Source organism: Camelus ferus, chromosome 9 (genome assembly GCF_009834535.1).
Source record: "Camelus ferus isolate YT-003-E chromosome 9, BCGSAC_Cfer_1.0, whole genome shotgun sequence".
Lineage (NCBI taxonomy): Eukaryota > Metazoa > Chordata > Mammalia > Artiodactyla > Camelidae > Camelus > Camelus ferus.
In genome coordinates this window covers 35,104,080-36,114,571 of record NC_045704.1, presented here as the reverse complement: position 1 = coordinate 36,114,571, position 1,010,492 = coordinate 35,104,080, and the positions used below count along the sequence as shown (strand labels likewise).

The 1,010,492-nt window shown below is 45.3% G+C and overlaps 20 protein-coding genes, 3 long non-coding RNA genes and 1 pseudogene across 58 annotated transcripts; 6 read left to right on the top strand and 18 right to left on the bottom strand.

Moving 5' to 3' along the window:
- Positions 1 to 6,201: 6,201 nt before the first annotated feature.
- NLRC5 (NLR family CARD domain containing 5) lies at positions 6,202 to 87,114 on the bottom strand. 10 transcript variants are annotated; one of them, XM_032486370.1, is made up of 50 exons: positions 86,856 to 87,114; positions 62,874 to 62,985; positions 62,410 to 62,480; positions 59,889 to 60,195; positions 59,022 to 59,078; positions 53,643 to 53,711; positions 50,812 to 52,486; positions 49,600 to 49,683; positions 49,375 to 49,458; positions 47,940 to 48,023; positions 47,732 to 47,821; positions 47,043 to 47,102; positions 45,529 to 45,594; positions 44,985 to 45,068; positions 43,022 to 43,105; positions 41,993 to 42,082; positions 40,206 to 40,274; positions 39,315 to 39,383; positions 38,492 to 38,575; positions 37,997 to 38,080; positions 36,812 to 36,901; positions 35,995 to 36,039; positions 34,909 to 34,998; positions 33,966 to 34,049; positions 30,399 to 30,482; positions 27,918 to 28,007; positions 27,663 to 27,725; positions 27,371 to 27,457; positions 26,312 to 26,395; positions 25,420 to 25,509; positions 24,974 to 25,039; positions 22,974 to 23,057; positions 22,803 to 22,886; positions 20,158 to 20,244; positions 19,569 to 19,646; positions 18,694 to 18,777; positions 18,338 to 18,421; positions 16,563 to 16,646; positions 15,835 to 15,918; positions 13,495 to 13,578; positions 12,194 to 12,277; positions 11,721 to 11,804; positions 11,332 to 11,415; positions 11,129 to 11,206; positions 10,290 to 10,373; positions 10,133 to 10,204; positions 9,767 to 9,850; positions 8,433 to 8,516; positions 8,029 to 8,112; positions 6,202 to 7,228 (listed from the first exon to the last, which is right to left on the bottom strand). In XM_032486370.1, the coding sequence occupies exons 4-50, from the start codon at positions 60,181 to 60,183 to the stop codon at positions 7,117 to 7,119; spliced, it is 5,604 nt and encodes a 1,867-aa protein (XP_032342261.1). In that variant the 5' UTR covers positions 60,184 to 60,195; positions 62,410 to 62,480; positions 62,874 to 62,985; positions 86,856 to 87,114; the 3' UTR covers positions 6,202 to 7,116. The 10 variants fall into 10 exon arrangements, with proteins under 10 accessions (XP_032342261.1, XP_014419338.2, XP_032342260.1 ...); XM_014563852.2 differs by lacking the exon at positions 86,856 to 87,114 and adding an exon at positions 86,694 to 86,849; XM_032486369.1 differs by lacking the exon at positions 86,856 to 87,114 and adding an exon at positions 68,657 to 68,819.
- Positions 87,115 to 110,544: 23,430 nt separating this feature from the next.
- On the bottom strand, positions 110,545 to 122,435 carry HERPUD1 (homocysteine inducible ER protein with ubiquitin like domain 1). 2 transcript variants are annotated; one of them, XM_032486365.1, is made up of 8 exons: positions 121,931 to 122,435; positions 118,682 to 118,759; positions 118,518 to 118,592; positions 117,381 to 117,511; positions 115,151 to 115,276; positions 114,141 to 114,491; positions 112,699 to 112,804; positions 110,545 to 111,865 (listed from the first exon to the last, which is right to left on the bottom strand). In XM_032486365.1, the coding sequence occupies exons 1-8, from the start codon at positions 122,069 to 122,071 to the stop codon at positions 111,701 to 111,703; spliced, it is 1,173 nt and encodes a 390-aa protein (XP_032342256.1). In that variant the 5' UTR covers positions 122,072 to 122,435; the 3' UTR covers positions 110,545 to 111,700. The 2 variants fall into 2 exon arrangements, with proteins under 2 accessions (XP_032342256.1, XP_032342257.1); XM_032486366.1 differs by having other exon boundaries at positions 118,518 to 118,589; positions 121,931 to 122,181.
- Positions 122,436 to 131,365: 8,930 nt separating this feature from the next.
- SLC12A3 (solute carrier family 12 member 3) lies at positions 131,366 to 166,952 on the bottom strand. Of its 5 annotated transcripts, none has more exons than XM_032486361.1 (26): positions 166,270 to 166,551; positions 165,695 to 165,841; positions 164,111 to 164,186; positions 163,392 to 163,487; positions 162,916 to 163,055; positions 162,432 to 162,542; positions 161,374 to 161,485; positions 161,040 to 161,170; positions 158,352 to 158,436; positions 157,220 to 157,374; positions 156,824 to 156,931; positions 156,252 to 156,375; positions 154,640 to 154,741; positions 153,626 to 153,781; positions 152,838 to 152,937; positions 151,653 to 151,764; positions 151,175 to 151,315; positions 150,061 to 150,167; positions 148,350 to 148,432; positions 147,051 to 147,128; positions 146,297 to 146,398; positions 145,260 to 145,371; positions 142,821 to 142,907; positions 139,479 to 139,614; positions 138,032 to 138,099; positions 131,366 to 133,494 (listed from the first exon to the last, which is right to left on the bottom strand). In XM_032486361.1, the coding sequence occupies exons 1-26, from the start codon at positions 166,549 to 166,551 to the stop codon at positions 133,353 to 133,355; spliced, it is 3,093 nt and encodes a 1,030-aa protein (XP_032342252.1). In that variant the 3' UTR covers positions 131,366 to 133,352. The 5 variants fall into 5 exon arrangements, with proteins under 5 accessions (XP_032342252.1, XP_032342253.1, XP_032342254.1 ...); XM_032486362.1 differs by having other exon boundaries at positions 133,353 to 133,494; positions 165,695 to 165,838; XM_032486363.1 differs by lacking the exon at positions 147,051 to 147,128 and having other exon boundaries at positions 133,353 to 133,494.
- A 16,360-nt stretch (positions 166,953 to 183,312) lies between these two features.
- NUP93 (nucleoporin 93) lies at positions 183,313 to 282,499 on the bottom strand. Of its 2 annotated transcripts, XM_032486359.1 has the most exons (22): positions 282,385 to 282,499; positions 265,292 to 265,484; positions 257,498 to 257,615; positions 221,882 to 221,944; positions 216,564 to 216,692; positions 206,183 to 206,257; positions 203,728 to 203,817; positions 201,957 to 202,096; positions 197,909 to 198,041; positions 196,279 to 196,436; positions 195,056 to 195,221; positions 194,701 to 194,794; positions 193,692 to 193,883; positions 192,317 to 192,443; positions 192,125 to 192,197; positions 191,783 to 191,827; positions 190,102 to 190,218; positions 189,222 to 189,340; positions 188,224 to 188,341; positions 187,688 to 187,771; positions 186,111 to 186,239; positions 183,313 to 183,589 (listed from the first exon to the last, which is right to left on the bottom strand). In XM_032486359.1, exons 2-22 carry the CDS (start codon positions 265,468 to 265,470, stop codon positions 183,479 to 183,481), a joined length of 2,460 nt encoding a protein of 819 aa, XP_032342250.1. In that variant the 5' UTR covers positions 265,471 to 265,484; positions 282,385 to 282,499; the 3' UTR covers positions 183,313 to 183,478. The 2 variants fall into 2 exon arrangements, with proteins under 2 accessions (XP_032342250.1, XP_032342251.1); XM_032486360.1 differs by lacking the exons at positions 257,498 to 257,615; positions 265,292 to 265,484; positions 282,385 to 282,499 and adding an exon at positions 236,142 to 236,224 and having other exon boundaries at positions 183,318 to 183,589.
- Positions 282,500 to 307,514: 25,015 nt separating this feature from the next.
- LOC102506678 (metallothionein-1D-like) lies at positions 307,515 to 309,253 on the bottom strand. Its single transcript, XM_006190111.3, has 3 exons — positions 309,098 to 309,253; positions 308,451 to 308,516; positions 307,515 to 307,756 (listed from the first exon to the last, which is right to left on the bottom strand). The coding sequence occupies exons 1-3, from the start codon at positions 309,123 to 309,125 to the stop codon at positions 307,665 to 307,667; spliced, it is 186 nt and encodes a 61-aa protein (XP_006190173.1). The 5' UTR covers positions 309,126 to 309,253; the 3' UTR covers positions 307,515 to 307,664.
- Positions 309,254 to 312,813: 3,560 nt separating this feature from the next.
- Positions 312,814 to 314,616, bottom strand: LOC102513487 (metallothionein-1C). Its single transcript, XM_006179777.3, has 3 exons — positions 314,359 to 314,616; positions 313,735 to 313,800; positions 312,814 to 313,043 (listed from the first exon to the last, which is right to left on the bottom strand). Exons 1-3 carry the CDS (start codon positions 314,384 to 314,386, stop codon positions 312,952 to 312,954), a joined length of 186 nt encoding a protein of 61 aa, XP_006179839.1. The 5' UTR covers positions 314,387 to 314,616; the 3' UTR covers positions 312,814 to 312,951.
- Positions 314,617 to 317,342: 2,726 nt separating this feature from the next.
- Positions 317,343 to 319,305, bottom strand: LOC102513725 (metallothionein-1D). The gene is made up of 3 exons (XM_032486358.1): positions 318,869 to 319,305; positions 318,235 to 318,300; positions 317,343 to 317,568 (listed from the first exon to the last, which is right to left on the bottom strand). The coding sequence occupies exons 1-3, from the start codon at positions 318,894 to 318,896 to the stop codon at positions 317,477 to 317,479; spliced, it is 186 nt and encodes a 61-aa protein (XP_032342249.1). The 5' UTR covers positions 318,897 to 319,305; the 3' UTR covers positions 317,343 to 317,476.
- Positions 319,306 to 322,711: 3,406 nt separating this feature from the next.
- LOC102513965 (metallothionein-1D-like) lies at positions 322,712 to 324,598 on the bottom strand. The gene is made up of 3 exons (XM_006179779.3): positions 324,313 to 324,598; positions 323,665 to 323,730; positions 322,712 to 322,944 (listed from the first exon to the last, which is right to left on the bottom strand). Exons 1-3 carry the CDS (start codon positions 324,338 to 324,340, stop codon positions 322,853 to 322,855), a joined length of 186 nt encoding a protein of 61 aa, XP_006179841.1. The 5' UTR covers positions 324,341 to 324,598; the 3' UTR covers positions 322,712 to 322,852.
- A 2,670-nt stretch (positions 324,599 to 327,268) lies between these two features.
- Positions 327,269 to 329,062, bottom strand: LOC102505666 (metallothionein-1C). Of its 2 annotated transcripts, none has more exons than XM_006190107.3 (4): positions 328,922 to 329,062; positions 328,537 to 328,589; positions 327,841 to 327,906; positions 327,269 to 327,497 (listed from the first exon to the last, which is right to left on the bottom strand). In XM_006190107.3, the coding sequence occupies exons 2-4, from the start codon at positions 328,562 to 328,564 to the stop codon at positions 327,406 to 327,408; spliced, it is 186 nt and encodes a 61-aa protein (XP_006190169.1). In that variant the 5' UTR covers positions 328,565 to 328,589; positions 328,922 to 329,062; the 3' UTR covers positions 327,269 to 327,405. The 2 variants fall into 2 exon arrangements, with proteins under 2 accessions (XP_006190169.1, XP_014419352.1); XM_014563866.2 differs by lacking the exon at positions 328,922 to 329,062 and adding an exon at positions 328,738 to 328,873.
- Positions 329,063 to 333,494: 4,432 nt separating this feature from the next.
- Positions 333,495 to 334,492, bottom strand: LOC102514448 (metallothionein-2). The gene is made up of 3 exons (XM_006179781.3): positions 334,329 to 334,492; positions 333,951 to 334,016; positions 333,495 to 333,730 (listed from the first exon to the last, which is right to left on the bottom strand). Exons 1-3 carry the CDS (start codon positions 334,354 to 334,356, stop codon positions 333,639 to 333,641), a joined length of 186 nt encoding a protein of 61 aa, XP_006179843.1. The 5' UTR covers positions 334,357 to 334,492; the 3' UTR covers positions 333,495 to 333,638.
- An 8,386-nt stretch (positions 334,493 to 342,878) lies between these two features.
- On the bottom strand, positions 342,879 to 344,879 carry LOC106730310. The gene is made up of 4 exons (XR_004322424.1): positions 344,541 to 344,879; positions 344,360 to 344,442; positions 343,330 to 343,847; positions 342,879 to 343,045 (listed from the first exon to the last, which is right to left on the bottom strand). It is a non-coding gene; the product is annotated as an uncharacterized LOC106730310 (long non-coding RNA).
- Positions 344,880 to 351,750: 6,871 nt separating this feature from the next.
- On the bottom strand, positions 351,751 to 353,958 carry LOC102505149 (metallothionein-4). 2 transcript variants are annotated; one of them, XM_006190105.3, is made up of 3 exons: positions 353,842 to 353,958; positions 352,543 to 352,608; positions 351,751 to 352,014 (listed from the first exon to the last, which is right to left on the bottom strand). In XM_006190105.3, exons 1-3 carry the CDS (start codon positions 353,870 to 353,872, stop codon positions 351,923 to 351,925), a joined length of 189 nt encoding a protein of 62 aa, XP_006190167.1. In that variant the 5' UTR covers positions 353,873 to 353,958; the 3' UTR covers positions 351,751 to 351,922. The 2 variants fall into 2 exon arrangements, with proteins under 2 accessions (XP_006190167.1, XP_014419348.1); XM_014563862.2 differs by having other exon boundaries at positions 352,543 to 352,605; positions 353,842 to 353,944.
- Positions 353,959 to 379,740: 25,782 nt separating this feature from the next.
- BBS2 (Bardet-Biedl syndrome 2) lies at positions 379,741 to 406,226 on the top strand. The gene is made up of 17 exons (XM_006190104.2): positions 379,741 to 380,048; positions 384,236 to 384,463; positions 388,522 to 388,647; positions 388,910 to 388,972; positions 389,734 to 389,811; positions 392,711 to 392,815; positions 392,899 to 392,985; positions 395,502 to 395,637; positions 395,877 to 396,016; positions 396,866 to 397,010; positions 397,094 to 397,265; positions 397,888 to 398,017; positions 399,197 to 399,328; positions 399,820 to 399,957; positions 400,726 to 400,838; positions 404,902 to 405,050; positions 405,747 to 406,226. The coding sequence occupies exons 1-17, from the start codon at positions 379,932 to 379,934 to the stop codon at positions 405,851 to 405,853; spliced, it is 2,166 nt and encodes a 721-aa protein (XP_006190166.1). The 5' UTR covers positions 379,741 to 379,931; the 3' UTR covers positions 405,854 to 406,226.
- Positions 406,227 to 410,699: 4,473 nt separating this feature from the next.
- On the top strand, positions 410,700 to 417,268 carry LOC116665758. Its single transcript, XR_004322423.1, has 3 exons — positions 410,700 to 410,901; positions 412,043 to 412,158; positions 416,172 to 417,268. It is a non-coding gene; the product is annotated as an uncharacterized LOC116665758 (long non-coding RNA).
- On the bottom strand, positions 412,292 to 431,079 carry OGFOD1 (2-oxoglutarate and iron dependent oxygenase domain containing 1). The gene is made up of 13 exons (XM_006190103.2): positions 430,850 to 431,079; positions 429,181 to 429,326; positions 425,567 to 425,613; positions 423,869 to 423,969; positions 422,246 to 422,362; positions 421,556 to 421,647; positions 421,233 to 421,361; positions 420,825 to 420,938; positions 419,250 to 419,329; positions 418,658 to 418,971; positions 415,477 to 415,599; positions 414,978 to 415,036; positions 412,292 to 414,469 (listed from the first exon to the last, which is right to left on the bottom strand). The coding sequence occupies exons 1-13, from the start codon at positions 431,001 to 431,003 to the stop codon at positions 414,308 to 414,310; spliced, it is 1,638 nt and encodes a 545-aa protein (XP_006190165.1). The 5' UTR covers positions 431,004 to 431,079; the 3' UTR covers positions 412,292 to 414,307.
- Positions 431,080 to 431,246: 167 nt separating this feature from the next.
- Positions 431,247 to 449,714, top strand: NUDT21 (nudix hydrolase 21). Its single transcript, XM_006179785.3, has 7 exons — positions 431,247 to 431,506; positions 434,498 to 434,698; positions 435,564 to 435,627; positions 439,748 to 439,837; positions 443,862 to 443,937; positions 444,703 to 444,817; positions 446,051 to 449,714. The coding sequence occupies exons 1-7, from the start codon at positions 431,391 to 431,393 to the stop codon at positions 446,070 to 446,072; spliced, it is 684 nt and encodes a 227-aa protein (XP_006179847.1). The 5' UTR covers positions 431,247 to 431,390; the 3' UTR covers positions 446,073 to 449,714.
- Positions 449,715 to 453,245: 3,531 nt separating this feature from the next.
- AMFR (autocrine motility factor receptor) lies at positions 453,246 to 490,992 on the top strand. 2 transcript variants are annotated; one of them, XM_032486344.1, is made up of 14 exons: positions 453,249 to 453,707; positions 461,669 to 461,761; positions 466,044 to 466,208; positions 467,571 to 467,723; positions 470,113 to 470,153; positions 470,325 to 470,457; positions 471,883 to 472,016; positions 472,891 to 473,001; positions 476,447 to 476,637; positions 478,409 to 478,512; positions 483,890 to 484,024; positions 485,677 to 485,760; positions 488,393 to 488,577; positions 489,345 to 490,992. In XM_032486344.1, exons 1-14 carry the CDS (start codon positions 453,441 to 453,443, stop codon positions 489,490 to 489,492), a joined length of 1,944 nt encoding a protein of 647 aa, XP_032342235.1. In that variant the 5' UTR covers positions 453,249 to 453,440; the 3' UTR covers positions 489,493 to 490,992. The 2 variants fall into 2 exon arrangements, with proteins under 2 accessions (XP_032342236.1, XP_032342235.1); XM_032486345.1 differs by lacking the exon at positions 467,571 to 467,723 and having other exon boundaries at positions 453,246 to 453,707.
- An 11,153-nt stretch (positions 490,993 to 502,145) lies between these two features.
- LOC116665756 lies at positions 502,146 to 506,166 on the bottom strand (annotated as a pseudogene).
- Positions 502,152 to 645,553, bottom strand: GNAO1 (G protein subunit alpha o1). Its single transcript, XM_006190098.3, has 8 exons — positions 644,713 to 645,553; positions 644,450 to 644,492; positions 568,126 to 568,267; positions 518,771 to 518,931; positions 513,809 to 513,937; positions 512,934 to 513,063; positions 508,835 to 508,988; positions 502,152 to 506,687 (listed from the first exon to the last, which is right to left on the bottom strand). The coding sequence occupies exons 1-8, from the start codon at positions 644,828 to 644,830 to the stop codon at positions 506,500 to 506,502; spliced, it is 1,065 nt and encodes a 354-aa protein (XP_006190160.1). The 5' UTR covers positions 644,831 to 645,553; the 3' UTR covers positions 502,152 to 506,499.
- A 252-nt stretch (positions 645,554 to 645,805) lies between these two features.
- On the top strand, positions 645,806 to 870,512 carry CES5A (carboxylesterase 5A). Of its 10 annotated transcripts, none has more exons than XM_032486351.1 (15): positions 645,806 to 646,055; positions 647,495 to 647,596; positions 793,620 to 793,751; positions 849,417 to 849,621; positions 851,565 to 851,703; positions 853,154 to 853,287; positions 856,388 to 856,541; positions 856,984 to 857,088; positions 858,701 to 858,805; positions 860,110 to 860,250; positions 863,028 to 863,096; positions 864,067 to 864,214; positions 867,562 to 867,711; positions 869,849 to 869,921; positions 870,010 to 870,512. In XM_032486351.1, exons 3-15 carry the CDS (start codon positions 793,676 to 793,678, stop codon positions 870,236 to 870,238), a joined length of 1,728 nt encoding a protein of 575 aa, XP_032342242.1. In that variant the 5' UTR covers positions 645,806 to 646,055; positions 647,495 to 647,596; positions 793,620 to 793,675; the 3' UTR covers positions 870,239 to 870,512. The 10 variants fall into 10 exon arrangements, with proteins under 10 accessions (XP_032342242.1, XP_032342241.1, XP_032342244.1 ...); XM_032486350.1 differs by having other exon boundaries at positions 645,806 to 646,435; XM_032486353.1 differs by lacking the exon at positions 793,620 to 793,751 and having other exon boundaries at positions 645,806 to 646,435.
- On the bottom strand, positions 664,866 to 683,651 carry LOC116665757. The gene is made up of 3 exons (XR_004322422.1): positions 683,045 to 683,651; positions 679,522 to 679,526; positions 664,866 to 664,876 (listed from the first exon to the last, which is right to left on the bottom strand). It is a non-coding gene; the product is annotated as an uncharacterized LOC116665757 (long non-coding RNA).
- Positions 870,513 to 891,919: 21,407 nt separating the features above from the next.
- LOC116665755 (liver carboxylesterase-like) lies at positions 891,920 to 915,140 on the top strand. 2 transcript variants are annotated; one of them, XM_032486356.1, is made up of 14 exons: positions 891,920 to 892,049; positions 894,840 to 895,044; positions 898,671 to 898,815; positions 901,141 to 901,274; positions 903,462 to 903,615; positions 903,941 to 904,045; positions 905,957 to 906,061; positions 906,388 to 906,426; positions 907,422 to 907,562; positions 909,127 to 909,207; positions 909,466 to 909,613; positions 913,250 to 913,381; positions 914,410 to 914,482; positions 914,760 to 915,140. In XM_032486356.1, the coding sequence occupies exons 1-14, from the start codon at positions 891,998 to 892,000 to the stop codon at positions 914,941 to 914,943; spliced, it is 1,698 nt and encodes a 565-aa protein (XP_032342247.1). In that variant the 5' UTR covers positions 891,920 to 891,997; the 3' UTR covers positions 914,944 to 915,140. The 2 variants fall into 2 exon arrangements, with proteins under 2 accessions (XP_032342247.1, XP_032342246.1); XM_032486355.1 differs by having other exon boundaries at positions 894,837 to 895,044.
- A 5,930-nt stretch (positions 915,141 to 921,070) lies between these two features.
- LOC102509275 (liver carboxylesterase) lies at positions 921,071 to 944,298 on the bottom strand. 3 transcript variants are annotated; one of them, XM_032486343.1, is made up of 14 exons: positions 944,141 to 944,298; positions 941,124 to 941,331; positions 937,353 to 937,497; positions 934,882 to 935,015; positions 932,542 to 932,695; positions 932,112 to 932,216; positions 930,152 to 930,256; positions 929,787 to 929,825; positions 928,650 to 928,790; positions 927,004 to 927,084; positions 926,598 to 926,745; positions 922,830 to 922,961; positions 921,729 to 921,801; positions 921,071 to 921,451 (listed from the first exon to the last, which is right to left on the bottom strand). In XM_032486343.1, exons 1-14 carry the CDS (start codon positions 944,190 to 944,192, stop codon positions 921,268 to 921,270), a joined length of 1,701 nt encoding a protein of 566 aa, XP_032342234.1. In that variant the 5' UTR covers positions 944,193 to 944,298; the 3' UTR covers positions 921,071 to 921,267. The 3 variants fall into 3 exon arrangements, with proteins under 3 accessions (XP_032342234.1, XP_014420557.2, XP_014420932.2); XM_014565071.2 differs by having other exon boundaries at positions 929,781 to 929,825; positions 944,141 to 944,297; XM_014565446.2 differs by having other exon boundaries at positions 929,781 to 929,825; positions 941,124 to 941,328; positions 944,141 to 944,296.
- A 20,431-nt stretch (positions 944,299 to 964,729) lies between these two features.
- On the bottom strand, positions 964,730 to 1,004,671 carry SLC6A2 (solute carrier family 6 member 2). 6 transcript variants are annotated; one of them, XM_032486340.1, is made up of 15 exons: positions 1,004,566 to 1,004,671; positions 1,003,736 to 1,004,059; positions 993,314 to 993,445; positions 991,213 to 991,450; positions 984,240 to 984,378; positions 978,217 to 978,351; positions 976,439 to 976,542; positions 975,099 to 975,223; positions 974,198 to 974,310; positions 972,820 to 972,948; positions 972,245 to 972,344; positions 971,130 to 971,230; positions 970,497 to 970,664; positions 969,180 to 969,251; positions 967,171 to 968,547 (listed from the first exon to the last, which is right to left on the bottom strand). In XM_032486340.1, exons 2-15 carry the CDS (start codon positions 1,004,007 to 1,004,009, stop codon positions 968,524 to 968,526), a joined length of 1,854 nt encoding a protein of 617 aa, XP_032342231.1. In that variant the 5' UTR covers positions 1,004,010 to 1,004,059; positions 1,004,566 to 1,004,671; the 3' UTR covers positions 967,171 to 968,523. The 6 variants fall into 6 exon arrangements, with proteins under 6 accessions (XP_032342233.1, XP_032342231.1, XP_032342230.1 ...); XM_032486339.1 differs by having other exon boundaries at positions 1,003,736 to 1,004,056; positions 1,004,566 to 1,004,668; XM_032486341.1 differs by having other exon boundaries at positions 1,003,736 to 1,004,056; positions 1,004,562 to 1,004,649.
- Positions 1,004,672 to 1,010,492: the final 5,821 nt, after the last annotated feature.

The window sequence follows — 1,010,492 nt, the reverse complement described above, 5'->3', positions numbered from 1 at the left end:
AGGCCGGAAGCCGAGGGTGCGAACGTTCCAGGCTCGGGCTCCGCGGATCGGAATGCCGCGGTTTCGCACTCTCCCCGGGCCGGCCTCGCCCGAGCCGCGGGCCCCTCCGAGTTCCCAGCGCTGTGCGCTCAGGGCCGCCGACGCGGGATCCGAGGGGTGGGCTTAGCCCGGCCTGCGAGGCCCTAGGGCGCCGCCTGCGGCCTTGGCCCCAAGGGCTGTAGGGCTCAACCCTGCGCCCTCGGGGGATACACCACCGGGTTTGGTTCTGTGCCGTATTGGGCAGCACTAGGACCGCAGTGTTTCCTTCCTTTTTATCCCCCCCCCCTTTTTTAACCCCAATAGTAAAAGAGCTCTGCGTTTTCTTGCCGCTGGAGACTGGGAAGATGACACATACGTATTTCTCTGACAGAGATGAAGACAGTTCTATCAGTGCCTGGGGTTAGTCAGGGGGAGGGCAGCTAGGCGGTCCTGAATACCTTGGCTCTGAGTCCCCCTTTCTGCGATGGCCTTCTTTTCCCTAGAAGAGGCAACCAATTCCTAACAAATTCGTCTGCCGCTGGGCGTCGTGCTGCCAACCACTCCGCAATATTTATGTGCGGTTCCCCCGCCTCTCTCCCCACCTCAATCCAGGGCCTTAGTGGAGCCAGAATACTGGGGACAGAGCTGCCTCAGGGATCTCAATTCCACGTCCACCGTCTATAGCTCTTGGCCCTGGTGCTCACGGACCGGGCAACGGGGAGTTAAGTGCTTGGGTTGTGGGTTTTCCATTCTAGGCAGGTGAGGGTTAACTAGGAGATTCACGCAGCAGTCTGCAAACCTCCCTCCACATCTGAGTCACAGGCACTTTGCAGCCTTAGAGGGCAGCTGTTAAACAGCCCCAGGGCCCTGAGCTTTGTTCTCTGCCTGCCTGCCTCCCCCCACCTCCATCCTTCTTTTCTCTAAGCTCTCCTCATCTTTTTTCCACCTAAAATCCTCAAAGCCCTCTGCCTAGCTGTGGGGCAATCCAACCTAGAGGCGCTCTAACACGCAGTTGCAGCCCCTCTTCCTCCAGGAAGCCTTTCCTGATTGATCTGGCCCCCAGAATCCCTCTCTTCTCCTTGCTCCAGAGCAGGCGAGCCAGGCACTGGGACAGACAGTGGTGTACCCAGGTATAGAGTCCCTCTTCTCAAGTTGTTCACCTCTCAGGGTCAAGACCATGACCCAGGCAATTATATTACTGTATAAAACGTGGTTGGAGGCACAGTGGTCCAGAAGACCCTGTTCAGCCATGAGAATTAGCGAGGCTTCCACTAGGAGACCTGAAGGATGAGGTAGTTGGGCCTGTGGAGGGGGAAGAAGATAATAGATCCCCAGCCAAGGAGACAGAGTATAAAGGCCAGGTGTCACAGCAATTCCGCTCCTAGGTATCTGCCCAAGGGAAATGAAAACATACATCTGTACAAAGACTTGTACAGGAATGTTCATTGCAGCATGTTTCAGAATAGCCAAAGTGGAAACAACCCAAAGGTCCATCAACTGAGTAATGATAAACAAAATGTGGTCTCTCTGCACAAGAGAAAGCCATAGAAAGGTATGACATATACACAATGTGGATGAACTTTGAAAACATTAAGTGAAAGAAGCCAGTCACAAAAGACCACATGTTGTGTGATTCCATTCACATGAAATGTCCAGACCAGACAGAGCCATAGAGAAAGAAAGTAGATTAGTGGCTGCCTAGGCTTGGCTATGTGCATTATATCTCAAAAAAGCTTTAAAAGAGGAAAAGTCAGAGATAGAGTCATGGCCCCAGGTTTGAATTCCAGCCAGTACAGATATTGCCTGGGTGAGATCACTCAATCAATCACTCTGGGCCTCGGTTTCCTCCTTTGTACAATGGAAGGATGGATTTAGTATTTGTTTCATGGGATGACTGTGGGAGTTCAGTGAGACCCCAATGTGCCTTGCACAGTACCAGGCATGCCTAGACACCCGGGGTAGCCTCTTGTTATTGCTAAGATCCAGGGTTGTGGTCGCTCTAACGCAGGGATATCCCTTTCTAGGATCAGGATGCCCAGGCCGCCCTCCCCAGGCCCTCCCGTTAGCCCCAGACATTTCCATCAGCCCCAGCTGGAGTATGCATGTGTGTGCAGGGGTGGTGACTACGGGCCCAGCTCAGGAGACTGATGCTTCTCGTCTAGGGGACTCAACCCAGGGACCTCAGTTGGCCTTTGTTCTATAGTGGAAGTTCCTCTTCTGTCACCTCCTCCTCAGAGCAAAGGTGGATTTCTGGGCAGCCAGGGTGGGGCTGGGGCTTGTGTGGGATGAGGAACAAGATGTGGCTTCCAAGGGCCCAGGTGGAGGAAGGACTCCAGCTCTGGGGTCTTTAAGACACTCTAGGTGGGGGTAAAGTCCTTCACTGGGATGGCTGGGTAGGGTGGGAGGAAAACCAGCTGTCCCCCAGCCCAGTCCTGGGAGGATCTTTAGTAAATTAGCCACTGCAAGATCTCTTCCAGGAAGCTTCTGATGTGTCCAGAGGTCAAATCCTGCTCTGGCTGGGGCCACCGCCCTTGGCCATGCAAGGGTGGGGCTAGGGGTCAGAAACAGGGCATGGAAGGTCTTATGGCCCTCCCTCCTTCCTGGGAACCTTTCTCTCTGAGGAACACAGAGACCCATAGACCAGTTAACCAGGACCAGTCCAATGTCCTCCTTCCCTTCCTGCTCCAGGGTTGGAATCTGAGCTCCACTAAAGACTGGCCTGTGTGACCTTAGGCAAATCTTGTTCCTCTCTGGGCCTCATTTATAAAATGGAGGAGATTGTTACTGAGATTGTGGCTCTGGGTCTGGAGGAGGTCATGGAAGGTGAAGCCTTACAGAACTATAACCAGGCAGGGCAGGGGACAGAGGATTCAGAACCCTCTCTGAGGGCCTACAGAGATTAACCATAAGGTTATCTGTGCAGCCTGAGAAAGTAGGTCCTGGCGTCTTGTCTCATTTTGCTCCTGCCCTCACTATACAGATGAGGAAACTGGGGCAGCACCTGTGGGATTAAGAGTCGCAAAACTTGAAAGTTGAAAGAGATCCTAAGAGTTCTCAATGAAAAAATTTTTTTTCTTTTATTTGTATCTACAGGAGATATAGATACTAAACTTACTGTGGTAATCATTTTACACTCTTAAGTCAAATGCTTATGCTGTACACCTGACACTTATACAGTGCTGTATGTCAATTATATCCCAAGAACACTTGTAAGAAAAAATGTGGGGAAAAAAGTAGCAAAGACCCAGTTTGATTCCTGGTGCTACCACTTACTAGCTTTGTGCCTTTGGGTAAGTTAGGAAAAATCTCGGGGTCTCGGTGTCCTCGTCTGGGAAGGGAGGGTCACCAGGATCTACCAGGACTAAGTCAGGGGTATTCAGGGGTGTATGTGTAAAGGCTTGCCTCGCCTCTCTGAGGGGCAGCATGTGCCAGACCAGCAGGTCTCCGACAGTGGCTGCACAGCAGAATCACCTGGAGAGCTTTCTAAGTAACACCACTCTATTTTTAAACAGGCATTTAAAAAGCTGCCCAGGTGATTCTAATGTGCAGTCAGTGTTGAGATCCATTCACCAGTCTGCAGTTTCACTAAGCTAAGTGTGGTCCAGCGGCATTGACATCGCTTGGAGTCTTCTTAGAAATGCAGAACCCCAGGCCCCACCCCAGATCTGCTGAATCCGAATTTGCGTGTTAACAAGATCCTCAGATAATTCAATGCACATTACAGTTTCTGTAACTATGATTTTTATAGTTCGAGAGGTACTGGCCCAGACAGTGGATTTTAGACCTCTGTGTGTTTTCGGGGAAGGACGGAGGATGCAATTTGGGAGGATTTGAGACCTGAGGGGATGGGAAAGGTTATGTGACTCTCATCAGAAAGGCAGGTATCCTACAGACTTGCGGTTGCCGGAGGAGAGGAGGATGGGAATGGGTAAACTGAGAGTTCAAGATTTGTAGATACTGACTGGTATATATGAAATAGATAAACAAGTTCATACTGTATAGCACAGGGAAATATATTCAATATCTTGTAGTAGCATATGGTGAAAAAGAATGTGAAAATAAATATATGTATATTCATGTATGGCTGGGGCATTGTGCTGTACACCAGAAATTGACACAACATTGTAAACTGACTGTGCCTCAATTAATAAAAAAGAGAGGAAAAAGGAAAAAAAAAAAAAAGGCAGATATTCAATCTGTAAAACCATAGGATGGAGGCCAAGAGATAAAGTAGCAAAACGAGGTGACCCCAGCCTTGCAAATAGACATAGGAACTTACCAGCCAGATCACATTCTGAGTGAGAAGATTCATGTGCAGAAGTGGGAAGCTCCATTCTGATCATGCTGCTTACTGGCCCAGAGCCTCACTTTGCTTTGAATTTTGTTTTCATGGATCTGTTTAAACTGAGCTTACATTTGGGAGGAAAGTGGCAGGGAGACTGGACCTCAGCCGTGTGGGAGGGAAAAATGGTCCTGGACTCCAAACAAGCGGGTGGCTCATCTTAATAAAATGAGCAAAGTGACTACACCTGACGTGGGCCCCGTGCTGACCATGCTGTGGTTTATTTCAGGGCAGCTGCAGCACAATGTTTGGAGTTTAGAACTTGGGCAGAGCTGAAGGGGAAAGAAGGGAAAAGCAAAACAAATAGCAGCAAGTGAAGAGTACCTCCGAGCTCTGGACTCTGCCTAGCATGCGGCTCACCTGGCCTGGGGCTTCTAGTTGGTGCTCTGTTCCTTCCTCAGCTGTGACCTCCCCAGTCAGGGTCTCCTCAGGCCTTGAGGGATTCCTACTCCAGTCTTAGGCAAGGGGAGGAGGCAGTACAAACCAGCACCCCTCCCCTACCCCCGGCATGGAGGTGCATCGTGTTGCCCTTGGCATCATTTCCCGGGAGGGAGGACAGAATTTGGGGCTCAAGCTTTCCAGGGAAACTTGGATCCTCTGCCTGCTCATCCCCTCCCCCATGACTAGGCTGATGGCCCTACTTGAAGCCAGGTGTGCCCTGATGCTGGCCTGATAAGAATGTCCCTGTGTGGGTTGTGAGTGCTTGGCACTGGGCCGGAGGACTTTCTCCTCATGCTTAGTGGGGGGCTGAGGACAACACAGAGGTCGGCAAAGGTCAGGGCCAAGACATCCAAGTGAGCCACAAGCAGGCCAGGACATCTTTGCTTCCCAAGCCAAGTGGGAACAGCCTCTAGCATCCCCTCCTAACTTCTTTCTGAGTACAGTGGTGAAGGAAGTTGTCTCAGGACTCGCCAGTGGGCCAGCCTGCCCCCCAGTGGTGCTCAGCAGTAACTGCACCTTCCCTGCTCCATTTTCCACAGTGGGGTGCAGCTCTGGAGGAAGGCTCCCTGGATAGCAATTTGTTCAACCCACAGGCAGGTGACGGAGAGGGGGTGCTGTTTTCCTGCCATTTCAAGCACCTGTCTACTTGATATGACATTCAACCCTAAATGGGGACGGCAACAAGCCTGTAGCCAGTACCTATTTCTTCATACTGGGGACTTAGCATATCTTGCTTCCCTGACTCCTCCAAAAGTCCTGGGGGCCATGGGGTGTTACTACAGGAACATACAGAAACAGTACCTGGCCTCAAAGACAGGCAGCAAGGGGTCAAGTCACATTCCATTCCATGCCCATCTGACTTTCAAAGCTGTGTCCCTAATGCATCACCTGCTTGTGGAAACCAAGGACCAGGCAAGCAGCACAAGGGAGGGGGGTCACACTGGGAAGTAGTGGGGACTGAGGGATGTGTGCCTCTTTGCACATCTAAAGGGCATAGTCATACATCCCCAGCACGTTATTCTTGAGTAGGAATGCTGGACCAGCACCTAAGAGAAGCTGAAAACCTGAACTTTGGAGTATAAAGTCCCAATTTTAAATATTGACAATTAAATCAGAAAGAACTGTAAATATAATTCGAGTCAAACAAAGACTGTTTCTAACACTACAGCTTCTATAATACCCTCACGGCGCAAGTGGGTTTTGGAGAGGAGGTGACTTGCCTATGATCACATGATATATACGGAGACAGAGTCTGGGCTTGACCTCATGGCTCCTGACTCCCAGGCCAGTGCTCCTCTCCGCATCTCTCTCTGTGGTCTGCCCTGCTCTCCAGTCCCCGGGGGCGGGGGTGAATCACTTCTGACCTTGGTGAGGTGGTGGGACACATCAGACTCAGGTGAGAGACTGGAAGATCATCTTCATTTATTGGTTGTATTTGTACAGGGCCATCCTTGGGCCCTCTTGGAAGTAAGAGAACACTGTGTAACACAAGCAGCTCCTGGGAGCTCACTCAGGTTCTGCTGAGGTAGTGGCTGGATCCAGTGGCCTTGCCTAGCTATCTTGGAAGTCCCCACCCCTGCACCCTTAGACCTGCTTCATCTGTTACACAGGACAGACTGGGGCTGTCCCTTCTCAAGGTCAGGCTGGCTCTACTTGAACCTGGGCCCAAAGTCCTTGGAAGCTAGCATTGAAGGGAGGGGGTGTGATCCAGTCCACAGATGGAAAAACTGAGACTTGAGGCTGGAAGCCTTGTGGCTAAATCCTCAACTTGGCGCAGGGCCCTGACCCTTGGGCCACTGGGCTGGTCAGTGCTTGTACAATCTCCCCATCCCAGTTCTGGGAGGAAGACATTCTCTTGCTTAGCTGCTCTGGAAATGAAATTTATAAATATATACATGACTTAAAAAAGTAATAAATTAGATCTTAGACCAGCCTGAAGGCATCTGGCTAGCCATGGGACATATGTCATGGACATGTGTCATGTATCATATATGGAACAATTACATGTAGTGCTAGGACCTGTGCCCTAACCCACAGGCCACACTGCAAGTTTTGTGCAATGTCACATGGAACTGCTGCGTGTGACCTGTGTCATGCATCACACCAAGACATCCTCATAGTGCTACATGTCCCCAGCTGGCCATGCATGTCACATGTGATGTAGGGTCGTCTACTGGAAATACAAGGCTCTTTGTCCCCAAAAGTCCTCCATGAAGACTATAGCAGGACAAATGTGCCTCTTCTCCTGAGCACTCTATCCTTGTGGGTGGAAGTTGTCATCACTTGGCTGTATTCAAAAGGTCATGAGAAGGCCATCAGGTATTCCAAGGGACCTGTGGCTGGTTGTCGAAGAAAGCAAAGTCCAGCCTGGGCTCCTGGCTCTGCAGACGCTCGGCCATGTTGGCGGGGATAGGGTTATTCCAGAGGCTGCAGGGACACAGAGATTGACCCTTAGCATTGGGAGCTGTTCACTTACCCTCTCGTCTCTGCCGTCAGTCCTACCTACAGATGAGGAAACTGAGGCCCCAAAGGGAAAGAGCTGTTCCCAGAGTTACCTGGCAAGCATGACTACCTTAGGGAGAGGGTATCCCCCACACCCACCCCAACTTCTTCCACTCAATCTTCTTCCCCAGGAGCTAGTGATCCCAGCCAGGGCCATGCTCATATGACACACTGTGCAAATAAGGAAAAAAACTCCCCTTAAGACACTTGACTTATATGTCTGAAATTGTCCTAACGTATTGAGATTTATAGAGCAAGACACTTCACTACTACTAGAAATCTAACATGTCTACTATGTGAATGACGTGCTTTAGATGCACTGCCCTGATGCAGTGCGCAACCCACGCAATTGTATGTAGTGGCTCTGGTTATAGCTACCATTTTAAGTGCTTACTATGTGCTAAGCATTGTGATCAGTGCTTTATATAATCATTTATTCTGCAGAGCACCTCTCTGAGGTAGACACTGTCACTATCTCCATTTTACAGTTCAGGAAACTGAGGTTCAGAGAGGTTGAGTTACTGAAGCAAAGTTACACAACTGGCAACTGGCAGACATGGGATTTGATCCAGGTCTGCTTGCTACCAAATTCCTGGTGGAGTGGTCCAAGACTCCTTTAATAATCCCCAACCCAGGTCCTGCCTCTTTCTACAGGAAACCCCTTACATTAGAGATGTTGAAGTGGCCCCTGCCCCCACCAACCCAGTCCCTGCAGGCCCTGTTACCGAATGACTTGGATGCCAGACCCCTGTGCCAGCCCTTCAGCCAGGAGCCAGGCTCCACGAGTTGTGATCCGATTCTTCTCCAGGCTTCCCGATGGGCAGCAGAGGAACAAGAAAGAAACTGGCATGAGATGGGGAGAGATGGTGGAGGGGGCTTCCCTATGTCCCTTCCCCCGGCCAGGGGACATAGGCTTCCCACACATCTGCTTAGAGAACTCAACAAACAGTGTAACAGAAAGGTTAAAGGCCGGGACCCAGGGGCTTGGGGTGGACTGGAGTGTGCAAGTCCAGGAGGGCTTCCTGGGAGGCAGAGGCCTGACCTAGTAGCCTCTTGGCTTTTCCCAGGACACAGGTCCCCCTTCAGCCCTCTCCACCCCTTCTAGCTTCCCAGGATGTGCCCCTCTTACTCCACTCTCTTCAGCCGGTCCATCCGTGGCAGGACCCGGGCCAGCTCAGCAGCTGCCTCGTCCCCAAGCAGATTCCAGGACAGCCTGCAGGGTAGGGGCCCCAAGGTCAGTGGCAGAAAGCAATGAGGTCGATGGGGGTACAAGGCGGCAGGTGAGGAGAACTGGGGGCCATCGGGTTGTGGGGGTGGGGGTGCCATGCAGGTACAAGAGAGGTGCCTGATGGGGTGCTCAAGTGCTCTCCCTGAAGACTTTTCAAGGCACAGGTGGCTCCTTCCTACCCCTCAACCCCATTCCCTTCTGGCCATCCCTCAAGAACCCAGACAGCTTAGGAGCTGGCTGTCCTGAGAGTTTAGAACACATGGGCTGCGGAAACACGGCCATGATCCGAACTTCCACCAGGTGCGCGCCTCCACCGTGGCTTTGCCACATCCATGCACCGCCTGTATTATTATCTGTTTCATGTGTTTCTTTAAATCAGCCCTCCCTCCCTCCCTTCCTTTTTTTTTTTTTCACTTTGAGAAACTAATCTTAGGAAAACATTTATCACTACTATCAATGGGAAACCTGTGTTGAGGACCCTAAATAGAAGGTAGTTACAAGGATAAATACAGTGCAAACAACGATATTATCTTCTAGCTGAAACCTGTGTCCTTCCCAAGGTGCTGGTCATCCCGCTGTTGGCTACAAAGGGACACTCACCAGTGTTAGGTGTTCAGGTGAGTTAGCACTGATCTGAGACTCCCTCTTTGGTGTAAAGTAATGAGAAGAATTAAAATCTTTAGGATGCAAACCTAAAATCTTGTAATCACTAGTGTCCTGTACCTTATGAAGTAGCCTTCTCTTCCGCCTCGGTCAGGGCTCCAGGCTGGTCCTGGCAGTCTAGTTTATCCCTGAGGCAGCGCTGCCAAGCCCCAAGGTCTCAGTGTCTGCGCTGCCCAAGAGGGAGGTGGGCATGGCCAGTAGGCCAGCAGGAGGTGGGAGGCTGCTGGTTTTAGCCACTCTTCACTACCAGCAGGTGGTTCGTAAATCATAGGCTCCATAAACCAGACCAGGTGGTCTATCCAGACGCCTCCCAAAGAGAAGGTTAGGGGCAAAGAGCCTTTAGAGACCATCTGGTCCACCCCGCCTCCCGCCACTCCAATGGCAGGGAGACAGGAGAGTCTGAACGGCTTGGACCAACAATACTGGCAGAACAAGTGTTAAAACTGCCTTGAGAGGAGGTTTGACCAAGAATGACCTTCCCCATATACAGATAGGAAGACCCTCAGGGAGGAAGGGACCAGGCCTCCCCTGAGGCCTGCTTTTCCCAGCTCAGGGCTCTCCCACGCACTCACAGGATTTCTTCCAGGGCCGGGCAGAGCATGAAGCTGGTGGCGAGAGGCTTGGCAGTCTGGTTGTCAATCTCACACGACACCAGGCTGGAAACAGAGAAGGGGAAGGGATGGAAGTGTCTGAGTCAGGGGCACCTCCTGCCCGTCCCCCTCTTCCCACCCTGCAATCAGAGCAGGAGGAGCAGAGTGGCCAGGGTCTGGGGCAGGATGGGAGTCTTAGGAATGTGCCCCTTTTTTGGTCCCAACCTTCCCCTATACCTGAGGCTTCTGTCACTTCAAAAGCCTTCCCAGGTGTCAGGCTCAGCTAGAGAAGGAAGGGCTGCCCCTACCGCCCCCCAGCTCCCCAGGTAGACAGAGAAGGCTACGTACTCTATCTTCCGGAGCAGTGGGAGCCCTTGACAGAAATGTGGGACCCCTCCGGCCAAGTTGTTCTCTGCCAAGCTGCAGGGCAGGGGAGACACCTGTGAGAGGAATCCCCAGGCCCCCCGGCCTGTTCCCCTGCCCAGGCTCCATGGCCCCTACTCACCTGATCTCCTCCACGTGTGAGCATCCATCCAGGGCCTGGCCCAAGCTGAGCACCCCCTCTGGGCCCAGATGGCTGGACCGCAGGCTGGGGAAAGGGAAGGGGGAGAGGAGAGCCTGGGGACCAGGTATAGGGATTGAGGGGCTGGATCCTCCCACCCTCAGCATGGTCTCAGGCTGCACGGCCAGACTTTAGATAGTCTCTGGGTAACTGCCAACCCAACCCCTCTTCCCACCTACCCAGGACCTGGGTGGGTCTCTAGGGCCTTGGCTTTGGGGTCTGAGATCCCAAATTCAAGGCCTGGCTCTTTCATGTATTGGTAGGGTAAGATTTCCACATCTCTTTTGGCTTTAGTTCCCTTGCCTAGAAAATGGAGCAAATAGAAATTCCGGCCCCATGGGGATCCTGTGAGGCTCCAGTGAGACCATGGACATAAACTGTGAAGTGCTGAGGTCATGCTGCATGGCACTTTCTCCTGCATAGCATAGCCCTTTGCCAATGCTTCCTCATTTACCCTTTGAGACTGGCTAACAGGGCATGCTGAGCTGGGATTGTTGTACTGCTTTTAAAGATGAGGAAACAGACTCAGAAGGGACATGGGCTTGGCCAAGGGCACACAGGGGCTGATGGCAGAGCCAGGACTAGGCTGGGTCTTGTGAGCTCCTTGCCCCAGACTCCAAAGGCTGGAGAGGACCAGGCGGGAGGGGGGCAGCCGGCCCCACTGCATGTCATTTCCCCTAGAACAGGGCAACCCAGCTGATGGGGGCTTTGACCCCCTAGTGCTGCTGGGGGAACCCCTTCCCGCTAACCCTGCACACACCACAGGCAGAGGGGCCACTCACTGCAGGACCCTCAGGTGCCGGGGCAGCCCCTGGGCCAGCCCCAGGGCTGTGGGATCTCCCAGGTCATTGCAGCCAAGCCTGGAAAAGGAGAGGGGATAAGGTTGAGCACTAGGCTGGCCCACTCCAGACCTCTGCCCTGCCCTATGACCACTGGGTCAGGTGAACACAGAGGGCAGAGGGCGGCCACCCAGGCAGACACTCACATCAGATCCTCCAGGTGCCTGCAAAGGGCGAGAGACTCCACCAACCGCGCTCCCCCTGCCAGGCCGATGCCATTTGCTGAGAGGCTGAGGAGGGGCAGACATCAGATCCTTCGACTCCCTGCTCCCCACACCCCACCACATCTGCTGGGCCCAAAGAGACAGCACCCCTGCCACATACCATCCCAGCCTGATGGGGCAGAGAGACCCCAAGAGGGGCAGGGGCTGAGCTGGCTCCAAGTCACCAAATCAGCAGTGCCAGGTCACCAGTCCCACTGCCTGGACACTGAGGTGAGGGGAGGAAAGCCAGCCTGAGCCAGAAGCTGGCCTCTCCCCAGACCATGGCATGGCCGCTCCACTGAGGGCCCCTGTCAGGAGGGCTGGCCACTTACTCTATCTTCCTGAGCTCAGGCAGCCCCGGCAGGAGGGCAGCTAACTGCTGGGCACCGGCGTCTCCAATCTGGTTGTGGCTCAAGCTTGGGGAGAGAACAGCAGGAGAAGTGGAACCGTCAGCTACCGTCCAACTCTTGTCTGTGTCCTCATCCCAGAAGGGGAGGGTGAAGTCTAGAGAAAGGCCTCCCCACACCGATCAAGTCCCCTCACCCTCTGCTGGCTGAGGACGCCAAACTCTTGTCTTCTGTGCAGGGTGTTCTCCCTGGTGTCTGACCTAAATCCCTCTTGCTGCAATCAACACTCTCACATCCTATCTTTGGGTCCCCAGGTTCTGGTTCTGGGGTTGTGCAGTGTAGAAGAGGGGGAAAGTGATGAGATTAAGAAGTAAAGAGTGTCCTCAAGGAGCCCCTTGCTTTTGTCATCTTCCCCTGCCAAAGTTGTCTTGGGTCTTGGGGAGGGCCAGGCAACTCACCCCAGCTCCTCCAACCTGGTGGTAGCTCTGAGGGCCTTGAAAAGGTGGCAGCAGCCGATGTCGCTGATGCTGCTCTGGCTCAGCCTGGAGAAGTAGGGTCAAGGAGCCTTAGTTAGGAGTAAAGGCCTTTGCTGGTGCTGTGCTCAGAACTCTACAGTTTGCAAAGCCTTTACACATCCAAGAACTCCTATGCCAGTCACAAAACTTTCAGGGGAGGGGGGCGGGCGAGATGAGGAGACTACCTAATGTCCACATGAGAAAACTAAGCCCCAGGGAGGAGCTGTGACGGGCCAAAGACTCCCAGGGACTCACAGACAAGACGGAAGTGAAAGCCCATGGCTACTGGCCTGGAGCAGTGGCCACGTATTTTTGGTTTGGCCAGGCTTTGCCTCAGCCCCTGTGTCAGGCACCTCCAGGTCAGCCCGGCTGAATGCCAGTTTCTCATGGGTCTCACAACTCAGGCAATTCGTTTCTTCAGGGCATATCTTGTTCTAAAATATGCGAATGGTGGGCTTTTCCTTAAACACAGTTTATTTACTGTCTTTTCTGCACTGGACCATGCCCTGCCTCTGTGAGTGGGGGAAAAACCAAAAGAAACAGAACAGTTGATGTACGCTGTCCTGGCTTCACATTGAGTGTTTGTCTGAGGGTTGTTTGTTCTGTTTTCGTTTCTCAAATTAATTTTTAGGAAACTGCCTTTAGGTATATTAATTTGGGGTGAAATGACCTGGTCCTCCAAACTCTCTGCGCTCACTTCCTATGCACTCTACTCCACCAGAGTGGGGGCAGAGACTTGGATAAAAACAAAACAATGCTTTGTGTCATGGCTTGGGTTTGTTTTGAGTCACAATATTTCATATTTTGAAAAATCCCATGAAAAGAACATGCACTGTTTGTTTATCAAAGTGGCCAAGGGCACAAAGGCAGAATACCAAGGTCATCAGCTCTGAGTCTAGACCCTCATGACTCAGAGTGTGTTCTGAGGTCCCCAGAATGGGCACCATCTGGGAGCTTGAAATGCAGAATCCAGGCAAGCCAGATCTGCAAGTCAGAAATGTGCATAAGAACAGACGATGAATTTGTGCACATTAAGGGCTGTTCTTGGACTTGGGCCCAGCCCCTTCAGTAGCCAGGAGGAGGCTGGGGGCAGTAAAAGGCAAGACCTGGGGCATAGACCTGGGAGGGTACAGGACTGTCCCAAGGACAGGAGCCACGAGGGTTCTCAGGGAGGTGCCCTCCAGTGCTTCCCTTGGGGAAGTACATCCTCCCACTCAAGCCCAGGGGGTCACTTGGCCACTCACCGGAGGCTCTGCAGGAAGGCCATGTGGCTTAGTCGTTGAGTGAGCACAGCCAGGGTGGAGTCGCCCAGTGGGAGGTGGCCGAGGCTAGAGGAAAGGATGCCACAGGAGGACTTGGCATCGCTGGGCTTGGGTCCCAGACACAGATCTAGAGTTCGGAGGCTTGAGGCCCCAGTGCCCAGCAATGCCCAACGATCTCCAAGACAGCCACTTACATCCACACATTGTAAAAAAAAAAATTGTACAAAACAAAACTACCCTGGGAAATCCAAATGCTGTTTCTCTGCACAAATTACTAAGATCATCCAGGTAGCAGTTCTATGCTCTACATCACATTGGACCCAGGCAACTGATCAGTAATTAGAGCAACCACATATGGAACACATACTAAGGGCCACTGAGAGATGATATCATCCCCATTTTAGAGATGAGGAACACTGAGGCTCAGAGGGCACACACAGAAACAGGCAGCATCAGGAGCAGAACCCAAGGCTGTAGGATTCCCATTCCTGGGCCCCAACCATGTGTTACCCATGGACCATGCTCCTTAAGGCCCCCAGCCTGGGCAGGAAAAGGTAATGATAATAATAATAACAACAACAGTCAATACTTATAGAGTGTGAACTCTGTGCCAGGTCCTGTTCTAAGTGCTTCATATGCGTTATCTCATTTAATCTTCACGACCACCTAGGAGGTAGGTCCAGCTATTATCCCAAGTTAAGATGAATTAAAAAGCACAGAAAGGTTAGGTAACTTGCCTAAATTCACACATTAAGAGGTGGAGCCGAGAGGTGACAGCTGTCCTGGTTTGCCTAGAACCAAGGGGTTTTCCAGGATGCAGGACTTTCCGCTCCAGGGCAAACTAGGACAGTTGGTCACCCCACCAAGGGCTGAACCCAGAGGGTGTGGCTCCTAACCGGCTCCCATGCCCCAACCATTTCAACACAGAGGGACAGGCGGAATAAGTTGTCTGGATTCTAGGGGAGCTATTTGTCAGGGAGGAGACACTCAGAAATGACAGATCTGGAACCAGAAGAGGCCTCTGGGGAGTGAGGCTCCAACCCCTTCATTCAGACAGAAAGGTATCATTATGCCCACGTTGGAAAAGGTCTCCCTAATCACCCCTTGCCTCCCCAGGACAAGCAAAGCGGGACAAAGTGGGAGAATTTTGTTGCTATGGGGCAAAAAGTGAAAGGGCTGCTTTGAAAATGTATTTAAAACATGCATCAAAAAAAAAATCTGGAGAAAAATTCACAAATGGCTCATTTACAGAAGCTTTCCCAGGAGATGTCATTGCCAGGGGATTTCGTGTTCTTTGTTACATATTTCTATGATAATGGAACTTTTTATAATTAGTGTGTATTTTTGGTCATCAGAAAAACTTTGAGATCGAAAGCAGAAGATGCTGGGGAGGGCACAGCTCAGTGGTAGAGTGCATGCTTAGCATGCATGAGGTCCTGGGTTCAATCCCCAGTACCTCCATCAAAATAAATGAGTAAATAAATAAACCTAATTATCCTCCCCGACAACAACAAAAAGCAGAATATGCCCTGCCAAGTGTTCTTTCCTGACACTGTCACGTCTGCGCAGGACAGGGACCTATCCTTCAGACTGAGGCTGTTTCTGGTGTTTCCAAGAATTTGATGACTCCAAATTATAGGGAAGAGTAGTGTCGGTTACTAAGGGAATGATTGTAGGCAAATGGCAGTGGTCATCTGTGGGGTTTTTTTCCCTTTCTTGTGTTAATAGCCCCCTGAAATACCACCTCTGACTCAGTCCAGATAATTGGGTGGGCACGTGACCCAGATCTGGCCAATCAGATTACTGTGTGCTCAGAGCCACAGTGAATGGTTTAGGGGTGGGCGTGTGACCCTAGCTGGTCCAGTGAGACTCAATCTTGGGCCTTGTGTGGTAGGCACAGGGAGAAAGGTGCTCCTTTTTCCAGTTAGATGGTAGATGGTGAGCCTGCAGCTGCAAGGACAGCCTCCCTGAGAATGATGTCAAATGGGAGAGTGAAATGGGGCGGGAGTGAGGAGTGGAGGGACAAGTACAGAACCTGGATCCAGCCTTGCCTGAAGTCGGTTGCCTTGTCACTTTCTGTGACATGATCCAATACATTTCTGGCTTGGGTCAGTTTGGGCAAGTATTCTGTTTCCCATGATCAAGCATTTTGATAGCACTCAGAACCAGGTAAGAAAGGAAAAGGGAGGGCATTCCGCTCACCTGGGTCCATCTAGGGGATTGATAGTTTGTGTTCACAAGAGATGCAAAAAGAACAAGATTCCTAGGATGCTCCCAACTCCCCATCTCTGCCCCCAACCTCCATTCACCACCACTACTTACTCAAGCCTCTTCAGCCAGCACTTGTCCTCAAGGGCCCCCATCAGCACCTTGGTGCCGTCCTCGTCAAATTGATTGTTAGACAAGCTGGAGGGGACCAAGCATAAGATGAGGATGAGACGAGCCTGCCCCGCCCTTGGAGCGGAGCTGTCTCACCAGCTCCGCCCCCTTCTCAGTCCCCTAAGGAGGCCGGCTCTGGGTCTGCAGATCTTAGACCACCCCTCTGACCAGGCTCCACGGGGGCATTCCTGGCCCCAAGGGTCAGCTCTGGGGTCCCTGCAGAAGGGAGCATGGCAGTCACAGCTGATCCAACTGAGAAAAAGTGCCCTGGGTTTCAACAGAGGAAGCCAGGGACAAGGAAAACATACACACACTCACCCATGCGCACACATGAATGCAATGCTCTCCTCTACCCCATAGCTTTCTTGTACCCAACACCCATAGCTACTCTAGGTAAAGAAGGATGACGAGCCCCATTCTACAGATGAGGCTGGTCAAGTATAGAGAGGCACAGTTATTCACCCAAGGTCACTCTGAGAGAGGGGCAAATTCAGGACCAAGAACTCAGTGCTCAGCCTGCCCCAAGCCACGCCGAGTTGCCAGGCTTCATCAGGAAGAAAAGCAATAGGCTGAAGTCCCACCACCCACTTTACCAAAGGCCCAACTGTCCTCTTCATCCCTGGTCCTCAGCTGGGCCATCCCTTCCCAGATCCTTCTACCCTGGGACTCACTCTAGCTCCTCCAGGTGCTGACAATGGCTCAGACCAGATGTCAGGTGGGCCAGCCCCTTGGCGCTCACACAGCTAGAGGTCAGCCTGGTGGGGGTCAAAGGGGAGCAGGTCAGGTAGGAGCTCTGAATGCTGGTGACAGAGGGCAAGGAGGTGGCGTGGGGGTGGTTCCTGGGGAACAGCAGGAGGGGACCCTCCCTCTCTTCATAAATCTCTCCCATCATGGAATCAGTAAGTCAAGATATAGCCTGGAGTGGGGCTGGGTATAGCTCAGTGGTAGAGCACATTCTTAGCATGTACGGGTCTTCAGTTCAATCCCCAGTACCTCCATTAAAAAATAATAATAAAATAAAAATAAGTAAATAAAATAAACATCTTTTTAAAAAAAAAGATATAGCTTGGAGACAGGAACATGGACTAGCTGAATATTTCCCTAAACCACAATCATTCAGGTAGCAGCTCCACAGTGTCTGCCATAATCAGGTATCGCTGTAAAGTCTAGCTAGTTATTGTCATTTACCATGAGCTCTGCATCTTCAACAGCAAAAAATCTAAGTATGGGGATGTGTTAAAGATATATCAGTACCCAATGGAGACCTCCTTGATGCAATCAGTTGGATTAAATGAGGACTGAACATTAGAAAATCTCCATTTTGCAACCATCATACTGATATCTGATTCAGGCAAGAATTATCAATGGACGCTAAAATTCATGAGTGAAAGGTTGAGGAAGAACAAGATGTTTACATCTTCCTAAGTATCTCCCTACAAAATAACTGGTTAATTCCAAAGGGAAAAATAGTAGCTTTGCAAGTGAAGAAAACTGGCGGGCACCACCTTAACCAGCTGATCACAGTTCACATCAATAGTTAGGGGACAAATAGGCATCATGGGCCTCCCGATGTGATGCACTGAGAAGAACACAGTAGCACCTCTGTGATATTCCTGCCCAAAATGCAGAACCTAAATCTAAGCACGAGGAAAGAGCAGATAAACTCAAGCTGAAAGACATTCTGTAAACTAGCTGGCATGTAAATGTCATGACAATATCCTGAAAGGTAAAGAGGGCTGAGGACTGATTCCAAACCGAAGGAGGCTAAAGAGAGATGGCAATTAAATGCAGTCAGTGATCCTGGATGGAATCCAGGACTCAAAAAAAAAAAAAAAAAAAAAAAACACACACACACACAATAAACATGATTGGGAAAATTGGCAAAATTGGAATATAAACTATAGTTTATATAATAATAGGGTATCAATGTTAAATTTCCTTAATTTTACTCTTTTACTGGATTAGGGAAGAGAATGTTCTTGTTCTTAAGAAATTCACTGAAGTATTAAGGGGTGAAAGGGCATGATTATGCAACTTACTTTCAAATGGTTCAGAAAAGAAAGGGGCAGGGAGAAGAGAAGGGAGGGGTGAAAAGGAAGGGGATAGGGAGGGAGGGAAGAAAAGAGCAAATGTGAAAAAATATTGACAAAGGATGAATTTGGGAAATGGTATATGGAAGTTCTTCTCAGTCTTCCTGCAATTTTTACATTAGTTTGCAATTATTTCCAAATAATAAAGTAAAAGAAAGAGCATTGAAAAGGGAACCCCTTTCTCTTCACGTGGCCATGTTGATGACTATGCACCCCAACATCATCTCCAGGGCCACATGTGGTCCCAGCCCACAAGATGGGGACAGAGTTCTCCTGAGGCCAGGGCTGGAGAGAATAGGAGGGGTGGGTGTGGGCAGAGCTGCGGGGGGACCCGAGTGGGAGTCCTGTCTGCCTACCGGAAGATCTTCAGCTCGGAGAGGGCCAGCAGGAGGCTTTGCAGCAGCAGAGAGCTGGCGTCACAGAGGTTCACCTGGGACAAGCTGAAAAGGCCCAAGCATATTACAGAGGGTTTCAGGCTGGACACACCTCAGGGATCATCTATCACATAGAGATAGGAGGCCAAGAGAGGGGAAAGGCCCACCCAAGAGCTCCCAGGAGGCAAGGCTCCCCTATGTCACCCTAGGGCTCTCCCCTACTGGCCAAGTGGGATTCTCCCCATCCTGGACTGGCCAGCCCCTCACCTACAGCCTGGAGCAGGCACTAGGATTACACAGAGAACTCAGGGCCCCAGACAGTGTTTCAGGGTGCCAACCTGAGCTGCTGCAGCTTGGCGCATGTCTTCATCAGCTGTCTGACCAGAAGGCTGTGGTGGGTCCCAAGGTCGCACTGAGCCAACCTGGAGGTAGAGAGGGAGGCTGCAGTTTCTGAACAACTGAGTCAGTATTGGGGACTCAGTCCCTGCCTGCAAAAAGCTTATCTTTTTGTAGGGGTAAATACACGCTGATCAAATAAAGTCCCAGAATTTACTATTCAATCATGAAGGAGAGGTCTAGATGGGGCACCTGGTATGGCTGTGCAGGTTGTTCACTGCACAAGAGGACCCAGCCAAAGCGGTGAGTTGGGGCTGAGATTCAGGTATGGTCTATTCCTCACAATGTATACATGTAGGGCTGCATTCACCCCAAAGGGGTGACATTTTAATTTCCAAAAATGTGCTGTATGGATTAAAGGTGCTGTGAATCCAGGGATCTATAAGAGTGGATAATGAGAGCGCCTGACAAATTCTGAGGTTTAGAAGGGCCTCCCTGAGGTGGTGGCATTTAAGCTAAGACCCGAAGGGCAAGGTCAAGTTAGCTAGCTGTAGAAGGATGAAGAAGGAAAGGGAGAAGAGAATATTCTGGGGAGGAAACAGCCTGTGCAAAGGCCCTCAGGTCAAAGGGAGCAAGATGTTCCAGTAGCTGAAAGTTGGTAGGGATAACTGGAGCTGAGACTGGGGTTTGGGGTGGGAACGGACACTGTGAAGAGGCAGATTAGGCCAGATTTCATAGGCCATGTAGAGACTTTGGACATAAAGGACTCTCAGCAGGGGCATGAGAAATACTGGTCAGAAGGCCCAATGCCTCCATTCCCACACTCCCCTACCCCATCACCACCCGCTTCCTTGAGTCCCCAGGTACAGGGTCCCACCTGAGGGCCATAGCTTCTGGGTTCTCCTGTTGGGGAAATTCCAGCTGGATACAGAGCTGCTGCTGGGTCTCGGAGATGCTGAGGAGGGAAGGGGTAGCCAGTATGAGGTCCACAGCAGCTTTCCTGTGCAGGCTGAGCTGGGACTGGGGCTGCCCAGCCCACTGAGCTCCCAGACCCAGTGGGGATCTAGACAACAGGGACACCAAAGCCTTTGTTCTTATCTAGTCCATGTGATTCTGTCACCTCTGGTCACAGAGCCCTGGTGTGTGTTACTGTCATCCAGGAGCCACTTCCAGACAACCAGCATGGACTCCCAGCAGTGTCTGTCTGGGGTCTAACAGCACTTTGTCTTGAATCTGGGGCTGTTGTCCTCTCTCTGGCACTGCAGCCTGCCTACTGCACAAGTCCTAACAAGTAGGTTTTGCCCCTCACACATGCCTCAGGGGCTCCTGCCATCCTGGGGACCCAGTGAACTCACTAGTAACGCAGCTATTACCCTACAGGACAAGAGACCAATGTCTAGATAAGGGATGGTCCCAATGGTCATGAAAAGAAGAAGAATTCCGAGGGGCCTCCTCCCTGGACTCACCTTATTTCAGTGATGTTGCCTGCGGCCTGGGCACAGACTTCCAGCAGGGTGGGGACCCCAGCTCGGCCCACCCACGGCTCCTTCACCCTATCACAGAAGTGGACACAGAAGAAGGTCCTCCAGGGTTAGTAGGGGCTGGGAGAAGAGTGTCAAGGAGGGCCTAGAAGCTTTTTTGGTTTTTGCTTATTTTAAAACTATAAAATTTAAACCTAGGCATAAGAATGAAACAAAAAAATTAACATCATCCTTGTTCCAACAGTTATTGCAACAATCCAAACAGAAAACGTTATTTTTTAAACTATATTTTTAGGTTTAAGAAAAGCTCTATATAATGTCACGTTGCAAAGGTAAGGAAATAAAGTTGTATATAAAACATGATCCCAATTTTGTATTAAAAAAGAAAAATATATATATATAAAGAAAAATATACAGGGAGAAAGGAGACAGAGCTATGAGGTAAATACATTAAATATTATGGTGATTGTTTCAATGGTAGAATTCTCACGAATGGTTTTTATTTTATTTCTTCTTTACTTCTCAATACTTTCTAAACTTTCTAACGATGTGCATGCATTCATTTAGAAGCAGGGATAAAGAGAGTTGTTTAAAATTTCCTCCTTTTAAAGTTAGGTTGAATTTTTTCTCCCAAAGTATGATTTTCTTTTTAGGCTCTTCTGGGTTTTCTATAAATTTTAGAGTAAGACAAATTTTATCTTAAAGTGTTATTTGGGGTGATCCAGCAATTCTGGGTATAGACCCAAGGGAATTGAAAACAGAGATACAAAGAGATATTTGTACATCTATGTTCATACCAGCATTAATCACAAGAGTCAAAAGGTGGAAGCGACCCAAGTGTCAACTGATGGATGGATGACTAAAGAAAATGTGGTATATTCCTTTCGTGGAGTATTCTTCGGCTTAAATAGGAAGGACATTTTGTAATGCAGTACAAGAGGGATGAACCCTGAGGACATTATGCTAAGTGAAATAAGCCAATCACAAAAAGACAAATACTGCTTGATTCTACTTACACGAGGAACCTAGAGGAGTCAGAGCCATAGAGACAGAGAATAGAAAGGTGGCTGCTAGGGGCTGGGGTGGGGGAAATGCGGAGGTGCTCAGTGGGTACTGGGTTTCAGTTTTGCACGAAGAGTTCTGGTTACACTTAAAAATGGTTAAGATGGTGAATTTTATCTTAGGTATATTATACCACAATTTTTAAAAATGTTATTTGGGGGAACAGCTGGACTTTATGTGCCTCATTATGGCCTGCATTGAGAAGTGCATGGTACTAGCCATGAAGTAAGGTTTTTTTGACACAAATATGTCACTGAATCTCATGGAGACTTTCCAGTTCCAGGAGAGTTAGGGGTTAGAGGAACAAACTCAATGACATCACAGGGAGGCACCAGACAGAGCCAGAAAGTGGGACCATCTACAGCACAGAGGATTGGTTTTGTCCACAGGTCACTGATTTAAGTCCTAAGAGCTGTCATCACCACATGCAAATGTGGACCTGGACTGGATCCTGGATCCAAAGAGCCAGCTGTCCACACTGTCCCACTGGGGACAGTGGGAAATTTTAGATTGAACTGGGTAATATCTGACACTAAGAAATTGCTACTGATTTTTGTAGGTGTCCTAATTCAACTGTGATTTTGTAGACAATGTCCTTATTTATTTATTTATTTATTTATTAAATTTTTTACAATTGAACTGTAGTTGATTTATAATGTTAGTTTCAGATGTAAGCAAAGTGATTCCTTTATACATAAACATGCACGTATTTTTTGATTATTTCCCATTATATCTTATTACAAAAAGTTGAATATAGTTCCCTGTGCTATACAGTAGTTCCTTGTTGTTAATCTATTTTTTATATAGTAATAGGCATCTGTTAATCTCAAACTGCTATTTTATCTCCCCCCCAACCCCTTTCCCCTTTAGTAACCACAGTTTGTTTTCTTTGTCTGTGAGTCTATTTCTGGTTTGTAAGTAAAATTTGTATCTTTTAAAATTCCACATATAAGTGACATCATATGATATTTGTCTTTCTCTGCCTGACTTACTTCACTTAATATGATAATCTCTAGGTCTATCCATGTTGCTGCAAATGGCATTAAAAAATGTCCTTATTTTTTAAAGAGTTGTGGTGAAATATTTCAGAGTGATATTGTGTGAGATCTATTAACTTATTTAAAGACACTTCAGCCAAAAACTAAAAATATGAAACAAACACGGAAAAACATGAATAACTGTCAAACCGAGGTGATGGGGACATGAATTTTCAAAACAGTTCTCTCTACTTTTTGTAAACGTCTCTGTTTTTCTGGATGTTTTAAAATAATAATAGAGAATTTTCAAACATGATATTTGTCACGTGTTATTTTCGACCTCATCTGGGTGTCCTTTGAAGTTTCCTCTTCTCTGTAGTCCCCAAGTATAGGCCTCACTTTGGGGAGGGTGGCTTCTCTGTGCCTGAGGGGGTTTCTGGAACTAATGGGTACATGGCTCTGCATCCAGGTGGCAGGGTTCAGGGTGCAGGAGATGGTTAAGGCCATGACCTTGGGGGGGACCACTTCAGTGCCCACCTCTGCCCCCCATTCACACCACAGCCCCCTCCCAGGTTCACAGGCAGGCGATACCTGAGATTGAGCAGCCCTGCCGGCCACTTCAGCAGACTCAGGAGGACAGTCAGCTGCTCCAGGCCCAGGCAGCACTGGGTTAGCCTGGGGAAAGAGGTCAGTTACCAGGAGGGCTCTGGCAGGGAGCCCCCACCCTTCAGCTTCCCCCATTGACTGGGCCCGATCACTCACGTGATCTCTGTCAGCTGCAGGGCCTGGCTCAGGCCGGCGGCCAGTCTGGGCACATGCTCTGGCCCAAAGCTGCACTCGCTGAGCCTGAGGGCAGAAGGCCGGAGGCAGAGCTTGGGCAAGGCTGGTTGGGGCTGCTGTCCTGCTTCCCCCTAGTTTCCCCCAGGACCCCTGAGGGGAGCCCCCACTGAATGCGAAGGCCTAGACTAGGGCCTGAGAAAAGGCCAAAGATGCAACTCCTGCTCTGGGAGCTTCTCATCTCTATGGAGACACGACCGCCCAAGAAAGTGCTAGGAGTGAGTCACTGACTGAGCCCTGAGTCTAAGGCTGGGCCTGGGCCAGCCCCTGGGTGCACAGGGTGAGCGAGCCGGCGCGCCTGCCTTACATGCAGTATCTCCTTTAACCTCCTTTAACAGTGTCATTTGCAGGTGGAGAAACTGACCAACCCAAAGACACACACAGAAGTAGGGACAGAGTTGGGTTTCCACCCAACTCAGCCTGACTCCAGACCCCAACCCCGTGACCACTTCCCTACTCTCCAGCACTGAATGGTCCAGGCTCCCTGTGGGGCAGGAGGGACTGGGATTCTTGCTGTGGCCCTGCCCACCCCCCCAACCAGTGCCCGGCCCTGTGTGGCCAGCAGATAGGCCCCCAAACACTGTCTCACAGTTGGGCTGAGACGAGGGCCCAGCACAGCACCACGGGGCGCCCACTCTCACAGGACAGGGGCTACCAGAGGTGTCCAGGAGTGGCTGACATTTGAGCTGGATCTTAAAGGTCTGGGAGAATTTGATCTCAGAAAAGGCGGGGAAGTGTCAGGCTGGGTCCCAGAAGCAGGGCCACTGGGTCTGGTGGGTCTGGTGGGTCTGGTGAACACGGAGCAAAGATCTCTTGTGGCTGAATTTGTGTGCATGTACGTGTGTGTGTGGTTTGTGGTGTGTGGTGTGTATGTGGAGGTATGTCTGGTGTGTGTACATGTGGATGTGGTATGTGTGGTGAGTGTGTGTGTGGTGTGTACATGTATATATATGTGTTGGTTGTATATGTTGTGTGTGTTTATGTGTGTGTGGTGTGTGATGTGTGTGCAGATATGATGTGTCTGCTGTGAGTGTGGTGGTGGGGAGTGAGGAAGAACATGGCGGGAGGTGATGGGCAGATCAGACTGTGAGGGAGAAGACCAGGCTAAAGAATCTGAACTTTATCCTGAGGGCAGCTGGGAGCCACTGAAGGGCTTAGAGCAATGGAGTGGCCCAGTTGGATAGTGTCTTGGGAAGATCCCTCTGGGTGCAGTGGGGTGATTGGAGGAGGCCTGGTCAATGGCAGTGGACCAATTTGGAGGCCCTGATTACAGCTGAAGTAAGACATGCAGAGAAACTGACCCAAGGCTGAGAGAGAGAGACAGAGCCCAAGGCTACCGGGAGAGGAATAATAATAATAATAATAATAATAATAATAATAATAATAATAATAACAACAACAACAACAACAACAACAACAACAACAACAACAACAGTAATAACAACAAGAACTGATACAGCACTCGAATAAGCCAGGCCCTTTCTAAGCACTTTATACATATTAACTCATTTAATCCTCACAATAACCCTAAGGGATAGGTCTTACTATTATTTGCATTTTACAAATGAAGAATTGAAACGCAGAGAGGTTAAGCCACTTGTCCAAGGTCACACAGCTGGTAAGTGATAGATCTGAGATTTACCCCAGGTGGCTCCAGAGTCTGATCTCTTAACTCAGAAGCCTCCAGACTTACAGTGAGGACACAGCTAAGGGGCACAAATACCATGCGAAGGCCCAGCCCAGGGACTGGAGGGGTGAAGAGATTGGGGGCAGATGTAGGGGAGGCAAACCCAGGGAGCAGCTTGAAGTAGGGTGTGTGAAGGAGGAGAGGTCCCAGAGGAGAAGCAGGCACGGAGGCCATCACAGGGTCAGCCTCCTCTTCTCTGTTCCCTCCCCTTCCCTCATCACCCTGGACTGGGAATTACCTCAGTGTCTTCCTAGCCTCCTCCTGTTGGGACAAGTGAATCCAGAAGCTCTGTTTGGAGCCCAGGCTGCAGAGAGAGGGGTGTGGGGAAGCCGAAAGCCCAGGCTACCAAGCATCCTTGGGACCCAGGAGTGGAGGATGCAGGAGGGAAGGGGGCTGGACACATGGGGGTCGGGGAGGGTGGAGGCCACGGGAGAGCCCCTTGCCAACCAGAGGAGACCTCCAACTCCTTCTGTGAGGATGCTAAACCTGGAGTTCCCCACCTTGTGATCTCCCTGGTCCCTGTGGCACATGGGACTCAGAAGATGGAAACTATGATCCCATATTCAGTGAACCCTGAGACTCAGAGAGGGGTGGGGGTTGCCCCAAGTCACACGGGTAGAGGACTACCAAGTGTGAGAGTCTTCCTTCCCCTGCCAGCAGCAAGTGGCACCAACATCTCCTTACTTCACTGAGGCCTCCCGGACACGTCGACAGGAGGGGAGAGCGTCCACCAGGCACAGGGCACCTTCCTGAGAGATGTTATTGTGACTCAGACTAGAAAAGAGGTTCAGGGTAGGGGTTGGGCAGCAGCACCTCAAAGGAGCCCTGCTCAGCACCCTTTGCTCCTCCCTTCCAGCTGTCATCTCCGGAGGAGAGTCCTCCATGTCCAAGTGTCCATTCTCCAGGTGGAGACACTGAGGTCCAGAGAAAGGCCAAGGGGATGCTATCCCTACACAGGCAGGTCAGGCACCAGCTTGAGTCCTCGAGAGCTGCCCTCACTGTGCCTGCTGCTGCTCCTGGGGTCTGAGACAGGGAGTTGATGGGGCCAGGCTGGCAGCCCCAGCCCCAAGGGGGTAAGGGATGCCCAGAGCTCAAAGCTCAGTTGCTTAGCAATGGGCTGTATCCTGTCTCTGGTCACCAGTCTCCCATGTCAGTGGGGAGACAGAGTGAGAGTGAGGATGACTTTCTACGGACCCTCCCTGCTGTGGGGACATCTTTAAATCTGTGTCCCGTAGATTTGGTCAGAGGAGTTTCAGGGACAGAATGGACCAAGAGCCAAGACAACTGAGATCCTTCTGCTGGCTGGGGATGAACTGTTGCTCCCTGCCCGGCGTCAACATGGGTCACCAAGCTTTAGTCACAGCTTCCCCTGCTGTGTCTGGTGGGAGCTCTGCCCATGGTGGGCAATGAGGAAAGGAGAAAAATTGACTTGGAGGTCAAGGTAGGAACCATCCCTTCCCCCTACCCAGCCCTTGTCCTCTGGAGTTCTCTAGGGATGCCTCAAAAGAGGCCTGTTAATGCTTTTGGCCCCAGGAAGCCTTCTTCCGTGTTGTCTTTGAGGCTGCTAGTCACTTACTCAAGCAAACCAGAGATGGGCACCTGAGGGAGACATTCCAGGAGGCACCTGAGCCCGTCATCACCCAGCAGGTTTCCTGAGAGGCTGTAAGAGGCAGGAGGAGGTTGTTGATGGTCACATGTGCCTTCTCTTCAGTTACCATCACTGCTACTCTACCCACATAGCACTGTCATCACCCCCTCCGCCACTCTGCACTACTTCTGTCCCAACATCACAGTCCTCCCCACTGGTGCCATCCCACCCCTACCACTCAGCATCACCATGCCCATCACCACAGCACTGCCATCTCCATCACCACTAGGATTATCACCACCACCCCCCTCAGCAGCACCACAGTTAGCCAGTCCTTATCTTCCCCTTCAACATCTGGTGACCACTCCCAGGACTCGCGTTCCCCCAGCAGGCTTTCAGGAGTCAGAAAAAAACCAACTAGCTTTTACTATGCCCTTGGTCTGCATCCATCGGGAGCCACAATTTTTGAACAAGAGTGAGATAAGGAAAAAGAAAGAGTTTGGAGGATGCATTCACCCCAGAGATTTTGTCTTTAGTTTGGGAATACAATATCAGAAGCTGCACTTGAACTTTCTTATTTCCCTTCATTGCGGCATTCTGTGGTTGTAGCTACAGTTTCAGAAACAGTATCATTAGCATGCCTGGAAATGTCTGATTTTCTTCCTGCATCGCTGAACTCATTTTGCCCCTGCTTATGACACTTTTGAGGCTTGTTATTTCCTCTTTTCCTAAGAAGCTTTCAAAATTAAAAATCAGTTTGTCTCAGGAAGCCACTTAATCAAGTAACCTTTAAAATAAGAGAAAGTTCCTGCTATAATGGAAGAGCACACCCTGAACTAGCTTCTCCATGGTTGGGGAGTGGGAAGGATAAAAACGGGACAGAGGAGACTTATGGATGTGACTCAGTCAGAGGCATCTTGTCCCCTGTTAGCTGGTCCTGAGAGATGTTGAGCGCGTGCATGCGCGCGCACACACACACACACCCCGCCTCCAATGCCACCGAGGCACACGCTGCCGGGCTCTGTTCCCTCCTCCTCCCCAACTTACTCCAGCTGGTGGAGGTCTTCACACTTGCTCAGCAAGCAACACAGCCGCTCCATGTGCTCCTGGCTGAGGCTGCAGCCTGTGAACCTGCTGCAGGAAGGGGCAAAAGCCAGGGCATGGGGTCCTTTTCCTCAGACCAGAGCCCTGATTTCTAATCTAGCCTGCTCTGTACTCCTTGTTTGCCTGTGACAAAGCCCAGCCCTCTCAGTCTGTCCCCTGTTCTAGCCACCCAGGAGGCAGGTCTCCTCATCCCCAGTCCTCACTGGCTGCCTGGGCATGGTTCCAGGGTACTTACCCACAGCACCCGCCTTCCTGCTCCTCTCTAGATCTGAAGTGCAGGGTCGTGTGATTCAGGGACCTAGAGGGGACAGCATCTGGGTCAGCCACCCTTGGCCACAGCCTCAGGAGGCCCCCAGGGGGCAGGCACCCCTCCTCCAGCACCTGAGCCTCTGACTTGGGTCTTACTGCCTCCATTGTAGTCCCTGACATTCAACAGATTCCGGGTACCGCCCTCCCAGGCTAGTTCCAGTTGTCCCAGGGCAACACCCACCTGAGATCCACCTTCTGAACCTGTGGGCACTGGCTGAAGAGGTTGGCCAGCAGGAGGGGGCTCTCTGGGGACAGTCTTGTCTGGCTCAGCCTGAAAAGGAAAGGGGCAGGGCCCTATGTGAGCAAGTGGGAGCCAAACAAGATCAGGGGGCAAGAAACCTGGACAGACTGGAGGGGTAGGAAAAGGATGCAGGGCTGGTGGGTCAGCAAGGTAATAAGGAAGGAGGCAGGGACTCAAGGGGCAAAAACAGGAGCTTGGGGTCAAATGGACTTAGGTTTGAGCCCTAGTTCTGCTTACTGGCTGTGTGTCCTCAGGCAAATCACTTAACCTCTCTGAGCCTCAGTTTCCTTATCTGGAAAACAGGACCACTTATGGTATACCTTCTTCTAAGGTATTGTGAGGATCGAATCATATCATGTTTGCGTGCTGCCTAGCATGATACCCATGCTTGTTATTTTTACAGTTTCTACCCTCAAGCAGGAACTTGATAGGCCAGTCCTTGCTGATGGGGAGTGGGAAGCTTCAGGCCCTTAGAGTTTCTCAAGCTCAGCATAATTCTTTGGTGTTGGGGGTTGTCCTGTAGGACGGTCAGCAGCATTCCAGACCTCTACTCACTGGATGCCAGGAGTAGCACTACTCCTACCTCTTCTGCCATTGTGACAACAAAAATGTCTCCATCGCCAAATGTCCCCTCATGGGCAAAGTCACCCCCAATTGCCAACCACTGCCTTAGGGAAAGTGAGATGCTGCCATTTTGCTCTTGGAGGCATCCTCAGCCCATAAATCCTCCATCAGCTTGTCTTGTTAGTTCCACCCCCAAGATCCACCCTGAGTCTACCTACCTCCCCATCACACACCAATTCCCAGCCCCCATCATCTCTCACCTGGTTGTACAGCCTCCTCCCTGCTCTTATTTTCATGCTTGTCCCGCAATCCCTTTTCTCTACCCAGCAGCCAGACTAAGCTTTTGAAAATACAAATCACTCCTGTGCCTTTCAGGTTTCCTTGGGCAAACCTCAAAATCCTTCCCATGGCTACTTGGAAGGTCCTTTTCTCTACCTCCTCTCCTACAACTCTGCCAGCCACTGTGCTCTGACCACATTGGCCTTCTGGCTGTTTCCTGAGCCTACCAAGCTAAGTCCTGCCTCAGGGCCTCCTGCATGCTGTTCCCTCTCCTGGAATGCTCTTCCCTTTTCTTGGGATGCTGTTCCCTGCTTTTCATAAGGCTGGTTCCTGTTCCTTCTTCTGGTTGCACCCCAGTGTCCCTCCTCAGAGGTGTTCCCTGACCACTCCCACCATTATCTAAATCACTTCCCCAGTCACTCTTTACTGCTTTATCCAGAAAAATACCTTACCATTGTCTGAATTCATCTCATTTGCTTCCACTTTGCTTATTGTCCAGCTCCCTCTACTACAAAGTAAGCTCCAAGAAGACAAGAACCTGGTCTATGTTTCCCTCTCTGCTGTGTTTGCAGCACCCCAAGCAGTGCCTGGTCCACAGCAGTGCACAAACACCAGGGACTGAGTAATACAAAACTTAAGCACTGGTGAGGGTCAGGCTGGCTACCTCATTCCAAAGACAGATGACAAGTTGGGAGCTGGTGCTGTGTGATGCTGGGCATAGAGAAATCCCTCTCTGGTCTGAGGTTTCCCAACCACTGATTTTAACCTGCCAACTTCTGTGTCCAGAAGAGCCCTTCCTGATCCATTCTTTCCTGGCAGGGTAGGACCACAGTGGATGTTGTAGTCTGACATGGGCTCTGCCACACGACCACCTCTGGAATGTCACACATCCCCTCCTTCCCTCCCTGACAGGACTCAGGAGTAAGCAAGACCCTAGATGCGATATGAGCCTCCTCAGGTGTCCCAGAGATCCTTAGCATGAGTACTATGTTGCTGCTATTAATGGTGAGATTTAATTTCCTGTTGTATTTTTCCATCTCAGCTGCAGCTGCTTTTACCCCTTGCAAGAAAAATATTTAAAGTAAATCCTTTTTAAATTCTAACCAGTCTGAGCTGAAATTAGAAAAGAGTTTTAAATACTTTGGGGGATGCTGTTTAAATTCCCCATTTACAGTTAGATGGTGACCTTTAAAAACGGGTGTGTGATACAGACATGACCTACAACTGTAAGTCTCTTTTGAGGAGTAGGTGACCTTTCTGTGGCTGGGGAGAAGTATGATGGCCCATTTGTCACAGGCATTCCATTCTTCAAGGTGCTTTTAAAGCAACTGTCTTGTTTGAACCCCAACCTTGCGAGAGGGGTTGGAGAATATTAGTCCCATTTGTCAGATGAGGAAACTGAGGCTTTGAGGGGTCAGATAATTCCCCCAAGGTTGATAAAATATTAGGGAAGAGCTGGAAGTAGACTCAAGTTCCCAGATGCGCCAGATAAAATGATGGAACAGCCCAAGAGAAGGAGACAGCTTTGCAAAGCCAGAGCCTCAGCCCTGCACAGGGAAATGGGGAAACCAGTCTTACTGTAGCAGGCTTAGCTGGGGGAGTTGGGGTAGGTGGTGCAGCAGGGTCTCCAGGCTCTGGTCACTCAGGACATTGCAGGACAATCTGTGAAACAAAATGTCTGAATGAGGTGGGGAAGCCTTGGAAAAAGCTAGGAGTGTGGCTTCACAGCCAGAGCCTTCTGGAGATGGGTCCTAAACCAGGGTTTCCCCAAACACTCCCTCTGAACACTGGGTCCTTGAGTTATCATTGAGACAGAAGGAACAGGAAGCTCATATATGTTTGAAAAATGGTGGGTTAGGCCACATTCGTTTTCTTCGCTGCAGGACTTCTCAGAGCCTTTAACCTGCCCTGGTACATTGTGAATTTCTAAGAGGCTACAGTAGACATTTTTCTTCCCCAGAAGACATGAACTAGCAGGACTATTATTTTGAGGGCCATGAAGACTAGTGATGGGTAGAACATGCTTGTGAAGAGAATGCCACCTTAACCCAAAGGAATGAACATAATAGTGGAAATTCAGGCACATAACAGGTCAGCAAAGGAAAAATGCAGGATAGCTGGGGTCTCTGATTGCCCATCAAAACCAGACGAACCAGCTGATCACTTGTCCAGATAATTCGTCAGAAGCCAGTCCACTTAGAAGAAACTCCTGCTACCCATGCTTTGGTCTCTATTCCGGCCAGAGGACCAGAGCAACCGGAGTCTCTGTGCACTCTGGGATTTCCACACAGCTCCCCCTGGAAGTCTGAGCCACTTTCTGACCCCCAGAGGCCAGGTTTGGACTGTATTTTCCTTCCACCTTCTCCCTCTTTTCTCTTGGCTGCCCCTTCTTTTCTCTGTCCCTGTCCCTTTGCCCCCTGCAGGCTGCCCTTTCACCTCTGGGGCTTCCATGAGCCTGGCCCACCTCCACTGCATTATTGTCCGGTTGGAGGGGGACTCACTTCACTTTGTGAGGGGAACAGTAGGAGGGGCATCCCATGGTTCTGGAGCTGGAAGCCAGGAGCCTCTGTCAAGGCCCAGGCTGTCAGCTCAGTTCTATCCCCTCTGTCCTGGGACTGGGCCTGGGACTTCAAGCACAAGCAGAACAGGGGCCTTTTTCAGGGGTGGTCTGACCACAAACACCAGTGGCTTTCTACCGGTCCCCAAAAAAACACAGTGCTATGGTCTCTAGTTGGGTCAATATGGGGTTTACACACTATTTTTGTTGTTGTTGTTATTTGTTTTGTTTTGTCTTTAAGCAATAGAACCTTTACCCATTACAACATCCCACATGGAAAGCCAAAATGTACACAGGCAAAGTGGCTGGGCAGGGGTGGAATTTGGGGAGGGGGACAGGGACCCTCCACCTTCCCTGGCCTCCCCAGTAGAATCCCAGGACACAGCTGGACAATTGCCAGACTCCTGCATTAAGCATCTAGATAACAGTACTCCGGCATGGGGTCCCAGCACTACAGCTGGCAAAGTGCATTCATACTCATCCCACTTGCTCCAACCTCAGTGGAGAGAGGGGGGCCCTTAGACCCCTACCTGTCCTCCAGACACCCAGCACCACCTGCGAGCAGTTTCCACACAACCCCCCAGAGTGGATGGTGGGCCTCAGCAAGCAGTGCCCGTATCCAGGTTATCTTTGTGTCCAACGGAGCCCAGTGCCTCGTATACAATAGGTGCTTAACAGTTGAGGAGTGGAAGAGTACTTTTTGCAGCACTGGCTGCTATGCTACCAAAAAACTTGGAAGCAGCCTGGATGTCCATCTAGACCCTAGAGCGGGGCGATTAAGTAACTTGTGGCACATCAGAACTATGGACGGACTAATGTTAAATGCACGGACATACAAATGTTGTGTAAATAACACATAAGAGACATTTAGGGACAATGGCTATTTGATGATTTTAGTGTGTCATAGAATAATGTTAATATTTTATGTTTGATAATGATTTTGCGGTTATATTAAAAAATAAAGAGGTGGGGAGGGTATAGCTCAAGTGGTAGAGCACATGCCCAGAATGCTCAAGGTCCTGGGTTCAATACCCCATACTGCCATTAAATAAAATAATTAAATAAATAGACCTAATTACCTCCCCCTTACCAAAAAAAAAAACTTAAAAAAAAAGAGTATTTCTCTTTCAGCTGTGCGTACTGAAATATCTAAAGATGAAATTACAAGGTATCTGGGAATTGATTCAAAACAATGTGTGTGTGTGCGCACACTAGGGCTGTGAGGTGGTAACTGTTGAGGTAGGTAGAGGGGAACCAAAGATCTATCATTCCATTTTCTCTGCTTTTATATATGCTTGAATGTCTCCATATTAAAAGTGTTTTTTAAGTCAAAAAGCAACTTTATGATGGGGAATCTGACAAATACGATCTTGACCAAGTGATCAAGGTCACCGTCACTAGTGATAAGTCACGTCCACACACACACTCCTGAGATGGGATGAGAAGGGCACTTCACCTCTGGGGTGTTCTTTCCCCAAAACCCATCACTCCAGTTTAACCATGAGAAAAATATCAGATAAATCCAAATTGAGGGACATTTTAGAAAATATCTGACCAGTAGTCTTCAAAACTGTCAAGGTCATGAACACCAAAGAAAATTACAACATACATATATGTATAACTGAATCAGAAACTAACACAACATTGGACTTCAATTTTTTAAATTACTTAAAAAAACCCTCCCTCTGTGTCCATATGTGTTTGAACGTGGAGAGAGGCATGGAAGGACACACCAGACAGTCAACATGGATAATGAGCTTGTTGCAAGGGCCAGAAGGGCATTTGACATGGGAACCAGAAAGCAAGCAAAAAGACTGTAGCAAAACGGAAAAACACATAATGGTGTGAAGTAAAGTGAAACTGCAGAATGCAGCTGGCCTGTGACTTCGAAGAGGAAAAAACTGAATATGCAAAAGAAGAAGGCCATTGGGACAAATGACAACACTAAGCTGATGAGGGAAGAGGTTATTTAGGTGAGGCAGGTTTGTCTTGGATTTCTCTGCTTTAAGATAATTATTACAATAAAATTACAACAATGATGATGGAAGGAAAGGCTGACCGTCCACTCTGCAGATGATAAAGCCAAGGCCCAAAGAGTGAAAGCCATTTGCCCAAAGTCACCCAGCTTGTAAGTGGCTGAGCCAGGATGCCAGATTCTAAGCCCAGTCTCTGGTCAGAGGCCCAGCTGTTCTGGAGTGAGCTGGTAACCCGGGGTTTGGGGGATGCCCTGAGAGGGGCCTTCAGAGCGATAGGCTCCAGCCACAGAGGCAGGCCCAGGTAGTGCCAGGGCGGCTCCAGGGCTGAAAGAGGCAGACTGGGGCTCCCAGGTGCCCTGAGTTGAGAGGACGGGGAAGACGAGTCCGGGCCTGGCACAGGCCTGGGTCCTCAGGGGGAGGGGTGAGATGCCTGAAGCTGAGGCCATTGGAAGACAACCAGTCTTCCACAATGGGTCAGGCAACTCCCATGGGGAGGGCTTCGGGACCAGGTAGGAAGCGACCAGGGAGGACTCATGTGGCCTCTAACCCCCAGCCCAGGTCACTGAGCAGGTGCCCACATTGTGCCTTTGGGACTGTGTCCTCCTTACTTACTCGACTTTCAGAGGCCCTGGGCACTTCTCTAGAGTCTCACAGAGGCAGGAGAGGCTCAGGGGCTCCAGCTGACATTCCTTAAGGCTGAAAAGGGGCAATAGGCAGGGCAAGTGGGTCAGAGAGGGCTCAGGGCCCAATGACCCTCCTCCCCAAACTGCAGGCCCCTTCCCCACGGGGCATGCTCTCCACCCCGTACAGCCTTGGGTCCCCCGACTTTGACAGTGTCAGGAAAGGCCCCCTGGGTGCCCAACTGCCCTGATCCAGTCCCAAGTCTTTCCCACTACCCCTGCCCGCATCCAGGCCACCACTGTCACTCACCTGGGCCACTTTAACACCCCCAGTTTCCCTCTCTTGCCTCCCTGAAGTCCTCCAGTGTCTTATCTTTAACTGTATCTTTAATCTGACCAGCCTCTCCTGTGCGCAAAACCCTCTGTGGCTCCCCACTATCCTTAGGCTAAAAGTGAAACGCCTCTTCTTCAGCTTCACTCACCTCCATTCTCCCTGTATAAGCTCTGGTCACAGGGAAATACTTCCCAAGGGCCAAATTTTCACTCCTTCGGTCCTTTGCATGAGTTGTCCTACCTGCCTGGGACACTGCCTGCCCTGCCACCAATAACCCTGTTCAGGCTCCAGCTAAGGTGTCTCTCTTCTCAGGTGAGGAAATTAAGCCCTGGAGAGGGGAGGAGCCCAGCCAGGGTCTCATAGCCCCTCATGGCAGAGCTGGGGAGTCTTCAGAGGGAATAATGCAGGATCTTTTCTCTACGGAGAATGCTAGAGCCAACAGCCCCACCTCCTGCCCTCATACTCGCCCCTCTTTCTTTCCTCCGTCTCTCAAACTCTTTCCGCTCTCCCTGTCCCCAGCCCTAACCCTCAGGCTCTCCTCACTCCGTCACCCTTCACCCCACTGTGGTTACTCCCAAACAAGAAGCGGGTAAGACCATACCAGAAGCTCCTGGAGATGTGGCGCTGACCAAACCCCAAGAACTGGGCTCCAGCCTGGAACTCTGGCAAAGATCCACCAGCCAAAAGATCCCTAGGAGTAGGGGAATCATTTTGAGAAGAAAGTTCAAAGCATCCACAATGGAATACTAGACTCATTGTCAGGACCGAAGTGGTGCTCCGGCCAACCAAGCCCCTCCCTGTACAGACAGAGCAACTGAGGCCCAGGGAAGGGAAGCCAGAGTGAGGATGCCAGCAGCTTACACCTGTCCAGGTGGGCGGCACCTAACCAGGTCAGGGGGAGCTAGGCCAGAGCCCTCCTCTCTCTAACCATGGCTGGGTATTCACATGACCCCATCTCCCTGTGCCTCAATTCTTTCGATTTCAAGATCCCAGAGAGTCCCCAGAAATGGAGACCCTAGCTCGGGAAGCAAGACCACTCTGCCTTGGGCCACCCCTGGCTTCAGGAATCCCACCTGCTATGGCAATGCTTTTCCTTGAGACGTTAGCTGGAAATGCACTCTGCCCAGCTGGCCCCACATTAGAGCCCTTGGGTTTGCCAACCTCCCCGGTGAGACCGGGATGCCAGGCTCCACTAGGGGGCAGCCGGGAGCATCTGTGGAGAACTAACTACTGTTCACTTTACCACAAAAGATATGGAAACTTTTTCAGAGCACCAACGGTTCTTGGCTTCTCAAATGTGATACTTGGAGTATGAAAGGGCAGTGACTCATACGGAATCATGGGTCTGCCAAGGTCTGCAAAAGTCCCCAGAGACGAAAACACAGCTGCTCCTCTCCACCCTCCATCTGCTAGCACCTGTTCTGCTATAGCACCACCCATGGGCCCCGCCCATGCTCCCTCCCGTGTGCATTGCCTTTTTCTAAAATTTAAGGCAGCTGATTATTGCAAATTTGTATGGAGGGGGGGGTTATAGAAGAGAGGAATTCCAGCATGCCAGACCTAGGTGGGTTACTCTAGGGCTAACAGTGGTCAGCATGGGTCTGAGGGTTGAGGTACGTATAGGAAATGGGGAACCAGAGAGGGAAAGGGGGAGCCCCCCTCCATCTGAGGGGCTTTCCCTCCTTACCTGCCTCTTCTGTCACCTCTCAGGATGACACGTTGGCTCTCAAAGCTGCAGGCAGAGAGGAGGCAGCAGTCTGAGAAAGGGCCAAAGTCCCAGGCAGCAGCAAGAGACCAGACAGGCTGGGTCAGGGAAGGCTTGGATGGTGGCCCATCTTCTCAGCAGACAGGACAATAAATATATTAAGCAACCAAACATTTCTTAAGGCACATACAAAACATACCACTGATACGGTCTCCTTTGATTCTCACAATAAAATTGTGAGGTAAGGAAGTGTTCTTATCCCCATTTTATGGATGAGGAAACTGAGGTATGGAGAGGCTCAGTGACCTGCTCAGAACCACACAGCACGTAAGTGGTGAGCCTGAATTTGAACCGGGGCTGTCTGTTGCCATATTATCCACTCTTGGAAGTGGGAGGGGAGGAATGGGCTAACTTCACCTGAAACAATGGATGATTTGCATTACATGGCCCCAGGGTGGCTTGGGAGCCTTCCGGTCTACATTTTCGTCAGCTCCAAAGACCCCACAATTCAGGTGGGTCCCTGAACACTCAATGGCCATCAGGGAGCTCCTAGTTTTCTTAAAAGTCTACCAGGACAATCCAGAGAGTAAGTACCGGAGAGTCGATGAATCTTGTCCTGTGATGAATTTGGAGAAATATGAGTATCCCTGGAGCTATATTTCACTCATTCATCTATTCATTCATTCCACAGACACACATCACATGTTTGTTGGACTCGGTGTCACAACAGGGCCCTGAGGATGCTACATCGTGAAGGGGACAGATGCAGGGCAGGGCAGGGACCCAGGGGCATTCTCACCTGAAGTCCATGTGCAGAACCCACTGCAGAGTAGAGAAGCACTGGGTCAAACTGAATACAGCATCCAGGGACAAACCATTCTCACTGAGGCTGGAGAACCAGAGGGATGACGCTGACGGAGGTCACTCAGGACTCACAAACACCCTCTTTGTGGTCAGAGCACAGGGTGGGAGAGGGCTGTCCCTCTCTGTTCCAGCCAATGGAACATGCTGAACCCCGGATGGTCAGAGAGTGCCTCTACCAACTCCCCATTGTACAGATGGGCAAACTGATGCCCAGAGAGCAGCAAGTTCTTGCCCAAGATTATGAGACACCTTGGTGACAGAGCTGAGATTAGAACTCACTGGTTCCCCTTAGCCAAAACCACAGCCACACCCTCTAGAGTTTGTGTGTTAACTGGTTGGGAACCAGGAGCTCAGAGAGGTGTTGCAATTTGCCTAAGGTCACACTGGGAACCTAGGACTTGTGACCAGGTTCCTGTGACCAGGGAGCCTCTCACTTGGGCCCAGAAGAGTTAGGGAAGAGAAGGGGGAATGTGAGCCAGGAAACACAGGGTACTTCAAGGGCCCAGGAACTCTGGATGGCTGCAGGTAAAGTTGGGGGGTTCCTGGCCTCCTTCCAGGCCTTCCCTCCCAATACTGAATATCTCCCCACTCCCCACCGGTGCTCAGGGCTCTTTAGCTGTCCCTGGGCACCCTGCTTAAGTGTCTTCTCTGGTCCAAACCCTCCCTGCCTACCTGGCCAGGGCACCATCAAACAGCCCCTCCCTACACCCCAGGGCCAGAACGGCTGCCAGCCATTATGTTAAACAGGTCATCCCTTCCACCCGTGCCTGCGCTGCCCCAAGTGGCCTGGGCCTCCGAGAGAGTCTGCGCAGAGACAGGGAGACAGGTTTGAGAAGCGAAAGCTTAAATCAGAAGCTGGATCAGTGAGTCACAGCCCAGTCTGTATTTTAATGAAAATCACAGTAGTACTGACCCTGTCCTGAGCACTTGCCATGTGTCAGGGACTGGACTGGGTGGCAGACATGCATTTTTCTGACTTAATCTTTATGATAACCCCAGGAGGGAGTGAGATAGGACACAGAACACTCCCCTCACCCCTTCTTCATCACCCCCTTTCCACATGCATCCCCTCATTCTGATGAGGACAAAGCTCAGAGGCTTTTCCCAGATGGCTACTCACTTCAAGGACTGCAGAGCGCCCAGCCCTGGGAGCAGCTGAGCCAGCAGGGCCACACCTTCGTCCCCCAGAGCATTGCCTGATAAACTGGGAAGGACGGGGGGGAACAGATTAGCAGAGGGTCGGGGTGGAGATGGGCAGGAGTTTGCCTCTGTCACTCAGCCACCCATTCCTCCTGAAACGGACACTTTGGCCTTGGGCTGCTAGGCTGATCTCAGCACATGGCACTGGGTCAGCTGAGGTCTCCTCTAGGGTTCTTACCCTAAGGTTTGTGACCCCTGAGGGGTCAGGGTTGGGTTTCAGAGGGTGTCAAATGTGGGGTATGTGTGTTTTAGGGGGAAGAGTCACAACTTTCCCCGGGTTCTCTAAGGGGCTCCTGATTGCAGCAGGGAAAGAACTGATGATTTAAATCTTAAAAAAACAAAACAAAATGTAACACACTAACACCTACCAACAGATCGGCCCCACCCACCCATCTTCCAACCACAACCCACTCACTCGATGTGACGGGGGAGGCAGCTTCCTCTCAGGGCCTTGCAGAGCTGCTCTAGGTGCTGGGTTTGCAAGCCACAGTGTGTCAGCCTGCAGAAGGCAGAACCACAGCCCTGCAGTGCCTGCCCCGCTGATGGGGGTGGGGGAGTGGCCACCACCCTTAGACACACAGGCAAAGAGACTTGGGGACGGGGGACTGGGATGCATCTGGCATCCAGACAGACAAAGAGGGACCAATACACACTGCAGGCATAAAATGTCACACAGGAAGAGAAGAGCCAGAGAGGGTCAGAGATGCAGAGAGAGAGAGACCAAGATGGAGAAACACAAAGATGAGAGAGAGAGAGAAGGTGACAGAGACAGAGACAGAGACTGAGAGAGACTGAGAGACAGTGCCCAAAGAGGGCAGACAGACAGGGAGGGGGATTCAGATGGACACAGAATCAGAGAGAAGGCTGGAAGAGTTGTGATGGGAATCCTGCAGGGGCTGAGCTGAGCCCCCAGGCCTAAGCTCCAGGATCAGGAAGGAAGGGGCCGAGTTCTTCCCCATTCTCTCCATCCAGAGTTCCCACAATCCCTCAGGTACAATTCCAGCTAAGGGGAGTGGGGACTCTGGGCAGGGAAGGTGACTAGGGGGCTGCCTCGTGAGCCCCCTAAGGGGAGGGCTGGGCAGGGAAGATGGGAGGTGGGAAAACCAGGCCATGACTCCTGGATATAGCAGCTTATATCCTCTGGGGAGTATCTGGGGCTGGGGGCCCGGGGACAGGCTGTGTGCCCAGGAAGGGAGGAGGCTGGAACCACAGCAGGGGACTGCAGGCCATCATTGTACCTGATCCTTGGGAAGCGCAGGGGTGGCTCGGGGGGCATCTGGAGCATAATACTGTCAGGAAATGCAGCCCTGGAGGGACACACACCAAGGCCAGGCTGAGCAAACACCTCTCTACTGGCTCAAACTCCATCTTCAGCCATCCTTCCCACCATTTAATCTCTATATGAGACCTGGGGACAGTCAGACCTTGGCTCCAACTGGGCCCTGGGAAGAGAACTACTTCCTGGCTGTATGACCTGGGACAAATCACTTAGCCTCTTACTGGGAGAACATACGTGAATTGCCTTAGTTGGCTGCTCATTGCACAGTAAATGCTCAATTAACCTTGGCTGTTAGTATCATTAATATCATCATCACCAGTGCCCTCACAGATGTCAGCCTCAGTTCCAAGCAAACCTTTAAAAGCTCAGACCCTACAGAAGAGATTATAGGTGAACACTGAGGAGCAAAGAGCGGAGTCTCTGCCCATGTGCTGCACTGAGGCAATCCAGGATGGAATCCTGGAGGAGGTACTCTCTAAAGGGGTCCTGTGCCAAAGGGAGCCAGAAGTTCTGGCCAAAATCAGAGCTACAAGCCAGGCGATCCTCTGGGTTTAGGCTGAAGGGCCCCAGTCTCCCTCATATAGCTCTCTGCTACCCCACCCTTGACCCTGTGTGCCGTCTGCACCAGGCATCCCAGGGTTCTCTTCAGGGAATGCTTGGGAAACAGGGAGGTGATCTGTCCTTTGACCCTCCCTTTTAGGGCTGCATCCCCAGCCAAGGCTGCTGGCTTCCCGTGCCTTCGTGAACTTGTCAAGGTCCCCCAGCAGTTGTGTTGGACTGTCCAGCTGTGGAGGTCAAAGAGGGGATGGTTCTGGCCAAGGGATGGGCTGGGATGGCAATGGGGTCCTACCTCTCCCGGATCGCCTCCTGCTCCTCTGGCTCTGGGGCAAATGTGAGGACCACAGTTTTGTGCAGCAGGCTGCAGAGAGAAGGAGGAGGGAGGAGGCTTATGGGGGTCCTTGCTGCTGTGTGTCATTTTTTAGCTTGGCCTCCAGGGACCTCCAAGGTGCCATCCCCCTGCCTCTAGCTATAGCACTTCCTCTGACTTTGCCCCAACTTCCTCTGAGCTTCTTGGGGGCCTGAAGTCTTTCTACAGCAGAAATTTCACACACATATCAGCCCTCATTTCCTGGAAAGTCTTTGAAAGAAAATATCAGTTCTGCCTTCTCCCTGGTTTGCCTCAGGCTGAAACCCTCTTCTCTCCTTCCTGTTTGTCGTGTACCAGGGGTACCCTCAGCTGAGGGTGCTCATCCCAGGCTGGTGAGGTCACTGCCAGGGCAGGAAGGCAATGAGAGTCCACATGAGGCTGTAACTGGCAGCTGGAGCATCCTAACATTGCCTTTCAAATCAAAAGTTATATAGTCCCCATTACAAAAGTCATACTTCTTCCTTGTGGAGAACTTAGAAAATATAGTAAAGTAAGAAGAAAATAAAGAAAAATCACCCACAATCTCTTCCACATATCCATTACCACTGATAACATTTGGAGTGGGTCTTTCAAGTCTTTTGTTTTCTTAATGCAGTTAATTTTCTTTCTTAAAAAATGGGATTACAATAATAGTTTCCCTTTTAAAAATTGATATTGCAAAGGACAGATGAAACAAGGGTTACAGAATGGTTGTTAATTATTGGTGGGAACTGGGGAGTTCATTGTACCATTCTCCCTACCTTTGAGTATGATTGAAAAGTTTTATTATAAAAATGATGAATTAAAATTTTTATGTTTACTTAATATGCCACAGTCATCCCTTCACACTAAAGCTGCAGCCTTATCATAGTTCTGTCAAGTTCTTCTCTCTGGTAGTTAAATTAGTTTAATATGTCTAATATCCTATTGTTAAACATTTACGTTATTTTCATTTTTCCTATCATAACCAATACCGCAGCTGAATGTGTCTGCACAATCACTAAAGATGACTCCTTTACATAAATTCCTAGAAGTGAATGGAGTGTCATTTGGAATGCCCTAGGGACATTTAGTGAATCATTATAAAGGTCCCCCTTTCCTCCTTTGAGGGGTGTTTAAAACCCTATTCAGTTGAGAGCCCCTATGGGTGGGGACTGGGTCAACATTAATTAACACCTTTCCTCAGCTCCCCAGACTTACAGAAATAAGGTTGGACCCTTTCTTAGGTCGGGTTCCCTTTGAAAGAGTCACTTGGTCACTTGTGTACATGATGTACCGAAGGCCTGCTCTCTGGAGTAACCAGTAAGGGACTGAGGGAAGTAGAACAGACCAGGTCCTCAGCCTGACCCCACAGGGCACCCTGGAGCATGACTAGCACCACAAGTTTGTCCCACCTGAGGCAAGAGGGCCAGAGAGTTATACCTCTGCCTATGTTAGTGGCCCCACCTGGATGGGGGGCAATCAGGAGAGGTGTAACCTCCCAGGCATCACTTATCAGCCCAGGGCATTTCTTCAGAGGAGGGATAAGCTGTGAGCAGCCAACACCTGCAGCATCTGGAGCAGGTGCACCTGGTGCCAAAGGGGCCTGGGAGGGCACTAAAGGCATCCGCTACAGGTCCCAAAGACCTGGGGCCAGAAAGAATTCCAAGGGTTCGGAGAGAATGATAGGAGAGCCAGGAGCTCCGGCTGGAAGTGGGAGTGGGTGATGGTGGTCCACTGGGAGTTCCTACCTGATGTGTAGTTCTGCCAGGGTCTGGCACGTGCTCACTGCACTGAGCACACAGTGCACCCTGGCTGCAGAAAGCCCATTGTCGCTGAGGCTGTGGAGAGGAGGTGAGAGGCCACCATCAGCAGGTGGCTGAAGTCCTCAGCCCCAGACAGCTCCAGCCCTCTCCTCCTGGCCTCAGCAGCTGGCTGGCTGTCACTCCTGGAATGTCCTGGATCCTTAATCAGGGGATTTCAAAGGATTCTGACCCACGTGGATGAGCCAAGAGGCATATGACTCCCTGTCCCACACGGTGACTAAAGCTATCCAGCTGGAGCAGTGAGAACTGACTCACCATTTTTGCCTCTCTGATCCTCAGCTTTCTGGACTGATGATAAAATAACCACCATTTTTAATCCCATTTTACCAATGGGTAAGCTGAGGCCAAAAGACATTGAGTTACTTTCCCAGGGTCACAAAACTACTCAGTTGACAGAGCCAGAATTTAAATCCAAAGCCAAGGCTCTAAACCACTATTAACACAATCTCCACACTCCCTCACCCCAACTCACATTTGATGCTAAGACCCCAACACATCCCACTCAAACTCCAGCACACCATGTAAGACCACAGCACACCTAATAGCCACACTTTCTTTCCATCCCACCACCCCAACAAGCCACTCCTTCACCCCAAAACCATGTCCCCACCCTAACATGCCACTTCCCACTCCAACATCCCAACCAAACACCCCAGCACCCATCCACCCAATACCCTAATGCAACACTGCGCCCCACCCCACCCTGGGGTTGTTATCAGGACAAGCTGGAACACAGGTTACTGATGTCTGGTGAACATGTTCTACGTGTGCAAGGGGTTTTAATAACTGGAACTAAGTGGCTCATGCCAAAGGTAATGGTTATAACCACTCCAGCTGGAGTTGGGAGAAATTAGTGGTGGTCAGTGGAACAGCACTATTTCTGGATGACTTTGAGCCAGAACTATGGTTCTCCTGGGCCCTCCCTGGTACCCAGCAGTTGGGTGGGCAACTCACTCCAGCTTCCTGGTGATGTGCAGCTGGGATGCAGCCTCCACCATCAGTTGACAGCCTTCATCTTCCAGCTGGTTCCCTGAGAGACTGAGATAGAGGGGTGTGATGTCCTGTGTTGCTAGGGTGGGGTTCCCTCTCAACTCCCAGCATTCACACAGTCCCTCATTGACTTTAGTCAAAGCATCATGCCAATAAATGAACCTTAATTATAACAAACGTTGAAAGATTAGGTATTACATGCCTGGCACTGTCCTGGGTGCTTTTACAATTATTGGATATTGAATCCTCATAACAATCCTATGAAGTAGGCACTATTATTATCCTCATTTTACTGATAAGTAAACCGAGGTACAGAGTGGTTAAAACACTTGCTCAAAGTTGGACCTGGGATTTAAACTCAGCCAGCCTGACTTCAAGGCCCCATCCTCAACTGTTTCTTTTTCTTTTTTTTTTTTAAACATATTTTTACTGAAGTACAGTCAGTTTACTTATGCTACAACCTACATAACTGCTCCTTGTGATGAGCTCCATGCTTACAGGGGCATCTGATCTAGTCTGGAGACCAGGGAAGGCTTCTATGATATTTGAGTTACTTGCTAAAAATACTAGGAGTTCAATAGGTAAGAGATGGGAGAGAGATGGGGGAAGGGTGTTCCTTGTAGTAGGAACAGCACAAAGGCCCTGGGGCATAGCACATTTGAGGACCTGAAAGGAAGCCAGCATGTCGGGATTGAAAAGTGATTGTGAGGGTGGGGTCAGAAGGGGCTTGTGGGTTTGAGGGCAGGGTTCTGGATCACACAGGACTTTAGGATCTGGGCTTTATCCTGAGCAGTGGGAAGGAGCGAAGGGGGCAGGCAGCAGTAACATGCAGTTTGCACTCTGCCAGGTGGAAGTGGCCGGGGTGGAAGCAGGGAACCCAGTGAGGAGGCTGACAGGGTCATCCAAGTGAAAGATGCGAGAGGTTTGGACTAAGGAGGTGGATGAAAAGAGGATGGAGCAAAGAGAATGGCTTTGAGAATGGGGTAGGTCGACTCAGGATGGACTGGCTATTGGGGAGGGCAAGGGGACTGAGAGGTGTCTGGTCTGTGTAATGAGGTGGGTGATGGGGCCTTACTGCAGGTGAGAACACCGTGGGGAGGGACGGGCCTTGTAGTGGCAAAGTGGGTGAAAGTATGTGAGTTTGGTAAAAAACCACCTTCTAACCCAGCCTTGGTTCTCCCAATGGGACAAGGTCAAGGCTCAAGCCTTGGGCACCAAGACAGCCCTCACTCTGTCCATCTTGCCCAAGGGTGGGGTGACTCACCTCAAAATACATGATCATATTCCATCACCCCATTTTCACGCCCATCTGATTTCCTGGAATAGTCCTGGCAGGGGTCCGTTCCTAATGATGTAACAGGACTTCCACCAATCCCCAAGCCCCGCTCTCAAAGGCTCTGCCCAGGACCTGGACATCATGGGAATTTCTCCAGCTTAAAAAGAGGTCACCTCGTGCTAGTCTGGGAGGAAGGCTGGGTGAGGGGACCCTGAGGGCTGTGGTTTGGAAGACAGTCCTAGGTGTGGTGAGGTTTCTGCTTTGCAGATCACAATGAGGATCAGGCTAGGAGCCAGACTTTCTGAGCCTGAACCCTGGCCTGGACTCTTCCTAGCTGTGTGACCTTGAGCAGGTTTACCTTTCTATGGCTTAATTTCCTCTCCTATAAATCGTGCATTAAAAAATGTGCATAGTAACAGTACTTATATTGCACAGATGTGAAAATTAAATGAGGATATATGTAAAAGCACCTGGTACAGGACAGGTGCTCATGGTGGCAGCTATTATGATGATCTGCTTCCCTCAAATTCTTAATGAAGCAGCGTGCCCTTCCCCACACCATCCACTCAAAGCTGGGCCTGTTCCTATGCTGCCCTCCCTTCTGTCTCCTGTCCCAGTGACACTGGGATACTCCTGTCCCATGATACTCACTCCACTTCATCCAGGTATGGACCTTCCCGGAGCTGGGCTATGAGCATCTCCACATCATGGACCCTGAGCTGATACTTCTGGAGCCTGCAGTAGGGGTGGGAGCAGACAGACCCAAGGTAAGAAGCTACACTATGCTTCCTCTAGCTCTGAGTGCGGCTGTCAGGAGCTAGGGGACACAGGAAGCCAACAGACCTGGGTCTAACCTTGACCCTGTTTCTTAGTAGCTGGGTGACCCTGGACAAGGCATCTAACCTATCTGAAACTCAGTTTCCTCCTTTAATAAATAGGACTAATAATGTGTTCTTTGCAGGGTTTTCAAAAGATTACAATGAAGTAACGGATATAAAATACCATAGTGGCCAGTACATAGCAAGGGTCTGTTAAATTACAGCTGCTATTTTTGTTGTTATGACAAATGCTCCTTGTTCAGGCCAGGATGGGTTATTCATGTCCTTTCCCTGCCCCTGCTATGCCTCCTTTGGAAAGCGGACCCTCCCCCGATATCCTATCCCTCCCCTCAAGGCAATAGATCCCACTGAAGTACCTGAGTGCCAGGCTTCTCCTCTGAGCCTCTTTCCTCTGTTTGGCATTTTCCTGCAGGTCTGGGTCTCTGGCAAGAACAAATCACACACTGGCCCAGGCTCAGGAGTCCAGGGCCTGATGGACCAAACCTCTTCCCTTGGTTTCTAGGGGCTGAAGACCCTGTAGCACGACCCACAGTAAGTGAGTAACAAAGACTGTTGTTTGAAGGTACTGAAGGTGCTGTTCAGCAAAGCAGCAGGAACAAAAGGTTTGAGGTCACTTGGGACCTTTATTCAAGTTCTGGTTCTGCCGTATATAGCTGTGTGGCCTTGGGCAAGTCACTTCACCCACTGGAGCTTCCATTTGCTCTTTTCTAAAGTGGATGATATCTAACACATAGAGTGATTGAAGGACTGAATGAGATGATACATGGTCAAGTGCCCGCCGTAGGCACAAAATTGAATCTTAGGAAAAAGAACCTGCTATTATCTAAGATGCACTAGTCTCCATTTGTAGAGTTCAGAAGGCCAGGTGCATGGGCTGTATGTGGGTGCAGGCTGTGGGGAAGCCATAGCATCTCCAGGCTCTCCCCAGCTGAGCCAGGGGAGGACTGGGGGCTGCAGGGAAGCTGGGATTTTGTGGGTTTTCACAGACTTCTGGATTGGTGCTGTCCAAAAGAACCCCCTACGATTATGGAAATGTTTTCTATCTGTTTCATCCACGATGGGAGCCACTAGCCACCCAGGGCCACTGAGCACTTGAAATATGGCTAAAATGACTGAAATGTTCATTTGACTTAATTTTAATTAATATAAAATTAAATAGCTGCATGTGGCTAGTAGAAATGTATTGGGCATCACAGCTCTAGACAAACAGAGAGTAAAGACTCTGGTCCTCCAAATCCTTGTATAGGTGAGGAAATTGAGGCTCAGAGCAGGGAAAGGACTTGCACAAGGACATACAACTTCATTTGACTCTGAGTCTCAGCCACGGAGGGGTGTGAGGGGAACACAGTTAGGAAGTTCTTTAATGGGAAGGCAACTTCCCTTTTTTTCTGCCCAGACAGGACTGGCCAAGCTGGAATCCATGCACAGCTGGAATATCCAGCATTTGAGTGCCAACTGGATGCCAGCAGTGTTCTAAGCACTCTCAATATATTAATTCATTTAATTCTCAGAACAGCTTTAAGATGTTGGTACCATAACTGCCTCCTCCCTTTTTTAATTTGGAAGAGTTTTCTCTACATAATAATGCCAATCTCACCATATCTTCATGCCCTCCCTAAGGGTCTGATTCACTCTGAGATCTCTGGGGATGCTCCCTAACCACAGGAATTGGATGTGGTCCAGAGACACTAGGGGAAGCTAAGTCCTTGGCCAACTCCAAGAAGTAAGTCATTTCTCAGGGCAGCAGTGGCAAGAAGAGTTCCCACATTCCAGCTCTTCTTAGTTCTTTTGGCCACTTTTCCCCACAACTGTCTGAGCTCAGATTGCTTCTCAGGATGAGCCCAGACCTACCTGATCCCTCAGTTCTTACCTTTGTAGCTCCGCAGCCGCCTCTGCAGGTGGGACAAGAAAGAAGATGAGGTCCGCCTCCCTGTAGGGTCAGACACCGAGCCATGAAACCCGTACATCACCCCCTCCCCGCGTACCCCCTTGCTGCCCCAAATATCCAGAAAAGTTGATTCTGTAATTGACAGAGAAACAAGAGGACTGACAAAAATGCTTGAAATGAGACATGAAAAATTGTGACTATGTTGTTGCTTGATGAATCCTGAGTGTTTAAAAAAATCAGGAAGACAGATTTTACAAGAAAGATAATAAAATTAGGAATGCTAAGAGTTTTTATAGGAGACACAGTGTTTTAGGATTAAGAGGCATGGAACTTAACCTACCCTATGATCTTAACAGGCAACGCTAGTTCAGCACCACGGAGAGCGACACGCGACTCAGGATTCCTTCGCTCTGCCTATTCTTGCTAGACAGGTTCATTCATTCCCTTATCCATTCATCCGACTATCCACCTACTTTTCCATTCATTCACTATTTATTGAGTACGAGGTGCCAGGCCAGAGGGAGGCTCTGGAGATACCGATGTGAATAAAACAGACTCAGGCAAGCACACGTAGGTCTTACAGACGAGTGGCTTCCTCCTTTTCCCATCCTCCATATTCTCATTCCCTTTCCCAAGACTCTGAAGGCCAGGATCCCACCCCTTTTGCTCACCTGACCTGTAGCATCCTGATGGTAGGGCATGTGACTGCCACCTTTGTCAAGGAGAGTAGGGCTGATACGGAGATATTGTTGCGGCTCAGGCTGCATGATTTGTGGCAAAGGTGTCAGGAGTGAATCCCCCATCCCATCCACCCCAGACTTTCATTGCTTGTCAAGGGAGGAGGGTGACTCAGGCAGAGGCAATGGGAAGACTGCTTACTCAAGCTTCCGGAGCCGAGGCAGGTAAGGAAGTATCTCTATGATGCTCAGCACCTCCCTGTCCTTGAGCTGGTTGTCTTGAAAGCTACAGGAAGATCAAGGCCCAGTCCCTCAGCAGTGGGGTTGGGAGACTTGGGAGCCCCAGTTGGCAGGTGACAGGCATGGCCACCCTCATGCAGGAGACACAAGACAGGGACTCACAACAACATCATGGTATCCAGCAGGCCAAGCTAGGAGGAAAGGCCCTCTGCTGGTCTCACTTCTGTCCCTATTTGGTCCCTTTGGGGGAGTTTCTGCCTGGTGACTCAAGGGATCCACATGATAAACTGTGAAGGCCTCATGAGGTGGGATGAAGGGACCCAGTGCCCTGCTCTCTGGGCTCTGTCTGGGATGTACCAGTGCCCTGAGTTCATTAGGGCCTTTTGGCTCCCAGGTGATGAGCAGACTGGGATGCAGGAGAAGCTGCTTCCAGCCTCCTCTCTGACTCTGATTCACCCAGAGCCCTAGGCCAAGCACTTTCTTTTCTGACTTCACATTCCCCACCTGTCAAATGGGGTCCACACCAGCCCTGCCTGGGTTCCTAGCTGGAAGGAGAGAAGAGCTGAAGAGTGTGAGGGTGCTTGCATGTGATCACTTGCTCAGGACAAAGGTTTAGAAATGTCAAAACTGACTGACATTTATTTTTCTTTGATTATTGAGAATGACCTTTATCTTCTCTCCCATCACCCAGAGTGATCATGAACAGCAGAGGGGACAGAGCAGAGCTCTGGTCCGGCTAATGCACCACTCAACAAGCAGTGCACACTGTGCTAGGCTGAATCTGCTTGGATGCATCTGCCTGGATGGAAGGGTGTCTTTTCTAAATCTCATAAAGGTGCCATACAAGGTAGCAGTGGTCCTGCCAGGGAGCTGCTAAGAAGGATCCCTGGCCCCATCCTTCTCAGGCCATTGATCACAGACACAGGGCAGGAGTATATTTGTGCATATGTGTTTAGACGTGGATATAGATCTAAGTGTGCATGCAAGGGCATGTACGTGGGGCATATACTTAAGTGAGCAGGCACATGCAAGTGTGTGTGCATGAATGTGAAGGTATGTGTGTGTTTCATGCATTTATGTGTACCTACCTGGTACCTGTCTACACACTGCCATCCCTTCTCTCAGGGTCACAGAAAAAGGAGGGGGACCCTCAAAACTCAAGCTCCTTCAAGATGGCCCAAAATGTTAGCACTTCTCTGAGGTCTCTAGGAGTCTTGTGTTTGGATCCAGGCCCACTCAGTTCTCAGACTGATACTTCCCCTCTCTGGGTCTCACTGAAAAAGTACTGGCCAGAATTTGATGGAATATACAGGACCCAGTCCAGACCCCAGGGGGGCCCTGGGACCTGGGCAGTGAATCCTCCCCTCAGCCAGTGAGCCCTCCTGGTGATCACTCACCTGACCTCTTCCAGCTGTGGACAGAGGGGCAAAGTCTGCACCAGGTGGCTGATGCCTCGGGCAGTGATCTTACTTCCTGCTAACCTACAGTGTAAGTAAAGATGGTGAGGATGGGGAATGGGGATGGGTAGACCAGAAATCTGCCCTGTGTAGGGTTGAGGGGAGGGAGGAGAGTTCCAGGCATCCCCAGCTGAGGATTTGTGTTGGTTTCAACCCTTGGCTCACCCCAGCTTCTTCAGGTTCTCCATTGTTGGCAAGCTCCTGGAGAGGGCTTCAGCAAAGGCGTCCCCACACTTCCTGCTCTTAAAGCTGCCACAGGAAGACGTAAAGTGGCAGAAGATCAATTGTAGGCAGGGTTTAGTGGTCATCCCCTCCTCCGACAGATGGAACTTAATACAGTAACAGCAATAGCAGTCGTAATTGTTATAGTAGTAACAAATACATATTATGGCAGACACTAATTGACCACCATAACCCTTTCTCCACTGTAGCTATAACTGGGAGCACGGTTTCCCAGCCAGAGGTGGTGTTTTCCAGCCTCCCCTACAGCTCAGTGTGACCATATGACTATATTCTCACCACTGGAATTCTATTTCCAGGGCTGGGCTTTAACACATTGGGCACATCTGATCCATGCTCTCTTTCCCTTCCCCCAAGCCAGAGCACAGATATTTCCATGTCCTAGCTTTGACCATGCAGATCAAGATGCCCAAGGAGATGATGTAGCAATGGTGGAAGGGACTTGGGTCCCTGAATGATCATGTGGAGCTGAGCTATTCCACTGACCTGGACCACTTACCTCTGAGTCTTCCGTAAGAGTGAAATAGAATTCTATATTATTCAATCTACTGTATTTAGAGGGGGGTGGGATTCTTTGTTACTGCAGCTTAACCTTTCTCTCTAGCTACTACACATGCTGAGCTTTTACTGTGTGCCAAGAACTGTGCTAAGAAGTGTTTTTCATGCATTATTTCATCTCATTCTCACAACAACCCTTTGAAGTAGGTATTACTGATTCATTTTAGGGATGAAGAAACTCAGGCTGAGAGGAGGTTAAATAACTTGTCCAAACCAAACAGGCTCTAGCAGAATTGCTGGTTCACTGGTAGAATTCTCACCTCCCAAACAGGCTCTAGCAGCACAGCCTGGACCAGATGCTCCAGCCCAAGACTGAGAGAAAGAGAGAGAGAAAGAATCTAGGAACCATGACAAGATGGGATCTAACTGGACTCCAGAGTTACTGGCCAGGTACAGAGCTTCCTCACTGTGTCACAGGTTAAGGTGCAGTGGGGGCCTATTTGTTCTGATATTTGAGGTTCTTACTCAGTCTCCCTCAGCAGGAGTCTCCAGACTGGCTGGTTTCCACTCTCCCAAAAGTCCAGATCTCTCCCAGGGATCTCCTCAGGTCCTCCCCCGTGCCCCTGACTTTACTCTCACCTGAGATTCTCTATCTGCCCACAGCCTGCCAGGGCTTCAGGGCAGCGGGGCTCCAGGGGGCAGCCCTCAAACTCCAGGTGGATAGGAGCATGCCTGTGCCCTAGAATGTTGGTCAGGGCAGCCAGGTCGGCGTAGGTCAGCAGGAAGTTGTGGAAGGGCAGCTGATGGGGGAGGCTTTGGGCTGTGAGGCTGGCCAGCTCAGGCTCCTGTGTCTCACCCACACAGTGACACAGCTCTACAACTTTTGGCCCTGTGAGCCTGCGGGTGGCCAACTTCCTCAGTGCCTGCACAACTGCTGCCTGCTTGGTACCCACCCACACCTCGTCCCGCTGTGCCAGGAGGCCAAGGAAGGGACGGCAGGCACAGGACGCCAGACCAGCCAGAAAGGTGAGAAGGTGATCTAAGAGGTCCTGTCTAGCGCTGGTCCGCAGCACCCAGCGAGAACTGAGAGTGACATGCTGGGTGACTGAATCTTTGTCCACCTTGGGGCTGGCCATCAAGTACAGGGCAGCAAAAAATTCCTGCAGGCTGAGGTGGTTGAAGGCATAGCCCGTCTCCTGGTGCCCGGGGCCTGTGCACACACAGAATGAGTTCAGCAGGCCTAGGGCAGCCCCGAAAGCCATCATGGGTGGAGGGATGTCTCCTGCAGAGAAGATAATCTTCCTGGTCTCTAGACCCCTCAGGGCCACCTCCCCGAGGCCCAGCAGGTACTCCTCATGCAGGACCCCTTGAGGGCTAAGGGTGAGCACCATCTGCATGTAGTTCTGAGTCACGGTGGGCAGGAGGGCTGCGGACTGGCCTAGAGAGCTGCTTGGGAGCAGACGATAGAGGCAGAGGCAGGTGACTCGGCACAGTGCAGGCACCGCACACATGCTCCAGAGACGTCTGTTTGCCTGCAACTCTGCTAAGGCCGCCTCCTGGGACAGCTGGTCACTGAAGAAGTGCCTCACATACTCCTCCACTCGTGGTGTGTCAAAGCCCCACATGTGGACCGTGACCACCTCCGTGGGCAGGCAGGCAGGCAGCTTCCCTGGACGTGAGGTGGCCATTACCCAGCAGCCAGGCAGGAGGGCCCCACGGCAGAGGCGGGAGAAGAGGGTGAGGGCTGAAACTGGGGCCTCAGGATCGGCAGTCTCCTTGCTGGAGCAGGAGTCGAGGATCTCGTCCAGCCCATCAAAGATCAGCAGGACTCCGTTAGCATTCTCCTGCAGGTACTGGAAGACAGCCTCGGGGCCCGCCTCGGGTCTCAGGTACAGATCAAAAAGGAGCTGGGGCAGTGTCAAAAAGTCTGTGATGAGGTTGAGCTGGCGGAATTCGAAAAGGAACAAGGCCTGGTAGCGGTCCAGCTGACCATCAGCCCACATCTGGCAGAGCTGGTGCACCAGTGTGGTCTTGCCCATACCCGCCTTCCCCAGAAGCACCGTCACTCTCGGGCCCTTGTCGGCCTTGGTATTGAAGAGGTCCCGAATGCTCACGTTGGTGCCATCTTCTGCCTTGGGGTGCCCCATAACAGCCCCCTCCTGAGTGTCAAAAGGCGCTGAGGTCCGGCTCCACTGCAAGATTGGAGGGATGTAGGCTTGGTGGAAGGCCAGTGGCTGCCCCGGCCCCGGAGTCTTGCTGCCATAGCGCTGCTGGGTGGAAGTCCTCAGCAGCTGCAAGTACTTCTTGGCCAACTCTGCAGGGGGCAATAAAATGGCATCAGGGCCGGAGGCCTCCCTGCCCCCCAGTTCCTCTCTCCCCAGTATCAGGTTATTGGGAGCCTGTAGCTGCAGCTATGTATGTATGGGGGAGGGTAGCAAAAGCACATAGGGGCTCTTGTGCCACTCAAATTCCTAGAATTGGTTTTACAGAATCACAGGCTCTGAAAGCCATTTACACATGGAAGCATGAATGAGTAAGTGTGGATCATGCTATATTGGTTTTGCAACAAGGTGAGTGGTGCAAAGTTTTCAATAAGATGGGGGAGGGGAGGGGGAGCCCTTCCTTTGTAATATCTTATCAGAACAATCTTTTATTGTGAAATCTGAGTAACCCACACTCCTCCCCAATATTTCAGTTCTGTGATGCCCAGAGGTAAGCACTAACATCCTGTGGGTTCAGGCACTGACTAATTAGAACTCTGGGAACTGGGCCCCTACAGCACCAGGTGTTGGTATTCATTTCTGGGTCATTTGGGAGACCTTGGGTGGCCCCAGGGAAGGCCCAGGGCCAATGCAGCAGAATACTGGAGATCCCCACTGGGGAGCCTGAGGCAGTGTCCTGTTTTATATAGATGTGAATCCTCTGACCAGCTGTGAATCCTTTGGCTATGCCCAGTGTGGTTGGGTTTCCAGCTAGTGGGACAACTGGTGGAGAATGAGAGAAGTTTCTGTCTCCTCTACACTTCCTGACTTAGCCAGTCCTCAGCAGCTCCTGTCTCCCTAGGGGTCCCCAGGGCTTCTGCTTTGGTATCCAGCTCAGCCCTAAACTAGTCAAGGAGCCCAGTTCTGAGGTCATGCTTGTCACATGCCTGGAGCTCCCTCAACTCTGAGGATGTGGGACTATCCCTGAAAGAGCCTGGCTGATGAAGCTGCCACCTGCTGGGATGCTTTGAGCCCCTTCAGCTGAGCCACCTCTGGAGAAGTCCCTCGTGGCCTGTGGGGAGAGGCACTTCCTTGCCAGATCCAGCTCTTTCCTCTGCCCACCCAGGACCTCCACTCCTTCCCTCCTGGAAGACAAGAGTCATTGGGCTCCTGGAAGCCTGTTAGCAGGGGACAGAGTCCAGGATCTGTGTCCTTGGCCCAAGGAAATCCAATCCCTATGTTCGGGTCCCTCTCCACTTTGGTACCCACCTTGCTGCTGCTTCTTGCACTGCTTTGGGCGAGGTGAGGACCCACAGCTCTGATGAGGCCGCTTGAGGCCTGGAAAGAATGAAGGAAGGAGTAAGAGGTGAGGTTTGGGTGCCTAGGCTGAGGGGGTACCCAGCACCTTCAGGGAGCTCCATTCCACAAACAGGTAGCAGGCAGACAAATATATCCACACTTGGGGACTGAGCAAAGGTAGGCGGCAGACAAAGGCTGCATCAACATCAGCTTGTTTGCAGAGGGGTCCCAGGCCCGAGTGAGAGGGCTGGCAGCTCTGGGCCTGGGGATCTTCCAGTTCAGGAGCAAGGAGCAGGGCCCAAAGCCAGCAGCCTCGAGTGTTAAATGGCTCTGAAAGAACCCAGCTCTGTCAAGGCCACTGCTGGTTGGAAAAGTGGAGCTTCCAACAGGCTTGGCCAGACCTGTGCCCCACCTCCTGTACCAGTGTGTTTTATCACCCTTATTTCACACCTTCCACATTTGCTCACTTCTCTTACTGGTTTCATGGGTGCTTGCCTGCTTGCATGGATTTTCAAGAGTTGCTTTAGTGCCTTTCTGAAGAGGTTGGGGAAGGGAAAAAGGAAGAAGGAGAACAAGAAGGAAGGGGAAACAGAAAAGAGAAGAGGAAGAAAGGAAGAAGGCTATGGAAGAATTTTAAGAAGGACACTCCTACAGCCAGGCACTAGGGATCAATCAAAACAGTGCTTGGCGCAGACTCCTTGCCCTGCCAGGTGTTAAATTTTTAGTTGCTGGTTTGCAGGGAGAGTCAGGGGTCCCAAAGAGGGGCTGGAATCAGTGTGAGAGTATTTCAATATTTTAACAAGGGACTTACTGGCTAAATATCAATCAGACCTGGTCACAGCCATGTGACAATTATGCCAGTTTGGTGATAAGGAACAGAGGGACCAGGTACCAGGCTGAACAGTTTTGATTTGTTGGGGAGCTAGGATTATGGGATGGATGTTTTCTGTTAAAGCTTATTAATGTTATTGCCATGAACAGCTATAAGTAAAAAGTCAATACTTCCATAGAAATATAGGTTCTGAACCTACAGCAAACATTGTGCTCAATGGTAAAAGACTAAAAGCTTTTCCTCTAAGATCAGGAATAAGGCAAGGATGCCTGCATTCACCACTTCTATTCAAGATAGTACTGGCAGTTCTAGCCAGAGCAATTAGACAAGAAAAAGAAATAAAAGGTATCCAAATAGGAAGGGAAAACGTAAAATTTTCTCTGTTTGCAGGTGATAGGACCGTATATGCAGAAAACCCTAAAGACTCTGCCAAAAAGCTGTTAGAATTAATAAATGATCTCAGCAAAGTGGCAGGATACCAAGTCAACACACAAAAGTCAGTTGCATTTCTATACATGAACAATGAACAATCTGAGAAGGAAATTACCAAAACAATTCCACTTACAATAGTATCAAAAAGAATAAAATACTTAGAAACTTAGCCAAAGAGGTGAAAGACTTGTACAATGAAAACAACAAAATTCTGCTGAAAGACATTAAAGACATAAATAAATGAAACACAACCCATGTTTATGGACTGTAAGACTTACTCCTGTTAAAAATGTCAATACTACCCAAAGTGATCTATAGATTCAGTGCAGTTCCTACAAAAATCTCAATGATTTTTTTTTTTTTTTTAGAAATAGAAAAACCTATCCTAAAATTTATATGGAATCTCAAGGGACCCTGAATGGTCAAAACAATCTTGAAAAAGAAGAACAAAACTAGAGGACTTGTACTTCCTGATTTCAAAACTCACCACAAAGTTATAATAATTAAGACAGTGTGGCACTGGCACAAAGACATTAGACCAATGGAATAGACAGAGAGCCCAGAAATAAACCCTCATGTATACAGTCAAATGATTTATGACAAGGGTGCCAAGACCATTCAATGGGAAAGGATAGTCTTTTCAACAAGTGGTGCTGGGATAACTGGATATCCCTATGCAAAAAAAAAAAAAAAATGAAACTGGACCCTTACCTAACACCATATACAAAACTAACTCAAAGTGGACCACAGACCTAAATGTAAGACCCAAAACAGTAAAACTTAGAAGCAAAAATAGGATGAAAGCTTGGGACATTGGATTTGGCATTGATTTCTTGGAGATGACCCCAAAGGTACAGAGATCAAAAGAATAAATAGACAAACTGGGATTCATAAAAATTAAAAAATCTGTACATCAAAAGACCTCATCCCACTCTCCTCATATCTAGAAAAGCACTAAGATCATTAACGGTAAAATCTATTTCAGCCATTATGGAAAGCTGTCTTACAAAACCACATGGCTCTTCACGTCCCACCCAAGGGGGCCCATTCACAGTTATATGTACTGAGTGCTGTATTTAGACCTCCAAAATGTCAGGTATGCCAATGCTTACAGCAAATTCATCACTAAACAGGTCTCTGACTGGTTCTCCAATGCCTTTTCCTGGATCCCTAAAGGGATAAGTTCTTTCTTTTCAGACATTCTCAAATTTCTGTTCTCTGTTTTTATTGGGTTTAGCTATTTATCTTGGTATCTGTCTACTTTTATGTTGTATTCCTATCTTACAAAAATAATTGTCTCTCTTTGAGGTCCAAGATCCATGAACTTAGCACCTGCACCCCAATGTTCATAGCAGCACTATTTACAATAGCCAAGACATGGAAACAGACTAAATGTCCAACAACAGACGACTGGATAAAGAAGATGTGGTATATTTATACAATGGAATACTATTCAGCCATAAAAAAGACAACATAACGCCATTTGCAGCAACATGGATGTCCCTGGAGAATGTCAGTCTAAGTGAAGTAAGCCAGAAAGAGAAAGAAAAATACCATATGAGATCGCTCATATGTGGAATCTAAAAAACAAACAAACAAACAAAAAAAACAGAAACAGACTCATAGACATAGAATACAAACCTGTGGTTGCCAAGGGGGAGGGAGGTGGGAAGGGATAGACTGGGAGTTCAAAATTTGTAGATACTGACAGGCATATGTAGAACAGTTAAACAAGGCTATACTGTATAGCACAGGGAAGTATATACAAGATCTTGTGGTGGTTCACAGTGAAAGAGAATATGACAATGAATATATGTATGTTCATGTATAACTGAAAAATTGTGCTCTACACTGGAATTTGACACAACATTGTAAAATGACTACAACTCAATAAAAAAAAGTTAAAAAAAATCTGTGAATTTAGGAACAAATATACCCCTATTACCAAGATTGCTGCCATGAACCAAACCTACATCCTGGTGATGCAGCCCTTGGACACCACTGGGGTCTCCTTCTGCTCCCACCTTTAAGGCTGCCGGGATGTTGGGGCCCCATAACCCCAGACTGGCTGGCATGATAGGTAGGGACAGTGTGACAACCCTCATTCAGCAGGAAGTAGATATGGAAGATGAGACCTTTGCCATTGTTCCAAAGATTTGTCACTGCAAATCTCTCAGTGGGGGAATGTTGAGCTAACTTCAAAGTTCCCCGAATTTCTGGGGTCTCAGATGTCTGCCTGTGATCCTTCAACAGATAAAGTACATTCTTCACTGGGAGTGTTTGCCCTAACAAACTAATAGCTCTAAGTAATGCCTAATGTCACAATAGCTCAGTCTGGCTTGTTTCAGTCCACCTTATCAGAGTCATAGACCCCATCGCCCTTCACAGACCCTAGACCTCCTCCCTCACTTGCAACTGATCAGAGACTTATGCACAAGCCAATCATGCACATTGTCACCCTACCTTATAAAACACCCCAACAACTGGCCTCGGGGCTCATAAAGGCACCTCTCATCTGTGTGGCCCACTGCTGTCTATGGCAGTGTACCCTAATAATCTCTTTTTCTATTCTCATAAAATAAGACCCTATCCACAGAGTAAAAAGGCAACCCACAGACTAAAAGAAAATATTTGCAAAAATATCCAGAATATATACAGGACTCCTAAAATTAAACAACAACAAAAAATAAATAAGCTAATTCAAAAATGAGCAAAGGACCTGAACAGATATTTCTCTAAAGAAGATATATTAATGGCCAATAAACGCATGAAAAGATATTCAACATCACTAATCATGAGGGAAATGCTAATCAAAACTACAATGAGAAATCACCTCACACTCATTTGGACAGCAACTATCAACAAACAAACAAACAAACCAGAAAACAACAAATGCTGGTGAGGATGTGGAAAAATTAGAACCCTTATGCACAGCTGCTGTGGAAAACAGTATGGAGATGCCTTAAAAAATAACAAATAGAATTACTATATGACCTTGGATTCTGGAATTACTAAAAAGAACAGAAAGCTCAGTCTTGAAGATATACTTGTTCACCTATATTCACAGCAGCATTATTCACAATAGCTAAACAAGCTATTTATTGGGTAGAAGCAACCCAAGTGTCCACTGATGAATGAACAGATAAGCAAAATGTGGTCTATCCATACAATGGAATATTATTCAGCCTTAAAAGGGAAGGAAAGTATGCAATATGCTACAACATGGATGAACCTTGAAGACATTATGTTAAATGAAATAAGCCAGTCACACAAAGACAAATACAAGGCACTTGCATACAAGGTACTGAGAGTAGTTAAAATGATAAAAACAGAAAGTAAATGGTGGTTACCAGGGACCAGAGGGAGGGATGAATGGGAAGTTATTGTTTAATAGATACAAAGTTTCAGTTTTACAAGATGAAAAGAGTCATGGAGGTGGATGGTGGTGATGGTTCCACAACAATGTGAGTGAACAGTACACTTAAAAATGGTTAAGATGGTAGATTTGATCTAATGTAATTTACCACAATTTAAAAAAGAGAGAGAGATGCTCTGAACAGAGTGTGGCTCATGAACCAGTGAGGTGGGCTATTTTATCCAGAGCACCGACCTCTGCGTTCTATCAGAAAAGCAGTCAGAGGTTCCTTTAGTGTAGACAGCAGTCCGTAGGTCAATGCCAGGCCCAAGATGTCCAAATGGTGAGGGGCCTGAGTCTGTGGGGCTGGAGCATGAGGCCCTGAGGCTTGGGAACAGGGAGGTAAGAGCAGACTTCCCTAGTGAAACCAGACAGAGGATTCGGGCAGTGGCCAAGGGCTGCCAAACTTAGACTCTCCCAGGAGGTTCCTGGTTCAGCCTCCAGGAACAGGTATCAGGACAGGCCAATGCCTTGAGGGGCACAGAGAGGGTGCAGGTGATGCTGGGAGCCGTGGGGAGGGGCTTGGGAGGGATGCAGATGGGTCAGGGGATGAGGAGGCTGCTTTATGGGAAACAGCTGTGACCAGCCACCATCAGCCTGCCTGCTCTAGGTTTGAGGTGGGGACTTAGCATGCTCACCACCCATCCTGCTCCCTAACCCCAGGCCTTACCAGGTTGGAGCTGAGAATCAGGTTGGCTTTCCTCACCAGCTTCCAGCTGGAGGAACCCTGGAAGACAGGAGGAGATAAAATACTACGGGGATGAGCGAGGATGCCCTGGGACCAGCTCTGGCCCAATGTCTGGCTCAGGGCTCATCCCTCAGGGTGGGGTCCCAGCAAGGGAGAAATAAACTACACTCAGCGACCTGTGGATGGCACAAATGATGGTGAGCCTTGAAGGCACCTGGGGACAGAAATGTGTGCATATCTAAAGGTCTGTGCACATACAGATACATGAGTGCACGCACACGTGTTTCTGCATGCATACACACATGCGCAGATGTGTGTATCACACTGTGCACCCCACCTGTCCTGCACTCTGCCTTGTAGACTTCCTGAGTGAGTTCTCACTTTCTCTCCAAGAACACCATCGCCTCTCAGTGTTCTGTGCTGTGTAAACAGAGTCCAAGAAGTGCTCACAGAGCAGAGTTTAATCAGCCTGCCTGTCAGTAGAGGTCAGAGAGCTCTCCCTGTGACTGCTGCTGACCATGTTGCAAAAAGAAACCTCTTGGGCATTATTGGCTCTTTGGAATTTCTGGGCAGGAAGGAGTCACTTGGTCCTTTCTCTGCCTACATCTTGCCTTTCTGGGCAACTAGGGTGGTACAAGGTGGAAGTAGGAGTCCTCCAGGTCCCCAGCAGATTTGGTGGCATTAGGCCATTTTCTCTGGGAAGTGCATAGAAACATCGAATTTTGTTCCTGGTTTGGCCACACCATCTCTGTGTGACTCAGGTGGGTCCCAGCCTTGCCTGGGCCTCTGGCTCCCCACGACCCGGGGGCTAGCTGGCTGCGTTGTGCCTCTCATGGCCACCACTCTTACCGTCTCCGTGGCCCCAAGTGCTCAACAATGGCACCTCCAGATCCAGCGGCACGTCCAGCTCCATGCACACGCAGTGGATGAATGCCTGCCAGGTGGCCTGGCCCTGGATGCGCAGTTTGCTGAGTTGTAGGATGACCCTCTCTGTGGGATCTGGGTCCTCGTTCCTGGAGCCCAGGTCCATGTTGGGGAGGAAGAACTTCACCTTGGCACTCAGCCATTCTGGGTCTTTGCTGAGCTGCCTCACGAGCCATCCCCACAGGTTCTTGGTGCCCAGCTGGAGGCTAATGGGGTCCATGAGGAGCCAGCCCTGCAGGAACCAGGGAGGCAGGTGAGCTGGGAGGCAGGTGAGCTGGGGGGAACCCAGGAGGAGAAGCAAACCCCCACCCCCAATATCTGAGGGAAGAGAATAGACTAAGAAGACAGAGAAGAGGCCTCTCCGTGGAGTCTCAATGCCATTGCCCAGAGCTTGGTCTCAGAAATTAATCTCCTTTTTCTGCATCCCCTCACTCCCCCTCAATCTGTGCCTGTGTCCTGGCTCTAGAATGGTCTAATTCATCCCCCGTGGATGGAGTTCTGACGAGCTTTACTCATTCTTGTTTCCATGGGCACATCTGTGCTGCTCTCTGTCTGAGCTAACTAGTTGTCCCTGCAGATCTGTCCTTCCCTTCTTCCTTAGTGTTAGAACCCCTAAATATCCCCTGGTCATTTGGAATAAACTGTATTTCCAGCCTCCCTTGTGCTTAGATGTAGCCATGTCATAAAGTTTTGGCCAATGGGATATAGGTGGAAGCGTTGTATATTCTTCTTTACTTTTTACTATTGGCTGGAATGTTGATGTGATGGCTGAACCTTGGGCAGCCATGCTGGATTATGAAGTGGAAGCCAGTGCTGAGGAAGGTGGAGGGAAAAACTTTCCACCTGTCCTGGACACTCTGACTTTGAAATTCTATTCCATGACAAGGAAATACATTTCTATTCTGTTTAAAGCACTGTTGCTTAGGGCTTTCTGCTACCCACAGTGAAATCTAATCCTAGCTAATATAAACCCTCTTCTATCTCCCTCTGGCTCAGTAAATTCTCCCCTTCTAAACCAGAACTCTCCAGTTTATAACTTATATTAGGAGTACTAATATAAGATAAGGGACACTTACATAGCAAAAGCCTGAAAAGTATGTAGGCCCTTTGATTCAGCAATTCCATTTCTAGCCCTCTAGCCTTAGGAAATAATCATGGATGCACATAAAAATTTTTATTACAAAACTATGCACTGCAAGATTGTTTATAACAGGTAAAAACCGGAAGCAAATGTCCAACAGTTGGGATTAATTACTAACTGGTTGTCCATCACATAGTGGAATATGCTATCACATCTCCAAATCTACTTTCTGGCATTAGTTCCTTAGTAACAAAGGCAAAAATTCAGAAGGCACTTACTATGTGTTAGGCATTTGTTTTATGTGCTTTGTGTGTCTCATCTAATCCTCACAACTCCAGAGGCCCCACTTATAACTCTGAAAAGGGTAGGAGGGCCATCCAGGAGCCAGTCTCACCAACTCCCAGAAGTTGGGACAAGGACTCTGTGTCCTGGGGTTCAGACCCAGCTGTTCCTTTGGGCACATGTCCCCAGTCCCCTCTAGTCATCCCTCCCCAACCAGACTAATAGCAATAACTCCTCACTCAGGCACAGAGTTTTAGCATTCATGAAGCATGCTCAAGTCCAAGGGGTGGGCAGGGATCACCATCCCCGTGGAACAGACAGAAAGATGAAGGCCACGGAAGGGTAAAGGACATGCCCAAGGTCATACTGGAAGTCCACGGCAGAGCCAGACTCAGAACTGAGATTTCTTGCCTCTCAGGCCAGTTAATTTCCAAGGCTTTGGAGCCCTAGATGGCACCAGACAAGAGCTAAGTCATTGCACTTTGTGTGATCTTGGCACAAGGATGTGGCCATGGCCTAAGGCATGGCTTCTCTTCTGGGCTGTAGTTTCCAAAGTCCACGCGGCTCATAAAGAAATCATTGGCAGCAGGGTGCCAGGTGGAAGTGAGGGGTGCCGAGATGGTATAATTCCTGGGCAAGTTCTTCAAACTCAATTATCCTCCAGCCAGTCTAATGTGATGCCTTTGTTTCCACCATTAGTGCTCTATCCCCTTGGGATAAGACATTAAGCTTCTTAAAGATAACCATCTCTGGGAGAAAAAGCACATTATATCATTATTGGTTGTTGTGAACGTCTGTGGGGAACAGCCTTAGAAACAGAGGATTATAGTAGAAGGATCCTCAGCCCCAGAGTTAGGGGACTGGCATTCCCGTCCCAGCTCTGTAACTAATTCTCCATGGTGGGCATTAGGGCTGTTCACAGTTACTCTCTTTCTCTTCTTTCTGGGCGCTCGGTAAGACTGCATCTCCCTACCCCCTTGAAATTGGGCATGGCCAGGAAACATGCTTTGGCCAATGAAACATGCAAAAGAATGACCTATATCAGGTCTGTGCAGAAGATTTAAGAGCCAGTGTGTGATTCACCTTGTTCTCTCTTTTCCTCTACCTCAGAGTCCAGCAGTATTCCAGATCTCGGCTGCTCCTTTAGTCTGGGTCTGGGAAAGAGGATAATGTGGACTAGAGGTCCCAGGTAATTCACATTAGACAAGAAGCAGGAGTGGGAAATAAGTTTTGTTGTCATAAGCCACTGGGACTTTGGGGGTTGTTTGTTACTGAAGCATACACTAGCATATCCTAGCACTCTTAGTTTGAGCAAGCCTCTTCCCGATCTGGGACTTGGTTCCATCACAAAATGGGTAGATGCTGTCTCAAACCCTTGCTAATATTCTGTGTCCGATGATTTTCACTATCATGTGAAGGGTGACTAAGAGTGACTTTGTTTTACTGGGGGCAGTCCAGGGAGATAAATCTGGGTGGGGAGCAGTCTTGGCAGAATGAAGGAGTGGATGAGGGGGAATAAGAGGAAGCAAAGGGGAACGATCACTTACCTGGCTCCCTGGTTCATCATAGATGTTCTAGGATATCCGCGGAGAGGGTCTCATGGGCGCCTGGGCCGAGTCCCCGAGCCAGATTTGCAGGTTGTTTCCATAGGACAGGCCTCTAAGGAGAGAAGAGACAGGGCGCACTCCCCATCACTATTCCAAGTTCCAAGGGGAATTCTGTCAAGAAGGCGCTACCCCTCACCCCTGACACCTCTGAGGACATCGACCCAGAAACAGTCCCCTCGTCCTCACACACAGATCCTGTTCTTCCTCAGCCACAGCTCTTTTTGTCCCTGGACTGTGCACAGCCCAACCCTCCCTGGGGTCGCCTCCTGCCACACCTGGCCCAGAGGATGCCTCTCTTCCTCCTCCAACTTGAATACTCCCTCACAGTGACTTATGACGTCACAGCATGCCCCTCAAATCCAGCAGATTTATCACAGCTAATTTATTGGATGGAAATGGAAAAATCCTCACTGCTGATGCCAGCTTTCTTTCTCAATAAAACACCAAAGAGGTTAGGATTTGCAGTCTTCTTTCTTATTACATCATGAAGCAGTTTTTAAATAATCGAGAGTAAACATCCTTCTTAATAAGAAAACCCAGACATATGGATCACTGCCTCACCAAGGGCACAAAATGATGCTCTGATACTTTATAATAATTACAAATTTGGAGTATAACCTTTAACACTTGTGAATCACTAGGTTGCACACCTGTAACTTATATAATAGTGTACATCAACTATATCTCAATTAAAATAAAATAAAGTAAAATAAAATGATGCTGTGGCACAAATGTCTACATAACACAGCTGTAGAGAGCTTGTCTAACAACAAGGAACAGACAAGAGAAAAGATAGCTAAAAAGTATGTGGAATAAATCAACTATACTTCAATTTTCTAAAAGTATGTGAAAAAATGGAAGAAAGGCAAAAGATCAGGTGAGCCCTGACTGAATATCTACGAAGTATGAATGTAACTACAGAGTTCCGGACTTTAGATAAAGCCACATAAAGAGGGATATTTTAATACAACAGAAATAAGTACTGTAGTTAGAAATAAGAAAAGGAAAAAAAAAAACACATCCTGTTGAAGAGCTACTCGGGTACTAATGGTATTTTAAAAAAGAAAATTGTTAAATTCTAAAGGAAAAAATGGAGAGAGGTATGAGAAAATTGAGAGAAAGCCTTGCGATGGACTGAATGTCTGTGCTCCCCCTAAATTCATCTGATGAAATTTAAATCCCCAGTGTAATGGCATTTGGAGCCCTTGGGAGGTAATTAGGTTGTAAGGATAGAGCCCTCATGATGGGTTTCCTGCGCTTATAAGAAAAGGCAGGAGAGTATGATTCCTCTCCCTCTGCTCACTGCCCTGTGAGGAGGAAACAAGTGGGAGGCAGCCGCCCACAAATCAAAGAGAGGGTCCTCACTGGGCAGTGGCTCTGCTGGCACCTTGATCTTGGATTTCCCAGCCTCCAGAACTGTGAGAAATAAAGGTGTGTTGTATAAGTCATCCAGTCTACAGCATTCTGTTACAGCCAGAACCGCTGTAACAAACCAGGACAAACTTGCCCATGACTACAGAAAGTAAAAAAAAAAAAACCAACCCTAAGTTAATAGGCATATTTAAGGCAATGCCACTTAAATTATAGTAGGGACTTGAGCACCTAAAGATGCAGATACTGAGGGATGACTGTACTCTCTTGGACCACTTTGTACCATTAAAACTTTTTTATGCATTTTGATTTTTTTTCCGACACTATAAAAACATTCACATTAAAAACCAGAGGAGACATTTCTCTAATGTGTAAGGAAGAGGAACACATGGTGATGAACAAGGACAAGACACAATCAGTGACAGCTCCCAGAAATGAAAGTTCCCTACATAATGGGAAATAATACAACAAAAACAGAATTAGGAAGGCAATAAATGAGGAGAAATACCTGCATTAAGTATGACAGACTGAAAATTCAAATAAAAAAGTAATTCATATATATCGAGGAAGTATTGTATGCTATTTTTTTAACATTTTTGTTTGTGCCCTAGGGGCAAAACTACATTTTCACTGGAAAAATGCTTGAAAAAGTTGAACACATAATGTAATGAATATTTGCTAAATACCAGGTAAGTCCCTTTAGGTTTTATCTATTTTTATTCTCATTATTCCTCTTGGATGCCTCCTATGCATTTAAAAATTCCCAAGTCCAACACTAAGCTCCTGACCTCCCTCCCGAAACGTCCACTCCCACCAGCACCTCCTTCCCCATTTGAGCGAAGGGCGGCTTCATGCTTCCTCACGCTCAGGGCAAAGAGGGCTTAATTTTTCAAAGAGAATCATAGACTCTCACTTCCTCCACTGGTACCTCCTAGACCTGGCACCACCTGGGTCCCTGCCCTAGGAGGCTCACCCCCAACACCCTCCACAGAGGGTCAGATCGTCAAGTTAAAATGTGGTCCCCATCACATAACTTTGCTCCTTGTGGCCTTCCTGTCTCACCCCGAGGAAAAGCAAATTTCTTCTCCACACTATCAAGTGGTTTGAATAGTGAAAAATTTAAAAAAAATCAAACGTGATAACTAACATTTTCCCTCACTGTGTTGATTGTTTTTCACTTATTTTTAAATTAACTTTTGGCAATTGTTTTTTTTTTTTTTTTTGAAACATTGCTTACTTCGTCTGGAATGTTCAAATTTAAATACAGCACACAGTTGTATACAATATTTTTTTCTTCTTTCTAATCTCCTCACATCTTTGCATCTAATTTAGTTCCTTTTACTTTGATTTTTGCCTCTTATTAGACTTGCCAGCAGTTGGTATCTCTTATAACTGAAATTTTTGTTTTCATTGATCAATTCTGTAAAATTTTCCCTTTTCTAGTTTCACAATTTTTGTTTTTTATCTTCTTATTACTTTCCTCTGATTTACTGGGACTGTTTGTTATTCTTTAAATTTATGAACTTTATGGCCAAAGTCATTTCTAGTCTTTTTCTTTTAAAAGATAATAAACGAGAACACTTTTGGCCAACTTCTGTAAATTTTTACCCAGTTCATATAAAATTTATATTGGATTACTAGTAGCTTATAATTATAATTTTGAACTCAGGCATTTAATAGAGGGGTAAGTTCTTTTTTAAACCTTTGTCATTAATTTTTTGCTTTAGTGTACAAAGAATAGACCCTATATAATTTCTGCTCAAGGGAATACGTTGAGATTTTTCTTTTTCGCTTCGTATATGATAAATTTTAAAATATTCCATGAATATTTACAAGATATTATTTTTCAACGAAGATGGAGCTCTATCTCACAAATTATACCAAAATAAAGTCTAGATGGACTAGACTTTAAAATTTAAATGTGAAAAGGTAAACTATTAAAGTACCAGATTACAGGCATTGAATTTACAACAATTCGTTAATATTTTTGTATTTTTTCTTTGTGTTATACTTCACAACAAAAAAGTTTAAAAATTTTTAAGTGCTAGAAGAGAACATGGGAAAATTTTTTTAAAAATTTCAGACTAGAGAGGGCCTGGGTAAACATGACACAAAACTCAGAAATCACAAAAGAAAAACTGGATAAAACCAACCAGATGTAAATCAGAATTTCTGTGTTGCTAAAGAACACCACAAATAAAGCGAAAAGACGTACGGCAAGCTGGAAAAATATCTGCCAGTTACATCACAGACAAAGACAGAAATGTTTTTAACATATCAAGTGCTACTAAAAATCAATTAAGAAAAAGACCAACGACCTGATAGAACGGGGGCAAAGAACATGAACAGTGTACAGAAAAGGAGACACAAATGGCTCTTAAGTATATGAAAAGATGTTCAACCTCACACGAAGTGAAAGAAGTGTAGGTTAAAACTAAAAACAATACACCATTTTCTAGCTTAGATTGGCAAGGATATTACAGGCTGGCAAGATTGCAAATTAACAGGCATTTTGATGCATTGCTCCTGGGAGTGTAAACTGACACATTTATATACCAAAACTGTAAGTGCTATGTAACCACACCTAGCAACTCCATGCCCAGGCATTTAGCTCACAGATACATTCACGATGTGCAACACAGCATGTGTTCAAGGATATTTAGTGTGGCCTTACTTATAACAGAAAAAGACTGGAAATAACCTAAATGTGCATTAAAGAGGAACGAGGAACTCGTTAAATTAAGGCACATCCGTGCAGTGAAATCCTATGCAGCCATTAAAAAGGAGGTGGAACTCTGTGGAATAATATGGAACAGTGTCCAAGATATAGCACATTTTCAAAAATAGAGCAAGGGCAGAATAAGGTACAGAGTATGCCGCATTTGTGTGAAAAATAATAAATGTGTATGTTTCTAAATAGCCAAAGATTTTGAAAGAAACTCATAATTAATTGTTATCGTCCCCAGGGAGGAGAACCTTTAGAATTTTATGTTGTGTGCGCATATTATCTAATGAAAATTAACAGGAGGAGGGAGGGTATAACGTAGGTGGTAGAGCAAGTGCTTGGCATGCACGAGGTCCTGGGTACAATCTCCAGCCCCACCTCAATCAATCAATCAATCAATCAATAAATAAATCCCCCCAAATGAATAAAACTTTAAAATAAATAAAATTAAAATTAATCTGAAAAACTTAATGTATCTATTACCTCAACCATACTGGTTGTCATTCAAATCTCCTACATTCATGTTTATTTGGTTTGGGGTACCCATCAAAGGATAAGAAAGACTTTCTCTTAATCATTGTGCTTCTACCAATTTCTCCATGAGTGCCCAGCAGTTTTTTTTTTTTAATTTAAATATGAAGTTCAATAACAAATTTTAAATGACATTAAGTTTATAGATTCATGTTACCCAAGTACATAAAGTTTTATTACTGTTTTACAGAAAGCAGAACAGAGAAAACAGACCCCAAACTCTCAAGCCTTCCTATGTGCATTTTAGCACAGGGATCTCTGGCTAAAAAAGCGTCGCCTCTAGGAGCCACCACTGCATCCCTGGGACAGGGCGATCAAACACAGAGCACAGAGGGGCAGTGAAACGCCCGGCATCACACAGCTCTGAAAGAGTCGGTGCCCAAAGGGAGTCCAGGCATCTGGACTTGCGGTCTCCTGCTCCTGCCACTCCAGGTCCAGACAGAGAGAGGAAAAAAAGCAGGGAGCTTTGTCAGGGAGCTGGAATCACTGAGAGATCTGCATGGGAGGTTCACTCCACCCTGGCTTCAATTTTACAGTAGACGGCCTCTTCCGTTGGCCTCATGGCTGTGCTCTTGCGGAACCTTTCCTGCTACCCTGGGAGTGCTACTGGGGAAGGAGTTAGAGGAAGGAGTGGAAAAATCATACCCAGTTCCCTTACTCCAGTCCCAAGGACTTTGCCCTTCCTTGCTTTTCCCAGCCCCTGAAAAGCCGCCCATCTCCAGTCCACACACATGCACACATGCCCCTGTGCACACATGCATGCACCCCAGCACACACACATTCATGCGCTGGCTCCTCTGGCCAGCATTGTCTCTGAAACTCAGCTCTGGTCTGGCCTCACTTCTGTCTCAGCCTCCTTCAGCTTCCCACCACCCCCAAGACAAAGGGGCACCACGTTCATATGACTTCCACAAAGCAGGTACACATCCGGTGCCCAAGAAAGGCTCCAAGGATAAATAAACAAATGGTCCTGGCAACTTCCGGGCCTCTCACACCCCACTGGCTGCTCCGCCATGTGACCACGCTCCCAGCCCCACCCCGCCCACCCTTTTTCACAACTCCCAGCTTGCACACATGCCCTTCCCTTTTTTTCCACCTTGCAAACTCCTCCTTCTCCTTCTGGACCCAGCTTGAATGGACTCTTGCTCCCTTCCCAGGGAGGTCTCCCGGCCGTCTTCCCAGGCCGAGTCCCGCCCCACCACTGGGCTTCCCTCCTTAGTGATCTCTCCTTTCTCCTCCACTGTCCGGCAGCCACTCTGCATCGTCACTTCCTCTTGGCCCGCCCTTCCTTCAGCAGGCTGGGAACTCCCCAGGGGCAGAGGCAGTGTCTGGTTCTGGATATTAGCAAATGTCTTGGCACCAGGGCTCTGGATTTGAGTCGCTACTAGTTGCCAAACTGTGACTTTGGTCAGGTTACTTCATACCTTGGTGCCTCAGTGTCCTCATTTGTAAAAGGGGGATGTTCTTGGCCCAAGACAGGGGTGTCTGTCAAAGTTATTAACTGAGAGGGCAAGGGAAGTAGGCTGGTGTTGGGGGAGAAGTTAAGCAAAGCGGTTTCAGGAGCAGTCTAGCTTCAGCCTGACCACGGGGAGCTCTAGAGTGTGAACGACACCACAGAGCTTGTCCTGCCAAGATGCAAGAGGACTGGACTGTCATTGGCTGTGGGCCATGCCCATGGGGTGGGGGAGGAAGGCATTCTTATCAGCCAAGGGCAATCTTTCAGGAAGGGTGCAGATGTTAGCGGCCCACACCCACAATGGATAGGGGTGGGCGATGGCTGACTGCCCTATGAGGGGACCCGGCGGGTGTGAGAGGGAGCACCAGGAGTGACAGCCTTGGCGGCAATAATATCTACCTGGCAAGCTTGTTGAGAAATGATGAAACAAGCAAAAGCCCTGACATGACATCTGGCATCTGGCTCAATATGTTAGCTATTATTACCACTGCTGTTGTTTCCTCTGTAGCCCCAGCCCCAAGCACGGGGTACAAGGAAGGAAGGGACAAAGGGAGGGAGGGAGGGTGTGGCTTGAGTCACAGACTTTTGACTGCTTGCTTTTGCTTCTTCCTTCTTGTTTGGATTAAGAGAGAGACCCCTTGAGGTGATGCTTAGGAGAAACAGGTGCTGGCAGGTCCCCCCGGCCTGTGGGGGGGACACGACCTGCCCCCCCTATTCCCAAGGCAGTCTGGCAAGGTCAGGCTGAGGACCAGTGCCTGTGGGAGGCCAGAAGCCCCATCATCCCCCCAGCAATGGCAGAGCCCAGGGTTCTGCCCCACTCCTGGACCTGAGTGGGAGAAGAGAGGACAGAAGAGGGTGACTGAGGACAGGCAGCGGGAAGAGGGAGACAGAAATAGGAAGGCTGCGAATGTTAACCTCAAGGTTAGAAAGGACGTGGTTGGTGGCAATGATAAGAAAGTCACCCCCGGTCATGACAGCCACTCAGACATTTGGACTGAAATATCTCTGAAAAAGAGTAAGGGAAGTGCTGCTGAAGATGGTTTCTCAGGACCAAGTGGACAGGCCAGGCCTGCGGACCCCAGGGTGGACCAGAGTCCACAGAGGCCCTCAAGCCCTCTCAGAACCCTCCATGCCAAGCCCCACAGGGCTGACAACAGAGAACCCAGGGCCTCTGCATCCTCCAGCGGTGGCTGATCACAGTCTGAGGCCACGGAGCTTGCCTGAGCCAAGATGCAGAGGCGTTCTGAGCCAGAAGAGCCACAGCAGGCCCTTTTTATAGATGGGGAAGCCAAGGCCCAGAGAGGGGAGCGCCTTGCTGGCACTCACAGCAAATAAGAAGTGAAAGTGTGGCCAGACTGGCCCAGCGGGCTCTTCCTGGGGGGCTGAAGCAGCTGCACTCCAGGAATCACCCTCCTTTCACTGGGCCCCAAGAGGGGCCCCCTCAGGGAGATCTCAGCAGTCGTTTCCTCCTTTACCTTCAAAAGCTGGCGAAGCAGGCAAGGCGGGTCCTGGACACAGCACATTTTCGTGGGGGGAAGAAGGGGTGGAGGTGACTGTTCTTTGAAAACCATCATCTTTAGTGTCCCTTACCATGACAGGGTCTTGCAGAACTTAAATGCACAGTCACACATTTTTTTGATTCCAAAACTGAGGCTCCCAGCAGTGAGGGGATCTCCCCAGGTCACCAGCTAGAGAGCTACAGAGCTGAGAGTTGAGCAAACATCTCCTTGCCTCAACAGCCTTGTCGGGGGTGGCACAGAGAAAGCTAAGTGGACCAAGACTGCACTCTGGGCCTAAGGCCTAAGGCCTGGGCCTGGGCAGTCCATGCTCCAAATCTAACAAGGCCTTTCTCTTCTTGTCACTGGAAACCAGGACTCTGGGTCCCAGCCTCCATCACTAGAATTTATACCGCCTCCTTCACCCCAGCCACTTCCTCCTCAGGAGGCTTAGACTTTCCACCAAGGGCCCCCAAAGGTTTCTGGATGCACCCTCCTCTGAAACCAGAGTGCCCCACAGTCCCCCTGGCCTAGCTTGGACAGGAGGCAGCCAGGTAGGGGCCTTGCCTCTCCCACTCAGCCCTGGCAGTTTGGGCCCAGCACCCATCGGAAGTGGCTGGTGAGGCTTCAATGAGACAACGGGTCCTGCCCAGCATGGTCCTGGGCCTCCAGAGGCCTCTCCCTGGGTCTGTCAGGCCACTGCGTCCCAAACTTGTCTGCATGTTAGAATCATGCAGCGTTTAAAGAATTTCAACAGGCTACACCCCAAGATCTATCACAGCACAATCTCTGGCATCAGTACTTCTGGAAGATTCTGGGTGATTCTGATGTGTTGACAGGACTGGGAACTACAGTGCCAGCCACGATGACAACCAATTCTCCACTCTCAGAGAGGAGAGACTGGCTCCACGTTCCCTTGAAACTGGCACCCTGCTTCCCCAACAAATCAGAGCCAAGGGACTCTTGCCTTCTGAGAGGCTGGGGATGGGAAGTCCGTCGAGGTGGCCATCAAGGTGGCTGTATTTTGATGAGACCCTGAGGGTGTCTGCTGATAACTAACTCTCCTCCTGCCTCCCTCGCCCGAGTGGGGAGGGCACTTCTGCGTCTGGCTGGTTCCCTGGCACCTCATGCCCCAGCCTGCAGCTCCACCAACTCCCTTCCCACCCACACCAAACTGAAAACGAAGCTGAGGTTTGGAAATCCCCTCTTTTTTGCCAACCACATGGTCCAGGAGGATCCCGGAAGAATCTGCTGCTGGTTTTGGACTTTAGGGGGATGAAGACAGCTCGAGATGTAAAGGAGAGAAGTTAGATCCTGAGGTTCAAATTCACAGCCTGGAAATTGGTCTGCCCACTCTGAAGGGCAAATGGGCAGTGACTTCTAAAACTTCAAGTGCATCCACCCTTTGACCCCCGCAACCACACTGCTTGGCAGACAGCCACATGGAGAGCCACATGGCCCAGGACACACGGAGCACTCTGGATAAGGAAGTCCTGCAGTGGTGTTTGAACAACTCACCTCCCAATAAAGTTTGGTGTGAGCACACCACTGGATTATAGGCATGAAGGCCACTGATTATGTGTTGACAGGGCTGGATCCTCAATATTATTACTGAATAAACAAGACATACGTATAATGATATGCATAATATGCTATCATTGGTCTGAAGAATACATACAAAACAAAACCCCAATACTCTATTTCTTCCTCCAGGTCTATAATAACATGTTTTTATAACTTAGGGATTAAGAGCATGAATTTTTGCTAGGATTTAAAATTTTTTTAAAAGAGCATGAATTTTATAGCCAGGCTGTCTAGATTTGGGACCAAACTTTTCACCATATGCAAGCTGTGTGGCATCAGGCAAGTTGTACAGCCTCTCTGGGCCTCAATGGACTCATTTACAAAACAAAAACAATAACAGCACCTACCTCACAGGGTTGTTGTGGGGCTTAAATGAATTCATACGTGTAACACACTTAAAACAGGGCCTGGCAGTTAGTGAGCCCTATGTGTGTTTTCAGGGTTTTTGGTAGTCGTTTTTGTTGTTTGTTTGTTTTGTGTGAAGGCTTAGATAAAGTTCTAGAAAGCAATACACCAGACTGGTTACCTCAAACTGAGAGAAGACAGACCTGGGGCAGGAAGCAGTGAGTAACAGAGATTTCAGCTGTATGTATAAGGTGTTTAGCTTTTTGCAAAGAGGATTTTTTAGTCATGCATTACCTGTGTGGTTTAAACTGAATTTTTTTTAAGTGAAAAAAACCAGAAGGTCAGTGACCAGAAAGCTGGACTCTTGAAAGTTAGAAAAAGAATTCTACTCCCAGGATGGTTCATCTGAACCACTTCCTCCCACGCCAGCCAACAGTGTCCAGACACATAAAACACTGGCAGAAGAAAGGCTTAGAGGTGGCGGTGGGGGTCAGGGTATTGGTGGGTTGGAGGCTTGGTTATGAGCCCCATTGCCCCAGGCTGACTTGCTGGGTGACACCAGGCAAGTCGCTGCCCTCTCTGAGCCATGGCTCATTTGTATATCAAGCCATCTCACAGGGATCAATGGAACTGATAAAAGAGCCTTTGGTGTCAGGAGGCTTGATTGCAAATCCTGATTTCAACATTTCATTTGAGGAGCCTAGGGCAAGTTTCTTAACTTTCCTGTATCACAGCTTCCTCATCTGCAAATGGGGGTGATGATCTTGCATCTACCTCACTGGGTTGCTCTGAGGATGGGAGATAATAATTCATATAACAGTGACAGCACAGTGAGGGGCCATGCCCAGGCTGCAGTTGATGCTAGCTAGCTCTCACATATTGGTTGGGTTCTTAGCTCAGGTCAGGCATCATGCCACAGCAAGCCGCCTGCATTTCCTCAGTGGGTCCTCAGTCAGCCTTTCAAAACAGACATTTCCTTCATTGTACAGATGAAGAAGTGGACTCTGGGAAGTCAAGGAGCAAAGTGGGGATTTAAAACCTATGCTGAGCCCAGAGGCTTTTCCTAACTGAAGTACCACACTGCCTTCAACAGATGGTCTTCTTTCCAAGTGAAATGATCATTTCCATAGATCTCTGTTATTTTTCTGCTACAGAATCTAATCTGCCCTCATTTGAAAGGTTCTAAACACTGCAGAAATATATAACATGAACTTTGCCAAAATCACACGCTTTAAGGATAGGAATATAATTTTCAAGATGTTTTACCCATGTTTGAGGACATTTTTGCCTCACCTTAAAATCAGAGTTATCATTCCTTTAAACATTTTCTAGAAATCATTTCACTTTTAACTTTATTTTCTAAAGTATCATGTGCCCTGAATGGAAGAAACCCAAGGAAAACAAAACCAAGATGATGGCCGTTGAACTGGAACTGGGTGTTGCTACCCGGGGCTCTCGCTGGAGGCCTGGCCTCCTGCTATTGAAAAGGTGATCAGGAGGGAGAGGCCTTACAGACATTAGCAACCAGCTGAGACTTTCTCCTTGACTAATCAGGAGGGATTAAAGAGAAGTGAAAAGAGGACAGCTGTTCTCACTTTATGATTCAATGAATGCCTTGTTCATGTACTTCCTAACATCACCTTGTTGACTCCTGCTTAAGTCTTTACTGAGGCAAACACTGACCGGTCCACTTCAAGAAGAGAAATCTGAGGCCCAGAAACATGCAGGAAACCTTCACGAACTTAGGGAAAAGACTATTGTGAGACACATAAAACGGCAAGCTATTTCTCACTTCAAACAAGATGCCCAGATGAGATCTAAACGACTCAGAGTACCAGCTCCCCAAGGTTTGAGTTCTCCCTCCATTTCGCCATCAGGGGCAGAAGGAACCACCAAGGCAAGGGGTTGATGGGGGCTGGGGTTTGGTGATAGTACGGGCTTTATCCTTCCTCCCAGGAGACAGATGTTGGATCAGGCAGTTTCCCAGCTGTGTGCAGCCTCTACATCCACACAGTCTTCTAGGAGGGAAATTTGGCAATATGGTCTCAAACACTTTAAAAATAAGGTTTTAAGAGAGGACTCTGGGAAGATGGCAGGGTAGGAAGCACCAGGAATTGGTTTCCTCACCTAGGCAACAACTGTACTAGCAGAATCTTTCTGGTGTAAATGTTTGGGAACTTAGGAGTCCTGTTGAAGCTTACAACTTTCAGGAGAAGTCTGGATCCTTAAATTTTGATTACTTTTGGTCAATTTCAGCTCTTAGTACAGGAGCAGGTACCCACCCCCAACCCTCGGCTTTTGGCCAGGCAGCTATGCTGTGTATGTGTTCCTGGAGCAGCCTACACAGAGCTTGCAGGAGCTAGGGTGGGTTAAAAGGACCCTGTGCTCCAAATATTGTAAATTTGTGCCCTGACTGCTGCTTCTGATCTCATAGGTGCAGATGGAAGCAGGCAGCCACTGTTGTTACACCTCTCCCCATTGTTGCAAGCCCTTCCCTTTCCAGCTGCAGTGACCTCCAAGAGATTTAAAAAGGCTATGCCCTTTGTTTCTCCCTTCAATTATGCTTTTTCCCCTTTTGGGAGCTAGACATTAAAGACTAGGACATTCATAAACAACTGCATATATGGGGAAAATTAGAAAGTGACCACACATGCCCAAGGAAAGGCTCAGAAAAGACATGATAAGATGAAAAGACATAACAGGACATTAAGTTTACGCCTCAGGTTGATCTCTGGCACAGAGACAGTTTACAATGATTTAAAAAAAAAACCGAAACAATGGACAAAAAACAATAACAAAAAACAGTAACCTTGGGGAAGGGGGAGAATCTGTTTCCAGAGTTACCACATTGTTAGATTCAAATGTCCAACAACAACAACAACAAAAAATCACAAAGCACACAAAGAAACAGGAAAGTACGGCCCATTAAAAGAAAAAAAAAAAACAATTCAATAGACTCTGTCTCTGAAAAAAAAAACAACTTAATGACAGATATATTAAACAGAGTCTTTAAAACAACTGCCTTAAAGATGCTCAAAGAACTAAAGGAAGATGTGGAGAAAGTAAAGAAAATGATGTGTAAAAAACCAGAAATACCAATCAAGAGTTAGAAAACCTAAAAACAAACCTAAAAGAGAAACTGCAGCTGGAAACTACAATACCAGAAATGAAAGATTCATAGAGGGGTTCAAAGGCAGATTTGAGCAGGCAGAAGAAGGAATCAGGGAACTTCAAGATAGGACAATGGAAATTATTGACGCTGAGAAACAGAAAAACATTGAGGAGGGGAACAGGGTGGGAAGGGATAAATTAGGAGTTCAAGATTTGCAGATACTAACACTATATATAAAATAGATAAACAACAAGTTTATACTGTATAGCACAGGGAACTATATTCAATATCTTGTAGTAAACTGTAGTGAAAAAGAATATGAAAATGAATATATGTATATATATATAATGTATGACTGAACAACTATGCTATACACCAGAAATTGACATGACATTGTAAACTGACTATACATCAATAAAAAAGAAAGAAAGAAAGAAAGAAAAAAACTGAAGAAAAGTGAACAGAGCTTAAAGGATGTGTGGGACATGATTAAATGGACCAACATATGCATTAAGGGAGTAATGAGAAGGGAGAAGGAGAAAGGGACAGAGAGAAAAACTGAAAAAATAAATGGCTAAAAAATCCCCAAATTTGATGAAAGAGATGAATATAAACATTTAAGAAGCTCAATAAGTTCCAAGTAAGATTAACTCAGAGAGACCTACACCAAAACACATCATAAGCAAACTTTCAAAAACCAAAGACAAAGGGTGAGTTTTGAAAGCAGTAAGAGAGAAGTGAATCATCACATACAAGGGCTCCTCAATAAGATTATATGCAAATTTCTCCTCAGAAACTTTGGAGGCCTGAAGACAGCAGACCCATAAATTCAAAGTGTTAAAAGAAGGGAAAAAAAGCCTGTTAACCAAGAATGCTATATCTGGCAAAACTGTCCTTCAAAAGTAAAGGAGAAATCAAGACATTCCCAGATAAACAAAATCTGAGGGAGTTTGTGACCACTAGATGTGCCCTGCAAGAAATGCTTGAGGGAGTCCTGCAAGGTGAAATAAAGGATACTAGATGGTACCTCAAAGCCATATAGAGGAACAAAGATCTCAATAAAGTTAAGTATATGGACAATCATAAAAGCTAGTATTATTGTAGAAATAGTTTGTAACTGTACTTTTTGCTGTAGGATTTAAGAGACTAATACATCTAAAGAAAAACACTTATTAAGGTAAAGGCTAGTATTACTGCAACTTTGGTTTGTAATTCCAAATCTTGTTTTCTATATAAATTAGGAGACATTAAAATTTTTCAAAATTATTAGTTTATATGTTGGGCACATTATATATAAAGATGTAATTTTGTGACATCAACAACAGAAAGAGGTGAGGATGGAGCTGTAAAGGAACAGAGTTTTTTATATTATGGAAGTTGAGGTGACATAAATTCAAATTAGAGTGTTATAACTTTAGGATGTTAAATGTAATTCCCATGCTAACCACAAAGAAAATAGCTATCGAATACATTCAAAGGAAAATTAAGAAGGAATTTAAACATTTCACTACAAAAAGTTAATTAAACACAAAAGAAGGAAGAATGCAAAAAATGAGGAGCAAAAAAGCTACAGGGCATATAAAAAAACAAATAACAAAATGATAGAAGTGAGTCCCTCTTTATCAGTAGTAACTTTAAATGTAAATGAGTTAAACTCTCTAATCAAAAGACAGAGATTGGATGATAGGATAAAAATACATGACCCAATTATATGCTGCCTACAAGAGATTCATGTGAGATTTAAAGACAAAAACAGGTGGAAAGTAAAGGAATGGGAAAAGATATTCCATGAAAATAGTAACCAAAGGAAAGCAGGAGTGGTTATACATATATAAGATAAAGTAGACTTTAAATCAAAAATGATTACAAGAGACAAAGAAGGACATTATATGTTAATAATAGGTTAAATACAGCAGGAAGATATGCCAATTATAAATATTTACATATCTAATGATACACCACCAAAATATACAAAGCAAAAACTGATAGAATTGAAGGGAGAAATAGGCAGTTTTACAATAATTGGAGACTTGAATACCCACTCACAATAATGGATAGAATAATCAAATAGAAGATAAGTGAGGGAATAGAGTACTTAAGCAACATAATAAACCAATTAGATCTAACAGACAAATACAGAATATTCTACCCAACAACAACAGCATACACATTCTCAGTTGCACATGGTATATTTCCCAGGATAGGTCACATGTAAGGCCACAAAATAAGTATCAATAGATTTTAAAAGACAGATATCATACAAAGTATCTTCTTTGACCAGAATGACATTAGAAATCAAAACATAAAGAAAACTGGAAAATTCACAGAATTGTGGAACTGAAACAGCTCAATTTTAAACAACCAATGGATCAAAAAAGAAATCACAAAGGAAATTAGAAAATACTTAGTTATGAATGAAAACAAAAATACAACATGCCAAAACTCATGGAACACAGTGAAAGCAAGGCTAAGGAGAAATATTATAGCTATAAATGTTTATAGTAAAAAACAAGAAAGATCTCAAACCAACAATCTAACTTTACAACTTAAGGAGCTAGAAAAGAAAAGCAAACTAAACCCAAAGCTAGCAGAAAAAAGTAAATACTAACAATCAGAATGGAAATAAATGAAAAGGAGAATAGAAAAAAAATAGAGAAAATCAATAAAACCAAAAGTTGGCTCTTCAAAAACGTCACCAAAATTGACAAGCCTTTGGACTCAGAAAAAAGAGAGAAGACTCAAATTACTAAAATCAGAAAGTGGAGACATCACTACCAATTCTACATAAATAAAAAGAATTATAAGAGAGTACTATGAACTATTGTATGCCAACAAATTGGATAACCTAGATGAAATGGACAAATTCCTAGGAACCTGTCAAGACTAAGTCACAAAGAAGTAGAAAATCTGAATAGACCTATAACTAGTAGGAGATACTTCAGCAATAAAAAAAATCTCCCCACAAAGAAAAGCCCCTGGACCTTGGCTGCACTGGTGAATTCTACCAAACACTTGAAAAATAACTAATACAATCCTTCCTAAACTTTTCCAAAAAATTAAAGAGGAGGAACACTTCCTAACTCATTCTAGGAGGCCAGCATTACCCTGATACCAAAACTGGGCAAAAACACACAAGAAATAAAAACTAGAGACAAATATCCCTTATGAACAATGATGCAAAAATTCCCAAGAAAATACTAGCAAACTAAATTCAGCAGCCTATTAAAAAGATTATACACCTGACCAAGTGGGATTTATTCCCAGAATGCAAGGGTGGTTCAACATATGAAAACTGATCAGTGTAATACAACACATCAATAAAATAAAGGGGAAAAAATCCACATAATCATTTCAGTTAATGCAGAAAAAGCATTTGACAAAAATTAAGCACCATTTTATGATTTAAAAAATTCAACAAACTAAGAATAGAAGGAAACCACATCCACATAATAAAAACCATATGTGAATAACCCACAGCAAACATCATATTCAATGGTCAAAGATGAAAGCTTTTCCTCTAAGATCAGGAACAAGGCACCACTTCTGTTCAACACAGTACTAGCAGTTCTAGCCAGAAAAATTAGGCAAGAAAAAGAAATAAAAGACATCCAAATTGGAAAGGAAGAAGTAAAATTATCTGCTTGCAGATGATAGGATCTTATATGTAGAAAACCCTGAAGACTCCACAAAATAGGTGTTAGAACTAATAAACAATTTCAGCAAAGTAGCATGATACAAACTCAACACACAAAAATCATATGTGTATACATGAACAATGAACAATCTGAAAAGGAAATTACCAGAACAATTCCATTTACAATAGCATCAAAAAGGATAAAGTGCTTAGAAGTTAACTTAACTAAGGCAGTTAAATTTTTGTATAATGAAAACTACAGAATGCTGCTGAAAGAAATTAAAGAAGACATAAATACACGGAAACACACCCCATGTTCATGATCAGAAGACTAGTGTTATTATTTTACTATTGTTAAAATGTCAACATTATCCAAAGTGACCTCTATAGATCAGATTCAGTGCAATCCTTATCATAATGCCAATGATGTTCTTTGCTGAAACAGAAAAACACATCCTGAGATTTATATGGAATCTCGGGGGACTCCAAATAGTCAAAACAATTCTGAAAAAGAAGAACAAAACTGGAGGATTCATACCTTTCTGGTTTCAAAACTTACTACAAAGCTATAGTAATCAAAACAGTGTGGTTTGGGCATAAAGACAGACATATAGACCTGTGGAATAGACTAGAGAGCCTAGAAATAAACCTTCAGGAATATGGTCAAATGATTTTAGACAAGGGTGCCAAGACCATTCAACGGGAAATGACAGTTTTTCAACAAATGATATAACTGGATATCTACATGAAAAGAAAATGAAGTTGGACCCTTACCTAACATCATATACAAAAACTAACTCAAAATGGATCAAGAACCTAAATGTAAGACCCAAAACAATAAAACTCTTAAAAGCAAGCACAGGATGAAAGCTCACGACATTGGACTGGTTGATGATTTCTTGCAGATGACACCAAAGGCACAGACATCAGAAGAATAAATGGACAAATTGGACTTCATGAAAATTAAAAAACAAAATAAAACTGTATATCCACAGAGAAAAAAGGCAACCATAGGATGGGAAAAAATATTTGCAAAATATATATTTTTAATATAATGTATATTTAATAATTTAAATATATTTTAACATATATTAATGTCCAGAATATAGACAGAACTCCTAAAACTCAACAACAACAACAACAACAAAACAGAAATCCAAAAATGGGCAAAGGACTTGAACAGACATTTCTCCAAAGAAGTTATTCAAATGGCCAACAAGCACATGAAAAGATGCTTAACATCACTAATCACTAGGTAAATGCTTATCAAAACTACAGTGAGAAACCACCTCATAGCCATTAGGATGGGAACTATCAAAAAAACACAAATCACAAGTGTTGCTGAGGATGTGGAGAAACTGGAACCCTTGTGCACTGTGGTGGGAATATAAAATGGTACAGCTACTGTGGAAAACAGTATGCAAGTTTCTTAAAAAAAACAGAATTACCATACGATCCTGGATTCTGGATACATACTCAAGAGAACGAAAAGCAGAATCTTGAAGAGATATATGTTCACCCACATTCATAGCAGCATTAGTCATAATCGGTAAAATATGGAAGCAATTGAAGTGTCCATCAATGGATGAATGGATTACCCAAATGTGATATATACATACAATGGAATATTATTCAGACTTAAAAAAAAAAGAAGGAAATTCTGCGATATGCTGTAATATAGATGAATGTTGAGAATATCTAAGCTAATGAAATAAGCCAGTCCCTAAAAGACAAATACTGCATGATTCCACCCTAGGAGGCACTTTGAGTAGTCAAATCCATAGACAGTAGAATAATGGGTGTCGGGGTAGGGGAGGGAAGAATGGGGAGTTATCGGGTCGTGGGCATAGGATTTCAGTTGCACAAGATGAATAGTTCTGGGGATGGATGGTGATGACGGCTTCACAATAATGTGAATGTACTTAATAGCATTGAACTGTACACTTAAAAATGGTTAAGATGATAAATTTTATGTTATTTTATTTAACACAACTTTAAAAATTAAAAATATAAATGAAGTCCATCTTTCCCTCTAGAAGTCCACCCTGGGAACCCAGCGGAAGGAAACCATCCAGACTGTGAGCCGAGCTCTAGTTACCAGGACGTTCACCACCACGCTAGATGTCAGCTGGGGCCGCCTCGCCTTTCTTGATACAGATAAACTGGTTCGGACACGGAGCCACATGAAGTGCTGTGGCCTGGGGACGGTTCCGGCATCCACACAGGGAGACCTCCTCTGACAGAGGACTCCCGCCCCAGGTGCAGCCCTTCGTTAAATTACGGGCAAAAATTTCACTCAAGGAAGCATTGTGAGCCCAGCTGGCTTTAAACAAGTCCTCCTCCCTCCTCTGTCTCCCTCCCTCCTCCACTCCTTCCCCTCCCTCTTCTTCCACCTTCCCCACCTCCTCCCTCCCTCCCCTCCTCCTCCTTCTTTTCCCCATTGCCTCTGCCTGGTTCCCTCTTCCTCTAGACACCATCATGGTGCATGGCTCCCCACCTCACTCCTCTTAGCTGTCCCAAGGGCCCCTATGGGAAGGCCATGCCTGGCCTCTCTGTTCCAAACACAACACTCCCTCTGCCCCCAGCATGCCTACCCCTTCACTTGCCTTGTCTACCTTCTCTGTAGTCACCACTACCTACCATCCACTGCTCATCTTTGTGTGCTTGTATATTGTCTGTTTCTATTGGCACGTCAGCTCCCCAAAGCGGGGACTCTGTCGTGCCCCAAGCTGTAGCCCAGTACCTAGTGCAGGGACTGGCATGCTGCAGAAACTCAGCATGTGTGGGCAGAGCAGGTTAATGATTGCAGAGCAGAGCCCGAGCCAGAGTCTGTGTTGTCAGTACCCCCTTCACATGAAGTAGGGGCATCACCCCACAGAAAATGCCCTTCAGCCATCTTACCCCTGAGAACTTTCTGGGGGTCTTTTCTGGGTGTGGCCTAGCCTCTCTCCACCTTCTCCCCATCCTCCCTTCTCTACTCTTTCCTGTCTCCTCCATCCTTCCTTCCAGGAGCAAATATTGCACCCCCAGCCCACACACATGCTCCATGCAAAGATCTGCCCCCGCCCCCCATGAGCTGGTCCCTTCTGACCTTTTTGCACATGGGCCCCAACCACCCCAATCCTACCCAGGTATTTTCCCAGAGATACTTCCTCCCCTGAGAGGAATTCTGGTAAGAGCTATGGAAAGAATTAAAATGTCACATCTTGCTTTTTATATAAAATAGAGGCAACAGTCCGTGTGTAATAGGAGAAAACATGACTAAATCTAAATGGTTAACAAAGATTATGGTTCAGCCATTCTTTGGACAACTAAGTAGCCACTTACGATGACAGTATACTCATATTACAGACAAAGAGCTAATTTCCTTAATATGTAAAGTGCTTTTATGGCTCAACAGGAAAGAGACCAACAACCCAATGGAAAAGTAGGCAAAGGACATGAATGGTTTATGGAAAAGAAGCTACAAGGAACCTTTAAATATTTGAAAAGATGCCCCAAATCATTCATAGGTCGGGAAGTGAAAGAAAAAAAGACACGATTATTTGTCTCCCAGATCCGCAAATATGGAAGTCTGATAACACGTGTTGGGGAGGGGTGGCAAGCTGGCTTCTTCACACATGGTACAACACTTTAGGGGGGTAATTTGCCAGATTTATCAAAGTTCAAACTGCATATTTTCCCCTTGACCTTGTAAATACACTCCTAAATGTTTTCCCTAAAGATTCATTCTCATGTAGGCAAAAACGATGCTTGAACAAGGATATTCCTTACAGCACTGACTGGGATAACAAGAGAAGGAAATAGCCTAAATGCCCAACAATAGTTAAATCAGTTATGGAACAACCATGCAGTAAGATGCTATGTAGCTGTTTAAAGAAAATGAAAAAAGGAAGATTTTCTTTTCTGTTTTGATGTGGACATATTTCCAAATTACAGTAAATTTTTTAAAAAAGAAAAAACCCCCACTATATACAGTATACTATCATTTGTGAGAAAGGAGGAAACATATATATATAGATATACGTTTTTATATATCTCTTCATGTTTGTTAAGGTCCACCTGGACAATCTTTGGAAGGAGACATAAAAATCTGCTGACGTTTGTTGTGTTCAGGAAGGGTTATCAGGTGGCTGGGAGACAGGAGGGGGAGAGACTAATTTTTTGTTATGTACCTTTTTTTATGTTTCATACTATTTTACTGTACCAATGTATTAGCTACTAAAAAATAAAAATTTTAAAGTGACATAACATTTAATCTTCCTTTAACATACAGTTTTGTAATTATTTAGTTTAAAAAATATAATTCCATTTTGGCTTTTATGTATGAGTCTGCTTAAAAAATAGAAATATATACACAGAGAAAAAAGACTAAAAGGAAGAAAACCAAACTGAGAACAGAGGTCATCTGAGTGTGAACTTAACGTTCCCTCTGGTTCACTGAAAGAATTCTCCTTTGCCAAATGTCAGAGGCATCCTAGCCAGAAGGGCTCTAAATGCTTTCTGGGAAATAGTCTTGTCTCTGGGGAGTTTATCAGAAGACTTCGGCCTGACTCACAGGATGGCACACATGTTCTATCCCAGAGAAACAGGATCGAAACAAGCAGGATAAATGAGTAAACTCATGTTTCCATAGGCCTCCCACCTTTTCATTCCAGGAAAACTACTGGTTTCCTTCCCTGTTCTACTAGGGAGAAAGGATGACTGCAGAGCAAGAAGGGTCTGGGTCAGAGGTGGCCAGAGTAACTAAGCTCACACCCGTCCCCACTCTCCAGATCCACAGAGAACTTGAGAATACTTAGAGCTTCCCAAAGGAGCAGAATGGGGGTTCCCACCAACTTCACCCAGCTCTCAAGGACCTCGGAAACCCCAGACGGAGTGTAGGTTACACAAGTATGCTTATTTTATAGGTAACAAGTCCCACATACAACCAAGTGCTTGCCTGCCTCACTGCTTCTGCCTGGTTTCAAGGTCCATGGATGGCAGAGATATGCTCTTCAGAGTGGTCTGAGGGACTAAAAGCCTTCAGTTCTCCAGAAAGCCTGCACCAATCACCAGACTGATAAATTTTTCAGACTTTTTTCTTCTCAACTCATCTGAGTGTTTGCTTAGTGCCAGCTAAGTTTCAGCCAAGGTAGACTTCGGGCTCCCAGCTAACACTCAAAAATAGATCCGGTAAAGAAAACCAGTAGTTCACAGCCTCAGATGCCTACAAAAAGTTTTTGTTTTTTTTTTTTTTACAAAGTGTATGCACCTGTATTTGTCTGCTTAATGCTTAGTGCCATTCTGGGTGGGAAGCAGAGGAGAGATTCTGGGGTGGGAAATGAGTTTCCTAGCTTTGCTACAGCTGCAACAAAGAACTACAAACCGGGTAGATTAAAATGAGAGAAATATATTCTCTCATAGTTCTAAAGGCCACAAGTGTGAAATCAATATGTCAGCTGGCCATGCTCCTTCTGAAGCCCTAGGGATGGATCCTGCCTTGCCTATTCCGGCTTCTGGTGGTTGCAGGCAGTTCTTGGACTTTCTCTGCTTGTAAATGTCTCCTTCCAGTCTCTGCCTGTGTGTCAAGTGGCTGCCTTCTCCCTGTGTCTCTATCTTCCTACACTGATCTCCTCTCTTATAAGGACACCAGTCATACTGAATTAAGGGCCTTACTCTAGTATGACCCCCATCTTAATTAATTACATCTGCTATGACCCTATTTCAAAATAGTCACATTCTGAGGCAGTGGGGTTAGGACTTCAACACACCTTTTTCAGGGACACAATTCAATCTGTAACAGATGGGGAAAGACATACTAAGTTGTTTTGCTGAATTTTGCTCAGAGGGGAGAGGGGTATAGGTGGTGGAGGGTGTAGGGAGACTGACTTGGCCCTACAAATATCCAGTCACCTCTGCATCTGGTCAAGGAATAAGGCTAAGCATGTTGTGAAACCCTTCCAAAGAACTTTCCCTTCTGCTTGTCTGCCTTCTTCAAGGACCCATCACTTCTCATGCTTGTGCGATATCTTGAGGTTAACTGTGCACAGGCATCCTCATTTCATCCAACCTGTGAAACACACTTTAAAGGATATATTATCATCCCCGTTTTACAGATGAGAAACAGGTTCTAAGAGATAAAATAGTCCAGGGTCACCAAGCAAATTCAAGGAGCAGAGAGCCCTGGTCTGTCTGCCTCCCACACCAGGTCCAGTCAAGCGGGTGCTGTGCTCTGGAGGCAAGGCAGGTGGGCACAATCACTGGCAGTTGGCACTATCGTTCAGTTAGTTTTAAGGAGAGTATGCTGGATGGGGAGGCTGGATGGACCATGAAATCATCAGAAGGTCTCTCCTTCTGTTCTGCAGAAAGAGACCAAGCCTAGTGCTTTTCTGGGTTTATTGCTTCTTACAGAGAAAGAAGGGCAAACCCCACCTACTGCTACCTCCAGGTTTGGGAGGCTGGGAAGTCCTGGTTTTCCAACTGCTTTTTAAGTCTGCAGAACCCCCAACCTTTTATTTATTTATTTTTATTCCCTGCCCCCAATCTTTTGAAAAGGAAATCTAAGAACCTCAACTTATAAAACAGATGCAAACAGTGCTGAAGGTGGGGGCCTCCCTGCACCTCCCCAAATGGTTATCCCTGAAAACTCCTGGTCCTGATCTCCTGGGTGAGAAAATGGCAGAAAATGACTTGGAAACGCAAAAGGCAAGTAACAAAATGATACCCATGTATTCACCTATTTACAAGGGTAAAACGTTCATCAGGAATAGTCTATGGAAATTTGACATTAAGTAACTATTGTTTAAATGTTTAAAGCTATGCTGATGGTATTGCGGTTATGTTTTTTTTAAAAGACTCCCTATCTTTTTTTTTTTTTTTTAATGGAGATACTGGGGACTGAACCCAGGGACGTGTGCATTGTTATGCTAAGCACACACTCTGCCACTGAGCTTTACCCACCCACAAAAGACTCCTTATCTTTTAGTTCATTCTGAAATATTTCAGTTGAGATGCTGTGATGTCTGTCTGCTATTTGTTTCAAAATGAGTTGTGGTAGGAACCAAACTGGGCTGGTCCAGGATGATGACTGTTGAAGGTGAGTAGCGGTTACACGGGGCTTGGTTGCATCAAACCCGGCAAATTCATACAGTTCAGTCTAATTCTATTTCTTCTATTCTGGCATCTGTTTGGAATTGTCCATCATAAAAAGCTTTTTTTAAGCTAAAAAGTCTGAATTGTGTGCAATGAACAGCGAAACTTCCGTAATTCTATAAAAGGCAATTAAAAGTTGAAGTTTCAGGACGGGGCGTTGCGAGGGTGGGAAGGAGTAGGAGTGAAGGGGGACGTGACCGCGTCCCGAAACCCAACCCGGCTAACCCTGACTTGCTTTTCTCTGCGGCTAGGCTCGCAACTCATCCTCCAAACTCCGCAGGGTGGCAGGGCTGCCCGGCCACCGGCGCCCCATCTGCCCAACCGTTCATCAGTCCAGCCTCTGTCCTCCCGACCATCCAGTCAGCCAGCTACCTTAACCATCCTTCCAGCCAGCCACCAGGCCACCGGTAGGTCCTGCTCCAGAGCCCTCTGGCATCGCACTCCTCCACGCTCCGCGCGGCATCCGCACCCCGAACTTCCCCGCGCCGCTCGCCCCAGCCCGGTCCGCAGCCCTGAGAAGTGCTGGGCACTCACCGGCTGCGCTCCCAGCTTCGCCGCGCTGCTCACGAAACTGAAAGTAGGCGCCGAGAGCACCCAGGCGGCTGGTGCTGAGAGCCTGAGAGCTGCTGCCGGGAAATCACGTGGATTCTAGGTGCCCGGGCCGGGCGCCCGAGCGGACTGGGCGGGGGAGGCACACCCGTTCCTGCAGGGCTCCCGCTCCCCGCGCCTCCTGGCGCTCAGCCACCTTTGCGAACGGCACCCAGAGACAGCCCCAAGGGTCGGGGGTGGGGGTGGGGCCGCTGGCCCCTTTCGTGGATGTGAAACCGAGGCAGAGGAGTGAGGGCTGAGTTCAACTCTCCCTGCCTCCCTGGAGACTAAGGAGAGATGGGACAGGATGGGAAGGAGGTGCTCGCAGTGCAGCAGGAGACTCACAACCCAGGGGTCCTGCCTCCTTTTCTGCGGTGCTCCCCAGGATGAAGGGAGGGGAGAAAAGACTAACAATAATTGGTCTTATTAGCTGAGCGCTTGGCCTTCTGGACGGTGCTAAGCACTATCTAAGAATTTATCTCATCTAATCCTCAAAATAACCCAACATACAGATGCAAATAAGCTCCCCATTATACAGATGAGCAAACAGACTCAGAGAGGGGAGAGGTAAAGGAACTTGCCACGAATCCACTACCCTTTCAAAGCTCTACTACAACCTCCCCGACTTTTTGCATTCCTCTGGGGACAGAAGCTCTCTTCCTCCTACAGAGGATACATCCATCCTAGTAAGAAGGTCATCCACCAACCTCCTTGTGGCATCCCTGCAGTAAAGCAGCTTTCACTCCCAGATCTTCTGCCCTCTTGCCTCCCAAGCCAGATGTGTGTGGGTGTGAGGGTACTGCAAGTAGTGGTCACAAGCACAACCATCCGTGTCAGACACCCTTGGGTTCGAGTCCTACGGCAGAAGAAAAGTTATTCCATTAGGCAGATGAAGAAGCTGAGATTCAGGTATGTCAAATGAGTTGCTGAAAGTCACACAGCAGTCATGAACAGAGCTGGCTCTTGAACCCAGTGTCCTTTCCACCCTGGAGATACCTGGCCTGCTGAGAAGATTATCACTGAAGATAATCTGTGGGATATTATCTTCAATTAATCTGAGAAGCGCTACCTTCCCAAAGGCTCCCTACCCTCAGCCTGACCTGTGGCCTGAAAGTCCACCATTAGCACATCGTTCCTTGGCTGAAGGTGTGCAAGCTCCTCTGGTATCAATTGAATGGCCATCAGTCATTTACACTTGAGTGTGAACAAGCTAATAAGATTTTATTGGTGGGAGATCAGAGGGAATGCTGAGTGTCTGGATTCGGGGGTAGGAAACATAAGGTGTGAGTCAGAGGGACCAGAGGATGGAGCCCATGTTTACTGGTCACCTCTCTGTGCCAAGTACTTCATCTCTATGAAGTATAACCCATAGCTGGCATTTGTGAGCACTTAGGACATACCAGACAGTGTTATGGGTATTTGTGCTTACTCTTTTAATCTTCATGGCAGCCCTATTATGTCCATTTTTACAGGTGAAGAAACAGAGACAGAGAGGGTAACATGCTGGTGATTACACAGCTAACAGCAGAGGAGCTGGGATATGGCCCAGGTGGGGCAGCTCCAGAGCCCCTGTTCTTGGCCACCATGTGATACCCCCTCTAGGCTAACCCAGTCCTTACCAGAACCCTATGTGGAAAATAGTATCATCCCATTTAATAGACAAGGAAATTGAGGCACAGAAGGCCCCAGAACCAGTATTTCAGGGTCCTGGGATTTGAATCCAGGTTTGAAGGCCCAGCCTTCCCCCTGCATTTTCCATTGCCTGAGGCTGGTTCCAAACACCAGGGCCCCATCTTGTTGTGGGTCAGCAACCCAGGTGGCAGGATGTGCTTCCACAGGACCTGGCCTTGGGCAGCCCTTGTCTCCTCCCCAGAGGAAGCAGCCAAGTGTGGCCTTCTGGGAATAGGTTTGACTGTGTCAGGGTCAGGACCCCACCCAGGCTAGGGGAATTCCTAGTATTTGGATGAAGGCCTGGGTTTGAGCTTCTGGGCTCGGGTGGAGGCGCCAGGACTTGGGAGAGGGGTGAGAGGGGTCCAGCAGGTGAGTCCTGTTCTGGCGACCTCTGGGACTCCACATCTCCTTCTGCTAAGGGCACTGACGTGTAGGTGCCCTTCTGGTGCAGACCCGGCTGAGACGGTGAAGGAAGCTGAGGGGCTGCACTTTTCTGGAGCAGAAATAAGCTCCAGTAAGCCAGAAAGAGAAAGAAAAATACCGTATGAGATCACTCATATGTGGAATCTAAAAAAAAAACAACAACAACAACAAAGCATAAATACAAAACAGAAATAGACTCATAGACATAGAATACAAACTTGTGGTTGCCAAGGGGGCGGAGGGTGGGAAGGGATAGACGGGATTTCAAAATTGTAGAATAGATAAACAAGATTATACTGTATAGCACAGGGAAATATACACAAGATCTTATGGTAGCTCACAGAGAAAAAAATGTCTCAATGAATATATACATGTTCATGTATGACTGAAAAATTGTGCTCTACACTGGAATTTGACACAACATTGTAAAATGATTATAAATCAATAAAAAATTCAAAAAAGAGAAATAAGAAATAAGCTCCAGGGCCTTCTGGGGTCCCGGCTGAGCTGGGGTCCACAAGGGGCAAGAGTCCAAGCTCTGTCTGCCTCTTGTGGTGGTGAAAGTTTCCATGTGAGGAAGGAGCTGCCCAGGGCTGCCAGCTTATCCTGATACTGTCCTTGGGGCATCAAGGTCTGGGAGGGGGCTCTTCGAGGGTGCTCTCTTGGGTAGTGTAAGGCTCCTATCTGCCCAAAGGCTTACATCCCAAGGCTTGGAATTTCCACATTGGACTCAGGACTAGTGAAATGACTTTGACTCTTTCTGCCAGAGTCCCTGCCTGCCAGCCCCTATAAGTACTCCTGGTCAGTTTAGTAGGTCAGACCCTTGCTTTGGACCCTGAGGGAGGAAGAGAAACAGGCCCAAGAAAGCATTTGGAGGGGACAGAGGAGGGGTTGGAAGGAATCTGACTCAGAGGATGGTGCCCTCCTCTCACATCTTCCCAAATCTCAAGGGGCGTCCCTCTGCCAAGCTCCACCTGAGACCTTGCTTCCTGGCCATCTCCCCTGGCTGTCAAAATAAAGGTTGGGCCCCTTCAGCACCCCGTGATGTGGACCCAGACCTCATCTCTCTCCCTCTCCACTTTGCTCTCTGTGCTACTTCGGCACCCCCTTAAGTTTCTTGATTCTCTCATGGTCCCTCCTACCCCAGGGACTTTGCATATGCCATTGTCCTCTATGCTTTTTCCCCATCCCATTTGGCCAATGTGGCAGTGAGGAATTTTCTTCACATACCCTCCTTGGGGCCTGGTACCTCCCAAGACTGCGATGGCAGAAAGAAATCTTTTGTATTTTAGCCTGAGGGGGGAAGAAGATACGCTTTGAGCATCATAAGGTGGTCTGGCTGGTGCTCACGAGGTTTCTCTTCCATGGAAAAGTCTGATTGGCTTATCAGAGGCTCCCTCCTCCTCTTCTACCAGAAACCAGACCACTGTGAGGGCCCTTTACCCTCCCTGTCATCCTCTGGATCTAATGCCCCCATGGTCCCATATTTCTTGTCTAGCACTGGAACCACATGGAGCAGAGAATGAGTGACAGCTCATGCAGGAAGCTGGTCAGAAGCAGAGAAGGGACCTCTGATAGTAGGTGGGGAAGGGAGTGAAAGGGCCTGATGCTGTGGGGGAGGGAAGAGAGATGGTCTGACAGTTGCTTTCTGCTGACCAAGGGGGAGGCTGAGAAACCCACCAGGGTAGTTCCAGCTCCCATTCCCTTCCTCCTACCAAAGTCACACCCACACACAGAGATGTTCAAAAAGACGGCAGGGCCAGCTCAACATATCCTGCAGGGAAGGCAGCAGAAGGGTCCCGGCAGGGCCTTCTCCAAAATATCCCCTGCATGCCCCAGTAATGGTGTCTGAGATTCCACCATTAGAGTCACCTCATGTGGACAAGTGTCCCACAAAGTCAGCATCAAGAAGGAATTTGGAGAGCATCAGGTCTAACACTTTCACTTGATAGGAGGGGAAACTGAGGTTCGGGGTTGGCTGTGAACCAGGCCTCAGCCTCCCAGTCCAGGGCTCTTTCTGCCACATCAGGCTGCCATAAGGAGACCCGTGCCCTTGAGGTGGGTTGAGCCATCTGTGGGGTGGCAGAGACAATATTCTCCAGGTAAACCAGGAACAGGGATCCACACTCTGGCTGGGTCATTGGTGTGCACTGCCATTGGCAGGGAGTATGCCTTGAGGGAAGGGGACCAAGTTTTGATCACTGGACAGTCAGAGGCATTGCAGCTCTGCCTGGGAAGGGCCTAGGAGGGGAATGAAAGCCTCCCCATCAGTCTCGGGTCCCCAAACCCTCCTCCAGCCCATACTTCAGAGACATGACCTCAGGGGTGGCCACTGTGGGGATCGTGGACAGCAGAAAGTTCTGGATGGATTCAGAGCGCCCAGCAGATCACAGGCCCGCTGTGAGCTCCCTAGGGCACAGACGTCACCCCCAGGCAAATAACCCCACAGCCTGCCCGGGCGGGCATTCATCCATATGCCTGCCAGTGAGAAAGGACATCCCAACCCACTCTCTCTTCCTGTCCCCCACCCCCCAAATGGTAGTGGGCCCTCCCAGGCCCTGTGGAGGGCTGTGACTGTCATCCCATTCCACAGAGGGGAAACCAAGGCCAGGGAGCGGCCGGCTGGCCAGTGCTCTCCTGTCCTCCCCACTTGCTTAATCCCTAGCACCGGGATCCCGTTTCTTCAAACTAAGTGTCTTCCCAATAGATACATGGGCAGAAGGGTCCCGAGATAAAGGCTGGATCATCCGGTTGTGTGATTTCCTTTAGGGCCCTCTGTCTGCTTTCTTCAAGACATGAGATAATACAGGGCTTATTTCTCCAGGTGTCCCAAGACCACCTACCTTCAACGTGGAAAAAGTCTGTTTAATGCTGAAACAAAAAAGACATGAGAATTTGGCCTTCTACTGTGCTCCCATCCCCCAGAAAAGAAACTCTAGGAATTAGTCCAAGTGCTTTCGTCTAGTATTTAAGGCCCTCCTTAGCTCTCCTGAGATTTGCCATCCCAGCCTCCTGGCCTCTGCTCAGGCAGGCTCCTCCTCCTGCTGTGCGGTCCCTCCATTCTTCACGGTGCCTCTTCCTCTGAATTAAGACTCTAGGTAGGAGTCTTCTCTCCCTGGCAGCCAGGTGGTAAGTCCTGGAGGGAAGGAGCCGTATTTCCCTGACAACATGCTGTGCCTGACACCAGACGGACCAGGGAGGGATTTCCTGAATCAACCACCCCCTCCTCTCTCTGCAGATGTACTGGGAATCCGAGAGGCTTGAGAAGAGCTCCTTGCTAGAGTAGGAGGCCTGGATGGTAGTGATGGTGTATGGTCAGGCCATTCAAGATGGCTGTTCTCTGGCTCTGCGTACACCCCTTGCTCGACCAGGCCCTGCTTCATCTACACCTGACTCACATGAATTTACTTGCACCTGGCCCCAGCTAGTGATAGTTCTAATCCTTAGGCCAGAACGGCTCCAACTGCTAGTTTATTAAAGGGAAACACCCGCCCTCGTGATGGTCATTAACCTGAGGGGCTGTGAAGGACAGGCTCCAGTTACTGGTTTCCCTGGTAACTGATTAGCCCACCTGACTCCTATGAATGGTAGCCCCTTACTCCCCGGAGTAGTGAAGATTGCTTCCATGTCCTGCCTGCTGTCAACCATAAACAGTGGGGTATCGCTCCGGGCCCTTTTGCTTAAGATCTCCTGTCCAGTAAGCCATTGATATTTCTATCTCTGTCTCTGTCTCTGTCTCTGTCTCTGTCTTGGGGCTCACTCTTTGGTCTCGAAGCTGGACAACTACAAGGTTTGCAGGCCAGCTGGGGTGCAGCCCAACAGATGGTATCCCAGGGAGAGAAACCAGCTTCACTGTGAGCCCTCCTCGGAGCAGAGAGCAGCCCAGGACCATCTACACTGAGAGCTGGGAGGGGCATGGGGAGCAGTGGACTGCGGGAACTCTCAGGGTCAGCCTAGCTTAAGTCTTCTGAAAATGGAGGGGAGTTCCCCAGGACCTGCAGCACTTCCTCTCCTGGATATTCACGCACATTTCTAACTGCTTTTTCCTGGTTTGAGCATGCACCAGGACTTTCCAAAATAGCTCACTTCCTCCCCCTTCAAAATGAAACCATTAGCAAAGCAGGGTGAGACTTTATCTGCTGGCAGTTGGATTTATGTGCGTTTTTATACTCCAGGACCAAGTGCGGAACCTCAACCAGCAGCATTAGCACCACCCAAGAGGGAATTTGTTAGAAATGCAGATTCTCAGGCCCCACCCCAGGCCCACCAAATCAGAAACTCTGAAGATGGGCCCAGGAATCTGTGTTTTAACAATCCCTGCTAGTGATTCTGGCATAAGCCAAAATTTGAGACCCACCATACTGGATAACTTTTGAATAGCCTCTTGATTTGGGTTTATGAGTTGTATAAACACCACTCATTTTTGTTTCATAGCTCCAGGCACAATTAGTGGTTTTATAGTCTTGTTTGGCTAGTTAGTTATTGTCTATCTCTGTCCATGCCCATTAGACTATCCACTTCATGAATTCAGGAACCATATGGGCCTAGCCCAGAGTAAGAACTCAAAGATATTGTTGAAAATAGATACATAAAAGTGCTGGGGCACAGAAACTATTGACTCTGGGATGAATATGACGTGTGAGCTTGAACGTGTGTCCTTCTGGTTCTCAGCCTCTAGAGCTCCTTTTGGACAGTGAAGGGGTGGACACTTGAGAGCCACTCCTGCTTTCTACCATTTTAGCAGGGGCTCAGTTTAACGCCCCCCAAGTCCAGCCATCCTGCACCAGCGCCAACCACATCATCTCCCAGACCTACCTCAACACCTTCTATGGCTTCGTCTGCTTCCTTTGGCCTTTGAGGCTCCATGGCATGATCTCAACCTACCTCCTAGCCTGATCTACAACTCCTTTACCCCCAGACAACCCCTCCCTCAGCCACACTGGGATTTCCCACACCCCAAGCTCCGGGCCAATCACTGCTTTTCCGCTGGGAGAACACCTTTCCTTTGCTCTCTCCCTGCCGGTTCAAACTGCCTTCTGGAAGCACTCCTGCACACAGAAGTCTTGGTTAACAGATTTCTAAAAAGCACTGATGTTCACAGACAGACTAAAAGCAAGAAGGGAACTCGTCAGGAGCCAGAAACAAGAGGGGACTCTTAGACAAGTCAGGAGACGGGAATGAAACAGGACATTCTGGGAAGGGGAGTTTATAGGTGGTCATTAGAGTACTCTGAACTTTTCAGATTCCTAAATTTAGAAAAAAAGAAGTAAATAAAATAATACAAAATTTTAAAGATTTTTAAAAGACTACATGCAATGTGCCACCTTGGATTAAATCCTGGGACAGAAAAAGGACATCAGTGGAAAAACTGGTGGATGTCAAAGTCTACAGTTTGGCTAATAGCCATCTACCAACATTAATCTCTTAGTCATGACAAACATACCGTGGTTATGAATGACCATGGGGGTCTTTTTCTTTATACTTTTCTCTATTTCCACTATGTGCCTATGTTACTGCTGTCTATAGTTTTTATGTATTAGGAAACACTGAAGCTAGGCAAAGGGGGACTAGCTATAGTACTGAGCCTCAATTTTTTATCTACAATGACAATCAAACTCTGAAGACTGCAAGTTTTTTTTTTTTTTTTAAGTCTGTCAGCAAACCTGGCCATTTGATGGGAGGCTGTTTATAGTGTTTATCTCCTTCACGTGAATATTCGTATGTGGAGAAACAGCAATGGGGTAGGGTGTCACCTCAGGTCCCATGGTGGGTGTCCTATAATATATCCAGTGTGCATGCACCCTGTACTGCCTTCTAAATCCACTGAATTCTGGGTTTGGAAAGTCATATGTCCCTGATGGAGATGGACAGTGGTTTGGGGACCTGTGTTGCAAACACCCATGTCCTAGCACCCAGCTTAAAAAATAAAATACTACTAAGACTGTCAAAATCCCCATGTGTACCCCGTCCATAACTTGTATCATCTGATTTTGATTATCAGGAGGACAGCCACGTTTTAGAAACAACCAATCACAGCAGAGGTGGCGAGAAGAATTTGGAGGTTTCAGAGGCCCATCTGTGGGTGGGGTTGCCGACTACTGGCCTCCCTGCCTCCATCTGCACCCCCTCACCTATTCAAAAGTGTAAACCACAAAACGTTGCCTGCCTGGGTGTGGGAAGAAGAATTAATGCCATTGTGGAAGAAATGACCATGATCCTCTTGTTCTGACAGGAGATCTTGGGCATCTTGAGGCTGTGGACAGTTACCTGGGCCTGGCTGGTGGGGAAGCTGTGGGAAGCACAGGGGCCCATCAGCACAGCTATGGCCACTGCCCCTGGAGATGGGAGGGATGAGGCCGAGGTGAGGTTCCCTGGGCTGGGGAAAAAGCAAGCAGCTGAGGCAGCTGAGGCAGCTGAGGCTGGGCTCTGAGGCTTGCTCTTTGGGTCCCACCCCATCTCTAATTTGCCAGTGACCTGGGCACCACTCTTGCCCTCTCCAGCCCTTGGTGTTCTCATCTGTGAGATAGTGAAACAATCCCTTGCCCTGCCCACCTCTCAGGGTGGGGAAAGTGTGCCTTTATACCCTCTTCATCTGTAAAATGAGGATAATAATGTTACCCAGCAGGACCCTATGTGGCCTTCCCGGGACAGACACCTGCTCCCACCGTGTCCTCTGCCTGCCTCTTGCTTATAGAAAAATTTAAGCCTCCTAGACCTTCCCTGAGTTCCAGAGGGTAAATTTAATCAAAGAAGTGAGAAAATGCAGAAACAAAGGAAAACAGTCAAGCAACACAAAATAGTAAGAGTTTAGACATTGAACAAAGTCAAGGACCTTTAATTCCTCCTAAGGGCTAGGTGTTGTATTCTGAGTCACACCGTTGAACTGTTTTGTGGATACTGAGACCCCCACCAGATAGAAGAAGTGAACTGTATGCTGCCCACAAGCACGTAGACCCCAGACCGGCTGGAACCAGAAGGCTGATGATGTTGACTCCCGTGACTTACCCCACCACCAACCAGTCAGTAGAGTGTCCATGAGCAGATCACACACCCCGCAAACCCTCTCCATCACCTTATCTTTAAAAACCTTCCCCTGAAAGCCATCCAGGAGTTCGGGTCATTTGACCATTAGCCTGCATCCCGTGTTTGGCGCCCTGTGATAAATACTGCACTTTGCATCACCACCACATGGTGTGAGTAGATTGGCTTGACCACACGGGGGCAAGTGGACCTGTTTGGTTAGGTAACAATAATAGTACCTACTTCCGAGGGCTGTTGTGAGGATTAAATGAGACAATCCATGTAAAGAACTTGGAGAAGGACCCTGGTGCGCAGTAACCCTCCAAAAGATGCTGCCATTGCATTCATGTAACAATATTCGTAAAATGCCGACTGTGCTTCCACCCTGGTCGAGGAGGTGGGGGACTGTGGAGAGCCGGACAGACCGGGACTCTACCCTCTGGAGGCTCAACACAATTATTATTGTAATTATTGTATTATTACACAATCCCAGAACTAAATGTAAAGTGGCACCCGAGGAGTATCTTAAAGGAGGGATGCAGGGGTCATCAAGAGCCCTGGAGTGACTCTGACCTGGCCAGGGAGAGGGGAGGCCTTCCCTGAGGATGAGGAGTAATCAGACGGGGCAAGTGAGAGGGGAAGCATTCTGAGCACAGGGAACAGTATGTGCAAAAGCCCTGCGAGGGAAACACAGTCAATGCACAAAACGGGCAGGTGGCCAGGAAGCTGGGGAGTGTGGCCCGAGGTGGCCTGGGCAGGTGGGCAGGACCTCTGATTTGCAGATTGTTGGGCTGGGCTCAGGGAGACCTCTTCCCATCAAAAAACGGAACCAATAGTACCTTGCAACAAAAGGTTTTACTTAATACACAGCTGAGCTCAAACAAAAGAAAAGGGCAATCCCAGATACTAAAGATGAAGAGGGAAATGAGAGCTAAAATCGTAAGTAAGGTGGCCCAGAAAGATGAGGATCAGGATGTGGGTTCGGACCACACTGACGTGGGGTTTTCACACTGTCTGAGGGAGAGAAGTGAGACAAGGAGGGAGAATGGAAATATCTCCTCTCAGTGAAAAAGAGACAAAATGACTTTAACAGCAAAGGAAGCCACAAGTGCTGAGGTGGGTCTGGGAGGCTCTAAACTGAGAGCCTGAGCACGTGCAGCTCAGAAGTGTGTATATATTTATACTGCCAGCATGGTGCAAGACTTCCTGAGCTGAGATGTTGACCTAAACAGACGGGAACGGATGATGGAACCTCTGGGGTCCCTGGCAGGGATAAGTGGAAAATCATTCTCTAAGGAAATGTAGGTGATCCAGGGAGCAGAGTCTGTCCACAGAAAAACCAAATTCCATTAAGGTAAGCTTCCAAGACAGTAAACATTATAAACCACACAAGGAAACCATCTACCATGACAGAACTAGCAAACACAAGCAGTAAGAAGATAAGCACCCCAACGCTCTGACACAGAACAGCCTACAAGAAACTACAAAGGAACTAATTGTTCAACGATTAAAGAAATAGAGCCATAATGAAATCATAGGACTCCAAAGGGGGATAAAAAAAGAATAGATAGATTGATAGATTTGAAAATGAACATTTGAAAACAAACTCAAGAGGATGTGGAGAAAAGGGAAACTTTGTGCACCGTTGGTGGGAATGTAAATTGGTGCAGCCACTATAGAAAGCAGTATGGAGGTTCCTCAAAAATTAAAAATAGACCTACCATATGATCCAGCAATTTCACATCTGGGTATTTTTTCCAAAGAAAACAGAAACACTAATTCGAAAAGGCATCTGCACGCTTATGTTCACTGCAGCATTATTTACAATAGCCACGACATTAGGAAGCAGCCTAAGTGTTCATGAACAGATGGATGGATAAAGAAGATGTGGTACGTATATACAGTGGAATTCTACTCAGCCATAAAATAAAGAATGAAATCTTGCCATTTGCGACAACATGGATGGATCTAGAGGGTTTTATGCTAAGTGAAATAAGTTAGACAGAAAGACAAATACCGTATGATTTCACTAATATGTGGAATCTAAAAAACAAAACAAATGAATGAACATAACAAAACAGAAACAGACTCATAGATAGAGAACAAACAGGTGGTTGCCAGAGGGCAGGAGGGTTGAGGGGATGGGAAGGAAGAAGAGAGACTCCGGGAAGGATGGGGGGGTTCTAGATCTCCAATACTGCTTTCCTCCTTCTTATCTCTCCCCCGATGTTCCCTGCTGCTGGAAAAGTACCTTGCAGCATGCTCGTGCAGGGAGTATCAGGCTGGCAACAGCAGTAGTAACAATAAGGACTAACCAAGGAGATGAAAGACTTAATACACAGAGAACTATGAAGTACTGATTAAGGAAATTAAAGATAATTTAAAGAAATGGAAAGATATCCCATGCTCTTGGATTGGAAGAATTAATATTGTTAAAATGGCCATACTACCTGAAGCAATCTGTAGATTTAATGCAATTCCTATCAAATTACCCAGGACATATTTTTCATAGAACTAGAACAAATAATCCTAAAATTTACATGGAATCACAAAGACCCAGAATTGCCAAAGCAATACTGAAGAAAAAGAATGAAGCTGGAGGAATAACCCTCTCAGACTTCAGACAATACCACAGAGCTACAGTAATCAAAATAGTGTGGTACTGGAACAAAAATAGACATACGGATCAATGGAACAGAATAGAGAGCCCAGAAATAAACCCACACACCTATGGTTATGCATTTTACATTTTTTCCCACTCAATTCTCACAACCACCCTATGGGATAGGAGCTATTGTCACCCTCATCTTGCAGATGAGGAAACTGAGGTTCAGAGAGTTTAAGTGACTTGCCCAAGATCACATAGCCTAGGAGGCTACAGCCCTGAGGGGAAGCAACTTGCCATAGCCTGACCAGAACCAATCACCAAATGTCAGAGCCAGACAGAGGCCATGATAGGGGCCCAGATAAGAGCAGCGACTGTCCCAAGCTTGCACAGTAACTGAAGGTGGCCTTCTGGCTCCCATCCCTGCCTCACAAGGCCTGCAGCCCAAAGTGCACTCACCCTCCCTCATCTGGACAAAGCTGGCCATGATGTTTTGAGATGACGTGGATCTCTTAGCAGTTCTGGGGCAGATGGGGCAGGCAGCTTATCAGGCTGGAGAGGAGACCAGAGGAGGGCATGTGGGGGTGGCAGCGCTGGGAACAGGCACCTGGAACTGGCCACAATGGGAAGTGGGAGGCACTTTCTCACAGAAGAACAGGGAGGGTAGGTGGGCCCAGCCTCCGGGGCATGACCTTGGATTGCTCCCTGCAGCAGGCAGCTGGGCAGGGTCAGCGAGCTTCACTCACCAGTCCCTTCGGGACCATCTTCTGGGTCAAGGAGATGAAGTCTGCTCCTCTGGGCCTGAGGGGAGCAAGCACTGCAGTGAGCCAGTCCTGTGCATCCATTGAGCGCCTACTGTGTGCCATGCACTGCTCAGGGCTCTGCCAGACTTGGAATCCTCCTATAACCAGAAGGCAGGAATAATCATCCCTATTTCACAGCTGAGAACACTAAGCCTCCGAGGGAACCTCAGATACAAGCATTAGCCATCCCGGAGCCCCTCAGGAGACCCTGGGGCCCGTGACACTCACACCTGTCACACATACTCACATACATGGATATGCCTGAATCCAGATTCACACATGTGTCCATCTGCTCCACAGGCAGAGAGGCCTGAATCAAAGGCTCCTCCCTCGGCCCCACGCACCAGGACCCTCCAGTGCCCAGTCTGACTTGGGCACACCCCTTGCCTCTCTGAGCCTCAGTGTTTTCCTCTATGCAAGGGGGCTGCTCACAGCAATTTGACAGAGGGTTGGTCAAGACAAAGATCTGAGCAGAGTACTCAAGCTCTCAGGTTCCAAAGTCGGGGGGCTGCTGGGTTCAAATCCTGCCCCCAGCCCCTAGTAGTGAGTGGTGTCCTCAGCAAGTTACTTAGCCCTGCTAGGAAGGTTAGCTGTGGACTGGTGTGATGCCTAGCAGACAGGAGTTTTTCTTTACTTCCTAAGATCTCTGTGCCTCGGTTTGCCCATACATAAGGATGGAGCTGATAACAGAATCTACCTCCCAGGGTTGGGCTGATTAAATCAATTAATTAATAAGGTAGATGCGTTGTGTTCCAGGGGCCAAGCCTAGTGCTTAGACCTGGGTTGGAAGCCTGAGCCTGCCACTGCCAGCCTCCCTGTGTTCTCCAAGCTGCTTAGCCTCTCTGAGCTCCTGTTTCCTTGTCCAGTAAGCAGGGCCAGTAGGGGGATGTGCTGAAGATAAAGAAACACGCTTGTAAAGGTGCCTGCCCCACAGTGCTCCCTCTGCCAAAATGCAGTCAGGATACCCATTTTGCCAAGAGATCTCACTACCTTGCATTCCTCTACCCACCAAAGGACCCCTCTCTGCCTAGGGCAGTGGAAAGGGCCTTTCCAAGGGCTGAATCTTACTGGGGCTGTTGGAAAGATTGATATACTCCAATCAATCTTCCCAGGGGCACTTGGGGGAGGGGTGAATAGACTGAAGAGAGCTCTGACCCCTGACTTGGGCCAAAGATCCCAGTCATAGGGATCTGGATCCTGACACACAGGAACCCCATGATCCTAGTCAAATGGCAGTCCCTGAACCCAGCCACACATGAAGCCCAGCCTCACCCAGACTGCGCCCGGACACCCTCTCCCCCAAATACAAGCAGAGTCTACAGTCCTCGGACTCAAACTTTGAGATCTTCTATTTTACAGATCATTGCATTTAGATTCCCTATTCCCTTATTTTATTGAGCAAGAGGTTGAGGCCCAGAGAGGGTAGGGGAGCTGACCAAGGTCACATGGCCATCAGTGACAGAGCCTCCCCAGCCTGGGCTCATGTTGACCCCTGACTCCAGCCCTAGAAGGGTCCTCAACACCAAGTACACACTGACCTCCCAACCTTCACCGTCTAACCTGACCCACAACCGGGCTCTGCTCTGACCCTTGACTTGAACCCCAGAATGACCCTGAGTCCCAGGCAAACTCCCATATGGGGCTGTTTGCAGTGCCTCAGGGACCACCTCACCGAAGAGACTGACTTGAAGGTGAGGTCAGGAGGCAAGATCCCTCTGCTTAGCCCAGGGCCCTCCTCAGTTTGGGCTCGAGCGTGGCAGCCCTGCATCGGAGCTGGCTTCGGGCCAGGGAGGCTCCTCCTCAGTGGGTGTGCCTGAAAGGAGCCCTGGACGGACAGACAGGTGGGCAGACAGAGAGAGGCAGGCACAGAGCCGTGGCGGTGGTACTTACACGCCCGGAGGGCGGGCTTGGTTACTCAGCACACGATGCCTGCCTGGTACGAAGTGCCTCTGGGGCAGGTGTGGGCACCACTCAGCAGGGCTGGGGTCAGGAGATCGGCAGCCAGCGTGGTTCTCGGGCAGCGGTGGACCGTGATCCCGCTGGCCCTCCTGGAGTTCACATCCGCCAGGGGACCTAAGGCACTTCCGGGGCAGCAGGGGCTTACCTGATTGCGTCAGCCCCTCCAGCCTCCTGTCAGGTTCGTACATTTCCTACATATTTGGATAATCGCTTAATAATTTTTTTTTAAAATGAAGGTACTGGGAATTGAACCCAGGACCCTGTGCATGCTAAGCATGCACTCTACCACTGAGCTCTACCCACCCCACTCTTTAATACTTTCTAAAAGTTATTCCTTTTTTCTTTTTACTTGAATAAATGTATCTAAGCATAAACTTTAATCTCTCACTTGCCATAAATAGAAAGAGGCTAACAGATGATGACAATAAAATAAAGATATTTAATTCGTGCCAGATACTGTTGCCTGACAATGAACCTGAGTTTGAGGCGTGTTGTTGCATGTAAATGAAAACTCAGTGTAAAAAGGGAGACAGCTTTGTGGGTGTTCAAGGCACTCTTAACACCAACCCTTTCCCTCACTGTAACTTGAAATAGTGGGGTATTTAATACTGCGTTTGTGTACGACACAGCATCATCCTGTATCCCCCCAGAGGTACGTGTCTCACACTCTCATACTCTGGTTTAGAGGTGGCAGGGATACAGAGGGCGGAGAACCGGACACTTGCCCCTTCTCTCCTGGTTCCACTTTCTAGTGGGAGGTACAGACTCGAGTTGAGACTCTGGTAGAGTGGTCTTGCCTCCACTTCCCTTATTGCTGACTAATAAGACCCACTGTTTACTGAGCTCTTCTTATGGGACTGCTAGACTGTGAGCTCCCTGAGCCAGGATCATGGCTGCATATGATCCGCACGTAGTAGGTGCTTCGCACATAGTAGTCCCACCATAAATGCTTAATGAATGGGAATAGAAATGCCAAGTGCTGTGCCAAGCTCTTTACATGCTTTATCTTACTTGGTTCTTATAATAAACCCATAAGGAGCTGTCAACTATTATCTCTGTTTTATAGGTGAGAATGCAGCGTTGCAGCTGACAGACATTGGAGGCAGGACCTAACCTACAAGGCTCGTATTCTGTGCACAGGGCTTTCACAAGTCTTTGAGTCCCAGTGCGGCTGAGGTAGAAGCATGCACTGGGAGTCAGGGATGGGGTCTAGCTGGCCCCTGATTCATTTACTGTGTCACCGTGGATTAGTCGCTGGCTTTCTCCAAACCTCAGTTTCCTCATCTGTAACATGAGAAATGTCGATTGTTGCCCTTTGCATCCGAGGAGATGAAGGCAGTAGACCCTATAAAGAGTCCTATAAATAGGCTTTGGCTTGATCCACACAAAGTACCTCTGGGTGGGTACACAAGACACTGAAAACATGGGCTGCCTCTGGGAGGGACTTGGTGTCTGGGAAAAAGAGGTGGGGAAATTCTGTGACTTTTGAATTTTGAGTCATGTGACTATTATTTTTAAAAAATTATAACATACAGTATTTCACTCACAGCTGGGGCCAAGAATCTCCCTTTAGCAACTGAGACCAAACAGCTGATCCCTCCTCAGAGTCTTCAGGCAGGGTACCAAGGCTGCAGGGATGTGACAGGTTGCTGTCCCCAAAGGAAGGGCTCACTCAGCCTGCTCTCGAGCAGGTCCCTCCCCAGCCCCATGGGATGCGCCCACTCACAGAGCAGGGTGAGCCTCACTGAGTCCCAATGCCCAGCCCGCTGGGCCTATTTCCCCAGGGCACCCAGCCCTCGGGGGTTTGTATCCACAGTCATCGCGAGGGTATGATGAGCAGGCATGTGCCCACTGGCCTCACTGGGGTTTTGCCCAGACTCCCCAGCACTTCCATCCATAGGCTGAGCTCAGGGAGCCTCATTAATGGGCTCCATTTCTCAGGAGCGCAAAGACTACGTGCAGCCTACTGTCTTCCTGGCCGCTGTTCATGCTGTACTCCTGGGGCGGTGGAGGCCAGTGACCGCGGGGGCCCCAGCCAGGGTACTGGCGGTCAGCAGCTCTGCCTACAGAGAAGAGGGAGGCGGGCCCACACTTCAGTGCAGCTGGCTGCTGAGGGGACTGGCCTGGGAGTGTGAGAGGCCCAGGGGATAATAGATTAAAAAGCAACATAAAACAAATGGAAGAACCAACCAAAGAAAAACAAAAGCAATCCATCCCTTCAAACTTAGAACCCTGCATCTTAAACTCTTAAAACTTATCACCATAATATCAATTACATTTTTGAGCTATATGCTTTTTTGCCTTATTTCACCCTTGTTTATTTCATGATAAAATACACATACCTTAAAATTTACCATTTTAAAACGTATAGTTCAATGACATTTAGTACATTACTGATGTTATGTGTGCAATCATTAAAGTCCAGACGATTTTCATCACCCTAAAGAGAAACTCCGTACCCAATAAGCAGCCACTTCCCGTCCCCACAGCCCCCCAGGCCCCAGCCCCTAGCAACCACAGATCTGCTCTGGGCCTTTTGTATAAATTGACTCATATAGCATGTGATGATTGTATAAGTGCAAAGGTCAGCCTTTTGCATCTGGTGTTTTGCACATGGTATAATATTTTCAGGGCATGTTGTAGCAGGGGTCAGTGCTTCATTCCCTGATGTGGCTGGACAGTATTCTACTATATGGCTCGACCACATTTATTTTATCCCTTCATCCATCTGTGGACACTTGGGTTGTTTCCTATCTCATTTAATCTTCACAGTCACTTCTGAGGTCCCTCAGTTGCTCCTGCTTTATAGATTTAAAAGTGAAGCAGAGAAGGGGGGAGGGTGTTGCTCAATGGTAGAGAACATGCTTAGCATGCACAAGGTCCTGGGTTCAATCCCCAGTACCTCTGTAAAAACCAACCAACCAACCAACCTAATTACCACCACCACCCCGCCAGAAAAAAAAAAAAAAAAAAAGGAAGCAGAAAGAAGTTAAACAAATGGTCCAGGTCACATGGGGATGTCAAGTTGGGATTTGAACTCAGGGAGTTGGGCTCCAGTGTTAGCAGCCCAGCCACTGAGATATGCTGTCCCTTTGTTCCTGGACACTTAGCATCTAAGAGTGATGGAATCAGAGAGCAAGGCCCTTTGAAGCATAGAGGCTCTGACTCCCCTTTCAGTGGAGACGTGGTTCCTGGGGAAGGGCCCCTTTGGGGGTGGAGGGGCACAGGGAGTTAGGGGCCACAGGAGAACCAGCACATCTTTCTACCCTACTGCTCTAGCCCATGCGGCCATGTCGTGGAGGAGAATGCACACCCCGTGTGAATTTTTGAATAGACTTTGCTTGTTAGAACAGTTTTACATTTACAGAGAAACTGAGCCAATAGTACAGAGAGCTCCCAGTATCCAACCCATATCTGCTTCCCGTTGTTATTAACATCTTACCTTGATATGGTACCTTTGTTACAATGAAAGAATCAACACTGATACATTAGATTAACTAAAATCCATAGCTATTCAGATATCCTCAGTTTCTACCTAATGTCCTTTTCCTGTTCCGGGATCCCATGAGGAAGACCACACTGCATTTAGTTGCCATGTCTCGTTAGGCTCCTGTTGGCTGTGACAGTTTCACAGACCTTCCCTGTTTTGGATGACCTTGACGGTTTGATCAGGCCAACTCCCCACAAGCGAGGGCTGAGCCCAGGGGTTTAGCTGTATTCTGAACAGGCTTGGGGCTGAGAGTAGGGGAGACAGACAGCTACGAGCTCCCCTGAAAGAGACCCAGAGCCCAGACTGCAGAAGAGCCAGAGGTTGCCGACCAGCTGCTTCTAGAAGTCCAAGTGCCAGCACTTCAGGGACCCAGGCCAACTGGGTCCCAAACCACCTACAACAACTGGTCCACTTTCTGAGTCCCAGGCCTTCCAGAAAGCCTCCTCCAGGGGCCACTGGCTAATCTGGCAGAGGCCTGGGGGGAAGTCAGGGGAGGTGGGGACCGGGCAGAGAGAGACTTCAGAGGACCTCCCATGCCAGACTCAGAGGAGACCCTGCTTGAAGAAGGCCCCGCCAAGCCATCTGCTGCCCCCTAGTGGCTGGTGACCTGCCAGCCCCCGGCTTCCAGCCCAGCCCAGTGCTACTGGGTAGTGCTGAGGGCTGGGGAGGGGGAGGCGACCCTACACACAGCCCTGTGTCACTGTTAACAGCCGTAACTGAAGATGCGCACACACCTGGTGCACTTGTACTCACACACTTGCCCAGATAAAGCAAGACATGTGCACGTGCAGATAGTCTTGTGTGCACGTGTACAGGGATGTGCACATGCCACATACACACACGGGCCCCCTAAATACAGATTAATACACACCCACCCCGGTACATCTGCCTGAGATGCACGTGCACACACATGTACACATACGCCCAGGGGAGCCACCCAAAACACAGACAAATGCACGCTTCAGTGTTGGCAGGTTTTTTCCTTTTAACATTTTCATGGGCTGTATGTTCACAAAGCTTTGTGTTTAGTGTTTCCTGAACCTCCATCATTCAAAAACTACTGCCATGATTTCTGTCTTCTCTGCACATGCTTTAGACTATTATTTACATAACCTTTTAAACTGACTCGCTTTTTTACTCGAATGTATTTTAAAAGAGAACTTCACATCCCCACTTTAAGTGGAAAAATACACTTATCTAATACATTAAAAAATAACATGGTTATTACAATAAAGGACAAGCCATCTAGACTGGTTCTGCATGCCCATCCCGAGTCATATTTACCACCTTTGGAGAGCACTGTGTTATTTTGAGCCTCATGGCCCCATGTGGTGGGCAGAGCAGTTCGCTATGTCCCAGGGGTCTATGTTATGGATGGGGAAGCAGGGGCTCAGTGCTGAGAAGCAACTTCCCCAGGGCCCACGGCAAGGGCTCAAACCTGCTCCCCTGTCGCCACACCCTCTGCCCTTCCCTGGGGAGGACCTCTCTGGCCCCCTTGTTTGCCTCCAGCACCACCTAGAGGCAGTGTCTCCCAGTCAGCCTGTACTAAGACATGCCCTCCCATAGCTGCCTGCGGCCATCGTTGAACCCATCCCCCAGCCAGCCCTGACCCCACATCCTCCCACCCTGCCTTCTGTCATCAGCAGCAATCTCCTCCACCTCCTCCCTTCCTTGCTCTACCCTGGATTTGCAGCTTTCCTGGCAGGCTCTCAGGGGAACTGTTCTCCCTCTGTACCCCTTGTGTGCCAATCATTTCTCTTCCTTCTTCCTTCATAATATTCTAGCTCCTGGAACTATAAGCCATCAGATCATTCTGTTCTCCCCCCTCTTTTCCTCCCTTATGGCTTCTCCAATGGATCTTATCCCACTTTGATGAAAACCCACATTGCTTACTGTGGCCTAGAAGACCCTATGTGATCTGTCCCCTTACTTCTGGATCCTTTCTCCCACCACCCCCTCACTCAACTTCAGCCACCTGCCACCTTCTAAGACAACAGCTATGCCAAATTCATTCCTACCTCAGGGCCTTCGTAATTGCCTTCCTTTTTACTTGGAAGGTGCTCCCCCAACTCTTCGCTTGGTTTGCTCCAGTTCATCATTTAGGTGTCATCTCCTCAGAGGCCTTCCCTGACCACTGCAGAATTGTTTGTGCTGACCATGTGACATGGGCCTGCCTGTGTGCTTTTTAGCCAGGTTATGTGGCTGGGAACACAAGCTCCTGCTCACTCAGGCCTGCGTGAAGATAATGCGCTGCTGGGCCACTGGGTACCACCGTGGGCAAAGCCACTCCTGGATGTACCAAATGAGAGACAGCTACGCCCACCCCACTCCCAGCCTCCCGCACTGTTTATACCCGACCACTTCCACCGTAATGACTTCCCTCCAGAGGAGGCTTGCCTCTTCCTGCAAGCCAGCGCAGCCCACTGCCCAGAATGGGAAAACTTTGTGAGGCAGAGCAAAGCCTTATAGCTTCCCAGGAGCCGCCCCCAGATGCCTTCAGTCTCAAGCAGAACCAAAGAGGCACCTGATTCCAAGGCCGAGGAGCTAGACCCTAAAAGCTCCAGAGCTGGGACCCTTTATCAGTCAGAGTTCTACCAGGGAAACAACCCATTGGAGATTAATACTTATTTCTTTCTTTCAAGGAACGGGCTTACCGGTGGTTGTAGAGGATGGCTAATCATAGGGCAGGCTGGCAGGCTGGAAACTTGAGATGCTGATGCTGCAGTCCATGGGCTTAATGGCTTCTTCCTCCGGAAACCTGTTTCACTCTTCAGATCTTTGAGCTAATTGGATGAGGCCAACTCAGATCCCAGAGGATAATCTCCCGTACTTAAAGTCTACCGATGGTACTCAAAGTCTATCTGCAAAATAACTTCCCAGCAACACCTATATTAGGGTTTGAATAAGTGGGCCTAGCCCAGTTCACCCTTTGTCAGCTTGGTACACACGCACACGTCCTAAAACCACACTTCATCCCCAGTTAAAGGTAATAACAAAGTCTTGCTTCCATCTGATGTGATGCAACAATCCTGTGTATAACCCAAAACACACCGATCCTTTCCCCAGGAGAGGATGCCAAGTCGTTGGATGATGGTAACTCCTCTCAGATCCTATAACTTAAATCCTGTGATGTAAGATTAACTATCATTAATTCATCTTATGTTAGATGATAAGGATAAGAAAGGGAAGAAAACAAAAATACTTGCTTTATATCTATATATAATACACAGGTTTGTGGATGAGGATACAAACACAGCACAAGAGGAGGAAGAAATATTCATGATAATTACAGGCCTCATTTCTGCAACTGGTCTCACAGATGTGGTTGGTGTTTATAACTACCTTCTTTTACTACCTATTTCAAGCCCTCAGCAAGCACCCCAGCTGGTCCTGGTTGCTGGGGTGACCCAAACCTTCATTACTGAAGAGTCAGGGCCATGAGTAGTCCTGCCTTAAATGGGTTTTCCAACAACTTTAACAGCAGGGCAGGGCAGTACTAGGAGACACCCTTAGGAATCTCCTGTATTCCACACACTTTCCTTATCTTCATTCTATAGTAGCCCCATTTCTCCCATTCTTCCCCCCAATGGAGGTACTGGGATTCAACTCAGGACCTCATGCACGCTATGCACATGCTCTACCACTGAGCTATTACCTCACCGACTTCCTCTTGATAGTCAGGATCAGTCACCTCACTCCACAGGATAACTCCCTTCTCTGCCTGTTGATTCAGAGGCACAAGGAGCCCAAAGCGGTCAGGTGGCTGAGCATGTAGCTTGATGGAATCATTGTTGTGTCTCCTGTTGGAAGCACTTCTCCCTGTTGTGGATTGAATTGTGTCCCTCTCCCTGTTGTGGATTGAATTGTGTCCCCCCAAATTAATGTCCATCCGGAACTTCGGGATGTGACCTTATTTGGAAGTGGGATCTTTGCAGATGTAAATCCAAAGAGTCAGTAGTTTCTTAAAAGGGAAGTGATTATCTGCAGAGAATGGCAGGACTTTGCTCCAAAATGCTAAGGATCTACACTGATTCACCTGTAAGGACCTGCCGCAGGCCCCATACAGCATTCCTGTCTGCCCCGGCCACTTGAAGCACCACTGGGTCTGCTGGATTCTGTGGCCCAAGTGGCACAGCAGCCTGGACCCACCGCAGATCTTCCTTTTGTTCTGGGCCCCGCTCAAAACCGGCAGCTTTTCAGGTCACTTGGTAAGTGGGCTAGAGGAATGTACTCAAACGAGGAATACATTGCCTCCAAAATCCAGAGGTCAACCAGGTGTTGTGTCTGTTTTATTGGCTGTCGGAGGGACCAGATGCAGTCATTTATCTTTCACTCCAACAGGTATCTTGATATGCCCCAAACCAGTGCACCATTAGAAATTTCACTGAGGTGGAAGGCCCCTGACATTTTTTGGAATTGATTTCATATCTGACAATGTAAATGTCTTACCAACAGATCTGAAGTAGTTACTACCTCTTGCTCCCTAGGTTGAATCAGCACATATCATCCATGTTAAACTGGTGGGATATTCTGTGGATGGAAAACGTGATCAAGGTCCCCATGGGCCAAATTATGACGACATAGGACTGGATAGTTTATATGCCCCTGTGGCACTGCAAACCAGGAACCAGGGGATGGGTTAATTTGCTCAAGTAATGAAACCACACTTGGGAAGTAGCTGCAATCGGAGTCACCACCGCCAATCATAAATTTACGATCACATCATAAGTTTATGATCATCTACTGTCATTCTCACCACCTATCTTCTATGCAGGCCAAACAGGAGAGTTGAATGGCCATGTGGGAATCACCACCCCTGCATCTTTCAAGTCCCTGGAGGTTGCACTGACCTCAAAAATCCCTCTAGGGATGTGGTATTGCTTTTGATTGACCATTTTCCTAGTTAGAGGCATGCTAGTGACTTCCACTTGGCTTTCCCCACCACAGCAGCCCTCACGCTAAGTATTAATAGTGGTACATAGTGCATTCTTATACTACATTTATCACTGTTGTGGAAGAACTGACATTTCTGCCATGGCTCCCGCCGGTCAGCCATCTTCAGGCTTAGGTGCTGTCTGAAGGCTCCCTCCTTGTCCCAGTGGGGCTTGGGACAATCTGAACCCTTGTCAGCTGTCCTCAGGGGCACCTTTCGGGAACTATTTTGGGCCCATGGAGTCTGGAGTTTGATGGACGCCACCTGACACCACAGGGAGAGAGGCCCCCTCCTTCAGAAGCAGCAGACGGGCACCTCTGGGAACAACAGGCTTCTCTACCTGAGACTCTAAGAAGGCCTCTTAACAACTCTTAATGACCACTGTCATAAATCTCCAAGCACACCAGGAATCCAGCTTTGTGGCAGGAGGAGCAAGTCTCATCTCTGCACTTTTGCATCTGCTGTGACCCTTCTCTCCAGCTCCTCAGACTCTTTCCATCACCTACTTCCCCACTCGTGGAACTCTAAAACCTGCAGTCTCACGTCACTTCTTCCCTCAAGCCAATACTGCCTTCATAACTAGTCAACAGTCACTCCCTTCTGGTCCTTCCTTTGTTCTGGAGGTACGATGTTATTTGAAATTCTCCACCATTTAACTCCTTACAAAATTATCTTAGTTGGCTTTTTACTGCACAACCACACATAAAATAACTTTGTATCCACCCAGCATCTGGCTATGAATTGTTCAGTGAATGTTTATTTGATGTCAATGATGTTTCATGATTCACTTAAATGATCACAACCATGACACAAGAAGCTGATTTACTTTGCTGACAACATTCCCAGGACTTCAGCTTTCTACCTACAGCATCACGCATGTGAAAAATACACAGAACTTTGCTTTTAAGATTAGTCTCAAAAATAATACTTGAAGGAAGGATTAAAGTCCAAAAGCTTACAAAAAGCATGACATTTGAGCAGGTGAGACTACTGCAGAATTGCCAACCTGGAAGGTACTTAACGCCACTAACTTTGAATCGGGGGTAATTTGATGGCGTACAACACAAGCCAGTACTGTTTAAATCAGGAAATGGGGGCAAACACAAGTATAAACTTAGTAAATAAAAAGTTTCATGGCCTTACCTTATTATTCTGCATCAGTACAAACAGTCCTATTATAAAAATGAAGCAAAACATTCAGGTTACTCAAAAATTAGCAATTCAACCGATGGTTGACCAGTGACGACAGACACAGAGTCAACTGCTAAGATGACAGGAGTTTCTGCCTGGGTCGTTCATAGTAAAACTTTATTGAACAGAAAACCCAGCAAAGGCTTTCACCTCTGCAAAGTTCCCCTTGGTTTAAAGTAAAGCACTGCATTTTAAAAAGCAATTATACATAAGTCTTTCCTAGAAAAGTCCTGCTAAAACATGTCTAGCAATTTCATTGATTATATAAAGTAGTACACTTAGTGTAATTTAAACATTCCAACAGGAATCAAATCGTACCAGCAGAACCATTTCTGCATCTATGACATCTATGTACAAACACGCATGCAGACACACAAATCTGGAAAAGTTCCTCAGGCATAAACATGCGACATTAATGTCTTCTACTTACAATGTCTATTAAACTACAACAGTATATATTAAAGCTCTTCAGAATAAAGACATGAGAAGCCTTAGGCATTTTTTGTTCATCAATTTGTATCATGGCTTCACGTCTTACTTTCTGCTTTTGCTTCATCACAAAAGCATTATCATCCTCTTTGTTGATTCTTTTGCTAATTCTGTGTCATTGCCATGTCCAGGTAAGGAAATCTAGCTGGAGTCAGATGATCCAGTCCATGCCTGTCAAAGCATCCAGAAGCCAGAGAGCAAACACCATCAGTTTGCTATGGCTGGGGGGCCTTCTGGTAGAAGAGAGGCAAAGAAAGTCTTAAAGACGAGCCAGGCTGTGCTCATAAATGAAGGGCTGGTCTGCTCGTCATCCAGGACGTCCCTGTCTGGAGGAAGGTGGTTAGGGTCATCAGTTTCAGGATCAGGGCCTTCCTATAAGTAATGAAACACAACAAGAAAACAATTAGGACCTTGACAAGCACCAAACAACGTTAGGAAAGGGCAGAGTGAGTCCCTGGCCCCATGCCCCCTACACCAAGCCAGGCAGGCAGGACCCCAGGGAATGATGTCCTGGACCGGATGGAGCCCTTCCCAGGCCTCCAGAGCACAGCCGTGCTGGAGACGGCCTCACAGTTCTCACTATTCCTGGCAGCAAGGATCAGAACAAATGAAGTAACCAGATCTTCAACTACTATTAAACTAGTAATTGAGTGAGCCACTTCATTAAGTGTGGATATTTTTCTAATTTTGGCAGTGTTCCAGTTAAAAAACTAAAAATGGAAGCCCATGGTTCTAAAAATAGACACCAGGGTGACACTTTATATTAAAAAGAGTATCCTTTAGGATTGTGCATTAAAGTGCCTCATAAAAATTCTTTTTCTGTGTTATTTTCCAGGAAATTTATTTCTGTAAGTGAGACAGGCTTATGTTCCTAATCCTTAATTAGAATAACTATCCATTCGCAGTTTCCATGGTATAGCACACTGTTACAGAGCATGAACACTGAAAATAGTGAGTTTAAAAAAACCATTATTTATATATGCCAAAATGCAAATTGCCACACGACAAAAATACCTGATAGATTTTATCTTACAATGGTTTAAAATAGCTACTTGCTCTAAGAATATATTTTGAAAAAAATCTTGAGATATTTAGGTTAATATTTAGCCTAATGGTAAACCATGAGGCTGGACATCTAAAGATTAAGGATTTGGGGGCCAGGCACTTCACGCCAAGCTCACTGGGCTCCATCGGAAGCCCCATACCTGTAGGTTATTGTTGGGGTCCTGATTTACAGCTTCACGGAGGGGGCCATCATTCGGGAAGTTCTGAACTGGCCTCTGTCGAAAGGGAAACCACCCAATGTGATGCCTTCAAAGGAAGCACATGAAGTCCATCTTAGCGAACGTCAGAGTGAGATTTGTTCAAGAACTGAAGGGTTCCCCCCGCTTGCTCCCCTCCTCTAATGAGAGCAGCACCTGATGAGAAGCTGGCAGTCAGGCCCACGTGCAGAGACATTCCACCCCGCCGGCTCCTAGACCTTCTCACTGGCCTGTAACGTTCCTGACGTTCACTGTGGAAACTACGTTTTATTCAGTATCATGTGCCCAGCAACATGAACGGCTCCTGGCACATAGTATGTGCTCAGTAAATACTTGCTCATCTAAACCAAACCTTACACTTAAAAATCTGAGCAGAGAAAGGAAGGGGAAACACACACACACAGCTGTGAGAATATATGTAATAATATATTAATAAGACCTAAATGTGGTCACCTAAATATATGATTCTAGAGGCTACGGAATTTAAAGAACTAGAAGTTTTATCTGGAAAATCCATTTGAATCCAAGTATTGAAGCAAATATGACAAAATATTTTATCAACAATGATTAATACTGGATATGAGTATTTAATGTATTATTCTAAATATTTCTTTTCCAAGATTTTTAAAAACTAAAATAAAAATCCGTTTTTCCTATAGAGGAAAAATTTCTTCTGTCAGTTTTCAGCACAAACAAGGACATACGACTCTAGGCCAGGGTTCCTCAACTCCGGCACCACTGACGTATCGGCTGGAGATTTACTGGTGGGCTGTCCTGCGCACTGGAGGAGGTTTAGCAGCAACTCTGGCCTCTACCAACTAGATGCCAGTAAAACCACCTCCCTAGTTTTGACAGTCAAAAATGTCTCCAAACACTGCCAAATGTCTTGGGAGTGGTGGAGGGAGATGAAAAGTCTTCTGGGTTGAGAATCACTGCTCTAAGCCGTGGATAAAGCCAAATGCCAGATCTGTGATGGTTCCCTGTCCCTTTAGGACTATGCTACAGGAGCGCCTGACCTTTATCCTGGAAGGCAGCTGTAGCCTGAGAAAGGTAAGTATGTTCTTATTCAATACAAATACAATTTCCCTTTCCATGCCTCAGTATAGCTGTTTTATTGTGGTTCACGAGCCTGGCAAATACCTTATCTAGAGAAAAAGAAGAGAACGTTGCTCCTGTATTAACACAGGATTAATCACGTTCTTGGCAAAGTCATAACTAAGCCATCAATCCCTTGTATTAAAAATGCTAGCATAAACTAAAAAACACATCTCCTTACATAATGGCTGAGACGGCTCAAAAAAGAAAAATCTGTACTTGGTCTGTGTCACCATATAGCGTAATTTGTAGAAAAGGGGAAAAAAAGGAAGACAAAATCATCTGCTTACAGGTACATGACAACGGTGGCCCCCATGACCATGAGGAATCTGCTCAGGGAAGAGTAGAAGTAGAGGATACTGAGAAAAACGGAAAACGTAGCTGCCGAATAGGTCCAATCCAACCAATCTCGATTTATCTCATCATCTTCTTCCACAATAGGGCCACCTTGTGCATTCATCCGCAAATTCTGATTGGCCCCAGGATTAACCACGACTTGAGGAGCAGCATTCTGATTGGCTGGCTGGTTTTCAGCTGGAAACTGGTTGTGGATAGGGGCTGGAGCAGGCGCAGAGACCACAGGTATCTCTTGTGCACTTGGTGAGGGGACAAAAGCCCCGGATGCAGCAGTGGCCGCTAAGCTAAAATAAAAACGACAGAGACAGATGCTATTGAGAACAAAGCACCATGAAGACTATAGTTCTCATAACCTCATTTATGCAGGGGTCTTCTACTATTAAGAATTGTAAGTAGGTACATACAAACTTGATTCTTCTTTAACTTAGTGAGGAACTTCCTTACTAATAGTCATATCTGCAAATGCCTTTTCTGCTCCTAAGAGAAGCCACCTGGTAAATTTCATCTGGAATTAAACATCAAGGCCACCCATAAAAGTATGGTGCAGTAGCAAATTAAAATTTTCACAAGGGGGAGGGCATAGCTCAGCAGTAGAGTGCATGCTTAGCATCCATGAGGTCCTGGGTTCTATCCCCAGTAACTCCACAAAAATAAAATAAAAAATTTGACAAAACTTTAAAGATATCACAAATTGAAAAGGAAATAGCATATTCTAAATAAAGTCATCAAACTATGTATCGGACTTAAGCACCCTCGCATCAGTACAAATTAGTAGTTATCATTTACGCCCTGCTCCACCTACAGAACCAGCCAGAACAGGGCTCGCAGAAACGGATGAAAATACACTCATCCCTCCATTGCTAACTTTGCAGGTAACAGGGATGTGAGTTCCCGCAGTTCCCAGGAGCCCTGGCCACACCCTGCGTGGAGGGGAAAGACTCACTACTGCATGTAGTACTGCCGTGCATAGATCTGCTGGAACCAGGAGAGCTGCAGCCACCCATAGGTTGTGTAGCCTGAGAAACCAGGCCCGAGGCCCTGGAACGCCGCCGGCTGGCCAGCTTCAGGCCTATGAAAAGATTTTTTTAAATATTCATTTTGACTTGGTTTAGTATGAATAAATGAAAACTAAGTTTAAATTACAATCAAGAATTCGAAACAAAGAGACAGAAACCTGGGCTTTACGACAGTTAGATGCAGATTACTGTGTGATGCACCTGTGTAATACGAGCACAGAAAGTCCTGACGGACAGAGCCCTCCTACCATGGTCTGGATCCCATGGGAAAACAAGGGCCCTTGCCAGGCACTGGATTCTCATCATGTCATCACCATGATGTACAAACAAGCCTTTTCAGGCTAAGTGGATTCCTACCTTTATTTCTGACCGAGTCTTACTGAGGTTTAAACCTACTGCTCATCCTTTAAGGAGCAGCTCTGAGAAGTCACATCTTTCCCAAAGCCTTTTCTTCAGGAAATTCAGCCTCCTCCCAATACCCATTTCTCCCTCACCACTAGGTCTGAACTATACAGGGGCAGAGGTATGTGTGGCATCACCCACGCAGGCTTACCGACCGCCTGTGCCCTAGACAGGCTGCCAGCTGTTACCTCACTGGATCCCCAACAACCTTGTAGGGAGGGAGCTCTCCACCTTCACCATTTTACAGAGGAGAGCCCGAGGGCAGCTCAGGGAAGGCAAGGTGACTGAAGCTAGTAAGTATCAGGGCTGGATTTGAGACCTGTTAGTTTGACACCAAACTCATACTTTTATTATTCAACAGAGCCTAGGGCAGGGTGTGTCAGAGTCATCTTTGGCTTTGTGAGCCCAACACAGTGAATTGCTTTGGCATCAATTCACAAAATTGAAACTGACAGAACTGCAGAAGGATCAGGAGTTGGGTATGCGGGCATCTCTGCTGGTCAGCTCATGTCCTTAACCCAAGTTATATGCACTGGCTGTTCAATAAATATTTGCTGGAGGAAATCAATAAAATTTTACTATGGTGAAATTCACATAGTCAGATATGGGCCTCGATTCTCAAATTGTACAGCCAGAAAAAGGGAAGCAGTTTTAAGCGTTTCTATCCAATAATGAATTCAATTATCCAATTTATATGCTGATAGTCTCTTAACTAAATTCCATACCCATAGTATTTCTAAAATTGTGTTCTAATACAAGTAGATCTTGGATGATTCTGGTTTTGATCATTTAGAAAAGATACAGTGCATGTTAACGAGAGAATATAAAGTGCTTTTGTTAGCTCTGATGATGACGACACTGCAGACATGCAAGATAAATAAAGGTTTTTAGAGTTATATCCTGAATGAAGTACATAGGCGTGAACTGACATAACATCTGGGAATTTCTTTTAAATATTTCAGAGAAAAAAAGGGAAGCAGGAATAAATGAAACAAGTATGGCAAAACACTGTTCATTATATGGAGATTCATTATACAGTTCCCTCTAATTTCATGTATATTTGAAATATCCATTAAGAAAAAAATCAACTCTTCATTCCTCAAACACCTAACTTATCAACAGTCAAGTATTAAGAACAACTAGGAAAAGGAGGGTAGGGGAATTGGGGAATAACAGTTTCAACTCGTAGTTAATGAATTATTTTTTCCCATGGGATTTTCATAGTCAGGTGTTCCAAAAGCTATGAAATCCAAATATCCCAGCATTTAGTCACTTCTGGCTTTTGCTCTAAAGAAAAGCTCTAATTGTTCTAAAGCGATGACCTTTCCTCCTAGCACCACCAACACAGTTCTTGGCAGAGCATTTCTTAAACAATCCCTTCACCTTTGTCACCCACTGTTACAACAAAGCACAAAGCCACTCAGCAAAGCAGCTGCACAACATTTACAACAGCTGTTTTCCTGCAGTGGCACTAATTCCCCATCATGAGGTCAGCACAATGTGAAGCATACCCACGTAGGAGGAGAAATGCCCACATTTTCAATACGTGCATCGCCCCTTTTTAGATGTTCCTAAAAGGCTATGAATTAAGAAAAGTTAAATATGTGAGATCTTTAAAGTGAAACCCTTATAAAGCAAAATTTTATACATTTTAAATTTCCATGACTATGCAGTATAAACACATCTAATTCTTAAGTTGATACAAATGATGCAAATTCATGTTGTCTAAACCTGGTTCTTTATTATAACACTCACCTTGAGACGTTCTCCCATCCAGAGGGAGAAGGGTTCCGAAGAACCTCCCTTTGCCTTAAACTGTCACTTGAGGAATCCCCAGGATACTGTCCCTGATTAAGACCAGCGGGCTGCTCTGTGGATTCAGCAACCTAAATAAGTGTAACATGAACATGAGAACAAAGGGCCTGATGCAACTGTCTGAAATCAAGCTACATGGATTCTTTTGCTGTGAATGGCTTATGTCCCCCCAGCCCGACCTTCGAACTTGATAAAATAAAATAGATGCAATGTTGTGTAAAAAATTTTCTGAAATTTGTTCAACCCAGTATCAATATAGGGATACTAAAAATATTCGTATTTTCTCCTAGAGTAGCTCTACTGTAGTTTCACAAAAATCTTTCAATGAAGTCATCATTGATGAGAAAGCTTCCTGTATATGCTCTCTACATTTTATTATGTTTAATTTACTAAATCAAGAAATTCAATTTGACCAGTAAGATTTATAAATACAACCCAGCCAGCAACCTAAAGGACTTGGGCTGTGTTCTTAGGCTATGTTCAAATGTTTCAAAATGTACAACTATAATACAAATTTAGAGTCTATCACCACATTAGAATATTAATACTGTATATATGAATCAATATTATAAAATGAAAAATGAAGGATTCTGACCATCTAACATAAGCAAGTCTTCAGCGATCACTTGATAAAGACTGTGGCCTTTTCCTATCTAAATAATCACAACGAAAATTTCCAAAGGAAATGATATTAACTTTTCCACTCTTTATAAAAGGTTAATGGTTCCTTAGATGAAATTTATTATGTTCTAAATTCACAAGTGCCTTGCTAGTTCAGTAATCTGGATACACAGCTACTATAGGTCAAATCAAGTCCCAGAAAATAGTGTCATGCAGAACTCCACTTTTCCACTACAACACTGATGAAATAGTCTACTAATCTTATAGTAAACTGTCACTTGTATTGGTAAGTTTTTTATTCTTGACTCTCACTGGGAATATTTATAATATAAAATATAAAATTTATAATATATGTGATAAAAAAAACTCTCTTAAGAGTTTTATCCAACATCCTTGATTTTGACCTTCAGAGTGTGAAGTACACAAATTGCTATAATCATGAAAAAGCAGAGATACCTTTGTGTCAGTTTCTGTCATTTTTGAAGGACTCTTCACACTGCACACCAGATGCAAAACATGCCGTTTTTCCTGCTAAAAGTAATAAGGAGGTACTTTAGGACCTGAATTCAACCTGGTTAGTGATTAAAAACATTCAAAAGTTAATATGTTAAGTGATGTACCTTTGGAAGCAAGTCCCTGAGACACTGGTGATCCAACAACAGCTTCCCAGAGTAAATTAACCTCTGGTCCTCTGGACGCTTATCATGGAAAGAAAGAGGAGCACAGGTCAGCATTTAGCCCTGACAAATTCCCAAACACAGAAGAAACTGTTTTTTGTTTTGCTGAAGTATAGTCAGTTATAATGTGTCAATTTCAGTCACACATATACATACATACATACATTGGTTTTCATATTCTTTTTCATTACAGGTAACTACAAGATATTGAATATAGTTTCCTGCACTATACAGAAATTTTTTAAAAATCTATTTTATACATAGTAGTTATAGAAGAAACTTTTATACAAGTACTTTATTTTTTTGTTGTTGTTGTTATTTTTTCAATTTAATTTTATCTGGGGGGATGTAATTAGGTTTATTTATTTGAAGTTTTTTAATGGAAATACTGGGGATTGAATCCAGGACCTCATGTGTGCTAAGCACATAATATACCACTGAGCTATACCCTCCCCCCATACAAGTACTTTAAATGTGTTTCTTCCCCAGTATCATAGGAAAACATTCTTTCAAAGGCCCCATATACAAAACCTTTATTTAGAAAGTATTTAACTCTGATCTCTAACATGCAAATAAATTTAAGGTTCAAATTATCTCCAGTCCACAAAACCTATGGCAACCTACTTGACTTCTTAACTCCCAAGGAAATTGCTTCCTGCCACTAAAAACACAAATTTTATTTGGGGCTCCTAAAGCAACTAACTTCAAAATCTTGTTCCATTTCAGAGAAAACTCAAAGTTTCAAGGTCAGCCTTCATTAAAACCACCTAGCATTGTCTCAAGATAACATGAAGCAATTCTAAACTTAAGCCCTCAAAGAGCCTTTTCCCAACATTACAAATACAGCTATAGAGGAGATGGTGAGATTTACTACTCCTAAATTAAGGGGGGAAAGCCTAAAATTGACTTGTCCAAGGTTGCCTGCTGCTAAAGAGAGTACCCTCTTCTACATTCCAGTGATTTTAAAATCACAGTGGTGCTACACACTTTTACACAAATCTCACTTTTAAAATCCATTTTTAATTCATCTAAAAACTGAACTGAAAAATAATGGCTTCAAATGATATATACCAAAATCAGTACACTGGAGCTCACCACCAACTTGTCAACCTGCTCTTGCCAGAATAACCAATTATGGAAAATTTGGAATAAAGCTGCTCCTGCAAGGTAGCCTGAGCATATAAAGCAAACTGTTAAAAGCTAACAAAACAGCATATATTTATCTGCATAAATCAGGATTTTTTGACACTGCAGCTATAACAAACTAAAATATATTATTGGATGCCGTGTTCATTATTGTTCTGATTGACTTTATAGGTAAATGCTATACACGTGGATTTGTAAAATGTTGTCATATAGGTGGGGTCCTGCATTATATTAAAGAGGTCCACACTAGAAAGGGTTTGAAAATCACAGGTGCTTGGGATTTGAGGCCTGTTAAAGGCCTGAACTGACATTGTCTTTACCAAAAAGGCTGATTTGGAAAAAAAAAAAATTAAGCAAACAACTATTATAAAGTAAGGCTTCTCACATTAGAAAGCAAGTGAGGGGAAAAGGTATAGCATGCACGAGGTCCTGGGTTCAAACCCCAGCACCTCCTCTAAAAATAAGTAAGTAAACCCACATTAACCCCCCACCTAAATAAATAAAATAAAAAAAAAAAAGCAAATGAGTGTGCTTCAGCCATAATTTTTAAACACAAATTTACACACCTGTGAGAACTTTTATTTACAACTTTGGATCTTTAGACTTAACAGGAGTGATGTTCCTCACCCAAGGAAGCCCTAAAGGAAAGTTCTCCTCCAAAACACTGCCTTTTACCAAATGGTGCAATTAGAGGCCACACATGTTTCCCCAATTTGTGCACCTAACAGTTGTCCTCACAGCAGCATAGCCACCTGGTTTCTTGGAAGCAGCCATGGTGAAATTGCAAACAGTGTCCAGGTGAATGCGAAAGGAATGGGAGCTTCTTAAATAAACAGGCAAATTTCAAAAGAGCAACTCAGAAGGGAAACTCATGTCTATATTCTTGCCAATATGGAATAAAAACAACCTGACCCATGAGCTACGACCATGGCGACTCTTCAAATAAGAAGGAACAATTTCACAATCTTGTCCTGCCCTGCTGCCCTCTCCTGTTTGACGGAGAAGTACATTTGCGAGCAGTTAAAAAAAAAAAAAAAAAAAAAAACAAACAAAAAAACCCACTGGTGACACTTACATAATATTAGAATAGAAAGTAAATACAGGAAGGTCCAGCTCACAGCCTCCATCACGTGGTAGAACGGGAGGGCGGAGCTAGGGGTGATGCTGACAGATGCGTCAACCAAAACAAAGCCAGGAAGTCTCCGTATTTGAGAGACCAAATTCTTAAAACCCAGACTCCAGAAGATTCTATTTCCCTTCCAAATCACTCTTTACCAGAAAGGGTACTAGGCTCATTGGTCCCTGGGACTAAGCAGATATGGTAGAGTCCAGCACCCAGGGAGGGGCTCAGGGCGGAAGGTGGACAGGGAGGGTAAGAGCCACGTCTTGCTCCTGGGTGTGGGACCTTAAAGTACACACTGTCTTGGCGCTCTCCATGTTTCTCTAGCCACTGGCCCGGAGATTGGCACTTGCCCTCCCCTCTCCGCAGTGAGAAACTACATTCAGAAAACTCATTTCACGGCATTTATGTTTTCTTATTTCCATCCACTGGATGCAATCCTGATGAGGAGCACCAAGTCACCCTGACGTTTGGGGGAAATTAAGGTTTGGAAGGTGAAATGACTCATCCAAGGTCAAACTGCTGTTTCAAAGGCTTGGCTAAGGCTGGCAGACAGATCCAGGGGACGGCGAAGGGGTCTGGAGAAGTATTGCAGGAGTGTGACAGCTGTGAGGGTTTGGGGACATTAGGAAGCCAGGTGACAGGAGATAGCAACCCGTCAGAAAGGCGGGGCGATGGTGGCCCAGGAGGAGGAAGTGACAGCCACCGGGCCAGAGCAGGGGGGCCCTAGGGCGGTAGGGCAGGAAGCGAGGGAGACCACAGGACTGAGAGAAGGGACCTAGGGAGCACCGGCCGCCGGCGAAGAGAGAGGCTATATGGAAAGGGGAGGCGGAAGTGGCATTCCTAGGGGAACGCGAGGAGGGATGCGAGGATGACAGCCAAGGCTAAGGCTGGGGCTGGCAGTGGGAGTCGGGGGCCACTCTCACCGGGCGCTCGGGGTAGACACGGCTCAAATGGGCCTTGAGGCAGCCCACGCTCCAGCTGCGGTCGCCGCTCAGCTCCAAGTCGCGGTGGCGCTGGTTGGGGCTCTTCACCAGGAGCGTGACGGGCTCGGGCTCGGGCTCCATGTCGGCGGCGCCGTGGGCTCTGCTGCGCTCTCAGATGCCAGGCAGGCGGCAGCCGCCGCAACCACCGCAACAACCGTTCGCGTCCCTGGGGCGCGCGCCCCCGCCTGGGTCACTTTTTATAGGCAACCCGCGCCCGGGCTCTGCAGACAGAACTCTCTGTGGCTGCCGCCCATTGGTTGAGATGGACGCCCCTGCCCTAACGTGGCCCAATCGGCGCCCGGCTCCGTGGGCGGAAGGGCGGGCTGAGCACGTGGACGCGGGCTGATGCAACCCGCTGCCGTGGCGTCACCCCGAGTCGCAGCTTCGGCCTCGCAGTCCGGGTTCGGCCGCCATGCTGGGTGCGTGTGGCCCGCGCGGGTCGCCTAGGCCGTGAGGACGGTGGCTTGCTCCGTGGCCTGGGTTGCTCAAGGCGCTTTCGGGAGGGCCGACCCGGCTGACTCCCGATTTGGCAACCTTTACAAATTGTTTCCTCACAAAGCAGCATCCCCCGCCCTTTTGACCCCAGCCCCACTTCTTCCCTTTACCCCGGGTGGCCCGGGACGTCAGGCCCCCCAGGGGAGACTTCCCCACCCGCACCCCAGCCTCAGTTCAGAGAACTGGGCGGACTCGGCTTGCTAGCTCACCCGGAAGGGCGCCCACAACGTGCCTTAAGATGGGTGAGGAAGACACAGGGCTGTTCTTGGGGCTCAGGATACAGGCGTCAGGGCCGCTGTTGCCATTCATCTATGGTATCAGGCTTGAACGTTACACCTCCACGTGTGGGACGTCACCCTAATGAGTGGCAAGCAGGCCGCAGTCCAGCTGGGAGACGCTTGAAAAGGGCCTCACTTTTTAGGATGCTAACAAGGTGCTTCCTTTAAATTGGGGCTGAGATAAGGAAGGCAGGGTCCTCAGGTTCCTAAAATGTGATCACAAAGTCTTCTCTGATATAGACATTCCCTCCGTTTGTAGGAAAAAGGTCTTGAAAAACAAAACACATCATGCTGGCCCCATTCTTCGTACAATCCTGTTGGGACATCTGCTTTTGCCAGGTGTGGCAGGAGCTTGGCAAGGGCAAAGAGGGTAACAGGAGGCACCTGGTCCGGTAGGTGGATGTAAAACCACAAACTGGGTGGCTTAAACGACAGAAATGTGTTGTCTCACAGCTCTAGAAGCTAGATGTCTGAGATCAAGGTGTCGGGCAGGGTTGGTTCCTTCTGAGGGCTATGAGGGAGAATCTGTTCCATCCTCTCCTGCAGCTTCTGGTGGTTTACTGTCAGTCTTTGGCATTCCTCGGTATGTAGCTGCATCACGCCATCTCTGCCTTCATAGTCACATGGTGTTCCCCCATGTGCCTGCCTTCACATCGCTTTCTCTTTATGCATGTCTGTCTCTGTGTCCCAATTTCCCCCCTTCTTATAAAGGCACCAGTCATACTGGATTAGAGTCTACCCTAATGACTTCATCTTAACTTAAATCTCCAAATACGGTCACATACATAGGTACTGGGGGTTAGGACTTCAATATATTTTTGGAGGACACAATTCAATCCGTAACAACCACCCTTAATGTAATACAGAACATGGAGTTTTCAGCAGTCTTTGTACTAAAAAGTGAGATGGATCATTTCCCCCATGCTCAGCTTTCTATGATTGGTTTTTGTCTGCAGGGGAGGGCTCAGTTCCTTTTCATCAGGGCTGGCTTCATGGGTATGGGACCTGTGGGGCCCCACTCTTGGTTTAATACTCTGCTGTTACCATCTAAAATTCTTAATAAATTTTGAACATGAACCCTGCAGTTTCATTTTTCACTGAGTTCCACAAATTATGTAGCTGGTCCTGTTTTTCCACACATCTGGATGGAAGAAATGACTGATTATGAGCTGGTAGTCTTGCAACTAGATAAAGGCTGACCAGTGTGGCCAGGCCAGATAAAGCAAGCAAAGGCTTTAGAGAAAGCAGCCAGACAGGAGATAACAGCCTCATTGGGAAATTAAGTATGTCATATAAAATGGTTTCCTGCAGTCTGCAGTGACAAACACCAGGTCCCCTTAAAACAGCACATCTGTTTTCACTCAATAGTAAGAAAGTAAAAGGTTGTGTTTTTCCCTAAGGAAAAGACAGTCCAGTTACTATGATTCCTTTTTGCACTATCTCCCAAGAAGACAACTCCTTTTAAAGGACTTTTGTGATTCTGTGTATAGCACAGAGTCATCCCTCATATGTATGGGGTCCTGGGTCCAGGACCATCCCCTGCCAATACCAAAATCCTTGGATGCTCAGATCTCTTCTATTAAATGGCATAGTATTTGCATATAACCAATGCACACCCTCCCATATACTTTAAATCATCTCTAGATTACTTATAATACCTGATACAATGTAAATGCTATGTAAATAGTTGCCACCACATGGCAAATTTAAGTTTTGCTTTTTGGAACTTTCTGGAACTGATTTCTGCAGAATATTTTCAGTCTGCTGTTGGTTGAATCTGTGGATGTGGAACCCATGGATACAGAGGTCCAACTGTATTTATAAAAACATTCAAGTCAATATGCCAGGAATAGAAAGATAAACATGGGGTGACCCTGTTCTCAGTGACCTTACAAATATAACAGATATGATAAGACAGTGCAAAAATACAGAAATAAAAGACAACCCCAAAGTCTCATACATTTCTGAAGGACTTATGATTACACTGAGGAATTACACAGAGGCAGGAGGAGAAGAGGGGGAAACAGAGAAAACTAGATGGAAGAGGTGGAATTTGTGCTCAACTTTGAAGCATTTGAAAAAAATTAAAATGGTAGCAATTATTGATTAAGCCCAATAGGTTACATGTAGACACCATTTGTACAGGCAAGTATAGTTCAGTGGTTAAACTGATGGGCCCAGAGCCAGACTGCCTGTTTCAAACTCAATGTGTGCCCCTTATGAGCTCTGTGACCTTAGGCAAGTTACTCAACCTCTCTGTACCTTTGTCCTCATCTGCAAAATAGGAAGAATAATAGTATCTCTTTCACAGGATTGTTGTGATAGTTAAATGATAGAACATTACTAAAGGTCTTGGGGAAGATCCAGACACTTAGTAAGAGCTTAACCAATATTAGCCTTAAACATTTAGGGAACTGCAAGAAGTCCGGTCCAGAGGGTCCCGAGCCTGGCTGTGAAACAAAATCACCTAAGGAACTCTTTTTTAAAGTGAGGATTCTTACAACAAGAAGTATTGACAAAGATATAGAGCAATCAGAACTCACACATGGCTGGTAGGATGGTAAAATGGTACAACTCCCGTGGAAATCAGTCTGGCAGTTTTCATAAAATTAAACACACACCTACCCTACAACCCAGTTATATTACACTTGTAGGGATTTACCCAACAGAAATTAAAGACTTGGGTAAGAATGTGGACGGCAGCTTGATTCATGAGCACATCAAAGACAGTTGAGGTATCCATCACCAGGAGACTGGATAAATAAACTGTGGTATATTTCTACAGTGGAACACTGCTGGGTAACAAAAAGAGATGAACTACCATACATGTAGCAGCATGGATGAATCTCAAAACAGTGCTGAGCAAAGGAACCAGACAGAAGGAGTACATCTTACATGATTTCATTTGTATGAAACTCTAGAATAAGCAAAATGAATCTATGGAGACAGAATACAGAAGCGTGGTTGCCTGGGGATGGGGGTGGCAGAGACTGACTTGGAAGGGGTAGGCAATGCTGTGCTGAGGTTGGCTGGTTCTGGTTCACAAGAACCAAAGGTGAGCCTCTCTTCCTGACTCTGCTTTCAGCATCATCACATTGACAGTTTGAAACTGGCCATGGTGGGGATATTTATACCACCGAGATCAGTGAACGCTATAAAGCGGAACTTTTTCTCTCCCAGGGGAATCAGTTGTTAAACTTTTACCAACACACCACTGGAAGCATGAAGGAAATTTCTGGGGTGGTGATGTTCTGTCTGGGTAAGAATATGGCTTAGACAGGCACAGGCATTTTTCAAAGTAGATGCAGCTGTGCACTTAAGATATGTGTGTTTTACTGCACACACTTTATACCCCAGTAAATATGTTAAAAAAAAAAATAGAATAGGTGTCTGGTCCCATGTCAGGCCTATGAGACCTGAGGCATCTAAATTATTACTGATTCAAGGGCCAGGTTTGGAAACCACTGGCAAGTATGACAGTAAGTATAGAGTTAATTTTTAAATAATAATAATGATAATGTCAGTGAGAGGTAAGATGGGAAAGAATTCCCAGGACCAGCTCAAGGAAGACTTCACATGCTCCCTGCTGAGAGTTGGCTTTATTTTGTGGATGCTAAGGTTTCTGAGCAGTAGAAGGGACGGGATCAGAGTCAGTATGGACCTGCACCATTACAAAGACTGGGTTTGAGGGGGAGAGACTTGGAGCCAGGAGACCTGAGTGGTTCATTCAAGAGGAAATGTGTATCATCAGCAATAGGATAGATCCAAAAAGGAGATATAGGGGGGAAAATGACAAAAAAAAAAAAAAAAAAAAAGACATCACAGAAATAAAGCAGGAGGGAAAGAGGCTTGGGAACGAAGACGGATTCATGACTAGAGGTAATGGCTAACACTGGGGAGTGCTTACCACGTGTCAGGCAGCTTCACAAACCTTGAGTGACTTTATTCATTTAATCCTCACAGCAACCTTGTGACATAGAATGCTTTTATTATTGCCATCTTACAGCTGGGGAAACTGAGGCACGGGGAGTTTTAAGTAGCACAGAGCTAGTAACTCAGCAATTTTTAGTTTTTAATTAACTGGTACTGAGGGATAATTTACATATGGTAAAATACATGGATCTTAAGTGTACACTTCAAAGCATTTTGGTAGGTGTATTTGCCTGTGTGAATTCTTTCTTATCATTCCAGATACATGCCTATCATTCCAGAGAGTTTCCTAGTGCCCCTTCCCAGGCAATCTGCTCACCCCCACCACTCCTGGTCCGGGACATTCCTGACCTGCTCTCTGTCACTCCAGTTCAGTTGTGCCTGTTCTAGAAGCTTAGATAGGTGAAATCACACAATACATATCCTCTTGTGCCTCTCAAAACTAGAAAATCAAGCAAATCAGGGAAAGAGAGAGAGTACACGTAATGAAAATCCATATCCTTAACTGAGATTTCCAGAAATGTGGAAATGAAAGACGATGGAAATTTTAAAACTTGATTGTAGCTGTCCTTCTGTGGTGCTATGTTTCTGCTGTGACCTTCTGATACATTCTACAGCATGGATGATCCTTGAAAACATTATACTAAGTAACACAAAAGGCCATATATTGTATGGTTTTTATTTATATGAAGTAACCCAGAGTAGGCAAATCCAGAGAGACAGAAGCAGATTAGTGCTGTCCAGGGGTTAGTGGAGGGTGACTGCTTATTGGGTCCATGACGTCCTTTTCAGACGATGAAAATTTTTTGGAGCTAGATAATGGTGATGATCATACAACACTGTGAATGTGCTAAATGTCACTGAATTACACATTTCAAAATAGTTGACATTTTAAATAATACAACAAGAAAAAAAGATTAAAAAGCCCCCTTGATTCCCTCTGTTCTGTTGAATGCTATTTTTTTTCATCTCAGTGACATTTATTGTAGGTTGAAAAAAATCAGCATTCACCTGTTTAGTGTACAAAAAGGGCACTAGATCTTTTAAAAAATATTAGGAAACTGAAGATGCAGATGCCTTAATTGTAAGTTTGGCAAAAGTGAAAAGTTCTTGAAAACACAACTCTATGGCTCAAAAAAGTTTTTCTCCACAGTATAATATTTAAAGGGAAAAAAAACTGCAGTATCAATAAATTAGACCATATTTAATCACATAGAACTTTTGTCCACCAACCCTCCAAAACACAAAATTTTTCTTACTTTCAAAATTCCTTAGAAAGAGAAAAAACAACAACAAAAAAACAAGAAGGTGCACCAGAAGTTGATACATAGTAACTGACTATATACTTCAATTAAAAAAAAAAAAAAAAAAGAAGTTCAACTGAGTCCCTTAAACTGGCTCCCAGGGCAGAGGGCAGGTCAGCCCTGCACCAAGGGGCCTCCGAGAACCATCCCGTTTCAGCTGAATCTGCACGTCCAGGCCGAATACAAGATGTCTGTCTGCAGAACTTGGGGTTCCAGGGTCTGCTCAGCCCTCTTCCCTCTCCGCCCCAAATGAAAAACAATACAACAACTGAGGTGGGAAGCCCCATAAAAAAGACCGGCAGGACCCCCAGGCAGGGCCAACACGCTCCTGCCAGCACCATCCGGTTCCCTGGCCCAGCGGCTCTTTCTCACTTTTTGCCTCTGAAATGGCTTGCTTCTAGGAAAGTGGAACTTACTCCTAAAATTCTATTGGTTCCCTGAGCTAACTCCTGATTGGTCCATTTGTAGTGCTTTATTTGCTCGGAGCTCACTCCTGACTGTTTATTTCTCCCCCTCCTGATTTGTCCATTTCTACAAAGCTTGTTCCTAATTAGTCAACTTTTGTTATACCTTATTTGCATATGATGTTGCAAAGTGTAAACTGGCAACCTATAAAGGCCTGTGTAAACCTAAAGACAGGGTCCAGAGCTTGGAGTGTTAACTCCGCTGGGCCTGCTGGTGTAATAAACCTGAGTTCTCCAACTCTCTGAGTGCTGCTTGGTCTCTCGTCTGGATCCAGGTTGCTGTCACAACTAAGCTGTAACAATGAGGTGTAACACTGAGCTGTAATACATTTTTCTGCAACACAACTAGTGCAATAGAAAAGATGAGCTTCTTTGGTGCTCCAGGCACCCAAGGGGTCCCACAGAGACTTGGGGGGTGGGCCACTGCAGGTACTTTTGCTCTCTGGGAAGCCCTTAGGAGACACCCCCACAGCTTAGAAAAATAGATGTGTCTAGGTGAGCATTTCCATCTCCCAGCACTGTGACTCCCAAATCTACTTATGGTCTCTGTTCTCCGAGTATCAGGCTAACGGTGGCCGCCTGAGCCCTTCCTGAGCTCCAGGACCTGGATTCTGACCACTGGGATGTCGTCATAGTTAAAGTGTCCAAAACCAAACCCACCTACTCGCTCTTTTCCTCCAGCAGAAAGCCCGTTACCTTGCTCTCCATTTTGTATGGCTTGCTTATTCTTACAGCTGCCCAGGCTCAACTTCTGGGGCGCTGTTTCTATACACACATACATCCAGACAATTCGCACTTCTGGAAGATACTATTTCTTCCTCCTCTTTGCCATGCCCTGTGCCACGCTTAGAGCCTTGAGACTTGCTGATTGGCTTTGCAAACTTGCACTGCCTCCTCTCTGGGTGCCCTGCCTTTTCTCCTCCAGCCTCCTCCATCTCCTGTCTGGCTAAGCTTCCTAAGGCTCAGATTGCCCCTTCACCTTCAGTGGCTCCCCAGTGCTTCTGAGTCAGTTATGAGCTCCTCAGCCTCACAGGTGGGGTCTTGCACATTATGACTTCCTCAGTCTTATTCTTCCCCCATTCGTAATCCTCAGACACCAGGAAAACTGGTTTATTTCTTGTTCTCCAAACACACCTAGTAAGCTGTCCTTACTCTTGTCCTTGCTCAAGCCATCCTGCCACCTGGGACACCTTCTCCCAACCTCAGCCCTCGTGTCTGTCTGTAGAATCCTACCAATCCTCCAAACCTATATTTCAAATATCATTTTCTCTATCATTTTCTTAAATCCGTTAGTGTTTGCTCCTGTTTGCATCCTTGGAGTGTTTCATGCTGTGACTCTCCTATGCGCTGGAATGAAAAACACTTGTCCTTTCTCGCCACTGTCTTTCATCCATATGACATTCTGCAGTTTGGCCTCCTGGCTGGGTGGTTCTACTTAACGCTCTGCCATGTGGTATTTTTAGAGACTGGATGTGTTGTGGCTTCTGTTCAGGAAGGGGTGTTCATGTTCTACGTGTGCTTTCGGTCATAAGGTTAACCCTCACTTCAAGTGGGGAATTACCAGTGAAGCTGGTGACTGGGTTTTCCTGGGCCCTGTTTCTGTGAACACTTTTGAAGTGGGCAGCCTTTTTTTGTTGCTGTTTTTCTGATATCCTGGGCTATACACAGCTACAAGCGAAACCTGGCTGCTTTGCATGTGCTTGGGGGCCTCTCAGCCAGCTGGTTCTTCTGGAACATTCCAGTAGGTCTCATGCCTGTGAAACCCACCTCTCCCTCCCAGCCACACAAGAGAGGCCAGGCAGGTGTGTAAGAGGAAATTCAGTCCAAACGGGGCTCTCCATGCTCCCATGAGACCCACTGCTCTCCGCCTGGCAGGTGGGGCCCAGAGGGCCTATTTGGTGGAAAATGGGCGCTACTGTACTTACTTCAAAGCCATGACAAGTCTGGGCAGGAACTGAAAGAGGATATGAAATCTGGAGGCTGAAATGTCAAGGGGAAAATTAGGGCTATCTGGGCAGTGGATCCTGGGGGAGATAAGTGACACGTCCCTTCTGCGGTGGCTGGTGTGGCTGCTGGTTGGGGTTGGGCCCCAGCCCTGATGACCCACCTCTCTGTGGTTTTCCGTGCACAATGCAAGGGTGGACTCCTCATTAACAAGGAACACTCTATCATCCAAAGGCAGAGAGAGATGCACACACTGAGGACCGAAATCTCTTACCTTCCCAGTGTCCAGTAGGCCCAGCGATGACTTAGAGGGCCTTCAGAGGCCCCGTGCACACAGTAGGGCAGCAGGAAGTGCTGGGCCCAGGGTGGGGGGTGGTGACAGGAACATGTGTTCTCCAATCCACTCCCCCAGCTTCCACAGCTTTGACCCACCACATGTGGGCTGGACCACAGTCATCACCAGGCCTGCTGGCTGGTGACACCCGTTCTGGTCCAGTTCTTTCATGTCACAGACTGAGGCTCAGAGGAGTTAAGGGGCATATCCGGGCTCACAAGCCAATTTTGGGGGGAGAGACAAACTCAAATCCAGGTCCCTTGGTGGCCACACTGCAGCTCTTTCCACTCACCCTCTCCACCTCTTGGTTCAAGGCCAGATTGAAAATCCTGGGAGACTTTCAAAAACGACTGAAGAAAATGGGTTCCCTTTGAGTCTACAAACACATGCAAGGGAAACTAAGTGGCTCCTATAAACATCTGTGTGGAATCAGGCAGTATGACCTACAGAACCAGTGGAAGCTCAGAGAAAAGTTCAATCCAGGGTTGCAAAAACAATAGTTAATTTTTTTCAAAACACTCAGCAGAGTTGAGAAACAGTGTGTTCCAAAACAATAAATTCTGTTGACTGAGTAAATGTATTTTTAATTCACTGCATTGCTTTTGACCTCTCTGTTAACTCAAGGCTTTTTTTTTTTTTTTTTTAGACAAAGCTATTATCATTGTTCAAAATTTGGTTTCCAACATAGTGAAAAAAATTGTTTAAATTCCTGAAGCCAAAGCATTCTCTGTTCTTGGCTTAGTGTTTCCCTGAGGTCAGAAGAGTGAGCACCCATTCTCCAGGAAATGGTTTTCCATATAGTTTTAGAAAGGCAAGCATTCCCTGATAGAGGCTTTTCCTTATCTGGAGTTGGGGTTGATCCAGGTCCAGTGATCGGCTCAGAGGCAGCCCCCCTCTCCAACCTTCAGGAGCTCAGTCAGGCACTTGGTCTTTCTCAGCAAGATCTGACATGGTAACAAAATAGTGGGGCTTATAACAGCCTGGGAGCCCAGGGCCTGGAACGAATGCTGAAGTCCTTTGAATCCCAACCCCAAGAAAGAGACTTTTGCCTTTATGACTAAGTGGGTGCTTCAGTGCGCTTGGAGGGGGCCAACCAGAACCAGCGATGCCTCATTCCTTGGCCACCCCAGTGCTAATGGAAGAAGGCCCAGCCAGTTGAATCCCCAACTCACCTTTCTACTGCTTGGGTTCATCTAAGGCTGAAATGCCCTTTCAGAGAGCCACGCCCACTGGCTTTGGACATCTCTTAATGCACATTCTGCTCCCACATCCCAGGTGGTTTGTGCAAACACTCTGGGGGGGGGGGTTCCATCCATAGTAACCTGAATACCCTTACTTGAGCAAGGTTCACCTCCCCCAGGTTCTCTCACCTCTGACCCCCATCTTACATCCCTCTACTGCAGCCCCCTCTGCCATTTGCTCCATTTCCATCTCTTACTGGCAGTTCCTCCTCCCCTATCCTTCCACCCAGCCCTAGGGTGAGTTTGGACCTTTCTGATTCTTTGCCCAATCTTGCCGTCTGTACACCCATCTCTCTGCTTTCCCATCCCTGACCCACCAAACCTGCATCCTTAACCAGACCTCCATCCTCCATCCCCATCCAAGCCTGGAATTTAACACCCTTCCACAAGACTCCCTAAACTTTGCCCCTCCTTTGAAGTTCTTTCTTGACACACCTGCCATCTAAACCCCTCCTTAAGGTGTTTTGTAAGTTCCCTTTCCTTCCCTGCGGGATGAGCTGGGGAAATGGCAGTGATGCCCAACATGGCCTTTCCACAAATTAGATGGGCCCCCTGTTGTGTAGAAAAACACAGGGCACAGAAGAAAGTCTAAGCCATGTTTTTCATGTAGTGGTTCACCACCCATTAGTGGGTCCCAAACTCATTTTAGTGAATTGCAACCAACATTAAAAGGAGAAAAAGAACCAGAATAGAAAACACCAGAGTGCGTCGTTCATAGTAGGAATGACGATTGTTCTGTGACACTTTAGTTTCACTGTGTTCATTCCAAGTCTCAGAGTAGAATAGATTTTACTGTGGGTTGCAGCCCCCCAAAGTTTAAAAGTCCCTGGTCTACTAAAGAACCAACCAAAACACTGAAGACATGTTATTGAAACTGAAGGAAGTGAGAGGTGGTTAAAGAAATTTGCATTATTATGGATGCTCAACGAGCCCTGTGTTCCTCCTGTAAGGGCTGCAGGTGGGGCACCCATTCTTCTGACCTTAGAGGGGGAGACATGGTTGGGGGTGCTCTCAGGAAAGGTCGGCAGAAACTGCCAAGATTCACCAGCACTCTGACTCAAATTTGTACACAAATCAAAGACTGAAATCTTAATGTGTTGTAATCAAGAGCAAAAGAAAATGTAAAAGGAACATGTAAAACCAGGGGGTTTTCTAGACAACTCCATCTGCAACTTCTCCAGCCCATAAAAGCAAAGCCCAGAGGACGTGTCCCATGGCAGTGGGGTCCAGCCGAAGTTTGGAAATCAACCAGCTTCTTCAGTCAGTTCATCAGATGTTACGGCTTAAAGCGCAACAGGACACACGCCCCGTCCCTGTGGACAGGTGGACGCCCCATGCATCTGGCTTTGGGAAGATGTGGCCAAGCCTAGAGTTACTGGCAGTAAAAGGTGAGCACGTTTTCTTGGTTTCCTCGGATCAGGACGACTGGGGGTCTGAGGTCCTGGGACAGCGTCTCCAGCCAGGCCATGTAGAGCGAGCTCGGGCACTCCCCCTTCCTCCCAACGGGCAAGGTGCTGTGGGGCAGGAGGAAGCCGCAGATGGGAAATTACCAAGGGGCCTTCCCCACACAGCCCAGCTCATGGTGTGCTTTCTGAACAGCATCTCCTTTACTGAGCCCTTCAGACCTCCTCCTTCCCAGCCACCCTAAGAATGACCAGCTGCCTCCTTAAAAGCATGACTTAAAATGTACCTTCAGCCACAAATCATTTCTGAACAAAGCCATGACCTGTAAGGCCCCCATGATCTGGTCCCCACCAGCCTCCACAACTCACCTCCTGGCACCCTCACACTCCTACAGCCACAGGGGCTTCCTTTCCACTCTTGAAAAAAAGGGCAAGCTTGCTCCTGCCCCAGGGACTTGGCATGTGATGTCCTTCCCACCCAGAAGGCAGTGCCCCCAGCTCTTCACCTGATTGGCTCCTTCAATCCCTCCAGTCTTGGCTCCAGTGCACCTCCTTCTCTGATCACCCTCTTCAATCCCATCTTCCCATTTCTATCACATCACCCTGTTTCACTGTCTTCGTAGCACTTCACCCTCTCAAATCCTCTTTTCATTTATTTGTTTGTGGTCTGTCTCTCCCACTGGAATGTATATTCACTCACGCATAGACTGGGTCTGTCTTATTTACCACCCTGTCCCCGTGCCTAGAACACAGTCTGACACAACGAGGTCATATCATCCCATCAGGCCACTCGGATCATGCCAGCCTTGCCTCCTCCAGCCACACACCTGCCTGAGCCACAACCTGGTGTGTTCATGCATTTCAGCTATGTCCTGGTCCTGCCCCTGGCCCTGTTTGTAAGGCCCCAGGGGCAGGACTCCTCTGTCGCCTGGGGAGGGCCTCTTGTCCAGACTGCAATGCTGTGCAAATAACAACCTGTCCTGGGAATGCTGTTCAGCCACATTTTCATGGCTATTTTGGGAAGTGATCGGGAAGTGACTTTTCCACCATCTTGAGACTCCCAAGATGTGCAGTGATGACCGCAGCTGCCCAATTCTTGGCTCTTGGAGAAGGTAGGCCCATCGCACAGAACCAGCTGTCATTACATGAAGCTGGGGCACCAGCACCTTATGTGGGACTGCGCTTTGTTTTCCCAAGTACATCCACAGGTATTATTTCATCTGGCCATCAACGTCCCCACCCCTGGGGAAAAGCTGAGGGCATTGGGCAGAAAGGAAGATGCTGTGTGATGCTGGGCTTCAGAGCCTGGCTCTGGTGTCAGAGAAGCTGTAGGAGTCGCGGCTTGGCCACCCCTTCAGCTGTGTGGCTTTGACAAATGGCTCCCTGCCCCTGAATCTCGGTTTCCTTTTCCCCAAGGTGAGAACACACATACCTCCCTCATAGATGCCTGTGAGCCCTAAAGACCCACGAAGGGTCCGCACGACGCCCAGTACAGAGCAAGCGCTACATTTCGTCGGCAGTACCATCATCACCTGTTACTATTTACCAGCACGGGATGACCAAGTCAGTGAGTGGCAGAGCTAGGACTTGACCTGAGGTCCCGGGATCTTTCTACCCTAGTGGCCCCTGCTCACTGCACCCCCAACCTCTGCTGAGAAGGTGACTCAAGGTCATCCATAAACAGCTGTCTCTTATTTAAAATTCCATCCTCAAAGCTTCACTTGAAACAACCACTGTCTGCCCTTCAAAAGCAAGGTCCACAAGATTTGGGGAGGCTGGTAGGAACAAGGACATTCCATTAAGCTAGCGTCACCTTGGTTGGGCTGTGTTTGTGTTTGTCTGGTGCCTTTCCAGGGAAAAAGGAAGTAGGAATATTGAAACCAAACTTACCTGATGTAACAGTTACACCAAAGGCTGACAACGCCCTCTGGGAATTACTACATCATATTCAGGGACTGAATTCAGAAACTTCAAAGGCCACGAGGGGACTGGCAGCTGTGTTATCAGAGGCAAGGGACACCCATGGCTACTGCTGTGGCCTTTCAAGCCCCAGCGTGAAGTTCCCTCCCTGAACGAGCCCGTCCAACTGTCCAAAAACAGACTCCCTGTCACTCCCCCAACACCAGTCAATGACGCTCTCTATTCCTGCTCACAGGATGTGTGTGCTTCAAGCTACTAATCTTCAGAAATAAAGCTGCTCCAGAACAAAGGAGCTTTTTGTTTGGAATTGCATCTCTTAGCCACACAAAAAAAGGGCAGCCTTGGATCTAACCTAGATGTAGAAAGATAACTGTGCTTCAGAGCTGGCATCTCAGGCTTCAAAACTCAGTCCCCACTAGCAGCTGTGAGATCCTGGCAGGTTGCCGAACTTCCTGGAGCCTGTTTCCTCATCTCCAAAGTGTGTGTGTATGGGTGGGGATGGGGGTAAAACAGAACCACTTCATAAAGTTTTGAAAATTAATAGGGCCCAATGCCTTGAGTGTCAATCAATAAAATGCAGTGTTGATTATCATTATTTTGATGATGACTGTTTGGCTTTAAGGAGGGAGTCTTTATAGAAAAAAGGTTTATAGACCCAAATGTTAGGCCACAAATTGGTTGTTAGTGTGGTCAAAGGTTGCTGGGCTGGTTACAAGGCTGGTTTATCAACTGTGTAGTTTAAGCTGGGCTCAAACATGGGTCACTTATCAGATAAACTGCTGATTAGCAGATGGCAAACAAGCCAGTTGGCCTCAAACCTGCTTTAGAAAATGCTCCAAGTATGCTCCCCCAAATGCTGAAACGTGATTTTTGTCATTTAACCAAGGTTGGGAAAATTTTTTCTTCCATCGAATTTCTGGGGAATGCAGGTTCTTGAGCCTCACCCCAGACCCTGATCTGGAAGGAACTGAGGAATTTGACATTTTCCACAGTCCCCTGGGGGTTCTGATGAAGGTGACCCTCTGACTGAACTTTGGCTCGTCTCAGGGCTGAAGATCAGCAATGCAAAGATGCAGCTGCTCTGCCTTCCCAGTGGAGCTGGCTGGACAGCTGGGCCCCTTTGGGCACCAGCTGTAGCTGCCGCCACCAGGTGGGACGCTGTGCACAGGCGTCTCCTCTAAGGTGACCGGACTCCAGATTATTTGTATCAGAGAACTCCACAAAGGCTGGTGGGTGGGGCATTGGTTTCCCCTATGAGGTCCAGGGGTTGGGGGAGTGGGAGAGGTGCCAGCAGGTGGTCACCTCCCAGGATGAAATTCCTCATCTTGTGGCTTGAGAGACTCATTTTAGTGGCAAATAAATTTAGAATCATAGCATGTTAGAGTGATGGAGAATCTTGGAAATAATTTAGTTTAACTCTTCTCTGTAATCAGGGAAACCAAGGCTCAGAGAAGGAGGGTTACCTGGCAAAGGTCACACAGTGGGCTAATGGCAGAGACAAAATGCAAACCTGTTTCTCTGAACAGAAGTGGCACTCCCACCCCCTGCCCCAGCTAGAACACACCAGGTGCCACACCCAGGGAAAGTCGGGAGCCATCCATCTTGCCCCAACCCAGTCCGCACCCAAGCTAACCTGGCCCCAGGAACATTCTCTGCAAGATACTGGCCAGAGTCTTAGAGATAAACCTGCTTTTCTTATATCACAGTCCCCACATCAAAGGAAACATGACACACTTTCTTTGCACACAAAAAATCATCTCCGTAAAACTCCCAGGAAGCATGCATTCAGGCAGAGCCAGCTTCGTTCTGTTGCCATACCACCTGCGCGCTCAGCCCCACACTGAGAAGGGGCCCTGGTTGGGTTTAACGCTCTGCTGTCACTATCTTGACATTCTTTTTTTTTTCCTTTTCTTTTCTTTCCCATCTTGACATTCCTAATCATTTTTGAACAAGGGGCCCCACATTTTCACTATGCTCCATCCCGGTTTCAGGATACAAACAGGTTCCACCGGCTTCTCAGCCACCGGCTGTCCTGCGGAATCCGCAGGTGACTTGCTCCAGGAAATGTCAGTTACTCCTCGTGGCAAAAGCCCCCACGTTCCCTCTGAACCAGGCCTCTCAGGTGGCCTGGCTGACCGTGTTCTGTCTCCTGGCCTCAGAGAGAGCAGGGCCACCGTGAGACTCTGTGCCACTGTCAGTTTTCGCCTCATCTTCCACTTACTCAGCCTCGGCCAATACCCACCAGTGGCAGCTCCTAACCAGACACAGGCGGCAGCAACGGAAGCCCGAGGGTCTGACAGGCACGGAGCCTGGAACAGCCGGGGCGGGGCGGGCCTCTGCTTCCACTGCCCAGACCTGGCACCAACATCAATGGGGATGGCTGATGGCCAAAGAGGGCTGGTGATTCCCAAACAACTAGGAATTGATTTTCTTCTGGAATGAGCTCAGTTCCCTTTGCCAAGCCAAGTTTGGCAGGAAAAAGCAGCAGATAAGGGAAAAGCAGCGGTGAGGGGCGTCCGTGAGGCCTGGGACACAGGGGGCCCTAGATCCCTGCCAGCTGGCATGCAGGAGAGGGGCAGACACAGCCCCGACCACGTGCTGAGACGCCACCTGGGCTGCGCTTATGGAAGCTTTGGGCCCTTCATTCTCACAGAGAAAAGCTCGGGGCCTCAGAGCTGACACCCTTGGCCTCATCGACAGGCTTCTCCTCCCACAGGGCACTACTTACATGATGACCAGACCGGCGTCTCGGGAGTAATCCAGCAGAATCTCGTTCAGCCTCACCTGCCGAAGGGACTGGGCGAGGAAAAGCCACGTGGTCACTGCCCACATCCTCAGAGCAGTCCCCACCAAGCCCAAGGGCCTCTTTGAACATCTCAAATTGGTATGTTGGGTGTGTGGATAGATCCCCCTAAATGACTACAGACTCTCCCACCTCTGATAAGATCACTAAGTGCCAAGCTCACCCCCTGGAGAAGCCTCCCCTGGGTGTTTCCCTCTGGACCTTATCACTGCGACCGGCGGGATGGTGTGGGGAGGGGGCACCTCCTGGGGTGTCAGGGGAGCTGGGTTCCAATCTCCGCCCTGAGAGTTCCCAGCAGAGAGAACCTGAGTAGGCATCTCGCTCCCTGAGCTCCACTGTCCTCATCTGTGAAATGGGTACAATGATACCTCTCCTGGGGGAACTTGGGGTGGCCGGAGTGAGATAATCTATGCAAAAGCATCAAGCAGAGGGGAAGGCACTTGATAAGGTGGATCACTCCACCTCCCTCAACACAGTAGGCAAGAGCCGTGGTCACGACACTTTACTCAGCATTTTCCAAGGAGATGAGCTAATTTGTTCAGAAATGATTGACATTCAGGGTCTGAAGGTGGATGAATACTCCATCTGAGAGAAAGGAAAACTGACGGGAAGTGAGATCACCTAGATTAGAGAGTCCTGAGCACACACTGTCAACATTTTGGGTGGAATAAATCTTCATTGTGGGAACTGGCCTGTGAGGTGTAGGATGTTTAGCAGCAAGACGAGCCTCAACTCGCTAAGTGACAGCAATCCCACCCCTCAGTGGTGACAACCAAAAATGTCTCCAGAAGTTGCCAAATGTCCTCTGAGGGGCTACACTGCTGCCCAGGGGAGAACCACTGACTTGGAGCACACAGGTCCCCAGGCCCCACCTTAAAATGGCCATGGCAGCCCCCACTCTCCTTTAGCCCTCCTTAGGGTCCTAAAGATGCCATCTGGGAAGGGGGTAGGGTCTACAGCTAAGGGGAGAAGGAAGAAGGTCAGCCAGCTTTGTTGGCCCGCGGGACAAACTCTACCTTGACCTTCACCACTTGCCTTATGAATCCCTTCCTGCAGGCATGGAGGAACAGAGGAGGAGAGGGAGAAGGACTCCAGGCAGTCCACCGCCATGGCCGGGGGTGACTCAAAGTGGGCAGGGGGACCAGGCTCCCAAACCAAGGATGGCTCGGAGATCAACCACTGGGTCACTCGTCAGCCCGAGCATCTATGGCTTGAGGATACATCAGAGGCTTGGGGTGGGGGTGGGGCGAGTAGAATTTAGGGTCAAGGGGAGGGGGTTAAGGAAGCTCAGGATAGATGGGGCCCAGGCCTTGACCCAGGGGACCACCTTGACCCATACCCCAACCCAGCAAGGCCCTTTTCTCTCCCGCACCTTGATTCGATTCTTGTTAATCTCCTCATCTGAGATCTTCCAGGGGCAGTCCTGCCTCATCTCGGTGACAGTGGCCTCATCCTTGAAGCCATCATTCAGGCGGAAGGGCGCAATCATGTCCTCAAACCGCTTGATGCTGGAGACAGAGAGAGTGGGTGAGACCACATGGCACTTCCAGGAGAACCAGGTCCTCGGGGAAGATGGAAGTGGGAGCCACAGGGACATATTTCAGGCTGAAACCCTTTCTGATGCTGCTGTTTACATCAGCGCAGCTTCCATGTTGAATGTGGCACTGACAGCTGAGTCTGACTTTCAACAAAACTTCACAGGTTGTCCACAGCAACCAACTTGGGATCTACCTCCACCCACCTGGCCGTCCCCCAGGTATTTACTGAGCACAATCCTGTGCCAGGCTCTGTGCTACACAACAGTGTACAAACCAGAAGACGTCCCCCATCCTCACAGAGTTCACAGTCTGCTGGACAACAAATAAGCAAATAAATACAGATCAAAAGTATTATGTAAAGGGAGGGTATAGCTCAGTCCTAGAGACATGCTTAGCATGCACGAGGTCCTGGGTTCAATCCCCAGTGCCGCCATTAAATAAATAAATAAATAAGTAAGCAAACAAAAGAAACCTAATTACCTCCCACCCCCCAAAATAAAGGAAGAATCTAGACTAGACTGTAAAAAAAATAAATGAATGAGTAAATAAATACATAAAAAAGAAAGTATTATGAAGACACAAACTAAGTACTGGAATGGTGAATAACGGGCAGGGAAGGCCTCCTTGGACCCAAAGGAAGCCCATCCTTCCAAAGCCAGCTATGCACAAGGCAGTGAGTGCTAGAGCAAACAAAACTGAAGGTGCAAAGGCCCTGAGGCAAAAGAACGTTTGGATTGTTGAGGAGCAGCAAAGGAGCCTATGCAGGCAGAGAAAGGAGGGTGCAGGGGAGAGTGGAGGAGGCGAGGACAGACAGGTAGGCCTTTGTGATATGCCCTGAGCAAGACAGGAACCTGTTGGAGGGGTTTCTGTGTGATCTGACTTACATTAGTAAAGATAGAAATTTGGACTGGTCAGCATTCAGATGCTGAAGCCATGTGGACAGATGAGCTCACTTGAGGACAGAGTAAAGAGCAGAGGATCCAGGGCTGAATCCCAAGCAGGTGAATAGGTATAAGTCAGGTAAAGGAGGAAGAGCCAGTGAAGGAAACAAAGAAGGACCACTGAGGTAGGAGGAAACCAGGAGAGGGCAGTGTCTTGGAAGCCAAAAGAAGAACCGTTTCAAGAAGGATCACTGTGTCCAATGGAGCTGAGAGGCAGAGAAAGATAAGGACAGAAGTGGGCTCTGCAGATCTGGTGCGGGGGTCACGGCCGACGCTGGTAAGAGTGATTTCAGTGGAGCAGTAAGAGTGATTTCAGTGGAGCAGTAAGCGGGGAGCTGGACTGGATTGAGCTGGAGGACGAGGGCTGGGGAGGCCACAGAGAGTACAGCATCACTTAGAGAAGGTTGGCTGTGCAAGGGAGGAGAGAAGTGGTCCAGGAGTGGAGGCAGATGTGGGGGCTAAGGAGGGGTTTAAAGGTAAGAGGAGTGGGATGGGGTCCGCATGTTGGCTCGTGCTGCCCTCTCTCTTGGAAGGTCTTCCCCCATCTCTGTTCATGGCCTTTCTCAAGGTTCTGCTCCTCCACCAACAGAGACGACCCTGTTCTCTTTTGCATTCTGGTCCATCTCTACAGCATTTGATGGCTCCTAACATGCTCTCACCTGCATTTAAGCAGGGATAAACCCTGCAGGGCAGGGCTGCAATGTCTGCCCCTGATGCTCCAAGCACAGCCCCGAGTAAACAGTAGGAGTCAGTATCTCCATCACTATGAAATAACTCCTTTCTGTTTGATCTCCTTCGCTCTCCAGGTAATGGGAGATATGAGGGAGAAGTCAGGGCTAAAGAGGTCAAGAAGGACCTTGCTTTACTGAGAAGACAGAGTCCTGGAAAACCTCATGTAGACAGATCTACATATAGCAATCTTATTGTAAATGTCTTCTTTTAAGAATACGAAATTGAATCACTAGGAAAGTAAAGCACACCTTCTAGCCCCACAAATGAGCCCTGTGACAAATTCACACAGGGGTTTGCTTCAAGTCTGCTCACTTGCCATTGCATGGACAGGCAGGGGGAGTGGTTGCCCAGACCATTCAACATCTTCCTCCCTCCGAGCGCCAGTGTGTTAGTATAACATCAAGGGCTGCAGCTGCCATGCTTCTGCCTCAGGGCCTTTGCACTGTCTTTTCTGTTTGCTCTGGCACCGCTCAGCCCTGTGGAGGGGATGTGCCTCTGTCCTGGCCCCTGAAAAATGAGCTGCCCCTGAGCCATGTATTTCAGGGTGTATGATTCTGCCACTGCTGGCCACGGCCAACTAGATCAAAGGTAGCCAAGAAACAGGCCTTCCAGTGACCTTTAACTTGGTCTGGCATGACCGGAGGAGCTGGGCCAGTCACAGTCCCTTTTTCAGGCACTTAAATTAGGCAATGCCTCGAGAAGGAAGAAGGCAGTTTGCAGCAGAGTTAGGACTTCAAGGAAAGGTCAAGATGCAGGGAGAGCTCAGAAGCCAGCAACAGGCAGAAGCCACAAACCCGGCATTTACTGACCGTTGACTCTGGGCTGGGTGCTGTGTTAAGGACGTTACATGGATTGCCTCTAAGACAGTGGTTCTCAGAATGGGGTGCCCGGACCAGCACTGGAGAGCTTGTTGTCAATGCAGGTTCTCAGGTCTTACCCTAGACCTACTGAATCAGGATCGTGGGAATAGGATCCCAAGCTGTGTTGATGCTGATGCTTGAGAACCACTGCTTTATGAAAGCACTCCAGGTTTGGAGGAAATTTAGAAAATCAACATAGGTAAAATCAGCCTTTCCTGAGGAGCAAGCAGTCAGGGCTTGTGAAGCATAAAGCCAGAGACTCCCTCAGCCCCCAGCTCTGTGGGCTGGGTGGGGGTTCCTGGCAGATGAAACACCGGCCTCTGCTCAAGAGGCAGAACAGCCACGATCTGCACCAGTTAGAGCCTCAGAAACACTCGGTCTGTGCAAAGCATGAATGTCAACATTCATCACCTCCAGCCCAGGTGTGTTTCCGGCAAAGACCAGAGCTCTGATATGCAAAGGACCAGCAGGTGGGGCGAGGGACGAAACACAAGCAAAAATTAACAGCTGCAAACTCTTCCACTTTCTTTCCATGCTTAGGTGGGAGTGGGCAGGACAGGGCTCTTGCCGTTGACTCTTCAGAGAGGAAGGGCCGACCAGCAGAGGGGTCTGCAGGGCACAACCCCCAATACAGAAAACTCACTGCTCAGCCCGCGGCTTCTGGTTGATGTCAGGAAGGACGTGAACTTCGTGGAATCCCAGCCGGAACTTGCTCAGCAGAGAAATGATTCTGGAAGATGGAGGGTTTTTTTTTTTTAATGTATTTATTCATTCAATTAATCTTTATTGAACATCTGCGGAGGAGACAGCAGCGAGCAAAACAAACCCTGCCCTCGAGGAGTTTAAATTCTAACCTGGGAGGGGAATAGACAATAAATGAATATTGATAGAGTAGGTCAGATGATGACAAGTGACATGGGAAAAGAATTGTTCTAAGTGTCTGGTGGCCATCTCTGGACTAGCGCAACTCGCATTTTAATATCTGCATACCTGCTGGAGACTTTGTTACAAAGCAGATTCTGATTCAGCTGGCCTGGGCTGGGTCCCAGGATTCTGCATTTCTAACAAGTTCCCAGGTGATGTGAGGCTGCAGGTTCACGGGCCACACTTTGAGAAGTAAGGGTCTAAGGGATGGGAGGGGAACTACAGGAAATTCCTCAGGGTGGCTGAGGAAACAGATAACACACATGAACTAAGTACATAATCAGGAGCAGCAAGCCAGACAGCCCAAAATGTGCATCCACAGGGAGGAGACGCCAACTGCGGTTTGCGGCAGTCAGGGAAGGCTTCACAGTGGAGGTGGCAATCTGGCTGGATGGTGAATGGTGGGTAAGACTATGACAGGCCAAAGAGGGTGGACATGGGTGTCCACATTCGAATAACCCAAGGAGCCTTCTAAACAATATACTTGCCTCAGTCCTGGCCCACCCATTGCATCAGAATCCCTGGGAAGGACATGGCTTTAATGATGCCCCAGGACTAGTTGGTGGGGAGTGAGCTGGAGGAGACAAGCCTGAAGGACCAGGCTTGGGCCCAGCCATCAAGCCATTGCTGATCCCTGAACTTGGGAGTGGAATTAGGAAAGCAGAGCTGTGGGCAGATGTCTTGGTATGCAGCATGGGGGTGGCAAGCCTGAGCAGGGCCTGGGCAGGAGGCAGTGCAGGCCTGGCCTAGGGTCACGAGGAAGGCAGAGGATGTGGCCCAGCCAAGAGTCAGCTGGGAGGCTGAGGAGATTTCACAACCTTTGCTTGAAAGGCATCCCGTGACCCTGCAGTGCCGTGGCCTTGAACTAAACTAAATCTGCTGGGCCCAGCTTTCAATCAGAGCTGAAACAGGAAGCTGAGAGGGCACAGCAGCCTTCACATGTGTTTACTGTTTGGAGAGCCTGGAGAAGCAGATGCTGCGTTCCCCAGGCAACGCTGCCAGCATTGCTGAAAAGGGCCCTTCAGCGGGGCTAAGGACAATGAGATGGGATTGTTGGTCACCCTTAAATCACGCAGGGGTTGACTCAAAAGGGGCCATTGGAATGTGGCTCTGGCCTAGGACTAGGGTGGCAAAGGCCACAGGGTCCTGTCACTGTGGTGTCATGGTGGGCACTAAAGGGTGAGCAGGGTTTTCTCTCCAGCTAATTAATTGCATGATTAATTAATTATGGTAAGCTACCCACCCCATCCTTCCCAGCCCATCTGCACCCTCCAGTGGTCCTCCATCCTACGACCTTCGACCTCACTTGACCTTGCTCTGAAGCAGCAGGTGGCCCAAGTCTAGGCACACATGTGCCACCTGCCCGACTCTGGCCACTTCCACACCCATGTAACTGCCTTACTATTTACTTCCTTCTCAGCTTAAATCAGCGCACATTCTTACTTAGATACATCTTGAAAGGAACTGTCTTATCACAGTTTAAACAGAAAACCAGCATCTCTTGCCAGAAAGATGTGACCAATAAAGCCAAATCGGTAGTGGGGGTGGCGGGTATAGATCTGTGGTAGAGCCCATGGTTAGCATGCATGAGACCCTGGGTTCAAAACTCCATTAAAAAAAAAAAGTCAGTAAACCAATGTCACTAAATTCTGGTCGGATGCCAGGCCTGCCCTCTCTTGTTTAGGCAGTGAGATGAGCATAAGTTCCCAAGCAGAGAATCAGCCACCGAATTGGAGTTAAAAGTCACTCCTGGTCACTAAAGCCACCTCTGGTCTCACCAGGGACAGCACCCCAAACTTGGGGGGACATTGCCCTGAAGGTTTCTAAGCTCTACGTCATTTCTGAGAAGGAAGGCCCTTCTCTAGCCTTCATTTCACATAGGTTTCTCTCCTTGAGATGTGTGGTTTTGAGCTTTAACAGCCCTCCCTGTCATGACTGGGACGAGTGCACGTGCATCTTATTCAAGGGGGACCGGGCACCAGAACAACTTCTGAAAAGGAGAGAAACCTGTTCTGGCCCAGAGCTCCCTCACCACTGCTGTGACCTGAGAGAGGTGAGCCCTAGGGCAGTGGAGGGGAGCGTGGGGGCAGGTGGGCACACTGGGGAAATGCTGGGATGGCGCTAGTCCCATGTGACCCGCCTTTGAGCTCCCACTTACGCCTTTCTCTCCTGGTCCATCCTGTTGATCTGGCCTCCCACGAACACGCGGATCTTGCATTTGCTCCATCTCTTCTTGCGACCGAGGAGATACGGGATGAGGAGGGTGAGGCCTGGCAAGGAGGGTCCCAGGAGTCAAGAGAAAAATGCTTTCAGGATACAGCCCTCTCTGGGTTCCCGCTCCACTCTGCCACTAGCAAATGCCTTCCCCTCTCTGGACCTCAGTTTACCCACCTCTATAATGAGTGTGCCAGACTAAACCAGAGTGACATAGGGGCTCTGTAGCCTGGGGTTTATTTGACCTGCATGATGCTTTTAAATAAGTGATCTGGTATTTAATGACTGGGGGACTTCACATGGAAATCTAGATTGCTGTCACTGCTCACTGTGCAACCCAAAAATGACTTCACCACTCTGTGCCTCAGTTTCCTTACTTGTAAAGGGGATTAATAACAGTTCCTACCTCGGGATTGCATTAGGTTAACCCATGTAAACACTTAAGGTCAAGCATATAGGAAGTGCTCAATCTATATTATCTCTATTAATAGGCTATATCCCACTGGAGCAGAACATTTTCAGTCTAGGACCCTATCCAGGTGGGAATGATAAGGTTGAGAGTCATAAGTTTTTTTAAAAAACTGGGAGAGGTGTTTTTCTTGAGGAGGTGAATGTCCTCCAGCTTTCCTGTGTACCAGCCCATCTCTCATTTACGTCCTGTGCCTGTGACCCTGAAAGCCTTTCCAGTGTGAAGGTTCCATCTCATGTTGACCTCAGATGCTCCTAAAAAGCCCTCCATTTTATAGTTGAAAAGCAGGGGTACAGCCAGGCTCCCTTGAGCCCAGTGATGGGCCCGGGGTCCCCTATTCCCCTTTGCTGGGCTCTGAGGTCCCACTGGAGGCCTTGCTAAGAGTGGTCAGGAAGGGCAACCAGAGAGCAGGGTCATGGAGGGAAGCTGGCCGGGGGTGGGGGTGGGAGGTTGGGGTGGGGTGGGGTGGGGTGGGGGTTGGGAGGGTGGGGGAGCCAGTGGCCCTGGCTGACCTCCATCATCGAACAGCCAGTAGATGTCAATGGTCTTCTTGCCCTGCTCTGATTGGAAGATGGTGCTGGCCTGCTCCTCCCACACCAGGGCCTCGGGATCCACTGCAGGAGCAGAGGGGCAGGTCACATCGGAGCAGAGCACATTTAAAAGCCTGAGTCTATCTGAAAACAGAATGAGCTGCCCTGGGAGGTGGTGGGCTGTCACCTGGGCTGTGCAAACAGTGGCTAGAAGCACCCTGCTGTGGGTGTGCACTGAGGGACTGGCCCGGAGCACCACCAACAGGCCCTCCTAATGCTGAGACTCCCAGGACATGCAGTGATGACAGGCGCCGCTCCCCTGCTCCCAGCTTCTCTCTCCTGGGATTCTGGTTGGCACTGGGGGGTGAGGGCCATTCTTTTAAAAACTCCTCTGTGCTCCTCACAAATGCACCCAGCTCCTGCACTCCCAGAGCATTGCTGCCCCCCCGCCCCCTCTTTTGAGTATGGCCAGAAGGACCTTGGAGAGGGTGGGACTTGGGCCCCAGCACTCACTGGGTAGGGTCCTATGATGCCTGGACACTGAATTCTCCAGCAAGGCTGGCAATCTTTATGCTGCCCCTCCCCCCACCCCGCTCCCTGTTACCTAATCCCAAGGGGCTCAGGCACCACTGTCACAAGCAAAAACCTCCTGCCTTTGACCGAGTTTCCCGTAGCCCACCACTAGCTGCCCCCCACGTTGAGAGCACCCTGAGCCTCCAAGTGGGGTGGGACTGACATGTGCCAGAGACAGATGACCTGGCCCTGCCGGTGCTGGCTTCCTTGCCGTCCTCCGCTGGGTCAAATACAGGGTTAACTGCAAAAGAGGGCGGGCTTTGTTCCCTGGCTCTCCTGCCTGGGGCTCTTCCTGGGGGCCTCCCTTACCCTAGGGAGAAAAATCCTGACTCCTCCGCTTCCACTGGTCTGGCCCCTGCCTATCTTCATGCTCCACCCCACCAGCTTCCTCTGCTGCTCAGACAGGCCACCCTCCTCCCCCGGTGGTGGGTGGGGTGGTGGGTGGTCCCTGAGCTGGGAGCACTCTTTCCCCAGCCCTCCCCTTCTAGCAGTCAGCCCCCTCCTCAGAGAAGCCCTCCTGCCCACATGCCGTGTTGGCTTCCTCAGGATACCTCAGCTGTCACTGCCTGAAATGACTCTTGGGTCCACGCGGTTCCCCCCAGAATGTCAGCTCTCCATGGACAGACTGTTTTGTTCCCTGCTGCACCCACAGCACCTAGAACAGCCTCTGTCAGGAGTGTGGTTGCTGCTGTGTGAACTCTGGTTGCATAAATGTTTGTTGAACTGCTGCTGGGTGCCAGGTATGCCCTTGGCCCTCCATGACCCAGATGAACAAGACTGAGGCTTGCCTGCAGGGTCCATAGCTCTCCGCTCCCTCTGCACAAGCCCCCTGTTTGTCTTCAAATATGTTATTTCTTTTGCACCTCTGAAAATTACTAATTCAGACACGTAAAACACATCCCTACTCAGTGCCCCAAACATGGTCTTGGAGACCAAAATGCCCAGTTTTCAAGGTTCTTCTGTGTGTGTTTTCATACTCCGGTGTCTTTTTTTTTTTTTTTTTTTTTTTTTTTTTTTTTGAGAGTTACGTTTTATTCAGCTGAAGGACTCGAGCTGGGATGACAGCCTCTCAGATCGCTCTGAGGAACTACTCCTCTGGTGTCTTAATGTGGCCCTGTCTTGCCCCTCTTCCTTTTTCCTGTCTGTCTTTATCCCACCTGGTTACAAAAGTACTCGTGATTTGGGGAACTCTGAGTTCTAGTCCCGGTTGGCTCTCAGCTAGAAGCGGACTCGGCTTCAACAGGTCACGTTCCCTTTCTGGACCTCAGTTTCTCCCTTTAGAAATCTGATGAGTTCTACAGGATCATAAAAAGCTGACTTTCTGGGAGTCTGTGACCTTTTATTCCTTACTAATTTCCCCCTCTCTTTCATCCACAACTTAAAAAAGAACTGGGTTCTAGAACTTGCTGGGATCCTGTTCTGATTTTGACAGGGGTGCCAAGAAGGTGGGCTGTGTACTCACTGTGCGCCTGCATCACCTTGGAGATGTTAAGCCCCTCACGCATCCTCATGACACACACACCATAGTTGAAATCAAAAGCATCACTGGGAAGAGAGGAGGTGGGGTCAGCCTCCTCCCAGGCCCAGCCCCGAGCCCCCAGCCCTAGGGGGGCCAGATGTCTAGAGTTGGCCCTGCCTCCCACCACAGCCTTCCTCCCCTCTGGACCTCAGTCTCCCCATCTGTCTAATGTGCAGGCAGAACTGGAGGGTCCCCCAAGACCTCTCTAGCTCTACAGTCTGTGGCACTAAGGATCCTAGTCCCGGTTCTGCCCCCAGCTAGAAGCGTGACACTGAATTGGTCCCATCCCCTTTCTGGACCTCAGTTTCTCCATTTAGAAACCTGATAAATTCTACAGGACCATCAATCAAAAGCTGACTTTCTAAGAGTCTGTGACCTTTTATTCCTTACTAATTTCCCCCTCTCTTCCATCCACGACTTTAAAAAAATGGGTTCTAGAACTTCCTGGGATCCTGTTCTGATTTTGACAGGGGTGTTAAGAAGGTGGAGTGTAGATTTCCCCTGTACTCGGGGGAAACCGGGTCGGGCCAGACTTGGAGTCAGGCCCTGTCCCCCTGACACATTTGGATAATCCTCACAGCTCTGCCAACAGAAGTAGGGATGGGAATTATTATCCCCACTGGACAGAAGCAAAACCCGAGTTTTAAGGAGTAACTTGCCCGTGATCACACATTAAGGAACTGGTTGGCTGGGATTAGAATTAAATAGCTGAGACTGGAAACCCTGAGGACAGGAACGCACAAAGGAACGTCCTCACTCATGAAGGCAGTGATAGGTTACCTCTGTGGAATGTCTAGAAGACTCTTTACTGCCTGGTTGACAAAAGAGCTCACCATTAGGGCTTGATCTAATAGGCTAAGCATTGCCCTCTCTGGACTCATTAATTACACATCTCTGGCACCAGCAATTTGGAGTTTTGGAAAGTTGAAGCTGGAGGGTCCTGGAGGGCAGGTATCCACCACCTCCTGTTGTAATTTTGCTGGAGGCAGCTGAGGTGCACTGCTCAGAGTCATACAGCTGATTCACAGCAGACCAGGAAGCAAGTCCCGGGTCGCCAACACAGCCTCATGTTCTTTAAATGCTCTTGCACACTGCCTCTCTCTACTACATCAACTCAGAAAAACAACTCAGGCAGGCATTCTCTGGAACTTGCCCAGCAAGAGCTGAAGGAGAAAGGGTTTGGAGTTAACCCTGAAATCCTCAGGTAGTTTATCTCTCAGTCCTATTCCCTAAGCATGTCACTTCCTTGGAGGCCTGGTTTCAATTCTGGCTCAGTTTTCACCTAAAAACTCACAATTTCAATTTCCCTGAAAAACTGGAATATCTGGCAACACTGTGCCCACATTTCTGCCTGGGCACAACTGGCTGGAGCCAAGTAACGGCTGTTCTCTTTAGTTCACCACAATCCCTCACTGCTCTCTAATGTCCCACTTGGCCCACTTCACTGTTACCTGCTTGCTCCCTGCCCATCTTGGTGTCTATGACTCATAGGTCAGAGTGGGGAACCCTTAGTCTGTCTGTCTCTTCCTCAGCTTTGGGCCAGTGGACTCAGCGTCTTATAGTATTGCTTCCTCTTTACTTCCCAAGGACTGGAAAACTCCAAAGGCCCAAATAGGGAGACCCCAGGCCCTGCCTCCCTCACTCCCTCACTCACTGCAGAATGCCGATGTAGTCTTCCACTGTGGCCGGGTGAGCTGACTGCCAGTTCTTCTTGAATCCGACCACCAGGATGTTGGGCTTCATTCTCCCTATACCTGCGGCCTGCCAGGGGGTGGGGGTGAGGTGAAGGGTCAGGCTGTGTGCCCACAGGGGCTCTGTTCTGTGACTAAGGTAGGGCTCTGACTCAGCCCCACCTGGCCTCTCCACATGTGCTGGGGGCTCAGGAAATACATCCCCCAGTTCAGGGTCCCGTCTACCTGGATACACCCACAAAAAAGGTGAGGCTCCAGCAAGTTATCCCCTGTGGCCTCTCCACACCGGGGCCAATGGCTGGACTCTCGCATCCCAGTCCTGGGATCATCCCAGCTCCTGCTTCTCTGGTACATTATTTCTTGTAACAAGGGACTTGGATTTGGATGTCAAGTTTGGAGTATTCTTGGGTCATCTAATCCATACATCTTTTCTATTTCACTTTTCTTTAATGTTTAAAATCTTTTTCTAAATTTTTGATGTGAAATTTACATAACAAAGTTAACCATGTTAAAGTGTATAATTCAGTGGCATTTAATACATTTACAATGTTGTACAACCATTACCTCGATCTACACCCAAAATACTTTTATACTCCAAAAAGAAGACCTCATACACTTTTTCTTTTTAATTTTGAGAAATACTGAAAACTGTTGAGAAGGATTTCCCTATGTTGACTCAGAATTAACAACTGTTATTTCCCCATGTATCCCATTTTACAGATGGGGAAATCTAGCAGTAAAATGAGTTGTCCAGTGGAATGTTCTAGAACTTGATCTGAGTAGCGGTTATGTAAACATTTATCAAATTATACACTATTTCACTTTGCTGTCTGTAAATTATATCTTTAAAAAACAACAATAAAAAAGAGATATGTCATTCAGTTTCCACACGCCTCCAAGTCAGTTTCCCTTGGTCCTGGGCACTTGGAGAAAGTGCCCTGAATCAGCACCTCTGGAGAGGCACGAAAGATGGGACTCCAGTTGTAGCCAAAGGGGCTTCAACTAGCCCTTCAGGGCATCCTACCTTCCAGATTATTGCACCAAGTAATAAGTCCTGGGGGGAAGCCCCAGGCCAACCTGCATGAGAATCTGGACACCACTGCGGAGGTCCTCGGCAATGACGTCGGAGTAGAAGGCCTTGATCTTCCTCTTGTTCAGCCACCTGGTATGCCCGTTGGCGATGAGCTGGAGCTCAGGCATCCTCTGTTTGTGGGGTCCCTGCAGGTCGTGGGGGCAGGTGACATCAGGGGCAGTGACATCAGAGATGTAGCCCCTCTCCTGCCCTGGAGGCTGTCCCCTGGGCTCAGCAGCACCCAGAGGTGCTGGTTTTCTTTTACAGAATTAGGGGAGGGAAAGAAGAGGAGGAGGAAAGGGGTGGGAGGAAGATGGATGGAGCAGATGAGAGGCAGGGCAGCGGGGAGAAGCCAGTGATAGGGACAGGGAAGGAGAGAGAACCCCCATCCCCATCCCCACTCCTCTGCTCCTCCTCCCACCCTCAGTGGACGAGAGGCTCCTCCAGGAGCACAGCCCCGCCCCACCTGCAGGGGGCACTCACAATAAGCACATGGCCACAGATCATCAGGCTGAGGTTTCGGGTGAAGGTACCCACAAAGTCCACCAGGGCTGGGCGGAAGTTGGGGGGCCCCGTGAGCACCAGGCATTGAGGGCTGAGGAAGGGAAGGGAAAAGGGCATGAGCCATCAGGACAGAGCCTGGAGTCTGGATGCATAATACAGGCACCCTGGGAGTTCTGCCACCTCCCAGGACTCCCTTTCTATACAAGTGAACCACCCTGTGGCCTTATCTTCCCATCTGTGACTCCAGGGCGACTTTTGGGGACCTCCCAACTCTCTTGGTGGTCACCACACTGGGTGTCCCTCACCCTTCCTGCTCAGGCCACCAAATGCTCCACTTGGGCAAATCACACTCTTGCTGCTCCAACTGGTAGTCCTGCTCTGGCCAGCCCCCAGCATGGTGTGAAAAGAATAAAGACTGCTTACGAGATCACTGTGTCACCTGGGTGGGTGAGTCAGCCTCTGGGTGGAGAGGCAGAGAGGGGTGTGGTTAAGGGCCAATACCAGACTCAGTTAGGGCCAGACAAAATTGGCCACTCACCAGCTGTGTGACCTGGGGCCAGTTACTTAACTTCTCTGTGTCTCAGTGTTCTCATCTGTAAATGGGGTTAGTAATTTCATATACCTCAGAAGGTTGTGGTGAGGCTATGTAAGGCACTTTGCACAGTGATGCAACATAAATAGAAACAGCCAATTATTAACATTATGATCCAGTGGGAAGGGGGTCCTGGGCACACAATTTTCCTCCACTTGGTTGAATCTTCGGATGTGGAACCATGGATACCAAAGACCAAGGTACTAGGCCTTTTTATACAAGAGAATTTGGCGTCCGCGGATGTTGGTATTTAAGCGGGGTGGTGGAGGGGTGGGGAGGTGGGAAGCCGGAACCAATCCCCCGCAGATACCGAGAGATGACTGTTTTGCCCCTCGCATTTTGAAGAGCATATTCCCCTGTGGAAACCGAGGTACAGAGAGGTTCCTAGACTTGCTTGGTCCCCACAGGCAATCTCAACCCTGGTCTCCTGACTGCTGGGCAGTGCTCCTCCACCCCTGTTTCCTCTCTGAGAGGGGGTCTGCTGGTCAGGTGACAGGTCTTGGACTGGAGCTCCCAGAGCAGGGTCAGGGCAGCCCTGCATCCCAGGCAGCCCCAAGGCTGCTCGAACTCACCGGTAGTTCTTGATGTGGTCCTCCACCTCATTGAGACCCACTGAGTAGCTCAGGGCCAGGTTGTAGGAGCCGGCCTGTACCGAGGAGCCCCAGTTCACCTCTGAGGGTGGGGGGAGTGCAAGATTAGAGGTCTCGGGAGAAACCAGACACACAGAAAGGAGGGAATGTTGGCCTTCTTTAGGAACCAGGCACCCATGGGATCAGATAGACAGCCTACAGATCTGTTCCTAACCTTTGCACATACAATATGGCGACACATTTAAAGGTTACAAATTGAGTTATTGAACTGTACAAAATATTCTCCTCCCTTGACAAACAGACCTCCACAATGATCTAGAAGGCCAGGTCAAAGTTTAGAATTCTAGGCTTTCCTGAAGTTCTGCATCCCACCTCCTGACTGCTGTCACCCCTGGGATCCTTGCCTACGTGCATGGAGACACTCCTGCCCATGTGTCCAAGCTTTGTCCGCCTGCTCTTCAGTCAGGCAGCCCTTGGTCTGGTGTGCATACCAGCGGGCTGGCCACACTCAGGAGGAGGGACCTGGGCAGGCAATTCCAGGGTCCTGGGTGTCTGGAAGGTGGTCTAGAAGCGGAGGTGTGGGCTCTGAGTGAGCACATTCCCACAGACTCCTCACCCTGTGGGAGGGATGAGGCTGGAGGGTCAGAGCAGGGCCCTGGAGAGCACAGAGCCCGGTGCAGGCCCTCTAGCTGAGCTGATGGGCAGGACAGTTTGACAGCCTCAGGGAGAGAAGGGGCACCTGACCCCCTCAGCAGCCTGAGACCGCACACCTGGCTTCTTGTAAATCACGTAGAGCAGGAGGAAGAGGACGACGCCGATGGCAATGAGGGCCGCCCACCAGGTGAGAAGGAACATGATGACCACGGAGATGACCGCTCCAAACAGTGCTGCCCACTTGCTGTAGTATCGGAATGAGGGTCTCCACCCTGTGCGGGGGGGGCACAGGTCAGTGGATATGCTCAGCATTCTGGAGCTTCCTCCCGGGCCAGTGCAGCCAGGCAGGGCCTGGGTGACAAGGCCCTTAGTGCCCAGGGCTGGAGTCCCAGCCTGTGCCCCCGACTCCAGTAGGGCCACACACCTGCCTTGGCTGGCATTCTGCCATGTAAACAGGCTGCACCACAGAGGAGGCGTCCAGCTCCAGCCAAATACGGCCGCAGGACGTCTGACCTCAGCAGCAGCACTGGCTTCTGTGGCTTGCATGGGACCGAGGGGGTGAGATGGACGGGAAGGACATGATTCTGCCTGACTCTACACATGCAGGTCATGCCAGAGCCACCCCACGGCACAACTCCAAGGCACCGTGGCCCATGGTCTAGGGAAAAGGAGGCCTGGGGACAAGCCCATGGCATTTTGGGCTAATTAGAAAAAGTCTTCCTCAAACTCTTCACTGCCATCTGCCAGAAATTTTTCATAATAAACATACAAATCTATGACATCTATGAGTGGGGCCCCCTGGAGTTGTGCAATGTGAAACCTGCAGCGGCCCTATCTGTGACTTTGGCAATTCTCTTCCCTCTCTGGGGAGTCAGGCTCCTGACTCATGTAAAAGGCACTAGAAAAGTCTCTGCACACCGTAAACTGTATGAATCCACATACAGTATACACTGTAAGTGCTGGATAAAGGATAGCTGTTATTACTATGATTATGATATGAATGGTCCCTTTAACTGATGTCAGTTTGAGAGGTGACCTTGGGCTGCCCACCTGCATCCATGCTTCCACTCCCTCCTCCATATCCCAGCCCTGGCTGCCTCCTCCAGTGGAGGGGTGAGGGGCTAGCTTACCAGGTGAGTTGGTGATGGAGGCATGGAAGCAGCTGAAGTTGATGAGGGCGTAGGAGCACAGGAAGAAGTTGGAGATGATGGGGGCGATGGTGTTGAGCTCAGCTTCAGGGACCCAGGGGAGAGAGGAGACACTCTGTTGGGCAACTCCACCAAGGAGCCCCTGGTACCCTCCCTCACAGGGTAAGGGGACCCCAGACAAGCCAACAAGGCTCAGTGTGTCTCAACTTTCTCATCTGTGATGTGGGGCCATCATTTTATACTCTCAAAGGCTTCTGTTTTGTAAACTGTAAACTGCCAGCTTTTAAGAGGACAGAAAGCAGTGTGAGAGTAGACCCTGCCAGGCTACGGGATGACCAAAGACGGTGGGCTGCCACAAATCACAAGAAATGTGTTTTACAATGTGACCTAAAACACAGGTCATTTGTTATCTGAAACCTTGAGACTGTATCGTGGTTTTATCAGCAGTTGAAACCTGCTGTCACAGGCCCCTGACTTTCTCACAGGCCCCCTGCCCCGCTGCAACCCCAGCACCCCCAGACACACTTTTGCACATGAATCCTTGTCTCTGGGCCCGCTTCTGCGGGATCTCAAAGCAAGACGAGCACCTCTTATGTGCCGGGCCTTCTGTACGTGAGTCAGTTGAACCCCCAGAAGAACCCTGCCCCAGGGCACCTAAGATCATGATTCTCTGTCTGAAGCCCAGTCAGAACCAGGTAAAAAGGACATTAAATCCGAGTCAGGGGTGGACTGCAGGGCGAGCAGGGAACATCCAGGAGCACCAGGTCTCACTAGGCATTTCCATCCCCTGGGGGTGGCCCTGCTGCCTCTTCATCTGGTGCAGGATCCAGGGGTACCCAGTGTCCAGAAAGGCGCACTTGAGTGGAAGTGACTAGACCAGTAGGGTAAGCCTCATGGGTTGGTGATGGGGGGAGGAAGCTGTCTCGCAGCCTGGGGAGGTTCACCAGCAGCTGATTCCAGCCCCATTCCTGCATAGAGAGCAGGGGCCAGGGGTCATTGTGCCAAGGCACAGCCACTACCCTTGCTTGGTGTGGCCACCTCTCTCCTAGCAAGTTCCGCTTCATTGGCTAAGTAAATCAGAAAGAACTGGGGTGTGTGCACACATGAGTGTGTGTATGTGAATGTGTGCATATGTGTGCATATATATGTGTTCTCTTCCTGCCCATTGGTGACACACCCTCTGTGCACTACTGCTCCCATTTTGCAGATGAGGAAATTGAGGCTCTGGGTAGTGAAGTAATTTTTCCCAAGGCACACAACTGGCAGTCAGTCACTAACTGATTAACTGGAATCTTTCTCCCAGGGCATCCCCTACCTTGGAACCCAAGGCTTCTAGCAGCTCAAGATCTGAGAAATGTGTTGGGCTAGTTTCTACACCTACAGAGACAGTGATCCAGTTGTTTGTATCTGTTCCTGAGGAGGAGTCAGTCAGCTTGTCCTTTGCTCCAAATGTGTCCTGGGGGCTCATTCAGACCTGGGGAGGGAGGTCTGAGCTCTAGGACATAGGAATGCAGAGCCAGGAATAGTGGGTAGAGTTCTGACCCGTGGCCCTCACCAGGAAAAGTGTGGCCCTGGGTGCCCCTCAGCCTCTCACCGATGATGATGAAGGCTACAGCGATGGCGTAGGCCAGCAGGTAGCCGCGCACTGGCTCCTTGTTCTTGCCGTAGCCTTTGCCGAAGAAGCCGATCAGTGGGTATAGCTGGTCCAAACACAGGCACTGGGGGCACAGGACGACTCGCTCATCCCCTAGCCAGGACCTGCCCCGTCCCCTCCCCTGTGGCCACCTGGACCCCAGCCCCTCCTTGCTCTCTCTGTGACCTCAGCAGGGCACATCCTGATCTGGGTCCTGGCTTCTGTCCCTGTGAAATGGGCATAATCGCCTGCCCTCCCCACCTCACCATGGAGACAGCAAAAGGGCAAAAATGAGAGGGACCAAGCGCATTGGAGTGAAACTGGGAGGGTAGGTTGCAGACAGGATGCTGCACAGGGAACGTGTGGGGCAGGAAATGTGGGTTCTCTTCACAGCTCACCGCAGGAAGGGGGCTGCTTCCTGCAAGAGCTGGCTTTACCAGCTCCTTTTCCTTCAGTCTAGACGCTGGGTCACATGACATCTCCAGGCCTTCGTAGCAGTCACCTGGGCCTCCTAGACCCTCCCGACCCCTCACCTGGAAGACTTTGGCGGCAGAGACGAGACAGGCCAGGGCTGAGGAGAGGGTGGCCCCAAAGATGCCAGCGGTGATCAGGGGTGCAAAGCCTGACACCATGCTCATGGTCTGCAAGGACATGGGGTTCAGGGTCCCATAGTGGGGGGCTGGACCCGGAACCCCTACTGGGAGTGCCCCCTGCAGGCCAGAGCTGGGTCTGGAAGCTTCCACCTGTGTCTGCAACCCTCACTGGGCACCCAGTGCCCATAGGGGCAGGAACTGAGCCCAGGGACCTTTACCTGAACCTCTGTCCCCAAGCCTCAAGCCAGACCCCCAGACCCTGTGCACCCCAGACTGTCCCAGCCTCCACCTGGCACTCCCTGCGGGGGCTGACTTCCTGGAAGGGGCCGCGCGTACCTGGTAGTAGTTGATGAGGCCATAGCGGCAGCTGTGCTGCTGGGTGCACTCGGTAAAGTTCCAGCCGTAGCCACAGGCCAGCCCCTCGCAGGCCCCCGAGCCAGGAGTCACCGTGTCATTCAGGACCCCGGAGGCGTCGCGAACCACACAGGCACCTGAGGAGGCAGGAGGGTGTGGGGAGGTCTTCCTCCCCTCTTCTCTGCTCCCCTCCCACCCGGAAAATGCTGGCCACCTCTGCAGAGGGCAAGATGCTGCTGATGGGCCAGATCTTTCTTTCCTTTGTAGTAATAATAGCAACGCTATCGATAATAACCACAGGGAGAGTAGCTACCATGCAGGAGCGTTTCGGATGAGCCACGCCCTGTGTTAAGTACTTCAACACTCCTGGGAAGCAAATATTACTATTACTTTTGCTGTCATCACTATTCTGCAGAGGCTCAGGGAGCTAAAGTAACCTGTCTAAGGTCATAATGTCCTCCTTAAAGAGGAATCCCAGGTCCCAGACCCTGAGCGGCTGCGACCTGACCCATGTCCCTTGGCCATCTGTGAGCAGCTCATCTCACAAGGTAATTACTAGGAGCAAGAGCATGTGTGAGGAGCTCAGTGAGAGGCAAGTGTCAACAGCCCAGGCCTGGGTCCAAAGCCCAGCTCTGCCACTCAGGCTGTGTGACCTTGGGCAGGTCACTTAACCTCTCTGGGCCCTTGGTTTCTCCTCTGTCAAATGGCAGAAATGACAGTGCCCATATTAAATGTAATAAGGCACGTAAAGGGCTGGGTACATGGTAATAAGTCAGTTGCTAGAATCATCTTCCTCTTCTTCCTCATCATTGTTTTTATTATTATTCGTAGAGTTGGAGCATGATTTTTTCCATAGGATTTTCACACCCTTGAATCTGTAACCTGAGGTATGAAGGGACCAGAGGAACCTGGGCTGACCCACTCCCATCTCCACCACAAACTATACCCCCATGAAGATGTTCTGATTGCTACCAAGGTGCCCCCCAGAATAAAGTTTGAAGCTCCACTTCCTGGAGTTGCCATGTTCTCAGGGCCCAGCTCTTCCTGTTAGATAGCTGAGCTGCACCCTGTTACGCCCCCCATGCCCCACCAGCAGTTTAGGCCGGCTGCTTACCAATGGTGGCCGAGATGGCCAGGTAGGAGACAGTGGTCCAGAAAATGGCCATGAGCGTTCCCTTGGGGATGGCTACAGCAGGGTCCTGGAGGAGGGAGGGAGACAGGACATCAGGGCAGGACTCCTCTCAGGCCCTGCCCTCATCACTCTTGGGGTGGGGCAGCAACCCCTGACCTTGGCTCCTCAGAGCCCCTCTCTCAGGGGGGGCTGAGAGGAAGGAACCTCGAGATTGAGGACCCACAGAGGAAGTCGGGACACAACCAAGGTGACAGCTGAGACCACATCCAAGGCCCTGGGAACCTGAGGCAGGGAGAGGAGCTCTGAGCAGCCCCGGCCTGGTCCTCGAGGACCCTTGGCCAATGCTTGCCAGGGCGGCAGTGAAGGGTGGTGTGAGGGTGGAGGGCTCCCAATTTAGCCTTCCTGGGGGCAATTTCAGGTAATCGCTGGGCAGCGTGCATGTCCTCCCACACCTTGGCCCCTCCAGGCTCACAGGGATGCTGGCGAAACAAATTAATCCTTGCCAAGCTCCTAGACCAGGGCCTAGCTCATTGCCTGGGCTCGCTGCCTATAATCACTATTTTGTATGAATTGATTTGTCCTATTCTACAGCAATAAATATACAGACAAGCCCCAAACTCGCTGCTTCCTATCTGAGAAAGAACTCTGCTGGTGTTTTCCTAGCAGTAATAGCAGACCTTCACACCCACTCATGTGTTTCATTCTTCCACGTACTTCCTCAAACATAGCTTCCTGAGAAGTGGCTGGGGCACCCCCACCAGCCAGGGAGCTGTAAGGAGGGCCCAGCTCGCCGAGCCTGAGGTGGCTCGGTCCCAACTACACACGGTCTACGGCCTCAGACTCACCCAATTCTCAGATTGCTTCTCTGCCCCCAACCCAGGGGTTCTCTCCCTACTTCTCTGCCCCGCAGATAATGTTTATAAAGAAGGAGGCACTGTGCCGGCCATGTGGTAAAAATGACATCAACTTTGACAACCAGCCCTTAGCATGTCCTCTGTGCTGGGCACTGTTCTAAGCACTTTATGTAGATTAGCATGCTGAATGTTCACTCACTCCCTATCCTGTGAAGCAGGGGCTCTGTGTGTCCCATTTTACAGTTGGGGAAGCTGAGGCCCAGAGAGTTTTAAAGGGACTTGCATAAAGTCCATATGAACAGGAGCTGTTCTTCCGCTGAGGATATACTGTTTCACGGGACAGGCAAGGGGCCAGATCCAGGAGGAAAGGGCCCCTTTAGGACTTGAGGGCATTTAGGACAGAAGGTGCCCCCCCCCCTCATCGCCCAGCTCTGAGACAGCTGCCCGGCCCTGACACCTGCTCACTGGGCCTATCGGTAACCTAAGAACGTGATAAAGTGTCTAGATAAATCCCTAGGCTATGATGATCCATAACTGGGCCGGGAGGGGAACTCGGCCATCTGAGCAGAAGCCTGAGCTCTACAGGGACCTCAGGGCAGGTAGAACAGGCCCCTGGTGGCTGCACCCCAGAGAAGAGAGAAAAGCTGGCAAACACGGCCCTCTCTGATTTCTAGGCCCCACTGTGCACCACCCAGGGGGTTACCCAGTTAGAGCCTGGCTGGGGTTCGAGATGGCTGCCAGTGCGCAATTCTTAATTCATTTAAGAAAATGCACCAAGGAGCACCTTTCAAGTAGGACTGGAGATGGAGGTTAAGGGTTCCCAGTACAGAGCCAGTTTCCTCACCATTCATCCTCACTTGTGTACCATCTGCTTTCATAACCTCCCACTGGCAAAGACTCCACTGACTTTCTCGTCTTTCAGAGCTCAGCTCCAGCCCAGCCTCCACTCAGAAGTTTTGCTGGAGCACCTGCCAACATCAGTCTGTGCTTCCCCCAACTTTACCGCACTTTGTACTTCTGCTCTCACACTTCCCATTTGCCACATCTCACCACGATACACTCAACAAATAGGCACCAAGCACCTGGTATGTGTCAGACTCCTAGCTGGGAATGGGGACACAGAGGTAGGCCCCAATTCTCCAGATGTGGGAGGACAGAGACATAAGTGGCTTGACATCACTATACTAGGGGACCCATGACTCTGACAAAAGGGCTGGGAGAGATGGACGGATGGAGGTGTTAATCTGCAAGAGGAACAGAACTTTTCAAGGTAAAGAAATGAGGATAGGAAGCCCCAGGTAGAGAGCACAGCAGAGGCAAAGGTGTGGAGGAGGGACAGGGCAATGGGGGCAAAGCAGAAGATCCTCGGGCCAGGGCAATGGGGGCAAAGCAGAAGATCCTCGGGCCAGGGACCAGGGTCATGGAAGTGGCGACAGTGGGCTGGGGCCTTAAATACTGAGCCAAGGAGCCTGCCCTCATCAAGGTAGTGAAGAGCCCTGGGAATGTGTGCATGGTCCTGTCAGAGTTTTGGAAGGTCAAGCTGGGTCAGTCTTCCCCTTAGGCTGAGAGTCCCAGGACAAGGGTAGAGACTAGCCCATTCTGGGGTGGCTCTCAAGGGCTAGAGTGAAGTGGTGCCAATCAACAACCTCAGTATTGAGGGGGACAAGTGGGATGGATTTGGGTTGGCTTGGATTGAGCTGAGCTGAACTGGGTTTTAGACGCTCTGGCCCTAGGGTCTCAGTGTCAAGGTCAGTGCCCAGAGGGACATCCTCGTAGGAGAGGGCCAGGAAGTGGGAGGGATGGGCGTCCTGCTCACCTTGAGGTCCCCGGAGATGTTGGCTCCTGCAAGGATGCCCGTGGCTGAAGGGAAGAAGATGGAGAACATCCCAAAGAAGCTGCCGTCCATGCCCCGCCAGTCAGGCACCAGGTTCTGGACAAAAATGTCCCCTGGAAAAGCAAGGCCTGAGTCAGGGCTGCCTGGATGGCCTGGCCCCCTTCACTGGGCCAGCCGGGCAGGCAAGAGGCTCCGCTGGCAGCTCCTGGCTATGGGAGTTGGGGTGCCATCCTCCCAGTGCCCACAGAATGAACTAGTTTGTGGGCAGACTCTCCCTGTCCCTGGAGCCATGGGCAGGGGCCCCACCCGCACGTACCCCGGTAGCTGAAGAAGCCTTTGGAGGCCTTGTCCTCGGATGGGGGGATCAGCGTCCCCACCAGGTAGTTGGCAAAAGAGACCATGATGACGAGGAAGAAGAGCACCTGGGCCTGTGGGTAAAGGACCCTAGAGGTCAGATGGTCTGGGCCCGCCTGTTCAGGGAGCCTCAGCCAGGAAGAACTTGCCACAGGTCCCTCACTATCCCATCTGTCCATTCATTCATTCCACACCCATCATGCCACAGGCTCTGTGCTAGGAGCTGGTGCTATAGTGAGTCTCTTGTCTTGCTTATAAACAAGGAAGATGAATCTGGAGCGAGAAAAAGGGGTGTCATGAGGACTGGCTTGGGGCTACTATAGCAGTGTGGCCTGGGAAGGTGTCTTCAAGGGTCTTCAAGGAGTAGGGTGAGAGAGCAGCAGAATGAAGAGGGCATAAGCTTGGTGCACTCAAGGAACTGTGAGGAGGTGACAGAACTGGAGGTCAGAGCGAGGGAGAGGAGAGGTGGCGGGGGCCAGGGCTGGCCAAGCCTGCCAGCTGCAGCCCCACATCTCTTCTGGCCTTGTTACAGGGTGCTGAACTTCTGATTTGGGGCAGGGGACAGGTGCAGGTGAAGAACACTTTTCCCCAGCCCTCCTTGCAGCAAGATGTGGCTATGGGCCCCGTTCTGGCCAATGGGATGTAGATTTCCAGGCTGGGCTGGAAAAGGAAAGGGGAAGGGGTTTCTCTCCTTTTCCACCCTCTTTCCACTTCCTGCTGACTGGGCTGGGGACACACAGAGGGGGCCGTCACGGACCAGGAGGGTGAGGGCTACACCCCGAGGAAGGAGAGGCCACAGGCTGAAAGGCGCCTGGGTGCCTGGCTCCCTGGACTGTTACATGGGAGAGAAACGAATGACTCTAGTTTAAGGTTCCCTTCCTTAGGGTCTCCGTCACAGCAGCAGAACTTAAAGCCTAGCTAATACATACAAGAGGCAGAACCAGGACTGGGACCAGGTTCCATGACTCCCGCTTCTGCACTTGACCATGCCCACATCCCTCTCCAGCATCCTGTCCTCACCTTGGACTCCCACTCCATGCCAGCCAGGGAGATGGCCAGCAGCACAGTGACGGTGACCACGCCGATGATGCGGATGTCATTGGTGGGGTCCACGATGGGTGAGCCATACTCCTGGGGGAGGGGATGGGCCAGGCTGCGTGCTGCCCCCGAACACCCCACCCCTGCAGACCCCTCCACCCTGATTCATCTCATTTATGGGTGCCCACTCATGGGAAAACACAAACTCAAACCCCTTCCCTGTCAACAGGCCCTCCATGGGCCTGGGCAATTTGGCCCTAAAGGCAACACACACCCCTGCAGGGGACTTCTGGGAACAGTCTTTATTTGATGAGATTTTCATGGTCACCCACAGCGGTCAGACTAGAACTTTGGTCCATGATGGGCACAATTGGGCAGAGAGGCAGGAAGGCCTGGCCCAGATGGGGTGGAGGAGAATGCAGCAGCTGCCTGGGCTCCTTCTGCCTGGGTCCAACCCATGCCTCACCTGGAGCAGGTCCCGCACTGTCTCTGCGAAGCCCACAGTGTGCATGGCCACACCCACAGCGTTGGCGAAAGCAAAAATGAGGCCGATGGAGCCCCCAAGCTCTGGGCCAAGACTCCGGGAGATGAGGAAGTAGGTACCACCTATGGGGGCAGAGTCAGGAGCCATGAAGCCAGAGGGGTCAGCTGGCCGGGTGCACTTGGGGCAGGCAGCAGCTGAGGCTGGGACAGGGTGAGCATGGGCCCCAGGGGCTCCACGGCACCAGAGATAACTGAGGCCATCCCATGGGTGTGGAGAGCCTGCCCAGAATCTACGTCTGGAACCAGAAGGAGCAACCTGGGGTGTCCCCTTTTGGGTGGGGGTTGGGGGTTGGGAGGGGTTCAGAGATCTGTTCCTGGGGTAAATACTGGGGGACCTACAAGAGGAGGACCCTAGGGGTGGGGTGGGGTCCAGCAATAGGGGGCTGTGGTGGGGCCCACCTGACTTGACTTTGCCATTGGTGGAGATGGCCGAGATGGAGAGGCCAGTGATGGAGGTCACCATGACTGAGAGCAGGATGATGATCCAGGTCAGGACTGTAGGAGTGGGTGGGGAGGTGACTTAAGTCGCTTCCCTCCTTTGAGCCTCATTTTTTCTCATCTGAAAAATGGGTCTCTGTCTACCTCCTGGTATATTCTGAGGGAGCTGATGAGCCAACATGTAAAGGATCATTATGTATGGAAGGGAAGGTATCCTCCTTTAATGATAAAAAATAATCATTAGCACTTTATGAGCACCTCTGGGTGCCAAACCCTGTGCTGTTTTATGTGCGACAGAGGAACCCCACAATAGGTCTGTGAGGTGGGGACAGTTATCGTCTTCATTTTACTGATGAGATAACCAAGGCTCAGAGAGGTTAAGAACTTGTCCAAGGTCACACAGCATGGGACAGAGCTAGCATCTGGTCTGTCCACAGTGCAAGTTTCTAACCCAGATGCTCTGCAGGAGAAATTTGGCTCCAAAAGGTTAAGTGACTTACTGAAGGCAGACCCAGCCAGGGAGAGCCCCCAGACCTGCTGACTCCATGTCCAGTGAGCCTCAGCCACACTTCCCTGCCCTCTGTCACTGCAGGGGCCCGTGGGCTGTGCAGCTGAAGTTCAAGGCTGCTCCTGTGGGGCCTGGAGCACACTTTCCCCCTCCCCCTGGAGGCAGCACTCACCAATGCCCGCCTGGGCCGTGATCCAGGGGAGCCGCAGGTAGAGGATCACACCCCAGATATTGAGCATGCAACGGATCTGGGAGGAGAGGGAGGTCAGAGGCCACCTGGGGGGGCTGGATACCTCAAGGCCAAACGCACAAGTCCCTGTCTCCAGTCATGGCATGGCATCGGGTACCTAGGGGACACCTGGGCTCTTTCTTTGCTTCGCCCACTTCGGTGGGTTCCCACTTCAATGCCTCTCTGGTTCTGCAGGGCAGGGAGGTGGGGGGTACCCAGAGACCCACCTGTCCCTCCCACCACTCTCCTGCCCTCCTCCCATCGAAGCCTGAGGATGTGCAGCAAGCATTATCACTCCTCAGCCCACTCTAAGCCCAGGGTCCTGTGGCTGCCAGCTCCAACCATGGCCCAGTGGCCAGCTGTTGACCCAGAGCGTGCCATTTATAGGGAACTCAGCAAAAGCCGGCTGAGCCCATGCCCCACATACAAGCAGAAATCAGGGCTCAGGTTGCTGTGACTTCAGCTTCCAAATTTAAAGCAAAGCCAGAGGCCACAGCTGAGGCTGGAATTCCCATGTGGGAGGGGCTGGTGTCGTTGGCCCCAGTCAAGTCTTGGGGTGGGACATGTGGTATTTACAAGCCCAGGAGTTTTGTTTCTTCATTTCAGTCTTTTAAAACTTTTTAAGTTTAATGTAATTTAATTTTTTAAAATTAAGGTATAGTTCATTTATAATATTACATTAGTTTCAAGTGTACAACATAGTGATTCAAAATTCTAGGCCTGGGAGATTTCTAAGGCCCTCCATATGCTCTGAGGTACTGAACGGGCCCACACCAGGCTCTGGCCACCCCAGTCTGGGGGAGGATATCCAGACCCTGGATATGGGCCTCTGAGGATAAAAAAGGGTTCACAGTTCAGATGGAGAAAGAGAGGAACAGCCAGCAGGCAGTTGGCAGAGTTAAGGTGAGAACCCAGGCCTCCTGGCTCCCAGAACAGGACTAAAGCTTTCTCCTAGATCCTATGCGATCCCTTCTGTTAAGTCCCACAATGTCTTGAAAACCAAATTCATTTGATTGTTTGTTGTCTGGGACTTCCCAGTGCTCTACACTGAAACAGCAAACCTTCCCCTTCCCATCATGGAGAATGAGAGAAACCACCAGTTGTGGATTTGTGTGTTTAGTGCTGCCCTCTGGTGGCTTTTGGGGGAACACAGTTTGGGGAAACTCCAAGGCCGACATTTATCCAAGCATTTTACATCTATCAACTCTTTCAATGCCCCCCATTTCATAGAGGAGGAAAGTGAGGCACAGACAGGTTAAGTAACTTGTCCAAGGTCACATGAAGGGTGAGCAGCCAAACAAAGATCTGCCCCAGGGCCAGGTCTCAATCTGGGGGAGGGTGGTAAATGGGAGTCAGGAAGCACTAAAGCAGAGAAAATTTGAGGTCACTATGCAGATGGGGAAACTGAGGCCCAGGCTGGGTCTGGGGACTCCCTTGGCCACTAAGGCCTGAGAATCAGAGCCAAGCCTGAATGGAGCTCTGTCTCTGCATCTCAATCCCTGGACATCCCATTCACACCCTACTCACCATCACTCCCTTGACCCAGCCAAAGCGCACGGGCTCCTCAGGGTTCTTCTCGCCATTGGTGCCTGTCTCATCCTCCACCAGCCCATCAGTCATCTCACGGTTGGGCCGGCTGTCAAAGGCCAGGGCGTGCAGGTGGCTGCCTTCCTGCTGGGAGCCCAGAAAAGGGTCAGGCAGGCAGGGTCATGACACACCAGCTCCCAGCCCTCCACTCTCCACCTCCAGCCTCCCAGGCAGCAAGCCCAGCAAGCCCTGTCTCTGATGCAGACCTTCCCTATCCTCCTGTCCCCATTTCTTTTAGGGGTTTGCAGCTTCTATTTGTATACTTCCACTGACTAGGAGCTCATTACCTCTCTGGGCAACCCTAGATTGCTTGATTGGGTTGCCAGTGACTGGGTAATAAACATTACACATGTCCAGAGCTTTAACAGCTCCCATGCCTGCATTTCATGTGGGTTTCTCAACCCATGAGGAAGACATCTGTTCATCCCCATTACACAGCCAAGGCTCAGAGAGGTTAGGTAACTCGGTCAAGGTTACACAGCAAGGAAGTGCCAATCCTCCGGGACAGTGTTTACCTTGAGGAAGGAATGCAGATCGGCCAGCGTGGGCCGGACCTTACGAGGCTCACCGGGCAGGGTGCTGTTGGCATAGTGCTCGTAGGCAGGCACCACGTCGATAGTGTTGTAGCCAAAGGTGCGCATGTAGAAGGTGCTGCCATGGGTCAGGTGGCTGGGGTGGCTGTTGTCATAGGCAGCCGGTGGTGGGGGCTCATCACCCCCCAGCAACGTGCTGATGGTGAAGCGCCCACTGCACAGAGCAGGGTCCCTGGGTGTCTCCGACACTGGCAGCTCTGCCATAGTGGCTCTGGGTGTCGGGAGGGGGCCAGGGTCAGTGGGGACACACAGGGTGGTTTTATAGGCTGGGCCCAGAGCAGGGAGGAGGCCAGGAGGTCGGCCCAAACCAGCCACGGCTGGTGAGCAAGGTCCCTGAATGGGGTGGGAGACAGAGCACGTGCCCACTAATGTCCTGCTTACCAACTGATCACCGAGATAGCAGCCTGGCCTTGGACTGGGAGCCTGGGCTGGCTCAGCGGAGAAGGGTGGCACACACAGCCCCTGTGTCCTAGAGAGGCTCTTCTGAGTCTGGGGGCAACAGACATCTGCAGCCAAACCCCAGGAAGGAGTATGCAGCAAGAGGACCCTTAGGGACCCTATGAGGGACCCTGATGACCTGAGGACCCATTCTATGCACGTTCAAAAACCTCTTATTTCAGTACATGGTACTTAGTTTTACTTTTTATGTATTTAGAAGTTTTGAATAGATAAATGGTATGACATTTAAAATGATACATACATAAATATAAAAGTTTAGTCTCTCTTAGACCTCTGACTCCCAGTCTTGTGTGTCCTCCCAAAGACATCTCAGTATGTATAAGCCTTTATGTACCAGTAGCCTCAATCAGAGTTCAGCAGGTGCCAGGTGTGATCTGTAGCCACCAGTGGACTGATGATCCCCTGGGGCTTGTGGCTGCCCAGTGGCCTGCAGGACAAGAGGGTGCCACCTTCCCCCGACTCTGCTTACAGGGCCACTAGGGTGTGGAGCCCAGGGAGCCAGCCCTTCCCTGCCGGCCAGCCCAGACAGAGAGCCCAGCTCCCACAGCGGGCAGGAGGCCAGGCCCATCCCAGCGCTGGGCCAGGTCTGGCTCCAGTTTTGTCAACAGCCCTAAGTCTACCCCTTGAATGCACAGTGGCCTTGGCAGCAGCACTCTGATCACCAGAGGCACCTAAGCCACGGTGAGGTGGAGCGTGAGGGAATTGAAATTTGAGTTGTATGGAGTGAAACAGAAATGGGTCAGGGTTTGGAGAGATGAGTCAGCGTGGTGAATGTCTGATGTATCGTCAGAAAAGAAGGACACCCCCAAGCTTCTGCGAGGGGTCTCAGCATCAGCCCTTATGGTGATGGTCTTGCCAATGGCCACTGTTCCCCTACTGAGTCCTTCTCCAATGATGGGTGTGGCGTGCAAATGCCTGATGCCCTGCCCCCAGCTCTGAAGGGCCACCCCAGCTCCAGAGGTCCCAGGGGTCAGCTGAGGCTTTGTCTACACAGCACCCACTCCTCCCTCTGTTCTGTCCTCCTTCATTCTCTTCTCTCTAGAGTTACTGACCTCACGAGCCGCAATGGAGGTGCCCTGCAGGCTCACCTGTGTCTCAGAGTCTGCTTCCTGGGGGTGGGTGGCCCAGAGGCTCACAGGTGAACGTTCATCTCGTTGTCATCCCTGCTGGATTTTGCATCTTTCAGCCATTCACCTAATAAACCTTACTGACCATCGACTATGCCGTGGGTGGAGATAGGAGGCAGGAACAGACTGTGGTCATGTGCCTGTGCTCGCGGGGTTGCTGAGTTAGTGGGGGAAATGGACATGGAAAAGACCAGCCCCGCTATGTGATGAGGGCGCAATGAGAGAGACGCCCTGGAGGAGGGTCAGGGATGACCAGGAACAGGACAGACCCCTGACTGGAGTCTTGGAAGACAAGTTGGTCCTCTGGAGGCAGGTGACAGACAGAGGCTCAAGGCCACCACCAGCCCCAGGCTTCTGAGCTTGGCTTGGGAGGGACACGGAGGGACACATTCTCTCTCCCTCCCTGCCCTGCCTCTCAGACCTGGGCTCTCAGAGCTCACTTAGGTCCCCAGAGACCAGCTCTGAGCTGCTCAGTGTCCCTGGGGCCCTGTGACCTCAATCAGTAAGTCAGCACTAGTGGATTGGGAATACGCAACGGGGCCTGGCTGGCTTATGCTGCCCCCTCACTTCCAGGCTCAGGGGCTCAGGACAAGAGGAAATGCTCAGACTGCATTAGGGTAGCAACTGAATTAGGGACTCACCCTCCAGGATGAGGGTGCTTACACTGGGGTCCTGGAGCCCCATAAAACTGTGGACAACTTTTCACACCAAAGTGCATTTTTCTGGAAAGGGGGACATCAATTTCATCTAACTTGTCAGAAGACCAGCCCACAGGGGTAGAGATCTGGCCCATCCTGTTCACTGATATTCCCAACAACCAGAACAGCACAGAGCAGGTCCTCATTAAATGCTTGTTGAATGAATAACAAAGGGAACCCAGAAGCAAAGAGAGGCTGCCAGAGAAATCCCTGGCCGCCAGAACTACCCCAAGGTGGGGTCAGTGCAAGAGGCAGGTCCTCGGGGTCTTCCCAGCTCAACCAGGCACGAAGATGAGCTGAGGACAACAGGTCTTCGATGACAAACCCCGAATGTTATGATCTTTGTGCATCTTTTGGCAAAGTTTATATATTTACTATGTGTTCATTTTTTGAAAGGACTCTTCTTGGGGCTCCTTGTAATGACTCCCAGGCTTGCCTACCCTTTTCTCAGACATCCAGCCCCTCCTCAGAGAGATTTCTGCAGGAGTGTGTCCCCAACCCCCAAGCCAGCTGCCAGAGGGGTGAAGGCTCCAAGGTGAGGACTCCAGGGCCTGGACCCCAGTCCTGGCCAGTTTTCCACCTTCTCTGCAGCCCCTACCCCATCTGAGAATTACTCCTTCCCTCGCATGGGGCCTCGGGGCAGCTCTTTCAGATCTTATCACCCTCTCGATCTTTAATTGCCTCTTGACTGCCAAAAATCACAGCTGCCCAACACCCACTTACACCGTCCCTATATACCCTGTCCCTGGAGCAGCTGTGGAAAATTCCTGATTAAGATCTCAGGAGAGGAAGAGGCCGGAGGGGCCAGGGCTGGTATCCAGCAGCACTGGGGCCCCCCGGCAGAGTGAGGGGCCACAAGTTTGCTGGGTGACCTTGAGCAAGCCACTTCCTCCCCACTCTGCAATTCCCAGGCCTGGGTCAGCTCCAAGGTCCCTCTCAGCCCTAGAGGGGGAGCATTTGCTGCTTTGAGAAGCCTTTACTGTCCCCCTTTCGAGTCTCTTTGGAGGGAGTGGGATTTAAGCAGGACCCCTCTAAGGGCTTAACAACAGGACAGTTGAAGGGACTAGTGGAATTCTGTGTCCCACAGCACAGACCCCCAAGAAAGAGGCTTCTTGCCTTTGAGTAATGCTCACAGAGGCACACTTGATGGGGCACAGTATGGGTCACACATGACTCCTGCCTTCCAGGGCTTCGGCTGCCAGGTGGCCATCAGATCTGAGACCCGGGACTGGAGTCTCATGAACCCTAAGCAAAGCCCTGTGATTTGGTCTCAGGGGATGTCAGGCTCCCATCTCAGTTGTCAGATTCTGCACAGCACTTGACCTCACTGAACCTCAGTCTCCCCAGCAGCCAAATGGAAATGACATCCATACCAGTGCTGGTATCACTAACTAGTCCAGAGTCAGCCCCTGGCTGGAGGATTTAGGGCCCCTGGCATCTCCTGGTTCTCAGAGGAGAGAGAATAGGGGCAGTAAAGGAATGGATAGACTCAGGGTCACAAAACTCCCTGGAAGCAAAAACCCCAGCATAGGGGGCTGAAATGGTGGAGACAGGACGGCCTGTTGTCTTCACCGCCACAGAGGTATCCAGGCCTTTATGCACCAGGACTGGAACTCACGGCCTAGCCTGGCAGACACATCAGCAAGGAGATTGAATCAACTGGCTAGAAGAGGATGGAGACTGGCCTGGAAGAGAGGGGAGCTAGGAGGGGAGACATAGGCAAGGATGGAGGGGGTTTTGGAGCATGGAGTGCCAGAAGGGCAGGGTCATTGGAGGGGATGAGGTAGTGGGACTGGAGCACACGGTGCCATGGGGGACAGGGAGGGAACACATGGTGGGAGATGAAGCGGAAAAGGGATTGGATTGTTTCTACACATTTATTGAGTGCCTACTGCATACCACGCCCTGTGCTAGGCAAGGGAGACACCACAGGGAACAAGACAGAGGACCTGCCCTCCTGGAGCTCACATTCTAGTGGGAGAGACAGACAAATAGTAAACAAGCAATCATTATAACACATTCAGTGATAAGTGCTGCTAAGAAAACAAAGCTTTTTTTTCCTTCTTTTTTTAAGGAGGGGCATTTAGGCCTCTCTGGGAGAGAGAAATTTGAGCTGAGCTCCAGCAATAAGAAGGAGCCATCCATAAGTGAGCAGATGTGAGGGTTCCAGGCAGAAGGGAGAGCATGTGCAAAGGTCCTGGGGTAGGAATGTGGTTGGGGCTTCAAGATAGCAAGGAGGCAGTTATGGCCAGAGCAGAGGGACTAAGGAGATAGGGTTTGAGACATGGAATGGGGGACACCAGGCCTTATAGGCCAGGGCTAGAAGTTTCATGTTCTGTTATGTGGTGGTCAGATTTATATTTTTCAAAGAGCTCTTTGGCTGTTGTGTGGAGACTGGATGGAAAAAGGCAAGGGCAGAGCAAGACTAGGGGGGCAAGGTGGGTACATGACAGTTGTGGCCAGGCCAGGGAGTAGCTGTGGTTGGCAGGGTCATGAGAGGTGTTGGGAGTCGAGATATAGTTTGAAGACAGAGCGGACAGAACCAGCACATGGATCCCTGCAGGACAGGGTTTGGAGAGAAGACAGGAATAGGGAGGACTCTATGGGGGAAATGTAGTGTCATTTCTAGTAAGGAAACCTGGCAAGGAGGGCCTTGAATGCCAGGGTAGGAGCCCAGGCTTTGTCCTGGAGAATCAGATATCATCTGTTTCTAGAGATCTGGTGATATAGTGGTGTGGTGAGGAGCACCAGGAAGAAAGAATAGGGCCAGGGAGGGGCCATGGCAACAGTCAGGCAAGAACAAGAACAGACAACTGCCCAGCTCTGAGCCCTAGGACTTGCCCCTGACTGCACAGGGACTCGACCATCACACTGGAGCCCCTGACAAATGCTGACTCCGTGACCCAGCACTGGGGATTCTATGGGCTTGAGGCTGAAAAGGGGTGAGAGGCTGGCACTGGTATTCTTGGAAAGCTCCCCAGGGGCTCCTGAGGAGTGATCAGACTGATACCCAGTGGGCTAAAGAGAATGATCTTTTATACACAGACTGCCCACCCCCACCCCATCCCCATGTCCATGTCCGACCTGGTCCCACGAGGCTCGCCTGGAGAGGATGGGTATGATGCAACCCTGGTGTCGTGAAATAGCCGGGTAAGAGGAAGCGCTGCTCGTCGGCCTGATTCACAACACCAGCTGCAGCAACGATACCAGAACTCAGCCGGCTTCCTCCTCTGGATGTGGCTCCGAGGCTTTGAGGCAGCATCCAGCCTGTGCAAACATCCTCCCTGATGGATGTCCGCCCTGGGCCAGTGCGGTGCTGGGGCCTAGGGCTGCGAACAATGGAGGCTGGGTCCTTGCCCACGGTGGGCGCACAGACTTGATGGTGGCGAGGAAGTGGGGAGAATACACAAAATCATGTATACAGTGCAGGGGGGCAGAGCAATGATGGAGGTGTCAGGCACTGGAAAGGTCTGGGGAGCCAGAGATCGACTGTAACCTCTCCAGGGACCAAGACCAAGAAATTGGGATTTCTCTTGAGCCTTGCGAAACACAAAAGTGTGTCTATTGCAATTCTGGTCCTTCTATCCGGACAATGTTAATAACAGTTGTACACTGAAGTACCTTGAAGCTATTGGCAGCTAAGCAAAAAGGGAAACACACTTGGTGATTAAGATATTTTCATTCTTAAAGGAACAACTATTGGTTCCTTTTTCTTCATAGTTAGATTTGCTTTTCTTTTTTTTTTTTTAAATCTAATTAGCCAACATTCATTCCACAAGTAACTGTAGTTATTAATGTATTAGACATAGCCCTGGCTATTTTGAAGAATACGCAGAAGGACAGGGCATGATCACTGTACTCAAGTATAGTTTATCAGAGGTGAAGCCAACAACAGCTACAACTAAAGGCATAAATCCGTGGATAAAATGCTAAATAGGTTCAGAGAAGGAATGACTTCCTCCGGCTGAGGTAGTGATGGAGTGGGATGTATGAAGTAGCACAGTTAGAATAAAGGCAGAAAGATATAGCAATCATTTAAGGAGAGAGGTTGCCATATGTTAGTTTGGAGCTTCCTGGCAGCCAAAGCAAAAACTAGAATTATAATCAGTAGTCACTATCTGATAAAAGAGTGAGATTTCATTCTTTTCCCCTCTCTTCCTCTTCTCATGAAATAAATCTCTACCAACCCTTTATCCCTCCACCCAGGCCTGGAAAGTTTTCCAAAATAGGGTAGTCTGAGCTCATTCTGGACACATCAGCACAAAGTGAAGCAGTCACTCTAACAGAAATTCAGTCCTGCAGTAACAGACATGACCATATGCTCTCCACCCTAAGGGCTCTGCCAATGTGCTCTCCAAGAGACCAAGGAGCCAAACCCATTGTCTCTCCTACTCCTCAGCCTTTCACTTCTAAATATACCTTTAGTTTTTCTAACTTTCCTATAAACCTTTTGCCTTTCTTGAAAGCAACAGAGAAGCACGGTCATTCTGCTTGACTTTGAATTCCATGGGTGCATTTCTAATCAGAATACTCTTTAATGGCATCTTTTGGAGCCCAGAAGCCTCTAACCTGGTTCTGGAACTGGAACCAGGGGGCCTAGAATCTTGGAGCTGCTTTAAAAGCTCAGCTCCCTGACCAATCCACCAAACTGGGTCCAGCCCTGGACACATGGAAGGAGTGGGAAGGATATGAGCCTAGATCTGGCTCTGCACAACCTACCTTATGACCTCAGGCCTGTGTGCCTTAGTTTCATCATCTGTCAAATGGATAATTCTTCTCAGTCAGTACATTTTTTGATGATCATGAGATGTAACTTGTGAAAGAAGTGTTTCAGAGGACATTAATAATGATCTGCAAATATATATACACACACATCCATATCCATATCCATATGTGTATGTATATATATATATATATATATATATATATATATATATATATACACACACACACATATATATATATATGTGTGTGTATTTTTTTTCCCTCTAGTTCTTTAGCTACCAGAAAAGAAAGATGGGGGAAAATGAACTCATCCTTGACTATTTAAGGCAATGCTTTCTAGTAAGGGCATGTGCTAAAATTTATTAACAAACAAACAAAATGTTGGGGAATTAGGAGGAGTTGGGAGGAAGAATTGCTCAAGATCAGAAGGCAGAAACCCAAAGAGAGTTGGCCTTGGTCATTTGCAGTCATCAGAGCACAGACTTTGACAGAACAAACATTCAGAGGATCCTAGAAGCCCAGAGTGGAAAGGCTTTCTACCATCATCTGGTTGCCCTTTTAACCAGATATTTGAAATAAACTGAAGAACTCCTTAGTATATATCCCGAAGGATCTTCTCTGGTGGTCATCCAGGGTTCAGTTGCAAGATGACACTTGCCATCTGGGCTACATTTGTGCTAAAGTGGGGAGGGGTTGGATCCAAGGGGAGTCTCTCCTCCAGGCAGGGTCACTCTGGCTGGGTGTGGAGTCCCACAGCAGGAAGTTTGAGGGGCTGTACATGGAGTGGGAGCTGGACCCTCATTCCCAGGGAGCTTAGTTATCAGCAGTGCTGAACACGTGCCCTGGAGAGGCTCAGGACAAGCCCAGCAAGGCTTGTGCCTACCACTGGTGGACACAGGAAGGCTGAGAGAAGTTGGCCGCTAGGAAGGAACTTGATAAGGGCCCAGGGATTCAACCAGAGTTGTCAGATGGCCATTTACTGGTGACTTCCTAGGGAAATGTGACAGTCCTGTCCCCCACACTCCAATCCCCACAATAATGCTCTTCAATGAATGCTATTTTTACTCTTTAACCACCAACATCAAAAACCATCCTAGATGACTGGCTTTGGCCTTGGTGGGTACACAATGGGCAAGCTGACCCAGTGGGCCTAGGTACTGTGCATATTTTTCCTAACAAGTCAGAATTTTCATTTTTCTATTTAGTGCATATCTGACACTCTGTGATTTATTGAAACCTGTGTTCAATGGAGGAGGGGGAGTCCACATTCAAAGAGGCCCAGAGGCCTACTTCACTCCTTGACCCTGTTCTTGACCCAGGGCATGAAAATCACCTGGGGAGCTTTTTAAAAAACCAACATTGCCTAGGCCCCTCCCCAGACCAATTAAGTCAGAAGCTCAGGGGGCAGGGGCTTGGAAATCAGTAGTTTAAAGAGCTCCCCAGGTGATTCTAATACGTAACCCGGGCTGAGAACGGCAGAGCTGGGGCTGTAAGCTAGAGAAAGATGTGTTGACTAAGGCTGTGCACAGCACAAAATCTGGCTTTTCTTGATAAAGGTAATGATGATTTAGAGTTTCTTAAAAATAATCTTTCTTGTTGTAAAGAGCTTTTCCCTCCTGGGTAGACTCATGAATACATAAGCAGGCCGCCAGCCTTTGTGTGGATTCATTGCCTAAGGCCAACAGACAGCTTTAGAATTACTGATTTGTACAGACAAGTGGGTGCCCCCAAAGCAGACCAACTCTCACCTCTCTTCCTGATGGACCACACACCCCAGGTGCCTCCCCAACATACTCACCTCTTAAACAAGGTGAGTGCCCTACAATCAGGCTTCTGCTCTGCCAAGAAGGGCTGAACAAGAGGCCTGCGACCTCTGGCAGGTCTCCACCTGGCTCCAGGGCCCCTCAACTCACCTGAGTCCTGCTGTTTCCCCTGCTTCAAGGTCGTAGGAGAGATTAACAGCTGCATGAGACTGCTGGGGCCAAGCGGCAAGCTGGAGCTCATTGCATCATTCTGGGCTGGCAGGATGGCCACACCCGAACCATGCTCCTCCACGTCTGCAGGTCTGGATCTTGGTCACTTGCAGAAGGTGCCTGCATCCCCCAGCCACAGGAAATCCTGCATTTCATTTTCTATATCTGGCCCTTTCTTATGGCATATCCTAGGGCTACCTATTATATTATGATGTGTCTGTGTGCACACAAACACACGCCTGCTTCTCTCTTTTCCCCAACCACACTGTGAGCTTAAGAAAGCAGGGACTGCACCTCAGTCTCAATCACCCCATAGCTCTCAGCCCCATGCTTCTGGTAGGTGCTGAATGGCTGAGTAAAGCTCTTGAGTCAGCCTTGGGGGAAGAGATCCATTTTTATAGGAAGAGGCCCTTTGCTATTGGTCTCATCCCAGTAAAAAGTAAGCTCCTTGAGGACAGGGATGTCAATTCATCTCACCACTGTGTTCCCAGCTCCTAGAACAATGCCTGGCACAGGGTAGGTTCTCAAACATTTGTTGAATTGCATTCTCTGTTTAGCAGTCACTGAATCAACACAAATCACAAGCTGAACTTGACATGTCAAGGTCTGTCCCCTAGCAGCAAATTTTTGGCTTACTAATTTTATCCCTATTTTCTCTTGCCAAAAAACAAAACAAAACAAAAGCCATCCCTGGGGTGGGGGTAATTGATTCTACCCTATACCCATGTGAAAAACCTGTTGTGAAGGGCAGAAGCCAAATGACAGAGGACATCCCTAGAGCCCAGAAATCCATCTAAACAAGGCCGAGAGCAGGGTGGCCAAAGTTAAACTTTCTTGACGGCCCACAGTGTGACGGGCAATAGGTAGGTGACTTCTATGAATTAACTTAATCTTCCCATTAGCCTGATGGAATAGGAATTGATATCTCTGCCTTATACCTGAGCAAATTGAATCAAAGCGCCTTTTTTGGTTTGGTTTAATTTTCCTATGAATACAAGCCAGCTGACGTGTCTGACTGACCAGTTCGAAAGCTCACCCAAAGACCCACTCTGAGTAAGGGAGCATCATCCATCAAACGACTTGCCCTTGGTCACACGATTACCAGATGGTGAAAGGGGGATTTCAGCCCAACTTTCAGGCCAGCTCCAAGGTTTGTGGTATCTCTTGGAAATGCCAAGCCCTGAAGCCTGGCGAGCTTGTTCCAATTCAGGGCTCTGTGCTTGGAGAGCCTTCAGTCTTGGGCTGGTCCCCCAGTATCCATTCCCTTTCCCTCCCCTGCCTCCCCTATTGCTGAGCTCTTTCCAAATTTAGTTTTCAAAGAAGTCTCGAAATCCTTCTTGTGCCTTTCGAGCTTTCTTTTTTCATTTTCTTTCTTTTCTTTTTTTTTTTTTTAAACATTTTTTATTGATTTATAATCATTTTACAATGTTGTGTCAAATCGAGCTTTCTAACGCTAATGATCGCTGTCGGCCAGCAGAGGGCCACAACCCAAACATTCGTATTTGAGGACTCGAAGTGCCCTTTTTGGTTTAATTTTCCTAAAAATATAAGCCAGCTGATGTGCCTGACTGACCAGTTAGAAAGCTCACCCAAGGACCCGTTCTGAGTGCGGGAGTGTCAGCCGGATAGTTAGGGTGATGCTTCCGGGCTGGCACTACTTGGGAGAGAGGCATTTGCCGCAGCTCAGGAAGACTTTCCAGCCCACCTCCCAGAGGAAAGTGTCTTTTTTCCCAGCAACAGCACCACCAGCAGGCCACCCTCCCAGGCTCTGGGCCTTCCTGCCCACCATCAGTCCTAATGCTTCTCTGTGGCTGTTTGCCTCCCAGAGCTTCTATTGGAAACCTGGCTGTTCCTAAGGGAGCAGCTAAAGTACTCCTCACTCCTTATTTGGGGTGACCAATGGCCCTAACCTTGTTGTCTTCCCTGGGTGGCACTTTAAAGGTTTTAACTGAGGATTCCACTGAAAACCCTCCAGCTCTGAGACCTGGATAAACTAGGTAGGCTACACTTCACTGCAGAGGGCATCTCTCCACCTGCTCCCTGCCCCTCAATGGCTTCCCCTCACCAGCCCCTGCTCTGGGAGGTGCTGCAGAGTCCCAGAGGCCCTGCATGGGGTATGGGGCATTTGTATGAGGCCCAGATTCCCAGGTGATTCATCAGGAAGTGGCCTCCCATTGGCCAAGGGCAGAACAAGCTGAGGGCCACCACACAAAGGGAAGGGGCTGAAGCTCTTCCATGTAGTCCCTTCAAGAACACTCAGGCCACCAGGCAGCTGGAGCCAGTCACTTGACGGATTCTCATTAGGGCTAGGTCCCTCAGGCGGAGAGGAATGAACACCCCTCCCTCCTCTGCCATTTGCATATCCCCAGGCAGAATCCCATGCCCCAGACCCTGAGAACACCCCTCCTGGTCAGAAACATAGACAGATACTGTCTAAGAGAGCAGGAGACATCCATCCTGTGACCAGACCCACATCTCTCCCACCACCAGACCAAAACATTACTCCCCCTCCCCCAGTCCTGTGCCCCCTTCCCCAAGGCCAATTACTGGCTCTCGACCCCTATTTAAAATGCTTTCCACTGAAAGTCCCAAATCAAGGGTCACAGACTTTAAACAGCAACCAGCAACCAGAATTCATGCCACATGCTGGATTATCACCAAAATGTTCTGGATTGATTGTCCCACCACACCTCCAGCCAGACTGACCTTCCTCAGACCCCTGGCCAGGGGACTGAATTCTGAGGCTGGTGTGGGTAGAGCAAGACTTAGGAGCTGGGATGGGAGTCCTGTACTTACAGAAACCTGTGGGGACTTTGCAGACCCAGGGACCCGGCACGCCTTAGCCTTCCTTGCAGGGAGTGGAGAAGGGGCCTGGCTCAGTCACCCCCCAAGGCTGGGAAGAGGCACTTCCACTGCCTCCTGATAGCCCCACGCTGTGCCTCAGCTAAGGACATTACCAGGAAAGGAGACCTGAGAGAGGTTTCTGCTCCGCTGAAGGACTGAACAAGGGGGGCACATGGCACTTTGGGAGAACATTCCAGAAATTTACTGGCCATAGACAGGGGTGGTGGTGAAGTAACCATCCTAAACAGAGTAAATGCAGAGGTTACTGTACAGTAAAGAACATGCAGAACACATACACCGACTCCCACCCTGTCCCTTCACCCCACAAACACCACACAGAGCAACAATGTCAGCAAAGCAAAGACAAAAGGAAAATAATCTGTCAACCAAATAAAGCAAAGAATTCTCTACCCTGCATTTCTAATCAAAGTTACTAATCAAATGAGAAAAGCACTTTGCCTCCTTCCTCTCTATAAAATACACATTAGAAATTCCTGATGGAAAAATACCCAGTAGACACTAGCAGCTAAGGTCAATGGGGGCCCACAGTCATCCAACTCAGTCAGCCTGCCTGGCTCTTCAAAACTGAATTCCCGTTACTGCCTTCTCTCAAGTGACTTCATATCTCACTGTCATTTCCACTGCCCACAGAAGCACAAACAGTGCAACAAATCAGGGTGATCCAATTTAGCTGGAGAGCTCCTAGCAGCCTGTGCCAAGCCTGGAAGCCTCTACACAGCAGATGCCAGCAGAGACAAGCCTGAATAGGGCAGCCAGATAAAACTGGGACATAATACTAGGAATTTGTTTGTTGTTTATCTGAAATTCAAATTTAACCAGGTGTTCTGTATTTTTATCTGCTAAATCTGGTTCGGATGAAGGGGCCTCAGCTACATGCAGACCATGTAGCCCAGGATACCACCTGCGAGCCTGCCTAGGCCAGCTCGGCTGGGGCCACCCCAGAGGCTACAGTATGTCTGTTTCTCTGCCAGACGTTCCCTCTAGGATCACTGGCTCCCTCACTTCTCAAACAGAAGCCACTGTCTGAGGCAAACTCTTTGATAACCCCCATCCTAAGAAACAGATTCTCAAGGGCCCCAAGGGCAAAGGCAACAGGGAGGCTAGAGTATGCCAATGCAATGCTGAGTTTCTGCCAGCCTCCCCCAACCCCTACTTTTTTTTTTTTTTTAAGATCTGGCTCTTACTATTGTTAACAGTAAATCAAATACCCACCCCCTTCTTCTCATCTTTTCCCTGTAGACTGTGCAGCTCTGCAAGTTTCCTTCTTTGAAGGATCAGCCCCGTTTTATGACCCCAGGAGACACTCCTCTCCACCTTCTTTCAGATGGAATGTCTGCTAAAGGCCCCCAAGTCTGAATCCAAGCATGTGGAGCTGGTACTGAGGATGTGAGGAAGGGGCTGGCACAGGAGGCCAAAGCAAAGAATTTGCTCAAACATTTGCTGAGCGAACCATCATAGGCTAGATAACCAGGAGAGAGCACACAAAAGCTATTTCAAAAGTCCAATTAGGACAAAAGATTTTTCTCCTTTCCTGGGTTAGCAACTTAGAACCACCAGTATTTCCACCGTTGTGATCCTGGCAGAGAAAGGAAAGAAAGAGCCCACTTTCTTAGACTTAAGAACAACCCTGGGATGGGGACTTGATTACCGTGGCTATCCCCAGCCATCTAGCACAGCCCAGCAGGTGCAGGAGGACTGTAACTGCTGAACGAACTTAGGCTGACACATGAATACATGGGGCCTGTTGAACTAGGCCTTGGACTACAGCCAGTCACAATAGTTGTAACAGGGCAAGGAGAAGCACAGATCGTTTGAAATTAATTTTCAAAGCATTTTAGTTAATGGTTTTAAGCTTTTTTCTACCAACCTTTTCAGTTAGAAACAAGTAGCAAGAAGACAGATTTATTTCCCTCCTGTCCCTGCCCTGTGAGAGATACTAGCATACTAAGAAATTGTCAGAAGATGGGTAGGAGGGAGGTGATTTCTGAATTCAACTTAGAAGGAAGAATGGGGGATATCCAGGATCTCAGAACAGCCTCATTTCCTCCAGAGAGCTACACAAGTTGTTTAACAAGTTGCTGACTTCTGTTATTTCTGAAGTGCAGGTGCAAAAAAGCCTTTTTTCCCTGATATAAAATGAGCATCTTGAAAGATACCCAAAAATGCACATTTCCATTAGGAATTTTGTAACATTTTCTCTCAATTTGCTGGACACAGGGCTCAATCAATCTCCATGACTGACTGAGACAAACTGAGAGTCCAGTTAGGGTGGGGCCTGCCAGCACTTAGGTGGGCCTGGGACAATGCACCAGCCTGTGGTTTTATTCAGCATTCAGCACGCTTGCTTCCTGAGTGTCACGATGGGAACGTGGCCATGATATGAACTACCCAATGAGCTAGACAAAGGTTCTGATGCCTAATGAAGAAACAAGGATCGTGGTGATTGGTGTAAAGCAGTAGAATGTTGGCAAATCTGCACTTCATTGCTAAATTGAATATTAAAGCTTTGGCCAAAAGAGTTCACTTAAGTAGAGTAGGCAAGGGTGAGAATCCAATGAGTGAATAGCCTGCAATTTTTTTTTTTTCTATCAGCAAGTCCGAGATACTGTGGGAGTCTGTGTACTGTGCTTAAAGTAACCTAAACCCTAGAATTTAAATGATTCATCAAAAGGGTAACAGGGGCTGCTCTACTGCCATTAAGTCTCTAATTAGACTGGAAGTTCTTGGAGGGCAGGGGCAGGACCTACACTCTGGCCCCAGTGTGCACGGGCATTTCCAGCTCAGGAGTGAGAAAAACCAAAGGATTCACTCTGAGAGCTTACTCATTCCAATACAGTTTCCCCTGACAAGCCAGGAGGCCAGAGTTGTTTAAAAGAAAGGGGGAAAAAAAAATCAAAGGAAAAGAATCCTTGCAATCAAATCTCAAGGCCCCTAAAAAGACCCAGATCAAGTCAGTATTTCCCTTTGAGTGTCTCAGTGAGTTTATTACAAGCCACTCTGAGGCAGGCACTGACCCTGTCAGTCTCTAAGTGCCCTTAATTTTGTTACAAAGATTGGAATCTCATCCTGGGAAGACGAAAGACTCCCAGTGCCACTTTCTCTCAGTTTCTCTGGGTAAATGGTGAAATCATGGACCAGTGTCAAGGGAAAGGATCTAGTTCCCTGACTAGTAGAGCTGAGGAAGTCTCTTAACCTAATAACCAGTCACAGGACCGTGATTTCTGGGCACAAGCTGTAACCATGGGTACACAGGAACCTGCTGATTTGCAGCCCTGCAAACCCAGCCTCAAATCTCTTCTGCATCTCTGCACCCAGTGGGCCTTGCTCTACCACACAACCAGCCGACAGAACAAGCACTGGGGTTTGCTCCATGAGCCTGGCCCTTCTGGTATGAACTGAGCTATCTTATTTCACCTATAAATATCTCTCTCTGGGCAAGTCCTCACAGGGACTGTGATCCTCTCAGCTCCAAACAGTGCCCCCATCAGGGCAGCTCAAGGTCTGGTGGCTTCACCCTCCCTCTGTCAAAGGGTGGAGGCCCTCACCTTGCTATGCAGGGCTCACGTGCAGCTCTCCTCTTTGAAGCAGGCAGAATTGCAGGGCTCAAGGAAAGGCAAATTCACAATTCATTCCCACAGTGAGATGATGAACAAAAGGTAAGCCAGGGAGTGAATACGTATTTAAACAACTTGAGCCTTCTCTCCTTTATGGCACCATTATACTTCTATCTACAAGATTTAGTATTAAAAAAAACAGAACACTTTGTGGAAAGTCCAGAGTCCTCTTTTTAAAGCACTGTTGAAGCAAATCGTTTGATTGTTTAAAATATAAATCAGTACAAATAAACAGGCAAACCTTGCTAAATCAAGTCCCCTGCAGGGCTTGTCTTCCACTTTTAGGAACGTGCAATTGAAAGTAAATAGATGGGCCTAGAGGAGGCAGACGGAAGCAGCCCCCACAGCCCCGCAGGCTCCATCCTTGAGGGACACAACGGAATCCAACAGATGGTGCCATTATCTACAGATCAGCTCTCTACCATGAGGAAAGGCAACAATTAGTATTTTTACCACAAGAGGATTGTGAGGGTAACCAAGCCCTGCAATGAGACAGCGTTTTCTCCCTAGGAGCAGAAAGCATTTTTGGAGTCTCTGGGGATCTTGACATCCTCCTGGGAGGGCTTGCCTCAGGAGCAGCCCATAAAACCAGCAGAGGCTTATCACGCCCAACTTCTCAGAACCCCACTTGGCCCATTCAGGAACAAGCATGTCCTCATTTTCTCTCCAGTTTAGTCCAAGGCTTCAGGACTGGTGGCGGGAGAAACAGGGCCAATGACTGGGGACAGCCTCTGCAGGGGCTACACACCCATGGTGCAGATGCCCACTGGCGTCTGGACTCCATATGTCAGACACTTGGAATGAGGCCCATGAGCTGGCCTGGTCAACTGGCTTCATGAGTGGGGAAGGGGAGGGAGGGCTGACCAAGCAGAAGAGTCAACCACCAGAGAAGGGAAAAGAGGAGCTTAGATGTCCTCCTGAAGAGGGGAGTGCACAAGCCCAGGCAGTTACCTCTCAGTGGGGCAGCTACAGAGAGAGAAGCAGGAAGGTCTGCCCTTCCTCGAGCTCCAGCTGGATGTTCGTTTTTTAAGGCTATCATTTTCTAGGCCTATGTTTTCATCTCTAGTGGGATTTCAACAGAACAGCAAACCAATTAATCCTGGGATCAGAGCAGATCATTTGGAGGATGGTCTTGGACCCCCGGGACCCAAGGAACACCCAAGAGAAGAGGGAGGAGGACACGGAGGGCTTGGTATTTCACAGGCAAGTCTTAACTCACTCAAGGCCAAGGCTGGCTTTCATATTCAAATAAACACGTGAAAAGCAAACCGTGACCCTGCTACAAGGAATATTATACCTAAATAAAAGCAACTCCCAAAGGCTTCATTTCCTTGCTCATTTTGGGTGAATTTTTAATCTCTTAAGGCCAACTTTAACCAAATCACAGACGCCTATATAAGCCTATCATTTTCTGGCCCAAGCAGAAAGACATTTCCTCCCACACAAATAATTAGAACAAAATTTCAAAGGAAAAAAAAAACAATGAAAATAAAAGAATGTGAAAAGAAATACAAATCAAAGAAATTTATTGGTGTTGACAAAAATACATAATACAAAAAATAAAACAAAACAAACACAACAGAAACAAAACCAGAAACTACCCACCACACCCCCTCCCCCCTGGCGGACCCACACGCCTGAGGTACTGACAGCCCCTCAGAGCATCACACTTAGTTCATGAGGACCTCCATCTGCACCAGCCTCGCGTTAGTGTCCCCAGATGTCCGGTATGGTATCATCCCAGCAAAGGTAATCAGGGCCCGGGCTTGACTGCGGAGTTGCTGAGAGAAAGTGGAAGAAGAGAAGAAACCCAGTTAACTTTTGAGTCAGGGCACTGTCCTGGGAACCATCACCAAGTCCTTCCATTTCTACCCCTTGGTATCAGCGGCAGATTCCTGGTAGGTGGACGACAGCTGCACCCTCCACTGTCACGTTCCTCCAGTATGGTGCAGTTAGCAAAGCTCGGCCACCGGGGCCCCAGTTCCAAAGTCTTTCTACTTAGCAAAAGGTAGATGGGTCTCCCAGGCAAGCTGCCTCTCCTGACACCTCTGACCAGTTGCTGACACAGCCCTATGCTTCAGGCGGCCTGCTCTACTTCTCCAAGCCTCTCCTGGCTGGTTTCTGTCCATCTGTTTCCATGGGGATGAGTTTCTGGGACCCCCATGAAGCTCCTGCATGACCAGAGGCAATGGCTGTGCCTGAGTGCAGCCCCATTCCAGCTCTTTTCCTCTCCTGTGTTTTCCCCTTCCCCTCCTTTACCTCCTTCCATTTATTCCTTCTTGACAAAAGTGCTTGGCCCTCTTTTCTCAGGCAACAATATTTATGGGATTCCTGGGTTGTTCCAGGAGGGAAAAAGATTTTAACTCAGATGTTTCCAATAAGAGAAAAAAGAACCTTCACTCCAATTTCCAAATGATAAATTATTGAATAAGGAGTAAACAGACATAGGAGGACAGCTTCAGGTTGCCCCATATTGAGGTATGCTGGATGCTTATACCAGCAACAAAGGAAACCATATCTGGATTAGAAAGGGAGGGTTTACACACATCTTTTGGACTGGTAACAACACTTTTAAGGAAAATTCAAGGGTCACTTACTAGGCTTCTTAAGGACCATTCAAGAAGAAAACTGAAAGGCAAGTGCCTTTTACCTGACAGGTGAAATAAATTGGCAAATATAGGTCCTAATTAATGTCCACACCAAAAGAAATGTACTTTATGATGAGAGTCCCTATTAGATTTTCTTTAGAAGTGCATAAACATGCACAGGCTCCCAAGCCTAACTTGAAGCTACTTTAAATGGGCTCCAGGGGTGTTCAGGCCAAGGGAGCCATCCCCTCACTGGGCAGCACTGCACCTCAAAGCGTGGAGCCACTTCTTTTCCACTAAGTCTCACCCCTACCTCTCATTACAAAGGAGAGTTGATGGGCAAGAGGAAGACAGGAGAATGGCCTTATCCATCATATGTAAAAACTAAGTGCCTAAAAAAGACAGAGTAAAACACACAGAATGTGAGGTCAGCTGCTCTTCAAACAGTTCCCTTTAGATGTGGAAAATCAGTCTGCCAGGCTTATGGGCTCCGCTGTCTGTGATCGAGGCCTGCTCTGACCTATAAGCAGCATACAGAGTACCAGAAACTCCCACCATTTCAGTACTCACTCACAACAGCATTGCCCTGGGCTTCTTTCATCATAAAAACAGGCTGCCAAGGCCCAGGCACAGTGAGCCCGCCGCTGGCATGTCTCCTGTTTAGGCTCTGGCCTGTCTAAGGGCAGACAGCAGACCAGCAGCCGCCTCTGGTGCACACATGGGTGGGCCTACCCCATCAGTGGCCCACTCCTGAGGACTGCTACATATGCTGCTAAGGGTGAAAACTTCCACCATCACTCACGAGGCAGGAGTTCTGTCAACGACAGTGCCTGCTGGGGTCAGAGCAGAGAGAGCCCACGGACATCCTTGGAGGCAGAAGACAGATTTTCAAGGCTCTAGTTTCTTGATTGCCAAAATCAAGTGTGGCTGTTATACACCGTACTGAGAGTCTCATCAAGCATTAAGTGGAAACCTTAAGGGAAAGGTAATTTTAAACATCACCAGTTTTAATGGTTTAATCCTGTCAAATATCTTTCCCCTTTTGTCGAGGCAACTGTACACCATACACTGTGTGAGCCCCAGGATTCTACCTACCTGGACCGTGCGTGACCCAGGCAATGCCAGAGGCCCCACAGGCGGTGGAAAGGGCGCTGGCCTGGGAGTCAGACAGACCCGGCTTCCAGACATGGTTCCTTCACCTACCACCTAAGGGGCCCACAAAAGCAAGATGCCTCCTGCCCCAGGTCTCAGTTCCTGCAGCTGTGAAATGGGGATAACAACAACTGCCTTAGGTACCTCTCTGGAGTCACTGCAACACTCAGATGAGAGTAGAAACAAGGAGTGGCATCAAATTGTTGATCACAAGTAGTATGATTTTCATCAAAGTGCTGAACTGAGACTCATAAAATAACCTTATATTTTAAAATGAGCAGGAAATTCTTATGGAATCACTACAAATTCGCTTTCTGTTTTTAAATGGTGATATTTGCTTACTCGCTAACTTGGCACATCTTTTTTTTTTGGTTTGAGAAGAGCAGCAATGCCATTAATGGTCAATTTCTTCTGGGAGCCCCCGACACAAGCCGTACCCAGATGCCAGGTAGGAAAGAAACGAGCAGTATAGGGTCATGAGTAGGGGTCTCAGGAGGTGCAGTGGATGGCAAACCAGAAAGGTGGTTCTCAGCGATGGTTCTGGCCAACGCTGGGATCTTACAGAGTCACGGTCCTCGATGACTCGCTGGGGCCTGGATGCTGAGGATGGACTCGTCCCCTTGAGCCTCTTAAACTGTGTGAACAAGATGTTCATGGTGGCGAGAAGCACTTCTGAGAGGTTGTGCCTGATCTGTACAGAGAGAAACACATGAAGTAAGGAGAAAGAGCCAAGCCCTGGGGAAAACAATAGGCAAGGGGAGGCGGGGAGCAGTACTCCAGGCAGGCCTGGTTATGCCAGATGCCCACAGTTGCCAGGTGGAGCCCTACACAGCCACCAAAAAGGAACTGACAGCACTGAAATGTCAAGCATGAGAGCAAAGCCCAGGCAATGCTGCTTAGAAGGTCAGGTGGGTCACCATTCTGCTCCCTTCTTTATGCCAGTCCTTCTAGGCAGGGGCAGCGAGCCAAAAGCATGCTGACTACGTCTGGCCAGCAGAGTGATCATCCAAGAGAGTCTGCATTTGAGTGTCAGCAGGTAGGGATGCACATTCTAGTTCTCTGGTCCCCACTATACCCCTCTGTCTCAGACCGAGCAGACTGTCTCCACTGGACCTGCACAGCCCCAGTAAAGTCCTTGGGAGTGTCTACAAGGACAGGCCCTGGTACACCCCTTCAGTCCATGACACAGTGAATGATATAACTAGGGGAAGGCAGAAACAACAGGAGGAGGAGTGGCTAGGGGTAGCATGGCAGCAGGTGTGGAGAGAAGGCTGGCAAGGGGCAAGACCTTCTGAACTGCATTCAGTACCACAGGAGGCAACTGCCCCATCATGTGCGCAGAAGCTGGCCTTCCTTCTTCCTCTACATCAGAAACATGTTTTCATAAATTCCTTTTAGGAATGTGCTTACTGAGTAGCAGTTTTAAATTGAGACACTGTTAGGGACATCTGGGAACCAGGCAGCTGGTCTTGACTGTCAGTGGTTCTAGAGAAGAGTCTTATCCAGTCACACATGGGAATAACCAGGGAGGTCTAGGCTGCAGCCCAGATCAGGGAAATTAGAATTTCTGGCCTGGGCATGAAGATTTTTTTTTAAAGGTCTCCTAGCAATTTCAGTGTGCAGCCTAGGTGAGCACCCTTGGCCTAGACAGTGACAACATGCTAAAAACTCTGCAGAGAGATAGTGGCTCTGGGGATCTCCAGCTAATAACAGAGTCCATGGTCAATGCACCTGCTTCTTGAGACAAAACAGTCCAGAGAAGGGAAGGAAGTGAATCATGATGCATATTTCATGTGCTCAATGGAACTACTTAGAGAAGATCAGAGTTAAGCACTGACACACCCTCTAGAACAAGGGGATAACAAAGAATTAAATCAGATTGCACAGGATCAGCCAGAACATATCTGATCACTAAAGCAAGTGTTTTTTCTGAGTCAAGAATTCAGATAATAATCTGATAAGCATATGTGTACTCACAGAAAAACCAGCCCGGGACACTTGATACTGGATTCATCTTAGAAAACTCAGTCTGGATGGTGACTATATTAGGACTCTTAAAGTTTCGGCTATATTAAAACAAAAGCTTTCAGTGGAAGTGGGGAAAAAAGAATTTTATAATTCAGGAAGAAAAGGATTCACCTCGTCACTGAAATTTCTGAAGGCAGCCACTCTTTCTTCCACACTTTCCTGATTCAGGGGTACCAGCTTCAAGCGATCAATTATCTGTTTAAAACAAAATGCACCAGCCCCATATGATACAACTGTCAATCATTTCATCTCCTGAAACACACAGTCAGCATCTAACAAAGGGTTTCTTCATAGGAAATGCTACTTCCCTCACACAAAGGCTTTGAGGTTTGATTCTAACTTGCTGATGATGACTTAATCCTTATCCTCATTTTCTGAGGCAATTTTACAATTTTGGAGACTTCAAATTACTTTGAGAGATCTCTCTGTTTTCAGACTAAAGAAGAAAAGAATAGAAAAAAGAAAAAGGGAAAAAAAAAAAAAGCAACCCAGAAGTCCCTTTTAAATTCCCAGGATCATACTTGTCCTGCTTCACTTAACAGGCATATTGGTGACATTTACTTTGTTTCAAATGAATCCCATGAGGTGTTTTGATTTTTCAAGGGCATATATTAACCCACACTTCAAACACCCCTCCTGAAACTTACATCAAAGGCTCTGTCAATATGCCCACTGTGATACTCGTCAAAGAATGTGATCAAGTCCAACAGAAGATAGAACGTGGAGTCCACAAATTTATTTGCACTGATTCCCTGAGCCCTATACCTGAAAGACAAAAAAGGGGGAAGGGAGGCAGGGGTACCTTGTGAGTTTATGTGTAATCTGTAACTTTAGGATAGCATTTTAAGATGTCAAAATCCCTTAAACTCTCTAGCTGAGGTGAACTAAGGAGTAGAAAATAGTGTTTCTTTTGAAATAGCCAAGCACTTGATGATGGATTTAATAGGAGTCTACCTATAAATATTTTGTACGAAGCATGGTTCTCTAGCCTCAGCTCCAACTCAGCATCCAAATCTCTAGAAGGGTGAAAGTTCCTGATGAGCCAAACCCCAGGAGCCATCACCAGGGATGGTTTGTCATGTAGAGATACCTCCTTTGCCGAAGAATGTTCTGTGCTACCCTAGGAAAGCATCTCCAACCCCATTTTCTCGGGGTCACTTTATTAGAAGTATCTAGAGGCACAAAAAGTAATGAATGTTGCCCAGCCTGGGAGTTACACTGGTTAAGTTATGATAACTCCACTAACTCACAGGGAAGAAGTAGATTCCGAAACACTAGAAGAATTCCCCCATCCATCCATCCATCACTAGCTTTGCTCTAAAATGCCTTTGTAATGGCTGGTAATGGCATATAGATGAATATAATACCTAGAATGAAACCTTATGTGCAGGATTTAAATGTTGAGATACCCTTTCATACCATTCTTTTTGGCAAAACATGTTTAAGTCTGACAATACCAAGTTTTGGTTATGATGGGTGAACAGGAACTCTCAAACTCTAAGTGCTGGTGGGACTGAGAGTCAGTAGAGCCACTCTGGAGAACTGTCTGATGTTACAGTAAAGCTGAAGATGCATCTGGGTGGGCACTGGCAGCCTGGCTGGTGCTGGGACCCCCAGGGCCCCTGGCAGCTGGCTCCGGCCTTACCGTTCCGCAATGGAGAGCGCCATGTTCTTCAGCCTCTCCTTGTTGGACTGTGGTGCGCTGATCTGGGGGACGACAGGGCTGAGCAGTTTGTTCATCAGCTCCAGCACCTTGTCTGCATTCTGTTCGATTTTTTTAATTAAGGAAGGAATCAATTAAAAATAATCAACAGGAGGAAAAGACCAAATAACCAAAACAAAAGAGGAAACTTTTTGGGAAGTGATGGATGGAAATGTTCTGTATCTTGATCTCAGTGGTGGTGACACAGAAATACACCTATGGGAAACCCACCAAGCTGTACACCAAATATTTGTACATTTTTCTACTTTTTAATTAGACCTCAATCAAACAATTTTAAATTAAAAAAATGAATTATAATCCTCTTTTTGTCCACTTTTCTCAGTTGATGAAAGAAGAGAATAATCTTTTTCAGTCTACACAATCATGTGTACGTTCCTACATAGAACTACTTACTCCAGTTTTCTCAAAACACCTTGGCTGTTGTTTTAACTCTTAACACACACCCATCACAGCAGCCTGTCTGCGGCTGCCCAGAGGCTGTGCACCAGGCATTTTCACCAGCAGCTTCACCTTCCAAACATGATGGACACTGATTCTGCTGCCAAGTGAGACTACAGCTCAATGCCCACAGGACAGCCTTTCAATATGTTTCCCTGGTTTGGCTAGAAATACCTTATGGGTAGAAATAATTCTGTAAAATGGGAATTTCGCCCTGACCGGACCATTAACTATCTAAGCACTGGGAGAAAATGCCTCAGCAGGAAGAAGGGTACAACAATGGCATCCTCGAAATGTTTGTGCATTTAACGCCAAAAAGCTGACAGATCTATTAGGTGCAGAAGAAAGAAAGGGCACATTTTACCTTGGCAAGGTCATAAAGCTTGGCTGCTTCTTCAAACAGTCCTTTATTTTCTGCCACGGAGGCAACTTTGTTGATAATAGGCTTTGTGTCACTAGTAAACTTATCTATGACTCCAGGCTGACAAGACAAATTATGGAGGGGAAGGAAGAGAGAAATAGGTGCACAGAGCGGTTATTTTAAATACAGAGAAGCAACTGGGATCAGAAAACTACTTTAACTGAAAATGCTTGCCCTGGGCAATGCATATATTTCATCAGCTGGACTCTGGCTTTCTTGAAGATACAAGTGCCTATTAAACATATGAAAGGGACCGAAAAAGCCACACGTGAAGAGGCTGACTTAACGTGCTGCACAGAGGAGTCAGCAATAAGACTCTGTGCTTTTTAATTTTCCAAAATGACCGAGAGTAGATGAAATCATCAATGATTTTAACTTTGCTGAGGAGTAAGCACTAGGGAGGAAAAAAATTAGAAGGCTCAGAGAAAATATCTGAAAGATTTTGGATTTGCTCTCTAAAACACATGGCAAAAGAAACCCAGTCCTGAAAAATATATGTCAAGTGGTGTCAGGATAAAAAAAAAACTCTGTCACTCAATGGCAACCAAATGGTCAGGAGGGTATAAGAGAGGCTTTGGGAACCACGGAGAGGGAGGACTGCACATCTGACTAGCCATTGTGATTCTCCATCAGCGATGGACCAAGTTGGGGTGACCTGCTCAGTCACTCTGGCAGCACAGGAGATCAGTGAAGGGCATGGACTCAGGGGTCAAGAAGGACTGGGTTCAAATTCCAGCTCCCTTTCTTACAAGCTGCATGATCTTGAGGAAAATAATTAACCTCTCTTGTCTCCACTTCCTTGGAAAACAGGTAATGTTTCCCATTGTGTTGGGTTATTGTGGTGATTACGGGAGAAAATACACACCAAGCGTTCAGCACAAGGCCTGGCAGCCGTCACTGCTCAATAAGAATGGCCACTGTCACCAGCACTGCCACTGGTCTTCCTTCTAAGCTGGATGGTGAGTGAGCAGCATAAGCTCATCTCAAGATCCTGGCTCTAAGCCACCCATTTTTACAAGTGAAGAAAATGAGCCGCTGAGAGAGGCAGGTGACTTCCCCGAGGCCACAAGGAGAGTGCCCATGTGGGGTCAGGGCTGGTCTGATGCCAGGGCCTCTGTGCCTTCTGCTACATTGCCCAGTGGGCATGACAGGTCTCAGAATCGCTCAGACACACAGAAGCAGCTGTATCTCTGGGGTCAGTGTAGAGTTCTGAGCCCTCAGAAACTACCTTTTGAGAGAGGTCAAGTGCATTTCTAACTTTCCCATCTGGGGAGAGTAGGTGCAGTAATCAATTCCTTTCATGCATATTTTCTGAACCAAGAATGTCAGAAATGCAGCCTTCTCAGCTCAAAAAATGGCAGGCGTGAACAGATGAGTATTCTGAACATAATTTAAAAAGCTATCTAATCATAAATTTACATATTTTAAGGAGAACTATAAATGTGCATAAAATCAAGGTCACCATTTGGGGCCTGTAATTTTCATTCTTTGTTTTTAAAACTAGGCAACTTCATTCAGATTTGCATCTTTAGTACCTTGAGTCCTAAAATCTAACTGTATTCTTTAAACAATTATAAATTCCCTACTCCAAACTAACAAATATTTAGGGGTGCATTTAACCCACCTTTCTACTTCCATCATTCTCTAGTTTCCCAAGAATCATATCGAACTGCAGAGACAAAAAAAGTTTATGCAATTTACTGAACAAGAATATAGACATAATAATACACAATTCTTTGGAGACAAAAGAAAGGACTTGGGGAGATGGGAGAAGTCTTGCACAAACTAGAGAACAGTGAGACTGAATTAATATTTTCACTGTCAGCAACCAAAAAAACCTCTAACCACCCCCCTCGCCCCGCCCACATTCACCATACTCATACTGAGCTGACCATCCAGTATCACATTAGCATGAGAACACGTATACTAGAAATCACAGGTGGCAGAGAAAAGGAAACAGACATACCTCTCGACTTTCTATCACCAGCTCGCTCACACAACGCAGAAACATGTTTTCTCCTTGACTATCTTTTTCGTCCCTGGATGGGGACAAAAACAACATGGTTTCCTGTGTGGTCTCAAGGTTTCTAATCACCATTCTCAGAATGGCAGAAATCAAAACCAGCTGAAGTCAATGGTCAAAAGTGGCCAGTCTAACCTGAGGAAGTAAAAGTACTGGAGGGCCTCCCTTGGGTCCGTGGACTCAAACTTCCGGGTGTAGAGCATGAGTAGCCGCACAAAGTTCAGCCGCCGCGTGCAGGGAGGGTCGCCAGGCTCATGGCTGACTGCACCGAGGGTGAGAGAGCTGGTCACAACCACACCACCCGCCTGACCCACGTGACCAAGAACTCTGGGAACTGAATCCAAAGACCCAGCAGCACCTACTCCTGCAGCCCAACGTCTGCCAATGTGAGCTCTGGCCAGTCCCCTTCACCATCCTGTCCTCAATTCCATCCCAAGTACAAAGTGGAGAAAACGGCATTCTGTAGTAAATTACTAGTGTGCTGGTCTTTGAGTGAAGAGATGGAGAGAAGTGACCATTATGGCATGTGCTCTGGGATGAGTTTGCTGTGCTACTAAGGAAGTCACAGCCATTCATGCACACTTCTCTTCTCTCCCTCCCCTTCTCTGACTCCCACCCCATGCAGGTATGCACAGAAGATGGCTGGTTGGGGTTTCCAATGTCTCTAATTAGAGCCCTAAATGGGAACCAGACTCAGGATTTTAGGGACTGCTTCTCCTGCACCACCCTCCAGGCAACCTGACTGACTGGCCAGAAACTATACAGCATTTTATATATTAAACCCAGGGACTAATACTAATGGAGGACAAAAGGCAAGGACCCAAACACTAATCATCCCAGAAGCCCAACTGTCTACAACAGTTTTGTTTCTCTTTCTCTCTTTTTTTGTTTCTTTTCTTTTTTTAATGGAGGTACTGGGGATTGACCAGGACCTCGTGCATGCTAAGCATGAGCTCTACTATTGAGCTATACCCTCCCCTCCATCTCTCTTTTTAACAGTAACTAAACATCAGACCCAGGACCTGCAGGAAGTTTGGTATTCTGCTCTGAGATACATGCACGCCAACCTGCTAGCTTTCACATGCTCATTAATCAGCCTCACACCTCTTAACCCACAGGAGAACACCCTTCTACCTTCTTCCTACCTAAAATGTCCTTAAAAAAATAAAATAAAATGTCCTTTAGATGCATTTTTTTAATTCTCTCACACCTCACTTCCTTCCAGGACTCTTTATAGACAAGCCCTATTTAACCCTTGTCTCTCTAATCACTGTGGTAACCAAATGGTGTAATTAAGATACTCAATGTACCAGTTCCACCTGGGTACAGACTAATTTGGGCAAGTCAAGCACCACTACCTCCTCCTCCCGTCCAGGCCTCCAGAAACACAGGCTAAACACTCTAAAATGATCGGAACCATTTGCCCAAATTCTTATTGGCAGCAGCTATGTGTCCACTGCCACCTGATGGGGGATGTGTTATTGATATGCCACTGCCAAAAAATACTCACGGAGCTGAGCGCTCTGTCCTGAGGATTTTAAAAGCAGCTTCAGCTCAAAGAGCACCAGCGCCACGTGGACGGCATGGCAGCGCAGCCGCTCCATACGGAAGAGAAAGGCAATGGCAGCTTCGAACTGCGCCGTCAGGAACAGTACTTGGAAGTAGAGGAAGGGCTGCTGGTTCACCGTGAAGTGGGACTCGCCTGGGGAGGGAAGAGATAAAGCTGACTCAGGAGGAGCCAGCCTACTGGCAGCCCCGATCCCAGGCGGAAGCCTCATGTGCTTAAAGGGCTTGTGGGGCGGGAAGAAAGCATGAGCCACAGCCTGAATGGGTGGCAGGGCTCCGGACACAGCAGACTCCCACCCCAACCGTGCCCTGGGCCCACGACCTTCTCTATACCTCACAACACAACTGGCAAGTAGAGGCCCTGTTGTAAAACCCAAACTGCTTGCATTAGGTGAGAGAGAGACAGAGTTCAGGACCTTAACATAGAATACGAAAGAGGGTGTTTATCTTCTTTATCTTGATAAGAGTCACTCAATGAGGAGAGGAATGAAGATTTCAAAGCTTTAGTTCACTCAGATTCCCAGATATCTGTATTCAACAACTGCTGACCGCTAGATGGAATCTTCTTTTCTTCCCAGAATTTTTAAACAATGAGAGAAGAGAAAAAAGACAAGCTATTTCTTCCTTGTCTATGCTCAGATACAGTCACTGTGAGATTTACAAGGAAGGAATAGCTAAGTCCTCTTATGTCTCTGCCTGAGCAAATGTTTACCAGAGCAGTTCAAAGAACTAGAGTAAACAGTGTACTGTAAATGATCATGTAAGTCACGTACACTGCTTATGGCCACATGGCCTCTATTCATATTTGAAATCGTTGTTGTGTTGTGTTTTGAAGATCCAAAGGTTTTGAAGGAGACACAGAGTTCAAAGATGAAGGATATTCTCAAAAAAAAACCAAGCACTGACCTTAGGTGGACAAGAGAGAGGAGGTAGTTATGTTTGGGGTATCTTACCGTAGTCTTCCAACAGCTGTTTCTGGAACTGAGACAGCGTCAGTCTGTCTTGTGGGGAGCTGGTGCCGTCATCATCGAAACACACCTGGTTCAACTAAACCCCCAAGAGAAACACGGGCATTGGTACAAACTCCTTCCTAAGGTGCACACAGAGTCACAGCCATTCAGCAGCTGTACTCAAGGCCACGCCCACGGCGGTGCTACTGGTTGGGGATATTACACAACAAAAAACAAGCCAGGAAATCCACTAGTCCAGCACCTTACTGGCATCATACATTAAGCAGTAAAATTTATGTGCAGAATGCAAGCAAAGGGAAGGGGCGAACGCCTACTGGGCAAGGGAAGCAGCGCCTGCCTTTAGCCACAGGTAGTCCTCGGTTTTGTCGGCCACCTCGCTTTGGTTGTCGGTGACATCGCATCTGCCAATGATACAGTACACAGCCCGTTTGTAGGGGTCTGTGTTGTTCCTGAGGGCCCTGCGATAATGCAGTCGGAGCTTGTTCTCCGTTGCTGGGGACAATCTAAAGACATAAGGGAACAGACAGACAGACACACATGCTAAAGATCCTCAGAGGCATCTAAAAGTACCCAGATCCCAACCACATAACAGAGATATGAAGCGTTCCTTCACCGAGGCTAACAGACACTGTCCCCACCCATGTCCCCAGGTACCACACGTGCAGCTACCAGCACCTCTGTCTCTGTTTGCTGGCTTCCTCCAGTAGCAGCCTTCAGGTGCATGTAAGAAACTGGGGAATTAATCCTCTGCCATACTCCCCCACAGCCCTCAAGCAGCAATGGACAAGAGTGAGTCAGTCCCTTAACTGTCTTGGCCCTTCTATGGCCTCTCAACTCCCTAAACCATGTGAGATCATCTCCCAAATAAACTCCCTGCTCTGAAATCCATGCCCCAGTATTTCCTTCTGGGGGAAACCTAAGACATTATTCCTACTTTACATTCTCCAATATGAGCAAGACAGGGGCTTATGGTCTCAGACAATCTCTGGACGTGGCATTACTGACACTGCCTAAAAAAGTAACCCTCATTTTCCACAAGTATAACTGGGGTAACCACCATTATTTCTTCAACATACATGTACATATATTTAAACTGGGTTCAAACATGAACTTAGGTCCAATTACATTAACAAAATCCAGAGAAAAACTAATGCTTAGCAGTTAAAAAGAGAACTAATTTAAAAAATTTAGTGAATTAATTAATCTCAAGATTACTAACTTCTAATTCTGGTCTTTGAGCTATGAAGTACATGACAATATATTTTCATTTGGGCTAACCAGAAAGGAACTAAGGGTGAACATGTGCAATACAGCAGAGTTTCATTTTTTAAAGCATCCTTAATGGGTCTTGGACTTTGCATGTCTAGACGTTGGTGTTAGAATGGGGCTCTTTCAGTGTTTTCAACCGCTATTCTCCTGAGCTCTATTCACTTTCTAAACTTCATTTTTCCCCAAATAGAAACTTATTTGGAGCCAGGCACAGGGAAGAGAGGAATGCCAGCAGATGCCACCCTGCTGACTCCACGTGGCTTCTCCTGGTGCACCATCTCATCACTATACCTTCTGTCCTTGCTGTTCATGTACTCCTGGAACCAGGTTTTAAACTCTCCCAGCTGGTGCTGGGCTCGGTTAACCACCTGTGAAGCGGCAAGCAGGTCTCCACAGCGCATGCAGTAATAAATTAATGCCCATACAGGATGGCCTTCCACCTCTCCATCCTAAAAGAGGAAAGGTATTCAGATAAACGGGCAAACAAAAACTAACTGATAGCTTTCGGATCAGTGCTGGCCCTTAGCTAAGCCCTCTTTTTGTATTAAGTTACTTAATCTCACAACAACTCCATTAGGTAGGGACCATGAATGGCCTCCTCCTTCCTGTTTTACAAACCAGGAAACTGAGGCATGGGGATGTCAAGTAATTTGCTCAAGGTAAGCTGGTAAGTGGCAGTCTGGCTTTAGAGCCTTTCTCTGCAGTACTGTGCCCCACCTGATTCAAAGCTAGCCGGTGGGTTCTTCATGGAACCCCAGTACCCTGCAGTAATCAGGTGACATGTTCTTCTGTGATAATTTACAGACTTGTACTCTTGCAACCCCCAGAAAGGAAGGGCTAAAGACGGTCAATGACCACTAAGAGACTATCATCACACTTGAGTTTATAAAGTATTAACCATCAGTGATTAGCCAAATGGATGTTGGCACTTTCATTCACCCGTTAGTTGTTCATTCACTTACTGAGTATCTTTGTTTCAGACACCGTGCTAGGTACCGGGAATCTAAGAAGGTAGCTCTGTTCCCAGTCTCCCAGCACTGGAGCTTCTCCCCACTAAAACTGGCTCTGTCATCACCTGTGAGCAGCCCTGTGGTCACTCCTGCTTCACCCTAACACCTCCAGAGATGTGGACCTCAGACTCCCTTTCTTGGCCCCCTCCACCCTTTCCTCAGCAGGACTCTTTCTAAAACTCAGATCTGATCGTGTCACTTCCCCACTCAAACCCCTTTGAGCTGTTTACATCCCAAGTGCTTAGACTAGAACTAAGGCCTTCACCAGCTGGCCCCAAGCCGACAGCCCTACTACACACCCGACATGTCCGATACTCCTTCTTGCCTCCATGCATTTGTTCATGCTGCTCCCTCCTCCTGGAATACCCTTTCCCCAAGACCCCTGGCTGCTGAGCCCCTATTCTTCAAGCGCGAGTGTGAGCCTCCCGTCCTGTATGAAGCCAGCCTCCTATGTATCCCACCGCCTTTGGTACAAAGCTCTGGTTTAGCACTTTGCACACAGCAAGTATCTGACTGTAACTGGACTATGACTTAAGAAGAAAGGCACATTTCTAGGAACGATATCTAACTGTTCTTTCAGCTGTTTAAGCCAACAATCTCAGAAGTCATCCCCAACTCTTCCGCTCACACCCACAGCTAAGTTACTCCACTCTGATCCTGGGTCTACTTTCAAAGCATGTCCAGAACCCAATGACATCACCCCCCCTGCAACCTCCTCCACCCCTAGCTGAGCAAACACCATCAGCACCCAGACTCCTGCATCACTACCTCCCAAGATCTCCCAGCTTCTCTCTTGTACCCTCTGTTCTCTATATAGCAGTTTCCACACATAACCTCATTTAAACTGAAAACGCCTATCTGAGAGACACTGCTCTGAGGTTGTAACTGATCACACAGAAGGATGCCAATACCTGAAGTCCAGGCAAGGGAGCCGGAAGTTTAATGTTCAGGAAACTTCGTACCAGCTGGTAGGTCCCAGGCACCCCGCCCAACTGGGCCTGATGCAAGTTTCCAAAGACAGTCACAAGGGTATAATTCTTATAACTGAAAAAAATTTAAAGGCAAAAAAGAGCGAGGTTGAAAACACATATCCCATGTATCTATGTCCATAATTCACAATATTAAGAGTATGAACTCCACAGGGCAGGGCCCAGACCTCAATCTAACACAGAAGAGGAAACAGTGCATGCTTAATGAAGCAAACTAGATTATTTATTCAGTGGGCAGTGGATTATTGTGAAGATTTCTCATCACTGCAGATACTCAAAAGAATCCCTGGAGCAACATAATTGTGGACTTCATATGCATTAAGGGCTAATGTGCAGAATAATAATTGTTTCTGCTCACAGTGTAATGCTCTAGTGGGATCTTTTTTAACTTACTATTTTGAAAACTTTCAAACCAACAAAAAATTAAAAGAATAGTCCACTGAATGCTCATATACTCTTCACTTAGACTCACAAATTGTCAGTATCTGTATGCATGTTTGTTCTCTCTCTACACATACAGATACACACACACACATATATTTACACACATGCATGTACACATACTTTTTTCCTGAACAATTTGCATGTTATAGAGATATAGAAACTAGGGACTACTTCATCTGTAAATACTTCACCATATCGCTCCTAAGAATTAGGACATTATTCTACCTAACCTCAATACCATTATGACACCAAGAAATTTAACATTAAAATACTGTTACTATCCAAAATATAACACACATTCAAATTTCTTAATGTCCTTTATAGATTTTTTAAAAAATCTGGGATCCAATCAAGGGAATGCATGAAACTTAACTGTCATGCCACTCTCATTTCCCTAATCTAGGTAATTCTACCACCTTTATTCATGACATTGACCTTTTCAAAAGAATCCAGGCCAGCTACCTGTATAATGTACCACAGCTTCCTCATGAGCTGATCCAGGTTCAACTTTTTTGCCAAGAATTGCACACAGCTGACGCTGCTACTGTCACTGAGTCCCACAATGAGGCAGGTAATACCATTATGCCCACCAAATCTGTCCACCAGATTTAACCACTGTAAAAGCATCTCCTTTCCTTTGTGTAATTAATAGGTACTCTATGGGGTAGTACTTGGAGATCATGTAAATATTCTGTTCACCAATAATCTTTCACCCAATAGTTTCCACTGATGGTTCTTGCTGAACCTATTATCACAGTGGTGGTTGTGAAGAGGGTTTTATATCATTCCCTCTTCATCTATTGGCTAGTATGCTTCTTAAAATCCTCTATAGTGTTTTAAAATTGTTTCCATACTAAGATTAAATGGTCTGAGTTTGTGGGGGGTGGGAAGGGATAGAATGGGAGTTTGATATTGGTAGATACTGACAGGCGTATGTAAAATAGATAAACAAGATTATACTGTGTAGCACAGGGAAGTGTGTGCAAGACCTTGTGGTAGTTCACAGAGAAAAAAATGTGACAATGAATATATATGTATGTTCATGTATAACTGAAAAACTGCTCTACACTGGAAATTGACACAACATTGTAAAATAAATATAACTCAATTAAAAGAATTAAAAAAAAAAGGTCTGAGTTATAGATATTCAAACATGGGGTTAATGCAATAAAGAACTTTCTATTTCTTGTCCAAAACAAAACACACTGCCTCAAAAAGTCAGGTGCTCCATATGCACAAAGATGTTCAACACCAGATTAAGTATAGTGACAGAGAGAGAAAGTGAGAGACAGAGAGAAATACACCTGAATGTCAATTACAGAAAGCAGACTCAATGCAATTTGATAAAGTTACAAAAAATGATCTGACAAAAAAAATTTTTAAGCGAACTATATAAAACCATATATTGTACACCTTTGGATCATAACTGTGCAAAAAAATAAAATCAAACAAAATATACATATGTCAAAAAAAAGGAGGAGGGAAAAGGAAATATAACAAGGTACCAGGAGCCTCTGTATGTAGTAAAGGGGACCCACTCCCTTTTTCAGGTCTTCTTTTTGTCATCTTCCAAAATGTCTATAATAAGCATGTAATATTTTTATAATGATATATAAACAAAATTCAATTTAGCAAATATACTGAGTTCCCCATCACTGAAAGTATTTAAAAGCAGAGACTGGAAAAGAGATTAGAGAAGAGACAACAAACAGAAGCCCACTATGGTCTCTTTCAACCTGAATGAAGACAACTCATGCTGGCAAGGGCCTCAGTTCCTTGGGACCTAAATTCCTTGGGGGCTAAGAAATGCATATCCTGCTTCAAATTTGGAATGCAGCAGGAAAGACAGACCAACCCTATCTTTTCTCAACATTTTCAGCTTTATACTCAAAAAATCACTTGGGACTGGGTCTACTTTGCTACCTAGTGCATTACACCACTTGAAATATTACATGTTATACTGCTGGTGGATTAGCAACAGCAAAAATATTTTACAAGTGAATACAATTATCTGAAATATTCCCTTTATCAAAAGGTGACAAAAAAATCCTTAAAAAGGATGCCATCAGAGAGTGATGCCACTAGAGTGGAAAAAGAAAATAAGGTTATAACAGTTGTGCACAGGAAACCCCCAAATAGCTCCAACTGCTGCTAAAGGAATTAAGGGAACAAGATAATTCTAAAAAACTAAACGAAAATAATAAAAGAAGCAGGAAGGCTTACAGATATAAAACCAAAAAGTGCAGCCTGGAACTACTGGTGAAGTCAAGCACCAATGTAAAGGATGAGGTTTATTAAAGAAAAAGCAGTCATGACTTCCACCCATTTAAAAAACCTAATGGTTTTTTACACATTGTAAGAAATTTTAACTCATATTTTGCTGACTTGCAGCAAATAAACGCTATTATATACATTAGGTTTTTTATGGCTGAAGATCAATACACCCAAACTTACATTACAAAAATTTAGTGGAAGTCTGATGAAATACTTTATGAACTCTTTGTGCCTATGCCAGAAGGAAGAAAAAACCACTTGGATTTCCAGATTTTTCTTAACAAGGGAATGGAGCTAGCAAGTTTAATATGTCTGATGGTGTTCATCTTATATAGCTACTATATAATTAATCCAGTATTAGGTACAAAAACCTGTTCTCTGCTGCACCAAGTCTGAATTACCTTGACTTCCTAATGAAGTATTATTTTGTTGACAAAGGGTGACCACGCTAAACAGATAATGGCAGTTGCACAGGCTCAGTGGCAAAGAGCTGCAACTGAGCAAATGCATTCAGTTCGGCTTTCTCTTTTCAAGGCAGCAGAGAGAGGCCCAGCACCCTGTCTCTGAAATAAAAGAGAGCCTGTTGCACACTCATGACAACCCCCGCTGGCCAATTCAGAGCTAGAAGAAATGTCCACAGGGAGGGATGAAGGGCAGAGGCCCTACCAACGAGGGAGACAACGGTTAGGGCACAAGGGAACAGCCACAAACCCCTCAGTGACCAACTCCAATTAGTGAGGAGGTGGCAAAGAAACCCAGGCACAAATCAGAGGCATGAGCAGCTGGGAAGGATCTGGACTCACAGGAATTAACCAAGTATAGTCAGAAGGAAAATAAAGGATCAAGGGGCCTAAGGTTTGAAGGTGGTAATGCTGGGTGTGAAAATTAGAAAGCTGAGAGAAAACAAAGAGCCTAAGGAGTAACAGCTGAACCATGCTAGGGATCAGGATCCTGACCTAAGGCCTGCTGGCCTAATAATCATGTCTGTGTACTGAGGGGCAGAGAGCAGAGAAAGAGAAAAAAAGAGCCTAACAGCGCTCAGTGTTCCCACTCACCATGATTTTATATCGTTGCAGGAATGGTTCTGGTAGAGAAGTATTTCTGAAAATAGGGTTACACCTCTCAGACTTGCTCAACCTTGTTTAAATTATACCAGCTCCAGAGCACTTAGCTTGAGGATTACTTGAAACACGACAAACGGCTGACTTCAGGGGACTTTCAAGCCAGCCCCACCGTGCTGCTGCCGCCTTACCTCTGCTCCAGGTATCCCAAGGCCTGCCTGACAAACTCCATGCGCACTTCCACGCTGTTGCGACTCTTCAGGGCGTCAGTCGCTGGCGCCAACAACACGTCTGTCATTTGTTTCACCATGGTCCACATGTCAGAGATGTTCTGCGTGTAACCGAGAGGCTGCATGTGACAATGCTGCAGGGCTGGGACACTGGCTGGTTCTTCAGGGCACTCTGACCCAAAAGCAAGTGGGCCGCGGAGGGGGAAGAGGCCTCCCATCTGGGCCCTCAGGCTTAAGCCCAGTACAGAAGATGCACCTCTGCCCTGCTAGCTGCCAGGCTCCCACATTCCCACAAGCAGCCCAGGTCCTGAGTTGGTTTTCAGATCAATTACTATTTCAGGTCTGACATAACCACCTACATAATTAAGACTACATAAAAGTAACAAGAACACTGAATCTCAGTGGGTTATCCCTTAAGAGAGTGAATACATTTATAATTGTCCAAAGCTCTAGGAGTTTAAACTCAAGTAGCTGTATTTCAGTCCTTACAAGGTCATTTGAGTCTTCTAAGGCTTAAAATAAGAGTTTAACCTAAATAATACAGGTTTTGTCCTCTCAGAGGCTCTCCAGGGGCCACTGCTCTTACCCCACTATGTGAATGTCACAGTCTTCCATTTTCCTGCCTACTCACTCCCTTCAAAAGATGCCTCCTGTGCTGGCCTCCTAGGAAAAGCCCAGCGTTCTCTCCTGTGTGTTACCACCACACAGCTGGACCCCTGTTCCCAGAATCCTCCTGGCTGTAAACCTCTCCTTAAACATGTCTTCCCTGAACCTTTTGCAATATCCTAAAGTTAAGAATCCTTGGAAGACAGCAGCAATTGGAGAAAAGCAGGTTTACACTTTTTCCAAAGAAGAGAAAATCCTAATTTCAGTATCTCTCTCAAAAAATTAAAAACTGTAGAGAATTCACCTAAATTCGACTCTTTCTAGGTGGTGAGATGGTAGGTAAGTTCTTACTTTCTTCTTGGTTGATTTGTATAGCCTTATACTTTACAATTAAAAATAATAATAAAGTTGGATGCATTTTTGAAGATAAAAAAATGTAGGTGTGAGTGCTTGCTTCTGTTATATCCTGCCCTCCTTTAACCCTTCCTCCTGTCTACCAACCAATCTATCCATCCACTTTTTTTTTTTTTCCCCTCTAAGGGGGAAAAACTGGCCAATGATGAGAACTGTGGGACAGGAATAAAGATGGGGGTTCAGAGGACTAGAACCAGTGGCATATGAGGAATGCTTGTAAAGACCCCACCTGAGTCAAGCTCAAGTGGCTCACCGGAATGAAAACCACACCACCTTCACAATTCAGATCTCGTGAAAGAGCCGATTAGTCTGTCTAAGGAGGGAAACTGGCAGGGAAGAGTTGGAGCCTGACAGAACTTCAAAGCAAATGCAGCTCAAGGAGAACTCCTGTGACCATTAACTGATTCTGGCTGAGCCTTTTGAAGACATATTAAGAAACAAAAACAAAACATATATATATATACATATGTTTATATATGTGTATATATATCTATATCTATATATATATCTATATCTATATATATAGATAGATAGATATATAATCATCAAAAAACCACCCCAAAATTATTTAAAAAAAAACTCTGAAGAACAGTTAACATCCTATTCCATGGCACAGAGTTTCTCTTCAGCACATTTCTGCCAAGTCAGCAAGCTGCTAATCCCATCAGAACACTGGACCCGAGTTTCCACCTGGGTCAGCTCTGGGAGCTACCTTATCATCCAGCTCTGCGACGGAAGCACAGAGGTCCACAAGGTTAGGCTGCAGGTGTCCGTTTACAATCTTCTCGTTATAGATATAAATCTGAAATGAAAAGCAAAGTAAATGGCACAATTTCTATTTTCACCTCTTCTTTTTAGAACCCCTTGAAGCAGTTCTGAAACCAGCTTCTGCCGAATGGTCTGCAGAAGCTTCGGCCAACCTTTCCTTCCTCAGAGTGGCTGAGCTCTGGCCAGCTCCCAGTGTGTCTGAACGTCAGGCAGCATCATCAACACACACCGAAGCTAACTGCTACCCCAGCCTTCCTAACACCTGAGGAGTGGGAGCAGAGCAGGGTGGTCCTGGGGGAGGAGTACTACAGGTAGTTTTGCGCTGTTCTGCCCAGTAGACCCTAAGTCCCAGAGAGCAAGGACCAAAGGGGAAGACGGGACAATGGAAGGTCTCCTGCTGTTGCTTCCTAAGAACCCGAGACAAAGTCTGGTAACTTATCTGGCAAAAGGGCTGACTGGCTCCAGGCCTAGGGTTTGTGGACTGAGTAAGGAGCATCAGGGTCATACCCCTCCACATGTGTCAGAAGAACAGCAGCTGCACATCCAGAAACACACCCATTTCTCGGGGAAAAAATCCTGGCTCCTTAGTAAAATTTTCTAAAGAAAAAAGAACTAAGTGATGTTTAAGATACGGAAAAACCACTACTTTGGATTTTATTTTAAAAGAACCAACATCATGATGGTAAAACCAGTAAGTTCTACTCTGCATCTGAACAAGGTAGTGATGTGAGACAAATCAGGACCCCAGCAAACCTTACTTCCCTCTACTTTAAATGGGGCAGAGTATATGTAGCCTCCAGGAGTTCTATAAAGATTAAATAAAATGATTTTTAAACTATAATGTGATGTTTATTCACTCAACAAGCATTTAGGAGGGGCCTTCCCTTGGGTACTGTGCTCAATATGGAATATAAAGATTCACTCTTCACTGGAGAGGACAGCCATGTACACAGATACATGACATTATGGTGTCCTGAGTGCTAGAAACTTAGTCTTATGAAGCTTTAGTCTTCACAGACACATAAGATACACAGCTTCTCTCCTCAGAAGCTTATCATTTCATTAGGCCTGAACTCTGGAGGTGCCTGTGGTAACGGAAGAAGTCAGCCATATAATGAAAGCAAAATTTTTCAAAATGTTGATGTAGTGTGGGAGAAACAGAGGGATCTCAAAATTGAAGAAGAAAATAAACAAAGGCCCAGCAGTAAAACATGAGGGAGCTGGAAGGAGGGGAACTCGCGTGCGGGAAGCTGACGTGGTTGGCTTTGGATGCCCAGAGTCAGAAATGGCGATGGTACACTGAGAGAGGCTTAAAAGGGCATTTAGAAAATTTTCCTCAACAAGGGGTGCAAGAAGGATTTCTGATAATATCAGCTCACCAAGTAATTCCGTTAAGGCAGGACTCCATCTGCTAAGTAACTGGCAGCTGAAGGCAGACACCTCTGTTAAAGGGCACAGGGCCCAACAGTTGCCCCCTACCCCTGCTCACCTCCACAGCTGCCATATGTTTTCACCTGCGCCCACCCCACCCCACGCTGGAGGGAAGACAGGAGGTGGATGACGCTGAGGGTCACAGTGGCATCAATGTGCTCTCCCCTCAAAGAATCATGGCAGGTGGTCATGACTGAGGAGAATTTCCTTGGTCACTGCTGGTGCAGGACGACTTAAAGGAGATGGAAGCCCATCACCCTCAATTCAAGAAACAAGATTGTTTTCCCTTCTTGATACTTTGTGCGGGAAAGCAGCAAATTAGAAAAAAATACGCAGGTGGCCAGCACTGCTTTATTCAAAGTCAGTTCCAGGTGTGTACTGTCCTCAGGGCATTTTCAGTTTCAGTCAAGAGAGTCCCTGTGCTTTACCAGAAAACATCTCAATCCATACTCACATGATTGCATGGTCATGATATACAACCAGAATCATGATCCCCGAAGTGTTGTGACCTTCTCCAGGACAACAATATTAGGCAATGCTGCGTACACCTCCATGTTAACCAAGGCAGAAAAGCACTTAGAAAATTTCTCTCAACAAGGGATAAAGAAGGGTTTCTGATAAGACCATCCACTGTTCAGGTAATCAGTTAATACAGAACTTCATTTATTTAACAGTGCAGTTACTCAAAGACTTACTGTACATGAGTTGCTTCCAAATGCAAAATGAGATGCCTTGGTCAGTGTATGGGGCAGATTTCAATTTCCCTAAATCAAACCTGAGTCATTCTATTACCCAATTTGACAGACATTTCCAGGAACTGAGATGGTAAAATATTAACGAGTCCTCTGAAGGAAGGAACACCCAACTTTCAGGGTTTGACTTTCTCATGAAGCCTTTGTTCTCTTTCACTCCCCAAAGGGCTCATGTAGGATTTTCGTGGATTCAATCTTCCTTGAGAACACGCTCACCTGCCTGGCATAAGCCATCTCGATGTTGTCCAGAGAGCTTCGACCAGGGGGTCCCACATCACTGATGTAACTTGGCTGTAGATAAATAGACATTCAGAATTGGTTCAGAACAGTATTCAGTCATGTAAAGAAAAAAGAAAAATCATAAGCCGATGTATTTTCTTAACAAAGCTGTGAGGAGTCTGTTTTCTAGTTAGATTTCTTCAAAATGATGATTTCAGGGATTTCAATGGTAGGCAACTCTCTTACCATGAACATATGAGAAGGGAGCAGGCATGGGACTCAACCCTAAAATAATGGGAGGCTGAAGAAGCTGTAAGGAATCTCAGTGACTATTTCTGGAAAGGCACATCTTTATAACATTCAGTTTCAATCCCAAGCCCTCCACTCCCCCTCATCTCCCCTCTTCATGTCTTTATACCAGTGAGGCTGTCATTTTAGGTGTGGGCCTCCTGTTTCCATCAATCATATCAGACAGCTGAGGAAATGGAGTTTTTAAGAGTCACAATACTGGGACTGACACATTTCCTATCTAGAGTCCACACTAAGACAACTGCTGATTAATTTTCTGCATCTGAAGATATGAAGCCAGTCTAAGTTGGGCAATCATTCATTTATCAGTAAATCCCTGAGTGTCCGCCTGCCATGTGCACAGCTGTGTACACACCCATCCCCACAGGGATGACAAGCCAGCCCACAGAGCCTAACCCCAAAGAGCTAGCTTACCATCTGATGGGGAGAGTTAGACACCAACATATGGAAAACTTTTTTAGAAAGACCAAAGTTAATCTTCAGCTAAGTTTATTTCCTACTGTAAACAAATATGGATAAAAATTAGGTATGTTTTAATTAGGTATATTAGACATATTAAATTTCTAAGTATTTGTACTATACTGTAGTAGTTACCAAATTCTTTAAGCTTCTCTCATAAAAACAAACAAATCCACAATGCTCTATTCTTTAAAATCTAAAATAAAACAGTTTAAAGTAGGCTTCCTGGGAGACAGAAGATAGCAACAAAACTTCCTAGCACCACCAAAGCTGCAAAAAAGAATACCAGTATGAGCATGCTCTGGGGCAGCACAGAGAGGAGAGAGGGCAGGAGGCAGAAAGGTGGGTTGTAAACCTTCAGGTTCTAGAGAATAGCCACTGGACTGTCAGGACACCTGGGTTCCAGGAGGACCCCTCCACTCCCTGGTTTTGGGGTCTGGGACAAAGCCCATTCCTTTGGAGCCTCCAGTTCCCACCAGTTGGATGAAGGGGCTGTCCTAGACAATCTCAAGAGGGCCTCCTCAGCTCTAATTTTCTGCAATCACTGGTATTAGAAGAGGTTTAAACTGTTTAAAATACTGAATTTGATCTCTGTTACAGTACAGTAAAAACCAATGCATTGGAAATTTAAGACTATAACTAATACATCTAGTACAACATACCAAATTTTGATCCACATTTGTCTACAGTAGGAAATAAGCTTAGCTATAAGATTAACTTTAGTCTTTCTAAAAAAAGACTAATAAACTTTTCCGTATGTTGGCATCTAACTCTCCTTATCAGATGGTAAGCTTGGTAGACACTGCTGCCTAGCTGACCCAAGACCATTTCAAATCCCTACCTCTCACCTCTATTCAATGCCACTTTTTGCTCTGGCGAATGGAATTAAATACATCCAATGGCGTGCTGGTAAATGTTTATTTAACAACTGGCTTGGGGAAAGGGACCTGATTTATAGTGTTTGCTGGTTCCTGTGACATAAATACTTCTACCATGGCAGAATTCAAGCTATCCCAAGCAGTATCAAATAGATTGCAAATTTTCTGAATATTTAACAATAGGTTAAAAAGCTGAGCCCTACACATTACCGTTTTCCAGCCTCTACTGCAGCTAAGAGAGGCCATGCACCCTGGGCCTAACCAATGAGATGAAAGCACAAGCTTGGTAGTGCATTGTGGCTTCCTGCAGCTTCTACTTTCAGCTTTATCCTAGCATGGCCTTGCAGCTTTATCCACTGAATGCAAACAGGATGTCTGGAGCTGCAGCAATCATTTTGTGAGCATGAAGTAGGTGGCTGAGCTAAGAATGGTGGTATAAAGGGACAAGGAGGCATCTCTGATGGCACTGCAGAGCAACTAAATTAAGGCCCACACTCTCCACACCTGCAGACTTCTTGTTAGGTGTATTCAAGCCACTGAAACTCAAGTTTTCTGTTACTTACAGCTGAAAGCATTCCTATCTGAAATGACTGAAAACCATCAGGTTACAGTAACAACAGCAACACTTACTAAGCACCTACTATATGCTAAGCACTATCTTAATTTCTGTGTATTAACTCCACAACCCTATGAGACACATATTTTTATTATATCAATTTTATAGATGAAGATGCCAAAGCTCACAGAAAGCAACTTGCCCGAGGTCACTCCAATAGAAAGCAGTGGAGCCGTGGTTTGCATCCATAGTCTGGCGCCACACTGCCTGCCAGGGCAGCCCAAGGCAACTGCCTAAGGACAGTCATCAAAGAACAAGAGAGAGCAGTGGTTAGAAATCCTGGCTCCACTGCTCTGTAGCTACATGATCTTGATTGAGTGTACTGCTTCTCCTGAACCTGGGTTTCTTTAGCTGTAACACAGGGGCAGCAATGGTAACCACTTCACAGATTTGTGAAAAGATTAAATGGGAAGAAAACTACTTCACAGCACTGTTGTGACGAATAAGTAGAAAGAACTCCATGTCCAATATCTGACCAATAACACTATTTTTAATTTAAAAAGTAGTAACAGCTAAACAACTATAATGAACACAAGAATATATCCAATATTGAACAATGGATAGATACGGACACTAAAGAAACACAACCTAAAATATTTTACTTCCTGCTGGCTGGAAATTCTCTCCTCATTTTTGTACAGTGAATACACATTCCTTGTATGAAAAGAACCCCCACCAGCTTATCTTCTACTTCTAAATTAATTCTGAGTGTTCCTAGTGACACTGAGTTGAGGTACTTTTGAGGTTCTATAACAGCCATCTTTCTGGAACAGAACTGAACTCTCTGAAAGCTGCTGATCTTTTGAAAGAACAGAGCACTAAGTCTGTTAATTCCAGGAACCTGATGGGGGAGGAGGGGGGAATAAACAGGGGGATGAAAAGGGGAACAGTACTAACCCTTCTGCAAGGACACAATTGTTTCAGCTAAATATACACAAACAGCTCTGAGAACCATTTTCCAGTACTACTAAAACCTAATTTTTTAAATTATCCATTTAAAAAGTAGTTGGTTTTCAGCCTTCAAATTTCCATTTAAATTAATTTTGCCTAATGCTCTTGTTTTCTAAAGTACCTCTCCTTCATTTGCCCTTGGCCAAGCCTCTACTTCACCACACATAAAGTCAATTATCCATCAACAGGATGTGTACATACACATTCCTGAGCAGAGGAACCAGCAAATGTTCACTGGAATTTTAAACCCAGAGGCTGCTAGAGGGCTGGGAAAGTAGACGCCAGTATGCCATGTGGGAATAACATTCTACACTCCTCTGATTTTCTCTGTACTGGGGCCTGATTGGACCATCATGGGGATGACAGGACAGGGAATCAGAGACCAGAAAAGACAGAGAAGATGGGAGGACAGGGCCAGAGAGGACAACAAGGGGCTCACCCAGGAGCCTGGAGATGATGTGGAGAAACAGCAGCCTCTGGGAGCACAGACATGAGAAATGTCTTCTCAGTGTAGGTGGTGTTCCCGAAACAGCCATTTCAAGAGAGCATTCCAGGACAAGCAGGATGTGGATGGAGAGTGCCAGGAGGGAACTACAAGCTTTTATTAAGCAACTACTTTTGTATATAGCCAATCCAGGGATGAATAAATTCTCTTTTCCCAGGGAAAGCATATTCTAGGTAGGGAAAAAGGAATGTAACTAACACTCACTTCTAGCAAAAGAAGTACGAAGAAAATATGACGATACTACAGAAAGAAGAGAGTTTTAAATTTCCAAGTGGTATTTTGGCTTTATGTAAGCAAAACAGAATCAAAGTGATTAATGTACAATAGGTGGCTATAAAATCTACATATAGAAGACCAGTACTACTAAGAGAAAAACACCAACTAGGGGCAGAAGACCCAGGTTCTAAATGCAGTCCAAATGTGTGACTTTGGGTAATGACACCTAAGTTCTCTGGAGCATCGTTCTTCGTGGATAAAATGAGAAGTATACTCTGGCCATATACAATGAAATCTATCACAGCCACTAAAAAATGACAGATGCCTATATGTACTAACCTAGAAAAAGCTCCAAAAAAGTTAAAACTAATCAAAACAATGCTTAGTTGTAGCATCTAATAAATAAAATGGTGCCATTTATGGAATAAATTGATAATAAATTGATCAGATGGGCATATATGTATAAATGTGCACATAAACACCTGAGAGGGAATTGGGGGGGTAGAATGTCAGAGGGTATGTTTGGGTTGGGGGTGCAGGAGACTGACTGATTTTTCACAAATGGGCCTATATATCTCTTCCATCAGAATGCTGTGCAATCAGAAGGTATTTATGTCTGATATTTCATGGTGTTAAAATGAAGGGCCTATTGAGTTGGGGTCTTTAAATTTCTTTTTAAAAGAGCAGTAGAACACTTTCTATACTTGAAATTCTACTCAAACTCCAATATGTGAAACAAGACCACCCCCTTATGAAACTACTACGGAGGCATAAAATACAGCTTGGAATCATCTAGTTTGAGGTTTTTCAAATTCAAACTCTTGTCGGTCTATATTTTTACTGTATTCCATCAAATCTAATACACCATCTATTGTTAGACATCATATTATTTATGTACCACTAGGAACGAAAAATGCTGACAAACTATGACACACCACTGAATATGAGACATATCTTGATTTCAGAGATGTTAAAATGTAGAAAAGATGTGTAACTGGGAACTGATGAAATACAGTATTATTAAGTCAGTTATCAAAATGAGACACTACATTCAACACACACCGTTCACATACCACATCATTATCTGTAATGATTAAGCTACAACTTAGCTTCTTTGTTGAGCCTGTTGCTTGCTAGACTCAATCATTCTCCAGACAATACATTAAAACACCATCCACTGACTATGTCTAATACCAGTACAGCAACTACGCTACACTGAGGTTAGATAAAAATTTACTTTTAAATACTGTTTTAAAAGTTGGCCAAGATACACCAAGAATTTCTAACACTGCTCAAACCCCACACATTGTCATAGAATTAACGAAGACTGGGGGTGTTCCTCCCCACAGATCAGATACGAGGATGAGGGTATGGGGGTTCTTAGCCAGGAGGCTCTTTCTTGCTTCAAAGCACACCATTTTTATTCAGATCACAACTTGGTAAGTTGGTAACAATCTTTCAATTCCTACCTTTCTTCAGTATCCTAAGAAAATTAATTCCCAAACTGAATTTATGCTACTGAAGCATCATTTCCCTTATTAAAACTTGCCAGGAACAGGTATTACTAATATGTTGTTGCTCTTCTGTTATTGGAAGGATTAGGGGAAAATGTTTCAGGAAATGTTTCATATCCTAGTTCATTTTTGCTCAAAAAAAAAAAAAAGCCTCAAGCCTCTCTTTATATTTAATTATCCAAATTTGGACATTTTTCTTCAAATGTAAGGTCAGCTCAAAATGATCGGAAGCCTCTTTCCTAACTTATGCCTCTTAGGATTTCAATAACCTTATTCTTGACAATAAAGTGTTCAGAAAAGAGAAGCTTAGATGGCAAGTCATACTTTAAATTATTTCTTCTATTTATGCCCTTAGATTTTTTTCATTCCTAATGACACCTTATAAATCAAGGAACACTTTTAAAAAGGGACAGATCCATATTAAAATGACAAGGGAAAAAAATCCCTCAATAATGTGTAGCTTACCAAGTCCAAACCACTGCTATAAACGTTGCTAGGATGTGCTAAGCATGCACTTCATGCCGGCACTGTGCCAGGCACCTTATACACTACATTCCTTCCAAAGTTTCTTCAACAGAGGATTTTTATAATGAGGTTCCTGGGAAGAAGCCTGGGAACTCAGGCCTGCTGAATTCCAAAGACTGTTTCGGGCTTCACACTCTGTGGTTTCCTACAAAGAGGGTAGAGAAAGTGCCTGCCCAAGTGGAGATAGTATCTCCTTTCCATCATTTTGAAGAAAATTACATGGAAAAAGCCTGTTAAAATACATGGTTCTTCCATACATCCACCAGAATGGTTGAATTGAAAAAGACAAAAAATACCAAGTGTGGTAAAGATATGGAAGAAGCAGAATTCTAATAGTGCTGGTTGCAGGGGACAGTGACACACCATTCTGGAAAACCTTTTGGCAGCATCTGCTAAAGCTAAACACATGTGTACCCTCTGCCCCAGCAACTGCACTCTCAGCTGTACCCAACAGAGGTGCAAACATACGTTCACCAAACGACAGGTACAAGAATGTCCTGAATAGCACTATTTATAAAAGCTAAAAACTGGAAACTACCCAAATGTCCATCAACACCAGAATGGATAAACAGATTGTAGTCACACTATTCGGCCGTGAAAATGAATGGCCTTCAGCTATGTGTAACAGCATACAGAATGTTAAGCAAAAGAAGCCAGAAATAAGAATACATGCTTTATGAATCCTTTTACATAGAGTTTAATAGTAGGTAAAATTAATCTATGATGTTAGAAGTCAGGACAGTATTCGTCCTAGTGGTGGTGGTAAGAGGTAGTGAATGAAAAGGTACAAAAAGGGGGTTGCTGGGGTGCCAGTAATGTTGTTTCTTCATCTGGATGTGTTTCATTTTTGGTAATTCATTGAGCTGTATACTTATGATGTGTGCACTTTTCTGTATATATGTTACACTTCAGGAAAAAAGTTCAAGATAGCAACAAACAACAAAACTTACAAGGTTCCAGAAAATAGCAATTCCCTGGATAATCTGAAGAGAGAATCATCTGCATCATTTGTCAGCTTTTTCTGCAAAGCCATCCACTCTGCCAGGTGTCACAATAAAGAACAGTAAAAGTATCGATAACTCCCTTTCAAGAGGACTCGAGGTCAAGGAAAAAGAGTCTACTAAATAGACTAGTCTATTTTTAAGAGAAGAGCAATCAAAAAAGATTATCTCATTAGCAGCTTATAATTACTTCCAAATCCCAATACAGACCACAACCTATTAACACAATTTAAAAAATGAAGTAGAACCATGAGCTGTTCTACTTATCTGCCCAGACTAACAAGAAGTTGAGAAAGAAATCTTAGGTTGGCCAAGGGTTTTATACATTAGCTCTTCTTTCCCAAAGACTCTGCTCTGAGTCTTTGATGTCTCTGAGTCTAAGAAATGTGGAAGAGGGTCCTTAATGAGTAATTTCCCAAGATAAACGACTTTAGCATCTATTTATTTGGGGGCTAATTTAATACAAAAACTGAGTTTTAAATCAGGAGCAAATCTGTATATACAGGATGTGTGAAGTTATCCTGCAGGCATGACACACTGACAAGCTACCACCTTTAACCCAGACTTCACTAGAACGGTGGTCCAGAAGCCAACAGTATGGGTCTCACCAGCATATTACACACCTCTGAGCCTCAGTTGTCCTATCTCTCATAAGAAAAGAATACTAGTGGGAGAAAGATTTATCAGGAAGCACTGGTAATATTACTTGAAATGTCTAACACTATAATTTTTGTGACACTGTAATTTTTAACTTGTACCTCCAAATTATCTGAAACTACTTATTTTAAAACAATAGTAAGGGATCGTCATTATGGGCTGGGTGCATATCACTAATCTCCCCAATAATCCCATTTCACCAATGAAGATACTGAATGTCTGCAGGATTAAATAATTTGGACGAGGTATCAGAACTAGTCAGTGGTGAAGCTAGGATTTGAATCCCAAGGCCATTCTCTCCCCAACACCAGCATGGTAAATGTGTGGCAAGTCACAGCTCCCACTGGCACAAGGGCAGACATCACTAATTAAGTGAGACACTCTTTCCTGCTGATTCAAAGATGCAGCCTCAAAATCCCTCTCAGAAAAGGTCTCCAGAATACATAAGTGAAAAAAAGCATGATACAGAACAGAGCATAGAGTAATCTAACTTTTGTGTAAGAGAGAGAGGAGATAAGAATATATCACCTTGTATTCATATAAAGAAACACTGCAAATGTATACAAGAAAGTAGTAATAATGATTACCTCAGGGGAGGGAATGGGCTTTGTGAGACAGGGCACTTTAGTTCTTGAGTCACATAAATGCACTGCCTTAAAAAAGATTAGACTTTAAAGAAGAGAAAATCCTCAACTTTGCACCATCACCAATCAATGAACACTGGCAGTTAAAATAAACCCTATTTAACACACCCACTCTAGAATAACACTGTTTTAACATATCCCTAATACTTGGGTTAGCACTAAGTTAGCTAAAGCCAAACGATTTATTCAACAAATATTTCTGGAGCATCTAATATGTTCCAGGCACTCATTTAGGCACTAGAGATATGAGTAAACAAAACAAACAAAACCCCTTACCTTTGTGGAGTTTACAATCTACTGTGAGAAATAGACAATAAGCAACATAAAAACATAAAACATATACGATGGTTTAAAGTGAAGAAGTGCTAAAAAAGGAAAAACACAGCAAGAAAAGGGTATACAGGAAGTGTTGAATGGAGAGAGGTTGGTTTGGATTTCAGATATCAAGGCCTTGGAAGGCCTCACTGAGATGGCCCTGGGTAACATGTGAAGAAAGTGAGGGAGACAGCCATGCAGTTATCTGGGGGAAAAGCCTTCCAGGCAGAAGCAACAGGAAGCCCTGAGGACCTGAGGCAGGAGCAAGCCCACCAGGTTTGTTCAGGGAGCCTGCAGAGAGCTTGTTGGCTGGAGCAGCAAGAGCAATGGGAAGAGTAGGATAATGCGAGCTTGGAGAGGCAACAAGACCAGGTCAGGCAGGGACTTAGCAGTCATGGTGAATAACACTGTGGCTTTCACTTCAAGTGAGATGGGTGTCACTGGAGCAGAGGAGTGACACAATCTAGCCTGTATTTTAATAGTGTCACTCTGGCCGTGGTGAAGACCGCTGAGAAAACCGTGCAAGGACAAAAGCAGGGAGACCAGTGCGGTCAACAACCTCTAAGATGGCCCCCAACAATCCCCACCTCCTGGAATCTAAGCCCTCGTTTGATCCTCTCCTCTTGAATATAGGCTGGATTTGGTGTTTTACTTCGATCAAACAGAGGTGACAGGATATTACTTTCAAGATTAAGTCATGGAAAGACTGTGGTTTCTGTTTTGGGGGTTCTTTAGGCTCTTCCTTGGATTCCTCACTCTTTTTCCAAGAGAAGCAAGTTGTCATGCTGCGAGCAGCACAAGAGAGACCACATGACAAGGAACTGCCGTCCCTAACCAAACGCCAGAGAGAAAGCGAGGCTCACCGAGAGGCACGTGAGTGAGCTTGGGAGTGGATCTGCACCAAGCTGAGCCTTAAGATGAGTGTACCCTCAGCCAGCACCTTGACTGAGCCTCAAGAGACCCTGAGCCAGGAATATGCAGCTAAGCTAAATGCTTGTTTTCAGCCACTATGGTTTGGAGTGATTGGTTACACAGCGATAGATAACTGAACCAAGCAGTGAGGAGGTTAGTTCAATAATCTGAACAAGAGATGTGGTGGTTTGGACCAGAGTGCTAGCAGTGGAGGTGGTAAGAAGTGGTTGGATTTTGGATATATTTTGAAGAGTAGGGTTAAGTGGATTTGCAGCATGTGAGAGAGACTAGGTGGGAGAAGGAGAGTACAAAAATGTATCTGAGGTGTTTGATGTGAGCAAGTGAAAAACTGGAAATGTCCTTTAGAAAGATGATGAACTCTGAGAAAAGAAGGCTGATGTGTGGAGAGTTGGGGGCAGTTGCTACCATGACTCAATTCCGACATGTTTAGCTTAATGTCTGAGACATCTGAGCAGAGACAAGAAGGCCACTGGGTAAATGAGTCTGGGGGAGGTTTGGGGCTGTGATGTAAATTTGAGTCTTCAGTAGATAGACGGTATTTAACACCACAAGCCCAGATGAGATCAATAGGGTAGTGACTGAGAGAGAAACAACAACAGGTCAAGGTCTGAGCTCTGGAACACTCAAACATCTAGAGGTCAAGGAGTTTGAAAAAAATTCAGCAAGACAGGCTGAGCAGAAGCAGTCAGACATGTTGGAGGAAATCCAGGCAAACGTGGGCATCAGGAAGCTAATGAAGAAAGGGCTTCAAGGGGGAGACGGTGATCACTGTGCCAAGACTGCCAGCAATCAAGTAGATGAGCATTCTCTGACTTCACGTTTTTAATTGTGGTTTATATTTTGGACTCAACCTACCTCGCTTTCTTGAGTAAAGTCAAGGGCATCTTCTCCGGATGCCAGTAGTGTGTGGAGAATCCGCTGTTTCACTTGCTCCCACTCGACCAGCATTGACTCTCGATGGTACTCCTCAGCCATGCCAAAGGTCTGTTGGAGAGAAGCAGAGAGATGACTCAAACTTCAACAGAAATTCAAAGCCCCCAGATCTACCATCTTTCAATAAGTAGAGCAGAAGAATCTATTTTAAAAATTATCATTAAAGAATTTTCTGACAACTGTTTGCAACATACCCTACTTCACTGAGTCTAACACATTAAAATTTTTTTTAATTATGATAAAATGCACATAACATAAAATTTACGATTTTAAAGTATAAAGTTCAGTGATACTAAGTACATGTTGTGCAGCCATCACCACCATCCATCTCCAGACCTCTTTCCATCGCGCAAAACTGAAATTCTGCACCTATTAAACAGTAACTCTCCATTCCCTCCTTCTCCACTATTCTACATTTGCCTCTATGATTCTGACCACTTCTAGGTACCTCATGTAAGTGCAACCATATAGTGTTTGTCTTTTTGTGAGTGGTTTATTTCATTTAGCATAAAGTCCTCAAGGTTCATTCATGTTGTAGTATATGCAGAATTTCCTTCCTTTTAAAAGCTGTACCACTGAATGTATATACCACATTTTGTTTATTCATTCATCTATCCATGGACACTTGAGTATGCTGCTGTAAACATGGGTATACAAATATCTCTTCAAGTGTCTGCTTTCAACTTTTAGTGGTATATACCCAGAAATGGAATTGCTGGATCACATGGTCATCCTATGTTCAATTTACTGAGCAACTGCACACTGTTTCCAAAGAAGCTGTACCATTTTTCATTCCCACCAACAGTGAACAAAGGTTCCAATTTCTCTACATCCTCTCCAATACTTACTAGTTCCTATTTTTTTTTATTGTAGCCTGCTAATGGGTGTGAGGTGATAACTCATGGTTTTGATTTGCATTTCTCTAATAAGTAGTGATGCTGAACATTTTCATGTGCTTATTAAGACAAAAATCTTCTTAAAACCTTTGAAATTAGGCTAAATACTACAATTGATAGCATGTCAAATGTTTAAACTAAAGTACTCTTTCTTTGTAGTATATAAAATGATAATGGTTTGTAAAACACAACAGTATTTTAAGATTTAATAAGCATCTAAGACAAGACAAAAAACAAAAGATTTTCCCAGTGTCCTTATATTTATATATATATTTTTAAACAGTAGTATTTTCATAGGAGGAAGCAAATCAGTAAAAGAAAACACAGAGCCTCTTCTGTGATGAGGTTTCCTACCAGTTGACTCAAAGTCACTACTGAAGTACCTGGCAAACCTCAGTCCTGTCTACTGGTGACATTGTAGGGTTGTTGCCAAAACAAGGGCACTCAGAAGGAAAGAAAACAGAAGGGAAACAAAGAAAGAAGGGAGGGAGGGAGGGAGGAAAGACGGAAAAAAGACCACCCCTCTCCAAAATCCTCTAGGGAGGAGTTTAAAGCAACTTAAAGAGACATACTGAATCATGACCATTCTTAGCGTATTATTCTTTAAGAGGCAGACCAGGTTTCCCATCAGCTAAAGTCTATTTTTTGAAAAGCCACTTCATTTACAATCAGATTGGCATCTAATTAGGTATCATCAAGGGAATGAATATTAGTAATGCTTGCTTTATTTTTGGCAATGCTGATAATTTATACTGATAATATCCATATACATGAGCTCTGGGAAACTATCAGAAAAATCATATACTCTTCCTACAAATGGGATCTTTGAGTATGGACCAATATGTATTAAAATGTGAAAAAAAAACCCAAAGCAGACCTCCACAAAAAATGATTAGGAAGAAAGTTGGCACATTTTGCAAATTTGATTTGGTCCATCTATCTCAGTGGATCTCTTTTCTAATATGTACTCTGAAGACAAAAGAAGAAATGATAATCAAAACCTTTAAAACCAGTCTTTCACCTGGTTTTCTTTTCACTGAGAGTCAGGCAGAATGGACCATCCTAGTTAGCGTAGATTGAAAAAAATGTACCTATTATACAATGGAATATTACTCAGTGATTAAAAAAGAATAAAATAATGCCATTTGCAGCAACATGGATGGATCTAGAGATTATCATTCTAAGTGAAGTAAGCCAGAAAGAAAAAGAAAAATACCATATGATATCACTCATATGTGGAATCTTAAGAAAGAAAGAAAGAAAGAAAGAAAGAAAGAAAGAAAGAAAGAAAGAAAGAAAGAAAGAAAGAAAGAAAGGAGGGAAGGAAGAAAGGAGGGAAGGAAGAAAGGAAGGAAGAAAAAAAGAGGACACTAATGAACTCATCTACAAAACAGAAACAGACTCGCAGACATAGTAAACAATCTTATGGTTACTGGAGGAAATGAAGTTGGAAGGGATAAATTTGGGAGTCTGAGATTTGCAAAGGTTAACCACCATACATAAAAACAGATAAAAAACAAATTTCTTCTGTATAGCACAGGGAACTATATTCAATATCTTGCAATAATCTTTAATGAAAAAGAATATTGAAATAAGGAGTAGAGGAGGGCTGGCATACCATACTGCTTTCCACACTTGCAACAGGAAGTGAGGCACTGACTAAGCTGTGGCACTGAACCAAGACACAATAGTTCAACAAGAATTTTTCTTAAGGACAAGTCCTCTCGCTGAAAAAGAATGGCAGAGCAATAAAGGTAACTGAAGAAAACACAATCTATCTCAGAGACATTGTTGATGAGGATGGTGGGGGCAGAGTTACAGCATCACATAAGGGTCAGCCCGACAACAGTGGGTATTAACCATCCTGTTAATCAGGCTGCTCACCTGTGTGCCAAGAACTCCTGCATTGAGAACACAAGAAGTATTCTGAAAACTGGCAGCTTTCTGGGCTCAAATCCTCGTATGTATCTGAGAAGTATGCCAGGCTACTCATTTAGAAACAGCCCCACAACCTCAATAAACAGCACTGTTGTTCCATTCATCATGAGTGTGATAAGGAGCTTCAAATAAAAATAAATGGCCCAATATTAAAATTCTCTTCCCTTGACCATGCCACCCTTAGCTTATCTTAATTACATTAGAAATAATGGAACAGCCAATTTATGGGCTAATCAGGGATGATCAGCCACCCAACTGCCCTATTCCAGCCTATTCCCTTTAGACCCACATCTGAACCACTGCATTAGGTGTAAAGAAGAATGTCATCTAGAGGAGCTAATGAGAGAGAATCAACAGAGCTACTTAACCAAGAACTAAGAGAAGGGGAGGTCAGTGTGGGGTCTGAGGGGAGGTGACAGACAGGAGGAATAAAAGGGACAAGAAGGAAAAAAACCCAAAGGGAGAGAAAAGGGATAACCTGGAAGGGTGTGCAGAGGTCTTAAAAAAAAAAAAAAAAAAAAGGAAAGACAAACCACAGAAAATGACAAAGCAGTGGAGAAACTATACTAAATCCTAATCTTTCAAGTTCTGTGGGGAAATATCTCTCTTCACAGTTAAGAAAGGAGGGCAGGAAGAGAACTGGGCAACTAAACTAAGAACAGGTGGGGAGGACTCAAACCCCATTTTCATAAAGGGAAGAGGGCAATATGCTTTGACTTCACACCCGCTTATTATTGAGCTGTTGCTGGCTTTTAGAAACTCTACATATGTTCTGATAATGTTGTTCTGTTTTTGCTGGGATGCACCAAATGGGAAAAGATAGGACACATTTGTGGTTTTGTAGCTTGTTTTCTTGGCATTTCAGCAGGACACTGGCAAGTTATTCAAACGTGAAATTATCACCAAAATGCCAGGAAGCTGCTCACCTTTTGTTTGAAAATGATTCTTGCTGAGCGACAGCCTCCTGGTGCCCAGACAGGTGAAAGGTCCCCCCCCCCCAGGCCGGCTCCCGACAACGGAACATCTCCCTCACAAACACATATGCACACATTTTGCACTGTGGTATGTCACTTAAATGTTTTGGCTGGCTGCACATTTAGTCTCAGTATGGCACAACGTTCAGAGACTGCCAATTTCAGAAACACATTCCGCAGGGTAAATGGATTAATAAGGCTCGGTGGCATTCGACAATCCTAATTTAATTTCACTGGTCCTTTACAGCAGAAGAATCAATGTTGCTGAGTAATTCACTCCAAGCGTGAACAACAACAAAAAAACCTTTAAAAAAATTTTCAAATCTGAATCAAGTGAATTTCTCTATTTCTAGAAGTAAGTACTATTGCCAAAAATATAATTAATTAAATTCTAGGGAATTTTACTCTGATAATTAAACATATTAGTTATTTAAATAGTGTCTCTGAAACATTTTCTTACAAATTAGAGCTGGCAAGCCCCCCTGCTGTCCTGTCTCACTCACATCAGCCCTACTGACACATTTTCACCTGTATGGAATATTTTAATAAAGCACACTGAGAAACAGCATATTTTAAAACTTTCTTATTTTTTGAACTACATAAATTAGACATACATATATTTCACTTGATATCAGGGTTATATAAGTAAACAGCAAAACAGAGGTCCCTTCACCCCTACTCGCCCTTGTAGAGACAGCTACTGCTTCCAGACTAGCGTGAACCCTCCAGCCTCCTTCCTGGGAAAAGCTGCATTTTTAGAACCAACTCCACATGATCACTAACCTTCTTCCTCCCTCTCCAAAAGACCCAGGGGCCTGAAAAATCTCTTATTCCATAATGAAATGTTTTGAAAAGGTTTTGATCTTTTAATCCTTGTCAGAAACAAATGGAGATAACTCATGTTAGGAAGGTAAACAATCTTAGAGCATCCTGAGGGAATGCTTGTTGCAAAATAAAGCTGCACCTACAATGGCTGTTCTGGCTTATTTACTGTCCTCTCAAGCTGTTTTTTGTTTGCTTTAAAGAGCTTGGAGAAATTGTTAATATAAAACGTGGCACAGAAAGTAAATAAAAGAAATTGAGGAAAATTATCAATGATCATAATTGCTTTTCTGAACTGCTGATTAAGTAGAAACCAAAATACCCCTTAAATTATAACAATGAAACCAAAGAATTATCTCGTCCTTCCATTTTAAGATTAATTTAGTAATTAACTGATCAGCCTCATGTTTCAGATGCAGTCACTCTTAAGTACACAAAGAGTTCTAAGCATGGTATTTTCCTCAAAAATGGGTCCTGTAGAACTCCCTCTGGTGAACCAAGTAGGAGAGTTAGACCTGGGACACGGACTCCAGCTCCCAGAAGCTGCACGCCCCGGTATACACTGCTGTCCTCACAACAGTACACATCCACATTTGGGTTCATTTCTTACCCTCTTCCGGGACTCTTCAATGGCAGACAGCAGGGCATTATCCTTTTCATTCTTGAGGAAGCCCTAGGAAAGTGGGGAGAAAGGACACAGCTTAGGTTAAAATTAACCTTCAAATAATCAAAAGTACACTGTAGGGGAAAAAAAAATAACCCTAAAGATACTGCTAACCTGCCCACCTTCACTCTCACAAAACTCTCTCAACTTAAAAACATCAAAAAAGATGGTTTTTACAGATGTTTCATAGTTTCTTTCAGCACATGATGACTGTTAGAAGCCAAAGTCCCCATGAAGCAGTATTGTGGAGTCCACTGTCCTGTAAACATGTAAAATGTGAGCAGTCAAGACTGTCCTTTAAAATTTCTGAACGGCCCATATTACAGGCACAGCTTTGGATCTGCAGCCAGTCACAGTGCCTCTAACTGTTCCTCAATCTGTATTTCTCTGCTGCTTTGTTAAATCTTCAATTTCTTCCTAACACTGAGGAAGTCAGCAGCCATCCCCTTGTCTGGGTGTTTTTCACTTGTCAATGGCTGGAATACCTGGAAAAATCATTTATTCACACATTTCTTCTGGGGTTTTGCCATGTATACTCCCTGTTTCAGGCCTGATGACATCCACTGCTTATATAATATAGGTGGGGTGAAGAGCAGACAGCCCATAAGTCTGGTTTAATACACAAGAGGGCTATATGCCTGCAAAATGCAACTTCACAATAACACAATGACAGACCGAGTTTTACATAGTGGTGCCTACACTTACTACTTGCACAAGTGACTTGATTTTAGATAAGTCACCCAAACTCCCTAAAATCTTAGTTCACTCATACGTGATAATGTAATTAAGTGCTTAACCCAAGGTTCCACACATATAGCTCTATTATTAGGATTGATTACATTTAGATTTGTTGGTGACATTAAAGAAAGATGCCCCCGGTGACGTCCATGTCACTATTCACTGTCGTTGTTGCAGGAGCTGAGATCTTGGGGAGGAGGGGAAGGGACAGCTGCAGACAGAGTGGACTTCTATGCCAATGCCTTGCCCTTCACACAAGGGTGAAGCTTTTTTATCCACAGCCTGAGGTGTGGGGGCCAAGTAGGAACAAGAAAGCTGATCCGTCAACTAGTATGTAGAAATCAAAGTCCTAGTTATAACATGAAAGAATTCGAGTCAGCCTGTATGTAGATCCACCTAGGCTATGGAGTGCATGGTACCTGTGTGTCAAGCATACTATGGTTGTATTCACACATGTCCAAAATGACCTGTTTTTTCAGAATCAAGTGTTTGCTCTTTTTGTTTTAGGAACTCTTCGGGGGACTATAATACAAAGTAGAATTAAGGTAAAGCTTTTAAAGTGACATGCTAAATTTAAAAACATTATTTTACAATTTTCATGAAAACTTACTGTTGTGGTTAACTTATTAATTTACTGATCATTTATTATATTTCAACAACTGTAACATTTTAGTATACTTTGTTCAAACAGTTCCAGATATAAAGCTACTGGTTCTTAAAACAAAAAGGGTGGTGGGCTAAATATGACTGAAGATACAAATTTTAACAAAATATTACTAATCTTCACAGATTCCTCAGATCTCTTAGGTACTGGCCCATGATTCTCCACATCTATTGTCACACCCCAACCCAGGCAGTGCACTGGGATGGACAGGAACAATAGCCAGCAGCTCAGGAAACATAGGCTCCTCCAGGGCAGTCCGTGAGGCAGCTTGAGAACACAACATGGAGACTGCTCCAAATACCTATACTGATAATGCTGCTGGGGTCGGGGGCAGTGGGGGAGGCATCAGCCTCAATGAACCAGAGCACATAAAGCTAGGACCCCATGTAATTCATTCTTAAGGGGGCAGCTTGTCACCATGTACCTGTTTCTGGCCATTGTAGGGGAGCCAGACAAGAATGACAGGAAGGATTTTAATGGACTCTGTTCATATCCTTCACAGCAAATGATTACATCAAGTCAACAAACCTTTATTATGATTTCCCTTTCCTGAGTGGGTCTTCAATGGCTAAAGCTAAAGGCTTTAGTGTCAGTTTATAAACAAAGCTATAGAACTATTATCCTCAATTGCTGGTCCTGAACAAACGGTAGGCATAGACTGTGCTTTGTTGCACCTTTTCTTTGCTGCTGCTGCTGGTCTAAACAAGCCATTTTTGAGGTGGGAGCAGTGGTGACAATCACTGCCTGACAAGGCCTGGTCTCATTTTTTTCCTTTTTGGTTGGTATCGGAGGGGCCGTGTCAAGTGCCCACCCCCTCTCTGAGCTTCCTCTGCTCTTCCCACTCAGTGACCAGTCTAACTCATTCTTTTAACTGCATCCACGTGTACATATAACCCACATACCCATACATATGACTAAAACACAAAGGCAAACCAATAATCAGACATATCTGTTTAAAAGCAACATAATATTCTGTAAGAAATAAAATTCCAAAATTTCTAAGAAATGAAATTTCTAGTAGTGGTTAAGAAAGAACAAGAAGAAAAAAAAATACTGCTCTGGGGACAGATAACTCTCTTCTTTATAAATGCACATTCCAACAATCTCACTTAAGAAATTAAATAAAGCAGTTGCACATGAGAATCAAATTTTAGACATCATCTACATGTGAACAAAGACCACTAATCCACTGTGCTTTCTCTGTAGCACAAACTGAGCCCACAAAATAGACTTTGAACTTTAATTTTTCACCCTTTATTCCTTCCTAAAAAACTGGGCTTTCTCTGTAGCACAAACTGAGCCCACAAAATAGACTTTGAACTTTAATTTTTCACCCTTTATTCCTTCCTAAAATGAAATACTAAAATAGGCTACATATCGTATTTTATTTTTAAAAACATATTAGTGACCTATCTTTTGAAAAGAATCTTAAAAAAAATTTTTTTTATACAGTCAAAATAGTGCTGGGATCTGTGTGCCATCTAGTGGCAGTTAGTTCTTGTAAAGTAACAAGTTGAGCAAGAAAATACCTGCCTCAGCCCAAGTTTCCCACAGATCTTTTCCTCAACTTCCCTTTTCCATATGTGTGTTTCCCTTCCTTTCAACTCCTCTTGTGAGGCACCTCTTAGGTCCCTCATCCCAGAGATAAAGTTTTATAGCTTATCAGAAAATGGGTTTTCTATAGAGGTGAGCTGGGGGGTGAACAGTGTACTAGGTGATGCCTTCCCTCATTGAGTGGGGCTCCCTCCCACACTGAAGACCCCTGGTCATGGAGAAGGCCCAACCGCTCACTTCCTCCTTGGAGATGACAGCCAGTCTAACTGTGACCCTCAGAGCTCCTCATCAACTAATAGCTCCTCTTCTTGCCAACAAGAGCCTTTTAACTGCTTGCAGTCTCCCACCCAGCCCTTCTATTGCTGGCCCACTCAATAAAGAACATTCCATAAACATCTGCAGGCCTGCTAAGTAAGATAACTACTCCTGACTTCCCATGTGTATAATGCTCCTCACTGCCAGAGTCCTGGAAACAGACTCTCTTCTAACTGGCTCCGTGAATTGGTTTTGGTTTGAAACTTTCTGTAACATAACAGCTCCCATTCAGGATTCAATTAAGGACCAGACACTGCTCTGAGCAATTCAAAGACATTATTGCTAATCTTTTAACAATATTAAAGAACAGACATGGTCACTCAACTCCCCATCGCCCCCCTAATCCCATCTTATAGGTAAGAAACAAATTTCAGCATTTAACTAATTTGACAAGGGTTCTCGACCCGGAACAGGCAGAGGCAGAATTCAAACACAGCTCTAACTCTTAATTAAGAGAACAACCATCTCTGAAATACTTAAGGAACAGTAAATTTCTAAATTTAGAAAATAAAGACAAGTTTCCTTTTTTCTCTAGAAGGATGGCGTCCAGGAGGTGAGCAAAATATTCTTAAATTTGTTTCCCTCATCAGTTATTAGTTCCCCTTTGCAGATGATGAAGCTGAAGGCTCAGAGAATACTAATTCTTCTACCAGTACTAATAAGAGCTAACACTTACATGGATACGGTGATTACTTTGTGCTAGGTGTGTGTTAACACACATCTGGTTCTAGCCCTCACTTTTAATGCAATGCTAAACTGTCTCCCAATACTACTTAGTTGGATCATCCTTTAAAGTATATTCTTAACATAGGTTTAAACATTGAAAGGGCTGTGTAAGATGGTTTCCAGAGCTTCTACCAACTCTAAAATGTGTGGTTCCATATTAAGATCACTTGGTTCATAAGGTAACAAAGTTCAACTTAGAATCCAAATTTTCTAACCCCCTTTTTACCTTTTCCACTCTACCATGCTCTCCCTCATAAGTCACAGCAAGTCAAGATGGGATAAACAGCTATTTTATGCTTGCATATTTATTCCTTTCCTCCCCCACCTCACATAGTTAGGCAAGGAATGAAACAATAAATGTCAAGTTTTGAGTGTTCCTTAAGAATGGAGTTTTTCAAAATGAGGGTCAGAACTCATAATTGGGTCATGAAATCAACCAGCATTTTTTTTTTCATTTCTCGGTCATTTTTTTTTTCATTTTTAAAAATTGAAGTACAGTTGATTTACAATGTTTCAGGTGTACAACAAAGTGGTTCAGTTACACACATATATAAATCTATTATTTATCATATTCTTTTCATTATAGGTTATTATAAGATATTCGGTATAATTCCCTATGCTATAAAGTAGGCTCTTGTTGGTTAACCAGTATTTTTTTAAACAAAATAAAATACAACAAAGATATATGGTATGGGTAAATACTGTTTTGTGAGACTTTGTTTTCAGTTATATATACTTACTTGTATGTATGAAGTGGGTCATGGTATAAAATACATTTCTTACTATGGATCACAGACAAAAAAGCTGGAGAAATAATTGCTCTAGACTGTCAGCTCCATAGCATTCCAAAATATTTTATTTATTGCTATGGAACAATAAACAATGTACATCTGCACAAGCAATATCTCCAGCCACATGTTCCAGCTTTAACAGAGGACGCAGGCTGCCCTGCAATATATGCTGGCTGAGAACACCCAGAATGTAATTGCAAGGTAAGATGATTCTCCTATCAAATGTGTGGTCATATCATGGGGACCTGGCAGCCAAACTGGCTTTCAAATGGCTCAGGTTAAGGAAGATAAGCATGAAAAACTGCCTTATTTTGATCACCAAGTAGACTCTGGGTTTCAGAATACAAGAGACTGCAGAAGAAGCGAGTGGGCAAAAGGATGTTTGTTTTTATCAAATGGTTAAATTCTCTTAGCTTATTTGTTTTCCAAAAGTGAAAACTTCAAGAAATAAGGGTCTCTGTGAGAAAAATTTCAGTAGTCACTTCAGCTCGCAAAGTACAATGGCACAAAAAGAGCTTGCATTGATTCTTTCAGAGTTCTTTGCTTTTCTCCAACAACAAATAAGTGATACGTTGAATAGTTACGTAAACGGTTTGAACTGAAGAACACACAGATTTCCTGACCATTAAAAAAACAAAACAAAAACCATAAAATAATTAGTCCAAGTTGGCCACACAGAACAAAAGCCATATTTTACAAAAGCCTCAAAACACGAAGACCATTCTAGGTCTCTTCCCTTCAGCAGACTGACCAGCAACCCACCCTGTCAAAATTTACAGTGAGGCAGCCACAGCAAGCCCAACTTTCTACCAGAAGCTATCTGACATGAGACAAAAACACATGGTGAGAGCTATAAAAAATCTTGTACCAGCTTTTGTTTAATATGAGCAATATATACAAATTAATAGGAAGTCAGTAACTAACATTCCAATTAAAAATAATATTAACAAGTAAGCAGTGACTGTAGATAATGGTCACTGTGGTTGAAAAAAACACTGCCAAGACACAAGCAACAGCTAGGAAAGCAATGAAGAAGGAAAGAAAACTGAGCAGAGCCAAAAATAAATTTAAAAATTAGAAGAATCAGGAGCGTCTGCTCCAAGATGAAGCAAGAATTTCCATAAGCGCGGCAAGCATTCCTTAGGACTTTAGACAGTGAAATGGAGAATTGTCTCACTTCTGTCAGGTCAGGAATGCGAGCTATACCCATTATTTTGCTTCAACTCATTCTAGGTAAAATACCCATAACCTCCCTCTCCCAAAACTTCTTCCCAATTTCTGAATGAATGATCTCTTCTGAAACCTTCTCTTGGGTGAAATTTTCACAAAGGTGAAACTGCTACTTAAGGAGAAAGTGAGGAAGGACAAAGCAAGATATTGTTTTCAGATGAGCACAACAGAAATCCTGCTGGCACTCGAGCTGAGCCGCTGGGCTTATCAGATGCTGCGACATGCTTTTCATTAGTTCCCTTTGTGGTGCCTACAGAGAACGCCTCAAGGAATTTTTCAGGTGCAAAGAGATGTTCATTACTGATAAAGCCCAAAAGATGAACACAGACATTTTTAAATTTGGACAATTTTCAAAATTTGGGGAACTTTCATATGGTTTTATATCATGGTTGGTTATTTTATTAGATCACTATCAATGTATTAAATTAAGAATACATAAATGTCAGTTTAAAAGGCCCACAAGAGACTCAATCTCCTTTTGTAAGAAATAGAGACTAAATAGCAAATCCAAGCTTTATTTTCCAACTCAAATATTTAGAGTGAGTTCCAATGCTAGTTTTCTACAAAATTTTTATACTTTAAATTGTTTGTTCACAGATTGCATTAAATATATTTTTTCAGATTGCATTAAATTAAAAAATACATGTATCTTCAAAAAATTCCTTCAGAAAGCAGTGCTAAGCTGGCAGATCTGACATGGACAATTTTAATATATATTTAATGCTACTGTATTAAAGCCTAGCCACCCTCATTCAGCAGGTGGCAGGAGACCCTGCGAGAGTAGCTGTGGGGTTCGTTCCACCATTTGCCAGCTCAGCCTATCCATCCGCCACCAGGCAGCTCTGGAGCCACAGGTGGTAGACCTTGGTGCTATAACATGCCACTGATGTGTGGGGACCAGGCCATCTGTCATTGCTAGTCTGCAGGGTCCCATTTTGTACATGGTCTGTGCTACTGGGCTAAACAAAAGGTCACATAATTAATTATGTGATGGATTTGGGCCCATTAAGGCAAAATGAATCAGTGCTCCCATAATTCAAATTGGTTTACAAGATGGTCTACAAATTCTCACAGGTTGAACAGAACTCAATGTGTCAAAGAGGTTTTAAACACAGAATACACAGCTCTGAGCAGTACTTCCTCCCAGACTCACCTAGGGCCTTCGCAGTAGCATTCTGACTCAAGTTTACTGGCATGCCCTGTCTCTTAGAGGCATGCCAATATAGCCATGATACAATTCCACCTCACTTGCGCACTCTGGGAAAGCCACAGGCCTTCGAGAGAGCCACTCATATAACAGCCATCTAACAGCCTTTGTGGACCCCTCCCTATTATCCTCCCCACCCCACAAAAGAACAAGACGAAGAAGGGAGAGGGGGGAGGGGAGAGGGTGAGGGAGAGGGAAGAAGGAGGGTAGTTGGGGGAGGAAAAGGAACAAGGACCTCAGGGCTACAGCTTCAAGAATTAGCCTTCCCATCTCAGAAGAGAAGGGGGAGGGAGGAGGAGAAAGGGAGGAAGAGGAGGAAATAACTATCACATAATGAACACCCAACTTCCAAGATTTTCAGCACTGGGTAAATAAAGAATATAAGAAGCATTCACCTTGATCCAGAAGGGAAAGTCACCTTTGAGAATGGGGACATGTCACTCCTGTGGGGCAGTAGTGAGGAGAGCAAGGATGTGTAGCACACCTCCCTGGCCAATACACTGTAGGTACATAACTACTAGATGCTTCTTCCTAGTTCTTTACCATGGAATCAAACTGGGGCTGCCTAAGCACATCTGGTTGCTACACTGGGAAGGTAAGGCCAAGGTTAAGGTCTGCATCCCTGTGAGGGCCATTTAGGTCTCTGGTGCTACTGCTGCAAAGCCAGTTCAGTTCTGTCCCTTTTAGGGGGCCCAGGGCATCCCTATTATCTATCTCTGGCCATCCAGAAAAGGAAAGCAATCTATTCAGCTCAGTTATTGGGAGACTCCATGCAGAAGGGGAGTGGTAGTAAGGGTACAATGTAAGAGTTAAATAAAAAAATGATGGCCATTTAGTCAACTAGTAGGGAAAAAGAATGTTTTTTAGCAGATTTCTCCCTCCTCCCAAATCTTGCAGAGACCTGCAGTAACCTTTCAGGGTTGTGTACGCAACATTTCCCTGCTGGTCACAAGAAGTCTGGGGAGAGGATGTGACTAGCTCAGTACTGATACCTCATCACTTCCAGAAAACAAGCCAGAGCCTGCATCCTAGTGATGCAGCAGGATGTGCCACGCTGCAGTAGGTGGACATCTGCTGGCATCCTCTCTACTCCTGGGAGGGGGGCAGAGGAGCAGGAACACTAGAAGCCAAGAGAGGGAGGGAGGGAGGGCAGCCAGCCAACTGCTCTCAGACTGCTGAGGTGGCCCCAGGGGAGAAAGCAAGGACAGCAACTCTGAGCATCCTACCTCCCTCCCCACGTCCCACCCTGCCCCCCTTGCCCCACCCTGCTAGAGCTAACCTTTGGGGACACAAGAACAAGGAGGATTCTAAAGAGAAAACTTTTCAATCTAGCTCTGCAAATGGAATAAACAGTGCCAAAGTACATCTGGCTTCAAAAAAACAAACAGCGGAAGAACCCTCTCCTCACCTAAAGGTATAAACAGATCTAAAAAATATTCCTCCCAAAGCCACTTTCAGGTGATGGGAAGATAAGATAAGGAGGATACATTAGCGGCTGATGAAAATGTTTTAATATGTCTTTGGGGAACTGATTTCCATCTTGGTGATGGATCAGTCCACGTTTAAAGAACTTTGGGTACTAAAACCGCACTGCAGTATAAAATGAGAATGCATCAATAATGGCCTTTATCATGGCCAAAGTCCCCTCCCTCTGCCCCCTAAACCTACTCTAAAATAACTTATTAAAAGAACCCTGTATTATAAAAAATACCGAACTAGTGTCTTTTTTCCTTCGGAAAGAGGAAACAAAAGCAAGATTTGGGGGCCATGAGAAGGACAGACAGTAGAGGGTGTACCTCCGAGACAGTCAGGTGTGCTAGGCTGGTTTCAATAGTGTTCAGGATTAAGCCCAAGTTCTACTTATCAAGCATAAGGAACCAGTTAGTCAAGATAATGTTTGGGAATCACGTGTCATATTAATTCCCTGCTGGTACACGGTGTCAGTCATTTACACTGCAGTTGAAAATCACAGCTCCTCCCGCTATGCAGCACTGCTTATGCTGATGGGATTGGAGCACTGATCATCATGGCTGTCACAGGAAAGGGAGCTCTAGTTTTGCTGCAGTTTCTTCTTTAGAAATTCTTTTTCAAAAATTTATCTGTCTGGGTACCACTAAAACAAACAAAGAGACTTTCTTTTTTGTAACTTCCTATTGTCTTAAATGGAATTTGTCATGGTACCCCTTTGCTAATAGTACTTGGGATTTCACACTCTCTCTAAAACCTTAAGTTTGGAAATGTTTTGACTTTACCTTGTCAGAGCTAAGGGAATACTGCAGGATGCACCACTCACCATTGTCACCATGCGTACAGAAAACATGAAACACTGCTTAAAATGTAAATTTTAGCTAAAATGTAAATTTAATAGAAATCGGCTAAAATGGCAAATACAAGCAACAGGAGGAGAGAGGGCAAGACCATTTTTCAAATACAAATTGCCTGAAACTGACAGGGAGCTAAAACCTTTTATCCAGCCCACCCATAGTAGGATAGGGGGCAATCCTGCACTATGGGACCCCCTCACACCTAGAGATAAAGGAGTGATTTGCTGGGAGGACATAATGCCTGAACCCATCCCAGAAGACAAGCACTTCGCCCTTCATGTGGAGCCAACATAGTGGACCTGAAAGCTCTACTTGCAGGTTATATCCTGTTTTAAATGTTTGTTTATAAATGCGTATCATCTACGAAGAGCCAGGAGGACTCTAAGCACAGCTCAATAAGTCATTTCCAATAAGACTGAAAAGGAACATCTCTATGAGTATGTTGCTAACACAAAGACAGACTTTGCTACAAGCTCAATCCCTTAGATCCATCATCAACCAGTAAGCCCACAAAGAGAGTCAAATGCAGGCAGAGGCACAGCACGGATTGGGAGTCAGATGGCCTGGATGTAGGCAAAATCAACTGCTTTCCAGATGTCTGACCTTGAGAAAGTTGTCTAATGACAATAAATCTTGCTTTACTTAACTGTAAGATGAGCTGATTGCACTACATAAACTTTAAGGCCAGCTCCAGAAATTCTAACTCCACGAAAGGTGCGAACAGGTAAGAAATCAGCATTGTCACTACCACTCTGACTACAGTTCACTTCTACAATAACCTATACCTTAAAACCACAGAAGAAATACAATGAACTTTGTTTTTGAAGGCAGCCAACATATATTTAGTATATAAAATAACCAAAGCCCACAAAGAGCTAAAATGAAAACCAGAATCAAAGATAAATAACATATTTTCATAGAACTGCTAGTTTCACCTTGCCATAAAGGAGAAGCATACTGTCCTGTTTTCTGAAAATTCATCCTATATTGAAAGGAGTAAGTTTTCACATTAAGAAAAGAAGAAAGCACAAAGCAAGGATATTTAGAAGTATTAATATAAAATATCTATTTAAATTTTTACTAAAAGCAACAATTGGAAGCTATCTGGATATAAGTGTTAATTAAGTCTGTATTTCAGGAAAAGCTCAAAATTTTTATCTTCTAACAGAATAAAAAGTTAACTGTACATTGGCAAGGCAGTGCTACCAGAGGAGTCTTCAAACTTGATTGAAGGAAATGACTCATGCGGTCCACCTCTTATCACAGTGTTCCTGGTGACGCCATTTTACTCCTTCCTCACTGCCATCTTAGTGCCACGAATGATTCCTAGCGGGCTGGCCGACATGCTTGCTTATCTACATTATGGCACTGCCAGAGCATTCAAAGGTTTGATATCAATACATTTTTTGTAGCAAAAAGAACCATGACTCTTTCCTACCAGCCAGGCTAAAATGTCCAGATTGAAGAGACTTAGGAATCCCCTACAAGTACCAGAAAGGAGAGCCTCTTCCCAGTAGCCAAACTTGAGTAGACCATGGTGGAGGCAAAGAAAATGGGAAGCAACTGAGTCTCTGCCATATCCCCAGAGTACCTGGTACACAATAACATAAAGCCAGAGAGAGAAATTTAAGACCACAACCTCCAAACAAGTTTTACTTTAAAAATTCCAAAGGAAGGTTTGTGACATCTTTTATGTCATCTAACCAAACATTTTATGCAGGCAAAGAAGCAGTTAAAATGGAATTCTAATTTGCTGCCCTAAAACTCTTTCAAAGTGTAAACCTTATAAAAAACCAAAGGAAAAGAATCCCTTTGCATTCTACTATATAATAAACAATATATTAATTGTCCCTCTCAAGATTAACAAAATTATATCGAGATCTAGGGTCTTATGCCACGAGCATAAGATTAACGCAAGATTTACGGAATCTTTGTGGGATTCTAAATAGGGCTCAAGGACAACTGAGACTTCCTATTTCAATGAAAACACAAATGTGAAAATCCTCCTCTTCCCTAGTTTCAAAAAGATCTCTCAGCTAGAGAAAGCGGCATTCAGTGAGTAGGAGGAACAGCTAATGCAATAAGATTTGGAAGAACAGCTGGTTTTATAAATCTGATACCAGGTTAGAAGGATTCTCAGACATCTAGTTCTGTAAAGATTCAACTCCTGAAACAGCTACTAAAGCATTTTCAGCAAATTCTGCATGGTACAGTTTACTGTAAAATACACTTACTATAAATTCTTCAGGGTTAAGTGCCTTTAAGAAGATAAACACACTAATCAAAGTTAAAATCCACTTGTTTCCTCTTAGTAACAGCATAAAGGAACAAAGGAATAAGCTGAGTCAAATCTAATTAATTTTAAGAATCAAGATTTCTAGGCTTACAATCACAAACAAGAGTTTTCCACAAGTAGCTCTGAAGTCACAACTATTAATTAAACAGAAGGCACTAAAAATTATCCCCATTAATGAGAGTGACAGCCTCAATAACCTACTGATCTTTTAGGATAAAATCTTGTTTTGTTGAAATACTTTTTTTGCTATATATTTTAATCAGCTATTATAGATTATGAGTATGGAAGCATTTTCTTTAAAAAACAAAAAACAACAAAGCCCTAAAATGCAGCAATTTTCTTCAGGAATGGAAACAAACTGTAAAAGACAGTGAAAAGAAGCCTGAACTCTTTCAGATACACCATATTTACATTTCTTTTTTTCTCTTAAGTGTCATTTTCATCTTTTACTAGTGGTAAATTCATATCTCTCATTAACTTAAATTACCAATGAATATTTAATTAAAAGCATGTGCTAAAATCATTTACAAAACCTATATTTCAAGTATATACACATATCACACTTGGTTTCTAACCCATTCAAAAAAAACACATCTAACAACCTCTGTGTTACACCTTTAATATCAGCAGCGTTTATTTTAAAGTCTATTTTGTCCATCCAACCAAAGATAAATGTTCAACCTCTCACCGCTATATGAGTATGAGAAATACTTACTGTAGACAAAAGGATTCCATTTTCTTTCTGGGAATGCTCTCCACCCTCCTAGAGAACTCTTCTATGCAGTGTGCAAATTCATTTTCTGAGTTTTACAGTAACAAAGCTCTCGTGCCAAAGAACTAACATAAATGAAATGGCCCTGCAGCTGCCTTCAGAACCCAGCTCATCTCAACCATGATACAGCTAATTGTTAAAAATGGTGGCTGAGACATTTCCCATACATTAAATTAAGGAGCTCTGATGAAGGCACTGGCATCCTCCCACTTCAGACAAAGGAAAATAATTTGCAACTGTACCAAGGCACAGATAACTGAGTCATCTCCCACACAGGGTCAGTGTTAGAGGTTTCCTCCATCTTTACAAAATGCAAACCACAGCTCATTGTCTCATCTCAGAAATCAATTCTTTGCAATGCTGCACTGGGTCAGAGTTTTAAAGGAATCTTAGTCACGAGTAAAGCCAGATCTCCAATACCGAGACAAGTGAAATTTTCACAGTTCCTCTCCCTTCCCGGAGCAGCTCTCCTCCATTCCCCACTTGACAGCTCCTCAAGTCTTCCTATTGTTAAGGAGTACAGAAAGTCCCACACCTCTGAAGGGAGCTAAATCTCTCAACTAGGTGAGCAATTTCCAAGTCCATGCTTCAGAAAGAAGTCCAGACCTACAGGTCCCATGATACAAATACATTCCTTGGGATATAAAGCTATATACATCATTGTCTCTTTTCATTTGTTTTTAAGGGAAGACAACAACCAAGCTGCTTTTTAGCGCTGAATTAGAGGCAAAATTTTATCTCCGATGTTAATCACAGTATTAAAAGTGGCATAAGCAACATGTATAATTTTATAACCTTCCAGATAACGCTTACATGACTTAGGAAGCTTTCATTTCACCTACATAAATCACATTTTCTGCACTAAAAACTGGAAATATACTTAAAGGACTCATATCATATTAGTTTGAGGATGAATTTAGGATAGAAAAAGTAACTATCTTAATTTAAAGTACCTATGGTTGATAATACTTATGAATCTACGTCTTTGACGTTACTCTTTAATTCTCCTCATTTAAAGTCTTATGCTAAAGCATTTCCTGTGAGATAATTCCAAATACCTCTAATAGTACTTCCTTCCTATAACAAAATATAATAGACTGAATTCCTTGGTAAAGCATCCTACACACACATGCACACACACACACACTCACCTATAATCCCAAAGAAGGATCTGGTTTTAGCAAAGAGAAATTCTATTTTAGTATTTTACCTCATGTAAGAATTCTGCACTTCACATGCATCTTTTTAAAAAAATCCTAAAGAAAGTCCACACTACTTACTACTTAAAGATGAAGTCTGCAAAAATCCTAAATAATCAACTATTTAAATCTTTAAGCAAATACCTCTCTGCCCCACCCAAAAGATTTTTTTTTAAAAGAAAAATGTTACAATGACAAGGCACAAATCTGAACAATTCTCAGGAGAATCAAGTACTTTTTCTATCAAATAAGTTAAATGCTTCTGAATGCATCTCAAAATTTTAAACAAATTGAGACCTTGTCTTTCAGAGGTACTGCAACAACATGCTGTCAACCTATTTACTAAGGCACATTTATCTTAATTTCTTTATGAAACATAGGCAATCCTACCTGCAGCTCTCAAATGTAAGGAGTTACAGACCGGTTGATGCTGTTGGTCACTGCAGCTCTTCCATACCTTCTATGTGGGATGAGTTCTATCAGAACCAGTGCTCAAGTTTCCCCTCTTCAAACGGCCAGATTTGAGAGGGGGGAGGAGGAGGGGAGAAGGAGAGAGGAAAGAGGAAAGAGAGAAGAGAGATAAAGAGAAAGAAGAAAAAGGAAAAGAGGACAACCTGCAAATTAATGTTGATATGACTGAAGCACTAAAGAGTCCAATTAGACAATGAGATTGCAGGGTCCCCTTAAAAAGGGTGCACACAGCCCCTGGGGCACAGCATCATCATTCGTGCTGCTCCACACAAATCACAAATCCAGACAAGTCAGCTATCAGTTTGAAAGCACAAACTGATGGGAGTAACAGTTTATAGGTTACAGAAGGGTATTTTATTGTTAACGGACTGTACCAAGTTAAGATTTAAGAGGGGGAGAGACAACATGTAGCAAGGAATGCTATGATACTTTTTTTTTTTTTTGACCCAAGCCACTGCAATTACTCTGATGTGAATTTTTGATGACTTCCGACATCTTGCATGGTTAATAATCGCTTCAGCTGTCATGTTTGGTTAAAGTAGAAAATGCATTTGCTGCATTGTGATGCAGTGCTGTGGCCACAGATTGTAACACCAGTTGTGAAGCTGGTCCCTTAACTGAGCAGCAGGAATTTGCACATGCCATGATTCTAAAATAAATGGTAGTTAAAAGATTTTATACAGCAGCAGGCAGATTCTGCCATTTTAGCCTCAGAATGTGTCGCTCCAACATCCACCAGCGTCTCAGATCACTGTGCCCTCATCAATTGCCTGTCCCTCAAACAGAACAGTAAATTCATCATCTTATATGTTTGGCCTCTCAGCAGTTAAAGGATTTTGATACTGTTTAAATAACTATTCAGATTAATTATAGCTTTGAATAGAACTGAGGTTATTTGCATTTCAGGAATATACAGCCAATGAAACTGTCAGTGACACAGGAAAATGCAGACCTTTATTAACATATGCTCAGCTCAACTGTCACTTCTTTGTACAACATTTAGGGGAAAATATATGACGTGTAAGTAATGTATAGTCCCATTCCACTGCAATGGTTTTTAAAAATGTTCCTCAGAAAAGGATCTTTTCCTCCATGTATAACCTGAAAATTAAAGACTACATTAAAATACTAACACGCATTTTTTATTGTCACTAAAAGAAAATTTAATGCAGCAAACAACTGTGCAATTACAGGAAACATTGTGCAAAAGCAAAGATGAAACCACACTGAGAACCAGGCAACAGATGATTAAAGTCAGGCCAACCAGGTAGTGGACTGTCATTATGGTGCAGACTGCAAAAGAAAAACTGAAAGAAAGACCTTTCCATTTTCAAAAACAAAACCCACAAAATCCTACAACTGCAATCTGTTGGTTGCAAAACCAACACCTATACTGCAGAACCTGAAGGACATGTAATATTTGCCAATTTCATAATATATTTTTATACAAATATTAACTTGGCTACCTAGCATTTAGAATTTGGCTACGTAATCATTTACAATAATCATTTTGGTTATTAAAGAAGCAGAACCAAGTTACAGACTTTGCTGCTTTAAGAGAAAAACAAATATAATCGACTTATATTTGTTACATCAGAACTTTTGCCAATTAAATGCTCAGAGTTGAGATGTTTCAGACGTTTCTGCCTTGAAAAAAATAAAACTAAATGAAAAAGAACGAACATAAGAACACACTGGTGTCTGAACAGTGAATAACAATGAAAGAACTTATGTTCTAACATAAAAATCAAACCATGATTTCCTTTGTTCCTTTCCATTTATTCATTGTGATAGCACCAAATGCATAATTTGGAGGTACATGTGTTAACTAGAGCTTTAAAGCTGAAGAGCTTTCTGGTTTTGTTTCTTCCCCTAACTTAAAATTAACTGCACCAACAGTGCTATTCAGTGCCACAGCAGATGTCACAGTAGTTGTAGCTAACATTCAACAATTCTAGCTTTTTTTGTTCCAGACCCAATACAAGGTACCACTAGCAGCTCAGAAACTGCACAAGGAGGGAGGAAGGGAACATGTGTTGGGGGTAGCTTTGAAATTAACCAGGCTCAGCTTATGCTCCAATTACTGAACAAAAGACAATCCTGGGGGACCTCTCTCTGAACCAGTGCAAGAAGCAAACTCTTTTGTTTCTGATCAAATAAATACAGCATTGGAGCATAGTGGATATGCAGCAATAGGAGTCTCTGCCTGGGGATGGAAGGGGCAAGAAAAAAAAGAACTCAAAGACCCCAGTGTGGTTACAGTCAAACCATTTCACTGATGGTTAAAACCTATTCCTGAGGGAGACATGTGAAGTTCACTACAGGGGAGTGAGAAAACCCCCTTCAATTACCAAAAAAAACCCCACCTCACAGAGTCACGTTTTTCCACACTAGTAAGGCCAAACAAATAAAGAGGATATTTCTTTATGCTGGAATAAACCGTAAACCAGCTCTGTCTGCATCTTCCCCAATCTATGAGTATTCCAATGAAGCCAGATGAGTTGTAGAATATTCTGACTGCAAAGAACCTCAGAGCAGAGTAGTGAGAAGTATTAACTAACCAAGGACCCCAAATCCAAATATGGATGTGGAGGTCGTTAAAACACTAAAAGAAGCCACCTTACAAAGGAGGTACTTCTCCAATTGTTTTATCACCAGATGAAGTGATCCATTACTAAATGTCTACTTGGTAGTCCACTGTTTAATTCTGTTTTGGTTTTACATACCCTAAGCAACAAAAACTAAAACAAAGAGAAAAGGGTAGACAACTAGCAGACCTGGCACTTATTAACATAAGGGATATAAATGGGCTTGCTTATACAAATGCAGAGATGATGTCTGATTCTTTCTACCAAAGGGGATCAATGTGATCTTTTCAAAACCTCCATTCACTGCAACATTCTGAACTACAACAGCAGCTAACTTGTGCATCAGATACACACATACTCTATATAAAAAACCTAGATGTCCAAAAGTATAGAGACAATGGATCTTGCTACTACAGTGACCAAAGTGTATTAAGGTCTTTGTGTATTTGAAGATCTCCAAATTTCAGGTGAGGGCTTGAAATTTCAAACAGTATTCCATTCAAAATTCCAATAAAGCAAGCCTTTTAGGTAGCGCCTTAGAATTCTCTGTAATGAGAATCTTTACTAGAAAAGTTTCAGGTTTGTTATTTCTGTTTCCATCTCTCTACAGATTCTCCCAATTGGTCCATTAAAGAACTTCTTAGCAAAGTAGAGGTATAGGACCAAGAAAGAAAGAAAAAAATTTCTGAAAAAAGCAGAAACACTTCCTCCAACTTAAGATATCCAGATTCCAAAGACTCTATGACCTTCTCCCTCATGTAGTTAATCGGTTTGGAAAATCTCAGTAGGAAAAAAAGGAGGGGGAAGATAGTTACAACTTCCTTAGGCTCATGCTGTAAAGCTCTCAAGTACATTAACAATACGCAGGGCTTTACCCAGAAATCAAAACTTATATAGAATCCTGATAAGCTCTACTCTGCCTTCTGCCAAGTTCATTGGGCTGCTGGGAAGATCAAGTAATCCCACCAGTGGATAAGAGCTTTTAAGAGTTAAAAATGAGAGACCATGTGAGGTTGGACAATCATTGTCCCCTACTCCCTAGCCTTCTGAGGCATAGCCAAATCCTAGTCCCGTTCCCAGCCTGCCATCACGAGCTGCCTCCCAGCTCCTTTCTCCTTGCTAAGACCTTGTTCCCCTGGCCCATGCTGAACGTTTCTCCTTCGGTACATTCATTTGTACTGCCACAACTCTCACCTCTAGACCAGTGGCTCTGGAAAATTCTGTCTGGAGCTTTTCTCTGAGAAGTGTTTCTTATCCTATCTTTAATGTTTCAGGGGCATTTCCACAGTGATGTCTTGCCAGAACATCAAAATGTGAAACATGGGTAGAGGATATAGATCAGTGGTAGAGCATGTGCTTGGCCTGCATGAGGTCCTGGGTCCAATCCCCAGTGTCTCCATTGGGGTGGGGGGGGGAATCTGAAATGAAATCTCAACTCTCAATCTAGTTAACCTTCCTAGTTTGTCAGCTACGACCAATGGCACCAATTCTGTTCTCACTACAAACCTCGAGTTATTTCTTAAGCCCATCAGGCACCAAGTGTGGCAGATGTTCTATTCCAAACATCTCTCACACACCTTTTCCTCTCCGTTTCCTCGGCCACCAACCTGGTACTGGCTGTCATCACTGGGCCTGGATTATTGCAACTGCCTCTGAAAAACACATCGGCAGGTATCCTTCCATTGACTAAGTCAATTTCCCTAAGTGTTTCCACCCCCTACCCCTCTTTTTTGTTGACATTTACCTGCTCCAAAACTTTTAACAGCACATACTGCCTACACTCCACTGCTTGGCAGTCACTCCTACATCTGATACCTCCTCACTGACACATTTTATTTCTTAGCACGTGACTTCTATTCTCACCTCCCTGACCTTGTTCAGGTTATTACTCCCATATCCTCTGTCACTTCCTGCAAGCTAAACACATTTAATCTTTCAGGGACCATTTGGATCCCGCCTGCTCCAGGGGGGTCTTCCCCAACTACCCCCAAATTCATTCATCATTACCCTCTTCCTCTCCTCTGACCTGCACGTGGCATTTAGAATTTCATTTCATTCCCATTCAGTTTTGCCAGTCACTTAACACTATCTTGGACAGTTTGACCCTATTACATAAAGGACTGTTAATCTTGGCTTTCCAGGTAGAAAATAATGAGCTTCCAGAGGGCAGTATCCAGAATTTATGTTTATTCTAATTGTCATCAGTGCCTACCATAGTGCTATCCTTATTAGGCACTCAACAAAACCACTTCATTGATTTTTATTAGTGTTTGCTAGGCCCCACCCAGGCAGATGCAGGCAACTACTTAAAGGGGAGCTAAATGTTATTTTAGCTTATTGATTGTTCCTTCAGATCTCTTCAGCTCCCCGAGATAATTGCAGCCTCAGATACCAAGACAGATGTTGAGGTAGTTCTTGGCCAATGTGCAGAGCCACCAAACTCTTCTTTGTGACTAAGCATCATTACCAAAGTATTCAATTCCGAAAGTCGGCATCCTTCTCAGTTGCATCAAGAGCCAAGGAGGTTCAGGGGAAATGAGATGGTCCTGGCCCAAAGTCAGGGACGTGGCATGCACAGCTGATATGTCATGACAAATCAGCTGAGAATGAAAAAGCAATCTGTTATCAATGATGTTTCACCTTGAGTATTGTTTTAAGTGAGGACCACTAGATTCAGGCAGTCAATAAAAACACCAGAGAATTTCTGCATGTCTTATTTAGCAGTAAAACAAATTAAGGTTCATTCTCTGTTGCTCATAAGCAAACATGTCTGCTCAGGGGTCAAGAAACAGCAGGGAAAAGAAAGCTCTCTGCATTGAGAAGCTGATGAGTTCCTGCTGCCCCAGAGCAGGGTTCTGCTTGCTAAGCCCATAAATCAAAAAGGGTGAGAGGAGAGTTTAGAAGTGGGCCAGAACCTTAAGGCAGGAAGCTGAAAGTAATTTTAGAAGTAAGACTTCCACTTTAAACACGTTTTGGAAAAGTTGTTCCCCATCCAGTAAACGCAGGTACTAATAGCAATGGGCTAAAACGTGAGAAGGAAGCATCTCTCCTCAAATATTCCTCCAGGGCAATTCACTGCAGTCCCAAGTTTCAGAAATTCAGAACGAGTAGAGCTCTCTTTCTGTCAGTCTGGGTCTGCGTCTCTCTCTCTCACACACATACACATACTCACAGCATCTATTCAAACTTTACGATTTAGATAGAAGGAACAAGCAATTTTGGCAAGAGCTTGAAGACTATATGAAGAAGTTCTACCTCAATAATAATAATAAAGTATATAAAGACTCATCAGCATCATAGCCATAAAATTACATGGCAATTCATTTCTCTTATAGCACAGATTAAGAAAATAAGGCACAGAAAAACTCTGATTCTCACAGGTCCAGGTCCTGGGTTCAGGATCTGAGTTTCTTGCTGACAGAATTCTGTACACAGCACTACAAGACACTGCACCAACAAAAACCGTTCAGGGGTGTGCTTGATGGAATCTGATTTCATGGAATCTGAAGTTATTACACGGAGGATGATGGTGGATACAAAAAAACAAATTCTAGCTTGCTGGTTCTTGTTACCAATGTACTTTATACAACAGATGTGTTTCTTACCAGGTTGATTGTAAATAGACTTCTTTTAAACAACTTCTATTTTAAATTCAGTAGGGAAGCTGTTATTTGAAGGGATTCTAAAGCTAAATATCACCCAGAGATTTCTTTAATAAATGCAGATACTCAGAATTTGGATTTGCTTACTAAAGCGGGGTCCATCATATTACTACTATTATTTTAGATAAAAGACATTAAAACCTTAATTTTCACGTAATTTTTTTTTTGCTGCATATATTTACTGCTTCTGTTATTAGCTGGAAAACACTGATGAGGCCAGAAATTGATTTCTTTTTAAAAAAAGACTCCTCAACAGAAAGAAAAGGATTACTAAAATTATTCAATCCTCAATCATTTAAACAAGGGAAAAACTACATATATTTCATTACCTGGTCAAAATTTCAAATTCACTGACATATAAACTATAAGTTCTTGAAATTTTTCTAAGAAAAATTCTATAAGAAAATAACTAGTTAAAAATTATATAAGAAATAACAACAAAATGAATTTGCAACAGAAAACATGGTGATGCCCCCCGGGATGCTACTCCTGCGTGAAAGGGTGGAAGAGGCAGGAGGAAGCCCTGCCTTTCATCCCCCACCACTGCAGGGCAGGACCAACAACTAAGGTGAGGGAGCTGTGTGGCCTTGTCTAGGCCCAGGAGCTCAAGCTGCCCTGTATAACCATCGGCTCAGGTTTCCAACTCAGTACTGCACCCTCCATATCTCTACATCAGGAACACGATGGGGATCTGTAATTCTGAAACAGTTTTTTGAAAAACTAGGCTGATTTTAAAATCTGCTCTTCCCACACCATTCTCTCTACCAGCCTTCCAGCAATGACACAGGTGAAACTCATTTTAAAAACAATGGTCCAGTTTTATTAACATGCTTCTTACACACTAAGTCCTTCAGCAAACTACTGAGGTTCCAGTTCTACTACTTGGCCATCTCACATCCGATTTAAGTCGATGCTGGGGCATTTCAAGTAGCCAAGTCTCCTTGGGTAGACCTAAAACACAGAAAATCTGATAAAGATGGGGACTCTATTATCTCCACTTATGGTGCTCAACAAAGCATCATGCACAGGGTTAAGTGCTCAGACATATTTATTGATTAACCTGTAAGTCGTCAAGGGTTGTTATTCAGATGCTTGAGAAACGTCTACACAACTGCAGCTGTCGTCAGCCTTCTCTGTGGTGCTTGTGGGCAAACTCACGTTTAGAATTTAGTCTGAAGTGTTTCTGTGAAGCTACCCATATATTATTTGAACTTAATCTAATTAAGTTCTTTTCAGCCTTATGGGTAAAATGCCCTGTAAGTCTACCTACATATGATTTCTAAAAGCAAAAGGTAATTAAGTATAGTGGCAAGTATACTGAAGTTGGAGTCAGAAGAACTGGGCTCTCGGTAACCCTACATAAGTTAGTCACTTCATGCCTCAGTTTTCTCATCTGTAAAATGGGAAAATACCACCACATCTATATGAAGAACACTATGGATATCTTCAACTGCTTATACAACAGGATTACTCTTCAGAGCAAAGGGAAGCCATTTCTAAGACACAGGCTGCACATTTTAATACATTTTTGAAATATGCAGACTGATTTAGACATTTCCAAGGAAATACTTATTCTGCCTCTCTGCTTTCTCTCATGGCATCTGTTGTTACTCGCAGCTAAAGACATGTAAAATCAAATGTTGTTAACAGTAGACCCAAGATCCCCAGCACTCACTTAATGCAGGAGGGGGTTACAGAGAGAAGCAAATGAAAAGGTAAACAAAATGAGGATGAGAGCTGACAAGAAAGGCAGAGAAAATCAGATTAATGAATAAAAACAACAAGTCCATCTTTCATCTCTCCTGGCTCCTACTGATGGCAGACTGTATTTAATCTGCTGAGACCAGATTTAAGGCCTCCCTTTGGCATAGTCCATCCATGAATTATTAACGTTTGCAGAAGCAACAGCACATCCGCTCACGGCTATCAGAGAGGAAAGTGATGATTAACCAAGATGGGATTATTAATCCCTCCACTTCCCTTTCCTCTGTCTCCCTCCCTTCTTCAGTCCCCACTGGGCTTTGACTGCTTTTTAGGCAGTGTATTTTAAGCTACAGCCTCAGTTTCAGAGTCAATACCTCCATGGTGAAAAAATAATCAATGACCAATTACAAGTCATGTTTTTAATATATGTTAAGTTCTTACCATGTATTTTTTTTACCACTGTGTCCTTCATGAAGCAAAAATAAAAACAAGGGTGGTTACAAATTCTTTATGGCCTCAAATACTTAAAAGATAAATACACTGCTTTGCAGGCTGAAAGTTCAGGGTTGGGCCACAGGTAGATTAAGTATAAAAGTTGGCAGAGACAACTAGAAAAGTACGGTTTACCTAGGCTAGACTTCTGTAATCACTTAACCTAGCAGGTCTCACACTGGGGGGCTTGTTAAAACACAGAATCTGGGCCCCACCTCCAGAGATTTGGATTCAGTAGGTCTGGGGGCCTAAGAATTTGCATTTCTCACAAGTTCCCAGGTGTAGCTGATGCTGCTGGTCTGGGTACCACACTTTAGCATCACTGACAAAGAGCTTCTTTCCTGTTGCCAAAGGCATTCAGGGCATGAGAGGAAAGGAGAAGGAAATTAAAACCAATATAATGTAGAAAGCTAATTTAAAGGCAAAGATGAGATGTGCAGCTCCTTTCCTTTCCTAACCCCCAACAAAAAACCTAGAGGCCTGAAGGGCTCTGCAATGTATTTGCTGCTCCAAAATAAACCCCATTCCAAAACAACTCTCCCCGCCAAAATATGAGCTGGTAGGATGAATAGTTAACAATAGTGAGGAACACAAAGAAAGCTGAGAACTAGATTAATTTGTAACTTCATTCTAAAACTTGAGATACAAATCAAGTATGCCCTTTTCCTTGGTCATTTTCTTTCCCATCATCCCCTTTATTTAGGACTTGGCTTTAATGTATGATCGAGCCTCAAAAAACAAGTTGTAACAGCCTCACCCAAACCCCCAGTTTGCTGTGTACTATAACAGAAAACCCTTGCACTCCCTCAATATCAAGCTGAGTCAGGCACCCAAAAAAAAAAAAAAGACCAAAAGTAAAATATTAGCAGAGGCTGTAGGCAGGGCCCAAAATAAGGAGACACTTCAAGGTATCCATTACAAGAGCAAAACATGAGCAGGTTAGATAGGTGGATAAACTAAATTCTACCTCTTTGGGGTTTGCAAATGCAGAAAACGCAAGTAATGAGAGCACATGAGGAAGAGGCCCACCCCTGCCAGCCAGCAAGGCCAGGCTCCCACAAAACCAGGCCTAGATCAACCCCATGCCTAGACTCATTCTACAGAGCAAGACAGCTTTGGTGAGTGCATGCTGCCAGGATGCAGGAAATTTTCTAACAGCCAAGATTTCACAGCTAACACTTGTTTGGAAAAAAAGAAGGTAGACTCCCATTAACAATGGCTGCTCTGGATGACAGTTAGTCTAAAAGGCCAGGGTAGGGGGACAGAGAAAAAGGGATGCAAATGACAGAAGGAAAGCAAAAATGAAAGGAAGAAAAAGAAAAGACCAAAAAACAAAACAAAACAAACACCAGACAAAAAGAATGGGAAAGGGGAGGATAGTCCAAAGGAAGGAAGGAAATGGGCAAGGTGAAACAGAAAATAAAAAACTGTCAAAAAGAAACACAAAACAGTTCTCCCCCAATATGCTCTGAACCCTGACAGTCTAGTCCACCTAAAGTTTCAAATATGACATTTGTTCTGGTTTGCCACTTTGCATTTGCTTGGCACCAGTGACCTACTCAGCACAAGCCAGGCTGACAGGCTCTAGTGTGACAAATCTCAAGAAACCCTTCACATAGAGGGCATCTGTAAACTATGTTTATAGCATATGAACACCAGCAACAAACACCTGTACCATTTTTTGTTCCAAAGTACATCTCAAACGGAAAAGGCAAGGTTTGTCAGCACTCAGTATTACTCCTCTAAGGAGCATGTTCAGCCCTATAACTGATTCTGTTAACCAGCAAATCTTCCACATGGAAAAGAATAAAAATGGAAATGTCACTTCAAAGAAAACAAGAAAAGGTCCAAGAGGAAAGACAGGACCAAAACATTAAGAAATTTGACCAGTGGCAAAAGAACTAGCTTAGTGTCTTTTCAAAAAAACCTCAAAAATTAACAATGTGGAATTTACCCAACCAGTCCACCCCTTGACCCCTTCCTCAGCAAATCATGATAGTAAGGATATAGGGCAAGGTATTGAGAAGTATCCAGGTTCAAGTTCCACCTTGGACAGTAACTAATCTCTCTTCTCTTGGTCTCAATTTCTTCCCCTTCTAAATAAAGATGTCAACACCCATGCAACTCACCTCAGCCAATGCAGTGAGGCATAAGACAGTGACAGACAAAGCCCAATGCAAAGTATTATACAAATGGAAGGATTATTATGGTGTGTCCCTCAAAGTTCACAAAAAATTACTAGCTTGTTATTTCCCCCTAAATCTTCCACATTAGGACAAGGTCATAAAATTTCTCAGTATCATTTTTCCAATGGTTTGATGGGCATAATGAAATGACATAATGGTTGTTCATGAAATCTGCATGTCTCAGATCCCTTTTCACACATTAGGAAGCTTTTTCCATTGCAGGGTAAAGGAAACGACTGTGTATCACCTTATAAGAATTGACCAATTCTGAACTATGAGGGCCATTCTTATAGTCTATCTCTAACACATGCTTCATGGACTAATTCCTCACTGCCCTGTTGAAATAAATCAATCTTCCTTGTCATTTTATATAGATGTTCTATAGCTTCAAGTACCTGGTCCAAACAATTCAACACTCCCCAAATGGTGACAGTCACTCAAGTGCACTATGGGGCTGTTTTCCAAGTTCTCTGAATTAAGCAGGCCTTCTTTTTGCAATTAGAGGGAAAAGTGAATTTCCCCCTCCTAATGCCATTCAGCTCTCATTCATACTCTTAAAATCCCAAATTTAATATTTTCTTGCCATCCAACTTCCTCAGCTTTCACTCGCCCTCTATTCCAGTCAAGGCGTCCAGGTTATGAAAGAGAGGGTAAAGTCTTATACAGGCAATGGTTGCTTCTTTTCCAACCACTTGAACCCAGCTCCCTTCACAAGCAGGATGCTGTACCTGCCCCTCAGCTAGATTCTAATTTCAACTTCATGCTAGGAGAGTGTCACCAGGCACCTGCTGAGGGCCACTCATTCGAGAGTGCTTAACTATGACCTGGAACACCACCACGCCTGTTCGGTTCCCTGCAAAGCCTTCTCTTCAAGATTCTGTTATGCTGGTTTGCATTTATTTCTAAGAGTCAGTTAGGCCAGAGGGTACCAATTTGCTTGACTTCAGGTGTTAATGTTCTGCTGAATGTCAACTTTTTACTTTTGTGCTGTCTCCTCGAAGTGAGTAATTTTGCTATGCAGAAATTCTTTCCTGTATTCTGGAGCACATACCAAGTCGAGGGTTTTGTCTGTGTCTTTAAAAACCAAACACACATAATACCCTTAGACAGCCAAATCATATTACAAGATGCAAGATTTCAACATTCCGGCACACAGCCAGAACTTAATGGCCAGTCAGACGCTAAGTAAGGAAATGGGTCTGCATTAAACCTACAAATAAGTCAACAATCAATAGTTCAGGATTACAGTAAAAATTTGATGTGCCCTTTAAATTGCTTCTAGCATCATCCTTCTAACTCAAGCTCAGCTTCAGAAGCAAAACAAAGATGATCAAGCAAGAAACTGAACACAACCTATTTTCACAAGCACAAAGCCTTGGCATTTCAAAACTAAAAGCTGCTCCAGGATTTTATAGAAATCCTTTACAGTGTACCTGTAGGGCAGCAAACCTGAGACATAGTAGGCTGAGCTTTAGACAGTAAATTAAACTGACAGCTCAGCAAGCAGAAAACTATGGCAAGAAAGCCAGCACCTGGAGATAAACGGAGGAAGCAGGTTTGGCCTTCATGCAAAACTCATCTCCCCCCAGAACCAGCAGGGATTGTATTAAGGCTTAGAAAGCACATTTCCGCTTCTCCCTCAATCAACATTATTTTACTACTAAGCTTATATCAGTAAGAGCAATTGCACCACATCCATGCACCATGGGCTTTCTACTCTTTATTTTGCTCTAAATGAGCAATCAATTATATTTCTATATTTCATACTTCCATCACCTTCCTCTTTCAAATACACCCTGAAAATTCATTCCTTTACTAAAATAGCCTTAGTCTCCAAATGAAATTCAAAACCTAGGGGGTAAGGGCACAGTACTGAACTCAAACCCACAGAAGGGAGTTCAAGTCTGGCATTCCTAGCCTCTGCAGGCCTTAGGCTCCTTCCTGGTGAAACCTCATTAACAGTAGTAACCACCTCAGAGGGTTACTGGAAGGACTGAATGAGGAAACCCAGACAGTGCTTACTACAGTGTCTGGATACAATAAATGTTCAGTAAACCTTAGCTTTGCCTCGCAATTTTAGTTGACATAAAACAGAAGACAGGAATTCAAACTTGTCTTTGATGCCATGATTCTCTGCACCAGCAAGGAACACTTAACCTAAGCAAAAGAAAGGAAGGGCGGTAGGGAAGAAAGAAGAAAGGGAGGAGAGGAGGAGAGGAAGGAGGAAGCAGGGAAGAGGGGAGAAAGGAAGAAAACATAGCTACTGAAACTAGCACTACTCAAAGTATGTTTGAAGGAGCACCATCCCCCAAACAGTTTGTTCAGTCTGCAGCAGATAAGTACAAAAACAGAAAGTTTTACAGAAATCTGACAGAGTAATTTTACATCTATTGAATTTAATTGTTAAAACTAGAGCTTATATTTTACAAGTCTTTGATTTCTTTTCTAGTAAATCATTTTTATTTTTTTTTATAGAAGTCTCTTTCAGTCTGAGATCAAATTGAAACAAAAAAATCTTGAGAAGGATGGATTTTGTAAGCACCTTTTGAATACAATACTCATTATCACATTCCTTCAACATGAAGACGGTTGGGGCAGTTCAGGATCTCACCACAGAACCAAGTACTATAGCGGATGCCTGTAAGCCTTCAAGGACCCAGCAGGCCCTGCTCATTTAGAGACAAATGTGCACTGTGGATAACAGAGAACTTGGTAAGAGTGGAGAAAGCACTCCCAGATAATATCTCCCTATTGTATTTTGCTACCTTGAGCAAATCAAGCGTATAATAACTATCCATGGCTGTTTCTATCTGTCCCTGAGATAGTGACAGAATTTTTAAATAGATAAATTTTGTTTTAAAGAAAAAGGAGAAATGGAGAAAACTCTCCCCCATATCCTTGTGCCTATGCCATTCAAAGAAATAAATCAAATCAGGTAGCAACAATAAAAATCAGCCAGGGAATCCACACTCCCCCTTACGTTCTGCTGACCTAATCCTCCCCTTTGTGTTATAAAGTAAACGAATAGCTCAGTCCTAGTCATAAATATGTTTTATAAGATAAGGGTTCTTTCTGTACAATTTCTTGGAAGCTGTGTCACGCCCAGCCCTGCTCAGCAGATTCTGCCGCAGTGCTTCAAGTGCTGCGGTTTTCTGAAAAGCACAGGCAGGATTTTGCTGATGGCATCTCATCTCGGCCTCACAGCCACTTCACGGTGAGAAGAGGGGACTCGCCTTCTGTCCTCCAGGATAATTAAAGTGGTGCGTTGCATACCAGGAGCTGCCTTAGTCTCGGCTCAGCCGCCAGCAACCTGAGCTTGGGGGACTCACTTAACTTCTCCATATCTGAAGTGCAAGATGGAAGCTAACCATTTGCAAAACAGGAAAATGCTCAAAAAGGAAGAAACACACAGGTTCTGAGAGCTCTGCAGCAAAAGAAATTTTACATACAGATCTTGTCAGAAGAGGATGTTGCCCATCCTAACTCCCAGCTTCTTTTCCTGGTCCCACCAAACAACAAACAGAAAGAAGCAAAACCAAGTGTCTCTCCTATCTCAGTCCTTCTCTCAGTTCCTTCAGAGAATGTGGATTTTTAGTGGAGCCAGCAAGAACCTGGACCCCAAAGTTTTATAACTGGGGAGCCACACTTTGAAACCACCATCAGTGGAAGGAGTCTCATCAGGCTGTGGGCCTGGAAATCTTTGGATCTAACATTCCAAAATGGAAATAAGAGGTCACAGGGTGCTGTGGCAAGCAGCATCAAAGTGGCACACAGGGTCAAGGGCTGCCATCTGAGAATGACAGACTGGTCTACAGCAAAGCATTTCATATTCGACAAGGTTTTAGCTTCCATTTAAATCAAACACTTCCGTCCATTTCTGCTCCTGAAATCAAGCAATTTAAAGACACCAGACTGAGGATGACAATATATGCTCCCCATCTCCAGAGTATTAGGGCATCAATAGATATCGGCAGGTTAAGAGATGCTGGTGAAGGAGGGAGGGGATGACTCAACTCCAGTTCAAAGGCACCAGGGCCTGGCCAATATTTGAAGTACTCTATTAAATTGTTAGATAAATATTTTTAGCCATGGGCTTCTTCCAAAATACTATTACAGAACCATTCCAACTTCTTTCTTCTTTAAGTTGGTAACTGATATTCCCCTGCTCACTACAGGATATAAGAAACCTCTGAGAAGACAAAAAGCCTGTCATTTCCTGCCTGTTCAGAATGCATTCAGCATCCACTTACTTGCATGTTCTGAAAGCCCTGCATTCAGGAGTAAGTGTGAATGGATAAGTAAAAAGGCTGAAATCTCATATCCCTGGCTCACATAAAAGCAGTTTTTCACATTTGTCACAGATGATGCCTTTAATACTCATTTTTATTCAGAAGTTACCATTTTTAATTCCATTCACCAGACAACTTCACCATAATTGCATATTTTGCCATCAGACCACAATGCCTGCCTTTTCTCTTATCACAGACAGACAAATTAAGTCATTTCAGTACTTAACACAGCAATCAGCATTAGACCACCTAGTTATAAATACAAAATACAATGGTACATTAAACTGTCTCTGCGAAGACACCGTTTTTTCCCTTTTTCCATGTTTACTGGTTTTTACCAGATCTGAGATTTACCCGGGGTCAGGGTTTAATGACAAGAAACAGCAAATATGCTTATTAAGCAGGGGTGCTGTAAGCACTGTAGCTTTCACACAAGCTGGCACAGCTACTGCCCTGAAGAAGAACACAGGGCACAGTAAGATGTATGTCTTTTCCACATGCAGCTCCACCACTACAACAGAATTTTGGCCTAAAATGTACCTGGTGTTTCCAGGAAAGGGTTTCTTTCTAACTAACAGGCTTTGGATCAAGTGGGAATTGGATTCATTTACTAGTGAACCCAAGAGCACTACCTATAGGTTGTGTCAAGCCCAGGAGAGACAGCTGTTATAAGCTGGGAAAGGGCAAGATTCAAAAAGCCATTAAAGTCCTCTAAAAATTCAAAAGAAAGATTACCATGAACTTCCCACTGATTCTCTTAGGAGTAAGTAAAAATATAAGAAAGGAGGTCAATAAACACAAATGCTTAACTAAAAAATCTTCACACTGTTAGATTCCATGCAACAGTCTCTTGCATTCTTATATTATATGAAAACATTTAAAGAGCACAGTCTTATTCCTTCAGAGTCCATCAACTGAAAATTTCCAATCAGCCAACTTGGGCTAGATGATTATGTGCGGAAAGCCTGCTCAAGCACGTTAAGAGCAGAAACAGTAAGAAAGATAGGTATGTTTTGCCTACTTAAACCATTTCTCAGAATTATTCTATAAATTATCAGTATGTAAATAGATGCAATTCTTATGAATGAACCTCATCTCTTCCTTAATTTACTAAGGCAGCTTTGTTAAGACCTCTCCTTGGTACACACGCTTAGCAGTTTCAATTTCTAGAAACAGATGAAAATGACAACTACTTTTCTTTAAAGATAATCTCAGAATTAAGATGTTGTTCATCCATTCAGAATGCACTTTCCCTCAACTAATTTGAGCCAGGGAAAGCTTATTGCATCTTTTCCTCAATATTAGTATTTTGCCAGTAATAATTCTGAAGAACTGCTATTAGCATACTAATCATTCTAGGCAAGTCTGATCCTCTTTCCAACAAACTGCCACAAGATTTCTGGAACCAATTCCCTACCAACAATTTGCCAGTACTACAAACACACAATTAGCAAACAATATAACTATTTTTCCTCTTAGCTGTTATACAGCTGCATTTAAGCAGCAGTACCTTAATTCTGAAGGTATAAAATTAAAAGGTAAATCATGAAATGTAAGAATTTAGGTGATATGGGATTGTATCACCAGTGATTCATTTTTATACTTACCAAAGCCATTTAGTTTCTTCTGATTATTTAAAAGATAAGCTAAGAGTGGTTTGATTATACTACATTTCCAAGGGCAGAAAAAGGAAGGAAATAATGAATATTTTATTATAGGAATAGTGTGGTAAGCAGAACAAGTTTTTAACAAGTCAATTATTATTGCACCATTAGTCTTACATGTGATAGATCAGTTTCCCTGATTCTAATTTTCTTATATAGTTATTTTATCCTCTTTTTAAGACCTCTTTTACTCTTCACTCATACAGGGCAGATTTCTATCTGGAAATTTAGCAGATTATGAAGGCCTTTAGTTCAGTACATGGTTGTGGGTTTTTTTGTAGAAGGGGCTAAATTTTCATTTATCAAGATTTAAATTGGCTGCTAAGTCAATTTCAACAACATAATTTAAATTTGTTTGTTTTGTGGGGAAATATTCTGAAAGTTTTGTTTTTTCCAAAGCAGTAAAGCCAACATGCTATATTTGGAGGCCATAAGAGAGATCTGAGAAAACTATGAAAGAAATGGCATCTAAGGAAAGCCTTAGAGTGTTAGACTGAAATTAGGGCTCAGACATTTCAGAGGTGTTACTCCATGGTAAAGGAAGGCAGGGAGCAAAAGCCTGATATAAAAGGAAAAAGAAAGGGTTAGGTAACCTGGTTAGCTAAAGTAGGCCTTTCTCTCTTTCTCTTTCTCTCCCTATGTCTACACACACACACACACACACACACACACACACATTCTCTCTCTCTCTCTCTCTCTCTCCCTCTCTCTCTCTCTCTAATCTTCCCTATACTTACCCTGAAAACTAGGATACTTAAAAAATACTTTATAAAAATCAGATTGTTTCAAGTCGAAAAATGTCTCTTCAGCGCATTCCAGAGTGATAACCTGCTTGAAAAGAGTAACTACAACTGAACTCTGGAATCAGACACGGGTAGTCAGCCTCACTTTCCAAAGGCCTAGAAGAGAACACTGAGGATGAAATCAGATACTTGGTTGAGGTGTGCAGTCATTGGAACAACTAGCAATAGATGCTTAATCCCAACACTCCTCCATTCAGCTGTGAAACAGAGTTAGATTCGAAGATGTTTCATTTATTACAGTCAATTTCAGTTTAAAAATTTCTGGCAAGGTAAGTATAGTGGATTGAAATGTGTCCCACCAAAAAAACATGTCTGAGTCCTAACTCCTAGTACTGGTGAATGTGATCTTATTTGGAAATAGAGTCTTTGCAAATGTAATCAGGTTAAGGATTTCAAGATGAGATTATCTTGGATTTAGGGGGGGGGTCCCTAAATCCAAAGGTTGGTGTCCTTATAAGAGAACGGAGATGTGTATTTGACACACATGAGAAAAAAAATCTATGAAGATGGATGCAGAGATTGATTTATGCTGACACAGACCAAGGAATACCAGGAGCCACCAGAAGCTGGAAGAATGAGTCTCCCCTAATGCCTTTGTAGTGTGCTGCCAGCACCTGGATTTCAAAGGTCTGGGCTCCAGAACTGTGAGAGAATGAATTTCTAATGTTTGAGGCCACTAAGTTTGTGGTAATTTGTTGTAGCAGCCCTAGGAATCTAATACAATAAGTTTAGCAATAATATTATTATATTTTGGTCTAATGCCATTTGGAAATATTACAGCCTAATGTCCAGAAACTGCAGCTCTCATTTTTATAACCAATTCAGGCTATTTCTGCACAGCTTTCTTGAAATATACATGTAATCTAGTGAAAAAGCCCAGAATATAGCTGAATTGTGTAACTGTGCACTTTATTACAATATAATACACATCATCCATGGTACATTAGGTCTGTTCAGATCACAGTAAAAATGTGCAGTCTGCCCTCAGTATTTTTTCCAAAGACAGAAGTGAGCAAATGGATCTTTGTGAGAGGACTTGTACTCGTAAGCATCGCAAAGTCACTTAGAAGAGAACAGTACACTTGTTTTAGTACCAAGTGCTATTAACAGTTACTGCTCTTCACCTCTATTACACAAATGTGTAGGTCTTCTCCAAAAAATTCCATTTCCAAAAAAATTAAATCAACAAACATTTAAAATTTTTCTACTAGCATCACTCATACATATACTTAAGTGGGTTTATTTAAATGTTACCTTTGCTAGCCAGAGCAATCTTTTAAAAATGCATTCTCAGTGCATGTCAACATCATTGATTAGGACAAACAACAAAACAGTAACAACAAAAAACCCATATTAATTACAAGCTCCATTAGAAAGAGAAGGAAATATAATCAATGTTTACCAAACAGAAAAGGGAACTCTATATGGGAAAATGCCTTTATAAGCTTATAAGTAATGCAAACAATAGATGGTACAAAGTCTTGGACAACATCTGTCAAAATCCTTCAGCATTTCCTTTTATGGATTTATAAACTGACATAAAAAATTCACTATGACTGATACTTGATATGTAGGATTAGGGTGCATTCTCATCTCAAAAACTGCACTGGTTGGAAAACAAAAAAGTTCATATACAAAAATCCATCAGATTTATGATACGTGAATTATATTTCAATAAAGTGGGTAACAATAAATGAGAAAAAATGTCCATCAAAAAGTATACCTGGCTTTTCTAAAAACAAAAAACTGAAAATGTCCAAATTAACTCCTCTTGGATAACCAACACATGAAGAGAAGAATTAAAACAAGGACCATTCCATACTAAGAGCAAAAAGCTGACTTGGCTCTTATTTTGACTACTAAACAGGAAGTCAGGCAAGGACATGATACTACATGTGTATAGGAAGTTTAAGCCTAGGTCAGCGGAGCCATACAACTTAAAACTTCCAACGCCTATCAATCCCTAGAGCATCTCAGATCAAGCCAAAGACTTAGCCTTTTAAAAGTTCAATTTTCTCCTGTAAGCCTTTGCTGGCAAGAAGATGAAGTCAGTCAATAGAAGATTTTACTTTGAAACTAGTTAGTCTTAAATCTTTACTTCAGGTCTAGATGATCAATTTCCAATTAACCAAGTTACCTTAGATTGACCATTTGGCATTTTTTAAGCTATTCCAGAAAAGCTAAACTCAGAGGCAAAATTCTGAACTGGAGGTATCCTTCCTGTCAAAGTTCAAAGATTTCCCAGTGGTGCAGGACCAAAACTCTTGGCCATGCTCATTCCAAATTAAGAAACTCTTTGATGTGACCGAGTATGCACTGCTAGGAAACCATCTAAAGGGCTTGTTGAAGGACAGTGTTCATGCATTAATAGAAGGTCAGAATAAATGATCCTTATGACTCAATACATTTATAAACCTGTCATCAATATCTCAAAGCCAAAAATGTCGTACAACATCAGTGGGAGTTCACGAAGAGCACTACTAAATGTTGCTTGGTATTCCAAACATGTATTACAAATATGCCAAAGAAAATTTAAAAAGCAGTTATTCTTTAAAAGAAACAACTTACCTGACATTATAAACATTAAAAACAACTCAAACAAACAATAACTTTTCAGCAAATGCCATTTCTTTCCAGACTATTAGGGATACTCCCACAAATCTATGGTGATTATTCAAATTATTTGAGCTGTACCTCATTCGCCCATCTCAAACCTGTTATAAGTATTTGTTTATAGTGCATCAAGCACTTGAAATAGAAGTGGCGAGAGGAACAGCTAAGACGTTAAAAAGAAAAGCATTAAGTATACATGCCATTTTAAGATTACATGGAAATAAGAAGGCATCTATAAAGTGACAGGCAAATATAATTTACTACATAAAACTAGGGAAAAATTGGATTTTCATACTCTGGGAACGTATGATGATGAATATCTATAGTTATCCAACTCTCAACTCTAAGTCTATGGTTTTAGGTTTCTCAACTGGAATAAATGTAGTAGAATTGCAACCATTAGACGATTAAAACAGTTCTTGGGAAGAGTAGTGGAGTAAAGTATTAATTCAAATTGAGTCCAAATAATAACAGTTCATTTGTGCTAGGATTTGCCTTTGGAGGACCTGTATCCTTTCATCTCAAAGTAAATCAATGGAAGAAATGGCATCCCACTATCCTTTAACTCTAACACAAATCAGTGTTCCAATTCCTCAAAACTAAATGGGTCACAAGTTTTTTCCTAAACAATTTTGGACAGGGACACACACACACATATACAGATACAGATACAGATATAGATATAGATATAGATATAGATATGCACACATCTCTCTCTCTCTTTCATATGTATATATATAAAGTTCCTGGTTAGATTAAAATAGCAATCAATTGTGCCAGTGGCATGCTAGGTTAAATGAGACTGGAGTGCTCTATTAGACCATTTCCTGGTGCCACTAATGGAGCCAGATACTTCCTAGAAATCGATGAGTAGGTTTCAGTAAAAGTACTCTAAGTTTTCCCCAGCTCTTTGCCAACCAATACAAGCAAGATGTAGAAATATGGAAGACAAACAGTAAAATTATTTGAGACCTAGCAAAGAAAGCAAGAGAAACTTACAACTAATGTCTCTGTGCCTTGGATTAAGCCCAAGGAAAGAAGAGAAATCTGTTCTCGTAATCACAATAATTTAAAAAATGCAGGTCGGAACTGCTTTCCTAAATTCAATCTTGCGGAGCACTCTGAAAATAATCCAGTGTTCTCCACTGTACTTCCAGAGCTAAGCTTCCCATTCTCTTAGTATCTGAAGAAGAGAATTAACAAAGAAATCTGGAATTCCTAAATCAGCTGGTCAGCACAGGGTCAGGGCCTTCAGCCTGGGCCACAGCCCTTACCTGAATGTCTGTGTCCTTCACAGGCTCAAGAGGTTCAAAGGTGGTGGCTGCGCTCAGACTCTCCAATCGCTGGGAGATGTGGGATATATCAAGCCCCCGAGACCCAAGGAGAACTGACCTATTTGAGGATACAGGGAGAAAAAAGTAAAATTAGCACATCTAATACGTTTCCTAAAATACTAGAGTATTTTTTATTCAAAACTTCCTATATATTGCCCAAACACTCTCATATGGTTGTTTTATACCTTTCCAAAAAGATTTACCACCTGGAATAATAGACACAACATTGTATTTGGTAGTAAGAGAGTCCTGATCATGCCTAGAGTAAGGGACATATCGGATGTATTTCAATCCGTCGCAATTATTATCCTCATGATGCTCAAATCCTCTCATCTTTGGCCAGTAGGAGCCTTTTCAAGTTGGTTTCTGAGTTCTTCTGACATGACTCAGGTGGCCCTTCATGACTTCCTTGCCATCTGGTACGACAAGACATGTTCATCGTATACACACCTGCCCCAGTCCTGAAATCAGCCAACTCTCCAAAGACTCCAGTTACTTTTTATTAAGACATGGATTTTAGAGACCACTATCTGGGCACTAGGATTGCTCCCTGCTACATTATTTCTAAGCCTTTTCAATAGGCAGAGCTAGAAATAGAGGTTTTACTTTTGTTTCAGTTTCCTTAAGATAAATTACATCATAAGTTCATACTGACACTTCCAATTCAAAATTAAAAACATAAGGTTTGGGGTTAACTTCAAATAGATTTTCTATATGCATCTCCTTCCTTTCATACCAAGAGTCCTAATTCTCAGCATCACCACCATGACTACTTATTTGCTTTATCCTACACTAAACACACAACAGTCTCAAAACTAGCAGTATTAATCCCTCCGCTAACAATGTAATTATTGAAGACAGATCAAGATACTACTTAGAACTACTCCTTTCTGAATGGTTTTGTCACCAATTGGATGAGCATTTATTTTCCTCCTTTAGGAATTCCTTTTTGAAATTTAATTTTGTTTTATAATTATGCAAAATACTTATACAGTTCCAAAATCAACTCTATAGAAAGTCTTTGTCTTCACTTAATCCTTGCCCTTTTCCTATAGGTAACCTTTTGTTTGTTTACCTTTTGTTATAATCACACCTTTTTCTTTTCTGTATTTGTTGCTTTGACATCTGCGGCCTTGCTGATACTGCCTCTCTCAGGGTTAGCTAATTCCTAGAGGCCTGCAAGCACATATTTCATATGCAAACTAATCAATCCAAAGCCCATACCCCAACCACTTTTCACTGGGCACTATCCTCTGCACTAATCATCTCAGGGATAGGTACTAGACAACTAGACACAGCCCCTTTACCTCAGAGCCCATGGAGGTTTTCAAACCAGCCAATCCTAAGCCTACTCACCCTGCCTTGCCTTGCCTTCCTGCAGAAACCACAGTAAAGGCTCTTCCCCACATTTTCCCTTTGCTTCCTCTGCCCCCTGACTGACCTCAGTGCTCCCTCATTGGCCCTGCATAGCATGCCCTGCCTTCTGTTTCTAGAGAAATGTGAGTAGAAACTTCTTCCTTCATGACAGTCATTTCCATGTTTGCATGTCTTACCGTACTTGATTACAGCAAATTTCAGGTACTTTTAAACCCCTTCCTTCTTTTTTTATTAGCAGGTAGGTATATACATTTGGGTTACCTGAATTTTTAAAACAGCTTTATTGACATATAATTCAGATACTATACAATCACTCATTTAAAATGTATAATTCAATGTTTTCTGGTATATTCACATAGTTATACAACTATCACTACAACTGATTTTAGAATATTTTCATCACTCAGGAAAGAACCCCCCTACCCATCAGCAGTCACTCCCTATGTCCCCTAATTGATCCACTCCCTTGGAAACCTCTAATCTACTTTCTGTTTCTATAGATTTGCATATTGTGGACATTGCACATAATGGAACTATACAATACGTGGTCTTCTGTGATTGCCTCCCTTCATTTAGCATGATGTTGTTCAAGGTTCATCCATGTTTCAGCATGTATTAGTAGTTCATTCTTTTTTCTTGTCAAATAGTATTTCATTATATGGATATGCCACTTTTATTGATCAGTTAATCAGCTGTTAGACATTTAGATTGCTTCTACTTTTTGGCGATTATGAGTAATGCTGCTATCAACATTCACTTACAGGTTTTTGTGTGGACAACTGTTTTCACTTCTCTTGGGTATACACCTGGATGTGGATTGCTGAGTCATATGGTAACTCTGTATTTAACTTTCTGAGGAACTGCTAGACTCTTCCAAAGTGGCTACATCTCTTCACAATCCTACCAACAGTATATGAAAGTTGCAATATTTTCCACCTTGTCACCAACATTTGTTATTATCTATCTTTTTGATTATAGACATCTTAGTGAGTGTGAAGTAGTAGCTTATTGTGGTTTTGACTTGCATTTCCCTGATGGCTAGTGATGTTGAGCATCTTTTCATTTGCCTAACGGATATTAATACATCTTCCTTGAGAAATGCCTATCCAGATCTTTTCCTCATTTTAAAACGGGGTTGTCTTTTGGTACAGCCACTGTGGAAGACAGTCTGGAGGTTCCTCAAAAAACTAAAAATAGAACTACCATACATATGATCCAACAATTCCAGTCCTGGGTATATATCCAGAAAAAATGAAAACAATTCAAAAAGATACATGCACCCCAATATTAATAGTAGCACTATTTACAATAGCCAAGATACAGAAGCAACCCAAGTGTCCATCAACAGATGAATGAATAAAGAAGTTGTGATACACACACATGCGCACACACACACAATAGTTTATTATTCAGCCATAAAAAAGAATAAAATTCTGCCATTTGCAGTAACACGGATGGACCAAGAGAATATTATATCTAGTGAAGTAAGTCAGACAGAGAAAGACAAATAATGCAAGTACTGCATATCACTTATATGTAGAATCTAAAAAACAATACAAATGAATGTGTATGCAAAATAGAAACAGACTCGTAGATACTGAAAACAAACTAGCGGTTACCAAAATGGTGAGGGAAAGGGGGAGGAGCAAACTAGGGATATGGGGTTAAGAGATACAAACTACTATGTATAAAATAGATACATAGCAAGGATATACTGTATAGCACAGGACATTATAGCATAAAGGTTTTTTAATTTTGATGAAGTTCAATTTATCTAACTTTGATTCTGTCAACTGTGCTTTTGGTTTCACGTGTAAGAGAGCTCTGTCTTACCTAAGATCAGGAACATTTAAACCTATGTTTTTTTCTAAGGATTTTAAAGTTTTAAAGCTTTAAAGAATATGATTTCACTTATATGTGGAATCTTAAAAACAAAATAAATGAACAAACATAACAAAATAGGAACAGACTCATGAACATTCAAAGAACAAAAGGGTGGTTGCCAGAGCGGAGAAGGGTGGAAGGATGAGTCAAATAGGTGAAGGAGATTAAGAGGTACAAACATCCAGTTACAAAATAAATGAGTCACAGGGACGAACTGTACAGTGTGGGGAATATAGTCAATAATATCGTAATAGCTTTGTATGGTGACAGATGGTAACCAGACTTACTGTGATGATCATTTTGTAATGTACAGAAACACTGAATCACTATACTGTGCACCTGGAAAAAACATAGTGCTATAGGTCAATTATACTTAAAAAAAAAGATTGTTTTGGCCATTTTAGGTTTCTTGCATTTCCATATGGATTTTGGGATCAATTTGCAAATTTCTGCAAAGAAGTCAGCTCAGCTTTTGACAGGGACTACATTAATCTATTGCTCAATTTGGGGAGTGCTAAATAACATCTTAAAAGACAGCCTTTCAATCCATGAACATGGGATTCCTTTCACTTGCTTTCTTAAATAAATGAGAGTACTATGCACTTTTCTCTACCTTGCACTTTTATTTTACTTAACAATATGACCTGGAGTCACTCCATGGCAGTGTATATTCTCAATCCTTTGTACTACTGAAAAGCACTTCACTATGTACATGAACCACTTTTATTCAACCAGTCCCGTATTGATGGATGCTGGTATTGCTTTCCATTTTCACTATTACAAATAATGCTACAAAAAATATTCTTGTGTACACATCTTTTTGTACTTTTGCCAGTGTATCTTTGGGATAGATCTCCAGAAGTGGGATTGCTAGGTCAAGAGTAAATTCACTAGGTATTGCCAAATTCTGTCCCCCAGGCATTACATCTCCACCAGTGACATGTGAGAATGTATCTAGTGCCCACTAATTTTAAGGCATACCAAGGTTGAGAACCTTGGAATTTAAAAATCAGCTATTAGAATTATTAGAAGAGAAAGGTCATCTAAGTGGCTGGTGCCTGGAGGTACTGTGCAGTACATGGCTTGTGAAGAAGCCCTGATGGGGGCAGGTGGAGGGAGGAATGATGAAGGAGGCAGGGAACCTGCAAGAGGGATAGTTTTACAAATAAAGGCTGTACCAGAGACTCTGAGCTTCTAAGGGTGGAAAAACGCAAAGGTTCCCTGCCCTCAACTTGCCCCAATTTTGTAAGCCAGACAGCTTCTCTTGAGCAAGAAGCCACAGGCTAGAGTCAAACACTGAGGTCCCAAGAAAACAGGAGGACAAAAGCTGTTCTCTGTAGTATACATGGGGACCAGGAAAAATGTCAGGAGGCCTGGGTTAGTCCCACCTGTCACAATGACTGAAAATCTGGAAGACATCACATTTCCAAGCTTCATTTTTCTCTTGTTAAAATGTGAAGAAAAACTCTGCCTCTGAAGAACAGTCAGGAGAACGCCTATGATAATTCTTTGGGAATTGAAAGTGCCATACGAGTATGAGGGATCCTTACCACTCAGGCTGGATTTGAATTCTGGTTGTGACCACTTGCTTTCTGAGCTTCCTCGGTTATAAAACAGAGACAGTAGCACTTATTTCACAGGGTCATTTTAAGAAGAAAGTATATAATGCATGTAAAGTACGTGGCACAATGCCTGACAAATAGTTCATACTTTAAAAGGTAGGTTATTAGTATTAGCACAATAAAGTTAGAATTTGCTGCATAATATTGGGCAAATAAATGTTTTTTATTTGCTCTGCATGAATATTAAGAAAAATGTGAACGAACAAGTGAGTTAATAACACTGATTATCTTGGATGGTAAAGTTAGGGGGAGAGAGTGATTGTTGGCTTTTTCTCTGTACACCTCTAGGTTGCTTGGTCTCTGAGCTGAATGCAAAAACCCAATGAGGCATCTCCAATGGAAAAGGAGGGGGGATGCAACTGATGACATGTACCCAGGGAGGGCTTCACAGCTACTGATAATGCTCTATGTCCTAACTGAGCAACATGCACGGGGATATTCATTCATTCTATTATTATTTACACCAGGAGTCAGCAAACTTATTCTGTAAAAGGCAGACAGTAAATACTTCAGGCTTTGCAGGCCATACAGTCCCTGTCATAACTACTCAACTCTGCTACTGTAGCACAAAAGCAGCACAGATAACACAAACACAAGTAAGTGTGCCTGTTTTCCCAACAAATCAACAGGCAGCAGGCTGGATTCAGCTCCTGGGTCGTAGCCTGCCAACTGATTTATACCTTTATACATGTTAAGCATATTCTTCTTTATGCTGAAGAAATTTAACAATTTAAAATATCAAACACATACATGTAAAAAAGCTATCAAATCTGTTCCCTAAAATAAAAAATCCAACAAGGTATATTTCCACAAATGAATTTCAGAACAGAACAATTCAATCTTAAATCTACAATCTAATCTTAAATAAAATCTTGAAGACAGAAATTTCTTTCAAAATTAATCTCATGTAAGAAAATTCTTCCTGTTCACTTCTCTCCTCTGCCCTCATCCTGTACTAAAATATTCACATCACACTTTATGTCTCTGCCTATCAAGAAGATGGAAAAATACAGTCATCAGCCTTTTGGTTTCTTTTTAAGAACCTGCCCCACCCTTTATCCATTCTTTCAATGTTCCAACTTCCTCCTCCCTAAAATAATGAATTTAAGGTAGAAAGAGATGAGGAAGAATGGAAATTTACAAGAAAAAGAGCATGACTGATAATTGTTACCAAGAAAACATTTTCCCTTTTTGCTCTTAATAGGCTGTAAAGCTGATGCAATTAAATTATAACTATAGCAACTCAGCTAGCATCACAGTCCTTTTGCTCCAGCAGCATCCTTGCACACAAGCAAAAGCCTGCATGCTCAAGACTGAGGGTAACTGCAGGCAACTAGGAGCAGCAGTAGCAGTAGGAGCCTGTGGGGAGGGCAAGTTAAGCAAAAATGTCTAAAGGCTGGTAGGGGTGTTGGGGAACAGTGTAGGGGAGCAGTTGGCTGCACTGAGCTGCAAAGCTGGATAGTAAAAAAAAAAAAAATCCCTCCCAGGGTTCCTCTGATATACCTTTATCAATACCAATAGAACCAAAATTTACTAATATTTAAAAAAGTAAAATTCTGAGGAGGCCTACAGAATAATTTCCACAACATCTTCACTGCCTTGGCAGAGCAGCCAAAACATTTAGCTCTCAAGATTAGCTGGAAAAAGAATGTAGCCCTTATACTCACCCCTTGTGACATTTACTATGTACTCAAAACATGTTAACACCAGCACTTAGGTCTTTCTCAAGTTCAAGGAATGAAAACAGAGCAGAAGACTGACAATTTCCCACATAGTATCTCCCACACAGTCTCAGCCACTTTCCATACCCAGCAAGGTAACAAGTAACAGCATCCCTCTATTTTCCCATGACCCTTCCACCAGGGCTAAAAGAGCATAAGGTCTGGAGTCAGCCTCACTGGGTTTGAATCCTGACTTACTACTCACTAGCTGCGTGATCTGAGAGGGTTACATGCCCTCTATGAACCTTAACTACTCAACTATAATACAGGGACCACAGTCCTACTATTTGTTGTGAGGATTAAGCAAAATCTTACTGATGCACAGTTAGTAATCTGTAAATCACATTTTTTATGGAATGTGACAAGATTTTTTTTCTGTGTCCCCAGATCATAAGCCCCTTGAGGGTAAGGACTATGCCCAGCAATGGCCTATACCTGGCACAGTGCAGACCCCAAATACATGTCCATGGAATTGGAATCAACAACCCAATTGGTGTTGTGTGGCAGCAGCAGCCACTGGCCAGGCAGTCAAGTCAGCACTTTTTCCTGCTGCACTCTCTTGGGGCTCACTTTCCCCTTCTACAATCAATTCGCAGGCACTGCATTTCCAAGGCCTTTCAGAAGTAGCCTCCGGATTCACTGACAATAAGTAGATGGAATCACTCCTCACTTGGATGGCTTCTCGTCACTAACTGCTCATCAATTTCTTCCAAGTGCTCTTAAAAACTTTGCTCATCGCTGAGGGCTCTCTGACTTTGAAGGTAACTCTTATCTGTGTGACCCACGTTTACCAATATACTCACATGAGCCATTTATGACCCAACAGCCAGTGAACTCAAGCAGGAACTTCTGGGATGGTTTCTGTATGACAGAGCTCTTCACCCTTTCCCACCCTGATCATCTCTAACTATGATAAGGGCTCACAATTTGGTAGGCAGACAGACTAGAAAACGCAGGAGGCAGAGAGACAAAGCAAGGCTGCTGACCTGTTTACAAAACCTCTCTCAGTTCCTGAGAATCTGGCTTGTGTCTGTCATTTACAGACTGCATCCAATTCAAGGCAGGAAAGAAGAAACAGATCCTGCCCCCGAGCCACCCAGTACCAGTGCTGCCTCCCCACCAGTACTTACGCCTTGACATCTGCTGTCTCCTGGGATGTGCGAGTGAGGGTACGGGAACACAGGCGCTCACCAGCCTGCTGGATCTCCTGGAGGTTCCGTTCCACATGGGGAAGCTCTGAGATGCCCTCGGTCTCAGCGGCAAGCTGTTCAGCTTGCTGAAGGAGCTCATCAAACCCCTCAGTATCCATTGGAGATGCAAATCCTAGGTGGGGGGGTGGGGGAAGAAGAGACTCAAATCAAGGGAAATACAGGCTTCAAACATTGCCTGAACCTGTCACAAGCTTAACGAAACACTAGGACTTTTTGTAAACAGTTAAGGAGACAGCTCATCAACAAGCAGGATTTGTTCCTGAACATAACCCAAGAACAACAGGCCTACAGAGAAAATGAGTCAGACTGGGAAGAAATAGATCATTTCTGCGCATACTGACAGCCCCAAGATTGATTTCTGCCACCAGAACAAATGCAAAGATACTAAGCCCCAGACCAGAATTCCTGCCTCCCCCAAAAGACTTAAAGCTGACAAGGAAACAGAAGCCATGGCAGCAACCTCTGGGGGGCTTAAAGAACCATCACCGCACATCCTATCCCTCCACTGGTCTCAGACAGAAAAATACTACCCCCCGGAGGGCAGAGCAATTTCTAAGGCCCTTATCTTATGATTCCCAACAACTCTGTGAGGCTCTTAAGCAGACAGAAGAAGCAACTCCAGTCCACAGAGCTCAGTTCTGTGCCCATAATACTCTCTGCTGTACTAAGGCTGAACTGAGACCAGAAGAACACAGGTCTTCTGACTAATCCCGTATTATTCTCACACAACTGTTCCTTGGCTAACATAAAAGATAGTCCTTTAAAATTCATGTCCAAGTCCCCATTCACTCATTCTTCAGCTTCCAAGGGCCCTGAGAGCAGAAATCCATGTCTCTTTGTTATATATGACATTCAGAATATTAGACTTAATTGTTATTATACCTACTACTTTTAGAAATACCATTGCTACTAATAATCACATTATACTAATATAAATAGTAGCTGGCTTCTAGACCATGAATATTATTAGCAAGATCACCTCGTTCTCCAACAATTGACCAAGAAAAGCCATATGAACAGTGTTGATATTTAATGGATATTATACATTTATGAATCTTCTATACATTGTACCATCCTTTCCACAAGGTTCTTGACCAAAAGAATGTTTTAAACTTCTAACATTATTTAAATCAACAGGCAATAAACAATATCAACATCATTTTAAAAAACTACATTGCTAAGAGATTAATAAAATTATTATTTATTTAAAAAAAGAACTAAAATCTTTAAGCTCTTGTTGATTATACTTTTCCTCCTTGTTTTAAATCGATGGCTTCTATTGCACTTTTGAAATCTCTCTGGTCTAGAATTGTAGTCACAATGTTAATGTAATATATAATTGTATCTCAGCTATGAAGCTCAGGTTAATGTTAAAAGGGCATGGTTTCCACCATAAATCCACAGCAGGAGAAAAAGGACTAAAAAAATGACCATTAAAGGACATTAACTTTAAAGGCAAGGGCACAAGTTTAAAACAAAAATAGCTCAGCTGGAGTAAACATGAAAAAATTTGGTATTCTTCATGAAGTGCCAAGTGGACTTTTTAATCTATAGACAAAAAGTTATATACACTAAAACTTTTAACCTAAAGTTTCTGGATAATCATTGTCTTTTTTTTGACCTAATAGAATCAGTCTGTAACTGGCCATTTCTACCCATAGGAAAATGGGGTGGCAGAATGAGAAAGGTATCCTCGGGAACAGAAGCAGAAAGAAACAGAAGAGTAACATTATTAAACAACAGCTCTACCTGAGGGAGAAATGTTTTTCCTCAGAAGCCTACAGGGCCAATGACATTCTACGAACTACCGGAAACATGGTCGCTCACCGGAAAGAGGAAAGAAAAGTAATATGCTAACTTTTCCTCCCATATTTTTTTTTACTCTAAGATAAAAATAATTTGTCTAACAGAGCCAAGGAGAAGGAAATACTTTTCTTCCTTCGTAAGGAAAATTTTGGAACTCCCTGAATAAAATAAGATTTTTTTATGTTTAAAAGAAGGAAAAAAAGGAAGAAGAAACACCTAACATTTTCATATCAGACAAATTCAGACAAAGGAAATACTCAACTTCTCAAAATGACCTGCCTATATAAAGATTTAAAGTGATGGATTTGAGGGTAAGTAATAAATGCAAAATAAAAGTCATTATTTAATTTAATACGGTCCAATAAATAAGATTTCTTAAAGTTAATTAAACAGAATTATTCTAATCACAGTAAACTAAAGGCTGAGTCTTTAAACAACATCCTAAACTTATTATGCCCCAAAATGAGCTCTAATCTTTCATCTACAAAACCTGCTCTTGGACTTCTCAGTGTGGGGACTCTTACTCAGCTGCTTGGGCCAAAATCCTTGAAGACCTCCATGACTCACACTCCACATCCAATAGGCCAACAAAGCCTTTCAAATCTATCTTCAAATGCATCCACAATCTACCTCTTCCCACCGCCTCCACCCATCCAAGTCACTATCACATCTCAACTGGTTTCCTGGCTTCAGCCCTTGCCTCCTACATTTTCTTCTCAAACCAGCAATCAGTGATCCTTTTAAAGGCTGATCACATCCATCCTCTGTTTAAACCTCTCTTACCGAGTGAAGCCCTACAGAAGCAACTCGCCTCTCCTTACCTCCCAGACTCATCTCCAGCCCTGCCCCTCTTCCTTTCTTGGGCTCCAGCCACCCTGAGGCCTCCTCGTTGGTCCCCCAACACTTCAAGCACCCTCCTGCCCTAGAGCTTTGTACTCCCTATTTGCTCTACCTGGGACGCTCCTCTCCTAGATAAGCTCGTGGCTGAGTCCCTATCTCTCTCAGCTAAACTGTCACCTAGCCTTTGATGACAACCTAGAACAAAATATTTAAGAGTGCAACCTGCAACCACTCCCAGCACTCCCCCATCTCCCTTAATGTCTGTCACCCCAGCTAGAATGTAAGCTACACAAGGGCAGGGATTTTTGTTCACTGATGTACCTTGAGTTCCTAGAACAGTGCCTAGCACATAGTAGGTATTCTTTTGTTGAATGAATAGGAGTTTTATTCTTATGTTTGTGGAGAATCTGTTCTTCTCCAAGGCTTCCTACACACCCTTGCCAAATAGCACCCACTGGCAACCAAAGACCAGAGCAAAAACATTCCCTTCTGACTACCAACTGATACTTAACATTTCTGAGGCTGCACAGCATAAGGCAGTGGCAGTATAAATGGCATGAATTCAGATCACACGTGGTCCAGACTAGTGCTTTCCCTCTAAATAGCCAGACAAAAAACAGTATTTTAGAAGAAAGAGCCAGTTTTCAGGTGAACAAATTCCAAACTAAAAGAAGAAATATACATATAGGAAGAATTGTGCTACATAACTTCAGAGTAGAAAATAAGCTTGTTCCACGTCTGTCCGTCTGCGAGAAGAGAGAGATGTATAATACCGTATTTGGGGAAAACTGGATCTGTCCTGCACTCTAACTCAACCAGTGGAAATTAATTTACAAAGTTATTAAAGTTTCCAAATCTATACTTTGATGTAGTCATCATCCCATTTCATTAAAATTTTTAAATGTATGGTTACTTTCATAAATTTAAAGATAAATATCAATTTAGTCACAAAATATAGGAGTTAAACCAAACAAATACCAATTTTGACCCAAGATACTGAAAAGTGATCATGAAAATAAGCTCTGTCCAAAGAGAGAACTAAAATGATTGGGGGGAGGGGAGGCGTGAGGGTGAAGTCCAAGCTTTGCGTTGGGAAAATCTGGCCAGGACACATGTGGAGGTGGGATGCCAGCTGCACGTTTGGGGAGATATGGAGGAAGGAGCCAGAAGAGGCCACACTGAGAACCCATGGAAGTGGGATGTGGAAAAATCAATGCGGCAAAACTGGGGCTGGACAGGAAAAGGCCAGCAAGGTAGACCCACGGCACCAGGACTCCTTTCTGCCAACAGTGACCCTGAGCCTGATTGCTGAGAGGCCTCTGGAAACAATGAAAGGTGCTTCAGAAAGCATCACAGTGCATCAGCACTCTGAGCAACAAACTGCTCTCCGTGCCTCTGAGCAGAAGTCCTACTGAGCCTCAACAGACCTCCTCAAACACCTGGGCAACTGTAAGCCTTAAAATGAAGGGCAAACTTACCACTGCTGTTAGAAGGCAAGACTGGTTATCCTCTGGCAGGGAGAGGGACAGAAACAAGGCTCCCGGGGTGCTGGTACCTTTTTTTTTTTTTTTTTTTTTTTTTAATTCTAGGTGCTGCTTAATAATGTGTTCACTTTGAGAACACTCATGGAGCTAGACTCATGACTTATGTACTCTTCTGATTGTGCATCAAACGTCAATAAAAAAAGTTCCCCCCAACTAACAAAGGACCATGACCCACTGTTTTTCAGAGGCTGCAGGCATGTTAGAAATGGTAGATGCTCTTAGTGGGAAGTTCCCAAGACCCAGACTTCTTCACCACACATAGAGGATGCTAAGAAAATTAACTAAAGGAAAAAATTAAAGCCCACAGCTTTATAGAGATAGCTCCTACCTATAGCTAAAACCAAGGGCTAGGCAGACTTTCATTTCCTCTAATTAGTCAGCATTCACCTGTCACTCAGTGTCCAAAAAAATGCTCCTTCCAGGCACATAAACATCCTTAACAAAGAGAAAAAAAGCCCCAAATTGCATATAGGATAAAAATGAACTTTAAAATGGTCATTTCCATATTCCCAATATAACCCTGTTAAATAATCAAGCCAGAAAAGAGTAGTGTAGTATAAGAAATAAATTTGTTCTTTGTCCCCAGGTTCCTGGCACAAAGCTTCTAAAACCCTTGGAATGCCTTGAAGTTAGGAGTTTTGGGGGTTCTTTTAAAATACCTTTACTGTGGTATAATTCCTGCATAGTAAACTACACATATTTCAGATGTACAATTTAATGAAATTTGACAGATGTATACAACAATAAAACTACCACCACAACTAAGACAACTAACATTTCCATCACTCCCCAAGAGGTGTAAATTTCCAACTCCTGATTTAACCCTTCCCACCTCCTTTACCCACTGGTAACCATAAGTTTGTTCTCTGTGTTTGTGAGTCTGTTTCTGTTTTGTAGATAAGTTCATTTGTGTCCTTTTTTTTAGATTCGACATATAAGCAATATCATATGGCATTAAGTTAGGAGTTTTTTGTAAATCACGAGAAGTCCCCTCTTAAGCACACCCAAGTTTATGTAAAAGAGGCAACTTGGAGGGGCTATGCTAGGTAGCCTCAGGATGGGGCTCGTCCCCAGAAAGGCCAAGTGATTAGAGGGTTGGAACTTTCAGCCCCACCCCCTTAACCTCTGGGAAGGAGAAGGGAGGGCTGCAGATTAAGCTCTATAAAAACTCTTGAATAATGAGGTCTGATGAGTTTCTGGGTTGGTGAATGCATCCACATGCTGGGAGAATGGCACAGCTCAGTTCCATAGGGGCAGAAGCTCCTGTGCTAAGGACTCTTCCGGACCACATCCTAGGTACTTCTTTATCTGGCAGTTCATCTGTATCCTTTATAACTAACTAGTGAATGTTAAGTGTTTCTCTGAGATTTGTGAGCTGCTCTAGTAAATTAATCAAACCTGGGGTGGTGGTGGAGGTGGTGACTGTGAGAACCTTTGATCAGCAGCCAGTTGGTCAGAAGCATAGCTAACAACCTGGACCTGGCAACTGGCATCTGAAGTGGGGAGGTGAGGGTGGGGGGTAGTGTGGTCTAATGAGGCTGAACCCTTAACCTATGGGATCTGACGCTATCTGCAGGTAGACAGTGTCAGAATTGAGTTAAATTGTAGGGTACCCAGCGGGTGTCCAGAGAATCTGAGACTTGCTTGATGTGTGAAAAATCCAAATATCTGGTGTCAGAAGTGGAGGTGCTGAAGTGTGAGAGGAAAGAAAACACAGGAAGAGTATTTTTCCCTTGTAAGTAGACACATAAATATTCCAACTGCTGAGCACTTCTAGACCACTTAAAATCAGGGTTCTCAGAGCAGCGCCTTCAGGATTTTGCAGGTGATCTGATTCCAGTCTCTCAGAGTATTCACATTTATTGTATTAAAATGACTACACATCTACTTTCTGGTATTAATTACCAGTTCATTAGTTGCTTTTCTTTTAAAGCATCAGTCACAAGTAGAACACGTCTTTTCACTTGCTTTGTGGATTCCCAAGCTGGAGAACCATGACTGTCTTAAAGCACACTGGATCATTCCAGAAATGGCTGTTACTAGTTCTCTTGACTCTAGCCTATGTTCCTTTCAGGATATTCTCCTGATAACAGGTGCCTGGAAAGACTGCAAGCTGACAGAAAACAAAGGAAAGTATGAAGAGCCTTACAGCCATCCATCCCAGACCTGTCTACCAAACTCTCCCAGTTTCTAGGCTTTGAGACTGGCATCTCAGGGCAAGGGTCACAAATTTTTTTTCTGTAAAGGGCTGGACAGTGAACATTTTAGGCTTTATGGGACAGTCTCCATCACAACTGCTCAACTCTGCCTGAAAGCAGATAATAGGTAAGCAAGCATGGCTGTGCTCCAATACAAATTAATCATAGCCACTCAAATTTGAATTTCATAAAATTTTCATGTGTCACGAAACAGTCTTCTTTAGATTTTTTCCAACAATTTAAAGATGTAAAAACTCTCCCCAGTCTCTCTGGCCCACAGTCCATAGTTTGCCAAGCCCTGGTTTGCTAAAGGTATCCAAGCTAGACCTGGTAAATAAATCCTAGTTGAGTTCTTACTAGCCTGCTCCAGTGCCCCTGGCAAACCCAACCTCACTGGGTCTTAGCAGTGAAAACACTTATAAAGATCAAATGACACAATAGGCCTATTGTCATTCCCCTTCCCTACTGAAGCTGTTTATTTGCACAGTATATTTGGAGGAAGAAACGTGTTTTGTAAATGATGAAATCTGTCCAATGTTCTTTTCACCTAAAGCACAGAATGCTAGTGGGAACTCACTCACTGCCCTTTGCGAGTACACCACAACATATTCAACAACCCATGTTGTTTTTCCTTTTCCTCATCACCCACAATCCAAACAGCCCAGTTATCCAAGAAATACCAAGGGCTGAGAAAGAGATGAAAGGATAAAGACAAGGCCATCTGTCTTTTCTTTAGTGTCAAAGGAATCTCTCTCTCGACTTGCATGGGGAGATGATACCAGCTACCTTTCCGGCAGGATGTCAATATACTCAAACAACACTTATTACCACTCACCATGGAATTCTAATTTTACCACATACCCAAAATTTATCTCTTTCAACTACAAAGATCCTGCAATCTAAAAAATGCATATTTAGCACTGCTATTTGTTTTTGGATGTTGTCAGAAGAGTGAATTTCATATATATCAGAGGAAATAACTGACACTGCAATTTATACTTTTTTTCAAAATGTACAACGTTATTCCTTTTTCCAATTATTTTTTAGTTTTAATATGACAGTAAATCCAAAAAAAATGTTTTAAACAGGATGGATAAACAGAAGACTGGGCTTTGAACCCATACATCTGGCTTGAATCTAGAATGTTCACTTAAGTTGATGGTGGGTTGATTTACCCCTGGAATAAAATCCAAATCTCCCCTCTTAATTTCCTCATCTCTAAAAAGGAGATGATAATGCCTACCTACTTCAGGGGGTTGATGATACACAGAAAGTATTTTATAAACTCTCCTGATTTATGTCACTGTAAAATGCTATTTTAGCCTTTTTCCAAAACTGCCAATTTGGCAACTTTTTGTCACTTAACTATAAATGTCTGCTGCAAAAAATCTTCTAGTAAATATATATGATACTAAATTACAGCTAATTTAATCACAACTTCATATCATTAAGAACTTCTGGAAGACAGTTATAATTTTTAAATTCCCCACTATCAAATATGGTTTTTTACTATAAATCCAAATTTCCACAATGAAGGTGTGATTCAAAAGAAATTCAGCACTAAATTGCAAAAGGCAATCTTGCCCTCAAACCTTCTTATTAATTAGACTGTAATAGGATTAAAACAAAGAACAGTGTTGAATGTTCAACACCAAGACTAACGAGGAAAGCCTCACAGGAGGTGTCAAAAGTTGAAGACTGGTTCTGTTCTCCTCTCTTCTTCTGAATATATAAACTATGGTTAAATGACAATATCATTCTACTTTCTACTTTGTACTATATCTGTCAGCTGTCAATTACAACAACAACCAAAAGAAAATTACATCCTAACAGGTACTATCGTTTCAGACACCTCTGGAAGAGGAAGGAAAAGAAGATTTAAAAAAAAAAAATGTGTTGTTGGATCATTCTTTACAGTCCTTAGAGACTAAGTAAAAGAGTTAGACATAGTCATTATTCAGAAGGTAGATTTTCAGAGAAAACAAAGAACTGAAATAAATTACCCTAGACAGAAGAGAAATGAAGACCTGGGTGATTCAGTACTAGTTCCGGCCTGGATGACTCAGAGTCTGCAGTAAGGAGTATGTGGTATCAGCTTTCCTGATACATAAACTAACACGTACTATTTCATCTTCAAAAGGCAAAGAGAAGTAACCTGGCATCACAAAGAAATGTAAAGTATCCAGACGGGCTACTTTCTGACCAACTTTCTGAGTAGAAGGCCTGGGATTAGAACTGTGGACCCCACCCTGGCTTTGCCCCACACCAGCCCTCTGACCCTTGAACTGGTCCTTCCTCGTCTCTGGAGACTAGTTTCACCACCAGTGAGATGTAGGGGTTGGCTCAGGTGATTTCTAAGGTCCTGTCTACCATGAAGAATCTATAAATGAGGGATATTTTAATTCAGTCTTTAAACTCACATAACAATGTGTCCTTGGAAGGAGCAGCTCTATTTTAGCAGTGATGAAAATTAATCTGTATATAGAACCTCAGGAATGATACCTGCCCAATATTACAGCTGGTATCAACAGGGACAGATCAACACATCTACCTCCAAAAGGCTTTGGCTCTGGCTCTTCTCTCTAAACCAATGGTTCTCAGCTAAGGGGCAGCTTTGCTCCCCTGGGAGCACTGGCAATTTCTAGAGACATTTCTGGTTGTCACAAAACGGACAGAGAGGCCACGTGCTACTGACATCCAGAGGACAGAGGCCAGGGGTGCTGCTAAACATCCTACAATGCCCAGCACAGCCTCCACAACAAAGAATTATCCAGCCCAAAATATCAATAGTGGCAAAGCTGAGAAACCCTGCTGTTAACTAAGGAAGGCTTCTAGTCCTCAGGGCCATAACACCAGCATCAAAGGCACCAGGAACCCTGGAAATACATGCATACTTTTTTTAAAAAAATAAGAAAAGCACTATAGCAGTTATCAGATTCTAATAAAAGTCTGAGTCCCTCGCCGCAAAACCGCCCCCCCCCAATAATCTTAAAACCATTGTATATACAGAATTGTACCATTTGGTTTTTTTTATGGTGGTATAGTCATACCCTGGCATGCCAAACAGCAATGAAAAAGATCAGACTACAGCTACATGAAACAGTAGGGATAAATTTCACAGACATAACAGTGAACTTCAGCAGCAGATATCAAAAAAAGATGTACCGCACAATTCCATTTATATGGATTTTAAGAAAAGAAAAAACTAATCTGTGGTGCTAGAAATCAGAACACTGGTTATCCTGAGGGTTGGGGAATGACTGGGAGGGAGCACAACAGAACTTTCCTGGCACTATAGACTGAAACATGTCCCTCCAAAATTCATATGTTGAAGTCCTAACCCCTAATCTGATGGCATTTGGAGGAGGGGCCTTTGAGAGGTAATCAGATTTAGATAAGGTCACAAAGAGGGGACCCTCATGGTGGGATGAGTACCCTACTAGGAAGAGACACGAGAAAGCTCCTTCTTCTACCTCCCACCCCCACTCTACACACACATTCACCCAGGAAAGAACATGTGAGCACATTCAAGATGGCGGCCATCTACAAGCCAGGTAGAGGGTCCTCACCAGAACCAAACCACATGACATGCTGGTCTGACTTACAGCTTTCAGAGCTGTGAAAAAACAAACTTCTGTTGTTTAAGCCACTCAGGCTATGGTAGTTTATACGGCAGCCCAAGCTAAGATCCTGGGGTATTGGAAATATTCTATATCTCAACATGGGTGGTAGTCACATGAGTGAATAAATATTTAAAAATTCATTAAGCTGCTTTCTCTTTCTACACACACAGGCTCGCGCACACACACACAGGTTTGTTCACAGATAGCATTCAGAAGAAATAGCAAGAAACATAACATCAACACAGCAAGAAACTTAGCATTACCTGCAGAGAGAGAGCAAAGCTATGAGTGGGAGATTTCTACTTTCCACTTTATACCCTCTGTCAATCTGAATTTTTTCCCGTAAGTGTACATGACCTTTTCAAATTTTAATAACTTATTCATTTAAAAACTGCTCTAAACTCCCTGTTTCAGAGTGTTTGTCTCACCACTGCCCAGAATCCTGGATGGCAATGAATGTAAAGTCCACACCCCAGCTCTGCTTCTTGCACTCATACTCCAACCCTGGAGTCCCCAGGCACTGCCTGCGCATTTCCACTCAAACCCATAACTGTCACACCCAGTATGTCTCAAAGTGCAGTTATCCACCCACAACCACCACCACCATCATCAGCTGCCCTCCCAACACCCCCATCCCTGACCTGTGCCCTGGCTTCTCTCAGATTCTAACTCTCCCTTCCCCTTGCCTCTGTATGTGACCTTGGATTGTTTCTTTACAGGTATTCTCCGCTCTCCAGACTCAAGAACCAAAACATATGCAGATACATTTTCGAGAGAAAGCAGGTAGCTATTATTCCTCATTATCCAAACTACTGCTACTCCCTAACAAAATCTCAGGAAACCAAAGACCATAGATTCAGACAACATATATCCCTCACTCTCCAAAACTCTCATAACCTAAACAGATTTAGATAGCAAGGGATGTTTTATTTTTGCAGTGTCTTCTGTTGCTTCTTTTCTTTTCCCAGCTTTATTGAGACATAACTGACATATAACACTGTATAATTTTAAGGCATACACAATGATCTGATAGACATATATACTGCAAAATGATTAGCACAATAAGGCTAGTCTAACTGTTGCTTCCATCCACATCACCACACAAGACCAGACTTCAATCTCTTCCATCTTGCTAGATGTGCGCACTTCTTCTAGTCCCTCCCAACGCACACCACTCTGTGCACTGTGGTCATCATCACTTTCCCTATGTTGCTCCTGCTCAAAAGCTCTCAATGCCTCCCATTCACGGGATCTAGATGCAGCACTGCTCTTAGGGAAACCCTGCGTAGTTACCTGATGTACTCTGTCCCTGGCCATCCTCGTACATCTCTGCTCTGTGCCCTTGCTCACGCCATTTTTTGCAACCAGGAACATCTACTCATCTTCCACTGCACCCCTGAGATCCAGCCAGGAACTCTACTCTCTAGCTGGGTGACTTCGAGCAAGTTAATTACTCCCTCTGGGCCTTGCTTGTAAAATGGATAAACAGTTGTACCTCCCTTGCCTGCCACCCAGTAACCACTCAAATATTAGCTATCATTTTTACCACCAATTCAAGTCCTACCTACCAAATGGTTTCCTCGATCCCCATCCCACAGGAATCTCCCCTCACTGAAACTCTCTAGTCCATTTATTTATCTGCCTTACACGTTTCTACACAGCCAATCCTCTGTTTTTGTGCTCCACAGGGTTTCTGCAGCCTCCTTATTTCACTCTGGAGCTCTTACAGAGCTATTTTTGTCAATGTACAGTTGTTTATGTGCCGTTTTTGTTGTTTTTGTGGGGGGGACAAGCATCAGGACCTCTTACTCTGCCATCCTGCTGACATCATTCTCATTTCCCTTGTATTATTGTCTATTAATATTCTCTCCCAAACAGCTTAAAGTATTTTACAGCTTTACTTAAAAAAAAAAAAGTATCTCCAACAGTGCCCTTAAACAGCAGCTAGATCCTCAATATAGTCACTGCCAGAATAACCTTCTACAAACCTCCAAACTGTCTAATGACTCACTTTCTAAATTCTTATGTTGACCTTGTAAAGTCCACCAAAGTTAGAGCCCCATCTTCCTTCTTTCCTTCATTCATTTAAGAAATACTTATTGAGCATCTACCACATGCTAGGTACTATTTGTGCAAAGCAATGGGGATGGAGCTGTGGAAAAACCAGACGAGGTTCCCAGCTTCAGGGAGCTGATGTCTGTTACAAGACAGACAGTAAAAAAGAATAAACAAATAGACAAATGATGCCAGGTGTTGACAAGTGCTACAAAGGAGATAAAATAGGAGGATGTGGCAGAGTGGACTGTTTAACTGCTTTAGCTGGTGTGTTCTGAAAAGCTTCTTTTAAAGGGAAACCTTTGAGCAGAGACCTGAATGAAGTAAAGGAGGTGTGCTATGTAGGTATTTGGGGGAAGAATGTTCATGTCAAGGAAACAGTAAATACAAAAGCCCCAAGGCAGAAGTGTATTTTGCAGAAGTGTACTGAAGAGCAGGAAGCCACATGGCTGAAGCACATAATCCTGGGCAAGGGTGGTGGGAGAAGGGGTCGGGGCAGGGTCAGATCATGTCAGCTTCCCAGCACCAGGTAAGGACTTTGGATTTCAGTCTAGGTGTGATGGTAGCCAGTGAAGGCGTGAGCCTTCTCTAAGGTTCACTTCCACTGCTGTGCACAGAACAGACTTCGGGTTGGGGTCAGGAGGACAAAGTAAGACCAGGGAGGCCAGTCAGCAGGCTATTCCATCACCCAGATGTAATACATGAGACTGGCATGGACCAGGGTGATAGTGGGGGAAGAGACAAAAAATGGTCTGATTCATGTGTGTATTTTAAGAGAAGATTTAGTGTAGATATGAATGGCTAATGTGAGAGGAGAAAGAAGTCAAGCATAATGCCAAGGTTTTAGGCCTGAGTTACTCAGACAGTGAAGACACCATTTACCGAAATGAGGAAGACAGGGAAGGGAGTAGGCTTGGACATCAGAGGGCTGCCATGAGGATGGCATTAGATTATACAAGTAAAGCCCATGGCAGAGACTCGCACACAGCCAGAGCTCAGGAAGTGATGGCTGTCCTTTTATCCACTGTCACTGGTTCCTTCTCCTAGAATTTAGATCTCTTCTTCCCTAAAATAATTTCTCATCAATAGGGAAAACTGGATGAGTACAGAGAACCCTGTCCTATCTTGCATATTTTCTATAAATCTGAAACAATTCTAAAATAAAAAGTTCATTTAAAAAAAATTCTCAACACCGTCCTCCTCTGTCTCCCACTCACTTCACAAAGAGATAGCCATCCTTTGTCACATCTCACTCGCTGATCACCAACCGCAATCTAAGTTCTGCTTGCCTCCCTCCCATCTCCTGAATTCCTCAGCACTCACCAATGACCTAACTGCCAAATCCAATGGACTTTCATTCTTTCCTTTCTCACAGCCTTCGACACCCTGACCATTCCTTTCTTCCTGAAACTCTCTTTCCCTTGACTTGGAGATGCCACCTTCTCCTGGTTCTCCTCCTGCTTCTCCAGCTCCTCCCTCCCAGTCTCCTCTGCTGTGGTTTCTGTACCTACCCACCCCTCAAATGCCAAGCCTCTACCCTTGGACCTCCTCTTCTCCCACTATATATTTCTCTGGGTAACATCTACCTGGGCCATGGCTTCAACTACAATGAACTCCATGGCTACAACTACCAGAGGCCATTAATCTTCCACATGGCTACAGACATCTCTGAATCTGTTCACATACACATGTGCTACAACAGAACCACACATACTCTTGAGCATGGAGAGTCAGAAGGCACAATGCTGCCCTGACCCAGAAAGTCCATCCAAGGACCCCTGGGGTCTCTCTGGGCCCAGGCAAGGACCCTGATCTATCAAAACAAACGTGACTTCCACACATCTATGCTCAGCCTAGCTCTATCCCCAGGCCAGTATTTCCACTGTCTACCTGACATCTCTACACCTGGCTGACCAATGGGTGCCTCAAACTATACATACTCCAAACACCTCACTTCTCTCTCCTCTTAGCTACCACCTCCATCACCAGCCTCACTATTTCCCCCTCCTGCATTTCCATTCTCTCTTGGTAAAACAATCAGCACCCAATCAATTCAGCCAGAAACCACCTGGGAGTCACCTCAGGCTCTCCCGAGCATCCAGCCAATCTCCAGGTCTACCTCTCAAACCTTTTGCAAAGTTGAATGCTCATCTCCTTTGCCCCCACTCTAACCTCATGCTTTTCTCCTCATTACCTCAACAGTCAGTCTTCTAATCGACCCTCCCCTTGGCCAGAGAGGTCTTTCTGAAATGTTCCCCCTGCCTTTATCCCCATGGGACACCTTCCATCCCCTACAGGAGGAAGGGCTCATGCTTTGACACAGCCAAACAGGGTACCCTCCAAAGAATGGGCACTGTCACCCTTACCATCCTCATCTCCTTCTGCCCTTCCCCCAAAGATATCTGAGCAATTTGCTACTCCTTGGGGTGCCTCATGCTGCTTCCTCCCTTCAAACCCCGGCACATGCAGGAGCACACCTTACTATAACACAAACCTACCCTGTCTCACGGGAACTCCTATGTATCTTGCAAAGTCAGCTGGGACAGTCCTACCTACCCGAAACCCCTTCCACACTATTCTGAACCTTATTACTATTCTTTCCTGGACAGTTGGAAGGGTTGTGATGATTTCCTCCCAAGTCTGTCTCCCTTTCTACATGGAGAATTCCTATAGGGTAAGGTCCACAGACTGCTCAGCTAGAACCCTCAGCTGCTAAGCTTGGCACATAAAAGGTACCAAATAAATGTGTACTGGATAAAGTGACCTGTTCCTGAACACACCTCGGATCCTCACCTCGGGGTCTTTACTCTGATAACTCCCTCTCCTTGGCACATCCATCTTTCCCTCTACCTTATTTTGTACTTAATTCCATCAAGAAGCAGGTTCAGACCCTCGAGTTCACCACATCGCCAATGTTCCCACCTTGTGGTATCTGCACTTGCTGCTCTCCTTCCAGGAGTGCTCTTCCTCTAGATATACCCCTCTCTGATTTCAGTCAGGTCTTTGTTCAGATATCCTTGTCCTCTTTTTAAAAAACAGCCCTGACACTACATGTTACACCTGTGTGTTTACTGCTGGTGGTGTGCTCGACAGAGACAGCAGCTCAGTGATCACATGCCTCTCATTCACCACTGCATCCTCAAGCCTGGAATGGTGCCAGGAGCATGGATTTACTTCCTGTTTATTGAGCACCTACTGTATGCCAGGTCTAGGTGCTGGGGATACATTAGGGAACAAAACAGATAAAAGTCCTCCTTTCACCTTCTAGAGGAGGAAAACAAGAAATACACAAGCTAAACAAGTAAAATATAAGAACAACTAAAGTGATAAAGGAAGATAGGAAGTGGAGGAAGCCTCACCAGGCGACCCTTGAATAAAAACTTGAAAGTGAGCAGATCATATGAATACTGAACCGCAAGCACAAGGGTCCTGAGACTAAAGCATGTCTGCCACGTGGAAGGGGAGGGTACCAGAAAATAAAAATGGGAAAGTAAGAGGGGGTCAGATTATGTAAAGCCTTATAGCTCACTGTAAGGAGTTCATCTCTAAAAGAAATGGGGACCCAGTAGAAGGTTTTTTAAGTAAACGAGTGACATAATCTGACTTGTGTTTGAAAAGGATCCTTCTAGTTACTGTGTTGAAAACAGGGTCCAGGGCAGAAGCCAGGAGACCAGATGGGAGACTATTTCAATAACCCAGGTGACAGGTGTTGATGATTCGGCCTAGGGTGTCAAGCAATGAATGTGGAGTAAGAAAGAAAGCAGTCAAGGATGACTCAAAGGTTATTGGTCAGAGCCTTTTACATCACTGAGAAGAGGGGGAAGAATACAGCAAGAAGAGAAGTCTGGGAAGAGAGGTGGAGGGGAGCTTGCTAGCCCTATCTTGACATGTTCAGTTTGAGCTCCCAACCAACAATCTTAGTGGAGATATTAAGTAGGCAGCTGGATATAGGTCAAGAATGAAGCCCAGGCTGGAGATATAAATGTGGGATCTGTTAGCCTAATTTATAGGTATTTAGAACTATGGGCCTTGAGTGGGATCACCATAAATAAAAACTGAAAATGTCTCAAACACAAATGCACAAAGAACAGGTGAAAGGAAGAAAAAAACTACGATGCCCAAGGACACCCTCTCACGTCCCTCAAAAAGAACAGAAACGTGACCCTTACTCATGCTGAAAGACATTTCGGTAAAAAACAAAACAAAAGCAAAAAACCTCCTCACACCTGACAAGAGGAGCAAATCCCGACCAGCGGCTGTCAATGGGTCGTCCAACCTTTGAAAAAAAGACCCCTGTGGTAGGCCTCGTAATTTTTAAAAAAGAGACCCAGTAAACGTAAGCACTGCCTTTGCAGAGGATGGGGTGTTGTGAGTGCAGAGAATGAGCAGGCCATCTCCAGGTTCTAATCACCAGCATTTCCCTGGGTGGTAAGGAGCATTCCCCTGGATGCAGAGGAGATAGGCCAAGGCTCACAAGATCGTCACCCTCGCCCCAAAGATCCCTCTCCTCGGAGGGCAACGTCTCCCTACAGGGTGTATGCTGAGGGGCGAGCGAGTTGGAAGGGCGCGGTCAAGGAGGTGGTCAAGCGGATTGCGGTGGTGGGGAGGGGTGGCCGATCCAGCATAGGGTGGGCTCCCGGGGCAGCGGTGGGCGTGGCGCACCGTGGCAGAGCGCTGTAGTGGGGGAGGAGGGCATTCGGAAGGCCGTGGCTCCGTATTCAGAAAGAGGACAGAGAGCAGGTACTCCCCGACCGCAGCTCTACGCTATAATAGTGGGCGGTTCGGCAGGGCGCTGTCGCCGGCGTCAGGCATGCCGGCTGCCATGAGGCGAACGGGAAGTGTGAGCAGCACGGCTCCGAGCTGGGGACCGGACCCCGCCCAGCCACGGGGCCCTGGGTTCAAGGACATGACCTGAGCAGGAAGGACGCGGCCTCAGACACCCTTACCTGGCGCTGCAGCCGTGTCGCCGCTCAGGTCCCGGCTGAAGAACGCGGCCGCCGCTTCTCGCGCCGCTCGCCCGCGCCTCCTGATTGGTCAAGGCCGGCCTTCCCAGAAGGCCCCGCGCGGCGCGCCGCCAAATGAACTTTATGGAGACCCGTGGAGGAGGACACGGACACCGGCGGGATTGGGGGCGGGGCGGGGCGGGGTGGGGGCGGGGCTTTGGGCTGAGTTGTCACTCCCTGCACGCCCGCGACCACCGCCCTCACCCCTCCCACGTGGTTAGAGTCGGCACTGGCCTGAGAAAGCGATTCCGTAATTCCTGCGCGGACTTCTTACCCTTTACTGAGCGCCATCCGAGTGCCAGGCACTATTCTAGGTACTGGGGGCAAAGTGGAGACCACGACAGACAATATCCCTCCCCTAATGGAGTTCTCAGACTGGTGGGAGAAACAAAAAATAACAAATCACTGTCAGTTTGTCAGGAAGGTAATGATGAAAATAGCAGGGTGATGGGGGAAAGAACGCCTGTGTGGTCAGGGAAGGCCTCTGAGGAGGTGACGGCTGAGCTGAAACATGAATGATGAGAAAGTGTCAGCCTTGCATAGTCTTGGCTGCAGAACATTCCAAGTAGAGGGAACAAAACTGAAGACTCCAGGGGAAACAAGCCTGGTATTTGAAGAATAGAAAGAAGGGGAGTATGACTGGCAGAAGATGATTGAGGACAGGTGGGGTAAGACTCACAGTTGGCTGGGGCCAGACTTTGCAGGTCCTTTGGGCCATGGCAAGAAAGTTGAAGTTATTCCTCATACAAATGGAAGCCGCTGGAGGGTTTGAAGCAGGGTTGTGACATGAGCTGGCTTACCTTTGTAGATGATCCCTCTTGCCCTCTGGGTGGAGAATGGCCAGTAGGCAGCAGGAAGGAGCAAGAAGACTACTGCTTTGTCCAGCACATAAGGATTGTGGGACTAGGATTGTAGCAATGCCCACTCGTGCAACATACATTAGTGCTCACTATGTGCCCCAAATGAATAAGGCCCAGTCCTTATGATCTGCTGAGGACGCAGGTCCATAAAGAGTGCATTTCAATTTAATGTGCAAAGTGCATGACAGAACTATGTAAGGATGGTAAGGGAGTTTAACCCATTCTGGGGAGTTGAAACTCAAGGAGGCCTTCACAGGGGAAGTGTCACATTAACTGAGCCATTAGGATGAGTAGGGCTTAGACTGGCAAAGAGCGAAGGGAGGTTTTTTCCTGGCCTAGGAAAATGGAGTAAGCAAAGGTAGAGAGGTGAGAAATAGTGCTCTCTCCACTCTCACTGCTACTTTTGCTGGAGCAGTCATGGAGGACCTCTCTGAGGAGATGGCATTTGAGCAGAGAACTGAATCTTTGAAGGAGCAGCCATGTGGAGACAGGATCAGCAAGTGTCATGGTTTCTGGGACAGATGGGATTTCAAAGCACACTCTCTACTTCCACCAAAATAAAACAAATTCACCCAAAACAACAAAACTCCAAGCCCAAATGGCTTGATTGGTGAACTGTTTCAAATATTTAAGGACAAAGAGAAAGTGTATAGCTCAGTGGTAGAGTGCATGCCTAGCATGCTTAAGGTCCTGGGTTCAATCCCCAGTACCTCCAAGAAAAAAAAAAATCTAATTACTGCCCCCTCAGAAAACAAACTACAAATATTTAAGGGCAAAATAACACTAATCTGACACAAACTCAGAGAATAGAAAAAATGTGAACACTTTCCAGATTGTTAGATGAGACCTTTATAACCTTGAACCCAAAACCTGGCAGAACCTTACTAGAAAAGAAATAGGACAACAACTGTAGTAAACATAAGACAAAGATGACAAGAGACAAAAAAGGGCATTATATATTAATAAAAGTTTCAATATACAAGAATATATAACAATTATAAACATTTGCATACCTAATAACAGACCAGAGAAATATATGAAATAAAAACTGACCATATGAAGGGAGAAATAAATAGCTCTACAATAATAGTCAAAGACTTCCATACCCTAGTCTCAATAAAGGATAGAATAACCAGACAGAAATTAAGTAAGGAAATAGAGGACTTAATCCGTAGACCAACTAGATATGACATACAGAACAACAGCAGAATACACAATCTTCTCGTGTATCCATGAGATATTTCCCAGGATAGACCATATATTAAACCACAGATTTAAGTCTCAATAGATTTTAAAAGACAGATATCATACAAATTATCTTCTTCAGCCACAGCAGGATGAAATTACAAATCAACAGAAGTAAAACTGGAAAACTTTTTAATTTGTGGAAATTAAACAATATACTCTTGAACAACTAATGATCAAAGAAGAAATTACAAGAGAAATTTAAAAATACTTGAATTTTCTAGAGATGAATGAAAACACACAACATAGCAAAACTTCGGGATGTAGTAAAAGAAGTAAGGGGGAAATTTATAGCTATAAACACTTATATTTAAAAAACAAGTAAGATTTCAAATCAACAACTTAACTATACACTTGAAGGAACTAGAACAAGAACCAAAAAATAGCAGAAGGAAGGAAATGATAAATATTAGAGCTGAGATCAATGAAACAAAGAATAGAAAAAATTAATGAAACCAGAAGCTGGTTCTTTGAAAAGATCAACAAAATGGACAAAACTATAGCTACTATATGTAGCTATATATACTAAGAAAAAATGAGAGAAATTTTAAATTACCAAAATCAAATATGAAAGTGAGGACATTACTATTCTACAGAAATGAGGATGATATGAACACTATGAACAACTGTACCCCAATAAAGTGGATAACCTAGATGAAATGGACAAATTCCTAGAAATACCAAGACTAAATCAAGAAAAAATTAAAAATCTGAGTTGACCTATAATTACTAAGGAGATTAAATCAGTCATCAAAATTCTCTCAATAAATGCCTTGGATCCAATGACTTCACTGGTGAATTCTACCAAACATTTAAAGAACTAGTACCAGTCTTTCTCAAACTATTCCAAAAAACTGGAGGAGAGAGAACACCTCCTGACTCATTCTATGAGACCAGTATTACTCTGATACCAAAGCCAGTCAAAGATACCGCAAGTAAAAATTCTCAACAAAATACTAGTAAACCAATTTCAGCAGCATATTAAAAGGATCATACACCATGACCAAGTATGATTTATTCCTAGAATGAAGCATGGTTCAATATATGAAAATCAGGTAATGTAATATACTACATTAACAGAATGAAGGAGAAAAATCACATGATCATCTCAATTGATGCATAAAATATATTCAACAAAATTCAACACCCTTTCATCATAAAAATCATTTGGCAAACCAGGAACAGAAGGAAAGTACTTTAACATAATAAAAGCCATATATGAAAACCCCACAGTAAACAGCATACTCAGTGGTGAAGAGCTGAAAGCTTCTCCTTTAAGATCAGGAACAAGGAAGGCAGAGATGCTTGCTTTTGCCACTTCTATTCCACATAGTACTGGAAGTTCTAGCCAGAGCAAGAAAAATAAAGGTAAGACATCCAAATCAAAAAGAAGGAAGTAAAATTATTTCTGTTCACAGATGATAGGATCTTATATGTAGAAAACTCTAAAGATTACACACACACACACACACACACACACACACACAAACTGTTGGAATAAACAAATGAATTCAGCAAAGTAGCAGGATAAAAAGTCAACATAAAAACCAGTCACATATCTATACACTAACAATGAAAAATCTGAAAACTACAAAAATAATTCCATTTACAATAGCATCAAAAATCATTTAGAAATTAACTTAACCAAGAAGGTGAAAAACTTGCACAATGAAAACTACAAAATATTGCTGAAACAAATTAAAGAAGACATAAGTAAAAGGAATCAAACTCATGTTCATGGACTGGAAGACTTAATATTGTTAAGATGTCAGTATTACTCAAAGAGATCTACTGATTCAGTGCAATCCCTATAAAAATTCCTATGACATTTTTTGCTGAAGTAGAAAAACTTATCCTTTATGGAGTTTCCTTAAAAACTAAAAACACAATTTTCACATGATCCAGCAATTCCATTTCTGGGTATATACTCCAGAGAATTGAAAGCAGGTCTCAAAGTGACATTTGTACACCCGTGTTCATAGCATTATTCACAATATCTGAACTGTGGAAGCAACCCAAGTGTTCAATGATGGATGAATGGGTAAGCAAATGTATATATTAACAATGGAATATTATTCAGCCTTTAAAAAGGAAGGAAATTAAGATATATGCTATAACATGGATGAACCTTGAGGACATTATACTAAATGAAATAAGCCAGTAACAAAAGATAAATACTGTATAATTCCACTTATTCTTAGGGTACCCAAATTAATAGAGATATAAAGCAGAATAGTAGTTGCCAGGAGCTGGGGAGTGGGGGTGGGAATGGGGTTTTTGTTTAATGGGTACAGAACTTCAGTTTTACAAGGTGAAAAGAGTTTTGGAGGTGGATGGTAGGGATGGTTGCACATTATGAAATTATTTAATACCACTGAACTATACACTTGAAAATGGTTAAGATGGTTAATTTTATGCTGTGTATATTTTACCACAATTTTTAAAAATGTTTTTAAGGTTGTGGAGCAACTGAGACCATCATATACTGCACAGTAGTTGTAAAAAGGAACACTCACTTTGAAAAACTGGCAAAATATATTAAAGCTAAATACACACATACTCTGCGATTCAACAGTTCTATGTATGTATGTATGTATGTTTTATATATTGTCTGTCTATCTTTCTATCTCCAGCATAAATGTATACATATTTTCACCAAAGCCATGCACAACAGTGTTCATAGCACCATTATCTGTATTAACCCAAAAGTGGAAACTACTCAAATGTCCATTAACAGAAGAATGGATGAATAAATTTGGTGCTGTCATATAACAAAATACTGCAGTAACTAAAAGAAGGAACTACATCCACATGTAACAACATGAATGAATTTCACAGACATAATAGAAAGCAAAAGAAGCCAGAGCCAAACATATGACTCCACTTATATAAAGTTCAAATCAGACAAAACTAATCTATGGTGACAGTTGTCAGAGCAGTGATTATTTTGAAGGGAGGAAGGGTTGTCAACTAGACAGGGAAATGAGACAATCTTCTGATGTCTGTTAATGTTTCTTAATCTGGATGCTGAGTGCATGGATGTATTCACTTTTTAAAAATTCATTGAGATGCACATTTAAGATTTGTGTATTTTACCACACATATATTATTCATTATACTACAATAAATTTTTAAAAAGTAAAATATGCCCTTCGCTGTGGAATATTCAATATTTTTGCCACCCAGAATTTATATCACTTCATTTCCCTCAACTATTTGCAGTCTAGATCCTGTTTCATTTCTTTGGTCTTCCCTATAATCCCAAACATGCGGTACGTGGAAGGAAAGCAAGAAATATTTCTTAAATGACAGACGGAATCCAGCTCCACAATTGCCCCCTATCTCGAGCTAATGCTGCTTGAGATGGGTTCTTAGTGGGTGGCAGCAAATTACATAATGCTTTGTGATCTGTGGCTGAGTGATCAGCAATATTCTTTAAAAGTCATTAAAAGCTTAAAAGAGAAGCATCTTACTCTGCACTTCAGATGAATCTAATTTTAGCTGCACAAAAGGTGACTTAGCATTATCAGAGATGGCAAATTATCAGAGATGGCTTTGACTACAACACTAGCTCTTGTGTGGTCACAATCAGTCAGATCTACCAGAAGTCCTGTGCTAAGGATGCTGAGAGCAGGTCCAGGCTCAGCAGAGGAACACTGAGATTGTTTGGTGTGTCAGGATGTTCGAGCTCCAAATAACCAATTGAAATCGACCTGAACAATAAGGAAATGTGCTATTAACCTAATTAGAAGTTTGGCAGTGGATGTCAGGTTGGTTGATTCAGCAGCTCACAGTCTCCAAGGACTTTTCCATCTCTCTGCTGTGTCATCCTTGGTGTGAACTCCATCTTGGAGTAGTAAAGATCTTGCTGATCAAACAGGATAGATAGCTGTTAGCTTATAAAATGGTTCATATTCCTTGGGCTCTGTCAGAGTTCTTGACAGACACGGGATATTTAAAGATATTCTCTCCAGCTGGGATCTATTAAACAGTAAACAAAGTAAATTAAGACCATGGCAATCATTAAGCGCTGTATGCAATACCCTGTGCTAATGATCTCTGCAAGATTCTTCTCATTTAATCCTCACAGGGGCCCCTTTGAGAGAGGTGCTATTGACAGCCCCATTTTAAGCTGCAGAAAATGAGCCTAGAATTAAGTGGCTTACTCAAGGCCATATGGTGAGCCCAGCCCAGAACAATGATTGAAACATGACCCCAGACCCCATGTTCCATACTAAATCCCATCTTCTCTCACAATAATACACTCCCTACCCTGTAGAGGGCGCCATGGCTGAAAGGTGACCAGCCTGGTGAAGATGTAAAGCAACTAGAATTCTCATACACTGTTAGAATATAAATTTATACAACCACTTGGTAAAACTAGCAATTTTTAAAAAAATTTAAACACACACATACCCTATGACCCAGACTTACTACTCCTAGCTATTTACCCAAGAGAAACAGAAACATTTACACAAAAACACTTTTACAGAAATGCTTATAGCAGCTTTATTCCTAATAACTGAAAACTGGAAACTACCCAGGTATCCATCAACTGGAGAATGAATAAACAAAGTGTGGTAGAGCTGTGGAGTGGAATACTATTCAGCAACAAAAAGGAAGAAACTACAATTTCTGTGTTGCTATAAATGGACTTCAAAAGCCACTACGCCAACCGAAAGCCAGACATACAGGAATACATACTCCACGATTCTTCTTGTATCAAGTTCAAGAACAGACACAACTAATCCATGGTGATGGAGGTGAGAGTGATTGTTCCCTGGAAGTGTTGACTGGCAAAGGCACAGGGAACTTTCTGGGGTGCCAGAAATATCCTTTCTTGATCTGAGTAACCATACAGGTGTACACGTCTGTAAAAATGTATTGAGCTGTACACTTAAGATTTGTGTACTTTACCAGGTGAAATTATCTCTCAGTGAAAAGATAATGAACTTCAAATGAAAGAAAAAAGTGATTCACACCTAATATTGCACTTGAACCTTGCAGCAACTCAAGGGTAGGCAGGGCAGGGCTGATTATCATCATGCATCCTGTGGGAAACCTAAACTCCAGGAGGATTAAATGATTTACCCAAGGTTACAGAGGGGAGTAATGGCAGATCAGAGCCTTCCTTCAAGTCATCTGATATCAAGGCCAATGTTTTCTGGTCCAAAAAAGCCTCAGAGGTGAACTTAGAAGCCTTCATGAACTGTAATAAGAGCTACCCAGTGAAGTCCTTAAATAGACTTCCCTGCCAAGTTTCTGAATTGGGGTTGGAACAAATCCCACACTCTCATTAATCAGCAGCTAACTATCAGATGACATCGTGAAGGTGGTAGGATTTTTTCAACATCTGGTTGTTTTATTTGTTATTAAACATACTGACTGTTGAGTGAAAAAAAAAAAACCCATCCTACACATCTCTTCATTGCTGCTGTTTCAAAACAGCTTTGCTGACATCTATCAACTTTGTTTATGTCAAATTATGCAATTTGTCACTGACGCTAAATTTGCCAAAAGAAAAGTGAATTTGATTGACAAGGCCCCAGGGTTTTTCTCTTCCTTTTCAACGTTCCAGATGTTAAAAAAAAAAAAAAAAAAGTTGGATCCACTCCCAGGAAGTCTCATCTGCAGATGAAAAATGTACCAGAGGAGCTTGCGGGATATGGTTACAGTTTCTGAAGAAACTTTGTCTCCTGGAGACCCCATCTTCTTGATTGGTTCAAATTACCCTCCATTTTCAATTGCTGCCTCTCAATAGAGTCATCTGTTTTGAATCCCATCTGTCAGGGGTTCTGTTGTGGTTGAGAATTAAATGTATTTGCAGCTGGAGGTTCAGGAGAAAAAAACTTAAATGACAAAAGAAAAGTGTCCCCAAGAGTACAAGTAGAAAACAGAAACAGGCTTATAGTTATTAATGCTCTTAGAAATCAGAGGACTTAATCCTTCTCTGAAAACCTAGTATGGTGGACAACAGTGGACACTGGGTGGTATTGGGGCTTTCCACCATGTATTCTCCCTTCTGTGGTAACTAAACCCAAGAACACGCAGGTTTACTCTGGGGGGATTACCTCTTTCACACTGTGGGCATTCTCTTAGGGATAATAATCTATCATGAAGAGTTGTAATTACTATATAATGAATTAACAGTTTCTCGCTTCTTTCACTGGAGAATCTTATTATCATAAAGGGAAAGTTAGGGAAAAGAATCTCACATGGCAGACACTTTATTTATGCTGTTTAATTTAATCCTTCCAACAATTCTTTCCAAGTATCCCCATGTTTCAGAGGAAAAAGGAAGCTAAGCAGAGGAATTTGCCCAAGGTCATGTCAGCTAAGGAACCGAAGAAGGATTTGAACCCAGGTTGGTCTAACGCTGCAGCCCAGGGTCTTGCCACCATGCCGTTATCTTTTTAGTACTGATGTTGAGGAAGGCGGGGCTGCTGTTCAGAAAGAGTTGAGCTGCACATCCCACAACAGGGACTCCGATGAAGCAAGAGAGGCACCGTGGGTTGTACCAGTGGCCCCTGACAGTGGGCGCCTCCTTGCCTCACCGGAGTCCCAGCCCTGGCACATCACTGTCACTGGGGAAACAGGATTTTGCCCTCTGAAATGCTTCATGTCCAGGCCCCACTCACCATCATGGTTCTCAAGCTTTCCCATAATGGCCTGGCCAAAAAGTCAAGGGATCTGAATGCTGCCTGTGGCCTGTTTGGGCCATGGGGTGAGGGGGTGGGCACGCCATTTGCCCTCTGAATCTCAGCCCCACCGTGTGTCGGGGGAAGTCAGTAATGCTTGTCCAAGTTCAGCCCACCTGGCAGGATGCAATAAGACTCCTGGAAAGATGTGCATGGAAGGACTTTGAAAATGCTAGAGGCTATAGGAATGTTCTGGATTCCTCAACTTCTTTCTGAACAAAGGTGAGTTCCCGAGAAATTAATTGGTGTTTGTTTTTGTTTTGTCTTCTCTCTGTTTTGTGTGTGTGTGTGTGTGGTTGGCATCCACTAACAAAGAGTGAAAAGTTGATTTTCTCCTATCTCCTCATAGGAAAACAGCCAGGTGTAGAAGTTAGTCAAACAGAAACCAATAATGATGACAACACCAACACCTAGTGGCCTGAACGAGGTAAGGCGTTATTTCTCTGTCATGTTAAGAGAAGTCTGAAGAGAGGCCATCCAGGCAAGATGGTGGCTCCTGAGTCACCCAGGACTCAGGCTCCTTCTACACTGTTGCTCCATCGTCCTTAACATCCTGCCTCACTGTCCAAGGTGGTTGCTTAAGATCCAGCTATTATGTCCAGGTTCCAACTAGCAGAAAGGAGGGCAGGGCCCTGAAACAGCTTCTCATTCCCTTTAAGGATTTATTTTTACAGTTTTACATCCACTTACCAGTCATTGGACAAAACTTGGTCCCATGCCATCACTGGCTGCAAAGTAGGCTGGGAAATGCAGTCTTACCTGGATGTCCATGTCCCAGGTAACTGTTGGGCTTCTGTTACTAAGAGGAAGGGGGTGGATATTGGGAGCAAACCCACGTCTCTGACCCATCGTATCTTGGGTTCTTAAGTTCTGGATTCCTTGTTCCCTGTGGCAGGTGTGTGTGTTTGTGTGTATGGGGGGGGTCTGAGTGCATGTTTATGTGTGTGTACATGCATGCATGTGTTAGGAGGAAGGGTGCCAGCAGGGGAAAACACCCCCAACAGGGCACCATTATCTGAGACCAGCGGACCTCAAATTTTAGTGCAAAACAGAATCACCTGAGAAGCTTACTAAAAATATAGTCAGTAGGCAAAGACTCTTGGGCAGAAAATTAACACTTAATCAAAAAGGACAAAACAACAAACTGGTTTTCATCAAAAATTAAAATTTCTGATCATCAAAAGATACCATTAAGAAAATGAAAAGGCAAGCCATAGACCAAAAGGAAATTTTCCTAATATGTATCCATGACAAAGGACATATGTCCAGAATTGCTGTGTGCTGGTCTCAGCTGATCAATAATCAATGCTGTGGTTGGACCAGCCCTTGTGGTTCTTATTACAACTGAAGACACCCTTCAGCAATAACCATCAGGAAACTTTGGGAAAAAATGGAGGTTTGTTACTTACAAGATGTGGAAATTACACAGCATAGCTGGGGCTGCACAAGGTCGAGTGGGGGAAGAGAAAGTGAGTCTGTATGGGCCTGGGGTTCTGCTTTTATTGGGGTTGGGGGGGGTCTACGTTTTCTTGAGCTCACTATTTATTGATGATTTTAAAACATAAAAAAGGAGATTTTAAAGCATAGGAAGAGGGGAAAAAAAAAAAAACCCAGATAGTCCAAAGGTCAGTTGTTGAAATCAACCAAGATCTCTGAAACAAAGGCGCCTCTTTGAGGCGGTAACTTGGCCCTTTATCTTGTCATGTGGCTGGCAATGTGTTTATTATAGATCGTTGGTCATCTTTGAAGTGGATGCCTCTTTGAAATAGCTGCCTCAGAGATCAGAATTTGTCAGGCACTTGAATTACAAAAAAGGAAAGAATTGTCAGGGCTTACACTGAAGGAGAACTTCTGAAAATAATTATTTTTTTCTTCTTTTAAAATTTTTATTAAAGTAGAGTCAGTTTACAATGTTGAGTTAATTTCTGGTGTACAGCATAGTGATTCATTTATACACACACATATATATATATATTCCTTTTCATACTCTTTTTCATTATAGTTTAGTAAAGATATTGAATATAATTTCCTGTGCTTTACAGTAGAAACTTGTTTTTTATCTATTATATGTCTAGTAGTTAGTATCTGCAAATCTCGAACTCCCAAGTTATCCCTTTCCACCCCATTTCCCCACTGGTAACCATAAGTTTGTTCTCTACGTCTGTGAGTCTGTCTCTGTTTTGTCAATAATCTCGTTTGTGTCCTCTTTTATTTTTTTCAGATTCCATATAACTGTTAACATATGATACTTGTCTTTCTCTGACTTACTTCACTGAGTAGGACAATCTCCAAGTCCACCCATGTTGCTGCAAATGGCATTATTTTGTCATTTTTTTTATGGCTGAGTAGTTTTCCATTGTATAAATATACCAAACTTCTTTATCCAGTCATCTGTCGATGAACATGTAGGTTGCTTCCATGTCCTGGCTATTGAAAATAGTGCTGCTATGAACACTGGGGTGCATGAAAGTAATTATTAATGATAATTAAAAAGATAAACAATCCAATTTTTTAACAATCTAATTTTTAAGTGGCTGAAAGTCTTGAATAGACACATCATGAAAGATATTTAAAAAGAAGACATAAAAATACCAATAAACATGAAAAAACAGTCAATATCTTTAGTCATCAGGGAAATCTAAATTCAAACCAAGTGATCTACTACTTCAGACCCACTAGAACGACTACAGCTTAAAAGCCTGAAAATATCAAGTGTACAGAAATGTGAAGCAACTGGAACTCGAATATTCTGCTGGGCAGAAATGGAAAAGGCTACAACCACTTTAGAAGTTTGGCAGATGCTAATAAAGACCCAGCAATTTTACTCCTAGGAATCCACCCAAGAGATAGGAAAGCATGTTGTCCGCAAAAAGACTTGTGTCAGAATGCTCATAACAGCTTTCTTCATAATAGCCCCAAACTGGAAACACCTTGAATGTCCACCAAAAAAGAATGGATAAGCAAACTGTGGAGCACACATACAGTGGAATACTACGCAGACATATAAAGGAATAAACTACTGATACATGCAACAATATGGATGAATTCCAAAAAGATTGGGCTGAGTAAAAGAAGCCAGAATGAAGTACTTACTGTAGGATTCCATTTATATGAAGTTCACAAATCAATGAAACTGACCTGGGACAGAAGTTAGTGGTTGTAGGTGGATGACTGGTGGAGTATTGACTGGAAGGGGGACCGGGGAACTGTTAGGGTGATGGACATGTTCCATTTTGACTGGGGTGTGTGTTACATAGGGGTGTATGTCTGTCAAAACTCATCAAACCCTGCAGTTAGGGTTTGTACATTTTACTCAATGCAAATATAATTTTATCTGAAGAACTTTGTGTGTGTGAGTGTATGAACTGCCAGCCCTGATCTCAGAGATTCTGATTCATGGGCTCTAGGAAACTGGTATTTTTTGACTTAGGAATTGGCATTTTTATCACCCCCTTCTCAGGGTGTTCTGATGCAGGTGGACAGGACAGATGTGATTTCTGGGACTGGAGAGAGGGGCATGGAAGCCATGTGGCTCTGAAGGGAGTGGCTTCCTGAGTTCCGGAGGACTACAGGTAGGGGTGGAGGTGGGGGAGTGGCTGTAGCTGATGGCCAGTGGAAGCACAGCCCTGTGAGGGGGCTTTTACAGTATAAGCCATGGTGACATCAGTGTCCAGGACTAATGTTACCAAACCAAACTTGGTCCATTCACCTGGGTGCAGTAAAGCCTGAAACAGGATTGTGGTAATGGAATTTGCAGCGTTGTTTGCTAGCCAGGCGAGGAGGCCAGGCAGCCAGTGCTCAAGAGACTCCCCCATGGAGTCTTCCTCTTCAGGAAAAGGCTTTTAAAGAGGGAGGGTGGGGGGGGGGTTGCAGGGGCGTGATCAGCCCGTGGACATTCTTCTGATTGGTTGGTGGTGAGGTAATTGGGAGTTAACATAATTAACCTGGTTCCAACTAGTCTGGGGTGCTCGAGCTTTAGGCAGCCTACAGTTAACTTCTTCCACCTGGTGGGGCTTTCAGTGTCTGCAAATCAGCCTAAAGAATTTGGCTCAGAATATTATCTGTAACCCTTGAGGAGGAACTTGACTTTGTTTAATGGTTAAACTATTATTGTTTTGTCTTGCTTGACTGTTTTACTTTGTTTCTGTATTTTCTCACTTCTTTGAGTAAATTTAATTTTTGTAACTCGAGAAAGGCCTAGGAGGCTAAAGTTTTTTTGTTGTCGTTGTTTGTTTGTTTTTTTGTTTGTTTTACCAACAAGAGGCAGGCAGAATGGGGGAGGTCTGTCCCAGGAAAGCCCCAAAGGTCCTGAATGGTTACAATTCCTCCCTTTTCTTTGTTACTCCTTAATCCTGAGGAGGAACAGGTATGAAGCAAGAAAGGTAATGACGTTTTGGATAGAAAGGTTAATCACAAACCTGGCAGAGGAACTCAGCTTTAGGGGGACCAGTTTCACGAGGAATCACAATAATAGTTAATATATATTGAGCACTTCCCAAGTGCTAAGGACTTTACATGTAGTTATTCATTTTGTTATCCCCAAATTATAGACGAGAAAACCAGGAGGCTTAACAACTTTCCAAGCTAACACAGCTGGTACTGGAGGCAGGATCTGAACCCAGACAGCCTGGTTCCAGGGCTTGCATCCTGAGCCTCTATGCTGGTCTCCCCTTCCCACTCCCCCCAACCCCCGTATCATAGCTTTCCTGGGCATTGGACAAATTGCCATAGCCAGAGGTAGAATATGGAGCCTCAAAAGATGATTGAGGAAAAAAAAGATAACTGAGGTTGGGCTCCTTAAAGCCTTGGTGAGTGGGAAGGCACACGACCCTGCAGAGCCAGGCAGGTCTTGTAATAAGTGAAGTGGGCAGGTGTGATACATTAGGGAGTGGCGGGGACTGTGGCACGACCACTTTAAAAGGAGCAGCCATTATTGAGTCTGTCCCATTGGGGCCATGCAGGAACACTGGTCCAGTGCTCTGGCGACCCAGAGTTTTAAAGATTTTGATCCTTATGGTCCACATTCCAGTCAATTGAAACGTGTGTGGGTGTGACGCAGGCTGGGCTTGTGGATTGCAATGTCTGCCCTCCTCTCCCTGCTGGGTCTTCTGCAGCAAGATGAACCACAGGCCAGTGACCTTTGCAACTTCAGGCCTCACCCTTCTAAGGATGAGGATGTTTAACCCTTTAAGAGTCCACCCTCTCCTGCATACAGAGCCTGAACTCTCTGAGGCAGCCAGGAGTGCCCCACACTGCCGCCCTGTCTGCGTGCACCCTTCCACCCTGCCTATCAGGAGCTCCATCCCAGAATCAAACCATGCCTTCCTCACCAGCTCCTTTGCCCCCGTCAGCTTTTTCCAACGGCCCGCGGGTCTGCCAAATCTCAGGATTATCTGCCACCCGCTATGTCCCCCGACATTGCCTGCAGCCTCCTGCTCCATTTATTGGCTGATGCTTTTTGGCTTTCTTTCTTAAATTCCGTGTGAACCATCGTGTGGCGCAATCTTTCATCTCATTCCATATCTAGCTGCAGCCTAAGCTTCGGCATCTGTGGGCTTTGCAGCCAGATATGAAGAGAGGAGAGGTTCAGTTCCTGCCTCCTGCCTCTCCAACCCCGAATCTTCCAGTTTAAGCCCAGAACTCTGAAGTGGCTTTTTTTGGCGTAAACAACAGACATTCATTTTCTTACAATTCTGGAAGCCACAAGTCCAAAATCAAGGTGTCAGCAGGGTTGACTGTTTTCTGAGGCCCCTCTCCTTGGTTTGTAGATGCTTGTCTTCTACCTGTGTCTGCATAAGGTCTTCCCTCTGGGCATGTCTGTGCTCTAATCTTGCCTTATCAGGACACCAGTCATATTGGATGAGGGCCCCCCTTCATGACTTCCTGTTAACTTAATTATCTCTTTAAAGAATGTCTCCAAACAGTCACATTCTGATGTGCTGGGAGTTAGATTTGCTTTGGCCTCGTAAATGCTTCTTATGAAACCTCACTCGTCAATAGGCGTTAGCCGGGGTCTCACATGCAGGATGTGGGCGTGTGGGCACAGGCAGCAGTCAGCCCGGTTGTAGAGCAAACGCTCTAAGCCATTATGCTGTTTCACTGCTTGATAATGAGATGGTCCTATAAGTATCAACAAACGTATCAGACCTAATATTTATTTGCAGCCCTCCACATGGCAGGGACTGTTTTTAATAGTTATCTCGTTTTGTTGTTGTGACAACTCTTTTAGGAAGGGAGACACTAACTACTGAAAGCTCCCTTTTACAAAAGAGACAGTTGAAGCACAGAGAGGTTAAGTACCCTGCCCAAGTTTACACAGCTAAGAAGTGGTAGAGACAGGATTCAAACCTATATAATCAGGCTCCAGAGCCTGCTCTCTCAACCTCTCTTCCAGGGTTTGAAACAGAGGAGTGACATGCTCTACCAGGTAGAGCCCAGCTGCTGTGTCAAAAATTGACCGAAGTTCTAGCCGCACTTGCTTGAATTCTCTTGAAGCCTCTTGAAACTTTATTGTTATTGCTATTAAGTGTTATTCATATTAATAGCAGTAGCGGAACTTAGCTTCTGTCCAAACCTGTGCTCTGAGTAACTGTTTAACCCGGGTCCAGAGAGACAGGGAGGTGGCACAAGCCTGGAAACCGAGTCTTGGGACTGTTCACCACCCTCGAGGTCAACCAGCACCACAAGTCACCATAGTGACAGCTCTGACACTCCAGGACACTGAAGTCCCCCAGACCTCCTTGCTGCTAACAGTCCCCAGAGGGCCCTGCCTTAGGCCTGCTGTATCACTTTGTTTCTAATGTCAGACAAATTTGGAAAACGCTGCTTTAATACAAGATATCCCCATTGTATGGCATCCTAAGTATGTCTAATTATCTCCAGTTGTACTATGAAATTCTCAAAAACATCTTCACAATATGAATTCAAATGTGGTTGATTAAAAATTATAAACACATTCCAAATAGGACCTTTAGTTGTAGGGAAGTTGGGAGCAAAGTCAGTGTCCTAAAAATTCAGCCTAAGGCCCTAGGAAAAAGGAGGGTCACTGCTTTTACCAGTGCTTATATCAGCTCATGCTAACTCCACCTGTTTTCCCAAACTGTTTCTCCACTGTTTCCTGTCTGTCAACTATGAACTTACAGTTACTTTCAAAGAGCTAAGGAAAGTTAAGTCTGATTGTCTTAACCTTTTGATGTGCTGGGTTGGTTGACTAAATTGGTATTTCCCCAGCCTGCAATGAATGAGATGACCACCAGGTGGCAGAAAACACCCAGTAAACAAAGTCAAATCCCTTTTCAAACTATAAAGTGCTCAGACTTGCAGATTGGAACCAAAGCTGGGATCTATGATGCTGGAAGAGGGAGTATGTAGAATTCTGGGTAACCGTAGCTAAATTATGTTGCTGATTTAAAAATTGTATTCAGCCTTCAACCTACTTATGATCCCCCCCCCCCACCACCATTATCTAGGGCTATGATTTTAAGAAAGCACTGACCAGGTAAATGACTCAATGAATTAAACCAGTTTTCTCAACTGGGGATTGTTTTGCCCCACCTCCCCAGGGGACATTTGGCAATATCTGGAAATAGTTTTGGTTGTCACAACTAGGGAAGTGCTACTGGCATCCGGTAGGTGGAGGCCAGGGTTACTGTTAAACACCCTATAATGCACAAGACAGGCCCCCACAGCAAGGGAGTATCTGACCGAAAATGTCAATGCTGAGGTTGACACACCCTGGATTAAACCAACAAAGAACAAAATCCCGCTCCTGGTGAGGTGAGACCCGGGCTCCCTGGGTCTCTACTTTCTGTATCCCAGTCTCTGTTCCACGGAGGAATCACTAAGTAATGCTGCCGCACTGAACTTTGTGAGAACACAGGAAAACGGACCCCATGGCTGTCCCTGAGGAAATGATAGTCTATAGGGGCTGAAGTCTCAGATGCCTACGTGGCTGGGGAGTTAATAAAAGAGGGATGATGTGAACCAGAAGAGAAGAAAATGGGGAGTGGTGGGGGCTGTGATAAGCTGGAGGCTCTCAAAGGACAGTCATCACTGATCCCGGCTCGCTGCCACCACGTGGGAGAGTAGACCCAGTACTGCTGGACCTTCTGCCTTGGGGAATGAAAAGGGGTAACATTTGGGCCAATCCCTGAAGTGTGAGCAGAATTTGTGTAGGTGGCAGGGAAACAAGCCAAAACTAGCATCCCAGACAAGGATGCCCCAACCAGGAGTTACAGATTGATCAAATCTGGCCCTCTAATTTGTATTTGCTCTACACAATCTTTCTCTCTTTCCCTCTCTCTCTCTCTTCCTCTCTCTCTCTCCTTTTAACACAATTTTAAAAATTGTAGTAAAGTATACATAATATAGAATCTACCATTTTAACCCTTTTTAATTATATGATTCCATGGGCTTAAGAATATTTAGAGTTTTACAACCATCACCACTATCCAATCAACAATCAATAAACAATAAATTAAGCCCAGGTTTTTGGTGTTTGCCAACTTAGGCATTGTAAAAACTGCCCAATTTCAAGCTACCAATGTGATGTCACTGAACGCAGACTTGGGAAGAGATGCAAAGTACTACACTTTTATATAGTATGTTCATCAATTAGGTACAATAGGTGTAAGCCATAAATAATGGCTAGTGGGCCAAATTGGGCCCCAGGCCTGTCTTTGAATGCCCCAAGAATGGTTCTATATTTTTAAAAGGTCGTAAAAGGGGGGAAAAAAAGGATATGTAATGGAGACCATATGTGGCTTTCGTATTAGTTATTAATGAAGGGGGAGGGTGTAGCTCAAAGTGGTAGAGTATGTGTTTAGCATGCACGAGGTCCTGGGTTCAATCCCCAGTACCTCCTCTGAAAAAAGTAAATAAATAAACCTAATTACCTCCCTCCCCCCACCAAAAAAAAAAAAAACTAAAAAAATTTAGTTATTAATGAAAATAACAATATGAACCTGCATTCATATAGAAACTGCACTTATTCATCAATTGCAAACCATAGATTGGCTGTAGTTACAACAGTTCAGCAAAAATTAAAGCATTCTGTGAAAATCAATAGATGAGACAGACAATAGAGTATTGCATATTTCGTGATATTTTCAAAATTGTGGGCTACATAATCTCTATATCATTAAACATTTATAGTAAATTTATATGCTCATGTGTATGAATGCACATTTTCCCTGGAGAACTTCTGGTCACGGAATATCTACCGTCACTCCCCTGAAGTTCTAGCATCTTGTGATGGGAAGATTTCGGATTCTAAAGACGCCTGCTCTTGTTCTTTCTCTCCCTCGGCTATGTGAGGACAGAAGGAGAAGGGAGCTGTCTGCAAGCCAGGACAAGAGTCCTCACCGAAACCCGACCATGCTGGCATCCTGATCTAAGAACTGTGAGAAAATACATTTCTGTTGTTTAAGCCAAAAGGAAAAAAAAAGTCTGTGTTCCCCAAATTGATCTGTAGATTCAGTGCAATTCTGATCAGAATCCATAGGAAATTTTCCATGGAATTTTTATAAGGTGATTCTAAAATGTGTATGGAAGAGCAAAGAGCCAGAAATACCCAGGACATTTCTGAAGAATAGCAGGGCGTTGGGAGTAAGGGGTGAGAGACGGGGAGCTTATCACCACTAGACATCAGGGCTTAACTCTGAAGCTTTAGAAAAGAGAGCCCAGAAGAGATGGCCTCACACATCTATGGCTCTTTGGTATGTGACAGAAGTGACCAGTCTGATTAGTGAAGAGAGGAAGGAACATTCACTAAATGGACCTGATCGCTCACCAGGAAAAAGATGAAATTGGATCCTTGTCTCAACCCTGTCGCAAAAATCTATTCCCAGATGGATGAATAACTTCAATTTAAAAACAAAACTTTGCAAGCTATACTTTAGATATTTTTAGGCATTCAAATATGTTTTAGACCTTGGAGTAGCAAATGATTTCTTAATCAAGCCACCAAAAAAACTGACTATATAATAAAATTTGGTAAAGCTGACTACTTTAAAAGTAAGACCATTTTCCCGTCAAATGATGTTAGACAAAGAATGAATTTCAAGAGTGTATGATGGAGGGAGGGTACAGCTCAGTGGTAGAGCTCATGCTTAGCATACACGAGGTCCTGGGTTCAATCCCCAGCACCTCCTCTAAAAATAAATAAATAAGTAAACCTAATTATGCCCTAAAAATTTAAAAAAAAAATTTCAAAACCAATTATCAAGAGTGTATGATGAACACCTATACCACAATAGAAGGATACAAACAACCCATAAAAAATGGGCACAAACCGGGTTTGCTCAGTGGTAGAGCACATGCTTAGCACGCACAAGGTCCTGGGTTCAATCCCCAGTACCTCCATTAGAAAAATAATAATTACAGGCACAAACAGAAACGATCTGATTTGAAGTGATTTTCTCTTAAAAAGGAAAGAACAAAAACCCACAAAGATAGGAGTATGTCAAAGAGACACAGGAGCCAATTGAAAGGGCTCCCAATGTCCAAAGCTGAAACAATTTGAGCAATAAAATAAAATACTATTGGATTATAATCCAAAGTGTAAAGTAAATCTCCATGAATCTATGCTGACATAAATAAACAATAATTGAATGAATGAATGAAGAAAGAAAAAAATTTCCTGTGTAAGAATTCCAAATAATTAATGTAGACGCTTGCCCGTAAGGAGCATAACCTCCCACTCCTTAAATGTGGAAGTACAGAATGACTTCCTTCCAAAGAATTAAAGCATGGAGAGGGGGCCGAAAGAGTTCCTGTACTGGGGAGATGCCTGCCAAACACTCCCTCGGCCAGGTGGTCAAAGTCAGCATCAATAGTGCTAAGCCAAGTTGATACCGGATGGTGACGACCTCTGTGGTCGTCCTCCCCCTAATCCATAACCCCAATCTAATAAGGAGAAAAACATCAGACAAATTTCAGTGGAGACGCATCCTACGACACTCCTCAAAATTGTCCAGGCCACCAAAAACAAGGAAAGTCTGGGAAACTGTCCCAGCCAAGAGACACCTAAGGAGACTTGACAACTGGGTGGAATGTGATATTTTGGATGAGATACTGGAACAGAAAAAGGACACTAGATGAAAAAGAAGGAAATCTGAATAAAGTATGGGCTTCATTTAATTTTTTTAAAATGAGCACAAGATATTGACAGGCATTTCTCAAGGGAAAAAGAAAACATATATGTCAATAAACATATGAAGAGATATTCCATAGCACTGATGTTTGAGAAAATGCAAACTAAGGTCACAATGAGATACCATTTTGCATCCATTTGAGTGGCAGAACTTTAAAAGTCCATCGATCCAAGAGAGGAGGTGTGTCCACAGGTTCTATGACGGCTCTGTGGGCTCTCGTGAGGGGTTTGGCTTTCACAGGGAATAAGATGGAGACCAGGGCAGGGTTTTGAGCAGAAGATTGTTCTGGCTGCTGGGCTGAGCATAGGCTCAGGGGAGCAAAGGCAGACGTAGGGAGATGAGGAAGGAAACTAAGACGAGAGGGCAGATGGTGGCTTGGCCCAGCCTGGCAGCAGTGGAGGTGGCAGGAAGTGGTGGCATCTGCTTGATGCTACATTGCCTTTTGTCACCCTCTGTTGAATTCATCTGTGTTCTTGACTCGCCCCATACCCATACTATGGACAAAGGGCCCCTGGAGGGTGAAGACTTTCTTAGTCATCATTACTAACCAGTGCTTGTAAGAGGCCCACACAGTGGAAATACCCAGAAATGCATGATCAGCCCCAGCCACATTGCTTCCTTGCCTCTTAACCCTTCATGGCTCCCCGTTATCTGGGAAATGATCAAATAAGGCTTTTTTCCCCATCTGCAAGCCTTTTCTTATGCTGTTGAGGTGGGCGTGCTGTAAGGAGAGTCAGGGATGCCAAGGGCCCTGCACACTTGCTCTTTTGGGGAACTTTCCCTCTAGGGAAGATTGCCTTTGAGGCTTCTGCCTTGTTTGTTCATGAGAACCAGGGACCCAGAACCATGTGACCCTTAGGGCCATAAGAACCTCATCTGACTGTACAAATTTTGAATCCCTGCCAGGAAAGTAATTTTCCCAAGCCTGAGAGTGGCAGGCCCTCAGGGAAGGAAACACCTACCTTCTCAGATAAAACCTCACCCATGGGTGTGTCTCACAGGCCCAGGCAAGACAGAATGGGGCTCAGGATGGGAAGTGATGTCCAGGCTCCTGGTCTTATTCTGCCCTCAGAGCCGCAGGCCCTGGCATCTGGTGAGGCCAGGCTTCGGCACAGTGTGTGGTCCGGGGATGCCATGGAGGAAGCCCCCTTGCCCCATCAACATCTGCTCCACACTCCCTGGTTACAAGCAGTAGAATGAAGCTGAGAGTCATTTGCTGGATGGTAAGAGATGAGGGACCACGAGACCAGGCTGGGAAAAAGGGCTGGAGCGAGGAAATGCCATAGGATTGGGATGCGGGATCCACAGGCCTGGTCTCCGGGGCCCAAAGGGTCTAGTCAGTGCATATGCCTGTGACAAATGTCCTTGGAACTCATTTTAGCCCATGTTTGAGTTCCAGGAAATGCCTGATTGGCTGAGGCTCCCTGGAGAGCAAGGGTCTGGACCTCTAGGTTTTTAACTGGACCCCTGGAGTTCCCTCCCTCCAAGTCTTCATGCAATGGAAGCAGAGGGAGTTCCCCAAAAGGAAGTTGGGGGATGGATGCTGGACAGCTAAGTTGATCAGTGACCATCACAAGCTTGAATCCACCCCCAGAGTCACTTCTCTGAGCAAAGCATTTCCCTTTCTGAAGGATCACATGATGCTGGCAAAGCTTCCCAGCTGGGGTGACCCAAGGTCACTGAACTGAGGTTCTGGCTTAAGCCTTGCTCTGGGAGTATAGGGGTGCAGGGGTGCTGGGGAGGTGTCTTGGAGACAGAGCTGAGTCTAGGCAGCCTGCATATGGCTGTACCCCTACCCCCAGTGATGGCTGTGCTCCCCACCCCCAGTCATGGCAATGATGTATCAGGCAGGCTAGGGTGGCTGGTGATGGGGCTTATATCCCCAGCTTTCCAAGGCAACCTCTGGAATTTCCAACGGGCTAGTCCATTGAGCCCTTACGTATCACCCAAGCCTCAATGACAACACTGTCTGCCTCATCCTGCCTCTGCCTCCTCCCTTGAGTGCTCAAAAATTAGTCTGTCCAGTCAGAGGCAGAGGCTCAGAGGAGGAATCTCTGACCCCTGAGAAGTCTCTACTGCTGGCCTTGAGGCCAACCTTTACAACATACCCCAACTTCTCTGCTTCCCGCTAAATAGAAGCGTCGGCAGAGGGAGGGAGAAAGGCCACCATGGAGGAGGGAAGGGGCCAGAAAGGGGCTGGGTGTGGTGGTAGGATACGGGGCCCAGGGAACTGGGAACTTTGCTGGAGTCTTAGCTTGGCCCAGGGCAGGAGGTGGATGTGGGCCTTCAGCCACCCAGGAGTGCCTCAGAGATCACTCTGAATACCCAGCAGGTATTGTGATGCCATGGGTGGGGCCAGGTGAGTGTGCTGTGGGGACACACAGGTGTGCAGTTCAGCTTCTCCTCCCACCCGCCACCCCTCAGGGGCTCGGAGTAGACTTGCTGGCCACACCTGCAGAAATGCCTGCAGTGTCCCTCCTCCCCAATCCAAAGCCTCCACCGTCATCCCTGACCCCCTCCCTCCCTCCAACCCTTTGAACTGAATTCATCCTTGGATTAGTTACATTCTTCCAGGTTGCAAGGAAGAGATGCATGTGGCCTTTGTTGATAGAGGCACACCCTGTCTGTGGGTGAGCTATGTGCCTTCCAGATCCGCTCTCCACCCTCCCCTAATAAGCCAGGGAGTGGCTGGGAGCTGTATCTGAATCCAACAGTATCTGGCTGGGTTCAGCCAATGGGCACATTGGCGGGAGATGGCAGAAGGAGGACAGGAGGTCACAGAATGCGTTTTCCAGGCTCCCTTCTTGCAAGGTTGAATGCCAGCCTAGCTGAAGTTTACAGCTCCCATTGGAGTGTCCTCTTCTACAGCCACAACTGGTCTCTGGGTCCAGTGACAGCCCCTTCCCTTCACCTTCCAGGCCTAAGCCTGACAATGGCTCCACTGCTACAAGCCTGGCAGTCTTCCCATTTCTTGCTCATTTCTCTTAATCCTTCCAACTCCTTTGTGGGAAAAAAACAATCTTGAGGCGATAAACAAATGCTCCCTGAATTCAACAGGCACTCGAATAAGACCTCCTCCAGTGAAAGGACTGGATCTTATTTATACATTACCTTCCCCCTCAGTGCCCAGCACACTGATTCACATACAGCAGGAACCTAATAAGAGCTCACTGAATCAAGTGGAGAGCATTTATGGATCATCTACTGATTGTCAGACACCCGCCTGACTCAGAAGGAAGTAACACTTATTGAGCCCTAGTTATGTGCCAGGGACCATGTTGGACCCAGTAAACCTCACAGCAACCCTGAGGAGTGGGTACATCATTGTCCCCACGTTACAAATGAGATCTGTGATGCAAAGATGGGCCACAAAACTTGCCTAAGTAGTGGAGCTATGCTTCTAGCCGGGCAGTCTGGCTCCAGAGCAGATGCATTTAACTGCTTTACCAGGTAAACAAGGTCATGACTTCTGGAATAAAACAAAGCATTCTTATGTTGTCATATCAAATTTTTACAAAATGATTATACATGCATCTATCCCACAAACGTCCATAATGGTCATGACTGGCCCGCCCCTCAGGGAGACGCCACTTCAGACATGACTTGGAAAATAAAAAAGCTGCCAGATGGATGGTGTGTTTATCAGGCCCAGTGAAAACATGGTGTACTCTTCCCCAGAGAGGTTTGGCAGCCGTGTCTCCAAAGCAGAATTATGAAAGAACAACCACTGGACACATTTGTGACTTTGGCACCAGGACTTCCAGACCGAACAGGGCAGTGCCACACTGCACCTCTGCCCAGGCCCCACGAGGTCCGTGCTGGGCTCTCTTACCAGGAAACAGTGGCCAGGACATCAGCCCATGTGACACCCAGGTAGTTTCCGTAGCTGGAGCCCACAGAGAGGCTGCAACCACCCTCTCAGCCTGGTTTCTTCTCTCCGAAGACACTTGCCACATCCTGCAGGGTGAGGCCTGCCCGCCTCTCCCTCCACAGACAGACAGGAACCGGGTATCTCCAGGTTCCCTAGGCCCCCAGCACAGGCAGCCACATGTTGGGGCAGTTGGCTCCAAATACCAACTGGGATGGAAATGTTTCCTGGCAGAGGCTCAGTGCATTTCACTAAATGATTCCGTGTGACCACGTCAGGGGATTGTAACCTCAGGTACTTGTGAAAAAATGAGTTCCCCCCACTCATCATGGGCCTAAGAAATCAGATTGGGGGCTGGGAAGGGGGCAGTGGGCCAGTGGCTTGGGACATTTTTTTTTAATTGAAGTATAGTTGATTTTTAATGTATTAGTTTGAAGTGTACAGCAAAGTGATTCAGTTATACATACATATATGTATTTTCAGATTCTTTTCCATTATAGGTTATTACAAGATATTGAATATAGTCCCCTGTGCTATAGAGTAGGTCCCTGTGTTTATTTTATATATAATAGTGTGTATCTGTTAATCCCAAACTCCACGTTTATCCCCCTGCCCCAGGGACACTCTAAGTGACTCAGCTCAGCAGTTGAGGAGGGAGTCATTCAGAGGAATGGGTCTCTGCTCTCCCCTCCCCACAGTGACCTTGGACTACTCCCCTCCCATGCTGTCCCTGACACAATGGCCTTTTGTCTCTTTCCTGAACACACCAAGCTCTTCTCAGCTCCAGAGCCAGTGCTCCAGCCCTCCCCTCCGGCAGGACTGCAGCTCTCAGATTTCAGCACAGAGGTCTCCTCACTCAGGCTCACCCCTCAGTATTCTCCGTCACAGCCCTTTTGTTTGTTCTATTCAGTCACTGTCTATAATTCTGTCTGTAATTACAGAAGTCTGTACACTTGCTGTTATGTCACCACTGAGAACCCAATGTCTGAGCATACAGTAGGCACATCATTGGTGGCATTGAGTGAGTATAGGCAGTGACACAGATACACAAGAAAGGGCCAGAACCAGTTAACCCTCTAGAAGTTAGGAGAGGAAACACTTTGCCATAGTTCAAAACTCAGAGCTGAGCCTTGGCCAGATGGCAGGATGCCTTGACCCCACCCGCCTTCCACTGCCCATTCTTCCTGACATTGCCCAGTGCAGGCTCCCCTATAACCCAAGTCCCGAGTTCCCAACACATTGTGAGGCGTTTGAAGCCAGAGAGTCTAGGTAACTTTATTGTCATTCAAAGATTTCATAGAAAAAGGGAATGTAGCATCAGGTCAGGTTGTATGAAAAATAATAAGTGCAGGCTTGTCCACGTTGCTCTATTTACATCTGGGGCAGGGTCTCCCCGACATCAGGCGCAGCAGCTGCACTTGTCAGACGCCCCTTTGCAGATGCAGCCCTGGGCGCACTTGGCACAGCCCACAGGGCAGCAGGAGCAGCAGCCTGGAAAGAGAGGGCAGAGTGAGGGTCAGAGCACACATTACCAAGAACCACCCTTCCCAACCGCAGGCCTCGCGCAAGCTCTGTCCCCAGGCCCAGACCCTGAGTTTAGGACGGGGTGCTCTGTCCTGATGCAAATGATCTCTGACAACATGAAAAGGCTGCCTGCCCCCTCGGAACCCAGCACAGGGCAGAGAGCCTTGGAGACACAGTGACAGGGCCTCTGGGAAAGTGAAGGCTGACCCAGAACAACAAATAAAGTGAGGAAAGTCCTCTGGATCAGAGGAGGCAAACCTGTTACAGAACTGCTCCCAGGAGGGCTGGGGAAGCTCTGGGCTGCACCTACAGGAAAGGGCCGCACTAGCCAATTAGAAAAAGTACACGTGCTCACCAAGTTCACGTATAAAGAGCTTAGGATACTGGAAGGCTCAGAAGGCTGCATAAGGAGACAGAGGACCTAGGTTCTAGTCTTGCATCCATCTTTGACAATATTTGGTGACCACTCTGGGCTCAGTTTACCTTTCTAGATTGAGAGGTTGGGACTCAATCATTGCTAAGATTTATTCACCTCTGAGTCAGTCCTGAGGGAGGAATGTAGGGAAGCTGGGTCCCTGCCCTGCTCCTGCCTGCTGAGCTCTGGGCTCCCTCCTCTGACTTAGCCCTGACCCCAAGTTCCAAGAGAAGGCCCCACACTCACTTTTCTTGCAGGAGGTGCATCTGCAGTTTTTGCATGTGCAGGAGCTGGCACAGGTGCAGGAGCCGCCTGCCAGGAAGGGAAAGACCAGCAGTGAGCAGGACGTGGGATGCAGGAGCTCCAGCAGAGTCAACAATCCCTCCCTTCAGCCTCCTCTTCTGTCAGGACCCAGTTCTGGGAGCTCCTGTCCACTCAGGCAGATAGAGAAACACTATCTTCTCTCTTCCGGTCCAGGGAAAGTAGATTTCCTCCTGATTTTACTCCACGGGGAAAGTCTTAGGCTCCAGATTCTGACCAGGCAGACTGGGGCTGGGGACCAAAACCTTAAGACCTGAACCATAAAGAGGCAATGTCCCCTCCTCCCATCAAGTCCTGGCAGCTCCGAGGCCAGGACAGAGCACTGGGTCCCAGTCTAACAGTCTCTTGACATCAAAAAGGACAGCCTGGAGCCTCAGTACCCTCAAATGTAAAGTAGAGGCAAAAGGAGACTGGAAATGCTCTTGGGATCCTGGCTAGGAAGAAAGCTCTGGACCAACGACAGGAGTCCACCTGAGCTCACGCTCAAAATCCTCCCTTCTCTAACCCCAGAGACATTCTGTCCCGTGCCTGAGAAGGGGGCATCCTAAGGCTCAAAGCCAGGGGTCCCTTACCAGGGGAGCAGGAGCAATTGGGGTCCATTTGGAGCCGAGGTGAGGCAGGAGGTCCAAAGAGAGTCGCGACGATCTACTTGTCTAGCAGGAGGCGTGTTGGAGCCCGGGAGCGCGCGTGTTACGTTTATACCCGGAGAAGGCGGCCCGGGCGCAGAGGCCCCGCCCCCGCCTTGCACCCGCCCCGCCGATCCGCGCCGCCCGCAGCGCCGGGCCGGGCTGTGAGCAACAAGCGGGCCGAGAGCATGATTCCAGGAAACCGGCTGGTCTCCGTGCGCACCGCGGGGGGCCTCCCCCTTGGCGCCCGCCAGCGCGGGGGGACTTTGTGCCGGGCGGCACGCAACGACCCGGCCTCCCTGCCCGCCTCTTCCCAGTTTTCCACACCGTCCGCAGCCACCCGGAAACCAGCACGCGTGTCCTCACCGACTTCCCCACCCCCGGCCCCTGAAACTCTGCCCTAAGTTTCGCCCTTTCCCGGAGCCCGTGTTCAACCCAGCCTCGCGCTCACGTCCCAGTCTTGGCCCCCCTTCCCCCAGGATGCCTGTCCTAGTCCCCAGGATGGTCTTTAGTCAGCGCTTCTCTAACGGTCCTCCTGTAACAGCAACGCGGCGAACGCAGCCTCTGCCTCCCTTTCTTCCATTCTCCACGGCTGAATGGATGGATGAGCACATTTGACTGGGTGCTCCTTTGTCGAAACTTTTCAGAATATTCCTCAGCCTAGCTGGTCACCCTACTCCAGGACCGAGGTTCCCAAAGCATACAATGCCCCTAGGGAAGGGATCATTTTAGGAGAAAGGCAGCCCTGGCATTAAACAACAAAGCAAGACAGGTGGCTATTTCCCTTTCTGTATTCCTGACAATTTAAATACCATGGAGTCTGTGCCAAGCCTTGCTTAACCACTTATGTTCCTTAAATTCTAACAGCAACCCTAAAAGGAAATACTGCTTAGGAGCCCGTTTCCAAAAGGCAATGCTACTTAGAGTAGAAGGCAGCTGCTAACCCAGGGTCCCAGTGGTGGGGGTGATGCTCTGGACCTGATTCTGGTCACTTCCCCAAGGGAAAGAGAGAGTCAGTGACAACGTGTCCCTTTGGCCCAGAGGCATGTCTTCAGCACCTCTCTACTGCATTAGCTTAATCCTGGCAGTGACAAAAGTGGTAGAAAAGGAAAGTATATGTTTTTGTGGCTACCATCTATGTCTAGAAACTAATTCTCATATTAAGTAGTGGTAAAGAGTGCTTTTCATATAAATAAATTTACACACACATACACAATGTTAAATAAAATCCTGGTGCAGGTGAGAGCAGAAGTGGCAGGCATCCTCCTGCATCTGTTTCAGGGACATCCACTGTCTTGACCTTGGTTTTATATCCCTAGTGCCAATTCCTCTTTTATGGGAAAGAGGATAACCCTCTCTGGGCAACAGTGCAAGCTCACATGGTTGTTCAGGGATCACCGGAAACAAAGTCATGCACACCAGCTCTGGCTTATTTGTCTGGAAGGAGGAAAATATCTCCTATGAAATGAGAGATAATAATAAAATAAGATCTAATGTTACAGGTTAATCACCATGTGCCAGGCTTTGTTCTAAGGTTGCTGCATGTATTAAATTCTTAAATAGCCAGATGCTGTTATTTTGCACTCTTACAGCAGAGGTGACTGAGCCATAGAGAGGTTATGTCACCTGGCTATAAGTGACACAGGTGGGACTTGCACTCATGCAGGCCGACTTCAGCTTCATGGCCTCACCCACCAACATCACCATGACATCACACAAAAGATGAGGACACGACACCTGGCAGAGTCAACCATGGAAAAGCACTGAGCAGGCAGTAAGATCCCTCTGCACAGCTCTGTGACCTCTCTGGGCTTCAGACTCCCGTCTCTCCAGCCAGGAGCACAACTGGACTGTCTCAAAGGACCCTTCCAGCTTTGAATAAGGAGAGGCAGGATTCAGCATTCAGTGACATCATAATAGCATCCTATGGCCAGGAGGTGAGTCAACTGTGGTGTAGGTTCAGATCTCTGACTATGAGCTGTGTGACCATGGGCAGGTTGCTTACCCTCTCTGGAATTGGCACAATCACTCCAGTCCCTGCATGTTCACTCTCTCACTGGCTCCTGGCAGATTGAATGACACCAAGGTGGGGAAAGTCTTCTGTGTCTGTCCAAATGATGTGGCAGCATCTGTCCCAAAGGGCTTATGCAGGTCATCCACACTTCCCTTGACACCAGAAGGCAAGGTTCCAATGTCATCTCTAACTTCCACTCAGTAATGCTTACAAATCAATGAGCCTTTCTCCAGGAGCTTCTTGGGGCTAAAAGGCTTCTCTGTGCACAAATGTCAGTGTGGATATAGTGATCATAATGGCCACTGTTCAGGAAGCCTAGATAGGACCAGACCATTATCTCACTTAATCCCCACATTGAAATATAATCCCTTTTATAGTAATGAGGAAGTGGAAACTCAGAGGTTATCAGTGACTTGCCCAGGTCAGGAAGTGGCAAGGAGGCTGTGAACATGGATGCCTGACACCAAAACCAATGCACCCAGCACAAGCTGGCTCCTGAAAGCCCCTCTTCACACAGGGCACCTGTGGGCAATCTTGGGCCTGACTTCTGAGCCACAGGCCTCCTCTTTCTCTTTGACTGAACATCAAATAGCAATTCCCTCCACAGTCAGGGGACTAACACTTTGTGTATATTACTATTCACTCAGCACACACTCCTTCCCAATAAACACCACCATGCCCTGCAAACTGCAGAGTAACATCCCCCCGCAGAGGAAGACATGAAGTCCTTCATCCTGAACCAAGTCTCAGATACACTGCCTCTTGCTGGGAAATTCCCTCCAAATCCAATGCCTTGGCTGGTTTCAAGAGCCAAAGGCTGGATTTTGAGGGAAGGGCAGATTTCAGCCTAACCTAGGGAGGAACTTCCAAAGATTCAGAGCCAAGTCACCACAGGGAGCTGTGAGGAGTGGTAGCTGTCTTGTCAGTGGCACTGGGCAAGCCAAGATCGATGTTCCCTGTGGGGATGCTGGGGACAGAGTGTATGTGATCCACACAGTGGGGCATTTGTGAGGTGTTTCCAGGACTCCTGCACGCCTTCAACGAATATATGTGCAGCATATAAAAGCCTCTAATTTAAAAAATTTGTTCTTCACATATTTATGTGATTATGTGTTTGGAAATGAAAAATGAATTTTAGATATTGTGTCCTTTAACAGTTTTTTTCTTAGCAATTCTTTTTATTCATTTAAATTTGAAACTGTCCTAGAAAAGAAAAATAGGACTCTCTATAATGTTTTAGAAGCAAGCTCTGTACAGAAATCAACCAAGTGGGGAGTTGGATTCCATCCCCTCTGGGTACTTTTGAAGGCTCATATCACTGTGGACTGAGTATGGCAGGGTCCCCTAGAGAATGAAAATGAGAAGTTGAGAAGTTTCTGTGACATCAATACTCATAATGAGAATAGAGGGGAACCTGTGTATGTACGATGCCCTATGTCCTCTGGTCAATACTTTCATTTTGAGCTGAGAACCTGAAGCTCAGAGAGGTAACCTGACCTACTTAACCCACTCAGTGTATGGGGGCTAATATTTGCTTCAGAACCCAGGTCTCTGCACTTCTAGTCTTAATTTCCCACCCGAGACCTGGTGGGCATGAAGTCATAAAGTCTCTTATTTCCAAATAAAATAAAGAAAAATAAAGCCAGAATAAAGCTAACAACTTTTATTATAATTCACATATTTCACAGAGAAAGAAATGTAGCATTAGGTCAGGTTGTATGAAAAATAATAAATGCAGACTTGTCCATGTTGCTCTGTCTACATGTGGGGCAACGTCTCCCCGACTTCAGGCACAGCAGCTGCACTTGTCAGACGCCCCTTTGCAGGTGCAGCCCTGGGCGCACTTGGCACAGCCCGCGGGGCAGCAGGAGCAGCAGCCTGGGGAAAAAAGGGCAGAGTGAGGGTCAGAGCACACATTACTGGGAACCACCCTTCCCAACAGCAGGCCAGGCACAAGCTGGCCCAGACCCAGAAGACCCTGACCTTACAATGGCAGCTCTGCCCTGAGATAATTACTCTCAGACACTAGATTAAGGCTGCCTGCCCCACTGGAGCCCAGGACAAGGCAGAGAGCCTTACAGAGACAGTGACATGGCCCTGGGGACAAGGGAAAGCCAGCCCCCAGAACCATCAAATGAAGTGGTAAACTTTTTGAGATCAGAGTCCGGGCAAACCCCTGACAGAACAGCTCCCAAGAGGGCCAGAGAATCTCTGGGCTGCCCCTACAGGAAAGGGCTGCACTAGGTCAGAGAAATCACACATGGTTACTAGTTCATGTCCACAAAGTCCTTCAGTCCCTGAGAGGATTAAGAAAAGTTAATCAGAAGACAGGAGAACTAGCTCTTGTGTCAGGTCTGAGAATGTTTGGTGGTAACCCGTTTGGGCCTCAATCTCCCTGTTCTAGGATGAGAGGTTGGGTCTCAATCATCTCTAAGGTGATTCTGAATCAGTTCCTGGTGAAGGGGATGTAGAGAAGATGGTTCCCTGCCCTGCACTACCTGCTGAGCTCTGAGCTCCCTCCTCTGACTCAGCTCACACCCCAGATTCCCAGAGAAGGCCCTGCACTCACTCTTCTTGCAGGAGGTGCATCTGCAGTCTTTGCATGTGCAGGAGCCAGCGCAGGTGCAGGAGCCACCTGTCAGGAAGGGAAAGACCAGCAGTGAGAAGGACGTGGGATGCAGGAGCTCCAGCAGAGTCAACAAGTCCTCCCTAAACCCTCCTCTCAGGACCCAGTGCTGGGAGCTCCTGTCCCATTAGGTAGATAGAGAAGCCCCACATTCTCTCTTCTGGTGTCAGGAAATATAGGTCCCCTCCTGATTTACTCCACAGGGAAGGTCCCAGGCTTCAGATCCCGCCTAGGCTGATTGGGGCTGGGGCCAGGACCTTATGACCTGAACTCACAAGGAGCAATGTCCCCTCCTCCCATCAAGTCCTACAGCTCCAAGACCTAGACAGTCCCCTGACCAGCTGGGAGAACTGGAAAAGGACAGCCTCGATCCTCAGTAACCGCAATTCAAAAATAGAAGCAAAGGGAGACTAGAAATGCTCTCGGTAGCCTGGCTAGGAAGAAAGCACTGAACCAACGACAGAAGTCTACCTAAGCTCACACTCCAAATCCTCACTTCTCTAATCCCAGCGACACTCTGTCCTTTGCCTGGGAAGGGGGCATCCAAGACTCATAGGAGTCCCTTACCAGTGGAGCAGGAGCAGTTGGGGTCCATTTGGAGGCGAGGTGAGACTGGAGGTCCAAAGGAACGGGCGATGCAGAGGCACTTGTCTGATGGGAGGCGTGTTGGAGCCCATGAGCCAGCGTGTTCTGATTATACCCAGAGGAGGCGGCCCGGGTGCAGAGGCCCCGCCCCTGCCTTGCACGCGCCCCGCGGATCAGCGCGGCCCGCAGCGCCCGGGGCCGGGCTGTGAGCAAACACGCGGGGCCGGCCGGCCGAGCGCAGGACTCCAGGAAGGCGTCGGGGCTCCGTGCGCACCGCGGGAACCTCCCCCTTGGCGACCGCCAGCGCGGTGGACCGGGGGGGGGGGGGGGGGGGCGGTACTTTGTGTGCCGGGCGGCAAGCAGTGGCTCAACCTCCCTACCCTCCTCCTTCTACTTTTCCTGGTGGTTTTTCCGGAACCCAGCCCCTGTATCCAGGCTGTCTTCCCCACCCCGCTCCTTCACACCGCTATTCTCGCCCTTTCCGGGAGCCCGTGTGCAACCCCATCCTCTAGCTCAGGTCCCAGGCTTGGCGGGAGCCTGGGAGCTGTGTGCAGAGACCGCCCTCCCCGACCCCAGGATTGCATGTCCCGTCCCCAGCATAGTCTTTAGTCAGCGTTTCTCTATCGTTTCTTGTGTAACAGCCACGCAGCGAACTTAAGCCTCTGCCTCCCATCCTTCCTTCCATTCTCCAGGACTGAATGGTTAGATGAGCACATTTTACCAGGCTCCTTTGCCTAAACTTTCCAGGGGCTTTCCTCAGCCTGACGGGTCCACCCCACTACAGGATGGAGGTTCCCAAAGTATGGATGCCCCCCAGGGAAGCAATCATTGTAGGTGATGAGCAGAACTGGCATTCAGTAACAAAGAAAAAAAAAGCGGATATTTCCCTTACAGTATTCCTGCAGTCTCTGCCAAGCCTTGCTCAATCAATTTTGCTCTTTGAATTCTAACAGCAACTCTAAAGGGAAATAGTAGTTAGAAGCCCATTTACCTGAGGCTAAACTAAATAGAGCAGGAGGCTACTAGCCCAGGGTCCCAGTTCTGAAAAGTGATGTCCTGGATCTGATTTCTGTCACCTCCCAAGAGAAAAAGAGCCTCTGGCCCAGAGGTGTGGCCTCAGCACCTCTCTACTGCTTTGCACTCAATCCTGGCAGTGACAGAAGTGTTAGAAAAGGAAAATAATTATTTTTTTGTGGCTACTATCTATGTCTAGAAGTAAACTGATTCTCATATTCAGTAGTGGTAAAGTGGTAAAGAGGTTGCTTTTCATATAAATAATTTGGGGATAACACACACACAACATACATACAATATTAAGTAAGTAAAATTCTGGCGCAGGTGAGGGCAGAAAAGCCATGCATCTTCCTGCATCTGTTTGGAGGACGTGGACTGCCTTGATGGTGGCTTTATATCCCTAGTGCCAATTCCTCTTTTGTGAGGAGGAGGATAACCCTGTCTGGGCAATGGTACATGCTCATGTGACTGATGAAGACAACACGGAACACTCAGCCATGCACATCAGCCCTGGCTTACTTGTCTGGAAGTTGAAAAATGTCTTCTCTGCTATTAAGGATATTAATAAAGTAATAACTGACATAGATTACATGCTCTGTGCCTGGCTTCATTCTAGGTACTTTACATTTATTAAATTCCTTACTCCTACAAGCCAGACAATATTATTTTGCCCTTTTACAGCAGGACAGTCTGAGCCAGAGAGGGTATGTCATGTGACTATAAGTGACCCAGGTGGGACTTGCACTCATGCAGGCTGACTGCAGCTTCATGGCCTCACCCACCACCGGGCACCATGACATCACACAAAAGATGAGGACACTGAACACCTGGCACAGAGGTAGCCATGGAAAAGCACTGAGCAGGCAGTGAGATCCCTCTGCACAGCTCTGTGACCTCTCTGGGCTTCAGATCCCCATCTCTCCAGCCAGGAGCACAATTAGACTGTCTCAAAGGACCCTCCCAGATTTGAATAAGAAAAAGCAGGATTCAGCATCCAGGGACATCATCAGCCACTTTTGGCAAGTGAGTCAGCTGTAGCAGAGGTTCAGATCTCTGACAATGAGATTTGGGTGGGGTGCTTAACGTCTCTGAAACGATGCAAAAGCACCTAAGCCACTGCACATTCACTCATTTACTGGTTCCTATGCAGTTCAAATGACACGAAGGGTAGGAAAGGCTTTTGTTTCTGTCCAAATTATGTGGCAGCATCTTGTCCCAGTGGCTTATTGGAGGTCAACCACACACACCCTGGCACTTGATCACAGCAAGGTGAGATCATTTCTAGCCTCAGCCCAGAGTAATGCTTCCAATGCAATGGAGCTTTTTCCTGGAACTTTATGGAAGATAAAAATGTTCTGTCCCCACGAATGTTGGTAGATATAATCATCAAAATGACCACTGTTTATAAACCCTAGCTAGGAGCCGGACAGCATCTCATGTAATCTGCCACATTGAAATATAATCTACTTTATACAAATGAGGAAATGGAGGCTAAGAAATTATCATGAATCTGCCCAGGTCACAAGGCCAGGAATTGACAAGGTGGCTGTGAACCAGGATGCCTGACACCAAAACCCATGCACTCAGCACAGGCTGGCTCCTGAAAAACCCTTCTTTACACAAGGCATTTGCAGGCAAGTGTGCACAGAACTCCTGGGCCACGTGATGACTCTTTCTTCTTGATTGAATACCAAATAGCAATTCCCTCCAAAAATAGCCAGGGAGAGAAACCATTTTAATATATTCCAAGTCACTGAATGCCTCACTCCTTCCTAATAAAGATCACCACACCCTCCAAATAGCAGAATAGCCATCGCCCTGCACGGGCAGATACAGTAATCTGTCTGGCATCAATTCTCATGTATACTTTCTCTTGCTGGGAAGTGACTGGCCTATTCCCTCTAAATCCCTAGAACTTTTCTGGTTTCATGCAAAGCAAAACAGAGCCAGAATAAAATCAACAACGTTTATTACAATACATGTATTTCATAGAAAAAGGAATGCAGCATCAAGTTGTATGAAAAAATTTAAAATGCAGGTTTGTCCATGCTGTTTTGTTTACATCTGGGGCAGGCTCTCCCCACCATCAGGCGCAGCAGCTGCACTTGTCAGACGCCCCTTTGCAGATGCAGCCCTGGGCGCACTTGGCACAGCCCACCGGGCAGCAGGAGCAGCAGCCTGGGGAGAGAGGGCAGAGTGAGGGTCAGAGCATGTATTACCAGGAACCACCCTTCCCAACAGCAGGCCCAGTGCAAGCTGCCCTCAGACCCACAGGACCCTGACTTTAGGATGGTATGCTCTGTCCTGACACTAGGAAAAGGCTACTCCAGGACAGGGCAGAAAGCCTTGGAGCTTCTGGGCAAGGAATTCCAGCCCCCAGAACGATCAAATAAAGTGAGAAAAGACCTCAAGATCAGAGAGGAGGTAAACCCCTGACACAGCTGCTCCCAGGAGGGCCAGGGAATCTCTGAGCTGCCTCTACAGGAAAGCCCTACATCAGCAGTTCTCAGAAGCCACATGTGGTCACCAAGTTCATGTACATAAATTTGCTCAACATATTGGTGGTGGGTTTAGATGGCTGTATCAGAGATAGGAGACCTAGGTGATAGTTTTGACTCCATCCTCGAAGCTTAATGGTGACATTTCTGGGCCTCAGTTTACCATTCTAGAATGACAGCTGGGACTCAGTCATCTTATGGCACTTTCAAGTCAGATTCTGATTCAGTGCTGAGAGATGGGATGTAAGGAAGCTGGGTCCCTGTCCTGCTCCTGCCTGCTGAGCTCTGGGCTCCCTCCTCTGACTCAGCCCAGACCCTGGATTCCCAGAGAAGGCCCCACACTCACTCTTCTTGCAGGAGGTGCATCTGCAGTCTTTGCATGTGCAGGAGGCGGCGCAGGTGCAGGAGCCGCCTGCCAGGAAGGGAAACACCATCAGTGAGCAGGACATGGGATGCAGGAGCTCCAGCAGACTGTCAACAATCCCTGCTTAAACCCTCCTCCTCTGTCAGAACCCAGCACTGGGGGCTCTTGTCCCACTCAGGCAGATAGAGACGCCCCCCTCCCCTTTCTGGTGCGAGGGAAGGTAGGTCCTGTCCCGATTTTACTCCACAGGGATGGTTCCAGGCTCCAAACTCAATCTACGAGGACTGATGGGGGTGGGGAGGCCAAACCTTATGACCTGAATCACAAGATGTCCCCTCTTCCCTTCAAATCTTGGCAACTGGATGGAGCCCTGGATCCCTCTACAGTAATTTCCTCACCAGCTGGGTGACCTCAAGAAGGACAGCCTCAAATTTAAAATAGAGGCAAAGGGAGACTGGAATTGCACTCAGGAGCCTGGCTAGGAAGAAAGCACTGGACCAACGACCAGGGTCCACTTGAGCTCACACTCAAAATCCTCCCATCTCAAAAGGCAGGGACATTCTGTCCTGTGCCTGGGAAGGGAGCATCTTAAGTCTCAAAGCCAGGGGTCCCTTACCAGTGGAGCAGGAGCAGTTGGGGTCCATTTGGAGCCGAGGTGAGGCAGGAGGTCCAAAGAAAGTGCAGAAGAAGATCTATTTGTCCGGTGGGAGGCGTGTTGGAGCCTAGGAGCCAGTGTGTTCAGTTTATACCCAGAGAGCACGGCCTGGGCGCAGAGGCCCCGGTCCGGGCGCAGAAGCCCCGCCCCCGCCTAGCACCCGCTCCGCGGATCCGCGCCTCCCGCAGCCACCGGGGCCGGGCTGAGAGCAACACGCAGGGCCGAGCTCAGGACTCCAGGAACTCGGCTGGTCTCCGTGCGCACCGCGGGGGCCTCCCCCTTGGCGCCCGCCAGCGCGGAGGGACTTTGTGTGCCGGGTGGAAAGCAGTGGCCCAGCCTCCCTGCCCACGCCTCCCCAATTTCTCCGCGATCTGCAGACACCGGGGTTCCTGGCTTTTCCGGGAAACCAGCCGGCGGCGTGTCCTCACCTTCTCCACCCCCCACCCCACCCCCGCCCCCGAAACTCTGCCCTGTTTCACCCTTTCCTAGAGTCCGTGTTCAACCCCAGCCTCGCCCTTAAGTGGCTGGCTTGGCGGAGCCCGGGAGTTGAGTGCAGAGACCTGTGGTGGATGTGACCTTCACCCCAATACCCCTCTCTCCTCTTCCCTCAGCATTGCCTGTCCTGTTCCCATGATAGTCTTTAGCGTTTCTCCTGCAACAGCAACGCAGCGAGCGCAGACCTCTTCCTCCCTCCCTTCTTTCCATTCTCCATGGCTGAATGGATAGATGGGCACATTTGACTGGATGCTCCTTTGCTTAAACTTTCCAGAATATTCCTCAGCCTAGCTGGTCCACTCCACTCCAGGCGGGAGGTTCCCTAATCATGAGATGCTCCTAGGGCATAAATCATTTTAGTTGCTAGGCAGACCTGGCATTAAATAACAAAGCAAAACAAGAGGTTATTTCCCTTTCAGTATTCCTGACAATTACATACCATTGAGTCTGTGTCAAGCCTTGTTAATCACTTTTGCTTTTGAATTCTGAGGGCAATTCTAAAGGGAAATACTAATTAAGAGTCCCTTTCCCAAAGGCTGAACTACATCAGCACAAAAAGTTACTGACTCAGGGTCCCAGTATTGGGAAGTGGTGCCCTGGGTCTGATTCCTGTCACTTCCCAAGGGAAACAGTGAGAAAGCTTCCCTTTGGCCCATAGGTATGTCTTCAGCACCTCTCTACTGCCTTGCAGTCAATCCTGGCAAAAGTGATAAAATATATATATGTATATTTATATAAATATATATATATATATATATGATTTTGTGGTTACCTTCCCTTCAATGTCTGAAAGAAGACGGACTCTCATTCTCAGTCACTATAAATAATCTGCTTTTTATATAAATATATTTAAGAAAATATGAATCATTAGTAAAACATTCAGTAAATCCTGGTGCAGGTGACAGCAGAAATGGCAGGATCCTTCTCTATCTGTTAGGAAGATCAGGACTCTCTTGTTTATGGCTTGATATCCCTTTGCCAATCCCTCTTCGAGAGAAGAGAGGATAACCCTTTCAGGACAACTGGTCACATGCTTACGTGGTTGATGAAGACAAGAGAGGACACACAGCCATGCACCCCAGTCCTGGTTTATTGGTCTGGAAGTTGAAAAATGTCTCCTATGCTATTCATGGTAATAATAAAGTAATATCAAATATTATAGGTTACTCGCTGTATATTATCATCTAAGTTCTTTTTATGTATTATTTATCCCTAGCCCCAAAATGACTATTCTGCTCTCTTAAAGCAGAGCAGGCTGAGCCACAGAGAGATTGTATCACCTGGCTATAAGTGACACAGGTGGGGGTTGCACTTATGCAGGCTGACTGCAGCATCGTGCCCTCAGCCACCACCGGGCATCAATGCATCACATGAAAGATGAGGACACTGAACACCTGGCACAGACGCAGCCACGGAAAAGCATTGAACAGGCAGTCAGATCCCTCTGCACATCTCTGTGACCTCTCTGGGCTTCAGACTCCCATCTCTCCAGCCAAGAGCACAACTGGACTGTCTCAGAGGACCCTTTCAGCTCTGAATAAGAAAAAGCAGAATTTAGCATCCAGTTAGATCATAATCAGCATCCTGTAGCTAGGAAGTGAGATCATATAAGTTCAGATCTCTGACTATGAGCTGTGTGACCTTGTCCAGATTGCTTAACCTCTCTTGAATTGGCACAATCACTCCAGCCCCTGCATGTTCACTCTCTCCCTGAATCCTTTGTAAATCAAATGACATGACAGGTGGGAAAGGTTTCTGACTCTGTCTAAATGCTGTGGCAGCGTCTTTTCCCATGGGACTTATTAGAGGACATCCACACTCCCTCTGGCACCAGAGAAGCAAAGTTCCTATCATCTATAGCCTCATGCTGAGTATATTTTGAAACAAATGAGCTTTTCCCCAGGAGCTTCTTGGGATCTGAAAGAAATCTTATCCTCACTAATGTCCATGTGCATATAGTGACCATAGAGGAAACTGTTGAGAAAGCCCAAGCTAGGAGCCAGGCCACCATCTCATTTAACTGTCCACATTGAGATATCATGTCTTTTACACAAATGAGGAAACGGAGGCTGAGAATATGGATGACTTGCCAGGGTCTCATGGCCAGGAGGTGGCAAGGTGACTGTGAGCCAGGATGCCTGACACCCAAACCCAAGCACCCGGCACAGCCTGACCTCTGAAATACCTTGTTCACACAGGGTGGCTGTGGGAAAGTGTGGTCCCAACTCCTGGGCCATGTGGCCCGTCCTTCTCTTCGATTGAACATCAAATAGCAATTTCTTCCACAAGCAGCCAGGGAGAGTAACCATTGGCATTAATAACAAAGTCACTGGGTACCGTATTCCGGCCAAATAGGCACTACCACACCCTCCAAATTGCAGAATAGTCTACACGGGCAGACATGAAGTCTTTTGGAACCAATTTTCAGGTACACCCCATCTCGCAGGGAAATGGCTGGGTGATTCCTCCCAAATCCCTAGTGACTTTGTTGGTTTCAAGCAGCCAAGGGCTGGATTTTGAGGGAGGAACTTCCCAGGATTCAGAGCCCAGTCAACATAGGGAGCTGTCAGGGGTAGCGGGTGTCCTCTTTGTGTCACTGGGCAAATCAAGACTGATGCTCCCCATGGGATGGGGGCCGTGCTACACAAGGTGTATGTGGTCCACACAGCGGAGCATTCGTGAAGTGCTTCCAGTGCTCATAAACGGCCTTGATGAACATATGTGTAGCCTTTAAGTCTTATTTTTCTTCTTGGTTCTTCATATAGAAATGAAATTATGTGTGTTGAACCCAAAAATGGGTTTTATATATTGTGTCCTCTAAAACTTTTTCTTAGTAATTCATTTTATTTACCATAGTTTAAATCTGTCAGTCTTAGAAAATAAAACCTGGTCCTTCAACAGTGTTTTAGAAGTAAGCACTGTGTAGAGGTAAAACAGCTGGGGCTTGAATTTCATCCTGTCTGAGTTCTTTCATAGGCTAACATCTTTGAGGACTGAAGTTTGGCAGATGATAAGAGAGAGTGAAAATGAGAAACTGAGAAGTTTCTCTGCCATCAACACTTACAATGAGGACAGAGGTGAACCCATGTGCCTCATTCCCTTATCTCGTGTGGATGATGCTTTCATTTCTATCCGAAAACCTGAAACTCAGAGAGGTAACCTGACCTGCTCAAGGCACTTACTGTGTTAGGGACAACTAATTAGGTCCAGAACCCATGTCTCAGCATTTCCAGCCCAATCCCCCACCCCAGTCCTGGTGACCATAATGTATGTTACTTCCAAGACACACCAACAAAAACAGAGCTAAAATAAAGTCAATGAATTTTATTACAATTCACATATTTTATAGAAAAAGGAATGCAGCATCTGGTCAGAGTAGTAGGAATAAATTTTGAAATGCAAGTTTGTCCATGCTGTTTGATCTATATCTGAGGCAGGGTCTCCCCAACTTCAGGCACAGCAGCTGCACTTGTCAGACGCCCCTTTGCAGATGCAGCCCTGGGCGCACTTGGCACAGCTCGTGGGGCAGCAGGAGCAGCAGCCTGGGGAAGAAAAGGAAAGTGAGAGCCAGAGCACACATTCCTGGGAATTTCCCTTTCTAACTGCAGGCCTGGCACAAGATCTGCCCCCAGGCCCAGAGGACTTAGGCGGGTGTGCTCTGTCCTGAGAAAATTGGTCTCTGACAGTGGGAAAAGGCTGCCCTGCTCTGTCTACCCCAGGACAGGGCAGAATACCTGAAGACTGTGGCAGGGCCTCCAGGGGCAATGGAAAGCCAGCATCCCACCTCACAGAACCATATAGTGAATTCCTTGAGGAAATCCACTTGAGAAAAGTGGTTAAGATTAGACAGGGAGCAAGCTGCTGCCAGAGCTGTCCCCAGGAGGGCCAGGGAAGCTCTGGGCTGCGTCCACAGGAGAGGGCTGCACCAGCAGATCAGAGAAAATGCACTTGGTCACCGAGTTCAAGAACCTAAAGTGATCAGGACACTGGAGGGTTCAGATGGCAGCATCCAGAGAAAGGAAACCTAGGTTCTATTCCTGGCTCCATCTTTGACACTATTAGGTGACAACTCTGGGCTCAGTTTACCTTTCTAGAATGAGAGGTTGGGACTTTATGACTCTTTCACCTCTGATTCTGGTTCAGGTTCTGAGCGAGGGATGTAAGGAAGTTGGGTCCCTGCCCTGCTCCTGCCTGCTGAGCTCTGGGCTCCCTCCTCTGACTCAGCCCTGACCCCAGATTCCCAGAGAAGACCCCACTCTCACTCTTCTTGCAAGAGGTGCATCTGCAGTCTTTGCATGTGCAGGAAGCGGCGCAGATGCAGGAGCCGCCTGCCAGGAAGGAAAACACCATCAGTGAGCAGGCAGGGGATGCAGGAGCTCCAGCAGATGGAAAACAATCCCTCCCTTCAGCCTCCTCTGTAAGGACCCAGCAGCGGGAGCTCCTGTCTCACTCAGGCAGATAAAGAAGCCTTCCCCTTCTCTCTTGCCAGGGAAGGTAGGTGCCTTCCCGATTTTACTCCACAGGGAATGTCCCAGGCTCCAAACCCAGATCGGGCAAACTAGGGCTGGGGGCCAGGGCCTCATGTTCTGACCAGGAAGAGTCAATGTCTCCTCCTTCCATCAGTCTTGCAGCTGTGAGGCCTAGATAGGACACTGGGTCCCAGTCTAGCAGTTTCTGACCATCTGAGTGACCTCAAAAATGACAGCCTGAAGTCTCAGTACCTTCTATTCAAAAACAGAGGCAAAGGGAAACTGGAAATTCTCTCCTGACCCTGCCTAGGAAGAAAGCACCCGGCGAACTACAGGAGTCCACTTGAGTTCAAATTAAAAATTCTGCCTTGTCTAACTCCAGGGACACTGTCTTGGTGCTGGGAAGGGGCCATCCAAGTCCCAGAGCCAGGAGTCCCTTACCAGGAGAGCAGGAGCTGTTGGGGTCCATTTGGAGCCGAGGTGAGGCTGGAGGTTTAAAGCACGTAGCAAAACAGATTCACTCGTCTGGCGGGAGGCGTGCTGGAGTCTGGAAGGCCCCGCCCCCGCCTTGCACCCTCCCGGCGGATCCGTGCCGCCAGCAGCGCCCGGGGCCGGGCTGTGCGCACCTGGCCGGGATGAGGTCACGATTCCGTGAGCAAGGCTGGAGTTGGTGGCAACCGCAGCGCCGGGGGCCGGGTTGTGAGCAATATGCCGGCGGAGCGCTAGGTTCTCCCAGCTCACCTAAAACTGTTGTACACACCCAGGGCGGTGTTTGGCGCCTGTTCGCGGGGAGGGACAGTTAGCCAGAAGGTACGCGGTGTCCTAGCCTCCCTGCCTTCCCCTTCCCAATTTTCCCAAGGATGGCCGCCGCCGGTGTCCCCAGGTGTTCCGGGAACCCGTGTCCTCGCCGTCTTCCCCAACCTCCGCCCGCCCCCGCCCCCCACCCCCCACCGCACCTCTGTCCTCAGTGTCGCCCTTTCCAGGAGCTCGTGTGCAACCTCAACACTTGCTCACTTTCCAGGCATGGCTGGAGCCTGAGGTGTATGCAGAGATCTGTGATGGATGCGACCTTCACCATCAGTCTCCCGCCCCTAACCTGTCCCCAAGATTGCCTGCCCTGGCCCCTACGATGGTTTTTAGTCACCGTTTCTCCGGTTTCTCCCTTAACAGCAACGCAGCGAACACAGGCCTCTGTCACCCTTCCTTCCTTACATTCTTCATGGCTGAACGGATGGATGGGCACATTTATCTGGGTGCTCTTTTGCCTAAACTTTCAAGGGGGTTTCCTCAACCTCTCAGATCCACCACTCCAGGATGGAGTCCCCAAAGCATGGGATACCCCCCGCCCAGGAGAGGGATCATTGTAGGTGATAGGCAGATCTGAGATTAAATAACAAAACAAGTGGTTGTTTCCCTTTACTCAGCGGTGGGAAGAGCAGAGTTGGCAGTCAGATCCCTCTGCATGGCTCTGTGGCCTCTCTGGGCTTCAGACTCCCATCTCTCCATTCGGGAGCACAACTGGACTATCTCAACCCTTCCAACTCTGAATAAGGAGAAGCAGGACTTAGCATCCAGTTAGATCATAATCAGCCATCTTTGGCAAAGAGGTAAGACAACTGAAGTATAGGTTCAGACCTCTGAATGTGATCTCGGTACCCTTGGCCAGGTAGCTTTAACTTTGTGTAATTGGCACAGTAACTCCAGCCCCTGCAAGTTCTTTGTCACTCATTCAATGTAGATCAAGTGACATGAAGGGTGGGCAAGTCTTTTGTGTTTGCCCAAGTGCTGTCACAGCATCTTATCCTAGGTGAGCTATTGCAAGTCAACCACATTCCTTCCAGCACACATTCAGTAAATTTCCAGTCAAACTTTAACCTCCAACCCAGAGTAATGCTTACAAATCAACTAGCCTTTTCCAAGAGCTTGTTGGGCTTCAACAAGATTCTGTCCCAGAAAAGTCACTGTGAACAGAAGGATGATAGTAGACACTGTTTATTGAGTCCTAGTGAGAAGCCAGGCCACTCTCACTTAATACCACATAGAGATATAATCTTTTTATAGAAAATGGAGACTTAGAGTGGTTGAGCAACTTACTCAGGTTACACAGCAGGTAAGTGCCTTATTGGTCTGTGACCCAGGACTGCCTGACACCAACGCCCACGCACCCAACACAGGCTGGCTTCTGAAAGCCTCTCTTCACACGGGACACCTGTGGGTAAGCGTCCTGAGTTTGGGCCACGTAACTCATCTTTCTCTTTGACTTTACATCAAATAGCAAATCCCTCCAAAACTTGTCAGGGGGACCTAGCCATTACCATTATTTATAAGTCACTCAATGCCTCACTCCTTCCTGATAAACACCACCACAACTTCATAACTGCAGAATCTGCCTTCACCCTGCTCAGGCAGACATGAAATCTTTCATCTGGAATCGGTTCCCAGGTACTTTCCCTCTTGTTGGGGAATGTCTGGGCATTACCTCCAAATTTCTAGTCATTTTGCTGATTTCAAGTAGTCATGGGCTGGATTTTGAAGAAAAGGTAGATTTCAGCCTGAGTAATGTGAGAACCTCCAAAAATTCAGAGCCAAGTCAGCACAGGGAACTCTCAGGGGTGGCAGCTGTCCTGTCAGTGGTGATGGGCAAGCCAAGATTGATGTCCCCTGTAGGGCTGTGGGGGCCGTGCTTCTCCAGGTGTGTGTGGTCCACACCTTGGGGCATTTGTAAAGTGTTTTCAGTATTCAGTGCACACCTTCAATGAATAAATGTGTAGTTTTAAATTTAAAAAAGTTTTCCTGTCTTACTCTGTTCCTTATATATTTATTCAAACATGTCTGTTAAACAAAAACTGGGTTTTGTATATTGTGTCCTTTTACATTTTTCTTAGTAATTCACTTTATTTTATATTACCAGAGTTTAGGTTTGTGAAGACAGAAAATAAAAACCATGGCTAGAGAATTCACATCAATCTTTTGGCGCAGGAATTTTGAGTCTCCTAGGTAGGGATTTAGGTAACTAGGGGTTTGATTCCAAATTCTTTACAGTCTATCAAGCCTGAAATCTATGAAGAACTGAAGTTGTCCAGGGAAATCAAAGGATGGAAAATGAAGAATTGAGAAGTCACCAGCCCTTGCCATCCACCAACCCTTGACATGAGAACAGAGGGGACCCTGTGTCTGCTCCAAATCATTATAGCATCTGGAGTAACGCTCTTCCATCTCACAGAAGATGAACTTAGTGAAGAAGTGTGTCTTGCTTTAGGTACTCAGTTTATTATGCATTAGCATTCTGTTCCATTACCCAAGTCTCTGCACTTCTCATCCAGTCTCCTATACCAGCCCTACCTAGATGGCACACAAGCCATTATTCCCACGCACAGGAAAGAAAGCAGAGTCAGAATAGTGTCAACAATTTTTTTTATTACCATTCACATATTTCTTGGAAAAGGGATTGTAACATTCAGGTCAGGTTTGGATAAAAATGCAGGTTTGCCCACGTCCCTGGGCATTTACATCTGGAGCAGGCTCTCCCTTACATCAGGCACAGCAGCTGCACTTTTCTGATGCCCCTTTACAAACACAGCCCTTAGCACACTTGGCGCAGCCCACAGGGCAGCAGGAGCAGCAGCCTGAGGAGAGATGGGGAAAGTAGATGCCAGAGATGACTTTCCCAGGCACCTCCCTGGCCCAACACCAGGCACAAGCCCTGAGACCCAGAGGACCCTTAGTGCAGAAAAACATGCTCTGTTCCAAGACAACTGGGAGGACCCTTGGGGTTTGGGTTCCACTAGGAAATGACTGCCCTGCCCCATCTAAGCCCAGGACAAGGCAGAAAGTCAGAAGCAGCAGTGACAGGTTCCAGGGGACAAAGGGAGACCAGCTCCCCAGAACCATACACTCAGAACCAGCTCTTGGTTCCCTCCCTCATCCTAGCTGCACCCCCCAGTTTCCACAAGAAGGCCCCGCACTCACTTTTCTTGCAGGAGGTGCATCTGCAGTTTTTGCATGTGCAGGAGCCAGCGCAGGTGCAGGAGCTGCCTGCCAGGAAGGGAACGACCAGCAGTGAGCAGGACGTGGGAGGCAGGAGCTCCAGCAGATGGACAACAGTCCCTCCCTAAACCCTCCTCCTCTGCCAGGACAGTTAACAATCCCTCCCCACATCCTCTTCCTGGGTACAGGGCCCAGCGCTAGGAACTCCTGTCCAGCATAGACAGAGTCTCACCCCACCTTCTCTGCCCTTTAGCTACAAAAGGCTGTGTACTGCCTTATATTTACCCCACAGGAATGGCTCCAGAGCCCATTCAGGAAGCCTGGGTCTGGTGGCCGGGAACTTATGTCTGAGCCCAGAAGAGACAAAATCCCCTCACTCCCATTCAGCACAAGCAAATCTGAGGCCTGGACAGCGGCTGACCCAGCAGCCCCCCAACCACCAGGATGATGTGGGAGAGGACAGCCTTAAACCTCAGGCTTTTTGCCTCTTAAATGGAAGCCGCTGGGAGGATGGAAAAGCTCTAATGGGGGTGCTTGATCAGGGAGAAAGTCCATGCTGGGGTTAACTACAGAAGTCCGCTTCAGCTCAAGCTCAGCGTACTCCCTTCTCCTAACCTAGGGACTCTTCTTGATTTGGGGGAAGTGGCATCCAGAATCCCAGAGCCGAGGGTCCCTTACCAGTGGAGCAGGAGCAGTTGGGGTCCATTTGGAGGCAAGGTGAGGCCGGAGGTCTAAAGCAAGCGGAGAAGAAGATTCACTTGCTGGTGGGAGGTGTGTTGGAGCCCAGGAGCCCGCGTACTATGTTTATACCCTGAGGAGGCAGCCCGGGTGCAGCGGCCCCGTCCCTGCCTTGCACCCGCCCAGCCTGGCTGTGCGCACCTGGCTGGGCGGAGCGCAGGGTTCCGTGAGCAAGGCTGGGTCTGTGAGCAAGGCTGGGTCTGTGCGCAGTGCCTGGGACGTCCCTTTGGCCCTAGAACTCACGGAAGGACTGTGTGCCGGGCGGCATTCCGTGTCCCAGCCTCCCTGCCCGCCCCTTCCAAATTTTCCCAAGGTAGGCAGTCACCTTTGTTCTGGGATCTTCCTGGAACTCTGTCCTCGCTCTGTTTGCTACCCCAGTTCCCCGTGCCTTTGTCCTCAGCTACGTCCTTTCCTAGGGCCCGTGTGCAGCCCTAGCCTGTGCTCACATCCCCGGCTTACGGGGAGCGGTGTAAAGTCCCGAGGGTGTTGTGTGCAGAGGCCCAGCGTTGGATGTGACCTTTGCCTCACAGTGCATTTCCTCTCCCTGAGCCCACAGGGGCTTTTGGCACTATTTTTCTGTTCTTGATTTCCAGGCAGACACTGTTTTCTGCTTCTGTCCTTCTTCCACTGTAAATCTGAAGGGACTTATGAGCACATTTGTCTGAATCTTTTGCATAAAACTCTCCAGGGACTCCACAGCCTAGCCAGCCCACCTCACTCCAGGAGAGCTGTTCAGAAAATGGGATGCCCCCAGGGGAGGGGTCATTTTAGGTGATATGCAGATCTAGCCTTACTTAACATATCAAGAAAAGTGATTTTTTCCCTTTCAGTATTACTGAGCATTACACAGCATTTTTGTATGTCACACCTGGTTGATCATTTTTTTGATCTTTCAAACCTCACAAGGACTCTGAAAGAGGAATATTATTATTTATGAGCCCATTTGACTGATAGGAAAGGTAAGTCACAAGTATGTTAATCTGCCCAGGGTCTAAGCCCAGAGATAAGACATAGTGCCACTGGATCTGAATCCAGTCAGCTTCCCAAGGGAAGGAGAAGGCCAAGGATAAAGTTTTCCTTTGGCCCAAAGTTTTCCTTTGCTATATCTTCAACATCAATGTACTGCTTGAAATCTTTTAAACGGAGATAAGCCTCACGCTTATCAAGTCTCCGGTCCTATGTCATGATTTAGTTCTCATGGACCTAGACCCCCTTTTGCTTCTACAAGACACCACACAGGTCCAGTACATTGATGATATTATGCTGACTGGAGCTAGTTGCAAGAAGCAGCCACTACTGTTGGCTTATTGGTGAGACTCTACAATGGTGGTCCGGAAGGCTATGGAATAGAGGGGTCCCTTAGGGCATCTCTTAGTACTACCCTGCCCTGTGATTAAAGTCATGGAAAATTACTCTAACAACCCAATAAAGGCAGGACTGCCAAAGGCCCATACCCTTAAAGACTTAGGTAACCCCACCAGGTAAAGAACCATGAATGACTGAGTTGCATGCAGGCAGCAAAAGGAATATGGAATAGGTAGTCGAAGGTATTTATAAATGTCAGCTATGACCACGTGACCAGGTCCAGAAACAGAAATGACAACTATAACTCTTATGAGTACTTCTTCATTATTTTGTTTTATATATATATGGCAATATTTGTGTTCTCCTCCCTCTTTTATCCCCTTATCATTTGACATAGAATGTATTGACTTTACATCATAGTATTTATTTATTTATGTATTTAAGTTACAGAATATCAAGTACCAAAGTGACCATCACCCAAGGACTTTGCATCCTCCTTTGGGGAAAGGGTCAGTACTTTTCAGTTGTAGGTAGGATAGTTGTATCGTGTTAGGTAGAAGTATGACCTTGTTATTGTCTTTTTTGGAGATTAAGTATGGTTTAAGAAGTTGTATGGGTGCCAAGTTGACAAATGGTGGTCTATAATGGTCTAACACTAACCTGATGTTGCTGTGAAGGTATTTTTTAGATGTGGTTAACATTTAAATCAGTAGATTTTGAGAAAAGCAAATTAACGCTTCATAATGTGAAAGACACTCATCCAGTCAGTGAAGACCTTAGAGAAAAACTTGAAGGTCCCTTGAAGAAGGGGGAATTGTGCCACCAGATTGACTTTATTTTTATTTATTTTTTTATGGGTTATTTTTTATTTTTTAGTTGAGGAATAGTCAATATACTACACACAGCAGACTGCCTTTAGACTCCAGATTGCAACATCACCTCTGACCAGAATTTCCAGGCCACTGGCTAGCCTTACAAATTTCAGTCATGCCAGCTTCCACAATTGCATAAGCTAATTTCTTAAAATAGATCGCTATCTATCTATCTGTATACAACCTACTGGTTCTGTTTCTCTAGAGAATGCTAATACAAATATATTTTAAAACATATAAATCATCTAAAGGAAAGATGTTAAGTAAAATACTGGTGCCAGTGGTAGCAGACAGGGCAGGCATCCTTCTGTGTATGAACCGTAAGGGCATAGACTGTGCTCAGGGGTATAAATCCCCCCAGTGCTGATTACAATTTTGTGAAAAGTGTGATTGATTGACTCTTTGGACTACAGGTCATGTGCTCAAATGGTTGATGAGGACAGACAGCAGGGCTTCTAGCACTGCTTCTTTGTCTAGAGGTAAATAAATACTCCCTATGTTATATATAACAACAACAACAATAATAATATACTAACAACGATAATAAAGTAATAGCTAACATTTTAGACCACTCACCACATACCAGGCACCAGACTAAGTTCTTTGCATGTACTAACTCTTTAAACCTATGAGCCATATGCTTTTATTTTGCCCTTTGTCAGTGTAGGAGACTAAGCCACAGAGAGGTTATGTCATGTAACATAAGTGACATAGGTGGGATTGGCACTCATTCAGGCTGACTGCAGCATCCTGCCCTCACCTACGTCCCTACACTATGACTTCATATGAAAGATGAGGATGCTGAAAGCAAGCACAGAGGCAGCAGTGGGAGGAGCACTGAGCAGACAGTCTGCATAGCTCTGTGACCTCTCAGGGATTCAGTTTCCCATGTGTCAAGCCAGGAGCACAACTGGTCCATCCTGAAAAGTCCTCCTAACTCTGAGAAGTGAGAGGCAGGATTTAGCATCCAGAGACAGCATGAACTGCCAGCTATGATGATGGCTGAGGTCAGTTGTAGTAGAGGTTCAGACCTCTGACCTCCAAGTTGTGTGATCTTGGTCAGGTTGGTTAACTTCTCTGGAATTGGCACAATCACTCCAACCCTCCCACACATTCACTCTTCACTGGTTCCTGTGCAGATGAAATGACATGAGGGTGGGAAAGGCTTCGCTTCTGAGTCTGTCCAAATGTTATGGCAGCATCTTGTCTCTGGGGGACTCGTGGCAGGTCATCCACACTCCCTTTGACACTGGATCAGCCAATTTCCAATCCCATCTAAAACCTCCGACCCAGAGTAATGTTCCTAAACCAATGAGCCTTTCCCCAAGAGTCTGTTGGGAGCTAAAAGGAGTCTCCACAAATGCCAGTGTGGACATAATGTTCATAACACCCAGTGTTTATTAAGCCGGGAATGAAGACACTATCATTTAATCCCCACATGAGATATAATCTCTTCACAAACAGGAAAATTGAGAATCAGCGATGTTAGGTAACTTACCCAGGCCATACCTCTTGTCACAAAGTAGGCTGTTATCTGAGATACCTGACATCAGTGCCCATGCACTCAGCACTGGCTGGTTTCTGAAATCCCTCTTCACACAGGGCACCTGTGGGCAAGCATGGTCCTGACTCCTGGTTCATGTGACTCATTCTTCCCTTTTATTTTACATCAAATAGCAATTCCCTCCACAAATAACCAGCGGGACAAACCGTTGGCATTAATTACAAGTCACTGAGCACCTCACTCCTGCCAAATAAACACCACCACTCCCTCCAGACTGGAGAATCTTCCAGCACCCAGCGTGGGCAGATGAAATACTCCATCTGGAACCAATTCTCAGGCACACTCCCTCTTGCTGGTAAATGGCTGGGTAATTCCCTCCAAATCCCTAGTCACTTTGTTGCCTTCAAGTAGCCAACGGCTGGATTTTGGAGGGACAGGATTCAGTCTGAGCAATGGAAGAGCTTCCAAAGATTCAGAGCCAAATCACCACAGGGAGCTCTCAGGGGTAGCCGGTATCCTGTCAGCAGCACTATGCAAGCAAAGACTGGTGTTCCCGTTGGGGTGCCAGGGGCTGTGTTATGCAAGGTGTGTGGGGACCACACTCTGAGGTTAGTCTGTGAACTGTTTCCAGTGCTCAGTGGACACCTTCAATGAACGTATATGGGATGTTTTAAAATTTTTATTTTTTTTAATTTGTTCTTCATATATTTATTGATATTCCGTGTGTTGTTCTTTTATGGCATTTTTATAGTAATTAAACTTTTTTTTTTTTTTAACCAAGGTTTAGGTCTGCAATGGATGGGAAATAAAATGTGTTCCTTCACCACAGGGGTTTTTTTAGAAGTCCTATTTGGATTAAAGCAGGTGGGGAGTTTTCCACCCCTTTAGTCATTTTCAGCCTAAAATTTAATGAGAAACTGAAGTTGGGCAGGGAAACCATGGAGAATGAGAATTCTGGAATGAGAAGTTTCTGGGCCATCAACCCTTGACATGAGAACAGAAGGCACCCTGTACCTACCCAACACCCTTATGGCATCTGGCCTAAGTCTCTTGCGCTTTACTGAAGATGAAGCTTAGTAAGGTAATGTGGCTTGAACAAGGCACTGAGTTTGTTACGGACTAACATTTCCATCCAGAAACCAAATCTCTGTACTTCTAGTCCAATCCCACCCCCCCACCCCCAGCCCTTGAGGGCAAGCCAAGGAAAACAGCCAGAATAAAGCCAACAACTTTTATTATCATTCATGTATTTTATAGCGGGGGTGGGGTGGGGGACTAGCAAACGGTTCAGGTTGAATTAAAAAAAAATGCAAGTTTGTACATATTGCTCTATTTACATCTGGGGTAGTGTCTCCCCGACTTCAGGCACAGCAGCTGCACTTGTCCGACGCCCCTTTGCAGATGCAGCCCTGGGCGCACTTGGCACAGCCCACTGGGCAGCAGGAGCAGCAACCTGGGGAAGGAAAGGAGACGGCAGAGATGAGCGCTTGGGACAAAGAATTAATAGATTCCCGTCCTCCCCAGTGGAGGCGCCACCTTCCCCAGGAAAGGGGCCCCAGCAGCGGTATTTAAATTTCCCTCCGGGTAGACGCGGTGTGTGTGTGTGTGTGTCCCTGGCGGGGGTAGGAGCGGGGGGTGGCGTTAGGGGTAGGCATAGAGAAAATTTTACTTACTCTTCTTGCAGGAGGTGCATTTGCACTCTTTGCATTTGCAGGAGCCAGGACACGAGCAGGATTCACCTGCAAAGAGAAAGTCAGGGGTCAAAAAAAAAAAAAAAAAAAAAAAAGGGTCCCTGGAGACTTGAACGCGGGCATGGGAGCTAGGAGCCCGAGTTCGAGTCCCAGTTCCAAAACCAACTCGTGGGAACTTCGGTAAGCCATGAACTCTGATTTTATCTGGTAAAACGGGCCCTCCTAGTTTAACTTCAAGAGTAGAGGTGGGTACACCAGAACGCTTTAGAAAGGGGCAATTAGTACCCAGAAACGGAGTGATGAGTCAGAAATTGCTTCTCAAGCTCTACAACTAACCCAGCCCCGGACCAGATTTCTTACCGGCGGAGCAGGAGCAGTTAGGATCCATGGCGAGCTGAAGCGGAGGCTGGAGTCCGGAGACCAGAGACTGATGCACCAGGTGTGGCGAGTAATTGGATGGAAGGGCGTGCTGGAGCGGAGCGCGCGGTGGGCTGCCTTTATAACGGGAAGAAGCCGGGGCGAGTGCAAAAGCCCTCGCGGGTCGGGCGCCGCCTGCACACGCCCCACGCTGAGTCACTGGCGGCCCGCGCGGCGCACGGGGCTGTGCGCACCCAGCCAAGATGTGCACACGAGCCTCCGGGCACCAGTTCCCAGAAGCCGCCCTATGTGCGCCCCGGGGCCACTTTGGCGCGGGAGGGGCCAGGTGGGAGCGCGAACACAGAACACCGCATGCAGGGCTGCCGGGCCGTGCGCCGAGCCACCCGCTCCCCCCTCGCCCTCGGCCCTCCGCTTTGTGCACGGCCCCCGCCACCGCCTTCCCCCTCCTCCAACCCCCATCCCCGTGCCCTGTAACTTGAACCCGAATAGTTAGAGAGCGGATCTAAGCGAGTCTCGGGGATTCTGCTCAGATGGAAAGCCAGATGGAAGTCACGGCAGATTACAAAAAAACTCTTTGTACCTGTCAAGGCTTAATAATTGTGTAGCATCATATTAAACCCTTGGGATGGTTATTAGTGACATATTGTATATCGAGTGCTTCAGCGTGTGATAGGGAAGGTAGTAAGCGTGTTATGTGCGAGCTCTCATTTAATGCTCTAACAACCCTGTGAGGTAAGGACTATTCATTTCCGTTTTAGACAATGGCAGTCCAGAGAGATTAAGTAACTTGCCCAAAGTCACAGAGCTAGCAACTGGCAGAGCCTGGTGATTCAAATCGGTGGGCCCAGCAGCTGCTTGAAGGCCCTCTAAGGGTAGGCATCACCAACAGGGCAGAATAAGAATCAAGAAGACACAAGCCTTGTGCTCAGGAAACTCAGCACCACAGTAAAAGAGGAAAAGTGATACCAGGGTCATAGCTAGGGTGGAGGTAGGGGGGAAAGAGAGGGAGACACAGTCCAGTCTGGCAGGAGGTGGGCCACTGCCTTCTCGCTCTGAGGGTGAGAATGTCTTTGCCAGGCAGGGGAGGAAGAGGAGGAGTTGTATTCCAGCCCCTGGAGAAAGCAGCCGGCTGGAAAGTTGGCAGTGCCCTGGGGCATTTGGAAGGGAAAACCCCTCAAGAACTTTCTTCCCTAGAGGTGCTAAGGGGAAGAGGTGGTGTCCAAATTCCTCTCTGAAGAGGCACATCCTGCTTTCCTGCCGGCATGTGTCTTGGCTGCTGTGTAACGGGTCTTAGATCATCATCCTGGGAATATCCAGAGTGTGTCATCAGTGGAGCGGGTTAATGGAAGGTTCCTGGCGGACTTAGGGAATGCTGGTTGCTGCAGTGGGGAGTTTAGTGAGGAGGTGGGCGGAGGACAGGCAGTCCTGGCAGCATTTACTGTAAAGTCTTGTGCAAATGTCATCATAACTCAGCTCAAACGTCACTTCCTCTTGGAATCCTGTCCTGACCCCTGTGCTAGGTCAGGAAGCCAGTGGAACACACTGTTTACCAGGCTGTCCTTTTCCTTCCTGGCACTTCCCATGGCTGTAATATGTAGGAACGTGTGTGGTTCTTGGAGTGATGTCTGTGTCCTTCTGCACCTCAGCCTGCCACTGGAAACAACAGGTGCAGTCATTGCCCCTGAGATGTGTCTCCAGCCCCCAGCCTAGGGCCAAGTTTGCAATAGGCACTTAATAAACATTTGTCAAATCAATTAATGGGAGTAATCTCTTCCTTGTCTCCTTTCTTCCCAGGCCTGGCCTCTTTGCATTTGGGCCAATTACAAAAGGAAAGTTAAAAAAAAATGCTTTTCACCACTCTGGAACCTGTGTACTCACTCAAATAAAAACACCAAGCAGGGCGGGAGAGCTGAACTGTCAAAAGGACTAAATTCTAATGGTCACTCTGCCGCTCACTTGCTGAGTGACCTTGGGGCCCATATGTGCAAGGGCTCCCCTGAGCCTCAGTTTACTAGTCTGTCAAATGATGAGAACTAGCATTTGCAGGTCACATGCAAACATGCTCGGATTTTAGAGCTAAGGTCTCAGAAATCTCACTGCGTCCAGTAGCCCTGTGGACTGAGACCACTGAAGGGCTGCTCTTTGGGTGGTGGGCAGATTTTGGTGGTGGCGTTATTTACGTATGTACACATATATGCAAAAATTCTGGTTTCTAATAAATCAGATGGTCACTTGTCCACTCAAGTGAAACAATCCAGCTCTATGAGGAGACAATAAGGCTTGCTTTCACCCTGAAAAGTACTGAATCACCCTGAGGTTAGGCCATCTGGGTTGGCAGTAAAATTTGCTTCCAGGTCTAAGCCATCTCCCTTGAGTCATTTTGACTCTTTGAGGAGAGAGATGACCAATCAGCGAAGGTGAAGGGGAGCCCAGGCCCAATTTTGCTAATCTCTGTACCCATGAAAGCCTCACTTTGTGGGGGACAGAGATAGAGAGGGAGGAATTTCTAATGCTTGCATTCCTCATATGGTTGGAGGTGAGGAAAAGAAGCCAAGTGGCATTAGATGAGGAAAGATACCCCTCTTCAAGTCTGGTATGAGTTATCAGTGTGAGGCAATGATATGGCCCTAGCCTGCATTAATAGAAGTATGTCATCTAGAATGAGGGAGGTGATTTTTCATCTCTTTCTAACTGCTAAGGTGGATATTTGTGGTTCTTCTGCCCAGTCATTCATTCATCCTTTCCCAGTGACAGTACCCTTAGGTTTCCTTTGTAGAATCATTCTTCCCTACTCTTAGTCCATATGGCTTGGATGGAATAGGCCCCATCCATGGGCTCCCTGGCCAGGGTAGTTGGCTCTGATTGGGTCACCCAGCCATGAACCAGAGAGAATCAGTGGAACTTCTGCTGGAGATGCTGGGAGAATGGCAGATCCTCTTTCCACTTGAACCTGAAAGGATGTGAAGCTGAGTTTTTACAGCCCTCATCTCCATGAGAAAGAGCCTGAAAACAAATTCATTGTAAAGGAAATGGAATCTGACAATATCATTGGAATACATGGATCCAGCCAAGCCTGAAGCCACCATGAGTCAAAAATTTCTGCTTTTGTTCAAATCATTCTGGATAGATCCCTAACTGGCACAGGTGGGCAGACCACCCTGAGGGCTGTGTTCACTGTTGGGCTTCAGTAGTCTAGGAAAGAGTTGATCACAGTGGCCCTAAGACTCAAAGCCCCATCATGCGAGAAACAGCTGAGGGGGTGGGCAAGTTTAACCTAGCAGAAAACACCTGCCTTCAGATATGTGGACTGTGGTGACACCAATTATCTATAACTTTGCAAAAAATTACCCAAAACTTAGCAGTTTAAAACAACAACCATTTTATTGTCTATCCTGGTATTGTGGGTCAGGAATGTGAGAAGGGCTCATATGGGCAATTCTTTTGTTTTCATGTATCATTGACTGAAGTCATTTGGTGGCATTCAGTTGGTGGATGGGCTGGTCTGGAGGATCTAAGACTGCTTGACTCACGAGTCTGGCATCCTGGCAGGCGTGGCTGGAAGGCTGAGCCTAGCTGGAACTAAAGACCAGAGCTCCCTCGTGTGGCCTCTTCAGATGGTGGCCTCAGGGCAGTCAGGGTCCTTATATTCAGCTCAGGGCTCCAAGGTTGAGAGTATCAAGAGACAGGAGTGGTAGCTGTGAGTCTTTTAAACTAGCACAGGTCACTTTCACCACATTCAATTGGTCAAGAAGTCACAGAGCCTCGCTAAATTCAAGGGGAAGAAGGATGAAGACCCCATGTCTTGATGGGAGTAGTCAACACATTTGCAGGTACCTTGAATCTGCTTTAGTAGTCACGGGGCCTAACAGCCAGCACCTACTATGTGTGCATCAGGGCATTCTGAGTTCACTTCGCTTAGACCTCTGCACAATGCTACGTTTTACAGATGAGGTGCTGAAGAGTTCCGTGGCCTGCTCGGGGTCACACAGCTATAAATGGCAGCATGGGTATTTGAACCCAGGACTTTCTGACTCTACACCTGGATGTTTATACCATGCCAAAAAGAATAAATTAGACTTGTGCTCTGCAGTCCCAAAGGCAGAACCAGGAATAAAGATTCTGCTGTGGGTGGGAAAGGCCTTTCTTGCAATTAGAGCTGGTCACGACTAGAAGGGACTGCCTTGGGGGTAGTTTCCTGCCACCATGGCAATAGAAATAGAGGCTGATGGATTCAGGCACTCGATTGTGGGATAGAATGAATATTTATATTTATCACGAGAAGATCATCAACATTACGGAGGGGATGAAGCAGCATGAGTGCCTGCCCGAGATGCCCACGTGGTCGGAGCTCAACTAGGTGTCTGACACCAGCCCGGGGGACATGCAGCCCCACCTCTACAAGATCTTCTTCCAAATCAGCAACACCCTTGGGCACCTCTGTCACCACCATCATGCTCAAGCTCATCAAAGACATCCTTGCCCATAGATACATGATATATACAGATGTGGAGTTTTAATTTCCTTTAATGTGATTAGCATTATACTATACATGCAACTTTTTTTTTCACTTAATGATAAGTTGTGGAGGTCTTTGCATAGCAGTACCCAGAGCCTAATAGCATTCTTTTTATTAGCTGTTCATTATGACCATTTTAATACCTCCATCCTGAAGGATATTTAGCTGGTTTTGAGGCTTCTGCTGACACCAACCATGGTACAGTGAACTTTTTGGATGGACGGCACGTACGTTTTAAATTTGCTACTGTTTTAAGTAACTACTGTTAAAATACCCTCCAACTATTGCCTCAAGACCTGGCTTTCAATTCTTTTAGGTGTAGACCCAGAAGTGGAGTTGCTGGGTCATAAGGTAATTCTATTTTTAATTTTTTGCGGAACAACAGTTCTACACTTCCTCCAACAGTGCACAAGCGTTCCAATTTCTCCACATGCTTGCCAACATTTTCAAATAGTAGTCATCTGTTATGGTCTGAGTGTTTGTGTCCTTTGAGGCCTCTGGGAGGTGCTTAGGTCATGAGGGTGGAGATCTCATGAAGGGAATTAGTGCTTTTATAAAAGAAACCCCACAGGGCCCTTAGTCCTTTCCGCCATGTTAGGATACAATGAGAAGCCTTTGACCCAGAAGAGGGGCTTCACCCAACCATGCTGGCACCCTAATCTCAGGCTTCTAGCCTCCCAAATTGTGAGAAATCAATTTCTGTTGTTTATAAGCTACCCAGTCTGCGGTGTTTTGTTATAGCAGTCCAAATGGACAGACACCATCCTGATGAGTATGAGGTGATTAAGGTTTGTTTCGATGCTTTTGTAACACAAGGCAAGCCAGAAGCTAACAGAGAAGATAAGCCTTTAAAGTGTAAGGGCCTAGACTTTGGTCAGACAGCCTGGAATCAAATCCTGGCTCTACCACTTTCTAGCTATGTGATTTGTTAAAAACAAGACAACAGGCCCAAAATGATGTTGCTTATGTAAGCCTCTCATCACCAAACTGAGACTTCGGCTCTCCCAGAAATGGAATCTTTAACCGATCAGGTCACCCGATCAGCACTAGTTAGGGATGGACCCCAGCCATCCCCTAAAGGAAAGGTACTGCGATAATCAACTTGCTTTTTTTCCCTATTGTAACTTCTTTGTTCCTGCTCCCTTCTGCTGTGAAAGTCATCATTTTGTGCAGCTCCTTGGAGCTCCTATCTGCTATATTGGATGCTGCCCGATTCAAATAGATATTTGCTCAAATAAACTCTTATTTTTAATATGCCTTAGTTTATCTTTTAACAAACCTCGTGCAAATTATCCTAAGCCCTATTGCCCCATCTGTAAAATGAGTATAATAATCATACCGTTCTAGGATCAAGTAAGATTAAGGACATTGCTTAAGAGGACTTAACGGCAAGATAATCTTATACTTATCAATCTTTTTGGTATCTTATTTAAGAGTCATCTCTACCCCAAAGTAATAAGCATTCTCCTATTTTCCTCTTCCAAATTCTTATACAGCTTTGATTTTGTTCCTGGGCCTTTTGAATTGAAATTTGAAAGTCAATTGAAAATTATTTTTTATATGATATGCAAAAGGGTAGCCAACAGTTTCTACATTTTCCACTAACTAGTGTATCCTTTTGCTACTGATTTGATCATCTCTTCCTTGCAGCTGCATTGGGGTCTGTTTTTGAACTATCCTCTCTGCCCTACTGATCTCTTCCTGAGCCAACACTGCTTCCTAGAGCTTTAGAACAGGTACTGCTAGGGGGTTAGAGCAAGCCTTTTTGGTTGTTTCTTTTCAAAACTGGCTTGGCTCTTTTTGCACTCTGTTTTTCCAAACTTAGCCCATTAGGTTTAAAAAAAAAAATCCCAGTGGGCTTTTGAATGGACTGTCCTGAAGAACTAACTTGGAGGAAAACTGGAGTTAATAGCATCATGTCTTCTTAACTGGGAAACTTTTCTCTCCCAGAATTCTATTTTGCTTTTCCATTCAACCCAGGTAGATCTGAGTGTTCCCTTTCATCAAGGGCTGTACCACAACCACTGTGGATAAAGCTCTTATTACCCTACTTCCCCTTAAAGAAGGAAAGAGCTGAGGACAAACTGCCAAATGAGAAGATTTGAAAAGGAGCTGAACCATCTGTTTAGGGGAGACAGGCTTTTCAGGGCAGTGAAACCTTGGAAACGCAGCTGACAGTTTGCCAAGACGGCCCCGGGCCTCCTGGACTCTCCTCTGATGACTCTGAAAATAGGCAGTTTTGCAGGAGCAACTAGAAAATTCCAGAAACTGCAGGACTTGGGGGCTAGAGTCTGGTTTTAACTTCCCTCCAACCCCATTGTACACATAGAGACAGTGAGGCTGAAAGGTGGGAGAAAGCGACAGACCTATATGGGTCTGGTCTCCTGTCTTTCCCCAGAGTTGAGCTTGACTTGGTAGGAGGGTCATGTGCCATCTGAAGTGAGGGGAGGATGTATTCTGCCCCCAGAGCTCTGTCCCCACCCCAAATAGATCAGTGGCCACTCTCAGGATTTTACCTTTCAAATGGGCAGTTCCCTCATATTAGGCTCCTTCTACCCCCACCCCCAATCCCCTTTAAGAAGAGACCAGTCCTTAGCTTATGCTATTCATAGGATTTATTGTCACTTGCCAGTGGCTAGCAGGGGATGGGGACACACTGCCCAGCCTCACTATGGGGACAGGTGGCACTGGGCCATGAAGCACTATTTACACACGTTTCGCACGGAGGGGGCACATCCTCACTGGCAGCAGCTACACTTCTCCTCAGCCTCAGCGCCCTCTCCACCTTTACACGCACAATCCTTGGCGCATTTCTCACACTCCGCGGGGCAGCAGGAGCAGCAGCCTGCAGATAAAACAGGGGCACCCAGTCTGATGGCCTCTCTTCTGCCACCTGTCCCCATCAAAAGGGAGGATGTTCACTGCCCCTTTCCTAGTATTACACCTAGGTTGACTCAGCATCTCTGGTGTGTCAGCTGCATGCTGGGCTACTGTGGAAGAGGGGTACCCAGTAACTAGCACCCAGCCCCTTCAGTGAGTGCAGGAGTCCCCAGGATGGTGGGGTTAGCCCGAGCTGGGGGAGTGTGAAGCCTTAGGGAGAAAATATCCAGGGTAAATCGCCTTGAAAAGGGCCCTGAAGGATAAACTGGAAGAGCAGAGATGGTGCAGGTGTAGGGGGTCCAGGAGACCCATGAGGGGCCGGTGCCTAGTCTTACACACAAAGGAATAAGGGCGTTCCCCATCCCCCCACCTTCTACATTCCCTACATATTACACTGCTTTGGGAAGATTCGGGGGACGTAAAACTGAAGGGATCCAAAAAGGCCCGAAAGGGCCTAAGGGACCCCAACCCCAGATCTAACCCCCAGGCTCACTAATGGCTCCCCAGGCACTGGACACTTTGAGGGGAGGGGCTGGACCAGGGGAGCAGTTTTCAATCCCAATTGCCCATTGCAATCTTCCAGGAATTTACAAAAACACCCTGCCACAGGCCTAGGTGTCAGTCATTGATGGGACCCTTGCGATTGTGCGTCTTAAGCCTTCCGAGAGTGGTTCTGTTCCAGTAAGGGTAGGAAGCAATGTAATAGGGGGCCTAGAGGTCGCTGCATATTGCATGGACAGATGCTGACTCAGGGGAGCACAGAAGTCATGGGCAGAGGCAGAGGAGTCCCCACACTCACTCTTCTTGCAGGAGGTGCACTTGCATCCCTCACATTTGCAGGAGCCAGCACAGGTGCAGGAGCCACCTAGAGAGGGGAGTGCCACAGGAAGGGTTAACGCAGGAAAACTCGGGGTGGAGCCAGGCCTAAAAGGAGGAAGTGGCGTGCCAAATCTCAGTGCCCTTTAGGATGCAGCCGCCCCATCCTTCATGAGATTACAAATGAGAAATAAGGGTCCCTTCCCCCAAAAGTCCTTTAGCCAAGGGGTAGGACATGGGGTTCTCTGCAAGTAAAGGGGAGCGCTCTACCGCAGGATGGGGGCGGGGGCTCACCAGTAGGGCAGGGGCAGGTCTCAGGGTCCATGTCGAGAAGAGCTGCCGCTGGAGAAGGTGAATTGGCTTCTGGCAACTGGACGCACTTAGCGGCAGCAGGTGGCGAGGCTTTTATAGCCCCGGGCGGGGGCGCGCATGCACAGCCGGCTCTCTCGGCGCGCGGCGCCCCCTCTCACCGTCTGGGATCACGAGCCTGGGCGGAGGCGCGCATTGCGGCAGCGGTCCCCACCCCCACACAGTGTGCCCGGTGAGGGGCACTGCCCCCGCCCCATCCCAATTCCCTTTGCACAGCCGGGCGCGCGCCGCCCTCCCCAACTCGCCGCCGTGCGCGAGCAGCCACCCATTTCCCACCGTGTGCACAGGGGACACTCCCCGCCCGCTTGCCCGCCAGTGTGGACCGGTGCAGCGGCCTCCCGCAGAAAGTGCGTGCTTCTCGCCTTTGAAAGTGGAGGGAGAGAAAAGGGTGTTCTTATTTACCAGCTCTTCCCTGCCTCATCCTTCCTCCGCCTTTATCCCTTGTTCTAGGATTTTCCTGTGCGCCAGATTCGCCCAAATGGGGTGCTGAGCCACCCTGCTGCTCTAGGACTTCGTTCCCTCATCTGTCTTCTGGGCAGACAAGCTTAACACCACTGAAAGGGTCTCACAAACTGGCTTGGGGAGGGACCTACTTTGGAAGGCCTCAAGGGCAGGCCTGGGGTGACTAGTGGGAGTATGGAGGGGCGGGGAGGGATGGTGGTGCTAGCTAGCTGCATCCTAGCTTCAGACGGAAGCAGATCTCCTTTTATCTGTTCCTTCTGCTGAGTTTCTCAGAGTCCTTTGTGCCTGTGGTAGGCTGAAAAATGGCCCGGCAAGAGACATCCATGTCAAATCCTGGAATCTGTGACTATTACCTTATTTGGAGAAGGGGGCTTTGCAGACATAATTAAATTAAGGATCCTGAGGTGAGATCATCCTGGATTATCCAGATGGGCCTCCAGAATCCAGTGATGAGCATCCTGTAACAGCCGCAGAGATTAGAAGAGGAGGCAGAGATTGGCATGAAGGGGCAGGCAGCCACAGAATCTGGACACAGAACAGTTCATGTCCTTACTCTCAGTCTCAGTGTCCTCACTCAGCAAGTCGAGACACTTAATCCCCAGAAGACAGAGGAGCAAAGAACAGCATGAGACAACTGATCAAAGGTAAAGAAGTAGAAGAAAGGATTGCTAATGGCATTTGAGACAGGGCAGTCACATGATGACCCCCATGGGGAGGCCTCACTTAGTTTTCTTGCTTGTAGTGCAAGCACCTTTCATATGGTTGTATTGGGCTTCACAAGGGCAAGCCTCGTCTAGAGGCAGAGTGAAAAAAAACTTATCCCAGGATCCCTGCAATAACATTTGAAAGGTGGAGGTGGAAGGGGTTAGCATCTGGCATTTGGTTGGAACACCTATTGCCTCCCCAAGAATGGAAGTTCCTCCACAAGCCCTTCCAAAGGGATCTTATCCCCTCTCACATCCCAACTTACCTTTTTTAAAAGAGATGCTGAGATAGGCTGGGACCTGGGCCACTCCACCAGGGTGCTTGCATTTGCAGCTGGACAAACGTCTCCTGGAGCAACAGAATTCAAAGAAACTATGTGTCTAAAAATAACCACATGCATGTGCAGTCACAGCAATTTATGAACAGTATACAAAAAGGCCACAAACCAACTGCCACTTCTGAGTTGCCGGGAGCAAAAGCAAGGTACTATGTGTGATCCCTGCACACAGCACCACCAAAGGGCTGGGCAGCTTACTTAAGCCACCTCTCTGGCCCGATCCACCAGTCGGCCCCTACCCTCGTCCTGTTTAAGGAACAAGCCTGCCCTCCTCAGAGATAGAACAAGGACACCTGTTTATTGTTTTCGCTTCCTGGTGCTGCAGCACGAGCCCCAGTAAAACCTTGCCTGAATTTCTCGCCTGGCCTCCTATTGATTTCGATTTCTATTGATTACAGAGTCCAAGGACCCTGGTTGGTAGCAATGTCCCCTTAGGACTTGCAGCCCTCCTTTTGTGGAAGTCCCAAGGCTTCCCCCTACAATGACTGTGGGTCTGGTGCATCTCCAGACTTTGATTTTGCTGAGTGGGACAGACTGAGACTCGCGAGGAGACTGGATCTTGCTCCGGGAACATCCCCATTTAAAGCTGATCCTCTGTTCTAAATCTGAGCTGAACAAGCACTTTAAAATGTCAGTTGGAAACTCCCCACCCCCAAAATATTAGGTTGGGGGGGTGCTGCAAATGGCCTCAACTAAGGGGTTGAGCTAGATGGTTTCTCCAGGCTTTTGCAAGTTTACTGTGTGTTGGCCCACAAGCCTAAGTTTCGGTAAAGTTGAAGGAAGAAAAAGAAAAAAAAAAGAGGAATAAGGAAGAGTCCAGAGAGGAGATGCTATCTTTTAACATCCCAAGATATTTAACGTGAAACCCAAATTGGTTCCCAATTGGTTTTGTCCAATTTCAGATGTTAGAGCTCACCACTTCATTTCTTGTTTGTTTTTGTTTTGCCTAAGAGCACTCTGGCCTCAGACTCATCTGGCCTAGGCCCTAGCCTTGGCCCCATTCAAGGCCTCAATATCTAGGACTTTCAGTGCCAGGCGAAATGTGCTGCCAACACACTCAGCCAAAGCTGCCTCCCCGCCGTTTCCCCTCAGGCCTCTCAGATTTCCCTGGGATTAAGTCTTCAGAGCTGGGAGAACCATCTCCCCGCATCTCCCACTGTGATGAGTAATTTTATGTGGCAATCTGACCCGGCTCAGGGATGCCCAGATAGCTGTTATGACATTATTTCTGAGTATGTCTGTGAGGATGTTTCCAGAAGAGATTAGCATTTGAATCAGTAGATCACTCTTACCATTGTGGGTGGACATTATCCAATTTGTTGAGGGTCCAAGGAGAACAAAATGGTGGAGGAAAGGTGATTTGCTCTCTGCCAGAGCGGAAATAGATATCCATCTTCTCCTGCCCTTGGACTCCTGGTTTTCAGACCTTTGGACTTGGGCTGGGGCTTACACCATTGGCACCTCCATTCCCAGGCTTCCAGACTCAGGCTGAATTACACTACTGGCTTTCCTGGGTCTCCAGTGTGCAGATGGCAGATCGTGGGACTTCTCAGTGTCCATAATCATGTGAGCCAATACCTAAAATCAATCAATATCTCTCATACTCTTTTTCTCTGTATATCTCCTACTGATTCTGTTTCCCTGGAGACCCCTAATATAGCACCCCACACCCAAGGGTGACCAGGATATTGAGAGGTCTGAAAACCATAACATCTTTCTGGAACACCCTCTCCCCCGTTCCTCACCTGGCTGGCCCCTCATCCTCCAGTTCTCAGCTTGTGACCTCTGAAGAGCATTTCACATAGATGTGTTGCTCCAGAGGGTCCCTCCTCACTCCTACCTTTATTTTCCTCTGACCCCTTGTTAATTCTCACAATGTAAAATGATTCTGTGCTCCCTCTGCCTGTGATGCTCCTTCCCCAGATAGCCACATGGCTCACTCCCTCCTTTCTTCTAAGTTTTTTGCTCAAATTTCACCTTCTCCATGAGGCTCACTATGATTACCCTGTTTAAAACTGCAACACACACCTCAAACCCCCTGGACTCGTGATTCCTCATATTTTGCTCTATCTTTTCTTTTTTTCATAGCATTTAACACCTTCTAACAAACTAAATACCTTATTTATTTGTAAAGCTTATGTGCTGTCTCCTTTAAAATTTAAGCACCGTGATCCAATAAGGAATCATTGCTTTTGTTCACTGGCACATCTGAAGTGCTTGTAATAGTGTCCTGTACACAGGAGACATTTATTGAATGAATGAATGAATGAATGAGTAGCTCTGAAATCAAGCCGGCTACGTTCACAGTCTGACTCTGCCACTTACTAGTAATATGGAAAGTTACTAGCAAGTTGCTAACATTTTTGTGCCTTGGGTTGCTTGAGGGTAAAATGGGAACAAGTTTGTCAGGGGCTTAAATCGGATGGCACTTGGAAGGCTCTCAGAGCAGGGCTTTAACCATGTTGGCTCTTACCAACCATCTGCAAATGAATCTGAAACTCAGGAGGTCAGATGAGAACCCTGCAGGAGCCTGAGATCCCTATAGCTCCCAGCTAACACCGAGCTCCATTGTTAACCTCAGTTCTGTGCTTCCTGAATTGTAGCTGCAGTTCAAACAAAGAAGAGGATGACAGGTTTCGGCTTGGGCCAGCTGAGTCACAGACATCAGTCTTCACCCTGGAGGACTGATGCACCCAATTCCAGTGCTTCCTGGGAGAAGGGAGTTCATGGAGATGCTTATCTTTTTAATTAAATTGGGGCCAGCAGGAAGGACCAGGTAGGCTGAGGGCTGGAGATCACTCAGGGTGATCAGATCACTCTTAAAGAGTTTCCCAATTTACTCTCCTGTGACTGAAAATTGGCCAGGAGTTTAGGAGCCTGGGTAAATAGTAGTTTATCAAAAGAGTTAACAAATATACTTAATCTGCAGATGAAGTCATTTTGGGGAGAGATCTGGATTTATTAGTAGAATGAATGTTGAATGAGCAATGTTGGTCACAGGGGCAGCTAAAGCAGGAGAAGGGGCACTGGTCTAGGAGCCCCATGGTTTCTAGTTCCAGTTCTTCCAAAAACTAGCAAGGAATTCTCTTCCCATTTTTCATATAGGCCAACCAGATGACTGCTAGTGACTAATATGGAAAGGGTCCAGCATTTGCTGAGTGCTTTCTACGCACTAGGCACCAGAAGCACCACGTGGAGCTAAACACTCCACATATTATCCTATTGACTCCAACCAATAACCCTATGGTAGGTACTGTTAACCCATTTTGCAGGGGGAGGAAACTGAGGCTGGGCAGAATAGGTGATTTGGCCTGGAAGCAGAGCCAGGACTTAAATCTAAGCACAGTGCTATTCAGCCTGCCCTGATATCTTTAATTCAATTTGCCATGAATTCCAGCTGTTAAGCGCCTATTAGGTGCCAGGCTCCTGGATAGCCAAAGATGCTGTGATACCCTAAGCAAACTTTATGGAATTTCAGAATCTTCAGATTGGCAACAAAGGAAGTTATCCTGCCTCCTTTCTCTACCTACAAGGCAGGTCTGAGGCCCCTGAAAATGCCCTATATGGGCCCTCTGTGACCTGCAGTGGCCCTGAGTCAACCCAGCCTGGCCCACGGTAAAGGTGGTTTTTCACACCTGAGAGCAGTTAAGAGGTCATCAAAGCCCTGACCTTAGACCTCCTAGTATAGATGGACTCTCCACTCCAGGCCAGCCCTAGCCTGGACCAGGTCCCATCCCTACAATGTCAAGGGCCCAGCTCTCATCTCCAAGGGACCACATCTTTGTGCCTGAGACAGTAGTGAGTTGCCATAACTAGGTTCTGGGACCCAATTCTTGCCTTTTGTGACATTGACTTTCCAACTGCCACCAGTTTACTGATGCACCTGGGGTCTTACCCTCAATTTGGCAGTGTCCTTCCCCTTCCTGTCCTATCCTTGCCCCGCTCACCCCAGGGTTTGAGCAGTGATTTTGAGACTCCTCCCAAAAACCCATGCCATGGGAACCACCTGTCTTATTTTAACAGACGAGGAGACCCGGAAACAGCAAGGGTCTTGTCCAAAGTCATACAGCAATGTTGTAGTGAAGCTGGAACTTGAAACACGTCTCAACTCCAAGTCTGATACCAGTGGTCCAGCTTCTCAAAGTGAGATGAGTTTATTAAATAACCTGGACTCACCATTTCGGTTCTCCATCCATCTTCCTGATTCCCTCAGCTTGGTTTTAGGATGTCTTCAATGCTTTTCCCATGCTTGCCCAGCTCCCCTTTTTAACAGAGGGAGGGTAAGGTGTCAGGGAAAGGACAGCAAGGGAGCCTCAATCTGCCACAGGACCTAGCTAAACATGTAATAAGCTTGCTTCGTTTCCTCCATATCTCCATTGTTACTCCCTGTTTATGACAAACGATTCCATTTCTCCTCTACAGTAGTGATACAAAGTTTCCTTTTAAAATAAATATAAGTATGACATGTGGTTATGACTGAAAGCGTGCAAGTGGTTCTCGAAGGACTGCAGTTGGGGAACTATTATTGCCCTACACCAGGCTGACCCCCTGAGTGCTCAAATCCTACCTGGCTGCTGGTTCTGTCTCCTCCCTCCTGCGTCCTCCCTAGCTGGGCATCAGCACTTTTGTGTTGTTCTAAAGGCCACAAGGAGGGTCGGCTCTTTTCTTTGGCCATTGGCGGGATGAGGGGTGTTGGAGGGAGGAGGCGGGAAGAACTGCCTCCTCTCTTTCAGGTTTTATAAGGTGGCCAGGATGACCCCAGCAACCGTGCCAATTTGTTGGTTCTCAGAGTTTATTCCTGGTTCATCAGATTGCAATGTGGAGTGTTCCTAGAGGCTGAAACTCCTCAGTAGAGACAGAGGGGCCTGCAGTCTCCCCTCAGTGGGGGTTATGGGGGAGTAGTCATTAAACCCTGCACGAGTCAGAGGCTGGTGGGTTGGGGTTCAAGGGTCACTCTGTCATGGAAGTTCTTGTGCATGGCTGGGGCCAGACATCTGTGGCTCACAGGGAGGGAGTTATGAAGGGGGAAGGGGCCACTTTCACTGGGGAACCCAGAGAAAGCCCTCAGGGCTCCTGAACTGCAGGGACCACTCTGGGGTTACTGCACTGCCCGCTAACCTGGAGCACCCTGACACTACTGCTAGAATCTTCTTCCTAAACACAGTGAGTGAAGACTGAAGTCCTTAAGAGTGACTGGCTTTGGTGTCAGACAGATGAGTTTGAATCCCCCCAGATCCCCTCAGCTACTCAGTGGGGATGCTAACACCCCTTACCTCCTGGGTTATGGACAGCGTTAAACGAGATTTCATGCAGATTGCCTAACACGTAATTGGTGCTCAATGAGCACTTCTCTGTTCAGAAACCTTCCAGGATCCGGAACTAGCAAGTGATAGACTCCAGTTCCCCTTGGCCTACTTTTCCAGTCTCTCCAAGGAAGAGACTGGCCCCCACCTACTCTCACAACCAAATGGAACCCATGCTAACCCAGAAATATACCCCAGGCTTTCCTGCTCCTCGCCTCCGCTCAAGCTGTTAGCTCTTCATGGAATGTCCTGCCACAATTTCTACCTGTTTAAAATCCTGTGTGTTCTTCAAGTCCCTGCTCCAGTGCCACCTCCAGCAGGAAGTCTTCACTCTTGCCCCCAGTAGGCAGCTGGAACTGCCCTCTTTGGAACATTTGTGGGGGTTTGTCTAGAGACCTTCTATCCTGTAGGAAAGGGGACAAGGGGGTCTTCCTTCTACCTGTTCTCCTCTCTTAAGTGGGAAAAAAAAATCGGCAGAGAGTTTACTCTGAGAGAAAACACTTGCCCACTTTCCCTGGGTACATATTATGTACGTGCGTGCGTGCATGTGTGTGTGTGAGAGAGAGACACGCTTTATGTCAGTGTGCTTATGCAGCCATGGAATATCTCTGGGAGATGACACCAGTGGTGAAAATTGTCCTGGGGCTGGGGCACAAAGGTGGGAAGGAGTCTTATACCCTTTGTAGCTTTTGTGTTTTGTACACCATTCATGAAGACCTATTTAAAAATAATTTTAAAAACAGATTTTAAGAAGTTTCTTCTGTATAACACAGGGAACTATGTTCAATGTCTTTTTTGTTTTGTTTTTTGGGGGGAGGTAACTAGGTTTATTTATTATTATTTTTTAATTTAATAGAGGTATTGGGGATTGAACCCATGACCTCATGCATGCTGAGTTATACCCTCCCCCCTTTCAATGTCTTGTAATAACCTTTAATGAAAAAGACTATGAAAACAAATATATGAATGTATATGCGTGACGGGGACACTGTGCTGTACACCAGAAATTGACACATTGTAACTGACAATACTTCACTTTTAAAAAACATTAAAATTTTTTTCAAAAAATCAAGGATTCCTCCACACAACCCACCCTTTGCAGAGCTGTTACAGGGATTAAACGGGGAGCACGTGTGTGCAGTGCTCAGCACGGGGCTGGTGCATTTAGCTGGTGCATAATGGCAGCTCTTATTATCATCAAACTTAATTGGAATTGTGCTGGTGGAGTGAGCACTAGATACATGTGTCAGCAGTCTGGGGCTGGGGGTGGGGGATATAACAAAGAACTCAGTTTCTCTTTACATTGACTTCTGTGAAATGCAAGAGCTTCAGAGAACAGCTCCAGCTTTGCCTGGTCCGTTTCTGCCCAGTTACCCTGTCCTAAAGGTGGACCCAGATAACTCAACCAGCTAATGCCCTTATTGTCTTGGCCTTGAGGGTTTTCTTTAGATCTGCACAGACCTACTTGTTCATGGCTGGTTCAGGGCTAAAGTCCCTTAAACAGCATCATTCGCACAAGGCATTCGGGGCCAACACTGTTCTAGGAGAGATTGGGTTACCCCCAAAGCAGACACTATACAAGTAGTTTCTTTGGGTGGGGACCCCAGGAAGCCCCAGAAGGAGAATGGAGAAGTGGGGCAGGGAAGGAAGGAAAGCAATAAGGAGTGTGTTAATGAGCAGGTCACCTCCGTGGGCTATTGGAGTTCAGTGCTGCTGAGGACTTCTGGGAGATGGTATAGAACGTGACTCACATTTATCCCACTGTCAGGATAAAGATGTTGGTGGTATTAATCCACTAGCTCCTGTTTGTTGTCGGTTAAGGGCTGTTCCCAGGGGCATCCTGCCCTGTGCATGCATCAAGCAAGCTCATGCAGCAGGAGAAACCCCTCAGGTAGAGCGGCAGGATCTCGAGGTTAGCAGCCATCTGCAGAAGGGGTGCAGGCTGGCACATACGCACAGGCTCAGCCCTTCTTGGTCCTGCTGGGTTAGGGTAAAACAATGCTCTGAGCCACCAGACAACAAGGAGTGTAAACTTTATTGCTCCAAGCACTTCACATGAACATCACCAACACCTGACTTGGGCAGATTTATAAAAAGCACAACCTATTGTACAATCATTCAACTTCTTGACTAACGCACTGTACAGATGCTTCCCAGACCTCGTCTCCAGCACGAGGATGGATGCATTTCAGGGGCAGCAGCTGCACTTGTCAGATGCCCCTTTGCAGATGCAGCCCTGGGCACACTTGGCACAACCTGGGGGGCAGCAGGGACAGCAGCCTGAAAGGGTCAGGAGATGGACAGATCAGCTTTGGGTCAACTCTCCCATATGACCACTTCCCCCATCACCACTTAGAAGTAGAAAAAGAAGGGCATGCCACACACAGGCTCTGATCTACATGAGCAAAAAACCTGGGACCAGAAGTTATGGGACATTAGAGCATAAAGGGACCTCGGGTCACTCAAAGTCCACCCGAGGCCCAGGGAGGGGAAAGGTTTGGCCCAAGGCCGCTGGAGAGTGGCAGATCCAAAGGCTTATGATGCCGGGCCAGTGCTCTATCCCCTTCACCACAGGGCAGGCTCAAACCCCCTCCAGTCCTCTTCCTATCCAAACCTCTGAAACACAGTGGATGCCCTCATCCCCAGGTGGGCTGTAGCCCTGGGGGCTCAGCTTTTATTTTAGATCCCTCCCAAATGGGTAAAAGGCACCCAGAACCCCCTCAATCCCATGATGGCTGGAGGGTTGAGGATGGCAGGAACAGACTCTCCCAGCGCCAGACCAGCAGTGCCCCCGCTCACCACACTCACTTTTTCGACACGTTTTACAGTTGCAAGTTGTGCATTTGCAGTTGTCTCCACAGATGCAGATTCCTGCTAGAAAAAAGAACAGAGCTACAAATATGAGGACCAAGGTGGAGCGGGGCACACAGGCATGCTCTAGGCTATCACGGTGGCAGAGATTCTGGGCTGTCCTTGGGCAGTGGCTGGACAAAAGGGTGAAGATGCTGCCAAGAATCACCCCAGTAAGGACTGTCCAGTGGTTCCCTAGTCACAGTCCCTAGATGGAAACTGGGTTGGCTGCATCAGCATCCTCCCGGGGCACTTGTTAAAATGCAGATTCCTCAGGCCAACCTTGAGATATTCTGATTCATAGGTCTGGGTGGGGAAAAGGGGTCAGTATTTTTAAAAAGCAACCCAGATGATTCTAATGCACAGCTGGCTTGGGAACCACTAGGCTAAGCCAACTCTACAAGTCCAAGGTCCCCCAGGGACTGTTGAAGCCTTTAATATCCTCCTCACCTTTTCAAGGTATCAGGCAAGATGGAAGCCCTGAATGGGTAGGAGGAAGAGCAAAGGACAGAAACAAGCCCAAAGTGAGAGCCCCAGCTACAACTTGTTTCCATGTCATAAAGACCATTTACACTGGAAAAGAAAAAATCCCACCTATAATTTTGAGTTTCAAAATGCTGGAAGCTTTTGTCTTTTTGGCAAATTTTGGGGACAGACATGTCCTGTTAGGGACCAAGGAGGCTTGTAAGACTTCTTTATACTATTTCCCAAGGCCATAAAAACCAGGATGGCTCTGAACCCAAACTTCCTTCCTCCTGGCCAACATGCGTCCATGGAATTAAGCAGTTTCAGACTTGGAGGTCCACCTGTGCTTCTAATAACTCCTCTGACATCTGCAAATGCTTTAAGATGCACTTTCACAGCAACCCTGGGAGGTGGGCAGCTGGGGACGATGAGTAACTCTAGTTTTGAGATGAAGAAACTGAGGCCCGGAAGTAATCAGTGTCAGGAGTGAATGGCAGCAAAGGATTAAAAGCAGGTTGTTCTGGGTCAGAGTTCTTCCCCTGCCCTGGTGGCTGCCCGCAGGGTCTTACTACTAGGTACCTCCCACAGTCATCCCTAAGCCAGGCTATTAATTCTAGCAAATCAAGCTGGTACCCAACAGAGCATAGGAGCTGCCCCAGAGGTGGCCAGTCTGGGATAAACCCCATTGGTGCTTCTAATTGGAAGAAGAGAAGAATTAATCCAAGTCCTGCAGGCTCCCTGTAGGAAGCTGGTGAGAGGTCATGGGACCCTGGGGTGGGCATCCTTACTCACCAGACATGCAGGTGCAGTCCCCGGGGTCCATGGTCCAGGTGTCTGAGAGGCTCTGATGCTGTCACAGCTGGGGAAGGGAGGCTGAGTGAGCAGTTGCTCAAGGCTCCCTATTTATAGCCATGTGGGTGTAGACTTGGGTTCACCCCACCTCTCCCTGGGGCCAGACGCCCTGCACACGGCCCAGCCACTGTCTGGGGGTTGGGGAGAGCAGGCAAAAGGAGGGCAGAGGAGCAGGTGAGCAGTACAGTCATTCTGGTGGCTGTACCTGCCCACCTGCCAAGGTGTCAGGAAGCCAGGCTCAGGCTCACGTGGCAGTCACAGTGCTCTGACTAGGAGCCACCTGTGTCCCCTCCCCAAGTCGTACCCATTCTATCATCTGCCATTTCTGTTCCCTCCTTGACAGGGGCTGTTCCTGCCCTGGCCCAGGTCTCATTCTGTCTTCCTGGTTGACTATGAAAGCCCTTACCATGGGCATGTGGGGACCCCTATTCTGGGCCCTAGGCTTTAGAAGGCCCCCTTGGGCCCTCTCCTGGCCTTGCTTTCAAAAGTCAGGGGCATGTGCCCAGCCAGAGCCTGTAAGCTCTCTTTCTAGACCACACATGGAGCCCTCTGGATTCTGGAATTTTCTATCTTCCCAAGCCCACTTGCTTCTAAGGGTTTGCTCAGTCCTCCTCCCCAGGCTTCCAGGGGCAGATGTGCAGCCAGTGTGTGTCCCTCTAGGCCTGAGGGGTGGCTGTTCGCTGGGGGTGCAAACACAGTTTGGACGTGTGGGCTGTGTGCCCACGGGTGTGCTGAGGGAAGAGCTAGGGGTGGGGAGCCTGGGGAGTTGGGCCACAGATTGGGGTGGGACCATGGGGTGGATCTCCCGGCACCTCCATGTTCCAGGTTGCAATGAAGCTGTCTTTGTCGAGGTAGGAGGGCAGAACCTATTTTGTTTGCTAATTTGATTTACAACTTTTAAATATTTTAGTCAGGTGGTATGGGGTTCTCCACTTGTACCCTTGTTCTGTACCCTGACCATTAGGGCACTAGCCTGGAACTAGCCTCCTCCGGTCTCACACCCTCCTCCGGTCTCACACCCTCCTCCTCATTCTCCTCACTGCCTCAGAGATACAGCCCTGAAAACAGCATTGGCCATGTCACTCTCTTGCCCAGAACCTTCTATGGCTCCCACCATCTGCAGAATGAACCCCAAACATCTTCACTTTGCATTCCAAGCTCAACTTACCTTTCCAAGTTCCCTGCCCACTACTCCCTTCTTCTTGTTCCCCTGACACCTGAGGACTCCAGTCTCCCTGTCCTTGCCTTGAACTTTCCCCTCCTCCAGGCCTTTGCTTCTGTTAGGGGTTCATCCTTTCCTTGTCACACTGAACCCAAATAAATCCTCCTCGTTGACTGAGGCATGAGCTCAAATTCCATTTCTCGGGTGGCAGAAGCAAGAGGAGACTCTGGGGAGATTTAACCACCTCCCCCAATCTCCATTATAACCTCATTCTCCGATCTAGGCAGCTGACTACTCTTCAGTCTTATGTAAAGTGCCCGCCAGACAATGCAGCTTCCCCCGCAAGCTGCCATCCTCACCCCACTTTCCATATAGAAATTCCGGTGCTGCTGCTGGTTATACTTACTCCAGGAAGCTTCCTCTGATCTCTCCCCCCTCTCAGATGGAAGAAATCTCTTCTTCTCTGGTGCTTCGGTGATATGTTTGTACATTTCTCGTGACATTTACTACTTTTTACTCTGCTGTTTGATTATTTGTGTTCATGGCTCTTACACCCCTCGCCCCAATTTGGGAGCTCTCAGGGGCAAGACCTGTGTCTAAAACATTTCTATATGCACACAATATTCTGCACGTTTGGTGGCTGTTGAAAGAGTAAATGAATCACATGTATAGCCAAATGACTGGAGACATGAGTGAGGGAGTGAGTGAAAATGTAAGTGAACAAATGAATGAGTGAATGAATCTCTTGCATGTGGGTCCAGAAGACCTCTGCTGAAAGATGCTGTCACCATTCAGAAAGGCCATAAAAGAAGTGGGCCTGGCCACAACCAATGGAGATAGTTCCTCCCATTTGTAGGTTAGTGGGGTCTCCATCCTCATCCACAAGGACCACCAGGGCCTCAGTCTGACCCATGGAACCATGGGTTGGAGCTGAGAACTTCCAATGAGGAGAAAGGGATTCAGCCCTGTGGTCATCAGGGCACTGGGGAGGGTAGGTTGGGGCCACGTTGTAGGGATCCCGAGTGGTCCCTGCCTGAAAGGAGTTTACAGCCTAGTAGGGGATCCAGGCATGTTCATTCATTTGGCACCTTTCAAGGGCCAGCACTGTGCTGGGCACTGGGGAGCCAAGGGCGAGTAAAAACAGAGCTAATGTTCAGAAGGGCAGAAGGACATCTCAGCCCTGGAAACCCACAACCAGGCAGGACTGCTTTCAAAGACCAGAGGCTGGATCCGTCTAGCTAGGCCTGCATTCCCAGCCCAGCTGCAGCCCATCTCCTGGCAGGGCCAGCTTCTCCCACTCCTGCCTGCACCTCTCTTGGGAGTGCCCTGAAACAGATATAAATGCCTTGAAAGTCTGGCCATACCAAGTGAGCCCAGAGAAAGGAAAGGATTTTCCTTCACCCTAATCTAAGCCATCTCTCCTCCCTCCTCATTCTCTGGGCCAGGAGTTGCCTCTTCCTTGGATGACAGGCACTGCGATGTTGCTTAAGGCCTCAACTGAATGGTAATATCAAAATCCAATCCCCAAGCATGAGGATATTTCCCAGTTTCTGGGCTGTGCAGGTAGAAAAGACCATGTGTGGCATCGGGCAGTAGAGTTTGTGTTGACTCTGTGTCGGCTGCACCCAGGCTGTCCAGTGCCTGGGGAAGCGCATCCACGTGCCCCTCCTCCCCTCCTGCCCATCTTCTGGGCTCTCGGCTCCTGATCTGTGCACGGCAGCAGGAAAATAAGAACACACACGCTGCCACAAGAACATGCAGGGGCTGGTGGGCACAGCTTAAATCCACTCTTAGACAATACAATCGGCCCTCCGTATCTGTGGCGGCGGAACCCACGGCTGTGGAGGCCCGACTGTATTTGCCATTTTCTGTAAGGGACTTCAGCATCCGTGGATTTTGGTATCCCCTGGGGTCTTGGAACCAGTCCCCTGTGGATACTGAAGGATGACTGTATTTCTTTGAAGAAGTGATCCTTAACCTTCTCAGGGGACTCAAGGGGCCCTTTGAAAAATCTGATGAAAGCTCTACCCAGAAAAAAAATACACAAATACACAACATTTTCCCCTACCAGTTCAAGGGTTTTGTGGATCTCCTAAATTCCATTGCTGCTCCCCTCTGAGGTAAGAACTGCTCTACAGAGCAGCAGTCCTGCCTGAGCAGCTCTTCTGTGGTCACAGAGCAGTGGTTGTCCCTTTGAGCCACTGAGGTCTAAATACTCCTTCTCCAGTTCTGGCCTCCACGTGAGAAAATTCAAGTGGTTTTCTCAGAAGAAGGAAAAGTTTGTTCCAAAGGAGCAGCTAACACTTCCCCTCTTAACCTAAAATGACTGGGTCTTCATCTCCCCCATCCTATAAAGGTGAGAGCTAAACACCTACTGTTTCTGTACCCAGAGATCCCAGGACTCATGGTCTGGGATTGGAGGTTCAGCCACGGTGGTGATAGCAGAGAAAGGCCATGTGCTGCCACTCCACAAGCTAGTCTGTGTTTTGCTCTTGGGTTCACCATCCTTCCCATACAGGGCCCCTCTGGACATACACATCTCCCCAGGAGCAGCCTGGAGCCATTGGTTTTATTACACTGGTTTATAAACTGACCTCTCTCTAGACTACAAGGTTCTCATGAGCAGAGGCTGTACTTATTAATCTCAGCATCCCCACGGCCAGGCACACTGAGTGCTGCAACACAGTCAGTGCTCAGTAAATATTTATGAGCTGCTGATGAATAAATGGCTCAATTAACAGAGTTACATCCAGGCTGTCTTCTCTGGCTCTTGCTGAAGAGATTTAGAGGACCTTGTCACTCACCAAGAGTGGTCAAGAGCTTGGGATCTGGAGTCATACTGCCTGGGTTCTAATCCCTCCTCTTTTGCTGTGTGACTTGGGGCAAGTTGCTTAACCTCTCTGAGCCTCAGTTTCCTCATCTGCAAAGACTGGCTGATGAAAACCATAATCCTATAGCACTAATGCTGTGAGGGCTAAATGAGAGGATGCATTCAGCACTAGGTTCAGAGTCTGGCACATAAATATTATCATTATTTCATTATTAATATTATTATCATCATTTACGTCTCTTACAACTTGGCAGATCGATTCAGCCACCCACCCATTTGTATGTTTCCAGCTCAGAGACTATTCTTCAACTGGTCCCTTGGGTCCTGAGTGGGATGCATTCATCAGCAGTAAATATTGTGAAGAGTTTTAGTCTCTGAGTTCCCCAATTTTTTCGGGGGGGGGGGGTAATTAGGTTTATTTATTTATTTATTTAATGGAGAGATACTGGAGATTGAACCCAGGACCTCATGCATGCTAAGCATGTGCTCTACCACTGAGCTATACCCTCCTTTCTACAAGGCCCTCTTATTGGTATTTATGGCTTCCTCTGTAGGACTAGACATAAGATGTGGATGAACAAAATCAAAGCCCTACATGCCCTAGGAGCACCAGCTTGAAACTAGATGGTCAGCGCTGTAAGAACCCTGAGATGTCACAGGCCAGCTTCTTGTCCATATGGGGAAGCAGAGGCCCAGAGAGAGAGGGTCCACCCCAGGTAACTGAGCTCAGGTTGCTGGTGGCGGGGATTTGAACCTGGCTCCTTAGCTCATTGCCAGCACCCACTCTTTAGGTCTAAGGCACTCACGACAGAACTGCTCAGCAGTTTGGAGTCTTGTGGTTTTCTAAACTATTTAATCATTAATTGTATTATTAAAAAGTTCAAACATACTAAAAAAGTACAAAGAATAGTATTACAACCACCACTGTCAATATTGTCATATTTGCTTCAGCTCTTTTATTTATAAGACATAAAAAAATTAACAGGCTCATGGCTTTAAACATCATCTATGTGCTAGTGACTCCCCATTCACATCCCCAGCCCGGGCCTCTCTTTTGAACTCCAGGCTCACATTTCTGGCTGCTACTCAACATCTCCACGTGGAATTCAAACTGCATCTCAAATTTCCCAAAGAAGCTCCTGCTCCCCGCATCACTTCTAACCAGATCCTCTGAACATCTTGTCTGCCTCCATGGCTGCCACCTGGTTTGAGTAACCATCACCTCCGGTGAAGATACAGCACTCAATGCCTAACTGGTTTTCTTGCATCTGCCCTTGCCCTGGGCCCTTTTACCACATTTTCTTTATTATAAAAATGCTACAAGGAACATCCCCATTCATGTCATGTATATGAGTATACAAGACTCACTCACCCCTAAAAGGAGGACGGCTAGGTTAAAGGGGACAATTGCTCTCCAAAGACCCTGTATTAATTTACACTCCCTCCAGCAACTTCCAAGAGTCACCATTTTCCCACTTCCTCCTCTGATACTTCCTCTGTTCAGACTTTGAAATGTCTGCCCACTTGACAAGTGCAAAGAAGTGTTATGGTACCTCACTGAGGTATTATTTGCATGTCCCTGCCTCCCAGCTTCACCATCCATTAACACCCAGGAAGTGAGCCCTGGTCTAGTCGTTCTTCCACCAACTGTGCACATCTCATCAGCCTTTCACACTCTAGCAAGAATGAGCATGGTGAAGAATAAGGGCTGCTGTCCTTCACACATGGCTCCAATTCTGGCTCCTTTATCTGCTTGCCATACAAGCTCAGACAAGCTCCTTTATCTCTGTGAACCTCAACTATAAAATGAGGATAACTTGGTCTACTCATGGAGCTGTGGTGAAGATTAAGAGAAAATGAAAAAGATTAGGCATTTAATACACCAAGTGCTTGCGGAATGGTAGGTATTACTAAGATTTCATGGTTAGAGGGAGTGATATGTTTATAGGCAGCTTGATAAAGAGTCAGATATGCCTGGAGTTACACCCTTGTGCTTTGGCAAGGCCTGTCACCTCTCTGAACATCTGTTGGTCATCTTTAGAAGGGAGATGGCAAGGGCAAGACAGGAGATGCTAGAGTAGACAGCTCAAAGGACAAGTAGGAAGCCATGAAGAACATAAAGGGCAAACATCTTAATCCCACATCTGCCCATGTCCAGCCGGGAGAAGCGGGACACACAGGGGTGAACAACCACACAGAGTCCCGAACCCTGGCGGGCAGGGCTTCAGGATGGGAGGCTGGTTGAGAGGAGCAGGGGCAGTTCCCCTACCTCCCCTGCTGGGCTAACAAGATTCTCCCCTCTGTGTGATCCAAGTTCTGAGGGCTGTGCTGAGGGGATTTTAAAGATCTTATCATCAGGAAGAGGTTCTGTAGATTTTGACAAACTCTAAGGTTCTACGTGTTTCCTTTAAATAAATTTTGTTCCAGAGATTTGTTCCATCACCTAAGGTGACAATGTATATCTGTGTGTGTTTGTGTGTGAGAGAGAGAGACAGAGAGACAGAGAGAGAGAGAGAGAGGCAGACAGACAGGCAGACAGACAGGGAGATTGAAAAAGCTGTACATGCCAGAGAGGCTGGGTCTGCTGTCTCTCAAGATAGTTCTAAGAAATATGCTCCCCCCAACCAAAATATGCACACACGCAGAATTCTGCTTTTTTTGGCCCCCATTTCTACTCATGGAGTGTTGGTAAAGAACCCCCACAGCCTGTGTGTAACCAGCCTGGGAGGAGGTGGGTCCCAGCACTGTGGCCTGTAAAAATCAGGCCACGGCTAATTAGGAGCCACCTTGCCCAGTGCCTAATCGCCTGCACACTGGGCAGACTTCACAGACTCTCCAGGGCTTGCGGCTGCTGGTTAATTATATAGAACTCCCGCTCCACAGCTGTAATTCAGTACCCACTGGGCAAGTGAAACCCTTCGCTTTGCACACGGTCCCAGAATAAGGATGAGTAAGGCCAAAGAGAGTAATTACCCACACTCATTGCCCCCAGGAGCAAAGTGGCTAGTCCAGGTTGGCTGGCAGCCCAGAGGCAAGCTTTGGAGACGGGGAAGGAGGCTCACATCCGTCCATCTTTCCTTATTTCATCCTTCCCTCTTTTCCTTCCTTCCTTCCTCCCTCCCTCCCTCCCTTCTTTCCCTTAATCAATCATTCAGCAAACATATTCAGCACCTACTGTGTGCTTGGCTCCAGGCTAGCCCTCTGGATGGATTAAGTGAGCCAGACACAGGGCCTGGTCCCACTGAGCTTGCTTTCCAGGAGGGGCAATGAGCAAGCGCATAGCTATCAGAAGAGGAGGAGGGGAGCAGGGTTTCTGTGAGGACACCCAAGGGCGGGGTGGCACTTGAACGACCCTGGGAGTGAATCCTCCCTAAGTGTTGCATCCGAGGTGCCTCCCTTGCCTCACCCTAGTCTCAGTCCTTTATTTCTTCCCATCTAGATTCCCTCAGGCTTCCTCATGGAAAGTGTGGGCTGGACTAGGGGTTTCATATTGTGCAGGCTCAGAGCCCCAGGGCTTCATGGAGATGTATTGCAGGGGCTGCTGTGGATGGGATGCTAGGTCCCATTTGTGTCCCCGTCTCCTTATATAAATACGGCAAATCCTCTTTTTAAAATCTGTTTTGTCTTGTGCACCGCCCCCATCCCTCTTATAATGATTTTATTCGGGACTGGGGGGTTGTTACAGCTAGAACCAGTAGGAAAACCACAGAACACAAGCCCTGCCTTCCAGATTAGTGGCCTTGCCCAAGGGAGCAGCAGGAACTTACAGAACTGTCCCTGGAATCCCAGGTGGAACTCAGGCCCAATGCATTTCCCTGTTTTCTCTTCTTTTCAAAAAATTATTTTAAAAATTCTGAATGATTTCAAAGACATAAGAATAGCAAGTTAAGTACAGAAACTTCCAGCGTTATCAGATATTGAGTCCTGTTTATTTCAATTTTTAAAAGAACAAAATAATCAGAGTGGAAATTCCCTGTGTGAACCTCCCATATCTCATTCTTACACCACCACCAATCCCGGGAGCCAGTTTCGTGAAGTGTTTATCACGCCTGTGCATGTTTTTCTACTTTTAATACATATGTAGGTAGCTATAAAAATTACATAGCCTTGTTTTACAGGTTTATAAGCCTTATATAAAATGACATCATTCTCTACGTAGACTTTTACAATGTTTTTGGCTTTTTTTGATTAGCATTTTGAAATGTACGATTTTCAGCTAATTTATATTATCCTATTATGTGACTATTCCACAGTGTACCCAGTTGATGGGCATTTAGATATTTCCACTTTCTCATCACAAACACTACTGCAGCGAATACCCACGTGTTTCATTCTGTGGAATGTGCCAGAGTCTCTCTGGGGGGCACACCTGGGAGTGGACATGCTTATTCTGCTTTACTAGATCTTTCTAAATTGCTCACCACAGGGGTTTACACTCCCATGACCAATGTACTCAATGGCCTGATTTTCCATGGCCTTTAATACTTCAGTTAATACTTGGTATTATCAGACTTCATTTTTGCCAGTATGACAGACATGAGATGGTGTTTCCTTGGCTGCTGATTTTCGTTTCCCTAATTACCCCTGAGGCCGAGCGTACTATCATAAGATTTTTGGCCCCACGGGTCTCCTCTCTGTGACCCTCTCTTCTTCCTAAAATGCCGCATTCTACGGTCACTCGGTGGGACACAGCAATAACCAGTCCCACTTTGGGATCAGTCTGTATGTCATTTTCTCAGACACATGGCATGTCTCTGTCTTCCCCCATTCCTGGTTTTTAATAATTTCCCTCTTCAGGAGGCTCAGAGTGACCTTGGTTGATGAAGAAGATGAACATCTTGGTGTAGACCCAGGCAGGCCACTGGGGGGAGGGGGGCGCTGCCAGAGCTGCACCCTCAGCCTTCAAGTCCTCTGCAAGCCCACTGGGGAGCGGCCAAGTCGGCAAAGCTCAGCTTAGGTGCCTGCATCTTATCCTCTTTGTTTAGGAACACTTCCTTTTGGTTGAAATTGATTCCTAGCAAGGAGTTCTGGATTTGCTCTGTAACGCTTCTCAGGAATTCCTGGAAAAGAAGGAGGGAAGCAGAAAGAACTCCTGGGATTAACGTAATTCTAGAATGCCAGAGCTATAAGGGCCATAGTGTGTTCCAAACCTTGTCTCAATCCCAGCCCCATTTACAGATTGGGAGGCTGAGGCCCCACAGGGGAAATACCTTAGCCTTCATTCCATCCACAGTGCGAATCAGCCGGGCCAGGTGATAAATTGGGGAGGAAAACCTCCCAGGGCCTGTGAAACCTTTTAGGTGACTATGGAGTCAGATCATTCACAGAATCAACTGCTTGGGTTAAGCAACCACTGAGGGCCCCACACGGTGCCACACGCCTCACCCAAGGGTACAAAGAGGAAGGCTTTATTGTGTAATTGGGGAGCTGAGACACCAGAGAAGAAACCATTGGTGAGCATCACAGACCCGCCTGCTCAGGTGGGGAAATAAACAAGGGTGCCGCCTGTGCCCATCTCTCCCTCTGCCTCTTCTCACTCCCCGTCCCTTCTTCTGCTTGCCTTTCTTCCTCCTCCTCTTCTCTCATTCCCCCTTCATCCTCTCATATCTCACTTTTTCTCTTCTTTCTTCTTTTCTCCCTCCTAGTGCAAGAAGACCAGCCTGGGAGTCAGGGCTGCTGAGTCCTCTAAACTCACTCACTGGCATCGCTCACTCATAACTTCACTTCCCTGTCCTGGGCCTCAGTTTCCCCAAAACAATAAGGAGGTGTCCATAGCTGGATGGCTACTTGGGCTTCTACCAGCTCTGATCCAGGTGCTGGTGAAGAGACAGCTATTTGGAGGATACTGTCTCTAAGATTTCTAGAGGGGTAACCCCCTCAGCCAGCATCCCCTCAAAGCAGTCTATAACATTGGGATCAAAGCCACTTTTTGGAGAAACTTCACTACTTGTTAATTGTCTGCAGGCCCTTTTAGCTGAGCTTTTCCTCCAAAGACGTGGGGGTGAATTCAGCAGCCCAGGCCCTGCAGCTCCTGCAGCGTGTTCTCCTACGGTGGGCTCACCAGATTGCCAGTATTTTCTCCAGTTCCAAAATCCTGGGGCCTTCTGTCAGAACAGGCCTCTCAGATAGAGGGACCAAGGCTAAAACCATAGAGACCACCCCCCACCCCGGCCCGCAGAGATCTCACTAGTAACTCAGAACCTTAGTGTACCAGTTATTGAATTTGTTGGTTTCTCCAATATAAGTACATAGTTCTCTGAAAATAATCAGATCATCCCCAATTAACATTAAGGAGAAAATAAACAAAGACAACAGTTTGAGTGTTGTATAGAGGAGAATAATTGTACACGGCAGTCATTTCCTGTGTTGTGAAGGGGTTAATGACAGAACTTGTCGCCTCCCTCAGCACCTGTGGGGTTATTGACCTAATGTCTTTGCTTAGCTCTGGGAAACCCAGCGTGAGAACCAGGAGGGTGGCCACAAACCGAGATGGGCAGGAACGCCAAGGTGTGCTAGGATTCCTGGGCCAGATACAGGTCTGTGTGAGCCTCAGACAGACATAGATTTACACTGCCACTGCTTTGATTCAACTCCTTCTTTCTCTCTGTAGCCTTGGGCAAGCCATTTGGCCTCAGTTTTCCTGCCAGTAAAATGGGGATAATAACACACTCTTCTAAAGGTACCTCTTAAGAATAATTGGCCAGTTTTTGCGGGGCACTTTGAAGAAAATTGCTATGACAATGTTCTACTGGCTGGCCCTGGAATTTTCCTTGGTGCAAATATCAAACAGACGAGGATGGCCAGTGTTCTGATTCTGGAATGCCCAGCTGAACCATTTTCTCCAGTTCATTTGGAAGAGAGGAAGGGGGCGGGGCAGGGGCTGTGATCACAGCCTGGGCCTGCCTAGAATATTAAAGGCACAACCCTGCCTTTGATGCCTGCCTGCAACGCTTGTTAATTTTAATAGGAAACGAGCAGAGGTGGGAAGGTTCTGCCTGGCAGAAGAAAAGAGGTCGAGACTGAAGAGGATTAGTGCCAGTTCGATTCAGATCTTGTTTGGCTTTGAAGTCCTTGGCCCCAGTGCTGGAGTGACAGGACAACTCCTGGATGTCAGCAGGGGGAGAGGCAGGGGGCTGGGGAAAGTGTGGACCTGAGGCCCCTCAGTTCCCAGCTGAGCTGAGAGCAGATGGCCCCTGTCTCAATTTGGGAATCACTGTAGGATCTCCCAAGCTGGTGAATTTCTAGGAAAACTTCAAATAGGGGTCTCAAACTCAAGTGACTTCAGGGCCTAGGTAGTTAGTGCATAATAGCACAGTGAACGGATGATAATAATAGAGTGGTGGGGACTGTAGCTAACTGTTCTATTGAATCCTGGGATTTGGGAATAAGGGTCAAATTTTGCTGTCTCTTCTGATTCTATAGGGAAAACTAAAAAACTGGATTTTGTGTGTGAAATATTCCAATTTTTGAACATTGATCACAATTATTTATTTGTTATTTTAAAATATTCTCCTCATGAACAAACACACCTATAGGCCAGAACAGCCCACAGGGTCCGGTTTTGTCTAACTAACCTCTGTCTTGGAATCCTAAAGCTTCAGGAGTGCAGAGTCCCTGAAAATTCATCGAGATCTTTGGTTACTGTTTTTTAGAGACTTCAGATGGGTCCCTGGTTGAGGGCATCAGAATCACCCAGGGGGAGCTTTTAAAAAACACAGATATTAAGGGATTCTGATTCAGTGGGCTTGGAGGGGGAATCTGGGGAGGGTCTCCTATTTTTTTTAAAAACTCCTCAGATGTTTTGATGTGCACCCAGGGTTGGGAAAGGGTGACCTCACTATGTCCTCTCAGTGATTTTTAATTTTTTTGAATCATAAACATTTTTGAGAAGCTGAAGAGAGTTATCAATGCTTTCCCCAGGGAAAAAAAAAAGATTTTTCCCCAGAAAAAATTTGCATATAATGTCAGGGAGTCTGAATCGTTTCCCTCTGAAGGCCATGCAAGACCACTCAGTGAAGAATCTAGGCAGTCCTTGATGCTGGAATCCCACCTATAAGAGCCATGAAAATAGCCTCTGGGTTCTCACTTGTACTCCTCCAGAGACAGGAAGCTCATTACCTTTGGAGAAAGCCTATCCCCTTTTGGGGAGCATTAATCTTCAGCAAAGTCCTTTTTGTAATGAGCAGAATCCAGCTGCTGCTTCACACAAACAACCTTCTCCACTGCCCCTAGCTTCCAGCCACATTTGTCCTCTGGCTGACCGTTCTTGTTTTACTGAGGAATAGAGGAAGAGATGCTGCAGGAGGCCAGGAGAAGCTGGGGGATGGTCAACGGGGAGGAGCTATTCCCCCTGGGATTTGAGATTTCAGGAGCAGATTGTTGATCAGATCCTGGTGATTCCTGTTCATGCCACCTCATCCCTTTGTCCTTGTTAGGGACTGCCCCCCCCCCCCATGAATCCATCATGAAATGCCAAACCTACTTCATCTTCACCATCCTCTCTCCCTGTGGCTCATCCTGTAGGAGTGGCTGACCCTCAAGCCTAGAAGATGCACTCTGTCAGCATGAGTTAGGTGCAGCCTGGAGAGACTAGAAGCATCAAATACATGATCACTTGACTCTGTGGAGCCCAGCACCCTTGCTTTGACCAGGGTCTGGTGGCCACTTGCAGGAGAGGAATGCTGCTCTGACGTTCATGCCATTACTTATTCATGCAACACTGGCCAATTATTGACCACACAGTTGTAAATGGACCTCCAACCCAGCCATAGACCTGTCACCTAGCAATCTGAAACCTGCTTAAAACTGTTTTTATTCTTGCCCATCCTACCTCTACCTTGGGGTAGAAAAGATCATAAGATCCTTCTGAGCAAAGTAGGTTGGGGTGTGTGTGCGTGTATGTGGCTTTTCTTTGCCTTAAACTCTCTTAAACTTCAAGGGAGACCTCTCCTTCGTCTAATAGTTGAGGTTGGAGGTCCATCATCCTCCCTTTGCATTTTATAGATTTAACGCAAACCAAGCCTCCTTTTGTAGCTCTGTCATCTCATCATCCCTTTGATCATGTTAGTCACCTGTACTTGCCTAACAAATGTACTCAGGTTTGAATGCAAATACCCTAAGTGCTCTCACTCACCTCTCATCCCAGAGCTTCTGGGAAAAGGGGACACATGTGCCTGCACAATGTGGGCTTGAGTGAATCCCACAGGGAGGTGTGGAAAATGGCATTCTCTTACCAATCCTGCAGGAAGACAGGGAAGATTGGCCCCTTGTCATTGAATGGATGCCCATGGGCCTGGCAGAATCCCACTCATGCATTCAAGGGGTCATTCATGCATTTATGCCACAAATACTTACCAATTTCATAAGATGGGCCAGGCTCTGGGCTGCATGCTGCAGATGTAGCAATCAATAATATCAAGGAATCCTTGCCCTCTTGGGGTTTATATTTTTGTAGGAGAGACAAAAGCAAATAAATAAACACACCCATTAATAATTACAAGTTGTGATACGTGATATGAGAGATAACTACAGATCCATTAAGAGGAACCCAATTCAGACAGAGGAGGTAACCCTTCAGCTGAGACTTGTGGAGGGAAGTATGTTCCAGGCAGCAAGAACAGCAGATGCAAAGGCTCTGGGGCTGTCAAGAGCTTGGCTTTTTCAAGAAACTCAGAGAAGTTTAGGGCAGCTAGAGGTAGTGACTAAGGGGGAAGCTACACTTCAAGAGTTGTGATTTGAATGTCTACAGGGCTCAGTAGGTTTCGTGAATGAGAGAAGTGAGTCAGGAAAGAGACAAGAGGGAGCAGTGGGGACTGTGGTAAATTGACGAACACATACCCTGTGTAAAGGAGACAGTCACTGCTCAGTTCCAGACAGCCTTATACATGTGAAAACGGAATCTTAGCCAGTATGGCCAAACATTTTGATTTTTCAAGAGAACTCTCAAATCTAGATTTTTATAAAAAGTCTTTTTTTTTTTAAACATTGAGATCATCACAGCACATGTTTGAGGGTTGAATGTGGCCTGTCTGGGTGCTGCTTCTTGGTGGCCTCTGATCTGGGTAAGTCCACAGTAGAGAATTAAGGAACTGGAGAGTCGGGAGGGTCCCTGCACCCATGTAGGGAAACTGAGGCCCCAGGTACTCTCTGCTTCCAGCGCTGACTCCATCTGGTGGCTTCCTGAGGAATGAGCAGCCTTTTAGGCTGATTTCCTTTTTGGCCCCAGGCAAGCTTTTAACTTTGAGGCTCAGTTATCCTAATTTGCAAATAGGAGGATTAAGGCCAAGTTTGGTGGTTCCCTGGGGCTATATCGTGTCGGGTAATTAGAATTTGAAAATGACTTTGAAGCTTCCAAGTGCAAAGTACCTACCAAAGTTCAGAAGGGGATTTCAAAGGGCTTGTTCCTTAAAGTGCCACCAGGGGACACATTCTGTCCCCTCTCCATCTCCAGGGGATCCTCCCAAGATAAGAAATGCTGTGAGATTTCAGGAAGCGCCCCACCCCTGCCCCATATATCCCTATCTTCCCCACCAGCCTGTCCTTTCCTTCCTTCCTTTCTGTTCCCTTTCAGTCGTTGCCCAGAGACCAGGAGAGCTCCTTTCCTACAGTCACAGGGAGTCACAGTGTCAACTCTAGGAATGCATCCTTGTGGGACTTGCAGCCCAGCAAGGAAAACAGGGAGCCAGAAATTACATATGCAAGCACCTGTTACAAAATGGAACTTGCAGGGGGTCATAGGAGCAAATAATCCATCTCGGCGGGGTTCAGGAACCCCACCACCATCCCAAGTAAGTGATGCTTCAGCTGAAAACTGAATGTTGAGCAAGAGTTAGACAGACTGGAGAGACAAGTGGAGGAATATTCCAGGTTGAGGGAGCCTCCAGGATCAGAGGCTGGAGGAGGAGTGAGGGCGCTCTAAGTATTCATAGACCTTAACTGAGGCCCACACTTCCAGGGCCTCAGAACCCTGGGCCAAGTGGTGGATTGCTGGTTAGGAGGGTACAAGGTCCAGCTTACAAGGGTCTTAGGAACCAGGGCAAGGATTTTTTATTTATTTATTTATTTTTTACCTTGAGAGAAATAGGGTAGTAAGAAGTTGCTAAGTTTCAACCCAAAAGAAAATGTTAGGATTTGATTGAATTATTCCCAAACTCTGGTTGCTCTCAGTCTCATCTCCTTAGAGGAAAGCATGGCCAATGACTATGTATACTGTGATCTTCAAATGCTCTTTCTGCACCTTCTCCGCAGCCCAAGACACCAGCATCTCACCTGCAATGTAGGTACTATTGTAAATCCATATTTGGGATGAGAACACTGGCTCAGAGAGGTCATCTGCCAAGGTCATCCAACCAAGAAGGGGCAGAGCTAGGATTTGAACCCCCGTGTATCTGTTTGAAACCCCAGGCTTTGTCCATAATGCGGGCATGGTTGAGATAAGGACTGATGCTTGGAAATACCATCCTCAGGCTCCTCCCCAGATAGAAGAAGTCCATTTGTGAGCTCTCCTTGCAAATGCTGGAGGGAAAAAATCCTGCCTCTAAGATCAACATCTGCAGGAGCTGGGTCAAGGGGGAGCTTGGAGGAGCAGAAGCTCTGTTTGCATACTAATAAGGCAAAGACGCCAGTGGCTAATTAATGAGGACCTGACCTCCAGGGTTCCAAGGATGCCAGCTTTTCTGCAAGTCTTTTCTCTTTCAGAGAATACTGAGCTGGTTCCCGGAATTGATGCAGCACAAAAGGGCTTTTCAGGGCCTTCTTTGAATGAAGTGTTCTGTTCCCACCACAGCTTTTTAAAGATGTGGGGAGAAAATAGAAACCCAGAAGGACTAAAAAGTTCTTTTCCTCAGAGGTGGGCAGGCAGGAGTGCTGCAAAGTCTGAGGACAGGCCTGCTGTTGGAGACGCACCTGCATCCTGCTGGTCAGAGAGCTCGGGGCTGCCCTGGGCCTGGGATGCATCACCTTCCCAGGACCTCTGGTAAATGATCATCCTTGGTTTACAGAAAAAACAAGAGGAAACTTGAGTCATTGTGCACGATTGTGGTCCAGATGCATCAGGAGATACAGACCTCTTCTTTTCAGCCCTCAGAAGGGTCCAGAGAGGGCTCAGCCTGAGACTGAGCCATGGGTTTCCCTGTGGGAGGGCTGGGTCCGTGGTCCAAAATTTACAACATTCATATAAGTGCAGGGAGAGATGACAGAGAGAAAAATAACACAAATGACACTTAGGGCAAATGATAAGATACTCATCTATATTTATATTAATAGAAATGCAAATTAAAACTATAATCAGATATCATTTTTAAAAAAAAAAACCTATCTGACTGGCAGAGAGCCCAAAATGTGAAGTATGCTGTGTGGGAGGGCTGTGGGGAAACGGCATGCTCAGTCCTGGACGATGATGTGCAAACTGCAGGAGAACCACAATGTCTCCCCAGATTTAAAGGACAAGTGTGTGTCAACTTTAAAAAAAAAAAAAAAAAAGGCAGCACAATGTGAGAGCTGTGAGTTTCAGTCTTACTCAGGGCCCTTACCGAAGACTATGGCCTGGGAGACCGCCTCTCAGATAGCTCTGAGGAACTGCTCTGAAGAGGCAGGGGGAGAGGCCAGTATATATGTGATTTTGGCCAACGAGTATATGCAATCTAGTCTACATCTTCATAGAAGGCTACTGCTAGTCATGAGGAACGGATATCTCAGTTAATGATTTTAATGCTTTTCTGAGTATGGGAAGATGCAAGCAGATGGGGTCATAAAAATTTTTCTCCTGAAATATATCTAAGGGCCTTCTTTGCCTGTTTTCCCAAAGCAGAAGAAAAGCAGTGGAAAGCCTCCCTCCCGAGCCAGCCATGCAATGCTCCTTCCTGAAGCGACAGCTATTCCCTGTTTTTTTCTGTCTCTTTCCATCGATATTTTATACAAGCATCTGGCGAGAGGCCAGAGTGTGGCGACTGTCTAAAGAGCAGCACACAGGATGTCTCCGTCCACAGCGTTGTTTCAGGAGGGTGGCCTCTGACCTGCTGCTTCCCGGGATCTCTTAGGAGGCTCCTCTGGAAACAACCAAAATCCCCTGGTGCCCAGCCAGTGCGGGGAGGTGGGCCAGCCCTCTGGGATCAGAAAGCAAGCTCTGGCTTTCAAGACATGCCATGAGCATCTTTCCATGGTGAATAAATACACTTCTATATCATCATCTAAGGAAGCCTTTTTCTGCCCTACTTCCAGGAGGCCTGAGATCCAAGGATTAGAAGCAAGATGTGGAGGTGTGTGAGCAACTGGGAGCACCAAGAGCAGGTGGGGGTCCAGCCCAGATTCTGCTACTAATCAATTGGCCTGCTGATCCCTGGCAAGTCCCTTTCTCTTTCCATGCCTCTTTCCCCATCGGTTAAATGGGCATAATTCCACCCCTCACATAGGGTTGTTCTGAGGAATGAATAAATGACCTTCTGTAACAGGAAGCCCCAGGAGCTCGATTAGCAGGTGCTCAGTAAAGTAGCCACCTCTTCCCAACCCAGCAGGGAGGTGAAACCACAGCCAGCAGGTAACTGTTGGAGCCCCCCCTGGACCCAACACACACCACTTCTAGAGCCACACTGGGCAGCAGCCCCGCCCCCTAGATTGTGGCCACCTCTGGGGCCAGAGAAGGAAATTTTTGAAACAGCCTGGAAGCTCAGTCTCCTGGCAAGGTTCCCCTGCCTAGGAGTTCCTGTCCTGCTCCTACACTGTCATCACCACAGCCTCTCCCAACCCAGCCCTGCCTCATGGCCTGCTACTGTGGGAACTGGCCCTTTTTACGGGCAAGGTCATCTTCAAAGTGCTTTTGGATTGTTAATTGGCTGATCTACACCAAGCTGACTAAATATCCCACACATCCCAACAGAGGAGGGCTGATGTCATTGGCATGGGAACACCCTGCCAGGCTGTGGCTGGGCCCCATCCTGGAGAGTCCTGGGCTCTGCGTTACAGACCAGCCTGGGAGAGTGATCCTGGCTTCACCACTTTAACCATCTCTAGGAGCCTTAATTTTTTTGAAATGTGAGGGATGATAAGGTTGTCGGGAGGACTCAACAGATCAAGTGGCTGGTGTATAGCAGCTGCCCCATAAATGCTGGTTCCTTTCATCCCCAGATGCCAGTTTTTCCACGAGGCATTTCGGGGTTCCTCATCATCCCTCCTCTAACCTCCAGAACATTCCATATGTTCCTCTCTTTTAACACCGACCAGTTCTCTGCTTTGCACTAGGGTGAACTGTGCCTCTGGTACAGTCCTTAATTCATTGAGCTTGGGGCTATGTCTAAGGTGTCATTATGCCTCTCGGTAGGAAGCCGAGAGCCTGGTATGACATTCAGTAATTGTTTGTGGGCCCAAGAGGCAGGAGAGCCCTGGAGCCCCACTCCGTGGATGCAGTCCCCATCCTGTCATTCATTAGCTATGCGATCTTAGGCAACTCACTTACCACTTCATGCCTGGGAATCCTGACCTGTAACATAGAATTCATGAATAATGGTACCTACATTATCGGGTTGTTGTGAGAATTAAATAAGTTAATATGCATAGAACAGTGGCTGCCACCTGGGAGTTTTCTAGATGTTGGCTCTTATTATGCCAGCATCTTGCAAAGGACTTTTTCCTGGTGTGGCCTCCGTAAATGTTTGTTAAGCTGAACTGAAAGGACTGTACCCTCATCCTCTCCTTGTGCGTACACATACCTGGTAGGTTTCTGAAGCTCTCTCGTTCTTAATTCATTCTTTAGAGTTAAGACATTATCCCTTATTAAAATGCAAATGCTGTCATCTTTCAATGTTAGCTGAACACTTTCTGTATAAAAGACTGTGCAGAAATACCCCCTGTGGCATTAAAAGGAAAATGCGGGTATTTGCCATAGCATATTGTTAAGTGCAAAAAGCAAAATATAAAACCCCATGTCTAGTAAGGTATCATTATGGAGTAAACAAAAGCTAGGGAGAAGGATATATATAGGAAGAGAGGACTTATCTGTGTAATCACAGACCATCTTCAGAAGGAGACCCAGGAAACTGGTTTCAGCGGGTTCTCCAGGGAGGAAATCTTGGTGGTGAGGATGGGGGTGGGAGGGGGACTTCCTTTCATTGTACGCATTAAAGACAAACTCTCTCTATATATAATATGATATATATACTTTTTATATGTAAAGTATATATATACTTTTTTAGATATATAAAGTATTTATATATACTTTTAAATTATTATATATATATATATATATATATACACACACACTGTTTTATTATGGAAAAATATACATAACCTAAATGTTATCATTTAAACTATTTTTGAGTATACAATTCAGAGGCATTAAGCATATTCACAGTGTTAACCATCACCACTGTATTTCCAGAACTTTTATCATCTCAGACAGAAACTAGAACCCATTAAACACTCACTCCCCATTCCCTCCCTCCTCCCTTCCAGCCCCTGGCAACCACCATTCTACTTTCTCTATGAATTGCCTGTTCTAGTACCTCATATATGGAATCATATAATATTTATCCTTTTGTGTCTGGCTTCTTTCTCTTAGCATGATGTCTTTGAGGTTCATCCACGCTGCAGCAGCATGTTTTAGTACTTCATTCTTTTTTATGGCTGGATAATATTTAGTTGTATGTTATCACATATGGCCATATATACCACATCTTATTTATCCATTCATCTATTGGTATATACTTGGGTTGTTGCCGCTTTGGGCTATTGTGAATAATGATGCTATAACATTCGTGTGTAAGTATCTGTTTGAGTTCCCGTTTTCAAACCTTTTGGGTATATACCTAGGAGTGGAATTGCTGGATCATATGGTAAGTCTGTTTAAATTTTTGAGGAATCATCATATTGTTTTTCATAGTGACTGCATCACTTTACATTCCCATCAACAGTGCACAAGGATTCCAACTACTCCATATCTTCGCATACATACTTTTATAGCTTTTAACTTGGTATGATATCAAAGTGTTACCTATTCAAATAATAAATTAAAATTTAAAAAAAAAGGAATTGTGCCAAAGAGGTTAGGGTTCAACAATAAAACAAAAAGCAGCCCTGATATTCAGAAGGAATGCATGTCTGAGAATCCAGAGAGTTGAATTTCAGTCTCTGCATTTCACTGGCTGCATTACTACAGCCCTCTTTGGGGACAGGGTTTCCTCAAGGGTCGAATGAAAAGGTTGGATTAGGTGCTTCTGAGTTCCTTTCCTGCTCTTGCCAAGTGAGGGTCCTTGGCTTCTCACAGGAGGGAATTCAAGAGTGAGCCATAGTTGAGTGAAAGTAGATTTATTCATAGAGATGCACACTCCATACACAGAGTTGTGGGCCATCGCCAAAGCCGAGAGAGAGAGCTACCATGAGGTGCAGGGTTGTTTGTTTTTATGGGCTTGGTAACATCACATGCTAACAAGTGGGAAGATTATCCCAACTACTTTGGGGAAGGGGCTGGGATTGCCAGGAATTGGGCCATCACCCACTTTTTGACCTTTTATGTTCACCTCAGAACTGTCATGGCACCTGTGGGTATATTATTTAGCATACTAATATATTACAATGAGCGTATAATGAAGTTCAAGGTCTATTGGAAGTCAAATCTCCAGTCATCTTGGGCCGCAAAATCTATTGGGTGTTGAAATTTCCGCCATCTTGGTGCTAACTGTTGTGTCATTCTTTTAATGGTTGTGTCCTGCCCCCTTCCCTCCTGTCTCACAATCATGGGAAGTATTCAAACAGGGGTCGGATGGTGATTCTTGTCTTGTTTAGAAACCTGGGCTGGTTATCTCTCTGGCTCCCTTCTACTGGGAAGTGCCATGATTGTAGAAATGGAACTTGGAATTTCCTTTAGCCTGCTCTGCCCCTGGGAGATAGAATGCTCAGATCTGGAAAGCTGCACTCAGCTTCCAGCTACGGGAGTTCAAACAAAGATAGAAAAACTCACAACTTCCAGGGCAGGTGCCCCAGAGGTTGGCTTCCCATCCAAATAGGTGGTTTTCAAAGCTGAGTCAGGTCCCAGCCAGCGCGGGATGCTGTCCACACCCACGTATGGCCTCAGGGGGCTATGAGAGCACACTCCTTGGAAACTGGGACAGACTCCAGCCATCAGCTTTGATCTGAACCCTGGGGGTGGGCTGGGCCAGGAGCTGGTTCCTCTGCTCCTTGGATGCTGAGCTTACTGCATCCTGTGCAGCCTCCTCTAATTTCAAAATCACTGGAAGACTGTTGGGTCTTTGTTGCCCTGGTAGAGCCGACTTGTCATTGTCAGCACACCTCCTGTCATGCCTTCCCATCAATCAATACCATTTACTACTGTGGACTTGGCAAGTGGAGATGAAACTGGGAGGAGTTTTTCATCAATCACAACGATAGAAAGATTAAAGAGTAGATTTGCAGATTTAAAAATAATCACGACTTATGTAAATTACATAAGGATTTTGAAATCAGAAGCTTATGCTTAAAGCCAGAGAATGTTAGAAAGAACGTGAACAAAAATGAATCAAAATGTGCTTCTTTGAGTGAATTGTTTGACAAGGCTATTATAATATTTGAATCCTGCCAAAGAAAAGATTTTCTTTACTTTCATGAAGAGTCTTTACATGTAACTTACTGAATAAGTCTTTGAATAACTGAGGATACAATGCATTAAAGCATTACTTTATTGTTGTTTCTATTAAAAAAAAAAAAAAACTCCTGGCTTGTATGTGTGCAAATGGTAATCAGTCCCCCATGGCTTCCCTTCTTCACTTCAGGAGTCTCTGGCTCACCCAGAATCATAAATCATGCTCAGAATCATGCCCAGGATCTCAAGCATGGTTTTGTGGGTGTCATGGTACAAAACAAGAAAAAGAAATAGGTGCCACTTCTCATTGCTTATTAGTACAAAAGCATACAATTTATTTTAAATTGTTCAGTGTGGAGAAGTTATATAGGCCAGTCCTACAGGGTGGAATTGATAAGGCAGGGTAATGAGAAAGAAAGACAGGGGGAGCAGGTAGGGGGTTGGGGGAATTCCTCCAGGCAGGCCTCTCTGAGGAGAGGAGTGTTGAACTGAGATTTGATTTGACTGACATATGGGAGCCTGGCTTGAAATGATCTGGGGGCTGAGCTTTCCAGGTGGAGGGAACTGTAAGTGCAAAGGCCCTGAGGTGAGACCACACTCAGGGTGCTGGGATGATTCACAGACTCCAGAGTTCTGAAGGCCAAGTTGAAAGTTTGGATTTTGTTCAATGTAATGGGAAGTCACTGGAGGATTGTATGTATGGGAGTGACATGATCTTGTATTTTGACTTAAAAATGTAAACAAACAAACAAACAAACAAACCCAACTTCCTAGAGGCATCATTTTCATACTATAAAATAACTTATTTTAAATGTACAGTTAATGAATTTTCATAAATGTATACATCTATGAAACCACCACCACATTCATAATATATAACATTCCTATCACCCCAAAAAGTTCCCTCATGCCCCTTTATAGTCATTCCTCCCTCCCACCCCAATCCCCAGCCCCAGGTGAGAGTTCCTGTAGACCCTTCATCCAACTTCCCCTAATATTATCATCTTGCACAACCATGGAGCATCTGTCAAAACCAAGAAATTAACATTGGTGAGATATGACTAACCAAACTATAAACTCTAAAGAGATTCACCGATTTTCTCACTAATGGCCTTTTCCTGTTCCAGGATCCAATCCAGGGTTGCATTTACTAATCATGTCTCCCTAATCTCTCCCACCCTGTGACAGTTTCTCATTCTTGCCTTGCCTTTCATGACTTTGGCAGTTTTGAAGAGTACTGGGCAGGTATTTTATAGTATGTTTTGAAGAGTACTGGGCAGGTATTTTATAGTATGTCCCTCACTTGGGTTTTATCTAATGTTTTCTCTCCTGGGAGTTTCAAGTCCATTGGAAGCATCAGAGAATTCCACCATCACAAGAGGCCACTGGGACCTCGGACAAGGATTCTGGCAGCAACCACAAGAGACTGGAGGTCAGAGACCCCTCTCCCCATTTTCTGGCATCACTGGCCTCCCAGGTTCTGATGGGTCTCTGACATGGGGGGCGGGGTAGAGGGGCAATGGGGGGACACCTAACGCTGACTGACAGCATTTCCTACCAGTTCAGTGAAATGTGCAGGTCAGGGTAGGGTAAGCAGAAGGGTAAAGGAAAATTGGAGTCGAAATTAGTTTCTGCATCTGTAAAATGGGGATAATAATAGTACCTGTCTCATAGAGTTATTATGAGGATTAAGTGAGATACAAATACAAGTAAATAATTTAGACTCTGGCACATAGTAAGTGTTTGACAGATGTTAGCTTCTATTATTTATTATCATTATTAAGTAGTGGCTTTTCCCCATCTGCTGACGAAAAAGTCACCTGTTTCTGTTTTTCACAAGTGACATGCTGTTAAGTGGCTCTGAATATGAGTCTTCACCTCCTCATTTCTCACATGTGTGAAACAGGCTGATGGATGAGACTGACATGGATGGCCTCACCCTCAAGGCCCCTGGAAGACTCATCGCAGAGTTACCAGGGAGTCAGGTGATGAAAGACTGAAGGATGGGACATCCAGGAGGGCTCCTTGTGAGACGTGCTCAGTGCCTTCTGCTCTGCCTCAGCGGGTCCCTGGCCCCTGCCCCTGGGTGGGCTGGGGAGGGATCCTAGTGGCCACTCCCCTTAAGTTTGGGGAAACTTAAGACTGGGGTCCTTTACAGGCAGGTTCCAGGACAATCGGTGGAGAGATGCTGTGGATCTCTGAGGGTCACAGACAGCCCCTACCTTCACACTCCTTTATTTTAAAGTTGCATGTATTTGTTTATTATAAAAGTAAAACAGCTTGCTATAAAAACAGCAAACCCCACAGTGCATGAAAGAAAAGGCAAAAATCCTCCTCTAGCTGGCTGCCCTGCGCCAGTCCACTTCCTATAAGTCAACCGGGGGCCCTCTCACCCTGCCTCCCTCTAGGTCTTTAATCCTGAGTCCTAAGGTGTGAGAACCTCTATTCTTTACACCTTGCACACCCTCTAGTGGGGGTGTTTTGCATACACAAGGTGAGGACACAGATGGAGAAGTAGGTGGCAGGGGTGACCTAAGGTCCCTGGAAGGTCAAGATCTAAATTCTTGGTCTCACCATGTCCCACAAGACCTTGACCAGCTAGGTTGGTTTTTCTGACCCCAGGCCTGAGAGGATATTAGGAACAAAGGTACCTGCTTAAAAAAAAAAAAAGAAAAGAAAAAAGAAAAAAGACACCAACTTTATTACAACAGCAACCCTAACAGCTCAAAAGCAGCATTTTCACTTAGAGGTAATAATAATATCCTTGTGATAGCAATGATAATAACTGTTTATGAGATCCCTTATTAAGTTCCAGGTGCTGTTTTAAGTGCTTTATTTATATTAGTTTGTCTAATTGTCACCAAACATTCCACAGAAGTAGTACTATTAATACTTCTCTTTTCTAGAAGAAACACCGGGGCTTGAGGCACACATGCAGTGGTTAGCAGCTCAGGCTCCAGAGCCCTGACCACCTGGGCGGGCCATCTTAATTCTGCCACTTACCAGCTGTATGACCTTGGGCTGACGTTATATAACCTCCCATGACTCAGTTTCCTCTCTTGTAAAATGGGATGGTGACAGACTCTCCCTCAGAGGGTGGTTGTGAGGATTCAATGAGTTAGTGATTTGAGCATCTCACACAGAGAAGACACTCAATAAATGTGAGCATTAGGATTAAATGATGGGCCATGTCTCAGCTGGTGAGCGACGGAGGAGGAATTTGAACCCAGGTCTGCAGGATGTCAAGGCTTGTGGGCCTACTTACTATGGAGTGCGGCCAACCTAGAGCCTACCCGCTCCTCCCTGCCAAGTCCTGGGTCCTCAGGAGCCCTAGATCTCACTGACATGAAGATATGTCCCCTCTGAAGAGCCAGTGATTCCTAGTGGGTCATGAGAGGTACAGGAGACTGTGGGCCAGCCTCTCCTGGCTGTCAGTGGAAAGCCTCCAAGTCCCTTGCCCTGATCAGGGCTCAGCAGGGAGGATGGGGATTCTGTATCCTGTTCGGGATCCACGTTGTTCCTAATTAGGGCTGGGATGCAAAGACTCAAATACCCCCAATATGGCAAATGATACGACTGCTGGGGGACCCATGGAAGCACAGAGGAAGCACCTAAGTGCGGTAGCAGCTGTGAGAGAGATAGTCAGACATGACTCCCGAGATTGGTGCTGCCCAAGCTGTGAAGTCAGGGTAAGGACATTCCAGGCACAGGGCTATTGTGAGCAGAGGTAGAGAGACTAGAGATAGCATCTGAGAAAGGAGTGATTCTGAGGAAAGAGGCAGCAAAAAAGGAGGCTGCAGAGACCTGGGAGAGCTTTGTGTAATGTTGAGAAGTTTCATGACTTTCCAATTTTGCATGTTTGCATTTTAAAACATATAGGGAATTTTACAAAGGGCCATGGACTATTTAAAGGTGAAGAGTTTAAAGCGTGATTTTGGGGAAAGAGGGGGTTGGATTGATACACTTAATGAAGTAACTACTGTAGACATTAACGTAACAGCTGAAGTAAGAGGCAAAGTAGGCATTAATTTATTGAATTAATGACCCTCCGGAGTGCGGTAGAAGTGTGTGCAATCTGCAACGGTGCAGCAGCTTGGTTGCGGTACTAGAAAGAGAAGCCCCAGAGGGGCACTGGCTAGGACACTGCCACTGTGAGCTGAGTTGTCGAACCCAACGCGGTTAGGTTACTGCAAAAAAACACGCAACCCAGCCACGCAGACCCAATTTCAGCCTCAGCCCAGCGTGAGGCCCGACCGCGCAGCCGCAGACTTAGGAGGGCGGGTCTGCGCAGCCGCAGAAAGAGCTGGCGGCCTGGGGTCCAGCTCCGTCCCTCTCACTTTCCCGCCCAGACCTGAGGCGGCCGGAGCCGGTGTGGTCGGGTTTGGTCCCCGCGTCCCTCGCCGTGGCGGTGAGGCCGGGTCCGGGGCGCCGGTCTCAGTCCACTAGCCCTTTTCTTCTGAGCCACCGCCATCATGCTGCTGCCTGTGTTCACCCTGAAACTGCGCCACAAAATCAGCCCCCGCATGGTGGCCGTAGGGCGCTACGACGGGACTCACCCGTGCCTGGCGGCCGCTACCCAAGCAGGCAAGGTAACCGCTCCCACCCTCTCCTATCCGCACGGGGCTGGGACCCCAGTAGTCCCCAGGGCCTCCGCGGGCCGCGCCCCTGCAACCCCGCCCTTCATTCTCCAACTCCGCCCCCAGCCAGGGTTGCCCGGCAACCGGTCTGTCGTCTGGTTAGCTCTCCATCCTGTGCAGAAATGATGAATCATAACGGGGAACGACTTTTCTGAGCAGTTAACGTTGTCTCCAGGCACTTAGACTCAGCCAGTGTTGGAGTCTCTGTGCAGATAAAGAGCTTAGGGAAGAGAAATCCCCAGGAGGCAAAGGGCTTGGATAGGGTTAGAAGTAGTGGCAGACCCCAGATTTGAGCCTAGGGCCTCTGCCTGTCTCTCTGGAACTACCTAGTATGTCACACTGCCTCTCAGAGCCAAATAACTTTACGGAAAAAAAAATTACAAAGATCCCTAACTTAAATTACTCAGATTGCACTTATGATCTTTATCCATGTATATTCGTCTCTTCCTATAATTTACTCAGTAAGTACCTATTAGGTGCTTACTATGTGCCAGGTGCTGTGCAAGGTGTGGGAGTCACAGAGATGAAAAAGGCATGGTCGTTCAACATTCACCCGAATTACTGAACACCTCCTTCGTGCTAGATCTTGGAAATTCACAGATAAAATTGGAGTTCTTACTTTCAGAAAGTTTGTAGTCCAGAAGGACAACAGACAAGGCAGATCAACAAGGCACTGTGTATTGATGGAGATATACCCATAATACATGGAGTATAGTGACACCAGGCGTAATAACTTCTAATAGGTACAAAGCCTTATTACATTAAGTATTTCAGGATCCTTTCTATGTTGCCAACGGCAGCAGCATAGCACAGGTTTGGTAGATCCTGGCTCCAGTACCTACTAATTTCATGACCCTGAGCTAGGTACTTAATAACAGTATCTACCACATAGGGTTGTTAAGAGGATTAAGTAAGTTACTACACGTCATGTGCTTGGCATCTAGGCAGTGGCTGCTGATTGTTAGCTGTCATTTTCTTTTTATTACTCCCACTTTACTGATTAGAAGTAACGGTTCAGAGGGGTTCAAAGCAATGTTTGAGGCTGCTCAACTGGAAAGTGTAGAAATGAGATTAGAGTGCATGTTCTGTGACCCAATGTGGATTTAATAAGCTAACATTTATAGAATGATTTATAGTTTTCAAGACACTTTCACCTATGTTGTATGTTTTCTCATATGCTACATCTTGGGATGCATAAACAAAAAGTAATGATTCATTTTCATTAAATGGTATATAATAAGAGTAAAGCATTTAGCACAGAACCTGGTGGATAATAATGTTAGTTGTAATAATGTTAGGAGGCACTGACAAATACCAAAAATAAATTCATATGTCTTCTGCTATAGATGCACAGCAGCTAAATAAATGGGCTGAAAATGTCTCATTGATATTAGCTCAGCCCCTGATTCATTGAGGGCTTGCTGTGTGCTGGGAACTGTTCTTAGCTCTGCAGGTACAAGGGTGAATGTGACAGACAAGTTTCACCCCCTTGGAGGTTACCTTTGAGAGAGGGAGCCAGACAGTTAATACACACACACATACACACACACTGTCTCCATAGGAGAGAAACTGAGTAAGGGGATGGGGCTGATGGGAGATTGCTGTTTTAGACAGGGTGATCAGATAGGCCTTTGAGAAGATCACTGTGAATCAGAGGTCTGTAGGAAATGAGGAAACAAGCCCTTCAGACAGGTGGAGTAAGTGTCTTCCGGGCTGAGGCATCAGCAAGTGCAAAGGCCTTAGGGTAGAGGTATGTTTGGTGTGTTCCAGGAACGTGGGAAGGCTGCTGGAGTGAAGTGAGGGAAATGGGGAGATAGCTAGTGGCAGGACCATCTAGGGCCGTGGTAAAGACCTTGGCTTTAATGAAGTTAGTGATGAAATTTGGTTTATGTTTTAGATAAGGGGTGACTGGCTGGTGTTGCAACAGAGATGCAGGGAGGTGAGTGTGGCGGCAGGAAGATCAGGCAGAAGTTTCTATGGAAGCCTCTTCATTAGAATGTGACCTAGAATGGGAGGCAGGGACACAATTCTTGGTCTAGGTTTTTGGAGCTGGGGGGAAAAAAAGGAGAGACAGAGAGAGAGAAGGTCCTATGTTCCTTGTAATTGGAATACTTTATGCTCAGAACTTTAAACAAATCTGAAAATTTCTGACCCGATCTTTTATCTTGAGACTTAAAAAAAATTGGTAGTATTTTATGAGCCAAATAATATACAAATATATTCTCTTTTAAAAACAATTAAACATTTCAGGTAAGGCTAAAGCCCTCCTTGACCGTTGGGGCCTGTGTCTCTAGAAACAGGATTTTGTCATTTTCAGTGGGACTCTGTTGTGAATGGAGAGCTGACTTACTGGGATCTGGTTTCTGAACCTGAGCAAGGATAATTTAAAAAGGAGTTTCTTGTAGGATGAACATCAGTGTTTTCCTCTGGATGCTTGTTTCTTCTCAGCATGGAGTTGAGGGGCTTAGTTGGCTTGATATTGTCAGCAGCACCCCCTCAGCTAGAACAAATATGTGAATTTCAACCAGTCCTTTGGCTGAAGGCACTGGGAGTAATCTGTTTGTTGTGTGACTGAGCTTGGCTTTCTCCTTGCCTGTGGAACAGGTGGGTCTCCTGGGCACTGATTTCTGTGTGCAGAGAACATCAGGAGGGGAACTAGGGAGAAACCAGACTCCTGGGATACTTGTTGCTTTTGGCATCAAACCCTAAACTCTTTCCCTTCCAATAACAATGAATATGAAGTCCATAGGTTATTCCCCCTCCTGTTCTTTCTTAGCATCTCTAATTACTAGAAGACTCTGTAAGAATTCTTTTGTTCAGAGCTATTATAAAAGGAAGTAAGATGTGGCTTGAGATTAGAATCTAGAGCCAGACACCAGGCTTGTGTCAGCCCTGTTACTTATCAGTGGCGAGACCTTGGGAAGGGCCTTAACCCCTCTGACCTCATCTGTATGTCAGGGCTTGTTGTGAGGACCAAATGCAGTAACGTTTGTAAAAGCATATTATTAAGTATAGATAAAGGAGAACGTGAACACAAAATTGAGCAAATACATACCTTTTATACATGTTTATATATTTTTCTACATATTCTATATTTAACCAATCTTCTGAAATTTATTCTTTGTTGAATAGGCTACCTTGTTTATATAATAATTTAGTATGAATCCTACTTAGATTTATACCAAAGGGTGAAATGCTTATTTAAAATTAGCAAATTCTAGAATTAGAAGGGACTTAAGGGATCTTTAGTCCAATTTCCCATCCTTTTTTTTTTTTTAATTGCCTCCCATGGAGCATTTTTCAGAAAATGAAAATTTCCCCAATGAAACTTAAATACCATAGATATACTGTATATCTGGCTTTTTTTTTACTGGCCCTTTGGGGCTCCACAAGCCATTCTAATGTCTCAGATCCCCCCCCCCCCCACCTAGTTACCCATCTTGGGAGCAGTATCACCCCTCTTGAGAATGCATGTTCTAGTCCAGACTTCCTTACAGATGAAGCCCAAGGAAACTGAATGATTTGTGTGGACACTCAAATGATTATATTTATGATTGTTGAAATTGTTAAATTAATCAACCTTGAGCAAATTATTTCTGCCTTACTAGTATAGACTATGAAAGCCTTCAAGAAACTTGATGTGTGTGACTCAGTTTAGGTTTGTGAAACAGATTTACTAATTACCACATTTAAAACTACCAGTTTTAAGGGTTAGGAAGTGAATTTGTTAGACACTTGGATGAAAAATACTAACGGAATTGTTTATTACTCTATTTTCTCTGATGCTGCTGGTATGTAGCAATTTTCATTGTAACTGGTGGCAGCTTCCTATAGGTTGATCAAGAAAAGGCTGGTTTTAAGAGTACTTTAACATCCTGCTAGTGGGTAGTGTATAAGCTGCCCTGATAAGCAACAACTAGATCTTGGCCATTACATTGTTCTTTACAAGGTTAAGAACTACTGGATTTCCACAATTCATAGTGATTGAAAGCTTGCCATGCACAGAACTGTGAATGGGTGTTTCAAGTTTTGTATGTGATTAAAGTGACTTATTTGTTGATAACCTGAGTTTTTAGAAAGATGTATGTTTTTACATTTTTGGTATTTTAAGGGGATATAATTAACTGTTTTTGTTTCAGGTTTTTATTCATAACCCTCATACACGGAGCCAGCATTTTGGTGCATCCAGAGTCTTTCAGAGTCCCCTGGAGTCTGATGTTTCTCTTCTCAACATTAACCAGGCAGTCAGCTGCCTGACTGCAGGCGTATTGAACCCTGAACTTGGCTATGATGCTCTTTTAGTGGGGACGCAGACTAATCTTTTGGCTTACGATGTCTACAATAATTCAGATTTGTTCTACAGAGAGGCAAGTATACCCCTTTATAACCATAAAGCTCCGATTACCTGTTAATGTTCATGATTTTTTTTATACTTGAAAAAGATCAGGCATTTATTTTGGTTTATTATGTGACTGTTGTAGTACAGTTAAAAAATACGAAGATTTTGCCATTTGCATCTCCTTCATGTACTTGACATTTGTTTGGTCATGGTTGGTAACCACTTGTTAACACTCCAGCTTATCTCTCCTGAGATACATCTGATACTACCGTCTGTCAAGATTTTCCATTGAGAATTCAGCCAACAGCCAGGAAGCCAGCAAACAGGTCTCTTGGTGGCTTTGCATTGAAGTTTAGTATAGTAGTTTATAGGAGAAGCACTTACTGTAGCCTGCCATCTGCAGGCTGTTGAAATTTTAATATCCAAATAATCCATATTTATTATAGAAGAGGTATGGAAGCAAAATAAAAATAACTACCTATAATTTCTTCATTTGGAAATAACACTTAGCTCTTGAATTGATTTATTCAGACTTTTTACTAAGTATTTGTGAGTGGATTTTTTTTCTTATAAGATGGGATCATACTATGTACATGTAGCTTTTACTTTTTTTCTATGACAATTTTATTGAGATAAAATTCATATGCCGTATAATTCACCTATTTAAAGTATACAGTTCAGTTGTTTATAGTTTGTTCAGAGAGTTGACAACCATCATCACAATTTATTTTAGAACATTTTCGTTATCTTGAAAGGACACCCAGTACCCATTAGTAGTCACTCCCATTTTCCCCCAACTTCTCACCCTTAGGCAACCACTAATCTACTTTCTGTCTCCATAGATTTGCCTATTCTGGACATTTTACTGCATGTATCATACTTCATTCTTTTTATGGCTGAGTAATATTCCACTGTATGTGTAAATAAAATTTTATTTATCCATTCATCAGTTAATAGACACTTGGGTTGCCTCCACTCCCTGGCTATTACATGTGGCCTTTTTATTCAATAATATATATATTGTGAAGTATTTATATCAAAGTTATTATATATCTGTGCTTTATTCTGGTTGGCTCTATAGTATTTCATTGTGTTAACATATCAAAATTTGTTTAACCCATTCTGTATTGTTGCATATTTATATTATTTCCATAGTTCCTCTGTTATAATTGATAATTTCATAAGCATATATCTTTGCCAGCTTCTCTGACTATTTCCTATGGATAAGTTCTTAGAAATGCAAATTTTTCTTTAGTATTTTTTTATTAAGGTAAAATGTACATAAAGTGAAATCCACATACCTTAAGTGTGCAGTTTGATGAGTTTTGATCCCTGTAATCAACACCCCCTTTAAAAATATAGAACACTTCCATTATTTCAGAAAATATTGTGCCTCATTCCAGTCAATTCCTATTCCCCATAGATAGTCACCATTTTGATTTCTGTCACCTTAAATTAGCTTTCCCTGTTTTTGAACTTCATACAGATGGAATCATATAGCATACAAATGAAATCATACAGAATGTACTCTTTGGTATCTGGCTTCTTTCACTCAGCATGTCTGTGAGAATCATCCGTGCTGTTGCTTTTAGCAGTAGTTCTTTTATGTTGCTGAATAGTATTCCACTGTGTGACTATGTCACAATTTGTCTGTTCTTCTGATGATAGACACGTGGGATGGACATTTGGGTTGTTTCCAGGTTTAAGCAATTATGAATAAAATTGCTATAAACATTTTTGTACTAGTCTTTTTGTGGACATGTTTTAGTTTAGGAGTAGTTGTACCCTTTTACATTTCCATCAGCAATGTATGAGAGTTCCATTGCTGCACGGTCTTTGTCAACATTTGGTGTTACCAGTGTTTGTAATTTGAGCCATTTTAGTAGGCGTGAAGTGGTATCTTACTGTGGTCTCATTTTGCATTTTTCTCGTGACCACTAACATAGAACACCTTTTCTTGTGCTTATTTTTTTGTTTGTCTTATTTTGTGAAGAGTTGAAGTCTTTTACCTATTTTTTTATTGGTAGTTTGGGTGTATTATTGATTTGTAGTTGTTCTTTGGATATACTGGGTATAAGTTCTTTGCCAGATTCACATATAACAAATATTTTATCCCAGTATGTGGTCCCAGTATGTGGCTCATTCCAGTAGGTAGATGTCTTTTGATGAGCAAAAGTTGTCGATTTTGATGAAATCTAGCTGATCGGTTTTTTTCTTTAATGGTTAGTGCTGTTTCTGTCCTAAGAAATCTTTGCCTATTCCAAGGTCACCAAGATACTCTTTCTGTGGTTTTGTACAAGACTGAAATCGAGTTTAGGACTGTATTAGGGTTCTCCAGAGAAACAGAACCAATAGGGTGTGTGTGTGTGTGTGTGTGTGTGTTTGTGTCTATGTGTGTGTATGGAGAGAGAGAGAGAGAGAGAGAGAGAGAGAGAGAGAGAGAGAAAGAAAAGAGGGATTTATTTTAAAGAATTGGTTCATGCAGTTGTGGAGGCTGGCAAGTCCAAAATTTGCACGGTAAGCCAGCAGGCTGGAGACAGAGGGAAGTGTTGATGTTGAAACTCAAGTCCAAAGGCAGTCTGGTGTCAGAATCCTTCCTTCCTCAGGGGAAGTCACTCTTTTTTTTCTATTTAGGCTTTCAACTGATTGGCTGAGGCCCACCAACATTATAGAGGGTAACTGATTTAAATGTTAATCTCAGGGGGAGGGTATAGCTCAAGTGGTAGAGTGCATGATTAGCGTGCATGAGGTCCTGGGTTCAATCCCCAGCACCTTCTCTAAGAATAAATAAATAAATAAACCTAATTACCTCCCCTCACCAAAAAAAAAAAAAAAAAAAAGAAAAAGAAAGGAAAGGAAAAAATGTTAATCTTATCTAAAAAATACTTTCACAGAAACAGCTGGAATAATGTTTGACCAATGTTGGGTACCATGGCCTGGTCAAGTTAACACACAAAATTAATGATCACAAGGATTCAGCTTTACAACTGCTGAGTTAAAAACCTTTTTTAAGTGAGATTTTGCATAGATATTGCTAAATTGCTTTTTAGAAAGATTCCTGTCTTTCCGCCTCCCCCTCAGAATATGAGAGTGCCTGTTTTATCACAGCCTAACCAACAACAGATAGTATTGTCATTTTCCATCTTTGCTAATCTGGAAAGTGAAAAATGACATATTGTAGAATGAACATCTTTCATGTTTGTTGGCTATTTGTATTTCTTCCCTTGTGAATTTCCTGTTTATTTTTGCTTGGATTGTTTACCCTTTTCTTATTTATTTACTTTATATTAACTGTCTTATTAACAAAAACTATTAACTCTTTGTCTTATATATTGCAGTTATTTTTCCCAGGTTATTTTTTACCTTTTAACTTGATTGATTGACCATTTAGTAGTTTTGATTTCTTATGAATTCTTTTCTTTCTTTTATAGCCAATCTATTTCTTTTATAGTTTTCATAATTAAAGACTATGTAAGTAAGGACTGTTTTCCTGTACAGTAAACAATTAGTATTTCCGAAGATGTCCTTGAATCTTCTAAAAATAAATTAAATTATTACACTTACGTACTTTGCTCAAGTCTAAGACATTTATTAATTCTGGATGGTGGGTCTATAGGTGTTTGTTTTATTGTTTGTAGTTTTTAGTGCTTTACAATTAAAAAGAGTAGTAGTAAGAGAATTGGGTAATAAGTATTAAAAAGATTTCCATCTGAAATGGTTAAAATAGATTACAAAAGTTTGGCTGTTTTAAAGGCATAAGTATTGATTCTCTAGGGAATTTGGCCTCTAGAACCTGGTGGTCCAAGAGAGCCTGACATTTTCTAGCAGGCTATCGTAGCAGATTAGTGTGGGAGGCCAAGGGCCCGAGTTTATCCTGGATCTCTGATCATCCTTGCATGACCACATAACAGCCCCAGATGCTGTCCTCTGTGGACAGCCCTGGCCTGCCTCTCAGGAGACCATGTGGCTTCTCAGAAGTGATGACAGAGGAATTTGAGTATCCAAATAAAAATAAGGATCTGTGTTAACTCTAGCATGCCTGCGCATCATTGTGTTTGAGAGTTTATGTCTTTTCTTCCTTCTCAGGTAGCAGATGGGGCCAATGCAATTGTGCTGGGGACACTGGGAGACATTTCCTCTCCTCTTGCAATTATTGGTGGAAATTGTGCTCTGCAGGGCTTTGATCATGAAGGAAATGATCTCTTTTGGACGGTATGAAGAACAAAACATTCTCTTTAGTGCTCTTAAACATTTTTACTTTTACTGTTCTTTAGGTCTTGTTTGTTTGTTTTACCACTGACTCTAATAAATAATAAAAACAAAATAGAACAATACTTCTAATTCATACTTTAGAAAAGAATATGAGTAATTTGAATTCTAAATTGGTGATTTGTATCATTCTCTTTCATGTGGCTCATATGTTTGCATTAAGTGAAAAAAGATGCTATATCAATGATTTTGGTTTTATTTTTAGGTTACTGGAGATAATGTTCATTCCTTGGCCTTGTGTGACTTTGACGGTGATGGGAAGAAAGAGGTATGTGGGGGAGGAGAGACTTCTTTTGCTCAGCTCAGTTCATACATTTTCCCATGACAGTGACGTTAGTGTTGAGAGAAGTGTTAGCTTCTTATGGTTGATTTTGGTGCTCTGTTACCTCAATGATGAGCCAACTGGCCTCATTTGTCTTTCTCCTTTCTTTTGAACAATAATTCACTTGTGTCAAGACCTTGATGTTTCAAAGACACAGGACAGGGAGAGAGGGCAGAACAGTTGATGGGATTGCAGTCATATTCCCAATCTTATAACTTGATTTTGATGCTTTGAGTACCTAGTTCTCCATTTTGGCCAACTTTTCCAAGAATCTAAAAGTTTTAGAGATTGGCTCTTAGCCTTTTTAAAGCTATTCTATTGGTAACTCTAGAAATTAGCTTCTTGAACAGCTGGTGAAGTACTGTGTTGGACAGTGACTTACCCTCCACCTGTTCACAGATACTAGGCTCTGGCTTTTGAAACAGGGCTTCCACCTGGAAGCAGACAGACATTGAACCAGGGTGCCTGGTAGAAGAACTTGTTCTGGTAGGGGGTTTAGCCCACGTGACAGGATCTGTAGTAGCCACTTTTTCTTCACTGACCAAATCTTGACATCATTAGAGGGAATCTTTCTGAGCATCACATTACTGGGAAATTGGAACTTTTGAGTGTCTGTAGCAACAAAATAGCATGTAATTTTTTATTTATGGAAATTTTGCTGTGTTCACTTGCTGAAAAAATATGCATGATTTTTTTTTTCCTTTCAGCTTCTTGTTGGATCTGAGGATTTTGATATCCGAGTTTTTAAAGAAGATGAGATTGTGGCAGAAATGACAGAAACAGAGGTAACAAGTGCCACCTCAGAATTATAACCTTGGGTGAGATAGATCAGCACAGTCAGATATAACTTCACAGAGAGCATGGGCATCTTCTCACAACCAGACTGTTTTTGGGTAAAAATTGTGAAGATTAAACAGAGCTGTACATTACAGAGAAAGAAGCATTTAAATATCCTTTATCAAGATATATTTTGAAAAGACTGATTATGTGTTCAGTATAACTTTTCTCTATTTAAAGGTATATCTCTTTTAATGAGCTAATACATATTAATAATAATAATGGCAACCATTTATTATGTACCTGATATATGCCAGGCACTTTTCTAAGGGCTTTACATGAACTTCCTCACTTAATCCTACAACAGCCCTATTAGGAAGGTATTATTAATTCTCATTTTACAGATGAGGGAACGTGTTAAACTTCTTTGTTACATTACTTTCATAAGGTCATGGCTATTAAGTGGCGTGGTCTAGATTTGAATCCTTGTGCCTTGTCCTCCACCTCTCTATCATGTGTATTAAATGGGATTGAATATTGAATGAAGGCCATAAATGAGATTTTTATACTTTTCCTCTTTCAAATTAAGTACTTCTGAGGCACATTTCTGTAGGTAAACTTAAAAATTAGATGTTGGAGAACTTGACTAGTTTCTTTGTGATTAGAATTACGCATGTAATTGAACCCGAGATGTTTCTTAAAGAGTTAATTTTTTTAAAGCAGTGTCTAAAGGTTGCTCTTATCCTTTGTAGTTTTGGTATTCTTAGGATATTTATTTGCTGCTGGTCTTCCAGGATTGGGCAAGATGGAAACAGAGAAAAGAATTGGGATATTCTGAATTAAGGAGGGAGAAGAGGATAAAGGAGCAATGGCTTGTGAATTGTTAATGGGTAGAAAAAAAAAACCAACAGAAGGAAGTCTTAGAGATCAAAATGGTGGAATTGTGCAAAATTTAATCAGATGATATTTGGAAGTCTGCATTAGAAAAGCTTGAGGGCACTGGCCTCAATACTGACCTTGGCCACTTGTCCTTGCTTCTCGCCACTTACCAAAGCTGTCTGGGAAGGACAGGCATCTGTTCCCCTAATTACAGAAGGGAGACCAAAAGCAAAGTATGCATATTGGAACATGAAGTGTTATCAATGATTTTAACTAGTTTACCTTTATTATAGATTTTTACTTTTTATATGTTCATAGTTATTATTGTAATTGTAAGCTGATAGTTGTGGATAGAGGAAATTGAAGGGGAGAAATGAGTGCCCAAAGCAGCAATCTGAAGCTGTGTGTCTGTACAGAGAATTCTGTTTGTGTGTGTGTTTAACATGTGCTCTTCTGGAGAGAAGATCCTTAGCTATCATTAGCTTCTTAAAGGGGGTTGCCATCACGCTGTTACCCGTCCCTACAAAAAAAACCAGCTTGAGCACTGGCCTGCAAGTGCTGTGTCCTGCACTACCATCTCCCTTTCATTCAGATATGTAGCAAATCTTTTTCCATTTGGTGGGAATCTTTGAGGTTTTGTTGGCTTTCTGTTTATTGTCAGTACTAGATGTGAGGGAAATACATTCTTTGAAACACCTTTTTCCTAAATTCTACAAAAGGACAAGAGAATATGAAATAGAGCAAGAGGTTTGAGATGCCTGTTGATCCTCTAGTCCACAAAAGAAGAAAGTAGTGAACTAATGAAGGACTAAGGAACCTAGGGAATCTGGGGCTAAATTTGTGAAACTGTGGACTTTATAACGTTGTTCGTTTCAGGGCTGTTTTCCTGTCCTCTGGGTTTGATTTTGCTCCTAGTTCAAATGCCTTTTTGCACATCAGCAAAATTATAATTAATTTGGCAGTCAAACAGTACTGCCAAAAGAATGTCTTGAGCTAAATAATTCTGGAGTCCTACACAGCACTTTGTATTCAGAGTTAAGTGAAGTGGGTGGTTTTATAGAAAAGCTGTGGGTGTAGAGGAAATTACATAACTATTCTCTGCTTTACACAGTTTATTTCCTAAATATCTCTTATATTAATGTCAGAGTTAGAAAGTGGATCTGCAGGATCATAGATATCATTAAGCTTTAGTTTTAACATTGAAGGATAATTTCATTCAGTATCTAAAATTTTATCCTTTTAAGTATGTTAAATCCTCGGATAGTTCTGTAAATATTTTGGTATAATATATGCATTCTGTATATTGTTAGATACATACACAAATCCATGTGCTGGGTTTTCACTTTTCAAAGGATTATATTTTCTTCTAAAAATGTCTTTCATCTCTAGCAAACAATAAATCATATCATAGGAAAGTATACACTTACAGGATGTTTAATTGTGGGTTTTAACTATATTCAATACATTGTAATAGTCTATAATGAAAAAGAATATGATAAGGAATATATCTATGTATAACTGAATCAATATGCTGTATGCAAGAAATTAACACAACATTGTAAATCAACTATACTTAAATAAAAAAAGTCTTTAAAATTTAGACTGTAGGAAAAAAATTTAGGCTGTAGGATATTGTAAGTAAGGAAACTAGAATAATCATTAAAGCATTTTGAGTTATTGTGTGTTACGTCTGTTGTATGTATTCCAGATCTTGTGTACTTAGCTTATTCCTCAATTCCTCAATTTTATTATTAAAAAAATACTTTTTTTTGACACTTGCTACAAATGCTTGATCTAAAACAGTAAGCTTTGTGAGTTTATTTAGTTCTGATTATCCAACTCTGAAATAGATGACACAGATCAAAGAGAAGAGGAATACATTCCCCACTAATGGATTGGAAGTGCATTTAAATCTAATATTAACCCACTTATAATAGCAAGGCATGCAATTTTATAAAGCCACACTTTGCATTAAATTGATCCTTAGTGAAAAGATGTTGGTTGTATCTTTTTCATTATTTTTTGCAGATAATAACCTCTCTTTGCCCCATGTATGGCAGTCGGTTTGGTTATGCCCTTTCCAATGGCACAGTTGGAGTTTATGACAAAACAGCCCGATACTGGAGAATTAAGGTTAGTATGATCTAGCCTCTGATATTCAGGGATTTTATACTTACTGAGAGATTTGTATACTAATTATTGAAATTCCTTTTCAGTCCAAAAATCATGCCATGAGCATTCATGCTTTTGACCTTAATTCTGATGGAGTGTGTGAACTGATAACTGGTTGGTCCAATGGGAAGGTAAGTTTAAATAGTAGAGTTCAAGTATAATTCAGAGTAATAATTGTCTGAGATATATTGGCTGTATGACTCAGAACAGTAACGTGAGAATATAAACTTGAGTTCCTTGGCTGTGCTTTCAGATTTAACTTCTTAATCTTTCCACATTTTTTCTTCCTGCTCTAATTATCAACACTGCAGAGTGAATGGGTATCCTTTTGGTCTTATAAGCCCTATATGGGGGAAAGTCTCCAGGAAAGCTCTAAATCTTTTCTTTGAAGGAATGAGAATCAGTTTAATCAGGTTGATCTAGGCATAGGCAAGTTAAAAAAAGAATTTTTAATAAGCTAATAATGAGCTGTTTGTATAGTTCTTTTCTAATAAATCTTCAAGTCTGACCAAAAGCTTAGAATTAATGGGAAGAATCATGTTACATTGTTTTCCCAGCTATAACTTCAAAATAGAATTTTTTGCTTCTTTCCTTTTTTAACTTCAAATAAGAATTTTCTGCCGTCTTTTGGCAAGTCAGGATTGTCTTGTTAGGACTGTCTAAGTAGCTGCGAGGTCTCCATGGATACCATTTGCCCCAGCTCTTTTTTCTGTCAGTTTCCATTGCCTAAAGGAGATCAGCTAATTCCATCTTTTCTTCTTTGGTTTTTCTTTACTTTTGGCCAGTGCCATGTAGCCTTCCTTTGCTCTTGTGTGAAGAGTAGACTCTAAAAAACTGTTAGGTTGGTTCTTGCTTCTCCATTTGGTTTTGTCTTTGGTATGGGTATTGACAATTATAAAAATAGATTATGTAGTTGCTTATTAAGAAACTTGAAAATCCATAAAATGGACTCTATTCTGGGGGAATATGAATTATTATGATTGATCCAAGAATTAGAAACTACTTGACTTGAGAAATTATCAGAAGTCACCTTCAGATCTGACTCTGGACCTAGATTTTTTATAGTTAAATGCTTTCAAAATTTTAAAGAAATTTCTATTATATAATCTGTTTGAGAGCATAAAAAAGATAAGTAAACTACATGGTTCATTACATAAGTAGAAAAACTGATATCTGCACTTAACCAGAATAGCATTAAGGAAAAATATACAGATCCAGCAGGTGAATGCAGGTGCAAAATTACTAAATTAAATGCAATTTAATTGTCAACTATTCAGTTTTAACTAGCCACTTAATTTTGTCTTTAGTATGTCATTTGTTGAGTTGGAGGGTCATCTCTTCCCAGGCAAAACCTTCATGTTGGATAAAGCAAAAAAGTAGAATATACAAAGGAATATAAATTTGTAGCCCTGTTTCTTAGTTAGCAAATGAACCCTCTTCTTTGCTAAATATTGTGGAAATGCAGTGCCAAAGGCCATTAAGTAGCTAGAAAGAAGCAAGTTCAGTTCAGTCTGAGTTAGAGGGTTCTGTTAAAATGCTAAGAGCTTTGGTTAATACAGTCCATTCATTACTTCACAGGCTTTAGCATCCATAATTTTCAGGCTTACATGATGTTGTTATTAAGAGCATGGTATTCTCCAGACAAGGGGTGGGAGCTAGTAGTAGACTATGACCTAAATGGATGTATTTTTTTCATTGCAAAGTTTGGCTCAGAAAAATATTTATGGAAAGACAGAAACAGTGAGTGGCACCAGTCACAGAGATGCTTGCTCTGTCAGATTTTCTGCAGCTAGCCGCTTTTGATGATGCATGTGTTCTTGCTTAGAACAAAGTCATCATTTTAAGTGGTTATCCTCGTTGTTTTGAGATGCATTTGTTTCTGATGGGTTGGTTATTAACTTGCCTCTCTTGGGAAGAGGAGACTCAGGATAGGAGGACTAAGGTACCTCAGTAAATTATGTGGAAGAGGGACCCTTAAAAGGGGCTATTATAAAAGGTTATATGGAGAAAGATTGGGCTAGCTTGGCATTTTTCAAATTTTAGACGTAACTATACTTTATTCATTCACATCTAATGAAGATAAAATCTTTATATAGAGTTAACATTGTCTTCTATACCTCTGTGTGCCAGGCCCTGTTTTAAGTGCTTTACATGTGTTAAATCCTTCAGGCCTCGTTACAACCCTGAGGTGTCGATACAGTTATTTTCCTCGTGTTCTTATTATTGATCTCTAGATGGGAGACCAAGCACAGAATGGTTGAGAGACTTGCCCAAGATCCCACAGATAGTAAGTGGTAGAGCTGGAATCCGAACCCGGGCAGTTTGGACTTCTGCACTATGCTGTATATTCTAAGTGTACTGCCTCTCAGCCAACCCCCTTCTCCAGATGAAATACTGTGTGAAGGCCAATATGTGAAACAGCTTTTGTTTAAAAAGAAAAAGAAGGCATAGCTGACTGAGGTCCCTTGTGGTCCCCTTGGCCTTAGTGGTTATAGGTGCCTTCTGAGAAGCCACAGGGCTCCAAGGAGTACTCTTGAGAACTTGTAGACTAAAGCTGATTTTAAAGCTGATTTCATTTTAAAATTTTGTGTGTTTTTTTTTTTAAATGTAGCATAAGCTATTTTTCAAGTTCTTGTTTTATTTTTAGGTCGATGCTCGAAGTGATCGAACTGGAGAGGTTATCTTTAAAGACAACTTTTCCTCTGCCATTGCTGGTGTGGTGGAGGGAGATTACCGGATGGATGGCCACGTACAGTTAATCTGCTGCTCAGTGGATGGGGAAAGTAAATTGGGATCCTTCAAGTAAATCCTTGAAAAGTCAGATTTTCAATTTGATTGGGTCAGAATACCAGAAAACACCACTGTAAAGTATTTGTGTTGATAGCCTTTCATCCTAATAAATCCTCCTAAGTAGGGGAAATGAGAACTTAGGTTTTAAGAACAGGTGATTGATGACTGAAAAGTAGACCTGGCTGTACTTGGGATATTCCTCAGTCTGGTGAGTGTTTTTTCCTCCTGTCAGTCCGGGGCTACCTGCCAGGCACAGCCGAGATGAGAGGGAACTTCATGGACACCAGCGTAGAACAGGACCTGGTCCGAGAGCTGAGTCAGAAAAAACAGAATCTGTTACTGGAACTTCGTAACTATGAGGAAAATGCCAAGGTAAGTCCTAACGTGCAAGGCAGATGAGAGTCTGAAAAGTGGAGAATGGCCAGGAGGACTGGCAGTTTGAAAGAAGGAGAGTTTCAGTGTCTGCCATGGCGTGGGCTCCCCAGCCCACTGGTGGAGGCACGGATTGCTTGGCCTTTCTGCCAGTGTCCACGTTAAGAAGGCATGTATCCTTTAACCTAGAAATTCCACTGCCGGGCAGTTAAACTCTGGAAATGTTCTCATGAGCATTCAAAGACGTTTACCGCACCACTATTTTAGCAGGGAAAAGTCGGAAGGGACTTAAATTTTCATCAGTGGTAGGAAATGTGTCCTGGGAATATTAAGCAGCTTAGAAGAATGAACTATATATATGTGGATTGATATGGAAGGGTAAGGTATTGCTGAGTGAAGGAAATATGAATAGAGTATCTTTTATCTATTTCAGCAACAAATAACATACAAATTGGCAACTACAGAAACTCTGTGTGTGTGTGTTTGTGTGTGTATATGTACATGTATGTACCAAACGGGCTGGCGGATGAGCTGGGGAGTAAGACTTAATTTGTCCTGTCATGCATAACTGAGTTGGCATGTGATGTGCTAAGTGAATTTCTGTATTTAAAAAAATACAAAAAAATGTAAAAGGCATGCTAGGGTACAGTGGACCCTAACCACAGAAAGGGATGAGGGTATTTTCCTTTGGGACATGGCCTGGTAGAGCAAGAGCACTACTGAGGTGAGTCCTCTGAAGTCTACAGAATCAGATTAATAACATGATGGAGAATCTGTCTTCTGAAGCTGAAATTGACATTAGTTTGCTGTTCTGGTGACCAAGTTGGAAGTGCGTGGGGTGTTTTGCAGGCTGAACTGAGCAGTCCAGTGAACGAGGTGGATGGGCATCGGGGGATCATCCCAGCCAACACCAAGCTCCACACTGCCCTCTCCGTCAATCTGGGGAGTGAGGTGCAGGCTGCCCATGCAGAGTTGGACATTTCCACTTCTAATGGTGGGTTGTTACAGCTGGCGTTTACTGGCACCTGTGCTGTCTTGGAGTGATTCTTGGACTGCTGCCTTCTCTCTTCCCTGCAGACACCATCATCCGAGCAGTCTTGATTTTTGCGGAGGGAATTTTTCTAGGTGAAAGCCACGTGGTGCATCCCAGCATTCACAACCTTTCCAGCTCCATCCGCATCCCAATTACACCTCCCAAGGATGTCCCTGTGGATCTGCACTTGAAAACCTTCGTGGGATACAGAAGCAGGTGACTCTTTGCAAGTCACAGTTCATTTCCAGATCTCACCTAGAGGAGAGCAAAATGTATAGACTTCCCATTATGCCGTGGATTCTCTGGGGCCAGATAAGCCATTTAATGATTTTTCACACCCTGGCAAGGTTTCCCATGATCTCTTATTTTTCTAATTTGAAATCTTTCAAAAAAATAAATGAAGAGTATAAAGTTTAAGATGGTTATTTTCTGGTGATCTCATTTTCACAGAAGTTCCAAAAATACCTTTAATTGATGATTTAGTTTTGGCCTCTAAGACTATAAGGGTCAGGTTGTACCTTTATAATAGAGTTATATATAACCTCAGCTAGTGAAGAAAACCATGAGATTCATGGAGGACAGAAGCCTTTTCACATTCCTTTTAGAGTGTTTTAAACCCTTGGTGCATGCATGTATATATGCAGACTCATATTATCTCTAAATTCCAAACTGCTTTACTATGGGACTTTAACCCCCAAGGTTTTTGGGAAGGGATTTCTTCAATAAAACCCTAAATATCAGCTTGATGACCTGGTAGTGACTTTATTTTCTGGGCCTTGCACTTTGAAGTAACAGTCTACACAGGCAATTCTCTTGTGTTCACATTGGTTGGCCGTAGCACCCAGTTTCACGTATTTGAGTTGACGAGACAGCTCCCCCGATTCTCCATGTATGCGCTGACCAACCCAGACCCTGCCAGGGAGCCACTCAGTTATGTCAACTTCATCATCGCAGAACGGGCACAGAGGGTAAGTATCTGGTTTTTTTCTTTCAACACTTTTGCACTTTAGAATCCTTTGGATATTATTTCATAGAAGGGGGAAGTTATGTGAATGTGTTATTTGGTAGCAGTAAATATGACATGAGTTATGTAGCTTGGAGTTGGTGTATAACCTGTAACACAAATATTGCTAAAATATCTTCCATTTTGGAAAATTATTCAAAAATACTTATTTTGGATAATCAATTCAAAGATTTTTTTTGAATAATTCACAATTGTTTACCTAAGCAGTCCTTAGTTATAGGTGAATTCTTAGCAGTTTTTAATTCCTCTCTTTCTTTTGTTGTGGTCTTAATGTGGTTGTCCTGATCTAGTGTTTCAAGAGGAGCCTGCATCAAAATGGAAATGGGAACATTTTTGGGTTCAAGTACTCCCTTAACTAATTAAATTCTTGGTGGTCTTAGGGAATTCCCCTCACCAGTCAGAGCCCCAGTTTTCTTATCTGTAAGTGAGGATAGTCTTACCTCTCAGGAGGCCCCTGAAGATTACATAATTGGTACAACAGCACTTCGTATAGTTTAAAGGACTAATATCTGTGGATTTTAAGCTTGGCTGGGCTTCAGAAAGCCTCTCAGTAAGGCTTTGTAATCATGTAAATTCTCAGGCCCTTGTTGGCCTGTGAAACTTGAAATTCTATAGGCAGCCCCCTTCAAAAGGCCTCACAGGTGGATGGATCTTATGTGGAACCTTTATTGTAAACCACTGTAAAGTATTATAATTTATATTACAATTTATTCTTTACCTGTAGTGTGGATGTATCTCTGTGTGCTGTGTGTGCATGCATACTTCATTTAAATTTTTTTAAAGGATGGGATGGAATGATTTTAAACAGGGTGTAGCCACAGAAGAGCTGTTGTGTAAACAGAATTAGCATCATACCCGAACAGTTTCTACATTTTGTATAAGATTATGTCTAAATAGAAAATGCTGCAAAATCATGCATGCTGTGGGACCAGACATAATTATGACTGTTACTTAAGAACATGTATGAGGTAGGAAAAAGGAGTGTAAATAGTGTTTTCTTGGTAGGAGGTGAAGTATAATTCTTTTTTTTTTAAACCAAGAGGTAAAACTAGAAAGAAGGATAACTCTTAATAATGACTGTACTTTAAAAATGGAAGTTCACTTCATCCTCTTCATCTTTAAGGTTGTTATATGGCTCAACCAGAACTTCCTGTTACCAGAGGACACTAACATTCAGAATGCTCCATTTCAAGTGTGTTTCACATCCTTACGGAATGGTGGCCAGCTGTATATAAAAATAAAACTTAGTGGAGAGGTAATTTTTACTGTCATGGGCATAGATTTATCATGAAATGTTTACCATTCAGTGTAAAGTGAGATGGGTGACACCAATCCCAAGGTCATAAAACCACATGTTTCAACCTAGTCTGTTAGTGTTATCATCTCTTTCACGGGGATATAACCTAGAACAATGGTTTTCTGCCTCTCTCCCTCCTACCCTTCACCCATTCCTTGGCTTATTTGGGACAGGTTAGGAATACAGACGAGAACAAAACATTTTCACTGTGTCAGTGATTTTGTTTTTCAGTTTATAAGGCAAGAGGATTGATTTTTTTTTTTTTTTGCCTGCTGCTGGAAGTAATGAATGTGATTTGTAATTTCCTTGAGGGTTAGACCTTTATTTATCACCACATATAAGTTTATGTTCAATAAATGTGTTTAACATGGGGACATTCAGGTACTATTTCAACTAAGTTTGTCTTTAATATCCAAGGATGCTAAACTTATCTTTTTCCCTCTGGATAGATCACTGTAAATACTGATGACATTGATTTGGCTGGTGATATCATCCAGTCAATGGCAGCATTTTTTGCCATTGAAGACCTTCAGGTAGAAGCAGATTTCCCTGTCTACTTTGAGGAATTACGGAAAGTGCTGGTTAAGGTGAGGGCACCTTGTGAATGCATTTCTGACACCATGGTGGTCTAATGACATTTGAAATATTTCTCTTAATGATACTACAGATGAACATGTTACATGATAGTCATGTTTTAAAGAGTTGTTGCAAATTCTTTTTTTTTTTTAAACACAAGTATTGGGGATTGAACTCAGGACCTCATGCATGCTAAGCATGTGCTCTGCCACTGAGCTGTACCCTCCCTCAACTTGCAAATTCTTAAAATCCAAATTGAACTAACATTAGTTAAAGGGTTTCTTTTATAAAAGTGAGTGATTAGCTTGTGACCACCCTGCTTTCTTTGTTTGGTTTAGGGGGATACTTTTAAAAACCTATATTAACATTTTCCTTTGCTAGCTCTTCATCTTATCTGTTGTATCTACTTTGTTCTTTGATTTAGTGTTTTCCAACAACCCAAAATCGAAAGAAAAGAGAAAAACAAATATTGTGATTGGCTCACACTTAATAACAACATTCCCATCCCTGATCTCTAAAATGTTACTATGTATGTTGCTTGGGCTCATGATGCTAACAGGTGGAAAGGATTCACATGAATGTCATCTCGAGTGTTGGAGGCAGCATAGACTAATTATTTCATTGACGGGGAGGTGAAACAATGGGAGATAGTTAAGATGGGACAAGTGAACGGTGAAAAGAAAAGGGCCTTGGTATATAGTCAGTCGTGTCTTCTCAATTTGTCCAGTTTTCAATAAGTTTCTGAGGCTTTTTAATTCCTGGGTGTTCACGGTCTCCAGGTGGATGAATATCACTCAGTGCATCAGAAGCTCAGCGCTGACATGGCTGATAATTCTAATGTGATCCGAAGTTTGCTGGTCCGAGCAGAGGATGCTCGTCTGATGAGGGACATGTGAGTATTTACCATGGCTAAGACAGGTGCATGGTTTAAAATGTCAGCAATATGGAGAAACACATCTCAGATGCTACTAGTGGGAGTGTAAATTGGTGCAGAGACTTTGGAAAATAACATGGCATTATCAGTAAAGTTAAAAATGTGCATAACCTATCACCCAACAATTCTTCCGGTTTATAACCTCAAGAAACATGTACATATAAACCAGGATATTAGTACAAGAATGTTCATAAATGCATTGTTCATAAGAATCCCACATGGAAGCAATCCAAACTAACATCAACAGTATAATTGATAAACTGTGATATATTCTGTATAATGAATACTACATGCAATGAGAATGCATGTGTCTGAATGACATACAACAACATGGACAAACCTTATAAACATTAATGGAGATTGAAACAAGTAAGACTCAAAAGAACATGTACAAAATGCTTCCATTTATAGTTTGGAAACAGACAAAAACTGTATCATTTGGGAAGCATAAATAGATGATAAAAATATAAAGAAATGCAGGGACAAGATTATTATATAAGATAGTATTTTCTCCTAGGGGAGGAGGGACGCTGTTCAGAAAGAACACTTTGGGAAGCTTCTGGGATGCTGGCAATGTCCTGTTTCTTGACCTGGTTAACAAGCATTTGTTCTATGAGTTTTTCTGAGTATGTATTATATTTTATAATAAAAAAAGTTAAAAAATTTGTGCAGGTCTAGCTTCTTGCTAAGATGCAAAATTTATCTTGGCAATAAAATGTACTGAGATGGAGTCAGTAAAATAGTTAACCAATGTCAGATAAATTTATATGTGTATTTTAGAGGTAAGAGTTAGCCTAAGGTGCTGCTTGTTTCTTCCTGAAAGGCCGGAATCATTCGCAGATTGTTAAATTAGTCTTGTGCAGGAGTAAGTGATTTTTAAAATAATTATACTGTTGAAAATTTAAAACACATACAGAAGTAGATTGAATTATGTAATGATTTCCTGTATACCAGCCATTTAGCTTCAATAGTTGTCAGTAGTCATCAACTAAGGGCTCATCTTGTTTCGTCTCCACATTCACCTTCTTTCTCTTCCAGGCACTGTATGATTTTGAAGCAAATTCCAGACATCATATAATTTTAGCCACAAAGACTTCAGAAATGAGTCTTGAAAAAACAATAACCACAATACCACTATCGCACTTAGAAAAGTGTAAAATAATTTCTTAATATCACAAAATATCTAGTCAGTGTTAATATTTCCCCAACTGTCTCATAAATGTGTGTGTTTTAAGTTGTTTTGTTCAAATCAAGATCCAACCAAAGACCAAAGATGATGCACTGAGTTTGGTTGATAAATCTTTTAATCTGTGTGTTTGCTTGCTCACTTTTTCTCCTAGGTCTCTCCTTCTGTAGTTTCCCGTTTTGGATTTTGCTAATTGTATCCTTGTTGTAATGTTTAGTATTACTCTTCTGTCTTCTGTATTTCTGTTAGAATGGTAGTTAGATCTAGAGGATTGATCAGATTCATATTCAGATTCAGTTTTTTGGCAAAAATACTTAATAACTGGTGCTATGTACTTTCATGAGGATGCATGTAATATCTGGTTGTCTCTTTTTATTATGTTATCAGCTGTTGATCTTTGCTGAGATCAATTACTTCTTTTGGTACTTGCAAAATAGTGATATTTTAATTGTTATTTTTTCATATATTAGCTAAAATACTTCTATAAATAATAATATTCTCTCATACACTATATATAAAATAGATAAACAACAAAGACTTACTGTGTAGTACAGGGAACTATATTCAATATCTTATAATAACCTATAATGGGAAAAATCTGAAAAAGAATAGATATATATCTATATATGTATAACTGAATCACTTTGCTGTATCCCTGAAACATTGTAAATCAACTATACTTCAATTAAAAAAAAATTACATTCCCTCACAAATTAATAAATTATTTGGTTTTCTGAGGTACAGTTTGTACTAGAAAAGCAGGCTATTTATTTATCAGCTTTAAAATAATGGGTTGGTTCCCTAGCATCTCCAAGTTGACCAGTGAGATTCTAAAGTCCTTATTAACATATTTAAATCTGCTTCAGTCCATTTCAGTTATTCTTTATGATGGCTCAGTTGTGCTGTCTTTGGCCAGTGGAAGCCTTTTCAGGTTGGCTACTTACCTTTGGACAGGACCCATCAGTTCCATTAGTTTGTTTTCTTGTATAAGATGTTTTAGGCTTATCTGGTGCATATTCTGTTCTGAATCTGGAATCAGCCATTTCTTCAATGCTCGTTCTTTTTAGTGGGAAATGGTACGTAGAGATCATAGTCTGAGCATTAGAGATGCGGATTGCTACTGTGATGGTTATTGATTCTAGCCCTTTTCAATGGATAAAGCTAGGAAATGTATTCATACTATTTCCACTTCAAATTTAAGAGTACAAGCTCTTATTTAACTTTGATATTAAAGCTGTATCTCTTCTCTCTCACATCGAAAATCATGGCTCTAATCACTATCAACATAACTATTGGCTTTATCTTATAGTACACACAGAACATTTAAGGATGAAACCAATATTACTATCAACAATATGATTGCCAAAAATGGTGTAAGATTTTTTTTTCTAGTTCTTTGTGTCTTTAGAGTCTTTATGTTTGTTCAAGATATGTTTTTTGTCTTTGAGGAGTGTTTTATGGTTTTCTTCATGTAGATGTCAGACATTGCTGGTCAAGCTTAAGCCTAGGTGTTTTCTTTTTGCAGTTGTAAATAGGATCTTCCACATTGTATCTTTCAACTGGTTTTTTGTTTGTATATATGAACACTGTTGATTTCTGAATGTTGATTTTATAGTCTACTACTTTACTCAGTTATCTTATAGTTTAGTTTTTCCAGATATATACTTGTATAATTTGTAAATTAAAATAGTTTTACCTCTTACTTTCCAATTCATTTTCTTCCAGTTGTTTTCTCTGAGGTATATAAGATTTTCACTTGTTTCTTGCCAAATCGCTAGGGCTCCCCCTTTTTCTCTCTCTCTGGCTTTTTTTTTCAGTCAAAGAGATGTTGCTGGCTTTAGGTATTTGTGCTAAACTTGAGAAGTGACCAGCAACTTCTAAATTCCCCCTTTCCTGGTTTATTTATACTTCCTTTAGAAACTATCAGATGTACATTGTATTTATTTTTTAAAATCAAGTTAGTTGATATATAATTTACAATATATGTGCATAAAATTCACCCATTTTAGGTTTACAGTTAATAAATTTTGGGGAATTTATACACTTGTGTTGCTACTACCACAATCAAGTACCTTTCCTAACCTCCAGTCCCTGGCAACCACAAATCTCATTTCTTTTCCTATAGTTTTATTTTTTCCAAAATGTCATATAAATGGAATCATACAATATGTAGCCTTTTGAATCTGGCTTCTTTCACTTACATAATGCCTTTGAGATTCACCCATATTGTTGCAAGTTATCAACAATAGTTCATTCTTTTTTGTGGTTGTTTAATACTGTTCTGTTGCATGGCTATCCACACTTTGTGCATCCATTCTCAAATTAATTGACATTTGGGTTGTTTCCAGACTTTGGTGATTGAGAATAAAGCTGCTATAAATATTTACATACAGGTTTTTTGCAGACATGTTTTCATTTCTTTTGAATGAATACCTCATAGTAGGATTGCTGGGTTGCATAGTAAGTGTATGTTTAACTTTATAAGAAACTGCCAGTATTATTCTGAAACTTGGAAGATAGCCTATCGCCTTGCTCAGTTTTCCCCACCCTCATATTGTGGGCATGGTAATTCTTGGTTCCTAAATTCAAACAAACCATGGATAAATAACTAAGGAAGGCCACTTACCTTCCATGTATTTGGAAGAAATAAGACTATTTGGTAGAAAATTCTCAATGTTTTCAAAGCAAACTTTAGTATTACCCTGTCTTAATGACAATACAGCTAAAAATCTGGTGTGTGTTCCTTTTTTTTATGTCTAAGAAGTTTGCGTATCTTTTCACTTAAGCCTGCCATATTGAGGTACAGTGGTGTTAAATTTCTACTTATGTACACAGGAAAACAATGAAGAATCGCTATATGGAACTCTATGACCTTAATAAAGACTTGCTAAATGGATATAAAATTCGCTGTAACAATCACACAGAGCTACTGGGAAGCCTCAAAGCAGTAAATCAAGCGATTCAAAGAGCAGGTCGTCTGCGTGGTAAGTCTCTTTGTAGCACTGTATTTTGCCTGTAATTTTGGGGTGAGAACCATTGAAGATGGTGGTAGTTTCAAGAATTCATACCAGGGCTTGTATCTATAAAGATCCCTTTCACACTCAGGCTGGTGCCGCTCACTTGAGGTGTAGTCAGCCTGTTTTTTGGCTTTAGTCTGTCTCCAGACTTCAGAAGGAAAGAACACTTTCAGCTCCTTCCCTTAGATCTTGCTGCATCCTCTAAAGAAAAACCTAGTGACATTGACCGAGAGGAAAGCCTTAAATACTCCTGTCAGAAAAAAAGGGAGACGGAAATTTAATGAGTTAAGCGTCCAATTTAAAGTTTAGATAAAGAGCAATAGAATAAACCCAAAAAAGTAGAAATATAGCCAAAGATTTATACCTGGAATCTGTTGTTTTGGGTCAGTGCTTTGACCTCCTTTTCAAAATAATCTTTGCTAGGTGGATATGAGCTTTGATCCTTTTCTGTGAAACTGACTCTTGGTTTCTAGTTGTGAGATGGTCTCTCAGCTTGGTTTGTGATAAATTCCCTCACAAAGGTATCTTTTTTAGGGAATGGAAAGATAAATTAGTTAAGTTTGCACTACCTACTTTTATGTTGTTTAAAGATGGCCTCCGATTTATAATTTCATTTTTAATAATCTCTTGGCTTATATGGATTTGGTGCTTCTTCTCACACAGTTGGAAAACCAAAGAACCAGGTGATCACTGCTTGTCGGGATGCAATTCGAAGCAACAACATCAACACCCTGTTCCGAATCATGCGGGTGGGGACAGCGTCTTCATAGGAGAGGAAAGAATGGGTAACGAAGTTCGTAGAAAGTGTTTTTCTGTAAAAATCTAGGCTGGTTTGCTTTGAATCACATCCTGTGAACCCTCGGTGCTGAGAATGAAAACAACCTTGGTGAATTGTACAAATGAAAGACGAAGCATTGCATTTGAAAAGTGTATTCTTTCTATTTTTAAATCAGTAGTACTGTTGTCAATACTAGGTTTGTACAGAGGAAAAGGAATACTTTTGAAACATTAGGGCTTCAAAGTCCTGTTTTTCTGTACATATGTAAAATCAGTTATAGAAACATCTTTTTCCTTGAAATTGTAATTGAATTTGTAATTAAAAATAGATTGTCTACTTTTTCATTAAAATTTAAAGGTGTTGCACTTTGTGTTGACTTATTGTAAAATAACCACCATATCAGAGTTGCATAAAACTGTTTGTATTATGAGGAGAAAAAAAATGGATATTCAATTTGTGTGTATTTTTAAAAACAATCACATCAATTTATTGAATGTGTATTTATTAAGAACTTACTTACAGTAAGAATGTTCTCAACTTGGGGACCATGCTCAAAGATGGAACAAATATATAATACTCTATATAACAAAAATAAGTTTGAAATTTTCAGAGTTGAGTGTGGAGAAATGTGAGTGAGGTCTAATGCAGTTATGGAGGTTTGGCTCAAATTATCTATTCCAGTTTTCTTCTAGTATGACTTCTCTTTCCTGTGAAGAGCGGGAAGCTACAACAGAAATTTCTCCAGTTCATTTTCAGCTGGTGACCCAGGTTTGATACAGCTTCCGTTTCAAGTGCAATCACATGAGACTTGAAATTTGAACTGAGATAAGTGGGATATTGGGCATGTATCTGATGTAGATGGTAGCAAATGTGGCATGGTTCTGGAGCCAAACTCTTTGTCTCAAGGGTTGCTGATTTAGCAGAAATAGATTCTGGATAGTAGGAAAGGTGGCATGATGTGAGACCCTGAAGTTAGAATGGCAGCTTCCTGATTTGCAAATGAGGTTTCCTAGATGCTGATCCAGAACCGTAACTGTAGCTAATTTAGCAGTAGACTGAGGCAGGCCTGTACATGTATAAGTAATAAGGGGTGCCTCCTGCTTTCACAGGCAGCTTCCTGATCTGGTAGAAGCAGCAGCTACCTTTGGCAGCCTGGTTCTACAGTACGGACTTAAGACTAGATTCTGGAATTGCAGCCTACAGATTTTTATTCAACCACTAAGAATTCTGTAAGCCCTCTGGCATGCGGTAGTCCCTTTATTCAAATTGTCTTGTGAGGAGTCTCTTCTCTGCATCAGAATATTGACCAATATGAAACCCCAAAGAGAATATATGGAACACATAAAAGGAGACTTTTTTTTTTTAATGGCTATTTTTAAAAAAGTAAATCAAGTAATTGAGTTGAACAGGTCTCACATTGCGATTTCTCTTTTAACTCCTAGTTATTTTCTGCTTCTTTCTCTCTGTTCCTCATCTGTTGCTTTACCATTCAGAGGAAAGGTGAGAGAATTTCACCTGTAACATCTGCGAGGAAATGTTCTCTCGAAACGCAGTATCTTACCGCTAGTTTGCATTGTTTGGTTCCTCCTCAACGTCGTGCAATCATCTTAAACTCATTTTCTACTTTGTCTTTAAGTGTACATTATCTTTTTTCCTTTACTTAAAAAAACTCTTACTCCTAAACTTCCTTCTTTTTTGTCCTCATTCCCTTTTATTTCTTTTGAAAGATTGCATTTTTAAAAAATTTGGTGTATTTAAACTAAAACAAAACCAAAAAATAGTTCACCCATTTCTTCCCCCTCCCCCCATACCTCTTTAAACCACCAGTCTGTTCTCTATATCTGTGAGCTTCGTTTTTGTTTGTTTTTAGATTCCACATACAAGAGAGATGATATGGTGTTTGCCTTTCTCTGACTTACTTCACTTAGCATAATGCCCTTGAGTTCCATCTGTGTCATCACAAATGGTAAGATTTCATTCTTTTTTAAGACTTTTTTTTTTTTTTAAGGCTTTTTACTAGCTTCCTCCATTCGACCATTTAGGATTACTTCTATTTCTGAGATGTGTGTGTACATCACATTTTCTTTATCCATTCATCCATTAACAGACACAAATTGTTTCAATGTCTTGGCTATTGTAAATAATGCTGCAGTGAACTTAGGGATGCAGGTATCTTTTCCAATTAGTGTTTTGTTTTCTTCAGATAAATACCCAGAAGTGGAATTGCTGGATCATGATAGTTCTATTTTTAATTTTTTTGAGGACCCTCTATACTGTTTTCCATAGTTGTAGCGCCAATTTACATTCCCACCAACAGTGCATGAGGGTTCCCTTTTCTCCACATCTTCACCAACACTTGTTAGTTCTTGTCTTTTTGATAACAGCCATTCTAACAGGTGTGAGGTGATATCTCACTGTGGTTTTGATTTCATTTCCTGATGATTAATGATGCTGAGCATCTTTTCATGTACCCATCTGTACATTATTATGTTGGCCATCTGTATGTCTTCTTTAGAAAAAATGTCCATTCAGATCTTTAGTATGTGTCTTCTTTTTAATCACTGAAAGGTGAGTGTAAACAAATTTGTATTAAGGGTGATTCAATTTAGAGTGATCTATTAGTTGGAGTAATGTTAGCTGCTGAAACAAATAGACCTCAAAATTCATAGTGACTCATTTATTTCTCATTTATGTTAGAATTTCTCTGTAGTTATTCAGGGACACAGATTCCTTTAGTCATATAGCTGTATCATTTCTAGGGCAGCCTTTCTCAACCTGAGTTCTCTTGAGAAATAAGCTTCAGGAAAATGATTTGGGTGACTATTTCACATTCATTGCATACAGTGAAGACCTTATAGCATTGGGGCTTAATTCTCTCACTTGGAACCCCATTTGAGAAGTGTTGTTTTGGGCCTTAGTTATTTATATCCAAGCCACTGGAAAAGCAAAAGGTTTTAAAAGCTCTAGTCTGGAAATAGGACACTATCATTTCCACTCACATTCCATTAGCTAACGTGGCCACACCTTATGGCAAGGAGGCCAGGAAATGTTACCTAGTTATATGCCTGCAAGGAAGAGAAAGCTGGTGTTTGTGCCAACAGCTAGCAACTCCTTCACTAAGAGTTAAAACTTTGCCTTAAGGTAGATTTTAGGGCTGGTTTAGTGCCAAAACATTAGTTTCACATGTTAAAAGCATTCATAAGTAGTTGAGGGAAAAGGCCTTGTCTCTGTGGTCAGTTAATTTTACTAGCTTCCTCCATTTGACCACTTAGGATTACTTCTATTTCTGAAATGTGAACTTTAAGGAGTCCTACTTTTTATAAGACTGTTTGCCCCTGTAATAACTTTTGTTTTGCATTTTCAACCTGTAAGCTCAAGATATCCACATATTCTATTTTATTTTCAGTAATCCTTGAAATAGTAAAGTATCTTACCTGCTTCAAAGATGGGGAAACTAAAGTGTAGGGATTAATTACTTGCCAGAGTCACAGAGCTACTGGCAAAACTCAAGTCCCACTGTGAAGTCTTTCTGTTTTAGCCATAGTCTTATACCTTCTGAGATTAAAATTTCTAGTTGGTACTGGTTTTAAATTGTATGGCACCATTCATTTTTAGGGACCCTTAAACAATAATCTCATTAAAGATCATTCTGTTGTTCTTTGGTATGAAAACTTCCTTCTTATACCTAAAAATATTCATGGGCAAGGCTTGAAGGGGTCGACCTGCAGGAAGATATCTTTTAATAGCCCTGATATATAGCTTACAAGCTTCACATTAATTTGATCCTCTTGATATTAGTATCTCTGAGCTCAGAGAGGCAGAATGTAGGGTCCTACAGCTTGGAAAGTCGCAGTGTGGAAGTTTGAAACCAAGTAGTCATGGCCCTTTCTACTATTTCTAACTGGTCCCAAGTGAGTGAAGACTAGATGAGAGCAAAATGTTCATAAAACACTAACTAAATCACCTTTTTTATCCTCCTGTAAGTCATGTTCAGCTTAGGGGAGAGAAAAACTGTTCGGTTATCAGCTACTTCTCTATTTTGTTGCCATATTTTTCTATCCTGTAGAATCTGAGTACCTTCTAGAAGCTACAGCTTAAGCTCTGTTTTGTTGCTGAATTTTGTTGAAGCTTTAAGTGAACACTCTGCCTTTATTTAAAAGTTGATCTTGAGGATTCAGGTATGTGGGAGAACACTTTCTAGTCATTTTTTGAGCTTTCCCTTTAAAGTCACCCTTTTCACCACCAGATTCAGGTATTCAATATTTTAGAGAGAGTATAGTTTTTAATATTTCCCACCATGTCTGCCTATTCAAATGCATCAAGGCTCAGTTCAGATGCTTTCGAGACCTCCCTCTCTCATGTCTATTCTTTAACCCTTTTTACATTCGGTGTTTATATAAATCTTAATCCCCTATTAAATAAGAGCAGAGGCTGCATCTTAATCAGCTTTATCCACCGCACAGTGCTGAGCCAGTGCCTTGCGCACAGAAAAGCATCTGCTGCTCTCTGTGGGAGTGTCTGTTCTCACTAAGCCTGTCAGTAGCTTCAGAAACCAAAGAACTAGGAACTTTACAACTATTAATTGCAACCCTAGAAGGGCTTTACCAGAATAATTTTCAACATTATTAACATTTCAAATTTTATAATTAGCAGTTATAAATCTGCCAGTGCAGAGTCCTGTGATCATAGAACTAAATTATCTCCAATTTCACTTTGACACTAAAATACAGTAAGATACCCATTACAGCCTGGTGTTTTGCATTTTTGCCTCTTGCCCATCTGGTCCCTCCCCACACTATATGCTCATGAGTCATCTTTTTATTTGTTTGGTACAGAAATCTGCTATTCCTGAAATGAGACCACATGTACAATTTCCAAGTAGTTTTCAAAACTGTCTGTGTGGACTGATTTTAAATCAATCAGAGAAGGAATCATCTGCTTTTGTAGGAATGTCCAAGTTTCCCATGTGGGCTGGAGAGCCTGCCTCTGGTATCAAGGACCCTTTTAACAGGATTTGTGTTTTCTCATTCAGTTGTAGTGGTAAGTATCTAATGGTGTTGAAGAGATAATGTAGCCAGAACCTCTTTGTTAAGGAAATGCTGGTCTGGGACAGATAGCCCAAGCATTGATTTCTCTCAGTAGTCTATGGGAAAGAAACACCACATTCAGAGGAGTTTGGGAGACAATCAATGAGCTGTAGAAAAGCCAGGTTCACAACCTAACAGCCTCTTTCTCTTCTAGGCTTCATTTTCTACGTCTTTAAATGAGGAACTGAAGTTAGATTATTTATAGAGTTCTTCCTTAAACATTTTACTTTTCCTTCTCCTAAAAGAAATACTAATAAGCTCTCAAATACCTTTATGAAAATGTTCTTAATTTATATCATGATAAAGTGGATTTACGGGGACTTGACCTTACACAGTTGTAGGAAGTGGCAAAATAGTCTCTGTACATTCTCTAGTCCGATGCTGGAACTTAAAGCCCACAGGACAGGCAGTCAGGATTTAGAGCTGGGAAGGACAAGAACAAGCTGGAACCACAGGCACAGGATGGAGCCTATGAGGACATGTTAAAATCTGTGGCTGTTCTTGCCTGTGACCTTGATGGTGTGGGCATCCTGCAGAAACTGAGGCCCTTCAGAAAAACTGAAGGAAGATCCAGGGGAAGGTGGAGCAGTTGCAGGTGTAGACGTATATTCACACTGAGGTGAGCCAGTAGGTAAGCTACAGGGTGTGTGAGTTACAGAATGGCTGCTGCCTCATTTGGGCCCTCCATATCTTGCACAAGAATTTGTGGCTCATCCTAACTGGAAACATGGAAAGGGAATTGTAGTTCAGTCCAGCAAAGTTGATATATCACAAAGTACCATGGTGGTTGTCACAGGATGGTGGGATTCCAGGTGACCTTTACTTTGTATTTTCACACGTTGTATTAACTCTTCACAATGAACATGTGTCATCCATATAATCTGAAAAAAATATAAAGCTATTCTCTCTGGGGGGAAAAAAATCTTCCTTTATTAAAAGGAACTGTAAGAATTGGAAGTTCATTGTTAAGAATTAAGAAAGGGTGACATATCATACAGGTGACCGTCATAGCTTTTATCTACAAGAAGTATAAAAAGGATGCCCATGTTTTAATTCCTCTTTTGCTACTTAACAGTTGTCAACATTCGTTCCAGGCCCTAAAAATCAACATGAAGAATGAAATACTGAGGAAAAGCAACTTCTTAATCACTGGGTATCTTCAGTGCAGAAGAGTGACCTGCAAGTTACACCATCCTTCACAGTCTAAGAGGTACTGCTGTAGATGATGTAACTGACCGCAACATCACAGTCTGGCTCTCAGGGATTCCCTCCCCTTGGTCACCAGAGTCCTTTTCTGTAGTGTGTAGATTCTGCTGTGTTGATAGACCATAAACACACTGAGATTAAGGAGAACTTAACAAGTAAATTTAATTCCTTGTGGAGGATCTAAGACTTAAGACTCAGGGCTCCAGAACTTTTAGATGTTACTTTGGACCATAAGTCTAAAACTGTTTTCCAAGGTTGGCACACATGATGGTTTCCGGGCTCAGCCCTATTCCCTGGGGCTTCCTGGGTGATGCCTCTGACAGGGAGTTAACTAGAACTTCACCCTTCTCACTCCCACTCACATAAACACATTAGAAAGCAACTGAGTGAAAGTAATGGTATAGGGATGACCTTCAGTCTGCAGGAACTTGAAACAAAAGGCAAGCTTTGAAATTTAAACCATTAGTGACAGAGTCGCAGTTGTAATCCCACTTGAGTGTCACTAAGCTATGATTAAAAAATTGTGGTCCCCAAAACAGTATGCATGCAAATGGTCCATTGCCATATGAGTGGGGAAAGACAGTATTAGAACTAGTTCTAGGCATTTCTTTTTATCTCACCCTTTAAAAATTTGTAAGTGTTTGTACTTAATATTAGTAAATGTATAAAATTCATAAATATCCGCATAATGGGCATACACGTGAAAACATTTTTTATTGACTGGCATGCAAAATCAAATTTTTGAAACCATCAACCTAAAAGAAAGTGAAACTTATTTTCTTCATTTAAATGGAAATTTTAGAAAAAAGTTAGTACTCAAAATCTTAGGAGATAAAAGCTGGTAACATAATAAAAAGATGCTTTTCCTATCAGTTAGTAAAATCCAAAATAAAAGCTACTGCAATAGCTAATAATAAATGTAAAAAGGAGAAAGCTTAACAGGGAAACAGCATTGGGATGGAACGAGAATAGCATCTTTCAACTAAAGATGCAGTGACAGCTTACACACCCATCCACGCACACCCACGCACACAGGCAGTAGCTATTATATAATCCCTCAGTGTAGGGGAAATAGAATGTAACAACATGGACAGCCTCGGCATCTTGATGTGGCCTTTAGCATTTGATCTCTTAAAGAAAAGAAAGGCAACTAGTGTTACAGTGACTTTATTGTACTTAGGAAATGAAAGCCATGTATGAGATAAGCATCATTTAGTTGTACTGAAGCCATAACTCCAGGATGAAGGAGCCCTGGCCACCTGGAAATGGCTACCCCCAGCACAAGTAGCCATCTTCCTTACTGACCCAAAGTCTCCTGGGGCCACAGGGTTTTAGGCCAGGCCTTTTCCAAGGGAATATACTACACATTGTCTAGGTCTGTTCAGTCCAGGGAGCGTCACCGTGGGACAAAGCCATAGGCAGAGGGAGGAAGTGTAATGGGCCCAGAATGAACAAGATGTGAAGTTCTGTAATCTTCTAAATCAGTGTGATTAGGAAGGGAAGAATCCACAATCATAAATTTATGAGTATATATTTAAAAAAGATCACTAGGAACATGGATGAACCTCGAAGATTTTATGCTGAAATAATAAGCCAGTCACAAAAGGACAAATATTCTGCTATTTGTCTTATGAGGAATATGAGTTGTCAGATTCATAGAAAGTAGAATGGTGTTTGTGAGAGGCTTGAGGAGGGAAAGTAGGGAGTTATTATTTAATGGGGACAGGGTTTCAGTTTGGGAAGATGGAAAAGTTCTGGAGATGGATGGTGGCTGCACAACAATGTGACTGTACTTAGTGTCACTGTACTGTACCCTTAAAAATGGTGAAAGCGGTACATTTTATGGCACATATATTTTACCACACACACAGAATTTTTTTTAATCACTGAAGAAGCTAATATGGAAAACAGAACTGAATGTAAAAGAAAAAGCCAAACACTTTTTGTTTTTTAAATCAAGCTATAAGTACCTAGCTCCCAGCTCAAGGTCTACACTGAGGACAGTCATCTTGAGCCCTACTAAAGGACAACCACACAGTTCTAAGAACGCTGCCTCCCAGGTCACCTCGTGGCTCTCCTTCACTCGATGCCTACCTCTTCCAGATGTCCCAGCACTGTGGAAGGCTCTTCTTTTGCAGCTTTGCCCAGCCTTGTCATTCGTAATAGACAAATGAAAAGTCCCAGAAACCTGTTCTGTGTGGGAAGGTTTTTTTTTGTTCTAGGCTTCGGTGGTTAATATGTTTGACAAATTTCAGAGTCTCTCTATCTCTGTAGACCAATGCCAAAGAATTGTTTTCTGGATTCACTGTTAGCAGCTGAAATAGGCAAATACAATGATACATCAGAACACAGAACTTAATGTCACCTCTTCAGTGATTCACCACTGAACAGCTGCTGGTTTCCATTATCATGTACTCAGACTGGCGATAGGGGATCCTTTAAAAGATCCTTTACTAGGAAGAGCTATTAATATTGCTCTGGCCATCAAGACATTTTCCAAAACCCCCACTCCAGTACATACCCATAAAGATTCTACCTAATGCATTTATTTCTCACTACACTGAAAGATTCATAGGATTGCACCATCTGACTCTTTATTTGGAATTTCTCAGCTGGCTAGAATGAAGGCTTAGTGATTATCTTTTAGCATCTTTATTTCATGCTGAGTATTTTCTACTAGAAATTTGAACCTCTGCCAGGCAGACCAACATGGATTTATCAGTTAAAGGCACTGGCAGAAGAGGGTCATAACAGTTGGGTCTCTGAATAACGAAAGTGTCTTCATGAACTAAAAAGGATAGTTTGCTGTCAGAAGCAACTTACCTCTTCATCTTCACCTTTGGCAATGTAGGAGGTAAAGCCACCATATTCTGGCTCCCAGCCTTACAAAGGGAAAACAAACGGTATTCAGAAACCTCTCACTGCAAGAGTTTCATCATCTGTTTAAATCACTGATCTGCTGCTGCTTAAAACTGGGGGATCTGGGAGTTCAGTAGTAACCAACTCTGACTTATGAGCCTGAACTTGCCATCGAATCAATAAAGAGTAAGAAGTGAAAACTCAGAACTAAATATAAGATATACCTGGAAGGACAACTGCCTAAAAGCTCTAGAGGGTTCCTTAGAGGGAAATTATGGTTCAGTCCATCTGCTATACCTCAATCACAGACACAAATCATACTTTGAGTTGGGAGACTTAAATTCATGACCCTTAAGATTGCTTCCAACACAGAGCTCCTGTGATCTGAGATCCTGGCCATGGCAAGTTACGTCTGAACTGGTTCAGCTGGACAGGGTCCCTCAGGAGAGACTGCCCCTCTTACCTTCACAGCCACAGTAGAAAAGTAAGTCCAGGGCAAATTCAGTCTTGCTGTTGTCATGGATTAAAGTGTAGTGACCAGTCTTCCAATGTCTCAGTTCCCCCTGGCATGTGGGAATACTTGATTCTAAGAAAAAACAACAGAAGGCCAGAAAAAAAAATTAAAATAATCTTGATACCACTGCTAGATTGCAAAGGAATGATAATTAGGAATAGTACAGCCCTGAAGAAAGACCATTTCCATAAATCTCAGCTGACCTACTGCTCCATTATAATATTATATATAATATGTAAGCCTTACAATGATTAGCAGACATTACCATTTCTGACTATTTGAGGGAAAAACGTTGACTTTCTATTTCTCTCTTTACCATAAGTTTCAGATGGAGCATATATTTAAGCTGTGAAACTGTCACTGGTCCTTTAAATCCCCTGCAAGTCACTTAAGCCACATGGGGAAGGGCTTGCAACAATGGGAGGTTGTGCAACAATGATGGCTGCCCACTTCTATGTTTGCACCTCTGGATCAAAAGCAGCAATCAGCGATCGGAACCAGAGCCCCGGTATTTGGAGGACAGGGTCCCCTTTGCCTACCCTGGCTCCCGCAAGCTGTGCACAGCTGCTGGCTGAGGGTGAGGAGTGGGTAGCTACTGTGCTAAGATCCGAAACTGATCAAATAACTGCAATCTATCATCACAGCCTTCCCCTGGAGTTGCAAGCCTTCAAGAGACTCCAGAGGTCCAAAACAGGTACACTGGACAGATTCTACAAGTGCAACTGTCGTCTAGTTGGTGCCTCTAACTTTGCTATCTTCTCAGAATCCTCTGACTATTGTTTCATCTACCCTTGGGGTACAGAAGAGATTTCTAAGCATATCACCACCAAAAGCAGAAACCATGAAAGGCTAATACAGTCCTGAGTATGGAAACATTTTATGAAACTAAAAAAGTTGTAAATGAAAATAAAAATAACAAAAGCTCAAAGGAAAACTATGCTGAGGTCATGAAAGACAATTTGTGAAAGAAAATCATCAAATAACCGATAAATACAGGGAAAAATGTAGACTCATTGATCAATGAAAGGCAAATACCGAAAAGTTGGAAAATACAATTATTAGTTTGTCAAGGAAGAAGGAAACCACCATCATGTACCACAGCGGTGGGAGAGCAAGCTGACACAAATTCTGGGGAGGGAAACTGCCTTAGAAGCTGGTGCAGTCTTGGATATAGTGCTTGCCTTTCTACAGGGCTATTCTGAAGAAAGAAATGGTTGCATCGTTGTTTATGATGATAGTGAAGAACTGGAAAGAATCTGAATGTCCAACACAGGGCTGGCTAAGGTCATCTGATGAAAGACCCTACAGTCATTAGAAATTATATTATGGAACAGTGGCTTTCAAAACTTTTAACTGTGGAATACATTCTTCAAATAAAAGTTTCTAGAAATGCAGTGTTGGCAAAGAGCTATCTCTAAAGCTACTTTGGGGGAGGCAAGGGCTTCCTAACTGAGGTGTTGCACAGACCTGTTACATAAGAATGTAAAATAACAAGAGATTCATTAAATATTAAGTGGGAAAAATACATCATCCCATTAAGACATGAGTGTATATACACACAAACACCTGTATATATGCAAATATGTATGTGCCTACAGAGCAACAAAGACTGGAAGGATCTGTTCTAAATGTCAATAGTGGCCCCTGTGAATGATAATCATTTTCTTTTTTCTTGTTTTCCAAACATTCTGAAGTTGTCATGTTATTTTTATAGTATTAAAAAATTTATAATTGTCAGGTCTGCAATGGTCCTGGTTCTCTTGCTGGATGTGCCCGATCTCTGCCAGCAATTAATACTGCTATTACATGCCTCAAAGACTTTACAGCTTTTACTTTAGAAAGTTTTATAGCTTTTCTTTAAGAGGGTAAATTTTATAAATAGTGACTTTTCTTATTTACTTTTGTATTCCCCACTCTAGTTTGGCCCAGGGCATTGCATACAGTAGATGCTCAATAATAGAGTAAAGCATCTTTTGGTTGCCTGTGTAGATTTCCTTCCAAGTTGTAGATTCCCATAAAAAATGAAACCAAAAAGGAATAGAAGTGGACAAATACTTTTTTAAAAAGCCCTTGAGGCCCCACTGATCTTCACCTGATTCCTTTCAGGGTCTAGGTACAGATGCCAATATCAACTATGAAGGAAAAACAACCTTTCAAAGAAAGGCTGTCGTGTGTATTGATGCCAGCCACCTGTGTCTGGTTTTTCTAAGTATCTGTGGTGACCAAGGGGACAGGTCGGTCAGTTTGGGAGGCTACAGAACCTGAGTTATGTCGCTCATGGTTAGCAACTCACACTGAGGGTTTTGTTCCCCGGGCGTCCACCTCCCTTGTCTCTGCTCTTCTAACAGCAAAGCATCCTCCTCAAGAGATTAGAGAGGAAGCAGCGGAGGGTAAGACTGAGGAGAGGAGCTGGGTAACAGATCTCATCTGATTTAGCAGGTGCTGAAACACATAAGGCTGAATTTATAGCTGCTCAGCTAATGGTGCCAAAATTTCCACAGAAGTGTTCCTCTTAAGTTTCCTGTATCTTTCTCTGTTCTATGTCGTTTGTAGATGATTAAACTTCCTCTACTTTCAATAATTTCCTTCTATTTGTCCAAATTCAAGCAAGTTTTTCGCAGTCTGTTACTGGCTTAACAGAAAGAAGCCACTCACCTTCCTCTCCTTTATGTTCTTGTGTTTTAGTCATTTTAGACGAAGCCACTTGTATTTCTCTCCACCATTTGTACTGCTGTTGGCCTAACAGACCAGCTGTTCTTCCTACCTAGAATGCTCTTCCCACAGATCCTTGTCTTTCAGATCTGAGCTTAGATGTCAGCTCCTCAGACAGGCTTTTCCACATTGCCCCATTCACCTGAGAGGCCACCTTCCTCAGCACATAACCCTATAAAAATTGTCTGCACAGCACCTGTCCTTATTTGATGTTTTCTTGTTGTTTGTGTATCGCTGAGTCTCTGTCTCCTACTGGAACATAAGCTCAGGGAGAGCAGAGACCTATCTGTCTTGATCTCCAGTTCCTGAAACAGGGCCGACCATAGAGTAGGTGCTCCAGAAATATTTGCTGCATGAATAAATGACTGAATTGTGAACACTTCATGGTAAATAAGGACAACGCGTACCAGCAGCTTACCTTTCTTTGCTTCATCTTCCTCTGGCTCTGGGTCTGTCTGCTCACTGCTCGATTGGCTCTTGTTGCTGACGGCTGCCTGACACTTCTCTGGCTCAGAGGAGCTGTGGCTAGTCCCTTCTTCAGTGTTATCGGCAGCAGAGGCTGCTTCTCCCTCATTTTTGTCCTCAACCTCATCTTCTTCTGAGGGGGCCAAGAAGTGAAGTCTCAGGCCTGTGAAGTTGGAGAGCAGCAAGAACATTGCCTCGGAGCGAAATAAAGCCATGCAGTCCTTCAGGACGTCAGGAAGCCCGTTCTCCTCAGCTTTCTCGTAAAACCTGAAAGGCAGCAGTGCCAAGGTGTTCATCAAAGCCACAGATGTAAAATTATTCATGAATGAAAGCTGATAACTAGCTTTGTACCTCTCTCCCTAAACCCTGGCATAACTTACTAAAATACAAATTGTTACGATAGTGAGATTCTGTTAGGGTCTGCTACTGGATTTCCCTGGGAACAAAACATCGTTAGGGCAAATGTCCTATTATTAGAGGTAACCCTTGTGGACAAACAGGAGGTGCTGAATACAGAAACAAACGTCTTGGATGATGGGTTCTACCTTTTGTTAGGAGGACCTCGGCTGCTCCATTCCACATCTCCTTTCTCCAAAGCCTCACACACCTCTGCAAATTTCTCAGGCTGGAAAATGAGTAAATAAAACAGCAGTTAGCAAGTCTCCTTATGATTTCACACTGGTCTGGCAGGTACAGCAGCTCTGCAGAATCATTCTGGCTGGTTCCTCAAAGGGCTAAGTGGCTCTCACACCTTTCACATGAGATTCCCCAGTCCTGGTATGGTGAAGCCAGAGCAAAGACTAGATAAATCGTCAGCATTCTTTAGCCAAGTGACCTGAGTGTCAATTTGGGCCATTTTCTTAAGTAGTTGTATGTCCTATGTCAAATTGCTAAACCTCTCAAATTCCTGCATTTATAACATGAAGATCATAATATAGACTTAAAAAAAATTTTTTTAATGGAGTTACTGGGTATTGAACTGAGGAACTTGTGCATGCTAAACACACTCTACCACTGAGCTATACCCTCCCCCCAAACTCTTTAATTCATTAAGATGTGAGAAAAAAATTAAACTGCATAAACAGGCAAAGTTATAATCAAAATGTCTATATAATAATACAGATTCTTTAGGCCTTAGCTCATTCCCTTTAATTAGCATTCTCAAAGTCTAGTATAGTACAAGAGGCTGATTAATCTATTGAAATATTCTCAATATAAAGAAGCTTTATAAGTACTTGTTTAATGCATTTTCCCAAGGAGGGTTCTACAAACAGTAATCCTATCAGTTGTAAAACAGGAAAGAGGATCCTGAAGCATGGTTTAGGTAACCAGCTGAATTAAGTAGGGTTAAAGAAGTTTATTTACTGTAATACTTCTTAAATTCCTTAATATGCTACTGGCAGCTATACAGTTCCAAGAGAGGCAGTGTGTAGTCTCTTTCAGCCTTTTTTCGTGAGGGACCAGCTCTTGGGACTGTGATTCCATGGGACCCAGGGCCAACTGGGAAGCACCACGTCAGCGTGTGTGATCTCGTTTGGCCCTCACAAGTCTTTAAGATGGGCAAGGCAGGTGTCGCCAGGTTTAACTGATGATCAAATAAAAACTGAGATCTTTAGTGATTTGCTCAGATCAGTAAAACCACACAGCCAAGGCATGACTATAAAGTCTCTGACTTTTGATCTAGTTCTCGCTCCACTATAACATGCCCATCATTCTCAAACACTTGTTAATAGGTGTTGATCAATTAGTAATATATTATAATATATTAGTAAAAGTAACAGTAAACACCATAGTCACCAAGTGAATAGGAGGGGAACTACACACAACCCCCAGTATAGAAGTGTGTGTGTGTGTGTGTGTGTGTGTGTGTGTGTGTGTACCATTAAAGATTCTGCAGAACTGGGGAGTACCCAAGGGACTCAACCCACTAACAAGCATCTGATACCAAGGTTACCTATTACCATCATTTCTATATTTTATTTGAAGAAGAGGATGACAGACTTTCTAATCTGGAACAAAACAAAAAGCAACATAAACTCTCTTAGTGATGCCTATTCAACTACCCAAAAAGGAAGACTGCGTGCCAAACATGACATATTGGACAGGATATGCTGACCTACCTTAAGGAACTCTTTTAGGAGAATTTCAGAGGTTTCTTCGAATTCTTCCTGAATTTGTCCTTGGTACTCCATATTGAGATAAGTAGGGTTGATCCAATCATACAAAATTTCATGCTGCAAAGAAGAAGCAAATGCAAAGAGTGAGTTAATAATTCCTACTGCCTTTGTCCTGACATCATTTCACACTAGTAAAACATATGCAAATCCTCATTTATAATTTTCTCCTTGTTAAATAAATTTCTGGAAAAGCTCTGCCTTAGACTTTATGAAAGTGTACCTAAGAAGGGTGGAAAGGCAAGCTTAAAGCCTAGTTTCATTATCAGGATGGGCCACTTTTAAAACCAGAAAAACAAATGATACACCACAGATTCTAAGATGAGAATTCCAGCAACAGGAATTTATCCTTACATCTTGCGGGATGTGAGGGCTCCGAGGTATGGGGGGTTCAAAGTAGTTGGGAGGCCTGGACACTGAAGGACCATGAAACCAGCCGCTGATAGACAAACGTGACTTTTCTTCAGACAGGACTTCAGATACCTGAAAAGACAAGACCAGCAGCACAAAGAATATTACCACAAAGAATAGAGGAAAAGAGTACCAGGCAACGCACACTAATTTCAGGGCCCTTCACACACTGTCTGAAAACAACCGGAAGCTGTCACATTCAGATAATGGGTGACTGAAAAGCATGCTCTTTGGCACTCAAAGTATTTGTGGCTTACAGTCTTTACCTGGTGAAAGGATACTGGAGACACTTCAAAGAAAACCAGTGTGTTCCACGAAGGGATAAGAGACTTGACAATCTGCTTCGGCTGGAAGTGTTCTGCACCAGGAGAGAACACATCCATAAATGTGGTTTCATGATCATTAACCACTTCCAGGCAGCCTCGTTTCACCTTGACCATTCACATATCTCTAAGGGTATCTAGATGTCCCCTTCAGGTCCCCAAATGCCACCCCCTTCCACTTCTCTTATACTTGCTAGTTCTGCTAGGCGACATCTGTTTCTTACCACACCTTTCATCTAGTACCGATAAAGGGTGGAAAAACTTCTGAACATTTTCTGGAGTCCAACTCTAGTGTTAATCATTCAAACAAAAAAAAGGTCCCTGACCTCCTGCCAAATGGACCGGTCCGGGCAGATTCATAGCCACAGGCAGCTGTGTACAGCTCTCTTCCCTTCCATGGCCAGCATTCAGAGGCAGGGTTTGACTGTTCCCCATCTCAAATTGACTCTCATTTATCTCTGGAGTAACGATTATTTCAAGTACAACTTAGAGAGGTGGTTCTCAGGGCTGGTGTTCATTCCCCCTGCGGTCATCACTCTGGTGGACAGCTTCTGTCTCCTTTGTGGAGTGCAGATACTGTGTATGAGAACTCAGAAGTGGCTGCTGGTGTTGAAGGGCATGCATGAGTCTTACCATCGACACTGTACAGGTCCAGGGTGCCCCCCAAGCTCCTGTCCCAGGGAGGAACCAGGTAGAGAATGAAGGCTATCCGGCGCCCTTCCAGCTCGTCGTCATGGCAGAGCAGGGCATCTGCAACAGTTTAACGCACACCTGCATGTCCCTGAGCGGACAGGGAGCAGCTGACATCTGATTCTGCATTCCTAACCGTCCATCTCATAGTCTTCTGAAATGTCAGCTCCTCTAGCTTTAAAATGACACTTATTTCTCCTCTTTTATAATTATGGAAATAGAACTGTCAATATGGGAAACTCTAAAAACACTGAAGAACACATACATAATAAATAACTCAGAGATAATCATTAATATTTTTACATATATTCTTCCAGTACTTTTCCAACATACATGTATTAGCTTTTTAAAAATATTCTACGCTGGCTGTTTTGTGACCTGCTTTTTTTTTTTTTTTTATTACACAGCAAGTGTCTTTCCACATAAATACATACACTTAGCATCTTTTAATGGCTGGATACCTATTCCACTATATGGATTATGAATTACCTCCCTCCCCCTTTAATCAATCTTCAATTTGTTAACTAAGTTGTTTCTATTCCTTGTCTATTATAAAGACTGCTTTAATGAACATCATTGTATATAGCTTTTTTGTACTTTTTCTAAGAATATATTCACTTATTACCTTCAAAAGGAAAAAAAAAGGAAAAAAGGCATTGAGGGAGATATCTGTTTCCTAGGAGAGTAAGAGTAGAGTTTACAATATCACCTCTGAATTTCCTGATATTGTATGCAAAGTGTGCGTGTGCATTATCAACATTTTTCTGAAAATATCAAAACTGAGCAGGACCCTGCATGGATCTTCCTAAGTACAAAAGCCCTTCTGTGTCCCCCGTTTCTTGTTTATAGGAAAAAAAAAAAACGCTAGATCTTCCCCAAGTTCCAAAGAGCAGGCTCAAGCAGTTAATGATTAGGACAGCAGAGTAATAGGGCTCCTAACTCCTCCTGAAGGGATGTAGATAACAATCTGATGCATGTACTTGAGTTGTTCTGCAGAAACTTAAGAACTCCCTACTACTCAGGTGAAGGATGGTGACTACATGGCACTACATACCACAGGCACTAGACCCCAGACTGGCTGGAACCAGAAGGTTGATGATTGAGATTCCTGAAACATGACTCTGTTACCTCACCACCAACCAATCAGAAGGTTCCATGAGCTGATGATCCTGTATCCTACCACCCTCTCCCCTAACACTAGATTAAGAACCCCTGCCTGAAAGCCATCCAGGAGTCTGGAGTTTTTGAGCATGAGCTGCCTGTTCCTGTTTGGTGCCCTCACTTTGCTGCAAACACCTGCCATCAGAGTTTGGCTCTCTGTGCTGTGGGCCATGAGCTTGGTTACAATATGGTCAACAGCTTTCATCATATTCCCCAAAAGAACCACTGCCTTAGACCTTCCAATAAGATGGGCATTTCTGTATATGAGCTGAATCAGATCTTCCTCATTAAGAAGATTCTAACTCTGTGCAGGGACACGTAGTCTAGGATTTTGGTACACAGTCACCATCATTGTTTAGTTAAAGCCTTTAAATCTTAGACACATCAGGGTTTTATCTTTCTTACCTGAGAATTCATATTTAGCACAGGACATGTCAATGGTTGATTCCAGGTCAATCTTGGAAATGTCAGAAAGCCAAGCCCGGAAATGTTCAAACAGAATTTTCCTAGAAATGTAAACAAAAGATACCTTGTTATACCATCATGTGGGCTCCATTTGGATCTACACCACAACTGTTTTCTCCTGGAGGTTTCAGTGTATTTGAGAACCATTCTCGAGAACGTCCCTCACTTTAAACTTGCATAGTTTAGGACTAATATTCCGACAAGTAAATGTAAGCCTTTCTACTGTAATGTATTTTTGTTCCACTGTTTCATTTTATTTTCTGCCTCCTAAATTTATAATACTGCTTGTCATGGTAGAGGTCTGACTTTTGTCATAACAATTTATCACACCAATGTTCCAGTCTAAAGTTAAGGATTTTTAGACACGTTTTTCAGCACTAATACTAGCACCATTGTTTAATGAATACTTGGGTAGGTGACACTGTTGTAAATTAAAAACTTTAAATTGCAATAATGGTGAATATTATGCTAACTGTGCAATAATCAGTAGATTTTTTCACAGAAGTTCTGATATTAACAGGATACCAAAAAAAGATGGTGGAACACTTCCATTTCCCAGCGTAAGTGGCTCTGTTTAGAAATCTCTTTAATAAATTTAAAACTCACTCAGCCAACTTTGAAATTCTGCTAACCTCGATGAATTAAAAACACTTAATGTCAATTATATCTCAATAAAATAGAAAATATTTTTAAAAACATTTTAAAGGGTCTATATTCAAATTTTGCAAATGAGGGGAATATTTTCTGTATCATCTTAGTCCAAATGTACATAACCGAAATCCCCATAAAATGCAGTTGTGCTGTTGATAACTAAATATCAAGTCTTTATGTTGATCCTTTGACATTTTATTACCAAATATCTTTTTATGGGCAGAGCTGCAAATTATACAGAATAGGCCAACACAGCAAACCGCTAAACCAGGCTTCAGGTAGTGTGGGTGCTCAACATTTCTGCCAAGTCTTACGTCCTGATACTTTATGCACCAAATATTATCAGAAGCCTTCAAGCCCTCTTTTACTGGTAACATCAGCTTCCACAAATGTATTCCATAGGAAGCTCCTCTTCCAGTCTTGATGGGTGGCCATTTAATTTGTATGTAATTTTTCACCATTATGAACAATGTTACTATAAACAATCTTGTATAGAATCTTTGAGTATATCCTTAATTATTTTCTCAGGATAAATTCTTGTAAGTATAATTACACTACAAAAAGACAAGCATCATTTTAAGGGTTTTGATACATCTTTTAAAACAACCTTCTAAGAAAGACTGCAGCCGTGTATAAAGGTATCTATATTTCTGGAGTTTTTTTTGATATTTGCCAACCAAATATGTCAAAGATGGTACCTCCAGTGTTAATTTGTTTCCTTGATTACTAATAAGGTTGAACATTCTATCATAGAGAACTTGGGCCATGGAATCCGACAGACTTGGGTTTGTAAGGGCTTGTATCTTAGCTCCCTCAATCTTTACCTTGGTAGCTTTGAAGAAGTTACTTAATTTCTCAAGAGTCTGTTTCCTCCTCTACAAAGAGGGCAATGATGCCAACAAAGACTGTAAATGACATAACATTTAAAGCACTTACTCCTCTGCCCAGCACACATTAGGCACCCAACAAATATGAATCCTTGTTTACCTTAAAGCACAGATGTGAGGCTCTCTTCTCTTCTTCAAATCATCAGACTTGATCATGAAAAAGGAAAAAAAGGGTTTCCTTCAGAAATCGGGCGCTCAGAGGAGAGGAGTTCAGTGAGGACTCTGGGAGCACAGCATTGTGGTTAAGGGCCTGGACTCTGAAGCCAAACTGCTTAGGTTTGATGCATGGCCCCTCTGTTTGGCAGCTCTGTGACTCAGGCAACTTAGCCTCTCTGTGCCTTATTTACCCAACAAATACTTACATAGTTATTATAGTGGAGTTTATGTTCTTGAGGGAGAGAGACAATTAACCTAAAAGTCGATTATCAGGTGATAAATATATGAGGAAAATAAGAGTATGAGGGACCAGGGGTGGGGAGATGGGGAATGGTTTGCAAATGAAGGTTATACTTCACTGAGATGAGGCAAAGACTTGACGGAGGTTGGGAGGTGTGCCAAGGGAATGTCTAGGCAAGGAGGACTCAAGATCCTGAGTGTGTAGAATGCCTGGCCTGTTCCAGAAATTGCAAGGGGGCTGTGTGGCCGGAGCAGAGAGTGGGGGAGAGCAGTGGGAGCCTCAGAACCACTCTGAGTAGTCTGTCTTTTAGTCAGAGAAATGAGAACCTTAGGAGATTTTGAGCAAACGAATAAAATGATCCCATTTACAGTTTTAAAAACTGAGATAAAATTCACATAACATAAAATTTACCATTTTAACCATCTGAAGGTAATTCAGTGGATTTTTAGCATACTCAGATGTTGTGCAACCATCACCACTAAATTCCAGAACATTTTCATCTCTCCCAAAAGAAACCCTGTACCCATTAGGCAGTCACTCCCCTCTCCCCTCCCTCCAGCTCCTGGCAACCACTAATCTGTCTCTTACATATGTTTTGCTGGTCATTACATACAAATGGAATCATACACTATGTGGCCTTTTGTGTCTAGTTCCTTTCACTTAGCATGTTTTTAAGGTTCATCCATGTTACAGCAGTATTTAGAACTCCATTCTTTTCTTCTGGTTGAATAATGTTCCACTGTATGGATATCTATTCATCAGCTGATAAGACACTGGATGTTTCTACTTTTTGCCTGTTATAAATAATGCTGCTATGAACATCTGTGTACAAGTTTTTATGTGAACAAATGTTTTCCATTCTCTTGGGTCCATTTATATTTTAAAAGAACACAAGGGCTGTAGGTGGGCAAGGATGGAAGTAAGGAGACTGGTTAATACACTAATAATCCTGGTGATGGAAAAAGATGGCTGGGATCAGATGTTGGCTATTGGCAGTGGAAGTGAAAAGAAATGGGTTTTTCTGAATATATCCTGAAGGGAGAGCCAGCAGAATTTCCCAATGGATTGGATATGAGATGTGAGAGAGGAATCAAGGATGACCTCAAGGTTTTTGGCCTGAGCCACTGGATGGATTGAGTTTCCATTAATTGAGATGCCATTAACTGAATTGTGGGTGGAGCAGATTTAGGGGGAGATGATCAGGAGTTTAGTTTTGGAGTTAAGAGTGAGACTTAATAGATACCCAAGAGTTGAGGCAAAGCCTGGAATCTGTCTGGAAGGGACCCAAGGGCTAAGCCCTAGAGTACTCTATCATTAAAAAGTCAGGTACAAAAGGAAGACATACCAAAGGAAACTAAAGACTCGCCAGTGACAAAAAAGGGAAACGAAGAGAGCATGGTGTCCTGAAAGGAAAGTGAAAAACAATGTCTCCAGGAAGGAGGAGTAACACAACAGGCCAAATGCTGCTGACAGTCAAGTCAGACCAGGCCTGGAAACTGCTGACTGAACTTACTCATGTGCAAGTTGTGAGTGACCTTGACAGTAGTTTCAGTGGGGGGTAAAAGGCGAAAGCCTGGTTACAGTGGGCTTAACAGAAAATGGAAGAGGAATTTAAGACAGTACAGAGGACTCGTGAGGAATGCTGTCAAGGGGGCACAGAGGAATAGGTGATAGGTGAAGAGGGAAGTTAGCTCAACATTTTTTTTCTTAAGATGAAAAGAACTAAAAGCTTTTTTTTTTTTTTTGGTATGTTGAAGGAAATAATCCAGAAGAGAAGGAAAAACTCATGTAGTTTCTTCATCAGTGGAACAGGAATAGTAAGGTATTGTTATAAGGATTTAATGAAGTAATAAACACAAAGCATTTAGCATGGCATAAAGCATGCACTCAATAATGCTTGCTTTAAAATAAACACAGAATATCAGGCTACTCCTAGTGACAAACCTGGTTGGGGAATTAGAGGACATTATAAACCTAATTATCAAGTCAATTCACAGCACAAGCAAAGAAAAAGGGACATGAGTGAAGTGAAAAGGGACAGGAGACTGAAAGCAGGTTTTATATTTATATTTACATTTATATATTCAGTCCCAACGTGAGCACAGTAAAAAAATATTCACAGCAGAGAAGAGTTTCACCAAGCACCCATGAGAATCTAAAGTAATGGTTCCTTCTTTCCCCCCTCAGCACTAGGGCTCTTATTATTTTGCCTCTCACTGACTTCACAGTTGGAAGTATTTTCATCTACTAAACTGCATTAAGTGAAAACCACTTTGATTTCTCAATTTCAGCAATCAGAGATGCAACTGCCCTAAAGCAACAAAAGAGGTCCAGTGTTATCTGAGTTGATATAATTACAAAGGTAGACAACTATGTTTTTTAATTAACCTATACAACTTTACTCTGGATAAAGTGTATTTTTCATTAGATTTTCTGAATTATTAAGAGTCACACCATTTGTGTAGTCAACCTGGCAAATTCATCATATGTACAGGGTCCAAAGATTGACAGACAGGGGACACAACCAGCTCTAGTGTAAAAAAGTAAAAGCAAGACAGAAATGTTACTGTCTTATCCCAGAGAAAAATAAATCAAAGGAAAAATGCAAAACAAACAAACAAAAAACCAAAAGAGTTTTTCATCTTTTTCATTTTTATTTTATTTTCTGTGAATTTAAGGGTTGATATCCTTGAGGTTTTATAAAGGATTTCCAAGAGTGATGTACACCACATACTGAAAGATACCCCCAAAACTGGGGAAACCAATGACCTGCATACCTCTATACCTACACTGGGTCTGTCTTCTTAGAAAAACCAGCCTTGATTTTGCGATAGTCTTTTGTGCCAAATTAAATTATCCACCAAAAACAGAATGGATCTAACTCTCTGCAGGACATACTGTAATACATCAAGCCACCTAAAACAAAGACATGAACTTAAAAATCTAAATGGTTATTATCTTCCAACGTACTCTCTCTTCATTATACCACTCCCCAAAATGTACTTCTCTCCTTTGTTTATAATGTACTTTACTCATTGGCTTGACTATCTTTCACTATCACCACCCCCTCTGTTATTTTAGATTTTAAATGCTTTCAGGGCAGCAACTGGCAAAAACTCCCATATAATATAATTACAGCACCTAATGCACAGTTAACACTCAGCTTATGTTAAATAAATGAATGCTTTTAACAAAGTCAGAGCCAGGACCCTCCATGGCAAACACAAACTAAAACCTCAAATCTAAAGGTATTGAATGATTTTTATAGAGAATGAGCTTCTAAAGCAGAAAAGCTAATGTAAAAGGGGCATAAATACCTGCTGGAACTTATATAAATCGTTATACTTTTCATGGAAGTCCAAGTTCAAAAGTTCCTTCTGAAGTCCTTCTAAGAAGTTTTGGCTTTGGATGAAGTTTGGGATCACGCAGTGAAGAAAGGGGTCCATGTCCATGGCAATGGCTTCTGTTGGGAGGAAAGCATTATCTATGGCTTTTTCCCTTTTGTATTTTTGACCCGTGAATAGTACAGTAGAGAGAATACAAAAGGGATGGTCATGAATTTTCAGGAACCTAGTACGTAAAGTCTAAGATATGGGGGAAGAATTATAAGCTCTTCCCTTTTTTTCTTTACCCACTCAATACTACTTTTTAAAGATACTGTGCTTAAAAATATTACTCCTTAAGGTGAGTACAGGTGATGTCACTAAAATAAAGCTCCCATTCTTTTCGCTTTTTTTTTAATTCAATAATTACTTATTTAATTGAGTGTATTTCAAAGTCTTAATTCATTCCTGTCCCCAAACTTAAAATGAGAGCAGCAAATTTAAAATGAGAATAGCAATACTGGTTGGCAATTTTTCTTCAATCCTTTTTTCCTTCTCCAAGTTACTGTCAGAAGAAGTTACAACACACATACTTTAAAAAAAAAAATTTAGGCATAACCGCCTCTAACGCCTTAGTTTTTACCTCAATGTTTTGCCCACTGCTTCTAGTGGGATAGATTAAGCACCCCTCTGATCACCACCCCCCCCCCCACCAGGTGCCAGGCACAGCGGTGCTTTACATGCATTATTTAATTTAATCTCAACAACTCTAAGGTAGACAGCATCAATATCTCCATCCCACGGATAAGGAATCTGAAAATTCCTTGAATGTACAGAGCTTGCACTTTAAACACTGAGCTATCACTTTCCACAGGCATCTGGAAAACCCAGGATTCACCTCTTCAAAGCACTTAACCACCGAAACAAAAATCATGGCAAACTTTCGAATGGAAAGCATGATGCATTAAGCAGAGTTCTTATCCTATAGGGTGATATTTGAAGCTGAGGCTGGAATCGTTCCATGTAGGTTCCTTCCTTTGGTCAAAATATGTTTATTTTCATGGGTCATGTTGTTGAACTACAGGCCTGCAAAATCGAGTAAGCTTAGGTGCCTGCTATCTGGCAGCTCACAATAATACGCTTTCATGGGACAACCAAACATGATCCTCGGAAGAAAAATAGCATAAGCCACTCAAGTATGAGTCCAAATGTTTACTGGTCCTTATTCAGGAAAACATGTATTGATGTATACATACATTACTGTATTGATCTCATTCAACATGAGCTCTCCAAGGGAAATACTATTAGTTACCCAACTTTACACAGGAAGGAGCTGAACCCATTGCTCAACCAAGCACAATTAGTGGAGAAGATTCTAACTCAGTAATCACTAATTCCAGAATTTCCAAAACTTGGATGTCCTCTACTTGGAGAAAGTCCCCGGCCTAAATTTCTTTCTCTTCTAGGTTTCTAAATCCAAACATAACTTGGAGTGAAAAGAGACAACAGGCCAAGTAGGCGAGTCGGAGGTGGCCAAAGTCACACTCTCTCCAAGAGCCTCTTCCCTTTTCGCCTTGCAGCTCAGGAATCGGCTTGAGCGCCGGGACTTTTTCAGAGGCCCCCAGACCTGCGCTGCGCCCCTCTCTTCACAGTACCCGCTTACCGTGGTGGAACGGCGTCCTGCGGCTCCAGGCCTCAGCCACCTGCTTTTTCAAGATTTCCTCCGTGACAGCATCCGAAAACTTCGCCATTACCTCCTTCTTTCCTTTTTTCCCCGGCCGGCCGGGGCCGGGCTCAGCAGGCCGCTTCCCATTCATCTCGCAAGCTACGAGACCCACGCCACACTGATCAAGCAGCTTATTTCCTAAGGAGACTACAATTCCCAGAATGCCCGCTTTCCTGTGCCATCCAATAGTAAGTACCAAAGTAAGAAGAGGCGGGACCAGTAATGATAGACCAATCGAAGCTCCATATATTGCGACTATCTCAGCAGCGATTGGTCCAATGGTGCCCTCTCACCGCCTCTCTACTTCCTGCCGCCAGAGGGTCAAGATGCATTTCCGGCGTGCGTACGCCTCCTCTTGCGCTCTCATCTTAATGGCGGGCGTCGGCTGCTGAGTGGGACGTAGATAACCGCTGCCGGCACAGGGAAAGTCTCCCTGCCTTCCCCTTTCCTCTCGCAGCTAGCGCCGGAGCTCGCCAGCATGTCCGTGGTGCCGCCCAATCGTTCGCAGACTGGTTGGCCCCGGGGGGTCAACCAATTCGGCAACAAGTACATCCAGCAGACCAAGCCCCTCACCCTGGAGCGTACCATCAACCTGTAAGTGCGGCCTGGCCTTCGCGCGCTATCTACTCGGCATCCCCTTCCTCGTGAGCGCTCCGAAAGACTCCAGTCTTCTTCCGGCGGACCCCGCGCCTCCCCACCGCCCCCACTCTTGCTCTCGGGGGCGCGCCTTCTAGCTCTCTCACGCCCCTTCCTCGACCTGCAGAGCCATGGTGTTGGAGTCCTACTTGAGAGGCTTTCCCTTTCCCCTTTTCTGGAAAGAAGGTGTATTCCCCTGTCTCTGTATTCAGTTATTGTAGGAAAAACCCGTTTGCTTTGAACTCATTCTTTCCCCACCTCTCCAGAGGTAACTAACCGAAGACCGTGGTTTTTATCCTTTCGGTCCAGTAATTATGCTTTTACGTCGCATATATGGTATTGTTTTGTGTGTTTTTATTTAGTATAAGTGGTATAACGTAGCATCGTTTTTGCAGTTTTCCCTTTGCACCAATAGTAAGCTTTTGAAATCTTAACTGTAACGCGCAGGTTTAGTAGGTTTTTCTTCTATTGCTTTATTGCTTTTCAGTTCCTGAGTACACCACATTTTATTTATCTTCTCAGGGCTGTCTGGGTTGCCCTTTGCGTACACATGTCTTCTCTGCCGCAGCGACAGCATCCAAGCACCCTGAAGACCCCAACTTGGGAAGGTGCTGAGGCTTTCCTTGTGGCTGGGCTTTCAGACCGTGGAGGGGACCAAAGTGTAGCTCCAGAGAACCTATTGTTGACCGCGTTTTATTTTCAGCATCTTTCTGATTAACCTCTTCAAGCCATTGCATTTCGAATCCACTCTCGAAAGTAGTCTCGCTGTGGCAGAGAATTGACATTGGACTGTGCCTTGCTCAAGAAATTGATAGTATGGTCTCTTTTAAAGAGATCATTTCTGAAAGTTTGTGAGCCACCGTGATGCTGACCCTAATGGAGGAAAGTGGCCAGCTTATGCCGGTCGGTGTTTAAAAGGTGCAAGGATTTAGTGATATTGGTGTTTTGGTAGGACACTTTAGGTGTTTCTCTGTTTTGTATTCAAATGAATGAACTTTTCCTCCTCAAAAGCAATTTGAAATTGAAAAGATAATTATTTTATTTGACAATTTAGGTGCCAGCTTGGAAATATAGATAATAAAAATGTTGGGTTTAGGAAATCTGGAATTAATAGATAGTTACATATATGCAAATTGATATCTCTAGCCATTACATTAACATAATAGCGTTTTAATTTCATATCACATATTTTTAAAAATCCTCATAGTTTTCCCATGAAATGGAAAAGGCAAATGCTCTTATGCTCTTTTAAAAAATGGGAAAGCACAACCTCTGGATTACTTTCAGTTGTAATTAGAACTAGGACTGACAGTTTTTCCTTGATTTACCTTGATTACTGGATCAATTTGCATCAAGCCATTATGTAGAACTAACTTGGTGAACATGCTTTCATCTTGGCTCCAGTAAAGTTATGGATTAATGGTGTTGTAGTACTTTAACTCCTATATAAATACAGTATTCAGAAATAATTGTGTTGTGCACTTAGTTCACCTGGATGAGTAATGGTCTAAATGGAAAACAGGCTCTCTCCCCTCCAATATATTTCATTAATTGCATGAATGCTAACTTTGTAGCAGGCACCAGGCATAATGCTGGGTATAGAGTGGTGAGGAAGTAAGGTGCAGTCCCTGCTTTGCAAAGCTCACACTCTGATGGGAATAATACATATGTGTTTGAACTTGATTTCACAGCTGAAAATTCTTAACATTTGATTTTGATGGCATCTCTATTGATGTGAGAGCTGACTTTTCTGGTAGAGATGTGTTAAAGCTATCTTTAATTTTTCTCACTCAGGTTGTGAGAACTAAATGTTAATACATGTATAAAGCATTTTAAAAATCTGCGGTGCACACTGCATGTGTGATTGTTGCTACTAATGATGAAGATGTTAGATTTAGCATTGGGTCTACTGGGAGAAGTTCTTAAAATCTTTAAAGCATCCTAGAAATAGCTCATTTTAGTTATTATAGAGCTGTTTCACTTATGCCTAGAATTTGGCTTCTGGAATTAAAATAAGTTTTGAAGTTCTGGAAACCTTGATTTGTTCCCCTTTCAGGAATAGCTAAGTGGATTAGTTATGTAGTTAACTTTAATGCAAGGCATTTTGGTAGAATAGATACCTTGGAGATAGGCAGGTGTGGCCAAAGCATTCTTAAAGGCTTCTTACTGGAAGGCTTTTGATTGAGGGGTTACAAGGTAGTACTTGTGATGAAATATGAATACGGGTTTTTAAACTATCTTTAATGAAAAATTTAATCATTACTAGGCAAGCCGATGACTGTCTTTTATAGCCATATTTTGAATTCTTGATAAAGGAGAATATTTAAGATTACATCTCGTGGACAGAAGATTCAAATGAGAAGGGAAGAATAAGGATACTGAATAGAATAAATACAGAAGGCTGAAAAATCTAGATGGAAAAGAAGAGTTCATCTGAAGAGGGAAGGTACTGGAAAAATCTGAAGATAGTTGACTGGGAGAAATAGAAAATAACTGGAGAGATGATGGAAAGTGGTGGCTGAGCTTGTAGAAAAAGAGATATTGGCTATTAGAGCTCATAATTAATAGAGCTTATGATTAGATTAGTAGAGAAACCCAGGGACATATTAGCCAGGTTGACAATGTTAGTATAGCATCCATGATCTAAAACCAGAGGATTATTCAGATAGCCACTCCTCTAAGCATTTAAGGACCATAAGAATAGTGTTATCTATGCTTGAAAGTTCAAGTATGAAGTAGCAGCTTGATCTAATGGAAGCTCTGGCTTTAAAGTGCAGAGTTAAATTCTGATCTTTGCTGTCTGATTAACTAACTTAACTTTGGACAAATCCTATGTCTCTGAGTGCAATACATGCACATTTTACTGTGGTTTCTTATCTGTGATTGGTATCTGACCTGGTAAATGATGGTTTGTAGTTCTCATATTGGATGTTTGTCTTTGGATCCCAGGTACCCTCTTACCAATTATACTTTTGGTACAAAAGAGCCCCTCTATGAGAAGGACAGCTCTGTTGCAGCCAGATTTCAGCGTATGAGGGAGGAATTTGATAAAATTGGCATGAGAAGGACTGTAGAAGGGGTTCTGATTGTCCATGAGCACCGACTACCCCATGTGTTACTGCTACAGCTGGGAACAACTTTCTTCAAATTGTAAGTTCATTGGAAATTAACAGTAAGATAGCTTTTAATAGGATTGCTGTTTTATGCAGCTTTGGAATATAATTTTAGCCCTAAGTCATTTATCTCAACAACCACTACTGTTAATGGAGTCTTTAGAAAGAGAAAATCACATTTTTTTCTCCAGTGCAGTACTCATTTATTGCCTAACTAGAAATCTGCACGTTTCTATGTATTGTTAATGTTAATGACTAAGCTTGATAGAAGCCATGTGAAACAAATGAGTCCAAGTTCAATTTCTAGATGTCATTTTAGCATTACTAAGAACAATTGATTTTACCTCTTTCTTAGGGTAAATAGTGTTTCCTGGTCTTAGAATGGCTTACATTTTGTAGATAATTGTTTAGTTTTCTCATTTAAGCTTATAAATCTCTCAGTACACATTTAATCCACAACTGTTTCATAAGATTGTACCAAAAAGAGTTCTCGAATATTTAGATTGTAGTTTTTGAAAAATGCCCCACTCTTCAGAGCTAGAGAATGTGGGTACACGGCTCTCTGGACATTTCTAGACTCCATTATCACCAGATAGCTTACAGAGAGAAGAGATTGGGATGGACTGGTTTCCAGCAATTATGTGATGTTTATGTTGTGGTACATATTTTGTTTGTTTAAAACTAGGGTTTGTGTACTGTTAGTCTGTTGAATAGACATTATGAATTAAACTTTCTAGCACATTCTTTCCCCTTCATTTGACATTTGTTTGCTTTGATTGCCGTATCATGTGACACTGAAATGTGTATTATGCAGTTACTTGATAGAAATGATATTATTTTGTTCTTCCTGTTATCCCCAAATTGTATTAAGTTGAAAGCTGAAATTCTTAAACTTTATACAGACCTGGTGGTGAACTTAACCCTGGAGAAGATGAAGTTGAAGGACTAAAACGCTTAATGACAGAGGTATTTTTCTGTTTAACCACTTTGACGATTTTATTAATGCTCATCTAAATACCATCAACTTAATGCATAATCAGGCCTTTTTATGTTTTGTGAAAAGGATGAGTTTATTTTAAATATTTGGTTTTCAACACATAAAACTTAAAACTCAGAGTGTTAGTACAATGTTTATTTTCTGCAGGTTGAACTTAACACATCCTCTTAACATTCCTTTTCATTGAAATTTTGATGTAGCAATAATGGTTAATAAAACAACATTTCCTGAGTACTGACTGATAAGCTTTGTTCTAACTAAGTGCTTTACATGCAGTAACTCTTTTAATCACCACAACACTAGGAAGTAGGTACTATTGTTAATCTCTAGGACACAGGGTGATCGGTAACTTGCTTGATGTTATATTGCTAGTATGTCATGAAGCTGGACATTTGAATGCAGGTAGTTTTGTTCCAGAGTAGGCACTAATAGAATTTTGACAAGACAATGATTTCTATTATATACCTATTTTCATTTTTGCACGTATTTTTTAGGCTTTTTCCAAGATGTGCTACTTTTTAGAAGTCATTCTAATGTCTGCCTTTAAAGCAATGGGGCCAAATGCATAGATGCTGAAAGTTTTTGAGATTGTAGGTTGTGTCATTATTAAATGTTTTTCTTTTTTAGCATGTAATCTACCCCTTAATTACAAAACTAATGTATGTTCTGTGCAAAAACCTTGGCAAATACAGAAAGCAGAAGGAGAGACAAACAAAAATCACCTGTAATTATACCACTTTAACCTATTGATTTGTCTTTCTAGTGTTTTTAAATGCACTATAACTCTTAGATACTGTGCTGTGTTTGGACTTACATTTACATATGGTAGATGGAATCTACCTGCTTATCTCAGCTTTTTCTCAAGACTCCACCAAAAGGCAATAAAGGAGATTAAAAAGATATAAATCCAGTAGGATTGAGGGAGTGCAAAATGAGACAGTAGCAAGAAAAATTTTTTAGAAGCTGGAAAGCCGGTGAGCAAATTGTAACTGACTTAGCAGAAACCTCAGCCCAGCATGAGGGCAGTCCAAGACACAGCATTGCAGAACACCAAAAAGGCTAAGGAATTGGTACCTATGAAAGTGGTGGCATGCCTGGACTGAAAATTGAATTGACTGACAGTCTGTATGGGATGTATTTATATACCTACATTGTCTTCCCCCACTCTGTACATTTAGGCAAAGACTGGCTGGTGATTCTCTGTAGAGAACTGAATCAGAAAATGCTAAGCAATCAAAAAGTTGAGAAGGTGGGGAGAATGAGTGAAAAAGTTTACATACTGAATGGTGAGACTTCAAGACTTCTCCTACAAGGCTGATAGTGTTAACAACTGGTTTTACATACCCCAGGCTGAAGGTTGGAGGTTTGTTTCTGGAGAAAATGATCAGTTCCAGAAAATACTCTAGATGATAGATGGTATTTGGGAATCTTCCCAAAGAAACATTGTAGTCCTATCTCTCATGCACACTGAGATGGGAATTAAGTATCTTATTTTTTTACCCTGAATTGTGAGCAGATAAGTATTACCAGGCTTTTGGAGAAAGCTTCTTAACAGGAAAGAGATCAAAAAAAGCAAAGTGAACTCGACAGAAACAGAAAATTCAGTGATCAACAGAATTATGATTAATATTCTTGATGTGATAAAAGGAGATTTTGCATCTGTAGAACAGTGCCCTTTGAAAAGAACTATCTAGCCAACAAAAAAGAACTCATAAGTATTTAAATTAAAAAAAAAGGCAGAATGAAAAATTCATTAGAGAGTTTAAAAGATTCAGTTGAGTTAACCTACTAGAAAGTAGAACAAAAAGATAGAACATAGGTAAGAAAAGGTAAAATTACTGCATCGTTATAGAAGGGTCAATATAAACTGCAGATAAATAGAACAGAAGGAAAGGAGTTAGCAAAGCAATAATTCAAGAAAATTTCCCAAACTTAATCATCAGTTTTCAGTTTGAAAAGACCTGCTGGCATGCCCTCTCTAATGAATGTTACAAGATTCATGAAGAGGCGTATCATGAAATTTGACGTAATAAGGATAAAGAGAAAATTCTAAACGCTTCTAAAGTTGGAGAGGAGGAATGGGGAGATAGACATGGGTTAAATAAAAAGCATCAAAATCAGAAATGGCTTCAACAGTCCCAGAAATAATACTGGAAGCTAATAATGGAGCCTTCATAAATCTAGGAGTACATGATTTCTATCCTAGACTTTTCTGTCTAATCAAACTATAAATCAAGTATGCAGGTAAAATAAAGTTATTTCCAGACATAGAGTTTCCAAAGATGTGACATCTCCTGTACCTTTTCTCAGGAAGCTACTAGAGGATGTTCACCACCAAAGTGAAAGAATAAACTAAAAAGATACAGGGTTCAGAATATAGAGAGGATCTAACAACACAGGAGAGAGACCAAGGGAAGCCCTGGGACTCCAGCTGTGAAGCAGGGCTAAAAGCGTCTACAGATTGGAGCAGGGTGATAGAAAAATATTTCTTAGGAAAAATGAAATTGATAGAATAATTTATACTTGAACTGAGAAGAAATTTAAGCTCTTGTGGAGAATGTGGGAATGAATTAGTGATAGCAATGAAATGTAACAGTTATTACCTCCCCAAAAAAGGATAGTTGTACAAATAGGGAAATGTAATTATAGTTTACTAAATATTGTATCTGATTAACCTAGTCATACTAATTTACTGAAAATTGACTTAAATATTGATAATGGGAACATGGTAGAAGAGAAGGTATGAGTGGGGCATGCAGTTTTAAGATCTAAATTCTCATCCACAGTAGACGGTGTTAATTGGTTTTGTAAAGTTTTTAAAAATGAAAAGCAGTCAAGAATTGGTCATAAAAGAAATGTTACAAATTAACTACAGTGACCTGACAAATACTACCTCAGTAACGTGATCAAGGTCAACATCAGTGATAAATCATGTTGCTAGAATATATCTGTGCAGTGAGGTGAAGAGAATGAAACTTTACCTCTATAATTTTCCTTCCCAAATTCCCCGAAATCCATAATCCCAGTCTAACTGAGGGACATTCTGCAAGAAACCTAACTAGTACTCTTCAAAATTGTCAAGATTATCAAAAATAAGGAAAGTCTGAGAAATTGCCACAGTCTAGAGGAGCCTAAGGAGAAATGACAAATGGAATGTGATATCCTAGATGGAATTCTGGAACTGAAAAAAAGACATTAGGAAAAAACCAAGGATGTATGATTAAAGTAGGGACTTCAGTTAATAATAAGGCATCAGTATTGGTTCATTAATTGTGAAAAATGTGCCATTCTTGTGTAAGATGTTAATAGGGAAAACTGGGTGTGGGATATGGGAAGTCTTTGTACCATCTTTTCAACTTTGCTATAAATCTAATGGGGATAATCAGTTATTTAAAAGCAAGAAGACACAGTGTCCTGGGTTCCATCCCTAGTACCTCCTCTAAAAATAAGTAAATAAAACCTAAACACCCCCCCCAAAATAAAATAAAATAAAAGTAGGAAGAATGCTTTTAAAAATAGAGGCAAATATCTGACAGGAAAATAGCTAAGAGTTGAAAGTTATAGCCAGTGGAATTGTGAAGTGGGACAGGAAACTTCTGTTTCTCATGATGAACTTTATAGGACCATTTTTGACCAACTAAAATGTATAGAGTATAGCTTTGATTAAAATACGTTTAATTTTATGCGATACAGATTTATAAAAATGAAAATTGTGAATTTTGCACACCTCTGTAACTTGGTTACAGAAGCTATAGTTGAGTCTAATAAAAAACTATTGTATGCCATTGGCTAATGTAGGTAATTGGTCATCTTTGGTTTTCCATGCATAGCCTGGGCATAACAACAGATGTGTTGGCCCTCCATGATTGTGTTGATGCCAGATTGCCAGTTTTGAACTAATAGTGTATGTCTTGGGCAAAGTGACACAGATAATAAATAGTAAATTATAGAGAGGAAATCCATATAGGAGATATAATAGCCATTGGTCTCCAATAGGAGTGCTGCCAAAAATATTTTCTTCACTGAAGAAGGAAATTCATGGGTATGTATATTTGGTTGTTTACTGGCTGTATCGCTTCTTTTTGACAGATACTGGGTCGTCAAGATGGAGTCCTGCAAGACTGGGTCATTGATGACTGCATTGGTAACTGGTGGAGACCAAATTTTGAACCTCCTCAGGTCAGTGTTCATTATATTTGCTGGGCAAATACTTGGGGACATAGGAAAGAGATTTAATTCCAGCCATTTAAAAAGATAGTAGAATTTGACTTGAAATTTCCTCTTCCGCCTGCTTAATTTAAATAAAAAATTAAAAAGCCAAGCATTTTTTCTTTTAAAGGAAAATTTCAAAATATGCCAAAGTTGAATAATAAACGTAAATAAATACTATTACCTCTCATCTGCCTTCAGCAGTTAGCACTCATGGTCAAACGTCATCAGTCCTGTCCCCCCCGCTGCCTTGTTCCCGCTGTTCCCATCTTCAGTTGTTTTGAAGCAAATCCTAGATACAATTTCAATCGTAAATATTTTAGTGTGTATCTTTAAAAGGTAAGGATCTTTCTGAAAACATAACCACAATACTACTACCATTATCTAAAAACAAAAAAATTTCATTCGTTAAATACATAGTCACTATTCACATAGCTTTGAGTTTTATTTTTATCTTACTTTTGTAATTTGTTTGAATTAGGATAGTTCTTAAGTCTCTTTTATATCTATAGGTTGGCTCCTTGTCTTTTTCTCCTTATAATTTATTTGTTAATGAAAACAGATCACTTAAAATCTTTAGTGTTTTCGTCACTGATTGCACCCCCCTGTTATAGAACACATAGCTCTTCTCTATAAATTGGTAGTTAGATCAAGAAATTGGATTTGGACTCAATTTTGGGGGGAAAGAGGTACATGGCTTGACATAGGTATGTATATTATTTATCTATTGCTGTATAATATATGTCCCCAAAAATTAGCAGCCTAAAACAACAGACCTTTATTATCCTAGTTTCTCAGGGTAAGGCCTCTGGGAGCTGCTTAGCTGAGTGGTTCTGGCTCATGAAGTTATGGTCAAGTTCTCGGCTGGATTGCATTATCTCCAGGGTAGTCTGAAGCTGAATTACCCGATCCCAAGCTCACACGTGTATTTGTTAGCAGACCTCTCGGTTCCTTCTGGGCTGTTGGACTGAAGGTTCAGTTTCTTGCTGGCTGTTGATTGAAGGCCTCCCTCACTTGCCATGGGAGCATCGCCTTCAACAACTCCCAGTAAGACAGCTGGCTCCACCCAGAGCCTGTGATCTAAGAGATAGAGACCGTGCCCAAGTAGGAAGCTGCAGTCTGTTACAACCTAACCTTGGCAGTGACGTGTCACTTTTGCTGTCTGCTATTGGTCACACAAACCAACATAGTACATTGTGGGAAGGGGCTACACAAAGGTGCAGATACCAGGAGACAGGGTTGGGAGTCATCTTGGAGTCTGGCTACCATGGGTAGTATGGTGTACTTCCATCAGGAATTTTATAATGTCTGGTTGTCTCTTTTTGTAATGTTAGCAGCTCATGGATAATAGTTTTCCTAGATCTATTAATTCATCAGAATTGTGATACTTAGGTAAAGAGAAACTTACCAACTATTTGTGTACCCTGAGGTATAGTTTGTGTAGGAAAGAATATATGCTGCTTTCCCTCCACTTACCAGTTTTCGGAAGAATGAGTTAATTTCTTAGCATCTGCCAAAGGCTTGACTTTACTCAAAAGGGAGAATAAGACAAAGACTTGTGTGCAGATTGTTTGGGAGGTGATCCCAGGAAGCAGCAGAGTACCGGGCAAGGGAGACCAGAAACAGCAGAAGTCTGTTGTACATAATTGATCTTATTACAGCTGTGGGTAACTGGATTAATCTTGCTAAGGACTGTGGGGAACCATGTGGAATGCATCTCAGAGTTGTCCATCGGAAGGATGGAAGAATGGAAGGCCAGGGACTTTTGTCCCCCATTGGATGAGAGTTGTAAAACTCTTGCACTTTGATGTTGAAGCTGAGCACTGGTTGAGAGAATATCCAGGGCTTTGGGAATCCTCTGAGGCTGAAAAGCAAGAGTGGAACAGTGGCAGCAGCAAGGGAGCTTTCTGACACTTTGATGCACAGCCTCCTTGAAATCTGAGGTGGGATGAGAAACACAAAAAGTGTCTGTTTCAGTCACCCTTTAAAGTGGTATTTGACCTCCTGGATTTAAATATATTTGATGTGTTTTAATCCATTGTAATGATGGATAATGTTACTGATGTGCAGTGTTTCCTATCTTTGACTAATGGGAGCCTTTGTAAGTTGGGTGTATGAGTTTGATAGCTTCTTTGCATGACATGCTGTTCCAGGTGACAGATTGGACGAAATATCAGTCAGGCAAAAGATTGTTCTGTCTGTCGTCTTCTGACCAGTGTAGCTGAGGGATAGGAAGAAGAGGTGCTGTGGAAGCTGGTGCTGGTGCTCACTCCTGGAGAACTGCCCAGGCTTTGAGAAAGTATAATTGCATCTGGAAATAGTAAACTTCCTGATCCAAAGATACGTAGAACAATTATTTTGAACTTTTTTTGCTTTCTTGAACATTCCATAACCTAACTGGAAAATACTCTAATAACAGCAATGTTTTCCAGGCTGCTTTCTGAATACCCTCATTCATATCCCTTACCATGGTTCTAGGACAGTTCTCTTAATTCACTGAACCCTAAGGTTGTCTCTGATAGTATAAGATATAACATAAGGGTTGTGTGTTTGTTTAGTAAACTTGGAGTATTGGTGAGGTGGGAAAAGAGCACGACACCATCTTCTTGTTCTTTTTATATAAAGTGCAGTTGGCTTAAAAAGAGGAGAAATGGGAGAAGGATTTACACGAAAATGAACATACAGCCTCGAGTAGAAGAATATTGGGGTAATGCTGGTCACTGATTTGGTCATGGTTTGGGAACTTTTGTTGTATGTGAACCACAGTTCTCTTAGCCTGTGCTGTTTAAGCTACTTCTCACCTGTCTCTCTGTTGCTGCCAGTGTACCTGGTTTTCATGATAGTATAGGGTAACTCCAAAGCCTGGGGTAGCTGTCTTGATTCATACCCTAGGGATGCCTCTAGTGTATACTTACTCTAACCAGAATGCTGGTTAGGTGCCATTGGGGCAGCGCAGTGGGTAATAACATCAGCTTTTGTAGTTAGATTAGAGTTGGATAGATTCAGTTGAATCCTGGCAACGCTGCTTAGCCGTATCATCTTGGGAAAGATACTTAGCTTCCCTGCGCAAGTTCTTTACATAAAATAAAGGTGATGATACTTCCTTTTGGCAGCCTCTGTTTTTATACTTCTTTTCTGTTACGCCTATTTTCAGCACTTTTTAATTCCCTTGCCCTCAAATACTCCAAAAGAAAAATAGATTTTTCTGAATGTGTCACGGGGAGATGCAGGAGAGGTTTTCATTCTATACGAACTGTAGAACAAAAGTCTCTATCTTAGACTTTTAAAATCCTCTGTGTTAAAATTCTTTCTCAGGTAGCAGCCTCCCCTCTCTAATTCTCTTTATTCCTTTAAATTCTCCAAAATATTTTCTCCATTTTCCCAGGCAATTTGACTTTGTCTAGCTGGCAAAGACTTCTCATCTGATATTTTTGCAGCATGTAGGCAGTGTGCTCATATGGTGGTTGTGGGGTAGAATGTTCTGCCAAATACCTCAAGAGGTGTATTTAAACTTTTAATATAGTAAACATGTCTACATCAGTATTCCAGAAAATTTAACTTAGTAATGATATATTTTTAAAAAGACAACTTTTATCAAAAACACTCCACTAATAGCAGACTTCGTTGTGTTTTAAATTTATCAAGCTGTAAATCTTGTGTCTACACATTTAATTGTCTTGAATGATTGAATGGTTTACTACTTGATATTTTATATTTATTAAATCATTTGTCTGTACATCTATTAGGTACCAGATCCCGGTAAAGGGAAGACTAGAAAGAATTTTACTTTTCTCAGCAGTTTATATTGTATTGGGGAATAAGCAAGACCATGGAATACTTGTTAAAATAAAATCGTATGGGATTATGAGGAACTTGGTCTTAAAGGGCCGATATTTGAGCTTAATGTATGAAAGGGGAGAAGTTGGGAAATAGAGACATGGTGGGTATAAGAGATGTCTTGGCAACTACAAATTATTCTGTTTTGTTATTTTAGTATCCATATATTCCTGCACATATTACAAAACCTAAGGAACATAAGAAGTTGTTTTTGGTTCAACTTCAAGAGAAAGGTAAGTTACTTTGTTTTTGAAGGCAGCCATCTAAAAACTTTTATAACATAATTTCAAGGATACCTTTATTTGTGTTTTCTCCAAGTTCCTTATATTTTGATATTTATTGTAAAACTAAAAATGCATACCATTTTTATATAGAATTACCTAGTTTTTCTCAGATGTGCTAGCCATGTTATGGGGGAAGAGTAAGTATTTAGAGCCTAGAATACCAGATTATAGTATTTTTAATAACTGTTTAGCTGCTGGTATTGATTTTCACATTGTGATAAGCTGAAAATTTTAGGAGACAGATGAATTTTTTTAATACCATCTTTAGCCCTGTTGTGCATATTAACAAATAATTATTCCATTCTTTATAATGTTCTTAAATTAGAATTCAAAATAAATTGGAAGCTCAGATTTTCTCTTCTCCCCATCCTCCCAGGGCTATCACTCATAAGGTCCTCTTAGTTGGTAATAATAGGATCTCTTTAGAGAGTCAGTTTCAAAGCTGTGGCTGTGAACTTTGCTTAAAAGACAAAACCAGAATATACATATGTGTATGCCTGACTGAGACATTGTTCTTACACCAGAAATTGACACATTGTAATTGACTGTACTTCAATTAAAAAAAAAAAAAAAAGACAAAACCAACCTGTTTTAATGAGAAATACCTCTTTCCTCAAAAGTTTCTCAAATGTAAAATTGGTGATTACAGGTGAAATGGAAGCAATGGTTATATAAGAAATTGTGGAAAATGAATACTGTTTTATTTTATTTTAGCCTTATTTGCAGTTCCTAAAAATTACAAGCTGGTAGCTGCACCACTGTTTGAACTGTATGACAATGCGCCTGGATATGGACCCATCATTTCTAGTCTCCCTCAGCTTTTGAGCAGGTATGGACATTTTGTGGTTGATTTATCTAAACTGCTCAATTTAAAATAATCCAAGCCACTTGAGAAGGGATAGTCCATAAATTTTGGTCTTTAAGGAAACAAAGACAGTAGGTGGATCCTTAGGCCTTGTGCCAGCCAAGGATTAAATATGACTGTGCATCCTTAGACCCTAAGTTGCAGCATGACTTTCTGGTAATTGTGCATCTGCTCGTCCCCAAATCTGATATTCTCCACAGTCAAGTGTGAAGTCTTCATTTAAAGAAGAGGTGGTCAAATAGTAGTCAGCAGTATATAATAAATATGAGAGGGCGTATATATATAAAAACGTGGAGAATTGAATCTCTTGATATAATACATAACTCTCTTTCCATCTGAAAATCTATTCAGGCTCAAATTGGGGCATGTGGGATTAAGTCCTTAATTTTTACATGGAGTTTTTTGTTTTTGTTTTGTTTTTAATTGTACTGGTTGAGGGGCTTGAGTCAATCATAGATAAGAATTGCAGAATAATATAATGGTTAAGAATACAGATTCTGCAGTGTTTGGATTTGAATTCCACTTTCAGTGCTTCCTGGCAGTGTGACCTCTGACAAACGATTATACCTATTTATTCATCTGTAAATGGGGATGATAGTCCCAGCTTCATAGACTTGTGAGGACTAAGTGAAATAATGCATATAAAGTGCTTAGAATAGGTGTCAGGCACCTGGTAAGTGCTTAGTAAATGTTAGTTAAAAAACAATGTCAGTAGTGGTTTTGACCTTCTATGAAAGCTTGTTTAGTATGAAAACGGGCTTCCTATTTTGGCACACTAATCGGACTTCATCTTTTGCTCCTCTGCTTTGGCCTGCTGATGGGTTACAAGTTGAAGTACGGGATATGAAAAAAGTCATATTTTTCATTTATTTAAACACTACCTATGAGGTATCAGGAACTTGCTGAGTGGTCAGAATACAATGAGGTAGGTGTAAAAGTTTTCCCTTCCTTCAAGGAAAGTGGATTATTAATCAAATGTACACTCTTAAAAATTTTTAAATTATAAATATTCAGTAATACTTATTTAATGTATAATGTATAATGTGACTGACAGGTGAAAGAAAAGGGTGTCTCAGTGTAGAAAATGCCCAAAATATCAAGGGAGGGTTGAAATGTCTAAATTTCTTTATCAACTAAGATATAGCCTATGTAAATAATACTGTATTTAATAACGATATCGTTCTTTTTAAAATTCAGGTTCAATTTTATATACAACTGAATTCCTGTGCAATGGAGAAGTAAGAGAAGCCGTCTCTGTGAGCACAGCTATACACAGTGTAGAATAAACATGCTAGGAAGGTTTTTTTGGTTTTATCTCTTTCCCAGTCCCTAAATTGCCACCTACTTTTTGTTGTTTGAATAGTAAAGTTAATATGGAAAACTAGATTGTGGTATAAACAAATGTGATGATGTTTAATTTACTTTTGGTTTTACTCATACTTTTTTTGTACAACATTAAAGAAAGTAGACTTCTTTCTATTTGCTTTTTGTTGTTTTGTTTTTTAATTTCACATTAAATTTGTGAAATTCTTACAGGTGAGGATCTTATCCCACCCCCTCCCGCCGCTGAATGTTAAGAGACAATGGCAGGTCAAGTTTATGGGACCCTTGCTCTGCTACCACTCTTAGGGGTATATTCCAAGACTGTATTATAGATCTTTGTGCTGAGGATCTTCTGGGAACTAGAGTTTCTTGATTTGAGTCTGAGATGCAATTCCTGTACCAAATTTTATACTCATGATGAGTTATATTACAGCAGAACTCCCAGTATATTTCTGACTGGTACATTTCATACCAGTACAGCTGGACCTTAGTTCACAAACAATGGACCTTAATTAAGTATATGGGAAGCTATTAAAATTGTCTGGGTCAGGGAAAGTCATGGGAATTGGTATAAAAAGAGACTGATCAGTACTCATTTAGAATTTTTCCCCCTACATAATGGGGGTATTCATTATTTGTGCTCTTGTGAAATTGTTTTAGACATTCTTAGGGCTATGGTAAAATGGTGATTTGTGAAGGAAGGTTCTAAAAGTGGGTCTGTTATATTTTGAACTCTTAGATTGTAAAGTTATTTCAATTAACGTGAAGTTGTATCCATAGAGATGAGAATTTGGTTTTAACAGTGACACAAAGCCTTTTCATAAAATATTTTGGAATGAACTGAATCAGAATTAGATTTTGTCAGTCTAAGAGAACAGTACCAAATTTTGAAAACTTTTAGAAACATTGCTAAATTAGGATCAAATTTGAGGGAATAAAAAAAATCTTAGAGCAAAGGGATTTACTGGCTGTGTTATTGCTTAATGATCAAAATATATGGTGTATGCCTTACTACAAACTGTTGACTGTAGGTTAAGTAATGGAAATCTTATACAGCTACTTAAAAGAGATTGATAAAGTTATGTTTTTAATAGACAGAAATGAACTTTTGATTATTTGTACATCTTTATGGTACTGATCACAGGGCTGTTCTGAATATTGGGTGATGTGAAAGATAACATCATATATTCTTCCATACTTAGACTTGAGAAAAGTAGACCAAGAGCACCTGAGCAATTACATTTATAAACATTCAAGTTTATTTAGTTGAGGTCCTGTCAAACCTTCAAACAGTTGTGTATCAAGTAGTGACTTCGTAGTAGGTGAGCACCAGTCTCAGACCAAAAATGAACAGTGGTTTTGTTTGAAAAAGGCACTAGTTCTGTGGATAGTCCTTCTCCTTCAGGGGCTAACAGTCCTGTCCCTCTGGTTTATATTAGCATGTTTCAAACTTACTGTAATTTTATTGGTGGGCTCACTGATGAGTCGTACAAGATTAGGGAATGCAGAGATGGAGATGGCTCGATCCAGCTGACCTTCCATGATTCCTTCCGGCATCCAAGTGAAAAGCTGCCGTGACTACTTTCAGGTGTGTTAGCTCTTGCCATCTGGGGAGGCTGGGGAGAGGTGGACTTTTTCTTGGTGTGATTTATAAAGTGCTATCAGTAAGGAGTGTTTGAGTTGAAGAGTCATCTGATTCGAGGCCACTCATGTCCTTTTGTAACTTAAGCTTTGACCTAGAAATTCTTTTTTCATCATTACTTCCGAATATTAAGTGCTTGAGTTAGTCATCCATACCCTGGGGCATAGGTGAGAAAAACACTAAGTTGACTGAGTTACTAACTTTGGAATATAAGAGATCTGGTTTTGAATGTAAAGTCCATAACAAATTTTTAAAACTGATTTTGAACTGGTCAGTTATAGTTGTATCCCAATACTCTCTTGTTTGGTTTCCTGATGAAAATAGTAGAACTAGGGGAGTTCAAATCTGATGTGTTCCTACAGCATTAGAAGAGTGTACAAGCGTACTGCTTAACACTAAGCTCTTTTGATGTGTAAGTTCTTACCACACTTCTCCAAGAACAGTCTTAAATTGTGCATTCCAGTTCTCTGTATAATAAATACTGACTAATTTTTAAATGAGCTCTTGATTAATGATTTGTATTTTTGAATGCCTCCTATGTTCCAGGTTTGTTTATAAATGAAAGCCCTCTTTTGCATTGCATTGTATAATTACAGTCCATGCCATGTTCCTTTCCCTGAGTAATCTAAGTAGTGCATATTCTATATAAAACTTAATGGCATTGGAAAATATTCAGTAGGTTGAAGGGAAAAAACTAGTTTTACTCAAATGTTTTAAATCATATTTAGGATTGACATCCCTTTGAAGAAAAGTGAAATTTGCTCTTTTTTTTCCCTATGTAATGAAGACTTGAGATTTTTTAAAGAGTAGATAATACTTAAAATAGCATTATGGTAATTCTCTGTATGAATTTGTACTTTTAATAGCAAATCCAAAAGATTTTTTACGTATTGTCTTACCTTGTAATTAGCATTGTATGGTTCAGGTTTTTTTTTTTTTTAATTTAAGGGTTCAATTAAATTAGCATTTTATTTGGATAAAATATAACCAAACTAGCCAGTCTGTTTTCTGCCATGCTTAGTTAGAAGTGAGAGGTAGAGGTCCTCTAAATTCAGCAGGCCAGCAAGCAATCAACTTAAAATTCCCTTTCTTAAAAGATGTGACTCCCTTAAATTCTGTGACTCTTTACACTCTCAGATTTTTAATGACTTTATTAAAGTACCTGCTTCGTCACTTGAGATGAAATGCTTCCCACGTTGGAATTCCTCAAACTTGATGTTTTCACTAGTTTGTAGTGTTTGGAATAGCATGTGCCCATCACTAAGACTGCTTTAGAGAGTGTGCAGTTTTGTACGTCGCATTGTTAGAGAAGGCTTAGTGGGTTTTGACTATAATACAAGTCAGCTTATATAAGCGTAAGATATGATTTCCCATAATTATTCCATATGTTTTACATCACTCATTTGGATTAAACTGGACTCATTTCAAGCAGTTTGCCTTTGTTGTGTTAAACATGTGAGGAGAAACATAATACTGTAATTTGACTTGAGCCATGAAACACATTTTAGTAGTAGCTTGTATTACATTTATCAAGCTTGTTTTTGTGAAAAAACTGAATAAAACCTGAGTAAGTCTAGATTAAGCCAGTTTAGATGTAATTTGTATTTTAGCAATGGATATATTGTAGGACTAGAGCTAAGTTGGTAAAATGTGTTATGTTCTATTAAGGGAAGGATCAGTGCATTTAAAAACTTTTGAACTTCAGTTACTGTGTTCACATCATAGTGTACAAGCGTCATTTATCGTTTGGCTTTGAGAATTTTTCTGGCATTAAGCTTATAGAAAAATGTATAAAAGAAACTGTAGTTTTTGTTATATTTTTATATTGTAAAGTAAAAGTTTGATTAAAATGGTCACTGTTCTTTTTTTATTTTACTGTCATTTCAATAAAAAAAATTAGAAGAACTCTGTGTGATTGTGTGGCTACTAACCTTAGTGTGCCATTAGAAATCCTGCACCATTCTTTTTCAGGTTCATTGGCCAGGGGCCATTACATTAGGTAATAGACAACTTGCATAATATCAAGGGCATGAAGACCTGGGACAGCCACATTGCCCTCCCCTCACATTCCTCCATTGTGTGTTGGCAGTGGTCTTAGGCAGATTCAGTTTCCTGCAATGTGAAAGGGTCATTGGATTTGGAACCTGAAGACTGGGATTTAGAAGTTGCCATACTATTTTGTTAACTGTGTTGTATCACTGGGGACTCAGTTTCCAAAGAGTGTTAACTTTAGTTGTTTTAATCAAACTTGGCTGGAGGTCATGATGTTCTGTGACACCATTGATACTTATGTAATATTTTGCAATTTAATTTCATCATCTTAAAAGTTACCAAAACGTGAGATAGATGTGTAATAAAACCATAACCTTGAGACTATATCTGAACAAAAGTTGAACAAAACCTGATAAGGTTATTGCAAAAGTTCTTCTGAAAATTTTATAGCAGGCAAAAGAGCTATGAAAAATTATGAAAGAAAAACTAAAAATTGAAGTGTTCCCATTAACTTAATTTTTTCCCCTATGAACTTGAGTTGGTTATTTTTTCCCCTCTTGCTAGATTTAGAAAAGGAACACATTGGTCCAGCTAATGAAAACACCGGCAGAAGTACATGGGCACACGTTTAAGGCTACTGGATTAGATAATGAAGTTCAGTTCCTGGGCTGTTGAGATCTTTAAACAACAACAAAACTACTCAGCCTTTCTCACTGGATGATGAAAATCAAATGAGATCATGCACAGAAGGATTTCAGATGCTTTTTAAATGGTAATAGTGTACCTAGATGTGAATCTTCACAATTCTGGTTTGTCTGAAATGATTTCCTTTAGATCAAACCAAATCAGAGCCACCATCTCACAAAGATGGCAGGAAATTCAGTCTCAGTCATTATTGGGAGTAGGGGCCTACCCAAAGTCATAAGAACCCAGAAGGCATAAAAGGTGCTCTGAAATGAAGGTAGGGGTGGTGAGACCTCTAGCCTCCATCATGGACTTCTTGGTTACTTGTCTAAGCTGGACCAATTTCTTGAATTCTGGTTCTGTTGACCTCCTGCCACACTTGGGCCTTGGGACTCAAATAATGTAGGTGGTCCCTATGCCTATAGTCCAGCCTTCTGGGAACACTAAGTATTCATTCCCCTGAGTCTTTCCAGCTCTTCTCATGATGTAGGATGCAGTACAAAGAACCAGAAGCATTGGTTGACTTTAGGTGGGTTCTCTCGTTGCAAGAAAAGTCCTTGAGGGAAGGATGTGCAAAAGCCTGGCCTACCTTCTTAGAGTAGGAGAGGACAAAATGTTGGTAGAACAAATACTAATTATCCTAGTAAAATGTCCAGACACACCTTTAAAATGTTTTAAAATTCAAATAGATAACCTTAAATATAGTTGGGTTAATGTCCCTATTCTCACATTGAAACTTCAGAAATTTGAAGCTTCTGAAAGTTGAATATTTATAGTTTTTATATAGTCAGAATCAAAAGTTAAAAGTTGCTGTTAACCACTTCATAATGTCATTCCAGAAAATAGGTTGCCTAATTTTTTTTCAACACTTAGAAAGTAGTGGTTATTTCAGAATATAAAGAAGAATATAGCACTTTGAATTCAAGCTGGTGGAGTATTGTACCTTAATAGTGGCAGATCTATTAATAGTAGCCCTTTTCTTAAGATGACAGGACAAGTTTGGTAAATGATACGCTGTGGCTAGGACTGAATATGAATAATCGGATAGGGTGGTTTAAAAATTATGGGGGCTCGCTCAGATAAAGTAGAACAGTTTCTTGGAAAATTACTACCTGTTTTTCATAATAAAGCTTTTCTTTAACAATAAAGCTAAAAGTTTAGCATTTTAATCAAATGGCTGCAACCAGAGAACAAAAGGGAACCGAAAGTCTAATCATATAGACCTCATATAAAAAAAGTGTGTGTGTATAAATGCTCATCTTCCGTTCCACTAAAAGCCAAACTTGTGTTTCATCACAGGCACTTTAATAGGATTTTTCTAAAAATTACAGTGTAGTAATAACCTTGAGCTGAGCCATCATTTGTTTTCTAATTAATAGAGTTAGGATTAGAATATTAGGCATAAAACACCTCGAAGATAATTTAGTCTTTTTCTTTTGAAAATTTATATGATTCAACAAATCTTTATTGAACACCAGAGTATCACTTGGCAGTATTACAGGCCAGGGGGATACAATGAGGAATAAAACCCCCAAGGCAACACTTTTTTTGGTAGCACTTGTTTTGGTGTGTGTGTGACAACCTTGTTGGGCTATAACTCATGTATTTCACCATTCATTTAAAGTATATATTTAATTGATTTTTAGTATATTCAGAGTTGTGCCACAACCACCACAATTTTAGAACATTTTCATCATTTCAAAAAGAAATCAATGTTCAGCTTTTTTGCCTCAGTTCCCTCCCCTCCCTATCCCTAAGCAACAGTTAATCTACTTTCTGTGTTATGTGTATTTGCCTATTCTGGACATTTCATGTAAATGGAATCACACTATGTGGCTAAATGTGTGGCTGCTTTCACTTAGCATGTTTTCAAGTTTTGTTTGTGTTGCAGCGTGTATCAGTACTTCATTCACTTTCACAGCTGAATACTATTCCATTGTAGGGATAGCCCTTGTTTTTTTATTCATCACTTGATGGACATCAGGGTTGTTACTTTTGGCCGTTAAGAAAAATGTTGCTATCCACAACTGTGTGCACGTCTTTTGTAGAGGTACATTTTCATTTCTCTTGGGTATATACCTAGGAGTGGAACTGCTAGGTCAAATGGTCACTGTTAGGTTTAAACTTTTTGAGGAGCTGACTTCCAAAATACACTCCTACCTGGTGTATGAGGGAACACATTTTATTTCCTGCTAAATCAGGTTCATTTTAGACTCTGCTGTTGGTTACTAATAAACAGCAGAAACTTAAGACAACTTTATTTGTGAGGAATTTAAGACCACTAATGAATATTTTTTGTGTCAGGGCCTCTACTGTTCCCTAAACACCATCTCCTCTTTCAGCCACCTGGGAAGCTTCTAGGCCCACAGCAGGGCTCCAGGGTAACCTGCTTAAGGTAGGTTAAGGAAACAAGGGACAAGTGATTGGACGCCCAGTGGCCGGGGTCCCCGCATCCCGCGGACGGGCCACACAGCCAGGGCTCTACCGCCCGTCAGCGCCCAGCGCCGCCGGGCCTGAGTGACGCTTGGGCTCGGCCCCGGGCGGGTGCCCTGTGCGTCCGAGGGCCCGGCCGAGCTGGGGTGTCGGCGGAGCATAATGCTGGGTGCTGGGCCCCAGGGCCTGCAGCCGGGGCCTTCGCCGGCCAGGCGGCAGCGCGACCTCTGGGGGCGGGGGACGGAGTCCGCGCCCCCGCCCCCGTCCCGCCCGCACCCTACTGGGGGCGGCGGCCCGCCCCGAGCCCGCCGAGGCTCTTCCGCGCCGGCAGGGGCAGCAGCGGGAGCGCCGCGGGGCGGAGCGGCGCGAGCGGCCAGGAGCGGCCCGGCCTGGCCCGGTGCGGCGGCGGCGGTGGCAGCAGCGACGCCAGAGCCCGTGGGCGCCGTTCGCGAGGCAGCCGGGGCCCGGCCGCAGCGCGGGGAGGCCTGGGGGCTGGAGGCCGCCGCTGCCGCCATGCCGCTGCTCTTCCTCGAGCGCTTCCCGTGGCCCAGCCTCCGCACTTACACGGGCCTCAGCGGCCTGGCCCTCCTCGGCACCATCGTCAGCGCTTACCGCGCTCTCAGCCAGCCCGAGGCAGGGCCCGGGCCAGGGCCCGCCGAGGCGGAGCCGGTAACGGCCCCGGTGCAGCCAGACCCGGCCGCGCTGGTCCGGCCCAGCGCCGGGGGACCCCGGGCCCGCGACGTGGCCCAGTACCTGCTCTCGGACAGCCTGTTCGTGTGGGTGAGCGACGCTGCCCGGCCAGCCGAGGAGGAGCGGGACGTGGGGGGAGGGGGGCGCCATGTCACCCATTATCTGTGGGGGGCGTGGCTGGGGTCGGGGTCCCCTCCCCTCGGGACCCCCGAAGGCGAGGCCGGTGGTGGGGCGGGGCCCCGCCCGCGAGCCCGCCGCCGAAGGACCGGGCGTGGGGCTGGGGGGCGGCGGGTGGGATTGTGAGGAGGGGCGGCCCAAGGGGAGGGTCGACTTTGAGGGCTTGAGAAAGGGACGTGGGGACCAGGTTAGGGGGGCACGGCGCGCAAGGTGACGCGGGCGCCGGGGGTAGGGTTAGGGGCTGGGGTGGTGGTGGGGGGAGTAGAACTAAAAGATGGGGAGCAAAGTTGGGGTCCCTGAGGGACCACCGGGAAGAAAACTAGAAGACCTGAAAGAGCAGGTTCACCTGGGAGGCTAGGACCAGCGAGGCCGTTACCCTGGCTGTTTTACTAAATTGTGGAGGCAAGTTGAAAGGCTTTTCGGACTTGGTGAAGTACGGAAATGTTGTTAGCGGGTTTCTAACGAAGAGAGGGCAGAAACAGTTTAGATGTTGAGCATAGGAGAATTTTAGGCATCTGGGTTCTAGTTTGGAGAGAGGCCGTCTCCCACAACTTTTTTTTTTGTTTTTTTTGCCTTTTAGTATGTGATTGTTCTCTCTGGGTAAAACAAACACAAATACAAACTGTGCTTCCTTTTTTGCTGTTTTTACCTGACGGTTCATGACGGTTTCGTTTGATGTCTGAAGGCAGCAAAATATTCGGAGTGGAGAGATGGCTCTTCATTTTAACTCAGAATTTCTCCTTCTAGTGATCCGTTTAAAGACAAGGTTTTCAGTTTGTCGCCAGTGCAAATAAGCAGCATTTACAAGGCATAGATGCTGGTTTCACGTGTTAGATAATTTCAGATGGGCAGATCAATAATATTTTAGCTAAAGAAATTCGCTTCCACCCGTGGCTTTGAGTGCCTCATAGAAATTTCACAGGGATCAGAAAGAGTTTGCTCCAGGACTGAAGTCTGTCCATTGAATTTGCTGTTGTGTTTTGGGTCTTGAGTCTTATTTCCTCCTGTAAGTTCCCTTTTCGGGTTGGGAACCGCCTGTAAATGACTGAGATTAATATTCCAAGTATACAGAATGATATACAACTCATTTGTTATAATTAATCCCTCTGTGCTTCATCAGGAAGCAGTGGGATTTATGAACTCTGTAGCTGTGGATTAAGTCTCTTGGTCCTTCTGATGAAGAGATTAGTAGAAGGCAGTGAAAAGTGAAGTTTCATTTCTCCACTGCTGTGTAAAGCTGAACCTTCAGTACTGAAGAAGGGAGAAGGGAAAGAATTCAACCTATCTTTCTTGTTTCATTTCTATTAAACCCAGACTTAAAAATCTATTTTTGCATTTCAGTTGGCAGGTAAACAATTTATGTGGAGAGTGCTTTTGCCAAATATTGAGATTATCATGTAGTCTTTGATATATGTATATTTTAAATATAAGACATAAATAAGCCTTTGAGAAGGAACCACTATAGTATTTATATTTATATAACAACTACTAGTATTGTGTAATAATTTCCCCCCCCAGAGTTTCTTTTTACAAAACTCATGTTCAAATACCAAGTTAACACCTTTTCATAAAACATTGCATAAAGCCTGTTGATTTTTCTATGAAAATTATTACTTTTAAGAAAATTTCCTTTTCTTCCCAGCTTTTTCATCAGGTCTTGCCTTGTGCAAGTTTACAGTTTCTTCCTATCTGTTGATGATTTTTTCCTTTCTCAATTGATCTCCATGCTGTTTTTCTTCCATCTTTCCTCTTTGGTTTTTCACTTTCATCGTGGCCTTCCTTGTTTCCTCAAACTCTCCATGTGTGCATTTTCCTCATCACTCATTACTAAAATCTCTGCTTTAGTAGCCAAGTAGGAGTTGCAGTCTCAAAAGGTTTCCTCTGAGGCCTGACAGATAGCATTATTAAGTGAATATATGGTGGGGCCTTTGTCAAAATGGACCCTTTTTGTGCTCTGCCCAGAGATACTCAGATTTTTTTAAATACTCAATTTTTTTAAAACCAAACAAAAGAAAAACTGATCTTTCTGTCATTTTGCAAATCCTGATAGCTATTATTTGGCATTTTGAAATCTCTAAAACTTACCTTTGCAGACCACAGTTTAGATTAATATAGATATTAATATGATACATTCATTTTTATTAATGTCCTAGGTGATTTTAGGCATGTTAATGGTTGAGAAACTGATTAGGAAGAGGATGGGGTATGGGGTGAAGGTCAGATTATGTAAACCTTGCCTGGGCTGCTAGGGAGTATGGACATTATTTCATGGTTCTTAGGGTTTAAGTGGGAGTGGAGGAGAGGAGGGGCTGTCATGATGAGATGATATTTTTTCAGGGACAACCTATAGCAGCAGTGGGGAAGATGACTTTAGGTAGAATGGGAAGAAACCAGGAGATGTGGTGACCTAAGACTAGTCCCCTTCAAGGAGATCTCCCCAGCTGGCCCTCTGGCACAGACTTCGAGAACAGGTTTGAGGGGAGGCTCCCAGGGTTCTTAAGCTAGCAGATACCCAGGTTTTGACATGATCACTTATTTCTTTATGTCTTTCTAGAATTTTCATTCTAAGGTTTCATTCCAGATTAGGTTTTGTTTTGTTATTCATTTCTGGGCTTATTGTATGTACATTGTTCAGATGTCATTTCCATTAAAGTACCTTTTGATCCATTCTGTCATTGTTTTGAATTGTTTAGGTGTTTGTGGTTTTTCAACTTCTTTATTCTTACTCATTAGTTTCATTACTTTCTCCTTTTTTTTTTTTTAACAGATTTGCTTTTAAAATCGTAAGAGCAGGACATGGTACAATGAAGAAATATGAAACAGGTCTTAAGGTTCTGACTTAATTATATGCAAATAAAATAGTTTAAATAGAAATGTCAAGGGAAAAAGTCACCAAAAACGAAAATGAGTAAAAGTATACTGACCATTGAGAGCAGGGATAGGCAAACCGTGCTGGCCTATTTGGCCTATCAGCTAATAATGGTTTTTACATTTTTAAAGATTTTTTTAAAAGGAAGAGCATGTGATAGGGAGCATGTGGCCTACCGGAGCCTAAAATATTTACTATCTGATAGCCCATTAGGGAGAAAGTTTCTGACTTCTGCTTTAAAAGAGTCCGTCTTCACTTAATTATACAACTTGAGGACTGAAAGTAACATACTGGGTTTGGGCCTTTCTGAGATGAGTATTCCAAAGAAGATTAGAGAAAAATGTTAGCTCCAGAAATGTTAGGACAGCTGAAGAAAGAGACTAAACTTGTAAGTAATAGGATATAAGCCTAGATAAACAACTTAAAAATATAGGAAAAATCTTCGGAGTGAGGGGGAAGGCGACTGCCATTTGATTGCTTGCTAGGTGTGTGCTGTGTGCTTTGTATACACAATCTCACTTATTTCCCTAATGGTGTGGAAAGAGGAACGCAGTCATCAATGTAATAAAGGGGAATATGCATCTTTGCATTATTAGCATTTTATACTTGTCACTGGGAGCCTGCAGGAAAGTATCATTCCAATTGTCCTTAAAAGGAGGAGACTAATAAATGGTGTGGGGAGGTATAGTTAGTGCTGGTGTTAAGTAGGAGACTAAGTATTATCCACGTTGATCATATCCTTGATACAGTTCCTGGTAGTTAAGCACATTTTATCACAAGGTCATAAATAATACCCCGTTGGTGGCCAGCATTTTATAGGATCAAAAATACTTCCAGGGTTACACAGTGATAAATGTGGCTAAGCTGTTTGTTATCATTCTCTTCCCCTCAGGCCAAGCTATCTTATAACTTAGTTTCTGTTTTCTAGAGTAGAACAGTAGAACAGAGAGGAGAGTTTTCTCATAGGGCCTCAGAGTAAAGGGAATTACTTTAAGCCTGATTAAGTAGGGGTTCCTTTGGTCACTACTACCTGACCTGTTTTGTTAAGGCTGCTCAGGGACAAGCAAAACTTGCTTCTATTTTGTGTCAACTAGTGAAAAAATAAATAAATAAAGGCATTTGGTGAGGTTTAAAAAATTATTTAAAGTTCTTTTTACACTGCTATAGATATGAAGAACTTTTCTTAAGCATTTTAGTATAGTAGAAATACTGTGTATTGAAACGGGTTAACTTGAGACTTAGGCTATCCAGTTTGGGTTTGTTACTTATCCATCTCCCATCATAGAATAAGAAAAATAATGTGAAACTTCAGAATTGGTCGGGTTAGTTTAATAGATTCCAAACTTTAAAAATTTTGTTAAAAAAATAATGCGTGTTCTATGGTACAAAAGTCAAAAGGTACACAAGTGATATGCAGTGAAAAGTAAACCTCCCTCCTTGCTACCCCTTCCCTCCCCCAGAAGTGGCCATTACCAGTTTCTTGTAATTAGTGCTGGTGTTAAGTAGAAGACTAAGAAATATCCAGATTGATCAGGTCTTTGACATAGTTCACATCTACACGTGATACAAACATCTAGATTTTTCCACACAGAAGTTAGCATTGTAATCACATTTCTACACTTTGCTTTTTTTTCAGTGAACAAGTTATCTTGCAGGTTCTGTATAACACTAGGAAATGTAGAACTGCTGAGTTAGTTTTCCTGGCTTCATTGTATTCCATTGAATGGCTGCTTTACGGTTTATTGAACTAGTCTCCCTGTTGGACATTTGTTTTCCATTTTTCTGCCATTATAAACAGTGCTTCGGTGAACCCCTTATACTTAGATTTAGTTATATTTAAGTTTGGATTCTGCCCACAAGGAAACATTAATTTACTGTATACAGCAAATAAAATGAGGTTAGTACTTTTACTGTGGTCTACAAGGATGAAGTTCAGACTAGGCTTGCTGGAGGTAAGCCTCATTTTGATTATTAGAGGTGAGAAGTTTTGTCCCCGTTCTGTGGCTTTAAATATGGACTGAAGTGTTGTTTCTGTAAGACTGTCGCTGGTGACCTAGTGGGATCTAATTTGGGATTTGCTTTTAAATGAGGAATGCTACAATTATTTTTCTTTCCATTATTTGCAATTTTTCAAGCCTTTGTTAATTTTAAAATTGAGAATTTATCATATCTTTATTGTAATGACAATTATTTGTGAAATTAAGACATATTTCTAAAAATAGACAAAGAATAGTTACTAATAATTGAGTTGCTTTTAAAAACACTTTGTAATCCTAAAATAATTTTTAGTTGCTTCCAATCCTCTGTAGCTTTGCTTTCATGTAAAGTTCACGAAAGGTTATCTCTGTATTTTAACATAAAATCCCTTTCTAATATCAGTTTACTTTCTCAAGCCTTTTCCTTCTTAGCCTTGCTAATTTTTAAATCTGTTTAAATTAAAATAGGAAATAGTTATCTACCGGTGATGGGATTATGAGGGACTTTCATTTTTTTTGGTCAATCAAAGGTACAAAATTATTATACTTCATTTTTTTAAATTTTATTGAGTTATAGTCAGTTTACAATGTTGTGTCAATTTCCAGTGTAGAACACAATTTTTCAGTTATACATGAACATACATATATTCATTGTCACATTCTTTTTCACCATAAGCTACCACAAGATCTTGTATATATTACAGTATAATCTTGTTGATCTATTCTATATATCTGTCAGTATCTACAAATTTTGAACTCCCAGTTTGTCCCTTCCCACCCCCTCCCCCTTTATACCTCATTTTTGAACTTAGAAAAAGTTAAAAAAATTTTTTTAACTGAGAAATAATACTTTGTTTCTTACTTTGTAACCCAAGATGCAAGAGACTGTTCCTTAGGGCAGAGAAATGATTAAGTGGCCCTAAATTTGATTTCTCCTTTGTTGTTCTCACAGCAACCAACTTGGTCTATTAGATGCTTACCAAGTGCTGTGTCCTGTAGCTTCTGAAAGCTCTTTGAGTGCAGGGTCCAGATTGCCCTCATTTCTCTTAACCTCCCACATGCTTTGAACAAGTTAGGTGCTAAATGTGTTGAATTTACTTCTTTATTTCATATGCCTACCTGCAAAAACAGGAAGAATTTTAAAACTAAATTAGGCTGGTGGATGTTTGGCTGATTTTAAAAATCCTGTTCAGCTGGGGGATGTGGCATGAGGAGTTGGGGTGTGATTTTATCTCATTATATTTTTTCTTAATTAGCATTACTGGGGTTCCCATTAACTGGTTTAGAGCAGAATGAAGATGAGCCTTTTAAACATCTTTTCATCTCCTTAAAATTTAGTATTCTATGCTGTTTGCTGGAATGTTTTCATTAGGGCTATTCCACAGGGAGTCATAAGTTAGGGAAGTGGGATGTTTTGGATAACTAATTTGGGTTTTTTTCTGGTTATTTGAATGATTTAATTATCAGAACAGTTTCATTTTTCAGCAGAACAATTTTTGTTTCAGTTCTTTAAAAATATATCATATACTTCCCCTGCCCCATGAGACAAGCAGAATGTAACTAAACATAATTTAATCTTTTGTGATGAATTGCCATTATGTATAATGTATCAGGAATACCAAAGGGCTGGATGGTATGTAGTACTAAGGGGACCTTGAAGAGTTCTTGGGGACCTTGTTTTCTTATATTAATCTCATCTGTCACCTTCCTCTATTTACTTATTTTTATTTTTAAGTTATTAATTATTTTTAACACATTTTTATTGAAGTATAGTCAGTTTACAATGTTGTGTCAATTTCCGGTGTACAGCACAATACTTCAGTCATATAGGAACATACATATATTCGTTTTCATAGTTTTCACCATAAGTTACTACAAGCTATTGAATATAGTTCCCTGTGCTATACAGTACAAACTTGTTTATCTAGATTTACTTATTTTTGAAATATCATTTGATTCTTTTAAAAGCAGAGGTAAGAATGACCTGGGAAGAAGAATATGGCCACCTTCCTATAAACTTAGTGAATCAGAGATTGAAGCAGGCTCTATGTTGGGTTGCTGTTCATTTTCATTTGCTCTTAATAGTCATCTTTACTATCTTTATCAGGGTTCTTTTGGCTCTTTCTGGTTGTGCGGTTTTAAAAATCATCTGAGCATTCTAATGTGATGTGCCACACTAGCCTAAGTCAGGGGCAGCCCATGTTTTCATTTTGTAAGCTTTAGATTTGTTGTGTAGGTGTAAGGAGATCCATCTCTTAATTACTAAGAAAGAGAAAGTTTCCTGCTTACTGGTGAAGAAGGCCTTAGTTTTATATTGGTGTCTCATGGTTGCCTTTTAGTTCTCAGCCCCTCCTGTCAATTTTCTTCCTGTTTTCTTAATTCCACTCCCCTCTAATGCCCCAGAACCTTTAAGGCCAACACTAACCATAAATATCTTTCAGTTTGCGGATTGTCCCATTGCAATTAATTATATGTATGTATTCTTATTATATGGATTCTGAAATCTTCACGGTCTTGTGACTTCTTTGTGACTATCCACCCTCCTTTACATGTCTCCTATTTATTTGACAGGGCAGGGCAGGATGTTTGGGTTCTGGATTTTACTGTTCATGGTAACTTCATTTTTCTGAAAAATTTTCTTCTAAACTATCAAAACTGTAATGTAGGAAATGATGTATCTTGGAGATACCTATGGTTTTATAAGGTGCACACAGTTTTATACATGCAGTACCAAGGTTACAAACAGTTGAATTAAGACTCAGGGGAAGGTGGCCTGCTGGAGGGTACATGTTGGGACAGGGCTCTGTGAATTAGCCAATAAGCTGGTGCCTCTCCTCCCCACTCCTCATCCCTACCTCTGCCACCCATAAAAGTGTGTACCTTCAAATATTACTTGTCTTGTACTGGTAGAAAACTAGAAAGGCTCAATCAGTAGAAATGATGGCTGAATTCCTAATATAAAAATTTTAAGAGCTGCTTTTATTTTTCAACAAGAGGAAATTAATTTCTTTTCTTTGATTTGTGTACAGGTTCTAGTAAATACTGCTTGCTGTGTTTTGATGTTGGTGGCTAAGCTAATCCAATGTATTGTGTTTGGCCCTCTTCGAGTGAGTGAAAGACAGGTAAGTCCAATAGCAAAGATGAATTCTTGTGACCAGATTAAAAAAAAAATTATATTTGGTATAATTTCAAACTTACAGAAAGGTTGCATGAATACTTTGAAGGACTTTTGTGTAGCCTTTATCCAGATTCAGAATTGTTAACATTTTGTCCCATTTGATCTAATATGTACCTTTTATTTATATGTATGTATTTTTTCTGATCTGTTTGAGAATAAATTGTGGATATCATACCCCGGTACCCTCAAATACTTCAGTATGTATTTCCTAAAAGCAAGGACATTTTCTTAAGTAGCCACAGCACAATGATCAAAATCAGGAAATTTAGCATTGATAAAATACTTTATGTGATCCATAGTCCATAGTCAACATAGCCAGGTTGTCCCAATATTTTTCTTCATAGCTCTTTCCCATGACGTCTATGAGGTAATTTTTAAACAAGCTCAGGTTTGTTTTAGTTTAAATAATCATATATATCACTCTTAGAATATGGATTTTTTTCCCAAAGGAATTTACTGAGAGATTTTAGTTTTTCCCTCTGGAAATATAAATTAAGATTCCCCATTTCTACAAGCAGTGTTCAAGTGAGAGGGTCTGATACTTGAACATTACTCTCATACATACTGCTTCCTTTTTCTAAAAATGTTAAATATCAGTTGAAAATGTATAGAAAACATAACCTTGGGAGTATTACAGAGATTTTTAAATATACCTGGAGGTAATCATAATTGGCACAGTTGCTACTCAACTCTACTTTCAGTTTTTTCAGTATAGATCACGTCTTTCATGTTCTGTGATGACCGTTTTTGACCAGTGTCATCCAGTAGCATTTAAAGCACCATTTTGAGTTAGAACCCTACAGAATCAATACGAGTTTGCTTTGTGGGTTCTCAAAGTTCAAGAAATAAAGTGTCTAGAATGTCTAGAGGCAGAGACATTTAATACCTAAAATGGGACAAATATTAAACTGTTGAGTGGAAATTTAGAACAAGGAAATTTTTTTATGCACTTAATACCTACTGTGGCACTTATCTAAGCACTGTACATATATTCACTTACTTGTTCCTCCAACTATTCTGTGAGATGCTGTTGTTATAAGACCCATCTTACGGATGGGAAACCAGAGCACGGGGATGTTAAGTGACCTGCCCAAAGCTATATGGCAAATAGATGGTGGAGTAAAGGTTCACAATCAGGGCACAGAAAGTTCTATGTTCACCTCATGCTTTCCCACCCCAGATCTGGAAACAGACATTCACCAAGGATTCCTAGTTCTTTTTATTCTTTGAACAAAGTGTAAAGTCAAAGTACAATGTGTAACATTTCTCCAAATAATTCTTTAAGTGGTCATCTTATCAATTTGTTCCAAATGTAGGTTCATTTATTTCTACATTTAGGTTCACTTATTTCTGTTTTTATTCAATTTTGCTTTTTTTTTTTCTATTTTAAGTTTTTGAATTTGTGAAACATTTACATGGTTAGGTATTATATATAAAAGTATACTTAGGAACCATGTTTTCATCCTTGTCCTCTGTACTTGATTCCCACCACTCCCACAGATGGCTTGAGGGTATGTTTTAATATCTGTTGGCTAGATGCCCCTCATTGTCCATTTTTTCAGGATAGTAAAGATTTTAAAAATTGGACATACTCAGTATAGGAAAGAGTACAGGAAAGCAGATATACTTAAGTGTTGCTTGTGGGAGTATACATTTATATCACTTCTTTTGAAATCAGGTGGATGTTACTTGTTGGGAACCATAACAACATTTGTAACCTTGGGTTCCATAATGCTGAAAAAACAGAAACCTGTGCAAAGATACTCATTGTGACATTTTATGCACAGTGAAAAATTAAAAACATTTCAGTGTCCATTTGTAACCACTGAAATAATATATTCAGAGATTATTCATTCATATTGATAAGGTTCTCACAATGTAAGTGAAATAAAACAGTGTACAAAAATTGTTATATATATATAAAATAACATATAACATATAATAATATATATAACAATATATAGGTTCAGTGCAATCCCTACCAAGTTACCAATGGCATTTTTCACAGAACTGGAACCAAAAATTTTTTTGTCTGGAAACACAAAAGACCCCGAATAGCCAAAATAATCCTGAGAAAGAACAGAACTGGAAGAATCATGCTCCCTATACTATACTACAGAGCTACAGTAATCAAAACAGTATACTCCTGGAATAAAAACAGACACAGATCAATGGAACAAGATAGAAAACCCAGAAATAAACCCACGCACTAGCGGTCAATTAATCAATAACAAAGGAGACAAGAATATACAGCAGAGAAAAGACAATCTCTTCAATAAGTGGTGCTGGGAACACTGGACAGCTACATGTAAAAGACTGAAATTAGAACATTCTTTAACACCATATACAAAAGTAAACTCAAAATGGATTAAAGAACTAAATGTAAGACCAGATACTCTAAAACTACTAGAGGAAAACATAGGCAGAAAACTCTTCGACATGAATCACAGCAGTATTTTTTGGGATCCGTCTCCTAGAGTGATGGAAATAAAAGCAAAAATAAATAAATGGGACCTAATTAAACTTAAAAGCTTTTTTCATAGCAAAGGAAACTATAAACAAAACGAAAAGACAGCCTACAGAATGGGAGAAAATATTTGCAAAAGATGTGACCAACAAGGGATTAATTTCTAAAATATATAAACAGCTCATGAAACTTGATATCAAAAAAATAAACAACCTAATCAAAAAAAATGGTCAGGAGACCTAAATAGACGTTTCTCCAAATAGATGGCCAACAGGCACATGAAAAGATGCTCAGTATCATTAATTATTAGAGAAATGCAAATCAAAGCTACAATAAGGTATCACTTCACACTAGCCAAAATAGCCATCATTATAAAGTCTACAAATAATAAATGCTGGAGAGGGTACGGACAAAAAGGAGCCTTCCTACACCGTTGGTGGGAATGTAAATTGGTGCAGCCACTATGGAGCACAGTGTGGAGGTTCCTTAAAAAACTAAAAATAAACTTACCATATGATCCAGCAATCCCATTCCTGGGCATATATCCAGAGAAAACTATCATAAAGATACATAAACCCCAATGTTCATAGCAGCACTGTTTACAATAGCCAAGACATGGAGGCAACCTACATGTTCATCGACAGATGAATGGATAAAGATGTGGTAAATGATGGAATATTGCTCAGCATGAAGTTAAACAGAAAGACAAATATATCACTTATATGTGGAATCTAAAAATATGGTACAAATGAACTTATTTACAAACCAGAAATAGACTCATAGACATAGAAAACAAACTTACAGTAACCAGTGGGGGGAAAGGGGGGAGGGATAAATTAGGGGTTTGGCATTAACATGTATACACTACTACATATAAAATAGATAAACAGCAAGGACCTACTGTATAGTATATGGAACTATATTCAATATTTGATAACAACCTATAGTGGAAAATTATCTGAAAAAGAATATATATATAAATGTATAACTGAATCACTTTGCTGTACACTTGAAACTAACACACCATTGTAAGTCAACTATACTTCAATAAAATAATAAAAAATTAATGTTTTACACTTAGGAAGAAAAATGCATAAAAATGTCAAGGCATCATTTTTATTTTCTTTGTACTTTTTCATATATTATTGATTTTGGCTGTCAAATGAGCATAGTCATATTTTAATCTGAAGGATGTTAAAAAAAGAATATCTAATCTTTTGCTTGTTTTAGGAATCCAGAGAACACAAGTATTAGAAATGATACTTGTAGCTGTCACCATTTTTGTGTGTGTTGGAAATATATGTATTATTAATTAATACATAAGGTACTAAACTAATATAATTCCCCCTTTTAGTGGCTAAAATTTCATAACTGACTGAAGAATTCAATCTAGAGTGACCAGAGGGGGAGGAGATAGCTCAGTGGTAGAGTGCCTGCTTAGCATGCACAAGGTCCTGGGTTCGATCCCTAGTACCTCCACTTAAAAAATAAGTAAATAAATAAGCCTAGTTACCACTTACCCTAAAAAAACAAAAAACAAAAAACAAGTTGCAGAGTCTATAGGTTACTTTCTGGGGTCTTTTATTTTTCAGAGGGCTCATTTTTTTCTTTGTCTTCTATTTTCTTGTGGACAAGTGTTAGGAAGTAGAGAATATTTTCTCCATAGAAGCCAGCTTTTGTTATGAGTTAGTTATAATGGTACTCTTTAAAATCAGTTAGGTGTAATGGTACTTACCTTTATAAATATTTTTCTTTTTAGCACCTCAAAGACAAGTTTTGGAATTTTATTTTCTACAAGTTCATTTTCATTTTTGGTGTGCTGAATGTCCAGACAGTGGAAGAAGTGGTCATGTGGTGCCTCTGGTTTGCTGGACTGGTATTTCTGCATCTGATGGTTCAGCTCTGCAAGGACCGGTTTGAATATGTGAGTTTTTAGCCAACCTCTTTTCCTACTTGGTCACATATTTGCCAGGTCTGAACTGTGTAATATGAATGAGCCATAACACGCATGGGCAGGATAGCCCTCCAGGGGAAATCTCTTGGATTGGGTCCCTACTGCTTATTTCTTGAGAAACTTTCTCCAGCAGCAGGATCAAAGGAAGGCAGGGTCAGTGTCTCTTAGGGAGGCTTCCTCCCTGCTCCAATAGTATTGCATTGCAGACCCTGTGGGGTCACTGAACCAATACAAACTAATTTGATCACAGTGCAAGGAAACCTTATTATATAAATTAAAAAAAAGCTGGTCTTTTCCAGATATTTTCTGTTGTAATCTCCTTCCATTTTCCCCATTCTTAATCTAATATTTGGAGCCCTTCTTTCTGACTAGTTTACATTGTTTCTATCCCTGGACAAGGACTGAAGTAGCGTGTCTTGTCTTCCTTGGTCTCTGGAGAGCTGAATCTTTTTCTATCTGGGTACAAGATCTGCCCCTTGGCTTGGGATCAGAGCTGTGCAGGTGAATCTTCACTCGTTAGTGCCCCCAAACTAATCTAATGGATCCCAGGTAAACAGGCACCTACATACAGTCCTACCCTGAGTTAAACCCACTCTGCAGCTCTGTTTTCCCCCTTCTTTACCCAGTCCTTATGGACCTCACACCAGGTGGTCCTTGCTCCTCTGTGCAAAGCTAATCTTAGGCTCAAAGCCTTGAGCTGTTTCACAGCTCATCCCCCATTGCAGTCAGGAACAGGAGCTTCTAACCTTTGTAACTGATTTGGTATCTACACTTTCATGCTTGGGAGTTGAAACTCCAGACCTCGTTTCCCAAGGTGTTGCCTCTCTTTGTATACTATTAACATAGCATTATGATAGTAGTAAATCTGCACCTGGATTATATTTCAGTTGTACTGGCCGTGAACAGGCTAGGAATGTCCTCTCAAGTGACTTTTGGGTAGTAGGGCTAGAGCAAGATTGAGAACACAAGAGAATGTGGTGCTGTCCCGTGTCCTGTTGAATGCTAGAAGACAAAGTTACATACCTTTGGCAAATTGTTTCTAGAGGCTTATAATCTCACTGGTAGGAGGATCCTTGAAAATTTGAGATGAAAATATAACGTATATTGTTATATTCCATAAATTAAATGGTAAAGATCTCAAAATATCAGCTCATATTTCTGTTAGTTGGAGAATTTTAACCATCTGATAATGGGACACTTTTCTGTGCTTTGCATTTGGCCACGCAGCTAAGCACAGACCTAAGACACCAAGGTTAACCTTGAGTTTCTCAGTGAAGTTTAACACTACTGCACAGAAGAATGAGTTTCCTTCTTCTGTTTTGCACATTTCAGCTCTCTTTTTCCCCCACTACACCGATGAGTAGCCACGGTCGAGTTCTGTCTCTATTGATTGCCATGCTGCTTTCCTGCTGTGGGTTAGCGGTTGTCTGTTGTGTCACAGGCTACACCCATGGGATGCACACGTTGGCTTTCATGGCTGCAGAGGTAAGATGCAGACACAAGTTCTTGCTCTGATTGTATTCCTGTATATTTTCAAGGAAGCTAGAGGATTATTGACAGATTATTTTCACCATGAAGTGACTGATGGGTATCTGGTCTTTCATTTAATAAGCAGTCTTCTGTTTTGTATTGGGCATTGGTACTGAATGCTTTTGTGTGTGTAGTTTCATGTAATCCTTGCTACAACCTAATACAAAATACAGTTGATCCTCGAACAATGCAGGTTTAAACCGTGTGGGTCCACTTATACGTGGATGTTTTTCAATAGTAAATACCGCAGTACTACACAGTCCCTGGTTGGTTGAATCCACGGGTGTGGAGGAACTGGATGTGGAGGGCTGACTATAGTTTATACTCAGATTACCCCCTGCATTGCCCCAGGGTCAACTAATTATTTTTGTCAACATTTATATAGTGCTTACTATATGCTGGGGATTGTTCTAAATACCTTACATGTATTGGTTAATTTTATTATTCCTCTTTATGATTGGGGACACAGGCATAGAGGATGAAGTGAACTGCTTAAAGGTCTGAGGTGGCAGAAGTAGCACAATCCTAATCCTGTGGCTTCCAAGTAGGAAGATACTGTAACCAGTGATTTGTGTTGGTCTATAAGGACATACTCTATAATTGGTATTTTTTATATAGGGCATAAATTAAGAGTTTACAGAGTAATATAATAAATATGTAAACTATGTTCATTATTTTGAAAGAATAATTTGAGAGATTCATGTATATTTTGAATTTTACTTTTAACAACCTTTTTGAAAGTACTAATTTCTTTTCAGTAGAAATCAAAATTGTTATATATCCTTTATATTCAGTGGCTATATTTGCTTTTTTCCTGAGTCAAAATACTTTTATTTTGCCCATAATTGCTGTTATTAATGAAAAAAATAAAAATAATAGATATCTAATATCAATATCAATAGATGGTTAATATCAAAACACTAATGGAATTACTAATTGGGAATTTGTTAGAATAGGGTTAAAATTTATTTTGCACTTAATAGTATTCATTTCAGAGTATAATATAGTAGTGTAAGTAAAATTAGAAAAGAACATTTAAGTCCTTAGTAAAATTATTTACAATCCTAGTTGAATAGTTTCTATATATGAAAGATACACAAATGTATTTCTTCTTGAGAAAAAAATCTGCTTAAAATTTGTTTACTCTGGCTTATATTAGTTTGCTTTAGATGTATTTTATTATAAGTCACCATTTCATACTGTGTTTTCCTTTTTTGGTTCTCTACCTTTTAATTACTATTAGGCCAAACTTTGAAAAACATATATTTAAAAATAAAGACATTTAAATTAGGCCTGTTGGGTTAGTACATATTTTTATTTTAGCTCAGTAATGTTTTAAAAGGTAATTTATCGTGTTACAGATTCAATATTTTGAACTGTCATATTTTTACATTTATAGTGTTTCTCTTCTATTTAAATATTTTCCATTGTAAATGGGAGTTTCCTGATCTCAAACATAAAGAATATAACAGTTCTATTCCGCAAAATTAAGAGGAAATTTTTCTTAACGTCAATTTCTATAACACAAAAATACCACGAGGGACTTATTTTTTATTTCTTTCATCATATTTTCTTCTGTGTGGAAAGTGTTATGTAGAGAACAGGTACTCATTTCTAGGATACTAGTACCTAAGCTATACTTGGGTATGGGGTCACCAAATATTCAGGCACCCTCTTAGGATAGTCAGTTATGGCGACTTAATGCTGTATGAAATAGAAGTAATGTCAGACTACTAGAGTGACTCTCAAGATTGTAGAAGGCATCCCTGGGAGATGGACAGGTATAATTCGTTGTCACCTATTAACAGGAAAAGGCTCAATAAAAGTTGGGTTTTTAGGTCATGAAAATATTCCATGGAAATAAAATGGGTGGTAAACTTAACAATCTGCTTTTTTTTCCCTTTGAAGTTTTAATGAGATAGGATTGATGTATAGCACACTGTATATGTTTAAGGTGTACAGCATAATGACTTGACTTACATTTATTGTGAAATGGTAACCACAGTAAGGATCATCTTGTATTGATACAAAAAGAAAAAGAAAAAAATGTTTTTTTCCCTGTAGTGAAAACCTTTAGGACCTACTCTCTTCACAACTTTCAGATATACCGTATGCACTGTTAACTGTAGTCATCATGTTGTATCTTACATTCCTATTACTTAGTTATTTTATAACTGAAAGTTTGTACCTTTTGACTAACTTCCTTCAGTACTTCCCCCCAGCATTGAACAACCTGCTTTTTAATTGAACTGAGAAATGTTTGTCTTTTATAATCTTGTAAAGTAAGTTTGGTCTGAGCAATCCTAAATTTTGTTAAAAAGATAAAATCTGTCTCTTTTTTCAGTCTCTTCTTGTAACAGTGAGGACTGCTCATGTGATTTTACGGTGAGTAGAAATTTGGGAGGGAGGTGACTGAAGTGTACTCATACAGGTGATTTCAAGATAAACCATTTATAAAATACGTAAAAATGTGACTGTACTATATCATGTTTGAGCCAAATCCAAATTCAATTGTAACAGTAAATCATTAACATGATTCATCTCTATTCGCTGCAGATATGTAATTCACCTGTGGGACCTCAACCATGAAGGGACATGGGAAGGAAAGGGAACATACGTCTATTATACGGATTTTGTCATGGAGCTCACTCTCTTGTCCCTGGACCTCATGCACCATATTCACATGTTGGTAAGTTTCCCAGAAGGGGCTTTAACAGAGAGGTAACTTTTTCAGAATCAGGAACCCTATTTAGTATGTTAATAAATAGAACATTTGTGGATGACTCATTAAAAACTATAATAATGATGCAGCTGTGCCCTCACCCTTTTTGCTGCTGGGTGTAAAGCAGTGTGGAACCACTTTGGCTGGTACCCATCATCCTCCTAGACTTAGTTAACTCTACCAACCAAGTCAATAGATAATTCTTTTAGCATGAAATTAAGGGAATTCCTCTCATAGTTTCTATGGCTTCTAATATTTAGCAGTTACTTTGTAGGTAGTAATAATGGGAGTTCCCTCAGTGTTAGCTACTTCATGGATTCATAAATTTCCCATCTTTGTAATGAAAAACAAAGTCTTTATACTTAATTCCTCCTACTTCATTGTTTACATTTTACTCTGGTGTGGAAGAAATCACTATGCTGAAAACCTGCTACACTGGTTAGCACTTCAGTGATCTAAGAATGGTGAGAATCAACCTATTTGGTATATTTGGTGGACACTTTATTTAAATTATAAGCCTATCAAAGTAGCATTTAAAAATTATTGAGTTAAACACAGCACGTTTCTAAGTCTACTTTTTAACAGTAACTTTGAAAATATAGTTTTAAAGGCTCCCTAAACAAATGTCCACAGATAACTGTTGACATTTGTTGTGTTTACTGCTGCTTTACAAATTCAAATTATACATTCATAATTGAGATCATATATTGGGCATATAGTTCATAGTGTTTTTGTAGCTCGTGTATTATGTACATCTTTTGCTAGCAACAGTTCTTCTATATCATTTTAATGCCTTTAAGGTAAAAATTCCACCACATAGAGGTATGATGATTTAATTAACCAGCCCCCATAGTGGAGTATTTAGATTGTATTCAGTTGTTTTCAGCTTCACATCATCACATAATTTTCTTTTGTCACTTATTAGTTTTTTTAAGTACTTTTATCCTTTTCTACTTAACAAAAATTATTTTCCCATGTAATTAGCCTTCAAAATGTTATATATAAAATATTAATATGTAATTATATTTTATAGTAAATATAATTAATGACTATATAATACTGCATTAGTTTACAACCTAACCATCCCCCTACTGTGCATTCTTCTGTTTCCTGATTTTCTTTTTTATAATTGCATGGATGGACATCATTTTGCATAAAGCTTTAAAATTTCTCATTAGTTCCTCTGGAGGATTGCTGGTGATGGAATGACTAGGCCAAAGATCATGTACATTGTTGGTTTAATGAGATAAATGTATGCACTTGCTTCCTAAAAGATTATTCCAGTTCACCTTCACTAACAATTAAAAGCCTCTGTTGCATACCTCACCCTCAGTGCTAGTAATTTCACAATCATTTTTATTGTGTGTTTTATTTTCTTTCCCTCTTGTTAAGTTATTTGGCAACATCTGGTTATCCATGGCCAGCTTAGTCATCTTTATGCAGCTGCGTTACCTGTTTCATGAGGTGCAGCGTCGAATCCGCCGGCACAAGAACTATTTACGAGTGGTTGGAAACATGGAAGCCAGGTAAGTGGGCACAAGTGGGCGTTACTGACGTTGGCTTATTTTAGATCTTTAATAATAACAGATCCCAGATTATATGAGAACCTGCTTTTGTAAACTCTCAGTGGAATGGTGAAGAGCATAGGCTGTGGAGTCAGGTTGCCTGGGTATGGATCCCCACCTACTTGCCATGTGATTTTGGGCAATTTACTTACCTCCCTATGCCCCAGTTGGTTATATCTAGGAATGATAGCAGAACCGTCTTCCTTGAACTGTTGGGAGGATTCAAAGGGATAATAAACGAAATATACTTAGAATAGTACTGCGTACCTAGTACGTGCTCAGTAAATAATTAGGTTCTTTTATTAGGTCATTGTTTTTATCATCATTATTATTAAAGGAAGTTTTCTTGGGCTTCTGCCCTTTTAGTTTATTCCTTACACATGCATATTTACACACACACACACACACACAAACTCTCTCACTCACACACACACACTCTCACACACACGTACACACACCCTTAACCTCACTGGAGGAAACATTCACATACCACCCTGAGGCTAACATGATGCTATACCAAACCTGAAAGTGTCAGATTAACAGGTATCTTTTTTGTGTCTGGCTCTCTGGGGGCCTTAATGCCTTTGATTTACCCAGAAATATTCTATCAGGTCATCGCTAACAGGAGCCATTGTTAAGACAAAGTTAGTTTCTGTGTGTGGGTTTCTTACTTGCTCTTTGATGGGCTATGAAGAGAACACATGGTGGAGATTTTTTACTGAACACAGTTCCTCCATAACTGCGCTGTTAGGAAGGTGAAGTCTATGAAGTGATGGTCACTATTTGTGTGTGTAATTGACAGAGATCCCTGCCAGGTGCATTTTGTTTTTTACAGGTTTGCGGTTGCAACTCCAGAGGAGCTGGCTGTCAATAACGATGACTGTGCCATCTGCTGGGATTCCATGCAGGCTGCAAGGAAGCTGCCCTGTGGTCATCTTTTCCACAAGTAGGAGCTTTGTGAAGGGCCCCATGGAACTGGTATTCTGTCCTGGGCATGTGGGTGCTTTTTGTGCCTGGGCTTAAGACCAACCCTGGTTGAGGAGTGGGGACCTTCCTTCAGACTGGATATGTGCTGTTACTGAGTGGGAGAGTGGAATGGGGAGCTTTGGGGTGTCTTCCTTATTCCTCAGCCTCTTCCTTGCACCGCAGGACTGTTCCCCACTCACAGTGGCCATCTTAATTTCTAGAAATGTTAGCTGTCTTCATATTCCTTCTTCTTTTAAGCTCTGAGGTATAGCAAATTATTCCTGTAAGACTTAAAAGGATAAGGGAATCCTTGCTTTCAAACAGCTTATTCCCTAATTGGGATGAGAGAATATATATTTTTGCATTTTGCATATGCCCAATAGCAACATAAAAACACACACCAGGGAAATTTGTTGAGGTGGAGATTAGACCAGAAACGCTGAGCTAGTCCAGAAGAACTGTGACTGTGGTACCAAGGATTACAAAAAGGGATCTTTTGAAAACCGTCAAGACTGTACTAGATAGATATGTGTGTGATACAGGCTAATACTGTTGCAGTCCTCACTGCCTTACATTAGTCATTTTTACAGGGATCGAAATCATTCTGTTTTTAGACTGGATGTTTTTGGTGTTGATGGACCTTGAGGTGTCTTTTGGCCTTTTGCATCTCTGGTCAGTTTTGCATATTGAGAAAGTTATAATCTTTGCGTCTTTAATCTTCCTTTATTTTATATTCCCAGATAATTTTTCTTCTCCTTTTTTAATATTAGAAGGGCTTTGGAGCTAGAGTATTAGTAACTTGACAAATTTATTGACTTATTTTTTTAATGTGCTGGGTGCTGTGTTGGGTTCTGGGGAATAAAATAAAAATGACAGATATGGTCTTTGCTTTCATGAAATTTACAGCCTAATGGAGTTTAACATGGATTAACCAGCCATGTTTATGAATGTGGAAGTATAAATTGAGATTTATAAGAAAGAAAAGGAACATGGTTCTTGAGAGCTTGTAACAAAGGAATCTGACTCACATCTGGAGAAAGTAACTCTTGACAATGAGTAGGAGTTAAGTCAGCAAAAGAAAGGATGGGGCGGAAGAGTGCTTTAAGACAGAGGGAATGTTTCTGTAGCAGGAGGGAATAAAAGAGAAACTGTGTGACTGGAACTCAGAATGTCAGGGGGATGTGGTGTTTCCTGAGGCAAGGGAAGGCAGGAGCTGGAGCCTACAGGGGCTTTGAGGGCCATTGATGGTTTTAAAGTAGGGGTTCTGGATCAAATATGCGGTTTCAGGGGGACTAGTTAGTAAAGGCTGCAGTGGTTCAGGTGTGCCTTGAAAGTAGCTTGGACTGTGGTGGGGGAAGTGGAGCTGGAGAGGAGTGGGCATGTTGAGAAGGAGTAGGAAGCATGTGGTGATAACTGGCCATGGGAAAGTGAGGAACATAAGGTGTCAGTGATTCTTCTAGTTTTGTAGCTGTGTAACTGGATGGATAGTAGTGCTGGTTGTTGAGGTTGGAAGACCAGACATACATTTCTCAAGAAACTTTCTCCAAGGAGCTTGGAGAGAGTTTGGAAGAATAACTCAGGTATATTTTAGCAGGGAGAGAGGGTATATAGGTCAGTGGTAGAGTGCATGCCTAGCATGCATTTAAGTCCTGGGTTCAATCTCAGTACCTCCATTTTAAAATAATAAATAAATAAATAAATAAATAGATAAATAAACCTAATTATTCCCCCAACAAAACAAAACAAAAACAAATGGAAAAAAGAGTGTATTTTAGCTCAGAAGAGATTTTTTCAAGCAGATGATTAGATTAATTTTAGGATTTAATTTTTTTGATTCAGACAGAATTCAGACAACATACAGTTAGCCATCTGAAAGCGTACAGTTCAGTGGCATTTAGTTTATTCACAGTGTTGTGCAGCTACCACTTCTCTCTAGTTTCAAAACTTTTTTATCACTCCAGAATAACACTTCATTAAAGAAAATCACTCCCCATTCCTCCCTCCCCATATTGCCTGGCAACCACTAATCTGCTTTCTGTCTCTCTGGATTTGCCTGTTCTGGACAGTTCATATGAAAGGGATCATACAATATGTGACTTGTTGTGATTGGCTTCTTTACTAAGCATAAAGCTTTTAAAGTCATCCAACTTATAGTACATGTCAGTATTTCATTCCTTTTTATGGCTGAGTTTAAATATTTTTTATAATAATTAAACAATGTGTTTATCCATTCATCCATTGATGGACATTTAGGTTATTTATACTTTTTAGCTATTGGAAATAATACTACTATCAACATTTGTGAACTGGTATGTTTTTACTGAGTACCTGTTTTTAATTCTTTTGGGTGTATACTTAGGAGTGGAATTTGCTGAATCACAGGGTAATTCTGGGTTTAACTTCTTAAAGAACCACCAAGATTTCCACAGCAGCTGCACCTGCACCATTTTACATCCCATAAGCAATATATGAAGGTTCCAATTCCTTCATATCCTCAACAATATTTATTTTCTATTTTTCTTATAGCCATCCTAGTTGGTGGAAAGTGGATTCTCATTAAGGTGTTTTTTTTTTTTTTAATGATAATTCTCAAATGTAATTTTTCACTGTGGTAAAAAATATATTTATATGTATAACATAAAATTTACCATTTAACCATTTTCAAGTGTGCAGTACAGTGACATTAAGTACATTCACATTGCTGTGCAACCGTCACCACCATACATCTCCAGAACTTTTTTATCTTCCTAAACTGAAATTCTGTACCCATTAAACAATAACTCCCCATTCCCCCCTCCTCCCCAGCCCTTGGCAACTACCGTTCTATTTTCTGCCTCTGTGACTTTGACTACTGTCACATAATAGCACATCATAGAGTGTTTGTCCTTTTATGTCTGGCTTATTTCATTTAGCATAATGGCTTAAAGATTCATCCATGTTGGAGCATGTGTCAGTTTCATCCCTTTCTAAAGCTGAAAAACATTCTGTTGTGTGTATATATCACATTTTGCTTATCCATTCATTTGCCAACGGACATTTGGGTAGTTTCTACCTTCTGATATTGTGAGTATTGCTGCTGTGAACATGGATGTAGAAATGTCTTTTCAAGACCCTGCTTTCAATTCTTTTGCATATATACCCAGAGATGGAATTGCTGGATCAAATGACAGTATGGTGGTTCGTCAAAAAATTAAACATAGTGATTACACCATTTTTACATTCCTACCAACAATGCACAGGGGTTCCAGTTTCTCCACATCCTCATCAATACTTGCCATTTTAAGTTTTTTAGATAATAACCATCCCAGTGAGTGTGGTTTTGATGTTCATTTCTTTAATGACCAATAATGCTGATATATTCAGAGTACTTCTGGTGAATTCTCACAAAATATGCTAAGGATATCTTATTTTGGACTTTTTGGTAGCTCCTGTCTTCGTTCCTGGCTAGAACAAGACACTTCCTGCCCAACGTGCAGGATGTCTCTTAATATTGCTGACAGTAATCGCATCAGGGAAGACCATCAAGGAGAGAACTTGGATGAGAATTTGGTTCCTGTAGCTGCAGCCGAAGGCAGACCTCGCTTAAACCAGCACAATCACTTCTTCCACTTCGACGGTTAGTTGGTTTCAACTTCTAAAACCACGCACAAGGTTTTCTTCCCTTAGTGGATGCTGTTTTAGTAAGTTGCACTGTGTGGGTGAGTTTAATACTATATTTCAGTTTTAATTGAAAATGTTCACTAAGTATAGATAGCACTGAGAGGTTAGTTTGTGCCAGGCGTTTTGCTAGATTCTATGTGAACTTGGAGGAGGGGAGGAGGGGAGGTGGAAGTAGTTAAAACTGAATCAAGTGTGCCTGTAAGGAGCACTCTTAATCAGTTTAATGTAAGTTAACCATTGCTAATAATTTATTGCATTGGTGTAATACTTACGCATATAATGGTCATTGAGTAGCCTTTCTGGTGAGTACCAGAAGCAGATTCAGAACTGGAACCCCATTGTCCATAAAATATGAATATTCCACCTTCCAGAATATTGCTAGGGGTTGTAATAAAACCATACTTAAAATTCTAAGGCCATGGGCACTGTAGCAGGGGCTGGTTGATCATCCTTCTTTAATTCACATTACATCAGGCTATTGTTGATTTTCATCAATTCTAATACCACTAAATTCTGTGAGTTCGTATTTCTTACTGTAAAATAGGTATCCCTGGGCTATTTAGTAGAAGTGCTCCTCAGGTCTCTGATTTGAGTTTCCCAGGGTGGAGCATGGTGGGAGTGGTGGCACATTAAAATCTCTGATAGAAAGGACGGGAGGAGTGGAGTCAGCTCTCTGAGAGGAGCGATGATGGCTTCTTGGCTGGCTGGGCCAGAAATGCTGGACAGGTGTAGATGGGCTGCTCTGTGGCTCTTAATTAAGGCCTCCACCAGGTACAATTTCTGAGATAGTGTAGCAGATCTTGGACACTGGTCCTGGCTTTGTCATCATTATTTTATGAATTATTGCTGAAAACTTAGTCAAAATAGATAGTCAAATTTATTTCTCCCTAGTAAGTACATGAAATAAGTATCTCGCTTTTTATTGGGCACAATCTGTCAGGCAAGACCTTTGAGACAGCCATTGAACTTATTTTGTATTCTGAGCCTCAGTGCTTCTTTGTGAAAAAAAGGAAAATTCTCCTTAGATGTGTGGCTTGATGTGGAGGTGTTTCAATGCCGAGACCTGGTGGTGGTGGTATATCTTAGGAGCCCCTTTCCTTAGAATGGCAGAAGCAGCAGAATCTCCATACTGTTAGTCCACCTGCCTGTGTTGTAGAACTCTTTGAAAAGAATTTTAAAGCAGAAAACTAAGGTCTTTAAAGCAGATTGTTAAGTAGAAAATTCTTCATGAAAATAATTGTGAAAATATGCCTCCAAATGAGTAGTAGTGTGAAGGAGAGGAGCAAAACCTTCTCTGTGTAGCAGCTTTAGAACCTTGAAAACTTTCCTTATAGTGTAGGCTGTGAGAGTGGGTTGAGTTTGTGTGGATCCAGAGCCCCTGGAAAGCAGGAGAGTCCAGTAGTGAAGTGTTCTGGAGCCTGACCGGCTTCAAGTCCTGGCCACCATAATTAAATGGCGTGATCTTTGGCAAATTACGTAACTTCTGAGTCCCTTGGGGACCAACAAGAGTACTGGGGTCAAATCTCTGAGAAGAGTAAAATGGGAATAATAATAGATGGTTTTATTGGGGATTAATTGAGCTAATATACCTGGAGCACTTGGTCAGAAGGCCTCGTGTAAAGTAGCCCCAGTGGATACCAACTGCTATCACAGAGTGGCCGACTGTGGAGCAGATGACACAAGGAAAGAGGTCTCTAAAACTTGCGCTGGATTCTCGTTTGTTTTAGGGTCCCGGATTGCGAGTTGGCTGCCGAGTTTTTCAGTTGAAGTGATGCATACCACCAACATTCTAGGCATTACGCAAGCGAGCAACTCCCAGCTTAACGCAATGGTAAGGACCACTTGAGGCTTTTAGAAGATGGTTAATAATCAGGAGGGAAGTAAGAGATGGGAAGCATGTGCAGTGTCTATGGGCAGAACTGCAGGATTTTCAGGGACATCTTATTTATTCACTGGGACCACTTAAATTTCTGTGTTTTAAAATTTGAAGCTGATTTGGAAACCAGGTTTTATTTTACTTGTGTCAGAGATAATCTAACCTTTTCTCAGCTACTAGGTTCACTCTCTTCTGACCTGGGCCAGTCTTAGAACTCCCTTTCTTTTTCACCAAAAATATTTGAGGAGTTATTGGCTGGAGTGAATGATGTGATTTTTATTAAAAATTGTAGTAGTCTACTGAATGTGTTATTTTGATCCCATCTCCTCCCTCCCCAAAATAAATAGTATGCATTCACACACACACACACACACACACACACACACACACACACACACACACACATGCATACACATACGTTCTCTGTGGGAGTGTGTGTGTGTGTGTATGTATATATATATATATATATATATATATATATATATATATACTTTGAGATATTGAGGCATGCTGTTGGTTCAAGGGTATTGTCCAAATATTTTAAGATTCTCTGTATTTTTCTAAAGCTTTGTCATATGGTGTGTAGTTTTATTTTACAGTGTTGAAGAATCAGGGTTCACCATTGCTGAAATGTAGTGTTCATTTTGCTAGTAAATGCAGGAGTCTTAAAATGCAAACTGCCTTAGTCCTACCTGGATAGGGCCTCTGGCTGTCCTGGGTAACCCTGGCCAGTACTTCAGAAAGTCATCGGTTCATTTGTTTATTCATTCATTTATCTTAATGTATGTATTCAACAGATTTGCACTGAATGCCTTTTCCCGATGCAGGCACTGTGCAGTGTCAACAAGGTGGACATGAACCCTACTCTCAAGAAGTGTGAATTCTACTTGAGGGGACTGATTATAAACACAAACAAATAAGATCGTTGCAGATGGAGATGGGGGCTCTGAAGGCAGTAAGACAGGTGATGTGGTGGAGTGATGGGTAAAGGCTGTGCTAGAGGAGACATTCAGAGAAGTCTCAGGAGGTGCTATTTAAGCTAAGACATGAAGGATGAGAAGGAGGCAGATCGGGGAAAAAGACAGTGGAAACAGTATATACAGAGGCCATGAGGTGAGAACGTTCTGGAAACAGAGGTGATTGCGGTTGGAACCAAGATAGTGACAAAAATTGAGGTTGCAGAGCTAAGGCATGCAGGGATTTGTAGGCCACGATCCAGTTTAGATTCTGTAATGAAAGCACTGGAAGGCCATTCAGGACCTTTTTTCCTCCCCCAGGGGACTGACAGCACAGGTAGCAGAGAATGATTCCTTCTGAGAGAATGACTTAGAGGGGCCAAAATGGAAGCAGTGAGACCAGCTAGGAGGCTGTTGCAGTAGTTCAGGGGAAAAAAAAGTACAGTGGCTTGTACCAGGGCATTGACAATAAAGATGAAAAGAAGTAGCAGATTTAAGATGCTTTTTGAAGATGAACCAACAGGACTTGATTTGGTTGCTCTGATTTGGTGCTTGGATTTGGATGTAGGGTAATGAGGTGAGGGAAGCGTTGCTTTTCAGTTAAGCAGCTTAGCAAATTGTGGCACCATGTATTGAGATGGGCAAGACTAGGGGAGAAACAGGATGGAGGACAGGGACCCGGCCTGCTCGGCTTCCCGTTTGCTGAGAAAGTTGGGTGTCTGTGAGACATCCAAGTACAGATGTCATGTAGGCAGTTCCGGACCCCAGTAGAGAAATCAAGCTGGAGATCGACACTGGGAGTTTTAAGTTCTAGAGGACTGGATCTCTTTGAGTGAGAGTAAGTAGCTCCCAAAGAGAAGAAGGCTCAGGGCGGAGGTCGGGCGGAGAAGGAGCCATGGCAGCGATTGAGAAGGAAGGAAGCCAGGAGAAGGCGGCAAGTCAGGCATGTGGGAATTCTGAGACGCTGATGCCAGGGAAGTGCATGTTGGGTTTGGCAGAGTGGAGGTGGTTGATTAGCTGGAGAGGAACAGGCAGTTTCTGTGTCTTGAGGGGTTGAATACTAGACGATTGGATTGGAGAACGAGTGGGAGCTGAAGACAAAGCCGCTATCTGGCAGCGTGGTGTAAAGGGAGCTGAGAGGTAGAGGGGGTGTCTTGATAGGAGTGTGCTGTCAGGGGAGTGTTTGTTAATATATTTTTAAGAGATTTTCAGACAGACCATTTATCCACAAATTTCAAAACCTGCAGAGGAGTATCCAGTGAAGTCACTCTCCTGTCCTTTCCTCCAGCCACCCAGACACCCTCCTCTCCCGCAATGACTTTGATTAGTTTCTTCTGTGTTGTGTTTTTTTAGAATGTTTATGTGTACATACAGCAAATGCTGAGTATGTATTCTTTTTCTTTTCCCCATGGGTTGTTTTTTTTTTTCTGTTTGTTTTCAAATTGTGATAAAATATGCATACCATAAAATTGATGATCTGAACCATTTTTAAGTACAGTTTGGGGCTATTATGTACATTCATATGCTTGTGCAGCTGTTGCCACCATCCATCTCCAGAACCCTTTTCATCCTGCAAAACTGAAACTCCATACCCAATAAACAATAACTCCCTTTTGCTCAGCCCCAGCCCCTGGCAACCACCATTCTATTTTTTTTCTCTGTGGATTTGACTACTTTAAGTTCCTCATAGAGGCAGAATCATACAGTATTTATCTTTGTGTGACTGGCTTATTTTACTAAGCTTTATATTCTCAAGGTTTGACTACGTTGTAGCATGTGTCAGAATTTCCTTCCCTTTTAAGGTCTGTCCACGGTATGGATAGACCACAGTTTGCTTATCCATTCATCTGTTGGTACACACTTGGATTGCTTCCATGTTTTAGCGATTGTGAATAATGGGACTGTGAACATGGGTGTACAGATATCTCCTGGAGACCTTGCTTTCAGTTCTTTTGAGTACCCAAGGGTCTTTTTTAAAAGATTCTTAAGTATGTTTGGTATGCAAATAGGAGTAATCACTAGAGGGGGAGAGATTGATGGTACAGAACAAACAGGAAAGTTAACTGAAGGCAAAGGCTTTGAGGCAGAGGGTGGGACTGGGAGCAGAAGAGAGGCATTCACCTTTGTCAGGAGGAGGAACAGACATGGCTGCAGGTATGTTGTTTTGAGATACGCTTTAAAAAGAAGGCATGGCTCAATAACCGAGGTAGAAGCAACCTGAATGTCCATGAGAGATGAAGAGATTGTGAAAATGGTCTATCCACACAGTGGAATATTATCAGGCTTAAAAAATGAAGAAAATCCTCTCATATGTTACACCATTGATAAACTTTGAGGCTATTGTGCTAAGTGAAATAAGCCAGTCACAAAAAGACAAATACTGCATGATTCCACTTACCTGAGGTTTCTAAATTACTCAGACTCTTAGAAAGTAGAATGGTGGTTGCAAGGGGCCGGGGGTGGAGCTGGGAGGGGGAATGGGGAGTTGCTGTTCAATGGGTGTCGAGTTTCAGTTTTGTGAGATGAACGGTTTCCGGAGATCTGTTGCACAGGATTGTGCATATAGTTAACAGTACTTTACACTTAAAATGGTTGAGATGGGAAATTTTATGTTACATGATTCTGAACATTAAAAAAAAAACCTAGTTTCCTGCTGGCTTCTGCTTTCTTAGCGAAGAACTCAGCCAGATCACTAGCAGAGAGTGACAACATGAGGGCAGGTCTAGGAGTGCGGTAGCTTCGGGCGGCCACTGACTGGCTCAGGACAGGCTCTGTGTGGGAACTTCAGGGTCAGGCAGCTGTGGAAGCCTTTTAGATGGATCACCTCACCTGCCTGCCCCCTTAAAAAATCAGAATTCATGGGCATGTAACCCTCCCAGGAGTAAGAATTACCTTCTTGGAGCTGGTGTGTTTAGAATTCTTAGCAGGCCCTGGTGCTCTCCAGTTTCACCATGGATTAGAATAGCTCTTTATAGCACAACTCATTTACTGGCACTGTACATTTTTTATAAAGATCTAATATTTAACTTGCTGGATTTTCTGGAAGAAAAGCTTCACTGAGTAAAACGAATCTTGGATTTTTTTTTTAATTTGGGAAATGAGAGGAGCGTTTTCAGAAGAGAGAAGAATGTTATCTGATTATGGAGGTCATTTTGGACTGTTACCCAGTTAGCTTGATTTGACCTGGGTTTTAAAAAATGATCAACTTATATTCATAGAAACAGTGAGGGGATCTCAGGCTCATGGATTGGCGGGTCCTCGTGCCATGCACGCCTGTTTTGTCCTCCCCGCCCAGCGACGACTCCGGGCAAAGCTTTGTGCAGGTTTCACCCTGATCTTTCCTTTTCCGACCCTGACATTGAGACACATCCCCTCTTTCTACAGTTACAATGACGGGCCCCTTAGGAGCTGCTCTCCCGACAGTAGACCCTAACTAAAGCAGTGATATTTTTCCTCCTCTTTTTTCCTTTTGCTCATTGGGACTTTTCCACAAGTAAAACCTTGTACATAAACATCTTTAAAATAAATACAAATGTATGAAAAAAAAATCTGAAGCTGCTCTGATTAAAGTCCAAGCGGGTGGTGGTGTGCCAAGATCTGTGCCTGCTCCCCACTGTGCACCCCAGAGCCCTGATGGCCTCGGAGGCGTTTCTAGAGTACAGTTTGAAACTACAGCTCCAGAGCAATATTAGGAATTCACGTTCTTTATCATCTTTTTTTTTTCAAGTTGAGGTTAAAATTTATATACAATAAATTTGCTTTTTTGGTATCCATTTCTATGAGTTTTGTCAAACTCTCAGTCATGTAACCACCACCATAATCAAGATTTAGAGCAGTTCTGTCCCTCCTCCCCCCATTTTATTATTCTCCATAGTAATCACTTTCTTTCCCACCTGTCCCTATAATTTCCTTATTCCAGAATGTCATATGAATGGAATCGTATAGTACATATCCTTTTGAGTAGAGCTGCTTTCTCTTAATATAATGCATTTGAACTTTATCCATGTAGTTTGTATCCAAAGTTTGCTCCTTTTAGGAATTGTATCTTTAAGAAGAACACGTTTGTATACCTGAGTTTTACTGAGCTTTCAAATGAACACGTTTTAAAACTAGAATATTCTAGTTTAGCCTTTCTCAAGATCCAGCTGGATTTCTATGCCTTTTTTTAAAAGTTGATGCTATCCCCATGTTTTCTGTTTGGCATCCTGGAAAAATACTAGAAAGACTGCAGTTTGACAGTGATCTGCAGCATAAAGGTGGCCCCTGACTTGTGTTTTCAAGGCAGGTCACCAAGTTCAGTACCTGCCAAACACCATGACTTTTGTGAGTAACTGGATAATGAATGTTTCTATGGCCTTTGTTTTGTGTTCCTACAGGCTCATCAGATTCAAGAAATGTTTCCCCAGGTTCCATACCACCTAGTGCTGCAGGACCTCCAGTTGACACGCTCAGTTGAAATCACAACAGACAACATTTTAGAAGGACGGATTCAAGTACCATTTCCCACACAGGTAAACTAAGGTTTCAAACGTGACAAATCGATTCTGTCTTCATAAAAGTTTAATCTTCTAGATTCACTTTTTAGTTAACAGCTGAGTATCATTTATGATTTGCTGAAGGGTTTCTGTGAATTCCCTAACTTTCCAAATTATGACAGAGAACAGACCTATTCAAGAGGCTTGGTGAGTTAAGGACAAGTGTATTTGGCTAATTTTTTGTGTAGATGTACACCCCTAACCAGCCTGCCCTTGCCAGTCCAGGAAGTCATAGCATCGTTTACTTTAGGACAAGGATGGGTAGTCTTTTTCTATAAAGAGCAGATTGAAATATTTTAGGCTCTGCGAGCCATGCATTGTCTATTGTAACTTCTCAATTCTGCATTGTAGCAGTAAAGCGGCCATGGACAACATGTAGATGAATGTGCATGACTGTGTTCCAGTAAAACTTTATTGACAAAAACAGTTGGAGAGGTACTTGGTCCACAGGCTGTGGTTTGCCAACCCCAGCCATAGGAGATGTTGCCATCTGTCCCTGGTTGGCTTTGCATATTGGTATGGCTTTCCATTGGGTATAATTCCTGTCTCTGTGAGGCTTTTATTTTTGACCTTTTTTTAAAAAGGTCGTATTTCCTGATCCATCATATAACCTCTTTGATGGATACAAGAATTATTAACATTTTAAAAGCAAGCTTTCTGGCAAGACCAAGGAATAAATTTATAATCAGGGAATCATATACCAAGAAATTACTCAACTTTAGTATGCAAAAGCATGGAAATCTGCTAGTAACATTTTAAAACTTGAGAATCTTTAAAGAGGGAATGAGCCTGGACTTAGGAGTCAAGGGGTCTGAGGTATTGGAGGTGGCTCAGCAGTCCTTAGCTGTTTGACCTGGCTGTTGGGTTTGGATTTCCCCAGGAGCAGACCCTGAGATAAGAATTTGAATGCCAGTAGTTAAGTTGGGAAGTGTTCCAGGAAACACAGGGAGCAGGTGGGGCTGTGAGACAGACAAAGGGTTTGTTATCCAGCAGACTACCATTGTGGGCAACTGGAGCTTGATCCCATTGGTGGCCCCTGGGTTCCAGCATAGAACACATTGTCCTTCCTGAGGGGAGAGGAACTGGGGTGTTTATACACCAGCTCCCATAAGTGGTTGGTTGAGGGTCACCTCCAGGTAGGGCAAAGTTACCTCACGCAGCCAGAGTGAGTCTTCAGGCAATGAGATACAGAAACTGGCCAGTTAGCACGCAGGGGCAGACCTGCAGGGATATGAGCCGGGTCCCGAGGTGTCTGCAGTGTGGGCCACGATCTCAGCCCGGCTAAAAGTGAGAAAAACAGCAGTGCCTTTTTCATAGGATGTTAAGGAGATGAATGAGATGATCGTGTCAAGGTGTTCTGTCGGTGTTATCTGCTGTTGTTTTGCTCTTGTTGTGCAGTTACTATTATTAAAGGGAAAATTAATTGTGGAGCCTGTTGATAACTCTCAAACTGATGCCTCAGGCTCTCTTGTCTTTCGTCTGAGTAGCAGTCTCATTTCTTTGTTGCTGTGGGGTTTGTTGAACTCAGACCGTGTTGCGGTCATAGCTCCCCCGCCCTCCAGGTTCTCCCTTACCTGTTCTTTAAGTTGGGAGCGGCTCTACTGTCTGTGGCGCTGTTTCTCTTTCAGCGGTCAGATAGCATTAGACCTGCACTGAACAGTCCTGTGGAAAGACCAAACGGCGAACAGGAGGAGGGAGAAGCTTCTGCTCAGGTAAGGCCTGTACCCGAGAGAGAGAGCGTGTGGGACTAGGGCAGAGTGGGGGACCTGGCGACGGTCTTCAGTCCTGTCTTGAACATCTGCGTGGCTGAGGGCGAGAGTGGAAAGGAGGCCCGGTGCCGCACCTGTCTCAGTGTTTACAAGCCAGCTGTGCCTAGGGCGTGGCCTGCACTTCCACCGGGGCCTGCAGTCCACTCCCTGGGGGCTGTCCTCAGGACCTAGAGGCGAAAGGAGTCGTGCTCTCCTGGGCTGGCCCTGCTGCCGTGAACTTGAGTAGTAGCACCAGGAAGGGCAGAGTGAGGCTGGGCCTAGGACTCAGAGTGACTGGACTCATCCAAACCCAGTGGGCACTGCACATGGCTCCCCTCCCCAGAGCCGACGCCATCAAGCTATTCTCCCTCGGACCTCACTTGGCCAACTCAGCATTTCTAGGTACTTTCATGAATTTCACAAAAAAGAGACCCTCAGGGATAGGGGAAAGTGAGGTTATCTTGGGAACTAGATCTGCCTAGATATCCGCTTTGGGGGACCTGAGATGGCTGTTCCCAACCAAACCTGCTCCTCTGTCTGGTTTCTAGGGCAGAGGTACCCATTTCCCCCATGCTCTTAGCCCCACACCCTAGGGGTTCCAGTTCACATCCCTTTTCTGTATTTCCCATTTGCTTAATCACCATACTTCCCAAAACTTTCCTAAGAGACTAGGAAGAAAACCCCAAACAACTCTATCTTTGTGTTTGCTTGTTTGTGGGACATGTGGGGCTTCCCACACACGGGGCTGGGGTCTGAGGCTGGCGCCGCCTTCTCGGCCAGTGTCGGTCAGGGCTTTCTTTGAAGCAGCTGCTTTCTTTGATAAATGACATGGAGGCTGCTTTCACCTTGTGTATCTTTCTCTGTGAATAGGAAACAGTAAAAAATCCAAAGACTTTTTCAAATCTGTTGCTGAGTTAAAATGTTCATACCCAAATCCATAATCGGATTGCACTGCATTTCTGAAGAAGGGGCTCATGTTTGCACTTCTTGGCTTAGCTCAGATTTGGGTGCTGGACTGCCTTGGGGGCATTGTGGGTACAGCATGTTCGATCTGTCTTGATTCCCCAACTCTATTTTTAGAGTCAGCATGAAGGTTTCTGAATTTTTTAACATAGTGGAAGGAAAGTACTTGTTTCACAAGGAAGCTTGCTATATAACATTTTCGGTCATTCTCAGGAGATAAAAAGTTCTTGGATATCAATCTGCTAATAAACACCTCAATTTAGTCCAATCATCAGATCAGTTCTGTTTGTCACTTAAGTCAGGGTTCCCCCGCCCCTGCCCGAGCTCAGGCCTGAATCGATCAGGCTTGGAGACTGGCAGGGCCCCAGGGTGGGCTTCCATTCCCTTCCTCTGTCTCCTCCTTCACTCACTAGCTCTTCTTTCTAGCCTTCTCTAGGGTCTGGCTAAGGAGAGAGGGTTAGGATAGACCATGTGACCCCAGCGTGTGTGTGTGTACACGTGTGTGCCCATCTGTGTATTACAGTTGTTATCATAGAGATCTGCCTGCCCTGTCTAGTGCCAGAAACCTTGACCTATACTTCCTTTGAACTTGGACTGGCTGTTTATGACGACCCCTACCTTCCTGGGGTCCCATCACCCACCAAGTGATCTTCTTGGGCAAAGTCTGTTTCAGCAACCTCAGGCTGGTCCCTCCTGCAGGACCCACATCTCCTTCCCAGCACACATGCAGCAGCGCCCTATAGACAGTGGAAGTTGAACTTGCTCCCCACCAAAGTCTTTTTTCAATCTGTTACAAGCCAGTGTCTCTTAGATTTCTCGAGTGTGTATTAGTCCTCATGTCCCCCAAAGTCTAGGTAATATGATTCAGGCCACATGGTTCTCTTGAGGTCTTATCACTCGCTTGGCTGAGGGCAAGGAGATGTAGTGAGGGTGTGTGAGGGAAAAGTGTGCACTCCAGGAACTCTTAAAGATAGGCCTCTCAGCCTCTTCCTCCTCAACTCTGTGTCGCTTAGAGGTGCGCTGGGCTGACCCCGGCCAGCCTGGGTCTGGGTCTGGTAGCACAAGCAGCACAGACGGCCGGGCACCTGCCTAAGCCTTGGGGTTCCCAGGCGTTGCCTTGGCCTTCCCGGCTGCAGCCAAAACAGAGTCCCGTTACAATACCCTGTTATATGAGGAGCCACGTGATCTTTTATCGGTCTTAAAAAAAATAATTAGAATTTACCCTTTGTGTCTGGTTGACTGTTTTCAGAGTCAAGTGAAGGTATAAAATTTGTACCATAAATGCGATGACTTGTTTGAATTTTAAAGCAATTAGAATTGAACAGACAATTCCCAGAATGCAAATTAGCAGTTAACTTTATTATTTTCCGAGAGTACAGTTTTAAGGTGCTGATGTTTTTCATTAACGTTGACCGTGCAGTGTTGTCAGGTCCTGTCCTTAGTGGTACACATGCAGCAGCCTGCTCTCCAGGAGCCCGCGTCGCCCCTGCACATGTGCTCGCGGTTCCCCCACCTGCAGTCTGCCTCCGTTTGGGTGCCGAAGAGCGTTGTTTGGGGCGCTCTGGTCAGGTGGGGACTCTGCTTAGGAGGGCAGCCTGTACTCATGGCAGCCCCTTGCTTTCTCCATGTCCAGACTGAGCGCGTTCCGCTGGACCTCAGTCCTCGGCTGGAGGAGGCGTTGGACTTCAGTGAGCTGGAAGCTGAGCCCAGTGAAGGGGAGGACTTTGAGGCCCGGGGGAGCCGCTTCTCCAAGTCTGCTGATGAGAGACAGCGCATGCTAGTGCAACGGAAGGACGACCTCCTGCAGCAAGCTCGGAGGTGAGCTGATTCTCCAGCCCTCACTGGTGTGAATCTCGGGTCAGATTCCAGGCGCCTGGAGGCCTTTGTCATAGACGCCAGCATTGGAAAACCTATCGTGTCACCTAAAAATTCACATTTTAAACCTCTGTTGAAAAACCAGAGGGTCTGGTAACATTGGGCCCAACTGGTAACCTCCTCGGCCATACTTACATGGACAGCACTTAAGTGCCGGTGTCTTCTAGGCCCGTTATATTAGTTACTCTCATTCTCTTGACAGCTCTGGGACAGACTTGAAGCTGAAGAAACTGAGGCCTAGAGAGGTTAACTCTGGACCAGTGTCCAGCTCCCAGGTCCTCTGTCTTGGCACCTCTGTGCGCAGCCGGCCCGGAGCGCAGACCGTCTGTGTGCGCCCCCAAGCCCGGGTGGTGCAGCCGGGGCGGGGAGCGCTCTATGGCTGCACAGGGAGGGGCTTGTTAAACTCTTGGGGACAGGGCCAGTGTTCTGTTCCTGTGGGTGGGTTTGGTGCCCAGCACAGACCTTGTGAGTGTGGGGAGGGGGCGGCCGGAGGACAGGGCGGAGCTGAGCAGCTGCCCGCCGGGCCCTCCCTGGTGCAGGGAACTTGTGCTCCTTTCTTCAGAGAGGGGTGTCTTGTTCTCCGGGTGGTGCAGAGTGAAGGCTTCCTGACAGTCAGGGAAATGGGAGAATTACAGAAACATATTGAATGTTTCTGAATGTACGTGTTCCAGAGCTTCCCTCATCCCTCACGCAAATCCTGTTTTTCGTAGGCGTTTCTTGAACAGAAGTTCTGAAGATGACTCAGCCTCGGAGAGCGGCCTCCCCTCTGAAGGCACGACCTCTGACCCCGTGACCCTGCGTCGAAGGATGCTGGCTGCTGCTGCGGAAAGGAGACTTCAGAAGCAGCAGACCTCCTAGCGCTTCCTCGCCTCCCCGCTGCCTCGTCTGGAGCCGCGCGCCCACTGGGAGGCCTGTCCTCAGTTTGCCTGCTGTTTGAAGAAGTGGGCTTGACTGCATTGCCGCTGTATAAAGCATGTGGTCTTAATAGTGTCTGGACAGCTGACAAATTTAATCCTTTTTTGTAATACTTTCTATGTGACATTTCTCTTCCCTTTAGAAACCTTGCACTTGTTAACTCTAGGCATGATCTCTTCTGCATTGACCGGACTTTGAGGGGGCGGGGGAAGATCAAGAGGAAGTGGAGACCCTGAAGCAGGCAGCTTCAATGACTGCCTTATGCAGAAGTCACAGCAAACGCTGGTGTCTTTAGCTCCAGATTTGTCAAGAAGTGTGTGTGTGATGGAGGGTGGGGGTGGGGGTGGCAGGAGGAGCAGGGGGCAGGATCCGTAAAGAGCAGTGTGAGCCTGACTCCACACCGCTGGATGATCTTGCTGTCTGACTACTGTTCTTAGTGAGGAGGCATTCAAAGTGTCACAGAGGCCAAACCTATGGGCCCCTGGGCCCCTGGGTCAGCAGACATCTTGGAAAAACAATGCTTGGTTTGATACATGGAGCGGAGGAGGGGAAAGCCCAGAGACGTAGTGGGAGGGGGTCACCCGTCGTGTCTCAGTACATTCGGGACTGACTTTCTGAGCCCCCGATCCAAAGCTGGCTTTATTTCCGTTAATGCTGGTGCTCCCGCATCTCACGAGTACACCCTGTGTGTCTGTCCTCTCCTTGCACCCCCCACCCCCAACCCCCGATGTGGGGAAGGTCAGTACTGAAAGGGTTAAGCAGCAAGCTTTGATTCATGGTTTTAATTCCTTGGTCAAGTAAATTAGGCAATGCCAAAGGCTGTGGGTTTGGTCCTTGGAGAAAATGCGAGCCTTACAAGATAGGAGAGTAAATTTGGGGGGGCTTTACTGAAGAAATAAAAGATACCTTTTGTATCTTTCTTCCCCGGAGCCCTTCATTTTCATGACTTTGTTCCTGTTGGTTTAATTAAACATAGAAAGGTAAGATGTTGAGTCCGCCTGCTTTGGAGCAGACCCAGGTCTGAACTTTTTCAAATCCTCAACACATTTAACTTGAAGGATTTGAAACATGCAATCATAATAGGTTACACAGTTCAGTTTTATGTCCTTTCGGATTAAGTTTTTTTTTTAATGTTTGAAGCATAGTTTTATGGTAGACCTTTTGGGAAGAATCCAGTATTATCTAAAATTATTGTCAAAGTTAAATGTATTTTACATAACTGAAAGTTTTTAGAATGTTGAGAAGTAATTGAAAATACAGTGATGAGTAAATGTTTAGGCTGAGATAATTTATTTCAAATAAATCTTTCAAAAGCCTTATCTTGAAATGCTGTTAGTAAATTTCTGTGATTTTTTTTCCTTTTAAAATTTGTTTTGTTTTGCTGAGAGCATAGCTATTTGTTTTTATTGTAAAACAATAATAATAAAAGGCAAACTAGCCTAGTGTGTTGTGTGTGGCTGCGAGCAAAGGCAGTTTCTTTCAGAGGTGTGGAAGTTAGATCCTGTTTTAACTCTGTGTGTTCTATTTTGGTTGGAGGGTTTTTTCTATCCTTATACTTTGCATGTTGTACACATTTAAAGATGATGCCAATACCATGTGCTCTTATGTTTCAGATGTGTGAAAAGAGAAAATGTTTTGGAGTCAATTTCAGAGGGTCCTGAGACATTGGAATATAGCAATATGACAGTGATCAAAGTGGATGGCTTTAAATGACCCAAGAAGAGAAGTCCTAAATTCACCCTTAGATTTTACACTTAGATAGTAAAGGATTCTGTCACTAACTATACTGTCTCTTGGCTTTTGTCACTTCATGGGGGCCAGTCTAGACCAGTGTCCCGTTGCACTGGGTGGACCCTATCCCGTGGCCTCTCAGCACAGCCAGCCACTGTGCTGGCTGTCTCTAGGAGGGGAGCCCAGAGCGGAGGCCAGGCTGCTGGTTCGGGTTTGAAAACTGAGAAGGCATGTTCGGGTGCTCTGTGAACAGTGATGGAGGTGCCCTTGCCCTCTCCAAGCTCCTTTGGAAGTAGTCTTTGTTACTCCCTCCATTTTCTTTTGGCTCTGTTGACATCTTGGGTTCTCAGTTTGGTTTTTTACACCCTAATTTTGAGGCTCTTACATACCATACAGATTGATGGTCCTTGCAGATACTTCACTTGTGTTGATATAAATCCTGGGTGCCCCGGTGGCCACTTGGGCCTGGCTTCCCACTTGAGCTGTGTAGACAGTGTGCTCCTTTATCTTTAGCCAGCAGGCGTGCCCTCTCTGGGCGTAACTTTCCCCACCACGAGGGAGAGGGCTGGGAGCTCAGCTGGAGCAGGGGCTGCAAGTGAGAGGAGCCATGGCCCCGCCGCCCGGCTTGTCGAGAAAACCTGTGCCTGCCAGCCGGCCCTCAAGGCCCTCCGTCACCTGGAAGCCTCCATCTCTCACCTCATCGCCCTGCTTTTGTTAGAGGTGGTTCTGAACCTGACTGCACATTCGTGTCACTTGCGGAGCCTCGTGATGCATACACAGGCTCTGCCCCGACGCGTCTTGTTCTATTGAATTGGTCTCTCCCTGCAGCCTTTCCCAACAAAATGCTTCCTGATTCCACTTTAAGGAAGATAAGACAGAGAAACTTCTGTTTTTATCTACAAAATTCATGTGAAAGTTGGGACAGGGCCCTGTGATAAAATGGCTTATTTTTAGAGTAAGGTAAGCCACATGTAGAAGTCCTGGCATCAGCCTTTGGCTTGCGTTCCCCCAGACCAGTGTTATGAAGTCAAGTTGTGGCCAGGAGTGCGGTCTGCACATCAGCAGAGATGGTTGTGAGCCTCCCTCTGCAGGTAAGTTGGGGTGAGGGGAGCTGGCGGGAAAAGAGGGGTGGGCCAGGCTGGCTAACCAGGAGGAGGTCCAAGGGGTGCCTGAATCCGCTCTAACAGGAGGGAACTAGCCTCTTATTGTTTCATGGTTTCTGCAGCAGCATCAACTCCTATCTTCCACCCTCGCTAGATTCAAAAGGCCACTGAATTGCCAAGGAGAGGCCTTCCTGGCTGCTGATGTGTGGGGAGGAGTCCAAGTAACTGCCCTCAGCGAGCCCCTCCCATTTCCTAGGTGGCATGATGTAGCACTTGACTGCTTGGCTAATGAGAGATCCATGGGCATGATGCAAGGATTTTGGTGAGCTGTGTTCCCTCTAGGTCCCAGTCTCAACTGATCTGCAATTTACAGCAAAAATCTGGCAACCCAGTGGAGCGATAGTGAGACCCACTGCCTGAATTGAGAACTGACTCCATATGCCAGGCTGTGCTGATCTCAGTTGCCCCCTGTGTATCTGGCCTGCAGGGGACTTCCTGGCCTCCAGGTGCAACAGGGGAGGCTTTTACAGATGTACCAAGTGAGCGCACGTGGCCCCCTTGGGTGAAGAGGGCCAGGGCAATTTGGCCTCATTCTTGGGACCTCCCATTCTCCTGTGGTGGAGCAGATTTGGGATCACCTACTCTCCCCGCATTTCCCCCCTTTCCAATCCTCAGTTCCACCCTACACTCAAAAACAAACCAAACCAGCTGAGAGTGGGAGATGCCGAGCTGGGGGGAGGAGGGCATTTGCAGGCAGGAATGGCCTGTACCCCTCCCGCCCTGCTCCCAGGTGGCTGCGCTCAGCGGGTTCCCCTTGATGGCAGCACTGAGGGGGGGCTGTGGGGAAGGCCGGGGGAGGGGGTTCCTTGTCTGGCACCTGCAGCCCTACCCACCAGCTTCCCAGTGTCTGCAGCCCAGTCAAATCCCTCCTTCCCTTTCCTGTCACAGTGAAGCCCAAGGGTGAGACTCAGGAATACAGACAAACATTCTCTTTATTGAGCTACACATGAATTTTCCATTAGTCAGAGAAGTAGACTGGCAGTGTGTAAGATATCACAGAAACCTCACCGATTGGGAATAGAAAGGCTTAGAAAGACCCGTGGGCTTTTTTTTTCTTTTTTTTCCTTTTTTTTTTCCCAAGTTTTTTTTTTCTTTTTTCTGCATTTTAAACTTTTTGTGTTTTGTCTTTTTGCCTCTTTATCTGAAATGGCTGTGACTGGTCTTCTTCAGCAAATAAGTCTTAAAAGTGAAACCGTGAAGAGGTTTGGGGTTCGGATACTAGTCAAAGTAGAAATGACATTGGACTGATCATGATAACTGTAGCTTTCATGTAAACACTACATTCCATCTTTTAAAATTTTTTTGTGTTTTTTTCCATCTTGTGGTATTTAAATTTTTTTGTTTGTTTTTATCTGCAGCACAAACATCCCCACATGAGAAAGAGAGAACACAGGTCACTGAAACAAAGGAAAAGGCGAGGGGTGCGCACACAAAGGGAGCATCCTTCTGAGAGACAGAGAAGCGGAAATGGCAGCAGGGAAAACCACAACCCGGGTCCCAAAGACTATGAAAGCTGGTCCGGTATGTAATACATAGTGCTTATCAGGACTGAAATGATAACAAAAACTAAAACCACTAAAAAAAAGTGATAAAGGGTCTCTGTAGAAAGGAGTTGAGGGAAAATTGTTTTCTAGAGGGCTCTATTTATATGTATGTTCCGTATTTTGGGGCAGCTACTGGCCAGTGAGAGCTGTGCTTTTTCTATACAAACCTGGAGTGAACGTGCGGTCGGAGTGGCTCAGGGCTGGGCAGGGGGTGTGATCTGGAAAGTGTGGCCTGAGTGGCCTCCCGGGAACCAGCGCCCCGGGTGCACAGGCGGCACCTCTGCAGGTGGGATGGGGAGGGCGTGGGTGCAGGTGAGTATGTTTCTTTATTCAAAAAAAAAAAAAAAAGAGATGGATGAGATGGTGTTTTCCTTTTTCCTCTTTTTTTTTTAAGCTACAAAGCACATGAGAATTGATCTTTTTTTCCTTTTGAATTCTAAATGTAAAGACTCAACTAAAACCGGATTCTACAGCATTCTACAGAAATACACAGCCGTCAGTCACTCTGGGTCGTAGGTTAGACAGGGGCTTGATACAGAAAGGCTGTGTGTCTTACAAAGGCCAAAAGGTCATGCTACCAGGAGATCAACGTCAACAGCAAAGAGTCCATGAAGCAGTCTGTAGAGAGAGAGATAAGGGGGTCCAGTCTGACCATTTTCGTTGATTTAAAAAACCAACCAACCAACCAAAAAACCCTCCAACATGTTTAATAGTGTTGGGGTAAGGCCAGACGGGGCAGCATCACAGTGGGGATCAGGAACCCAGGGGAAGCCCAGACCGGGCCCCCTCGGAGGCCTCAACCCCAGGGACCCTGACCCTGACCCGGCCAGGTCTGCAGCTCGGCCCTCCCCTCGGCCACTCCTGCCCCTTCTCCATATCGCTCCCCTTCTGTCTCCTGCCCTCCTGGAGCAGGGCTGGCTTCCACTCTGCAGGTGACCTTGAGCCATGCTTTGCACGGCCCCTCCCCTCAGTTGCTTTTAGAAAGCGGACCAAGTCTCCCTTTTCTCTGACTCTTGCCTTGTTAAGATGAATAAAGAAAACTCAGGAGACAGTGGGTTGGTCAGAGCAATGATTCTTCTAGATTCTTGAAATTAACAACCACCACCACCCCAAAGAGAAGCGTCCTTAATTTTTCTGTTGGGAGTACAGGGCAGGAAGATGTTTGAGGTGTTGGCCATTTTTTAAAGGGTTCTGGAGTTTGCACAAGAGCAGGACAGAACCGAGAGCACGCAGCTCAGTGGGTGGGAGCAGAGGAACCGGCTGGACTAATACCAGGCCTTTCTTTGTCTACCTTCTGCTCACAGAAATGGGTTTTGGAGAGTAAAATCACGTGGCTGTTCTTAAAAGGATGGACTGCCAAATCAGGACGCCCATCACAACGTGTGTGTGTGCGTGCGCGCACACGCATTCATGTGCTGTCCCAGGAAAACCTTGACGATCAATGGAATGGTGGTCAGTTCTGTCTGAAGCTCTTTCTAGTACAAACTAAAAAGAAATTTTAATATATATTTGTCTACATATAAGGTTTGTTATGCCTTTTTAAAGTTTATTGACCAACTTGCATTTGTTAGTGGGGTTTGTGTGTGTGTGTGTGTGTGTGTGTGTGTGCAAGCTTTTCTGTGAGTGCTGGAATCATTACCAAATAGGTTGCTATACAGGACAAGAGGTCAGTACAAGCCGCAGCCCCGGAGGTTGTTGGCAATGATGATGTCAGTGACGGCGTCGAATACCACCTGGATATTATTCGTGTCTGTGGCACAAGTCATGTGACAATAAATTTCTTTGTTGGGTGAGCGGTTTTTGCTTTCAAATTGTGCTTGGATGTAGGCAGCGGCATCTTCATAGGTGTTGGGGCCTGCAACGAGACAGAGAACAGTGGGGAGGCCCTGGTGAGAGCTGGGGTGGAGCGGTGTGGCCTTGTCTGGGAGGCAGGATGAGACAGGACAAGGGATGGGGACGGAGGAGGCTGTGGGGCACTTCTCCAAGGTGGAGCAGCATCTTACATTCAAACCACGTGTGGCGGAGCATTCGCCTGGTCTGTGACGGTTCCAGTCTTTTCCCTCTGTGTTCACATTGGGTCTCCTGGGAGCCCTGGGTGGGTAGTGGCCACAGGCTACCGCTTTTGCTTTCTAGATGAGCACACTGAGGCCAGCCAGGTCCGCCATCCACAATGCTCACCCTTGGTCTAAACCAGTCCCACTGCTTGTGATACAGCAAGACAATAAAGTTTGACAGAAGAGCTCACGGTGGGGTAGTGGCCCAGGGCATGCTGAGTGCAACGCCGGGCCTGCTCTCCTTCCTGGATGCTTTCTCTACTGAGAAGCCACCCAGCGGAGCTGGGACCATCTCTAGCAGTCCCCGTCCTTGGGTGTGTGGCCAGGAAAGGGGGGCATTGGTACCCCACAGGTGGGAAGTTTAAGGGGCTAACAGTGTGTATAATACCACTTGAGGCCCCACTGCCCCCTACACTTCCCTGGCTGTCCCTTTGATCCTGGCTGGGACCTGGTGGGGGATCTGTGGGTGAGGTAAGGACAGTCTGCCCACCAGCTGCAGCCCAAACCCTGTTGCTCTATCCTGCAGACAGCTTTCAGTTACCGTAAAACATGGACTAAAAGACAGAATTGCCTGAAAGCCCATCAAAGGAAGACGTCTGGTTTTCCTCTGCTACTAGGATCTGGCCAGCATGGAAATGATACAATCTGATGTTGAGGGTGTGGGACAATCCCTCCCCCTGCCCCACCCTGCTTGCCCCGTTCTCTAACGGCTGGGTGTGAGTCACAGAGCAGGCTGGGGCTTAGGCCGCTAGAAGGCCTCTGCAGCCAGATAAGCAAAGGCGAGCGGTAAGGGGTAGGGACATCCCTGGGTGGGGGTCAGGACGGAGACCAGCTCTGGAGGCCCACAGGGCCGAGCCTCCTCAACCCTGCCTTTGGCTGGCCACCAACGGAGTGAGGCCATCAAGTTACTGGCAGCTTACAGGCAAGACACAGCACCACAGTGGACTCCATCTAGGACCCCCTGTCCAGAGACAGCCAGGTCAGGGCACTGACAGAGGTGAAAAGTGGGAGGGACTAGGGGATGCCCAGTTCCTGCCTTCTCAGTGTCTGCCCGGCGCTCACTTAGAACTCACTTCAGATACTCAGACAACCACCTGCATGCCCCCGGCCCCTCCAGCATGTTTGGTCCCCACATGCCTTGGCACCTCATGGGGCTACCATGTTAGTGACCATTTGTCATCCATCTTGTTGTCTGAACTCAAACTGGATCTCTCTGGAGGTCCTGCAGAATTCAAACATTTCCCAAATTTTGACTTTCCCTGGGGGGGGATCCAGCTCCCCATTAGACGCAGCAGCAAGACTGACCACTCCTCGGGCCACGGCCCAAATCAGGCTCCAGTGGAGCCAGGTCCCTGGGGACCAGGAAAAGCCTTAGGGTCAGGTCTTCCCTGACCTGAGAGCGCCTGCTGGAGCTTGCAGACTGCTGAGCCCCCTCTGGTCACGGCAATTTTGTAAAGACCCGAATTGGTCCCAAAGGGCCTGTGCTGAGGCTGGGAAAGGTCAGCAGTGGCTGCCAGGAGGGCGACAGCAGCTCGGCCCACAGGCACTGCCCTCCTCGGCCCGGGGCAGCGTGGGGCTGGGCCTTCCCCGCCTGTCCTGCCCTCCTGGACTCACGCCACCCTGCAGAGGGCACCTCTTCCGTGGCTGGTTCCCCCTTCCTTGGTTCCCATCCTCCGAATGGTACACAGGACAGTCCTAGCAGCTGTGCAGACCTGGCACTGGGCCCTGTCTTCTCCTTTCCCCTCCAAGCCCGCCCTACGCTGTGGGCATCATTACTGTCTACTCTGGTGCCCGGACCAAAAATGAGGCGCAGGTGGTTCACTTGCCCGAAGCTGCAGAGTCTGGCTCCAGAAGCTGCTTCAACCTGTCTGCCTGCGGGGACTGTGCTCCTGACGTGTGTCGGCCCTGAGAGCCTGCCCCACCTCCCTGTCCGTGCACCGAGGGGAGGGCGGGAAGCTGGCAGGTCACATCAGGGAGGAGACGGGCTGCGCTCAGAACAAACCAGTGGGCCCTCCTCCACCTCCACAGCCGACGCTGAGGGCAGACTCTCCCCAGTAGTGGAGAAGGGCGCAGGGGCCAGCATCCGTCTCTTCTGGAATCTGGCTGGGCTTGGAGACCCGTGTTGCTGTGGGAGCTGAACCCGAGCCCTGAGCTCTCACTGGGGCTGTCAGCAAGTGGGTCCCTGGCCCAGCCCACCTGTGACACGGCCTCTCCTGCCAGCCCAGGGGCCTCTAGAGGCTTCCCAATCTCCAAGGAGATAAAAGCCAGGCTCCAGCCTCCCATCAGTGCTGCCCCAGCCTTTAGCAGCAGCCGCCCTCCCTCAGCAGCAGAGACAGCTCCACCACGGGAGGAGGAGGAGTGACACATTCCTCTGGAACCAGATGGGAAGGAAAAGCCCCAGAGGAGGTGGAAGAGAGGCAGGTGGGGATGGAGGCGGCTGGCAGAGAGTTGAGGTGGTTCGATTTGAGGAAAAGACCAGGTGTGGAGGAAGAGGAGGGTGGAGATGGGAGTGGAGAAGGGAGAGATGGGGCAGGGGTGGAATGTTCTGGGCACAGGCAGGGCCGCTGCTGCGGAGGTGGTCTGTCCCATGTGCCAAAGCAGGAGAGAGGCAGCCCAGGCCCCACCCACTGGTCACATGTCCACCCTTTCTAGTTCAGGCAACTTGCCGTGTGGCCGAGCAGTGGCCCAGGGCAGAGGTTAGCGGGGACCACTGGTGAGACTAGGGGAGGCAGGAGAACAGAATGAAAAGGGACAGGGAAGCTGGGAGCCTGTCCTGCCACATCACTCCCGAGTCACCTGGTCGCCATAATGGCCACCTGCATCAGCAGGGTCCATTTCCCACCATGCCCAGGGCTATGCTCCCTGCCTTTCCCTCTGCACCTGCCAGACCCCTGCAGGGGCACCTGTATCCAGCCAGCACCTGCAGCCCATTCCCTGAGCCTGTGGAGGAGACCCAGCAGGTCCCTGGCAGGGTCCGGCTTCCTCCCTCTCAGGGACACCACCACACCCACCTGTGTACTCAGGAAAGCAGATGGTCAGAGGTGACTTCTTGATCTTCTCACCAAAGAGATCTTTCTTGTTGAGGAAGAGAATGATGGAGGTATCGATGAAGAACTTGTTGTTACAGATGGAGTCGAAGAGCATGAGAGACTCGTGCATGCGGTTCTGCAGCCCAAGGTGGGGAGGGAGAGAGTCAGACAGACAGCGAGAGGGACAGACACGGAAAGAGAAGACAGTTAGGCATGAGAGGGAGGAACTGGGCTACTTGGCAGCTCAGGAGGGGCTCCTCTGAAGGCTGACAGAGAGAACCATCTAGCACAGCTTGATGCTTCAAGTTTCCAGCTTCATTCTACACTCCCTGTCCCAGGGCCAGTGGCAGACACTGGAGTGGGAACCAGCTGGGTAAGGCTGAGGGCAGGGCGACCAAGCTCTCCCCTAGTCATGGGAGGGTCTCCCCACACGTGTGTGTTGGGGGTGCTGGACGGGAGCCTGAGAGCTGGGCTTCAGCCCTCCGTGTCCAGACCTTGCCTGTTGGACCCAACCTGTCCTCTGGGAGTACTGAGGGACTCTAGGTCACTCCTGTGGTCTGAGGAGAAGTCACGCCAGGCTCCTGCCAGCATCCTCAGGGGCCACCACTCCAGGGAGACACCCCTGCCCAGGCTGCCTGCGGGAGGGCCTGGGGACTGGCCATGCCCCTCTGGCCAGGTTAAATTCAACCACATCTGGCCCTCCAAGGAGTTTTAAAGTACTGCAGACGTAAAGAACTGCTTTGCACATGAGTCTATTTAGTAAATGAGTGAGTAGGACGGGCACTCCAAATAAAGCAGGATCCGAGGGGGCAGCCTTCTGCCCTGGGCCAGGATGGACTTCTACTGTGGGCTTCCAGCACGTGAACTGTTTCTTGGAGTCTGCTCTCTGTGAACGAACCCATTTCTGCCCAGGAAGGTGGCTCCCCTATGAAATATCTCTCCTGGGAAAGGGACAGCCGTTCATTTCCCCCAAGAGCCCTATCCTAGCCCTGGGAACTTGTCTACCCCAAACCCAGCTCCGTGGGTCCACAGCTCAACCCCGGAAGTATTCCAGGCTACATGCTCCCTCTGAGGTAAGAAGACTGAAGCAACTCATAGGACGGAGCAGAGAAGTGTTGTGGGCATCACTGGGCGTTATTTACTGAGATGAACAAGCGAGTGGTGGTGCTGAGTAAACTGCTGTCCAGTCGTCTTCCTCCATCTATGCGGGAGCAGGAGCAAGATGGAGTGACTGCCACCAGTCACCGAGCCCCAGTGTGCCAGCTTTCACCCGCCTTGTGTCAGCTCCTCACCCGCCTTGTGTCATTTAACCTCACCAACTCGTAGGGGACACTGAGAGGTGACACAGCTGGGACCTGGGAGACCAGAGACCTACACTGGTTCTGGGCCAGACTAGAACCCCTGCAGTGCACGGGGCTTCTCCAGCCGGCGTGAGTAGCCTGTGGGTGTTAGTGGAATAAATAACCAGAGGGTCATGGCTGACTCTGCGAGTCTTCGGTCATCTATCCCATGATCGTGCTGTTACACCAGTGACCGGGAAAGGGTATCAGCCCCAAACTCTTGTTCTTATGGCCAAGGCCAGCTGGTGGAGGGGGCAGTTGGGGTTCTGAGCTGCCCCTTGGGAGCCCCTAGACAACCACACAGTTTTACTCTGCCCTCGGGTCTGTAGGAAATGGCATCGTCCTTTCGCTCTGCTGCACAAATTCAGCAAACCCAGATGATCTTACAACCTCCTAGCCTCAGCCAGTCAATTTCATTCTCAGTTCCCCCAAAGTCTGCTGCCAGCCACTGCATAGTCACGCTCAGGGAGGCGCAAGACTCATCTGCCTGGTGCCATCTCAATGGAACCTGTTCAGAAAAAGTCACGCGGAGGTTTCCTGGGAGGTCAAGCAAGTCCACGTGCAGGGCCTGGGCCAAGAACACCCAGGCTCCCTGGGCCGCCTGCGAGCCGCTCTGGGCACTGTGGGTCCAGCAGGGAGGGCCCCATCAGCACACAGCAAACCCCACCCTACAGCTGCCCAACCCAGAGCTGGAAGCCCACAGCCAGAGCCAGGTCCCTGCGCACTGCCCCGCTCTCTCAGCTTGGTCTACAGATGCTGGGGGACGTGGTAGGGACACACATCTCTCGAGACAAGAAGGGGCCATCAGGGTGACCCGAGCTGAGAGTGGGGACTCTGCCCATTTGGCACGTGGGCTGGGCTGAAGGTCTGGAGACCAATGAGCCTAGGTCTGAAGGAAAAATCCAGGCCAGCTGTCCAGGCTCCAGAGTTCCACTTGGCTAAGGCTCGGCCCCTCCACACCCCAGGGCTGCCGAGTGGGCGCTCTTCCCACCCATACCAGCTGGACGTGTGTGCAGGGCCCTCTGCTGGGCTGCAGGGGCCGTGGGACGACCAGCACAGGCTCCTGCTCTCTCAGAGCTCACAGTCTAGGTGGGGAGAGACGACGCACACACATGAAGGAGGCCGGTTCCCGGCGGCGCAGAGCTGGGGTGGGGAGGCAGCGGACACTCCCTGCAGTCAGACCTGGTTCCGAGGGGAGGAGGGGAGGGCCTTGGAGTGAGCCTGGAAAGACAGGCCAAGCCTAGAGATGCAGGGAGGGTGGTGGGGAGGGGAGCCTCTGCAGGGAGGGGAGGCGCCGGCACTGAGACCCCCTCTGCACCCCGCAGGCCTGACTGCCATCCCGCCGTACCCACTGGAACCCATCACCAAGGAGCCAAGAGCCTGGTTTGTCTTTACAAGCTTGCCTGGAGAACAGGGATGCTGGAACCCATTCAAAATGGGAGAAGCCACATCTGAGAAAAGAGAAGGGAGCCAAGGGCCACAGCCAGCTGACGGCACCCACCCTTGCCCAACACCTTCCTTCTCCCTCAGTCTCCAGGAGGCCCCAGGCTTCAGCGGAGCAGTGGCATGGCCCGCACAAAGGTGGGCTGGGCGCGGGACAGGCAGCCCCAGTCCCCACAGGGCGCGCCCCCTGTGCCAGACAGCCCCCAGTGCAGTCCGGCCCCAGGACGTGTGGCATGGGGGCGCCTGGAGGAAGGAAGCTCCCTGGCACTGACACAACACACCACACTCATGCTAGGAGAAGCCGGCACTTTTTATTAACAGTGGTTGACTAATAAATGCATTATGGCAGCCGATAAATTATCACAATGACTGAAGATTTATTAAACCAACGAGTCACTCTTACAAAATCACAGTTAATGTGGGGTGGGTGGCGGTGGGGGGTGATGGGGGTGGGACCGCTGCACCTAAGAGAGGTTTGCTAAGGACGGGGGGCCTGGGACCTGAGCCCACCTCTGCCAGGCACAGGGAGGGGAGCAGGCCAGCCAGGGCCACAGCCAGGTGGGGAGGAGGAGGGGCAGGGGGTGCAGGGCTGAGGCAGAGAAGACCGGGAGGTGAAGGGCCTGGCTGCTCGGGAGGCAGCAGGAGCAGGCAGAGGGGGATGAGAGATGGGCTCTGCTGAGAAAGCGTGTGGGTTCACGCTGGTGGTCTGGGCGCACTGGGCCAGGGGAGGCCTTTCTGCTTCTGCCTTGACCAGCTCCTCCCTTGACAGGGGCCTTCATTGGGCTGAGGTGGGGTCTATCGGGACCCCCTGGGCAAGAGGGTTCAGGACTTGCCTCGCTGGGGGCAGGGAGTGGGTGGCAGCAGTTCACAACTTGGCCCTGTTCCTGGTCTGGCCATTGTGTCTCACTGCCCTGGGCTGCTGGGACCCTTCACTCTGGAGGCTTGTGACTGTCAAGGGGCGGGTGTGTGGACCTTTGGCACCCTAGACTGAACCTCTGGTGGCCATGGAGCTGGAGCCTCAGGGCTCAGTTCCTGAGAACTGCCAGGTTATGCCTGAAGGCTTCCAGAAGGCTCAGGGAAGAGCAGAGGCGGCTCAAAGAGGCCTTACATGCCAGATTTCTCAGAAGAGGGTACTTGGCAGGCCACTACCTGGTCTGGAGACCAAGGCTCAAATTGTGGTGGATTTACTCACCAGGAGGGTTGAAGAGGGTGCTAGGTCAGACCAAAGGACGGGGGATGAGTCAGGAAGGATGCATGCTAGAGAAAAGGAAGAATCAACCACTGGGGCACAGACTGTCACCCTGTGAGGGGAGCAGTGGGTACCCTCCCTGTGCAGGACGCATCCTGGCAGGAGAGAAGGGCTTGGATGAGCTTGGGTGAGCTGACTCCTGGGTCTTCCCTGTTGGGGGTTTAAGGACAGCCTGGTTATGGGGGCTCTGGGTAGGGAGGGCACTTGTGGCTGCTGACTGGCCCCGGGGAGGCTCACTGATGTCCAGTGCAGTTGTGGAGGGCATGGCTGCCTCCAGGTCCCCTCAGTGGGGTGTGGAGATGGACTTGGGGGAGAGGCTGGGAGGCAGAGCTGCCTCCTGGTAGCATACATGGTGGTGGTCTTCTGCCTGGGCTCTGCCCACTGCCCCATGGTAGAAGCATGTGGCCATGGGCCCTCAAGCTCTGCTAGGGCTAGAGGGGAGGGACAGGGACAGGGCACCAGGCATCCTGGGCTCTGTGGGAGGTGGCCATGGAACAGAATGTCAAAACTGTTGGCCAGAGGCCCCAGCCTGGGCTGTCTGCACAGGGCTGGGGCAGACCCTACACCCTCCTCAGGCCAGAGCCCTTCCCTGGGCCTCGGGCACTGTCCCCTCCAGTCAGGCCGGGTCCTCTCTCAGTTCGTGGTGCGAAGGCCAATACCTGGCTCTTGTGAGGGCACAGAACCTGCCCACAGGCACCTAGATGGCAGGCACAATTGTCACGGGCTTGGCAACGGCGCCCCTGATAGAAATCAGTTTCTCCTTGGCTTGATTTAGAGAATTTAAGCACGGCCCCTGTGGGGCACATACTGGGCCACTGTGGAATGAGAGACTCACCAATGTCTGGTCACTCGTAACATCTCTCCCACATCCACATCCACGACGGAGCCAGAACTCATTTGTCCCCTCAGCCATCCCTCCCTGCAGCGAAGCCACCAGCAATGACGTGGACGGGAGACATGGTGGACAGGGAGGGAATTTCGCCCCAGACACCTGCTCACTGGGGGCTTCTACCACATGGCCAAGGACGCCCTGGGCAGGCCAGGGTCGGAGGGTGAGACAGAGCAAGAAACGGAGCAGGGCAGAGCATCCGAGAGAGAAAAGGCAGCACAGGGGACACAAGGGCAGGGAGACCCAAGCAGCCCACTCCCAGCCCCCTAATGCTGCAGATGGTGGGGGGTGGCCGGGACCTGGGGTCCTCTCACCTGCCTGTCACCCTAGTCACTGTGGTTTGAGGGACTAAGCTGGGCGATGGAGAGCCCTGGGCCTGGAGAGCCAGGGACTCCCACCTCCAGGGCAAAGGCATTAGAGGTGGGGCTTGGCCAGCATCCCCTTCTTGTCAGCTGCTTTTGAATCTGGGGTCACAGGGCAGAGCTGGCCACACCCAGGGTGGTGGTGCCAGGAAAGAACGGCTATGTCTTCATTGTTGAGCAAGATGAGCTGATTGGCCTGGGCTGCCCGTGCAGGACACTGAGGCTGCTGTCTCCAGGGCCTGTCCTCTGCCACAACCCAGCACCTGGTATGAGGTGCAGCACACACGAGGCAGACAAACCTGAAGTGGACTGGGCTGGCGGCGGGGCTCCTGCAGGCAGGCTGCCTTGTGATTTCCCACAAGGCCAGGGGCAGCAGCAAGAGAGCCAGGTGGGGGATCGGACTCGCCCCAGGGGTGCCCATCCCTGCGGGCATTTGGCACTAGGGAACGTGCCCTGGGTCTCCCAAGCACCCAGAGCTCTGTGTCCGTTAGAAACAAGAAGCCCGAGCTGCTGGCCTGGGCTCCTTTGGCCGTGGGGCTGTCAGGGGCTGTGCTGGGAGTCCAGGGCTCCTGCCTGGTCCAGGACGGAACAGAGCCCAGAGTGGAGGTTGGAGGAGCAGAGGGTGTGAGGCGGGAGCCAGAGGCCTCTCAAGGGGCAGCTCCTCTCCTCCTGTGGGCGCATGTGGCAACCCAGGCAAAGCCTGCCATCCAAGCATACAGGGTCTGCTGGGCTGTTGGCTGGTGGCCTCAGCCAACTGGATGCGCCGAGGGGTGAGAAAGAGATACGTTCATTGCCCGAGGCCAGTCAGGGCCTGGGCACCAGGAGGAGTTACCCAACCCCTTTCTGCTCAGGGATCGCCGCAGCAAAGCCCCTCTAAGGGGTCTGACGAGTCTGTCCAGAGGAGGGGCTGAGCACGTGTTTGAGCCTGTGCCCCTCACAACACACACTCCAGGGTGCTGGGCCCATCCATCTGCCCTCCTCTGCCCCCAAGGGCTGGCAGGACCCCAAGGGCTGTGGATAAACTATGATTTCTTCACCAAGACAGAAGGAAGCTGGGACATTGGCTATAGGGGCGGTGTCCACACCTCTCCTGGGCCTCCCTGACTAGAGAACCTGCAATCCAAAGGCTTCCTGCCTGTCCCTGCTGGTCTGCACTGGATTCACTGTGAACTCAAGAAGGAAAAGCACATCTCACACTCCTGAGTGGCCACCTGGGACCTGGGTGATGGGAGAAGTAGACGGTCACCCTTGGGCCTGCAAAGACTGGGCGCAAGGCCCCCATCCTAGTCAACACAAGAGCCACTTCCCCTCCATCTCCTGTCCGCCCCCCCATTGCCTTCTACCTCCTCCACCTTTGTCCAGGCACCACAGGACTCGACCCCTCCTACCATCTGCCACATGCTTTTGCCAGAAGTCAGTCTCAGAAACATTTCCAGACCTATGAGGAGTCAGGGATGGAGGTTCCCCAGGAGGGCACTGGGGAGCCCCAAGGGTATGAAGGAAAGAAGGCCCAGAGAAGGAAGGGCTTGTGTCAAGGGGCCGAGGTCCCAGGGGAGGAGGAAGGAGGCACTTGTCAAGGATGGAGCCCCCAGACCCACACATAGCTGGCCTGGCCCCACCCTGGCTTTTGGTGACAGAGCTGCCCTCCACCAGAGAGACCCCCAGAAGAGCCAAGCAGTGGCTCCCACTGCCCCACCCCTGCCAGCACCTTGTCCCAGGGCCACCCCCACCACCTGCACAATCTCAAAAGACAGGAGAAGACCCTGGGACTCTGAGCACAAGTCACTAAGTGTCGGGCATGCCCATTCTGGGCTCAACGGCGGCCTTGGTCCCTACACCCCTCTCCCTGGTGGGGAAAACACTCAGAGATGAAGCAGAGGTCAGTGAACGGCGCGCAGACATGAGCCGCCCAACTAGGCGTGGCGCGGGCACTTGGCTCCCCGCCAGCCCCGTTACCACGTGTTCTGATGTCTGGGGCTGGGGCGGCCGTGAGGGTGCTTCCTCCTCCCCTCTCGGTGCCAGACGCTGGTGCTTCTTTGTCAAGTGCAGAAAGTGGTCCAGGAAGTGGTGGAGCTCTGGTTCCAGGGCCGGGGGGCGGGCAGCAGGCTGGGGAGGGCAGTGGGCGGCTGGGCGGCGAGGCCAAGGCTCAGTAGAGGCCACAGCCCCGAAGGTTTTTGGCGATGATGACGTCCGTCACGGCGTCAAAGACAAACTGGATGTTGTTGGTGTCGGTGGCACAGGTGACGTGGGTGTAGATCTCCTTGTGGGCTGACTTGTTCTTGCTCTCGTACTGGGCCTGGATATAAGCCACGGCTTCTGTGAAGGCATTGGGGCCTGTGGGAGAGACCAAGTGCGGAGCTGGTGAGGCGAGGCCTCCGCCAGGGTGTCTGTCGGGCCTCAGGCCGGGGAGCAGGCACTGAGGGCCTCTCAGTGACAACCCTGCAGGAGACATCTAATGGGGTGGAGGGAGGCAGGGAGCTTGACAGCTCAGCTCAGTCAATAGCAGGTCATGAAATCAAGTCAGTGGTGCACCTGCAGTTCCAACACAACGAAGGAAACGAGACCCAGCCTCACCGGGCCCCCTGCATTAAGGGTGGTACTGCTTTGTGGAACTCCTGTTTCGTTTTATATGTGCATCTATGGGCTCCCAATGCAACGTTCTTTCTTCCTGTGGGTCCTGCCCAAAGAAGCCTGAACCAGCCCTCACACAGGTTCAGAGGTCGGCGCCAGCCCCTGGCTGATGATGCATGGCTGTCCTCTCCCGGCTATGACTCCGCAGAGAGGCAGAGACACCTACCTCCCAGGCCACCGCTGGGCAAGGTGGGTGGACACTGTGTGGCACCTGTGAGCTGCCTTGGCTGCCTTCCACCTTCCTCTCACTGCCCACCCACCCCGCCCTCCTTCCCTCCTCCTCCTTCTTGTGTTCACCATCGGGGACTCAGAACTGTCTGGCTCGCCCCCTACCTACCTTCTTGACTGCCATACAGCTCTGTACCTGGGGGAGCCCAGGGAGAGGGGTTTCCAGGAGAGCAGCTGCTGTTTGGGGAGGAACACAATGGGACTCCTGGCTGCCACAACCGCTGAGGGAGGATGGGAGGGGCTACACTGTGGAGCCACAGGGCTAAGCAGGGTGGCTGCTGTGCAGACTGGAGGCCAGGGAGTGGCATGCCTGCAGGGGCAACCCAGCCCCCCGACATGTAGTACAGGCCAGCAGGGTCTACCAGACCACCAGGATTTAGCTCTTTCCTACATCTGGACTGGAGTTGAAAGAGACTGTTCCTGGGGCCTCGTCAGCACCAAATCAGCCTTGGTGACTCACCCTGCCTGATTCGGCTGCCCCAGGGGCCATAGCCCAGGTCACCCAGGGTGAGATCCATAGACCCTCAACTTACATGTGACTAAAAGGAGGCTGACTGGCAGGCGTGGGGGATGCAGAGCCCACCCTACCTCTGGCTGCGTGCTGCTGGGGGCCTGGCCCATGGGCAGTCAGCCTGATCTTGAGGGAGGGGGAGACAGAGTGAGCTTTGCCGCTTGTCTGGCTCCAAGGACAGGCCCCAAGTCCACTCCTGGGGACGTGGGGCTAGGCCTGGCGGATCCCCTAGCAGGCCCACCTGCCCCTGTGCTCTCCAGGTGGGGACTGGTGCGGCTGGGGGTGCCCACCTCTGCCTTCACTCGCCTCTCTGACCAGGCACTTGGGCAATTCCAGCCATGCTGCTGCTGTGTGGGGGCCCCTGTCAGGCAGGTAAACCCATGGTAACACTAATGGGGCGGTCTCCATCATGCTCAGTACCCTCCACAGGGAGGCCCTGGTCTCTGCTGCTTGTGAAGCTCTCTCACATCCAACAGGCCATTTGACTCTTGTAACTACCCGTGTGGGAGGTGCTGTCATGATATTTTTCAGTTATAATCACAGTTGTAAGTGTAACAGCTACTGTTTAGTGAGCACTTACTATGCACCAGCTGCCATGCTAAAACCCCCATTCCTTAGCCCACTCTGTCCTCCTGGGAGCTCTGGGAGGGAGGGCTGGATAATCACAGTGATATCCCCATCTCAAAGATGTGGAAAGTGAGGCTCTGCGAGGTTACATAACTGCCTGTGAGTGGCAGACATGGGGGTCATGAACTTGGGCTACCAGACTCGGAGCCCCTGCTCCCTTAGCCCCCTCATCATTGTGTGTTGCCACCATACTGATAATCTCTATTTACAGGTGACCGAGCTGGGGGTCCGAGAGGCTGCCGAGATCACACAGCCTGTTAATGGCAGAGCTAGGAGTCCAGCCCTGCCTCTGCTGACCAGATAGCCCACGCTGGCTGCCCTGGCCCCCTCAGCACAGCACATTCTGGGGGTGGACCCCCTCCCCGCCTTCGGTTTTGTGTCGGATTCTCCGCAGTAGAATCCCATGAGTCGGTAGAGCATGGGAAGGGGAGATGGAGCCCCCTCAGAAGCCAGTGTGGCCCCTGTGAGGAGCGGCGGTCTCTACCTGTGTACTCAGGAAAGCAGATGGTTAGCGGGGACTTCTTGATCTTTTCTTCAAAGATGTCCTTCTTGTTAAGAAAGAGGATGATGGACGTGTCTGTGAACCACTTGTTGTTGCAGATACTGTCGAAGAGCTTCAGGGATTCGTGCATGCGGTTCTGCAACAGAGCGGAGAGGCGAGTGAGGGCTGGGGGCGCCCAGGGCCCTGACTTACCGCGGCCAGTGACACAGCGGGACAAGCAAAGGGAAAGTCCACCAGCGCGGCTGGACACGCCACCAGGGACGGAGATGGGGGGACCCACAAGGACAAGGACGTGGCCCTGCTGCATTCCACACACAGGCAGGTGGGGCGGAGCAGGGCGGCAGGGTAGGGAACGCTGCCCCTCCCCGAAGAGGGCTGACCCAGGATGGGGTAGCAAGGTCACTGGAGGGACTCCAGCCCACGGAGAGGACATGCACCATGCACGCAGAGGCAGGGCCGCGCCACCATCCACATGTCCACACGGGACCGCAGGCATGCAGATTTCTCCACCAGGTCTCATTCAGTTTCGCCAGCAGGGGTGGGAGGGTACACGCATTCATTTGGGAAACATTAACCGAGGACTAAGAGGTCCTCGAATTAATCCAGAGTTGGAAGCAGACACCTGGGGGACAGCGTCGGGGGGGTGATCTTGCTGTGGCCTTGGTGCGGCTGGAGATTGGGTGGGTTGGCTGGGCCATGGGCCGTTCTGGCTGAGTTGCTTATTGGGGCTTGTTTCTCAATAGAGGGGCCAGGAGAACCCCAAGATGAAAGCCAGCAAAACAGATTAAAACAGAGAGGAAGATAAAAACCCAGGAGAGAACATGAGAGAGAGAGAGAGAGAAAGAGAGAAAAAAAAAGCAAAACCCAAATTGGTTCAACCAGTCTCAGGCTGGGAAATCAAAGCCAGTCCCTCTGGAGGCCCCCGTGCAGCTCACAGAGGCCACGGCCACCCTGGGACTGTGGACTGCGTGGCTGGAGATGGAAGGCGAGGGTGGGAAGGACCAGCCTAAGCAGAGTGGCTGGTGAGGAGTGTGGGGTGGTGGGGGGAGCAGGCTTCACAGCAAAGTCCCCCGGCGGTGCCCTGACACCTGCTGCTTTCAACTCTTAGCTGATGGTTTCAACTGGGAGGAGGCACTCCATACCTGCCCGGCTTGGAGGGTCTCTCAAAATCTGCTCATGGTTTTGGTCTGTGTTTGGCAAGTTAAGGCCCTGCAGGCGGCGGTGACACGGTACTGGTGGTGCAGTGGCGGCTGGCAGGCTGAGGCCCAGGGCCACTGGGGTCCAGGCTGCAGTGGACAGGGTGGCCGGCCGGTGGGTGGGCAGACACTAGCCCAGGGCTCCTGGCCGGGCTCCCGGAGTTGCCTCCAGACACTTTTTCCTTGGGCTGCCCCAATCCTCGCCCCAGGCCTTGGAGGGAGGTGCAGGGCTGACCAGAGAGGAAGGCTGAGGACCAAGGCCTGGTCACCAGGGTGTAGCTCTTGCCTTCCAGGGACAGAGGGTCCGCGTCCCACAGCTTGTCCTGAAGCCGTGCGCCTGGACAGCACTGCCCCACAGCTGCCACCTCCCAAGTGAACTGTCCCAAGGGCGGGCACTCTCACAGCCCCGAGCCCGGGGTCCTCACTGCTGCCCACGAGGCGGTTCCATCGCGGGCCCCACTTTATGGAGGAGCCAGTGGAGCAGCTGTCACACTCACACAGCAGGCCCTAGGCCACAGCCACCAGACTTCCCAGCTGCCCAACGCCACTGCCTGTCCCTGGACATACAGATGTTTGCTCAGTTCTACGTCAACGACGCTGTTCTTACGGTCACCATGGCAATGAGCTGCTTTTGTGCAAAGCCAGTTCCTGTGTCCCGGAGGGGCTTATTGCTCCTTCCTGGGTGGAGAGGGCCCCCGGAAGAGCCCGTTCCTGGCTGTGGCTCCACGTGCCTTTGCTTCCCCAAGGTCCTCTGCTCCAGCCCTTGTGAAGTAGGGCAGGGAAACAGGGGAGAAGGAGGGAGGTGAGGGAGAGAAACAGTGAAGGCAGGAAGGCGAGAAAAAAGGCAGAGGAACCTGGAGGGAAGTACCCCAGGATGGGCCCTGGTGAGGAGTGAGGGCTGGCCAGGCGGGCAGCCCAGGAAGGCCATTTGAGTGCGAGGCCCGGCACCACGCCGTGTGCACTGGAGACCCAAGGGCCATGGAGCTTGGGGCCCCATGGCTGCTAGACCCGCCTAGATGTCCCTCCGCTTCTGCCTTGTGCTCCAGAGGCCAGTGCGAGCTCCTGCCCCGGGGCCGATGGGCCTGTGACTTGGGGTTGAGCTGGGCAGGTTCCCGAGGAGAGGCCTGTTCAGGGAGGAGGGCCCTTTGCTTTCTTTGAAATGCACGGCTGCACTCACTGCACTAGCCCTTCTTCCCCCTCCCGGGCGCTGTTGGTGGGAGAAGATGAGCCCAGTGGAGCTCAGACCACGGGGGTGGCCAAGCGGATCGCGAACAGTGGGTCCAAAAGCCAAAAGCACAAAAGTCGACAACAGAACAGTGAGAGACGTGCCAGGGAGTCCCTGTGTGCAGGTGCCTCGTGGGGGCAGCAGGATCCCACCTGGGCTTTGGGGTGATCAGTGGGTCTGGGTCTAGTGACCTACCGAGGCCACTGAGAATCGTGACTGTGTTACCAGAAAGAGCTGCATAGCTGGGGCCCCAGAGCCTCCCCTGGAACAAGGCAGGACCTGAGAGGCTTTGCTGATGCCCGTCTCAGGGGTGCAGCTGGGCCTGAAGGAGGAAGGGCGCGGGGGAAAGGCCGGCACATGATGCGAGTCTGCGTCACCCACCCAGCCAGCAGCTCTGGCCCCAATCTGCCCAAAGCCCCATCGCTGCGTTAAGTCCCTCAGGACGGCGGCTCCTCCTCCTGTCAGCACTGCACCCTTCAGCCCACGTCCTAAACCCCCTCAGATCTCCACAGCAGCCCTGTGGGACCAGCGGGCCAGGACTGACGGGGAGACAGATCTAGCGAGAAGGCAGACCTTGTTCAAGGCTCACCATGACAAACCCAGCCTTGGGGCCACGGGTCTGTGCGCGCTTCAGACTGAAGGAACTACCGACTGCCCAGGGTGTGACCCCCAGCCCACCAGTCCGACTCCAGCAGGTGGCTGTCTGTGGAGATCCTGCAGGTGCACCAGGCCAACACCGGCTTCCCCTGCAGGCTCTGCAGAAGGCCCGCTGCTCTGTGGGCTGCAGCCCACACAGGGGCTGCTCAGCGGGTCCCCCAGCCCAGGACAATAAATCCCCATGACAATTCAACCACCAGCTCAGTGCTACTGCGCCAGAAACGGTTACAGGTATTTCTTGCAAATTCTCTCGCTCTACTGCCGACGCCCACCAGGCAGGTACTACCCTTACACCCCTTTGACAGATACCAGTAACTGCGGCATAGAGTGCTGCCGAATTCGGCAGCAAACTAGGACCAGACCTAGATAAAGGCAGTGCCCACCCCAGGTGAAGGCGCCCCCGAAAACCAGCCTGGCAGTTCTCCAAGGCCCCAGACTGCAGATGCATCGACGGAAGGCAGAACCTGGGCTGGCGTCCTCCAGAGGAGGGAACCATGGCCCGGCTGTCAGTCCCCAGCAGGCCACCTCCCACTGCCCTTCCCGCCGCCAGCTCTGTCCACCATACCTGGCAGCAGCCTGTCCGTCCCCTGCTCAGGGAGGGCCATCAGAGCCAAGAACCACTATTTCTGTCTTACAATTTTGTTCAACTGCACCCTGATTTCTTTTAGGATTTGCTTAATTTGGTTCTGGCCTGACGACCTCTGTGATTCTGCTGTGTTTACTGAAGAGGCACTTAGTGCCTGAGACCCAGAGCCTGCAGAGATGTCCGTGATCGGTCCGCACATGGCCTCTGAGCAGGACGGCCTGTGGCTGCCTGTGCTGCGCCTGCATCACCAGGCGTTTGCTGGGCAACAAAGTCAGAAGAGGGAGCGGGCATGGCCCGCCCAATGACAGAACCCCAGCCACTGCAGGGCCCTGCCCCAGAGCCGCTGTGGGCCACTGAGGCCGAGGGTGGCCAATCCTGTCGGTGCCCTTCAGGCTGGGCGGGCCCAGGGCCACTCACCGTGGTCTCGTCTTCGTGGAGCACCTGGTCATAGCCGCTGAGCGCGACGCAGAAGATGATGGCCGTGACGTCCTCGAAGCAGTGGATCCACTTTTTGCGTTCAGATCGTTGGCCCCCGACGTCGAACAGCCTGCCAGGGACACAGGGAAGCTGGGAGTGGTGGGCAGTGGGGCCCAGGCAGGTGGGGGGAGGATGGGCCGCACACATGCTGCGAGGCTCCAGGTGCAGACAGACTGACCACAGCCATCCCCAGGGCAGGGTGGCCATCACTGCCTCACTGCATGAAGGTGACCCCAGGTGGCGGTACAACCCTCCAGCAGGGCCTGAGAAGTCCAACCTCATGCCTCAGACCCTGTTCTGAGGTGCTCAGTCCCTGGGCTGGAGTTATGTTGTATGCCTGGGGACAGCTTTGCTCCTTTCAGGCCTTGGTTTCCCCATATGTACCTGGAGAGAGTGCGTCAGCTGGTCTCCAAGCCCCTTCCAGCACTGAGATGATGTGGGTCCTTGGGGTCACACACATGGTGATTGGATTCACCTACCTCATTCCCCACCCCTCCTAAAAGGCGGCTTTCAAGGGGCCACCTGGGTGGTCCACCCTCCCCCTCCTCCTCCTCAGAAGCCACCTAGGGACAAGACTCCTCTCTTTTGTCCACTTAAATCCTCCCTGTTCCTCAGAGCCCCACTCCAGGACCCCGCTACCAGGAAGTCTCCTTGCTCATCTCAGCCCCTGAACTTGGTGGAAGAGAGGCACACAGACAGTTCCCTTCTCTTGGAAGCCCCCTGAGGCAGGGCGATATCCTGACGAGCTGAGGCCGAGGGGCTGGTGACACCCATCTCCTAGACACCCACAGGGCTCAGGAGCCTCCCTGCCTCACCTGAAGTGGAGGTTCTTGAACGTGAAGTGGGTTTCTACGATGCCGGTGGTTTTGACCCTGGTTCGGAGGATGTCTTGCTCGGTGGGCTGGTAGTCGGCTGCCCCGATCCGATCCAGGCTGTCCAGGTAGCTGGGGACAGCAACACACAGGGGCCTGTGGACCAAGTGCTGGGCACAGCCATCCCCCTCAGAGCCAGTCCTGGCCAGGGCACCTCGAGGGCCACAGTGGAAGGACGGCACCGCCTGGTCCAGGACCAGGCGTGGGGGCGGCAGCTGAGGAAGAGGAGCTCACCCCCTGGCTGCACATTCTCAGAGAGCCTCTAACTCAGACCAAGGGCCACGCGCACGGCTCCAGGCACACTCAGACAAGATCAGACCTTCCAACTAGCCTAACGTGTTTATAAGACTGTTTGTCATTCCTTCATCTTAAGATAATGATGACCAGCAGTTAGGTTCTATTCTTTACAAGTGTGATCAGGTTTCATCCTTAATTTCCTGAGTTAAATGCACTATTTTACAGATTAGAAAATTTAGGTTTCCTTATGAAGGTGGAGGCCTCGCCCAGCAAGGAGCGGGGACTGGGATTCCATCTATTGACCACGCCCTCCAGTGCCCCTGAGAAGCAACCTGGGCTCTGCCGGCCTCTTCCACATGCCTCAGAGTGTACCAAGGGGGCTGTCACATCTTCCCATTTGATACTCCTGGAGGGGAGGCCCAGAGGTCACACAGTCAGGCAGGGGCTGGGCCTTGCTGGGACCCAGGCCTTGGACATCATGGCCCCTCCCATGCCACCACTGGCTCTGGAGACAGACCAGGCCTCTGCAGTTTGCCTGCCAGACCACATGCCGGGAGGGGCTTGAGGGGTCTGTATGGGTTAGGCGTGCGCCCTAAAGCAGGCTGGGATCCAGGAAACCAGGAAGGAGGGAGCTGGGCCAGGCTGGCAGGAAGATGCAGTGATTCACACAGCCAGCCAGGCCATCCATCCCTGTGCCGCACACAGCCCACGGGAGCAGCCCCAAGGGCTGAGTCATGGCACGACGTGGGGTCCCAGGTTGCACGTGGAGGGGACGCACTTCATCAACACTTGCCCCAGGAGCTGCTGTGGGGCTGGCTCCCCAGCTTGCGGACGTCTACAGGGCTGGGAAGGGCAGATGCCTTCACCAAGCAGGGTGTCCACTGGTAAACCAATAACCCAGGCCTGCCTCGAATCCTTATGAAAATTCTTCCTAAGGAAATGAAGCCCACGGTGGGTTCCCAGGCTCAGGGAGGGTATGTTTGGAGCCACACCACTAGGCCTCAAGCCCAGGTCCGCCTGGCTCCAGAGCCTGTGCCTTTAAACAGGCCTCCTGTGGAAGGAGATGGGTTGAGGCTGCCGAGCAGACCCAGAAGCTCTGGCCGCCTTAGGTCCTCCTCTCCAGGCCGTGGTTGTCTGGGCAGGTTCTGGTCTCAGCCTGGAGGAGCCCCTCCCAGCCCTTCCCAATCCTCCAAACTCCTCTGTGTGTGCCTCTTCCTCTACTTCCCCTGCCTCTGCTTAGGAGTTGTGCTGGTTTCAAAAGGAGCCTCCTCCTGTCGTCTCCAGCTGGACACCAGAGCTGGGAGCCTCTAGTCTTGGCTCCCATCCCAGCTGGAGAACCCTCCTTTAGACAGACCACCTGGCCCTCCAGCTCTCTGTGCTGGCTGAGCCTCACGCAGGGAGATGGCCATGGGAGGGTAGGGTGAGCAAAGTGGACTGTGCACCTGTCATGTGCACTGTCTACCGACTGTCCTGGTTGCTGGGTAGGGGCGGGGGACAGGCCTCACCAACCCAGAGCCTGTGTTCCTGTGTGTGTGTGTGTGTGTGTGTGTGTGTGTGTACACAAGATAATTAACAATTAAGTAAGCTGTAATAACATGTCAGGAGTTGGTTAAGTGTCAGGAGGAAAGAATCAGGCTATTGGTAAGCGGGGAGGCCTGTTGGTGGCTGCTATTTGATATTGGGTGGTTGGGGAAGGCTTCTTAGGCATGGTGACATTCAAGTGGACACTGAAGGGAGTGAGGGGTGAGCCTCTCACGGTCCTGAAGAAGGATGGGGGGGCACTGAGTCCACACCTGCAGTGGAGGAGGAGCCTGGGGTGCAGGTGTTGAACTGGAGTGGTGAAGCAGGAAGCACGTGGGGCAGGAGCAGGCAGGCGAGACTGCACAAAGGTGGAGGGGGAGCCAGGAGACCTGCGAGAGGTTGGCGCAATCACCCAACCAACTGGTGAGAGGAGAGGGCAGTCACATGACAGTGGTGGTGGTGGCCACACAGAGGATGGGAAGGGGATGTGGGAGGAAGAGCCAGTTAAGCCGCCTCCTCATGGCAGAAGGAGGCTGCACTTGGTGGGAGGAAGAAGGGTGGAGGCGGAGCATGTGTGGAGGCAGGGCAGGAGCCAGGAGCTGGGTTGGCACATATTAATTTGAGATGCGTTGAGATGTCCAAATGGACACTGAGTAGGCAGAACTCTGGAGGGAAGGTGAGGCTGGCAATATACCTTTGAGATTGTCCGGAAATATGGGGAATTTAAGGCGACAAGCCTGGAGATCACAGGGCACTCTGCATGGACAGGAAGAAATCTGAGGACCCCAGACAAGGGACAGGCAGGAAGCAGAGAGGGGTCTGAGGAAGGCTGAGGCCTGGGAGCCTCGGAGCTGCAGTGCCAAGAGAAGAGTTCCAGGGCTGCTGAGACACAGGGCCCTGAGCCTGGGGGACCCTCGCCGTGGGCTGCCTCAGTGGGTGCAGGCGGGGAGGCCTGAGCTGGTGGGCTCGAGAGAGACGGGCAGGAGAGGACAACTCACCCAGCAGCACTGACCTTCAGCGGGGAGCTGGGTCCAGGAAAAAACAATCCTACCAAACCAAGGAACTACCTTTTACAGCCCCTGCTGGGATGTGCTCAGGTTTCTGGGTTTCTGGGACCTGTCTCAGAGCCATCATTCAGGGGGAGAGAGGAGAGCCAGCCGTGTTTACTAGCCCTGGGTGCACCCCCAGCAGCAAAGCCATCCCCCTGGGTGCCCTGAGCCCTGGAGTCTCACTGGTCACATGTGAGGACAGGTGGCCCCAGGGACTGGGCAGGGATGGAAGCTGACAGGGTCCTGGGCCCTGGGGAGCCATTCACAGCCTAGGATGTAAGTGGCGCCCCCTGGAACGGTGCCAGAGGGTGGCCCTATGAGTTTCCTTCTCCCCCGTCACCACAAATCTACTTTTAACTGTTTCATACTTTGGGTCCCAGCTTTTGTCCGAAGATGAGATTTAGGTGCTAAAACAACAACAGCAAAGCAACTCTGGACCAGAAAGTGCTTATGGTCCTTCCTATCCTGCCTGTGGGTCCACCCTTGCCTCCACAGAGCCCTGTCCCAGAGGGACAGAGAGAAGGCAGGCGGGTCCCCTTAGCTCACCTGGGGGGGAGTTGGCGGATCCTGACTCAAGTTTCTCACTTGAAGTTATAAAGGTAACCACCAGAAGAACTAAAAATAATCCCTCCAAACTGGGGGTGGGAGTGGGGCGGAGTGGAGGAAGGAAGGGAGCAAGGAAGGTGAAGTCCTCAGCTTTCACAGCTGGAGGCCATTAAATTCTACTCAGAGTTGGAGGGTCAGATTTTTCTGGACAGCACTGGGACAAACAAATGGAGACAGCTAACGGTGGGAGAAGGACAGGCCTGGAGGAGGAGTTCACTATTAATTTTATACTTTTCTGTATTGTCTAAAAATTTTTTTCCAATGGATTCATATTATAATTAGCTAAGTGGTAAAAATGTAAGTGGTGGGCATGATTTGATGCCCTGAGGAGCCCTGAGAGTAGTGGTGGGACGGGAAGGCCTTGGACTTGGGCCCAGCAGGGGGGAGGGGAGAGGAAGGGGAGACTCTCTCCAGGTCTGAATGGCTGGGGGTAGGGGGAGAGAAGGGTGTGGATCTGAACCTCTGGGTGTTCAGATGTCCATCTAGGTGTCCTGCGGGCCCATCAGGGGCTGGGGACAGGATCCCTACCACCTGGGACTCACAGGACCTATGCATCTGCCCTGTGGGCAGTCTAGGTGTGCAAAATGGGAAGACAAGTCCCTGGTTTGTTGGCTGTCATCACGGCCAATGGCAATTTCCCCATGCCCATTAGCGAATGCTGTTTTCTTGGCCCCAGTCTCCCCGGTATCGGCACTGTGTAGATCAGCGTTTCTTATTCTTGGCACTACTGACATTTTGGGTCAGACAATTCTCTGTTATAGAGGACAGAATGATGTGTCTGTAGGAGGTTCAGCAGCATCCCTGGACTCTACCTGCCAGTAGCACCACCTTAGTCAGAACAACCAAAAAACGTCTCCATACATTGCCAGTGTCTGCTGGGGACAAAGTGTTCCTGGCTGAGAAGTACTGGTGAGGAGGCTGAACAGATCAGTACATACGCAACCTAAGATAGGGGGTTTAAGCCCAGAGGCTCCCTCTGAAAACTGGGGCACAAGACTGTAACAATGAGTGCTTTTCCTGAAAGCTAGGGCGCAATCCCAACGTCTCTGAGGCAGAAGATACGTGCTGACCACTGTGGACCACTCCCAGGGGTCTGGAGACTCTGATCTAAGGGCCAAAGGCAGGTAACCTTCGACACAATGGCACCATGTAAGTTATTTTCTGTCTACGTGGCTCTTGATTTTACTCATGGGGTCAAGGGTTCTCCAGGGAAAAAAAAAGTTGCTACACTGCAAACCTTTCTTCCAAAGGGCCAGGCCCTCTCCAGAGCAAGTGGGTGACGGCCCCTGGCTGGCTGGGAGCACCGTTGTCAGCTGTCTCGGGCCCTGCACCTCCCTGGCCTCATCTCCTGCCTTCCTGACACCCGAGGCAGAACATCTCAAAGAAGCTCCGACCTCAGCCAAGGATGCCTCCCTGCCCCACTGGCCCCCATCCCCTCCCACACCCGCATCACTGCCCTGCTCACGGCCTCCCTCCAGCCTGGAACACTCACTATTTGGCAGAGTCGTTGAGCTGATACTCCCGGGATCTGTTGAAGCACTCCTGGATCCCGGAGTCGCCCCAGAGTCGCATCATGGCGGACAGCAGCTCTGGGGAGAAGGGCTCCGTGTCTTCCATCCGACTTACCACGTCGCACACCATCTTGGCATCGGCCTGTGAGGAGAGACAGACGGCGGCTTTGAGGCCTTGGTGGGCACAGGGCACTGGGACAACGGCTCAGCTCCAGGCCTGGTCAGGAGCAGGGGCCCGCTAGCTGAACCCCAACCCCCCAGTGTCCCTGGACGCAGTGCAGTCTGGCCTCCCAGGGCCCCAGGGGGACGAGGGCTGCGGGGTCTCCTGGCGCACGCGCTCTGAAGCAGGAGGCGGCTGGCAGGGCCTCTGTCTCCACCCTCTGGCTCAACCAGGCGGCTCTGCTTTCGTCTGTTTTGAAAACTCAGGTTTGGCATAGTGTTCATTTGGGGAAAAAAGTTAATGTTCTTGGCTAACGTTATAATTTTCTATACTGTTGACCCAAGTGGAGCGAAGTCCCTAGAACTGGGCGACATCAGGGGAGGGGTGTTTCGGTTACTTGAGAATTCCACTTACCTGAGGGACTGGGCCCAGGGGAATGGCACCTCAAGGGTCGGGGAGGGAGGAGGCTGGTTCTCTGGTTAGTGCATGTGGTGAAAAGCCCTCATATTAAATCTCAAGGGCCTAGTCCCCTTGGAGGGCTCAAAGTTAAAACTTAATTTTATTAAATTTTATTTACTTATTTGCCCTTGACCTATGGCCCACCTTTTCCGGGGAGCAGGGGAGGCCCAGGCCTGGTTAAATGGAGGAAGGGTAAAGAGGTGAATAATGAGACAGATCACCCTTTTCCTGCCTCCTTCCCCCTCCTCCTTTGTCTGTGGGGTGTAATCTGCTTAAGGCACACACGGGTAGGCTGAGACACCACTGAAATTGCATGCAAGTGCCCCGTAATTAGTATGTATTGTCCCCCTTCCCCTCATCTTGGATACCAAAAGCAGCAGAAGCAGGAAAGAGTCAGGGTGTTCAGGCCCCCTCGCCCTCTGTGTGGCCTGGCCCCTTGCACACACCATCCTCGAAGACTACAATCAAATACATGTCACACTGAAACCAGGGAGACTCAGAGGCTCTTGGAGAAGTCATGGGCCACCACCAGCACCTTGCACACGCACACTGTTTCCTCAGAATTTCACAATCACCTCACTAGGGAGCGGCAGGAGACTGCATTTGTGGGCCTGAGAGCTCCCCGGCCTGTGTCCACGTCCTCTGCCCTGTGTGTTTGCAGTATTTCCCTGCTAGAGGCAGAATGTATTTCCTCTCTCCTTGACTGGGAGTGTAGGCACTCAGTCCTCAGAAAGATGTGGGAGCAGCAGGGTGCTGGTTCCACACCCAGCCATTCAGAGGCCTTGCGTTTTCCTCTAAGACCTCCTGGGCCTCTACCGTCACCATGAACATGCCCAGGCTCTCTGCTTCATCCCAGGAAGAGGATGGGGGATGCACAGAGCAGAGTCGAGCCCATCTGGGTCTCTGACCCTAGCTGACCCCTGCCCCATGAAAAGAAATGATTGCTGCTAAGTGGCTGAGTTAGAGGAGGTTTGTTAGACGGCACCGGTGTGGCGATAGCTAGACAGCGTAGTGGTCACTGTCAGTGTTACTGTCCAAGACATGGGTATCACCAAGACCCATGTCTCACTCCTGGAGAAGCTCCTAAGTATAAAGCTACCAGAAAGAAGCAGGAAAGAGTCAAGGTGTTCAGGCCCCCTCGCCCTCTGTGTGGCCTGAACCCTTGCACACACCAGGCCCCAGATGAGACACAGAACACTGGGGGATGCGGATCCAAGGAGCTGGGCGGGTGTGGGCCCACTTGGGCTGGGCAGTTAGTGCCAGCACTCCCGGGACCCCTCCTCCAGCCTCCTTCCCTCCAGTTTCAGCCTGTCCAGGTGGGAGCCCAGGGTGAGACGGAGGCCCCGGCTGGGGCTGGGAATGGGATGCACCAGGCCCACTATCTCCCTGACCTCACGTGCCCTCCAGAATCGGGGTCTTTTCTTTATGGGCACAATAGTTATTACCAGACGGTTACTCTACTCTCAAGGTCTTTCAACCTCCCTCTTCTCCCCAGCCCTTAAACTGAGCCAGAGAGACAGATTCCTCAGCCCGTGGCACGTGGTTCAGGAAGTGGGCAGGAGGTGCTGGAAATGTGCAGGTGTACTTTGGGGTGGGGGAGAGACAAAGGAAACAAGGCCAACACCTGGAAGACTCAGGGCTGACAAAAGAGTCCGCACAAAGGTGTGTGGGGCCAAAGCCTTCTGTGGGGACGTCTCCAGAATCAAGCTGTCCAGCTAAGTAGCTATTTGTGTGCCACAAGCTGTCTACTGCAGACAGTGGACAGGGAAGTCCTGGCAGCGGTGCCCCCTCCCCACTGCCTGGCCTGGGAAGGAAGCCACCACCGGCTTAGAGGCCAGCAGGCCACGCCCACAACGCTAGCCCCGATCCAGCTCCTAGGGACAGTGTCCCAAAGACCCAGCCCTCGGATCCCCAAGCCTACAGCTGACATGGAGGGCTGCCCACCAGCAGAGCCTGGGCCCTGCCCCATCTTGGAGATGAGTTTCTTCAGCATCTAAGCCTCCCCTGGGGGAAAGCTGGCCCTGGGGCCTGGGCCCTGGGTGCCCTAGGCAGGCGGTGACTCAGGAAGGCAGGGGTGGGTGAGCAGGGGTGGTGCCTCCACCTGGGGCTAAAAACAGGCCTGTGAGTCAGGGCCTACCTGCTGATGCTGCTCCCCGTGTGCCTGGGTGACCTGGGAAGTCAGCCTGCTTCCCATCCATGGAACGAATGTGATAAACCTGGTCAAAGTTTCCCAAACTTCCTCCTTTGGTCCCCAACTTCAGGGTTTCTGCCAGATCTGTGCAACGGGAGTCAGGACCTGAAGGGTGAGCAGGGCAAGACTTCCTGCTGGGGGAGAGAGACACTCCAATCTGAGCACCCTAGAGTCGCGTTATGCCTCAGCCATGCCACTCAAAGGTGTGGTTTAGAAACCATGGGCCCCCACAAAGCCACTCTGTGCTCCTCTGTGCACGACCTAGAATCTTGGGAATCCCACTCCAGGGGGATGTCATGCATGTTTTGGGGGAAAGCTGGCCTGCATGATGTCCTGGGAATCCTCTAGTGGACACACTGGGGCCTGGAGCTGTCCTCCCGGCTTCAGCTCATCCCCAGGGTATGGTGGTGGCGGGGGGCGAGGTCCTGTGCTGGCGACACCTCTCCGTCCACCTGTGCTGTTTCTCTCCTGTCTTCCCCAGCTCAGTGTCTGGTCCTACCATTGGCTCAACTGCTCAGGCTCAAAGATGAGCAGTCATTCTTGGTTTGCTGCTTCCCTCCCAATGTCCAGTGCCTTGTCAGTTTTTCCCTCAAATCTGTTTTCAATCAGTCCACTTATCCCCATCTCCTCTTGCACATCCCTGAATCCAAGCCACCACTGTCTTTCCCTGGCTGCCCTAGTCCCTTCCCAAGGGCTCCTTGCCTCCCTCTTGCGTTTCTTCAATCTGTTTTCTGTACAGTAGCCAGCAGGAGATTGGAGAAAAAGAACCCCCAATTTTTTAACTGGGCGCACTGATATCCAGCTTAAAGACTATATTTCCTAATTTTCCTTGCGGCAAAGATGTGACTGTGTGACCAGTTCTACCCATTAAGAAGTAAGCCAAAGTATAGTAAGGCCTATGGGAAAGTCTTTTTAAACAGAAGATGAGCCCTTCATCTTTCACTTCCTCCTTCCTGAAGCTTAGAACTTGGATGTGATGGCTGGAGCTCTAGCAGTCAACTTTGATCATGAAGACAATGTCTACACGGTAGGGACACTAGAGCAGTGATCTAAAAACAGTCAGGTCCTTGACAACTCTGTGGACACTTCATATCTTCTGGACTTTTCTTTTTTAGAAAACATTTAAGTTAAACTTCTATCTCATTTAAATCACTATTCTCTAGGTCTCAGATATTCACAGTCAAACCTAATCCTAATGGACGAAATAATTCTACTTGTTTGAACCCTTTCAATAGCTTTCCATTATACGTAAATTCCAAACTCCTTACCTTGGCTTCCAAGGTCCCTGCCTACCTCTCCGTCCTAATCTCCTCCCATCTTTCCTCTTTCATGGGTCTCTGAGAGTATAAAGCCTTTCCTTCTGTTCCCCAAGCAAGCCAGGGTCATCTTACCTCAGGGTGCTGCATCTGCCCAGATCATCCTTCCCTTGGCTCCCCTGGATTTCATGTCACTTCCTCAGGGAAGCCTCCTCCATGCCCCCTGGCAGAGTCTGCCCCCACCGTGCACCAACCACGCCATGTCACCGCTGGTGCTGTATGTGCCTGTTCCTCAGGGCAGGGACAGTCTCCTGATTTTTAAGCCGGGTCTGGCACAATGCTTTGTACATAGTTGGTGCTCAGCAACATTGGTATTTTACTATCAGGCACGGCCCCGATTTCTCACTCCACCGTTCCTATCTCCTAACTCTTCTCATCTTGTCCATTTCAACAACATCTGTGTTTAGTTTAACCATGGCAGCAGCTCTCCCAGGTAGCCATCCTATTTAATAGATGGGGAGACTGAGGCTCAGAGGCGAGGTAACTTGCTCAAGGTCACACAGCTACTAAGGAGGAGAGCTTGGACCCAAGGTTAACCTCTACTGTGCTCCAGCCAACAGCCCTGGACTTGCATTTCAGACACTGTGTCCAGCCCAGCCCTCTGAGCAAAGGTGCAGAAGAGAGGTAAGAAGGAAGGTGGGAAGGGTGAGGCTCGGCAGGAAGGAGGGGCCTGACTAATATGCCCTGGAGGGCTGTGGCAGGTGCCAGGCTGGGCCAGCCTCGTGGGGGTCAAGCTTAACAAGCAATTAGTAGAGCCAGAGGAGGCCCTTGTCCCTTTATCTTCCTGCCTTCGGGGACCTGGGGGATGGGGCTCACACTGGGCCTGACCTTCCTGTCCAGGTCTCCTCCTGGGCCAGTGGTTGGGGGCATTTTCCAGCACCTTTCCCTTCACTTTAGCCCCTACAGCTGGTCGGGCACGCGCAGCTCTCCTGGCAACATGAGGGATGGCAAAGCCGTGCAGGTACCCAGGGGCAGACACACCAGGTCTGACACATGGAGTTTTACTCTGTGGAGGATGCTGGGGCGAACTTCTGTAGAAAACACACCCTATGCTCCTGCTGGTGGCAGTGACCAGCTCCGAGGTGGCAGTGAAGGGCCTGCTCCCACCTGGTCTGCTCCATCCTTTCCTGCTGCACGGCTACCCTCTCCACCATGCGGCTTCCATTCCCTCCTTTTCTGGCACAAGAGCCTCAGCTTCCCTGAAGGAAAACACTCTTCCCTAACTCATTCTGAGCAGTTTGGGTGGGGCTGACTCTGTCTTATGGTTGCAGACATGGTCTGGGCCTGGTCAGTCCACCCTGCTGTCCTTAGTGAACAGTTTGGGGTGGAAAAAGAATCCAAATTTGTCAAATTAGACTAACCCAACCAGCCCAGGACACTTGTAGAAACTATTAGGAAAGAGAGACTCTCAAAGGAAGGGCCCACCTGAATGTGGAGCTATCACTGAGGAAAGAGCTGCTGAGAGGCGGAGGTACCCCGAGTCACAATAACATCAACACCTGGATCCAGCCATGCCTGCAGCCTCTGGATTTCCAGTTGCCTTAGTCAATCAATCCTCTGACTTTTTCTTAATCCAGCTGAGGACATGTATTTGTTTGGCTGGTTTATCTTTGCACGTGCACCCCAGAGTCCTGACTGTCACACCTCCTGGTATGCCGAGGCCAACATCAGGCTTACCTCCTCCGGGCAGACCCCTCCCATTACCGTGGCCCACACAGTTTCTCTGGCAACTGACTCCCCTCCTTTCTTCCTGTCTGGGCCATGCCCTTGGCACATGCACAAGTCCACATGCTGCACTACGTTTCCTGTGGGGGGAGGCGCCAGATGTGCTGTGGTCACATGCTGGACACTAGAGGCCATCTGGTGGGCTTCTGGAGATAGTCCTGCAAAAAGTTTAGGGAGGCTGTTCACTGACACGGTGTCCAGCAGAGCCCTGCACGGTTGAGTGGGTGGAGGACAGTCTTCATTGTGTGCCACTGTCACAAACCATTGTGCCCAGCCCCTAGCCACTAAGTGCCTATTGTGCCCTGGCTAGTACCACTGACAAAAACACCTCATGAATGTCCAAAATGCCCCTGAGGGGGGGCCTCTTCTACTGAGAGTCACTTGTAGGGAGCCATCTGCCAGCCCATGGCCAGGGAAGCAGGCCCTGTCCCCTCTTCCCACCACTGCCCCCAGAGCCGTGAGCCCAGCTGCAGAGGGAGGGGCGCTCCGTGTGTGTGGGAGGGAACACAGCCGCTGCCTTTCCCAGGTGCACGGGCCCAGCGGACACGAGCCTGCAGTTAAGAAGAGCCCAGAACGCCCACCCCTCCCCGGCCACTGTTCTCCACCTGCTGGGGCTGCTCGTGCTTTAACGTCCAGTTCCCATGCCACCCCATCCCCCATGGGTCACTCCTTTTCTGATGGTTCCCTGTGGTCACTCCTGCCTTGGGTTTCCTGTCCTGCTCCAGACAGCCTTCTAGGGGCTCAGGCACCACCTAGAACCGGGCTGCCAGCTTGAGTAGGGCCTTACTCTCTCTGAGGCTCGGGGTCCTCCCCTGAGAAATGGGCTGACAGTATCGTCATTTTCTTCACAGGACTGTCATGCAGCAGACAGAGCACAGGGGCGGCCTGAGGAGTGGGCTGTGCGGCTGCCCTGCCTCTTCAGCTGCCTGGGGACCAGGAAGAGATGAGAAGGCCCACCTGCCCGGCCTCGGGGTGCTGGGGGCAGGGTCACGGGAAAGGGGGAGGCATTTAAGGGCAGAGCTGGGACTATGCATTTCTGAGTGTGAATTGCAGGCAAGATGCCATTCTTAAAGTTTAGGATCAGGAGAGGCTGTGACCCTCAGGGACACCTGCATGATTCTTTTCGCCACATCAATGATTCAGAACCAGCATTAACATTTCTTTTCAACATAGCCAGTACAACCTTTCTGGTTAAATATCTTAATGTTGACATATGAACGTTGATGTGTAAATGGCCTGAAGCTGCTCTAGGTTGAGGTGAGACACTTTTGGAAAACCCCATGATTCTGGAGAACCCTCTATGGAAACCATATCCTTGAGAATCTGGAGAAAGGGGTGGGCAGGGAGAGGAAGGACATGGAGAGTGCGTGGGGTGGGGAGCTCGGCACAGGTTGCCTTCCAGAAGTGGACTGCCCTGGGCCATTGCTTGGGAGCAGGGTTCCCAGGGTGGTGACAGGGACAGCTGCTCCCCTGAACTGGCAGTACCCAGGGCTCCCTCACTGCGGCACACAGGCCAGGGCCTCCTGCCCTGAGGACATGTGCTGCTGCTGCTGGCATCCGGGGGGAGGGGCTCTACTTCTAGAAAATTATCTCCAGTCAGCCATCTGGTCCTTGGAGCTAGAATCCATACTGTGAGGAGGGATGTGGGCTCCCAGGGCCCAGCCATGGCCCTGCATGCCTGCCTGCCCAGATGCCCACCTGCTGGGCCGCAGACAGCCCCCTGCACTAGCTTCTCATGCTTAGCATCTCCTGCTCACCCATCTAGGAGACGCGGCTGGTGCCTGCCTACCCTGAGCCACATAGGGGGTGATGGTGGGGTGAGTGGTGACCAATGGAAGCTGGCATCAGCCTGGCTGAGCCACTGGTGATGAACAACACACATTTCTGTTCACATGCCAGACACTGCAGGAACTCGCAAGTGACCCGGTATCCTAATCATCCAAAACTGGGACGGTCAACTGCACAGGAAGCACCTCACAACTCTTCCTTGCTCTTCTGGACAATGTGGACTTTTCAATAAACAATCAGCAGCAAAGGGGCTTGAGCCAAAATATGAGAAAAAGCCTTTTCCATCTGAGAGGTGAGATGCAAAGGATCTGGTGGGGAAGTGAATAGGAATTTTCAGTCAGGGGGCCCAGGTTCAAATCCTGGGACAGACCACTGAACCTCTCTGGGCCTCTGCTGTCTTACTAGTTCCCACCTCACAGGGTTGTTTGTGCAGATTAAAGAGGCTAAATCAATGTGACACAGCTTTGCAACATAAAGAGCCCTGCAGATGCTAGTTATTATAAGCAAAGATGAGGTCCCTGAGACACAAACAACAAGCTGACATAAAATGAGCCTGCTTTGTACAAGACTTCTCAGGCAAACATGATAATCTTGATAACAATAATCATAGTAATTATAATAATAACCCCTTCTGTTTGAGGAGCTGCTTTGGATCTTTCAGAGTTTTCCTCCTTCTCTAATCTTTTAGGCCAAGTGAAGTGTTAGTCTGTGCCTGTACACACACACAGCCCACCCCAGTTCTCTAGTTGCCGGAAGTCTCCATCCTGCCCCACCCCGCCCCGCCCTGTGCACTGCAGTTGCCCCAGCTCCCACCAGGGGGCAGGAGTGCACAGACCAACGGGAAAGGGAGAGCCAGCGGGACAAGCCCAGCCCACAAGACGAAGCAGGGCAGGGTCAGGCCCAGTGGGCATAGCTGCCTTTCATAGGTTGTGGACCCTGTTCCTCAAGGGAAAGGGGCAGAGAGACCCCCGTGGCTGGAGGCCCAGCCTGGGTACTGCAATTTCAGCAGATGGAGAATGGCAGGGGGCACATTCTGGCACTTCCTAACTGCAGACCCATGCCAGCTCCTGCGCCCCCCCCCCCCCCCCGCCACCTCCGTGCACCTGGGGAAAGGCAGCGGTTGTGTTCCCTCCCACACACTGGGGGCGCCCCTCCCTTCCTCTCTGCAGCTGGGCCTCACAGAGCTGGGGGCAGTGGTGGGAAGAGGGGCCCACTCCCCCAGCCCTTGCGCAGGGGCTGGCCTCCCTGGCCCTGGGCTGGCAGATAGCTGCCTACGTGTGTCTCCGCTCTGCCCCCCTCAGGGGCATTTTGGACATTCATGAGGCATTTTTGTTACTTGGGGTGCTGTAGGCACTCAGCGGCTGAGGGCTGGGCATGCTTTCTCCACTGGGACTTAGGAGTCTTAGCAAGGCTGTGCTCAGAGCCTGCTGTCAGTCAGTCTCCGGGGACAGCTGAGGGACCTCAGAGGTCTACTATTTGCCTTAGCCATGGGAACCTTCCTGGCTCCCCAGAAAGATCCTATGGCAGAACCAAGGATTTGGTGCTGTTTCCAATCTGGCCTCCTTTCAAATGTGCCTGCCCATCCCTTCTCCAGCCATCCATCTACATTATCCCACATCATGTGTCCACCCATGTGGACACCCACCCACCCACCCATTCCTTCATCTCCCTTCTATCTTTCACCGCATCTGTCCATCCCTTCATTATTCATTTGTGCACCCTTTCCTTTCACTCTTTTATCCGTGTAGCCACCCACCCATTCATCCACCGGTTTACTCACTTATCCACTGTACGCCTACTACTGAGTGGGGTCTCAGCCTTAAGAATTTTCACATTTGGCAGCAAGAGAAATATTTAGGCATAACAAGAGAGTGCCTGCATTTCCCCAGCCCATTAGCTGGTGCCCCAAACACCTCAGGGGAGAAGTGTCCCCTTGATGTTCCCCCACTCTGCCCCATGGTACCATCTTTGTCAGGAGCCTGGCCTTGTAAAGGAAGACTCTCCTAAGAACTGCAGCTGGGTTCAGAGGACTCCTCAGGGATTTTTTTGCCCTAAGCCCTTCTGAGGACCTTCTGTTTTGGGCCTAGGCTGTCTCCTGAGAAGCTGGAGAAGGCTTGGGTTCTCTAAAGAACCCATTTCTGAAGGATCACACCCCTTTAAGCCTCAAAACCCTTTGATCTGCCAATTATTTAGAAGCAGACTTTTCTGCTGACTTACTTATTTTCAAGAAGCAGGGTTGTAGGGGTGACTGTGGTCTGGGTTCCAGGGGTCACTGCTTCTAGTCTCAACACCTAAGTTTCCACTTAGAAACCATCTGTCAGCCCCTGCAACTAGTGTGGTTTCCCACCTGCATCCCCAGCCCAAGTTCAGCAGAAGGCGCCAGCACTAGACCAGTCACGGTTCGCTCACCAGGCTGGGGGCCGGGGACGTGGCAGCCAGCAGAATCTGGAAACCCATCCAAGCCTGCAGTACAGTGGGGGTGTCAGACACGTCAACCAAGCTGTGGAGTCAGGGAAGGCCCCTCCAAGGAGGCAGCCACTGAGCAAGGGCCGCACCTCGAGGAGAAGCCGGTATGTGGGTGGGAGACGCAAGAAGATTACATCTGGGAGACTGGCAGCCATGGGTCAGCTGTGCCCGCAAGGCAGGCACAGTCCAGAGACCAGTCCTCCCTGAGGAGGGAAGGAAAGGGAAGCTGAGGGCCTTGCCAGGAAGCTGTGGGTGCTAGAGGGCATCAGACGCCCCTCTAGCCATCAGCAGGGCCTTAGGACAATGGTGAGCTTGGAAACCCATGCAGCTCACAGACATTAAAGCAAGGACAGCACCCAGCCGGCGCAGATGGTCCAGGAGCGCTCATACAGACTGCATCCAGGGTGAAGTGTGTGCTCCCGAGGGGGAGGGCTGGAGGTGGGCTGGGCCCCCTGTGGAGCCTCACAGGGCAGATGCTAACAGTTCACATTCTCGGGCTCCCGGCCCTCCCCAGGGTGCTGGGCTTTCTGCCCTAGCTTTGCTGTTCTCAGGTGAAGCCGCCCTGTGTGTCTCCTACCACCACCCAGGCATGGTGTCTAGGGCTGGGGCAGGCAGGGGGACTAGTAGGTACGGGGCAGGGATCAGCGCCCAGCTTCTGCACAGGGAAACACCAAGGCTAGTGTAGAAGAGGGCGAGCGAGGGCCTACAGAGGGGTGTACTAGGTGGGTGACTGGCAGAGATGGGGGATGCAGGGTGGTGGCTGTCCTGGGCCTGGGGGCAGTGGGGCATTTATGTCACCATGGCTTCTGTTCACCTCAGATCCCTGAGGATGGACTTGGGATGCACGATTGTCCAAAACCCCAAACACCATCCACTTTAGGACAGCCTTCTGTGGTGTCACTTCCTCCTGGTGTCCTTCTCCCCTCGGTGGGTCCAGACCTGCCAGTCTCTACCTCCTGGGCACTGCTCCTGGACAGGGGTGAGGGGGACAGCCAAACCACCAAGCAGGCACCATTCAGTCCAAAACAAACTTTAAGGTGAGTGGGACAGAAATTTCCAAATCCTTACCCTCTGCCTCCTTTCTCCCGAGCTCAATGTTCTAAGATAGGAGAAAAGAACTAAAATTGGATAGGCTAAATTTCTAAGAAATGAACGAGGGCAGAATGAAATTACCCACACAGAGCTCAGTCAAAGGGAAAGAAAAGTGATAATGGCCAACCTCGTCTCTTCAGAACACAAAGTGATGATGGTGAATAGTTTAATTAGAGCCGCCTCGGCTGGGAGGTATTTGCGACACAATTATGGAAGAGAAAAGATGGAAGCTGGAACAGCACACATGTGGTGGGAGTGATGGGGGTGGGGTGGGCAGGCAGGCCCTGGATACGACAGGTTTGGTTGATTAGTGCCTCTTCCCCAGCTTATTCACTGACACCCTGTCCTGTCTTCTTGTCCCCTCACTGGAGACATCGGTTCCTCCACCACCCATTACAATGATCGGATGATGTTTTTGTTTCAAAGGGAGCAGGTCACCTGCTTCCAGGACCTCAGGGACGCGGCCTGGGGCAGTGCACCAGGTGTGAGAAGACCTGGCTGCAGTCCATGCTCTGCCTCTTTCTGACTCTGGGGCCCTGGGCAAGTTTCATCTGATCTCAGCGTCCTTGTCCTCAAAGGCACAAAGAAGGGGGTGGCTAGATTAGTGGTTCTCAAAAGGTGATCTGCCTACCCCCGGGGTCTCTCAGGGGTCCACAAGATCAAAACTGTTTTCATAATGCCATTAAGATGTTCCTGGCCTCTCTGGTGGTGCTAATGCCGGCACCGCTGGTGCAAAAGGATCGGGAGGCAGAAGGGCAGCCCCTCGGCAGGGAGCCGCGGCACCGAACTGCACTAGTTGTCCTTCTATCCTGTCACCCTGCAGTCACAGGAAAACCAATGCCAGTTCTACTTAGGCATGGGCTTGATGAAGTAGTAAAAATTGTGAAATTTAAATACTCTCTACCCTGAGCGCATGTCTTTTTCATACTCTGTGCAATGAAACGGGAAGTGTGCATAAAGCGCTCCTGGGGCAGACGGCGGATGACGGTCGTCCAGAGGGAAGGCACTTGTGAGCCTGCGCTGCCCAGCCGAAACAGTCCCTTTTCTGACGGGACACCACTTTCACTTGAGAGAATGCCTGCCAGCCAGACAATGATAACTCAGACTTGGTCTTGGGAAGGCATTTTCTAAAAATAAACCAAATGAGCCTTTCACTTCAAGGAAAACAACTAACAAATTTGTTACCAAAAATGAAAAAAATTCCCAGCTTTCAAGAGAAAAAGCAGAATTTTGGAAAACTTGTATTTAGCACCATAAGGTTGACAGCTTCCCAAAACCTAAAGACTTTTCTGCTAAGACAGATAGATGTTGATGTTAACAAATTTGAGTTTTTATATTTTCCACTGAAATGCGTCAGTTTGGAAGATCTGCATAACTCTGAATTAATATTATCCAAGTGACCAAATGACACTAAAAATCATGCATGGTTGAAACATTCAAAGTGCAAAGTAGACCAGTGGATTTTTTTTTTAAAGACTTAATGGAGAGGAAGGTACAGAGATTTCCCACATAATCTCTGATCCATGTCCCAAAGTCTGTGCTTAACCTCAGGGTTCACTCCTGGTATTGCGCATTCTACGGGAGTGAACAAGGGTATAACGACATGTGTCCGTTATCACGGTATCATACAGAGCATTTTCACTGTCCTAAAAATCCTCTGTGATCCACCTATTCATGCCTCCCTCCCCCAAGCCCTGGCAGCCCCTGAACCTTTTACTGCCTCCGTAGCTTTACCTTTTCCAGAATGCCATTATAATTGGAATCGTACAGTATGTAGTCTTTTCAGATTGGCTTCTTTCACTTACTATATGCATTGAAAGTTCCTCCAAGTCTTTCTGTGGCTTAATCGCTCATTTCTTTTTAATGCTGACTAATAGTCCATGGTCTGGGCATACCCCTGTCTCTTTATCCATTCACCTACAGAAGGACATTTGGTTGCTTCCAAGTTTTGGCAATTATGAATAAAGCAGCTATAAACACCTGTGTGTAGGTTTTTGTGAGGACACAAGTTTTCACATCTTTTGGGTAAATACAAAGGAGTGTGATTGCTGGATTGTATGGTAGGATTATATTTAGTTTTGTAAGAAACCACCAAACTGTCTTCCAAAGTGGCTGTACCATTTTGCATTCTGCCAGCAATGCTGGAGAGTTGCTATTGTATCACATCCCCACCAGCAGCTGGTGGTGTAACTGTTCCAGGTTTGGCCATACTCATAAGCATGTAGTGGTATCTCCTCATTGTTTGATTTTTGCATTTGCCTGATGACATATGATGTGGAGCATGTCTTCATATGCTTATTCGCTATCTGTGTGTCTTCTTTGGTGAGGTGTCTGTTAAGGTATTTGGCCCATTTTTTTTAACAAGACTGCTTATATTCTTATTGTTGAACTGTAACAGTTCTTTGTATATTTTGGATAATAGTTCTTTTTTGAACATGTTTTTTACAAATATTTCGTCCCAGTCCAAGGCTTCTTATTCTCTTGACAGTGTCTTTCACAGGACAGTTTTTAATTTTTATGAAGTCCAGTTTATCAATTATTTCTTTCATGGACTCCACGTTTGGTATTGTATCTAAAGAGTCATCATCACACCCAAAGTCAACTAGATTTCCTCCTATGTCATCTTCAAGGAGTTTTATATTTTTACATTTTAGATTTAGTTCCATGATCCATTTTGAGTTAATTTTTGTTAAAAGTATAAGGTCTGTGTCTAGATTCACTTTTTGGCATGTGGATTTCCAGTTGTTTCAGCAACATTTGTTGAAGAGACCAGTGGAATTTAAGATTACAGAACAGGAAATGATCACTGATAGTTTCAGATTCTATCCTTTAAGAAACTACCACTTGTCCAGTTTTGGTGAGTTTCAAAAAAGAACTATCTGAAAAGGCTAGTAAAATGCTCCTTCCTTTTCCAACTATGCACTTGTGTGGGGCCAAGTTTATTCATATTCGTCAACCAAACAACACATCACAACAAACTGAACGCAGAAGCACATATGAAAATGGAGCTGTTTTCCATTAGGTCAGACATTGAAGAGATGCGCAAAAATGTAAAACAATGACATTTACTTACTGGACTATTTTTAGAATATACAGTAATTTTCATTAAAATGTTACTTACATTAATAGTAATGGGTTTATTATAGTTACTTTTAAATGAATAAATGTTTAAAAGCTTTTTTGTTTTTTATTTCTAATGCAATAAAAATGGATAGATGTAACCTACATAAACAAAATATTTATTGGGGTTCTCAATAATTTTTAAAAAATTACTGTAAAGTGTACTGTAAAAGGTTCTCACACCAAAAAGTTTGAAAACCACTAGACCAGGTCATTCTTTCCCAAACATTATCCCCTAAACATCTTCATAACTTCTGCCCGAGTCTTGTTCCACCTGACGCCTAACACTTACTACTTTTCTTAGACACATCTTTCTACTTTATAAACTTCATATCCTTATGGTAAACAGAAAACCTGCATGAAGCATTTTAAATAGAAGACACCCGTAAGATTAAGGACAAGGAAAGCCGAACGTTAAATTCCAGCAGGACCCTGCCTCTTGCCTCTCTGTTCACAAGGGGGACGATGCAGGGGTGTTGAGGTGCTAGCACCAGCCTGAGACTTTCCTCTTGAGGTTCTCAGGCTAAAGGATAGGAAGGAATCCCTTTCTGACTTGGTGAACCCACGTCAGAAAACACAACCACCTCCCCTCACATATGGCAGCACTGTGCCCCACCTGGCGGGGGCCCCCAACCAGCACACCTGAGGGCCACCAACGAGGCCTCCGCCTGCTGAGGTGTGACTGATTCACAGCAGACCTCCTCTTGGGCTGAGAGTGGGGCTTTTGGCTACAGTTCAACACTCTCAGGTAGAAAATCAGGAGTTAACGAATTTTTCCCAAAGGCTAGTAGTGGTGGAAGGCTGCCGGGGCTGGGGTAGAGGAGGGACATCTGAGGTCAGGGGCCACAGCAGGCCAAGCCAACCAGCCCAGAGGACCAGAAAGCCTAGGGCTGTGGCCTCCCCAGTGTCCACTGTGAGCCTTGGAGCTGACAACTTAGTCACACACAGGTAAAGACACACACACAGAGACACACACATGCACAGGCACAGACATACTCGCCTGGAGCTCCGGTGGTCAACGAGGGGCTCTAAGAGATAATTACAGCAGCCTAGTATTTAGTGAGCACTTCCCAAGGGCTTTGCTTCATTTAATGTTTGCAAGAATTATCATTCCCCCCCCCCTTTATAATTGGAGAAACCAAAGCTCAGATGTGTTATGAGATTGGCCCAAGGTCACTCAGCTAGTGAGGGGCAGAGCAGGGACGTGAACTCCAGCTGTCTGCCTCCAGGGCTCACATTCTGTGGTCACCAAGCTGCACTGCCTCCTCCCAGCTGCTGGATGGCAAGCCCGGGGTCAGCACCTGGCCCGGAGCCCTGCTTCTGCCGTCTCCTTGAGGGAAGGGTCTGGGAAAGCTGGCACGTGGACGCGCTCTTGCTGCTATCACCTGCGCTCCTCGGTCCTGTTGCTAAGGGGATGGAGCTCCCAGGAGCCTGGCTGGTGCCCACCCTGGGGACCAGTGTTAGCCATCGATGCTGGCAGTGTTTACACGAAGCAGGTGGGATGGCGACAGGTGTAAAAAACAAGGGTGACAAATACTCCTGTTAACCAAAACATGGGCCAGGCAGAGAGGTCCTGATGGGCTGCCCTAGGCAGGCAGGATGGGGAGGGCACAGCAGGGCCAGGCTGGGTGCCAGCTCCTCCACTCCCAGCACCTGGCTGCAAGAGGAGCACAGCACTGGGGGCAGGTTGGGACTGAGTGAAGCCTCTGGGGACCTGTCTATCCTGTTGTGTCAGCAGGGCAGGATGAGGGAGAGCTGTGCCCCCATTGCCACAGGGTCCACGTCCAGCTCAGGGCCGGGTGGAGAAGAGCTGCTCCAGCCTGGGGGCGACCACCTTGGCAGCTTTCTCTAAGGCCTAGGATCGGGGTGCATGGCCTCTCCTCCCCACTTAGCCCCTGCCATCCTCATCTCCTCGACACTGATACTGGGTGACACGCTGCCAACGCGGCATCAGGACAAGGCCCCAGCTACACAGACCTGGGTGTGGGAGGGTGGTCAGGTGCCCATTGGGCAGGCCTGAGGTCTCAGCTCTGCCCTATGCTGCGGCATTGCTGCACAGGGTTCACTGAGTGACGGGGCAGCCATGGAGGCCCCACTTAGGTGGGGCTCGGCTCGGGCTGGCCCTCACTCTCTGAACCAGCAGCGCCACAAACGAGGCCACCTGGAGCCACCTGGGCTCAGGTTCCTCTTCACTCCAAGGCATGCTGGCTTTCCTCTGCCCCTCTCTCCCCTCTCATACTTCTCCACGTCCTGCTCCCCAAGCCCTGTGCAGGGTAGAAGCCAGTCCACACAGCACCTTTGCTGGAGTTAGAAAAAGGGAGTTTTTCCTGGGCTGTCTAGCTCAGTGAGGGCTGTATTTTGCCTACTCGTGGCCCCTGGGTTAGGGACTCTCCTGCAGGCCACCACCTGCCATGTGACTGGGCTGGAGTCCATGGAGTGTGGATGTCCTGGGTCTAGGCCCTTCAGAAGTAAGTGTGCCCCTGAACGCAGAGGATGACAAAGTCCAGGGGGCAGGGGGGTGACAACATAAGATGGAAGGAGCATGTCTTGCATCACCGTGTGGAGGAGAGCCACCCAGCCACCCAGGGCACCTGCTGAGACTATTAGATGAGCAAGAAATAACCCTCTGTCACATCTGAACCATGAAACATTTGGGGCCTATTTGTTGTAGCAGTGAGTGGTACCCTGGCCCATGCATCCTGTTAGTGTTCTTCTCCCCCGGTCTTTGTTCCCTATGTGACATCTGGCCACTGATCAGCCCTAGATTGTGGATTATCTGGTACTCTCTCTCTTCTATTGCTTCAATAAGCAAGCAACTGCCCTCTAAATAAAATTGTAAGCTGATGAAGGACAGAGGTAAGTTTTCTAGAGTATCAAAAAATCTGTGTCCCCCAGCCACTCTCCTGAAAAAAGGAGAAAGTTGTGCCTCACAGCCATGTTTCTCAAGCCTCCGTCACTCACACACCTACCACTGGCATAATTCTTGTTCCATAGAACATTGCATGGCACACAGTAGGAACTCAATAAATAATGGTAAATTTTTGCTGTGTTTTTATACCATCTACTATAATTTACTTAATATCTTTACTTTAGATTTTTATTCACTTTAACTTACTTTAAGGGAAAGTATATTTAGTATCACTAACAATAATATCTGCAAAAGGATATTTGATATGTTAATTTTTATCTTTTTCTAAAATGCAGTAAAATGAGGTAATAGCTACTGGGATAAAAATCAACCTGTTTGTCCAACATGCTGGCTAAAACCTGCCCACTCCCCAACTTGGGAAGCGCCGTCCCACAGCGTGCAGTGTAAGGCAGGCACACAGCCAGTGCAGAAGGAGAGTGATTAGGAGCTGTGAGGCGGGCTCTGGGCCCTGGGCAGGGGTCTGAAAACAGCCAACTTCACCTTCTCGATCTGCACAGCCCTGACCCTCCTCCCACCAGCAGGGCCTTGGCTGTAGGTTCTGTGAAGCTTGCGGAAGCACCCTGATTTACTGGGCGTGTACACTGCTTGCTGGCAGGACCTGGGGGATGCCACGGACTCCAGCTTTCACTGTCCATGGACTTCCTGTTTCCTTCTCTGTCCTTCTCTCCCTCCTTGGTTCCCTGGTTTTGGGTTCACTGGTGTGGGAATGAATGAGCTCACTGTTGGCTCTGGCTCCCAAGGAGCACATCACATGGCATTCTCATGGAAAGGGAAGGGGCATCTGTGCCTTCCTTGCCTTGGGTGGAAGGATGGCAACTGTGAGTCTGCTCACTCCCTCCATCTCCCCACCCCAAGCAGCCAACCTGAGGCTTCACTTTTGTTAAGAGATGATTGCCCCAAATTGTCTGGACACAGATGCAGGGGAGCAGGTCTGCTAAGGAGCTTTGTTGTCATGGTGACCTCTGGTCTCCTAGCTGCCAAAATCCTCTCGGAAGGGAGCAGGAAGGTAAATGTCCAGCCCCAAGGCCAGCAGGGAGGACAGAAGGAAGGAGGGAGGGGCCTGCCCTGCCCACCTGTCCCCAGCAGCTGTGCGGCTGAGCGGGCACTTGCCTTCCAGTGAGGTGGGCTGTCCTCTCTGCCTGCCTGGGGAGAGGCCGGAACAACCTAGTCCTGGGAGCCATTGAATCCAACCTAGGACTGCTTGCTCTCGAGCTTCTGGAACCCCATCCAGCAACTGGATGAACTTCAGCCAAACCCTGAAAGGGAAGCCACTGTGCCCTGCCTCCCATGTCAGACTTGACCTGCTGAAAAGGCAGTGATGGGGTCTGGTCCCTACTCCATTTCTGCTGACTCTTTACCCCTGACCACCCACACCCCCTTCCCACTCCTCTGCACCCTCTCTCTGTACCACGCTGTGGCCTCCCCACCCTAAGCCCTTCCTCTGACCCTGCTTCCCCTCATGCCACTGTCCTCCCCTTCCTCCTTTTATCCTCCTCCCTCTGTCCCCTCCCGCCAGGGCCAACCCCACTGACGGCCTGCTCTCTGCTCACTCTTCTTCCTTCTGGGTGCCAGGCTGGTGGACACAGGGTCACTGTGTCCAGGTCGCCTTGGTCCACTGTAAGCCCTCTTCTGTCTCCCTTGTGGGTCCCTGTCCCTCCACCCGACATTTAAGTCCCCAGGGCTGAGTCCTCAAACCCCTTCTTGCTTTCTTAAGCCACCTTCTCTGTGGGCGGGATGCCACCAGGACCTCCTCTGTGCAGGTTCTCTGGGCAGTGCCCCGGCTCACTGGCTCCTCTACTCAACACATTCCTGGACGGTCCCCCTGCTCCCCTGCTCCTGGTCTCCCATTTCACAGTCCCCAACACCACCTCTGTTCCATCTCAGGCTCCTGGTTTCTGTCATGCCAGCAAGTGAACGCTGCTATTTACTTAATTTTATAAAATGACATTAAATAACTCACTTTAAAAAGTCAACTTATCCTAAACAATAGTATCTGTGAAATCAGACGTCTGTGTGTTAATTTTTCTAATATACACTAAAACACCTACCACTACTCAGACAGAAGATGTGAATCTGTATGAATGGCCAGGTCAACCTGTATGACTCCAGGAGTGCCTGCACCACTCTTTGGGGGACACACTGCCTTTCCAAAGGCAATGCTGTGTTTTCCATCACACAAGCTGGAGACCCCAAGGCCAACTCTGCTCTCTTCCCTTCCTCTGTCCCTGCAGCTGATTCCCAAGAACTGTCCTTTTCCTCCAGAACTGTCTGAACACCTCTCCAAGGCACCCCTGCCTCTCCTGCATGGATGACAGCTGGGGTCCAGACCTGTGTCCTGGACTCCAGCCTCTCTTCCTTTAATCTACTGCCCAGAGAGCATTTAATCACCACAGAAAACCCTCGATGGCTCCCCACTGGGAGGGAACCAAGGCCACCTCGCCCGCCGCCACCTGCTGGAACTCCTCCCATCTGTTACCCCTCACTCCTCAGCCACTTCACCATCCTGCCTGCCTCCCTATGGAGGAACTGGATGAAGGCCTTTGCGGAGAGACAGATGGAGAAGAAAGAAGGGGAACAGGACACAGACCTTGGTGGCTGATCAGAAGCTAGGTGGGTGAGGGAGAGTCTAGTGGAAGGAAGTGGGAAGTGACATGCGTCCACGTGAGACTTGTGGAAGAGTGCAAGGATTTGGCCTCCAAAGGCGTAGGCACATCATTTCAACTGTTTGTGACTTAGTTTCTTCAGGTCTGAGTGGTGTTCTCCATCCACGTTCCCCTCCCAGGGTCCCTGTGAGAACCCAGGGTCTGGGTGAGTATGCTCTTTGAACTGGGAGATGCTTAAATCATGGCATGTGTGTGTGCAAATCAACATTAGTGCAAATCAACAGTGAGTCTGCCTAGGTAAACCATCTTTGTGAGATAACTCGGGGTGAACAAAAGGGAGGACATGCAGGCCCCTTGAGGGCAGCTGGCTCTGCACAAAGCTGGGGCTGCTCTGCCCAGAGAGCAGGGGAGCAGGATCTTCACGCTTGAGAGGATGGGTCAGCCTCCACCTACCTCCAACTGGGAGGTCCATCCACCTGCCTTCCAAACTGAAAGGGACTGGGACTGCCTCTCCCAGAACTCTGGGAGGGAGCAGGCCTTTTCTACCTGGTGGGCCTGAGAGGCTGGCGGGGAGAAATCCCCTGAGGGAGTAGCCCCCTCCCCAAGAGGGTGCTCGAGGCTGCTACAGGAGAACCAGGCCTTGTTTCTATGGCACCAGGGGGAGAAGAAGTTCGGGGGAGGATGCCTGCAGCCAGTCCAGGCCAAAGCTCTGCCTAGTGAGTGCCCCCAAGATGGCCCAGGCTGGACAAAACTCACTCTCAAAGGACAAGGCCACTGCCTCAATTAGTGCTCCTCTCAGGAGCGGCTCCACTGATCCCCTAAAAGACACAGCAGGCTCCAGGGGACCGTGGCCCCCTGCCACCTCCAAGCCTTTGCTGAGTCCTGGCCACACTGTGCCCAGGGCCCCCCTGCTGGTCTTTCACTCCCTTTGCCTGGCCTGCAGTAGGCGGCGCCTTTGAAGTCCGTCTTCTGTTTCGATTGGAAACTTTTCTCAGAACCAAAATTAGAGGCTGTACAATCAGCTTGCAATTTAAAATGCCACCCAGGCATCCCCCAACCCTCCTTTTAAAATGTCATCTTAATTAGATGGAGCCTGGCTTCATGTTTTCTGAATTTCAAGGTAATTTCTCTAGGCCATTTCCCTCCTGGTAGTTATTTTTATCTTCAGCATAAGGTGAAGAGAGCCACCCAAGGCTAATCAGTGGGTCTGTAGACACCTTGGTCCTCCAGCAGTTGGGGGTCGGCTATCTCCCCAGCTCTGGAAGCAGAGAACACACTGATCTGAGGGGTCTTGGGGAAGGCAGATCCTGAAGTTGGCTGGGGGTTGTCCCCACCATTTAATTCAGCATAAAGCTGTCTGGGCCTCTCTCCCAGGCAAGGGGCCATGCTAGGGGTTGGGAGGAAGCATGAAAGAGCCTGGCGGGCTTGGCCATCCCCAGTCCTCTTCCTCACCCAGCCTGCCACCCACCTCCCTGCCTAGGCTCTGCTGGCTGCCCTTCCTGGCAAGGTTGAAAGAGGGTGTCCCAAAGTGTGGGCCAACGGGGACCTGCAGTAATAACCACTGAATCACTCCCGGAAAGTTTCCAACTCTCTTCCATGGATTGTGATTAATCGTGGGTAAGAAAGTCTCAGTTTGGTGCCATTAAGTCTTTGACACTCTTAAATATTTGCTATATCTCTTTCAACAAAGAGGGAGCAGTCTGCTTAGGAGTGTCTCCTCTGGCTTCCCAGGGCATTTGAATATGCTGATCTGAAACCACAAAGCTGTCCTCAAAGAGGGCGTCAGTTAAGACCCCAGTTATGGGCTGAACTATAGCCCCCCAGATTCATATGTGGAAGCCCTAACCACCTAGTACCTCAGAAACGTCACTGTATTTGGAGTCAGCTCTTTAAAGAGGTGATTAAGTTAAAATGAGGTCATTAGAGTGGGCCCCCATCCACTGTGACCAGTGTCCTTTTAAGGAGACTGAGACACACACACAGAGGGAAGACCATGTGAGGACACAGATATCTACAAGCCAAGGAGAGAGGCCACAGAAGAAACCAACTCTGTTAACACCTTCATCCCAGACTTCCAGCTTCCAGAATGGTGAGAAAAATTTTTGTTGCTTAAGCCACTCAGTCTGTGGCACTTTGTTGTGACAGCCCAAGCAAGCTACTGCAGCCCTTGAGATGGGGCTCCCCTTGGAGCTGGGAGCGGGGGTTCTCTCTCCAACATTCCAAGTGCTACGTAGGCTGTGCCGGTCTGGGTCCTGCCTCCCCTTAAACCTCAACCCAGAGACTCCCTTGCCCTCATTTACCTAAATCTGCCTGCCACCCTGCCCCCTCTCTAGGCTGTGTGACACACATGCTAAGCTCATTTCCACCTCAGGGCCTTTGCACGACTCCTCCTGCTACCTCAAGTCTTAGAGAGATTGGCTCCTCTCATTCGCCAGTCTGCTTAAATGTAACCCCAGGAGAAAGTCTTCCCTGCTCTGCTCTACCCTACCCCGTCTGAAGCAGATGCTTCCTGTTGTCTCCACGCCAGCATCCTTTTCTTTAAAAGAACTTACCACAGTGTGTAATTAGATACATTTGTCCCCCCATCAACTATTTATCTTCCCAGGAAGACTGTGAGCTCCATACGGGCAGGGCCTGTATCTGCTCTGTTGACTATTCGGTTCATTATGAAATGAAGAAGTGAATGAATTCTAGGCCATAAAGCTAAGCTGCGCATCAGGTGCCCTCTTCTTGACCCTGGAGACCTGTGACATCAGGGCGAGCCAAGAATGGTGTTAGAAAGCAAAGAAGGGACCACCCAGTGTCAAGGTCTCTGCTCGCCTCAATGGGAAACCCAGGCGAGCCAGGTTATGGGGCAGACTGGTCACGAGAGGAGCTGAAATGTCACAGGTGTCAACAGAAACCCTCTATCCTGGATGCCTCCAGAGTGGGCTGGCTCTGCTCTGGCAGAGGTGGACTGTATCCTTCTTGGTGCCCACCTGTGGCAGCTGAAAACTGACACAACTACATCTGTGCGGGATGCACATGCGGGGAAGGGCCAGCTCACCGACTGGGCCAGGCCAGGGCGAGTGGTCAGTGGAATTCTGGAACTGAGTTGTGAATAGTGTATTTAAGGGTAAATGGATTTGTTTACTGTATAAATTTCAAACTCTTTAGTATTCCACCCAAGAAGTTGTCTGGTTTGGAACACTGCAAATGGGAACCAAAGAAAGAACAAAAACTGCAGAAAAGTGGAGAATGTTTGCTATCGTTAGAGGAAAAGAGAAAAACCAAAGGAACTTGAGCCTAACTGTAATTATGTCCACATGGGCTCCTTTTCCCCTCAGGGGCTGTGAGGAACCAGTCTTCTCTTGTTACAAATGGTGGATATGAAAGCCAGCATGTTCGGCACATCTAAAATACCCCTGATTTTGAATAATACAGAAAAACATGCTCCTTAATAGAAAACCAGGGTCTCCACACTCACTGAATAAATGATAAACACCACCCCAAGAATACCGGCTTGAAGAGGGACCCGGGATCTGCCTGCCTGTGATGCCACAGGTCTTAGCTGGCCTTGGAGACAAGATTTCAACAAGGATTTCAGCAAGGAGTGATGGAACACAGGCAGCTGGCATGATGGGCAAAGCCCCAGAATCAAGTGAGGCAGAGACAGGGGCCGGCCGACACCCACTGCGGGGTCTCTGCTCCCCCAGGGAGGGCGACCCCGAGTGTGGCTCTCACCACCTGCCAGGCCTCTCCCTGGACCCTGAGCTCCTAAGTCAGGCTCCCTCCTGCATTCAGGATCTCCCACCGAGGGGGCACATGGCAGGGGCTCAGTACACACTTGGTGAACAAATAAACGTGGTAGGGAAAGAGCCAGAAAGCACTATGCTGGGGGTTAGAAGCCTCAAGGGGCAAGATGGGTGTTCTCCCATGGCCTTCCAGCTCACTCTCCCCTGCTGGGCTCTGTAAAATGAGGGAACTGCACGGGGCAGACCCGAGACAGGAAGATGGCTTCAAGTTGAGGGCCAACCCTGACCAATGCGGCGGCCACCTGGGGCATGGCCACCCCGAGAGGACTCCAAGGCCAGGCTCAGGGCTGTGCCTGATGAGCAGGAACCGCCAGGCACAAGGGCTGGCGGTCAGTGGTAGCACACACGCCGCATCCATGACTCTTTTTGGATGTGATCATCCCTGAGTGGCCAATACCATCTCAGTGTGGGTTGCAGCACAAGCATGCAAGTACGGAAAACGTCCAGCAGTCGTGAGGGGCTCTCCTGCCCCAGAAGGTGAAATCTCTACCCAAGGCCTAGCCACCTAAGGTGCCAACTCAAGCTTTGTCTCCCTGCTCTGGCTGGTCTTCCCAACCTTTTCCACGTCAGGGTCCACGCAGAGAACGTTGGCATCTGTAAGCACTTTCAGGACACAGAGGAGAGGATTCCTCGGGCACACTTGTAACCCGTCTTGTGCTCCAGGACACGCCGATAGAGAGTCTCTGCTCTGGGAACACTCGGCACCAGCTTCCATACCTGGCTTTCCTCTGAGTTCCGACACCAGGCTCTGAATCACACCAGTTGGTTACTGAATGGGCTTCTGTGTGTTGGTCTTAAGAACAAGACTGTGATCCTGTTGGGGCAATTTCCCTGTCTGGAAGTGGCATCAGCTCTTGAAGGATGCTTATGACTCCTGTGGCCCTTCTCTACTGACTCTACCACAACTGACCCCAAAGGTCCTGTTTCAGGCCAGGGGGAGTTCCAGAGACGTCTGAACATTCATGAGCTGCAGCCTGGGAGCACGGTGGCCTGAGTCAGATGTGTGCTGGGTACTCATCACAGCATTTTATCCTCCCAGAAAAATTTTAGGTGGAATGATTTATAGACAGAAAAAAACGTGTTTTTCCCCATGATTCATTCAATTAATTATAAAGCAGCTGCTTTTAATAATTTGGGACATGTAAGAAAAGGGAAGTGTCAGGGCAAGCCATAAATACAAAGCTGAGGACACAGGTTGGGTGAGGAACCGATACACACAGTGATGAGGTTAGTAATGTGGGTGATGGGGACTCACAGCAGGTGGGCTGGTGTGCTGGCTGTGCTCAAGGCACCTTCTGAGCTATAGCCAGTGTGGCCCGCAGCCCAATCAGGGCATTGCCAACCACAGAAAGGAGTTTGACTTCCATTCCAAGTGAGGTGCGAAACCATGGGAAGGCTTAACAGAGGGGAGAGAAATGATATTCTGGTTCTGAAAGCTCATTCTGGCTGCGGTGTGCAGCCAGACCAAGTGTGGAAGAGTTGGGATGGTGGCCACACGGAGAACCCCAAGAAGGCCACTGCAGTTATCAATGACAGAGCAGGATGACAGAGGTTTGCAACGTCAGAGCTGGAAGGGCCCTTGCAAATGATGCCATCTACACTCCTTCATCATACAAGTGGGGAAACTGAGGCACAGAAAGGAAGGGGTTAGCGCAAGGTTACAGGGTTACTGACCGCTCAGCTGGTGGCTCCCAGCAGGGAGGTGACAGCAAGCTCAGGCTGGCTGGGAAGTGGGGCTTGTAGCGGGGGAAGGAGTGGATGGTGGTGGAAACCCTTTAGGGAGAGGCCACAGTGTGAATCACCAAGTAGCCGGGGCTCATGTGCCTGGGCTGGCACTGGGGTCCCTGAGATCTGGATGTTGCAGGTGGGAAGGGGATGTCAGTGGGGGAACATTGCAGGTGGGGAGGAGCAGATGTGGGGCCGCAGAAGGAAGAGACTGCTCACATCAAAGTGAGGCGGGACACAGGTGCCACTGTCTGGATGAGGCGGGCAGACCCTCGGGTGGGGGCACTTAGGGCCCCAGGACTTTTGGCCACACCCACATTTCCAGACAGCAACACTGAGAGAGTAACTGGGCCCTGGAACTAGGCCGACTTAGGCTCTCCGAGCCTCAGCAGCCACATCTGTCCAGTGGGGTGGTGACAGCAAAGGATGCTGCGCATTTTCAATGTTAGTGCAGTCAAGCGCTCAGGGTGACACACAGTAAGAACTCCACATAACGGCCACTGTGGTTTATGAGTCACCTATGTTCAGAACTGCTGTGACTGAAGCCCTCAATCAAGCAGAATGGTGTGCTGTGTCCCACTGGGAAGAAATGCACAGTAAAAGAAGTACAAGTCAGAGGGCTGGTTAAAAATAACTCATCAAAACAAAACAACAAACCACAAACAAATACACAAAAAGCCCCAATCTCCCTGCACACATAGTAATGATGAAAAACTACCTACTTCTGTCGTAAGTGCTTAGAGGGTTAACAGAAAAACGGCCCTACCTCCCACAGCCCCTTCGATCTCAGGTGGTGCAAGGTCCTGGAACTAGAAGCTAGAGCTGGGGTGTGTCTAGATCTTTCTCACCTGCAAAACCTGTGCTTTTGGCTCCGCCACACCTCTTCCGTAAGAGCCTTACCCTCAAAAGCACATCCGAGTCACCCCAAGGTACTGAGTGAAGGATGCCACACAGCCCATTGATACTCTCGGGGGGCTGACACCCAAACCCCTCAATCAGCTGCAGGGCTAATGTGGCCTAGGCTGTTTTCTCGACTGCTGCTGCTATTCGGTGCTGTCAGCCTGTGTCCAGGCATTAACCACTGCCAGCACCAGCGGGCCTGTGTTCACACCAGCCAGGCAGGCCAGCATCAGAGCTCTTGGAGGCTGTGGGAGCGAGGCATGGAGCTGGGCTCAGGGAGATGAGCCTGCGGCCACCGGGCAGTGAGCGAGCAGTGAGGACCGCCACCTCAGGGCTGCCAGGGCCAGGCTTCTCGAACTAAAGCTGCTGTTCCATGGAACTCTGACAGGACAGTGGGAGACAAAGCAAACTCTCCAGTTAGTCAAAAGAGGTTTAAGTAACCTTTCTCATGTTGGTAGTTCAATGGAAAGCCCTGCAGGGGTCTGAGAAAACTCTGCTGCAGACATGTCATTGGCTCCACCTGGGCTCCTGAGCCAAACACAGGGGTGTGACTCTCAGGCCTATTTGTACAAAAGTTTATATTTTAAAAACTATTCTTTTTGCTTCTCAGGGATAAGCCCAAATACAGAACCGTCCCATTTTTATAGATGAGAAAAATGAAGTCTGGAGAGGTAAGTGTTTTTCTTCGTGAGGCTTTTGGAGGTGGGTAACCCTAGATTTTGGTCCTGGCTCTCTCACTGTCTGGGTGACCCTGCCAAACCTTACCACCCGAATCTGTTAAACAGTCCCAACTTCTCAGGGTCAGGGGTAGGGTTAACAGAAATAACACAAGCCTTTGAGGACAGTGCCTGGCACGTGGTGAGCTGTCAGCAGATGTCAGCTGTCACTGTGTCACACAGTGGCCATGGGGTTAGCTGCAGCAGGAAGCCAGCTGCTTCCCACCTTGACTTCAAGGAGCCACCCATTCATGGCACCTGCTTATTTAAATCCTCTGTCCTGCTCGACCGCTATCTGGCTTTTCTTGTTTATTTGTTAGTTTCTCTTCTCTAAACTCTAAGTTCAGGCAGAATTACTCTTCTCAGGGACCTCCACTAGCAGCTTACATGCCTGGCACACAGTTAGGCCTTCAGTATAACCTTTTTAGGATTGTAGGAGGCCCCTTTGAGAGGGGACAAGAGCTACAGGCCCTCTCTTTAGAGAAGGCTTACAGTCAAACACACACAAGCCTTTCCCCCCACAGAACTACACAGCCAAATACACAAGTGCACACACACACACACACACCCCCATCCACCCCAACTGCCTTTTACTTCTGGGGTTGTAGCCTCAGGATCCCTGGTTAGGAACCCAGCCAACTATAAAACACAGGGATCCAAATGGTTTCTCAGCCACAAGGTTTGCTCTGATTGTCTGATTGCTGCTCCCCCTACGCCTGGGTAAACTGGGCTGATTTCTCCCAGTAGAGAAATAAACCTGGCAAAGTTGCTTGTGTGACTATTTCCATCCTGCTGAAGATGCTGTTTCCTTACCATCCATATTGTGTGGAAGAGGCTACTCTGTCAGCTCCCCATGCAAATTTAATACTGCTCTGAAATCTTGGCCCCACATGAATATAATGTATGTCCAGCTCCAAGGTTTCAGTCCTCAGGAGGAGTCTTACAGAAATCATTCAGGGAGTTACTTGATATACTGAGTCGACAGCTTATTGGAAAAAGTGATTCAGAGATAAGAAAGAAAGAAGGAAAGGAAGGGCTGGGAGAGACCTGAGAAGAAAGGAAAGGGAGACCAGGAGGGCCCTCTGGGGGTCGGTGGAGGTGGGGATGGGGCTGGCTGGACAGAGAAGCCATGGCATTGCGGCTCTGCCAGTCACACGCAGCATCACGCCAGGCACTTTCTGAAAAGGCTTTTATTTGAGAGAATTAGATGCAGCTGATTGGAAGAAGAAAGCCTGGAGGGGTCCCCAGAGTGGGATCCACCTCCATCAGCCCTTCAGTAAGGAGCCAGAAAGGCCTTCATTCTCCAGCAGACAGCCCCAGGAAGGCTGGCTGGGGGCCAGTGTTGGGGCTTCACCTGGAGGATGAAGATGAGAATGTTACCTGGGCTGTGGGCTCTAAGCCTTGCTGGGGCTGCTAACCTGCCCTGGGAGTCAGGTAGGCCTTGGTCTGGGTCCCGACTCTGCCATCTATCAGCTGTGTGACTGTGGGCAAGTCACTTAACCTTTCTGAGCCTCAGTTTCCTATCTGTAAAATGAGCATAATCATATTACTTACCTAGCTCATACAGATAAGGCAAGCTTTCCCAAACTTCAGTCCTTTCTGTCCTACTCTTGGAATTTTTGCCCAATCTGTGTAACACCCCCAGCCTTAATGTGTATATGTTTCTTTTACTTGACTCACTTTTTAAAAAAGGTTAAGCCCCTACTTTGGCCTGAGTCTAATATCTGAGCAATCATGAGCTAGATGGGCCACATACTTCTGGGTTCATATTAAAATAAACATGTCACCACTCAAATAAAGAATGAAAATGAAGGACACCAGAAACAACAGTGTCTGGCACAGAGCCTGGCCTGCGTGTGCTCCACCCTGAGGTAGCTGTCACTGCCCTGCTGTCATCACTGTCACTCAGAAGTACAGGTGGAGTGGGGTGATGGTGGGGTCTTCTGAGGCATCTGTTCAGGAACCCTTCTCCCATCTGGGCTGCCAGTCCCTTCCTGCCAAAGGCTGGACCCCAACCTGGGTTCCTCCTTCATCTGCTCCCCTCTTCCCATCCTGCCTCATGTCTGCACATATTAAAAAAAATCATGATGCATAAACATAACTTCAAAACATTCTTCTAGTTCTACATAAAGGAGGGAGTCTACCTTCCCTGACCCAGCCCAGCTGCACAAATTTTTCCTATCCTCACAACTCTTTCCCCTCCAATTTTGCAAAATCTGAATTTCTGAGGAGGGGAAAGGATACTCCATCCAGTGCTGCCTGGTTATTTGTCAACTCTGCCTACCTGAGTAACCCAGAATTTCCTAATTACAACTCCACCAAGAAGCTGTAACATTTTCATTAAAAAAAAGAGAAGTGAAAAGGGGGGTGGGTACCAAATTCAAGGCTTACCAAAATTTCTCACCTTGTAGAAACAAACAAACACACACACACGAAACAAGTCTATCAAACAAAGAGGGTACACCGTGTCCGTGGCCTCTGTGCAGTTAGAGGCTGTGTGCACAGAGGAAACTGGCTTGGGTTGGACTCAGAAGAATCAGGGCCAAGTTCAGAATCTGCCCTCACCAGCAGTGCGATGCTGGGCAAGGCACCTGACCCCACTGAGCCCCAGCTGCCTTGGTCAACTGGGGGTCAAGGTGGCCGGCTCATGAGGCTGCTGTGTGGCTGAGGGGCAGGGTGTGAGTGCTTTGTGAGGCGTGGAGCAACACAAAGATGTCAGAGGTGCGAGTTTTCTGGTGTAAGAGGTCACTTTTGAGCCTGGCCTTGACTGAGCTGGGAGGCAGGTAGAGGTTATCTGACCCCACCCTGGGCACAGAGAATCCCAGGCCTTCTCCCAAAGGTCGGTTTCTCAGTTGGTCCTCAGTGGTAGATGCTTCTCCCTCCAGGAGTATCAGTACTTCAATCAGGATTCCTAGAGACTAAAAAGCCTTTAAAACCCAAAGGGCCCCATCTCTAATTAGGGCACTTTAGGCATGTGGGAGATACTTTTGAGTGGGGCCTTATCCCCACTCTTGGATAATATGCCTCTTATAGAAGAATAATTCTGGGATGGCTACACCTTCCAAACAACGGGGATCCTCTCATTTTATTCCTAGGGAAGGAACTTGGGTCCTGCAACCAACTCAGACTCTGATCTGGAGCCCTGGCCAGCTCCCATCACAGGCTCTGTTCAGTTTCCCAGAAAAATCTGAAAAAGCAAGCCACTTTGGCTAGAGACAAAGGTCTGCTTTCCAGTCCCTACCTGCCCTGGGCCCTGGCTGTCGGGCCCTAGGGGGAGGTGACCACCTGGGCAGATGCACCTCAGGGGCTCCTGTCCCTTGATCCTTGGCCTCAGCATCTGAGTGTTCGCTGGGTAGGGGCTGGAAGCAGACAAAGCCTGGCCTCACTGCTGAAGGTACTCCAGAGCAACCCGTGAGTGAGCCCCTTCTGTGTCCCTTCTCACCCAGGCGTCCCTGAATGCAGCCTTGTGGAGGGCCACTATAACCCGAGTCTGCATGCGAAACAAATGCTTTAACCTTCAAAGCTGAAGGACTTTGTTTAGTTGAGCTCAATTCTGGAGCCTGTCACCCTGGCAACGGGTCTTTGGGGGATTTACATCTCATGCGTCACAACAGAGGAACAGTCATTCAGCAAAGTTGGAGGGGTGGAGAAAAAAAATCCTACAACACAAAACAAAACCAGCGTGCCCCCCTTCTCTCCAAGAGTGCAGCCGCAAAACAAAACAGCGTCCACAGAAACATCTCCCACAAGCCAATTTAGCCTTGGCTGGCAATCAGCCAAACAGGAATTCAAATTTAATCAAACTTTCATGTCTCCTTTGTAAAGCTCAGGAAATCAGTAATTGGTTTTATAATTGAATTTTCTGATCACGTATCAAAGGAATGGGTCCTGCCAAAGGCCAAGGAATGGCTGTCTCCAGTAAGGACAGCCAAGGTCCCTGATGGAGGCTCCGGGAGGTAGGGGAGGAGAACTAACTGCCGGCAGACTAAGAACAGAGCCTGTTATTTATAACCAGAGAAGAAGCTGGTGACAGCGGAGCCCTGCCCTTACAGAGTGGTCTTCCTCAAACATCACCCCAGGGCTCCTGGGTTCTAATTCCGAAAGGAAGCCGTTGGCAACGCAGGGTGGGAGATGGAGGAGGCAGAAGGTGGGGAGACCATGTTGGTAAGGAGCTATTCCAAGAGCACGGCGGAGCGGTACGGAGGCCTGACCGGGCAGAGACCTGGGCAGAGAGAGGAAGGGGCTGATGCTGCAGCCATTCTGGAGCAGGAAGTGGGGACCAGGAGGGAAGGAAGGGAAGGAGGAGTCGGGGTTTTCGGCCTGAGGAACTGGAGGAAGGTGGTACTTTCAACACAAAGAAGGCAGGCAGAAGCAGTCCGCTCTGTGTGGCCTGGTTGGCACGGGCTGGGGCTGGGGTGCTGAGGGGCCCTGGCAACGGGAGCACCAACAGGTTCATCTCCACTTTTCTGTGCCCTTGCTAGGTGCTCTGCAGTCATCATCTCAATTCATCTTCACGGCAGCCCAAGGAGAAGATCACGTATTGTCTCCATTTCACAAACCAGGAAAGCAAGGCTCAGAGAGCAGAGGGGATGATCTGCCCACTCGTGAGCCCTGGAGCTGGGATGTGGACCCAGGACTGTCGGCCTCCTGAGTCCACAGTTCCACCCCTAATGCCACACCCCCTCTCCACCTGCAGGTAAAGGGATCTAGCTCACAGCCAAGTAGAGGGAATTAGAAGAGTGTTCCTCATACTAAAAAGAGGGGTATAAGCTAGAGATGGAAGCTGGAGAGTCAACGAATCAACATTCATTCATTAATCCATTAAAAAATGTTCATGGGAAAGGCAAGCCACAGACAAGAGAAAATACTCGCAATACACATATCTGACAATGAACTTATGTCTAGGATATATTAAAAAAGAAACAAAAAACCTCTTACAACTCATTAATAAGAAGATAACCCATTAAAGGGAAGAGTAAAAGTGTGAACAGATACCTCACAAAAGGAGATACACAAATGGCCAAAATGATGCCAAATATCATTAGTCATTAGGGAAATGCAAATTAAAAGCACAATGAAATACTATTATGTACAAACTGGAATAGCTAAAATATAAAGGACTGACAACAAGTGTCAATGAGAGTGCAGGATGACAGGAGCTCTCTCATACACTGCTGGTGGAGTTTTAAATAGTACAACACTTTGGAAAGCAGTTTGGAAGTTTCTTGTAAAGTTAACATACCCTTACCATATGACTCGGCAACTCCACTCTCAGGTATTACCAAGAGAAGCGAAAATTTATGCCCACACAAAACCCAGCAGTTTTATTCATAGTAGCCCTAGAGGGGAAATAACTCAAATATCCATCAACAGACAATTAGGTACATAAATGATGGTCTATACTTGGGTTAAGTTTGAAGCTTGGTCACAATAAAGTACCCGGATGTTACGGAGAGAGACAGCGGCAAGAATCCACAGCCAGGCAGGGGATCAGGGCCGGGCAAAGTCTGTAGGCATCTGGATCACATCTAGTTCAGTTTTATTTTTGTTTTTGTTTTAAGTAAAGGCTTCTGCTGTGGTTGAAGTGAGAACAGCCCGTACGCTTTGCAAGGCTGGCCCTGCACAAAGCACTAAGCTGATCAATCCCCTGCCCCACGCACAAGGGAGGCTCAAAGAGGGATCCTAAGTTGGTGCCAGAGCCTGGACCGTAGCTGGACTCCCCTCGCAGAGCCCAGCCCGGGAGTTAGGCACACCGGGGGTCGGCGCCTGGCTCTGCTACTGGTCGGGCAGGTGACTTAGCCTTTCTTTGCTCATCTGTAAAATGGCAGTAATAACACCTACCACAGGATTGCTAGCACAGTTAAATGATATGATGCTGTGTTTCTTAGTAACTAACACAGGCTGAGCACGTAATATGTGCCACGTACTACCATCCATCTTTTGACACCCTGGCCACCCTACGCTCTATCTGCATTATGAGGACATGCCATGGAGGAGGAAAGTCGGTGCGGAGAGGTCACACAGCTAGCAAGCACTGGGACCACAGCTCCTCAAGGCAGTCTAGCATCTGAGCCTTTTCACCCCATGCCACGTTCCCAAACTCATTCATGTGTCAATTTTTTTCCCCATATCAGTAGAGCCCTGAAATTAGCCTCATCTTAAATGATAATTTATGTGAAATTATGAGTATGATGTGTTGTGATTTTTTCTAATATGCATGACAATAGACACATAACAAAAGTAAAAATAAAAGGTTTATATGTATCTCATGTCCACCAAAGTATGCATGCCAGACTAGAGAAACAGTGCTCTGACACAGCAGCTCCTACCTGGGGCACAGCAAGTGGAATCAAAATTCCAGAACTGTCATGCATTTCACTGTCGGAAGGCCAGCCATTTTTATAGGGTCAGGATAAAGGAGACGGAGGGGAAGGGAGGGCTCTTCCACAACGGCCACCACCAAGTCAGTTCCAGGTCTGCTCCACCATGTCAATGAGGAGCGAGGCTCTGTCACTGCTCAGCCCCCACAACTCTGCTGAGTCCCCGTGAGGAGCAGCAAACAAACATGGCCGAAGGAGCCATGACAGTGGCCCTCTCACCAGGTTAAAGGCAGGGCTTCGAGGAGCTCAAAGCGATTTGGCTAAAATCCACATCTGCACGCTGTGCCAGATACTTCCCTGGGACAAGAGCATTTTGACTTTTCTTCCTGAGGTCACAGCTAGACATTTCCCAGATGCCCTTGCAGTTAGGTGTGACTGAGTGACCAAGTTCTGGCCAATGGAATGTGGCCTGGCCCCCCAAAACTTTCCTTACAACCTTCGATGCATTTCCTTTTCCTTGTCTGCTGGCCTGATGTTGGGAGTCTAGCAGAAGACCCCGAGGCTGAGGGGCTGGCAAAGCCACAGACCAGAGAGGAGTCACCTCCCAACTGCATGGACCAGAGCACCCCCCACCTTTCATATTAGACTGTGATGTGAACGAGAAACATTCCTTTACTGTATGGACCCGTTGAGATTTGGGGGCTGGCCGTCACAGCAGGTGAAGTTAAGCATTGTCTGGAGTGTCAAGGAAATTCTGTTGCTACCATACTGGGACTTAATCTGAGGGAGGTACCAGTATATTCTCTAGAATTTTTGAACAACACTGGGCCCCTCCCAGAGTAGACATTTACCAAATAGGAAAGCACAGGTAAACTTGCTGCCTGTGAGCCACACACCTGCCGTGCAGTCAGATACACCACACAGAAAATCTTGGCTCCATTTTATGCACAGGAAAGACAAAATACTAGCATCTTTCGAGACCGTTCTGGGGCTGCAGTGGGATAGCATGTGCAAAGCGTCGAGCGCTGAGTGGAGCCAGCCTCCAGCAGATGTCACCTGTTGCATGTCTCATGTGTGTGACCCCTGCTCCCTCCCCGTGCAGGACTAGGGCCGGGGTGCTGTTTCTGCTCAGTAGTGGAGGAGACTCAGGCTGGGAGATGGCCTATGAACAGGATGGCTCTATAGTTCAGGTTTCAAAGTGATTCTGGTTCTCCACAATCTGATTTTTGACAGCTCTTTGCTCTTGTTTCACAGGAGGCCATACCAGTGGTGGGAAGGGCAACGGGTGAGGTTCTGAAGTATCTGGGTCTAAGAACTGCTCTGCCACTGACCAGCTGCTTGACCTTGGGCAAGTCATTTGAAACTGAGTCTCAGCTTCCTCCTGTAAACGCTAGTTACACCTGTCCCACAGGTGGGACATCCAGAGCTCAAAAAAAGATGGCAGATGTGAAAAGGATTTACTTTCGTGCCAAACCTAGGGCTCGGGGCTGGGAAATATGGGTTACAGGGGCTGGTCACAGGGCTGTGTAATTGGTAAAAGCCTCATACACCTCAGGCAAATTCATTACCAAGGGCCGAATCAGGGTAGTAGATCACAAAGGCTAAATCTTCTGAATAAGAGTGTTATGGACTGAATGTATGTGTCTACCAAAACTTCACATGTTGAAGCCCTAACCCCCAGTGTGGCTTTATTTGGAGTAAAGAGGTAGCTAAGGTTAAATGATATTATAAGGGTGGGACCTTGATCTGATAGGATTAGTATCCTCACTGGAGACCTCAGAGAGCTCTCGTCTCTCTCCCCTCCTCTGCAGGCATGTACCCAGGGAGGGCCACAGGAGGACAGAGTGAGAAGGTAGCCATCTGCAAGCCAGGAAGACAACTCTCACCAGAGACGATTTGGGCCAGAACCTCCATATTGGGCTTCCTGCCTCCAGAACTGTGAGGAAATAAATTTCTGTGGCTTAACCTGCCCAGTCTATGTTGAGCTGTGGCCACCTAAGCCCACTAATACAAAAAGCTTACACATGCTGGTCTGTCAGGCACTGTTCAAGCCCCTACATTGTCCCAAGCACTAAGCAGGTACTGTCCTTATCCCCATTTTATAGATTGAGAAGAAGCACAGAGCAGATGGGTAACTTCCCCCAGGTCACAGCGCTGAGAGAAGGCAGCATCGGGCTCCGTGAGGAGGCAGGGCAGGCTGGCTGCAGAGTGTGTGAGCCTCAGCACTGCTCGGTGCCGGGCGGGGTGGAGGACACAGGTCTGTAAGCTCCCCTTGTGCACGGACTGTGAGGGTCTTGTCCTGGCAACTACCAGGTGCCCTATAAATGTTGGAGAGTATGTCCAGACCCAGGACAACGATGATCAGGGAGTTCCAGGGCCTTCCGGCTCCCACAAAGGAAGCAGTCTCCATCCTCTCACCCCATATCCTGGGGGGAATGGGTGGGTGGTTACACCCCAACCCAGGGCCTGTGAGTGCTATCAGGAGTCCAAGGTCAGTAGGCTGCGCTTTTCAGTTATTCCAGCTGGATCTTTCAGTGATTCTCTCTGCTACACCCACGGGAAGCCATCTCCCAGCACATCCCTTGGACCTCAGCATCTACACAGTCAAGAGATCCAGTGAGAGCATGTATTCTGGGGTTTTCAAAGGACCACACAGCTAGCTAAGAACAAAGCTGGGTACCATCGCTAGATTCTTCTCAGGCCAAGGCTCTGGACTCTACCCTGGAGGCCAAGAGGGCTTCTAAGCAGGGGTTTAGATGAGCACTTGTAAAAGCTCACGCAGGCTGTTGTGAGGAGCAGATTATGGGGGACAGAAGAGGCATCTGGTGCAACTATTTGGGGCTTGCCTACTCAGTAGCTGCACCTCCCACTGCCTGGAGCTCCAGGTGCTCTGATACTGCCATGGGACACTGGCCCACATGCTCTGCTTTTGGGTGCAGGTCAGCCAATGAAATGTGTGTAAAATGTTTGTGATGATGCCCAAAGGTGTCCCTGGCTTCGTGCCCCCGCCCTGAACCTGCTCTGTATGCTCTGCCATCTCATTCTCATCAAGCAAACAGCTCCTGAAATCCACCTTCTCCCTCCCCGCTACCCGGGGAGCCTTCCAGAGGGATCAGACAGAAACTGACAGCTTCATGTGGCAGTTCATGCTCATCTCCCCCCGCGGCCCTGCGACATGGTTACCCTTGACATAGATGCAGCGACGGTAACACTTGACAGTTTTTCTGCTTGATTTAGTGGCTTTATCCCCGTGGCTTGGTGGCCTATGTGTGTCAGCCCACACCAGAGCTCCCACCAGGCTGGGACTGAGCCCATATCTACAGCCCTGGGCCCCAACCCCAAGCTGCGTGCCCTGGGTGCCCACAGAGGCCTCCCTCTGGTGCAGGGCTGCCTCCGCTGCTAACAGCCTGCTGGCTGTGGAACATCAACCCCTCCCTGAGAGAAGCCAGTCTTTAACTTGCCCTGTCTTTGAAACACTGAGGTTTCTTTCTCTTCTGGATACAAGGGAAGAACCCTGTGCTTAGCAATTAAGTTTGGCAATCACCTAAGCTTAGCAATTGTTTTGCCAGGAGAACTTATAGAACTTTTTAGAAGTTATAGAACTGAGATGGGGAGTGGGGTGGAGGAGAGGTCTTGAGGCCATTTGGCCCCTTTGTAGGACTCTATAGGATGAGGGACTTGTCTGAGGTCACACAGCCAGTGGGGTCAGGGCCTGGAGCCCAGCTTTTCCATGAAGGGCCAGTGTTCTTCTGCCATGAGCTGAAGCCTGGCACACCTCTGATTCAAGGTGGACCCTCACCGACAAAGACCCCAGCCCCTCCTGCTGAGTTCCTGGGGCTCCTGCCCCTCTAGGTGCCAGAGAGGCACAGTGAGGGGAGACCTGGCCCCATCCCACTGGGTGGCTGGTGAGATAAGGACTGTGCAGCTGCGTTTCCCCACCTCCCCCATTTTTCCCAGGAGGAAACAGCCTCCTTGTAGAGGCTGGGCCTAATTCTCCTCTCCCCACCCAGCTTAGGAACTTCTATGACTTGGAGCTGAAGGTGTGCTCAGGGCTTGCTTCCCGGCTCTGGATGTAGACACTTGGAGTGGTCTTTCCGCCTGCCCACCGCTGGGGCTGGCAAGCCCCCAGGGGCCAGCGAAGGGGGCAGAACCAGACTGGGGAGGACTGGGCGATTGCAGCCCACTGTCAGAGTTGACGGCTGGCTGAGGCTGCCCTTGCTGATTTCCTAGTACTAACCCACCCTGCACACAGCCCAGGGCCTGGACCCAGACTGCGGCTCCCAGTGACTCTGCGGGTGGGAAAGCTGAGGTGGAGGTCATGGGTCTGCATCCTCATTAGATTGGTTAAAAGTCTGGAGTTAGACTGTCTAGGGTGGCACCAGGTCCCAGTGGTGTGACTTGGGCTTATCACTTCTCTCTGAACTTTGGTTTAGTCATCTGTAGGATGAGGGCAACAATGGAATCTATGTACCAGTCAGGGTCCTGTCAAGAAACATGGTGGCCTGAGATGGGCAAGAGAAGAGAGCAAATGAGCTAACATGCGGACAGCGCTCAGAACAGTGCGGCACAGGGGCGAGTGTGCCATCAGATACATGGAAGGGCCCAGGGCTGCCCTTCTCTGCACTCCTGGAGGCCAGCAGTGCAAGTGAGGGTGAAAGTCTCAGAGGGATAACTCTGAACCCACGATACTTCATGTGTGGCCGAGCAAAAGAGAGATCACTGGCCCAATCTTTAGTACTTCACCCTTAGTCCCAGGCTGAGCCGCACCCCGTGTAGGAATAAGAGAAGCACAAGGGGTGGCCCTGCCCTCCGACTGCTCCGGGAGGCCAGATGCTGAGGGGGTGGGCATGGGACAGGGACCTGGGAGCAGGGAAGGCACAGCTCAAACAGTTACTGGAAAATGGGAGCATGGTTCTTGCTTCCTGCGGGGACAGGAGAGAGGAAGGCAAGTGGGAAAATCCTTAGTCCAGAAAACAGGAGACCTGGTCTTCGTCCCAGCTCTGCCGGACCTGTGGTAAGACCTTGCACAAGTCTCTCCTCCCATGTACCTCAGTATCCCCTTCTGTACAAGGAAGGACCTGGGTGAGAGCAGCAGGTCCCAGAGAATGGTTATGTAACTTTAAAAGGAATACTCAAAAAAAAAAAAAAAAAGTTGGGGCAACTCTGGAAGAGACACACATCAACAACCTTCCTTTCTGTGGGGCTTTGAGGGCCTTGGATACTGTAATGCACACTGTGGTTCCCCCAGCAGAGACACAGCCCATGTTCCCAGACTTACTGAACAAGAAAAGAGTGTTACTCGACCACATCGAGGAACTAATGTCTGAGGAATCCTGGACTAGAAGAGTGTCAACGATTCCTCCAGCACAAAATGGCCTGTTCACAGCACAGTGCTCACTAGGAAAGCTGTGATTAAACTCCAAAATGGCTGCTGCAGAAAGGACAGCATCGGGAAGACAAGAGGGCGGGCCTCCAAGGATGGGTGGGCCAGATGGAAGGCTCTCCTATGAGGATGGCCCTGTGTGGGTCCAGCAGGAGGTGCTGGGCAGGGTGGGGACACTTGTCCTGCAGGGAGACTTGCCCCTCAGAGGCTGGTGGAAGGGGGTCTGAGAATCTGATGTTCTGGTCCAGGGAGACCCACTGGGCCTTGGATAAGAAGTCAATCTGAAACACACTGACATGATGTGACAAGTTCCAGGGAGTGGACGGTGACTCTCCTGCCCACCACTCAGTCTCTGTGGAGCACTGCTGGTCACGGGCTCTTCCTCTAACTCAGACACCCCTGGTCCAGGCCATGAGCATCTATACTCCTTGGTCTGACACTCAAGGCCTTCTACAAGCCAACACCTCTTCCCTTTAGCCCGTGCTGCTGGATAGAAGGGGTAACCAGGGCAGTATCTCAGGCCTGGAATGGAGTTAGAGACCTCAAGTGTAACAGAGCAACAGGACAGAAGGGCCTGACCTGTGTCACAGCTGGGCTGATCAGGCAGGAGAGAAATGCATTTCTATCTTATTCATGCCACTGTTATTTAGGGGTCTTTGTTACAGAAGGGAAGCCTCTTGTTACACTGGCATTATTTCCATTTTACAGAAGTGGAATCTTCAGGGTACTTAAGGAACCTGCCTGAGGTCACAATGATAAAAAAAGAAGGATCCAATTTGGACCTTATATCTGTCTGATTCCTGAGCGCGTGCACTTTGCCCCGCCACACATGGAGCTGCACTTCGAGGATGTGCACTGAGTTTCTCCACAAGAAGATACCAGAGTTTCAGACCGAATCCTCAGGCTTCTTGCTGCAGGGTGGAACTCTTGGACGTGGTCCAGGGAGGGTGGTATCTGGGAATCAAGGTACTTCACCATTCAGGTGCACAACCGTGGAAACTGAGAACAGTGGTGGGGCCCCCAGCCTGGCCCAGGCCCGCAGCAGGCACCCTGGCCTGTAAGGGTGGGCCCAGAGAGCTGCCCTGGGCCGGAGGAGCTGTCCTCCTCTCCTTGGCCAGTTGTCATCAGGGGAACCAGCTGGTCTCAGCACCATGCAGGAAGTGTGGCAGGAAGGAAAAAGGGAGGAAGACACAGGGCTGGACAAGAAGGGGGAGGGTGCCCATGGAGCTGGAAAAGCTGGATCTAATTTGGCAGTGAGCTATTTCAGGACTGTGCCCTGGGGACCTCAGACCAGAGATATTGGGGGAGGGGAGTCTGGTGGCGCAAATGCTCCTAATCCATGTCTCCCCTAGAGCCATCAGCTGCTCCTGGGCTCACTCAGAAGAGAGGAAGGAGAGAAGCTGCTGCCAGCACTTGTGCTGGGCAATGCGAGCTTGCTGCTGGAGCCTGGAGGGGCTGCGGATGTCAGACGTATTAACACTGAAGTTCATGCTGTATCCGGAGGAGCACGCTGTGTTGCAAGGACTCCCTGTCCGTGGTATTTGTCGTCGTAAGTATAGAAGCATCCCTATATTATCAATGAGGAAACCGAGGACATATTCTTCAGTATTTCGGGAGCCTTAAAACACGGGCACTGGCCAGCTGTTCTCTACGTCTTCCAGGGCTGCAAGGTCTCCTCGGCAGCTAGCTAGTTTGCCATGTTAAAAGCAGCTACTTTGAGCCCCAAGGATGTAGCTACAATGTTCCCTCTCCAAAGAGGAGGCACTTGGTTTCCCCTGTGGGGTAGCTGGGCAGAGACGTGGGGGCTGTAATGTAGGGGCCCCACACATACCCAAAGGAAGGGCCATTAGTGGGGACCTCACTTGTCCTGATGCTTGAGAATATTTACTTGCATAATTGTAACATTTTCCCACTACCATAAGAGCCAGGTAATTCAGGGCTTACAGGGAGAGGAGAGAGAGAGAAGAGAGAGAGAGAGTGCGCGTGCGAGCATACAAGTCCAAGGTATCATCGCCTGTGGTTTTCATTTACTGTTCCTTGGAATTTCAGGTTTCCTTTTCTTTCTACAGGCAATAAACATGCAGAGACTGGCAGTGGCTCAGGCTTGAACACTCACTCCACTCGGCACGCCATGGAAGGGAAGCCAGGAGCGCCCAGATGGAGGCCAGGGGCCGGCCAGGCCTTGGCAGTCACCAATAAGCCCAAAGAACCGGGGTGAGCGGGGTGGGAGTGGTCTGACTATGCTCTCCTTGGGGAGCCCTGCTCCAGGCTCGATTGCACAGGCGCTCCTCCCAGAGACTCTGCCACAGCTTGGTACTGCCAGGAGATGTAATTGCCACCAGTCGTTTTCTTAGTCTCCAGTGCCCCTCTGGACAACATTCTAGCTTCTGGGCCTTTGTGGGTACTACAGAATGTTTGTGTCCCCTCAAAATCCAATGTCATGATACTAGCAGGAGGGGCCACAGGGAGGTGATCAGGGGATCTGTGTCTTTATAAGAGACTCCAGAGATCAATCTCATCCCTTCCACCAGGACACAGTGAGAAGACAGCTGTCTGTGAACTAGGAAGTGGGCTCTCACCAGGTACCCACACTGCTGGCACCTTGACCTTGGACTTCCCAGCCTCCAGAACTATGAGGAAAAAATTTCTGTTGCCTAAGCCACCCTGTCTGTGGTACTTTTGTTATATTAGCCCAAAAAGACTAAGACAGTGGGAAAACAAAGGCAAAAATTAGAGAAGAAACTAGGGCCCACCTCTGCCCCAGCCTGGTGGAGCACCCGCCCTCCAGAGAATCATTCCTGGTCTTTGGGCTGGACTCCCCATGGACTCAACAGGTCTGCTTTCATAGCACCAGTCGTCATCTGCCACCCTCCCTGTGGACTGTCATGGAAATTAGTGAGAATATGAAAGCCCAGTGTGACCCTCCATCAACAAGGCTACATCCTACTGTGTTCTCAACACTCGACTTACTAAGGCAGAGAACTGCTCAGCATTTTATCAAGATTCACAAAAACGTTTTTCTACTTAGCCCCCAGTAAATCCCAAAACTCAGTGGAGGAGAACCCTCATCTTTCTCCTCATCAGCAGCTCTTCACGAAATGCCAATCAGGTGAGAAGTCCTGCTCCAGCTTTCCCTCTTCTCCAGGATGGACAGTTGACAGCAGGACGGAACCCAAGTAAGAGAGTTCTCAGACCCCTGGCATGCACCTTTACCCAGCTCAGGCTGCCTCTGCCAGGAGGGCCTGCCCCCTCCTCCCCATCACCTGTAATCACTAACCAACCTCTGAACACTAGAGTAGCTGTCACTAAGCTTCAAGTCACGTGATGCCAACAACAGCTAAGTTTTCCGGAGCACCTCCTGCGGGCTGGGCCCTGCTCTAACGCACTTGTATTCATAAGTCATCTAATCCACAAGACAACCCAGTGAGGCATGCCCACATCGTTATCACTGCACTTTCATGAGAATAAGAAAGGCTGTCTACAGAAGTGTGTGCGCTCCTTGCCTGCCTTCGTAGATGAAGGAATGGCGGAATGCAGGAGGCTGCTCCAGCCACCCTTGCTCTGGACGTTGAGATCTAGAAGGCCGGACAAGAGCTGCGTTCCGCGCTTTTCACTCCCTCCTCCATGGAGGCGTCTGTCTGTGTGTTCACAGGTGTACCCCTGGCATCTGGCCCAGCACTCAGCCCATGAGGTGAACCAAGTTTCTCACAAACTTATCTATTCACTGACTGACCCCTGCTGGGCACGGGCATGACGATGCGGGGAACGCGCGGGCGGACAAGGCTGCCCCAGCCCCCAGGCTCACTGTCTGGCTGCAGAGGTGAGGCAATCGGAGGCAGAAACTGAGGGCAGCAGGGGCTGGAGCTCCAGAACGACAACTGTTCAGAGGACGGAGCAACCGTTTTCAGCTGAGGAAACCCAAGAAGTCTCTAACAAGGAGAGGCAGTGGAGGGACATCTCAAAAATCTGAGATTTTAATCCCTCCTCTTCCTTTCCCATCTTGAAATCTATCATCCTTTGAGTTGGCTTTTCCTTTTGGAGGCGGGCCAAGAAGAGCCACTTGTGCCACCAACCTGGGCCAAGGTACCAGCGCCCAGGTCTGGAGGTCCTTATGGCAGGGCTTAAGGAAAGGACACCTGCCCCAAACCTGGAGCTTAGGGCCTATCCAGCCTTAGACCACAGGGAATGCTCCCCGCAGGCTGCACTGAGTCCGGCAGAGCTGGGAGAGGCCCTGCAAATCAAGGGATGGGATCCCTGCACAGGCTCGGGAGCCCCTCCATATTTTCAGTTTTGTATCCAACCCTGCTTCCCCGCGCACTGTCTGCCAGGGATGTGATGGCTCACTAAGCGTTTGTGGGATGACTGACTGACCGAGTGAGGGAAAGAAAATGAGGCCCCAGGTCGGCTGAGTGATTTGAGGCAGGCTGCTGAGATGAAAAGAGAACTGAGCCGTGATTCAGCAAACCTACAGTTCTAGTCCTGGGTCTGCACGTCACCCCTTGAGTAAGTCTGTTTCCTGTTGGGGCCAGATGGGGCCTATTCTGCCATCATCTGCAAAATGGAGTAGCAGAATTAGATGGTTTTGAATGGAGGAATTTCAAGCTCTATTAACCTGTGTGGGCAGAGGGTTAGGGCCGGACCAGGCCTGAGCTGACACTGCTGAAGGGCCGCGGTTCCCAGCGTGTGGCAGGTGTACAAGCTGCTGCCCAGGGGAAGCCTCTCCTGGCCTCAGGTTTGGGCTTTCATCTGTCACCTCCCCAGTCCCCATCAGATCTGACAAGCACTGCCAAGGTTTCCCCAGACCCCAGGAACTCAGGCAGACTCAGACCAGAGAGCATCCTTGTTTTTGTCTGTTTCAGAAACCACAGGGTTAACAGCACTGCTGTGGAGATAGCGCCATAGTATTCCCCTGATTAAAAAGAGTGTTCAGAGCTCCACTGTGTGACTTAAATGTCAAGATTTCTTCTATCAGAGGAGATCCAATGACGTTCTGGAATCTAAGTTGAAATTGGATTCTGCCTCCCCAACAGGTACCACTATCTCGAGGGGTGGGGGTGTTCTAGTGGAGCCCCTTGGTGGGACATCAGAGTGCTGGGCAGCGATTCCAAAACCAGCTCCAGCACTGATCGTTAGTCCCGCTTAGGTCACTGACCCTGGGCCACCCATTAAATCCTGAATGGGTCAGGCACTGTCCTAAGCACTTCACAAGCATTTCGTTTAATCTTTCAGCAGATGAATGGGGATGGTATTAGCATTAGGCCCATTTTACAGACAAAAACACCGAGGGCTAAGGTAGTTACATCATTTACCCAGAGCCATACAGTCAGGGGCAGAGCTGGGATTTGAACACAGTATCCAATACTTCTTGTGTCCTGCTTTGTACTAGATGGTTAAGATCTATATCCTGTCCTCAGGGAGTTTATAATTTAGTGAGAGAAATAGTGATATGCACAAATGGTGAAAAAATGAAAATCAGAGTATTTTCAATGAATAAAGCCTCATATGAGTTCAAGGCATTACTTCTTCACTGTTGTCCCATTACAAGGTACTTTACACACACAAGAACACATGTACATGCACATAAGTTTTATGTATGTTCATATATACACATTGCGTGATTAAAATTTATTTCGTGGGATTGTTTGTAGACTTTACCTACCCTCCTGCTTGTCCAAGTGAACCTTCTAATCCTGTAACTGCCCAGTTTCCCTCATCTTTTCTTCCAGTGTCTTAGTTTAAACCAGTTATACCAGACAAGTTTCTCTGCTTTTGTGATGCAGATGCCGGCCTGGGGCTGAGAACCCAGGACGAGGAGAGGGGTGGGGCTCCACTCAAAAGGTTATGACCCTTAACAGGATAATGAGCTGGGGGTGAGTAGGGAGGGAAGGAAGGAGGGAGAGAGATGGGGAGAGAAGGGGAGGGAAAGGAGAAGGAAAGGGGGGAAGGAGGCACAAAGGAAGAAAGAGAGAAACCAAGGAATAGACGGAGAAAAGGAGAGAGGGAGAGGAGGAGAGTGAATTCCTTCCAGGCAGAGAGCAGGAGAGGAGGAAGAAGTCAGGAGGAAAAATGTGGGAGAGTGAGAAGGAGGGAGAGGACTGGAGAGAGAAAGCCTGGAAGGTTGGTGGCAGAGAGATGATCTCTGGAGAACTGGGGGAGAAAGCAGCTTGAGAGAGTGGGGGTGGGACAGACATGAAGAAGGCAGAAAAGGACACAGGAGAAAAGCAGTGGGAGTTGTCCTTTGAGTCCCTTCTCATATTTTAGAGAGACTCAGAACAAAGAAATGGGATTCTTCTGAAGATCTGTTTTGCCTATTATCTTGTGCCTATTTAAATGGGACTCTGCCCTGGACCCGAGCCACATGGATTATAGCTTCATTAGGGTTACATATCTATATTATATGCATATATATTTTGTACTGCATGACCTTGGGCAAGACACTTAGCCTCTCTGGGCCTCATTTTCTTCATTTGTAAAATGTGGGTGACAATAGCACCCACTGCACAGGTATTTGTCAGGATTAAATAACTTAATAAATGTAAATGGTTTAATATGAGCCCTGGTATATAAAAATTGAAAGTGACGATTATGATCGTCTTTAATTCTCAGAGCTTCAGTTCTCTGAAGCCATCTACTTGCTGATCACTCCCACCTGGAGCCTAGTAGGTTGAAACCATATTTGGCCCAGATCAGCACTTCTCCTGACTTTCCGCCAGAGGTTTCTCCTGGTTCCCAGTCATCTAGGCTAGAAACAGTGGAGTCCCAGTTTCCTGATCCTTATCTTTTAGGACCAGCAGCCAATTAATCACAGGGCCCCTTTCTTTCATCACCACACATCACTTTGTTGTCCTTCTTTTCCAACCCCAGTGGAGACCCTTACTGCAGCTTCCCAACCTGTCTCCCTACCTTCAGTCTATCCCACCACTTAGCCCACCCTGCACATGCCAAAATTTACCAATGGCTATCTACTGCCAACAGGAAAAAACCCAAACTCCTTGGCATACTTTCCAAGATCTACCCAATCTGGACCTAACTGTATTTTCTAACTTTCTCACACCTTCCCATATCCTAATCCTCTGTACCGGCCACTGGCCTCCTCTGTCAATCAAATCTTCTTTGGTTACCACCAACCCACGGCCTTTATTCATGCTTTTCTCTGCTTCAAGTCCCTTTCCTCACCCACACCTGTCAAGCCATGTGCTGCTTTGAGGACAGCTACAGCCTCACTTCCACTAAGAAGCTTTCCCTCACCTCTCATGCAATTGCTGGGGTCATTCAGCCTGTGAGCCTTGTCTTCCCAAGATGACCAGCCCCTTCAAGGCTCTATTTCACATTCCTCTGACTCCTTCCCCAGAGCTTAGCACAAAGTCCACACATAGTACTCAGTCACCATCTATTCATTAATGATAAAATTACAGGTACTTTTCCTTTTTTTCTCTGAGAACTGAGAAAGTTAGAAGTGTAATTCCATGCAAGGGATTTTTTGGTGAGACCTACGGTGTGTTGAGCGCTGTGCTGGTTGTTGGGCTGAGGAGATGACCCAAAGATGAATGACACAGACCTTGAGCAGAAAGCTCTTAGATAATGAAGTTCTTACTCTAGACTCCACTGGTGGGCTTTCTGAGTTCCAGAGTGCCCTGAAATCATATGCAAAATTTCCTGGGTATGTGTGCAGGTACACAGCTCTGGAGAGAAGTCTCACGGCTTTCATTAGCTGCTCAAATGGGTTTTGACCACCCTAAAGTGCAAGGGTCATCGCTCAAAGGAAAAACTGACACAGTGCATGAGAAACGGGCTCAATGGAGAAAACACTGCGCTGTGCTCTGCTGTCGGGGAAGGAGAGGAAAGCTTCATGCAAAGATGGGAACTCAGCTGGTCCTTGCTGAGTGCTGGGGCATGAGGTGCTTGAGGGAGTCCCTGCTATTTGCCTGACGTGGAGGCTCTTGCAGGCTTGGGCTCACGCACTGCCACGTGGCCTTGTGAGTCCGCATCCCAGCGAGGCCGAGGGAGAAACCAGTCGGTCCTCCCTCCACTGGGGGCCCGGGCAGGGGGTGAGGCAGCTGCTGAGAGAAGTCAGGGATGCTGTCCTAATGAGGTACAGCAAGGAAGCATCTAGATGCTTCTCTGTTTGGAGAATGTAAAGCTGGTTGGCCCAAGCAGGTGCTGCATGTGGGGAGGATGGTAGAGGTTGGGAAGACAAGAACAGGAAGGAGGGCTTTTCTTTAGAGGCCAAAACATCAATCTGGGTCTGCTCTGCATGGAGCCATTTTCCCAAAATCAAAACAGCAGATCCCCTACTGGGGACCTGAGAGAGGAAAGAGGTTGGAAACCCAGCCCTGGGGTCAGGGCATCTGGACACTGACAGGTGGCGGGCTGCAGGCAGACTGGACTAGAGGGTGTCCAATCCCCCAGGCCCCACCCCTCCCCATGGGCACAGATCAGGCTGAATGGAGCTTCTCTTTTGCCAACTTGCCAGGCTTACTCCTCACCTAGGGCCCTGGTGGTGTCTGCTTGGAATCTCTGTCCCTCTTCCTCCCATGGCTGGCTCCTTTTCATGGTCAAGTTCCAACACTAGTGTCCCTTCCAGGCTCAGGTGAACCTTCCCTGGCTACCTGGTAGCTGCCCCCACTGCCCCCCCAACCCCAAAATGATATATAGGGCTCCCTGCACCCAGCTGTCCAGACTGCAAATCCACACCAGCCCGCTCCCAGGAAACACCTTCTCCAGCTGCCTGGCTCACTTTGGCCTAAGGTGAAATAACACAGGGGGAGGTACCCCAGGGCCTGGGGGTCTTTGCCAGCCAGAGGGACTGCACCTAACGAGCCTGTGCTGCCCTCGGGATGGGTCAGGCAGCAGCCGTGATGTCACCAACTGTAACAGGCTGGGCTCCAGCTCCGCAGTGTCCAGTGGGCTCTCTAGGGAGTCCCCACTCTGCTCTCAGTCTCCCTTTCCATTGGAGACTTTCCCAATCTCCTATTTGAGGGTTGTCTCGACTGGGAAATCCCACAGAAGAGAAACAGCCACAGAGGCCGAGGGGCCCTGGAGTATAGTCTTTAATATACTATGTTCCTAGCAATTTCCAAGCAATCATCTCTCTATTCAGGATAGTAAAACGGAAAAAAAAAAAAATCCAGGAATAATGAATGTTTCCAAAACTGAAGGAGAAAAGCATTTCAAAGTCACACTGACTATTCTGGGTTATGATCAGGGCAGGTTTTTGGGAAGGAACAGTTGGTTGGGAGGTAGGTATGGCAGTGAACACACACATTCTTGGAAGATTTTGCAGGCAGTGTGTGTGTTTGTGTGCGCGCGCGCGCGCGTGCCAGGGCGCACATGCGCATGCCTTGGACACATGAGTCTTTTGCACTGTGTCTGTCATCTGGTTAACTGAGATTCAGGCATCGTGCTCTCTCTTTGGCCAAAGGGGAGACAGAGAGACCAGACGCCTGTGGCCTGTTCTGTGTCTGAAGATCAGACCAGGCATTTCCTGCTCTGGGCTTTAATGCCTGAGCTGATTAAAGTGAGTTACAGTGCCTGGAAGCTAGTAGGTGCAAAATACATGAAAGCTATTTGTATTACCACTGTGGCCATTACTATTAAAATAAATGGAGCCCTGCAGACCATCCTGGCTACTTCTTGTGATCCGAGTTGCTATTTGCTGCCCAGTTTCTCTGGCACCACTCCTACTGAGCTGGGTCCTGTATTCCCAGAGCCCAGTAAATTGTACCCTCAGTGAATACTGAGTGGAAACAAGACAGAAGAACTCACAGTGCCCCTCATTCTGCAGGCCTTGGCTCTGTGACCAAAACAAAAGCCGGCCCCTGGGGAGAAGAACTTCCTCTGCAGAACCAGCTCCTGGACTCAGCCTGGCAGAGAAGTAGCACCCGGCGTCCCCACCCGGGGCCGGCCTCAGACATGCTCTCAGTCACCCATTTCCCCTGTTCCAGGAGGAGCCAGTGCCTGAGCTGGATGACTCTGCCCCATAGAATTAGGATTTTGTGCATAAAATATTGAATTTTACATTTAAAGCTATCTGTCACAGACGATTTATCAGACCCAGAGAAGGCGAGGATAGTTTTCCTCTGTAAGGGAGGTGATTTTTAGCAAAGACAGGGTATGTATATAAACACATAACCAAACCACATCATCATCAGAGATTAATGCTCTCTGTCCAGAGGCTCCAATGAGGGGCCCAGGTGCTCAGAGGCCGCCACCTGCTTCCCTTCCCCACGCTCCAGGATCGCTGGGGTTCAGAATCCCACCAGGAGACAAAGATGCACTTCTGGATAGAATTCTCTGAAGCTGCTTTTCCTCCCTACCCCCTTTTATTGAGTTTTGCCAGTGTAGCTGTGTATAGCTCAGTCTTAAAGTTAATGCAAATGTTTGCAAATAAGAGGCTTTTACATACTTATTCCATTCAACACTTATCGGATGCCTGGCAACTCAATTGAAAAAACTGCCCTTGTTCTAGGACATAGACTTCTTATTGGAAGGAGAGCCCCTTAGGTCCTCAGACTCACCTTGAAGAGGCAGAAAACACATCTTTTGATGTAAAGGAGGGAAGAGAGGTGATTCAAATGGCTGCTCCCACCCCCAACACGGCAGCGGAGACAGCCCCTCTCCTCACCGTGCCCACGGGCTCAGCGGCCTACCTTTCTCTCCTTGTCACCATATTCGATGCCCAAAGTGTCCATGGCCCGGACGATGGCTGCCAGGGACTGGATGGTGTTGCTGTAGACAACAGGCTTATACTGTTTCACGTCTTCTCCAGAGAAGCCATCTTCATGGATGATCCTAGAGGAAAACCACACATGGCACATCTGATGAGTGCGCTGTCCTCACCTGGCACCGAGCGCGCCAGGCCCGGGAAGCCCCCGGCCAATCTCCCAGCTCAGCTGGCTGAAGGCCAGGTCCAGTTTGCATGCTGAATTACCGAATTGCTGCGATAAGACCTCAAAATCTGAAGGAAAAATTTACCTGAATTACTGAAAATTAATCTGAAAAACAGAATAGTGGAAGAAGGAAACACAGTCTTCCCACGTTCCCTACTACAAGGGAAGACACATCAGTCGAGGTGCTGATAATACTTGAATGCACTCAGAACAGCACTCTGAACACACTCTAAGCACTCAACAGATGTTAGCTATTAGTATTTTTAAGCAACGCTCAAGGTCTTAACTTAAATATCCTCTCAGGGGTATACTGCTGAAGACCTCTCAGAGACAACAGAAAAGTCAACAGAAAGAGTGTGCCTACCCTCCTCCCTCCGCTGGGATTTGACCACTTGTCTCTTATTCTGATGTCTTTGAACATGACACGGAGGACACGAAGGTGACGTTGTAATTCTCAGTGGCCACGTGACAGTTCCTGCTCCTGTTCTCAGGTCCCTCTGGGGTCAGGGCAGAGGCTGGACACGCCCTAAGGCCCTTGCTCCCTGCAGATGGCAGCCACTCAATGAACACTCACTGCTGACAAGGGCCCAGGGAGAAGACTAAAAGTGGGTAAAACTGAGACTCTGCAGGAATCCCCTTATGGTTGAGGTACTTAAGAGAGAGCAAATGGATTTCAAGACTAACATCCAACATTAGTCATCCCCCAATAAACCATGTAAACTCTCCTGTGGTCACGATTTTCAGTCCAAGACTGAATACCACCTGTAACATGGACATACACCTGTGCAAATAACCGAACCCCCTTTCCACCTCCAAGGCCCCTTTCTGGTCCTTCACTTCCTGCAGTATAGAAGAAAACTGCTAATAAGCCTTCTTTCTCTGTATAAAAGTTTTACTGAGATAAAATTCACATACTGTACAATTCACCCATTGAAAGCATGTAACTCAACGTTTCTGAGTATATTCACAAGATTGGGCGATGACTACCACTGTCTAATTTTAGAACATTTTTGTCCTCCCCCAAAGAAATCCTGTACCCATCGGCAGTCACCCCACCCCCACCCCAGCAGTAAGCAACCACTAATGTGATCTGTCTTCAGTTTGTATAAATTTGCCTATTCTGGATATTTCATGTAAATGGAATCACATATGATGTGGTCTTCCGTGCCTAGTTTCTTTCACCTGGCATGTTCATCCACGTGGTAGCATGGATCAGTACTCCATTTCTTTTGATTGTGAAAGTATATTCCATGGAAGGATATACCACTTTTATTTACCCAGTCATCAGATGATGGACGCTAACGATTCCTTTTATAAAATATGACTTGGTGCTGGGTTGTGAGTCTTTATCCTGAGTTTCTCTGAGAAGCAGATCAGAATGACCCTACTGACTTTTCCCTGACTTTTATTAGCCCTAAATCCATTTTTGTACAAGTTTCTTGAGGGAGCATGCATCCAGTCTGGATCACTGGTGCACTACCCCAGGCAGATCTCAAAGGGAATTGTTCGCTCCCACTGTAAACAACTAGAAAACTGGACAAATACATGAAACAAGTGGTTTCAGAGGCTGGAGAATAGGCAGCACAGGACTATGATCTGGGACAGAAGGGAAACAAGCGTGGCGAGTCCTATGATTGCCTTGGCTTTCCGCCTGGAGGCATTGACCAGACCTCAGTGCTGGGAGGGAGAGCCCAAGCAGAGCACAGCGGTCTTACTGAGGGGACGGACAGAGATAAAAGTTCAGGAAGGCTGAGGTGGCTGGGATTTGAGAGGCAGAGCACCAGACAGAAATGGGCAAAGAGAGAGAAAGTTCCTGATATCTCAATAGGGGTCTCCTTGAGTCTTTGGCTAAAGAGAGTGAGACTCTACACGATCCACAAGAAACAAGTAATAAGTTGAACACCTCCCACCACTCAGGCAAGGCTGGGAGATGTTTCAAGTTCTGCCTAGCCAGAGTGGAGAGTGACCACCTAGGGCATTTGGCAGAGACCCCAGAAAGCTCATGCCATGTTGGTAGGGCTAACCCAACACCAGAGTAAAGGCTACTTTAGACCTGCCCTGAAAAATCTTAAAAATGGGCCACAAAAGAACCAAACTGATCCATAAGTAACTTAATTGCCTGACAGAATGAAATCCAACACTCTTTACATGAGGACAACAAAATCCAGACACTTAACAAAATAATATTCACAATATCCAGCATGCAGTAAACAATTTCTGGATATGCCAAGAAGGAGGGAAGTGTGACCCATAACCAGGAGAAAAATCAGTCAAAAGAAGCAGACTCAGAAGTGACTGAGATGGTGGAATTAACAAAAAAGACCTCAAAAACATCTACTTAAAATATTTTCAAGAACTTAAAGGAAAACATGAATATAATGGGTAGAGAAATCGAAGATACAGAAAAGAAAAAAATGGAGTATCTAGAGATGAAAATACAATATGTAGGATAAAAATTTCTCTGTGGGGATAAACAGCAGATTAGACACATTAGTGAATTTGAAGACATAGCAATATAAACTATCCAAACCGAAGCAAAGAGAGAAAAAAGGCTGAAAAATATACTGTGATGTTTAAAACATATGCAGAAGTGAAATTTATGCAACAATAGTATAAAGGATGGGAGGGTTAAAATGGAAATATACTGTTGAAAAACTCTTACTTTATACATGAAGCAGCGTAATATTATTTGAAAGTAAAGCATAAGTTAAGACACATATTATATACTCTAGAGCCACCACTAAAAAGCCTCCATGACCAGTCTCCCCGCAGAGGGTGGGACCTCTGGGCGACCTGAGACGTGCAGCCTGGGTTTGCTGGCCCCCATGACATACCCTCCCAAGAAGCCAGTGCAATGAGTTTCTTCTCAAGCTTCACACAGGATGGGCAGGACGGGCAGGAAGGGCAGGACCGGCAGGACCTGCCACTCTCCTGGGAATACTCTCTAGACCCTTGGCTGCTTACAGAGCTGCCCTCTACTAGGGGATGGGACTATCATTTTTCACACCCACCAGTATCAATTTTTACACCACCTAATGAGGTAGGGAGGGCAGGTTTTCATTATACCTGTTTGTAGAATAGGAAACTGACACTGAGAGACATTAAGTAACCGGCCTCATGGCTGTCAGCAGGTAGGGTGAGTGCCAGATGCAGACGCAGACCCCAGGTCTCCTGGTACACAGTCCTCTCTGCCCCACCCCAGTCCTCAGGCTGGACTAGGCAGAATGCTGCCTAGAAGGCTTCACTGGGGCCTGGGGTGTTCCAAGATACAGAAGCTTCATTTGGGGTTTACAAAAAAATGATGCAATTTGCGCAAAAACTGCTCACATCATGATTATTAGTTATATAACTTGTTCACACTTGCTTATATGAGCTTAAAATTGAGCTTCCTGCTTCAGGGTAGAAATTATACCTTCCTTCCCCAGCTGACTACAAAGTAGTATGTACTCAACCCTTGAAAAGTTGAGCCATACAGAACAACACTGAAAAGGAATAGCATTCATAATCCGACCACTAGGAGAAAAATGCTTAGTTTTTTACTGGAAGTCCTTCAGTATTTCTTTCATGCCACATTCCTCTTTTGCCAGCACTGATTTGAGTCATATATCCTTAAAAGTATCCCTTGAGGCCACTTTATTTTCTATTTTCCATCTCATTCCAGAGAGGCAGAGCAGAGCAGAGCAGTGGTTAGAGCTCAGGAGGAGTCAGGAAGCTGTGGGTGACTCTGGTTCTATCACTGATGAGCTGTGTATTCCTGGTAAAGAACTCAACCCCTCAGGCCTTGGTTTCCTCAACTGCAAGGAGCTGTTGTGAGGAATAAATGTAAAGTGCCTATCATATAGTAAGTGTATAATAAGTGGTAGCTCTTTATATAACAACCTCACTCTGAAGTCAAAATTCCCCAAACAGAACTTCTTTCACTGCTGGTATAAAAGCAGCAGAATCATAGAAGCAGCTAATGTTTGAGGGTTTACTCTCCATGCTAAGTGCTTTACATGCACAGTCACATCTAATCTTCAAAGCAATCCTTGGAGATAAAAATTATTATCTGCTCTTTACAGCTGACAAAACTGAGGCTCAGAGAGGGTAACCCAGTTACCCAAGGTCACACAGCTCATAAGTGTGAAAGTGGCATTCGGGGCCCTGCTTGTGACCACCAGGTGGATGGATGCTGAAAGGCAGGACTGCTTCTGCTGCCTGGGATCCCCATACCCAGGTTCCCATAGAATCCAGAGATTTCACAGACAAAGTGCACATAAAAACACCTCCTATAATATCAGCTCAAGGATTGTGGGGCAAGGAAAGGAGGTGTCCAGGAAGAGGCAGTCCATGGAAGTCTGGTCTCTTGTAATAGCCCAGCTCTAGGTCCTGGAGAAGACCAGGCTGGAATCTGGGACACCTTAGTGACAGTCAGTGGCACCTCTGGCACCTCACACTGCAGAAGCCCCAGACAAACTGATCTTCACCTACATGGTTGAGTGAGAGAGTACAGAATCAAGTCCCAGACACGTCATATGAGCCACTGGAACCGGCCATGACTGAAGCTAACCCTATCCTTACTCTTTTGAGTGATAAGAGCCATATAACTTCCTCCTATTTTTGCATAAGCTAATTTGATTTGGGTTTCTGTTACTTACAACGAATAGAGTCATGACTAAAACAACTTTCATACCTGGAGAGACCATCTCATATTACATTTGTTTATTAACTTTCTGTCTTTACCACCAGCCTGTCAGCCCCTGGAGGTCAGGCACCACATCTCATTCATCTCAGCTCCCCTACTCCAGATTAACTGGCACAGGGCTAGGCTCTGAATAGTACTCAGAGAGAGTGGGACATAACTACACGAGCCAGGATCGCACAGATGCACAAGAGCCACCCTCTCCATGGAGCTTACTAAAGGAGGCAGATGTGTGTTTATGTCGGGGTGGGAACCCACCGGATTTCCTATGTCTGCAGAGCCAGGGTAGCAAAGGGGGGCCAAGCTAGATGCTGCATTGGTGCTCACCCTGAACTCAGGGACTCTGAGGGGTGTTCCCAGCTACCAAACCAGAAGAAACACAGGGAGCAAGCAAGGGCTGACTGTGCAGCCTTGAGTGTTCGACTCTGGACAGGAGCCACCAACTGGATTCTGGAAACCTCCCCTAGAGGAGGGAGGAGGTCTAAAGTGGAAATGGGGAGAGAGAGGGAGGGTGGCAGCCAAGGCTGTCCAAGTGGGTCTGAGTATTCTGGGACAAGGTGACCACAGAGGGACCCCCAGCCTCCTCTATCCCATCTTCTTGCTTTGCTGCCTTGGGGACCCCACAGGAGGCCTGGGCTGGGGCTCCCTTTGTTCTCTGTTCCCGCCTCTCAGTGTCAGACTGCACTCGGCTGCACTGAGACTCCCTCGGCGCAGTGGCCTTATATGGTCACAGAAGCACAGGCTTGGGAGCTGGAAGGGACCTTGGAGGATCATCTGGCTCAGCAGCCATTCTCCCTCTCTGAATCACAGATGCCTTTGAGATTGTGACAAATGCACCAATACACACAGTTTTACCCCCAATTTCTGGAGGTTCACAAACTCACAGATGCTAAGCTGCTGGAACACATGATTTTTCACTCCATCTCCATGGTGGATTAAGTGCCCCTCCTCTGCTTCTTTTTATCAGCATCCTTTCCCCTGCACTCGGACTGTCTCCCCAACCTCCAAAGCAATCCCTTTAAGAGTTCAGAGTAAGGGGGATGCTTCTGGAACCAGACTTGAGCTGTGTGACTGGGCAATTTCCTTAACTGACTGGGGCTTCAGTTTTGTCAGCTTTCCGTGGAGAAGGGCCTGGTAACTACTAGTAACTACCTTCACTGGATCGTGATGTGTAAAGAAGAGGGAGGGCCTGGCACAGTAAGCACTCCATCAGTTTAGTTGTTATTATGACTGTTGTTCTTGTTGTATTTGGTGAGTGGGGCAGGAGGAGAAAGTGCAGCGTGCTGGGTGTCCTGTGCCTGTCCTCTTGAGGACAGGAAGGGACCCAGAACCCTAGGGCGGGGAGGCCACGATGCCCTGGGAGGACCCCTGAGGGTCTCACAGCCACAGGGAGGAAGATGGGGCGGGAGAGGGGGCATTCTCCAAACTGGAGTGGAAAGTCTGCTCATTTATCTGATGTCACAGGAGCAGCAGTGGGTTGAAAAGCTAAATTTCCTGATTTGGGAGCTGCCTTATCAGGTCATAAAATGTATGTCTGCTCACACACTGGCTGCCGGAGTTAGGGTCAGTGCTCAGGGCTTCACTTGTGTGACCACTGACAACGGTTTCCAATCATCAGGGAGACCCGATCAGCCCTGGGGCTAGGGCCCCAGAGCCACAGCCCTCCCCAGCAGAGGGGGGCAAAGACCACCCTGGCTTCAGATAACACAGTTTTAATCAAACAGTGAACAGTGAGATGCCAGTAAACCACATATCACCAATCAGGGGCTCCGCAGAACATACTGGAGCACTGGACCTGGACGGAACTGTAAAATGAAAAGACCGTCCAGAGTACAATGTGTGCCCTGTGCAGCCATTTGTGTAAAACTACATTTGTGTGCGATGGTGCTGGTAAGAGGAGAGGGTGTGGGGGGAGAAGGTGGGGGAGAGAAAAGATGCTATGGGAAGATGCTTGAAAAAATACCATCAGTAATCACTTTTGGGTGGTTGCATTCAATGATTTCTTTTACTTTCTTCTTGTTATGTTTGTTTCGTTCACTAAAAAAAAATGTGCATTTGTTATTTGAGAGAACAAATCACATTCAGTGGGAGATGGACACTGGTGTCTAAGAGGGGGACCATTTTGGCCTAGAGAGGAGAATCGAATAAAAAGGGGTAAAGTTGTTAATAGGAATTTCCTGACATGTTTCCCTTGGGTTCAGCCTGATGTAAGATCTTGTGACTTCAAAGCCTGTGAGGCCCAGTCCCCATCTTCCCAGGGCTCTCGTTCCAGGTGACAAAGCTACTGCTGAGAACGTGGGACTTAACAGTGTGAAGTGGCATCTGCCAAAGGCCAGCTGAAGGGTATGTGTGTCAGACATGCTGGCTGCCACCCAAAAGCCATTCCCTTCTCACCATGGTGAGCTCCCTTCCCTGTCTCCCTTGCAGCTACGAGTGACCATGGGATCCAGTTCAAGGGATGAAGGGGAGTTGGCAAGAAATGTCTCTGAGAAAGGGTTTTCCTTCTTGCTCCAATGAGAAGCCTTTGAGAACAGGCCTCTGTCTCCCCATTTCTCCACTGTTCCTCTGTCCCTCGCTGTCCCTCCAACAGCTATTCCCTGGCTTCTTACTTTTATATGTGGTTGTGTGAGGACATAAATACTGGAGCCATGACAGCTATATTGTGACCACGAGGTTAAATGCCACCACCCTGACGATGGCAGATCAAAGGAGTATAGGGAGTTCTCAGTGACACTGCGGAACTACCAACTCAACCTTGAGACTGTCTGATAACAAAGGTCATGCTCCTACCATGATGCCCTCTGCCTGGGTAGGTAACTGACTTAGAGAGGACAGACTTGCCTACAGTCACATGGTGAGCTTATGGCAGAGCAGGGACAAAACTCCCAGAGGCCTTTCCATCGTGTCACGGCCTCTCATCTACCTCCCTTTCTGTCTTAAAAGCTCTAGTTCCCAATAATTTGGAGGCTCCCTGGAAGGTGTTCTGTAAGCTTCTTCACTCACCCCTAATTCACTTTTCACATCCTTTGGGGTGCCGACTCCGTACCAGGCGCTGTATCAAGTGCTGGGGATCTAAGAGCGAGCCGACAGACACAATTCCTGCCCTTACATATGAGCTTGCACGTGGAAGACAGAGATCAAGTACTGTTACAAACAGTTATTTAAATTACAATTGGAGTAATTTACCCAAGAAGAAAAATACAGCCAGAAAGAGCAACAAGAGGAGGCCCTACACTAGGGGTGCAGGGCCCACCTCTTGGGGAGCAGGTGGGAGACAGGGAGAGAGACAGGACTCCCGACAGGGGACCGCACAGGTGGTGCCGTGGAGAGCCACTGTCCTTGTGACCTTTGCGTGTCTTCCAGGGCCCCCCGCTGGCACACAGGGTGCCCGGGAAACGTGTGCTAAATGAATGGAAGGTGCTTCGTGGGCTGGCAGGTGGGACTGGAAGCCAGAGAGCCGGGTCAGGAGGGCTGCTCTGGATCTGGGGCTGGTACAGTTCCGATGTTCCCTCCTGAGGGCGGACTCCGCTGAGTCTCACAGAGAAGTAATACAGCGAGTTAACTCAAAAGCGGAATCACCGCAAACACCAACCAGGCTCCGGGCACTGGCAGGGCCACCGACCAGCGTGAGGCAGGGAAAGCAGAGGGGAGCACCTGAGGATGGGGGGGCCCTGCTGAAGCCCCCTCCCTCTTCTCCTATTGGAACCCCACTGTGTTCTTGTATGTACTCTCACTGGGTGAAGTCCTATGCCCAGTGGAGTTTGACCTGCAGGAGAGCCCCTGGCCCCTGATTCGGTGGATGTCACCAATAGTGAAGACCAAGCAGGGCCATCAACAGTGGTCCAGAGGGCACTGGGTGGGCAGGGGTGGTGGGAGGTGGGCGTTTCTAGGACCTGCAGCAGACCAAATCCCCTGGAGCATACCAATCATGCACTGAATTCGTTCTACAAATATACATAGAGCACCTGTCAGGAGCTCGATACACCCTGCCTCTCCTGTTCACTAACAGTGTGGACTACAGGCAAGATCTCAACTTTCCTGGGCCCAGGGCTCTCCTCTAGAAAATGGGGACAATGACTGTCCCTTACAAGGTTGTCAGCAGTACTACAGAATGCGTGAGGCCCAATAACTGCCAGTTGCTAGTATTATTTAAAAGTCACAGACTAATCAGTGCCAAAGCAGGGCTAGACCACGAGCCCCAACTCCCAGACCATGGGTCCCCGCCTACTCAGTGCAAAAGTGCCTGGACCTGGAACTAAGAGTGAGGGGCTGGGGGCCAGGGGGTATCCATGTTTTGAATTACTGGCTCAGAGACCACTGGCTGGGCAGAGGCATGATGTGTATGTTTCACTAATTATGCTAAGCCCTTGATTTTTATTTCCCCAAGTCCCAAAGGAGCAGAGGCACTGAGACTTGGAGGCCCCAGATGGGAGGCAGAAGTTTTGCTCTTCTCTAGGCATAAAGGCTGTTTATTGACTGGCAGAGATGGAGCCTTCCTCAAGATTACTGCCTCCTGCAATCTCCCACCAATGGCTTCCTTTTCCTCCCCCCTCCCCCACAAAGTTGACCACTACATGCCAGGTGCCATTCATACAGCGCCCAGGAGACAGTGGGGAACAGGACAGTCATAGCCCTGATTTCAAAGGACACACAGTCTAGTAGGGGAAGACAGAAAATAAAGATGCAAACAGATATCACAGAATGATAAACACAGAAGAGGGTGTGAAGTTAGGAGCCAGGAAAGGAGGTGATATCTGAAGCTGAGACCTAAATGATAGGATGGAGTAGATCTTGCATATATGTGAGGAAGAGCATTTCAGGCAGAGAGAACGGCACGTGCAAAGGTCCCAGGGCACTGTGTGTGTTAGAAGGATTGTGAGGAGCCAGTGGGACTGGAATGGAGTAAATAACCAGGTGAGTGGAGGGATGAGGTCCAAGAGAGCAGTGAGGACCTAATCACACAGGGCTAACGCATTACGCCTATTTTTTCCTTAATACACGTTAAAACATTCATTTATTAAAATAGAAAATGTTCATCTGTGTACTGCCCTGATCAAGCATGGATCACTTTTCAATAGCAGCTTTCCCTCCTCCTTCCCTGACTGAAAAGCCTATTCTTGGAACACTTATAGATTCTTAGAACACTTAGAGATTCCAACCCACAGCTAAGAAAAAAGGAAGAAAAAAAATCAGCCATCATCCCATCAGCTGGAGGGAAGCACCATCCACGTGCTAGTGTATATTTCAATCTTTTCACCTGGGAGTCCCTATGCATATTGTTCTTCCTGAGACGGAATCACACTGTGTGGCTCTGTGTCACCTAGGAGCTGTCACTGGCTGCTAGGTGTCCCATCATCTGAATGGGATCTGAGTCATTCAACCAAACCCCTACCGGTGGACGTCTGGGAGGCTTGTGGATGGGAGCTCTTCCCACCTGCAACCATGAACCTACACCTCCTAATGGAGGTAGAAAGCTATGAAACCTGCACAGAACAAGCCAGAAGCTGATGATGCCTGGCCTTACAGGCTGGGCTCGAGTGAAGAGTGAGAGCACAAATGAGATCTCTCAGCTATTTGAAAAGAAGATACCAAAGACCTGATTTGAAATCCAGCTGTTTAATTGTGGGGTGAAGTTGTATGGCATGAGAAAAATTATTTAAAAAATAAATAAGATTCCCTACTAATTAATACTATATTTAAAACTTGATACTCTAATATTAGAATATTATAGAAGAATTGGGTATTTAAGAAGAGTAGTATCAGGCAGACCAATCCCCCAGGGGAATGACTGGTACAAAACAAGGGATATGTCCTACTGACAGTGACTTGCAGAAATCTGTTATAAAGATGCCATTTTTAATGAGGGGTAACTCGGGCCAGAAGCAAAGATGTCAGCTGCCAACTGTCACCAGACAGAGCCAGGGGCAAGGCCGGGACTTGTTGTGATTCCAGGACACAGCCTCTGCTGCCATTATCTGGAAAACAACGTGGCCCCTGCCCTTTCTCAAGACTCCCAGCTCTGGGGGGTGGGCACACGCCAGCCCTCAGTCCACGGGGGTGTGATGCTCAGAGCACTGCCTTCTAGAGCTCTGTTCCTTCGTCTCTTCTCAATAGCATGGGTGGGTCTGAATCCTGGGACCCTGGCCTTGGATTAGAGACATCATGCCTTGGGCTTGGAGACAGGAGACTGAGGTTCTTATGCAGTTTGGCCACTAATAATCACTGCAACCCCAGGTGAAATGGGCAGAAAAAGGTCCCAGGGAGCCGGGGTGTCTGGCCAGCCCTTCTTAGGTCAGCATCACTGGCCTTGGTGGGGGCTCCACCTTGGTGTTAAGAGGAAATCTTTCAGGACAGCTCTGCCAGCCTCCTAATCTGCTCTCAGATTCCAGCGACTGGATCTCCCCATGCCAATCTTTTTAGAAAATACTGGCATTTCCTGTGGCAGCTCATACCCAAGTCCTGCCACTCAGAGGAGACCTGGGGGCTGGTCTTGGCTCTGCCACTGACCAGCTGGAGTGGGTTACTGGGACTCTGGGTTCATTTCCTATGTGTGTTGCCTCAGCCTCTCGGCAGGTCAGGTGATGGCTGTGGGCCTGGGTTGTGCCAACTCCCCGTGGTCACTCTGCTTCATCCAGGTTAAGCTCCATGCTCATATCTATATCTGACTGTGATACAACAGCTTACAAAACATGGGGGCAAATAATCAAAGGCGCCCATGGTGGACAGAAGACCAAAGAGCTGTGAAATAGCATCCTGCATCCATCACTGAATTCAAGCCCTGCTCAAATGTCACTATCTCAGACCCCTCTGGCTAAAAGGTCCTCCATCCTTCCCTGTCTGTATCTTGACTTATTTTCCTTCATAACAGGTATCACATGTGTTTGATACACACACACACACACACACACACACACACACACACACACACGTATTTTAAAATATATATCTCTACTTGTATATTACCTGTTTCCCCACATACCACTGAGCTCCATGAGGGCAGGATCTTGTGTGGCTCACTGACTGCAGTGCTCTAAGCAGTACAGGACACACAGTGAAGGATCCATAAACGCTGTCTGAATGCCTGAATGAGACAGTGACTGCTCAGGACCCTGTCAGCTCTAAGACGGCGGCTCTACACGACTCCTTTCCTGGAAGGTATGCAGCCCTTCAACTGTGGGCCAGGAAATGTGCATCCCTCCCCGACCCAACATGACCTGGGACCCCTGGCTGCCCATCCCCATCCCCACCTTAGGTGCTGAACAGCCATTTCCCCAGGGGGGCCCAGAATCTGCGGTCTTTTTCTTAGTGATATTAGCCAGAATCCCTCCCTCCCTCCCCACCCGGCAAGGGTGCGCCCCTGCTTTAACCCTAACACCCCAGTTCTCATAGGTTTTTGTAAGGGTAAAGACACACAGATGCCTTATGTTGCCCACTCCATGTCACTTCTGGGAAAATCCAAAGCTGGTTTTTTTTTTTTTTTGAAATCCAATGGTTACATTTATCTGTTATGTTGCAAAGACAAGACAGAGAGCTTTATGGCCCCAAGCCCATTTTACAATGCCTTATGTGAAGATGTGAGCTTTCGTCAAACACAGTAAAAGCCTGTGAGTGAGGCAAATTGGTTCAATGTTGATTTTACTGCCTAAATCTAAGTAACATTTCTGGCTTCCCATCTGCCTGATTGGGGCAGCTGCTGGGTTGCCTTTTCTTCTTCTGGTGACACAACGAAGTGAAGTATTCCTATCAGCACGTCATGTTTAATACAAGGACCACATCATACATCAGGGGCAGTCTGCGCAGCTTTCTGAGGTTATGTTTTGTAGAGGAAGCACAAGTGAGGCTGTGGCGCTTTGTTCCTCTTGTTTAATCCTTGGGAAAAAACCCTTCCTGCCTTCCTGTCTCCAGCATGTTTGTTCATTATTTATGACCCCCTTCATTAGCCCCTGGATGCGTTCTCATGAACCACAGGAAAGAAAGACCTCTAGATCCTGCTGTTGCTGGCAGAGAGCTCACAGACCAGATGTTCACCTAAAACATCTCCCTTTCTGACCCCGCCAACAAGTCCAAAATGCTCCGTCATCTGAGCAGAGCAGGTGGGGCTCTGACAGCCTGTGGGTGGGCCCCTACCTGGGCTCCTCCAGGCTCCCTCGCCCCTCGCTGTGAGGTGCAGTGGTGACTCACTGCAGAATATGCCTGCGAGCGATGATGAGCCTGGGAAACGGCAAATGAGGGCTATGGTGGCAGCTGCTGGTTTCGCTTGCCCAACCTCCTTTCCCTTGGGGAACCATCCTCCCTTCCTCTTGGGGGATTCTCTCCATCCCTACCCTAAGTTCCAGGGGTGATCCCCTGACCCACACCTGGATCCAGCCCTGCTTGAGGCGAGTATACTCCTAGGCCACTCAGTTACACAAGCCAACTGTTCCCTTTCGTGCATCAGTCGCCCTGAGGCAGGTTTCTGTTCTTAGCAACCAGGAGTTGTGATGACTGCAGATTCACTGCACAGCCCTTGGGATTGTATTTGGAAGGACATCAGTAGGACACTGGACTAGCCACGGAGACATGCTGATGTGAAAGAGGGTGCAGTTACTGCACACAACCAGTAACTCAGAACTTCTGAGGGCTCCGAGCTGCAGGAAAGCATCTGATCCAACCCCACTTTCCTGTAGCCACGTCAAGCTGCAGATCACCTTCTCTTAATGGTGTTTCAGGGACCAGCAGCTCCCAAAGCACTGCCTGCTGCCCTCCAAGCCCAAAAAACATCAGGAACTTCACTCTCGTTGCTTCTCTTCTAGGTCACAGACTCAGGCAGCCTGGAAAACAGGCTCTTGGTTTTTCCCTTCATGTTCTTTTTAAATGAGGACTTGTTTTCCTTCCTCCTCTCACCACGTGATGGGGCAGGAAGGACACCAAAACACCACCACCAACCTGCAGAGACAAAGGGGCCTGAAAAGAATCCCCCGTTCTCTGGTTCAGGCTCCTTGGCACACATGCAGGAGGCAGCTTTGACATTTGCCACAGAGCCTCCCAAGCACTGCCCCAGATGGTGGACCATTCTGGGTGAGTGTTTGTTCTGAAACAGAGAGACACACACAAACGCCCTTCTCAGCAGCCTGCTGGGGAGAGGTCAAGGCAAAAGGTACAGGTCACCGAAACAGGGTTCCCTGGGGAAGACATTTCTCATGCTCTCTGACGAGATGCTTGTGGTAAAGTCTGCCAAAGAGCAAGTCTGAATCCACATTCTTCATTTCCCCCCTAAACCTAATACAGTGGTGGGTTGCCATGCCAACTTTTGCCAAAGGGGCTGTGTCTGCCCTCAGACCCCTGAACCTCTCTGACTGGACCACATGAGCCACGTTCTTCTGGTTCCCTGTGTTGCCCGTTTGTTGAGTCTTTGAAAGAAAGTGAGGGAGAATTCCACATGAGGGCATGTCTTGCCAGACTGAGAAAAATACAATCACAGAAACACACAGGAAAACCCAGCCCAGCCAGCCTCCCTTCCCCAGTGGTGGATGTGGCTGAAAGGATGCCGGTCCCCGTGTGGTGGACCAAAATAGCCCTGCCGTGGCCTCCTGGGTTTCCCACCCAAGACTTTCTTAGGCAGATGCAAGCTCCTCATTAATAACCACTGTCGTATGGTCACGGCCCAAAAAAGAGAGTCCACAAAAATCACTTTGTGGGCTCCCACATCAGTTCTCCTCTCCAGGGATATTGGGGATGCTGGGGTGGGGCAATGTGTTCTGCTCTTGAGGCCAAAGGCATCCATCCACTCAGGCTGCAGGTGGAGCGGAGCCTGCTGAGAGCCCACCTGTGCCCTCTCGGCCTGTTTCTGGAATGGCTGGGGCGGACATGCCATGCAATTGGGGCTCAGCTGATGGCTCTGCTGCTCATCTGTGAGGCCAACAGGAGGGTAAGTAGTACCTGGTCCCTCATCATGATCTCCGAGCCACTGCTGAGGAGGAGACCTGCTCCTGGTCTGGTGGCTGGCAGCTGATGGATATAAAATGTGAATCAAGGCTGAAATTGGCTCACACTGAAATCAAGCAGTCCACAGAGGGGCCCCTCAAGCTGTCATCCTGAGAATCTGTCCACGTGGTCAGGCTCTCCTCAGCAGGATTTCAGGTAAAGACAAAGGAAAATGCACACTGCCTGCCTATCATCCAAGCCCGCTCGAATGCACACCACTCAGCCGCACCGGGAGCAGGGAGGGCTGGGGTCAGGGGAGAATAAGGATGGCCAGCACCTGCTGACCCCCATGAGTGCCAGCACTGTGCCAAGGGCTGGACATTCATGCATTCGGTCCTCCCAACCACCCTAGGACCTCACCTCCCAGTGTTCAGCTCAGCATAGCTATGTGAGTGTCAGTGCCAGCTCTGTGTGTCCCCCCCACATTCACTTTTGCTTCTTATCATCATAGCCACCTGCTGAGACAACTGTTCTAAGACACTTCTGAATCCAGTGTGCTTTAAGCTCCAAAAGGAAGGCTGACCAGCACAGTCTGGGCGCGGGGGTGTTTAGAGACCAGGAAGGATGACAGGAAAGGGCAGAGAATACACACAGTTTTCCAGCATCAAATGTGGACACAAACAGGGATCCCAAGAATGGACTTCAATTCAATAAATTCCTCCAACATCTCCTAAGTGCAAGGCACAGCTTTTGCCTCTTTGATGCAGATCACGCTCCCCACCAAGGAGGCAGCATTCCCACAATGCATGAGGCTGAGGGTTCTATTTCGGTGTGATGGCTGCAGTGCCCAGGCAGGGAAGGTATGCTGCCGCTGCCCTTGGAAGCCAGGCGGTTCCTCCTGCACTGGCTTCAGTGTCCCCAGCTCCAACGTGTACTGGCTGGCTCACACTGACCACAAAACACCCCTGCGGCTCTTCAGCTGGTCACGCAAGAATGTGTAAGCAAATATTCTGCTTCCCAGTGTGAGGTCTGTTGTTTCAAGGCCGTCACTGTGCTCCGAGGCTCAGACCATGGACCGTCTGAAGCCAGGCATGTGCCTGGAGGCGCTTTCCACAAACTGCCCCGTGGAGGGGCGGCCTGCACTGTGATGCCCAGGTCAGAATGAGAAACACCAGCAGGGCTCTGGAGGCCAGGGCTGCATGGGGCTCCCTTGTGCCACTTCAGACTAACCCTTTACCACATCCTGCCCCAACCATTTATTTCTCCCCAAAGAGAGACAGAAAGTCTCCCTCTGTCTGCTCAGCACCCCTCAATCCTGTGATGGGGTGGGGGACACCACTCAGAGACTGAGTGTGTCAGGCTAAAGTGTGGAGGGCAGCTAGCCTGACACCAGCCCAGGGGAAGCTGCGATGGGGCTTCCTAGATGGCAAATCCCAGGACTTCAGGAATATTATCATTACCTTTATGTCCCTGAATGAAATAAAGGGGAAAGAACTGAGTGAGGCCATTCTCAGTCCGGCTCTGCTGCCTCCCTTTGCTGTAGAGACACAGCCCAGGGGACATGACAGGTGAGCGGCTTTCTGAGCTGGCTGGTGTGCCACCACCCAGAACAGTGACAAGTACCCAGCACTCCCTTTTGGATTTTCCAACCATTTCCACAGGTATTATTTGAACAATAATAATAGTTCCTATTGATTAAACACTAACTTTGTGCTAGGCATCTACATGTATTATCTCACTTAATCCTCACACCAGAATCTCAGGGATAAGTAACACAGTTATCCCCATTTTACAGATCAGGAAACTGAGGCTTAGGAAGGGTAGCTTACTGCTTGGTCAATGTCTCAGAGCTGGTAAGCAGCAGAACAGCGGACTGAGCTTCATAATCTCCAGCCCAACAGCCCTGGCAGGGGCTCTGTTTTACAGTAACGGGGGAGGTAGAATCAAAGTAACTGTCTGGCCCACTGTCCCAGAGTAGAAGCCTCAAACTGGCCATTTGCAGCCTAGATTTGGGCCAAAGAGAGATGTGTTTTGTTTGGACTACAGTGGTTTTGTTTTTTGTTTAGCTTAGTTCTTTGTTTTTTTTGTTGTTGTTGTTTTTTTTTTTTTAATTGGAGCAAAGGTTTACAAGTCAGGAGAATTCTCACAAAGAGATACTAATTTTCTGGCTTCTCCTCAAAAAAACTTGATGTGCTAATATGCCTTCTCAGGTGGGACCTGAGCTTGGCTGCCTGCTGTGGGCAGGGTCAGGGCTCTCCAGTGATCCACTGGCCCCCCGAGTCTGCAGCCTTCGGTGCACTGCCTGCTGGCCCTGTTGGCACTGTGATCCCTTCGAAGAGCTAGTTAGTGGCATTAGCTTCGTTCCTGGTAGACTAAACATTTCCAGTGTATTGGTAGAAAGGAAAAGTGCTAAACTAATGGCAGATATTTTTCGGTCATTCTAATAAGTACGGGTAGGAATAGTAATAATAACAAATGTGGCCAGGAATTTGACAGGTCCAGTGAATCTGGAATATTTAGCGGGAACCATGCTCAAATTTGTGAAACAGGTCCAGCTTGCTTCCATCTTTTAACACAGCCTCATGGGAGGATATGACACACCCCATGATCTGACAAGATGCATAGCCAACCAAAAGGCTCTGCATAGCTGCAAGTTTGGCCAGAGTCCATGTTTGCACTTAAGTGCTGTTTGGTCAGACACACAGAACACTAATGACAATCACGTGGCCCTGGATGCCGAGAAGTGGCCCAGAAGTGATGGGAAGCAAACCTCTTGAGTTAGTCAATGCAAAGGCACTTAGCCAATGAGGGGGAAAGTTACCTATGTACTGGCTGGCAAGGAGGAAGGAATCCAGTCTCTGGGGTGCCCCAGGGCTCAGACCCTGGACTGCTTACTCAATATCTCTGCTTAGATATGCACTAGGCATTACAGACTAAATGGATTCCTCACTGAACTACCGACTTTCCCACCAGACCTGCTTCTCTATCAGCCCTCCACACCCCAGCTAAAAGCAAATTCTATTGCCTACCAAAGACTCAGAGCGTAACACCTGCTCTCTTTTTTGTCAAAAGGGAGATTAATAAGTGTTATGGAGGCGTCAACAATATAGTAACACCAAACTCAAGAAGAACTGAGAGAGAATTGAAAAAAGAACATTTCCATCATGGGAGTCAATATTACAGAATGCCGGGTCCTTCCTACTATCACAAATCATCTTGGGGGTCACCAGCAGTGCCCAGCCCACACTGTGAGGGACCCAGGAGCACATGATCCTGGAATCCGGTCCAGTGTCTAATCTGATACAAGCAGAAGAAAGAGCAGAGGAGGCTTAAGGGAGTGGCGGGATGTTAGGGTCCCGGGTGCCAGTCTTACAACAGCCTGCTCAGAGGAAGGGAAGGGTAGGGGATTATCCAGTCTCAGTAGATCCATTGGAAACAGAGAAGGTGACAGGAATTCTGGGAATCTGGCAACCTGAGAGAGATTAGCATCTCTAATCTATCTGCCCATCCTGAACCAGGGAATTGCTGAGGCCTTTGGACAGACGGGGGTACATTTGGGAGGCAAAAGTGAACATCTGATATGAGGCTCTCTCTCTCTTTTACTTGAAGGCCAGCTTCAGAGAGTTCTGGAGCAAGGATCAAAAGCTGCAGATACTGGGAAGGGTCTGACCAAGAGAGACCCAGTGTGTGTGTGGTAATTCAGGGAGGAGAGATGGGGAGTGTGAAACTGGCTTTGCCTGGATCCCAGGAAGCCAAGAAATAGCTGAACAAGTGGGCTGCATTCCTCCTACCCCTGGGGCTGAAGAGGAACAGGGAGGAAAGATTCCTCCCAGACATTTCTGGGATAGACCAGTGGTTCACCTACCTTGACACCACTGGCCCAGAAGGCAAGGGCAGCTCCATTCCTACCAGCTCTGCTCCACAGTGGAGAGCGGCCAATCTGGACTCTACAACCAGAAGTACCAACAAACCTCACAACATGCTTTAAAGTCCCAGCTGAAAAAAATCAGTCAGAATGAACAGTGCATGTGCTTGGGGAAGTAGAGCTGCTCTAGAAGACAAATGAGTGAAACAGAAAGACACACGTGCAAGTCAGGGCCAGATGTAAAAGACTCTATGCGTGTTAAAAACCTGTCTTCCCAACTACAATAGGTGAGTCCCTGTTGAGATGTCAATCAGTGGCCTGAAAGACCAAAAGGGAAAATCATCTCCAAGTATAGAGTCAAAGTATAAGATAGAATTCATGAGGGAAAAGACAAAAGACCTGGAGGACAGAGCCAGGGAGATCTAACTTGAGAATACTGGGAGTTCTAGAAGAAGAAAAAGGAATTGATGGAAGAGAGTCAGTAATTAAGTAACAAATAGAAGATAATTCTCCTGGGAATCTGCAGATTGAAAGGACATGCTCACGAAGTTCCAGGAAGGTAACCCTGGGAAAATCCCTCAACTTTGAGAATGAACACAAAACTGTAAAAGCTTCACAGAGAGGATATATTACCTGTAAAGAAAGAAAGAAAAAAAGACTGACATCGAACTTCTCATCTGAAACACTACAAGCTAAAAGAGAGGAGAACCCCATCTATAGACCACTCAGAGAAGGGAACCAGAGACTATCAAATACTTTGTATCTTGCTCATCATTTTGCAGTGCAAGAGATATCTGCAGATATGCAAGAATTCTACGGAGTTTATTACTTGCACATCCCATCTATGGAAAATACTTAAAGCAGCAAACAACAAAGGCACCAGGACAGAGACCTCAACATGGAGGAAAATGAGCAGGTCAGGAAAGCATGATGAATGTGAATGTTTGCTCACACACTTCCTCTCTCCCCTTTCTCCTACAACTTAACAGAGAAAGGTGGACCCTCTGGGAATAAAACTGATAAATAAGGACTCTGAAAATAGAAGAGGCACATTATTAGGGAAATTCCAACAACAGCCCAAAGTTAAAATTTTAAACTATCCTAACAAAATCAAGGAGTTGAAAGGGAAGGGAGTAAAAGTCTTCCAAGGTCTCATTTTAAGTCGGGGACAAGGAAATAATTCTAAAGGTCTCATCCCACTGAAGTAGAGAGGAAATGGAGCAACTTGGAGGGAGAAATAGTTATTTCATGTTATCTTGTTTTCAAATAACAGTAGAGCAATATGTATTTGATTATGAATGAAGGGGAAAAGAATGTAACCTTTAATAAGATGGAAAAGTAGAAAACTTCCAAATTGACAGGCGAAAAAGAAAAGAAAAAAAGAAATGCAAAGCAGCTACATCAAACCAGCACAAACAAGAGGAAAGAAAAACATGAAAATGTTTGGAAGGAATGATGGAAGGAAATTAAAAACATACCATAAGATGGAAGGAATAAAATCAAGTACATCAGTTAATAAAGAAGATGTCAGATTGGGTTGAAAAATTAGAACAAAAACCAAAACCCAGGCACACAATGTTTTTTAGAATCTAAATGAAATAAAGGTATGTAGAAATGTTGAAAATAAACACATAGACAAATATATACCAGGCAAATGCAAACAGAAGGAAAGCATGAGTGCCAAAATTAATAAGATAAAGAGGAATTTTAGTTGAAACACACTGCAGAGGATGAAGACATTTGTAATGACAAAAGGAACACTTTATGAAAAAGTTACAACATCAGAAATCTGTATGTAGAGAAGCTAAATATATAAAGCATGTGCTCAGAAATGGAATAAATAAAATACTGATGTGAAATTTCAAAGATGTCTTTCAGAAATGGACAAATCTTATGGGGAAATATTAATTAACAGAGAAACTAAATAATGTAATTTGAATTTCTAGAAATATGCAGGACCTTACATTCCTTGAACACAAAATAAACTATTTTTAGGGACCTGGATCATTTATAAAATTGATCACATGTTGGGTTGCCTAGATAAAACCTTAACAAATTTTACAAAGGAAAGTTTTTATACACTACAATATCTAATCACAATCAGTAAGATTAGAAATTTTAAAAAGTGAGAAAAAATATTGATTTAGAAATTAAGAAATCCACTCCTAGATAAGTCTAGGATTAAAGAGGCAATCAAAAGGGAAATGGCAAACTATCTAGAAAGCAGTTAAAGAGAGCATTTCATACCAATTCTCATGGGACAGAGCAAAAGCCATGCTCAGAGGAAATTCAAAGCCTCTATGATTATAGAAGGAATACGAAAAATAAAGAAACTTAGCCCTCTACTAAGAGCTTACAAAAAGAATGAACCAAAACAAAAGAAACTACAATTGTAAATTAATAAAGTTAATAGCTGGAACTAGTAAGATTAAAAAACAGTAGAATAGTGCTGAGTATAAATAAATACAAAAACTAAAAATAAGTAAAATAAAACCTCAATGAAACTAAGAGGAAAAGATCAAATATACAAAGATCAGAAATAAGAAAGAAGACCCAACCATAGCTGCAGAAGAGACAAAATCATAAAAGAAAACCACATGAAGCCCTATGGCCCCAAACCTGAAAATCCGGCAATCCCACAGCCAAATATAAATGACTAAAGTTGACCCAAGAAGTAGAGAAACATTTGAAAAAACAAATTAACATAGAAAAACTGGAAAGGTGATGGAAGATCTACGACTGAAAATGGCATTACGTATTTAGTGCTGATAGCTTCAATGAATTTTATCCAAACTTTAAACGACAGATGATTCCAAGGATTTAAGTTATACTAAAAAATGGAGCGTTCCCCCAATTAATGCTATGAAGCCACAATAACTAATTATTAAAATATGAAGAAGATAGCACAAGAAAGAAGACTACACACCATTCTCATGTATTAAAACCAATGCAAAAATTATTTTTTTAATTATCAAATTGAATCTAGTCAAGTATCAAAAGAAAAAAAAACATGACTAAACCTGTTCATTCTAGAAATGTGAAGTAGTTGAACATCATTATCCATGACAATCACAAAGATGGGATAGCCATATGCTCACATCAACCAATGCTGTAAAGGTACCTGGTAAAATTTAGATCATTTCTCATTAAAAACCAGGAATAGAAGCTCATTACTTATGCAAAATAAAAACTATTTACCAAAACCCAATAGCAAATATGATTAAAAACAGGAACATTCTAAAATTACTTTAACTAAAATGTAGAACTTGAAAAGGATGAGCATAATCACCATTATTATTTATCATGATCTACTTCTCGTGTCCAATGCAGTAAAGCAAGAAAACGACATCAGTGTCATAAGACAAGAACCAAAATAATCTTTTTGGTGATATTTGGATACTCAGAAAACCTAAGAGACTGTTGTTTAAAAAAAAAATCTACTGTAATTAATAAGAGAATTGGTAAGGTGGCAGGATCCAAGACAAATATACAAAATAGTTTTTTTTCTAGTAATAAATATACAAAAGAGAAACTTTTAAATAGCCCATTCATAACAGTGACAAAATTATCAATATCTAGGGATAAATTATACAAGAAACTTACAGAACCTAATGAAGAAAACTATAAAAATCTTACTGCCCACCACTTCCATTCCTAGGTACATATAAGTTCAGCAAAAGCTATGAACACAAATGATCCTAGCCGCACGACGGGTGATAGCTCAAAACCAGAAGTTTCCCCCGAGACTCGGAGATTGAATGTAGAGACCTGAGGTCCGTTACACGAGGTAATACCACACAGCAGTGAGAAGAAACGGCAACTATACCCAATAGTGCGAATATACCTGACCATTGGGTAAAAGACAAAAACAGAGCGCATACTGAATGATTCTATTTGTATAAAACACAAAAATGAGCAAAACTGATCTCTGCTGCTGGCAGTCAGGACAGTGGTTTCCCAGGTCAGGTGATGAGGAAAAGAGCAGTGCAGGCCCCACCAGGTGCTGAGTGTCCAGGTGCATTCACTTTGTGAAAATCGCTCAAGCTGTACATTCAGGTTTGTGTATTTCCACTAGGTGTGTTATACTACAAATAAAGACATTTTACTGAAGGCTATAAAGCCAGATTTGAAGAAAAGACATATGTTCTTGAATGGGAACACTTAATATTATATTTTTAAAATGCCTCCCCCTTTCTATATTGGAATTTAATAGGAATTTTAACTAGGATTTCAACAAGTTTGTTTTGTTTTGTGTTTTTTAATTGGAAGCGCAATCCCAGGAAGACATGACATCTCCCTCCCAACCCGAGGCTGGAAAGGAGGTGGAGACTCAGTGCCAGCTTCCCTCTCCCACTCAGCCACCCACGCACCCCTCAGCTCTGCTGCCACAAGAGAACAGAAGCACATCGCTCATCAGGGCAGAGCCAGGCCCCTGAGACCTGGGTGTGAGCCTGTGCGTACCTCCTAGGGGTGCTCCAACCTGAGAGGGAACCAGCAGCTGTAGTTTCAGCCTTGAAACTAGCAGGGTGGGCCAGTGAGAGTGCCTGCTTTCACTCCAAACAGATGAAAAGAGTGGTCAAATTCTGCTCCACTGGATTGGAAAGAATCTTTTCATCTCTCAAATTCACCTCTGGCTTTCTTTAAAATCTTCTCCAACAACTAAGCATTGCCTTATGGTTATCTGATTTGACATCCACACATACCCTATTAAGGAGAAAAGGAGAGCTGGTCTCTTCTCCCCATCTTTTTCCAGGAAAGAAAAAAGCTGAGAGGGGAAATGTGACTTGCTCAAGGTCACGAGCGGGCAAGCAGCTGTGCAGGGCTCACCTTCGGCCTCCTGACTCCAAGTCCAGGCCTCCTCCCTGCTAATCTCTGAGATAAGACAAGTCACACGCTACTGCGGGTGAGATGGAAGAAGGGCGGGGGTGACGGGTCCTGGCACCAGACCCATGGTCCTTGAGGGAGCCTTTTTGGGAGAGCTGGCCAAAATCTGGGCCAGGCTAGGGGGGCCTGGAGGGGGTGACACTGTTTCCTGCTCAAACACTTGGCTCCAGAGATGCTGCGGACGCTGCTGCTATCTCATCGGACACTCAGAGGTCAGGCAGGCACAGCTTCCAGGCCGAACTCCCGGAAAGAGGCAAGTGAGGCAAGCAGGTTGGCCCACACCCCGAGTTCCCCAGCACCCAGCCTCAGGATGTGGCTCCAGCCCGGCACCTCCTCAGGGCAGCTGGGGCTCCACCTGCCAGATGGCCGCGAGCTGGGGGAGGGCAGCACAGCAGAGCTCCGGGGCATCTCTCCCCTGTGAAGACAGGGCCCACCCAGCTGCCCCTGAGAAGGTACAGCAGGATGGAACTGAGGCCAGTGTTCCCGGGGAGGGTGTGTGGATGAGCTGCTCCTGGTCTGACAGCTCAGCGAGGCCACGGATCCTCAGAGCCGGCTGGAAGTGAAGCAAGCCTCCCAAGCCCCTGGGAAGGACTCGGACCTCAGTCGTGGGATTGAAGAGCGAACAGCCTCACTACCTGGACACGCCGAGGCACTACTCCACGCTGCACATCGTGCTCAGTGGTTTATGTGCACCATCTCATTTCATCCTCACAGCAACTCTCTGAGGAAGGTACTATCACCATCCCCATGTCACAGAGGAGGAAGCGGTGGCCGAGAGAGATAACCTCGCTTGCTCACGGATACACAGCTAGTAGGTGGCAGAGTCGGGCTTCTATAACTCTGAAGCTTGTGCTCTCACCGAGGCGCCACCAGCGCCAGCTCTCCCTAACTCCCTCCTGGTGCCCGGCAGCCTGCGGGGCTGCCGGTACAGCACAGGATTCACCACCTCCCCTAACCCTCATCTGAGAAGGTCCTGCCAGCAGCCTGGCACCTGGGGGCCAACCTGGGGAACTTAGAATCAGAAGACCTGGGTTCCTGGAGTGGTCCCACCCAACCAACTGCTCCTCTGTCAACCAGGGGCTAAGTGGTAACCAGTGAGGAGACAGCACAGAACCTATACTCGCCTTGTACCTTCATTTATGTTCTCAATGAATCGTAGACACGTTTCTGGCCTGATCAGCTCATCTGACAGGAGATTTCCCTCTATCCTTCTCAGTATGGCCCTTCTTTGCGGGTAGGAGGATGATTTCTTACCCTCTTTGTAATTTATCTGTCCATTGCTCCTTCTGTAGGAAACAAGTCTAACTTCTTGTCCATAAAACAGGGCCTCAGAGAATGGGAGGCAGTAGCAGGTGCCTTCTGGCCTGAAGCCTTCTGGTTCTGTCTAGATCCCAGAAAAAGTACTTCCAAACAGCCAGAAATCTAACTCAGTGCTTTAGAATCCACCTGGAGCCACCTGTTCATCAGAGAAAATGGTAGCCTGGCTGATGGACTAGAGTTGGAGTTGAGGGAGAGGTGAGGGTAGGCAGATCATTCCCCCTGGTATTGAAACAAGTCCTGCAAGGAAAACTCCGTGTGTCAACCTTGGGGGCAGACTGAATTCTGCCACGTGATCTGTAGGACCCTCAATCAGGGGACTGCATGTTGGCAAAGGGAGCGCGGGGCTGGGGAGTGTGTGGAGACTCACCCACAGGCAGGCTCTTCCTTAGAAGGAGGCAGTTAGGAAAATCCAACTGGTACTTGACCACCTGGGGTTCTGTATTATAATCCTTCTTCTGAGGACCCATCTCAGCAGAAGGGGAAAATGTTTGCTGACTATTTGCAAAAGTTAATTAACTGTTATTAAAACACGTCCTTGAGCTTAATGATGTTCTTTATTTTACCATTTACATACCGCAAGTTTTCAAGTGATGGTAACTCCTTGAGCCGACTCTTCAACTTGATTTCATTTGTGCAGTTTTAAGAACTTCTCTCTTCAAATACACATGCAGATTCACAGTGAGTCTTAAACATAATGGGCAAGTTTGCTGGCAGAATAGGCCAGAACATTGGACTTGGGGTCAGAAGACCTGGGTTCAAAGGGCAGACCTGCTATGTACTATCTGGATGATCCAGAATAAGTCATTTAATTTCTCTGAGCTTCATCTGTAAAGTGGGATAACTGCCACCGAACCACCTTTACAGGGACATTATGAGGATTGAGCGAGATGTTTGTCACAGCCTGTTGTAGGCTGTTGAAACACATAAGGGGATGTTGAAATCCATTGTGTAGGTTATCTTGGACTTGGAGGCAGAATATTAGGTTGGATGATTGTGGCTTGGGACTACTGACTGTTCCTTCATTTCTCTGCCAGCATCAGGAGTTTGCAGCGCCACCTCTCCCCGACTCGAGGTCAGTGTCATTATGGTGGGAGCACGCTGCATTCCCCAAAGCCACAGTGGCTGGTTCAGGGATGGGAACGCAGCAAGCCAGTCAGAATCAGAGAGAGGCAGTAAGCCTTTTCCTGGGATATCCTGGGAAGAAACATGCTTTCTGCGGGGATTTGAAGCTGAGGAGGGTATGGCCTGAGGCTGAGGCAGCGATTTGTGGCCTTGTAGAGTGTGCCCATCCGAGAGCAAAGCTAATGAGGAGGCAAGCAGAGAGGACGGACACCGAGTGCTGCGGGTACCTTTGCAGCCCTTGGATCCACACTTTCCAATGGCTGCCAAGTATCTTTTTTTAGTTAAGCCAATATGGGCAGGATTTCTATCATTTGAAACTAAAAGGGTCTGGTACACAATCTGAATGAAGGCAGGAGCGACAAAGCATCAGTATCAGTTTCGGGCTGTGTTTTCCAAAGGAAGACACTGTCCCGCATGCTCCACTTTCCACCGAAGAGCCACCATCCGAACCCGGCCTCAGCACAGGGCTCAAGTGGAGGATGTTCCATCTTCTGCACAAGTGGAGCTGCTCAGGGGAATATCAGCAGTAGCCTTTCCTAGTCTAACCGCCCAGGCCTTCAAGTTCCTCAAGAATCCCTTCTTTGAGATGTCCTTGGATTTAGGTGTGTGACGCCAGCTAAGTGTTTCATTGGGCAACCTTGGGACTGCGTAATCTCCAGACTTCTTGATATATGAGCTAATAATTTCCTATATGGTTTAAACCATTTTGAGTTGGTTTTCCTGTCACTTGCAACCAATAGTCCCCTAACTGATACGAAAGCTCACTTCAAGCTTCTCTCCTCCTGGGCACTTTCCCAGATCATGCCTCCTCCCCCAGTGCACACTCACTGGATTCTCTGTCAATAGCAGGAAGGTGAACATTTTCTTCTCAGGAGTGCATTTCTGAAGCACAGTGCTGAGATGTTGAGGCCACATTTGGGTTGAGCAGGGGAGAGTGTTGTGGCGGTGTCTGCCACGGACTCTGGAGGAGGCTCACCCAGCTTCACATGTCCAAACAAAATTCCTGACTTTGCTGTCCAGACCTGGTCTTCCTGTGTTCCTCTAGGTCTAGCAACATTCCATTTTATCAGTTACTCAGGCCCAAAACCCTGAATTCACCCTAGACTCCTCTTTCTCTCATACTCACATTTAGTATGAAAGGAAATCCTGTTGGCTTCATCTTCAAAACATACTTAAACCTGACCGTTCTACCTCCTGTCTAAATCACTACAGCCCGGGTCCAGGCCACCACAGCCTCTCTCTTGAACAACTCCAACAGCCCCCTAACCATCTCCCTGCTTCCACTCCTTGTCCCTGGGCTGTTCTCCTCGGTGATATCAGCACTTTCCACAGGTACCCATCACACTCAGCATAAAAGTCCAAGTCCTTACTACAGGCTCACACGTGGCCAGCCCTACGCTCCTGCACCCTCTCCTGACTTCCTGTGTCCCCATCCTGCCCCCACTGCACTCCAGCTGCACAAGTCTCTGCCTGCTCCTTAAACACATCAGAAATGCTCCCCTCTCAGGGCCTCTGCACATCGCATTTGCTGTTCCTGCTGTCAAGAACACTTTTCCTTCACTTCCATACTTCCTTCAAATCTGTGCTCTAAACTTACCTTGGAGGGGATGTCTCTGAGGCACCCTCATAGAATAGCTGTTTCCTCTACTCCTCTCACTCAGCTTTCTCTTTCTTTATAGCCTATCTGTCACTGACATGTTCTTTTCTTAAATCTCTTTGATGTCTGCTTCCCTATCCCTGAGAGCTGGGGCTGTGTCTTATTCACAGCTGCACCTCAGGAACCAGAGCAGCTCCAGGCATGGAGCAGGAACTTGTAAACGTCCGTTCAGTGGACAAACTCTTTTCACATCCTCTCCAGCTCTTGGCACATGATTTTGTACATAGTAGGTGCTCACAAGATTTGTCTATCAGATCTAATGCTTATAATCTGATCACATCAACACTTCCATTTCATTTCGGCCAGAAATGAAAGCTTCCTTGTTACATAGGGACAAAGATTAGAAAGCAGCACAGAAAAATAGAAATGGCAGCCAAGGAAGGGTGGTGGAAATTTTGTCTGTTAAATTCTCTAACCATTGTTATGACAGTAAAATTAAAAAGCATAGATGCATTACACTGTTAAAAATCATTTCAAAGAACTGTGCATGTTCTTAGCAGTGTCGTTTAAAGCAAGCAGTTTGTGTTTTGTTAAAGGCACCGCCAAGTGAGACCATGCAGACAAAACCTCCCTCAGAACCCCTCATCCCCAAAGACACCTACAGATACTTCAAACCTTTATGAACGACTTTCTGAGAGCTGCAATCTTCAACTGGTGTGTGTGAAAATGCACATTCAATATCACAATTGCTTTTTCTTTACATGATATTTAATTTCCAATTCCAAGTATTATTTCATGAGGGTTATTTATCATGAAGAATGTTACAGGCTAAACACTTTTTTGCCTTAAAAGCACTGAGTCCATCCCTCCATCTTGGGCAGAATGTTTGCAAATATTCATTCATCCAGCCTGGATTCATCAAGAATCAACCACATTCCTGCTCAAGGAGCACCGGTCTCCTAGGGAGACAAAGGGGTACACACTTTTTTATAGGATTTCAGGGACGAGGATGTGAGTTGGGCTTTAGAGGAAGACTGTTCAATTCACTGTAGTCTAGTTGTGCATTGAACATCTATTATGTGCCAGGTGCTCCACCAGGCCCTGCAAATCAAAGACACAGGGCTGTGCATAAGATGCTTACAATCTAGTGTGTGAGATAAGATCTGGAAAAAACTAACATTAGTACAAAGTAGCAAAATGTCGGATGCCTCAAGAGAAAAGAAAAACCACCCAAATTCTAAAGGGGCTCAGCTGACTGGAGGAATCAGGTGCAGCTCTGGGAAAACCACGACATTTTGTGACCTAGAAGGAGAGGTGGGTGTGACAGGCAGAGATAGGGGACAGGTGGGTGGGGGCTATTCCAGGTAAAGGAAGCCATGCAGCCCAAGGCAGGGAGGCAGCAGAGTGCAGGGCACAGGCAGCTCTGTTCCGCTAAGGATGGCCAGTCCCAGCCCGCGTGCTCTGAGCAGAGCAGAGTCGGCCATGTGCATATGTGCGTGGGGTGTGTGTGTGTGTGTGTGTGTGTGTGTGTGTGTGTGTGTGTGTGTGGCAGTGACTGTAGGGAGCTGAGCTGAGCAAAGACTGCTTTAGCTGGCATGCGGATATTGGATTAGACTGGGGAAGGAAGAGGAAAAATGGCCAGTTAAAGAGGCTGCTACTCTAGGGATGGGTCACATGGGAGATTTAACTCGGCAAAATGGATATTTTATTAATACCTTATATTGATGTCATATATTCTTTTTATGGACAAAATATTACATAATAAAAAGGCCTATCTGATTAATTCATTTAGTTATCAAACATAAACTACAGTTTTGCTCTTTAAAAAGTCTTTCTGAAGAGGCTGATGTCCAGGGAAAGGAGATGAGAGGGTTGTACTACGGAAAGGGTTGTGGGAAAGGAAAGGAGGGCCACACAGAGAACAAGGTCCCCAGCAGGGTACCAGGGATACAGGAGTGCTGTGAGCTCTTCCTTATTTCTCGTAGAGGAAAAGCACCTTTGCTGTATGAACACCTGGCTCCCTGTCCTTCTTGGCCCCCTAGCTGGGAAGTTTCCTAGAGCTGCATTTAGCCAGAGATGCTGAACTTGAACATCAGGGCAATGTCAGGGCCCAGGGATGCCTGCAACAAGATCCTTGCTTCTGTATACAGGGCTCCAACGTCTCCGATTGTGACCTGGGCATGTTACCATGAACACAGACACTCTGCTGAAGAGGTTTTCTCATTGATGCCCTTTGTGATTACAGCGGGCAGATTTCAGCAGGGGTTTTCCATAACATGACCTTTGAGGAAAGCTTACCGGCTGTTTCAGGAGGATCTGAGTCTTGTAAGCCCCGAGAAGGTGGATGGAAAGGAGAGTTTGGATGTTAGGGCTTTGACCTCACCTCAAAGAGGGCACTGTGGGAATCAGCCACGTTTTCCCATCAGTCATGCAGACAGGGATGTGCCCTGAGTGGCAGGGGGGCTGTGAAGGAAGAAGGCTGCCCCAGAGGGCAGGAAGAGCTGACTTCCGTCTCTGACTACCCAGGGGCCTGCAGAGACCTCAGCTGGGAAGAAGCAGGGCGGTCCTTATGGAGCGCGCTCTGAACTCGCTGAGACCCGCGCTTGAATCCTGCTCACGTTTTTACCTCCAATGTGCCAAATTTAAATTATAAACCTCCCATTAGCCTCTCTCCTAAAATGCCTGCATTTCCCATAGTTTATAATAAGATCCATTCGTGTGTTTACTGCCCCTCTCCTACATAAAACTTTATAAGCTCCATGAGGGCACAGGCTGTGTTTGCCCCATTCATCATGTTAGGCCTAGGGCATTACCTGGCACACAGAAGTAGCCACTATTTGCTAAGTGAATGGATGAACCTGGTGAGCAAGTGACTGGACTCTAAGCCTCACTGGGTGCTTTGGGTGCAAACAAAGCACTCAGCACAGTGTGTGGTCGTTGTCAGCACCTAATGGATGTAGCTGCACATTAGTGCTTCTAAAAAACGAGGAGCTAGGACTAGATTTTTACAAGTCAGAGCAGAAAACGGCTGACCATCTGTCTTACCCAGCCCCACCACTGTGAGGGTGGGAAACCCAGCACAGGGAGGGGAAGGGATTGCCCTGGTGATCTTCAAGGACAAGGACCACCCCTGCCCCCACCAACCCTCCCACCCAACCCACCCAGCTCCAGTCTCCAGACTTGATACCGTGAATGTCTCACTGCTTTGTTTTTTGTTCTCAGTGGGCCCTGTTTTGACAGAGAAAGTACACCATATCAGTTCCCAAATCTTACTTACTCCTCAGAGGCCAGCTCAAATGCTGTCTCCTCCAGAAACCTCCCGTGGGCCTCTGGCATCCTCTACTCAAGTGTCCCAGCCCTCCAACTGGTTCTAATATTTTCTGCCTTAATTGGTACGCAGATTTACCTCCCTCAATACACCCGTCAGCCCCTCCTGGGTCAGGAATACATCCATGTCAGCTTCTTTCATACTTCCCCAGTACCTGGGGCATGCCTGCTCTGTTTGTGAGCTAACGAGTGAGTCAGTGGGCAGGATTTTCTGGCCACTCTAGGGCCCGCCACCCTTCAACTGGCCAGGGTTCCCATAAGCTCTTCCACAAAAACCCTGAGCATCGTCCCAGCCAAGTGGAATCGAATGGAATATCAAGGCTGTGACTCCAGGACAAATGCATACAGGCTGAACCCAGTGGCTGCGCAGAGAAGACGCGGCCCTCACTGATTTCTGCGAGTGGCTAAATGACCCCAGTGATCAGATCAGCAGCAGCAGCCGAGTGCACGCCGCACCTCCCCGGACTAATGGTGGTTGGAGACGCAGCTTTTTAAACAAACCAAAAGGGTTTCCTCATCTCTAAACTACATGTTGTTTGAGGCTTCTTCCTGGCTCAGATGTCTTAAGACTCTAGCACGGGCTGATCCCGAAGGTACTATGTTACTCAGTGGAAAACATTTTAGTAGAACGGGTTTTGATGGTTAGTGCCAGAGAACGCTAGTGCTGGAGTAGGCCTGAGGGGCCAGCATGCCTAACCTGGCTTATTTTCAGAGATCTCCAGGCACGACCGAGGATGGTGTTGATGAATGGGACCTGGGCCTTGCCTTCTGCCTACAGAAATAGAAAAGGTGATGGCTCAGAGCAAGGAGGGCCCTGCTCCTTTTTCTGACAGCACAGTGCTTGCTTGGCCTGGCTGTGGTGGCCAGCACACCCACTGATCCACCTTGGCTCCAGCCTTCCATGGGGAACTCCTGGGTGGTAAGGGAAGGCCTCCTTGGGTGGGATCTAAGTGACCAGAAACCTGGCGGTCCAGGGTAAGTCCCATGGGGGTCAAACGACCTTGGAGAATCACAGTCTGACAGAGAGGTGGAAGCCCCAGTCTTGCAGTTGGCCTTCCCCACTCAGTGGCCCCCAAACAGGCTATGAAGGCTTATTTCATCACACAGCACTTCTCAAGAAATGCAGGATTCAATTTCTTATTCTTGCTAAGCAGACTCAGATACGTAACTGCTAATCAGAGCTTCTCATCAGCCTGAGGTAACCAGGGTTACTGCCCTGGTTGGATGTAATTCCAGCCAAGAGTAAAGACTCTGCGGTCTCGTTAGCTCTCAAAGCCTGATCACAGATAGGATCATGCTGGAGTGTTTTTTTAATGCTAAAGGTCGTCCACAGACCCACATTCCTACCTTCAGGACCCCCAGAACGGGGCCCTCTTGCACCCAGCCTAAGATATGGTTTAAGGAATAAGGGAATGGAGGCCCAGTAATGCTGTGTCTCAGCTAAAGCCCCAGAGTGACTGAGTGAGGATGGTCACCCAGACAGCGTTTCTGGGGCTTCTTTCTCTTTTATGTACACATGTTCAAGTAGATGGTAACCCTGCCAGGACAAGGACCCCTTCCTTCGCCTGTAATACAGCATGGTGAGTGGCCGAGAGCAGGGGTCTGGTACCGACCTGCAATTCTGCCTCCATTGTGTGCTCGCTGCAAGACCACGAACGCAGCCCTTGAACTCTGTGCCTCATTTTCCTTTCGTGCTAAGGTGAGACTGGTACCTTGGGCACCTCTGCCTCAGTTTCCTCAGCTGCAAGATGGGGAAGGTATCCATACAACAGGGCCTACCTCATCAGGTGATTGTGAAAATGAGTTACTATAGGTAAGAATGCGTAGAACTCTTCCTGCACTTAGTAAGTACTCAAACATTTTTAATAGCTGTATTGAGATATAATTAACATAGCATATAATTCACCTATTAAAGTGTACAACTCAAGGATTCTTGATATGTTCACAGGCATGTGCAACCATCACCACGGTCAATCTTGGAACATTTTTATTACCTCAAAAAGAAACCCTGCACCCTTTTGCTATCACCCCTCTCCCCCCTCCCTCTACGCCCCTTTCCACACCTAAGCAACCAGTAATCTACTTTCTGTCTCCATCAATTTCTCTATTCTGGGCTTTCACATAAATTGAATCATATAGTACGTGATCTTTTATAACTGGCTTTTTTCACTTAGAATAATGCTTTCAAGGTTCATACACCTTGTAGCATGTGTAAATACTTCATTCCTTTTCGTGGTCAAGTAATAGTCCAATGTATGGATATACCACACTTTGTTTATCCCTTTGTCTATTTGGGTTGTTTTCCAACCATGATGATATAAAGTCAGACTGTAGAGTCACAAGGCAACCCTTTCACTGTTTGAGGAACCGCCAGATTGTTGTGCAAAGTAGCTACATCATTTTACATTCCCACCAGCAGTGTGTGAGGGTTCTGGTTTCTCCACATCCTTGACCAACACTAGTTGTTATCTGACTTTTTGATTCTAGCCATCCTAGTGGGTGTCAAGTGGTATCTCATGGTTTTGATTCACATTTGATTTAATTCTACATACTGGAAACAAATATACCATTATTTAAAAAAGAAATTTTATAATACTGCCTTAAATGAAAAACCAATATCACATGCTTTAAATAAGAGATAACCATGAAAGCAAAAACAATAGAAACAAAATCATATAATAAGACCATGTAATAAAACGCTCTTTGTTGAAAAGGAAGATTAGCAAGACTTAGAGGGATTTAAAGACATCCTAGTGCCCAAATGAAACTGTCTCCTGACTTGATCAGAAGGACTGAAAGAGAACAGAAAAGGGGCTCACTTCCCCCCACTTAGTGATAGAGAAGTATGCTACTTATAGTCATCCTTGCACCTTCAATGCTGCACACTAGGCTGAGGAAGGGGCTTGAGAAGTGATGCTTCAACTCCCAGCTCTGCTGCTCAGTCAGACTGGCATTCCCTGATGGTGGAATCACAACACAGGTTCTGGGCTTTGTCACCCACTCAAAGTGTTTGAAGCCACCATGGGAAACTCTACAGGAGCAGCATCAGAGCACTATAGGGTCATAGAAGAGTCCTGTGTGGCTCTTGTTGGGATGCATCAGCAGGACTGCCCCTGCTCCACAAAGCCACCAAGCACACGAAGCAAGAAGAGTGTGGAGCCCTAGAGAGAGCTGTACGGTGCCAATGCCACCTCTTGGCAGGAGCACTATTCCTCTGGAGACACCTTGGCCTTGGCTATCACCTGCCTTCTCCCTCTGCACAAGGGTGGCCTTCCTGAGCTGAGACAAATCAAACCAGAGCCCATTGAAAACTTGTCGTATTATAGTTTCTAAACACCCCTCACACACCTGGGCTCTGAAGGATGACCTCACTTCAGGAGAAAACCTTGGCCTGTTTCACAGCTCACAACCTTGTTACCCTTAGCACCTGACCATGAGTAGCCCTGAGCCTGGAGAGAGGGAGGAAATAACAATCTAAGAGCAGTCGATCAAATGCAGATCAAGTCATGGAGCTCCACTTAGGATCTTGTACAGGCATTCCATGTGGGATTGGCAAAGGTCTACAGAAATGGGAAAAATTAGATTCTAATATGAGATTCTGATAAAAGCCCCAGACAACAGAAGAAATGCCATCAAACTGACATGTTCAAATGCATACATGTATGGGACCCACCACCCAATAAAAGCTTTCAACAAGGCCATGATGGAGTGATGGGACAAAACACAGCTATTTTAGGGAAGTGGCTGAAAACTGATACTGCCCTGGGGAGTGAGGTTACCGGTGTTCACATCTGCAGACACCTGGAGGCGAGGCCACATAGGGGGCACCCAATAATGGTTTGCCAAACTGATATGCAGAGCAGCACAATCCCTTCCATTCCTAGATGCATAAGCAAGGCCCAGGGAATAGTGTCCACAAGAGAAAGTGTCTCCAAGCCTGCCTCTTGCCACTTCTGAGCCCTACACAGACTGAGCTGAAACCAGTGAGGGTCATTTCCCCAGCGGCTGCCGAGGTGGTTTTCAGATGCACTTGAGGAAGAGTCTCCAGCTCTCCCTCAGACATCAGAGGCTGGCTGAGCCCCTGCCCTGAATCCAGGGTGTGTTATATGAAACCTCCTGCTGCACTTTCCAGATCACCCACCCATTCATCTTCTGCAGTCCCAGGGGACAATGGCAAGTTGCTCTTCTGATTCAAAAGCTTGACCTATGAGTACCTTTGTGGAGACAGGACTTTTAAGAATGGCTCAAGGCCAGTTGCTCAGACCCCCTCACACTCCAAAGGACTGGCCCAGCCTCTGCCGAGTCATCTACCCTAAGATGATATATGCTATCTGCTTCTCTATTTTAATGAATAAATGGCAATCCTATTCATCCAGTTTGGGAAAGAGATCCCGGGCTGACATCTCCAGTGACAATTAACAATGACATTTACAAGGGCCCAGCACCTGGATTATATGCAGTAGTTCCCATATTAGCCAACCTGTTCTACATATGGAGATTCTTAACCTTTTTTTCACAGAATAATAAACATTCAGCATTTATCTCTAGAACTTATCACTGAAACGATTCTTCATTAAAGCCTGCAGAATATGATGCCGCTGCACTTCTGGACGTAGGCTCCAAAAGGGGACAGATATTCTTATCTGTGGGTGCCTTTCCATTCTCTGGGGGCTCAGCAGCTGGGGATAGGGCCTGTCCAGTATGTCCCTAGGACCCTCTCTGTCCACGGAGGGTTTTTTCAGCTGCAGGAAACCTAGGCTGGGGAGGGGAAAGCTGACCTGGCTCCTTTTTATCATCTAATTACCAAAGAGAGTTCTATTAAAATATAGTCCCTTTTTCTTTGCTGAGAAAACCTACTCAGTGATTCTGAGTGGCACCAAGGCAACTTCCCTCAGTCTCCATGGTGCCAAAGCTGGTGGTGCATTTTACAGAGCTGGCCTTCACTTTGGCAATGGTGGACGGACTAGGCATACTCATAATTACAACTCAGAGCAGGAAGGGTCTTAGGTGGAGTGTTTGTGATAGGCCAGTGCAAAACTATCAGAGGTGCCCAAGATGTGCGTCTGTGATCCAACAGTAAAGTGTATTTTTCTATTGTCTCTGTCTCTGATGGCAAAAAGAGAGACACAAAAAGAAAGATCTTCTAAGAGATCCTCAGGGCACACAAAGTGATACGTAATTGTATTTGTTGATATAGATAAATTTTCAGAGTGTATATTGAGTATAAGGAGGGTTAACAAAATTATGTGCTCAGTTTGATACTAATTTTTGTTTAGAAACATGTACAAAAGAATTGAAAGAAGTCTGGAAATAATATACACAAAAATACCAACTGTGGCTTCCTTGAGTAGTGGGAATATATACAGGTATTGTTTATGATAAACAAGTATTAATTGCTCAACAAAATGTTATTAATGTGGAAGGGCATGCTAGGTCTGAGTCTATTGCTGTCTGTTTTGCACCCTCCAGGGTGGAAACAGACCAGGAGCAGAAGCAGAGTTGGGAGGAAACAATGGCTCCCCTGAACCTGTTTTCCAACAGAAGTAACTTCAACAAATTTATATAGCATTTAACATTACTAACATTAAAAAAGAACATCAATATATCCAGAAGAAACTCTAATTTGGAAGGACACATGCACCCCAGTGTTCACAGCAGCACTATTTACAATAGCCAAGACATGGAAGTGACCTAAATGTCTGTCAACAGATGACTGGATAAAAAAGTTGTGGTATATATCTACAATGGAATACTACTCAGCCATAAAAAAGATTAAAATAATGCCATTTGCAGCAACATGAATGGACCTGGAGATTGTCATGCTCAGTGAAGTAAGCCAGAAAGAGAAAGAAAAATGCCATATGATATCACTTATATGTAGAATCTTAAAAAAAAGGACACAGATGAACTTATTTATAAAACAGAGATAGACTCACAGACATAGAAAACAATCTTATGGTTACCAGGGGGAAAGAGGGCTGGGGAGGATAAATTGGGGGTTTGGGACTTGCAGATACTATTATATATAAAATAGACAAACAACAAGGTCCTACAGTATAACACAGGGAACTACATTCAATATCGTGTAATGGCCTATAATGGAAAAAGAATATGAAAAGGAATATATATATATATTATAGATTAAGAGGGGAGGAGAGGAGCTGCCAACCTGTATCTTAGCCTGTATCTCAAATGCCAGGCCTTGCTGGCATTTCATAGGCTGTCACACATTGGGGAAGCCTGACCCTCATAGCCCCACCTTTTGAAAACCTCATCTTGTGGCCAGGTATTAGGAGGATCCAACAGGTCTGCTGGAAAAAGTGGTCCCACCTAAGGGTGTACGTGCACTTGGGTATCTGTGATGGGGATGTATCGTGGAGATTCTCTGTCGTATGAGCCTCATGCATCTCCTTTTACCTTCACTTCCTTAGAACGTGGTAAAATGTATGGAGTAACACTTCTGGCTCAAAGCTTTGAGAAAGATGGAGAAAGGAGGTTATGGATAGCCAGTTGTGGATTGCACAGATGAGACTGTACGAGTGGTACTCCAGGTAGCTAGATACTGAACTGGCTTTTTTATCCATTGCCAGCTGGCCTTGCGATGTGCAGCTGCTAAATAAACAAACAAAAAAGAATTCACATTTTAATTAGATGACTTTGTGCTCCATAACTTGTCCATTTTTTTTCTTCTGGAGCCAGAGTGTTAATTTCTTTGCAATTTCAGAAGTTATGAAATGATTCATGGTTTTGTTGGAGCTGAAGTCAACCAAAACCATTCATAATTGTGAACAATCTCTGTTATTGTTAGAGGGAAAACGCCAAGGCATCTGTGCTTCCCAAAAACACATGGGGGAGAATTCCAGTTTGGAAATGCAACGGCTGTGTTTTTCCCTCTAAAGTTAAATTTGTATAGATGAGTGTCTAAGGAGATCGCTGCGTTCTTCTGGTTGGAAGAGTGGAGTGGGCACCAGAATATATGATTTTGCTTCTCTCCTTCTTGTCTCAGACACAGGGCATCCATGTCGTAACACTCTGCACACTGGGAATCACCTGTTAAATGTCTGTCTCTCCTCCAAGAGGGTAGGATTCATGAAAGTAGGACCACATCTGTCTTACTTACTCTAAAATGCTGCTCTATGTCTTGCACACAGTAAGTGCTTAATAAATGTCTGCTGAATGAATGCACAAACCCCACTAGGCTAACATCACCATTCTTTATATTTATTTGCACTGGGTGACAACATCTACAGCTATAAGAGGGATCAGTCTAAACACAAAAAAGGCAGAAGAATAAACTGATGATGATAGCAAATATTCTTTGAGTGCTTATTATGTGCCAGCAATATGCTAACAAGCACTTTATGTACAGCATTCTACTTAATTCTCACAATAATTTTATAAATTAGGTCCTATTATTACTCCCATCTTATAAATGAAATAACTGAGGCCCAGATAAATTTAATAAATTTATCCAAGATCACCCAGCAGCAAGCGGTGGAACTAGAGACAGACACCCAAATGCACAAACTCACACATTCCACCAACACTGCCCCCGGCTAAAATGCTTCTGACTGCCTTTTCCAGAATGTGTTCAGAATCTGAAAATATTTAACGGTGGTAAAACCTCATTCTCTATTGGTGACTCTGACTTTGTGAAACAAACAGAAGTCGTTCAAAGCTGTAAGGTATGTGATGATTACAGAGGATCACTGAGTTTGGGAACAAAGCTGTTGATGTGACTACAAGGCCATAAGACCAGTTTGCCCTGATGAGTCACAGAACAGGAGAGAGGTAACATGGTACAGTGAAACAGAGCACTGGGCTGGGAGTCAAGAGGTTTGTCTGCAGGATAACCAAAGACTGATACTTCATTTCTCTGACCTTGGCCAATTAAAGCGACTGGGCTGGCCTGAACCAAAGTGGTTCAGACCTACTTGGAAGTCATAGCTGGGTATCTCTAAGGTCTCTAAGAAGGCCACCTCTATTTCCCCTCCCCTTTTCCAATCTACCTCTGACAGTGAATTCCATGGACTCAAATTGAATGGTTTGAGTGTGTGTGTGTGTGTGTGTTGTGAGGGAACAGAAAAGACACAATTTAACACAAGCTCTCTTTTCTCCAACATGATCTATTTTGCAAGTCATGCCTAAGGTTACATTCTAAGATTTAAACTACAGTATTACCCATACCGTTCAACTTCTTTTCCTTAAAGTAGATTATTGTTGATTTGCCAGCAAGTGTCAACCAGTTCAGCAGCTTCAGGAAAGATCTAGAAAGCAATGATGGGAGAACACAGCTTCCTCTTTACCTAAGAAGTAGAACCAAGAATGTCTGTCTGAACTCAAGGGGAGCCCTGGGCTCACAAAGTCATTTTCTTAAGACTGATGCTTAGTGTCAAATTGTGCTATGACTAAAGAGTCACCATCTCAGGAGAATACAGGGGAGTCTTGATCCCCCTTTGTGATGATTTGAAATGACAGAGACTCATATAAGTCATGCGTATAAAGTGCCACTCCATTTCCCTTCCTATTTTACACATGACCATGAGATCCACACATGTCAAATGATGAAGACAAATATCTTATCTTCTGCCAGAATCAATGCACATACATCTTAGTCCAATAGGCAAGTGGCTAGCTACAAGGCGGGGTTACTCTTTCTTAGCCCCAGGAGAGAGGTGGGTGATGGAGGCAGAGGGTGAAGGACACAGAGGCTGCAGTCTATACAGCAGGCCTGCCAGGGAGGCCAGGGCATTCTCCACATCTCCATCAGAATCCCATGAGAAAATGGAAGGTTCTCTCTTAGCAAGCACTCCATCATTAGCACTGCCTTTGGAGACAAGTTTTAGACTGGTGTGTCCTCTAAGGGAACCACAGGGAAATGGTGGATGAGCAGAGGCTGCGAGAGTGCAGGCCGCTCACACAGGCTGCCGTCTAGATGCTCTGCCCCTCTCTCCATCCTTGTGGTCTCTGCAGGCATCAGCACCCTCGTCTGCAAACAGGCTGGGCTGTATGCTCGCCTAAGCGCCTGTGTTCTCAAAGATTCTAAATCTATATCAAGTTTCTGGATGATCTATATGGACTGAGCCTTATATTAACATTCTGAGGCCCCTTGCAATCAGAGGGAATTCCCAGAATTTTTTTGAGGCAGTCAAATCCTAGAAGAAATAACACTCCTCAGTCATCAGCCCCAAAGAGGGCATGACCTTGATATCCTTTTCCCTGTCTCCAACTGCATCCTGAGAGCCGTGGCTAAGCATCTCTGCCCAGTCAGAGATCACGTGCCATTTGTGGAACTCAAGCATCGGCCCCACGTTTACACTCTCTGATGAGTCGGGGGTGAGAGAGAAAGGGGTAGTATTTTCAGGGCAAGCAGGTGGCTGAACATTAACCAGCCAGGTGCAGCGCAGCTGCTGACAGCCATGTGCTCACCACTCCAAGTGAAACAGGTCTCTGACCCAGACAGATGACTAGGGGAAGAGAAATGGACTGGTTTCCTCAATTCTTCAGGCTAGAAGGTGCTCTCCTGGAGAAGTACTGAGTTGGAAAGGGCCCTCTGCACACTGACTGTGGTCACCAGAACAAGAGTGTCGGGTAGAGGGGAGTGCTGGTCCTATTTGGAACCACTGGCCCTCGAGAACTCCTAGCCCCTCAGAGAACAGCCTCTGGGTACGAGAAGAAAACGAGCCCTGGACCAGGGGAAATGGAAGCTGAAGAACTGAGAAGCCGAGTCAGCTGTGAAGTAGTTCTCTGGCACATCCTGGCTTTTGCTTTTGGTGAGATCTCCCCAAACTGGCTATCAGAACCCCACAGGGGAGCCTGGGAACTTCAGGCCTGGCTGAATCACAGCTCACGTCTCTTTGTAGCTGCACTTCCTGAAAGACAGTATTTAGCTGCAGGCCTCAAGCATTTCTGTCCATCCCTCCCCAGAACTCTGCACCCCTCCCCAGCTGTAAGTATCCCCACTCTAAGGACGTTCTGGGCCAGGAGACCAAGGCCATCAGCCTGGCTGGTCACACAAGTTTTGCTAAAGCCTCTGCCGCTCCCTAGAGTGGCTGCTACAAGTAGAGGGTGAGACAGGCAGACTCTCCTTGGGCTGTAACTGCTCACCTCCAGCCAGAGACTGGGAGGGCTGGGCCACTCACAGTCCTTACAAGTACCTAACTCAGGGCAAACCCTGGCTCCTTCAGGAACACAAACAACGCAGGTTTGGGTGTCTGGATGGAATGGAGTGGAGTCAACTTCCCAGCTCAGGCCACAGGCAGAGCTTAGGTTCCCGAAGGCAAAGGGAGGCCAGGGGCAAATCAGTATCACGGTTCCCAGCAGAGCCGGGTTAGCAGAGCGTCTGGGCTGCTTATTTTGGTCCAGTGCCTTGGTTTTATTTTCTCAAGAGAGGGTAAAATCAACATCAGCAGGCCATGGGTTTGCATGCCGTTTTGTGCTGCCAACCCACAGAAGAGGGAACGTGGAGCCTCTGGGGGCAAGAGTGTTGAGGTGGCCAAGGGGCTCTCGGTCCCCCTAGGATGGCTAGGGGCACTTCCCCTTCCAAAGTGGCTCCGCAGGCAGCACATTTTCTGTGGCACTCCTAAGGTGAGCAGTCCTGCTGGCAACTCTCCGGCTGGGACAAACACAGACCTCGTGTAGTAACCAGGAATAGAAATCCACAAGGCTTGGAACTGCGAGGCCCAAAATGCTCAAATGACACTGTCACCTTCCAGGAAATCACCTCACGCTCTACTTCTGTCTTTCATGCAGTGACTTGCATCCTCTGGGGTGCTGGCTCCTCATTCACGCGCAGAGAGGACAAGGCAGAGGCAACAACAGCCCTGCCCTGAAGAAAGCAGCTCACTTTTACCCTGGCGCCTACTCTGCGGGAATCTGACTCTCAGAAACATGCTGGGCTCTTCTCGCAGGGAAGACCATCCATTCATTTTCTCAGCCATTCAACCAGTCTATAGTAAGCAGCAACTATGTACCAGGCCCCGTTCCAGACACTAGGGGTACAGGAGTGAGCGAAACAAAGTTGCTGCCTAAAGAAAGCTCTCATTCCAGTGATAATATTAACAGGTGAGCTCTCAGTTAGCACTGGCTTTGCACCAGACACCATTCTAAAAGCTAAATGTGGATCATGGGCAATCCTCAAAACAATGATAGGTTCATAGTACCTACTATGAGCACCCCACTTAACAGGGGAGGAAACAGACAGCCAGATTCAATAACATTCCCTGGTGACAGCAGGATTCAAACCCACTTAGACGCACTGATACTCTGCCTCCCAAGCTATAAACGTCTTTGATACAATTTCCTAATGGTGAATTCTTTCTGGCCTGCCTTGAAAGCCATTTGTTCAGAAGACGTGTTTTGCTATACTCACAAAATGGAAAGAGCCTGTAGGCTTTCTTAGCACAATGAAAACAGAATCACAAGGTAATATAGAAAAGGAGATATCTTTGTGAAGCTGTCTTTCTTCTGTCCTTCCAGTTAGAAGAAGCAAAAGGCTGGTTGGAGGGCACTCCACCCCCACCCATTTTGAGGAGGCCTTTATGACACATTTTTTCCAATATATTTTACTATTACAGTTTTAAAAAACAAACAGGAATGTATAAAATAAAGAGTAAAAGTTGGGTGAGTGATCTAGTTAGTCTGTGGTTGGAGAAAGACCAACTCTGTGAGAGGCCAACAGTTTTTCATGCAAAAAGAGTTCTGAGGTCAAACAAGTGTGGGAAACGCTGAATTATACAAAAAGAGCTGCAGGGGTTTTCTTTAACTACAGAACTTCTCAGTGCATTTGATATGCTAAAGTCCATTGTCTGTCTCTGAGATGGGGATATAGGAGACAGCATTTTCTATACTTACTTGACTGTACAACTGTTTTGGGGGCAGGTGTAGAACAAATATTAAAAGCTCATGAAACCAAGATTCCAAGGAATATGAACCTGGGAAACACCTGACTCATTGGAATCACTTTCTCTGCCAGAAACACCATTTTCTTCCCTGCGCATGTTTGTGATGGTGCATGAATTTCTCCAGCAACTACCTAAGAGTTACAAGGCTTAAAAAGGGTCAATTGTGTTAGAGCAAGTCTTTGCCAATGTTTGTGGGATTTTTTTTTTTTTTTTTGTAGGGGAGGCTGCAGAAAGAAGGGAACATCAAAAGATCAGCAATAGTAAAGTAAGATTTTTTTTTGGGTAAAAAAAAAGCAGGTTCTAGTCGGGGTTCTTCTACTGTCTTGCTCTGAGCCCTTAGGTAGGTCCTTTACCCTCTCTGGGCATCAGTCCCCACTTACCATTCTGCAATAGATGGGAGTTGACCAGATGGTCTGGGGGCCCCTCCAGCTCCCACACCATATTTTTTGCTCTGATCTTCCACCTAAATGGGAAAAGTGCTGGTGGGTAGCCATGGGATGACACTGTAACTGACATACACCTATCTCCTGAGACCAGGCACCACCTTCCCAAGGGTTCTGCCTTGGAGAGGGGAAAGGGTATCAAGCCTTGAAGGAGCAGAAGCCCCTGGGGAAATATAGGCTGGGCAACTAGGGAATCAAAAACACGTGACCTCAGACGCCAGTGCCTGGCATCAAGCCTGGTGATTTTGGACAGACTCACAGATGAGCCCCACGAAGCAGCTCTTACCTAGTACAGCCTGTGTTCAGGTTTGTTTAACTGGTTCAGAAGGCAGGGGGTGTCTACTCTCTTCCTTGACCCAGTGCCTCCCAGCTGTACCCCCACACCCTCCACTTCAATCCCCACTCCTGTCACTACTGCTCCTTCCCAGTCCCCTCACTCCCTCCAGGTGCCCTACATCCTGCATGGTCCCCAAGGCCCACACACTTCCTTCTCGTCCATTCCTTATCTTCTGATCTTTCCCAGAACTACCCATTTCTTCCCAGTACCCTCACATTGTACCTGGTTCCTCTTATTCCCCACAATCCCCCATTTCTCCTTTTATTCAGTCAACAAATATGTATTAAGCACACAGAACATGTCAAGTACTCTTCTAGGTTCTGGGGATATGGCAATGAACAAAAGAGACTTGGACCCAGCTCTCAGGAACATATAATCTAGAAATGGGAAACACATAAGAGGTGGTCATAAGTGAAGAATTAAGCAGAGTAAGGGAACAGCAAATGATGAGGAATTCAGGGTATCATGGAAGGCCTCTTGGAGGAGGTGACATTTGGGCAGAGACCTGAATGAAGGGAGTCCCTTCCCTGGATAACAATGACTCTGCTCTGAGCTCACCTCCAAATAACTCTCAAAGCCAGGCACCCTGGGTTTCAGAGTGTTGGGATTTGGCCACAGAGAGGGCTGGGCTGGGTCTGAACAGAGACCAACCAGACCCTTCAGAGAGAGTAAGCCAAACTGCCCAGGTCACGGCGGCATCCTCTTTGTGGACGTGAACATCCTTGTTCTCCTCACCTCCTGCTGTGTCTTTGGCTCCCAGCTTTATGACGTATCCGTGGGGTGGAGGTTAACCAGATTGGTAAAGTAAACAAAGTGTCAGTTATTTCCTAACAGAGACAGACATCCAGGGTCCTAGCTACACAGCTCTGGACTGTGAGGTTGCAGACTGGTGGAGTACAGTGGGGTGGGGCCTCCCTTTCTATCTCTGGGCCTTAGTTTCCCATCTGTGAAATGCGAGGTCTGGATGGTCTCTAAGAGCCCTTCCAGTTGTAAACCACCCCATGTGGCTCTGGACTTGCACAGACTGGGTTTCCAGGAAAAGGCAAACAAAGACACACAGAGTGGAGAAACCTTATCTAAGAGTCAGTGAAACGCCTTCCCGCCCACATTAGAGAGGATGATCTGCAACGCAGTCACCGAAGCATTAGCCCAAAAAAGATGTCCTTCTCAGAGGCCCTTAGCTCTCCAACATGAAAGTCTTGTGGGCTGAGTCTCAGAGGTCCATTTCACATATCACACTGGACCTCTGGTTTATATAAAACAAACCATAAAGGTTATTCCAACAGCTTCAGGGATATTTCATACTCTCCCCACCCACTGATTGGCGATGAAGGGCAGGGCCATAAAAATCTGCTTGAGAGGCAACCCCTTATCAGGGGCCAGGCAAGGCAGTGTTTGCTGAAAGCTCCGTTCACCCAGGTGCAGTCACCGTCCAGGTCTGAAACAACAGATGGCTTGGGCTTGGAAGTGAACATCCCGTTTCCTTTCAGCGAGCCATATTTACACAGGCACAAGTGGCATGAGATCCCGCCGAGGGGCGTGGAAGAGACCAGGCCCCACACTGGGCTCCACTGGGGCGTTTGCACCCTGGGCTGAACACCTCCTGGGGGCACAAAACTCACATCAGGAGCATACCACCCACAAGCTGAGCACAGAACAGCAGCTTTCATTGAAATTACAAAAAAATTATGTACTGTAAGTTGTTAAATAATCAAAACTGTCATTTTTATAGTAGAGAAGCTTTAGGAGTATAAATACTTGGGATTTCTTTCATTCCGCAGATACTCACTGGGTTGTCTACCTTGTGCCAGCCATGGTTTTAGGCACTTTGGAGTTAGATGTACTTGAGTTTCTGGGCCTCAAGTTTTTTTTTTTTTTTTTAATTTTTAATCTATAAAATGGAGATAACGAAATTTACCTCATTGGGTTACTGTGAATATTAAATTCTTTCTTTCTTTTTATCTATCTATCTATCCATCTATCCATCCATCCATCATCCACCTATCTACCTTCCTGTCTTCCTATCTACCTCCTAGAATAGTGCCTGGTAGTCAACAGGGATCCAGTTACTTGTAGCTTCTGTCCCCCAACCATGTGTAAAGACAAAAGTGATGTCTTCCAACAAAGCAGACATCCCTTAAAACAATTTCACTTCCACCCTCTAAATCCTCCTTTCCAGCATTAAAGTCATTTTTCATTTCTCTTCCATCACAAAAGTACACTAAGCAGCATTGGGTTATATAGAGAAGTTTAATTCATTCAACCCAACAACTATTTATTGAGTGCCTACTATGTGCCAGGCACACCCAAGAGAACAACAGACAACTCTTGCTCTCACAGAAGGGGGAAGATAGATAAAGAACGACAAAAAATACACAAACACGCCAGGCAGCAGTGCTTTTAGTAAATACAAAGCAGGGTAAGGGAGTGGGCTGGAATGCTAATTTACATAGAGTGGGGTGGTCTGAAAAGACCTAAGAAAGTGACATTTACCCAGACCTGAAGGAAGTGAGGTGGGGAGGTGAGGAGGTGTGCGCACAGTGTGCAGCAGAATAATTAGCAGACCTGGGCCTCGGAAGCCAGGTTTCTGACCAGCGAGGGTCCTTCCCACTGCACTAGCTCTAGGCCAGCAGGCTCAGGTTGGGCTGCGGGTGGAACGGGAGGGAGGACACCGCCATGATCCACAGAACGTGGGCGAAAACATCGCCATTTCTGGTTCTAATTTTTAGTTAACTTTTATATTTCTCTATTTGTCCTCATACATTTTAATATATATAATATAAAAATACATGTACTGGGGATACAGACTCAAACATCTTTTACTAAAGAGGTGCAGAACCCGCAGCATCTGCAGAGCCCTGCTGCTCCTTCGGTGAGCCTCTACCTGCCCTAGAACAGCCTGGATGGGGCCCGGCTCAGCCTGAGGGGACTCTCCTCTCTGGTTGCACTTGGAATGCACGAACCTGCCCACACAGAGGCAGGCTGGTCTCCTTCCCTGGCTCTGGAAAGTGCCATCAGCTCCAGAATAGTGCTCTGGGCCACCGGGCATGCCAACTATGGGGTGACATCTTCCTGTCAATCTTGCTAAGCTACTTCAGGTAACCCAGTCCAGCAGGGCCCTCTCGTCCGGGGGGCTGGGAGATACAGCCACCACGGTGGGCTGTGTGCTCCCCTCAGCCTCTCCAACCACAGATTTCACTCAGGTCTAGTGGCACCTGTGATGCTGCAGGGCACCTTCATTGATTACAACAACAGAAAGGAAGGCCAAATGCTGATGGAGAAAAACAATGCCCCCATACCTCACTTTGTTAGCAAAATAATAACAGTACTACAGCCAGGGAAAGAGGTGGGGTAGTTTCAGTATGTACTGAGTCAGAAAGATCACAGTTCTCATCGCTGAGGTACAGTGGTGCCTTCTGTAGGAGGCACTGGTCAGGAAGGGAGAAGCTGAGGGTGCAAATCAAACACCCACCCCAGCCCCATGGGCAGGCCCCGGCCTGGGGATTGGGACAGGAGCCGTGCAGCTCACTTCCCGATGTGTGAGGACCAAGCCAAGAACTAGCCTGGGGAGGCCACCACACCTGCGTTCCTCCCTTGGAAGGGACACCTTGATGCCTCCCGGTCCACGCAAATAACACATGTGTAAAGCAGGCAGGTGGTGAGACAGGAGGGAACGGAAGAGCCTGAGGGTGGCAGCCGGAGAATGCACTCTCATCTAAGGCAATTATATATCTGTCTTTCTTCTTCTATTTTTTTTTTTTGAACACTGTATGAATGGGCCAATAAAACAAACTGATTCAAATAAGAAAAGCTCCCCCTCCTCAAAAAACCCAACCCCATACAACACATCTGAGGGTGGGTTTGGTCTCTGGGCAACCATACTGCAATCTCTGATCTGAAGACTGAAAACTTTTGAAAGACCCACTTTTAAAATCTTAAGAAAAATAGTGTAGAGCAGAGGATGGGATGGCTTCTGGAGGGCGGTACGTGCAGTGGGTAGACCCTGGGGGTGGCATCAAACCAACCAACTTTAAACTCAGCTCTGCCATTTACTGGCTGTGCAACCTTGGTTCAATTTCTTTGTGCCTTTTATTGTTATGTAAATTAAGAAGAAGCCACTGAACTCATGGGTATTGGAAGGACTAGCATTAAAGTGAGATAAAGCATGCAACTGCCCAGAACTTAGAAAATAGATGTCTAACATGCATCTAAAACTTAACACGGCCAGAACAGAACTGTTTTCCCACTGCTGCCCTACCCTCCTTCTCCCCACCTCTGATCTTTCCCATCTCAGTGGATGGTATCACTACCACTCTGTTGCTCAGACCGAAGACCTTGGAATGCCTCTCAGTTCTTCCCACCTCCTCAGCCCCCACAGCTGAACCTGGGAGTGTGTCAGCGTTGACTCAGACAGGCTCACAAGAGCTACACTGTGAGACTGGTAGCCTGAAGTCAGCTATGGTGGGAATGTTATGCTCCAGAAAACTGGCACAGTCCACAGGTAAGGGCTTCCTTCCCACCCCGGCGGGCTTACCAGCATACCACTGTCCTAATGATAAGTAAGCCCTATTGACTGTACCTCCAAAATAGCCTGCCTCCAGTCATTCCTGACAGTCCGCTACCACAACCCGGGTCCAGGAAGACCACCATGGCCTTTCCCCGTTGCCCTGCTCCCTCTCTTGCCCCTCTACTGCCAACCTCCCCAGAGGGGCCAGAGTGAACTTTCCGAGTATAAATCAGAGCACATTTCTCTTCTAATTAACTCCTCCAATGGCTTCTCCACATGCTCAGAAAAGTATCCTGAAGGCCCTGCCGGCCCCTTGCAGAGCTCCCCTCCCTCGGCCCTCTCCCCTGCTCACCTGACTTCAGCCATGCGTGCAGCCTTCCTGTCTCCAGGTCATCACACACTCACTACGGTCCTGTCCCTTCTGTGTGGAGAGTTCTTTCCCTAGGTTTGCGTGGCTGCCCTTTCCCACCCCTGGAGTCTAGCTCAGATTTCATTCCTTAAGGAAGCCCTCCATAACCTTCTTAGCTAAAGCAGCCCCACAGTGACCCTCCATCACACTTCCCTCTTTTGTTCTCTGGACGCATTCAGTTCCTGCAGTTTATTATTTGTGGTGTCTGTCTTCCTGAAACTAGAATGGCAGCTCCCCGAGGGCAAGGACTCTGACTCTTTCCATTACAGCTGTATCACCAGTGCTGGAACAGGACACAGCAGACACTCACATCATTACTGATAAACGGGGCTATCATTATTGTGTCACTGTTTAACCCATTCTCTCTCTGCTAGAATAAACTCCATCCTCCCATCAGAAGGCAGGGAAAATGCTCTGGACCCATCAGATCTGGACCTCGGTGCTGACATGGCAACCAAGTGAAGCTCAGCTTCAACTGGTTAGGGCCCAAATAATTCCTGCTAGTACCCTCTGGGTGACCAGGGAGTCACCACTTTCCAAGCTTCATTTCCTCATCTGTTAAATTAGGAAAATCATACCTCCCTCAAGGGATTAGCATAATCCAAGTAGGTGCCAAGCCCAGGCCTCGCATACAGTAGGAACATGTTAGTGCCCTTTGATGGCATCACCCACATCTTCCATTCCTCCATGAGTGACCTGGCAATCCTGACAGTGTAACCTTTGACATTTTTTGCCCAGAAAAGAACAATTCAGGTTTTGCTCAACTCCCCTTCAACAACCAGACACAACAACAAAGCCCTAATTCCAATGAGACAGCATAAATGCCACATTCTCTTCTATAGAGATGTAACAGCCTTCCCTGTGGCTCCTAGTGTCAGGGGCGGCCTGGCACAGCTGAGGGCCCAGGGATACTGGGCACCACCCCGTCCTGCCTTAGCTGGCTCTTGTGGAGACAGAGGACACTACCAGCTGCCCAGAAAGACCTCGCTGGCTGCCAAGCTGTGCTCAGCCTAAGCAGAGCCAGGGAGCCTTGGGACAACAGTGCATCTCTGTTCCAGAGTCTGATATAAATGTTTTCATACCATCTCTCCAAAAAGGTCCTGAAAACCCAGGGTTGCCACTTGGGACCCTGGAGGTGACTAAATGGGTTAGAGATGGGGCAACAAGCAGAGAGGCACTGATGTAGGTATGAGTGGGAGTCAGGCATCTGCCTGCCATCCTCCTGGGGCGCTGCCTCTGGAAATCTACAGAAGCCTGAGGAACAAGCTGCAAAAAGGCCCTGCCGAAGGTCACCCCCAGGAAGAAAGAATAAGAGCTCTCACTAGTCTATGTTAGTTCCTCTATTCAAGGCTGGGCCAGGGGCCAGGGCCAGAGTCAACACCTCTATCCCGCAGAACTGGCCTCCAGCTTATCTAAGACCACAGGGTCTAGAAACCTGGACAGAAGTGTATACAGCCTGGTGCAGAGGAAGATGTACTGGTCGGGGGGGTACAGGCGACATTCTAGGGCTCTGCCATTACCTGAGGCATCACCAGAGGCAGGGCCCTCCCACACTGAGCCTCGGATTCCCAGCTGTGAAAAGAGGGGCTGGAACTGGTGACCTCTCAGAGCCCCTCCATATCTGACATTCTCTGAGTCTAATAGTGCTCATACAATTCATTCTTTCTTTCTGGTCCTCAGTCATTCATCCAGCATACACTCCCTGAGCATCTTTTCTGGGCCAGGCACTGTGTTAGGTACTATACGGGATGAAAGAGATAAATAAAAGGCAGTCCCTCCCTTCAAGGAGTTTTGAATTGTATTCCTTGTCAAGTTACTTAGCATCTCTAAGTCTCGGTTTCCTCAACTATAAAACAGGTTTGATAACAATTCCCAAGGCTAACACCAAGTAAGCACTTACCAATGTGCCAGGATAACCTCACAGCCCAAGGGCTGGTATCATCATCTTCCTCACTTAGCAACACCAAGAAGTCAACCACTTTTCCCTAGGTCACTGTGATGAGCAGAATAATGGCCTTCCCAAAGATGTCCACATCCTAATCCCTGGAATCTTGGCAAAAAGGGCTTTGCAGATGTCATTAAGGTTATGGACACTGAGAAGAGGAGATTATCCTGGATTATCCAGATAGGCCCAATCTAATCACATGAGTCCTTAAAAGCAGAGGACCTTTCCCAATCAGGTCAGAGAAAGATGCAATGATAGAAGAGTGATCAGAGAGACACAATGAAGAAGGATTCAACTCACCACTGTTGGTGCTGAAGACGGAGGAAAGGGGCCACAAGCCAAGGAATGCGGTGGCCTCTGGGAGTTGGGGACAGCCCTTGGTTTACAACCAGGAAGAAGAGGGGGACTCCTACACCTGCACAGAATGGGATTCCACCAACAATCCAAAAGAGCAAGAAACGGATTCTCCCTATAGACTCCAAAAAGGAACAGAGTGCCAATGCCTTAATTTTAGTCTGGTGAGACTTGTAGCAGACTTCTGACCTAAAAAACACTAAGATAAAAAATCTGTATTGTTTCAAGCCATGAAATTTGTGATAATGTCGAACAGCAGCAATAGAAAACTCATACAACTGCTACATACACAGAAGGTGTCGGAGCCGGGTGCTGGGGCTTCAAGGCCTGCACTCTGTGTAGGGCTTTTGTGTATAACATGGACCCTCAACCACGCGGTGATGCTCATCTCATGGAGAGTGCATCTGGTACACAGCAAGCACTCAAAATACATTACTACTGTTGTCGTCCTCCCCGTCAGTCATTACAATCTGGCAGCAGAGCCACGTCACACTGTCAAATGAAGGGACTGGACTACAGGCTGCTCTCCTGGGACCTGCCTCTCCTGGGTGTATGCCTCACTTCATTTCTGCATTTCCACCTAAGATGGAAGCACAGGCTGCCAGGCTACAGGGTGAGCCTTAAGCCTTCAGGTGGGGCTGACAGAATTCCCTGCACCTGGTGAGCACACGTGAGGGGGATAAGATCTCAAAGGGGCAACAGCTTTTATGCTCTTTTTTGGAGGCCACCGATTCAGGGAATCCTAGGGGTCCAGGGCTGGGTGGGGGGCATTCTAATCTAGATCATACCGGCTGTAGAGGGGCAAACCCCGGGCCCAATTAAAGGTTTATTTTAAGGATACCTTTAGACGGCAGTCCACTATGTCCTGTGCTAACAACCCTTGTGTTCTACAATTTCTGGGGAGCAAGAGGGTCCCCCATCAACCCTGTGGGTCTGTTGCAGAAATAATGAAAAGGACTGCAAAGCACCTTGCAAATTGAGGAGGCTGCCTCACTTGCCCTCCAGAGCTGTGAACACGTTGCTGCTCCCTCCCACTGACATGCTCTGTTCTTAATAAGGCTCCCATAAAGATCTCTCCTGCGAGATAATCATAGACTCTCAGGGGCATGCCACTCTTAGCTGTCAGTATCATTTAGGAAGACCTTATAAAGGCTTTCTAAACCTCCTGTTCATCTCAAAGTTGAGCTCTCTTAAAATGCTGTTAAATCCCATTGCAAAACTTCTGTGCTTGGCTCCTGAGCTTTTACCTAAGTTTCTCCCACACCCCACCTGGCCTCCTGCTCCCCTCCCGCAGAAGCAGAGGCTTGGGTCCGATGGCTACAATCTCTCTGAGCACCATCACTGGCTCTGGTGCTGGTTTTCTCTCTGCTTTGGTTTTCTCCCCTGCCCTGTGTGGGATGAAAAATTAAGGACCACAGGACACTAGCATATGAACAACATTTTCAGAATGAGAACAATGACTACAAAGTTACACCCGTGCTCCCATCCTCTGTTCACTGTAACAAGCTGCCTCCGGAGAATTAACAACTGTTCTCAAAGAACAAGGCTATAATCCCATTATCTGGTCCAGAGTTTCTTAATCTGCCATCAAGGCCAGGTGGTGGCAGGTCCGTGGACTATTAACCCCCATATACAAACACTGCGTCTACAAATTCAAAAAAATGTAGGAGTATTTTTCTGAGGACTCTTCATAACTTCCACCAGTTTCCCAAAGGGATCTGTGACCCAAAAGACATTAAGCACCCCAGTTTTAGGAGCCTCTGATGAACATTAACAGGAGAAAGTTCAGTATCAAATCTGTTCTGGAAGCCTGGAACTTATCATGGAACCTGGCCATGGTAGGCTCTCAGCACAAGATTTTTAAAAGAATGATTTTGAAAGCACCCTCTGAGGTGATTTCTTTGTGGGAAGAGGAAAAGGCGCATGGAAGAGGTGGGGGTGAATTTTTGCAGGCAGGTGGATACAATGGCAGACCCCCCAGACCAGGAGGACTGAGTCCTTGTCCCAGGTCTGCCACCATCAGTTTCTCTACCTGCAGAGAGAGACCAGAGACAGACATCCTGCACGCTGTCCAAGGAGCTCAAGGGGTGTTGCAAAAATTACTGGCTATAGAGGAGCTTTGTCATCTTCTGCTCTTCCTGCCATGCTTCTGGGGCTGCCATCCCAGTTCTACTGTTTCTCAGCATCAGGCTGATGTATGATCTTCCTCTGTTCTGTTAGATTTTTGGACTGACCGTGGTCAGATTCTCTGACCTTAGAGAGTCCAAGGCACTGGGGCCTTCCCTACTGACAGGAGCCATGGGGCAGGTTTTCCTGCTGCTCTGGGTGCTTTAGTATACACCTCCAGTTGCTTCTCTCTCAGGGACTATTTTGTAGGTTGGGGGTTTCAGGATTCTTCCAGAGAACAGAAGTCAGAGTCATGACACAGTCACACAAAAAGCAGAATGTGGCAATGGACAAGGGCCTGCATCAAGGGTCAAGAGATTCTGGTTCAAGTCTTGACTTCATGTATGCTGTCTGACCTAGGAAAAGTTAAATTTCCTCTTTGTGTATTAGAATCTTCATCTGGGGGATGGGCATAGGGTGGGAGAAGGAAAGACCTCTAATTACTTAGCAGAAAGAAAAGCTTCAAAGACCTCTGGCTTTCTGGAAGGCTGTTACAGTCATGATGCTCTGACCAACTCAGGGGCCCCTCGAGAAGCCTTTTGCTGTGAGAAAACGTAAGTGAGAGTAAAGATGTGATGGGGAGCCTTAGCTTTCCAAGCCTGGCTGGCCTCTCAACCACACAGGAGCTTCCTCCCTAAGCTGAGGTCCTGCCAGAGAGGGGAGGACTGGGTACTGACTGCCAGAAGGTCTCTGGAGCTCCAGGAAGGCAGGGGAATAGGAAGGGCAAATCATAGCAGATCTTAACCCAATATGGTGGTTTCAACCCAAGACCCAGTTGGTTAGAAAGGGTACGGTAATTGGCATCAGTACACTCCCCAAGAACACCACATCTCCACCAGCAATTGAGCCCCGGACATTAGGTGGTCATGGCCCATGGTGTCCCTAGGGTACAGTGGCCTCTCTCTGGAGTGGGTCAACTCAGAGCTGTGGCTGGGGATGGAGGCAAGGAATGGCTCCAACTGAGCACATTCCCTCCAAATAGTGTCTTCTACATTTTAAAAAAGGTGTGGGCGGACGCCAACCATGAGGATAACAGAAGGAGCAGTGGGTCTGCCTGTTCAATGTGCGATGGAAGCACCAGGAGCCTAGGGTTCAAAGAAGGTTTCTGTGAAGTGACATCTATGCTGGGGCCTGGATGGTGAGTAGGATTTGGCAAAGAGCAGGGTAAAAAGGGCCCAGTGTGGACAAAGGCCTGGAGATGAAAGGCGGAGCACGCGGAATCTGTTTCAGAAACTGAAGGAAGGAAGATCAGTGAGGTTCAAGCACAGAGGGAGGTGAGGAGATCAGCAAGGGAAGAGGCTGGAAAGGTCGGCAGGGGTTGATCTTGCAGAGCCTGGAGCCGGTCCGAGGGAATCAGGCTGCAGGGAGTCAGCAAGTTGCTGCTGAGCTGTCATGGGAGCAAAGTAAATGCCCTTCTCAAGCTGGTCTATAGGGCCAGTTATAATGGTGGTTGGTGTGGCTGGGCCCCAAGGTCACCATCAGGTTTCATCATCCCTCATTTTGTGCAGAATTTTATGCTGAGATCCTTCTTGCCAAACTTACTGCAGCAAAACATTAATGCTCTGCTTTTGTTTTCTCCACTGATGTTGGTACCTCATTTCCTACCCTCTCCCTACAATTCATGGTCCATCCCCACCTACCAGGAAAGGTATCTGATGTCCACATACAAATCACCTCCTCACTGAAGAAGGTGTGAGCCAGTCAGGCATCTAGCTTCAGGAGAGCACAGCTCTGCTCAGTACAGTGGGGCATCTTCCATCTCCAGCAAAGGGCAGGGAGGAAATGAAGATGTGGGACATTTGAGAGGATTTCCTAGGCCACCTGGGGCCAGGCACAGCTTCATAATTGTCTTTGATAATTCCTAGAATATCAGAAATATACACCTGGACATGTGGATCAAAATTACAAAGCATAAGAGAGCTGATTTCAGATTACGAGCTGTTTGGCAGCTCCCCTGCCTCCACCTAAGTACCTCTTTCCTCCACGGAACATACAATAGCACATTCTCGGTCCCTTATTGGACTTTACCGTGTGTAACTGTTAACTTAGTTTTGCGTTTTATTTCTCCTACTTGATTTTAAGCTTCTCACAAGTAAGATTCTGGGGGTTCATATACAGCAGAAGGGGAATGGCAACCCTGGAATAGTGTAGCCTAGGGTCCTAGGACAGCTCTTGAGATCATACCTTGGCTATACCCCAAGACAGTGACCCTGGACAACTGACTTAACTTTCTTTCAGTTTCCTCATCTGTAAAAAGGGAGTCCTAATACCTAACTCATGGTGTAATGCCTGATGACTACATAATCTTAATGCCTGTAAAACACCTGGCAATGGGCAGACCTTCCATGGATGTGGCCTTCTTATCCCTTCTCTGCATTCTCCTACAGTGCCCAGCCCAGGGCTTCACAAATACTCATTAGAAAAAAAGCTGGCTGAAGAGTCAACGCTTAACTCTAGTGAGAGGGTCTCCCATGAGGCAGCACAGAAGCCACTATGCCAGCTGTAGATGCTTTTTTCGAATCCAGGCTCATGACAGAAAGATGCAGAAGCTCGGCCTGTATAACCAGCATCGTGAACTGAATATGCACACTACCTCGCTGCAAGCGTTTAGCTAAATCTGGTGTCCTGTTAAAAATGACTATGCAGCAATCACCTTGAATTGAACAAGAATACCAAGTCTGTCACTTTTTCGCTGAATTGTGAATCAGAGAGCTCACAACTGATGCTGCAGCAAAACTCTTGAAGGCAAGGACATGTCACAGGGGACCTTTATTTATTAGGTAAATGTGAAAGATTAAGGGTTTCAGGATGGAAAACTTACCAAATACAGCAAATAATCAATTTCAGGCCTCTAGTCATGAAGCAGTTATATTCAAATGAGACCTGTTTTTTTTTTTTCCCCAGCTTCTGTCCAATAAAGATGTCCTCTCAAGGCTCAGCAGAGAGCCTTGCCTATGCTAATATTAGCTACATAACTGAGCCCTGAGCCAAGTGCTTTACCTGGATTAACTCATTTAATTCTTAATTCAACGCTGTGGGGCAAGTGCTGTCATATTCCCATTTTACAACTGAGGAAACTGAGGCACCAGGAGGTAGGCAGCTCTCCAAGGTCATAGTGCTAGTAAGTGGCAGGGCCAGGCAGGCTAGTCTGCCCCTCGCACCTAACATGGCACTACTGGGCTTTAATGCCCTTCAAAACCTGGGGAATGAAGCTGGGCTTGGGGGTCTACTTTGTTGATAGTTTATATGAGACTTTCACGTCCATGATTTCATTGCCTATGCCTAGCAACCATATGAGTCTGATAACACAGGTCTTTTCATCATTTTACAGGGGGTAACCACCCTCTCCCTGAGGCTTGGAGACGGCGAGGACTTGCTGATTCCCAGCCTGGCATGTAGCAGAGATAGGACTTGAATCCCTGTGCTTCACAATGGCAGCCAGGTTTGTATCGAAGAGTGGGCTCTGGCTGGGAACTCATGGGTTAGGTGATTCTGGGCATCTAAAGTGGGTGCTGGGGCATCTCCTTACCCAGTTCTTCACCCCAGGTGCAAATGTCAGGGAAAAGGGAGGTTCACAGAAGGCTGATGCTAGCAGTTGAGTAGGCAACTAGGCTGTATGGGGCATGCCTTTCTCTTTTGAGGACTTAAACACCTTCCATATAGAGTACCCCTCCCTGTTCCCTGCAGAATCAGACTCTCCCGAGGCTGACAGACTGAGAGGAGCATTGCTTAATTCCCCGGACATTCCATTGCTTAACAAAACACACTATTATTACCTTTTAAGAAACTGAGATGTAACTTACATACAATAAGACGCATAAATCTTAGGCATACAGCTCAATAGATTTTTATAGACATACAACCTGTATAAACACTGCCTAGATCAAGATATTCTCTCTTTTAGATTTTTCGCCCCTAGCAGTAGAAGTGTAGGAAGGAAGGGCTTAGCACTGTAGCCCTGCCACAAACCCCTCCACAGCTCATACCTGGCCCTAGCATCTGCAGGAATGAGTTGAGAATTTCAAGATCTGTAGAAAAAAGGAGCAGAGGCACAGGCCCAAGCTGTGAAGAAAGGAGATGGGGCAACCAGAGATGGAAGTCTTCTCCATAGGAGCACGGACGGCATACAGGAAGCGCTCAAAAAAGAGCTGCAGTTTCATAGGTTCAGCAATTCTTCATCCACTGGGGACCCAAATACACAAATAATACATGTCATGTATTTTCACTGGAGATTCACATACACCTTGTGAAAACCTCTTCTACACCCAACAGTCAACCCATAAGAAAATCCTCAACAGGGTAAATGGGCTGCTTTACTTATTATGTAAACTTGCCCTGAATATTCACTGTGCACCATGGACATATTTGGCTTATGGGGTGGAAAAAAGGACGAATTGGGATTCCCTCCATAGGAGGGTTACAGCCTAGATGAGGAAACAAGTCCTACACATGCCAAATATTTGCCACCTGGTGAACAGTAACAACCATAATTAATAGTACGTGCCTAGTGCTGGGCTAAATACTTCCTAATCTGTTTCACAGACTCCTCAAACTTACTTGCTGGAAGGTAGCATAGCCAGGATGCCAACCAGGCGGGCTGACACCAAAGTGGGCGCACGTCACCATCAAGCCCAAGCTCCTTCCCTTGGAAGGGCTCCCGCGCAGCGCCCTCTGCTAGGCTCCCGGGAGCAGGACTGCTCTGGGGACAGTGCATGGCGTGCACCTACGCATACGTCGCCTGGGTAAACAAAGGTAATCTCTGCGTGACCGTGACAGCGTACTTAAAAACTCTAATGGTGTGATGCAGAGGTCATCTACAAAATAATCTGGAAAACACAGACCCCAGTGTGGGTGAGTGTCCAGAGGCATGGCCACAGAGCCCATGAGACCAAGCTGACCCTCAGAGGCCAGGTCTGCACACCCCGAGAAGAGGATGCAGCAGGAGTGGGTGGCGCACACTCTCTGGGTGCTTGTCTCCTAAAGACCAGCCAGAAATGACTGGTCCTTCCGTGGCCCTGCAAAGCCTGCCCACTTTGTGCCTGGAAGGGCTCCCTCCCTCCATCGTCTCTCCTCCACCAGGACACACACACGGGACACCCTCTCCTCCTACCCTCAAGCAGCAGGTCTTGCAGGGGAATAATAGTCCTCACGCCCACAAGACAAGGGTCCTCCCAGGTCTGTGATGGAGCTTTGTTTCTGACCCCTGCCTTTAGTTGAGACCACACTCCAAATAATCACTGTCCCCATGAGGGCACTCATTTTCCCAGTTCATTTGTGGCTCCGGCTAAACAGACCTCCTCATGGTTCCTCACATGCACCAGACACACTAGTGACTTAGTGCCTTCACACACTCTATTCCCTCTGACTACAACACTCTTCCTGCACTGTACACGGCTGGCTCCCTCACCTCCATCAAGTCTTTGCTCCAACGGCATCTTCTGAGTGTGGCCTTCCCTGACCACTTTTAAAAACCGTAGCATCCCCTCCACATTCCCTACCTCCCCTTCCCTACACAGTAGGAGCTCAATAAATACTTGCAGAGTAAAAAAAGTGAATGAACAGTAATGTTAGTGGAAAGCTTTTGAACCAAAGGGTTTCAAACACTTTAGTACGAGGACCACAAACATCTGAAAATAGCCAAATTCACATTCCTTCGTCCTTGGAAGAACTGTTAGGTGGTGCAGGTCTTGACCACAAAGTAAAGCGGGTCTGGCCTGGCTTAGCTGAGAGACCTTAAATTCTCATGCAGGTGAGTAGATGTCCACAGTGCCCACCACTGGGCAGGGTTCCTGGGGATATCCTTGTGGGTCCCGTAACCAGACCCTGTGTGGCGCCCATGCTATTCTACAGAAAGGGCTGAGCAGAGCATTTCTTCTAGAGATCCTTCATACCAGCCTCCTTGCTGCTCAAGACAGGCCAACATCTTTTGTAACAAATGACAGTACATCACTCTTATCTGGAAGCTACTTGTTCAGCAATTTCTGTGAATCGAAACCTTGCCAGGAGCCATGAGGGACAATGAAGAACTCTGAGCAGCAGATTGCACAATAGCAACCTTGTCACCGTCACTTACATTTGTAGAGCATTTCACGGTTGCCAATTCATTTTTACATTCTTAATCCCATGTTGTGAGTAGACAGAGAGTCCAGACACTAAGTCACAAGCACTCTACTTTACAAGAGTTCCCCAGGTCCCCACTTATAACCTATTTATTCTTGCCTTACACACTATAGTGACAAACCCAGTCATTTCGTTTTTCAGGCCATTGCAGATTCAGAGCAGAAGAGAAGGGGTACAACGTTCGAGGTAGGAACACTAATAGAGCAAGATGTGACAGATGACAGCAAGTAGAGACAGGAAAATTACATAAAGCATATCAAAGCAGAATTAATTGCATTCCAGGACCATGGTAGGGGGTGGGTCAGGGAGGAAACAGTCTGCACATCACTTGACCTTAGGGGCACTGCAGATTTTTAGCACCAAAGCAATAACAAAAAATGATGACTTGCGGCCATCAGGACAAAGGTTAAATACTGTGTTCGGCATTCAATTGCTTTTGGTAACACCATATGACTACTTTCTTTTGTAAATGTCCTTCCTAGTTTCTAAAACTCTCCCTGAATTGATAAACAGGGTTTGAAAAGAACATTTACATTTTTTTAAAAGTAAAACCGACTCTCACAAGTAGCGCTGTGACAGAACTTCCTGGCTTTTCTCAGTTGCTAAAGACCTTCCTCCCATCAATTGCCAAGCAGCCTAAGCATGCACGCTCACATTTCAGATTCAGGCTGAGATCCAGCTTGTCCCTTCCTTTTCCCCACTACTCCTCATTGTTTAACTCTGGAGTCGCATAATTTACAGTCACCCCGCTAAGGGCCGTGTGTTCCAGAGTAGGAAGCTGTCATAGTGAATAGAGCACTGCTGGGCTGTGTTCACAAACAGAGCATTTCACAATTCCTTCGCACAGCCAGCAACAGCACACCTCCTCCTTGAGTGCAGGCAGCTCCTGACAATCAGCGGGACTAGGGGAAGGGGTCCTGGGAAGCACTGCAACCATAAATTCTCGTCCACTGTATAACAGAGCAGGGTCATAAAACCCCAACCGTATTTTCAAGTCTGGACTGAAACAAAAGGCCCAGGGCAACTCCTAATTTGGTCCCTAGAACCCAATAAGTTGTGAACTCATTTTCTTGGTGGAGACAGAACTATGTAGGGAGCAGGGGTAGAAACTGATCTTAGGACTTTGGGTAGGAACACAACCCGAGAACTGACAATAAACAGGTCTTCCTGAGTCCAAACGTGCTAGGACAGCTTTATTAGAGGCAGTCCAGATCTATAAGGGCTGGGGCCCTGGGAGACAGCATGGCAGGGATAGGGGACCCAGAGAGCTCTGCGGGCGTCAAATTTGAATGAAGAAGGCATGCTGACACATATATGCATGACAGAGTAGGACTCCTCCAAGTCTATAATGTCCCCTTAGTGATGAACCAAGGTGTGACTCTGAACAGGTCTTTCAGGTCACCTCTCTAAGTCTCATTTCCTCACCTCTAACACAGTGATAACCAACAACCTGCCACCAGTGAGAGTTAAGCTGATCGTCCATATTAAACGTCTTAAATAATAGGTGTTCAATAAATGTTTTTTCCTTTTCCCCAACTGGCTTCCCCCAACGCTTCCTGAATATTCTCCCTGGGAAAGCTAAGGAGAAATGGGATAACACTCATTCTCACTCTGGTACTAGCTAGCCATGGGAACCCAGACAGGCCACCCCCTTCTCTAGGCCTCACACTTAACAATTAACCATTAGAATTTATGTGAAAATTAAATACAAAATCCATAAACAAAATCAACTCTATTTCTATATACCAGCAACAAATACAAAACGCAATTAAAAAAAAAAAAGCAATTACAAGGCCACTTGTAAATATCAAGTATCTAGCTATAAATCTAACAAACAGTATATAAGCTCTCTATGGGAAATATTATAAATATTTTTAGAAGAAATTATGATAAATAAGTGTTAAAATATAACATGCTCATGGATCAGGAGGACTCAAGATTTAAAGATACCAATTCTACCCAAACAGATTAGTGGATTCAAAGAAATACTAATCAAAATCCCAATGGCTGCGTGTGTGGGTGTGTAACATAAACTGATTTTAACATTTACATGCAAACACAAAGGGCTGAGAACAGCCAAAACACTCTGAAGATGTCCCAGGTGGGGATGGGTTTACCAAACCAAGTATCTAGACCTGTTATAAAGCTACAGTAATTAAGACAGTGTGGCAATGACCTAGGAATGAAGAGTCCAATGGAATACAATAAAGAGCCAAGAAACAGGTTCCTTGTGTGTATAAACATTTGACTTATAACAGAGGTGGCTCTATAGGACAGTGATTGAAAAAATCTCTTTCTCAACATGCAGTGCTGGGACAAGTAGGTATCCATTTAGGGAAAAAAGTGAAACTGGACCCCTAGCCGACAACATATACAAGCATCATATACAAGAATCAATTACAGGTGAATTAAACACCTAAATATGAAAAGGAAAAGCTTCAAAGCTTTTTTGAAGAGGGGGGAAAAAAGAAGATAGGTTTTGCTATCTCAAAATTAACGCAGATGTCTTATATAGGACATAAAAAACACTAACCAAAAAGAGGAAAACTGAAAAATCTAATATTAAAAATAAGAATACCTTTATCATAGTACACAATTAACAAAGTGAAAGGACAAAGGGAGGTAATATTTATAATGAATAAAACTGAAAAAGGACTAGTATCCAGAACATATAAAAAAACTCCTACAGATTAATGAGAAAAATCACAACCTAATTCTAAAAACAAAGTAACAAAAGAACAAGTGCTTTATAAAAGAGGAAATCCAGTGTCCAATAAATGTATGAAAACCTGTTCAACCTCATTAATAATCTAGCATATGTAAAGTAAAACCACAATGAGATATTACTGGCAAAAATTTTAAAGTTTGACAGTACCAAATATCAGCAAGGATTTGAACAACAGGAATTCTCTCTGCCAGTGCAACTACAAAATGGAATGACCACTTTGGAAAACACTGTGGCATTATCTAAATACAGTTGAAGACTCCCAGCAATTCCACTCCAAAGAAATATTTACAAATGAACGTGCCCCAGGATATAAATCTACATGGCTAGATTCCACATGATTGCTCCAAAACTCAAAATAATGCAAAGTCACATCAACAGCAAAATGGATTAATAAATTGCAGGGTAGACATAGCTGGTACATAATAGTGTATGTTACACAGCAGTGACGTGAATAATATACAGTGTATTCATGAATATACACAAATATTTGTGAATGCTGCCTAGAAAAGATATAAATATTCAGAAGAGAATGCTATAAAATACTATACAGCAGTGAAAATGAATGAACCACAGCTATGTACAGCAACTTGGGTAAATATTACAAACACAACGTTGATGGAAAGATACAATTCAGTATATAACAGTATGATTCCAATTATGTCAAACCCAGGTGAGACTAAACTGTATGTAAGAAGATGCACAGACAGGTGACAAACTCTACAGAAAAGCAAGGAAAAACCACGAAAGTCAAGGGAGAGGGAGTGAGGGATAGAGCTATAATCAAGAAGGAATATTTAGGGACCTTCTTTACATGAGTGCTTGCTTTTTAAAACACTTATTAAACATGTAAGCTTAATGCGCATTTTGTATGTATATTGATCTATGTCACAACAAAAAAACAAAAGTACCTTTTAATTAAAAAAGGACAGTTTCAATGTCACCTCTACCAGAAGTCCTCCCCTACTCCAGTCCAAGGTAGGTGCTCCCCCAGCATCCTCCACCTCTCAGCTGGTGGCAACGCCCATTATCTGAAGGGCATCTTTGCCCTCGAGGGCAGGCACAGAGCGAGTCTCGGCTCACCATTATATACCGGTCTACACTGTGTTGAGCACTCCATAAATACTTGCTGAATTAATCAACGGCCACATTGTGGGATCTGAGTTGGTAAAAAGTAATTAGCTCCAGACCAATCAACTGACGACCAGTAAGAATGTACTGAGTGATGTGATGGAAGGAGACACACCTAGAGCCAGAAAAACTGGGCTCTGGTTCCCATCATGTACTGGCCGCGTTGCCTTGAATGCATCACTTTTATTTTCTCTGACAGTAAAAATAATACAAATAGCTACCATTTAGGGAATTTCAACACTGTGCTAAGTGCTTCTAGCTGTGTCATGCATTTAATCCTCACAGTGTATCTGCAAGGGGTTTATTTTTTAAATCTCTTTTAAATGATTAGGAAACTGAGGTTCAGAGAGATGAAATAATTTCCCTCAAATCACACGATAGCCAACAAATGGCAAAGCCAAGATCGCCAAAATTCATGCTTCCCTGATAGCGCTACGCTGACTTTCGCCTCGGTTTCCTCGTCTATAAAATGGGGATACAGAAACGTCTGTGCAGCCTGACTAGACTTGTTAAGTAAGGCTCAGAGTCCATAATGAATGTAGAAGCAGCCTGTAAGCATTAGAGCGCCATTCAAAGGTAAGGAAAATAACATGTAATAAGCATCTACCATGGGCCCACACAAAAGCAGCAGATGGTTTCTACCCACGTTGAGCTTTCAAGCCAGTTGTAAAGGAAAGCTAAGTAAACAGGAAAACTGGGAACACACATCAATAAACTGATTGAAGGAAGCCTTCAGGAACAGCACGCGATACAGGCTCGATGGCAAGACAGGCAGTGGCTGTGGGCTCCGGCTGGGCGAGGCTGGCTCTGTCATCTGTCACCACATAGCAGCCGGAGGGATTTTGTCAAGACTTACTGAAATTCTTGTTTTGTTTTTTAATAAAAAATTTTACATTTTACAAGTCAGATTAACTGAAGTATAATTTACTTACAGTAAATTCACCCTTTTGGGGTATACAGTTTGATGAGTTTTGATAAACATACACAGTTTATCACCACCACAGTTGACAGAGATATTTTCCATCACCTCCAAAAGTTCCCTTGCTCCCCCGTATAGTCAACCTCTCTCTCTTACTATCACTAGAAACTGCTGATGTGCTTTCTGTCCCTACGGTTTTGCTTTTTCCAGAATGCAGAGGAGTCTCTGTAATACATAAGTCAGGTCAAGTTGACCCATGTTTTAACCCTCCATGGCATTCAGAATGAAACCCAAATGCCTCTCCATGGCCACCAGGCCCTGCATGGTGGCTCCTCTCTGCCTCTTAAGTCCCATTTTGTGTCACTTTTCCTTCCTTGTGATCCAGTCTCCCCGGTCTTCTTTTTGCTCTTTTCTGCTTCAAGGCTTTTTTGCGTTTGCTCTTCCCTCTTCCTCAGATTTTCCTGTTGGACTTTTTATAATGACTCCTCTCTTCCAACAGCTCCCCACTGCTAAAGCCCGATTTCCTCCTTTGGAATACATCACCATATGAAATGACCTTGCTTATTCATTTACTTGCTCTATCCTTAGAAACTCAGAAAGCGCCAACACAGGGCTGGTCTGCCGCTCGGGTATGAACACACATGAGCCAGAGAAGTAGGGACTAGTGAGGCCCAAGTGGTTAAAACTCTAAGGAGAGGAGTCAAAGAAGAAACAGGTCTTATATTGCATGCACATGGGGGAAAAAAGGGTAGGAGGGCTGGTCACCACTCAAATTAGGGTCTCTCTGCTGCCATTCTACTGTCCCTTCCCTGAAGTCCCCCACTGACGGGGCCACAGAGTGCCTGGAGGCCCGCTCTGGCCCTCTGGGGCCCTCAGGCTTGTTCCTCTCCTGAGGCCTGGGTCCCTCCAATTCTTCCTCACCCAACTGGCTGGAGCTCCCTCTCAGAGCCAGCTCAGGCTCACAGGTCTTCCTTCTCCTATCCATGGGAATTCAGAGAGATGGGGACCCTCGGGATTGTTTTGTCTTGTACTCTGGAATCGTCTCAGCGCTCCTCCCGGTGGAAAAGTGGCACATGATCCTGGTCTTGTAAACCTGACAGTATTACGAGACAAATTCCTGCCTCACAGGGCCCCACGCTCTCAGCGGAGTGTACATGTGGACTGGTGTCCACAATTCCCTGAGCTGATGTCCCAGTTTTCCTTCTCAATTAGCACTAGAGATCTGAAAGCTTAATTCTGTTATAATTTATTATCTCAGTTGGGGGTGGCCAAGGGAGAAGGTGGGGAATTCCTTTGCCACAAGAACATCTGTTTTGCTGGACAGCAAAGTTTAATTATGACCTTAAGACTTGAGCAGAAGCATATAGATCTTTTGGTCCAGCTTCCTGCTTTTATATGTGAAGACACTAAGTCTTAGAGAAGTTAAGGAACATGTCTGGGGCCACCAAGCTAAATAGGAACAAAGCAGGTGTAGAACTCAGGTTTTTAAACTTCAGTTCAGCCTATCTCTATCCTAAGATGTTCTTGAGTTTTGCTTTCAACCCTTTCCCTACACTGAAGCTGTGCTTCCAAAGGCCAGTTAATAGCCTCAATCACCAAATACAGTGGCCTTTTCTCAGTCCTCATCTAACTGGGTAATGCCACGGAACAGAACCCTGCTTGCCACACAGAACTTCCTGCAGCATACTCCCTCCCTAGGGTTCCACGTGTGGCAGAGGTCTCCTCTTGGGCCTCTGATCTCCAGCCCCTTTTCGCAGGTGGAGCTACCTATAGGTCTGCTGAAGGCGGGTTCCCCTGCTTCACCTCTTCTTCTGCACTGATTTGTCTCCTCCAACTGATTCAACTCTCTAAGGGCAGGAATTGGATCCTTAGGTGATCAGTGTAAAGGCCTTACCCAAAGGTATGACTCCAGAAAAATGTTTACAGTCTTCAATTACTATGTCCAATTATTTGTTGGTGAAGTTATTGCCTGATTCTCCTGGGACTCATCTGCTCACCACTGGATCTCCAAGCACCTTGAACAATGCCTAACACATATCGGGTGCTAGATAAATACTGGGTAAATGAATAAGTGAGTGGTTTGAATAGAATGAAGGTTACTAGTCTTTGGTGTTTGGTAAATGAGCACAACTGCTTTTTAATTCTTCCCACTTTGCGGAGGAAAATAAATAAGGCAGGAACACCTTCAACTTCTTGTCCCCACCATCCCAGCCCCAAATTTTGGTACAAACTCGCCTTGCTTATGACCCTCCTGTCAGTCTCAGGGGAGGAGATGCACATTCACATCCAGATCAAGCCGCCCATCCATACTCTGCAACCGCTCTCTGCCCATCCTCATGGGGCTCTGCTTTCTCCACTTCCTCTTTCATATACCTTCAACATCTCCCTCCATCTGGGCTCTTTCTTTACAGCTTCTCAGTGGATCCAAGTCCCTCCTTGGTATCCAAATGAACAGTAAAACAGAACCCTCCCTGAGCCCCACACTCACTCGCTCCCTCCCTCCCCTTCCTTCTAGAGCTCCAGTTTCTTTTCCAAGAGATTCGATCATGGCCTCAACTCCCTCAGTCCCACTTGCCTATCTCCACTGCATTCTGGCTTTTCTTCTGCCACTCTATTCAAACTGTTCTTCCCAAGGTTGCCAACAACTTTCCAGGCCCAGGGGACACCTGCCAGTCTTCATCTTATTTGACTATTGTAGCATCTGACTCTACTGTCTGGCCTTCTTGAAATTCATTGCTTTCTTGGCTTCCATGCTCCTGCTCTAACTTGGTTTTTCTTTTCCATCTCTTAGATCACTCCTTCTTGGTTTCCCTCACAAGCTTCTCTACCTAGATTATTCTCAGTTCCTGGAGCTGGAGTGTGTATGTGTGTTGGGGGGAGGGGATGCATCCTCTGCCTTCCCTCCTCTTCTCACTTAGCCTGGTGATCAGTTGACTGACTTGCATGGCCCTCATTGCCCACAAGCACCACAGAATTTCAAATGACCCTTCCCCCCAGGTGCATTCTATCTTACCCACATATTCAACTGCCTGCCAGTTGGATCTCCACTTGGATGATCCATAAGAATCATTAACATAACCATCAGTCAGCATTTTTCTCCCCAAGCCTTCCCTCTTCCTCCTGAATTTTTCCATCTCAGGGAATGGCATTACTGTCCCACCAGTGGCCCAAACTGGGAATCCTGGTCTCATTTTTGTCTATGTCCCTTACAATTTAGTTCTTCCTCAATGCCATTCCAACTGATCACCAAATAAATTCAATTATCCCACCACCAAAATAGCTCTTAAATCTGTCTCCCTTTCCCACCTCCCGCTACCACGTTTAGTTCTTAATCTTTTCCCACCTGGATCACAGAAATAACTTTCCATCTGGTCTCCTAGCCTCAGGACCTGACTCCTCCCAATCCACATAGGTGATCTTTCTGAAGTGCAGGTGATCCTGCCACCCATTTCCTTAAAACCCTCTGGTTCTTGAAAGTTCTCATCACAAGGAAAAAAACTAACTATGGGTGGTGACGGATGTTAACTGGACTTACGGTGGTGATCATTTTGCAGTATATACAAATACCAAATTATTACATTGTACACCTGAAACTAATATAATGTTATGTCAATTACACCTTAATTTAAAAAAAAACCCTTTGGTGGCATCTCATATTCAGAATAAAATCCAAAGTCTTTGGCACAATACACAGGCCCTTCATGACAGGCTCTCTGTCTCATCTTTTATCCCTCATCGCTTGATGCTCCTTTGTATATTGTGCTAAAATAATAAAACCTAGTTATTTTACATTCCTAGCATGTCCCATGTGGTGACACATCTCAGTGCCTTTTTACATGTTGGTTCCTCTGCCTGGCATTTCTTTTCTCCACCAGCTAACTACCACTCATTTTTAAGGCTCAGCCCACATGTCATTTTCTCCTGGCCAACCTCCCTGAACTTCCTGCCTAGAGAAGGTGCCCCCTGTTCTTCCACAGCCTCCTGCTCTGAGGTATAAGGATCTCTTATATGTATCTCCCTTTAGGCTGAGTCCCTCAAGGGTAGGGACTGAGACCTTCCTCTCCACCTCCATGACACCATGTGTATGTCCATCATGCAGTAGGTGCTCAGTAAATGCTTATGGGTGGGCAGAGGATTGATGGTTGAATGGATGGATATCCTACTATCCTGTTTTTCCTAAGTCTTCTCCAACGACTTCCTTCCATCAAAGCCAGAGCCTTCAGTGGCAGCTCCTCTTTGTTACCACCTACAAATGGCCCACACTTCTGGTGCAGGCATGGAAAATGATTTCATGAGCTGTCCAGATGGTGGTTAGGGAACACTCTGGTGTTAGAATCAATGTGATACACGATGGTGACCACCACCTCCACCTCAAGAAGGAAACTTGTGCCAACCAAACACTTGCTATTCTCTTAGCCACAGACCTCAACCATGACCTCATGCCATCCCATTTGATGATGGGTACTGAGTCCCGGCCTGTCAGCTCTCCACTGCCCATGTTGGAGATGGTCTAGTAAGAACCATGTGGTGTTAGAACAGAAAGGACATAGGTTTTGGAATTAGACAAATCTTGGTCTGAATACATCTTTATCATTGATTAAGCTGTGTGACTTTGAGTAAGTCACCTAACTTCTCTGAGCCTTACTTCCTCATCTGTAAGATACAGTTGATGACTCTATTCCTCATAGGAGGTTGATGTGAAAAAAACAAATGAGAATAATGAATGGGACTGAAAATGATGAACACAGTCTATAATCATCAAAGGCTTTCAATATTATTATTCAGTCTTATGTAGAAGTGAGTTTGCATTCTTTCTACACTTCAGTTCTTTCTCTCTTTTGTTCAGGTAACATTTATTAAGCCCCTCCTTTATGCCAGACATTGGGCTTAGTGCTGTATGATGAGCAAAAATAAGTCACCATTCCTGCTTTAGGGAGCCCTGGTAGGGAGGGGGCACCCAGGCTAGCAAGGGAGACAGATACATAAATATCTAATTAATTGACAATGTATAGTAAATATTAGTGCTCTAAGATTCTGGAGGCAGGTGAACCAGGGCTACAGCATAGGGAAGTTGTTCCCATAAGTAACAATTTCACACACACACACACACACACACACACACACACACACAACCCATCTGTTGGCTAAGTCATCAGCAGGGAATACAGGGTAAATCCTTGGCCATGGAGTCCTATCCTTATATATATTATCCCCCCTTTCCTTCATTCTTGGTGAAGAAATCAAAGGAGCAGGGGGACAAATTCAGGGCATTGACTACCAGCCTTGCAGGATTTTATTTTACTTAAATTTTTTTGGTGCTATGAAAAGCACAATGTTTTTCCTCTTTTCTGTAAAGAAAATTAGAACTAAAGATGGCTCAGCAGATAAAAGCTGTGCGCGGCAAATACTCCCACTATTCCCCCTACATTTCAGGCTTCTAGGTTTCTCTCTGCATTTACTGAGCTGGGAACCCAAAAGAGGCCTGAGAAATTCTATGGTGAAAGCCCATATCCTACGTAAGAGATGAACAGACGGAGGGTCAGAGGGGCTAAATGACCTGCCCAGAGTCAAATTAGAGAAGAAGTCAAAATTAAAACACAGTTGTCCTGATCCTCCCCTTTAACTAGTCTACAAACATCCTAACTCCCTGGATCTTAAGCACCTGAACCCAGGCAAGTTTCTTCCTGTCTATGCAGCCATCCCAGGTGGAAGCCAGGGCTGTCTCCGTTTCTAAGCATCCTGGAAGCCACAGACAAACCACTTCTTCCTCTAACATGTCACTGGGTCTCTCCTCCCAGAAACATCCTGTTTCTCAATAACAGGATACTTTCAGATCCTCCTCTTTGGTTTGAGCAGCACGTCTGCATGAAAAGTTTGGTTAGAGGTGGTTTTCTCTAAATGCCTCTCAGGGCTATGACTTTCCCGGCTGACAAAGCTCTGCGGTTGAGGTTGCTTTTCTGAAATTATCTTGGCCTTAAAAGAGCTCTCATGGGTACCCCCTACCCCCTCAGCAGGGAACCAGAATTGATGATTCTATGTTTAGAACCTCACAGTGAAGACCTCAAGACCCTGAACATGAAGGCAATTCCCAATTTCACAGACCACCTAGGACAGGAAAGGAGCTGGGGGTAGCCCTGGTCCAACTACTCTGGGAAACGGAGCCCCCAGAGAGGTAGGGGCAGAGCCTACTTGTCTCGACTCCTGGTTCAGTGCTCTTTCCCACTCTTTGTAACATCACTCCAGCCTCTTGGGCTGAAGCAGCTGCGCCATCAAAAATGTCACATCAGTTATGACAACACAGTTAGTTATATAACTGATGCTGCAGAGCAGGCAAGGGGAAGAAGCCCTGAGCACGAACCACAGCGCCCCCCTTCTGGCTCTCAAGGAAGCTAAGGCCCACATACTTGAGAAGAGAACTCCCTATGGGAAGGGAACACCCACTAATCAATCAAAGGAATAAAAACTGCAGCTGACATTTGTAAAATGATTTCTAGAAAACTGTCACAAGGGCTTTTCATATCTTACATCATTTAGTGCTCACAACCCTCTTAGGTATTTTTATTATCAGCCTCATTTTACAGGCAAAGAAACTGAGGCACAAAAAGGTAACCTGTTTAAGGTCACATATCTAGTTAATGGTAGAGCCAACATTTGAGGTCAAGCAGCCTGGTTACAGAGTCCACACTCTTAACTGCTCAGTTTTAGAGAAGCAGGCTAATTGGCTTCTCTCAATAGGAAACGACCTCTCTTTCTGAACCAGTAACAGGCCCCTGTTCCTTCCCCTCCTTCCCCCCATGATGCTAATGACTGATTTGTCTGACAGTTTCTTTTCTAACCAGAATTGTGCATGAATGAGAGACACAGAATAAAATAAGAATGTGATACCAGTTTGAACCAATTCTTAGAATGGAGTTTGAGCACCTTCAAGCTTTTTATGATGTGCACTCAGTGAAGTGAGGTGACAAGCCCTTCTCATAGCATCCGCTAACCATTTTAAAATCCATGTAGTATGTGTGTACACATACAAAGACATACACATTTTTTATTTTTTCAGAATCAAAAGTTGTCCTTTGCTAGCTAGTGTCAATATTGGGGGTAATTTTTTTTCCAATTTTTTTTTTCCAGTTTGAAATCATCTCACCAGCTTGTCTACTGTCTTTCAACTCAAAATGTGCTCTTGGGATGATGGTCTGTCTAGAGTCACAAGAAATGAGAGATTGAAAACAGGAGAGAGGGAACCAAGTCCCTGCATCCGATGGACTGAGCACATGTCAGAAAAATAGGGCCTTATTCTACTCAAATTAAATCTCCAGTGTAACAGAGACAGGGTGCTGTGAGCATCTGAAAAATATAAGTGATCCTGTCCTATCTTTAGCAGATGTGGCATGCTAAGAAGCACAATATAATCTGGGCAGTCAGTCCCAAGTGCTAAAAAGACAAGACTACTCTGACTCTGGGCACTTTAATCTAATCTAGCCCCAGAGAGAGACTAGAAATTCTGGATTCCTTTTGAGTCATGTGCAATGGTGCAAGAAACTTCATCCATTTAATCTCATCGGCCACAACCCTTTCAACAAGCACACAAGTTCTATTTCAGAATCCAACAGGTGACTGAGGTTCAAGAATTCCTGAGCTGATTTCTGAGGAGATCAGGTGGACTGTTTGCTACTCTTCTGGCAGGAAGGTCTGCTGGTATTTACAGCTCAGTGAACAGTAAGGAGGGAGAGAGCACCATCCATCAGCAAAGGAGAACTCATCTGCTACTTGATCTGACATTCTGTTTGCGCTCATGCTGTCTCCAGAGAGTAAGGTACATCCATTTGAATAAACATGGAGACAGGAGGAAGGGGAGGGGGAGCAAAGCAGCTAAAGAGATGACTGCAGAAATAACAAGTCCGTAGATCTAGAACAGTAGCTCTCAGTGGAGAATGGCCTCTACAGGGGACCCTTTGGGGACGTGCAGGAAACGCCCTTTTATACAGAGTGATGGTTGCAAGTTGCCATTCACCTCCACTCATGCCTGCTACTTAGCAGGTGCTGAACATCAGTATGTTGAATAAACACAGGCTTGCCCTGAACCTAAGCCAAATAGCAGACACCCTAACTACAAAGTCAGGGTCAGCTGGTAGGAGGAAATCACCAGCTTTTTGCAGCAGGTGACATCTTTTAAGACTGCCTTCCCTTTCTGGGAGGGTCTGTCCTGGGAATCATTGTCCACTGTAAGAGCTGGGATATTTGCATGAGCCATATTTGCCTTCATCTGGCAAATCCTTCAATTTTGTTTTACCAATGGCAGTGAGCAGTCACCTTAGAAATGAACACACATCCAAAGTGCTCCATTTTACTGTGTCCATTTATATAAAGCATACCAGCTAGCAAGCCATGCCTCATTGCCACCTTCGGATTCTCTATCTTCCTGAAAATTCACTTAATGCTCCAGAGACAACAGGTATCCTGGACGCAACATCACAGAAAATGCAACACTTCAGATGAGGCCAAACTGTGGTGCCCATAGCAACTCCACGGTTCATGTTTGCATCAGGCAGAAGGTCCAAATAGCTGTCACTATTTGTTCAGAATGGAAAGTCGCTTAAAGTGATACTTGGTTGATTCCATACGTAATTCTTAAAGAGATTTCTTTGGGAGGGTTTTGGTGATTAAATAAAATTAACACTTGTGTTAAAATTTTAATTAGTTTGAATAGAAGAGTCCCCTGACTGAATGCAAAAATGATGAGGCTGAATCACAGGTGAGGTCACAACCTTCTAACAAGCAAAATTATTTAAAATGCCACATATTAAAAAATTCACTGATTACTCATGGTATGTGTAAAATTGTATTTGTGCTGTCTCAATGATCATTGTTTATTTCACAGTACTGAAATGTTTCATTGTCTGACACAGAGCTCCTAATCACTAGTACACAATCACATTCACCAATGAAAAAAAAAAAAACCCAGCAAGCTATGTTCAAATGAAATTTCTAATAAAGTATTAATAACCAGGATTTTAAAATGACAATCTAATCTGTAGCACATCTTAGTGGATGCAAGTTTTCCATTACAGTATGTGTCAAGCAAAATAATTTCAAAGGTCAGTCTCCCTGCAATGTTCCTAGGTTGATGTGGGTGTTAACACTTTGTTTTAAGTAGCATCTGCCAGCAAAGCCTTCATCATATAACTTCAGTTACTAAGGGCATATAGGGAAGCCTAGTCCTTCTTTTAATCAGCACTATGACATGGATGAGAATGTAGCTGAATGGCTCTTTGCTCATCTGTAAATGCTGATTAATAAGGGTCTGGAGATGTCTCAGTATCAATATTCTTCCTCTCAATGCAACAGGCTGAGCTATTAAACCTCAGTCCCCATTAGGAAATCATCAAGTTCTCATAGGGCATCACCCACAGAGAATGTGCTAATTTCATCTGCCCAGGTGAAATAAAGCAGCATCCTCATTAACTCATAAGTATGGCCTGATAAGTTGGTCGCCAGTGGTATTGCCCAGGCAAGTCCAAAACTTCTTTCTGTAAATGCCCCCTAGATTTTCAGGCCCAGCCCCACCCACAGCACAGTTCTCCTGACTCAAGTGACTCTCAGCCAAGTGGTGATCTGGAAAATCACCTCTGTAAGGGAGGACTCAAAATAATTTGTCACTAGGATACAGTGACACCAATCCCACATTTTGTGGTTAATAAAACAAGTCCTGCATCCAGCTTGGCACAAGGCCCTGATCTGATTTATTTCAAGCCAAGCTGGAGGGCTCGCAGGAAAAGCTGCCATTCATGAATGCCTCGGGAGGGCAGGACGCTAGGGCCCCCTTGTTGCAAAATTTACATGGGCCAGAAAGCTTTCTGACTGACCTTTTGAACAAACTTAGTTTATTTCCTAAAGAGAACAGGTGTATTTTAAAAAATACATGAAGAGTTTTACCTACAAAAACCTCAGTTTTGCTTTATATTTTTCTCCAAAAAGGTGTCCTGGGGGTAATAAAAGGGGGAATTCAGGGAAAAGAGAAAACGTGCTAGGATACCTGATTTAACCATCTGAAAAACCTAACTCTTGACTTTTTTCCCTCCCCCCTCAGTGCAACCAAATGAGACGCATAAGAGTTTCCCAGGGAAGTCTAAACACAGCCTCCATTTAAGATTTTCTGCCCCAGTACATAATTAGGAATTTTCATTCTAAAATGGCACACCTATCTCCTTGGAGAGCTTAGCTCTTTGAATAAAAAAGGCGACGTACCCTTTGGGGGACTCAGTATATATTTTTAAACTTCCTATTAAATCAACCTAATTTATGGGAAAAGCAGGCAAGGAGTTGCTTTGGAGGATGCAAAGTTAATTTGCAGACTCTAACATACCCGCACCTCCTTTCTTCCCCCGCTCCCCTCACCCGAGCGTTTCCGAATGCCTTCGGCCCCCTTTAAGAGGCTCGGCTCTCTCCGCCAAGGCCCCGGCTCGGCTCCGAACATTGCCGAGTCCTTCCGAGCCCCGAGCCCAGCCTGCGCCGAGCCGAGCCGAGCGCCACTGAGCGGAGCCCCATCGACTTCTCTGGCCTCAGATGGGCGCTGTCCACCACTCGCAACGCCTGAAACCTCACCCAGTTCCCGTCGCTGGGGCTTCTACCGGGCTCCAAGCCCGCCACTGCAGATTACACAGTTCTGAAGTTTTGAAACGTACCCCTTCGGGAGAAAGGGGTGGAGCTGCTTACATTTACCAACCTGCAAGGGTTCCAGGCAGATGCAACATGCACCTTGTTGCAAAGAGCAATTCCCCAGGCCCCGCCTTCCCATCCATTTGGGTTGCACAAGCTCCAGAGAAGCCCCAGGCCAAATAACCCGTGGCTCAGAGGGGTGCGGCGAGCCGAGAGGCCTCTGCAAAGAAAGCCCCAGGGAGCTCTCAAATAAAAATAAGAACATGACAAGCGGTCCGGAGAAATTGTCTCAGAGTCGCTACTCCCTACCATCATGGCGCCGCCTAGAACCCGCTTGTCATGCCTGTTACACATGCAAGATTTTCTGCATCTTGGTTCTGAAACCGCAAGCATGCCTCGTCTTCCACCCACCTTTCCGCGAAAGAGGTTTTTATTTTCCATTGTTTTCCTATGGGATGCAATTACTTCGGCTATTCTGTCAAGTTGAAAATAATCATTTTTGTTTACTGCACAGCAACCCCTAATTAGGAGCTGTGTGTGCATGAAGGTGTCACAGCAAAGCGACGTGGAATCCTAGCTAAACGGTCTTAACGAACTCCTCCGTCCCAAACTGACAGGCGAACGGAAGCAGCAGGGCCAGGAGGCCCGAGGGCGCGCACCCCTTTCCTAAGGCCACCCCCTAACCAAGCAAAGCTGCCTGTGGGCTCACCAGGAACTGCCGAGTGGATGGGGCAAGAAGCAAACCTGAGAGTGGGAAGGAGGAGCGAGGCTCCTTATTGAGAAAGTGTGGAAGGGAAGGAATATCCCATTTTGTTTTAATTTTCAACCATCACTCAAATCCACCCCCAGATAATTAGGAGGATAACTGATATCTAAGGTAGAAGGGGGTGGCGGCAAGTGGGGCCTGGAATCCGCATTGAGGGTTGATAACATGGAACACAGCCTATGCATAGTGTAAATAAATACATTGATAAAGGCCATGGAGTGAACGAAAACTGCCAGTGTCAGGAGAGCAAAGGCTGTGAGGGTGGGGGAGGAAGGGGGGGCAGCAAGGGGCGGGCATTCAGTCTCAGAGACAGCATTCCCCCCTCCACCTCTGTCTAGGATACAGCTGTGCTAGTCACATACTCTTGGAAACCCATCCCTCTATCACAGCCCCTTCCCCTAACCTTCGACCTTTGGGGGGGGTGCGCAGAAACTATAGCCTCCAGTTCAGCACCAAATCCATGAATAGCAGACACAATCCTCCACCCCAGTCTAGGGCTGGGTCCCCTCCATGTTTTAGCCAAGTTCAAAATCACTGCCCCAGGAGAAGAGCAAGGGGAGTGGGATTATGGATGTGGAGCGGGAGGAGGAAGGAGGAGAGAGAAACAGAGACAGAATGAGACAGATACAGAGCCAGAAATAATGGAGGCAGCTATACACAGGAAACATTCCACAAGCAAGAGTAATGATCATAATCATGCCAATAGTGTGATGTTCTGATCAATATGGCGGACACTGTCATTCATACAACTACAGGCGCTCCCCTTTTCTCACCCCTCCCCGCAAAAAAAAAGACACCCACTCTGGGATTTAGGGTGGGGGACCTAGAACCAACGTACAGAATGGGGGAGGGGAGTAAAAAATCCAGGTCTGTGTGTGTGCGTGTGCGTGTGCGTGCACCCGAATTAAAAACCGGGCCTGGAGAGCAATGAGGAGTGAGCAAGGTAATACAAATGATAAAAAATTATTCTTAATAAAAGTACAAATCCCAATGCCACAGGGACTTACTTCATCTGCTTCACAATGGTGCTTTTTCCTGATTCTCCAGCCCCTGTTGGGACAGACACGGGGGAAAAATTGGTGAGTGTCAGTTTAGGGGAAGGGGGGACAGAAGGGGGGTAAGGCATGCGAGGGAGTGGGCGATCCTGGGCACATGGTAGTGCCAACTCGGGGATCAGGTCCCCCCGGGTGCGAGTCGGGTGGGGTAACTGGTGGAGGGGGGTGCAGAGTGGCCGGGGTCGGGGGATGGGGGTGGCAGTCCCGGTGCTTACCCAGCAGGAGTAATTTCACATCTTTGGCGGCGCTGATGCCATCCTCTTTGAGGTTTTTCTCAATCGCCTTGCTCCGCTCGAGAGCGGCTCGCTCCTCTGCGCTCAGAGTACATCCCATGGTGGCCCCTTCCCTGCCACAGCCCGCACGACTCGGCTGGCACGGCTCCCCGGCTTGGCTCGCCCCCCACCCCCCCCAGAGAGCAGAGCCTGGGCTCAAAGGGGAAAAAAATCACGATAGCCTCCCGTTGGCTGAAAACAAAAATGTCGGGAAACCAGAACCCCCCCCAAAAAGAGAGCCGCTGACAAGATTCCAGCCGCGGAGACTCGCGGCAGCTGGCGGGGCTCTGGGGGTGTCGAGGCGAGGGTGGCCGGGGTCTGGGGTTCCGGAGCCGAGGGAGGAGGCGCCCGCGGTCCGAGGAAGCGCGGGGCTGCAGGCACTGAGGCTTGTGCACGACCCAAAATAAATAAAATAATAGTCGAGGCAGGAGCTGCAGCCGGAGCCGGCGGAGGGTGGGGTGGGGGGCAGGGTGGGTCCTTCTGCCGCTGCTGCCGGAGGAGGTGGAGGAGGCGGCGGCGGCGCAGAGTGTGGAGGGAGTGAGTTAGGGGGTGCTGCTAGTGCATGTGCATCGCGGGTGCTCAGCCGTCGGTGCGTCCGCGGCGCCTTCGCCGACCTCCGCGCGCTGGGCAGGGCTGGGCAAGGGGCCGGGCCGAGGGGCAGGTCTCTAGCGGGAGGCGGTGTCGCTGTCTCCCAGAGCTAGCATCGCTTGGTGGAGCCTACCGGAGAGAGAGGGAGTGCGCGAGGGAGCCGCGGGCAGCCGGGAGCTCGAGGGGAAGACAGAGAGGGGAAGACAGAGAGACAGAGACAGAGAGAGAGACAGAGAGAGAGAGAGAGGCTGGGAGGGAGGGGAGAAAAAAATGAAGGGAGAGCGAGCAAACGAGCGCGCGCGCCACAGCCCGGGCGGGGGAGGGGGCGAGCGCAGCGTGTGAGTGCGCCAGCGGCTCTGCGCACCCCGCACCGCCAGCCGCCCGCTGACGTCAGCAGGGCCGCGCGCCGGGCCCCCGGGACGGGGAGGGGCGGGGGGCGGGGGAGGAGCGCGCGCCGGGTCCCGCGTCAACTGGCGGCCGCGCGCGCGCGCGGTGCAGTCTCCCCTCCCCCAGTGCCTCCCTCCCTCGTTCCCGCACGCCCGCGGCTAGGTGGGCGCGTGCGGGGCCGGGGGGGCGGGGCCTGGGGCCGGGTGTGCGCCGGGGCGCCCCTCCCCGCCTCCGCCCCCGCCTCGGGCGCCGGCAGCGCGGGCTTCCTGGTCAATGGGAGCTCGGGGCTGGGCAGCCCGCGACGCTGTCAGGTGGGCCTCCCACGTTCGCGGCCCGCGCTGCGTCCCTCGCTCTCCCGCTTCCTCTCCATCTTGGTTCCAGCAGCTCGCCTTCTTGGTTGCTCTTCTGTTGCTGGGGCCGTAGCAGCCGAGGCCGAGTGGCCTCAGTTAACGCGAGGAGACTGTGGTTCTGAGGAAACCTGCGTTCCAGATCGTTCGCCCTTGGGACATGGGGACAGATTCGGATTTTTCGCTTCCTGCATCCCACAAGCATTTATTGAGCACCTAGTATGTGAGAGAGGAGGCTGTGAGAAGAGCAACACAGCAGGATGATACAAAGCCAGGGCCTGTTCTCGAGGAGTGTCTGCCGCCCTTTGCCATCGCGGACCCTGCTCCGAGATTCCCGGCCATAGGTACCAGCGCAGGAGGCAGTTCCCACCCTGGGAAGCTTTCGGATGGGAGGGACAGGTTTTCACGCGAGTGAGCTTCTAGGACAAGCTTACTTTCTCAACACAGGGCTTAAATGCTTTTGCTCACTCTGTACGGTTTAGTTTGGTTGAGGTCTTTGCATTGAACCCTACCATCCCGCCCCTTCCCCAAACAAATACGTTAAATGAATGTTGAATAGATTCTGGGTGAGAAAAGAGATTTCCTTCCCTTCTTAGTGTTTAAAAAAAAACACTCCCCACCATCTCTTTTTCAAATAAAGGCCCAGAAACCTGTTATTCAGCGTACAGCTAATGAAATAGGGAGGAAACACATATACTTTTTGCCAAAGATTGGTCATGTTCTGGGTGGTCTCTGAGATTTTGAAGAAACTGAATCTCACTGCACAAAACGGTTTTACAATAAGTTCCACCAGACAGCCCCAGGGGCCCTCCTAGAGGAAGGGGCCAATAGGAAAGGTTGCGTGGGGATAGGAGAGGCAAGCAGCCAGTGGAAAACGTTTTTTCTAGCCGTTGGGCATTTCTGTGGCTCTGAAAGCAAACTTGTTTGTTTTATTTCAACAATATAAAAAACACCCCTGTTTTTGGAAATGTTACCCAGCATAAAAATACAAATGCAATGGGGGAAAAATAGGCAATTAAGGCCCACCCAGAAGAAAACATTTTTGCCCTGAATTTTTTAATTTGTTATTTCCCAGTATGGGTTTGCCTCATTACACAAATAGCTGTCTATGTCAAAAGTTGTGTGTAATGTAATTTGAGTATTTAAACTTAAATCACATTTTACATAGTCTAGGAAACTTTGACACAGGACTCTTATGAATAATTGTTTAATAAAGTAAATAACTGCTTCCCCCCACCCCCACCCCCTGCCCCCAGTCTCTTTGTGCATGTGTGTTGGGGAGGAAAGTTTAGGGGATAAATCTGGTTTGCTTAAAATCTGGGTGTCACTAAAAATCAGCCTCTCAGATCCAAAACAGAGCTTAAGTACCCAACATTTTATAGAATTTATTATTTCTTTCAAAGGTTACTAAGATGATTATGCAGATCTATCAGATATAAGGAAAAAATTCAGCCACCTCACCCAGTTTCTGCAATCCCTACAAGGCTGCATCTGAAAGTAGAGAGGTAAGACTATATCCATTTCTTTGCAAATAGAATGGCCTTATTTTACATTTTAATGCTCTTTCATGTCAAGTAATTTTTAATTTAAGATCTTAAGACTTTTGGGGCATTGTGACTTATATAGGTGCATCAAACTATCCTTGATTTTAAGTATATTTATTCCTTCTTGGTAGCATATCTAGTATGGTAAAGGCACAAACCTGTGTTTTGTGTTTTTCTTTACTCATTTAGTACTTACTAAGCACCTACCTACCATGTACAGAGAAATGTTCTAGACACCATAGATATTGTATTTCAGGTTTGTCTACCGTGTTTTCTTTTTCTGGGTCACTTTTCATCTTTATAACTGGGCTTTATAAAAGACTACTAATAATCCACCTCGCCTGTATTGTGCTTTACAGCTTATAGAGCACTTTTATGAAAATTATCTCTTGTGATCCTCTCACATAAACCTTAGCTAGGTGCTGTGATATGGGGAGCATCATGGCTGAGTGGTATGAGCCTGGACCCGCTCAACCTGGATAGCCATTTCATAGCTGAGAAAACTGAGCCTCTCAGGGGCTGAATAACTTGTTCAAAGTTGTGCAGTCAGTAAGTAATAATCGAGGTCTCCTTTTACAGGATTGTGGACTATCTGAGAAATACCACACACACACACATATGTATCACATTTCCTAGACTCACAGAAAGCTTATAGCTCTGGAAACCAATCATATTCTGCCCACCCCTAAAGAAGTGAAGATGACAACATCCCAGTTCTCTGTGTGATTAGTAATTAGATAATACCACAAGTGTTTAATTATCCACAATTAATTCCTGTGGGAATGGGGAAATTAAAGTCCTAACATCAGGAGTGATCAGGGACAGAACCCATTTGGTTTTATTTTATACAATCCTCAGTATTATATTTCTCTGAATATTGCTGTTGGCCAAAGAATAATTCTTATTTACTCTACCCTCAGTCAACTATACCCTGTGCCATACACTGTTCAGCACATTTTTTTATTTTAAAGGTAGGTAATTAGAATACTTTATATACTCTTTAAAAGGAACAACAACTAAAGCCTATACTGAGTTGCTTTTATAATACATGTGTCTCCGAATTCTGGAGGACAGTAATTTAGGATATAAATAAGATCCCCCAGCTCTGACTTACAGAATGTGGTCTCTGATTTGATGAACTGAATTTCCCTATTTATTCCCTTTTGTGGTTACTTTAATTAAATATGCATGCATTGACAATCTACTGGGTTTAATGTATTGATTTAGACTCAAAGGTAGGTTTAGATATGAGATTGGCTTCTTGAAATCTTGAAATCCCTGGAATGTCTTCTCAAAACCATTCACATCAGAATCATCTGGGGTGCTTGTTAAAAATTCAGTTATCCATAAATGTGACAATGTATAACTGAAAAATTGTGCTCTACACTGGAATTTGACACAACATTGTAAAATGACTATTACTCAATAAAAAGATGTTAAAAAAAATTCAGTTACCCATCTTACTTCTACCAAATCAGACTATTCTACAGTCTGCACTGATAGCCACTAACTAGGTGATTTTTCTGTACACAACATGCTAGGTCTTATAAAGAATTTGTGCCAATTAGTTCTCTGGTAATTTACATTCTTAAAGTCCACATATCTCACATATTTCTAAATTCAACTTTTCTTTATGTTTAGCAGTTTTTGTATTTCTGTTAAAGGGAAAAAATTATGAAAATTGCTATTCCCTATGAACATTATTCTCTTCATGGGAAGAAAACTGGCCAAATGAAACCAAATGAAATGTCAAGTGTATTAGGCGTTTTAGAGAGAACGTTAGATCACTAGAGATTTTAAGTTTCTTCACTAAGGGTTTTTATTATAAAATTGATGTCACACTCTAACTTAGTGAACACAATTTAGAAGAATGTCTGGGTAAGGCTAAGAGATGACTTATGATGACTTAAGAGTTTTCTGATAATTATCTGGCATTAATGAGGGAAGATGCTGGTCTAAATTTTTTATGTCCCTAGAGGATAGCGCCCCCATTAGTTCATATTCATTGCTTCTCTGACTGTATTAATATTAATTTATGCACATCTTTCAGACCTACAAGAGCAGTGGTTATCAAATGTTACTGTGCATAAGAATTACCTGTGATGCTTTTTAAAAATGCAGATTCCTGGGTGAATCTCTAGAATTTCTGAATCAGTAAGTCTGAGGTGGATCCTGGAAGTGTTCGTTTTTACTATCATACTTTCTCCCCCAAGTGATGCACTTTAGGAAACACATCACTGGACTATAAACTTCTTTGAGGTGAGGGAGTTATCAATTTGTATATCTCCCAAAAGGTCAAGCATGGCCCATTGTCCACAGATCATCAATTTTAATGCCTACTAACTAAATTCACCTATCTATAGGCAAGGGCTAAATCAGATCATATATCAAAGTTCTTCCCAGTTCTGAGACTTTTTGATTTTTCTAATAGAAATTTTGTGACTTGGTTCTAGAAAACTTTTAAGATTGAGTGAGTTCAAAGAGATAATGGCTTATTTTCAAGTAAGATTCTGAAAAATGAAATGATCCTGATTTTAAACAAACAAATGGGAGATTATTGGTATTTAGGAACTTATAAGAAGAGCATATGCCAAATGTTTTTGATGTTCCCATCAGAAATCCTTTGCTAAATTTTGTCTCTCATTTGTTATTTTGTAGACTTCATAAAAAAAGTATATTTATCATTGTTAGGAATAAAAGATGCCATAGAAAGAAATAAAGGTTTTGTATACTTTTCAACGAAGGGACTTTCATGAAGGCTTGTCGGTAATTGAGTTGAGCTCTTGAGTTACTGAAGTCCATTCTGTAGTCACTGTTGAGAACATTATTTGTTAGAATGTATTTCGATGGTTCAAGTACCCCAGAGAGGGTGTGTTTTTTGATTTTCCTAAATTTAAGATGGCAAGGGAATCCCACAGGATGCATTTGGCTTGGGATGAGTGGAAAGTTGGAGGGGACTAGGACTAGTGCTTTCATGTTGATAAGATTGACCAAAAGCTGAAATTGAAGTTGGAAATTTGGCTTAAAATGAAGGCATTACCTAACAGCCATGATCTCTGCTGGAATATTTTTGGAAAATCTTTCATCAGAAACCAAGGTTCTTATTTGTTATAATAGGAATAATAGGACTTTTCAACCTACCTGGGCTAGAATTGACAGATGAAATTAGCAGGTACATGTTTGTAAAGTGTTTATTTAATACTTATTAAGTCCTCCAGAAGACAAGAGATTTCCTGACACAAAGTTTTCTTGCATTATTTATCATATTTTCTCTCTCCATAGAGCCTTTCACACATGCAGCTCAAACACATTTTAGACATTATCTCATTAGTCTTCTGTAAGCTTCAAGGTCCAAACTCTTATTACTGCAATGATTTTAAAGATAGAAATATTTTTGTGTTTTCTGGTCAGTTGTATTTCTGAAAGCAAAAAGTAGTTGAATTTTATGTGAATCCAGTTAAAACCAGTTGGATTGGCTATAACAAGTGTGACTGGGGGAGTGTGAGGCTATCAGTTAATTCAGACTTATTAGAAGTAATTTGAGGGTGTTTGGCTAAACTAGACTGATTCTATTTTGTGACCTGTCTGCATCCTCTAAAGGACATGTAGTTTGGGGTGTTCCCAAAGTCAGCCAAGTACCAAGAACATGGTGTTCCAGTAGGGAAACAAGTTGAGCTGATGTTGGGCCTCTTATCTGTTCCTCAAAGGCCTGTAAAACCCTGACCTCTGTGGCAGAGAAAAATATTTTTATGAAATTCCTCTGTGTGTGACGGAGCACATCTATAAAACTGAAGAAGGGTAATTCAGAGAGAGATGTATTTTCAACCAGACACCTATCCCATAGGACTTTTAGCTAGAATCACTCAGAGCTTGAAGTAGAAAGAGAAGAATGGAACTGACTTTCTTCTCAAGGAGCACCTGCAGATGACTCTTTTCCCTTGGCCACTGTACACTGTAGCCTTTGGAGAAGGCTAAGAGAAAAGGAAAGAAAAAGGAGGAGGAAGGACTGTGAATTAGTTACATCCAATATAAATTAAAAACAGCACTGTTCCTAATGACCAAAGAGAGGGCATATACAGATCTCAATAAAAATGATGAATGTAGGGCTTAAAATGATCAAAATTAAAGAGATGGATGTCCAAAGGTAATCTTAAAAAAATTAATGTTGGGATTAATTTTCCTGATTGAGAGATGGGATGAATAGGGCAGGGAAACAAAAAGGGTAAGTTTGGGGTTTGTTCCGTTTGATCATCCTTTCCTTGGCTCTACCACCTCTGTTTCTGTTTTAGAGAAAAAGTAACACCAATCATTCCTTCTTTCTTTTGCCTCCCCCACCTCCACTCTACTCCACTATTTGGCTTTACCCACCCCGCCAAACATTTCTCTAGTAAGAAAATAGTGATAAGAATGAAATTTTCCCTATTCTTGCCTTCATTTATTGAATACATTTATTGTGTTTACTATGTGCCAGACTTTGCTCTAGGAACACACTGAGAATACACTGTTGAGTAAACACACATGGTCCCCTGCCATCATGGTGCATATAGTCTCTGATTGTTGAATTATAGCAGTCTCTCATACATTATTTGATTTGATGTTTTTTGAAAAACCCTTTAAGATAGCTAAGATTTCTATTTGCATTTCATGCATAATGAAATTAAGCTAAGGGAAGTTCAAGTAATTTACCCCAGATCATGCAGCTGGTAAATCGTATAATCAGGATGGTCACCCTAATTTTCTGAATTCTGAGACACTGGTCTTTCTGCCACATTATGCCACCTCCCTAAGATCCAAGGTTCAAAGATTATATCTAAGTTGCTCTTTTAAATAGCACCTAGACCAATTATATTATTCATATTTTAGTGAGTTTTTATTTTACTCAATATTCCTTGCTCCCTATGTCAGATATCATTGATCATCATAAATGAACTTTATCTAAGCAATTCATGATCCCATGATATTTATTCCAATAAAGTATACCTAGCTCTTAATACAGAATAGATTATCTTTGTAGTGTATAATTACCAGAGTATTCTCTGTATTTTGCAACACCTTCTCCCTCATAAAAATAACAATCAGAAATGGGGAGTAGATGCTATACAACTATTAAAGGAAGATATTGGAAAGCTTTAGTCCTAGTAGGTTTGAGAAAGTAATTTTCAAAAGTAAAAGGAAAAAGTAACATCAAGAAGGGCAGCAGGATGAAAAGAATACTAGACTCAGAGAATTTTTAGTCTTGGTTTGGGAAATTTTAGTCTTGGCTTGGGAAATTCTGTTCTCTTTCCAGGCCATTATTTCCTCAATTAAATAATTGAATTTTAGGCATCTTCTATATTCTACATCCATCATTTAAAATCTGAGTTAAGCGTACAGAGATCTTGGAGAGTGACTTTTGGGAAACTATTGAAGGCAGAGCAATAGGCCCCTCTACAAGGCAAAGCAAGAAAACGTTACAAATCCATCCAATTCTTGAATCCCAGTCCATCTGTTCCACTACTGAAATGGTTCCCTTTTTTTTTTTCCCTCCCTTCAGATCAAGAATGAACTTTTTGTATGTTTTATGGCATTTGCTTTAGAAATATAACACCTTTATAAGCAAAACAAGCCAATATTATGAAAAGACTGTGTGTAACTTCACTTTGATTTTTCATCTTAGAAGTGATACCACTCCTAGATACACTGGAATTTTTTTTAAGCCCATCTTGAAAGGTTTTCTCCAGATTGCCTTATACCCCTTTCAGCACAGCAGGCAGATAATGGTTCGTAATCACCATCCAGTTGATTTTAAGAATATTTCTTTGTGAGTGAGTAGGATGAGTGGGGAACATCCCACAGGGCTAGAAAAGGAGAGCCCAGGGAGTCCTAGATCCAGGAGTGAGACAGCCAGTGGTAAGTAACCCAAGGGGAGACAAGCTTGACAAGGAGTCGGCCTTCTCTCAACAGCCTCTGTTAGATATGTGCAGTCCTGTCCTTCTTGTGATTTGCTCTGGCATTGTCTCTGACAGTTCTCCCAATTCTTCACTCACTTCCCACACCCCTAGAGAGTATTTGCCAGATTAATAATCATTCAGTTAGTGATTACTAGTTGCTCCCCGCCTACTTGGGTTTCATCAAGGAATGGAGGAATTTAGCATATGCTTCTACAGCCTTAGAGATATCATTCTTCAAGTATGACAGAACGTAAGTATGAAAGGAAGAATTTATGGATTCATCCAGTAGTGAGCTAAGAATTAGGTTTTTTTCTGCACTGAGAAAGTAATCTGCTATTTTAAAGAAAAGTAGGATTGAGCAGAGAACACCTGGGTTCCCTACTCGAGGCTGTGACATTTCAGAATTTCTTGGGGGTAAAGACAACTTGCTATTGGTTCCAGAATCCATTTGCTCCTTGCTCACCTCAGGGAGCTATTCTGTTTAGGAGTCAACCTCTTTCACAGCTGGCTTCCATCATTATAACTACTGAGAAGAACCACTGTCACCTCTGTGACAACATCCTGAGGCTTATGTCTGAAAGAATTCAAATAGGGGATGAGAAGTTGGATCAGATAGGTCTTTTCCAGTCCTTTCAGCAGGGCTTCTTAGCTTTCTGGGGGCAGGCTAACCCTTGTAACAGGTCCTGGACTGATACAGGCCAAAGGCCAGGAAATCCAAGATGTGCTACTTGGTGGCTGAGCATCAAATTAGTCTCTGTGCTGGTCCTTCTTTGAGCTAACCTTCATCTTAAGGAGTAGGCTCTCATTTTGTTAACTTGTGGCTAGTTCCAGTAATAAGCCTTTTTTAGGTTATTGCATCTGACTCTGACCCTTCTTTGGGATTAGAGTTCTACTTTGATCTCCTCAACTTCATGGAAATTAGAATCCAATCCTTGATATCCTTTTTGTTTTATTTGCTTTTTTTTGGAGGGGGTGGAATTGAGTTTATTTACTTATTTATTTTCTTAATGGAGGTACTGGGGATTGAACCCAGGACCTTGTGCATGCTAAGCAAACACTCTACCATGAGCTCTACCCTCCCCTCTTAAAATCCAATCCTTAAACCTAAGTCTGCAAGAATGAATTCTTATTACAAACCGCTAAATCTGTGATGCCTATCATTTATTTGTTTGCAACTTTACCTATTGCCAATGCCTGACTCCTAACAAATCACTTCACTTTTGAATTTCCAACTGTTGACATTGTAGGACCTTTCTCCCACTCCCAAAATGGTCTACATGAACCATCTACTTACTGTCAGATTCCCTTGACACCATTTCTTACCTGCATATTTGGATTTTTTTCTTTTTGGTACCTATTGAGTGGACCTGATATCCTGCCTAGTTCCAGTGGGATTGCTTATAGTTATTCTCAGACTTTAATGTGCATGAAAATCACCAAGAGTACTTCTTAAAAGCACAGATTATAGGGCTCACCCTTAGAGATTGTGATGCAGTAACTCTGTGAAACAGAGCCTAGACATCCACATTTAAACATATACCCCTAAATAATTTTGAGGTAGATAGTACAAAAACTGGACTTTGAGAAACCTATTCTAGTCTCTGGGACTTGGTCCTTTCTTAGGCCTATCCCATTACCAACCAAACTTGATTTTAACAGATCATGAGAAAATTACTTTTCCATGCGGAATTTCTGAATATCATAATCATTATTACATTTCAGAATTTTATTTTTGTTTCTGTTTTTCTGCTCATTAGAAACCTTAGTGAGATTCTAATACCTAGCTAGCTGAAGTCTGACTAGTAAGTCATTCAAGCATACTGCAATTTAAAAAGTCCAGATTTTGCTCATGCTTTGGGCTCTGATTTCTTATGGTAAAGATAACAGAATATTTCAGAAATATATGAGTCAATGTCTCTATCAGCAGCCTGCATTTATTTTAGGGCAAGAGAGGAAAGTTTCTTCTTCCTCTTGGGTTTAGATTCATACTTAAATATTGCCTCATCAGTGTACCTATGTATGCCTTAAAGGAGTAACATAAATTCATATATAGGTGGCATAAAGAAAATGGAGCTGGACACAGGAATTCTGGAGGCAGGAGGAGTACAGGTGCAGAAAAACTGCTCTCTTTTGTAAAGTGCTGGTTTATCTGAGGCCCACCCTGGCTCAGATGCGCTATTCCCCAGATACAGGTTAAACACTTTTGGAAAGAATACTTCATAGGGCATTTTATGTACCTCCTGTTCCATTATATCAATTATGTGATAAGGTATTCTCACTGCCTTAGAAAAAATTCTGAGCAATTTGGAACCCCTGGGGCCATCAAGAAACCAAGGGAAAGATTTATGTTTCTAGTCAGGATGGAGTAACAGATACTGCCTGTTTACTCTCACTTGAATCAGCTAGAAAAATAAAACAAAACAAAATACATAGGACAATGTTTTTTAAGATCTTGGACATCAGGCAATAAAGAACATTGATTCCTGAGAGACAAGAAACAAATGAGGTAACCCTATGATTGCCACAACTTACTGCCTTGAAGTAGTCCCCAGGTTGTGTTGCAGGTAGGGGAAATCTAGGCAGAGCTCAGCAGATTCCCTGGGTTGAGAAGATAGAGCTGAGAATCCAGGGGGGCCAAGGAAGCTAGAGTTCTCACGACAGAGTACTGGAGAGAAGAGAGCTGCACAGAAAGAGAACTCCAGAGGCTCTCTTGAGTATTCAGATTATTGATTGGTACAAGTGTGAGGAAATTTCCCAAGACTAGGAGAAAAAACCATCAGAGAGGATTAGAGGGAACAATGACAGCACTCACAGAGGTCCAATAATAATGCTTGTTCTCGTTAACCAGACCAGAACATCTCATAATTCATGGAGTTCTGGAGAGAGTACTTAGAAGGGTCTTGCCTCAGTAGTGGGGAGTAATCAATTCCAGACTAAATGCTACATTGATCCTGCTTAACAAGCAAGATCCAAAAGTATCAAATGGTTTCTGGGAACTTAACTTTGTCATGGAATAAAACTCAAGAATATTTAAAGAAATGCAGAATACTCAGCACTCAGAAAGGGAACATTCACAATGTCTGATATCCAAACAAATATTCCCATGCATTCAAATAAGCAAGAAAATCTGACCAATATTGTGAAGAGCAATCCATCAATAAATACCAAGTTAGAACTGACACAGATATTAGAATTAGTAGACAGGGACACTAAAAGTTATTATAACTGCATCCTGTCTGTAGGTGGATATTTAGAATATATTTTTAAAGGCACAGATTAAATGTTTAGAGATGAAAACTATAATGTCTTAGATGAAAAATACACTAACAGCATATTAAATGTTAAAGAACAGAAGGTTCATGAACTTAATTGTACAAAATACAAACTATCAAAAATGAAACACAGAGAAAAAAATTTTTTAAATGAGGCAGACATAAGTCATACTTATCAGTAGCTACATTAAATATAAATGGATTATATACCCCAAGTAAAATTCACAAGTGTGATTCAATAATATGCTGTTTACAAGAGACACACTTTAGATTCAAAGACACAAATACATTGAAAGTAAGAGGATGGAAAAAGATATACCATAAAAGTAGTAACCAAAGGAGAGCTGTATGGTTATACTAATATCAGACAAAATAGACTTTAAGACAAAAAGTATTACTAGAGATAAAGAGGGATACTTTATGATGATAAAAGGAAGATATCAGGAAGATACAACAATTTATAGCATTTGGGTATATAATAATTATAAGCATATAAGCACGTAATAATAGAGTCTCAAAATACATAAAACAAAAACTGATGGAAGTGAAGGGAGAAATGGACTGTTTAACAGTAATAATTAGAGACCTCATTATCCTGGTCTCAATAATGGATAAATAACTAGACAGAAGATCAACAAGGAAACAGAAGACTTAAACAACATATAAATCAGTCAGGCCTACCAGACATCTATAGAATACTCTACCCCCAAACAGTGGAATACACAGTCTTCTCAAGCCCACATGGAATATTCTTCAGGCTAGACCAACGGTAGGCCACAAAACAAGACTCAATAAACTTAAAAGGATTGAAATCAGCAAAGAGCATTTCCAACCACAGTGGAATCAAATTAGAAATCAATACCAGAAGGAAATTTGGGAAATTCACAAATGTGTGGAAAATAAGTAACACATTTCTACATAAAGATGGGCTAAAAAATAAATGACAAGGGAAAATTAGAAAATATGAAATAAATGAATGTGAAAATACAACATGCCAACCCTTAAGGGATTCAGATAAAGAAGTGCTTAGAGGGAAACTTATGAATGAAAATGCCTATATTAAAAAAGAAGAAAATCTAAAATCAGTATTCTAATCGTCCATCATAAGAGAAAAAATCAAACCAAACTCAAAGCTAGCAGAGAAGGGAAATAATAAGGAAAAAAGTGGAAATAAATGAAATAGAGAATAGAAAAGCAATAGAGAAATCAGTGAAACCAGAATTTTGTTCTTTGAAAAGATCAATAAAATACAAACCTTTAGTTAGACTGATAAAGAAGAGAGAAGACTCACCTTACTAAAATCAGAAGTGAAAGAGGGAATATTACTACTAACCTTAGAGAAGTAAAAAAGATTACAGAGGAGTACTATGCCAACTTGTATGCCAACTAATTAGATAACTTAGATGATGTGAACAAACTGAAACTGATTCAAGAAGAAGTAAAAAATCTGAATAGACCTATAACAAGTAAAAAGATTGGATTAATAATTTAAAATTTCTCACAAATCTCAGGCCCAAATGGCCTCACTGGTGAATTCTACCAAACATTTAAAGAATCAGTTCCAATCTTTTACAAACTCTTTCAAAAAATAGAAGAATTTAATCTATAACACCAGTACTACCTTGATACCAAAGCCAGACAAAGATATCACAAGAAAATAAAGTTTCAAACCAATATCTACTGTGAATATAGACATAAAAATCCTTTAAAAAATACTAGCAAACTGAATCCAGTCATGGACGAAAGGGATACACCTTGAGAAAGTGGAATTTATCCCAGGAACATATCCAAGATTGGTTTAATATCTGAAAAAAAATCAACATAATACACCATCTTAATAGAATAAAGCACAGAAAACACATGATCGGCTATCTCGGTCATTGCAGAAAAGGCGCTTCACAAAATCCAGCATTCTTTCTTGATAGAAGCAGTCAGCAAAGTGGGAATAGAAGAGAACTTCCTCAGTCTGATAAATAAAGGGCATCTGAAAAACCCCACAGATAGCATCATATTTAATGGTGAAAAACTGAATATTTTCTTCCTAAGATCAAAAACAAGATAAGGATGTCAGCTCTCACTACCTCTGTTTATGGGGGGAGGGTATATCTCAGTGGTAAAGCACATGCTTAGTATGGGCTCAGTCCTGGGTTCAGTCCCCAGTACCTCCAATTGAAATAAATAAATAAATAAATAAATAAATACATACATACATACCCCTAATTACCTCCCTCCTCTTGCCAAAAAAAAAGCAACAACTACCTCTTTATCATTTTACTGGGGATACTGGCCAGGGAAATTAGGCAAGAAAAAGAAATAAAAGGTATCCAGATTGGAAAAAAAAAAGTAAAACTATCTCTCTTTGTAATTGACAAGATCTAGCAAGGTTGCAGGATATAGGATCAATATGCAACTCAGTTATACTTCAGTACGCTAGCAATAAGCAATCTGAAAATGAAATTAAGAAAACAATTAAATTTACAGTAACATCAAACACAGTAAAATACTTAAGAATAAATTTTTTAGAAAGAAATGGAAGCCTTTTTCATTGAAAACTACAAAGTTTTGTTGAAACAAATTAAAGAAGATCCAGATGGGAAGCCATCCCATGTTCATGGGTTGGAAGACAATATTATTAAGATGGGAATGCTCCCCAGATTTATCTACAGGTTCAATATAATGTCTATCAAAATCTCAGTTGGCTTTTTTTTTTTTAAAGAAATTGTCGAAGCTAATCCTAAAATTCATGTGGAAATTCAAGGGACTCAGAATAGCTAAAGCAATTCTGAAAAAGAAGAACAAAGTTGGAGGACTACACTTCTTGATTTTAAAACTTACTAGAAAGCTATGGTAATGAAAACATTGATGGTCAGATCAGATTAAAAAATCATGGCCAAACTATATATGTTGTTTACAAGAAACAAAATTGAAATACAAAGACACAAATAGGTTTAAAAGTAACAGGATGGAAAAAATATATGCTATGCTAACAATAATCAAAAGAAAACTGGAGGAACTAACTAATTTCAAACAAAGTAGATTTCAGTGCAGAGAATATTACCAGGGAAGAAAAAAAGTCATTTCATAATGATAAAGGGATAATTCATCGAGAATAAAATAAAAAATGTTATGCACATAATAATACAGCCTTAAAATATGTGGGAAAAAACCCTGACAGAAATTAAAGGAGAAATCAACAATTAAAGTTGGAGTTTTCAACATTCCTTTCTCAATGTTTTGTAAGTAGATAAAAATCAATAAAAGTATAAATGACTTGAAAACTGTTATCAACCAGCCTGACCTAAATGGCATTTATAGAACACTTTACTCCCCCAGTGCAGAATACAGTTCTCTTCAAGCACATGTTCTGGGCCATAAAATACATTTTCATACATTTGAAAACATTCAGACCATGTAGAGTATGTTCTCTAGCCACAATGATATCAAATTAGAACTCAGGAATAAAAGGATGTCTAAAAAATCCCCAAATATTTGGAAACTACACAACGCACTTCTAAATCACTATGGGTCAGAAGAAATCAAAAGGGAATTTAGAAAGTATTTTGAACTGAGTGAAAATGAAAATGTAACACATGGGACACTGCTAGGGCAGTACTTAGAGGGGAATTTATAACTCTTAAAATACCTAAATGAGCAAAGAAGAAAAGTTTCAAATCAGTAAGCTAACCTTCCACCTTAAGAAACTAGAAGAATAGTGGGGTGGGTTTAGGTCAGTGGTAGAGTGTGTGCTTAACATGTGTGGGATCCTGGGTTCAATCCCCAGTACCTCAATAAACAGACAAACAAAGAAACAAAGAAACCTAATTACCCCCCTAGAAGAAACTAGAAGAGTAAGTTAAACCCAAAGTATTCAGTAGAAAGGAAATAGTAAATATCAGAACAAAGATCAATGAAATATAAAGCAGAAAAATAGAGAATAATAAATGAAACCAGAGTTACTTCTTTGAGAAGATCAGTAAAATTGATAAACGTCTAGCCAGGTTGATAAGGAAAAAAAAAGATAGAGGACACAAATTACTAATACTGAGAATGAAAGAAGTGGCATCACTACAGATTACACTGATATTAATAAGGATAATGAGGGAATATTATGGACAACTTAGATACCAATAAACTCAACAACTTGGATGAAATAGACAAATTCATTTTGAAAGACACAAACTATCAAAGCTTATTGAAGAAATGGATAACCTGAATAGCCCTATATCTGTTAAAGAAATTGAATTTGTAGTTAAAAACCTTCCCTTGAACAAAGTAGCAGTTCCAAATAGATTCACTTGTGAATTCTAGTAAACTTTTAAGGAAGAAAAAAATACCAATTCTCACAAACTCTTACAGAGAATTGAAGAGAAGAGAATACTTCCCAACTCATTCTGTAAGTCCAGCATTTACCTGATACCAGAACCAGACATTATAATAAAAGAAAATCACAGACCAATATCCTTCATGAACATAGATGCAAACATTCTAAAGAAAAAGGAACTCATAATTCTTTTTTTTTTTAAGCGTTAGGGCTAATTTTATTTATTTTTTTAACCTTTTTTAAAACATTTTTAAAAACTTTTTTTTTATTGAGTTGTAGTCATTTTACAATGTTGTGTCAAATTCCAGTATAGAGCATAATTTTTCAGTTATACATGAACATACATATATTCATTGTCACATTTTTTTCACCGTGAGCTACCACAAGATCTTGTATACACTTCCCTGTGCTATACAGTATAATCTTGTTTATCTATTCATAATTCTTTACTAAAAGCAAAACCCCAGCATTTCTCTTAATTTAATTGAGATTTTTGGTAGAAAGCCACATACATTTATATTTCTAATAAAGTACGTACTTTGGTATTTGGTGTTCCTAAGAAACTGATTCAGTGTGAGGAAGCACTAGAACATAAAAAAGCCACAAACAGAAATGGCTTTGCCCTCTGGGGGACTTTATAGCTGCCTGCAGTATGTAAAGGTAGGAGACTGGCCACCTCTGCTTATATATCATTTAATTTGTTTGACAGTCTGGACAGGGTTTAACGTTAAGGTGACCTCATTCTTTGTTTCCTTTGGCAATCACTTTTACATTAAAAAAAAAATCGGCAGCAATTACCACCTGTAGTTTCAGGGTTATAAAATTCCTCTATGACTTATTCTAGAATATTTTAAATTTTTGATATTTAGCAATATTTCACCCATCTTTGTCTCATTTCTCCTGAAATTTGTCAAGACTTGCAGTAATGAAGGTAAAATAAGTATACTGGATCTATATTTTAAAAGTTCAGTTTTTCGATGCTTCATTTCATTCAGTGCTGCGTATTTGTTATGTGTATTTTTTCATGATAATCTTAACAGATTATAATCTTAACTCTACTCATAAAATTACAGATCATGTATGTTTTATTCATATGTTGTTTTACTAGAAATATTTTGGTTAACTTTTGCATTTATGCCTGTCTACCATAAATCTTCAATTAATTGGGCTACTTAAAGGGTCTATATAGTACTATCCTTGGTCCGCAGAGAGGTAACTGTCTTTATTCTGTTGTTTTTCAGCCTTCACATTTGTTTTAATTCTTCTTCCTAACCACATAATGTGCTTTTTAAAAAGTAAAGATTCTAGCAACATTACTAAGTTCTTGCTGATACTGTTTTATTATTATAATCACTACCTTTAATTTTGAAACTCCAAACACTAAATTAACTCACCAGATCAAATGGACTCTATGGAAAATTTATTGCAGTTTATTGTAAATGCTAACACTATGGGTGCATAATTATTTAGATTAGATTATGTCATGATAAAACTATGTATCATATAAGAATGAATTAAAAAGCTATTTGGTGAGACACTGAAATTTTTATTGTGGTTTAAATGAGTACCTTGGTTATGCATGGAGATGAGAAACAAATTAAGGATATAATTGAAGGAAGTGCTACTTTGGCTTAATGACTCTCCAAAGGTTATATTAAAATAATTATCCTTCATTTCTAGGTTGATAAAATAAGTTAAAAATGTGACCCTAAAACTGTTTTAGAAAACCACTACTGTAACAACAACAATAACCATCATGTTAACAAACAATAATAGCAATTATTACTACTACTAGTACCACCATTTGGTGAGCACTTATTTTGAGCCATTCACTGGGTCAATCAGGCAAAATATTACTTCATTTAATCCCTAATCCCTCACCACAGTCCTCTAATATAAGACTTACTATCCTCATTAAATATACAAGGAATGGTCCCCCAGTTTTCTTTTGTGGAACCACATCTCCTCCATTGTTATTTCACACAGTTTAGGTAGATTTGTTCAGCACCAGATTCCAGACAGGGCAACAAAGCTTAGGCCTGGCCAATTTGAGAATCTCATCCCAGTGGCCACAATGTTTGCTTTAAAGGGGCAAATGACACAAGCTAAGTCAGTGAAGACTTTCCCCAAGACTCTTTTTGGAGTTACTATTTTCAGTAACGGTATAGCCTATCTCAGACAAGATTGCAGCAATACACATGGACATTGAGGATGTGAAATTCAATTCACTTGTACTTCCTGTGTCTCTAAAGTTATGACAGAAGATTGGAAACATTTGTGGGCCCACCTGAGCCCTGCTCCTGTAATTCTTGTGGGCTGTGTGCGTAAAGGGCACTGCTACAGTACTATCTACTTTAGCCTCATACTAAGCCCAAATATCTGTGAAATCGTGGTTTTGATGTGCTGGCTATGCTTTTTCTGCTGTAAATTAAAGTTAAATACATAACCATTAAGAAAACTTTATCTATGTACTACCTAAAATAATTTCATGTCTTGCAGTGGTCTACATACCACATTTTGGGAAATTCTGGACTACAGAAGATATCACAATTGTAATGTGTTATTTAGAATGCTGCTTTTGTTTATATATTTATGTTTAAACTTATAACACCTCCCTTCCAAAAAAAAAAAAAGCCACTATGAGCATTTATGGGGGAAAAAAGCATACCTAAAGGAAGAAACATTTTGGATTGTATTTTAACTCATATTTTATGCCAATATGGATATGAAGCAGTTATAAGGCAGTCCCTTTTTACATATTTGATAAAGCTTTTCTTTTGTAATCCATGCCATTTCTCTGGAGCCACACCTGTAGCTCTGGGCAAAAGGAGGCTATAGCCTAAAGACTCCCAAGTTAGGATATCTTTCTCTCACTTTCCTGTTCAAATAAGACCTTTCACTTTAGTTTCCTTCTGTTAATTCTTATAGATTAAGCTCATGAGATTGGGCCTATGTTTGTCTGGTTTAGTACTATGCAAGTGCTCAGCACAGAGTGGGGGCTCAGTGAATGCTTGTTCAATGAATGAATGAACAAATGAGCATATTCATACACAGGCTTGTAAGGTGAGGAAGTCAGGTATTATTATTATTGATAGCGGAAGTGAGGCAAGGAGAAATAATGAGGTATCTTTAATGTTATGAATCAGTGGCAAAATTAGGATTTGTGTCTTTTACCCTTTGTGTATGTCCCTCAGTTATATTTGTTGAATAAATGAGTTTATGAAACAATAATATGTATTGTTCTCTTAAACACACTCATACTTAATTGGTTATAAAAGGAACATTTTAAAGAGAGACAAACTACTTGTGTGGCTTAAAATTCATAGGACCTAAGTGAGGGAGGGCCGGGAATGAGGGGATAGAATGGACAGATTTAAAATTACTGAAATCTCTTAGAAGTAACTGAACATATTGTCTGTTAATAAGAGTAATTTAATGATGGAATGACAGTGAGTGCCTTAGAGTAGCTCACACACCAGTTTTTGTCTTTGTCGTAAAAATGTAATTAATAAGAAAATTGTTTCATGGTGGAAAATGCTTCTTGTGAATTCCATATTTTGGTACACAATGCACCAAAACATTTGTTTCTATTTACCTTGAAAAAAATCCCCTTCAAAGATAGCATGTGGAGAGCAGCCATCTGTTCAGGATTACACTTCTGAATTGCTGTTTCTCTGAACTCACCTCACTCTGTATGTGTTAATTTAAAAAACAAGGACTGTTTTCCCCTTTATCATGTTCGTTTATCAACACTCTCTTAAGGATGTGCTTATGTTCTAGTGTGCATTAGTAACTGTTAATTGGCTATTGAATAACAAATTAAACTGGGAACCCTGGAGTCTCTGAATTCAGTTGCTGACTGTTTTTCCTCTGCCATCAGATTTTGGAAGAAGTCATTATACATGTCTTACCTTTCCCCAAAATAAATAGCTTTGAATATTCATGAAATTAGGGGCAACTGAGATGCTTTTTAGCTGGTTATGACTGTGGTAGAGCTGGGCTGAGGTACAGGAGAAGGTAAAACAGAAGCATGTATGTAGTGATCTTAATTCTTATACCTGCTACTACAATACTGACCCCTAAAACTCAGTGTACCTTACAAGTGGAGAGAAACCCAACTATCACCAGCAAAGCGTCTCTTCTGGTTGAAACTATATTGCCTTAACACTGACACAAACTTTTAAAAGGCTGTTTCCATGTGTATAATCTCATGTAAACTTCATTTCAGCCATGGAGGGTAATAGGGCAGGTTTTATTACCCCGGCTTTACTGGTGGCAAAATAGAGGCTCAGCTTGCCTAGGTGATATGACCAAATTCACACAATTATTGGGTGGTAGAGCCAGGACTTGAATTCATACTTTCTAATCCCTCTTTACATAATGCAAAATCTTTGATTTATCTGGGAAACGACTTTGTAAGGGGTTAAAGGGAATTTATCATTTATAGCTGGTGGAGCTAGTGGAATATTAACTGCTTTGACCCCCTTGCAAGATTTTACTTGTCTTTGTCTTTATGTAATATCCTTTTACTTTAGCAAAAACGACATCAGACAAAACCATCCTTACAATATATAACCTACATATAAAGAACTAAAGAGCAGCAATCCCAACAGAAAGAAAATATTCTGGGTTTTATTACAGAGCAATTTTACAGGGCAAATAGAAGTGATTATTAACTAGCTAAAAAGTTTTTCTTGTTACTTTATTTGATGAAGTTTCTTTTCTGAACCTCCAAGGTCATCCTCACAGAAAGAAAGCAGAGTAATATCTGAATTTTGGAGAAAATTAATCACTTTTTCTTAAAGCTGTCCAATTACTTTGTTAGAAGGTATCATTATTAAGAAATTAAAATGGAAGTATCAGTGCCACCTTCCTAAGATTTGATTGGAGAACTTTCTAAGTTCTGTTCTGTAGTTTGGCTTTTGTTATGTTGATACATCTTTTTAACCTTTCTTAACTCATCTAAAACATGTCTCATAGAGGCTTGTTTTGGGTTTAGAAATGCTTTTGGTTTAGAAAATGGTGAAGTGGTTGTAAATGCTATTCCTAAGAAAGGTTAGAGGCTAATGAAATATTTTTATTGTTCTTTCCAGCTTTCTCCTCTGGAGGGTCAAGGAGCATTTTATTCTTGGGCCATGTACTTATTCACCAAACATTTATTGGTACCACGTACCAGACCATGATCAGCACCCTCCTCTGTTTTCCTGGCATTGTGCCATTGGATAATGCTTCTGAGAACACAAGAAAAGGCTTTGTTTCCCTTATAAAATGTGAGTGCATGGTGGCCACTTGCAAGGACTTCTGTCCTGCTGTATAAGCAAGAATGGAATTTTCTGTCCCTCTGTATATGATGAGTACTTTACCATAGATTGCCTTATTGCTATGAAATGTTTCACAAGTATTTGCTACTAGAACTAAGATCATTGAAGGCGGAAACCATAGCTTATTTCTCCTCCATTTCTCTACTCAGACCGAAACAGTAGTGAAGAATATTTTGCCAGAGAGTCCATGGATGGATGGGCTTCACAGGACTTGTGAGCTCCCTGAAATTGTAAGAAAAATTATTTTTACAAGTGCAGTTTTCTGTAAAGAGGATCCATCATTTTCATTGGATTCTCAGAGGGTCAGTGACTCAATTGCTAACCGCTATGGATTAACCACTCTAACGGGTGTTTAATAAACACTTTAATAGTGGAAACAACAGGAAGACAGATACAACCTTGATGTATGAGAGAGTGTTGTCATAATCGGAAGGCATGTTTGAGGATGGCTCTCAGTTCCACAACACTGGAGATGTTAATAGCTGGATAACCCATCAGTGGTAATATTGTTGGGATGTCGATCTATTCTTTCTGCCCTATGATTCTATGATAATACCAGTCTTCAGTAAAGAATACTTCTAATTCTTTACGCCTCCCTCTGACCCCCCATATCCTTCCTGTGTGACTCACTCTTTGGACTATTTATATACCTAAATAATCTTTTTGCCAGATAACGAGAAACATACAAATCAAGCTATGAGAACTATGACCCTAAGACTATGTGTGAAATACCAAATAGCATGCAGGGAACTTGGCATGAACTCTAGAAAATAAAGAGAAGGTAGAATGATTTTTGAGTTAAGGGTAGATCAGAAAACAGTAGTTGACAAGCAGGTTCAACACAGTTGCTAATAAATTGAACAGAATAGGTTTTTTTAATTGAGAACTAAATTGGGCTGGTTACCTGTAAATTGAGGCCTCTGAGCAATTTTAGTTTGTACTGCAATTTTGCTACTTTTTTTCAAAGAAATTAGGACAATGCAGCTCCAGAGAGGAGTTTCAGAAGTGCAAAGTGATAAAAACACATTCAATTTCAAGTATGTACATATATAAATTTGTGCATGAATATTTACACGTATAACACGACTATGCATGCCTTGATACCCATGGAGATACAGATCCATCCACAGGAATATATTGATTCATGCTTATGCCAGATGTGAGGAGGATTAAATACTGTATATAATAGAAAATTTTCACATGCAGGAAAATAGAGTATTTCAAAGCAAATATCCGATGAATAAGAAGAATATTTTAGGTAATATACTGATGCCTCTTTCAGGGTTAATGTCACAGCCCTTCACAGGATGTGTAAGGAACGGAGTACAGGCAGAACCCAAGCTGACAGTATCATACCAGGAGATAGTCTAGGTGAGAGAAGTCCTAAGGTTATCCATTATAGTCTACAGGAAACTGGTCATATTATGTGCTCCAATTTTCACTGGAGAAATGTGTTTGTTGAATCATGATCATCAACAGCTTCAGTCCCCGTTTACTGGGTTGGGCATAGGTCCATTTAATCAAATGTTTCCTCAGAGCACTTTCTGCTGATCTTCTGAGCTAGCTGTTTTATTTACTCTTTAGCATTCTGCAGAATCTCACTTAGCATCCTTTAGCTTGTGCATTTTTGATGAGTATGGTATTGCTATTTTTATATAAGGTTTGTAAACTCCTTTGAGGAATTCAGGGGTACATGGAAAGAGACAGTGGTGAGCTTCTTCCTTTATTTAATCCATCCATGCCCCAATCTCTCAGAGGCCAGTATGAAGCTGTACCTATTAAAGCTAGCTGATTTGCCAAGTGTTTTTGCTCCAAAGGGACATCACCTATTTTTAGCAACAAAGAAGTGTTAGGAAGGGGAGGAAGGCATACCTCAGAAGGACAGATCTGAAATGAAGCCCAGAATACTGAAGAGAGTGGAGTGGAGAAGCAAAAGAATGCCTAGTGAAAGGTCACTGAAGCAGTGAGTGCAGGTCTAATGTTCTGGATGGTTGTAGGAAAACCTCAATTAAGAGTTCTGTTAACAGAGAATTTAGAAAATGCTATTAAAATGTTCCAATCTAATAAAGGAAATCAGGACATGGCAAACTGAGCTGGTTGTTTAGTTTGTTCAGTAATCTGTATTTTTTTAATTGAAGCAAATTATCAATACATTTATTGAGCAACTATCCTTGTATAAAGTATTCTGTTAGGAAATGTGTGTGAAGGGTAGGAGGATGGTCTCTAAAAAATACAGGATGAGTACATTTCTCCAAAAATATATGGGAAGCTGTGTGTTAAGAACTGTGTTGGGTGTTTTCTGTTTATTATCCCATTTAATCTTTAAAACAACTATCAGAAATTAAAATTATCCCCATTTTACAGCTGAACAACCTGGAACTCAGAGACTTTAAGTTCTTTCCTCCCACCCTCTCTCCTTTCTTTCCTCTTCTCTCTGTCTTTCAACACGCTTGAGCTAAAAAGCCTTATAGACTATGGTGCCTTTACCAATTTTTCACTTTTTCTGAGGGTAGCATGATTATAGTTATGTATCAAGTGCCATAGTAGAGATATGAACCCAGTAATATAGGAGCTTATTCTGCTCGGTGATATCAGAGAAGGCTTCCTGGAAGAGATGCTATTTAAGTTGAGCCTTAAAGAATGAGAAGGAGTCTGTCTAGTAGACAAGGAAGATAAGGCAACAGTAACAATGTGGTGGACACTACTGGCTGCCCACTCAACACTCATTACCATCTTTCTGGAATTCCTGAGATTTTGCTCAGATATCCCCTACGCTGCTTGACCCAAGGAGAGTGACCTTCTCCCTACCTTCAAAAATAAGTGCTGATTGGTTTAAGCCAATTATGGTAAGTCCATTCCTCTTGTTTCATTAGCCTAGTGGTGGGCTTATGAACCACTTCTGGTCAATAAGACATAAAAGGAAATCTGCTGGGTGGCAGGGAGTGGGTAGGAGGCGGCTCTTGGAAATGCTTCTTGCCTGTAAGAGGGAAACACTGCGAGAGATGGTCGTTTTTGTCTCTAGATATTGCTGTGCTTGGAAAGGATGCTTAGAACTACCACAGCCGTCTTGTAACTACGAAAGGAGCCAATCTGAGGACAAATGAAAATTTCTGAGGATGGCAAAGCAAAGAGATAATAAAAAGAACGAATGTCTTTAATGACATAGTTAAATTCTTAACAACTGTCCCTGCTTTTCAACTTCCTGTTACATGATGTTATAATTATTTTTTGTTCTATCAGCCTGTTTGAATTGGAATCTTCTGCAGCAGCATCCTCACTAATAAAAGAGCAGCTGCAAAGGCATAAGGCTCAGAAAGGTCACAGGCCACTTAGAAATTGCCGTAGTTCCTCATGACTGAAATGCAGGATACCGTGGAGTGAAGAGTGAAGTGATGACTGGAGATAAGGTGAAATACTAGCCAAGGGTCAGATCATGAAGGGCCTCATATGTTAGGATCAGACACTTGGGCTTTATTTCTTAAATAGTGGGGAGGCATTGAAGAGTTTTAAGCAAGGTAATGGTATAATTAGATTTGCAGTTTAGAAGCATTCCTCTGACCACAATGTGAAAGATTGAAGAAGGTAAGGTAGCAGTTGGTGAGATACCAAGGTCATTCAGTTCAGGAGCAAATGGATATACATGTAGGTTGGTCTCTCTCCATTATCATTCTATTTTAGCTTGGAAAGACAAAGATTAAGAAAATATATGCAAAGTGGAATATTACAGGAGGGACAGTAAGCACTTCAAGATTTCATCGAAGAAGAGTATATTGGGGGTCATAGGTCATGGGGTGTTTCAAAGAGCAGATTGGATTTAAGTTGAATACTTGAAGGACTTGGAAAACTTGGGGGTTGAGCAGAGCATAAATTAACATAGGGGAAATGACCAGTCAGGCTGGAATGAGGGTTTTATGGGGGGACGATAAAGCTGGAACCACTTGCAACCAAATGGTCACTTGCAACCAAAATGGCAGAGTTAAGAAATGAAACTTTACCCTAATTCTGTAACTTGGCAGTTGTGGAACACTGGGCTTGATAACTTTCGTTTCCTAATTAGCTGAATTGAGATTCCAAGCATATGTTTTATTACCATCACCAAGTGATACCATATGAATATTGTGTACCCCGTGTTATGTGATGAGAAAGACACTTCCCCTTTGTGGTATTCTTTCAAAAAACACCCATAACCCCAGTCTCATCATGAGAAAAAAAAGACACACCCCGTTTGAGGAACATTCTGCGAAATACCTGACCAGTATTTCTGAAAACTATCCAGGTCATGAAAAACAAAGAAAGACTGAGAACTGTCACAGATCAGAGGAGACATGACAACTGAATGCAATGGGTGTCCTGTACTAGATTCTATAAAAGAAAAAAGACATTAATGAAAAAAAACTAGTGAAATCTGAATAAAATTTAGAGTTTAGTTCATACGAATTTACTAGTGTTGGTTTCTTAATTTTGACACAATAACCACGGTGATGTAAATAGTAACAATAGAGGCCACTGATGTCTACCATCACTGCCATCTTCAGAACTTTTCCATAAATCTAAAATTATCCCAAAATAAAAAGTTTATTTAAAAACAATATATCCTTCACTGAGTTGTTACGAGGACTGAGTGACAGGACATATGTAAAGCAGCTAGTATGGTGCCTGACACATAATAGAGCCTCAGATGTTTCTGTGTAAACTAGTGATTCTCAAATTTAGGGTGTAGAAAAGGTGCCTAGAGGTATTTTGTCAGAAAAGCAAATGAATCCCAGGGCCTCAATCTCAGAGATTCCGATTTAGCAGCTCTAGGCTAGGACCCAGGAATAAGAATTTGTAGTAGGTGCCCTCTGGATATCTTGACATGAGGATTGATGCTATAGGCTGTGGGGACCCTGGGGTAAGAGCTGTACATTTCCCCGAGGAGGAAAATAATGGAGACACGATGCCTGCTCTCCTTACCTTAAATCGGTTGAAGGGAGAAGAGGGGGAACATGTAGGAGCAAACGCTTGAAAAACTGTAAGTTACAATTTAAATCATTACAGATTAATTTGGAATGAAAGAGAGATCTAATTAGGTAACCATTTAATAATAACAGCAGTGTGGTTGAAATCTAATTTTTATTCATTTGAGCCACCTAAAAATGCTACTCCTCCTGCTGAAGCACGCAGATGACCCATAGGACAAAGGCACGGTTCAACCCCTTCAATTACAGATGAGCTAATTGAAGCTGAGAGAAGAGTTGTGACTGGTTCAAGGTAACAGAGCTAGTTACTGAGAAAATGGATTATAACCCACTTTTTTTCAGCTTTATTGTGGTATCATTGACAAATAATATTATGTATATTTAAGGTGGAGAACATGATGTTTTGATATGCATATATATCATGAAATGATCACTACAATCAAGCTAGTGAACATATCCATCACCTCACATAGTTACCATCTTTTTGTGTGTGATGAGAACATTTAAGATCTACGCTCTTATCAAATTTCAAGTATACAGTAAAGTATTGTTAACTATAGTCACCATGCTGCACATTAGATCTCCAGAACTTATTATCTTGCATAATTGAAACTTTTACCCTTTAACCAGTATCTCTCCATTTCCCCTTCCCCTCAGCCCCTGGCAACCACCATTTTATTCTCTGCTTCTATGAGTACGACTGTTTGAGATACCACATATAAGTGAGATTAGGTGGTATTTGTCTAGCTGTGTCTGGCTGATTGCACTTAGCATAATGCCCTCTAGTGTGTTGTTTCAAATGGCAGGATTTCTTTCTTTTTTAAGGCTGAATACTATTTTATTATTATTATTTATAGCTTTCACATTTTCTTTATCTGTTCATCAGGTGATGAACACTTAGGTTGTTTCCATATCTTGGTTATTGTGAATAATGTTGCAATGAGCACGAGACTTCAGATACCTCTTTGAAGAAGTGATTTTATTTCCTTGGAAATATACCCAGAAGTAAGATTGCTGAATCAGATGGTAGTTTTATTTTTAGTTTTTTGAGGAACTTCCATACTGTTTTCCATAATGGCTATACCAGTTTACTTTGTCACTGATACAGTATTTAAGAGGAGAAGCCACTCTTGCAAACTCCAGTCCAAGTGTTCTTTCTGCTACCAGATGTTCACTGGGTGCCCCACTCAGAGTCTCAGACCTTTCATATGGGTTCTGGAAAAGGAGAGAGGATGTCTGACTTATTGAGGAAAATGCCAAAAGTTTGTTTGCTTAAGTCTCATTGACAAGTTTGTTCTTGGCTCGCTTTATTCTAGAATAACTCAGTTTTCACTTCAGCTAGACAGAGTAAAAAGGGGTCAGCTGAATGGGAAAATGGTCCTTTGTGGACAGTCTTCAATCGTGCTCAGCTTCCATCTCCTCAGCCAGGTCAGCAATGTGTCATCAACCTTCATAATGCTGACTGACAAATCAGGCAGCCCTCCCTGCCCTGGCTCAGCCTGACCACACTACCATAAAATGTATTGCTTATAGCTATCTGTTCCAAGGTGGTATATAACCCAAGGCTGCTTCTAGGAGGAATAGAAACCGAGGCATATCACTGTCTGTTTTTCCCATCTAACTTGATATAAGTGAAATCAGATTTAAGTTAGGGTGTCTGCTCAGCACCTTTGGCCTTACCCCTCTGCTCACATTGCAACTTTCTGGACTGTGCTCTGTCCAACCATGTTTCCTAAGGCCTGTGAGTCTCCATCATCCCTAAGGGTTTCAATTCCAAGAGGGCAAGGCAGAAAGTGGGCTTTCAGTGAATCTTCACTTTCTTGCTTTTTTCCCCCTTAGATATCCTTCTCCAGCCCAGAAAGGTTTTTTCCTTCTACTCCATGTACTGGGAAATGCCCTTACATCATAAAGTGTATCCTTCCTACTCGGTAATGTATAACAAAGACACTTTACTCTGAACACTCTGAGTTTTTAACTTATGAATCCTTTTTTCCTGCAACAAATCCTGGCTTTTGCAAGTGAAATAAAGCTTTAGCTTTAACAGCTGCTTTTTCTGAAGTAACTTTTATTTAAGAACCTATTATGAAAGTCAGAAGTTGAAAACTGAAGAAGAGGGGCAGGGAGTGAGGTCCTAGACTGAAAATAGGGAGAGGAGGTTAAAATGTGCATACGGATGGTGATACCCCTCAGCTTCCTTCCTTATCCACTTATCTTTTCTCAGGAAGCTGCAGGAGGATATACCCCACCACAATGAGGGGTTAAACCATGAAAAGAGAAGGTATGGGATTCAGGAAGCAGAACAATGTGTAGAGAATTCTCAGGATGATGCTGAAGGAAAATCCCAGGATGACAGCTGTGCATTAGGCCTAGAGAGCAACCAGCCCAGACTGGCAGGGAGGGTGGAGGGCTCTGGGGAAAAATGATCATCTGCTTGCTTTCACCATATGGGAAGTTGAACTGAATTGCTGTTAAAGGGCATGGGAAGATCTAGCCACTAGACCAAAGCAACAAAAAAATCTCAGCAAATTCCAAGGAGGAACGATTATTGACTCCAGAGAAAAAAATTGCCAGAAAAAGAGAGGTAACCATAGTCAACTACATAACTCAGCAGTAAACAGTATTTAAATGTCCAGTTAATGTAAACTCTGACTATTGCTTTGATTTAAAAGGAAAACATGGGGTATATTTATGATGGGAGAATAGGGAGAGGAAAATGGATGGAAGTGAGCTATATTCTCACCAGATAGTGTGGTAAGTCAATCGTTAGCGTCTAGAATCACTGAATCAAGATATAGCAGTTTAAGCACATTATTTAGAAATATGAAGATAACCACAAAGAGAAATAGCTAAAATATTTTAAAAAATTTGCCTCTGGGGAATGGACTATAACTCCAAAGTTTTCAGTGGTTCTTTGGAATAACATTTTCTCTCCAACACAAAAACTAGACTCCACCTAACAAATCAGTTTGTTTAGAAACAAATTGTATTGTGTATTTAAAGGGTTGACCTAGCAAGAAACAAAAACAAACAAAGACACCTCAAACTGCACCTAAACCAAACCAATATTTTACTTGGTTCAAGGCCTCTCACATTTGCTTCGCATCTAATCTTGGAAGAACTTCAGGGCGATTCGTTTTTTTCATATGTGCCATGGTCAACACCCTCAGTTAAGGGGGCGTATCAGTCTTTTTAGAGTTGAAAAGCAACTACTGATAGACATTGATTGTAAGCTTGTCATGATACCATTGTCTTTATACTTTAAAGTTTTGGGAAGTTTTCTTGTTTCAAACCTGTGATTCTCTGTGGAAGTTTGCACTATGATTCTTCTTTTTTCCAAAGATTTGTGACATAAACTGCTGAACATAGGTAGTTCTAGCAGCTCTTGATTGTAATTGATAAAACAGCAACACATTTTATTTATTCATATTTATGTATCTTACATGATAAACACAATTAACTGTCTTAGATACAATATTTAATTGGTGTAATTGTTAAACTTGAGGAAGCTACATGGTTTGTGACTACAGACAGTGATTCCATCTCAGAGCCCTCTTGTAAATATGTTGTCCAGATTTTTTTTTTTTTTTTTACTTTTCATATACTCAGTGGAAACAGCTCTCATAGCTGAGTATATATTGCAGTGAAATATCCCACCAGGATCCCATTTAATGTCTTTATTCGATGCACTTAACTTTGTCCCAGTATCATGAAATACAGTCTGCAGAGTAGTACTTCTCATCTTTTATGTTTCTCTTGTCCTTGTTGTTTACAGCTAGTTAAGGATTTTAATCTAGAACTTCTCTTTGCTGATTCCTACTGCAGTGCTTCTTGCTTACCATTTCCAGAAGTTCCATTTCTTCAACTTTTCCTGCCTTCTTCTTTTCTTAGCGCTTTGTGGAGTCTTCTCTGATGTCTCTTGAGTGTTTTTCCTATCATTGCTCAGAGTTCCTCATACTTTAGCAACTCTTGAATTTCTTCAAAGATTATAAATATTTGATTAGGTAGTTAAATATTAACAATACATAAATATTTGGTATATATAAGATTAGTAAAAAATACTTTTGTGTACTCTTTTAAGCTCACATGGGTGATACATTTTAATGTTACCTAGTAGAAATTCTAAGCTGATTTTGTAAGATTAAGTAAATAAAATCCTGGAAATATATATAATTCTTATAAATAGTTACTCATTACCTGTAAATGTAGTATTTACAAATTAACAGTCATGGATTTTTCATTTGAATACTATATGCTGGCACAGTCTGGAATGAGCATGTGAAAGGCATGTCAGGTGAGTACTTGAGCATCTGCTGGATAGATGGGGAGAAATCATAGATGCATAAGGAGATAGATAGATAGGTGGGTAGATAGATAGATAGATAGATAGATAGGTAAACTAGTCTCACATTTTGACTTTCTTCCCCCAAGGTATTCTTGAATTACCCCTTTAGTGATATAGAAGTTTAACAGTGCTAGAAAGCTAAGGTTTCTAATTTATACATTTTTATATTTCAGGAAAATAAAACATTTGAAAGTGGGAACTTAACAAATGGATTCAAGAATAATTATTTGTTTTACATAATGATTTACCTAGACTCCTTATTTAAGGAACATTAGATCTCATGTAATATGCAAGGCAAGCTAGTCCCCATAAATGTTTTACTCCTGTACTTTTCATCTGGAATTGATATATTTTGTCCTCCCTAGTTTGTTGGCTGCCAGCAATTCTAGGCATCCAGGGATCAAGTTGAATACAAACTGAACTTAAAATACATATTTACTAAGGTGCTTGTTATTACTTTTTAATTTTGATTGTGGACTGAGCTTCTGTCTGACAAGAGGTCCCTGGAAATGAAGCGCAGCCATGTCACTGGATGTTTTATAAAACCATTTTATCAACTGAAAGTTAACTTTAAAAATGAACAGACATGTATTTTAACTATGATTTTTATAAATATGAAGAAAAGTATAGAGAATATAAAAAATCAATGAATTCATCACCCAGATTTAATAAATATTAAAATGCTGTCATATTTTCCTATACAATATTAAAGGATGCCCCTAAACCATTTTCTTTTCTCCTCCTTAGAAGTAACCACTGTCCTGAAATTGGTGTGTGGGATTCACTCAATGGTTTTGTGTTTTTAAAAAATTGTGTAAATATCATAAAATATTACATGTTTTTTTGTGTTTCAAAGTTTTAAATGGCATCATACCATATAAATCCTTTTGCAATTTGCATTTTCCATACAGCATTAGATTTTTGAGATTTATCCATAGAGATAGAGTTAGCTCATAAAGAAAGCCAGTTATTTATACTTTACCTAACCAAAGATGCTAAGGTCATTCCTACTCCTTTTAATGTTACAAATAGTACTGTAGTAAACATCTTTATGTATTTCTCCTTGTGCACATGGACAAGAATTCTTCGAGAGAAGTGGCTCTCAATCTTGGGCATGCATCAGAATCACCTTGAATGCTTATTAAAACACTAGTTGCTCTCTCTGAAACTGTATACCCTCCACCATAATACAGAAGCTGCTAAGTTCAGACTTCCATAGCTAAGGGCTCTAGATCCATGTCATGATTTGTACTAGCTGAACAAATCTCTGCATGTTGTTTTTTTGCCCATGTAATTGAGATAAATGTACAATCTGTTATCCAAATCAGAACTCTTTTGAGTCTGAAAGGAAGCATTATTAATAATTATAACATGTCATCATATTCATAGCCCAGTTGTACACCTAACAGCAAAGAAGTCTGGGAAATGTAGTTTGGGGATTCTAGTTTAGGAAGGTAGACTTACTCTGTGCAGAAATATCAAAATTAGCCAAAGGCCTTCAAAATTTTTTGGATAGGCCTACAAACAATTTGTAATTATTTGAAGTTTTATTTATTTATTTATTTATTTATTTATTTTCTCATCTTATTTTACTGGCTAGGACTGCCAGAACAAGTGTTGAATAGTTGTGATGATAATAATCATTTTTCTCTTCTTCTTTGGTTTGAAATGCTTCAAAGGTTTCAATATTAATTATGACGTTTTCTGTAGAGTTGTAAAATATGCTTCTGTCAGATTTATGAAATTTGCTTTTATTCCTGATTTTTCTGAGGATTTTTCTTTTTATTATGATGATGTGCTAAATTTAATGATGCTTTTTCCACATGTGATAAGATAATTAATGGTTTTTCTCCTTTAGTCTATAAATATGTTAAAATACATTAAAAGATTTTCTCATATTAAACCAGCCTTAAATTCTTAGGATAAATTTCACTTGATGATATTATGTATATATCTTGTAGCCAATATGTAAAATATTGGCTTTTGTATATTGATATATTATTTAGGATTTTTGCAAATATGTTCAGAAATTAGCTGAGTTATAAATTTCCTTTCTAATACTGTATTTTTTCAGTCTTAGTGTCAAGTTGTGTCATCCTCATTAAAATGGGTTAGGGAGGTTTCCATGTTTTTGTATTCTCTTGAAGAATTTTAAGATAATGACCATTGGAGATTTGTCTGTGTTTACCTATAGAACCATCTGACTTGGTGTGATTTTTATATTGTGCCCATAGACCACATTATGTCACAAACTGCTGTCTGCTATTTTTGTTTAAACATTTCTATATCCTCCAAGAACTCAGTGTCAAATCTCATGGACTTTGATGTGAATAAAAACTAAAAACTGGGGAGGAACCAAGATTGTGACACAGGAGGTTACTGAACTTCCCTCCTTCCACGGACACATCTAATGCATAGCTACACATGGAGCAAGTCCCTCTGAGAGAAATCTAAAAACTAGCTGAGTAACTCCTACACATCAGGCAACTGATAAAATATCCACGTTGAAATTAGTAGGAAAGGCCAAAATACAGTCTCACTTTATGACTGGGCCCCACCCCTCATAAAATTGGGAGGGAACCTGTAACTCTCAGCTTCTCCCTGAGGTGCAAAGAATTTGGACTGCATATCTAGTGCCCCAACTTTTAACATGGCCACTCAAGAGATGGGCCCCTAAAACACCTAGCTCTGAAAGCCAATGGGGCTTTTATCCACAAGAGGCAGAGGACTATGGAAAACAAAGAAGTAATTTTTTATGGGTGAGTGAGCACTCACTGTGGCTATTCTTCCAGGGCTCACTGCATATGGAGCAGGCAAAAATACCCATCTCCCAGTCTTTCCTTGGAAGCAGATTAACTGCATACTTTTCAACCTGCAACGCGAGGGTCTAGCTTCTAATTTGCACACATCTAGGGGCTATCTGCAATCCTCCACAGAGCCTGGGGAAGCTGGTGGCTATCTCTATAACCTTCTCCTTCTGGCTCACTCCTGTAATAAAACCAGATCACCAACAGCTCTCTAGAATGAGCTTGTGTCATGCCTGGTACCCCAGCTTTTGAAGCTGCAGACTGAGGGATTGGCCTCTGAATCACCTGGCTCTGATAGCCAATGGGTCCCATAGGACTGTGGCAAACCAACATTTTTTAAACAGGTGCAGGAACACTCCTCCATGGCTATAAATGCAGGCTTAGTGCAGAGGGAGCAGGCAAAAGTGCTAATCTCCCAGATTCTCCCTGGAGGGGCTAAACCACATACTTTTCCAGCTGCTACTTGAGGGTCTAGCTTCTAATCAGCTTGCATCTATGTGCTGACTGCAGTCCTTCCCTTTGGGACACTGAAAGGTCTTGGCATACCCTCTACTGGAGCCACTAAGAACAAAGATAGTGGTTTGGACAATCACAAAAATTTGAGAGACAGCCAGGAGCTTGGGGCAAGCTAACTGATGATGTCCATCTTGCAACCAGTTGTTCAACTCGAAGAACTGTCTGTTTTATCTAATGTGCAGGAAACAACACAGAGAGTCAAGAAAAATGAAGAAACAAGGGACTGTGTTAAACAAAAGGATAAGATAAATCTTCAGAAACCAATCTTAATGAAATGGAGATAAATGATTTACCTGATAGGGAATTTAACAATTATAAAGATGCTCACCAAGGTCAGGAGAGCGATGCATGAAAAAGTGAGAATTTCAACAAAGAGATAGAAAATATTAGAAAGCAGAAATGATATTGCTAAAGAGTACAATGACTAAACTGAAAAATTCAATAGAGGACTCCAATAGTAAACTAAACAAGTGGAATAAAGGGTCAGCAAACTCAAAGGTAGTGTAGTCAAATGCATCCTTTTAGAGGAGCAAAAAGAAACAAAGAATGAAAAAGTTTAAATGACTTATGGAACAGCATTAAATGGAACAATATACTCATCATAAGGGTTAACGAAGGAGGAGAGAGAGAAAGGAGCAGAAAACTTATTCGGAGAAACAATAGCTGAGAATTTCCCTAACCTAGGGAAAGGAACAAGCATCCAGATCCAGGAAGCCCAGTGAATACCAAATAAGATGAAGCTAAAGAGACCCACATGAAGACATATTATAATTAAATTATCAAAAGCTAAATATAAAGAATCTTAAAAACAGCAAGAAAAAAGTAACTTGTTTTGTACAAGGGAATTTCCATGAAACTGTCAGAGGATTTTTCAGCTGAGACTTTGCTTGTCAGAAAGGGGTGGGATGGTGTATTCAAAGTGCTGAAAAAAACTGCCAAACAAGAATATTCTACCCAACAAAGTTGTCCTTCAGAATCGAAGGACAGATAAAGAGTTTTCCAGACAAAGTAAGCTAAAAGAGTTTATTACTACCACTAGAGCAGCACTGCAAGAAATGTTAAAGAGAGTTCCTCAAGCTGAAATGAAAGGATGCCAATTAGTAACACAAAAACATATGAAAGTATAAAACTCATTGGTAATAATAAATATAGTTAAATCAGAATACACTAATATTGTAATGGTGATGGGTAAATCACTTGTAACTCTAGTAAAAAGGTTAAGAGAAAAAGTGTTAAAAATAACTGAAGTAACTGCAATAATTTGTTAATGGAGAGACAGTATAAAAAGATGTAAATTGTGACATCAAAAACATGAAATGTGAGGGTAGTGTGAAATGTGGAACTTTTTATGCATTTGGAGTTAAGTTGTTATCAGCTTAAAATAGACTGTTATAACTGAAAGATGTTTTATGTAACCTCATGGTAACCACAAAGCAAAAGCCTATAGTAAGTACAAAATATAAAGAGAAAGGAATCAAAAAATACCAGTACAGAAAGTCACTAAATTAAAATGGAAGAGAGGAAAAAAGGAACAAAGGAACTACAAAACAGCCAGAACATAACAAAATGGCCAAACCTATCAATAAGTACTTTAAATATAAGTAGACTAAATTTTCCAATTAAAAAAAAATAGTCATTGAATGGATAAAAAGAAAACCCAAATATGCTGCCTACAAGAAACTCACATCGGCTTTAAAGAAACATACAGACTGAAAGTGGGGATGAAAAAAGACATTCCATGCAAATGGAAACCAAAATAAAGCAAGGGTAGTTATACATATATCAGAGAAGACAGACTTTAAGCCAAAAACTATAGCGTGAGATGAAGAAGATCATTATATAATGATAAAGGAATAATTTCAACAGGAGCATATAAGTTATGAATATTATGCACCCACTATCAGAATACCTAAATACACAAAGCAAATATTAACAGATCTGAAGGGAGAAATAATTAACAATACTATAATAGTAGAGGACTTCAGTACCCCACTTTGAACAATGAATAGATCATCCAGACAGAAAACCAGTCAGGAAACATTGGATTTCAACTATAAATTAAACCAGATAGATGTAACAGACAAATACAGAACATTTCATCCAACAGCAGCAGGATACACATTCTTCTCAAGCACACATGGAACATTCTCCAGGAGAGATCATAGGTTAGGCAACAAAACAAGTATTAACAAACTTAAGAAGACTGAAATTATATCAAGCATATTTTCTGAACACAATGGGATGGAACTAGAAATCAATTACAAGAAGAAAATTGGAAAATTGACAAATATGTGGAGATGAAACAACATGCTCCTAGGCAATCAGTAGGTCAAAGAAGAAATTCAAACAGAAAATTTAAAAATCTGAGACAAATGAAAATGGAAACACAACATACCAAAACTTATGGGATGCAGCAAAAGCAGTTCTCAGAGGGAAGTTGATAGCAATACATGCCTACACTGATAAAAATAAGAAAGATCTCCAATAAAAACCTAACTTTACACTTCAATGAACTAGAAAAAGAACAACAAATTAGGCCCAAAGTCAATAGGAAGAAGGAGATAACAAACATGAAAGAGGGCATAAATGAAAAGGAGACTAAAAAGACAATAGAAAAGATCAATGGAACTAAGATCTGATTTTTTTTTTTAAATTGACAAACCTTTAGCTAGACTGAATGAAGAAAAAAGAAAGAAGACTCAAATAAAAAAGGAAATGGAAGAGGAGATACTACAACTGATAACACGGAAATACTAAAGATCACAAGAAACTACTATGAAAAATTATATACCAACAAATTAGATAATCTAGAAGAAAATGATAAATTTCTGGAAACTTACAACTTAAAAAGACTGAATCATGATGAAATAGAAAATCTGAACTGACTGATTAGTAGTAAGGAGATTTAATCAAATAAAAACTTCCCAAAAAAGAACAGTCCAGGACAAAATGGCTTCACTGTGAATTCTACCAAACATGTAAAGAATAATTAATATTAGTCCTTCTCAATACTTCCCAAACTCGTCCCAGAAGATAGAAGGGAAGGGAACATTCCAAACTCATTTCATGAGCCCAGGGTTACCCTGGTGACAAAGTCAGATAAGGACACTATAAGAAAAGAGAACTACAGGCAAATATCATAGACACAAAAATCCTCAACAAAACATTAAACCATATTTAACAGAACATTAAAAAAATCGTAAACTAAGATCAATGGTATTTATCTCAGGAATGCAAGGGTGGTTCAACATATATAACAATACATTTAGATACATCACATTAACAAAATGAAAGATAAAAATTATATGATCATCTCATATACAAAAAAAGCATTTAACAAAGTTCAACATCCTTTTATGATAAAAACTCTTAATAAACTTAGTATAGAAGGAACACACTTCCACATAATCAAGGTGATATATTACAAGCCTACAACTAACATACTCAATGGTGAAAAGCTGAAAGCTTTTCTTCTAAGATCAGGAACAAGACTAAGCATGCTCACCCTCACCACTTTTATTGGATATAGTACTGGAAGTCCAAGCCAGAGAAATTAGGCAAAAAAACCAAACAAACCCTAAAAACACAAAACCAAAAAAACAAAAGAAGAAAAAAAGGCATTCAAAATGGAAAGGAAGATGTAAAATTGTCTCTGTTTGCTGATGGCATGGTAATACATTAGAAAATCTTAAAGACGCCATCAAATAACTATTAGAACTAACAAATGAATTCAGTACAGTTGTAGGATATAAAATCAATATACAAAAATTAGTTGTGTTTCTGTACACTTAGCAACAGACTATTGGAAAGAAAAATAAGCTAGATGGAAGAAGACAAATACTGCATGGTATCACTTTTATGTGAAATTTTTAAAAAAGTCAAACTCATAGAAACAGAATAGGATGGTGGTTGCCAGGGCTGGGAGTTGAGGTAATAGGAGACTTGTAGAAGGGTACAAACTTTCAGTTATAAGATGAATAGGGTCTTAGGACTTAATGTATAATATGGTAACTATAGTTGATAACACTGTAGAGTATAATTGAAATTTACACTTTAGTGTTCCCACCCAAAAAGGTAAATATGTGAGGTGCTGGATGTGTTAATTATTTCAATGGTGGGAATCCTTTCACTTACATCAAATCATCACATTGTACACTTTAAATATATTAAATTTTATCTGTCAGTTATACTTCAGTAAAGCTGAAAAAAAGTCGTGTCAGGAACTATTACCTGGGAAAAAAGAAGGTGGGGGAGAAATAACACTATCAGGAAAAGCATGAACCAAAGTAGACAGAGCCTTGTATTAATGCCCTTTGGAGAGACAATTCTTGGAGGTCCTAGTGGAGTTGAGCCCCTTTGCCTAAAGCAATGACTTTAATAACATACCCTTTCCTGACTTTCTCCTTCTGTGTCTCACTCTCTCTGCTCCTTCACTCCTACTCCCTAGGCTCACCTGTCAATAAACGCCCTTCACGCAGTCCTAGTCTAAGGCTTTGCTGCAGGGAATCAATCTAAGACATAGCTCTCCTGCAATTTTATACTGTTTATAGGCAGGTATGGTTTTATCACTGATATGTTTGCATGCATCCAGAGACAATGTATAGTATTCTTTTGCATGTTTAAAAATGCTGTTGAAAAAAGGAAAATAATCATTTTCCTAAAAGGAAAATTTCTCTCTTCTCCATTCTTTCTCAAAATAAAATGAAATAAACTTCAAAAAACCAAAACTATAAAACAAAAAATCCCCTCATAATTAAAACAGCCCATTTTCACAAATATATCTTCATAACATAGCATCATAAAATGGTGAAAATTGTCCAGCTGTAGAATAATATCTGGGCCAGCTTTCATCATATCATTAGTATGAAACATATTTCAAGGAGGATGAAAAAAGGAAGTAGCTTTTAGTATGTGAAAGGCTAGGTGAAATTTCATGGGCTCTGTCATAGTATTTGTGCATCTAAATTTAATGGGAAATTAAGTAACTCTGAAGCTGTGCAGTGTCATTATCAGGAGTTCATCATGTGAAAGAATGAAGATGCTCAAAGGAAAACCTTCAGGCTCATGCCAGAAGATGTTCCCAGCTGCATAAATGCCTAACTCAGCTACTGGTCCTTACAAATTAATCAGCTCATTGAAAATTCAGGCTGCAGCCAGAAGCTCCATTTGGGCTTAGATGTTGAAATCAGTATCTCCTGCCGATCAAACTGTGACACAGCCAAAGTAATAGCCCTGGCTTCTCACTTAATCCTCAATGAACCCTTCCTTTCCCTCCGCAGTGGTGTGGCATTTAAACTCTAAGTCCTTAATGTACACTGTGAACCATTCCTTCCCAGGGCAGATGGGAGTAAGAAATCTATCTATTTCAGTCTATAGGACTATATTTAGAGCATTAGGTAATGAGTGACCTGGTAAAGTCAGCAGAGGACAGCCAGATTACTTGGAATAATAATTGACAGGTAAGGGACAGGTAAGGAATGACAGACAGGTAGTGAATGATAGGAGCTGCACAACACTTTGGAGAGAAGGATTTTATTTTCAGATGCCTCCAGTAACACTGCTGTTGATAGCAAAGCAGTAAGGAGTTGATATTAATAAATGGGTAAAAAATCATTTTAAATTAGCACATTTGTAGTTTTGAAGCAATATTAGTATAACAATGGTTCAATTCCATTCCTTAGAGAGGAAACTACTGTTAACAGTTAATCGTGTATCTCTTCAGAAGCTTTTAATTAATATATAAGCATATATAAGCATACTTTGTATTTTTTACACAGAAAAGTCAAGCAACTTGCATCATAAACATCTTTTCATGTCAGGTCATATGGATCTTTAAAATTCTTTTTAACTGTTGAGAATATTGTGAGAAGTACTTTATTCAATCAGTCTCCTAATGATGGACATTTAGGGTGTTTACAGTCTTCAATCTTTTACTAAGCTTATTGGAACAAATAATATTCATATGGCATTTTATACTAGTGTAGGTATATATATTTTTTCCTAAGATAAGTTCCTAGAAACTAGAATTACCAGATTAAAAGTTATATATATTTTAAACTGTGATGGATATTGCCAAATTTCTATCCAAAGAATAAATTCCTTGAAGTAGAATTGCTGGGTCAAGTTGTATATACCTCTCACCTTTCAGGAAATTGTACCAATTTATGTTCCTGGGCAATATGGAAAACTAGATAATCTGAAACCCTTCTCAAAAAAGACAGCTGGAATATTAAACAACATATAACAAATATCTCATCTCTAGAGCTAGGCTTGAAAAAGAGTAAGGCAAATCCTTGGAGACCAGAAATGAAGAAGAAGCTGAAAACCAAGGGAGGAAGTAGTCATTGAAGCCACAGATGTCCAGTGGCATTTGCTGGTCCAGGTAACCAGGATGCTCAGTGTTTAAAGCCACATGAGGATAAGACCTTGGTAATAGCAAAGTGGAGAACCAAGGTGAAACCAAGACCCACACATGAAACTGGAATCTTCAAGCACCACATCTGTCATGAAAAGATGGGCTAAAAAAATATAACCTGCAAAAAGAGATAATAAAGCAAATTCTCTGCTTGGCCTGACAGTATAGTTGGGAAAAAAGTTTCTCCTTAGGACTTACAACCACAGACCTGCCCTCAAATAGATTAGGGGTTCAAATATATACTACCTTGGGCACCTTGGGTGCCTAACAGAGGCAAATGCAAATCCTTTCTAAAGATTTGTGTCTTCAACCCAGGCTGCTTAAGATTCCTGCACGTAAAATGTTTGATTGAATACAAACTCAACAGTCCAAAATTGTGTCATAAAGGAAGAAACAAATTTCCACGCATGAATGTAAGCAGAGAAAACAGCTGTATTAGCAGTGTTTTCGAATAATTGAGCAATTAGCTTGTATAAAATGAGTTTTATATTTTTTAAAGTTTTAAGGAAATAATATCAGAAGTACGATGTAACTAAGAAAACACATAAGACCTAACAGTTTTAATAAAGAAACAAAGTAGAGCTTCTAAAAAAAAAATGAGAAGATTATATAATAAGAAGATTAGGCTCAGTTGTGAAAAGAATTATCAAACCGGAAAGATCTGAAGGAAGTACCCAAGGTGCAGAACAAAGTTACAAAGATAAAAATATGAAAGGTGGTGCACATGTGAGCATGAAAAGGACAAACCTACATTGTACTGGTATTCCAGGTGGAGAAGAGAATGGAGGGAAATAGGAAATGTTTAAAGAGATAATAGGTGAGAATTTTTCAGGTTAGGTATAAGACATGACTAGTCAGATTCAAGAAGCACAATAAATTCCAAATTCTCCCATTGCATTTTAACACAAATAACATATTTTTATGAAATATCACTGTATTTTCCAATTAGTGAGATTGTTGTACAGTTTGCAAATATCTTGTTAATGTCTGGCTCAAGAAGACAACTGGATTCTCATGTCTGCTTTCACATTCAATCTGTTCCAGTATCACATATTATGTAGTCTCTGGAAAACTCCAAGTTGTGAGAGTATGAGAAGGAAAAAGGTAAATTATGTCTTATTATTATTACAAATACAGCTTTGACCTTGTGGAGCATTTGAAAGTTTCTCCAGTTTCCTCAGGGATCTCTAGAACACACTTTAGAACCCCTAATTTATAGTAAATTTCCTATTATGGGTCATGGTTGGTGGAGTGGATGTTACAAACAAATATTCTACACGTACACACTTATACACTCCACATGTACTCTACATGAATCAGGATTTTTCAGGGAATTAGAATACAATAACGTACACTTGGATTTGAAACAAAACTCAAGGGACTAATTTTATCTCTCTTCTCTGATTCAGAGGGTACTTCTGGGTCCTGCAGTGCCATCTTTGTGAACATCAAGTACATTATGTTTGAATGTACAGAAGTCTCGGGTTATACCAGATATTTTTTGGTTAATAAGATGATAGGTAAACTACTTGTTACTGTTGTATGATTGAGCGAGGCATGTCAAAGATAAATATGATTCTTTATGATATAATTGCAAAACTGCCCCAGAAGCGAAAGACAAAATCACCTACCAGGAGACCAACACATTAGTATTTCAGAATCACAAGGAAACTGATGCAAGAATTGATACAGCAACACTGAGTCTGGAGACCAGTGGAGGAGAATTAGATATTTTTAATTGCCTGGGAAAGGACTCATTTACATAGCTTGAGTTAGGCTTTGCTATCGAATTTTCTTAATTTGAATCTGATATTTCTCATTTCCTATTTTATATCATTAAAGAGATGGCCCTCATCTGAATCTGTTAAGGGATCAGATTCCTGTGCTCTGTTGATCTCACTCACATTGAACAAATATGATTCACATGTTTTTCCTTTCTTATTTATTTCATTGGATAAAATCTAAGATGCAAAGCATTATTTCAATAATGCCCAAGAGAAGGACAATTATCAAAACCTATTAGATCTCAGACATCTCAATTTCAATTAAAAAGACTAACATTCTCTCTAAATATTTAAGTGAATCCACAAGGCTTAATCACAGTTCATTTCTGTTGAAACATAGATAGTAGATTAGCTGACCAATTTTTAACATGAGCACCCTGTGACTTGCAAAATAATAGGAAGGATTAAAAATTATTTATTCTCTACCTCATTACAAAAAGGATATGAGGTAAAAGAATGATTTGTTCCAGTATAATTTTGCTTATTATGCAAACATATGTTGAATAACTCCTGGGCACTGGACACTTTGCTGGGTCCTAGGTTATAAAGATAAATCAGAAACAATTTGCCTTTATAGCCCAGTAAAGGAGATATACCTATAAATAAAAATTGATTTAGAGTGTGATAGGTTTATAAAAAAGATAAGGTATGAGGTATAGTTATGACACAAAGGGATTGATACATTCTGCTTATGGAATCAGAAAAACACTCGCACATTCAGGCATGACTGGAGTGAACGATGAGGATGGAGAGCAGTTGGAAATGATGTTGGAGAGTGGGTAGAAGTCAGTTTGTCAGGGGTCTGTAGCCAAGCTAGGAAGCTTAGGTCTCTGGTTTTCCGGGTTTGCCCTGGCACACCAGGGGATTCACAGACTTACCTGAAGTGTTGGTGGGAATGTGATCCAGGCAAGCAGCTAGGGAGTGGTTCCTACCTCTGCTTCAGTAGGAACTGCTCAGTTTTATATGTGTGCATGTTTTAAGTTGGACTTAATTTTACTCGACAGTTGTTCATTGAGCACATAGTAGGTGACAGCCATTTTGCTGACATATACAGTTCATAGCCTCCTAGTATAGAAAACATTCCTTTCATAAAAGTTAGAACTCCACCAGCTGTAATTGATGGGGAACCACTGTAGAGTGTCAAGCAAGAGAGTAATATGATCTGCTTCTTGGAAATCTCACTCTGGTTGCAGTTTGGACATTAGGTTAAAGAGCAGAGAGGCTGGGCAGAAAATGAAGGTATAAAATCACTAGGACTTGAGGTACATTGAGTGTGGCGATGAAGATGGTGGCATATTTATCTAAGTCCTAGGCTTCTGGCTTAGATGAATGTGTTACCATAAGGAGTCTAGGGGAAAGAAAAGGGGGCTGAGGTAGAACTCTTGGGGCTTTCAACTTTTAGGGAGATGTTGGAAGAGGAAGAGTCAGTGAAAGAGACTGAGGAGGGAGAGAGGAAGGGAGAGAGACAGAGACAAACCTGGGAAGGGTGTTACCCGAGAAGCCTGGAAGGCAGAATTTCAAGAAGAGAAAGATCATGAGTGTCCAGCACTTTCAGGAAGATCTTGTAAAATAGACTGAGAAGTATTCACTTGATTTGGTAAATGGAGAGGCTTGGGTAACTTCAGCAGGATCACATTCAGTGGAAACGATTGCAGAGAAGTAAGTGGCGAGGAAGCAGAGAAAGTAAGACTAGTTATCTTCATGAGAATGGCTGTGAAGGCAAAAGTGTGGGACAGCATGATCGCTAGAGAAAATGCTGGGGTAGGAGGCTTGGGTTTATCAATATGCACAGGAGAGAAATCCAGGAGGATGGCAAATTGAAGATAATGGGGTGTGTGTGTGTGTGTGTGTGTGTGTGTGTGTGTGTGTGTGTGTAATTGCTAAGGGACATCCCTGAGCAGGTGGGAAGTAACTAACCTTCAGCATGGGTCTTTATTGAGAAGCCCTAAATATACGAGAATTTAGTTGGAATGTATTCAGCACACATGAGTACATGTATCTGCATATACACATATTTGGGATACTTTAGGGGGGGCAAATTTATTGAGAAAAGTTTGAAAATTTGTTTTATCAGGGTAATGGAAGATTTGGGGTATCAAGGAATTATGGAATTGAAATCATACCTTTTTATTTATTAAATTTCTCTATTTAGGACATTCACATTTCTGAACAAAAAGGCTACTTTTGTTTAAACCTGACTAATACCTTAATAATCTGCTCTGGAGTGCTTAGGAAATGCATGTTTTTATCATTGGACATTCCTTAAGAAAGTCTTCCCTCTTTCACCTTTCCATCCCTTTATCCTTATTGGCTCTGAGTTTTCCATGAGTCACTCAAAGCTATTCTCCCGTCCCTTTAAATGTACCTTACAGCATTCAGCAGTGGTTTTCACTTTCTGCCTATGGGTCATCCACTTCTTAGGTGAAATATTATTTTCTGTTCCACAGCTGGAGTCTATCAGAGATGCTGGTGACCCTCTGAGACAAACCAGATGTATGAAGTTACTGGCTTTTGGAGGTGACTTTAAAATGAGGAATGGCATCATATTCTCTAAATAGTTGCTGTTTTATGCTTTTAAAACATCATAGCTGTCACTTGCTATCATTCTCCCTGTAGGGCTGTTGGCGACGGGAATGGATAGGAAGATCTGGTTGACACATAGCTCTGCATGGGGGTTGAGGAGATAAAAGCCTATATTTGTTCTTCAATTTGCTACTAATGTCCAGTGTGAGGTGGGAGAAATACATTAAATCCCACCATATGTCAGATTCTCACTCTGGAGAAAGGAGAATCATACAGCACTCACAGGTGGTTCATAGGGGATCGCAACACCAATTTAGTAATTAAGAGGAAGTTCAACCTAATATCATAAAATGTTCCTGACAGTTGGGCTTGTTAAAATATGAAATGGCCCTTGGGGAGAGCTATGCTTGGCACAGGCTTCACCTGGCCACAGTGTTTTCTAGTCAGTATGAGAGTCAGGCTAGGTCTTTCGGACAGGAACAAGCCTAGCTCCTATGGTGTTCTCTAGGTTTGACATTGATTTTAGGGCAAAGACATATAAATCTCTGTGATCATCTTCCCACCTTAACTTACCAAAAGATACGTTTCTTCAGCGCACCAACTCTCTCCGCCCCTGGGAACTCCTAAACATGTGCTATTACAATTTCCATTCTGTATTCACTAATTTTGTGGTGCCAACAGTTACTAACTTAGCTTCCACTGCTAGGCCACCTTTCTTGTCACCTGTCTTGATTTTTATTTTCCCCTAAACATATGGAATATGTTTTCTCTAAACAGTACCCAAATGCTCAATTGTCGAAAGGAAATTGACAAAAAGTGTGCTGTGCTACACACTGTGAAAGGAGCTAATCAAAGCAGCTTTTTAATTGCTATAGTAATGATTTGGATGTGCAAAAAATACTAAAGTTAAATTTGCATGACTAATTAATTAAGCAGAGCTCACAGTTGACAAACATAATTAGCACATCCAAAATTGAAACCACATCCTGGTCCTCTTGGAGCCAAAAAAGACAACATGAAGCACTCAAAACCCCCTTCTTCCCACTATCTGTAGGTCTGGCTGCCAATTCTCCTATTTAGGTTTGTTATGCATGGAGCATAGTTAATTGCAAAACATTCCTGAGGATCTTACTTTTTTTTAAACAGAGAATTCTCAGGAGTTCTAGCATTTGTCCAGTCTTTTGGCAGCTACATTTTATGTAAGAGTCGAAATCTCAAATAGGGGAAAAGATATCTCTATATCTATTATCTCTGTCTGTATATCATCTATCTTTCATCTATCTTTCTATACATTGTTGTTAGAAGAGCTTTTGTACTACATAATTTTACATGGGAAAGTGGGTTGATCTGGAGACACCAAAAACTATGTAATGTCAGGTCAAGTTACCTTGAAACTCTATCAGTAGAGATACATGCAGCTTTCTTTGGCCAATTCTTGATGTACCAAAGTAAATCAGAGCCTCTGGGAGTCCTTTCTGAGCCAATGCCATGCTGAGTGTGAGGTTCTCCAACTCGCTCATGCTAATCCAGTGGGTAACACGCTTTGTCACTAGGCTACCAAAGTAGAATGGCTCTCTTCAGAGTAACGTGTGGAAAAGTCACTTCCCATATAGCCTAGACATCCTTCCTCTTTCCATAAAGCAATGACCTCAGCTAGACTAAAGATCAGTGTCTGGGTCAAGCACCATATTCTGTTCCCCAAAATAAACCTTCAAATGTACCTGCAAAAGCAAGTTCCCATTCCTAAGCAATCACAGCAGAACTGTGGAAAACCTCCTTTTATGCAAATCGACTCTTGAAACTCCCAGCTATCAGTACAACACACTTCCATCCTTCATTGAACCTGTGCTAATTGAATGTCTGTTATGTGCCAGACCCAGTTTTGGACACAGGCCACGGCATGTCTGATACCACACTGAACTTCTACCACTTACACGTGTGGGTCCATGTACACACAGATCTTCATGTGTAGATTTCATTGCCTTTAAGTTTCCTTTTAATAGCAGATACTCTGATTCTATGTAGTTATTAAGAAATATTCATCCTTAATACATAGATAACAAGAAGCACTATATGATTACTGTTATGAAAACTTTCGAAAGTACAGAAAGATGCTGAGGACAATCCCAGTGTAGACTTCAGGCAGTATTTCCAAATGGCATTTGTTATATTTGCTTCAGATTTATTTTAATCAAAGAGGTAATGCTTTACTGATAATGATATCTTCCTTTCTCATTCTCATTTCTCTCTCTCTGTTCCTTCCCAGAGGCACCACTGTTGTGCTGGATAGCCATCCCCTATATTGTTTATATTTTTACTAGATATAGAATATGCCTAACATATATGTAATATTATTTTTATACATTTGGTAAATTCTACGTAAATGCTCTCATGCTATACACATCATTCTATTATTGTTTTTGAACTTGATTCATTTTAGTGCATATACATCTAGCTTATTTTATGTTTTTTTATTATTATTATTATTTTATTTTTGGTAGGGGAGGTAATTAGGTTTATTTCATTTTTTGAGGAGGTACTGAGGATTGAACCCAGGACCTTCTGTCTGCTAAGCATGTGCTCTACCACTTGAGCTATACCCTGCCCTCCCCCTCTAGTTTATTTTAACTGTTGTATATTATGTCATTGTGTGAGCATACCTCAGTTTGTCTCTTTTTCTACCTGACTATTTAGAGCACTTCCAATTTTTTTCCTGTTACAAACAATACTGAAGAGAACATCCTTGAAAAGTATTCATTTACACACTTAAGGGAGAACTTCCCTAAAGTATGTATCTAGAAGTGGAATCACTGAGATGAATATTATACATATTTTCTAATATTAGATACTGTTCTCCAAATAGTAAAGCCTTCTACCAGCAATATATGAGTCCTCCATATCTTTGTCATACTTGTTATTGTCAGACCTTTAAATTTTTGTCATTCTGGTGAGTTTCCCTGACTACGTGTGAAGTTTAACACCTTTTTGCATGTGCCTATTGAGTGTTTGAAACGTGGCTAGTCTGAGTTGTGCTGAAAGTGTAAAATACATCAGATTTTGAAGATTTAATATGAAAAAAATGTAAGATGTCTCATTAATTTTTATATTGATTGCATGTTGAAATGATAATCATTTGGATATACTAGGTTAAATAAAATATATTATTAAAGTTAATTTCTCCTATTTCTTTTTACTTTTTTAAATGTGCCTACTAGAAAATTTTAAAATGCATATGTAGCTTTCAGTACATTTCTATTGAACAGCACTGGCCTAGAAAGTCCAGTATAATGCTGAATACTTATGGTGAAGGTAGGCTGCTTTTTTTAAATTTGTGACTTCAGTGGAAATCCTTTCTGATGTTTTCTCATGGTATTTTGTAGCTACCTGTTAAACTAAGGAGAATCTCTTCTACTCTAACTTTATTGAGAGTAATTATAATGAATGAAGATTCAATTCTATTGTTTTGACTGCCTCTATTAGAATAAGCATGTAGATTCTTCCTTTAATCTTTTATTATGGTCAACTATATTGGTAAATTTCTTTTTTTTTTTTTAATATAAAACCACCAGAGATAAACCTACCTGGCCATTTGTACTCTTTTATACCCTATTGTGTTTAATTTGCTTAACTTTTGATTTTAGTTGAGAATTTTCCATGTGTTTTCTTAGGTGAGGTTGCTCTGTCATACCGATTTTTTGGGGTACTCTTCTTTTTGGTACCAAGTTCACACTACAACTGCTGCTGAAAATAGTCCGCATTTACTGAGCACTTACTAGTGCCAGGGGCTTTGCATGTATTCCCTCATTGACTCCCCATAACAAATTTATAAAGTAGATTCTATGATTATCCCCATTTAATAGAAGAGGAAGCTAAGACACAGAGGGGACAGTGTCTTGACTAATGGTGGCGCTCCATTTTAGGCAAAATGTTAGGCTAGGTATCCCAAGAAGCCCTCCTAATACACACATCTAAAATGCTGAAGGAAAGATTTTCTAAAGTCTTAAGATGAATTGTGAACCTGGAAAGAAAGTAAGAAAATTGCTTAGATTCCCTTGTTGTTTTTATCCTTTGTGCTTCAATTTTAGTAGACCCTTAGTGCGGAGCAGGAGAGAAAGCTGAGGTTAAAAGCAAGATGGGGAATTGGTTAAATATCTCCAGGGTAAGTCCAGGACTTGACAGGTGGCCCATTCAGTGATTAAGTTGGAAAAAACCTGCTCCTCTCACATTCTCAATGTAGGCAGAAAGGAAGTTTGCTTGTCTCAGCCTTGGCTCTAGGTGAGTCGGCTGGGGTAGCAGAGGTGAGAAGGTTCAGGGTTGGTATTGCTCACCCATCCTACAAGTTTTGAAAGAGCACTTTCAGAGAACAAGTATTTTCACTGTCATTCAGTCAAAATCTTTTATAATTCCTGTTGTAATTTTCTCCTTAACCTTTGATTATTCAAAAGTGCAATCTTCATTTGTAAATATGGGGTGTTTTATTTTTACTCTCTTTTCTTCTTTATCTAATTCAATTGCATTGTGGTCACAGTATGCAAACTGTGTGCTATTGATTTTTTGAATTTCATTGAAACTTCCTTTCTGACTTAATTTTTTTGTAAACATATATACATGAAAAATAAATATTCCCTAATTTTGGGGTGTAGTGTTCTTTTAATGTAGCTGTCAAATATATCGTTTGTTAATTGTGTTGTCTGACTTGTCTGATTTATCTGTTGGTGTCTGAGAGTTGTGTTAAAATCTCCCACAATAAATGTGGAGTTATCCAATTTTCTTGATAATTCTATCAGTTTTTCACTTATGTATGCCTGAAAGCATTAAATCTGTTAATGCTTTTAGCTTTAATTTCCATTTTGTATACTATCAATAGTGCTCACTAGAATTCTTTTGGTTAGTATTTACCTGCTCTATACTTTCTCATCTCTTTATTTTTAACCTTTCTGTATTTGTTTTTTGGTGTGTCTCTTGAAAGTAGCCAATTGCTGATGTTTGCTTCTTTATTCACAGTTATGGTACCTTTCTTGATTAGCTGAGTTTAATCTGTTTCCTATGATTGTGATTATGACATAATTGGGCCTATTTCTACCATCTTATGTTATTTTCTATTTACCAAGATTTTTATCTACCTCTTTTTTTTTTTTTGCCTTTTTAGCTCTATTTTGGATTTATACATTTTTATTATTCTTTCCTCCACCTCCACCCCAGCAGTTGGAAAATTTTAGATTCTGGTTTTTTAAAAAGTAATTTCTTCACATTTTAAACATACACATTAAGCTTTCTACTTAAAGTCTGTAACTCTTCAGTTTCTCTATTCTCCTTCCCAACAAGGCAAGGAATTTAGCAGACTTTAATTACCCACGGAATCCTTCCTTCAGTTTGCCATTTTATTGTCATGAAGAATTTTAGTTTTACCAGATTTTTAAAGGCACAGAATTAGTTGCTGTTGTTATGGTTATTATCATTAACGGCCAATACCTAAATAGATTTACCAATACATTTTGTTAATTTCTTTGCTAACTGTGCTTCTCATATCTCACGCCTTCCTTCTGGATTCATTTTTCTTCTTGCTGAAGTATATCCTTTCATGACCTACTTCAGTTGGAACAGCACCGGTTTTGCTCCATATACAATTCTCATTATTTTCCCTTATCATTTGGAAGCTATTTCCCCACTGTCCGCTGGCGTCAATTCACCGATGAGAAGCCTGCTTTCAGTTTAATGACTGCTTCTTTGTAGGTAATCTATCTTCTCTCCTGGTAGCATTTAGGATTTTCTCTTTATCCCTGCTGTTCTGAATTTTCACTATGGTATGCTTAGATGTGGATTTATTTTTGTTTTTCTGTCTCGGCAATTGATGTAAACATTCACCCTGAGGACTCATGTCTTTCCTTACTCCTCAGCCTGGAAAATTCTTACTCATTCTCAGCTATTATTTCTTCCAATGACGCCTCTTGGCTACCTCCTCTATTCTCTGCTTCTGGCTTATATTGAGATATACATTGGAGCTCTCATGTTTTCCAGCCCTTTATCTCTTTATAATAATTAATATCTTTTTATTTTTAAAGGATCGCAAAATGATGTATGCAAGTTAAGTACAAGTAACTTCCTTTTCACCAGCTTGAGAATGTGTTGCTGACCCGGCGTCCTGTTACTCCTGTGTACTTTAGTGTATATTTCCTACACATAAGTACTTTCTGCTATAAAATGTGATGCAGCCATCAGTATCAGCAAGTTAACACTTCATTGATCTGAAAGTTAACAGCATCTAATCCTCAGACCCCATTCCACTTTCTCTGGTTGTCACAATAAGGCCTTTTAAAAAGTTTCCAGTTCAGAAGTGTGTTGCATCTCTTTAGTCTTCTTTGGTCTCTGACTAAGTCTTTCCTTCAGTATCTTTGGGGGAGACACTCTGACTATGTAAATATTCTATTTCTCATCATGCATTTGCCCAATAATTTTAACATTTATCAATAAGTCTCGCTGCAGCAATTATTTCTTCTGCATTTATTAATTAGAATTCCACTGTAAGGAAGAGCTAGACCTTCTCCTCTGTTTATTATTTATTTTTGCTTTTAAAATACATTTTAAAATGTTATTGTAATAAAATATATATTACACAAAATTTACCATTTTACTCATACTTAAGTGTACAATTCTATGGCACTCACTACATGAACATTTTTGTGCATCACCATCATCTTTCCCTAGAAATTTTTTTTTATCCTCCCAAACTGAAATTCTGTACCCGTTAAATGCTAGCTCCCCATTCCTGCCTCCAGTATTCTACCTTCTGTCCCTATGAACTTGATTACTCCAGAAATGTCATATAAGGATATTACAATGTTTGTCTTTTGTGACCGGCTTATCCCCTGTTTAGCTTTGCTCAATTGTCTATTTAGATTAATATGGACTCATAGATATTTATTGTATATTCTATGGATCATAGTGTTGTTGTTGTTGTTGTTGTTGTTGTTATTATCATCTTTTTGTTGCTCCAGTTGTCCCAGCTTTGGCTATTGGGAGCTCCTTCAAGTTGGCTTCTGTGTCCTTTCAACAAGTCCATCACTTTTCAGAGCATTCCTCTACTTCCTCTCACCACAAGGTGTTACAGGCTCATCTTCTATTTTTCCAGTCCCAGCTCTAGAACTAACCACTTCTTCGGGGAACCCTGGTCCCTTTCATTGGAAAAGGTTATTTAGAAACCTGGATTTGGGCACTGGGAGTTCTTATTGCTACTGGGTGCCATTTTTTCCAGGCTCTCAAATGGACAGAACTAGGAAACATATGTATGTACACAAGCATACATGTACACACATCCATCTATTTCTGTGTGCATCCATCTGTATATGGATTATAATCCACGAATTTATACTGATACCTCCAATTCCCATTTACCACCACAGGGTTTGATCTGGCCTTTCTCTTTTCCTGAGTTGTAACTTCTTTCTCTAACAGTGGGAAACCTGGCTTTCATTATCCACAAAACGTATAGTATTGTGAAACTTTGTCATGGCTCTAAGGGTCAGAGTTATACAAAAAGGTGTATTCAGAGAAATGTTGCTTCTTCTATCCTTTCTACCCTTTTCCTGCCCTCTTTTTCCTCCCTGTTCCCACTAACAACCAGAAAGTAACCATGCTCACTAGTTACTGATTAATCTTTCCTGTATTTCTTTTGCACTAATGAGCAGACATTTCTTGCATCCCCTTTTTTTCTTATATGAAGGGTAGCATGCTGTAGATACTCTTTTTGTACTTTCCTCTTTTTTTTTTTTTTTTGGCTTTACAATATATCCTGGAAATCTCTCCATATGAGTTTGTAGAGATTTTTCTTACTCTTATTTGCAGCTACATATAATGCAATACTCCACTGTGTGGCTGTACTATAGTTTTTTCAACTACTGTCTTATGTATGGACATTTAGATTGTCTCCAATATTCTGCAGTTACAATTTGCAGAATAATCTTGTGAATCTGTATTTTTATACCATTGGAGATGTTTCTTCAGGCTAGATTCCCAGAAGTACAGTTTCTGGGTGAAAAGGTACAGGCATTAGTGTTTTTGTTAGGTATGGCCAAATTCCCCTTAAGAAGGGTTGTATCAGTTACATTCCTATCAGAAATGTATGAGAGTGCTTGTTTCCCCACAGCCTTACCAAGAGACTATGTTGTCATACTTTAGTAAAATGTTCACCAATCTAATAAATGAGAAATGGTATCTCAGTCTCTTAATTTGCATTTCTCTAATTACGAGTGAGTTCAGTCATTTTTCATATGTGTAAGGACCACTTTAGATCATGTGTATGTGTATGTCTATTCATGTTATTCTTCATTATAGCACAATTTGTCTCTTGATTTTTAAGAATTCTTTATATATTTGAAATATTAGCTCATTGTATGTGGTATTTGTTGCAAATATTTTCTCCTGGTTTGTCAAAGTCTTTTAACTTTGTTTATAGTGTTTTTTATTACAAAATTCTTTATGTAATCAAATTTATTAATTTTTTTTAATTGCCTCTGGGTTTTGATCTATGATTAAAAGCCTTTATCTAATCAACATAGACTAAATGGGAACTTGCAGGCTTTCCAGTATGTTTTAATGTCTGGTAGGACTATTTACCCCTCCCACCATGGCCTCATGGTATTTGTTCTACAGTATTTTTCTGGCTATTCTTGCGTGCTTGTTTTTCCACATGAACTTCAGTTTCATCTTGTCTAACTCCATAGAAAATCTTTTTGGTATTTTTATTGGAAATAAGAAGAGCCAACATATTTATGATGTTACATCATCCTATCCAAGAATAGAAGAAATCTTTCCATGTGTTCAAGTCTACCTTGTGTTTTTCAGGAATATGCATATTTTATTTTACTTATTTTGATTGCTGTATCAGTTGTCACTGTATTTTATTACTCACTGTCATCTTGCTGTTGGTCTCAATTTTCTGGATATTTTAATCCTTATTTCTATTTCTTTGTCAACTGTGCTCCCATATTCCATTTACATTTCTGTAATTAATGCCATTTTATATTCTTCCCATTTGCTCTTCATGGTAGACTTTATAAAAAGAACACCTGTAAAAGAGCCTTATTAATGGAAACCCGGGTCTGGGTTGGGGTATCCTGGGCAGGAGCTATAATCTGTGTGGTGGGGCTGGGTGGAGTTAGAGTGGTCTTAAGTGGAAGTTTTTAAGTAGTCTTAAGTGGTCAATTACACAGGAATGAGGGCTTATTTACAGACCAATCCATAATAAGATTTGACTGGTAGCAATTTAAGCTAAGGGAAAAATGGGAGAATAAGAATAGATAAATGGACAGAAAGCCTAGGGCTGGGCTGTGTAATAATGTAATAAAATGATCATGGGCTTTGGAGTCAGACCATCTGAGTTTGAAGCTGGTTATGTCATTTTCTGGTTAAGTTGAGCCTCAGTTTCTCATGTGTAGTAGATATTAATAATGCCTATCTCAGGGTTGCTGTGACTATTAGAGATGATGCACCACTCAGTCCTGTTAGGTATAGATATAGATAGATAGCTGTGTGAATCAGCACAGCACATCACATAGACCAGACTAGAATAGACTGTGATAAGACTATGAGCCTGTTACCTGTAACCTGAATTCTCTTGCTCTTCCCTCATTATCCTAGAACCGTGCTGCAACTTTAAGGCTTTGGAGGTGTGAAGAACAGCAGCTGGTCATTACCCTTCAGATTTGGGGCTGTGTGCTAGGACTCCGTGATTTCTAACGTTGGACAGAAAATTACAGACTCAACAGGGGTTTTGATGTCCACATGGAGCTAATGGAAGTTGAATCCGATGAGTTTGGGGGATCTTATTCATAAGTATATTCTTCTCTGGGTATCCATCCTCCCAGTGGTCTGAGCCTTTGATTGAATCATTAACAATTTGAGCTGCAGAAAACTGTTGCGGCTTTGGTGAGAAACCAGTGGTTGGGAGGCAAGACTGAAAGAAGTAATTTATGTTCAATTGGCTAAGGATTTTGTCATTTGCAAACGTACATAATGGGAATGGGGGTTAGGGGAGAGATGGATAGGGGCTCATCTTAAATATCTTCATTATGAATAGCTAAAGTGATAAGACTTCAGATGGGAGTCTGAAGATATGATAAAACTTGCAGCTGAGGGAGGGGTTAAGGGCTGCACCCCATTCTCTGCTAGGGGTAGCACATATGCCTATAGACTTGAGAGTCTAGCTTAAGAAAGCTAGTAGAGTTAAAAGTGTGATAGGAAAGTCCTGGAAATCCTAGAAATTCCTGTGCAAACTCAGAAGTAAAATAAAAGGACTGTCATTTACTAAATAAATGTAACTCCTGCTGACAGTGAGAATGAAAAGGGACAAGGAAGGACAAAGGAAGAACTGGCATCTGAAGGACAAACTTAATCAATAAAGTGAAACAATAAGAATGTCAGAGTCAAAATCAAGTGTTATTTTACTTAATTCAAGATGTCTGGCCAGTTTATCATTGGAGAAAGAATACTATGAATAAATCAAGTATATGGAGAACCTTGATTGTCATGTTAACTGTTCCTCCTCTATCTCATCATTTTTAGCAGATCATGTGAAAAGTTAAAATTTGCTGATTTGAGTTTCATCTTCTTTTATTTCCTCTGCCCTGCACGTGAAGAGGCCAGTGAACCTTAAAATAACCAAATGGCAGAAAACCAAAGGAATAGGGACAAGCTTAAGTGCCTGGCCTAGATAATTAGTCTTTGAATAATCACGAATGGGGTGCATTATAATCCTAATACTGGCACAGTAATTAGACTTAGAAGCTTTGAACTATGATGTTACAATTTGTATGTGTGACTGTGGGGTTGGATAGTTTGGGGACACTTTAGTTTTTAATTTAGCAACAAAATAATTGATCCTGCATTTTCTAAACACATGAACATCTTGATCCACATTTCTGGGAACTCTAGATGGATGAAACAAAAACTTATAAACACCTGGTCACAGGTTCTTTGTTGTTTTACTAAGGAACTCCTCCTCCCATATTATTGTAAATGCATACAGTGTGTCATCCCCAGAGCTTTTAGACTCACTGTGTTTTGAGACACAGCTGATTCCCAGTTATAAAAGTAAAATCAATTATCTGAATTCTCACCATGAATTTAAGATGATAGTTTTATGTCTATTTATTAAAAATAACACAAACCAGGCAAATGACTTACTTAAAATGCAGCATGTGCTCAGACTGATTTAAAGCAATAACAACGTCATATCCCTCAGGATTCTCTAAAGTGTTTCTTTTTTTCCTCTGCAATTTGAATCCAAATGTTCAGCTTTGATTTTGGGGTTTCTTCTAAGTTTTGCGCCTTTCTGGGCTATTTGCGTATTAGGGATAAAGGGAGAGAGAACAAAGAAACCCAAACTATGGCATTTTAAAACTCAAGTTTAAGAGTTAACAATTTCTATTTTGTTTGAACTGAAGTTACAAGTTTAGTTGTTAATTAAAGTGCCCACAAAACGGAATCTCTGCTTCTCCAAAACAGCATCCTTACCCCAATTAAACACAGAATGGGTTTGTGATTCTGTAGCTCCTCCTTCTTTAGAGGACCCAGAGAAGGTAATGCTCACCTCCAGAATCCTTAAAATAAAAGAAACTAGATGAAATATGATTTGAACAATACAAGTGCTTCCTAATTAGTTGAAACTCTCTTTTAAAAATAATCATCTTTAGGAATCAATGTGGAAGAATATTTGCAATATCAAAAAATGTCATGCTATAAAACGTATAAACATAAAACATAAACTTAAAAATACCAAAAACAGAACACAAAAACTGAAACTGTCACCAGTAGGGCCATCAACTTTACCCTGTCTCATAAAGTGAGTCTAGCTGAAAAATAGAGATTCCTAAAGCCTTGGTGATGTTCTGACAATGCCAAGCTTTTTTGAAATGAAGTTTAGCATTTACAATCATTCTTTTTCATCCCTTAAACTTTCTGGACTTAGCAGACATGTTAGCACTGTTCTAATATTTAATTCTTATACTTCAAGTTTATTTAAAACTTGTCTTCCCAACCAGATTATGTTTCTTGATAATAGAGGTCATATATTCTATCCATATATGACCATTTATGCAAGGTCATAAAACTTTGTGTATCATCTAGTAACATGCCTTGATACATTAGAAACCCAAGAGATAGATACTTCTTCATTAATTTCATTGCTAGTATTTTTAATACCATCATATGCTTGAAAATCTTCATTTTCTTTAAATATGTGATCTTAAGGGTTTTGCTCTACTCTGCAATGTGATCTTATAGCACGTAATAATTGGATTCCCAGTTAAATGCATTCCATTAACTGAGAGACACGTGTATAAATATGTCCCTCTTGCCACTAACACACCCAGAGGCAAAAGTAAATGTGATGGTGGAAATGCTGGAGAATGGAGTAAGTCTATCTATTTGCATGAATTAAAGAGTTTCATTAACTGAAGACATTGATAACTGCAAAGGTAGCTTGTTTCCTATGCCAGAGCATACACACAGGGGGAGAGAGAGGAGTAAGAGGGCTTTGTATCCAGCAAAAATGAATAATTCTTTTTCTATACCTGGTTTCCTTGGAGTATCTTACTTTGAGGATATAGAAATTTCATACTCCCAAAGACATTGACCTCTGAAGCCCTACTAAGTACCACTGCTTTCTCCCTTGAACTCTGACATGAGGGTTGTAGAGAGCTGGCAGTTCTGCAAGCAAAATTAATCTCCTAAATCCAACGTGTACCTTTGGTGTGGGATAGGGCAGAGGAAGACAGAGTTTTTGGTATTAATATAGTAAATGGCCTCTCTAAGCTGACTTAGTTAAGAACAGGATATCAGCTACTTCATCCTGACAATGAGCCTGATTTTTATTCCCCTCCATTAAAGAGTATTTCAGAGCATGACTCTTTTACCTTGTAGCCAGTGCAAGAGAAACAAAGTGCCCTGAAGGCAAAGACAGCAGAAACAATGGCTGGTCTCACTCAAAAGCTCACTCTCCCTTCTACTTTCTGCCATCAGAAAAAAAAAAAAAAAAAAAAATCCACCTTCTTAATAGTCACTACTGATAATAGCTCCAGAATTTAGCACCATTCAGAAACTTCCTAACTTTCTGTTTCCTCTCTGACCTGCTGATCAGTTTCAGCCACTGGCTCTGAGTAGGAATGGAATTGTCAGTTAGTAAAACACCATGACCATCATTGTCTAGATGAAGCCTTAAAATGAATGAGGTTAATAAAAATAGATCATATATCATATATATATATATATATATATATATATATATATATATATATATATGATTTCGTGACGTAATAATAGCCTCTAAATATGTGTAAGATGTTTCTGTAACACTTTATCTGCTCCTCTATTGTGGTTTTTATTACTTTGTGCCCTATATTATAGTAATGTCCACATCGCATTTGATCTACTAGGCGGTAAGCCACTTGAGGTCAGTGTACATATCTCATCTTTGACATTGCCCCCAGTTGCTAGCATGGTGCCTTGCGTTTAGCTGGTTTGCAGCAAATACTCACTAAATGCATGAACAAAATGGTATTTGTTTCTAATATTTAAATCACATTAAATACTGTATACGACTTCATTGAGTCTAGTGGACCAAGAGACGTGTAAACGGGCCAGCAGGTTCTGTTTTCTATTTCTTGGTGCATAGTCATAAAGTCACAAAGCATTTCAGGAGCAGATGTGTGTCCATTTTGGTTGAGAGAGCTGAAATGGTCCTCTCCTTGATGATATCCTAATTTTTCTGGCTTCAGTGGCCTAACAGTGGCCACATCGTAATTCCAAGCATCATTTTTGGGTTCTAACTGGTGGTTCATCATTTTACAAGAAGGGTTTAGATCATTCTCTTCCAAATACACTTGGCATCGCATCTGCCACTCTCTTGCCCACTCCCCCTACAAATGGTCTGTGGCATGTTGGCATTAAACTTCCCAGGAGGACTTAAGTTTGCCTGAATTAGAGATTTATTGCTTACTTCTTCTTCCAGATCATTTATGGTGTTGAATCGTGTCAGTTCTTACATCTATCCCTCATGGTCTTCAGTCTAATACTTAGTCATCCCAAGAAGCCATGGTTTGTTCTTACTAGGTTTCCTTAGAGGTCAGGTTTAAAGAGATGGGAAGTGCAGGAGAAGAAGTATGTATCTTGCATCTCATATTACACAAGGCTCTGCAGCCATGGTATATGTTTACTTTTCCTCTACTAGGAAAAAAAGAAATCTGTGTTCTACAAAAATCCAGCCAGAGCAGGGCTAGTTGTCTGGGATTTTCTGTAATCTAATAGAGCAAGTTTAATAACTCAAGAGAGGCCTGCTGCATGTTGCAACCCATGGCTCATGAAAAGATATACTATGTTAATTTTCTGAACTGGGTCTCTTAGGCTGAATTACATTATTTTGGTAGTGTCTATCCTGAATTAACTGCAGTTATTTGAACATCCAGCATCTTTAGCTAACCAACGGAAAGGAATCCTTGGATGTTAGTGAGCTACTGAATTCCAACCGGACCTCTCCTCTGTTGAGGGAAATGGCTAGTAGATGAAGAATCTTCAGTGCTTTTGGGTAAAATAAATATTTTTATATGGGCAGCATACTTCCCCCTACTAATAAATGTGGATGATGAACATTGTGCACCTCTCCTTTTAGAATACTTCAGTGCTCCTCATTCCTTCAGGATGAACTCCAGACTCCTAACCACAGCCCACAGGGACATTTGCCTAGCCTCATCCCAGTCTCATCTCATTGCCTTCTCCCTCTCTTCTCTTCAGCTGGCCTGGACTGATCTCAGGACACCAAATGGCCAGATTCTTTGTCCCCTCTGGGGTACAGTCTGCTGTCCCCTCCCTACATCTGTCTCACTATTAATTATAACAATAGTAGTCTTTAGGTTCTGTCTTAGTAGGGCTTCTATGCACTCTCTCACTTAATCCTTACAGCAACCCATGAGTACTCTTAGTATTCCCATTTTGCGGATGAGGAAAATGAGGCTTAGTGAGCATGTACGAGCCCTACCTAGGCTCACACAGCTATTGAGGGGTAGCATAGGGAGTTGAAGCTAAGTAGTCTGACTCCTGAGCCCACTCTAGGCTGTACTGCCTCCTAGCATGAGAGTTAAATATGGCTATCTGGCTAGCTCCTATTTAGACATCACTTGCTGCAGAAAACCTCCCTCACACCTACCACCCTACCCCAGCCCCCTCGTGGATAACATGCCCTTCCTATGCTTTGGTCGCATTGCACCTTCCATTTCTCCCTTTACAGCACTTAACATACAAATCCCCCTGTAATTGGGTGTCTACTTGTCTGTGTTCCCCACAAGCTCCTGAGACCCATAGAGCAGTATCCCATCTGCCTCTCCTGCCATTTTTATCCCCGACAGCTACCGGGAAGTTTGGCATTCAGCAGGAGCTTGATAAATGTGTATGGAATGAGTGGTCTTTGACTAAGCTCCACTGAAAATTCTGTACAATTCTTCTGGCAGGAAAAGGTTAACTTTCATCTTACTGAATTATCAAACTTTAATGGAGGAAATACTTGGCAGCTTCTCCTTTCTTTGGGACTCCAGAATTATGTGACTAGACAGAGGCTTTCTTGTGGTTAACAGAGCCGAGTCCTGTGGGTCAAAGGCTATCACTTCAATCAGGCTTTTGCTCCCTCCAGCTGTCTCCCCCATTAAATTCTTGTTTACAAAAAGAGATAAACCAGGAAGTGGCTTGTTGCTTTACAGAAAGATTCACCAAAGGATTCTCGCTTCTCATGTGGCCTGTTACCCAGTATCATGTAACTCAGAATCTGGAAGAGACACTGGACCATTTGCTCATCTAGTCCTTTTTAAATGCGAGAGACAGGTGAGGTGCAGAGAGGCTCAAATTCAGCTACTAGTAGTGGCTAAGCCAGAGCTATAACCCACATATTTTATTTAAATAATGAATTTATTTGGTGCATTTAAAATATAGTTACTATACAAAACTTTTTTTTAACGTTATTTATAACAAATGCATTGTCTCTAAAACAACATATGACTATTTGCGTACTTCAGCAGTGCAGACACAAGAAAAGGTTTTCAGAAAACTTCCTTGAATTCTAACATACATTCAGAAAATGGTGTAGAGCTTGATGAATTTTCATGAAATTAATCCATCCATGTAACCAGCACCCAGATCAAGAAATAAGACATTAGCAATGGAAGATTTTTACTATAAATAATATATGATTACTTTTATATTATCACCTACGTATGTTCTATTATATATTACAAGCTTATCATAAGAGGAGATTCTCATGGGAGGTGGGTAGAGAGGGGAAAGGACTTTTGAGATGACAGCTTATCCTCATAAGCTCATGTGTGACTTTCATAACCCTGTAATATAGTATTTAAAGGATATATCTCTGCTTTTGTAATGAAATGAAGTTTACTTATTTGCCTATTTGCAGAACTAACACGTGTTTGGGCTGGTATCATAAAGTCATGAAAAGCAGTACTTGTATGAATCTAACTCATATTCTATAGTGCTCAAATGTCTACTTAGAGCACTTTCGGGGCATGATTTGTTACATGGGATTTGTAAGCATTGGTGTGTGTGCTTCATTCTTTTTAGAAGAAGGTGAAATCTCAAATCTATTTATTGGCTACATACAAATGTACTCTTGAGTCACGATGGGCTTGCATGGTGCTCATTATGTGTTTTTGCTTAGGCTTTTGGAAAACTTGGATGTATTTCTGAGTGGACTGACTGGCATTAAGGTTTCTGACTGAGCTGACCTGACTCTGTTCTAAGCCAGCTAACCCATGCCTGTGGCCCAGCTCATTAGCACCAGGCTTTAAACGTCCAATTCAATACTACCTGACAAAGAACTTTAGTCCCCATTGCCCAGAACTTTGGACAAATTATTCAGCCTGAAATATTCTCTTTATTTCAACTATTGGAGTAGCCAATTCTGTCACACAATTATAATAAACATTTGGGGAATAAAACTTCTGCCTAAAATTGGATCAGAATGTTACACTTATCTGCAAGGCCAATATATTACATGAACATTATCATTGTACAGTTCAATTAGTAGAACAGTGACTGAGCAATTTCTGAAAAATCACTCATGATCTAAAAGTTGCTTAGCCCAATGGATTTTTAATAATATCTAACATCCAAAGAAAGTTTTTTTTTTCCCCATTCCCTATCTCTACCCAAGGATAAAATTCGTCCAGTTATTCAGAGCAATAGCTCAACTAACCTTAGTCCAGAAAAAAGAAAGTTCTTACCTGTTTTAAACTTACTTCCTGCTGTCTAGAATAGCCCCTTTCAGCAAGCAACATATATTAATCTACTTAATTAACATGTATTGTGCCTTGTCAAGGCCAAGCAGGGTCCAATTATGCACTGTAGCTAATTTTACCTTCTTCCTTTTTGTATCTCCTTCTTCTTCCCCTCTGCTCCCCCTTAGCTTTATCTGCTTACAACAAAAGCTCAATAGGAGACTAGCAATAGCTTGATGAAATTAAATAGAATATCACAAAAAGACCTGTGAGTTTGAAAGGTGCCTTTTAACTTTAGCAGGGAGGCAGAGTAACATGGCCCTTGCCCTTGGCTTGGAGAAGTTTATGTGCAAGTACATGATGGTTGCTCTGTTTGTTTGCTCTTATTGGACATTGTTTTTCTTTACATGAGAACCATGTCTAAGAGGGATTGCTCTTGAGCCTACACATCCCCCAGTAAAGGCAAATGTTGTTATCCTGTTGACACTGCCAAAACCTGTTAGGACTATTAATTCTGTTGTTCATTTAGGCATGCATGGTTGCCACAGCAACAACAATCTCTTAGTTCCTTTAAGCCCTCTGTGCAGTGAGCATCTGTTGAGAGTCCTATGAAGGTGTCATAATTTCTATCCTTCCTGTCACAGATTGAACTCCTTGCTTGCTCTCCTTACGAGCTATATATTTATCAAGAATCCCTAGAGAGAGAAGAGACTCTTTGCTGGAGCCAGTCAAAGGAGAAATTGAAATGAAAATGAAGGCTTTTGTTTCCCATGGGCTGCTGCAGAAGACCTCAGAATAGGTGGTTTGGAAGTCAGACAATTATTAAAAATTTTGGTCAGCTGAAATGTGAATAAGTCCTTGGCAAAGTTCACAGCCAGTCTTTTATAGAAGGTGGCCAGGACACCGAGTGTCCTGCTTAAAGCCAAAATTGTAAATTCTAACCCAAACTCCCAGTGGTATGCAGTAATAGGGTGCAATCTCTTGCCAACTGTTTTTCATAGTCCAAAATCTTCTCCTTAAGAACCATATAGTTTTCAGAAAATACGTGTCTCAAAGGGACACATTTCCTCTTTTAATTTCCTCCTAACTACGGGTTGACAGCTTACATGTTTTCAAAAGCCACCTTCTAAGACAACCATCTTCTAAGATACTATTCAACATGAGTCCTTATCTTTGATCCTGTCCTAATTTATCTCATCTGCAATTTATAGTCAGAACTGGAGGAGAGTAACAATTTATACATAAATTACATTAGCCAAGTGAAAGGAGCTGGGATAGGGGCAGCCTGTCTTTTCATAGCTCTTGAGAGTAGTTGTCTTAAGTCTTTGCAGAATCCTTAGTTGAACTTACATGTAAATATTAGGGCACCTGACTGAGTAAGTTTATCAAAACATCTTTATAGGTTTCCTACTCCTGTCATTACTCTGATCAAGATGATCAAGAACAGATTTCTGTATTCATTTCTGCAGAGAAGCTTACTCATTCCTCTTCAGAATTCTCTTACCTAATGATACCTATTGTTCAATCATAAGTAATATTTAACAATAAATCTTTTACTTGCAGTAAATTATCTTTGAGAAGAATTCAACTTTAAATTCTCTACTGATCAGTGATTGTCATTTCCACCTTTCAGTTTAGAGAAGAAGCATCTAGACTGAAAACTATTCTTAGCTAAGAAGGTTGGGTCTGGCTTCCACAGACAGTGAGTATGTTCTGAGGGCTTCTTTTTGCAAATCTTTGTGGGGACTTCAGGGACCAATTTTTGTAGGACTCCCCCATTACAAACACCCTTTCTGGACTATTTTTACTTTTTATTCACATTTTATCAACAAAGAACTCTTCATTTTTTACTTCTCTAAGATCATAACATCATGAAATTTTTGAGCTGGAGAACACCCCTTCTCCCCAGCTGACCCTCTTTTATGCATTTCTGTCCTCCAAACTTGCAGTGCTTAACTATGCTCATGTTGTCCAATTTTTAAAACTTGTATACATGGATTCGTTAATAGCTGAGCACAAACCAAACATTTTATTATATACAATATATTATACTAGTGTGGGCTTAGGGGAAATAACCTTAAATTACAAATGAGATTTTTTTTCTAGTTCCAGCTCTGATTTTAATTCATAGAATGACCCTGGATAAGTCTCTTAACTTTGCTAGATCTCAGTTTCTTTATCTGTAAAATGGGAATAGCATTCTCTCATAACTTATTAGAGAGATAAATAAGATATGTTAAGACTCCTTGGAAAGTGTGAGGTACTATCTATATCTATATCTTTATCTATATCTGTATCTATCTACCTATCTATATCTATATCTATATAGTATATGAGGTATATGGATACCTAGCCATTATGCCTGTCTCTGGAGTCCACATCAGCCTAGTGACTTTAACTGTGACCTTGGCAAAGGTCACAAAATCCTATTATAAATCCACTTACAAAAATGTGGCTTTACCTTTAGCAAACAATTTCACCAATAGCAATCTATATTGCAGAAATTTCATACATGTGTGATTATTGGCAAATGACGTAACCCTTCTGTATTTCATTTTCTCATCTGTAAAATGGATTTGATTATTTTACCTAACTCAAATAATTTTAAATGTATAGAAAAATCTAGAAGAACAGATTTGATTATTCTGAGACACAGGATAGTGTCAAATGCTTTTGTGAAGTTAGAATATTTGAAGTCTAATTGTTTTCCCACTTCAACTGTAACTCCTCACTAGAAGTCAAGAGTTTCCCTTGGTCCCCCAGGTAGTGCTAGCAACATGGCAGACTCTGAAGATACTATGTTTTCAAAGAATAATGACATCTTGTTGTGTATAAAAAATTAGGATCTTAACTTGAAATTTTCTATTAAGTTACTCATTCATTAGTTTATTAATTCAATAAAGTTATTTAATATCCATTACAGGCCAAGCATAATAGATGTTGGTATACAGTGATAATGAAAGGCTTATGTAAATATCTAATTAGACTGAGTTCTTTCTAACTGTAGGTCTGAACTGGTACAAAGTTTGGTACCTGGTCTTGAATAAACTTCATGCTGTCACTTGTGATCCTTCTACTTTGAAGAATACTCTTCAGTAACTCAGATGAAAACTAGAGAGTTAACTCGTAGGGCCTTGGAGAACCTGACAGGGTATGAAGTGCTCCAGATGATTCTGAAGGCCTACAGACCTCGGGCATCCTTTCCTCTGGTTGAGAGATCTATGATGAATTCTCCAGTTACGAGCAGAGCTGAAGCTGACACAGCATGTCTGAGGGTTAAGGGCATTCTCTATGAAGTCACACTGCCTGAGTTTGAAGCTAAGCCCTACCACTTACCAAGTGGGTAGTCTTGGGCAAACCATATACTCTGCCTTAGTTTACTCATCTGTTGAATGGAAGCAATAATATGACCTCCTTGGATTGTTTTATATATGAAAAGAGATGGATATATTTAAAATACCTAGCATAGTGATTAATATATTTAAGCATCCAACAAATGATAGCTACTGTTATTATTTTTAAAATTAATCTCATTAAGAAATAAAGCAGTCTGTCATATGAGGGTTAGGGGAAGCCCTGGGACCAGATAAATGTGGAGATGACATGAGGGCAGATCATTTTAGGAGATGGTAAATAATGAGAATCAGAGTCAGGGTGAGAGTACAATTGATACAGGTCAAAGAATCAGAGAACCCTAGGATTTCAGAGTCAGAATTCATTCATTCATTCATTCATTCATTCATCCATCCTTCCATTCCATAAATATTCGTGTCAGAAGCTATTCTAGTTACTGGGTCAATGCAGTGACTATAATATTGCTCCCCTAATGGGCTTTATATTTTAGTGATAGAAACTGGGCCATCTGGTTCCCCCCACATCTTATCACATGTAGAAATCCTGCTACAATGCACCAGATGCAGATCCTCTATTCTCTGATTTTATATGTCTAGGAAAGTACATTAATGAACAGGAATGGCACCTTCTACTCTTGGACAGCTGGGAATGTGAAGTTCGTTTAAAAGAACCCAAGTGTAACTCTGTGTATTGAAAATAACACTGAATTTTGAATAAAGCTAATCTACTTCTATAGGACAGCATTAGAAAGATCCTAGAAGCTCCAGGGAATACAAATTTTGGTAAATACAACCCAGACTTGGAAAGGTAGGGAGAAATAGCCAGAGATCATCCAGGTGCGTGGCCAATAAGAATGCAACGGAGGGTTTTTCTGGCAGAACTATGGGAAAACCCATGGTCTGATGAGGCAGCATCATGAAGTGTGATGAGGGGGCTCCCGTCCCCACCCCAGAAATGTTCACTGGTCTTATATTCTGCTCTCCTCTTAGCTGTATTCTACACAGCTCATTACCTCATGTACTCTACTATCTGCACTGCTAAGCTCTCCCAGAGAAGGAGGCAAAACCTTCCCTCCAGGGAGGTCACGTAGGATTGCAGTGCTTTGCTTCATGCAAGCATCCCTCCAGGGAAGGAGCCTTCACTCTCCCTGCCGTGTGGATAGATTGAGGAGCCCCCAAGGCTTGGCAGCAGGTCAGTGCCAAGCCAAGCTTCCAGACCCAGACGGAGGTGCAGATTTCTATCTGAACTTAATTCCTCTTTCAGAAGAGCATTCATGGCCTCTTGTTTCTTATTTGAACTTAATCCTCATGGATCACAATTTTTTTCAGTGGATCCATCTAGCAAAACATGGGGTTCAGGGGCTCTTGGTCCTTGACTGGCTCACAGAACTACAGAACTCTGACAAGATCAGCCCTCTCACTACAGATGAGGAGCCAGGTCTAGAGAAAGTCAAGTGACCAGCCAAGGTCAAGTGTCCAGTTTGTGAAAGCACTGGACTAGAAGTAAGGTTACCAGTCTTCATGCAGGGTTCTTGCAACCATACTAACACATTTTTATTAGCAATAGGAAAATTTGCTCAGAACAACTCATAAACCCCTAGAACAGAGATCTTAGATGTCATAGGTAAAAGAGAGTATAGAGATCGTGTAGCATAGTCCTCTGAAAGAAGCTTTAGAGTTTTTAAAGTACCTTCTCCCTTTAGTATATTTAAAATAATGTCTGGCTTGCCCCAGCCATGAATTTGAGATGTGTTCTACTGGACACTCCTGCATGTGCACCTGTGTGCCTAGGGGTGATGTCAGCCTGGCCTCTTGAAGATTTTAAGAGGATGCTTCCTCTCAGATTTTATTTTGTAGTAAGAATAACTTGTGGTGGTTTTGGTTTTCCTTGTCTTTTGAGCTGGAGGAGTCAGCCAGGAGGCCACTGTCTCCTGATTTTCTATGTGGTCATTATTTGTACTCCATTCAGACCACAGTGAAGACCACTGGATCGTAAATGATCCCCCAGGGACTGATCATGTGGTCATCTGCGGGGAGGGAAAGGGGAGCTATTCAGGCAATTAACACTGACTGAAATATTTCTCCTGAAAGCTCTCATGCTTGTGACTTCACCACTGGAAGACTGCCATGTCTTCTATTTTAAGGTCCCATGTTCTTTATGTCGCTCTGCTGCTCCTTCTTATTCTACCCTGTAGTGTGGAGACTAGAGATGAAGATAATGGGTCCCGAAGTTGGGCTGCCCAACTTAAATCCTGGCTTTGCATTGACTAACTTGGGGCTTATGGGCAAAGGTATTAATATTTCTGTGTTTGTTTACTATCTGTAAAGTGATTTGACAACTTTATCTAACTCAAATGATTGATGTGAAGACTAACTAGATAGCATATAGACATATACCTACAGTGGCCACTTTGTTAATGTTAGCTGTTACTATTAATGTCTCCTGCTTGTGTAGCCCAGCATTATGGAAAGAACACTGGATTGATGGGTCAGGAGGCATAGGATCTGGTCCAGGCTCTCACTTTTACATAGCTGCATGAACTTGGGACAGTCACATGATCCCACTTACAGAGTGCAAGATATGGAAGCACGTATTTGATCCCGCCTCCTCATTTCTTGAATGAAATTGAACCTGGAGTGAGGAAGAGGCTCACCCAAAGTCCACAGGAATTAATGCCCAGGCAAGGATCAGCTAGTACCGACTCTCTTGACTTCTAGCCCAGAGTTCTTCACATCATTAGTTTGGGGACCAAAGATCTTGCCAAGTGTCCCCAACCTTGCTGAACACCTGAGGACTTTGGGGTTGGCAAGCAAATGGTTCCTAACAAGCTGTCTTTGGGTTGTGGCCATCCCCGAAGCAGCAGCCAATGCATTCTAATATGTTATAGGTGGTAAAAGTGTTGGAAGTAAGAGTGATGCCTTTAAGAAGCTACTGAGTGAAAGCCACTGCACTTAAGGGGGTCCCAGAAAGACTCATTCCAGGCCAACAGGATGAACTTGGGCAGGTCCTAAAAGCCCAGAGGCTTAGTAGTCAACCACATTTCTTCTTTTCCTTTCTTGGCTCCTGCCAGAGAAACTCACTGTGACTGTGTCTCTGTCTTAAGCTGTGGATGTCTCCTTTCGAACACTTACTATAGGCTCCTGGCAACCCTTTCCTTCTCTCTTTTGACATTCACTCAGATCCTGGGAGTATAGGTTGATACTATGCACTCTTGGGTATATGGCTTTGACCTGCAAGATCCTCTTTTCTGTTCTGCACCCAGGCCACAACAGACACTCCACAAAGCCAGTCCTCTGCTCTTTATTCTAAATATATCCCAGGCTTCTGGCTCTGGGTCATTACATATATTATGTCTCTCCATTGATTCTTGCTGAATCCTGTCAGATTAACTATTACACTTCTATGAAGCCCACAACGGTCCTGCTACTCAGAAGTGGTCTCCTGTTCCTTAGAACTTTCAAAGCACATACTGACTGTAATTAATGGTTTCCACATGAACATAAAAGTCCTATTCTCTCTTTACAAGCCCCTTAAGAATGACATCTTTTATCCCCCAAAGCATTTAGCAGAGTTCCTTGCTCATTGTAGGAACTCAGTTAGACTTGCTTGGCCAAGTGTTGACTGGTTAGCAGGGCTGGAGTCAGGGGCTCCAGCCTTAATAAAAAGGTTGTTCCTTCGTAATGAAATGTGCTTTCTCCCTGGGTGTTATTGTGAATCTTTGATAAGTCAGTTATAGCCATTTGAAGGCTCCTTGAAGCTTTGGCAATGCCCAGTAGTGTTGAGAATTCTACTTTTTAGAAATCTGGAGTGATGCATTTTTTTAAATTAACGTCAATTAAAATTAATTTTGCTCTTCTTTTTCTGTTGGCAAAAATTGGCCACCCCAGATGGACGAGCAAAACAAACTAACATACTTTTAACTTTCAACTACTTTGAAAATGCAAGTAGAAGTTTAAGGACATCAAAAGGCGTGATGAGTGATGGAGTTCTGACATTTTCACTCACTCACTACGCATTCACTCAGTCAGCAAACAGATTCATGCAGTTTGATTTCCTGCATCTCAGAAGGAAACATAGTTGTGTTATTCTATTTATGCAGAGTTCTGTACAGAGTTGTATCTAGCCCTCTGCTAGAGCCCTGTGTTTCTGAAATTGTTTGCTAAAATAATGGTCGGATGTAGTTTGTGTTCACAAAGTCAAACTCAGTGTTTCCCTAGGATCAAATACTCCGCAACAAATTTTATCCCCAAATTCGGGAGAAAAATGAGAAGAATGCAAAGATTAATCCTTGGAAGCCGTTCAGGAAGCCTTTTCTCCTCCATTTTGTTTGCTTTTTAAATTTTGTATTCAGAGAACAATAGGTGAGCCCTTCTGTGGATAATTAAAACACATGTAAATTGAAATTCTTGGGCCAGTAATTAAATTGAGGAGCTCACTGGGTGATGTTTACTTTTTAGCTCCTAGATTGTGTGTTCAGTTCCTCTTAAAGCTGCGCTTTTCTTTTTTTCAATCACAGAGATTAAAGCAGCCTGAATTTTACAATAGCATTCTGTGAAAGAAAGGATTTGGGGGAGAGCCACAGCGGTTTTAGTTAATAATGCACTTTGATGTCTCCAACTTGAAACCCACATTTTGAGAGCCCTGATGTATCTAATAGTATTTGGAATAAAATTTTGAGTCCCCAAACTGGGGCCATTTACAGAGAAACATGCCTGTGAAAAGTGGATGTTAACATTCATCTCACATCTTACCACTGCCTTACAATAAAATGCTTCCATTCTTCTCTGTGAAGTTTGTGTGGTGTATGTGTCACACACACGTGATATGTCCACTCTTCTTTTTGACTGCTGTCCACAAAGTTACTTGAGGCTCTGGGCAATTCATTTTGGGGGGATAGTTAAGAAAAAGTAGAAGTAGAAAAAGATTTTCCACGAATACATTGTTTTCTTTAAAACCATGGAACCATTCCAAGAGCCCGTCTTTTGACCATCAGAAATACCTGTGAGACCTAACCATTGTTAGGGACTTATGACTTTAGCCTTCTGAAATCTATTGGCCCTGTTAGCCTTCGGGAGCAGGTGCTGTGGTGCCATTTTAAAAATGTCACGGCCCTTTGACCATATTCACAGGCTCCTGGGCAGCAAGCAGCTTCAAAGTCCAATAAATATTAAAACACAAGAATGACTTTTCTGCTAAAATATCAAGACAAAATTCTCTTTGTCCTTGCCTTGGAGTCCCTTAGATCATATAGGCCATGAGCATTCAGCAGGGTCTCAGTAACTCTTGTTTCTTCCGCTATCGCATTGTGTTTACGATGTCATGAGTGGTTACCATGGAGGTAATTGTCATGATGTGGGAGATGTGTGAATTCAGGTGTGGAGAAACTCAGCAGTGAAAGTTGGGTCTTTGAGAAAAAGAGGCAAACCCCCTTTCATTCCAACTTCCTTAGTAACAAAAGGGTGAAACAGGAAAAAAAAAGGCGGGGAGGGAATGTAAATATAATAACTAAAAATTATCATATTCTGAACTGCATGTGTTTTATGCTTTGCATGACATGTTGGAAAATCTTCCATTTATTTATTTATTTATTTATTTATTTATTTATATTTTGATCACATCGAGTACGGTGTTAAAAATAACTTTCATGTTCTTTCTCGGAGGAAAAAAACATGGCTTGTGATAGCAGAAGAGAGTACTATATTTAACAAGTTTACAAGTTTAACAGAGAAGTCTTTTGAATGATATACCAGGAAGCTCAAAGATAATATGTTTTTGCCCAGTTGGAGGAAAAAGAAAAAGGGGCTGCTGCAATCTGCAAAACACTACAAAAGAAGATAGAGCCAAGCTAACAATGCAGCCAGACAGGCTTGCTGCTGGCATTTGACAAGCTAGGAAAATGAGACTGCAGAAATCCACAGGGAATTATTTTCCTTTCATGTTAATGAAGTACCATACATTTCTTTCTTGGGATGAGGGCTGGTGGAGGTGAGGGCCCGGGTGCTGCCTAGCAAGTATTTCAAGGAAATGATCCAGAATCCCCTGCCTCTGGCTTGGCATAATCCATGTCATTACTGCTTGTTTGGAAGCTTTGTCTTTTCTTGGAAAGGACCCAGGGCTGGCAGACTCAAGTACTCAGTGTGGTGGCTGGTGAAAGAGGGACCCTGCTGAGGCAAGTGCAGGGAGGCTGAGTGCCCTTGAGCACTGCATTCTGAGTAAGAGACTTGAGTTCCAGTCCCAGCTTTGCCACTGTGGATTTTCCAAAGCCCTTAACTGCTCTGTTTTCTCATCCTATTAATTATATGAGACTTATAAAAATGAATGTATCTGTATAAAATACATATTTTTTGGCATGTTGTAAATGCAAAGGATGAGACATTATTTAGGATTCCACGTCAGCACAAAGATATTTGTTTTCTTGTCCAGTGGCATTCTTCGTGGACCTGTAGGATGTAAGTGGGTATTCTGGTGAGCACCAATGCTGGTACCTAACTCTCCATGGCATTGCTTTGGGGAAGAGAGGATGTAATAGGATCCTCTGGAGAAACAGAACCAATAGGATATCTGTCTGTCTGTCTGTCTATTTTTCTTTCTATCTAAAATGAGATTTATTATGAGGAATTGGCTCCTGCAGTTATAGAGGCTGAGAAGTCCCACAATCTGCTGTCTGCAAGCCAGAGACTCAGAAAAGCCAGTGGTGTAATTCAGTCTGAGTCAGAATGCCGAGAAACAGAGGAGCTGGTAAATCTCAGTCTGAGAGCAGAAGATGAGATGAGATGTACTAGCTTAAGTTGTGAGGCAGGAAAAGGGGGCAAATTCCTTCTTCCTCCACCTTTTGTTCTATTCATGTGCTCAATGAATTGGGTGATGCCTACTCGCATTGGGGAGGGCAGCCTACTTTGCTGAGTTCACTGAGTCTAGTGCTAATTTCATCTGGACGCACCCTCACAGACACACCCGGAAATAATGTTTAATCTGGGCACCCTGAAGCCCACTCAAGTTGACACATAAAATTAACCACCACAACGGGTGATGTCCCTAGGCAATGCTCAGCTACCACAGGGTCAAGTATGAACTCCTTAGCCTGGTGTTTGGGTCCTTCCATAACCACTCCGCAACCAAACCCCCCAATCTCATTTCCTTACTCCTCAGGAGCACTTTTGCTTTGGTCAAACCTGATTTGTCACTGGACATGCTTCTGGCCTTCCTTGCAGGTGTTCCTTCCTTCATTCTACCTGTTCCCTGGCTCAACCGTCTTATATTGATCCCTTCCTGTGAATAACACTTGTTACCGGTGTCACATATACATTGTGTAGGGTGTGCACTGCACAAGGACATCTGGCCAGTGCAGGGCCAAGTCACAAAACCCACTAAGGGGCTGTGTCTGTTTGGAGGAAGGGTACCTTTTCCTAATTTGAAAAAAGACTTTGGAGACTGTAGGGTAGCTCTGCATGTACTGATAAAGTTAAATTTTCTTGTTTGTCCTATATTTTCATGAGACTCTAAGCTCCTTAAGGACTCAAGCTTTGATTTTTTTCTTATAGGTATGTGAAATGAGGCACAACCTTTTTTTTTTTTTTTGCGGTGCCATGCTAAACTTAATTTTTTTTTTCTTCTAGTTTTATCGAGATATAATTGACATAAGCACTGTATAAGTTAAGGTATACAGCATAATGATTTGACTTACATACATGATTACATGAAATGATGACCACAATAAGCTTAGTGAACATCATCATCTCATATAGATACAAAATTAAAAATTTGTAATGAGAACTTTTTGGATGTACTTTTGTAACAACTTTGTTTTGAATTCTAATCAGAGCACTAGGTTCTGAGTAAGAAATTGTACTAGATGCTCTTTGAAGGCAGAGCTTACTCATTACTTGTCAGTGCCTTGTATATAAGAAGAGAAAATGCCTCCCCAACAAATATCTGATTGTCCCCTTATCTATAGTGATAGTGGGAAAACATCGATACCATTTTCTTTCAAAAATTCTTTAGTACCTATCTTGGTTTCTTGGAAGTAGAGGTAAGGAATAGGACCATTTCCACCTGAGGGCTCTGAGACTGGCTTTTAGCTCAGGCTCTTGCATCTGGCCTGTGTTCTCTCTTACTTCCAGAGTGACACTGCACTGGGGCTTTGTGCTGGGCCAACAAAGTGGGCATGTAGCTTACTGCTCACTCAAGAGCCAGGATCTGCTCTGTATGCTGAGGATGTCAGGAGAGCCAGGAGTCTCTGTCCCCAAGGTGTCGCTGGATCCTTAGTGGGGAAGACACATAAGTGAGTGGCCACAAAGTGATACCAGGGGCCCTGTAGCAACAGGAGCAGGTACAGAGGCCTGAGGGTCACCGTGCACCAGCAGAGACCTTGTCTCCTGGTGTGGGGGCAGGCACAGCTGGAGTGACTATAGATAGAAGGTGACCGCAAGTGGTGACGTAAAGCAGTTTCACTCATGTCCACATTGTCCATTATGGTCTGAGTGCAGATGGCTCTCGAAATGTACATCTCCATCCCAGACCCAGCTATCACTGATCTTTCCACTTGGAGGCCTCAAAGGCTCCCTAAACCCATTATGTCTTAAACCGACTTCAGGATCTTTTTACCCAAATCTGGCCACCTTCTGGTGCTCCATCATTCCAGATGGCACGGCCCACCCATCTGGTTGGGTAAACTTGGGCTTGGTCAGTTCACTTGCTTGGCTCACTATCCACTTCGAGCTCCTAGCCCAAGTTTACATCTGTATCCCTTGCCTAAGATGGATGCAGTTCCCTCCTCACTGGGCCCCCATCCCCTTCTCCTCACAGCAGCTGGAGTGAGCATTTCAAAATGCAAATCTGATTATGCGCCACGTTCCCCAAATTCCCCTCCTCCACTGCTTAAAACCTCTTAATGCTTTCTCATTTCTCTTAGGATAAAGACCCATATCCTCAGTAGAGCCTCTAAAGACCCTTCATAAACTGTCCCCCGGCGACTTCCCTGTCTCCATCTCTGATCAGCACCCCCACCTCTGTTTATTGGCACTGGCCTTCTTTCTGCTCCTCACAGGCCCCAGGCCCAAGTGGCTCCCTTAGCCTGGAATCCTCTCTTCTGTTGCTGCCTCCACTCCCACCCTATTTGCCTAATTCAGCCCTTCTCATTTTTCAGATATCAGCTTAAGTATCACTTCTCAGGGGAACTTTCTCTGATGGCCCTCCCCCTGCCCCAGACTGCTTCAGCCCTTCCTCCTTGTACATCTCTGAGCACATTTCCTTATCAAATATCAGTTTGTAACCATACATGTACTTTTGTGGCTGTTTGATTGATGTCTGTTTTCCCTGGAAGTGTGTAAGCTCTGGGATGCCTGCCTGGGTTTGCCCTCTCCTACACTGCTCGTGCCCAGCACACTGCCTGATACACCTTACACTCTCAATTAATCATGCACTGGTTGAACCAATGCAGGAAGGCCACCCTGTGGGGCTGCAGTGTAGGCTACATGGGAGGAAGTAACCAGAGGTGAGGTTGAGTCAAGATATTGTCCCTGAGGCATGGGGGCGCTGTGCAGCCTGGGACACAAGGATGTGACAGACCAAGAGCTGTGTTTTAGAGCAGTAGCTCTGGGAGGGGTATAGCGTGGATTGCAGAGAGTCATGAAACCAGGGAGACATGTTAAGATGCATCTGATTAAGATGACCTGAATTGAGGCTGTGAAAGGAAAAAGGAGAGATGGGAACAAATGCTTCTAGTACTTCCCATTTCCATTTTCACCCATAGTGGATCAAGGGGCTTTACACGATTTCACATTTTTAACCTGCCTGACCCGATGGTCGCCGATGTGCAGGGATGAGTGAGGGGTTTGGGAATTGGTAGGGTAGTGGGCAGTGTGGCAGGTCATGAATCTGTGTCGCCCTCCTTTCCCAGGCACAGGTGGCTTGTGGAAGGCTGAGAGGAGCAGGCCTTCTTAGACCTGCTGCCCTGAGCTGGTGGTGAGTTGGTGTGTGATGGGACATGAAGCCTAGGGAACCTCCTTTTGGGGTAAACCTATCTGGTCCCCAACTTCCTTTCCTGATCTGAGAAGTCTATCGTGGAAACCCATCTTAACTGAGACCCTGAGTGCCTTATAATGAATGGGAAGAGTAGTCTTGGGACCTGGGAGACCTGGGCTTGGGGCCACACCTCTTATTTTGCTTAATCTTTTCTATGGTCCCTGTCGTCCTGAATCACAATGACAGCAGTAGGATGATGTAATGGATTGCTCTACTGTTCCACCACTGTTGAATTGGATAGAAAACAAAACTTCATGCCACTAAATTTTAACTTTTTCAAATGTCTTTTATGGATCCAGCATCCTCTTCTAGCATCTGTGACCAGTATAATAATACTGTTGTCTTAATAGTATTCATGGCTAATGTATCACATGTCATTTGGTATCTTTTAACTACAGGCAGGGCTGCAACATTTGGCTGTGCCAGTTGTACATTGCCCAGTTCTGGCTGGTGCCCCTCATGTAAACTCCCGCAAGATGGCACCCCCTGGAGGTGTGCCATCACTGTGGCAACACTGACCATGAAGTGTGCAAGGCAGGCACTTACCTTATTTTGCTGGCTGAGAATAGTGACATGCCTTGTTCAGTGTCATGTGATTAGTAAATGCTGGCTTTGAAGCTAGGGCCCAGATTCTGAGTCTAAATCCAGTCTTAATTTTGCTGCACTTTATGGCCTCAGGGCTGATCAGCACTTGAGTAAATGAGTGAATGGGGGAAGATAAAAGACTCCACTCAGGAACCAAATGGGCACACAAGGTCTGTGATTTGTTCCAAAGGTCCTTGAGACCTGCCGTCAGCAGAACCAGCTGCCCTAATCTACAGTCCATCTGCCTGGACCTCATCCATTCTCAGTGTGGACTTTGCCCACACAGTGGGCCCCAGATGACACGGCCTTGGGTGTTTTTCTAACTCCCTTCCTAAACCCCTTGTAACACAAGCCCACACCTCCCCCACCTGTCCTGTTCCCTAAGGGCCTCACTTCCATAATGTATTCATTAATAAAATGGAAGATTATGATTTCAAGGGAGGTGTCAATGATAAAACAGCCTTTAAAACACAAAAGAATTACTCTATAAGGGTGGAATTCCTGGCTGGCTGGTAGAGTTGTGAATCTGTGGGTCTTTTACATGACAGAGCAGGAAAGGATCTTAACAGTCACATAATGCGGTGAGGAAACTGAGAAATCACATCATGCGGTTGCGGAAGCCAAGGCCTCAAGAGTTAGTGGATTGGCTGGGGCTGGAACCCAGAGGTTCTTCCATTATACCATGTTTCCTCGGGCCATTTTAAGTTGGGGTCTTTCCTGACACCTTTTTTACCTCACGTGACTGAGGGCAGCCCTATTTTCGGACCATCTGTGGCCCTTCAGTGTTTGGGGCAGCAGGAGGGCCATGTCAAGGAGACAGGGAGCTCGGTCAGCAGTGTCCTGGACCCTGGCGTGACCCCAGGATCTGTGCTTTTAAATGCCATTATGAAATACAGTCCGTCTAGAGCTCAGTGCCTCTTCCCATCAGACTAATGCAGCCGTGGTGGAGGGCGGGGTGGCGACTGGCTGCCTGGCAATCTCCCCTGGAGCCCAGGAGAGGGATTACCCTTGCTCAGGCAGCCTCATCACCGTAATAAAAATGGGAGTTATGTTTATCGACTCATCAGGACTGCCCATTTAGACGATTACCCCATTTCCAATCCCATTTCTAGAGAAAAGAGGATTGCCGGACCCTTCCTCCCACCCCTGGCAGGGCCCTGTTTATCAGTGATTTCATGGGGGGGATGTGTTGAAGGTAGGCACACAGCAGGCTGAGAGCTTTGCCCTCTTTGTCTTTCAGAGATGGTAAGCCACAGTGGGATGGCCATCCCCTGAGACATAGGAGAGGAGGAGAAACAGTCCAGCAGGGGCCTGGAGATGCTGGCTGGCGTCAGTAATTTCCTGCAGGAGATTGTGCCAGCCGAGTGCACGTCACCCTTCTCTTCCCCCTCCTTCTTCCATGTGCTGCTAAACTAAAGCCACCCTTGGGCTGTGCTCATTTAAATGGAGTTATTTAACCTCATCTCTGTGGAACCCAGGTATGAAGCAGGATCATCTATTTGAAACAAGATGGGGAGGAGATGAGACAGAAAGATCCCTGAGCAGCTGGATTACACGTTACAGAGTTTCTCTTTCTACACAGAGGAGCCTTTTGGGCCTTTGCTTGGAGATGGTTGACTCTTAACACATAGCTCTAATTAGCTTGGTAAACTGCTTTCTGATACCTAAACAAATTGGTAGTGGAAGTTAAAGGTGGGGAAAGACTGTCACAGGCTAGAGCCAACTGTTAAGAGCTAGACTGAGGAGGTGACGTCTGCGGGGACAACTGTGTCTGGGAATCCTGCTCAAAGGGGGATGTTGGATGAATGGGTCCAAAGATCCCTTCCAACTTTTTGGTTCATGGCTTTGAATGTGTCTGGTTTGACTTTGATGGGGAGGGCCAGACAGGAGGGGAAAGGGGTCATCAGTGGGCAGCTGGTACCAGCAGGAAACGTGGCTTTGTGCTTTGGGGAGGCCTGGAGTTTTGGTGCACAGAAGTCCTTGGCTGCTTTTGCTGGGGTCCTCCAGACACAGCTTCTGCTCTTTACCTTCCTTTAATCTTTGCCCACCACAGTGACTGCTGGTGGATGTTTCTAGATAGAATTCTGTGGGGTGTTGGAGTGTAATGGATAGACTTGGGCGTGGGGTGAGACAGGCATGTGTTCAGATCCTGCTCTGCACTAAGCTAGCCAGGCGACTCTGGTAAAACCATCCAGCCTCAGTTTCCTCACCTGTGTATCTACTATATAAATTATGCATTATGTACCTTCCTGTCTGTGGTCCTTCACTAGCTCTTCCTTTCCAGGCAAGGGCCTCCGGGAGGCCCAGTAAAATTTGAGTTTCAGGCAAACAACAAATTATCATTTAGTGTGGTTGTGCTCCCAATACTAAAAACAAAACCTAGTTGTTTATCTGAAATTCAGATTTAATTTGGAATCCTGTATTTTCAAGTAAACTTTTATTTTAGAATTATTTTAGATTTATAGAAAAATTATGACAACAGTACAGAGAGTTACCCTATACATTAACATCTTACGTCAGTATGATACATTTGTCACAATTATGAGCTAATGTTGATATATTCTCATTAACTGAAAATCCGTACTTTATTGGGTTTCCTCAGTTTTCACCTAATGTCCTTTTCTGTTCCAGGATCCCATCCAAGACAGCACACCCCATTTAGTTGTCATACTTCCTTAGACTCCTCCTGGCTGTGACAGTTTGTCAGATATTCCTTGTTTTTGATGATCGTGACAATTTTGAGGAGTACTGGTCAGGTGTTTTGTACACTGTCCCTCAGCTTGGGTCTGTCTGATGTTTTCCCTGTGATTAGACTGGGGTAATGTGTTTTGGGGAGGAGGACCACAGAGGTCAAGTGCCATATTTGGTCTATCACGTTAAGGGTACGTGCTGTCCATTTGACTTACCACTGTTGATGTTGACCCTGATCTCCCGGCTGGGCTAGTGTTCACCAGGTTTAGATCCTGCGTTTTTGTTTGCTATACTTGGTAACTCCATTCCAGGCATAGGAATCCTTCATGACCGGGCAAATGGCTTACTGCTATTGCCTTGTTCTGCTCCAACTTTAAGAACTGCTGGTAATTCCCCTAATGAACCTCTCTTTGTCTGTCTCCCTGCCAGGCCTTAGTGCTTACTCTTTCCTCTGCCTGGAGTGTTCTACTCACACACATAACCTTCTTCTGCCAAGGCCAGGTTAGGTGCTGGCTCTCTGCTCTGGACCCATGCTTGGGTGGTACTGGTCCCTCAGTGGTTATGATCTGTTTACATATCTGTCTCCTTGATCCCAGTGCATCCCTAGCATCTCACACAGTGCCTGTTGGAACTTAATAAATAATTGTAGATTGAGTGAATGGTTATTCTAGACAATCCAGATAAAGCCTCTTAGCACAGTGCTTGCCTTGTAAACACTAGATATCAGTAAATGCCTGTCTCTGTCTCTTTCAATGTAGAGAAAATAATCTTCCCTAGATCTGAGCAACTACACCAAGTTTGTGCTTGCCCGACATCCCCAACACACGCCCCTACCTGGAGACGAGATTCTGGAGCAGTGGTCTCCTAGGATTCTCCGAGAGCCAGATGCCTGCGTCAAAGCGTCAAGGGGGCCACTTGATGACAGAGACGTTGGGCTAAGTAGGCTACTCTTGGTCAATGTGAAAATTAAAAAGGCATCCTCTCTCAACAGAGAACTACAAATTCTGAACCCTTTGGCCCAAATCTCCCTAATCAGACCCGCTGACCCTTTGTTATTTAGTGAAAGGGACCCACCTCACTCTCTTTTTGTGGCCCCGACACAGCACATACGTGAATAATGCTTATACCTAGTGTTGCTTGTCCTTGATGATGGTATGCTGGTATGTTTATGTGTATGTTAATATGTTCTTTTCACTCATCCAGTGTAGCCATGACCCCATTCCTGAGATCCACAGGAAGGAGGCACCTTGTATTGTGGTCCCCGGAATCTCTGATCACCCACAGGACTTGTCATAATGTCTGTCATTTATTATCTCCTTTGCACCAGGTGCTTTATCCACCTTGCCTCTAATCCTTCTTGATAACCCTGCAAGTTAAGAATTATTATTTCCATATTACAAATGAGGAAATGAAGGTTTTGGGTGCTTTAAAAATTTCCCGAAGTTTGTTTGTAGAAGAGCTAGGCTTGGAGCTAAGTCTGTGGACTTCAGAGTCTGAACTCCATCCACTGGGGCTGGCTGTCTCTCTTATGGTTCAGAAAGTTCTATAAGACAGAGTCAGCATCTCCCAAAGGCTTGTGTTCATCAGAATGGTTCTTTGGTCTGCTCTTCCCTTTGTATCCCCAGGTCCACTCTGTAGAGCATGTCTATACCTGCAGGAGCCTCCTTCATGGGTTCCCAGTTTCGGATTTCCCACCCACAGCTAGATCACTCCCATCTGCCATTGCCCTACTCAGAACTTACTTACAAGAATGTCCATTTTCAGCCTTATATACTCTCTATATTCTGTTCCTTTCCCATATCTAACTTCATCTGAATTAGCCACAGACTTCTGTATGGCCACACTGGAGGCTGTTTACTTCATTGTGCCAAGCCTTCCCTCCACGCCTCAGAGTCTCTCTTTCCTTTCAGATCCCTGGACAGGTTCCCCCTGAAAGGTATACTGACTAGTCCCTCACCCACCTACCTCTCCTCAGATCTCCACAGCCCCTGGGGATGCAAGGTATAAACCAGTGCTGAATGCCCTTCTGGCTTGTGTGTGATTACAGGGAGTGCCTCTGTATTCTGGATCCAGTTTCCCCATCTGAACTGCAGTCTCCTGTGGGACAAAAACCTCTTTATTAAAAAATCAACTTTCTTCAGGTATAATATGTACATAATAAAATGCACCTGTTTAAAATGTTTTCTTTAATCAATTTTGACAAATGTACACACCCATGTAATCACCACCACACTTGTGTCTGGGTCCGTTTTGCTCAGTATAGCCTTTTAGAGATTCTTCCATATTGTGTGTATCAAGAGTTCATGATTTTTTGTTGCTGAGTAAGTATGCCATTGTATAGCTATACCACAACTTATTTATAATTTGGGGTTGTTTCCAATTTCTGGTTATTGTGAATATATGTGTTCATGCACAAGTCTTCGTGTGGAAATTTTTTTATTTTCTTGGATGTATACTTAGGAGTGAAATTTCTAGGTCATATAGTAAGTGTATGTTTAATTTTATTTGAAACTGACAAATTGTTTCCCAAAGTGATTGCTCTATTTTACACCTTCACCAGTAGTATGAAAGTTCCAGTTGCTCCATATCCTCACCAATACTTGGCATAGTCAGTCTTTTACATTTTAGTGAGCGTATAATGGCAGGGCTAGTTGGCACCAGTTATTCCATCATGGCCAAGAGCAGAGTTCTAGGAGGCATTTTATGAACTTCCTCTTTAGTTGTCACAGAGTTGACTAAGCACTGAGCACAAAATAGTATTAGAGAAATCCCATGGGTCTGCTTACCTGGGATGACATTGGGACAGGGGATTTTTGAAGGCTCAAAGCCCCTGGAGAGGTTCAAAGCCTTGGACCCCCTTCTTTGGGAATAGGATGTCATAGCTGTAAGGCGTTGGAGATCATTCTTCCCTTCTTCTGTGAACTTCATGGTCACAGACTCTGTCGTCATGTCTGGGAACCATCATAAAGATTCACACAAGGGCAAATTAATGAGGAGCTCAGTCACTCATGTGGCTGACCCTCTCCAGGTGTAAGCAGTGCTTGTATAGCCTCCAGATTTATTCTGTCTGCAGGTCACAAATGGCTCAGCAGTCCCACAGAAAGTTTGGCCAAAATATCATATTTAATACTCGCAACCCTGAATGGTACAGATTCTCACTGTCCCCATTTTACCAATGAAGAAACTGAGACCAGGAGACTGTAAGTGAGCCATAGTAACCCACCTAGTAAATGGTCAAGCCATGACTGAACCAAACAGCCTGGTTCCAAAATCTGTTCTCTTAGTCATTACACCAAAGTGGTTCCCAGTCCAGAGGGAGAGACAGGCAGGAAACCAAGAATTCTACAAATAATTATCTCATTACCATGGCAATAGATGCAGTAAAGGAGAAGTGTAAGGAGCTTTGTCTAAGACAGCTGGGAGACTCAGTTGGGGAAGGTTATGTTTCCCTGAAGAAGTGTCCTTTATGCTGAGCCCTGTGGGGGCCTGTTCATGACATCGGCAAGTGGGAGGCATGGTGGTGGGGGAACAAGTGTCCATCATAGATCCAGGGATATCAGGCTGTTGCCATCCCCTCCACACCCCACAAATGGCCAGCCACCTGTTTCCCTTAATGTTCAGTGTGATGTGGTCCCCTTTAGCGTGATTCTTTTCCATGATGTTAACTGTAAGGAAGTTGCTTTGATTGCTCTCATGCCTTGGACTGGGGATTGGCAAACTTTTTCTATGAAGGGCCATATAGTAGATATTTTAGGCTGTGCTGGCCAGTTGGTCTGTTGCAACTATTTAACTCTACAGCAGTGGCGCAAAACAGCCTTAGACGATACATATATGAATGAGTGTGGCCGTAAACTCATTCCATTAAAACCTTACCTCTCAACACTGAAATTTGAACTTCGTATACTTTTTACATGTCAAGAAATATTATTCTCCTTTTGATTCTTTCAACCATTTAAAGATGTAAAAACCATTCTTCGCTTGTTGCTGGCCATATAAAACAGGTTGGGGGCTGGATTTGGTAGCTGCAGATGGCCAGCAGTGCCCCAGACCATATTCCCAGCTGCCCTTGCAGACATCACTCTCCCCATGCCTGCTCGATAAGTCCCCCAAAAGGAACATCTCCAAAAGTCAAGCTCATCACCCCAGTGAAATCAACTGCTCTGACTTCTGTTAATGACCTGAGTTGTCTGTTCCTCTGGGAATGGCGGGACAAAAAAAAATCACAGGAACCCCTGTTCTGGCCATGCCAGGCTGTTGTAACCTTTCAAACCTGCTGGACACATTCCTGCATTTGCTCCACTTCCGCCCCTCCTCTCTCTTCCTCTTCACCACCAAGCTGCCCCTAAGACTGTGTCTACTCCCTGTCGCTGTTTCCTCACCTCCCACTCCTCACCCCCTACAATCTGGCTTCCACTCCATTGCCGCACAAAAACAGCTCCCACAAAGGTCACCGGTGACTTCAGTGCTGCTAAATCCAAAGGACATTCTTCAGTTCTCATCTTACTTGCAATTGACCCCGTTGACCACTCTCTCCTTCTGGAAATCCTCCCTCTGACTCTGGCCCTTTCTCTTTCTCCTTTGTGCTCCTTCCCTCTTCTACCTGGCCCTGACCTGCTGGAATTCATTCAGGCTCAGTCCAGGGCCTGTTCATCTTCTCCCTTGAGCTCCCTTCCTTGGGTGATCATGCACCTATTGCTTCTCTCTTCTGAGCTGCAGCCCATCTATCCAGCTTTCTACCTGACATCTCTTAGATGTCTGAAGGCACCTTGAAGAATCATCCACTTATCCAACTATCCACTCAATTAACAAGTGGTTACTGAGCACCTGCTGTCTGTCAGACACTGTACTAGTTGCCAAGGACACAAACGTTGAGTGAAAAGAGACAGAGTTCTGCTCTTGAGGGGCTTGCAGTCTACTGGAGGAGGCACATATTGACCATACCTTCACACTTTGGATTCCCCACGGCTAGTCTCTCTCTGCCACAGTGGCCTTTTCCCATTGTCCTTACCTAGGATCAGCACTGCCATCTGTCCAGTTCTGAAACCTAAAGGTATCCTCAATACCTCCCTCTCCCTTACCAAAGCCCCACAATCTACCTTCCAGTCCTGCTGACTTACCCCTATGTATCTCCTGACATCATTTCTCCCTTGTCACTGCTGCTCTCCCAGTCCTGGTTACCACCATATCCCTTGCTGGACCATTGGTTTATCCACTGTGGCCCTAATCCAGTCTCCACATTTCAGCTAAATGATCTGTCCAAAATAAAACTCTCATCATGCCACCTCCTACCTCCCCTCAGTATAAATGGCACCAATTAAAATATTTTTAAGACTGTCTAAAGTATTCTAAGAATATTTCTTGGAATAAAGGGCAGGAGTTTCTCACCAAGACTGCCAAGACTCTACATGCCCCTGCCTCTGGCCTCGTCTCCGCTCTTCACCTATACCACATTCCAGCTTCCCTGGACTGTTTCAGCCCCTTGTTCTCATCATGTGCTTTTCCACCTTGAATTGTGCCATGCTCTCAGTTGGGAATGCTGCCGTCCCCTCTCTCTGCCTGATGTCTCTCGCTCCCCCTTCAGATCTCGGTTCTGCCATCACTTCACAGGAAGTCCTTCCCTAACTTCTCTGTCTGGTCAGATGTTCCTCTTAGAGCCTCAGACCGAACTTTGGACCACCCTTATGGCATTGTCACACTGCAACTTACTTCTGAAGGTTTCATGCTTTGGTTAATGTTTGGCTCCCCAAAGCTCTCAAGGGTAGGAATTCTGTCTCTTTACTCAAAATGTTGTTGTCAACAACTAGCACAGTGCTTGACAGAAAGTAAGTCACTAACGGTAACTGTTAATTGGGTGGGTAGTTGGATGGATGGATGAATGCCTTTACTCTGCTTCAAGTGTTTTTCCTATCCACCCTTCAAAGTCAGCTCAAACAGCACCTCCTGCAGAAAGCCTTTCCTGATATTCTTGGTGGGAGAATTTTTTCTTCTTTTTCACATATGCTCTGCGTGTAACTCTGCTACAGTGTCGGTTGCCTTTTACCTTTTGCCTGTTACTGTGTTCACAGCTGTTGTCCCCATGGTCTGTGTGTTTCCAGAGATCCAGGACCAATCTTGCTCATCTTCGCATCTCTCACTTGGTATGGTGCCTTGGACATGAGGGGTGCTCAGTAAATACTGGGGGGATTGATTTCTTTATGTAGTCCAAGTTATTCTAACCCTGACAATGATCCAGCCTCAGAACATGACGTCATAACCACAGAGGGAGGCTGAGCAAGGGGAACTCTATGCCACTTCCCCTCTTGTCATTTCACTGCTCCTCTTGCCCTGGAAGTTACTAGCCACCCAAAAGGCTTCTCTCTCCCAAGCTCACTTGAAGACTTAATGGAAAATTTCTGTCCTTACTCACTGTTACTTTTCTGAGTTGTTGGTGGTTCAGCCAGTTTATTTACTACCTAGGGATCCATTTCATTCTGCCCACTGATTTGTTACATATAATTTTTCTAAGAGTTCCCTTACCTGTATGTTTTTTTTTTAATCAGAGCTGTGTAGAGCTGTGTTTACATGGTCTTAATTACTTCCTAACTGTGTATATCCATCCCTCACCCGTAATTTTTCTTTCTAAAGTCTGATGACTAAAATGGGAATACCATAACTCAGTTTCCTTTCTTTCCCGTTTGTGATGAAAAGGGACTTTAAAAGTTGGAATAGCTCATACCTATCCCTGAAGTTATAACTTCATTTTTAAAATTTACAACATGATTTTATTTTAGCACCCCAGTGTTTTGTGATCCCAATTAAATTCTTTTATTACCAATTCCTACTTGGTTTCTGTTCCCTCCTTTCTTACGTACCATGAGCTCCAGTCTGTCTGGCATTTTGGGAGAGTAGCGTGTTCTGTTTAATTGAATTATTTGGTTAGCTGAATTACAGTTAATGGATATATATGGACCCCCAACTTTTATAAAAATTAAAAGCACAGTAATATTTCCTTCACTGTATTGCTAGACTAATTATTTAAAACACAAATGATGCTTTCTACATGCCAAGTACTCTCAAGGGCTTAATACATGTTTCCTCATTTAATTCTGACAGAAATCCTCTGAACTGGTTTGGATGAGGAAACCACTGCACAGAGATGCTGAGTAACCTGCCTAAGGCCACAGACCTAGGAGTGATAGAATCAGGATTCCTGACTCCAAGGGTCTCCAGCTCCCCCGATGAAATTCTTGGTTTACTTTTCTCTGATGATCCAGAGGGCTCCTCTCTTAGGTCCTCCAGGCTGTCATGAGGACATCGCTTATCACTATGCCATTACCCAGATGTAGTAGGGGCTTTTACTGGATTGTCCTGCCTTCTTTTTTGCCCTCTGGTCTCCACAGGGGCTTTGAAACCCATGCATTATAAATAGATTCTGAGATTCTGGACCCAAAGGACTGTGGGAATGGAGAGGTTGGTGCATTAAGAGTTGATTTTAAATCTTAGTTCAAATCCCTTTAAAAAAATCTAAGAAACTCAGGCTACAACTGATATGGGGCCCCAGATTAATCAATCCATCAACAAATCTTTATTAAATGCCACTAAATGCAAGTTCTCGTGCTCAGTGCTGTGGGCAGCTATCCGAGCAGCTCTGGCTTTTACAGTAGAATTGTGATTTGCAGCTTCTGATGAAAAGAACTATTTATGGCATGCCAGAGCTTATGGGGCTTATGGCTGTTAAGTCTGTTTAAGCCTGCAACTGAGATTGAGGGCTTTTTCTTGAGGAAAGCAGAAAACAAAACCAAGGACCCATCCCTCTGTTTGGAAGTGTGTAAGTTGAGCTCTCGTGTTATGAAACAGTGGGAAGTGAACTGAAATTGGCTTCCCTGGGAAAAACAATAAACAGGAGGCCACTTGAGCTCACTGTTTCTGCAGGGAGGGTAAGGACGAGATTTAAAAAGGAAAAAAAAAATGCCCAACATTTTCATGATATGTCTCGAGTATGCCTATTTTTCCTTTAAATGACTCTGAACTTATCTTGCCATTTGGAAATGTTAACTTTGGAAAGGGCAGCTAGCGGAGGGACATGTGGACTGATGGAGAGTGTGAGGATTGTGGGGTGGGGAGGAGAAGGAGGTAATGAATTGTCAACACTCTTAGTGCTGCGTGGAAACATGGTGTTGGATGGTACCGAGCAAGTTTCAAAGATGATAGGTGGGAGTGAGGGTCTGGGGGCATTGCACATGCAGAGAGAACTGAAAAGGCCAGAGGGACATTTCACTAGAGACCCAACTGAAGGTTTGCAGAGCTGCTGGCCTGGCTGGCAGCAGAGTGGCACCATGGGGGAGAACCTGGTGAGGTGTAGGGCTTTCTTTTTCCTTTGTGACCCTACATCTCTAAAGAGGGATCTGTGGATAAGCATGAGGAGCTGTGCATTGCTCTGCCTCCAGCTGAGCCGAGCAATGGCTATTCCTACAGCTTCATGGTGTTGGAGCTCAGCTGGTGTGTGCTGGAGCTAAACTGCTTATGTCCAAATCCTTACTAGCCATGTGACTGGGGGCGAATGACTGAATCTCTTGTGCTTTAGTCTATTCATCTGTAAAATGGGTATATTGATGACCCCTACTGCAGAGGGATTTCAGGCAGATTAAATGAGATAGGAGGTGCGATCTGCCTAGAACAGTGCTTGGCAAGCACTTAAACAAGTGAGCTGCTACTGTTGTTGTTGTTGTTATTATTACAAAGTCCTCTGCAGTGTGGCTGTGGGGGACAGATTTGGGGGATAAGGGCTAGGCAGGTTTCAGGACTTTTAGTTACCTGAGAGAAGTTATAAGACACTAGATAGGACTGGACAAAATGATACAAAGGCTCCCTGGGATCATGGTGGATGATGATGATGATAATAATGATGGTGATGATTTTCATTTCACTTGTCTTTTGGGGAAGTATCACCGTGATCTTTGATCATGAAAGACAACCATATATAACAGTGTATTTATACACAGAGAAATCAAGAAGAACAAAGAGATTTCAACTTCTCGCAGAGTGGTCTAAATGTAGGTAATTTCAGCCACTCATTTCAAACTGCTTTTATCTTCATGCAAACAAAGATGGGGGAAAGAAAACGGAATGCCACAGGTAGCATTGCTGGAGAGTGATTATGAGCAAGAAGAGTAGGGGTTGAAATCTGAAAGACTTATTAGAGTACTTCAAATTCACACATCTTGGTGCCCAAGGCTTGAATAAGTAAGAGCGATGTGCTGTCAATGTAAATATATATTTGAATGGTCATCATATCACATCAGCATGAAGTGTGCTGGGCTGGTGAGTGCTCAGTGTCCATAAAGCCCCTGAGTAGTCAAGGGAGAGGTTTGAGGAGCAGCTAAAGTGGTCTGTTACTGCATGGAGAATGGGGTGTACTTCTCTGAGGACAAATTTCCTAGGACTTTGCTGACAGGTCAGGATGGATACTAGGCAGGACAAGTTCAGTCCGTGTATGGAGCTGGAAGCACTGGCTGACTTCAGCTGATGGGTAGGGAAGAGCTCTGAGGAGCCTCCAGGCTCTTCTTCCAAGGTCCTCAGAGCCCACATGTGGTTGGCCATACCCTTGCAGAGATGGTATTATGGAGGCAGCCAGCTCTGAGAAGCCAGAGAGCTGTGTTGCACTTGAAGGAGAAAGCTGGAGCCTCCATGGGGACTTAGAACATGTCCTAGCCAGATCAGAAAGGAGGCATCCAGATTCTGGCCAGGCTGTCCCCACAGAAGCTCGGGGGAGCTGTAGCCTCAGGAAGAAGTGGAGGCTGATATGGAAACAGGCCTGCCAGGAGATGACCTTGCAACATCCATAGCACCCACGTCCTTACTTCTGGCAATAGAACCTGGTCTAGAATGATGGTTATTCAGAGACCCAGAGAGTGGAGCCTCAGACTGTAGTTAGTACTGACACTAATTTGTATGGTCTGTTTGTTCATTGTATAACTTTTATACAATGCTTTGTGACCATGGCATCTGGAAATGGGAAGCATCTTTGATCATGCTTCATTTATAGTCACTACCTCTGATGTTATGATGCTCTGGAGTTGTTCAGTGCACAGCCTGTACATCCTTACATGGTATTGACCCTGGTCCTATGGGAAATTCTTCTTATATTTTGGGCAGAAGTTTAATAAATTAAACCTAAATATAGGAAATAGAAATGTAACACCCATTATTTTCTCTCCCTCTTCATAAAGACTCTGAAAGTTTCCAAAACAACCAGTTCTGCTCTCTATTCGCATCAATGAGTGGAAACCCACTATTTGTTTAGTTTATGTTTAAAGTGAATTTTTTGGGTGGGGGAATTTTATAATCATCTACCCTGTAATTGATACCTCAAGGGAGGTAGCTTACCCCTGTAGAAATTTCCACATTCGGCCACTGCTCTGTCCACAGTGCTTGCTGACTCTTCCTACAGGTTGACAGGGTTCTGGGAGTCTCTCCATTTGGACCTGTCTATTGTGGGGGTACGGCAGTCTCAGAGTGGCCCTGATATGGCAGCTTGTGGTCAAGTAATTCACTGCGGCCTTACTTTATGGCAGTGTTGCCAGTTCTACTTAACATTACTCCAATAAAATGTGTAGTAGGTCTATAGTTCAGATGAAATTTGGCCAGCACTGGACTTTCTCAACAGTAAGTACAGTAGGAAGCTGTGGCCAGGACATTTTTTTTAAATCTTAGACCTTAAGCTATTAGGCTATTTATAAAAATGTCTTCAAACCAGAAACTCTCCTCTGGTTTTTTTCATCAGATCCCAGAAAATAGCCCCCATTACTGTGATGCTTATTCTAGAAAATTCATCCAGTTAGCATTCTGGGAAAATTGAAACACTCTGTTTTCTTTTGTCATAATGGGAACCACACCTGGACTGAGTCCCTCTCACTTGGTTTCACTTGGTCTGTCTTTCGTCTCTTAAAGCCCAGCATCAGGTGAAGGCTGAGGAGGACTGTAGCAGCACCTGAAAGGCCAGCATTTCCAAGCTGCTTAGCAATTCATGGTAGGGCCATAGGGCTTTGAAAGAAATCCTTGGTCCCCTCCTAGCCCTAACTTTTGAGGTAAACTCAACTCCAGTCTATCCAGGGATCTGCATTTTCCTGTCTTTAAATAATAGCATGGACCTGCAGACACTGAAACATTCATATTTGGTGCCTTTGTTTTCTTTTGCATAATTTTTTAGAAAAGAGAGGCTTGGTGGTGGAGTACCTGCTTAGCATACACAAGGTCCTGGGTTCTATCCCCGGTACCTCTGTTAATAAATAAGTAAATAAACCTAATTACCTCCCCCCACAAAAAAAAATAAATAACAACAAAAAAAGAGGCTTTGATGCCCTCCAAAGAAAAGTGCTATAGAAATACAGGTCTTTCCTCTCATTTTCAGGAAATACATACAAGATTCTAGATACATTATTTCAGATTGCTTGCTTGAAAAAAAAAAAAAGGAAGTCTGTCAGATTTCTTTTCTGTCCTGCTCAACTTAATTTGATCTCCTCATCAAAAAAGCATTATTTTGAATCTGGTGCTGTAGGAGTTGTGCTTGAATTGGGCAGCCATTCAGAAATCACACAAACTGCCCCAAGAGGATGCATTGTCAATAGAATAGCAACCATAGAACGAATATATGAAAAGAAAAGAGGAAACCTTGTTGTCATACTGAAGTGCAGGGCAATACCTTTGGAAGCCATCATGAGTAGGATATTAGGTGGAATGTCAGATGTGTATAGTGTTTGGGGCAGAGAGGGGTATTTCTACCTCTGCTCCCTCAGCCTGGGAAGTCTGCCTAGAAGAGGTGGACATTCCCATCTCCATCTGAAGATTGCCGTTTTGGACAGTGGGTTTCTCTCCCTCCTTCACCACCTTGTAGTTCAATTCCTGTAGTTTCAGATTAATCATTGTTGGGTTGGGAGCTGACATTCTGGTTACTGGGCACCAGCCAAAGCTCAAGACAGCTATTTCCTCACTGTCAGGTCCTGTTGCACCTACACCGAGTTGGATATAAAAGTTCCAGCTAGTATTAATACAAGACTGATGGAGTCTTTTATTATTCTTTGGGCTAAAGTGAGAAACTGGCAGTCAGAAGACATGGATAAACATGGCAGATTATGTCCTATAATCTCCACTCCCTCCCCAAGTCCCACTAAAATGAAGGCAAAGAGAAGGTATAAACCTGCAAAGACAAAGAAAAAAGGAGAGAGAGCGACACCAGATACAAAAGATCAACAATACATGAAAAATGGGGAGTTGAGTGCTGTCTTGGCAGAGTGGATAATGATGCCCACAGAGGGGAAAGCTAAGAAGAAGCAGGCCAGCTTGCATCCAAAAATAGTCAGAAGACTCAGGAATTGGAGGCACCAGTAAACTTTGAAAGCTGGGAGAGGGTGGGAAGGAACATAGGAGGATAGGCTGAAAGTTTTTCTCAGGAGGTCTCTTTCCCCAATCCAGATAGCCAGACAGCTGTTCCTCTTCTGCTCTAGCAGGAAATAGGAGATTTAATCCCTGGGTAATTGAACCAGAGAGAATTCAGATTGAGGGAATAGCAGGAGACAGCAGAGAATAGCCCCGAGCTAGATGGAAAATAGAGGATAATTTCTGAGTATCCTTACTGGGTGGCTCCTAGGATGCTGACCCACATATACCCACTCCCTCCAAACAAGGGATTAGAGCTTTCCTCCAGATACATAGACTTCCTTAAGAAGAAAGTCACAGATTCTGCCATGTGGGGAGTCCCATGATGAAATGGCTGGCCTCTGCTTGCAAGCCCCCCAGTGAAGCCACCATCCAATAAGCCTTTCACCTGGGTACGGACGTCCCAATCATCACTCTGTATGTATTTCCATATACGAAGAGACAGCCAAAGATGAGCAGGAATAAATTATATCCTAGACATGATAGCCTAGGACAGATGATAGATAGAGCAGTTGTGGAATAAGACCAGGATGTTATCAAGAGGAATGCAACAGAAATAAAATAGAGAATGGGGTCAGAAGATCAAATCGAGGAAATTGTGTGACAGTAGAACAAAAAGACAAAAATACAGAAAATGGAGAATATACTGCAAAACTTAGGGGATTGAACTAGGCAGTCTCACATCTGACAAGTCAACTGAAGGAGGGTTTCCTAACCTTTTTCGTGCCACAGACCCTCTAGTAATCTGGTGAAGCCTACAGACCCCTTCTCAGAATAATGTTTCGCAGTACATAAAATGCAAAGAAGTACAAAGGAAGCCAATTACACTGAAATACAGTTGTTAAAATGTTAGAAAGCCAAATAGTGATATGGTAATAAATGCTTTTTATGAGCACATTAAAAAAAATCTAGAGGTGCATGTATTGTAATTTTGAAGTAGTGATGAGCAAAAGATACTTCACAATACCTGCATCAGTGTGATGTAAGCTCCTGGGCTGAGATCTTTTTAGACGGGGCATCCCTTGGAGACAAAAGCTCAGAAAGTTTCTGAGAGCCTCTCTTTCGCTGCCTGGAAATGCCTAGTCTTGATATCACCCCTGCCTGAAGTTATTTCCAAGTCTGCTCCTTCATCCCTTTCAAGAGCTCTTTCCCAGACCCTTGTCTTTGCTAGCAAAGTGAGCTGCTGATGTTCTTGTTTCTCTTCTGCATGTGGTCCTGGTACATACAGCTGTTAATCATGCTGCCTGCCCTCTTTCATCACACCATTAGGCCAAAAATGGTGTCACATCCCTGGACACAGCGACTCATGCAAGGGGTGGAAACACAGAATCCAACTGATTGGGTACCTCCGTTGGAATCTTCTGATTGAAGGTGGAAGGCTAGTTTTTCTTAATTTTAAGTCATTAAGAGTTTAATGTCTGGAGTTGCTAAGAGCTGATTCCTCTGATATGTGAAGAGAAATTCTCTGATATGAAAGAGAATGAGATTATAATAGAGATGAAATGAGACTGAGATAGAGAGACAGAGAAGGAGAGGAGAGAGGAAAGAGAGCGGTGTGATGTGAGATGAACATAGCCGAGATTCAGATGTAGGGAATAGAGGGAAGGGAGAAGAGAGGAGAAAGGCATTTTGTAGGCCTTTAGTGGGTTTATGCTTTCTGTCACAGAGTTTTGGTTTTTGAAACTCTTCTTCCCATTCTCTGAGTCAATTCAATATCCTTCTCATCCATGAAAGCCAATAATTCCCTTCTTGCTTAAGTCAGTTTGAGTTGACTGTCTGTGAATTGTAACCCAAAGGGTCCTGACTACCCAGTCAGGTGCCTGCAGGCATTGTCAGGTATCAGGATTTGCTTTCAGAACCCCTCTTTCTCCCTGTTGATGTGGCTGCTGCCCTAGAGCACACAGCATCCTCACACCCTCCAAGAATCCCAATATCCTTCCTGGAGCTCTCCTCAGGCATACTCTCCCCAGAGCTATGTCTGGACCATCTTCCCTGATTCCAGACTGTCATTTGATCATTTATTTAGCAAGTGTCTATTCAGCATAAATGTGGTGGCAACAGAGCAACCAGTAGGGTGGAAATAAAGACATATCCAAGAATTAATCTTAAAATAATTCGTTTCTCTAAATAAGTTAAAAGCTATGAGAGGTCAGAGAAAGAGGTGACCATTGTGGGTGGGGTCTGGAAAGGCTCTGTGGATGTTGTAAATGGGCTGAGAGATTGTGACAATGGAATTGAAGGAAAATGTGTGAGCTCAGTGGAGAGAGTGAACCTCCAGGAGGAAGAGGCCCAGGCAATCACAGCAGAAGCTGGACTTGCACAGCACTATGGGGAGGCTCAGACAAGGTATTGGACGTGCCCATCCTTCCATGCTCCTGATGTCCAGTTAAGCCATTGGATAGTCCACTTTCAGCTTGAATGTTAATGCCTGGAGGAGAGCTTTACACATCAATATTTTAATAGTATGAGGCATCTTTAATCCTCTACCCGGGGGACTGGCGAAGGGAATAGTTTCAGGCCTGGGGAAATGGGGGAGCTTGTTGCCCTGGGAACCGAGGAGGCTTGTCGCCACCCTGCTCAGTACTCCTTTCACACCAGAGCTGGAGCTGCCCCTTTTTAGCCAGGTCTGGGTGAGGGCAGAGAGGCTGCTGAAGGAGGTGGTTGGCAGTGCGCCTGCCTTCCTAGACAAAACCTCGCCCTCTGCCCCTCCCCTTCCTCCAACTGGAATTTTCCATGGGAAGGTGGAAACATTGATACTACTTCTTGGCACCAATTCAATGGGCTGAGATGGTTTGGCTTCTCATGAGATAAGGAAGAGAACTGTGTTTTTACCTGGTTCTGGGGAGGAAAGATTCAACCTATTTCTGTGTGTGTATGTCTTCCCAGAAAACTTTTCTCTGTAGAATAATTTGATGCGGGTAGATCAGATCACTTTACCAACTTATCTTGAAGCTAAACCATACGAGACTAACAGTGTTGAGGTTCTTTGTTGTTATTGCTGCTGCTGCTGCTATTGCATTTTCTTCAGCTTCTGTTACCCTTAGAGTTTCAACGAGGTAATTAAAGAGGTTTTAAAATAACTTGAATAATCTAGCCCTCTTCCTTCAGTCCATACTGAAACTGTAGCAAATATGAACCTGTCAAATAACCTCTGCCCCCATTTGGATTTTCAAGCCCTGGAAATTGGTTATTATATGTCTTTGCCTGAAAAGACTAGACATTTGTAGGTGTTAAAAGTAAAAGGAGTGCCTTTAAGACCCAGCATAAGATCCTTCTCCTCCAGAAGGCTTCCTGACTATGCAAGTCTGTCTTTACATCTTCTTGAGAATCAAGTACAGTGATGATGATGATGATGATGTTGATGATGGTGATGATAAATACAATTGGTTGATAGCCTGTTATGGTCCAGGAGTTCTGTGGTCACTATCTCATTGTAATCCCCATAAAAGCCCCATGATGCAGGAGTAATAATAATGATAATAGTTACAATGTTGATAATGATGATAATAAGAAACTAGCAGCAGATTTATCAGGAAGCTAAGAAATCCTAAATTTTAAGTTTCAAGGTTCCTCACTTGCATGACCCCACTTAAGGACCTGCAAGAAGTCCTAACAATGTTCACATGGCCATGTGTTTTGTGAGTTTTGCAGAAGTAAATTCGTATAACCAGTCAGTTAAAACTCTTAATCTCCTCTCATGCAAGTGTTCCCTCTGTCACCATCCCCTTGAATTAATGGCTCCGTAGTGGCTATGGGCATCTTTAGGATGCATCCAAGGGGAAATTGAATTGAGGATGCATTAATTTGGGTTTAGTGGGTGCACTTAAAAGGTGTTCAGTTAATTCATAATCTAGTTTAATTTGTGGCATCCAGGGGAAGACACTCACTGTCCTCCAGGCCAAATCACCTGGTGTAAAGAAACAAGGATATCAAGGAGGAGTTGATGAGTGCTGACCTTTCATAGGCTATCTAAGATTAGTCACTTCACAAGAAAATCTGAAATGCTCTGAGATATTAGCTCATATGTAAAAGAGACTTACTGGTAGTTTTTCTGCATTTAACCACAATCCTAAAAATTAGCATGCCACTAGAAATAACAAGTTGTAAAGCTGAAAGAAACTTTTCTGAGCTATCAAAAATTTTTTTAAAAAGAAAACTTCAACTATGCTAGAGAAAAGGCTGAATTTTAGCTTTTTGGTTTTTCAATAGAATAATCACAAAATTACTGTTATATGATGGGATGATTCAAAAGTGTGAAAAATGTAGGACAAATTATTATAAAGATCTGTCAGGTGGTTAACTAACATACCATATTCTAGATTTTCTGATGTTTTGGGTATTTGTAATCTTTTTATAATTTTGTAAATTTTTGTGATCTCTTTGCTCATCCTAAATGAATAATCTTTTTCATACCTTAGTTTATATCCATCATTCTGCATACTTTTTTCTTAAAGAGGTACCCTAGAATTGTGTAAGAGTCAGGCTCCACAAAGCCTGGACCCAGCCTTGGAGGAAACTCAGGGAAGTCAGAGATAGGGGATTTCTCTCCCTGGTCTTCAGGGAGTACCTGGCAAAAGCAACAGGTACTTTTTCTTCCTCAAATGTATTTTATTGCATATCATAAGAAAGTGGATGTGAAGACTTTCTGGTCATTAAATACCCATTGCTGTCAATAGCAAAGTTATTTTAAATTTTAGTAGTTCTGGAAAAAAATCTTTTTTGGAGGATAGGAGCTATTATACTCTGCCTGCTTCAGCTGTCCGTAAGTTGCTTCTTTTTCTGGGATCAAGATTGGGTGCTGTCCAGCACTGTTTCAGGCCTACAAGGAGCAGAGTACATTCTTTTCCCTAGAAGTCTTAGGGGTTTCAGGAGGAGAGAAACATCCCCCTTCATTGGTCATTAACTGAGGAAGCACTTGGGACCCTTTGGGAAGGAAGACAGAGTCTCCATGCAGTAGGCAACTCACACAGTTGTCTACTAGGTAAACAAGGCTGGCCTTCCAATTACAGAGGTTCCTGAACTCAGAGCACAAATTTAAAGGAAAATAGTAGAATGATTTATTAAAAAGTGATTACTATTCACTGAAAATCCTTACATTAGAAGGTTTCTTGGTTTTTAGAGTAAACTCTCTTAAAACATGAATGCCTCTGAGAAGGGTCTACTGTGGTTATTAAGTGAACTAGTTTTTGCCAAGATTTTCCAAGGTGTCTCTCAGCTAAATCACCTTCTTCCCCCTATTTCGGAGGCAAGATGAAATTGACAGATAGAAATCTTAGCTTTTCCCTAATCAGTTTTTCTTACAAGTTTAGCAGTAGCAAATGCTCAAACATTAAGGGAGAAAACAGGAACTGGGAATTTCTACCTGTTTCTCCCATTGCCTCATTGCAACTCTACCCAGTTGGAATCACATCCAGTTCTCTAGAAAAAAATGAGAAAGGGTGATGTTTCTCATCAGTCCTGTCTTCCCCTAACTCCTAGGGTCTGTGTCACCAGTAAGTAAGTGATCCATTTTACATTTTTATGACTAAAGGTGTGAATTATACATGGTCAGGCTGCAACATCTAGAATAAACACACATCAGATAAGTATCCAGAACCCCCTCAAATGGGCAAATTTCATATGGACAGAACCCACAGCATTGTAATCAACTGAGATGGCTGAGATGAAGGGCATGTGATACAGGAATTCCACGTGTATGAAGAAGCCCTTTTCCTCTCTGCAGAGAGGAAGTCATAAGGAGATATCATAAAGTGGTTGACAACATGGACTCCTAACCAGGTAACCAGTCACTTAACTGACTAGGGTTTGTCTTAAGAAAGTTATCTTTCTGTGACTCAGTTTTCTTATCCATGAAATGGGTATAGTAATATTCTGCTCAACAACTGCTAGTTTGTTCTCAGATGCATCCCTGCACCACTTCTGCTCTCCTCTGTGTCATAGGGGAATTTGTTTCCTAAACCTTTTGCTCTCCAGCTTCCATGCAGGTTCAGTCAATAGGAGGCCATGACAGAAGATTACTTGTAAATGAGGGCAAGAGGAAGAGAAAAGCCAACATGCTCTCCCTCTTTCCCTCTCTGCTTCTTGAGGAGTGCTGGTAGTAGGTAGTTGTGTGGCTCCAGCACCCACCAGACAGCCCCTCCCTCCATGTTCTCAACTCCTACATGCAGTTCTCATGATATATCTAGTTCCTGCCCTGTTGGCCCCAACTTTGGGGCCTGGAAACACTACCTCCTTCTGCTGTCTCTCTAGCCCCAGAGTTGGTACATCTTCCTATTTTTGCTACTCTCCTAGCTGCCTCACAGCCCCCGGTTTGGCCTCTCAGCAGTTCTGTCACACGTACAGCTAATTCCTGGTATTCAGTTCCTTCCATTTGAAAGACCTAGAGTGGTTTCCATTTTCCTGGCTGGACTCTGACAGTCACAGATACCAAACCCACAGGGCTATTGGGAGGATTAAGTGAGTTAAGGTCTATAATTGTTTAGTGTATGTCCTGGAATGTAGCAAGTGCTCAATAATGGTAGCTATCAATATTGACCTTCTCAGCAATGATTCTGAGAGTACAGTCTATGGAGTATTATTATTTATTATTTTAATCTAAGTAGTTTCAGTGTGATATCACTTAAAGCAGGGAAATCTGAAATGGACACGCCTGCCAGGGAAGACTACTGAGTGTCTGGCTCATGTGCAGTTTCCAGTTTCCATAGAAACCAAGCAAAGAAAATTTGCTAAAGGAAGCTTGGAAAATAAGTAGATTCAGATCTGTATGATTATGTCTCAAACCCTTTAACACGCAAGCTGACTCTTATTACTATTATCTGATTGTCTCTTTGATGTCTTTTTTTCTTATAAGATGCAATAGACGCAGATTCTTTCTCTGTGTAGAGGATGACACGGAGTATAGGATTTCTTTGCCACATTCCCTATCACATCCCCAATAGCAGTGCTTCCAGTGCCACTGTTACTGTGTTTATCTGCCAAATTGCCAACTAAATCCAGCTCTTGCCATTCTGTGAATATTTGGAGGTTGTTTGTTGTCTGCTGTCAAGATACAGGAGCAAAGAACCAAAAATACAAGTTTAAGCAAAATCCTAGAGTGGAGACAGACAAACTAAAATTCCAGTTAACATCCTGGCAATGAGACCTCAGCTAGAATGGAAATATTAAATTCCCCTGCATGGGGAGGAGATGGGAATTCTCAGGTCATTAGATTACAGCCCAAATCCTTGGAATCCCTCTTTAGCCATCAAAATTAGTGGCAGGAATGAGAGAGACAGCTCTGAGTCAGACTTGCCAGAATTTGAATCAATAACCAGGCAATATTGCTTCAGTTTCCAAGTAATTTTAAATCTTTTCTTTAAAATGCCTTTGAGAAGGGAAGGACTGAGGGTCTGGTAGGGAAATGCAAGCAACTAGAATACCAAGGTGAACTTCACCACTTTTCTGTGCAAAAGGAGGCTTGCAGGTATTCACCAGAGGACTCCTTGGGGTGCTGAGGAGGCTGGGCTCAGTTATGGCTGTTCCTAGCATGCTGGCCTCCCTGAAGTGGTTCACCATTGGTAAGTGCATAGTTAGCTTAGCTGGTTAGAGCACAGAGACAATAAAAACAAGCACAGGGAACAAATCCCTGTGAAATAATAAGAAATATGTATCTTTCCCCAGTTCCTGACACAGAGCTCCTAAAACCCTTCTAAATAGAGGTGTTAGGAGAATCCTTTGTTCTGACATTTAGTCTCTGACCCCAGTTCCTAACATAGAGCCCCTAAAACCTTAGTAATTTCCTGAGTGATAGGAGCATCAGAAACTGAGCTCCTAAATCCCTTGGAATTTCCTGGGCAATAAGGATGTTTTTTGTTTGAATGAGGTGACTTCTGGTGGGCTCCTCCATGGGGCTGGTCACCAGAAAGACCAAGCTGTGATTAGAAGCTTGGAACTTTTAGTCCTACTTCCTTCACCTCCCTGTTCTCTGGAGAGGGGAGAAGGGAGAGGGGATGGAAATTGAGTTAATAATTAATTTTGCTTATGTGGTGAAGACTACATAAAAATTCCAATAGTGTGGGGTTCAGAGAGCTTCCAGATTGATGAACACAAAACATACCAGGAGGGTGACACACCCCAACTACGGAGGGACAGAAGCTCTTGCACTCAGCACCCTCCCAGACCTCACCCTATGTATCTCTTCATCTGGCAGTTCATCTGTATCCTTTATCATATCCTTTATTATAGAATAAACTGATAAATGTAAGTAACTATTACCCTGAGTTCCGTGAGCTGTTCTAGCTAATGATCGGATCCTGGGGGTGGGGGTGGGGGTGGGGTGGTGATGGGAACCTCTGATTTGTAGCCAAGTCAGACAGAAGTTGAGGTAACCTGGAGACCTACTACTTGTAATTGGTGTCTGAAGTAAGGGCAGTCTTACGGGTCTGCACTAACTCTAGTGAGCATCAGAACTGAATTGAATAGTAGGGTACCCCAGTTAGTGTTACAAAGAACTGCTTGGTGTAGGGGAACAACCCCACACACACACACACACATCTGGTGTCAGGAGTGTTGTGACTGTGGTAGTTGGGGGAAGTGGAGGAGAAACCCAGGAGTGTGGTTTTTCCATTACAGTCCTCTGGAAAGTGTGTGATTATATGGCAGCATGGCTATGGCTGGCAGGCAGAGTGGAAGGAGCTCTAGGCTTGGTGTCAGAAGCTCTGGGGCCATCTTGGTCCTTCCACTTTCGAGCTAAGTGACCCTGGACCAGTCACTTCATTCATTTATGTACTTTCCCAAAGGGCCTGGACAGAAGGTGTATGGCTCAGTGCAAAGCATTGCCAAAATAGGTAAAGCTTGCTTGTGAGGAAACCCATGATACACATACAAACACCAGAACACCCATCAGTCAGCATTTATTGAGCACCTACTCTGAAACCAGTAGTCTTATAATAATGACATTGTGAAAACAACCCAGAGTAGCTTTTCCATATGGGCTGGGTGCGGAAGTGGGTGAGAGAGAGCTAATTTTTCCCTGATGGCAGTGAAGAGGAACTCCAGATCAGAACCACAAACTAAATGCCTCTTATCAACTTCTTTCAAACCCCTACTTGGCAGAGCCCCTCCCAGTCACCTCTGATTGCTCTTTTAAGGGTTACTCTTCTACCCATGGCTTCTATAAGTACAGACAAGAGTATTGCCTCTGGTCAGAGTTCTTAAAAGCATCCAGCATTTCCCCCATGCTTCTGCTTCTTACCAGGAATCTAAAAGTCAAATGCTTTCTTGCTGCACTTCATTTTTAAAGAAAGGCGAGTCTTCACCTGTCATTGAAGTAAGGAATATGGAATTGCATAGGGAATATAGGGATGAAGGCTTCCATCAAGCAGGCCTTGGTAGCTATGGCATCCAATGGCCATTTTAGTCACTCCAGGGAGAGTCATCCCAAAGAGGACAAGAGAACTCTCAAATGTGCTATCATTTATGTTCCTCATTGCAAAGTTCTTCATGACTGTCAGTGAGCTAATCCTCCCAACAGGCCTGATGAGGTGGATCAATACTATTATCCCTTTTAGAGCTCAATATTATTATCCACTTTAGGGCTCATTATTTTATCAGCCCAATTACTCCATCTTTAAAGCCTCATCAGTGTCCTCTCAAAGCAGTACCCTATTTTGTGATTTTGAGTCTGTGTTACCTGTGAAACACTGGATTGCCTCTCTCAAGAGCGGCCAGAGCCAGGGTAAGTGATAGAAGAGAAACTGTGGGGCTGCATATCATCCTCATTCAGGGTCACTCAAGTGCAAGGACTCTTAAGTTGCTGGGTAGCAACTCAGAGGCCAGGACCACCTGCCAGTCACTGAGTGCCCTTGGGAAGGTTACTTCCTTCTGAGATTCTGTTTGTGCATCTGTTGACTGGAGATCAGGAGAATTCCCATCTCTTTTTGACTTTCCTTTTCTCTTTTGCAAATTTGTTAGGATAAAACGAGACCATAGCTGTGAATATCCCTTTGGAAGGAAATGCAGTAGAGGAACACAAGAGGTGATAATGATGGTGCATATCAAAGCAATGATATAACCAGATTTGTTTCTTATAAATATTTGGACTCCAGAGTACAAATGAATGGGCTGAACAGAATTTCTGGCTGGCTGGTTCCAACAGGATGAAAGTCTGCCCATGTGGTACATGAAGAAATAAAGACTTGCTTGAAGTCACTCAGTGGGGCAAATGATAAGGTTTAGGAGGCAGAATCCCATCAGGTGACCAATTTGTCCCAATTGGGTTCACCCAAGAGAGGGACAGAAGATTCTTGGTCGGTTTTGGGTGGATGATGTCGGAGTGCTGGTGGTCACTGAGCCCACCTTCCCATCACCAAGACCATTCTGGGAGCTTTACTTTCTCATAAAGACCCTGAAAAAGGGAATTTCATAGCTTCTGTGAGGAGATATCCTGAGGAATGAAGGTGTCAGGGCGTTCACCTTCAATAATGACCTACTTTCCTCATATTGTCAGTCCCTGCCTTCAAATAGCTGCTTTAGGGCCCACCCAGCAGCTTTGTCACATCTACGCTGGCTCTGAAGATCTACCTGCACACACATAATTATGTGATCATGTTCTCTCATTGGGAAAGTTTAGGTACCTTATCAGAAGAAAAATAAGTATTTAGGATCTTGACCACTTTGTCAGTTTGAGCATGGTCTGCAATTATTTGTGTCCTCCATATTTTAAAAATTGAAGTATACTTGATTTATAATGTTGTGTTAATTTCTGACATACAGCATAGTGATCCATTCATTTATATATATGTATATATACATATATACATATTCCTTTTTCATATTCTTTTTCATTATAGGCCATTACAAGGTATTAAATATAATTCCCCGTGCTATACAGTAGGAGCTTGTTGTTTGTCTCTTAGTATCTGCAAATCCCGAACTCCCAACTTATCTCCCTCCGCCTCCTTTCCCCCCTGGTAACCATAAGTTTGTTTTCTATGTCTGTCTCTGTTTTATAAATAAATTCATTTGTGTCCTTTTTTGGTTTTTTTTTTTTTAGATTCCACATATAAGTGATATTATATGATATTTTTCTTTCTCTTTCTGGCTTACTTCACTTAGTGTGACATCTCCAGGCCCATTCATGTTGTTGCACTACTCCGTGTTTCTTCTAGAGGTTTCCATGCGTATACAGCTTAGTCCAGAGTGACATTTTGAGGGTAGTGTCTTGACTTCTATAGTCTCAAGTGGGAATTTGAGGTCCAGTGCCTGCATTATAGATGGAGGGAACTTAGGGGCAGTAAAAGTAGCCCCTCATATGAAATTTCTTTTGCACTTTCTGTGTAAAGTAAAACAAGCTCCCCATCTTTCTCAGGTGTGCAAGGAAAATGGATTTCCTCTTGTGGGAAGAGGATTCAGGAAAGAGCAAAGGGGTCCTCTTGGTTTATCAGTCACTGAGCCTTGGCATTGTCATTCCTCCCTGGCCTCTATCTTGGGAGAGAGCTTTCAAAGTCCCTAGTACAGAGTCCTTAGGCCCCAATGTCAAAGCTCTCTTGAAGCTGGCTGGGTAAGGATGGATGGACAACTCAAGATGTAGGATCCTAAGGGCATGGCAAAGGCAGCTTTTACCCAGGCAATATTGGGAGCCCCAGGGAGTGAGAAGAGTGGAGAGGAAATGAGTACTTCCAGTGATTCCAAGTGTCAAGTGATAGCTTGGGGTCAGGAAAGCAACACAAGCCTGTGTTTGTAGGTGAGCTCTTCATTTCCATTGGGTAGCTGGGATACAGGGAGGTGGTTCTAGCCCTCTGCACAAGAGGGCTGGCCAGATCTGAGTGAGGAGTCAGGACCCTGGCAAATGAGTTCTCTCTCTTATAGAACTGAGATTTTTATCCTTTTCGTGCCTTGGACCTTCTGGCAGTTTGGTGACAAGACCAAACTGTGGTCCCTTTCTTAGAATAATATTTTAAATGCCTAAACCAAAATACATAGATCACAATTACATTGAAATACAGTTATCAAAATACTTTTAAAACCCCACAAATATGCAATATATTAATGTATTTCTCTTTTAATGTTTTTAAAATGATAAGATAAAATGGTGGGTATAATTATTGTCCTAATTTTGAAATAATGATGGGTATAAATGATATTTTAAGATATATAACAGCTGTAAAATGATATGAAAATATTTGTGATTTCAATTGGTGACAGTCATAGGTACTGTGAATACTACTCTGGTTTATTGCCTTCATAATTGAAGGAAATGCTAACTTGTAGTGAGAGCAGAAGTCAGCAAACTTTTTTTTTTTTATCTGTAAAAGGCCAGATAGTAAATATTTCAGGCTTTGCAGGCATGTGGTCTCTGCTACAACTACTCAGCTCTGTTGATCTAGTGTGAAGGCATCCAGAGATGATAAGTAAATGAATAATAAATATGTAAATGAATAAGCATGGCTGTGTTCCAATAAAACTTTATTTGTGGACAGTGAAAGTTGAATTTCATATAATTTTTACAAGTCATAAAATATTATTACCCTTTTGATTGCGTTTTCCAACCATTTGAAAATATTTTAAAAATTCTTAATACACAGGCTATAGAAAAAAACAGGTGGTGAGCCAGGTTTGGCCTGCAGACCACTATGCCAACCCCTGGGTTAGAGGGTAATGAGAATAAAGGTGTAACCTTTATTGACTTTCCAGGTTTGTGGACTCCAGGTTAAGAACTGCCATCCTAGAGGAGACTGGGGAACTTGGCAGATCACTGCTGAATGATCTGGATGTTTATGTTTTCCCGAAATCCATATGTTGGAAACCTAATGCCCAAGATGGTGGTATTAGGAGGTTGAGCTTTGGGTAGGCAGAACCCTCATGAATGGGACTGGTGCCCTTTTAAAAGAGGTCCCAGAGAGCTAGCTCTTCTCTTTCTTTCGCTATGTGAGTATATAGTGAAAAGTCTGTGACCTGGAAGGAGGCCCTTATCCAACCATGTTGGCACCCTGATCTTGGACTTCCAGCCTTCAGAGCTATAGGAAATAAATTTCTGTTCTTAGTGAGCCACCCAGTCTGTGGTATTTCATTATAGCAGCTCGAACAGACTAAGACAACTATAGAATGGGAAGCTCGGTGGAAATCCAGGCTCATGAACAGCCCAATTTAGGGATAGGGAATTTGTTGAAGGCAAGGGGAGATGCAGTTTGGGAGGCTTCCCAGCACCCCAGACCTGCCCAGTAAGTACTGGCTTCTAGGGAAGCTGATTGTGAAACACATTGAATTTCTCACTGACTGAGGGGTGAAGGCCACTCAAATGCCTGTTGCTATGGTCAGAATTAGTGCTTTAGGAACCAGCTAATCTGCAGTGTCCAGCATAGGGTCTGGCACACAGTAGATACTCAAACACTGTGTGTTAAATGAATGAATGAAGTCATCCAAGGTTTTCAGTGGAGTCAGCAGGAGATGAACCTTTAGGAGCTGGAAAAGACAAGGACAAAGAAGGTGTTGATGCCTATGGTCAAAACCTTTTCCCCAACCAGGGCTGTGGCCTGCAAGTCAAGAGCCTCTGATTCTAAATCCCAGCTGCATAGGCTCTAACAATCTATAATTTTTTGACCAAACCCTCTGAGATAAGAAGTGGATGGAAAGACAAATGGAATCTCATGTGACATTACTTTAGTTCAATTCCTCTTCCTCCTCTTCCTCTGACCTGGTCAAAGCCCCTCCCTTGTTAGGTAACAAAGGACATCTACAAGGAGAGTGTACCAGGCATCCTTAGATGAGGGTTGGGGGGTGTTTGCACAGCTTCTTTCCTGAGCACCTCCCTCCAGTCCTGTCACTCATCAGCTTTATGTGATCTTGAGAGCCTGACCACAGTTAATTGGACTAAGCTCAGCCAGCCAGATACTTTCTTCATCAGGTGTTGATTTGAGAGTAAGAAATACAAGTTATGCCTGGCTGGAAGCCATAATGTAGACAAGTCTGCACAAAGTGCTCAGAGAAGTGAAGAGAACTAGTCTGTAGAGAGCAAATAAGGCATCTTTGCAGATAGGTACCTGGACTACTGGGTCTTGGGGAGAAAAAATAGCTCAGGCCCCTGCTAAAAGCTATGCTGCTCTATATGCAGCTGTATGTACAGCACTGCTTCATTCTGAAATGTCAGATTCCATCTATCATTTGTTGTTATCAGTCCCCCTTATGATGGACACCTACATCGCCTCTAATTGCCTATTATAATGGTGTTGCAAATGGACATCCTTGTACATCTCTATGTGTGGTCTTTTGTGCAAGTTTTCTAGGGTATATATGTAAGAGTGGGATTTCTGGGTCATAGAATGTACAGCTACTTAATCTCATTCAGTACTGCCAGATTGTCCACTGAAAGACTACATCATTTAACATGCACCAGTGGTACTCATCTTAGCCAATACTTGGTATTACATGGCTTTCTAATTTTTGCAGGCTTGATGGGTGCAAAGTGATATCTCATTCTTACTCTAATTTGTATTTATGCACTTGTATTTTTACTAGTAAGGTTAAGCTTCTCTTCATAAACTTATTAACTATCAGAGTTTGCCCTTCTATCAGGTGACTATATGTTTGGTTTGCCTGGGACAGTCAAGGATTTTGCTTGTTGTCCTAGTGTAGTTGTTCAAAGAGCCCCTTTTCACTCTTTAAGTGTCCTGGTTTGGTTGACAAATGATATGGCCATCCTTCCCTTCTGTGACTTGTCTGTTCATATCCTGTGTCCTTTTTTCTATTGGGATTCCTGTGTTTTTGTTTGTAGGATTTCCTATTAGAGTGTAGATATCAATCTCTTTGTTTAAATGATGAAAAACATCTTCCAATTTTCCACCTATCTATCAACTTTGTGGAGTTGTCAAATGTGATTTCACTGATGTAGTCAGATTCATCAATTTTTGCATATGTTTTATGATTTGGGAATCTAACTCAAGAAGTCCTTCTCCACCCCAGTGTTACAAAGATATTCCCTATGCTTTCTTCACATTTAGGTCCTTAACATATTGGGGACTTAGGTTTTTGTATGGCATGAGGCAGGGACCCACCTTTATTTTTCTTCATATAAGCAGTCAATTTTCTTAATAATATTTACTAAGAATATTATCTTTTCCTCACTAGTTTATCATGCTCCTCTATTTGACACCATTTTTTCAGAGCTCTTTATTCTGTTCCATTGATCTCTTTCTCTGCTTATGTGTTACTACCCATACTCTTTATTAAAAAGTTTTTGACTTGCAGTATATCTTAATATCTGATAAAAGTTATCCCCTCTTTGCTCTCAAAATTGATTTTGTTGCTCATGTACTATTATTCTTCCATAAAAATTTTACACTCAAGTTTTCAAGTTCCTCAAAATTTTCCACTGGATTTTTTTTTATTGGAATTGTATTGAATTTATAGATTAATTTAGTTAGAATCAACATTTTTATGCTAAGTTGTTCTATCAATAACATGGGCATACCTTCACTTTTTCATCTCTTTTATACCTTTAATTGTCTTGATTTTTTAAATATATGAAAATTTACATGCATTCTTCATAAGGTTATCATTCAAAAATCCACAAATGACAAATGCTGGAGAGGCTGTGGAGAAAAGGGAACCCTCCTACACAGCTGGTGGGAATGCAGTTTGGTGCAACCATTGTGGAAAACAGTATGGAGATTCCTCAAAAAACTAGGAATAGACTTACCATGTGACCCAGGAATCCCAGTCCTGGGCATATATCCATAAGGAACCCTATTTCAGGATGACATCTGCACCCCAATGTTGATAGCAGCACTATTTACAACAGCCAAGATTTGGAGACAGCCTAAATGTCCATCAACGGATGACTGGATAAAGAAGATGTGGTATATTTATACAATGGAATACTACTCAGCCATAAAAACTAACAACATAATGCCATTTGCAGCAACATGGATGCTTCTGGAGAATGTCATTCTAAGTGAAGTAAGCCAGAAAGAGAAAGAAAAATAACATATGAGATTGCTTATATGTGGAATCTAAAAAAAAAAAAAAAGCATAAATACAAAACAGAAACAGACTCATAGACATAGAATACAAACTTGTTGCCAAGTTGCCAAGGGGGTGGGGGGTGGGACTGGGATTTCAAAATTATAGAATAGATAAACAAGATTATACTGTATAGCACAGGGAGATATATACAAGATCTTAAGGTAGCTCACAGAGAAAAAAATGTGACAATATATATATGTTCATATATAACTGAAAAATTATGCTCTACACTGGAATTTGACATAGCATTGTAAAATGATTATAAATCAATAAAAAATGTTAAAAAAACATAAGATTAATTTAGAGGTATTTACAGTTTTGTTATTTTGGCTGATGTCTTATTTTCCATTACAATTTCCAGTTGGCTGTTGCTAGTAAGAATTATTTTTCTCATGGTAGAAGCAGTTAGACAGTCTGTCACACTCTCATCCTTCCCCTTTGGTAACCAAGGGCATCTGTTAACAGCATAAGGAGACAGAGTTCAGGGTCGGGTCTGAACAAAACTGCAACAAAACTGCCAGCTTCTGTGGGACCCTCAAACATAGACATTTAATGAAAGTTTCTAACCAACTGAACTATGGATGTCAAGTCTAAATTCTTCATAGGAATATAGAGCTCCAGAGCTGAAATGGCCTTAAGAATCATGTAGCTCACCACTGAGGGCTTTTGTCCTCTCCATGCGTATTAGCTCAGTGGCTGGCCAGCTGGTGCTTCCATGCCTTGGGAGCAGGAAATCTGCTACTTTGTGAAACAACCTAGTCACATCTGTCAGCTCTCTTGGTACTTTCTCCTTCTAATTGAGCAATAGTATTCTCTGTGTCACCTCTGTTTATTGTGCCTCCACTACACACACACACACACACACACACACACACACACACACACACACACATATCTGCATAGTGCTTATATATTTTATATTGCAGCACTTGTGCTCATGCTCATGTAGCTGTTACATCTTTAGGGCTTTAATACTTAAATTTTTTTTTTAATTTAATGGAGTTATGAGGATTGAACCCAGGACCTCATACATGCTAAGCATGTGCTCTACCACTGAGATATTTCCCTTCTCTATAGGGCTTTGAGTGCCTTTGGGAAGCAGGTATGACGGTGATATTTTTCCCTGTATTCTCAGCAAGTGGCTGGTATCCAGTAGGACCCAAAATATATTGAATTATGGAGGTATATAGAACACCTCTGTGTAGCCCTGAGCTCCTGGACCTTCAGCTGCTTTTCCACCTCAGCCATCACTGTTTCTACCCTTATCTGAGAGGCCACTACAGCCACTGACTGCTTGGGTCCATGTGGTTTTACTTCCTAGCATCCATCAGTTTCTGGCCCAGTAGACTGCCTGCCCCCTCTTCCTTGAGTATTACTGTGCAACCTGGCCAACCAATTATGCATCTAGAGTTTTGGATTATTCCTGCCACTCTCAGACTTAGGTGAAATGCCACACCATGGAGTGCTGAACCTGACTTCCCAAATAGCTGCTGAGGGGCCAGATGGTACAACCTGGAAATGCAGGGGAGTTTACTCCCTGTGGGGTCAAATTTGACCCATGGAAAACAGGCAGTGGGAGAGTAAATATCCTTTCCTTTCTTCCTTCCACAGACTCTTCCAAGGCAGTTTTGCCATCATCTCTGTTTGGGGACAACCTGTGTGACCGAGCAAGTGCACGTAACAAATGATGGGCTGTGCCTCTTTATGGCTCACAATGAAGCATCACTCAGTGTGTTAACCCATCACAGCACATTCTTTCCCAGCCTCACTCCCCTTTCCCTCACTCTCACTGCCTTGGGATTACATCTCTCAAATAGAGTCTCAGCACTTAATCCTCAGGCTCTCTGTCTTCCATGAAACCTGAGTTAATACAAGGGCCTGTAGGAAAAAAAAAACTTCAATCCTTCAAACTCACAGTGGTCCTTTAAGAATCTGACCTCAGCTATTATTGCACCTCCACCCCCAAAGTAGTGCTCTTTTTTCTAATTCCTTCTCTTCCAAAGGGTCAATCTGTTTGTCATCTTGAACCCTCTTCTCATAACTGGCTCTAGTTTGTCAATATCCTTCTCAAATGTGGTACTGAGAATGGAATGCCACATACAGTATAAAGTTTTGCTCTTAAAAGAAGCATAACCTGAAATCATTTTTCCCTTGCTTTAGAAAGAAAAAGAAATAACAGAGAAGCTGAAATGAGACTAGATTGCATTAGATATATTGAGAAGACCTCTTTGATAATAATCATTATGATTGGGATTTAAGGGGCAAGGAACTGAGATATGGGGAAAGATCATAGGTTTCCTGGAAACCTTTTATAATGTGCTTGTCCATGACCCATTCCTATTTATAAGACATTTTCATCTCCTTGATCTTATTTGGCACTAACAGCATCTGGGTAGTGCAGGTGTTACCAGTATCCCCGTCACTCACAGGACAACTGGCTCAGTGATATCAAATGACTTCAATATCTCCTTGCTAATAAGTGATGTGGTAAGGATTTGAACCTGTCTCCAAAACTTCTGCTCTTTCTGTGATGTCAAATTTATCTCAATACATTTAGAAAAGTGCAGCAACAATTACAGGGAGTGTATCTATTAATTTCGGGTCTCTCCCCAGTCACCAAACTGAAGAGTAGTCAATGAATTAAACACCTGGGCTCAGAAGCACCAAGGCAGCCTGACTGACATAGTGTTCCCAAGAGAATGACATCATCCTATTGTTGTTTCCCCAAGACACTGCACTCTAGCGACTGAATCTAATTCCCAACAGGTGCCCCAAAGGTGGGAGGAATTAGTAAGTAACATTTGACCTCATGATAGAGGCAGGGTAACTGAAACAAAAGACTATCAAGGCAAAGTATCTTCATCATACTTATACTGTATATCCAACCAGGGAAGCTGGAATCTCTGTACCTGAGAAACCTAACATAGAGACCCAGGTTCACCCACAGAATGGTGAAAGGACAATACAGCAGAATCTAATCAGTGTCATAAAGGGTGGCTGAGACTCTAAGTGCTGCAGGGCCTGTGATACTGTGCGCCATAGCTATTAAGGAAGGAATAAGAGCTGAGTTAGGTCTTTTGACCTCAGCAGTAGCTCTGTCACGGTTATTGTGGGGCCACCTGCAGGCCCTCACTTATCTCTCAGACTTTTCTTTTCTAGCAAAGAATCATCCTGCCTGGGGTCAAAGACTGAAGATAAATAGCCATGTCTTGAAACCCAAGGAAGAAATGTTGGGGATTGACAGCCCAATATGACTCAATCAATATCACCAAGCAATGTCTAGTGATGGATTTTCATCCACTTACTTCTCAGAGTCAAAGTTCTCCCAGTGGAGAAGCAGTTAAGACATCCTCAGTCTATTCTCTCCTCTACTGCAACTGCTGCTGCTTCATTTCATGCTCTTATCATTTCGTGAATGAATTATAACCGTAATCCAAACTAGTTCTCCACCTTTCCTTTCTTCCTTCCATCCACTCTTTGCATTGACAGAGTTGTCTTTTTAAGACATGTTTTAGTGTGGAAAATTGCATTAATTTCCCCAACTTCTCACTCCTCCCTGCACCTACATCCTTTCCCTCAGACTTTGTAGTACCTCCCACAAAAGAGGAGGAGAATATTTCCCACCCTTTGAGTTGGAGTTTGACCACGTGGTTTGTTTCAGCCAATAGAATGGGGTGAAAGTGATGATGTGCTAGCTCCCAGCCTAGGCTTTAAGAAGCCTCGGACATTTCCTCTTTCTTACTGTGCTTTTTTCATTACTATGAGAGGGACCTTCCCACTGGGTCCAGGAGAAAGATGAGAGACACAAGGAGCAAAATTTCTGTAACTAAGAAACCTTAACTAAGCCTGGCCTAGGACAGAGTTCCAGCCAAACTGCAGATACAAGAATTTAACCCAACCAAGATCAGATCAGCAAATGTAGCCTAGGGCAGAGCCCTAGCTGATTTGTAGACTCAGGTATACTAAATTAATTTTGCTCTAAGCTACTGAGATTTGGGGGTGGTGTTCTATGCAGCAATAGCTAACTGATACATTTACCATCTAATCACTTAACTTTAAAAAAATCTATTGTATGCAGGATAAAGTGAAAACCTCTCAGCATGGCATTGCATACCCTTCAGATTCCTCTCCATCCTTATCCACCATAGCTTCCACTCCTTTTTATCATCCTGTATTTGCCTTTCACCAAATCTGCCAAGCACTTCCCCACCTTCAGTGCCCATCCTTGTTCCAAATCCCTGGCTCATCCCCTTCTCGATCTGATGAAAGCTTGGTCATTTTTAAAGCCTAGTTCTATTGTCATTTCCACTGTAAAAAAAATTATCTGTCAACTATATTAGGAGTCCCATTTCCACCTCCATTCTACAATTAATTCATCCTTTCTTTATGCTTCCACATCACTTGATTTCTATTTTGGGTATAGCCCTCAAATATTGTATTAGGGTAGAGTTGGTTATTGTGACAGATTGACTGGTTGCCCACCCAAGTGTGTGTTCGCCCAGTCTTCTTTAATGTTAAAAATCATGCTGTTCCCAATTAGCCCTAAAAGCCTCTCCCTGTTTTTCAGGGCTCTTTTGTTGCGTGAAGATGAATGCAATTCTGATGGATGCAGTTCTGTTTCCACTTCTGCCTCATCCAAAAGGCACGACCTCTAGAAAGGCCAGGAACTAAATCCTAGCCATTTTTGTGCATCTTAACACCAAGCGAAGTAGTGGGCACGGTAGATCCTGATAAATGCTTGTTGAATTGAGTTGAAATATTCATGACCTGAGAGCTAAAAATTTGAGGGTTCTAGGTCTGAGTTTCATCCTTTTAGTGGAGGTAATAGCAACATCTGTCTACCTGTCTGCCCCCAACCTGACCTCCTTTTTAATTCCTTTCCTCTGCCTCTGAAACCAGACCCTCATTGTACCCTAGAGAGAATGGAAAAGGTTGAACATTGCTAACAGATGAGCAAGAACCGTAAAGAACAGTATTTTACTATCTATAAAAACTCAGAAGCCAAGGCTAACAGGCTTCTCTATGTGTTAATGATTCTGACATCTCATTAGAACTGGAATGAGCTGAGATGGTTAGAGAGACAACTCTCACCTCTCCTACCCCTGATGCCAGCTGAAAAATGTTTCTGAATGAACCTTGCTAACTTTAGGGAAATGTCAAAGCAATCCAGCAGAATGCAGCCTCCCTACCCTCACCAAGGGACTGATGGGGATGGGAGGGGTGGTCTCCTGGCCAAAGTTGATTTATCACCTCCAGACCACTGATGCTATTGAAGACTGTGGTAGCTAAATAATGGTCCCCCCTAATACCCATGTTCTAATCTCCTAAACCTGTGAATGTTATCTTATATGGCAAAAGACACTTTGCAAATGTAATTAAGTTAAGGATCTTGATTTGGTGAGATTATTCTGGATTATTTGGATGGGCCCTAAATGTAATCACAAACATCCTTACAAGAGGGAGGTAGAGAGAGATTTAACTACAAAAGAGGAGAAGGCAATATGACTAGGCAAGCAGAAATTGGAGTGATGTGGCCACAAGCCAAGGAATGCTGGCCACCACTAGAAGCTGGAAGAGGTAAGGAACAGATTCTCTCATGAAGCCTATAGAGGAAACCAGCCCTGCCAACAACTTGACTTCAGTCTAATGAAACATATTTTAGACTTGTAGCATCCAAAACTGTAAGAGAATAACTTTGTGTTGTTTTAAGCCACCAAACTTGGGGCAATTTGTTACAACAGCCATAGAAAACAAATATAAAGACTCTACATACCTTCTGGTGTTTGGCTTAAATATTACCTTTTTTTTTTTTTTGGATTGACTCAATATGAGAATTTTACTTCTGCAACTATACTGTAAGGTCCAAGAGAGGAGGGCATTCATTTATAATTTCCAGCCCAAATCTGAGCACAAAAGACTTGTTGGATTGAATTCAGTTGATTCTCTTAGATGGGTAAATCTGCCTCCTAAGTAGAGAAATAGTGCTTCAATTGATCAGGACACAAAGCTGATGGATTTGACTCTGAATTATTTGTCAGGATCGTTGTGGAGAAGATTCAAATATCATTCAGGTCTTCTGCTAGCTAGATGCTTTCTAAGTTCCTCTTGATTTCAAGATTCTTTCATTCCAAGAGGCTATGGATTTTCTGGACATCAGTGGGTCTTCCCCATGTTATAGTGATGTGGCCTCCGTAATATCACAGATATTCTCAGATCTGAAAGTTAATACCCTCCAGCCAATGCTAATTGTTTCAAGACAAAGAGTAGTTATAACAGACCTTCTCATGTGCAAAATATTGTATAGCTTTTAAAGTATTTCCCGCCCACCATCTCACTTAATTCTCAAAACAATCATCCAAGGAAGCGTGGTGGGAACTATTTTCCTGCTGAGAAGTTGGGCTCCACCAAAGTCAAGCCATCTGCCCAAGATCTTGCAGCCACGATTCTACAGCACCAATGGCACCAAACAGTAATTGTGATTTGAAAGCATTCCTGCCAAGGAGTCAGTGAGCCAGTGAAAGACAGAACCCAAGGACCTTCTATGTCTCTGACATTGTCTATCTCTTTGCTCTGAGAGGCAAATTGAACACTTCATCCCTGACTCAGCGACGTGTGAAAAGAAGAATCCTGAAGTTCTAGGACACTCACTCTGCCTCCTGGCAGACAAATATCTAACAATATAGGACAGAAGATTGTCTCCTGTCTTCTGCTGTTCTTTGGGGATAAAACTTCTGTTGCTGATTTAAATATCTGTTTTTTCTTATCACATTAAAAATAAAGAAATTCTGCAACATATCCAGTTTCCATCATTCTTGTTTTTGGCTGAACCGATATCCCTTTCTTGGGACCTCTATCATAAAAATATCTGATTTGCATCTGTTTGAGAGTAAAATTTGAGGTGAAAGGTATTAGGCAATTTTCCCCCACTATTGTGAGAACATCTCACTGCAGTGAGAAAAGGAAGAAAGAGGTAATAGAAAAATTCACTTCCATTTTCTCTAAGGCTATGTAAGAATGTTGTCCACTTAAATATCCTGTAAGCCTTATTATATTGCATTATATGGTATATTTAAGTAATATATTCATGTTAAAACAGGTTTATTGAGATATGATTCATATACCATATAATTCACCCATTTAAAGTGTATGGCTCCTTTTTTCAGTATTTCACAGGGTTGTGCAGCAACCATCACAATCTAACTTTAGCACATTTTGTCTCCTTTAATAGAAAGCCCATACTCATTAGCAGATAGTCCCCTATCTCCTCACCCCAACCCTAAGCAACCACGAATGTACTCCTGCCTCTCGAGATTTCCCTCTTCTGGACATTCCATATAAATGGAATTGAACAATACGTGGTTTTTTGTAACTGACTTCTTTCATTTAGCATAATGTTTTTGAGGTTTTTCCACGTTGTAGCATACAAGGACTTCATTCCATTTTATGGTCAAATAGTACTCCATTGTTTGGACTTAGCACATTTTGTGTATTCGTTCATCTATTGATGAACGTTTGGGTTGTCCCCACTTTTTGGCTATCGTGAATCATACTGCTATGGACATTCAGGTACAAGTTTTTGTGTGGCCTTGTGTTTTTAATTCTCTTGGGTAGATAGATACCTAGGAGAAGAATTGCTGTTGGGTTATATGGTAACACTGTGTTTACCTTTCTGAGGAACTTCCAAACTGTTCTCAATAAATTTATTTTGAAGGAGTTCATGATAGCTTTATGAGAGAGACAGACAGACAGACAGACAGGGAGACAGAGAGAGAGGAGAGAAGGGAAGAAGGGAATATTGGATATTCATGGTGGTGGTGCCACTGGGAGCTGTAGATTATGCTCAGCCAAGAGCATCGGGTCCCAGGCTGATTGCTGTCATGGGAACCGACCCAAGTTAATCTACAGAAGTGCAGCACATCTCGCCGGGTGTTGGTGGTGCTTTGCCAAGCCAAAAGAGTGGCCTAGAATTAGATCTTTCTATTGGGATAAAGATGGAACAGAAGGTTCATTTTTGACCTTGGAGCAAGATGGAGGGACCAACACATTTTGTTTGTTAGCCGAGGAGATTGCTATAAACAAGGGGCTCGGGGCTCACTGCCAAGGCTCTTCTCATAACGGCCCGCCCCACTGGATGGCAGGCCTGGCTGCAGTGATATTTTCTGGCCACCTTTGTCCTTTCATCCGCTTAAGCTAGTTACACTGTCACTTTGAGCTCTGGCTCTGCTTTCTCTGGCTCTGATTCCTCTGGAAAGGCTGCTGTCCAGATGTTTAGGTATTTAGTAAATGCACTTTTCTGATGCCTTGGCAGGCTTACTTTCAGATGGGGATGAATATTTGATGCTGTTGGCTGTTGGGAACATGTACACTGAAATGACCAGCAAAGTCCCTGCCTCAAACTCCCTGTACCTCTAATTCCTTTTATAGTGACAGTTGATACATCATTTAAAGGAAACTCACCAGGGAGTGGAGGGAAAGCCATTCCTGTTTTTTTTCCTTTTGCCCTCTCTCATGGGTGCCCCACGAACCTCCCAGATTTTAGAGAAGGGTACTAGAGGTGGGTCCCCATAGATGATAAAGAAGGACAGGATGCTATTTACATCTTTTGGGGGGTTACATCCCTTCTTTAAATGACTCCTTCCCCATAAACATTCCACTGCCTAGCCCACTACTTTATGCTCTTTTACCTTTTTGAACTAAGAAAATCTTAGAGAATATTTAGACCATTCTCACATTTTACAGATAAATAAACTGAGAGGGACTTTCTCAAGGTCAATGGTGTATCAGTGAGGGATTTACCTCCCATAACCCTTCCCCGTGCCTCTCTGGCCCAAACTTAACCCTTCACCATCCTGGGACTCTGTGGTGGTGTCCATCATTATATTGCCACCTGTCTAGCCCAGTGCCTGGCACCTGTGTTGGGAGCCAGGCAGTCTGGGTTCGAATCCTGGTTCCAACATGTACTACTTGTGTGTTCTTATAGTACTGATTTAGCCATCTGTGTCTTAGTTTCCTTTTCTATGAAATGTATCTAATTATGACACCCATCTTAAATGATACAAGAGGGAAATTAATTAATACATTTCAAATGATTAGAATAGTGCCTTGTACACATGAGGGGCTCAGTAAAGGTTGGCTCTTACCATTATTGTTGAATGAATGAATGAATGAATGAATGAATTCTGTGCTAATCCCCTTAGGGGCCAGCTCAGTGTCCTCCAGTATGTTACTCCCTTTTCTAAACACCCACAGCCTAACCCTGGGCTGGGAGGCTAGGCTAAGAAGGGCAGACCTGTGAGGCTGATGTTTTGGTGGGAGGCCTTTTGGGTGTAGCAACTCTCTCAGATGTTAGTTCACCCCTGGGTACTCTCATGAGGATTGCATTGGGATTTGAAGGCAGAGGAACAGTCTTTGAGCTCTGGATACAATTCCTTGCTTTCATTTATCAATAGTCTGTTTTATAGTAGATCTTGTCGCAACCACTTCATTCATGCAAAAGCTTTTGGATGCTTAATATAATTTTGTGAAGGTTTCCAACTCCTTTGGGCTTTGCTTAGGAACAAAGCAAACAGTTCTCAGCATCTTGAAGGGAGGCTTAAGCTGATAAAAATATGAATTGTAGACAACAGGAGCGTTGAACATTTCACTTCTGGGTATGCAGAGCAACTTGTCTAACATGCTGTCACAGGGAAGTTACCTTGACCCACCATGGCCAGTGGCCTGGCTGCATTGTACTTGGGGGCTTTGGGGCTGTGCATGGATGGTCTGCACCATAGCCATAACTCCTGAAAAGCAGTTTAAATATATGACACACCCAGGGCCAGGCAAGGCAAAGGAGTGGGCAGAGTAGCCTCTGTTTATGGCATTTTGTCATCTCTTTCTGCATCACCTGCCCATTCCTCCCCCAATTCCGTGAATTCAGAGATGTCTGGAATGAAAGAGACTGGATGAAGTCTTGACCTCCTGGACAGAGACATTCCAAAGGACAATGCTGTGGGGCAATGAATGGATCCCAAATGTTGACATTTCAGATGCAACACTTATGTCAGAAAGATGCATAGAGGAGCATTAAGCCTTCCTGAGACTCCTCGGCTTTTAACTTGTAACAGGTACCTGTGATTCCTAAACATCAGTCTGGGGCCTGGCTGCAATGGACTTACTTGGGAAGCTTTTGAAAACAAAGACTCCTCAAGGTCCAGAGTTTCTTCTGATTTAGTAAATCTCAAGTAGAGCTGAGGAATCTGAATTTTATGAACAACCCCAGCCCCAAGTAATTCTGTCATACACTCAGGCCTGTGAATGCCTCTGTCCGCGGTTCTCATTCCTGGCTCCATGTCAGCAGCACTGCCTGCGGAGCTTTTAACAGAGTCCCCTTGCCTGGGCCTCACTCCTGGGGACTCTCAGTCGATTGCTCTGGGGGAGAGGGGATCCTGGGGATTCAGTATTTTTTAAAGGCCACCTTGTGACTCTAGGTGCAGCTATAGTTGTGAACCATGAAAAAATAGACAAATATCTACTCCTTTCCTTAGTAAGGGCAGTGCTGCGCTTACCGCCAGCAGGTGTAGTAATCAGCCACAAGGGAGCTTGGAGACCATTCAGTCCAGTGGTCCTCAATCCTTTCAGTTTGATGGGCCAGTGCAGCTCAGAAGATATTTTGAGGATTGACAAAGAGTTACAGGAATTTTTTTTCCCTTCATTTTACCAAGACAGTAAAAACAAAACAAAGTAAAACAAAACTCAACTATCATTCATTTACACCATCATCTAATTTTTAAAAATGAAGTTTTAACATTACGTGTAGGAAAGACCTAAAGTCAGATTGAGGACGGTGTTTTCGATTGAATACATTTGGCTTTAAGAGGAACTCACTGCATAGTCTTCATCTTTTCTCATTCCAGTGAGAACTTCATTATGGACCAAGACAGGTTCAAGAGAAGCCTGTTTCCATAGCCAAAGCCGTAATTTTACAGATGAGGAAACTGAGACCTGGAGAAGGAAAAGTACTTGGCTCAGGTCCCAGCCGAGTCAGCGGCAGGACTGGGGCTGGAGCCTACTCTCCTCATGCCTGGTCGCATCCCCTCTATGGGGTTCTGATGAAAAGCCTGGCATTCCAAGCACTTCCCACTTAACATACATGGTGCAGGGCCACTGGGCATAACTGCCCAGGCCTCCCAGCCACACCCAGCATGCTAAAAGCAGTGCCTTGGTAATGCTCAAAGACTGGAGCTCTTTTTGGAGGGCTCCATCCTCAAACCTCCAGAAATGATGGAGAATGATTACCCAAGTCTTCTGATTGACAGAGGGGGAACTTCAGTTGCAAAAATGGGAGAGCATTTTATTGCTCCATTTACACCAGGGTATCTTGAAAGTTAAAAATTCGTGAATTAATTTTCCGATTGTCCTCTGCAGGGTCGAAGCCATCTCTTCCTTTATTATGTTGTTATTTTTAATAAGTCAGCAAGTTGGCTAATTCTCTTGGAAATGCTTTCATTTGAGGAAACGGACATTTTACACAATTCCCTCGGAGAAGGAAGACAGCAGATTTCCAAGTGCATTATCAATACGCGGGATGTTTGTACCCTGTGATCGGAAACGGAGAAGACACGATGAGCTCTCAGGTTCAGATGTTCAATTCAGTATGTAAAGGAGATGATGACCGGGCCCTGGCAGAACGCTCGCTCCCTCTGGATGACGGTAGGCCTGTGGAAGGGCAGGCTTAAAGCCAACTTGGATCTCAGGTCCACCCGAAGTTTTCCAGTTCACTGCCTCCGATTGTCAGGGAACAGAGTAGAAAGGGACATTCTCAAGTGTCACCCTTGAAGCTGCCCCTTGTGAAAAGGGCCATGTCCTATTTTTGTCTCCTGGCACAGGTCTGGCCCCTCACAGATAAGAACACCTATTTGTTGAAATGAAGTGGCTTTTAAGGACCCAAAGGCATTTCCTTACATTGAAATCAGGTGACATCTAGAGAACTAGACTTAACCAGGGCAGTTTTGCGGGGATGGGAAGAGTGCGCCTGGGAGCAGTCAGGAGGGAGTTGTGTCTGTCACGAAGCCATTGGATGGCTGTCCCAAAAATGGGTCATGAAGGCGCCCTCGATGGGAGGGAGGAACACAGAACAGAAATGTCACTGACCTCATAATTTTATTGAAACCTGGCCCTGCTTCCCTCAGCCCATCCTTCTAAAGCCTGTTGCCTAGGGCAGAAACTGCAGGTTTAGTACCCCAACTCCAAATCCCTCCATTAGCTCAGGCACCTGTGGGATCCCACCTATCTCAGGTGAAAGATAGAATGAATTCAGTTTTCTTTAAAATCATCACCTGACTTCCTTTTGACCTCTTTCCTGATTTCTAATTTAGTCAAATAAACCCACATACCTTAAAACCATGCCCTGCACCCTACAGTTTACAGGTGTGTAAACTCATTTTAAGTACCTTTGGAAGCAGGGAAGGGAGCTCCCCCAGCCCAGCTGGCTTCCTGCATGTGAGCACCTTGGTTTCTCAGGGACTGGAAAGGGGGCACCTCCCCTGTCTGCCATTAGGAAAATGAAGGAAGCAGGAAGAATACAGAACCAGGGAAGTTAAATTGTGCATGGCACCCACAGCCTCAGTTCACGTTAGAGGCACCTGGAGCACAGGAAGAGATACGACGGGCCTCAACTCACAGCAGACAGTGGCAGGGTTTGGGCTAGAACACGGTTCTTTGACCCCCAAGACAGCAGCACACTGGTTACTCGATCATACCAACTCCTGGCCACCTGGTTAAATGGGCTCATTTCTTTCTTTCTTTGAAAAAACTCCAGGCTTCCAGATCTTCAGCAATAATCCTTTTTTTTTTTTTTTTGGTTCAATATAGATGTTAAATGGTTTAAGCCACAGTGGTTTGTAGGGATTAATTTGGGATTAATTAATACTGAATTTGTAGGGATTTGAAAATCCCCTCTGTGTGTGTTTGTGTGTGTATATATATATGTGTATGCATGTGTGTCTGTGTGTCTCTGTGCCTGGACATGCATGTGTGTGTGCTTTGGCTAGGGTGGGAGTGTCACTGGGGTCGGGGAGGAAGGAGAAGGGCAGGGCTAATCCCAAGTATCAGAAGGCCAGGCCCATCCTCCTGAGCTGCTGCCCTGAGCACATACCCAGGAGGACCCACCCAGCCCCTCCAGGCTGGCTTGGGTGTGGACCACAATGAGAGCACCACTGCCCTCTGCTGTATTGAGAGGTGAATGCTGCTGACTGTCCACCTCACCTTGTCCCAGAAGAGGGTAGGGACGTGAAGATAAGATAAAAGACTGTGCCTGTCTTGAGGCTCAGCTGATCCACCCCTTGTGGGGTCATTCCACTCTACCTCTGAAGTTCTTAGCTGCAGGAGGTGAAGCAAAAGCACCTAGTGCTTGGTTGTAGGTGCCTGATTGTGGGTCAGAGGTAGTCATTGCCCCAAGGGTTCCCCAGGCAGAGTCTGCAGATGGATGAATAGATCTAGCAAAGCTTGCGTTGCATTTGTCTTTCTGGCTCCATTGGGGTCAACATTCAGAATTCTTCCAGGGCTACTCTGATTGAATACACTTTAATGGTAAAGTCCCTGTTGATCTTGGGTCAAGCCTTTCACTTCTGCAAACACAGTGCCCTGGGGAAAAGCCCAAGTACTGCTTCCAGATAAGAACACCCCACAGTTGCACAGTCAGTGTATTATATAGTTTGTTGACTGTGTTCCCATTGGCTGTCTCAGTTGATCTCCACAAACCTGTGAGTTAAACAGAGCAGCAATTATCATTATTATTTAACAGATGGGGAAACTGAGGTCCAGAAAGTTTATCACTCTTTGATTGACTTGCAGGTGATTAGCTAAGATATACAATGTATCTCCAGCTGGAATGAAATCTATCAGGCTGTAGATTAAAACAAATTAAGCTACAAGATAGTTGATGCTAAGCAAAATTTGCAGTAATCAATCAGCTATTACAAGAGAAAATTCATAGCAGTGCTGTCTAGCCACTTTCTAACAACCCTGGGACCTCAATTTATAGCTTAGCCTCTGAGTTCTAGAGCATATCTATTTTTAACAGGGTCACCAGAGTCTTGTGGTTGGTAACTAACAGCTAACAGCTTTCTTTTCAATAATTAAAATGTTTATAGCTTTTCAGTCTTAAATATAAATATAACTGCTCTTATTTTCTCTTCCTAATATGTTTGTAATGGAGGGACCATAGTTACTATTGCTCCCATTTTGCTGATGTAGAAACTAAGGTCAGAAATTCATACCTTCATGCTGTCAATGTTTGCTCGGGTTTTTAGTCTGTGCCAGTCAGTCTGCTAATTCAGAAATTGCAGTAAACAAGATGGCTGTGGTCCTGGGTCTCATGGAACTCACAATCAAGTTCAGGGGAAGGCAAAAAGGAATTCCCTACTCCAGTAGGTGCTGAATGCACATACAGGTGATGAGTGGCACTATGAGCGCAAATGGCCGGGGACCTCACCTGCTTGAGGTTTAGGGGAAGCTTCCCTGAGGTCAGCTGGTTAAGTGGAATTGGCCCAGTGTGTAGACCTGAGAGAAAGTCAACTTAGCTAGACCACAGCGAGCAAAGGGTAGAATGGTCCAAGGTGAGGTTTGGTGAGGCCTGTAGAGCAGACGTTAATCTTTGAGCCTGGTCCCACAGCTCGTTAGAGGCAAAGTGGGGACCATGATCGTGTCTCCTTTCTCCCAAGGCTTTAATATCTACCTTGCTTTTCTTCTCCGACTCTCAACCCAAATCTAGTTGCCTTGATTTTCCAAGACCACAGCTCCTCCTTCTCCATGTCATTGCCCCTGCTGAGCTCTCCAGCTGGTATGTCTGTATCTGTATTTCCACAAGTCAAAAATTCTACCGACCATTTAAGCCAAGAAGTGTAAGCACACATTTGTCAGCAGGTAAGGTCTAATGGCCTAATGTATTGTCAAGTGGTGGGGAGTTGACAAACTGGAGCAGGCATGCCCCCATCATATATAAGCCCAGTGCTATACAATAGAACTTTTTACAATGATGGAAATGTTCTGTATCTTCATGGACCGATATGGTAGCCACTAGTCATATATGGCTAGTTTGACTGAGGAATTGAATTTTTAATTTCTTAATTTTAGTTAATTGAATTTTAAACTTAAATAATAGCTCTGCCTGAGATATGTGGTCCTGGCAAATAAGCCTCTTAATTTCTCTGAACCCTCATTTATACATTTGTGAAGTATGGGGATTGGACAGATGATTCTTAAACTCTCTTTTAGCTCTAATAATCTATGTGATTATGAGGAGATGGAAGAGAGAATATAATATGGTGTGTGGATGGGGAGGAAGGAGGAGTATAGTGTGTGGACAGGGGGGCTGGAGAGTGTGGTGTATAAGGACTTTGCCCTTAGGTAAAGACATTGAGGTAAAGGATGGTGCTAAAAAGTCATTGTTAAAAAGGATACATTTGGGATGCAACTTGGGATAGTCCTTGATGATACAGAGCTGAGAAATGATGACATCTCAAAAGGAACAGTGGTGCCACTTCTCGTTTCAACTAATACTGAGACCAGAACTAAGTGATAATTATTTAATGATCCATGTGGGAGATACAAAGGAGAGTGTAGTGACCCAAGGTTGGGGGTCCTGACTTCTACCAGTATAGTTATGTGAACTTGGCAAGTCTTTTTCCTCTTTAAGTTCTTGGGTTGGATTAAATAATACTAAATAACTTGTAAGGCCACTTCGAAATCTAAAATCCTGGAATCCCAAAATACAAAGCTTGTGCATACTTCATCACATCCCTTTCCCACTGGCATGGGGGCTGTGGAAGCAGTTGTCAGCACAGAACCCCCCATCACCTGGGTCTCTGGGATTATGAGGAATGGAGCCTGACTGCCATGGAGAATATACCATCAGTGAAATAAACTATTAACTGAGATTTGGGGGATTTTTGTTACTGCAGCTTGCCCAAGTGAAGCCTGACTGAAACAATGCTTTTTGAGGTCCTTTCATAGGCATAACCTCAATTTTTTCTGGGAGGGGCATGGACACTTCTCATACCCACTTTTCAGATGAAAGTCTGAGGCTCAGAGAAGTTAGGTATCTTCAGGGAAGGTCAGTGAGTAAGTAGGTGGCAGTCCTGGATGGGAGCCCAGGCATTTTGACTCAGGCTTTATTCTGTCCGAGATGGGATGTTGTCTCTGCACTGGTTTATGTAGTTCATTTGTGTGGCATACATTCCTAATTTTCTCCACCCCTCACACTGTGATCCCAGAAGAAGCCAAGGCTTCTACTTGGGGCAAATGCCTCAGATCCTTCTAGTCCTGATCTCTGTAGGGCTCTATTCTCATCAAAGTCAGATGGAAAGTCCTTGACAGGGGCCACAAGAGAAGAGAATCAATTCTAGAGTCCAGATAGTTTGGAAATGTGTGCATTTTGAATATAGAAAAATCTAGATAGTCACAAAGACATTTCTTTTGTCTATTTACAGAGTGTAACTTATACTTGCATACAGTACCTTACCAACCCTTTTCCTAAAGCACACACACACATGCTCGCACACACACATACTTTGGAAATTGGGTTTTGATGAACTCTAATAATTTAGCTGGGTTTAAGGAAACAGCCTTGGTCTGCACTCTTAGTGGTCACCAAAACATCTGTTAAGTGAGTGAGTGGGACAGTTGTGACTTGGGGAGAAGACGTATATCTTAGTCCATTCAGGCTGCTATAACAAGGTACTACAGACTGAGAGGGTTATAAACAACAGAAAATTATTTATTACAGTTCTAGAGGCTGGATGTCCAAGATCAGGGTGCCAGCATGGTTGGGTTCTGGTGAAGGCCCTCTTCCAGTTTGTAGATTACCTATTTCTGGCTGTGTCCTCACATGGCAGAAGGAACAAGGGAGCTTTCTTGAGCAGCTTTTATAAAGGTACTAATGCCATTCATGAAGGCTCTCTCCTCAGCACCTAATCATCTCCTAAAGGCCCTATCTAATCATACCGTCACCTTGGGAATTAGGTTTCAACATATCAGTTTTGGGGGGACACAAACGTTTAGATCATAGCAAGGTAATTAAGGACAAGAGCCACTTTCCTGAAAGTATAATACAAACCTCCAGGTATACATCCTGATCTAACAACAAGGTAAGGGGGAACCAGAGAGGTGAGAAGGATCAGGACCCCCATTTGGCTGAAGGGTGGTTAACACAGGGCACCGATCAAAACACCTCAGTAAACAGCACACATAGCTGCCTGGATTAACTGGCAGGAGATCAATAGGCTTGAGCTGAAATGAGAACCATCTGAAGAGCCAAGAAATATTGCCTGGAGAATTGCATTAGACAGCATTACACTCAATAAAGTTTAGTCTTGTCAGCTGCTTGCCCTGCCTTTTCTTCAGGAAGACTCTTTCTTAAATGGGAATTGGCGTGGCTGGGGAAGGCAATTAGCTATATGTAGATTTTTGCTTTGTGAGAATTGGGTGGAGCCCTGTGAACTCTCTGGGGGTCTCAGAAATCCCTTCACTCATAGGTGGAAACTTGATGGTGTGGGACTTACTGTAAGAGGTATTACTGTTGGCTCAGTTTCCCTCTGTCTCTCTGTCTCTGTCTCTCTCCATTCTTTCTGTCTCTGTATCTGTCCATCTGTTTGACATACACAAACACACCCCCCACCCACACACACATACACTCTTTTCCCCTTTTTTCTGTTTTTCCCTTTTATCCCTGGAAGCCTTTCATTAGGTGAGACTTGCCACACCCAGTCTTGTTAAAGCATTGTCCATGGCGACCTACGTCATGTGAAACACAAAACTGGACCAAAAGTTAAAACTCAGTGAAAATTGAATTTTTCTCCCCACTGCACCCCTCTCCTTCAAAAAAGTCAATGACAAATCCAAATAATTCTACTTTCATCATCCAGAATAAAATTTTCATCATCCAGAATAATTAGAAAAAAGGTAATATGCTGTTAAAGAGGACTTTCAAATATACCACACACAGATTACCAATGTCCAAATAATTATACTACAGTGAAGTTTGCTGGATATAAGTCTAAGGACTGCTTCTGGTGATCCAGAAGGCCTGTCATCATCTGGGAGGGCCTTGTTACATAATTATGAGTAATTCTCATTATTTAGGACTCCAACTGGGCAAATATAGGAGGCTGAGCTGAACCTTTGCTGACACGTGGACTCCCGGGGAAAATGTATATATAATCTGTCTGATGTAAGCTTGATTTCTTTGACATTTATCTCTTTCATGAAAGTAAAAGGCTGAGAAAAAATGTCTGTTTATTTTAGCTTTACTTTTGTTTGGGTTCTGAGAAGCAGGAGGCTTAATCCTCTGAGCTTCTTACCATCTTCCCAGTGATTTTCTCATCCATGATTCTACTCTATTGTTCTAGCCTGTCTATATGGTTGGAAAGAGTCAATTAGCATCATCCCTACACTGTGGACTGGAAAGCAGAGCTCCTATCATAAGGGAATATGTTTCCCAGGCTCCCCTCTCCCTTGCCCCCTCTCCTCCCTTCTTCCCTCCCCTGGGTCATCTAAGCTGGGCCTCCTCTGTATCCATATCCATTGCCTTGCCATCAAGAGCACAGTGGTACAGAAACATCCTTCCTTCTTCCAGGTTCCATACCATGTGTCCTAACACTCTGCCACTTGGGCAAATGGTTTGTAACTTTAGGAGCTCTTTCTAAAGAGGCAACATAGTGTAAGAAGAAAAAGCACTAAGCTAGGAGTTGGGAAATGAAGAATGAAATCCTGGCTTCATTTGAAATTTCTGTCTTTACCAAGGACAATTTATCTAAGTCACCTGAGCTTTCATTTCCTTATCTGTAAGATGGGCTTAGTAATCTTGCTCTGCCATTCTCACCAAGTTCTGATGCAGAATGAATGAGCTAGTTGGCAGAGAAGCCTGTGCAGGGGCATCTGGATGAGAGGGCCTGGTTTTCATCTGTCCCTGGGACCCCCTTTGTGGAGTTTCAGTGAGTGTCAGGTCCTGTTGAAGAGATGTTGGGAGCTTGGTCTGAAGTTTGGCATTTTGCAGGCACTCAGCTGCCTGAATAATGAGGTGTTTGTGAAGAACTCTCTCTCAGTTGAGGTTCCTCTCTAGATGGGGGGCTGGTGAGGCATGGAGGCCAGTCAGTATCCCTGGGATACTGACCTGAACTTCTTACCGCTTGCTCCCATCACTCACTCTGACTCTGTAAGTGGCCAGATCTCGCCTATAGGTGCAGTATCTGGAAACACAAGAGGTGCACTTTGAGAGCCTTCAACGAGTACTTCTGTTTATGTTTATCTCTGACTTATCTGAATTCTATCATCAACCTCATCACTATCCTAAAGAACTTTCTGAGATAATGGAAATGTTCTCCAGTTGAACTGTCTGATACAGCAACCACTAGCTGCACGTAGCTACTGAATACTTGAAATGTGGCTAATATGACTGAGGAACTAAATCTTTCCTTTTATTTTATTTTAATTAATTTAAATAGCCACGTGTGGACATGCAGATCAAAGTGTTTCTCCTTTTCATCAAGGCAATGTGTCCAGTAGACCCCTGTTAAATTGCTTATGTATTATTATTATTTTTAAGTGAGGCCATATAGCCAAAGATGGGATTCTGGCATATGCATGGGGACAGAGGAAGGGAGAGGAGAGGAAACTTGCCAGGAAGGCCAGCTTGCTAGCTCCCAAGAGGCCTCCAGGGGAACATCTGACTCTCAGTCTTGTAGGCTCAGAAACGAGATTTTCCAGGGCATGGAGAATCAAACTGATCTTCAGAGGTGTGGGCCCTTTAATCAATCTCCCAAAACTGATGCAATCAATCAGAAAGTGAACATGTGGTAGTGCAAGGAAACCAGTACCCACCCATTCCTAGGGGGCATGGAGAGGGACTAATAATTATCTGCATGTAAGCAGGAGTCTGAAGAGGAGGTGGTTTGGTGAGCTTGGACCCAGCACAGGTAGCATAAGATGGTTGAAAGGTTGATGGGTCTACGCCCTCCTTGCATGATGGATCTTACCTGTTCCGGAAGTGGTCCAGCTGTGTTTCTGACTATAGTTCTCTCTTTCTGAATGGTGATTGGTGGTTATCAGCAGTTTTTGCTTCTGACTCTATTTTATTTTCTCAGCTCTTACATCGACCAGTCCTACGCCTACTGACACCTTCTTTCTTTAGTTATGTCACATACACAGTCAGGTTCCTGTCATATATTACACACCTGGGGGACATTTATCTCTCTAAGACAACTTAGCCTGACTCTGCTCTGCACAACTGTGGGCTGACTTCACAGTTTAATTCTCAGAGGACAGTCTTATTTCCCTATTGCCAAAGTCTCAGCTGACTGTATGTATTTCCTGCGGGTAGCATATTGATTAGTTATTGATAGCCATGTGTATCCCTTTTGAAAAATAGCTTGATATGGTCAGGGGCTGATATGGTCAGAAGTTGCTGACTGGGACCAGACAGAAACTAAATGAGTGAAGCAGGCTTGAAGGTGGGCTGGTTGATGTGTATGCCTTAGACGTAGAAAGCTGTAGCTTAGTTCAGTCTTTTTATATCCATACTAGAATGTTGGCCCAGAGTTGCCAGATCTTCTGATGTTTAAAAAAAAGTTGAACATCTGAATATTAATGTGAAGTTTCCTGATTTTTCAAAGTTGGAAATTAATCCAGTTAAAACCCAACACGGGATATATACATAACCAAGTTGGATGTAACTCATGACCCTCATCTTGGAGTTTCTGGGTGTTGTGGGAAGTCCTGGCCTAGGAGTCTGCCATGTTGAGTTCTAGTCCAAACCCTACCTCTAAGTCACCATGAGGTTTTGAGGAAGGCACATCTCCTCTCGCTGCTCAGACTCCTTCTCTGTGATGTAAAAGTGTCAGGTGGGACAATATCTAAGGGTCCCTCTTGCTGTGTCTTAGATGGCTAGAGCTGCCATTTGCAAAATACCACTGACTAGGTGGCTTAAGTGACAGAAATTTATTTTCTTGCAGTTCAAGAGGCTGTAAGTCCAAGATAAATGTGTTGGCAAGCTTGGTTTCTCCTGAGGCCTTTCTTCTTGGCTTGAGATGGCAGCGTTTATACTGTGTCCTATTCTCACACAGCACTTGACTATTCTTACAGTTCTTACTTCACTCCACCTCTACCTTGTATTATATCATCTGTGTGTTTGTCTTTCCTTCCTTCACTCTGGATAGCAAATGTGTTACCAACTCTGCCCTCTTCATATCTATAACCAGCTCTGTGTGTGCATCACTAATGTGTGTGCCTCACTAGTGTGTATGCATCACTAGTGTCTCTTCTTCTGTGTGTGTGCATCACTAGTGTCTCTTCTTATGAGGCCACCAGTCCTATTGGATTCGGGCCCCACCTTTATGATCTCATTTAGCCTTAATTACCTCTCTACAGGCCCTGTCTCCAAATGTAATCACTCTGAAGGCTAAGGGCTTCAACATAGAAGTTTGGAGGTGGGGAGGCACAATTCAGTCAATAACATGCTCTAAGAGTCTCTACTTTGTTAACAAGGTCACTCTGACTCACCTGTCTTCCCTTTGCCCCTCCAGATCCACCCTTCACTCTGTTCCAGCCCTGCACCTGGGGAGGCAGATGACATCATGCAGGACATCAAGGGGTTTCCTTGCTCTCTGATTATGGTTAGGCTCAGCCAATAGGGAGCTTAAGAAGTGGATTAGAGGGAGAAAGAAGAATGAAGTTGGGATATTTTTTTCTCAGCAACCATGCACCAATGTTACCATGGACTGGTCATGTGCCTTGACTGAAGTTCACTGCTCTTGTGAGACAGCTTGTCTGTCTCCAGGTTCCCCACTCTTTCCCAGGCCCTCAGAACTAAGGGTGGCAATACCCCTACTGTTAAACACCCCTGGACATAGCACCACCTCTATGGCTTCCCTACACCTTACCACACTCTTGGGAAGAGTCCTTTTATCACACTTTTCTCAAATCACCCAATTTGTGGAAGCTGAGAGTCTGTCTGATACAACCAGAGTGTGAAGGAACCTCATCAGGGGGTCATCTGTCCACCCCCTCGTTTTGCATCCTTACTCTCCTTGCTCCAGTTTCTGGACAGCTCAGCCTCAGCCAGAGGCTTGGCTCACTTCCCAGGCCACACAGTTGTTCTCAGAGGTGAACCACATCATGACTCCTGCTCTCTGAGTGGGTTTGCTATTATCTCATCACAGTCCCTTAGGACAAGGAAAGAAAGGTTGGAAAATGCAGCCCCTGCAGCTGTGCTCTGAGCTCTTCCTGATTGAAATGACATTAGCTCCTTGACCACTTGCCCCAAGCAAGTAAGCATTTCTTCAAGGGCTATAGAATACGTTTAGAATGAGGTTTGCTCTGTTTCCTCTCATGGTCACAGACCTCTGGGAATAGATCAGTTCCCTCCTTCATCTAAAATACCCACATTGACAACATCCTCCAGGTTCAAAGTTCTTGCCTCTAAAATTTCAGGCACTGTGCTGGTTATAGTTATGAAGAGGGCAGAGTTGGTAATACATTTGCTATCCAGAGTGAAGGAAGGAAAGACAAATACACAGATGATATAATACAAGGTAGAGGTGGAGTAAAAGTAAATACTGTAAGAATAGTCAAGTGCTAGAGGCTGACAAGTTGCTAGCAGGACAGGAGAGTGGTTTAAAGGTGAGGGCCCCAGACTCAGTCTACATGGATACAAAGCCTGTAATAGGGCTGTAATAAGTTGATTTTTCTGCACATGAATGGTGTATAATGCCTGTAATGTGCTTAGTCTGGTGCCTGGCATGTCCTAAGTGTTCACTAAATGTTAGCTTTTACTGTTGCTTAGCAAAGATTTTCCAGAGGAATGGGGTTTGTGGTGACCTTGAAGAATGGGAGAATTTCATAAGAAGGGGGAGATCATTCTAGAAGGACAAGGAATATGGATAAATATACAATGACACCCTTATTTTGGAATTATTAATCAATTCAGAAGGCATATGGGTGATATTTATTAGGAAGAACAGGAAAAGCTGGCTGAAGCCATATCAAGAAGGACAAAAATACCAGGGTGAAGAATTTGTATGTAATTTTGTAGCCAGTGAAGAGCCATTAAAAATAAGGATTTTAAGCAGGACTATGTATGCTTAGGTAAACTTTAGGAATCTGGCAGCTTTATATAATCTGAGTTGAAAGTGAATTAGAAAAAGTGGGAAAGCAAACATGAGGCTATTACTATTGTCCAGGGAAATAGTAATAAGACCTTCCTTGGGGAAGGTTGATAAATGATGATCAAACCTAGCAGAACTAGTCTGGCACAAGACATAGTGGCTGGAAACTGAAGTGCCTAGAGACACTCACATCCAGGGGACAATTGGAAATTAAAAGGAGTCATTTAACAATCTTAATGTCAATCAGTGATAAAGTGACACTCTCTTTAGAAAATTCTGATTTTAATGCATTTTTTTTTTCGGTAGCAAAACTACAGAACCCACCTGTATTGCCAGCAAGTCAAGAACTCTGTCTTGGAATTGGGGTGGGGGAATGGGGTATAGATGCACATGGTCTTATGTGGGCAGCCACATGGAACAACACGTGGCAGGAACTCAAGCAGCTGACAACTGTCAGCAAAGAGCACGTCCACATGTTTGTTCAGCCCCCCTCACAGCTCCTGCCCTGTTCTGACGAAGAAGCCTGCTAACATTTAGTCAGCGTTTTATTTAGAAATATAGTGCCTTGGCTGGTATTTTCACTTGTAGGAGCTGGCTGTCCTAAATGTAGTAGGAAATTGCCCTGGAAACCCACACACCAGGCCAAGAGAGGTATAGGGTAGGGCCAGATTATTTTCCCTGAGAAATGGATGTTAGTCAGGAAATACAGTCTTTAGGGTGGAGTCAGAACAAAGAGTCTTAAGCCCCCTGTACTCACTTGGAGGGAAGAAGGATCTATAAAGAATAGTCAGCTGGGAACTCAGCCATGGGACACTGAAAGGAAACCCAAGTATCTAATCCAACAAGACTTCTGAGCACTTAGAACCCTTTGATGAGCCTCCCATCTGATGGGGTGCACATTCATATAGAAATGGAAAAGAGGATGATTTCCTTGTCATAGAAAACCAGACGTTGTCTAAGTGGTCAAGGTCTTTTTAAGAACCATAGAGTTTTTGCTCCGTAGAGCAGGAGGGTAGGCAGCATCAGCTAGTCTGGAAAGAGTCTCCAAAATGGCTGACCATAAGGAGCTGTCCATGGTGCTGTAGTTTCCCTTGCTTGAGCCCACTGGATGGTATTAGCTGCTATACAACAGATGTTGTGCCAGGTACTTTACAAACATTGTGCCCTTTAATCCTCACGACAGCCCTACAGGGTTAGTGTTGTAATCAGCAGCCTTGTCTCTACAGATGAGGAAACTGATGCTCTGAGCTTCACTTTCTGCCTTGTCCAGTTTGAATGGCCTGAATTACCATTTCAGACATTAGATTTGAGGGCTTCTAGCCTAACAAAGAGAGTATATCTGTTTAACACCTTTTCTTTGGTTTGTGTTCCTTTCAAAGGTGGTGGTGCAGGAGCTCTACAACAAAGGAAACAAAGTTTATGTCACAGGGGATTCTTTAATAAGAAAGCTTAAGAATGTGTACCCACATTTTATACTGCTGATTAGAAAGGAGTAAAGGAACTTGAAACATGTTTGTCAAAATAGAGGAAAAATTAACCCCTACTAATTAGAGAAACATAAAACATGGGTTTTTGTGAAGATCAGATCAGCAAAATCTTGTTACTCTTCACCAATTTTCTCTTTTCTTTTCTTGACTATAAGGAGAAAAAAATAAGTAGGTTCTAAAACAGACAAATCACAGGGAAAATAAAGACATATCCTTCATTAAATTGGAAGAAATCTTTGCTGGGGAAATTGAAACCATAATAAGGAAAGTGTGCATGACCTTTTGATGCCAAACATCTCTAAATCTCAGGACCTGAAACAGTATTTGGGTTGGAGAAGGGTTTTGTTCAAACTCTTAATGCTGTAAAAACTCAAGAGGAGAAAAGCATATTATTTAAGCTAGGACTAGGACTGAGAACCAAGTCAGAGGTTCTTGACCTGAGACTTTAGACCCTGGGGATGGTGAGAAAGAGGGAGTTTAAAAATGTGCTCCAGAGAATCTATGCTTACCTTCAAAATATGTTGTCTGTGGATGCATTTTACCAGGAGGGGTTGATAACTTCCAAGAGATTCTTAAAATGTCCAGGAATATCCATAAAATAAAGAGGCACTGGTTTAAATAGTCACTCCAGAAAGTTAGGCCTTGGTGAGCAAAGAATCTAATTATACCTACATATTTATGTATCTGAGTTTGAAATAAACAGAGCATTTAAGTATACCATTTATGCTAATTTAAATTAATACTTATTCTTGTAATATTTTAGTGAATATATTTAGTCTTCTAGGAAACATGACTAATTAAGTAGAAATGTTGTGTTGTTCTTTTCAGTTAGATTTATTCCTCAAGGGAACCTATAAAATGAGAGAAAACATCAATCAGTCAAGATACATTACTCAAGAAGCTTATGATGTGGGAAGGCTATCACTCACCTGCCTAAAATTCAATAAAGCTCCCTATATAAGACATTCACATTCTAGTTCAAATGCTAGAGGTCACTCTGTGTCTCCATTTATCACCAAATGGCCCCTTAACATCTCCATGACAAGAGAGCAAGGGAAGCACCAAGTATGGCTCACTCACCTTTTTGGCCCATTCATCAAAATTGCTTACTAAACAATTGCCAAATATTTCACTCAGCTTGATTCAGGTAAAAATCGAGACTCAGCTGGACTTTTTAAGTCCACAGATTCAACCTGGAGGAAGAATACGTGAGTGCATATAAAATTCTCCTCTTCCTACTCTCCAATCCTCCATTTTTTTTTTCTGACTCCTACTATATAGTGATTTAGAAAACAGAGTGTATGTGTGTGTGTGAGGTGTGTGGCAACACCATCCATGAAAAACATTTGATTTCTCTCAGGTGTCTTTGACAACTCAGTGAGCTGACATAACCCAGAAAACATATGCTGTAATTTTGGGCAGAGCTGAAAAGTAAGTCTAGTTTAGTTATTTCAGAGTTTCCCCTGAAAAGAGCTTAACCTTAGTGAAGGCAAAAAGGATGTGATTAATAGCCTGTTGTCCATGGGGTCCCAGAAGATTTGGGTACCTAAGAAGGTGAAGATTCCACAAATGTGGCAGATGTAAAGGACACAGACCCTCCAGCACCATCATTTCATCTCAGGACAGAGATAAGTGTGAATTGGAGGCAGCTAGGACCTGAAATGAGCCCAATCCTGTGGAATGAAGCAGGCATGAGAGCTACAGATGAGTATTTTCAAAGGGCATGGGAGACATGGTGGTCAGCATCTCACTGGGTCCCTGCATGTCAGAGTCTTAGAATTGGCAAGGACCATGGAGGCCAGCCATCCAGGTCAACCACTACAGGGATCACGTGTATAACCCAAGCCAGAACTGGGACTGGAACCATGTGTCTTGATTATCTAGTCATTGCTTTTGTCATTGCTCTGCACGTATCAAGTTCTACTCCCAACTCTGCCATGTTTTTACTCCCCTTCCTCAACCCAGGGGGATGAAGGCAGGAGCTGTTCATGACTAGTGTAGTTCTGCAGTGAGAAGTAGTAAGAAGGACCTGGAAAGGTATTTCTTTTGGGCTGGCCACAGACTACAAGGAGGCCAGCAGGTGTAGAACCAGCTTAATCTTACAGCTATCTACAGAAACCACATTAGCAATAAAATAGCAAACATGGATCATGTACCAGGAACTGCTCTAGTGCTTTATATGTGTGGTGTCATTTAATCATCCCGACATCCCCATGTGGTAAGCACTGCTACTCTCTCTGTTTCACAGATGAGGAAACCTCTGTGAACAAGGAGGTTAAGTAATGTGCCTAACATCACACTGACAGCAAGTGGCAGAGGAGGAATTTGAACCCAGACAGTCAGGCTTCAGTGTCTAAGCCATTATTTCTTGGCTCTCATCCACTATTTCTTGATTCTTGGAACTGTCTCTTGATTTTTAGAACAAAACGTTAGGCTGTCCTTGTTCTACATAGTTGTCTTCCCTGCAAACAAAGCCCTACCCTTGCTTACCAAACTCTTACTCACTCAAAGGAGAAAGGAGGGGAGAGCTTCTGGGCATACATCTGGGAACACATCAAAGTTAGGGATCCAAAGTAAACTGTGTTTAGGTGACCTACTTCACCAATACTTCTCACAAGTCAGAACTGGTGAGGAGTCGGGCTCCTAGTGACACCTTGATTTTTTCCCTCTGAATTCTACCTGGTTACTTGGCAAGAGGAAGAGGTGGTACATAGTGCAAACTCAACTGACACGGGTAAGGATGGCAATCCATTTTGGTAAGAATGGTGAAGGATGCATCACTTCTGAAGCAGCATCGGTAGACCATATCCTACTGCTGGCAAGTGGTGCCCCTTTATCTGCTCATCAGTCCCTGGGGAGCCCTTGTTGGTACATAGGATAGTACATCTCAGTATTCATACATGGAGATATTGGGACCTACATTCTTGTGAAGTTTCATATGATCTTAAATAAAACTACTGTTTCCTCAAATTAAAAACTGAGAGCACTCATCTTGTAAATCAATTCATTTTATTATGAACCTCAAGACTTCTTGTTTATACAGATCTTCCAGGACTTACTGTGGGATTACATCATGATATATCCATTGTAAGTTAAGTATATCATAAATCAAAAATGCATTTAATACACCTAATCTACTGAACATCATAGCTTAGCCTAGCCTACCTTAAACATGCTCAAAACACTTATATTAGCCTACAGTTGGGCAAAATCATCTAACAGAAGCCTATTTAAAAATTAACTGTTGAGTAGCTCATGTAATTTGTTGAACACTGTACTGAAAGTGAAAAACAGAATGGTCGTCTGGGTACAGAATGGTTGTAAGTGTTTGGGTTGTTTACCCTCGTGATCACATGGCTGACTGGGAGCTGCAGCTTGCTGTCTCTGGTCAGCATCACAAGAGATTATCCTACAGCATATCACTAGCCTGGGAAAAGATCAAAATTCAAAGTGTAGTTTCTACTGAATGTATATCACTTTTTCACCATTGTAAAGTCAAAAAATTCACAAGTCAAACCATCATAAGTTGGGGATTGTCTGTAGTAAAATACAAGCTCTTAGTGAGCTACTTAAATATTGACAAGAAGCTGCTTTTTCAACTTACTGAAGTAAATTTATGGTATGGTGAAAAGAAGTTACATTACATTCCTGAGAAGGCAGAGAAGAAAATCTGATGAGAATTTACCCTTCTCTAGTGAATTATGACTGTTTTATTCATGAGGCTAAATCTAAGTGCATTACATTTAAGTGTGCAATAATGAAGCTTGACCTCAAGAATGATATATATAGGGAGAAACTTGGGATCATGGTCTCCAGATGCTCTAGAGAAAAGTCAGCTATCTGGGAATCAGGATTAATCTTACTCTCAGCCAAGCACGGTTACACATGGCACTAGCCAAACACTGATGCCATTAGGACTTGGTTCGAATTCCATGGATGTGTTTGAAGTTGATGGCAGATGTGTAAGAGTCGGGTCCTACTTTTCCCTTTTCTCCACTTCACATGACATGTCTCTCTCTCTATCTTAGAATCAAGAAATATCAGAGCTTGAAGCAAGTTCAGAGATACTTACTCTGCATTACACAGATGAAGAAACTGAGGCTCAGTGAGAAAGACTGGCTTACCCAAGTTCACGCTGCAAGTTAGCAGCAGAGTTAGGAACCCAGATCACCTAATACTTTGGGCGGCAAAGTGTATAATCCTTACCTAGCTCCAACTTCAGCCTTTCCCTAGAGATTGAAATGGGATTGATTCTTTCACCCATTAACTCTGAGCCATAATTATCTTCTCCCATCTAATATCATCTTCATGGGCCCATCATAAATATTAATGGGTTGTAAATGTGTGGACTTTGCCACAGCTCATAAATGCAATGGAGGCCGAACTATATACACAGAAAGACGGGCAGTTTGAATTCCTTGGGGATCTTAGATTTGAATCTTGCATTTTTAGTCTCTAGTCTCTCAATGAAGCAATGAACTTGCAACTGGGAACAATCAGTGACTGGTTTGTGGCAGAGGAAGTAGATCACATTGACCTTGGCCTTCAAGGACATATTGACAGTGTGGCTCAGAGGACTACCACCCTGGGAGACCTGCTCAAGGGCCAGACCTTCCAGCCAGCCCTATTGACCACAATTTTCCATAGGGTTCCTTATCTTCTAATCAAACTAGGGAGCTTTCTATTGCTTCTCTTTCAAACTCCTTGCTGTCTTGATTCAGTGGCCTTTCCTTGATCATATTATCCTCATTTTCTTCAATGCCCTCCCACCTAAATATGCATATATTCAAATCCTACCGATCTGGCCCATCCAGATTCAAGTAACTGTGCCATTTTTACATAACATGTCAATGCCTTTGATGAAATACAGTTTTTGCATGGGCTGTTTCTGATCCCTTTGCTATGCCCCTTGGCATCTGGCACTGTGCCTTCTACAGATGTGTTCTTCACTATGTGTAACTTGGGTGAAAGAACAAATGAATGATTAAAGAAATGATTGAACAGAAAAGCAGTCCTTCTCAGGACCACAGAAACTGAAGTTTTTTCATCCCACTTAAAAAAAAAACAAATGTATTTAACTTTGTTCTCCTTATCTATTGCTACATTACAAACCTCACTCTCAAACTTAGTATTCTGAAACATCAAGTTATCATCTCTGTTGGTTATGTGAACTCAGCTGGATATTTTTCATCTGAGGTCCCTCATAAGTTCTAGTCCAATGCAGGCTGAGGATGCAGTCATCTGAAGGCTTGACTGGGCTGGATGTCAAAAATGGTGCACTCACGGCTGGCGGTTGATGCCAGCTGTTGGACCATATACACTTGTTGACTAGACTGGGCCATCTACATTTAGCCTCTCCATGGGGCTCAGGCTTCTCATAACATGGAGCTGGTTTCTGGAAGACAGTATCTTAGGAGTGAGCATTCCAAGAGAGCTGGAAGGAAGCAGCAAGGTTTCTTATGACCTGGTCTCAGAAACCCAGAATGTTACTTCCACTTTGTTTCATTGGTCAAGCAGGTCACTAAGCCCAGCCCAACTATGAGGAGAGAGAGTAGTATATGTGTGCAGAAAGGGAAGGCATTGACAGTGTCTGTCTTTGGAGACTATCCAAGCCAGTATATCATCCTGGAGAGCAACCTACCTCTATGAGCACCTTCCACCATCAGGTTAACTAAGGCACTGCTGAGCACTGGGGAGAGCTTTAATACTAGGATAATAATAAATACTATAATAATAATAATAAAAATGACTAATATTTTAATATTATTTAGATAATAATAAAAACTACTAATATTTTAGAAAGTTAGGTGCCAGGAAAAAGAAGAGGGAGAAGTCTGTAGTTGGTGATAATGGTTAAGGAATTAGGCATGGGAGAGATAATAGGGGGTATAAAATGGGGATATTAGGGAGAAGGTGTTGGGGGAGGGGATGTGAGAGCTGAACTAAAAACATTACCTACTTCTTTAACTGGCTCTGCGTGTGCTGGGGGTGGGTTGGAGAGAAAAGCAAGCATAATTGATAAAAGTATTGCAAAGTACATTTATTTATTATTTGAATCACATATAATTATAATGAAGATTATTTTAAAAGATTAAAAAAGCACCTGTAATCTCACCAACTGGACACAATGGTGTTCATTTTTCGTTCCAATCTTAATTCCTCCTTATGCATATTTTACATCTCTGTTGTCATACTGCTTTAGGCATGGGTTCTGTACCTTTCATCCAGACTCCTTGTATAAATGCTTCTCCATGTTAGCTACTGTCTTCACCTGGATTGTTACAGGGGCTGCATTCCATTCCAGCTAAGGGAGACGTGCTATGGGCCAATGGACTGAGCATGATTAGCAAGGGTGACTCAGGTCTCCTGCGGTCCTGTCACCCATTAGTGAATGGGTAAGGCTCTGGGGAAGCTGATCCTGGCTCCTCCAGGCTTTGGAGGACTGTCTCCGCCCAGGCTGCCCTACTGGGGATAAAGCCCTCCGGGTTCTTCATGACTGTTTATAGCTGCCAGCAGGAAGTACTCTTCCTTTAAGTGGAGAGACGGCCAAGTATTTTCCTCTTTCTCTCTTCAACCTTCCAAGGAGCTGTTGGTTTCTTAAATCAGTTAAGCTAGGGCACAAAGGTTTAGATTTCTCATCTCTTACAAAGGTTTCCATTTCTTCCGGAAAGGGGATTTAATTTTACTGCTGTAGCAATTTTTCACCACAAGAATCTGCTTACTTCTTTTTTTGATACTGAGATGCCAGTCTTGACTGGCAGGTGGAGGGCATCCCCCTCCAGCTGCAATGCCCTCTGCTCTTCACTCACTTAAATCCCATTTTACATCATTCCATGTCCTCCTTTAAGCCATCCTTGGCCTTTCGCACCCACGCCGGGGTTTCTGACATCTTAAAACATTTACCATTTGCTCAGAGTCACATTCTCCTAGAGGGCAGCATGATGTTGTAAACAGACTCTGGACTGGAAAGCAAGATAATTCAAATCTTTTCCCATTGCTAACTATCTCTGTGACCTTGGCTAAGTCTTTGCACCTCCTGGTCTTAGCTGCTCCAATTTTTAAGTGAGGGGCTGATCTTCATTGTTCCTTCCAGCTATGATTCTAATCTGAGTCCTTTGACCTTTGAGGTTGCACTTGTATAGAAATTTGGTCAATTCACGCTCCGTCTTCCCAATGACCCTTCCTGCTCATCAGACATCATCTGAACAGTGCTGAAATGGGTATTGTTATTGAAAATATGGATTGGTTCTCTTCCACAACTTTCCTCCTGCCCTGTGCCCTGCTTATCTTCTTCTTTTCATCCAATAAGTAGACTTCAGACCCTGTTCTTTCTTCTGGTAGAAGCTCTGAGTCTCTGATGATGACAAACTGCAACAAATGGGAGCATACTTTCTGAAGGCTAATGCAACATGCCACATACCAATCCCAACAGTAAGCCCGCAAACCAATTTGATTCTCCTTTGATGAGGCAGAGATACAAGGCAATAACTGCTTCTCTCAGAGGAAGAAGTGATTAGCTGGAGGGCAGCCGGATCCCAGCTATTTCTATCACCAGAGCATGAAGGCTCATTACAAGGACAAGTGATCTGTCCTAGAAGTCCATGTTTGCATGGCCCCAAATGGCTGAAGATCTGATTGTGCTAAAAATAAGTTATAGGAACAGTGTTGAGGGAGATGGACATGATTTGGCTTAAAACCAGAAAATAAACAGAGCTTTCTGAGGCTGTTTTTATGTCTTAAAATGTGATGTCCTCTAGAGAAGCCAACATTTAGGTTAGCCAGTGGCCACCAAATGACAGAACCCCCATAACAGCCAGGCAGAACCCCAACCTGCCTTTATGACTCACATCCACCATATTCCTCATCCTTGCACCTGAGGTACACACCCTACAGTTCTCTGCCTCTAGGCTTTCCCTCATGCTCTTCCCTCTGCTTGGGATGCACTGGCCCACATCATCCTTATTAACATTCTGTTCACTCTTTGGGGAAAAAAGGAGTTCAAACAATGCCTCTGCCATGGGCTTTGTGGAGTCTGAATGACTTGGGTTTAAATCCTAGATCTTCTACTTCTAGCACAGGTTACTTAACTTCTCTTAGCCTCAGTTTTCTCATTTGTAAAATAGGGCTAATAATACCAGCTTTGCAGGGCTATTGTAGAGATTATATGAGATGTCAGAAGGCTTGGAGCACTAAACATAGTTCTTGATATGTAGCACAGGCCCAATGAGTGACATTAACTATTATTTCCCTTATGTGTACCTTTTTGGGACAGTAACATGGTACTGTGTTTATGTAGATATATGACTCATCCTACTGCAAGATAGAAACTTCTTAAAGGTAGGAATTATTTGATACTCCTGTCTATCACTTTTGTGTCAAGCATAGAGCTTTGGACAGAGTAAATTCTTAATGTGTTTTGTTCAGATGAATTAGATATGTCATTTTACCTGCCTTTTCCTCTTGGTAATATCCAGCAAAGACAACAGAAAGTCAAAATTGAAAAAAAACTGGGCAAGAAATAATTTCTTTCTACATTTTGAGGCCACATCGTATGGAGTTCAGCTTTGGGGTCTGGCCTATTAAGCTGTAAATTCCTGGCAGTGGGGACGGGATTGAGACCATGACCTTTTATGTGTGCTTTTGGTATTTAGTGCTCTGCAGGGCACTTGCTGAATATTTAAGTGTGTTGCTATTCATGATAAAAGCTTGGAGAGTGACAGATCAGGGAGCAGAAAGACAACTCGGTAATGGATTTTCTCTCAGACAAATGCAGGAGCAAGTCTGTTTAAAGGTTGTTGTTGTCCTAACTACTCCAGTCACATTCTCAAATCCTGTTCTCTTACAAATGAAGCTCTGGAGTTTCTGGGTTTCATTTTTTGTCATGAGCCCCTGGGCCCCACTCCTGACAGTGGAGGGAGAGGCCTGGTGTTTGGGCAGCCCCTCTCCTGGAGGGCCAGCATAAGGTCCTTTGGGCAAGAATTATTTACATTTTTCTTAGGAGTCATCTAGACTGTGAGGAAGCTGTCACCCAGACTGACTTAGGGTTCCATGTTGGTGACTCTGGCAAGATAAATGAAGCTTTGGGCTCAGCAGAGGCAGTGAGGCACAGTGGATAAGAGTACAGTCTGGAGCCAGACTTTCTGGTTTTCATCCTAATTCCTCTCCTTGCTTGCTTGTGACCTTATGCAAGTTACTCAATTTCATCGAGCCTCAATGTCCACAAATGTCAAATGGGTATGTGTTGGTAAGTGTGTTTGCCTCATAGGGTTGTTGTGAGGTCAAAGTTGTTGAAGTACATAAATCACGTAGAACTGCACCTAAAATGTAGTAAGTTCTCTGTAAGTGGTGGCTATTATTATTTTTGAATCATAAGGGTTGTTCTCCCAAATATGAAAAACTGTGTATCATGCACTTCTTTTGTGTGTCAGTTTGGCTGATCCTCATCCCTGGATTGTGAGGTGAGCCCAGGGGTAGAAAGGGGAAACATCTACTCTGGTCTAGGCAGGAGACAAAGGGAGCTGTGGCAGCAAGGATGGGGTAAAGGGGACAAACTTAGAGATACAAAGGAGGAATCATGGTGATTACACGTGCAGCTGAGGGAAAGGGAAGATCCAAGGGTGGCTCCCAGGTGACTGAGACACAGGACTTCTTGGTGGTGACACCATAGTAGGAGAGGTTCATAGGACGAGGCTGGGCTTGAGAAGCCAGTAGAAGGTTGGAATAATAGATGGAGATAGCTAAAAAATGTTGCAAATATGACTCTGGAACTTGGGAGAGAGGTTCAAATAGAGTTATAGATTTAGGAATCACTAATGTTTGCAGTGAATGTCACAAGAATCAGTAAGACCCCTCAGACAACTTGTTGCCAACTACTCAGGGTCTAGACCAGGGCTGGATGGTAAATATTTTAGGCTTTGCAGGACGTATGATCTTTCTTACAAGTACTCAACTCTGGCATTTTGGCTTGAGAGTTGCCACAGACAATGTATAAGTGAATGGGTATGGCTGAGTTCCAAACAAACGTGATTTACAAAAGCCCATGGGCCATGGTTTACCCCTGACCTGTTCCAGACCATTGTCTTATGCATAGTAGGTATACAATAAATATTTGTTGCCTTAATCTACTAGCTCCAGAAATTATCTGAAGTCAAGATTTAAAAAAATAAGTATATTAAATTTCTAGGAATTTAAACTTCCATTAGTAACACACCAAGACACTCACAAAAGCAAGTAGGAGAAAGGATGTTTAGATTTCTGCTACCAAACATAAAATAAGAAGCCCTAAATTAGACATGTGTCATTGAATTTCAGAGTATACAGCTGGAAACCTTTTCTGAACCTAGGTTCTAGGCCCTCAGCCAAGTATGATAAATCAGACTAGTGAATTACGGGGTCAGGGGATGGGAGAACGATTCTGTGTTAAACCCCTGAGGACCAGGGGTAAGGTGAGAGGCTTAGAGCTCTCAGGGATCCTGGGTGGTACTTTGGTCAGGTCCGGGAAATTGACTGCAAATATGTTAAATAATTAAGAAACTGCCCACAAGTATTTGTAGCTAACTTTGCAAAGAAGCAGAGATGGGAGGAAATGGTAGGAAATCAAAGAGAAGATAAAGAATTGAAGCCATAGAAGGGAGTAGGCACTTTGCACTCAGGGAATTAGTCATAGAGGGAGAGAGAGAGAGATTGATTGAGACCTCGACCCTTCTCTCCAAACAATAGGGAGACATAGCAGATTATAAGTAGTAGTGAAAACGGTCAGCACGAGGGCTGATGAGTTCAGCTACTACATTCTGGTTGAGCCATCCTGAGGATACTCCCTCTCCTTTGTGTCTTACACTGTTGGTTGTGGATCAAAGGCCCAAAGTCCATCTCTTGCTTTTGAAGACTGCAGCTGCACAACTCAGTTCCCTGGCCACCTTCCTGGGGGTGATTCTGGGGTCTTGGATGTCAAGTAAGGGGAGAAAGCCTAGAGAAGAGGCTTGTATTTGACCACCGGTTGTGAATGGCTTCTATGTCTGTTTCCAAAAGGAATGGGTGAAAGTGTGAAGAAGCCCACAGCTCTCGGGCTCTGAGATAGAGACTGTTGTCTCTGGCTGCAGTGATGGCAGCAGCTGTGTGCCTGTTTTGCTGCATATGTACATATATACACACATGCATGTATAGAAACATATTCACATACATGTGTACATACGTGAGTATGTATATACATGCACATGTGTGTGCTGTATGTAAGTGCGTGTGTACAAAATATCTTTAAATGCTAAACTGATGGCTAATACAAGTATCCTGCATTTCCAAATCCATCCCATCTCTGATTTTGGGCAGTGAGAGTTCAGATACAGGGTGAGTGCAAGAGAGCCAGTGATTCTGCATTTGGTTCCTGAGTTTGAATAGTTAGTTCTTGAATAGCAAGGGATCGAAAGGAATATCAGATTTTAAAAAATCAAGATTTTAAAAAAAAATCTATAGATTAAAATGTATATTTCTGGACCAACTCTCCCACATGGCAGCACCTGCTGGGGCTGAGCAGGGCAGCTGACTTCGCTTGAGCCTCAGCCCTTACTCTCTAGTCGGCTTGGACCTGCCTAGCATGCTTCAGGGCTACTGCTCGCCCTGAAGGCTTTGTGATTAGCCCATTGGCTTCCATGTTCAAGGCCATCTTCTTCACTTTGCCATTAAACCCTTCTTTCTAGAACACAGTTTCAATCAGAGCACCTCTTACCTAGGGCTCCCCAGTCCCTAAGACCAAGCCAGAGCTCTTTGCCTGGTATACAGAACTCTCCTCTCCATCACGCACCACAGCCTCCTCCTTCCCTTTCATTTTTCATCACTTCTACCACGTTCTCTTCACTCCAACAACACTCAGCCCTCAACTCGTCTAGAAAGTGCCCTCTTCTCTTATCAGACAATTGCATGTGCTTTGTCCAGCAACCCAAACTCCTGGTGGGTTTCTACTGATGCTTCAAAACCCAGCTCATTTTCTGCCTTCTGTGTGAAAGCTCACCTGATCTCTACACCCTCCTCCTTGCTTCCACAGTCCTCTGCTGATGCTTCTTTAGTATGCTACTTATTGCTGTATTATAATTGCATGGGCATGGGTTTTGGGGTTATATCTGTATTTGAATCCTAACTCTTAAGCTTTGTAGTTTGTGGCTTTTGACAAGTTACATTAACTTTTTTGGGCCTCAGTCTTATGATCTGCAAAATATGGCTGTTAAGACCTATCACAGAGTTGTTGGGAGGTCTGTGTGCAGTTATGTGTGTCAAAGGGCTTACTTAGCACAGTGCCTAGGACACAGTAACTATTCAATAAATTTTAGCTTTTCTTCTTTTTCTTCCACACTTGGCCTTGGGCTTGCAGAGATCAGGGACATGACTTGAAAATCTTGGTAACCCAAGTGCCTAGCTCTGTGTCTCATATATGGCTGGTTCCAATATTGTTATGTTGCTGATGAAAACACAATCCAGTGAATAATAAGAGATCAGTGCCTATTTGGCTGAATGGTGCGATGGTTTGAATTATTGGTGCCAAGTTTTTACTCCCCTGTAGCAGACATTCATACCTTTGCCATGGCCTCATGATGGACAGAGTGTAATTCCCCATTCCTTAACTCTGAGTTTGTCCACATAACTTTTTGGCCTTTGAGATACTGAAAGATGATTCAAGAAGAGACATGAAATGTCCTATGTGACTGGGTTTACCCTCTTTGTGCTTCTTCTATTGCTGTAAGGAAAATATGCCCTGGAGGCTGGTCCCAGAAGAGTGAGAAATATGTGAAGCAGCCCTGAATCTAAGTCATGGCCTGGAGTCAAGCCTAGTTGAACCTAGTCTAGATCAACCAAGCTCTAGCCAATCTCTAATATATAGAGTTATGTGGTGGTCTGTTACATAGGAAAAGCTGAGTTACATATGCTTGTAGAAAGAGGAAAAGCAATGATTACTACCATTTAGTTTTTGTGGTCTGGCTTTAAAGACTAGTCATATAAACTTGAAACAATACATCATGAGGAAAATTTAAAGGATGGCATTGCTGAAATATGGGAGTGAAGCTGATGATAAAAAAAATACATTGAAATTCAAGTCATGTGAAGAGTGATGACTGAGCTCCCCTGCTTGAGCTTTGTACCCAGATCTGAATGAAGACAAGCCCTCCAACAGCTGGAGTGAGGAGGGGCCCTCTTCGGACCGCCCATTCCAAATGTGGACTCCTAGAATCTCCTCACTAGCAGAGATTTCCAGAGTTCACCTGGCCCAGACTTTTGTCCTGTGCACAAATATATTCTGTGGCATCCCTGATGGAAGATGATCCAAATTTACTCACTTAGCTGCTGTGTGATTTTAGGTAACTGCAAAAAATGTTGGAGTCAGACAGACTTGGTTTTAAATTCCAGCACTGTGACCTTAAGAATTTACTTATTTTGGCTCTTCCCTCTCCACTGGAAAATAGAGATAATGAGAATGCCTACCTTACAGAGCGATTGGGAGAATTAACTGGACACCAAAATAGCACATTCATCACAGCACCTGACCCTGGATGCAGTGTGTCCCTTCCTGCTTTGGACCAGCACAGAATACATCAACCCTCTGCCGCACAAAAGCCTTCTCATAGCTCTGTAAAGAGGCGAATGGAGAGAACCAAGCTGAGCTCTGCTCGGCCCCTTGCACATCCAGTCCAGATACTGAGCCTACTGGGCCGAATGGGCTATCTGCTGCCCAACTCACATGATAGGGCATTTGAATTTTAAATTTTCAGTTGTCAGCACATTTGAATGTCCTGGGACTAGGAAAACATCAGAGGCAATTATTGACTGTTTTATTGATTTAATCAGATAATTTTGTACAAATTATGGTCCATAAAAATTCTGGGCTTCCTGTAGTCATCCACAAGCAGAGTTTTGCTGTAATTTAAAATGGAAACTATTTATCATCCCTATCATGTAGGATCTGGAAAAGCCGAGGTGGGTCCACGTGAGCTCAGATGCATGTAGAAAGTGGGCGAGGGGATGGTTCACAGAACAGAGAGCAATTTCTAAGTGAGCTGAACCGTGAAGGTGAATGAGGAGAAGAGAAGACAAGAAAAGGAGGTTGGGGCAGGTCAGAAACACCTTGAGTAACAGAGGGGTTTGAACTTTGTAAGCACTGGGAAACCATTGAAAGTTTCTGAACAAGAAAATGGCAAAGTCAGCTTTGCTTCAGGCAGATAATTCTGGCAAGAAGGTGAGAGTGGACTGGCTTGGTAGGGGTGGAACAACTAGAGACGGAGTACTTATGAGTCTCTTGCAGTCATCTGGACAAGAGGTGATAAAGGTTGTGCTTGGGTCCTGGAAAATAGAGAACAAATTTGAGACATATTGTAGTCAAAAATCTACAGGACTTATTGACTGACCAGGAAAGGCAAAGAGAAAGGGAAGGATGACTCAGATTTTAAGCCTGGGGAAAGAAACTGAGTTATCTAATTTAACATGCAGGATGTGGAACATTCCTAGCATCACCAGTTTTTCTCATTTATTCTTAATGCATATGCGTGTGTATATACTTAGCTTTATGTACATACAGAACAGTATTAAAGAAATCAACAGCCCAGTATACACACACACACACACACACACACACACACAAAACTCCATTTCAGTCTTCATTCACTTTGTGTACATAATTATGGATATTGTGAAATGAGGGTATGAGGCTTTCTAACTTCATCTGAGAAATTACAGTTTTCATACTGACAGTGTAGGGATTATAGTTTAGGATTTTGAAACCTTTAAACTAGTCCTACTGATAATAGTAGCTGCAGTTGACTGAGTGTGCCAGTCAGTGTGCCAGTGCTTTTCACACATCACTTCACTTGTCCTCACAACAATTTGTGAGAGGGACCCTTTCTCCCCAAGGGTCTCCCCAGGCCTCTCCCAACTCCATCTTCCCTTGCTCCCTGCAGTAAAGACTGGCCTCCCTTGCAGGGGTAGCCACGTAACCCAGGCCTGCACAAGGAGGATGTGAATGACATCTGCTTAGAATGTTCTAGGTAAGATCTTACACTGGCTTCCTAATAGCAGTGGAAGAGGAGACTGATCTGGCACTTCCTCTGTCCCCAGGTACCTGGCCTGAACATGGCAGGTATGCTTAAAGCTGGGACAGCCATTTGTGATCATTGATTACACACATGTAGATGAAAAGCCAGTGGCTCAGGATTTCAGAGCAGAAGACAAAGTGTGCGACCTTAGTGACATTGTTGAGCCACCAGAACAGCCTTGGAACCATGATGTCTAGGCTTCTTGATAAGTGAGATAATAAATATCTGCAATGTTCAAGCCACCATTAGTTGGTTTTTCTATGATTTGCAGACAAATGCATCCTGATGTTCGGTTGCTTGCCTGGGCCCAAGCCAGGAAGTGGTGGAGCTAGAAGTCAAGCCCAGGTGTTTCTGACTCCAAAGCAATACTATTAGTTATCACATATTCTCCCTTCCAACACCCATGCAGTGGGAAGGCCTTATTTCATTGTGTGTGGTGGATACATCTGCTGTCTTTCCCAAGGTCTCCATCTCTCACTTCTTCCTCCAAAGTTTGGTTGTCTCTCAAGTGTCAGACACTGAGTGGACTTAGGAGATAGTAAGATGGTTATGATTGAATCCCTGTCCTCAAGTTGGTCATGATATAGTCTTGGGGTTGGCAAGCTATGGCCCATGGGCCCAATTTGGCCAACTACCAGTTTTGTACAACCTATGAGAATGGTTTTTATATTTTCAAATGGTTGAAAGAAAATCAAAAGAAAAATAGATCATGACCTGTAAAAATGATATGAAATTCAAATTCAAGTTCAGTGTTCATAAACGCAATTAGAACAGAATACAGTCATGCCCATTTGTGTATGTATTGTCTGTATAGCTTTCACACTTCAACCACAAAGTTGAATATGTATGGCCTGCAAAACCCAAAATATTTACTACATAGTCCTTTACAGAAAAAGTTTTCTGACCCCTGGTCTGGGTGTGGGGGCATCTAGAGAGAGATCAGGCAAATGAACAACACATTCTAGGTAAGGCAAAGAGAAGGGATGGATACTCAAGACACTTAGAAAAATTTCCCAAAGTGACAGGAGAATCCAAAGCTCTGAGTCTTTTTCACTGGAGTTTTCCCCTTTAAATATTGATTCTATAAAAGAGATCAGAGGTGGGGGTGGACTCGGGTATTTGTCAGGTTTAGTTACCTTTGTCTGATGAATGTCTCTTGTTAACGTGTTATTCCTTAGACATAGGACCACGTGCTTCAGTAGATTTCAACTCCACCCAAATGGAGAGAACATGAATTCTTTTAATGCACACTGTAAAATTACCTTGGAAAAAATTGATTGACCTTTTAATTAAGGCCCTCAGAGCCTTCCAGTTATTGGCTTTTGCCTGAAACTCTTATGCCGGAGGCTTTTTGTGAGCATGTGAGCCATTTCTCTCAAATCCTAGTTCCTGTCAAGCAGGTCCTGCCATCCTCCGGGACACTACATGCCTTGTACACATCCCTGAGTTGGTGGAAAAAGACCTTTCCATGAACCCAACTCTAAAAATCAACAGAATTGTTTAATTTTCTTTCCTTTTTTTCCTCAAAGAAAGTAAGTTCCAGGAAGTCTCCTGCAATAATAATGGTGCTTGTCGTTTGTGCGTCATCACACAACTGAGCACTTTTCTGTGCATTTTGATTCTGTGTCTTAAAATAGGCATGACCCAAATAATTTGATCATAATAAAAAATGATGAAACTATGTAAAACTATAATTCTGATATACCAACAAAACAGACTTTTGAGATGGATGAGTGCATACCCTTTTTGACTTTATTTTACAGATTAGGAAACTGAGGCTTAGCAAGAAAGGCAGCAAGTCAATGGCAGATCAATTTGTATGCTCTCCAGTTATGATGAAAATGAAGGCCAAGGCTACCTGGCACTTTTGTCAATCACACGAGTGTGGCTTACAGGTGGGTTGACTCTATAATTTGTTATCCAAACTGGAATACTTTGGCTCAATAGGTATAAAGCAAAACTGTTCACCAAGACCGATGGTCACCATGTATGTAGGTAAGGCAGGTGCAATAGGTCATGTAGACCTTTGGACTCATTCTGATAATCATGTGTGTCTTTAAAATTTACCTCTATTTCCTGACTTCTATCTCTGGTCCTGTGGATCTTGTAACCTTTGCATTTGATGAGGGTCAGGCCCCTGGAACAGCTTCTGTAGAGATCCAGTCCTGATTTCTCCCACTGATTACTGGTTTTATGCCATGTCCAGAGCCTAGGCAATGGAGAAATCAGGAGCTGGATCAAAGGGGAGAATATGGGTGTGACAGGTGCTCCTACAATGACACAATGATTCTCTCTCTTCAAGGTTAGGATTCCTGTCTTTCAGTCCAGGGAAAATGTTTTCAAACAGGACTGTGGCTGGTTCTAGACAAACCAGCATAGGATATCCAGGCAGAAGAAGAAAGAGAATGAAGATTTTTTTTTCCCTTGACACTGAGTGTGTGTTTTGTTGTGTTTCGCTTTTAGGAAAGAGTAGCAGTTAATCAATGCTTATTGATTATCAGTTGTGGCCTGATCTCTGAGCTATGTGGGTAAACTAGGAAACATGACAGGAGGAGGAAGAGAAAACACAGTTATTTCATTATTGCTTATGGTAAAGAACTCATTAAGGAAATAGAGAGCTAAGGGCATTAAAATAATACTGTACTTGTAAAGGCAACTATTAGAACAAAAATACAAACCTTCCTAAATATCAGAATAGCATAACACAAAATAACTATAGAGTACATAATTAAAGATTAAAAAATAGAACTATTCAACAGCAACATAGTACAAATAATATGATAGAACAAAGACCAAGCGTATTTGACCTGTTAAGAGTAAATTGGTACTGAGATAAAATGATTTTCAGAATGGATCACAAAATGAACCCAATACATTTTATGTAAGAGATACATCTAAAACAAAGGCACAGAAAAACAAATATACACCAGGGTAACATAAACACAAAGAAAGCAAGGGTTGCTATGCTAATATCAGATAAGGTGGAGTTCAGGACAGATAAGGTGGAGTTCAGGACAGATAAGATAGAGTTCAGGACAAGGATCATTAAATGAGAAAGAAAGGTACATTGTAATGTAAGAGGTATACTTCGGTAAAGACAATATTTTTTCCAGCTTTATTGAGATAGAATTGACAAATAACATTGTGTAAGTTTAAGGCATATGGCATGATGATTAATATTACATACATAGTGTGAAATGATTATTGCAATAAGGTTAGTTAAAACATCTATCACTTCACATAGTTACCGTTTTTTGTGGTGAGAACATTTAATATCTACTCTCTTAGCAAATTTAAAGTATGCAATACACTATTATTAACTATAGTCACCATGCTATACATTAGAACTCCAGAACTTACTCATTTTATAATTAAAATTCCCACCTTTGTCTAACATCTCCCCATTTCCCCCACCCCCCAGCCCCTGGTAACCACCAGTCTACTCTGTTTTTATGAGTTTGATTAAGACAACATTTATAAATATCTCTACACCAAATAACGTGGCATCCACATTTGTAAAGCAGAAGTTACAAGAGACACAAGAAATAGACAGACATACACAAGCAGAAGGGGAATATAATTCACTTCTATAAGAATAGATCAAGAGGACAAAATTAAAGATATATAATATTTAAGTAACTAATTAATGAGATAGACCTGATTAAACCATGTAATCAAAGAATACAGAATAAACTTTTTGTTTCCCCCAAAAGTTACAAGAATATTTATGGAAAATGATCATATATTATACCATAAATAAATCTTCAATAAATTCTAAAAATTAGATGTAGTTTAGATAATATTGTATAACTGTTATATTTTTTATGTAATTTATTAAACACTGATTACAAAATAGAAAGCAAAAAGCTCCTTCCATGTGGAAATTTTTAAAAGCTCTCTCAACTCTCAAAGAGGAAATAAAAATTGAAATGGGGAAGACTATCTTAGGAAACACCAATAATGAAAGTACTCTTTTTATTAATTAAAGTACAGTCAATTACAATGTGTCTATCCCTGGTGTACAGTCCAATATCCCACTCATGCATATACATACACATATCATTTTCATATGTTTTGGAAGTACTCTTTATCAGAATTTGTGGGATACAGTTTGTTATGAGTTGAATTGTGTCCCACTCTCCATTCATATGGTAATGTCCGAACCCTCAGTACCTCAGAATGTGACCTTATTTGGAGACTGGACCTTTACAGAGGTAAGTAACCAAGTTAAAATGAGTTCATTACAGTAGGTCCTAAATCAATATGACCAGTGCTCTTATAAAAAGGGAAACTTTGGTCACAGAGACACACACAGGGAGATGAAAATGAAGACAGCAATTGAGGTGATGCTTCTACCAGCCAAGGAACACCAAAGATTGCTAGCAAGCCTCCAGAAGCAATCCTCTCTTACAGTCCTCAGAACGAACTAACCCTACCAACACCTTCATCTTGGATTTCTTGGCTGCAGAAGTGTGAGACAGTATATTTCTGTTGTTCAAGCCATCCAGTTTATTGTATTTTTGTTACAACAGTCCTGGGAAACTAATACACAGTTAAAGCAACGTATAGAGGAAAACCATCGCCTTAAATATCAAAAGAAAGAACTCAAAACAGATGAATTAAGCATTGTGCTTAAAAAGTTAGAAAGAGTATACCAAAATAAATTGAAGGATACCAGAAATAAGTTATTAGTAATGATAAAAGTAGAAATTAATGAATTAGAAAACAGATAAACAGCACTAATAAATTAACCTCAAATCTATTTCTTTGAACCAATAAAATAGATAAATCATTAGATAACATAATTGGAAAAGAAGGATCAATATACAAACACACAAAATGAGAACATGAAAGGGATAGGAAAAGTTACAAATAAAATGCCAATTTGCAAAAAAAATAAAAATAAAAAAGGTCTTTTCTCCCTAATTTAATGTATACATTTAGTATGATCATAATAAGATATAAAGCGTTTTGTTTTTAATCAAATGAGCTTATTCCAAAATTCACTTGAAAAAATAAACTAGAATAGTAAGAAAAAATACAAATAAGAGAAATGACTAGCCTTTCCACTTATAAAAACATATAAAGCCTCAATAATTAAAGTAAGGTAGTTGCAGTGAATGAAACATGCCCACGCAATAAAATAGAAAACCCAGAAATAGATTAAAAATACAGTGGCAATTCAGAATATGATAAAGAAGATAGCCCAAAGTATTGGAGAAAGGATGGACAATTCAGTAAATGATGTTGGAATAACTGGATAGCCACTTGGAAAAATTTCAAAGTTATCACAAGCTTAAATGCTAAATATGAAATATGAAAATACACAGAGAAAACATGGAAGAATTCCTTATAATATTGGAGAGGGAGAGGCCTTTCAAACTCTGACTCAAAATCTAGAAGCCATACAAGAAAAGACTGATAAATTAAATTTCATTAAAAACTCCTAAAAATTCTGCATGGGGGAACAAAGGAAACAACAAACTGGAAAAAAGTACTTGCAACCTTTAACAAAGATATAGTGGTAATTTCTGTTACTTTAAAAAGCCTTACCTCTCTTACAATTCAATAATAAAAAGACAAAATATGGGCAAAGGATCTGATTAGATATGTCTCCAAGGACGATATATGAATGGCCAATAAGTACATGAAAAGCTGTTCAATGTCATTAGCCATCAGGGAAATGCAAATGAAAACCACAGTGAAATATTACCCCACACTATCCAAGGTGACTACAATAAAAAAGAGAGCTAGTAAGTGCTGGTGAGGATGTGGAGAAACTGGATCTCTCATACAGTGCTGATGGGAATGTAAAATGGTTCAGCCACTTTGGAAGACAGTCTGGTGGTTCCTCTCAAGATTAAACTCAGCGTTACTATATGACCCAGTCTATTCTAGGTGTATATCCAAGAAAATTGAAAACATATGTTCATGTAAAAACTTGTACCCAAATATTCATAGCAGCATTATTCACAATAGCCAAAAAGTGCTAACAACCCAAATGACTGTCATCTGGATAAAAAAAACTGTGAGCATCCATACAATATATTATTCAACAATAAAAGGAAATAAAGTACTGACACACGGTACAACGTGGAAGAACCTTGAAAGCATTATGCTAAGTGAAAGAAGACAGTCACAAAAGACTGCACATGGTATATGGTCCATTTATATAAAATACCCTGAATAGGTAAATGCATAGAGACAGACACATGATTTCACTCATACGTGGAATATGGAAAAAGAACTAAATAAATGAACAAACACAACCAAACAAAAACAAACACACAGATACAGAGAACAGAGTAGTGGTTACCAGAACAGAAGTAGGGGTAGGGAGAGGGCAAAATGGGTAAAAGAGGCCAACTATGATGGATGGAAACTAAACTTTTCGTCCTAAATATGTTGTAGTGTATACAGAAATCGAAACACAATGTTATGCACATGAAACTTACATAATATTATAAACCAATATTACCTCAATTTTAAAAAATCAAGTGCTTGTGAGGATGCAGAGCAACTGGAACTCTCACATGCTTCTAGTCCAAGTACAAATTAGAACAATCACTTTGGAAAATGGTTTGCCAATATCTGATAAAGCTAAACATTCACTACTTTATGACCCAGCATTCCTCTCCCAGTTATATATTCAACAAAAATCTATGTACATGTGAAACACTATTTGTATTAGCCCCAAACTGAGAACAGTGCATATGTCCATCAACAGTAGAATGGATAAATAAATTAAAATATTTTCATATAATGGGATACTACACAATAGTGAGAATGAATAAGCTACTGCTATATGAAACAACATGGATGAATTCCACCAATGTAATGTTGAGAGAAGCCAGACCCCAAAGAGTACATACTGTATATCTATTGATATGTTAACTATTTATCAAAGTTCAAACACAGTCAAATTTAATTCATAATATTAGAAGTCAGAGTGATGGTAACTTTAGGGGAAGAGGAGGTGGTAGTGAATGGCAGGGAGTGCAAGAGGGGCTTCTGAGGGCTGGTAATATTCTAATTGTTGATCTGGGTGCTGGTGGTGAGTGTGTTCACGTTGGAAAAATTAGTCAAGTACTTTCTGTATGATATGTTACACTTTAATGAAAATTTATTACAACAAAAAATAAATAATTTATTAAAACAAAACAAAAGAATGAAGGTTTAAACATTTCTTCCTTTCTTCTAGTGGATCTCACAGGATTAGTTAAATCAGGGATGTGAAAAGGCAATATATTTTATCTTAAATTACACACTTATGCATCCAAATTACTTAGGTGCATAATTATTTGGTGTGTGTATGATGTGTAATGCATAATGAATAACGTTTGTGAAACAGCTGCAATTTCCTATTCATTTTCTTATTTAATTCTCACACAGAAATACATAGTGTAGCAGGGAGGCCAGATGGTGTCTGGATTTTACAGATGAGAAAATTAAGCTCCAAAGAGGTCGAGGGACATACCCAAGGCTTCTCAATTCGAATTTGTATGTAACTAAAAAAATATTGGCTATAGGTGTGTAATTCACCATATGCATTTTAAATCTTGCTTCACAATTCAGAAATCCCAGGCAGAGAGAATTTAAGAGCTGAGATCCTTGGGTGCAGCTCTTCCCCTTTCTTACCCAGCCAGATTGCACAATCTTTCCATGTTACAGTTGATACCCACTAATAGACTCTGGCTGGAACACGACATTTATCTCCTTCTCATTTGTACCACACAAATGAAGTTAAAATAATGGCACTTTGTTGGCACAGAGGAAAACCAGTTCTAAAGTGTCCCACTTTTTCTCTTCTATTGAGTGTTCAGAGTTGATGCAAAATAATAAATGCTCTGGCCCAGTTTGAGAACACAGCCTGGTCATGCAGTAAAGACCAGGACTTACCCTTCCAGCAAGTGCTTAATCACGGGGCCTCCCATCCTACATGGACCCAAGCAAGTCCTTGCTTCTGAGAGAGAGTCCTGGAGTGACCGTCTATGATGGTAAAGCAAGAAGGGGACACTGAGCTGGTGACTGGGTAGAAGTTCCTGTGGAGGCCTCAAGGGAGGTAGTGGGAAGGAGGCTGGACCAGAAGTTGGAAGACCTGGTTGAAGTTTTCACTCTTAATATCCACTAACCATGGGGACCTGAGCAAACCACAAACCACATTATCACACAGTGTCATGCAAAGAGCACTGGACTTGGAGCCAGACAAACCGAGGTTTAAATTCCGACTGGGAGTCTTACCAGCTGTGTTACCTTAATTCAATGTATCACCGTTTCTGGGTCTCATTTTCCTCATCTGTAAATCAAAGGGGCTATTTGGATGCTCTTAAAGAGCCATTTCCTGCTAGTTCATATTACATCTCCAAGGATCCATGTCCCCATCTGTGAAGTGGGGAGAGTGATTTCTGCCAGTTTATTGGCTTGTTGAGAGAGGCAATGGGAACAGGCGCCTGGGAGGTTTTCTTAGTATTAAATTGAGAGCTGCTCCCTAGATTCTTAGCACCATAACCATTAACCCCACTTTCTTTTATGGTCCCTTTGATAGGCTACATTTTCTTGAAACCATTATCTTACATTAGCTGCCTTTTTGAGGTCTGTTCATCCCTCAGTGAAGAGGCAATTCAGTCAGCACATGCAACCAGCAGCATAGCATTCCACTGGCTACCAGACGGAGGCAAAAGTCCTCTTGTGTTCCAATTCCACCCACTGTCTCCTCTCCCACTGCTCTACCATCTCAGTAGGGGAGTAATCTTGCTCCGTGACACCCTGACACTGAGGTTTACTGGATTGTCTGTGGAGATAGGCAAGAACAGAACCACCCCCACATGAGGAGGGGCCAGAACTCCCTTGTAGGAGGGGCTAGAACACTCAGGAGGTGGGAAGAAGGGATGCTGGCCTCAGTGGTCTCTCTGTCTTGGGTTCATATGACTTTAGGCATATCCATGCTCTTGTAGTCACTCTAAGTGGTGGGGGTCTTATAGGATCTCTGCCCTGTGGTGATGGCCAGGAGCAAGCCAGAACCCTCCCTCTGAACCATTAGATTGGCTGTCTGTAACTCTGTGGGGGCGGTGTGTGTGTGTGTGTGTGCCCCTGCACGCATGCACCCGCATGTTTTAAAGGAAGCACAGCACTCCCCTGAGGCCAGCATGTTAGCTGTGAAAGAGATCAGAGAGCCCCAGGAGGTCAGACATTGCAGGGATGGAGAGGCTAGGCTGTGAGGTCCAGCCATGCTCCATGCAGAACTTTATGTCCACATGGATCCTGGTCCCCACTGAATGCCTGACTTCTCTGGGAAATATCCCCAGCAAGAGGTTACCTTGCCTCCTGCTTGGGTCCTCCTGAAATCTTCATAAAGCCTTATTGCTCCTTCCTTCTTCCATTCCACAAATATCATTGATTACCTGTGTGCCCAGCTCTATCCAGTGAGCAAACAGACTTAGCCCCTGCCCTCATGGAGCTTACCATCCAGGGGAGATCTGACCCTGGAAAATTCTTCCTTTGTTGGCCCCTGATCTACCATCAAAGCAAGCCTGTTCTTGGTCTAGCTAAGTGGAGGTTGTGGTGGTGAACCCACAACACTTCCTATGAGACTAGGTACATCGTTCTCTCACATCTAGACTGATACAGGCATGGGGAAAGGGAAATGTTGTTGTTAAAATGGCATCTTCCTCCCCTCTGGTCAGCCTGGATGGCTGTAATAGTCCCTAAATCCATTTTACAAGACAACTGGTATTTCAAACATTGTAACCTTGAGAGACTGGCAACCTCTATGCTTTATCTATCTCCAAATCAAATTAAGTCTCTGAGGTGTGTACTGGAGGGAGTCATTATTTTTATTATGTGGGGCATACATTGTCATAGAATTCTGAGGTGTATTAGCACAGCTATAATTGACAAAATGCAATATATATGTATATTATACAATATGGTCTAATTAAAATGATGCTTCTGATATGCTGTATATTTTATTTTTTGTATAAGAAGATCTTTGGTAGGTTTATCAAATTAATTGAAAAATCTGATGATATTTCATGGATTTTAGAGCTGGCAATCTTATTCATTAACTAGCATTCTCATTTTTATAACAGAGGAAACTAAATAGAAAGAGCTAACTTGTTATACAAATAGAGATTGATTAAAGATTCAAACTCAGATCTCTGGGCAACATCCCAGTAGCCGTCCCATTTTGTAGATGAAGCTCTTAAGAAGTGAAGGCTTAGCTGGTTGGCTAAGGTCACCTGGCTAGTATTTCTGTATATGTGAAGTGGGCAGTGCTTACAGTGTGAGATACATACCTTAACAGCTGGAGAGAGATGGAGACCAAGTAACGTGTGTTTCTTTTCTACTTTAAAATTCTATGGTGGGAGTTGGTCTTCTATTGATGAATAATGGTCTTAATAGACCTTAATAGAGAAGGAAACAAGGCTGGCCTGGGGGGATCTTCTTCCCTGGGGTGGTCAAGATGGGTCTTCATCTGCTCTCAACAGGATGGGCCTGGGACAAAGCAAGGCCATGTACCTCTGTGCTCAGGGAAACTCTCAAGGTTAACAGTCTCCTAAGCAGGAGACTGTGGGGGACCCATACCAAGTAGGAAACTGGTTCAAGGAAGCCACCCTCATGAAGGAGGCCCCAGAGCATCATGAGGAATCCAGTCTGTATCATGCTCCTGGTCTACATGCCAGTTTTCAGGGCTTGGTCCCAAGACCTCTGCTCCAGGGACCCAAGATGGTACATCCTCCTGGTCCCTGGTTTGTTTTCCTCAGGTCTTTGATCCAGGCTAGTGATCAAACAGGTTTGTCACAGTGGCCACAGAGAGGGCCTGTAGTGGGACCGGGCCATTGTTAATGATGTCTTGGGGCTCAGCTCTTCTCAAAAGATGCATGGAGCCCACAGACAGTTCTAGGGAAGTTTTCTACCTACCATAGGTGAGGAAGTGAAGTGGGTTGCAGCTGGAGAAAGAGCTGACACCAGTTCATTCATTTATTTGATTCATCTATTCATTAAACATTTACTGAGCATTAGCCATATACGATTCATGCTTCAGGGTGCGGCTAGATACCACAGTGAATGGACGAGTTCCCTGCTCCCGTGGAGCAGAGGCTCCACGAGATACAGACAATAAGGAATCACAGACAATATATTATCACAAAGTGATAGATGCAGTGAAGAAAAGCAAAGTAGAGTGGAAATACGGAGAGTGATGAGATGTACAGTGTTAGGTGGGGTATTCAGACACCTCTGAAGAGGACACAATCAGGCAGAGAACTGAATCAGGTAAGAAGGTAAACCATAGGTGTATTTGGGGGATTGGCATTCTAAGCAGAGGGAACTGAAAGTGCAAAGACCCTGAGGGAAGGATGCTTGCTCTGCCCAAGGAAAAGCACACAAGTGGGTGTGGCTGGGGAGGAGAGAGGCAGTAGGAGACAGGGGCAGAGAGAAAGCATCTGGCTAGACCAGAGGGCCGTATTGTGAGCAAGGTAGGGGGCCACTGGAGGATTTTGTGCAGACTCTGGCCATTGCATTGAGAAGAGACCTCTGGGGGGGTAAGACAGGAAATGGATCGTCAGCCTCAGGCTGCTTAAGGCCTTCTGTGGGCTAGTGCCCACATGAGTAAAGGTAGTTGGAAAGGTTTTGGATGACCTTGTTTGGTGTGAACTTATAAAAACATTCCCCCTGGGCCCTTCTGACAGCTTCCTTCCACTAGCTTTTGACACCTACCTCTTCCCTGAAGTCTCCCTGGATTGGGCAGGAGAGAATCAATGGCTTCCCACTCCCAGTGTTCCCTTCCTCCTTTCTCAGAGGGGAGGGGAGGAAGTACTGGACAAGAGGTTAGGAAATACTGACTCTGTTCCAGCACTTTAATACTTGGCCCGTGAACTCGGGCACATCACCCACTATTCCTTAGCCTTCATTTCAGCACTCTTAAAATAAGCCTTCTCTTTGTTCTTACCTTACAATCTTTTTGGTTGTGTCGAAGGGACTAATGTGAGCATAAGCATCTTGTAAACAGTTAAGAAGTAAGCACGTGAAAAGGACTGTAGTCCTTTGTTTATCATTATCTTGGCTATTCAGAAATAACATCATGTGCTAAGTGGGTGATAAAAATACTTACAAGATACAATCTCAGTAAACTGGAAGCCAACTAATCAGAGTTAAACAGAATCTTTCAAGAAAGTGGAGCTAGAAGGAAACGTATTCAAGTCAGCTTGGTGGTTTTTCTTTAAGTTCTGGAGGATTCAGCTCCATCTTCCATAAACTTCCCTATCTCCAGAGGTAGGCCTGCCCTCTGGGTTCTTGGAAGGAGGGAAAGACAATGATGGCATGGGAATGTCATGAGCCTGCAGCTAGAGGCATGGACAGGCTCCATGGGGCACCAGAGGAGGATGCCTTCCTACTGCATGAAGGGCACCATGTCCCCAGCTGCCCTGAGGACTCGGGCCACCTGCTAGGGTTGCTGCAGATCCAGCTGGCTTCTGTCTCATTCATTTGTAATCCTCATCCAGCCAAATGAGTGTGCACCTGTTTCCTAAGGTGGAGAGTTCAGTGTAAGGCCCGCCACCACTGGGGACAGGATGCTCAGCGTTTGCTGTGCTGACTGCAAGGGAGGCTAGGGTCAGCAGTAGTAATAACAGGGAACGTTTATTGAGTGCTTACCATGTGCTAAGTGCTCTAAATGGACTTTCTAATCTAACCTTCCCAGCAATCTGTTGTGGCACGTGCTGTTATCCTTTTGATTCAGCAAGAGGAAGGCAAGGCCAGAAAGGTTAAGGTCTAAGAAGTGATACAGACTGAATTGGAACTCAGGCTGTCCAAGTTCAGCATCTCCCTTGATGTGCCATCTCTGTATAGAAATCGAGATGGTCAACTACGTTTCATATATCTCTTCTGGGCGGGGCACTTTACTTCTAATGTTTCACTTAATCCACGTAATGTCCTTGGAGGCTAGTGTTAGCATTCAGATTTTACAGGTGAGACTCCTGCAAGGAAGTGACTTGTGCAAGGCCACGCAGAGCCGAGAGCACTCTCTGTATCTTGTCTGTCTGGGTGTCTTTAGCCCCAAACCAAGGGATGCAAGAGAAGGGGGCTCAGAGCTGCCCTCAAAGCGCTCACAGTCTGGTCAGGAAACAGATTTACCCAACCTGCCATTCACTCACAACACTTAGGACCCCTCACTATGGTACAGAGGCAGTGCACTCATTTCCATGACTTCATTCTTTCTGCAGAGACTGGGTGAGCATTGAGGAGGGAGGAGGCATTATAAAAAGGGTCTGGGCTCTTGTTACTTAAAGTGTGGTTTCCAGACTGGCAACACTGATGCCATTTAGGCATGATCTTCTGAAGGATCATCCCCTGCAGGGTGGCTGTCATTTCAGGGTATTGGGCTTTCCTGGGTGCCACTGGCCATGGTCCTTGCCCTCACATATCACAGCATGCACAGAGAGTTCAGGTCAGACTGGCAGACACCCAGATTCTACACTTGCTGTGGGACTTAGGGCAAGTTTTAACCCCACCCTGAGTCATAGTATCTTTTCTGCAAGATGTGCAGTTCAGTCATTTTCAATTCTTATGGCTGTTTGTAACCACTTGGGGAGCTTTTCAATAATTCTGATGTCCCAGGCATTTAGCCAGAAATTCTGATTTAGCTGATATGGAGTGAGGCCGAGGAACTGGTACTTTTTGAGCTTCCCAGGTCATTATATTGTATAGCCAATGTTGAGAACCAGGAAGCCAAATCACGTCTGGGTGCATCAGCATTACTTGGATACTCCTTAAAGATTCAGATGTCCAGGCCCACCCAGCCCTTCTGAGTCAGAATTTCCCAGTGAGGGTGTGGGCACGAGTATGTTTATCAAGCTCCCGAGGTGATGCCAATACACAGCAAAGCCTGAGAACTCCTGGAGTCAACGGCCTGACCTGACTCCAAGGTTTCCCAGTCAATGATTCTGTTCTTTCTCCTTGTGCTGGAGCCGCCCGGTCGGTGATGAGCAGAGGCCCCATCAGCTTGTAAGCTAAGCTTCAGTGCCTCCCTGAGAATGCAGCCAGCTGGCAACGGTGGAGGAAAGCGGTAAACACATTTGACTTTTCTTTATCAGCTGTGCCATGTACACGATGTGCAGGAGGACTGGGGCTCTGTGTCAAGGCCAGCCGGGCTGCTGAGGCCGTGGGTTAGGTCCAGGGGCAGTGCTGCCCCCGCTCTGTGTGCCTGCCCCCTGCCTTCGCCCCAGGGTGGGTATTAGTCACTGGCTCCTACTGCCTGGACCCCAGCCCCAAACCTGGAATGACAAAGATGAGCCGTAAAGCAGATGTGTGTACTCGTCCTACTTTGTCTCTCTGGGTCAGCCTCCAGTTTGGCTAGATCAATACTTTGACTCCCAGGAGAATCTGGGGCTCAAATAAGGAACCCAGAGGCTCTGGGACTGAGCTCTGAGGTCACCCTGGCTCGGCAAGGCCATCCGGGTGTCTCGTTTTCTTCACATGGCATGTGGCGATTTAATGGCAGTGAAATTTATTGTAGGTAATGGCATGTCAGGCTCCTTATTGCTAATGGATGAGTTCAAATGTGGAGAAGGATTTATTAAAGAAATCAAGCATACGCCTCTGAGAGAAGATTACTGTGAGTGAAAACAATTATGTAGTTAAACAAGGAGGAAAGGAAATTTAAATGCATCTTTAAAGTTCTCTAAATCAGTTTAAATGTGTGATTTCAAAAGGTTTGGGGTGAAGGGGAAGACTAGTTTCAGCAAATTACTCATCAAGTCTTTTTTTTTTCCTTTTGATTCAGCAAGAAACCAACTGCCCTATTTGGATGTTCCTTAAAGAGGTTACTGATTGGTGTTTGGAGAGGGAAAAAAATGCTAAAGGAACAGGACCTAGTTCCCAGGTTCTGATTTCCTTGGTATGTGATTGGGCTGTCCCTGGAGCAGAAGGAAGGAGTCAGGGGGGCAGCAGGAGCTGTCACGCAGAGAGGAGGATCAGGGCTGTCTTCCTGATACCAGACAATGGTCTGGAGCCATAGAGTTGGAAGGACTTTGGAGGACCTTTGATCAACTTTGTTATGCAAATGGAGAAGCTGAGGACCAGAGAGGATAAGGGAGTTTTCTAAGATCACACGGCTTGCAAGGCTAGAAAAAGCCAGGTTTCCTCATTGCTCTCTCTATGAAATGAGAATAATATTGACCTCACAAGGGTGTCTGGAAGGAGACAAGGAAATAGGCAAAATGCTTTGGGAAGCATATGTGTTTCTACCTGGAAAGGGTTACTGTGGGGGAAGGACTGGCTGTGAACCTCCGTGGTGGGTTCATTTTGGTGAGGAGCCTGCCACTCAGCCACTTCAGCAGTTCTGCAGCCAGGACCACAGTGGGTTTAGGTCCCTGGGCCCCTGTCCCCCACTGAGCTGAGGAGAGGCCCCGGCAGCCACAAACTCCTGACATTTTCTTTGAGACAGTGACAGCTGGTGGGACTTTTGACTAGAGGAATAAAGAGCAAGCAGGCAAAAAAAGTGACTGTGTTAAAAAGTGGTTTAAAAATGTGCTGTGCCATCTGTTTGGCCTCCACGGCTTTGTGGGGTACATGTGGGGACAGAGACCTCCCCCCTCCCACTCCTGGATCTCACCTTGGTTAGGGCCCACAATGATGAACTTTATCAAGTCTGCAAGTTTTGTTTTCCGTGTCCTCCAGTCTTTCTGCCCCACTCTGTTCCCAGTACATGCCCTCATTTTGCTTTCTGAAAAGATATTTTCTTAATTTGCCTAATTGCTAATGAAGCCCTCAATCTACAAAGCCCTGCACACTTGACTCGAAAGGCAGGTTTTTGGTTTTGACCTTGTCTGAGTCGGGTCCTAGTGTTGGAGAAATGGGGCTTTAAAAGACGGGTATTTAAGCTCCACTTCACCCAGCAATATTGCATTTTTTTATATTTATTCAGGTTTTCCTTCGTGTACTAAAGCTTTATCCCTTTCTTCTGCTGATATTGTTTTAAGTTTGAGGTATTTTTCAGGTTCTTTTTTTCCTTTTGTGAGTAAGGTTATAAAGTGCATATTCTAATTAGCTATTACTATGGAATATAAAAGTTATTAATTTTGTGATTTGGTTTTATATCTATCACCTTGATTAACTCATATTCAATTATAATAGCCTTTTGGTTCTTGTGGATTTCCCAGGTAGACGGTTATACTGGCTGCAAATACTAATGATATTGTCTCTTTCTGTTTGGCATTAATATTTCTTATTTTCTTCTCTTCTTGTCTTTCTCCACAAGCAAGCCCTCAGTACAGTATTAAAAAGTAATAGAGATTATGGGTATCCTTGTCTTGATTCTGACTGTAATGGAATTATTTCTGGTAATTTATTATTAGCTCTGGTATGTGCTGGGGATCTCTAGTAGAAAACATTATCAAGTCAGGTTTTTTTTTATTCAGAAATAGGTACTAAATTTTATTAAATTTCAGCATCAGTTGAGATGATCTGTTGAGATGATTTCAATCTAGTCAGAAACATGGAGGATGTTCTGGTGTTTGTTCTTACATACATGCTCACAACATATGATATTCTAATACTTTGTTTAGGGTTTTGCATCTTTGCTCATAGATTATATTGGCTTATGTTGTCCCCCTTTTGTCTGTGTTTTCCTCATCCAGTTTTGGAATTGGGTTATGCTAGCCACATAAAATGAGTTGAGTAGTTTCCATTGTATTAGAAGTGGAATAGTGTATCACATGGAATTCTGGATTTCCTAAATGTTTTGTAGGACATTCAAGACTGTAAACTTCCTCACCTTGGTATACTTTTAGAGGGTAGAGCTTTAATGACTTTTTCAATTTCTTGTATGATTATTGGTCTTCCAGGATGTGTTTTGTCTTTCTGAGCCAATTTTTGTCATTTATTGTTTTCCAGAAAATTATCTGATTCACCTGAATTTTCAAATGCTTTGGTATCAATTAGCACATGCTTTCTCTTTAATTTAAAATATGCTTTGTCTAGGATGTGTCTTTTCTCATTCTTAACATCGCATTTTTCTGTCACTCTTCCCCACCCTACCCGCAACCCCCAAGTCTCAGTCTTGCCATAGGCTATTCTAGTTCATTGGTCTTTTCAAAGAACTAGCTTTTAGTTTTATTACTCTATACTATTGATATGTTTTCTAGTTTATTAATTTTTGCATTTTGTCTTTATTAATATCTTCCTCAAATTTCATTGTATTGATTTTATTTTTATTTTTCTAACTTCTTGAGTTGAAAAGCTTTGTTACTTTGTTTTCATTTTTTTTCTCTTTTCCAAGAATTTTAAGACCATAAATTTTCCCAGGTTAGATATATACCTCAGGTTTTTGATATATGGCATCTCCTTGTCACTCATTTCTAAATAATAATATTAATTTTTTTGTTAACCTGAGAATTATTTAAAAGGTATTTAACATTTCCAGATGCATAGAAATTTTTGGCTATTTCATTGTTATGATTTATAATTTTATTGCATTTTGAATAACAAGGTAATCTGTCTGACTTCTTTCTTGTGGAATTTGTTGAGATTTCCTTTGTGACCTAATACATGAGTTCCCTTTTTTTGGAATGTTCCCTGTGTGACTGATATAATGAGCCATCTCTTTTTATTAATATCTTATCTATTACACTTAAAAATTATGATATATGTGTTATTCAGATCATCTCTATCTGTATTTCATCTATAGCTACTTGATCTAGTGACTTCTGAGAGCTGAGTAACAAAGTCTCTTATCATTACTGTTGATTATCACTTTTTCTTTGTATAACTTTTATTTTTTGTTTTATGTACTGGAACTATATTATTGGGTGCATAAAAGTTCATGGCTTTTCTTTTCTGTAAATGTTGTATTTTATCAAAATGAAATATCTCTTCCCTCAGTTCCTTTTCTTGTTTATTGCCTTGAGTTCTGTTTTGTTTGATATTATTACAACTGCCTACTTTGTTTTTATTGGTATTTGCATGGCATAGCTATTTTCATCTTTTAACTTTAAAACGCCCCCTGTCATTTTGTTTATAAGCAGCAATATAAGCTTTAATTTTTTTAATTTAGTCATTTTTTAATTGAAATACAGTCCATTATAATGTGTCAATTTCTGGTGTACACACAATGTCCCAGTCATACATATATATACATATATGCATTTTCGTATTCTTTTTCATTAAAGGTTATTATAAGATATTGATATTTCCCTGTTAGGCTTTAATTTTTTAAACCAAATTTAAGAGGCTCTGTCATCTAATAGGCATTTAAACCACTCATCCTTATTGATATTACTAATATATTTGGACTTATTCCTGCCATTTTTGGGGTGCTTTTTATGTATCATAAATTCTTATTTTTCCCTATGTCTCCTGAATTTAAAAAAACATTGATTGAGTAAAATTTTAGTTTATTTTTTCTTCTCTAATGTTTGGAAGTTATTCATTCTATTTGTATACTTTCAATCAGTTGTAATAGATAGGGTGCAGTTTTGAGAGGCATAATGATATCTGGAATTAATCACTACCTACATCAGTGAAAAATACTAAAACCCTTTACTTCTTTTAGTACTTCCTTTCTCCTACTATTCTTTTATCTCTCCTCCCCAACACTTACCATGTTGATATGGTGTGGGATTTGAGTTACAAAATTTTAATGATTTTGTTTTAATATCATAATGTGTGTCAATTAGTAAAATCTCTTAATTTCTTTGGGTTCCTTTGCTTAACGTGACTTCTTGAATCCCATAATCGGATACCTTATATGGAAATCCTTCTTTGATTCTTTTTTTTTTCATTTTATATGGTTACATCCTGTCTAAGAATTCTTTTTGGCATGTTTGGCAATATCTTTATCTTCCCTTCTTAGTTCAAAGATAATTTTACTGGACATCAAATTCTAGGTTAAAAATAAATTCCCTCAGATCTCTGAAGCTGTTTTTCTATTGCCTGTTGCATTCAGCGGGGCCAGTAAGAATTTCGATGGCACTTAATTCTCATTCCTTTGCAAGCTATCAGTTTTGTCTGTAGGGAGGAATTTTCTCCTCTTGCAAAAATTTCCACAAGATACCTCATGTAGGTCTTTTTAAAATTTAACTTGCTTAGCACTTGATGACCCTTTCAATCTGGAGATTTCATGTATTTTTTTTCAGGTTCTCCCCACCCCTTATTTGAGAATTTCTTCTTCTTTATTCTCACTACTCCCCCTTTCTAGAACTCCTATTTGATAGATTTTGTCACGATTGGATTTATTCTCCATTCCTCTACTTTTTCCTTATGTTCCATCTATGTTGCTTTCTGTGCTTTGTTCTGAGAGAAGTCCTTGATTCCATATCCTAGTTCAGTAATTTGCTCTTTAGTTTTATCTATTCTGATATTCAGCCCATATGTTGAGGGTTTTTTTTTTTTTATTTCAATACTCAAATTTGTTATTTCCAAGACTTCTAGTTGATTATTTTGTATGTATGCAATATCCCCTCACATGAGAATACTAGACTTTTCTAAAATCTCTTTTCATTCGTTCTATTGGTTCCATGGGTTTTTAGTTCTTCAGTTTGTTGAATTTAGTTCTTCGTGTTAAATTTAGCTCTTCAGAATTGTTAAATTTCATACTTTTCTTTTATGGTGTTGGCTTTCTTCACTATGAGTCCCCTTGCTGATCATCCTTGGTTGAACCTCCTGCTGCCTCTAACTTTGGTTCCTCCAGGGCTGCTGCTTCCGCTTTTTGCAGAAGGTTTCTTCTTTGTACAACTGAGATGTGCTTTCCTTTTTCAGTCTTCCCCATCTTTCTTTCTACTTGCAAGGATTCCCAACACTTTTTGGTCTGTGTTTTCAACAATGTTACAGATTTATTATATGTCATTATACTATTATACATGTATATAATCTACTTATATTATATTTATTTATATAATCATCAGTGTTTATTATTGCTATTATTTCTTTTACTTTTTTTTTTTCTAGACGTTTAGGGTAAGAAGGAGAATGTAGATTGTGCTTGGTTCACAGTTTTACCTACTTCCTGAGTTTTTCGTATAATGAAGACTGATGCTTTAAATCAAGACTCCAAAAGATGAGTTATGTGACTAGATGTTACCAGGGTTGGGTCCGCCCTCTGGATCTGGTCGACAGCTGCACTGACAGCCCATGGCTCCACGATGACATCTTTCCACCAGGAATTCCCTCTGGGTTCATTTCCATTGTTAAAATATTCTCCTGCTTCACCACTGGTTGGAAAGTCTATGAATTCAGATGGGTTTGGCGTTTGCTGACCAGCCATAAGGTGGTGCAGGAGAAGGCCTGGATGTAAAGAAACTAGCCTGCCTTCTTGTGTTTGATGTGGGAAATCTGGTGGGCATTTTGATGCACCACCCAGATCCTCCTTCTGGAATAAAACCTAGTATACTGAATCAAATGCTAATTTTTTCCAAAAATACCCTCACAGATGCTCTCTGAAATTACATTTTACCAGCTACCTGGGCATGCTGTAGCCCAGTCAGGTTGACACATAAATTAAACACCACGGCCCTCAAGGCCCTCTATGACCTGGCCCCACCCCAACGCTGTCTGGCTGACCTTTCCCACCCCCATGCTCCCCTTACTCCATGCCAAGCTCGTTCCTGACTCTGGGCCTTTGCACTTGTGGATCCCTTTGCCGAAAAGGCCTAGATATTTTCTCGGTTGCTCACTTGCTGCTTCTTTCAACTCCATGATTGTCTTAGTCTGCTCAGGCTGCTATAACAAAGCATCACAGACTGTGTGGCATATAAACAACAAAAACTTATTTCTTACAGTTCTAGGGGCTAGAAGTCCAAGATCAGGGTGCTGGCATGAAGGCCCTCTTCCAGGTTGCCAACTTCTGAGTCTCACTGTGTTCCTCACACGGCCTTAGTGGGGAGGGAGCTCTCTGGAGCCTCTTTTTAAGGGCACTCATTCCAATCTTGAGGGCTCCATCCTTATGATCGAGTCACCTCCAAAGGCCACACCTCCTAATACCATTCCCTTAGGAGTTAGGATTTCAGCATTGAATTTTGGGGGACACATTTAGACCACAACATGGATCAGATGTCATCCTATGTGTAAGACCTTCCTTGACCACCGGTATATGACATTAACCTCCTCTCCCTAAGACCCCAGCGTTGACACTCACAGTCCCCCTTACTCTGCTTATTTCTGTCATAGCACTTACCACCACACAATGAGATTTACTTTTTACTTATTTATTGCCTGTCCCGCCCCCAGTACCCCCAGTAGAATGGAAGCTTCAGGAGAGGTGTTTTGTTCACTTTTTTTATCCCTAACACCTAGAACAGTGCTTGGCACAGAGTAGGTGCTAAGTAAGTGTTTGTTGAATAAATGAAATCTTAATTACCTGGCTGTTTGGTGGTGTATCGAGTGAAGAAATTGCTTAAGCACAGACAGTATTCTTCATTCTGCCTCTTTCTTACCTAATGACCTTTTCATCTCTGGAAGATGAGGGGGTGGGATATCCAGAGTCCCTTCCTAGTCTGATATTTTATAAAACTGCCATTCGTCTAAAGCCACCAGTTGTGACAAAGAAAAGGTCAGGCACCTGTCATGTGGGTTTTTCCCCAGGGAGATGGGGAGAGAAGGCATTGAGGAAGTTGGGGTTCAGGCAGCCGTGCGCTGTGTACTTAGAGATTGTTGTTTTATTTTTTATTTTTCTGATTTGTATTTTCTCCTTCCTTACCACCCTTCTCCCCAGGGAGACATTCCTGCAGCCTGCCTCTATTGCTTGAGTGAATTCCATATGAAGCCCAGTCCAGCTTCTCCAGGATCCCTCCCCTGTGTCATTTCACCCACGGGGAGTGACCCCTGGGCACCTGGCTCTCTTTTTCCATTCTTGCCTTCTTGCTCCCAGCCTGTGTCCTGTGACTCATGCTAGCCTCGTGTTGAGCAGAGTGTATGTCCTCACCTTTCGCTCTAGTCAGCGGGACGTAAGCTGATGTGATGCCAGCAGTGGCTTGAGATAAGCTTGAGCTGTGAACTTGCCATCTTGGGCTTCTGCCATCACCATGAGAGAAACATGCCCCCATTTAGCCCACTTATCCGAGAAGAATTGAGGGGTACCTAGAGCAGACCCGGACCAAACCCAGAGCCAGAGCCAAACTCCAGTGAGCTGAGGTCCACTGAATGAGATCAGCAGAGCTGCCCAGCCAACACACACATGTGTGAGTGAGAATAAATGATTATTTTAAACCACTGAGTGTTGAGGTGGCTTATTACATGGCATTATCATGGCCATAGCTGACTGATACACCAGTCTTCTTAAACCCAGGCCAGGGTACTCACTCTCCTAGAAAACATTTCCTTAACCCCAAGACTTGACCTAACAGTAAGAATTTCAGGTATATTTCAAGTCAGTGGGGTCAGTAGTTTGTGAGGACTATAGCAGAAAGAAGGAAAAACAAGAAGCCAATATTGCTCAACTGTACCATTTGAGGACTCTGCAAATGGGAAGAACAAGGATTGAAGGGATTTACAAAAGAAGCTGGTTTTATCAGGCTGGGGTTGGCTTTATACCTTGGAGCCTCTTTCTCAATTGTTCCACAGGGCCTCCCACCAGGACACAGGACTAGTAACCCTGCCCTTAGTCTAAAATGTGGTCTGGCCTAGGGCTCCTAGGTGTATCAGAATAAGGCAGGAGGGCACTGCTGTTCCTGGCAGTAGAAATGACACCTTCTAAAGGACATTGTAGACTTTTAGAATCAAGTTTTGTCAAAATATATGATTTGCATGTTAGGAAAGTCAAGAGAGAAGCTATCTTTGTTCTTTCTTACCCAGTGAAAAGATGATTTTTAAAGAGACTTTACTGCAACTATGTTTCTAGTACTTAAGTGAATTCCAAATGCTACTGTAAATTCCATTTATTATTTATACAGCTTCAGCTCCCTTGAGAAGCTGAGTGCCTTACTGGAAGGAAGGAGTGATCAAATCCATGCAGGGTGGGGATACTCGGGGGGTTGGATGGTATTGCAAAAAGAGAGGGTCTGTGGCCGATCAGGGGCCCAGTTGAGTGGCTGTGGAATCAATTGGGACAGACCTGGGAGAACTTCTGAGATCATCTGGACCTAGGATTTTTTCCCCTAACTTTCCTGGCCCTGAGAATTATGAGTCACTTGTTAAAAATATGGAAGTCCAGATCCCTCCCCTGGAGATTCTATTTTGGCATCTGCGAAGTGGGGTCCAAAAATCCATACTTTTACAAAGGTCCCCCCAGGTGATTTTGACAGCTAGGCACATGCAGAAAATAGTGATCTCTCAAGCCGTCTCATTTTATTGATGAATACATTTGTGGCCCATGGAGGGGTCTTGCCCCAGTTCTCAAAGCCTCAGTGAATGCTAGAGTTGATCCAGACAAGATCTCTGAGACCTGAGCAGCACAGTTGAGGATGGACAATTTGCAGGCACCCTGGAGCTGACAGTGCAGTTTGCACTTTCACTCTTCTCTCTATTTCCTGCATTTGGCTGCTCGTATTCTCTCTTTAAGAGCAGCAAAAGGCAGGGATCCTGGAGTCAGACAGAACCAGGCTCAAGTCCTGCCTTTACTTCTGAGTTGCTGTGCAATCCTGGACAAATTTTTTAACTTCTCCGAGCCATTGATATGGGCATTAAATCATGATGTACACAGTAGGTGCTCAATAAATCATTATTATTGCCTACAAAGTGCCAGACCCTATTCCAAGGACCATAATAGCCAAGATTAATGATTTTAAAAAGCCTATTATTAATCCCATTTTAAAATTAAAGAAAGTAAAAAACAATTAGAATGACTAGTTCAAAAATCATGCATTTAGCAAGTGAAGGGCAGAGGTGGATTTGAACTCCAGCAGTCTGTAGCTCTCGTTTTTCCCTTTGAGGGCAGGGCCTGGGTCCCACTTGCTCAGAAAGGCCCTTCGTATAAGTAAACATAAGTGCTTGATAAACTAATTTAAGATTTAAAAACAGGAAAAGAAATGCACTTCAAGCATGGCTGAGGATGGGGCATGGGGCAGGTGGAGAGGGGGACACGAGGCCTTGGAGGAGAAAGGCCTGTACCCCTAGACGCCAAGCAGCAGAGACTCCAGGACCAATCCTCGGGAGATAAAGACTGATTTCAGCACAAATAGTTAGCATTGAAATGCGCAGAAACCAGGAATTTTCCTGCATTGTCGCCTGCAATAAAGAAAAATCCAGACTGAACTGGCTGCTTCCATTAGAAGTGATGTAACAAGCCTGCTTTGGCCTAGTTTTCTTAAAGCAGGCGGCCCCCTGGCTCTCCCCCACCCTTCTTTCTAGATCTGCAAGTGACAGCTACTGCCATCTAGTGGTCAGAGTGGCACTGCACCAGCATGGGGGAAAAAGTTTGGTTCTGAACCCTACGGGTTTAGAAGGTAAGATGGCTCTGGCTTCCCTCCCCCAAAGATAAGAGCCCCTTATCTTGATAGGGAGTTTTATTCTGCTCAAAGTATGTCTGTCCATGTTACTTCCTTAGGTTTTCTCAGTTATCGAGGGAAGTAGGCAGGGACTATGAACTCCATTTTATGGGTGAGGCAAGTCCATTCAGGGGAGGGGTCTTGCTTAATAAGAGCAGCATTGTCAACTATTAATGGAACTGAAACTGGGGCCCAAGTGTTCACAATACCAATTTCTTGGCCCAGAAGTGACACATAGAAGCTGTCAGGTCCTCCAAAATCTCCTAGGATAAGAGAATGGGAGATGATTTATCCTGGCAGTCTCAGGTCTCAGCTACGTGGAAGGAGGTCTCTTTCAGCTTAATGACTTGAGGTTTTTCTCTGGAATGAGAATCCTCAGGTGGGACATCTGGGTCAACAGTGTTCATATAGGAAGCTTTGGAATACGATGAATTCTACCCCTCCAGCTCTAGACCCTAGTCTAGGATACTTCCTTAGAACTTACAGAGTTCAGGCCACTTGTATTAAAGATTGAGGAACCAAGACTCGGGGGAGTGGGTGACTGGGCTGACATTACACAGTGGCAGAACCATGGTTAAAGACCTTCTTCTCCAACGAGTTTACACACTCTGAGCAAGGCATGGATGCCCACCAGAATGGCTATAATCAAAAGAGGCTGACAATACAAAATGTTGGGTCTGTGGACCAGTTGGAACTCTCACACATTGCTGTTGGGAATATAAAACAGCCATTTTGGATATCTGTTTGGCAATTTCTAATAAAGTTATACATCTATCATTTGCTCCAACATGCCACTTTCAATTCAACAGAAAGGCATACATATGTGCACTTAAAATATGTACAAAATTACTCACTGAAGCCTTAATCATAACATCCCAAATCCAGAAATAACTGGGTTTTTCAGTTTTCAACAGGAAAATAGATAAACAAACAATGGTATGTTCATACAATGGAATACTAGTTGGCAGCAAAGGAAAGAACAACCTAGATGAATCTCAGTAACATGATGGTGGGACAAAAAAGCCAGGCACAAAAGAGTACATGCTGTGTGATTTCATCCATGCGAAGTTCTAGGACAGGCGAAACTAAGCTAAGATGATAGAAATCAGAACAGTAGTTGCCTGGAGGGGTGGGAAGACTGACTAGAAATGGGCCCAAGGGAACTTTCTGGAGTGATGGAAATGCTTTCTATCTTGTTTGGGCTCATGGTTTCACAGCTGATTACAATTGTCCAAACTCATAGAACCAAACATATAAAAGTTATGCGTTTCTATTGTATATAAATTTTTACCTCAATTTAGTAAAAAGAAAAGAAACTCTTAATGAGTATAGCACTTAACTTTCTACAAAACATTTTTATACCTGTTCACCTGTGCCCTCCATTTGATCTTTCCAACAATCTTGGGAAGTAGGAAGATGGGGCTATTTTATGGATGAGAAAACTAGGAGAGAATGAGAGTGAGGGAGTGACTTTCAAGGGCATGCAGGGTGTGCCAGAGTGAAACCAGAGCCCAGGTGTTAGAACTCCACGTTCAGTCAGTTTGTTTTATATCCAGGATATGGTATATCTTGGTAAATATTTAATGTTCCCCTGAAAAGAATGTGTATGCTACTTTTGACTGGGAAAAACAAGGGATCTCTAAATATCAATAAGATCTAACTTGGTGGTGGTGGTGTTCAGTTCATCTGTATCTGAGAATTAGGAGTCTTCCTTCCTATTCCTTGAGACAGAATTATAGTTATTCTAGAGCTCTCTGTTTATAGTAATGCCCACTTGGGTTTCAGGCTGTGCTTCATTCAGGTCTAGGGATACCACAGGGAGAAAAAGGTAATTTACCACTGATTCAGTAGTACTTCCAACTCTGGTCTTATTCTCCTACCCACCTGTTGTTATTTACTTTGCAGAGTCCTCTGAATACTCCATGCATTCTGTCCAGGTCTTAAAGTTGGCTTTTCTTTAGGGGAAATATACCCTTGTACTCAGCTTGTGAAGTGTGTATGGGGAGGCCATCACCCCCAGTTTCGTGTGTTCTACTCTGGCCAGTTAATGGAGTCTACCCTGAGGCTACAATGACTGGTTGAGGAAAGGGCATGTGACTCAAATTGTGCAACATAAGTCATTTCTGTGACTTTTATTGGAACCCGTGGCAATCAGAATCTCTTTCCATTAAGGTTGTTTAACTGCTAGAACAGAATCTTGACAAGCTTGGGAAGAATTTACCTGAGAGTGAAAGGGTGCATTAAGGAAAGCCAGTTAGAGAGGGAGAAAGATAAACTCCAAATGAGCTTGCCCAAGCACCTAGATCCAGCCATTCCTGAAGCTAGTGGGCAACCCCCACATTCTAGACTGTTCAAGTACATGAGCAAAAAAAAAAAGTTACCTTTTTTGCATTAGCCAGTATAAGCTGGTGTTTCTGTCACTTAATACTAAAAGAACTTTAATGCAGGTCTTAAATTTCCTTTCAAATCTCTTAAGTTCCTTAGTCAAGATTCTAAGGACTCATTGCCCCCTTAAACCCTAGTGTAGCACCCTTTCCTTGAGAGAGCAAATGACTGATTTCATGGTTGTCCTAACGGAAATGGTTGTCTTTAGAGAATCTCAGCATGAGAACTGGCCAGAGAAGCTGGGTCTCAGCACAGAGCCAGAGAGGGTGTGTGCAAGTCTGCATCTGTTGGCAAGATTAATGCGCAAGGTAAGCTGTGGGCCAGGGTTTATTTTTAATAATCATAAGCCAATCTTACTTTTGAAATGTGCTGCAGCTTACTGTGATGAAAGGGAAAAGATGTTTCATTCCTCCTTTCCTTCACCCCATGAAATCTAAATTTCTTGGAATTTGGAGATGACGAAGCTTATTCACCCCTGGGACTCAGTATTCAAGAAGCAAAAAAATGAGTGAGGATTGGGGAGAAAACAGGCTTTTTAAAGATGGGAAAGGAATATTATGTTTCCCTGCAATGTTTTGCTGCATTTGCTAAAATTCATCAGACTCCCAAACTATGGGATAGATAATATTTTGGGCACGTCAGTGAGGCATATGCCTTGATTGTCAGGATCATGGAACCATAAAACCATGGAGACCATGAGCTTGTAGCCCAAGATTGTACTGATGGAGAAAAAGAGGACCCTTGAAGGAAAGAGCTATGCCCAAGGTCACACAGAGAATTAACAGCAGAATAGGAATTATGTCCTGGTAGACTCTTCCATCTGTGTCCAAAGCCTTCCCTTCGTAGCCCACATAATACCGATCTCACTTGCAACTTTCGCACATTTCCAGAAGTGCGCCTTTTTGTGGGGGAAGTTCCCAAGGTGTGGATCTGCCGACTTGGCTTGGCCGCTCTCCACCAGTCTGTCACTGATCCATCTGGCAGTCCCCATGGGGGTCTGTTTGACAGAGCTGAATTTGACCAGACAAGATCTGAGGTGTGAAAAGTGCAACCAGAATTATGTAACAGTGTCCTAACCATGTCACCCATGTCACTTCAGAATGGAGGCCTTTAAGTAAGCCTGACTTACTGCTCTGTCATTCAACAGAGGTTATTCCGTGCCGTGCTCTGTGCTGGGGAGACCCTGGGAGCACAGTCTGTCCTTGCCCTCCAGGTGCTCACAGCCCAGCGAGGGGGCCAGATATGGAAGCAGTTGTCACCTGGGGTGAGGAGGCTGGGCGATGCTATGACCAGGCAGGATGCATCAGCCAAGGGAGTGGTCACCTCTGCTGGGGGTAGGGGTCAGAGAAGGCTTTACCAAAACACACAGACCTAGGGCTGTTCTTGACGGACATGTCAAATTCTCCAGGAAGGCAAGGCACTAGGGGGACTTTTAGCAAGGGAACTGCCCCTTCTGCTTTCCTTTCTCATGCCCTTGATCTTACTCTGCCCTTCTTGAAACCACAAATGTCTGCTTTGACTCCTGTAGCCCGTTTGCTGCTGCACTGAATATCTCTGCCTCAGTTTCATCATCTGTAAAGTAAATGTAGTAACACTGTTCCCTCATTAAGTTTTTTTTGAGGATTAAATTGTTTAACATGTAGGAATATGTATGAAGCATATGGAGGGGACTCTGCGCATGGTAAGCCCTCAGTAAAAATTGAAATACAGTAGTTAAATATAATACGTGCTTAAAAATATTTTCTACATTAAAAGTGGTCTTTAACTTCAAGTAACCCCTCATCTAAAATAAAAGCTTTATTACAATTGTTGGGATCCTCTTGTAGCCTCATGCCTGCTCTCAAAAGGCATCCCTTCCTTGAATTAGCGTATTCTCTGATCCGTATTGGTGTCGCTCAGTGATAAGCCAGAATTGAAGGAGTACCTGCTGCTAAAAGTCAAAGACACACAAAAGAAGATCTCTCAGGCCTGGCTCTACGACTTAAGGACCAAGTGGAGAAACACAACATATGCTTGGATGCAACTGTAAAGAGACACCATGGGACAACTCTGCTTTCCGATTTGTAGGTGCTTTCACATAGAAAGCGTCATTGCCAGGAAGGTGGGCGCGGGGGCATTATCTGACTTGGCAGAGAGATCCCAGCAGACTCTCAGATGGATTCTCCAGCAAGTACTCTAAACAAACCCATTAAGAAAGGGAAGATATTGGCCTGCAGAGCTGCAAAGATGGCATTGTGAAAGCAAACACCAGGTCACTCCTTTCCTGTTCTCTCCTATTGGTTTTTCGAGGCAAGGGAAGTAGATTTCCATATACCAGAGGAAGTCAGGCATGCTGCAGAGGATGGTCCAGACATATCGGCACAGTTACCAGGGGTTTTGGAAGACTGAAGATGACAGAGGCCCTAGGGAGGCATCAGAGTTGAAGGGCACATCAGAGAATGCTGAACTGAAGGCAGGAGGAAAGACGACCCTACAACAGGGGCTCTTCTCGCCAGTGACCGTGAAGGACCCATCTCCAGATTGGGATTTTGGCAGCAAAGGCAATTTTAACATTTGTGTGTCATTTCTCTGACTCAGTGTTTTTATGTGTTGCTTCCTGATTATTAAATTCTATTCCTGATAACTTTGTGATGAAAGCGTTGGCAGGTATGCCTGTCTCATATTTCATATGGTCCCAGGAGAGCTAGATGGAGTGTGTGTGGAAGGGAGGATATGCAAAAAAAAAAAAAAAAGGCATTAATCATTAAAACAGTTTATCAGGAGAGTTCATGGGAAGACGCACTGACACAGCAGCTATGCACAGAGCATCTACCCAGAGAGAACCTGAGGCTGCCTGGTTTTTTAAAAAAAACGAGTATAGAATTCAGAGCAAGGAGAAAGTGAGCTGGAAAACTTCATTCATTTAATCAACAAATATTTACTTAGTGTCCGCTAGATACTTAGACTGCATCAGAAAACAAAATAATGATCCGTATCCTCTTGAAGTTTACATTACGTTACATCTTGAAGTTTACGTAGTGGGGGCAGAACAGTAAGCAATAGATATAGCAAGTAAGTTAATAATATAGTATAAATGCTGTAGATGATAAATGCTGTAAAATGTTGAATGTAGGAAAGAGGATTAAACATACTGGGGTTGGGGTTGCAATTTTACGTACGATAGTCAGTGATGCCTAGTGAAGGAGTGAGCTGTGCAGATATCTGGGGATCACAGACCAGGCAGGAGGAACAGCTAGTGCAAAGGCCCTGAGGTAATAACATGTCTGGTGCATGTAAGGAATGGTAAGGAGACTGGTGTGGCTGACTATGAGTGAGTGAGGAGGAGAGCAGAGGTGGTGAGGCCAAGGCTAAAGAATGAGAGGTCAGAGTGTGTCAGGCTTTGTAGACCATTGTAAAGAAGGTGGCTTTGCAAATCGAAATCTGACAATAGATTCAAAAACCGGACAGAAAGGAATTCAAGGATACTATACGGGAAAATCATCAAACCACAAAAGGAAAAACAAAAAGAAGAAATGAACAAAGAAGAACTACAAAAACAAGTGGAAAATAAAGAGTAAAATGGCAATAAGTGCACACCTATCAATAATTAAATGTCAGTAGACTAAATGCTCCGATCAAAAGAATGTGGCTTTAATGAGGAGACAGGAGCCCTTGCGGGACTTTGAGCAGAATCCTCTAATCTGCTTGACATTGTTAACAGAATCACTCTGGCCCCTGTGTAGCAGTGGTTCAGGTGAGAGATGATGGTGGGTTGGACCAGGGTTGAAGTGGTGGAGGTGAAGAAAGTGATCAGATTCTGAATATAGGTCTACATCTCATAAACGTATATGCAATATATATAAGCAGCTTTATAGAGATATAATTCATATACCATATAATTGACCCACTTAAAGTGTACCATTCAAGAAAGATGCCAAGGTTTTTGAACTGGGCAACTAGAAACATGGAATTGCCACCTGTTACAATGGAGGGAGAGAGCAGGTTCATGAAGCGGGGGTGGGGGGGCAGTAGTTTTGTTTTGGATATGTGCCATCTGTACCCAGCTGCCAAAGCCAGAAACCTGGGAATTATTCCTGACTTCCCATTCCCTCACCACCACCCCCCGAACCCTACATCTAATCCATCAACAAGCCAGATCACTTCACTCTCCAAAATATATCTTGAATAGGTCCACTTCTGTGACAGGCAAAGTGCTCACCAGGTCTTCCGTGTCCGCCCCTGCATTTCTCATTGTCCTCTACAGTCAGGTGGAGTCATGTGCCTGGTTCTGCCAAGGAGCTGTGAGCAGAAGAGATACAGGGCTAAGGCAGTGAAGAGCCCATGTGCCGGCTTCATCTCTCTCTTTCCCTGATACAGAACCTTGAAGACCGCATTTCAGATGCCAGCGCTACAAGATGAAGAGCTGCCCAACCCACACTGGACTTCTATGTGGGCAAGAAATAAACTATATATGGAGAGTGCTAATTAACCACGGGGATTTCAGGCTTCCTAATACAACCTTTACCTCTATCATTACCACATTTAGTGGAATAGCCACCCAATTAGTGTCCTCACGTCTACATTTGCATTCCCCAAATCCATTTTCACATAGCAGCCAGAGGGATTTTAAGAATCATAGTTTTTTCAGTGACTTCCTGTTAGACTTTCACTTGTCTTTGAGTAGAAGTGAGATCTGGCCCCTCCCCACCTCCAGCTCATGTCATCAGCCCCCTGGCTTGCTGAGCCTCTTCCTCGGCCTCTCTCCCACTGCAGGGCCTTTGCCTCATGGTTTCCTCTGCCTGGTTCCTCTTCTGGCTGGCTTCTTCTCATTCTTCAGGCCTCAACTCAGATGTCACCTCCTCAGAGAGGCCTCCTTGATGCTATTTAGAGCCACCCACCCTGCCTTCCCCATTATTCTCTGTATTACCCTATTTCTTTCAAACATTGATAATAATCTTTACTGAACTAGTTAAGTAGCATGTCTAGTTTCTTTCTCACTCACAGTAAGAAAGTTCCACAAGAATAGGGACTTCTGTTCATCCCTTTACTTCCTTTATCTGATGTATTTGACAAGTGGTAAGTGCTCTCCCACCATCCTATGATTCAGTATCAGAGAGATAGAGGTACCCAAGGCAAGGTCCCTGTCCTCAGGAATCTTAGGGCTGAGCAAGGAGACAGGCAGCTAAGAGCTCGGAGTGAGAGACCAGGGGGCAGGGTGTCATGGGATTGCAAAGGACAGGCACTTAACCCAGCCTGGGGCAAGGTTGGGAGGGCTTCCTGGAGGAACGGATGCCTGAGGCAGACTCAGAAGGTCTGTAGGCTGTTGGTCCAACAAAGATTACAAGAAGGACATTTTAGAGAGTGGGGATGGCATGCAGGAAGAATCATAAGGGTGAGAATATGGTGTGCTCAAGGCTATGCCCAGTCCAGAAATGTCTGTCCTGTGGGCTATCAGTTGGAACAGTAGGAGATGTGGGTGGAGACAGAGAAGGGACTAGATCATAAGGGACCAAGGCATGCTTAGGTGCTTGGACCTGACCTAAGGGCAGTGAGCAGTCAGACTCCAAGTGTCTTGGGGAACTTTTAAGCCTCTAAACTTGTATGAGCCAACCCCTTACAATAAATCTCTATTGATTCTGTTTCTCTGGAGAACCCTGACTAACGCACATGGTATTAGACAGAGACGGGGGCAGAGGGGAGAGAGAAGAATGTCTAGAATGGGAGAAGTAGGGGACACTGGAAGTAATTCCTGGGAGGGAGAGAGGGAAGCAGAGGATGGAGTGGAGAGAGCGTGGCACTAGGACTCGGGAAACCAGGTTCTAGCACAGGTTTTGTCACTGATTAGCCTATGGCCTTGGGCAACTCATTTTCTCTCCCGGGCTGGATTTCCCCACACGGTAAATGGGCTTTGGGCTTGCCCTGGTAATCCACCAAACAGGCTCAGTCTTACCGAGCGATGCTGGTGGTGGTATTTCAGGTACCATGACCCTGAAGTGGGAGATTTTTAAATTTTTAATACCTTGAGACATATCCTCTGAAAGTCTCATGTGTCTCCCTCCTTCCCCTCCCCAAGGAAATGGATCTACGATGTGTCAGGTGCTTTTATGAGCACTGGAAATAAAACAGAGACAGACCCAGTCTCTGTCTTGATGGATTCTACCATCCAGCACAGGAAAATGAATCTCTAACAATGACACAAATAATATAAAACTGCAGCTGTGACCAGAACCACGGAAGTAACACACAGTATGAAGAGAGCCTGTTCAAAGGGGGGTCAGAAAAGTCTGGGACAGCTTCCCTGCTGCAGTGACACTGGGGGTGAGACCTTAAGGCTGTGTCAGAGAGAACTGGCAAAGAAGGGAGGTTGCAGGTACCAGGAAGACGGAACAGTACATGCAGAGAGACAGGGAGAAGGCAGCGATGCTGGAGTGGAGGGCACAGGAGAGCCTGGTGTAGGATGAAGCTGACAAGCAGGCGATTCTTGAAAATATTGCCTGGGCAGGATCGGGGGGTCCCCAGTTGAACCTTCATGGCCATACAGGTGTGTTCCAGCTGACTACCCGGGCTTAGGGTGGAGAGGTGCCCAGGGACCCAACCAGGAGGACTAAGAGGGCACATGAAGGGTTTTGCTGGTATTCTGACTGTAGTGGGGAGCCACTGCTGGGGTGAGGGACAGGACCACCAGTGGGTTTTTTACCAGGACCTGGGTAAGGAAAGTGGGGCATTGCCATGGGCACAGAATTTAAGTGGAGGCCAAAAAACAGTAAGTAAGATAAGTAACATTTTAATGCAATATTAAGAAATTTAAAAGTAATGCAAAAAGTGTACTGTGAACAAAATATCAAAAATTTAAATAAAGACATCTAACCCTGTACGTCCACAGCATGGCCTACTTCACTTCAACCCAATCCCCACCCTGTCAGAGGCTGCCTTTATTTAAATTTTTGCTATTTTCTCACTGTGGACTTTTTGGCATTAATTTTGATTATTAAAAATACCGCACAAAAATATTATTTATCTTGATTAGTGAGTAATTTTGATGCCTCCATAAATTTTGTGCCTCACCCACCTCACCCGAGTCCTGGCCCTGATTTTGAGGTTAGAAATTGGGCTTGTGGGGAGCAGAGGCCTGTGGGGCCAAGGTAGGTGGGGGAGCTGGGTGGGGGTGGGGTGCACATAAGAGATGTGCAGCCAGATTGTGTGAATGCGGGCAGGAGGAGATGTGCAGGCAGGCCTGCCGCTTGCTCTCTCTTCTGAGTATTCTGAGGAGGGGGCAAGAGGGGGATGCTGTCAGCAGCCCATCTGTCCTGCATGCCTGCCAACCAGGCTTGTGAGCTGGGCACCCACTTCCCTCAGTGAGGCTGCTGGAAAACCATTTTCCCAGGAGGTGGGATGTGCCTTATGGATGAACTTGGCCTTGCTTGGAGCTGATCCAAATGGTCCACAATGGCTCATGGATCCCTGTCTGCCCCCTTCCAATACCCACTCTGACCCACTGCCCTCCTTGATTACAGTCCCCATGAGCCTGGTCCCAGCTGTGGCTTCTCCCATGTGGTCTGTGCAGAGACCACTAGCCACATGCCCTGAGACCCCATGGGCATGTGGACCTGCTTATGTCACTGATGTCTCACATTGTGCCCAGACCTGGAACCTAACCTACCTAACCTAGCCTGTCCTGCAAGCTGCAGCTGGGAAGCAGATCCCGGGCATCCATTAAGGGCCCTGAACACTAAGGCCATCCCGTGATGCAAAATCTGAGTTATGTGGGGCCTTTGGGCCTTCAGACATGATTGCAAGACATTGTCAGGTCAGGAACATATTGACTCAGCCTCTGAATAAAGAAATAAGAGGGGCAAAGGGGACAGGGGAAAGGCACTGGCTCTGAAGTTGCAGACCTGGGTTCTAGTCCTGGCTCCTGGGCCACCTACTTGGTGTGACTTTAAACAAATCCCTTTGTCTCTCTGAGCCTCAGTTTCCCTATATGACAGATTAGGAAATTAGGCTAGAGGGGCCCTGGTGTTTCTATTACCAGAGTGTACACTAGGTACTGGGTGGGGGGAGCGCAAGAAGAAAAGAATGTATGGTCCTGTTCTTGAGGGTAAATCATTAAGCTGATGTATCAGCTATTGCCACAAAGATGCTATGTGACAAATCCACCCCACGCTCAGCCTCAGAGCCTCAACACAGCAGTCATTCATCCTCATGCTCATGGTTCTTTTGCTCTGCTGCCACTCAGCTGGGCAAGGCTGGCTCCTGAGCTCTAGGCTGCAGGTTGGGTACAGGTTCATCACAGATCTCTTGTCCTCCAGCAGCTACTCCATGGTCACCATGAAACAAGACAGTAAGCCATACTGGACAAGCAAGTGTCCAGCCTCTGCTCCCTTCACGTCTTCTCATGTCTGCTGGCCAAAGCAAGTCATGTGATCAACCCCCAAATCGAGAGGTGGGGATGTTCGCTCCACGCACCATGAAGCTATGGCGCAGGTGTGGTTGTATAATACTACTACAGGAGAGTGAAGGATTGGAACTAAAAATCCACCTGGCACAGTTGGGGGAGACAAGAATAACCCAGGGAATATGAAAAGGTGCTAGGCACCAGGTGTGACCATTCTACCTCTACCTGCTCACCAGCCAGCACTTCAGCTTGTTAAGAGCATGCCACTGTGTCTTCATTCCTTTGACAGCCTTTTATCATAGTGCAGAGCTTGAGAAAGAAGCCAACATGACGTGCAAAGCCGAGCAGCTTTAAAGGACCAGGCCCTGACTCATCATCAGAACCCCTCGATGCAGCCGTACCTGAAACCAGGACTTTTTCACTTACATGAATTAAGAAATTCCTTTTTTTTAAATTTTATTTTTAAACAAACATTCAAACTGGGTTTTGTGTCACTTGTAGCAGCAAGAGTGAGCCGGGCTTAATACAAGAGCTTCCTTACCCAGGAGGCCCCCACGTGGGAGAGGGGTGGCAGGTACTTCCCAGGCACAGTGTGCAGTGGAGCCTTGCTGCTCAGGTGTGGTCCTTGGAGCAGCAGAGCAGTAATAAGCATCACTTAGAGGCTTATTAGAGATACAGAATCTTGGGCCCCTCCCCATATTTTCAGAATCAAACTTTTCATTTTAATAGATTTTAACTAGAGCTCTAGGTGATCCATGTTACATTAAAGTTTGAGAAGCATTTGCGTTGAGGATCAGGATAAGCCTTCCCCAACTCCTTCCTTTGTGACTGACTGCAGTTTAGCAGTTGACCAGAGCTGGGGACCAGGGTTCAAATTCCGGCTTTGTTACTTACTGGTGGAGGGGCAATGAACAGATGTGATTTTAAGTATCTCTGAGCCTCAGTTTTCTCTTCTGGACAATGGGGTTTAATAACAGTAGCTACCTCCAACAGCTTTTGAAAGAAATCCATGTATTTAAACTCATGGAAAGTACTTGGCAAAGAGGACAGGCTCAAAATGTGCCAGCTTTGATTATTCTCACAACTCTACTGTGGGGCTACTTTACATCCAACCTGCCTAATAACTTTTGATAGATCGAATGAGACAACAGATGGGAAAACATTTTTGGAATGTTTAAATTAATGGGAAAGTAGTGATTTTTCTAAATTTTAAAAGAAAACCATTCACTGGGGTTGTTTCAGCCATTTGTGGTTACTGGTTGGTTGGTTTTGACCTCTATATTTGAGTAAGCATGGGAACCAGGTAAAGAGGTCACCAGGAGGGGGCAGTGCTCTGAGTCGAGAGTCAGATGGAGAAAGGGGCCTTGTCTTCTAGGAAGAGGGAGGATCGGAGCCTTTGGGCAGTGAGTCCTGGCTGAAGACAGACCCCAGAGAGCCCTGTGGTGGGTAAAACCACTCTGAGCGTTACCCAGCAGGCACTGGAGCTGACACTAATCATAGTGACACTGGCTTCTCTGTCGCTCCTGGCCCCACTGGATTACAAGTCTGTTTATCTAACTACGTGACTTCACTTTTTTGCTCAACCCTCGGAAGAGATTCAAGTAGAAACAGTAGTCAGAGAAGAGCAGAGGTCTGAAGAGTGAGCCCTGGGGCTTCCCAACAGAGGTTGGGCAAAGGAGAGGGACTCAGCAAAGCAAGTGGGCATGAAGTGGCTCTGTGGAGAGGAAAAGCAGGTGGGTGTGGGGTCGGGAGTCAAGAGGAGGTCATGGGTCAAGAAGGTGGGAGGGGTTAATGCTGCTGATAAGTCAGTCAAGGTGAAGACAGAGGAGTGCCTTTTGACTTTGACCACTTGGACTTGGTTGGCGGCCTGAACAAGGGCAGTTGAGCCGAGTGGAGGCCCACCTGGAGAGGAGAGGAGGTGATTTGTGTGCTTGACTGTGTAGCATGAGGCATGCTCAAAGAAATATGGATTTCTCCTTTCAGTTTCAGTATAACTGTTTGCCTTCCTGTGTGGTCCTTGGCCTTGGGAGATGGCTGGCAGGAGAAGACAGAGCCTGGGCAGAATGGAGGGTGGCTTTGGGGAAAAGGACTTGGCTGGGGCAAGTTTGGTTGCAGAACCAGGGAGCTCAAGTTGAGACAATTTCTTTGTATGGCCTGAGCTAGAATTTCCTTTCAGTCATTCAGAAAACACTCACTATGTGCAGAGACTCAGCCAGACTGGGGTGATATGTCGTCAGGTCAGACATCACCCCAAAGGGAGAAGATTCAAGGTCTAGGGGGAAGCAGATGTTTAAATAAACATTATAGGACTTTTCAATTAGTCAAGAGTAACAGAGGTATATCCTGTGCTATGGCTGACAAAGTGAAGGAGAGCCTGAGCTTGCCTAGGGAAACAGTGATTGAAGACTTCCTGGAGAAGGTGGCCCAGCAGCAGAGGCTTAAAGACTGAGTGGCTAGGGTTGTGCCCGGTCCCTTCTCTCCCTTCCCCTCCAACCCTACCTACTCTCCCGCCTGTTACAGCCCCTCCCCCTTCTCCTTTCTCTCCTTCTCCCCTCCTCCTTCTCTCCCTCTTCCTTCCCTGGCCCAGGATGAAAGGCCTTCCTGGCCTCCCAGCTGATGAATTATGCAAGCCCTTCAGCAGTGTGCCTGGCATCCAATTAAGGCCATGGCCAGGCTGATAACAGAGACAGATTAAAATGTAATTCATTGAGGTTGACATTTAAGCCCCGGTGTGAATGGCAGGGAGGAGAAGCAGTGCTCTCCCAGAACCTTGTGTGTGGGGGTGCTTCTCAGCTCCCTGCACTTGACTCATGCTGGTTTAGCGTCTTCGAGGCAGCCTGCAGGCTGGGGCTTCTGTTGCATCACTGGTCTGGGGAAAAGCCCACGGCAGGCTTTGAGCTAAAGCAGTTGGGGTTTTTTTAACCTCTTATTTGGAAATAATTTGAGATTTACACAAGAGTTGTAACGATAGTACAGAGAGTCCCCATATACCCTTCACTGAGCTTTCCCTAAAGTTAACATCTTATGTAACCATGGTACAGTGAGCAAAACTAAGAACTTAACGTGGGAACAATACCATTAACTAACCTACTGAAGTTTTTCGGATTTCAGCCAGTTTCCCACCAATGTCCTCTTCCTATTCCAGGATCCAGTCCAGGACCCACATTCCAAAACAGGCTTTTGTGGTCATGCCTCTACAGAGACAGTTGTCCCTCTCTGTGCCCCGGACCAGTAGTTGTCAAACTTTAGAGTCCAGAGAATTACCAGGGATTTTGTTTAAAAGGCACGTTCTTCCCTAGACATCCTGACTCAGTAAATCTTGGGTAGAGCCCTGGCACCTGTATTTTTAACAAGCACCCCAGGCAGTCGAGAATTGCTGGCCTTGGCCAGCACTCCAAGCAAAGCTTGGTTGGTTCCTAGTTCCTCTGGCAAGTCACTGTCCTCCAGCAGATTTCCCTCATCCCCTGGCACAGCCTTAGAACAGAGCAAGGGTACTCCTACCCATCACTTATTGCCTCATCCTGCAGGGAGGAGACCTGGGTTATTATACAGGCCAGGGCAAAAACCCCAGGGGAGCCCTGCTTGGAGAGGAGAGGAAATCACATTTATTTGCCACTCACAGACATACATGTTTTCTCATTTAATCTGCAAAATAACCCCTATAAGTAGATACTATTTTTCCCATTTAATAGATAAGAAAACTGAACAATAGTGATATTCAATGTAGAGTTGCCAGACTTAGCAAATACAAATATAGGAGGCTCAGTTAAATTTGAACCCCAGATAATGCAGTACCAGGGCAACACTAATCTTAAAAAATAATTGTTGTTTATCTGAAATTCATATGTAACCAGGTCCTCTGTGTTTTATCTTGCAACCCTAAGTGATATCCTTTGGCTGCAGAGCTGATAAGTAGGGCCGCCCCAAATCTGCCCCGATGTCTGTAGCATGGCGCACCCTGTGCTTGCCTGCTCAGTGCCCTCCTCACCTGCTGGACCACAAGCAACAGGAGGTGCGGACCATGTGTATGGATCCCCTGCTGTATCTACAGGGCTTGGCACAGTATGGCAGTAGGTGCTTAATAAACATTTGTTGAGTTAATGGATGGCTCCACGCGTGCGCAAATGGACTTACTCCCCTCTTGGCAAAGAAAACTGCAAACTATGATGACTAAAGCTGGTGTGACAAACCGGCTGATAGGAATGCAAGCGGAGTTTGAGGGACGGAGGTCGCATGCCCATATCCGGGAACCTAGCCCTTACACTCTGAACAAGGGCAAAGGGCCAGCTTTTCTCATCTCAACCTCTCAGGGCCTCTGCTCTCCCAACTGGGAAGTGGAATTGGGTCCCTTCCAGCACTAAGCTTCTGTGGTTCTATGATTTTTCTTCCTAACTCCACCCTCCCAAGTAGGTAAAAAACACGGCCAAATTAGAGGGTTTACTAGCAACTGTGATATTTACTCCCCAGCCCACCATTTCCTATTTCTCCTCATCTTCCTCTCCCTCACCCTCCTCCGTGACAATTTTCTAACCACCCCCGTGGTGCCTAGTCTTGGGTTCCTTTCCTCGAATGCTCCCTTCTGCCCTGTCAGATGAAATCAGAAGCCCAGAGAGACCCGGCACAGCACAGTTCTTCGCAGACAAGGGAGGATGTTGGGAGCGTATTGTATCTTTTAAAATAGACCCGTTGTCGTCGGAATGTATTTTTAGCTGTGAGAGAGATTGGCATGCTCTCAGTGCCACCATCTGCCAAAGGCAGTTGCTAGGCAACTGACACTGACGACAGCACGGGGATGACTTCATGGAGGATCTGGGGACCCTGGTGGCCTGATCCCTCTCCACCGTCTAATTCCTGCATGCTGACAGCGAAGCCCAAGGGAACCAGCGCCCCTCTCCTCCTGGGAGAGGCTAGGGAGCTGGTTTAATAAGCCCGGGAGCTGAGCACAGAAGATGCTATTCATGTAACAAGGGATACTGGGCCATCACTGCCACCTTGATTGGTAGATTTTCTATTTAGAAACTTTAGATGCTACTGCGGTTTAAGGCTGGGCTCTAGACTCGGTGAGTCCAAAGGAGATATATCCTCTCCTCAGCAGCCCCATAGGCATGGGTCTGAGTCATAACAGGAGCTGTTTGGAAATAGCTAGTCCAGAGCAGGGTCTATGGAATAAAGCAGCCAACTGGTAGCCAGGACCCCTGAGTTCTGGTCTGGTTCTGCCTTTTGCTCTCTGGATGATGTGAAGTGAGTCCCTGCCCTTCTCTGGCCCCCAGGTTTGTCATCTTCAAAATAAGGATATGGAACCAGACAAAATGCATTTATAGGAATAAAAAACAGAGGAGAAAAAAAATCAAGTCAGACCTGGGTTCAGATCCTGACTTCTCTTCTTACTGCTCATGTGTGACTTTAGGTAAGATTCTGAACTTCTCTGTGCCTCAGTTTCTCAATCTGTAAATGACAGCAGTGACACTCTTGTGTTGTGCTGATTCAACAAAGCAGCACATGGAAGATAAGCAGAGCATCTTTATTTTGGAAAGAGGCATTATTTCATTTCTGTAACAGACTGTAAATTGTCCACTGCAATCATTTCTCCCCATCCAGGTTAATACTTTAAACTGGGCACATTTCCAGCCTCTCTTGCAGCTAAGTTGTCACTAAGGACACATGAAAGGAAGGGATGGATACAACTTCTACCTTACTCACTTGTAGTAGCAAATTGCTCCTCCTGATGTCTTCTTTTTTCCTTCCTATAAGCCAGGGCATGGATATGTCTGTGACACCTCTTTGACTATGCAGAGCAGGATGACATGCTGGGGGTGGAGGAGGGGTAGCAGAGCAACAAGTTGGAAGGAACCTGGGTCCCGTATTAAAAATAAAACTGAATGCATGTGGTTTGCTTGGGACGGTGCAGGGCAGTGAGTGGGGAGATGGCAAAGGGAAGAGAAAGTGGCCAATAAAGGCCAGCTACCACAGTGGATGACTTGGGGGACTTAATTCCATGGGGGGAGGTTCTGAAAAAGAGTGTAAAAAAAGGCCTTCAGAGCTAGCCAAGGGTGAGGAAGCTGGGTGGTGTTTAGCCTCACACTCATCAGTCCCTGGGAAGTGGGGCATCAGTTCCTGGGCACTTCTGGTCTTCTGTGTGTTTGTGGGTGGAGTGAACACCAGCAACTGGAGGGCAGCCCTCTGCCAAAGATTCAGGTACTGGCCTTGGAAGCCAATCTGGTGGGCGTAGGCCTGGTAAAAGGACCTGAAGGAAGGTGAGCCCAGCACCTGCAGCATCTGCTGTGGTTCTTCCGAAAGAGATATTAAGTCCTGTGTCCTTCAAGCCACTATATATTGGGGATCCTTTGCAGCTTAATTTTTAACCTAATTTAATTTCCAAATGCTATGCATATGGAAAATTTTGGTTTTATGTAATCTCTCTGAACTCCTGGACTCCACGTGATATTCATGGAGGTTATGTCATGGCTGGGGAAACAGGATTAATGCTAAGGAACAGACATGTCTCAACAGAGCATGCATCACTTGGTATTTCTGGGGCTTGGGCAGTGAATGATGTAGCCCCTCAGAAAAGGGGCAGATAAGTGTGGACTAGCATGGTCGGAGAAGCTGAAATTTTATCTGCTGGAGAGGGCTTGAAGAGATGAGGTGGAGGGCGTCCTCACTGAGCCATGGGGTAGCTCCTCTGTCAGATGTGGGGTAAGCAGGTACCTTGGCTCACATGCCTGCAGGGTGTGGTCCTGCGCCAGTGGATGCTGGATTTGGCTGCATTTGCCTTTAGAGGCTGCAGGATACCTCTTAGCTGGGAGTGACTTGGTGGAGGGGGTCCAGCCGCAGGGTACATCACTATTCTCTCTGTGTTCTGAGGTGGGAAAGCTGGTGACAGGTGCCCCTCATCACACAGCTGATGTCACAGATGTCCAGGTGGCTGCAGTGAGTCAGGGCTCACTGAGGCTGTGGTTCTTCTCACAGTGAGGAAAGAGACATGAGTGTTCTGGGGTGCACTGGGGCTGGATGACCAGCTGGGGCTGGGCACTCATGTGGGCAGTGTGTCCCACTGTCTCAGCATACAGCAAGCACTCAAACTGTCTTGAAGGCAGAGCTGGGGGTCCCTTAGAGAGATCATCTGTTCTAGCCCCCTTATTTCAAGGATGGTGGCACTGAGACCAGAGAAGCACATGAACTTTCTTTCAAGGCCAGCAGAGGAACCCGACACCAGGTTTCTTGACTTCCCAGGGTGGGGGAGGCAGTTGACATAGAAATGGGGGCTGCCAGCCTCAGATCTGCTGCCAGCCACCTCTGAGTCATTTGCTCCAGCCCTAGGTCCCTTTTACTTATTCATGGAATCTCAGAACTAGGAGAGAGCTCAAGAGATGATCGGTTTAGGCCCTCCATCCCCAGCCCTGTGTGCATCCTTAGTTATGGCAGCTGACTTGAGATCACCTTTCCTTGCCCTTCAAGTCCCCAGAGCTCCCTTCTGCCACCTCCATGTGTTCCTCAGTGGTCTGCTAGTTCTCTCTGATGTCTTACTACAGTCATTCCTGTTTCACTTTTGGTTTGATTTATTTTAACCTCTAGATACAGATTGGTTTTGCTGCATTTTGCATTATGACGGTGAGGAGTGGGTTGAAATTACCCAATTCGCCCTCATTTTCTATCCTATTTCTATAGAAAAGGGGGTGGAGGGAAGGCTCTAACCCTCCACCACCAGCCCCTGTGGACTGAGGACAAGAATGCAGCTGTCCACCCAGGTTCTCCGGGTCCCAGTCATCCCCAAGGCCCTGGAGGGAAGAGTGGAGGGCAGTGTCTCTCAGAGGCCAATGGGCGATGCAGCCTTGACCCAAGCCCAGGCCCATGAAAGTCGCCCTTTACTGGCTTGTCACAAATCCCATCACCTCTATTCCCTCCTCATGTCTACAAATGTGGAACGTCTTTTTCCCTGTTTTAGATTCTCTTTGCACTTTATTCTCTTTGGGAAAATATGAGCATCTTTCTTTGTTCTCCTTGGGCAATTTGAGTCTGGAATGGAGAGGAAGGAAGAGGAGGGGGTGCAGCCTTCATCCCTCAAGGGAGAGGGGGAACCCCTCTGTAGATAGCACCTGTGCCCCGTGCAGGTGGTGAGGTAGACAGGCCTCTGTGGGGCACCCTGTCTATTTGGGAAATCATCTATGAATCATGGTGCTTAACGGCCAATACGAGTGCTTCTGGGTTTTGTTCATGCACCTATTATTTCCATCGAAGGAAGAAACAACCCTTTTAAAATTTTTTTTGCATTTTTAAGTAAACATCTAAATGATATAAAGGAACTACATTTTTCAACTTCATGCCTCTCCTCTCCCTTCCCTCCCACCCACTGGGTCTGGTGTGGAGCAGGGGTTCAGTAGATCTTCATTAAGTGAAAATGTCTTTCTAGTCCCACTCTGCTTTTTTCCTGACCACTATGTTCCCAACTCTTTGTTGGGTGGGAGAATCCAGACATCTTGTACAGCTGCAACTCAGTGTGGTCCATTCTGGCTGGAATTCAAGGAGCAATTACAGACAAATAAGTATTATTACAACCAGCATCAATCAACGTCCCTCTCCTCAAATGCTCTCACCGGGAAACAAGGATGATCTCAGTAAGACGCTGTCTTGTTTAAGTCTAAGTGTCTTTTTGATGCCCAGGGAGTGTGTGAGCCTTGGAGGGACCCCACCGTTGATCTTCTGTAACAGACACTACAGAATATGCTGCTTGTATAGTCTGCTGTTCCTGGCCCCTAGACACAGACAGACCTGCATTCAAATCCTGACTGTTACTTGTTCTCTCTGTGGACTTGGACAAGGGACTTAACTTCCCTGAATTTCAGTGTTCTCATAGGTCACATGGAATCATGTGAATTCCTGGGGGTGTTGTTGCAATGATTAAATGAGATAGCACATTTAAAGTCTCAAAAGATTTCCCAGACAATTAATAAATAAAAACCTCCATTTCCTCCTACTCTCAATTAATTATTGGGTTCTCTCTTCTGTACTGGGGGTATGGTTCTGTAATCATGATGGCTTTGTGTCAGCAGCTAGATGACAAGTCCCAACCTTATCTATAGTTTGAAGCTTCTTGCAGAGCACAGCAGAACGAGTGTAGACAAGCTCTCCTGGAGAATCAGGACTTGATCTGGGCACAGGAGGAAGAATCGTGTTTAACATCAAATTTTTCAGATCTTTTGTGGGTTACTAGGGTATCCCGGTGAGAAGGAAACTGGGACTTAGAAAACCCCAACCACGAAACTCCCCTTGCTTTATGACACCACCTTGGGAACCATCCATGATTTGTCTGCAGGAGAAGTTGCCTGTGTGATGGAGGCCTGGATGCTGGACTTCAGGCACACTGTGATGGCCAAGGCAGAACTTTACTGCTGTAAGAAGAAATTCTTGTCCTGGCCTGGAGGACTTTGGGCCCAAATTCCAATGAAACCACAGTGAATTGGAATGGACCCCTCTCATGATCAGACCCTCCTGGGGACTTGGGCAAACTGGACGGAAGGCAGCATATAAGAACACTTCTACTGCCCGCTCCATTGCCCATTGATCATAGTCTCCCAAAGTGCCCAGTCACCATTACAGAGTGGATGTTCGCATTTCTCATTCCCTGCCCCCGGTGCCCTGGCCTGCCAGGTGGTGAAGCTTCTATTTCTCTCTAAATAGAGCAGAGGATGTTGAAAATCTTCCATGGCTTCTGGCAGGTGAAGGATCAAAGCAGTGCTGAGCAGCCAAAAGAACAGTCAAAAAGGTTAAGATCAAAGGGAAAGGGCTTCATTTGAGAGTGAACTTTCCTGTTCCTCATTAGTCTTCACCAAGGCTTCTATCATCCTCTGCTGCAAGGAACAAGGAATGAGGAATTTGGGCTGTGGCTGACTGCTGAAGCCACGTGCTGGCAGGCAGACCATCCCAGAACAGCTGCAGTGTCATTGTAAGCCTTGAAATTAAAATAAAATTCATCAGTTTATAAGAGGAAAGGAAGGTCAACACTGATGGGGTCAGAGAAACCATTTCCAAGAGCCCTTGGGTTGGCCTAAATCCTCCATACAAAATGGGAAGTGGAAGTGTTTGCCATGGAAACTGTCAGAGGGAAGCAGAGGGAACCCAGGTCTTGGCAGGTGATTCCAGTCCTTGTTGCTGGTACTCGGCACACCACAGGAAATAGCAGAGGTCCTGATAAATAGGGAATCTGGAGAGGCTGGAGCCGAGGCTGGATGTATTCTGTAAGGGGAAGGCCTCCTCGCTGAGGATGGGAAATACGCTTTCCAAACTGTATGGTCAGCAGCTTTATGTGTAACTGTAGGGGTTTATTTTATCTTTATAGTGAATCTTCTTTTTTTTTTAAACAAAGCAAAACTTCCAGTAGGACACCCACAAGGTATTTGCTTGCTGGTGTTATTTCTCTCCCTGTCTGGGAAAGGATGCCACCCTGGGTATGGGAGAGGTGTGCAGCACATCCCCTGATTCAGGGGAACCCCTCCCCATCTTTGTGCCTCGATTTCCCCATCCCACAGTGAGGATGCGAGATTAAACGCACTTCCTGGATGTACTTTTTAGAGAAGTGTTTGAACAAAACTTGGGCAAGGCTCTGGGCAGATGGGGTTTAAGAGTCCTAGAACTAAGATCAATGTGTGCAGGTTAAATCCAAGCTGGCCTTGTAAACTGCCGTGGCTTCTGGCTGCAGAGTGAGGGTGAGCTTGACTCCTGTTCCTCACCCCGTATCTGCACAACTCGGCTCGCTTCTTTTCCCTGGACAGTCCCCAGCATTCTTACCAGCTCTGACAAGGAGAGCGCTGCTGTAGGCTGTGTGTCCTCAGCCCTGGGAGGCAGCTGTGACATCACAATTTCATTTTTCCTGGAGGACAAGTTCCCCTGGACTCCTGCAGGCCCCTGCACAGGCTTTATTGTGGGGTGGCACTGGGCTCCTTCTTTCCGAGTGAACATCTCCTCGTCCATCCGAGACAAAGTTATTACTCCTGGAAAGGAAAGCCTTGTCACTCCTGACAGCTCCACATCTGCCTTTCTGCTCATGATCAACGGTGTGGGGGGTGGGGGGGTATTACTCTCACTTAATTCCCTGAAGCTGGCCTCACTTTGCATGGCTGTTTAGGAATAAGTTTCTTTTGTTCCCCATTTTCTTCTTTTTATAACCAAATAGATTTTCTTTTGAGTTCTGGATGAATGTCATTCCAAGTGTTTGGTGGGAATCAGCTCTCTCTGAAACATTTCCTGGGGCAGAGCATTAGAGCAGCAACTAGGAAAGAAGCCATTTCCTGCGTTTGGAGAAATGAGCCTGGCTGGAGGCTTCTGTGTTGACAGAAAGGGTTAACAGGGGCATAGGGGCCTGTGTTCGGGTGTGGGTCCACTCTCACTTGCTGTGTGACCTTGGGAAATCCCCTTATCCTCTCTGGGCCACATTCATGCCATCTGTTCCAGGAGGAATTTGGATGGGATTAATGGCTTGTAATATTTAAGAATACTTTGGAACCCCCTCTTAAATTGAAATCTGTAGAAACCCAATATGAATCACATGAAATCGCTGCTTTTGTAAGTCAAAGATTTCAAATATAGACTATATCACATGGTTTAGTCCAGGGCTTCTCAATTTCGGCACTGTTGGCCCGGGGGATGGATAATTGTGGGAGGCTGTCCTGCAGGGTGGATAGCAGTATCCCTGCCCTCTACTTAACAGTTTCCAATAGCACTGCTTAAGTTGTGACAACCAAAAATGTCTTCGGACATTTCCAGATGTCCCGGGGTGGGGGCAAAACTGCCCCTGGTTGAGACCCATTGCTTTAATCTAATAAAACCAATCAAAAAGCGAGAGTCTTCACTGAAGGGGGATGGGAGGGAATGTGAGGGAGATCCATTCTCTGTGGCTCCAGAGATAGATTTGGCAATTAGACTAATCCCTTGTTCCTGGCATAATATAAGTTCCTGGTATGTGGAACTAGAGCTATCGCAAAGGGAAAGCTAAATGGAAACTCTGACCTGCCAGAATCCAGGAGGCCCCCACCCCATGGCCAAAATAGGAAATAGAAAACAATATTGTTCCTGAGGGAGGGATATGGCATAGATTAGTGCCCCCACTAGGAGACTAAAAGATACAAGGATGGTGGTCCCTCTCACATATCCATTTAATTCACCAGTCTAGCACCTGTAGAAACGAATGGATCCTGGAGAATTACTGAAGGCTATGGTAGACTTAACCAAGTAACAACTCAGATTATAGCTGCTGTGCTAAATGTGGCGTCTTTGCTTGAGCAGACTAGTAAGGCCTCAGCTATATGATATACAGCCATTGATTTAGAAAATGCAGTCTTTTCCATTCCAGTTTAGAATGAAGATCAGAAATAGTTCACATTCCCATAGGTTGAGTAATATTCATATACAGGGCTGAGTCTCCCACTGTCTGTCATAATATAGTCCAAAGACATCTAGACTGCCAGGTGTCCCACAGAACATCACACTCCCATGTTAACATTTACAACTTCATGCTGATTGGACAGGATGAGCAAGAGGTGGTTAGCATCCTGGAGGCCTTGTGCCGCCGAAGGTAAGAAAGAAATCCTTTAGAGATTCAGGGAGTGGACACCTCATTGAAGGTTTTAGGAATCCAGTGTTAGGAGCATATGAAGATCACCCTGAAGATTCACTCCTACACGAGTTTTTCTCAGTTCTTACTAGGACATTTTAGCCATGTCATGCAATTAATTCAGTGAGAAAACCATTTCCTCCCAGAGAAGGAACGCTGTTTCCTTGTTCAGGCTATGCTGAAAACTGGCCCTAGTTATTAGCTTTGGGCAGTGTGTGGAGCAGGGTGATCTTGATGAGAAAAAGCATTTTCATGAGAGACTCATGTCATAGATCATGTCTGCTCTCCTCTAGTAAGAAGGAGAGAGCTGTTCCTGCTAGTTTGGAGAGTTTAAGAGCATCTGGGTGTTCATGATCTCAAACGCGCCCATCCAAACGTCTCCATCCCATGTCTCAGGATCTTAATCATTCCTTATCTGGGACCTGAATTTAGCATAGGAGATCTTTCATGGCTGCACACTCAAATTCCTTTGTAGCTCTCTCATTCTTTTGGTTAAATCTTGTGTCTAATTTTCAGCATGACCTAACTATGGTTCCAGGAGATAAGGTATCTTTCAGGGCTGCCAGGGGACCTGCTAATTTTCATGGCATACTCTGTGCTAATAGCTGATTAGCCTGAGCCTGCCACTTTCTTCAAGGTTTTCAAGGCAGTTAAAAGCCAGCCCAAACCACAATCCTTATAATTACCATTGCCTCTACACCTTAGAGTTAACCCATGCCCCTCCAGCTGGAGAGAGTCTTCGTGACATGATGCTATCTGACTGATGAGTGATCCGGCTACAGAATCCCACTGAGGGTCTCCTTCCTAGGTCTCCTTCTAGTGCCAGTTGACTTAGCTTGGTTCCCTGTGAGCAGAGCCTGGGGCAAAGATGAGGAAACCACAAGGTAAGTACGTATCACCGAGACTGCTGCTGTGAGCAAGGAGAGCCCAATTTCTCTAGGAATTCCTGCCACCTGAGTAGCATATAAAATGTGTCCAGAGGCTGGAGCACAGGGTTCCTGGGGGCTTTAACCATCCTGTAATTCCAGTCTCACTTGAACAAAGACAAAGGGGAGAAGACCATGGGGTAGAAAATAGAAAGCCACGTGGCCCACCCATGCTTCAGGTGGTATGCTGTCAGTGCAAAGTGAGGCTGAGCCTGCACAGAACTGTTCACTGCAGCTCTGACTTAAGTCAGATGTGGGCTGAGGTTATGTAACCAAGTGATGAGAGATGTCATCGTCGTCATTTTTTGTGGCTAAACCAGCTATTGAACTAGGACAGAATATTATAAATAGTATAACAGAGACATCAACAAAATGTATAGGAGGAAAGGAGAAAATGGTTCTCACATGTGAGAATAAGGAGGCCTGTACAAAGAGGGTGATATTTCCATGGGATCTTAAAATACAAGGAGGATTTCACCAGGTAAAGTCAAGGCAAAACATCCAGGAAAGGAAAATGTAATTAACAGAGAATATGCAGAATGATGTGACTGTCAAGGGCTTAGTTTCCAGAGTACATACAACTCAATAACAAAACTCATACAACTTAATAACAAAAAAACTCAGACAACTTAATAACAAAAAAATAGCCCAATCCAAAAATGGACAGAAGACCTAAACAAGCATTTCTCCAGTGAAGACATACAAATGGCCAATAGCCATATGAAAAAATGCTCAATATCACTAATTATTAGAGAAATGCAAATCAAAACTACAATGAGTATCACTTCACACCAGTCAGAATGGCCATCATTCAAAAGGCCACAAACAATAAATGCTGGAGAGGCTGTGGAAAAAAGGGAACCCTCCTTCACTGTTGGTGGGAATGTAGTTTGGTGCAGCCATTATGGAAAACAGTATGGAGATTCCTTTAAAAACTGAAAATAGACTCACCATATGATCTAGCAATCCCACTCTTGGGCATATATCCGGAGGAAACTCTAATTTGAAAAGATATATGCATCCCAATGATCATAGCAGCACTACATACAATAGCCAAGACATAGAAGCAACCTAAATGCCCACTGAAAGATGACTGGATAAAGAAGTTGTGGTATGTATATACAATGGAATACTACTCAGCCATAAAAAGGAATAAAATAATGTCATTTGCAGCAACATGGGTAGAGCTGGGTATCGTCATACTAAAGTGAGGTAAGGCAGAAACAGAAAGAAAAGTACCATATGATATCACTTATATGTGGAATCCTAAAAATGATACAAATGAACTTATTTACAAAACAGAAACAGACTCACAGACATGGAAAACAAACTTATGGTTACTAGGGAGGGAAGCGAGGAGTGAGTGAGAAGGGATAATTTGGAAGTTCAAAACTTGCAGATATTAACTACCATATATAAAATGGATAAACATCATTGGATAAAATGTATAGCACAGGGAACTATATTCAATATCTTGTAGTAAACTATAATGAAAAAGAATATGAAAAGGAATATATGTATGTACATATATGACTGAAACATGCTGTACACCAGAAATTGACAACATTGTAAACTGACTATAATTTTAAAAAAAAGGACTGTGTATAATCATGGTGTGCAGTGATGTGGGTGCAGTAATGGGTGTAGTTATAGGGGTTCAGTGATGGGGATGCAGTGATGGGGGTATAGGGGTGGAGTATACTGATGGGGCACAGTGATAGAGTTGTAGGGATAGGGGTACAGTAATGGGAATACAGTGATGGGGGTACAGTGATGGGGTTGCAGGGATGGGAGAACAGTGATGGAGGTCCAGTGATGGGGGTGCAGTGATGGGGTTGTAGAGTTGGGGTACAGTCAGACATCCATCTGGAATGGCAGTGTTTGGGTTTAACATGAATGTGAAATGAGCTTGAAGAAAGGTTATGCGAAGGAAACTATAGGTCCAGCTCTGGGCCGATGTCGGACGAGAGGGGCTTGCCTGGTGACTGATTCCATCCCCAGACCATCCTCCCTTTGTTCTGTCAACCTGCAGGCCAATCTCCACCCTGAGGCCACTGTTGGTGCTCTGATGCAGCCTCCTCTTTTGAGAATCGGAAAGTGGGCTTTGATCTCCACTGCCTATCAGCAGGGGTAGATTAGTGCATGTTTTAAGCCACGCCTCAGAGAGAGGTCCTCTCTCATTCTGATTTCTCCCTCAGGGTTTCAGCAGAGCAATCTGGGGAACAGAGAGAGCCCATCAAAGGTCTGTGTCTCTCAGGGGCCATCCAGGCCACTGGTCTGTGCTGCTGATGGGGACATCAAGGTCTTAGGAGGTGATGTCAAATGGTTACTCAGCTTCCTAGAAGATGAAGTGATTTTTAATTGTCCAAGAACTGCAGAAATCAGCCATCCTCCCTGATCTTACTGTTGCTCCTCATTTCTTAGGCCATCCTCTCTAAATGCAGAGCCTTCAGCTTGGAGGCAGGAAATCTGGGCTCAAGTCCCAGCTGTGCTGCTTTTCAACTTTATGATATCAGACAATTCATCCTACCTTGCAAAGTCTTAGTTTCCTCATCTACAAGATGGGGATCATTGCATTAAATTAGGGAATGGCTGCAAAGCATTTAGCCAAAGGTCTGACAAAAGGCATTCCATAATTAAAAGCTAATATCCTTGTTTCCTGACATTTTAGTGTCTCCCAGAATGTAGGTCCTGTGTATCAGAGGATGCATGACATAGTCAAAGCTGATCTAGACAGAACAGCAAATAGAAGATATGCAATTAGAAAACCATATCCTCCATAGTTCTCTTTTAATACAGATTTTGTAGAAAAGATAGACTCAGTTTGGTGGTAGCATGTTTCACATATACATATATACAAGAGGTGACTACTCTGGGAAACCTCTCATGAATTAGATTGACGCTTCCCAAACCCACTCTTGCTGTTGTTCAATTCCTTCCCCTGATCTCCAAGGGGGTGGGGCAGAAGGATGTGTTTTCATTTTTATTTATTTATTTTATTATTATTATTATTTTTACTTTTTTTATTGAGTAATAGTCATTTTACAATGTTGTGTCAAATTCTAGTGTAGAGCACAATTTTTCAGTTATACGTGAACATACATATATTGTCACATTTTTTTTTTTATCTATGAGCTACCACAAGGTCTTGTATATATTTTCCTGTGCTATACAATATAATCTTGTTTATCTATTCTACAATTTTGAAATCCCAGTCTGTCCCTTCCCACCCACAACCCTGCTTGGCAACCACAAGTTTGTATTATATGTCTGTGAGTCTGTTTCTGTTTTGTATGTATGTATGTATGTATGTATGTATGTATGTATGTATGTATGTATTTATTTATTTATTTATTTATTTATTTATTTATTTATTTATTTATTTATTTATTTATTTTAGATTCCTCATGTGAGCGATCTCATGTGGTATTTTTCTTTCTCTTTCTGGCTTACTTAACTTAGAATGACACATTCTCCAGGAACATCCATGTTGCTGCAAATGGCGTTATGTTGTTGGTTTTTGTGGCTGAATAATATTCCATTGTATAAATATATCACATCTTCTTTACTCAGTCATCTGTTGATGGACATTTAAGCTGTTTCTTTGTCTTGGCTATTGTAAATAGTGCTGCAATGAACACTGGGGTGCAGGTGTCATTTTGAAGTAGGGTTCCTTCTGGATATATGCCCAGGAGCAGGATTCCTGGGTCCTATGGTAAGTCTATTCCTAGTTTTTTTGAGGAATCTCCATACTGTTTTCCACAGTGGCTTTCCTTGCTTCCCTCTCCTACTCTTAATGATTTAGATGTCTTCTTTTACAATTTTGTGTTTATTCTTTTTGTAATTCATGGCAGTTATCTCCTTTCCAGTTATGAGTTTTTCATTTTTGTAACATCCTGCTTCTTTTCTATTTAGAGTAGACCTGTCATTATTTCTTTTAGCATGGGTTTAGTGTTGCTAAACTCTTAGTTTTTGCTTGTCTGTGAAGTTCTTTATCTCTCCTTCTATTCTAAAGGATAGCCGTGCTGGATAGAGTATCCTAGGCTGCATCTTTTCTTCATTCAGGACTTTGAATATATCTTGCCACTCCCTTCTGGCCTGTAGTGTTTGTGAAGAGAAATCAGCTGAGAGCCTTATGGGGGTTCCCTTGTAACGCACTCTGTTTTTCTCTTGCTGCCTTTAGGATCATTTCTTTATCCTTGACTCTGGCCATGTTGATTATGATATGTCTTGGTGTGGGTCTGCTTAGGTTCTTCCTGTTTGGGACCCTCTGAGCCTCCTGTACTTGGATATCTGATTCCTTTAGTTTTGGGAAGTTTTCAGTCATGATTTCTTCAAATACTTTTTCAATCCCCTTTGTTCTTCCTTCCCTTTCTGGAACCCCTATTATGCATAGATTGGCATGCTTTATATTATCCCATAGGTCCCTTATATTGTTTTCATTGTTTTTTATTTGTTTTTCTCTCAGCTGTTCTGATTGGGTGCTTTCTGTTGTCCTGTCTTCTAGGTCACTTATTCGTTCCCCTGCATTATCTAGCCTGCTTTGTACAGCCTTTAGGTCAGCTCTCATCTCAGCCAATGAGTTTACTAATTCTACTTGGTTCTTCTTTATAGCTTCTATTTCATTTTTGACATATTTTATATCTCTAAACACTTTCTTTTAGTTCCTTCAGTACTTTGATCACTCCTTTTTTGAAATCTTGATCTAGTAGGCCATCAATGTCTATTTCCTTGATCGTGCTTTCAGGAGATTTCTCTTGATCTTTTAATTGGGAGTGGTTCCTCTGCTTCTTCATAGTGCTCGTATCTCTCTAGCACTGTGGCTTAAGGAGTATCAGTCATCTAGTTCTCCTGGAGACGGTGTGCTCTTAGTGATTTTATCGAGAGGTCTTTGTGTCTTCGCCCTGTTTTGCGGACTCAGCTTGCTGTTTCCAGAGGCCCTCTGTTGGCGCCCTCGTCTGTGCTGCTCCCAGTGGCTGTCAACTAGCAGATCGCACCCCCTCCCAACACTGGGTCAGGTGCTGAGCTCTTATGCGGTGGGCAGGCGGGTCACTCCCCCTCCCGATGCCACAGTCAGATGCTGAGCTTGGGCGAGGCAGGTGGGCGGATCTTACCCCCTCCCAGGCCCCTGGTCAGGTGCTGCATTCCTGCCAGGAAAGCAGGTGGCCACCCGCTCTCTACCGGCACCAGTCACTCCTCCGCTCTGTGCAGCTGCCCGCTCTGCCTCTGGTTGGTGCTACGAAGGCGGGCTCGGGGAAGACTGTGGAATGACCCTGCCCCTGCTCCATGCCAAATCTCAGCTCCTTGTTTGTCTTGGTGGTGCAAGTTCTCTGAGGTGCCAAGGCAGAAAGATCCTATCTACCTCGGGCTGTAAACAAGTCTCAGTCCTACCTAGGAGCTTGCGGAGCCCCCGGGTGTGGATTCAGGCCTCAGCCCTGCCCCCGCCCGAGCGCTGCGCACAGGAGGAGATGGGGGCTGTGGCTGCTTCCACCTCTTTTCTCGTGAGAAGTGCCAGTAATGGCGGCGCAGGTCTGAGGAGACAAAGGCTATGGCGCCCCTTCTCCCAGGGCACATCAGCCGTGTTGCTTTGCTTTTTCACAATTTATGGGGGACCGAGGTTGTTCTGCTCCGTATCCCCTCCCAGCCACAGCGCACAGCACCCTGCAGTTCCCTGGGGCTGCCTCAGTGCAGCCGCCCCAGTCCTCCGCCTGGCTCAGGGAGCCTGTCCCGGCCCCAGCTGCCAGCTCGTGTCTCGGGCTGGGTGTCACGGGGACCCTTTGTGCCCATTTAGCTCAGTTCTGTTGGTCAAGGGGTGCTTGGGGCAGATCTGAGCCTCGGAGGCTCCCCCTCCATCCCACTGGCCTCTCTGTTGGAGAGGGAAGACCCAACGAATGAGCTCCAGTCCTCCTTTGCCACTCCCTCCCCATGGGATCGGTCCTGCACTGTTTTGCTTTTTCTTCTTTCTTTTTTCCTTTTCTCCTACCATATTTTTGGTGTCTTTGTCTTTCAAAGAAGGCAATGTTCTGTCGGAGTTCAGCAGGTGCTCTGGTTGGCTGAGCAGGTCCATAGATGTGAATTTTGGTGTATTTGTGGGAGAGGGTGAGCTACACGTGTCCTTCTACTCCGCCATCTTGCTTCTCTCTAATATCATTTTTAAATCAGAAGGATGTGTTTTCAACAAGTGCCCTGGATAATTCTGACTCCATTTGCCCAGCCCATCCTGGGCCCTCAGCCCTCAGTGAGGCATGGTGCCTGCTAGGGGCAGGAGGATGAGGCTCCTGGGTCCTGACGTGGATCTTCCGTGACCCAATCAGCACTGCAATGAGAGCCCAGGATGCTAAGGACAGGCCTCAACAGAACTGCTTATAATAACTTCACCTCCCTAGTCTTGTCTTCTTAAATTTACAGTGGGGGACTGGGTCTAGATCAGAATTGCAGAGTCTTCACCCACGACATAAATGAAGCCAGCAGAAATGCTGTATTGGGATCACATGGTGATTTTTAAAAATTGAGGCCACATTTAAAAATTGAGAGGTATCACAGACTCCTGGCTTAGCCCATGTACACTGTCAAAAGCCAAATGTTCTTGGAGTTGAAAAATCATTGCCCCTTTAGATAGAGCATGTGCCATCCAGTTTTCCACAGTCCCCACCATTCCCTAGTGTATCTCCTGGCCAGCTTCATTCACTGCATGTTTGCTGCCTTCTTGGCCCCTGTCAGTATCTGAATTGAGTTTTCTGGCTTACCTGAACCCAAATGTCCCTTCTGCTTCTACCATCCTGTGAGCCCAAAGCCTACTAAGTTTTTTAAACACCTTTATTGTGATATGGTAACCGTATGTCCTGTACACATATTTCAAATGTACAGTTTGATGAATTTTGATAGATATATACCAATGAAAACACTACCACAATCAAGATAGCTAACATTTCCATCACTCCCCAAAAGGTGCAATTTTTGAATTCCCAATTTTTCCCTTCCCACCTCCTTTACCCCCTGGTAACCATAAGTTTGATCTCTATGTCTGTGAGTCTGTTTCTGTGTTGTAGATAAATTCATTTGTGTCCTTTCTTTTAGATTCCACATATAATCAATATCATATGGACATTTTTCTTTCTGTTTCTGGCTTACTACACTTAGCACGATGACCTCCAGATCCATCTATGTTGCTGCAAATGGCATTATTTCATTCTTTTTTATGGCTGAGTAGTATTCCACATTGTGTGTGTGTGTGTGTGTGTGTGTGTGTGTGTGTGTGTGTGTTTGTACACCACATCTTCTTTATCCAGTCATCTGTTGATGGACATTTGGGTTGTTTCCATGTCTTGGCTATTGTAAATTGTGCTACTATGAACATTGGGGTGTATGTGTCTTTTTAAAATATTTTTTCTCCAGGTATATGCCCAGAGTGGGATTGCTAGATCATAGGGTAAGTCAAAGCCTACCAAGTTATTTTTCCCCTGCTCAGGAGTTAATCATCAGCTTCTTCTTATGTAAATCAGAACAGGAAATTCTCGCTTGGCCAATTCCTCCGAAAATCTTAGTCTGATGCTGTTATTCTTCACCGAGTCTGTGTCTTGTGTCTGCCTGCTCAACACTTGTCTCCGTTTCTTGCCCCTGACCAAAGATCCCGGAGGCCAGCCGTGGCTGTGGATGTCAAGGGAGTTCAAGCGGGACAGCCAGATGAGTGGGGAGTGGGTGCAGCCAGGCCAGACCCTGATCTGGGCTTTTTGGGTCCTTGCAGCCACCGCCGAGGGTGAGACACCCAGTGGGGGAGGAGGGCTCTCAGAAGATGAAATAGGGGGTTTCCCTGCCTTGGAGGATTTTCCACTGGTGGAAATGAGCTTACTTCTCAGGAGTCTCTGGGGCTCGTGAAGAGCACCCCATCAATGTCCTAGTGTTGCTGAAAGCCCCAGGCCAGAGTCTTCTTCTCAGGTGTGGGTGGAGCACAGAAGACCCAGTCCTGTCCTGGGGTTGTTTGCACCTTGCCAGGGCTTGGAGAACCCTCTGTCCTGAGCACTGGGGAGGGGAGTGGGCTGGACCCCATGCTTCTGTAATGCCAACTGCCCAGGCAGGACTGTCACTGTTGAAATGACATGACAGCAGGTAGTGCTGAGACATCTGGGTTCTGCTAAGTAAATAGCCGGGCAGCTGACTTCTCAGGGCTCCCTATTCAATGTGGAAACTGAGAAGCTTGCTTTCTAGTCTCCCAAAGTGTCGACCTCACACCCCTGGAGGTGGATAAGCTGATGTCAGGTGACATCTGCATGAGAATTTTTTTATTTTCATTGCTGTATATGTATTTTAATATGTATTCAGAAGCATACACCTCAGTTACCAAAACCACAATTCCATAGATATTATTGTTTAGAATTCCTCTAAGTAAAAATTTTAAAGTTTATTTAAATTTAATTTTAAGACAGGTAAAATGTCAGTAGTCATATGAGTGATGTACAGACGTGCCAGCAATTGTGCTAGTAGGTGTGAAAATGGCTGAAAAGTGGGAAACTTTGGGCCAGAAGATTTTGTGGAGTCCCAGGATCTATAGAGGCTGGCGCATATCAGTTCCATGGTAAGGGAAAGCCTTTGTGCAGCAGAAGGGAAATGTGTTCCCAAGGTAACCAAGGGGAATTTTGTAGCTTGGTGCTGTGCTCCTAGGAGAAATTAAGTTGATGTTCTGATGCAGATGACTTCTAAGGGAATTTGGAAGGAAGCAATTGACATGGTGTTCACTGAGAGGGAATTCAGATACTTGTACAGCCTCTGGGTTGAGAAAAAGCGTCCCATTGCAGGGAGCTGTGAGTTCAGCCTCTTCCCAGCCAGCTTCTGACTCATCCTATGTGTCTCCTCAGGGCCAGCTGCAGATGCACCAGTGAGGAACACCAGGCTGGGGTGGGTCCGGGGGAAGCAAGCTACTGTGCTGGGAAATGACATGCCCGTGAACGTGTTCCTTGGAATCCCTTATGCTGCGCCCCCTGTCGGACCCCTGCGATTTGCAAAACCAAAGCCTGCATCACCCTGGAATGATTTCCAAGATGCCACATCCTACCCTAACTTGTAAGAGCTGGCTCTGTCCTGTGTGTGGCCTGTGACCTGGGAGTAGAGGCAGAGCATTGAGGGGGAATAAAGGTCTGGCAGCCCACTGGGGAAAGGGGTCGGGGCATCAGTGAGGAGGACGTGGAGGGCTACAGATGTGGGCGAGGCTCCCTATCTGACTGGTCAGGGGAACTGCTAGAACCTTGTTTAGAACATGCAGATTCCCTGGGCTCCCTTCCCAACTTCCTGAATCTGAATCCCCAGAGCTGGGCCTGGGAACTTGACTGTAAGGAAACTCTCTAGGGATTCGGAGGCCCAGTCAGGTTTGGGAACCAGTGTGATCAGCTTACTGACTCTTTTGGTTAGAAGGGGTTGTTGAAGTGTTTCCCTGTGGCTTAAGGGAAACACTTTCCCTCTCCCCCAGGCTTAATCTCCATGGTCAGATTGAGTAAGGGCTTAAGAGTGAGAATCACACCAGAGGAATTTTAACTCTAGTTGCCAACATGGTGCCCAGCTCAGGGCCTGGCCCACAGTCGGGAATCCATAAAAACCTGTGGAATGGATACATGAGTGTGAGTCTGTGACTCAGGGGAGATGGGAGGGCAGGAGCTCCTAGACATTACAAATTTTCAAGTTTAGATTGGTGACTAGTTCCCAGTTAAATTGTGGAGGTGCCTCCTGCATTAGGCGGGAGATAAGACTTGGAATTCGCCAAGAATATTCTGACTCGCAGATTCTGTAAAGCCCTCAGGTTGGGCCATGTTGATTACTGGCATTGGGGTCCCAGGCAGAAGGACTACCCTGATGCCGGAAGACTCCGTAAGCCGCAGAAGACCCCATGTGGTCCAGAGACCCAAGGCAATAAGCTGAACCTCATCTGTTCATTCATTCATTCATTCATTCAACTTATATCTACTGAGAACCAACTCAATAGCTGGCTCTCCATTAGGTCCTGGGGGCCATTAAAATGGGTTAGACACAGCTGCCCTCAAGGAACCTGCAGACTGGTGGTGCTAGTCAGGACATAAACAATAATGACAATTAAGGTATCGGGTGACAAAGGCAAGCATTAGGGGGGCAGAGAAGGGTGCTAAGGGAGCACTGAAGGAGGTCAGGGATGTCTTTATTGAAAGCAGCATGCCTCAGTTTCTGAGACACAACGTACAAAGGAACAAAATGGCATAAATGCTTGTGAGGGAGTGGATTTGCAGCAACAGTTTCCTGCTGCCTAATCTGTACACTATTCTTTAAAAGAGCAACAGACATTAACTGAGCACTTGGTAGACATATTTACATATACAATCTCACTAAATCTTACTATGTGTCAGGCTTGGTGCTAGGGGCTAAAAGTTACCGAGGTGACTCATACAGAGCCTTAGGCTTTTAGCTGCTCACTAGGAGAAGTTCTAGGAAAGAACACAAAATATGTAGGTATTTCCAAAGAGCTATGGTCTAACTGGGGAAATCTCGGAAGGCTTCCTGGAGGAGGTGGCATTTTCACAGACTCTGAAAGGGAAGAACATGAACAAATAGACCTGGGGAGAGAGAAGTCTGGACAGAGGGATCAGTTTAAGCAAAGACCTAAATGCAGGAATCTCCTTGCCAGACTACCTCAGTTGGTTCCTGGTGGAAAGGCCTGGAAATGTCCTTTTGTTCCTCTAGGAGCAGAAAAGGGAGCTGTCAGAGCAAAGTGATTGATACACAACTTAGTGTCCTGCCCTCTACAGTCTGGGGGATTGTTGAGCCAGCTTGAGTCTGTGTGTCTGGATTATGGTAGTGGGGGTAGGCATGGGTGGGAACTGCAATTATTCTGCACAGTGTGCTTTCTTAACCAGAAACCAGATCAAAGAGAATTATAGTTTATTTATTTGGGCCACCAGGCCTCCCTGCTGTCACAAGAACTGGCCCCTCCCAGGAAGGTTTGCTGACAGCAACTCTAGGGGTTTCTCCTCCCTTTTTCCAAGGTGCCTCCAGAACTCAGAGTGGCTGTTCTCAGATCAACACATCCTCAAGGTGCATTATCCCACATTCAGAGTGTCAGAAGACTGCCTGTACCTTAACATCTACGCACCAGCCCATGCAGATGCTGGCTCCAAGCTCCCTGTAAGGCTGCCTACCATGCTGGGGGCTCCAGCTGGCAGGTTCTGGGCCTGGGACCCAGGCGGAGGGGCTATGTGTCTGGACTAAGACTTAGGCCCCTGTTGGGTAAAAGGGAAATGTAATCACTTGACATGTCAATAACTTTCTTTAAAAAATCATTCTAATGACAGATTCACTTTATCTTCTTTTCTGATTGCGTCTTTATTGGCAGTGACTTAATCTTTGGTTTTTATTTTGTTTTTTTTTCCCCTTCTGCTGGGTATTTAATGGTCTGTAAACATTTAGAAAAGACTCTGCTTAGAAGGACTGATTTTTTGTTTGTTTGGGAAATTCTTTTTTAAGGAGGATAATTGCCTTCCCCAAATTTTCTGTTTGCAATGAAGACAGTCAGGTAAAAATGTGAACTATTTCACTTAAGAATGTAAAAGATCTCTGTATCAGTGAATGGAGAAGACGCATTCTACCACCTAACTTTTAACCACTCCCTTCCCCCATCATCCTCCATCCCCCATGTCACTGCAACAGGAGACTCGCTCTGTTGTATCATAACAGCAACACCTATTGAGGGCTAACTACCTGCCAGGCACAGTAAATTATTCCATCTAACCCCCACAGTAAACCAGTGGGTAAGGATTATTGGACCCATTCCACAGATGAAGAAGATGAGGCATAGGGAGGACATGAGCGACTTGCTCCATGTTATATACACAGTAAGTGGTAGATCCGGATGTCAAAGCCAATGTTTTGTCCACTTCTCCTTTTCCCTCAGTGACTTTTCTTTCCTGCCCCAGGAGTTGTAATCACTGATATGACCTAAAAAAGAGAATGAAAGGGACTTATTGTTAAGTATATGAATCATGATAATACCATTTGGATGTTTTATGTTCCCTGGTCCTAATTTTCCTAATCACTGTGGTAAAGCTTGCACACTTCTCTTCCCCATACTCTCCCCTCTCTTCTCTTCTCTCTGTAAGTAGGGAAAAGTCTTAGATTAAAACAGTTTAAGCAGCTTTTGCTCTCAGACATGACTTACAGTGGTTTCCATCTTCACGTGGGTCACAAGTTCAATGACATTTAGTTAACATTTTCTGAGCACTTGAGATGTGTCAACGTTGTTCTATGAACTTTAAGTGCAGAATTTTATTTAAACCTCATGATAACCTCATAAACGGAATATTTTCATTCTTCACATCTTGTGAATGAGAAAAAAGAACCTCAGAGTGGTTAAGTAAGCTGTCCCAGGTCACACAGCTAGTCAGCAGCAGAGCTAGGAATCAGACTCAGGCATTCGTATGCTTAACCCTGGCCTTCGCCACAAGATGAAACCTCTGATGCTATTTGGAAAGGAAAGTGAGACATTTATATTTCTTTAAAGAAAGAATGTCTCAACGTGCATGGGGAGGGGGCGCGGGTGCCTGACAGGCTGACTGGAAAATTCCTCTCCTGTCCTCAGGTCATGGTGTGGCTCCCTGGGGGCGCCTTTGAGACTGGCTCAGCATCCATCTTTGATGGGTCCGCCCTGGCTGCCTATGAGGACGTGTTGGTTGTGACGATCCAGTACCGGCTAGGAATGTTCGGCTTCTTCAAGTGAGTCACTCCCCAAGTGATTGACATCCCTGATCCCCAGGGGGCAGCTGGCAGCAGCCACAGGGGACTCAGTGCCCAGCAACCTAAGGAGAAATGAGCCTTCAGTGATGTTGAGCAAATGTGGCCCAAATTAGTTAGGTAATTTTAGCAGTGATAACATAAACCCCCAAGTCTTAGTTGCTCAAAACTATAAAAAATCTCCTTCTCACTCAAGTAAAATCCAGTCAAGTGTTTCTGACTGACAAACATTCTTCCACTTGGTCAATCAGGGACCCAGGCTCCTTCCGTGTTATGTCTCTGCCCTCCTCTAGGGCCCCAGATCCATCTGCACCAGCAGATGGAGAAAGAGCACAGAGCATCACATGGTGGTCTTTCTGGGTCAGCCTGGAGGTGACGCTCATCACTCCATTCATATACGATTGGCAGCGCTCAGTCACATGCCACACCCAACTGCAAGGGAAATGTAGCCTAGCTGTGTGCCCTGGAGGATGAGGAAACAGGGTGTGTGAGCAACTTGTAGTCTCTGTTGTAGGGCCAACTGAGAATAATCACTCCGTTGCATTGGCTTCCCCCCCTCTGATAACATCTAACATGTTTGGGGCCCTCACTGTGGGCCCGGCACGGTGCTGTACACTTGCTATACATTATTTTGACTCACCCTCAAAATAATTCTATGAAAAACATACTGTTGTTCTTCCCATTTTACAGTTGAAAGATTGAGGCACAGAGAGGTGAAGCAACTTCCCAGAGGTCACAGAACAGAGCTGGGCTCTTAGCCACATCTGTTATCCTACTCAGAATATGGCAGGACCTAAGCCTTGGCCAGGTGCAGTGTAAGCCAAAGGAGTAGAGAGGCCATGGTCAGATACCGCGGGGAAGGCAGCAAAGTGCCCAGCGTGAACCCTACCCTCGAGAGTGTCCCAGTGTCATGGGAGAGATAACACAGGGACATAAATACCCATGCTACTAGGCAGGATGTGATTAATGCTCCGAGGGTGAGAGGCAACGGAATTGTAGAAACAGAGCAGAGAGCTGCAAGAAATCAGGGAGAGAGGGGGCATTCGAATTGCACCTTAAAGACAAGTTTGAGTTTGGGAAGATGGGGTTAGGAGAGAGCCTATTTGGCAATGGGGGCTGCCCAAGCAAAGGCTAGGAAGTTGGAAGGTAATGTTGCAGCACGTGGGCCTGGAGCAATATTTGCACACTGTGCTTTGGGCACGTAGCCCTGGGAGGTCTGGGGCTGCAATGGAGGCAGGGAGGGCTGAGGAGGGTCCCCTGACCAGAGTGATTACACTTTTAGCAGGTCTGTATATTGGGATTCTGCATAAGATTCCTTCGACAGAAAGGTTCCCAAAAGTTGTTTATAGTATCTAGGTTCTAGTTCTAGGTTCTAGTAGTACCTGTCTACTAGAACCTACTAGATGAGGTTACTACATCTACTAGATGAGGTTATAGCGGGACATGGATGTGGGAAGGCACAGACAGGCTTGATTGGGAAAAACTTTGAGCCAGGCCGTGTGTGGCAATAAAGAGAGAGACCCAGGGGTGTCCTACAGAGCAGTATAGCAAGGTCACTCTAGAGCAGAGTGCAGGCTGGGCTGGGGGAGCCTGGGCGCTTCAGATGGGGAGTCCGGTTGGGTGGCTACTGCACAGCCTAGATGCGGGTCGTGGAGGTGAAGCTAGAGGGATTGCTAACATGTACGTGGCACTTGTTGGATGCCTGCACTGTCAATCTTCACAACAACCATGTGAAGCAGATACCGTTATTAGCCCCACTTAGACATGGGAACATTGAGGCAAAGCAAGTTAAGTGACTTGCTCAAGGTCACCCAGATCATAAATGACCAGATTATGAATTGGGATAAATGGAAATGGAGGAATGAGGACCAATGTGGAAGCCAGATGGAATGGAGATAAAATTGGCAGGGCGTAGCTCCTGACCGGGTGTGGGGTTTGTGGGAGAGAGAAGGAGGAGTTAGAACCAGCCCAGGGGTCATGGACAGAGAATGGGAACCAAAGCGAAGAGCAGTGTGGGGGGCTGGAGGATGGAGCGGGAGTCAGTGATCCTAGGGTTACACCCATACGTGGTACAGCATGAGTGGTCTAGGCGTTTCTTTGATTCTGCGGTTTTTCCCTTGTTTCCCCATTAATTGTCCACCCATGCTGGGAAACAGGCTATTCTGCAGGGGCAGCAGCATGGGGACATGGTTAGGGGCATGGACTCTGGGGCCAGCCTCGTGGGTTTGAATCTCAAATCTGCAACTTTCTAGCTTCTGGGCAAGGGATTTAACCTCTCTATGCCTTAGTTTCCCATCTGTGAGAAGGAGATGGTGAATCTGTCAGTATCCTTAGAACATGTTTGCAGATATCATTGATGGGGTTGGGGTGGCGTGAGCTGTGGCTTCAGAGAAATGCAGCCCCTACCCAAACCACTTCCCCGCAGATAGGGGCCCCAGGGTGGTTGAATAAACTTCCCAGTCTCTCAGTATCCCACCCCGAACCCCCTGGCCGATGTCTCCCACTGACTGCACACAACAGGAACCCTGGGTGCTGCAGTTTGTGAAGGTCAGCCTTCTGGGAGCAGGGTGGAGCAGGGTGGAGGGATGACCCAGAGGGATAAAGGAGAAAGACCAGCACCAGGATGGGAGGGCAGTAAGAGCATCAGGCACAAAGCCCTCAGGACAGTGTTGTGCAGCTGCAGCTACTGTTACCATCATGATTCATTTAGTCATTCAGCAGCACCTCTGTGTCCAGGGAGGTCTTGCTTCCTGGTGCAGACCAACTCTTAAGAGCAGGACTCTTCTGAAATCCATGGATTTAGAGGAGCCTACAAACACCCTGAAATTGCACATACAAGATTTTCTGTGCATTTTTCTGGGGTATGGAGCTTTCATCAGGTTCTCAAAGAAACCCAAATCCCAGCAGAGGGTGAGAATTAAGCCTGGTTTTCCGGCTGCCCTGGGCCTCTCACTCTCAGCTCCTCTCCAGCTGGAGTGGTGATGCCCTGATACCAGCCCCCAGCCTCCACCATCAACTCCCTGGGTCTGCGCGAAGCAGATGGCAGCCAACTGATTATTCTCACCCTGCCTCTTGCCCACAGCACAGGGGACAAGCACGCTTTGGGGAACTGGGCCTTCATGGACCAGGTGGCTGCCCTCACCTGGGTCCAGGAGAACATCGAGTTCTTTGGTGGGGACCCACACTGCGTGACCATCTTTGGCGAATCAGCAGGAGCCATAAGTGTTTCCAGCCTTGTGAGTTTTTCTCTTTAGGACTTGAAGGAACCTCGGTGGGGGAGGTGACAAAAATGAGGATAATGAGTCACTCACATCTAATTGGTACTTTCATGTTGAACAAACACTTATAAACACATTGTCTCCCTGGAGCCTCACAAATACATCCTGAGTTAAGGGCTCAGTCTCATTTCAAGGAGAAGAAGTGAAGGAGTTAGCATTCTCCCCTCCAGAATGCTTGATTTCCAACTTCATGAGGAACCTGGGCTTGGAGAGCTTGGAAAACTTGCCCAAACCTTCACAACTAGTCCTTGGAACCCCCAAACCAGGACTTTTTTTTCTCTATGGTTAGAGCTCTTAAGGGGACCTCCCAGGAAATTTTCTTTAAAGAAGAGCTGGGTGTTGTGTGTGATGGGTGGGGAGCCCACCAGATAACTTCTGGGTCTCTGTGTTCTCTCTCCAGATTCTGTCCCCCATGGCCAAAGGGTTATTCCACAAAGCCATCATGGAGAGTGGGGTGGCCATCATGCCTTACCTGAAGGCCCCTAATGACGAAAGGAATGAGGATGTAGGTATACTGTCAACACTTCTCCAGCTTCCTCTCCTTGGTCAGGAGAGAATGTGGTCAGGTGTCCATAGACCAGGTGCTTGGCTGTCCTTACTGACTATGACCAAAGAATCTGATGCTGGCCTAAGGTGAACCTTGTTGCCCCATGGAAGGCCTGATTCCATAGGAAATGGGTCCAGGTACACAGTGCACTACTGCTGGTGTGCATGAGTGTGTGTGGATAAGCATACGTGTGATAGTTCTTTGCCGGTGATATATAACTCAGTCCTCTGCATTATATGGCCCATCTCCTGTGCTTACTCTATGCTACCTAGAATACTGTGTTAAGAAAGATTCTGGGGTTGTTTCCAGCTCAGTGTGAAGTAATGCTGTGACTGATGAATGCTGTCTGGCATGAGGTTGTGAGGGGGAGGTGAATGCCCTAGATATTTGTCGTGTATTATCTCGTCTTAGTGCTCTACCAGATATGAGGGCCGGGAGACCAAAGCCCCTATGTCTTTCACGTCCCACCATAGTGTCTGGCAACCATAAATGTCTGCTGAATGAACGAGTTAAAACGAGTGAGCTGATTCATTCAATGAATATTAATTAAGCACTGGACTGTGGAGCCATCTTCTGGGTATTGTTTGCTTTAGCGGTGCATTTTCTTTGACACCTTGTAGAAAATAACAATATATAACCAAGAGCAGAAACTTAGAGTTATAATATGATAAAAAATACCCTCCATACACAGGGAATATTGATTTTGGTAATGTGATATATTAAGCTACTTTTAGTGTGTGCATATACTGATTCATTCACCGTACACATATTGAGTGCCCATTGTTTTCCCAGCTCTATGTTAAGACTCGTGGGTTGGTTTATAAGTGGAGAAGGCATATACTAAATTGAGAAGACTGTAATCTTTTTATGAAGAGGATTTTTAACCTGGAATCCATGGGGAGTTTGGAAGGTGGTCCTAGAACTCCTGCAAATGTATGGAGACTCCATATTTGTGCATTTTCCAGGGAGAGGGTCTGTAGCTTCCATTGAATTCTCAGAGCATCCACGACTCTCAGAAGAGTCAGGACTACTACTCTCAGAGGACAAGTTCTACACACGTGGAAAGTCCAATGACAGGTCAAGAAGGTGTTTAGCAAAGAGCTAGGTAAAGGAGGTGAGGATCCTTGGAGTTACAGGAGATTAGATAAGAAAGAGGCTCATGGGAGCCGCAAAGGTCTAAAAAGAACATCCTGGAGGAGATGGGACTTGGACCTTAATGAATGAGTGGAATTGGTCTAGAGACAGAGAAAGGATGTTCAGTGCATGTTCATGTGTTCCAGGCTAGGGGTCAGGGAGGGGCTTGAGCAGAGCTGACAAGCTGGGACTGATTCAGCTCTGGTGATTTGCTGAAGATGACAAGGAGGGTCAGGCAAGAGAGTAAGGATGATGCAGTGCCAGCCTGTCCTCAATGCACACAGTCCACTCTGGGCACATGGGGTTGGGGAGGGGCAGCAGGCTGGCCTTCACGTATAAGGCACCAGCCTGTGGCTGGATTGAGGACACTTTCCAACTTTCATTTTCCTGAAGGCCTTCAATCCTATGTGCTGACCTGTTCCTTCTCTGGAAATAGTTGCAGATGGTTGCAAATATCTGTGGCTGCAATGCTTCAGACTCTGTGGCCCTGCTGCAGTGCCTGAGGGCAAAATCCTCCAAGGAATTGCTGAGCATCAACCAGGTGAAGAGGGAGGGGAGAGTCTGGGGACAAGGTTGCCTTTTGAATGGAGTGGTAGACGTAGACTGCCACTCTCGTATTTATTTTGATTTGGGTCTTGGGAAGTTGGGGTTTGGGGATTCATAGTAACAGCTGTGAAAAAGCGATGTAGAACCCTTATCAGTAATTTAAGGAAACTGACAGGCCAGGGTGCTGCTTAGCCTGGAGAAGATCCAAAAAAGAACAAAGATCCTACATCTTTGAAGGCATCTCACTGGGAAAAGGGACCACATTTGCTCCACAGGCCACCAGAAGCTAAAGTCAAGATCAAGAGCTGGGAGTTGGGAAGCCATTTTGGCTTGGGATAACCAAGAACTTTCTAAAAACTCGGTTGTCTGAAAAAGAACCAACTCCTTTAGAAGGCTATGAGATACCCACCTCTGTAGGTTCGCAAGCAGGGTCTAGATGACGGCTGACAAATTCCAATCGTCAGATGATTTGTTGGATGGGACGATATTGTATGTCCAATTTGCCCTGGAGAAAATGAGGTCCTTACCTGTCAGATTCCAACATTTGTTAAATAGTTATTTGGCATGGATTGAGAATCTACTGTGAGTTGTGCTGGACTCCAGGAAATGGATAAGTCCTTGACCCAGTGTAGTGTGAAAGCTCTTTTGTGTGCTCTCTTCTACCTCCACTCCTAAAACAGAGACCTAAAAAAATTATGGATAGAGCCAGATGTTGCTTCCTAAAACCCAAGAAATATCCACCCAAATCCAAGACACAGTGTTGAGGAAGACATCTCGGGAAGATGCTCACAGCAACCCATACTACCCTGGCCATCCCCTCCCCTCACCCCTCTGCCCATTGCATTTGGCCGGTGGTTCCACACACGCATCAGACTCACCTGAAGGGCTTTTTGCTGGGCTGAACCCTACCACTCCACCCCAGAGTTTTGTATTCAGTAGGCCTGGGGTGGGGCTTGAGGATTTGCATTTCTAACAAGTCCCCAGGCCACGCTGACACTGCTGGTCCAGGTGCCAGGCTCTGAGAACCATCATCTTGGGGGAGTATATATCTTAGGTAGTTACTATGATCATCCCCAAGTAGCAGATGAGGAAATTAAGGCCCCAAAAAGTTGAGCCCCTTTGTCCTAGTGAATGGCAGAGCTGGCCAGGCAGCATGGATGAGCTGGGATGGGCCAAGAGTGGCTAATTTTTTTCTTAGTGCCTTTTGCTATAGTGAGTTGGCTCAGCTTGGCTAGGGTTTGGGGACGGCTAGATTTTGCGAAGGGAAACAGCTACCGATTTTTCTCTTCCTTGTTTCAGAGAGCCAAGTCTTTCACTCGAGTAGTTGATGGCTTTTTCTTCCCTCGTGAGCCTGTAGACCTGTTGACTCAAAAATCCTTCAAGCCGGTTCCTTCTATCATCGGAGTCAATAACCACGAATGTGGCTTCCTGCTGCCCATGGTAAGAGTTCCGGCTGGGCCTCCGCCGGCTCCCTCCACAGGGAGGCAGCTGCTTGCTTCACAGCCTGGCCTGACCATTCCTGACACCGAGCATTCTGAGGCTGGAGCCCCTCTCCCAGTACTCAGTGCTCACCTTTACTCTATCTCACGGAGAAGAGCTGCTCTTGAGGGCAGCCCTAGCAAGTGTCTACCCTGCTCCTCAGGTAGGTTTAAAGACACAACTCTATGAAAAAGTAGGAGAGGATCGGACCCATTTGAGCTTTGTTCAAAACGTTACAAATGATTGTTTTCAAAAAGCACTGGTACTGCCTCAAAGATGAAATCCACACAAGTTTAGAAAACTTCAGTCCTTTGCACTTTGATGTCCAGCGTTGGTTCTGGCATTTGATTTCCAAGACTGCTTATGAAAGCAGTGAAAGTTACAAAGTTATTGAATCATTTCTTTCACTCAACAAGTATGAACTGAGTGTTTACTACATGCCCTGCACTCATTAAAAAAAGAGCATCCAACAGTGAGCAAGTCGCATGGTTCCTGCTTTCTGCAAGCTTACATTCCTGAGGGGAGAGACAGATGAAATGCAAGGTTGAAAGGATGGTTTCAGAGGGTATAAGTGCTGCGCAGGACACAGACTGGGAAGAGGAGGCTTCCTGCGTGGGGGCCAAAGGTGGTCAGGAAAGGCTTCTCTGAGGGGGGATCATTTGAGCTGAGAGGCCTGAATACTGAGTAGAAGCCATCATTTCTTGACCCTGTGGTCTGAGAAGACCCTCCCCATTCAAAATAAGCGTCTCATCTGTCCTCAGAAGAGCGGAGTGTTCAAGTTCAGGATGTATCAAAGCCCATCTCTGCAGACCGACCTCCACTTTTCAAGCTGAGGCAAGTCAGGTAATGAAATACAGAGGTCTGTCTGGTTACAAAGCAGCTGTTGGTGTTCTAGAATCCGAACCCCGAGTTCACTAGGCTGTTAAAGGCATGTTCTGCCAATTATTAATTTGACATACAGAGCAGTGTTTCCGGGAAAGGGGGGAGGTGGGAATTTTTTTCCTCATGTTTTGAAGGAGGTTAACTGAGTCACCGACTATGGCTTAAGTTAGGTCTTTTAGTGCTCTTTTGATCTGTACTAGAAAAAAGAAGGCAGGTGCTACTGATGACAGCCATACTACCAAAACCACTGTGATCGAGTGCTTTCCATCTGCCAAGTGGACTCTATCTGTACAACAGCTTGCAAACTGGCATTATTATATCCCCATTTTGCAGCTAAAGAAACCGAGGCTCAGAGAGGCTAATGTGACTTTCCTAAGTCTCCCAGCTAGTGAGGAGACAGCAGTGTATAAATTTTATGCATTTAGGCTCTCCCTTTTAAGTGCCGGGTTCACTGTTCACCTGCTGTGTGGCCTTCAGGGAGCCGCCTAATCTCTGAACCTGTTTTCCCCCATCTTTGAAATAGGGCTAATGTTACTACCTGTCTCACAGGTACACGTCAAATAGCCTGGTATATAGTAAGTGCTCAGTAAATGTTAGATCATAGAATTATTCAAGTGGCAGAACAGGATTTGGTGGCCAGGTCTGCATAACCCAAAAACCTGCCTGGGTGCTGTTATTCTGAGTGACTTGCAGTTACATCCATTGCTGGCTGTTTGAAACTGTAAGACATCTCCAAAAACAAATTCTAGCTCCTGAACATACAGAGGGGGTTCACAGTAGTTGAAATGTACTTGTGGATTATTTGAATGACCCTGGGGGTTCCCTCAGATTCCAGAAGGCAGAATGTTTAACTATCTACCCTAGTGATTCATTACCCCCAAGATTTTCAGCAGAAAATATATCAGAGAAATTCATTGGCCAAATGAAGAGTATTTCTACCGCCTCATGTCTTTAAGCTGTAATATTGGCCAGGGAAGGGTCATTTAAAAAATAATTGCCATCGCTCTTACTATGTACCAAGCAGCACTTGGGTTTTTAAGCATCCGCTTTGCAACTTCACTGGCTGCCTGCCAGCTGCTGGCTTCTCAGAGACCCTGCTGACAAAGTCTTTGGAAAGAGAGCAACAAACCACGAGTTTCAAGATTTTCTGGCTTCTCTTTTAACTTGTTGTTGAAGCCAAATTGTGGCCTGTAGTAGTTCCCTCGGGCCGCCATAACAAAATACCACAGACTGGGTGGCTTCAACCACAGAAATTTATTTTCTCAATGTTCTGGAGACTAGAAGTCCAAGATCAAGGTGTCAACAGGTTTGGTTTCCCCTGAGGCCCCTTCCTTGGCTTGCAGATGGCTGCCTTCTTGCTGTGTCCTCCCATGGTCTTTCCTCCATGTGCACCCCGCTGGAGTCTCTTTGCACGTCCAAGTTTCCTCTTCTTGGAAGAACACCAGTTGGACTGGATCCGGCCCACCCTAGTGTCCTCAGTTTAGCTTAATCATCTCTTTAAAGACCCTCTCTCCATATACAGTCACATTCTGAGGTCCTGGGGTTTCAACATAGGAATTTGATGGGGCGTGCAGTCCTCCCATAACATGGCCTTTCCACAGGGCAGCCACTCAGGTCCCACCTGACTGCAGATACGACAGGGAATGGCTTCCTTTTATCAAATGGGAGAAGGAGAAACTTTGTTGCTCAGATAACCCACTGAGGCAGCTCCTCACTCGTGGACCCCTGGGGGCTGAAAGGGTCTCTGCTCTTGCCAGCCTGCGCTCTGGAAGGCAGGTGCCTGGGCCATCAGGGAGACCAGTTTCCCTTTTGATGACATGATGTGCTCACGGAGGACGCCCCGCTTCTTTCCACAGAAGGAGTTTCCTGAGATCCTCGAGGGCTCCAACAAGTCCCTCGCCCTGCATTTGATACACTCCATCCTGGTGAGTGAGCCTGGCTCTCCAAGATCCATTCATTTCACAAACCTCCCTGGGTCACACTCAGGGGTAGGGCTGGGTGTATAGATGTTCATCGTTCATTCATTCAGTAGATCTTTACTAAGCCGAGTTCTGCAACCCCTTATCCGCAATCACAAAATCTAAACAGCTCTGAAAACTCAAATGCTTTTTGTAGCACATGGCAACCAAGATTGACCTAGATTGATACATAGCCATTGGTCTTTATTGTTCCTACATGTTCATTCACTTTTTCCCACTATTAGTATGTTTCTCTATGGACATATTAATGTGGGGTCTGGGGTGCTGCCCATCCCCCCACCCCCTGAGCATGTCACATAATAATGCAGCATCTGTACTGAATTATCTGTCTTGGAACTGAAAAGTTCTAATTCTGAAAACCACCTGGGACTAGGGACCCGTATTCACTACATACCAACCAGGCACTGTACTAGGTTCCAGCAATACCAAGGACCACTGCTCCGTCATTTATTCATTCAGTCCCTGCACTAGGGAGGACCTAATGGCTGAGTCTGAGCAGTGCTCCCTGGCATGGTACATGCTGTCTCCAAATCCCAAAAAAACCTCTGAAGGGCTGTCCCTCTGTCTCAGTGTTAGGGGTCTGAGGTGCAATAACTCATCCCAGTGTTTCTCAGAGCACCAGACCCCCAAGAACAAGTGATTAAGAGAATGGGATTTGGATGCAAATAGACTTATGAAGGAACCATGGTTCCACTACTTTGGACAAAGCACTTAACTTCTTTAAACCTCAGTTCCCTCGTCTGTCAAGTGGAGCTAATTGTGATACTTTCATCGTAGGTTTGCCGCGTGGATTAAATGAGACAGTGCATATGAAGCACTCAGAATGACGCCTGCAAAGGCAACTATTTGGCTGTTGTTGTTGTTGTGTTGGCTATTGCTGTTTACCTGGATCTCTTGCTACCATGATGTTTTACAGCACATCCCTATCCAGTATTTATACCTCGTGGGTAATGAATACTTCTACAACAAGCACTCCCTGGTTGATATACGAAATAGCTTCCTGGATTTGCTTGGAGATGTGTTCTTTGTGATTCCTGGGCTGGTCACAGCAAAGTGTCACAGAGGTGAGTCTCCTCACACCCCTCTCCTGCAAGGTGGGTGGCTGCAAGAATCCCTGTTGCCTGCTGACTGGCCTCGCGTTCTGCCCTTCCGCTCCCTCGCTGAGAGGGAGTTCCCAAGGCTGGCTGGGATATAGCCCTGCATGCTGGCGCCTGCCTTTCAGAGTTCAGGAATGTTGATCAGTCTTTGTTGTTTCTATTCTGTCTGCTTCTTCAGGGCCATGTAGAAAAACCCCACCTCCCCATAATATTCTGGGGCCTGGCCCCCACATTCCTCTCTCTTTGCAAGTGTCTTCCCAAATGTCTTAGCTATAAGGAGTTGTGGGGCAATCAGAAAGAGATTACTTGTGAGGACACACAACTGCCCTTCCTTCCTTCCTTCCTTCTTTCCTTCCTTCCTTCCTTCCTTCTTTCCTTCCTTCCTTCCTTCCTTGCTTCCTTCCTGCTTTCTCTGTCTCTTTTCTCCTTTTCCTCCCTCCCTACCTTTCTTTTCCTTCCTTCCTTTCCTTCTTTCCTTCCTTCCTTCTCCTTCCTTCTTTTTTCTCTCTCTCTCTCTCCTTCTTTCCCCTTCTTCCCTTTCTTCTATCCTCCTTTTATTTCCTTTTCACAGATATTTTTATCAAGGGCCTGCTATGTGCTTGGCACTATTCTAGGCCCCAGAGACATAGCAGTGAACAAAACAAAGGCCCTGCAACCAGAACCTCACATTCTAATCAGAAAGACTGATAACAAATAAGCAAGTAATACAGAGTACATATTTGTTAGATGGGTGATAAGTGCTGTACAGTAAAATAAAGCAGGATAGGGGACAGTAGTGACAGGGTGCTGTGGGAGGATACTATATTATAAGACCTGTTGAGGTGACAGGTAAGAATCGGCTCATAAATTTGGCAACATGGAGGTTACTGGTAATCTTGAAAGGAACTATTTTGATGGAACAGTGGAGGTAAAAGTCTGATTAAAATGGATTCAAGAGAAAATGAGCAAACTGATCTCTATGCTCGATACAACCCCAATCTCAATGAAAATCTCAGCGGTGGTTTTGGAGAAATGAACAAGCTGATTCCAAAAATTTATATGGAAAAATTAATTAATTCATTCATTCATTAAAATGTATATGGAAATGTAGGGATAGCCAAAACAATCTTGAAAAAGAATAACAAAGTGGAGGACTTACAAGTCACCTGATTTCAATAGCTCAAAGAAGAAATATACCTGTGACAAATGAAGATACTGAATCAATAAGAAAAACCTACCAACAGAGGAAATCCCAGGGCCAATTGTCTTCACTGGTGAATTCTAAAAAACATTTAAAGAAGGATTAAAATCAGTCCTTCTCAACCCCTTCAAAAGAGTGAAAGAGGAGGGAATACTTCCTAACTCATCCTGTGAGACTAGTATTACCCTGCTAGTAGAGCCAGACAAAGACATCACAAGAAAAGAAGACTACAGATCAACATCCCATATGCATATAAATGCAAAAAATCCTCAGCAAAACCCTCCCCACTGAATCTAGCGGCATATTAAAAGGATTATATTCCATGACCAATCGGGATTTATCCTAGGAATATAAGCAAGGCTCAGCATGAAAATCAATCAATATAATCTACCATAGTAATAGAATTTGGGAAAACACAATTAATAGATGCAGAAAAAGCATTTGACAAAATTCAACACACATTCATGATGAAAACACTCAATAAACTAGGAATACATACGAACTTGCTCAAACTGATCAAGGACTTATGTGAAAAACCCACAGCTGATATCTTAATGGTGAAGACTGAAATCTTTCCCACTCAGATCAGGAACAAGATAAAGATATTTCTTCCTACCATTTCTATTCAAGTTCTAGTAGGGGGCAATTAGATCAAATTAAAAGGAAACCAAATTAGAAAGAAAGAAGCAAAACTGTCTCTAGTCACAGATGACATGATCTTATGTATAGAAAAGTTTAAAGAACCCACAAAAAGCTATGAGAATAAATAAATTCAACAAAGTTTCAGGATACAAGATCAGTATATAAAAATGAATTATGTTTCTACACACTAGCAAAGGAAAATCAAAAAAATGAAGTTAAGAAAACTTCATTTAGAATAACATCAAAAAGAATAAAATACTTAGAAATTAATATAACCAAGGAGGTACAAGATATGTACACTGAAAACTATAAATTATTCCTGAAAGAAATGAAAGAATAAATGGTAAATGGCAATATTCCCCAAATTTAATGCAATTCCTATCAAAATGCCAACTTCCTTTTTTTCAGAAACAGACAAGCTAAAATTCTTGTGGAATTTCAGGGGGCCCCAAAATAGCCAAAATAATCTTGAAAAAGAACAAAGTTGGAAGACTCATATTTCTTGACTTTAAAACTCACCCACTATAAGGCAATGGTAATCAAGGTGATGTGTTACTGGCATAAGAATGGACAAATAGAACAATGTCCAGAAATAAACCTATATATCTATGGTCAGTTGATTTGCACAAGGCTGCCAAGACCATTCAATGGGGAAAAAGATAGTCTTTTTATCAAATTGTGATGGGACAACTGGATAACATGCAGAAGAATGTAATTGAACCCTACCCTCACACCATATACAAAAATTAACTCAAAATGGATCAAAGACCTAAATGTAAGAGCTAAAACTGTAAACCTCTTAGAAGAAAATATGGTAAATTTCCATGACCTCAGATTTGGCAATGCTCTTAAATATAACAGCAGAATCATAACCAAAAAAAAAAAAAAAATTTGACTTCATCAAAATTAAAAATTATCATGCATTAAAGGACAAAATAAGAAAGTGAAAAGACAACCCATACACAGAATGGGAGAAAATATTTGCTACTGAGGGCAATAATCCAGTAGAGAGAAATTGATGATGCAGAGAAAGAGAGGGGAAATTACAGAGCAAAGACCTTCACTAGAATAGTGGTGAGGAAACGTAGGATGCACAGAGCATCTTGGGAGCAGGAAATAACTGCTGTTTTCTCCAGTTAGTAGAACCAGGGTCAATGAAAAGAAGTCATATGGAGGTAACTTGGATCAGCATAAAGGGTTTTTTGTTTCTGTTTTTGTTTTTGTTTTTGTTTCTGAGAAGTAGAACTAATGTCCTCTGAGGCTGCCCTGAAAGGTAGTGACTTCCGTCTTTAGGAGCATGAGGGCCACTGTAGCATGAAACCCTAGCCTCAAATGAGGAAGAGGGAAGTTAGCTGGGTTCAGGTCACCTCTTATCTCTGGGCTGTCCCACCCATGAGTCTGTGAATCCAGGACAAATGGGTAGGGATGCAGGACCAGCCCACACTACCCCCTGCATGCATGCCTGCCACAGACCCTTCCTACCTTTCTGCAGATGCTGGTGCACCTGTCTACTTCTATGAGTTTCAGCACCGGCCCCAGTGCTTAAAGGACAAGAAACCGGCTTTTGTCAAAGCTGATCACACTGATGAAATCCGCTTTGTCTTTGGAGGTGCCTTCCTGAAGGGCGACATTGTCATGTTTGGTAAGGAACTGGCCTCAGGGGCTCCTGCTCTTGTAGGAACACAAGCTTGGGATGAGCTGGGGAGAAGATGAGACTGCCTACTGTTAGCACAAAGCCTCACCCACACCAACACTATGCAAGAGCCTGGGAGGACTGGCAGGTTGGACTTTATGGTTTACAGACACAACCTTTCCCCGGAGAGTGTCCACACTTGTATTTTTAGAAACCAAGATGAAAAAGAGGGGCCAACATTTGCTTGATGAGTGTTTCTCTGGACTAAAGCCTACAAGGGTGGGCACTTGCGGGCACTCATGCAATCTGATCTTTTCGAAAAAATAAAACCACTTACTGCCTTCTCTCTGACCACCGGTCTCACTGTCCCTGCCCTTCCCAGAGCTCCCATGAGGCTACCACTCAGGGCTTTCAAAGGCAAGAAACGTATTTTTCATAATTGCAGCTGAAAGTGGTCTCAGTCCAGGTGATCTGATGTAAATGCTTATGAACTGTTTCTAGTGAGGTTAGCTCATTTATTCCTGAATTTATGACCTGCACAGTGCCTAAAATAATAAGCCAATCAAATGAGGTTATCAAAATTTAAAAAAAGAGGAACTACACACAGGAGATACGACTAACATATCTAGTTTAAAAAATTGCACAATGCAGGCTCTTAACCAGTTCATGCTGGCCTCTTGATGATAAGGACAGAACCTCTCCTGTATTGTGTGTTTGTGCAGTGTGGTTTATTCATTGTTTCATTTATTTTTTTCATATCTTTTAATGCCAATAATAACAGAACTACCTCCTAGGTTGTCATAAGGATTAATGAAACAATTCTCATCAATCACAGTGAATGCTTAATAAATATTACTGTTATTATTATTCAGTAACTATCACTGAGCCTGTACCATGTGGGCACATGGACTCTCATAAATGGACAAAATGAACAGCATATGTATGTATCAAAGGGTTAAATTCCTTAATATCTAAAGCGCTCCTAAAATCAATGAGAAAAGCACAACCCAGTCAAAAGTGGGGTGACAGATATAAATAGACAGTCTACGGGGAAGGAAACACAAGTGGCTTTTAAACATAAAAATTCACTCAACCTCACTCATAGCAAAGAAGATTAAAAACTAACCTTGACCGCAGAAATCATTTTTCATAGACCAAAGTTGGAAAGAACATTTTACATAATGTACTTGAGCAGGTGGGGGGAAATAGACAACCTCATATAGCAATGGAAACGCTATCAAAATTTAAAAAGCACGTAGGCATTAGTCCAGCAATTCGACTTCTAGGATTTTTTTTGTGCAATTGTGTTTCCACATGTGCAAAAATATATGCACAGGCTAAAACATTGCTTTCACAGGCAAAAGACTGAAAATAAAGGTAAAGATCCATCAATAGAGTACTGGATACATGAATTATATATTTACATCTAATTACGTATACATATATATTTATATATTATACATATGTAGAACAACAAATAGCAATAAATTGGAGTTTTATGGGCGGCAATGTGAAACTAAGTCCTGGGTATAATTCTTGTGAAAGAGAAAGATGTAGAATACATGTCCATTATACTATCAAGTGTGTGAAAAGTTGTCTGCTTAAACCCTTGTATATGTCTAAACTCCTTCGGAAGTGCGCTCGAGAACGTGGTAACCATGGTTGCCTTTGAGGCTGATAACTTGGTGACTAGAGGCAGGAGATGGGGAGAAACTGACTTTCATCTGATACTTCTGCATTTTAAATTTTATGCTTTGAGCAAGTATTTCCTTTTCAAATAAAGAAATGCAATAATTGATTGAGTGAGAGAAATGCAACAATTAATTGGTTGAGCAAGTGAGAGAGAAAGATTGAGAGAGGTTTCTCTGTCCCCAAGGAACTTACAGTCCCATGAAAAGGGCTGGAAGAGCATTGGGTGGACAGGGAAGGTATGTGTTCAGCCTCTACCATTTGGAACCATGATTCCTTGGGCAAGTCAGTGTTGCTCTGAGCCTCAGTATCTGCAAATACAAGATGAGTACGTGAGTAGCTAGGCTGTTAAGGATGCAATGGGAGGAAAAGTGTGAAAGTGATTCATAAAATGTGAGGACCCTTTGGCTTCTACCAAATCATGGGGAGTGTGGGATTTTGTGATTATCTCCTTCAGAAGGAGCCACAGAGGAGGAGCAATGGCTGAGCAGGAAGATGATGAGATACTGGGCTAACTTTGCTCGGACTGGGTAAGTGAACCTTGTGGCTTCCCCTGTAGTTTGAGTGTTTGAAGCGTTTGAGGACTAAAGTCTCACCCATTCCTGCTCTCATTTCCAGGGACCCTAATGGGGAAGGCCTGCCTCTGTGGCCAGTCTACAGTCAGACCGAGGAATACTTGCAGCTGGACTTGAACATGAGCGTGGGACGGAGACTGAAAGAGCTGGAGCTGCAGTTTTGGACAGACATCCCCCTGATGATGTCCATGGCCGGAGCACTCCTCGGTCCTCTTTCTTCCTTAACCTTCCTTTCTCTGCTTCTGCCTTTCTTTTTCTCTTTTGCTCCTTGAGAAGTTATCTTTGCGTGATTTTGGTTTTCCTTCTCCTTCTGAGATTTCTGCCACAATCATTAGTTTCATCTTTAGCTACTTATGAAATCAGCTGCTTTAGCTGATGTTTTAGGGATTGAGGATGATCCTCGGAGAATTATTTTCAACATCAAAATGCAATTTGCCTTGGAAGGCTACCAGATTTCTTCAGTAAATCTGCAGGAGAACTGGCCCATTAGTTGTCACCATAATGACCTTGTTACTTATATGAAATAAAATCATAATGTAAAATCTGTACAGGGAACAGAATTTAATTCTGGGCTGAAAACTCCCCTCACAACCCCAGCATCCAAGAAGAAGTAGACTTTCTACCAGAGAAGGTGTCTGTGTTTGTTACCTAAAACACGAGTCCTCCAAGCCCTATCCTGGGGGATTTCAGCCTCAGTCTAAGCATGGACATCCTGAACATCACTGCCTTGAACTGGGTCTCTTCTCTGGCTCAGGAGATATGTGGGGGAGGGGACATGCCAAAGACCCTCCTTCTAAGTGATGGAAAACAGACGTCCTCCAAGGTCAGAAACCCAGAAGTCAACCACCAGGCAGCAAAGTCAGGTCAAGGACACCAAGAAGAAAAGATGTTTTCCTGATGTGGTAGAGACTAATCCATCATTCAGTAAATCTACATTGGGTACCCAATGTATACAAAGAATATCCCCACTGAGGATACAATGGTGAACAAAGACATACTCTGCACCAAATGGTGAGTAAACAGACAGTAAGCAAACATTCACACAAGTGACTATCCTGTGATGTGAAGTTGATAACTTCACTCAGAAAGAGTAAGTTGTTCTAAGAAAGCGTAACAGGGGAACCTAATTTAGGTGAAAGTCTTAGGAAGTTCTCTCTGGAGAAATAACATTTGTAATAAGAAAGGATGAATTAAAGTTAACCAGATGGGGTGGGGAGAGTATTGTATATACAGTCATTCAAAGGATGCACTTTTACTTTTTATATCTGTATAATCCCTATTGCATCTATATAATTTACCCAGGTAATTAGTATTTCTTTCTGATTCCTTCAGAATTACATGAGGTGCATAGAATAGGAGGGTTTCTGAAATGTCAGTAACTTACAGTTCATCTGGGCCAGAGATCTCCAACTCATAGCCTGAATCTGGCCCCCAGAAGGGTTTTGTTTAGCTCACACAATGTCAAGTATGTTTTGGAATTAGTTCCACCTAATTTTAAATTAGGGAAATTTCACATTAAAAGACATATTTCCAGCTTCTCCAGGAAAAAACAAAACAAAACAAAACAGATCTGGCAACACTGGAGCTGTATTCCCACACGGTAACCAGAGCTTCTGAAAGGCCATATAGCACCTTTGTGGGAATTAGTAGGTATCCTTTCCTGAAAGCCCTCTACAGAAAATATCTACATCTGTGATGTGAAGGACACCTTCTCTGAAGCAGTGTCCTTGTGCAGTGCAAGACCTTCATAACTATTCTCAGTGACCCTGTAGAACCACCTGCAGGAGCTGAAACGTGACTATCCCCTTACAAAGCATGAGCTCTCAACTTTCCACAGTCCCCACTTTTCCCCTTGGTCTCATTCCTGGCCCATTTCACTCACTGATAATACCCGCCCCCTTAAGGTGTTTAAGTTTGGACCCCTGACCTCTCATTTTAGAGTAATCTGCAGAGGTGAAGGAATTCACCCAAGATCAGTCAGTGGGTTAGCAGCAAGTCAAAACCAGACCTTGAATCTCTTGTGTCTCCAGAGCAGGGGTCTTCCTGCCATGCTGCCTGCATCCCTCAGCAGGTGATCCAAAGCTGTTGGACTGTCTCTAGCTTAGGTGATTTTGAGAGCTGTGGATCAGTGATGCTTGGGCCATGTTATGGCTCTAAAAAGGGATTGAGACACATGCAAGCAAGCTGGGAATTCAGTTGCCTCTGCAGCTGCAGAAGGCTAATTTCCACATTGATATTTGGCAAAACTAACAGCTAGAAAACACCACTCAATTCATATCTTAAAATACCATTATATTAAATTAAATTACACGTATTATTTATATACTGCTTGCAGTCCTAGCATCCTCAAATATGGTTCTAATTTTGGTTGGTGTTTTAGAGAAGGGAGCTTATTTCCAATTCATCTGGATACAGGGCCCTCTTCCTTCCTTGTTCCTATCCACATGCAATCAGATGTTTTACCAAATTAAAGTTGAAATATAAATGACACTTGACATTCTTCTTTTTTTCATTTAATTCAGAATTTTATATAGGGAAGAATAGAAGAATTACTTGGAGAGTTCTTCCAAAATCCAGTGCCCTGCCACACCCTAGTCTAACTGAGGCATAATCTTTTTAGATGGGACATGGAAATCTGTATTTTCAGTTTGTACATATTCAGTGCACATCCTGAATTAGAATTCTGAGCATTAATAGTGTAGCATATGTATTTTCCAAGTTACTAGAGGGTCTTCAAAAAATCAACTTTTATGGGGAGTGGCCTAGATGGCAGAGTAGGAAGACCCAGATTTCACCTACTCTCACGGGCACATCTAAATTACAACTATACAGAGGAACTATTAGTGAGAATGATAGTTGACTAGCAGAAAATATCCTGTATAATTAAAGATATAAAGAAAGAACTACAGTGAGATGGGTAGGAGGGGCAGGGATGTGGTATAGTCCAGATCCATACCCCTGGGTAAGGAACACACAAACAGGATTGCAGATAATTATGATTGCAGAGATTCTTCCCAGGAGTGAGGGTGCAAGCCCCACATCAGAATCCTGAGTCCAGAGGTCCTACACAGGGAAGATGAGCCTCCAGAACATTTGGCTTAGAAGGCCAAGGGGCTAACTTTTATGAGAGCCAGAGGCCTAAAGAAAATAGATTCCACTCGTAAGGGGACACACACAAATCTCACATACTCTGAGACCCAAGGCAGAAGCAGTAATTTGAAAGGAGCCTGGGTCAGACTCATTACAAAAGGTCAACATTACCCTGAGACTGAAGCCAGACAAAGATAGCACAAAAAAGAAAATTTCAGGCCAATATCACTAATGAACATATGTGCAACTTCTTCAACAAAATACTAGTAAATCGAATTCAACAGTACATTAAAAGGAACATACACTATGTCCATGATCAAGTGGGATTTATGCCTTGTGTTCAAGGGTGGCTCAATATCTGCACATCATCAGTGTGAAACACATCAACAAATTGAAGAATAAAAATCATATGGTAATCTCAATAGATACAGAAGAAACGTTTAACAAAATTCAACATACACTTGTGATTAAAAACTCTGAACAAAATGGGTATAGAGGGAACAAATCAACTTAATAAAGGCTATATATAACAAGCCCACAGATAACATCATATTCAGTGGTGAAAAGCTGAAAGCATTTCCTCTAAGGTCAAGAACAAGACAAAGATGCTCACTCTCACCACTTTTATTTAACTTAGTACCAGAAGTCTTTGCCACAGCAGTCCAACAAGAAAAAGAAAAGGAATCCAAACTGGAAAGAAAAAAGAAGTAAAACTGTCACTGTTTGCAGATGACATTATGCTATATATAGAAAAGTCCTGAAGACACCACTAAAAAACATTAGAACTAATCAATGAATTCAGTAAAGTTGTAGGATACAAAAGTAATATACAGAAATCTGTTGTTTCTATACACTAAACATGAATTAACAAAAAGAGAAACTTAGAAAAAATTCTATTTACAATCACATCAAAAATAATAAAATACCTAGGAATAAATCTAATGAAGAAGATAAAAGACCTTTATTCAGAAAACTATAAGGCACTGATGAAAAAACTGAAGATGACACAAACAAATGGAAAGATATACCATGCTCATGGACTGGAAGAAATGATACTATTAAAATGACCCTACTCTCCAAACCAATCTACAGGTTCAACACAATTCCTATCAAAATACCCATGGCATTTTTCACAGAACTAGAACTAATATTTTTAAAATTTGAATGAAAACACAAAAGACCCAGAATAGCCAAAACAATATTAAGAAGGAAGAACAAAGCTGGAGGTATCATGCTCCTGAATTTCAAACTCTGTACAAAGTGACAGTAATCAAAACAGTTATGATACTGGCACACACACACACACACACACAAAAGGCAGATCAATGGAACAGAAGAGAGAGCCCAGAAATGAACTCACACTTATATGGTCAATTAATCTAGGGCAAAGCAGTCAAGAATATACAATTGCGAAAATACAGCCTTTTCAATAAATGATGTTTGAAAAACTGGATAGCTACATGTAAAAGAATGAAACTAGACCACTTTTTTTCTTACACCATATACAAAAATAAACTCAAAATGGATTAAAGACTTAAATGTAACACCTAAAACCGTAAAACTCCCAAAAGAAAACATAGGCACTATGCCCTTTGACATTGGTCTTAGCAATATTTTTTTTGGATCTGTCTCCTCAGGCAAGAGTGACAAAAGCAAAACTAAACAAATGAGACTGTATCAAATTAAAAACCTATTGTACAGTGAAGGAAACCATCAAAAAAATTAAAAGGCAAACTACTGAGTATGAGAAGAGATTTGCAAATGCTATGTCTGATAAGGGGTTAATATTAAAAATATATAAAGACCTCATACAACTCATTATCAAACCAACACAATCCTATTAAAAAATGGGCAGGGAACCTGAATAGACACTTTTCCAAAGAAATCCTAGAGATGGCCAACAGGCCCATAGAAAGATGCTCCACATCAGTCATCATCAGGGAAATGCAAATCAAAACTACAATGAGAATGGCTATCACTAAAAAGACAAAAAATAACAAGTGTTGGTGAGGATGTGGAGAAAAGGGAACCCTCATGCACTGTTGTTGGGAATGTAAATTGGTGCAGCTACTGTGCAAAACACTATGGCAAATCCTCAAAAAAATTAAAAATAGAACTGCCATATGACCCAGCAGTTCTACTCCTGGGTATTTATCCAAAGAAAACAAAAAACACCAGTTTGAAAAGATATATGTACCCCATGTTCATTGCAGAATTATTTACAATACATAAGGTATGGAAGCAACCTAAGTGTCCATCAATAGATGAATGGATATAAATGTGAGATACATACACACACACACACACACTCAGCCATAAAAAAGAATGAAGTTTTGCCATTTTTAGCAACATGGATGGACCTAGAAGTTATTACGCTAAGTGAAATAAGTCAGACAGAGAAAGGCAAATACCGTATGACTTCACATATATGTGAAATCTAAAAAACAAAACAAATGAACAAACATAACAAAATAGAAACAGTCATAGATACAGAGAACAAACAGGTGGTTGTTGGGTTGGAGGGAAGAGAGGAATGGGGAGAGACATTAAGAGGTACAAACTTCCAATTACCAAAAAAAAAAAAATTAGTCACAGGTGTGAAACATCCACTGTGGGGAATATAGTCAATATTATATGTTATTATATATTATATATACTGTATTCATACATAATATAAGTATGTATTATTCTATGGTGACAGATGGGAACTAGACCTATCATGGTGATCTTTTTGAAATGTCTAGAAATACCAAATCACTATGTTGTGTAACAGGAACTAACAGTGCTGTAGGGCAATTACATTGCAAAAACAAACAAGTAAACAAAGAAACTAACAAACTCATAGAAAAAGAGATTGTACTCATGGTTACTAGAGACAGGTTGGGGAAGGGGATTATATGAATGTTGTTCAAAAGTACAGACTTCCTGTTATCAGACAAATAAGTGCTAGGTATGTAATGTATAACACAATAAATACAATTAACACTACTGTATGTTATATGTGAAAGTTGAGAGTAAATCCTAAGTTTCCATCACAAGGGGAAAATTGTCTATTTTTTAAATTTTTTATCTACATGAGATGGTGGATGTTCACTAAACTTCCTGTGATACTCAATTCATGAGACGTGTAAGTCAAATCATTAGGCTGTAAACCTTAAACGTATACAGTGCTGTATGTCACTTATGTTTCAATAAAACTGGGAGAAAAAAATTGGCTTTCATACATGCCTGATGTGGGTATATCACCATCTCTTTAGCCAACACTGTGCTCCTGGGCAAAATTTGATGAGCTACTTTGGGAATAAGAACTTTTACCCTATAAAACTATATCTAAATTCTGGATTTGCAGATCAACTGAGTCAAAGGCAATGCCCTTTTAAAATTATTCTCTTTATGTTCTGCAAATTCGCTTCCCAACGGGGCTGCATCACTTCATGTCAGCAATACAGGTGCATGTATTTCACATTCACTTCTGCTTTCTCATCATTGTAAAAAAAAAAACACGCTTAAGTACCTTCTTATTGTAAATTCAACAATTTGCTTTTTACCGAAAAACCCCCTCTTTATTTTTTTCACATAATCTTGTATTTAAATTACTAAATCAACCCCAGGCAACCCAAATCGGCCTTAGCCTGTGGATTTCCTCTCGTCCAGCAGAGGGCGGCATTGTACAAGGGGAAGAATGCTTCCCTCAGGCTCCTGGGATGCCGGTGATGTGACACTGTAGAACTCAGAAGGAAAAGAAAACCGTACAAAGTAGTTAATGTTATAAACCAACACCATTAATCATTATCCTTCTTCCCTGTAACATTTGGAAAGGGGAACAGTACAATCTATTACCTCAAAAATCTGACTGAAATGACTAAACTCACAGGAAAAAGAGCGTTTGGGGCCAGCAGTTTTTTCTTTTCTAATTTTTGGACTTTCCCATCAAGTCCTGAGGAGCCCACCTCAGACAGGCAGGAAGTAGTTCCCTCCCCTGTGGGTCCCTGTTCCTTCTACTCTTCCCTCAATTGTCTGTTGACTCTGGACCTTTCTGCCCAACCCTGAAAGTCCTATTCTCCTCCCTCTCAGCCTCTGGCCTGGGCTGCCAGTCAAGAGTCGCCCCCTGACAGAGGTGGGACAGGGTAGGGGGCAGGCTCAGGTCCTGCGCTGGGAAGCTGCCCTGCCTGGCGCTGCCCCAGGGAACACATCTGCAAGAAGAACCTCCCTTCCCACAGCTGAGACAGACCCAGCCCGTCACAGCCCTTGTGCTCTGCTGGAAGTGTGTGTTAAGTGTGCACCTCATTTTACTCCCTGGGAAGGGAGGAGTAGGGAGGGAAAACCTAACTTGTCACTTGATTGTGTCCAACAAGGGAATTCCTGGACAGAGAGATTGGTGTTCTCTATGGATGTACTGGAGCTCAGGATGGAGAGGAGGACACACGCCAGCAAAGGTGTCGTGGAAGCTCAGCCATGAGTATGCACTGGTAATTCTCATAGTATTTCAAACATTCCATCATTATTATATTTGTTATGATGATCAGTGATCTTTGATGTTACTATTGTCATTGTTTCGAGGTGCCAGGAATCATGTTCATTTAAGACGGCAAACTTAGTCAATAAATGTTGTTTGTATTCTCCACGGATGGACCATTCCAACTCCCCCCACCTTCTCAGGCCTCCGTATTCCCTAAGACAAGACAATATTAACATTAGGCTACTTAATAACCCCACAATGGCCTCTAAATGTTCAGGTGAAAGGAAGAGTTGCAGGTCTCTTGTTTAAATCAAAAGCTGGAAGTGATTAAGCCTAGTGAGAAAAGCATGTTGAAAGCTGAGCTAGGCTGAAAACTAAACCTCTTGTGCCAAACCATTAGCCCAATTGTGAGGGCAGAGGAAAAGTGCTTGAAGGAAAGTAAACGTGCTTCGCCAGTGATCACACAAATGATGAGAAAGCAAAACATCCTTATTTCTGATTTGGAGAAAGTTTCAATGGTCTAGATAGAAGATCAAACAGCCACAACGGTCTCTTAAGCCAAAGCCTAGTCTAGAGTGACACCCGAACTTCCTTTAATTCTATGAAGGCTGAGAGAGATGGGAAAGCTGCAGAAAAAAATTTTGAAGCTAACAGAGGTTGATTCATGAAGTTTAAGGAAAGAAACTGCTTCCGTAACATAACACTGTAAGGGGAAGAAGCAAGTACTGATGGAGAAGCTGCAATAAATTATCCAGAAGGTCTAGCTTGGATCACTAATGAAGGTGGCTACACTACACAACAGATTTTCAATGGAGACAAAGCAGCCATCTGTTGAAAGAAGATGCCACCTCGGACTTTCAGAGCTAGAGGGGAGAAGCGATGTCTGGCTTCACAGCTTCTCTCATTAGGGGCTAATGCAGCGGTGACTTGAAGTTGAAGTCAGTGCTCATTTACAATTCTGAAAATCCTAGGGCCCTTCAGAATTAGTCTAAATCTCTGGATTTCATGTATGTTCCAAATGTCCAGGGTGGGGAATAACCTAGCTCTTGGTTGCCTCTCAATTCTTTGTGAGTGTCTAAGCAGCCTGATTTTTTCTTGATAGGTGCCAATTGTCAAGGGTACCAAGACTTTCTGATTTTTTCAGATCCATGAGGGGGCCAGAAATACAATACCTCTTGCCACCAGAGCCAGACATTCCATGGGCATCCTCTTTATGGGCTGAGTGTGTCTGCTGGCTTGGGTGGGGCCACAGGAGCAGGATGCTTGCCCAACAGGGTTTGGTGGGACTGTGGGAACAGCACAGGTGCAGGGGACTTACCTGACTGGCTTTTGTGGGGCTGCAGGAGTGGCACAGGGGTGAGGCACTTACTTGGCCAGCTTTGATGGGGGTCCCTGATGCTAGCAGGTCAGAGGGAGAGTGCAAAAATGGTGTCTGCCAAGCCGATGCTAGCAAGGTAGAGGGAGCAGCCAAAAGGGTGCCCTCCAGAGCCTTTGTTCCCAGAGAGCGTCTCCACAGGTCCCTGCCTCTCTGGCATATGCTTTAGGATTAGCAAGTAAACCTTCTTCACATATGGTCAAGGTACTTTTCAAACTGCTGCTTTTGTGCTGGTCCCAGGGCAAATGAATCTGCATGCGTATACTTTAGGACTGGGCATAAGCCCTGTTGGTTTTCAAAACCAGACATCCTGGAGGCTGTCTCTCCAGTGTAAATGCCAAGGGTTGACATAACTGATTTGGGGCACAAACCCCTACACTCCTCAGGGATAAGGTGTGCATTTGTGAGATCCCTCCTGCTTATGAGTCATTATACTAGGGGTGGGGTTTTGGAAAAACTTGAAGCATCAGGGAGATTATACATGTTAAACAAAATGGGTTTGGCGTCAGGCTTGGTAGATTTCAGCCTACCAGCCACTCCTGCAGAGTCATTAAGAGCCAAAATGGGCTTTAAGACTGCAGCCATTTACAGCAAGGTCTGGGAGTGGTTGTCTGTTTGTGGAATTGTGGGTATCACAAGTGGGCATGTTTTGAACAGTGAGATTGGGAGAATAATTTAGCCCTTCTTTTTATATTTTGCTAAGACACTATCCTAGAATCTCCATAGGCTAGGAGCCAGGGCTGTATTCCCAGGTTGGAAAGGCCAGCTGGTTAGGGCAAGAGGCTAAACGGTTATTTCTTGACAGGTGTGTGTGTATGAGCATTTGTGCATGCTAGTGTGAGTGCATGTGTGTGTGAGTTTGTATGTATGTATTGGTGTGGTAGTGATTAGAAACAACCTTGTTTTCTGCTTAGGAGGACCACCTGGGTTGTCTCATGTGGATAGAAATAGGGGTGCTTTTTATTAGGGTGCTCATGTGACCCATGTTTCTTTCCCAGATAAAAGTAAAAGAAGAACCCCAGATCAGGTCAAACTCCATGCAGGCAATCACCTCTGAGGGCTGACTCTACTGCTGTCACAGACTCTCACCCCAGCCACAGGGCTCCCACTCACCAGCCTGCCACAGTGGCTAGAATGAGTGCAAATGAGCATCCTTTTTAGAATTTGGGTCTCCAGAAGCTTCACTTCAGCTATAACCCATGGTCTTAGCCAAGAATCCATGAATTTTTCTAGGATTGTCTTGTGTTTTATAGCTACTGGTTGCTTAACTCTCTCATGTCAATATTGGTCTGTCCTGGACAAAAGCAATCTGGCTAAATGACATTGTGAAAACAGTGTGAGCATGAAAAAGGTACAGCTGCTTCTTAATGCACTAGCCTGGCTAAAATTTTAAAATAAGAGTATAAAGTCTCTCTGTAACTGTCTAGGTGTTTATGTGTATCTATATGTGTGTGTGTGTGGTAGCTGTGTGTGTATTTTCTACCTCTAGGCAGTATTTCCAAAATTTGTAAGAAAGAGCTCTATTTAATTGGTTTAAGGAAAATTAAGTGCTTATATAGGTTAAACTCTCGGAAATATAATAGAAACTAGCCCAAATGTTTCTCAAGTTCATATGATCTAAAACAACCTTTAGTAAATAAAAGTTTAAGTTTGTTGGGTTTGCTAGTAGACAGATCTTGTGCCACACTGAGAAATTTACTATGAAAAATCATGTTTCTAAAAAATACTAAATAAATTTTTAAATTTTAAATAAGTTGAATGAGTTTTAATATAATAATAATAAGTTGACACAAAATTAAAGTTTGGGACAGAGAGAAGCAAGATGGTGGAGTAGATGGACGCTTGTAGCTCACCCTCTTCCACAAATACACCAAAACTCACATCCACGGACCCACTCAGCCAACCAGAGCACCTGCGGAACTCTGACAGAACGTCACCCTCTTCAAAAGACAAAGACGCCAAAAATCTGGTAGAAGAAAAGGAAAAAAGAAAGAAGAAGAAGCAAAACAATGAGGGACTGGTCCCGTGGGGAGGGAGCGGCAAAGGAGGACTAGCGTTCATTCACTGAACCTCCCTCTCTCCAACGGGGTGGCCAGCCGGACGGAGGGAGAGCCTCCGAGGCTCAGATCTGCCCCGAGCACCCCTTGACTGACAGAACCAAGTTAAATGGGCACAAAGGGTCCCTAGGACACCCAGCCCGAGACGCGAGCCGGCAGCTGGGGCCGGGACAGGCGGCCCGAGCCGGCTGGAGGACTGGGGCGGCTGCACTGAGGCAGCCCCGGGGAACTGCAGGGGGCTGCGCGCCGTGGCTGGGAGGGGATACGGAGCAGAACAACCTGGGCCCCCCATAAATTGCGAAAAAGCAAAGCAACACGGCTGGTGTGCCCTGGGAGAAGGGGCGCTGTAGCCTTTGTCTCCTCAGACCTGCGCTGCCATTACTGGCGCTTCTGACAAGAAGAGAGGCGGGGTGCAGCCACGGCCACCATCTCCTCCTGTGCGCAGCGCCCCGGCGGAGGCGGGGCTGAGGCCTGAATCCGCACCCCGGGGCTCTGCAACCTCCTAGGCAGGACTGATACTTGTTTACAGCCCAAGGCAGATAAGATCTTTCTGCTCTGGCACCTCAGAGAACTTGCGCTGCCAAGACAAACAAGCTGAGATTTGGCACGGAGCAGGGGCAGGGCTGTTCCACCCTCTTCCCGGAGCCCGCCTCCAGAGCACCCACCCGAGGTGGAGCGGGCAGCTCCACAGAGCAGCGGAGTGACTGGTGCCAGGAGAGGGCGGGCGGGCAGCCACCCACCTTCCTGGCAGGAACACAGCACCTGACTGTGGTGCTGGGAGGGGGCGCGATCCACCCACCTCCTCCCCGCTGCCAGCACAGCATCTGCCTGCGGCATCTGGAGAGGGAGTGACCCACCCACCCACCATGAAGGAGAGTATCACCTGACCCAGTGTTGGGAGGGAGCGCGATCTTCTTGCCGACAGGCACTGGGAGCAGCACAGACGAGGGCACCAACGGAGGGCGTCTGGAAACAGCAGGCTGAGTTTGAGAAACAGGGCAAAGACAGAAAGACTTCTCAATAAAACCATTAAGAGTGCACAGTCTCCAGGAGAACACATCCTTTTTTTTATCTTTTTAATATCTGTTTTGTTTTCTATTACCTTTTTAATCTTTACTTTTTAAACAGTTGTATATGTTTACAGTTTTAATCCCTTTAAATTTTTTCTTTTAAAAATTTTTAATTAATATTTTTAAAAGCCCACCTCATTTCATTTTTAATTCTCTTGGTTTTGATCTCCTGTTATTGATTATTCACAGGTTTCAAATATTGTTTTTTGATTTTTTTCTCCTTTTTATTAAAGTTTTTAAAAGACAACTCGATTGCTATTCTGCTTCAACTTGCTCTTCTATTATTGATTATACACTGTTTTCAAACCTTTTTTTCCCCTCCCTTCTTTTAAAATTCTTTATTTTTTCTTAAAATCTGTTCTATTTTCTATTACCTTTTAAAAATTTACTTTTTTAAACAATTGTATATGTCTCCAGTTTTAATCCCCTGAAAATTTTTCTTTTAAAATATTTTTATTTTTATTACTTTTAAAAATTCACCTCATTTCATTTTCATTTCTCTTGGTTTTGATCTCCTGTTATTGATTATACCCAGGTCTCAATTATTGTTTTCTGATCTTTTCTCCTTTTTTTAAGGTTTTTAAAAGACGTCTCAACTCAATTGTTTTCTGCTTCAACTTGCTCTTTTATTGATTATACACTGTTTTCAAACCTTTTTTTCTCCATTCTTTTAAAATTCTCTCTCTTTTTTTTTAAGTTTTATTCCTGCATAGGCTTTAGATAGATAAATAAATAAACTCCTTAAGGACCACAATAGATAACTGATACTCCTTAAGCCACAGTGCCAGAGAGATATGAGCAATATGAAGGCAGAGGAACCACTCCCAATTAAAAGAGCAAGAGAAATTCCCTGAAAACATGATCAATGAAATAGACATTGATGGCCTACTAGATCAAGATTTCAAAAAAGGACTGAACAAAGTACTGAAGGAACTAAAAGAGATAGTGTTTAGAGATATAAAATATGTCAAAAACGAAATTAAAGCTATAAAGAAGAGCCGAGTAGAATTGGTAAACTCAGTGGCTGAAATGAGAACTGATCTAAAGGCTGTACAAAGCAGGCTAGATAATGCAGAGGAAAGAATAAGTGACCTAGGAGACAGGACAACAGAAAGCACCCAATCAGAACAGCTGAGAGAAAAACAAATAAAAAACAATGAAAACAATATAAGGGACCTATGGGATAATATAAAGCATGACAATCAAACCAAAAGCTGGTTTTTTGAAAGAGTAAATAAAATCAACAAACCTCTGGCAAAATTCACAAAGACGAAAAAAGAAAGAGCACAAATAAGCAAAATAAGAAAGGAAAACGGAGAAATTACAACAAATAACATACAAATACAGAATGTCATACAAGAATATTATGAAAAACTATATGGAACCAAAATGGATAGCCTAGAGTAGATGGACAAGTTTCTGGAAACATACAGTCCACCAAGACTGAATCAAGAAGAAACTGAACACTTGAACAATCCGATCACTAGAAATGAAATCGAAATAGCACTAAAATACCTCCCTACAAATAAAAGTCCAGGGCCAGACGGCTTCACTGGGGAATTCTACCAAACATACAAAGAACTCATACCAGTCCTTCTCAAACTCTTCCAGAAGACTGAAAAAGAGGGAATACTCACAAACTCATTCTGTGAAGCCACCATCACCCTGATACCCAAACTAGGCAGACACCACCAAAAAAGAGAATTACAGACCAATATCACTGATGAACATAGATGCCAAAATCCTCACCAAAATATTACCAAATAGAATCCAACAACACATAAAAAAGATCATACATCATGACCTAGTGGGGTTCATCCCAGGGACACAAGGATGTTTCAACATACACAAATCAATCAATGTAATACATCACATCAACAGAAGAAAGGACAAAACCCACATGATTATCTCAATAGATGCAGAAAAACCTTTTGATAAAATTCAACACCCATTTATGATAAAAACTCTCACCAAAGTGGGCATAGAGGGAACATATCTCAACATAATAAAAGCTATATATGACAAACCTACAGCCAGCATAGTACTCAATGGTGAAAATTTCAGAAGCTTCCCACTAAAATCTGGGACAAGACAAGGCTGCCCACTATCACCACTCCTATTCAACATAGTCTTGGAAGTCCTAGCCACAGCAATCAGGCAAGAGAGAGAAATAAAAGGGGTCCAAAATGGAAAAGAAGAGGTAAAAGTGTCACTATATGCAGATGACATGATGCTATATATAGAAAACCCTAAAAATTCCACACAAAAACTACCAGAAATAATCAAAGAATTCAGCATGATAGCAGGTTACAAGATTAACGTTCAAAAATCACTCGCATTTCTTTACACTAATGATGAATAAACAGAAAAAGAAAGTAAAGAAACAATCCCCTTTAAAAAAGCACCCAAAGTAATAAAATACCTAGGAGTAGATCTAACCAAGGAGGTGAAAGACTTATACATGGAAAACTATAAAACACTGATGAAGGAAATTAAAGAAGACTTTAAAAAATGGAAAGATATCCATGCTCCTGGATTGGAAAATTCAATATTGTTAAAATGGTCATACTGCCCAAGGCAATCTACAGATTTAATGCAATCCCTATCAAATTACCCAGGACGTAGTTCACAGAACTAGAACAAATCATAATAAACTATATGGAACCACAAAAGACCTAGAACTGCCAAAGCATTACTGAAGATAAAGAAAGAGGCTGGAGGAATAACTCTCCCAGACTTCAGACAATACTACAGAGCTACAGTCATCAAGACAGCATGGTATTGGTACAAAAACAAACATATTGACCAATGAAACAGAATAGAGAGCCCAGAAACGAACCCACAAACTTTTGGTCAACTAATCTTTGACAAAGGAGGCAAAAATATACAATGGAATAAAGACAGTCTCTTCAGCAAATGGTGTTGGGAAAACTGGACAGCAGCATGTAAATCAGTGAAGCTAGAACACTCCCTTACACCATACACAAAAATAAACTCAAAATGGATCAAAGATTTAAACATAAGACAAGATACAATAAATCTTCTAGAAGAAAATATAGGCAAAACATTATCTGACATACATCTCAAAAATGCTCTAGGGCAGTCTACCCAAGAAATAGAAATAAAAGCAAGAATAAACAAATGGGACCTAATGAAACTTACAAGCTTCTGCACAGCAAAGGAAACCATAAGTAAAAGAAAACGACAACCTACGCTATGGGAGAAAATCTTTGCAAGTGAAACCGACAAAAGCTTGATTTCCAGAATATATAAGCAGCTCATACGACTTAATAAGAAAAAAAACAAACAACCCAATCCAAAAATGGGCAGAATACCTAAACAAGCAATTCTCCAAGGAAGAAATACAAATGATCAATAGGCACATGAAAAAATGCTCAATATCACTAATTATCAGAGAAATGCAAATCAAAACTACAATGAGGTATCACCTCACACCAGTCAGAATGGGTATCATTCTAAAGTCCACAAATGACAAATGCTGAAGAGGCTGTGGAGAAAGGGGAACCCTCCTACACAGCTGGTGGGCATGCAGTTTGGTGCAGCCACTGTGGAAAACAGTATGGAGATTGCTCAAAAAACTAGGAATAGACTTACCATGTGACCCAGGAATCCCACTCCTGGGCCTATATCCAGAAGGAACCCTACTTCAAAATGACACCTGCACCCCAATGTTCATAGCAGCACTATTTACAATAGCCAAGACATGGAAACAGCCTAAATGTCCATCAACAGATGATTGGATAAAGAAGAAGTGGTATATTTATACAATGGAATACTATTTAGCCATAAAAACCGACAACATAATGCCATTTGCAGCAACATGAATGCTCCTGGAGAATGTCATTGTAAGTGAAGTAAGCCAGAAAGAGAAAGAAAAATACCAGATCGCTCATATGTGGAATCTAAAAAAAAAATAAATAAATACATACATACATACATACATACATACATACAAAACAGAAACAGACTCATAGACATAGAATATAAACTTGTGGTTGCCGGGGGATGGGGGGTGGAAAGGGACAGACTGGTATTTCAAAATGTAGAATAGATAAACAAGATTGTACTGTGTAGCACAGGGAAATATATACAGGATCTTGTGGTGGCTCACAGCGAAAGACAATGTGACAATGAATGTATGTATGTCCATGTATAACTGAAAAATTGTGCTCTACACTGGAATTTGACACAACATTGTAAAATGACTATAACTCAACAAAAAATGTTTTAAAAAATTAAAGTTTGGTTTTCTCACTGTTAATAATAAGACAAAGTTTTATTGGACTGTTGGTCTGCTCTTTACAGAGATTGTGAAAGGTTTTCCTTTATCTTTTAAAATAATCTGCCTAGAAAAAAAAGATCTTGAGTCCTGTTAAAATAGTCATCTATGTTCCATGTCGTCTTGGATTTCTTAAGTAAATCTAGACCTCCCAATAGTAAAAGAGCTAAGGTTTGCTCAGAATATGTAACCTTCTGTATTTGTCTGAAAGGTCTTTGTCACTTTGGTTAGATAGATAACTAAGTATTGTTTTACAGTGACCTGTTATCCTGTTTGACTGAGTGCTTTAAAATCTTTTGTTATTTTTGATAAGCTTCCCCCAAATCAAATTCTAAATGAAATCTTTTGACCTCAAACTAACTTTGGGATTTTCTGGAGGGCTCCTGGAACACCTTAAAAATTTATTCTCTCTCCTTATAAAAAGAAAGATGTTAAATCAATTAGGTTTTTACTTAACATATAAATTAGATGGGGAAAATTGTCAAAAAGAAGTTATATTAAGCTTCTTAATGTTGTATGTATATTGGTATATATTATACATGTTCCAGAAATTGTATGAAATTCCTACAACTCTGAGATGTCCTAATATAATGTTATCACTTATAATTCTAGTTATTATATTAAAATGTTGTATGTGTCACAGAAATAACCAAATTTCCATGCCAATGGTACTGTAATGAATTCCAATAATATCTCTGTTTATTTTTGGTCTTTTGCCTTTTACAGATAGTTATTGTTTAACTCTGATGCTTTTGTGTTCCTACAAAAGTGTTTCATCTTCAGAGAAATTCATAGAAAGGATTCTGACAAGTACTCTAGATTCCTGATGACTTTCAGATCATACCACCAAACTGGGTAAGAATTTTCAGAACTCTAAGGAAAAACTGGATTCATAAAACTGCTAATAAACAATCAAAATCAACAAGAGTTAATTACATAGGACTAAATGAACCGATAACGAACATTATAAATTTTGATGACTTTTTATTTGAAATGCCACTGGTTCTCTTTTTTTTCCAGATTTAAGGCAACTTTTTTCTTTTCTCTTAAAGCTACTAACAATTTAACAAGTTATACCTTTGTGAACAAAGATGAAACATTTATTTTTCATCCCTACCAGAAATTCTTCTGAATTTTCTCCAAAATCCAGAAACTCTTGAGTATTCTTTTCATGGCAATATAGTTTGTTATTTGCATAAATTTAATAAGAATCTGTTTTCCTTGTAACAGAACACAATAACATTGGCTATGTTACCAAGTCTTTGACTAGAATATCATATTTAAGAGAGATGCATAAAGGCGCAAATATGACTGGACAACTTTAAGGACAAAAAGTTGGCCTGGTGCTTTGCTTAGAGTTCTCAGCAACCTTACCAGGTGAGTAAGGAAGATGACTTCCCGGCAGGGTCAGGAACCTCAGGGAGAGAGAAATCCACCCAAACTACAGGTATTGCAAACAAAAACTGAAGGTGAATTCTTGGCTTGGCTTCTTGACCTGAGAGGCTTTTTAAGAGTTCAAGCTGAGATTTCTCATGAAAAATGCCAATGAAGCAGGCTTAAAAAGAGCTTATATGCAAATTCTATTCTTGCTACACTTTGGCAAATAATCAAGCCAAATTTAATGCAAACAAATTGACTTTTACTGTGATTATCCTTAGAAAAATGAAATGGGAGTGATAGTAGAGAGAAAAATTATCTTTGCATCTTTGCTTATATCAGATCCTAATCCTGTTAATTGCCTTTGAGGTTCTGTTATATGCATGTAGACTGGACTGGATCCTGAATTCTTCTAGCTTCCTCAAATATCTGGCTATGACTCTCCAAACTCATGTTTCCAATTTCTCCCACCCTTCTGATTTGGAATCACTAAGAATAAAGACTGCCCGTGGAACTCCATGGAAGGGACTATACCAGGTTTTCCTCACTACATAGATGACAGTCAAACTTCAGGAATTGAAACTTAGATATATATCTCACAGCTGAAAAAGAACCCACCTGTTATCTGGTCCTGTACAAATGCTGGGCGCCCTCAAATCAAATTGACTAGGAAGAGAAGCAGCCAACATCAAGGTAGACTGCTTCCACCAAAGATGTCAGATCAAGACTTCATACTTTAACTAAACATGAAATCTTTGTTCTTCTCTTTCTTTCCTTTACTCTGGTATTGGCCTGGAAAGATAATGCCATTATCTGTGTCTCCAAGGCCATTGCTGAGGTGGTGGTCGGGGGGGTAAATTTCCAGACTGCTGGATTTGTGATTTAAAAAAAATCTTATCTGTCCATAATGCCAGGGACACCAGAGTCCATTCCTTTGTCTCTGATTAACAACCCTAAACTTGGGAAACCTTGTGTCCAGGCTCTGCAAAGAAAAGTACATGAGGCAAGGTTAACCGGAATAAAACTGCCTGTGTGGTGAACACATCCTTTTACTGGGCTCCACGGCTGTCACTTTTCCAATTCTGAGCTAAATATTCAAGTAGGAATTACCAGGAGGCATTCATTTTTCAGGATTTGCTTCCTTGGATGGGGCTTACTTCCCTGGTTAGGAGTAAATGTAAACAAAGCTATGACCAGGAAACTCTCCTTAACTCTTGAAAGTATTGTGGAATCTGCTGCTAAAGCAACAACTGCCCAACAAAAACCCTTAGACTCTCAGGCCAAAGTTATTTTTGGTAATGGAATTGCCCTTGATTATCTTTTAGCTGAGCAAGGTGGTCTCCGTACTGTGGCCAACAGCACCTACTGAACCTGAATGAACACTAATGAGGAAGCAACTCAGATACACAAGATCAGTTACATAAGAACACTTGGCCTTTAGGCCAAGAGGTGACTCCTTCAATGAGTTTTTCTTGGGCATGTTTGATTTGGATTGGTTTTGGTCTTGGGGACCACGACTCTGGCATGCACTCCAAACACTGAGAACTGTCCTGCTTATTACAATCATAGTGATCTCCATAGTGCTTTGTATTCTCTCAGAAGCTTTAAATACATGTTTGCAGCTGCTAACCACCAAGCAAATGGTCTCCCTAAGACTGGAATGTCAGAAAGGAAGCAAAGAGAATGACCCACTGAAGGATTGTGAATGAAGCCATGACTCATGCCTGTCACGGGGATTAAGCAAGAACATCGTGAGTTATGGGTACCACACAAAGGATCTGCAAAAGTTGTGGCTGGGAGCTAAGAGTGATGCTGATGCCTTAGATTTTGATCACCTCTCTCAGTTAAACTGAGAGTTTGATCAAAAGAGGAAAACTGTGAAAGAAAAAAAGAAAGAAAGAAAGAAAGAAAGAAAGAAAAGAAAGAAAGAAAGAAAGAAAGAAGAAAGAGAAAGAAGAAAGAGAAGGAGAAGGAAGGAAGGAAAGATTCTCCCTCCCTTCCTTTCTTCCTTTCTTCTCCTTTCTTCCTTCTTCCTCCTTTCTTCCTTTCGCCTTCGTCTCCTCTCCCCTCCTTTCTCTCCCTCCCTCCCTCCCTTTCTCGTCTCCCTCCCTTTTCTCTCTCCCTCCTTCATGCAGTCACTTGTGCCAAGCCCACATCATCAAATGAAGATTTAGCACCTAACCTAATTGTAGTTTCAACCTTCCCCAGGAATGTAATCTTAACCAGTCAGTCTAGAATTTCTTGGTCAGCTCCAGTGAGGTAATACACCTAATAGACCCTCTTGTCCCCCAAAAGAAGGTGACCTTGCCTGAAATCATCCTTTTTGTTTCTTTGTTTATGACTTCCTTGTCCTATGCCTCCTCTGCCTTTAAAAACCTTTCCTTTTTACTTGCTAGATGAGATGCTGTTCAATTCATGAATCACTCGATAAAGCCAATTAGATCTTCAAATTTATGAAATAGAATTTTGTTTTCAACATGGGATACTATACATGATAGGATTTTTAAAAAATATTTATTTTATTAAAATATATTTCACATACCATAAAATTCACCTTTTTAAAGTGTACAATTTAGTGGTATTAGTATACTCACAAAGTTGTGTAACCATTACTATTATCTAATCCCAGAAAATTTTCATCACACCCAAAAGAAACCTCAGACCCATTCAGGGTCATTCATTATACATCTCCTCCCCTAGCCTGTGGAAACCTCTAACCTACTTCTTGTCAATATGGATTCGCTTGTCACGTACCTCACATATGTAGAATCATACACTATGTGGCCTTTTGTGTCTGACTGTTTTTCATTAGTATAATGTTTTTAAGGTTCTTCCACATTGTATCCGTACTTTGTTTCTTTTTAATGCCTGAATAATGTTCTGTTGTAAGGATAGATCATGCTTCTTTGTCCATTCATTGGTTGATGGACATTTTGGTTGTTTCCACCTTCAACTATTTTGAATAATGCTGCTATTGGAGTACAAGTTTTTGCATGGACATTTTTTCAATTACCTTGGGTACATACCTAGGAGTAAAATTACTAGGAAACTATGATAGCTCTAAGATCAATTTTTGAGGAACTGCCAAACTGTGTCCCAAAGTAGCCATGCGTGTTTTGTCATCTTGTTTTTTCCTTCACAATAGGTCATGACTCTTTTCCCTTGTCCATAAGGAAATGTGCATCAATAGTTTGTGTGAATGCATAGTATTTCTTTAGCCAGCTAAGTATCAGTATCAGAGTGTATTTGGAGAATTCTCTATTGTTGGCTATTATTGGACATTTAATGATTCTCTGAAACAGGCTTTGTGCATCTTCGTTGTGTCCCCAGCAGGTAAACGACACTTAGGTTTACCCGGAGCACTTTGTGTCCCTCTGTTTTGGCGCTTTCACATTGCATAGCAAGTCACTTCCTCCCCCATCTGTCTTATCTATTACATGATGAGCTCCTCTGGGTGGTAGAACATGTCTTAAATTTTTCTTTGTATCCATATTACCTAGCATAGAGCCAGGCATTTGGTAAATGTTTGGAGAATGAATGAATAAGTGGAATAATGAATAAATGGCAGGATGGATGGGTGGTTAGAGCCAGGGACTCTGGAGAGATAGAGTACCTTTACTGTAAGAACATTCTGTCCAAAGATCCCTGTCTGGAGAATTAATGAGTTCCCTGCCCCCGGAGGTGTGGGACAGGAGGCTGAATCACTTAGCAAAAAGATTGAAAAGTTAATCCAGGCATCAAAAGGAAGAGGATGAAATTTAGGGTGCTTCCAAACTTGAAAGCATGGAACTCTATGAGACAGAAGCTTAAGGAAGCTAAGAGACTTGCCGTAAGTTCCCCCTGTGAGCAGCTGTGGGGCTGGGAGTCTCCCTGAAAGTCTTCAAGTTGTTCTGAGGACCCTAGACCAAAGCCTCCCCTTGTCTAAAGCATCTGTATGCTTGTATCTACCTTTGGGAAGCTCACAGCGCACCAAGGTTAGAGTCCAGGAAGGGAGAAATGCTTATGAGACAAGTTATTGAACGAGTCTTGTGTAATCAGAGAGTTTAAAACCGGCTCTTTTGATAAAAGAGGGTAAACTCTGAGAGGGTGTGACTTGGCGGCCCTAAGAGCCACTCATTGGGATCTTTGGAAGAGGGGAGAGCTTTTCTGTTGTCTCCTGACTAAGCTATTGAGCTGCAGGGCAGGGAGCTGGTGGAGGGAGGTGGGGGCGGAGCTGGAGGGGGGCGGGAGTCGGGGGGCGGGACCCGAACAGTCCTCCGAGGGCGCGGAGACCTGCCGGCACAGGCGTTGCTGTCCTTCCACGATGTGGCTTCTTCCTCTGGTCTTGACCTCCCTCGCCACTTCCAGGGCTTGGGGTGAGTCCTCCCGAAATGCGAATGGCGGGGCACCATTGGAAATCCTTGAGGCGGGGACAAGGTGGAGGAGAAGCATACAGGGCAAAAGAGTGACAGGCCGGTTCCGCAGCAGCGTTCCCTCGTTCTCAGGACTCTCAGCCAGGCCCGTAGGAACCCGGGCTGGTGGGTAAACACTCGCAGGTGTTTTAGCAACTAGCGGACCTCGTGCGTCCCTTGACTGGACTTTGCCGAACTCCGTATGTTTGTCTCTTGATTATTAGTTGGGATATGGCCAAATGATGGAGGGTGAATTAGCAGGGTATTAACATCGATTCTGACGCCAGAGTGTGTGGGTTCGCATCCCAGCTCAGTGTGGGTCCTTAGGCAAGGGACTTCTCTTTTCTATGCCTTGGTTACACATTTCTAAAATGAGAGTGACAAGTCTAACTAATTCATTGGGCTGTTGTGAGGTTGCAATCAGCTATTGTTTCTAAACTGTGTCTGGAATGGAGAAAGTGCAAAAAAAGGTTTTCATAAACAAAGGGCTTGTTTTAAAATATAGTGTATTAATAGACAACTGAGGTGTCCTAAGGCCGACAGATCAGGAGCCAACTGCCACTGAAATGATAGCTTGTTGCTCTCAGTTCCCTGGAGGAGGGGCAGGTGCAACCATGCTGGGCCACAAGGAGGACCAGGGGGCAAGGGAAAGAGGGAGGAATCTGGGGCAAGAGACTTTATCTTGGTTGCTGGCAGAGAAGACCAGATGAGTGGGTTTAGGATTGGCAACTGGCCAGTTGCAATGGGCTGTGGGGCACAGGGCCCACCCACACTTGTCAGGTCCTTGGCCCTGGAGTGATCAGGGTAGGAGGATGGTGGCCTGGCGTGTGAGAGCCCAATAAAGAAGGTGGATGAGGTAGAGGCTCTGGCGTGCTGGAAGGGAAGATGATTCCTATCACTAGGGAGTGGCTCACTCTGGGAGGGGTAGTCCCTCCAGAGTCGGCAAGACCCCAGATGTCAAAGCATCAGGATACAGAAAATAAATGCACAGGGAATGCAAGGGGGCAGCAAGGGACCTAGAATGCACCTGTGCCATTTTATAGATGGAGAAACTGAGACTCAGAGAGGGAAGTGTACTTGACCAAGGTCAAGTGGAAAGTTGGGCTCAGGAATGTCTCTCTGTCTCCTGAATCCAGAGCAGTGCTCTGGCCATCAGTCCCCTGAGAGTCCAGGCCCCAACTGGGTTCTACCTTTTCACGAGAGGCGTGTGTGAAACTGAGTGTACGAGCAGAGTAAGAACCAAATTAGGAGTGGGCTACCCCCTTACTGCTGGTTACCCGCTGGCAGGGCCGTGCCATTTCCACCCTGAGAAAGTCCATGCTGGCTGCCTCCATTGCCTCAGTTTCCTCACCCGTAAAATGGGTATATTAATGCCTCCCCAGCAAGGCTTTTGTGCAGACTTGTTGAAATGAACTGGAATGCGCATGTGGCACAGAGTAAGTGCTCAGTTCATAAACATTACATATCACAAGAGGGGTCACGTCTGCGGCACCATTATTGCTTACGCCTCTCAGCCCATCACCCCCTTTGCACCCTTGCCAACTGGGCTTCTGTCCACTTCATGTCTCTTCAAGGTTATCACTGATATTCTTCTATCAGACCTTTTCTGTTCTGGCCACATACTTTGAGGGAGATGTTGACCTTTTGTCTGTATCTAAAGGGGAGCAATTGGGAGGATGAGAAGCTAGAAATCATTTCCAGTTGTGATGCTTAAAAAAGTGAAGCTATTGAGAACGGACAGGAGAAGACCTGAGGGACAGACATGAACACGTGTCCCTAAGGCCACCTGCACGGGAAAGTGTGGGATGGTCCCAGAGCAGGTGGAGGCAGGCCTGGTGTGGAAGCTGCAGGGAGATGGGTTTCACTCAGTGAGAAAGAGACGTCTGCTGCACAGACAGAATCTGACGGCAGCTCCCTGGGGAGGGCCCTGCTCAGAGCCCCCTCTTGTGTCACTCTACTGTACTTTAGAACAGATCACTCTTGCTCATGTATAAACTGAAAAATGTCCAAATCACTGGCCTGGCATCCGAGACCCTGTGACCTGTCTCATTGCCGGATTATGTTCCACTGCCCGTTCCCCCACCTGCTCCAAGGGGGCCCATCGCTCCCCAGGCAGGCCTTGCACTTTGCTGTCCCAGGGCCTTGCCGCTGCTCAGTCTCAGCTCCAGCTTATACCTTTATATTCGCTCTCCCCTCTGCCTTTGTCACTCCTTGCATCCATCCAAGGTCATTGCCTCCATGATGCCAGCAATCAGAGGGCCTCCCTGCCCCTTCTGTCTCCTGTGGGGCCTTACTGGTGCCCGTCCCGGGACGACACCCATTTCCACGCCAGCAGTAGGGCCAGGTGTGCATGTGTGTGGCTTTTTCTCCCTACAAGGTTCACACTCTGAGAAGAGGGGCTGCTTATTTTTCATTCAGTTTCCAGCATTCAGCTAAGCACCGGGAGCCAAAGGTAATGTTTCCAGAGGCTCCTAAGAATGGAAACTGACTGCCTTTGTCATTCCCAGCCCCTCTCCTTCTTGTTTTATTTTTCCCTGGATGCTGATATACCTCCAATTCCAGTTCCCTCCCTCGGGTAGCCCCGTGAGCTGGAAGGACAGTTCACCCCGTCTCTCTTTCACATAAGAAGCAACGGGGGCCTGGAGAGTGGAGGGGACTCATTCAAGGTCACATGCAGAAAGTGGCAAGACGCCCTGGAATCGAGTTCAAACCTTCACCAGTGACGTGCCCTCGTTTGCTCTCAATGTCCAGCAGGGCAGCCCCCCTCGCCGCCCGTCGTGGACACGGCGCAGGGCAGAGTCCTGGGGAAGCACGTCCGCTTAGAAGGACTTGCACAGCCTGTGGCCGTTTTCCTGGGAGTCCCTTTTGCCAAGCCCCCTCTCGGATCCTTGAGGTTTGCCCCGCCGCAGCCTGCAGAACCATGGAGCTTCGTGAAGAACACCACCTCCGACCCTCCTATGTAAGCCGGGGTGTGGTTTGGCGTCTCTCGGGGGGGATGTCAGCCTCCTAAGGATGCAGGTTGGAGCCAAGGCAACACTCTGCGTGGCTCATACTTTGTTCTGGAATCCTCAAGATACTGTAGATCCTGCAAAACGTTCCAGAACTCTCACAGCATTCTAGAGCCCTGCATTCCACTCACATTCATTGAGCAGCTTTGCCAGACATCTTCTAGTTTCCCGGGATCCATTAGTGAACAGAATAGAGATCCCACTTCATGCAGTTTGCATTGTAGCAGGGAGAGACAGACACTAGACAATATGCAGATTAACAGATTATATAATATGTTTGAATTTGATAAGTGCTTTGGAAAAAATAGAAATTTGAGCTGGTGAGGGGTTCCAAAATAATGATTCTGTTAACCTAAAAGCATAAAACAACTAGATATGTCACCAGCAAAATGGAAGCAGCAAAGAATTGGAACTGGGGACATGCAACTATGGTGAACCACATGCAAGCCTGGTAAAACAAAGGAGAAGGAACTCTTTAATAGAGGAGAAGGGGAAATTGGGAGGGACTGTTATAAAGAAAAAGTCCGCTGATGAAAACTGGGATTTTAATAAGTAGTGGCTGTTAATTGGCTGAATGACAGTCACTCATTGGCTGAGCTGTTGTCAGGCAAGGAGGAAATCTTCCTTGAGGCTAAGTAGTGTCACGTTTGGCCAGAAGTGAAAAGTACATCTCTTCCCGGTGTGCTCTGTATGAAGGTGGAGTGGTGCGTTCCTGAGAGCTCTCCCTCATGACCTCTGGATTCTATTTTAGTGAGGTTTCCCTTCGTTAAATTTTCACAGTTCTCTTTATTCTCCTGTCTTGAACATAGCTGGAGAGTGGGGTGGGCCAGGAGGTGTATGTTGGTAATACTTTGGGGTGTTTACTGGGCAAGCTCTCAACTCCCAGGTGTGTCTCGCTACCTGATCACAAGCAGAACACTGGTTGGTGTGTTCTAGTCACCTGACCAAGTTGGGCAAGAAGGCTCATAGATGGCCCTCGGGACACTGTGGATCTATGCCAGCATCGATTCAGATCTTAGCTACCTCAGCAAGACATTTCTGAGCGTTCCCACAGTCCTAGCTCTAGCTACACTTTCTTTTCTGTTTTTTTTTTTTTCCTTCTCTACTCTCCTTACTCCCTTCTTTCCTCCCTTACTTCTTCTCTTTCTCTTAAAATAATATTCACTGTTTTTATTTTCCGACTACAAGTAATAAGTACTACATACTTATTACAGGAAAGTGAGACAGCACAGATAAATAAAGCTACACAAATGAAAACCACAAACAATTCCATCAACCAGAGAGAACTGCTGTTCATATCTTGGATTCTGTTTTTCCGGCCTTTTATCTGTTGCACACTTTCTCCCTTAAAATGGAATCACATCCTTTTCTGTACCCAGTTCTAACGTGTGTATGTGTGTTTTTCCACACCAAAAAGCAATTCTTCCACACCGTATGGGTGTCCAACAATTCTACTAATTCTGACACTCTTTTCCCAAAGATAGGATCGGATTCCATAGGTTCAGGGCTCAGTCCCATGATACTGCCCTCTGCTTCAGATGCCAATTCCAAGTCCAAGTTACTTAGGCTTCTGACCAACTGGCTGTAAATCAGAGGTTCCCATGACCCACCTCCTTGAATCTAGTAATTTGCTGGAGCAGCTCAGAGAACACAGGAAACAGTTTACTCGCTAGATTACCAGTTTATTGTGAACGATATTAAAGGATACAAACCACTAGCCAGATGCAGATATCAGTAAGGTGAGGTCCCTGATAAAAGAGCTTTCATCCTCCTGGACTTTGGAGCCCAGCACGATGGCACTTAGAGATGAGGTCAAAACTCACCTCCTTAACACAACTGTATACACTTTTATTGCTCTTATCACTCAGGAAATGACAAGGGTTTTAAGAGCGCATTGGCAGAAACTGGTCAAAGATCAAATATATATTTCTGATTATATCACAGTATCATGTCACATTACACACATATTTTTGGATGCCTGTTCTGCTCCTTAAAGTATATCGTGAACATTGTCTTATGTCATCAACTGTCACAACCTGACATTTAATAGCTGCATTACATTGGGTATTGAATCATGTATTATTTATCCAGTCTCTTATTTGACATCCTTAATTGTTTTTGATAATAAATTAGCACTGTGATGAACATCTTGGAGCTAAATATTAGTAAGTATTCATGAACTAATTTTGAATATGTTCCAAGAAATGACATTTCTGAGTAAGAGTATTTTTTAAATTTTCCTCCAGAAATGTTACAACTATTCAATTGATAAATGAGCCTCCATTAACTGAATTTTTGGCAATGCTTGAGGTTATTAAAAATGGATTTTTGCTGTTGAATAAGAAAAATAATGATAATACTACTTACTATCATCATTATACATATAACTCTTCTTTTTATTGTGTATTTGTCTGAATACTAACGACGTTGAACTCTTTTTCCCTTTTTTAACTTTGGAATTTCTTCTTTTATGAATATTATGCCCGTTGCCTTGGTGATCTGGGGTCAGTTCCCCCCGGATGGAAATTAAGAGGCTATTGTTGGGGCTCTGACTCTGCCACTTGACAGCTGAGTCATCCCAGCACCTTAGTGCCTGAGTTGCCTCATCTATATACTGGATGCAGTGATGCCTGCTTTCTGGGGACATTGGAATCCGGAAATGTGGCTAATAATATTCCTGGAAATAAGCAATGCATAGTATGGCTCTTCCTAGCTGTGTGACGTTGGGCAGATTCTGTAGCCTCTCTGGCCTCATTTTCTCAACTGTAAAATGTACATAATAATAGAACCCATATTATGAGGCTGATCTGACGATTAAATGAGTGAATATATAAGGAGTATTTAAAATAACGATTGGCATGGTAGGAGGACTCAATAAATGTTACGCAATATAACCTCCGTTGCATCTTTAAGATCTATTGATAGGGCAACCAATAGTGCTTGTCCCTGCTGGATAATGATAGCATGTGAATTCTGCAAGACCTTTATAGAAATCACCCCCATCAGTTATACCTGGGAGACTGGGGCCCAGAGCAGGCAAGGAATTCACCCAAGGAAACACAGCAAATTAGCAGCTGAGGCAGGACTAGAACAGAATTCTCCTGATGTCGCCTCGTGTGCGTTTCATCCCTGAACTGCTGCACGCTCTAAATGTCTGCCGTTTGAGTGATTTCTCCTTCTATATGAAAGTCTCCCGTGGACTATGCCATGCTTACCAGTTGGTAGAATATGGTCGCCCTACAGATCCCGGCAGAGAGCCGGCCTGCACCCAGGGCATACAGGAAGTGGTCCTGTCCCAGGCTCTTCAACACAGAGACTAAGGGATCCCAAATGATCTGGGAAGGAAAGAGGGTCAGCTCTCCCCACACATGATCCTGGGGGACCTTGGTGAACTTGAGAAGCCCCCATCTGATGCCCCAGGTAACTTCCTGCCCAATCCAGTGTCTGGAGTCTGGTCAGAACAACTATATTTACTGGCCTATTCCTGCCAGTCCAAGGCCCAGCCTGACACAGGAGACGTTTCCTTGCTCAGCTCTGATTGAACCTCAAGAATTCTTCTCTCTCCTTGCTCCTCCAGGTGCTCCCAAGACCCAGTGACCGGGCAGATGCTCTCAGACTTCTTTACCATCAGAAAGGAGAAGATTAAACTCCAGTTTTCCGAAGACTGTCTTTACCTAAATATTTACACCCCCGCTGACTTGACGAAGAGAAGCAGCCTGCCCGTAAGCAGTGGGACCACCGGTTAAGGCTGGTGTGGACTGGAAGCGATGAAGGCAGTGCTGGGTGGGGGCATCGTGGACCAAGGCTGTTTCAAGGGACCAAGGGCTCCCATTACCTCCACCAAACCTGACATCAGGAAGCACAAGTTTTCTATACCTCAGTTTCCCCCAGTCGGGGGAGGTTTGCTGTACATCTGCATGGCATTTTTAATATTTCTGAGGTCTCTCATGCTAATAGGGCAATGATTGCTCTAAATTGTAAGATTAGGAATCTGATACCCAGAGCAGCTAAGAAATAATTTCCAATAAAGTTAGAGCTGGAAAGAATCCTAGAGGCAACCCAACACCCCAGCCCTTCCTTTACAGATAGAGAAACTGAGGCCTAGAGAGGGGAAGGTGAGGTCGCAGAGCAGGTTGGCAGGACCAGAGCCCAGGTCTGTGGTACTCAGACCACGCTCTCTGACTCACGAGGAAGGGGAGCCTGTGTGTGGCCTCTTCTCAGCACATAGAGACCTTCTCTGACACCTGTCAGGGTCCCAGTGTCGCGCAGGTCGGGAGGCAGAGCCCAGGGCAACCAAGAAGCACTTCCCTTCCTCTTGGCCAACTATCTGAGGTTTTGTTGAAGCTAATTTCACTCCCTAATTGTCTTTGGCCCTGGCTGATGACCCAGTGAGTCAGCATTTCCAGAACAATTGGAGGCCCAGAGAGGCAGCAGCCTTCCAGACTCAGCCTGGAGGGTAGGGGCTGGTCTGCCAGAAAGGACAGGCCCATGGGGTAGAGACTGGAGGGGTGAGAGGGCCCAGCCCTCTCCAGCGCACCCCGTATGGTGCCTGGGGTTGGGGGAGGGCATCTGTGACCTTGTGACTATGGGCTGGCCGTGCACATGCTTGGCTCAGAGAGGTGGGGGCAGCAGTTCGTTCCTTCATTCACTCATTCCTTCTCCTGGTGTGCACTCAGTGCCCCGCACGCACAGCTGGAACTGGGGGTTAGGAGAACGGAGGAGCCTAGAGCCACGGCCACACAGCCCTGCGCTCCAGGGTCCTCCCACCTGGGCTGCGCACACCTGGGCTGGCTGCTGCATCACATCGCTGCCGGGCAGCGCTGGGCTCGGCCTGGACTCAGAGGGGACTGCAGACTCAGTCCCTCCGCCCGCAGGGAGCCTGGGGTCGCAGGTGTAGCAGGACCAGGGACTCTGGGGACCTGGGGGATGGAGAAACTCTGCTGACGATGCCAGCTCTGGGACTACGGGGGTCGGCCGGGAATCCCTGCTCCACGTTCACTAGCTGGGAGACCGGGCTTTGCTCCTCAGCGCGGGACTAATCCGCCACGAGTGCTCAGTGATGAGCCTCAAGCTTTTTGTCAGGGTCGGGCACAGCACACGGGGCGGGTCCCCCGACGCATTAGTGAGGGTGGGAGGGACGAAACTCCTCCCACCCCAGCAGCCACCCTCCCGCACCGACCGCGGGTCAGCCTGTGGCCACTGGAGCCAGACTGGCCGGGTGCACGTCCTGCCTCGACCCCCTGTGAGCTGTGTGGCCTCAGGCTGCTTAAGTGTCTCCCTTTTCCTGTCTGTAAATGGGACAATGGTAGTCCCTATGTCATGGGTGGTTTGTTTTTAATGCGGAGGTAGTGCTTGATGCGTAGTTCATTTTCAAGTTCCTTTTTATAATTTATAATTTTATAATTATTGCACTGTTATTGCTTTAGCCATTCCCGCTTCCCTGCTCTTTTAATGCAAGAGCCGTGACTTATGAAGTGTCTGTCCATTCTCACCCTCAACTCTTCCCACAGTTCCTGGACATAGTAGGTGTTCAGGTCGTAGTCATCAAATGATGGAAACCTGGAGGAGGTGGCTTTTAGGCTGGGCTTCGGAGGCTGGGTGGGATTTGGGGAGCAGAAGAGGCAGCAGGGAGGCATATGAAGACGAGGTACCCCCAGGGCTTGGGCTTCTTGACAGAATCCTCCGTGCACGTGAGAAGCTGAATCGCCGCTCCAGAGGTCACTAAGGTGAAGTGGGACTGCAAGGGCAGCTGCTGCCCCGTGTGCTGAGCGGGGAGTCGGTCCAGGAGTGAGGACGGTGGGATGCTGGGGAGAAGTTGGCACTCTTAGCCTTGGCTGTTCCCGTGGTACTGCTGTCAGGACAAAGAGCCCTGGGAGGAGGTGGCACTGGGACTGGGGAGACAGGCAGGGGCAGTCAGGGTGCTCTGAGGGGGGTGGTGGCCTTGGCCCCAGCTGGGAGAATGGGTGGGTGACCAAACCAGGCAGCCTCTTGGGGTCCTCCCCACCTCGGCTTCCTGTCACCAGTGTGGTTGCTCCCTCCCCGTCCAGGTGATGGTGTGGATCCACGGAGGAGGTCTGGTGGTGGGCGGGGCATCAACCTATGACGGGCTGGCCCTCTCTGCCCATGAAAACGTGGTGGTGGTGACCATTCAGTACCGCCTGGGCATCTGGGGGTTCTTCAGGTAAGACACTGGCCTCTCCTCATAGCACACTGACCCCCAGTGTGAGGGTGTTAGGACTCAGCTCTGGTCCTGCAAGCCCTCAAGGGGATCTTTGCTAAGTTTCCTAGTAAGGCATCCATGTCCCCTATAGCAGGGCTCCACCTACCCTCTCGTTCCCCAGCCGCCCTGGCCCAATTGCTTCTGAGCTTTTGCATATAAAACGCCTAATCTACCTGACAAACTCCTGTCATTCCTGCAAAGCCCAGCGCAAATATTACCTCCTGCCGGAGACTCACCTGTGGCAGCTGTGCTGCCCTTGCGTGTCGCAAACCTCGAAGATGCGCGCTAACGTGCAGCGCGGCACTCAGAAGCCTGGCTTAGCGGTGGAGGGGCGCGTGGCCGGAACTGGGAGGTGTGGGAGCATCTGACCCCCGTGGGCACCCCTCCTGGGAGGGATGTTGCACTCACGCCCTTTCTGGAATTTGGCACGTGCGCGAGGGAAGGCTTGAGTCTCCTGCATGGCGTCTCTGTGGCGCAGGGACAGTGTTTCCTGCAGGCCCAGTTACTCAGCCTTTTCTGGAAGCACCGGCCCCAGGACCTCTTACCCTGAGATGGCTGATGGGTGGGCTGGGGGAGGGGTCACCTCACTGGAAGGACCTAGGGCTGGAGGAGGGTTATCCCAGCCGAGTGGTGTCCAGGATGTACCTCCGTCACAGAGACCCCTCGCCTTTTCCCCCACAGGCATGTCTATGCTCCGTTTTTCAGGAAACTGCACATCACTCCCACTGCTTCCTCTCGCCCAGCCACCCCTACCCCTCAGTCAGGTTTTCACCCCGTCCAGACACCAGACTGCTCTGGTCCAGGTCACCAACCACCCAGCAGCTCTTGGCCCAACCTTGGCATCATGCACACATGGTCCCTCACGGCTTTTTAAAGCTTCCTTCTCTTGGCTCCTGGTCACCTCCTCCCTCTGCACTGCTCCTTCTCCGCCCCTTCCCGACCCTCCTCCCCGTCTCAGGCCTCCTCCGTGCATCTCCCTCTCTGTCCTACTGGTGCTCCTGAGGTCACTCAGGGACCTCCAATCTCCGTATTTTTAACCCCCATTTCCCATTTGAAACCTACGTGCACATAATTAATTAGCTCCTGCGACTCCATGGGACATCTGAGGGCACCCGCCCTTCCAGGGACAAACCTCACCCTTGACCCCCCCCACTGCTCCCCCAAACACTCCTGCTCTCCCCACTGGGCCTCCTGCTCAGCTGCCTGCAGCCCCACCCCCCGTTACTCAGGATAAATCCTTGTGGTCACCTGGACCCTTCTCTTTTCCTCACATCTCATGTTCACTGACCAGCAAATCCTCTGGGCTCCAGCTTTAAAATATTTGGAATCCAGCCACTTCTCAGCTCCTCCCGTTGAGTCACCTGCTCAAAACCCTCTTTGTCTCTCCCCTGGATTGTTGTGATCACACCTGCTTGCACAACTCAGTGACCTTTATACCATGTCGGATCCACACGTTAGCCGGAGTGATCGTTTGGGACATAAATGGAATCATGTCATTCCCTGCAGTGGCTCCCACCTTACTTACAATGACATCGAAGTCCTTGCCAGGGTCCTCAGGGTCCTCTGCATCTGCGCGTCCCACACTCATCCTTGTTCCCTGTGCCCCAGGGCCTTTGCTCTTTCTATTCCTTCTGCCTGGGATTCCCTCCTTTGGATATTTGCAACTTTCATGGGCTCATTTATTCAGGTCTCTACTCAAATGTCACTGCCTCAGAGTGGTTTTCCTTGATGGGGTGATCTGAAATAAGACTCCCAGCCCCTCTCCAGCCCTGCGGGTCCCCTCGCTGTTTTGTTTTCCTGAATGCACTTTCACACCTGACGCTGCACTCCAGACTCAGCCGTGTACCAGTTCACGGTGTGCGGTGTGAGTCTGTGGAGTCAGAGATTTTACCTGTTCTGTTCTCACAAGTGCTTCAGCTCCCAGAACAGTGTGTGACTCACAGTAGATGCTCAGGAAGCAGGCGCGGGACAGATGTGTAGACCCTACAGCAGAGCGATGCTGCAGGGGTGGGAGGCAGTGAAGACCCCAGTACCAGGGCTGTGGAAGCCCAGTCTTTTCCGGAAGGCTCACCCAGACCCCCAGCCCCATCCCGAGATCCCTGCCGTGACATCTCTGCTCTCAACCCCGCCCTGTCCTTGTACTCACAGCACTGGGGACGAACACAGCCAGGGGAACTGGGGTCACCTGGACCAGGTGGCCGCCCTGCACTGGGTCCAGAAGAACATCGCCCACTTTGGAGGAGACCCAGGCTCTGTGACCATCTTTGGGGAGTCAGCTGGAGGGGAAAGTGTCTCGGTTCTTGTGAGTGTTCCTGGCCCTGACGTGGCTGCTGATGGGACCCCTTGCAGACCAGCCCATCTAGTCCCGGGCCCTGTACTGACAAGACCCGGTTCAAGGCTGACCCTGCTCCGTTCAGCATCAGAGATTCTGGAGAGCTAATGGCCAGCTCTCCTGTGTCCCCAGGATGCTCAGGGCTCAGTTTAGTGTCCTGAGGCCAGAAGAATCTCCAGCCCCAGCTGGGCCCCGTGGTCTCCAGGGGAATGGCCCAGGCAGAGCTGGGAGTGAGGCAGCTCTTGAAGACCCCTCCCCTGAGCATCAGCTCCCTTTCTCTCCACTCCCTTCCCAGGTGTTATCTCCCCTGGCCAAGAATCTCTTCCACCGGGCCATCTCTGAGAGCGGCGTGGCTTTCACTGCTGGCCTGGTCCAGAAGGACATGAAGGCTGCCATGAAGGTAGATCTCACACTGGACTGTCCCCACTCCCTTTGCTCTGCTCTCCTGGAGTTTTGGGGGGCCTTTCTTGCTGTGGGATGCAGCTGACGTCCTCAAAGAACCACAGAAGTGGGAAATGGCTGAGCGGGAAGGGCAAGGAGATGCCTCACCCAGCCTCCCAGCTCTATCACTGAGCAAACTGGGGTAGAGAGTGGAAGCACATGCCGCAGTCAGTGAGGGATCAGCGCAGAACTGGACGCAAGCTCATGAGTCTGGACGGCCAGCCCCGTGCACTGTCCACCATCCCCACTTCCCAAAGTGTGCCAGGTGGCGTTCAGGGCTGGACAGTGGACAAAGGACTGTCATCTCATCTTAGCTCTACCAGGGTCTGAGTTCTGGTAAACCTACTGGCACTGCATGGGGCCTCCCTTGGGGCCTGTGACTGGGGTGGGTTCTTGGAGGATTCATTCAATAATTCATCCATTCACTCAACAAATAGCTTTGATATAGCCAGACACTTAGCAACCTCATGAAGCTCTGTTCAAAGGAAGGAGACAGATGACATAATTATACAAATTGTTAAATGTCAGCTGTGACCAGAGCAATAGAGGAGAGGTTCCTGATATAACAGAATCCAAAAGGAGTCCTTAGTCCAGTGTGGAAGGGGAGGTTATCAGGAAAGGGTTCCAGGAAAAAAAGAAAAAAAAATCAATGCATTGAGAAAAGATAGATAAGTAGTAAGTAACTTGGTAAGAAAAGAGTGTCTAGGACGAGGGAACAGCCTGTGCAAATGTCCTGGGGCAGCAGGAAGTATCTTAAGTGAGACAGAGTGAGAAAGAGTCATGTGGTCAGAAAGGGAAGCACAGAAGGAGCGGGGAGGGAGCTGAGGGTGGGGCCGGTGCCGGGGGCCATGCTGCATCGAAGTCTGGTGAGGACTCTGTCTTTATTTGGAGGGTGTTAGGAAGGCACGGAAGGGTGAGCCACAGGGAGGCTCTGCTGGGCAGTGTGCGCTGAGGAGGGGTCATGTAGGGCTGTGAGAGCTGGTTTGGTGGTGGGAATTGGAGGCAGCCAGACTTACAGGGACTGGGAAGTAGGAGGGGAGGAGATACATGCACCAGGAATTCTTAGAATTTCTGAGAATATTTGTCAGAATTCTTGGTTGTAAAGAGTAGAAGCTTATTTGACCAAGCTAAGTCCAGAAGGGGGAATTGATTGGAAGAAAACAAAGGTGGCAGAGATGAGGCTGGATTTTTCTATTAAACAGGAACAGAAATTGACAGAATGAGGAAACTAAGACTCTTACTCTTGCTGCTTATCTCTCCCTCCTTCCCTCCCTCTCCCTCCCTCCCGCTCTCTCTCTGTCCTGCTCTCTTCCTCTCTCTCTTTCTCCCTCTGTACTCTCTCTGTCTCTCTATCCTTCTGTCTCTCTCTCCCCTTCTCCTTGTGCTTTTTTATTTATTCAACAAATGCTTACTGAGTGCTGACTGTATGTGAGACGTGGGACCGGGCTCTGGGCAGCCCATGCTCACCCTCCCTAGTCCTGCCATGGTGGAGCCTGGCTCCTCTCCATCTGCATTGTCCCCTCTGGCTGCACTTTGCCAGTGTCTGGCCTCAGGCCAAAAGGCTCTTAAGTGGATGAGCTGAGATTTGAAATGAGACAGTGGGACTCTGGATTCCATGCTCTTAAGCCCCACTGCATGCTGTCTCCCTTTAGATGTTCAGGTTTGAGGTGGTCATGCCCACTTTAACAGAGGTAAGGCACCAGAGATAGAGGAGTGTAACTGGCATGACAGGAACTCAGTACAACCTGGTCCAGAGTATTTTCTGCTCCTTTGCTGCCTTTAGAAATTGAGGTTGAGACAGAACAGCTCGTTACTGATGGAGCGAAGGGACATGGCTCTTGAGTTCTCCTGTCACCTGTGATCTCTGCAGAAAATTGCGGTCTTTGCTGGATGTAAAACCATCACCTCGGCTGTCCTTGTTCACTGCCTGCGCCAGAAGACAGAGGACGAGCTCTTGGAGGTGTCGCTGAAGATGGTAGGTGCTTCTGTTCTCGTGGCCACACAATCCCCGCTCCCCGCCTCCATAAACACAGAGTGTGGGTACCCTAAAGGAAAATTGGGATGTTATAGCCTGGGGGGAGCAAGAAGGGGAAATGGGTGGAGGGCAGGGCTGGCCCAAACAGACGGCCTCCCCAGAGCTCCCCACCCAGCCCACACCTACACCTGCTGCTCAGGCCAGGGCTCCCGGGGCCCACTTCATTTCGGCCCACACCTATACCCGGTGCTCATGCCTGGGTGAGCCCAGGTCCACATTTCCTCCAGGAAGCCTTCTCACCCACATGTCTGTCTTTGTCTTCACAGAAATTTTTTGGTCCTGATTCATTTTCAGATACCAAGGAGGTAAGGTATTTAGTTTCTTGATTACACAGTTTAAATCTTCATCCCTTATGCTTCAGTTAATGAAAACGAAATCATGAAAGGCCCAGAGAGGGTCAGTGACTTGCCTGGGAAAGTAACACAGCCAAAGACCAGATGTAGGACTGGATTAGTTCCTCTGACTCTGAGTCCTGGGCTCTTAGTCATCAAATCGGTGTCCACTGGGCCCAGCCAACCTCCTCGTCTTGTTTGCATTCCTACAAATGCCCCATTAGGAGAAAGCCAGACTAGAAACTTCCACTGTGGGGAGGTGGAGATGACCGGGGCGGGGAGCCTTCATGGGGAGCCCAGATCTCCTCCTGGGAGGCTGCAGGGCTGTGCCGCTTGGGCCCTTTGCAGGGCTGTGAGGAAGGGAGTCACAAAGCTCAGTCCTGGGGACACCACCCTCCGCCCAGCCACCCCGGAAACTCCCTCAGCAGCCTCCCCAGGGCCCAGGAAATGTCGAGCCCTTGTTTTATTATAGATAACCATTACACATAACTGATTTTTTTATAAACTATGTATACATATTACATATAGTACCTTGAAACAAAAACACACATAAAAAAGGTTGAAAAAATATGGCCAGAGGCTCGCAGGAACCTGACCCCGTCTTTCCCCGGAGCAGCGGCTCATAGTCACTGCTCAGAGTCCCAGTGACGTCCAGCCCCGAACCAGCACCAGTATCGAGGACTGACTGTAGCTGCAGAGCTGCACACAGAGATGCACACACCTCAGAGTGTATCCACGGCTTACTATGTATTTTTACACCAATTTGAGTGCAGGTTTGCTCCCGTCACCTGACCGCTGCTGGCCCCTGGTCAGAGGTCTGCCCTGTGGGGAAACACAGACTGGCCCCTTTGTGAGGACCTGAGGGTGTGGTCCCGCCCATGGGCACACAGGTTTGTGGTGGCCCTGAGCTCAGGCAGGGGAGAGGGGGACATGGCTGTGACACAGGCACGACGCTGCCCCCTCGCCAGAACCGTGCTTTCCTGCCCACGGTGGTGGACGGAGTGCTGCTGCCGAAGATGCCTGAAGAGATTCTGGCTGAACAGGACTTCAACACCGTCCCCTACATCGTGGGGATCAACAAGCAGGAGTTTGGCTGGATTATTCCAACGGTGAGAAAGTGAAGCCTCTCAGACATGCCTCCCTGCGCGTCCCATCACCCCTCCCACCTCTGTCACAGGACCCACCTTCTCCTGACCCCTCTCTAGGTCCAGGGCAGCTGTCCCCTTTGTACCAGCTGACGTTTCCATGGAGACCATGTCCACGATGCCCACCTATCACCTGGGAGGTGTGGCCGAGGGGAGCCACGTCCCCAAGCACTCTCTGATTATCCAAGAATCCTGAAATGTGGGTGCTGCAGAGAATCACTGGGCAGATGAGAACTCAGGGCTAGGAAAGGGAAAGGGGCTCAGAGTTAAGGCGAGGGGGCCTGGGGCCGGCAGCCCCTCCCCTTGGGCTGGTGCGGCCCCAGTTTCCCAATGAATCCCCTGCACAGGCACTCAGTCGTCTCACTGGAGAGACTGAGGTGCTCGCTTCCTCCTGAGTTAAAGCTGATCCTGAGTTTGGGAAGGGCCTTCCCTCCTGTCTGAAATCAACACAGCAGGACACTGGTTGACAGGACAACGGGTTTGACTCAGTTACCCCCCCCCACCACAATAGGGAGAGAGTCCAGCGAGGACTCACCCCAAATCTCTGAAACAAAAGGCTGGAGCCTGTTGAAAGCTGAGGAGGGGTGTCCTTGTGACTGGGCCACCTGGATTTGTTAGCTGGCCTTCTCTGGAGGGGACACAGACTTCTCCTGTCTTCGTGACGGGAGGCAGGGGTGTCACTGGTGCAAGGCACCCACCAAAGTGCGGTCTTTCTCCTCCCCAGGGACTGGGAGAGAGAGCGGGAGTGACCCCCGGAATGTTGGCTTTTCAAAGAGATCGCTCTCAGGTCTTTGAGGAAACAGTTTCGGGTGGAAGGTTGCCAGATCAAAGGGCAGAGAAAGGATTGAGAATGGCAAGGTTTCTAGAGTAACTGCTCTCAGCGGGGGTTCAGGGCCCTCTCTGCCTGTCACCAGGTTTTGGCTGGAACAAATAGTAAACTCTCCTGGGAGCGCGGAGCTTTCCAAGGGGACCTGGCGTCACCCTGGGGACACGCCTTCAGTTGCTTGTCACCTTGCTAGTCTGGTCAAGTCTCTTACTGCAGAGTCTGGATGGAGTCGTGTGCAGAGCCCCGTGGTCCTTCAGAAGGATTTCAGAGGCTGCACCATTGGCCCAAAGCCATAATGGCCGGATTTGGGGCTTCCTCACTTCCCTGACCCAGGCAGGGATTTGTGGGGTCTGTGTCACGTGCCCCCGAGCCCCTCCTTCAACTCTAGGCAGACCGAAACCTCCCGTCCCTGTGTCCGGGACCACTGTGGGGACCCCAGCCTGACCCGTATATGTGTGTACGTGTAAACCTCAAAGGGCTGGGGCAGCCTCCCTTAACAATTACTTTCTCTCTTTGCGCTTCTTGATTTCCGGATATAAAAGTCCACTTGATCCATTGATGTTGCCCAGCTCCTCAAAGACCCATGCCCGTCAAGACGTGACAGAGTGACCCCCAGCCTGAGTCGGTTTGGTCTGACCCCCCACATCGGTCCTTCTTGCTAACTGCTGACGTTTCACAGTTGCTCACCCTTTCTCTTAACAGATGATGGGTTACCCACTCTCTGAAGGCAAACTGGACCAGGAAGAGGCCACAGCACTCGTGCAGAAGTCCTACTCTCTCCTTGTAAGAATCCAGGAATCACAGGAACTGGCTGAGCCAAAAAAGAGGCACAGGGGCTTTCCCAAAGTGCAGAGCGTTTGACTGGGGCTGGAGGGTTCTGCTCCCATTTGTCTGCCTTTCCACCTCACCGCCAGGGGCTGGGGGTGGAGGGGTTGCATCGGGCTTGAGACACTCACCATAATGCAAGCTTTCGTCACTGGCAGGAGGAGCCATGCTGTTCACGAGGGCTTGGTGGTCACTTTAACTATTGTTCCATTTCAGAACATCCCTAAGGAACTGGCTCCGGTGGCTACTGAGAAGTATTTAGCAGGGACAGATGACCCTGTCAAAAAGAAAGACCTGTTACTCGACTTGATTGCAGATCGGGTGTTTGGTGTCCCATCTGTGAATGTGGCTCGTCACCACAGAGGTGAGTCCCAGACGTTGGACAGGAGAGGGAAACCGACCCCTCCAGCCTCACACGGTGTCCTGTCCTCACCCGCAGCATAGAGAGACATGTGGAAACTCCAGGGGTCAGTCCTCAAAGGTCCATCCCATAGGCCTGGGGTGGGGCACTGCCCTATGTTGGTTTCTACCAGAAGTAGACTCTGAGAAAATAATCTGAATGCAAGTCATTTACCTGGGAGGTGATCCCAGAAAATTGCAGTTAAAGTGGAGAAGAGACACGGGAAGATGAAGGCAGCCGATCCGTGCTGCACTGTGAAGCAGGGATCCAGGGTGGACGCCTGGAGCTGGGATCTCTGGGAGTCCAGCAGAGGACACGTCTCATGGTTCACCCGAATGAGCGGCAGGAGAGCTGGGGTATTTAACCTCCACCTTTGACAAATTATTGGCTGAAGCCGATTCCTGAGGGGCTGTAAATTTCCCCCGGTGCTTTGACCTGCTGCACACATGGGCAGAGTGGTTTCTGGCAGCCAAAGACCTGAGGCAAAGAGCGACAGGTGCTGGAGGGGAAATCAGGCTGACACGTCCAGAAACAGGGGAGCTGCGATGCACCGTCAGCTCCTGCCACAGGGCTCCTCACCTGAACTACGTGATCTGTGGGGCCCCAGGGCACATCTTGGAAGCTGTGTCTTGGAAGGTATCCAAGGTCAGAGCTAGTTGCAAACTTCTTTGTTAACCAGTGCAGCTGGGGGTAGAGTGAAGCCAAGAATAGGAAGGAGTGAGCTTTGGAAGAGTGAGGGCAGGCGGTCTGGAGAATGTTGATGCCTGCAGCCGCCTCCTTCCACCTGATGTGTGCTGGTTCTGTCACAGGGGCCCCCAGCGTCACCCACGGCTGAGTGCGGGGTGTGAGGTCAGGGATGGAGGAGCTCACCTGGGGAGGAGGCGTCCCTTTGGTCATCACAGGATCCTGCTTTTCTAGGAGCCCTCCTTCACCTAGTCTGCGAGGCAGGAAATGCTTCTCTGTTCCAGAGCACTCTCTCCAACTGGGCTGGAATGTGTAGGATTTGGGACTTCATATGCATAATTAAAAGCAGCAACAGCTGACCTGCCGTGTCCCCAAAATACAGGTTCTGGTGACCACTTCCTTCTCCCTAGGGTCCCGATAGAACTCTTTTTCACCCAGGGGCTGCCCGGGGTCCAATCTATTCTTTCATAAACTTGGTCTTGGCTCCTGATACACCTCTGACCTGTGATTTCCTCTTCTTCGTCGTCTGCTGACCCAGTCATCCTGGACTTGTGTTTTATCTGACGTCTCATAGCTTTGAGTTCAGGGTCTTTTTCTCACAGACTTCCCAGATTTTATCAATGTTGTTCTTTCCTTTTCATATTTTTGTCTACTTGTCTTACCTTTCTATCAAAAAAATATCTGAATATAAAATTACCACCTTACAGCTACAGGGCTTTTTGAAAATATGTAAACACATGAAGAAGAAACTAGGTACTGCTCGTAATTTCTCTATGTAGAAGTATCTGCTGTAAATTTTAGACGCTTTTTTCTCTAATGATCGTTCTATGCCTTACATATAATTGAAATATTAATTTTAGATTATATTTTTGTTGACAGAACCCTATTTTGTAGACTTCCTCAATGTCAATACAATTTCATAAAAGTCCATTATTTCAGGGAATAGTGCAGTACGATTTCCTTTAGGATTCCTGTCCTGGCTTCTCACACTTTGATGCCACAAGAGCATGATGCTCGGCCTTCTGTGCATATAACTTTAGCCACATCTCTAATACATTTCTTAGGAATCCTTAGTAGGCGTGAAATTGCTAGACTGGGTGTAGGGATATTTTAAAATTCTTGATACATGTTGTGAAATTGCTCTCCAGTGCATGAGGGTATGGATTTCTTAATTTTTTCATTTGCGAAACTCAGGCTGAAAAATAAAGGGAATGCTGCCAATTTCATAAGCCCCTCCTTACCAAAAAAGTAACATCACACTGTTTTAATTTGCGTATTTTTGATTGCTAGCTCTCTCCTTCCCTCTGCTTCTCTTGTTCCTAAATCTTATTCCTCAAATCTGTGCCCTACTTTCTTCTGAAGACTTATGTGGTGTTTGTAGGAATGTTATAAATCTCAGAGGTTGAAAAAAAAAAAAGGAAAGAAGAAGAGTAGGTTTGGGGCAACAAGCTGCCAAAAATAAGTTCCCTCATTCACAAAAGGTCTCTCCTGTGCAGCTGGGTTCTGTGTCCTTTCTGACACTTCTGCGTAGCAGAGGAAAGATTAAACCCCGTCCTCCAACAACTTCTGCTTGAGCTTGAAGCCGCTGTTAATCAGTGGATTATGGGACCACAGAAGGGTTGCTTCCCCCAAAAACACCTCTTCCTAAACCAAGGGCGCAATGTTGGGGGGTGAGGGAAGCAACTGAATACATCAGTCTGCATCCTCCTGTCACGATGGCAGAGGCTGTTAAACAGCCTTGTGAGCGAGTATCTAATGACACGAAGAAATGATGACAGTCATACAATATAACAGACACAAAATCGTCGTAATTGTATATACACAAAAAGGCTGTGTGCTGAAATAGTCCCAGAGGTTTCTCTGAGTGGTGGGGCTATACGTCATCTTCTTTGTTCATACTCCTTTTTTCCTGCAGTTTACAACTTTGCTACTGTCCCCAGTGGGGGACAAGCTGTAACATTTCCCCAACAGGCTGACTTGGGGCCGACCCTCCCTGGTCAGCGTCACTCTGCTGGGGGCGTGTGATCCCTGCGCAGCGCCCCCTAGACTGGTGGCCCGCCAACTGGCCTGGAAGGAGCGGGGATGGGCGAGTCTGCGGAAGCATCAGCAGGAAACCTGACATCTTCTGGGGACCTGGAGACGGGGGTGAGCGTGGGGGCAGTACCAGGACCTGCACACTCCGCTGGCCGAGCAGGAAGCAAAACATGTGAGGTGACAGAGGAAAAGGAAATGCTGAATTTCAGTTTCCTGAGACACAAGAGGCAGATTGTCCCCTTTCTGCGTAGGTTTGTATTTAAATATCCACACTTTCAGACCAGCAACTTGGATTAGCTTCACTCTCCTCGGAATAGGTGTGGAAAACACTGGAAACGCTCAAAAATGGGCAGAATACATGACACCTGTCGCTCCGCAGGTATTCTCCAAAGGAATGAAAACTAGCCTGTTATCAACGAAAGATGGTAGTGGACAGTGTATGCACAGAGGGCCCCCGTGTGAGTGCGTTAGAAGGGGCTCCTGCAGACTGGCCCAGTGCCCGGAGAGTGATGGTTACTTTGAATGGATCTAGCCAAGGGTTCAGCATTCATTCATTCATTCATTCACTCTTCATTCACTCATTCGTTTCTCAATTGCCTGGCTCAAACCCCATCTAGCTCCCTAACTGTGCACCCTTAGGCCAGTCACAACATTTTCCTGAAAGGTTTTCCTTCTGTTCTGCTGCTAACAGGCTTCCTGCAGGCACAGCGAGGTCGAGCACAGGGTTGGCGCTCACGACGGGCAGCTACTCTTACTGCTGCGATTGTTCCCTCAGGAGCAGACATGTCCCCAGTTTCCTGATTGCTCACGGCCCCCCGGACAGCGGGACACCACCCACGTGTGCGTCTGGTGACATGAACTGTGTGACTCCGTGTCTTCCAGATTCCGGGGCCCCCACCTACATGTATGAGTTCCAGTATCGCCCAAGCTTCTCGTCAGACATGAGACCCACGACGGTGGCAGGAGACCACGGGGATGAGATCTTCTCCGTCTTCGGGGCTCCACTTTTAAAAGGTGATGGCCCTTTGGTGACTAGAAACTTGGAGTTAGGATATGGGGGTTGAAGTCTTGGCTTAGTGGCCTTAGCCAAGTTCCTCCTTCTCTCCAGGCCTTAGTTTCCAGAATTCACCATAGCAGAGTTGAAGGACAAGTGTTCCCTAATTTCTGTTGCCCTAAAGTGCGTGATGGGGGATGTGTATCCCTGTGCCCTCACTGACGGTCACTCTAAGAATCCAGACCCGGGCATCAGTGAGCCAGGTGGTGGGTCACCTGCAGGCCCTGCTCCGGGGCTGGATTCTCCCTCTCCCCACTCGCAGAGCACAGCAGACTGTGAGTGAGGGGCAGGTCAGAATTGCTGTTAACCTTGAATCAGGGCCAGTGTGTGTCTGTCTGTCTATCTCACCATCTATCTGTCTATCTATCTATCTAAAACTTATCACTTTCAATATTTGAATATATTTAGGATTCTAATTTATTAATATATCAATACATCTATTACTGTGTTAATAATCTATTAATGAATGAAGCCCTTTTCACAATGTCCTCAGTGCCTTAGCCATCAGCAGTTACAGACGACTTGTGGGGACACACCTCAGGGCTGCTCATGGCACTCAGTGCCTCTGGGCATCTCCTGGTTGGGTGACTCTTTGGGGACCTTGCAGCTTGGTTGTTTTCCAGATTCTGTGAAGGTGTGTGTGGGTGAAGGAGACTGAGGGAAGCCCCGAAGGACAGCACCCTGGGAGGTGGAGTGGCTGCAGCAGAAGCCCTGGCTGCGGCAGTGGGACCCTGGGTGGGGGGAGGGGGACGCCGGGCACAAAAGACAAGGGCAGCAGCTTATAGATTGACCGCTGCCCTTTGCTGAGGCCCAGGTCAGGAAGTGTCATGCTTAAAGTGCACGTGAGTTACCAGGATCTTGTTAAAATGCAGGCTTGCCTCAGTAGGTCAGGAGGAGGGTCTCCGTTTCTGAACTTCTGACAAGCTCTCAGGGGCCGTTGCTGCCCATGGACTCACTGTGAGCAGCAGGGCTTGGTCTTCTCCCACAGGGGGCACCTCAGAAGAGGAGACCAATCTCAGCAAGATGGTGATGAAATTCTGGGCCAACTTTGCTCGGAACGGGTGAGCAGGTGGCAAGGCTGGAGCAGGCTTGGGAAGGCGCGGGGCGAGGCTGTGGGGTGGGGGCGCTTCCAACGTGTGATGGGCAAACTCCCAGCCCCGTGGCGTCCGACCTGAGAGCTCCCCAAAGTGGACAGGCTGCCAAGGAGACGGTCAGCCTCCTGTCTCTGGAGGCATAGGAGACGTTGGCAGAAGTGAAGCCAGGGGTCCCTGTCAGTCTCGGAGGGGTGTTGGGACCACACAGTAGCTTTGAGGAATTTCTATTTGATTCTGTTCCCAGGAATCCCAATGGCGAGGGGCTGCCCCACTGGCCGGTGTACGACCAAAAGGAAGGCTACCTTCAGATTGGCGTCACCACCCAGGCAGCCGAGAAGCTGAAAGCCGAGGAAGTGGCTTTCTGGACCGAGCTCCTGTCCAAGGAGGCAGCGAAGAAGGCATCCCGGACAGCACACGTCGAGCTGTGACCGGCGGTGCAGCTGGCCTTGGGGGCCTGTGGGAACCCGGACAGGCGTGTTCTAGAGAAAGTGTTTACGGGCCAAGGAGGCATCTTATGGTGGAGGCTGGGGACCCATTACTGGGAGTGGGCAGAGGTCAAGGAGTGGGGGTTTCTGTATCTGTGGCCTCAGTTTTGGAAATAAATGCTCTTGGAGAAGCCACGTCAGTGCCTGTGTCTTAGGCTGAAATTAAATCATCCTCCTGAAAGAGAGGAGAATGGAGGCAGAGGGCACCATGGGCAGAAAGTTTCCTCTGGCAGGTCTGGCTGGTCCTCTGGACGGTGGCTCGCTGCCTGGGCCCTGGGAGGTGCCAAGGGGGACTCTGCCTCTGCGCCTGTCCCTGGGCCTCAGTAGCTCCCACAGGAGGGCGTGGTGGTCTGAATGCAGCGTCCCTCCTCTCCATGTGGAGATGGAGGTGGCATTGACTGTGGATATACCTGGTTTGGCAGGTGGGGGGTTGGGGTGGTTTGGGCAGTTGCCATGGCAACCCCAGACTGACCCCCCCCATGCCGGAATGAAATTTCGTTTTGACCCCACTCTACTGCCTGTCCCCTGTCTACAGCTCTTCCTGCTCCCCATGCAGCTCCAGAGTCTGAATCCGACTCCCTCAAACAAACCTTCCCCCTCATTCCCAGCAGCTGTGAGAGGCCTGAGGCTTTAAAAATTCCATCAAGAGATACTTCCCTTGAAAAACTGTGACTAACTAAAGTTTGGGGGAAATGGTAGTATGAGTCGGTGCCTTATCTAGGCCAATTGTGACCTAAAGTAGAGACCGGCCAAGCATGAAAAGAAAGGGAGGCAGTTCGGAAAGAACCTTGAAAAAGAAAGGCTGGAGATAAGAAACGGCAGGAAGAATTAAAGAAGCAAAAACCTACAAAGGTCGAAAGAAATCCATTAGAGGAAAGGCTGTCCATCCTGCCCGCCCTTAGAATCCCTTAAGCTGCTTTTTAAAGATGCTGTTTTCCGAGCCGCATCGCGATACTGTTAGTTTGGCCTGGGGAGAGGCCTCCGCATCAGGGTTCTTAAAAAGTTCCCTGTGTGCAGTTGATGTGCAGCCTGGGTTGAGAACCACCCACTGGTCAGCGAGCTCCTGAGAGTGGGACCTTTTCTGTTGGTCTCTGTGTCTTAGAGACCACACAGAGAGTGTGCTGAATGCAGCACGCATGTGTGGCTGAACGCACGAGCGAGTGACTGGAAGAGTTATTTGCCCGGTTCCTGGAGACAGCAAACAATGTAGACCCACCCAGGGTTGCTTGTGGTAAGAAGGCAGGAAGAAGAAGGAGAGCAGATCATTGACTGGGACTTGAGGAGGCAGGAATGCTTGCTGTCTGGGAGACGGACCCGAGGAAGCTACAGTGATGGGGTCATGGTGTCAATTCCCCCATGGTGGTGCCCACCACCCTCTAACCTAGATCTAACCTAGACAGCCCCCTTCCCGGCCCCTCAGCTGCTCTGAGCCTCTGCTTCCACAGCTGCTGCCAAGGCCCCGGGGGTCTGTGGCTCTAGTTCACTGCTACCTCATGTCCCACTCTGTCCCCTCTCCTGACCTCTGGCTTTCTCTGCACATTTTCAGTTCAAACTTCCTGGAAGAGAAGGTCTGATGGGTTGTCTCAGTTTCCCTCCAGTACAATTCGTCCCAGACCAGGCTATGGCTCTCTGCCGCCTGGGTCTTCTTGGCCCGGGTGCCTGTCCTAGACAGCTCAGCTCTCCCCAGGCTCCCAGGGTACAGGCAGGGGCACCTGCATCTCACCCTTCAGAAAGGCCCTGTGGGAATGCGGTCTCTGAAGGTGGTCCCTCGGAGTTGCACGCCCTGCCCCAAGCTTCACCTGGTCAGTACAAAGGTGGGTGTCTGAATGAGGAAGGGGAAAGTAACCAGGGTCAGCAAACGTGGCCCTGTCCATGAGATATGCCATCCCAGATCACACAGACAGCCAAGAAAGATAACTTTATTTTTATTTTCAATAGTGAAATTTGCACTGTAAGCCCTCCTTGTGCTGGTGACATTCAGGCGACATCTTTCACCCACTTCCACGGTTTGTGTCTACGATGCAGGAGCCTTACTGGTGCTGATTTACTTGGGGGGCAATGGGGTCTCAGTACTATCATCTGGCCACACTGGTGTGTCCTGAGGCTTTTAGGTCCCATCTGGTCTTCAAATGTGAGTCTGGGCTGGCTACTGGGCTACCTCCGGGATAAGCAACTTTTCCAGTGAAGGACCAGATGGTGAGTACTTTCAGCTTTGTGGGACATGTGGTCTCTGTTGCAACTACTCAGCTTTGCTATTGTAGCAGCAGCAACAACAACAACAACAAACAAACAAACAAAAAACAGTCAGAGACAACCGGAAGCAAATGAGTGTGGCTGTGCTCCAATAAAGCTTTATTTACATAAACAGTCAATGGGTTAAGTTTGGCCTCCAGGCTATTGTCTGCTCTTTGTGTCACTCCTCATTTTGGACCAAAAGGAAGAAAAAAGATTCCGTTTCTTTACTGAGGCTTGGGGAGGGCTTTAAGATTGTCTCAGACAGGATGGCCAGGTATGGTGTGGAGATTCTGCACTGTAGAACGTGAATGGCTCCCCTAGACTTGTGCAGTGCCCAGCCTGCACGACTGAATGTGGCAGCCCTGGTTTAAATCTGTCTGTCCAGCTACCTTAAGAAACCATATCTGATGAGGGCTTTGGGTGCTCTGGGTTTTTTCCAAGAGTGGAAGCCCAGGTCTCCTCTGCTCTCAGAAGCCTCTAAAAACCTATCTTGCTGTGTGTAGTACCCACGCTGGCCTTGGCTTGGGGAAGAGAGGGAAATCTGGATCTCTGTTCTCGGCCACTCCAGCAACACCACATCCTCACTTAAGCACCCCACTTCTCTTCATCTTTGTAGCCCAGGAAATCTATGGCTTGATCATGAAGTCCAGCTTCTGTATCACCTTTCACTCTTCTACAACAATTTACTTTCCTCTGAGATCTTTCATGACTCAGATGTATTAGATTTCAAAGCTGAGAAATGAGTCTTTGGTTTTCCGTGTTCTGCTTTGACATGTCTGACATTAATTTCCCAAAGCAATACTCTTCAGATAATCAGATTGTGGGCAATCACCAACAGCTACACCTCCTTCAGGGATGGAGCCTGGCCCTCAACCCCAGGGCAAGAGTCCCAGCAACATCCCCTCATAAAGGTGACTCTGCCTGAGCTGACACATCCAGGGATGCTTTGGGAAATTAATGTCAGACATGTCAAAGCAGAACATGGAAAACCAAAGACTCATTTCTCAGCTTTGAAATCTAATACATCTGAGTCATGAAAGATCTCAGAGGAAAGTAAATTGTTGTAGAAGAGTGAAAGGTGATACAGAAGCTGGACTTCATGATCAAGCCATAGATTTCCTGGGCTACAAAGATGAAGAGAAGTGGGGTGCTTAAGTGAGGATGTGGTGTTGCTGGAGTGGCCGAGAACAGAGATCCAGATTTCCCTCTCTTCCCCAAGCCAAGGCCAGCGTGGGTACTACACACAGCAAGATAGGTTTTTAGAGGCTTCTGAGAGCAGAGGAGACCTGGGCTTCCACTCTTGGAAAAAACCCAGAGCACCCAAAGCCCTCATCAGATATGGTTTCTTAAGGTAGCTGGACAGACAGATTTAAACCAGGGCTGCCACATTCAGTCGTGCAGGCTGGGCACTGCACAAGTCTAGGGGAGCCATTCACGTTCTACAGTGCAGAATCTCCACACCATACCTGGCCATCCTGTCTGAGACAATCTTAAAGCCCTCCCCAAGCCTCAGTAAAGAAACGGAATCTTTTTTCTTCCTTTTGGTCCAAAATGAGGAGTGACACAAAGAGCAGACAATAGCCTGGAGGCCAAACTTAACCCATTGACTGTTTATGTAAATAAAGCTTTATTGGAGCACAGCCACACTCATTTGCTTCCGGTTGTCTCTGACTGTTTTTTGTTTGTTTGTTTGTTGTTGTTGTTGTTGCTGCTGCTACAATAGCAAAGCTGAGTAGTTGCAACAGAGACCACATGTCCCACAAAGCTGAAAGTACTCACCATCTGGTCCTTCACTGGAAAAGTTGCTTATCCCGGAGGTAGCCCAGTAGCCAGCCCAGACTCACATTTGAAGACCAGATGGGACCTAAAAGCCTCAGGACACACCAGTGTGGCCAGATGATAGTACTGAGACCCCATTGCCCCCCAAGTAAATCAGCACCAGTAAGGCTCCTGCATCGTAGACACAAACCGTGGAAGTGGGTGAAAGATGTCGCCTGAATGTCACCAGCACAAGGAGGGCTTACAGTGCAAATTTCACTATTGAAAATAAAAATAAAGTTATCTTTCTTGGCTGTCTGTGTGATCTGGGATGGCATATCTCATGGACAGGGCCACGTTTGCTGACCCTGGTTACTTTCCCCTTCCTCATTCAGACACCCACCTTTGTACTGACCAGGTGAAGCTTGGGGCAGGGCGTGCAACTCCGAGGGACCACCTTCAGAGACCGCATTCCCACAGGGCCTTTCTGAAGGGTGAGATGCAGGTGCCCCTGCCTGTACCCTGGGAGCCTGGGGAGAGCTGAGCTGTCTAGGACAGGCACCCGGGCCAAGAAGACCCAGGCGGCAGAGAGCCATAGCCTGGTCTGGGACGAATTGTACTGGAGGGAAACTGAGACAACCCATCAGACCTTCTCTTCCAGGAAGTTTGAACTGAAAATGTGCAGAGAAAGCCAGAGGTCAGGAGAGGGGACAGAGTGGGACATGAGGTAGCAGTGAACTAGAGCCACAGACCCCCGGGGCCTTGGCAGCAGCTGTGGAAGCAGAGGCTCAGAGCAGCTGAGGGGCCGGGAAGGGGGCTGTCTAGGTTAGATCTAGGTTAGAGGGTGGTGGGCACCACCATGGGGGAATTGACACCATGACCCCATCACTGTAGCTTCCTCGGGTCCGTCTCCCAGACAGCAAGCATTCCTGCCTCCTCAAGTCCCAGTCAATGATCTGCTCTCCTTCTTCTTCCTGCCTTCTTACCACAAGCAACCCTGGGTGGGTCTACATTGTTTGCTGTCTCCAGGAACCGGGCAAATAACTCTTCCAGTCACTCGCTCGTGCGTTCAGCCACACATGCGTGCTGCATTCAGCACACTCTCTGTGTGGTCTCTAAGACACAGAGACCAACAGAAAAGGTCCCACTCTCAGGAGCTCGCTGACCAGTGGGTGGTTCTCAACCCAGGCTGCACATCAACTGCACACAGGGAACTTTTTAAGAACCCTGATGCGGAGGCCTCTCCCCAGGCCAAACTAACAGTATCGCGATGCGGCTCGGAAAACAGCATCTTTAAAAAGCAGCTTAAGGGATTCTAAGGGCGGGCAGGATGGACAGCCTTTCCTCTAATGGATTTCTTTCGACCTTTGTAGGTTTTTGCTTCTTTAATTCTTCCTGCCGTTTCTTATCTCCAGCCTTTCTTTTTCAAGGTTCTTTCCGAACTGCCTCCCTTTCTTTTCATGCTTGGCCGGTCTCTACTTTAGGTCACAATTGGCCTAGATAAGGCACCGACTCATACTACCATTTCCCCCAAACTTTAGTTAGTCACAGTTTTTCAAGGGAAGTATCTCTTGATGGAATTTTTAAAGCCTCAGGCCTCTCACAGCTGCTGGGAATGAGGGGGAAGGTTTGTTTGAGGGAGTCGGATTCAGACTCTGGAGCTGCATGGGGAGCAGGAAGAGCTGTAGACAGGGGACAGGCAGTAGAGTGGGGTCAAAACGAAATTTCATTCCGGCATGGGGGGGGTCAGTCTGGGGTTGCCATGGCAACTGCCCAAACCACCCCAACCCCCCACCTGCCAAACCAGGTATATCCACAGTCAATGCCACCTCCATCTCCACATGGAGAGGAGGGACGCTGCATTCAGACCACCACGCCCTCCTGTGGGAGCTACTGAGGCCCAGGGACAGGCGCAGAGGCAGAGTCCCCCTTGGCACCTCCCAGGGCCCAGGCAGCGAGCCACCGTCCAGAGGACCAGCCAGACCTGCCAGAGGAAACTTTCTGCCCATGGTGCCCTCTGCCTCCATTCTCCTCTCTTTCAGGAGGATGATTTAATTTCAGCCTAAGACACAGGCACTGACGTGGCTTCTCCAAGAGCATTTATTTCCAAAACTGAGGCCACAGATACAGAAACCCCCACTCCTTGACCTCTGCCCACTCCCAGTAATGGGTCCCCAGCCTCCACCATAAGATGCCTCCTTGGCCCGTAAACACTTTCTCTAGAACACGCCTGTCCGGGTTCCCACAGGCCCCCAAGGCCAGCTGCACCGCCGGTCACAGCTCGACGTGTGCTGTCCGGGATGCCTTCTTCGCTGCCTCCTTGGACAGGAGCTCGGTCCAGAAAGCCACTTCCTCGGCTTTCAGCTTCTCGGCTGCCTGGGTGGTGACGCCAATCTGAAGGTAGCCTTCCTTTTGGTCGTACACCGGCCAGTGGGGCAGCCCCTCGCCATTGGGATTCCTGGGAACAGAATCAAATAGAAATTCCTCAAAGCTACTGTGTGGTCCCAACACCCCTCCGAGACTGACAGGGACCCCTGGCTTCACTTCTGCCAACGTCTCCTATGCCTCCAGAGACAGGAGGCTGACCGTCTCCTTGGCAGCCTGTCCACTTTGGGGAGCTCTCAGGTCGGACGCCACGGGGCTGGGAGTTTGCCCATCACACGTTGGAAGCGCCCCCACCCCACAGCCTCGCCCCGCGCCTTCCCAAGCCTGCTCCAGCCTTGCCACCTGCTCACCCGTTCCGAGCAAAGTTGGCCCAGAATTTCATCACCATCTTGCTGAGATTGGTCTCCTCTTCTGAGGTGCCCCCTGTGGGAGAAGACCAAGCCCTGCTGCTCACAGTGAGTCCATGGGCAGCAACGGCCCCTGAGAGCTTGTCAGAAGTTCAGAAACGGAGACCCTCCTCCTGACCTACTGAGGCAAGCCTGCATTTTAACAAGATCCTGGTAACTCACGTGCACTTTAAGCATGACACTTCCTGACCTGGGCCTCAGCAAAGGGCAGCGGTCAATCTATAAGCTGCTGCCCTTGTCTTTTGTGCCCGGCGTGCCCCTCCCCCCACCCAGGGTCCCACTGCCGCAGCCAGGGCTTCTGCTGCAGCCACTCCACCTCCCAGGGTGCTGTCCTTCGGGGCTTCCCTCAGTCTCCTTCACCCACACACACCTTCACAGAATCTGGAAAACAACCAAGCTGCAAGGTCCCCAAAGAGTCACCCAACCAGGAGATGCCCAGAGGCACTGAGTGCCATGAGCAGCCCTGAGGTGTGTCCCCACAAGTCGTCTGTAACTGCTGATGGCTAAGGCACTGAGGACATTGTGAAAAGGGCTTCATTCATTAATAGATTATTAACACAGTAATAGATGTATTGATATATTAATAAATTAGAATCCTAAATATATTCAAATATTGAAAGTGATAAGTTTTAGATAGATAGATAGACAGATAGATGGTGAGATAGACAGACAGACACACACTGGCCCTGATTCAAGGTTAACAGCAATTCTGACCTGCCCCTCACTCACAGTCTGCTGTGCTCTGCGAGTGGGGAGAGGGAGAATCCAGCCCCGGAGCAGGGCCTGCAGGTGACCCACCACCTGGCTCACTGATGCCCGGGTCTGGATTCTTAGAGTGACCGTCAGTGAGGGCACAGGGATACACATCCCCCATCACGCACTTTAGGGCAACAGAAATTAGGGAACACTTGTCCTTCAACTCTGCTATGGTGAATTCTGGAAACTAAGGCCTGGAGAGAAGGAGGAACTTGGCTAAGGCCACTAAGCCAAGACTTCAACCCCCATATCCTAACTCCAAGTTTCTAGTCACCAAAGGGCCATCACCTTTTAAAAGTGGAGCCCCGAAGACGGAGAAGATCTCATCCCCGTGGTCTCCTGCCACCGTCGTGGGTCTCATGTCTGACGAGAAGCTTGGGCGATACTGGAACTCATACATGTAGGTGGGGGCCCCGGAATCTGGAAGACACGGAGTCACACAGTTCATGTCACCAGACGCACACGTGGGTGGTGTCCCGCTGTCCGGGGGGCCGTGAGCAATCAGGAAACTGGGGACATGTCTGCTCCTGAGGGAACAATCGCAGCAGTAAGAGTAGCTGCCCGTCGTGAGCGCCAACCCTGTGCTCGACCTCGCTGTGCCTGCAGGAAGCCTGTTAGCAGCAGAACAGAAGGAAAACCTTTCAGGAAAATGTTGTGACTGGCCTAAGGGTGCACAGTTAGGGAGCTAGATGGGGTTTGAGCCAGGCAATTGAGAAACGAATGAGTGAATGAAGAGTGAATGAATGAATGAATGAATGCTGAACCCTTGGCTAGATCCATTCAAAGTAACCATCACTCTCCGGGCACTGGGCCAGTCTGCAGGAGCCCCTTCTAACGCACTCACACGGGGGCCCTCTGTGCATACACTGTCCACTACCATCTTTCGTTGATAACAGGCTAGTTTTCATTCCTTTGGAGAATACCTGCGGAGCGACAGGTGTCATGTATTCTGCCCATTTTTGAGCGTTTCCAGTGTTTTCCACACCTATTCCGAGGAGAGTGAAGCTAATCCAAGTTGCTGGTCTGAAAGTGTGGATATTTAAATACAAACCTACGCAGAAAGGGGACAATCTGCCTCTTGTGTCTCAGGAAACTGAAATTCAGCATTTCCTTTTCCTCTGTCACCTCACATGTTTTGCTTCCTGCTCGGCCAGCGGAGTGTGCAGGTCCTGGTACTGCCCCCACGCTCACCCCCGTCTCCAGGTCCCCAGAAGATGTCAGGTTTCCTGCTGATGCTTCCGCAGACTCGCCCATCCCCGCTCCTTCCAGGCCAGTTGGCGGGCCACCAGTCTAGGGGGCGCTGCGCAGGGATCACACGCCCCCAGCAGAGTGACGCTGACCAGGGAGGGTCGGCCCCAAGTCAGCCTGTTGGGGAAATGTTACAGCTTGTCCCCCACTGGGGACAGTAGCAAAGTTGTAAACTGCAGGAAAAAAAGGAGTATGAACAAAGAAGATGACGTATAGCCCCACCACTCAGAGAAACCTCTGGGACTATTTCAGCACACAGCCTTTTTGTGTATATACAATTACGACGATTTTGTGTCTGTTATATTGTATGACTGTCATCATTTCTTCGTGTCATTAGATACTCGCTCACAAGGCTGTTTAACAGCCTCTGCCATCGTGACAGGAGGATGCAGACTGATGTATTCAGTTGCTTCCCTCACCCCCCAACATTGCGCCCTTGGTTTAGGAAGAGGTGTTTTTGGGGGAAGCAACCCTTCTGTGGTCCCATAATCCACTGATTAACAGCGGCTTCAAGCTCAAGCAGAAGTTGTTGGAGGACGGGGTTTAATCTTTCCTCTGCTACGCAGAAGTGTCAGAAAGGACACAGAACCCAGCTGCACAGGAGAGACCTTTTGTGAATGAGGGAACTTATTTTTGGCAGCTTGTTGCCCCAAACCTACTCTTCTTCTTTCCTTTTTTTTTTTCAACCTCTGAGATTTATAACATTCCTACAAACACCACATAAGTCTTCAGAAGAAAGTAGGGCACAGATTTGAGGAATAAGATTTAGGAACAAGAGAAGCAGAGGGAAGGAGAGAGCTAGCAATCAAAAATACGCAAATTAAAACAGTGTGATGTTACTTTTTTGGTAAGGAGGGGCTTATGAAATTGGCAGCATTCCCTTTATTTTTCAGCCTGAGTTTCGCAAATGAAAAAATTAAGAAATCCATACCCTCATGCACTGGAGAGCAATTTCACAACATGTATCAAGAATTTTAAAATATCCCTACACCCAGTCTAGCAATTTCACGCCTACTAAGGATTCCTAAGAAATGTATTAGAGATGTGGCTAAAGTTATATGCACAGAAGGCCGAGCATCATGCTCTTGTGGCATCAAAGTGTGAGAAGCCAGGACAGGAATCCTAAAGGAAATCGTACTGCACTATTCCCTGAAATAATGGACTTTTATGAAATTGTATTGACATTGAGGAAGTCTACAAAATAGGGTTCTGTCAACAAAAATATAATCTAAAATTAATATTTCAATTATATGTAAGGCATAGAACGATCATTAGAGAAAAAAGCGTCTAAAATTTACAGCAGATACTTCTACATAGAGAAATTACGAGCAGTACCTAGTTTCTTCTTCATGTGTTTACATATTTTCAAAAAGCCCTGTAGCTGTAAGGTGGTAATTTTATATTCAGATATTTTTTTGATAGACAGGTAAGACAAGTAGACAAAAATATGAAAAGGAAAGAACAACATTGATAAAATCTGGGAAGTCCGTGAGAAAAAGACCCTGAACTCAAAGCTATGAGACGTCAGATAAAACACAAGTCCAGGATGACTGGGTCAGCAGACGACGAAGAAGAGGAAATCACAGGTCAGAGGTGTATCAGGAGCCAAGACCAAGTTTATGAAAGAATAGATTGGACCCCGGGCAGCCCCTGGGTGAAAAAGAGTTCTATCGGGACCCTAGGGAGAAGGAAGTGGTCACCAGAACCTGTATTTTGGGGACACGGCAGGTCAGCTGTTGCTGCTTTTAATTATGCATATGAAGTCCCAAATCCTACACATTCCAGCCCAGTTGGAGAGAGTGCTCTGGAACAGAGAAGCATTTCCTGCCTCGCAGACTAGGTGAAGGAGGGCTCCTAGAAAAGCAGGATCCTGTGATGACCAAAGGGACGCCTCCTCCCCAGGTGAGCTCCTCCATCCCTGACCTCACACCCCGCACTCAGCCGTGGGTGACGCTGGGGGCCCCTGTGACAGAACCAGCACACATCAGGTGGAAGGAGGCGGCTGCAGGCATCAACATTCTCCAGACCGCCTGCCCTCACTCTTCCAAAGCTCACTCCTTCCTATTCTTGGCTTCACTCTACCCCCAGCTGCACTGGTTAACAAAGAAGTTTGCAACTAGCTCTGACCTTGGATACCTTCCAAGACACAGCTTCCAAGATGTGCCCTGGGGCCCCACAGATCACGTAGTTCAGGTGAGGAGCCCTGTGGCAGGAGCTGACGGTGCATCGCAGCTCCCCTGTTTCTGGACGTGTCAGCCTGATTTCCCCTCCAGCACCTGTCGCTCTTTGCCTCAGGTCTTTGGCTGCCAGAAACCACTCTGCCCATGTGTGCAGCAGGTCAAAGCACCGGGGGAAATTTACAGCCCCTCAGGAATCGGCTTCAGCCAATAATTTGTCAAAGGTGGAGGTTAAATACCCCAGCTCTCCTGCCGCTCATTCGGGTGAACCATGAGACGTGTCCTCTGCTGGACTCCCAGAGATCCCAGCTCCAGGCGTCCACCCTGGATCCCTGCTTCACAGTGCAGCACGGATCGGCTGCCTTCATCTTCCCGTGTCTCTTCTCCACTTTAACTGCAATTTTCTGGGATCACCTCCCAGGTAAATGACTTGCATTCAGATTATTTTCTCAGAGTCTACTTCTGGTAGAAACCAACATAGGGCAGTGCCCCACCCCAGGCCTATGGGATGGACCTTTGAGGACTGACCCCTGGAGTTTCCACATGTCTCTCTATGCTGCGGGTGAGGACAGGACACCGTGTGAGGCTGGAGGGGTCGGTTTCCCTCTCCTGTCCAACGTCTGGGACTCACCTCTGTGGTGACGAGCCACATTCACAGATGGGACACCAAACACCCGATCTGCAATCAAGTCGAGTAACAGGTCTTTCTTTTTGACAGGGTCATCTGTCCCTGCTAAATACTTCTCAGTAGCCACCGGAGCCAGTTCCTTAGGGATGTTCTGAAATGGAACAATAGTTAAAGTGACCACCAAGCCCTCGTGAACAGCATGGCTCCTCCTGCCAGTGACGAAAGCTTGCATTATGGTGAGTGTCTCAAGCCCGATGCAACCCCTCCACCCCCAGCCCCTGGCGGTGAGGTGGAAAGGCAGACAAATGGGAGCAGAACCCTCCAGCCCCAGTCAAACGCTCTGCACTTTGGGAAAGCCCCTGTGCCTCTTTTTTGGCTCAGCCAGTTCCTGTGATTCCTGGATTCTTACAAGGAGAGAGTAGGACTTCTGCACGAGTGCTGTGGCCTCTTCCTGGTCCAGTTTGCCTTCAGAGAGTGGGTAACCCATCATCTGTTAAGAGAAAGGGTGAGCAACTGTGAAACGTCAGCAGTTAGCAAGAAGGACCGATGTGGGGGGTCAGACCAAACCGACTCAGGCTGGGGGTCACTCTGTCACGTCTTGACGGGCATGGGTCTTTGAGGAGCTGGGCAACATCAATGGATCAAGTGGACTTTTATATCCGGAAATCAAGAAGCGCAAAGAGAGAAAGTAATTGTTAAGGGAGGCTGCCCCAGCCCTTTGAGGTTTACACGTACACACATATACGGGTCAGGCTGGGGTCCCCACAGTGGTCCCGGACACAGGGACGGGAGGTTTCGGTCTGCCTAGAGTTGAAGGAGGGGCTCGGGGGCACGTGACACAGACCCCACAAATCCCTGCCTGGGTCAGGGAAGTGAGGAAGCCCCAAATCCGGCCATTATGGCTTTGGGCCAATGGTGCAGCCTCTGAAATCCTTCTGAAGGACCACGGGGCTCTGCACACGACTCCATCCAGACTCTGCAGTAAGAGACTTGACCAGACTAGCAAGGTGACAAGCAACTGAAGGCGTGTCCCCAGGGTGACGCCAGGTCCCCTTGGAAAGCTCCGCGCTCCCAGGAGAGTTTACTATTTGTTCCAGCCAAAACCTGGTGACAGGCAGAGAGGGCCCTGAACCCCCGCTGAGAGCAGTTACTCTAGAAACCTTGCCATTCTCAATCCTTTCTCTGCCCTTTGATCTGGCAACCTTCCACCCGAAACTGTTTCCTCAAAGACCTGAGAGCGATCTCTTTGAAAAGCCAACATTCCGGGGGTCACTCCCGCTCTCTCTCCCAGTCCCTGGGGAGGAGAAAGACCGCACTTTGGTGGGTGCCTTGCACCAGTGACACCCCTGCCTCCCGTCACGAAGACAGGAGAAGTCTGTGTCCCCTCCAGAGAAGGCCAGCTAACAAATCCAGGTGGCCCAGTCACAAGGACACCCCTCCTCAGCTTTCAACAGGCTCCAGCCTTTTGTTTCAGAGATTTGGGGTGAGTCCTCGCTGGACTCTCTCCCTATTGTGGTGGGGGGGGGGTAACTGAGTCAAACCCGTTGTCCTGTCAACCAGTGTCCTGCTGTGTTGATTTCAGACAGGAGGGAAGGCCCTTCCCAAACTCAGGATCAGCTTTAACTCAGGAGGAAGCGAGCACCTCAGTCTCTCCAGTGAGACGACTGAGTGCCTGTGCAGGGGATTCATTGGGAAACTGGGGCCGCACCAGCCCAAGGGGAGGGGCTGCCGGCCCCAGGCCCCCTCGCCTTAACTCTGAGCCCCTTTCCCTTTCCTAGCCCTGAGTTCTCATCTGCCCAGTGATTCTCTGCAGCACCCACATTTCAGGATTCTTGGATAATCAGAGAGTGCTTGGGGACGTGGCTCCCCTCGGCCACACCTCCCAGGTGATAGGTGGGCATCGTGGACATGGTCTCCATGGAAACGTCAGCTGGTACAAAGGGGACAGCTGCCCTGGACCTAGAGAGGGGTCAGGAGAAGGTGGGTCCTGTGACAGAGGTGGGAGGGGTGATGGGACGCGCAGGGAGGCATGTCTGAGAGGCTTCACTTTCTCACCGTTGGAATAATCCAGCCAAACTCCTGCTTGTTGATCCCCACGATGTAGGGGACGGTGTTGAAGTCCTGTTCAGCCAGAATCTCTTCAGGCATCTTCGGCAGCAGCACTCCGTCCACCACCGTGGGCAGGAAAGCACGGTTCTGGCGAGGGGGCAGCGTCGTGCCTGTGTCACAGCCATGTCCCCCTCTCCCCTGCCTGAGCTCAGGGCCACCACAAACCTGTGTGCCCATGGGCGGGACCACACCCTCAGGTCCTCACAAAGGGGCCAGTCTGTGTTTCCCCACAGGGCAGACCTCTGACCAGGGGCCAGCAGCGGTCAGGTGACGGGAGCAAACCTGTACTCAAATTGGTGTAAAAATACATAGTAAGCCGTGGATACACTCTGAGGTGTGTGCATCTCTGTGTGCAGCTCTGCAGCTACAGTCAGTCCTCGATACTGGTGCTGGTTCGGGGCTGGACGTCACTGGGACTCTGAGCAGTGACTATGAGCCGCTGCTCCGGGGAAAGACGGGGTCAGGTTCCTGCGAGCCTCTGGCCATATTTTTTCAACCTTTTTTATGTGTGTTTTTGTTTCAAGGTACTATATGTAATATGTATACATAGTTTATAAAAAAATCAGTTATGTGTAATGGTTATCTATAATAAAACAAGGGCTCGACATTTCCTGGGCCCTGGGGAGGCTGCTGAGGGAGTTTCCGGGGTGGCTGGGCGGAGGGTGGTGTCCCCAGGACTGAGCTTTGTGACTCCCTTCCTCACAGCCCTGCAAAGGGCCCAAGCGGCACAGCCCTGCAGCCTCCCAGGAGGAGATCTGGGCTCCCCATGAAGGCTCCCCGCCCCGGTCATCTCCACCTCCCCACAGTGGAAGTTTCTAGTCTGGCTTTCTCCTAATGGGGCATTTGTAGGAATGCAAACAAGACGAGGAGGTTGGCTGGGCCCAGTGGACACCGATTTGATGACTAAGAGCCCAGGACTCAGAGTCAGAGGAACTAATACAGTCCTACATCTGGTCTTTGGCTGTGTTACTTTCCCAGGCAAGTCACTGACCCTCTCTGGGCCTTTCATGATTTCGTTTTCATTAACTGAAGCATAAGGGATGAAGATTTAAACTGTGTAATCAAGAAACTAAATACCTTAACCTCCTTGGTATCTGAAAATGAATCAGGACCGAAAAAGTTCTGTGAAGACAAAGATAGACATGTGGGTGAGAAGGCTTCCTGGAGGAAATGTGGACCTGGGCTCACCCAGGCATGAGCACCGGGTATAGGTGTGGGCCGAAATGAAGTGGGCCCCGGGAGCCCTGGCCTGAGCAGCAGGTGTAGGTGTGGGCCGGGTGGAGAGCTCTGGGGAGGCCGTCTGTTTGGGCCAGCCCTGCCCTCCACCCATTTCCCCTTCTTGCTCCCCCCAGGCTATAACATCCCAATTTTCCTTTAGGGTACCCCCACTCTTTGTTTATGGAGGCGGGGAGCGGGGATTGTGTGGCCAGGAGAACACATGTACCTACCATCTTAAGCGACACCTCCAAGAGCTCGTCCTCTGTCTTCTGGCGCAGGCAGTGAACAAGGACAGCCGAGGTGATGGTTTTACACCCAGCAAGGACCGCAATTTTCTGCAGAGATCACAGGTGACAGGAGAACTCAAGAGCCTTGTCCCTTCCCTCCATCAGTAACGAGCTGTTCTGTCCCAACCTCAATTTCTAAAGGCAGCGAAAGATGTAGAAAATACTCTGGACAGGGTGTCTTGAATTCCAATCATGTCAGTTACACTCCTCTATCAAACCTGAACATCTAAAGAGAGACAGCATGCAGTGGGGCTTAAGAGCATGGAATCCAGAGTCCCACTGTCTCATTTCAAATCTCAGCTCATCCACTTGAGAGCCTTTTGGCCTGAGGCCAGACACTGGCTAAGTGCAGCCAGAGGGGACAATGCAGATGGAGAGGAGCCAGGCTCCACCATGGCAGGACTAGGGAGGGTGAGCATGGGCTGCCCAGAGCCCGGTCCCACGTCTCACATACAGTCAGCACTCAGTAAGCACTTGTTGAATAAATAAAAAACACAAGGAGAAGGGGAGAAAGAGACAGAAGGATAGAGAGACAGAGAAAGTACAGAGGGAGAAAGAGGGAGAGGAAGAGAGGGGGTGAGAGAAAGAGAGAGAGGGAGAGAGAGAGAGGCAACAAGAATAAGAGTCTTAGATTTCTCATTCTGACAATTTCTGATCCTGTTTAATAGAAAAATCCAGCCTCATCTCTGCCACTTTGTTTTCTTCCAATCAATTCCCCCTTCTGGACTTAGCCTGGTCAAATAGGCTTCTACTCTTTATAACGAAGAATTCTGACAAACATTCTCAGAAATTCTAAGAGTTCCTGGTGCATGTGTCTCCTCCCCTCTTTACTTCCCAGTCCCTGTAAGTCTGGTTGCCTCCTCTTCCCACCACCAAACCAGCTCTCACAGCCCTACATGACCCCTCCTCAGCGCACACTGCCCAGCAGAGCCACCCTGTGGCTCACCCTTCCGTGCCTTCCTAACACCCTCCAAGTAAAGACACAGTCCTCACCAGACTTCGATGCAACATGGCCCCCGGCACCGGCCCCACCCTCAGCTCCCTCCCCGCTCCTTCTGTGCTTCCCTTTCTGACCACATGATTCTTTCTCACTCTGTCTCATTCAAGATACTTCCTGCTGCCCCAGGATATTTGCACAGGCTGTTCCCTCGTCCTAGACACTCTTTTCTTACCAAGTTACTTACTACTTATCTATCTTTTCTCAATGCATTGATTTTTTTTTTTTCTTTTTTTCCTGGAACCCTTTCCTGATAACCTCCCCTTCCACACTGGACTAAGGACTCCTTTTGGATTCTGTTATATCAGGAACCTCTCCTCTATTGCTCTGGTCACAGCTGACATTTAACAATTTGTATAATTATGTCATCTGTCTCCTTCCTTTGAACAGAGCTTCATGAGGTTGCTAAGTGTCTGGCTATATCAAAGCTATTTGTTGAGTGAATGGATGAATTATTGAATGAATCCTCCAAGAACCCACCCCAGTCACAGGCCCCAAGGGAGGCCCCATGCAGTGCCAGTAGGTTTACCAGAACTCAGACCCTGGTAGAGCTAAGATGAGATGACAGTCCTTTGTCCACTGTCCAGCCCTGAACGCCACCTGGCACACTTTGGGAAGTGGGGATGGTGGACAGTGCACGGGGCTGGCCGTCCAGACTCATGAGCTTGCGTCCAGTTCTGCGCTGATCCCTCACTGACTGCGGCATGTGCTTCCACTCTCTACCCCAGTTTGCTCAGTGATAGAGCTGGGAGGCTGGGTGAGGCATCTCCTTGCCCTTCCCGCTCAGCCATTTCCCACTTCTGTGGTTCTTTGAGGACGTCAGCTGCATCCCACAGCAAGAAAGGCCCCCCAAAACTCCAGGAGAGCAGAGCAAAGGGAGTGGGGACAGTCCAGTGTGAGATCTACCTTCATGGCAGCCTTCATGTCCTTCTGGACCAGGCCAGCAGTGAAAGCCACGCCGCTCTCAGAGATGGCCCGGTGGAAGAGATTCTTGGCCAGGGGAGATAACACCTGGGAAGGGAGTGGAGAGAAAGGGAGCTGATGCTCAGGGGAGGGGTCTTCAAGAGCTGCCTCACTCCCAGCTCTGCCTGGGCCATTCCCCTGGAGACCACGGGGCCCAGCTGGGGCTGGAGATTCTTCTGGCCTCAGGACACTAAACTGAGCCCTGAGCATCCTGGGGACACAGGAGAGCTGGCCATTAGCTCTCCAGAATCTCTGATGCTGAACGGAGCAGGGTCAGCCTTGAACCGGGTCTTGTCAGTACAGGGCCCGGGACTAGATGGGCTGGTCTGCAAGGGGTCCCATCAGCAGCCACGTCAGGGCCAGGAACACTCACAAGAACCGAGACACTTTCCCCTCCAGCTGACTCCCCAAAGATGGTCACAGAGCCTGGGTCTCCTCCAAAGTGGGCGATGTTCTTCTGGACCCAGTGCAGGGCGGCCACCTGGTCCAGGTGACCCCAGTTCCCCTGGCTGTGTTCGTCCCCAGTGCTGTGAGTACAAGGACAGGGCGGGGTTGAGAGCAGAGATGTCACGGCAGGGATCTCGGGATGGGGCTGGGGGTCTGGGTGAGCCTTCCGGAAAAGACTGGGCTTCCACAGCCCTGGTACTGGGGTCTTCACTGCCTCCCACCCCTGCAGCATCGCTCTGCTGTAGGGTCTACACATCTGTCCCGCGCCTGCTTCCTGAGCATCTACTGTGAGTCACACACTGTTCTGGGAGCTGAAGCACTTGTGAGAACAGAACAGGTAAAATCTCTGACTCCACAGACTCACACCGCACACCGTGAACTGGTACACGGCTGAGTCTGGAGTGCAGCGTCAGGTGTGAAAGTGCATTCAGGAAAACAAAACAGCGAGGGGACCCGCAGGGCTGGAGAGGGGCTGGGAGTCTTATTTCAGATCACCCCATCAAGGAAAACCACTCTGAGGCAGTGACATTTGAGTAGAGACCTGAATAAATGAGCCCATGAAAGTTGCAAATATCCAAAGGAGGGAATCCCAGGCAGAAGGAATAGAAAGAGCAAAGGCCCTGGGGCACAGGGAACAAGGATGAGTGTGGGACGCGCAGATGCAGAGGACCCTGAGGACCCTGGCAAGGACTTCGATGTCATTGTAAGTAAGGTGGGAGCCACTGCAGGGAATGACATGATTCCATTTATGTCCCAAACGATCACTCCGGCTAACGTGTGGATCCGACATGGTATAAAGGTCACTGAGTTGTGCAAGCAGGTGTGATCACAACAATCCAGGGGAGAGACAAAGAGGGTTTTGAGCAGGTGACTCAACGGGAAGAGCTGAGAAGTGGCTGGATTCCAAATATTTTAAAGCTGGAGCCCAGAGGATTTGCTGGTCAGTGAACATGAGATGTGAGGAAAAGAGAAGGGTCCAGGTGACCACAAGGATTTATCCTGAGTAACGGGGGGTGGGGCTGCAGGCAGCTGAGCAGGAGGCCCAGTGGGGAGAGCAGGAGTGTTTGGGGGAGCAGTGGGGGGGTCAAGGGTGAGGTTTGTCCCTGGAAGGGCGGGTGCCCTCAGATGTCCCATGGAGTCGCAGGAGCTAATTAATTATGTGCACGTAGGTTTCAAATGGGAAATGGGGGTTAAAAATACGGAGATTGGAGGTCCCTGAGTGACCTCAGGAGCACCAGTAGGACAGAGAGGGAGATGCACGGAGGAGGCCTGAGACGGGGAGGAGGGTCGGGAAGGGGCGGAGAAGGAGCAGTGCAGAGGGAGGAGGTGACCAGGAGCCAAGAGAAGGAAGCTTTAAAAAGCCGTGAGGGACCATGTGTGCATGATGCCAAGGTTGGGCCAAGAGCTGCTGGGTGGTTGGTGACCTGGACCAGAGCAGTCTGGTGTCTGGACGGGGTGAAAACCTGACTGAGGGGTAGGGGTGGCTGGGCGAGAGGAAGCAAGGGAGTGATGTGCAGCTGTCCTAAAAAACAGAGCAAAACACATGCCTGTGGGGGAAAAGACGAGGGGTCTCAGTGATGTAGGTATATCTGTACACCACTCGGCTGGGATAACCCTCCTCCTGCCCTAGGTCCTTCCAGTGAGGTGACCCCTCCCCCAGCCCACCCATCAGCCATCTCAGGGTAAGAGGTCCTGGGGCCGGTGCTTCCAGAAAAGGCTGAGTAACTGGGCCTGCAGGAAACACTGTCCCTGCGCCACAGAGACGCCATGCAGGAGACTCAAGCCTTCCCTCGCGCACGTGCCAAATTCCAGAAAGGGCGTGAGTGCAACATCCCTCCCAGGAGGGGTGCCCACGGGGGTCAGATGCTCCCACACCTCCCAGTTCCGGCCACGCGCCCCTCCACCGCTAAGCCAGGCCTCTGAGTGCCGCGCTGCACGTTAGCGCGCATCTTCGAGGTTTGCGACACGCAAGGGCAGCACAGCTGCCACAGGTGAGTCTCCGGCAGGAGGTAATATTTGCGCTGGGCTTTGCAGGAATGACAGGAGTTTGTCAGGTAGATTAGGCGTTTTATATGCAAAAGCTCAGAAGCAATTGGGCCAGGGCGGCTGGGGAACGAGAGGGTAGGTGGAGCCCTGCTATAGGGGACATGGATGTCTTACTAGGAAACTTAGCAAAGATCCCCTTGAGGGCTTGCAGGACCAGAGCTGAGTCCTAACACCCTCACACTGGGGGTCAGTGTGCTATGAGGAGAGGCCAGTGTCTTACCTGAAGAACCCCCAGATGCCCAGGCGGTACTGAATGGTCACCACCACCACGTTTTCATGGGCAGAGAGGGCCAGCCCGTCATAGGTTGATGCCCCGCCCATCACCAGACGTCCTCCGTGGATCCACACCATCACCTGGACGGGGAGGGAGCAACCACACTGGTGACAGGAAGCCGAGGTGGGGAGGACCCCAAGAGGCTGCCTGGTTTGGTCACCCACCCATTCTCCCAGCTGGGGCCAAGGCCACCACCCCCCTCAGAGCACCCTGACTGCCCCTGCCTGTCTCCCCAGTCCCAGTGCCACCTCCTCCCAGGGCTCTTTGTCCTGACAGCAGTACCACGGGAACAGCCAAGGCTAAGAGTGCCAACTTCTCCCCAGCATCCCACCGTCCTCACTCCTGGACCGACTCCCCGCTCAGCACACGGGGCAGCAGCTGCCCTTGCAGTCCCACTTCACCTTAGTGACCTCTGGAGCGGCGATTCAGCTTCTCACGTGCACGGAGGATTCTGTCAAGAAGCCCAAGCCCTGGGGGTACCTCGTCTTCATATGCCTCCCTGCTGCCTCTTCTGCTCCCCAAATCCCACCCAGCCTCCGAAGCCCAGCCTAAAAGCCACCTCCTCCAGGTTTCCATCATTTGATGACTACGACCTGAACACCTACTATGTCCAGGAACTGTGGGAAGAGTTGAGGGTGAGAATGGACAGACACTTCATAAGTCACGGCTCTTGCATTAAAAGAGCAGGGAAGCGGGAATGGCTAAAGCAATAACAGTGCAATAATTATAAAATTATAAATTATAAAAAGGAACTTGAAAATGAACTACGCATCAAGCACTACCTCCGCATTAAAAACAAACCACCCATGACATAGGGACTACCATTGTCCCATTTACAGACAGGAAAAGGGAGACACTTAAGCAGCCTGAGGCCACACAGCTCACAGGGGGTCGAGGCAGGACGTGCACCCGGCCAGTCTGGCTCCAGCGGCCACAGGCTGAGCCGCGGTGCGGGAGGGTGGCTGCTGGGGTGGGAGGAGTTTCGTCCCTCCCACCCTCACTAATGCGTCGGGGGACCCGCCCCGTGTGCTGTGCCCGACCCTGACAAAAAGCTTGAGGCTCATCACTGAGCACTCGTGGCGGATTAGTCCCGCGCTGAGGAGCAAAGCCCGGTCTCCCAGCTAGTGAACGTGGAGCCAGGATTCCCGGCCGACCCCGTAGTCCCAGAGCTGGCATCGTCAGCAGAGTTTCTCCATCCCCCAGGTCCCCAGAGTCCCTGGTCCTGCTACACCTGCGACCCCAGGCTCCCTGCGGGCGGAGGGACTGAGTCTGCAGTCCCCTCTGAGTCCAGGCCGAGCCCAGCGCTGCCCGGCAGCGATGTGATGCAGCAGCCAGCCCAGGTGTGCGCAGCCCAGGTGTGCGCAGCCCAGGTGGGAGGACCCTGGAGCGCAGGGCTGTGTGGCCGTGGCTCTAGGCTCCTCCGTTCTCCTAACCCCCAGTTCCAGCTGTGCGTGCGGGGCACTGAGTGCACACCAGGAGAAGGAATGAGTGAATGAAGGAACGAACTGCTGCCCCCACCTCTCTGAGCCAAGCATGTGCACGGCCAGCCCATAGTCACAAGGTCACAGATGCCCTCCCCCAACCCCAGGCACCATACGGGGTGCGCTGGAGAGGGCTGGGCCCTCTCACCCCTCCAGTCTCTACCCCATGGGCCTGTCCTTTCTGGCAGACCAGCCCCTACCCTCCAGGCTGAGTCTGGAAGGCTGCTGCCTCTCTGGGCCTCCAATTGTTCTGGAAATGCTGACTCACTGGGTCATCAGCCAGGGCCAAAGACAATTAGGGAGTGAAATTAGCTTCAACAAAACCTCAGATAGTTGGCCAAGAGGAAGGGAAGTGCTTCTTGGTTGCCCTGGGCTCTGCCTCCCGACCTGCGCGACACTGGGACCCTGACAGGTGTCAGAGAAGGTCTCTATGTGCTGAGAAGAGGCCACACACAGGCTCCCCTTCCTCGTGAGTCAGAGAGCGTGGTCTGAGTACCACAGACCTGGGCTCTGGTCCTGCCAACCTGCTCTGCGACCTCACCTTCCCCTCTCTAGGCCTCAGTTTCTCTATCTGTAAAGGAAGGGCTGGGGTGTTGGGTTGCCTCTAGGATTCTTTCCAGCTCTAACTTTATTGGAAATTATTTCTTAGCTGCTCTGGGTATCAGATTCCTAATCTTACAATTTAGAGCAATCATTGCCCTATTAGCATGAGAGACCTCAGAAATATTAAAAATGCCATGCAGATGTACAGCAAACCTCCCCCGACTGGGGGAAACTGAGGTATAGAAAACTTGTGCTTCCTGATGTCAGGTTTGGCTTGGAGGTAACGGGAGCCCTTGGTCCCTTGAAACAGCCTTGGTCCAGGATGCCCCCACCCAGCACTGCCTTCATCGCTTCCAGTCCACACCAGCCTTAACCGGTGGTCCCACTGCTTACGGGCAGGCTGCTTCTCTTCGTCAAGTCAGCGGGGGTGTAAATATTTAGGTAAAGACAGTCTTCGGAAAACTGGAGTTTAATCTTCTCCTTTCTGATGGTAAAGAAGTCTGAGAGCATCTGCCCGGTCACTGGGTCTTGGGAGCACCTGGAGGAGCAAGGAGAGAGAAGAATTCTTGAGGTTCAATCAGAGCTGAGCAAGGAAACGTCTCCTGTGTCAGGCTGGGCCTTGGACTGGCAGGAATAGGCCAGTAAATATAGTTGTTCTGACCAGACTCCAGACACTGGATTGGGCAGGAAGTTACCTGGGGCATCAGATGGGGGCTTCTCAAGTTCACCAAGGTCCCCCAGGATCATGTGTGGGGAGAGCTGACCCTCTTTCCTTCCCAGATCATTTGGGATCCCTTAGTCTCTGTGTTGAAGAGCCTGGGACAGGACCACTTCCTGTATGCCCTGGGTGCAGGCCGGCTCTCTGCCGGGATCTGTAGGGCGACCATATTCTACCAACTGGTAAGCATGTCATAGTCCACGGGAGACTTTCATATAGCAGGAGAAATCACTCAAACGGCAGACATTTAGAGCGTGCAGCAGTTCAGGGATGAAACGCACACGAGGCGACATCAGGAGAATTCTGTTCTAGTCCTGCCTCAGCTGCTAATTTGCTGTGTTTCCTTGGGTGAATTCCTTGCCTGCTCTGGGCCCCAGTCTCCCAGGTATAACTGATGGGGGTGATTTCTATAAAGGTCTTGCAGAATTCACATGCTATCATTATCCAGCAGGGACAAGCACTATTGGTTGCCCTATCAATAGATCTTAAAGATGCAACGGAGGTTATATTGCGTAACATTTATTGAGTCCTCCTACCATGCCAATCGTTATTTTAAATACTCCTTATATATTCACTCATTTAATCGTCAGATCAGCCTCATAATATGGGTTCTATTATTATGTACATTTTACAGTTGAGAAAATGAGGCCAGAGAGGCTACAGAATCTGCCCAACGTCACACAGCTAGGAAGAGCCATACTATGCATTGCTTATTTCCAGGAATATTATTAGCCACATTTCCGGATTCCAATGTCCCCAGAAAGCAGGCATCACTGCATCCAGTATATAGATGAGGCAACTCAGGCACTAAGGTGCTGGGATGACTCAGCTGTCAAGTGGCAGAGTCAGAGCCCCAACAATAGCCTCTTAATTTCCATCCGGGGGGAACTGACCCCAGATCACCAAGGCAACGGGCATAATATTCATAAAAGAAGAAATTCCAAAGTTAAAAAAGGGAAAAAGAGTTCAACGTCGTTAGTATTCAGACAAATACACAATAAAAAGAAGAGTTATATGTATAATGATGATAGTAAGTAGTATTATCATTATTTTTCTTATTCAACAGCAAAAATCCATTTTTAATAACCTCAAGCATTGCCAAAAATTCAGTTAATGGAGGCTCATTTATCAATTGAATAGTTGTAACATTTCTGGAGGAAAATTTAAAAAATACTCTTACTCAGAAATGTCATTTCTTGGAACATATTCAAAATTAGTTCATGAATACTTACTAATATTTAGCTCCAAGATGTTCATCACAGTGCTAATTTATTATCAAAAACAATTAAGGATGTCAAATAAGAGACTGGATAAATAATACATGATTCAATACCCAATGTAATGCAGCTATTAAATGTCAGGTTGTGACAGTTGATGACATAAGACAATGTTCACGATATACTTTAAGGAGCAGAACAGGCATCCAAAAATATGTGTGTAATGTGACATGATACTGTGATATAATCAGAAATATATATTTGATCTTTGACCAGTTTCTGCCAATGCGCTCTTAAAACCCTTGTCATTTCCTGAGTGATAAGAGCAATAAAAGTGTATACAGTTGTGTTAAGGAGGTGAGTTTTGACCTCATCTCTAAGTGCCATCGTGCTGGGCTCCAAAGTCCAGGAGGATGAAAGCTCTTTTATCAGGGACCTCACCTTACTGATATCTGCATCTGGCTAGTGGTTTGTATCCTTTAATATCGTTCACAATAAACTGGTAATCTAGCGAGTAAACTGTTTCCTGTGTTCTCTGAGCTGCTCCAGCAAATTACTAGATTCAAGGAGGTGGGTCATGGGAACCTCTGATTTACAGCCAGTTGGTCAGAAGCCTAAGTAACTTGGACTTGGAATTGGCATCTGAAGCAGAGGGCAGTATCATGGGACTGAGCCCTGAACCTATGGAATCCGATCCTATCTTTGGGAAAAGAGTGTCAGAATTAGTAGAATTGTTGGACACCCATACGGTGTGGAAGAATTGCTTTTTGGTGTGGAAAAACACACATACACACGTTAGAACTGGGTACAGAAAAGGATGTGATTCCATTTTAAGGGAGAAAGTGTGCAACAGATAAAAGGCCGGAAAAACAGAATCCAAGATATGAACAGCAGTTCTCTCTGGTTGATGGAATTGTTTGTGGTTTTCATTTGTGTAGCTTTATTTATCTGTGCTGTCTCACTTTCCTGTAATAAGTATGTAGTACTTATTACTTGTAGTCGGAAAATAAAAACAGTGAATATTATTTTAAGAGAAAGAGAAGAAGTAAGGGAGGAAAGAAGGGAGTAAGGAGAGTAGAGAAGGAAAAAAAAAAAAACAGAAAAGAAAGTGTAGCTAGAGCTAGGACTGTGGGAACGCTCAGAAATGTCTTGCTGAGGTAGCTAAGATCTGAATCGATGCTGGCATAGATCCACAGTGTCCCGAGGGCCATCTATGAGCCTTCTTGCCCAACTTGGTCAGGTGACTAGAACACACCAACCAGTGTTCTGCTTGTGATCAGGTAGCGAGACACACCTGGGAGTTGAGAGCTTGCCCAGTAAACACCCCAAAGTATTACCAACATACACCTCCTGGCCCACCCCACTCTCCAGCTATGTTCAAGACAGGAGAATAAAGAGAACTGTGAAAATTTAACGAAGGGAAACCTCACTAAAATAGAATCCAGAGGTCATGAGGGAGAGCTCTCAGGAACGCACCACTCCACCTTCATACAGAGCACACCGGGAAGAGATGTACTTTTCACTTCTGGCCAAACGTGACACTACTTAGCCTCAAGGAAGATTTCCTCCTTGCCTGACAACAGCTCAGCCAATGAGTGACTGTCATTCAGCCAATTAACAGCCACTACTTATTAAAATCCCAGTTTTCATCAGCGGACTTTTTCTTTATAACAGTCCCTCCCAATTTCCCCTTCTCCTCTATTAAAGAGTTCCTTCTCCTTTGTTTTACCAGGCTTGCATGTGGTTCACCATAGTTGCATGTCCCCAGTTCCAATTCTTTGCTGCTTCCATTTTGCTGGTGACATATCTAGTTGTTTTATGCTTTTAGGTTAACAGAATCATTATTTTGGAACCCCTCACCAGCTCAAATTTCTATTTTTTCCAAAGCACTTATCAAATTCAAACATATTATATAATCTGTTAATCTGCATATTGTCTAGTGTCTGTCTCTCCCTGCTACAATGCAAACTGCATGAAGTGGGATCTCTATTCTGTTCACTAATGGATCCCGGGAAACTAGAAGATGTCTGGCAAAGCTGCTCAATGAATGTGAGTGGAATGCAGGGCTCTAGAATGCTGTGAGAGTTCTGGAACGTTTTGCAGGATCTACAGTATCTTGAGGATTCCAGAACAAAGTATGAGCCACGCAGAGTGTTGCCTTGGCTCCAACCTGCATCCTTAGGAGGCTGACATCCCCCCCGAGAGACGCCAAACCACACCCCGGCTTACATAGGAGGGTCGGAGGTGGTGTTCTTCACGAAGCTCCATGGTTCTGCAGGCTGCGGCGGGGCAAACCTCAAGGATCCGAGAGGGGGCTTGGCAAAAGGGACTCCCAGGAAAACGGCCACAGGCTGTGCAAGTCCTTCTAAGCGGACGTGCTTCCCCAGGACTCTGCCCTGCGCCGTGTCCACGACGGGCGGCGAGGGGGGCTGCCCTGCTGGACATTGAGAGCAAACGAGGGCACGTCACTGGTGAAGGTTTGAACTCGATTCCAGGGCGTCTTGCCACTTTCTGCATGTGACCTTGAATGAGTCCCCTCCACTCTCCAGGCCCCCGTTGCTTCTTATGTGAAAGAGAGACGGGGTGAACTGTCCTTCCAGCTCACGGGGCTACCCGAGGGAGGGAACTGGAATTGGAGGTATATCAGCATCCAGGGAAAAATAAAACAAGAAGGAGAGGGGCTGGGAATGACAAAGGCAGTCAGTTTCCATTCTTAGGAGCCTCTGGAAACATTACCTTTGGCTCCCGGTGCTTAGCTGAATGCTGGAAACTGAATGAAAAATAAGCAGCCCCTCTTCTCAGAGTGTGAACCTTGTAGGGAGAAAAAGCCACACACATGCACACCTGGCCCTACTGCTGGCGTGGAAATGGGTGTCGTCCCGGGACGGGCACCAGTAAGGCCCCACAGGAGACAGAAGGGGCAGGGAGGCCCTCTGATTGCTGGCATCATGGAGGCAATGACCTTGGATGGATGCAAGGAGTGACAAAGGCAGAGGGGAGAGCGAATATAAAGGTATAAGCTGGAGCTGAGACTGAGCAGCGGCAAGGCCCTGGGACAGCAAAGTGCAAGGCCTGCCTGGGGAGCGATGGGCCCCCTTGGAGCAGGTGGGGGAACGGGCAGTGGAACATAATCCGGCAATGAGACAGGTCACAGGGTCTCGGATGCCAGGCCAGTGATTTGGACATTTTTCAGTTTATACATGAGCAAGAGTGATCTGTTCTAAAGTACAGTAGAGTGACACAAGAGGGGGCTCTGAGCAGGGCCCTCCCCAGGGAGCTGCCGTCAGATTCTGTCTGTGCAGCAGACGTCTCTTTCTCACTGAGTGAAACCCATCTCCCTGCAGCTTCCACACCAGGCCTGCCTCCACCTGCTCTGGGACCATCCCACACTTTCCCGTGCAGGTGGCCTTAGGGACACGTGTTCATGTCTGTCCCTCAGGTCTTCTCCTGTCCGTTCTCAATAGCTTCACTTTTTTAAGCATCACAACTGGAAATGATTTCTAGCTTCTCATCCTCCCAGTTGCTCCCCTTTAGATACAGACAAAAGGTCAACATCTCCCTCAAAGTATGTGGCCAGAACAGAAAAGGTCTGATAGAAGAATATCAGTGATAACCTTGAAGAGACATGAAGTGGACAGAAGCCCAGTTGGCAAGGGTGCAAAGGGGGTGATGGGCTGAGAGGCGTAAGCAATAATGGTGCCGCAGACGTGACCCCTCTTGTGATATGTAATGTTTATGAACTGAGCACTTACTCTGTGCCACATGCGCATTCCAGTTCATTTCAACAAGTCTGCACAAAAGCCTTGCTGGGGAGGCATTAATATACCCATTTTACGGGTGAGGAAACTGAGGCAATGGAGGCAGCCAGCATGGACTTTCTCAGGGTGGAAATGGCACGGCCCTGCCAGCGGGTAACCAGCAGTAAGGGGGTAGCCCACTCCTAATTTGGTTCTTACTCTGCTCGTACACTCAGTTTCACACACGCCTCTCGTGAAAAGGTAGAACCCAGTTGGGGCCTGGACTCTCAGGGGACTGATGGCCAGAGCACTGCTCTGGATTCAGGAGACAGAGAGACATTCCTGAGCCCAACTTTCCACTTGACCTTGGTCAAGTACACTTCCCTCTCTGAGTCTCAGTTTCTCCATCTATAAAATGGCACAGGTGCATTCTAGGTCCCTTGCTGCCCCCTTGCATTCCCTGTGCATTTATTTTCTGTATCCTGATGCTTTGACATCTGGGGTCTTGCCGACTCTGGAGGGACTACCCCTCCCAGAGTGAGCCACTCCCTAGTGATAGGAATCATCTTCCCTTCCAGCACGCCAGAGCCTCTACCTCATCCACCTTCTTTATTGGGCTCTCACACGCCAGGCCACCATCCTCCTACCCTGATCACTCCAGGGCCAAGGACCTGACAAGTGTGGGTGGGCCCTGTGCCCCACAGCCCATTGCAACTGGCCAGTTGCCAATCCTAAACCCACTCATCTGGTCTTCTCTGCCAGCAACCAAGATAAAGTCTCTTGCCCCAGATTCCTCCCTCTTTCCCTTGCCCCCTGGTCCTCCTTGTGGCCCAGCATGGTTGCACCTGCCCCTCCTCCAGGGAACTGAGAGCAACAATATATCATTTCATTGGCAATTGGCCCCTGACCTCCAAATTGTCTATTAATACACTGTCTTTCGAAACAACTCCTTTATCCCTTTTGCATTCTCCCTATTCCAAGCACTCTTTAGAAACAACAATCCATTTCAATCTCAGGACAGCCCAATGAGGTAGATACAGTTGTCACCCCTATATTATAGAAGGGGAAACCAAGACACAGAGAAAGGAAGTCCTTTGCCTAAGGACACAGTACTAACAAGTGCTGAGCTGGGATGTGAACCCACAAACTGTTTCCAGAGACGGTATTAACGTTCTTATGAGCTATGCTCCATGATTTGGCCATATCCATACTAATAATCAGGAGGAAAAAATATGGAGGTCTCTCAAGTACTCAGCTGGGACCCTGGAGTTTAGCAGGTTGTCCTCCTATGGTGTGGGGCGTGCAGCTGAGTCCAGGGTGTTTACCATCCCTTGTGTCTCCTGCGGCCGGGGACTGGCTGGGGACTAGACTGTTTAAGTCCGTAGAGCATGCACTGCTGCAGAACCAAACCTGTCACACCCCTGTCCTGTACTGATCTCTGCCACCTCGTCCGCAGACAGGAATTTCTTTCCAAAGGTTCTCTGGTATCTGCATTTCAAGAAGACTCACCCCAAGCTGCGTAAGTGGCGAGGGAGGTCACTACCAGAGCGAGGAGCCACATAGCTGGAGGATAGCAGTTCCCGTGCCTGCAGGTGTCTAAGCTGCTCCGAGGGGTTTTTGGGGTCCCGCCCCCTAACTCCAGCCCCCTACCAGCTCAGCCCCCTACCAGCTCAGCCCCCAGCTCCCTCTAAAGCTCCGCCCCAGCAGCGCAACAGCCTAGTCAGAAGACACCCTTCCAGAGACGCGGTGGGCCTGTAAGCCACGCCCACCCAGAGTTAATCTTCTTTCAAAAGGAGAGCCTGGACTAAACTCTTTGATTACAGTCAGCGACAGAGTCGTTAGACAACTTGTTTCGTATGCGTTTCTCCTTTCCCAGACTCTAACCGTGGTGCGCTGTGAGCTTCCCAAAGGCAGGTACAAGCAGACAGATGCCTTTAGACAAGGGGAGGCTTTGGACTGGGGTCCTCAGAACAACTTGAAAACTTTCAGAACGACTCCTAACCCCACAGCTGCCAAGCTAGGGTATTTGGTTTCCCTGGGCTTCTATTTCCTAGAGTTTCATGCTCTTATTTTGGAAGCATCTTAAATTTCATCCAGTCTCCTTCTGATTCCTGCATTAACTTTACAATATTCCTGCCAAGAGACTCAACTTACTGTCCCACACCTCCAGGATCAGGGAACCCATCACCTCACCAGGGCAGGGATATTTGGACCAAATGTTCTTACAGGAAGGAACTCCACCTCTCCATAGTTCTTTGCTCTAATTATTCATTCATTCATCCACCCATCCATCCTTCCTTCCTTTTATTCATTATTCCATTTATTCATTCACACTTCATTTACCAAATGTCTGGCACTATGCTAAGTGTTATACAAAGATAAATTCAAGACATGTTCCATCTCCTGGAGGAGTTCACCATGTAGTAGGTAAGACAGAGGGAGGTGGTGGGCTCAGGCTGCAGTGAAATGTGAAAGCCCCCAAAATAGATGGATACAAAGTGCTCTGGGAAAGTGTTAGGGACACAAGGAAAATGCTCAAAGCCTGTTTCACAGAATCATTATGTTGCAGCAAAGTGTGTTACAGCTCAGTGTTACAGCTCAGTTGTGACAGCAACCTGGATCCTGACAAGAGACCAAGCAGCACTCTGAGGATTAAAGAACTCAGGTTTATTATGCCAGTGGGCCCAGAGGAGTTAACACTCCAAGCTCTGGACCCTGTCTGTACGTTTACACAGGTTTTTATAGGCTACCAGTCTAGACTTCGCAACATCATATGTAAATAAGGTGTAACAAAGTTGACTAATTAGGAATGAGCTTTGTAGAAATGGACCAATCAGGAGTGATAGAAATGGACCAATCAGGAGTGAGCTCCATGCATATGAGACACTACAAATGGACCAATTAGGAGTTAGCTCAGGGAACCAAAAGAATCTTAGGGGTAAGTTCTGCTTTCCAAGAAGCAAGCTGTTTCAGAGGCAAAAAGCCAGATAATGCTGCCGGGCCAGGGAATTGGATGGTGCTGGCAGGAGAGTAGTGGTCCTGCCTGGGGATCCTGCCAGTCTTTTTCAAGGGGCTTCCCACCTCAATTAAATGTCCCACAATAGGACACGAAATACAATCAGATACAGCTGGCTAAGGAAACACTATGCTTACACTCAAGCTAGTGACGCACATTGCTATTGACAAGGAAAGTCATGATCTATTGTGAAGGGAGAAAAATCAGCTTGTACAATAGTTATGGCTGCTTTGGGATACAGGTTGACAGTTTCTCAAAAATTTAGCACAAAGTTAAACAAATTTCCCAATAATTCCACTCTTAGGTATATGTCTACAATACTTGAAAACATGTCCACACAAAAACTTGGACTCCGTTAGCAGCATTATTCGTAATAGCCAAAAGTGTAAAGAACTCAAATGTCCACCAACTGATGAAAGGACGAATCAAATATGACCTATCCATACAATGGGATATTATTCAGCTGTAAAAGCAAATGAAGTACCGATATACGTGCTAAACATGGATGAACCTTGACAACATCACTCTAATGAAAGAAGCCAGACACAGAAGGACACATACTGTATGATTCTGTTTATATGAAATGCCCAGAATCAGCAAATCCACAGAGACAGAAAGTAGTTTAGCGGTTGCTACGGGCTGAGGTGGTGGGGATAAGGAGTGACTGCTAATAGGTACGAGGTTTCTTTTTGAGATGATGGAAATGTTCTGGGATTAGATAGTGATGATGGCTACAGAACTTTGTGAATATGCTAAAAAAAAAACCCCACTGAATTGTACATGTTAAAAAAGTGAGTTTTGTGGTATGGGGATGATCTCTCAGTAAAATAAATATTTAAAAAAATCTAGCCATGTATAATACCCCATTGTAGGAAAAAATATATATCTCTTGATTTGAATAGGGAAAATTCTGGTAGGTTATACATCTAAGTTGCACTGCAACAGCCATTTCTTGGCTGTAGTATTGTATTCTTACTTATAAGTATTTTCCACTTATATTCACTGAGGCATTCATTTCACAAATATTTACTGAGTGCTCACCGTATGGGAACCACCATGATGAGGGTTTTGTATGCAGGATCTCACTTAGTTCTCAAAGTAAATGTGTGAATTGATACTATTATCTCCCAGTGCTCAGTGAGGACAAGGAACTGACTGACAGTCACACATCAAGTAGGAGGAAGAGCCTAGGACTGAACAGAAGCTGCACAATGTTACCCCCCGACCCTTAAACATTGCATTAACTGGATCATGAGATTCACTGTTGCTGATGGGAAGGGAGCAGAGGTGAAGGGGTTGCTTCCAGGGCAGCAGAGGAAACAGGCAGCTGTGCCTTCTCCAAGCTTGCACTGTTTTCCAACTGTCATTTGTCAACAAACGCTGACCTTGATAGAACCAGACCAAAATTGACATTAGGGAGAACTGGGCAACCAGAAGCCACAAAGCACGTGACAGTCTTAGAAATGTTCATGGGTTCTTGGCCAGGGTTCATAGGTTATAAGTGTAACGAAGTTTCTAGAGACCTAAATTTTAAAAGATATGCTTGTTTGCACTCTTTCCAGCCACTGTGGCAGGTCGGTGACGGGGAGCCCTGTGGTAGGGGTGCAAGTTTGTGACAGCAGTAGAGTCAGCCCTCAGAGGTGACTGTATGAAAATTGACCCGGGCTGAGATTCCTCCCGTTTACCAGGAAAGAAACATGGTTCAAAAAGGGCACCCTAAAGAAGAGCACCCCTGTCTCTATCCACATGGAACCATCTAGGCTACCTTCCTAAGCAGACAGCAAGGCTGTTTCTAATCACTTAGCATTTATACAGCATGCACACATGCACAGCTGTTAAGGCATAACCATCCTGCCTGTTGCCCTGACCAGCTGGCCTTTGCAACTTGGGACACAGACTTGGCTCTTGGACTGTGAGGGCTGTAGAATGCTGTCTTAGCAAAATAGGAAAGGTAAGGATGAATTATCTTCCCAGCCCCACTGTTCCATCACATGCCTTCTTGTGACACCCACAATTCCACAAACAGACCAGACCTTGATGTATCTGGCTGTACAGCCTGCGTGCCCATGCCTGGCTCATCATGACTCTGCAGAAGCCGTGGATGAGGCATCAAGCCAGCCCTCCACTTGCTTAACCTTTGTACTCTCCCTGGGCCACACTAGCTGTGAGTGTTACAGCTCTTACTTCAGTGGCAGTTGATAAAGATGATGGCTTTTACCTGGGGAAACCCCGAAAAGTTTCCCACATGGAACTAGACAGTCTGAAGAGTAAAATCCTAGACTAGCCTTAATGCCTAAGTAGTCGGGCAGGTCTTAGGGGAGAAGACACCCCTAAGCTCCAAATTCCCCCCCAACTCCCCACCATCTCCATCAATTTATTCAGCAGGTATATGGAGACCACATACTAGAACAAACACTGGACAAGTATGAACCCATGTCCTACTGTGCCTTTCACTGGGCTTTGCCCATTAATCAGGCATAGCCTTCCTGGTGGAGAACACTGCACTGGGAGACCAGAGGTCTGGGAACCTACAGGGTGACATTTGGGGGTCCTTTTTGGAAAGAGAGTGGTAATAGGCAAGGGGTGGCTATGGTGAGGTGATGTCTCATACGCGGTTCACCCTGGATCAATATTCTGTGAACCTAGAATTTTGTGAAATTTTTCAGTGCAGCCTAGACATATACAGTGTTGCTGGAACCTGACATTCTTATACTAACATCACGGTCTTTACCGTATCAGCATACCATCTGTACTCTCATGAATATTTATCTTAAATGGATCAATTCTTTTTATTTTAATGCAATCATTCAAAAAAGGAAATTTTACACATTTCCATAAATGGAAAACTGTATAAATTGCCGTGAATTTAAAAGTGTTAACAATAAAATTTCAACTAAGTCAATTTTAAAGATCTTACTGGCTTTAATCAGTGATTTATGAATTGGGCAGCTCTTTTTTAGGACTGCACTGCTGGAACTTTTCATAAGGAATCTCAGCTTGAGCACTTAAAAGCCTTGAGGCTAGGAAGCCAAGCCAAGATTTTGTCTACAATAAGATGTGGGTGAATTTCTCTCTCCTTGTGGGCCCCCCTCCCAAATGCTGACGTCCCTGGGCCTGCCAGGAAGTGGTCTTCCTTACTCACCTGGTGAGGCTGCCAAGAACCCTGTAAGCAATGTACCAGGTTGGTTTTTTTTTTAAATTTTTCCATATTTTATTGGTTCCATAAAGTTACCTTTAGTTCTTTAGAGCTGTCTAGTCATATCCGAGTCCTTGCGCATCCAACTGAAATACAACATTTCAGTCAAACCTTTGGTAATATAACCTATGTTTCCAATTATGGCCTGTTCCAAGGATAACAGATTCTTACTGAACGTATGCAAATAACTAACTGTATTGGTATGAAAAGAATACTCAAGAGTTTCTGAATTCCGAAGGGATCGGGTGTGCTTACCAAACTGCTATAAGTCATAGATCGCTCAAGAGAAAAGGTTTCCTTATATCTGGGCAAACAAGACATTAAGGAAAGAAGCATTGTTTCAAACCAAATGTTCTAAAAATTATAATCCTCCTCCTCAGTTTATTCAGTCTCATGTAATTAACACTTGTTCTGCTTGAATCCAGTTCTGGAAATTCTTCCCTGGTTCAGTTTTATGATCTTAAAGTTAGTAGAAAATTGTACTTAAAGTCTTTCCCATGAATCTCCTTGAAGATGAAGCAGTTTGCAGGAACACTTTAGCAAAAGCATCAGAGTAAGACAGTGACTGTAAATGACAAAAGACTTTTAAATGGCCATAGTTAAAGATCTGATGAGAGTTTATTATAATGCGATGGACAAAGAAATGTGGTTCTCTCTTAACAAAATATTTCAAGATAATAGCTAGAATAACTAATAACATTATACCAGGGCATAGCAGAATTTTAGGAATTTTATACAATTTCTGGAACATTTATATTAACTATATCTATATAAAAGGAGATTTAGTATTACTTCTCATTGGACAATGCCTCCCATGTAATTTAATATATCAAATGAGCCCAGTTAGTTTAACATCTGTCTTTTTATATGGAGAGAGAACAAATGTATTGAGATGTTCTAGGGGCCCTCTGAAAAATAACCAAAGTTAGTTCAAGGTTAAAAATAATTCATTTAGTATTTGATATTTTGAAAGTCTGTGAAAAATATCAAAAAGTTTAAAAACATTTGGTCATATAGGATCATAAGTCACTGTGAAACAATACTTGGTTATTTATCCGCTTTAAACCAAAGTGATAATTAAAGACTACACAGTTACGTAATTGTTTTTAAAATTTTTTATAAAAACTTATCTCTCTTAGCTCTTTTAATAAAGAAGACTCAGTTTTCTTAAGTAATCAGGGACTTCATAAACACAACAAATAAATCTATGCTAGCTTTGTTATAAAATTTATCAGTGAATCAGGGGAGGGTGTAGCTCAGTTTTCTTAAATAATCAAAGACTTCATAAATACAACAAATAAATCTATGTTTGCTTTGTTATAAAATTTATCAGTGAATCGGGGGAGGGTATAGCTCAATTTTCTTAAGTAATCAAAGACTTCATAAACAGAACAAATACATCTGTTAGCTTTGTTATAAAACTTATCAGTGAATTGGGGGAGGGTATAGCTCAAGTGGTAGAGTGCATACTTAGCATAACAAGGTGCTGGGTTCAATCCCCTGGCACTGGCTCCAAAAATAAATAAATAAATAAACCTAATTACCTCCCCTCTCAAAAAAAGAAAGAAAGAAAGAAAGAACAATTTATCAGTGACAAAGAATAGCTTGGATTATGGCTAGCTTTGCCCAGTGTTTCATGAAGTTTTTATGGGTAAGTGTAAACATAATTAAGAACAATTAAACAGGTGTACATAAGATATAAGTTTATAAGTAAACTTTTCAGCAATTGTGCCTTATGGTATGTCTACTTAAATAGTTTCCTAAAATCTTTTTGATAACTTGAAACTTTAGAGTTTCTCTAAGTGAAGTTAAATGATGGCCAGTCATTGAATATCTAGGTCACTTCCAAATAAGAGAAAATACTAAGACATTGATTAGTGAGGATAGGTCTATCCATTTTGGGTTTCTTTTTAAAGAGGAACTAAAGATATTGGTTCTATTAGTAAACATGTCTTGTGTCACATTGAAAAATATACTCGGAGGAAGAATATACTTCTAGAAATTATTAAGTATACTGTGTAAGTCTGCCAAGTCACAGAATGCTAGTGCAGGAGCCCACAATTCCTCACTTCTTAGTTTTCACTAGGAATTAAGGATTCCAAGAGCTAACAATTCTAGCCAATATATGTAATTCAAGCTACTTAGAAACAGTAAGGGGAACGGAGAGGGGATAGCTCAGTGGGAGTGCTTGCCTAGCATGCAGAAGGTCCTGGGTTCAATCCCCAGTACCTCCACTTAAAAAATAAGTAAATAAACAAACCTAATTACCTTTTCCCCTAAAAAAAGAGAAAGGAAAAGAAATAATAAGGGTGTAAGAAAACAACTGCATATAAACAGTAGGTAAGGAAAGTAGAGTGGTTAATTGTCCAGAATGAGAGGTTAGACTACGTATGTGCATAACTGAATTGCTTTATTATACACCTGAAACTAACATTGTAAATTGACTATACTTCAAATAAAAAATTTTTTTAATTAAAAGAAAAACCAAATTGTAGAAGGCCTGTGGGCAAGGATTCTTGGTAATGAATTTCATGTGTGGTCAAGCTGGCTAAGATTGGAATGAGTTTATTTGAGTTAAAAAAAAATCAATTAGCACTAATAGTAGCATACTGTGCAAAATCAGAATTGGTTTCAAAATCTATGCTAAAAAGACCAAGAGTTTCTGTTGGGTTTTTTTTTTCTTTTTGGACTATTGGTATGCCCTTGATAATAAGAGATTGTGAAAGATTTTTCTTTGCCTATTAGGTAATCTGCCTAGAAAAAAAGATTCTGCGTTTCATCAAAACAATTTCCTGTATCTCAGGTTGTCTTTACATAAAGTCCTTGATTACTTAAGAAACCTGAGTCTTCTCTATCAAAAGAGCTGAGGTTATTTATTTATTTATTTTTACAATTATATAGCTTTGTGTATTTGCCTGTGGAATCTTTGTCACTCTGGTTGTGTACAACAGAAGTATTGTTTCACAGTGACCTATTATCCTATTTGACCAAGTGTTTTTCACTTTTGATGATTTTCACAAACTTCCCAAAAGTTATATTCTAAATAAAGCCTCTGTGATCTCAAACCAACTTTGAGATTTTCGCAAACATCTTTTAGGAATATCCTAAAAGATTTGTTTTCTCTCCTTATAAAAAGAGAGATGTTCAACCAACTTGGCTTATTTGATACGTTTCCTTACACGGGAAGCATTGTCCAATGAGAGGCCCTGGAACTTCAGGATATTTGGGGAGAACTTCAAAAAGAGAGGAGTTCACCCTAACTATATTGCAAGCAAAATTTTGGCTTGGCTTCCTAGCCTCACAGGCTATTAAGAGCTCAGTCTGAGATTTCTTCTGTAAAGTCCAGCAGACCCGTCTTTATCTTATATTTGTATGGGTACATGTTAATATAAATGTTTGAGAAATTGTGTGAAATTCTTAAATTTCTGATAGGTCCCAGTATAATGTTATCAGTCATAATTCTAGCTATTATCTTTTTTTTTTTTTTGCTATTATCTTAAAATAGTGTATGTCACAGCAATGCCAACATTTCAGTGTCTATTGATGTAATAATGATCAGCATTTTTTCAGGCCTCAGCTTTTCCTCTTTCTTGATGTGTGACTGTGGGCCAGTCCCTTGATCTTGCTGAGTCCCAGGAGATGACAGTATCAATTCATGGGTTTATTCTGAGAACTAACTGAGATCCTGTATACAACACCCTCAGCACTGTGTCTGCCACAAAGTGAGCTGTCAGTAAATATTTGCCAAGTGACTGATAAATGTGGAAATGAATGAAAAAAAGTAGAAAACACTAATATCTAAAAACACTCACAATACTATAGCCAGAAAGTGGCTGTTGTAATACAAATTAGATGTATAAACTTCCAGAATTTTTGCTACCCAAAGATATATATATATGTAGTATATATATATGTAGTAAAAAAATATATACATATTTCATATATATATTTCATATACATATATTTTTTTTTACTACATAGGGACATACATGACCAGATGTTTTTTTAATTTCCTTACTGAGAGATCATCCCCACACCACAAAACTCACCTTTTTAAAGTGTAATATTCAGTGGTTTGTAGCATATTCACAAAGTTCTGTAGCCATCATCACTATCTAATCCCAGAACATTTCCATCATCTCAAAAAGAAACCTCGTACCTATTAGCAGTCACTCCTTATCCCCACCACCTCAGCCCGTAGCAACCGCTAAACTACTTTCTGTCTCTGTGGATTTGCTGATTCTGGGCATTTCATATAAACAGAATCATACAGTATGTGTCCTTCTGTGTCTGGCTTCTTTCATTAGAGTGATGTTGTCAAGGTTCATCCATGTTTAGCACGTATATCGGTACTTCATTTGCTTTTACAGCTGAATAATATCCCATTGTATGGATAGGTCATATTTGATTCGTCCTTTCATCAGTTGGTGGACATTTGAGTTCTTTACACTTTTGGCTATTATGAATAATGCTGCTATTCGAGTTCAGATTTTTGTATGGACATGCTTTCAGCTATCCTAGGCATATACACAGGAGTAGAACTGCTAGGAAATACGGCAACTTTGTGTTCAATTTTTGAGGAACTGTCAACTGTATCTCATAACTATTTTACAAGCTGATTTTTCCCCCATTCACAATAGATCATGACTGTCTTTCTTCGTTAATAGCAGTGTGCGTCACTAGTTTGAGTGTAAGTATAGTGTTTCCTCAACCAGCTGTACCCGATTGTACTTAAAGAATGTCCTATGATTGGACATTTAATGATTCTATGAAACAAAACTGGTTTTGAGCATCTTCCTTGGGTCCCCAGCAGGTAAGGGGCACTTTCCCAGGTGTACCCAGAGCACTCTGTGTCCCTGCTTTGGTGCTTTCCCATTGCACTGAAATCTACCTGTATCCCCTCTCCCCTCACCTGTCTCATCCATTGTAGTGAGCTCCCCTAGGAGAAGGACATGTCTTGAACTCATCTTTGAACCAGAATACACAGCACAGTGCCAGACACTTGGTAAATATTTGGAGACTGTTTAATAAATAAAAATGAAATAATGAATAAACAGAAGGAGACATGGATGGTTAGAGCCAAGGACTGTGGAGAGATGGAATTCCTTTACTATAAGGATGTTCTGTCCAAAGATACCTGCCTGGAGCCGTAGTAAGTTCCCTGCCCCTGGAGGGGTGAGACAAGAGGCTGAATCACTTGGCAGCAATATTGAAAAGTTAATTTAAAAATCAGAAGGGAGACTGGATGAACTTTAAGATGTTTCCAAATTTAAGAGCATAGAACTCCATGAACTAAAAGCCCAGGGAAGCTAAGAGACTGGCCCTAAGTTTCCCAGCTGAGCAGCTGTGGGGCTGGGAGTCGCTCTGAAAGTTTTCAAGTTGTTCTGAGGACCCCAGTCCAAAGCCTCCTCTTGCCTAAAGTCATCTGTCTGCTTGTGCCTGGCTTTGGGAAGCTCACAGCGCACAAAGGTCAAAGTCCAGGAAGGGAGAAATGCTTATGAAACAAGTTGTTGAACAAGTCTGTGGCCAATTATAATCGGAGAGTTTGGCTCTGGTTATGAATACAAAAGAGGATAAACTCCAGCAGGGGTGGGGGTGGGGGCGGGCAATGTTACAAGGCCCCAAGTTGCCCAGGTTGGCACAGAGAGATCTTTGGAACCTGGAGAGCTTTTCTGCTGTCTCCTGGTTAGGCTTCTGGGTGGTGGGGGCGGGAGCTTGTGACCTGAGCTGGAAAGGGCAGTAACTGGAGGAGGGTGGAGCTGGGGGGTGTTAGGACCAGCACAGGCCCTCCAAACTCAGGGACCTGCAGGCACCAGAGCTCTTCTTTTTCCACTTCCCTCACCACTTCCACTGTTTGGAGGGTGAGTCTTCCTAAAATGCAGACAGCAGGGCGACATTTGGAAATTCTTGCCTGGGACAAGGGCAAAGGTTCTGCAGCAGTGCATGCCCCCTTGGACTTGGAGCTTCAAGCCCAGCCAATCTGGAGGCAGGAGACACAGGGGCGGGTACACATGCCGAGACACAGCTGAGCTCCATCCATGTGCCAGAGAAAAATCAGCCAAGCTCTAGCCTTGTAGTTGAAAACTTTGGAGAGCTCCTAGTATTTTCCTCTTGATTATCAGTACAGATGAGATCAGATCATGGAGAGAAGTTTACCAGAATAATAACATTGACTCTGGGGCCAGGGTGCGTGGGTCCGTATCTCTGCTCAGCGCTTCCCAGCCCTGGGTCCTTAGACAAGAGACTGCCCTTTTCTGTGCCTCAACTTGGCATTTCTAAAATGGGGGTGACAACTGTATCTACCTCGGGCTGATGTGAGGTTGAAATGTTGTGAAGACAGACAGGAGAAGACCTGAGGAACGGGGACGAACACGGGCCCCTAAGGCCACCTGCATGGGAAAGTGTGGGATGGTCCCAGAGCAGGTGGAGACAGGCCTGGTGTGGAAGCTGCAGGGAGATGGGTTTCACCCAGTGAGAAAGAGACGTCTGCTGCACAGACAGAATCTGACCGCAGCCTCTGCCTGGGGAGGGCCGTGCTCAGAGGCCCCGGAGGGGTCCTCTTGTGTCCCTCTGCTGTACTTCAGAACAGATCACTGCTGCTCGTGTACAAACTGAAAAAAGTCCGAATCAATGGACTGGCATCTGAGACCCTCCCATATGAACTGTCTCATTGCCGGATTATGTTCCACTGCCCGTTCCCCGAAATGCTCCAAATGGGCCGATAACTCCCCCAGCAGGCCTTGCACTTTGCTGTCCTAGGGCCTCACCGCTGCTCAGTCTCAGCTCCACATTGTACCTTTATACCTTCTCTCCCCTCTCCCCTTGTCACTCCTTCTGAGATGAGAAGCCCCATGAAAAAGACCTCTCCTGCTGGCACCATCTGACTCCCTGGCCCAGTGGCATTATCTCGCTTTTTAAACTCTGAAATGGCTTGCTTCTAGGAAAGCGGAACTTACCCTAAGATTCTGTTGGTTCCCTGAGCTAACTCCTGATTGGTCCATTTGTAGTGCTTCATTTGCATGGAGCTCACTCCTGATTGGTCCATTTCCCTCACTCCTGATTGGTCCATTTCCCTCACTCCTGATTGGTCCATTTCTACAAAGTTTGTTCCTAATTAGTCACCTTTGTTATACCTTATTTGCATATGATGTTACAAAATGTTGCAAAGTCTAGGCTGGTAGCCTATAAAAGCTTGTGTAAACCTACAGACAGGGTCCAGAGCTTGGAGTGTTAACTCCTCTGGGCCCACTGGTGTAATAAACCTGAGTTCTCCAACTCTCTGAGTGCTGCTTGGTCTCTCGCCTGGATCCAGGTTGCGGTCACAACTGAGCTGTAACACTGAGCTATAACACACTTTGCTGCAACACTTCCACCACTGCAAGTCCCAGCTCCAAGTCATCACCTCCACGATGCCACCAATCAGAGGGCCTCCCTCCCTCTTCTGTCTCCTATAGGACCTTACTGGTACCTGTCCTGGACACCAACCACTTCCTTCCCAGCAGGAGGATCAGATATGTATGTGGCTCATTCTCCCCACAAGGTCAGATTTCTGAGATGAGGGACCGCCTCTTGTACATCCTCTCATCCAGCATGTAGCTCAGCACCAGGATCCTTTGGATAACTGTTTCCAGAGGCTCCTAAGACTGGAAACTGACTGCCTTTGTCGTTCCCAGCCCCTCTCCTTCTTGTTTTATTTTTCCCTTAATGCTGGTATACCTCCAATTCCAGTTCCCTCCCTCGGGTAGCCCCGTGAGCTGGAAGGACAGTTCACCTCGTCTCTCTTTCACATAAGAAGCAACGGGGGCCTGGAGAGTGGAGGGGACTCATTCAAGGTCACATGCAGAAAGTGGCAAGACGCCCTGGAATCGAGTTCAAACCTTCACCAGTGACGTGCCCTCGTTTGCTCTCAATGTCCAGCAGGGCAGCCCCCCTCGCCGCCCGTCGTGGACACGGCGCAGGGCAGAGTCCTGGGGAAGCACGTCCGCTTAGAAGGACTTGCACAGCCTGTGGCCGTTTTCCTGGGAGTCCCTTTTGCCAAGCCCCCTCTCGGATCCTTGAGGTTTGCCCCGCCGCAGCCTGCAGAACCATGGAGCTTCGTGAAGAACACCACCTCCGACCCTCCTATGTAAGCCGGGGTGTGGTTTGGCGTCTCTCGGGGGGGATGTCAGCCTCCTAAGGATGCAGGTTGGAGCCAAGGCAACACTCTGCGTGGCTCATACTTTGTTCTGGAATCCTCAAGATACTGTAGATCCTGCAAAACGTTCCAGAACTCTCACAGCATTCTAGAGCCCTGCATTCCACTCATATTCATTGAGCAGCTTTGCCAGACATCTTCTAGTTTCCCGGGATCCATTAGTGAACAGAATAGAGATCCCACTTCATGCAGTTTGCATTCTAGCAGGGAGCGACAGACACTAGACAATATACAAATTAACAAACAGATTATATAATATGTTTGAATCTGGTAAGTGCAGTGAAAATAAATAGGAAGTTGAGCAGGTGAGGGGGATCAGAAATAATGTTTCTGTTAACCTAAAACCATAAAACAACCAAATATTTTATCAACAAAATGAATTTATCTGGGAGCAGCAAAGAATTGCATTGAGATATGCAACTATGGCGAACCACACATAAGCCTGGTACAACAAAGGAGAAGAAACTTTTTTATAGTGGAGAAGGGGAAGTTGGTAGGCGCTGTTATAAACAAAAAGTCAATTGGAGGAATCTGGGAGTTTGAAATGTAGCGGGCTTTCATGTGCTGAGTTGTGACAGTCTCTCACTGGCTGAGATGTTGGCAGGGCTGGATAAAATCTTTCTTGTAGCAGTGTCATTTCCTGCCAGACATGCGAGGTACTTCTTGTTAGAATCTGCATTGAGGTGAAGCTTTTTTACTGCTCTGGGTTTGGTGCCTCTCATCCCTGCATTATTCAAGAGTCAACTATATATTTATATGTATTTTTATATATTTAAAACATATAAATATGTATATATTAAATATTTCTACATATATGTATCTACATATATAAATATGTCTATATATTTATGTCTATGTACATTTCAATTTGAGTGAAGATCTGCGCCGTCATCTGACTGCTGCTGGCCCCTGGTCAGAGGTTTGCCCTCTGGGGTCACACAGACTTGGCCCCTTTGTGAGGACCCAAGGGTGTAGTCCCGCCCACAGGCACACAGGTCTGTGGTGCTGGCCCTGAGATCAGACAGGGGAGAGGGGGACATGGGTGTGACCTCGAGGGGGAAGCACAGTCACAACGCTGCCCCCTCCCCAGAGCCACCCTTTCCTGCACGCGGTTGTCGACAGAGTGCTGCTGCCGAAGATTCCTGAAGAGATTCTGGCTGAAAAGGTCTTCAACACCGTCCCCTGCATCGTGGGGATCAACAAGCAGGAGTTTGGCTGGATTATTCCAATGGTGAGAAAGTGCAGCCTCTCAGACCTGCCTCCTTGCCTGTCCCATCAGCCCTCCCATCTCTGGTCACAGGACCCTCCTTCTGATCCCCCTCTGGGTCCAGGGCAGCTGTCCCTTTCATACCAGCTGACGTTTCCGTGAAGACCTTGTCCACAATGCCCGGCTGTCACCTGGGAGGTGTGGCCCTGGAGAGCCCCACCCCAAAACATTCTGAGTGTCTTTGCCTCCAAGAATCCGGAAATGTGAGTGCTGGGAGGGCTGCTGGGCAGATGAAAACCTAAGGCCAGGAAAGGGGAAGGGGCTCAGAGTTAAGGAGAGGGAGGTGGGAAGGGCCCAGGGATGGGACCCGAGGGCAGGGTGTGCATAGGGACACACCTGTGCTAGGGCAGGTGATTGGAGCAGAGAGGAGGTGTGGGGTGAGGAGGGGGGGTTTGGATTTACCTTGCAGCCAATGGGAGGCCCATGAGAGGGCTTTAAAGAAGCATGCAGCAGGTGCTCAATAAATGTTTCCTTATCAGTACACCATCAAACTGAGATTTCCTGGGGACAGGGTTATTCCTTCTTTGTATTCTCCAGTTCCTTCCTGGAATATTAATAGGACTGAGTATGATTCTGATCACTGAATGAATGTGTGAATAACTCCATCCAAGATATAATGATACAAAACCAAATGGATCTTTTCATCCAAACAAGAACCATTTTCACACCCCTGATCAGGGAGGTGCTGGGGGTTCAAATAGGCTCTGAGACAGTTCCAGAGAACAAGACCCCTAGTCCTCCTGGCTTCCCTCAGCCTCTGCTTGGCAGCAGGAGCGTGTGCTGGTGCCACCTGGTGGCCACAGTGCTCATGTTCTACTTTGATCAGCTTCCTCAATTGCCAAGGTGCCCTGTCAGGCCAGAGAAGGGGAGTGGGAGCCTGGAGTGAGCAGAAACGCTCTGCTCCGCAGACATACCCTCCCACCTACAGTTAGAAGTGTCTCTGTAAATGCCAACCCCAGGTCAGTCTATCCTCACCTGCAGGACCTGAGTCCCAGGTCCCCATAACTTGAGCCCAAGAGAGTAATTAATCTCACCCCATATCACAGAGAAGCCTGTACCTTTGGCCACTCTGACCATGGTGCTTTCTACAGGGGTCCCTGCCATTGTCAGCAGATGATGGAACCAGGTAAGGAAGCCACGGGAAGGGAGGTAATGACCAGCATCCTCCTAATATCCTTCTCATCCTCTTCCTAAGACCCTCTTCCTGATTCTGTCCAGGGCAGTGATGTACCCAGCCACGATTTCCAGAGGTTGCCATGTTACATGGAGATGTAACCCCAGGTGGGGTTATAGGAAATCTACTCATCTCCAGAGTCAAGAGGCACAGGTTCAGCTGGCCTCCGCCTTTCGCCCTGTCTGTTTATTTCCTTTCTACCTGCCTGAAACTTGGGCAAGATGTCCGTAGGTGGATTAGCCATTTTTCTCCGTAAGCATGAAAATCACATGCTACAGATGGTGGAACAGGAAATTAGAAGGTGTCTAAATCCTTGATGACTTTCTTGAGCATCTCCAGAGCCATCCCAGGCTTCTGAGCACGTCCAGAAGGAGGTCCTCACAAAAGCCTGTCCCCAGAACCATGGACACGTCTTCCTCCTCTTCCTGCTGAAGAACATTCCTCTCTGACTCATTGGTTATTTGTTATAATAATAATAATAATAACAAGAGACCACGGTTAGATTTCAGTCACATGCAGCCACTTGTCATCCTAACACATATACGTGTCATCTTCTTGCTTTTTGAGAGTGAGCCCAGGTGGACATAAAGACCAGAGAGCATGGGATTGGGATGTGTTTGGAGAAAGCCAGCAAAGGTATTTTCCTTGAGATACAGGAGGCCTCTGTTCAAGATGAATTCTCTTACTTTGTGATCCAGGGCAAGTCATTTGCTTCCTAGCACATTTAGGCAAATTATATTTCTATATTAATGTATATATATTTAAGTGCATGCATATATATATATACACATATAACATACGTATAGAAAGTATATATAAGTGTACAAATTACGAATGTGTATACATACAAATAAATGTATTCTTATGTCTATTATGTTTTTGTAATTGAAGAGGGTGTTGGAACTAGTTGAGGAACCACGCCCCTACCAGCTGGACCATATTATGCCTGGATGGCTGGGGACCAGGGGATACAGGACATCAGAGTGGTTAAAAGCCAGACTTCTTGGCTTCGAATCCCAATCTCACAAGCTAGAAAGTTATTTCATCTATTTGTGTCAGTTTCCCCAGATTGTAAACGGGGATAATAATACTACCTCATCGACTCATTAAGAGGATATGATAGTTGCACTTTGCAAAGACCTAGGAACAATAACTGCCGCAGGATAAGCCAGTGTGCTTGTTAAGTGAATATGCCGTGCACTGGCCTTGTCCAAGGTGCTGATGCTCCTAAGGTCTCAGTCCTCCTGGGAATTCATGGCTCATGAGGCTGGGATGGCCCCATTCTCTCTTTTAACAAAGCCAGGTACTCCTTGCACCATGCTCCCTTCCAATTCCAAAAGTCTGGTATGAACTCTATACATTTAATTGCTTGTCTAATAATTCTAGTCTTGGCTCTGACAGTTCCTGAGCCAACGTCTGCAACTCACTTGAAATGTCAGAGCTGCAATGTCCTTCCTTAATCTGTGATGTGGGTTTGTTGCATGTATCGGCCCTGCCCTCTCGCTCCTCTCCATGGATGGGGTATTGTTACTATCAAGTGACTGGAGATGGGAGTCAGGGGTCAGTAGAAACTACCACAGAAGTCTGAGGGGGGCTGTGGTACAAGAACAGAAATGTAGCAGGCACCTGGGAACGGACTCAGGGTGGGCAGCAGGCAGGTGCCCTGTGGTTGGCCTGACCATGGCCTTCAGGTCTGCGCCCGGCTCACTGTGGCCAGGGGCTGGGCTTGCCCCAGGCCTCTCCTCTTCTGACTCTGAGTCTTCCCGTCCTAGGCTGGGAGTCTAGATTGGAGCCTGAAGGTAGAGTGGCTGCTCCCTGTATAAAGCCACTCGTTGCTGTAGAAACAATGGATCTGTGGCTCCAGGGTATGTCTAGGCCTTGACCCTCGCCAGGGCCTTCACTGGGGATGAAGATGGTCTTCCTTGATTTCCTGCAGCCTTCATGCCCTGCTAATCTTCATGCCCCGCTCAGCCCCTCCCAGGCCTGATGCCAACAAGCCGGTAGCTGATAAGAAGGACATCAGAAACCAGTCAGTTGCCAGCTCTTTCAGGAGTCTCTGGTCACTGCACATCTGTCTCCTCCTCTTCTGGGTCATAGCTGAGGTCAAGGCCTCCCTGAAATGTGATCCAGCTGAGGCAGCATCTCCCTTGCCAGCAGCCTAATGGGGATTGACAGTGGAGGGCTCATGGGGCAGTCGGGTCCTGCGGGAGGTTGGCTGCTGCCTTTGCAGGCCCGTGGAGGCTGGTATTTCCCGAAGCTGGAACTTCCTGCCTGGGTGATCATATGCGGCCACGCCCAGCGAGACTCAGATTTGGCTACTCAGACCCAAATTCAAACCTCTGGGGCACCATCCTAAGGAAGGGACAAGGGTACAGAAATATTGTTTTGGCTACATGAAAACATAGCAGTAGCTGGGCTGTCTTTGGGCAAAAATGGGTGAGAAGGAGAAGAAACCGATATTCATTACGTAGCTGATATGTACTAAACGTATAACAACAAGCTGTGTAAGTTAGTACTGAATCCAATATTAATATTTAATCCTCTCCACGACCCCACAAGGTGGTCACCATTGTCAGTCCCACGGACAGATGATAAACTGAGGCAAAGGGAGGTTAAGTAACCCAAGTTAAGTAGCCCAAGTCTTCATACTATTGTGATGGAACCAGGGTTTGGATGCAGGCATGGTGGCCCCAGAGAAGTTGCTCTTAAGTGTTCCTCATCTTGTTTGATCCTGCTGGTAACTCCCTCTTGGCAGTCTTGTTCCCACCCTTCAGAAGCTAGAAAGACTCAGAGATTTTACGTAACTCATCCAAGATTCCACAGGAGTAAGTAGTAGAGCTGGTGTTCAAACCCAGGTCTAATCTAAGGAACCCTTTGTTCTTTTCACTAATCCAGGGCAAACCACACACTGCAGGCCAAGTCCAGCCCATAACCTGTCTTAAAGCTGTGAATAAAGTTGCTTTCATGCTAAAACAGGAGAGCTGAGTACTTGTGACAGAGACCTTTACAGAAAATGTTTGCTGAAATGTACACTAAAAATGTAGGATGGTTGAAAGGCAGCAATTTCTGCCTCCATCAATCAGTGGCTGCCTGGGAAGGTAGTCATTCACAATTTAATGTGAATTAGTCCATTACATCTGTGATTGTTCCCTGAGAGTATGTCATAGGGTCAAAAACAGAAGGGACTTTATAGAATCACCTAATCCAACCATTTCATTTTCACCAATTAGAAAACTAAAGTTTAGTGATAACTTTTCCAATGTGACTCAATCATAACGTCAGAGTAGGTGGTCCCAAGTGGGCTCTGGGTGTCCCAGGTTTTTCCATAGCTTCGAGTCCTTGCAGACTTAACTCACCCAGACTCACCACGACTGTCCTGTTCAGGGCCGTGTGACAGAGTGATCTTCCCAGTCCCTGACAACAAACCCTCCCTTGATGTCCAAGACCTCAGAGCCCCGCTGTCTTTTCCCGCAGCTCTGGGCACCTGTCAGGACTTGTCTTATCTCTACCTCCACGTCACCTCCAGAAGGCAGAAAACATAATGAGAGAAGCAAAGAGTTTGTCTTTCAGGGGCTCTGTGACCTTGGGCCACTTCTCAACTCTAGCCCTCAATTCCCTCATCTGTCCAGCGGGCACATGCTTCCTGTTGCTGCCTGCATTGCAAGATTAGGCCAGGAAAACAAATGAGACATTGGATGTATGGGGTGGATTCAAATGAAAAGTCAACCTAATGCAGGGTGATGGAGATTTAGAAATGAACTCTGCTGTCATGCTAATTTAGCAGAGACAGATGCTATATACCAGAAGAGAGAGACCCCCAAAGGTAATATATACTCTTGAGGCTTCAACATTTGAGAATCTGATGAATGTATCCATTCTCTCTCCCAGAAAAGAAGACACAAACTCATGCACACAAAAATTTGCACCTCCTCTCAGAAGGTTCTGACATCTCTAAAGCCCATCCATGGCCACTTAGTTTTAATAACCCCAGGCCCAATGTACAGAAGAATAAATTGAGGCCTAGAGAAAAACTCCACATAGCAGTGCCTTTTGGATGGAGATAAAAATGAAGCTCTCTGTTTCCAAAAGTAGGATGGGAGTGCAATTAAAATTGGGACAATTCAGAAGCCACCAGTTACTCAAGTGAGGCTCACCTGTTAGCCTTCTCCGACCACATTTGTCAGCCTAGGGAACAGAGTGGCAGCCTGCCCCCCAGAAGAGCTGCCCTTTCCCCCCGGCCCAGGCTCCCTCCTCTACTCCCACAGGTCACTTGCTCATTAAATACCATCAGGTGTGAGGGAAGAGCTGGAGGCACTGTGGCTGCCTTTTGTTTGATTCATTCTCACGAACCCTAACTCCGATTCTGGAGTTAAAATTAACGGATCAGATGATAATACCCTCTCTGGGATGTCGGCCTGACTCCAACTGGACAGGCCAAACAACTCCCCACCCCGGGATTTTTAGCATAAATGTACTTGACTCTCCCAATGCAGGTGTGCAAGGCTGGGCTCAGTGGAAGGGGCCTCAGACGCTATGCAACCCCCTCCCCTACCCCACCTGTCACTAAGTCCCCTCTACAACCTCCCCAAGAGACATTGCTGCTGGGGCACTCCCTGCTTCCAGCACCAGCCCGTTCTCTGTTCTGGTCTCATCTTGTAAACTGTCTTCTTGGACTGCCCATCACTGGCCCCAGTTCAGCCCTTGAGCCCACCACCCACTCCCTGGCAGCCTTTCTATATTCGAAGACATATCCTGAACTGTTGTTTGTCAGTACGTCCCTTATATTGGTGTCACTATCTACTTGCTTACTTGCATTAAAAATAATAATGTAACATCACACTTTCCCCACACAATTCAGCGCTCAGCACTAAGGCCTAAGTATTCATGTAACCCTCTTCCCAGAAAAACTCACACATGCACTAAACTGGGTATTGAATTCAACCCAACTAGAAGTTCTGATCCCCTTACAACTCAGCCCTAAAAGTGAAAAAAGCAAAACTAGTTAACCAACTTGGTATCCACTTTCTATTTAAATAAAAGTATGTGTCAATCTTAGAGCTAAGATTACAGATGTAATTCCTTCCCCCAGTCTCTTGTTCCATAGATTATGAAAAGGGTTCTTTGGGTGAAAGGTGGGCTACTATGACCAGAAGCTCTTCTTTACTAACTAGAGGCTGATCACAGAAGACCCACTAGACTTAGTTAATTGGTAGCATTTTACCTTCATGGCAGAAAGAATTCCACTACCAGATACATGGCACAGGAAATATCCTTTATTATTCTGTACATTTAATTTTCCATGGAGAGAAGAGCTTTTAAAAGAAATGCACACCAGATATAGAAATCTGCATGACATTGGAACAGTCCATGACATGGGGCACCACTGAAAGTCTTATTTACACAGAAGTGGAGAAACAGAGGGATGGGGTGGGCACGCCCCGAAGCAATGTCACATTCACCAGGATTTTGGTGACTTCTACGACTGCAGCAATAGTCATGCTGCGTATTCGCAGAGAGGCGGATCCTAGGACTCACAAGGACATGACAAGTCTACCCTCAAAATCCTCAAAACAAAAGGGTTGGATTTATTTTTTAAATATCAAGTGTTTCTGGCATCTGTTGAAGAAATATCGGAGAAAGAGGAACTACTGACTGTCCTGAAAAATCATAGGTCTGACATTTCTCTGCTCAGTAGTAGGTTTTGGGTCACTACATCATTCTGGGAAGTCCTACAGTAAGCAGGGTGCTTCCTTCATTGTAAATTTAGCATGATAACACTGTTACAGAGACAGGAACTTTTTTTTTTTTTACTGGATAGGACCTCTGATTCTCTGATCCAACCCTTGGTTTTACAGAACCCGAACTCTGAAGCCCAGAGAGGTGGAGCCCCTCTCCCCAGGCCACCCAGCAAGATAGCTGCAGACCCAGGTCTGTGCAACTCTAAGCGCTGTGCTGTTTTCACCACACTACACTCCCTCTCTGTTCTTCTCCCTTCCATGGCTCTCAAAGGAAACAGACAAACGAAATGAAATGAGCTCAGTGGGCTTCTTACTAAGAAATGACATCTTTGGTAAGAATATCCGGTCTCACATTACCACAGCGGCAACACAGACCATTCTGCACGAGACCAGTCTCCCACCTGGGCAAGAACCCCTCTGAGAATGAAGGCGGCTTTGGGGGCCTTTATTCAGCAGGATACTCAGCAGGAGTTGGCAATTCCCCTTCTCCTCTGTCTCATTCGCATCTGGAATGAAGACCAACTCACAGGTAGACGCTAAATAACTAGACCTTGAGTAGATATTAACGTGATGGTCTTAAACAGATATTTGTACACTTCATGGAAAATAATAATTCCTTAAAAATCTGGGAAAATATCAAAAGTGTCCTGTACAGTACACAGGAGCACCTTTATCCCGGGTAACCTCTATCAAAAAAAAAGGTCCCAAATAAGAAGTCAAACATCACTTATGATAAAGCACATGTTCCCTCCTCATGAAGTGTGGGTGAAAGGTGAACCCAGAAGGTCTGCCAGCACCTCCTTGAGAATGTCCATGGCTGTCCTGGGTCCCCCCCAACCCCAGGGACCCTGGGGTTGGATCAGGTTCCCCCCCACCCCCTCCAGGCTCAGGAGCCAACTTCCCCCACAAGACAGCACCACTGGGTTGGTTGGCGTGGGGTCAGCTAGCACCACATCTCCGGTTCGCCTTCGGACGAGTGTCTGGAGGCAGAAAGGCCATGTGCAGATGGCAAAGAGGAAATGGCAGGCTCTCTCTCAAGACTGCCCTGATACACAGGCTCTTCTGACTGTTTCCCCTCATTTCTGCCAAGCAGATTCAGCTGTTCACATCCCACTGTTCCCTAGAGGAACTGTTTTCACCAAAGGAGAGCAGCTAAGAACTGCCTCTCTGCAACCAGCTAGAGGAGGATAAATGACACCCCCTCTTCCCTTCTTTTGACACACTCTTGCTAAGAAATACTCCTTGGCCACTAGACTGGATGGATTTTTGTTTATTCTAAATGACAGCTCTGGGTGGGGTAAACCACACTGTGCTGGGAATTTCAAAGTGCTCTCAGCTGAGAGTCAGGGGATCTGCTTTGAGGATCCGACTGGATCCCTTCATAGCTGAGGCACTGAGCAAGACTGACTGAAATGCTGGACCTTGGTTTTCTCACCTGGGAAATGGGGACCCAGAAGCCAGCCCTGTAGTAATCTCTAGGCGGATGGGAGGCAACGTAGATCAAAGTGCTTGTGGAAAAAAAAAATTACACCTAGGGAGTAATTACCCTTCATGGGAGGATTCAAAGTCACTGATGGGGCCAGATTCCATCAGTGATGGGTCACCCTGCTCTCATTCCCAGACCCCTACCTGATTGGCCCACTCTGTGGGATCCTCTCAGGCCCTACCTTTTTCAGGGCCCCAGTCACTTGCCACTTGGGCTATCTCAGATTTTGAACTGGACTTTTTATATGGAAAGATCCAAGGTCTCTTGTTTCTCCCACTTTTCTTTAAAGAATGACATAAGGACCCTAACCCAGTAGAACCTTGCCCCCAGCTGGCCCCCCACAGCCATCTTCCACCGACTGCACCATCAGCAGATGGGGCTCAGTGACACCCCACTTTTCCCAAAGCACCTTTTGGATGTGTGCCTCCCTAGACGCCAGTGGAAAAAATGTGGCCTCTCTTTTTTTGCCCAAGATTCTACAATGGGGGTTCCCACAGTCAGAACAAGAACCCACAAGTCTAGATTTCCAACGAGGGTGTAAGAAACTCAAACCATAAATAGAAATTCCAAACAAATGGCACTGCCTTACCAAACTACAAATCATTTCTCTGAATGAGCCGAAACTAACCAACAGCACCACCAGGGGGCACCACTCATGAGTTTGTATCAGAAGTCAGCGTAGAAATTCTCCACCTACCAACCTGCTCCAGCAACTCAGAATAGTCTCCCCTCAACCTGAGTGACTGAGGTGCTACGTGCTTGGTTCCACGCTGCCCTCCACGGTACCAAGTCTGGTCCATGAAGAGAGACAAAGGGAGTTTTCAGGGCCTACTCTCCATCACTCCAGACGCCTGGTCTGTGCTGGGTGGGATTCCCAGGGACAGGCTTTGCAGGTATCCATGAACAATACAGAAACAGGCAGCCTATCGGGCCGTCCTTGGACACCCGCCTGGCCCCATGAGGACAGCAGAGAATCCCATAGTGGAGACACCCAGCTGGCCTTGCTGGGTTCCTGGCCCAAGTCCCCCAGGAAGGTCTCAGGAGCCACAGACAGGTTTCTGGGCTCCATGTACCTGACACAGCGAGGCCCACATACGGTCTCTACAGGCTTGTCTGGTTCTTCTGCAGAAGCTGCTCACTGTGTCACCATCTGGACTCTACACACCAGAAGCCAGAAGAATGTTCCAGAACACACACAAATCAAACCCAGGTCCACCAGAGTGAAAACTAACTCTGAAGGTTTCTGCTCATGACCCCCCAAAGCTTCTATCCACAGACTTCATGGCAGCGATAAATACACCCAAGCTCCCTGACCAAGTTCCACACACCAGAGCACTGACTGGGGTGGACAAATCTATGGGACCCCCCCCTCCCCCCGCCGCCAGCCTCAGCTGGGCTTTTTATTTGTGTTTTGGTTTTACGGTGTCTGACCAAAAGCAACCTCCTCTGTCTGATTTGCCTGATGGAGGATTTCTTCTGAGGCCCAAAGTACCAGCACTTGTGGCGGGGAGTTCTGCCCGAGCCGTGGACCTCAGCCCAGGCTGGCTCCCACGCTGGGTGAGACTGCCTCCACACTAAGGAGGTTCCACAGAAGTCATTTTCTGGTTCCCTCCTCTCCTCTTCTCTCTGAGGCTTACCAATCCAAGCTCACAGCCTTCAGGCCAGGTGAACAGAAGGTGAACGAAAACCAGGGCACTAAATCAGTGGTAACTCGGAAAAGAGGGAGGTGGGGTGGAAGAGGAACCCCGAGACAGTGCCCGGGGTGGTAGGAAGCCTTGGACCTGAATGCTGGCGCAGCAGGGCTCCTCCTCGGGGTCAGGCTCAGATGGCCAGCCAGTGTTGCAGCTGCAGAGAAAGACGGCGAGGCCGTTAGGCTAGGCTCAGGGCAGGCAGGGACCGAGGGACAAGGGCCAGCTGAGAAGGGCAGTGGGAAGCACAGAGGGGCACAAAACACAGCTGCTTCCTTCAAAGACCCGGAGAATATGCAGACTGATTCCCTCATGGTTACCAGGATCCAAAAAAGGCAAAGGAGCCTTTGCCAAGTCACCCAGTAAGTCCGAAGCAGGGGGCTCACGGGGCCCCTCCCCAATCCCCCACCACCACATCTTTAAGGGGAAGGGAGCAGGACTCAGGTCAACATGTTACTGATACACCTGCAGTGCTTCCTTGTAGATAAAAAATCCTCAGCCTAATTTGGGGACACTCCAAGGTGACAACTCAAAGAGAGAGAACAGAGTTTAGGAAAGCTTGGGCATGTGGTATTCCAGGTCCAGGAAGCCAGAGGGGCAGGCGGAGGCTGGTGGAAGGCAGAGGACCGGCCCTCTCCTCCGTCCCGCCCAGCATCACACTCGCCGGGGCTACCGCCCTCAGCTGCTCTGGGGTTTCTGGCAGGTGGTGTGTGGTCCTGTCTCGGCCAGCACAGCGGGGAGCAGCCCCCGCCCCGTGGCCCCCACCAGAATGGTCCAGGCTGCACCTACCTGGAACTGCCTGACGTCCCTCTGGGCCACCAGGTGATGCTCGTTCTCTGGGGTGATGCCATAGGCCAGTCTCTGTGAGAGGATGGAGAAGGGGAGGCCTCAGCTTGGCCCAGAGGACAGCCCGCGCCCTGGTTTGTGGAGCTGGTCGGTTCACTCTGAGACATTCATCCAGTGAATGTTCATTGAGCCAACTGCCAGACTTTGGGATTTCATAGACAGGAAACACGTCACAAGGACCTAGAGGGGAGGGGGTGGACACAGCCCTGCCTGGGACCCTCTGCCCAAAGTTTCTGTATGGCTCACTCCTTACATCCCCAAGTGTCTTATCTGTCCCCTCATGAGAACGTGAACTCCGGGGAGTCTGTCTACTGTGGGAACACTTCCTGCCCCGCACAGGTTCTCAGTTAATATCTGTGAAGCAAGTGGATAAAAGAACGAAAGAAGGAAATCTTTATATTTCAAGTAAGGACACTAGGAAAAGACTGTCACCGTTATTTATGAAAGAAAGGGCATAAATAACAAGGTCCTACTGTACCGCACAGGGAACTATATTCAATGTAGGTAATAACCTATAAAGAAAAAGAATGTGTAACACATATACAACTGAATCACTATGCTATACACCAGAAACTAACACAACATTGTAAACCAACTATACTACAATTTAAAAAAAAAAAAGGAAGAAAGGGCATTTAACAACCAAAGAATAGGGGAGACATAATTTCAGTTAAAAGGCTCTCTTTCCTAAATACTTCTTCTCTGCATATGTATCTGCAGGGCACACTGCTAAAAGAAGAAAACACATCTTGGAAATCTCCAGTTTAAGCTGATCAGGTGTCAGGTTCAGGAAAGAGGCAGGAGAAAGCTGAGATACAAGGTCACAGTGAGCTTGGATGGGGAGAGCGGGGACTTCTGGGGACATGCCAGACCTCAGGAGGTGGGGCAGGGGTGTGGGCACCATGGATGCAGTCTGTCTAAGTCAGCCTGAGATGGCGGCTGAGCTTCTTATATCCAGAAAGTCTGAAGAGAGGAGGGGCACACGCCACACACGACGCACGTGATAGTAGGTACCACGTGTTGACCGTGTCCCATGTGCCGGGCACTGTGCTAAGCACCCCCTTTCACCTTTCGAAGTCCATATTATTATCCCCAGATCACAAATGTGGAACCCGAGGCTGTGGGAAGCAACATGGCCGATGTGGTGGGTCTGACTCTGGAGTCGGTGTCCTTCTGTCTCTCTCTCCCACCCCCACGGGAATGACTCCGGATCCCCCGCCCACGCTGGCCCCCGCCCTCCCAGGGCCACCCAGAGCTCACCTCGCGAAGGGAGCCCCGCGTGCTGAGGAACTTGTAGACGATGTAGGCCGGCACCAGGACCATGGAGGAGCCCGCGATGCCCCACCCAACCCAGTTGGCCCAGAGCGGGAAGACGTAGTCATCGTAGGTGAGCGGCTTGAAGTTGATGATGCTCACGACCACCACGAACTTGGGGGGGAGAAGGGAGAGGAGCGATGAGGAGGGGGAGAGACAGGGAGAGATGGGGTGGGAGAGAGGGAGAGGGTGGGAGAGAGGGAGAGAAGCAGCAAGACACAGGAGAGCAGTGAGGGGCAGTGCGGGAGATGGACATGGGGAACAGAGACGGTAAGGAAGGAGGAGATAGAGAAGGAAAGGAGACAGAGTTCAAGTCAGGAAGGATAGCAAAAAGGAGCTAAAGAAGCAGAAGCAATAAAAGGAGGAGACTGGAAAGGTGGCCTTGGAGTTGGGCTGAGTGGTGGCACACAAAGCCCCAGGAACCGGGCCCCAAGGAAGCCCCCTTGGAATCAACAGGGCGGAGCATCCCGAGCACGTGTCTGCATGCCCAGGGCCCTGCATCCCAGAACCTCCTCCCTTAGAAGCACATAATCCCTCCCTCCCCCTCCCCCCAGGGCGCCCCCACCAGGCACTACACACCAGGAGGAAGACAGGGCTGACGAACTTCCAGCAGAGTCTCCAATACAGGCCCGGCTTGAACCCCATCATCCGCTGGATGTCGTTGCTGAACCTGTCCACACCTGTGCACACAAGGGGCAGTGTCACAGCCACCCCTGCAGAGCCCAGGGCTGCCCCTGCTGCCTTCCCACGAGAGTCTGTCCCCAGAGGGCCAGCTGAGCAGTGGGGCAAGACAGGGACACCCTGGCACTTAGGAGACCTGGGGATGGGCACTCGGCTGGTATGGAACAGGGGAGAGGACTCACTCAGGGACAGTATATCCTTGTAGGTGCCCCTCAATTCATTTTTCAGAGGACAAACCAGGGATCAGGGAGGGGAGGGGACCTGCCCCAGGTGACACAGCCAGGGTGGCCTGACTCCAAAGCCCAGATCTTTCCTCTTGGTCCCTGCTTCTTAAAACAATGATGACTGTGTAGTGTTTGCCCCGACTTTAACCTGGTAGAAGTACCTAGACTCATGTCGAAATCCCTTTCTGATGAGTAGAAAGGAGTGAGGGCAGGACTAAACTTTGCTGTGACATGTAGGGGAGAAAAGGAACAGTTACAACACGTGTCACACTTTGTACCATGTTCTCCCCACTCAGCGCTTTTGTACCATGTTCTCCCTACTCAGTGCCGGAACAAGATTGGTGAAAAAAGCAGATGCCCAGTTACATTTGAATTTCAGATAGACAAGGAAAAAAATTTCAGCTTAAGAAAATTCTGTGCAAAATTTGGGACATACTTATACTAAAAAAAACTGTTCACTGTTTATTTGAAATTCAAGTTTAACTGGGTGTCTTGTATTCTATCTGCTGAATCTGGCGACCTGACTCTAGAGTGAATTGCGTGCCCTGGGGAGCAGCAGCTTCCTCTGAGTTCCTCTCCAAAAGCTGACACTGATGCCTCTGGGGCCCTTGCATCACGCAGAGATGAGCTGAGGGCTGGGAGACCTGCGCCCAATTAGCAACTTGCTCAATTCTGGGATCAGCCAGCGGCTGCCCTGGAAATGGAGAGTCACTCTGCATCTCCAGGTGAACAGGCTCCAGAAGCACAGGGGCCAGAGGCTTTTCCACCCGCTCAGGGCCCAGCACGTACCATAAAACCAGGAGACTCCGATGGCTTCCATGAGCACAGCAAACAGGATGGAGGTCCCCGCCGCAAATGTGTCCAGCAGGGTCAGCACATATATCCCACCCTGGGGCGTGGACAGAGATAGCCTGAGGCCATCACGGCTAGAAATGGCCACTGACTGTTACATCCATCAGAATTCACCTGTTCCCTGTCCCGCTCACTCAGAACCCTGTTTGAGAACTCAGATGATGGGGCTACAGAGCTACTGGGTTGCTGTTACATACTCTAACAAAGACCTTCTGGGGTCACTGGGTCTGATGTTAGTTGGGTACTTCAGCCAGTAAAAAGCAAGATGCGCTTCAAAGGGAATATGCTGCCTCCCAAACCAATAGGCAGTTAAAAGTTTTGCTCTAACAGGAGAGAGGACAACGGGGTGTAACCCTAGGGTATCAGGCCACAGAGTTCAGGATGCCAGGTACCACCACAGTTCCCCTGAGCTCACCCTGGCCCTGTCTCCAACTTCATGTCTGGGAATATCTGGCTGGATGGAAATGCAGCCCCACAAGCTCCAGGTGACCCAGAGCCCAGCCCCTCCTCACCTTGGTTATGCAAAACAGGGCCAGAAGGAAAGTTCCAAACGCAACACCAAATGTGAAGAGTTTTCGGTGACGCTTCAGGACCTGGAAGTCGTCAGCCAAGCCTGTGATGACCGCCTCCATGCCCCCCATCTGCGGGGAAGCAGGCAGGGTGGGATGCCGGAGTGGGGGGCCCCCAGCAGCCCTGGATTCATGCACCCTGCCAGCTGCCTTGTTTCCCTAGAGAAATCGGCAGGTCCTGCCTCCTCCCCCTCCTTTCATCCACTTCCGCCCTGTTCTCAGCCAAGCTCAGAACTCAGAAACCGCGTGGGAGAGGGTGAAGGGTTAAGTCCCGTCTCCTTCCACTCAGCAGGTACCTGACTCCTGTCCACTCTCTCAGCCTGAGTGGATGCTGTAGGGCAGATCGGACGGTAAAAGGGGTCAAATGCCAAACCACCTGTTAGATATTTGCGTGCAACTAAGGGCCTTCTGGAAAAACTACCAAAGAAGGGCTTCTAGTGGTGGGAACTTTAGGCAGCAGTTTCTGGTAGGGTTTTTTTGGCCGCCTTTCTAAGTATCAAGCAAAACGGTCACCTCAAACTCCAGACAGAGTCTCACAGGGGCTCATATCCCACAGCTAGGGGCAATTTTATTCTCTCCGAGGTCACTACTAGAGTCTCATATGAGTAATAACCATGTGTTTATTTAAGTGACACCCCAAACCTGGATGACAGACAGGAAGCATCACTCCCCACCTTTTACCCTGGACACAAATTGGGGATCAAAATCAGTATTTCCTCCTAGGAGAGCAGAAGCAGCCTCAGAGTCCTTCTCAGCACACTGCTCTTAGCAGATCCACTAACGGCCAGGAAAAGCCAGTAAGAGGAAACCTATTTGCCAGCTGTCCCCGAACACTTCTGGCACACTTATCTGCATCGTGTACTAAAGGTGGACCTAGCTACGAAAAGGGGCCAGTACACCTAATCTTACAGATGGGTAAAATAAAGGATCTAAAAAACTAATGCAGCTCAAAGTGTTTTTTGGTGGTGGATGATGAAACATCACGGGAAGAGTGGCTGGTTCTATCCGTGCTCTCTTGGGATGAGTTCCCCACCTACCATAGGAGAGCGCTGGGCCGGTTTACCTGAGGTCTCTCCTGACGTGGATTTCCAAGATGCCAAGGGGGTTTCTACTGGCTCCTGGATTTGGCGTCAGTCTTGCCTTTCTGAGTGAGTACTGATTTCCTTGTTGCATTTAAATAGGGCCTTATGGAAACAACTACTTATCAGGTGCTTGGGGGGATCTTCAGACTGAGTAGTGTGTGTGTGTGTGTGTATTTGGGGGAGGGAGGGTCAGGTCCAGTGGTGTCTGTCGGGGGTGGTATCTGAGCAAGATCACTCACTGAGCTGTCAATTCCCAGAGCGAGGAGCATGATGAAGAACACGACGGCCCAGAACGTGGATCCCGATAGGGTGGAAATGGCTTCCGGGTACAGGATGAAGACTAGGCCAGCTCCTGTAAGAAACATTGAGGACCTCACCAGTGGCTGAGCTGCAGATGAGAGGGGAGTGTTTTGAGGTCCAATACGCCCCAGCCCTGCCCCATGATATCTGAGCAGTCACGTGTGGTCTGGGCAAACCACGCTCCGAAGATGACTGATGGAGCCAGTTCCAGCCTGAGTTCACCGATGCACCCAGGAGGTTGACCTCAAACAGCCAAGCCAGAGAGCAGTGCCTCACCTGGACAGCTACACACAACGTGCTTCAAACCCCACCACCCGCGCACTGTGAGGGATCCTCCTACTCTCCAAAATGCGTGACCTTCAGAGTCCATGAGAGGCAGCCCCTCCCCAGGTCTCAGCCTCTTTGTGGCCATAAGAATATGAGAAGCAGCGGGGGGAGGACGCAGGCTTTAGAGGCAAACTGGTTGGATGCTGGTGCCACTGCTCACTAGCTGGGTGACCCCTGAACAGCTTCTATGGCCTGGGTCTCAGCTTTCTCATCTTTAAAGTGGGTCTATTAACACCTGTCTAGCAGCACTGCAAGAACTAAACGAAGATATGTCAAGTGCTAAGCACAGGGGCTGGTACAGAGTGGGTGCTCCAAAATCTGTCTTGCCTGGCCTCAGGAGAAGCTTCTGCCCAGAATTCCTACTGATGGCCTCAAAGTCCAACAAATGAGCAGTCTAGAAAGCTCTATGTCCAGCCCTCTCAGTCCTGCAGCCATGAGAGAACTGCACAGCCAAGAAGGAGGTGGGTTTCTCAGCCCCCTCCTCTTCTGTGGGGCAGAAGTCCACCCACCCACCTTCAGTGGCAACATCCTCAATGTTGACTTTGTGCTCATGGGCCATGTAACCAAGGATGGAGAAGATGGCGAACCCAGAGATGAAGCTGGTGACACAGTTGATGGTGCTGGTGAGCAGGGCGTCCCTGGGGGAAAGAAGCACACTGTTAGTTCAAGTTGCTTGATTCTCCCCAACCCTGCTCGTTGAACGCTGGACCACCTATGGAATCCATGGCTTCAAATGCCATTCCCCTCGTCAGTTTCCCTGCTGCCACATGGGCCCCCAGTGCCCCACTAACACTGGGTCAGAACATGTAGGTGCAGGAAACAGGTCAACAGCTTCCGGATGAAACACCTTGATACCAGAGCCTGACAGCAAACTCTTGCTGGGAAGGTGAGTCACCAGCCTCCTTCAACAAACTTTTCACTTCTCTCCCAGGCTTTCAGGGGCTTTGCTAAGATGACCCAACCTTCTTTCCAGGCTCCTTTTCCATGACTCCTCAACATGCACGCTCCGAACAAACCAGTCAACTTGCTGGTTCATGAACATGCCACCTCCTCTGGCTTTGCTCGTACTGTTGGTCCACTCCAAGCACGTCATTCCCTTGCTCAACGTCTGCCTCTCCCAAACCTAATTATCCTCCAAGGCTCACCTCAAATGCACCTCCGTGCTCTCCCTGATTGCCCCATTTCCTTGGCCTCTCTATAGCCTGCCCCACTAGTATGCACACATCCTACTCTGCCTTGTACCAGGGAGGCTGTGATTCTGTCTCAAGCTTTTGATAAAGAGAGATGGAAGCAGGCCAAATTGGTGCCCATGTCTGAGGCCCTTACAGCACCGGGCCTGCAGGGGGGCAGCATTAAATGCTGACTGAACCAATTGATCTAGAGCATGGTCTTCTGACTCCACTGCCCTAAGCGGACTTCTCATTATGCCCTGTGGTCTTAAGCTCTGACCCTGCCAGGCCCTCAGCCCTCATGTAACCAACCTGGATATTCCACCCGGGCATCAGGTAGACAGACGGACAGGCAGTGCTGGATGCTCAGAAAGTCACACAGTGGCCCTCTGTCCCAGCTACCCAGCACCATGATTTCCCAGTGTTAGTGGCCTTAACTTTCCCAGCTTCTCACCTTACATCTGTTTCAGAGGTGTCCTGAACTGAAAGATGTCCATCAGGACCCCCAGAGGCCACGTCAGCCTTCACAGAACATCCGGGATGGTCTGTACTCTGCCTTGCTTCACAGGGGATGGAACCCAAGAAGAAAACTTGACTTGTCTCAGACCAGAGCCCTTTCTTCCATCCCTGCAAGGGTTCATCCCTAGGGTTTAGAGCTTTCCAGGGCCCCAGTAAGGATCTTACCTGTAGCAGTTGTTGTCAAATTTGTTGTAACTAGCAAATGCAATCAAGACTCCAAATCCAGCCCCCAAGGAAAAAAATATCTGAGTTGCAGCATCAATCCATACCTGAAATGGGCATACAAAGGCCATCACCCTCTGCTTCCACAGAATTGGACTACCTCACTGCTCCAGAAGGGCTGGGAAGCCCCAGGGATGCTCTGAGACCTGAGGAAACGAGGTCTAAACCAGAGATGGGCAGTCATGCCCCTCCTGCTCCCCAGCAGCCTGTACAGAATCACTGGGGAGAGGGTGGGGTGTCTCCAGCATCTCCCAGCCTTGGGTGGCCATGAGCGAGCTCATCCCGGAGGAATGCACTGACTCAATTTGATGTCCTTATTTTCAAAGAAATAGACTACAAGTTCTAGGCTAGAATGTGGATGGGGCAAGGGCAAAGGTTTATGACTGTAATCTCTGGGGTTATGGAGACAACATCTTTGGAAATGGGTAATGATTCCAGTAGCTTCTGCCAACCCATAGACAACAGTGACTCCTTGGTGGGCAATGGGGTTTGTTTATTTCATCTTTTGGCTGATGAAAATTGTGTGGCTGGAAGCCCAGAGATCTGAGCCCCTCTCCAGCCTCTCAGCCTCATGGTCTAGCCCTGGTAAATTTCCCTGTCTGTATCTCAGTTTCCTCATCTGTACAGTGGGGATCCGTGTACCGAGCTCACCTGGACTAAGCTGCAATTCAGACTTGCGAGATTTCTGTCATCTCCCCACTCATGTTATTCTAGACTGCTGCTACTTTGTAAGCAGAGGGTGTAATGAGAGAAGCAATCCAATGGAGGAAGACAGATTTGCTCTTTGGGACGGCACTCAGGCTCCATTCGTACTGTCTGGAAAGACTTAGGATGTTTAAACAGCGCAGAACAGACAGAACTCCGATTTGTTTCATAGTTTACAAGGCTGACTCGTGCCTCGTGCTCTGTTCTTTCTGGCCTTACTAAGGAAATGGGTTTTTCTCCTGGTTCTCAGGCTGTAACACTGTGGTGTGTTGGGACTATGGGAGGTGCATACTAGGAAGTACCTCTCCTAGTCCTATTTGACCCTGCCTCCTGGGATTATTGTAGGTTCAAACAGAGGATGAGGATGCCTTTAGGGATCGTGAGGGGAAATGTTAAAGTGCTGTCCTTGAGGTGGACATGGGGGAGGAGGGCGGGAATAATCTCAGCTGTGATTTGAAGATGCTCAAGGCTCTAGGACCTCTGAGATTGTCTCTGCTTCCAGCCTCACTCCGCTGCTTTGGACTCCACTCCAAATTCACCCCCTCTTCATTGTAATCTGTGTCTCTGGGCGGGACAGTGAGCTGGAGGAAGCTGCACAGGGAGATAGTCAGCAGGGTCCGGCTCTCCCTGTGGCTGATGCTGCTCCTCATGTCGACATCACAGACGATAGCAGAGGCCAGGATTGGGGACTAGAAATAGGGCTGCAGTAGCTGGGGAGGGGGTAGGTTAGGGGGCCCATGGCACAGGGCAGGGGTAAGAACCCAGGACAGGGTATTGCTCTCCTTGACAAGAGGGGTCTGCAACACTCAATGGAACCACAGATTCCAGACCATCAGAGCTCATGGAGACTGTCAGGTGCAAATCAAATCAGCAATGATCAGATGGAGAAGCTGCAGCCCAGAGAGGAAAGGATCTGTCCCAGGCTACGCAGAGCTGGGACCAGATTTTCTATCACCACCTGCACTGAGAACCCTCCCCAACCCTGGCCCAAGGGTGGGTGGTCCCTGGGCACTGACCGTGGCCTCTTTTAGACGGTAGAAGTCGATGTGCAGATAGGCGTTGATGCCGTTGGAGGCGCCGGGGAGCGTGACGCCGTGGACCAGGAGCACAAACAGCACGAGGTAAGGCAGCGTGGCAGTGATCCACACCACCTAGCAGGGGACACACTCACGGTGAGAGCCTCGCTCTGCTGCTGGTGGGGAGCTGGCAGGGCAGGGACGGTTGGGGGGGGTGTGGTGCTCTCTCCCAGGGAGCCAGTCACACCCTCCCCACACCTTCTTTTACACAGTGCATATGCTAAAAGCTCCATCTCTGGGCCAGACATGGGGCATCCCAGGACAGAGTGAGCAGACAAAGGCCACACTCTAGAGCAGTTTGGAACCAGGTGGAAGTCAGTGCACTGAGGGTGGCACTGCCGTGGAAGCAAAGGGCAGCGAGGACGAAGACTAGGTTCTCATAGCACCCAATGCCTCCTCCTCAACAAACGTCCTGTACAGACTCCTTCACATTGGCCCAAGCAGAAGTAAGCACACCCACCTTGTGGCTCTCCTCCCTCCCTCCCTCCCTCCCTCCCTCCTCTCTCTCCCTCTCATTTACCTTCATTCAAGTATCTCCTCCTAAGCTCACTGCCCAAGGAGGGATGTGGTTGAGCAGAAAAAAGAATCTCAGAATCTCTGTCCGCTCTTTATTTGGGGATGGATTTAGGACAAAGACAGACTGTCTTGTTCAGAAACCCATAAGGGAAGAGATTATCCCCAGACTGAAGAGAGACAGCAACCCACCATGCCCAAGATGAAGAAACAGAGAAGAAAAGTCGGGGGAGGGAAAGACTGTGTGGGCTTCCTCACTGTTCCTTCTTACCCCTAACTCTACATTAGACTACTCTGGGGGAAGTCCCAGATTAAAATGTCATGGTTCAGGTCCCATTCTTGGAGTTTTTGATTTAATTGGTCTAGGGTGGAGCCCGCACTCCACGGTTTAAAAGCTCCCCCTGGGTGATGTGATGTGTAGTCAAGTTAAAAATCACTGCTCTAGGCAGATGCAGCCACGGGCAGCTTTGCAGAAAGAAGACTGTGCCCCTAGCAAAAAAAAAAAAAAAAAAAAAAAAAAAAATCTATTCAGGGCCAGGGTAGCCAGACCCTAGTAAGACTCAGCTGAAATACAAAAAGACAAATGTCAAAGACTAGACGGTCCCTCCTCCCCAAGCCCTGGCACTGTGTATCTCCTAAAACCTTCACATATCCTTAGAGAGAAAATGGAAGCCCTGAAACATGACCGAGGGTAAAGTTCTTTGCTAGCCTAGAAAGATATGGCCTCAACACAAAAACAGATGTAGCATATAAAGTCATGTTTTCCATATCTACACTGAAGGACTGTGGTTTATCCTCCCTGTCTGTCTTTCCCACTAGACCAGGAACTCCTTAGACGCAAACTCGCCATATTTTTCAAACTTGTATCCCCAGCCCAGGGCACACATGGGTGCTTAAAATATGTTTGTTAGATGGATGGATGAATGACAGGATAGTTGTACAGATGAATGATTAAACTGATGGGTAGATGGATGGATGGGTGGATGGATGGATGGATGACTGGATGTACAACTGGGTAGATGATTAAATGGATAGATGGATGGTTAGCTGAGTCAATGGTTGAGTGGATGGATGGATAGATGGATCGGTGAATCAGTGATAAATCAGAGGGTTAATGGAGGACTAAATAAATAATGAATGAAAGAATAAGTAAGTGAATGAATGAGCAAATGAGCTCAAGAATAATTCAAAGCATCAATGTTGGTCATGCCTTCCAAGGGAATCAGAAGAGGAATCAAGCTCTTCTGTTTTGTTATCCAGCTTGAACGCCATTGCTCCCTTATTCTATGGGGGGGTCTTTGTAGGTATAGGCTTTAGGCTTCTGTTTTCTTTCAGGGGCACAGGAACAGGGAGGACAAATTGCCAAAAACAATAAAAGATGGAAACATGCTTTAGAAAGTGAAGCCACTGCATCTGGGTGGCCTCATAATCCTGGATTGATTCTCCCAAACTGAGACAAATGAGTCCGGCTTCTTGGTGACAGGCACAAGGAAGAGCCCTCACTATCCTTGTGTTGGATCCTAAGTGCTGTGCCCCCTACGACTCACATCAGCAGATGCAGGCCCACTGCCCAGCCCAGCAGGCCTGGTGAGACCACACTCCACCCATCAAAAAACAGCATCCTCAGGTCTGACTCAAAGGAATCTGCCACAGGGTCCAGAGGCAGCCCTCACCTGCCATGTCTGAGGCTCCAGCGTGGAGCCCATTTCCCCAGGGAACACATCAGGACATGACTGAGCTGTCTCTGCAGTCAAGCATCAGGAAAGGGGATTCTGTTTTGTCCGTGCACACGTGTTCAAAGCTAAACCTTCTGAGTCCTGCTGAAATTTCTCAGAACTCATGGCAGAAGGGAGTTCAGCTGCCTAAAATCTTCTGCAGAAAGGGAGGCTCCTGGATCCTTGGCCAACAGCTTGCTTCTGCTAACATGTACCCAGTATGCACACTGGGCAAAGAGAAGGGACACGTGGGCACTGTCATCTCCACCCCAGGCTGCTCTGCTCTCAAAACTTCAACTTGCAGTGCATCTCTGGCCATAAGAAGCTAAACTTGGTCTGTCTCTGAGCATCAGATGAAGAGAGCAATAAGCAGCCCAACGTTTGGGCAAGTGTCCTCAGTCCCTAGGGGAGGCCACTGCTTCCCATCACCTCAAATTCGACTTCTTATCCACCTTGTGTTTCTATGGATAAGGGTTAGAATGTGTGTGTGTTTCTAGAGCCAAACTCAAACCAATGGCTGATAGTCACAATGAGGAAGATCTTGGCTCCATAAAAGGGAAAACTTTCTCATCAAACAGAGCTCTAAAGAGAGAATGAGCTTCCCAGAGAGGTGGTGAGGTCTCAGTCACTGGAGGTGTACAAATCTTGCTAGGAATCCAGGCATTAGGCAATTGCCAAGGTCAAAGTGAGGCCCATGGCCCAGCAGCAGCAGCATCACCTAAGAGCTTGTCAGAAATGCAAATTCTCACCCCACCTCCAAGGAATCAGATTCTCAAGGAAGGACCCAGGAATCTGAGTTTTAACAAGCCCTCCATGTGATTCTTACGTGCATTAAAGGTTGAGAAGCACTGCTCGGGGTCACCTCTAAGGTTCACTCTAACAGAGATCATAAATGCCCACACTTCATCACTACAAAGCTGTGTTCATTTAGCTTCTAATGATTTAAAATTTGTGATCCTCTGAATTGGGTTTTAGGGACATTTGCTCAAATAATTAAGATGTACGTACTAAGATGTACGGAGGTGAGGGATATGCACTGAAGTTAGTTAAGAAAACACTGAGCTGTAAATATTTTAGTAAATTCATTGCTCCCATGCAAATGATGCTGTACACTGTACCTGGGCTTGACTGAGTCACTAAAGCAAGCCAGGACCAGCCTGTATCGACACAGTGGGAAGACGTGGCTAGAATTATGACTTGAACACAAAAGTAACCAAATGACCTTTCTATTGAAATATCTAGAACTCAAGTTTTCTTTGAATAGGTCTGTCTTTCTCTCTCCCCAACCCCAACACCACTGCCAGAATTCGAGAAGTACTCTGTCTTTTCCCATCCCCCAAACAGCCTGGCAGTGAAGTGGGCAGAATGGTGGCCGACCCTGGCCAGTTCTGTTGTCTGGGTTTCTCTCCAGGCATAGGGGAGTCCAAGGTTTCTGAAAGTTTAGTCCAATATGTAGACAGAGCAGGTGGAAGCCTGGGCCTCACCATCCTCCCAGCCCCTCAGGAAGTCAGCAGAGTTCGGAAACCACTGAGGTAGGGACAGAGCCCTGGAAGTGGAGCTGATGCAGGGGACAAAGACAGATGAGGACCATTTATTGAGCAATTTCCATCTGCTAGCTCTGCACTGAGGACCTCTGACTCCCTCCTCCCAACTGCCCGGGAGGCTGTCATGATCTTTAACTGCCCTCCCTCTGCTGGTGAGGACACTGAAGTTTAGGGAGCGTCATTAATCCTGAGGTCACGCAGCAGGGAATGATAGATCCTGGACTCCATCCACGTGGGCTGACCACAAAGCCATGTTCCTAATCACTTACATTAGTATATACTTGAGACCCAGATTCCAGTCCGAACCTTGCCAAGACGGCTGTGAAACCCGGCCCCTCTCCTGGCCTCAGCTTCCCCATCTGTACAAGCAGGCTGGAGTAAGGGCCTTGGAGTGCCTTCCAATTCACATTTACGTGCTCAGTTATGGGCCCGTAGTTGCTAAGCGCCAGCTCAGCCAAGGACTCACGAGACAGAGGAGGCAGGCAGGACTCCAGGCTGGCGAGCAGCCCTGGGTGCATGCTTGCCCAACTTCCCGGGAGCTGACTGACTCCTGACTGACTCAGACCTCCGCCCTCTCCCCTGAGGTGGTCAGCAGGCCAGGTCCCAGAATGTGTGGTCTGCCGTAACCCCTTTCCCTGATTCAGACTCTACCCCACCCCCACACTCCCAGCTGCCAGCTGTGGAGTCACTCATCCTCCCAAGCACAGAGCCTTCACTTGCCAAGACAGGAAGAGTGAATATTTGCAATTCATTTCAGGCCGGCTTTGTGGCTGTGGAAGTCTGCTAAGAAAAGCTCTGTGTCCCGTTCCAGATGGAGTCTGGGGAGAAATAAGCAACATTCTCGGTTTTCTCATGAGCCAGTGCATAAAAACAATTAAAGACAGGGCACAGCCATGTCCTGAGTGGAGTTGCCTATTCTAGAAGGCCCTGCCCCATGGGCAACAGGGCCCCTCGCCTGCTCAGCTGCCAGAACACTGGAGGACTTAGGCAAAATGTGGGCAGGACTTCAGTGGTTGGCGTGTTTCTATCTCAGGGAGCAACACTCCTGTCCTGCCCCTTATTACATTCTTCGGGGGGTGGGGGAGGGGATGAGTCCTCCCCCAAAGGTGCCTTTCCTCAAAGAAACGGAGCATGCACAGCTCCACTCCTCTTCAGCATCAGTCTCTGCAGAAAACTCAAGCGCTGCTCCCCCAAGTGCTATACTGGGTGGCGCAGGCTGCACCCCTTTTGGCAATGGCTATGGGAAACTTAATTTGGGGATGCAATATTAGAAGCCTGTGGCGGCCCCACACGCCGGCTGGGAGCAGTCATAAAACACATTCACCTTCTGCAGTTCTGCTGCCTGCAGAGGCCAGGAGAGCCCTGCTCCGGATACCCAGGAGAGGCGCGGAGAGGCTGGACAAGGCTGGCCTGGGGCTTCCGCACCTCTGTGGCTTTGCATCTTTCCACTGAAAACCCCTCCCCTCTGCCCCATCACTACCTGTCCCTGTCCTTAGAAACCCAGCCCGAATGCTGCCTCCACCACGGTCTCTGCTGACGCTCTCAGTCTGAAGCGCTTCCTTCTTCCACTAATGCAGCATCTCATGCTTTTTTTGGCCATGACAACTCATGGTAAGGAAAACCTGATATACTGAGACATATGGATCGCTGCAAATGAAACACAAATTCCACAAGGCAGCTCTTCCTTTGCTCTGTGCAGTGTAATCCGTTACTATTTAGACTATTTCATTTAAAAAAAAATTGTGGCTGCCCCCTAAATTGATTTAATGACAATTGGAAAATCCAGTTTGTATCTCAATTAAAGTGCAGCCTGACTACCTGATGTAAAATTATCTTTAAGGTAATGTTAAGTTTAAAAAAGCAAGATATGTAATAATGTGTATAGTTTGGGACCATTAGCCTTTATTTAGAAGGGGGCACATATATGTCTCTGGATAGGGACTCAGGAAACGACACTGGGTGGCCTGCCTGTCTGTAACACACACAAAACCATAAGCAACTGAATCTGTCTTGTTTGGAGGAGATTTGTCCAAGGTCTCCAGCCAGCCGGTGGCAGGGCTGGGCTGCAAACCCAGGCTTTATACTCCAACCCATCTTTTCTTTTCACCAACTACCTGGTTATAGGTAGAAAAAAGAATTTTTTTTTTTTTTGAGGCCAACTTCCCAACCAGAAGAGAAACCAAGATGTTACCTTTCCTGATGTCTTCACTCCTTTCCAGAGGCTAAAATACAGGACGATGACCACCACAATCAGACAGAGCAAGAGCTGCCACTGGGGCAGGCCGATGTCGTGAATTCCACTGCTCTCATGCAGATGCAGGACGCCTCGCCTGCCCAGAAGAGAGGGGAAGGGACGGGGGAAGACGGTGTCATCAGGGAGGATGACCAAGGCTTGGACCACAGGCCAGTCCCCAGAAGTGCACATAGATGGAGAAGGGCCCCGGGCTGCTCCTGCCTCTGGCCTGATCATTTGGGCTTGTGCTTGGCACCACCCGGCCCTGGACCAGCAACTCACCGGGGGAGATGCCCCCACCCAAGGCTGCTTTTTAAACCATAACAGAAATGTTCAATGTAACAAAAATCTCTCGAGTGCCACCTGCATGCCTCGTCTGGGGGAGATGGTGGTAAATAAACAGGAAAGATTTCTCCCCACTATCACAGTCTTTCTGCCTCCAGTTTCCCTCTTAAATCCAGTCTGTGCTGCTGAAATTTTGTTTTAACCTTGTCACTCTCTTGCTCCCAAATCCTCAGAGGCTCCTTATCACCTGAAACAGTGGTTCTCATGGAGGAGGCAGTTTTGCCCCTGCCTTGCCCACACATTTGGCGACACCTGGAGACATCTTTGGCTGTCACGTCTGGAGAGCAGGGGGTACCACTGGTATCTAGCGGGCAGAGACCTGGGATGGGGCTATACATCCAAAATGTACTGGACGGCCCTCCCCCTGTAGCCCAGAGTTATCCAGCCCAAACTGTCTCAAGTGTCGAGGTTGTGAAACCCTGGTCTGGAGGATGAAAACGTAAGCCTTTAAGAATCTGAGGCCTTTCACAACTGTCCTGTGCCAAGGGCACCCTGCCTTTGGCTCCTGGCGATGGCCAGCCACTTGTCACTCCCCAGCTACAGGAAGCTCTCATTGCTCTGGGATTGGACACGTCTATTCCTTTCTGCCTAGAACACACTTCCTGGCCCAATTTGTCTGTCTGGCAAACTTCTCTCCCTGCTTATCTTTTTTTTTTTTTTTTTTTCAATAGAAGTACAATCAGTTACAATGTGTCAGTTTCTGGTGTACAGCACAATGTCCCAATCATGCAAATACATACATATATTCGTTTTCATATTCCTCCCTGCTAATCTTAATTCAAAAATGGTGCCCCTCTCCTGTGCTGAGAAGGAGGAGGGGAGGAGAGAGACAGAGAGAGTCAGAGAGAGAGAAAGAAGGAGGAGAAGGAGGAGGAGGGAAGGAAGAAGGGGAGGGGGGAGAAAAGTATAAAGAGGAGGGTAGGGAGAGGGAGCAGCAGCCGGGAGAGGAGGGGAAAGGAGGGGAAGGAAAGAAGAGAGGGCAGCACATCTAAAAAGACAGAACCAGAACCAGGTACTTGGCCCATCTGACTCTTAAATTAGTCCTGCTTCTTCCCACTGTTTTATGGACCAAGTATTTAATCAGTAACCATTTGGCCAATTTGACTGTTAGAATCATGAAAAAAAAAAGGCACTGAACCAACTATGCTTGCCCTGAAACTTGCTAAAATGACTCTAATGTCCAATCAGATGACCGAGATGCCTCCTGATGGGCCCAGGCACCCCCACGTGTGTGTGAAGTCCACTGTCAGGGTTGCACTGGTTGTCTAGATATTTCATCAGTGAAAAAGTCAGCCTCCAGAGCCAATTCCTGAGGAAAGGAATGCCAGCCCAGCCTCCTCCCCGCCAGCAGGCACAAGCCTTGGGGGTGAGTACGAGTAACTTGGGTTTACTGTAGTTTTCCAGCAGTTTAATGAAAATGAATCATTGCGAAGTACGCGGCCCAGGCTTTCCGAAGTCTACGAGCCAAACGGGCTCCGATCTCGCTTGACGTTTAAGCCCAGAGGGTTAGTGCTGGGGTAGAGTGAGCGTGCTCGTTCCCCCCAGGAACGGGCAGGGGGTAGAAGTTTTCCATCTCCCGGTGCGTGTTCACCCAGGGTACCTTTTTACAGATAAAGGTACAGAGCATCATGGCTCTTTTAGCCATCGGCTGCTTGGCTTCAGGCCTGAAGCCTTGGGAGAATCAGTTTTGTTACATTGAATGATATGATATGGTCAATCCATCAGCTTAAATGAATACAAGGTGGCAAGAGAATTGGCCAGCAGGCTCTGAGAAAAGCAAAAACAATGACCTAACCTCCTCAGGGTTGGCACTGGGAGTCCTATTCGCTGGGTCCCCAGACTGTGAGGGGGTAACTGTTTTAAAGCAGAAACATTTAGCTAAAAGGGCCATTAAAAAAAATCCAGAGGTGGCTTATGATTTAGAGACTTAGAAGCACACAAAAGCCGCCTCCAGGTGAGAACGAAATGCAGAAGAAAGACTCCCATCTACCCGCAGAGACTCCTGCACTCCTGTTCTGTATACACCTCACTGGAGACCCTGCAGGATGGAGGAGAAGACAGAGGAGAGGCCCGTGGATGGGCTGACAGCCTTGACTCAGACGGTCTGGGTTCAGATCCCAGCTCTGCCCTTGCCTAAAACCTGAACCACTACATTCTTATCTGTGTAACAGGAGCCATTCCCACCTCCAAGAACCATGAAGACTAAATGGGACTTGGATATGAGGAGATGCTCGGTACATGGCTCGTGGAAGCTACGAAGCTTGGGGTGGGGGTGGGATACTTAAAAGGATGGAGGAGGGGCGGGGGAGGGGGGAGGGAAAGGGAGAGGAGCTCTGTAGAGCAGGAAGCGGCTGAAATAAGCCCTGGATTGTGCTCCCCATTACGTCCCCCAAGCTCCCTTAGCCCCACACATCAGAATGTCATCTTCTTCCACCATACTCTGCTTACAGCCAAGCCTGGAGGAAGTTTAAGGCTGTAATTAAAGCAACCTGGGTCTCAAAACCCAGCTCACTTCTCCCTCCTGCTGGGGCAGACCCGCTGGCCATGAAGACGTCAGAGTAGGAATCAAATAATAACTAGACTAGAGACGAGGCTATCACTTTCCATTTTAATTTATGAGGAAAAGGGTTGCCAAGGGCAAAAAGAAAAATTGTGTTTTTCCCTTTATCATGAGACGATAAGGGAGAAAGCATGGAACCAATTGTACGTATCAGCAGCACCCTGCTCTGCACTCTCCTTCACCATCTCCCGGTCCAAACCACACTCATAAACTAGGGAGGCCTAAAACCTCCGTCGCAAGCTCCTCAACAGTTCTGGGATTTTCTGAGGCCAGGTTCCCCAGGAGAAGAACAAAGGAAGCCCTAGATTTTCCATGACAGAGTACTGTAGGGATGCCAGCCCGACCCGCGTAAGAATTTCATTCTGCCTGAGACAGGGGAGTACAGAGGCTAAGACAGAACTTTTCAACTTTGGCTGAATACTTGAACCGTCAGAGTTAAAAAAAAAAATTCCCCTGGCTGCACCCAGACCAATGAAACCAGAATCTCTGGGCACAGGGTCCAGGCATCAGTGTGTTTTAAAGCTCTCTGAGAGGTTCCGATAAGCAGCCAATTGTTTAGAATCAGTGGGCTAAGAGCTTAGACTTTGGAACCAGATTTTTTGGGTTCAAACTCACTTCAAATGCCACTTCCAAATGCACGGCTGGGACATACGCTAAGCTGGATAAATGTCAGTTGTGACTATGACTGTATTTCGGAATAGTTATAACCATTTATAATGGTTAGAATCCAATATAACACAGAGGTTAAGACTGCAGGCTCTGGAGTTTCACTGCCTGGCAAGGCAGGGGCCAGGGTGAGGAAAGCTCTCAGGGGGCAAAGGGCAAGGTGCGCTCCCTCTCAGAGTCCTGCAGGTGTAAACTGCCAGGGTCCAAATCTTGGCTCTGTTCGGTCCTAGCCGTGCAGCCATGGGCCAGGGATTTTCTGTCGCATCTACAAAATGGAGCTAATATTTGCAGCCTCGTCACGTATGCGATGAAGGTAAGACTTACAGAAGCCTCATTGGGTTGGTGTGAGGTTACACTGAAATACCACACACAGAGAAGTTAGCAGAAAGCCAGGCCCACGTGGTAGGGAAGTGATCAGCTGCTGATGTGACAGTGAGGAAGACAGTGGTGGTGCTGTTCCTTAAACAGAAGCTTGCTTTAAGTAACAACAATCTTTCAGATCCTTTGGGGACAGTAGAGGGATTTCTAATTCCATGACAACTGTAGACCCTCTCTCTGCCTCCCAAATTCCCAAATCTACGTCACTGTGCGCGTGCCTGCTGGAAGTCCACGGGATACACAGATGGAAGCAGGTGGACAGGCAGGTCCAAGACCCTTAGCAAATTCCCCTGCCGTGGCTCACTGAGGGTACTTCCTGGGTCCTGAGAACCCTGAGTCCCTGAGCCCCAGGGGGAGGCAACAGACTTTCCAGAGGCCACATTTAATCATACCAAATCTCCGTGGTCCCGCTGCACTGAGATGGTAGGGTGGCAATGGACCCAAGGAACCTCATTCTTTGAGTAATCAGGACTCAGGACTCATTCCCAGGGTTTAGGGGATACACAGAACCAAAGAAGACTGTCCCTAAAGTTTTGTTGTTGGTGAGTCTGTCTTTTTATCCTCTAGACCTGCACCATCCAGTATGGTAGCCACTGGCCACATGTGTCTATTTAAATATAAATTAATGAAAATTAAATAAAACTAAAAATTCAACTTCTCAGTCACATTAGCCATATTTCAGCTGCTCAATAACCACACACTAGGCTGTGCAGGTATAGAATGTTCCTATCGTTGTGGAGAGTTTCCCTGGGCAGTGCTGCCCTAGACCAGGAGTCAGCAGACCAAGGCCCCCAGGCCAGATCTGGCTGTGGCCCGTTTAGTTATGGCCTGTGAGCTGAGGATATTTTTTTATCTTTTTACAGGGTAAAATTAAACAAAGAGTCTGCAAGAGACATATGCAGCCCACAAGGCCCCAAATATTTTCCTATCTAATCTTTCACTGGAAAGTTTTCCAACCACTCCTCTAGACCATGCGGACCGTGAGAGTGTGGTTCAAGTGGGATTTACCTGTCCTGCCCCACAGCTTGTAACAGGGACTTTCTGCTTATCTGCTGACACTTGTGTAGGGATTGCTAAAATGCAACCACCCCCACCTGAGGGCTAAAGACAAGAGATGCTACATCTTGGAAGGGGAGGGTATAGCTCAGTGGTAGGGGGCTTGCCTAGTATGCATGAGGTCCTGGGTTCAATGCCCAGTACTACCATTAAAAAAATAAATAATGACATACACAACCCCCCCCACACACACACACAAAAGATGCTACGTTCTGAAGAGACCACCATACAAACACTTGAAATTAGGTGGCTGGAAATACGTTGACTATCAGCAACCTGAAGGACATAAAAGGATGGAGTAGAGACTGAGAGGATTCAAGGGAGCAAAATAAATAGTGATGGTTATGAGTTAAAAACCACAGAAGAAAATAAATACCCATGAGCCCATACTGATATCAATGAATAAGTGAGTAAATGAACAGATGAATAAATAGGAGGAAAGGGACAAATTTTCCCTTCATTTTGGGGGAATGAAGGGACGAGAAATCACACTTAGACCAACACTATAGTAATAATCCTTGTTTGCAAGAATCATTGAAGGATGCTAAGAATTGTGGGCAAAGTATGATGAGAAACAAGATATTTACATAACCTCAAAGTAACTCCCCAGAAGACACTCACTAATTATGAAGAGAATAACGCCACCTCTGCATGGGAGGAAGCTGACAGATAGCACTTTAGCTGAGTGATTAAGGTCAACATTCCTAGCAATAGGAGCCTGGCATCAGGTACCCCCTGATATGACGCACCGAGAGAGGACACAACATCACCTCCAAGTTACTCTTGCCAAAAATATCTAACCTCAGTCTAACCTGGAGAAAACAATGACCAATCCACACCGAGGGCTAGTTTACAGAATAACTGGCCGGTGCGCTTCAAAAAAGTGTCAAGGGCGTGACACTCAAGGAAAGACCGAAGAACTCTCACAGACTGGAGGAGACTCAGGAGATGTGACAACTAAATGCCACATGGGGACTCTAGGCCGGATCCTGGACCAGCATAGGACATTAGTGGGAAAACTGGTGAATTTAAAACAAGTCTTTAGCAGGTGGGTTAACAGCATAACAATGTTAATTTTCTGGTTTCAGTCCTTGCACTGTGGGTGCATAAAGTGTCAACATTAGGGGAAGCTGGGAGAAGGGTCTTCAGGGCTCTCTGGACTACGTCTGCAACCTTTTTCTACGTCTAAAATGATCGCAACATAAAAAGGTTCTTTTTTTTTTTTTTTTTTAAAGATATTCTATCTTCTACCACCAGTCAGTGCCTCTCAGGCACCCATAGTCCAGATAATTTCTCTGAGCTGTAATAGCCGGGCTGCATCCACTTTCTAATTTGTACTCACAAACTCTAGCTACTTACACCCATGGAAGCCCCGGAGAGACAGCAGCACAGGGTGGACCAGATGACAGCTTGAGGATCAGACTGACTTGGGTTCAAGCTGCAGTTCCATCACCTGCCACCTGGGCCCCTAGATGTTCCCGTGGCCGATTTCATCAGTTCTTGTGACGCCTCCTCATAGAAGCCCTCCTTGACTACCTGAGCTAAAGCTCCTTTTCCCTCCACAATCACTGTGTACCACATGCCTGGTTTTAGTTCCTTAAGAGCACTTACACTTCCTAAAATGTGTTTTCTTCCCCAAAGGGCATGTTCACTCTGTAAAATCTTCTTGCTTCCTTACTTTTCTGCTAGTGTATTGCCTCCCCACCCCCACTCTGTGCCAGAACACAAGCTCCTCCAGCTTGTCCACGGCTGTACCCTCAGCTCCTAGCCAGGGTCAGGCCTGCGGTGGTGGCTCAGTACACATTACACACAACGACCAGCATGTCCCTCTCTTCTCTTGTGGTTTTCCTTAGCGTTTGGTTCAGGTCCTGCCCAGCATGGGTCTCTGTGTGCTTGTATGAATGGGACGAGAGGTCGATGACTTACTCATAAAACTCTGCTGCCGGTGTGAACTTGTACTTGGAGTACTTGGTGTGGTTGCCCAGCACGGAGCTGTTGAGGAGCTTGGGGTCGGTGCAGTTGGGGCTGTTCCAGGCGTGGCCACAGTCCGTCCAGGGCAGGTTGAGGGTGAAGGAGGAGAAGAGGTAGTAGAGTGACCAGGCGATGATGACATTGTAGTAGAAGCCAACATACAGGGCGATGAGGATCACAGCGTAGCCAACTCCTGGGCGGGGAGGCAGAGGGGGTCAGGTAGGGGCTTCCCCAGGCCCACCCCAGAGCCACCTCTCATGGGCAGCTGGCTCCAACTGCTGCACTACCCCATCCCCACAACTCTCTTTTTCTGCAGCAGATTGTCATAGCCTCATCTATTTCCCTTAGGCACCCACCACCCCTTTGCCTGAGGGCTCCCTCTTGCCACTGGAGCCCCTTCTGCCCACTCATCAGGCAGGGCAGAAGTGCCAGGACCCTAAAGTCCAGGGAGCAGCCGGGTCAGGTGTTGGAGTATAAACATCCCAGCTGCCCCGCCCCTTGGGTAGGATAACACTGAGATATGATAACATTCTCTCCCAGTGGGATTAAGCCCTTCGCCCATGGTGGAACTGGCTTATTGGCTGCCTCCCCTTCCCTATTTCCTACTGATGCTTCCTGGGATCACCTCCCAAAATAACTCCTTACACTGAAATCCTTGTCTCAGGACCTGCTTCTGAAGGACCCAGATAAGCAACCCCTGATCAGAGGTGTGTTCTTTGGGTCTTGCTTCATGTGCCAAGCTCACCTTCCTGAATGCATCAGAAGCCCCTTTAGAGCTAGTTTTATAGCTTTTGACTACAATAGACATATTTGGTTTTTTGCCTACACAGCTTTACTAAAGGAAGTAGCCTTAAGCAATTCTTAGCATGTGAGGTTTGGGTGAGGCTAATCCTTCCTTGATCTAGATGTAGGCACGTGACTGAGGTCTGACCAATCAGAATTCTCCTTTCCCACAGCCACAGTGATTGGCTGATAGTCGGGCATATGACTCAAGTCAAGCCAATGGGAGTCTTCTCTGTGACTTTTAATAAGCTATAAAGATATATAAGGTGCTTTTGTTTTTCTCATTATTAAACTTGGAAATTTTAATTCTTGTTGTTGGTGATGGCCATCTCTGCTAGCACTTGAGGAGAATGTGGCTGAGACAAATGTTAACACAGAAGAAAAGAGACTTGAAGTAGAGAGAGATTCCGAATAACATTATTCAAGCACTTGAATCAAGTTGTAACTGAAGCCAAAGAAATTCCTGGATTTTACTATAATACAAGCCAACAAAAATTCTCATTTATATTAAAGCCAGCTTGAGTGGTATTTCTGGAAAATTAGACAAATAAATCCTAACTAATACACACGTCTTATTAGCCTCTTGTACTAGCCTGTATCTACTAAGGACTGAGTACACAGGAAGTACTTAGGAGACATGTGCCAGCTAAGAGGCTCATAGAAGTCACACTGGACCTCATGGCTATTGGGGCCCAGTTCTCTAACCAGCACTTAAGAGACACTAATTTCTACTCCATGCCCTTCTCACAGCTGCAGAGGGACCAAGAAATGACAGTTGCTGTGGCCACTTTCTCCAGATGTGTTCTAAGTTTCAAATCCAAGTTGGCTTCATCTAATCTCCTGGCCGTAATCAATTAGTTATGCCTGTCATATTAAGGATTGTGAGGCAGTCATCCGGCTGAGGTTAAAAGATGTATGATCAATTTGTCATGTCTGCCATGGAAGCAAGAGGGGAGAATGGTGGTATGTGTGCCAGGTACTTTTGACACTTCTGTGAGTATTTCCCATTCAGGAAAACAGACTCCCTCTGGTCATTCAGCTGTAGAGCCCAGACTGGAATTCAGATTTCCAGACTTTCTAGGCTAACACTGTTCCTGACATACCAGATGCTCTCCATACAACTTTGAATGGTAAACACACTTGACCTTGACAGCACCTGTAAATCCCACAAGAGAGTTGGTCTCCCACAGATCCCACCTCTGGAGCAGATTCTCCAGGGGGCACATGGAAGTCTTTGAGAACCACCCTTGACTCCCCCAGACTCCTTCTTTACCTTTGAAGAATGGGCAGATCTTCCACACAGTGGCCGCCCCTTCCCGGTTGTACTGGCCCAGAGCCAGCTCCATGTAGAACAGGGGCATCCCAGCAATGATGAGGAAGAGGGTGTATGGGATCAGGAAGGCGCCTGGAGGACACAGAGGCACAGCGTGAGACCCTAGACCCTGCCCAGCCTGGACCTGCGCCTCAGAGTGTGTAGATAGATCCTGGCCAGAGCTGCAAGGTTCCTCATTTATCTGCTCACCCAGCCATTTCTCAACGGATGTTTTGTGGTAAGTAAATAGAGTGACACAGAGCAATTAATATACATTAACTATAACCATACTAATAAAAGTTACAGCAGTAGTCATAGTCATAATCATAGTAACAAGGTTCTGTGCTCAAGTTAGTAAAATCTGGGTTCATCAAAACTAAATAGGCTTGTTTCTTGCAGGATTCTCCCAAGCCTTCACACACAAGCACACACTGTGAAGCATCATGAGGATCCCAAATACAGTCTTTACCAAATTGATTTCAACTCAGCACCTTTTCTTTCATGAATCATCCCTCTGGGGAATGTCAGTCACCCCAAACCCTTCCTTTTATAAGGAAATTGCGACCAAAAAGGGAGAGACAGTGCCCAAGGTTACATATGATTGAGTTTTAATTTTGTTCGTATCTGTATCAGTTTAAAGTCACCTCAGGCTTTCCCAGACATGGCCTCGCTGGATTGTCCTTAGTCCCACAACAGCTCACAGGCATAACCAGAGAGGGTCATTATCTCCCTCTGGCGGAAACCGAAGGCAGAGAAGGGAGTCGAACTGGTTTTGTTTGCACTGCTGCTAAGTGACAGAAGCAGGAATCACATTCAGGTCTTCTAACCCATCAGGCTCACTCTCACAGAGTCGAGGCTGAAGGTAAATAATCACTGGAGCAAAGAGGCCAGAGGCTCAAGTCTCTGATCAGGGAAGCTGCCCACCTGGAATAGTGCAGAAGCTAGAGGGAGCCCTTGGCAATGGGCAGCAATATCCTTGGGAGAATTCTGGCAGAATTTGACACATCTGAGTTTCCGAGACAGGGCTCGGTATGCCCAGTAGCCTGGGGTGAGCTTAGCAGGCTCTGACGCTGTGAGGTGACTCACGGGGATACAAGCCACATCAGCCCAGGCTGCAAGCATGACCAAAGTAAAATGCCAGCTCCCCTCCCGCCACTGGCCTTTGGCTGAGTTGCCGTAACCTTGGAAACCAAACACCCTCTGACCTGCCCATGATAGCGAAGTATAGAAACCAGGAAATATTTAACGATGGTAACATTAGGCATATAACATTCCCTACCGTGTTCCAGGTACTTTCCAAGCAATGTCTCATTCCATCCTCACAACAACCTTAAAATGCAAAGATTACTACTACCTCCATTTTACAGCTGTGGAAACTAAGGCCCCAGGCTAGCAGAGAACTGTGGTAAATTCACATGCATTCAGGGTTAAACTCACCCAGCTACTCAGACTGTCAGGAAGCCCAGGGCTTTTAAGGACAAAGCAAGAAGCTTTGGCCTCAGGGCTCTGAGACCCAGGCAGCTGTTGCAGATGGACCAGCAGGGTGGGTGGTAGAGAAGAAAACACCAGAAAATGAGTACCTCCTACGTATCAAGCACAGCTCTGGACATCTGTGATCCCATTTGCCCTACACAGAAACCATCTGAGGTAGCAACTACTGTGCCCATTTTTCAGAGGAAGAAACTGAAGCTTGGAGAAATTAAGTGACTTGTCCAATCTCACCAACTAGTAAGTGATAGATCTGGCATTTGGGCCCAGGTCTGTCTGGCTCCAGAGCTCCAAGCCATTCCCAACATATTCTGCAGATTCCAGAATATCGCAGCCTAGATGAAGGATGAGTCTGAATAGTCTTGAGAGAGGGTGTTCTGAAACCAGGAATCTGGGGCCAGCTGAGCCACCTGGTCTGTTGGTCATGGGCTGGTCCAACCCTCCAGCCCCTGTTCCAGGCTGGGCTTCTTTGAAATGACCACATGGCAACCTCCCTTTTCCTTTCCTCATTTCTTGCTTTCAATCTCCACCCTTTTCTTTCCCCACCCAGAGAGGGCTAGTCTGGGACCAGAACCCACATTTGTCCACATTGCTGATAGCAATGCTGGTGATGCTGATGGAGGCCACAGTGGTGGTGGTGGTGACGGTGGAGTTGGTAAAAGTAACAAGTACCCTTTATTGAGCATCCGTTATATGCTAAGCCACACGCTAAGCTTTTGCATAATTATTCCTTTAAAACTATCCCCAAGAGATAACTACTACCCACCTCATTTAAAAGATGAGGAAACTGAGGCTTAGAAAGGCTGAGTTGCTTGTCCAAACTGGTAAGTATGCAGCACGGCTTCACATCTGTTCTTTGTTTTTTGTTTTGTTTTGTTTTTTGTTTTTTTGGTTTTTTTTAATCCTTTGGTGATGGAGAGGAGGTAATTTTTTTTTTTAATTTAATGGAGGTACTGGGGGTTGAACCCCGGACCTCATGCATGCTAAACATGTATTCTACCACTAAGCTATACCTTCCCCCCTGGGGCGTCACATCTGGATCCATCTGAGCCCCACTCTGCCTTGTGGCCACCTGCTACTGCCCTTGGGGGCCCGGAGTCAGAGAGTAAGGGAAATAGATGGGCGTATTAAAATGTTTAATGGGCCTGAAGACTGAAGTCAGTGGCCCAAGGGACAATGGGGAAGGGAGAAGCCAGGGGTCATGGCTCAGATCTTGGCACTGTGGTGTGCTGCTGGTAACAAGATTTTTTTTTCTACAACCAGAGGAAAGAGCGACACCAGCTAGTTACCCAGACATCTCACGTTGGCCAGTTTTCTCAACTCTCAACCTCTGGGTGGTAGTGCCAGCAGGTAGGTAAATTGCCCAGTTTGAGATTCAATTTTGTGCTGGCTGGGAGTCCCAGGGAGGGGAGGAGAGGAAAGATGACGTATCTGCACAAACCCAAGACTCTTCCAAGGGTGTCTCATGTGGGCCAGGCAAAACTGCAAGAGGAAACAGACTGAGAGCACTCAAGAATGATGGAATGGCTGAGTATGAATGAAAAGCAGAAAGCTGCCCAGTGGCCAGTGCCTTATTCTAACAGAGGACATCGACCAGTGAGCTGGCCCAGGCCCTCTTGCACAAAGATCTGGAGGAAGCCAGGGCAAATCTAAAGAGTCAGAAGGTGATTTCGGGGATGCCTGAGGTCAGCTGAGGAAGCCTCTGGTAGAAACAGCCCTGTAGCAGCTTCTGGGAAACTGAGGCTGGTTGCAAACTTCCTAGAAGGTACTGCCCTGTAAAGCCCGTAACTGCCACATCCCCCCTGCCCCGCCTCATCTCCATGCATGGCGTGTGCTAGCTGCAACCAGCCTCACCCAGAACCTCAGAACTGAGAACCTCTGGGGCCACCAGCCCAGAATCCTGGCTCGGGAATGCTCTGGCTGTGCAGGTGCTGGGAATTTTCTAGGCAAGGAGTGTCTTTGTTCTAATGAAGCCACTCTTTGTGGGCTTCTGGATGGGTCACCAGAAAGATCAAGCCATGATTAAACCCCCAGGGAGGGAGGAGGGACTGGAGATTGAGTTAATACTCATCATGCCTATGAGAGGAGACTTCATAAAAATCCCTAATACATGGTGTTTGGAGAGCTTCTGGATTTTGATGACCCGGTGAGACCCCCCATCTCCATGGGAACAGAGGCTTCTATACTCAGGACCCTTCCACATCTCACCTGATTTACTTCTTCCCCCGGCCGTTTATCTGCATCCTTTATGATACCCTTTATAACAAACTGGGAAATGTAAATGTTTCCCTGAGTTCTGTGAGCTGTCACAGGAAATAATCAAATCTGAAGACAGCATCATGGGAACCCCTGATTATAGCTGGTTGGTCAGAAGCATAGGTGACATCTTGACACGTGACTGGCCTCTGAAGTGGGAGAGTTCCTGGGAGACTGAGCCCTTAATCTGTGGGGTCTGCACCAACTCCAGGTAGACAGTATCAGAATTGATTGTTAGGACACCCAGCTGGTGTCCCAAAAGTTGGAGAATTGGTCAGTGTTGGGAAAACTCCTACACTTTCGGGGTCAGAAGAGTGTAGAGTGTGTACAAAAATAGTTTTTTCTCTTGCCTCTTGCCTGGATCTAAGACAATCCTGGCTCCCCCAGCCCTGCTACTTCTGACTATGTGACCTTGAGCCAATGTGCCTTCTCTGAGCCTTTGTTCCCCTGCATCCCCTTCATAAAAGGGGATCATACCTGCATCACTGTTTGCTGTGGTAATTAGAGAGAATGGAGGTGAAGTCTGTGGCACTTGGTGCTCTGTAAATGGGAATCACGTCCTGCCACCACACACAAGGGCAGCTGGGACCTGCCTCCGTAAACTGGGAACCATGAGCACAGGATGTGCGCCCATGTGGTGGAGGGTGGCCGGGTCCTTGGCGGAGCGCAGCACAGAGGCTAGAGGGACAGGACTCTGGGGCAGTCTCTTGGGCAACTCATGTCCCCGTCCCAAGTGAGGCTGGCTACTCCTCCTCGTGTCCAAACATGACCGCTGACCATGAGCAAGTGCGGGGGCAAGGATTCCCGTAGGCCACAGGCAGCCCCATGAGCAAACAGGGCTCCGGATTCCCCTTCAAGAAGGAAGGACCTGCTCCCCTGCCATGGGGACCACTCAGCCCCCACTGAGCCCTTTGGGAACTGTCCCTGCCAAAGACAGCGGCCTCGCCCAAGGCCACAGCCCCTTCCCAGGGCAGCTGGCATCCAATGACCGATGGAGTCTGGGGCATATAGTCCTGGCCACCTCACCCCAGTTCAGGACCAATCTCAAGGACTTCATGGTCACTGAGGGTTTGCTCAAGCCGGCCGCCCAACCTCTCTGTCTGGCCAGGGCCTTTTCCTCCCCTTCCCTGAATCCCTCCCCCTGTGGCCTCCACCTACTGCCTTCTTTCTGTCCTTTGTAGCATGGAGAACAAAACAAAGCAGACTTTTCCAGAGCATTGGGAGCCAGGTGTAGGGTCCCCCTCTGAGTCTTTGTCATTGGCCTGTGGCCATTTCTGTAAAGAAACACACCTGTTTCTAAAAGAACCCAAGCTCAGACCATTCAAGTCTGTCAACACAGAGAGACCCTCTGCCTTGGGGAGGGGAGCTGAGCCACATGGTGTCAACTGGTGTCTCTCCACCCTAAGATCAAGCTTGTCCTTGGAGCCCTCAGTGACCACAATGGGGCTCTGCCCACTAGCCTCGGGGTCCCTGGAACCTTTGCCCAAAGAAGCCTTGCACCTCTTCCCAGGCACGTTACTGAGACCAGCCAAGACCATCTATACAAGCCCCTGTGTAAGTTCCTGCTGTTCCAAGATGGGATTCTACACAAAATGATGAGAACTGGCTTTTTTTTTTTGCCCCACAAGGGGTTGCTCCCTCCTCTTCATTTTGGGTCTTCCTAGCTGACCTCTGGGTCTCCTCTGAGACTGTGTCAGTCCCAGCCAGGAAGGAAACACGCCCACTCCCCTGGTAGATTAAACCCGGCTCCTCTAAGGAGGTCAGTGGGGGTGGGATTTGGGGAAATCAGAGTTGAGGCTACCCTTCCTCCTGGGACAACTCTCCCTCCGCTGTCGGCTTTGCAGGATCTGACTGGATTCTTCCTCATGAAGTTTCTTGAAGGTTCTGGGTTCCCATCTCCTCCATCCTGGCCAATTTAAGAGGAACAAATTTTGGGGTGTTTGGGATGGTAAGAACTATATTATAGAAGGAAATATTACCCACAAAGATCAGAATGGAACTTCACCTCCTTGATTTGAGATATAATACCTCCAATAATAGAATCTAACATAACTTGTAGGCTATCCACAATAGACTATGAGTTCCCTAAAGGCAAGGATTGCCTTGTGCTCCTCTCTGTGTTCCTGGCATATGATGGGCATTAATAAACTTTTTTTTTTGCTAAATAAATGGATCCTGGCAGTGACTCACAGAGGATGTAGCTAATGAAAGCCCCGGGGCCTTTCTCCACTTGTGCTGTGGCCTAATCCTTACTTAGGCACACAGGCTAGGCAGTTGGGTTTGGGACCGCAGGGCAGGATGTAACATTTATCCTTATGAAATCCCATCTTGATGGGCACAGCCCCTCAAGATCTTTTTGGCCAGCTCAGAGCAATGGGCCAAATCATGCTGGTAACTCCAGATCACGGTCTCAGCTCCAGCCCCTGATGAACGCCTCTCTCCTGCAAACTTGCTAGCTGGAAGGCTAAACCAGCTGGCTGGCTCCTCTGCATCTGACCTGAACAGCAAGCTCAGGGTCCAGACGGCCCCCTGCAGCCAGGCCCAATGTGAGGGCTCTGAGTTTGCCAACTCCTGCCCTTTCTACCAGCCGCCACCTCGTATCTGGCCTCAAGAACCCCTAATATTTTGGCCAAGAGGATTCCCAGAGGCCTGTGGGCACCTGAGACCCTGAGCTACTTGCTGAAGGAAGGGAACCCCATTTGGGACCCAGAACCACAGATCTCATGGGACCCCATACAGGAAGGTTAACCCCCATCTTCCAGGTGGGGAAACTAAAGTGGGATAAGGTTAGGCTGTCCGAAACCCAAGACCCAAGCCTGACTACTTTCCAGCCTTAGATCCCCTTAACAACCTCCTCTTAGAGTCAGTTCTGCTCCCACCAGAATCAGGACCCTGTCCTACTCTTGGTTCTAGCCTGTGTCTAGCAGTTCAAAGCCACTGAACAATAAACATAACAGTAACAACTTCATTTATTGAGCCCACACTATGTGCCAGGCACTGTTGTGAGTGCTTTGCTTTTATTATCTCTAATGTCGTGTCGCCCTACAGGAAGATGCTTCCTTTTCTGCACAAGGAAGCTAAAGCCCCTGGGAGGACGAGTGACTTGTCCAAGGCCACATTTCTGGGAAATGTCAGACTCAGATTCACACTCAGTTCTGTCTGAACCTAAAGGCCATGCCTCTCTGATCAGCCGGACACATCTCAAACAGAAGCCATCATTTACAAAGGATAATTCACAGTGGCCTCTTCCCTGGCAGGGAGGCAGACACGGGGACCCAATCCATCTGTCCATTCCTCCCCAGAGACCAGCACAGGCCAGGTCCAAGACGACAGGAGCAGAGGGACAATCTAGGGACACCGGAAAGACCCCTACTGCCCGACACTACCTCCCTGTTTGAGAAGGTTCTGAACAAAGCCTTGGAATTTCCAAGAGTGGTTCTCCCCACCAGAAGCCACCTGCATCCGTGCATCCCAGCAGCTGGCTTATGGGAAAATGTTCAGACAGGCTGATCTTTCCCAGGAATTCATTCAGAAAATATTAGCCGGGGGCCTAAATGATTGGCACCTCTATCATTTCAAAACCTCCTCCAATCTGGGCCAGTGTGAACAGCTGGACTTGGAGGTTACCATGTTAATACTGGCACCAGAAGAGCACACAGGCTATCAAATAACAGGGCGTGTAAGTCCTGGCTTGGGTGCAGTGCTGAGCCAGGGCACTGAGAGGGACGGATCTTGGGGGTCATCCAAGCTCACCTCCAGCTGTAGCAGGGAATTTGAGCTCAGAGAGAGTGACAGAGATGGGATTTGAACTCGGGTCTTTTGGCTGCTTCTCCAATTACAGGCTATCCACCTGCCAACCTGCTTGCCCATCTCTGGGGCTAGCTTTATAGTTGCTGGATGAGGCTTGATCCACAGGGAGCAGCCAGGAGGTCTCAGCAGAGACAAAGACCGGAAGGGGCCAGCCGAGCATCCCCTGGAGGCCTGAGAAGAAAGTTGGAATAGGAGCTGCCTCGGACTCTGAGATGCAGGGCTGTACTGCTCCACTGTGCCAATCATGAACATCTCAGCCAGAAACAGAAATTCACTGGTATAACTTCCCTACCCGTAGCCAGCTAAGCAAGGTCTCCATAGCCTGGTCCCAACTTGCCTTTCCACCCTTACCTCTCCCAGCTTGCCCTTCAGCCAGCCTGCACTCCCGGTTTCTCAGATGCTCCCACCTACGTTCTCAGCTAGAATACCTCCTCCCTACCCCAGGTTTGCTCGTGCCCCACCCATCCCAAGGAGCTGAGCGCCAACCACAACCCATCTCTCCTCTGAGTCCTTCTCAAGCAGCCCCTCCTCAGGCCTTTAGAGCACGTGACACTTCTCCCATCCATTCCCCACATCTTCCTAAAGATGTGGCATAAGAAGCAGCTGCTACCTTTACTAAGGCTGGACTTCATGCCAGACCCTCCATGGGTATGATCGCATTTAGTCCTCACAGCAGCGCTCGGAGTTGAACACCACTATTTCCACTTGACAGATGAGGAAACTGAGAGATGCCCAATGTCACAGAGCCAGAATCTGGAACCCAGGACTCCACAGCCACAGCTCCCCATCTCTAGGTGCCAACCCCACCCACCACCAGCACATGCTGCCTCACTTTGTTCCTGCTCTGCCTGGATAGGCATTAGGTCTCTGAAGGTTTGGACCATTTCATTAATTTATTCATTCAATAGATGTTTGTAAGGAGAACTTCTATCACATTCCCAGGATCTAGGCCTTATCTTGGGCATTAGACATCCAGAGATGATAAAACCGCAGTCCCTACTCTCAGTGTGCCCCAGTCTGTTTGGACGACAGACCCACAAAGAGACAAATTACCAAATGACTCGGGATGGGTGATGTGCAGGGCTAGCAAGCCTAGGAGAGGGAGCTTCTGACCAGCTTCGCCTCAACACTGGAACATGTGACAAATCTGCTGTGTTTTGTGCCCTGGGTGCCTGGGACAGGTCACCTTGTATACAGCAGGCACTCTCAGTTGGTGGTGATGACCAAGTGAGCACACAGTGTCAGTGAAAGCCCTGGAATATCCATCTAGCTGATGTGTCCAGCTGGCCATCTGGGGTGCTTTTAGTTTCGACAAACACTTATAACAACAGAAATGACAGTGTAGCAGCGTGACAACGAAGCCCTTAGGTGACTAAAGCTCCTGACAGGCAGAAGTGGTGGTTAATACATCTAAGTGACCCCTGCAGAGCCCAGCACTGTGCCTCATGCAGAGAAGAACCCAATAAATATTGCTGATTAATGATAGCCCCTTCTGCTGTCTAGGGACACATAACCTTGGACAGTCATGGAGGACATGTTAGATGGAGTGTTCTAGGTTCTCTCAATCTGTCTTTCATTCCTCATCTCTTTGTCTGCTAAAAGGACAGAACATCTGCATTTCTTCTCTCCTTGGATCCAAAGGGCCAGGAGCCTTAAACCTGACCAGGACCTTTAAGAAGGGGCAGCAGCCAAACAACGAAAAGTTTCCCCTCTGGATTGTCTGTTTCCCATGCCTCACCCAAAGCAAATGTCCAGAGTACATACCGAAGCAAATAGGTGGGTCCAGACACTAAGGGACTAGGTCATGAGCTTTCCCTTTACCCAGCCCCAAACCCTCATCCTGCCTCCCTCTGACGCCCTGGAGTCCTGAGCCAGAGCCCTGCCAGGCAGATGGCCCCATGGATAGAGAAAGGTTTCCAGAGTGGGGGCCCCCTTTGCCAACTTCTTCTTCTAGGTCATTTTCCCTGAGTTCCTTACAGGGTACTCCTGAGCTCATCCCAGCAAAAAGGGGTAGTTTGGGCAAAAGCTCTCAGGAAGGAGTTAGGGCTTAGGACCCAGTATCTTGCCCCCTGAGCTGCTTTGCCCAGGACTCTGCCCCGACGGGGCTGTAGTTGATCTCTAGGCTCTCATTCCAGGGCAGGTGGGATTCGGGTCACCCAGCAGAGGGAGGCAGGAGAGAGGCTGGCTCTTGCACTGGAGTCTCCTCCAGGGTGGACTAGGGTCCTGGGGCCAGGACCCCAGGAGGCAGAGGTTTCATCCCAATCAACCAGGCCTCCTGCCTCAAGGACCCAGCCAGCTAGGGTACCTCTGACCCAATCCCACCTAGGCTGTGCGCCCTGGCCCCTCCGGCCAAACAACCACGAACTTGAGAATGGAGTTCTCTCTACCACCGGCTTCTCTTTGCGTGTCTCTGTTCCAGGGTGTCTGTCCCTCAAAGCGCAGGGCCTCCCAAGTGTCTTCAGGGAACTCAAGTCCTCTATCGGAGTGCTGGGGTTAGAGTCACCGTGTGCCTGACTGTCACATCTCATACACTTCTGGCGCCCCTTCAAGAGCTCTCCAGATATACACCTCCTTTCCTGGGGACCATCAAAAGGTCAGGGTTCTTCACCCAACCTGGTGCCCTGGATTCTGTACAAGGTCATGCCTCGATTTCCCTCTTCCACAGGGGACTCCAATCCTTCATCCGTGAGCCCTGTCCTATCCCTTCCTGTGCCCCAGACTTGCCCTTCTGCCTCCTCTTCTCCGATGTATATCCCAGCTCCTCTCCCGGCCACCACTGCGGACCGCTAGCCTCCCAAGTCCAAACCCGCAGCCCATCATGGGGCTCACCGCCGCCGTTCTTGTAGCAGAGATAGGGGAAGCGCCACACGTTGGCCAGGTCTACCGCGAAGCCGACCACCGACAGCAGGAAGTCGATTTTCTTGCCCCAGGTCTCCCGGGGCTGCTCATCGCCGTCGCGGGACGCCAGGAGGCACTGGACGCCGTTGCGCTCTTTCACCACCAAGACTTCCGCAGCTTTGCGCTTTCGCGGGGGCTGCTCTGACCCCGGGCCCGCCCCGCTGTTCTCCGGCTGCACCTGCGGGTTCATCCGCGCCAGAAGCATGGGTGCGGCTGGCGAGGGACGTCAGCTGTACTGGGAGCACGCCGAGTCTGCTGGAATCAAAGAAAAAGATGTGGTCACTGGGCCTTTCTGCCCTGCCTGCGCCTCCTGAGACCTCCCAGGAGCGCCGGGACGCTGTGGTCGGCGCGCTCTGAGCAGACGCAGAGTTCCCAGAAAAGGGCGCACGTCTGTTGGAAAAATTTGGAGGCAGAGGTAGTGGCGCGCCAGACTGGGACAGAACTTAGGTGGAGACAGCCCCGGCCGCGCTGGGGACCCTGCTTGGGACCCTGCAACTCTTCCCTCATTAGCCCGCTCCCGCTCGCCCCAAACGGAGGGGTTTGGACACGCCGAGGCCGAGGTTTCACGAGGCGGTGACCTGGCCCAGGGCAGCAGGCTACCCCTACCCTCAGCTCGGGTCTGCGCCACCTCCAGCAGTCCCAGGAGTCTCCCCGGACACTTACACCCCTGCATTTCAAACTCGCTGGCACCCTAGCTTTGCACATCTCAGCCTGGGTCTCCCTGCACAGCTAGCCCGGTCCCGCGCGCAGGACGCACTCACGTGTCCGGCGGCGACGGGATCCCGGGTGCCGTGCGCCCTGCCTTCCTGCCCCGGACCCGCCTCGCCTCCCCAGGCTGTGGGGCGCGGGCTGGGGCTGGACTCCGCCGCGTGGCGCTCGGGCGCGGCGGAAGGAGCGCAGAAAGCGCGGGGCGGCCGGCGGGGCGCGGGCTGGCTGGTTCTGACCTCGCCGGGCGGAGGCTGGGCTGGTAATGTAGCCTGCGCCCCAGGTAACGCGCCGATTGCATTAACCCAGCGCCGAGCCCGCTTGGTCTGGAGCCTGTTAGCGCTAATGGAGACTGACAGCGCGGCCGGGGATGGGCAGGGGCGGGGGCGCGGCGCGGGCTCAGGGGACAGTGGGAGCCCCGCTCCCCGCGACTCGAGGGACCTGGGCGCCCATTCCCTTTCCAGCACGCACTGGGACACCAGACTCAGCTCCCGGGGACACCAGGCTCTGACCTCCCACCACAGGAAGAGAACGAGACTCTCAGAACTGGGACCTCAGTCGCGTTTGAGAGGGGACCGGGAAGGGACCGGGGAGAGCAATGACAGTTCAGTACCAGCTCTATCATCCGCAGCAGGCCACTTAAACTGCCTGGCCAAAGTTTCTCCGTCAACAAAATGGGAATGTTCTGTTCAGTGCTTAGGACGGCAAACTGATGACTGGCGAACCATCGGTGGGTTTTGGTGAGCTGGCTCAAATTAAAAGGTCGCAACCCAGCACTTATTCCGGCATATGTTTGTTACGGGCAAGTCGCAAGGCATTTGAGGTTGTGACCCCTGTTGTATGAGGCTTAAAATTGCTACTCATTCGCTTATTTATTCATTCATGCCCCACTTTGTTCAAGTGTTCTTACATGTGCCTATTATGTGCCAAGCACTGTTCTAGGTTTTGGGATACATTAGTGGGCAACTGACTCAAAAATCCCTGATGTGATGGCATTTACAATCAGGGGGACTCAGGGAAAAACAAGAAACATAACAAATACATTATTATGTGGTATATCAGAATGTGATCTGTACTATGGGGTAAAAGTCAAGCAAGCTGAGGGGATGGGGAGTGCTGTGTGTGGGGAGGGTGCAGCTACAGTTCGACCAGGGAATTTGAGAAGAGACAGTGAAACAGGTAAAGGAAAGAGTCATTTGGACCTGGTATTCATTCATTCATTTACCTATTGGTTAATTTATTCATTCATCAAGCAGAGGCTGATCACCTGCTATATGCCTGATCAGTGCTGGCTAGTGGAGCTATGGAGGTAGTCCTTGCCTTCAAGGAGCTCTCAGTCCAGTGTGTAAAGAGTCCATCACAACCGGTTGTGGTCAGGATTAGTTGTGACCACAGGGGTGTGGAAATTGAGTGTGGCTGAATTAGCAAGTAAGGGGTGGGGTGGTGATCCAGGAGGGCTTAATACAAGTGACAGCACTGAAGTAAGAAAGATAGGTAGGTACACTGACCTTTCTGTTCTTTAAACATTCCAAGCTCAAACCCACCCCAGGACCTTTACACTTGCTGTTTCTGCTGCCTAAGTTGTTCAGGTCTCAGCTCAGTGGTCCTTTTCTGACCGCTCAAATTGAAAGTATACCCTTGCTCTCTCTCACATCACCCTATCACCCTATTTTATTCCTTTCATTACATCACTAATCCAGATTTATCTATGTGTTTATTGTATGTCTCCTCTTGGGTGGCATATAAGCTCCATGAAGGCAGGGACCTTGGCTGTCCTACACACTGCTATATTCCTAACATCTGGAACACACTAGAGCATCAATTATGTTAGGCAAATGAATTAATGGTGGTGCATGGGGTTGTTTAGAGCATCTCCATCAGAGCGGCCAGTATGACAGATGTCGTCTGTGGAGGATGCAGAGAGAAGGGAAAGGGAAGACTAGTGGGGTGGTGGATCTGCCTGGACTTTTGGAGGCTGATGGTTGGAGGCAGAAGATCAAGGAAAGGATTGAGCAGAGGTTTCAGGAGAAAAGCCTGGAACTACACCCATCAAGGATGTTCGTCTCCTCTGACCCGTGCACCATTTTGACAAGCCTGTGAGGAAAGCACGAATGTAATCATCTTTCCATTTTGGGGGTCAAGAAACTGTGGCTCTGAGGTCTCAGAGGTTGGAGGTGACAGAGTTGAAGTGAGAACCCAGGTCTCCCAGCTCCCAGCCCCTGTCTTCTCCACCAGCTTATGGATGGAGGCACTCAGAATCTCTCTAGGAGTCACGTTCCCCTCCTCTCTTCTACCTCATATCCCATCCATCTGGTCCTGAGAATTCCACCTTTAAATGCCCTACAAACTCCCACCATCCCATGGCTGCAGCATCCCCACACAGGGTCCCCACCCATCCATCACCTTTCACTGCAGCAGCCTCCTGGCTGGTCACCCCATGCCCAGTATCTTTCCAGCCACATGATAGTCACCAGCTGCCAGAGCCTTTTCTAAAACTCAAGTCTGATCACCTCACTCTCCTGCCTAAAACTCCTCTAAGAGACAACACGTCAACGTGATTTAATTAACCCTGGATTTGAGGTAATTCAATTTTCTCCTTTATACTTCTCTTCATCTGCCAACTTTTCTTCAATGGGCATTTGATACTTCTGCAATCAGAAAAAAATAACCCATAATTTCTTAAAATCTTCCAACCTTTCTAAGATAATATCTACATACCTTCAACAGTACAGACAAGACTCTGCCTGTCTGTTTACCCACATCTCTTGCTATTCTAATTCTCTCCTCATTGTCCCTGAAATTCCTTTCCTATCTCCAAAATATGCTTTATTCTTCAGCAATGTGAGAGATACTCAACTATTAGTGGTTCCTCGGGGACCTGGTGCCTTTTTACACCTCTAGATTTTTTTTTTTTTTACACCTCTAGATTTTTAAATAGCCTTTCCATCTTCCTCTTGTCTACCTGGAGAACTCCTATTCATCCTTTAAAACCTCAGATGTCACCTCCACTGTAAAGCCTTCCCTGATAACCACCTCCCACAACAGAGTAAACGCCTCCTTTATACTGCTTTGTATATTTGTCTAGTACTTTATCTGTGTGACTTCCCCATCAGGGATGAGGACAGTGCCTGATCTATCCTGTTACGCAGCTTGCGCTCCAGAAATATGTACAAAACAGAACTAGGAGAGATCTCAATCGCTGGTTTGGTTTGGTGTCTTTGGTTGGGGTTTTTTAATGTTGGATCCTTCCGGAACTAGAACCTGAAACAAAAATTTGAATTCAAGTAGTTTATTTAGGAGGCAATCCTGGAAGCACTGACAGAGAGGTGGGGAGGTAAGAAAGGAAAGGAAACCAGTTGAGGGAACATTAAGGAGCAGTTATGGTTGTGGGCAGCTGGTGTTCAGTCCTGCTGGGAACCTCTTGAAGACAGCATTGATCTTGCCTCAGAGCCGTCCCCCCACCCCCCACTCCCAGGATGCTCCCAGGATGCTAACGTTCCAGCATTTCCAGCCTGCCTGGTGGGCTGAGCAAACTCCCATGAGAGTCCCAGGTACTGGCAGTAGGAAGCTGGTGGGCTGGGTCTGCGTTGGCAGGAAAACTAGGCGTCAAGGGGTGTGGGTGGGGCGCTGGAAGCGTTTGCTACAGGGATGGAGGGAAGCCCTCCCCATGCACATCATGGGTGCCAATCAGCAAATCCTGAGAGTGCCACCTTGTGGTTTCAGAGACTTCTGGAGGACAGCAGTTTGGACACTAGCCTGGGTCTGGGCTGAAGGGGAAGGTGTCTCTCTCCATCTCTGGCCCCAGACTCCCTGCCCTCAGTTCCAAGAGCCATGGGGCCATGTGGCTTCTCTCTGTGCTCTGCATCCTACCCTTCCAGGTGGCCTGAGGGCCAGGCGGCGGAGCATTATCAGAGCTAACGTGATCCCTGGGGAGGCGTCACTTCCACTTACCATGGCACTTGGTGACACAGGCCATGGGCACGAGGCTGGTGCTGTCAGTCCAGCTCTGGTCATCTCCCCAAGGACACCAAGACCCTGACACACAAAGGCTAGTCTGGAGGATATTTGGAATCCAGAAGACTGGGTCCTGGAAGTGTCCGGAGGATACTATCCGAACCTGCAACTCCATTGCCCTGAAGGGGAAACTAAGGCCAGAGAGGAGGAGAGGTTCGCCCATATATTCCTCCTTTCATCCTTCTCTCTCTCCATCCCTCCCTCACTCCTTTTCCCCCTTCTTTCTCTTTTCCACTTATTTGTGTGTGTGTGTGTGTGTGTGTGTGTGGTTTTTTATTTTTTTCTTTCTTTCTATCAGGGCCTTGGACCTCTGTCCTTGCCATGACCTGTCCTGGGTCGTCGGTCACTGGTATAGGTTACACTGCATTTACAGATAACAAAAAGTGCCCTCAATAAAAGACTCCTATGATTTGTTTCTGGGCTCTTCATTCTGCTCCATTGGTCTGTTTTCTGTGTCCAGGCAAGACCACGTTGTCGGAATGAACACTGCTTTCCAGGTACGAGCTTTCAGTCATAAGATGACTCAGTTCTGGGGATGTAAAATATAGCATGGTGACTACAGCCAGCAACAAACACTCTATCGTATGTTTGAAATTTGCAGAGAGTAGATCTTCTCTGTGTCACCACACACACAAAAGGTAACCATGTTGGGTGATGGATGTGTTAATTAACTTAATTATGGTAACCACAGCACAGCGTATCTGTATATCAAATTATAACATCATACACTTTAAATATACACAATTTTTTGGTAAATTATACCCCAATAAAGCTGGAAAAACAAACAACATTGCCTAATAGTAATTATTCCTATTGGATGGGGCAAGACTCTCCAGCTCTTTTTCTCTGGAATTGTCTTGGCAATGCTCTTCCCTACAAATTTCAGAATCAGCCTACTGAGTTCCATGAAAAATCCCATTGGAATTTCACCTGTGATTACATTGAATCTATAGATCAATTTGGGGAGAATTGACTTTTTTTTTTTAATGGTATTCAGCCTTCTTATCCAAGAAAACAGGACTTTTCTGTTGTGTATCTTTAATGTACACAGTATTTAAAATGGAGTTTTAGGGGACTTGCAGATCCTTGCACAGACTCCATCTCCAAATCCCTGATATCACTGCCCACTAGTGTCTGTGCTCTTTTCTTTTTCCCAGTGGTGTCACCAGTACTACACATGGACCCAAATGATTCTTTCAGCTACTTTCCCTCCCACTTCCCACGTGTCTCTCTGGCCATCTGATATCTATTCCTAGAAAACTTACCAAGTTAAGCTTTCTCTGCGGACTGAAGAGGCAGAATGGCTAAAAGCATGAATTTAGGAGCCATATTGTATGAATTTGAATCCTGGCTCCAGACTTACTATCTGTGAAATCTTGGCCAAGTTCCGCTACTCCTCCCGTGTCTCAGTTTCCTCATCTGTAAAATGGGTAAAATGGTGATAAGAAATAGGACTTACCCCATCCCATAGCTTGTTGAGAGGATTAAATGAATAAATACATGTAAAGCACTTATAACAGTGGTACAGCATACATGTTACTTCTTGCTATTGTTTCAAAAAGTTTAATATCTCCATGTCTGTGGGAGGCAGGGATCTTCGGAATTTTTAGCTAGGTTTATCTGACTTCAAATATAGATTTGTATAACAACTATGAGTGTGGAATTGGAGTTTTTAAAAAGCTGGATGGGTTCAAAACCTTATTTCACCATTTACCTGCTGGGTGACTTTGGTTTCTGAGCCTCAGTTTTCCCACCTGTAAATTGGGTATAACACACCTGTTAAATTAGACCATCAATGGGAAAGACTTGGATGATACTCATAGGAAGGGATTCCTTTGTCAAGGCTTCATGTTGTCAGTTGCATTCACATCCTTGAAGGTCATCTGTTTCTTGCTAGAGTTCTGTTGCCTCTTTTCCTCTTTTCCAGCTCCTGCTAATCTAGCAGATTGTTCAAAGTGCAGATTCCTGG

Coding starts and splice junctions, on each gene's coding strand:
- SLC12A3 (XM_032486361.1), bottom strand. CDS start 166,551: ATGGCAGAGCTGCCAGTGTCGGAGACACCCAGGGACCCTGCTCTGTGC. Junction 163,056..163,391: donor CAATGGCAAAGTCAAGTCAG/GTGGGCCCCACC, acceptor CTGCCCCCATAG/GTGGTACCTACTTCCTCATC. Junction 151,316..151,652: donor TCTGTGGCCATGTGCTTATT/GTGAGTGCCCCC, acceptor CACGACCTGCAG/GGACCCCACAAACAGAGGAT.
- GNAO1 (XM_006190098.3), bottom strand. CDS start 644,830: ATGGGATGTACTCTGAGCGCAGAGGAGCGAGCCGCTCTCGAGCGGAGC. Junction 518,932..568,125: donor ATGGTGACAAGGAGAGAAAG/GTAGGCCGCTGA, acceptor CTCTCCTCACAG/GCCGATGCCAAGATGGTGTG. Junction 513,938..518,770: donor CTCAACGACTCTGCCAAATA/GTGAGTGTTCCA, acceptor TGCTGTCCCCAG/CTACCTGGACAGCCTGGATC.
- NUP93 (XM_032486359.1), bottom strand. CDS start 265,470: ATGGATACTGAGGGGTTTGATGAGCTCCTTCAGCAAGCTGAACAGCTT. Junction 257,616..265,291: donor GAGACAGCAGATGTCAAGGC/GTAAGTACTGGT, acceptor ATCCTCAAATAG/GTCAGTTCTCCTTGGGTCTC. Junction 189,341..190,101: donor AGCTTTATGACCTTGCCAAG/GTAAAATGTGCC, acceptor AAAATCGAACAG/AATGCAGACAAGGTGCTGGA.
- CES5A (XM_032486348.1), top strand. CDS start 848,113: ATGCTGTTATTCTTCACCGAGTCTGTGTCTTGTGTCTGCCTGCTCAAC. Junction 853,288..856,387: donor GGAATGTTCGGCTTCTTCAA/GTGAGTCACTCC, acceptor TCTTGCCCACAG/CACAGGGGACAAGCACGCTT. Junction 856,542..856,983: donor CCATAAGTGTTTCCAGCCTT/GTGAGTTTTTCT, acceptor TTCTCTCTCCAG/ATTCTGTCCCCCATGGCCAA.
- LOC102514448 (XM_006179781.3), bottom strand. CDS start 334,356: ATGGATCCTAACTGCTCCTGCTCCGCCG. Junction 334,017..334,328: donor TAACTGCTCCTGCTCCGCCG/GTAAGAAATCTG, acceptor TTCTCTTTGCAG/GTGAATCCTGCTCGTGTCCT. Junction 333,731..333,950: donor ATGCACCTCCTGCAAGAAGA/GTAAGTAAAATT, acceptor TTCCTTCCCCAG/GTTGCTGCTCCTGCTGCCCA.
- LOC102505666 (XM_006190107.3), bottom strand. CDS start 328,564: ATGGACCCCAACTGCTCCTGCTCCACTG. Junction 327,907..328,536: donor CAACTGCTCCTGCTCCACTG/GTAAGGGACCCT, acceptor CCTTCCTGGCAG/GCAGCTCCTGCACCTGCGCT. Junction 327,498..327,840: donor ATGCACCTCCTGCAAGAAAA/GTGAGTGCGGGG, acceptor ATCTCTCCTCAG/GCTGCTGCTCCTGCTGCCCT.
- BBS2 (XM_006190104.2), top strand. CDS start 379,932: ATGCTGCTGCCTGTGTTCACCCTGAAACTGCGCCACAAAATCAGCCCC. Junction 388,648..388,909: donor GAAATGATCTCTTTTGGACG/GTATGAAGAACA, acceptor TTTTATTTTTAG/GTTACTGGAGATAATGTTCA. Junction 400,839..404,901: donor GCTCGTCTGATGAGGGACAT/GTGAGTATTTAC, acceptor TTATGTACACAG/GAAAACAATGAAGAATCGCT.
- NLRC5 (XM_032486370.1), bottom strand. CDS start 60,183: ATGGACCCCATTAGCCTCCAGCTGGGCACCAAGAACCTGTGGGGATGG. Junction 52,487..53,642: donor GTGCAAGAAGCAGCAGCAAG/GTGGGTACCAAA, acceptor TGCCCCCTGCAG/AGTTGGCCAAGAAGTACTTG. Junction 26,396..27,370: donor GAAGACCTCCACCAGCTGGA/GTAAGTTGGGGA, acceptor TGCCTCTTACAG/CCTCTCAGGAAACCTGCTGG.
- SLC6A2 (XM_032486340.1), bottom strand. CDS start 1,004,009: ATGCTTCTGGCGCGGATGAACCCGCAGGTGCAGCCGGAGAACAGCGGG. Junction 984,379..991,212: donor CCGGCAGCAGAGTTTTATGA/GTAAGTCATCGA, acceptor TCTTCTGGGCAG/GCGAGGCGTCCTGCATCTGC. Junction 968,548..969,179: donor GGGACGTCAGGCAGTTCCAG/GTAGGTGCAGCC, acceptor CTTTCTCTGCAG/CTGCAACACTGGCTGGCCAT.
- NUDT21 (XM_006179785.3), top strand. CDS start 431,391: ATGTCCGTGGTGCCGCCCAATCGTTCGCAGACTGGTTGGCCCCGGGGG. Junction 443,938..444,702: donor GGTTCAACTTCAAGAGAAAG/GTAAGTTACTTT, acceptor ATTTTATTTTAG/CCTTATTTGCAGTTCCTAAA. Junction 444,818..446,050: donor CTCCCTCAGCTTTTGAGCAG/GTATGGACATTT, acceptor TTTAAAATTCAG/GTTCAATTTTATATACAACT.
- LOC102506678 (XM_006190111.3), bottom strand. CDS start 309,125: ATGGACCCCAATTGCTCCTGCTCCCCTG. Junction 308,517..309,097: donor CAATTGCTCCTGCTCCCCTG/GTAAGGGACCCC, acceptor CCTTCCTGGCAG/GCGGCTCCTGCACCTGTGCC. Junction 307,757..308,450: donor ATGCACCTCCTGCAAGAAAA/GTGAGTGTGGGG, acceptor CTCTCTTTCCAG/GCTGCTGCTCCTGCTGCCCT.
- LOC102513725 (XM_032486358.1), bottom strand. CDS start 318,896: ATGGACCCCAACTGCTCCTGCTCCACTG. Junction 318,301..318,868: donor CAACTGCTCCTGCTCCACTG/GTAAGGGACCCC, acceptor CCTTCCTGGCAG/GCGGCTCCTGCACCTGCGCC. Junction 317,569..318,234: donor ATGCACCTCCTGCAAGAAGA/GTGAGTGTGGGG, acceptor CTCTCTCCCCAG/GCTGCTGCTCCTGCTGCCCG.
- LOC102509275 (XM_014565071.2), bottom strand. CDS start 944,192: ATGTGGCTCCTCGCTCTGGTAGTGACCTCCCTCGCCACTTACGCAGCT. Junction 929,826..930,151: donor TGGAGGTGTCGCTTAAGATG/GTAGGTACATGT, acceptor TTGTCTTCACAG/AACTTTTTCGGTCCTGATTC. Junction 921,452..921,728: donor GCCAACTTTGCTCGGAACGG/GTGAGCAGGTGG, acceptor TTCTGTTCCCAG/GAATCCCAATGGCGAGGGGC.
- HERPUD1 (XM_032486365.1), bottom strand. CDS start 122,071: ATGGAGCCCGAGCCCGAGCCCGTCACGCTCCTGGTGAAGAGCCCCAAC. Junction 117,512..118,517: donor TGACAGAAACTGACACAAAG/GTATCTCTGCTT, acceptor ACACTTATTTAG/GTTGCTGAATCCACAGAGCA. Junction 111,866..112,698: donor ACCCCAACAATAACCTACAG/GTATGGGGCTTC, acceptor CATTACTTATAG/GAAGGCCCTGATCCTGAAAC.
- LOC102505149 (XM_006190105.3), bottom strand. CDS start 353,872: ATGGACCCCGGGGACTGCACCTGCATGTCTG. Junction 352,609..353,841: donor GGACTGCACCTGCATGTCTG/GTGAGTAAGGAT, acceptor TCTTTTTTCTAG/CAGGAATCTGCATCTGTGGA. Junction 352,015..352,542: donor CTGTAAAACGTGTCGAAAAA/GTGAGTGTGGTG, acceptor TGACCCTTTCAG/GCTGCTGTCCCTGCTGCCCC.
- LOC116665755 (XM_032486355.1), top strand. CDS start 891,998: ATGTGGCTTCTTCCTCTGGTCTTGACCTCCCTCGCCACTTCCAGGGCT. Junction 907,563..909,126: donor TTGGCTGGATTATTCCAACG/GTGAGAAAGTGA, acceptor TTCTCTTAACAG/ATGATGGGTTACCCACTCTC. Junction 913,382..914,409: donor CGGGGCTCCACTTTTAAAAG/GTGATGGCCCTT, acceptor CTTCTCCCACAG/GGGGCACCTCAGAAGAGGAG.
- AMFR (XM_032486344.1), top strand. CDS start 453,441: ATGCCGCTGCTCTTCCTCGAGCGCTTCCCGTGGCCCAGCCTCCGCACT. Junction 461,762..466,043: donor TTCGAGTGAGTGAAAGACAG/GTAAGTCCAATA, acceptor TTTTCTTTTTAG/CACCTCAAAGACAAGTTTTG. Junction 476,638..478,408: donor TCACTTCTTCCACTTCGACG/GTTAGTTGGTTT, acceptor CGTTTGTTTTAG/GGTCCCGGATTGCGAGTTGG.
- LOC102513965 (XM_006179779.3), bottom strand. CDS start 324,340: ATGGACCCCAACAGCTCCTGCTCTCCTG. Junction 323,731..324,312: donor CAACAGCTCCTGCTCTCCTG/GTAAGGGACTCC, acceptor CCTTCCTGGCAG/GCGGCTCCTGCATCTGCGCC. Junction 322,945..323,664: donor ATGCACCTCTTGCAAGAAGA/GTGAGAGTGGGG, acceptor TTTCTTCCCCAG/GCTGCTGCTCCTGCTGCCCC.
- LOC102513487 (XM_006179777.3), bottom strand. CDS start 314,386: ATGGACCCCAACTGCTCCTGCTCCACTG. Junction 313,801..314,358: donor CAACTGCTCCTGCTCCACTG/GTAAGGGACTCC, acceptor CCTTCCTGACAG/GTGGCTCCTGCACCTGCGCT. Junction 313,044..313,734: donor ATGCACCTCCTGCAAGAAGA/GTGAGTGCAGGG, acceptor TTTTTTCCCCAG/GCTGCTGCTCCTGCTGCCCC.
- OGFOD1 (XM_006190103.2), bottom strand. CDS start 431,003: ATGAATGGGAAGCGGCCTGCTGAGCCCGGCCCCGGCCGGCCGGGGAAA. Junction 420,939..421,232: donor GCCCTCACATCCCGCAAGAT/GTAAGGATAAAT, acceptor TCTTCTTTGCAG/CATGAAATTTTGTATGATTG. Junction 415,600..418,657: donor GGAAGATGAAGCAAAGAAAG/GTAAGCTGCTGG, acceptor GTTTTTTCTTAG/AATCAAGTATTCCCACATGC.